This window comes from Pleurodeles waltl, chromosome 2_2, assembly GCF_031143425.1.
Source record: "Pleurodeles waltl isolate 20211129_DDA chromosome 2_2, aPleWal1.hap1.20221129, whole genome shotgun sequence".
Classification (NCBI taxonomy): Eukaryota; Metazoa; Chordata; class Amphibia; order Caudata; family Salamandridae; genus Pleurodeles; species Pleurodeles waltl.
The window spans coordinates 293,381,698-294,535,130 of record NC_090439.1 but is presented as its reverse complement, the minus strand read 5'-3'; the positions used below and the strand labels follow the sequence as shown (position 1 = coordinate 294,535,130).

The 1,153,433-nt window shown below is 46.1% G+C and overlaps 1 protein-coding gene and 1 non-coding gene across 2 annotated transcripts; one reads left to right on the top strand and one right to left on the bottom strand.

The window, feature by feature from the left end:
• The first annotated feature begins 292,840 nt into the window (after positions 1–292,840).
• Positions 292,841–1,047,279, top strand: MYO10 (myosin X). Its single transcript, XM_069219725.1, has 41 exons — positions 292,841–293,311; positions 379,039–379,137; positions 449,201–449,359; positions 495,000–495,187; positions 516,244–516,378; positions 531,186–531,310; positions 533,495–533,508; positions 533,629–533,713; positions 536,500–536,603; positions 575,769–575,898; positions 581,170–581,288; positions 583,357–583,503; positions 584,642–584,742; positions 595,646–595,712; positions 597,804–597,896; positions 601,059–601,127; positions 601,293–601,375; positions 640,628–640,736; positions 641,170–641,250; positions 745,027–745,151; positions 756,795–756,909; positions 775,696–775,802; positions 776,874–777,107; positions 777,557–777,602; positions 795,055–795,948; positions 811,019–811,142; positions 811,847–812,090; positions 812,963–813,058; positions 883,972–884,065; positions 884,623–884,678; positions 902,554–902,696; positions 930,558–930,752; positions 934,572–934,729; positions 943,157–943,280; positions 1,011,489–1,011,786; positions 1,013,419–1,013,626; positions 1,015,678–1,015,814; positions 1,018,277–1,018,397; positions 1,021,049–1,021,504; positions 1,023,740–1,023,931; positions 1,045,786–1,047,279. The coding sequence occupies exons 1-41, from the start codon at positions 293,291–293,293 to the stop codon at positions 1,045,894–1,045,896; spliced, it is 6,207 nt and encodes a 2,068-aa protein (XP_069075826.1). The 5' UTR covers positions 292,841–293,290; the 3' UTR covers positions 1,045,897–1,047,279.
• On the bottom strand, positions 898,406–898,536 carry LOC138283117 (small nucleolar RNA SNORA17). Its single transcript, XR_011201079.1, has one exon. It is a non-coding gene; the product is annotated as a small nucleolar RNA SNORA17 (small nucleolar RNA).
• Positions 1,047,280–1,153,433: the final 106,154 nt, after the last annotated feature.

Here is a 1,153,433-nt window from a genome sequence, read left to right as displayed (position 1 = left end):
CAAGATCGGTCCTCGATGATGCTCCAAAAAGAGCAAAGCAACGTAAGAGAGATGAATTATTGATACCTAAAATGAAAAATAATCATGACGACTCAAAAATGAACGATATGAGATATATCATGCGATTTGATGCAGACAGTCAAATGACAAAGAAACTGCTAGAGGATAACTGGAAATTGTTATTACTGGATGAAACATTACATAAATCTTTGCCTAACCGTCCGTCAATTACCTACAGGAGAGCACTGACATTGGGTGACCATTTAACAAGCAGTTACATGATTCCACAGAAGATAAATGGATCAAATTGGTTGATGTGTAATCAACAAGGTTTTTGGAAATGTACCTAGTGCAAAGTGTGCACCTTTGGGAAGAATCTGATGCAGTTCAAAACAATTGATGGGAGAATAATGAAAATGATGGAAAGAATAAATTGTGAAACTCCCTATGTGATCTATTACTGGACTGTGTATGTGGTAAAAAATATGTGGGTAGTACAGTGAATAACCTAATACTACGCATATTACAGCATATCAGGGCAATAAACAATCAGGATCCTACATATTCAATGGCAAAACATATTTGGGAAGAACATCAAGGTGAACAAAAGGGACTAAAATATTATGGTATTCAAGATATAAAACAGAACGCTAGAGGAGGAAATTGTGAACAAATATTAAGGAGAATGGAATCTAAATGGATCATCCTGATTGGAAGCGAAATGCCCTGGGTTCTAAACACGGACGTGGAACTGCATAGACATTTATGAAAGACAAATATTTTGAATGAATTAGATGAAATAAATGTATTTCAGCTAAAAAGTTTTTTTTAAAGGGTATAAGAAGGGAATGGAAATTGATTTACAAAAATATCATTCAAGAATGTATTGTGTTTTTGAAAATATATGATTTAGATATTTTTTTTTTTAGAACAAAAGATTTAGATAGATACTTTAAAACAAAAATACACTTACTTATATGTTCTGAAACTACTGTGAACAGGTGAAGAGTATATAAGAACATAAAAACATATATGTGGTGGATATAACATATAGCTTGGGAGTATTTAGATGTAGTTAATTTCTTTGATCAGTTAGAGATGCCCATTGAGCCTTCATAGGTCTTGTAGATCTGGTAAAACTCCTTGAAAAGATGATGTTTGAACTGTGAATAAGTCAAAAAAGAAGGATTTGGCAAATGTGCCTCAATAAGATCTTTGGGTTGTCACCTCCAGGTTCACTGAAATTAATTTGTTCCCCAGAGAAGGTACTTTACGGATATTAGAAACTTGTACTAAGCCTGTTGGATAAGAAGCATAAAAGGACGAATTACTGATAAAATAGTTTGAAATAGGATAGGGGAGTATAGGTATTAATTATAATGATTTGTCCACCATGTCTCAGATTATGAAATTATGTAGAAATAGGTACTTTACCTGTGTGTGGAGAAGAGTAAAATTAGAGACAGGGACATGGATAAGAATATTTAAGATCTTTGAATTTTTAAATAATATTTAATAATAGCACCTTATCATAATTATTAAAAAGTATAAAATTGTCAGAAGTATGACTAATGAAAGTGAGAGAGATAATGAAAGAATTAGAGATCAAAAACGTAAAATGGATTTTAATTGGTGCAAGGTGGGTGGTCACATGATTTAAATACACTAATGTTGCACACAACTCTATGGCTAGTCGAAGGCTCAGGCCAAAACGCATTGCCACTGTTCTTTGGAATTAGCACTTAGCATTTTATACTTTATATTATGAAATAAAGAAAAAATCTTTCGGAATTGGTTTGACGGTGCCGGCATCATTCATGCGGCGAGAACCTGAGGAAGCCTGGTTCCCGTTTGTTCTGGAGTGACTTGTTTGTTATATATATATATATATATATATATATATATACATATATATATATATATATATATATATATATGTATTGCCTAGTGGTGGTTGCCAATAGGTAGTTATAGTTCGGACTTAGTTTCTATATAAAAAATGTTTTTTTACTTCCTATATCCTTGGCGCTGCTTGATGAAACTTCACAAAACTTTCCAAAACAAATTGCCAGTCATGTCAACTGCTGTCTGGAGAGTTTCGGAGTGATCCGTCCAGGTAGGGCCAAGAAAAGGGGGAGGTCCCAAAACACATTTTCCCCATTCATTTTTCTATAGGGATTTGTAACAGAGATAGCGCCAAAACTACTGGACGGAATTACACCAAATTTGGCAGAAAGGTAGGTCCTGGACTGGAAAGAATGCCTTCATTTGTTTTGGTGTAATTCTTTTCAGTAGTTTTAGAGAAATTAAAGAAAATCCAAATTTGTACATATAGGGGCTTGAAGGATTCGCAACCACTATTGATCTCGTGCTGAGACCTGATTGCCTGATAATACTTCAACAATAGAAGCCGTTGAAGTGTTGTCCACCCTCTTGGGACTCGGCTGAAGCCGAGTCATAAAAAAAAGTTAAAAATAAAGAAAAGGGGCCAGAGTACCAACACCCTGACCCCTTAGCTCTGGAGGTGTGGTCCCAAAAGGACCCCCAGGGCTAAAAAGCATTTTTGTTTTGATTTTACAGATGGAGTTGTGGTAGATCCGCAGATCCACCGCAAAAAAAAAAAGAAAAAGCACGGGCTTCCACGCTTCGTTATTATAAAGCCCCTGGGTTTGCCAAGTCCTAGGGGCATTTGCTTAAAAAAGCAGGGGGGATCCTCCTAGCACCCTCCCACTGCCCTGGGGACCACCACCTCCCCGGGGCTTATGGTTGATATGTGTGGGGCTGCATGTCCCCCTGCTGCCTTGGGGACCATCACCTCCCCTGGACTTTAGCTAAATATGCGGGGCTCGTGCCACCCACCACCACCCCAGCGACTACCCCTCACCAGGGCACTACCGTAATAATATGCAGGGGTGCGTTCCCCCTGTTTCCCTGCGGACCACCACCTTCTCAGGGCTTTGATTAAATATGCAGGGGTGTGTCCCCACCCACTGCCCTGGCGACCACCACCTCCATAGGGTGCTACTGTAATAATATGCGGGGGTCTGCCTGCCCCCCTGCTACCCTGGGGACCACCACCTCCCCAGGGCTGTGATTGGGAACCTCATTAGCCCCAGGGACCACCACCTCCTCAAGGTTATGCAAACACTGGAAGGGGACCACGTGGCCCCCCCTCATGGAGCCACTGATGGCCCTGAGGATTGCCAACACCCCCAGGGCTGGATCCTGCTATGTCCTGGGGTGCCCACCCCCAGGACACAGCTGTTTGCTGTCTGCAGCAAACACTTCAGTTTTTGACATAGGGACCTGTAAAGCAGGTCCTGCTGTCAAAAACTGAAGTTTTCATCTCTAATAATTCAGCAAGGAGGGAGCTTGTTGAAGCAATGGCACTGCCAGGGAAGCCGTAAGGCTTCTGTCACAGTGGCAGATAGCTCGTAAGGGCATTTTTGTAAAATATATATTAAAAAATAAATAAATAAGGAAGGAAAGCGGGGAGCACAGTCCCAGATACCCCATAAAGGGCTAAAAAAATATTTTTAAAAACATAAAAACTAATAACTCAGCATGACAAGCGCAGACCTTCGCACTGAGCACTGAACACTCAAGTCCAGCCAGACTTACTTCCTTTTATTTTTTTATTACAAATTATTTTAATTTGTAAAAATGAAATATACATTTTTTGTTTCAAATTTTACAGAAGTATCTCATTCTAAGTAGATCATACATCAAAACTTAAGGAATCTCTATCTCGCTCCCTCTCACTCTTTTTCTCTTTCACTTTTTCATTCTTTTTTCCCACTCACATACGCACTCAGACCCTTATACACCCACTCACAGACATACTCAGGCACTCACTCACTCACTCACAGACCCACTCAGTCCCTCGTGCACACACACACACACACACAGCCCCAGTCAGACCCTCACACACCCAATCACACACCCACCCAGACAGTTACACACCCACTCACTCTCAGTTACACACACACTCACAGACCCACTGAAAGCCTCATGCGCCCACTCACAGACCTGCGCACACACTGACACACCCACTAAAACACTGATGTACACACTCTCACACCCAGATACTCTCACATCCACTCTCACCCATAGATACACTCTCTCACATCTATTCCGACACCCAGAGAGGCCGCACCCAACTCCTGTCATGTACATACATAGAGCCATGGGGTTGGGTGGTTGGGGGTTTGGCCGCAGGATCTGGCTGCAGGAAAGGTCTTGCGGGCAACCTTCCCTGCACCTGGGCGAAGACAGTTCATTTTGAAAGGTTGGGTGCTTATGGGGAGTTGGTCTCAGAAGGCCAGGCCATGTGGCCAATGCCGTGCACGGCGGTGGTTGGATTAACAGATTGTAATGATAATAACTATATGTTAAAAAAAAAATCGAAATTCTCTGAAAAAACCAAAGGTTACAGGGATGTTATAGTTAGGAAATAGAATATACAAAATCATAGAAATTCACTTAAAAAAAACAAAGGTTACATACCATAAAAATTCACCAGTTATAGTTACCTCAAGTAACTGAAACTCACGCCCTCGCCATGCACTGCTACACCCCACAAATTACGCCACTCATGCCATCTTTCATCACATCATTGATAATATCAATGTACTATTTGCAGGGCAAATATTGACAAAAAATAAACTGTGCATAGTGGAGGTGCGAGTTATAGTTATTTTAGGGCGAGGGTCATAGTTACTTGAGGTAACTCTAACTATAACTGGTGAATTACTTTGGTTTTGGAAGTTTTGTAAGATTTAAATGGGAGCCTAACGTTCCTGTAACCTTTTTTTTTTTTTAAGTGAATATATTTGGCAATGTAGCTGTTGGTGGTTGGTATTTTAGTGTTTTAGTTGTTTTCTTGATCGTATTGAAGGTGTGCTGTTTTAGTGGCTTTGTAGGTGGTGCAGATGGTCTCGAACATGATGCGGACTTTTTCAGTAGAGAGAGCTGGTATGCTAGTAAGCAGTAATACAAATCCTAAAATGTGTTAATAGGGAACGGTGTAACAAGAAATGGCATTACCACAAAAAATCGCACACGTCAGCACTCCAAAAAAAATCAATGAATCATCAAGTCAAAAAGGATGCAGAACGGAAAAGAGATTTACTCATACTTATTTCGACGGAGACTAAAGCTAGACATAAGAGATGGAAACAGTTTGCCAAAGTGTTCCCTGGTAGTTTGGTTTCAAAGAATTCTGTTAGACCGTCTGTCAAGTTCAAGGCAAAGATGTGGGGTTTTTTGGTAGGCAAAACATGGGTGCACTGGTTTTATCCTAATAAATCAGGGAGAGGTTTCCGGTGTCAATCACTCCCTTCAATGAACGGATTGTTTTGTTGCCTGCTCTGACAACGGCAGGAAACCAAGAACAATCTATTTCTGAAGGTGGCTTTTTGCACTGATTGGAATCAGAGCCCTTTGTGAACAGCAATCATGCAGCTCGTTCGTGTGTCCCGCTTGGGGAAGGAAGTTTTGCTTCCTCTTTCCACCGATAAAATGTCTGCTGCAAATGCATAGCAATCCCTGGCCAGGCCAGGAGATGCGATCGCCGCCATTGGAAGATTTCCAGGTGAGACAAGGGAGCTTTTCCCACCACGGTCCTATGGTTAAGTTCCACTATCCCATCAAAAGAAATACATGCTTGGACATTGTTTCAAATTATTTTGAAAATCTTTTAAACAGAGAAGGAGCTGAAATGAACTATCATTTCCAGAGGTCCCTTCACTTCAAGAAGCAATGCTGTATAGGACATTTTCTTAAGTGTGGCAGACTGACCTACTCCTTTTGGACGCATTGGTGACGATGGCTTTATTTCAGAGTTACTGCTTCTGCTAAGGTCCATCCTGCTTATTAAAGTCCCTGAAGTCGATTTATAAATCTGAGCAACAGGCGAGAGTATGTAACCAGGCATACATAGCGCCTTTAACAACTAGTATAATCTGACGCAGAAGGGCTATATTCAGGGCCACTGGAATTATGCGGCAGGAGAGGGCCAAATTATGCTGCAGGGTTGTGCAAATTATGTGGCAAGAAATGCAAATTATGCAGCATAATGCGGCATATGTTTTAATAGTATTACTTTATTATTTCGTCATACCTAAACGTATTAATACTGCATGGGCATTGGTTACACCTCATTATTGCCAGTTTCACACCAAAATATATAGCAAGAAGGAGCAGAAAGGTGACCAGCCAAGCTTTGCAAAGGGCCTTCCACTGCACAGCAACAAGTGAAGCTCCATTTTTAGTAACTTTTGAACCATGTGAGCTGGAAACAATTGTTTGTTAAATCTGCAGGTTATGCGGCAGATGATGGATTATGTGGACAATGCAGCAAATCTATAATTAATGAGAAAATGGCAGCAGCTGCACAATCACATAATTCCAGTGGCCGTAGCTATAGTCTACCCACTGAGGACAGAATGTTCTAAATTAGAGAAACACATAGATAACCATTTTACTGTTGGAGCAGTAGGTCTCGACCCACCAATACTATCCCTGAGCCACTCCATTGTCTTTAGTGGAGCTGCCAACATTCCAATGACTTAATACAATGTAATATTGTTACATTTGGCTTTAGAAGGGTGACAGTCAGAGCTTAAATAATAAATTCATAGTTCAAAGGAACAACAATAAATATGCATGCACGTTGTACAACCTATGCAGTGTTTCTTCCTCTAATTGTGTGTACATGTCCAATGGGTTTTATAAACATACACAGGACTTGCTACATTAATAACACACTGCTGAGTACACCACCTTCTAACCCCACCTCGTCCCTACATCCGTGCAAAAACATGCAGTCTACGGTATGGCAGACCAATGCAGTAGACAATTTGGCAAAGTCATCCATAGTCCTCAACAGTTATTAATTTTCAGGCTCAGACATTAGCTGAAAATTATCAGTGTACAATAATTTTCCTAGATCACCTGAAAATGTGGTTTTGATCCGTGGTGGCTGAAAAACTGCACCTTGCATTTTATTCTTGGGATTTGGGGGATGTTATTTAATATGATTTGTTTGACATATATATTAAGTGTTCCAGAATTGAAATAAAATGTAACTTATGGAACAACCAATTAAGCAAACTGGCTTCATTTGAATAGGTCAATTGGTTGGTGTCTTTTTTGCACCTTCTTTGCATTAGGATTTTGCAGTAACTTCAGTTTTGTAATTTATTTTTTTGAGACAAGATTACAACCAAAATCACAATAGGTTCAACAGCATATCAACAAATAAAGAAGATTTGGGATTCTCTGTTTGACATGCTAGTGATGGTAACAGATACATTCTTAGGATCAGACACTGCAGAGACTAGTAGAAAGTTCATGGAACATTCCTATAGGTGTGCTTCTTCAATTCCACGCAATAACCCTTCTCAATGTTTATGCTTCATTCTGTGATTTTAGGTGCTGATTCAATCTCTCAATTTCATACAAGTGTAAATATTGCTGCAATCAGTGTAGAAAATAGAACAAATCAATAAAAACGTGTTACTTATGAATTGGAATTAATAGAACAATCCATTCTTCTAAAGAACTGGAGCATGGATTTAAGGATGTGAATTTTGGTATAGCATCAAATCTTAATTGTTTATGCATGAAATGTGTATAAAAACCCTTGGTTTTAGAAATTTTGGTCTGACTTTCATTTTACCCCCAAAACTCTATCTGATTTTATTGAGATTTTTCCTTACATAGGATGCTGTCAGAACTCTTTAAGAGTATGACGTTTAAACTTATGGAATAGCTGCTTACTAGGGTTATTATTTCTGATGCTGTTTTTGTATTTTTCATATCTGAGTCTTTACTGCATTCATGACTAAATTATCTGTAATAAGTCATGAGATTTCCTGTAATAAATCTAATAATATTTAATATTGACCTAGAACTTAATAAGTGAGTGAAACTTCAGAGTATCGCTGCAGTGGAGTTGGCGGACGCACTGCCTCAGGCCCAGTGGTGAAGACCGCCATATCACAAGTACTGGGAAGGCACCTGCAGAACACAGCCAAGTTACAGTTCGTCCCACCACAGAGAAAGGTCTGGCACGCCAGGCGGCAGCCATCATCAGCCTGGCGGTCAGTCAGGAAGACACAACCATATTACAAGGTTGCACATCACCAGGATTTCCGGGGCAGAACCACTGCCACTCAAACCCTGGCAGAAACAAACAATATAAATGGGAACACCTACCTTCAAGAACACAGGCACGTCCGTAGGTGCCATGGCACGCGAATTGCAACTCCTCCCAATCCTCCACCTGGTCCTGCAACTCCTGGATCAGCGACGGATCAGCGATGGCGACCACAACACCAACCGTAAGTACACCAGCCTAGCACACACTAGAGGAACAATGTCACTACACACACACAACATACACACTACATGGGAAGCCAAACACACACACACACACACACATACACACACACATACATGTTAATACGCACAACCACCACACATGCATGTGGAAGAAAAGCCCGGACAAGGTAGGTACCATTGACACCAACGGTGTTGTGGAGCAGATATATTAGAAAAGTCAACACTGTGAATTACCTATTAATACACAGGCCCAAGGGCCAGTCCAGTAGGTGCCCCGAGCACAGTGGGCACAAGGTGATGCCCTAACTTGACTCCTGACTGCAAAGGGCAGGCCTTCACAGGGGAGGGGCATATATGGGAAATGCAGGCAGCCCAGGGGTGCGAGGGGGGTGAAGGCAGGTGGGGCCTTGGGCTTGGCGGGGGGTCCTTTTGTCTGAGCTTGGAGAGGGGCTCTTTAGGGATGAACTTGAATGGGGGGTCCTTGGGCTAGCCCTTGGTTGGGGCGGGTTAGCCAGGGGGATTGAGCTTGGCCTTGGAAGTGGAGGGAGTGGGCTTGGGATTGGGTTTGGCAGCAGGAGCAGTGGACGTGACAGGGGCAGAAGTGGCAGAGGGCGGAGGTGCATGGGTGGGGGCAGTGGCAGATTGGAAGGTGGAAGGCAGGGGCATTGAAAGGGTAGCAGTGCACTTGGGGGAAAGGGGACTGGGTCAGTGGTGGAGAACAGGGAAAAATTACAAAGGAAACGTTTTTTGGGGACACATGGGAGGTAAGGGAAAGGACGTTTAGGAGTGGAGGGAGTGGGCATGGTTGTGAGGTGTGTACGTGGATGTGCCTTGGGTGCAGGTGCGTGGGTGGATGATATGAGTGAGCTGGGGGACTGTTGGGTGGATGAGTACAGGTGTTTAGATGTACTGGGAGGTGGTGGGGAGGAGATGCAGGGAGATGGCAGGGGGACGTGTGAGTGTACATTGGGGTGGGGTCTGCAGGTAGAGTGGATGTGCTGCATGTTGGTGTGTTGACAGTTGTGGTGTCTGCACAAGTGGTGTATGGGTGCATGGATGTGAGTCAGAGGATGTGGTGACGGTGTCAGTGAGGGCACATGTGGCAGGATCAGTGATTGATGTGGTGCAGACTGCAGGTGTAAGTGGTGTGCTGACTGTGAGGTGGCGGGGGTAGGTGCAGGGTATGGATGTTGTCATGTCTGCATGTGTCAGTTGAGTATGTGCATGGTGGTGGTGGCGTCTGTGGTGCTTATGTCTGTACTTGCGTACTATGTCTCTTGATGTGGATGCATGTGTGTCTGTAGGTTTGCCTTGGATGGGTAAGGGGAGTGGGATGTGGGTATGGGAACAGGTAGCTGGAGGCAGGACAGAAGTAGAATGGAGACTGGCTGCCGTCAAGAAGGAGGTGAAATGATCTCTGCAGGACACACAAGGAATGTGAATGCCTTCCAGGAACGCTTTGCACTGTTGCATCTGGGATGCCAGTCCCTGGAAGGCATTCACAATAGTTGTATGCTCCACAGAGATGGACCTCAGGTGGTCAATAACCTCCTCACTAAGGGCAGCAGGGTTGACTGGGGCAGGGGCAGAGGTTCCTGTGACGAAGGAGATGCCCACCCTCTGGGGTGAGTGGGCACAGGCAACTGGGTGGGGAGCTACAGGGAGGGTGGTGCTATTAAGGTGGGTGGCGGACAAGGATGATGCAGGCATGGGTCCGCCACCGCCAGGCAGCCGCCATCGGAGGAGGAATCTGAAGATGGAGTGGTTGATCCTGTCGCCTCGTGGCATTCCCCTCGTCCTCCCTCCCACTGGTCCCCTCAGCTCTGCTGGTATCAGCCTCCTGGGTCCCGTGGGCTGCAGCTTCCCCACTTACCGGTGCCCGTTCTCCTTTGCCAGATGAGGCTGATGCACACAAAGACAGAGGAGGACAGGGAGGGTGGGTAGGAGAGAGAGACTGGGTACAATCAATCAATGCCAGTACAACAGTCACACAGAGTAACTACCTCATCTTCTGATGCCATGCCCTGACACGCCATGCCCTCACCTACACATGATACGACAATGGAACACCATGGGGGAAAGCATAGCTATGCACATGTGTATTGCTGACACTGATACAGATGCAGTCATGTACATGATGAGAGGCACCCCACCACACCTGCCCAGTACCTGCCCACTTTCCATGCCTGTTGAGACACACAAGTCCTGGGCAACCAAACCCACATAATCCTGCATGGGTAGTTGGCATGCCTAATAGGCCATTGTCTAATTGCACATTGACATCTTGCCCCACCTTACCTCACAACACACAGTACCTGCCAGCAGATTGAGGACTCTACATTCGCCCCTGGCACATTGATTGGCAAAAACTGATTACAATGGCCTGACACCCCAGATGCAGTGATCCTGTTGGCATGAGCTGCCTAGCCTTTTCTTGGTAGTAGGTGACAACACAGATAACGCATTGGAGGCAACTGCCCCTCTGTTCACTGACTGCATGGCATGGCCACACATCTATGATGCCAATCCTGCCTGGTTGTCTAATACCCATAGTGGACATGAATCCAAGTAGTACCCATGCTACAGTTCCCCAATAGTGCTGACCCCAAGCACCATGGCAGCACATGTTGTGAGTGAGAGTGTGTCCTCACACTCTTGTGGCTGATGTACTGCCCTCAAAAACACATCCACCTCAGGGTAGGCCATTGCCGGAATGCGGACCATTAAGGGATTCAGGGTCCGACGGGCACCTCTCCCACACTGGGAGGACATCCACAGCTAGGCCCACGAGGTCTTCCGGGCACAGCGTCTCAGGTCCTCTCCCCTCTTTCTGCAGTCATTGCTCCACCGGGCATGGACCCCCAGGGTCCACACTTACTTGGCGATGGCACTCCATACCCCCTTCTTCTGATGGATGCTGACCGTCAGAATGTCTGGTTGGATGACCTCCCTGGTCTTCTACGCCATCAAACATAATTGCACTCAGGATACAGGCCACCTCATCAGATGTCAGATCAATTATAGGACTGGCAGACACATCCACAGTGAAGTGGTGCGCAGCAGCTTAATGTACAGACACATTCCGCTGGATCAGCAACATCCATAGTGCTGAAGAGGGCCTAGACATCCACCAAGGGCCATAAGTGGCCTCACGAATCAGCCTTAGTCTCAAGGGGCACAACTGTGAAGGAAGCCTCAGTGGGAACAACAGCAGCTCATGGTCCACAGGAGGCACTGGTGGAACAGCCTGACCTTGGAAGTGGAGGGAGTGGGCCATCACCATAGGTAGATTTTCAAAGTGGCACCATGTGCAGTGAAAAACAGGCTGTACACACCATAGGAGTGGTCGGAATGACAAGGACCAGTTCTTCCAGAAACAGAGCTCCGAAGAGCTGTGCAATGCGATGACGGTACAGCTGGGCTGATGTAGTGCCTCCATCACTTCGCTTTGCTGGAAATCCACAACCACTGTGTATCAAGTATAACAGCAGTAGTATCCACCTATTGATGCCAAAGTCACAGGGTAGCCACAAAACACACTTGATGGGAGTGATGGATGGCTGTAGGAATGAGTCTGAAAACAGTATGGAAGAGGAACACAAATCCAGAATCGACAGACTTACAGCATTGCACAATTCCTGTAGTGCTTGAAGCATTTGTTATACTGGATAGCAGCTCTCCAGAGAGCTTTGTGGAGTCGTAATGTGATGGGGATTGTGTTTCGGCTGATGATCTTGCTATCTGGTGAGTACACAACTCTCTAACCAGGGTCAATGCGAATTGTTACTGGAACAGTAGCGGCTTCAGTCTGCTCAGCTTGTCTTTGGTTACATTTGTGGTATCAATGTGGGGCCACCTTTCTGCTACTTTGATCTGTCATGTGGGGGAGTTGTAACTTGCAGTAACACATTACAATCTTTGAGAATGTGATCGCATAGGCATCTCCTGGTCTCATTGTGCAACAGCTGTGGTCGTTGAGGACCAAATAACTTCCATTGTGAGTGGATGGGGTGCTGGATGTATCAAAGGGTCGGGAGTACCCTTCTGACAACAGGCCAAGTTTGCAGTCCCCACATTGCAAAGGCCATGAAAGGACACCTGTTTGCATATCATTGAATGACTAACAGTAGGCTCACAGACGCTCCCGCTGTGGGAAACCTCTGTTTTGCCGTACCACCATTTATGTTGCAAGGGCAACTCCCACTCTATTTTCATGTAGCTATCTCCTAGCCGCTCCTCTCTGCCCACTCTGCAAGATGTTTAATTAAGTTGGAAACACGAAACATGGCAATGGGCAGATTGATGATGCCATGTACGAGGCATACTCTCGGTAGACTCTGCAACTGTGTCACTGAATTTTCTATGTGACACATCGCAAAACTCGCTTTCTTTCTGGGACCATCCCAGCACCATCCTTGTCCACCACCCTCCTTACCAGCACCACCCTCCTTGTAGCTCCCCACCCAGTTGCCCGTGCCCGCTCACCCAGTGAGAATGAGTACTTACCCCATGTGGTTGCTGTACTGCCCTCAAGCACCCATCCACCTCAGGGTAGGCCACTGCCAATATGCGGACCATTAGGTGGAGTCAGGTTCCAACAGGCACCTCTCCCTCATTGCGAGGACACCCTTAGCTGGGCCTTCGCGGTGTTCCAGGCCCAGCTTCTCAGGTCCTCCCACCTTTTTTTGCAGTGGGTGCTCCGCCGGACAGTCATGTAGAGTGGCATCCCTGGGACAGTGGTGGACAGCACACAATACACTTCCACACCCACACGTCATCAGCCAATGTAGCCTTAGGCCCCTTACCCATGTTCATGCTCCACACACACTGCCACCTACCAAGGCCCCCATCCACATGCTCACAAATCACATACAGGATAATTACATTGGGCTCACCTGCTGCTGTGGTGCCCCTTACAACTGTCCACATAGGGGCAGGACCCAGGCCACAAGCAGCTCCAACTCTTCTTGGGTGAAGGCTGGGGCCCTGTCTCCTGCAGGATGTGGCATCTTGGCTACCAGAGTCAGAACACAGCAGCACACACAGTGGAGGTCTTCAGTGCAAAAGGTTCAGGAGTCAAGTGAGCATGAGCACATGAAATGGTGGTCACGGCCGCCACGGACATCACCATCACAGCTGGAGGTGGTCACCATTGGCTCCTGCCTCCAATAGGCAACAGTGTTAAGCAATGGTGAGTTGCACGGCGGTTGTGTTCGCCTACCGCCATGACGTGTTACGCTGGTGGGATGATCTCACCTCCACCTGTCCCATGCATTCAGACAGGCGGCTACCATTTTACATATCCAATGTGTAATGTGTTTGAAAGTTTGCAAGTCATGGGTGACATATGCTGGCCTGCAGCCATATCATCACTGTTGACACAGTCTATGGTGGACAACATTAAACCAACTCTCTCCTGTTCCGGTGTACAGGCCCCTAGTGAACTTTGCCACCTTGGAGGAGCGTCACATCATCCAGACCTTTTGCCTGAACCATGTGACCATAATGGAACTAGTGGCCCAGTTGGTGCTTGGTCAGTTGCCTGCCATTCGCAATCCCAATGCCATCCCTCCCACAGTGCAGGTGTTGTCATTCCTCCCCTACCTTACCTCAGGCTCCTCCCAGGTCACAGTGGGCCTCGCAAGTGGGATGTCACAGCCCATGTTCAGCAACGTCCTGAGGGATGTACTGTGTGCCGTGATAAAAAATATGGCCAGCTACATTGGGTTCCCCCATGTGCAGATTTGCCCACTGTCAAGGCTGCGTTCTACGATGTGGCACACGTCCCACATGTCATTGGGGCCACTGATGGCACTCACGTTGCCCTTGTGCCACCCAGGAGGAAAGAACGGGTGTATGGAACTGCAAAAACTTTAATTCGGTCAATGTGCAGGTGGTGTGACGTGTGGACCAGTACATCTCCCAGGTGATGGCGAAGTACCCAGGCTCTGTGCATGATTCCTACATCCTGCAAAACAGCAGCGTCCCACACATGAAGGCACCACTCCAGAGGGACCGTGTCTGGCTCATCGGTATGTATCCCTGCATATGTGTGCCCCTCAGCTCACTGCACCAATGTGTCCCTATCCTATTGCCCTCCCGGTCTTGACGTGCCTCTTCCCACTATGCACACAGGTAACTCTGGCTATCCGAACCTGCCCTGGCTCCTGACACCTGTGAGGCATCCAACCTCAGCTGCAGAGGACCGTTACAATGAGGCCCACAGTCATACCAGACGGGTCATTGAAACATGCTTCATCCTGCTGAAGGTCAGGTTCTGCTGTTTGCATGTCTCCTGGGGTGCCCTGCTCTACAAGCCACAGAAGGTGTGCCAGATCATTGTGGCCTGCTGCATGCTGCACAATATGGCCCTGAGGCGTTACATGGATGCAGAGGAGGGGGTAGCAGTGCCAGTGGCTGATGAATGGGAAATGGGGAATGATGACGAAGAGGAGGATGATGAGGATGCAGCTGACTCCAGCTTCAGTTGAGATGCAGGTATGTGAAAACTGTGTGGTATGTTTCCTCTGCAACTGTCTGCCTTGTCCCTGATGCCACCTGTTGTGTGAGACCACTGACAGTATTGGTTGCAGCTCTGACTCTGGGTGGGTTGGGAGGGATGTCACCTGTGCCTGTGACTGAGATACTCACAGTGTACAGGTCAGACCTATGGTCAGGCAGGTGTTGTGCTGTTGCAATAATGCCATCAATGTGTATGCAGAACGTTCCTCGAGTTGCCAGTTCAAGTACTATGTGTGTGCCACACAGGGTTTTTACATCTGTGCAGCATCAATCCTGGGAGTCGACTGCCAGTGCAACATTGTTGTTGGTGGCAGTGGGTATAGGGCCATTGCGTTGGTAAGTGTTGTGTACGTGTGTTGGTACTGGCCATATGGCTGTGGACCTGACTGGCATATCTGCCCTGGATACCTGTTCCTACAGTGCATTTGTGAGGAGTTGGCATCTGTGACTCCTACAGTGATTGCTGTCTCTATCTTGCTTTCCTTAAAGGACAATGTTTTGGTGTTTTGTGCTCCCTGCCTGCGCTGTTGCCTCCATTGACACATATCTCCAGCTACTGCCTGCTCCATGATTGACATCCCAGCATTTTGCTCCCCCCTCTGTCAGCCTCCCATGAACGTGTTGGGTGATGGATTGCCATTTCTACACATATTGGCAGTTTCATACATACTCATGGCAAGTAAACACGCAGACATGGACTGTGCTCAATTGTCGTTTATTTGGAATGTACATGTGTAAGGGGTGATGAGTGGGTGCATGGCTATGGAGCTCATCAGAATGGTAAGACCAGCAGTTCAGGTCCAGTCTGCTGACCATGGGTAGACAGAGATATGGGAGTGGACAGTCAAAAGGGTGTCACAGTCATACACAAGGGAAAATGTTCATGTGAGGGTCACTCCCTAGCATGAGGTCGTGGTCTGGGCATCTTGTCCGGCTGGATGTCTACTTGGACGTCCTCGCTTGCGTGGGGGTTCCTCAGCTACAGGGGTAGGGGTGCTGGTGTCCTGCAAGTCCTGTGGTGGGGCCTCCGTGCCACTGGCTGCCGCTGACGTGGAGGGCTGTGATGGGATGTGGCCAGTGGTCGAGCCTGCTGGTGGGTGGTGGACTCCTGCATGACAATTGTCAGGTCCTTGAACACACCTACTGTGGAGGCCATGGTGGTACTGTGGGCCTGCCACTGTTGCATGGTCTCCTGATGGTATTGACCCTGCAGCCGCTGAGCCTCCTGCATGGTAGCGAGGATCTGGGCCACTGTGTCCTGGGTAGGATGGTATACACCCAGGATTTGGTTGAGGCCCTCCTGAGCAGTCATTTGGTGTGGCTGTCCTGACCCTTGGGCCACGGTTCCCCTCCCATTACCCCTGGCCCCCTGTGCCTGTGACCCTGGCACAGTGTGCCCACTCCCAGTATCAGCAGGGCCGTTATTGTTCTGGGTGGGTGAACTGGCCGCTGTACTACAGGGCACACCTCTGATTGATGGGTCCCTGGGGCACAGGTTGGGGGTTCAGGGTCTGGCTGTGGTGTTGTTGCCACATGGGTAGGGTCTTCTGGTGTGTCCAGGGTGGATTAGCATTGGTGGACTGTCCAGTGGCCCCAGATGGCCCAGGCAAGTCGTCCTCATCCATACATCCAGTGGGGCATTCATCCTGGGGAGAGCTGTCTGAGCCTGGCATCCTCTGCAGGGTGTCAGTGGCAGGGGTACCTGTGGATGGATACGGTAGTTGTTCGTTGTGTGACTGTTGTTATTGTGTCCCTGTTGTAATGCATGCAGTGGCTTGACTTGCTTCCCAGTGATAGCAATGACAGCTGCTGCACTGCAGACATTGGTTTGGATTGGATTGTGGGAGCTGTGGTTCTTCACATTGTGGTTGAAATCAGTGCATTTGGGAGGTGTGAGTAGGGGTGGTGGGAGTGGGGTGGGGTGGTGTGCAGAGGATGGATGTAGGGTATTTGGGACTGGGTCAGTGGGGTGGGTTGCAGTGGGTTGGAGAGTGGTGAGGAGGTGTGCTGGGCATGGGTGGTTGGTGCTTGGGGGGTACTGCTGACTTACCAGTGTCGAGCTCTCTGCTGATGCCAGTCAGTCCCTCAGGGTACATAATGTCCAGGACCTTCTCCTCCCAGGTTGTCAAATGAAGGGGAGGAGGTGGGGGCCCACCACCAGTCTTGTTATTGGCTATCCTCTGCCTGGATGCCATGGAATGGACCTTCCCCCTGAGGTCATTCCACGTCTTTGTGATGTCCTCCCTTGTGCTTGGGTATGTGTCGACTGCGTTGACCCTGTGGACGATCCTCTGCCATAACTCCTTTTTGGCCATGGATGTTTGTTGTACCTGGACTCTCATGAGCTGTGGCTCTACTCTGATGATCTCATTCAACATGACCTGCAACTCATTGTCGGTGAACCATGGGTGCTTCTGGAATGACATGTTGTAGAGTGGGTATGTGTTGTGCGTGTCGGCTGCTGTACAGAGTGTGTGGTGATGTGGGGGTGTTTGGCTGTGTGTGCTAGCGAGCTGTGGTGTTGATTTGTGTAATGTGTGCTGTGTGATATTTGTTTGCTGTGTTTGGGGTGTGCTTAGTCTCGAGTGTAGCTGTGTCTGCTCGTATTTGTGGCAACAGCATGTATGGTGACATGGTCAGGGGTGCGAGGTGTGTATATGGTTATCAGGTGTGGGATATTTGAACTAGCCAATGTGGTGTTGGCTACTTTCCGCTGTGCCTTTTTGTTCCACCGCTGTGCGAACCTCCTACGTTGGCCGCCGTGCATGTTCCGCTGTGCTGGAGGTGTTGGCGTGGCAGGGCCATCAATTGATCAGTCACTCTTTCACCGTTGGTTGGCCTGGCGGTGTTGGTTTTGTGTCTGTATTTGGGAGGTTTGTGTTTTGTGACTCATAATCCTACGGTAACTATACCGCCTCCACTGTCGGTATGGTGGTGCCATTTTGCACGGCGGTCTTGCCCGAAAGCCGCCAAACTTGTAATGAGGGCCTATGCTATTGCATTTATTTATACTCTGATAACTGGATAGTGTCAAGGAAAAGGATGGTGTCTCTAATTGCTAGATGAACTGGAGTGAAGACTCGAGCTGCCAAGGTAATACCTGGGGTGTTTGAAAACATTGGGGTTCACTTGATTATTGGAGTTCAGCGCCAACATCCCTTCTGACCTGATGTCACTGGAGGTGTCAGAACAATCTAGTTACATGAATATTGAAAAGATTCACAAATTAACATATTAAAATAATAATGTGGGTGAGCAGGAAGAGCCTTGAGGGTAACTAAAGGCATCCTCTGGAGTCATCAAGAACAACATCATTAAAAAATAAACAGTGCTCTTTATGCTGGGTGCAGTGTCAATGAAAAATACAAACACACAATGAATATTATTAATCTGCAGCCATATTTATAAAATTGAGTTGAGGCCTAGATGTCACCTAGTTGGCCTAAGCAAGAAAAACAGTGTTCTAACTATAATAGCTGGGTCTTTTCAGTTGCAGATGACTCCTGTTAATAAGCACATATAATTCTAAACAGAAAATAACTGCCACAGAGCTCTAGATCAGAGTGTCTGAAATGAGTGTGAAGTTAGCATCTGGTGAATCATCAGTCCGTGTAATGTACATCAAAGAAACACGTCCTTGTTTCGAAGCTTTAATGTGCTCCAAGACATGTCTGTAAAGCAAAATTGAAACCATGCACGTTCACACTTTTGTGTTTCATATATTATGAGTACCAAGGACGAAATAATTAGAAAGAAGCTCAATGAGACAGAATATTTAAAGGACAAATATCCAGATTAATATTTCCTGCTGAAATTTGCATTTTTATAGACAATTTGGAAATTCGACAATGTTTACTGGAGCTTTAATATAGGGATAGAGGTTATTACAAAATAAAAGTCTCCACGTTTGCAGTCAAAATTCTGTGAGCTGCCGAAAGATCCTCAATGCGTGAACTGAATGAAAAAAGGTTAAGGGTTACATTAGCAATTTTTTTTCAAGGTCTTTTGGGGGGAGCATCATTTATTTCTGCTTAGTTGCAAACTTTGGAACTCAAGGAGGTAGGCTGAAATCTCAGCTTTCTATTTCAGACCAATTGTGCGATATTGGGCACATTTCATCATGTGTGTGCCACCACACATTTAAGAGTGCCTTGAATAATTGAGTTTGCACTGCACACAGTACAAGAAATTGATTTCATTCACGGTGTGGGGAGACAAAGCTTCTACAGAGATCACAAGTTGCCATATTGCCGGTTAGATAAGTTCATTGAGTCTTGTATTGATTTTCTTCGCATTCTGGTACTTGTAGATTTGGCTATTTTATTTTAAAGCCTGATTACACATTGGAGAATGTAAACAGAATACCTGGACTGAATGAGCAACTCATGCCTGCCGTGGGACAGCTTGAGAATTCTGAGATTCCACCTTACCATGACTGTAGGATGGCTTAATGCCATTTCTGTTAGATCTGTGAGTCAGCAAGGTCATACAATACAGGCCTAAATTCACGTTAAGGACCTAATTACAAATTCAGGACTATAGCCTTCATTAGAATAACGGCGGTAAAAACTGCCTACCGCCACGGCGACGCCCGCCAAAAGACCGTCGCTACGGCTACCAGCCGTCCGCCATAATACAACCACAGCCGGATTTCTGCCACAAGAATGGCGGAAATCCGGTGGTGGCCTTACTGGAGGATGACGGTAAGGTGGTGCTGCTACCACCAGCAGCGCCACACCAGTAGACCCCCTCCAGCCTTATTATGAAAAATAATACAGCCTGGCGGTGTTCTGCTGGCGGGCTCTGCTGGCGGTAGCAGCGACCCGTCCCGTCTCCTACTGGAGGACTCCCTGGATCCAGGTAAGTCGAATCTCGGACAGGGGAGGTGGGTGGGTGGTGTTGTGTGTGTGTTGAGTGTTGAATGCGGGTGTGCATATACAGACATGTGAGTGCGTGTATGTTGTGAAATGTGAATGCGTGTCTGTGTGCATGTTTGGAAGTGTGTACAGATGTGTGTGTGATTGGATGTATGCATATGTGCATGTATGTGTGAATGAGTGTGTGTATGCATGTATGTGTGTGTGAAGGGGGCGTGGATGCAGGGGGTGGGGTGGGTTTTTGAGAGGTAGGAGGGTCTGGGGGTATCTGGAGAGGTGGGGGGAGCCCTATCAGGGAAGGGATTCCCTGCACTGATATGGCCTACCGCCATGGTAACGCCACGAAAACCATGGCGGTAGGCGGGGTCATAATCCAGCAGGTGGAACAATGGCGCCCGCTAGGCTGGAGATCGATATCTCCAGCCTTCGGCTGTTACCGCTGTGGCGGTCAGAGTGGTGCATTGGCGGGTTGGCTTCAGCCAATCCGCCAATGTCATAATGTGGAGGTAAGTACCGCCAGCCTGTTGGTGGTACTACCGACACATTATCACCAACGGCCGGGGTCGTAATGATCCCCTTTGTTCTGATCCTTGTGCAAACGTACGACGCCTGGTGCCTCCCTGTAGCAGTGCCTGACTTGATGCCTCCCTTGTAGAAATGCATGGCTCTTTACCTTCCTGTAGCAGTGCAAGGCTCAGTGATTCCTTGCAGCAGTGCAAGGCTTGTTGTCTCCCATGTAGCAATGGCTGGGTCGGTGACTCCTGGGTAGCAATGCATGGCTCAGTGCCTCCGTGCAGCAGTCTGTGCCTCATGGTTTCCCAGTGGAAGTCCATGGCTCGGTGCCTCCCTTTCAACAATGTGTGCCTCAGTGACTGCCTGTAGCAAAGTATTGCTCTGTACCTTCTTGTAGATGTACAAGGCACAGTGCCTCCATGTAGCATTGCTGGCTTGGTGCCTCACTGTACTATTGTAAGGCTCAATGAATCCCTGTAGTAGTGCAAAGCTTGCTTCCTCCCTGTAGCAATAAATGGCTTGGTGCATTACACCAGCAGTGCAAGGCTTGGTGTCTCTCGGGGCAGAGACGGAGGGAGAATATGGCAGTCAGCCGCTAAGCTGGTGGCGGCGCTGGTCTGGCCTGTGGTGTGAGCGGAGTGCACTTCGCTTTTAATTAAACTAACGGGGGTGCGAGGGGATTGGTATTCCTCTCTCCCCCCATTACCTGACGTGTCCCGGTCCCCTCTTCAGGCGGCAGGCAAGCCGCGAGCAGAGCTGCGATCTTTATCCAGGCTTGGAGACGCTGGAGCCGGGGGTGGAAATACATGTCGAGGATGGTGTCTGCTGAAGCAGAGCCACCCTGGAAGTGAGGAAGAATCGGAAACTCACTTCCAGGGTCGCGCTGAGGGGGGTGAGTGGGGGCAGCAGAGGCAGCACCAGTGAGGAGACTCCTGCATCTCCCTACAGGTAACAGGATATGGCCTCCATAGTGGATCAGAAATGCAGACAAGACCCAGCTCTCCAGGAAGGCAAGAAGGAGACTTGAAAGGAGCCTCAAGTCAAGCAGTATAGTGATTTGGAAGAAAGGCGAAGGGGGAGGCCGGGCCCTCAGAATATGAGGGCTGGGAGCCTTGAGAAGTATGCCCTCTGGGAGTCTGTAAGGACCTGGGGGGTCCTCGGAGGTGTCAGGTTAGCCAATCCACCAGAGTGGTTTGATTGATGATACCCCCATGCTAGTGAGAGCTACAGCCAGTCAAAAGAGATCCCAAAGGCAGATATCATCTAGAGGAGGAAAAAACAGCTGCAGCACCCTCTAAAAGGCAGCAGAAATTACCCCTTAGCTCAGGTCCTTTTTCAAAGTGCAGGAGGGCTCATGCAGGCCCCAGGCTACACCTCTCCCCCTCCGTAGCCCGGTGAAGGGACTGGCAAGTGCATGGAGGATAATAACAAAGGGGGATTGGAGAAGGGCCCTATACCATTGGTCCTGGTACCATGTTTGCCGGCTTCAGGAAGAGGGGGACCCAGTGAAATTGATCCGGGGGAAACCACTGAAAAGCGGTCCATGACTGGCTTGTCTGAAACCACAACTCTATTAATACATGAATCAGGTGGCCCTCAAGAGTCCCCAGGTGGAGTAGGAGTAGCAGTCTTTAACGTACAGCAGTGCGGAAGCTCCCTGGGCACCCACATGGTTCATCATGAACCACAGAGCCCACACGTTGGTCCCTTGGAGAACTTTTGCGGTCTTTAGCAAATGAGGTCAGGAATGGCTTTGCAATATTCCAGCCCAACCAGAAGGAGATACAGGAAGTCTGCAAAGAACTAGCAGACAAGTTGGACGTATTAACACAAATAACTCAGGCCTTTGAAATGCAAGTAGAAGAATTAAAAGCAATTTCCGCAAGGGATAGGCAAGAGATAGACAAATTGAAGGTTAAAATAAAGAGAGTCTCGACAAGCTTGAATCACTGGAAAAAAATGCAAGAAGAAACAACAATAGGTTGATGAATGTTCCGGAGCTCTTGATACAAAGTGGTGCTTGGGAGGATCCGGAGGCAATGTTAGCAAACGACATCCAGAGAGTGCACTGAGATCCGTTTCAGAAGCTTGCAAACAAAAACAAACCTAGGAGAATCCTAGTGAACTTTCTCACTCGCACTATCAAAGAAAACATTTTGTCTAAGGCCCGAAAGCTAGGAACGCTGGGCGGGAAGGACAGTTCTTTTGAAGTTAGATATTTCACATACGACCCTAAATAAACAATGGGAGCTAGGTAAAAGGCTGGATGATTTTTAAAAACTGGCCGCTGCAGCACAGTTAAGATTTCCTGTGACTTTGAGGGTCATGCTAAGTAATAAAATGTATAACCTGAAGGACTGGGAAGAAGCAGATAATCTACTAGCGTCACTTAGAAACAAGACATGAGGGTCTGGTTGTAAGGCAGAATTCCTTCTTTCCTTTCCCTTTCCCTTTTCCTCGTCGTGGTGTTTTTTCTTAACTGTGTGAAGCATTATTTTCGCTCTTCTGTTTTGTCTTTTTTTCTCTGTTTGGTACATTTAGTCAGGCCCGACAGTGCTCAATGGCTTTTTAGCCAAATCTGGAGTAGGGGCGCGTTTGCCAGGGAGGGGGGTATTTAGGGGTGAGGAGGGGAGCACAGGGTGGGGAGCATACGGAGAAAAGAAAAAAAAAGAAAAAGGGGTGTGCATCGGAACACAGCAGGGTTTTTGGGAGTTCACAACACACACAAACCTATAAGCGCCAGGAAAAGTGCAGGAGAAAGATGATAAAGAACTTCAAATTCTAGCTTGGAATGTGAATGGTCTACGAGCGAGGCCCAGTAGGGATTATATTCTTCAATATGTCAGGGATGCCCCGGCTTAGATAGTAATACTCCACGAGTCACATCTCACTATCAAAGAATCTCAAGCAATCTTCAAATCCTTAAGGTGGGTGAAGCAGATTGTGTGTACAGATAATATGTCTCACTCGAGGGAAGTCCTAATCTTGATCAAGAAACAGCTAAATGCCTCAATTTTGAGCTACAAATCAGACAGGAAGGGAAGGTGGGTTTTAGCAAACATTAACATTTTTGAAAATGCTTACACATTAGCAGGTTATTATGGTCCTAACACAGATGATATAGAGCCCTTGCAAGAACTGTGCCGAGAAATCCAAGACGCTCCATACAAAATCATAATGTCAGATGATTTTAATGCAGTTCTAGATAATTCACTGGACAAATCAAGCAAAAATAGATCTTTAGGATGCCCAAAATCACAGACATGCATTAGATTAGTAATAAAACAATTTGCGTTGTTAGACATTTGGAGAGAGAACCATGGACGGTCCGAAGCTATACATAGCACAATAAGAAATATAAACATTATTCCAGGATAGGTTACTTCTTGATAGATAGAACATTTAAAGGGGTAATTCTAGATGTCCAACACATAGCGGCCCACTTGTCTGATCACGCAGCGGTGGTTTTGAGGATGAAGTGTAAATATAGCACTCAATTCAGGAGGTGGACTCTAGAACATTCACTTTTAAATGATCAGGAGGTGATAGAAACCCTGAAGGTTAAGACCAGTGAGTTATTTGAACTCAATATGAAGTCGACTGCACCTCACGTGGTCTGAGATTCTTACACAGCTTTCATAAGGGGGCACTTTGATTAGCATTTCAGCCCAAAAAAAAGGGAGAATAGGAAGGCAATACAGGAATTGGAGCAGGGCATTGCCCTCTTAGAGGGGAAGTTAGTAGAATCACAGATAAAAGAAGAGGTGCATGAGGCTTTGTGGAGTGAAATTCTGCTGAAAAGGGCTTCCTTAGCTGCCATTATAGAAGGCATAGTGAAAGACAGGTGGGAAGCAAGTAAACTAGCGCACTTCGAATATAGTGAAAGTGCAGGAAAACCCCTGGGATGAAAAACTAAAACAGACCTAATAAGAAGCGAAGTAAGAGAGATAAGATGCACTTTTACTGGGAACGTGCTGAGGGAGACCTCCGCAGTACAACAAACCTTTGTGAACTTCTTTGGGTCCTTGTACACTGAAGCCCCAATAACATTAACATCATTGAGACCAGAGTGGTCTGAAGAGTTGCAGATGGAAAAACTTGCTGAGGGGGAGAAGGCAGAGTTAGAGCAGATGATAACATCTGCAGAGGTGCTGCACGAAGTTAGTAAGGGTAAAAAGGGGAAGGCGGCAGGACCTGACGGGTTGCCTATTTAATTTTATCAGGGGATAAAGGAGATATTCAACCCGGTTTTAACTAAGTTATTTAATGGTATTCTCCGAGGAGATAGCCCCCTTCCAAAATCATGGGAAGAAGCAGTGATAACCCTTAAACTAAAACCCGAAAAGGACCCCCTAACATGTGATTCATACAGAGCAATCTCATTATTGAATAATGACTATAAGATATTTTCTAATATCTTGGCAAAAAGGTTGGGTAAGGTGGCAGGGAAACTGATTCAGGAAGACCAGAAGGGCTTTTTAAAGGGAAAGTATATGTTTGAGTTATCTCACGATCTGATTGGAGCTATCGACCTGGCAAAGGCAAACAAAGTCCCGCTGGCAGTAATAACCCTGGACGCTACTAAGGTTTTCGATAGGGTGAGCTGGAGATATCTAAGCACTCTTTTAGTACATCTCAGCTTTGGGGAGAAGTTTTGCAGGGGACTGAGAAGTATCTATAATACCACAACAGCCATATTACTTCTAAACAGGAATTTAACTACGGCTTTTAAAATTACAAGGGGTACCAGACAGGGCAGCCCACTCTACCCATTGTTATTTAATCTTTATATTGAGCCGCTAGCTTTGAAGATCAGGAAGGATCACTTAATCAAGCCATTTATCTTGCTGACTGGGAAAAGAAAATATCATTATACGCAGATGACATTATGATCTATACAATCAATCTGCACTCCACGCTGGATAGGTTAGAGTACTTGACATCAGATTTCTGCAAGGTGTCGGAGTATGCAGTTAAGATGTCCAAGACGGAAATTATGACATGGAAGATGGAGGAGGAGCATACTTTGGAGAAAAGAGAAATATAATATCTGGGTATTAAGATTTGCAACGACCTGGAAGCTATAATTTTAATTGCATCAAAAAAGAGGTTAATAAACTTTTAAGTTGGTCACACCTTCCATTATCTTTATATGGAAGAGTAAATTTAATAAAAATGTCCATTCTTCCAAAGCTCACCTTCCTTTTTAACATGATTCCTCATCCTTTTAACAAGACCTGGATACAAAAAGTGCAAGCTAAAATTGACTCCTTCATCTGGGCTTTTAAGGATATTAGAATCGCAAGGAGGAAGTTGAGAAGGATATATGACGGAGGAGGGATAGCTCTACCAGACATCCAACTATGTGCTTGGGCCTTTCTGTTAAAGAATGCAAAAGATCTGTTATCCGGGAAAGGGGGCAATCAGTTAAAGTTAGTTATGTTAAAAGGTGTGGGAGGAGAAGGGGCAAAATTAATGTATAAATGTGGTCATCCGAGATTCCACAAAAAAGTACGATTGAAAGTCTTGTAGGCTGCCGCTCAGCTATGGGCCCAGGTAAGGAAAACAACAAACCTGTCATACTATAGCACCCCTTCTCCTGTGTGGGACTCCCCTGGTAAACTGGAGTGCCTTAAAGACTCCTTATCACTCCCCCTAAAGGAGGCTGGGATCTTGGAATGGGGCCAGATACTCCAAAATGGGAAACTCAGCTCCTGGGAGGAACTTGCGGCAAAGATGCAGGAGTCATTATCAAAATGTAAATATTATCAACTACAAAGTTGGCCTCAATCTTTGCGAGAGCTGGGAACTGACACAAATGAGCTTGGAGGAGCTGTTGGTTAAAAGACCAAATTGTAAAAAAGAAGTGGCTGTCTAATATAGCTTATTGGTGGAAAGCCTGGATCAAGATCAGGACCTCCCAGCCTTCCTATAGGGTAAATCCTTTCTGAACAAAAATGTCACTCGCTTATGGCTAGTTTCATGACGACTCCTTTACAAAGTGGTAAAACCAGCATATCTAAGGAGAAATCATCTTTTTGTCCTTCATAGGTCATATTATACCCCTAAAATGATGGCTAAATTTAGAGGTCTAGGGAATATGGATTGGAGAAAATGTGTTCTTTCCATGGCAGATGACCTCCATATGTTTGTTTCTTCCCTTTACATTCAGAACTTCTGGGCAGAGGTTCAGGAAGTGCTAAAAGAGGTGCTACACCTTCAGTTTGATATGACTTCAGAATTGGTCCTCTTTGGGTGGTCACCCAAGATAGGAAATCTGTATGGGTATAGAAGAAGCCTTGTGGTTTTCTTGATACTGTTGGGTAAAAGGGAGATTTGCAAGCAATGGACATCTTTGAGAGCCCCCACTAAGTCTGAATGACTGAGTGCTACAGTCAATATATGTAGGATGGATTCAAATAGATCTGGTGCGAAGGAAGCAGTAAACTTATGGAGACCCTGGATAAGGTGGCTGGAGCGGGGGGTGATGGTAAGTTAAAACATCCTGCCTGTAATCGTCCAATGATTAAAGCCAAATGGAGATCAAGACCCGGCAGTGAGTGGGTACACCCTTAAATGTGGTCTTCACCTCCCACACTTCCTACGTTGAGTACTGGGATCTTTTTCGGGGGGCGCTCAAACAAAGTAAAGATCTTGGTGCTCACAATGGAAGCACATAAGGTAAATAGGGACACCAATTTTTTTTTTTTTTTAAATAACTACAAAAAAAGGCTTGGTGTCTCTCTGTAGCAGAGGATGGCTCAGAGTCTACTATGCAGCAGTGCATGGCTCTCTGCCTCCTTACAGCTGTACAAGGCATGACACCTCCCTGTAGCATTGCAAACCTCTGTTCTTCCCTATAACATTGTGTAACAGTCTCTCCCAGTAGCAGTGCCAGTCTCAGTGCCTCTGTTATAGCAATGTACACGTTGGTGCCTCCCTGAAGCAGCAGTGCATGACTCTGTGCTCACTTTTAGCAGTTCAAGGCTTGGCGAAGTCCTCTAGAAGTGCAAGCCTTGTGCCTCCCTGTAGCAATGCATGGCTTGGAGCCTCTCTATATCAGTGCATTCCTTGGTGCCTCCCTTGTAGCAGTACATGACTCAATGCCTCTATATAACAGTTCACGGATCACTGCCTCTCGATACCTCAGTGCCTCCCTGCAGTATCAGTGCATGGCTCAGAGCCACGCAGTAGCTGTGCAAGGCCTGATGCCTCCCTGTAGCAATGCATGGCTCAGTGCCTCATTTTCAGAAGTGCAGGGCTCAGTGCCTCACTTGTAGAAGTGCACGGCTCGCTGTCTCACTGTAGCTTGCAGGGCTCCGTGCTTCCCTGCAGCAATACAAAGCTTGACACCTCCCTGCGCAGTCCAAGGGGGGTTGCCTCCCTGTAGCAGAGCATGACTCCGTGCCTCCCTGTAGATGTGCAAGGCATTGTGCCACCTTGTAGCATTGCTGGCTCAACGCCTCCCTCTAGCAGTACAAGAATTCATGCATCTCTGTAGCAGTGCACGGCTTGGTTGTCACCTGTGGCAGTGCACGGCTTGGTGCCTTCTATTAGCAGTGTATAGCTCAGTACCTCCCTTTTAGCAGTGCATGATGATGTGCCTCCCTTTTAGGAGTCTACCCTGCATCAGTGCATGGCTCAGTATCTCCCTTGTGGCAGTGGTGGCCCTTTTCCTCCCTGCGTCTGTGAAAGGCTTGGGATCCCCCTGTACCAGTGCAAGCCTTGGTTCTTCCCTGTAGCAGAGCATAACTTAGTGCCTCCCAGTAGCAGTGCAAGGCTCAGTGCATCGATTGTAGCAATGTATACCTCTGTGCCTCCCTGTAGCAGTGCAAGGCTCAGTGCCTCTCTGTAGCAGTGCGAGGCTCAGTGACTCCTTTGTAGCAATGTATACCTCTTTGCCTCCCTGTAGCAATTCAAGGCTCAGTGACTCCTTTGTAGCAATGTATACCTCTGTGCCTCCCTGTAGCAGTGCAAGGCTCAGTGACTCCTTTGTAGCAATGTATACCTCTGTGCTTCCCTGTAGCAGTGCAAGGCTCAGTGCCTCTCTGTAGCAGTGCGAGGCTCAGTGCCTCGATTGTAGCAATGTATACCTCTGTGCCTCCCTGTAGCAGTGCAAGGCTCAGTGCCTCTCTGTAGCAGTGCGAGGCTCAGTGCCTCGATTGTAGCAATGTATACCTCTGTGCCTCCCTGTAGCAGTGCAAGGCTCAGTGCCTCTCTGTAGCAGTGCAAGGCTCAGTCCCTCGATTGTAGCAATGTATACCTCTGTGCCTCCCTGTAGCAGTGCAAGGCTCAGTGACTCCTTTGTAGCAATGTATACCTCTGTGCCTCCCTTTAGCAGTGTAAGACTTGGTGTTTTGCTTTAGAAGTGAAAGGCACGGTACCTACATGTGGCAGTGCAAGGCTTGTGACTCCATGTAGTAGTGCAAGGCTTGTGCCTCCCGGTAACAGTGCAGACTTGCTACCCCTCTAACAGTACAAAGCTTGATGTCTCCCTGCAGCAGTTCAAGGCTCTGTGCCTCCCTGTAATAGAGTAAGGCTTGGTGCTTTCCTGCAGCAGTGCAAGGCTCGTGGACCCCTTTGTAGCAGTGCATGGCTCTGTGCCTTCCTGTAGCAGTGTAAGGCTTGGTGCTTTCCTGCAGCAGTGCAAGGCTCGTGGGCCCCTTTGTAGCAGTGCATGGCTCTGTGCCTTCCGGTAGCAGTGTAAGGCTGGATACTTTCATGCAGCAGTACAGGGCTCACTGTAGAAGTGCCTGGTGCTGTGCCTCTCTGTAGCAGTGCAGGACTCAATGCTTCCCTGCAGCACTACACGGCTTGGCACCTCCCTGTAGTGGTGCAGAACCTGTTGCCTCCCTGTAGCAATGCATGGCTTAGTGCCTCTCTTGTACAAATGCATGGCTCAGTGCCTCCCATGTAACAATGCGTGGCTCAGTGCCTCCCATGTAACAATGCGTGGCTCAGTGCATCCCATGTAACAATGCGTGGCTCAGTGCCTCCCATGTAACAATGCGTGGCTCAGTGCCTCCCATGTAACAATGCGTGGCTCAGTGCCTCCCATGTAACAATGCGTGGCTCAGTGCCTCCCATGTAACAATGCGTGGCTCAGTGCCTCCCATGTAACAATGCGTGGCTCAGTGCCTCCCATGTAACAATGCGTGGCTCAGTGCCCCCCATGTAACAATGCGTGGCTCAGTGCCTCCCATGTAACAATGCGTGGCTCAGTGCCTCCCATGTAACAATGCGTGGCTCAGTGCCTCCCATGTAACAATGCGTGGCTCAGTGCCTCCCATGTAACAATGCGTGGCTCAGTGCATCCCATGTAACAATGCGTGGCTCAGTGCCCCCCTATGTAACAATGCGTTGCTCAGTGCATCCCATGTAACAATGCGTGGCTCAGTGCCCCCCATGTAACAATGCGTGGCTCAGTGCCCCCCATGTAACAATGCGTGGCTCAGTGCCCCCCATGTAACAATGCGTGGCTCAGTGCATCCCATGTAACAATGCGTGGCTCAGTGCATCCCATGTAACAATGCGTGGCTCAGTGCCTCCGTGCAGCAAGCAGTCCGTGACTCACTGCCCCCCAATAGCAGACCATGGATCGGTGTCTCCATTTTACCAATGTCTGCCTCATTGACTACCTGTTGTAGAGCATCGCTCAGTGCCTCCCTAGAGATGTGCTAGGCACAGTGTCACGCTGTAGCATTGCACGCTCGGTGCTTTCCTGTAGTAGTAAGAGGCCTAGTGCCTGCCTGTAGCAGTGCAAGGCTCAATGCATTCTCGTAGTGGTGCAAAGATAGGTTCCTCCCCGTGGCAGCGAATGGCTTGGTACTTCCAACTGGCAGTGCAAGGCTCTGGCCTCCCTTGTAACTGTGCATGTTTCTGTGCCTCCTTTGTAACAAAACTCAGTGCCTTCCTGTGCCTCCCTGTACCAGTGCAAAGCTTGGTGCCTCTCTGTATCAGTGCATGGCTCGGAGCCTCCCTGTAGCAGTGCAAGGCGCAGAGCCTCTGAGGAAGCAATGTATCCCTCAGTCCCTCCCTGCAGAAGGAATGCATGGCTTAGTGCCTCCCAGGACCAGTGGAGGGCTCAGTGCCTCCGATGAAGCAATGTATATCTCAGTCCCTCCCTGTAGTAGGAATGCTTGGCTCAGAGGCTCCTTTGTAGAAGTGAATGGCTTGGTGTCTTCATCTAGAAGTGCAAAGCTCACTCTTTCCCTACAGCGGTGAAAGGCTGTGTGCCTCCCTGTAGTAAAGCAAGGCCTGGTGCCCCCCTGTAGCAGTGCATGGATTGGCGCCTCTCTTGTAGAAACACATGACTCTGTGCCTCCCTGTAGCAGTGTAAAGCGTGATGCTTTCCTGTAGCAGAGCAAGGCTCGGTGTCGCCCTATAGATGAGCAGCAGGACACAGTGACTCCTTATGAAAGTGCATAGCTCGGTGCCTCCCTGCAGCAGTGCAAGGTTTGGTGCTTCTCTAGCAGTCAATGTTGTTTTGCGTTTCTGTGAAACATTGTAGTAATTACCTAATGTCACGCAGAGTACTGCTCTAACAACTTCAATTGTCTCAACGATTCATCATGTAGGAAACGGAAACCCAGATTCACAGATTCTGAGTGTTATAGTTCCTTTGAATTTGTATCTTAAATCATTAATTCTGAGACCCTTCTGATCAACGAGTTCCAAGAACAAGCAGTTTAGCTTCACTCCGCCTGAGTCGCCTGGGAGTTGACTCATCACCTCCCAGGTGGAGGGGGCATGCCTGCTTACTTAGGGTCACGAAGCTTCATACGTTCATTTAAGATAAGACTGTCTACCTCCTGATGAAGAGTTAAGGTTAAGCCTGAAATGCACTGACACTAACATATTACTACAGTCGCCATGTGAATTGTTGGATCGAGTCTTTCTTGAATGTAAGAACCTCATAATGAATTATTTAAAACATAAATTAAAAAGCTTTGTAAACCATAACATAGCACCTAGGAATGAAGACGTGCATGAGTAAAGACATTTTTTTTCAAAAGTCCACCGCCTGCAATTTAAGCGTGGAGCTGCAGAATGAAACGCTGTTTGTTTTAAACTTCCAAGGCCAGGCTGATGTAGATGTTCAGAATTATTTAGACGATGTGTCCCGCCAACAGCAGATTAGAGATTCTAAATAAAGGCAATTTTCTGAGTTGTGTTTCATAAATAAATGTCATGGGGTGAATTCTTTAACAGTGGGCTGCAGACTCGTGTATTTGATTTTCTGTAGGTTGGAATTTTTTGGAGTCTCAAAATCCCCACAAATAAACCTGTAATTCTACGAAGATTACAGATTTCTAGACACAGTCCCCTTTCTCTAGTCGTACTCCAATGGATTCTATGAAGGTGGACAATTAACATAGGGCATGATAATTATGCATTTTCCTTTATTCGCACTTTTTTTTTCTTCCTATTAGGATTTTTTCAATATGTAATAATCCCTTCTCCTTCATCTCCTAAGGATATGGGGAATTTGACGGGTGTCCCCCGCCACATATCAACTCACACTCTATTTATTTTTTTTAGTATTTATTTTATTATAATAGTTCTACACATGCATTTGGAGTACGTAGAAGCTTTGGAACTTTTGTGAATGTCTGATACATTTGATGCTGTAGCTGGCAATCCCACTGACCAAGACTTCTTTCTAATTTAGAAATTCCCATTTTCCTTTCGTAACCGATAATTATTACTGCAGAATATGCGCCACATGGTGAAGTTTCCACAGTCGTCAGTTACATCTGGAATCACAAATAACCACGAATCCTGAGGATGCAAACAACACTTAGTGCACACCTTGGTGAAACTCAGGTACACAAAAAATTTCGGAAAATCGGGCCCCATTTGTTCGTGAATGCAATTATGAGTTATTCATTTTAGGGCTCCCCATACTACACTTCTGGCATTTCCACTGCCATAAAGAAAAGATGTTTTACTGTTGTCCAATTTCATGGTACTCAAACTAACCCTTCTTGAAAGGGGAAAATGTTGTCAACCTTGCCAGTATTCAAACTCATTATTATTATTGTTAGAGTTATGTAGCGCTCAGCTACCCACACTGAGTTTCGCAGCGCTTTGACAGCAGGTCGAATCGGGCAAGGCCACTACTGACTCAGAACATTCAGGTCTTCACCTGTTTTTGGAAGATGGCCAAAGAGGTGCAGATTTTATTACAAGACCAGAGGCTCCTATTATGCTTTCCTTTTCTTGCTTTAATCTCAATAGCAGCCGAGACAAAAACAATAACATAGTTACTACATATCCCATGAATCAAGAAACTAGATGTTATACATGAAGTCATAAAGAAGTAACCAATAGCAAGCCCGCAACCCCAATAACTGTCTTAACCCTGACAAGCAAAAGACCGGCCTCCCTTCTGAGTCTGTCTAGCTCTAGGAACTGTGCAGAAAGACAGGTTACTTTAGCGCAGGTAATGAGCCAGCTGATATGAACTCCTAGTTCTTGAAGCTACAATGGGCCGACACCTGACCGTGCTCTGCGCACATAGCACACAGCTTTAAAATGAATCTGCTTCTCCACCGTGAGCCAGTGAAGCTCACGGAGGAGGGTAGGTGTTGATTTACCCTTGGGGAGTCTGTAGAGTAACCTGGCAGCTGAGTTCTGGCCTATATGCAACCGCATGATGGAGGCTTTCTCCACTCCCATATAGAGGACGTTGCCGTAGTACAACCTCAACAGAATAATTACCTGAATGATTGTCCTTTGGGCCGAGCATGGAAGTAACCAGATGATTTTCTTCAGCCATTTCAGAAACTCTGTAACAGGTGGTGGCCATCTTCACTACCTGAGGCTTCATGGACAGCTCACACCCAGCAGAAAGAAAAGTTTCTTAAACTTGGTTGGGTCTGGAAGAACACCCAAGGTTTGTCAGTCCAGTACCGTTGGCTGGAATGCAAGGGGTCCTTTCCCAGCAACAATACCTTGGTCTTGTCTCCTTTGAGTTTGAGCAATTTGTTATTCATCCATGTACCCACCAAACCCAAACAGGAGTTCCAGGCCTCGAAGTTGTGTCCTGTGCAGATGACAAAGAAAAAATTATTTACATGTCATCTGCTTATAAAAATAAAATGAGGCAGTTAGGAGCAGATCACTCATGTTTCAGCAGATAGTGTTCATCTTACTGAGGCATACTTCTGACTGTGATGTACACAGGGAACATAGTGCAAATGGAGTCCCCACAGACCTTTATTGAGCACAGCGCATGAGATTCTAGCTATCGGGATCAACCAACGTTTAATTCTTATGGTCTCAGACTTCTTCAGTTTCACCATTTCCCATTGCATGTGCTGTCTTCACTCTCCAGGTGAAGGTGAGATCCCCACTGTCTGGCTCGTTGCTCACACCGGGCTCTCTGCTTGAAGGGGTGTCGAAGCATATTGTATCACTATCTCCCACTCAGGATTGTGGTACCTAAACATATGAGTAAATGTTTCCAAGTGGTTGACAAACCTTGTGATGGGATGCCCATATGTACCTCACGCTGGTATTTCCAGGGCTAAGAATAACAATTCCTGGAATATGGTGGAGTACTGGGTGATATAATGGCAATCCCTCAGACTGTACTCTTGAATGTTGAACACAAGAATATCGACTCATAGCAGTATCATACACCAAATATCGGGGGATAAAATATTGAATGGCAAGTGCAAAAAAGGTAGGTATAGATTTACTATTCTTAACTCCACCTCTATGTACCTTGACAATATAGATATCGCCAATGTACCTGGGGGCCGGATTTAGGTTATGCAAACTATACATATTTACCTTTTGATATTCTGTCCACAGTATTAGTGCCCCACGATATCTTGTACTTGATATTGAGGCACCACATTAATCCCTGGGATGTAGTAAGTGTACCTGGGTGTACAAAGCCACTAACATGCACGTGGTGGGAGTGCCTAAGATAGACCACAATGCTTGTCAAAGGAATGGAGTATCTGGACAGATGTGTGCGTGTGTCCTTAATTGCTGATAGTCCAGTGTGATTGGTTTGGGGTAATGTGTAAAATTCCCAGTATGAGTAAGGAGCTAGAATTGATAACACTTATTGAGGAGCAATTAATGTTTTAATGTGACAACAATGAAATTGGCATTTTAAGATGTGTTTAGTTTTGCACCATAGGACAGTCATGGATTTGTGCGCAGTAGTGTGTGACATGAAAACCATTAGTCAAAATGGTAGAGATGCCTGTGTATAACCCGAGTAAGACCTCCGCTGCCTGAGCCTGTACAATTTGGAATCTTCTCCAGCTCTGCACTCTGAGCAGCACCTGGTATGATAACACATTTGGACTATTCACTCAATACCACTGAGTGATGACCATGAGCAGCCCGGGCCCTTTTGAGCGACACCACTGACAGACAAATCCTGGCAGAAACTGGCATAACTAAGCAGCACCACGGCTTATTTGAGCAGTTCCTAGCACACCTAAGTAGCACACCTGCGAAGCTGGCACACTGAAAGTCATATTAGTAGCAGCACCCTGAAATTCAACAAAATTCATACATATTTCGGGCCTCTGCTTTAAAATTGCTGCCTGAGATTGTATTTACTTAGCTTATGCACATTTGCATAGTTTATGCATTGGCATAGGAACAGTTATGGCCGTTAGATCTCTTCATACAGTGCCTATAAAGTGTGGTAATTCTCTAAGCACATAATATATGATTGCCATTTAACCAGTTGGACAAACCGCCACAGCTAGGCACTGCCCCTCCATTGGCACACATTTAGGTGCTGCACACCCAGTAATTAAAGGAGATGACCAATGTTTTAATTGGCACAAAGTGGAATAGCTGCAGTGAGGAAACAATGCCCAGGTGGTCAAACAGTACTGAAGTATTTTATGAGTTTTCGCTCCGAACTGCCCCTAAAGTCTACTTCTTTAATTGCTTTTGAATAATTTGGCTCCAATATGTTCAAAAGGTTTTTGGAGCAAAATCCCAAAACTCCCTGTGAATAGTCAACTTAGTTCAGTGCCCTTGCATGATCGATACAATACTGGGTGGATCAAAGCACCCCTCCCTCATTGACTCAGGCCACGGAGCAAGCACGGGCCGTTATTTACCAACATGAAATATGTTCTCATGTCCTTTAACATTTCGATTGGGCCATCATTTTCGTATTTATGGACTGGGCAAATGACAGTATCTACTCATAAAGCAAAGTTGCATGCTAGCCGAGCAACAAAGTGGGGTAGCAAAGTTAAATTGGTCTGAAGTGCCGGATTTAGATGTACAAGTGAGAAATAAGCAAGACACTAGAGCTTGAAAATGATTTGAGTAATATTAGTAATATCTGAATACGGCTGTGAAGCATCGTGTTTCTTAAATAGAAATGGGGCAGAGACAAGTGGTTGAACGTGCTTTAGGTAAACCTCGAGAGTACCTACATCCAGCTGTTAAACAACAGAGCTAGTGCAACGCACAATGAGGTTCCTTTGCCTCTCTTTTTGGAAAAGCAGCCCGAACTCCAGTGATTTACTCCTTCCGAGGTGCCAATTGATTCAGGTAATAACAAAAAAGGGAACACAGTTAAAAGTTAAACAATATTACATCGCAAACAACGTAGTTACAAATAATGTAAACATGGATTAACCAGCTACATCAATGTGTAAATAAATAAAGAAAAATAAAAGTACACTTACGTGTTTAAAAAATAATGTTAATGTGGCCACCGCTGTCCTTATAGCAAAAAGAAATAAATGTAAGTCTATTATTGGATTTAAAAAGGTCAGAAAATATTCTAAGAGGTTCTATGGTTATCTGTACAAGGTCAGAGATCAAGATATGGCAGGCCCCTAAGTGGACTGGGCTGGCCTAGTCCTATTAATGGAAGTGTGGTAAAAATTGAAGAGATCATCGCCGGATCAAAATAAAATTACAAAGCTCAGTTCACTCGAACGTCAGGTAGTGCTTTGGTAATTTCCAAAGCCTCTGAGCGAGAGGGCTGAGTTATATGCTGTGAGATCAAGAAAAAACCTAAGGGAGAAAACGATCTAGAATAGACAAGGTTTTACAATGATTAGCCCTTGGATCAGCATTGCCTGGACTTCTACTGATGAGAATACATCAAGTCAAAGAAGGTAATAAAGATGACGAGTCTCTACTTTTGGGAAACTTTCTTACTTCCTTTTTCACTTGGTTGCACACAAGAATCCCAAAGGTTTCTGCATTAGCTGGCTTAGCACTTGTGTATTTTTGGGCTAATATCCAGCTCCTATTTTTTATTAAAACCAGTGGCGGCCGGCAGTTTTAGGAGGGGGTGGGCGGGAAGCACACTCACACTCATTCTTTCACACACACACGCACGCACGCCCGTCGCACATCCATTAACAACACTCATCAACATTCAAACATGCACGCACGCACCAAACATTCATTTAAAAAGATCTCACACACACACACTTACCTTCAGCCACCTAGGTCCCAGGAGGTTGGGACTGCTGCCTTCCCTCATTGTAATGAGGGAAGGCAGCAGTCTCAACTTCGTCACAGAGTGGGATCGGGTCAGTGAGACTACTGACCCCACCCCACTCTGTGACGAGGTGTCACTGATTGACACTTGCCCTGGGCGCTTCAGAGTTTAAACCTGAAGCGCCCAGGTCGAAGTCAATGGGTGAGGCATCCCTCGTCACCCGGGAGAGGGCCTCGAGGCACCTTTGCTGAGCTGAGGAGGTCATGCCCATAGGAGCTGTGACCTCTTCAGCCCTGCAAAGTTCAGCTCAGGCAGCCAGGAGTCTGCGCAAATCGCTCATGTCTGCTCCTGGCTGCCTGACCTGAACATGAAGAGTGTCTGTCAGGCTGACCTTTGCTCAGCCTGACTGGCACTCTTCATGAGGGGCAAAAGTTGGGGAGGCGTGGCCCCTCCGCCCCAAAGGACAGCCCACTCCTGATGGAAACACAATGCTTGTAACCAATGGCTCAGGGACTCAGGGGCTTTTCTTCAGTGGAATCTTCATTAGACATTGTGGGTTGCCTTGCAAAATCTTTCTGTGCCCTCACATTTTAGGGACTGGGCATTAGAGGATTTTCAGGTGCTTGGGCAGACAACAGCCAGACAGACTCCAGTCTCCAGCAACAAAAGCAACAATCATTGACAAACCCCATAGGTCTTACTTATGAAGAGCTATTGGCTTTGCCAATATGCTTTAGCCATGCTTTACACTAAAATGTAGTGGCATAAAAGAGAGTGGCATGGGGTGGAGTGTCATAAAGGAGAGTGCTGTGGAGTAGACCAGGTGTTTTTGAGTATTGTGGAGAGAGTTATGGATAGGCACGGAATGGTGTAGAATAGAGTTATGTAGCCTAGAGTTGAGTAAAGTGGGTTGTCATATATTGGCGTGGAGTGGATCGACATAGTGTTGTGGAGTGTCATGGAGGGAGTGGCGTGTCATAGAATGGAAGGGCATATTGTGGAGTAGAGTGTTGTTGAGTTGAGTGGTGCAGAGTGGAGTAGAGGGTCAGGGTGGAATAGAGTGTCATAGAGTAAAGTGGTATAGAGTGTTGTGGAGTGAGGCAGAGCAGGGTGGAGTGGTGCAGAGTGTGTTTTGTAGAGTGGAATAGAGTGTTGTAGAGAGGATTGGTGTAGAACAGAGTAGATTTTCATATAGTGGAGTGGAATAGAGTGCAGTAGTTTAGTAGAGTGGAATGGCACAGAGTGACATGGAGTGGAGTAGAGTGCCATAGAGTGGAGTGGCATAGATTAGCATGGAGTGGAGTGGCATAGAGTGGAGTACTGGAGTGGCCTAGAGTGGAGTATTGGGGTGGAGTAGAGAGGAGTAGTATGTCATAGAATATAGTGGAGTAAAGTGGCACAGAGTGGCATAGAGGGAGCTGCATAGAGCTCATACAGTACAATCGAGTGGCATAGAGTACAGTGACATAGAGCACAATGGTGTAGAGTGGTGTAGCATGCAGGGGTGTAGAGTTCAGTAGCAGAGATTGCTATCTTGCAGAGTAGAATGTTCTAGAGTGGAGTGATGTAGAGTACATTGGCATAGAGTGCATTGGCGTATACTGCGGTGGCGTAGAGTGTTGCAGAGTAGAGTGCTATAGAGAGCAATGGCATATAGTGCAGTAGTGCAGAGTAGAATAGAGTGGTGTAGAGTGCAGTGACATAGAGTGCAATGGTGTAGAGTGACAGAGTGCAGTGGCATTCAGTGAAGTGGCGTAGAGTTTTGCAGAGTAGATAATAGTGGCATAGAGAGCAGTGATACAGAGTACTTGGCATAAAGCGAAGTGACATAGAGTACATTTGTTTTAAGTAAAGTGGTGTAGAATACATTGGGTAGAGTACAGTAGTTTAGAGCAGAGTGGCTTAGAACCCAGTGGCCTAGAGTCAAGTGGGGTAGAGTAGTGCAGCATAGAATAGAGTGGCATAGACTAAAGTGATGTTGAGTAGATTGTTTCAGAGTAGAGTGAAATGGTGTAGTGTGGAGTGCTGCAGGGTAGAGTGGAGTGGTGCTGGGTCGAATGGAATGGCATACAGTAGTGGCATTGATTGCACTGGCATAAAGTGGAGTGGTGCAGAGTAGAGTGGCGTGGCCTAGATTGGAGTGGTGTACAGTGCTGTGGCAATGAGTGCAGTTGTAAATAATAACGTAGAGTGCATTGTCATGGAGTAGAGTGGTGCAGAGCAGATTACAGAGGTGTATAGTGAAGTGGTGTAAAGTGCAGTGGCATAGAGTGCTGTGGTGTACAGAAGATTGCAGTTGCCTAGAGTGCAGTGGTGTAGAGTGGCACACAGCAGAGTGGTGCAGTGACACAGTGCAGTGGCACTTAGTAGAGTAGCACACGGTAAAGTAGAAGAGAGTTCAGTGGTGGAGAGTGCAGTGTTGCAGAGTAGAGTGTCATAGAGACAGTGGTGTAGAGCCGAGTGGCTTAGAGTGCAGTGACATAGAATGCAGTAGCATAGAGTAGAGTGGTGCAGAGTTAAATGCCACAGAGAGCAGTGTTGCAGAGTACAATGGTGCAGAGTAGAGTAGAGCTACTTATAATTCAGTGGCTTAGATCGCAGTGGCTTATATTGCAGTGGTTTAGAGTGCAGCAGCATGGAGTGCAATGGTGTAGAGTGCAATGACGTGGACTAGAGTATTGTGGAGTACCAAATAGTGATGTACAGTGCAGTGGCATAGAGTGTATTGGTTTTGAGTAAAGTGGTGTAGAGTGCATCGGCATTGAGTGCAGTGGTGCAGAGTGCAGTAGCATAGAGAGGAGTGATGTAAAGTGGAATAGTGCAGACTGAAATACAGTGGTAGAGAGTACAGTGGCATGGAGTGGACTGTTTCAGAGTAGAGTGAAGTGGTGTAGAGAGCAGTGGCACATAGAAGCATGCCATAGAGTGCAGTATCATACAATGTAGTGGTGCAAAGTAGATTAGAGTGAGTTAGAGTTGGTTGGCATAGAGTGCAGTGGGGTAGAGTGGAGTGGTGCAGAGTGGAGTGGTGCAAGGTAGACTGCAGTGGAGTAGAGTGCTATGATGCAGAGTAGAGCAGTATAGAGGCTTAGAGTGCATTGGAATATAGTGGCATAAAGAAGTGTGATGTAGAGTAGACTGCAGTGCCGTAGAGTGCAGAGGCATGGAGTAAAGTGGCATAGAGTTCAATGGCAGAGAGTGCAGTGTTGCAGAGTAGATTGTAGTAGAGTGCTGTAGTGTCTAGTAGAATGGCATAAAGTGCAGTGGAATAGAGGGGTGCAGAGTAGAGTGAAATAAAGAGCAGTGGCGTAGATTACAGTAGTGCACAGTGGTGCAGAGTAGAACAGAGTGGTGTAGAGTGCAGTAGCCTAGAGTAAATGGTGTAAAGTGCAGGGGTATATAGTGTTGCAGAGTAGAGTATAGTGGTGTAGAGTGCACTGGTACAGAATGGATTGGCTTAGAGTACAGTGGTGTGGAGTGCATTGTTTTTTAGTAAAGTGCTGTAGAGTGCATTGCTATAGAGTGCAGTGGTTAGAGAAGAGTGCAGCAGCATAGAGTAGAGTGGTGCGGAGCAGAGTAGAGTGGCACAGATTGGAGTGGTGCAGTATAGATTACAGGGTGTAGAGTGAAGTGATGCAGAGTAGATTGTTTCAGAGTAGAGTGAAGTGGCATAGGATGAAATGGTACACAATAGACTGTAGTGGTGCAGGTAGTGCTTAATTTGTGCTGGTGGTTTTCAGTGCTTGGCACCAGCACTTATTTAACAGGGCCTGGGCTATTGAATTTTTCTCCCCTGTGCGATGGGCCCAGAAAATATTAAAAATATATGTCCCTACCTGTCCTCCTCCTTTAGTTCATATACCTGTTCTGCAACCCACAGGCATTGTCTGCATTTCATGGTGCATTCTGAACACTTTTAGTTTGCTGTGTCCCCTTTTGTCTGGCAGTGTATTAACGTGTCTTGAGGTGGATCTAAGATCGAGCAGTGTGGTACTTGGCACGCCGGTGCCGCCGCTGCCGCCGGTTTCTGAGCAGCGCTTTGAGCACAGGCACTTATTGTTCTACAACTTAAGCACTGGGTGCAGGGTAGAGCGCAGTGGCACAGAGTGCAGTGCCATAAAGTGTCATTATTGGACAAGACGTAAAATGAGGCCTCTGAAGAGAAATCCAATCCCTTGTCCTGTACAGTCAGGGTTTTTTTAAATCCCTTCTTAAAGGGCTGACTCCCGACTACAGATAAATTATATCTAATATGCAGCTGGCCAGGTGGTCCAAGACTCCCTACTTCCTGTTTCATTAGAGTAGTGGCCCACTGAAGCGTAGTATGTTCAGAACACTCCTTGCCTTACCTGCAAAAACATAAACCTCAAGTCAGACCAACTTTGAGTCACCCGTACTCAGCTTCACCTGAACTTGCCTCGTGAAGAAGCAAAGATGTTAAATGGCCACATTACCTAGAAGGGCCTGGCACATTACATGTAAGTTAATGAAAGGCTGGAGAGGTGCTTGTTTAAACAATGTCATCAGAAAGGCCGGTTTTTAATAAAGAGTGGAAAGACATTGGGGCATATTTACAAGGAACTGGCGCATTGGCTCAGTGCGTCAGTTTACTTGTGTCACATTGCGCCCCCCTAATGACACCATGGTAGCACTGTATTTAGAGTACAGCTCAACATGGTGCACGTTAGGACAATAGAGTCAGAATTTTTTATGCTATTGTGGTGCTTTGCAGGCCTAGTGCCAAAAATGGCGCCAGTCTAGCAAAGCATAGGGAGGCCTGTAGGCTAATGCACTAGCGGCACTTTAAAACCTGCCCTGAGCAGGCGTTCAAAAATTAAGTTAGAGTGGCTCAGTAAAATCTTGTAAATTTCACTGTGCTATGTTTTTTGGGCTTCCATGCGGGGGAACACCCCCTCCCTGAATACATTATTTTGGCTTAGGTATAATTTGGCGCAGTACTTGCATTGCGCCACTTTGTAAATATGGCGCAGCATGGGGGACTGGTTAGCACCGCCCTAGCATTAAAAAAATTGCGCTGAAGCGGCGCTAGGGGCTTGTAAATATGCCCCATTGTTTCTTTGGGCTCTGATTTCAAGCTGGTAAGGTAATGGGGTAACATTTTGACAGTGCAGGCTCTGGTACCTGGCCAGATACCTCCTAAAAGGGTAAAAACACCTCAGTAATGTCACTCTCGTTATTTATGATTGCTACCATATAATTTCCATATTTTAAATACAGCGCCTCAACTCCGTCTTCCTTCCACACCTGTACATTCTTAGTCTCCATCCGTCATCCCTTGTCCCCACAACCGTGTATGAACCCTTTACAGAGCTCCTGCTGCAAACTAAAACAAAAAAAAACTACTTTCGATGTTGTGTTCCACATAATAAGTAAAACCCTATCTTTTGCAAACTATGTTGGGGACGGGCTGCGAGGGAAAACTATCACTGTAGAGGGCCCTAAGAAATGGTAGAATGCATATTGTCAACAGAGGGTATGAAAATGTGAAAATGTGGAAAAGAAACTACTCTATTTCTGCTGACAAATCATTTAGCAGCCAATTGGTAACGTCCAGCTTCTGTATGAAAGCTGGATGCGCGTGCCATGCTTATTTGCATATCTTTGAATATCAATGAATTGCTCGATATTGGCATCCTTGGCTGAGCTGCTTCCACTTGAAAGACTGGCGTTTATCTGCTCTACGTGCAGCAGTCTAAAATATTCCACTTTTTGTTTGCTTTTTAGAGCCTCTCAAGTTTCCTTTTCCTGTTTCTCCTCTGGCGCGCTTGTAAAAAGCAGGTCTGTCTCCGAAGGCTCTCTGAGGTACACTTCAAGGGCCACAGAGGAAAAGCAGGCTTTGGCCGTCGCCACTGGAGCAGGAAGGAAGGGGGTTCACAGGGGGTTAGCTCATGGCTTCAGTGTATCTTTCAGGTCCGACCATTCTTTCGCGAGTTGGCTGCTTGTTATAAGACATTATTGCGGTGTTATTAAATAGTTAAAGCTGAGAGCGGATATTAAATCCTTGTGCTGAGGTAAAATCTCTGTGAAAACACGTCCCCTCAAATTAGTCCTTGTCCTGTTCTCTCCTTTGTTCAGTGCACCGTTGTTTGCCAAATAGGTTTGCACTACGCCTGTGCTAATGTATTGATAAACGCAAGACTAAAACTCTATAGAAATAATAATACAAATAATTTCTGATGGATACTTCTTCTTTCAGATTCTTCACTTTATATTCTCTGGCATCGCACTGGATTGGGATTTTTTTCTCTAGCAGAAGCTCGCCAGCACTGCCCACACTACTCCAGGCATGGCGCCATCGCAACGGGAAGTGACGCTACCAAGCTAAATTTCATCTTATTTTTCACACCCTAAATACAGTGTCCGAAATTCTTTTTGGATATTTCACCAAATTCTTCAAAGATTCTAACAATATTTATAGGGCAGATGAAGTCAAATGTCACCTCCTAAGGACTCAGGGTTCAGTCCCTCTTGACATTGTCACAATCAGATGTGTCTGTCTTATCCCCATGATATTAACGTGTGATACCTGGGGCCTGATCATGATCCCTTGACATTGGACTCATGTGTCATCATGTATGCAGAAGTCAACAGGGAGTAGGAAGCCAAGTTTTTCATTCTAAGGCTTTCTGCGCCTTTTCTCAGGCTTGTAAATAGACCCATAAACAGTTCATCTCTTCTCTGTCAGGTAAATCTCCCGACATGAAGGGATCCTGTAATAGGTATTCACACAAAAACAAGACAAGCATTTGCAATGCAATATGTCTCACATTTTCTTGAGGTAGAGCTTTTGGCATCATAAGTTCAGAACGGGGCGTTTCTTGCCACATAAATTGGTCAACCCTGTCTCCCAATTTTGTCTTTTCCTGCCATGTTTTGTTGGTCACTGGCAGCTACTAACATCAGAAATCATAAGTCCTTCAGGAGAGATGAGAAGATGACTGCACTACCTCACATTGTGTAAACCTCTTAACAGAAATTGGAAAATAAGGCTGGAAAAGTATTTTATTTTTATTTTACCAGAATGAAAAGTCTTTCAAGCATTCTTGCCTCACATTTCAAGGAGCAGAGCAGCCTGAGAAGATTTATGGCCCCAATAAAGGATATAAGCAATGCCCTGTGTGTGATGTCGTGAGTGCTGGCAAGGAGGGGCACTGGAGAGAGAGACACAAGATGCAAGGCTATGCAAGTTTCACATCATTGCTTCTAGGTTTAGCTACATTCTACCACAAAGGGCATATTGTAGCTTGTACGAGCAGTGAGCTAAACGACTTGGTCTTTCTTTTGTAAAATGAGCTTATTGTAGGAGCCAGAGGTAAATGAGGATAGCACTGGACTAAAGCCAGAACAAATGTCAGTGACATGGGAGGAACAGAATGCTGCAATAAAACGCAGGCAGCTACCATCCTAAAATACCCACAGTGAAAGGGGAGCACCAAAGAAATAGCAAAAATAGTCAGTCACAGCAACAGATTAAGAAACCAAAGTGGGATTATACAGTATAAACAGAAAAAAAGGGAGAAAAAAAGCAGAACTGACCACTAGCGAGCAAGATTGTTTAAAGGACACTGCAACCAACAAATGAAATCGTTTTAAGCCACAAGAAGTATACTAAAAGTATACACGAGGTCGAACACTTACGCTCGACCTGAAAAACAAGAAACACCAAAGAAAAGGCAATTCCTCTTCCTTGCGGTCAAAGACACTGTTTGTCTTCTAGGACTATTTAGAAAGTTGGTGGTACTGTTTCCTGACACCAACTTTTTCCTCTTCTTTCTCACAGCTGATTCGGATTCTCAAGAAGCTTTGACCTGAATTTCTGTGTCCACCCGCGCCGATCGATCTTAGGTTGAGGCTATTCTGGAGGACATTTCAAACCTTCTGAGAGCTTTCCCTCCTTTCTCTGGGCCCCTGTCAGCAGCCATTTGTGCGCCAAACCATGCAGATCAAGCAATTCGTGTGGCTCCGGCTTCAGGCTTCTAGAAGCTTTGCCATCTCTTTTGTAGCAGCTGTTTCAGTCTAAGGGGATAGATGCATCTGACTTCAGCACCTATTCCGATATTGCCTCTGGTGCTGCTCTCAAAGTCATATTCTTTGCCACCTCAGCCATCAGAAATATTTCAGGTGGATAGTGAGAAGTTCAAAGCTTTCTTTGTGCACCCACATTTTGCTGGACGTCTTCCCCAAGCCCAATAATTCCTACACACAGAAGAACTCTCTGGATCATATTCAGGTGCTTCTTACATGCTCAACCAGATTTCAAGGTGTACTGAGGAACATGATTTGGAGGGTCCTAATTTTATGCTTCCTAATTATATATGAATGCTGAACTTAATTTAGACATTCAGAATGTCAATGGTCTTGATACATTCTGTAAGGTGATATTCACTATCCTTCGGGCTCTCCCACTGAGAAAGTTAGTTCAAACATTGCAATTGTGCATAAAGCACTGGATGTGATTGAATTTTTCCTACTTTTTGAAGAGCCTGGCACCATCTTCAGCACCCCCAGGAACTCTTCTACTTTTCAATTAGACTCTATGGAAACTGGTGCTGGCTGCCTGGGAAAAACCTTTGAAAGGCCAACAGTTCACAAGCTGAATGGTCTGCACCTTCTGATCCAAAATTCTTGGTGACCCCACAGAAGTTGGTAATTCAAACATCTTCAAAGGAAAGTGAATCCCAGCTCTTTGCCTACAGCACCAGCAGACAATTAGTCAAAATACCTTGACCGCATGAGCATCAATATGTTTGTTTGGAGTCACTATATGGCACCAATACCACATGGAGAATTTGTGTTCTGTTCCTGCAGCCCCTCCAACCTCAAGTGTGCTCCTCTTATGTCTGATGCAGCTACATCTGGTGTAACTACGGATATCACTTTGTTGAGCTGGGGCACCTGTGATCACCGTTAAAAAAAAAAATGCACATCCAGGTGCTAGAGCTTAGGGCCATTTAACTAGCAGCCATAGTAGTTCTGTTCTCCATCTCCACTCATGCTGTGTAAATTCGTTGGGACAAAATTACCACCATACTCTACCTCAACAGACACTAACAGCCAGATTATGATTGGATCCATTAATTCCAACCCATGCTTAAATCCCTGTATACGCATGAGTCTAAATTACATATTTAAAGGTATTTAACATATCCGTTAATTGTCAGATGCATTAAATACCTCAAGCATCATTACATTTTATCAGCTCAAACCTTCTGAAATTTAACAGGGGAAATGTGTATGTTATTTACCATACCATGTGGATTTTGGTGTGTTAAACACCAAATTCTGCATGGCATTCCCACACAAACACCAAAAAGGTTCTATTCATCACACACAATAAATAACATACCCCATGGTATTAGTATTTGTCAGGTGCACTAAATCGCACCTACACTCATAATCAGGGCCTAAGAGTGGATTCCTGAACCCTGTGCTGAGTGGCCTTGTGCATGAAGCTGTGGGCTACAGAATAGAGAATTTTGCCGGTAGCAGCCCGCCTGATGGGAATGAGAATGTGGGTGGATTGAGTCGCCTGTCTCTTGAAGACTATGGTGGTCATTATGAACATGGCGGTTAACACCACACCGCCGGCGGTGGCGGTAACTACCGCCAACAGGCTGGCGGTCCAAACCGCCAAATAATGAAGCCAATGGGAAACAAGTAGGGGTCCATCCACACACCGCCATTTTTGTACTCCCGACGCCGATGGAGGATGCCGCCCTCAGGCTGGCGGAAAGGCCCTACCAACCCACCAAATAATGAAACACCACACAGCCATCAGTTCTGGGGCGGGACCCACCACCAGGCAAAGTGTGGCGGAAACTAACAATAAAAAAAAAAGGAAACACTCACCGGAGGTACACAGAACACGTCAACGCAGACATGGAGCAAGAGTTGGAAATAACACCAGTGCTTCTCCTTGCCGTATTCCTCCAGGACCGTGACCGACTAGGACGAGGGTAAGTACTGTTGCCTAGTACACACCCCACAATGCACTCCCAACCCCTCCCACCATCCCAAGCCATACATACCATAACAAAATGTACTTACCAGACACAAGCCAACAAATACCTGCACCAATGTACACATCTGTGCACACCCTACCCCCACAGTGAAACGCTGCACAACGTCTCTATACTGTGCCTTCAGCACTGCTGCGCACTCAGATTTTATTGCAAGGAACAAAAGCAATGTCCAAATAAGGCCATTGGCCAGTCCATTGTAAAGTTCCTGAAGGGCCAATGTAGCCCAAACCTGTCCCCCACATGAGCAAAGGAAACTCCATGGGAAAGGGGCATCAATGGGGCAGCCAGGCACCTCAGGGAACAGGGGCAGGGGGTGGCGAGGGTGGGGATTCAGGTCTTGAAGGGGAGGTCTTGGGCTTAGTTTTGGGAGTTGGAGGGGGTTTGGGCTTGCCCTTGGAAGGAGGGGGAGTGAGCCTGGACTGGGGGAGTGGCAGAGGGACCTGGGGAAACACAGGGCTTCTTCCTCCTTGGGGAAGGGGCACTGGAATGGGAAGGGCAGACTAGGGGGGACTTAGGCGAGGAAGGAGTGGACTGGGCAAGGGCATGAGAACATTTAGGGACAAGATGGGGTGGGCCAGTGGGTTCAAACAGGTCAACATGGGATAGGAAAAGCTTCTTAGGTGCAGTTGGAGGGGATCTGGAGCCAGGTCTGGGAGTGGAGTTGAGGGAATGCTCGTACCAGGTGTAGGTGTGCCGGACGTGGATGCATGTGCCTGTTTAGTATGCTTATGTGTGGTGGATGTGTGTGGTGTGGATGTGTGCGAACGTCTGAGTGTTTTGGGAGGAGGGGGTGGACACAGTGGGAGAAGACAGGCTGCCAGTGTAGATTGATGTTGTGTGGGTGTCTGCAGGTCTGGTGAGTGTCCTGCACGTGTCTGTGAATGTAGTCATGGTGAGTGCAGGTGTGGTGTCTGGGGTGCATGTCTGGATGTTAGCTGTTGTGGTGACTGCATGAAAGGGGGCAGCAGCAGTGACTGAAGGTGCAGTGCATGTCGGTGTGCATGGTGAGGTGACGGACAGGGTGGCGGGGGTTGACACACTGGGGGGGTGGATGTTGTTGTGTGGGCTTTGGTATGTTGGGTGTGTGCCTGCCTGTGGTGGAAAGTGTGGTACTTGTGTTTTTTGTGTGTGCTTCTTGTGTGTTGATCAGTGTGCATGGCTGTCTGTCTGTGTGCTTGGGATGGGTAAAGGGAGTGGGGTGCTGGAAGGGGTAGAGGTGGTGGGAGGGGGTTACCGAAAAACCAGGAACACTGGCTGTCATCAAAGAGGAGGCCAGAGCCTGAAAAGATCTCTGTAGGACAGACATGGCACTGTGAATGCTTTCCAGGTATGCATTGCATTACTGCACCTGGGATGCTAGCCCCTGGATGGCATTCACAATGGTTGTCTGCCCTACAGAGATGGTTCTCAGGAGGTCAATAGCCTCCTCCGTGAAGGCAGTAGGGCTGACTGGGGCAGGGGATGAGGTGCCTGGGGCGAAGGAGAAGCACACCCTCCTGGGTGAGCGGACACAAGCAAGTCGGTGGGGAGCAACTGGAAGGGCAGTGATGCAATGGGGGGTGGCGGAAGATGAAAAAGGATGGGTGGTCCCAGTAGGTTCTGCCACCACCAGGGAGGTGCCGTTGGAGGAGGTATCAGAGTCACTACTTGCAGTGGTAGTTGCCTCCCCGTGGTACTCCCCTCACCCTCCTACCCTATGGCCCTTTGGCGTTGGTAGACTCTGCATCTTTGGAACCGTGGGATGAAGCATCCCCACTCACCGGTGCCTCAGCTCCCTTACCAGATGATGCTAATGTACACAGGGACACAAGAGCACAGGGGTGGGGAAACAAAACAAGAAAAGTGTACATTAAATCCCTGAAATAGGTAAATTTTGAGACACAGACACTCCCACCCAGGTCAGGCACGAACCCTCAGCAGGCACAACATACGTTATGAATGTGCCCCTGACTAGTAGGCATGACCCCAGCATATACCATATAACCTTCATGAAACACGACTCTGATACACTGTGTGAAGTGAACCCATGAGAGACCATGCCAAGCGAATACATCTACAAGTTCATGAGGCCACAATGAATACCAGATGACAAAAAGGGACCTCTCATAGGCCTACAGACCCTGCCAAAACTAGCTATGACACTAACCCAAGGACGTGAAGGGGGCAGGACTGCAGTGACACACCTGTCTAAGTGCCTGGCACTACAATGCATGCATCCCACAGCACCCAAATACTCCCATCAAAGTGGTATCACAACAGTGTTGGTACTCACCCCCTTGTGGCTGCTGTGCTGCCTTCAAGCTCCCATTCAAATCTGGATATGCCACCACCAGAATGCGGGCCATTAGGGGGGTCATGGTCCAACGGGCACCCTTTCCTCATTGGGAGACCTTCCCCAACTGGGCTTCTCCGGTCTTCCTGGCCCAGCGCCTCAGGTCCTCCCACCTCTTCCTGCAGTGGGTGCTCTGCTGGCTGTAGACCCCAGGGTCCTCACTTACTTGGCGGTGGCTTGCCACAGGCCTTTCTTTTGATGGGTGCTGACCTGCATGGGACACACAGAACAAAGAAACAGAAGTCAGTGTGGGTCCCGTACACAAATGCCATGCCCTTTCATGATGACGTGGCCCACTGAGATATGCATATGAACAAATGACAAGCATAAAGTGCCAGACAACCTACAGTGGGGCAGTCACATATCGAACACACATGCATACAGGCATCCGCCACAATCACACACATCTATGGATGACAGATGGCAACTCACCTGCTCCTCTGGTCACCCATACAACTTCGCATACAGGGGTAGGACCCCGTCCACCAGCTTCTCCAGCTCCTCCGCAGTGAAGGCCGAGGCCCGTTCCCCTGTCACACGTGCCATCTCAGGGACCAGAGTCAGGACACAGCAGCACACGCAGTGGAGTACTACCCTTCATGTGATGCAGGAGTCAAGTGTCAAGGGTCTGTCAAAATGGTGGTAGATACCGCGGCGCTTTGCATCGTCCCCGCCGGCAGCAATTATGATTGGCCCAGGTTCCCCATTGAGAACCACGTAATCCAATGATCAGGTGCACGGCGGTGAACACCGCCTACCGCCATGACGACTAACGCCACCGGAAAGGAGTCACTTCCACACTACCATACCTGGATGGCAGGAGGCTGCCATTTTGCTTTCACCACATCTCCATAGCCTTGCCAGGGGCCTCATCCAGGCCCCATTCTCTCTCCCCTTCGTCGATTATTTACATGATTATTTGATCCACACATGTACTCACGGTTGGAAGTGTGTAAACAATATGATCCCATTATGACAGAGAAACCTCAGCACACATTAGCCTGACGGTGTACCTCATTCTTTATGTTTGTGTGCATTACCTACGTGTTGTATTTTGAAGAGTATAGTGACATCATGTTATGCAAGTGTATGTTGACACTCAACATGTGTTCTTTCCTCCCCCATGGGTACAGACCCATGGTAGATATGGCCATTATGGAGGAACGTCACATCATTATTACCTACTGACTTCATAGAGCTACAATCCATATCCTCTGTGCATTAATGGATCCTGTACTGAAGCCGGCCAATCGGAATCAGCATGCCATCACTACAACTGTGCAAGTGCTATCTGTGCTCCAGGCTCATTTCAGGTGACAGTGGGCATGGCTGCACAGGTATCACAGCCAATGTTCAGCCACATACTGTCCAATTTCCTGGATGCATTCGTTCAACATTTGCAAACTTATGTCCAGTTTCCCCAAAGGGCTGAACTCACCATCATCAAATCTGGATTCTATGCCTTTGCTAATATCCCCCATGTGATAGGTGCCATTGATGGAACTCACATAGCCTTCATACCCCTAGAGTGAATGAACAGGTGTATAGGAATCGTAAGAACTATCACTCCATGAATGTACAATTGGTGTGTACTGCTGATCAGTACATTTCACATGTCAATGCCAGGTTCCCAGGATCACTCCATGATTCATTTGTCCTTAGAAACAGCAGTGTGCCACACGTGATGGGACAACAAGGAAGGGATTCCTTGTCACTGATAGTGCCTATCGCCATGGTTTTCGTGGCGGTAAGGAAGCCACGAAAACCATGGCAGTAGGCCGGGTCATAATCCTGCCGACATTACAGTGACGGCCGCCGGGCTGGAGATTGCTATCTCCAGCCCAGCAGCTGTTACCACCGTGGCAGTCAGAGTGGTTCATTGGCGGTTTGGCTTCCACCAATGTTATAATATGGTGGAAAAGTACCGCCAGCCTGTTGGCAGTACTTTCCACCATATTACCGCCGACCGCCAGGGTCGTAATGAAGGCCTTTGTGTCTAGTGGTGATTGCTTCAGTTTGCATGGTTGGAGTGTTACATCATTTCGGACTGCCCTGTACTCTATTCTACCCAGACCAGTGCTTAATTTGTAAATAAAAATGTGCTGGTGCTCAGAGCTCTCCTCTGAAACATGTGGCTGCTGTATTTGAATGTGCAAGCACAGAATACGGAGGCAGCGTAATCCTGAAGCCATCTAGGGCCTCTTTAATCCATTTACAGCCACTTTCTGCCCCTTCAGCTAACTCTTGCAGCTTTCTACTTTCTCCCTTAGTGTCGCTTTTTTGTTTTTCTCTTCCTCCGTCTTTCCCATATGTGTCTTTTGCTCACAGTATATGCCTGATACAGAAAACGAAGTGCCAGCCCTCAAAAATAAGCTTTGGTGCCCCGCACTGGAAACCAGCGGCTCAGATTAAGCACTGACTCAGATAGCTTGTGTATTTAATGCTCTTTTCTGTCAAATGTGGTGCCTGCCTTCCACATATGTCAGTCCATCACACTGCCATGTTATGCCCCCTCATTCCTTGAAGGAGGAGAAGCGGTTTCACAAGCTGAAGCTTAGGAAAGTTGCCTCCCACTACACTGATCGGATGAGATCAAAGAGGGTGAATGATCAGCTTCATTGTTTTTTCAGAGGAAAGGGTGGCAAAACTGTGATTGAGTGTACTATTTTCTGTTGGGTCACTCTGAATTAAAATCTGTTATGTGTAAAAATCCGACTAAGAAAGAACCTCGGTTGATATTTGTGCACACACTACGAGGGTTATGGAGGGTTCTACTGCACTGACCAGGGGTTCCAGGGGCAGATATTTGCCAGGTGGCCATTTGTTCTTCTTTGGATATCTTTGTCAAGAATTATTGCCTGGTAGACCAGGCACAGAGTGAGGGATACTTTGCTAAGGTTAAGCTGTATGATATCCTTGGTAATCTGTACTACTGAGTGCCATTTTGCATTGAGTACTTCTTGTGAAACATTCATAAGATGAGGAATCTGTGAGAAAAAGTTTCATTGAAATTAAAAAGTTGCTTACCTTCAGAAACAACATTTCTGGTGGATAATATATATTTTTCTGCAGATTCCTTCCTGCTCTCTCTCTTTCCCTTCTGAGATAGTGACGTTTGTAGTAAGGTTCAAACACCTAGGTATTTATGTTTGTTTATTGTGGGATGTCATTAAGCTCTTTTGTTTCCTCTCCATATGCCTCAGTCAACTGTGGAAAAATAGTAAGAACTGCATATATGCTGTGGACATCACTTCACGGGCAGACGGAACTGTGACTGAAGTCACATGGTGCAATCCTGGCAGGACTGGAGAGATATTGCAAGAGAAAACGTTTCTGGAACAAGTTAAGTGCAGGTGAATAGTAATAAGGTGTGAAATCTACAGGAAGATATAATATCCACAAGATATGTCATTACCAAAGGTAAGTTTTGTTAGGGAAACTATTTTTCCAACCCTCCTCAGAGTGACGCAAAGAAAACACAAACACCAGGTAAGGCTCCGGAACAGATGAAATGTTTCTTGCGGTACCAAGGTTTATTGGCCGGCCAAGGCAGATGCACATCCCAGTGTTACGTCTTACAAGCAAGCATCTTCTGCCCTGACACATTTAAGTCAGGCAGTTATCTATGTTAAAACATGCTGTCATAGCAAGACCCCAGAAGGGGACATAGTAAAATGGGCAAGAATACAAGAAATAGAAATGCTACATGTACACAATCTTCAAGACCACAAAGTAAAATGATACATTATGTAGTGTGGGCAAAAATAAGTGACCAGACAACAGGTGGACGGTAGACAAAAGGGGGCTGGGTTGCTGATGGGCTGAACTTAAATTGTGAGGCCGAGCTAAACTTAACAACGTGGCTTGGAGAAGTCTGTTTGAACAGCTGGCGTAGGTGTCAGAGAGGTCAGTAGGGAAGTTTTGGGGCAGTGCTAAAATAGTAATGTGGATGAGGGAACCATTCTGTGAATGAGAGGAGCGCACGTGAGAAAGCAGCTTGGTCAGATAAAAGTATAAATAGTTTAGTGGGATTCAGATAATGGAAGAGAGAATTAGAACTAAAGTATGATTTCTATAGGTACATATATTTCTTCTTTCATCCATAAGTACGGTACTCCACAAGCCAAGGAATATAAAAACAAATTTATTGACACGAAGGAACGCGTTTTGGCATTTCTGCCTTTGTCAATCTGACAGTCGCCATGTTCTGTTTCCTTATGTATCACATGATCGCTTCAGTAAAATTACGTTGAATACACATATAGAAAGGACCATTCTTTTTACTCAAAAATTAATATTTACCAATTTCTATATTCCTTAAATTAATGTCTCTTGTCATTAACACAAATTTTCAATCATTTTACCACAAAAGAATATAGTACATAAAAGCACTCAAACAAAACACTTAACGATGTTGACAGTCACATAATTCCCATTCTAAATCTGTCTTGCTTGCATTGCGATCATTTCCTATTAATTTGTACCTTTAATTACTGTCATACTTCTGCTGATTTAAAATGTGTCCAAAATTCATATATAATATTGTCTATACGTGTAAGTATATATTTTATTTACTGTCGACACATCTTGTGGGAGCAACTTGGAGGCATGTAGTAGACGAAGGAGCTCCTCAGGAGCAGGTGTAGGTCGAGGACCACCTGAATTTCGAAACCATCTCAAGGGCTGCCAAAAAGGACTATCCACTTTTCACCAAAAATTATAAAAATGCAGCAGGCTTGCTATCTGCTGAGGACTTGGGCAGGTAGGAGTGTGATCCAAGATCATGTATCAGAGGAGTTAGCAAAGGGTGTAAATCTATTAAAACAAGTTGTTGTTCAGTCATTAGAGTACCAGTATTCAAAGGTACAACCTGATCTAAATATGCAGTGAGTAGAGGATGGATCTGAGCGTCATTCTCTCCTGACTAGCGACAACCTCAAGAGGCCTGAAATCATGAGAGTGCAGGGTGGGGAGACCAGCTGCAGTTCCTTTTAGAAACTATCTTGCATGAAAGATGAGGGATGTTCAGACCAAGGAAATTACTGCACTCCATCAGAGGCTGGGTAAAATAGAGGAGGGCATGTGTCAAATTCCAATACATGTGCAAAGGCTTAAGCAACAGATGTCAGATTTGGGAGATCACTCGCTCATCTGGGATAGGGAGATGAGTAATATACGAAAAAAAGCTGCTTGAATCACAGAACAAAATTGATGACATGAAAAATTACCCAAGGAGGTTGGATCTCTGCTTTGTTGGGATGCCGGAAGGAGCTGAGAGTACCAGCAATCATCAGAATACACTGCAATATATGGAATCATTGACTAAATCATGCATTTTGAAGAACCCGCCCGAAGACTTTTCTGTTATGAGGGCCCATAGAATTCCTTCCCAGAGGTCAATGAATGCAAAGTATCCTCATATGGTAATTGCAAACTTTGTGAATTACAGAATAAAGGAACTGATTCTCACCAAGATGATTCAATAGATGTCATTCAGGTTAGCTGAGAAAGTCCAGGTCTGAGCATTCTCTGATATGTCCATAGCATCAACACATTGACGGAGAGAGACTTTATCCGACTGGTGGGACAATTCAGGGCAGCTGGGGCCCTGGCTTTGATAGTTCAACAGTCAAAACTAAAAGTATTACCTAAAGGCCAATTTTGTCTTTGTTCATCTCTTGAAGAGGTTCAGAGCTTACTCAAGAAAGTCAAGAAAGAAGGTCAAGGCCTGATGAGTAATGTAAAGTATCATGCAAATGTTTTTCCTGTTAGTTTTGTTAGCTCCTTTTAAATCTAGGCTATGTTGATTATTATTTGAGGAATAGCGGGGGTCACTCCTTTTGGAGTGGGCCTGGCTGCTATACCAGGGCACATAAATTAGGAAGGTATGGCTGAGGGTAGGGTAAGCCATTCTCCCTTTGAAGATAGGGGGGCACTGGGGCTGTTAGGGTGATGAGGCAGGTGGACAATAGATGTAATATAGATATTAAATAGCAGATACACAATCTGCAGTATGACTTAGGCCTTAAAGAAAGCAGGAAGGGGCCACTGGATGATGCAACAAGGTAGAGTGTCCAGTTTATTATGCATTTAGATTTAGGAATGGCCTAATTTATTGATAAAACAAGTCAAATGTGCAAGATATGTGTAGTCTTATGCACTGTAAGTGGAATTCTAAAAAGGAAGAAATATGGGTCTGTAATGAATTGGCTATCTTCAGTTGAATCAGAAGTTATTTTTCTGCAGGAGACCTACCGTAAGGATAACAGTCTGAAACTTCTCATTCCCAAAAAGTATGCACATGCTTTGCTTCAGTAGGGTTGGCTATGCGGGAGTAGCAATATTTCTTTCCAGATCAGTAGACTGGGAGCTAAAAGAAATAATAAGGGACAAACAGGGAAGGTGGATTTGGTTAAAAGCCTGGGTGCAAGCTGCTTCTTTGAATTTTCTCCACTATTTTGGCCCTGTACAAGATGGCATCCCCCTTAAAGGATTTGATTGCTATAGCAATTGGGCGGAGGGTCCTTTGATATGGGGGGGATGATTTCAATTTTATTTAGGACCTTAAACGTGACACGTCAAATAGAACAAAGAAACAGCTGAAGCCTAAAACAGCCTTGGTTCTTGACTCTATGAAGCATGATTTTAATTTGGTCGATCCGTGGCAGTTGGATCACCCAGTTCAGGTGCAATTCAAATGTTACTCTAGCCCATATAATACGACCTCCAGATTAGATTTTTTCTTGATAACACAATCTTTAGACTGGGGCAGTACAGATATTATGGCTAATTCCTTCTCAAACTATTTGGAAACATGTTTTATATTGGAACTGGAAGAGCTAAGCACCACAAGGCAGAGGAGGCAGCTTGACAAAACTCTCTTGGCAAGTTAGGCTTGGATGGACAAAGTGCAAAATTTATTTGAGAGTTTTTTTAAGTCTATTAAGGTACTGCGTCACTCTTTGCGAAAGCCTTCAAGGTAGCATTTCGGGGCCAAGTGATTGCATTCAAATTAAAGCAGGTCAGGTTTCTTTCAGACAGCCCAAATTTGCAGACTAGAGGCAACCCTTGATAGTGCTCAGATTGCTTTAGCCAGGTCAGGGGGAGACAAAAGAACTAGACTTTAAAAAACAGTTTGATTAGGCTAAGCAGAAATTGAAGGACTTCTTTGTTTTGGAACATACTAATAATGCAAGAACTTTCCAGGAAGAACAGAATGAAGAAAGCCACTTGGATGGTAGGCTTCGTCGACGCGCCTTAAGCAGGATTGATCGCATATTACTGAAATTAAAGATTCAAGCTCAGATGTTGGGCAGCCAGAAGATCACAAAATCACTCAGATATTTTTGCAGCATTATGCAAATATTTATGAAACACCAAAGCAATCCATAGATCTAGTCTTGAAGAGGATTTTAGATTTATTCAGCTCCCACATTTGGCAAATGGTCAAGCAGAGACATTACAGGTGGTAATTTCTGTATGGTAGGCGGCCCTTGCTCTGCAAAAGATGCCCGACACTAAAGCTAGTGGTAGCGTTGGGATTCTAACTGAACTCAGAAATAACTACTACCTCATTTGTTGAAACTATTTAATAGAATTAAGAGGGGATGGATATTCCATCTACCTTTGAAGAAGGAGTGGTGGTAAGCTTCTTAAAAAAGGATAGACCATCTTTGAGTACAAATTAATATCACCCAATAAGCATGCTAAATGCGGACTATAAGTTATTTTCCAAAATTTGTGCATCGTGTATAGTCGGGCTTGGGCAGACACTGGTTCATAGTGATTAGAATGAGTTGCCCAATAGAACAATTTAGGTGAACACCCATTATCCGGTACTGGCTATAGATTGTTTTTCTAGTTGTCAAGAAGAAGCTGCAATTGTAATGCCTAAAGCTGAGAAAGCATTCAGTCTTGTCAACTGGGATGTCTTTTTTTTTTTTTTACACTTGACACGTTTGGATTTCCAGGTAGTATGGTAGAAATGATTAGAAATGTATGTCAAGAGGCAGATGCATGACATTTATGATAAGGTAGCTGACACAGTACAAATTAAGTGGGGCACCCATCAGGGGTGTCCAATGTCACCCATGCTTTTTGATTTGCTCATTGAGCCATTTGCTGCTAGAATTTGTGGTGCAGATACTATTGCCCCCCACTTCAAGGCATGTCCAAGCTCAAATTGTTTGTAGACAACCAAGGCAAAACCAATACTCTTTTTTTTAATGCTGAACCATAGGTTTTACCTTTAGATTTTGTAGGTCAACATAATAGCAGCTGCCCAATTCTCTATCTTGGGGTCTACGTAACTAACAATTACTCAAAGTTGTTTAAGATTAACTATATAAAGATGCTACAGAAGGTGAAATATCTCCTGACTAGATTGTCGCTTCTGCCTCTCACAAGAATTGGGAGAGTTTCATTAATAAAAATGTTCATTTTGCCCCGTTTCGGTTTTTGTTCACAAATTTTCCAGTAAAAATTAATAAGGCGTTTTTTAAGGAGTTTGACTCTCTTATATTCAAGCTCCTATGGAAGGTAAAAAACTGGAAGGTTAGGTATTCAATTATTCAGCTCCATAAAGAACAGGCTGTGTTGGCCTTGCCCAACTTTTTGTTGTACTACTGGGCTGCATTGTTGGATATTGTAGTGTTAGAAATGGGATTTCTGGTTGGCTGGTGTATGCAGCTAAGTCAGGCAGAACCCACCACTCTAGTCAGGGCGAGGGAGTTACACACAAGATAACCCCTGCTCACCCCCTATGTTGCTTGACACGAGCAGTCATGCTTATTTTAGAGGCAATGTGCAAAGCGCTTGCACAACACACACAACACACGTGACACAATAAATACACCACAAAGGAGACACAAGTTATATAAAAAACTATATTGCATAAATGATCATTAGACCAAACAAGACATGTATCGGTAATACCCCGCTATACAAGCAGTTGTCAGAACACCACACAGGTTACTAGTACTCTGCGAAAATAAACAGTAGCCAGGTAAACATCGAGGTTACTGGTTTTCTGCAACAGAAGCATTAATCAGGTTGTCATTATCACCAAAAATGCACGTCAGAATAAACATCCCATCAGAGATGCTAAAACATTGTCATGAAGGCACATAGCATGGAAAAATTCCCATATCACATATATATCATAAAACTCTAACCTCCCTCTGTACATATCATCACATCAGCATGCAGTCGCTAAATGCTGAATACACAAGGGCTACTAAAACATCATGAAAGGTGTACTTTTGTGCTTATCATCTTGACCCTGAAACCGTGGTCTTTATTATGGCCAACCTAAGAAAATAAATAAACCCACTTATCTCAAGATGGAATATATAGCAGGCAATGAATTCCCATGGACGCCTTCTTCATGAGGGTTGCCACGCACTTGCCCCCTTTTAGAGGGTGCACAGTAATTACCGACAACACTTTCCAGGTGTGCAGGAGCTCCAGGGCTCCTATTCCTCACAATGCAGGACTTTCTCCAGGTGGGGACGGAGCCACCATTGAGGTCTTTTTCCCATCCCGCTATATGCTCAAGATGTGTCCCCAGAGGTAAAGGAGAATAGAGGGGGCCCTAACCCACCTAGGCGTGGCTGTTCCTAGCCGTGTGATGAGGGCCAGTGCTCCCAATTCAGGACATACCTATACTGGCGAAAATACCTCCTGGAGTCCTCAATGGGTGAAGCAGCAACATGCTCCTGTCTGCTAACGGGGCACTGTGGCCACGGTCATTTGCTCCTTGGCACAGTGGAAGATGGCGTCCTCGGAGTCTCTGCATCTCCCTGTGATAGCTGTTGTCCTATGGGGCCCCACTGAAGGAGGCTCTCGAGTGGCGACCCCGTCTTTATTCCAGCGTCAACTTCCTTCAGTAGGGAGCAAGTGTCCTTGTGGCGCCAAGCTTTGTCCTACTGCACGCTGGCACTTGGCATTCTGGGCAGGGGTGTCCACGCTGTGAGGGCCTCCTTCCTGGCTGTAGTGCCGCCCCTGTTACTGGGTCACTGAGGTGAGATCACAGGGCAGAATACTAGCACCTAGTGACTCGTCACACACCACCTTGGTGAGGGCAGATAATTGAATTTTGGTGGTGCGGCAGCATCGGCCGTAGAAATGGGACTCGCCCCACACAGCAGGATGATCCTAACGTGGTGCTCCACCACAAGCGATGAGTCTACAACATGTTGCACGCTCACCATGCATTTGTGACCAGCAAAGCAGTGAGGTAAATTCACGCAGCGATCTCGCTGCACCAGGGATAAAAATGAAGCGCTACTCAGGCACTATAACTGTGGAAACCAGGAGCAAAGCTAGCACCCTCCGCACACAAGATTTACTGGGAGAACACTGGGACACACAGGTTCAGGCAGACAACTGACAAAAAAGGATGGCATCCTAAAGGCAGGTAGGGGCGGTTCCTCCTGGCAGTCCAGCAGTGCCCAGGGGAACCGAAGTCAGGAAGCAGCTGGCAGGCAGTGCAACAAACATAAAAGCAAGCCAGATGAGTACTTTTTGCCACCCGGCAGACACAAGGCAGTAGGGAAACAAACAGAAGAGCAATCCCCCAAGAGACCTTTGGCACTGTCCATCAGTGCTTATGACAGAGGTTCAGTCCCAGTTCCAAAAGTGCTCTAAAATGTAGGAGACAACTCCCTGTACTTATACTCATTTTGCACAGCCTCCACCAAAGGGGGAGAGGGGGCTCGAACCAGCACTAAGCAGCTCAAGGAACGTCCCCTCTGTCCTCCAGCACTGGTTCCAGACATCAGCAGGGGTTAAACAAGCCTTTTGAATGAGACCACGGCACAGCCTTTACAAATGCAGCTGTCCCCCACCTTTACCTCTCCCAACCCAGAAAGACCATTCAATTTGCAGATGCAATCTGGTGACACCTCCACTCTCCCTGTGTACAGGCTGTCTGAAAAGTAAGCACAAAGCCCAACTGTCACCCTGCCCCAGACATGAATTGGGGGCAAGCTGCAGAACACCAGAGTCATAAGCACAGAGAAATGCTCACTTCCTAAAAGTGGCATTTCTATAATGTTAACAAACAATCCACCTGAACCAGTAGGCAGCATTTCTTACTACCATTCCAACCATACCAAACATGCCTACGCCATCCCTCACAGGATAGACAGTACCACTTAGACATATGTTCAGGCATTTCCAATGCAATCCTATGGGAGGAGCAGAACTCATAGTAGTGAGAAACTACATGGGCTGTTTGTCACTACTAGGGCATGTAGTACATAAACACATTACGTCCTACCTTTTACATACACAGCACTCTGCCCATCGGGCTAGCCAGGGCCTAACTTAGGGGTGACTTATATGTAGTAAAAGGGGAGTTCCAGGCCTGATGAGTAAATGTAGATGCCAGGTCTCTGTGGCAGTGAACTGATCATGCAGGCCCTGCAGTAGCAGACCTTAGACAGGTTTGAAAGGCTACTTCTGTGGGTGACACAAGCTGTGCTGCAGGCACACTAGTAGCATTTGATTTACAGGCCCTGGGTATAGGGATACCACTGTAAAAGGTACTTATAGCTAAATTAAAGGTGCCAATCATGTGTAAGCCAATCATACCAGGTTTAGAAGGAAGAGCACATGCACTTTAGCACTGATCAGCAGTGGTAAAGTGTCCAGAGTCCAAACATCAACACAAAAGGTCAGAAAAAAAATAGGAGGAGGAAGGCAAAAGGCTGGGTGATGACCCTGGAAAAAGAGCAAGGTCCAACATATGGTTAGAAGAGGCAATGCATGGGGTGGGTTCAATATTTTTTCCTTGAAATAATGGTGCAAGAGTCAGAAGGCAATCTTCCAGCTTTTTTTAAAGATGTCAAAATTGCCTAAAAGTACAACGTACAAGGTGCTAGGGAAAATTCAATGAGCCATAAAGAGCTTCTTTAGAGCAAGAAAAGGATTGCCGGGGCGCTAGGATTTACTATCTCAAAAATGGTATGTAAGTTGTGGAATTCCCAAAGGTATCAAATATTGGGTGATTTCTATGTTGGGAGTAGGATTCTAACTTGGGAGGAAGCTCAACAATGACTAGGCACTGAGGGCAATAAATTCTGGCATATTTATGTGCAGATTAGAGGATTTATGACTGAGGATTTATGACTGAGGATTTATGATGAAGAAAGGAGTCAATCTACCGAGCCCCTGGTACAACTATGGTACAAAACTCAATTGACAGGGATAAGGAACTGGTACAGAGCTCTTTGGAAATACTCTAACTCTTCTGCGGTTGGGGAATATCTGAGTAAAATAGAGTGGGATAATGATTTTCGAGCAGAGAATAAGAGCGTATTTCTAGGCGGGCTATAAATCTCTCCGGGCAGCTAACTTTAATAGAATGGGATTTTTAGCAAGGTGGATGGCATAGCATACTCTGCTGCCAATATATAAAATGTTTCCGTCCATCCCAAATCAGTGCATTGGATGTGCTCAAAATTATGAACGGGATTGTTTGTATACTTTCTTCTCATTCCTTCAAGCTTTGAGTGATAAATTATAATCCTGCCCGAAGCAACTTTAATTCTTTTTGGAGCATCTAGTTTAACCTCCCGGTCGGATAAATATTCTCAATATTTTAATGCCGCATCTCTAGCAGTACCTAGATCTTTGATATTTTAAAATACTGGTGGATGTCTACGCTTCCAATGATTAGGATTTGGTTAGATGAACTAAAAAGGATGAGTATTTTTGAAGAAGCATATGCCAGGAGGATTAGCAACACGAAAAGCTACATTGCTGTATGGGCACCATTGGATGTCCTAGTTTATAGTAGGAGCTAGGCACCCAATAATTTTACAGTTAATAGCTAAGAAGGGGTCGGGTTTGGGGCTGAACACCTTGGGCCTTTGAGTATCTCTGTATGAAATATACTGCATATATTTTTTTTAGGGATGGTGCAGGTATATTCTGCAGGCGAGGGGGCTACTAACTTTATTATGATAAAATAATTTATTTTTGGTGCTCCTGTTATGGTTCCTATCAAATAATATTTTTATGTGTCTTCAGGATGAACTAGCATCTTAGCACTTTAACTCTGATGACACTTTGAAGGATTCATTTTAGACACTTTACTACTCTTGCACTTTTATTGTATAAAACTGTTGCTATTCTCTACAATGCAGTTTCATTGCTTGAGCACTCCTATTTTTATGGTATGAATTAAGAATGCCATTAATGTATGCTGGGTAGGAGTGTTTTATGTAATAGTCATAGGCTAAGCTAGCCCAATGGCAAGTTCCTAGTTGCACTAGGCTGGATGCGTTCGGACTAAATGATAAGATGGACTTTTCCAAAGATGGTGCAGTACATTAGTTTTTGTGGGCAGTTAAATTCTGCTTTTTGTCTGTATCCTTGGTACAATATATAGGCCTAAATGTGGCTGTAATGGGAGACCTATGAAATTTTATTGGGAGTGCTTTTTAAATGCTTTTTGCACATTGGCACTTTACATCGAGATTTGCTGCTCTTTGTTTATGATGTGTGTTTCCTAATCTGAATTGTTAAAAGATTGTCATATTTTAGTAACAGATAGGGAGGACTGAAACAACCTTCAAAAGTTTAGTATAGCTTTATAATGATGCAGTAGGGAATTCTTCCCTTCTCTTCACTGCTTTTATGATTCTTCAAGATGTTTGATGATTCATTTTGTGTAGTGATTATGATTAGTGGTACAAGCAAGTACTGATCATTTTTGTGAAACAAGGTTTTAAGGTATATCACTTGTCAACTATCTGGTTATTTGCCAATAAAAATACTCTATAGAAAAAAAAGAAACAGTAAGTCAAATCCCTTCATTGTATCATGGTTTAGGAAAGTTAAAGGCTAAGAAAGTAAAGCTGCATATTAATGAGTATTTCGTTCCTGTTGCTTTAAGACATAGACAAGCTGCTTTTCATTTACAAGAAGCTGTTGAAAAAGAACTTGAATTATTAATTAAGGACATTATTGAACATTCCACTGGTCCAACGCCATGGGTTTCTGCCATAGTAGTAGTGCCTTAAAAGAAGCGTGAAGGAGCTGTGCACATATGCGTTGACATGCGCCAGGCAAACAAAGCATTTGAACAAGAACGTCATCCAGGAATGCACATTGCTGACATGATAACATGATTGAATGGTGTCAAAGTTTTTTCTTGACTTGATTTGAATAAAGGTTATCATCAGTTAGAACTTGAAGAAAGCTGCAGATGTATTACAACCATTTCTACACATGTAGGTTTGTTTAGATACAAGAAACTTTGTTTTGGTGTGTCACCAGCTGCAGAACGTTTCTAAGATTTCATGTGATGCATCAACAACCTGCTAAGAATGTATTCAGTTATTGTGATGACATATTAGTTTTTTAAGCTACACAGAAGGCGCACGATAAAACCCTCACCAAGTATGTCAATTACTCAATGATGACCTTTTAGCCTTAAATGCAGAGAAGTGTGACTTCAATAAAACAAAAATGAAATTCTTTGGCCATATCTTTTCTGATGGAAGCATGACGCCTAATCCTGTAAAAGTGCAAGCTTTGACAAATGCTGAACCCTCACAAGATGTTTCTGTGGTACATTCTCTTCTTGGAATGGCCAGTTACTGTTCAAGATACATAAATCACTTTGCCACTGTTAGAGCTCCATTACGAGAGTAAGCAAAGAAAAAAGTTGTTTTTAAATGGCCACACGTATGTGGAAAAATGTTCAAGAGAACCAAACACGCCATCAAAAATGCTATGGAAATGATGTCCTTCAATCCACAATTTTATACAAGATTGTGGTTGATGCTAGGCCGTTTGGGTTAGGTGCTATACTTCTGCAGCATGGTGGACAGGCAAATGATAGATTAAATATTGTGGCCTACGCTAGTGGAAGTTTGTCTCAAACAGAATGTGCTTACTCACAGCCTGAGAAAGAAAGTTTGGCTGTGGTATGGGCTTGTGAGCGTTTCCATGTATTCCTGTACGGAAAGCCTTTAATGCTGATGACTGGTCATCAAGCTTTGCTGACCATCTTCGGCAATCCAAAAGCCAAGATGCTTCCTTGAATTGAATGATGGGGACTTCTATTGCAAGAGTATGATTATACAATTGTATATTGACCAGGAAAAGATCAAAATCCTGCTGATGTATTTTTGGGAATGCCTATCCAGGGCCATGGTACTCCATCCAAGATAGCTGAGGCCCACATCAATTTCATTGTCATGTCCAGTACACCAGCTGCTGTATAATTAGCCCAGATTGTCCCTGCCACAAGTCATGATAGTGACCTACTGAAGTTGAAGGACATAATTACACATGAGTCATGGAATAAACACATTTGACCTCTCACTAATGATGATGAATATCAAAAATACCAAAATATCAAAGATGAACTGTCTATAACTCAGGAAGGAGTTATACTGTGAGGATGGAGGATCTGATTTCAAAGAGTTTACAAAAGGTGATCAGAGTGGCTCGTGAAGGACACTGTGGTACTGTTGCTACATAGAGAGCTCTCTGAGACCGAGTTTGTTTTCCATACTTAGGTGAAAGAATTGAAAAGGAACTCAAGGCCTGCAATTGCCTATCAGCCAAAGTTATCTGCAATTGCCTATCAACTAAAGTTACTCAACATGCTCAGAACATGTTAGAACTCCCTAAACACGCCTGAGAGAGAATTGCCATTGATTGCTTTATTCCACTCAATAATAGATATCATTTAATGGTGATTATAGATGAATATTCACACTCACAAATTCTGAGCATAATATTTAACATGGAAGAGGAGAATATATGTTAAATATGTCAGAAATTATTTTCAGAGATGCCTGGTGACTTTTATAGTAACGCCAGTTCCATATTATGCTATGTTATGATATGTTTTCAACTTTTATGCAGCGCATTTCTGGCTCTTGCATGGCCACTTACCGCTCTCAGCAATCTGGAGTGCGCCTTTCCACAAAGTTCTGTTTTTTTCTCGCTGAAGGAAAACATGAAGAACTAAGTACATTTTGGAGTCCTACTACAGAAATGTCTGGATAGAGCAGATTACATTTGAGGATTTGTTTTGGAGCGGGGGTTCACTTGGTAAGAGAAATAGCCTGTCCTCTCAGTGCAGGTCTGAGCAATAGTCTTGCCACAGACCTGCAGAGTGTTACAAAATCCGGGCATTAAGCAATAGTGGTCAGAAATAGCCATCTCAATACAGTCCGTTCGTGGCTTCAGTGACACAGCGCAGTACCAGAGACTTCCAGACATTCTTCAGTCTCGCGAAATCTCAGTGTCTTGCAAAGGGGCAAGTCATCGGATGTTAAAAAAAGACAGCTGTTCTTTGAAAATTGGAATTTGTCTTTCCAAGTGTTTGCTCTAGCACCTCAGGCCTTTGGGAAACCGTAGTGCTCTGTCCCATGCAGGCCCAACTGTGCGCAAATGCATGAATGCACACACACACATGTGCATGCACAAATGCACACAAATACATTGGTACACGTGTACCGCTCAAGGCTTGGGCACCTGGAACAAGGTAGCATGTTCAGGTGCTTGTTTCTTCATGTTTAGCCCCCTGTTTTAGGGGAAAATACTTTCAAACAGTTCAAACAGGTTCCTAAAACCCCATAGTCTGTTTTTTAAAACAGGATAATGTCTTGTTTCACTAACGGTGATACATACCTCTTTTGATCAGGTCTACCAGGGCTTACTGCTTTTTCCATGCTTACGGTGTGTTTGGCAATTGGGCTTCACGGCATTTGTGAGGCACAACTGCGTCTCACCATACAATCAGCAGTCTGTCCTTAAGACAGGAAAGAACTAATTTTGGCAAAGTGCCATAGATTAGGGTTATTCTGATTGTAATCACACTGGTCTTTCAACCCGGGGCAAGAGGTAATCCTTGAAAAAGTAGCTCTCTTAAGAAAGGAGGCAAGGATATATAAATGTGAGTTCACAAAAGCCGAGAGACTCTGGCCCTCATTATGAGTCTGGCGGTCTTGAGACTGCCAGAGTCCCGGTGGCGCTCGGACCGCCGCAGTTGAGGCGGTCCGACACCACCAAGTTGCTGCCAGCCAGCAGTTGTAATCCTCCAGGGCAGCGCTGCAAGCAGTGCTGTCCTCTGGATCATGAGTCCCCCATACCTCCAGCCTTTTCATGGCGGTTCCACTGCCATGGAAAGGCTGGCATAATGGGGATATCGAGGGCCCCCTTGGGGCCCCAGCACTTGGCATGGGCAGTGCAGTGGCCCCCATGCACAGCCACGTTGGGCATTCCACTGCCCGAAATGCGGGCAGTGGAATGCACAATGGGTGCTGCTGCACCCACCGCACCGCCACATTGCCGCCAGCTCGATTACGAGCTGGCTGCAATGTTAAGGACCTGTTCACCCCAGGGCCGGCAGGCAGAACAGCGTTTCCGCCCACCGGCCCTGTTGTGAACTCCAAGTAGGGCCGGCTGTGTTTGGACCGCACAGGCAGTCTCTCGGCGGTTTGAGTTTTGTGGGCGGCCTCCGCCACCAACCAAACTCATAATGAGGGCCTCTGTCTTTTGAAGATGCCATTGGCATAGCAATGGTACCATGGGTGAGAGGCAGGGCTTTGCCAAATCTAAGAGAGCCAACTCCGGTTAAGGTTTCGCCCCACCACACTTGGACCCTAGGGTGATCTAAGATTGATGGAAGTCTCCTGGCCGCTTTGTGTCTGCTACTAAGTAAAACAGTGGAGAAGCCTGAAAGAATGATTATCCATACGGTCCGATAGTAGCTGGGCCGCATGGGTGGTGAGAAATGTCTAAGGACGCGCCTGACCTTTGTTCTGCTCCCCTACTACAGCGCTTCAAATCCCAAAGCATGGAACCTGGCAGTGGGGTGGCTAAGGCCACCAGACCCGCCTGAGAAGAGAAAAGCAGCAACCAGGTGCATAAGAGGCTAGAGGATCAGGGAATCGTCTACAGATCCATGGTGGTGACCATGGGCCTTCTGTGGTTGCTCATGAATGATTTACATAACTGAACCTGAGCTGCATTCCAGACTTGCTGAAGTATCTGTCCACCTGGTGACTTAAGCTTGCTGGTGGTAGACTGCGTAGACAGGCGGCCCACGTCATCCACAGGCTTAGAAGGCTCATCATATGCAGCAGAGAGGAGCTCACAGGTTGCTAAAGTAGGCCACCAGTGCACTGGAGGATTTCTACCCATCACAGGCACAGTGCTGCTGTCTCTGAAAACTGGAATCTACAAGATGCGAGCAAATGTAACTTTTAAGGTACTATATTCAAAAACTACAACCAACTCTACAGCCCCAAGAGTTCTGGAAGATTAGGGCCTTAACCTTCTATTACCCTGACAAAACCTAGACACTGTTATCTTGACACAGTGTATAACAGACTTTGGTTCACCTCGATTCTCATGTTCTGAGGCTACCTGGGATGAATAAATCCTTACATTTGTATTATTTGTGTTCCTTGGCCCACAGCTAGACATTCCTCCCATAAAAATATGCTCTGCTCTGCCTAACCAGCTCTTGGACCTAACCTTGAGTTTGGGCCTTATAGCTTGCAATGTCAAATGTACTTCAGATCATAAGGGTGCGCACACATTTAAAAGGTTAAACCAGTCTAGCAGAATCGATTATATACTGATCTCTCGAACTTTGGCCTTACATGAGGGACATGGTAGTTACTGAACAGGAGGACAGTGATTAGAATGCTCAGAAGCTCACACTAAAAGGGCTTCTGACTTCCAGCTACAAGATTAATATGTCACGCCTTCCGGGAATTATCATGCTCACTAACAAGAAAAAGACCTTGAAAAGGGAGTATGTCTCAGGCATCACAGTATCATGAAGCTGGTGTATACAAAGTTAGGGGATGTATTGGAGATTATGAGTAATTTATTTCCCAAGGAGCAGATACAAGGTAATACTTGCACTTCAGGAGGAACTGTTCTTTGCCCTGAGCAACATGTTATCAAGAATGCAGAAAAAAAAAGGTTACCCAATCCCCCGGTACAATAAATGGAGTAGGGCTGAAAAAAGTGCGCTAGTGAGAACTATAAGAGACAACAGACAAAAAGAAATCTCCATGGCCAGGAAGAAGCAGAGAGAGGAGCTGGCTCTTGTAAAATCTAAGTGCAAGAATGAGATACAGGAGGACATGGTGGTAGCAACTAAATGTGGTGATTATAAGCCTTTCTGGGGTATAATAGCTGTTAGGACTCACAGCTCTTGGCATGATTAACCTGCACTTTTTGCTTCTGACCTCCTGTGGACCCAATGCTGTAATTTGTTTTTTCTGGTTTTGATACTCTGGACACTTTACCACTGCTAACCAGTGCTAAAGTGCAAGTGCTCTCTGTCTAAAAGATATTGGTAATTGGTTTTGCATGATTGGCACGTTTGATTTAGTGGTAGGTTCCTAGTAAAGTGCACTATGGGTGCTCACGGCCTGTACATTAAATACTACTCCTGGGCCTGCAGCCCTGATTGTGCCTCCCACATGAGTAGCCCTGTAAACATCTCTCAGACCTGCCACTGCAGTACCTGTGTGTGTGGTTTTTCACTGCCAATTCTATTTGGCAAGTGTACCCACCTGCCAGGCCCAAAGCGTTTCTTTTGCTACATGTAAGTCACCCCTAAGGTAGGCCCAAGGCAGCCCCATGGGCAGGGTGCAGTGTATTTAAAAGGTAGGACATGCACTGTTGTGTTTTAAATGTCCTGATAGTGAAATGCTGCCAACTTAGTTTTTCACCATTGCAAGATCCATCTCTCCCATATGTTAACATGGGGATTGCCATTAAATATCTTTTAAGTGAAGTTTCCCTTTGGGAGCAGTTAGAGATGTAGAGATTGGGATCTCTGAACTCACAGTATCAAAATATATCTTTTAATGAAGCTAGTTCTAAGATTGGCTGTTTGAAAATGCCACTTTTAGAAAGTGGGTATTTTCTTCCTTAACCATTCTGTGCCTGTGCCTGACTGCTGAATATACGTCTGGGTCAGAATGACAGTTGGGCTGTTTGTGAATTCACTCTAGACAGTGGCACATAGGGAGTCGAGGTGTGTCCTTCATTTCCTGATGAATCTTCCTGAGCTAGAGTGGGCGGGAGGAGCTGACACCTGTACTTGAAAGGGCTGTGCCTGCCCTCACACAATACCGTCTTTAACCCCAGTGCAAGAAAGAGATAGGGTCTTCTGCACTACACAGATTTTCCTTTGAAGATTGACTACTTCAAAGGCAAAAATGAGTATAAGTAATGGACCCAAAACCCCAGACTTTCAGATTACTACTGGATCAAGAGGAACCTCTGCCAAGAAGAAGAGCTTGATGCGTGAGGAGGACCTGCCCTCTGACTGTTGTTTTGCTGTGCTGGCCTGCTGCTGCTGTTTCTTCCTTAAGAGGGAAAGGACTGGACTTTGCTTTCTGAAATCCTGCTTGTGAAGTTTCTCCAAGGGCTTGGACTGAGCTTGCCCCCTGTTCTGAAGTCTCAGGGACATCAAAGACTTCATCTGCCTGTGCCTGAGCTCTTCTACTGAGAGTCCTGACTTGCTAAGCGGTGCCAAATCCAGTCCCTGTGCCCTTAGAAGTTGAAGCTGGTAACCTGCAGTAGAAAATCTACGCACCAATATGTGCGTGTCAGAAAAATCGATTCAGCGCCTGTCCAGCGGCTGAAAATTTTATGCAGCTCCTGCCTCGCAGCTGGAAAATCAATGCAGTGCCTGTTCTCATCACAGATCCTGCACACAGCACATCAGAATTTTCCATGCTTCGAACCCGGGCATCAAAATCTTCAACCTCATCACATGCACCTGATGCTGCTTGTCTGGAAATGGACACATCTGTTCCCTGTGAGGAAAGAATTGACGCATGCTTAACCAGCAGATAAAGGATCGATGCACAGCCTCAATTGCAAGTAAGGAATCAACGCATTGCTTACTTTTCCGACGCATGCTCGTTGTGCAGCTTTATTTTTGATGCATCCCAGGTGCTTTGTGCTAAAACAACATATCCATTGATTTCTATGGATTAAGACTCTTTTTACTTTAAAAATGTATATCTTTGCCTATGTATGTTGGATTTTCTCGGTTTGGTCGTGTTTGATTTAGATAAATCTCTGCTATTTTTCTAAACTGATGTGGAGTCCTTTTGTGGTGTTTTCACTGTGTTACTGTGTGTGTTTGTACAAATACTTTACACAGTGCCTCTGAGATAAGCCTGACTGCTTGTGCCAAGCTACCAAGGAGGTGACCAGGGGTTATCGTAGCTGTGTATCTCCCTTACCCTAACTAGATTGAGGGTCACTACTTGGACAGGCTGTAAACTGACTGCCAACTAGAGATCCCATTTCTAACAATAGCAAATGGTAGTAGGAAGGGCATAACACCAGTTGACTGCCATATTCAACCACATGCATTTCTCGCACATTTTAAGAGTCTTAATTCAGAAAAGGGGATCACTTCCAGTGAGGCTTCAGATTCAGAACTTAAATTCTCAAGCACTCATCTAGAATACCTTGAATTGTCTGTTATGGAGTTACTTAAGATGTTAAAGACCATTGCCCCCAGGAAGTCCCCTGGACCTGATTGTATCCTGGGCGATATATTTGCCTCCAAGCCATGTGCATGGGTTCCAAACCTTAATTTTCTTTCACGTGCCATTTTGGATGGCAGTACAATTCCTAAGCCTTGGCAATGTTCTGAAATTGTTCTGATTTTTAAAAAGGGTGGGTGTGAGGACCCCCACAACTATAGACTCATCAGTCTCATTGATGACCTGGAGAAATTGTTTTGCTGTCAAATTATAGGCTAACTTTCTGACTAGACCATGGATAATCATATCTTATCAGACCTCCAAGCGGGGTTTCATAAAAAAATCAGCAGGATGGACCAGCTCTTTCGATTATGTGTCATCTACTGGAAAAATGTTGTACTGGAAAAGAGCCACTTATATGTGGTCTTCATAGATCTATATTCAGCATTTGATTTGATCTCCCGTAAAACGTTACGGGAGGTCCTGGGTAAAATGGAGGTTTCAGAAAACATTTTAGTGGTACTAACTGAGTTACACAAAAACAACATGGCATGTGTAAGGTATGGGAGCAAGGGAGAGCTAACTGATGCTTTCAGGGCGAAGAAGGGTGTTTGTCAGGACTGTGTCCTAGCCCCTTTTCTTTTCTAGTTATATATCAATGAGTAAGTTCGTTTTTGGATTTCCCGGCAAGGAGGCTCCCAAAATAGTTGCTACTGAAGTTTCCACGCTCCTATTTGCAGATGCCATTCTTTTAATTTAGAAAACACATGCTGGGCTTCAGTCCCTCTTAAACCAGTTTTTAGTTTTTTTGAGGAGACAGAGGGCTTCAATTAAATGATAGCAAAACCAAGTTTATGATGCTCAACCCATATAAAACAATGAACATTTCCCTCATGGTGCAGAATGTCCTGCTTGAGCAAGTATAGCACTAGGAGTGAGCGAGTGTCCAAAATTTAACTGGATGCCACACATAAGTAAATCTTACTTAAGCTACAGAAGGAAACCGGTGCTGTCCTAAAACTAGCAAAAAGGACTACATCTAGAACCCTAGCTCTTATAGGTGAAATCTACAATGTCAAAGCCAAAAGTTAGGCCATCTTTGGGTCAGAATTGTGGAGGTTTTTTTAGGTCCCTCGCAAACCTGCCACAGAGCACTCCCTGCCTGCCTTTGGACTGCACCCAACCTCTTTCACTCTCAACCTAAGACCGTTGCTTTATTGGCATAGACTCTGTATTACTGAGAAGCTAGAAGCACAGCCTTGCTAAAGAAGCTATTAAGATCCCATTGTTAGCCAAAATCAAGAGAATGCTTTATAATTTAGTTCTGCATTCTCGTTGAGTCTCCCCAGAGGAAGCCTGCTTAATATCAAAAGAGGGGATTTAAAAAAGGCTAGGGGATTACTTAAGGAGAGAGGAACTTGCAAGCTGCAAGTTGAGTAATCTGACTGATAGATTTCCATCATAAAAATATTCCAGCTTTTGAGCCATCCTTTGAGTCTATCTCAGGTCTTCTACCGAAGCGACTGTATCCAAAAACATAGATATGAGATCCAATCAACTCTTACTTTCAATGCAAATTGGCAACATACAGTATATGCATTTTATGTCAATCATTTCTTTTTTTATGGGGTGTATTTGGCTCCTCGCAAGAAAATGATAAAGCCTGGGCACTTGTGGTTAGGCTGCAGACATTATGAAATTGCACTCAGAATCTTGAGCTGTGACACTAGAGAATTAATTGTCATCAGCGTACCCAGATTTTTACATGCCACTTGGCTAAAATGCAAAAGCTTAATTTCAAGTGCTGCAAGTTATCCACCAAGTAGTAAATAGCTTGCAGCCATTTTAACAGTAAATACTATTGCATGTGGGAAACTATTCTCCTATTAGTGGTAACAATGGCTTTTCCCCAATTGGCATATTTAATTTACTCACAAGTCCCTATTAAAGTGGCACTACATGTGCCCAGAATTCAAATGCTACTAGTGGGCTTGCAGCACTGATTGAGCCACCCACTTAAAGAGGCCTTTAAACATGTCTCAGGCCTGCCACTGCAGCATGTGTGTGCATTTTAAACTAACATTTCGACCTGGAAAAATAAACCTTGTGTCAGGCCCAAACCTTCCTTTTTTAAATACACATATGTTACCCGTAAGATAGGCCCTGGGCAGCCCAGAAGGCAGGGTGCTGTGTATTTGTAGGACATGTCATTTGGAAGTTTTACATATCCTGGTAGTGAAAAACTCTTAAATTAATTTTTCACTACTACGAGGCCTACCTCTCTCATAGTATGACATTGGAGTTACCTTATTACATTTCATAGGCTGTAATTTCCAAATGGGAACAAGTAATAAGCATATGTTTGGTATTGTTGAAATTGTAGTGAAAAATCTTAATTCCTGGTGAAGTCGAATTTTCAAATACAATGTTGAAAATGCCACTTTTAGAAAATTGGCATTTTCCTGCCTTAGCCATTTAGTGCCTGTAGCCTGTCCTGGGTCACATGAATGGATGTAGCTGACAGTTGGGCTTTGTGTATTCCTCCTAGACAGCCACACACAGTAGAAAGTTTAAGTGTGTCTGATTGGGCCATCACTGACAGACTGAGAGGTAGGAGCTGAACCCGGCTTTACTTACGCTTGAATTGGTTGTGTCCTGCCTCCACACAAAGGACTTCACACACCCCCAAACCTAGTCTGAAGCCAGGGCAGAGAAGGCAGGATACATGTGGACTTCAAAGAGAAACCTCTAGAAACTGCTCAAAGGCACAACTGGGTATAATTATTGGACTCAGACACCAACTCTTAAGTAACCTTCTGGACCTGTGGATACTCTGCCATGAAGAAGGACTGCTATGCTGTTGAAAGGACTGCCACTCTGCTGGACTGCTCCTCTGTATGACTCCTGCCCTGCTGTGTTGACCTGCTACCTGCAGCCTCTTACCTGGGTGGGAAGGACTGGACCTGCACCTCTTGAACACAGAATCCCAGAGTGACTCCAAGGGCTAGTTGAATGGCCTCCTGATCTGAAGCATCTTTGGCACAGGCTCTCACACCTCTCCTCGATGGCAGCCTTGATGACAGACTCCACACACTTCAATAGCACCTCACTATTGAAATATGAAGGCAAGATAAAATAATGTAATAAAAGTGCACAAATAAACTTCGAATGATGCAACTCCTGAAACTCTGTGTTTATATGGTAGAACTTTAATGTTCAGTATATTATATTCCTTACACATATATTCCCTTACAACATAATCATGCTTCAATATATTTATTACTTTAGTCCTACAGTACAAGAGAAAGAAATTACTCGCTTGAAACCTTTACTCTGTCACACTATCACCCTATACCTCCATCAATCTATCCTCTATCTACACTCTTTGACTCATCTCAAACCCATTCTACTACAATAATCTCCAAAATAACCATTCCTAGACTTTTACCCCTCCTGGCTGACTCCAAACATTAGTTTACTAATATGATCTCCCAAGCAACCCTACAAAATTCTCCCTCATTTATCTCTTTGACTCATCATGAACCCCATTTTACAACTATGATCTCCTTAATCCCTTTCTACGGACTCTTCTCTCCTCTGCCTCCCCTTTACTCAGCCCAAACCTCATCTTACCACTATAATCTCCCAATGAACAATTCTGAATCCTTCCTTCCTCTATCCCTCCATTATTCTTTTCAATCCAAATAACAAACTCACACGTCCTCTGCTCAAATTAACTCATACCTCCCTATACTAATATTAATACTGTATTTATATTTCCTTATTCTAATACACCAATAATCCTTTGGGGTTCCAGAGTAGCGTGCTACTTGCTGAAAAGGGATTCGATGCATCCGCTGGGTTAGTAAGTTCTATTTAAATACAATTACAATTACAGTTACATCACAGCCTCGCAGCTCCTCGGAACATATGCATTTCCCTGACTGTGCAACGCATTCTCAACGCTGGACTTCCCACCACAAGCCCTCATCCATGGGCTCCTTGACAATGACTCAGGATCTTGCACCGCAGCCTCGCCACATCTTGGAACCAACTCATCTCTTCAGCTGCATGACACATCTTCGATGGGGGATCCTCACAACTCTCTGCAACCCGGGAATTAAAGTGCTCTGTTCAGCAGACCTTACTGGTCCCTGTAGCTGGCCCATGCTCCATCGCGGTCGTCCTGAACTTGTGACTTTGTCCTGGTCCAGCATGACCAGATATCCACATTTGGGGCGTCACGCCTTTTGGTGCTATTTTTACTAAAATCTTTAAAATTGTATATCTCTGGTTCTACTGATTGGATTTTGGTCTTGTTTTATTTACTGATTGGATTTTGGTCTTGTTTTATATATTAAAGAAAGTTCTGTTTTTCCAACTTGGTGTGGGATCCTTTTTAGGGTCGAGCCTGCGTTGCATGCGCTCGCGCATGCGTATCGCAGCAAGACTCTTTTGTATTTAGAAAAGGGCTCGGAGCCCTGTCAACATCACGTCAGTGTTTTTTATAGGTTCGTTGGCTTCCCTAATAAAATCTGCTTGCTTTCATTAGTCGAAGGCACGCATATGGCATGCCTTTTCCGGTGGCTAGCCCTCCTCGAGCGCAGCGACCAAGTACAGAAAACATGCGAGGCTCGCTGTTTTCCATCGGGCCCGTGGACTTTTTTTTCTCTAATTTACCAGCGCGATCTCGCTTGGCAGAAGTCGAGCGCTTTACATACTTGATTTCACTTTTTCGGGTTATGTACATAAATGCACTTTTGCCCGATAGGTGAAAAGTCGGGTTAAGAGTTTACAGCGCGATCAGCTCTAACATGAGCAAACGCGAGACCCATTGCATTGTAAATGCTTGTTGTGTGCTGTTTTCACTTTATCACTATTTTCTGGTATGGTACAAATACTTTACTCATTACCTCTAAGATATGTATGACTGCTTGTGCCAAGCTACCAGAGGGTTGAGCACAGGTTAATTTAGGGTTGGTTCTGACTTCACCCTGAGAAGAACTGTGGTTGCTGCTTGCGAAAGGTTGCACCCCTCTCAGCCAGTAGCCCAATTTCTTACACTGTGTCATAGGCCCTAATGCAAGCAAGGAAAATGGTCCCCGTGGTTGGGTAGCAAACAACATCCATAACTGTGCGTTGTGGGTTGATAACTGTGGGTTGAGTAGGCGTCTGGGCCTTGGTTCTCCTGCACATGCTGCACTAATCTTGACGGTACTTTCAACATACATTATGGACTGGGGGAACTTAACGTATATATATTTAAATAAAACACTGGAAACTGTGGTGAGTAATGAAAAATAAAAAGCAACAAGAAAAACTACGATCTCGTATTTAAAACGGTAAGTTTGTAGGAAAAGAACGTTGTATTTTGGAAGATTGCAAAACACCTAATATTTTGCTTCACAACATCTGGTCGGTAAATTAAGCCAATCCTTATTTGTGCTCCAACGAAATAAACTAGCTTTACGAATGCTCAAAAGTCAAATTTAGTGTAACAGAAAAATCAAATACACAGACTAATATACGGCGCCAGAGCTGGCCCAGATGTGCGACTTGCTACCCTAAATTGGTCACAATGAAAACAACTGATCAAGATCTGTTATGTGAATGAATCTGCCAGTCATATTCCTTGCACAATAGGCATCGGGTGAAAAAATGGCTTCAAAGTTATTGTTGGCCACCAAAAGTTGCCTTTAAAGTTTTTTGAAACGTTGCCCTTGTGGGAAATGAATAGTGTGTGCGACTTACTTGGTGGTAAAGGACAGGGCTGGCTGACAGTGAATAGATGTGTGTTTCCCACACTCCTAACAAGAAAGGCGTTTCAGTCATTCTGTTAATCTGCTCTGTTCTGCGCTGCATACCTCGGTGGCTGAAACACATAGCCAGCCCTTCCACATTTAGTAGTAATAACACCTCCTCACTGTGTGATGTCATTCCATTGTTTGCACAGCTTACCACGCTTCTAAGAGGAATGTCAAGTAAAACTGGAATGTTCTGTACCGAAATGTATGTGCCAAATTGGCACTATATCTGGAAAGGGAAACTTAATAATTGGAAACCTAATCTGAAGCATTTAAAGACATTTTGCTCTGTGGAGTTTTACTGCTTACAGACTGGGGGGCATATTTACGAGGGTTTGACATAGGGCAGCGCTGCAACTCAGTGCGGCGCTGCCCTACGCCAATGTGAAAGGGCAGGAGTGCACCATATTTATGAAATATTGTTCATTTTGTCCTTTCCACCTGCGCTGGCGAACAATTGACTGCCTAGCGCCAGTGCAGCACCCTTGCACCATGGAAAGGTTGCCTGCAATGCATGCAGGATTGGTTTTGTGCAGGAAGGAACACCTTCCTGCCGAGAAACAATCCTGAGAGGCGATTTCCTTTTTCTATGTGTGCTGTAAAATGCAGCACACATGGAAAGAGGAAAAACGAGGAGAAATGAAAATATTTCTTCTCGTTACGCCTGCTCTGGGGAGGCGTAAGGTTTTGGCACTGCCCCAAGTTTACAGGCTCTTGTAAATCTGAGGCAGTGTCAAAATACATGGGTGCTGCATGGGAAAACCCACTGCAACAGCCATGGAACTCCCCCGGAGCGGAGGAAGGCAACGCAGCAACTTCCCCTGCTTTGTCTTACTCCATATCTATGAGGCCATGAAAAGCCATGCAAAGTGGCTCTGCGTGGCCTCATAGATATGGTTGAGAAGCTTGTGCCACAGAGCATCAAAAAAGTGACACTTTGGCAGTGCAGGCCTCTTGTAAATATGCCCCTGGGTCCAAAGAAGGGTGTACAGATTTTTTAGGCCTCTGATTTAGTCATAGATGATTATTGGTACCATCAAATGAAATGAATGTATTAATAATTACAGTTTGGTACAGTGCAAACTCGGACCAAGTTTATTGGAGCACTTTATGTGAGCACCAGTTGCAATACAGATGGTCAGATCATTTTAAGGCACAGGAGGTTAAGCGATCTGCCCAGAATCACCGGATGTGAACATGGTCCCCTAGTTTCAAGGTCGGCAGCTCTTGCTGTAACCACACATTCTCTCCCCAGGAACTTTTTGCTTCAGCACAGGAGTGCAAGAACAACGAGATTACATATTGGTAAACTTCTGAAACCCAAGTAATTCATTAGAAATCCAGCAACCTTTACTAAAACACAGCATGTACCAAATCATGTACGTCATTTAGGGGTCTCCAGAGGTCGCAACTGTGATCCCCAGCTTGCCTCTGTGACCCCTGGCACAGCCTCTGCGACCCAGGCCTCAGAGGTAGCAAAATCAGCCCCAGGAACACAGGGGCAGCTGCTTAGGGCTCCACTTTCTAGCTTTCAATCAGCTTTTAATTACACTAATAGTGGATAATATATTATTCACTACTAGTGTAAGAAAGAATGGAGTACAGTTGGCTGGAATATGACCCTCTTTTGTAGCTAAGTAAAAACACTTTTAAATGTATGTTGTGTGCATGTTTGCGGGTTAGAGTGTGTTTTTTGAAAAGAGAGGTGTGTAGTAGTCCATGTGTGTTTGTGTAAGCATGTGTGTGGGTGAAAGTATAGATAAAATGGTGTGTGATGTCACTTCCGCTACCCCTGGCATTTTGGTGAATTGACGTCCATGTACCAAGTATCATGGCAGGACAAGCCAAAAGGCCCTTCATCCTACTAACTCCTGCAGCTGTATGTGCAGAACTGTGTCATGCCATCAGCCCTGCTAGATCCCTAAAACCTTATGAAGTGCTCATATAGGAAGATAATTGCTAAGCCTGGGTATTGATTCTGTTTCCTCCGCTCTTTTCAATGCCTTTAACTGTGAAATGAGCTCTCATATGCTATATTTATAATATTTTCCCAGTTGCTCCTTCCTAAGTGGCTCCTTTCTTTGCATATGACCTGATTGTTACTATGTTCGTTTCTGTACTTGACACACTATCTCCATTTGCCTTTCATTGCTCATAAAAGCCCTACTTGTGATTCGCTACAATAGCCCATCCTTATTTTTGGGCTCCAAACTATCCTCAGTGGGTTGGTCTGGTCCTCACTCTTGCCTGTTGCAAACTAATATAAATAGTTCTATAAAAGATGTTGTCAGTTGTGCATTGCTCTTGATAGGATATTTGTTCATAGTTCCCTACATGGACAACTTGGAAAAAGAACACCTTAAAACTCAGCCAGAGATTTCCTAGTTGTTTGGTTCTTTTTCTACATATATAGATATCTTCTGGTTTGTCCAATCTTAAGATACAGTAGATCTTAAAATTGATTAGGGGTGTGAGAAATTCGAAGAATTTGCTTTTGCTTATGTGAAATTTCAGCAAAATTATGCATAATACACAAAATGTGTCAATTGTTAATTTACTGAAGTGAGGACGTATTTCATACTAAAAACTACTAGAAAAAAACAGAGGTACTGGTAAAAGCAGCCGCTTGGCTTCTGGCCATTTGCAATGTTCCTGAGCACTTGTGATCATTATTTTGGCTCTTGGCACATGATTATACATGCAACGTAATTTTGAGAACTTTCTGCAACTGGATTAACGTGAAATTTTGCATATCACACTGGTGTAATTTAAAATACACTTAAGGCTAAAATTTATGATAGAATGCAGCAATCAAGCGCTTGACAAGGAGAGTTTTCAGAACATTCAAACCCTCCTGGATCCCATAGAGAAATACCTTATCTTTTTTATCCCCACGCACATTACGAAACATCTCTCCATAGAAGGCCAAAGCCATACATTTTGGATTAGGATATTTTCTATCAAAATCGATGTCAGCGGTCAAACTGTTTATTTCCTAACTCTAAGATGATTGCCAGGTAATGCTGTAAATCAAAAGAAAACCGAGCCCCTTGGTAATCCTGGCTCCTTTAGGTCCTGGTTCAGAAAATTTTGCTCCGCACTAGAATCAATAGATTTTGTAAAACTCTTTAACAATGATCTTCTCTTTTCCTGACTTCAGAGAGCAAACCCTCACCTTCTTTATGTCGTCTGCTACAGATTGCTGAATTGATGAATTTTTTTGAGAAGATTAAGGGCATTTTCGGGGAGGGTTGAACTTTATCAATAACATTTGCAAAAGAGTACTTAAGAGAATGACATTTCAGATGTTAAGATGCACTGGTGCGTTAGGAAACATCAGAGACCCCATTTCTACCACCTTTTTTTACCATCTTTTAATTTATTTTTTGGTAGAACCAACCGAGGCTGACCCATGCAGTCAGATTCGTTGAGATGGCTTTTAAATGATGCAATACCTGCAGATCTCTGATACTGGCCCTTGATCTGCATGGGAAAATTGTTTCCGAGATGGTGATCGGGCCAGTACAGACCAATAAGGGGCTTGTGGCGTTGGGTCACACTGGAATTGGCATCTGTACAGCCATTTCTCCCCTCCCCCAGGTTGGTGAGTGACTTGCCCATGAGGATCCCGGGAGCAGGAGCACTGGGTAGAAGAGACAGAGGAGCAGCCCCTGTAGGGATACTCCTTTTTCAAAGTCGTTTTGGCAAGGAGTGACAAGCCCTGGAGTGTGTGGGCAGAGGTGAAACTGGGGTGCCATTAAGGATAATGACCTCACAACCTTTCCTCCAGCGTCCTATATAAATCTTACTTATCAAATAGGTGGGAATGCAGCTGGAACTCCTGAAAGGAAGAAGCAAGGGCTTAGGCATGGTGGGCGTACACATGCTTGAAGAGATCAACCACTGAGGCTGATTGCGCAGTTGAGATCCAAACTATTTAGTGCACACGGCACACTCACAAACGAACAAGCTCCAGCCCATGTTTTGATAGTAGGGTTCTAGCTGTGGACTCCTGCTGCACATTGTAGTCCTGAGCACACTCGGCATGACACTAAAGTGTGAGACACACCTTGGGCTAAGTTTTTACTGAAACTGTAAGTCTCACCTGAGAGGCATTTGGAATGGGTGTTTCTGAGGTATATTCGGGTGTGCACCCATGAAAGAATGGATCTGAGTGCATGTAATGACTCCTGGTCTTGAGTTGGTGAGAAGGTGTATGTATTCACGGGTCTTCTCTCTTACTTGGATAATGCACATCATAGAAAGAAAAGAGGATTAGTTTTCAAGGCACTGCAGATAATACAGAAAGATATGTTTTCCCTTTCAACAGGGATGTTGGGACCCAGTAATGCTCCAGGTTGTCTTGTGGCAGGGGTCCGCTGTGCACTTGGCTCTACCTCCAGAATGTAGCGATTCACCTTCCAGCCACATCTGTTCATCAGCTGAAGCTGTAAGAGGCCCTGCCTTTCCAAAACCTAATGGACTGGGTGCACATGCTGTTCCACAGAATAAGTCATGAGTCATTGGATCTTGTGACAGTACAATAAATAGAAATCTCTCATCCCAGGCCAAATTGTACAGATGGCTTCTTCTATAGAGCAGGTGTTTTAGTTTTCACAAATCACATCAAGTACTCCATAGGCTCGCTAAACACCGGAAAACAACCACTGGCCACAAGACTGCAGACACTCTGGTGGCTGTTCTACATTCTATGCATGTTGCATGAAACAGGCCAGCTGGACAAATAACAAACATACCAGACATAGCCAGACATATTCCATGGTCTGGTCTTGCCACTCTAACCTGTTTGACTGTACACTACTAACTCCCACCATGAAAAAATGTAAAACTTAATGGAGTGAACCAGATCACGCCCGCGCATCCCATTCTACATTGGAAGAAAGACACATGACCATCAAACTCAGGCGGACGCATAGCTTGAAAATCAGAAGGTGAGGAGCCTTCCATTCATGAGAAGATTTTAAAAAGCTAGTTCAGTGGCCCACAACTTCATAGAGTATGACAGACAGCAAAGAGAAATGTTACTGTACCTCACAACCGTCAGAGAAGCCTTTTCACAATGAAAAAACAAAAAAACATTGTAGCAGCTCACAGTGTATCTGTGCTCCCCAAAGTGTATCAAAGGTTACACGACCCTTCCCCTCTGATAAACAGTTTCACCAGTAAATCAGAAGTTGGGGAGCTTTCCTACTCTCTAACAAACTCGTCTGACCACCTTCTCCCTTTGGCATTAATGTCCCATTCTTTGGTTACAGTTGGGCAAGGACAATGACAATTCCTGTTGTAACCTATTAAGGCCTATAAAGGACCAGAGTCCCAGAATCCTGCATCCTCTAGCTCAGGTCCACTATGTGAATTGCTTCCACCTCTCCACAACACTTCAAAATTACTCCGACACACACACAAACAATACCCCATGCATCAACGCACAGAACACCGGCAACCCAACCACCTCAGCATTTTACTAATAGCAGCCAACATCAAAATTATTGACATACTCTCCATTTCTTGTTCATGTCTGCACACTCAGCAGTCCAACATGCAGCCAAAAAAGCCGACTGGCTGCCACACGGTGGTCTTACTCAGCAAAACAACAGGACACAGCAAATCAGCCGGCTTCATTAACCAAACCTGGGTGTCACAATGGTCCACAGAACATCTGTTCAGCAACTGATGTTTAGAAAGTTTGAGCTAGTCTCATTGCCACTTTCCTTTGACCTGGATCATGATGACCTAGCTGCTGCACAATTACATATCTGCCATCAGGGTTAAAGAACATAGAGAAGGCTGTCACAAACCAGAAGGCTGTCACAAACCAACTCCATGATAACATCAAGTACAAATTCCTTAAGCAGAACCGCAATTTGGGCTCCAGGCCATGTTGCTGGATACTATAAGTTGTTGGCAACACTTTTCGTAGTGCATCCACTTGCAATCCTTTTTTTCCTACTTATTCTCTCTGGAGTCATCAACACAGTTGACTATAGAGCTCGGTTCCCTACCCTTGCACCCCAAATAGTCTTAGACAGCATGACCTATAGTGATATGAGTTGCACTTGAAGAACAGAATCTGGTTGGTTCAGATAGTATCCCTCGAATCAGTGCCTATCCCTGCAAGACAGAGCTTCACTCATTGCTCTATCATATCACCGGTGATTTTCAAACTCTACATAGAGGCCCTGGAGCCCTGCTAACTGATATGGGCATGAGCATTTATATGTATAGAGTTTATGCCCTGTTGTACCTTAGGGTCTCATCTGCTGAGACCTGCTCAGATGTCATTCAGTTGGGTGTGTCATTAAGCTTACCACAAGCTAAGAAAGATTTTGATCTCATTGCCAACAGAGCTAAGTACTTGGGCTTTAATATTGACACCAATGTCAGATTCAGGACCTACATTGTAAGCAGCAGCAGAACTACCTAGAAGGCACTGACACCCTTAAAAGGAAACGTTTGAAAGACATTCAGACTTCATGTTCAGGTAGAAGAAGCAGTCTGATCTTTGGAATAGGTTGTTTGAAAGACTGGACCTGGGATAAGAAATCTGAATAGATTATCTTCCCATCCGATTGAATAACTAATGGTGTTCTCTATAGGAAACAGCAGTCACCCTCGCACTCCAAGACAGCAGAATGATGGAAGTCTTTTGTGGCCTCATCACATTAAGCTTGCATGCAGGTTGAAATTCTAGAACATACAAGTACTGGGAAAGGGTTCCTTGGGTTTTACCCCAATATGTTTATATTCTCATTCCCATCACCCCTGGAACCTGGCTCCATCACAGAACTTCAGCTAGTCAGAATTTGAAAGATGGTGAACTCAACAACAGTCAAACACTAAAGACATTACCTCTACTTGTTGTTTTGTCATTCAGAGCGTAGACTCCTCATTATATTGTCTCCTTCTACAGGATTCTGGTGCCCTCAAAGTGGTGATTCAAGATGGTGCGCAATTTCACCAAAATGGCTTAGTCAGTATGGGGTGCAAACTCTCCTTAAAAATATTGACAGCACTGGGTCCAGTCTCTAAATGATGGCATTGGAGCAGGGTGCAAACTTCTCAAAATGGCATTCTTTGGTGTGCATGCCGTGCACGCTACACCCAATAGAAACATTAAGCTGAGCTGTCCATCTAAAGAAGGAGAGGGATGGAAGAGGTGCAACCATCAACTGGGGTGGACTACAGAGGTAGCTTTTGTGCTTTACTCAAAACATGCTTTATTAACAGCGGGCAACATTAATTTACAGTTGATTTCACATGTATATCAGAATATGATACTACTGCTTTTGAAGTGATTTTTCTATGGCCCGTAAAATTGTGTTTTCTTGTCTTATACTAGCTAGGCCTCTGCTAGGCCTTGATGCCATTTTGCTCAAAATGGATGTCTCATCATGTTTGTGTTATGTTTATAATGCTGCTGCACATAGTCAAACAAGATGTGGGTTTGTTTATTTCTGAATGACATTGTTCTCGATGAAAGCTCTCTTGCATGGCCCCAAGTATCTCCCACTTCCACACAGTATTACAGTCATTCATAATTGTTCAGTGTTTTTTATGTGACTAATTTGTTCTGGTACCTCCTAATGACATTAGGCCAAAAGAGATGAAGCAATAATCATGTAGCGGATTAATGCTTAGATGGTTCAGCTGAATGACAATATTAAAGTCTGTATTCTGATTTGTTGAAAATCTACTTTTTTGCTCACACCACTGTGATTCTGCACTTTTTATACTCTTCTATGGAAAGTTTGTTATATAAACCTTTACATTTGGGGATAATCCAGAATCTTTTTTGGGTCTGCTAGGGATGCTGTCCGTTTTCTTACCGATTTTGCTGCATATCTGGGATCTGGTTTTGTCACTATTTTGTATAATTCTGAATTGATGGCCTTTATGGCAATTGGTTCCTATGTAATCCAGCAGTTTCTCCATTCTATTGTTCTGTATTACACCTAATAAACCTTTATGATTTATCTAAACTCCGCTGTAGAGCTCACTTATTGAGTAAGCCTTTTCTTGACTGTATTTTAAAATGGTGTTTTGTATCTTGTCACATGAAATTGAGGTTAAAACCATCCTCAGTATACCCAACCATTGGGCATGCTTCTGAAATGTAAGATATTTGGGGTACAGCATGCGCACACTAGCTTTCAGAAGGGCTGTGATCTCCTGTAAAATGCTGTGGCATCATTTATACTACTCTACATGGTGTATTCAAATTCCATAAGTAGAGTTGCTAAGCAACCAGGACTGGATCCATTGGTCTTTTTAACTGGTAATCATTGAGTGTCATATTCACTAAGGCGTAGTAATCTTCTCCTGTAGGGTTACTCCTGATTTCAAGCAGATGTTTTCTTTTCAGAGATTTTCTGATCATTCCCACGCTACTAATATAGGAATTATACACCAATCTTGGATTTTTATGAATACTCACAGGTGTAAAATGTGTGCAGGCAGAATTTCTACCTGGTGAAAAATTCTGTTTATGTAAATTCGATGCTTAAGTCCATGCACATATTTAACATTACTTTGTAATTCTCTAATGGTAAAAAGTGTTCCATGTGCAGTAATCCCTTCCCATACTTCTGCAGAAGGTGGGTCCCGGAGGTTTTTCCATTCCTTTTACCATTAAAATAAAGGAATATGCACCTGCCTTTGAAGGAAGTACATTCAAATGCCTTTCCAAGATGTAAAAATAACTGAAAGAGGTATTTGAGCAGTGAGTTTCCACAAATTTATGATTTCGATAGTATTTATTTAGTTTGCTTTTTTGGCCCACCAAAATAGTCTGACAATTGCATCCCTAACCCCAAACCGCTAAATATCCATTTCCATCATAATGTCAGGATTTTTTGCATTCACAACTGCACTTTGCTGATGTAATATTCCCCTAAACTTGATTCTGGAAATCAGGAAAAATAAATACATTCGTAAAGAAATGTTTTACATGCACATTCAATGCAGGTTTGTCTCACTGTTTGCGAACTGTGTGTTTTTTGCATTAATGCTTTACTCATAAGTGTACTCATTTAGGCTAGGGATTATTAAGACGTCACCAAATTACATTTCAAAATATTTCTGTTTATGCTAAAAAAATATATTCGTGAAAGAATGCCGTGATGACACTAATATTTTCATGAAATAATTTCTCCCACTGCACCTTCAATATTAAGAAAATTCAACCACAAAGTCAACATCCTTCCAACCACTCACCTTACAGGCTGCGGCATGCTACTCATTTAGGCAAGCACTACAGCGCCTCATGTGCTATACAAATAGTGCATTACAATGCAATACAATACCACGATGTTGAATTCGCAGAAACAAGACGCGTTTCTTCATCAGCGCACAGCATGGCTTCATAATGACTAACTGAAACAAAGTCAAGCGCGCTGGCGACCTGCGCTCCCGAAGTGTAATATTTGTTAGCTCAATTCCCGGGAGAGACTTCAACGAGTTTCGACAGAGTGGGAATTTTTGTGTCTGAAATCTTTCACAGGGCAGCATTGTGACTAACTACGTTTTTACTGTTTCTCCTAAACTGTTTATTCAGCACCTGGAATGTTTCTTGTTTTATTGTAGTCTACCATGAGGTTTGCTGCTGAGAACAGCTCAGCTGGGTAGGTTTTACATGCGAATCCAGTAACATGACACCTGTCTCATTATTCTTGTCTCGCTTCTCTTTTGATGTTGGTACACATGTTCCACGCACGGGCGCCTTTAAATAGCGAACATTATTACACCTAAAAAAAAATGGCACAACCGAAAAATATTATGAGAGACATCTGTCACATAAACAGAATCTCAAAGGACCATGCCTTTTCTGCTTTCTCCTTTGATTTTGTACTTTTTTTCTTTTTTTTACTGTTTATGCATATATGGTATAAGTGAGTGTAAGCATTTAATTTTAGCACAGAAACTTGTTGACACTCATAAATTAAAGCAGGCCTAGATTTATGCCTATTTTTCTTATTTTTTTGTTTATTCAAAGGTCTTGTGCTTTAAAATGGTTGCAGAAATAACGTATACGCTGGAAAAAATAATAAAGAAAGGCCCTTCTGGGACCTGGCTTTAGTCCTAACAGCTTTCTTTGTTTATTATTAATATTGTACCGTTTCAGGGACTGGGTGAAAGTGCACCTAGCTTCCGAATCATTATGAGAATACTTTAGTCATAATTTTCTGATTTGGTGGGCAAGTTACCAAATGTTTGGTATAGTGGAGGCCTTATCTTTGCAAGGCCATCAGTGACCTTCTGTGTCAGTGAGGACTTTTCATCAAAAATGCTTCTGCTAACAGGTGGCGCTTTCATCAAAATTGGTGAAATTCTGGCCAGCTTGCCATATCATGACAGCATGACAGACCAGCCAGTATTTATTTATATTTATTACAGACAAACCGCCAAAGTTGGGGATAGTTTCTGAGAAATGTAAAATCATTGGCCCTTACTATGACTGCGGTGGTCCGAGGACTGATGCGGTGGAGGTCTCACCACCCCGGGTCCGGAGGTGCAGACCACAATATCAGGAGCAAGGCGGTGTGTCTGACAGCAAACAGCCACATCGTTGCTAGGCCTGCAAGTGCAGGCAGACCACTGCCGGCTGTATTATGAGGATGCTTACCACCAGGGTTTTCGCAGCGTCGCCCGCCACGAAAACCCTGGCAGTAACGCACCCGGCAATAGGAATAATCATTCCTGTCACCCCTACGTGCACCCCCACACCTCCACACTCCCATACAGATATACACACATGCACGCACAAACGCACACCCCACACACATGCACCACATCAGGCACATACCTCCACCCCATTACAGTTGACCTACCTACCTGACAGGGCCACACTGCAGCCCATGTTGAGGAGGTCATCTGGGAGGAGGGAGATTTGGCAGTGACGGCCACCACATACCTGACCGTCACCCTCCATGGGCCTCAGTTCCCCATTGAGAGCAACGCGTTCTCAGTGGATGGTGCATGGCGGTGGATAATTTTTCCAGTGTTTGGGTGATATTGATCATTTTTTCATGCCAAGGGGTGCCATGCACTACATGGCAGACATCGGCTGGAAAAAACGTTGTTGGCCCACCCTAGTCTGGCCATAGATTTGACTGTAGTCTTTATCTTACAGTTATATGAACTGGGAGGATTTTAAAGTTTAACTTCAAACCTTGTCAATTTTAGTGTTCGAGACAAGGCACTCTAATGGTAACATGAGGAAATGGTCATCATTCAAACTTTTATTTAAGCAACATATATTCTGGATTATTTTTTTAACTAAATGTTTTTAAACTATTGCTTTGCTAAGAGCCCAATTAATAAATGTATAACTTGAGCATTGCACCCAGGTTTGGATATAGATTTAAACATTTTGGCTCTTGAAAGCTATTGGAGTATCCTTTAAGAAACCTTATCAGTCACACATATGAGCTTCTTGTTTACTACTTATGTCATGAAAATGAGGTAAATTTAAATGGAAAGGTTTAGAGTACTTAGGGCTTTTTGTTATTATGAAAATAACATCATTTAGCAGGACAGTATTTTATGTCAAGACTAAGAAAGTTTTATATTGTGCATATGGGCTCACAATGGCAGGGTGTGTCTTGTGATTGCTCTTTTATCTTTGTTATGGCTTCCTTTGCTTTCTACATGTTTTGCTCCCAACATGTACTAGTTTGCAATGATGTAGTCTCATACCTGAGTATCTTTGAGACGTTTAGGCAGATAGAGGGCCATTTCTATGAGGTATATATTATATATTAATTAACATCTGGATTAAGGGCCTGATTGAGATTTCGGCGGACTGGTTACTCTGTCACAACGGTGACAGATATCCCTTCGCGAAATATAAATCACGGGATTTCCTGGGGGATTTATATTTCGGGGGTTGGGATATCCGTCACTGTTGTGATGAAGTAACCCATCTGCTGGAATCTGAATCAGGCCCTAAGGCTTTTAAGTGGTAATGTTTGTCAGACCTGGTAAATATGGATTGTTAAATATGGACATTTGTGTAATTTTTAAAATGATTTTGTACTTTTTATTAACAGCCTTGAAGAAGTGATTATAGGAATGACGAGGCACATGTTGGCTGAATTGATGATATTCTGGACATACATTTGATGACACTTTTTTTTCAAAGAGATTTGGAAACTTATTAAACGAATTACTATTGATTTGTGCAATCTGAGGGCATCCTACAGTTTTTCTTTAGTCTGGGGTATGAAGGTTCAAACATTTCCAACGCAGATAGGGATCTGATTTGGGTTTGTAGAGGTTAACACACTGTCAGGTCTTTTCCAGATCCCTAAAGTTGTAGGTACCATGTCTATCTATGAAACTGACAGATTACATGGATTCACTTTCGACCTGGATACTGTGGACTCTGTCTGCCATTGAATGCTAGGCTTTCAAAAGCCTCTTTGATTATCTGGAGTAGCTTGGTTCAGGAGGCAAGGCTTAGATCATGAGGTAGAGAGGGTGTTTAGGTTGAAATCAGATACAGCATAAAATCATTCTCACAATCACGATATAGATGAATAGTCCAGTGTGGGCTACTTCTAAAATATTAGCCTTTTAATAAAATATTTAAAGTGTCATACTGTTAAAATATAAAACAAAATACCAAGCGCGCGGGTGGCTGAGGAGGCGGCGTCACTAATTCAAGGACATGAGCCCTTTAAAGAGACTTGTGCGCTCCCGCTATCGCGGGCGGCGCCCAGGCGAAGCCCAGGCCAAGGGCGGGCCTGTCTTGCGCCCATCATCGCCCGTCTGAGGCTGGGCTGGGCCACCCCTCTTTCGTCTCCAGTGGAGGGTGACTATCTATATCTACTAACATTTGGAGTATATTTTGGAGTTTTTTTTAGTGGGTTTTTAATAGTTTTTATTTCTTTAGTAGTTTTGTTTTGTTGTTGAAACTTTTTTTTTTGTAAAAAAATGGGCAGGTAAAGAGGTCCGTTAACTGGTCTATTGGGGGGGGTGGTGGCGGTAGTAGACAGGGGAGTGGCACCACCACATTGGATTCCTTCCTCGCAAGAGCTGTCGGGATTGTTACAAAGGAAATTGATCTGGCAGAGAGGAGGTTATCCATGGAACAGGAGGACTGGCGCCTGGCCCCAACAGATAGTGGTCCTCGTGAGGTCGTGGATGTGGAGGTGGCTTATCCGGGGGGGGACCAAGATGCTGTTATGGCTGCTGTTGAGCCTGCTCAGGCTGAGCCAACAGAGACAATAGAGGGTTCTGGTGGCCAAGGCCAAGGCCCCTCTAGAAGAAGTAAAAGACTTTTATTGTCTTCTCCCCCGGCCTGCCCCATGGATGAATGTAGCCCTCCTCTGAGGAAAAAAAAGGTCCTAAGGAAATTGATGCCCAAGTCGAAAACACCTCTCTTGGAACTCCCTAAGGGTACGAGCAGTGACCCTGCACCTTGCCAGCATCTGGGTTGTGATGCAACCATTTTATTATCAACATTTCGGGAAATGATCCAGGAGATTATGTCCCCCGTTTTGGTGAAACTATCAGCCATAGAAAAAGCAGTTTCGCTGATATCTGTGCAAAAAAGTCAAGGGAGGCACTGTGTAGGTGGATGTGTGGCCCCGACTAGGCGATCCCATTCTGGTGAGGAGTTGTTCCTGCCAGAGGAAGCTGTGAGACCTTTGGGGCCCCTGGGAACAACATCTCAGCTATTGGTTAATCCTGTAAATTCTGGGGGTCAGGGTGCTCGTGTTGAGACTGCTCCAGCTGCACCGACCCCTTTATTAAGGGCGGATAGGACTGTAAATATGCTTAGCTGTAGTAGGCAGCCTGATCCTGATTCTGTGGCAGCTGGGGGGGTCAGCCAATAGCTGGCTGGGAACGATAATTTGAAGCCCCCGACGACCAGGCCTTCATTGGCCTGTTTGGATCTCCCCCCAGCTTGTGCCCCCTACGTGGTGGTGTTGACGAATGTACCTGCTCTTGCTCCTGGGGCAACTGAGTCTACGGACCAACTCACAAATAAGGTTGGATGTTGGCTGAGTAAGAACTGTGATTTTTCAAGTAAGGACTTTAAGGATATTCTGTTTGCCAGAAGAATTGGCTGGGTCGGGCCCAAAAACAAGGTGGGGAATGAAGACTGTATTATTATAAATGTTAGATATCCTGCCCTGACCTAAAGGCTCCTTTCTACCCATCGTCCTGCTGTTCTTAGAGCAGGTTCAATGGGTATGGTCTCTCTGGGTTATTTTTACGAACATATGCGATTGAGTGCTGGGGTGTCTCTTGGCTTTGGTAGGAATCCCCCCCTGGATCAGAATAACCTGCAGGCAACTAGCAGAAGAACTGTTTCCAACAGTAATTTATCCTTGGAAGGGGTGGACTGACAATGCGCCAAGACCCTGGCTATACAGGAAGAGGTGCCTCCACAGTGTAATCTTATCTCATGGAATATTGCGGGCTATGATGCCAAGTTATCTGATCAGGCGTGGGTTGGGTGTGTGGCTAACTATGATGTTATCATGCTTCAGGAAACCTGGTCCTAGGGGTTGTCGGTGTGGGACGGGTATGAGAGATATGCAATTCCAGCTGTCCAGTCTCTTGGTGGCCGCTCGAAAGGTGGCCTGGTTACCCTAATTCGCCTCTCCAAGATAGTGGGTGCTTTTCAAATTAAATGTAACCACCAAGGTATATTGCTGGTATGGGTAATCTTCTCCAATAACTTCAATATTTTGCTGGTAAACTTCTATAACGCTGTGTGGGATGTGGGGTGCCAAATTGGAGCCCTGTTCTCCGTTCTTCAGGTTCTGAAATCTAGAATGGAGGAAGTGGGGCTGGAATTCCGTGCTATTGTCTCTGGAGATTTTAATGCAAAGCTGGGAAGGCTCAGTAATGTGGTTAATCCCTTTATCTGTGACTGCGAGGATTACTCAGCGGACGGTCTGCAGGATTCCAGAGGCAAGGATCTAATTAAGGAACTCAGGAAGATGGGCCTCCTGAATTTTTGCGATATAGAAGCAGTAGGCACTCAACAACTCCCAACCTATGTGGGAAAATGGTCTGGATCCACCATTGACTATATTTTTGTGTCTCCACCTATGAAAGATCTGGTGATTGGGGGTGAGGTATTAGGGGAGTGTTTTGGCGATCATAATCCCCTTATAGTGTCCTTTAAACTCCCTGGGGCCCTACGTAATCTAGGACGAGGTAGGCCTGTAGCAGTGGTGATAAAGGACCAGGGTAGGCGGCTTGGGTGAAAGCAAGTAGATTCCCAAAAAGTTGTAAGAAGGGTGGTGGGGGAAAATCGACATTTATTTATGGAAACACTCTTGATAGAGGCTCCAAATCCTAAGACTGTTATGGATGCTATAACAGTAGTAAATGCAGCAGTTAGTGACTGCCTTTTTTCCGTAGGCAGCCACCCCAGTAAACGTAAATGTGGCTGGTATGACAAGGCCTGCTATGATGCAAGGGCAAACCTAAAGATGGTCACGAAGAAGCATCCTAGAGATTGGGTCCTTGTAAAAGAAGCTAGAATTAAGTATAAAAGGGCCCTGAGGGATAGCAAGCTAAAACATAAAGATAAAGCCTGGGAAGAGTTAGAGCGTGCTTATAGCTCTGAAGGACCCTGGCTTGTTTTGGAAGGTGCTAAATAGAGGTTCCTTCGAAACAGAAACATCTGAGGGTCTTGGCTGCAACATCGCCCCGGAGGCCTGGGTAACTCACTTTTGTAGAATTTTTTAGGGTACTCCCTTAAGAAATAACCGGGAGAACGTGTGTGGTATGGCTCCTAACCTAGCAATCAGGTTCTCGCTCCAGGAGGTTATTGATGCGATACAGAATAGCGCGAGTATTAAAGCTCCGGGCCTGGATTCGATCCCTATGGACTTGTATAAAGCTAATCCCCAGTTACGGGCACCTATTCTCTTAAATGTTGCAATGCAGCAGTTACTGTGGGCATTCCTGCCTCTTGGAGACTGGCATGTATTGTCCCAGTGTTTAAAAAGGGCGATCGAAATGATCCTAAGTCTTATCGCCCCATTTCTCTCCTGGACTCTTCTGCAAAGATTCTGTGATGGATTATTTTAAGGCGTTTGGAGGCCTGGATGATAGGAAATGATATTTTAAGCCGGGACCAGTATGGTTTTAGGGAAGGCCTCGGTACGCGAGAACAATGTCTCAATCTACTAATTATGATCGGTGAATACACGCAGGCCAGGAAAGGTACCCTCTATCTTGCTTTTATGGACCATAGCTGTGCCTTTGATGAAGTGAACCGGTCTATATTATGGGAGAGGTTAAATCAGTCAGGTCTGGATCCCACTATTGTAGAGCTGCTCCGATATCTCCATTCTGGGACGGTTGCAAATGTGAGGGTGGGGCCTAATGGGGAATGTTCAGAGGCTTTTAAGCTTTCAAGGGGTGTGTGCCAGGGGTGTGTCCTGGCTCCTACTCTGTTCCTTCTATATACAAATGGACTGTCTGATTTTTTGATGAAACATTGTAGGGATGTCCCAAAGGTGAATGGTATTGATATCCCTGTGCTGACGTATGCGATGACGCAGTCCTCATGGCCCGCACTATGAATGGTCTACGGGATATAGTTAGAGCCTATGCCACCTTTATGTCAGCGCTGGGTTTAGAGGTCAATTTTAAGAAATCACATTTTATGGTCTGCGGAAGACCTTTGAGCAGGGTGGGGGTGCTAAGAGTGGAGGATCAAATTATTAGCAGGGTCCATGAGTTTCCATATTTAGGGGTCATTTTTGATGAGAAAGGATCTTGGAAACCCTGTATTGCCAGAAGGGGTGTTCTTTTTCATGCAACAGTTGGTGCGACTTTTGACTTTGCTGTAAGGGTAGGTAGTAAACCTATCAAGCCCTTGCTTGAACTTTATAGGCGGAAATGCCTCCCTGTCCTACTGTATGGTGCGGCACTTTGGGGGTATAGGGATACCCGAGCCCTTACGGTGGAAGAAAATCGGTTCTGCAGAAGGCTATTGGGAGTTGGACGAAATATCCCTGGTTTTTGCCTTCACCTGGAACTGGAGCTTGAGTTTCTGCAGGACACTATCCAGTTGGCTCCCCTTCTGCTGTGGATCTCAATCTGGAGTAACGGACATGCCACTCTTAATAGGGATATCTTAAGGGACTGTTTGGCTTGTGACAATGTAAAGAATATTCCCTGGCTGACGCACATAAGGAAGATGGCTCATGACCTGGGGCGGCCTGGATTGTTTGACTATCCTGAGGGCCTGACTAGCTATGATAAGAAATGGGTTAACGATAATTTTCTGAGAATCCAGGAGACCAAGAGGGAGGGGGAGGCCTTAGGGAAAAAATTGATCAGGGATTTTATCATGCTAAAGATGTGGGTGGGTCCAGAGTGCTATCTCTTAGAGATAAAGGATGTGAGGGAAAGGTCTCTTATAACTCGATTCCATCTGGGGATCATTAGAAGTAATTTGTGTTTCCCGCTATGTCAGTATGGGGAAACATTTATTAGACCTTGCCCCTGTGATGGGGTGTCCCAACAGACCTTGCCCCATTTTACATTGTTCTGTGTTTGTTATGCACCATTTAGAACTCAATTTTTATTACCTCTCCTAAGGCCGAAGGGTTTTGTGCAATATCGTCCTGCTTTTATGTGGTTGCAAATGGCCTCAGATGTATTGGGGTGGAAGGGCCTGGGATCATTCCTGAAGGGAGCTATTACTTGGCGTAGAAATGTAGAGTTTTTAGAATGAATTCTTCTATCTTATTGTTTTTTATGAATGAGGTTTTTATATGTTTATATTTTTGATGGGTGTTTTCTACTATATATGGTTTTATTATTATTTTAACAATGTATTGGTGATTATTTGCTGTAATGGATGAATCTTTTCATACCGAATAAAAGTTTCTTCTTCTTCACTAAAAAACAGAAATGTCTACCAGAACACGTTAATAAGTTACAACCCCAAATCTAATGTTTTATGATTTCTTTGTTCAATACTAATGTAACATTAGCAAACACGGTCCTCAATGCATTTTTATCTTAATCTATCTCATGGAAACAATGAAACAATTAAATAATGTTATCCTTTAGAGTCTCAGGACCACTTATGCATGTATAGCTATGGACAGTTTTGAAATATTGCAAAACACTCTAATCCTATTGAAATTTAAAGTGGTTTAAACTTAATTGTCTGATAATCTATAACAGTGTACATTAGATAACCTTGTTGGACTTGTATACAAATTGTATATTACATTCTCCATTATAAAATGGTTCAAAATTACCTTAAAATGTTTAACTAATTAGGATGTCTTCTGGTTTTAAGATACTAACATAATTGTGGTACTCCAGGATAGTCTTTATTTTAAGATGATGACAGTTGTACATTTTGCATGTGGGTTCACAATGACAAGGTGCATCTCTGTGTTTGATCTTTCTTTTAGTTTTCTTGGTTTAAACATGTTCCCTTTTTTGCTCCAAAAATATACTAGGTTGCATCAACATATTCTTGTTGTTGACTATTTATGAGACATTTAAGCATCTACTCACAGTATTTGCGAACGTTATATTATATTTTACATAATATTTAGATTAAGACTTGGAGAAGATAGTATATGTCAGGTCTCTTAAGAGGTGTTATTTTGTAATTTATTTTTTTATTTTTCTGTTTTTATTTTCAGTTTTGAAAATGTGTTTGTAAGAATCGTGAACCACATGTTTCTTGGATTGCAGATAATATGAACATAAATTGAATGATCGTTTTTTTAGGAAACGTTAAATTACAAAGGAATTTGGAATCTTAATAAATTACAATACATTTTATTCAGCATAGATTCATACAGGCATTTGGTGCCTCCGTGTTCTTTCTTGTCTTGCAGTGTTCATGCTATACCGTGTCCCCATAATTTTAGCTTAGCATTTGACAATAGCTAATTTATTAACACCTCTGTTAAAGAGCATTTATTTGCTAACTATGATCAGTGTCAGTTTGTTGACATTATTGCTTCTTGTCATATCATAGATCCAAGTGAGCTTACTGATACATGACATTGACACTGGTGACAGCTTGCCTGTCAAAAACAAGCGGTACAGGCTTGACCAGGTCAAGGCCAACACCAAATGTGAAGTGACTAAGATGCTGGAGCTCAAGGTAATTGAGTCCTCTGACAGTCCTTGGTCCAGTCCAGTGGTACTGGTACCCAAACCTAATCCACAGGGTGGGAAGAAGGAATTGAGATTCTGTGTGGACTACAGAGGTCTAAATGCAGTAACTAGGACTGATGCTCACCACACACCTAGAGCTGATGATCTCATTGATAGGTTAGGGGCTGCCAAATTCCTGAACACAATTGATCTGACCTCAGGATACTGGCAGATTGCCTTAAGTCCAGGAGCTAAGGAGAGGTCAGCATTTTCCACACCAGAGGGATACTTTCAGTTCAAGGTGATGCTCATTGGTCTAAACAATGCCCCTGCCACCTTCCAACGGTTGGTGAACAGAGTCCTGTCTGGGTTGGAATCTTTCAGTGCAGTTTATCTGGATGATGTAGCTGTGTTCAGTTCCAACTGGGAGGACCACCTGGTCCACCTGAAGGAAGTGCTTCAGGCCCTGCTTCAAGCAGACCTAACTTTCAAGGCAAGCAAGTGCCAGAAAGGGCAAAGCTCAGTTGTGTACCTGGGCCACCTTGTTAGTGGAGGCCATCTACAACCTCTCCAGCCCAAGATCCAGACTATCCTGGATTGGGAGGTTCCTAAAATCCAGACTTAGGTCAGGGCCTTTCGTGGCCTGACTGGGTAATACAGGAGGTTTGTTCAGAATTATGGGACCATAGTGGCCCCTCTGAATGAGCTTACCGCCAAGAAATAGCCCAAGAAGGTCATTTTGACCCCAGAGTGTCAGAAAGCTTTTGACACTCTAAAGCAGACTATGGGGGTTATTACAACTTTGGAGGAGGTGTTAATCCGTCCCAAATGTGACAGATATACCACCAGCCGTATTACGAGTTCCATAGGATATAATGGAATCATAATACGGCTGGTGGTATATCTGTCACTTTGCCGTCACTTTTGGGACAGATTAACACCTCCTCCAAAGTTGTAATAACCCCCTATATGTTCAGCACCAGTGTTAGTGGCCCTGACTATAGCAAGGAGTTTATAGTGCAAACAGATGTTTCAGAGGAAGGGATTGGGGCAGTGTTAGCACAAGGTAATGAAGAGGGCCAAGATCAACCATTTGCCTTCATCAGCAGGCGACTACTCCCCAGAGAGAAAAGATGGAGTGCCATTGAGAGGGAGGCCTTTGCTGTGGTCTTGTCCCTGAAGAAGTTGAGGTAATACCTGTTTGGCACCAACTTCAGTGTACAAACTGACCACAGACCTCTCAGATGGTTGATGCAAATGAGGGGAGAGAATCCAAAACTGTTAAGGTGGTCCATTTCCCTACAGGGAATGGACTTCACAGTGGAGCACAGACCTGGGACTGCCCATGCCAATGCAGATGGCCTTTCCAGGTTTTTCCACTTAGCTGATGAGGACAACCAGGGTGTAGGTTAGTGTCCATTACCTTTCATCTGGGGGGTGGGGGCATAGGAAAGTCCTCCTTTTTGTCCTCGTCACCCCCAAACTTGTTGGACAGATACGGGTGGTTACTGACTCTTGGATGTGACCTGGGTACTGCTCACCAGTCCTAGGGCCAGTGCTCTGTGTAAAGTGGATGTGCAAATTAGGCTAATTACAATTGGCTAAATTAACCTACCTATAAGTCCCTAGTATATGGTAGGACATGTAGGTTTGGGGACCCCAGCATAGATGGCGCCCCCATAGGTGCACTGCTGAGGTGCCGAGTGTCCTTTAAAAGGCGGCCTGATTCACTGGCTGCTTTTAAATTAAAGTTACATGCAAATTCGACTTGGGAATTAAATGTAGTTTCACAGTTTTAACCTACCTTATTGTTACATATAAGTCACTCCTAAGGTGTGCCCTATGTGCCCCTAGGTAGGGCTGGGTGCCATGTAACTATAAGCAGCAGGGACCTTATAAAAATAGTTTTATAAGCCCTGGTGAGGTAAAACAGACAAATTTGTTATTCCCTCATTGTAGTGAATGGCCTCCATAAGCTAGAATGGGGAGACTTTATTTTAATTTTAAAGGTCCCCTTAAATAAAACATACCTCAAGTCTGGTATCAAATTAATTGGATTTAACATAACTTGTTCAGGAAAAGAGTTTTAAACTTTACCCGAAAAGTTGCCAACTCCAGCCCTGCAGTGTTTTTGCTGCTTTGCTCTGATTGGCCAGCTTCTGGCAGCCTGGCCAGGCTACCTTGATGAGGTGTGAAGTGGCCTGGCTCCACACAAAGAGATGTGCCTGGGGAGGAGATCTCCCCTCAGCAGATGGGAAAACAGGAAGGAGGGGACTGCCAGACTGGTCTTTAAAGGCAGGGAAGGACATTTGGAGCAACCCAGCAACACCCTCACATCCTGCAAACCCATATAATTAGGTGCCCCATTGATTAGATTAGGGAAGGGCAGGAGAGGGGTGTGTTTAGGAGTTTTAGCCACACCAGTGGGTGGGCTCAGCCAGATGTAACCTCCAAAAATCATTTTCAGCCATGAGGGATTTTTGAGGAATGTTGTTCCCTGGGATTGATTTTTGCCACACTTCCCAAGAAGTGGTCATCACAGAGGGAAGGACCCTTCACCTGATTGGGGAACCAGGACCCCCCTGCTTTTCACCCAGGCACAAGGAATAAACTGGCAGACCTGCACCCACACCTCAGATCCCTACAAGGAAGAACCACAGGAGAAGAAAGACTGCCCTGCTGGACCCCTGACCTGCACCTGGACACTGCACTCTGGAAGACTGCTCCAGCTGAACACTTGGGCTTCACCACAAGAAGGACTTTGTCTGGCTTCAACTGGTTCAGGAAGTGACTCCCTGTTTGCTACAAGTGAAAACTTGCTAACCAGAGTCCCCTGCACCAACTCCTGAAGAAGCCAACAAGCTGACCACTGTCCAGTGGCCAAAAAGGAGTTTGAGCCAAGTGCATTCTGGGAGTTGTAGTCCGCACCCTCAAGGAGCATCTCAGAGCTTCTGGAAATTTGGGGTGAACTGTGGACCTCAAAAGAACATTAAAGAAACATCTGAAAGAAGATCCCGAAGTTTGGAAAGTTTGGAGACCTTTTGGATAAAAAAGCTCCATAAAGGGACAGACCCGCCATGGCAACTCTAGCCGGCTTGGCTCAACCGTGACCCGCCTGACTTGCAGGTTCATCCCGGTGAAGAAAATCTCAGAAAAAGTGACTAAGTCCGAACGTAGGAAGTTGACTGGGACCTCTCAGGCAGTGTATCCGAAGAGGGCTCCTGGGACGTCGGATCAAGGTTCACGTTTGCCCCGGTCGAAGGATTTTCATCTCGAAAAAACGAATAAGTCTGAAGGTAAAAATCTCCACACAGGGCTTTTCGATGCGTATCCAAGGAAGAGTTCAAGGAGGTAGGATTGGATTGTCACTTGGTCCCCCCGAAGAAAATCTCCAGAAAAAAAAATAAGTTTGAAGGTAAACTTTTGACCCAGGCTTCCCACCTAGCTGTAGTCGAGCACGCTCCATCGCAGTCGGCCTCAAACTTTGACGTTGCCCCGGGTCGAGGTGCGACCAGATGACCAGATTGGCGCTATTCGTTTCTATGCGCTAAAAAGCTTTGATTCTTTCAAAATTCATATCTCCGGTTCTCTTTATCCGATTTTATTCGTTCTGGTGTCATTTTAAAGCTAAAGTTATTTCCTATTTTTAAAAATTTGTTTTGGATTTTTAAATTTTGTCCTGTGTTTTATTTAATTACTGTTTAGTGATATTTGAATGGTTTACGCTTTGACTCCTAAGTTAAGCCTTGTTGCTCATTGCCAAGCTACCAAGGTTTGAGCTGGGCTTAATTTACTGAGAACTAACTGGACTTAAGTGGAGGTTAGTGGCCTATTGCCAAGTGTAGGTACTTACCTGCCCTTACCAATAACCCATTTTCCAACACTGAAACACACTAGCTTGTAAGTAGATGCTCACAAGTGATCAGAAAATGAGTATTCACAGGGCAAGATAGCCAGTGGCTCATGTGGCATGAATGTTAGGCAATGAGGTGTGCTGTCATGGATTGAAGCAGAGTATAAATAAAACTCAGAAACACCAACAGAATAAGAAGACTGACTTAAAGGCCCTCTATGTTCTTATATTGATGTGTACTTATATATACGAACATGTGTATAATTTAAAGATGTTATTATTACAAGTTCCTGGAAGACAGCTATGTCTGACATGCCTTCCAAAGAGATTCTAACAAAAATTCTTACCCTGTGTTTTGTGACAGGAGGTAACTAACACCAAAATCATTCCCTCCAAAGATTATTTGTGAGATTTCATGAAACAAAATACCTGACTGCAGTCTTTAAAATGGTGCAAAAACAGTTCACCCTTAAAAGACTATTGGCTCTAACATACGCGTTACATTGTAAATAAATGAGGCCTACAGCCTTTTTGTAACTTTTCATGATGAACAGATCAGACAAATGGTGTCTGAAATAAATGTTTCTAGTGAAACAACCAGGCCATTAGCTGTTGCTATTGGCAAGTCACCACAGCAAACTCAGGCCTCCTGATTCGAGATTAAGCTTTCCAACAAGGCACAGTGTGGCTTGGCTCAGTGGCAAGATGGCTGCCACTCTGTGAGTCTCTGCTGGTCAGGGAACCTTATCCTACATTTTCCCCCACCAAAATGGAGTCACCGGTGCTCGGCCAGGCGGCTTTCTCATCCTGCATGAGCCCCGGGCTGCAATAAGATGTTGGGCGCCAGAGGGCTAGTGCGGGGACAAGCATAACCCCCTGTGTGACTCGCAGTCTGCGTGCAGAAGGTGGGAGAGCGGTCTGCATGCTGAAGAGGCGGGAATGGGGGCGGGGCTCTCGGCACCCAGAGAACCATTGTGGGAGTGACAGGGTAAGTGCGGAACTGGCATGTGGAGTGCCAACGGAGGTGCAGTAGAGGCGAGTGCCGCTGGAGGTCACGGTGTGAGGGGATGCCCGGCCCCGATCAGGGGGCCACGATGCTGCGAGTGAGGTGAGCCTGCCTGCGGGTGCTGCTCAACAGGCCCTGGGGCTGTGTAAGCCTCACCCACTCAGTGCATCACTTGTGAGAAGGCCAGAGCTGTGCGGCTGGGCCTGCAAGTGGAGCTGCAGGCCCCCTGGAGATCCTGACGGGTCGCTGGCCAAGAGGAATTGAGACCAGCGGGTCTCGCGGAGCTGACCGCCTGTTACCCCTGAGTGCCTTGGTCATCTCCCACGTCCCGCTACTGGCCTTACCTGTGGCAAGGTGGGAGTGGAGGGGAATCCGGACTGCCAGGGATGTTTAGTGGGCCCTTTTGGGGGGTCAGTTTGGCTGCTTGTGAGTGGGATGGACTTTTTCCCGCATTGGTTGCGCATGGGCACAGAGACCCTAGATTTGATCTGGCTTTTGGGGTGAGACATGCCTCTGCAGGCCTGCTTGTGCTTCCCAGAGTACCTACCTGGGTGTGGCGGGCCCGGTAGTAAGTGAGGAGCAGCCGTTGCTGAGGGTTTTCCCCCGTGCTGGATACTGAAAGCTGGGATAGTGATGTGCTGAAATACTGTAGTGATGCTAAAGGAGAGCAGCTGCAAGTGTACTGACTCACTGGGGCCCTACGTTGCAGTAAAAGTTTGGGTGAACGTGTGTTATCCCTCTTGGTCTCTCATACCAGGCCCCAGAGACTGAAATGCATCCGTGCTAGACTGTTTGCATGGCCAAAATTGGAAAAGCTGACCATAAGCAGTCAAAACTGTCATGTGATGCCCTCAAAAAAGTCTGGAACCCCTGGTAAGCCTAAGGAAGAGGACCTTTCAGAATTGCTTCCAGAGGAGGCAGTATAGTCATCTTCTATTAAAGTCACGTTGTTGGATCTTAAACAAAGCCTCCCAAGCGTTGATTCTAAACTTGACCAGCTCACAGACAGGATGGACCACCTTAAAGAAAAGGTGGATGGACATGCCTCCGGCTGTTTCAACTGGAGGGCCGTACCTTGGATCTTGACAACGGACAGCCCACTTTTGGTGAGCGGCTGCTGCAAATGGAAAAGATGCTTGAGATTATCTGTAATAAGAATGAGAACTTAGAAGCACACTCATGGAGGAATAATATCCGCATCATGGGAGTTCCTGAGTACATCTCCATGGGGCGTGTGGAGGACTATGTAGAGGATATGCTACCATTGCTCTTCCCTGAAGCCCTGTCTGCGTTGCTGGAGATGAAGCGTGCACACCGCTCACTGGGTCCGAGACCCCCTCCAGGTGCTCTGGCCCAGCCTATCATTGCCAAACTGTTGAACTATAGACACTTCAACACTGTTCTCCGTTTGGCACGGAAGCAGCGATGTTTCACGTATCAAAACAATCTCCTCACTATTTTCCCTGATTACACTCCCACGGTCCAGGCTGCAGGCAGAAACTTCAAGTCAGTAAAAAAAAACTTACTTCAGATGGACACCACATACTCCATGATATATCTGGCAAAACTGAGAGTCAAGTACTTTGGAAAGTTACACTTCTTTACAGATCCTAGGGCAGCTGCTAAATTTGTGAAAATGCTCCCTAAAGTGGTCGCTGGAACCCGTCCGGCGGAGGGCACCGGAAACACCACCCAACTAAGTGACAGTGATTAAGGATGGGAGTTGATGAACCCTTCTGTAGGACCGGCTGCCGCCGTAATGCGAGATCCTTGATGTTGGTCAAAGCCCCGATCAGCCCGTTGGCCATTGACTCCTGTCACGACTCACGTGCTGCTTGCGCCTGGAATTTGCAGATCTGGTGGCGTGAATCTTCAATGTTCGGCTTTGGCCCAAAAAGGGGCGACTCTTTCTGGTAGCCACGGTGCTGTAGGCAATGGAGACACCAAGAACAGACCGTGCCCTTCAGAAAGTAGCGCCAGAGGGAAAAAACCCCTTAAAAAGGGGAAAAAACCTCCAAACAGGAAGACTCCTGGAGAAAAACAAGAACAAACAAACAGGAATCCAAAAGGAGCAAAAATCAGAAAACACAGAATGCTGACTCCAAAACCAAAAGGCAAGGAAATCAGGAGCGAAGACACTAACTGAGCAGAAAGTGTTGCAGCGCAAAGAAGGAGGAAAAACACAGCCCTTATATACCAAAAAACAGGAAGTGACCCACAGGAAGAAAAAGGACACCATCTTGCATAGGGAAAAGTAGATAGAATAGACTGGAGCAGAAACCATAGAGAATAGGGAAGGAGGAATGCTGGGAAGACAGAGGTAACCTGGGAAGGGGAAAAGACATAAAGGACAGAGGAGAAAACAGACCCAAAAAGGAAGAAAGACAGAAAAGAAGAAAGAGGAGCCCCAAACAGGTAAGAGGGGTCAGGAGACCCCAACAAGACGGAGGGAGAGCGCAGCGCGAGGCCCCTAGTAAGTCCTGGGGCCTCGCAGGGTGCAAGAAAGGCTCGGGGCGCGCCGCGTCTTAGAGACGCGAAGCGCGGCCCGAGCCGAACGCGTGGCTTGTGCCGAACGCTCGGCTCGCGCCGCGCGGTGCGGCGCAACAGTAGGCCCCCCTCCCGAAGGCCCTGGTTTGAAAGGAAATAAACGGTGAAAGCGTTGAATCAGAAGAGGAGCGTGAACGGAAGAGGCATCTTCCCATGAACATTCACTGAGAGGATAACCCTTCCAATGAATCAGATACTGGAGTCGTTTATGAAAAAGACGAGAGTCACAAATTTCCTGCACTTCATATTCAGGAGCATCATCCACAAGGACAGGAGGTGGACAAGGAAACTGACGTGAGTAAGGATCAGGCACATAAGGTTTAAGCTGAGAAACATGAAAAACCGGATGGATCTTCCATGTATGGGGTAAGTGAAGACGGACAGTGACAGGATTGACCAACTGGAGAATACGGAAAGGCCCATAGTAACGAGGTGTGAACTTGTTTTGAGAGAGACGTGAGGGCAAGAATTTGGAGGAGAGCCAGACTTTATCTTGCAGATGATAATTTGGATTGGTTATACGTCTCTTGTCTGCAGCCTTCTTCATATACCTCTTGGTATGTAACAAATTAGATCGAATTAGTTTATGGAGTTGGAGAAGGCGTTTGGAGAAATAGTTAATAGCAGGTAGAGGAGAGTTGGATTGTGGAGAAGTAGGGAAAGAGGTAGGATGAAAACCATAGGAACAGAAAAAGGGAGTGACCTTGGAGGCACTATGGACTGAGTTATTGTAGGAAAACTCGGCTAAAGAGAGGTAAGTGCTCCAGTTACTTTGGGTAGAATTGCAAAAGCATCGAAGATATTGCTCTAGTCCTTGATTCAGACGCTCAGTCTGTCCGTTGGTCTGAGGATGGAACCCTGAAGACAGGGCTCTATTTATATTCAGGGTTTTACAAAAATGCTTCCAAAATCGGGAGATGTACTGAGGTCCTCTATCAGATATTATGGTATGTGGAAGTCCATGGAGACGGAAGACATGATCTATGAATATTTGACTTAGTTCTTGAGAAGTAGGCAGCTTTTTTAGGCCAGTGAAATGAGCCATTTTTGTGAAAGAATCCACTGTGACCATGATAACCCGGTTTCCTGCTGATGGTGGGAGCGAACACATAAAATCAGTAGAGATAGTATGCCATGGGGCCGATGGAACAGGCAAAGGCTGTAGTAATCCTGCCGGTCTGGTGTGAGGTATTTTGACTTGGGCACATATGGGACAGGCCTGAACGTATTTTTCCACATCCAGTTTCCAGGTAGGCCACCAGAAAAATCGTGAAAGTAGTTCTTGTGTGGCTTTGATGCCTCTGTGACCAGCTACAGGGGAATCCTGGCACATTTGTAATGCTTTCTTTTGCACCTTGTTTGTAGGGAGGAATATCAGGTCTTGGTAATAAAAATATCCTTGTTTCTTGTACAATAATGGTCTTAGTTCTTCTATGTCATGGTCCGATAGGTTGGCGTATTCTTGTTGTACTTCTTCCAGGAAAGACTGAGCCACTCCAATGATCTTACTGGGTTCTAGAAGATACTGGGATGAGGAAGGAGAACACTCTGGATATCGGCGAGACAGAGCATCAGCCAGAATGTTTTGAGATCCTGGAATATATGTAATATAAAAATCGTACTGACTGAAGAAAAAGGCCCAGCGGGCCTGACGACTATTCTGACATACAAAATTTCTTAAACATTGTAAATTACGGTGGACTGTCCTCACCTCAAATGGTTCCTTGGAACCCATCAGAAACTGTCTCCACTCAAGGCAGGCTGTTTTCAGAGCCAATAATTCCCTTTCAAGTACGGAATAATGTTGTTCAGCTGTGGAAAGGATATGAGACAAATAGAAAACAGGATGTTCAAGGCCATCATCCTCTTGTCGTTGGAGTAAGACAGCTCCGATGGCTCTCTCAGAAGCATCAGTTACTACTATAAATTGCTTGGTGGTATCTGGATGTCTTAAGATGGGGGCTTGGGTGAAGGCTCTCTTTAAGCTTTGAAAGGCTGCTTCAGCAGCCTCAGTCCAGACAAACCCCTTCTTTAAATTGTCCTTCTTTAAGGTGTGAGTTATGTGGCTAGTCTGACTGGCAAAGTCTAGAATGAATTGTCGATAGAAGTTTGCTAAACCTAGGAAACATTGTGTTTCTTTTATGGTAGAAGGAGAAGGCCACTCTAGGATAGCTTGTACCTTTTCTTGATCCATAGCTATGCCGGTGGGACTTAAATGATAGCCCAGATATTTGACTTCCGTCATGTCGAACTCACATTTCTCTGGTTTGCAAAATAGTTGATGATCACGAAGTCTTTGAAGAACTTGTTTCACATGGGAAGTATGGAGTTCAGGATTTCTAGAATAAATAAGAATGTCGTCTAGGTAGATCACGACTGTCTGATTCAGTAGGTCTGAAAACACTGAGTCCATAAATCTCTGGAAGATTGCGGGGGCGTTAGTAAGACCAAACGGCATAACCCTATATTCAAAATGGCCAAATGGGGTCCTGAATGCTGTCTTCCATTCGTCGCCTTCTCTTATGCGTAAAAGGTGGTAGGCTCCTCGTAAATCCAATTTAGTAAAACGTTGGGCCCCTCTGATTGCTTCCAGTATGTCCCTGATGAGAGGCAAAGGATAACGATCTTTAATGGTAATTTTATTCAGACCTCGAAAATCCAGGCACGGACGAAGATCCTTAGTCTTCTTGGGCACAAAAAAGAGAGGGGCCCCAGCCGGAGACGACGATGGAACAATAAGACCACTCTGTATATTTTCGTCCAGATACTCCCTTAGAACTTCCTTTTCGGGTTCCGTGAGGGAGTACATCCTCCCAAAAGGAACAATTGTGCCGGGTTCCAATGGAATTGCACAATCATATTCTCGATGTGGAGGTAGCACAGGTTTTGACGGTTTTTGGAAAACATCCTGAAACTCCAAATAGTGGTCTGGGATCCCTTGGACCGTATTAATGGACATACCAGTGGCACCTTCAGTAGCTAAGGATCTTTTCGGAGACCAATACTTGTCGGAAGTAAAACAGTTCTCATGACAAAATTGCGAAGACAAAGAGACTGTCCGGGTAACCCAATTTATATATGGGTTATGTCTGATGAGCCACGGAATTCCAAGAATGATGGTATGGTTAGGGGACGTAATAAGATCGAAGGAGATGTGTTCTTGATGGTTTCCCACCTGTAGACTTAACATCAGGGTAGTGGTGTCTACAGGACCAGAGGATATCAAAGATCCATCCACAGTGTGTACCTGTTCGGGTACTTCTTTTGCTTGAGTAGGAACTAGTTTAGCAGCAGCCCACGTCTTGTCCATGTATATACCACTAGCACCACAATCTAGTAATGCCATAGTCTTTTCTTGACGACCGTCAGGAAGTTGTAACAGGACCGGAAAGATGAACAAGGCAGTTGTATTGTCATTAAAGGAGCTGATGGAAGGTATAGCTGTAGATCCCGTCCCCTCCCTTCTTACAGAGGACGGGAGGTGGCGTTTCCCGAAGGCCTGGACGGACGTACTGGACAGGTACGGAGCATGTGACCAGCAGAACCACAATACAGGCACAACCCTCTCTTGCGTCTGTCTTCTCGTTCACTAGCAGAGAGCGGACCTCGGGTAGTATCCACCTGCATGGGTTCCCCTTCGATGTCTCTAGCAGGAGTGCGAGGTTCCTCGGAACGCTGCAGGTATGCACGTGAGCTACTTGGCTGGGCAAACCCTCTACTCCTTTTCTTCTCCGATCTCCGTTCCTGAAGACGATATTCGATGGACAGTGCTTGATCCTTCAGGCCACGAAGATCTTCCGCTCTGGTAGAATGCACTAGTTCATCCTTTATTTCTTCTTTGAGTCCTCTACGAAATAATGTTACCAGAGTACGTTCCACCCAAGTGGTCTCTGCCGCCAGCTGACGAAAACGGGTTATATATTGCAGGACGTCTTGGGAGCCTTGTTGGATGTCGCACAAGGCTTCTTCAGCGGAGGCTTCCAATCCAGGACGACTAAACATCTGTTTGAAGCGACTCACAAAGGCGGAATAGTCTGACAATACAGGGTCGTTGGAGGACACCATCGGGGTTGCCCAGGCCAAGGCTGGACCGGATAAGGCACTGATAAGATAACCCACCTTGGTCCTGTCGTGGGAGAATTGAGTAGGTCGGAAGGCGAAATACACCGTTAAAGCATCCAAGAACTCGCGAAGCTTGGTTGGTTCACCAGAGAAACAAGGGGTAGAAGCGGAGATTGTCGGAACATCACTGGTGCGGAGGGCCAAAGCCTGTCGTAACGCAGCATTTTCATTACGTAGTTGTTGCAATTCCTGGGCTTGTTGCTGAATCGTGGTCAACAGAGATTGCTCCGGATCTGCAGCAGCCGCCACTGTATTATCCATGGTGTTTGAGGACGTCGGAATGGTTAGGCGCTGCAATCTGTCACGACTCACGTGCTGCTTGCGCCTGGAATTTGCAGATCTGGTGGCGTGAATCTTCAATGTTCGGCTTTGGCCCAAAAAGGGGCGACTCTTTCTGGTAGCCACGGTGCTGTAGGCAATGGAGACACCAAGAACAGACCGTGCCCTTCAGAAAGTAGCGCCAGAGGGAAAAAACCCCTTAAAAAGGGGAAAAAACCTCCAAACAGGAAGACTCCTGGAGAAAAACAAGAACAAACAAACAGGAATCCAAAAGGAGCAAAAATCAGAAAACACAGAATGCTGACTCCAAAACCAAAAGGCAAGGAAATCAGGAGCGAAGACACTAACTGAGCAGAAAGTGTTGCAGCGCAAAGAAGGAGGAAAAACACAGCCCTTATATACCAAAAAACAGGAAGTGACCCACAGGAAGAAAAAGGACACCATCTTGCATAGGGAAAAGTAGATAGAATAGACTGGAGCAGAAACCATAGAGAATAGGGAAGGAGGAATGCTGGGAAGACAGAGGTAACCTGGGAAGGGGAAAAGACATAAAGGACAGAGGAGAAAACAGACCCAAAAAGGAAGAAAGACAGAAAAGAAGAAAGAGGAGCCCCAAACAGGTAAGAGGGGTCAGGAGACCCCAACAAGACGGAGGGAGAGCGCAGCGCGAGGCCCCTAGTAAGTCCTGGGGCCTCGCAGGGTGCAAGAAAGGCTCGGGGCGCGCCGCGTCTTAGAGACGCGAAGCGCGGCCCGAGCCGAACGCGTGGCTTGTGCCGAACGCTCGGCTCGCGCCGCGCGGTGCGGCGCGACAACTCCTGCCTCTCTGACCACTCTGTCCTTCTTTAGGTCAAGGTTTGCAGGCCTCTGGTTCGACCCCCAGGGATATGTCCACAGTTGATTGAGTACTCCCAGAAATTGGGAGATGTTTTGGTATGGTTCTTGGGTGGTTTCCAACTGACTGACCTGATTGGGGCATCAGCATGGGTGGTGGGCAGTATTTTATGCATTCGTCTATCCTCTGTGGTTTTCCTGCCTCTGCTGCAGTTAACTCCCATATTACTATGATGCATTCACATGCGCTTTTCACACATGACACTGCAGCTCAACAGATACATCGTCTACAGTTGATCATAGACCACTACAGTCCATAATTGTGAACAGGACTATCGCACGCTGCCATCAGCCCGTCCCAAACGACCCTAAATTCCTGTCCCAACACCCCACGCCTGAGAGTCTTGTCATCTAGGCTTCCTCTTTCTCAGGTGCATTCCCTTCCGCACACCCGGATAGGGAATTTAAAAAGGCTGGAACAATTTGGGAAGAAGATGTTTTCTTCCTCCAGTCTCGCGCTGTGGTCCGTGAACATCGCATGTTTTTTGGGCCGCTCTACCCACTCTCTGTGGGATACGGTCGCACAAGTTCTGCCACCGAGACCGAAGGAGGACTGTGCTATCGTCTCCCAAGCTGTCACCGATGGGAGAGATGTGGCTAAGTTCACGATCCGATGTGGGCTGGACACGACCGACTCTCTGGGCAGATCAGTTGCTACAACGGTGACCTTGAGGCGCCACGCCTGGTTGCGTACTTATGTTTTTTTTGGGAATGTCCAACAGTCTATTGTGGACATGCCCTTTGATGGCTCCCGTCTCTTTGAAGACAAGGGGGACCCGGCCTTAGAGGGATTCAAGGACTCCCGGGCTACGGCTCAGTCCCTTGGCGTTTCCACTGCCCCTCGCCTCCAACACTCCACCTTTTGCCCCTTGCCTCCCTGTTGTGTCCTCAACCCAGCCACTGTGTCACCCATGCTGTTCAGCTGCTGCATGGCCGGGGATGCGGAATCTCACGTGGGCATGGGACAGGGAACCAGAGGTCTGCCCAGTCCCCCCCTGCCCCGCTGCATCCTCCAAACCCTCCAAACTGTCTTTCTGGGTGCCATCACTCCAGCTCGCAGAGTAAGTAAGCTTCAAGCTCTTTCTTCAAAGCCTCCATTCTTGTCTGTGCACCCTGACTAAGTGGTGTTACACACTTTAACTTCAGGAACTTTTCCTGCAGACCTGAAAAAGGCATACATATGACCATTATTAAAGAAAACAAACCTAGACCCGCAAGACCCCAACAACTACAGACCAATCACAAATGGACCTTTCCTGGGCAAATTGATAGAAAGAGCAGCATTCGCTCAGATGTCACAATTCATTGAAGACAATTCTATACTTTCAGACTTCCAAACTGGATTCCGCCCAGGAAGAAGCACTGAATCGGCACTCATGGCAATCTGGGACGATCTTAAAAACACAGTCGACGGAAATGGAGTTGCTGCACTACTTCTCTTGGACCTCGCAGCTGCCTTTGATACGGTTGACCATGACACCCTAACTCAAAGACTCCACGAAGCAGGCATACAAGGGATTGCTCTCGAGTGGATTACTTCCTATCTTCAAAAAAGAGCAAATATCATCCACTCACCCCCCTTCTCGTCCGAACCCTACTTCACAAAAGCAGGGGTCCCTCAAGGGTCAATCATCTCACCTTTGCTTTTCAACATCTACATGATATCTTTACCAGAACTGATCAATGATTTCCATCTCACATGCTACAACTATGCAGATGACACACAGATACTACTTAAATTAGAAGACCCCAATTATGACCCTCTGTGCGTCTGGCCTGACGATCTTGGACCACCTCCTCAATTATCCAAGGAAGTTAAAAACCTAGGAATCACCATGGATTCCAAGTTAACTATGAATGCCCAAGTAGACAAATTAGCACGCACAAGCTTCATCACCTTAAAGACTTTACGACGCATCTTCCCCCACCTCGGATTTCCACACAAGGTGCAAGCTACTATCTCGCTTGTACTATCCAAACTGGATTATGCCAAAAGCCTCTACCATGGATCATCTCTATCTGTTATGAAAAAACTACAACGTATCCAGAATTCCGCAGCCAGGCTACTACTACATATAAAGCAGCAAGCCCACATCTCCCCTGCCTTTAGTGCACTACACTGGTTACCCGTTGCCAGAAGATGCACTTTCAAGCTGCTTTGTATCACCCACAAAGCTATACATGGAACAGGACCGCTTTTTATCAGAAAGAAAATTACCAAATACATCCAACAAAGAACCCTCCGCTCAAGATTGGCACCCCGCCTTAGAACACCACCATACAAGAAAAAGACTATAGGTGGTACATCCTTCTCCGTCCAAGCAGCCAAACTATGGAATTCATTACCCCCAACTATAAGAGCCACAGATAACTTTCTTGTCTTCAGAAAACTACTCAAGAGTTGGCTCTTTCCTTCATAACCATCCTTTTCAAACAACTATGAACTGCATATGCCTATGTGGATAAATATTTTTTTCAGATTATATGCATATTTCTATTTATTTATAGTTTCTTTGGAAAATATGTATTGCTACTATGTCATAACAATAAAATACACACACACTCTTTAAACCTGTCTGACTAAGTATTTTTTACCCATGATTCTAATTATGTATTGTATGTGCATATGTGTGTGTATTCATGTGTGTGTGTGTGTGTATGTGTATATGTTGTTTCTGTGCTTGGCATGTTCGTGGATCATTGCATGGCTCCTGGTTCTTTGGGTTGTTATACTAGATATCTATGAATTCCTGCTCTCATCTTATCACACTTTTCTACTCATCACTCTTATGTCATGTCTCTCTCAAACTATCCTCCATTCTCACTCTGACTCATCCCAAATCCCTTCTACCACTTTCATCTCCTAAATATCTCTGCCTAAGCTCTTCCCTCCACCTCCACATCTAACTCACCAAACCTCACTCTACTTCTGTGACCTCCCACACAACCCTACTAAATTCTCCTGCATTCATCTCACCCTGCTACTATGCTCTCCCTAACCCTTCCACATACTCTTCCCTCTCCGCCCCCCTTTACTCATCCCAAGCCTTTGGGTTGAGTAAATGAAGGATATACTCCTAATTAACACTTCTGGATTTCTTTCCTCTTCCACCCCTCCATTACTCCAGTCAATCTAACTAACAAACTCTCATATCCGCGGCTCAAATTAACTCATAATAATACTAAAACTGTACTCATTATTTAATGATACTAATCCATCACTAATTCTTGTTGGGTTCCAGAGTAGCGTGCTACTCATCGAAAAGCGCTTCGACTCCTCGTCAGGGGTAGTAAGCGCTGTATGAATACGATTACAATACAATACAATAATTAACATAATGAAGTGCCTAACATGGAACATCTGTGGGCTTAATGATATGCGTAAAGTGCACCAGGTATCTACTTATTTGCACCGGCATGCAGTCCACATCTGCATGCTGCAGGAAATACATCTTACTGTAGACATAAAATTGCGCCTGAGAGTGGGCTGGATTGGGGAGTGTCATGTAGCCCACTATTCTTGCTATGCTCGGGGGGTTGGGATAATCATTCATAAAGGGATCCCATGGCACTCTAAAAGCACACTGTGTAGTCCAACAGGCTGGTATGTCATATTGTCTGGTGTATTATTCGACCGCCCCTCCCAGCTGCTATCTTTCTATGGCCGAAATGTTTACAGTTCAGAGTTTTTTATAGAAGTATGGTGCATCACTGAGACGCTGGGACCTGGCACCCTTCTGGGGGGAGGTGTAGGAAGTGGGCTCTGTATGCACTATTTCAAAGTAAGGAATAGTATGCACAGAGTCCAAGGGTTCCCCTTAGAGGTAAGATAGTGGCAAAAAGAGATAATTCTAATGCTCTATTTTGTGGTAGTGTGGTCGAGCAGTAGGCTTATCAAAGGAGTAGTGTTAAGCATTTGTTGTACACACACAGGCAATAAATGAGGAACACACACTCAGAGACAATTCCAGGCCAATAGGTTTTTGTATAGAAAAATATATTTTCTTAGTTTATTTTAAGAACCACAGGTTCAAGATTTACATGTAATACTTCAAATGAAAGGTATTGCAGGTAGGTACTTTAGGAACTTTGAATTAGCAAAATAGCATATACAGTTTTCACAGAAATGACATATAGCTATTTTAAAAGTAGACAGTGCAATTTTCAACAGTTCCTGGGGGAGTAAGAGTTTGTTAGTTTTTGCAGGTAAGTAAACCACCTACGGGGTTCAAGTTTGGGTCCAAGGTAGCCCACCGTTGGGGGTTCAGACCAACCCCAAAGTTACCACACCAGCAGCTCAGGGCCGGTCAGGTGCAGAGGTCAAAGTGGTGCCCAAAACGCATAGGCTTCAATGGAGAAGGGGGTGCCCCGGTTCCAGTCTGCCAGCAGGTAAGTACCCGTGTCTTCGGAGGGCAGACCAGGGGGGTTTTGTAGGGCCCCGGGGGGGGACACAAGTCCACACAGAAAGTACACCCTCAGCAGCACGGGGGCGGCCGGGTGCAGTGTGCAAACAAGCGTCGGGTTTTCAATAGGTTTCAATGGGAGACCAAGGAGTCTCTTCAACGATGCAGGCAGGCAAGGGGGGGCTCCTCGGGGTAGCCACCACCTGGGCAAGGGAGAGGGCCACCTGGGGGTCGCTCCTGCACTGGAGGTCAGATCCTTCAGGCCCTGGGGGCTGCGGGTGCAGAGTCTTTACCAGGCTTCGAATCTTAGAAGCAGGCAGTCACGGTCAGGGGGAGCCTTGGGATTCCCTCTGCAGGCGTCGCTGTGGGGGCTCAGGGGGGTCAACTCTGGCTACTCACGGTCTCGTAGTCGATGGGGAGTCCTTCCTGAAGTGGTTGTTCTCTGCAAGTCGAGCCGGGGGCGTCGGGTGCAGAGTGTCAAGTCTCACGCTTCCGGCGGGAAACGCAAGTTGTTTCAAAGTTGCTTCTTTGTTGCAAAGTTGCAGTCTGTGGTGAACAGAGCTGCTGTCCTCGGGAGTTCTTGGTCCTTCTAGATGCCGGGCAGTCCTCTGAGGCTCCAGAGGTCGCTGGTCCCTGGGGAAAGCGTTGCTGGAGCAGTGTCTTTAGAAGTGGGAAGACAGGCCGGTAGAGCTGGGGCCAAAGCAGTTGGTGTCTCCGTCTTCTCTGCAGGGTTTTTCAGCTTAGCAGTCCAATTCTTCATAGGTTGCAGGAATCTGAGTTCCTAGGTTCTGGGGAGCCCCTAAATACTGAATTTAGGGGTGTGTTTAGGTCTGGGGGGGTTAGTAGCCAATGGCTACTAGCCCTGAGGGTGGCTACACCCTCTTTGTGCCTCCTCCCTGAGGGGAGGTGGGCACATTCCTATGCCTATTGGGGGAATCCTCCATCTGCAAGATGGAGGATTTCTAAAAGTCAGAGTCACCTTCGCTCAGGACACCTTAGGGGCTGTCCTGACTGGCCAGTGACTCCTCCTTGTTTTTCTCATTATCTCCTCCGGCATTGCCGCCAAAAGTGGGGCCGTGGCTGGAGGGGGCCGGCAACTCCACTAGCTGGAGTGCCCTGGGGTGCTGTAACAAAGGGGGTGAGCCTTTGAGGCTCACCGCCAGGTGTTACAGTTCCTGCAGGGGAAGGTGTGAAGCACCTCCACCCAGTACAGGCTTTGTTACTAGCAACAGAGTGACAAAGGCACCCTCCCCATGTGGCCAGCAACATGTCTGGTGTGTGGCAGGCTGCTAAAACCAGTCAGCCTACATGGGTAGTCGGTTAAGGTTTCAGGGCGCACCTCTAAGGTGCCCTCTGGGGTGTATGTTACAATAAAATGTACACTGGCATCAGTGTTCATTTATTGTGCTGAGAAGTTTAATACCTAACTTCACAGTTTTCAGTGTAGCCATTATGGTGCTGTGGAGTTCGTGCATGACAGACTCCCAGACCATATACTCTTATGGCTACCCTGCACTTACAATGTCTAAGGTTTTGCTTAGACACTGTAGGGGCATAGTGCTCATGCACTTATGCCCTCACCTATGGTATAGTGCACCCTGCCTTAGGGCTGTAAGGCCTGCTAGAGGGGTGACTTATCTATACCTGTAGGCAGTGTGAGGTTGGCATGGCACCCTGAGGGGAGTGCATGTCGACTTAGTCGTTTTATCCCCACTAGAACACACAAGCTGGCAAGCAGTATGTCTGTGCTGAGTGAGGGGTCCCCAGGGTGGCATAAGATATGCTGCAGCCCTTAGAGACCTTCCCTGGCATCAGGGCCCTTGGTACCAGGAGTACCAGTTACAAGGGACTTACCTGGATGCCAGGGTGTGCCAATTGTGGAAACAAAAGTACAGGTTAGGGAAAGAACACTGGTGCTGGGGCCTGGTTAGCAGGCCTCAGCACACTTTCAAATCAAAACTTAGCATCAGCAAAGGCAAAAAGTCAGGGGGTAACCATGCCAAGGACGCATTTCCTTACAGGAGGCAAATTCAATATTGTATTGGATCCCAGTGTGGACCACAACATCGATACACAGCCTCTGAACCAAGCTGCGGCAGCAGCCCTATGCTTAACTATGATAGAGCATAGCTTGATAGCTGTGTGGCACGCCAGACACAAACATGACAAGGAGGGCACATGCATGAATACCACACATAACAGCTGGTCCCCTATTGACATGTGATCGCCACTAGAGATACAGATTCACTGACAGTTGGTGTGATACATTGCCCACGTACACCCTCTGAGCACTCCCCTGTGCTCCTGGAGGTGAGGGTCCCAGGTGGGGCACCCCAGGCATTTACCTGGTGACTCTCTGGAGGAGCTCTTCGGGACCTGGTTTTCAGAGATGAGGTCAGGGTGGCCATTGTAGACTACTTTTCTTGAAACAAGGGCTCCGTGCAGTCCCCGAGGGTGCTTTTGGAAGCATTCAAGGTGGTTATCAGTCGGATCGGTCTCGCAAAACAACATGGCATCCTTCATGCACTGGTGGTGTTGGAGGAGCAGTTTGGGGATGGTGAGAGGCACTACTACACCTTGGAAGATGCCTCATTCCCTGCTGAAGCACATGACAAGCTTACCCAATATGAAGAGGCGGCACACAATGGGGTGTGTTTTTTGGAGAAATCGGCACAAGCCAGGCAATATGGGGAAGGTGACAGAGCTGGGAAGATGTTTGCGAATCTCCTGCGCAAACACTGGGCTCGCGAGTATATTGTTGAGTTACAGGATAGTCGGAATTGCCTGAAGGTGAATAAAGTTCAAAAGTCAATCACATGATTCTATACCTCCCTGTATTCTCATGCAAATGCATATGCTGACTATTTTGACACACTTCAACTCCTGTGGCTGGAAGACAACCACAGACGTATCTTGGACTCCCCATTCATAGTCAAAGAAATTGCCCAGGTTATCCAAGAACTTCCTGATGATAAAGCACAGGCCTGGACAGTCTGACAGCAAGTTTCTACAAAGAGTATTGTGGAACTATTGGTGCCACATCTCTTACAGATGTACGCCAAATCTACAGAGAACAGCCTACTTTTGCCTTCTCTGTGTAAGGCGCTGATCATGATAATTCTTCAGCCTGGTAAAGACCTGGTTAAGTGTGACTCTTATTACCCATTGTTGATTCATTTTGACAACAAAATATTAGCAAAATTAGATCCAGGTTGCTTCCGCTCCTACCGCGTATTGTTTGTTTGGGCCAGTCTGGGTTCCTCAATGGCACATTGACTGTACATAATTTGAGGATATACTTTGCAGTTGAACAATCAATAGATCCAGAGTACTCAGAGGCTGCTGTGTTTTTAGATTCCACCAAAGCATTTGATAATTTGAATGTTTTTTTCTTTTCATGTTCTTAGCCCGCTTGGGCCTCAGTCCTAAATTTATTCAGCTAATCAGACTCCTATACACTGAGCCCTCGGCCAGACTGCGCATCAAGGGACCCCTTACTGAGCCCTTCTCTGTTTTCAGGGGCACCCAACAGGGATGCCCCCTTTCGCCACTGCTATTTGTGGTGGCGGTGGCGGTGGCGGTGGCGGTGGCGGTGGAACTGCTTGCTGTGTCCCTGAGGCAGCACCATACCCATAGGGCCTAGCCTTCATGTCATGGGCAATCCTGGTATCGATGTATGCGGACGATCTCACACTCTGTGTTCGCGACCAGCATATTAACCTAGACGTCCTGATCTAAAGATTAATTGGACAAAATCTATAATATTCTCATTGACAGGGGTTACCACACAACATGACTCTGAATTCCCTCTGTGCTGGGTGACGGAGCCTGTGTGTTATTTGAGGGTCTGGCTTAGTGGAGATTTGGGCGAATATTGGACAGCAAATTATGGACGGGCGATATCTTGGCGGAGGATAAAATAGAATGCTTGTAGTCCGTGCCACTCTTGCTCCCAGGACGGATCGCCATAACTAAGATGGTGGTCCTACCCAAATGTCTTTATTTGTTCACTAATCTCCCGGTGCCCCTCTCCCTCTAGATTCAGGAAAAAGTTACACTTGATTCTGATCTCCTTGGTCTGGGCAGGTAGCCAGCCTCGAGTGTTGTGGGAATTACTTACACTCCCTTTTGAGCAGGGTGGTCTAGCGGCACCAGATTATGGGCCAGATGTAGCAAACGATTGCGACTCCAAACGGGCCGAATCGCAATTTGCGACAGTGCAAAATCGGAAATGGGATGCAAAAAGCCCATTTCCGACTCGCAAAAAGCGATGGGACCCGTTTGCGAGTCGCATCCGGTGCAACCCCATTTTGCGACCCGCAAATTGCAAGTCGCAATTTGCGAGTCGCAACCCATATGCAATTGCAACTCGCAAATTGCGACTAGTCGCAAAAAGCCCAGTTTTCATGTCCCATTTACCACAAACTCAGAGCAGGTGGTAACCATTACCAAAGTATAAAAGGGGACCCAGAAGGCATCTGGGTTACTCAAGATGGCGGAGATATACCTGATAGCAGTGAGGAGGAGAGTCTACGCAGCCCAGCAGAGGAGGAGGAGGGGCCACAGACAGGAGAAGATATATAGAACCAGGCAGACTCTTTTTCAGCAAACTGAAGAGGAGATCTATGACAAATACCGCCTTAGCAGCGCAGCCATTCTAGAATTAATAGATTTACTGAAACCACAGCTAGAACAGAAGACTCTGCGTGGCTGCGCCATCCCTACGCTTGTGCAAGTACTATGCGCACTGCACCTCTTGGCCTCAGGGAGCTATCAGGGGGTCATTGCCGTGGCAGGTGGGGTATCCCAAAGTGCAGTGTCAAGGTTCCTCAGGGCATTCCTAGAAGCCTTAGTCACGCACATGTCTCACTTCATATACTTACCAAGGAATGAGGCAGAAATTAACAGCACCAAGCTGGACTTTTACCGCATTGCCCACTTTCCCCATGTCATAGGGTGTGTAGATGGGACACACATTCAAATATGCCCCCCCTGCTAATCTGGAACACATTTTCCGCAACAGGAAGTGTACCCACTCACTCAACATACAGGTTGTTTTGTGATGCCCATTATGTCTTCACGGACATCGTACATCGTAGCTAAGTTTCCTGGCAGTACCCATGACTCATACATTTTTAGGCATAGTGGGATACATCAACGCCTGGAACGTGGGGAATTTGGAGACGGTTACCTCCTAGGTAGAGCCACAGACACTTGCAGACATACACACAGGTCACTGTGCACGACAATCTGGACTTCCTAACCGTGTACTTTTGTGCCCAACAGGTGACAGTGCATATGCTCTCAGGCCTTGGATCATGACTCAGTTTTTAACACCCAGAACTGAATCAGAGAGGCAATACAACAGTGCGCATAAGAGGACCAGGAACCTGATCGAGCGCACCTTCGGACTGCTGAAGGCAAGATTCAGATGCCTCCACCGCAGTGGAGGCGCCCTCCAATACACCCCCATTACCGCTTTCAAAATTGTGGTCGCATGCGCCATCCTCCACAACATAGCCACCCGACGTGGGCTACCTCTCACCCCTGCAGACCCAGATCCTGATGATGAAGAGCAAGAACAACCACATCGCCATCATGGGGATAGGAGTCTAGCTAATCAAGGCAGACTGAGACGGGACCACATTGCAACGCAATATTTTGGACGGTACGTGTCAACTCCCACCATACTCACCTATTAACCATTTGTTAAGTGGAACAAAAATAACTGTTTTATTAATGTCATGAAGAAACTAAATACAAGTTGAAATTGTCCATGGGCAGGAAAATGCCAACCAGTCATGTGGCACATTAACGCCATGTGCCACATTAATCTGTCCTGGCTGTTATCTATGATCTCCTGCCCCTCCTGCCAGCCTGGCTGGTCCCTGCTGCGTCCATGGTGCTGTGCCTACCACTCCTCAGCACCCTACTGTCACTGGCAGAGACACTGCTCACTTTTGAGCCCTCCTCCCAGGTGTATTTGTTAACTTCCTGGCTGTGATGTCATCATCACGTGCCAGGAAGTGTTTCCAAAGTGTTCTGGTATGCTTTCTGGAGTGTTCTGCTGCACCTGCAAGCAATTTTGAAGGTAATCGCAATTTCCGACACCCACTCGCTAATTGCGAGTTCGTTTTTTGCACACTCGCAAACAGCGACCTCGCAAACTGCGGACTCGCACACAGCGTTGCGAGTCCGATTGCGAGTCGCAAAATCGGATCGCTTTTTTTTCTGACATTCCAATTTGCGACTCGCATTTTGCGAGTCGCATCAACTCGCAAAATGCGAGTCGCAATTTTTATTTTTGCTACATCTGGCCCATTGTTCTTTATTGTATCAGTGCTCAGGCACAGTTTGCGCATTTCTGGGTGCACCCTATAGAGCTCTTGCCTCACCAGAACATGATTAAGTGCAGCCACATCAGCTGACGAGAGCCCTCTATTTGCCTCCGCGTTGTCCCCGTACTCAATTAGATATTGCGGCCTGCACAGTGTGGGTATGGCACAAACTCCTCTGTAGAGCTCGTGAGCCTCTCCTCTTTGCTCCCTCCATGCCTCTCCTAGATCACCCAGTGATCCCCATTATATGCGATGTTGGCACAGTTCGAGACTACACAGTATGCAGCTGACTACCATGGGAGCCCTTTTCCCCAGGGCCAATTTATTATCCTGTAGTTAGCACTGCAAGAGCCCTTCAACATGCCACTATATAGGCAGACCTATTTCCAACTGCGCGCTTAACTTTTCCCACAGAATGGCAACTTTTTGATGGCGCCGTCTATGCTTCAGGCTATAGAAATATTGCTTACCTCTTTGACTCCGCGCGGTCTGATTTCTAGACTATACATTGCAACACAGACCACTGCGCCGGTACTATGTCCACAAGCGTGAGAGGCGTGGGAACACATCTTGGGTGGACTCCTCTCTGCCGAAAGCTAGAAATATTGCTGTGCACACATACGCAAACTCTCCCCAAACTATCACTTACGTCTGATTCATTTCAAATTTCTACACCGTGTGTATTATACTCCAGCTCAGCTTTATCGCATGGGGTTTTGGGCCGACGCGTGCTGCTAGGATGCAGACTTCCCTCACTCTGCTTGGCATCGGCAGTCCAGAGTTTCTGGCGGGAGGTGTTTGATTGGTAGATGCTGGGGAAGGCATTGTGATTCCCCGCACCTCTCTAGTTGCGCTCTTGGGTTATGTGAAGGGTGTCCCAGGAGGTATTAGGAAATAGTGGGCATGCAGCTTTTGTTAGCCAAACGCAGGATAGCGATGAAAGTCTGACTGGCTGCAGTACACTATGGGCCAGATGTATCATCACGGCCCTTTGCGAGTCGGAAATAGCGATTTTTAAGAAATCGCTATTTCCGACTCGCAAAGTGCCATGTATAACATTTGAGATTCGGTAATAGCGATTTCTTAAAAATCGCAAATGCTATTACCGAATCGCAAATTGCGATACCGGCCCCATTCTCAGCTATGGGCCTGTTGGCCCATATCTGCAAATGTTATGCATTTTCAAAATTGCGATTTCTGAACCAGAAATCGCAATTTTGGAAATGCAAAAGCCCAGGGTGCTGGGGGCCTAAGGTCCCCTCTGCTGCACCCCAAAAATGTTTTGGGGGACATGTAAGGTGCACGCATGCCAAAAGGGCAGGTGTGCTTTACATGTTCAATTTAAAAATGCATTTTAAATGCATTTTTAAATCTTGCACCAGGTTACCACCTGGTTTCTTTTCATGGTATTTTGCATGCGCAAAATGCCATTCTGCGAAAAATCGCAATTTGCGATTTTTTGCTGCATCTCCTTGTGCTGTGGATTTTGCAAATTGCGACTCGCAAAACCAGGTTGCAATGCAAAAAATCGCCATTTTTGCAATTTCTTGCTTTTGGTCTGCGAATGCCTTTCATGCATCGCAGACCACTTTTTTGCACTCGCAAACGGCCAAATTTTGCGATTCGCACCGTTTGCGAGTACAAAAAAATTTCATACATCTGGCCCTATGTTTTTTCAGGAACAGTTGCAACTATACCAGGATTTGATGCTAGCTGGTTCACGCCCTCCGGATATCTGGACTCCCCGTGTATATTTCTTGGAGACACGTGCGGTTGACCCACTGGACCAGCACGTGGTACCTACCCTGCATTCGCTTGCCAGTGCGGATTATACAAACCGGAGCTGCATGAATATGTCTTAATTCATCACTACACCTGATTTCACTGCTTTGATGAGTGCACTGTCTTTCCTTCCACGTTCCTATCTTTCCCTCAGACTATTACTTGTTTGAGTCTTTGCCTCTTTTTTGCCACTCTCACAACTTGTCTTTTACAATGCGACAACACAAAAACTGTATCTTCATGAGTATACGATGTAGATTACCACTTGTGCACCGTCTTGAGTATGTGCTGGATTTAAAAAGAGATTGGCTTCTGCTATGTCACTCTGTATTTTTCTAATACTATTGCAAAATGCATAAATATATATTTTTTTTTAAAAGCTTTCCAACAAGGCAACCATCAGTCACACAGTCATAAAATTACAAAAATACACAAGATTATAGTTGGCAATAAAAATAATCTCTCTCTTAATTAAGCTCAGGTGAAATTCAAAATTTTGGGATTACGCTTTTTACAGGAAATTGTCCTATTGCATACTTGCCAAAAATTATGCACCATTCTTGGCAAATATTTAGTGAAAAAGACTCTATTCAAGATAAAAATTTACAATGTATGCATGCAAACAACAGAGTGTGAGTAGCTGTTGTTCTGCGGTGCCTTTGTTAAATGCATCCACATATCAAAAATTAATGCAAGGACATATTTTGCGCTAAAACATAGTGCAAAATGATAGATTCACATTTTGCTTTATTTTGCTGGAATTTCATATAATTACAATAAAGTAAATTAGATTACTTTCCCACATTCCTACTTTTAATATCGTCTAAGCAAAGATCCTCACAGTGAAAATCTTCTATGACCATGATTTGTCAGATGGAGTAGCCAACACCTAAACGTTTGCCCAGTAGGATAATCTATAAAATCACTTGCAACACAATATCGACCTATAGGCTTCATTACAAAGTAATGTCAATCCACAATTAAATGCCTATTGACTTTGACATATGTTTTTCACAATCAAATTGTTAGGCCTTCTGCCTTTGAAGTAACTGCATAATAAACAATCATGGCTGTAACCATTATTGCGTATAGTTGGCTTGTCACCATAGCCAACTCATACTTAATGTGTTGGTACAAGCTTTCCCACGAAAAATAAATATTGGGCATGCCATAATAAAATAGCAAAACAGACAAAATGACAGTTGTCAAAACAATATAAAATTTCTCCAAATAGAGCCTAATAAGAATTACAATAGTACAAACTTCTATCTAAGTGATTTGTTTGACTGAGTCCTCAACACCAAAGCCCTTGACCGTCTATGGTAATTGTGAGACTTCAGACTTTAGCACAATGTAATACCAACCTACCCTTAAAAGCCTATTGCTTTTAACACATGCTTTTTACAAAAAGTAAGTCAGACCTATTTACTTTGCTATAGATTTTCATTATAAACAGATCACACTTAAGGAATCTGACCTAACCTTTCCTAACGTTTCCCTCTAAATCAATGAGACCTGTAGCCTTTATCATTGGCTTGACACTAAACCCAGCACAGTACTACAGAATTGGCCATAATCAGGCAGCTATCCTGAATAGTTATACAATGACAAATATGTAAAATATTACAGTTGTCAAAACAATACACAACCCTTTTCAATCTGACAAAACAATACTCATCACAGTGAAAACCCCTTGAGTTTGTCAGTGTGTCATCAAAACGAAAAAACCTTGCCTACTATGGTAATCTGTGAGATGACATGTAACATAATACCAGTCTATAGGATGTAACACAATATGACACCAACCCACTGCTTAAGAACTACTGTCATCAACAAATGCTTTACACGATAAATTAGCTAGGCTTACTGCCTTCCCCAAAACGTTTCATAACCAGCAGATTGGATCAATGGCACAGGACATAACTTTTCCCAGTGCACCAATCAGATGTATAGCTTGTCTCCATAGCTTACTCAGGCCTACTGTATTAAGATAGCCCACATGGGAACCATTAGGCACACAATCATAAAAGTACAAAGGTATACACAATTACAGTTGGTTAAGCAAAATGCTATCTCCCCTAAGACAGTCTAACAAGGATTCTCATATAACAAGTCTTCTGTATCCACAGTTTATCACAGTGGGTAACTAACCCCAAATTCTTTGCCTACTTGCTTACCACAGTAATTTGTGAGATTCTATGTAACTATATCCTTCTGTGCTGGCTTTCTTGTCACGTTATAGCAATCCAGCCTCAAATGGATTGATGTTAATATATGCTTTACACAGTAAATACATCAGGCCTATTACAATAATCACTGAATTATAGCAAACATTTACTATAGCAAAAAGAACAGATAATGGATGGAATGCTGAGCAATGCAAACATTCACCCAGAGTCACAGATCTTTTGTGTATTCTATTGTCTGAAATTTTCTAATTTTTGCCACTAATAAATTAACGGAAAGTATTACCATTGAACTTTTCACCTTCATTCATTCAGAGGACGTTTCAGACAACAACTAAGAGTACTTCTCTGACTTTGAAAAAACAATAAAAGAAACAGGTTGGCTGCAGGTTCTCTATTTTTTTGGTGTTATAAGACTGATTTACTTTAAAAAGTTAAAATTACAAATTTAAAATTCAATTTAAAATGTATAGTATTGCTGCTCTGAGTGAGCAATAAATAATTAACTGCATAAGATCTGTTTCTATGCCATTCCACAAACCTGTACTTATTTGCTGTGTATGGAAGGTTTAATACAGCCATTACCAGAAATGAAATCAGAGTGCAACTCATATTTATTTACTTTATGTTATTGCAATAAATGGTGAGTTTCATCCGTCTAGCTTTTCTCATCATCATCGGGCAGAGGCCATCCTCCTTCCTATCTTAATTCAGAAAATATGTGTAGGAAAGTACCCCTTTTTGACATAGTCTCCCACACTTTTTGCCTGGTACTTGATGCAAATTTGACTGAAAGCTCACTGAGTTCCTGCTAACCAGGTCCCCAGTGCCATATCTCTTTCCCTAAAACTGCACAATTGTTCCCCAATTGGCAATACTTTTGGCCCCCCATAATTTCATGGTAAATTTTAACCCTGGCATCTAGGGCATAGGTACCAAAGGAGGGTTCCCAAGGGCTGCAACATGTAATGTGCCACCTGAAGTGACCCCTCACCTAGCACACACAGACTGCCATTGCAGGCTGCGTGCCTTGGTGCAACAAAAAGTAAAAGTACAATATGGCACACCGACCTAACACTGTATGCAATATATGTAGGTCACCCCTAGAGCAGGCCTTCCAACCCTAAGGCAGGGTGCATTACAATACATGTGAGGACATACCTGCCTGCTATGATGTTGTCTATTCTTAGACATGGGGGTTATTCTAACTTTGGAGGAGGTGTTAATCCGTCCCAAAAGTGACGGAAAAGTGACGGATTTACCACCAGCCGTATTACGAGTCCATTATATCCTATGGAACTCGTAATACGGCTGGTGGTATATCCGTCACTTTACCGTCACTTTTGGGACGGATTAACACTCCTCCAAAGTTAGAATAACCCCCATAGTGTGTGAACATGGAAGCCATTTTAAGTACATGTGCCAGACACTGGTAACTATGAGTTCCCCAGCTACATGATGGCTGCACTGAAACTAGGGATGTTTGGTCTCAAACATCTCATATGAATAAACCCTCACTGATGCCAGTGATGATGTATTAATACATGCACCCAGAGGGCACCTGAAAATCAGTGTGGGGAGTAACTCGTTTTAGCCAGCCTGCCACCACTAGGCATGAGTCTGACCTCTTAGGGTGAGAGCCTGTGCTCTCGGGTGGTAATCACAAAGCCTGCTCTTGGAGAGGTGTTTACACACTTCACCCAACAGTATGACGTGTGAACCTGCATTCCGAGGCAGAGGGTTTTGAAGAGGTCCACCATCCTTGCTATGCAGATCTGGCTTCACTCAGAGGTTAGATGCTGCCCCCCATGCCCTCAGGCCCATTTGACATGTGAACAGGAGGTGTGTCCACCCCTCAAGTCAGTCTCACCCCTAAGGTACACTGCCTGATGTGGACCCAACTTTTTGAAATCTGCAATCTTGGTGTTGGCAGATTCAGGATGTCTGGGACAGGGTCATGTCCACTTCCCAGAGGAAGTGGTCATATAGGTGGGTGTAGTGACCCCAGGGATAAGTAGCCCATTGGCTACTACCCTACACTCCCTGAAAACCCCCTAAATGCAGTATTTATAGGAGCTCCTGGCTCCAGGAAATCAAATTCCTGCTGACCTACGAAGAAAAAGGGCACTCAAGAGCTGCCAAAGCAAGCCCAATGAAAAAGTATATGACTTGAAAACTTGACACCGGAAAGCACCTCTGCACCTGTGCCACCTAGCCTGAGCTGCAGTGGACCAACAGTGTAAACATGATCCCCCGGCCCTCCAGAGACAAAGCCCACCTTCGACTTTCCTACTGTGGACTCACTGACACAGCGCAGCCTCTGCCAGCAGGCCCCCTCAACTGCACATGCTCCTGAAGGAGAAAACCCAACATCTCAGGACACCTCTGCACCGGTTGCCCTTGGCCTGTGGAGAAGAGGACAAAAGGAGCCCCACTGTCCCCAAGCATCTCAAGACTTGAACCCACTTGTTGGTTCCCCCCGACTGGATCCCCAGTCCTCACTTGTAGCATCTTTTTGACCAAACCGATATCCATTGAGTAACAGTGGACACCTGACACAATTCTTATGCCTCTGCACCCATCTCCCTCCCCCACTGTGCTGGCCAATGTGACCTGTTGGTGTGGTACTGACCCTTGCTCAATACTTATATCAATAAGAACAGTGTAATCTATTAGATTCTGAATCTCCAGATATATTATCATTTACAGAATCCTGGCTTACTGAGGAATCAACCTGACATTCTCACCGCCCTGCCTAACAACTACTATATTTTACTTGAAAACCACTCCTCCGGTAAGATAGGGAGTGGCATAGCAGCAGTAATAAAAAAGCGTATAAGATTTACTAAACTTACATCTTTAGACTTAAATATATTTGTAACCTTCCCCCCTCTTTTGTGTTCTAACTTACTTACAGACCTCCAGACTAGATACAAGAGTTTCCTCAGTTGTTTTATGAGCTAATCTCCCCTTATTGTGTGGATTTTGCAAAACGTCTCCTGATTGGTGATTTCAATTATTAGTGCTACAATTATAAAGGGAGGACAGCAAGCTATTGATTTTGATGATCACTTCAAAAATTCAAACTTTCAACAACATGAGCATTCTCCCATCCATATGAAGGCCACACATTAGATCAAGTTTGGTCTATTCATCTAGCCATTGACAATTTAACAGTACTCCCTTGCTCCTGGTTTGACTATAGCTGTATTTGTTTTTCATTGACAGCTGGGTTTCCGCAAACATCTCCCTCCCTACTGAAAACATTAACAAGGAGTTGGTCAAGGGTTGACCTGAACCAGTTTTGTGATGATCTAGCTACGTCCCTGCCGCTGTCAAGTAATAACATCAACACCCACGCTAAAGCACTTTCTGATTGGCTAACAACAAGTGATATTCATGCCTCCCTCCATCTACCCAAACAGGTTAGGAACCATGACGCCTCTAAATGGTTTACAGATGAGCTGAAAACAGCTAAACCTGAATTAGGATGATCAGCGCTAAAATGGTGAAGAAAACATTGTCCAGAAGCAAATTAATTCCACATAAAACACCTCAAAGAATATAAAACCCTCATCCTTCAAGCAAAGACTACTTTTTTTACTTATGAAATTCTCTCATCTATTAAAAAGTCCAAAGAATGTTTCAAATTGTATTTGAACTGTCTAATCCACAGAGGTGCAATACGAGAGGCTCCTTCCCAAACTTCCTTAACGGATTCTTAATTGATAAAATAAAAATCATTAAAGACAGTGTACCAACAGGTCCTCACGTAACCACTCTGACCCATGCAGATAGGAACCTGAATACCTTCTCCTCATTTCCTCTTATCAGCAAGGATTGTCTTAATGAGCTGCTGATTAAAGTAAATACAGACTCTCCTAATGATGTTTCCTCTCCTAAAATCCTCAAAACAGTGTTTTCAAAATTCCTCGATATTGCTCTCTCCATTCTTAAACATTCTATTAGTTTGGGGTTAGTCCAAGTACTTTTAAAGAAGCAGTTGTGATACCCCTTAAGAAGAAAATTTGGGAAGACCCTCTAATATTGAGATATTACCACCCCTGTTGCCATTTTTGGCCAAGATATTAGAGGTGCATGTAACAAAAAGCTTATGTTATTTCAGGAATGCAGTGGCAAAAAAATAAACTTTTAGACCCTTGCCAGGCAGGTTTCCATCCAGCTCAATCTACTGAAACAGTCATCCTTTCAGTGGTAGACGACCTACATGAAGAATATGACAAAAATACCACCTTAGCTTTGGTCCTTCTGGATCTCTTTGCGGCCTTCAACCCAGTTGATCATAAGCTTTTATTTGAATGTTTCGAGGGCCCATCGACGGACTGGATCTCCTCTTTTCTAATCGATCGAACTCAATCAGTTTGCTTATTTTCTTAAAACTCCTCTTAGGCTGAAGTCCCTCAGTGGTCCTCTCTTTCTCCACATTTGCTTAATTTATAAATTATATGATCTAGAATTATGCAGGTGACAGGCAGTTATTGTTCAAAATCTATAACTCTCAAGAGGCTAAAAATGTTTTCAAACTGATATACTATTCATCCGTAAATGGATGAATAGCAATCACCTTAAACTAAAATTAGATAAATCTGACCTGAAATTATTATTACCAAAAGTAAGGGTGATTACTGCTTGGCATCATTCTGGCCCTCTATGATGGGTTCTGCCCCGGTCCCCAAGAAATCTGTAAATAGCCTTGGTGAGATCAGTGATGACAACTTATCAATGAAACCTCAAATTGGAGCAGTAGTTACCGGAGCCTTCTATATACTCCAGCGTATTAGAAAGCTAGCTAAATTCCTAACACCTGAGGCCTTCACTGAGGCAGTCATTGCTCTGGTATTTTCTAGGATAGACAACACCAACTTATTATATGCTGGCTTTCCTAAATACCTCATGAACAGACTACAATTGGTCCAGAATCAGACAGCCCATACCAACGCCATCTATTCTAATCTCCCAAAGGACAAGGACAAGTCTGTGGGCCAAGCTATAACTGCCCAAAAAAGTACAGTTACCCTAGCGCATTTTTCCCCCTTATCTCTGGAACAGACGGCTTCCTATCTTTCCGCACTAACGTCAGGTTCCCCTCTGGATCCAGCACCTCCTCAGGTTTTTGCTCTTGGAGCTTCAGTTATTGTCCCTGTTCTAACTGAATTACTGAACTTCTCCCTGCGGAGTGGCTGTGTACCGGATCAATGGAAACATGCAATAGTGAAGCCTCTGCTAAAAAAAACAAATTTAGAGCCCGGGGACTTCAAGAATTATAGGCCCATATCCTTACTTCCTTTCATGTCTAAAATACTAGACTAATACATTAATACCCAAATCTCCAACTTTTTAAAGAGAATAATATTTTACATCCTACTCAGATGGGCTTCAGGCCTCTTCATAGTACAGAATCGGCACTGATAGCGGTCACGGAGGAGGCCAGGAAATGTATGGATAAGGGCCATATGACAGCTATCATACTTCTCGAGCTAAGTGCTGCCTTTGATACAGTACATCATCATCTCCTGATTCAAAGGATAAAGGCGACTGGAATTAAAGACTCTGCCCTCAAATGGGTCGCCTCATTTCTTGAGGATAGATCATTTCAGGTCTTGGACTGCTCTCACTTCTCTGACCAGTATAAACTGAGTTGTGGGGTCCCACAGGGCTCATTGCTTAGTCCTACCTTATTTAGTATATACATGGCCACTTTGGCAGACCTAGTGGAGTCCTTTGGACCGTCATTGGTTTCCTACGCAAAAGATACCCACCTGGTGGTCTCCTTTTCCACGATGGAGGTGTCAGAGGGATCGGTATTGCAGTCGTGTTTACAGGCAATATCTAGTTGGATGACCTATAGCATGCTCCAACTTAATGGGGATAAAACTGAAATAATTATCTTTGGCCATCATTCTAATCCTAGTATTAATTCGCTGGCCATCTCTCCTTTGGATTCCTTGCCATCTCCTAAGAACTATATTAAGAGTCTGGGAATCTGGCTCGACCCCCTTCTTACTCTGGAACATCAGGCCAAGACAATTGCTGCTGCCTGTTTTGGATCTCTAAGACTCTTGAAAAAGGTACTGGGAATACTCCTCCCATTGGCGAGACAATTTACTGTACAAGCAATCATTCTGTCTCAACTAGACTATGGTAATATTCTATTTCTCGGCTCTCCTAAATATGTGGTCAACAAACTGCAGGTGGCTCAGAATGCAGCAGCTCGTCTACTGCTTGACATTTTAAGGCACAGTTCAGTCAAACGGGCCCTGTCCACACTCCACTGGCTTCCGGTGGAACAGCGTGTGAACTTTAAGACTCTTTGTATCATTCATAGATCACTACATAACAGAGGACCTCATCTGTTAAAAACGTTGGCAACTTTTACAAACCAACCAGAGCTCTCAGATCGGCCTCTACAGCCTTAGCCGTACTTCCCATTGTCAAGAAAGCTAGATGGGGTGGCGCCACAATGGAATATCGGGAAGCCAAATTATGGAACTTCCTTCCCCTTAATATTCGACTGATTAGTCACGAATTGAACTTCCGAGAAGCAATCAAAACCTGGCTTTTCAAGCTCCAGTTCCCGTCTCTGATTCTTGTTGTTGTCCTGTAGCGTTGCGAGGCCTCTGGGTAGTTTCGGCGCTTTATAAGTTTGAATAACATAACATATACAAACTTTCCAATCGGTGCCACATTACCCCTCTGATGAAAAAACTCACTGGTTACAGGTGGTTTAAAGAACAATTGTCAAAGCGGGCTCCATTATCTATAAAGCCCTACACAGGAGAAGCCTTTATTTCTGCTTGAATTCTGAAATACACTCCCAACCATACTCTGCACTCATCACACTTAAACTATCTGTCGGTCCCCAAATTTAATAAGAAGAGGACTGATGGAGCCACATTTTCAGTTCTTGTGCCTAATATGTGGAATTCTTTCACCCCTGAATTCAGACTTGCCACCTGTTATCAAAAGTTCAGGAAATTGCTGAAAACCTGGTTATTTATTCAAGCTTATAACTAATTATTTCGGTTCAGCACCTTCCGCATTGTCCCGTTCTCAGCGCCATGATACCGAATCGTGAATGAGCGCTCTACGAAACTTACTAACATAACATACATAACTTTAAGTCCTGGAGATTGGTCCTGTTAGTTGCTGTACTATACCTGAATGCAGCATCGTTTTTCTCTCATTAGAATAACATTGCAGCTTTTCAGAAATTGCACAGGGTCGACCTTTCAAAACTGTAAATATTTTTCTTGCAATATGTACTTACCTGATCCTAATGATTTTGGTGCTAAAACACATATAAAGATACTTGTTATTTTTTGTAAATTGGTGTGGATCTCCTTCTTGAGTCCTGTGTCTAATTTATTGACTGTATATGCAGGTGTCTCACACTCCTCTCTAATAAACATAAGGTTGCTCGACCCCACTACCCTCTAAAAGAGCTCCTGGGGATTGCTAGAGCAAGCCCCTGTCACCTAGTAAGGATACCCATGGCCTCTTTGCATGATATATCTCATTTTGGTATATCATATAAAGAGCCAGCATCCTACAACATGCCTGTCAAATTAGATTTCTTACTTCAAGTGACTGAAAACATCTCAACACCTGCTTCCTAATTTTTTTACTGGAATTTTTAATTATTTTCAGGAATTTTACATTTTCACCAAGAGGTTTTCCAGCATAGGTACTCTGTCACATCCCACTATGGTTCTCATTATGAGTGGCACAGTGTTAGATGAGATATTTATCGCACCTGATAAATAATGAAACTGTGGAATAAATAACACCTATTACATGTTAAAGGCGTTCCTGTATTATGAGGCATGCTATGCAGATAATGGTGCTTGGCACACCAAAATCTGCGATTTCTTGGTATTTCTGGACCTCATACTCCCTTTTATTCCCATGGGGTTGACTGTCAGAATTTAACAGGGGATGTAGTTTTATCCACCCGGCATGTACTGGGTGAGATAAAAAACACAACTCATAATTCCGATGTTTGCGATAACTGGGGAAATGAGCAGGCCCTGGTAATAAGGGCCTAGCTGGAAGCGCGTGGATATGCAGAAATTGATACTGCGCCCAGATTATTGTATTAGCAGTTTTAGTATTTCATTCACCAGCCAAAATCCGTTTTAAATCTCTGTAAACTATTATCCTTAGCTGGAGAAATCAGTGCAGTACTTGGAGTAATTCTGTGTCAGATTCGTCTGCCAAGGATATAAAAGACTGACATGATATCATACTCACCTGTTTTGTTTCACATGGCTGTTTTTTTATTTATTATACGTTCATTCGACCTGATTTTTTAAATTTCGTTTATACCACTCTGTTTCCGGGGAGTTTTTAGCTGCAACCTCTGCACTACAATCTTAAATGATTGCTAATTTCCTTTCAATAATATTTTAAATTTTACATATCATTATTTCAGTAACCTACTGTAGGAAGTTGGCTCTGTATGCACTATTTCAAAGTAAGGAATAGTATGCACAGAGTCCAAGGGTTCCCCTTAGAGGTAAGATAGTGGCAAAAAGAGATAATACTAATGCTCTATTTTGTGGTAGTGTGGTCGAGCAGTAGGCTTATCAAAGGAGTAGTGTTAAGCATTTGTTGTACATACGCACAGGCAATAAATGAGGAACACACACTCAGAGACAAATCCAGCCAATAGGTTTTGTTATAGAAAAATATATTTTCTTAGTTTATTTTAAGAACCACAGGTTCAAATTCTACATGTAATATCTCATTTGAAAGGTATTGCAGGTAAGTACTTTAGGAACTTTGAATCATTACATTAGCATGTATACTTTTCACATAAAACACAATAAGCTGTTTTAAAAGTGGACACAGTGCAATTTTCACAGTTCCTGGGGGAGGTAAGTTTTTGTTAGTTTTGTCAGGTAAGTAAATCACTTACAAGTCTCAGGTTTGGGTCCAAGGTAGCCCACCGTTGGGGGTTCAGAGCAACCCCAAAGTTACCACACCAGCAGCTCAGGGCCGGTCAGGTGCAGAGGTCAAAGAGGTGCCCAAAACGCATAGGCTTCAATGGAGAGAAGGGGGTGCCCCGGTTCCGGTCTGCCAGCAGGTAAGTACCCGCGTCTTCGGAGGGCAGGCCAGGGGGGTTTTGTAGGGCACCGGGGGGGACACAAGTCCACACAAAAAGTACACCCTCAGCGGCACTGGGGCGGCCAGGTGCAGTGTAGAAACAAGCGTCGGGTTTTCAATGGAAATCAATGAGAGATCAAGGGATCTCTTCAGCGTTGCAGGCAGGCAAGGGGGGGGCTCCTCGGGGTAGCCACCACCTGGGCAAGGGAGAGGGCTTCCTGGGGGTCACTCCTGCACAGGAGTTCCGTTCCTTTAGGTGCTGGGGGCTGCGGGTGCAGGGTCTTTTCCAGCCGTCGGGAAATGGAGTTCAGGCAGTCGCGGTCAGGGGGAGCCTCGGGATTCCCTCTGCAGGCGTCGCTGTGGGGGCTCAGGGGGGACAACTTTGGTTACTCACAGACTCGGAGTCGCCGGAGGGTCCTCCCTGAGGTGTTGGTTCTCCACCAGTCGAGTCGAGGTCGCCGGATGCAGCGTTGCAAGTCTCACGCTTCTTGCGGGGAGTTGTAGGGGTCTTTAAATCTGCTCCTTGAAACAAAGTTGCAGTTCTTTTGGAGCAGTGCCGCTGTCCTCGGGAGTTTCTTGTCTTTCTTGAAGCAGGGCAGTCCTCAGAGGATTCAGAGGTCGCTGGTCCCTTGGAAAGCGTCGCTGGAGCAGGTTTCTTTGGAAGGCAGGAGACAGGCCGTTAAGTCTGGGGCCAAAGCAGTTGGTGTCTTCTGGTCTTCCTCTGCAGGGGTTTTTCAGCTCAGAAGTCCTCTTCTTCTTGTAGTTTCAGGAATCTAAATTTTTAGGTTCAGGGAAGCCCTTAAATACTAAATTTAAGGGCGTGTTTAGGTCTGGGGGGTTAGTAGCCAATGGCTACTAGCCCTGAGGGTGGGTACACCCTCTTTGTGCCTCCTCCCAAGGGGAGGGGGTCACATTCCTATCCCTATTGGGGGAATCCTCCTTCTACAAGATGGAGGATTTCTAAACGTCAGAGTCACCTCAGCTCAGGACACCTTAGGGGCTGTCCTGACTGGCCAGTGACTCCTCCTTGTTTTTCTCATTATCTCTCCTGGACTTGCCGCCAAAAGTGGGGGCTGGGTCCAGGGGGCGGGCATCTCCACTAGCTGGAGTGACCTGGGGCATTGTAACACGAAGCTTGAGCCTTTGAGGCTCACTGCTAGGTGTTACAGTTCCTGCAGGGGGGAGGTGTGAAGCACCTCCACCCAGAGCAGGCTTTGTTTCTGTCCTCAGAGAGCACAAAGGCTCTCACCGCATGAGGTCAGACACTCGTCTCTCAGCAGCAGGCTGGCACAGACCAGTCAGTCCTGCACTGAACAATTGGGTAAAATACAGGGGGTATCTCTAAGATGCCCTCTGTGTGCATTTTTTAATAAATCCAACACTGGCATCAGTGTGGGTTTATTATTCTGAGAAGTTTGATACCAAACTTCCCAGTATTCAGTGTAGCCATTATGGAGCTGTGGAGTTCGTTTTTGACAGACTCCCAGACCATATACTCTTATGGCTACCCTGCACTTACAATGTCTAAGGTTTTGCTTAGACACTGTAGGGGCATAGTGCTCATGCACTGGTGCCCTCACCTGTGGTATAGTGCACCCTGCCTTAGGGCTGTAAGGCCTACTAGAGGGGTGACTTATCTATACTGCATAGGCAGTGTGAGGTTGGCATGGCACCCTGAGGGGAGTGCCATGTCGACTTACTCGTTTTGTTCTCATCAGCACACACAAGCTGGCAAGCAGTGTGTCTGTGCTGAGTGAGGGGTCCACAGGGTGGCATAAGATATGCTGCAGCCCTTAGAGACCTTCCCTGGCATCAGGGCCCTTGGTACCAGGGGTACCAGTTACAAGGGACTTACCTGGATGCCAGGGTGTGTCAATTGTGGAATCAAAAGTACATTTTAGGTGAAAGAACACTGGTGCTGGGGCCTGGTTAGCAGGGTCCCAGCACACTTCTCAGTCAAGTCAGCATCAGTATCAGGCAAAAAGTGGGGGGTAACTGCAACAGGGAGCCATTTCTTTACACAAGCCCCCCCCAGCCCACAGGCTAGGAGACTCAGCCAAAGCTGGGAGAGTCTTCCTAGTCTGTCAGGCGAGGAAGAGTAGAGGAAATAGGCTGGTTTGTTGCAGGGCCTACTCTGCCTTACATCCTCCTGTCCAGGTCATTCCCTCTGGGGAACTGACCCACTTCCACAGTGATAGGACCTAATCTGAACTGCCTCTTGTCTGTGCTTTTAATGTCTTCACCCATTCTCTCTATTTTGGGGTTAGAGGTATCCACCTCTGCTAATCTTATCTTAGCCAGGGTCACCCCTAGCTTACCCAAAGAGGTTACCCAGAGCTGGAGTAACCCCACCATGACCAACAGGGTCAGGGGGCCTAACTTGCTATTTGGCATGGGATCAGACCACCATGCCAAGGATAGTGCAGCCATAAAGGCTAACACCCAGCAGAGGCCACTGACCGCTGTCAGTGCCCAGAACCACACCTTTAGCTCTTCACCTACAAGGGAAGGGGCTAAGTTACAGGCTTCTTTGGGCTCATGGTGCCTGTCTGCTGTATTAGAGTGGGGGGTTACCACATCTTGTAGTAACCACCCTTCTTCCACTCTTTCTTCTGTTAGCTGAGGAGCCACCCACTCAGGCTTAACAGTTGCCTGCCTAGCCAGGACTTCTTGTCGGTCAGGTTGGACTTTATCAGAGCCACTTTTGGAGTTCTCCCCTACTGGAGCAGAATCTTCTTGGCTTGCTGGAACCTTGGCTAAAGGTTGTCCACCCTTCCTACACTGTTTTCTTTTCTTTTCTTCTGGGGCCTGCTTGCAGTTACTGCAGGGGCAGGACCTCCAGAATCCTTGGGAGAGGGCTGGCACTGGACCAGTTCCTCTCTTGGGCTCTGACTAACCACTGGGTAGTCATTTCCAAGGAGACAATCAAGGGGGAGGTCTGTACTGACTACCACCATTCTCCAGCTAAAAGTCCCACCCACTTCTATGGGCACAAAAGCCACAGGCCTATCAGTGACCCTGTCTGGGCTAACTCTTACTCTGGCCATCTCACCTGGGATGTACTGGTTTGAGAACACAAGCCTGTCATGCACAATAGTGTGACTGGCACAAGTGTCTCTCAGGGCAGTGGCTGGAATCCCATTCACCAGTAGGTGGTGGAAGTGTCTACTTCCCTCTGGAATCTCCAACTCACCTGTTGGGCCCTTTTTCCAGTTGAAGGCTATGAAGACCTCCTCATCTGAGGAGTCGTCCCCAATGGCTACACTGGTTACCCCTGGGATTTTGCTAGGGGGTTTGTTTTTGGGGCAAGAAGTGTCTTTGGTGTGGTGCCCTGTCTGTTTACAGTTATGGCACCATGCCTTAGTGGCATCCCAGTTCTTACCCTGGTACCCACCTTTGTTTTGGGTTGTGTCTTGGGGCCCACCCACCTGTTCTGGTTTTTGGGGGCCTAGAGAGGACTCTTTTTCTTTGTTTCTAGTGTCACCCACTTTCTCCTGGGGAGTTTTTGTAACCCCTTTCTTTTGGTCACCCCCAGTGGAAGTTTTGGTTACCCTAGTCTTGACCCAGTGGTCTGCCTTCTTTCCCAATTCTTGGGGAGAAATTGGACCTAGGTCTACCAGATACTGATGCAACTTTTCATTGAAGCAGTTACTTAAAATGTGTTCTTTCATAAACAAATTATAAAGCCCAACATAGTCATGCACTTCATATCCAGTTACCCAACCATCCAGTGTTTTCCCTGAGTAGTCTACAAAATCAACCCAGGTCTGGCTTGAGGATTTTTGAGCCCCCCTGAACCTAATCCTGTACTCCTCAGTGGAGAATCCAAAGCCCTCAATCAGGGTACCCTTCATGAGGTCATAGGATTCTGCATCTTTTCCAGAGAGTGTGAGGAGTCTATCCCTACACTTTCCAGTGAACATTTCCCAAAGGAGAGCACCCCAGTGAGATCTGTTTACTTTTCTGGTTGCACAAGCCCTCTCAAAAGCTGTGAACCATTTGGTGATGTCATCACCATCTTCATATTTAGTTACAATCCCTTTAGGGATTTTCAACATGTCAGGAGAATCTTTGACCCTATTTATGTTGCTGCCACCATTGATGGGTCCTAGGCCCATCTCTTGTCTTTCCCTTTCTATGGCTAGGATCTGTCTTTCCAAAGCCAATCTTTTGGCCATCCTGGCTAACTGGATGTCCTCTTCACTGGAGTTATCCTCAGGGATTTCAGAGAAGTTGGTCCCTCCTGTGAGGGGAACAGCATCTCTGACTATTATGTTTGGAGACAGGGCTTGAGAGGCCCTGTCTTCCCTAGATAGGACTGGTAGGGGGGAATCACCCTCCAAGTCACTATCATCATCCTCTGAGTTGCCATCCTCAGAGGGGTTGGCCTTTTCAAACTCTGCCAACAGCTCCTGGAGCTGTAGTTTGGAAGGTCTGGGGCCCATTACTATTTTCTTTAGTTTACAGAGTGACCTTAACTCCCTCATCTTAAGATGGAGGTAAGGTGTGGTGTCGAGTTCCACCACATTCACATCTGTACTGGACATTATGCTTCTAAAAGTTGGAATACTTTTTAAGAATCTAAAACTAGTTCTAGAATCTAATTCAAACTTTTACCAAACTTTTAAACTCTAAAAGCAATGCTAACAGGGACTAACACAAGGCCCTAGCAGGACTTTTAAGAATTTAGAAAAATTTCAAATTGCAAAAACAATTTCTGATGACAATTTTTGGAATTTGTCGTGTGATCAGGTATTGGCTGAGTAGTCCAGCAAATGCAAAGTGTTGTACCCCACCGCTGATCCACCAATGTAGGAAGTTGGCTCTGTATGCACTATTTCAAAGTAAAGAATAGTATGCACAGAGTCCAAGGGTTCCCCTTAGAGGTAAGATAGTGGCAAAAAGAGATAATACTAATGCTCTATTTTGTGGTAGTGTGGTCGAGCAGTAGGCTTATCAAAGGAGTAGTGTTAAGCATTTGTTGTACATACACACAGGCAATAAATGAGGAACACACACTCAGAGACAAATCCAGCCAATAGGTTTTGTTATAGAAAAATATATTTTCTTAGTTTATTTTAAGAACCACAGGTTCAAATTCTACATGTAATATCTCATTTGAAAGGTATTGCAGGTAAGTACTTTAGGAACTTTGAATCATTACATTAGCATGTATACTTTTCACATAAAACACAATAAGCTGTTTTAAAAGTGGACACAGTGCAATTTTCACAGTTCCTGGGGGAGGTAAGTTTTTGTTACTTTTGTCAGGTAAGTAAATCACTTACAAGTCTCAGGTTTGGGTCCAAGGTAGCCCACCGTTGGGGGTTCAGAGCAACCCCAAAGTTACCACACCAGCAGCTCAGGGCCGGTCAGGTGCAGAGGTCAAAGAGGTGCCCAAAACGCATAGGCTTCAATGGAGAGAAGGGGGTGCCCCGGTTCCGGTCTGCCAGCAGGTAAGTACCCGCGTCTTCGGAGGACAGACCAGGGGGGTCTTGTAGGGCACCGGGGGGGACACAAGTCCACACAAAAAGTACACCCTCAGCGGCACTGGGGCGGCCGGGTGCAGTGTAGAAACAAGCGTCGGGTTTTCAATGGAAATCAATGAGAGATCAAGGGATCTCTTCAGCGTTGCAGGCAGGCAAGGGGGGGGGGGCTCCTCGGGGTAGCCACCACCTGGGCAAGGGAGAGGGCTTCCTGGGGGTCACTCCTGCACAGGAGTTCCGTTCCTTTAGATGCTGGGGGCTGCGAGTGCAGGGTCTTTTCCAGCCGTCGGGAAATGGAGTTCAGGCAGTCGCGGTCAGGGGGAGCCTCGGGATTCCCTCTGCAGGCGTCGCTGTGGGGGCTCAGGGGGGACAACTTTGGTTACTCACAGACTTGGAGTCGCCAGAGGGTCCTCCCTGAGGTGTTGGTTCTCCACCAGTCGAGTCGGGGTCGCCGGGTGCAGCGTTGCAAGTCTCACGCTTCTTGCGGGGAGTTGCAGGGGTCTTTAAATCTGCTCCTTGAAACAAAGTTGCAGTTCTTTTGGAGCAGTGCCGCTGTCCTCGGGAGTTTCTTATCTTTCTTGAAGCAGGGCAGTCCTCAGAGGATTCAGAGGTCGCTGGTCCCTTGGAAAGCGTCGCTGGAGCAGGTTTCTTTGGAAGGCAGGAGACAGGCCGGTAAGTCTGGGGCCAAAGCAGTTGGTGTCTTCTGGTCTTCCTCTGCAGGGGTTTTTCAGCTCAGCAGTCCTCTTCTTCTTGTAGTTTCAGGAATCTAAATTCTTAGGTTCAGGGAAGCCCTTAAATACTAAATTTAAGGGCGTGTTTAGGTCTGGGGGGTTAGTAGCCAATGGCTACTAGCCCTGAGGGTGGGTACACCCTCTTTGTGCCTCCTCCCAAGGGGAGGGGGCCACATTCCTATCCCTACTGGGGGAATCCTCCTTCTACAAGATGGAGGATTTCTAAACGTCAGAGTCACCTCAGCTCAGGACACCTTAGGGGCTGTCCTGACTGGCCAGTGACTCCTTGTTTTTCTCATTATCTCTCCTGGACTTGCCGCCAAAAGTGGGGGCTGGGTCCAGGGGGCGGGCATCTCCACTAGCTGGAGTGCCCTGGGGCATTGTAACATGAAGCCTGAGCCTTTGAGGCTCACTGCTAGGTTTTACAGTTCCTGCAGGGGGGAGGTGTGAAGCACCTCCACCCAGAGCAGACTTTGTTTCTGTCCTCAGAGAGCACAAAGGCTCTCACCGCATGAGGTCAGACACTCGTCTCTCAGCAGCAGGCTGGCACAGACCAGTCAGTCCTGCACTGAACAATTGGGTAAAATACAGGGGGTATCTCTAAGATGCCCTCTGTGTGCATTTTTTTTATAAATCCAACACTGGCATCAGTGTGGGTTTATTATTCTGAGAAGTTTGATACCAAACTTCCCAGTATTCAGTGTAGCCATTATGGAGCTGTGGAGTTCGTTTTTGACAGACTTCCAGACCATATACTCTTATGGCTACCCTGCACTTACAATGTCTAAGGTTTTGCTTAGACACTGTAGGGGCATAGTGCTCATGCACTGGTGCCCTCACCTATGGTATAGTGCACCCTGCCTTAGGGCTGTAAGGCCTACTAGAGGGGTGACTTATCTATACTGCATAGGCAGTGTGAGGTTGGCATGGCTCCCTGAGGGGAGTGCCATGTCGACTTACTCGTTTTGTTCTCATCAGCACACACAAGCTGGCAAGCAGTGTGTCTGTGCTGAGTGAGGGGTCCCCAGGGTGGCATAAGATATGCTGCAGCCCTTAGAGACCTTCCGTGGCATCAGGGCCCTTGGTACCAGGGGTACCAGTTACAAGGGACTTACCTGGATGCCAGGGTGTGTCAATTGTGGAATCAAAAGTACATTTTAGGTGAAAGAACACTGGTGCTGGGGCCTGGTTAGCAGGGTCCCAGCACACTTCTCAGTCCAGTCAGCATCAGTATCAGGCAAAAAGTGGGGGGTAACTGCAACAGGGAGCCATTTCTTTACACCTACATATTAATTTTTCTTATTTGCAGGACTTTAAAGGAACCTGTATTGCTTAGTAATCAAGGTTTCTCTTTAGACTTTGACCCTCATTACAACCCTGGTGGTCGGTTTTAAATCGGTGGTAAGACCGCCAACAGGCCGGCGGTAAAAAAGGGAATTATGACCATGACGGAAACTGCCATCATAGACAGCCACTTTAACACTCCGACTGCCGCGGCGGTACCATCAAACAGCATGGCGGTCACCGCCAACAGACAGACGGAAGACAATGTACCGCCCACTCTATTATGAGAGGCCAATCCGCCACCTTTTCCGGGGCGGGTTCAACGTGAACAAAAACACGGCGGAAACAGGACTTGGAAGGGGAAACACTCACCTCTACACAACCCACGAGGAACCAGGACGCCATAGAGCCAGAACTCCAAATCCTCCCTGCAACAGTTTTCCTGCTCCTCCACCAGGAGCACGAACGATGGTGGCGACGACCACGGTAAGTACTGCACCTACAACACAGGGGAGGGGGGAGGGAAAAGAGAGTGACACACACACGCAACACCCCCACCCTCACCCTCACCCACAACAACATACACACCAATACATGCTGCAACAATAGATTTACACCCCCCAAGCCCCAGGAAGAACGCAATGACAAAAGGAAATGATTGTAACGATTGTAATCAATAAAAATCCATTAGTCAAAACTTTAAGTACAGTATAAACAATTATGTACACCAACTATACAAGTCCGGATAGTGCACCATTCAAAGTCCGTGGAACGCTGGGCCAAAAATGCAGGGGCGAGGCCCACACTCGATACCAGACTGCAAATGGAGAGAACACTGCTGGGGCATCAGATCGAAGTGAAACAGGCACCTCAGGGGGAAAGAAAGTGGGGGCACCTGAGCCGGATGAGTGCACGATGCCAGCTCCACGAGGGGGCTCCATGCCCACTGCTTTATCCCAGGGAGTGCAAAGCCACAGTCTCCCAAGTCTTTTCAGTCGATGGGTTGCCCACTACTTTATCCTGGGGAAGGTTGCCCACTGCTTTATCCTGGGGAGTGCAAAGCCACGGTCTCTCAAGTCTTTTCAGTAGGTGGGTTGCCCACTGCTTTATCCTGTGGAGTGCAAAGCCACAGTCTCTCAAGTCTTTTCAGTGGGTGGGTTGCCCACTGCTCCATCCTGGGGAGTGCAAAGCCACAGTCTCTCAAGTCTTTTCAGTGGGTGGGTTGCCCACTGCTTTATCCTGGGTAGTGTAAAGCCACAGTCTCTCAAGTGGATGCCTTTCTCCACTGGTTCCGGAGGGGGCTTTGTGCCCAGAGTGCTTCATCCTGCCAAGGACTGAGGTAGTGGATGCCTTTCTCCACTGGTTCTAGAGGGGGCTTTGTGCCCAGAGTGCTTCATCCTGCCAAGCACTGAGGTAGTGGATGTGATACTCCACTGGTTCTGGAGGGGGCTTTGTGCCCAGAGTGCTTCATCCTGCCAAGGAGTGAGGTAGTGGATGTGACACTCCACTGATGGTAGTGCAACATGCAAGCTGGCCAGGCTCCTGGAACTGACCACCAGCCTCGTACGACTGACCAGTGGGGATGGCAGCCATGTCTGCGGTGGTGCCACTGGCTCAGGATGTTGCGGGCATATGCTGGAGATTGTTGTGAGGTGGATGGCTGTTGGGTGGGTGTGTGACTGCGTTTGTGTACTTTGGGAGGAGGGCTCACAGACACACTGGGAGAGGACACAGGGGGTGTGTGAATGGTAGTGGGGGAGGTGAGTGCACGTGAGTGGTGTGTGGTGATGGGCGTGCTGGTGATGGAGTTAATGGCTGAAGATGTAGGGCATGTAGGTGTGAGTGGAGACGAGACAGGGAGGGAGGAGGGAGACGTGGAGGGGGGGGCACAGTAGAGGCAGTGGATGTTGGTATGTCTGCATGGGTATGGTGCTTGTGTGAGTGCCTGTGGGATGTGTGGTGCTTATGTTTGCCTGAGCCACCCTTGTGTGTTGAGGTGTGTGCATGCTGGTCTGATGATGTGCTTGGGATAGGCTGAGGTACAGGGGATTGGGTCTGGGTGGAGGAGGCTGGACACAGGGAAAATGGCTGCCATCAGTGCTGAGGCCAGAGCCTTAATGCTCGTTGTTGGGCTGCCCCGACAGAATGAATGCCCTCCAGGTATGCATTTGTTTGTTGCAACTGCCTCTCTACACCCTGGATGGCATTCAGAATGGTAGACTGCCCAACAGTGAGGGATCTCAGGAGGTCAATAGCCTCCTCACTGAGGGCAGCAGGGCTGACTGGGGAAGGCCTGAGGTGCCTGGGGCGAAGGAGATGCCCACCCTCCTGGGTGAGCGGCCATGGGACACACGCTGAGGGGCTGCTGGGAGGGCGGTGCTGGTAGGGGGGTGGCGGCTGTACCTGTAAATGCGGTGGGCACAGAGGGGTCGGCCACTGCAAGGGAGCTCCCATCAGAGGAGGAGTCGGTGTCGCTGGTCTCTGCTCCCGTCCACCCCGTGGAGCTCCCCTCGCCCTCCGTCCCACTGGTGACTTCAGACTCCGTTGTCTCGCTCTCCAGGGCCATGTGGGATGCAGCTCCCTCCTGCTCCGGTGGCACTGCTCCTCCGCCTGGTGATGCTAATGCACACAAAACAGGGAGACCACAAAAAGGGGGGGGGGGGAGAAAGAAGAAAGACATGTTCAGTGCATGCAATACCACTACCGTTGGCGGACACTACAAACACAGCAGCCCTCTGCACTACGCCATGCACTTAGAGTTCACTAATTACTCCCAGGGACATGGGGTACAAGGCCTATGCCCGATTGCTGCACACATGGAAGTCACAGGAGCCTGACTAGGTGTAGATGGCTCTTACCACTGGTGGGGTTGGGGTGCCACATAGCCTGCCTCACGAAGGGACCTTGCCTACCTAGTTTGTCCTGGCCTAGGGGAACCCACAGCCCACCTCCCCCACCCAGACACCTCGTAATGCGCGCAGAGTCAGCTGAATGAGAGTGTACTCACCCCCTTGTGGCTGCTGTGATGCCCTCAAGCGCCCATCCAACTCCGGATACGCCACCGCCAGGATCCGGAACATCCGGGGGGTCATGGTGCGACGGGCACCCCTCCCACGTTGGGAGGCCATCCCCAGCTGGGCCTCCGCCGACTTCTTGCTCCAGCGGCGAATGTCCTCCCATCTTTTCCGGCAGTGGTGCTCTGTCTGTGGTGGACCCCCAGGGTCCGGACGTCCTTGGCGATGGCACGCCAGATATCCTTCTTTTGGTGGGCACTGACCTAGAGGAATAGTACAGGGGAAAAGGATGACCTTTCACCGTCCGGACCATCACATTCATTGGCCCACGTTCCCACCCTTGCCCTGACGCACATACACTCACCGTCCGATCATGCAGGCCTCATTCCCCCCCTGTATCTTCCATCCACACCACTCAAAACAGGCATTGCCCATACAGCATGCTCACAGTGTACCCACCTGTTTGTCTGGAGGACCGTAAAGTAGCGTGTACTGGGGGAGGACCCCATCAACTAACTTCTCCAACTCCTCCGAAGTGAAGGCAGGGGCCCTTTCCCCAGACACATGAGCCATTGTCGCTTCCAGACTGGGGTCACAGCAGCACTTGCAGTGTAGGACCTCTCCTGTCGAAGGTCAGGTATCAAGTGAGTGAACAGAGAGAAAATGGCGGTCACGTCCACGGCGGTGCATACCCTCACCGCCGGCGTACATCGCCATTGGCTCCTGGGACCCATAGGGCCCAATGTTAAACAAAGCAGGATTGCGCCGCTGTCTTCGACAGCCAACCGCGACAGTGTACTACACCAGCGCAGTTACCTCATATCCACTTGTCCCACATTACAGGTCAGGCAGCCGCAATTTTAGGTGGCCACATGGCATTATGTTTAAATGCATCACACATATCTAGGCCTTGCATACACACAGTGACAGGCACATAGCGGATTGAAAAATGTGTGCAATAAATTCTTTTTTTACTACCTCAGTGTTGGCTGACTCTGCTCGCTGTTCTCGTCAGTAGGGCACGTCCGCTGGGGCAGGTGAGGAGATGGCGGCATCCTCCGGTGTACAGACCGCTGGTGGACCTGTCGACAATGGAAGACAGACACATCATTATCACTTACAGACTTCATCGTGCCACAATCCAGGAACTGTGTGCCCAGTTCTAGCCAGACCTGATTTCACCTATCCTCCATCCCACAGGAATCCCCCCTCTAGTGCAGGTCCTGTCAGTACTCCATTTCCTGGCAAGTGGGTCTTTTCAAACAACAGTGGCCATTGCATCAGGGATGTCCCAGCCTATGTTTTCAAACATGTTGTCCAGAGTGTTGTCGCCCTGCTGAAACACGTGCACAGCTACATCGTTTTCCCTCAGGTGGAGGATTTGCCCACAGTGAAAGGTGGCCCCAACATCATAGGTGCCATTGATGAGACACATGTGGCCTTGGTACCCCCCCGGCAGGACTGAACAGGTGTACAGAAACTGGAAGAGCTACCATTCAATGAATGTGCAGATGGTGTGTCTGGCCGACCAGTACATCTCCCATGTGAACGCCAAGTTTCCAGGCTCAGTGCATGACGCTTACATTTTGAGGAATAGCAGCATCCCTTATGTGATGGGGCAATTCCAGAGGCACTGTGTGTGGCTAATAGGTGAGGACAGGGACCCTATACCCTGTGAATAGTTGTCTGGGGTTGTCCCTACGGGTTAGTGTGTGTCTAACAGTTGTCCCTCGACATTTGCAGGTGACTCTGGGTACCCCAACCTGTCATAGCTACTGACCCCAGTGAGAAATCCCAGGACAAGGGCAGAGGAACGCTACAATGAGGCACATGGGAGAACTAGGAGAGTGATCGAAAGGACCTTCGGCCTCCTGAAGGGCCAGGTTCCGGTGCCTCCATATGACAGGTGGTTCTCTCTACTACGCACCAAAAAAGGTGTGCCAGATCATCGTGGCCTGCTGTATGCTGCTCAACCTGGCTTTGCGATCACAGGTGCCTTTCTGCAGGAGGATGGTCCAGAAGGAGGTCTTGTGGCAGCTGTGGAGCCTGTGGACAGTGAAGAAGAGGAGGCGGAATAAGAGGATATTGACAACAGAAACAACGTGATCCAGCAATACTTCCAGTGAGACACAGTTAAGAAGACATCACTGCCTTCTACATCTCATATAATTGTTAGACCTATCATGTGTCTGTCACTTTCACCCAGTGTATGGACCCTGACCTGTCACTTTGCCTTTCCATTACACAGATGTGGGTCCCACTGTGTGACCTCTGCTATGTTACCTCATGGACTAGAGTTGTGTAACATAGGTATGTTGACAATACAATGGACATTGCTATTTTCCTTAGTTATAGCAAATACAAATTTGTGAAAGCACAGACTGACTCCAGATTGTTTTGTGATTCAAGGGTGTTTATTTAAGTGCAAATTAGTGGAGGGGGTTGGAAAATGGTCAGGGGTGATGGTGGAGGAATGTCCGTGACAGAGTCCAGTTATTTGTCTCACAGGTGCATTGTCCAAAGGGGCATAGGAAGTGGAGCTAGGGCAGTTTAAGGATGGACAGGGTGACGAAGTGGGACAGAAGGATGACATTCAGGGTGGTCTCATTTCTTGGCGGGGGTCTTGGCATTGTTCTCTGTCTTTTTCCTGGATCTCAGGGACCGTTTGCAGGGTGGTTCTCCATCTGCAGGGGGTAGGGTGCTGGTGTCGTGGTCCTGTGGCGGTGCCTCCTGTTCACTAGCGCCGGCGGTGGTGGTGGGCAGTTCATCATTGAGGCTAGTGTCAAGGGCCCCTTGTTGTGCCACAGTGTCCCTCCTGGTGTTCACAAGGTCCTTCAGCACCCCTACAATGGTGACCAGGGTGGTGTTGATGGACTTGAGTTCCTCCCTGATCCCCAAATACTGTTCCTCATGCAGCTGCTGGGTCTCCTGAAACTTGGCCAGTACCGTTGCCATCGTCTCCTGGGAATTATGGTACGCTCCCATGATGTTGGAGAGGGCCTCGTGGAGAGTGGGCTCCCTGGGCCTGTCCTCCCCCTGTTTTCCTGTTCCTCTGTCCCCTGAACCGTCTGCCCACTGCCACTGCCCCCAGATCCCTGATGTTCTTGGGTTGGTGGGTTTGCCTGGGTTCCCTGTAGTGGTGGACACACTGCTGCTTGACGTGTCCTGGGGACAGAGGTGTGGGCCCGCTGGGTGGGTGCTGTGCTGCTGTTTCCTGAGGGGGGAGGCTCTGTGGTGGCATTTACCAGTGTGTGGGGAACCGAATGTCCCGAGGTCCCAGATGGGGTGGGCTGGTCATCTAGATCCAGTTGGACAGAGCTGCTGTCATCACTGTGGGCCTCTTCTGTGGGGGGGGGGACATGTCTGGAACCCCCTGTCTGGTGATGTTGGGTAGGGGTCCTGCAGGGGTGTAAAGGCATGATTATTGCATCTGTGTGTGCCATTGTGTGCAATGGGTGGGTGACCCTGTACCCCAGTGTTTACATTCTTGTCTAGGACCTTGTGTGATATTTGGTTTGAGGATCTGTGTGGGTATCTATAGTGGACATGCTTTGGTGCTGGGTGTCCATGCTTTGGTGTTGCATGCAGGGCTTGGTGTTGGGATGGGTGGTTTGTGATAGTGGGACACATGTGAGGTGTTGGAGTGATGGGCGTGAGAGTGAGGTTGGGGGTATGTGATAGCATGCAGGTAGGGTGGGGGATGTAATAGTTAAGATTTGACTTACCAGAGTCCATTACTCCTGCTACTCCTGCGAGGCCCTCAGGATGCAGTATAGCCAAGACCTGCTCCTCCCATGTTGTTGGTTGTGGGGGAGGAGGTGGGGGTCTGCCGCCAGTCCTCTGAACTGCAAGATGGTGTATTGAGACCACGGAACGCACCTTCCCCCATAGGTCGTTCCACCTCTTCCTGATGTCATCCCGTGTTCTTGGGTGCTGTCCCACTGCGTTGACCCTGTCTACGATTCTGCGCCATAGCTCCATCTTCCTAGCAATGGAGGTGTGCTGCACCTGTGATCCGAATAGCTGTGGCTCTACCCAGATGATTTCCTCCACCATGACCTTGAGCTCCTCCTCAGAGAACCTGGGGTGTCTTTGCAGTGCCATGGTGTGGTGTGGGTGATGTGTGAGGTGGTGTGTGTTGTGATGTGTGAGGGGATGTGTTTGTGTGTGTTGTGTGAGGTGCGTGGATGTTGTGTGATTTATGGTGTTGTGTGCCTGTGGCTGCTAGTTTGTTGATGGGGGTGTCTCTCTCTGTGCTTTATTCTCAATTTTTGTTGTAGGGATTTGTGGGTGATGTGGGTGTGTGTTTTATATTGTATTGAGTGTGTGGGTGTGGTGTGTGTATGTGTATCAGGTGTGTGTCTTTCGATTTGTCCAATGTGGTTGTGTTTTGTAAATGTGTGTGTATTTTGAGCGCGGCAGTGTGTACCGCCAATGGAATACCGCGGTTGAAAGACCGCCGCGTGGATTCATGGGTCATGATAGTGTGGGCGTATTCCTGTTGGAGTGACGGTGTCGGTTTTGTTATCGCCAGTTTATCACTGACCTTTGGTGTGGCGGACTTGTGTGGGCTTCTAGATTTAGGCAGATTCCGGCCTGTGGGTCCTAATAGCTGTAGCAGATTTCAGCGGCCGCAGCAGTGTGTTGGCGGTCTTCTGCATGGCGGTAAGCGGCATTTACCACCAATGTTGTAAAGAGGGACTTAATTTTTTTGTTTATTTTAGATCTTGTGATCTCTAAGGCCTTTTACTTTCATGAAAATAGGTATATAATATGCTTGTTTATTCGCACTTTCAGACACCTCTCTTCGCCTATTGGTCTGTTGTTGTGCCATTCACATTTTTCTTTCAACCACTGCCCCCTAGAGCAGGGATCAGCCTTCTTCACTCATTGGCTAACATCATCATGAGTGACATCATTTTGCTCTTTCACAAGGAGCATACCCGCATGCAAAGTTGTGCCTCCCTACAGTGCCAGGACCTCTATGGTTATGTGGTCTTTTTGAGACCATATGATATTTTTGCTTTTAGTCATTTAATTTTCTTTATATAGAGTGTCATGGTCCTGGCCTTTCTGATGACAATACATTCCTACCAAACACATGTCAAAACAGAGCAAGCATTGGCAAAGTCAAAAGGCTAGCAGTCAACAACAGACCTATTGGTTTTGTCAATGCTTGTTTAATGTGGACTGGACATCCCTAATAACTTTATTTGATTTGGAAGAGATGTTATTATAGCACAAATGTATTGGCATTTCTTTGCTTTTCATTTCCTTTGCTGATAACCTGTTTCATTGGGGTAGAGGGGACTTCTTTAGAGACCACCGATCTGGTAGTCTTACAATTACTGCTTCCACTCAGTTAATGTGTTTTTCAAACAATACATCTTCACAGACACACAAACACACACATACACACACATGAACTTTGCAAAAGTGTGCATGCCAGCACTGTTAAGTACGTATATAGGAGGCAGTATCAAGATGCAAAAACACTTCATATTGTGTCTTTTAGAGTGTTGAACCTATCTTTGGCAGCCTTCAGGCACCCAGCAAAGTAATCCAGTCAAGAGGAATGGCTTGAAGGGTCTACCGCAATCCATTTCTTTCATTGTTTATTGTTTTTCTTTAAAGTTCCTTGAATATCTTGGGATCTCCTTGGGTGAACTGGACGAAATGTGTGTAGCTCTAGCATTAGTGGCCAATATGTAGAAAGACGATGAGAAACAGGAAATGACTTCCAGGTTGCCCTTGACCCGATAGTGTTGGAGAATATTAGAATTCTGGTCCAGCAGCTCCTGGACACGTCGCAAATGCACAATGAAATGCTCCAAATAATGAGACTGATCTACTCTCTACTCTTGAGAACAATTTGGCTTATATCCAGTATGATATATAATATTCAGTTCACCAAAGATTCACTTCCATACTTACATTATTTCCTTAATGAATAACCTTTAAAAGCACTAACATGTTTGAGGAATATCCATGGTTGGAAACAGGTCATTTTGAGGAATGCCAAAGAATAGCACAAAAAGTAAGATTCTGGGATTCACCATGGATGCAACTATGATTCTTGCATCTCTAGAATTGTATCTGACAAGGAACTGTTTGACATTGTGAAAGCACAAAAATGAGTTCCCTCTCTGGTCAAACCTGTGACATTCTGTCTAAATATGAAAGGGCCAGAGTTGCCAACTAATCTCCCATATGCTGCATAATTTACAGATTTTCAAAAATGATGTATTTATTATTCAAACAGATCAACATTAGTAAACGTGTTACCCGTATGTTACAGTAGCATGGCTAACACTTTCCAATAGTTGACTGGTGATATTTCACTTCTTGATTGATCATGCATTTTGAGAGGTTCCGTTTGTTCCACAGATAAAGTCGGGCATCCTCCATTGATGGCTGAGGGTGCAGCTGTTATCTACAACTCACGTGCATTTCACATAGGTTAGAGAGAATGAGCCTTCTTCATAACGAAAAAGGTTGGTTTCACAAATTCACCCAAGTCATATTTACATCAGACACAGTTCTCAAAACAGCAGTTAGCTTCAAGGGGGCACTCGGGCGTTTCAGGGATACTAAACGTTTGCATCTCTTGAATCTTAAACTCTCCCTTATGCATAATAAATTACATGTATTCTACATTGTTCTGCAGGGTACTTTCGTGATGGTTACTCGTACTTCCACAGGCCCTGTACTCTAAATACATGCTAAACCAGAAATTCAAGGCAGGTTTTAACACATAATTGGCATTCATCATATGAAAGAGGCACACTTTTACTACCAGAGGCATCTCCCTGTAGGGGTGTTTTCTGATGATTGAAACATTGTGTTTGTTTTACTATAGCACAAGAGTCACTTTTGTATCTCTATGTTAAAATATTAATATAACCAGTTAACGGTTTCATAGGATATTAGGCAGTTTTTATTTCATCACTTGATCATGGCCGGACTATAGCGTAATCAGGCAGTGCTTGATGGGATGTTCTGACGGATCACTGTTTGAGACGATTTTAGCGGTTTGTGGGCTTGTTTTAAGGCCAGGAGTGTTGGTTTTTGTTGTTGATTTTCCTGACATCACCACTTTTGTTTAGGTAGCTACATTGCTAATGTGGCCCCTTTTGTTTTGGTGCATGGGCCTTTTTCTGTCCGTGTCGACCCTGCACATAATATGCTGCTTGCAATTTTCATTTCCTTAACCCTAATTTATCCTCCTTTAATTTAGTCAGTTCCACACATAATTTGATCCTGTTCTGCTGCATAATTAGAGACCCTGGTAAGCCTCATCTTTTGGACGTATCTTCTAAATACAGCAGCTGTGCCTTGCTTCAAAGTTACTTCCAGTACAAGGCTTTACTGCTGCATTTAGAGGAATGATCCAATTCATGACATTGTCTTTCTGATAAAGAAAAACTATTTTCTATTTGTGTATCATTAATGGTTTTTTTGTCTGTGTCTCCAGAGTCCGAAAAATTTCGCTCTTTTCAATTATGGATTTCCCAGACTTATTTCTCTTATAGTCTACTTTAGACTCAAAATTTGACCTAGGGGTTTCTGCCGCACATTCAGCTCACAGATAAACTGGTGAATTGCTTCAATCCTAAATGCCTTCAGATTATAGACAGAACACTTATCACTGTTCTAAATGACCCCATACTTCATTATGGTCAACTCATCTCTCGTATTCTGTACCTAAGATTCCTAGGTCCTCTCATAGGGTCTCAAAGGCTCCGAGAGGCACTAATTTCCCCCACTCCAATTTCCTTTCCTATGCACAGCTCAGATTGCCTCTTCCTCGCAGTAAAGTAGCTTGCATGCCATGGGCCCTGCTGCAAGCAAGAAAAAATGACCTCTGTGACTGTTGTTGTGGTAGGAAAATACAACAATTATCAGGGTCCATTTGACTACTCAGAGTCAGGGCCCCCATGCCTCTGCACCTGCTGTACAAATGATAGCTACACCCCTGCTCCATCACTGGCCTCCACGACTCATAACTCTAAGCAAGAATGCTCATTACCTATCAAATTTTCCGTCAAGTTGCAAACTCCTGCTACAGTTAAAAAGAATAGATTTTGCCATGTTCAATGAAACCTTTGAACAACTTAACAACTGTCGGTGGAATGCAGATATGTAGTCCTTTTCTTCTCTTATTAAAGAGAATTTGGGGTGATATGTTTTTATTAAATGTATTTTTGCTTCCTTTATACTGTAAATCTCTGGATTTTCACCTGACAGTTTTCAATAAAGGGATTCTATCAGATGTAAATAGTTTTACAACTTTGTTTTTCTGATTCTGCACTAACAAGAGTATGTAATTATGCTGTAGTAATGACCACAAAAGTGCGGATGAAGAGCAGGAGGAAGATGGTGTGGATTGCTTTGCATATGCCAGTGGTTCCTAACCTGTTGTCCACGGACTATCATGGGTCTGTGACACATTGCCAGGGGTCTCCATGCATCTCAAGGCATGGGCCGGCAGGAAGGCACTTCCCCAGCTGGTGCCTCTTGACAGGTATTTGTATATTTGTTGCTTCATTTGTGAAGCAGTTTTAAAAGCACCGCAAAGTTCCTGCTATATCCAGGAGTTTTCGGCCAAAAATAAAAGTGTCACAATAACTCTGGTGATTAATGTACCTGCTGGAGAGAGATGTGAGTTTTGTCTAGTGTACTTTTGACTCATCTAAGGTAGCACAGATGATTAATATGCCTGCTTCAAAGAATGTGTATCTTGCATATCAAAGAACAGTAATTTATGTGCATAGCACAGTTGGTTACTGCTTTTGTGATAGAGATTCTTTTGTTACTGTGCAGTTCATAAGGTATAACTGTGATCTAGCAAAGTGACCTCTGAACGTCCATCAAAGAGCTGCACGGTACAAGTTAGAAAGTTATGTTTTTTTCAGTCTTTCATTATTCTGATGCTGCTAAAAAAGGTTTGTAAGGGAAGAAATACATTCTTATCATTAAAGTCAATGTGAACCACTGTGTTATGTTCTGAATCTTGGGTTTGTGCTTCTCCAGACCAAGCACTCTTAGAAAATGCCTACCAGTATGTGTGACAGGTGAATCCTACACCTTGTAGTCCCCTTTGCCTTATGCAACATTTTCTATACACTGATTTACACATGTATGACTCATTGTCTCTGTATGTGTGTGATGTAAAGTGCTCCAATATCCTACTCTGGTATGAGAGGTGCAATAAAACAAATGAAACACATGTGAGAAAGGGGCTATGGAGAGATGAGAGGCACTTAAGGTTTTACTTCTTTTCCCTCACCACATATTTATGTGAAAAAGATTTCTCAGATCTTATGTACCTAAACAATAAATACAGAAATCGCTTGGGATATGTAGAATCTGACTTGAGGATTCAACTTTCCGAAATAAAACCAAACATTGGAAAGTTAGTCCCCAAGATGTAGCACCAAACTTCCCATTAAAATGTTGCAATTTTTTGCATATTTTTTTCATATAAAATAATAAGTCTTTAGTAATTTGAGTATTTGTTTGGTGTGTACTTGTTTGTGTTTTTGGGGGGAATTACTGTTTTAATGTCTGAAATTAAAATCCCACAAATTGCTTAAGGGTACTTTTCCAGTAGTGATTCAGTGGGGGTACTCAGGAGTCAAGTGGTTGGGAACCACTGACATATGCCAATTGGTTACTGTCTATTTCTCAATACTTTGAGTCTATTTTATGCATGTAATGTAAGAGTTTGGGTGACTACTGTACACTGTTTACTGAACGTTATTCAACATTAATGAAAGGTGTGGATTTTTCAACCTTCAGATAGGTTTGCCAGACCTCCTTAAAATTCCTTTTGGGAAAGACACTTTGGAAAGAAGAGGAACAAAGACTAGCAGTTGTGGCATCCAGGAGGAGCCGGGTGTTTGAATTTGAAACTTATCAGCGTGTTTCTCAAACGAAGATGGTCGGTACAATAAAGATCACTGAAAGGATTCATCCCAATCCAAGATGGCAGGTGCCAATTTTATCTTCCACTTCCAGATTATTACAGGATTAAACACTAGATAGTATTTCACCTGAGGTTCAGTCATCTTTCTTGTTTTCTCAAGGTTCTGTTGGTTTTCTCTTTCTCCAAATCTGTCTTAGACCAATGATCCAACTCCTCCTTATTTTAATTTTCTGCTGCTTCAGACCACTTACATTGAACCTTTGTTTGGAGCTTCTGCACGTAGTCTTTGTATATCTATTAATAGTGAGTAACTTACTTTGTCCTGAAACACGATCACCTGCAGCTCTTCCTCATGGTTCCAAACACGGGTTGTTAGGCCACTGCAGCACCAGCAAGGGCAGACCTAGCTCCTAATTGAAGCAGATCCTGTGTTTTTCCATTTCATAGCCCATTTACCAATATCGCTGGAAATGTGGTGGAAGCGGCATTCATCGGAAATCAGCCTTTCTTGAGACCCTGACACTATGTATAATTATGCTTTGGGGTAATAGCAACCTCTAAAAAATCATAACTCACTCAGGGGAAAACCCTGGAAAGCTGCATCTGATGCAGCTTCTCAGGCTGCTCCTACTGAGTTTTCTCTGGTGTTACTTCAGTGGAGGTGTTTGGGGTGTTACACCCCCTAATACATGTACTTCATGAGCAATAGATGGGTACATGTGTTTTCAGTTGGGTATAGTGAGGTGCATGTCAGATTTCACCAGGAAGTTTTACATACACAGAAACAAAACCGCACAGGCACACTCTCCCTCTCTGTTTTGAAAGTCCTCAAAAATGTTGGTTATTTTACAAATTACTGTCTCTCACTTGGTACGATTACAATTCAGCATTCATCTCCCTTTTCACTGTCTCCATTAGGCCCCTCTCATGCACCCTTCTTGTTGTATAATGTATTTTAACATCATATGCCGGCGTCATTGTTCGAAAGTCTGAAGCCACCTACTCCCCAATCTTCTTCAAGCTACTCCCCTGAGTTTTCAGCCCAGGGTGTCTACAAGCAGTCTGAACAACACCAGGATGTCAACAGCAGAGGTCGCTGGTTCACACCTAACAGAAGCAACGGTGGCATCCATACTGAGGGAGGCGAGAGAGCCCTAAAGATTATTTTGTGTAAGAGGGCTAAAAATCTTGCAGCATGTATGTTTGATGTTGGTTTATAACTACCTACACTCCTCATTTCAACGAGCAGAAGGCACATTTAACATATCTTAATTTTAAGTCCATTTTGCGTATGGTGGTAAAACAAAACAAATCTTGTGGTTTATATGTAAACCGAAGAGATAAAATCACTTCACAAAATGTGGAAAATAACCTGAAAGACTGAGATAAAAAGACTGGAAGTGTACATTTGTAGTACAAATAAGCATGAGATAAAATCAATACTATGCAGCCCTAGTGTTTTGGCAACCCGCTGTCCTGTCGCAAGCTTGCGCTGCAAGGAAGACACGACCAACAGATGTGCTGTAAGTAACCTTACTTTATTTTCCACTCGTCTCCAGTCCCTTTTCCCGCGTCCTCCCTCCTATTTATCCTCTCCCCTACGTCACTCCAAGTCCCTTCACCTTGTGCTTCGCTGCAGGGGGGAATCCCTTATCGCCCCTTCAGCTCAGGGGAATTGGTCTCACCCACTTCCTGTAACAACACTACATCCATGTAATCGACACCACCACCGGTGAGCTCTTAAGAAAAACTTGTGGCTACAAATTACGTAGTGACTGCTTTGACATGTAAACAACACTGCACATCAGTACAAAAATTAAACCTCGTTTTTTGCTTCATGACATGTCAATGTATTACATTGAAGGTTATGTTTTTTTATGTAATGTAAGAGTGTTTTCTAAAAAGCAATCATAATCTTGTGCTGCCCAGAAGTGCTGTTTATGGCTTGGCCGGTTGTATGAATTTACCCGTCTTCTTTAATAACTCAGGATCATTGTGTATCAGAAAACCTAAATATACGATTCATCACTGGGTGTGATCTGAGTTGGGGGAGAACGCGTGAAAAGGATGAGGTACAAGAATATTGTTTATTGTCTTTTTTCAAGTTGTACGGTTTGTGGTGGTTTTGGAGGTGGGTGAATCTGATGGAGGAACTGCTGCACCACGGATGATAATGGGTGTAGATAAAAACCAGCCATGGTTCGGCTGATCAAGGAGTCACACAGCCCCACGGCTTGAAAGATACCTGAGAGGGCCAGTCAGAGTCTCCTGCTGTTATCAGACAAGGGAGAAAATGAGATAAAACTTAAAAACAATATTGTAATCATATAGAGATAAAATAATCCCATCTGAAGTGAAGAAAACAGATTCAAATCAAATTAAAATGTTGACTATTTTTTACTTGGTTTTATACCACCCTGAAGTCGTCTCAAAGCATTCTGTGTTTAGGGGGAGAGGTGGAGGGGGCAGTGGGGGGGTGCAGACGAGGTGCCAAAGCGAGAGATCAAATGAGAGGGCAAATAAAGGAATGACGATGGAGCCCCAATGATGGACTAGTCTTGTCTAAAATGCTAGTTTCCAAGGGAAGGATGGTGCATTGTTGGTAACTGGTCCAAGACATCTGGCTGGCTGATAGGGAGGATGTAATAGAGGTTCAAGGGGGCTGGCAGGAAACGGTAGCGGGTCAGTGCTTAATTTGTAAATAAAAACGTGCCGTGCCCAAATCCCTCATCTTAAACACGGGGTTGCTGCATTTAAATGTGCGAGCACGGAATACTGAGGCAGCGTAATCCCGAAGCCATCTCGCGCCTCTACAATCCATTTAAAGCCGCTCCCTTCTCTCTCAGCTCACTCTGGCAGCTTTCTGCTTTCTACCTTTAGGAGCTCTTTGATTGTTCTCTTCCTCCGTCTTTCCCAAATGTGTCTTTTACTCGTAGCAAATGAATGAGGAAGAAGAATAAGCGCCGGCCCTAAAAAATAAGTGCCGGTGCTCAGCACCGGAAACAATAAGCACAAATTAAGCACTGTAGCGGATAGGACAGTAACGTAAGTGAGAGGTGATACTAAGAAATCAGGGCCTCGCAGGGTTTTAAGTCATCGCGCTGTTCTGTTCGAGATCCTACCTAGTCGGGACAGAGAGGCACGCTGGAAGCATGTGATATGAATTTCAGAAATCTCACCCACTTACAGGGTTTTCTGTTGTAGCCTTGAATTCAGAACAAGCCAGCAATGGCAATGGTGTACGTTTGGTATTTAGATGTAGAAACTGCAAATGTGTTGCTGTTGAAATCCTCTCATAACATACTTACAACAAGTTAAGGGTGAAAACAGTATGACTTCTTGATGCTAATGTAGAAATTGTATATTTCTGAAGACCTCAGTTCTGCCCAGAATGGCCCATTAAAATAGACCATTAACCGATTAATGCAGACACCGCCCTTTGCACACAGCTCTTGTTCATACACACTCAATGTATAATCCTCCCTCTACACAACAGAGCTTCCTCCTCACTACTTGAGTGCCACAAGAAGCTCTTCTTAGAAGCACCTTGGAGACTACAAAACTACACACATGCCCAAGCGCCTGGATACCCTTTTGAGTGATTAGTGTGCCATACAAATCAATATAACATAACATAACTCCTTGATTTGAATGCTACAAAACCATAGTCCGATTCATACAGACATGCAAACATTAAATTAATTCATAATAACAAAATGAAATTTAGCAGTCCACAAAACCAACTTGTAATGTTACATGTCTTTTGTATACTGCACACTTGCAATTTATTGGCCTCTGCTGGTGCAAATCTTCTCTGCAGTTGTGCGTTTGCACACAGGGTATGGACTCCATAGGGCAGGGTCCATAAGTATACTCTGGTTTAATGAGTGTGGTGTGGCATGAGAGTAGGGGTTTCAGTTAGAATGGGACCTAAGTGGAGGGCAGGGGCTATGAGAACTGCAGTTCAAAACTGTGTAGAACTGGTATATATTTGGGTTCTCTCTGTAGGATGCATTGCAGAGGGAGTGCAGGTTTTCTGACTCCCTACTCAACCTGAATCAGTGCTGAAATATAGCCCTATTGTTTCAGAGCATACATGACCTCATTCTGCACTGGCTTTCCCATGTGGAGGGCCACTGGAATTATGTGTTTATGCGTTGATTTTCACATAATTATAGATTTGCCACAGCTGTCACATATTCCATCATCTGCCACATAATCTGCAGATTTTACAAAAAAAATTGTTTCTAACTCAAACAGGTCAAAAGTTACTAAAAATGCAGCGGCATATCTTGCCAGGCCATGTAAGGCCCTTTGCATAGCTGGACTGGTCACCTTCCTGTTGCTTATTGTTATATTCTGGTGTAAAACTGGACCTAATGCGATGCACCCAATGCCAAGATAGTGTTAAAGAGATTAAAAATGATGAAATAATGAAGTAATGCTATTACAAATTGTGCTGCATTATGCTGCATAATTTGCCTTTTCTTGCCACATAATTTACTGAACCTTGCAACATAATTTGGCCTTCTCCTGCTGCATAATTCCAGTGCCCCTGCCTATGTGTTAGTGAGTACCACTGCTTGTTTTAGGGACAGATGAAGTAAGCAACTGCCTCTTGTGTAGCTGTAGCTGTTGTATAGCTGTTCTTCAGCTGGAACGTCAATTGTTAATTTAGTAGAGAGGCCTGACCTTTTCCCTAGATGGAAAAGCTTTCAAAACAATTCTGGCCTTAATAGGTAGCAAGCAGGGATTTTTTAATAAGGCAGGGGTCGAGGTACATTTGATCCACCTTGCAACCATCTTCCAGTAGTATTCTGAATCAACAGACCGCAAGATAGTGCCCTCTTGGTCAAACTCAAACACAGCTCTTTGGTCTAGTTCAGACGAGAGCTGCAGATAATGCCCACACCAGACAATTACAGAAGGCTGTTAAGCAGTTGTATTAACATGTCAGACAAATAACAGTGCAAAAGAGATATTAAAATACCTCACTAATCTATTTGAATTGTTTTAAAAATATCATTTAAAAAGTACGGGTGTTATAAAGAACATATCCAATTTCTTGATATGCTACTGTTTCCATGTTTTTGATTTTCTGATATTTTTCTTATAAATGTTTGGCTCCCACTTATGGCATTTCTAAAAAGAGTCAGTTATCATCGCAAATGGGCAGATTGACATTACCCCTGAAGAAGGAGTTTGGAAATGGTCCTTATTAAAAGGGCTTCTTCCAAATGAAAACCTGGAGTGATCTTCAAAGGTGCAAGTCTGGAACAAAGTAGTATAAGGAAAATTAAACAAAAGGCAGGAAGAACAAATATTGATTAATTGTTTCCCTACTAGGTTTTGTAGGTTACAGTGGGGTTTTGGCAAAAGATAAGCTCTGAATTGTCAAAGAAGAAAAAGGCAGTATTTGTGAAATTGTCTTGTCTTTCGTTTCATGAAAAGGGGAGTGTATGGGCTTCAAAACCCAAGAATCTGGAATAGACATTTTGCTTTAACATACCAATTCCTCTCACCTTAAGCAGTCACTTGGGTACTTGTTGTCCTTGCCTGCTCATGACCGAACTGTCTTTCTCTATTACAGAAAGTGAGTTTTCAGAAATAGTATTTCTATACTCTCACTTCTTATTGAGTCATGGTACAGATGTATCCACTTAAGGTCCACTGGAAATCGGTGCATGAGCTCCTATAATCATATGGATGTGAAGACATTTACCAACTCAAATCCAATGAGCTGAAAGAAAGATCTGCAGCTGAGCTCCTGAAACCAAGAAGACCAACCCCTTGGCAAATGTATTGATGTGTTATGCCAGAAATACATGGAGGGTGCCATTAACAAATCTTAAGGTACTAGGATATGTGCTGTTCTGCACTTTGGCACTGACCAAGAAGAAACCAATGAGCCAGTGGACAGATTTGGAAACAACAAACCACCTACGGGCCCAGGTATCAGATCATTGCTCAGGAGAAATTCTGTTCTCACAATCTTTTGCTTATTAGTTCTCCAACACGGGTGCCCACCCAGGTTATCCGAAATAACTAATTCCTATTCAGCCACAGATCATTGAAAAGACATTTGCCTTCAAGGGAGTCATTAATAGACCTGGCTAGTCACAGCACTAAAAGAATGAGATGTTTTAAAACTTTGAAGTTTAGTTTTAATGTTTACTTTCAGGTAAAAAAGTCATTGGGTGCCTTCCTTCATTAGCTCCTTTTTAGGGTTGAGCCTGCGAAAGCATGCTCTAGCGCATGTATCTCGCTTGCTCTGTTGCTATCTAGAACGGGCTTGGAGCCTGCCTGTTACTTACCATTTGTGTGCTTGCAAGGCACTCATCTTTAAAGCCTCGTTGTAGGAAAGTAGCCTCTTTCTTGCCTTGTTACCCCCACTTTTGGCCTGTTTGTGAGTAAATGTCAGGGTGTTTTCACTGTCTCACTTGGATCCTGCTAGACAGGGCCCAGTGCTCATAGTGGAGACCCTATGTTGTCAGTGTGTTTGTTATGTGTCACTGGGAACCTGCTAGCCAGGACCCCAATGCTCATAAGTTTGTGGCCTATATGTGTTCCCTGTGTGGTGCCTAACTGTATCACTGGGGCTCTGCTAACCAGAACCTCAGTGTTTATGCTCTCTCTGTTTTCAAAATTTATCACTACAGGCTAGTGACTAAATTTACCAATTCACATTGGCATACTGGTACACCCATATAATTCCCTTGTATATGGTACTGAGGTACCCAGGGTATTGGGGCTCCAGGAGATCCCTATGGGCTGCAGCATTTCTTTTGCCACCCATAGGGAGCTCTGACAATTCTTACACAGGCCTGCCACTGCAGCCTGCGTGAAATAACGTCCACGTTATTTCACAGCCATTTACCATTGCACATAAGTAACTTATAAGTCACCTATATGTCTAACCTTCACCTGGTGAAGGTTGGGTGCAAAGTTACTTAGGTGGTCATTCCGACCTAGGCGGGCGGCGGTTGCCGCCCGCCCGTCGGAATCCGCCTGAATACCGCCCCGCGGTCAATTGACCGCGAGGGGTATTCTGACTTTCCCGCTGGGCCGGCGGGCGATCTGATTCAGATCGCCCGCCGGCCCAGCGGGAAAGCGCCTTCCACAAGGAAGCCGGCTCGGAATCGAGCCGGCGGAGTGGAAGGCGTGCGACGGGTGCAGCAGCACCCGTCGCGCTTTTCAGTGTCTGCATCGCAGACACTGAAAAGCCTAGTTGGGCCCTGTTAGGGGGCCCCTGCCGTGCCCATGCCATTGGCATGGGCACGGCAGGGGCCCCCAGGGGCCCCGCGACCCCCCCTACCGCCATCCTGTTCATGGCGGCTTTCCCGCCATGAACAGGATGGCGGTAGGGGGGGTCAGAATCCCCTCGGCGGCGCAGCGAGCTGCGCCGCCTTGGAGGATTCTAAGGGTCAGTGGAAAACCGGCGGGAGACCGCCGGTTTTCCCGTTCTGACCGCGGCCAAAGCGCCGCGGTCAGAATGACCAAGGGAGCACCGCCGGCCTGTCGGCGGTGCTCCCGCCCCCGTTGGCCCTGGCGGTAGGGAACCGCCAGGGTCAGAATGAGGGCCTTAGTGTGTGGGCACCCTGGCACTAGCCAAGGTGTCCCCACATCGTTCAGGGCAAATTCCCCGGACTTTGTGAGTGCGGGGACACCATTACACGTGTGCACTATACATAGGTCACTACCTATATATAGCGTCACAATGGTAACTCCGAACATGGCCATGTAACATGTCTAAGATCATAGAATTGGGGACAATTCTATGATCCCCCGGATCTCTAGCACAGAACCCGGGTACTGCCAAACTGCCTTTCCGGGGTTTCCACTGCAGCTGCTGCCAACCCCTCAGACAGGTTTCTGCCCTCCTGGGGTCCAGGCAGCCCTGGCCCAGGAAGGCAGAACAAAGGATTTCCTATGAGAGAGGGTGTTACACCCTCTCCCTTTGGAAATAGGTGTGAAGGGCTGGGGAGGAGTAGCCTCCCCCAGCCTCTGAAAATGCTTTGATGGGCACAGATGGTGTCCATCTCTGCATAAGCCAGTCTACACCGGTTCAGGGATCCCCCAGCCCTGCTCTGGCGCGAAAATGAACAAAGGAAAGGGGAGTGACCACTGCCCTGACCAGTACCTTCCAGTGGAAGTGCCCAGAGCTCCTCCAATGTGTCCCAGACCTCTGCCATCTTGGAAACAGAGGTGTTGGGGGCACACTGGACTGCTCTGAGTGGCCAGTGCCAGCAGGTGACATCAGAGGCACCTTCTGATAGGCTCTTACCTCTCTTGGTAGCCAATCCTCCTAACCTGGTAGCCAAACCTCCTTTTCTGGCTATTTAGGGTCTCTGCTTTGGGGAATTCTTCAGATAACGAATGCAAGAGCTCACCAGAGTTCCTCTGCATCTCCCTCTTCACCTTCTACCAAAGGATCGACCGCTGACTGCTCCAGGACGCCTGCAAACTGGAACAAAGTAGCAAGACGACTACCAGCAACATTGTAGCGCCTAATCCTGCCGGCTTTCTCGACTGTTTCCAGGTGGTGCATGCTCTGGGGGTAGCCTGCCCCAGAAGCTCCGAAGAAATCTCCAGTGGGTCGACGGAATCTTCCCCCTGCTAACGCAGGCATCAAAAGACTGCAACACTGGTCCTCTGGGTCCTCTCTCATCCTGACGAGCGTGGTCCCTGGAACACAGCAACTCTGTCCAAGTGACTCCCACAGTCCAGTGACTCTTCAGTCCAAGTTTGGTGGAGGTAAGTCCTTGCCTCCCCATGCTAGACCACGTGATTTGCAGCTGCTCCGGCTCCTGTGCCCTCTTCCAGGATTTCCTTCATGCACAGCCAAGCCTGGGTCCAAGCAAAAGCAATTTGCCCCATTCCAAACTGTCCCACTCCAAACCAAAACAATCTGCTCCAGTCCAATCCAAAACATTCTGCCCCACTACCCATACAAAACAATCTGCCCCACTCCACTACAAAACAATTTGCCCTACTCCAATCTGCCCCACTTAATCCAAAACAACCTGCCCCACTACAATCTGCCCTACTATAATCCAAAATAATATGCCCAACTCCACTAAAAAACAATCTGTCCTACTCCCATTGAAAGCAATCTGCCCCACTCCAATCCAAAACAATCTGCCCCACTACACTCTGCTCTACTCCAATACAAAACAATCTGTCCCACTCCAATCCAACACAAAGCACCCCACTCCAATCTGGCCCTCTCTAATCCAATCTTCCCCACTCCAATCTGCCCCAATCATATACAGAACAATCTGCCATACTCCAAACAAAAACAAATTGTCCCTCTCCAAATTTTCCCAATCCAACCCCAAACAATCTGCCCCATTCCAATCTGCCACACGGCAATCTACAACAATCTGCACTACTCCAATCTAAGGCAGCCTGCACACTCCAATCTGCCCCACTCCAATCCAAAACAACCTGCCCCACTCCAATTCAAAACGATCTGCCCCACTCCAGTCTGTCCCAATCCAATCCAAAACCATCTGCCCACTCCAATCGGCTCCATGACAATTTACAACAATCTGCCCCATCCACTATGCCCCACTCCAATCCAAAATAATCTGTCCCACTTCAATCTGCCCCACTGCAATCCAAAACAATCTGCCCCACTCTATTCTGCCCCAGTCCTATCTAAAACAGTCTGCCCCACTCCAATCTAAATCAAACTGCCCCATTCCAATCTGCCCCACTCCAGGCCAAAACAAAAAGCCTCACTCCAGTCTGACACTTCAATCCCAAACAATCTGCCCCACTTCAATCTAAAACAATCTGACCACTGCATTCCAAATCAATCTGCCCCACTTCAATCCAAAACAATCTACCCACTCCAATCCAACACAATCGGCCCCTCTCCAAACCAAAATAATCTGACCCAGCACAATCCAAAACATTCTACCCCACTCTAATCCAAAATGATCTGCCCCACTCCAAATCAAAACAATCTGTCCCACTTCAATGCAGAGTAATCTGCCCCACTCCAATTCGCCACACACCAATCCCAAACAATCTGCTCCACTCATCCCAGAACAATCTGCCCCACTCCAATCTGTGCCACTCAATGCAAAACAGTCTACTCCACTCCAATCTGCTCCATTCTAATCCAATCTACCCCACTCTAATCCAGAATGATCTGCTCCACTCCAATCCAAAACAATGTGCCCCACACCAATTTAAAACAATCTGCCCCACACAAATTCAAAACAATCTGCCCCACCACAATCTGTCCCGCTCCAATCCAAAACAATTTGCCAAACAAACACAATTTACCCACTTCAAACCCATATAGTTTGCCCCACTCCAATCTGCCTCACATCAATCTACAACAATCTGCACCACTCCAATCTAAAGCAGTCTTCCCCACTCCACTCTAAAGCAATCTGCACACTCCAATCTGCCCCATGCCAATCCAAAACAATGTGCCCACTCCAATCCAAAACAATCTGCCCCAATACAATCCAAATGAATCTGCTCCACTCCAATCTGCTTCAGTCAAATCCCAAGAAATCTGCCCCACTTCAGTCTAAAACAATCCGTCCCACTGCAATCCAAATCAGCATGTTCCACTCCAATCTGCCCCACTTCAATCGAAAACAATATGCCCTACTCCAATCCAAACAATCTGTCCGACTGCCCCAACCCAATTCAAAACATTATGCCTCACTCCAATCCAAAATAATCTGCCCCACTACAATCTGCCCACCCCCATCCAATCTGCCCAACTCCAGTTTGCCCCACACCAAATCAAAACAAGCTGCCCCACTCCAGTCTGCCTGACCCCAATCCAAAACAGTCTGCCCTGCTCCAATCTGTCACACTCCAATATCAAACAATCTGCTCTACTCAATCCAAAACAATCTGCCCCACTCCAATCTGCCACAGTTCAATCCAAAACAATCTGCCCACTCCATTTTGCCACAATCAATCCAAAACAATCTCCCCCACTTCAGTCTGCCCTACTCCAATCCAAAACAATCTGCTCACTACAATGTGTTCCACTTCAATCTGTCCCAATCCAATCCAACATAAAAAGTCACACTCCAATCTTGCCCACAACAATCACAAACAATCTCCCCCACTCCAGTCTGCCTCACGCTAATCCAAAACAATCTGCCCCACTCCAATCTGTTGCACTCCAATTTGTCCCACTCCAATCCAAAACAATGTACCCCTCTCCATTCTGCCTCACTCCAATCCCAAACAATCTGCCAATACTCCAGTCCCAAGCAATCTGCCCCACTCCAATCCAAAACAATCAGCCCCACTCCAATCCAAAACAATCTGCCTTCTCCAATCCAAAACAATCTGCCCCTTTATAACCCCTTTGGTGCCTTGAACGTAACGGTTACATCCACGGCAGCACCGCTCGGGTGCCAAGGACGTAACCGTTACGTCTTGCACCCAGCCCTCAGGGGAAGTGCTAGCACTCCCCGAAGGCCTCCTACCCTTGTCCCCTGGGCAGGAATCACTTCCCCTTCCACCCCAACCCCCATCAAATGACATCAGCGGTTCACGCTGATATCATTAGAGTCCGCCATTGTGCTAGAAGCCATTTGCTCCCAGCACGTCAAGGAGAACAGAGGTAAGTTTCTCCTGTGGCCGGGGTGGATTGTGTATGAAAGGGGCATCCGGGGAAAGGAAAGGACATTCCTTTACCTCAATTCCTGCTGCCCGATCGCACCGCACTACAGGGATTTTTGCTCTTTGTTTTTTTTTGTAGGGGGAGGGCCCCTTGGACAAGAGTCGCTCCCCAAGGGGGGGAAATATTATTTACACCATTTCTGTCCCACTTGGGGGCAGATCGGCCTATTATTTTTAGGGCAATCTGGCCCCAAAGGGGGCAGAAACCACTTAGCGCTAGGGATCTTGTATGTGTGTGTTTTGTGTGTGGGGGGGTGGCCCCTTGGGTAAGGGGCGCCCCCTCCAAAGGAGGCACAGTACTGATGGCCATTTCAGATCTGCCTAGTTTTTTTAGGCCCATCTGCTCTCGAGGGGGTCAGAAACCACTAGACACCAGGGAAAATTTCTAAATGTTTGGTGGTGGGGTGTTTGTCAACTGGCGAAGCATTTGCATTTGTGATTATAACAGTTTATTTCTCCTTTTTGTTCTAGTTCAAAGCTTTTGCTTCCTTTGCTGTCACTCCTTGCAGTGTTGGCAGTGGTTGACCTGCAGTTTGCGTAGTTGCATGTTTAGGTAAGAAAAAACAATTTACTTCAAAAGAGTATTGTTGCCATGCATAAATGACATTTTTGTAAGTGGTGTACTAAACGCAGGATGGTATGTTTAATTGTCCTTCGATTTGTGCACAATTAAATTTGTTTTGTCTTATGTCTAATTGTCTTTTCTTTTTTCTTTTTAGTGGGATATCATTGGTGATTGCTGTGTCTGTGCAGAGTAGTTGCTAGTAAGTCTAGCTTATTCGAGGCAAGTGAGTGGTATAGTTTCGCAGTACATAACTCTTTCTGATAAAGCCTTACTTTGTTTATTGTTCATTTTAGACTGTGCTGGTTGTTGTTGGCGCATTTGTCAAGTTACTTTTCTTAGAAAGGATCATGTCTAGCCGCAGGGTGACCGCTCAGCAGGTTTTTGGTTTGCTTTTTGAGTCGTCTTCTGATCATGATGATGACACTGACTCTGCATCTGAGGCAGAGAAGGAAGAGATAGATTCCAGCAGTGAACTTTCTGTCTGAGAGGAATCTTCTGGTGAGGAAGCCACTCTCAGTGCAGATGAAGGGTTTGTTTTAGAGGAGGACATTGATGTGCCAATAGTGCAGCTGCCTGGGGCTGAAAGGTTTCCCATTGGAAGACCTGAACTCTGAGTTGCCCCAAACATGGAGCAGCCAGAGTTGCGTACCTTTACTGGTCTCCCAGGGTGTAGAGTGAATACAGAAAAAAATTTCCCTGTCAATTTCTTTCAGTTGTTTATGGACGATGTATTTTTGGAAGAGATTGTTGAGCAGACTAATTTGTATGCGGAGCAGTATTTGAGGGACAACGCTGTCTGACTTAGGCCACAGTTTAGAGCTACCCAGTGGATTCCCACAAATCTGGAAGTGATGAAGAAGGTCTTGGATTCAACTTTTTTGATTGGGTTGATAAGGAAGCCGTCACTGGCTTCTTTTTGGTCTGGTGGTCCCTTGATGGCAACGGCTATATTTCCTGCAACCATGACTCGTAATTGGTATTTGCTTCTTCTTCGGATGCTGCATTTTGTTGACAATGCTTTAGCCTTGCCTCAAGATCACCCTGATTATGACCATCCTTTAAGATTAGCCCTATTCTTGATCACTTTGAAGATCAGTTTTCAGAGGTCTATGTTCCAGGGAAAGAAATATCTGTGGACGAGTCTTTGGCACTGTGCAAGGGTTGTTTGGTTTTTAGGCAGTACATTCCCAGCAAGAGGGCACGGTATGGAATTAAAATGTATATGCTGTCTGAAAGTAGTACAGGATCTGTTTATAATATATGTTTATAATTTCCGCCGGGTCTACACTGGTAGGGATTCCAGTACTGACCCCCCCCCCCCCCGGTTGTCCACCCTCTTTTGGAGTTAGTGAGAAAATTGTGTGGGAACTTGGTAGACGACTGTTTAACAAAGGTCACCATTTGTACGTGGATATCTTCTACACTGGAGTGCAATTGTTCAGGGAATTGTTCAGAGTGGACACTGTTGCTCGTGGCACAATCCGCTCTCACTATCCAAGGGAGCTGTCTGTAAAAAACTTGAGAGGGGACAGTGCAGTGCCTTGCGTAATGATGAGCTGCTAGCTCTGAAATTTACAGACAGGAGGGATGTGTACATGCTGACTATCATGCGTACTGAGATTACTTCCTCTGTGACTGTTTGTGGTCAGGTTGCCGAAGTGCGCAAACCTGCGTGCATTTTGGACTACAATAAGCACATGGGTGCTATTGATAGAGTAGATAAGAGGTTTTAAGTCTTACGTTTGGTATAAAAAGTTGGCCACTCATTTGTTTAATTTAGAAACTTTCAATGCTTTTATTGTGTTCAAGGACTGTTCTCCTGAGTCAAGGAAGACATTTGTTAAATTCCAGGAGTCAGTGATAGAGAGCCTTGTTGTGGTGGAACATGCAAGAGTTCCTAGAGTAGCAGTGGTGAAGGATGTGGCTAGATTGAAAGATCGCCACTTTCCTGCTCAGATTCCTCCCACTGCCAAAAAAGACTACCCCGCTAAGAAATGTAGAATCTGTGCCAGAAAAGGTATCTGGAGGGAGACTCGTATGTACTGCACTGATTGTCCTTCAAAGCCTGGGCTATGTGTGGCCGGCTGTTTCAGGAGTTACCACACCCAAAAGAATTTTTGGGAACTACTGTGAGCATAAACTGCCTGTTTTATATTTTCATATGTTCAGTTTCACGGTTGGTATTACTATCATGTATTTAGATAGAGCTTTTCTGTTTGTAGTTTCATACATATTTCTAATTAGTTAGTGGTTTCCTTGTGTTTAAGAAAAAAAGTGATGGCGTGTGCATGGAGTGGCGCTTGGCTGGCAGTGTGTGTGGAGCAGGGCTTGGCTGGCGGTGTGCGTGGAGTGGTGCTTGGCTGGCAGTGTGCGTGGAATAGCAATTGGCTGGCAGTGTGCTTGGAGGGGCGCTTGGCTGGAGGTGTAAGTAGTGACTTGCTGTTGGCCACTGTCACACACTGCTAGCCAAACGCCAGTCCACAGACTCCCATCAGCTGGTGTGATTGCTGTGTTAGGCATGTGGGCGTATGAAAGTGATGGGCCCTTGAACGGCACTGTTTGTTGAATGTGCGGGACCCGTGGCTGGCGGTGTGAATGGTCTTGTGCATGTCATGTATGAAAGGTGTGTGAATAGATAGTAAAGCGGTTGGTGCCTTGACGCGGCTTTACAGCTCACGAGCTGTGTCATTGGTTCAGTGTTTTGGCCTTTCAGTTATTAACAGTGCATTTCATTTTTGTGAAATCTCTTGTTAATAAAATTTGATCTACAGAACCATCACTCACCCTTCTGCCTAATTCAACCATTATATCTGGTAAAAATGAAAAACCTGCTCTGCTGTAATCTGACGTCGAAGCACACCCGTGACACGCTAGGAGTCTCGGGTGGGACCCCGATGAGGAAGTATGCCACCAATTTGATTGGTGGGTGAGGGGTCTTTTTAACATAACCTAAGTGTGTTTCTTTTCACAATTTTAGTGTTTGGAACATCACAGAGCGCATGGACATATCAAAATGATCTATTACAAAACTACTTGTTTTTCCAAGGGAACCCTACTAGACCCAGACATTTTTTTAAACTAGACACCTGGTGGAGTCCAGGAAGGTGTGGCTTGCGTGGATCCCCCAACATTTTCTTACCCATGCTCCCTGCATACCTCAAAATTTGCCTAAAAAATGCATATTTTCCTCACTTTTCTTTGAAGGATCACCACGCCTGCACAACTTTCCTACTACCCAGTGTTCTCCTCAGTCTCTCAAGTAAAATGATACCCCACTTGTGTGGGTCCCCAAAGCAGAAACAGCCTAAAAATGTATAAAAGAAATTGCGCTTCTCAACTCACTATGCTATCCCCTCAATCTCTACACATATTTAGCCTTTTCCTGTTGCAAGCACCTTGGCCACCCACACAACTGATGTATCATTTTGATCGGCAGACGGAGAAGAACATTGGGTGGTAAGAAATTTGTCGTGGCACAGTGATCATACGAAGAAAAGAAAAATGTGGAAAATTTGATTGTTTTAGCTATATTTGAGGTTTGTAAAGGAGTCCGGGAAAGTTGGGGGATCCACACAAGCCACACCTCCCTGGACTCCTGCGGGTGTCTAGTTTTCAAAAATGTCTGGGTTTGGTGAGTTTCCCTAGATGACTACCACACCTGGGACCAAAAACAGCAGGTGCCCCATTCCACCCCCGGCAAAAACAGGTAGTTTTATAATAGATAATTTTGATGTGTCCACTTTGTGTTTTGGGGCATTTCCTAACGCTGGCACTGGGTGTACTCAGACAAGTGAGTTACCATTTTTATCAGGAGACCTGAGGTAATGCTGGGGAGAAGGAAGTTTGTGGCTCCCCTCAGATTCCATAACTTTCCATCACCAAAATGTGAGGAAAACTGTTTTTTCTTGCCATATTTTTAGGTTTGCAAAGGATTCTGGGTAATAGAACCTGGTGAGAGCCCCACAAATCACCTCATCCTGGATTCCCCTGGGTGTCTAGGTTTAAAAAATGCACAGGTTTGATAGGTTTCCTTAGGTGCCAGCTGAGCTAGAGGCCAAAATCCACAACTAGGCACTTTTAAAAAAACAGGTCAGTTTTCTTTGGGAAAAATGTGATGTGGCCACGTTGTGTTTTGGGGCATTTCCTGTTGCAGGCACTAGACCTACCCACAAACGTCAGGCACCATTGTTATCTGGAGACTTGGGGGAACTCTGAGTAGAAGGACGTTTTTGGCTTCCCTCAGATTCCTGAACTTTTCATCACCGAAATGTGAGAAAAAAAGTGGGTTTTTTTGCCAAATTTTGAGTTTCGCAAAGGATTCTGGGTAATAGAACCTGGTGAGAGCCCCACAAGCCTCCCTATCCTGGATTCCCCTAGGCATCTAATTTTTAAAAATGCGCAGCTTTGGTAGATTTCCCTAGGTGCCAGCTGAGCTAGAAGCCAAAATCCACAGCTAGGCACTCTGCAAAAAACAGGTACATTTTCTTTAGGAAAATGTGATGTGTCCACGTTGTGTTTTGGGACATTTCCTGTAGCAGACACTAGGCCTACCCACACAAGTAAGGTACCATTTTTATTGGGAGACCTGGTAGAATGCTGGGTAAAATTATGTTTGTGGCTCCCCTCAGATTCAAGAACATTCCATCACAGAATTTTGAGGTTTGGAAAGGATTCTACATAATAGAACCTGGTGAGAGCCCCACAAGTCACCCCATCCTGAATTCATCTAGGAGTTTACTTTTCAAAAAGACACAGGTTTGATAGGTTTCCCTAGGCCAAAATCCACAGCTAAGCACTTTGCAAAAAACATGTCAGTTTTCTGTGGGAAAATGTGATGTGTCCATGTTGTGTTTTGGGGCATTTCCTGTCGCAGGCACTAGGCCTACCCACAAACATCAGGTACCATTGTTATCTGGAGACTTGGGGGAACACTGGGTAGAAGGATGTTTTTGGCTGCCTCAGATTCCAGAACTTTCCATCACCGAAATGTGAAAAAAAGTGTTTTGTTTGCCAAATTTTGAGGTTTGCAAAGGATTCTGGGTCATAGAACCTGGTGAGAGCCCCACAAGTCACCCTATCCTGGATTCCACTAGGTATCTAATGTGCAAAAATGCACAGCTCTGGTAGATTTCCCTAGGTGCCGCTTCAGCTAGAAGCCAAACTCCACAGCTAGGCACTTTATAAAAAACAGGTCAGTTTTCTTTGGGAAAATGTTATGTGTCCACATTGAGTTTTGGGGCATTTCCTGTTGCAAGCACTAGGCCTACCCACACAAGTGAAGTACTATTTTTATCGGGAGACTTGTGGGAACGCTGGGTAGAAGGAAGTTTGTGGCTCCCATCATATTCCAGAACTTTCCATCACCGAAATGTGAGGAAAAAGTTGTTGTTTTTCTCACATTTTGAGGTTTGCACAGGTTTCTGGGTAATATAACTTAGTGAAACCCCCACAAGTCAACCCTTTCTGGATTCCCCCAGGTGTCTAGTTTTACAACACACACAGGTTTGGTAGGTTTCCTTAGGTGCTGGCAGAGCTAGAGTCCAAAATTCACAGCTAGGCACATTGCAAAAAACAGGTCAGTTTTCTTTGGGAAAATGTGATGTGTCCACGCTGTGTTTTGGGGTAGTTTCTATTGCAGGCACTAGCCTACCCACACAAGTGAGGTACCATTTTGATCAGGAGACTTGGGGACATGCTGGGTGGAAGGACGTTTGAGGCTCCCCTCAGATTTCAGAACTTTCCATCACCGAAATGTGAGGAAAAAGTGTTTTTTTTGGCCAGATTTTGAGGTTTGCAAAGGATTCTGGGTAATAGAATCTGGTGAGAGCCTCACAAGTCACCCCATCCTGGATTCCCCTAGGTGTCTAGTTTCTAAAAATGCACAGGTTTGGTAGATTTCCCTATGTGCCGGCTGAGCTAGAGGGCAAAATCCACAGCTAGGCACTTTGCAAAAAACAGGTCAGTTTTCTTTCGGAAAATGTGATGTGTCTACGTTGAGTTTTGGGGCATTTTCTGTTGCAGGCACTAGGCCTACCCACACAAGTGAGGTACTATTTTTATCGGGAGACTTGTGGGAACACTGGGTAGAAGGAAGTTTGTGGCTCCCCTCAGATTCCAGAACATTCCATCACCAAAATGTGAGAAAAAAGCTTTTTTTTCTCACATTTTGAGGTTTGCAAAGGATTCTGGGTAATATAACTTAGTGAAAGCCCCACAAGTCAACCCTTTCTGGATTCCCCCAGGTGTCTAGTTTTACAACATACACAGGTTTGGTAGGTTTCCTTAGGTGCTGGCAGAGCTAGAAGCCAAAATCCACAGCTAGGCACTTTCCAAAAAACATCAGTTTTCTTCAGGAAAATGTGATGTCTCCACGTTGTGTTTTTGGCACATTTCGTGCTGCGGGTACTAAGCCTATCCACACAAGTGAGGTACCATTTTTATCAGGAGACCTGGGGGAATGCCACGTAACAGGAAGTTTGTGGCTCCCCTCGGATTCCATAATATTCCATCAATGAAATGTGAGGAAAAAGTGTTTTTTTCCCCCAAATTTTGAGGTTTGCAATGAATTCTTGGTAATAGAACCTGGTGAGAGCCCCAGAACTCACCCCATCCTGGATTTCCCTAGGTGTCTAGTTTAAAAAAATGCACAGGTTTGGTAGTTTCGCTAGATGTCGGCTCAGCTAGAGGCCAAAATCCACAGCTAGGCACGTTGCAAAAAACAGGTCAGTTTTCTTTGGGAAAATGTGATGTGTCCATGTTGAGTTTTGGGGCATTTCCTGTCACCTGCACTAGGCCTACCCACACAAGTGAGGTACCATTTTTATTGGAAGACTTGGGGGAATGCTGGGTGGAAGGACATTTGTCGCTCCTCTCAGATTCCTGAACTTTCTGTCACCAAAACGTGAGGAAAAAGTGTGTTTTTTAGCCAAATTTTGAGGTTTGCAAAGGATTCTGGGTAATAGAACCTGGTGAGAGCCCCACAAGTCAACCCTTTCTGGATTCCCCCAGGTGTCTAGTTTTACAACATACACAGGTTTGGTAGGTTTCCTTAGGTGCTGGCAGAGCTAGAAGCCAAAATCCACAGCTAGGCACTTTTCAAAAAACATCAGTTTTCTTCAGGAAAATGTGATGTCTCCACGTTGTGTTTTTGGCACATTTCGTGCTGCGGGTATTAGGCCTATCCACACAAGTGAGGTACCATTTTTATCAGGAGACCTGGGGGAATGCCACGTACCAGGAAGTTTGTGGCTCCCCTCGGATTCCATAATATTCCATCAATGAAATGCGAGGAAAAAGTGTTTTTTTCCCCCACATTTTGAGGTTTGCAATGAATTCTTGGTAATAGTACCTGGTGAGACCCCCAGAACTCACCCCATCCTGGATTTCCCTAGGTGTCTAGTTTAAAAAAATGCACAGGTTTGGTAGGTTTCCTTAGGTGCTGGCAGAGCTAGAGGACAAAATCCACAGCTAGGCACTTTCCAAAAAACATCAGTTTTCTTTGGGAAAATGTGACGTCTTTACGTTGTGTTTTTTGGCACATTTCGTGCTGCGGGTCCTAGGCCTACCCACACAAGTGAGGTACAATTTTTATCAGGAGACCTGGGAGAATGGTACGTAACTGGAAGCTTGTGGCTCCCCTCAGATTCCATAATATTCCGTCAATGAAATGTGAGGAAAAAGTGTTTTATTTCCCCAAATTTTGAGGTTTGCAATGAATTCTGGGTAACAGAACCTGGTGAGAGCCCCAGAACTCACCCCATCCTGGATTTCCCTAGGTGTCTAGTTTTTAAAAATGCACAGGTTTGGTAGTTTCGCTAGATGTCGGCTCAGCTAGAGGCCAAAATCCACAGCTAGGCACGTTGCAAAAAACAGGTCAGTTTTCTTTGGGAAAATGTGATGTGTCCATGTTGAGTTTTGGGGCATTTCCTGTCACCTGCACTAGGCCTACCCACACAAGTGAGGTACCATTTCTATCGGAAGACTTGTGGGAATGCTGGGTGGAAGGACATTTTTGGCTCCTCTCAGATTCCTGAACTTTCTGTCACCAAAACGTGAGGAAAAAGTGTGTTTTTTAGCCAAATTTTGAGGTTTGCAAATGATTCTGGGTAATAGAACCTGGTGAGAGCCCTACAAGTCACCCCATCCTGTATCCTTAGGAGTCTAGTTTTCAGAAATACACAGGTTTGGTAGGTGCCGGCCCAGGCATCAGGTCATTGCTCAGGAGATATTCTGCTCTCACAATCTTTTGCTTATTAGTTCTCCATCACGGGTGCCCACCCAGGTTATACAAAATAACTCATTCCTATTCAGCCACAGATCATTGAAAAGACATTTGCCTTAAAGGAAGTCATTAATAGACCTGGCTAGTCACAGCACTAAGAGGACGAGATGTTTTAAAGCTTTGAAGTTTCGTTTTTATGTTTACTTTCAGGTAAATTAGTCCATGGGTTCCTTCCTTCATCAGCTCCTTTTTAGGGTCGAGCCTTTGAGAGCGTGCTCTAGCGCATTCATCTCGCTTGCTCTATTGTTATCTAGAACGGGCTTGGAACCTGCCTGTTACTTACCACTTGTTGGCTTGCAGGACACTCATCTTTAAAGCCTTGTCATTCGCCACTGCAGGCCTCATATCATTTCCGTTTCTGTCTGTGAAGCAGGGACCAACCACTGATTGATTCAGCTTAATCAGTGCCCGTCCTCTGAGCCCAGTGTGATTAAGGTACTTCTTTTTAACTTCTGGGGCCCTGCAAACAGAAGGCGCATGACTGGCAAAAACCTGCCCAGCAGGACCAAAAAATTGCAAAATTTTATTTTCTACAGTTAATTATTTTCTTTAATTTTCCCATGTCTTTTCTCATTTTGAACTCATATTTTGTTTTGTTTTTGCTTGTGGGCACTGTTCTTAAAAGTTGACTTTTATTTTGTTCTAAATATTGGGCAGCAACATTGCTTCCTTCTTATGTGTAATTTCCAAAAATATGTTATGACACATGCTCATCCAGCCACTCCAATTCAAACAGCCCCACTCCAATCCACACTTCACCCCACACCAAAGCACCCCACTCAATCCAAAGCACCCCACTCAATCTAATTGTCCTCATACCCTTCCAATCCACCCTACTACAAACTAAACAGCACACCCCTATCCACTCCAATCCATTACGTTGAATCCTCTGAACCTACCCCACTCCAATCCGCCTCATCCGCTCCACTCCAATCTTCCCCACCCCAATTAAAAACATTCTGCCCCCCTCCATTCTCAAACAATCTGCCTCACTCTAATCTGCCTCACCCCAATCTAAAAAATCTGCCCCACTCAAATCAAAAACAATCAGCCCCACTCCACTACAAAACAGTCAGCTCCACTCCACTACAAAACAATCTGCCCCACTTAATCCAAAACAATCTGCCCCACTCCACTACAAAACATATTGTCCCATTCCTATCCAAAATAATCTGTCCCACTTCAGTCTGTCCCACTCCAATCCAAAACAATCTGCCCCAATCCATTCTGCCCCACTCAAAACAAAACAATCTGCCTCACTCCAATCCAAAACATCCACCCCACTCCAAACTGCTCCACTCTAACCCAAAACAATCTGCCACACTCCAAACAAAAGAAATCTGACCCATTCCAAATGTTCCCACTCCAAACCAAAACAATCTGCTCCACTCCAGTCCAAAACATTCTGCCCCACTCCCCATACAAAACAATCTGTCCCACTCCACTACAAAACAATCTGCCCTACTCCAACCTGTCCCACATAATCCAAAACAATCTGCCCCACTCCAATCTGCTGTAATACAATCCAAATTAATATGCCCCACTCCACTACAAAACAATCTGTCTCACTCCTATTGAAAGCAATCTGTCCCACACCAATCTGTCCCACTCCAATCTAAAACAATCTGCCCCACTCCAATACAAAATAATATGTCCTACGCCAATCCAACACAAACCACCCCACTCCAATCTGGCCCACTGTAATCCAATCTTCACCACTCCAATCTGCCCCACTCCAATCTAAAGCTAACTGCCTGACTTCAATCTGCCCCACTCCAGTCCAAAACAAATTGCCCCACTCCAGTCTGTCACACTTCAATCCTACGCAATCTGCCCAACTTCAATCTAAAACAAGCTGACCACTGCAATCCAAATCAATCTGCAGCCCTCCGATCTGCCCCACAGCAATCCAAAACAATCTGCCCCACTCTAATCAAAAGCAATCTTCGTTACTCCAAACAGAAACAATTTGCCCCGGTCCAATCCAAAACATACTGCCCCACTCCAAACCAAAATGATCTGCCCCACTCCAGTCTACCCCACTCCAATCTAAACTAATCTGCCCCACTCAACCTGCCACACTCCAATCCCAAACAACCTGCTGCCTTCAATCCAAAACAACCTGCCCCACTCCAATCTGTTCCATTCAATCCAAAACAGTCTGCACCACTCCAATCTGCCCCACTCTAATCCAGTCTTCCCCACTCCAATTTGCCCCACTCCAATCCAAAACAACCTGCCACACTCAAAGCAAAAACAATTTACCCCACTCCAAATTGTCCCACCCCAATCCCAAATATTCTGCCCCACTCCAGTCTGCCCCACAACAATCTGCACCACTCCAATCTAAGGCAGTCTGCCCCACTCCAATCTAAAGAAATCTGCACACTTCAATCTGCCCCACTTCACTCAAAACAATGTGCCTCACTCCAATCCAAAACAATCTGCCCAAATGCAATCCCAATTGATCAGCCCCACTCCAATCTGCTTCACTGAAATCCAAAACAATATGCCCCACTCCAATCCAAAACAATCTTCCCCACTCCAATCTGCCCTACTCCAAACCAAAATGATCTGCCCCACTCCAATCCAAAACATTCTGCCCCACTCCAATCTGTCTCACTCCAATCCAAAACAATCTGCCCACTGCAATCTTCCCCATGACATTTCAAAGCAGTCTGCCCTACTCCATTCTGCCATACTCCAATCCAAAACATTTTGCCCTACTCAATCCAAAGAAACCTGCCCCACTCCAATCTGCACCACTCAATCCATAACAATCGCCCCAACCACAATCTGCTTCACTCCAATCCAAAACAATCTGCCCCACTCTATTCAGCCTCAGTCCAATCCCAAAAAATCAGCCCCACTCCAATCCAAAACAATCTGCCCTACTCCAATCTGCCCCAGTCCAATCCAATCTTCCCCACTCCAATCTGCACCACTACAATCCAAACCAATCTGCCACACTTCAAACGAAAACAACTTTCCCCACTCCAGTCTGACCAACTCTAATACAAAACAATCTGCCCCACTCCAACCTGCTCCACTCTGATCCAAAACAATCTGTCACACCACAAACAAAAAACAATTTGCCTCACTCCAAACTGTCCCACTCTAATCCCAAACAATCTGCCCCACTACAATCTGCCCCACGCCAATCTACAACAACAACCTAATGCAGTTGAAGCAATCTGCTCACTCCAATCTGCCTCCAATCCAAAACAATCTGCCCCACCCCAATCCAAAACAATCTGCCCCGCTCCAATCAAATACAATCTGCCCCACTCCAAGCTGCCCCGCTCAAATCCAAAACAACCTACCCCACTCCAGTCCAAAGTAATCTGCCACCACCAATCTGCCCTACTCCAAACCAAAACAATCTGCCCCACACCAATCCAAAACATTCTGCCCCACTGCACTACAAAACAACCTGCCCCACACCAACCTGCCCCACTTAATAAAAAAAACAACCTGCCCCCTCGATCTGCCCTACTGCAATCCAAAATAGCATGCCCCACTCCCCTACCATACAATCTGTCCCACTCCTATCGAAAACAATCTGTCACACTCCAATGTGCCCCACTCCAATCTAAACCAATCTGCCCCATTCCATTACAAACCATATGCCCCACCACTCCAATCCAACACAAACCACCCCACTCCAATCTGCCCCAATCTAATCCAATCTTCACTACTCCAATCTGCCCCACTGTAATCTAAAACAATCTGCCAAACTCCCCAAAAACAGTTTGCCCCATTCCAAATTGTCCCAATCCAATCCCAAACAATCTGTCCCATTCCAATCTGCCCTACGGCAATCTACAACAATCTGCACCACTTCAATCTAAGGCAGTCTGCCCCACTCCAATCTAAAGCAATCTGCACACTCCAATCTGCCTCACTTCAATCCAAAACAATCTGTCCCACTCCAATCTGCCCCACTACAATCCGAAACTATCTGCCCCCACTCCAGTCCAAAATAATCTGCCTCACTCCAATTCAAAACGATCTGCCACACTCCATGCTGTCTCACTCCAATCCAAAACCATCTGCCCACTCCAATCGGCCCCATGGCACAATTAAAAACAATATGCACCCCTCTAGTATGCCCCACTCCAATCCAAAATAATCTGTCCCACTGCAATCTGCCTCACTGCAATCCAAAACAATCTGTCCCACTGTATTCTGACCCAGTCCAATCCAAAACAATCTCACATACTCCAGTCTGCCCGTTGTAAACCGCCCCACTCCAATCCAGTCTTCCCCACTCCAATCTGCCCCACTCTAATCCAAAGCAATCTGCCACGCTCCAAACAAAAACAATTTACCCCACTCCAGTCGGTCCCACCCTAATCCAAAACAATCTGCTGCACTCCAGTCTACCCCACTCAATCCAAAATAATCTGTCCCACTCCAATCTATCCCACTTCAATCCTAAACAATCAGCCCAAGCCAATCCAAAGTAATCTGCACCACTCCAATCAAAAACAATCTGCCCCACTCCAATCTAAATCAAACCGTCCCACCCTAGTCTGTCACTTCAATACGAAACAATCTGCCCCACTTCAATCTAAAACAATCTGACTACTGCATTCTAAATCAATCTGCCCCACTTCAATCCAAAACAATCTAGCTACTCAAAATCAAAATAATCAGCCCCTCTCTAAACCAAAATAAACTGACACAGCACAATCAAAAACATTCTACCCCCCCTCTAATCCAAAATGATCTGCCCTACTCCAATCCAAAACAATCTGCCCCACACCAGTTCAAAACAATCTTCCCCACACCAGTTCAAAACAATCTGCCCCACTCCACTCTGCCTCACTCCAATTCAAAGCAATCTGCTCCACTCAACCCAAAACAATTTGCCCCACTCCAATCTGTGCCACTCAATCCAAAATAGTCTGCCCCACTCCACCCTTCCCCATTCTAATCCAATCTTCCCCACTCCAATCCAAAACAATTTGCCACACTCCAAACAAACACAATTTACCACCTCCAAACCCAAACAATCTGCCCTACTTCAATCTGCCCCACATCAATCTACAACAATCTGCACTCCAATCTAAAGCAGTCTGCCCACTCCAATCTAAAGCAATCTGCACACTCCAATCTGCCCCATGCCAATCAAAAACAACATGCCCACTCCAATCCAAAACAATCTGCCCGACTGCCCCTGCCCAATCCAAAACATTATACCTTACTCCAATCCAAAATAATCTGCCCCACTACAATCTGCCCACCCCAATTCAAAGCAATCTGCCCCACTCCAGTCTGCCTGACTCCAATCAAAGACAGTCTGCCCTGCTCCAATCTGCCACACTCCAGTATCAAACCATCTGCTCCACTCAATCCAAAACAATCTGCCCCACTCCAATCTGCCCCAGTCCAATCCAAATCAATCTGCCCCACTCCAATCTGCCCCAATCAATCCAAAACAATCTGCCCCACTCCAGTCTGCCCTACTACAATCCACAACAATCTGCCCACTCCAAACTGTTCCACTTTAATCTGTCCCACTCCAATCCAACATAAAGAGCCACACTCCAATCTTGCCCACAATAATCCCAAACAATCTACCCCACTCCAGTCTGCCTACACTAATCCAAAACTATCTGCCCCACTCCAATCTGTTGCACTCCAATCCAAAATAATGTGCCCCTTGCCAATCTGCCCCACTCCAATCCCGAACAATCTGCCACATTCCAGTTCCAAGCAATCTGCCCCACTCCAATCCCAAACAATCAGCCCCATACCAATCCAAAACAATCCACCCTACTCCAATCCAAAACAATCTGCCCCTTTATTACCCCTTGGGGGCCTTGGACCTAACAGTTACTTGGGTGCTGAGGACGAAACCGTTACGTCTTGCACCCTGACATCGGAGGAATCGCTAGTGGTCCCCCAGAGGGCCTCCTAACCCCGTCCCCTGGGCATGAATGGAAGGGGAATTGATTTGCCTTCCAGCCCCGCCCCATCAAATGAGATTGCGTGCTGACATCATTAGAGGCCACCATCGTGCTGGAAGCCATTTGCTTCCAGCGTGTCAAGGAGAACAAAGGAAAGTTTCTCCTGCAGCCGGGGGGGATTTTTTATACAAGGGGCATCCAGGGAAAGGAAAGACTTTTCCTTTCTCTTGATGTCTCTTTCATTTTAGTCCGATCTACCCCCAATGGGGACAGAAGCCACAGTGACGCCAGGTATTTTTGCTCTTTGTCTTTTTTGTGTGGGGGGGGCGACCCCTTGGACAAGGGTCACCCCCCAAAAGGGGGCACAGCAATGTTGGGCAGTTATGCCCCCCTTAGGGGCAGATCGGCCTATTTGTTTTTAGGCCCATCTGTCCCCAAAGGGGGCAGAAACCTCATAGCACCAGGGATCTTGTGTGTGTGTTTTGTGTGGGGGGGCGGCCCCTTGGGCAAGGGTCCCTCCCCAAGGGGGGGGGCAATATTATTTACGACATTTCTGCCCCCTTTGGGGGCAGATTGGCCTATTATTTTTAGGTCCATCTCAGAAGCCACTAAAGCTTGGTTCCCAACCTTTTGACTTCTGTGGACCCCCACGTTATCATTACTGGAACCCGGGGACCCCCACTGAATCATTATTGGGTTCTGGGGACCCCCCCATGAGTCATTAATGGAAGCTGGGGACCTAATCAGTGACTAATATTTAATTTCCTATGCAGTTGTGGACCCCCTGAGGAGGCTTTGTGGACCCCCTGGAGTCCCCGGACCACAGGTTGGGAACCACTGCACTAAGGCGCAAGGGATTCTTTATTTTTGTTTGTGTGGGGGGGGCGGCCCCTTGGGCAAGGGTCGCCCCCCAAAGGGGATCACACAACTGTTGGCCATTTCTGCCCCCCTTGGGGTGAGGGTGGCAGAAACCACTTAGCGCCAGGGATCTTGTGTGTGTGTGTTTTGTGGGGGGGAGGGTGGCCCCTTGGGTAAGGGTCGCCTCCCAAAGGGGGCACAGTGCTGCTGGCCATTTCAGATCAGCCTACTTTCTTTAGGCCCACCTGCCCCGAGGGGCCAGAAACCACTAGACACCAGTGAACATTTCTTAATGTTTGGTGGCGGGTGTTTGTCAACAGGCGAAGTATTTACATTTGTGATTATAACACTTTATTTCTCCTTTTTGTTCTAGTTCAAAGCTTTTGTTTCCTTTGCTGTGACTCCTTGCAGTTTTGGCAGTGGTTGACCTGCAGTTTGCGTAGTTGCATGTTTTAGGTAAGAAAAAACACAATGTACTTCTAAGGAGTATTGTTGCCATGCATGAATGACATTTTTGTAAGTGGTGTACTAAATGCAGGATTGTGTGCGAAATTGTCCTTCGATTTGTGCACAATGATATTTGTTTTGTCTTATTTCTAATTTTCTTTTCTTTGTTTCTTTTTAATGGGATATCATTGGTGATAGCTGTGTCTGCGCAGAGTAGTTTCTAGTGAGTCTAGCTTTTTCAGGCAAGTGAGTGGTATCGTTTTTCAGTACACAACTCTTTGTGATAAAGCCACACTTTGTTATTTGCTCATTTTAGGCTGTGCTGGTTGTTGTTGGCGCATTTTTCAAGTTACTTTTCTCAGAAGGGATCATGTCTGGCCACATGGTGACCACTCAGCAGGTTGTTGGTATGCTTTTTGAGTTGTCTTCTGATCATGATTATGAGACTGACTCTGCATCTGAGGCAGAAGAGGAAGAGAGAGATTCTGGCAGTGAACTTTCTGTCCGAGAGGAATCTTCTAGTGAGGAAGCCACTCTCAGTGCAGATCAAGGATCTGTTTTAGAGGAGGACATTGATGTGCCAATAGTGCAGCAGCCAGGGGCTGAAAGGTGTCCTATTGGAAGACCTGAACTCTGGGTTGCCCAAAACATGGATCAGCCACAGCTGCCTGCCTTTACTGGTCTCCCAGGGTGTAGAGTGAACACTGAAAACCTTTTGCCTGCCAATTTCTTTGAGTTTTTTATGGAAGATGTATTTTTGGAAGAGATTGTTGAGCAGACTAATTTGTATGCGGAGTAGTAATTGAGGCACAACACTGCCAGACTTAGGCCACAGTCTAGAGCTACCCAGTGGATTCCCACAAATCTGGAAGAGATGAAAAAGTTCTTGGGTTTGACTTTTTTGATGGGGTTGATAAGAAAGCTGTCACTGGCTTCTTATTGGTCTGCAAGTCCCTCCTTGATGGCAATGGCTATGTTTCCTGCGACCATGACTCGTAATTGGTATTTGCTTCTTCTTCGAATGCTGCATTTTGTTGACAATGCTTTAGCCTTGCCAGAAGATCACACTGATTATGACTGCCTTTTAAGATTAGGCCTATCTTAGAACACTATGTAGATCAGTTTTCAGAGGTCTATGTTTCAGGTAAAGAAATATCTGTGGACTGGTCTTTGGTACTGTTCAAGGGTTGTTTGGTTTTTAGGCAGTACATTCCTAGCATGAGGGCACAGTATGAAATTAAAATGTATATGCTGTCTGAAAGTAGTACAGGATATGTTTATAATTTCCGGGTCTACACTGGTAGGGATTCCAGTATTGACCCCCCTGGTTGTACGCCCACTTTTGGAGTTAGCGAGAAAATTGGGTGGGAACTTGGTAGACAACTAAAAAAGTTACCATTTGTACATAGATAACTTCTACACTGGAGTGCAGTTGTTCAGGGAATTGTTCAGAGTGGACACTTGCTTGTGGCACAATCCACTCTAACCAGAAAGGCTATCCAAGGGAGATTGTCTGTAAAAGACTTGAGAAGGGACAGTGCAGTGCTTTGCCTAATGGTGAGCTGCTAGCTCTGAAATTTGTAGACAGGAGGGATGTGTACATGCGGACTACCGTCCATGATGAGATAACTTCCTCTGTGACTGTTTGGGGTTAGGTTGCCGAAGTGCACAAACCTGTGTGCATTTTGGACTACAATAAACACATGGGTGATGTTGATAAAGTAGATTAGAGTTTGGAACCTTATACTGCTGTTCATAAGTCTTACGTTTGTTATAAAAAGTTGGCCATACATTTGTTTAATTTTTAATGCTTTTGTTGTGTTCAAGGACTGTTCTCCCGAGTCAAGGATGACATTTGTTAAATTCCAGGAGTCAGTGATAGAGAGGCTTGTTATGGTGAAACATGCAAGAGTTCCTGCAGTAGCAGTGGTGGAGGATGTGGCTAGATTGAAAGATTGCCACTTTCCTGATCAAATTCCACCCACTCCCAAAAAAGACTTTGCCGCTAATAAATGTAGAGCCTGTGCTCGAAGGGGTATCCGGAGGGAGACTTGGATGTACTGTCCCAATTGTCTTTCAAAGCCTGGGCTATGTGTGGCTGGCTGTTTCAGGTGTTACCACACCCAAAAGAATTTTTGGGAACTACTGTGAGCATAAACTGCCTGTTTCATATTTCCATATGATCAGTTTCACAGTTGGCATTATCGTCATGTATTTAGTTCGAGCTTTTATGTTTGTAGTTTTGAACTTATTTATAATTAGTTAGTGGTTTCTTTGTTGTCTAAAAAAAAAGTGATGGCGGTGTGCATGGAGTGGCGCTTCACTGGCAGTGTGCATAGAGTGGCGCTTGACTGGCAGTGTGCGTGGAGTGGCGCTTGGCTGGCAGTGTGTGTGGAGTGGTGCTTGGCAAGCCCTGTAAATAGTGACTTGCTGTTGGCCACTGCAATACACTGCTAGCCAAACACCAGTCCACAGACTCCCAACAGCCTGTGTGGTTGCTGTGTTAGGGATGTGGGCAAGTGAAAGTGATGGGCCCTTGAATGGCGCTGTCTGTTGATGCGAGTGTTGTAATGTGCTAGTCCTGCGGCTGGCGTGTGAATGGTCTTGTGCATGTCATGTATGAAAGGTGCGTGAGTAGACTGTAAAGCGGTTGGTGCTTTGGCGCAGCTTAGCAGCTCACGAGCTGAGTCATTGGTTCAGTTTTTTGGCCTTTCAGTTATTAACAGTGCATCTCATTTGTGTGAAATCTCTCGTAAATAAAAATTGATATACGGAACCATCACTCACCCTCGTGCCAAATCCAACCAGTATGTGTGGTAAAAATTAAAAAACCTGCTACACTGTAATCAGGCATCGAAGCAAACCTGTGACATGCTAGGTGTCTCCGGTGGGACCCCGAAGATGAAGTATGCCACAAACTTGATTGGTGGGTGAGGGGTCTTTTTAACATAACCCAAGTGTGTTTCTTTCACAATGTTAGTGGTTGGAGCATCTCAGAAGAACGTGGACACATCAAAATGATCTATTACAAAACTACCTGTTTTTCTAAGGGAAACCTATTAAACCCAGACAATTTTTAAAACTAGACACCTGGTGGAGTCCAGGGAGGTGTGGCTTGCGTGGATCCCCCAACATTTTCTTCTCCATACTCCCTGCACACCTCAAAATTTGCTTAAAAAAAGCAAACTTTCCTCACCTTTCTTTGTGGGATCACTGCGCCGGCACAAAATCCCTACCTCCCAGTGTTCCCCTGAGTCTCCCAAAGTAAAATGATACCTCACTTGTGTGGGTCTCCAAAGCAGAATTAGCCTGAAAATGTATAAAAGAAATTGTGCTTATCAACTCACTGTGCTATCCCCTCAATCTCTACACATTTTTGGCCTTTTCCTGTTGCAGGCACCTGGGCCACCCACACAAGTGAGGTATCATTTTTATCGGCAGACCGAGGGGAACATTGGGTGGTAGGAAATTTGTACTGGCACAGTGATCCTGCAAAGAAAAGTGTGGAAAATGTGATTTGTTTAAGCTATATTTGAGGTTTGCAGAGGAGTCTGGGAAAGAAAATTTTGGGGGATCCACGCAAGCCACACCTCCCTGGACTCCTCTGGGTGTCTAGTTTTCAAACATGTCTTGTTTTGGTAGGTTTCCCTAGATGACCACCGCACCTGGGACCAAAAACGGCAGGTGCCTACCCACCCCCCTGCAAAAACAAATAGTTTTGTAATAGATAATTTTGATGCGTCCAAGTTGTGTTTTGGGACATTTCCTAATGCGGGCACTTGTGGGTCTACCCATACAAGTGAGGTACCATTTTTATCGAGAGACCTAGGGGAACGCTGGGTAGAAGGAAATGTGTGGCTCCCCTCAGATTCCAGAACATTCCATCACCGAAATGTGAGGAAAAAGTGTTTCTTTGCCAAATGTTGAGGTTTTCAAAGGATTCTGGGTACTAGAACCTGGTGAGCACCCCACAAGTCAACCCATCCTGGATTCCCCTACGTGTCTAGTTTAAAAAAATACACAGGTTTGATAGGTTTCCCTAGGAGACAGCTGAGCGAGAGACCAAAATCAACAGCTAGGCACTTTGCAAAAAACAGGTCAGTTTTCTTTGGGAAAATGTGATATGTCCACGTTGTGTTTTGGGGAATTTCCTGTCGCGGGCACTAGGCCTACCCACAAAAGTCAGATCCCATGTTTAATGGGAGACTTGGGGGAACGCTGGGTGGAAGGAAGTTTTTGGCTCCTCTCTGATTCCAGAACTTTCCATGACCGAAATTTGAGGAAAAAGTGTTTTTTTTCCAAATTGTGAGGTTTGCAAAGGATTCTGGGTAACAGAACCTAGTGAGAGCCCCACAAGTCACCCCATCCTGGATTCCCCTAGGTATCTAATTTTCAAAAATGCACAGGTTTGGTAGGTTTCCTTAGGTGTCGGCTCAGCTAGAAGCCAAAATCCACAGCTAGGCACTTTGCAAAAAACAGGTAGGTTTTCTTTGGAAAAATGTGATGTATCCATATTGTGTTTTGGGGCATTTCCTGTCGCGTGCACTAGGCCTACCCACGCAAGTGAGGTACCATTTTATTGGGAGATTTGGGGAAACGCAGGGTAGAAGGAAGTTTGTGGCTCCCCTCTGATTCCAGAACTTTCCATGACCGAAATGTGAGGAAAAAGTGTTTTTGCCAAATTGTGAGGTTTGCAAAGGAGTCTGGGTAACAGAACCTAGTGAGAGCCCCACAAGTCACTCCATTCTGCATTCCCCCTAAGTTTCTAGTTTTCAAAAATATATTGGTTTACTCGGTTTCCCTAGGTGCTGGCTGAGCTAGAGGCCAAAATTCACAGCTAGGCACTTTGCAAAAAACAGTTCAGTTTTCTTTGGGAAAATGTGATGTGTCCATGTTGTGTTTTGGGGCATTTCCTGTCACGGGTACTAGGCCTAACCACACAAGTAAGGGACTATTTTTATTGGGAGACTTGGGGGAATGCTGGGTGGAAGCAAATTTGTGGCTCCTCTCAGATTCCTGAACTTTCTATCACCGAAACGTGAGGAAAAGGTGTTATTTTGCCAAATTTCGAGGTTTGCAAAGGATTCTGGGTAATAGAACTTGGTGAGAGCCCCACAACTCATCCCATCCTAGATCCTCTAGGTGTCTAGTTTTCAGAAATGCACAGGTTTGGTAGGTTTCCCTAGGTGTCGGCTGAGCTAGAGTCCAAAATCCACAGCTAGACACTTTGCAAAAAACAGGTCAGTTTTCTTTGGGAAAATGCGATTTGTCTATGTTGTGTTTTGGGGTAGTTACTGTCGCAGGCACTAGGCCTACCCACACAAGGTGCTATTTTTATCAAGAGACTTGGGGGAATGCTGGGTAGAAGGACGTTTGTGGCTCCCCTCAGATTCCAGAACTTTCCATCACCGAAATGTGAGGAAAAGTTTTGTTTTGCTAAATTGTGAGGCTTGCAAAGGATTCTGGGTAACAGAACCTGGCGAGAGCCCCACAAGCCACCCCATTCTGCATTCCCCTAGGTGTCTAGTTTTAAAAATTGTATAGGTTTGCTAGGTTTCCCTTGGTGCCGGCTGAGCTAGAGGCCAAAATCCACAGCTAGGCACTTTCCAAAAAACACATCAGATTTCAATGTAAAAATGTGATGTGTCCATGTTGTGTTTCCTGCTGCGGGCATTAGGCCTACCCACACAAGTGAGGTACCATTTTTATCAGGAGACTTGGGGGAACACAGAATAGAAGATCAAGTGTAAGAAAGTGTGTAAAAAAGATGTCTGGTTGAGAAATGCTCTGTAATTCACATGCTAACATGGGGACCCCGGAATTCAGAGATGTGCAGATAACTACTGCTTCTCAACACCTTATCTTGTGCTCATTTTGGAAATACAAAGGTTTCGTTGTTACCTTTTTTTGACTCTTTAACTTTTACCAAATAAATTGTTGTTTACCTAGGATACACTGAAAACCCATTGCAAGGTGCAGCTCATTTATTGGCTCTGGGTACCTAGAGTTCCGGATGAACCTACAAGATCTATATATCCTCACAACCAGAAGAGTCCAGCAGACGTAATGGTATATTGCTTTTGAAAATCTGACATAGCAAGAAAAAGATACAGAGTAAAGCGTGGAGAGAAATTGCTGTCTTTTACCTCCATTTCAATATTTTTTTATTTCAGCTGTTATTTTCTGTAGGAAAACATTGTAGGATGTACAGAAATGACCCTTGGCTAAATTCATAATTTTGTCTACTTTTCAGAAATGTTTAGCTGTCCAGGATTCAGCATTGGGTCACACCCATTTCTGTCACTAACTGGAAGAAGGCTAAAAGCACAAAAAATAGTAAAAGTGGGGTATGTTCTGGTAAAATGCCAAAATTGTGTTGAAAAATGTGGGTTTCTGATAACTTTAGCACAGTAAACTCTTTGTTGATGCCATTTTGAGAAAAAAAAACACATGCTTTCTTCTACAGCACTTTTCCCCCATTTTTTGCAACAAAAAAAATAGTTTGCTGTATTTTGGCTAATTTCTTGGTCTCCTCAAGGGGGGCCCACAAACTCTGGGTACCTCTAGAATTCCTAGGATGTTGGAAAGAAAGGATGCAAATTTGGCGTGGGTAGCTTATGTGGACAACAATTTATGAGGGCCTAAGCGCAAACTGCCCCAAATAGCCAAAAAGGGCCTGGCACCTGAGGGGGAAAAGGCCTGGCAGCAAAGGGGTTAATATGCCCCACTCCAATCCAAAACAATCCGCCTCACTCCAACCTGCACCACTCCAATGTGCCTCACTCCCATCCGTAAAATAATCTGCTCTATCCCATTCCAAAACAATCTGCCCCACTCCAATCCAAAACATTTTTCTCCTTTTCAATCCAAAACAATCTGCCCCATTCCAATCCAGAACAATCTGCTGTACTCCAAACTGCCCCATTCCAACCTGCCCTACTCCAATCCAGTCTTCTCCACTACAATCTGCCCCAATCCAATCCAAAGCAATTTGCCACACTCCAAACGAAAACAATATAGCCCACTCCAGTCTGACCCAATCTAATCCAAAACAATCTGCATCACTCCATTCTGTCTCACTCAGTCCAAAACAATCTGTCCCATTCCAATCTACGCCACTTCAATCCCAAACAATCTGCCTAAAGTCAGTCCAAAGCAATATGCCCCAATTCAATCTAAAGCAGTCTGCCCAACTCCAATCTGCCCCACTCTAATCTAAACCAACCTGCCTCACTCCAATCTGCCCCACTAAAATCCAAAACACTCTGCCCCACTCCAGTCTGCAACACTTCAGGCCCAAACAATCTGCCCCACTTCAATCTAAAACAATCTGCCCCACTGCAACCCAAATCAATCCACCCCACTCCAATCTTCCCCACTTCAATCCAAAACAATCTGCCCACTTCAATCTGTCCCACTCCAGTGCAAACCAATCTGCCACAATCCAAATAAAAATAATTTACTACACTCTAAACTGTCCCACACCAATCCTACAACCTGCACTATGCCAATCTACAACACTCTGCACACTCCAAATTAAGGCAGTCTGCCCCACTCCAATATAAAGCAATCTGCATACTCCAATCTGCCCTACTGCAATCCAAATCAATCTGCTAAACCTGCAATCCAAAACAATCTGCCTCACTCCATCCTGTACCACACCAGTATGCCCACGCTAATCCAAAAAAATATGCCCCACTCCAATCCAAAACAATCCGCTCCACTTCAATCTAAAACAATATGAAGTCCCAATCCATTCTCCCCATCTCCAATCCAAAACTGTCTGCCTCACTCCAATCCACCCCATTCCAATTCAAAACAATCTGCTTCACTTCAAACTGCCCCAAACAAATTCAAAACAATCTCCCCCCTCCGGTTTGCCCCACTCCAATATAAAATAATCTTCCCCCCTCCAATCTGCCACACTCCAGTCCCAAACAATCTGCTCCACTCAATCCAAAACAATCTGCCCGCTCTAAATCTGTGCTCCTCAATCCAAAACAATCTGCCCCACTCCAATGTGCCTCACTCTAATCCAGTCTTCCCCACTCCATACTACCCCACTTCATCCTGCCCCACTCCAATCTTTCCCACTCCAAACAAAAACAATTTAACCCCACTCCAAATTGTCCCACTCCGATCCCAAACAATCTGCCCCACACCAATCTGCCCCACGCCAATCTACAACAATCTGCACCACTCCAATCTAAGGCAGTCTGTCCCACTCCAATCTGAAGAAATCTGCACACTCCAATCTACCCCACGCCAATCAACAGCAATCTGCACCACCGCAATCCAATGAATCTGCCCCACTCAAATCCAAAACAAACTGCCCAACTCAAGTCCAAAACAATATGTTTCAGTCCAATCTGCCCTACTCCAATCCAGAACGATCTGCCTCACTCCAATCCAAAACGATCTGCCCCTTTCCAATCTGTTCCATTCCAATCTACAACAATCTGCCCGCTCCAACCTGCCCCATGGCAATTCAAAACAATCTACCCCACTCCAGTCTGTCCCACTCCAATACAAAACAGCCACCCCCCTCTAATCTGCCAACATCAAATCCCAAACAATTCATTCCACTCAATCCAAAACAATCTGCCCCACTCCAATCTGCACCACTCAATCTAGAACAATCTGCCCCACTCTTTTCAGCCCCAGTCATATCCAAAACAATCTGCCTCACTCCAATCTGCCCCACTCCAATCCAGAGCAATCTGCCACGCTCAAATTGAAATTAATCTACCCAACTCCAGTCTGACCCATTCTAATCCAACATAATCTGCTCCACTTCAATCTGCCCCACTCAATTCAAAACAGGCTGTCTGACTCCAATCTACTTCACTTCAATCTCCAACAATCTGCCCCTCTTCAATATAGGACAATATGCCCCACTGCAATCCAAATCAATCTGCCCTACTCCAAACTGTCCCTCTTCAATCCAAAACAATCTGCCCCACTCCAATCCAAAACAATCCGCCCCACTCCAATCTGTGCCACTCAATCCAAAACAATCTGCCCCACTCCAATGTTCCTCACTCTAATCCAATCTTCCCCACTCCATACTGCCCCACTCCAATCCAAAACAATCTGCCACACTCCAAACAAAAACAATTTACCCCACTTAAAATTGTCCCACTCCAATCCCAAACAATATGCCTCAAACCAATCTGCCCCATGCCAATCTACAACAATCTGCACCACTCCAATCTAAAGCAGTCTGCCCTACTCCAATCTGACACAATCTGCACACTTAAATCTGCCCCACTCCAATTCAAAACTATCTGCCCCACGCCAATTGACAACAATCTGCACCACCACAATCCAAATCAATCTGTCCCACTCATATCTAAAACAAACTGCCCCACTCAAGTCCAAAACAATCTGCCCCACTCCAATCTGCTCTACTCCAATCCAAAACGATCTCCCCCACTCCAATCCAAAACATTCTGCCCCACTCCAATCCAAAACGATCTGCCCCACTCCAATCTGTTCCACTCCAATCTACAACAATCTGCTCACTCCAATCTGCTCCATGGCAATTCAAAACAATCTGCCCAATACAAAACAGCCATCCCACTCTAATCTGCCAACAACAAATCCCAAACAATTCATCCCACTCAATCCAAAACAATCTGCCCCACTCCAATCTGCACTACTCAATCCAGAACAATCTGCTCCACTCTATTCAGCCCCAGTCCAATACAAAACAATCTGCCCCACATGAATCTATCCCAATCCAATCAAAAACAATCTGTCCTACTCCAACCTGCTCCAATCCAATCTTCCCCACTCCAATCCAAAGCAATCTGCCACGCTCCAAACGAAAGCAATCTACCCCACTCCATTCTGACCCACTCTAATCCAACATATTCTGCTCCACTTCAATCTTCCCCTCCCAATCCAAAACAGTCGGTCCCACTCCAATCTACCTCACTTCAATCTCAAACAATCTGCCCCACTTCAATATAGAACAATATGCCCCACTGCAATCCAAATCAATCTGTCCCACTCCAAACTGTTCCACTTCAATCCAAAACAATCTGCCCCACTCCAATCCAAAACAATACGCCCCACTCCCAGCCAAAACAATATGCCCCAGCACAATCCAAAACATTCTGTCCCACTCCAATCCAAAATGATCTGCCCCCTACAATCCGTGCCACTCTAATCCAAAACAATCTGCCCCACTTCAATCTGCTGCCACACCAATTCGAAACGATCTGCCCCACTCCAGTCTGCCCGACTCCAATCTAAAACAATCTGCACAACTTCAATCTTCCACACTCCAATCCCAAACAATCTGCTACACTCAATAAAAAAAATGCCCCACTTCAATCTGTGCCACTCAATCCAAAACAATCTGCCCCACTCCAATCTACCACAATCCAATCCAAAACATTCTGCCCTCTTCAATCTGACTCACTCCAATCCAACATAAGGAGCCCCACTCTAATCTTCCCCACAACAATCCCAAACATTTTGCTCCACTCAATCCAAAACAATCCACCCCACACCAATCGAAAACAATCTGCCCCACTCCAATCTGCCACCGTCCAATCCAAAACAGTCTGCTCCACTCCAATTTGCCCCACTCATTCCAAAACAATCTGCCCCACACCAGTCTGCCCTACTCCAAACCAAAACAATCTGCCCAATCCAATCTGTTCCACTTCAACCTGTCCCACTTCAATCCAACATAAAGAGTCGTACTCTAATCCTCGTCACAACAATACCAAAAAATCTGCGCCACTCCAATTTCAAACAGTCTACCTCACTCCAGTCTGCCTCACGCCAATCCAAAACAATATGCCCCAATCCAATCTAAAACAATATGCCCCACTCCAATCCAAAACAATCTGCCTCATGCCAACCTGCACCAATACAATATGCCCCAATCCAATCCAAAACAATCTGCCCTACCCCAATCCAAAACAATCTGCCCCACACCCATCCAAAACAATCTGCTCCACTTCAATCCAAAACAATCTGTCCCACTCCAATCTCCCCTACTCCAATCCAAAACAATCTGCCCTACTCCAATCTGCCACACTTCAATCCAAACCAATCTGCCCCACTCCAATTTGCCCACTGTAATCGAAAACAGTCTTCTCCACTCCAGTCCAAAACAATCTGCCCCACTCCAGTCCAAAACAATTTGCTGAACAGCAATTTAAAATATTCAGCCTTATGCCAGTCTGCCCCACTCCAATCTGCTCCACTCCAATCCAAAACAATCTGCCAAACTCCAATCTGCTGCACCCCAACACCAAACAATCTGCAACACTCCAGTCCAAAACAATCTGCCCCACAGCAATCCGAAACAATTTGTCCCACTCCAATCTGCCACGCTCAGTAAAAAACAATCTGTCCACTCCAATCTGCCCCACTGCAATCCAAAACAATCTGTCCCACTCATCTGCCCCACTCCAATCTAAAACAATCTGCCCCACTCCAACTTGCCCCACTCCAATCTGCCTCACTCAAATCCATTCCACCTCACCCCACTCCAATCCACCGCACTCCGACCCATTTCACCCCACTCCGATCCAATACAGCCCCATTCAATCTGCCCCACCCAACCAATTCCACCTCACACAGATCCAATCGCCCTCACATCAATCCAATCCACCCCACCCCACTCCGCCCCAATCTAATCCACTCCAGTCCAATCCATCCCACTTCGATCCAATTCACCCCACTCAGTCCCGTCCATCCCATAATAATCCAATCCACCCCACCCCACACCAATCCAACCCACTCCTCTGCAGTCCTATCTACCCCACACCAATCCAACCCATTCCAATCTACCCTTTTCCAATCCAATCCACTCCACTCCAATCCATCCTACTCCTGTCAAGATCACCTTAATCCACCCCACACCACTCCAATCCACACAACATCCATCCACCCAAAGCCAATCCAATGCACCCTACTTCAGTCCACCCCACGCCAATCCATGTCACTCCAAAAGTCCACGCCACTCCATTGAATCCACCCCACACTAATCCGATTCACCCCACCCCACTCCAATCCACCCCACTCTACTCTAGTCCAATCCACTACAATACACCCAAGTCAACTCCAGTCCAATCAACAACAATCCACCCAACACCACTCAAGTCCACTCAAATCCAGTCCATTCAACCCCAATCCAATCCACTAAGATATTATGCACCTCACTGCAGTCTGCCCAACTCCAATCCACCCCACGCCAATCCAACTCTCCCACCCCAATCAAATCAACCCTACCCCCAATCCAGTCCATCCCACTCAATTCAACCCACCTCACTCCAGTCCAATCTACCCCACTGCAATCTAAACTACTCCTTCCTAATCCACCCCACTGCAATCAATCCACTGCACTCCATTCCACCCCACTCCAGTCCTCCCTGTCCCATCTAATCCACCTCATGTAATCCACCCCAATGCAATCCGCCCCATCCCACTCCAATCCACCCCATTCCAATCCAGTCTACCCCACTCCAGGCCACCACACTCCAATCCATCCCACCCCACCCCATTTCAATCCACCCCACTTCAATCCAATTCACCCCATCCAGTCCACCCCATTCCAATCCACCCCACTCCACTCCAATTCACTCAAATCCATTCTACTCCAATCCACCCCACTCTAGCCAAATCCAATCCACCCCACCCCAGTTCAGTCAACCTTACTCCAATCCAATCCATCCAGCAAGCCCCACTACAATCAATACAATCCAATCCTGCCACTGTAAACCACCCACTCTAGTCCAGTCTACCCCCCTGTAGTCCATTGCACCCACACCAGTCCAATTAATCCAATCCATCCCACTCCAGTCCATCACACTCTAGTCCAATCCACCCACTCCAGTCTAATGAATCTAATCCACCTCACTCCAAGCCGCCCCACTCCAATCCAATCCATTCAACCCACTCCAATCTGCCCTAGTCCAATTCAATCCACCCTGCTCCAGTCCACACAACTCCACTCCAAACAATCCAATTTGAATGCTATCCCCCACCCAATCAATTTCACCGCACGCCAGTCCTATCACTCCAATCTAATCTACCTCATCCTATGTACCACACTCCAATCCACCCCAATCCAACTACCTCATTCCATTTCAATCAACTCCACCCCATCCAGTCCAGCCACACCAATCCACTTTACTCCACCCAATCCACCGTACTCTACTCTAATTCAATCCACCTTCTTTACTCCAATCCATCCACCAGAATACCTCAATCCACTCTAACCCACTCCACCCTTTTGTACCCCACTCGACACCACTCCACTCTATGACACTGCACTCTACAGAACTCTCTGCCACTGACCCACTGAACTCTACTCCTCTCTACTCAACTCTACAACACTCTTCTCACCCTAATCCACACTACAACACTCTACTCCAACAAATCCACTCTACAACACTACTCCCCCACTCCACTGTATAACAGTCCACACCACCAACTTATTAGCTATGTTGTACAGCAGCCACACTGATGTACATCATGGCAAAAAACACATTGCCAAGGCAATAGCTCTTGTGTAGGCAAGACTTGTTGACTCTGCTATTTTTGTGCTATGCTTGTTTTCTTTGTTACTTTGGATGTAACATAAGTTATTAGCAAATTAAAGGTGACACTAACATTTTGTTGTTTTACCTGTTTAGATTTCAGATTACAAATCCAGCGATAAGGAAGAATCGTCAGAATCAAAGATGATGTTAAGAAACAACATGTTCAGTGGGACTCGAGGACTGAGGGCAAATATGAGCGTTTTAGGATTGTAATTTAAGGTGAGCACCTTTGCAGAACAGTTTTTCTAGAATTCAGACAACCATGCAATTCACTGAGTTCAGAGTGTAGTTTAAATAGAACCCTGTCCCTTTAAGTCATTCACAGATATCGGTGCCCTACCCAATTGTAAAGACCAAAGAGCGGCATTAGAAAAGGACAAGCGTGCAGATGCGTTGTAATTGAATAAGGATTCAGGGAACAGGAGGGCATCAGTTTCAAAACCGGAGAAGAAAGGGGAAGACTCCTTCTTTCAGTCTTGTAGTGCTATTTTGTTTGTATTCGCAGGCTAGCAGCTGGGCTACAGTACTGCAACTGCAGCATTGGAGAGATAGATAATGTAGCCCGTTTCTCTTTGTTTTGTAAGAAATTTGATTTGGCTTGGCGTCGGTGGCTCCAGTCTCTTTTCAAGTCTGGTGGGGCAAATTGTGCAGAGACTTTATTAGCACTCTGCGTTAGGCCTGGCGATATCAGTGTGCATAATTCTGTATCGGGACCCATTCAGTGACGCAGTCGGTTTAGTGCAAAAGGCCATTTATTTAGGACAGGATTGCAACTTATACATAACTTTTATAAAACTTTCAACAATAACCCCAACTTTGGAACCCCACCTTTAAACATTATTTTCGCTCATCCTTTCAACACCTCCCTTCACTTTACACTTCCATACTCCCACACATTCCCCTTTTCCTTTCATGCCCTACCTGTTTCGGGCATCCCCCACACCCTCATCCTTCACCTGCTTCTTTTACCCCTGGAAGGGTGGCCTGGCCTGCATCTGACTCTCCACCCTCCCCCATCTACTGCCGCCCGCATTCCGTCGCAACCTGCCCTAACTGACTTCACAAACCTCCCTCCACAAGCTTTCCCCTCAATTTAAAAAACACTGTGACTCTCTCGTAGAAACTCATCTTCATGCGGGGGTTGGGGGGCCAATTTCCCAAAACTGGCAATGAGCTGCGAGGAAAGAGGCCAGTCCCTCCCCTGCAGCCCCTAATAAACCCCCTCCCGTGTCCCACCCACACTTACTTGTCCTCCAATCCCGTCGCTGCAGGTCACTTCCTCTCCCGAATGTTCCCGCAGAGAGACTAGACCATGTCTCTCTCTCCGTGGGACCCTCCATTGTCTTATATCTGCGCTGCATGGCCCATCTTGAGAGAACTACCAGCTAAGCTGGGTCTGATTGAATCACCAGAATCTTACAAGTTCCCAACTCTTGATTGTGCAGAATGGAGCAAGCCACAGCGTTGTCTTGTTATAAGTAGGTTTTGGAGGCCCTGCAGTATTAGGGTACCAGCTGCTGAGGTTATTTGTTATGTGCATAAGTAGTTTCTTTTTTTCCTGTATCCCTTTCCTAAAGCACTTTCTGCATAATAGGGGTCGGAACTAGTATTTGCCACTTAATGTGCTATTGAAGTGCATACATGATGTACTGTATTTGTATATGTATCCTATGAAGCCGACCTCTATGAATTAGTTAACTGCTTTGTGAGTTGTGCGAAGCTGTGCTGCTGATGTCACACATTTTATTCATATTTTTTTTTATTCTCTTTTTTATATTTGCAAACTGTTTAATTACATCATTTTTATGTATTTTGTTTTTTATTCATTTTAAGGCATGCCGCTGAAACAACAAACAATAAATGTAAAGTGTAAGATAAAGAGTAGAGATTAGTGGCTGTTCTCAAATAGTCTCCACCAGGCACATCCTGCATCCATCCTACCAGCATTCATCGTTTAATGATAGTGAGGTTTTGGAAGTTTGTTCATCCCATGTGGTCCTCCCCAACTCTCAGGGGCCTCTTTGCAAACTACACTTTGTAGTACATTTAGGGCCATATGTACGAACACTTTTTCCCATAGACACAGAATGGGTAAAAACCTTTGCTACATCTGGCCCTTAGCCCTTTATTGCAAGTTAGTCAGAATAGGTGAAGTATTTATTGCATGTGGTAAATATAAGTACCCCAGAATTAGATATTTACCATGTGTGGTTAATACCGCTTATTAGGAACTGTTAACTTGAAAATGAGGCATAGCATGTAGAATCTGTATTTAGCACATTGAATTCCACATTTTTGCCTTTTTTATAGGAAAACTTTGAGAGTGAGATAATTATGGCATAACTCTTAATTCTGATCCCTGTGCAAGCACGTGTTTAGACAGCAGTCAGCATTAGCCCTCAGCTTGTATTCTGAGTGTAAATAGTACTAAAATAGCACTACTTAAATACTACACAATGCTATTCACAAATCCATTGGTGGAGATCTCCAGCTCCTCCTCTCTTTATACCTATGCAGTGGTGCCTGCCACATTTGAGGACATCTCCGCACATGTGGGTCTACGTTTTAGTAGTAAATGTGGGAGAAATCTTGGGGAATGCCTGGAAACTGGAGAATACTTACTACTAAATGGGGGGATTAGGTAGTGGTAAGGAAGGGATAAGAATGGTGTAAGGAGGACTTTAGAAAGGGACATGAAAATACAAACACTCGCCCACAAAAGAGTAAGCTTACTGTTATTCACAAACTGCACTTCTAAAGTTACTACCACCAGAAAGGATCCAAAAACAGTAGTAAGTGAACTCCAGCCTAACCTCTAAGAACCACATGGTAACTCACAGTTATTACAACACACTCCTACACAAAGTAATGAGGGGAGGGACTTAAAATAACACACAATAGCAAATATTGGCAAATAAACACAATTATTTCGAATTTATAATTACAAATATATATTCTAAGTCTTAAAATATGTATGTCCAATTTATCTTTTTAATTACATTAACATTTAACTTATTTTAAATATAATTTTAAAAGATTTACAATGTTATGCTAAAAAACATAAACATAAACCCCATAAGTGCGGTCGTCGGCCACTGGCCGATGCCCACACTACCTCCCTGGTACGGGTCACGACCAATGGGCGACAGCAGGGAGGGGGTTAAAAATCCTCCGGTGCAATGCACCGGAGGATTTTTTATTTTTGTTCCCCCGTTGGAGACGCGGAACAACTTCCGCATCTCCATCCCGCCCCTTTGTGAACGCGCTGACGTCACATTTTTCTCCACCGGAGCAGAAGCGGATCAGGTAAGAGTCCTCTTCTACTCCGGTGGGGGAAAAAAGGCCAAAATGGCCTCCCAAGATGCCAGGGAGGCATCCATGAAAAGGGGAGACTCTCCCCTTTCCATGGATGCCTCCCTGGCACTGTTTCCTGGCCATGGATCACAGCACGGCTGCGATACATGGCCAGGAAACGCCCCTAGACACCAGAGATCTTCTTTGGGGGGGTCGGCCCCCTTGTATGTTTTGAACGTTACTGTTTTGGGGGACGATCGCGCCCCCCAGATTTGAAAAAAAACAAAATGGGGGTGGTCGGTCCTCCGAACACAGGTCGACCCCTGGGGGTCAAAAAGAAAATCTAGTTTTCCCTGGGGGGCCTGATCGCCCCCCCAGGGAAAACTGGATTGTATTAAAAAAAAAAAACGAAATTGTTGGTGGTCAGCCCTTAGGGTGACCATTTATGGGGCCATTTTTTTTTTATACATGAGTGCTTTGCCAAGGGAAAGCAAACATGTATGAAAAAAAAAAGTTATGTAAAGTTAGTGTCTTGCTTTCTCTCTCTCTCTCTCTCTATATATATATGTACATAGATATATATATATATATTATTTTTTTTAAGGTCGAGCATTGCAGCGCGCATGCGCTGCTTTTCTGACGTGTTGGTGTGTATCTGGGCTTTTAACAACACCCACCTCACACCCATCACTACCACTCGTTCGTGGGCTTGCCCTTCAAAAATCCTTTGATTACATTGGTAAATCGTTTATCTTCGTCCCTCCTTGGGGAGGTTTTGTTACCATCTTGGCCATCGCCCCAGGTACATGGTTAATTGCACTTTTGCAGTTAAATTTTACTGCAAGCGAACTTCTTTTCCTTTTGTGTATCTCTTCACCTGATGCTCATGGCGGCCGTGGCACTGTGAATCAGCTCCCTTATGTGAAAGTGTTTAACTTTCAATTTTCAATTTATGTTGCAAGAAAAGTCGGGTTAGGAGTTTATAACGCTAATAGCTCTAACTCGAGCAGATGCGAGACCCATTGCATTAAAATGCTTCTTTTTCTTTTGTGTGTTGTTTTCTGGGAGCCACAAGTGCCCCCCCAGGGAAACCACACATATACATAAAAGTTATATATATATATATATATATATATATATATATATATATATATATATATATATATACCACACATATACATAAAAGTTATATATATATATATATATATATATATATATATATATATAATGCAGAATAATTTCACTGCACTCCACGAGAACCATGATCAAGACTCCTTGGTGAGTCGAAACGCGTTGGTGGTTGTTGACTGCAATAAAATACACGTTTATTTGTACCTCGTGGAGTGCGTGAAATTTTTCAGCATTACATAATTTAGAGATTGGTCTTCTCTGTCACTGGGCACCAGCAGTGGAGTGCCCCACCCAGCAACCCTTCGACCACTTTGTTTCTAAACATATATATATTATATATATGCAACACAAATTGGTTAAAAGATTGTTGCACAGCGCACTCCACTGCCGGTGCTCGGTGATGGAGGAGAGCAACCTCGAAAATATTTTGTGAACAAGAATCTCACCGCATTCCACGAGGTTCAAATTGACATGTTTTATTGCAAGTATAAAAAATGAAAGAAAAGAGGGACTCATTTACCGTGATCAGGACTCCTTGATAGTCGAAACGCGTAGGTGGCTGTTGCTTGCAATAAAACATGCCAATTTGAACCTCGTGGAGTGCGGTGAGATTCTTGTTCACAAAATATATATATATATGCATGCATAGTGGCAGTAGTGGCAGTTGCCATAAAGTAGCACAGATGGTTTATTGTCCTGCTGCAAAGGATATACATTTATATGTATTTAGCTGAGTGGATTAGTAAAGGCAAGCGTTAACTGCGCTTTAAAACAAATGTTTTGCCAGGGGGACTATGAGTGGCACTTTTGCTGGGTGGTACTGAGGGAATTAGAAGAGGAGGTAATGGGAGGCAGAGCACCAAAAATGGCTGTCGCACTGGGTGCCACCAGCGCTGAAGGCTGTGATGATAGGTATGTGGTAAGGTGAAGTAATACATTCTTTTTTGTTTTTTTCAGTGTTTTCAGAGAATCTGCAGAATTGGAGAAGAAGCGAAGGTAAGGTGACGACATTTCCTATTGTACACAACAAACATACCCACAAGCAATTTTGTGACTATTTGCCTTCTACGTAGGCTAGTAATATAGAGGGACAGTTTAGCCAGTAGCAGAGATGGCGTCTCGTTGGATGACTGCTGATCAAGCCCTCTTTCGGGTTATGGTGGACAGTTCTGATGCAGGCTCAGAGACTGAGACAGCATCTGAGGGAGAGGACAATGGGGCAGAATCTGGGAGTGATTTTTCAGTCGGCGGAGTCCCATCCGACGACAACTCTTCCAGTGAGTCTGAAGGAGACAATGACGACAGCCGTGCTGTCCCTTCGCAAGCACATTCTGTGCAGCGGGACCACATTGGGTTAGCCGAACCCAGAGAGCACGTGCTTGCGGCCGCAAGCACAGAGAGAATGCTCTCTTGGCAGCCCCCCTGTTTAGTTCAGCCCCAAATTCCACCTTTTACTGGTGACACTGGATGTACAGTCGATACAGCTAACTTTTTGCCAGTCGACTACATCCATCTATTTTTGGATGTTGACTTCCTTCAGAAAATTGTGCAGGAAACAAATTTGCGTGCAGACCAATTTCTGAGGGAGCGTGGAGGAACTCTAGGGCCCCGTTCTAGGGCACACCAGTGGACTCCCACTTCGCTGGCGGAGTTGAAGATATTTTTGGGCCTTACGCTCAAAATGGGGTTAGTGCAGAAACCCACCTTGCAGTCCTACTGGACGACTCACACGGTTTGGGTAACCCCCATCTTCGCACCATACATGAGCAGAGATCGTTTTTTGCTACTGCAGCGCATGCTGCATTTCTATGACAATTCTGCTGCATTGCCCCGGGACCATCCAGACCATGACAGGTTGTTCAAAATTCGGCCTGTCCTGGAACATTTGTCTGCCAGGTTTCCAGAGATCCATACTCCTGAAAAGAATATAGCAGTCTATGAGTTCTTGATCCTGTACAAAGGACGGCTGCTTTTCAGACAGTACATTGCGAGCAAAAGAGCTCGCTATGGCATAAAGCTGTACATGCTGTGTGAGAGCTCTTCTGGCTATGTGTACAGCTTGAGAGTGTATACAGGTAAGGATTCTACCCTAAACCCTGTAGGTTGCCCTCCCGCGTTGGGGGTCACTGGTAAGATTGTATGGGAACTTGTCCAGCCACTTCTTTACAAAGGTTATAACCTTTATGTGGACAATTTTTATAGAGGAGTAGAGCTGTTCAGTAAGCTCTACAAAGCTGGCACTGTGGCCTGTGGTACAGTTCGTTGTAACCGCAAAGGATTGCCGCAGGAGCTTGTTTGCAAGAAACTCCAGAAATCAGAGAGTACTGCATTGCGTTCTAACAAACTGCTCGCAGTCAAGTTCTTACATAGGCGTGATGTATACGTGCTCACTACAATTCATGATGAGAGCACTTCTCCCATCACGGTTTGGGGTCAGATGGCCGAAGTCCACAAGCCCATCTGTATACTTGATTACAATAAGTACATGGGCGGATTGGACAAGAACGACCAGGTTCTTCAACCATACAATGTGTGTCGTAAAACTTGCACTTGGTACAAGAAACAGTTTACCCACCTGATTCAGATGGCAACATATAATGCGTATGTTGTTTACCGTCAGTCAACCACAGGAAGACTCATGACTTTCCTTGACTTCCAGTTGTCTGTAATTGAAAGCCTCACTGCTGTTACAGAAGCAGCAGCACCCTCCACCTCATATGTTCTGGAGGATGTGGCAAGGCTGTAGGAGCGACTCTTTGCTGATCGCATTCCTAAAACACCCAAAAAGGATCGTCCATGTCGTCGCTGTAAAGTGTGCTCGAAGCATGGAAAGCGGCAGGAGAGTCGGTATTACTGTCCCCAGTGTCCATCACAACCAGGCCTCTGTATCCCTACTTGCTTTACGTTGTATCATACTAAAGCAAAGTTCTGGGAAATCGACTGAGGTTGAGCTGCTGTTGGGTAATCCTTTCAGTGGCAGTGCATGGATACCGAACGTCCATGGGCCACTGCTTCGTTAGGAAAGGAGCCACAGAATTTTACTTCATCTACTTCATCATTGACTTCCTTTTGGACTGCTTGAGAGCTACATCCACCATCAGAACGTGGTCGGTGTTCTGTTCAATTAACATGCATTATATTCCCCCTACTGCATATACTAGTGGACAGAACATATGCCACATTGTCATGGAGTACCCTTTCTTCACCAGCATGTCTACCTTACTTTCAACGGTAGATATGCTCTCTCAGTTTGAGGAATCACTTTGTATGGCATACTTGGAAACCCCCGACTTGCATCCACAAACTAGTATAGGTTCACTTGGCAATTATACAGGATTAGCCAGGACTCTGATGAGAACAGAGACATGAATGGGTAAGGAAAGCTTATGGTAGGTGTGCCTTCACAGGCTAATTGCACAGGTAGAAGGCAGATAGTAAAGGTAGTACAGATGTACATCATCTAAACCTATGGATTCAAACCCATTGGTGCCATCCCAGCACTGAAGGAGAATGACTTGTATAGGTCTGTGTTTGACCTGCTTTTCATGTTCATCCTCCTTCAGAACTTAGTAGATGTTCAGTTTGCAGTATAAGTGCATTACAGTCACATCACTGCACATAGGGGGTCATTACAACATTGGCGGTAAAAGCCGCTTACCGCCGTGCAGAAGACCGCCAATACACCGCCGCGGCCGCAGAATTCCGCCAAAGCTATTATGACCCACATCTCGGAATCCGCCGAAATTCAGACACCCACACAAGTCCGCCACACCAAAGGTCAGTGATAAACTGGCGAAAACAAAACCTCCACCATCACGCCAACAGAAACACGCCCATGCTATCACGACCCACGAATCCACGCAGCGGTCTTTCAACCGCGGTATTCCATTGGCGGTACACACCGCTGCGCTCAAAATACACACACATCTCCAAAACACCGCCACATTGGACAATTCCAAATACACACACCTGATACACATACAAACACCACTCCCACACAATCAATACAATATAAAACACACACCCACATCACCCACAAACCCCTACGACCAAAAATTATAGACGAAGGCGAGAGAGAGAGCACAGCATAGACAACCCCACCACACAGAGGCACACGACACCATCACCCACACAGCATCCACGCACAAAACACCCCACACCACTACACATCACCACACTCATCACCACATACACCACCCCACACATCACCTACACCACCCCATGGCACGCCAAACACACCCTAGGTTTTCGGAGGAGGAGCTCAGGGTCATGTGGAGGAAATCGTACGGGTAGAGCCACAGCTATTTGGATCACAGGTGCAGCATACCTCCATAGCTAGGAAGATGGAGCTATGGCGAAGAATCGTGGACAGGGTCAATGCAGTGGGACAGCACCCAAGAAATCGGGAGGACATCAGGAAGAGGTGGAACGACTTACGGGGGAAGGTGCGTTCCGTGGTCTCCAGGCACAACATCCCGGTTCAGCGGACTGGCGGCGGACCCCCACCTCCTCACCCACAACTAACAACATGGGAGGAGCAGGTCTTGACCATTATGCATCCTGAGGGCCTCGGAGGAGTCGGTGGAGGAATGGACACTGGTAAGTCAAATCTTAACTATCATATCCCCCACCCTACCTGCATGCTATCACACACCCCCACCCTCACCCCCTCCCTTATCACTCCAACTCCTCACTAATATACTAATAACACAAACCACCCATGCCAACACCAAGCCCTGCATGACACAACAAAGCATGGTCACCCCTCACTAAAGCATGGCCACTGCACATACCCATAACACCCCCTAACCATCATCACACAAGCCCCCACACAGGAATGCTAGCACTGGGGTACACGCTCACCCACCCATTGCACACCATGACACACACAGATGCAATAATCATGCTTTTACACCCCTGCAGGACCACTACCTAACATCACCAGACAGGAGGATCCAAACATCTCTACCCCACCCACAGAAGAGGCCCACAGTGATGACAGCAGCTCTGGCCAACTGGATCCAGATGACCAGCCTGGACCATCGTGGGCCTTGGGACAGTCGGTTCCCCTCACACAGGCATAGCCCAACACTGACCTTCCTCCCCCATCTGGAAACACCAGTACAGCACCCACCCAGCGGGCCCATACCTCCGTCCCCAGGACACGTCAATCAGCTGTGTGTCCACCACTACAGGGAACCCAGGATAACCCACCACCCCAACAACAACAGGGACCTGGGGGCAGTGGTAGTGGGCACACGGTCCAGGGGACGGAGGCCCAGGAACACAGGGGAACTCGGAGGGCTGCTGTGTGACAGAGGGCGGACAGGCCAAGGGAACCCACTCTCCACGAGGCCCTCTCCTCCATCATGGGAGCATACCACCACTCCCAGGAGATGATGGCTATGGTACTGGCCAAGTTTCAGGAGACCCAGCACCTGCTGGAGGAACAGTATTTGGGGTTCAGTGAGGAACTCAGAACCATCAGCTCCGCCCTGGGCACCATCGTAGGGGTGCTGAAGGACATACAGAACACCATGAGGGACACCGTGGCACTCCAAGGGGCCCCTGACACTAGCGTGGACGATGAACTGCCCACCACCTCTGCCGGCGCTAGTGGACAGGACGCCCCACCACAGGACCACCACACCAGCACCCCACCCCCTGCAGATGGAGAACCACCCCGCAAGCGGTCCCTGAGATCCAGAAACAGGACAGAGCACGATGGCAAGAGCATCGCCAAGAAATGAGACCACCCTGATTGTCATCCCACTGTCCCACTTTGTAACCCTGTCCATATTGGAACTGCCCCAGCTCCACTTCCTATGCCCATATGGGCAATGCACCTGTGAGACTAATAGACTGGACTCTGCCATGGACATTCCTCCACCATCACTCATCACCATTTTACCACCCCCTCCAATAATTAGCACCTCAATAAACACCCTTGAAGCACAAAACAATCTGGAGTCAGTCTGTGATTTTGAAAATGTGTATTAGCTATGACAGTGACAAAATGCTTTTTCAAATGTAATGTCAACATACCTATGTCACACATCACAAGTCCATGAAGGATGCAAGCAGATGACACACGTTGGTAACCACACCTGTGAAACCGTAATGGAAATGTACAACTCAGTTACCAAATACTGCTTGAAATTAACAGACAGGATAAAGGTAGAAGTGTGAAAGTACTTGTAGTAGTCAAGAAAGTGTTCTCACCTGTGTGTCACTGGAAATATTGCTGTATGACTGAGTCCCTGTTGTCAATGTCTTCTTCCTCTGCTTCCTCCTCATCTCTGTCCACCGGCTCCACAGCTGCCACAACACGGTCATCTGGACCATCCTCCTGCAGAAAAGGCACCTGGCGTCGCAAAGCAAGATTGTGAAGCATACAGCAGGCGATGATGATCTGACCTTGGTGAGTAGAATAGGGAACCACCTGTCATATGGAGGCACCTGAACCTGGCCTTCAGGAGGCCGAAGGTGCGTTCGATCACCCTCCAAGTCCGCCCATGGGCCTCATTGTAGCGTTCCTCTGCCCTTGTCCTCGGATTCCTCACTGGGGTAAATAGCCATGACAGGTTGGGGTAACCAGAGTCCCCTAATAGCCACACCCGGTGCCTCTGGAGTTGACCCATCACATAAGGGATGCTGCTATTCCGCAGGATGTAGGCGTCATGCACAGAGCCAGGGAACATAGCATTTACCTGGGAGATGTACTGGTCTGCCAAACATACCATCTGTACATTCATGGAATGATAACTCTTCCGGTTCCTATATACCTGTTCACTCCTGTGGGGGGGGGACCAGAGCTACATGTGTCCCATCAGTGGCACCTATGATGTTAGGGATATGTCCAAGGGCATAGAAGTCACCTTTAACAGTAGCCAAATCCTCTACCTGAGGGAAAACGATGTAGCTCCACATGTGTTTCAGCAGGGCAGACAACACTCTGGACAACACATTGGAAAACATAGGCTGGGACATCCCTGATGCCATGGCCACTGTTGTTTGAAAAGACCCACTTGCTAGGAAATGGAGCACTGATAGCACCTGCACTTGATGGGGGATTCCTGTGGGATGGCGGATTGCTGACATCAGGTCTGGCTACAATTGGGTACACAGTTCCTGGATTGTGGCACGGTCAAACCTGTAGGTGATGATTAAATGTCGCTCCTCCATTGTCAGCAGGTCCACCAGCGGTCGGTACACCGGAGGATTCCGCCATCTCCTCACATGTCCCAGCTGAAGGTGCCTAGGAAGGACAAAAGCGACCACAGAGTCAAGCAACTCAGAGGTATGGTCCCACAGCTACACAGAACACGAAACATAATCCAAAAAGTTGTCTGTATGTGTGTTGAGTCCAGGCCTAGGTATGTGTGACGCAGTTGAAAATGAAGCCATGTGGGCCCCTGAAATGGTGGCTGCCTGACCTCTAAAGTGGGACAATGGGATGTGAGGTAACTGCGCTGGCGTTGTACACAGTCGTGGTAGGCGGTCGAAGACCGCTGCGCAATGCTGCATTGGTTAACATTGGACCCTATGGGTCCCAGGAGCCAATGACGAAGTGCGCCGGTGGTGATGATCCGCACCGCCGCGGACGTGACCGCCATTTTCTATCTGTTGAATCACTCGATACCTGATTTTCAACAGGAGAGGACCTATACTGCAAGTGCTGCTGTGACCTCGGTCTGGAAGAGACAATGGCACGTGCGTCTGGGGAAAGGGCCCCTGCCTTCACTGCACAGGAGTTGGAGAAGCTCGTGGACGGGGTCCTCCCCCAGTACACGCTACTCTACGGTCCTCCAGACCAACAGGTGAGTACATAGGGTGCAAGTTGTATGGGCTATGCCTGGGTGAAGATGGCTGGTTGTAAGAAGGAAGGGGGCAGAGTTCTGCGAGCATGAAGGACTGTGAATGCATGTGCCACATGGCAAGGGTAGGGATGTGGGCCACTCACTTTGACGGTGCAGTTGGTAATGACTTCTCTTCTTCCCCTATACATGTCATGTAGGTCAGCACCCACCAGAAGAAGGATATTTGGCGTGCCATCGCCAAGGACGTCAGGACCCTGGGGGTCCACCAGAAACGGAGCACCCACTGCCGTAAAAGATGGGAGGACATTCGCCACTGGAGCAAGAAGACGGCGGAGACTCAGCTGGGGATGGCCTCCCAACATGGGAGGGGTGCCCATCGCACCATGACCCCCCTGATGTTCCGGATCCTGACGGTGGCCTACCTTGAGTTGGATGGGCGCTTGAGGGCATCACAGCAGACACAAGGGGGCGAGTACACTCTCATTATGCTGACTTCGCGTGCAGTGGAGTGGTCTGGGTGGGGGAGGAGGGCTGTGGGTTTCCCAAGGCCAGGGCAAGTTCCGTAGGCTAGGCCCCTCTGTAATGCAGGCCATGTGGCACCCCACCCCACCTCTGTAGAGTGCCAAGTACAGGTATACATGCCCCTGCGTCATCTATGTGTGCAGATGTCCACCATAGCCATGTAGGCCATATCCCAGGAACTGCATCAGTAGAGCCCAACAGTGAGGCATAGTGCAGGGGGCTGCTGTGTCTGTATTGTCTGCCAACGGTAGCGGTAAGCCATGCACTCAACCTGTCTTTCTTCTGTCGCCCCCCCCCCCCCTTTTTGTGCTCTCCCTGTTCTTTTGTGCATTAGCATGATCAGGCGGAGGTACAGTGGCACCGGAGCTCGAGGGGGCTGCATCCCACATGGCCATGGAGGGCCACACCACGGACTCAGAATACACCAGTGGGGGTAGCTTCACGACAGTCACCGGATCAGCAACCAGCGACACAGACTCGTCCTCCGATGGGAGCTCCCTTGTGGTGGCGGCAACATCTGTGCCCCCCACCTCTACAGGTACAGCCGCCACCCCCCCTACCAGCACTGCCCTCCCAGCAGCCCCTCAGCCTTGGCCCCGTGCCCGCTCACCCAGGAGGGTGGGCATCACCTTCGCCCCAGGCACCTCAGCCCCTGCCCCTGTCACCTCTGCTACCCTCAGTGAGGAGGCCATTTACCTCCTCAGGTCACTCACTGTTGGGCAGTCTACCATTTTGAATGCCATCCAGGGTGTAGAAAGGGAGTTGCAACACACTAATGCATTCCTGGAGGGCATTCATTCTGGTCAGGCTGCCCATCATCGAACCCTGCAATCTCTGGCCTCAGCACTGATGGCAGCCATTGTCCCTGTGTCTAGCCTCCCCCCTTCAACTTCCTCCACCTAGACCCAATCCCCTGTACCTCTGCCTATCCCAAGCACACCATCAGACCAGCCTACACACACGTCAACACACAAGGGAAGCTCAGGCAAACATAGGCACCACACATCCCACAGGCACTCACACAAGCATCACCCACATACGGACACAGCAACATCCACTGCCTCCACTGTGTCCCCCTCCTCGTCGTCTCCCTCCTCCCTCCCAGTGTCGTCTACACTCTCACCTGCATGCACAACCACTACAGCCACTAGGACTCGCACCAGCACACCCACCACCACACCCCGCACACCTGCACTCACCACCACCCCACTACCATTTACACGTCCCCTGTGTCCTCTCCCAGTGTGTCTGTGACGCCCCCTCCCAAAGTACACAAAAGAGGGCACACACACACCCAATATCCATCCACCTCACGACAGCCTCCAGAACATGCACCTGCACCCAAATGATCAAAAGTTACACCTCCTACAACCACCTCCTCTTCCTCCACTCCCAGACCCCCTCCAGCTACCCGTCCCAGTGTTTGTCAGAAACTTTCCTGAGCAACGTTGACCTCTTTCCCACCACCACCCCCTCCAATTCATAGGTCCTGTACTAGCACCTCAGCCAAAAAATCTCCGGTACCAGTGGTGCCTGTTAGAGGTATGTGGAGTGCACTGGGCACCAGGGCAGCCAGTGTGACACGGAGCCAAAGCACAGCCAGTCCCCCCCTGTGAAGCACCAGAAGTTGGACAGTGCCCGACAGGATAGGGGGAAGACTCCAGCCGGCAAAGCCGCTCACAAGGGTACCGGGGGGAGTGTCGAGTCAGCTGTGACTCCTCCCAAGGTGGGGAAGAGGCAGAAGAAAGCGCCAAAGTCTGGGAAGAGCAGCACGGCGGAGAAGGCCGCCATCATCCCCGCTGCTCAGGAGGCCACCGCCAGCCCTATCGTCCCTGGTCAGGAGACCACCGCCAGAGCCAGTGCCCAGGAGGGCAGTCAGATCGTCACTGGTCAGGAGACCACCGCCAGAGTCAGTGCCCAGGAGGGCAGTCCCATCGTCACTGGTCAGGAGACCACCGCCAGAGTCAGTGCCCAGGAGGGCCCCGGCAGCCACAGCCCCGCTGGGCAATGAGGGACCGCCATGGCAAACACCGCTGCACAGGTCAGAGACAGCAAAGTCAAGCACCGCTGAACAGGGCAAGCACCGCTGAACAGGGCAAAGACCGCCATGGCAAGCACCGCTGAACAGGCCAGAAACTGCAAAGTCAAGCACCGCTGAACAGGGCAAAGACAGCTGAACAGGGCAAAGACCGCCATGGCAAGCACCGCTGAACAGGGCAAGCACCGCTGAACAGGGCAAAGACCGCCATGGCAAGCACCGCTGAACAGGTCAGAAACTGCAAAGTCAAGCACCGCTGAACAGGGCAAAGACCGCCATGGCAAGCACCACTGAACAGGGCAAGCACCGCCAAGTCAAGCACCGGTAGCCCATGTGCGGCAGGGGCAGTGACGGAACTGGGACCGTCACGGGGAGAGTGATGCACTCGGCACCAGTCCCCCTCCAGAACCAGTGGAGAACAGCATCCACTACCTCAGTCCTTGCCAGGATGAAGCACTCTGGGCACCAGTCCCCCTCCAGAACCAGTGGAGAACAGCATCCACTACCTCAGTCCTTAACAGGATGAAGCACTCTGGGCACCACCCCCCCTCCAGAACCAGTGGAGACTGTCATCCACTTGAGAGACTGTGGCTTTGCACTCCCCAGGATGGTACAGTGGGCAAACCACCCACTGAAAAGACTTGTGAGACATGGCTTTGCACTCCCCAGGATAACGCAGTGGGCAAACCACCCACTTGTGAGATTTGTGAGACTGGCGTTGCACTCCCCAGTTTGGTACAGTGGGCAAACCACCCACTGTAGAGACTTGAGAGACTGTGGCTTTGCACTCCCCAGGATGGTACAGTGGGCAAACCACCCACTGAAAAGACTTGTGAGACTGTGGCTTTGCACTCCCCAGGATAAAGCAGTGGGCCAACCACCCACTGAAAAGACTTGTGAGACTGTGGCTTTGCACTCCCCAGGATGGTACAGTGGGCAAACCACCCACTGAAAAGACTTGTGAGACATGGCTTTGCACTCCCCAGGATAACGCAGTGGGCAAACCACCCACTTGTGAGATTTGTGAGACTGGCGTTGCACTCCCCAGTTTGGTACAGTGGGCAAACCACCCACTGTAGAGACTTGAGAGACTGTGGCTTTGCACTCCCCAGGATGGTACAGTGGGCAACCCACCCACTGTAGAGAATTGAGAGACTGTGGCTTTGCACTCCCCAAGATACATCAATGGGCATGGAGCCCCGTCGTGGATCTGGCGTGGTGCTGTCATCCGGCCGAGGTGCCCACCCTTCCCTTCCCCCTGAGGTGCCTGTTGTATTTCGATCTGATGCCCCAGCAGTGTTCTCTCCGTTTCTGGTCAAGTATCTGTTGTGGGCCTCGCCCATGCATTTTGGGCCCAGTGGTCCACAGACATTGAATGGTGCATACCTGCACTACTAATCGTGATGTATATTTTGTTGCATGTGTATATATATCTGTATATATTAGCTTACTGTATTTTGATACATTACAATGGTTGAACTCATTTCCTTTTGTCTTTGCATTCTTCCTAGGGGGGTTGGGGGTTGTTACTGTGATGTTTGGATATGCATTGGTGTGTGTGTTGTAGTGGGTGAGGGTCGGGGTGGGGGTGGGGGTGTTGCGTGTGTGTGTCCCTGACTTTTGCCTCCCCCCTCCCCTATGTCGTAGGTGCAGTACTCACCGTTGTCTTCAGCGCCGGCGTTGCTGATGATCGTATAGGAGCAGGAAGACTATTGCAGGGAGAATTTGGAGTTTTGGCTCCATGGTGCCCTCGTTCCTCGTGGAGTGTGTAGAGGTGAGCGTTTTCCCATTGAAATGGCTGTTTCCGCCGTGTTTTTATCCACGGTGAATCTGCCCCGGAAAAGGTGGTGGATTGGTAGGTTGTGATACTGTGGACGGTGCTTTGTCTCCCGCCTGTCTGTTGGCGGTGACCGCTGCGCTGCTTGTCTGTACCGCCGTGGCGGTCGGAGTGTTAAAGTGGCTATTTTTGTTGGCGGTTTCCGCCACTGTCATAATTCCCTTTTTTTTTCTGCCGGCCTGTTTGTGGTCTTACCGCAGCTTTAAAACCGTCTGCCAAGGTTGTAATGACCCCCATAATGTTGGCTGGGACATATGCTACGTTCTCATGGACTCCCCTGTGTAGTAAACACTACCCTTTTTTATAGCCTATGACCTTCTCTTTAGGGAACATCATGAGAAATCCCCAGCATGTCTCCCTTAGTTTCAAAGGTAGATCTGCTCACTCAGTTCGAGGAATCGCTTTGTACGGCATACTCGGACACCCCCAACTTGCATCCACAAACTGGAAGGAGTTGGATTTAGCACAGAAAGTGCGTTAAAGGCGCATGAAAAACATGTCTTCCTGAGCCTCAGGTGGCTGTCACAGGAGTCATTAGTAAAGGTTTGTTACGCATGTAGTCAAACTTATTCCGTTCTGTGGCGTGTGAATGTGATGGGCCCTTGTCTGGCAGCGGTAAGTTAATGTGAGTGCAGTGATTGGTTGGATTGGGCCCGTGGCTGGCGATATGAAAGGGTTGTCTGTTGTGCGTGAATGGTGTCTGAATGGACCATAAAGAGGTTGGTGCCTGGACGCGGCTTTATGGCCAATCTTCAGAAGGCTTGGTTTCAATATTCAGATACTTTGATAAGTATTCATGCTTTGAAACCATAATTTCTGGAGGTGCTAAAACCAACCAGTGTGAGTGGTGGGTTAACTTTAACAAATTAGTACCAGGGGAGTCCAAAGGTGCAGGACTTGCGTGGCTCTCACCAGTTTTCCTTCACCCAGAATCCCCTTGAAATCACAAAATGTGCTGAAAAAACACATTTGCCTTGCATTCCAATGAGCAGAAGTCCATTGATCTGCAGGGAGCCCCAAGTTCCACTAAGTCTCCAGCGAAAAACTGCCTCACTTTAGTGAGTGGGCAAGTGACCACAACAGGGAAGTACCCAAAACGGATTGTGGAGACATTAAAATTACCTACCAAAAAACAGCCTCGTTTTTTAAGACAGTCACCTAAGTATTTGGTCCTGAGCTCGGCAGCCATATAGGGAAACCTACCAAACGCAGACATTTCTGAAAATTAGACACCCAAGGCAGCCCACGTAAATGTGGCGTGTTTGGATTTAACAATGTTTTCTTACCCAGAATACCCTGCAAAAGTGAAACGTTGATTAAAACCACTATTTTTCCTTTATTTTTTATCACAGAAACTACAGGAATGTGCAGGGATCCTCAAAATTCCTACCAACCACTGTTTCCCCACTTGTCCTGATAAAAACACAACCCCGCTTGTGTGCCTGCGCCTAGTGCCTGCTTCAGGAATGGATCAATCCAGGGTTAACAGTAGCCCTCATGCAAGGACTACCATTGACCCTTGTGTGATCCATTCTGTCGCGGGCACTTGGCCTACCCACACAAGTGAGGTACCGTCTTTATCGGGACACTTGGGGGAACACTTGCTGGAAGGAAATTTGTGGCTCCTCTCAGATTCCTGAACTTTCTGTCACCGAAATGTGAGGAAAACGTGTTTTTTTAGCCAAATTTTGAGGTTTGCAAAGGATTCTGGGTAACAGAACCTGGTCAGAGCCCCACAAGTCACCCCATCTTGGATTCCCCTAGGTCTCTAGTTTTAAAAAATGCACAGGTTTGGTAGGTTTCCTTAGGTGCCGGCTGAGCTAGAGGCCAAAATCTACAGGTAGGCACTTTGCAAAAAACACCTGTTTTCTTTGAGAAAATGTGATCTGTCCACTTTGTGTTTTGGAGCATTTCCTGTCGCAGGCACCAGGCCTACCCACGCAAGTGAGGTACCATTTTTATCGGGACACTTGGGGGAACGCTTGCAGGAAGGAAATTTGTGGCTCCTCTCAGATTCCAGCACTTTCTGTCACCGAAATGTGAGGAAGACATGTTTTTTTAGCCACATTGTGAGGTTTGCAAAGGATTCTGGGTAACAGAACCTGGTCAGAGCCCCACAAGTCACTCCATCTTGGATTCCCCTAGGTCTCTAGTTTTCAAAAATGCACAGGTTTGGTAGGTTTCCCTAGGTGCCAGCTGAGCTAGAGGCCAAAATCCACAGGTAGGCATTTTGCAAAAAACACCTCTGTTTTCTTAAGAAAATGTGATCTGTCCACTTTGTGTTTTGGAGCATTTCCTGCCGCAGGCACTAGGCCTACCCATACAAGTGAGGTATCATTTTTATTGGGAGACTTGGGGAAACGCTGGGTGGAAGGAAATTTGTGGTTCCTCTCAGATTCCAGAACTTTCTGTCACCGAAATGTGAGGAAAATGTGTTTTTTTTGCCAAATTTTGAGGTTTGCAAAGGAATCTGGGTAACAGAACCTGGTCAGAGCCCCACAAGTCACCCCATCTTGGATTCTCTAGTTTTCAAAAATGTACAGGTTTGGTAGGTTTCCCTAGGTGCCGGCTGAGCTAGAGGCCAAAATCTACAGGTAGGCACATTGCAAAAAACACCTCTGTATTCTGTCTAAAAAATGGGATGTGTCCACGTTGTGTTTTGGGGCATTTCCTGTCGCAGGCGCTAGGCCTACCCACACAAGTGAGGTATCATTTTTATCGGGATACTTGGGGGAACGCTTGGTGGAAGGAAATTTGTGGCTCCTCTCAGGTTCCAGAACTCTCTGCCACCGAAATGTGAGGAAAAAGTGTTTTTTTAGCCACATTTTGAGGTTTGCAAAGGATTCTGGGAAACAGAACCTGGTGAGAGCCCCACAAGTCACTCCATCTTGGATTCCGCTAGGTCTCTAGTTTTCAAAAATGCACAGGTTTGGTAGGTTTCCCTAGGTGCCGGCTGAGCTAGAGGCCAAAATCTACAGGTAGGCACATTGCAAAAAACACCTCTGTATTCTGTCTAAAAAATGGGATGTGTCCACGTTGTGTTTTGGGGCATTTCCTGTCGCAGGCGCTAGGCCTACCCACACAAGTGAGGTATCATTTTAATCGGGACACTTGGGGGAACGCTTGGTGGAAGGAAATTTGTGGCTCCTCTCAGATTCCAGAACTTTCTGTCACCGAAATGTGAGGAAAACTAGTTTTTTTAGCCAAATTTTGAGGTTTGCAAAGGATTCTGGGTAACAGAACCTGGTCAGAGCCCCACAAGTCACCCCCTCTTAGATTCCCCTAGGTCTCTAGTTTTAAAAAATGCACAGGTTTGGTAGGTTTCCTTAGGTGCCGGCTGAGCTAGAGGCCAAAATCTACAGGTAGGCACTTCGCAAAAAACACCTGTTTTCTTTGAGAAAATGTGATCTGTCCACTTTGTGTTTTGGAGCATTTCCTGTCGCAGCACCAGGCCTACCCACGCAAGTGATGTACCATTTTTATCGAGACACTTGGGGGAACGCTTGCAGGAAGGAGATTTGTGGCTCCTCTCAGATTCCAGCACTTTCTGTCACCGAAATGTGAGGAAAACATGTTTTTTAGTCAAATTGTGAGGTTTGCAAAGGATTCTGGGTAACAGAACCTGGTCAGAGCCCCACAAGTCACTCCATCTTGGATTCCCCTAGGTCTCTAGTTTTCAAAAATGCACAGGTTTGGTAGGTTTCCCTAGGTGCCAGCTGAGCTAGAGGCCAAAATCTACAGGTAGGCACTTTGCAAAAAACACCTCTGTTTTCTGTCAAAAAAATTGGGATGTGTCCACGTTGTGTTTTGGGGCATTTCCTGTCGCAGACGCTAGGCCTACCCACACAAGTGAGGTATCATTTTTATTGGGAGACTTGGGGAAACGCTGGGTGGAAGGAAATTTGTGGCTCCTCTCAGATTCCAGAACTTTCTGTCACCGAAATGTGAGGAAAACATGTTTTTCTTGCCAAATTTTGAGGTTTGCAAAGGATTCTGGGTAACAGAACCTGGTCCGAGCCCCGCAAGTCACCCCATCTTGGATTCCCCTAGGTCTCTAGTTTTCAAAAATATACAGGTTTGGCAGGTTTCCCAAGGTGCCGGCAGAGCTAGAGGCCAAAATCTTCAGGTAGGCACTTTGCAAAAAACACCTCTGTTTTCTGTCAAAAAAATGGGATGTGTCCACGTTGTGTTTTGGGGCATTTCCTGTCGCAGGCGCTAGGCCTACCCACACAAGTGAGGTATCATTTTTATCGTGACACTTGGGGGAACGCTTGGTGGAAGGAAATTTGTGGCTCCTCTCAGATTCCAGAACTTTCTGTCACCGAAATGTGAGGAAAACTAGTTTTTTTAGCCAAATTTTGAGGTTTGCAAAGGATTCTGGGTAACAGAACCTGGTCAGAGCCCCACAAGTCACCCCCTCTTAGATTCCCCTAGGTCTCTAGTTTTAAAAAATGCACAGGTTTGGTAGGTTTCCTTAGGTGCCGGCTGAGCTAGAGGCCAAAATCTACAGGTAGGCACTTTGCAAAAAACACCTGTTTTCTTTGAGAAAATGTGATCTGTCCACTTTGTGTTTTGGAGCATTTCCTGTCGCAGCACCAGGCCTACCCACGCAAGTGATGTACCATTTTTATCGAGACACTTGGGGGAACGCTTGCAGGAAGGAGATTTGTGGCTCCTCTCAGATTCCAGCACTTTCTGTCACCGAAATGTGAGGAAAACATGTTTTTTAGTCAAATTGTGAGGTTTGCAAAGGATTCTGGGTAACAGAACCTGGTCAGAGCCCCACAAGTCACTCCATCTTGGATTCCCCTATGTCTCTAGTTTTCAAAAATGCACAGGTTTGGTAGGTTTCCCTAGGTGCCAGCTGAGCTAGAGGCCAAAATACACAGGTAGTCATTTTGCAAAAAACACCTCTGTTTTCTTTAAGAAAATGTGATCTGTCCACTTTGTGTTTTGGAGCATTTCCTGCTGCGGGCAGTAGGCCTACCCACACAACTGAGGTATCATTTTTATTGGGAGACTTGGGGAAACGCTGGGTGGAAGGAAATTCGTGGCTCCTCTCAGATTCCAGAACTTTCTGTCACCGAAATGTGAGGAAAACGTGTTTTTTTTGCCAAATTGTGAGGTTTGCAAAGGAATCTGGGTAACAGAACCTGGTCAGAGCCCCACAAGTCACCCCATCTTGGATTCCCCTAGGTCTCTAGTTTTCAAAAATGTACAGGTTTGGTAGGTTTCCCTAGGTTCCGGCTGAGCTAGAGGCCAAAATCTACAGGTAGGCACATTGCAAAAAACACCTCTGTTTTCTGTCAAAAAAATGGGATGTGTCCACGTTGTGTTTTGGGGCATTTCCTGTCGCAGGCGCTAGGCCTACCCACACAAGTAAGGTATCATTTTTATCTGGATACTTGGGGGAACGCTTGGTGGAAGGAAATTTGTGGCTCCTCTCAGGTTCCAGAACTCTCTGTCACCGAAATGTGAGGAAAAAGTGTTTTTGTAGCCACATTTTGAGGTTTGCAAAGGATTCTGGGAAACAGAACCTGGTGAGAGCCCCACAAGTCACTCCATCTTGGATTCCCCTAGGTCTCTAGTTTTCAAAAATGCACAGGTTTGGTAGGTTTCCCTAGGTGCCAGCTGAGCTAGAGGCCAAAATCCACAGGTAGGCATTTTGCAAAAAACACCTCTGTTTTCTTTAAGAAAATGTGACTGTCCACTTTGTGTTTTGGAGCATTTCCTGTCGCAGGCACTAGGACTACCCACACAAGTGAGGTATCATTTTTATTGGGAGACTTGGGGAAACACTGGGTGGAAGAAAATTTGTGGCTCCTCTCAGATTACAGAACTTTCTGTCACTGAAATGTGAGGAAAACTTGTTTTTTTAGCCAAATTTTGAGGTTTGCAAAGGATTCTGGGTAAAAGAACCTGGTCAGAGCCCCACAAGTCACCCCATCTTAGATTCCCCTAGGTCTCTAGTTTTAACAAATGCACAGGTTTGGTAGGTTTCCTTAGGTGCCGGCTGAGCTAGAGGCCAAAATCTACAGGTAGGCACTTTGCAAAAAACACCTGTTTTCTTTAAGAAAATGTGATCTGTCCACTTTGTGTTTTGGAGCATTTCCTGTCGCAGCACCAGGCCTACCCACGCAAGTGAGGTACCATTTGTATCGAGACACTTGGGGGAACGTTTGCAGGAAGATTTGTGGCTCCTCTCAGATTCCAGCACTTTCTGTCACCGAAATGTGAGGAAAACATGTTTTTTTAGTCAAATTGTGAGGTTTGCAAACGATTCTGGGTAACAGAACCTGGTCAGATCCCCACAAGTCACTCCATCTTGGATTCCCCTAGGTCTCTAGTTTTAAAAAATGCACAGGTTTGGTAGGTTTCCCTAGGTGCCAGCTGAGCTAGAGGCCAAAATACACAGGTAGTCATTTTGCAAAAAACACCTCTGTTTTCTTTAAGAAAATGTGATCTGTCCACTTTGTGTTTTGGAGCATTTCCTGCTGCGGGCACTAGGCCTACCCACACAAGTGAGGTATCATTTTTATTGGGAGACTTGGGGAAACGCTGGGTGGAAGGAAATTCGTGGCTCCTCTCAGATTCCAGAACTTTCTGTCTCCGAAATGTGAGGAAAACGTGTTTTTTTTGCCAAATTGTGAGGTTTGCAAAGGAATCTGGGTAACAGAACCTGGTCAGAGCCCCACAAGTCACCCCATCTTGGATTCCCCTAGGTCTCTAGTTTTCAAAAATGTACAGGTTTGGTAGGTTTCCCTAGGTGCCGGCTGAGCTAGAGGCCAAAATCTACAGGTAGGCACATTGCAAAAAACACCTCTGTTTTCTGTCAAAAAAATGGGATGTGTCCACGTTGTGTTTTGGGGCATTTCCTGTCGCAGGCGCTAGGCCTACCCACACAAGTGAGGTATCATTTTTATCTGGATACTTGGGGGAACGCTTGGTGGAAGGAAATTTGTGGCTCCTCTCAGGTTCCAGAACTCTCTGTCACCGAAATGTGAGGAAAAAGTGTTTTTTTAGCCACATTTTGAGGTTTGCAAAGGATTCTGGGAAACAGAACCTGGTGAGAGCCCCACAAGTCACTCCATCTTGGATTCCCCTAGGTCTCTAGTTTTAAAAAATGCACAGGTTTGGTAGGTTTCCCTAGGTGCCAGCTGAGCTAGAGGCCAAAATCCACAGGTAGGCATTTTGCAAAAAACACCTCTGTTTTCTTTAAGAAAATGTGATCTGTCCACTTTGTGTTTTGGAGCATTTCCTGTCGCAGGCACTAGGACTACCCACACAAGTGAGGTATCATTTTTATTGGGAGACTTGGGGAAAGACTGGGTGGAAGAAAATTTGTGGCTCCTCTCAGATTCCAGAACTTTCTGTCACCGAAATGTGAGGAAAACTTGTTTTTTTTGCCAAATTTTGAGGTTTGCAAAGGAATCTGGGTAACAGAACCTGGTCAGAGCCCCACAGGTCACCCCATCTTGGATTCCCGTAGGTCTCTATTTTTCAAAAATTTATAGGTTTGGTAGGTTTCCCTAGGTGCCGGCTGAGCTAGAGACCAAAATCTACAGGTAGGCACTTTGCAAAAAACACCTCTGTTTTCTTTCAAAAAAATGGGATGTGTCCACGTTGTGTTTTGGGGCATTTCCTGTCGCAGACGCTAGGCCTACCCACACAAGTGAGGTATCATTTTTATTGGGAGACTTGGGGAAACGCTGGGTGGAAGGAAATTTGTGGCTCCTCTCAGATTCCAGAACTTTCTGTCACCGAAATGTGAGGAAAACATGTTTTTTTTGCCAATTTTTGAGGTTTGCAAAGGAATCTGGGTAACAGAACCTGGTCAGAGCCCCACAAGTCACCCCATCTTGGATTCCCCTAGGTCTCTAGTTTTCAAAAATGTACAGGTTTGGTAGGTTTCCCAAGGTGCCGGCAGAGTTAGAGGCAAAATCTACAGGTAGGCACTTTGCAAAAAACACCTCTGTTTTCTGTCAAAAAAATGGGATGTGTCCACGTTGTGTTTTGGGGCATTTCCTGTCGCAGGCGCTAGGCCTACCCACACAAGTGAGGTATCATTTTTATCGGGACACTTGGGGGAATGCTTGGTGGAAGGAAATTTGTGGCTCCTCTCAGATTCCAGAACTTTCTGTCACCGAAATGTGAGGAAAACTAGTTTTTTTAGCCACATTTTGAGGTTTGCAAAGGATTCTGGGTAACAGAACCAGGTCAGAGCCCCACAAGTCACCCCCTCTTAGATTCCCCTAGGTCTCTAGTTTTAAAAAATGCACAGGTTTGGTAGGTTTCCTTAGGTGCCGGCTGAGCTAGAGGCCAAAATCTACAGTTAGGCACTTTGCAAAAAACACCTGTTTTCTTTGAGAAAATGTGATCTGTCCACTTTGTGTTTTGGAGCATTTCCTGTCGCAGCACCAGGCCTACCCACGCAAGTGATGTACCATTTTTATCGAGACACTTGGGGGAACGCTTGCAGGAAGGAGATTTTTGGCTCCTCTCAGATTCCAGCACTTTCTGTCACCGAAATGTGAGGAAAATATGTTTTTTTAGTCAAATTGTGAGGTTTGCAAAGGATTCTGGGTAACAGAACCTGGTCTGAGCCCCACAAGTCACTCTATCTTGGATTCCCCTAGGTCTCTAGTTTTCAAAAATGCACAGGTTTGGTAGGTTTCCCTAGGTGCCAGCTGAGCTAGAGGCCAAAATACACAGGTAGTCATTTTGCAAAAAACACCTCTGTTTTCTTTAAGAAAATGTGATCTGTCCACTTTGTGTTTTGGAGCATTTCCTGCTGCGGGCAGTAGGCCTACCCACACAAGTGAGGTATCATTTTTATTGGGAGACTTGGGGAAACGCTGGGTGGAAGGAAATTCGTGGCTCCTCTCAGATTCCAGAACTTTCTGTCACCGAAATGTGAGGAAAACGTGTTTTGTTTGCCAAATTGTGAGGTTTGCAAAGGAATCTGGGTAACAGAACCTGGTCAGAGCCCCACAAGTCACCCCATCTTGGATTCCCCTAGGTCTCTAGTTTTCAAAAATGTACAGGTTTGGTAGGTTTCCCTAGGTGCCGGCTGAGCTAGAGGCCAAAATCTACAGGTAGGCACATTGCAAAAAACACCTCTGTTTTCTGTCGAAAAAATGGGATGTGTCCACGTTGTGTTTTGGGGCATTTCCTGTCGCAGGCGCTAGGCCTCCCCACACAAGTAAGGTATCATTTTTATCTGGATACTTGGGGGAACGCTTGGTGGAAGGAAATTTGTGGCTCCTCTCAGGTTCCAGAACTCTCTGTCACCGAAATGTGAGGAAAAAGTGTTTTTGTAGCCACATTTTGAGGTTTGCAAAGGATTCTGGGAAACAGAACCTGGTGAGAGCCCCACAAGTCACTCCATCTTGGATTCCCCTAGGTCTCTAGTTTTCAAAAATGCACAGGTTTGGTAGGTTTCCCTAGGTGCCAGCTGAGCTAGAGGCCAAAATCCACAGGTAGGCATTTTGCAAAAAACACCTCTGTTTTCTTTAAGAAAATGTGATCTGTCCACTTTGTGTTTTGGAGCATTTCCTGTCGCAGGCACTAGGACTACCCACACATGTGAGGTATCATTTTTATTGGGAGACTTGGGGAAACACTGGGTGGAAGAAAATTTGTGGCTCCTCTCAGATTCCAGAACTTTCTGTCACCGAAATGTGAGGAAAACTTGTTTTTTTTAGCCAAATTTTGAGGTTTGCAAAGGATTCTGGGTAACAGAACCTGGTCAGAGCCCCACAAGTCACCCCATCTTAGATTCCCCTAGGTCTCTAGTTTTAACAAATGCACAGGTTTGGTAGGTTTCCTTAGGTGCCGGCTGAGCTAGAGGCCAAAATCTACAGGTAGGCACTTTGCAAAAAACACCTGTTTTCTTTGAGAAAATGTGATCTGTCCACTTTGTGTTTTGGAGCATTTCCTGTCGCAGCACCAGGCCTACCCACGCAAGTGAGGTACCATTTGTATCGAGACACTTGGGGGAACGCTTGCAGAAAGGAGATTTGTGGCTCCTCTCAGATTCCAGCACTTTCTGTCACCGAAATGTGAGGAAAACATGTTTTTTTAGTCAAATTGTGAGGTTTGCAAAGGATTCTGGGTAACAGAACCTGGTCAGATCCCCACAAGTCACTCCATCTTGGATTCCCCTAGGTCTCTAGTTTTAAAAAATGCACAGGTTTGGTAGGTTTCCCTAGGTGCAAGCTGAGCTAGAGGCCAAAATACACAGGTAGTCATTTTGCAAAAAACACCTCTGTTTTCTTTAAGAAAATGTGATCTGTCCACTTTGTGTTTTGGAGCATTTCCTGCTGCGGGCACTAGGCCTACCCACACAAGTGAGGTATCATTTTTATTGGGAGACTTGGGGAAACGCTGGGTGGAAGGAAATTCGTGGCTCCTCTCAGATTCCAGAACTTTCTGTCACCGAAATGTGAGGAAAACTTGTTTTTTTTGCCAAATTGTGAGGTTTGCAAAGGAATCTGGGTAACAGAACCTGGTCAGAGCCCCACAAGTCACCCCATCTTGGATTCCCCTAGGTCTCTAGTTTTCAAAAATGTACAGGTTTGGTAGGTTTCCCAAGGTGCCGGCAGAGTTAGAGGCAAAATCTACAGGTAGGCACTTTGCAAAAAACACCTCTGTTTTCTGTCAAAAAAATGGGATGTGTCCACGTTGTGTTTTGGGGCATTTCCTGTCTCAGGCGCTAGGCCTACCCACACAAGTGAGGTATCATTTTTATCGGGACACTTGGGGGAATGCTTGGTGGAAGGAAATTTGTGGCTCCTCTCAGATTCCAGAACTTTCTGTCACCGAAATGTGAGGAAAACTAGTTTTTTTAGCCAAATTTTGAGGTTTGCAAAGGATTCTGGGTAACAGAACCTGGTCAGAGCCCCACAAGTCACCCCCTCTTAGATTCCCCTAGGTCTCTAGTTTTAAAAAATGCACAGGTTTGGTTGGTTTCCTTAGGTGCCGGCTGAGCTAGAGGCCAAAATCTACAGTTAGGCACTTTGCAAAAAACACCTGTTTTCTTTGAGAAAATGTGATCTGTCCACTTTGTGTTTTGGAGCATTTCCTGTCGCAGCACCAGGCCTACCCACGCAAGTGATGTACCATTTTTATCGAGACACTTGGGGGAACGCTTGCAGGAAGGAGATTTGTGGCTCCTCTCAAATTCCAGCACTTTCTGTCACCGAAATGTGAGGAAAACATGTTTTTTTAGTCAAATTGTGAGGTTTGCAAAGGATTCTGGGTAACAGAACCTGGTCAGAGCCCCACAAGTCACTCCATCTTGGGTTTCCCCTAGGTCTCTAGTTTTCAAAAATGCACAGGTTTGGTAGGTTTCCCTAGGTGCCAGCTGAGCTAGAGGCCAAAATACACAGGTAGTCATTTTGCAAAAAACACCTCTGTTTTCTTTAAGAAAATGTGATCTGTCCACTTTGTGTTTTGGAGCATTTCCTGCTGCGGGCAGTAGGCCTACCCACACAAGTGAGGTATCATTTTTATTGGGAGACTTGGGGAAACGCTGGGTGGAAGGAAATTCGTGGCTCCTCTCAGATTCCAGAACTTTCTGTCACCGAAATGTGAGGAAAACGTGTTTTTTTTGCCAAATTGTGAGGTTTGCAAAGGAATCTGGGTAACAGAACCTGGTCAGAGCCCCACAAGTCACCCCATCTTGGATTCCCCTAGGTCTCTAGTTTTCACAAATGTACAGGTTTGGTAGGTTTCCCTAGGTGCCGGCTGAGCTAGAGGCCAAAATCTACAGGTAGGCACATTGCAAAAAACACCTCTGTTTTCTGTCGAAAAAATGGGATGTGTCCACGTTGTGTTTTGGGGCATTTCCTGTCGCAGGCGCTAGGCCTCCCCACACAAGTAAGGTATCATTTTTATCTGGATACTTGGGGGAACGCTTGGTGGAAGGAAATTTGTGGCTCCTCTCAGGTTCCAGAACTCTCTGTCACCGAAATGTGAGGAAAAAGTGTTTTTGTAGCCACATTTTGAGGTTTGCAAAGGATTCTGGGAAACAGAACCTGGTGAGAGCCCCACAAGTCACTCCATCTTGGATTCCCCTAGGTCTCTAGTTTTCAAAAATGCACAGGTTTGGTAGGTTTCCCTAGGTGCCAGCTGAGCTAGAGGCCAAAATCCACAGGTAGGCATTTTGCAAAAAACACCTCTGTTTTCTTTAAGAAAATGTGATCTGTCCACTTTGTGTTTTGGAGCATTTCCTGTCGCAGGCACTAGGACTACCCACACACGTGAGGTATCATTTTTATTGGGAGACTTGGGGAAACACTGGGTGGAAGAAAATTTGTGGCTCCTCTCAGATTCCAGAACTTTCTGTCACCGAAATGTGAGGAAAACTTGTTTTTTTAGCCAAATTTTGAGGTTTGCAAAGGATTCTGGGTAACAGAACCTGGTCAGAGCCCCACAAGTCACCCCATCTTAGATTCCCCTAGGTCTCTAGTTTTAACAAATGCACAGGTTTGGTAGGTTTCCTTAGGTGCCGGCTGAGCTAGAGGCCAAAATCTACAGGTAGGCACTTTGCAAAAAACACCTGTTTTCTTTGAGAAAATGTGATCTGTCCACTTTGTGTTTTGGAGCATTTCCTGTCGCAGCACCAGGCCTACCCACGCAAGTGAGGTACCATTTGTATCGAGACACTTGGGGGAACGCTTGCAGAAAGGAGATTTGTGGCTCCTCTCAGATTCCAGCACTTTCTGTCACCGAAATGTGAGGAAAACATGTTTTTTTAGCCAAATTTTGAGGTTTGCAAAGGATTCTGGGTAACAGAACCTGGTCAGAGCCCCACAAGTCACCCCATCTTAGATTCCCCTAGGTCTCTAGTTTTAACAAATGCACAGGTTTGGTAGGTTTCCTTAGGTGCCGGCTGAGCTAGAGGCCAAAATCTACAGGTAGGCACTTTGCAAAAAACACCTGTTTTCTTTGAGAAAATGTGATCTGTCCACTTTGTGTTTTGGAGCATTTCCTGTCGCAGCACCAGGCCTACCCACGCAAGTGAGGTACCATTTGTATCGAGACACTTGGGGGAACGCTTGCAGAAAGGAGATTTGTGGCTCCTCTCAGATTCCAGCACTTTCTGTCACCGAAATGTGAGGAAAACATGTTTTTTTAGTCAAATTGTGAGGTTTGCAAAGGATTCTGGGTAACAGAACCTGGTCAGATCCCCACAAGTCACTCCATCTTGGATTCCCCTAGGTCTCTAGTTTTAAAAAATGCACAGGTTTGGTAGGTTTCCCTAGGTGCAAGCTGAGCTAGAGGCCAAAATACACAGGTAGTCATTTTGCAAAAAACACCTCTGTTTTCTTTAAGAAAATGTGATCTGTCCACTTTGTGTTTTGGAGCATTTCCTGCTGCGGGCACTAGGCCTACCCACACAAGTGAGGTATCATTTTTATTGGGAGACTTGGGGAAACGCTGGGTGGAAGGAAATTCGTGGCTCCTCTCAGATTCCAGAACTTTCTGTCACCGAAATGTGAGGAAAACGTGTTTTTTTTGCCAAATTGTGAGGTTTGCAAAGGAATCTGGGTAACAGAACCTGGTCAGAGCCCCACAAGTCACCCCATCTTGGATTCCCCCAGGTCTCTAGTTTTCAAAAATGTACAGGTTTGGTAGGTTTCCCTAGGTGCCGGCTGAGCTAGAGGCCAAAATCTACAGGTAGGCACATTGCAAAAAACACCTCTGTTTTCTGTCAAAAAAATGGGATGTGTCCACGTTGTGTTTTGGGGCATTTCCTGTCGCAGGCGCTAGGCCTACCCACACAAGTGAGGTATCATTTTTATCTGGATACTTGGGGGAACGCTTGGTGGAAGGAAATTTGTGGCTCCTCTCAGGTTCCAGAACTCTCTGTCACCGAAATGTGAGGAAAAAGTGTTTTTTTAGCCACATTTTGAGGTTTGCAAAGGATTCTGGGAAACAGAACCTGGGGAGAGCCCCACAAGTCACTCCATCTTGGATTCCCCTAGGTCTCTAGTTTTCAAAAATGCACAGGTTTGGTAGGTTTCCCTAGGTGCCAGCTGAGCTAGAGGCCAAAATCCACAGGTAGGCATTTTGCAAAAAACACCTCTTTTTTCTTTAAGAAAATGTGATCTGTCCACTTTGTGTTTTGGAGCATTTCCTGTCGCAGGCACTAGGACTACCGACACAAGTGAGGTATCATTTTTATTGGGAGACTTGGGGAAACGCTGGGTGGAAGGAAATTCGTGGCTCCTCTCAGATTCCAGAACTTTCTGTCACCGAAATGTGAGGAAAACGTGTTTTTTTTGCCAAATTGTGAGGTTTGCAAAGGAATCTGGGTAACAGAACCTGGTCAGAGACCCACAAGTCACCCCATCTTGGATTCCCCTAGGTCTCTAGTTTTCAAAAATGTACAGGTTTGGTAGGTTTCCCTAGGTGCCGGCTGAGCTAGAGGCCAAAATCTACAGGTAGGCACATTGCAAAAAACACCTCTGTTTTCTGTCAAAAAAATGTGATGTGTCCACGTTGTGTTTTGGGGCATTTCCTGTCGCAGGCGCTAGGCCTACCCACACAAGTGAGGTATCATTTTTATCTGGATACTTGGGGGAACGCTTGGTGGAAGGAAATTTGTGGCTCCTCTCAGGTTCCAGAACTCTCTGTCACCGAAATGTGAGGAAAAAGTGTTTTTTTAGCCACATTTTGAGGTTTGCAAAGAATTCTGGGAAACAGAACCTGGTGAGAGCCCCACAAGTCACTCCATCTTGGATTCCCTTAGGTCTCTAGTTTTCAAAAATGCACAGGTTTGGTAGGTTTCCCTAGGTGCCAGCTGAGCTAGAGGCCAAAATCCACAGGTAGGCATTTTGCAAAAAACACCTCTGTTTTCTTTAAGAAAATGTGATCTGTCCACTTTGTGTTTTGGAGCATTTCCTGTCGCAGGCACTAGGACTACCCACACAAGTGAGGTATCATTTTTATTGGGAGACTTGGGGAAAGACTGGGTGGAAGAAAATTTGTGGCTCCTCTCAGATTCCAGAACTTTCTGTCACCGAAATGTGAGGAAAACGTGTTTTTTTTGCCAAATTTTGAGGTTTGCAAAGGAATCTGGGTAACAGAACCTGGTCAGAGCCCCACAGGTCACCCCATCTTGGATTCCCCTAGGTCTCTATTTTTCAAAAATGTACAGGTTTGGTAGGTTTCCCTAGGTGCCGGCTGAGCTAGAGGCCAAAATCTACAGGTAGGCACTTTGCAAAAAACACCTCTGTTTTCTTTCAAAAAAATGGGATGTGTCCACGTTGTGTTTTGGGGCATTTCCTGTCGCAGACGCTAGGCCTACCCACACAAGTGAGGTATCATTTTTATTGGGAGACTTGGGGAAACGCTGGGTGGAAGGAAATTTGTGGCTCCTCTCAGATTCCAGAACTTTCTGTCACCGAAATGTGAGGAAAACATGTTTTATTTGCCAATTTTTGAGGTTTGCAAAGGAATCTGGGTAACAGAACCTGGTCAGAGCCCCACAAGTCACCCCATCTTGGATTCCCCTAGGTCTCTAGTTTTCAAAAATGTACAGGTTTGGTAGGTTTCCCAAGGTGCCGGCAGAGCTAGAGGCAAAATCTACAGGTAGGCACTTTGCAAAAAACACCTCTGTTTTCTGTCAAAAAAATGGGATGTGTCCACGTTGTGTTTTGGGGCATTTCCTGTCGCAGGCGCTAGGCCTACCCACACAAGTGAGGTATCATTTTTATCTGGATACTTGGGGGAACGCTTGGTGGAAGGAAATTTGTGGCTCCTCTCAGGTTCCAGAACTCTCTGTCACCGAAATGTGAGGAAAAAGTGTTTTTTTAGCCACATTTTGAGGTTTGCAAAGGATTCTGGGAAACAGAACCTGGTGAGAGCCCCACAAGTCACTCCATCTTGGATTCCCCTAGGTCTCTAGTTTTAAAAAATGCACAGGTTTGGTAGGTTTCCCTAGGTGCCAGCTGAGCTAGAGGCCAAAATCCACAGGTAGGCATTTTGCAAAAAACACCTCTGTTTTCTTTAAGAAAGTGTGATCTGTCCACTTTGTGTTTTGGAGCATTTCCTGTCGCAGGCACTAGGACTACCCACACAAGTGAGGTATCATTTTTATTGGGAGACTTGGGGAAAGACTGGGTAGAAGAAAATTTGTGGCTCCTCTCAGATTCCAGAACTTTATGTCACCGAAATGTGAGGAAAACGTGTTTTTTTTGCCAAATTTTGAGGTTTGCAAAGGAATCTGGGTAACAGAACCTGGTCAGAGCCCCACAGGTCACCCCATCTTGGATTCCCCTAGGTCTCTATTTTTCAAAAATGTACAGGTTTGGTAGCTTTCCCTAGGTGCCGGCTGAGCTAGAGGCCAAAATCTACAGGTAGGCACTTTGCAAAAAACACCTCTGTTTTCTTTCAAAAAAATGGGATGTGTCCACGTTGTGTTTTGGGGCATTTCCTGTCGCAGACGCTAGGCCTACCCACACAAGTGAGGTATCATTTTTATTGGGAGACTTGGGGAAACGCTGGGTGGAAGGAAATTTGTGGCTCCTCTCAGATTCCAGAACTTTCTGTCACCGAAATGTGAGGAAAACATGTTTTTTTTGCCAATTTGTGAGGTTTGCAAAGGAATCTAGGTAACAGAACCTGGTCAGAGCCCCACAAGTCACCCCATCTTGGATTCCCCTAGGTCTCTAGTTTTCAAAAATGTACAGGTTTGGTAGGTTTCCCAAGGTGCCGGCAGAGCTAGAGGCAAAATCTACAGGTAGGCACTTTGCAAAAAACACCTCTGTTTTCTGTCAAAAAAATGGGATGTGTCCACGTTGTGTTTTGGGGCATTTCCTGTCGCAGGCGCTAGGCCTACCCACACAAGTGAGGTATCATTTTTATCGGGACACTTGGGGGAATGCTTGGTGGAAGGAAATTTGTGGCTCCTCTCAGATTCCAGAACTTTCTGTCACCGAAATGTGAGGAAAACGTGTTTTTTTAGCCAAATTTTGAGGTTTGCAAAGGATTCTGGGTAACAGAACCTGGTCAGAGCCCCACAAGTCACCCCGTCTTGGATTCCCCTAGGTCTCTAGTTTTAAAAAATGCACAGGTTTGGTAGGTTTCCTTAGGTGCCGGCTGAGCTAGAGGCCAAAATCTACAGGTAGGCACTTTGCAAAAAACACCTGTTTTCTTTGAGAAAATGTGATCTGTCCACTTTGTGTTTTGGAGCATTTCCTGTTGCAGGCACCAGGCCTACCCACGCAAGTGAGGTACCATTTTTATCGGGACACTTGGGGGAACGCTTGCAGGAAGGAAATTTGTGGCTCCTCTCAGATTCCAGCACTTTCTGTCACCGAAATGTGAGGAAAACATGTTTTTTTAGCCAAATTGTGAGTTTTGCAAAGAATTCTGGGTAACAGAACCTGGTCAGAGCCCCACAAGTCACTCCATCTTGGATTTCCCTAGGTCTCTAGTTTTCAAAAATGCACAGGTTTGGTAGGTTTCCCTAGGTGCCAGCTGAGCTAGAGGCCAAAATCCACAGGTAGGCATTTTGCAAAAAACACCTCTGTTTTCTTTAAGAAAATGTGATCTGTTCACTTTGTGTTTTGGAGCATTTCCTGCTGCGGGCACTAGGCCTACCCACACAAGTGAGGTATCATTTTTATTGGGAGACTTGGGGAAACGCTGGGTGGAAGGAAATTTGTGGCTCCTCTCAGATTCCAGAACTTTCTGTCACCGAAATGTGAGGAAAACGTGTTTTTTTTGCCAAATTTTGAGGTTTGCAAAGGAATCTGGGTAACAGAATCTGGTCAGAGCCTCACAAGTCACCCCATCTTGGATTCCCCTAGGTCTCTAGTTTTCAAAAATGCACAGGTTTGGTAGGTTTCCTTAGGTGCCGGCTGAGCTAGAGGCCAAAATCTACAGGTAGGCACTTTGCAAAAAACACCTGTTTTCTTTGAGAAAATGTGATCTGTCCACTTTGTGTTTTGGAGCATTTCCTGTCGCAGCACCAGGCCTACCCACGCAAGTGAGGTACCATTTCTATCGAGACACTTGGGGGAACGCTTGCAGGAAGGAGATTTGTGGCTCCTCTCAGATTCCAGCACTTTCTGTCACCGAAATGTGAGGAAAACATGTTTTTTTAGTCAAATTGTGAGGTTTGCAAAGGATTCTGGGTAACAGAACCTGGTCAGAGCCCCACAAGTCACTCCATTTTGGATTCCCCTAGGTCTCTAGTTTTCAAAAATGCACAGGTTTGGTAGGTTTCCCTAGGTGCCAGCTGAGCTAGAGGCCAAAATACACAGGTAGTCATTTTGCAAAAAACACCTCTGTTTTCTTTAAGAAAATGTGATCTGTCCACTTTGTGTTTTGGAGCATTTCCTGCTGCGGGCACTAGGCCTACCCACACAAGTGACGTATCATTTTTATTGGGAGACTTGGGGAAACGCTGGGTGGAAGGAAATTCGTGGCTCCTCTCAGATTCCAGAACTTTCTGTCACCGAAATGTGAGGAAAACGTGTTTTTTTTGCCAAATTGTGAGGTTTGCAAAGGAATCTGGGTAACAGAACCTGGTCAGAGCCCCACAAGTCACCCCATCTTGGATTCCCCTAGGTCTCTAGTTTTCAAAAATGTACAGGTTTGGTAGGTTTCCCTAGGTGCCGGCTGAGCTAGAGGCCAAAATCTACAGGTAGGCACATTGCAAAAAACACCTCTGTTTTCTGTCAAAAAAATGGGATGTGTCCACGTTGTGTTTTGGGGCATTTCCTGTCGCAGGCGCTAGGCCTACCCACACAAGTGAGGTATCATTTTTATCTGGATACTTGGGGGAACGCTTGGTGGAAGGAAATTTGTGGCTCCTCTCAGGTTCCAGAACTCTCTGTCACCGAAATGTGAGGAAAAAGTGTTTTTTTTAGCCACATTTTGAGGTTTGCAAAGGATTCTGGGAAACAGAACCTGGTGAGAGCCCCACAAGTCACTCCATCTTGGATTCCCCTAGGTCTCTAGTTTTCAAAAATGCACAGGTTTGGTAGGTTTCCCTAGGTGCCAGCTGAGCTAGAGGCCAAAATCCACAGGTAGTCATTTTGCAAAAAACACCTCTGTTTTCTTTAAGAAAATGTGATCTGTCCACTTTGTGTTTTGGAGCATTTCCTGTCGCAGGCACTAGGACTACCCACACAAGTGAGGTATCATTTTTATTGGGACACTTGGGAAACACTGGGTGGAAGAAAATTTGTGGCTCCTCTCAGATTCCAGAACTTTCTGTCACCGAAATGTGAGGAAAACTTGTTTTTTTAGCCAAATTTTGAGGTTTGCAAAGGATTCTGGGTAACAGAACCTGGTCAGAGCCCCACAAGTCACCCCATCTTAGATTCCCCTAGGTCTCTAGTTTTAACAAATGCACAGGTTTGGTAGGTTTCCTTAGGTGCCGGCTGAGCTAGAGGCCAAAATCTACAGGTAGGCACTTTGCAAAAAACACCTGTTTTCTTTAAGAAAATGTGATCTGTCCACTTTGTGTTTTGGAGCATTTCCTGTCGCAGCACCAGGCCTACCCACGCAAGTGAGGTACCATTTGTATCGAGACACTTGGGGGAACGCTTGCAGAAAGGAGATTTGTGGCTCCTCTCAGATTCCAGCACTTTCTGTCACCGAAATGTGAGGAAAACATGTTTTTTTAGTCAAATTGTGAGGTTTGCAAAGGATTCTGGGTAACAGAACCTGGTCAGAGCCCCACAAGTCACCCCATCTTAGATTCCCCTAGGTCTCTAGTTTTAACAAATGCACAGGTTTGGTAGGTTTCCTTAGGTGCCGGCTGAGCTAGAGGCCAAAATCTACAGGTAGGCACTTTGCAAAAAACACCTGTTTTCTTTGAGAAAATGTGATCTGTCCACTTTGTGTTTTGGAGCATTTCCTGTCGCAGCACCAGGCCTACCCACGCAAGTGAGGTACCATTTGTATCGAGACACTTGGGGGAACGCTTGCAGAAAGGAGATTTGTAGCTCCTCTCAGATTCCAGCACTTTCTGTCACCGAAATGTGAGGAAAACATGTTTTTTTAGTCAAATTGTGAGGTTTGCAAAGGATTCTGGATAACAGAACCTGGTCAGATCCCCACAAGTCACTCCATCTTGGATTCCCCTAGGTCTCTAGTTTTAAAAAATGCACAGGTTTGGTAGGTTTCCCTAGGTGCAAGCTGAGCTAGAGGCCAAAATACACAGGTAGTCATTTTGCAAAAAACACCTCTGTTTTCTTTAAGAAAATGTGATCTGTCCACTTTGTGTTTTGGAGCATTTCCTGCTGCGGGCACTAGGCCTACCCACACAAGTGAGGTATCATTTTTATTGGGAGACTTGGGGAAACGCTGGGTGGAAGGAAATTCGTGGCTCCTCTCAGATTCCAGAACTTTCTGTCACCGAAATGTGAGGAAAACGTGTTTTTTTTGCCAAATTGTGAGGTTTGCAAAGGAATCTGGGTAACAGAACCTGCTCAGAGCCCCACAAGTCACCCCATCTTGGATTCCCCCAGGTCTCTAGTTTTCAAAAATGTACAGGTTTGGTAGGTTTCCCTAGGTGCCGGCTGAGCTAGAGGCCAAAATCTACAGGTAGGCACATTGCAAAAAACACCTCTGTTTTCTGTCAAAAAAATGGGATGTGTCCACGTTGTGTTTTGGGGCATTTCCTGTCGCAGGCGCTAGGCCTACCCACACAAGTGAGGTATCATTTTTATCTGGATACTTGGGGGAACGCTTGGTGGAAGGAAATTTGTGGCTCCTCTCAGGTTCCAGAAATCTCTGTCACCGAAATGTGAGGAAAAAGTGTTTTTTTAGCCACATTTTGAGGTTTGCAAAGGATTCTGGGAAACAGAACCTGGTGAGAGCCCCACAAGTCACTCCATCTTGGATTCCCCTAGGTCTCTAGTTTTCAAAAATGCACAGGTTTGGTAGGTTTCCCTAGGTGCCAGCTGAGCTAGAGGCCAAAATCCACAGGTAGGCATTTTGCAAAAAACACCTCTGTTTTCTTTAAGAAAATGTGATCTGTCCACTTTGTGTTTTGGAGCATTTCCTGTCGCAGGCACTAGGACTACCGACACAAGTGAGGTATCATTTTTATTGGGAGACTTGGGGAAACGCTGGGTGGAAGGAAATTCGTGGCTCCTCTCAGATTCCAGAACTTTCTGTCACCGAAATGTGAGGAAAACGTGTTTTTTTTGCCAAATTGTGAGGTTTGCAAAGGAATCTGGGTAACAGAACCTGGTCAGAGCCCCACAAGTCACCCCATCTTGGATTCCCGTAGGTCTCTAGTTTTCAAAAATGTACAGGTTTGGTAGGTTTCCCTAGGTGCCGGCTGAGCTAGAGGCCAAAATCTACAGGTAGGCACATTGCAAAAAACACCTCTGTTTTCTGTCAAAAAAATGTGATGTGTCCACGTTGTGTTTTGGGGCATTTCCTGTCGCAGGCGCTAGGCCTACCCACACAAGTGAGGTATCATTTTTATCTGGATACTTGGGGGAACGCTTGGTGGAAGGAAATTTGTGGCTCCTCTCAGGTTCCAGAACTCTCTGTCACCGAAATGTGAGGAAAAAGTGTTTTTTTAGCCACATTTTGAGGTTTGCAAAGGATTCTGGGAAACAGAACCTGGTGAGAGCCCCACAAGTCACTCCATCTTGGATTCCCCTAGGTCTCTAGTTTTCAAAAATGCACAGGTTTGGTAGGTTTCCCTAGGTGCCAGCTGAGCTAGAGGCCAAAATCCACAGGTAGGCATTTTGCAAAAAACACCTCTGTTTTCTTTAAGAAAATGTGATCTGTCCACTTTGTGTTTTGGAGCATTTCCTGTCGCAGGCACTAGGACTACCCACACAAGTGAGGTATCATTTTTATTGGGAGACTTGGGGAAAGACTGGGTGGAAGAAAATTTGTGGCTCCTCTCAGATTCCAGAACTTTCTGTCACCGAAATGTGAGGAAAACGTGTTTTTTTTGCCAAATTTTGAGGTTTGCAAAGGAATCTGGGTAACAGAACCTGGTCAGAGCCCCACAGGTCACCCCATCTTGGATTCCCCTAGGTCTCTATTTTTCAAAAATGTACAGGTTTGGTAGCTTTCCCTAGGTGCCGGCTGAGCTAGAGGCCAAAATCTACAGGTAGGCACTTTGCAAAAAACACCTCTGTTTTCTTTCAAAAAAATGGGATGTGTCCACGTTGTGTTTTGGGGCATTTCCTGTCGCAGACGCTAGGCCTACCCACACAAGTGAGGTATCATTTTTATTGGGAGACTTGGGGAAACGCTGGGTGGAAGGAAATTTGTGGCTCCTCTCAGATTCCAGAACTTTCTGTCACCGAAATGTGAGGAAAACATGTTTTTTTTGCCAATTTTTGAGGTTTGCAAAGGAATCTGGGTAACAGAACCTGGTCAGAGCCCCACAAGTCACCCCATCTTGGATTCCCCTAGGTCTCTAGTTTTCAAAAATGTACAGGTTTGGTAGGTTTCCCAAGGTGCCGGCAGAGCTAGAGGCAAAATCTACAGGTAGGCACTTTGCAAAAAACACCTCTGTTTTCTGTCAAAAAAATGGGATGTGTCCACGTTGTGTTTTGGGGCATTTCCTGTCGCAGGCGCTAGGCCTACCCACACAAGTGAGGTATCATTTTTATCTGGATACTTGGGGGAACGCTTGGTGGAAGGAAATTTGTGGCTCCTCTCAGGTTCCAGAACTCTCTGTCACCGAAATGTGAGGAAAAAGTGTTTTTTTAGCCACATTTTGAGGTTTGCAAAGGATTCTGGGAAACAGAACCTGGTGAGAGCCCCACAAGTCACTCCATCTTGGATTCCCCTAGGTCTCTAGTTTTCAAAAATGCACAGGTTTGGTAGGTTTCCCTAGGTGCCAGCTGAGCTAGAGGCCAAAATCCACAGGTAGGCATTTTGCAAAAAACACCTCTGTTTTCTTTAAGAAAGTGTGATCTGTCCACTTTGTGTTTTGGAGCATTTCCTGTCGCAGGCACTAGGACTACCCACACAAGTGAGGTATCATTTTTATTGGGAGACTTGGGGAAAGACTGGGTAGAAGAAAATTTGTGGCTCCTCTCAGATTCCAGAACTTTCTGTCACCGAAATGTCAGGAAAACGTGTTTTTTTTGCCAAATTTTGAGGTTTGCAAAGGAATCTGGGTAACAGAACCTGGTCAGAGCCCCACAGGTCACCCCATCTTGGATTCCCCTAGGTCTCTATTTTTCAAAAATGTACAGGTTTGGTAGCTTTCCCTAGGTGCCGGCTGAGCTAGAGGCCAAAATCTACAGGTAGGCACTTTGCAAAAAACACCTCTGTTTTCTTTCAAAAAAATGGGATGTGTCCACGTTGTGTTTTGGGGCATTTCCTGTCGCAGATGCTAGGCCTACCCACACAAGTGAGGTATCATTTTTATTGGGAGACTTGGGGAAACGCTGGGTGGAAGGAAATTTGTGGCTCCTCTCAGATTCCAGAACTTTCTGTCACCGAAATGTGAGGAAAACATGTTTTTTTTGCCAATTTGTGAGGTTTGCAAAGGAATCTGGGTAACAGAACCTGGTCAGAGCCCCACAAGTCACCCCATCTTGGATTCCCCTAGGTCTCTAGTTTTCAAAAATGTACAGGTTTGGTAGGTTTCCCAAGGTGCCGGCAGAGCTAGAGGCAAAATCTACAGGTAGGCACTTTGCAAAAAACACCTCTGTTTTCTGTCAAAAAAATGGGATGTGTCCACGTTGTGTTTTGGGGCATTTCCTGTCGCAGGCGCTAGGCCTACCCACACAAGTGAGGTATCATTTTTATCGGGACACTTGGGGGAATGCTTGGTGGAAGGAAATTTGTGGCTCCTCTCAGATTCCAGAACTTTCTGTCACCGAAATGTGAGGAAAACGTGTTTTTTTAGCCAAATTTTGAGGTTTGCAAAGGATTCTGGGTAACAGAACCTGGTCAGAGCCCCACAAGTCACCCCGTCTTGGATTCCCCTAGGTCTCTAGTTTTAAAAAATGCACAGGTTTGGTAGGTTTCCCTAGGTGCCAGCTGAGCTAGAGGCCAAAATACACAGGTAGTCATTTTGCAAAAAACACCTCTGTTTTCTTTAAGAAAATGTGATCTGTCCACTTTGTGTTTTGGAGCATTTCCTGCTGCGGGCACTAGGCCTACCCACACAAGTGAGGTATCATTTTTATTGGGAGACTTGGGGAAACGCTGGGTGGAAGGAAATTCGTGGCTCCTCTCAGATTCCAGAACTTTCTGTCACCGAAATGTGAGGAAAACGTGTTTTTTTTGCCAAATTGTGAGGTTTGCAAAGGAATCTGGGTAACAGAACCTGCTCAGAGCCCCACAAGTCACCCCATCTTGGATTCCCCCAGGTCTCTAGTTTTCAAAAATGTACAGGTTTGGTAGGTTTCCCTAGGTCCCGGCTGAGCTAGAGGCCAAAATCTACAGGTAGGCACATTGCAAAAAACACCTCTGTTTTCTGTCAAAAAAATGGGATGTGTCCACGTTGTGTTTTGGGGCATTTCCTGTCGCAGGCGCTAGGCCTACCCACACAAGTGAGGTATCATTTTTATCTGGATACTTGGGGGAACGCTTGGTGGAAGGAAATTTGTGGCTCCTCTCAGGTTCCAGAACTCTCTGTCACCGAAATGTGAGGAAAAAGTGTTTTTTTAGCCACATTTTGAGGTTTGCAAAGGATTCTGGGAAACAGAACCTGGTGAGAGCCCCACAAGTCACTCCATCTTGGATTCCCCTAGGTCTCTAGTTTTCAAAAATGCACAGGTTTGGTAGGTTTCCCTAGGTGCCAGCTGAGCTAGAGGCCAAAATCCACAGGTAGGCATTTTGCAAAAAACACCTCTGTTTTCTTTAAGAAAATGTGATCTGTCCACTTTGTGTTTTGGAGCATTTCCTGTCGCAGGCACTAGGACTACCGACACAAGTGAGGTATCATTTTTATTGGGAGACTTGGGGAAACGCTGGGTGGAAGGAAATTCGTGGCTCCTCTCAGATTCCAGAACTTTCTGTCACCGAAATGTGAGGAAAACGTGTTTTTTTTGCCAAATTGTGAGGTTTGCAAAGGAATCTGGGTAACAGAACCTGGTCAGAGCCCCACAAGTCACCCCATCTTGGATTCCCGTAGGTCTCTAGTTTTCAAAAATGTACAGGTTTGGTAGGTTTCCCTAGGTGCCGGCTGAGCTAGAGGCCAAAATCTACAGGTAGGCACATTGCAAAAAACACCTCTGTTTTCTGTCAAAAAAATGTGATGTGTCCACGTTGTGTTTTGGGGCATTTCCTGTCGCAGGCGCTAGGCCTACCCACACAAGTGAGGTATCATTTTTATCTGGATACTTGGGGGAACGCTTGGTGGAAGGAAATTTGTGGCTCCTCTCAGGTTCCAGAACTCTCTGTCACCGAAATGTGAGGAAAAAGTGTTTTTTTAGCCACATTTTGAGGTTTGCAAAGGATTCTGGGAAACAGAACCTGGTGAGAGCCCCACAAGTCACTCCATCTTGGATTCCCCTAGGTCTCTAGTTTTCAAAAATGCACAGGTTTGGTAGGTTTCCCTAGGTGCCAGCTGAGCTAGAGGCCAAAATCCACAGGTAGGCATTTTGCAAAAAACACCTCTGTTTTCTTTAAGAAAATGTGATCTGTCCACTTTGTGTTTTGGAGCATTTCCTGTCGCAGGCACTAGGACTACCCACACAAGTGAGGTATCATTTTTATTGGGAGACTTGGGGAAAGACTGGGTGGAAGAAAATTTGTGGCTCCTCTCAGATTCCAGAACTTTCTGTCACCGAAATGTGAGGAAAACGTGTTTTTTTTGCCAAATTTTGAGGTTTGCAAAGGAATCTGGGTAACAGAACCTGGTCAGAGCCCCACAGGTCACCCCATCTTGGATTCCCCTAGGTCTCTATTTTTCAAAAATGTACAGGTTTGGTAGCTTTCCCTAGGTGCCGGCTGAGCTAGAGGCCAAAATCTACAGGTAGGCACTTTGCAAAAAACACCTCTGTTTTCTTTCAAAAAAATGGGATGTGTCCACGTTGTGTTTTGGGGCATTTCCTGTCGCAGACGCTAGGCCTACCCACACAAGTGAGGTATCATTTTTATTGGGAGACTTGGGGAAACGCTGGGTGGAAGGAAATTTGTGGCTCCTCTCAGATTCCAGAACTTTCTGTCACCGAAATGTGAGGAAAACATGTTTTTTTTGCCAATTTTTGAGGTTTGCAAAGGAATCTGGGTAACAGAACCTGGTCAGAGCCCCACAAGTCACCCCATCTTGGATTCCCCTAGGTCTCTAGTTTTCAAAAATGTACAGGTTTGGTAGGTTTCCCAAGGTGCCGGCAGAGCTAGAGGCAAAATCTACAGGTAGGCACTTTGCAAAAAACACCTCTGTTTTCTGTCAAAAAAATGGGATGTGTCCACGTTGTGTTTTGGGGCATTTCCTGTCGCAGGCGCTAGGCCTACCCACACAAGTGAGGTATCATTTTTATCTGGATACTTGGGGGAACGCTTGGTGGAAGGAAATTTGTGGCTCCTCTCAGGTTCCAGAACTCTCTGTCACCGAAATGTGAGGAAAAAGTGTTTTTTTAGCCACATTTTGAGGTTTGCAAAGGATTCTGGGAAACAGAACCTGGTGAGAGCCCCACAAGTCACTCCATCTTGGATTCCCCTAGGTCTCTAGTTTTCAAAAATGCACAGGTTTGGTAGGTTTCCCTAGGTGCCAGCTGAGCTAGAGGCCAAAATCCACAGGTATGCATTTTGCAAAAAACACCTCTGTTTTCTTTAAGAAAGTGTGATCTGTCCACTTTGTGTTTTGGAGCATTTCCTGTCGCAGGCACTAGGACTACCCACACAAGTGAGGTATCATTTTTATTGGGAGACTTGGGGAAAGACTGGGTAGAAGAAAATTTGTGGCTCCTCTCAGATTCCAGAACTTTCTGTCACCGAAATGTGAGGAAAACGTGTTTTTTTTGCCAAATTTTGAGGTTTGCAAAGGAATCTGGGTAACAGAACCTGGTCAGAGCCCCACAGGTCACCCCATCTTGGATTCCCCTAGGTCTCTATTTTTCAAAAATGTACAGGTTTGGTAGCTTTCCCTAGGTGCCGGCTGAGCTAGAGGCCAAAATCTACAGGTAGGCACTTTGCAAAAAACACCTCTGTTTTCTTTCAAAAAAATGGGATGTGTCCACGTTGTGTTTTGGGGCATTTCCTGTCGCAGACGCTAGGCCTACCCACACAAGTGAGGTATCATTTTTATTGGGAGACTTGGGGAAACGCTGGGTGGAAGGAAATTTGTGGCTCCTCTCAGATTCCAGAACTTTCTGTCACCGAAATGTGAGGAAAACATGTTTTTTTTGCCAATTTGTGAGGTTTGCAAAGGAATCTGGGTAACAGAACCTGGTCAGAGCCCCACAAGTCACCCCATCTTGGATTCCCCTAGGTCTCTAGTTTTCAAAAATGTACAGGTTTGGTAGGTTTCCCAAGGTGCCGGCAGAGCTAGAGGCAAAATCTACAGGTAGGCACTTTGCAAAAAACACCTCTGTTTTCTGTCAAAAAAATGGGATGTGTCCACGTTGTATTTTGGGGCATTTCCTGTCGCAGGCGCTAGGCCTACCCACACAAGTGAGGTATCATTTTTATTGGGACACTTGGGGGAATGCTTGGTGGAAGGAAATTTGTGGCTCCTCTCAGATTCCAGAACTTTCTGTCACCGAAATGTGAGGAAAACGTGTTTTTTTAGCCAAATTTTGAGGTTTGCAAAGGATTCTGGGTAACAGAACCTGGTCAGAGCCCCACAAGTCACCCCGTCTTGGATTCCCCTAGGTCTCTAGTTTTAAAAAATGCACAGGTTTGGTAGGTTTCCCTAGGTGCCAGCTGAGCTAGAGGCCAAAATACACAGGTAGTCATTTTGCAAAAAACACCTCTGTTTTCTTTAAGAAAATGTGATCTGTCCACTTTGTGTTTTGGAGCATTTCCTTGTTGCAGGCACCAGGCCTACCCACGCAAGTGAGGTACCATTTTTATCGGGACACTTGGGGGAACGCTTGCAGGAAGGAAATTTGTGGCTCCTCTCAGATTCCAGCACTTTCTGTCACCGAAATGTGAGGAAAACATGTTTGTTTAGCCAAATTGTGAGTTTTGCAAAGAATTCTGGGTAACGGAACCTGGTCAGAGCCCCACAAGTCACTCCATCTTGGATTTCCCTAGGTCTCTAGTTTTCAAAAATGCACAGGTTTGGTAGGTTTCCCTAGGTGCCAGCTGAGCTAGAGGCCAAAATCCACAGGTAGGCATTTTGCAAAAAACACCTCTGTTTTCTTTAAGAAAATGTGATCTGTTCACTTTGTGTTTTGGAGCATTTCCTGCTGCGGGCACTAGGCCTACCCACACAAGTGAGGTATCATTTTTATTGGGAGACTTGGGGAAACGCTGGGTGGAAGGAAATTTGTGGCTCCTCTCAGATTCCAGAACTTTCTGTCACCGAAATGTGAGGAAAACGTGTTTTTTTTGCCAAATTTTGAGGTTTGCAAAGGAATCTGGGTAACAGAATCTGGTCAGAGCCTCACAAGTCACCCCATCTTGGATTCCCCTAGGTCTCTAGTTTTCAAAAATGCACAGGTTTGGTAGGTTTCCTTAGGTGCCGGCTGAGCTAGAGGCCAAAATCTACAGGTAGGCACTTTGCAAAAAACACCTGTTTTCTTTGAGAAAATGTGATCTGTCCACTTTGTGTTTTGGAGCATTTCCTGTCGCAGCACCAGGCCTACCCACGCAAGTGAGGTACCATTTGTATCGAGACACTTGGGGGAACGCTTGCAGGAAGGAGATTTGTGGCTCCTCTCAGATTCCAGCACTTTCTGTCACCGAAATGTGAGGAAAACATGTTTTTTTAGTCAAATTGTGAGGTTTGCAAAGGATTCTGGGTAACAGAACCTGGTCAGAGCCCCACAAGTCACTCTATCTTGGATTCCCCTAGGTCTCTAGTTTTAAAAAATGCACAGGTTTGGTAGGTTTCCCTAGGTGCCAGCTGAGCTAGAGGCCAAAATACACAGGTAGTCATTTTGCAAAAAACACCTCTGTTTTCTTTAAGAAAATGTGATCTGTCCACTTTGTGTTTTGGAGCATTTCCTGCTGCGGGCACTAGGCCTACCCACACAAGTGACGTATCATTTTTATTGGGAGACTTGGGGAAACGCTGGGTGGAAGGAAATTCGTGGCTCCTCTCAGATTCCAGAACTTTCTGTCACCGAAATGTGAGGAAAACGTGTTTTTTTTGCCAAATTGTGAGGTTTGCAAAGGAATCTGGGTAACAGAACCTGGTCAGAGCCCCACAAGTCACCCCATCTTGGATTCCCCTAGGTCTCTAGTTTTCAAAAATGTACAGGTTTGGTAGGTTTCCCTAGGTGCCGGCTGAGCTAGAGGCCAAAATCTACAGGTAGGCACATTGCAAAAAACACCTCTGTTTTCTGTCAAAAAAATGGGATGTGTCCACGTTGTGTTTTGGGGCATTTCCTGTCGCAGGCGCTAGGCCTACCCACACAAGTGAGGTATCATTTTTATCTGGATACTTGGGGGAACGCTTGGTGGAAGGAAATTTGTGGCTCCTCTCAGGTTCCAGAACTCTCTGTCACCGAAATGTGAGGAAAAAGTGTTTTTTTAGCCACATTTTGAGGTTTGCAAAGGATTCTGGGAAACAGAACCTGGTGAGAGCCCCACAAGTCACTCCATCTTGGATTCCCCTAGGTCTCTAGTTTTCAAAAATGCACAGGTTTGGTAGGTTTCCCTAGGTGCCAGCTGAGCTAGAGGCCAAAATCCACAGGTAGTCATTTTGCAAAAAACACCTCTGTTTTCTTTAAGAAAATGTGATCTGTCCACTTTGTGTTTTGGAGCATTTCCTGTCGCAGGCACTAGGACTACCCATACAAGTGAGGTATCATTTTTATTGGGACACTTGGGAAACACTGGGTGGAAGAAAATTTGTGGCTCCTCTCAGATTCCAGAACTTTCTGTCACCGAAATGTGAGGAAAACATGTTTTTTTTGCCAAATTTTGAGGTTTGCAAAGGAATCTGGGTAACAGAACCTGGTCAGAGCCCCACAGGTCACCCCATCTTGGATTCCCCTAGGTCTCTATTTTTCAAAAATGTACAGGTTTGGTAGGTTTCCCTAGGTGCCGGCTGAGCTAGAGGCCAAAATCTACAGGTAGGCACTTTGCAAAAAACACCTCTGTTTTCTTTCAAAAAAATGGGATGTGTCCACGTTGTGTTTTGGGGCATTTCCTGTCGCAGACGCTAGGCCTACCCACACAAGTGAGGTATCATTTTTATTGGGAGACTTGGGGAAACGCTGGGTGGATGGAAATTTGTGGCTTCTCTCAGATTCCAGAACTTTCTGTCACCGAAATGTGAGGAAAACATGTTTTTTTTGCCAATTTTTGAGGTTTGCAAAGGAATCTGGGTAACAGAACCTGGTCAGAGCCCCACAAGTCACCCCATCTTGGATTCCCCTAGGTCTCTAGTTTTCAAAAATGTACAGGTTTGGTAGGTTTCCCAAGGTGCCGGCAGAGCTAGAGGCAAAATCTACAGGTAGGCACTTTGCAAAAAACACCTCTGTTTTCTGTCAAAAAAATGGGATGTGTCCACGTTGTGTTTTGGGGCATTTCCTGTCGCAGGCGCTAGGCCTACCCACACAAGTGAGGTATCATTTTTATCGGGACACTTGGGGGAATGCTTGGTGGAAGGAAATTTGTGGCTCCTCTCAGATTCCAGAACTTTCTGTCGCCGAAATGTGAGGAAAACGTGTTTTTTTAGCCAAATTTTGAGGTTTGCAAAGGATTCTGGGTAACAGAACCTGGTCAGAGCCCCACAAGTCACCCCGTCTTGGATTCCCCTAGGTCTCTAGTTTTAAAAAATGCACAGGTTTGGTAGGTTTCCTTAGGTGCCGGCTGAGCTAGAGGCCAAAATCTACAGGTAGGCACTTTGCAAAAAACACCTATTTTCTTTGAGAAAATGTGATCTGTCCACTTTGTGTTTTGGAGCATTTCCTGTCGCAGGCACCAGGCCTACCCACGCAAGTGAGGTACCATTTTTATCGGGACGCTTGGGGGAACGCTTGCAGGAAGGACATTTGTGGCTCCTCTCAGATTCCAGCACTTTCTGTCACCGAAATGTGAGGAAAACATGTTTTTTTAGCCAAATTGTGAGTTTTGCAAAGAATTCTGGGTAACAGAACCTGGTCAGAGCCCCACAAGTCACTCCATCTTGCATTTCCCTAGGTCTCTAGTTTTCAAAAATGCACAGGTTTGGTAGGTTTCCCTAGGTGCCAGCTGAGCTAGAGGCCAAAATCCACAGGTAGGCATTTTGCAAAAAACACCTCTGTTTTCTTTAAGAAAATGTGATCTGTTCACTTTGTGTTTTGGAGCATTTCCTGCCGCGGGCACTAGGCCTACCCACACAAGTGAGGTATCATTTTTATTGGGAGACTTGGGGAAACGCTGGGTGGAAGGAAATTTGTGGCTCCTCTCAGATTCCAGAACTTTCTGTCACCGAAATGTGAGGAAAACGTGTTTTTTTTGCCAAATTTTGAGGTTTGTAAAGGAATCTGGGTAACATAATCTGGTCAGAGCCTCACAAGTCACCCCATCTTGGATTCCCCTAGGTCTCTAGTTTTCAAAAATGTACAGGTTTGGTAGGTTTCCCTAGGTGCCGGCTGAGCTAGAGGCCAAAACCTACAGGTAGGCACATTGCAAAAAACACCTCTGTTTTCTGTCAAACAAATGGGATGTGTCCACGTTGTGTTTTGGGGCATTTCCTGTCGCAGGCACTAGGCCTACCCACACAAGTGAGGTATAATTTTTATCGGGATACTTGGGGGAACGCTTGGTGGAAGGAAATTTGTGGCTCCTCTCAGGTTCCAGAACTCTCTGTCACCGAAATGTGAGGAAAAAGTGTTTTTTTAGCCATATTTTGAGGTTTGCAAAGGATTCTGGGAAACAGAACCTGGTGAGGGCCCCACAAGTCACTCCATCTTGGATTCCCCTAGGTCTCTATTTTTCAAAAATGCACAGGTTTGGTAGGTTTCCCTAGGTGCCAGCTGAGCTAGAGGCCAAAATCCACAGGTAGGCATTTTGCAAAAAACACCTCTGTTTTCTTTAAGAAAATGTGATCTGTCCACTTTGTGTTTTGGAGCATTTCCTGTTGCGGGCACTAGGCCTACCCACACAGGTGAGGTATCATTTTTATTGGGAGACTTGGGGAAACGCTGGGTGGAAGGAAATTTGTGGCTCCTCTCAGATTCCAGAACTTTCTGTCACCGAAATGTGAGGAAAACATGTTTTTTTTGCCATATTTTGAGGTTTGCAAAGGAATCTGGGTAACAGAACCTGGTCAGAGCCCCACAAGTCACCCCATCTTGGATTCCCCTAGGTCTCTAGTTTTCAAAAATGTACAGGTTTGGTAGGTTTCCCAAGGTGCCGGCAGAGCTAGAGGCAAAATCTACAGGTAGGCACTTTGCAAATAACACCTCTGTTTTCTGTCAAAAAAATAGGATGTGTCCACGTTGTGTTTTGGGGCATTTCCTGTCGCAGGCGCTAGGCCTACCCACACAAGTGAGGTATCATTTTTTTCGGGACACTTGGGGGAACGCTTGGTGGAAGGAAATTTGTGGCTCCTCTCAGATTCCAGAACTTTCTGTCACCGAAATGTGAGGAAAACATGTTTTATTAGCCAAATTTTGAGGTTTGCAAAGGATTCTGGGTAACAGAACCTGGTCAGAGCCACACAAGTCACCCCATCTTGGATTCCCCTAGGTCTCTAGTTTTCAAAAATGTACAGGTTTGGTAGGTTTCCCTAGGTGCCGGCTGATCTAGAGGCCAAAATCTACAGGTAGGCATTTTGCAAAAAACACCTCTGTTTTCTTTAAGAAAATGTGATCTGTTCACTTGGTGTTTTGGAGCATTTCCTGCCGCGGGCACTAGGCCTACCCACACAAGTGAGGTATCATTTTTATTGGGAGACTTGGGGAAACGCTGGGTGGAAGGAAATTTGTGGCTCCTCTCAGATTCCAGAACTTTCTGTCACCGAAATGTGAGGAAAACATGTTTTATTTGCCAAATTGTGAGGTTTGCAAAGGAATCTGGGTAACAGAACCTGGTCAGAGCCCCACAAGTCACCCAATCTTGGATTCCCCTAGGTCTCTAGTTTTAAAAAATGTACAGGTTTGGTAGGTTTCCCTAGGTGCCGGCTGAGCTAGAGGTCAAAATCTACAGGTAGGCACTTTGCAAAAAACACCTCTGTTTTCTGTCAAAAAATGGGATGTGTCCACGTTGTGTTTTGGGGCATTTCCTGTCGCAGACGATAGGCCTACCCACACAAGTGAGGTATCATTTTTATTGGGAGACTTGGGGAAACGCTGGGTGGAAGGAAATTTGTGTCTCCTCTCAGATTCCAGAACTTTCTGTCACCGAAATGTGAGGAAAACATGTTTTTTTTGCCATATTTTGATGTTTGCAAAGGAATCTGGGTAACAGAACCTGGTCAGAGCCCCACAAGTCACCCCATCTTGGATTCCCCTAGGTCTCTAGTTTTCAAAAATGTACAGGTTTGGTAGGTTTCCCAAGGTGCCGGCAGAGCTAGAGGCAAAATCTACAGGTAGGCACTTTGCAAAAAAAACCTCTGTTTTCTGTCAAAAAAATAGGATGTGTCCACGTTGTGTTTTGGGGCATTTCCTGTCGCAGGCGCTAGGCCTACCCACACAAGTGAGGTATCACTTTTATCGGGACACTTGGGGGAACGCTTGGTGGAAGGAAATTTGTGGCTCCTCTCAGATTCCAGAACTTTCTGTCACCGAAATGTGAGGAAAACATGTTTTATTAGCCAAAATTTGAGGTTTGCAAAGGATTCTGGGTAACAGAACCTGGTCAGAGCCACACAAGTCACCCCATCTTGGATTCCCCTAGGTCTCTAGTTTTCAAAAATGTACAGGTTTGGTAGGGTTCCCTAGGTGCCGGCTGATCTAGAGGCCAAAATCTACAGGTAGGCACTTTGCAAAAAACACCTCTGTTTTCTGTCAAAAAAATGGGATGTGTCCACGTTGTGTTTTGGGGCATTTCCTGTCGCAGACGATACGCCTACCCACACAAGTGAGGTATCATTTTTATTGGGAGACTTGGGGAAACGCTGGGTGGAAGGAAATTTGTGGCTCCTCTCAGATTCCAGAACATTCTGTCACCGAAATGTGAGGAAAACATGTTTTTTTTGCCAAATTTTGAGGTTTGCAAAGGAATCTGGGTAACAGAACCTGGTCAGAGCCCCACAAGTCACCCCATCTTGGATTCCCCTAGGTCTCTAGTTTTCAAAAATGTACAGGTTTGGTAGGTTTCCCAAGGTGCCGGCAGAGCTAGAGGCCAAAATCTACAGGTAGGCACATTGCAAAAAACACCTCTGTTTTCTGTCAAACAAATGGGATGTGTCCACGTTGTGTTTTGGGGCATTTCCTGTCGCAGACGCTAGGCCTACCCACACAAGTGAGGTATCATTTTTATCGGGATACTTGGGGGAACGCTTGGTGGAAGGAAATTTGTGGCTCCTCTCAGGTTCCAGAACTCTCTGTCACCGAAATGTGAGGAAAACGTGTTTTTTTAGCCAAATTTTGAGGTTTGCAAAGGATTCTGGGTAACAGAACCTGGTCAGAGCCCCACAAGTCACCCCGTCTTGGATTCCCCTAGGTCTCTAGTTTTAAAAAATGCACAGGTTTGGTAGGTTTCCTTAGGTGCCGGCTGAGCTAGAGGCCAAAATCTACAGGTAGGCACTTTGCAAAAAGCACCTGTTTTCTTTGAGAAAATGTGATCTGTCCACTTTGTGTTTTGGAGCATTTCCTGTCGCAGGCACCAGGCCTACCCACGCAAGTGAGGTACCATTTTTATCGGGACACTTGGGGGAACGCTTGCAGAAAAGAAATTTGTGGCTCCTCTCAGATTCCAGCACTTTCTGTCACCGAAATGTGAGGAAAACATGTTTTATTCGCCAAATTGTGAGTTTTGCAAAGAATTCTGGGTAACAGAACCTGGTCAGAGCCCCACAAGTCACTCCATCTTGGATTCCCCTAGGTCTCTAGTTTTCAAAAATGCACAGGTTTGGTAGGTTTCCCTAGGTGCCAGCTGAGCTAGAGGCCAAAATCCACAGGTAGGCATTTTGCAAAAAACACCTCTGTTTTCTTTAAGAAAATGTGATCTGTTCACTTTGTGTTTTGGAGCATTTCCTGCCGCGGGCACTAGGCCTACCCACACAAGTGAGGTATCATTTTTATTGGGAGACTTGGCGAAACGCTGGGTGGAAGGAAATTTGTGGCTCCTCTCAGATTCCTGAACTTTCTGTCACCGAAATGTGAGGAAAACGTGTTTTTTTTGCCAAATTTTGAGGTTTGCAAAGGAATCTGGGTAACAGAATCTGGTCAGAGCCTCACAAGTCACCCCATCTTGGATTCCCCTAGGTCTCTAGTTTTCAAAAATGTACAGGTTTGGTAGGTTTCCCTAGGTGCCGGCTGAGCTAGAGGCCAAAATCTACAGGTAGGCACATTGCAAAAAACACCTCTGTTTTCTGTCAAACAAATGGGATGTGTCCACGTTGTGTTTTGGGGCATTTCCTGTGGCAGGCACTAGGCCTACCCACACAAGTGAGGTATCATTTTTATCGGGATACTTGGGGGAACGCTTGGTGGAAGGAGATTTGTGGCTCCTCTCAGGTTCCAGAACTCTCTGTCACCGAAATGTGAGGAAAAAGTGTTTTTTAGCCACATTTTGAGGTTTGCAAAGGATTCTGGGAAACAGAACCTGGTGAGGGCCCCACAAGTCACTCCATCTTGGATTCCCCTAGGTCTCTATTTTTCAAAAATGCACAGGTTTGGTAGGTTTCCCTAGGTGCTGGCTGAGCTAGAGGCCAAAATCTACAGGTAGGCACTTTGCAAAAAACACCTCTGTTTTCTGTCAAAAAAATGGGATGTGTCCACGTTGTGTTTTGGGGCATTTCCTGTCGCACACGATAGGCCTACCCACACAAGTGAGGTATCATTTTTATTGGGAGACTTGGGGAAACGCTGGGTGGAAGGAAATTTGTGGCTCCTCTCAGATTCCAGAACTTTCTGTCACCGAAATGTGAGGAAAACATGTTTTTTTTGCCAAATTTTGAGGTTTGCAAAGGAATCTGAGTAACAGAACCTGGTCAGAGCCCCACAAGTCACCCCATCTTGCATTCCCCTAGGTCTCTAGTTTTCAAAAATTTACAGGTTTGGTAGGTTTCCCAAGGTGCCGGCAGAGCTAGAGGCAAAATCTACAGGTAGGCACTTTGCAAAAAACACCTCTGTTTTCTGTCAAAAAAATGGGATGTGTCCACGTTGTGTTTTGGGGCATTTCCTGTCGCAGGCGCTAGGCCTACCCACACAAGTGAGGTATCATTTTTATCGGGACACTTGGGGGAACGCTTGGTGGAAGGAAATTTGTGGCTCCTCTCAGATTCCAGAACTTTCTGTCACCGAAATGTGAGGAAAACGTGTTTTTTTAGCCAAATTTTGAGGTTTGCAAAGGATTCTGGGTAACAGAACCTGGTCAGAGCCCCACAAGTCACCCCGTCTTGGATTCCCCTAGGTCTCTAGTTTTAAAAAATGCACAGGTTTGGTAGGTTTCCTTAGGTGCCGGCTGAGCTAGAGGCCAAAATCTACAGGTAGGCACTTTGCAAAAAGCACCTGTTTTCTTTGAGAAAATGTGATCTGTCCACTTTGTGTTTTGGAGCATTTCCTGTCGCAGGCACCAGGCCTACCCACGCAAGTGAGGTACCATTTTTATCGGGACACTTGGGGGAACGCTTGCAGGAAAGAAATTTGTGGCTCCTCTCAGATTCCAGCACTTTCTGTCACCGAAATGTGAGGAAAACATGTTTTATTCGCCAAATTGTGAGTTTTGCAAAGAATTCTGGGTAACAGAACCTGGTCAGAGCCCCACAAGTCACTCCATCTTGGATTCCCCTAGGTCTCTAGTTTTCAAAAATGCACAGGTTTGGTAGGTTTCCCTAGGTGCCAGCTGAGCTAGAGGCCAAAATCCACAGGTAGGCATTTTGCAAAAAACACCTCTGTTTTCTTTAAGAAAATGTGATCTGTTCACTTTGTGTTTTGGAGCATTTCCTGCCGCGGGCACTAGGCCTACCCACACAAGTGAGGTATCATTTTTATTGGGAGACTTGGGGAAACGCTGGGTGGAAGGAAATTTGTGGCTCCTCTCAGATTCCAGAACTTTCTGTCACCGAAATGTGAGGAAAATGTGTTTTTTTTGCCAAATTTTGAGGTTTGCAAAGGAATCTGGGTAACAGAATCTGGTCAGAGCCTCACAAGTCACCCCATCTTGGATTCCCCTAGGTCTCTAGTTTTCAAAAATGTACAGGTTTAGTAGGTTTCCCTAGGTGCCGGCTGAGCTAGAGGCCAAAATCTACAGGTAGGCACATTCCAAAAAACACCTCTGTTTTCTGTCAAACAAATGGGATGTGTCCACGTTGTGTTTTGGGGCATTTCCTGTCGCAGGCACTAGGCCTACCCACACAAGTGAGGTATCATTTTTATCAGGATACTTGGGGGAACGCTTGGTGGAAGGAGATTTGTGGCTCCTCTCAGGTTCCAGAACTCTCTGTCACCGAAATGTGAGGAAAAAGTGTTTTTTAGCCACATTTTGAGGTTTGCAAAGGATTCTGGGAAACAGAACCTGGTGAGGGCCCCACAAGTCACTCCATCTTGGATTCCCCTAGGTCTCTATTTTTCAAAAATGCACAGGTTTGGTAGGTTTCCCTAGGTGCTGGCTGAGCTAGAGGCCAAAATCTACAGGTAGGCACTTTGCAAAAAACACCTCTGTTTTCTGTCAAAAAAATGGGATGTGTCCACGTTGTGTTTTGGGGCATTTCCTGTCGCACACGATAGGCCTACCCACACAAGTGAGGTATCATTTTTATTGGGAGACTTGGGGAAACGCTGGGTGGAAGGAAATTTGTGGCTCCTCTCAGATTCCAGAACTTTCTGTCACCGAAATGTGAGGAAAACATGTTTTTTTTGCCAAATTTTGAGGTTTGCAAAGGAATCTGAGTAACAGAACCTGGTCAGAGCCCCACAAGTCACCCCATCTTGCATTCCCCTAGGTCTCTAGTTTTCAAACATTTACAGGTTTGGTAGGTTTCCCAAGGTGCCGGCAGAGCTAGAGGCAAAATCTACAGGTAGGCACTTTGCAAAAAACACCTCTGTTTTCTGTCAAAAAAATGGGATGTGTCCACGTTGTGTTTTGGGGCATTTCCTGTCGCAGGCGCTAGGCCTACCCACACAAGTGAGGTATCATTTTTATCGGGATACTTGGGGGAACGCTTGGTGGAAGGAAATTTGTGGCTCCTCTCAGATTCCAGAACTTTCTGTCACCGAAATGTGAGGAAAACATGTTTTTTTTGCCAAGTTTTGAGGTTTGCAAAGGAATCTGGGTAACAGAACCTGGTCAGAGCCCCACAAGCCACCCCATCTTGGATTCTCCTAGGTCTCTAGTTTTTACAAATGCACAGGTTTGGTAGGTTTCCCTAGGTGCCGGCTGAGCTAGAGGCTAAAATCTACAGGTAGGCACTTTGCAAAAAACATCTCTGTTTTCTGTCAAAAAATGGGATGTGTCCACGTTGTGTTTTGGGGCATTTCCTGTCGCGGGCGCTAGGCCTACCCACACAAGTGAGGTATCATTTTTATCGGGAGACTTGGGGGAATGCTGGTGGAAGGAAATTTGTGGCTCTTCTCAGGTTCCAGAACTCTCTGTCACCGAAATGTGAGGAAAAAGTGTTTTTTTTGCCACATTTTGAGGTTTGCAAAGGATTCTGGGAAACAGAACCTGGTGAGAGCCCCACAAGTCACTCCATCTTGGATTCCCCTAGGTCCCTAGTTTAAAAAAATGCACAGATTTGGTAGGTTTCCCTAGGTGCTGGCTGAGCTAGAGGCCAAAATCTACAGGTAGGCACTTTGCCAAAAAAAACCTCTTTTTTCTGTCAAAAAATGGGATGTGTCCACGTTGTGTTTTGGGGCATTTCCTGTCGTAGGCGCTAGGCATACCCACACAAGTGATGTATCATTTTTATCGGGACACTTGGGGGAACGCTTAGTGGAAGGAAATTTGTGGCTCCTCTCAGGTTCCAAAACTCTCTGTCACAAAAATGTGAGGAAAAAGTGTTTTTTTAGCCAAATGTTGAGGTTTGCAAAGGATTCTGGGTAACAGAACCTGGTGATAGCCCCACAAGTCACCCCATCTTGGATTCCCATAGGCCTCCAGTTTTCAAAAATGCACAGGTTTGGTAGGTTTCCCTAGGTGCCGGCTAAGCTAGAGGCCAAAATCCACAGGCAGGCACTTTGCAAGAAACACCTCTGTTTTCTTTGGGAAAATGTGATGTGTCCACGCTGTGTTTTGGGGCATTTCCTGTCGCAGGCGCTAGGCCTACCCACACAAGTGAGGTACAATTTTTATCGGGAGACTTGGGGGAACATAGAATAGCAAAACAAGTGTTTTTGCCCCTTGTCTTTCTCTACATTTTTTCCTTCCAAATATAAGAGAGTGTGTAAAAAAGACGTCTATTTGAGAAATGCCCTGTAATTCACATGCTAGTATGGGCACCCCGGAATTCAGAGATGTGCAAATAACCACTGCTCCTCAACACCTTATCTTGAGCCCATTTTGGAAATACAAAGGTTTTCTTGATACCTATTTTTCACTCTTCATATTTCAGCAAATTAATTGCTGTATCCCCAGTGTAGAATGAAAACCCACTGCAGGGTGCAGCTCATTTATTGGCTCTGGGTACCTAGGGTTCTTGATGAACCTACAAGCCCTATATATCCCCACAACCAGAACAGTCCAGCAGACATAACGGTATATTACTTTAAAAAATCTGACATCGCAGGAAAAAGTTACAGAGTAAAACATAAAGAAAAATGGCTGTTGTTTTCAGTTCAATTTCAATATTTTTTTATTTAAGCTGTTATTTTCTGTAGGAAAACCTTGTAGGATCTACACAAATGAACCTTGGCTGAATTCAGAATTTTGTTTATTTTTCAAAAATAGTTAGCTTTCCGGGATCCAGCATTGGTTTCACACCCATTTCTGTCACTAACTGGAAGGAGGCTGAAAGCACAAAAAATAGTAAAAATGGGGTATGTCTCAGAAAAATGCCAAAATTGTGTTAAAAAATGTGGTTTTCTGATTCAAGTCAGCCTTTTCGTGAAAGCTGGGAAGCTGGTGATTTTAGCGCCGCAAACCCTTTGTTGATGCCATTTTCAGGGGAAAAACCACAAGCCTTCGGCAGCCCTTTTTTCATTTAAAAAAAAAAATGTTGCTCTATTTTGGCTAATTTCTTGGTCTCCTCCAGGGCAAACCACAAACTCTGGGTACCTTTAGAATCCCTAGGATGTTGGAAAAAAGGGACGCAAATTTGGCATGGATAGCTTACATGGACAAAACGACCTAAGCACGAACTACCCCAAATAGCCAAAAAAGGGCTCAGCACTGGGGGGGGGGAAACGGCCCAGCAGCTAAGAGTTTATGCTAAAAAAGTAAAATGAATTAAAATGAATCAAAGAAATAAGTTCTAATAACATTTACCCAATAATAATGAAATATAAAAATGCATGTGAGGGTAGGATTTCATGTTTTTTAATTTTAAATAGACCATAGTCATTCCTTAATAGTTGTAAATTGAATTAATGTAGTTCACTGATATTATAAACTTTTACTTTGATGAATAAATATTTTGTAGCATTTCATTTTTTACATCTATAATAATAATTTCTTTACTCTAATTAACATTTCCTTTGCCTTACATTTCCTTCGCCTTCTCTATTCAAACCATTCTCTTTGGGCCTATCTGTATCCTTCTGCAGGTATATTCTCTTCCACCCTATTCCGCTTCTTTCCATGAAGAAGAGTATTTTGTTGGTCTGTACCACCATAAAGTGTCTGCGAAGGACGGCTTATCTATTACTCCCGTCTCTCTCATCTACTTTTTGACAGACAATAAAGATGATCTCGGTTCCTGCACTGCTGCTGTGTAACTGGGGAAGATTGGTACAGTGGCACTTCTGACCTCAAATGTGCCTTCTGGACAAGCTTTTTGCAAGCTCATATCCCTACCCCTGAAGTAAATCAGTCTTGTGACCACTGGTCATGGTGGTGTTCCAAGTGTGGTTTCTTGGTCTGGAACCTGTGAACTCTCTCAATAGCATAAAAGTTGGAAAGCTTTTGGCCACCATATTCACGATTCCAAGTTTTTGACCATGTCTGTGGCCTCAGTTCCCTCCAGCAATTCGGTAATTCTGATAGTGTTTACGAATGGCCTCAAAAGTCCACTGCCGTTTTTAAAAAGAGCCTTACTCGATCTATGAGCTCTTGTAGTTGAGCCTTTAGGGCACAGAATCTGGTTGCAGTTCCCCTAGTACATTTTTTGTCTGTTTCACGTGCTCAGACAAATGTCTCTGATCCTCTCTGAGCAGTTCGACATTAACTGCAACAGTGTCTACTTTGGTTTTTAGTGCATCTTCCAAGGTAGTTACTGTCCCCGATATTTTAAGCAGCTTGTCTGTGTGCTACCCTTTGTTTCATGTCTGTTTCTGTTGAGGCCAATCGTGGACACACATCGGCAGCAACTGTGGGCCTTGTTGTCAAAGCTGTTCATTTGGGTCGTTTGCTTTGTCCATGATGAATGAGGATTTCTCAAAGAGCGTCATCTATCAAGATGTCTCCAGTCTGCTCCTCAGACTAGGTGCGATCCATAGCCCAATGTCTCACTGCTTGACTTTCAAAGGTCATCGGGGTGATGGAGAGGCAAGGAGCTCGATAACTTAGCTCCCTCTTTCTCAGTCTTTTAAGAGTTTCCTTTAGCTTCCTCCCATCCATCTGCTGTTAATGTCACATGCTATCGAACAGTAGTTTGTGTGATGCGTCCAGGGATGCTTGTCTGTCTTGTTCTCCTCTTATCCTTGCAGGGGTTGGCAGCTTTACTAAATATGTTGCTGCCTGCTTATTCTCCTCCCACTTTGGCACTGGGTGTGGCAATTTACCATGGTCCTACTGTTACTGTGGTGTGGTGTTAGAGGGAAATCTGTTAATAAAATAAGGCATACCAATTTGACACAGCAATATAGGTTTAATCGATTATCAGCTGGGAACAACAGGCAGTCTCAACATAGAGGCCATGACTGAAGTTCAAAGTTCTTGTTCACAAGCAGTGGTATTTATACTGTAAAAACCACACAAAAACTATGCTGACAAGTTCAGCATTGACGTAAGCAAGAACAAGCAGTACAGATAAGATAATAGGGGAGAGGACCAATCCTGATGTATTTGGAGGGACCTATTGTCTCTAGCAGTATGTGAAGGAAGGTGTAGCTGGTTTAGAGCTATCAGTAGCAATGCTTGGGGCATGACAGGCTTCCCTGTTGACATTTGTCTGTATATTAAATCTGTACTTGTCTGTGTGCATCCTCTGGCTTCCCACAACTGTTTCTCATGCTCTGGGGGCTTTTCTTGTATCTCTCTTATATGCAGATGAGCTGTCTCTGTGTAATGTCTGGATACATTCAAAGGGTCTGAAGATGTCAATGTTTCACTAGCTAACAAAACTGTGGTATGTGTGTCACTAAGAGGGTGTTTTGTTGCATCTTTGGATGCCCAATCAGCCAGAGCATTTCCATGGGACACAAAATCCTGACCATTAGTGTGGGCTGCGCATTTCACTACTGCAATTGCATGTGGCAGTGTTAAAGCTTGTATCAAGTCCTTTAAAAGGGGGCGGTGCATGACAGGACTTCCATCAGACTTGAGAAATCCCTGTCTGTTCCACCGCAATGCTGGAATGCACTGTCGTAGTGACATAGGCTGAATCAGAGTATACTTTTATTGTTTCTCCTTCCCCTTGTTTGAGGGCTGCCACTAAAGCTACTAATTCAGCAGCCTGGGCTGAATATTGAGATGGCAAAGTTATCTGTTCAGGTATCTGCAGTGTCTGAAGAGTTGTGCTGCATCGCTCTGACCACTGCAGCACCTGTATATCTTACCCCTGTGTCCTGATCTATTGTGGAAGACCCATCCACAAAATATACAACACTACCTGGAATGGGGTCTTCTGTTGCTTGGCTACACTCATCTGGAGTATATGTGGCACAATCATGGGCATCATCGTCAGTGTCTGAAATGGGGTGTGCAAAGAAAGTAGCAGGATTGACTATGTGGCATTTAACCACCTTCAAGGATGGTAATGATAATATTATCTCATAGCCTGATACTCTCTGTATTGGTAATGTTGTTTTAGCTTTCTAAATTATTACAAACACAGCATGTTCAGCATACAGTCTCAGAGGTGCACCCATGACAATGGGGGCACTTTTCTGTACTGCAAAGGCTGCTGTGGCTAGTGCTTGTTCACAAGTGTAATGGCTTTTCATAACATAATCAAGTAGTCCCTTAAAATATGCAATTGGTTTGTGGCCTAAAGGATACTTTTGGGTGAGGACAGCCATCATCACCTGGCCATTACAGTGGCAAAAAAGAAAAAACTCTTTGTTGTAATCTGGTGTTCCTAACACTGGTGCATTTGTTATCTCTGTTTTTAGCTTACTGAAGGTTTGTTCCATCACCGTAGTCCATGTTATCCTGTCTTTCTGTGTTTTTGCCTGTTTGATAGATGTAAGCAGTGGGGATATTAAAGTACTGTAGTCAAAAACCCATTGTCTGACATAATTACATAAGCTTAGGAACTTCTGCATTCCTTTCACAGTCTCAGGCTCTGTCATCTGCCAAATGGATTCTGCTCTCCCAGGCATAATTCGGCGGCCTGATGCTGACAGTAGTTGCCCCAAGTATTGAACTTCTTCCTGGCAGTACTGTAATTTGTCCCTGTCCACCTTGTAACCTCTTTGAGCAAGGGTGCACAACAGGGACACAGTGGGGGTTATTCTAACTTTGGAGGAGTGTTAATCCGTCCCAACAGTGACGGTAAAGTGACGGATATACCACCAGCCGTATTACGAGTTCCATAGGATATAATGGACTCGTAATACGGCTGGTGGTAAATCCGTCACTTTTCCGTCACTTTTGGGACAGATTAACACCTCCTCCAAAGTTAGAATAACCCCCAGTGTCCTTTCTACACTGCTCCTCTGCTGGACTACAGATCAGAAGGTCATCGACATACTGCAACACTGTGCTGCCACATTGAAAATTGCTGAGGTCATTCTTGACCGTCCTGTTACAGATACTAGGGGACTCACAGTACCCTTGAGGTCATCGGGAATGAAGGTATTGTGAACTGCTAAAGGAAAATGTAGTCAAATAGTGACTGTCTTGGTGCAGGGGAATGCTGGAAAATGCATTCTTCAAGTCTATGACTGAAAAGTATTTAGCATCTTGGGGTATGTTGGTTAGGATGATGGAAGGGTCCGGTACTACAGGGAATTCTGGTATCACTATGTCATTAAGGGGGCGCAGCTCTTGAATCATGCACCACAAATTTACCTTGGCCTTCCTTATAGGGTAAATTTGGGGTGTTGCAGGGGGATAAACCTAGGTAAATGATTCCCTGCTCCACCAATGCCTGTATAACAGGTGCAATGCCCTCCTCTGCTTCTTTGGATAGAGGGTATTGTCTCACTCTTGGTAGTATTGCTCCTTCCTGCAAAATTATTCTGAATGGTACTGCTGTGCGGACAAGACCTACATCATAAGGGCCTTTTGTCCACAAGTTGGAGGGTACCTGCGCAAGGTCATTATCTTTGATAGGACTGGAGACATTTATTGGTATCACAGACTTTGTCTCCAGTGTGGTGCGTAGAGGTACATTGTTTTGAAAAACAATCTCTGTCCTTCTAAGGTCATCAGCAAACAAATGGTCATCTGATATGTCTCCCACCTGCATGTTGGGATCATAAAAGATGACACATGCCCACATCGCACCAGTGTGGTCACTTGCCATCAGTGTCTCATGGGTGGGGGACACTTCTGGAACCTCTATTTCCAGAATGAGGTCTTTGTCTGATATTTCAAAATAGGGGCCCTGTCGTCTAAAGAGAAAGCTCTTGGGTAATTCAACTAGCTTCCCTGTCAGTTCCGGTGTTTCTGCTATGATGGTGTACACTGCTCTGGTAAAAGCTAAAATGTCTACAGGTCTGGCTCTAACTTGGTTACCGTCTGGGGGGGGTGTAACCATTGTCATGATGCGTGTACTAGATACTCCAGGTGTTGAACAGATCATAGTCCCATCCTCTTCAAAGTGAATAGTCATGTTTAATTTTGCCATGAGATCACGTCCTAGCAGATTAGCTGGTGCATTTGGGGAGAATAAGAAACATCCATCAACATACCTTCCCCCTATTTCTATCTCCATAGGTTTAGTGAATGGAACCCTCATTACAGCCCCGGAGAACCCCTGTGTGTCCATTAATAAATTTGACAATGGCAGTCCCCTCTCACGGATACAGGACCTAGTGGCCCCAGTGTCAATGAGAAAGGTGTACTCTTTGTCATTTATGGCTACCATCACAGTGGGTTCCTCGTCTGGCCTGTGGGTTACCGATAAGACTGGACACATGAGACTTCTCCTTGGGCACCTTCATTGGGCATATCCTCCCATGTAGTGTGCTGGAATGGGTTTTCTCCCCTGACAGTTACCCCTCCTTGTGAGTTCTGGTGCTGCAAGGTGGGCTGCACTGTCTGCTGTGGCCCATACTGTATTTGGTGCACTGATTGCTGTAACTGCTGAGGCTGTATCTGTGGTTGAGGCTGTAGTTGTATTTGGGGCTGTGGGATATATATCACTTGGGTACTCGTGGCAGGTTGTGCTACAATGCCACCAGGCGGTGCCATTTGTTGGCCGTAATTTGCCCTTGTCTGGTTGCTAAGTTCATCTTCCTTTTAAACCTACAGTCTTCAATGAAATGTCCTGTCATCTTGCAATAGTGGCATGTCTGTCCACTCTGGAATGTGTTAACTCTATTTCCCGCAAACCTTCCTTGCCCTCATCTTCCATTATTCCTGTTATTGCTTCTCTGGGCATAGTGGTAGGGTTGCATTGGGGTGCCTGAAGGAGGCACTCCCAGGGACACTGCAGCTAACTGGGTGGTGGCAGTGGCAATTCCTTCCTCTGTTTTCTTAGCCAGTTTCTGCTGGACCAATTTAGTTGCTGCTTTCTCTATTTTATCTTTCTAGCTCTTTTCCTTTTCTTGTCTCTTCTTACAAAAATGCATTATGTGTGCTTGTATCTCTATCCATGGTTTGGCCTCTAAGGCCACTATATTATCTAATTCATCCTGCACTTCAGCTGGCAGACCCTTTTTCACTATATTGTAAAATAGTATTGCATTCTGTCCAGTTACATCACAACTCTCTCCCACTTCTTGTGTCCATTTTTCTTCATTCTGGTAAGGAATTGGGCTGCGTCCTCATTGGGCTACATTGTTTGTGCCATAAGGGACCCAATGTCTGGCCTGTCTGGATACATTTTCCTCAGTTGTTTCCAAACAATTTCCCTTACTCTATTAAAGGGTGACCCTTCACATTTTGGGTTGGTCAATGTCACATCCTTTACTCCTGCCTTTTTGAACAATAGGTCTGTCTCATCTCCTATAAGGGAACTTAGTAAACTTTTAATGTCCCCTGTTGCAAGAGTAATCCCTGCAGTATGTTTTTCCAGAGCTGCTATCCATTTCCCAGCACCCTCAGCAAGTTGTGGCAACTGTTTTTTAAGATTTTCTTTGTCCATCTGGGGCCATGGTATATACTGCGGTGCCCCTGGGCCCTTGAATATCAAGGGCAGTTGTGACATGACTGTGGTCCTATTGCCAGTAGGGTGACGAGAGTCATACTTACGAGCATATTTCTGCCACACTCTTAGACTTTTCTGCAAATAGTGATAATCCCAGTAAGGATCCCCTGTGCCCTGAAAAATGCACATTTCTGCATTAGCCATGTCTCGGGGTTCAAAGGAACCCTCTTGCGGCCATGGTGTCATCTGTGATGCCAATCCTTCTGTTTAACCTGCAAGGTTGTCAGTAAAAGGGACAACATTATACCAACTATTTTCATACTGAGCTACTATTTCATTGAGCATCAAATTATTGTCAGGGCATACAGGGAATGCATGTGCCATGTCTTTCCTCAGTGTCATTTTGTTCTGCCATATCAAATGTTCCCTTTCTCTCATATGGGCGTGCATGCGCCCCATCAAATACTAATCTCTGTAATTCTCTTGGCTTCTTTTGTAAAGTCTGTCCTGTCTTATTGTTTTCTTCTCCTTCACAGGCATATTGGGACTGTTCCCTGTTATGGTCCTCAAAGAGGGGCATTCTTTTAACATGTTCACTGATGTCATCTAATGCCCCCTCTGATCCTTTGTAGGATTTTTCTAAATCCAGATCTTCTTCACCTACGCTGCTATGTGTGGAGACTGTGTCATCTAGTCCTTCTTGTTCAATCATCTGTGGCCTAGTGAGGGCCCTTGACTGCCTCAAGGGCCCTTCCTCCTTTTCCCAAGTCACTCTTTGGTCTACCCGTCCATCTTCCTGCACTGTGACCCCCTTGCCTACACTATTCCCCTCTGCTCCTGGGTGCATGATCCTCCAGCACTATGTGGGAGGACTTTCTGGTGTGTAAGCTAACTTTCTTGTCTCATTTGTAATGTTGGTACTTGGTTTTTGCAAAACACCTTCTTTTTTTCTAGCCCCATCCATTCTCTATGCCTCTCTTGACCCCTCATTAGGCATACCTTCATTTTTCCTAGTGGGGGACATCTCATCCTCTAAATGAAGTGTAAATGTGGCATCTACTGTCCCTATGTATTTAGTACTGTCCCCATCCTAACATTTCCCATGGTGTACTCGCCATTTGAAGATATGGAGATGGGTGGACATATTCTCTATGTTCAGAAAAAGATTCTAATGGTGGACTATACTCGGGGTCTGTATTTCCCACAGCAGAGGGATGTGAAGAGGTGGGTAGTGAGTGTGGGGTACCAGGTTGCATCGTATACATGCCCTGTACCTTTGCACTGCCTAACCTTAATTGCACGTCTTGATAGAGTGGGGTGGAGAAGCCGAAGGGAGTGTCTGAGGCTTTGTATTTGACTCATTCATATTTGTTTCACTAAAGACCCTCCATAGGTCTAGTGTGATCTTCCTTTTCTCTAGTTTATTTCCCTTGAATTTACTCTGTAGGAAGGTGGCCATGTGTTCTATTGTTGTATTATCAAATGTGCCCTCTTTGGGCCACGCATGTGCAAGTTTTAATGTTGCTTTGTGCCATTCCTTACAGTATTTTCCTATCTTGTCCTTGTCTCCCGAGAACACCTTAACCATGTGTTCTAAAGGAGACCCCATGTCTGTTTAGTGTACTTAATCCTTTGTACTACATGGTTTGCACTCTAAATGGACTTCTATTTACTTCCTGGGGTATTTCGAGACTTCACATAAACTGTTACTAGGCTGTGAAGGTGAACATCAGATATATATATACACCCCTAATCTTTGAAAGACCTTGTTCATTTATATATATTAGGTAGGTGCATTTATGTATGTCCTAAGTGGTTTGTTTGCCTGACACAACAAACAATAATGTTATTGTGATATATGCACATGTTTATAAGTTACTCATATCCTAAATTCCACACTGGGAGGTCCCTAATAAATGCATACAGTAGGAGGTCTAATGCTAAATAAGAGTCTGTTATTATTGCAGGGAATTCACGTGACTGTTGCACATGGTTCCACTGAAAAATTGCAGTGACTTCAATATATTCACTTTCTGGCCACAAGGTGGCACTAGTGTCACACATGAAAAATTAAACGGAATATGCCTTCAAAGGGGTTCCTCATTCTTGGAAAGACAACTGCAACAGGTTTTGTAGATTAAAAAAAAAAACTCTTTTATTCTAATCATGCGAAGGTCCTGTTCACATCTATCTGAAAGATAGTTAAATATATTTGTATGTATAGTAGCTGATAATTCTTCTTCTATTTGTATACCCTCAAGATATGTGTATATGTCTGGTCTATACTGTTTGATAATTCATCTTGCCTCCAATCTTGAGGCTCTATAGTTTCATAATGGGGATAATAGTTAGTAGTGTCAGTATTTGTTATGGGGTTCATGAGGCTACTACACTACATTTAACTTGGAGGACAATGTCCTTATATTAGTTCTTTAAATAATTATTTATAATTGTCTAACGGGCATTTCTCTTATGTCAATGTAGGTTGTTTTAAGGCCCAGAGGTGATATACTATAAATACCTAGACATTAATAAACTTTTGACTTTAAAATAAATGATTCTATGGTATTGATATTACTGGTCTACTAAGGTCAGTTCTGTTGCTGAGGGCGACAGCCTGACCGTTATAAAAATGAATAATTAATTCAGGGATGTGGAATTATTTAGTTTACTTTTTGGGGACATTGGCTCAATCCAGTCTATTACTTTACTTTTGAGTATACAGTTATAGTTTAACCTTCATAAGAATAGGAGGTCTGATACTTATTCCTAAATTATACACTAAATAACATAAACTTATATATTGACATTATTATGTGGCCACATTTCTATCTATACGTGCATATACATACACAGTAATTCTTAATTTCATACTAGGGCAAACAAAATACTACTGGTCACTTCCCTCCGGATTCATAGAGGGGACAACTTTTCACTATTTGAAATTACAAATTGTGACTTCCAGACTTAAGGTCTGGATTAGGTTGACTTGAGTGTTCTTTAGAACATACAATGATTGCTCAGCCCCAAGTCCAACACTACTCTTGACCACTTTAGACTTACTTAGTCAAGCTCCCTGTATCTTCCGGACTTACCACCAGGATCCCTTAATATTGAATCAATTCATACACAATCTTGCATGCAAACACCAAAATTATATTCATTAGAGTGTCAAAATGGTAAATGTCTTTATAAAATAAGAGGAACAGAACTCGTACTGTGTCCACCTTAACTCCTAAACACCTGAGTCCCATCCATCCCCACGAGATCATAGATTTTTACTTAAATGTTGGCATCTCCCTTACCTCTTTAAAAAGTGCGCAAATCACCTCGTGGAGACAGGCAGGGCCCCCAGTCCAGCAGTTCGTGAGATCAAAGTAGAGCTCATGGCTGCCTCGCCAATATGTTAGAGGGAAATCTGTTAATAAAATAAGACATATCAATATGACACAGCAATATCGGTTTAATCGATTTTCAGCTGGGAACAACAGGCAGTCTCAACATAGAGGCCATGACTGAAGTTCAAAGTTCTAGTTCACAAGCAGTGGGATTTATACTGTAAAAACCACAAAAAACTATGCTGACAAGTTCAGCATTGACGTAAGCAAGAACAAGCAGTACAGATAAGATAATAGGGGAGAGGTACCTCTTGACAAGAGCACATGCACGATTACTGGTCACCTCATGGGTGGGTAAGTAACATTGACGTCATTCTGCATCTCTATATTTTCTGCACAACAAGTGATTATATGTTACATGATGCTCACAGTAGCCCTGTCTTGTGCAAATGCTTATCTGACCCTTACACAGTTCCCTTCACCAAGATATGAATGACTTGTGGTTTTTAGGACCCTTGTGCTAAGGCAAGATACACCCTTTTGTTCCACCCTGTTCGTGCTAAGTGAAGATTTTGAAAGCGACAGTTGGTGCAGCTTTAAATAAAAACTCTCATTCTAATGTGGCTTGGGCCTCTTGTGTTTTTCAGCACAGCTAACTTAACAATGCAGCATGTGTATAAGTTTCCTAGGTGTAGGAGGCTGGCCTGGCTTGTAGTGGGTACCAAAGGTACTTACTCCTTGTGCTAGGTCCAGTTATCCCTTATTAGTAGAATAGAGGTGTTTCTAGCAGCTTAGGCTGATAGAAGGTAGCTATGGCAAAGCAGCTTAGGCTGAACAAGGAGACAAGCAAAGCGCCTACTATACCACTTATATCATATGCACAATATCATAAGAAAACACACTACACAGAGTTACTAAAAATAAAGGTACTTTATTTTTATGACAATATGCCACAAGTATCTCATTGAGTACCCTCAGTAAGAAGGTAAGTAATATACACAAGTTATATGTACACAAACCCAAATCAGGTAAGTAAGAGCAAGAAAAGTAATGCAAACAGTGTAGAATTACAATAGGTTGCAATAGGCAAGCATAGGTATAGGGGCAACACAAACCATATACTCCAAAAGTGGAATGCGAATCACGAATGGACCCCAAACCTATGTGAGCTTGTAGAGGGTTGCTGGGACTGTAAGAAAACAGGCAGGGTGTCCAAGATACCCCACCCCAAGACCCTGAAAAGTAGGAGTAAAGTACACCTACTACCCCAAAAGAGCACAATAGTTGTGATAGGGGGATTCTGCAAGAACAACAAACACCAGCAGTGCACTGACAACGGATTTCCAGACTTGAGGACCTGCATGGCAAGGGGACCAAGTCCAATAGTTGCGACAGTGTCCAGGAGGGGCAGGAGCCCAGGAAACCCTGGATGAAGTTGCAAGGAAGCTGCCTCTGGATGGAAGAAGCTTGGAGTTCTGCAAGAAAAAGAGGACTAAGAACTTCTCCTTTGGAAGACAGATGCCCCACGTCGCGATGAAGCTTGCAGAAGTGTTCCCACGCAGAAATACTGCTAACAAGCCTTGCTAGCTGCAAGGGTCGCGGTAGAGGTTTTTGGGTGCTGCTGTGTACCAGGAAGGACCAGGGTGTCGCCTTTTGGAAGCGGAGACAGAGGGGGTGCTCAGCAACTCAGAGAGCCCTCACAGAAGCAGGCAGCACCCGCAGAAGTACCCCAACAGGCACTTAGAAGAAGAGTGAACCAGAGTCCATGCACAGTTACAAAAGAGGGTCCCACAACGTTGGGGGCCAACTCAGAGGGTTGTGCACTGCAGGACAGAGTGCTGGGGACCTAGGCTAGGCTGTGCATGAAGGAAATCCTGGAAGAGTGCACAGGAGCCGGAGCAACTGCAAATCATGCAGTACACAGCTCTGCAGTCTACTGTGGGGAGGCAAGGACTTACCTCCACCAAACTTGGACTGAAGAGTCCCTGGACTGTGGGAGTCACTTGGACAGAGTTGCCGTCTTCCAGGGACCACGCTCGTCAGGATGAGAGGGGACCCAGAGGACCAGTGATGCAGTTTTTGGGTGCCTGCGTTAGCAGGGGGAATATTCCGTCGACCCACAGGAGATTTCTTCAGAGCTTCTGGTGCAGGGTGAAGGCAGGCTACCCCCAGAGCATGCACCACCTGGAAACAGTTGAGAAAGCTGGCAGCATTAGGCGCTACAATGTTGCTGGTAGTTGTCTTGCTACTTTGTTGCGGTTTTGCAGGCGTCCTGGAGCAGTCAGCGGTCGATCCTTGGTAGAAGGTGAAGAGGGAGATGTAGAGGAACTCTGGTGAGCTCTTGCATTCGTTCTCTGAAGAATTCCCCAAAGCAGAGACCCTAAATAGCCAGAAAAGGAGGCTTGGCTACCTAGAAAGGAGGATTGGCCACCAAGAGAGGTAAGAGCCTATCAGAAGGAGCCTCTGACGTCACCTGCTGGCACTGGCCACTCAGAGCAGTCCAGTGTGCCCCCAACACCTCTGTTTCCAAGATGGCAGAGGTCTGGGACACACTGGAGGAGCTCTGGGCACCTCCCCTGGGAGGTACTGGTCAGGGGAGTGGTCACTCCCCTTTCCTTTGTCCAGTTTCATGCCAGAGCAGGGCTGGGGGATCCCTGAACCGGTGTAGACTGGCTTATGCAGAGATGGGCACCATCTGTGCCCATCAAAGCATTTCCAGAGGCTGGGCGAGGCTACTCCTCCCCAGCCCTTCACACCTATTTCACACCTATTTCCAAAGTAACACCCTCTCTCAGAGGAAATCCTTTGTTCTGCCTTCCTGGGCCAGGGCTGCTTGGACCCCAGGAGGGCAGAAACCTGTCTGAGGAGTTGGCAGCAGTTGCAGTGGAAACCCCGGAAAGGCAGTTTGGCAGTACCGGGGTTCTGTGCTAGAGACCCGGGGGATCATGGAATTGTCTCCCCAATACCAGAATGGTATTGGGGTGACAATTCCATGATCTTAGACATGTTACATGGCCATGTTCGGAGTTACCATTGTGACGCTATACATAGGTAGTGACCTATGTATAGTGCACATGTGTAATGGTGTCCCCGCACTCACAAAGTCTGGGGAATTTGCCCTGAACGATGTGGGGGCACCTTGGCTAGTGCCAGGGTGCCCACACACTAAGTAACTTGGCACCCAACCTTCACTAGGTGAAGGTTGGACATATAGGTGACTTATAAGTTACATATGTGCAGTGGTAAATGGCTGTGAAATAACGTGGATGTTATTTCATGCAGGCTGCAGTGGCAGGCCTGTGTAAGAATTGTCAGAGCTCCCTATGGGTGGCAAAAGAAATGCTGCAGCCCATAGGGATCTCTTGGAACCCCAATACCCTGGATACCTCAGTACCATACACAAGGGAATTATATGGGTGTACCAGTATGCCAATGTGAATTGGTAAATTTAGTCACTAGCCTGTAGTGACAAATTTGGAAAGCAGAGAGAGTATAACCACTGAGGTTCTGGTTAGCAGAGCCTCAGTGAGACAGTTAGTCACCGCACAGGGAACACATACAGGGCACACACTATGAGCACTGGGGCCCTGCCTGGCAGGGTCCCAGTGACACAAGGACTAAAACAACATACATACAGTGAAATATGGGGGTAACATGCCAGGCAAGATGGTATTTCCTACACAACCCCCCCCCCCCAAACGAAGGACAATAAGACTAGCTATGACCTGATGAGTCTTCATTGTCTCAGTAGAAATATCTGGAGAGTCCATCTGCATTGGAGTGGGTACTCCCAGGTCTATGTTCCACTGTATAGTCCATTCCTTGTAGAGATATGGACCACCTCAACAATTTAGGGTTTTCACCTTTCATTTGTTTTAGCCAAAGTAGAGGTTTGTGGTCTGTCTGAACAATAAAGTGAGTGCAAAACAGGTATGGCCTCAACTTTTTCAGTGCCCAGACTACAGCAAAGGCCTCCCTCTCTATGGCAGACCAACGCTTTTCTCTAGGGGTCAACCTTCTGCTGATAAAAGCAACTGGTTGATCCTGGCCCTCAGAATTCAGTTGTGATAAGACTGCCCCTACCCCTAATTAAGATGCATCAGTTTGAACAATGAATTTCTTGGAGTAACATGGGCTTTTTAGGACAGGTGCAGAGCACATGGCCTGTTTGAGTTCCTCAAAAGCTTTCTGACAGCTAGCTGTCCATAACACCTTCTTAGGCATTTTCTTACTTGTGAGATCATTAAGAGGGGCTGCTATGGAGCCATAGTTTTTAATGAATCTCCTGTAATACCCTGTGAGGCCTAAAAAGGCTCTCACCTGTGTCTGAGTAGTAGGGGGAACCCAATCCATGATTGTCTGGATTTTCCCCTGTAGTGGTACAATCTGTTCTCCACCTACCATGTGGCCCAGATAAACCACTTTCCCCTGCCCTATCTGGCACTTTGAGGCCTTGATAGTGAGGCCTGCCTTTTGCAGGGACTCCAAAACTTTCCAAAGGTGGACCAGGTGCCCATCCCAGGTTGAGCTAAAGCCAGCAATATCATCAAGATCTGCTGCACTGAAAGCCTCCAACCCTTGCAGGACTGTGTTCACCAACCTTTGAAAAGTGGCAGGTGCATTTTTCAAACCAAAGGGCATTACTGTGAATTGGTAGTGCCCTCCTATAGTAGAAAAGGCAGTCTTTGGTTTAGCATCTTCTGCCAATTTGATCTGCCAATACCCTGAAGTCAAATCAAAAGTGCTAAGATACTTGGCAGATGCCAGTGTATCAATGAGCTCATCTGCCCTGGGTATAGGGTGAGCATCAGTTTTTGTTACCTGATTGAGACCTCTGTAGTCTACACAAAACCTCATCTTCCTTTTTCCATCTTTTTCAATTGTGTGTTCACACCAGGATGTTGTACGTGCCAAAATTGAAAAGAGGTCAGAAAATGGTCCTAGGAGATTGATGCAGTTGTCTTTCTGTTCTGCATTCAGACAATTTGCCAAAACTACTCCCTCCACTAAGGCATCTGCTTCAGTGGTGGAGAAGAGATCATGGAGAGGGTCACTCTCTTCTTCCTGTCCCTCATCTGTTGCCATGAGCAGGGTGAGATCAGCTCTGTCCTAGTAGGGTTTTAGGCGGTTGACATGAATCTCCTGGCAGTGCCCAGGTCTACCAAATAGGTAACCTCACCCTTTTTCTCAACAATCTGATGGGGTCCACTCCATTTGTCTGGGAGTGCTCTTGGGGCCACAGGATCTGTCCTGGTTGGTACTGGATCAGAACAGCCTTCTGGTCATGCCATTGCTTTTGCAGCTCCTGGCTGGCCTGAAGGTTTTTACTGGCCTTTTTCATGTACTCAGCCATTCTGGATCTTAGGCCAAGTACATAATCCACTATGTCCTGTTTAGGTGTTTTTAAAGATTGTTCCCAACCCTCCTTCACAAGAGTGAGTGGACCTCTTCAGGGTGCCCAAAGAAGAGTTCAAAGGGGCTGAAGCCCACTCCTTTTTGGGGTACCTCCCTGTAAGCAAAAAGGAGGCAAGGTAACAGGACATCCCATCTCCTCCTGAGTTTTTCAGGGAGTCCCATTATCATACCTTGAGAGTTTTATTAAACCTCTCTACCAGTCCGTTAATCTGTGGACGGTAAGGAGTGGTGAACTTGTAGGTAACACCACACTCCTTCCACATTGCTTTCAAGTATGCAGACATGAAGTTGCTACCTCAGTCTGATACTACCTCTTTAGGGAAACCCACCCTGGAAAAAATTCCAAGGAGGGTCTTTGCCACTGCAGAGGCTGTAGTGGTCCTTAGAGGAATTGCTTCAGGATATCTTGTGGCATGGTCCACAACCACCAAGATAAACCTATTGCCTGAAGCAGTAGGAGGGTCAAGGGGGGCAACTATGCCAACCCCTACCCTTTCAAAGGGCACCCCAACCACTGGTAGTGGAATTAGAGGGGCCTTTGGGGTGCCACCAGTCTTGACACTGGCTTGGCAGGTCACATAAGACTTGCAAAAATCTTTAGTGTCCTCTGACATCCTAGGCCAGTGAAACAAGGGAACAATTCTTTCCCAGGTTTTGATCTGGCCCAAATGCCCAGCCAAAGGAATGTCATGTGCAAGAGTTAGGAGAAACTCTCTGTACTGCAGGGGACTGACCAATCTCCTGGCTGCTCCAGGTTTTGGGTCCCTTGCCTCTGTGTACAAGAGGTTATCCTCCCAGTAAACTCTATTGCTGTCACTGACATCCCCATTTTGCTGTTTGACAGCTTGCTGTCTGAGCCTCTCTAATGTGGGACAGGTTTGCTGTGCCACACTCAGCTCTTCCCTGGCAGGCCCCCCTCCACCCAAAAGCTCAGCAGTGACTGCTGCCCGCTCATCTGGTGAAGGTTCTGCACAGGGAGGAAATTCCTCTTCCTAAGAAGGGGAATCATCTGTAGAGGGAGGGATAGTGGGTAGGGATTTACCCTTGCTACCCCTAGCTTTAGGGAGCACTTTGTCCATTGTTCCAGGGTCCAAGTTACCCTGTCCTTTTTGCTTTTTGGCCTGAGCCCTGGTTAAAGCAAACATATGCCCAGGAATGTCCAGCATTGCTGCATGAGCCTCCAACTCCACTTCTGCCCAAGCTGATGTCTCTAAATCATTCCCTAGTAGACAGTCTACCGGTAAATCTGAGGCAACCACAACTTTCTTTGGACCAGTAACCCCCCCAGTTGAGATTCACAACAGCCATGGGGTGGCTAAGAGTGTTGTTCTGAGTGTCTGTCACTTGGTACTGCTGACCAAGTAGGGGTTGTGCAGGGTGGACCAGTTTCTCTATGACCATAGTTACACTGGCTCCTGTGTCCCTGTAGGCCTGAACCTCAACACCATTTATTAGGGGAAGTTGCCCAATGGCCTTTGACTTTACACAAATAACACCAAGGCTTTTTAGGTTGATTGTTGGAAGAGGATTTGGAACCACCACCCCCAGAGGATTTTTGTGGGCCTGATGAATACTCAGTATGTTTACTTTTGTCCCCAACCTTGTCAGAAGACTTACCATCCTTCTTCTTGCCATCCTTGTCACCCCCTGTATGAACGTTTCTGTTCACCCTTGTTCTGACCCACTTGTCTGCCTTCTTTCCCAATTCTTGGGGAGAGGTCAGATCCGAGTCCACTAGGTATTGGTGCAACAAGTCAGACACACAGTTGTTCAGAATATGCTCTCTCAGAATAAGATTATACAGGCTTTCTTAGTCAGATACCTTATTGCCATGTAACCACCCTTCCAAGGCCTTCACTGAACAGTCCACAAAATCTGTCCAGTCTTGAGAGGACTCTTTTCTGGGGTCTCTGAACTTAATCCTGTATTGTTCAGCGGTTAAGCCAAATCCATCCAAGAGTGCATCCTTCAATACTGTGTAATTGTTAGCTTCACTTTCTCTAACAGTAAGGAGCCTATCCCTACCCTTACCAGTGAAAGATAGCCACAAAATAGCAGCCCACTGCCTTTGAGGGACCAACTGTACCATACAAGCCCTTTCAAGTGCAGCAAACCACTTGTTGATGTCATCCCCCTCCTTGTAAGGGGGGGCTATCTTGTGCAGATTCCTGGAATCATGCTCTCTAACAGGATTACTATCATGAATACTTCTGCTGCCACCATGGGGTCCTAACCCCAACCTCTGTCTTTCCTTCTCAATGTTTAGGGATTCCCTATCTAAGGCCAGCTGTTGCTGTTTAAGCTGCCGTCTGGTCTCTTCAACCCTCAACTTTTTGAGTTCCCTTTCTAGCAAGTTATCCTCAGGGTGGGTGGGTTGGGAATGCTTTGACACAGATGACAAATTGGAAACTTCAGAGGGGGACCTGTCCCTAACTGTCTGGACCCTGGTAACCTGGCCTCTAGGAATAAAGGATGCCCTACTGTGATGGGAACCTCTATCACTACCAGCATTACTAGGTGCCCTGCTAGGGGGCAGATCCTGATCAGAACCCTCCCCACCCTTCTCAGGGAACTCTCCTGAGCCAGACTGTGAAGTTTCTATTTGTTCTAACCTCTCATTTGATGGGCCAGCTTGGTTCTGGTCATCCACAACAAGCATGTTAAACAGAAACTCTTTTGTAGGGTTCTTTCCTATAACTGAACCTCTATCTAAGCAGAGACTCCTTAAGCTCTTGTAGTTCAAAATGTCATAAGTAACATTGACAGTTTTGGGAGCAGAATCTACCACAGACATGATAGCAAAAGGTTTAGAGATACGGAGAGGAAAGAAAACGTTATAGAGCTTTTGAAAGCACAGAGAATTTCTTTTTTCTAACTTTTAGAAGTTTTAAGAAACTTTTCAGAACTTTGTAAAAAGTTTAAGAGTAGAAAAGCAAACTTTTTTGGTTAAGTGTACATACACTAAATTGTTTGGTATATGATTCACTTATGAAAAGTACAAAATGACAAAGTGGTAAAGCAGTTGCAAGTACTTATCCCACCGCTGCACCACCAATGTAGGTGTTTCTAGCAGTTTAGGCTGATAGAAGGTAGCTATGGCAAAGCAGCTTAGGCTGAACTAGTAGACATGCAAAGCTCCTACTATACCACTTGTATCATATGCACAATATCATAAGAAAACACACTACACAGAGTTACTAAAAAATAAAGGTACTTTATTTTTATAACAATATGCCACAAGTATCTCAGTGAGTACCCTCAGTAAGAAGGTAAGTAATATACACAAGTTATATGTACACAAACCCAAATCAGGTAAGTAAGAGCAAGAAAAGTAATGCAAACAGTTTAGAATTACAATAGGTTGCAATAGGCAAGCATAGGTATAGGGGCAACACAAACCATATACTCCAAAAGTGGAATGAGAATCACAAATGGACCCCAAACCTATGTGAGCTTGTAGAGGGTCGCTGGCACTGTAAGAAAACAGTCAGGGTGTCCAAGATACCCCAACCCAAGACCCAAAAAAGTAGGAGTAAAGTACACCTACTACCCCAAAAGAGCACAATAGTCGTGATAGGGGGATTCTGCAAGAAAAACAAACACCAGCAGTGCACTGACAATGGATTTCCAGACCTGAGGACCTGCAAGGCAAGGGGACCAAGTCCAATAGTCACGACAGTGTCCCGGGGGGGGCAGGAGCCCAGGAAACCCCAGATGAAGGTGCAAGGAGGCTGCCTCCGGATGGAAGAAGCTTGGAGTTCTGCAATAAAGAAGAGGACTAGGAACTTCTCCTTTGGAAGACAGATGTCCCACGTCATGATGAAGCTTGCAGAGGTGTCCCCACGCAGAAATACTGCAAAAAAGCCTTGTTAGCTGCAAGGGTCGCAGTAGAGGTTTTTGGGTGCTGCTGAGGACCAGGAAGGACCAGGATGTCGCCTTTTGGAGGAGGAGACAGAGGGGGCGCTCAGCAACTCAGAGAGCCCTCAGAGAAGCAGGCAGCACCCGCAGAAGTACCCCAACAGGCACTTAGAAGAAGAGTGAACCGGAGTCCACGCAAAGTTACAAAAGAGGGTCCCACAACATCAAAGGCCAACTCAGAGGGTTGTGCCCAGCGGGACGGAGTGCTGGGGACCCAAGCTAGGCTGTGCACAAAGGAAATCCTGGAAGAGTGCACAGGAGGTGGAGCAGCTGCAAATCACGCAGTACACAGCTTTGCAGTCTAGCGTGGGGAGGCAATGACTTACCTCCACCAAACTTGGACTGAAGAGTCCCTGGACTGTGGGAGTCACTTGGACAGAGTTGCCATGTTCCAGGGACCAAGCTCGTCAGGATGAGAGGGAACCCAGCAGACTGGTGATGCAGTCTTTTGGTGCCTGCGTTAGCAGGGGGAATATTCCGTCGACCCACGGGAGATTTCTTCTGAGCTTCTGGTGCAGGGTGAAGGCACGCTATCCCCAGAGCATGCACCACCTGGAAACAGTCGAGAAAGCCGGCAGGATTAGGCGCTACAATGTTGCTGGGAGTCGTCTTGCTACTTTGTTGCGGTTTTGCAGGCGTCCTGGAGCAGTCATCGGTCGATCCTTGGTAGAAGGCGAAGAGGGGGATGCAGAGGAACTCTGGTGAGCTCTTGCATTTGTTATCTGAAGAATTCCCCAAAGCAGAGACCCTAAATATCCAGAAAAGGAGGTTTGGCTACCAAGGAAGGAGGATTGGCTACCAATAGAGGTAAGAGCCTATCAGAAGGAGCCTCTGACGTCACCTGCTGGCACTGGCCACTCAGAGCAGTCCAGTGTGCCCCCAACACCTCTGTTTCCAGGATGGCAGAGGTCTGGGGCACACTGGAGGAGCTCTGGGCACCTCCCCTGGGAGGTACTGGTCAGGGGAGTGGTCACTCCCCTTTCCTTTGTCCAGTTTCATACCAGAGCAGGGCTGGGGGATCCCTGAACCGGTGTAGACTGGCTTATGCAGAGATGGGCACCATCTGTGCCCATCAAAGCATTTCCAGAGGCTGGGGGAGGCTACTCCTCCCCAGCCCTTCACACCTATTTCCAAAGGGAGAGGGTGTAACACCCTCTCTCAGAGGAAATCCTTTGTTCTGCCTTCCTGGGCCAGGGCTGCCTGTACCCCAGGAGGGCAGAAACCTGTCTGAGGAGCTGGCAGCAGCAGCAGCTTGAGTGGAAACCCCGGAACGGCAGTTTGGCAGTACCCAGGTTCTGTGCTAGAGACCCGGAGGATGATGGAATTGTCACCCCCAATACCAGAATGGTATTTGGGTGACAATTCCATGATCTTAGACATGTTACATGGCCATGTTCGGAGTTACCATTGTGACGCTATACATAGGTAGTGACCTATGTATAGAGCACGTGTGTAATGGTGTCCCCGCACTCACAAAGTCTGGGGAATTTGCCCTGAACAATGTGGGGGCACCTTGGCTAGTGCCAGGGTGCCCACACACTAAGTAACTTGGCACCCAACCTTCACTAGGTGAAGGTTAGACATATAGGTGACTTATAAGTTACTTATGTGCAGTGGTAAATGGCTGTGAAATAACGTGAACGTTATTTCACACAGACTGCAGTGGCAGGCCTGTGTAAGAATTGTGGTTCTAAAAATTCTGGACCCATGTAATTTACTTTGCCACAGCAGTACGATTGTAGTATCAAAAGACCGATACTGACTAGTACACTAAGCATGAGCATTTTTGCTCAATTCCAGCAGCGTTTTCACCTCGAAATCGCCATTTTCGTCCTGCACTCGTGGCTCCCATTTTATACACGGCAGCCATTTTTAAAAGTTGCCCTCACATAGGCTTATAATACAGTCAGATTTGATTCCAAGGACACGTACACCTTGATTGACTTTTGTCTGACCTGGGCAAGCTGGAACCATTGCCTCAGGCCAAACCTGTTTGGTCAGTCCCTCTCCCAGTGGCCGAATCAGATAGCATCAAGGCACACCATGCCATAAAACCCTTATTATCGCTCACACACCCTGCCTAATCTTGCTCACACCTGCACCTGCTCTTTTCTTCTTCTTACTTTACGAGGGGGAGGTGCCCGTTTTTATTGGGGGTCCACACTTATCTGATGTAAAATACTAGGCCTTGCCGGGTAATTTATTATGGGTTGGATGACATGAAATATGAGGTTTCATCATGACACTGTTTTTTCCTTTGTAGTGAAAACATGTGAATGACCAACCAAAATGTCAAGAATGTTTGCCTGAAGCTTAAAAAACTGTATATAAGGAAACCTGACTTTGCATTGAAACACAGTTTCCTGAGAACATACAAACCGTGCTGTTGTACTTCTAGGACGCTTGTTACTTGGTTGCAGCCAATAAATTCAATCTTTGACTTCACCTAGAAGACTCTAAGTTTCTGTGGTCTGAATCAGGAAAGTACCCGAGGTCTTTGGGTGTACCCTGGCACCGCTGGGTTACCGGATCAGTACCGGTTGTGAAAAACCCAGTACCTCAGTTGGCGCCCAAAGTGGGGCGATACCAGCGGTACCGGTCCAAGCCTGAGGTCCGTGGGGAGCTTCGTGTGAAAATTCTGGAGGAAGGCCGCCACTTCATCGACCCCTGCATGTCGACGTGGTCCGAAAGTCTTTGCTGCGAGGTTCCCCGCTTCCCGACGGCTACGAAGGACTGCTGCCCTGGCTATCGCCCTGATTTGGACCCTTGATGTTTGGTAGAGCGAAACGATAAGACGAGTCTTCTGGTGACGTCATCGATATTTTCAGTTAAGTATAAGTGGAGCGTCTCCCAGTCCTTAGTTGGACACTTGGTTTGGTCCTTAGTTGGACATTTGGTTTGGTATCCCTTCGGGATCACTTTGATTTGGAACTTGCAAGTACCAAAGCCGAAGGACTCGTGTATTCACGAGACTATCATAAACGATAATCCTTTGAAGTTTGAAGCTAGACTAGTGAGCGAAGATGCCTGGTCTTAGCAGACTTGGAAATTTGTTTTGTCTTGGTTGTAAAAGGGACTCCAGGTTGGAGGACTCATGTCCGGTTCCTCCGATTGGAACTCCAACCTATGAACTATATGTGAAGCACGGAGTGGGCCCCATCACGTTTAATAAAGTATGGGTCTGCTATTCTTGGAAATAAATGTCTGTGAGGCTGTTTTTGCAGTTTTTTGGAACACAATTGAGAAAAGTTTTCTTTTCTCTTGTAAATATGACTTACAACTAGGATCTGCAAACGGTTCTGTAAGTAAATTGCGACGGCGCTATTTATGAAAAATGGCTAAAGCGCGCTGTATTGTGTGTCCTGAGTGTTTTCTGTTTATATCTGAAATGAGCTCAATGTGTGTTTGTGGGTCTTCTTGATGTTTTCAGTTTGTTAAGTAAAATGTTGGTTAATTAATATTAAGTAGAAACTTAGAAAAAATCCAGAAATGAACCATGTGATGTGCTAACATAGCTATATATTGCTCTTTAATTTATAGAATGAGCAATTGTGCACATATACAAAACTGCCGTTAAATGCTTAATAAATTAGAAAACACATTCAATAGATATAAATAGGGCCCCCAAAAAAAACCGAAATTATCTATTTTTGCAAAAAAAAAAAAAAATGTACAGCATTTTTCTTAGATGCATTGTATTAGATGTTCACAGGCAAACTTTTCAGCTGCAGTATATTTGATAGGAATGTTCAATTCAGCCAGCACTTTCCCAGTTAAACACGGGTGGAATTTTGCATAACCTTCCTTTTAAATGAAAGAGGCGCAAAAATGTGACGCATTTCAAGTTAGGCTTATGCGCTTAGGCTTGTGAGTTAATGTATCCCAAATAATAGGCAAGGGATGCAGCTTGCTTTTATATGTGGAATTATCACAAAAAAAGAATAATTGTTTTTTTTTTTTTTTAAAGAAAATTATTAATTATGGAAAAATTATTAAAAAAATAAGTGCCTTTCAAAATCGTTTTTTAATATTTATAAAGCTTAATACCTATACTATGACCTCCTAGCATTAAAATTTAATTTAAGTTATGTTGCACCGCTAAAATGACATTTGTATGTGCAATTTTCCCTTGGCGCAGGAGCAAACAAGCTCATTTCTATAAAGTATAAGTTAATATTTTCAATGGCTGACTCATGGATTGTGCAATAGACATTCTGGTAATGCATATTATGCAAGAAAATTGTAGGATATTGATTTTTAATGCCTAAAATATCAAAGTCGATTTTGGGCAAAAGCACTGTTTAAACTGCATTTTCTTTCATTCAGAGTACTTTTTAAAGTGTCTCAGGCTTCAGTAAATGCATACATTTAGGTTTGATATATATTTGCAGGTTGTGCCTTCTTATGATTCAATGAGTCAATGTATCAGTACAAAGGCTTGTTTTAATATCGAGGTTGAAGGTTCTAACTTCAGCTGGGCCTACTGAGACGTTCATTCATTCGAGGTTGATGAAATATGTACCATTGCATGGGATTGCAACAAGCATTTATTCTAACAACTGGTATGTGTGTTATTAAGGTTTGTGAATTATTCACAGTAAATGTAGTTTAATAATCTGGAAATAGAGATAATTTTTTTTAGCGCCTAAAAAGGAAAAACATTTTTTTTTTAAATAGAGTGAATTATTGCAGGTTAGAAGGAAAACAGGAAGGCCTACTGTCTTTGACAGATTCAGAGTGGCAGAAGCTAGGAGAGCTACAGAGGCTGGCTCAAGTCACGCTGCTGAGATGCTATCTTTAGTTTTCCCATAAACAATGGAGGAGGCTGTCATGTTGACACTTGTGACCTTTTAAATTAGGGCCTTGTCTCTGTGAAATGCAGAATGACCCTACAAGCCTCTAAAAGTGGGATTTCTGGTTTCTCCAGAAGAACATCAATACAATTAAAGAACTTAATTCCAAAGGGAAAATATAAAAAAAAGGGGTTTCTTCGAAAGTCCCAACATCATGTTAAATGCTCTGCAGAACTGATACATTTGTGTCTCCGCTCTAAAAAAATAAAATGATGCCTGCTAGTTGCTTTTATTTGACAGAAAACTAAGTGTTGCATTAAGTCTTAGACAGAAAATAAGATGCAGCCCTTTTCTAAAATTTTGAAGGCTACATGCCTTAATGAGAACGATTTACCAATTAAGACTTATTTTTTCACAGTGGAAATTGTAGGTGCCAAATTAATATGGAGTGTCAGTGTAACAATTTTTACTTTTAGAAAGGTAAAACTAAGGTGGCTTGATGTTGCGAAGTAACTGACAAGAGGGTAACAGTTAAGTAATGGAAATTTATTTTCGTGTATTTGGTCCTATCATGAATTGTTCTTGCTGGTCCTGTATGTTAGAATAGAAACAGTAAAGTTATATTTGACAGCAGATTTCCATTGCCTGGTGATCTACTGTCAAAAGGAGGGTAAGGATTTTAAACCTGACAAATTAAACAGGCCCAAATATTGGGTTTTGGGCTGCAGGTTTACAGTGCATAAAGTACATGACATGGTGTTGTGTGTCACCGCTTATTCACACATGCTATTGTTTTGTCTATGCTTTTTGTGCTTGATACACAGCAAGTATATCTGATAGCTTGACGTTTTGTGCGTTTTTATTAGTTTTTATTTGTTTTCTTTGCATGTTTGTTGCTGCTTTTGATACTATTACAAGCTCCCCTGTGTTCTGAGGGGATGGTCATGACGATGCCCATCGCTACGCAACAGTTGGTTGAACTTGTTCTGGTTACTAAATTCCACAGATAATGATATTTCATGCTGTGAACATAAGAGACAACACTTCACCAGTGCATGTCTATTTGGCTATAATGGTATTGAAGGAAAATAAAAAGAGATATACAGGATCAAAGTGTGTCACCTGCAGTTAGTCACGTTACTGCCCCTTCCCTTAAAGGAACAGGCAGCCCTACATTTATGTAGCCTTGATTGGACCTAAGGATGAAATTATAGATCTGTGACTCAAGGTGGCCTAATTTCTATATAACATTAGTTAATGATGTTCGGTTTCCTAAGTAGCATATGGCTTTTGTTCCTTAAAAGAAAACCAGGTTTTCATTTTTTCCTGAAGAAGGAACTGAAACATTAGCTAGGAGTACCGTATATGGTGTAGTCACCAAAGGTAGAGTTAAAATTTGTGTAACTTTGGCCTTTGTGTATCACCCGTACTCTCGGTGTTGTGTCACATGCCTGACTATCACCCAAATAATTTTTTTGTTCTTCCTATAGATTTTTTCTTTTGTTACTTCCCCTGACCAATGTCGCATCATGCTTAGTTATTGAGATTTTAGCTATGTCCTAGTCCCATTTCTCTTTTTCAAATTCCTTTCACCAGTCAGACCTTTTATTATTATTGATGTATTGTTCAGGTTCACATTTCCAGACTGCAGTGATGTACCAGGGACCCCCATGTTATGTATAATTCCCTTTGGTATGACCAGACTGGTTTTCAAGAATTTGCCTTAGGCCTGCTTCAATGTTTTCCAGCCTGACTGTCAGGGTAGCGATAGACTGGTTAACTGACTCAATATTATAGTAAGACAAGTTTTCCATCTCAATAGGAGATATCTTATGTTTACCTTTTTGAACATGACGAATTTTCAATGTCTATTTTAATTTGGTTTTCGGTTCCCTTCTGTTCCTGCTACTTTAATTTTTGGTGGGATCAGATGTGTCCTAATCATGCAAATATCAGGACCCTCTAGTTCTTGTCTTTTTTTTGCACATTTGACTATTAGCCTGTGTATTGCATAGTGCATCTGATGCACAGTTTTTAAAGGAAGGTTTCTACATGTCCCTGATAATCGGTATCATGTGATTTCTCTATTGAGATGTTCTAAGATAAGGAGGAACACCTAGACTTAATCATTGAGAAAAATATGTGTTTACCCCATTAGACAATGCCACTGTGTGAGGAAATCCATTCAGATAGAATTCTCATGTAGCTATAGATGGCAGAGAATAATGGAGAGAACCCAATTAAAGATGCTAGAGACCCTGTTTTGCCCTTCTGACTTTGTCTTTGTATTTTATGCCCATGGTGTATGGCTACTCCTTTGAAGATTGCAGACCACCTGCTTGCAGTCCCCTTGTTAAAAACCATGAACTGTTTTTGTACTAAATTGAAGGGAACTAACAACTGTGGCACATTTCCTACGTCACTAGATTCTGCGGGTATCAAGTCATAATAACCTGCAGGACATTGATTTAAGCCTAATTCCCATCAGTGACAGCTACAGATGAAAGACGGACGTTTTGGCCCTACAGTCTCAGCACCCAGAAAGTAGCAAAGCTGGACAGCGATCGCCAGCTCATGGTATCGTACTTGCTCCATCAGACGGCGTTGGACATCACAAAACCAAAGTTTCAGTGTAAAAGAGCTAAAGAGAAGGATTTCTGTTGTTGATGGCAGAGCTGTTTTAAGGTTTCATTTCTCTACCTATCATGTGCTGGTAACCTCTGACAGTGTGCAATCCCTTGAGCCCCTTGGCCTGAGTTTTGGCCACACACCCCCTTTTCTTTGCTCCAACGGAAGAAGGGCAGTGCACCGGAGATTTCAAGTTTGGAAAAAGGCACTATATTGTGGTGCCCATGAAAGAGCAGCTTGAGCGTCCTCTGACACTAAATAATGAGTGTTGGAGTCTGAAAGTGCTGCTGAGCTTGAGCTATTTCCCAATTCATGGTGCTTGGGTCTGCACGAGATGATTTGTGCCCTTGATCAATGAAGAGCACATTGTTTGTAGTGTCTGCCACAGAGGAGAGACACTGGTGCATTGCTTTAAGACATTGAGACTTTCGAGTGAGCTGTGGGTGTTTGCCAGGAGGGTAATCCAACTAAGCAGTACTTTTCTCACGAAGAGGCCTGAATTGAGAGGCCCATGCGAAAGAAAACAACAAAAGAAAATTTGATGGACAATAGAAGCCTGCCAGAGAGGCTTTTTGAACGGACTCTGGGCATAGTTGGTTTCACAAGAGGTTTCTGTGTTATTGTATAGACTAGGTGTTAGGAGACTGATTGTTTTGCTGGCATTGTTTTAAAGTACTATTCTGTTTAGTAAAAGCAGAATAAAGTCCATCTTCTGTGGAAAGAGTACCCCCTTTTCACCTTAGAGCATTGATGAGAGTCACCACTGTTCCACCTGAACATACCAAAATTACTGAAATGCAGAGGAGCCCTAAAAATGTTACTAGATAATTTTAGGATTTGCTTTTTGGTTAGGGTTGTGAAAAATTATTATTTCATTTGTAATAGTGGTCACTACTTTCTCCCGTTGTCTATATGTTCTTAATAACGTGTTTTCTAGTGTCTTTTAAACATGACGTTGTCATTTATGGGTGGGATTGTTTTTCTCTACTCAATTGACTTCTGCACCCACTTCCCAACCTATGTCTTTTCCTACTATTGTTTCTTTGCACTCTTTTCACCCTTTTCCTGAACATGAGCAGGTTAGAAGATCAGAATTCGTAAGCAATTCTTTTGTACAGCTTCTGCATCAACACTAGTTAGTAGTGAACATCACTAATTGTTGGGTGTGTGATCTTATGCCACGTACTGCAGATAGAGGTATTCCTTACTTTGTCCTGCCATATGTGGCCTCTGTGTTACATCATGCATAAGGAAACCTGCACCAAGAGACGAGCTAAATACTAGGATGATGTTACAGCAACATCTCAACGACTTTAGAAACATAGACCTGGACTCAGATTAGCATGAGAATAGGTTTATTGCCTATGTAAGGGCAAAAGGAGGGTTTGTGGTTCTAAAAATGCTGGACCCATGTAATTTACTTTGCCACAGCAGTACGATTTTAGTATCAAAAGACCGATAATGACTAATACACTAAGCATGAGCATTTTTGCTCAATTCCAGCAGCGTTTTCACCTCGAAATCGCCATTTTCGTCCTGCACTCGTGGCTCCCATTTTATACACCGCAGCCATTTTTAAAAGTTGCCCTCACATAGGCTTATAATACAGTCAGATTTGATTCCAAGGACACGTACACCTTGATTGACTTTTCTCTGACCTGGGCAAGCTGGAACCATTGCCTCAGGCCAAACCTGTTTGGTCAGTCCCTCTCCCAGTGGCCGAATCAGATAGCATCAAGGCACACCATGCCATAAAACCCTTATTATCGCTCACACACCCTGCCTAATCTTGCTCACACCTGCACCTGCTCTTTTCTTCTTCTTACTTTACGAGGGGGAGGTGCCCGTTTTTATTGGGGGTCCACACTTATCTGATGTAAAATACTAGGCCTTGCCAGGTAATTTATTATGGGTTGGATGACATGAAATATGAGGTTTCATCATGACACTGTTTTTTCCTTTGTAGTGAAAACATGTGAATGACCAACCAAAATGTCAAGAATGTTTGCCTGAAGCTTAAAAAACTGTATATAAGGAAACCTGACTTTGCATTGAAACACAGTCTCCTGAGAACATACAAACCGTGCTGTTGTACTTCTAGGACGCTTGTTACTTGGTTGCAGCCAATAAATTCAAGCTTTGACTTCACCTAGAAGACTCTGAGTTTCTGTGGTCTGAATCAGGAAAGTACCCGAGGTCTTTGGGTGTACCCTGGCACCACTGGGATCCCGGATCAGTACCGGTTCTGAAAAACCCAGTACCTCAGAATTGTCAGAGCTCCCTATGGGTGGCAAAAGAAATGCTGAAGCCCATAGGGATCTCCTGGAACCTCAATACCCTGGGTACCTCAGTACCATACACAAGAGAATTATATGGGTGTACCAGTATGCCAATGTGAATTGGTAAATTTAGTCACTAGCCTGTAGTGACAAATTTGGAATGCAGAGAGAGAGCATAACCACTGAGGTTCTGGTTAGCAGAGCCTCAGTGAGACAGTTAGTCACCACACAGGGAACACATACAGGGCACATACTATGAGCACTGGGGCCCTGCCTGGCAGGGTCCCAGTGACACAAGGACTAAAACAACATACATAGAGTGAAATATGGGGGTAACATGCCAGGCAAGATGGTACTTTCCTACACAAAGTAATAAGTGTTTGTTTGTCCTAAATATGACCTGCCTTTTCTATTGAACCCACAGTCCGTCTTTTTTTTTTAGCACGTCATGAATTAAGCCTTTCACTACTTACATTAGTTTACAACTATCCCTAGCCTAAAATGTTTGTATTGGGATTTGGGAACTTATGTTTGTATGTATGTGATGTATGTGATGTGTTCCTATTCTTCCTAAATCAGTGGGTCCAGTGTTCACAGCTGTTTCATCAACAATGTCCTTCACCACTCACGGATCAGCATCTTTCTCTTCTTGTCACGTTTCTCTGCACCCTTTACAGGTGCATCCTTGATACCAGAGTACAGCCGATGCACCAGTGTTGAAGCTTTTCCCCCGGCCACATATGGGTAATGAAAAGGCACATTACTGTCCACCTACGGGAGGATAGGAGGGGAGGCAATGAGTGTGTGCGCACGCTGAGCTGCCCCCAGCTCTTGCCTTCATTGTTATCTAATAGACAGTCGCATACACAGCTTGCTGAAAGGTAGCTGATACAGATGCCCCCAGGACTGGACATTTCATGCTGCATGGGTTCTACTCAGGGTTTAAGCCCTGCTTAGTCATACCCTACTCAAGAAGAGCCCCCCCCCCCACCGAGACTTCCCCTTCTTGGATCACCAGTTATTTTGCTTTCCATTGGCACTGTATTTTAAGTCACCGATATGTATGGCCTTGTGATTGGAGAGGCCTCTCTCTGCCTGCAGTGGTCTGGACAGCTGTATCAGATTGCTGTAACCAATCTGCTCCTCTCTACTTGCCCCTACCCCACTCCCTCTCCTACCAGGCTGGGCCAGTGAGGGTCTTCCCCATGTGTCAATCGTCTCCTTGGGTCAGACTCAGAACCCATGTTCCTTCACAGATCCTCCTTCTGCTGCATATGGAGCCTGTGACTCCCACTGCGTGTGGTGAACCTGATGAGTTACCGCTGGGTCCCTCGATGCAAGGTTCTTCAGATGCCTCTCTAAATGAGCACCCAGGCTCTCTTGTAGCATCCACGTGATTCTGCAAGCTGCTGGTTCTTCTCCTAGTACCATCATGGTTAGACCTAGTGCATGCAAGTTGTTTGCCATTTTTTTCCTTCTGCCTCATCAATTATGGTTTCTGCTGTGTAGTGGGGACTTTAATGTTCTCAGATGTTAACTATCAGCCCATTGTGTGCCTGGAAGTGATTAGGATGTCTAAAGGGTTGGCTGGGTGGTTGGAACTACCGTTTTGGCGTCTTACTCCGACTTTATTTAGAACTCCCAAAGAATCTGACTAACCATCTTCAGTTGGTCCAAAACACAGCGGCCAGATTGATCTTAAGGATTCCTCGTTGTCAGTCTATCTTGAATCAACTGCTACAGCTTAATTGGCTGCCATGGTCCTGGCTCAGAGAGCGTATTACAAGACTGGCCCTAGCTACATTAGGGAACGGCTGACTGCTTACCATCCTGTTGGTGCTTTAAGGTCACCAGATGCATGACTTCTAAAAAATCCTAAGGACTGGCTACTTAAAAGCAGAGCATGATTCTCCACTTATATGTAAGCAAAGTCTTGGAATAACATTCCTTATGTCTTATGCCACACTGTGGATGAAACTCAAAGCCACAAGAAGTTAAAAACAGGGCTTTTAACATACTTTAGCCTGGTCCCAATTGCTGTGTCGTCTGCCTTAGTGTAGTACCAATACACACCTTGGACCAGCTGTTGCACTCTACAATTGTTTTCAATAATTCATACTACATTGCTAGATGGTCATGCCACACCGCTGGATCTATTGTATGTATTTTACGCTGAGAGGTACATACAATCTGCTCACTTAGTATAGGTAAGGGGGATGAATCTCTTGTTGTCTGTTAAAACCCTCAAAATTAGAGACCATATTGTTCTTCCGTCCAGGGCTGAGGGTTGTTTGTTGTGGGGTTGAGGGTCATGGGCTTTGGGTAATAAGAGGATGTTGTTTGTACTGATCTTCACATAACTCCAGCTGTGCTATGTCTGGGGTATTCACTTATATGGTTGTTTGAGAAGTTCAGTTTACAGTATTTTATTGAATTGGGATAGTTTGATTGCAATAATTGAGTGACATTTCTGAGCTTTGGCCAATGACCTCCAGTGATCTGTTTGTGTTTTAGTCTTTTAAACTTTGATGAATGCCATTAATGTAGACTGATCAGGGGTTCCTTATTGGAATGTTATAAATGGTCAGGTTCCATGTTCATTCTGGCCAATTCCACAAAAAGATTTTATACATGATGCATAGTACCTTGTTTTTAAACCTGGCTTTCACAATGAGTCTATCAAGTGTTTTGAAGACAAGTATCGTGTTGTCATTTTCAAAACAACTGGTGGACTTTCATTAGCTTTATTTTGGGTCTTTGTTGTCAGTCTATACTTTTTTTAGGCCTGCAGACCAGATGGCAGTTTTCCGGCCAGGCCATGAAACCTGAGTGATGCCACTTGAAGGCACATGTGAAGGTACTGTATGAGCTGTTAAATATTGTTGAAGATGTCTTCAGATGTGGAAGGAATCAGTAAAAAATATAAAACCTGTGCTCATTAACTGTAGCATATATTTATCAAGGGGTGTCAGAAGAGAATGCCAAGGTTAGCAGAAGTAACATCACACACCCTTTGATCTAAATGAAATCAAAGAAAATGACATCATATGGCCTTTGACCCTGAGTCTCCCCAGGAAATGAATTCAAGTGACCTTAACCGTGATGATATCACAATAATTGCATAACTAGAGTTCCAAAATAACTGTGTGAATACTATTAAAACATAAAACAAAAATCTGTTTTGGATACACCTATAAGTGTGCTGACATGATCTTTGATTTTGGTGGGGTGTACTGCAATACTTGCCCTCAACAATTAAGCTAGACCTCTCCTCTCTGAGGTTTTGGGGGTTTCTCCTCTTGAGAAAATGCTGGAAAATTGGGGTCAAATACAGCATTTTAGAGCAAACTTTTCACATAAATTCACTAAAAGGTATGGGATTTGAAATGGCACTTGATACATATATACATGCTTTCATGGTGTGCTAACTCAATGAAACCTCAGTAACCCCAGGATTTGACTCCCTTTTTCCAAAATGTGCTATGGGTTCCCCTATATGCCAAACATTACCTTCATTGTGCCAGGGCCAATATTTTGTCATGGGTGCCCCTATATGTCACAGGAGCACCCTTGTGCCAACAATTAGATACAAAACGCTGGTTCCAGAATATTGTTATTAATACTATCCATATAACATGGGTGGCCTTTATATCAAAATGTACCTCTAGTATGTTAGGGCCAGCGTTTTGTCATGCCTGTCCCCCTTATGCCAAGAATCACCTCCAGAGTGCTAGCACCAAATGTTTGCCACAGGTGCCACATATGCCATTAATTACCCCTAGTGTGCCAGTACCAGTATTTTATAATTGGTGACCATTATACCAAGAATTATCTCTATTATGCCAGGGACAGAATATTTCTAGAGGCGCCCCATACAAAGAATTTCCTCCAGTATGCCAATGCCAACCTTTTGAAATCGATGTCCCATACATTAAGTATTACCTCTTCTATGCCAGTGTCATTATTTTGTTACAGGTCCCTGTCATGTTAACCCCCATCACTATGTCAGTATTTTGCTAGGCGTGCCATCTATAAGCCAGGAATTGCCTTCAATATGCCAGGGACATAGGCAGACTTGCAAACATAACACTACATTCTCACTCATGCTCACTTACATTCTTTCACTCACACTCATTCTCAAATAGTCATTCTCACTCATTTGCACGCAATGTTACTCTCACTCATTTGATCTCATTCATTCATACACTGTCACTCATTCAGACTTTGCACTGACTTGCACTAACTCTTACTCTAACTCCCTCATTCTCACTCACCCTGACTCACTCTCACTTACTGACATTCATTCTCACTAAGTCTTATTCCCTACCTGTCATTGACAGTCACTTTCGCATACACACATGCATTGCTTACATATAAACATAAGCTTACACATAAACACTCTCTAACACACAAACACACTCAAACTTGCAAACATGCGTGCAACATACCTTTAAAATATTTTTTACTTACCTCGGCTGCCAGTGAAGGTCCCATTCGAGCTCCTGATGCTTCATTCACTGTCTGCTTAATAACAATGGGCCAAAAACAGGAAGAGTGGAGGAGCCGTCCCATGTTCCTGGCACTGATTTTGCCAATTCTGAGGCCATGGTTTGCAAATGCAGTTCAGGTGGTCAACCCCTGTCGATCCCTAAATGATGCCCATGTTCATCTTATATCGGCACAATCAACATCATAAGTCCACAGAAGCAGCATCATACGAAAAAACACCCACCATCATATGTACATATCAACTATATTAAACGCAGACACATAGCATATGTCAGCCAAGCTACCATAAGATGCCAATATGGCCACATCCTTAAATATGCCCACCCAGCATCATATGGCCACTGACCCAACATCACAAATTACCATGAATACATAATTTTATGTCTGCACTACCCCTAATATACGCCCACATAGATGCATCAAACAATCTCACATCCATTTTTATCCACCCACATCTACTTAAATATGTTCATGCACTCAACATCAAATACCAATACCAACCAAGACCACTACAAATAAACTAAATTGTCGCACCTTAACATCAAATGCATACACAACCCCCATCATACACCTACACAGCCATCATCATATGCCAAGACACATACAATTATACATCTGAACACATACCATCAAACATGCACATATTCAGCATCATCCATCCAATCACCCACCCTCTTATGTCAACACACCAACAATCAAGCACACACGCAACCACCATTTAACAATGCTCTACAAAGTCACTCAAACAATCTAGCCACACGATCATTGAAACTTTTTACAAACGTATAAACGTAATGATTGTCAGTTCTCAATCTACGCTTTCTCAAGTAAAAACAGAGGTGGGAGACTGGGTTGAGATAGTATGGCAGGATTCTGAAATAAGGTGTGCAAGATTATTTTTATAAAATTGTATTTTAAAAAAATAAGAAATTAAAAAAAAACGAATGTTGGCAATGGGTTAAATTGACACTTAAAGCCTCATTTATGGGCAATATACTTTCATATACAATTTATTGTGACAAAAAAAAAAATCAATAACCAGGTGGCTGATGTTCGAAAACTGCTACACAATTTAGGAGACTCAAGGAGCAAATCAACAATCTTGGAAAGGGACCATCCGAATAAAGGAAGACAAAATCATCTCAATATTTCAAAACTATTATTTGCAACTATACTGGCCAGATACCACTCCCGTCCAACCAGAAATGAAGTGCAATAGTCAAGAATATGTAGTGCCACTTATCACTACAAGTCAGCAGAATAATCTGGAGACTCCTAATCGAATGCAACATTAGTAAAAAGCTATCAAAAGATCTGCCTTCTGGAAAATCTTCAGCTCTGGACTCCCTACCAGAGGAATTCTATAAAACCATTATTGATGTGTTAGCTCCATTACTACTATCTCTCTTCAACTTTTTTGGCAGAAATTATAAATTTCCCACATTATGGAAAGGAACCTATATTGCGCTATTCTTAAAAAAGGGCAGAAATCATTCAATCGAGGCTCCAATTTGCCAAACATAGGCTAACTCAGAATCTTCCGACGTGGAATGTATGTATTGATTTATGTGATTTAGAGATGTGCATTATTTTAAATAATCAGTTTTGCAACCTATAATCCTTTTTATGAAAACACTTGTACAGGAGTAATCCTTGGGATCTCAGACATTCAATGTTAAATATCATATTGGTATTACTATAATAAGATGTTCTAGCTTAATGTTTGATTGTTCTCCCTTATTTGGTGTAATGTGCGACAGCATCTACGTACCTGTCAAAGTCAAACCTGTTGGCGCCTGAATAAATGGCATGTTCAATACTCATGAGTCTGATACCCTGAAAAGCGATGAAAGATAAACCATATAGGGGGATGATACAGACTTGCAAATTGAGTGACCCTCAGAAATACATGATAACGGAGCACACAAAGAAAGCGTTATACGAACGATGTATAAATGAATTCAGCAAGGGCATTCACGAAGGTGTTTTTTTTGCTTTGAGCATTTATGAATGTATGACGAGTCCTTATTTTCTGTGTTGACCAATTATCTTTATAACTTCACAATAAAAAGGAGCTGAGGTTGACGTTTACGTTTGTAGTGGCTTTGTACTAAAAAGCTCAGAATTTCTGAAGTTAATGTGCTGCCATCACCTCTTGTCCCCATACCATTGTAGTAAGTGAATCTTAACTCCCACCTTCAGCATGCAGTATGTAGTACATCAGAAAGATGTTCAAACACAAACGTAAGCTCTACAGAATATAAAACATCAAGTACATTATATGTCAACACTCACCAACAAAATTCCTAGAAAGAAATCAATGCACATCCACCTGACATGACAACACACCCATAGTCATAAAACCACTAACTAATTACCATATGTAAATGAACACACGAGGTTATATGTGCACACAAATACTATTATACAGCCACACAGATCCTATTGCATAACTATGCAGCCATGTACATACACCTACATCTAGGAACATATGTCTATATAAGCAACATCACATAGTCACACAGCCATTAACGTAAAACCATACACAAACCATACACAACAACAAATCTACCTACATAAATCCAAACACATACATGAATGCATACTCACAACAATCATAATACAGCAAAATTCTCCCCATCACAATGCCAACACAAAAACCATAGAAAACCCACACAGCATCCATTTCCCAATGCTATCAAGAATGACTTTAATGAGTTAGTCTCGCAATCATACATCCTTTTACAAACTTAAAAAATAGTGCTTAATTTGTAATAGAATAAGTGCTGGGGTCCAAAGATTTGCTTGGATGCCAGTGGCCAGTGCTACTTCATATTGGCATACTAAATACTGTGCTGCATATTCTTCATTTCACTGCGTGTCTCTTTCATCCACCACTAGACACCCACTGCCCCTTTACCCTTCTATTGCAGGTCCCTGCTTCTCCATTCGTCACACTTTTCTCTCTTTCTCATCTTCCTTCTTCCCTCCTTGTGTGTTTTTCAATCTTTTGTCTGGGTCAATATCTGATGTGGAAAAATGAGTGCCGCTCCCCAAAAATGAGCATCAGTGGGCACCATCTACAACCACCAGCTCAAATTAAGCACTTTTAAAGACATAATAAACAACTGCCTCAAAGGCATTATGTTGCAAGCTTACCCACATATTAACAGGGGTAACACAGCATCATGAAGTAACACATTCATAAGTGTACACCAAAAGAATAAGCACAATACAGCCAAACACAAATCTTACATTTTCTCATTTACCAGCATACCCCACAAAGACACTATTATATATTAGCATGGAAACCATCCCACACCCAGTATGTTACCGTTTATATATCTTTGTGTATCACTGCAAAACCTTTACTGTGCCATCATAGAACCTTTCACAAACTTCTAAGCATAAGCATTAAGTCACCTAAATACATTTCATCATAAGCTTTATCATGGAATATCAGAGAAATGATTTAATTGATAATTAGTACACTGGGGGTGGGGCACAGGGTGTCTGTAGCAACTAACTTGGGACTTTCTGAATTGATTTAGGTTTTTATGGTAAAGCTACTATGAACAAATTTGTTAATCTTAACACTTTTTCAACTTTTGTTTTTTAGGGAATATGCCTATGTAAATGATGAATATGTTATATTTTTAAAAAATGTCTCTTACTGGACACTGATTCAAACTTTGTTCTGTGTATTGATGTAAAATGTATATTGTATCAGAAATCAAACTTCGCTCCACCTCCTTCGATTAACCCTTAACTGCTCACCACTGAAAAGTTAAAGAAACTAAGGGCCTCCTTGCTTAACTTTGCTACTAACAGCATCCACATACATTTCAATCTGTTTGGTCATTGTATGGAAAAGGATCTTTTTTGCATGAACACCCCACAATTTTTGGACTGATGCTGTTGCTTTTTTTACTCTGAAATGCACTGGGGCATGCTTACTAATGCCCCAGTGCATGTGCTCTGAACCCGTCAAAGTGTATGTGCAATTGGCCAATCCCTGATGGCATATTTAAATTACCTATAAATCACAATAAATGGAACAAAGTGTACCCAGGGTTAGTAAGTTAAATGTCACCAGTGGACTACAGCATTTACTGCTGTGCCAAAGTGAAAACATTAAAAATTAGGCAACTTTAAACTGCTAACTCTGCATGGTAAAAAAAACGTTTGCCATGCCCAAAACTTCCTTTTTATTATTTGTAAGTCACCCCTAAGACAGTCCTTAGCAGCCCATAAGGCAGGGTGTCGAATAACAAAAAGAAGGGCATATAAAATGTAAACATTATCTGTCCAGACAGTGAAAACTCGAAATAGTCATTTTCACTGGTAGTCCTGTTGGGTAAGATAGGGTTTCACGAGCCCACATGCTAAATGCTAGCTTCCATTTTTGACTGCCCAATATAGTACTTCAAGGTATCAAATTAATTGTTACATTAAACCTGATATTGCTGAAATCCGATTTAAAGTAACTTTTAAAGTAAGGGTGACTTTATAGTCACAACTTTCTTGCCCAAAATTTATAGTAGCTGTTTCTGATTAACGACAGCAGTTATCAAGTGAGAGCCAATTGCCCTCCTGCCAAGTGGTGAGAAGCACTCTCAGAAATAGGGAGCAAAAGTACTACTGGTGGAAGGAGATTGGCATCCTCCAGCAGGATGGCCGGAGGGCTGTGAACACAGAGGGCCCAGAGGGTGACTCGAGTTGCCAGAAGTATGGGCACCTATGCTGCCCATTTGGCAACACTATTAGCCAGGTCCATGGCAGGATGGAGTAAGCCTGCGGGGCCCATGGGCACCCGCACTAGGAAGAGGTCAAGGTAGGAGCTGCATCCCATAGGATGTGCCCGGGTAGGGAAGGCATCCTAAAAGGGGAGCCCCCTACCTGAGGGAAGTCGGCAGGGACCACGAAGGGAGAGGCAGATCCTGGACATATGGCTGTGGGTCCTGGGCCCGCACCCCCCTGTGTGGGCAGGGGGGAAGAGGCAATCGTGGGTGCTCCCTGAATGGGTAGATTGCACTGACCTGCAAAGGGGCTTTGGACCCTGCTGGCTCTAGGTAGACTCCAGTAGGGTGTTCACCTATGTCTAGGTACCGTGGGGAGGGCCGTGGCAGAGGCCCAGCCAATGCATAATGCTGCATTGAGCACCATATGACCAAGAGCGTAGGTCTAGGAGACTTTCCCCTCTTGCAATGCAGAGTTAAAGCACACACACCATCCATACGGATTAAGACTGGCCCTGATGCCCAGGGTACGAGCCAGGTATAGATGGGGGTTAGGCTCTCCAATACTGCTGCGCATGGTCATGGCCGGGGGAAGTGGTTCCTAAGAGAGGGCACGTATGGCCATTGTGATCATGAAATGCCCATTCACGCCCAGGTATTTCCTATTAGAGCAATGCCTGTGGGCTCAGGCTAACCACGGGCACCATGTAGACACCCAGCTGAAGTGTAAAATGCGTTGGCAGGGAGGAGCGTGCACCAGGGCATGCGTGCCCGGACGTGCCAAACACCCACGCATGTCTAGGTAGGGACAGGTTCAGGTGCCAAGTAAATTAGTGCTCATCTGTGTGCACATCTGTGTATTCCCCAGATGACCACTATAAAACTTGGGCATCTTGAATGACATATCCCTGCCTGGGATTTGGGGCCTGGTCAGATAGATGAGGTGAGAGGTTGTGACACTTGGCCTCCTGGAACCAGAGCCTGGCACCCATAAAGATACAGATCTGCATTCCAGGACCGCAGGGCAGAGAGGAAGGAAATTTAGGGAAGACATCTGTGGTTCAAAGGAATACCCTTTGAACCACCCACAACTTCAAAGCATTTACCTAATATACAAAGGGATACTCAAAGTCTGCAACTCAAAGTACCACCTACGGATACGTGGGATCCATGCAGATGGACCGTGTTGTTACACTGGCAGAGGAATCTGGGTGTGCAGGAGGGTAACTGTCCAAGGAAGGGATCCGCACACCCTTGCAGAATAAGAGACTGGCTTGTGCTGATTGCCTGTTGCAGTGTGGCATTGTGAGAGTGGCTATCCTAGGGCAGGCTAACTTGCCCCCTATTTTCGGTGGCGGTCTCAGGAATATCAAAGACCTCTGAAGGAACACTACATCATGATCTGCAATATCTGTAGAATGGTGCCCTCTGTTCCGCGTACACAGTGCCAGAATCCACCTGGCAGGAGAAGTGTGTGTGTGTGTGTCCTGAGAAAGAAGTCTGGAGACTGAGAGCATCAGGTGCGGGGTACCAAAGTACTACGCACAGAACTGGCGTGTGGCCTTTGAAAGGAAGGACCACTGCACCGACACGGCTGGTGAAGTTAACAGATCACGATTGTGGAACCCATTTGGGGCGTTGCGGAGGTCGAGTGGGAAGCATTTCTCTTGTGTGAAACCTAGACTGCATGCTCATTTCGTGCTATGCCCATTCATAGGTTGGGACCCTCAGAGGTGTGGGTAGAACCCGAGAAGTGTTGCACGTAGCCTAGTGCAGCACGACGGAACATGGCCTAGTGTATTCATCCAGAATGAGCTTCCTGTATGGCTAAGGTCATAGCGTACTGGATGAAGTACCTCAATCTAGAGAGGTACGGGAAACCAGGAGTTGGTTGGAACCACCTTTGCCTCAGGAAACCTCAAGCCAACGGATCCCTGAGTAGTGTCCTCAGTTGTGTGGGGACACAGCACTAAGCACTTTCTACATTGGATCAAACCTCTCTGGGGGACCTGTGGAGGTTCCTGTGTAACAGACACAGTGTCTCCAGTCAGGAGGCATGGACCTGGTAACTTGTCGTGTACAATCTGAACTGTGTGGGATGGGTCAAAACAACATGCCCTAACATTTTCTCTCAAGTCCAGAGGTGCTGAACTTGGTTATAATTTTGCAACATTGGATCATCTGGAGAGGTCGGCCACATCCCAGTCTGTCAGTTGGACCAGGAGACTCTACCCTTGTGTTTTGGAGACCTGTGGGTGAATTTCCTATTTGGAAACTGAACGTCTCTGCCTTGTTTGTATGCTGATCTTTTGTTTTTCCTGTCTCCCACCTTAACACTGACACCTGGGGAGTGTGGCCTGGCAGTGAGTGGTTAGGTGCCCCAGGGGAAAGTACAATACCTTTGGGGCTGTGGTGGGGTGAGGGCAATTAGAGTGCTGGTGGGCAGGAGGAGGGCGGATTAGGACACAGGGAGTCTGAAATCAGAAGGGCGCCCACTTGCTAGTTATCAGGGCACCGCATTAGGGTGCTGGAAGCAAGTGCGTAAGAGAATGTGTGCGTGCACACCTATGCCAACTGATACCTGGGCCCGGTGTCTAGGCGCGGGGTAGATGTGAGGGAGTGAGTCAAAGTGAGAATGAGTGAGTTCTGGGGCAGCACTGTGGTGTTGCTGGGTACTCTGACTGTGCTAGGGAAGTCTTAGCATTAACATAGCACTTTACTAGTGCGGCTGAGGCTGTGGGTCTGAGTGTGGGAGAGTGAGAGTGCTGTAATATACATTTGCTGCTGCTACTGCCAGCCCTGAGGTACACCCTGAGTTAAACGTTTATCACTGAATGTGGGGGACATGAGGCTGGGCCTAGTGCTAACAGTGGGTGGGTATCTTATGAGGGTGTGTGGAGGAAGTGTTTTCTCCATATGTATATACAGTTATTGATGTTTAATGCAGTGGGCCTATTATCATGTGTTGATTTGTCCATTGAGAGTCACGCCTATTTTTACAATGTTAAATATCATGCGATGTATGCTCATTGACCTATAGATCGAGATCACATTGGAAATGAACTGTGTTGATCGTGTGTGCTGAGAATACAAGTTTTCTATACAAACGACCAATGTGAAGTCTCCTTTTGGGATCGTTAGTGGGAATGTGCTGTGCTGTTGCTTCACAAACAGCCTCTGAGATAAGCCTGACTGTTCTGTGCCAAGCTACCCAAGGGTGAGAGTAGATTATCTATTAGGTGTTAATGACCACCCCAGTCAGGAGTAGCGATCTCCACCTGGCTGGGGCAACGCCTTAGCCAACCGGAAAGAGCTGCCTCCAACAGTGAACAATTGCAGTGAGAGAAAGCTTGACATAGGTCATCAGGACCCAGACTTTGTAAAACTTTTCCAGAAAGCTTAGACTGTGATGGTGTTCTTCGTGGTGGGTGGTACTGCAGGAGAACCTGGTCTGGCATGCTGCGTTAGGAAGCTGAAAAGAGCGGTGCTTCCTGGCTCAAAATGCGAGCAAGACAGAGGTAAACTTGTGACCAACTTCGAAGAGAGAAAGGAGACCAGTCTTTGCCTCCACATGCGTAATTCGCACTGTTGGGTATGGAGACGGGCCGATTGTAGACGGTGATTAGGGGGTGCAGGACGGCACACTTGGGCACCCTTCCCTACAGAAGGACAGCACATTTGGGCACCCTCCCCTTCAGTAGAACACCACTCTATGGGCACACTTCTCTACAGAAGGACACCACATTTGGGCACACTTCTCTACAGAAGGGCAGCACACTTGGGCACGCTTCTCTACATCCTTCGTCTCCTTGAGCTTCGGCGCCGGTGTAGGCAGTACACCGGCTTGCAACGGAACAGAACTGTGAATAGCGAGTATTTAAGGTCCGGCCAGAGAGTGCTGCAGCTCCGGAGGGCCGGGCGGCGGGGTCGCCTCCTTCCCTCCTCCTCAGCCGGCTAAACGGGCAGAGGCGGGTGGAGGAGGAGGCTCACCTCCAGGGGCGGGGCCTAGTGCCGGCGTGTGTGAGGCGCTGCGGGGACACTCGGGACAGCTCAAGCAGGGCTGAGCAGGGGCAGGAGTCGCGGGGGAGCCGCGGGTGCACAGAGAAGCCCCGCACACGAAGTCCACAGCTCCCGGCGGTGCCGTTGGGTCCTCGGTGCCAGAAGCCTGCGCTGCTGGACTGGCACTTTTCTGCGCAGAAACCAGTGCCAGCGCTCTCCCCCGCAGCAGGATGTGCCCAGCGCGCTCGTCCAGGCACTAAGGGTGTGCGGGAGGCGTGCGCGTTGCCGGAGTGCGGGGGACGAGGCAGGAGGCTGCGCTTGTGGATGGACGTGGCCGGTGGAGGAAAGCGGGGCTGGAGATGAGCGCTCTGGTCCCGACAGGAAGCCCCGGACGCCGGCTGTGCTGATCGCATGCCGAGGGGACCCTGCCGCCACCACCGCACGGGGAGGCTTCCGGGAGCGCAGGGGGAGTGCGGGCAACAATGGATAACTTCTTCAGCGTGGTGAGTGCCTGCCCCAACAGAGCAGAGGGGCTCTTAAATATTCCCTACGTCTCCGGTCAGGTTTTATTTGCTTTATTGAAACAGTGCGTCTGATCTCGTTATTCCTTTGTACTTGAAATGTGTCTGTTAATCCAGGCCTGGGACCTTGAAATCTGTCCCCAAGACCTTGCAGTTAAGTTGAGGTACAAGCAATCAGTCACAATGTCGCGAATCTTTTATGTACTCGCATTAATTCTTTTTTGCTTGCTATCCATCATATCACTCGTTTTTATCTAACTTTGATATATGATACTGGTTTTACAACTACCGCGACACTAGGAAACTTAAGCATTACCGTCAAAATGTAAAACAATTGTGAGATGTGGTTATTTTGACCTGACGTCTATTAACAAAATGTTACATTTTATAGCGCCTCATATTAAGGTTAGGCGACTGCAGGGCGCTTGCTGTCCACGTGAAAGGCTCGGATTTAAAAGTGAGTTTTGTCCCGGTCATTCACACTGAGTTCATTGACTGCAGGTGGGGGTGGTAATGGTTCGCCGACTTCTTTGAACAACAGTTTTATGTTTTTTCCGCAATGAGCGTGAAATAGACGACTGGAGGTGCTGCATTTATGTCTCAGTGTTTGGACCTAAAGGCGCTATGGCGTTTGGACCGATCTTTATTGTCTGGCGACCAAATTGGTACCGCAACACCTGGACCTTTAGATGCCCGAAAATGTGCATCAGTAGCAGCCCCGATGTTTGGATACATATATGCTCTGGTGCCTGGACATATATACCTGTCTTAAGGCGTGGATATGCTGGTGTTCTGTTCCCTGTTACTACGTGGTCTGACGTCTGTATCTGTGTTTCCTAGTGTCCTGCTCTGGAGGGATGTTTGTGACTCAGCGATTGAATCTATAAGATGTCCCGATAGTCTATAGGTTTCCTGAAATCTCGGTATATAGGCATTCTGATGCCTGAATTTATATGTGCCCATATGCCTACCTCTGCTCATACCGAGGTCTGCCTTAAATTAGATCTATATCTTCCCCTATGCTTCTAGTGAAATCAGCCCTGAAGTCTCAACTCCTGGTGTACCGACATCAATAGGTGTTCTGACATGACGTAGGAGTCCATAGGTAGCCCGATGTCTGGATCTGTAGGTATTGTGGAGCTTGTTTGTATGTGGCCATACACCAGAACCTATATATGTCTTTGGGGTTGGGTCCACAGGGTGCCAGACGTCTGAATCTATAGGTTTCCTGCCATCTGGATCTACAGGCGTGTGGCATGGTTTGCTTGGATCAACAGGCATCTAGTGGACAGCTGTATGGCCTGACACCTGGAACTATAGGTGTAATGATTAATGCGTTATACATGTCGCTGGCTGGTAACTTAATTTCCTTTATAGAGCAGTGGTAACTCCTTTTCCCGCTGTAAGGCCCTGGTAACTTAATTCCCTATGCAAAACAGTGATAACACATTTTGCACTGTAAATCACTGGGAATGTAATTAGCTCTGCAAAGCAAAGGTAAGATAGTATCCTCAGAAGTGGCATAGAAGAGGAGCCCTGGGCACTGGTGCAAGCAAAGGAAATGGGGCCCTTGAACATTAGGTAATAAAATACACCGGTAATGGGGCTCAGTGGGCACCTCGGGCCTTTGGGCCCCAGTGCACTGCACCTCTTGCACCAGTGATGGCTACGCCTTTGAGCTTCACTAAAGCGGTAGTAACGTAATTTCCTTTAAATTAGAGGCAGCCTCATTTCTTTTGTATAGCATTGTCTACGTAATGTCCTAGGTAAATGTTAATCCCACTTGACGGAGGTTCCCTTCTAACAGAATTGTCACTCCTTAAACGGATTTCTGAGACCTGTTAGGTTCTTTCCAATTTCTGTTTGCAGAGGAAGCTGGCTTGGTCCAGAGCTTTGTCCTTCAGTCAATCTGCTTTTCAAATTGAGTCTCTGCCTCAAAGCTGTATATCTTATCGTTATGCTATTTATTGTTGTGGCTGGTAACTGATTGCTGCACTACTTGTCTCTTTCTCTGCTCCCATGTTAGATTACTCCATTCTTGATGTACATACTATATTGAACAGCTTCTTGGTGAATGACGTAGCACGACTGACAAAACACGTGAAACGTAATGGGAGGATGCTTGCAATAAGTCTTAATACTGGCAGCCGTTTGGGGGAGCTTTCCAACCCATACTTCTTTTGCCCACCATGCCACTTTGGATTAGACCCAGCCATATGCAAATCAGTCTTAATCCTGCTCCAATAGGTACAGTCCAGCTCGAGCTGCCAAGCCAGGGCCTCTGTGAACTGGAAACACAACCCAAGACTGTTTGTTTCTTTTATTGGGGAAAAACAACGATGGTCTGGGATGCAGCACTGAAAAAACTGCCAGTGGCTGAGATTAATTCAAGTATTATAGCCATCATTTTTTTTTTGTATACTTAGTGAGTCACCCTGAGTGGGACAGGTGTGCTCAGACGTGGGTTCCGTGCACACTGTGCCACTAGAACAAAGCCATACCCGGCTGATGAGCCCCATTAAGTTGTAAACTGGCCCCGGATTGCCTGTGTTCTGGTTCAGGGACGACCTGTCCTGGCAGTTTGGGTTGGACTGTTCACACTGGAGCAAGGTCAAGACTTGTTTGCCTGCGGCTGAGTCCATACTGAAGTGGCATGCTGTGTAAAATAACGAACTGGGGTGCAGCCCAAATAATTGCCAGTGGCTGAGATTAATTCAAGGAAGCCATCTAGCAATTGTTTATATACTTCAGTGCCACAACTGGCAGGGGCGTGTGTAGCAAAGTAAGTGATCTGTGGCGTTGTACAAATAACTCTCAAGATTAAAGAACCATATTTTATAAAGCCCTTTTTGCTGGAGTTATATGATGGTGCTGTGCTGCTCCTCATCCTCGAGGCGCTGTGATGCAAGGAGGGGATGAGAAGTAAGTCATGAGCAATAGGTGAGAGTGCGCTGTGCCTCAGGTCATGTCTCTGCAGCAAGGGAGAACTGGCATTCATGTGCTCCCTAACAGACGTAAGTATTACTGTATCATGCTGTAATGGGGGTAATATTTTTGACACCTCAAGGATGGTCGTGGGAGACAGCCTTACTAGCATTCGGTCTTAATATCTCTGAGTTGCTCAACTCTTTCTACCTCCGGCAGAACCCACTGAGCTATTTCAGCTATTTTTAGTTTGACCATTTCTGGTGAGCTGTTTTTACACATTGTTTGACGTCATCTTTACACGCCCGTTTTGAACCTTGATGCGTGTGAACTGAAGAGAAGGCCTCGTTCTTCGTTTACTTCGGCCAGCTGTTTGGTCTTGGGAAGAGTTCCAAACTGGACTCGGCGTGGTGGCCTGGTAGGCGAGAGCTGGAACCATGGCTCGGTGTAGTGTTTCATAGAGACAAGTGACATACAGACTTTATATATCCACCGTAAACCGCTCACACCACCACCAGCTGCATTGCGTTCTTAGACTCCAGTTTCTCTGTTCCCTCTAACGTGGCCTGCTGGGCTCGTGCTCCCCGCTGCTCCCCAAACTCCTGACAGCATGGCGGTCTGGTATTGCATTTAAGCAACATCTGCAGCTCCTGGATGGGTCTGTGGCCCCCACCAGACTCTCCCCGTGAGTGTTAATGTCTTTAAGGCCAGCAGTGTCTGGAGTGGTTTTCAAGTCCTCTCTTGGCCTCGGAGCGTGGGATTCTGACGACTAACGCAGAAAGCAGATGGGCAACTGTCAGCCATTCTGTTGATGGGGCCAAGCCAGCTTTGTCGCACGTATGATGAAAGGTCTTCTAATGGCGGTACAGTAATCACATTAGAGTGTCTGAGCTACCTCAGCAGGTCGCGCTTATTTATGGTTTTATCTGATGTGGCCTAGACTGCTGCCGCATATCACTTTGTTGTGGAGCCATCATCCACACTCCCACCCCAGTGGCTAACCTTCGGTTCGTCTTCATCTATGGTCAGTGAACTCTAGGAGAGTCTCGCGGTTGTGCAAATACAAATAATATAAGTAGGTGGCGTTGCAAGTCCAAAGATCTTTGGGAAACTAAGCATTTTCGCATTTCGCTTGTAAAAATCTGATGTTTGCTATTGTCTTTGTCAAGTGTACTCTTATTTATCGTAGACACAGTTGTTCTTCAAGATAGGTATTCTGCAGAATGTAGCTAGAGTTCTTTTCAATGAAATGTTGTGCATAGAAAAGTTCTGGAGAAGTTTACCATACAGAGAGAGGTTCTGAATACACTAGCTTAGCTGGATTTGATTAGAGTGAAATTCTCCCGCTATGCGATGAAAACGTTTTTACTTTCAACAGAAAACCAGAGAAATATTGCACCATTTGCCAGAGCAAAAATTGCGAAGTTTGCAAAAACTTTTTAGTGCGAAAAAAACGTTCACTATCCTAAATATGATTATAACATATAAATAAAGCGCTTTGTCACGGCAGCCTATTTGACTACTTACTAGCACTACAGCTGGATATTTGCATAATGTCTATAATGTGGTCAAGGTTTTCAAGCAGCAGGCGTGTGCTATCTTTGGTCATGCTGTTTCTAAGGTCTTCTGCTTTGAAATCTGGCAGATCAATAAGCCTGGTTTTAATGTGCTCATACATTGTAACTGCATTTATGTATGCCTGTTTTTTTGCCGTGTAACCACGCTAAAGACATAATTATAGCCTTGTTTTATTTATTTAAGATTGTGTACCCTGATATATGTGTATGTGCATATGTTTACATGTATGTGTGACATATGACTTCTGACTAAAACGTTAAAAAAAAAGCCCGACACGGCGAAAAAAGGGGTTTGGCTCTATTTAATCCACGTATGAGGTAAATAATGTAATGTGTGATGATACAGTGTACGCTTCAGATGCAAAATAGTCCCTCATGCATTGCAATGCAACTCTCCTTATGGGGGGCGGGATGATACATCAGTAGCCAATACCCTTATATGAGAGAGAATTAAAGCCCATGGTCACCATAACATAAGCAATTACAGTGAATACTGCAAAGGAGATCAGTGGCTTGCGAATGCACCTCTGGAAATGGCATTTAAGATTATGTGTGAAACAGTGTTGCACTTCCAAGAAATCCTGAGCCACCCCTCATCTTTTGTAAGCTACTTCGAATATGGAACCTGTCTCTTCACTTGGGTATGTATATACTATACCATGATAAAACAAGTGCTTTTTGTAAAGTGAACATTTGCCTGTGGTTTTGGCTCTGACTTAACAGGTGTTTGCTGTTATCCTTTTTTTATCGACCATGAGAGGATGAAAGACCAGGCGAACCCACAGGGCTTCTAACCCATGACCATGGGGCCAAACACAGATCCCCACAATTAAGGAATTATAACACTGAACTAAAATATAACGCAGAAAAGCAGAGGACGTGGCTCTTTCAACACAAACGCCGCTGCTGTAAAGCGCACAACCCAACGGCCTTTATAATCCAGATGTGCGCTTTCAAATAATAACAGCCCGTACAGATAAGGCCCTGAAGCCAGCACTGCCTCCTGCCCTGATCCGAAGCTTTTGCGCGCCAGCACGTGGTTCATTTGTGGTTGTTCCCTGTAACTTTGATCTCTGTGTAAAAGCTTTGATATCCTTTGACATGTTGGCAGCAGTCGTTAGCATCACCGAGTATTAAACAGCCTCCCTTTAATGTTTATCCAGCTTCACAATTGTACAGCTAACTGAAATTTCTTGCCCCCTAACTATAAATATGGTGCTTAAAGCTGGGCGACACCTGGGTGTTATTGTTACCACCTCTCTCAGAGAAAGATGCCAGATTTTTCTTGACATTTTGGCATTGGAGATGGCCAAAAAAATAGTGTAACGTTCTTTGTAGTCTCTTGTGATGTGACAATTCTGCCGCTGTTTGCTTTAATATTTATTTACAGTGTGCACTGCATTAGAGCAGTTAAAGTGTTTTCTTCTTTCCTTTCCCTTTTTAACATTATACGGCAAAATTTAAAAATACTGGTTTTGCAGTTTTCCACAAATATTTTCAGCTGCCTTAAAATAAAAACACTACACAAGTCGGCAAAATACTGGCCAGATGATAGCCCTATGTGTGTTGAATCATTTAAATGCCTTGCCAGTCATAAACAATAATTTGTGTATGCAGTGCCAACAAACCTTGAAACAAATATCCATTTCCTAGATGTTAAAAATAACCAGACAAATATGGTGGGCGTACAAAACATTTTAGACAAATTTCTAAAAGGAGGCTGAGACGGAGTTTTCCAATTATATGGGAGCAAACAATTCCAGAAAAAAACAGACCTGAATATAGAACAAATTCTACCTGCCCGAGTCCATGTGGAGATTTAATTTGACCAGTTGCTGGTGGTTTCTGTACTATTTAGCTGTCACATGTTGGTTTATGGACATTGCACTAAGTATGTTCATGGAAAAAACGTATACAAGAAATGTTGGTTCAACATAAATTCCAGATAGGACCCGTATACTCTATGAGAGCTGACTATCCAGTTCTGAAATTAACTGGAAAAATATATTTTTTAACCACAACAGTATTGTGTAAAAGTCCATAACCCATGTGAGGGTCTGTTTTTATGGAAGAAAAGTCCCGATGCGCAAGTGATCACTTTTTTTTGGCCGCTTTCACTTGTGTTTTCTGGAGAACAGAAACATGTGCCTACATGACAAACCTGTGTAGTGATTCCCACAAGGACAATCCTTGTAATTCTCACCACCATTGAAAATATTGAATACTCTTAGTGGGAAGCATGCTGATTCCCCAAGTGGCAGAAGCTAGGCATAGGAACCAATAAGCAAACGTGGTGATCCATGTATTACATACTTTTTTGGGATTTATCAAGGAACCTTTCAAAATAAACATCAGTCGAGACATATTAACTTTTAAAAACAGCTCGTGTTGTGTTTGCATTGAATATGTCATCATTGCAATAAAACCAAAAAGTGATTAAGGGGCTAACTCCCAAATAAAAGTGAGGAAGTTTTTTTTTTTTTAATATCTCTATAATCAGTGGGCCTTGTGTGGGTGACGGGTTAACAAATATTTAAATTAGGTGTGCCCCTGTTCAATTAGGGTCAGAACGCAGACACAGGTGTAATAGCTTTAGAGAAATCCTAGAATCCAAGCAGATCCATATATAAACAAGAACTGGAAAGAGAGACATCCAATAATGAGCGAGAAGTGAACCCAAAGCCTCCTGTATATATGTTATTGTTCACAATATACCTTCACCACCATGAAAACAGGTGTTTGTATACAAAAAAAAACCAGTTGAGCCAGGCCTAAAATGAATGTATAATCTCACATGTGCTGCATTGACTATATTTAGTGTAGTATTGCATTATTGCAAGTTGGACTTACTCGGGCAGTGTATGTGAGTCAGACATGTTAATATGGCACACAACGTGCTTCATTTACAGATACTACCTGTCTGAGAATATGGTGGTACCACAACTAGGACAGGTGTCAATTTCGGGGTTTCTTTTTAAGGGCTGAAGTTGTGAGCAGTTTTGCTATGCTCACATTTGCTCTGTTGCAAGTCAGTGTACAGTACAATTTCTGTGAGCCTCATTTTCTAATTCATTGGACATGTCAGATTTACATTGGAAATAATACACTTTGTGACTTTGAGCAGTACTTAAGAGATGTAGGAGTACGGTAAATTTGCTTGCAGTGTTACATGTATTTGAAGACCCTCCTTCATGCAGATAGCATAGAAGATTTTGGCTGACAGAACAGAAATCAGCTGTTTGCTTTGTTGCTGGAATATTTTGGAGTTGTACAGTGGTCACGTCATTAGTGGGGTGCAAGGGCTTTAAGGTCACTTTACAGTTCACAAGTGCCTAGGGAGGTTTCTGCAGAGTCCTCGGTTCTTCGTACAGATGGACGATGGATCCAGAGATTTGTATTACTGCTGTGAGGCACTCTAGTTATTCTCATTTGGATTGTGCCTCCCACATTATGCAATTGTTTTTTATTGAAAGTGTTCGTTTTGCCTTATGTGACCCTCATATTATTACCTTGCCTGGTGCAGTTCTGTGAAAAGTTAATTGGACCTGCACTTAAATGTCAGAAAACCCATATTAATACCTTGCAAGGATGGCAGCTATGCAAAACCAAATTACATGTATTTACATTGTGTTTATTTAGCGCTTACTAATTCATGACGAGTGTTCACACTGTAAATTGATGCGCTAAACTACCTGTTCAAATTTCAGTTCTCTGTTTTTGGCATGTGAATTGGTAAAAGTCTACCAGTGCCAAACAAGAACCATAAGCTATCACAATTATAAGAAACAAAATATATCGACTGAAAAAATACCATCTATGCGTTCCCTCAATATAGGAACTCCTGGCACATGGTTAGCTATTTTTGTGACTCTTCTTAGTAGAGTAAATATCCCAGGCATCTGGTATAGGCAAACCAAGCTTAGTGTGCCCCGTTAATTATAAATAAACCAGTATGCAAAACAAAGGACGGCACTCTGGGATGTTCCCAATTGAGATGAAGAGCTTTTACAGTGAAATACATTAGTTATTCACAAGTTAAGCCCTAAATTGTTTGTCCAGATGTTCAAATGCATCAGTTAGTCACAAGGAAAGACCTCAATTGTTTTGTTTTGTAAAGTACAGCCCACAGTAACCAGAAAGCTCGCTGTTCCATTTGTTGGGTGTTCACAATGACCCTCATGAAGGACATTACACCGGCTTTTATTAAGGGCATCACGGGACCGCCATTCCTGTTCGACCCTCTCAGAATAAGGAAAACAACTATGATCTTTCTCGCCTGTCGTCCTCGGTCACCTCTGCGTAAGAAGGGGATGTCTTCATGTTCCTAATTGGCTCCTGGCAGCGTGCAGCGCGTGACGCAGAGAGGCGGACGCGCCAGGTAGTCGCTCCATTGTGGCAGCCCGTCTGCGTCCTGGAAAGTGTAAGCTGGGCGTCCTGCCTGCATGTTTCAAATGAGAAGCGTGATCCTATCGCCGGATGCCAGGAAGTGCTTCCGCGTCAGCTGACTGCGACTGGCGTCAGTAATACCTGGAAACCGCCCCAGGGTGAGAAGTCACGGCAGAGAAGCAGCTCCTTTCGCTGCCAGGTGCAAGCGCATGCAAAGCGAGAGCTCCCTGCGAACCCTCTGACCGGCATTTAAACTGACATTTGATCTGCTAATGCTCAGGCAACTTGCGTGATGAGCAACGCGATAAATCCCTCAGGATAGTATTTGAATTGCTTTCTGTTGTTCTTTCTCCACGTGCAATCGTGAATTGTGACAAATTGGGGAAAAAACCTCAGCAGTCATTTGTTGCAACTATTTTACTGCTTTATCAGCTCGGTTAAAGTTCGGCCCTGCAGTTGTAACTGTTGATATTTTGTATTTGATGGCGTGTATATGATATATATATTTTATTTACATTGCCAGTTTGGTAGTAAAAGCGACAGAGGCACAAGGATACAGAGTACTTTGCTCGTGGTCACACCCTTAGGTCAAATGGAAAAGTAGAAAGGTTTGGAACTTAGGTCCCTTGTTGGTCCGGAGACCATTAAGCCACCCACATCATCTTGCAGGATGCAGATTCGGAGTGCCTGTTTTTAATGACTAAAGTGTTTTTTTTCTTGTTGGTACACCGACTTTGGCGCAGAAGCAAAGATAGCAACACAAAAGGATGACGGACTGAGTGCTGAACAATGCAAACACTCTCCCCCAGTCACAGATCTGGGTTTAATCCATCGTGCTTTTGCTCACCATGCCACCCCAGTTTGGACCCAGCCATAAGCAAATCAGTCTTGACCCTGTTCCTCATAGGAACAGTCCAGCCCGAACTGCCAAGCCAAGTCCCCCTGGACAGGAAACAAGCATCCTGGGACCGGTTTCAGGGTATTACCCTTCATCAGCCAGGCTTGCTTGAATCCAGTGGCACAGTGAGCAGGGGACCCACGTCTGGGCATACCCTTCCCACTTAGGGGAACTTTAGCTGCCTGGATAGATTCATATTGCAGGTGCTAAAATCACTGCTTTATGTTTTCTTTTGTGGAATGCAACCCCTCAGTCTCCTTTCGGGATGGTTTATTCCCTGCGGGTGGTACAGAACCAGTATATGTTTCCATCCGTGTTAACCTAAGGGGAGATGTTTGCTAATTTAGCATAAGGACATTGGTATTGCTCAACCAATCAGCTTCTGTCACCACTACCGAGCACGTCACCCTCCCATTTGTCCACCAAGAGCCTTCAGTCAGTAATGCCTCCTAAAGGAAGGCCAGGTCTTTCCCGACTGGCTTCTGTTAGATCCAAAGTACTATAAAAAAGATTTAAGTTTCAGAAAAATCAAAAAACAAATATGTGGTCTAAGAACTACTTTATACAATCATGTTTTAATATGCAAATTAAATACAGTTCAAACTCGCTGCTTTCTTAGGCTCATCCAGAGCCTGCAATGCCTAAGTCAGCTAACAAAATTAATTCTGTCATATCAAAGACTGTGATGTTTGGGGCTCCCAGTTTTTTCCTTTCTGAAATTCTTACATGTTTTGCCCTGGCCATGAATGATGAAAAACCTGTCTGTTCTCATTTTATTCTCCTCCTATCATGAAGACTCCTCACTTAGCAATATCTTTTTCCGGTTTAGATCTTTGAGGCATAAAGGCCTAAATGCATAAAGCTATTTTCTGGTTGCAAACCATGAGATTTGCAGAGGGGTTTGCAACTGATAAATGGCTTTATACATGAAAGTTGTATCCCCTCCTATTTGCATTTCAGAGTGGTATACCTAACTGGTTTGTAACCACAATTGTAGTGAAAGGAGGCAGCAACACGTTCATAAAGGTGAAGCTGTCCTCCCTTTGGGAATCACATCTGCTGACCTCAGGGAGTGCAGGCATTTGTCCAAGGTCCACTAACTACTCCCCGCTCCTCCCCCCGATGTGTCCCCTAAAGGGACCTTTTTCTTAGGCCAGCACCGGTTCCTTTAGGGAAAATGCTGCTTATTCAACAAAACATTTCTCTTTTGGGAAGGCAAACACAGGAGTGGTGGTGTGCTGTTCCTTGCAGGCCACCAGGTCTGTACTTGTTGCCAACCACACAATGTCTCCAATAGTGACCAGCCTAATTAATCTGAATTGGGCAGGTCGTTGTTTGACACCCTTGCCCCCCAATACCCCATTGCCCTCCTACCACTCCCCCACACACACAAACACCCTGGCTGACCCTGGACTGGACATTTTGAATATAAACTGTTAATCCATAGGTCACATAGCAAAATTAAGCTTGGTCACAAAACATTGATGCACAATTTGTGACCAGTCTCTTTGTACTCTTGGTTCATACTCCCTTACCTCTCGTTCATGTGTTTTGTAGGAGCCATCATTGCGTGACCATCTTGACAAAACAAATGGAGGGATCTGGGGCTGCCCGTACCTGGTGTATACATTATAGAGTTCTTAAGCAAGACTGGATGTTCGCCATCAGAAGCCCTTTGGCAGCTGACGCAAGTCAGATTGGCTGAAGGCAACATGTACTGCTCTGCATGCATTTTCCTACACTAGTCGTCCATTCCTCTCTAAAAAATGCAGCTCTAATGGTCTTTCAGGAACCTGAGGTCCTCATTTGAACCCCCACTGACCATCTCTATGTCAGGGAAAAATGAAAGAGCACAATGTCATGCTGAACCCCTGGAACCTTACTTTGTCATTATAATTAACAGTTCAGAATTTTTTTTTTTTTAAAGCTTCTTATTCCCTTCTTAATGACGGAGTATGTTGGTTATGTCTTCATGTCTCAAATCAAGCCCAGGAACCCCTGAAAATGGTGGCAGTGCACCATCCCATAAAATGACAGGAAGTAAGAGCTGTCACTACAGTCCTGTTAGGTCATGCATTTGTCCTCTTATTAGAAGAAACAATCCTTACTGGAGCCTCACTTTTGGTCTGTGCCTTGTACCCTCGTGTGGTCAAAAGCTTGTTGTGCGCAGATCACACTTATGTACTGTTTAGTTGCCTAAAAACACATGGAAGTAAGATGTAGGTAGTGAACAAAATTAATGCGTCTCCCGTTTAATTTTAGTTCCGAAGCCAACTAAGAGGAATGGAAATGGTATTTTTTCAACGTAAATAGCTATTTTTCAAGTGGTAGCGGGGGGAGGAGTGTAGGGGGTGGTACAATGTCTGCAAAAAAGCCATCAGAATTTATTCCACTCCAGCACACTGATGGAAAGAAGATACTGTAAACAGATTTATTAAAGTAATAAAAAGTAGAAATTCTCAACGTCTCCGCACTGTCAGCAAAGGCCATTCTTTAATTAAAACTTGTGGATGAGACAGAAAACAGCTGTAACCTGCCAGCTAGCAAATTAAAGCAAAGGATATGATGAATGCCAGAGGTGGTCCAATGTGCTGCACTACATTGGTTAACACCAGTAACTTTGCTGTCTTAGCGGAAATCAACACTCCACGGAGCTAAAAACGACCACGGCAATAATCCAAGGGCATAGGAGTCATAGTCCAGCTATGTGGGTGTTCTAAAATGTCTGCCCATGTATGGTGTTTGCAGGAATGGGTCAGGAACTGCACTGAGGAGAATCTAACAAGAGTCCCTTTTGTCTGTATTAATAACTTGCCAAATGTGCAGCAATTTGAACAAGCATTGACAAGACAATAGATCTGCTGTTGGCTGTTTACCTTTTGGCTTTGCCAATGCTTATTTTCTTTGTTAACCATTTTTGTACGAAGCCATGTAAGTTATACAAACAAACACTGTTTAAAACACAAAATATGTATATTATTCTTATCTAAAGGAAAAAAATCCAATTACAATATTGGACAAGTAGGGAATTATTTTGTTTGAGGATGTGTTTCTTGTGGAAGAGCGGACTGTGGTCACTCAAAATAAATGTAGCCAATGGCTGAAGTGGACTGCCTGTTGCCCCCTGCTTTACAGTGTAGTGGGCGGTCAAAAAATGCAGGGACATCGTAGGGATTTTGGGGGCCTTGGCCAAATGTTTTTTGGGAGCCCCGGTTCGGAACAGCTTAAATTTATTACAAATTGCAGCTGTTTCATGCTCTCTTTGGCAAGGTCACAAATAGTGCACTGGCACACTACTCCAAGTTCTAAATGTGTTTAAACCTAATATTCAGGGATAATGTCATATGTTTTCATATTGAAACACAGCAGTATCTCTGCAAATAATCTCCGTGGCATTTTCCCAGTTTTCAAATGTGAGGTCCTGTTTTGATCTTAGAGGACGTTTTTTTAAGGATGTTGCATAAAAGATAAACACAACATTACTCTGCAAAATATCTTTAATAAATCTCACACATCACCCCATTAAGAATAAAGTAAAGGAAAATGGTATTTAAAATATTCAGTTTAAGAGTTATTTAAGGTCATCAGGGCAAGACCCTCTGCAGAACAAAGCTGTCTCTATTAGGGGGCACCTGAAAGGCTGAGGCCCTGGGCTAGAGACCACTTTGCTCCTGCCTTAAAAAAGTCTCTGGAAAAACGCGAATGACACAACAACAGACTGATGTATGAGGAGGGCTGACTGAAAGCCCGTACATAATAAGTATAGTTCCTCACAATATTCCATTTATTATATTGCATCACAATAATATTACATACACTACATCAAACTAACCAGATATGGGTGTAAGAAGAGTATTATATTCTTACCATGATGATGTAACAGTAAGCAATATTGTGGATGCATTTTAATTGTAGGTCGATGCCATACACCACGTCGATATAGGGTCATAAAACCCTTTATATAGGCAAGCCTTTGAACCCAAGAATGGAACTCTTCATCTAACCCCTATTATAGTTACATAACCCAAGTTTGTTATAGTAGCTGTGATTTAGGGCCCGATTTAGATGTTTGCGGATGGAATACTCCATCACAAATGTGACAGATATCCTGTCTGCCATATTACAACCTCCATAGGAATTAAAGGGATCGTAATACGGTGGACAGGATAACTAATGTGTTTGTTACGGAGTATTCCTCTTCACCAACATCTTTAATGCCATTTTACACAACAAAGGTAAAATGCCTTGTGCTGAACAATGTGAAAAATTAAATACATTATTTCCTACAGGCAAACTAAAAGGTCACTTTGACTATCCTCATCCTGAACTAAAATTGAGGTTGCCTTGCTGCAATTATTCACAGAGCTCTCATGTTATCCAAGTGCTTGGGTTTAAGAAAAAGACATGACTTGCTCAATTACATTGCATTTTGAAGAGAGCTGGAATGAAATGACTTGACAAGGTAAAGTCTTTAATTTTTATCCTATGATCAAAAGAAATTTGTTTATGTGGCTGTTTCTTCAAGTTGGCAAAACAACCTAGTTTATTTTCTTTTATACTAATTTGACATATTTGGAAAATGTTACCTGCCACAACTTTCGATCCCTGTAAGCACCTTGGAAGATAGTGGTGTTGTGGTTTTCAGGGTGCAAGGAAATGGGCAAAGAAAATTGGAAGAAGGATACTTAGTCACCAGCCAAATATATTTTAAGAAGTGTTTTTAGGCATTGTTCTTCAAAGTAGAATGATCCATAATGGTGTGTAGGATTAGAAAGAGAGCATACTGGTGTTAAATAGCTGGCAGTTTTCATCCGAGGCCTTGTTTTTGATGAATGGTTAAATAGTTGAGCATGATATCCTCACTGCAGGCACCAGAACGTGTTAAGCTGCATAATGTGATCTCCGAATATTTGGGTCTATTTTGGGGTCTCAGTAGTATGACAGAACGTTCCATTGCTGAATGGAAATTAGACGAGTGGTGTCTCTGACCTGCTAAACATGCCCTCTGGGTTTAAGATGCTGTATACAACAAGGGACTTGGACCCCCCATGCCCCACCCATTGCATACTGTTCATTGGCTTAATTGTCACTCTTGTTTGTTGCTTCTGTTGTGTGGAGCATGCACCAAGTACTGATTACTTCATCTTGATTAATGTTCTTCCGATTTCTGCGCTGGGATTGAGGTACTATTTTTATTTCTTTTTCCTCTGTTGTCCTTTTTATATTTTCTTCCTCTGTCGTCTTTATCCATGTTGCTTTTTCCCTCCCCTATTGTCCATGTTACTTCTTCCACCTTCCAACCCCTTTTTCAGTGTTGCTTTTTTCCCTCCCACCAACATTGCTCATGTTGCTTCTTATCCCTTCCACTACACTGACACCTCTTCACCTCCAACCCCACCCTTTTTGTATCTGTGCTACTTTTTACCCCTCCGACCCCCCCATCCCTATTACTACTTCTCCTGCACACCCCCACTGGGGTCCATGTTGCTACATTCTCCTCCCCCTCCCACCCTAGTTCTTTGCCTCCCACACACCTTTCCATGTTGCTTCTTTCCCTTCCTACCCCCCCACCAGGTAGTCCATATTGCTTCTTCCCTCCAATTGCTCACCCTCCCATTGTCTGTCTTGCCTCCCCTACACCCTAAGGGAAAAAACGCCACCCACAAAAAACGCTGTGATGCGGTCAGCACTAGCCACATCATATTGCTTTTCCTAACTGTCCCGTTGCCCTTTATCTAACCATAAGTGTCTCCTCTCGTTCGTGTTGCCCGTTCTATTACACAATCTCATTCTCCATATTTCTCAACCCCACCCACCTTAAGATGGAAAAAAGGCTCTACGACCAGGCCAGCTCTGGATGCATGATATCACCTTTTCTAACTTTTAGCCATTCTGCACACCAGCTGCACTGCTCTTCAATATGGCTAAAAGATGTTGGCAAAGCCAATGTTACTCCCCTAAGAGAAACTGTTAGAAATGGCAGTGGTGTGCACCCTGTCCAAGTAGGGACCCTCACTCTAGTCAGGGAAAGGGAGTCACACAGCTAATATAACCAAAGCTCACCCCCTTGGTAGCTTGGCTCGAGCAGTTAGACATTTCTCAGAGGCAATGTGTAAAGTATTTGCACATAGTAACACAGTGAAAACACTACCAAAAGACCCCACACCAGTTTGGAATAATAGCCAATATTTATCAGAGTAAAACAAGACCAAAATATCAAAAATCCAACATACACAAGAAAATATGACTTTTTAAATGTTTCAAAAAGTCTTAATCTATGGGAATCACTGGTTGTATCTTTTAGCACAAAGTACCTAGGATGAGTCAAAATGAAGACGATGTGGGCCGCAGGGGAGGTGAGGCGCCAAAAAGCAAAGCGATGCATCAGTTCCTTACTGCTCAGGGGAGGTGATGCGTTGATTCTTTCCTCGCAGGAGAGGAAATGCGTTGGTTGCTTTCTGACAGGGGGCGTGTCGCATTGATTTTTTTCTGGCAGGAAAGGTAATGCATTGAATTCCAGACATACAGCCTCAGTTCCTTACTGCCATGGGAGGTTGATGAGAAATTGATGCCCCGGAGATGATTCGTGGAACATCTAGACGCGCATTGTTGACAAAGCCGTGGGGAAACAGACACTGTGTCATTTCTGCAGTGGCAAGACAGCTGCTGTAGTTATCCTCCAGCCGCAGGACAGGTGCTGCGTCAATTTGTCTGCCACAGCGCTTTAGTGGGTGGATTTTCTCCTGCAGGTCACCATCTTACACTTCCAGGGACCCATGGACTGGAGTTGGCACCACTTGGGAAGTCAGGACTCTCAGCAGAAGAGCCCAGGCAATGGCAAATTAAGTCCTTGATGTCCCTGAGACTTCTTAACAAGAGGCAAGCTCAAATCAAGCCCTTGGCGAACCTTGGAAAGCAGGATGTAGAAAGCTAAGTCCATTCCTTTCACTCCCAACACAGAAGCAGCAAGCAGCAGGCCAGAACAACAAAGCAACAGGCAGAGTGGCAGTCCCTCCTGCTGCATCTAGCTCTTCTTCCTGACAGAATGTCCTCAGTCAAGAAGTGTTCTAAATCCATGGTGTCAGAGGTCTAATACTTATACCCATTTCTGTCCTTGAAGTAGGAAAACTTCAAAGAGAAGTCTTTGTAGGGCACAAGACCATGCCTTTCCCTGTCCTGGCCCCAGAGACACTATAAGGGGTTGGACACTGCTTTGTGTGAGAACAGGAATAGTCCTATTCAGGTGCAAGTGTCAGTTCCTCCCATCACTCTAGCTCAGGAAGACCATCTGCCTGGGGATGGGCTACCGGGCTCCCTTTGAGTGACTGTCATGAGAGAATACACAAACAGCCAAACTGTCATCCTCGCCCAGACATGTATCCAGGAAGCAGGCACAGACACAGAAGCGAGAAAATGCCCACTTTCTAAAAGTGGCATTTTCAGACATACAATTTAAAAAACAACTTCAACAAAAGTTGTATTTTTAAATTGTGATTTCAGAGACCCCAAACACCTCATCTCTATATGCTCCCAATGGGAAATGACACTTAAAATATATTTTGAGCCAATCCCCATGTTACCCGATGGGAGAGACAGTCTTTGCAATAGTGAAAACGAAATTTAGCAGTATTTCACTATCAGGACATGTAAGGCACACCAGCACATGTTCTACCTGCTAAATACACTGTACCCTGCCTATGGGGCTGCCTCGGGCCTATCTTATGGGTGACATTCACATAGTAAAAGGGATGGGTTCGGTCTGGCAAGTGGGTGCCCTTGCCAGGTCAAAATGGCAGTTTAAAATTATTCACACAGACACTCCAATTGCAGGTCTGAGACATGTTTACAGAGCTACTCATATGGGTGGCACAATCAGTGCTGCAGGCCCACTAGTAGCATTTGATTTACAGGTCCTGTACACGCATAGTGCACTTTATAGGAACTTACTAGTAAATCAAATATGCCAATCATGGAGAACCCAATCACCAATACATTTTAGACAGAGAGCATATGCACTTCAGCATTGGTTATCAGTGGTAAAGTGTCCAGAGTCCTACAGCCAACCAAAACAAATCAGAAAAAATAGGAGGAATAAGGCAAACATGTCTGGGATAACCCTGCAGAAAGGGACAGGTCTAACAGAAACCTATTGGCTTTGCCAGTGCTTGTTATGTTAGTATGAACTTGAGGAATTTATGAGTCACCCTTTAAAGAAGAAGTTAAGGTTGTTTGGCTGTACTCCTTTGTTGTTAATAATTTAAAGAATGATTCACTAACTCATCTACACCTGTAGAGATGCACTGGTTGCAAATGATAGCACTGCCTTTAACACACTTGTGAAGTACCATAATTATGTCCCTCAAGCCATAGTAGGATTTATATTAACTGGTCCAATGTCATGGTGATCCCATTCGACCATCCACAGGTATACCTGGTTGCCCTAGTTAATCGCTGCATGTAGAATCCTGTTCCCTAAAATGTGTAGTACTCTTTGAAAGTGATACTACAACCTCTATTTAGAAGATGTACTGAAGGCATGGCCCCTGGAAAATCGTAATTGCATTGCTATTACTTTTTCCCCTAAATATGAATGTACTTATCTTGAAATTATATTTACATTCACATGCCTAATTTGCAGGCTTTAACAAAAAATAAATCCTGTAACTATCTCAAATGGATCAAAAGAAATTAAAATCATTGCACACACAGGTAGTCATGCCTGACCTGTTGCAGGAGCCACCTGATTTTCTTTCAGCTCTTGATTGCTGTACTCATGCATTTAACACATTGACTATTTTGCTCAGATACTCTAAACATACACTGTTGATGGACTGTGAGATGGAAGGGCCTCTGTCTACAGAAAGAAAGAAAAACATTTAAGTACTCAAATGTAATTCTAGCTGAGTGGTACTAGTTATCCACTTTTTGTCATTGGAATATTTGTTTCAATGTGTACACATTTTTAACACTGCATAAACATACTAGCAACACAGAAACTTATCAAAGCACCAGCTATTCCAAGAGGGCACTTCGTGTTTAGAATATTTCTAAACATATTGCATCTCTTAAGGTGCAATAGCTTGAATTACAGAGAAATACATAATAATATGATGTGTGCTACGCTGCTATGCAAGACTGGTTCCTAGAGTTAGAGGCCCTGTACTATAAACTCAGGATAAACTTAAAACTGATTTTTTTTTTGTAGAACATGGGTCTGCCTGTCAGCTAGTTTTCTTATGAGAGCCATCTTATATTTATTTTACACCAAGGGTTTTAAACCTCTTCTGTAGTAAGAGGTACTATGTACTATGAAATTTACCCGAGGTATTAGTATTAGTGTTTTAATAGTGACCACATCCGACAAGGTTACTTTAGTGGCCACCCCAGTGCAAGATTATTAGCAATGGTCACCTCTGAGCATCAGGCAGGTTTGTCAGCAGTATTGTGGAAAAAGCTTCATCAATTTGGAATGCCTCTACATTGACCATATTATAACAGCCACAGCTGCAATGCCTCAGCACCAAAGTAATAATATTAGAAAGCCTCTCAAACACAGACTGATTTATCACTCAAATGTCATGTTTAAATATATTTTGGAAATTCAACCATTTTTCTGCAAACATCGGCATTTGAGGTATACACATTTTCTTTCAAAGACACACTTTTTTTAAAGTATAGTATACATATATCATTCAACCAAACTAAAGCTTTAATTTAGTGGGATGTGCTACAAACAGAAGAGCTACATAGAGCTAGCTGGAAAGTTACCAGTAGCTCATGAGCTACTCTTCGGAGAAGCCTGTTTTACACAATCTGTTTTACTCTTGGTGGTAAAAAGTGCAGTTTTCATAAGCTACCTTCAATACTGTGCTTTAACTGAATAAATTGATAGAGAATAATACCACAGAATGCATTGCACAATTTACCCTTAACCACAGTATGTGCTGCATAATTTGTATTTCATTGTGGTATACAGGGAGTGCAGAATTATTAGGCAAATGAGTATTTTGACCACATCATCCTCTTTATGCATGTTGTCTTACTCCAAGCTGTATAGGCTCGAAAGCCTACTACCAACCAATTAAGCATATTAGGTAATGTGCATCTCTGTAATGAGAAGGGGTGTGGTCTAATGACATCAACACCCTATATCAGGTGTGCATAATTATTAGGCAACTTCCTTTCCTTTGGCAAAATGGGTCAAAAGAAGGACTTGACAGGCTCAGAAAAGTCAAAAATAGTGAGATATCTTGCAGAGGGATGCAGCACTCTTAAAATTGCAAAGCTTCTGAAGCGTGATCATCGAACAATCAAGCGTTTCATTCAAAATAGTCAACAGGGTCGCAAGAAGCGTGTGGAAAAACCAAGGCGCAAAATAACTGCCCATGAACTGAGAAAAGTCAAGCGTGCAGCTGCCACAATGCCACTTGCCACCAGTTTGGCCATATTTCAGAGCTGCAACATCACTGGAGTGCCCAAAAGCACAAGGTGTGCAATACTCAGAGACATGGCCAAGGTAAGAAAGGCTGAAAGACGACCACCACTGAACAAGACACACAAGCTGAAACGTCAAGACTGGGCCAAGAAATATCTCAAGACTGATTTTTCTAAGGTTTTATGGGCTGATGAAATGAGAGTGAGTCTTGATGGGCAAGATGGATGGGCCCGTGGCTGGATTGGTAAAGGGCAGAGAGCTCCAGTCCGACTCAGACGCCAGCAAGGTGGAGGTGGAGTACTGGTTTGGGCTGGTATCATCAAAGATGAGCTTGTGGGGCCTTTTCGGGTTGAGGATGGAGCCAAGCTCAACTCCCAGTCCTACTGCCAGTTCCTGGAAGACACCTTCTTCAAGCAGTGGTACAGGAAGAAGTCTGCATCCTTCAAGAAAAACATGATTTTCATGCAGGACAATGCTCCATCACACGCGTCCAAGTACTCCACAGCGTGGCTGGCAAGAAAGGGTATAAAAGAAGGAAATCTAATGACATGGCCTCCTTGTTCACCTGATCTGAACCCCATTGAGAACCTGTGGTCCATCATCAAATGTGAGATTTACAAGGAGGGAAAACAGTACACCTCTCTGAACAGTGTCTGGGAGGCTGTGGTTGCTGCTGCACGCAATGTTGATGGTGAACAGATCAAAACACTGACAGAATCCATGGATGGCAGGCTTTTGAGTGTCCTTGCAAAGAAAGGTGGCTATATTGGTCACTGATTTGTTTTTGTTTTGTTTTTGAATGTCAGAAATGTATATTTGTGAATGTTGAGATGTTATATTGGTTTCACTGGTAATAATAAATAATTGAAATGGGTATATATTTTTTTTTGTTGAGTTGCCTAATAATTATGCACAGTAATAGTCACCTTCACACACAGATATCCCCCTAACATAGCTAAAACTAAAAACAAACTAAAAACTACTTCCAAAAATATTCAGCTTTGATATTAATGAGTTTTTTGGGTTCATTGAGAACATGGTTGTTGTTCAATAATAAAATTAATCCTCAAAAATACAACTTGCCTAATAATTCTGCACTCCCTATAATTTACTTAAACCTGCCACATATTCCGCCCTTCCACTGCCACATAATTCAATTTTTCCCTAAAACAGGCTATCTTGTCCACAAAAGCTGTAACTTCCTGCTCGTTTAGGTGGTTTACAAAGTAAATATTTTAGCTACACAAAGGCATAGTTTGCTTTGAATGGATGCAAAACTCTGAACTTTGTACACAGATGTGCGCAAGATGTGCGTTTGTGGCATGTTTATTAATATAGTATTACAGCTTGCTGCCAAGGGAAAAGCACTTAACCCAAGTATAACAAGAGAGAAGGCCTTTAACAAACAGTAGGTGTAGCGGTGATAGAAGGATTGTTAGAACATTCCACCCACTAAGGGCAGAATGTTCTAAAATATAAAACAAGCACAAATATTGGAATGTTGGAGGAGAAGGTTTATACCAGCCATTATAAACCCTTACTCCATTGTCTTTAGAGGAGCTCCCAACATTCTAATGTGATCCTTTTCAAAAGTGTTTAATTTGAAGGTTCACAAATTAAAATCTGTTGCAACCAAGCCACACTCAGAGGCGGAAGTGGTGCCGGGGAGGTGCGGGGGAAGGGCAAGAATTAGAGAAAGCCTGACATTTTTTGGGAAAATGGGCTCTGCTGCTTAGCTAATTGTAACCATCCGCGCACGTGTGCTTGCCGCCATTTGTAAAGCCTGCTCGCCTTGTTAAATTCCTGAGACTTTAACCTCTTGGGATCAACACTTCAGGTTTCAGTGGGACGGGTGGCGGGGGCGTCTTTAGGAGCCCCCTTTTCCATTCATTCCCTCCTAATCCCTCATTACGCTGTGCTTTGCCGCCTGCAGTGTCTTGTGTGGCGCCTCAGGCAGCCTTTGCCAGAACACAAGAGATTACATTGAGCCAATTTCGGATTCTTGTGTGGGGGGATGGGAGGAGCCGGGTGTCGGAGATGAAGGGAGGTGGTGAAGTGAAAAGGTGAATTGCTTGAAAACGTGAATGAAATATATTCGTCTCAACAGAGAAAAATTGCCTTCCAAGGCAAAGCGACTTTGTTTTCAACATTTTAGGAGTGAGAATTAATTGTCACGTGTGATGACCTCACTTGTGTCAAACACCAATTGGCACTGATGGCAACACCAGACCAATCCCATCAACGGAATGAAAAAGGCACATTACTTTTTAAATGACTACAAGAACACTCAATAAAGAAGTGTAAAGGCTTGCAAAGTGTGGCTGTTTTCAGAGATGCCCGGAGCGTCTCCTGCCACCAACTTATGCAGTCTGTGGTTCTCGTCCTACTAGAGGGTGGTGCCCAGAAGCTGTTCTTGGCATAGCAGGGTTCCGAATCGAGGGACGTTTAGTTAAGTTTCTAGTCATTTTTGAAGGTGTGATGATCTGCCCAGTGGCGCTTGATCTGTTGGTGCAGGAGGTGCAGCAGCACCCTGAAGTTGAAGGAATTTAGATGGGGAATATAAAGTAAAAGGGCCATTCAAATGTGTTTACTCTGGCACCGTGTGTGGTATTTTCAAAGCAAACTATAAGATATTCCCCATTCCTTTACTGTGGTGACTTTACTGGACAGAGCTCGTATTTTGAGAATTGTTCTAGTATTACTGGTTCTGACCCCTGAGAAAAGGGTACCCGCAAACATTTCCCCGGGGGGGGCGCAAAGTTCGGTCTGTGGCATGCCCGAGGGCCGCACAGATGCCAGTACAGCGAGGGTTGGAGTGATGAAAGGTTGGCGTAGGGGGACGCGAAGCAGATGCATGGTATGGGCAACAAAATGAGCCTTCCCATGGTTTCTGTGTGTCATCAATGCTCTATTCTCATGCCCCTAGAATTAAAGTCAAAGCATCAACATCTAATGTTAAACATGAGAGGGAAAGAGACACTCATCTGGTCGGTGAATTGCAAAATGTGAAACCAGAAAACCTGGTCTTCAGTCCTGGCATCCCCACTTAACCAAATTGTGTGACCCTAGGCAATTGGTTAATTTCACTTTTGCCTCCCTTTTCTTCACTATGACACATAAGAGCCCCTTGACACATACGAGTTAAGGATATGTGCTGGACAAAACTATAATGTTCCAATTATATAGCAAGACTATACACAAAGTGCACCTTACAGATGAGTTGCCTCTTGGTTCAATAATGGCAATGTTTTCCAAATGGGGGCGGCATGAATGTTTCCAAGATCATGTTTGAAAACTATCCCTGCTGATGCCTCTAATGCAGTGATATAATCTTATCTTCTAAGGTAAAATGTTCATGCATGTTGATAAAATACACTTTTTTAAAGTTTGCAGAGTTGATCATGTTTCTGCATGTGCAAGATGTCTTTAAAACTAAAGGTGTCTCTAATGAAAGATTGTATAGGACACATTTTCTTCTATACTGTTACTTTAATTACCATGTAAATAAAGTATACCGGTTTGTGTTGCAGCTTTCTGTTTGTTCCTGCGCTGTCAAGTGAACAGCAGCCCAGTGCTACTGTTCACCAGGGGGCCACAATTAAGCATCAGGAGGGCTGCAAGCGGCTCCCAGGCCATACTTTGAGTATCTCTGCTTTAAGTGAAACTGTTTCTTTTCACAGATTTACATCCACAAATTGCACCCAAAAATTAACCTGTTGTATCACTTAAACTCCTGCATGAAAAACTGACCTTCCAAGCACTTATGTTTTTTAAATCGACCTCTGCTTCTCTCTACCTACCTTCTTTCTCCCCCATCTGTGTACAAGTTACTCTAAAAATCTCATAACTATCCGCCTTAAAGCTCTTTTGAAACCATAACAATATTAATTCCAGCTAGAAATTGTGCCTCATGTACCCCCTCTAACAATCACATCAAACGAAACAAGCCCCCACACAGCATGCAAACTAACCCCAATAACCAACTGACTGACAACTAACTAGGTAGGCTCTGAGTAGCATGCTACTCACCGTAAATCGCTTCAACACCTCATCAGGGGTAGTAAGCGCTATACAAATACTATATATGCATATATAACCTTGACCTCCAGCCTGCCCAGCGTTCCTAGCCATGAATGAATGAGTATGCTCTCCTCTTGGGATAGTGTCGGCGTCTTATGCATGTGTTTGTTTACTTAAAGAAAAACAAATTCAAATGGGCCCACCATCACCCAGGCACATCAGCAGGGAATTCTCTACAGTACCTTGGAAATATTGGAAAATATCCTGTGGCGGGAAACTAGATGTTCACATCAATACACCGCCAAACAATAATATTCTGCTTAATTAATACCTTATAAATCTTATCGTCCAAAGTAGCTAAGTAAATAGAAAACAACCAGCTACCAAATAGGCCAACTGTCTACTTTGGGGAGCTGGTCCTATTGTGTTCTGACATTAAAACTATATTTGTTAAATTTATCGAACACTGATAAAGCCAGTAGGTCTGTCTTGGTCTCTCCAGTAAAAACATTTGTATACAAAGCAGAAGATGCTGTGGAGGATTTCAAGAGCAGAAGTTCCAGGAGTCATCCAGCTGTTGGTTGTGAGGTAGACAGGCAAAGAAAGCACAATCTCAACTCCACCAGCATAAATGCTGATAGCGCCAGTAGCTGCCCCCATGCCAGAGCAATACGTTGCAGGAGCTGGGGTTCACAGGTTTCAAACCACTCCCTTGCTCTCACTGAAATTAAAAAATAAACTGCACCAACAGCAAAGCTACTGTTGAGGATCCTCCCATCCTCGTTGGTTCCCACCTGTCTGCTGTTGGCACCCATGATGGAGCCTCTTTTGTTCCTCTTCTAATTTCAATGCGAGGGAGGCATGCATTGTGCCCGTAATGTACTTCTCTTTTCTTTTAAATTAACTATGTCTTTCTAGATCATGGTTTGGATGTAGTTTGCATGAATATCAGAATCCTGGAAAAGTCTTGTTAAGTTGCTCATACAAAGTGCTAGTTCGCTATGGCCGTCAGTGCATGTGGCCTCTTGTTAGGTGCGATTTTCATGTCACCTGAGGGATAATGTTAACATGTGGTAGGTTATCTATCATCTGTGATAAACACTACCTGTTACAAGTTTATCCCTAAAAATGGGGCATAACAAGCAGATTTCTGTGCTTGTAGCACTATAATGAGCATGTCTTGGAATTTACAGAGCATTTTTCCTGATAAATATTGACAGATTTGGCCTACCGAAGTTTCTTAGGGGATGAGCTTTTTATTGCAAAACTTAATTCAGAAATGTGTGATAACATCGTTATTACACCTCACATTTCTTCAGACAGCTTGTAATGAAGGCCTATGTTTCTATCAAGTGCTTTCTTTGAATTCAGTTGGCTTAGAAGACATATATAGGAAGTATCCCCGCCACCAGTAGCGCTACAAGGACCGAAGTTGAACAAACTCAAACCAACTAAATTAAAGTTGTCTGGGGACTCTTGGCCCTCATTCGGCTAACTGCTCCAGGCCCTCTAACAGACCACTGCTCCGGGCTGGATCTTTGCCATTGCTGATATGGCCACTCTGCACAGTCAGGTCCAGCATCTTTTTATTTTCATTTCGAGGAACCCATGATAGGTTGAAATCTGATTGTGCTTATCAGAGAAGAGTGGAGCCAGCAGTGGTGTTGGAGGTCATGACATCTGCAGGCCTGTCCTGGCTGTATGTGCAGGGTGTTCTGTCTACTGTTTTGTGCTGGATGTTTTGCTGTGCTGTTTCTTATTTGGGAGTTCAGTTGTGATCATGTTGATACCCAAATGTGTGGAATATCTGTGTGGTAGTGGTTGCTTTTTTCATTGTTATTGTCTACTTTACTCTGTAGGATATTGAGTGGGTGGTTATAGCTGTGAAGTTAATTTTAGCAATCTAAGCAGCACATCTAAGGCTATCTATCCTGTTGACCTGCAAGCTTATCATAGGAGAAAAGAGTAGGCTGCAGTCATTCCGTTTGTGGTGAAGCACGGAATATATAAGAAGCAAATGGATATGAATATACACTTTAAATTCATTTGAATCTATTTTAGAAAACGTAAGCAGGGTTTGTCTTTCTTTTTTTTCTTTTCATTTCCATATGGATTCTGAAACGACAGCTTAAGAGTATGTACCCATGAGCCATAATAATTTGTTTTTAGTTTTTAATTATATTTAGAACGTCTCATTTAATTGCATAAGCCACTTACAAATTCAGTTATGTCCATTGTGGTAGAAAAGAAAAGTGTTACAGCACGTTCTGGGAACTGTGAGACTGCAGTAGTGTGACGCAGTAGATCCAGGTGAAAGCACCGAAACGTCCTGGGTGCTAGTGCCACGCCCTGCCAGACGTGGCACGCTACCGTCTCTTTGTTGTGCAGGCCCCACCTGTTGGGTTAGCACGGTATTTTCTCTCCCGTACTAATAGTGATGAAGAACCTGACTCAGCTGCTGTGACGTACCCAATAAATGTGCTGGTTAATGATTGATGAGCTTAGCGCAGCCAATGCACGCGCAAACAAAGAAAATGTCCTATCTACTGTTAGATTCATAGAAAGTGAAGGCGCAGAAAGATCCCCAGGCTGGTCTAGTCTGCCAAGTTTTCCACCTGTTCACTACCTGGAGACCTGTTTAAAGGGGAGCTATCCTCAAAAACAAATATATCCCCACCCTCCGCAAGCCCTGGCTGGAGCCTGTTCTTACACAGGCATAGATCTCAGGGATCTCAGGAGACCTTGTAAAACAAAATGTTCAACAGATAAAATGAGCATTGGCGTTCCTTCATGCCCTGTCTGCCGTTGACATCCTCACGGTAGTGATTGTACCAGGTGAGGTCGAGAGGAGCTATCTGTGCCAAAGTTTGAAATGCCCCCCCCCCTGCTTATTGGGTACTAGTCCCAGGTAGGTCGGTCAGATGGAGAGAAGTATACATTTTTTTTTTTAATGCACATGGGAATTCCGCTTCATTTTTCCTGGTTGCCTTTTGTCCCCTACTGCCCTTAGTGAATATTAGCTTTGAAAAATATATTTGCTGCTCGTGGATTTTATATTTTTTTTTAGTTTCCCCTTGATACTATGATTTGCTGGTTGCTCCACGCCAAAAAGAGTTCACTTCCAAGTATAGGCTCTCGCCCTATATCATTGTCATGGCCAGTGCGTAATTTGAACCAGTGGCTGCAGGTGGGGCCCAGTGGTGCTTTCCCAGAGCAAGATAGAGAAAAACACAAAAAGGTGGGAAGGAGGAAGAGAAAAATGGGTCAACTATGATTAAGCGAGAAAGCAAGGGGGAAAAAGAACCTGCAGGAATGTGATAAATGGGCAAGTAGTGTCTGATTGTTCAGTAAAGGGACATGAGGTGGAATCAAGCCAATGCACCCTTAGTAACTTCAAGAGAACCGTCAGCCGTCTTCTAAGCAAAACTTTGGGCACTGTCACTTATTCTTTTAGAAATTAAGCACTGGTCATGACTCCTCTAGGAGTCTGCGCCCTCATGATGTTCCTATCCAAGTCTAAGTAGTTTTCTGCTATTCTGAAGGTAGGTTGAGAGGGGTCCGACCATCTGGCCCTTGAATTCTTCTGTCAGTTGGCAAAGGCTGTGTATCATCACCCAGGGCAGCAGTATCTTTGGTTAGGAACTCGTCAAGAAAAGTCCAATTCAACACATTGGGACACACATGGAAGCATGCACAACAAAACTGTTCTTTATACTTTGTGGACAGTGATGAAAAGTGCTGACTTCATATAGTAGTAGTATGCAGAACTCTTAAGTTAATTCTCTGTGCCTCCCAAAAATGGGCTCAACTTGGTCCATTAGAAAATGAGTGCAAATACTGCTCCCTCGTGTATCATATAGGCAGTTGCCATTAGTTGCTACCTAGAGATACTTTCCTCTGCAGAATGGTACACCTGGGTCAATAATTTGCTGAAAACTGGTACAAATACTATTTGTGTCCCATTTTTTGTGCCCAGGTAATAACCAAGTGCAGAAATTTACCAGATACCAGTAATAAATGTTGTTTCATTATGTCTTCTTATACATTGTTACAGCCCTGTTCAGAATGGGAGTATATTGTTGTATTTTGGTTCTGGTGTTTCCATTTTATGGGTGCGTCAGCAGCTCATACATAAAATGTGCACTAAAAAGCACGTGGTTGATGACTGTTTTCGAGCCCTGCAGCAGCTGAACTGTTTAGTTGGGACACTTCTTGGATAGCGCCACTAAGTAGCCCCAAGTCTTGCTTCCTGCCTTCCCCTGCTGCTAGTTGTCTCATCGTGGGATAGCGCAAAATGATGCTCCCCTCTCAGAACGCTATTTTAAAACAGTCATATATCACAGATATTCATAATTCAGGGGTTAAATGGGAGGCTTCAAGGGTGAGGGAGCCCCTACACCGCATGGACTGCACTGCCCTGCATTACACCCTTTAGACGTTTGCATTCTGGGACTTGCGGGCATGCACGTATCCAAGGAAAGGCACATCTGTAAATTCCAGGAGACTAATTGTTATTGGCTGACACGCCAAGACCAGTCAAATATGTCACACAGTAAAAGGCACCAGTTGGGATCTGTGCTCAGGTAATTTTGCTCATAACCTATTTTTAACATCCGACTTAAGGGGGTTGACTGTCACTTCTAGAGACCAACTGAAAACGGGCGAGTCGTGATTAAGGGTGGGGGAGACAGCTGCGGTTGAGATTGCACGTGAAGACAGACAGGCACAGGGACTGGAGGAAAGCGTTGACCTCTGCCGGCTGTAGCAATTATGAATTGAGTGGGGATTTGCTTCTAAATGGAGTTCATTATTTAATTAGAACAAAGAAGCAATCTTGGCAGTGGGCATTTGCTATCTTGGCAGGAAAGCCGCCAGTATGTGCCAGTGCATAAGTGTAGTCCATGGTAGGAGAGGGTTCTCTTCAGCAACTCCCCAAAGCCCCCCCCCACCCCGTCCTGCTAGCACCAGAGAGCTTTGTCAAAGGGCCTGGCTTCTCCTAGACACCAGCAACAAACTAACAGCTGCTAATTCATTCTTGTTTCAAGAGACTCGCACTCCTGAAGCACTGGGGGTTTTAAATGACCTAATTTACGTCCCAACCAGAAAAGGGCAGCGTCGCCTTTAATGGGAACACCTTTGTTAAAGCTGACATTTCCGGTTTCGTTCCCTTGGCGAGCATCAGATGGAATGGCCTATGTGGGCCCTCTTTGTTGGGCGCCATTGGGAAGTCCCATTGTTCCTCTGATATTTAGCCAGACTGCAAAGGAAGGAAACTGGGGGGTTTGTTTTGAATATATTTTACTGGCGAGTTATTTAAAATGTTCCTGAAGTATAGACACAAGTAGAGACGTCGTGTGTTGATGAAGATTCCTTTATTAGTCAGTGTTATACGATTAGTGAAGCCCCATCCTGTCAGCAGAAGCATCTTCGACAAACGGCCCGCAACGCTTCCCTTGTGCTAAGCCATGATACATTCTACATTCCACGAATGCCTCATGACATAGTTACAGGGTACGTACAATAAAGCACTTACGTTACCACAGTTCCCGTCTTTTTTTTTTTTACTAAAAAGCACAATCATTCTATATTTTAGACTTTTTGTCAAGTTCATACGTGCCCTGGGCTGTTATATGTATTAGTAAAGTATATGATCACCTACAAGGGTAACCTGGCACTGAGCAGCTGTGTGTTTCTAGCTCTTCTTATGGTAGGTTGGTTAATTGAAAAGCCAGGTGTTCAGCTTCTTGTGAAATTCAAGAGAAGATGAGGAGGCTCTGACGTGGAGTGTGCGATTATTTCATGCTTTAAGAGCGGTGTAAACGGGCGCTCGTCCTCCTAATTTGGTTTTGTGGATGCATGGGATGTGTGTGAGTAGGAGTCCTGTCCATCATAGGTGTGTGGGTGGGTGAATGGAAGGAGATGTGACTGTCAGGTAGGTGTGGCCTGAGTTGTGTAGTGCCTTGAATGTGTGTGAGACCAGCATTGAGGGTGTTCCCATAGTTCAACTTGCTGGTGCCTAAGGCATGAGTGACTATTTTTATATTAGTGTATCTATCATGTAGCATTGTCTCCATAGGACAGCCACCCTATTCTCCTTTTATTCCTCCTACACATGTCCATTTGCAGTGCAGTTGTTGGAAAACACTAAAGAAACGTGCAGATGTGGGATTTTTGTATTATGTTTGGCATTAGTCAAGGCTCTGATTTTATCTAAATTTTATACATCTAAAAATATTTTTCGAAAAAATGTCAAAGCGACATTATGGTTAGGTGAAAATTTCAGTTAAAACATAACATTTAGGAAGGTAAAAAAACACTGAAATTCACCAGTTATACTGAATCTCAAGTAAATATAACTTGTGTCCTAAAGTAACTATAATTTACCCCCCCTCACCATGCACAGTGTTGTCATCAGTTATATAATTTCAGGTGTGGCAGTGATGGTATCAATGATGTCCTAGAACATCATGAGTGAAGTAATATGTAAGGTAATTAGGAGTACATACCAAGGGAGTATTTTACTGTTATTTTAGTGCCAGACCCTGCATCCAACCCCCTGCTTTCACCCAATCCCCTGCAGTGCACAGTGGCTATGTCATATAACAATATAAAGGGTGTCACTTTAAGTATTTTTTTCCAAAGGGGCAGCACATCAACATAAATAAAGCAGACCTACTGACTTTGTTAAAAAGTCACCAATAATTATAATCAAAAATATATATTTTAAACTCACAAATTGCAATTTTAATAATAGTGACTGTCACAATATTTTCAATAATGCGTTAAAAAAAATTACCATGTCTGAGTGTTTTTTTTTTACATTTGTCAGGCCACAAAGTGCAGCCATAGAATTAACCACAAGGGGTTCCTGCACTCCAGCCCCATCTCAGAGTGCTTTAAAAAACGATTGATTGAATGACACCAGAGACTTCCTTTGTTTTTCTATGTTGCTGGCAGGCTGCTCCATTCCCTGCAGCTTTCCACAACAGTAAACAAAAATGCTTGGTGGTACTTCTGCCTATTCGAGGAGTACCACCAGGATAAATAAAATATGCTTATTTTTTATTTTATTTTTTATTTTTGGGTGTCCACGTTACACCGGGGCACTCACAATTTATTAACTTTGGGGCTGAAATGGGAGCGCATAGGCCCCTACAGCCCCTGCCCAGCAACAGCCACAGCCACTCTCCATTTAAAAAACAATGCTTCGGCCCTGAAGGATGGGGTCCATGGGACCATAATATGGCTCAGGGTGAGCTGGACGAATGCCACTCCCACAAAAAGAATATCAGCCTCAAGAGATGGAGGTCCTTAGAACGCTGTGACCTCAGGCCCTGGACCATCCAGGGGGCTTAAAATAGGAAAGGATGGGAGCCTTCACTTTATTTATTTTTAGTTTTACAGCAGATCCACCGCGGATCTGCGGTACCCTTAAAAAAAGTTACAGTTGTTGGTCCAGTGGGCAAAGGGGTGTCCCCTGTATGTTTTTGTAACCCTTCTTCATCATAGGGGGCTGAGTCCGAGAGTCCTAAAATGGCTGCTGCCACATCTTTGCTGATGTGATGGCAGCCAGTCAGACCATATGTTTTGACCAAGGGTAGGTCGCTCCCCCTGCCGCTGCAGCTCCTCCAGCTCCTCCAGGTTCCTGAGTTCCTGAGACCCACCTCACAGTAAGTACCCCCCACCTCCCAGCCCCTCGCCCTGCCCCGCGCTACTCACCCTCTCTCCTGCTTCTTTTCTTCTTTTCTTCTTCTCTGTTCTTCCTCCTCGCTCCTCGTCTGTAATCTTCTTCTGTACTCTTCTTCTCCCCGTCTTCTCTCTTCTTCTGTGTGCTTCTCTGTCTCTCCTGTCGCCTCTCTTCTTCTTCTTCTTCTTCTGAGGTCTTCTGCCTGTCTTCTGCCTTCTGTTCCTCGTCTTCCGTATCCTCATCTGTGATCTTCTGCTCTTCTGTGATCTTCTGCTGTTCTTCTGTTCTTCTGGTCTCCTGCTCTTCTGTTCTTCCGGTCCTCTGTTTTCCTGTTCTTCTGGTCTTCTGTTCTCCCGGTCTTCTGCTCTTCTGTCTTCTGCCTTCGGCTCTTCTGCCTCCTCCGTCTTCTTCTCCCTGCACCTGCCCTCCTGCTCCTGCCTCATCCCCCTCCCTCACTCGCCTCCCCCTCTCTATCACCCCTATCTAACCCGTTCGCTATCTACCTCCCTCACTCCTCCTATCTACCTATCTCTCTATCTCTCTATCCCACTATCTAACTCCCTCACTCTCCACCTCCTCCTATCTACCTATCTCTCTATCGATTTCTCTATCTATCGATTTCTCTATCTATTTTCTCTATCTATTTCTCTATCTCTCCCCCCCTTCCCGCCACCCCCTCTATTACCTATCTTCCTATCCTCTCACTCTACCTCTCACCCTCACCCACCTCTACAACCCCCCTCCCCTATCTTCACAACCCTACTCCTATCTCTCTCCCTAATCTCCTAAACCTCCTAACACTCACCCCCCTCCTCCCTTAAACCCCCCTCCCCCAGCTCTTCTCACTCTACCTGTCCCCCCCCTCCCTCGCGCTTTCCCGACGCGACCTCCTGCACGCCCCCGCCCCCCAGCTCCCATTCGCCCCCAGCTGACCCCTCCCCCCGCCTCCTACCTCATATGGCGGCCGCTGCGCGACAGTGGTAGCGACCCTTGACCCAAGGGTAGGTCGCTCCCCCTGCCGCTGCAGCTCCTCCAGGTTTCTGAGTTCCTGAGACCCACCTCACAGTAAGTACCTCCCAGCCCCTCGCCCTGCCCCGCGCTACTCACCCTCTCTCCTGCTCCTGCTTCTTTTCTTCTTCTCTGTTCTTCCTCCTCGCTCCTCGTCTGTAATCTTCTTCTGTACTCTTCTTCTCCCCGTCTTTTCTCTTCTTCTGTGTGCTTCTCTGCCTCTCCTGTCGCCTCTCTTCTTCCTCATCTTCTTCTGAGGTCTTCTGCCTGTCTTCTGCCTTCTGTTCCTCGTCTTCCGTATCTTCATCTGTGATCTTCTGCTCTTCTGTGATCTTCTGCTGTTCTTCTGTTCTTCTGGTCTCCTGCTCTTCTGTTCTTCCGGTCCTCTGTTCTCCTGTTCTCCTGTTCTTCAGTTCTTCCGGTCTTCTGTTCTTCTGTTCTTCCGGTCTTCTGCTCTTCTGTCTTCTGTCTTCTATCTTCTGCCTTCGGCTCTTCTGCCTCCTCTGTCTTCTTCTCCCCGCACCTGCCCTCCTGCTCCTGCCTCATCCCCCTCCCTCACTCGCCTCCCCCTCTCTATCACCCCTATCTAACCTGTTCGCTATCTACCTCCCTCACTCCTCCTATCTACCTATCTCTCTATCTCTCTATCCCACTATCTAACTCCCTCACTCTCCACCTCCTCCTATCTACCTATCTCTCTATCTATCTATTTCTCTATCTATCGATTTCTCTATCTATCTATTTTCTCTATCTATTTCTCTATCTCTCCCCCCCTTCCCGCCACCCCCTCTATTACCTATCTTCCTATCCTCTCACTCTACCTCTCACCCTCACCCACCTCTACAACCCCCCCTCCCCTATCTTCACAACCCTACTCCTATCTCTCTCCCTAATCTCCTAAACCTCCTAACACTCACCCCCCTCCTCCCTTAAACCCCCCTCCCCCAGCTCTTCTCACTCTACCTGTCCCCCCCTCCCTCGCGCTTTCCCGCCGCGACCTCCTGCACGCTCCGACCCCCAGCTCCCATTTGCCCCCAGCTGACCCCTCCCCCCCTCCTACCTCATATGGCGGCCGCTGCGCGATAGTGGTAGCGACCCTTGACCCAAGGGTAGGTCGCTCCCCCTGCCGCTGCAGCTCCTCCAGGTTTCTGAGTTCCTGAGACCCACCTCACAGTAAGTACCTCCCAGCCCCTCGCCCTGCCCCGCGCTACTCACCCTCTCTCCTGCTCCTGCTTCTTTTCTTCTTTTCTTCTTCTCTGTTCTTCCTCCTCGCTCCTCGTCTGTAATCTTCTTCTGTACTCTTCTTCTCCCCGTCTTCTCTCTTCTTCTGTGTGCTTCTCTGCCTCTCCTGTCGCCTCTCTTCTTCTTCATCTTCTTCTGAGGTCTTCTGCCTGTCTTCTGCCTTCTGTTCCTCGTCTTCCGTATCTTCATCTGTGATCTTCTGCTCTTCTGTGATCTTCTGCTGTTCTTCTGTTCTTCTGGTCTCCTGCTCTTCTGTTCTTCCGGTCCTCTGTTCTCATGTTCTCCTGTTCTTCAGTTCTTCCGGTCTTCTGTTCTTCTGTTCTTCCGGTCTTCTGTCTTCTGTCTTCTATCTTCTGCCTTCGGCTCTTCTGCCTCCTCTGTCTTCTTCCCCCCGCACCTGCCCTCCTGCTCCTGCCTCATCCCCCTCCCCCTCTCTATCACCCCTATCTAACCTGTTCGCTGTCTACCTCCCTCACTCCTCCTATCTACCCATCTCTCTATCCCACTATCTAACTCCCTCACTCTCCACCTCCTCCTATCTACCTATCTCTCTATCTATCTATTTCTCTATCTATCGATTTCTCTATCTATCTATTTTCTCTATCTATTTCTCTATCTCTCCCCCCTTCCCGCCACCCCCTCTATTACCTATCTTCCTATCCTCTCACTCTACCTCTCACCCTCACCCACCTCTACAACCCCCCCTCCCCTATCTTCACAACCCTACTCCTATCTCTCTCCCTAATCTCCTAAACCTCCTAACACTCACCCCCCTCCTCCCTTAAACCCCCCTACCCCAGCTCTTCTCACTCTACCTGTCCCCCCCTCCCTCGCGCTTTCCCGCCACGACCTCCTGCACGCCCCGACCCCCAGCTCCCTTTTGCCCCCAGCTGACCCCTCCTCCCCCTCCTAACTCATATGGCGGCCGCTGCGCGACAGTGGTAGCGACCCTTGACCCAAGGGTAGGTCGCTCCCCCTGCCGCTGCAGCTCCTCCAGCTCCTCCAGGTTCCTGAGTTCCTGAGACCCACCTCACAGTAAGTACCCCCCCACCTCCCAGCTCCTCGCCCTGCCCCGCGCTACTCACCCTCTCTCCTGCTCCTGCTTCTTTTCTTCTTTTCTTCTTCTCTGTTCTTCCTCCTCGCTCCTCGTCTGTAATCTTCTTCTGTACTCTTCTTCTCCCCGTCTTCTCTCTTCTTCTGTGTGCTTCTCTGCCTCTCCTGTCACCTCTCTTCTTCTTCATCTTCTTCTGAGGTCTTCTGCCTGTCTTCTGCCTTCTGTTCCTCGTCTTCCGTATCTTCATCTGTGATCTTCTGCTCTTCTGTGATCTTCTGCTGTTCTTCTGTTCTTCTGGTCTCCTGCTCTTCTGTTCTTCCGGTCCTCTGTTCTCCTGTTCTTCTGTTCTTCCGGTCTTCTGTTCTTCCAGTCTTCCAGTCTTCTGCTCTTCTGTCTTCTATCTTCTGCCTTCGGCTCTTCTGCCTCCTCCGTCTTCTTCTCCCCGCACCTGCCCTCCTGCCTCATCCCCCTCCCTCACTTGCCTCCCCCTCTCTATCACCCCTATCTAACCCGTTCGCTATCTACCTCCCTCACTCCTCCTATCTCTCTATCCCACTATCTAACTCCCTGACTCTCCACCTCCTCCTATCTACCTATCTCTCTATCTATCTATTTCTCTATCTATCGATTTCTCTATCTATCTATTTTCTCTATCTATTTCTCTATCTCTCCCCCCCTTCCTGCCACCCCTCTATTACCTATCTTCCTATCCTTTCACTCTACCTCTCACCCTCACCCACCTCTACAACCCCCCTCCCCTATCTCCACAACCCTACTCCTATCTCTCTCCCTAATCTCCTAAACCTCCTAACACTCACCCCCCTCCTCCCTTAAATCCCCCTCCCCAAGCTCTTCTCACTCTACCTGTCCCCCCCCTCGCGCTTTCCCGCCGCGACCTCCTGCACGCCCCCGCCCCCAGCTGACCCCTCCCCCCCTCCTACCTCATGTGGCGGGCGCGCGCAGCGGGCGCGCCAGAGGCAAGCCTGTCTGCGCCTGGCCCGCGCCCAGCGCCACGACCCCTGGTCCCCAGCTCTCCCAAGCCCCGCTGATCCGCTACGACCCCACCGCCCTCAACCTAGGGCGCTCCAACACCTGCTTCCAAGCTCACCCCAAACGCACCCATGGACCCTTCACCTGCAACTCCTGCAAACGCATCTTCCACCACGCAACTACCACAAGCCCACGCGCCATCAACCACCTCAAGTGCATCCTGGTCAACGCTCGTTCCATCCACAAGCACGCCGTTGAACTCTGGGACCTCCTGGACTCCACAGCACCGGACGTCGCCTTCATCACGGAGACCTAGATGAACGCCTCCTCTGCTCCAGACATCGCCACCGCCATCCCCGAACGCTACAAGATCTCCAGAAAAGACTGCACCAACCAAGTAGGAGGAGGTATCGCCATAGTCTTCAAAGACTCCATCAGCGTCACCACCTCCACCGAAGACACCCCTCTCGCTGCTGAACACCTGAATTTTCAGATTCGCACCGACCCGAGGACCACCCTCAGAGGATCCCTCGTCTACCGTCCTCTCGGACCGCGCGCCCCTTTCAGCGACGCCATCGCCGACTTCATCTCCCCGCACGCCCTCGCCTCACCGGACTACATCCTCCTAGGCGACCTCAACTTTCATCTGGAACAAAACAACGACCCCAACACCACCACCCTGCTCGACAACCTCGCCAACCTCGGCCTCAAACAACTGGTGAACACCGCCACCCACATCGCCGGACACACGCTCGACCCTATCTTCTCCGTCAGCAAACACATCTTCTTCAGCCACACCTCCACTCTACACTGGACCGACCACAGCTGTGTCCACTTCACATTCCGACGCGAGACCCGCCACCTCCGCACTCAACCCATCCCTCGTCGACAGTGGAACAAGATCCCCGAAGAGCAACTCTTCTCCGCACTCGCCGCCAACCAACCCACCCTCACCACCGACCCCAACGACGCAGCCCTCAGCCTCACAAACTGGATCTCCAACTGCGCAGACAACCTTGCTCCCCTCAAACGCACGCATCGAAAGACCAACACCAAAAAACCTCTCTGGTTCTCTGACACCCTCAAAGAATCAAAGAAAACTTGTCGCGCCCTCGAGAAGGCCTGGCGCAAGGACCACACCGCTGACAACATGACCGCCCTCAAGAACGCTACCCGCGAACACCACCACCTGATCCACGCTGCGAAAAGGAACTTTTTCACCGACAGACTGGACAAAAACAGCCACAACAGCAGAGAACTCTTCAGCATCGTCAAGGAGTTCTCCAACGCCAACGCCGTCACGCCCTCACAGGATTTGTGTGAATCCCTCGCCACCTTCTTCCATCGCAAGATCAGCGACCTCCACGACAGCTTCGGACACCAGACCCAACCAAACACCACCGAACCCGCACCCCCGGCCATCACACTCAACAACTGGACCCACATCAACACTGAAGAAACCAAATCCACCATGAACTCTATCCACTCCGGTGCCCCTTCGGACCCCTGCCCTCACTTTATCTTTAACAAAGCCGATGACATCATCGCCCCGCACCTCCAGGCCGTCATCAACTCTTCTTTTTCTTCTGCTACCTTCCCCGAATGCTGGAAACACGCCGAAGTCAACGCCCTAATAAAGAAACCTACGGCTGACCCGAGCGACCTGAAAAACTTCCGCCCCATCTCTCTCCTGCCTTTCCCAGCCAAGGTAATAGAGAAGACCATCAACAAACAGCTGACCACCTTCCTGGAAAACAACAACCTGCTCGACCCTTCACAAACCGGATTCCGAACCAACCACAGCACGGAAACCGCCCTCATCTCAGTCACAGACGACGTCAGAACCCTGATGGACAACGGTGAAACAGTCGCCCTCATTCTCCTCGACCTCTCGGCTGCCTTCGACACCGTCTGTCACCGCACCCTAATCACCCGCCTCCGCTCCACCGGGATCCAAGGCCAGGCCCTGGACTGGATCGCCTCCTTCCTCTCAAACCGTTCCCAAAGAGTTTACCTCCCTCCGTTTCGCTCAGAACCCACCGAGATCATCTGCGGCGTACCTCGAGGCTCATCACTCAGCCCGACACTCTTCAATGTCTACATGAGCCCCCTCGCCAACATCGTACGCAAGCATGACATCATCATCACCTCCTACGCCGACGACACCCAACTTATACTCTCCCTCACCAAGGACCCCGCCAGCGCCAAGACCAACCTACAAGAGGGTATGAAGGACGTCGCAGATTGGATGAGGCTCAGCCGCCTAAAGCTGAACTCTGAAAAAACGGAAGTCCTCATCCTCGGCAACACCCCGTCCACCTGGGACGACTCCTGGTGGCCCACGGCCCTCGGCACCGCACTGACCCCCACAGACCACGCCCGCAACCTCGGCTTCATCTTGGTCCCTCTTCTCACCATGACCAAGCAAGTCAACGCCGTGTCCTCCGCCTGCTTCCTCACCCTCTGCATGCTCCGCAAGATCTTCCGCTGGATCCCCGCCGACACGAGAAAAACCGTGACCCACGCCCTCGTCACGAGCCGCCTGGACTACGGCAACACCCTCTACGCTGGGACCACAGCCAAACTCCAAAATCGCCTGCAACGCATTCAAAACGCCTCGGCCCGCCTCATCCTCGACGTACCCCGCAACAGCCACATCTCCGCACACCTGAGACACCTGCATTGGCTCCCAGTCAGCAAAAGGATCACCTTTCGACTTCTCACCCACGCACACAAAGCCCTCCACAACAAGGGACCGGAATACCTCAACCGACGCCTCAGCTTGTACGTCCCCAGCCGCCCCCTCCATTTCTCTGGCCTCGCACTCGCTGCCGTCCCTCGCATCCGCCGCTCCACGGCGGGTGGGAGATCTTTCTCCTTCCTGGCGGCCAAGACCTGGAACTCCCTCCCCACCAGCCTCAGGACCACCCAGGACCACTCCGCTTTCCGGAGACTCCTAAAAACCTGGCTTTTCGAGCAGCAGTAACACCCTCTATCCCCTATCCCCTAGCGCCTTGAGACCCGCACGGGTGAGTAGCGCGCTTTATAAATGTTAATGATTTCATTTGATTTGAATTGATTTGATGGATCCACAGAGGATTGGCGTCCCTACATCTACATACGTTTTTAGATACATTTTTAAAACAACGCACAAGAGAATTTTAATAGCATTCAAAGGGCACAGGAATAGAAGAGATTGTGTGCAAACATCTTAGAATGGAATGAGGGCAATTGCTGGGGGAGTCAATGTTGCTTAAGGATATGAAAGATGTGGTGCAGACATGTTGGGAGCTAGGAGAGATTCGGTGTGGAGTTACCTGATGCAGGCTATAGGCACCACGCAGTGTTTAATTTGTGCCAGTGGTTACAGGAATTGGGCACTAGCGCTCATGTTGGGAGACTAGGATGTATTTTTTTATCAATAACTCAGAGCAAGTGCGAGAAATGCACACTAGAGGGAAAGTCGGCAGAGTAAAAAAAGAAGAAAACAGTGACTGGGAAAAGGCAGGATTGAAAAATAACATGCAAGAAAGGCAGGAAGTATAGGTGGTGAAAGGAGAGGGGTGAGGAAGACTCAAGAGGAGGCAGTCATGGTATTTGCCAAAGATGGCATTTGGCAGTTCCAGCAGCTGACTCATAAGAAAACAAATGGGCAACTGGAATTTTTATTTTTTACAAATTACATACTGGTGGAACCCAGGGTGCAAGTTATGTGTTTTCCCCTGTTAACACAGAGTTTTTGTGCTTGAATTATAAAACTTCATAGTTTAGATTTGCAGGCTGCAGCCAGGCTTGGTGGACTATGATTTTAGCTGTACCCACAGGGTGGGCAGATAGAGTCTCATGTACCAAAACCCACTCTCCAACCAGGATGTGCAATTTGCACACCAGCTGGATTGCCAATGCGTATGTAATTTGCACTGTGGACTATGTACAAATAGGTGGCATTGAAAATTATCCATTCAGAGCTTTGCAAGGTAATGTGCCTAATGAATCTTAATGAAAAGGCCTGAGCACCTGCATTTGCATTCTCAAATAGAAGCTTTATTTATTTATAGCAGCCCCTGACTCTTAAAGGGGCAGGTGCTGCTGTTTCCCATTGGGGAATACATTGGAAGAAGCAGGCATTAGTCCGCTAGGCACTATGTACTTCCTCTCAGGCTACCCAATACACTTCCCAATGGGTTATGGGTCGAGACCTCAACTGTGGTCACAAACTACTGATACATACTTTTGCAGCTCAGAAATAGCCGAAGGGCACTGCATTGATGCCCCTCCCTGCCCATTTGTGCTTCAGAAATGTCAGCAAAAGCCTTCTTATGAGTCAGAAAGGCTTTTCTGACTCACTGAAGGCCTTTGGTACATTGTAAAGTGGTGTTTTGTGGTTGCAATCCCTGCGATTTTAGGAATTGACGGCTTTGCGACTACAAAATACCTTGTCCATCAGGTTCTGTTGGGTGCACCAGAGTAGATATTGCTCTAAAAAGGTGATATGAGCCTGATACGATGGTTATACAGATTTAGCATGGATCTTTGTACCCCTGTAGAGCTCCGTTCCATTTCTTGCATGAAAGATATCCTCGCTTTTGGACCCAGTCTCTTCGTTTTGTAATGAATATCATCGAATAACAGATGTGGGCTTTTCCAGGGAAATAATAAAACATGTTTTGATCTGAAATAATAATTCCAATTGCTTCACAAACCTGTAAAATGTATTTGCTTCATTGTATGCTTCTTGGTATCTGTAGTAGTGGAATTCAAAACTTAAATGAGTGCAACAATGCTGGTCATGCAATTGATGATTGGCGGCCTCTTGTAAGTTGCATTTTCCAAAGTGTCATTCTTAGTGTGGCCAGTCATAAACTGAAAACCGTGCATTATTCTCAAAATCAGAGTGCCCCACACCCGTGCTTAATTTGAGACGGTGGTTACTGGTGCGGGCCACTGTCGCTTATTTTTGAGGACCGGCATTACTTTCCAGCACAAGATATTTGCTGAGTAGAAGGGAGAGAAAAAACACAAGATCGGAAAGACGGAGTAGAGAACGCCGGCAAACCCGTCACAGAGGTGTAAAGTGGAACCTGCAAGAACGAGAAAAGGGGGCAGAGTGTGCCTGGGAGTGAATTAAAAACAACCAGCCGTGGTATTCGGTGCTCCAACGTTTAATTACGCCGTCCGCGGGCCTGTGAGCAGAGCTTCGGGCCCCGGTACTCTTTCTTTCTCAAATTAAACACTGCCCGCACCCTGGGCCCCTTTGCCACTCACCTGCCCCGCCAGGGGTGGCTACGTCCCTGGCCCTAGCTCGATTCGCCAGCCTTCATCCGTTCTCCCTGGATTCTCCCAATCTATGACTTCTCTCATCTAACTGCAGCCATTTTGTGGCGGGGCTCTTCAGGTAACAAGGTGATTTTTTGTACGGATACCAGTTCTGACGGTCATATACTCCTTGCCTACGTTCTCTCTCGGATGAGTCACTAGATGAATTCATGAAGAAATAACCGTCATTCATTCCAAATTGGTGTTCAGAATTGCTGACTGAATGCATTTTTATCTAGTTATACGTGTTTATAGTTCCCAAGCAAACACTTTTGCATTTTTTTTCAAACTGAGCTGTAAATCTTCCCCTTCATTTGCCTTTGTTTGGCAAAAACCCAGTAGCCACGATTTCAATTCCAAAACCAAAGAAAATGTCCCGAAAAAGAATCGCTGACTGTAGAAATGTGATATTGCGGATGGCGGTTTATTGCAGGGAAATGGGCAAAGGAGCGTCTTTCTGTGGAAACAGTAAATGGCGACTGAAGCCGTACGCACACCAATGCGTGGGTGGACAGATGCTGTTTATTTGAGACTTGGACGTGATTCATGGTGATCAGTGTTTAGGAATGTGGCGTATCCTATACCAAAGCACCTACAAAATATAGCTCCTTTTTTTAAGTACATGTCTTGTCAAGTAGTGTTGTCTGGTTGTAAAGAACGGGCAGAGGAACGGTATACCTTTCTAATTCCGCGATTGGAGTGGTTTTGAAAGCATGGTCCGCCATTTTTAAAAACAATTCCGCCATTTTAAGGTGACCCTAATTTACAGCTGCGTCGTATTTGTCTGCCCAAGAGACACGATTGCACCCAGTGATTGTCGCGCCTTCTTAACTTTTAAACTGAATGCCTTTTCTTGCCTTTACCGGTAACGGGAGCAATCGAGGAGCGTGGCCTGAGGTTGGAACCCGCATCATCAAAGTTCACGGGAGGGGGCACACTCTACATCTGCAGAGGTTTAGTGTAGTGGAATCATCTCCTAGCCTCGAGCCAAGATGGGGGGGGGGGGGGGGGGGGGGACTACCAGAGCAGCATGAAACAGAACTGATATTAAACGCCACCAGGGGCGTACGCAGGTCTCTGCAGCGCGTGGTGCCCCCAGCCCTTCAGGGGGCCCTCATTTAGCCCCAGACCAATGATTATCTGTGAGATATGGAAGTCCCCGTCCCGTCACCACATTCCGCAGGGTGGGTCCTCCCTATTGTCTTATGCCACTGAACGCCACAACTTGATGGGAACAAAAGACAGCGACGCTTTTAGAAGTGAAGTCCACCGTTATATTTGCAAACAGGTTGCAGAATTTGTTGGCACCACTTAGGCGGCTTTGGGTACCTGTTTGCGAGACCTGACCTTATTGCACGCGAATTAATTGTTAATCACGCCACAGAGACGCATAGTTTTGCGATAGATCTGCAGATAGTGGCTGTTATTAGTATAGTAATGCACATGCAAAATCAACGTAGGGTATGAATCTGACATCGTGTTGTTGTCTGTTTGCAATCCATGCTGATCACAATTTAACTACAATTACAGCCCTTCCCACCAAGCCTCCATCTAGGAATTGCTGCACGTGTTTGTCTTCGTTTTCAAGATGCACAAAGCCCAACATTAATGTGGAAATGCGACATTTTTGTACAGTGCAGTTAATGTTTACCCAGTAAAGTTGCAATATAAACCTGCTTTTAATCATCAAAGTGCATTTAGCTTTTCCGATTTGCATTTAGCTGAGCGCGTGCTTGAACGGAGACGTACGGTGGCTTGTAGTGCACATTTGTTTGTTTGTAGTGATAGCTGGAGCTTCTGTCTAACATTTCCTACCCTCTTCTGTGTGATTTCCGGCGACTGCCATGTGCTCTAGCGGCTGTACCCCCTTGTCTTGTTGACAAGACAGAGAAATGGAACCAGCGAGCGCTACAATTGGTTCTCTGTTCTGGCGGCGCAGACAGACCTCTCTTTGTCAGAAGGCCTAGCTTCATCCCATGTTCATTAATGTTTGACGCCTTTCCCTACATATTGGCTTGAGGGCTTCTCACATGGCAGGCGTGTTTCATGGGATCGCTCAGGGCGAATGGCGAATAGAAGCTTTTTTCTTTTCTGCTTGTTCCCTCTCAGCCTCCTATCGTTCACAGCCGGGGCCCAAAATGAGAGAGGCGAGTTTGTTGGCTGGTTTGGGAACGCGCAAGCAGGATTTCAGCACAAGTACTGGCAAAGCCAATGGGCCTGGGTTTAATGTGCTAACGTCTGCAGCGTTAGCTCATTAGAGTGAGACACCCAGGAGGGAAGCAGCAGGAGCAGAGAATGGAGTAGTTGCAAAGTAGTGTCTCATGTAGTATAATGCATGCACGTGAGTGGAGTTAAAAGGATACACCTTAATAGCCAGTAGCATTAGGTGAGCTATGAAAACTTAATTGTGATTAGCCAAGAAGTGATTGACAAGGTCTGAAGCCTATGGCTGAAAGGATCTGACCGAAGAAAGCCAGTTGTTGAAAGCAGAACCCAAATATTCTGTGTGTTTTTTTAGCAGCAACGAGACCTTAAAAAGCATCCAGGTCCAATAGCATACAAACCACTCGACCTAATTCAGGCGGCAGACTCCTGATCTCTGAAGTCAAAAATAGCTTTATTTTGGTTGTTTCTTGCCTGAAATTACCTCTGCTTCAATAACGTCAGTGGAAGAACTACATTATCCTGGTTATTTTTTTAGGACAACTCTCCCGCTTACTTCCTCTACACTGTATGCAGTCTGTCTAACCTACACAGTCCCTTATGTGGGAAGAAGTGACGCTGTTCACACGGTCAATGAGGCGACACATTTTAAAGGAGGGACCTTTACAACAATTACAAACCAAGCACTCTTTTCTACAATAATGCATAAGATGACATAGGAACCACCTAGGTTTGATAAGTGGGAAGAAAAGGATAAATTATGTGCGGTGCTTATGTAATACAATTTGAATTGCAATATCATAACTAAACACCACTTATTTAAGGAGATATGTCTCCAAAACATTGCTCATGTGGCAGGCTGTATCCCACTACACTCGCTCGATCATGGAGTGATATCAGCGGTCTCATTCCCTACCGTGACTCTCAGGCCTTTCTCTCTCCACCTCAACAAATTTAGGTGGTTACCTTTTGTGCATCACTGATCTTGTCATGTTTGTGGTAAGGTCCATGGGAGGATGCAGAGAATTGTCACAGTTCTCTGTGACCGAATGGCCATATTAGGGGCAACAGAGGCAGAGGGCAGAAATGAAGTTAGGGACGGAGGTATATCCTGTCCCAAACTGTTGGGTAAGACCACACCTCAGCGGTTACCGGCCACCGCATGTAAACCGGACAGCAGCGACTGGTGATCCCTGGACAGCACAGTTGAATACATGATCTTTCCCCATAGGTGCTTGTAAGCTTTATTTTCTGTACGTAATGCGCCCTTCAGGTTTGTTCTATTGTGACACACACACACAGTTATCGTTTTGTCGGATAAAACCATCGTCTTGTCTATGATGGACCCGTGATTCACGGTCTGTGAGCCTCCAGCCAGACATCCTAACGAAAACCGTAAATAGGAAAGCAGCACAGTGTACGTGGGAAAAAGTACAGTTTGTGCAGTGCGTGTTAGTCAGGGCTGCCCAGTGTCAGCGACCAGCTTGTCAAGGTGATTCACTGCCTCTTCCTGAGAACAGCCACGAATGCTGTGCTCTTCGGCAGCCAATCGCTTACAAGAGAAGGGGGTGTCGTAGGGTGCTGTGTGGAATTGTCCGTGTGATTAATGGCATCTTCAGGCTTCACCAAGATCAGGCATGTTGGAAAGAGACTCATTCATGGTGGGAAATGTGAAGTTTCATAATGGTTTTGTGGCATTCCGATGAGCTAATTTGCCTTACAGAGTCACTAGGCGAGGGTACTCGCCTGAAATTGGATGACTCAATAACAGGATCAGATATTCTTACACCATCCGGGGTCAGACTGGAAAAAATGAGGGTACAAAAGTAGAATGTTTTTTGTTTTAATCAACACTAAGGGATCAAGAAACGTGGCTGAAAGAGGAAGGATGAACCTTGGGAGAAGCATGTTCAAATCTCAAATTTGTGCTGGATTTCTGGGTCTTCTGAATGTTTGCATCGGACGATGCATGCCTAGTTAGTGCTATGGATCGCTAGAGTTGGCTCTGCTTATTAGTACACAAAACTTGGAAATGTGAGTCCAAAGTTAAGTTCTTATTTGTCCTGTAAAATACTAAGTGGTTTTCTGATCTAGATCTGAAGCGAACCTTGTACCAAAGAAACCTGGGTTCTAATCCCATTTTCAGCAAATGACCAAAAAGGTCTGATTCTGTGGAAATCACATGATCAGCCCGTGCCTCAAACTGTAAGTTTATTTCTAATGTAAATGTAGAATTTAAAGGTGTAAACCCTGCCTTGATTGACACTTTTTGAATTTTCCATAGGTCTTTTCTATACAGCTAGATTTTTGATATATGCTTAAGTACCAGCATGTAAATACATACCTGCATTATTACTCATATCTTCTGTACATCTGCCTTCCACTACAAATTACTCAAAAGCAAGCACACTTTGCGTTGCTACTCATGACGTTTTTCTATCCTTTTTTTGCTATCAACAACTCCTCTCCTACCACTCATTTCTAGGGACTACACACCATGCCTTTTTAGGGGCGTGCTTGCGAGTGCATGCGCTAGCGCATGCGTCTTGCATGCAAGACACTGTTGTGTTCAGTAAAGGGCTTGGAGCTCGCCTGTCACTCACCATTTGTTGGTTTGCGTGGCACTCTTCTTTACAGCCTCGTAATTCATCAAGTCATGTCTGGCATCATTTCCATTCCTCTGTGTGGAGCACGGATCCAGCACTTATTAATTTCAACATATATAGTGCCCGTCCGCTGCTCCGAAACTGATAGAGGTACTATTTTGTTCATTTTATCTTCCAATGCCCCGCAAACAGAAGGCTTGTGACTGTCAGAAACGTGCCCAGCAGCACAAACAAAATCACAAAGTTTTATTTTTTTAAAGCTAACTTTTTTTTATATTGTTAAGCTGTCTTTTCTCTGTTTCCACTCATGTTTTCTTTTGTTTCTGCTCGTGGGTGCTGCTGTCAAAAGATGACAATTAACTTGTTTGAAATATGTGAGACCTATTGTATTGCAAATGCTTGTTGAATATTCCCATTTATCTATTTTTGGAGAGACCTGTTCCTCCAGTCTATGGTAAATCATTAGTTACTTTCCTCAGGGTAATAAGACACCCTAACACTTTCCCTTGCAGTCTCTCACCTGCAGTGATACAATCTCTCTCCTTATTTTGGCGATGCATGTATTGGCCCGCACACCTCCCCGGAGAAGCAGAGATGTGCCGTTCTCCACTTGGTGAAACATGCAAGCTCTTACAGCAACCCAAACACACACACATTCCCTGTTGCATGCCATCCCTCTTCCAAGCATTCAGCATCAACTAGTAACCAGTTCTTGGCAGCACATTCATGACTCTATGCCCCACATTCCGCTGCTATACACCACATCGCGTTAATAGGTGAGCTTACTTCATACGATGTACACCTGAACATACAACTTGCTAGCCGTGGAACAGAAATTAAAAACATACCCCAGTCATAGCCTGTGGAGAATGACTAGCCTGAATTCCATGCCGCTTAGTGGAAAGAAGGTTAGCATAGAAAGAATGCAGGATACCAGCAGGTCATCAGTAGGGCTGGCAGGACATGCACCCCTCGAATCTTAGTCAAATCATGTAAATCCCAGAAAGATTAGCATGGCTTCCCTATGTTCAGACATATTAACAAGCACTCGCAAAGTCAGTATTTGTCACTTGCGAGAGCTGTTGGCTTTGGCAATGAGTTGTAGCCACGCCGCACAGCAGCATGGAGCAGGGTGGGTGGGAGGGAGTGGGGCTACCACACGGACAGGGGAGGTAGGGCAGGAGGGCCTGAGGCAAGCTCACTGACAAGGTAGGATGAGTGGGAGGTTTGAGGAAAGCACATGGACAATGGAGGGTGAGTGGGGAGCTAGGGCATGCACGCGGACACCAGAGGATGCGCAAGAGGGTAATGGGGGAGGAAAAGAGAGGGCGGAGACGTACATGAAGGAGATAGCTGGAAAACACTTCCACTCTTGTGGAGTGCTTAAACAAACAAGAAAAAGGCAGCATCTGAAAAAGCGAGCAGTGGAAGGACACAGTAATGCCTCCAAGCTCCAGTGGAAGGACAGATACAAGAAGAGGAAGGAAAGTCTATGGAGCTGACAAATAAAAGGCAAGCAAATAGGATTAACAACTAAGGCAACCATTGGTTTGCAATGGACGGCCTGTAACCCCACTGTAAGGTAACAAAAGGTCTTGCAAGAGATAGTGAATGCGTTGTTAGGCGAGACCATAAAACTGGATGCTGCAGGTGAGGGCTCCTTTTTATTAACAATAAAGATGTTGGAAACTGTGCTGAAGTCCAGATCAGCATTATTCAAGACTACATATTCACCTAAGAGTATCTTGTTTAGTAACTACATCTTTTGAAACTTTGAATCAAAGCTACCTCCATCTCTTAGTAACCCAGAAACATTTGTGGATTTTGTTAACAATGTGTGAACCAAGCTCCCAGGGCACTTATGGAAACTACCGCTTTTTGCACATGTTGAACAAAAGCATGTTTGCAAATTCTTCTGCAAGTATTCACAGTGCGTAGCAAGTCCGTCATTTCAAAGATGTAACACTGAAGCAAGACTGGTTACCATCCTAGCAAGTTACTGCGGCTACGCATTGGGCGGTGACGGGTATAGGTGCTCCATCTATAAAATTTGAAAGCTGCCTTTGTTGCCATATGAGGACATGTTCGGCCACATACGGTCTTTACAGGGGCTGGGAGTGCTGCCCCCCAATCCCATTGCGCGAATGTCCTAACCCCGTCTCTGAAAACTACGAATCTGGCAGCCATTGGACCCGAAAGCAAATGGTGCTTATGAACCTAGTTTTTTCAGCTTTTGTTTCTCCTGTTTTCATTTTTGTCCATTTTGGGCTTTAGTGGCCTCGGCTTCTGCTTGTGACGTCATATTGCGGTCGGTAAAGTCCTTCAATAAGGAGGTACGTCTACAAGGGGAGGTGGCGGCGTAGAATTTTCTGTGCAGTATTTTTTCTGCATCATTGTGTAGTGGATTTTCGTACACTGTCTTGTTTAGTCACCTGCGAGAATATAGGTTGTGCGGTATGCCCTTTGTCAAATTCATCACAGCGATGAACACCAAACGGGGCCAAACCAATCTACTATTGTCAGTCTTTTTCGAAAAGTTTCTTAGTTTGTGATTCGTAAAATAACTTTGCGCGAGAGACTAACAATCTGAGTTTGTTCATTATCAATTTATGGATGCCAAATAAACATTCGCATGCATAAGTTTTTTGTTTATTTCAAATAAGGGAGGGAGGGAGGGTTGCTGTGTGGATTTTACGGGGAAATATATTTTTGCATCAGCTACTATGAATGTAGTAATTTCAGTTTTCATCAGCCATCGACTTCGCTTCAATTAATTATCAGGATCGTTATCGGCCCCTTTTTGTGTAGGAGAGATTACTGGTCATTTTTGCTGAGCTGCAAGTCGCCTCCCCTGGAAGGGCGGCCGCGTGTTTCCTCAGCCGGATGCGAGGCTCAGGGGGAGCTGGCAGCAGACGGGCCCAGGGCCACTGAAAGCTTTATCTGTGATGAAGTGTCCTCGGGGCAGGGTGGTGGCCGCGGCCCGGGACGGATGGCGGGGCAGGCAGCCCTTCAGTGAGATGTCACCACAGCGCGCGCTTTAATTGCTGCGCATGTGGCGTTTGTCGGACGTTTCTGCTTATCGAGCACTTCTGGGGAGTGATGACAGGCCAGGAGAGGGGGCTTTGTACTGTGAAGAGTCTGCACTGAGAACGGATGCGCCAGTTTTCCAAGCGCTTGGAAGAAATATCAATCGGTGCTTGTTTTAAATGATTACAGTAGTTTAAGTGTGGCAAAGCAAGTGATGGGCACGGGGGTCTGCGCCGGATAACTGAAAGAAACACAGTAGACCAATGTAGCTTAGCCGCCAAATCCGTGGAGGGCGTGCCCCTGGCGCTTGAGGACACTGACCTCGTCCACGGCGGTGACAGCCTTTCCCTTGGCGTGCTCGGTGTATCCGGGTCACACTCTCCGGGAAGACCTCAAGCACACCCCGTGACGCTTAATGGATGAGGCCGCAGATGCGCTCGACTCCTCCACGGCGATTTCTGTTTTTATTTTTTTTAGGTACATAAGATCTGAGAAAGCTTTTTCACATAAATATGTTTTGGGGAAAGGATATTAAACCATAATGGCCTCTGATCTCTCCATAGCCTCTCTTTTACATGTAATTCATTAGTTTTATAGCACCTCTCCTACCAGTGCAGAGTGATGGAGCACTTTACAGGGATTACACAGTGTGGGATTCACATCATCCACACTGGTAGGCATTTTCTAAGAGTTCTTTGTCTGGAGAAGCACAAACTCAGGAGTCAGAACATAACACAGTGATTAGCGTTTACTTTAAAAATAAGAATGTATTTCTACGCAGTCAAGCCTTTTTATTTTAGCAGCATAAGGATGATGAAAGACTGGGAAAAAACATAACATTCTAATTTGTACCGGGCAGGTTGCATGTGGCTCTTTGATGGCAGTTCATAGTTCACTGTGCTAGGTTACAATTATAATTTATGAACTGCACATTAACTAAAGATTCTGAGAGAAAAGCAGAAGCCCACTTTGCTATGCACATAAAATACTGTTCTTTGCATGATGCATGTTCATTTCAGCAGGCATATTAACCCGCTGCACTATCTTAGATGAGTCAAAACTGCCACTAGACAGCACTCCCATCCATCTCCAGCGGGTACTTTAATCACCAGAGTTATCTTAACACTTTTAATTTTGCCTGAAATCTGCTGGATGTCCAAGGAACTTTGCAGTGCTTTTAAAACTGCTACACAAATGATGTAATAAATATAAAAACACGCAGCCAGAGGCCCCAGCTGGAGAAGTGCCTTCTTGCCGGCCCAGGCCTGCGCACCCCCTAGGATAATGACACGGACCCTGGGGGTCCACTGACCACAGGTTGGGAACCGCTGAATTAGAGTCTAATAAAAGGAGATGCCTCCAGCTCTGATGGCACCACTTGCGATTGACCCTAAGCAGGGCCTACACTTCCTGAGAACTGATTACGACATGGCCTCTGAGATTTTATTGGCATTTTGCAGTATATAGCATGTACCACTGGTATACAACTATGGAGGACCAACTTATGAACAAAAGTTGACTGCATTATTTTGTCATTTTAACACACATTTGTTATTTTAACATATATTAATAGTTTCTGGGCAAAAGTTTGACCTCACTATGACCAGTTTAACACCTGGATGCTGCTATCAGCCATTAAAGGAAGACCAGCTAAACTTTTTATGTCACCATGTGTGGCACTTTACTTTATTTATTTTTGATCCCTTAATAGAAACAACATATTTTTGTTAAAATAGGCACATAATGCAGCAGATAAATGTGGTACCTATAGTATATCCTTAAAGATATAGAAAGAGCCACAGCCGCAGAGTCACATAATTCCTGTGTCCCTGAACATAGGCATCTTTTATTCATGGTTAAAGTCTATCTACATTTACCATCATGAAGTTATTTGATTTATAACTATCTTCTTGCTGGTGGTTTATGTTGTTCATCAACACCTGCACACCCCTGTCTTAAGTTACGTGCTTATGATGCAGTATTCCAGACCACTCTATTTGTTTTACATATAATCACTTCTGTTTCCTAATCATGGATGCTGCAGAAATTCCACAGGCATATCTTGGCATTAACTCAAGTCGACTCTTTGATTTACAGATTTGTGAAGCGCTTCAGTAAGGGGATGTTTCTATGCAAAGAAGCTTCTGTTATTGTGTTAGCTGGCAAGGGCTAATGCACATGCCCCTGCCTTTCCATGTGTATCAGATCATGTAGGAAAACTGGAGGAAGGATTTTACTGGTTTACCTTTACGAGGCAAAAGTCATAGGGCCTGGTTCGAGTATGGCAGTCCATAGGACTGCCATACCTGCCATGGCGGTCCGACTGCTGCATCCTTGGCGCTCCGACTGCCGCATCCTTAGCACTTCTGGCGGTTGGAACTCCACAACATCGCTGACACCGCCAGGATATAAGATCCTGGGGGACCACCGGTGCAGATAGCTGAGGTCAGGCATGGGAGTGCCCATGGCAGCATACCCGTGCTGATCATGATTTTCCTTTCTGCCAGCATTTTCATGGTTGTGTCACCACCATGAAAAGGCTGGTGGAAAAGCAGAGTTGGTGCCACAGGAGGCCCCGGCACTGCCCACAACTAAGTTGTGGGCAATGCAGCCCCCCGTCAGCACACTCAGAAAGTGCACTGTCTGCCATTCTAGACAGTGCGCTTTCCGAATGTGCTTGTAGGGCAGCATTGGCAGCGGCTCTCTCTGAGAGCCGGAGCCAATGCTGATGCACTGTTTCCACCAGCCAGCCCGGCGAAAACATCATAATGCGGCGGTGGAGAGGCTGCTGGCTTGGCGGCAGCCTCCTCCACCGCCTATTGGCTTCTTTCTGCAAAAATATTACAATATTGATGATCAGATAAATTGGCTCAAAGCACTTATATTTACACCAGTAAAGCGTACATTTGCATGTGATTTGACCAACCAGTGGAAAAAAAAAACACATTTAGACTGTTTGTCATAAAGATATTGACACTAATATGGCAGTGCATGCATTGTTTTTTTCATTGTGGGAAAAGTCTACAAATTAGGTAATTCACCTTTTGCAAAAAATATTATAGTATGCACGGACAGGTAAAGTGTGATAGATTGCACATGTAAGAGACAGTTTAAAAACTTTCTTTGGCTGCCTATTATAAAAAAAAAACCACACAGTTCAGCTGGTTGGCTGGTTCTGCTAAGACGTTTGCACTGTCACCCTCCGAACCCCAGGTTAGTTGATCCACGGAGATCGTATATCTTCTGTTCCAGCTCCGAAGCTCTTGAAGCAGCTGAAAATCCGGGTCAAGCCTCCAGTCTGTAACATAAAGCCTCAGAGAAGCTTCTTTCCTCGTCATCCCAGAGACAAACACCTACATCTCCTATGTTCTTTCTCTCTGTCGGGAAGGTGCCTATAGATGTGTTATTCTGAAGTGTGAGCACCATAAAGAATGGAAATTTGCTTTTAATGTGAAAACTAAAAGCGTTTGTTTAGGAAAAATGTAATGTAGATAGTATTTAGGATTGCCAAGGACCTCCCTTCTATTATAAATGCTTCTTCTGATGGAGGCAGCATGGGCTCGCTGCTGTGCTTCTTTTGTACTTATTTGGTTTGTTTGGTTGCCTTTAGATTAAGTTGCCTGTGATGATTTGCCCTCTTGTGCTTAGATGTAAGTGCTATTACCCAACTCATTGGTATTTATGAACCTGAGAGGGCTAGGCGGTTCTGCAAGGAATTGAAACTATGGGACCTGCACAGGCCTCTGTTTGTATGTATGTGGTATTTCTCTAGTGCAAAAATGGCCAAAATATAACTTCTGGCGCACAGTCTACTGAGCTACCTTACTTGCTTACATTTGAAGGTAGACATGCTAAATGAGACGTGTACTAAATTTGGGAAATGGAGCATTTGTGCCATTTGGGCAACAGTGGTATAGGTGAACAGATTCAACTATTCCACGCAGGGTCCTTAAAGTCACTTGGTTGCCGAACGGATATGAAACTGTCATTATGGGCAAGTTGTGGTCATCTGTCCAAGCTATACCAGAAGCAAGAGAAGGTAGTTAATCAATACCCAACTTAGTTGTTCATATCGTCAAGTAGCTGAGTCAGACATTCCATTCCTGTGACTCAACCTTGTAAACTTCAGACTGTGGGCAATTTATAAACTGGGTACATTAAACTACTGAGCTGTCTCATTTTGCATCATAATCAAATTCCTTTTGTCATGTTCAGAGTTTCATCCAGTTCAGGAGGACCCCATGGCAGCATTTCACATAACATTGCTATTAGCAGAGTTTCACTTAAGTTGAGATCCATGGCAGAGTTTCACTTAAGTTCTCAACTTTAGTTGTCGGGACACTCTTGAAGCCATATTTCAACACTTGAGGCTGTTTCAGTCATGTTTAGACCATATGTCCTAGTTTCTGTCAATCAATCAATAAATAACTTTATTTCGGCTAAAAGCCATAACAGTATCCAATAAGCAGCATACCATAATCATACAGTAAGATTATTAAAAGATAAAACAAAAGGTTCCACATAAACATTAAAAAACCTTAAAATTTCTTCTAGATTAAATTATTAACTCACAGTTATAAGAACAACACAAGACAGATACCATATTTTAAGATCCTGTAAACCTGTCTATCTTAGTTCCACTTAATTATCTATTTCTGCCTGGAGTAATTTGGTCGAGAATAATTTAATAAAACATAGAATTATAGCAGCAATACAGGACTAACATCAGTTTTAAAAAGCTAGGCGTTTCTATCTTGATTTCACTAAATAATCTACTTTTTGTTTAAAATAATTATAGCCATGCCAAACCGTCAACAAGGTTTCCTCTGGTTCTTGTAGCCCATGCACATTTTAGGTACCTTGCGATTGCAAAAACTACCTTATCACTTGTGTCGCTTACCAAAATTCATAAGGATGTATTGTATTTCCTTATCCCAATTGATCTGCATAGAGGAATAATCCACTTCTTCCTAGGAGCCAAGTATCTGTGGCAAAAGAACATAAAGTGTGCAAGTGTCTCTGGTTGCTCATGGCAAAAGTGGCAAAAACTCGAGTTATGATCTTCCTTGCTCCACCTTGCAGTAAATGTCTTAAGTGGCAGAGTCCCTAGCCTAAATTTGATAAAACGAGTTTTAATATAGGGGGATTTATATTATCCATATAGGCCTCAAACTTGGGACTACATTTATGATCTAAAAACTGAGGTGTCCTGCTACCCTGGGACTTTTCAGTCCAAATATGCACCAAGTCTCCCAGTAACACCGCCTTATGCGTGCCTTTACCTCCTTGGTTAGATTGCAAGGATCTCTCCACACCTCCTCCATTTTGATGAATTGGTTCATATCTCGGATGTGTTTAAACCAAGGAATTTTTAATGCACCACCATCCGCTAAAAGCTCAGCTGCAGCTGCTTGATAGGTGGACAGATATTCGGATGTCCAAAGACGGACCCAGTACATAAGTGGTCTTAAGGCAATTTCGTTATGGATCTCGTTTAGATCTAAATCAAATCTAAGGGGTATGAGAGGGGTACTCATCGGCAACTGCAAGAAATTGCGCATAAAGCGGTTTTCTACCATCGTCAAACCTCTGGAATTACAATACCCCCATAGCTCAGCACTATAGATTGAAGCAGCCACTGCCGCTGCCCTATATACTGTAATGGCAGGTGAGATTTCCCCTTCCGAGATATTAGCAATTTTCCTCCCTATCACTACTGACCTCTGTCGGAGGACAGACAAACTCTTCCCAATCTAAGCCGACCACTGCTGGTCATCCGCTAGTCTGATCCCCAGATAGTCAAATTGACTTAACTCTCTCTACCAGTTGTCCTGCTATAGTCATTTTCCCCCTAAATGACTTGTGCGGATTAAAGGCCATAAACTTGGTCTTAGTTGGATTTATTTCAAGGCCCCTCTTAGTGCAGAAGTTAGAAGAAGCATCAAGTTCATTTTGAAGGCCCATTGGGGTTCTTGAAATCAACAAAGTATCGTCCGCAAACATTAAGATAGGGACAGGGGGTCCTGCTAGCTTCGGGGCATCATGATTACAGTGCATCAGCTGGTCTACCACGCTATTGATAAAGAGGTTAAACAGTGTGGGAGCCAATACGCACCCCTGTCTAACCCCCTTATCAACGGGTATGGCTTCTGTTAGATCTCCACCTTGAGACCAGCGTACCTGGGCGTAGGTACCCTCATGGAGATACCTGATCAATCTCAGCAATTCTGCATCAAGTTGGTAGGTCTCCAGGACTTTCCACAGTAAATCCCGTGGGACCATGTCAAAAGCAGCTTTTAAATCGATAAAGGCCTCATACAAGTGGCTCTTGTTGAGTTTCAGGTATTTCCAGCAAAGGAGATTAAACCTAAACGCCTGGTCTATCGTAAATCCTGCCTGAAGATCAGAAAGGATCTGAGAGTCCTCTATCCATGTCTTCAGTCTAGTCAAGACCTGCTTGCAGAAAACGTTTTGGCTAACATCAATTAAACTTATTGGTCTGTAGTTAGCTGGTGATTCCCTTGACCCCTTTTTAAAAACAGGGACTATAATTGCTCCTTGCCATGTGGGGGGAAGCCCACCACCCCTCAGAATCTCGTTACTCAGTGTATTTAAATATAGAGACCAGGGGCCAGATGTAGCAAGCAGTTTTGCCCATTCTGTGTCTATGGGAAAATGTGTTAGTATATATGGCCCCAAGTTCTGGGTTGGGACAAATACAAATCACCTGGGATGCCATCTAGCCCAGAAGCCTTTCCTTTACGTAATGTCTGAAGAGCCAAGGTTGTTTCTTTTAAGGAAAAAATGTCCAGATCAAAGTTAGATGATAAAACTGACCCAGAGGTTGGTGTGTTACAAAAAGGCCCCTCAGATTTTGATAAGGGAACATTATTACTACTATTTTGAGCCACTCTATACAAATTTCCAAAATGTGACGCCCAGATTCCTGGCTGGATTACTGAGTAGGTCTCCACATTTTGGGAATGTCCTTTTTCTGCCACTAGTTTCCAGAACAATTTTGAGTCCTTTGCATGGAGAGCATCTACCAGAGTGTTCCAATGTTTAGTTTCCCACTCTTTTTTGGAATTTTTCAATGCCGTTTTATATACAGTCCTGGTAGCTCTTATCTCTCGGTGACTCCCTGCCTTCAGTGCTCCAAAAAGCTGTGTTTTAGCCTGTCGGCAGGAGCTAGAGAACCATCTCAACGGTCTAACCCTCGCTTCTACCCGCCTCCTTACTACCTGAAAATATGGTCTTAGCTGTTTGACCAAAATACTATGCAAATTAATCAAGTCAACCAGTACAAAGTCAGTGTGCTTCAAGGAGAGAAGCGTCGATATAATTACTTTATATATTAGTATCTGGAAGTTTAGGTTTTCTGCCACCATTTCCCATCTCACGTTTTTATAATCATTTGTCGCGGTTAAGACATTACCCTTCACCCACTTTGTTAGTGTATTGCAATTGAATATAGTCGTTGAGAAGGATATGCAAAGAGCTTGGTGATCACTATCGTCTCGTGGAAAGGCAGCCATATCGATAAGAGAATTTCAGAGTGTGTCGTCTACTAACACATAATCTAGACGGCTCGAATATGGCCCTTTTCTATACATAGGCAATGCCGGGGTTTCTCACTTAGTGTTCCCGTTTACTATTCTTAGTCCCATTACTTTTATTGAATCCTCTAATAGATCTGATGCTCCCCCTGTTTTCTTTGTTGCAACCTGGGCCGGGCCTGATCTATCTGATGGGTCTGCAAATTAGATTCCTTCTTGCTGGATGTCGTCCTTGCAACTAAGTTGCATATTATAGTCTCCTGCAACAATTAAACCCTGCCCCCCTTGTAGATGATTCAAGAAATCTATAAGTAACTTTAACAGAGCAATCTGGATCTTTTGTGGGCCAGGTCTAATGTATATATTTACAAATACTATGCGAACAGGCCCCCTTGGACTGCTAAGTGGGGGTAAGTAGCTCCTTTGCCTTGGGGAACAGATCATGCTTTATCCAAGTTATCAGGCCCCCTGATGCCCTACCAGATGGTGATGCAAGCGCAGCCTTCTAGAAGTACCAATAACCTGCTCTATGGATCATAGAAGGGGCCCATGTCTCCTGTAGTAAAACAATATGATGATGATCTATAAATAGACACCACTCTGGGTTGGTTGTTTTTGATAGCCCACCTGCCACATTCCAGGATAAAAAAATAATTAGGGGATTATTACAATCCCTAGTATTTTGCAATCTCTCTTTAGTCATATTTTTAAAGGATGTAGCTCCACAGACCCTCCCTTCTACATGGCCATTGCAATATGCTCCTACCTCTACCCACAGTGCCCAGCAATAGGTTACTTAGGGCACTGAATTCCAAAGCCTTCTTACTAAGTATATCATCCCTCCCTGCCTCCACTATGGGGGCTTTGCGTCAATCCACAATTGAAGTTGGGCTACTCCTGCATCCCCGTCTTGAAGTACGTATGCTGGGAAGCAATAGGTTTTTAGGTCTGCCTCTAAAGAACAAATTGGCCAATGATGGGGGGGATTGATTGAGTAAGAGTCACTAGGGATGAGGTGCCAGGTCTCGATCTTTGCTCTAGCGCTAGAAGGCCCTTTTCTAAGCTCTGACTGTTCAACCTTAGACCTATAAGGCCAGTTTCTGAGCTGTCACTTGAATATCTCTGGGCAGTTACTATGTCATCCCGTATAATGGACCTACATTTCTTTACGCCCCTTACCCAGTGAATTACTTTGTTTTTAAGTGAATCCCCTTGTTCCTTTTTTCCATAACTTAACTTTGGGATGTTCGTCATGTATACATCATGCTGACTGTACTTAGTCTGACTTAGTAGAGTGCTCCGCAGGGGGTCTTTATTACTGTTATCACTGTACGCCTCATGGTTGCCCCCTCTTATCAGATCACATTTCCTTATTTTGGCCACTTCGGGGGCTGCACGTTCTTCCCATTGGTAGTTTTGTGATACCACTCCAGCCTTCTTTACCCTATGTGTTCCCGCCATGGGTGTTTCAATTTGCTGGATCTGCATAGCAAGAGAGTTAAACTCAGGGTTAAAAGAAGATTTCCTTATATCCCCAATTACGGCAGTTATGCCGTCCAGCTTCTCATGTATCATATGACTGAAAGATGTAAGATACTCTCTTAGACTCACTATTTCAGCTCTTATTTGTACTAGCTGTGCTTTGACAGGACGTTCCCCCTGAGTGGCTAAATGTGTTAGTGGTCCCTCAGCTTCCCTTGGTACACTCTTCTCTATGCTAGAGGTTGCCAGGGAGGTGAGACGTAAGAAGCGATTAGAACAGTTTATGAGTAGTGATACACTACACTGCTGGTTAGACACACTCAATTTAGGGCTCTCTAAGAAGTTAGCCGTAGTTTTTGATGTAGTAGGCTCTAACTGGCTCCCCCATGATAACACAGGCAGCAACTTATTCTTCACAGGAGTAAAGAATGATTTTATATCTTTAGTTGCAACGTCAGATCCTCTCTTAGAGGGCCTGCAAGGTTTAATAGCTAACAAGCTCTCTACTTCTATTAGATCATCAATTTGAGTCAGTGTACAGTTTTCAGCAGCATGTCAAAGTATTTTCTTCACCCCTCCCTGCCCAGCAGGATTGCTGCTGGCTTTCCTTTTCCCCATTCTAGTTAAGTTAATGGAATTTCTCAAATTTAGATGTAGCGGGAAAGGGCGCGGTATCAAATTTATGGGGCTTGGTCCCGCCCAATAACCACAGATGAAATCCTACTCTTTTGGTTGCTATTGCGTAGTTCTACAACCTAAACTCAAACATGGAAGCAACAATAAGAGTAAAGTATCCTTGTCCAGTAGCAGGGAAATTAATGGAAAAAGTACCTCCTGGGAGTCACGCGGTTATACGTTCCAAGGTCACAATCAAGGAGGAAATGTTAAGGGGGTGGCCCTGCCCTGCCTCTTCCTGGCGATGACGGGCGAAGGACAGGCCGGCCCGGGTGCCGTCCATGAAAACACACTTCCCGCGAGGCGGGAGCGCGAAGTAGAATTTAATGAGGCCTCCTGGGCCTTCCCCTTCCTCCTGCAGCGGCCGTCTGTGAAAACGCGCGTCCCGCGAGATGGGAGCGCAAAGTAGAATTTAAAGGGGCCTCCTGGGCCTGCCCCTTCCTCCTGCAACGAACGTCCATGAAAACACGCTTCCCGCGAGGCGGGAGCGTGAAGTAGAATTAGTGGATTAGTCTGAGACCTTTTAACTTTGACAGTGCTTGTTGTCATTTAGAAACATTTTGGTTTAACCTGTGATGTGCCGCTAGCGGGGAACAGCGCGTTTATTTCAATGTGTGAGCAGTGAAAGAAACGTGGTGTTTGTTGGCTGTTTCAGTAGTGCATGAATGCGACTCTCACTTTTGTCGGCCAACGTCCCATTCCAGCTACAAGAAGTGTACATGTTCAAGCCTCAGTTACGTCTGGCTGGCAAGCGCACGTCACCACGTCAGGCCCAGATACTGCAGTCCCATAGGGCGGTGTGCAGCCACAGGGCTCCGGTTAGGAGAGACGCCCGGAACAGCAGTAGCACACATTCAGCTGCTTTGTATGGACAATATCACAAGGATGTCTTCCATTTCTGTTTCAGTTCAGTTTCGGAATGTGGCGGGATGCCAGAACTCACATTAAAATATGGACAGGCAGCAGCTGAGCAGCTTGCAGTTTTCAAATAAATAAACAAAGAGGCACATTTCCAGCCAGCCTAGGAGTTTAAGATACGGCTCCTTGAAGCTTTGCAATGAGTGCAGCTGTCTGGCGAAGCTGCTACTTTGTAAATAAATTGTAACGTCGTTTGAGGACTCCGTTTTCACACTCTTCGCAAACAATGAGAACAATGTAATGTCTGCATTTGTGTCTCCAGTGCACGTTTGTGAGCTACTTACATTTCTATGTAGGCACCGCGGGGGTGAGGGGGATGAACGTGGGATTGGGGGTGCTGTTTACACTAAAGCTGACTATATTCTGACAAATTATTAGCGAGATACGTGGAAAAAAACGTCAGTGGTAGGTGAACGTTCACACTGGTGAGAAGTACTTCCTAGTATGCCATGCTGTCTGAAGCCGGAATTTTGTGCCAGGAAATGAGTGCACCACAAGTCGGGTTTTGATCCAATACTGCTGTGTATGTACTAGAAGGATCACTTGCTCTCCTGAAAGTTAGGTTATTTTGGAATAAATGTTAAGGGGCTATAAGACACAATATCAAACTGTGGGTCAGTTTGATTTTAGGCAAAATATCGCCTCCGCAAATATCGCATTTTCATATCGCCTATGTATTTTACCATAACATCGCCTTCACTTGTTTTGTAGGTCAGAATATCATTTTGTATCAATAAAACAGTATAACGGTATAACACATAGCACGCATTAACAAGAATGAGCCAAGCCAATAGGCATTTTTGACCCATTGGATATGAAGGTGCTTTTTGCCAATGTTGTGAAGCATCGACAAAAAAAAGAAGAGCAAGAGGGGAAAAAAAGGAAAGGCATAATAACACGCCCTGGTCTGGCAACCCCGACATTCAGTAAGGGTGCTCATGGATGATGAGGTGTGCGCATGCATACAAGACCATGCTTGCGTGCTAATATAAAACTCGAGACTCCAGGGGCCATTTTATACAAAGTGCCCTGGGGAGCAATGGGCATCTGCTCCCGCTTTTCGTGCCTCCAGGGCACAGTGGTATTACAGAGAGGGCCGCAGATGATTGTGTGGCCCTTTCTGTAATACATAGAGCACCACCGCTATCACCAGAGGGTGTTCCCTCATTTGCATGGGGGCATGGCCCCATGCAAATGAGGGAACTCCTTTGCCTCTGTGCTGGCGCCGTGTTATAGACCATGCACTAAGGCAAAGAAGCAGTCAGGAGATGCACTGTCAGTGCTCCCCCTATTGTCAGCCCTCTGGTGGTGGGAAAGAGGGTCCTATGGACCCCCCCAAGATACCCTCTTGAAGGCGGGTGCAGTCACTCAATGTTAACGTTTTTGAAATATATTTAATAAATGGCCTCCATTTGGGCTAGGACAAACAACCTTTGCTTGTCTGAGTTTGTGTCTGGGGGATGTGGTTTCATTGGGAAGGCATTTTCCCAGGCAGACATTGCGACCTTCATATTCATATAAATATGTCTTGTCTGAGGTGGCATAGGAGCTAAAATAAAAATAGACCCCAGAGTTATTACAAGTAGCTGAGATTAATTCAAGCAATACACCCATCACTTTTTTTGTTTTCCTTGCTGCAAACAGTGCCCCTGGATAATGGTGTCCCTTGGAAACCCCGAAGTCACACTATTTATTGAATTACAACACTGTTATTTTCCCTTGGTTGATATATATACATATATATCAGTCTGTTGTTCCGCCTTTGTTAGATTATTAGTTCAGAGAAATCTCTTGAAATTTGTAGAAAAAGTTTCACCAAAATTTCCTCCATTTTTTTCACTTATCGCTCTCTGTCTTGGTCATATTAATATCTCTGCACAAAAAGCCTGGTTGTGATGCTCGAGGCGCTTCTAAATCAAAATTGTATTGAACTTTGTTACTGAACATACAGCTATTATGTTCAATGAGGCAGGAATGCTCCACTCAAGGCTCATAACTAGACGGTACTCCACTGGCACAATATGGAAGCCAGGTCACCTTGTAGGTCTGTTAAGGTTTAGCAGAGCATGAGTTAAAGAAAATGCGGACAGGACCCCCTTCTAAATTGGAACCAAGAAGCAATGAGCAGCTTCTCCAGTCCTTATTCAGCAAACATCAGAAATGGTGCAGGCCAGATTTGTTTTCTTGTTGTTCACTGCAAATGCTTTAATAAAGGCTAAATCCTGGTGTTGAGCATCTTACAGTGCCATTAGAAGACCCTATGTAAAAACTGTCGGAAACCTCCAAAATATTGTCTAGTGGCTTTAATTAACCAGGGCATAACTAATTTGTGCCACACTCACTGCTTGCTGACACCCAACAAAATATGTGCAAAAAAAGGTAGCAGTGGCCATTTTGGCTATGGTTACATTCTGTTTCTCTCTAGCACCAAGGGCTACATAGGAATACCCCGTTTACCTACCAGAGTGGTTTGCAGTATGCACCAAGTGACACATAACAGCGCCATGACGAGGAGACATAACTTGCTCTGGGGTGTACCTCAAAAGAGCGATTTACCTACTTCACAGCACCCCCAGAGTAAGTTTATGCCAGAGGCATAACCACAAACCACAGCTTGGCCCCACCCTGAGGAGTGTATGTGGTTCAGTTTAGCAGCATTTCACCTGAGTAGGTTTAGTACTCCTAGCTGCATTTTTTGTGTGACTTGTCTGTCACAGTTTCAGATCTTCAAATGTTAATCTCAACGTTTCATCCTTTTGGTGCCAAAGAAAATGGTGCTCTACTGCAGTGCTTAGTGTATGAAAGAATGTGTCTGGGTGTCCAGGTTTATCTCAGAAGGCCACGACCGGCGCTATAGGAGGTTGGGATGCTGAATACGAGGCCGCATAGCCTTTATACCGCCTCATGCCTCTTTAAACCACTACTTGATATTCTCTGCTTCTTTATCTCATACTTGCAGGTTCTTTTTCCTCCTTGCTTTCTCTCTTTATACTATTTCTCTTCCTGCTTCTTTTACTCTTTTCTGTTTTGTTCTGTCTTCCTCGGAATCCCCCAAAATAAGGGCATCTGAAAGCACCGGCTCAGATTAAACAGTGCCTGGCTGGATTGGATATTGCTTGAAAATAAAATTAGTTTCACACAGAAAATGCTTTATAAAGAACACATTTTTATTACTTAAAATGATAAAACATGCAATTGACCAAGGAGTAGTTCAGCCAGTGTGTTGTTGGCACTGTTGCAGGGAAGGACTCGCTGACTGCTTTTTGAGTTCCAAAATAGAGCAATAACCAAAGTTCAGTGGGTCCCTTAAGACTCTGCGCTCCCGGTGCCATTGCACCTTCTGCACCTAAAGGAAGCTACGCCCATGTAGCTAGCTGGCTCACTGAGGGAATGCTGACTACTCACAAGTTTGAATCCAAGCGAGGGAAACGCAGCCTTGTATTCCTGTCCCCCCTGTCCATTGAATTGTGTTTCAGGAACATCTGTTAGAAACGGCCGAAGTGGAGTACGAAGAACTACACGAACCACCAAAACTGTTTCCTTAGCAAAATAATAGCCACGCAAGATAAACCGCAAATCTCTGATGTGGGTGACTGAAGACGCCATAGCACCCAAATCTGTCAATAAATAAGCCGTGGCTCCTGTAGACAGTTCGGGGAGCCCTTTTCAGAGAAAGAAGTGCACGCACCAAGGGGTGTTAAAGTGCTCTCTGCGCTCACATTGCTAGCTAAGCCATATTTCTCTCTCGTCCGTCCGCCCCTCCCCGGGCCTGCAGTGGTACAGTCCTTGGTGAGGCGCGCCCGGAGGCCGTGTCCTTGACTCGCAGGGCACCGAATGCGCGGCTCACTTTCTGTTTACTGTTTAGTTTTTCCTGGCTAGACCATCACTTGAAAACCCCAAAGTGTAGTTTGATTTGAGGGTGTGCCGCGCACTGTGTTGACACACCTGCCTAGGAAAGCTCTATTTACTCTCCCCGATCCGCTGATGGCAGCACTCAGGGGACACAAGCAGACACCCATGCACGGTGAACTGACAGCAGCTTCGAGGGCTGAAGGTCAGAAGAGACGTTTGCGGACCCTAGCCTTTCCCTCGATAAAAAACGGGAGCCTGGCTTGGAAGTGAAAGCGTCTAATAGTTCAGCTACATACGTTGTGTAATAAAACTTGCACAGAGTTAACAAGACCTTGTCACATGCAGCTTTGTAAATCAATGCTTGTGTAGTCAGCTGATTATGGGCCTGTATTTCTAGAACTATATTACTGGGCACCAAGCTTCCCACAGTATGACTAATTGTTTATGCTTTTCCTTAATAAAAGCTGTTTTCAAGCTGTGTGCTACATGTGCCGTTTCCCAGAGGAGTGGTTTCAGGAAGAATGGTTAATGGCTTATTGCAAGAGATGGCGCCTAACTATGGCTTCACCACTTGAACATATTATGTGGTTTGTAGTTAGATTCATATTATTCTAATATTTGTTTCGAAATTGGCAAACATCGTAAAGATTGCAGAGTCTATCAAGTTTCCAAAACTTTCCCTCATGGGTGAATTATTTGCAAGAACACTGCTGGGAGATGATAGGCTTGAAAACTCCAAGGTTGGGCAAGGAGGGTCGAAATAAGAAAGTCTCACGGTTGAGGTACTAACATTTCAGGGGGCATTCAAGCAGACTGTCAGGTGGGTCTGAAAAGATTACATGAGGGTATTGGACTGAAAGGCATAGACAAGTTCAAGAAGGGAGAGAATGTAAACAGCCCTGGCATTGTTGCCGAACATGCGGGTGTGCACCTGCACCATCATCCAGACCAGGTGCCCTCAGTACAGTGTTATCACTGATAGGCAAGCATGCGGCGCGGAGTCATCCACATTTGCAGAACAATGATCTGCGTGATCACACTAGCATCAGATATCCTTTCCACACAAAACCGTGGCTGCCCTTTCCCCTGATCATTACTTTGGCTTACTTCCTCCCTGCTGCACACTGTCCCATTCTCAAAGGCCGACTGAACCAGGAGGAGGCCTGTACCATAACTAGCAGACAGCACTTAGCCATCAAGAGGACATCTCACCTCTTCCTGGGCATTCCAAAAGCTAGAAATGCCCACAAAATAATGTCAATATTGGTCTGCTCTCACTTCGCTTTTTGTTCCTACATTCGCTTGCCGGAGAAAATCCACCAGATTCCCAGCTTAGTCCCTCAAAAGATGATATCTAAAACCTCTCCTGCTGCCCATTGAATACATTGGGCAAGAGCAAGGAAGAATTTGTAGGCTAAGCAAAACAGACTGTAATCTTTCAACAACATATTGGCCTGAACCACTTACAGCTTCTCCTGCATAACTCCGATAGAGAAGAATACCCTGTGTTGCTAGTCCCTCACCCCTCCACTACCCCCTGCTAATGTATACCCCAGAGCTGATTAGGGGTTGAAGGTGTCTTAGACAAGCTTGCACATGCTAAGACCATAAACGAGGCTCATGATGCACACAAGTGTACAGAATGCTTTCTGAGACAGGGAATACATGGGTGGGACTGCCACCCAGGCGGAGAGGTGGATAGAAAAGGAGAAAATGAACTGAAAAAGACCCAGACTAAAGATATACATTTGGAAGAAAGCACTGAATCAGGATGAGAAAGCTGAACACTGTGTGCTGTCTGTGGGTAACGCAAGCAGGAAATGCTACGAATGGGCAGTGTGTCCTGGTCTGACGTCAAATTTGATGTTTCGAACAGATGCAAACTGGCACTTCCTGTTCTCAAGGCTGATAGCCCAAGGCTCCATTGCTAAATATGGGCACCAATGATATTAATTTAAGTACTTCGAACGTCTGACACCAATCCGATACTTCTGGGATTTGTCACTAAAAAACACAGTTGAGGTTGTTGATGACGATCTAATGTTCGTTAATTCTTTGAAAATCCTGTTGTTAGAAGGACAGTTAACACATTTCCTCTTGTGGCTGCTGTCGAAAATCCAGGCAAAGATTTCCAAGCAGTAGCAGAAATATGTGTCTAGGACGCCTGTTTTGTTCGGTTGCCAAACAAGCTGTTGAGTCTTTTGCTGCGGAACAGGAGCTGAATTATATTCAAGGTTAAGAAGCAGCTGTTTCTTTGGCTGCAAGACTGTAATTATTTCCCCCATATATTAGTAGAGCACTGCAAGCAGATATTCCTTGCTTCTAGGGATCTGAAGCTTCTGTGTTTCTCTCCGAGCCTGCTTTCAAAAGAGATAATAAAACCGTAGAATAGTGTCCCCGGACATGGGAGCTGCTTAGACTCCCTCAGGGTTACTTCGCAGAAGAGACTTCTGCAGATTTCTGATAGCTGGAGAGTACTCTCAGCTTTCCTAGGTGACAGACGTCCGTGTCTTGAGATGGAACATTAGCCACCTTCATAGACCTCTTTTGACTTGTCACTTGAGCTCCAGAGTGATCTTTGAGAGTTCAAGACTCTTTTTTGCAGAGACTAATTCATGTTACACGAGGGTGTCATGTTTTACTGTACTCAGACAACAGTGGTGGGAAAGAATGTTTCCTTGAAGTTTAAGTGTCACTAGAAATATCCTCTAAACAGGTATGTGCTTGTTTCGTGCCACTAATAGAAACACGCCGATAACAAACCAATGTTAGTTTTCTCATCAAATGGTTTTCCACGAAACCCTACTCTTAAATGAGCTTCCCTTATACAGAGCTGTCTCTGAACCTTTGAAAATCACATTGAACCCAAATAGAGGGAGTGATGAAAAAGGATGCAATCACACTTCATCTATACTCATTCATGTGTCTTTTTGAAGAATGCTTTTTTAATGGGAAAGCTGTTAACGTGACTTAGTCAAATTTAGAATAACAGTCACCATACTGTCAAAAGGTGTCTTCTTTCTTCCTTGCCACAATCACAAAATCCGTTCCACTATGTTCAGTACATTTTTGTTGAAGGATGCTCATGATTTGTGCTGAAAGGTTGAGAAGCTGGTGTTCTAGCACTGAAGCAGTCATATTGACTAGTTTCCATGCCTTACATCTGGGTTATTCTCCTAAGCTTCGACCCTACGATGGCAGTTAATGATTTTTAGGGAGACGGTGCCTGAAATAAGTCTGCCAGGACCAATACGGTGTCTCCAGAATCAAGATCCCTAAGTCCTTCTGAAGAATGTTTTATGTAATTTTTGAATGAAATAGAAGACATATAGCACGTGGCCGAATCCCCACAGCAAAAAACTGTGCTTGTGCCACTCCCTTTACTCCCTGCACTTTGTCTTGAGTGTTTCCAAGGTATCCCTGACCACAGCAGTTCATGCTCGAAGAAGAAGACTATCTCTCACCTGAAATTTAGTGAGCACTTGTAAGGGCACGCACTCAGCTTGCTGGTCTGGTCTAGTTTGTCAAGTAGTTCTTTAATCCTGCATGTGGATCCATGCCAGTTATATGCCACAATTTATCGCTCGTCCATACTGCTCCACCACATCCACCAAAGAAGCCTACTACCCTTAGTCTGTAGTTTCCCACAAGCTTCAGCTTTCCTATATGCTGCCATTCTACGTTCTTATCACCATTGTGGCGAACCTGCAAAGATCTGTCTACATACAATATTACATAGGTGTTGTCCATCCTGATCAAGAATGCTTTTGCCTAGAAGGAACAATGTTATCGTCAGACTATCACCTTCCACTGGAGGAAGTTGGTTGCACCTTTATCTTAAAGGCAGTCTCCAAGGGGATACCGGTTTTGGAGCTATGGCCTACCTCTCACCGAGGCACCTGTCCTCACTGCCACTTTGGATGGAAAAGGAACAAAGAGGACACCTTGCTCAATGCTGTCTTAGTGGTATGGGCGAGGAGCAGGCACAATTCTTTTGAAACTGGGAGAGATTTGGCTTTTGGATATGAAAAGTGAAACCATTAGGAAGCAAGGGCCCCCTAAAGTGTTCTCTTCCAGTGCTGGGGTTCGTAAACAGATTTGCTTCAAGGCTGACAGAAGGATAGCCTGACTTACAGCTAGAATTTGTATCTAGAAGCATAGTACCATAGACCACTTATTCTTGTCAAGAATAATGTTTAGTTAGGGAGCTTTTCTGTCTAGCATTGCTAATTACAGCTTAAATGGACGTCAGTATTAACCTTCTTTATGCCAATTTTACAAAAGAGCCAGCTCTTTAAACTCACTTTATCCAGAGACTTGGGCCATCACAGAACCAACAGAGAAACATATTGGGTGGAAGAGGTTAAAGTATTGTTTGTGATCCAACCAAAGCAACCAGGTCCATCCGTAAGGATCTAAGGGCCAGATGTAGCAAAGGTTTTTACCCATTCTGTGTCTATGGGAAAAAGTGTTCGTACATATGGCTGTAGGTTCTGAGAGTTCTGAGGGCGACGTTTGTACTAAAGTCCCGACTTAGGAACAGATACTGAGGTAAGAATGGTTTCGCCTGCACAAGTCTTCATGAAGAGTAGCCCTGGCCTTCTTCCCAAGTTCACTTGGTATATTTGAAAGAGTAAGTAAAGGGAGCGTGAATGTCACTGCTCCTTTTCATTTTTGCCTACTAATACTTGTCACATGAGCGCTGCGGTGAACAGCAATGTTTTTAAATTAAAGACGTTATTTTAGCATCCAAACAATTGTGTGCCCATCGTGCATGATTAAGTTGGAAGAGCACTTCGATATCATTGGTCTGATAGCTCAGATGCTGCGCGGAACTGGAGATAAGTAATTTTTGGAGGTCGCATTGACCCTTTACTTGTTCTTTCCTGAGGACATTTTGTTATAGCTACATGGGAAGCAATTCAGGCATTTGCCAACTATGACTTGCTGTGATATTCTTACACTTATATCAGAGCAGAAATGTCTTAAAAGAGACAACCTCATCCAGTACATGAGCTGATCAGCTCCTTTATGCCTTTAGTGTTAAAATGGCTGGTGGAAGATGGGGCGAGCTGATGGCGGGCTCCCAAGCAAGTTCCTACTTCAATACATATACAGGAATCCCTGACTTTCAGAAGATGAATAGCCACATGGTCTGAGTTTTAGCTTTTTAAAATTCAAGTATCTCCTCTTTGCGCTGTTAAAGAGAGAACAAGGACATGAGAACACCTCAAGCAAAACTAAATTTGGCAGTAGCTTCCTTTTACTCTGTCTTGCAAAGTCTTTGTTGTAAATCAATGTGGACCTTGTGTTCACCAACATTTATCTCATGTTGGCTAGTTTCACACTATATACTGAGTCTACACCAACTTCTTTCATATAGCTGTCCACATGAGACGGACCCATTGTTGACAAAGTGGGCCAAGCCGCATGATGACTCCCGCACCAGCCATGTGACCATGTTTTCACTCATCCTTTTGATGGACATTCTACACACAATCTAAGAAGCTGATATTCTGCTCTTCCAGAGGATGTTTGTTTTTTGCACCCTCGGGGCACTGTTGCAGTTTGCAGCCCCTTCTGTTAAACTGATAACACAGGTGTATATGTAGTAGTGCCAGTGCTATCTTGAGAGTGTGTTCAATCATTTGCATCGGGTGTGGACTCAGGCAAATGAGGGCATCACCTTGCCTCTGCACCTTATTACGGAGCAGGTGCAGAGGCAAACAGACGCTTAGGAGACGCGCTGAAAGTGCAACACAAAGAGGCGGTACCGTGTCAGGGCGTCCGGTGAGGGCGGCCCTCTGTACGGAGGAAAGGATGACCCATGGGCCCCTCAGACATCCCCCCCCAGGCGGATGCAGTCACCCACTGCCCGCGCCTGCAGGGGGATCTCTGCGCCTTCCTTAAAGTCCAGGCGCTGCTGACTGCACTGTGAAACACTGAGCCCGCTCCTTATTTCAATGAAAGCATTGCCCCTAGGGCAGGTGCGAGTTCGCTGCCACCACAGGGGGCAGCACATTCATGATAATAGGGTGCATTTTCCTGCTGTGCACTTAGTGCACCTTTCGATAGCTGTGTCATGGAGCAAATTAGCACAGTACGCCCTATGTATAGGTGGTTGATCTTGTACCTTTCCTTTTGTTAAGCAGTTAGATCTACCTGTAATGCAGTATTTCCTTCCCAAATCCCTGAAAAGAGCTATATACTGATGTTTTAAAATGTGTATTGTTTCCACAACCTGCAATATTAGATTTGTGAATAGGATCTCCATTGCACTGGCCTACAGTTTAATGCTTTATTAAAATGCAAGACGGTTACTCTCTGACATTGTTGGTTGGTTGTTGACTTAAAAATATGTTTACATGTGGTCTGTCTTTAATTGGTGATGTAAGCCTTTTTTTAAATAAATGCATCTGGTCTTTTCTTCTACTCTGGCGGGCCATCTCTAATTATTTTAATTTAGCTTGAATTTATTGACAGTATTTCACCTTAAGTCAACTTCGGAGCTACTGCGAGCCCTCAGAGTAAGCAACAGTGCGTACTTGGCTCATTAGTAATAATTAATCAGGCACCTGTATTCTTTAAGTTTATTCAACGATATGCACACATTCTGTGGTGCAGGTTCAAGCATATATATATGTTCGATGGCATGTGTAGCTGCAGATACACATGCTGTGCACAGTCCGCCATCTGGTGTTGGGCCCGGAGTGTTACAAGTTGTTTTTCTTCGAAGAAGTCTTTTCGAGTCACGAGACCGAGGGACTCCTCCCATTTCGAGTCCATTGCGCATGGGCGTCGACTCCATCTTAGATTGTTTTTTTTCCGCCATCGGGTTCGGATGTGTACCTTTTCGCTCCGTGTTTCGGGTCGGAAAGTTAGTTAGAATCTCGGAAAAAAAAGTCGGTATTGTTTGCGTTCGGTATCGGGTTAGTTAGAACAAATCGACACCGAATTCTGAAGAGCTCCGGTGGCCCTTCGGGGTTTTTTTGATCCCCCGTCGGGGCCTGGTCGGCCCGGCCACGTGCGACTTCAAGGCTCATGGAACGGACCCCATTCCGCTTCTGCCCAAAATGCCATCACAAGTATCCGTATACGGATCACCATCTGGTCTGTAACTTGTGCTTGTCCCCCGAGCACAAGGAGGATACTTGTGAAGCCTGTCGAGCGTTTCAGTCGAGGAAGACGCTGAGAGACCGAAGAGCCAGGAGACTGCAAATGGCGTCCACGCCGACAGGTCAAGAACGCTTCGAGGAGGAAGAAGAAGCTTTCTCCATCCGCGAGTCGGATTCTGAAGAACTCGACGCCGAAGAAACACACCAAACCGTGAGTAAGATGTCGAAAATCAAGACTCACAAGAAGTCTACAAAAGCCCAGGGGACGCCACCGCCAACAGGCCATGGCTTAACCCGAAAACTAGGTGACCCATCCAAGGCACCGAAAAAGGACATGCTAGTGTCGAAGTCATCCGACTCCGGTCGAGATACCGCCACACAGCAACCTCGGAGCCGAGACAGCGGCTCCGAGAAACTTCGGCACAGAGACAGCGGCACCGAAGAATTTCGGCACCAAGACACCACGCCGAAAACAAAGAAGGTTTCTTCGGAGCCTTAAAAGACTTCCGAAAAGGTTTCGGTTCCGAAACAGCCAACCTCGGAGCCGAAAACTAGTTCCTATACAGAGGAACAAGGATTAACCTCCCAATTACACAGATTTGGAGAGGAGCTTCAAGCTGTAGAGCCTGACTACACGCAAAGAAGGCTTCATATTCATGAGGACACAGAGAAGATAACCACTCTTCCCCCAATCAAAATAAAAAGGAAACTTGCCTTTCAACAAAAGGACAAGCAACCACAAGCAAAGGTGGCAAGATAAACAACCCCACCACCGTCTCCACCACCATCAATACATGCATCACCAGCAACAACTCCACCACTGATGCACTCACCAGCTCATACCACAATGAGTCAGGATGATCCCGATGCATGGGACTTCTACGATGCTCCAGTGTCTGACAATAGCCCAGACTCTTATCCTACAAAACCGTCACCACCTGAGGACAGTACATCCTATACACAGGTGGTCGCAAGGGCAGCCGAGTTTCACAATGTCTCCTTACATTCGGAACCAATTGAGGATGACTTTCTCTTTAACACCCTATCCTCCACCCATAGCCAGTATCAATGCCTTCCCATGCTCCCAGGAATGCTAAGACATTCAAAACAATTTTTTCAGGATCCAGTTAGAGGCAGAGCCATAACTCCAAGGGTGGAGAAAAAATATAAGCCACCGCCCACAGATCCAATATATATCACAACACAACTAACACCGGACTCAGTAGTTGTGGGGGCAGCTCGTAAGAGAGCCAACTCTCATACCTCAGGCGACGCACCACCTCCAGACAAGGAAAGCCGCAAATTTGATGCTGCGGGAAAAAGGGTTGCAGCACAAGCAGCAAATCAGTGGCGTATTGCCAATTCACAAGCACTTTTGGCAAGATACGACAGGGCTCACTGGGATGAAATGCAACATTTCATCGAACACTTACCCAAGGAGTTCCAAAAAAGAGCGCAACAGGTGGTGGAAGAGGGACAAAGTATCTCAAATAATCAGATACGGTCTTCCATGGATGCAGCAGATACAGCTGCAAGGACAATAAACACTGCAGTCACAATACGAAGGCACGCATGGCTGCGCACTTCTGGGTTCAAACCGGAAATCCAGCAGGCTGTGCTCAATATGCCGTTTAATGAACAGCAATTGTTTGGGCCGGAGGTAGACACTGCCATCGAAAAACTCAAAAAGGACACCGATACAGCCAAAGCCATGGGCGCACTCTACTCCCCGCAGAGCAGAGGCACATTTCGGAAAACACCTTTTAGGGGAGGGTTTCGAGGTCAACCCACAGAAACCACAACCTCACAAACAAGGCCTACCTACCAGGGTCAATATCAAAGGGGAGGTTTTCAGGGGCAATTTAGAGGGGGCCAATTCCCAAAAAATAGAGGAAAATTCCAAGGCCCCAAAGCCCCTCAAAATAAGCAGTGACTCACAAGTCACACACCCCCATCACATAACACCTGTGGGGGGAAGACTAAGCCAATTTTACAAACTTTGGGAGGAAATAACAACAGACACTTGGGTCTTAGCAATTATCCAGCATGGTTATTGCATAGAATTTCGCCAATTCCCTCCAAACGTCCCACCGAAAACACACAATATGTCAAAACAACATATAGATCTTCTAGGACTAGAAGTTCAAGCATTGCTACAAAAGGACGCAATAGAATTAGTTCCAATTCAACAGAAAAACACAGGAGTTTACTCACTGTACTTTCTAATACACAAAAAGGACAAAACTCTGAGACCAATACTAGATCTCAGAACACTAAATACCTACATCAAATCAGACCACTTTCACATGGTCACGTTACAAGACGTAATCCCACTGCTCAAACAGCAAGAGTACATGACAACATTAGATCTAAAAGATGCGTATTTCCATATACCAATACATCCTTCACACAGGAAATACCTAAGGTTCGTATTCCAAGGAATACATTACCAATTCAAAGTGTTGCCATTCGGAATAACAACTGCGCCAAGAGTTTTTACAAAATTCCTGGCAGTAGTAGCTGCACATATCAGAAGGCAGCAAATACATGTGTTCCCGTACTTAGACGACTGGTTAATCAAAACCAACACGCTAAGACAATGTTCACAGCACACAAACTACGTCATTCAGACCCTTCACAGGCTAGGTTTCTCGATCAACTACGCAAAGTCACACCTATGCCGTGTCAAACACAGCAATACTTAGGAGCGACAATCAACACAGCAAAAGGGATTGCCACTCCAAGTCCACAAAGGGTTCAAACATTTCACAAGGTAATACAGGCCATGTATCCAACACAAAAGATACAAGTCAAAATGGTAATGAAACTCCTAGGCGTGATGTCTTCATGCATAGCCATTGTCCCAAACGCAAGATTGCACATGCGGCCCTTACAACAGTGCCTAGCATCACAATGGTCACAAGCACAGAGTCAACTTCTAGATCTGGTGTTGATAGACCGCCAAGCATACACCTCGCTTCTATGGTGGAACAGTACAAATTTAAACCGAGGGCGGCCTTTCCAAGACCCAGTGCCACAATACGTCATAACGACGGATGCTTCCATGACAGGGTGGGGAGCACACCTCAATCAACACAGCATCCAAGGACAATGGGACATACATCAGAGGCAGTTTCACATAAATCACTTAGAACTGTTAGCAGTATTTCTAGCGCTGAAAGCATTTCAACCCATAATAACCCAAAAATACATTCTTGTCAAAACAGACAACATGACAACAATGTATTACCTAAACAAACAAGTAGGGACACACTCGACACAGTTGTGCCTCCTAACACAAAAAATATGGCATTGGGCGATTCACAACCACATTCGCCGAATAGCACAATTTATTCCAGGGATTCAGAACCAGTTGGCAGACAATCTCTCTCGAGATCACCAACAAACCCACGAATGGGAAATTCACCCCCAAATACTAAACAATTACTTTCAAATTTGGGGAACACCTCAAATAGATCTATTTGCAACAAAAGAAAACTCAAAATGCCAAAACTTCGCATCCAGGTACCCACAAGATCAATCCCAAGGCAATGCTCTGTGGATGAACTGGTCAGGGATATTTGCGTACGCTTTTCCACCTCTCCCTCTCCTTCCATATCTAGTAAACAGGTTGAGTCAAAACAAACTCAAACTCATACTAATAGCACCAACATGGGCAAGGCAACCTTGGTACACAACACTACTAGACCTTTCAGTAGTACCTCTTGTCAAACTACCCAACAGACCAGATCTTTTAACACAACACAAACAACAGATCAGACATCCAAATCCAGCATCGTTGAATCTAGCAATTTGGCTCCTGAAATCCTAGAATTCGGGCACTTAGACCTCACACAGGAATGTATGGAGGTCATAAAACAAGCTAGAAAACCTACCACTAGACACTGCTATGCAAATAAGTGGAAAGGATTTGTTTATTACTGCCATAATAATCAAATTCAACCTTTACAAGCATCTGCAAAAGAAATAGTAGGATACTTACTACATTTGCAAAAATCTAACCTAGCTTTCTCTTCCATTAAAATACATCTTACGGCAATTTCTGCTTACCTACAAATTACGCACTCAATTTCATTGTTTAGGATACCAGTCATAAAAGCATTTATGGAAGGCCTAAAGAGGATTATACCACCAAGAACACCACCAGTTCCTTCATGGAACCTCAACATTGTCCTAACACGACTCATGGGACCACCTTTTGAGCCCATGCACTCTTGTGAAATGCAATACTTAACGTGGAAAGTTGCATTTTTAATTGCCATCACATCTCTAAGAAGAGTCAGTGAGATTCAAGCATTTACCATTCAAGAACCATTTATTCAAATACACAAAAATAGAGTTGTTCTACGGACCAATCCTAAATTTTTACCAAAAGTAATTTCACCGTTCCACCTAAATCAAACTATAGAATTATCAGTGTTCTTCCCACAACCAGATTCTGTATCCGAAAGAGCACTACATACATTAGACATCAAAAGAGCACTAATGTACTACATTGACAGAACAAAACTAATTCGAAAGACAAAACAATTATTTGTCGCCTTTCAAAAACCTCATACAGGAAATCCAATTTCAAAACAAGGCATGGTTAGATGGATAGTTAGGTGCATTCAAACCTGCTATCTTAAAGCTAAAAGAGAACTGCCTATTACACCAAAGGCACACTCAACCAGAAAGAAAGGTGCTACCATGGCCTTTCTAGGAAATATTCCAATGAACAAAATATGTAAGGCAGCAACATGGTCTACGCCTCATACATTTACCAAGCACTACTGTGTAGATGTGCTAACTGCACTACAAGCAACAGTAGGTCAAGCTGTATTAAGAACATTATTTCAAACTACTTCAACTCCTACAGGCTGAACCACCGCTTTTGGGGAGATAACTGCTTACTAGTCTATGCACAGCATGTGTATCTGCAGCACACATGCCATCGAACGGAAAATGTCACTTACCCAGTGTACATCTGTTCGTGGCATTAGTCGCTGCAGATTCACATGCGCCCACCCGCCTCCCCGGGAGCCTGTAGCCGTTTAGAAGTAGATCTTAAACATTTGTACATTTGTAAATATATTACTTAAAACTTTATTATGTACATACGTATTCACTCCATTGCATGGGCACTATTACTAGCATACACAACTCCTACCTCACCCTCTGCGGGGAAAACAATCTAAGATGGAGTCAACGCCCATGCGCAATGGAGTCGAAATGGGAGGAGTCCCTCGGTCTCGTGACTCGAAAAGACTTCTTCGAAGAAAAACAACTTGTAACACTCCGAGCCCAACACCAGATGGCGGACTGTGCACAGCATGTGAATCTGCAGCGACTAATGCCACGAACAGATGTACACTGGGTAAGTGACATTTTCCATATATATATATATATTAAACAAGACAAACACAGGCTACTGTCAAAAGAACAGATATCTGCAAACATAGCCAGTAGAACCCTTTCGTAACTGGGCAAATGGAATATCCTTCAAGGTTGTGACATAAAAAATGGACTCAAATAAAATTACAGTGGATGGTAAAACTATATTTGTGCCATCAATTAAACATCTGCCTACTGTTGCTGGAGGAAGGATCAGAGACACCCAAAACTGAGAGCAAGGATGAGACTCTGAGGTTGCCCTTCAGACAAGCTTTCCCACAAACTCAGCAGGACATCCCTATCAACTGTGATTGAAATCTTTTCATATACCAGTCGGAAATCGCTAATATGTTGCAAGATTTTGTTTGTAGATTTAGACTTTGGTATGGGCATTATATCTCATCTTGTTCTTTGTTGGCGTTCTGTATGTACAATTCGAAGATTTAAAAAAAGCTATTTAAAACAAAAAAAAGTTTTACAAAAAGGTTAAATATAGGTGAAGAAGCCACTCAAAATTGTAGGAAAAAATCTGCTGTCACCCATTTATGGAGTGCCCTCGAACTGGTGATACCACTTTAATTTAAAGCCAAAGCCGTGGCTATATTATGGTTCCTTTAAATTAGGTGTTCTCTCTGACATTAAGAAGATAGCCCAAGAAGAAACTATTCAAGCTAAACATAGTAAGTGGTAACTCTGCTGGTGTCATCTAATGTGTGAAAGTGCAGAGGCATAAGCACCTGCCTGAAACAAACCGAATGAATGAGAGAAGTGAAAGATCCTTATTTTATTTTCAGAGAAATGTAGGGTTTCTCCAAAAATATTCTAAGCACTACAGCCTCAAATTCAGATACATCACTCAGTGTTGTCCCCAAGCCATTGGTGGAGCCGAGGTAGATGAAAATCATATGTTAACCACATTACATTGAGTTTAAAATGTGTACCTGATCACCAAACCCCTTGGCACCCGCCGCATGCTGTCCACTGTGCCAGTGCTGCTGCGTTCGATTGTACGCTGCACTGTATGTGCTCATGATACATAGCCCCCCTTAGCCGCACTGACTGTTGGGAGAAAGTCAAACAAGCATTGGCATAGCCAATAGGTCTCACCTTTGGAACCTTACAAGTGTTTAGCCACGCACCAGATTATCATGGGTGCTGTGCCGCCAGGGTTTGAAGAGCTATACATTTTAACTGCAAGCATTAGCAAAGCCAATAGGTCTCGGCAATGCGGGAGTTATTGCCATTGTCAATGTCTTTTAACCATGTATACAAAAATGTTCATATCAAATACCTGACTCTAGTAGGTAGACCTGGAGGAAGTAATGTTACTGTTTTGCAATAGAGTGGACTCTTAACTGTGGCTCTTGTGGAAGGAATAAAATGGATATAACCCATGAGCCTTCACTGACCGCAGAGTTAGCTGAGGCAGAGCGCCGTCTCAGGATCCAACATGCGGCACTGTTCCCCTACATACATTTATAATAAAAAAATGGAAATGCTGAGAAATTAAAGGTAGGCTGAAGGAAACTGAAATTCAACCAGCAGGAACAAAGTGAGCCCCGTCCTCTGCACTCCCATAAACACTGTCTTCGCTGTGGGATTAGCCTTTAAATTGCACAGAAGAGGGGTTAGTCAAACCAGCACTGCAGCCCCACTGCTGTGTGTACTTTATCACAGTACGCACCATATAAGGCAGTGGTGCTGGAATCAAACATAGAAAGTTAAGAGCTCGCTACTAGGATTGGATGTTTATATCCTGAAAGGGCAATGTCATCCTTTCATCCTTCTGAGATCGAAAAAACGGGGACCACTTAGTTGATAATATTAAAACCTGTCACATACTGGTATAAAACAGGAAACGTGTTGTTATATGTGCTATATTACAAAATTCTGGAAATATCCTAGTTTAAATAGAGGGAAATGTGGTGGTTTGGACAATAACACAAACCAGATTCCACTTAATGCATAAGTCGAGTTAAGATGCTTTATAAAATGATATTTGCAAAAGTAACGATGCAACCTGGACTAAGACTGCAACATGCAGAACATTTGAAGGCAACAAGCTGACCAGCAGTCTGGGCCATTGGAATAATGTGGGAGGGAAGGACCAACAGGGTGACTAAATAGTGCAGAAAGAAAAGGCAAATTATGCTTAGAAACGTAGCACATTTTGAAGCATTTTTTCTTCCCTAATTTGCCATTTTACAGATCTTAACAATGGACAAAGATTTCACGTCATTAATATCAGTTTAACACCTTATATCAGCAACTGATAGGTCACCTGCTTCAGCGGCACAACGGATCTGAGTGCAACATGATTGGTAGCATTTTTAGTTTGCTGTAGAATCTATTTTGTTTTTGTAAAACTCTGCAAACTAGGGAAAGATAAAGGATTGTGTGCCAACCCATAGATATGTGAAAAACTACAGGGTCTCGGAATTGCATAATTCCACTGGCCCTGCCAGCAGCATATGGCATCTCCCTGCTGGTTTAGTAACTACTAAGCAGGGATTGAGTGTGGTTTATAGACTACCTCAAACGACATATGTTGATCACTGCTCACAGCCTGTTGACAAGGGGGGTGATTGTTGGGAGGGTGTGGTTGAGGGGTGGTCCACTCAGACAATGAGCAGATTAAGGATGAAATAAACTCAAAGGCGGAAACACAAAGGGAAACTGATCAACGGGGTAACAGAACCGGGCACTCAGCACAATGCAGCACTTCCCATCCTAGGCCCCCCGCCTCACCACCTCGCCAGCTCCTCCGTAAAACGCTACTTTTGAAAGCCATTTTGGGATGAATGTATAAAATGTGGCTATAGGGTGTGGCATACACAGCCGTTTGACAACGGGCGTTATTCAGAGTTCCTTGACCAAATCTGCAGTGAGCTGGCTGTGGTAAAGGCCTCATCAGCCCATCTGAAAAGACCAGCGAGTTCATAAAGCGCCTGGTTGTAACCTTGTCATTGTGGTGACTATTTTTTACTGCAGTTTGAACGTCCCGCCTCTGCCCCCACATCAAAGAGTTAATTACAGAGATCCCAGATAAGAATCTAGCAAAAAGCACCCAGGAATGTAGGTGTGTTCAGCTGTCTGTATTGTGTGCATGTGTGTGAAGACCACTCGGTTGCCCAAAGGAGCCGAACGACTTGCTCAGAGTTCCTTGTTGTTTGTCTGTGGCAGGTCGCTCTTTGCACCGATGAAATACATATAATTAATAATCAACTCCGAGCCTTTACCATTAGCGTCAGCTTCTCGTCTTAAGCATGGCTCCACACGTACCATTCCAACAATGTTTAATTTGTGTTTACTTCATGCAATCAACGGGCGTTACAGTTTGAGCGGCAGATCTGCGGTAGCCGCTGATTTTCACTTTACCATTTGTGGCTAAACATCACCATTGAGGAGTTATAGTCTTAAAGGGACAAGACTACTCTTGCAGAAGTACTGTAAAAAGATTAAACAACCTGAGCCAGCAAGGATAGTTGTTTACATGGTGTTTAAATATAGAATGCCAGTGAAATAGATGGATTGTTTCAAAACCGCAGGTACCTAGTTAAATATACTTATGTAATAAGTTAAGGTTTTTGCAAAGTATCGTGTGTTGTATTTCGATGATCAGAGCAGTGGCGTCCGGTCCTTACTTTAATAGCTTGAAAGGGTGCCTGCCATTGGGCAGTGTGTGTAGCATAAAAAACCCGAAAGGGTGTTTACTGCCCCTTCGACTTTGATCAGAGACGCATTAAAAACAAGGCACAACTGTTTGAAAAAAGCATAGCTTTGCCGTAAGGAGAAAAGATTGCAGCTCGAATTAAAGGGAAAACCAAAACCAGACAGGAGACGGGAGGCGGGAACACACGCTAGAACAGGAGGAAGCGTGAGGTAGTGTGATGGCCTACAAAAATGTTCTTGTAGTGAAAGCTCCCTGGGCGGGAACCTAGCATACAAAGGAGGGACATTTATCACAGTGCACCAATCCAAGTGAAGCATCTAAGACAAGCACAACAAAGAATGAATGGCAAGAGTGGGCGTGGCTAAAGCCCATATACTGAACACAGCATGTGTCGCAGAGAACAGCGCATGCGCTGCATAGGCTCAGCCTAGATAAGAAAGCAAACCATCACATGAGCAGGATATAAAGAGCAGGCCGCTCTGCAATACAGGATGGATATTGAGTCCTCTTTTTGGATCCTCATCCTGAGGAGATCTACAGTCTGCGGTTTGCTGCCATTCCAGTGAGGGTGGCATCGTGTCCTGGAAATATGCTAACAGCAACCAAAGGCGATTTTTCTGTCACAAACAACATCCTAATCTTCCAGAAGCTCAAGGTGAGAAAGCACAAAGAAATAGCCCCAGGACAGGATATAGGGGGTCATTCTAACTTCGACAGGCGGCGGAGGCCGCCCGCCGAAGTTCCCCCACCAAAATACCGCTCTGCGGTCTAAAGACCGCAGAGGGTATTTTGGGATTTGCCCTGGGCTGGCGGGCGGCCGCCAAAAGGCCGCCCGCCAGCCCAGGGCAAATCAACCTTCCCACGAGGACGCTGGCTCAGAATTGAGCCGGCGTAGTGGGAAGGTGCGACGGGTGCTGTTGCACCCGTCGCGTATTTCAGTGTCTGCATAGCAGACACTGAAATACTGAGTGGGGCCCTCTTACGGGGGCCCCTGCAGTGCCCATGCCATTGGCATGGGCACTGCAGGGGCCCCGCGGCACCCCCTACCGCCATCCTGTTCCTGGCGGGAGACCCGCCAGGAACAGGATGGCGGTAGGGGGTGTCAGAATCCCCATGGCGGCGGAGCGCGCTCCGCCGTCATGGAGGATTCTGCAGGGCAGCGGGAAACCGGCGGGAGACCGGCGGTTTCCCGCATCTGACCGCGGCAGAACCGCCGCGGTCAGAATGCCCTTAGGAGCACCGCCAGCCTGTTGGCGGTGCTCCCGTGGTCGGTGACCCTGGCGGTCACCGACCGCCAGGGTCAGAATGACCCCCATAGTCTCCAAGGAGTGGCACAGAAAACGACTTAGCTTCAAATTCTAGTGAAGCAGACACTCTCCGTGGTTCCATATGTTCCACGTGTGAAATGGTTTCCTTCCTCGTAGTGGAAGTCGGCTACCTGCTTTATTCAAATATTGCAGGCTGGCCAATGGGATTCCTCACTAGTGTCTGCCACAATTCACTTACAAACAAGCTCTGCTTCCTGTCTCAACAGCTCTTATCCGTCGCAGTCAGCACCGGCCTCGGAGACCTTTGGAAAGAAACAGTCTGCATGTTTGCTATTTGTCTTTATTGTGGCAGACACTGCAGGCTGAATGAGTTTACTCTATGTTTTAGGTGGAAAATCTCACTTAGAGAAGGACAAATGGTAAAGCTGTTATTCTAAAAAAATGGAATTCATATGGTTGTCCAATAGAGAAATAGAGCCACAACCCATGTTTGTTTTGCTGCTTGCGTGATATATGAGGGAAGTACGTTTTGAAATGGCGGCCAGACACAAACAGTTTGTCACATGATGACACCTTGCTCCATCATTAGCCTAAGAGATTGGAAGATGAGAGGGTGACCTGTCCAGGCTGGCGTTGCTGAGCGTCCCTGACTGGAGGAGCGTGTACACTGATACCCTTTACTATAAAAGAGTCCGGATTTGACCTGATCGTTGGGGACAAGGGACAGAGAGGTTCATTGATGACTGCCGGTCAGAACATAGTTGTCCTCTTTACAGTAAATTACGATCCTTCTTTCTCTTTTATCCCTCTCCTTTCTTCTCTGCTTCACTCTGTGTCACCCATTCACCTCTGTTGTCTTGCCTCCCACTGTCTCTGTTTTCTCATCTTACACAATCATTTTTCGGATCTGGTTAAACAATTCCAAGGAGAGCAGTTTTAGGGTTGCAGCACTCATCTGTGCTGTCCTGAGAAAACTTTCTCTTTACTCAAACTTCTCAACCAACACTATAACTTCCTTTCTTTTGAGTTTTTTAAACCAGGAAAGGCCCAAGCTTAAAAATGATGAGTTGGGCATGCTTTAGTTGGACCCTAGAGGTCCTTTTCTCCCAGTAGTCAAAAATCTTCAGGGTTTGAGCCTATTACCAAATTAGTTTCAACCAATATTTCCTATAAACAGATCAATTTCACTGAACTCTGCGGTGGCTCTCATTCCATGCTCAACAAGGGGTGATCTCAGATTGGTCCAAGGCTCTTGAATTCTGGGGGCATGTCCTTTAAGGGGCCATTTAGAGAAAATATAAGCAGGGCCCTCTTTGCCTAGTCCTTATTTGGTAACAATCAACTTCAAAAGCATTTTAGAATGTTTCTTTGATGAGATGTTTTCTTAGGTTATGAGACGTATTATGACTTTATTCACTGGACGGCCTCTTTTATGTGTATGTCTCACCTCCTTCTGCATCTGGGCATCTACTCTCAGTGGCATCTGTACATGTTGTTATGGCCCCTTCTTAAGCGATGTAGTCTAGGGTGCAGGCTAGATTTAGTAGTAGATTTATCAAAGCAAGTCCCTGTTGCTGCAATCTGCCCGCTGCAGCCTCCCCTCCAACTGCCCATACCATATCATACCATTCCATAGAATCGGTTCTTGAAGAGACAGCACATGGGAGTTCTACAATACTTGTCAAATATTAAATGTAAAAAATGTTCCTACAGTTAATGCCCCCAGGCAAATTAATGAGTGCCCCTCTTGATCTCTCTGGCGCAATCCTTTTTATAGAAGTAGCCGCACAAGCATTACAGCCCCTTTTAAAATACCAAAGTGCACCGAGGGCACAAGAAGAGGCGCAGACATCGGAAATGCCCACATAACCCTTTCTATAATACAGCTCTGGGTGTGGGTATGATTGTGCAAGTGATTGAGATGATGGCTATGGTAGGTCCAGGTCATTTTTTCTGACTGATCTGTCATGCAGTAACTTTCATGTTACTAAACTGGTTATTACTACAATTTAGTAAAAATCTGCATGACTAATTTCAAACAAAGAAAATGTGTGATTCTGTTTGTAAGCCAAATAGGGGCACTCTGTGGACACAGTTCTGAGAAGCCTGATCACTGACAGCGCAGGACTTGTAGAAATTGGCTGCTTGACTGCTAGGCAGGGAGAGAGTCATTTCAGCTGCAATAATAACGCAGTAAGAGAACCATAGACTCATCTTAACTGTGTGTTCATCGCAAACATGAGTGACGCCAGGTGTTTTACTGCGGGGGAGCGAGGGCACGTATACTAAGCAGACAGCTGTCGGCTAATTACCAAATGTACCTAATATGACATGCTGCTGCCTGTTTCCCTTGTTGGGTGGATGCTGTCTGCTATATTTTAGGGGAGAGGGCAAAGCGCTCCGTCCCATGCTGTAATCTCTCTTTGGGCTTCCAACCACGCCCATGTCACGTCACTTGTTAAACGCATGCATACGTCATGCCTTTTCTGGTGTTTAGCCCACCTACACAGCACCCGTAAACTACTAAAAACATATGAGGCTCGATGTTTTCAGCATGGTTTCCGGAATACTTTATCTGTTTATTTTCCACGCAACGCGATCACAGTGAATTTTACATAGCGGGATTGCGCTGCATTTGACATAGTGCGATCGCGCTGTGATTTTTCTTTTTCTTTTAATTTGTGTGGCAAGAAGAGTGCGGTTAGGAGTTTACACCTGTAATAGCTCCAACTCGAGCACATGCGTGACCCGTTGCATTGAAAATGCTTGTTTATTTAGTCAACAGTGAGGAGTGTGCAGGTTCCGAGAGGGTGTGAACAGTCCCCCATTCTGTGGAAGTGCGTGTCCGGAGCTCTCCCCTCAGAGCGAGGACGCACTCTGTCAGGGACTTTTCCGATGCCCAGGGCCCGAGCCTTCGCAGCAGTAAATCTCTTTGCCAGGCGCGAGCATTAAAGCGCCTTCATAGGGTTTGCAGGACATCCAAATCCACGAAGAAATATTTCAAATTTGTGAGTCAAATATGGTCATCAGAGCTTGGGCAGAGTGGGGACATCTGGATGGTGGTTATAGTGATGAACGTCTGTAGTTTAACATCAACTTGATGATCTGAGTAATGTGTAAAAAGACAATCAAACTGCGTTATCTCCATTAGTGAAACGTCACAGTTATTGCTGTAATTCACGTCATAAATTATTGACATCGTAGATGGAGTGGACAGAATTTACAAATATTTTTTTCTCTGGGTAGTTTCACCTTAAAGCTGTCTTCAGTGTATTACTTCTGAATATTTGTGCCTAATTTAGTGAATATACCTTGTCAGTAGTTGTGCCTTACTCCGGATTAGGTGTGGTTTATGTATGAATTTCTAGGAGTAGGACATGCTGAATCCCAGAAAAAAACTGATTCACAAAATAGTTTTCTGTGAACAACAATGTCTTACTCTTGTGAATTCAGGAGTAAATTAGACCAGAGTCTGGAGTAAGCTGCAACTACTCGCAGAAAAAAGGTTTGTCAGTCAGCCTGGAATACTCAACTGTAACTTGCATCTTAGACAGGACTGAGACACAACTGCTCACCACAAAGTTTTGTGTTTATAAAGCCCTGTTTTTCATGAAAAAAAATTTAGTGGACGCTATCTTTACATGCACCCTCGATTTTATTGTCCTTTATTCGTAGAACACAGAACCTCCGAAAAGGCTCCCCATTTGGAAAATGCTGAATGTTTCCACCCAAGTGGATGCCGGCTAAGGGGCATCCAATTGGATCCCCTACTCTCCAGGGACTAATGTGCCACATTTATGTGTGTGATGGCCTCGTTTTTGTAATTTTCAGAGTTCACACTTGCATCTACATTGCAGTGCAAATTCAGGTTTGGCTGTGTTTCATTCAGACGAGACACGTTTGGGGCTCCAGGTTTATATGGGCAGCATTGTACTGTAGGCCGTTGGTGGCCTTGAGCGACAGAAGTACCTCCTAAAGATTTTTTTTTATCATGCACTGAATATATCAGTGATATAACCTTTTGATATTGCATGAATTATTTTAAGCAGCTATAAGTATAGGAAAAGGTTGTCCAGTGTACACCTCCGTTCCCAGGCAAACAACAGTGCCAACCGCATCTAAAAGTTGACAACCATAGCACTGCATTATACTTGCAGGTGTGTCTACGACACTGACGGAAAAAATGAGAGTGCATGGGCTTATCTATCCTTACCTGCCCTCAAAATGTTCTACCTAAGAATTTGCTACTAGTGTGAACGTCTCAGATAGGATGTACATTTCAGAAATTCTCTGTAGTCATTTAGGACCTTCGTTGCCCCTCAAAATATTCGTGGGGTGTGTTATGTGTGGTCTTTGCAGATGCTAAGATTTGTGAAAATGCATCATTTTGAACCTCAGCGAACCCTTCGTCCCTCTAACCCAAGTTCGTTTGTGTATTACAGGGGACGCGGGTCTGGCTGCGAGAGAATGGCCAGCACTTCCCGAGTTACGTTCAGTCTTGTGCCGGTGGCGTCGTCGTTTTCAAGACGGAATATGGCCAGGTAAGAGAGAGAGGCTAGGTGCAGCTCACAGGATGATGCATGTTGAAGCAGCATGACCTGCAGAAGATCCCAGAGCACCCGATTCAGACCGGCCCTTTTATTTATGGTGCGGAGGGATTTTCTGCTCTGCTGAAGGGGCCAGTCACCCTTTACATTCCTGGGCAGGTTTCTGACTCACGCATGCGCAGTCACTCACACAGAGGCCTGCACCAGTTGAGGCTGGACCAGCTGCAAAAGCAATTTTAACAAAACTAGATGATGAACGATGATTGCTTTCTATCCGGAAGAAAGTTAATCAACCTTTGAAGCAGCATTCCAGGGGGAAAAGTTAGTACTGACGTCCAGGTGTCCGGGAAGAGCGAACGGTGGGGTGCTTACCGAGGAATATTTAGAGCTGCTGAACTGCCATGACGCTCAGTGGAGGTTAACCTTGTCGTGTTTTAACATTTATATTGTAAAGTATGAAAAACTGTTTATGTTATGTTGGTTGCTTGTAGAGCAATGAAGCTGCCTAAAAACTGTTGGTCAGGTGCGTGGGGATGGGGTAACATTGTCTTTCTAGGCCTTTTCAGGTTTGAGTCAAAGCAAGTCATAAAAGTACCTGAAATTAATAAAACATGTGGAGTATCACTCTTAGGAGCAGTTGCCATGTTTTTTTTTAACTTACAGCCATGTCATCCATATACATCAATTCATTGTCTTTGTGGATAGTTTAAATGACTAGTGCTGGCAGGAGTGGAAGTCGTGCTCCATCATAACAATTAGAATTGCTTGGCGACACCATGAATGGTGCCATTGACGTAAAACGCAAAAAGGGAGGCTGTGTGTATTTGTAGAGGATTTCCATACATGAGTTAATGGCAGATGATGGATGTGTGTTATTTACGCTCAACTGTATACTTTGTTTTGTGCTGAATATGCATATTCAACTTAAGGTAGTATCTAAACGAGGGATTTACTTACATAGATGAGTGATTGAGAAATAACCTGGGCAGCAGATAATCTACGGTCATCAAACGGCAACAAGCAAAAATATAAACAGGAAATTGCACAAAACTATAAAGAAGTTTGTTGGGTGTGGATTGTGTTTTACGTGATTGATAAATAGATCTAAGTGAGATTTTTTTTTTTTTTTATCCACAGAAGTGATAAATTGTGTGTCTGTTTGGTATGGTATCGGAATATTGTTGTTAGAATATAGACTGGCATGCAGTTTGTGACCGAACCCAAGTATCCATAACAAAAATATTACCACACTGGAGTTAATATTTGAATTTCTTCACCCAACGGTACGATACTTTTTGTACAATATCTAGGACACAATATTTATGGGAGGCAGTATTTAAGAATGTTATATTTCTGACGTACAGCTGGCGCTGTTCCCTAGAGTGCGCTAGAGGTGACACTGGGCGAAGTCGTCTCAGCCACCAAGGAAAAGGCTGCTTTCCATTTGGAGATACTCTGCAATAATGATGACTCTATTGACAGTTGGCATATTTGGGTGCTAGGATTAAGTCAGGGCAAAATCTCCAGTGCTTACCTGAAAGAGACTATTGTATAACATGTTTGTTTATAATGAGCATCTGGTGATCCAGAGTTTCAATCTACTGTGCATATTCCCTAAAATGAGTAATACTTGGAAACAACACAACAAGCAAGGAGGCAGTAGGTGGAAAACCACCATGGTGTCCTTTTGAAGATGGCGCGACATTAACAAGATATGTTGTGCTGTGTTATCATTTGTGAAGTGCACATCTGTCTTTAGTATTGCCTTGTAATGCTGTGGACTGTGTGGGAGTGTTTTTCCACATGGCTACTATCTGTTTTTATTCCACCTAAGCCATCTTTTGGTAAAATGTTTATGTGTGTGTTGCACTCTGTTCCATCCTAAGGTTGCGTTCAGTAAATTATGTGAAGGTTGAGTTTTGGATGCAACTGCAGGTGGGCCACACGGGGGTATGTCAGATGGTTGGGTGACAGTTTTTCATTCATTGAGCTATCAGTATAGATAGATATATGTGTCGTTGATAGCTTTTGCAGTTTCTTGTATTTTTGTAACAATTAGCCTGGAGAGGGTCTTTATCTTTCTTTGTCGAGGTTGGCATTTTCCAGAGAGTCAGACTCCCATCTGGTTGTTGAGCTGTGTGGAAGACTGGAGGCTTTGCTCTTGTTTGAGTTGAGTCGATCTTTCTGTGTATTTGAAGCGTGTCCTAGGAAAAGGGTAATTTTTAGGTTCAGCCTGCTAGACGGTGGATGCACAGTCTGTTGCAAGACACATTGTGGGATTCTCAAGAACATGCAGGGGCTCATTGCTGGGCACTGGTTGGCTTTACGGTAACTCACATTTTCGGCTTCTTACTTGATGTTTTTTCTCTCAAAATTGCATTTGACCCTCCCATGGAGCATTGTCTTTTTACAATGTTTGATTGCCTGCTTCTCATGCTGATTTTAAAGAAACTACTTTTTTCTTTTTCTTTTTGGCAAGCACTCCATGAGGGTGCATGTGCGAGAAGCCTGCTGCCTGCTGTACACTGCTTTGTGGTCCATTGCCTCTCCTCCTCACTCCCTCCCTCCGAGGTGCATTCCCCACCCACGGTCACCTTATCGCAGCCATTTTTCTCCTCCCCACCCTGTGTTGCATCCCGCCTCATCCCCCTCTCCCCAGTAATGCCATGTTGGAATCCCCTCACAGCCGTGTTGCTTCCCCCCACACACCAGCACTCTGTGTTGCTCGGCCCCATTGTGTTGCCCCCTTTTGAACCCTGGCAAACTTGTTGCTCTTGTCTACAAATGAAACTATTAACAGCTTTATATATTTTTAAAGCTTTTATTTTCCCTTTAGCCATGCTGCAGCGCATCATTGATGTTGAGCAGCATGGCTAACAACAATTGGCAAAGACAATAGGCCCCAGTTGAATGCCCTAACGGCTTTGCGAATGCCTGTTTCATTTTCTTTGTGGTGCTTGGCTTGATCCGCTGTTTCTCTAGGAATTCGTTTTTGATTTCTTCCAGCTCTTGGTGTGGAAGGTGATCTACAGGTCAGGCTATGGAAAATCTTTATTGTGTTCCTTTAATGTATCAGCTCATTGTCCCAAATAACAAACGTGCATCCAGCTAAGCGAAACAGTTTTTATTTGTCTAGTTTTGATAGTTCACGCATGTACGACTGCTTTCCTGAAAACTTTTTTTTTCCAGGAGATCTTCGCCATCGCCAGCTTTTCAAATCTGAGCCTTAAAACCGAGTCATAAACATTTTTTAGGTGACAGTTGCCCTCATGCTTACTTTCAGTCCCCCTACAGGCAGTGCTTAATTTGTAAATAAAAAGGTGCCGGTGCCCAAAGCCCTCATTTTAAACATGCGGCTGCTGCAATTAAATGTGTGAACGCAGAATACTGAGGCGACGTAATCCTGAAGCCATCTTGGGCCTCTTCAATCCATACAAAGCCACTCCCTGCCCCTTCTGTTCACTCTTGCAGCTTTCTACTTTCTCCGTCTGTGCCGCTTTTTTGTTTTTCCCTTCATCCCTCTTTCCCATATGTGTCTTTTGTTCGCAGCAAATGCTTGAGGCCGAAGAATAAGCCCCGGCTCTCAAAAATAAGTGCCGGTGCTCAGTATCGGAAACAACAAGCACAAAATAAGCACTGCATAAAGGTGCATATCATCTCCTGTGGGAGCCCCTACTTGGTGCCTTCATCTCTTCCAGCTCTGATGACCAGGAATAGTTTTTCCATCAGCAGTTCTTCCCAGCAGAAACCTGCTAAATTCCTGTATGGGCTTCACTCTCATTGCAGCAGAGATTTGCTACATTCATCTACGGGAATTAGTTCCTTTTTAAAGCATGTGGTAGTCTTGAGATCTTTTTGCAGAGCCTGAAGTGCACTACATCCCGGGTGCATGGATGAGGACTAGTATTTTACCAGAATAGCCAGTATTCTCAAATCAAATCTTCTTAAAAAATTGTGAAAATCAGAAGAATCCAGTATTTTCCTTGCCTTTGAAATGTAACCGGACAAATGTGGAACAAAATCACTTCAAGTATTTGGGAGCTGCCCAAACTATTTCTCAATGCTTAGTATAGCAAATAAGGTCGGAATTCCCATACTAAAGAAAAATACAGAGGGTTCCACTTAAAATCTAATTCAAGGACCAACTTAGAGCTGTCACAGAATCAGAAAACATGAACAAATGGGCAGTATGTACCCTGACAATAGTGACAACCCTAGAGAGGGCAGGGACCCCAGAGTTCGTGTACTGAAAGGTCGAAAGATTTGGTCCATTAACACGGTTACTTGACCACCATAATTGAGACTGAAATATAGAAGGCCTTTGTCTGTCGCCTCTGCGTTGGATGCTGTGTTTGAGAGTTGCAGCACTCACAGTTACTTGCTCAAGGTGTACGTCGAAAAATGTAACAGCTCTTGCTCCGGTATATTTAACTGTTCTTTTTAGATAAAAATTGTTATTCAAACTTTCTGCTCAATGCAGATTCCATATTAGAACTAGACCTGTCAATATGTGTTTTTGGTTCCCGGTTTCATATCCCTCGGCGTAGGATGGACTGCATCGACATGTATTTGTAGTGTAGTTTGAGTTCTGGTTAACACCACAGAGTTGTCTCCATACAGTAAGAGAGGGATTTTCAAACCTTGTAGGCTTGGCACATTCTCTGTCATTTCTTGCAGAACCTGTCACCAGTATTCGGTCTTGGATTAATCTGTGCCTCCCTCTTTCCAGCATTTTCACAAACATAACTGTCTGAGCTCAGCATCTGCTATTAAATCACAACTTGACTTAACAAGTGGTTTACACTTGTAGTGTAAAAGCAAAGGCAGAGCTGGAGACTAGGGCTATGGTCTAGAGCTTGTCTATCAAGTTAATAAATTGGTTACATTTACAGCAAGTAGTTTTTTATACAAGTAACTTGATTTCCTACTCAGTAATAAAAGTGGTATTATTGCATCAAGAAATATGGTAATACTTCACTGTGCTGGAAAGCCATGTCCTTTTTGCAAAAACGTGTAAAAGCACACAGACTCACCAATTTCCCTTATAGATTTGAATTTACGATAATATCACAAATGCCAACGGAATTATGGCATTACCATGAATGGCCTTACATATGCGTTCCATCCAGAGAAATACCAATATAGCACTTTTCTGTCTTCCCATAGGAGATATGATATTACCAGTGCGTTTTGAGTTTGAAGGGCAGGAACCTCTGCAATCTTGAGTGTCCATACCCAATTACCACACATCTTTCATCTTTGAGACCTCTAGCCCCTGTGCAAAGTTCACAAGATATTACCTGCGAAATCTGCATGGGAAAAATCCCTGGGGGTGCTAAATTACAGCACACCTCAGGCTACAGGAACCGGGTGCAAACACTGTTTGCACCTGGTGTTGTAATCCCTCACAACTCATCTTGAGGGCAGTTGTCTAAATGAAGGGCTATGCAGGCATGGCAATTGGCTGGCCAGCATTACCAGATGCTAATTTTTAGGTCTGGTCTGCAACAGCCCATGCTCAGAATCTGCACTTGCTTGTAAGAGATATTGTATACAACAAGGGTCTTGCAGCTCACCAACAGCTTACCATTCATTGTGTGTTCATTATCACTCTTATTTGCTGCCTTCTAATTAGTCAGCACAATTCCAGCTTCCCTTCCTCTTCTTTCGCCTGGTGCATGGACCACATACTGATTGCTTCAATTTGATTGGTGTCCTTCCGATGACCGCTCAGACTCCGGGGTAGTATTTTTATTTTTCCATTTTCCCCCTGTCCTTGTTACTTTTTCTCTCCAGCCCCTCTGTGTTGCATCTTCCCTCTCACCCATGTTGCTTCCTTCCCCTCCACCCCTCATTGTCAGTGTTGCTTCTTTCCTGTGCCAACCCCTTGTCTGGTTGTTTCTTCCCCTCCCACCACCCACTGTCCATTTTGCTTCTTCCTCTTCCATTACCACACTTATTGTACAATTTATCCCATACATGCCATAAGAAAAAAGGGCAGTGATGCAGCAAGCACAGACCACATCATACTGTTTTTTTGTCCCTTCATTCCTACCTTCCCTCTCAGTTTTGCTCGTTCTTTAGTAGACCGTGGTGCCCACCACCACCTGCCATATGAAAAACAAGCATTGACAATGCCAGTTGGCCTGGCCTATCAAGGCACTGTCAACTTACTTATTTACACCTACTTCCCCTCCTGGGATATAGTCCATCAACCAGGACTCTCCAGCCACCTCTGTCCTGGACTTTTCATTCAGTCGGCTTCCAAGTGTAACCCATCTCCTTGCAGTCGGCCTCGAGGCCTCGGCGCCAGGTGTTTCTTGGCCTTCCTGTTTTCCTTTTCCTTAGAGGGTTCCAGGTAAGGGCTTACCTGGTGATGTTTGATGCAGGCTTGCAGAGGGTGTGCCCTAACCAGGCTCAGCATCTTTTCATGATTTCTTCATGAACAGTTGAGAAGTCTGCTGCCTTAGGTTGTTGTTGCTGATGGTGTTTGGCCAGTGGATTGGGAGGATTTTTTTCAGGCAGGTGTTTATGAAGGTCTTGGCTATGTTGGTGATGGCAACTGTTTCTGCTCTATACAGAAGGACCGTTTTTACATCACTGTTAAAGATTGTTTGCAGTGTTGGGTCCATGGAGCCCCAGAACGTCTTTAGCTGAATGAAGGCAGCGCTTGGCTTTCCGAATGCACCATCAAGCCAGATCAAAATATCCATGCACATTAATAACTGCCCTTCTCTCATCTGTCCTGCTGCCAGAGAAAAACACCATAATTTAGCCAGTTATCTAAAAAATCTTTAATAGCATTACAGTGGAATGTGTGTGCCCCTAAAAAGTTCTAGGTCAGAAGCTGGATAAATAAACAAATGATCACAGCTACGCGGATGGCAAACACTTTTTCAGGAAACACAAAAAAATTCTGCCCAATCAAAACATGTACTCCTGGCTCCCAATATAATATGTAAGTGGCACCAGTGCCCCTCTCCTGGTGTTTTTCACATAATTGTCTGGCACCAAATGTGCTTTCAAGCCTCACATTCAAAAGCACCATGACAGTGGCCAGTGCATTTTTAGTAGGTTTTAGCCTTGCAGCAGCGTGGTACAACATGGCTAACGAACATTGCTAAAGCCAATAGCGCTTGCATAGGCAAAACCTATTGGCTTTGCAAATGCTTGTCATCTGTCAGTATCTGTGTAAAGTCACACACGTAAGGACACAAGTACAGAGTGGACCTTGTTTTATTTGAGTGTCTCTGAGGTAATTTTCTGCATCTAAACCCCACAGAAACCAAGCCCTTGAACACAGTCTTTAACGTCTGTGGTAATATAGCTACTACCTGCTTGTTGCTGGCCCACATATATTGTGCTGAGGACTGCTGCATTGCTTCCTGAAGAATTCAACGCCTGGCAAGGCCGACTTTGGCCGCACTCCCATTTCTCCTCCAGCCATGCCAAATAAACAAAGCCACGTGGCTCCACTGCAGTTTACGCACGCACCTGGAAATCTGAACGTGATCGTACAGGAGACTTGAAGATGTGTATCACAGACACCTTAGTATATAAATTTTCCTTTTATTTGCTTCTTAATTTTTTTTGCTGTTGCGTAATCCTGTTCGCAACAAGGGTTTCAGTAAGCAGCTAGTGATTTGGATTTGCATGTGCTCGAGCAGCAAATCCTTGCTGTATATTTAGAAAATATTTCTTTGACTGCAAAACAGTGTCAGCATTTGTATTTATCAATGTCTGGAAATGTTCTGTAGCTGCTGACAGTATGTAAATGCTACCCCGTGTCTCGGGCACACTTTCTAGAACCTACTTGGCCATCAAAAGATGGGGATTTAGTACAAGCAAAATTATAATTCATAAAAGTTCATTGTTGGAGCTAACGGTGGTCAGATTTAACATAGTGCAAACAAATGCCAAAGAATAATTCGTCATGTTTGATAAAGTACTGTCAAAATGGATTGACAATGAGAATATTTTCCTGGCTTGACCACAAACACTATGAGGCATGCTCAACACACTAAAATGTGTGTCTGACACTCTTTCTGGTATAAGTAAACGTCGGGATTACGGAAAAACCACCATCCTTTACTTCCAAATGATCCCAACAACAAGAAAATCATCCTCTGAGTGCTTTGTAAAAGGCACGCAAACTCAGATACTTTGCTGGCATTGTGTCTGCAATGTTTCTATGTGAGTTTTCAAGTGATATACCTCATAATCTCTGCAAGCTATTCAGAACTCAGCACAATACTCACAGACAGTATTGTTCTTTGTGATCACATATTTCCAGCATTGCCTCTGCTACACATGCTCCCATTTGAACACTGTAATCAATTTACATGGTGTGGTACCAGAATATTCCGGATTAAATATTGCCTGACAAAAATATTGCATCCTCTACATAATTTACAAAAAACGGATGCACTGGAGTTAATAATAACATCTATACCAAATGGTATTTTTGTAAACAATATTTAGTTCACAATATTTATGTCACTTCACATTTTGTATGCAATACTCTGACAGACAAAACATAACTTTGTTCACAACCAATCCATAATTTGAGCTGGTGGTTGCAGGTGGGCCCACTGGCACTGCCACTTATTCTGTTACAAAGTAAGCATTGTCCACAGCCCTTCACAGCTACCAGAATTGTCCCCATTGTGTGAACAAGCTGATTCACTGAGTCAACTGAGCAGAAATTGAGCCACAGTCCAGGAAACTCTGCCACAGCGACCACCAAATATAATAAAATCCACTACGGTGGCAGACCAACGAGATTCATCAAGAACCACCATAGTTCAACCTTGAAACCCACGTCCACTGCCTGTCAAAATTATAGAACACATTTTGGCTGCTAGGAAACTCCAGAAAATCTCCATCTGCAAACAAGGTTTCACACCACCACCCCGGAAAGCAATGCAGAGGCCATCATGTGAAACTCTATCACCCAACCGCTATTGATGATGAGTTGCCCCTATAGTGGACTCAATCAGGGAGCACGTAGTTATTTATCACTAAATGTTTATTTAACAATCCCACTATAATAATTGTGAAATGAACAAGTACCCTAGTCCCCACTCATGCAACCCTGACTCCATGACAGTTCCTGTTAAACCACTCCTTACTGTCCCTCCTCCACCCCTCTGGCTTCCTGGAAGTGGTCATTGCCTGTAGGGGGCAGTGGTGTTGAGTCTCTAATGCTGCTGCAGCATCCTAGTGCCCACTGTTATGACCGAGTATTGACCATGGCTACAGAACATGGACAAATCCATGTGTGAATCTTTCCACCAATGCCGCAAGTATTTGAAAGTATCCTTTGCTAGTGGTAATATTTGAGTGAAGCCATAAGTATTGAAAGTTATTTATATGTTTCAAACTTCTGGTAAATCATTTGATGAAATGGTGACATGCTCATGACTAGTCGAGTTTTACGCATGATACTCTTTTAAATGTTTATTAACGCCAGAGAAGCCCACCACACAATAATGTTAGCAATTGGGTAAGTTGTTATTTTCCTTCAGAAGACAGCGTGAGCTGGTGGAAACGGGTTACAGGGTCTGGTCCAGCCACCCCAACCATGATAGTAAAAAGTGTCCATGCAGCTACATGCAGTAGCACCTGTGGTCCACAGGGCACAGACACCATCATCTCCATCCCACCCATGCCTCTACCTGCCCATTCACCTACAGGTCACCTCCCCAGCAGCACAACATTAAGATGACGGCTCCACACCACTGTGTAATTGCCCAGACTTCTGCCATCTCACCCTCCTAAGAACTCCATGATCCATGTGGTCGGTCATCAAGGAATGTGGTCATTCCAACACAGATAGGTGGGACACATTGTGCCAGTGCTTAATTTGTAAAAGAATATGTGCAGGTGCCCGAAGTTTTTCTCAAAAGTCCGCTGCTGCTGAATACCAAGGCCGCCTAATCTTGATTCCACCTCGTGCCTCTTTCATCCACCACCCTATATACTCCTTGCCCGTTTAGCACAATCAAGCAGATTATTTTTCATCCCTGATTTCTTTGTCGCGGTTTTTCCATCTTTCTCCTGTTTCTTTCCCTCGTTTCTGTCTTTCGTTCGGGGTCAAAGTCTGATGATGAAAAATACGTCCCGGTCTCTAAAAAGGACTGGTTGATCCCACCTGCAACCACTGGCTCTAACTAAACACATAGTTGTGCGTGCGTGCATGTGTAATGTGTATCTTATTTTTAGCCATTGCTTTCCTCCAGCATTTCCCACACAATCATTGTATAATTTGCGTGAACTTGAAAGGGATCAAAGCAGAAAGAGCTGGCTAAAAGTCAAGTGCCCTATTTCTCCTCAAATGTAGCGCCCACTGTGATAGGAGCACATTACGTCGCTTTCTTCACGGTCATAGTTGTGCCCCGGACCAGACACAGCACTCTGGGTGATAAAAAGAAAAAAAACACCACGGCGGTGAAATTAGTTTCTAACTGGAACCAGCTGATACTCATAGCCTGAAACGCTTGCAGCCTGGGAGACAGATGGTACACATCAGGGGTGAAATTCCTTGTCAGTCAAGGGAGCTGGGCTGGCCTTCCACTACAAAGAGGCCTTTCTTTTTGCGGTATTGTATAAGCAAACAGGGCCGGGTTTAGGCCTCGCGGTGTCGAACATGAGACACCTGCATATAGCAGAGCCCGTGGCGCAGGTATTTGTCGAGTGTTTGCTTTACTTACCGGACTCTGTGGCACTGGCAACGAGTCGGTGGGAAGGGCGTGTAGGCGGCACATGCCAGCAGCGAACGTGGCTTCCCACACTGGCTCCTGCTTCTTTTTCGGTATTCCTTTTGACTTTGCGGTGATTTTGTTCACCAGTGGCTGGTTTTGTGAAGTTAAATTTAGACTGGGAGCAGGGAGTGGAATACTGTTGTTGAGTCTGTTTTCCTTCCCCACCGGGACAGTGGGAATGAAATTCTACACGACTTGTTAAGTCTGGCGTTAGCCAAGACCATTTTAATTTTATTAAAACTACTTGTATAATACTTATAGGTGCTTTCAAGCAGCACCTTCGTCACCTGATATGTTATTGAGTCATTCACATGTTTTACACCAGCTGCAGCATACATGGTGATGCAGTGGGTCAGCCCACTCCATACATTGGATAACTTCACAGTGAGTGATGGTATTCTGCCCTTTCACAAGGAGCACATCCACACACAAGGCAGTTCCATTAAGTGCTAGGAACTACCACAACAATGTTAATTTTTTTTAAACAAAAATAATTTTTGCAATTTTTATTAGGCTGACGACGGTCCGGCAGCTTCTACAACATTAGAATTTTGCAAAAAGAATGAGAACACAAAACAGGCGTCAACAAAACCAAAAGACTGGTAGCTAATACCAGCCCATTGCGTGTTTTCTGTGCATTTAGAAGTGATGTGTTAAGATTGAGTTGTAAGTGGAAAACATACTGTTTGGAGGATCCTTCACTGAACAAGCAATGGAGTCTCAAAAAAGTAATTTCATTTCTCCAAGACTTTCGTTGATCTTACTAACTTAAATACCAGGTTTTCTGTATTTTTTACAGTTCATTAATTGCCTTAAGTGCCTTAGGAAGCTGCTATGCAATCACAATTTTTACCTGGAGGGTCGGTTTCTCATGTTTGCTGCGATCAGGAATTCATGGTTGGTTTCGGATGTTAAACCCATTTCAGATAATTATATCCTCAGTGTTTGTCTTCAACATATTGATATGGCCTTTGTGTAACAAACACCGAAGCCAAAAGAGTTTATAGCACAATTCACCAGGTACACACTCCCTATTTTGGCTAACTGTGGACCGCCATAGAGGTCTCAAAACAGGGTAGTTTGGTATTTCACCTTGGAAATGTAGTTGGCTGTTAATTACAACTCGGTAGATCCACAGTCTTTACTTGAGGCGGTCAGTTGTGCAGTTATCCGATAGACAACTAGTTGCGCTTAGAGAAAAAGAGAACTAGTGAAGGCAGTGTTTCAAGCACCATCAACAAAGTTTCAGCGAGAAACATCACTTCATTGAAGGTCTGATAACTTTTCATAGTGAAAACCCTACTGCAAAAATGTGACTGTTAACCAACTGTGTGAAATAAACCATGAGAATTATAACAACTGGTAGGCGTAATGATTGTACAAGACCATCTGCAGACCAGGTCTATCCTGCCCCAGTGCAGCCTGGTCTCATATCAGTGCGGCGAATGGAGCGCTTTTTGTATGCAACTGTGATAACCTCCGGGCACAGGCAAACCAAAAAGGTGCAGTTTCTCTAGTGTTGTCTGTTTAGTCTTCGTTCATTAGATCTTTCCCCAGTAGTTGTGATGCGAATCTGGAAATCGCAAGCTTATGTTGCTGTGTGGCCTGTTTGATAACTGAGTGAAGATTAGTACACCAGGATGGAGATCAGACACTTGGAGGGTCTATTGTGGATGCTGCTGAGACACTCTTTCCTAGCATTGGCCGCTCGTTTTGCTGATTTGATCCGAGATGCAGACTGGAGCATTAACTCCAACAATGTTTAACTCGACAATGTAGTGTGTTCTGTCTGACAAACAGCTTCTTATTAGACGCATGCCTTCCGTTTGAGGCTGGATGAGTCACTATGTTTTTAAAGTAAAGCCAGACAGGTAAGGAGGGTAAACTTAACTTTAGCCAAAACTCATAGAATTAGCGTTTTCCTAATCAAAATAAACGGAAAAGAGGAAAAGGATCAGCAAGCTGTTATTAGAACTGGCTCGAAGATCATAACCTCTGTTTTCCATTGAGCATCTATATGCCTCAGTGTTATTAAATGGTGGTAGTGGTGACATGCCATTGTGACTGCAACTTCTTGTGACACGCAGGCACTTCTAGACTCTTTTCTAGACTTCCAAATATATTTGTTGGGGGTCCCAACCTCAAATCACACAAGCCTCTTGACTCCAAGTTGGCTCAAATACTTGACTCACATAACTTGTTTTTCCACTTTTCTTAAAGGCAAAATGATTCTAGAATCCATCCTTGGGCAGTAGTGTTTTTTTTCTTTATTTCTATAAAATGCCTTAAGGGGTATCAACATAAGCAATGAAGGCAAAACTCAAGACAATTTGCGGTTCAAATTGCTTTGTGTGCTGTTGACTGTGCTCCAAAAGTAAATGTGTTCCTGTGTCAAGCAATGGTGTGTCCGACACACAAATACTGTCCTGCTTGTCCATCCCTGTCTTGGAATACCTGCAGCTTTAAATTAAAATTGTCCACCGCTAAGCAATGGTCAAAGAGATATGAAAAACAACAGATTTGCTGATGCCTTCAAACTCAGAGTTTCTCCTTTTTTGGTTATTTATACTTTAGGACCTGCCTGCATTTTTGGGAATAGCTGATTGTTGCTAGCTATCTTCCCACCTTAAGACAAATTCCATCCGTGTTCGAAATGCTGGAAAGACCAACATGACTGAAAATGTAGTACCATTAAAGTGGATCCTGCTACCTCATGTTATTTACACTGATTTCAAAATGCATAGGGACGGCATACCAAACTATGTAAAAATAAGTTCGTTTTAGAGAGTAAAACCTATGAAGAGGTTAATAAAATAATATTTTGAATTGTTAATAAAAAAATACGTGCAAATGATTATCCATTAGCATGTTATAATACTCTCATTTTCAATGTTATTCTTCAAAGTTATCTGTCTAAAAGGAAAAACTTAGAGATTCCTGAACTCAAGTCCTTACTAAAAACTATTTTACAGCTGATGGTTTTGGGTCTTCTTGTATTATAGTCCTTCGGTTCTATCACATCCTCTGTGTTATGAAAATAAGTTCACTTAATATTCTAGAGAAAAAAATTTAATATATAGTATAAAAAACCTGCTCGGAGATTGAGGTAATCTTCCTAAACAAATGTAAGATTGCCCGGCTTAACTGGGTTTAAGTTTTAATTAACCCTTGGTAAGAGGCGTGTCCTATTTCTGTTTTAAATTTTGCAGGCCATGTTGCAGTGGGCAGTGCATGTTCAGGCCTGTGGTCGGCACCAAGGTCAGTTTCCGTTTCCGTTTCAGGGTACATTTTCCGGTTCAGAAATGTACGCATCTACGGGGAAGGTCAGAGTTCACCATGAACTGAGCACTGAACATCTGCTAGCACCCTTGTAAACAGAGCTCGTGGCAGATGTTAGCTGGTCAATGTGTACAGCCAGATACTGCCTGTAAACAATAGGTAAGAACACCAGCCCAAGCAGAGTTTGCGCATGAGTGGGCCGTTTTATATTTGCAGACAACAATGTCTGCAACTCAAGAGCTGCTGGTCCTGCTAAGCTGGAGCACAGATACTGTTTCAGCTGTTGCTTTGGTGAAGTAACCATCTGGTCAGCAGAAGAAAGTGCAGCTTATCACCGAGTTGACCAAATTTGTAATTAATATTCATTCATGTATTTGTGTGGCAAGAAGTCTGATCTTTTATTGGTATTGTAATATATAAAATCTATTTGCAGGTTTGTTTGAGTACATATCACATTTTAGGTGCACTGAGTCTTGTCAACAGTCAAATCATCCTCTCAGGTTAGTTCGTTCAACTTTGAGCATAACAGCTGAATTCCGTGGGAAGAACACCCCTGACCCTTGTATTTGTGAGGATTAGATCTGAAATGGGTCTGAAACAGCCTTTCATTGTAGAGCCTGAGGTCAAACTGTCGGTCCAGAAAAAGAGTCCTACAAAAAGGATTCACGGAGAGATCTGGAAGTAGGATTGCACACGCTCACCTGTGAACCACAGAAATACTATGAGCATCTGTACTGTTCATCTTGAGGTTTACAGATGAAGGTAAATAAATAGATCTAGCCGACATGAAAATAGGGCTAGCACCAGCATGCACACCTCTTAACCCTTAACCACAGAAACTGAACTTGTATCTACCATCCGCATGCAACTTCTGGCAACAATAGGTCTAATGCTAGAGCAGACCTGAGTCCCAACTATGAAGAATGTTAACAAGCATAATCCTCAAAATAGGAATTAGAATACTACCTGCAAGTTATAACTATAAAAATAGGACAAGCACCAGTGAATAAATCCAGAAGGGATGGTAGCAGCACTGATCTGTGCATCTTATGACACTAGGTAAAAATTCAGATTAGCTTGCCATCTGTTTAGAAACTGGGCTTGCCTGCACCTACAGCCGCAAGGTTTGGAAAACAGTGGAAGAAAACAATGCATAATAAGAGCACACACTCACCTTGTCTAAACTCGAGGAGTGTTACTAATGCCTGTTTTTTCAGCTTCGCCTTAACTATTTTCAGGGAGAGCCTGCCCTCCCAGGGAAAACTGTCTGGATCACTACAAGAAATAAGGGGATAGGATTTGTAGAAAACCTGTTCTGAAGTTCACAAGCCACCTTTGAACAAATGTTGCGTTCAAGCAGGAAGCTCGACGTATAATACACAAGTAGAGGATTGAGATAGGGAATATGGAGGGCACAATATCAAACAGTCATAATATTGTGACTAGATTTTAGAGGGACAAAATATCAAACGGGTAAGTGTACAGAGGGAGGCAAGGATTTACTATTCTTAGCTCCACAACTATGTATCTATATTCTATATATGTTTCTCTCTCTCTCTCTCTCTCTCTCTCTCTCTCTCTCTCTCTCTGTCTCTCTCTTTCTCTCTCTCTCTCTGTCCCTCTCTCTCTCTCTCTCTCTCTCTCTCTCTCTCTCTCTCTATATATATATATATATATATATATATGTGCTGGAATGTAAAAACGGAGATCGAAAAACAAGTGCACATGTTGTCTGAACAGCTGTCGGGAAGCATGACTGCTAAAAAGGTCCGAGTTCCATGTGACTGCCTGTTCCTTATTGTTGAAATAGTGAAATCCATATCAAGGCTGCTGGAATAAAAAGTAACAGGGTGTAGGAAAAATTGTTGCACATTGCAAGTAGAAGTTAGGGCTTGGTAATCTGGGGAGAGCTGCTAAGTTAAGAAGCCACATCTAAGAGCATACATTATATTTCACAAGCACAGTGCAAGTGAAAACTAAAAATGCCTTGTCTATGGAAAAGCAATCCTAACTATAGCTACCTAATCGCAGGTCCTCAGTGCATAATAAAGCTCAGGGGGTTGGGGGTGCAGCCCACCTCCCCTTTGTTATTGCTTTTGGCATGGGGTCTCCCAGGCATTTTAAGGCTCGGGAGGGGGAACTGCATGCCCCGCCATTTAATCATAGAATTGGTTTCTAGAGCCTATAAAGGCTAAAGGAGGAAAGGCCACGTGGCTCTTCTCTCCTTAATATTGGTAATCGTCCCTGGGGATAGGATCTCCTGGGATCTAAGGCTCAAAAAAGAAGACCATGCACTCCTTTCCCCTTTAATTATAATTTGCCTACAGGGGATGGGGTCCCCAGTGCCTATTTGGGCATTTGAAGGGGGCCAGGTATCCCCCTCCCCAAATAGTTAGGTATTTGTCCTAGCTGGTTAGGGTACCGAGGCCTCTTAATGTTTGGAGAGGGGGCCACCCCCCCTCCTATAATTAAAATATGGTTCCGGGGATAGGGTCCATGGGGGGCCTCTCAAAGCTTTGGGAGGGGGAGCCAAGCGCCCACCTCCCCTATAATTAAAGTATGGCCCTGGGTGATGGGATCCCAGGGACTCATTTGGGCTAGAGGGAGAAGCCATATGTCACCTTCCCTAATGTTGATGTATTTGGCCCCAGAGGATGGTTTCCCCTGGGCCCCTTGAATCTCAGGGAGAGAGACCACGCTTCCCCCTCCCCTAACAAAATATTTTTTGCCCCCAGGGGATGGGGTCAGTAGTAGGAGATGGGGCCTATAGTGGCTTAGGGAGGGAGGGTTGCACACACTTTCTTCCCTTCTTAAGCAGAAAGGGCACTGAGGTCCCCTGGGCCAATAGCATGGGTCAGCAGGCTGTGTGACACTCCCTCACATCCCCTGCGGTGAATTGGCTGCTTGCCACGGCCAAGGCTGGTCGTGGTGGGGTTGACTTTACCTATGGTTATAAAAGATTAGGTTGCTTAAAAAAAAACTAGAATTCAGTGAAAAAAACAAAGATTAAAGTGACATTATAGTTAGGTGTTAAAATAGGATCTGATTTTGTTTTAAAAAACCCTTAGACATTCACTGAAAAATAACAAAGATTAAATTGACGTTATAGTTAGGTGTGATAACAAGAACTGATTTTTTTTTTTAAACCTTAGAAATTAATGAAAAAACTAATTAACATTATCAGTAATGTCATAAATGATCTCACCGAATATTTCATGAGTATGTGGGCTATTTAGCAGTGCATGGCGAGGGTGCGAGTTATAGGTACCTTAGGGCACTTGACAGATCACCCAAAACTTTCCAGGAAGGAGCTGAAGTGAATTTTCTTTTTTGTTGGAAAGTTTTGTGAAGATTCCTCAAACGGCGCTAAAGTTATTAGCAAACCAAAAACGGCCTTGTCCATGGAAAAGCTGACTTATCTGTAGCTACCCAGTGGCTCTATGGCTGAGACCCTTGCCAACACGGCAGGCTGTGGCGGGGCCGCGCTCCCCGCCAAATCAATATAGATTTTTATATATATGTTTTTGTGTGTGTGAGATGTTGTGGAGTTTGGTAAAGAAAATTTACACAAACTTGCAATTGGATATTTTGCCCCTCCATATTTTGGTCTTAATATTGTAGCCATTCAATATTTTATGCTCAATGATTTAAATGTACTCCAGGTTAATAGAGAGCTTTTAAGTAGGCGCAATCTGTGGCTGTAAACTGCTGTGCCCACCTAAAATTGGAGTGAATCAGGTTATAGATTATAGACCAGAGAATCATTTTATAGATTGTGAGTCAATTTACAGATAATAAACCAGGGAAGGTTGAGTCACTCTGTTGACCCTTCGAGTTAGAGACAATGACGTTTAAGGCAACAATTGCTAAATCGTCTTTTTTGCAAAATAGCTGTTCTAAGTACCTGGGACTCTTACAGGATCACTGTTCCGATGTGAATGGATTAGTTAAGTGTACAGGATGGCTCAGGGATCGAACAATTTCCTGGTGACTTTGGTGGGTGAACTGCAAGCCTTCAGTTTGAGTCCCAGCACTGCCAATCCAGCTTTGCATCTTCATGTAGATTGAGTAGTTAAATACCTTTAAACTGGTTATAGTAATCCCTATTATTTATACGTTATTAATTAAGTAGAGAATTCGCTGAATGTAACTCATTACTGACTCATAATATTGTTTCTGCCTCAAGGTAACCGGTGTAATAGAAGCCGCCTTCTTGATTACCATTCCCTGGAGAAGCACATTACCCTGGCTTTGTCTTCTGAACTTTGCGTTTCCCCAGAGGCCTAATTTAGTGCTGAGAATTCGAAGGCCTATGACAGGGAGGGACAAAAGAGTGAAGTTGACACAGGTCGGTGGCTTCTGAGCCCTAACACTACATCAAAGCCCTAACCAGTGATGAAGTCATAAGTTCCACTTTATGTTGCTCCTTTTGCTTTCAGAAGCAGCCCCCAAAAGAACAGGATTAATCCAAGGGGCGCCCGTCAGCTGGGGTTGCTTATCACTAGGTTTCGTCAAAATGCATTTCCCTTTTAACTATATCTTCTATAGGCATTTTATTGCGCATGCGCCACGGTTCTGTTTTGCAGCACACAAGATAACGCTTGAAGTCTTTTAAGGAACGCCACTTGTTTTAGCCTCATTTTTTTCGTGTTTAAACTTTTTATGAATTGAATCAAATAAAGTATTACTTACAGTGATGAGGACACAGGACCCGCGTAAAAAATCCTATCTGCGTGCTTAGGGTGAGCTAAAAAGGGCAGAGGAGCCCAGGCGCCTTGGCTTGTCTGCAGGTCAGTCGAGGCAGCCTTTTGTCTGCTGCCCTCTCTGTTTTCCTGCTGTCAGCTCTGCTATTACATTCCTCAAACATACTGTTCAAGATTGCTTGCATGGCCCTTCTTGGGGGCTGACCCTGTGCGCCGCCTGCTCTCCCATTACAATTCCCCGGCTGCCTGCCTGCTGTGGAGACGAGAATCTTTAGAGGACCACCCGGCAGAAAACATCAGAGCAGACGAGAAGAGGGAAAGAGAAGGGGCTTAGCCCCCAGACAGGAGATGCTTCACCCGCCCCTGGGTCTAGGTTTATATCAGTCAGAGCAACGCATATGCGGGCAAGCCTCAGATGTGCAGAGGTGTCAACGAAAAATACATACCAGGAGACCCTTGCAGGCCGGGATAAAACACACAGGCTGCTGCATTTAATATCAGCCAGCGCACTGCTGAGGAAAGTTGCTTTGCTGTTTGAAAACTTATCGAACATAGGAAACGTTTTCCGTGAAAAATCAGAAAGGTGACGTGTTATATTATTTTAGATTATGTAAGACTTTTTGATTTTAATCAAATTATATATGTATACTTACATGGGGTTTCAGCCGGTTCACCTCAACCGTTTATCTGTCAGTGTCATTCACATTTTTGTTCCCACCCACTACAGAATACAGCAAGAGGCACCTCTGTGTGAGAGCTGGAATTCGGCTCCTGCACAATGTGCACTTGCACACAAAGTAGTCACTTTGTACAATTTTACAAAAACCATTCACAAACATTGCAAAGCTGAAAGGCAGTGCATACTTTGAGTCGGTGGTTGCCGTGGGGGCCACCGCACTCTTAATTGGGGACCGGCCCTTATTTTTCCTCATCAGACAAATCCCGAGTGCAAGAGATTGAAAAACACAAACAGGAAAAAAAAGGAAGAGAGAGACAGAAAAATCGACACAATGGAGAAAGCAGGGACCCGCAGGAGTGACACAAAGGGGCAGGAATTGTATGGAAGTGACTGAAGGAGGCTTGACCTGGATTCAAGACTACGCAGCCTTAGTCTTTGGCTTGCTGACATTCAACTGCACTGGCCGTGGGCTTCTAAGCAGCCCTTTGGCCACTAGCACTGGTTCTTTTCCAAACCAAGCACTGCTGAAAGGTAGCAGCCAACGCCAGACCTATTGGCTATTCCAATGTTGGTTTTAGAGTTTTGGGGGCCACACCAGAGCTTTGCAATCCTACCTACACCCGCCTATCCTCAATTCCATGGCCATCTCTCTCTCTCTCTCTCTTTCATGACCAAGTGCTGTCTCATTGGACCGGACAAGATACTAGCATTGGTGCTTGCATAGAGCGCTCCCTTGTGTTAGGAATCTTGCACTTCTGCATGTATGCAGAGGAAGTCAACCCGTCAAATATATTTCTATTTCTATTATGGCTTCCTGTGTAGGAAGTACAAAATCCTTTCAAAGGTCAACCTTTATTGTAAAACAGGTCAACCTTTATTGTAAAACAGCTCCTCAAGTTATGTAAAGCGAATGTAATCAGCTTATAGGGCTTTAATATTAAAGGTTTGTTATTCGGAAGGTAAAATAATTACCTAGCAGTAATAATTGAAATGTAAACATAGTTGTGACCAAACATGTATGTGAAATGTGTATTTGCGAGTATTGGTCTCGTACCTCTGTGTGAACTGAAGCGTCTCATTAAAGACCACTTGCCCCTGCACGATGCATATCATGTGCCACTGTGACTTGTACTGGCCTCGTGTCTAGTGTGGCAAGTCACACTTCTGCCTAATGCAAAGGTTGTGAGACTGAAGACCATGTCCTGCCTCCAGTTCTAACAGGGTATCCAACAACATTGCTAGATGCCTCATGGGGACTGGTAATCAGTGGAAACTAGTATGGGAAGCTTGCACTCATCCAGTCATGAATCTGACACTGAAGGAGTAGCCACTTGGTGCCTCGTGGCTGCAGTGTGGCATATTTCTACAAAGGTATGTTGCGGTCACGACACAGCATGTGAGGCAGGGCAGGATCATCTTCAAGTTTGTCAAGTCTATTTTGGCTATTCATCTGTTGGTCAATTAGTGCATAGGGTTGGTGTTCCCATATGAACAAAATGCTGAGGTTTCTGTGGTTCTTAGTCTGTTGGATTTTTGGTTAATTAGTAGGCATTCTAAAACGAGATGGCTGCCTGGGCCTGATTTAGAAATTTGTTGTTTGTGCAAGCTCTCCAACAGGTCTGCCTGTTCTTGTGGATTATATACACTTGGATGAATGAGACATTGAAATGACACTTATATGTGCATTCAATACGGCAGTTTTACACTATGTGTTTTCCCTGAGCACTGGCAGGGGAGGGGGCTCTGCCTCTTAAGAAGCTGCTGATCCTGTAATTCTGCCACCCACAACATTCTGAGTAAGTACTGACTTTAAACCTAGTTAAATTACTACTTATAGCCAGCAGGAAATGCAATCCTCCTTTTTGTTTAAACACAAAGCAAAAGTTAATTAGATGCTTCGTTTGTACGCTGGTCCCAGCAAGGTATGACTTTATGAGTAGACATCCCTCTCCTGTTGGTCTAAGTCGTCTGTTTCAGCACTCTGCAAAATTACTTTAACTAATTCAGGGGTGTCAAACATTGGTCCATGCAGTGGTGTATCGAGAGTCATAGACCATAGTGCAGGGAAGAAAACAGGCCTCCTGGCCGCTGTTAGGATTGTGAAATACAGCAATAATCAGGGTTCAGTGGGCTCCATAGGTCTCTCGGCCCCAGTGCCACTGCTCCTGCTGCACTCATGGAAGCTACGCCCCCTGGATACATGCCTGATATTCAGGATATACATTTTAGTTAATTTTTGTGAGCAATGAAATAAACTGAAACTGATTTATGTAGTTGGTGGCTTTCCTGAAAATCTGGCATGGACTTGGCACCCCTGGACCTCCTTTGGGCCCTGCTAAATGAAAACAAGGCTGTCCAACCGTCCTTTCCTCTGTGGGGAGTTACAGTAGTCTTCAAAGGACGCTGCCTGGAGCACAACTGACATAAGACGTGTGTTTCGAAGAGGCCAATTACCACCTCAGCCAGGACGGCTCTTTACGGCTGATATGACATTTCATGTATGTTATTGCTGTGGGACATACGCAAATCATTAAGCAGGTTCACGCTTTCTGGAAAGTTGAAATGGTCCTGTTTAGACCCCAGCAATAGTGGCACGCTGCACATTCCTACCCTTGCAGTTGATTTTCAATAATGTGGTAATGCCGCATTAGTTCAGCGAAATTACCAAGAGCTGAAACCAATTGGTGGCCGAGTGCAAAACAACTTACCATGACTGAATTATTTGCCAAAACCATATCTATGTGGCAATGGGTCTGCGCATTGGAGGTATTGACCCAAGATTAAGCAGCCTATTTTGAATGAGTGTTGAGAACCCTGTCTTTTCTTTGTAAGAGGTCTTTGTTTCACTTGAAGGAGCAATTTTGTATCTGCTTTTTAGAGGGTTACAACAGAGGTCTACTTTGTGATGGGAGGTGAGATACTTTCAGATGGATCTAGAATTGTACCTGAATAAGGTACACCCCGCTGTACACAAAATATCTAGTTTTGGCAACAAGGGTGAGCGAGGGAGGAGGACTGGGGGACAGGGAAGGAGTGGCGGTGCAGGCCATCTCTGTCTCATGATATAAATCCATTGACCTAGTCTTGTGTTCTGCACAAAGCCTTCTCCAGCTCCCAGCTCGGAGTGTTGAGTGAACAAAGCTCTCTACTTAAATGCTTCAGTTTATTGAAGCTGCATGAGTGAAATTTGAGGCGTTGGGGCCAATCCATAACAGAAAACTTATGATTCCTTGATTTGAGAGTCCAACAAAGTCACTGGGGCTATTGAGACTTAGGGAAAGTGAGTCTGTGCTGCAAAATGTGAGAATTACACCACATGAGCAAGAATTTTGAGGTGCCCTTAGTGTGGATGTGTGGTTTTGGCTTCTGTTTCTACACTGAAATACATCAGTCTTTCAGCTGGCGCTGCCTAATGTGTTATAACTCTTGGGCCCCAGGATCTGCTGCCAATCTGAGAGATTTGCTGGAAGTTCTCTAATCATGTTGGGTGCCCAGTTCTCTAATGGGTGAAGTCGTGTGCCCCAATGGCTAATTGTTGGAGGCAGATTTGATCCACAGACTGGGGACGGAATGGCATCAGACTGAGGGCTTGACCAGTGCCCCAGGGCCACTTTGAAGGCCTAGGCTTTACAGCGTAAGCAGTTCATCTCCGTCCCGTGGCTTGCTTTGTTCATAATGTAAACCACCTGTGCTTTCATTTGTCTGTTCTTTTGCCCGCAACAAAAAGGAAATGCAAAGCTACTATTTTGGTATAAAAAGCAGATGTTGTATATTATCGGACGTTTCTCATATGTTTTGATGGCTATAATTCATTTTGACTTTGTAAACGTATTGCAATCTTGTTCACTTGCCTTGTGTGCCCAGCTGCTCCATCCACATCTTAAAAGTGTTTTCAGGGCCCAAGGAGATGCAAAGTCTGCTCACGTTAATGTTATTGTGAGTCCTCAACAGACTAGCCAGACCAACAGTTAATAAAATCTACATGTCTGGATCCGGTTTGCTAGTAAGCTTGGCATTTGCTTGAGGCAGTGTGTGGCCTAACAACTAGTCTGCTGTGGCTTCACGTCAAGGGCTCCTGGCGAGGGAGCAGAATACATGGAACGTGGTAGGAGAAGACACTAAGGCTGAGAAGATAATGGCGGAAGGCCAAAGTTCCAATAGTATTGCATAAGGAAGCCATGTGGTCTTTGGAAAATGGCAATATGACTTCCAGTGGGAAGATTTTAAGTTAATACTCAGGTGGTCTGTGGGTAAGTGAGGCCTGAAGGACAGCATGTTCTTAAGAGGGCTGAGAGAGAAACAACTTTTAACTCCATCCCTTCCTCTTGATTCACCTAATACAAAGGAAAACTGATGTGAGCCCACAGTAGGAAATGTAATCACATCTTCTCCGCAGGTTCATTTAACAGGGGCGTACTTAATCTGACAATGAAAATGACTGTGTATGTTGTGATTTATGCCTTGTGCATCCAACAGCAAGGAGTACAGAACTCAGAAGCACAGTACATCTATGGCTCCTGTGTTACAAATGCATCAGTGGTGTCCTTGGGCCCTGCTTTAGTGACCCATCAAATACAGGAAGCAGTTAAAGGCATTCTGTTTTGTCTCCAGTAAACTCCACAAAGTCAGCCAGATCATAGATCATCACCTTCAAGAGACCCTACATCAAACCACTTGTGTGAGATCAGTTTCCTGATGGGCTCAGTCATAATACTGTTGAAATTTAAGGAGTGGACAAAACTGATAGCACAGGATGCTCTGTCCGTGGACTCCTTGCCACTATCAAATCCACCACCGCTAAACCATCATCAAATATGGCAAGAGGGTGCAAGCAGACCAATTCCACCATGCCGTTAATAATTAGTCCATGCCTAGCCTGTTAATGCTCTGTGAGATACCATCTGACTCAAACCTGTCTCCTCCCTTGCCTAAAAGACCCTGTTATTCATCATGTCATGCTTGGACTTGGAGGATGAAGAAGTTCCATAAGCGACTTATTCATTGAGAGGCCAAACCACCATTTAACCGTGCATTCACTCTCAATGACAGACCTTCATCCCATCAACTATTACAGACGGTTTGTTTAAATGTTTTTTTTTTATAATGATAAGTACCTGGCAGAGTTGAACTTGAACAACAAACTGATCGAGGTTGCAAGATACCACCCCTTTCTTGAGACATAAGCAAGTGTCTCAGCTTTCTTGTCATGTTTCTCATTGTTCCAGTATGGGAGAAAGATCAAGCATAGCACAAATACACTCTGGGATATTTGTGGGTTAGAGAAGAAAGGAGTAACCCAACTTCAAAACTCCTGCAACCAAACAACTAGGAGGACGCATCCCTGCTACAAATTTCATTCTGGCACAATTTAGAGCCTTCATTATGTTTTGGAACATCCTCTTTCGTTTATAGATCAGAACAACTCAGGCGTAACCACGCTTGCCGGAACCACGACGGCCTTTTTCTCTGCCATAACCACGCATGTGCTGAACAACGCATATGCGTGGTTAAGGCCGAGAAATAGGCAGAGTGGATCGGGAGAGGACGAGGGCATGTAAGTGGGGTTGAAGGTTTGATTTTAGGGGGGTGGATTAAGGGCTTGAGGCAGGGTGGGGGTAGTTTTGTTTTTAGAGGTGGGGAAATCAGGGTAGTTCGGTTTTTGGGGTGGGGTGTGGGGTCGGGGTAGTTTGGTTTTTAGGAGCAGGGTAGGAGGGATTGGGGTAGTTCTGTTTTTGGGGTGGGGTGGCGTAGTTTTGTTTTTGGGGGTGGGTGGCTGGGGTAGTTTAGTTTTTAGGGGCGGGGTGGGGGAGTTTTGTTTTTAGGGGCAGGGTTGTCTGGGTAGTTTGGTTTTTAGGGGCGGGGGTCAGGAAGTTTTGTTTTTAGGGGGATGGGTGGTCGGGCAGTTTTGTTTTTGGGGGTGGGGTTTGGGGTAGTTTGTTTTTTAGGGGCGGTGTGGGGGATTGGGGTAGTTTGGTCTTTAGGGGTGGGGGTGTCGGGTAGTTTTGTTTTTGGGGTGGTGGCGGGGTAGCTTGGTTTTTGAGGGTGGGGGTATCGGGGTACTTTTGTTTTTGGGGGTGGGGGTCAAGATAGTTCTGTTTTTAGGGGCTGGGTGGGGGGGTCAGTTGTTCTTAGGGCAGGTGGGGGTCATGAAAAGTTTTAGGGCTCAGTGTGGGTCGGGGATGTTGGGGTACTTCTGTTTTTAGGGGCAGGGGTTGCGGGGTCAGGGTAGTTTTAGTATTAGTGGTGGGGTACTTCTGAGCCTTAGGGCAGGTGCAGGGTGGCGTGCTAGAACCAGGCATGCCGTTTTCACACATACCTATACTAGGCATACTTTTACAATGAAAAATCGTTGTAAAGGGGTGCGTGGTAAAGGTATTTGTGGTAACAACGTGGGTTGTTCCGACCGCATTGTTCAGGTATGCGTGGTTCTGGCATTAGTTGTTCCATCATACATTCGTGTAGTCAGGCTCTCTTCTCACAAGAAGGGGAATGGGCAGTTCTCTGTGCATTGGTATTGTTCGTCTCTGCCCTCGGAGCCACTTTAAGGACATGGTGCCAATTTGAGTAGTAGTATGAGTCCCTGTCCTATAACTTATATTTTAGTTTGATCTAGTATTTCATGGCCCAAAATGACATCACTGACATGTGGTCCCCTAGGTCCTGCTCTTTGACTTTTAGATTGTTAGCGTTTTCTCTTCTCTCTGGGCTGCACAAAGCAAGGGATAAAGGACAAAGAAACGCGGAAATAACAAGAATGCCCTAATATGGAAATCAAAGGTTGACCTGATTGCTAGCAGTAGGCTTACATACATTCAACCCACTGAATCCTATTATTCAGCAGTAGGGTCCTCCTTTCAGCGTCACCTGCTGCTCATTGTGTCTTCTACCATCAAGTGGTTGTTCTTGAGTGCTCTATGCCATAGACACGTTTGATTAAGGTAGTGAGCCTTGTCTCTGTATACAATAAGGCCAGTAGGAAAACTGGCACCAAGATTCACACGGTTGTCTGCTCGAGATTGGTCACTGGAACTAGGACTCAGATTCTGTTTAAGTTCATTCTGTGGAAATACTTTCTTTTGTCTAGTCCATTTTTTTGAGTGGATAAAAAATTGGCACCCGTTATCTCCACTCAACTCCTTGGCAACACTTTATTGATAGTTTAAAGCCACATCTATTAAGACTGTACATTCAAATTTAGCTGATTTCCTAAGAAAAAACATTATTTTAAATGTATTAGATTCCCCAAGAAAAACAATTAGTGTAAACATTGGAGGAACTTTTGCTTAGCCTTTTTAGAACACATGAGTAATAAAGCATTTTGTACTAAACGTTGTATTGGTACCCATGCAATATACTGAGCTTGCCCTGGGGCTAGAGGCATTATTGTTAATTTGTCAGCAAGGAAGACATTTGGATGGGTGAATTGTGATTTCCCCAGGCAGATAATCCATTCCACAAATATTTACCATCAGGAGCACAAGCATCCCCTTGTAACGAAAAAAACGGATTTTCCAATATTACTAATTCGACTACACAAGGATCTATTTTAAACATTATTTTAGCAACCATTGTTCATTTCTAGCACTATAACTTCTGTTATTTTCCGTTAACTGTCTGCTAGCATCTTTGAGTTGCCAGACAGTGTGAATCATTTGGGAATGTTTACTGTTGCACTCAAACCTTGAAAATGGAAAACCAGTGACGGAAAGTATTGGTTGGATACACTCCCTTAAGAATGACGGTAACATCTGAAAAAGTGCTGCTAAGGATTTACCTATGACTTCTTCTGATCGTTGTTACTTAGGCCTTATCCATCTCTTGCTTTTGTCCATCATATTTCAGAAACATGCCTCTTCGGTTGAGCCCCATAGGAGAGCACAACATGACTCCATCTTCTTCTCAAGGACTTACTGCCGGAGACGAACACATTATACTGCTGGGCATATTCCTGACTTTTTCACGCAGTGCAACGCAGCGCAGCAAGTCACCCTTCTGCGCTGCGCTGTGCTCCATGATAAGGAAAGAGCATGAATGCACGGTACTTAAGTCAAAACGATACATTCCTGTCTTTTGCCCTGCGCAGGTGCACTTTTGGCAGCCGAGCACCAATGTAGGCACCCTTGCACCATGGTGCAAGGATGCCTGTGTTGCATGCAGGATTGTTTTTGTGCAGGAAGGGGGGGCCTTCCTGCGCAGAAACAACCACCTGGTGCATATTCCTCTATGTGTGCTGCAGTATGCAGCACATATAAAAAGATGAAGTAACAAGGAGAAATAAAGATATTTCTCCTTCTTACGCCTTCCCTGGGAAAGCGTACCATTCTGGTGCATTCCAGGTTTTCCAGTTCTGGTAAGTCTGGGAATGTGTCAAAATCCATGGGAGTGGCGTGGGAACACCCACGCAATGCCTATGGACCGCTGTCCCCGAGCAGAGTAAGGCAATGCAGTGATTTGCGCTGCCTTCCCTTACTCCAGATTTATTGAGCCACTCCAGGCCATGCAAATTGGCCTTGGATGGCTTTCTAAATTGCATTTAAGGCTTAGGTTGCACATGCACCAGGTTGTGTGGTGTAAATGCGACGCAAACCTGCTTATAATTATGTCCCTAAGTTTTCTATTCTGCCAAATCAGTATGGAAACTAATTTCAAGTAAGGTGAGTTTGATCTACTGGAGAATATGATTGTAAAGGTCGGCTTGATTTTTTTGTTTTAGCATTCTGCACGGTTACCAAAGGTAAGCTTTTCATTGGGTAATGGGGAAGCACAGAGAGTAATTGTCCTTGTTTAATCTTTTTTTAATTATTATCTTTATCTTATTTAACGTGATATTCTCATTCAACCGAAAACCTTTGTAGTAAATGGCTAAGTAAGATCAAAGCTTTGCAGTTTATGGTTGTTTGTGTTCATTGAGAAGGTTAATTAAACTAACCTTAGCTTAGATGATCTTGATCGTTCATTGTCCTTTTGTATATTGCACTTATTTGAGCGTTTTTTGAACAATCTCTCTTTACTCAGTTTAAATTACAGGATCACATCTTTTATTTGAATGGCAAATAATTAATAAAAAATTACAATTTTTCCTAAGACCGAAGTAGAAGATTTTCTGTGAAGCTAAAAAGGGGATTGTTTGCTACAAAGTTAGCATATGCTTTACCTATATCAACATGTTAAATGAGTATTTCTCAGTATAAGAAGTAGGTAAGATCTCCACTGAATTATAAAATGAATAACAACTATACATTAAACTGTAGAATAGAGTACTGAGTGTTAATGTTTTTCAAGGTGTATGGTCTTAAATTCCATGATGATCCGAAGATGCCTTGTGGACTACAGCAGGAAAAGCTAGAGCGTGACTATGTGCAGTCCTGTGTGTGCTTAGATTTAGTTTAGGGTGGATGTTGCCACTCACTGCTCCCCACTGGCCCCCAGTGAGAAGCTATGTTTGGAGTGATAACATGACTCGAGTTACATTTATTTTGGGCTGCAGTTCCTTTTTAGAAAAAAAAAATGCATTGGCATTACTGTTCTCCATCTTTAGGTGGAACAGGTTTGATTACAGGCCCTAAAATTTGCCATTTTCAAATATTTATATTTTGTGCTGCCAACAATCACAACTTACTAGGATGTGACCCAAGTAATTACCAGTGGCTGGGATTAATTCAAGGATTCCATCCATTACTTTTTGTACACTTTAGTACAAATGTATTCAATACTTTGCGGTTAAGGAGTCGGATGTTAACAATTTTCTGTCACCGACCTGTACCTCTTTATGAATATCTAATAGTAAGAGACATTTTGAAGTAATGTGTTCTTAGTACGATTCTGTCCACTTGGTGCATGTGGTGCCTCACTATTTTACAGCTTCTAAATCAGTCGCACACCAGCACTGGCAAAGCATGCAAACGTAGGGTCAGTTTCCACACCAGAGTGTGGTCAAATGAACACATATTTGGAAATACTCTCCAGTGAGGTCTAAAGGATGTTTGGACTTGATTCACTTGTCTGGATGCTCCTGCCAACAAGATGTGAACACTGTCGTCTGTGTGATAGATTGTGTTCAGTGTGACATTTGAATGTGCAGTGTTTGAAGTGGCTGGAAGTGCTTGGGGCTCAGGCATAGAGCATCAAAGATCCAAATTTCGGACATCTGAAAACGACTATGTTGAATAGCAAGTACGGAAGTTCCATTCCAAATGTTAAAGAAGCAACAAGTCACAAAATAGTGTCAAAGCAGATACCCATAATTTAATATGCCATTTATCACTATTCTGAAGTGTTGAGAGGGTCCACCAGTCATGACAGACAAAGCCGTGGGGGGTCATGATGCTACTGTTCTCACTACATAATGGTAAATAAATAGAATGCTCTCCAACAGTGCAATGTGGGTCCATTTCCCACCCTGTTAAAAGACTTACTCCAACATTTTACCAGACCAAAGTCAAATGGAAAACAATAATTACAACGCGGTCAGAACCATGCATGCCTTTACCATGCATGCCTGTACAACAAATAAGCCTTTACCACACTTGCGTTTACAAGTTTGATTGTAAAGGCATGAATGGTAAAGGTATATGTGTGTGTGGTAAAAGTTTTTTACAGGTAAATGTATTTCACAGGTAAGTAATAAGTGTTTTATATATATATATATATATATATATATCTATATATATATGCCTTTGCCTCACAAAAACCCATACCCACCCTAATAAAAGTGCTTGCCACCCAAAAACCCATACCCACCCTAAAACCGCGCCATGCAGTGCTAATTACCCCAAATATTACAGCAATCATTACATCTTTTATAACATTCATAATACATATTTAGGGATTACATTTACCTCTTTCATTTTTACCACACATATGCCTTTACCATTCATGTCTTTACCATGACATTTTTGTTGTAAAGACATGTCGGGGAAAGGAATACACATGGAAATGTTTTGTTGTAAAGGTATGCCTAGTAAAGATGCATGCATTGTAATGACGGTGTTGTAAAGTTATGCGTGGCAATGGCATGCGTGGTTGTTCCGTCATACAACCAGGTCAAATGTGCATGTGTGGTTTAAAAATGTCGTTGCGAATGCTTGTGAATACTTTGCGACTTCGTTGGCTTTTCCAACATTCTCAAAGACACTCCCCTTCAAAACACCCATCTTCTGCCATTCGAACAGACCAACAGGGTGTGTGCAATTGTGCGAAGAATCCTAAATGACAAGTCACTTGCCCTGGAGTTTTAGGCTTCTGAGTGCACTCAAAGCCGGCGTTCCTTTATGCAGAATTTCTAAAAAGCCCAGAACTGATGTATAGACTGCCGGGTGCAGCCTTCCTAGCCAGGCAGCGGTGACAGCCTTCATCTCCTCTTGTATCTCTACTTTGCCTATTGTGAAGCGCTCCGACACCCTCGGGTATAGTCCGCGCTATATAAGAACGCATTAAATAAATCTGTTGTTATAAATAAGTAGCAGTGTCCGTCTGGCACGAAGTCATGCTAATTAGTTACATGTCTGCTGAAACAGATCCCCTCCGCCTATGTCAGATTAGGTCGTGTCCTGCGCTGGCGTCCTTGGTGGCCAGTTTTTGGAGCACGGTATTGTCTGTCTCTAAACAGGAATTTTTACATAACTGACCCCGTGACAAAATGATTAACCCCTATTCGAAGCTTGCAGGCTAGGGGGGGTAACAAAGGCCAACCCATCCCTCGCGGTGCGGGGTGGCCCGTGCCCCAGGGAGCCCCTTCAGCACAGCTCCTGGCCTGAGTGAGTCCGGAGGGGACCCTATCCGTGCGCTTAGTGTGCTGGGCCCATCCAGTTTTCGTTACGCCACTGTTGCAGGCCTTGTACACAACGGCATTGGTAAAGAGTTCGCGAGAAAGCTAAGGGGGTGGCACCAGAAGTAGATGCGCCTGCAAATGTAATCATAGTAAATATGTTATTTGTACATTTGTGCCAAGCTCTGAAAAGCATTCTCCTGCGCACTGCTCGCACCACGTTTATCCCCGAAGACACAGGCAACAACTTCACAGCCAGGACAACTGACTCATAAATTTTTTGACTTAGCAATAGGCCAGGGCCACTGGAATTATGCAGCAGAGGAAGGTCAAATTATGCGGCAGGGCGGACTAAATTATGCAGCAAGAAAACACATTATGCAAGGTAATGTGGCACATTTTGTGATGCCATTATTTTATTGTGTTCTCATTTGTACACTTGTTGACACTTCCTGGGCTTAGGTTCACCTAATTAGTACCAGTTTTACACCCAAAAATCTCAATAAGCAACACTAAGGTGACTAGCCAACGTCTGCAAAGGGCCTTCTACTATGCGGCAACCCATGTCACTGTGTTTTTAGTAACTTTTGAGCCGTTTGAGCTAGAAACAATTTTTTTTGTTAAAATCGGCAGATTTTAAAAAGATGATGGATTATATGGTAAATGCAGGAAATCCATAATTATACAAAAAGTGCTGGGACTGAACAATGGTCCAGAGGCCCTGCAATGGGCACAAGAAACTAATGTAAGAATTAATTGATACAATGATTGTGCTGACAGGAAGTGAAGTGTAACACGTAAATAAGCCTGCCTTTTTCCACCTTTTGTGTTGTGACACCACCACAAACCCAGCCTTCTCAATAGCAAGCTACTGATTTTGTCCTCTTGTGTGTTTAAAGCGAAGATGTTGAAACTGTTTAAACACAGTTTTACTGTATGAGCAATCATGCCCTTCATTCATGTAGCACACAGTATATCGAGCAGCCCAGCGCAGTGATTTCTGCAGACCTGGTTAACCCTGCCAGAACACTCTTCACTCATGTGATCTCAGCCATGCCATGTAGAGTTCTGCTGTGCAGTCACATGGAAGACAATTGCCACCATTGATTCTATTGACGCTTTTATGTTTTGCAATGAGGTTCACAGGATTGTGCGGAAAGGAGGCCATATGATTCTTCTGCGGCTTTTGATGTTTCGTAGTGTAAGCAAAGCCCCATTTATTTCTAGAGGAGCCATGTTTTGTTTGGCTGGTTACATAGACCTTCGTTGTGTGTTTTTTCTGAGCAGTGCTTTCCAAGCTGTTCTATGATGTGGCTGGATTGGTAGAGACACGGTTTACGTATAGGGCGCCGCTTCCTTTGTGACTCACATATATTTCCCAGCTGCTTTTCTCCTTGAATCCTAAAATGGTAGAGCATGTGTGTATTCATACTTTGTCCCATTTACAAAACGTTGCTACCCAACCCTTTTTAAGCCGGACCAGTCACTCTTTTGAACTCTGAGGTATTGTGCTGTATAGTCATCTGCCGTTGATGGGCTGTCTCCTAATGGTTGCCAGTGCTACTATTGCCACAATGTGCCTGACCCCTTCATATCTGCTGTACATACTCCCATGCCCACACCTCTTTAATTTTTATGTAACAGGCTCACAAATTGTAGATGTCAGATTAGTAAGCGTCCCCCCAAAAGGGGGAAAGCATATTTACTGTGTGGTTTTCTGGGTCAGTTGCCCCTGCTGGAGTGTCGCTTTGAGCTACAAATGTGGGCCATGAGATATATGGCATCAAGGGTGAGTCAGATCGAGGCAGTAGAATAGCATAAAGGGCCAGGATCTTTGGGGCCTTCTTCCTGCCCTCCAGCCCAGACTTGGTACCACCAAGACTCGGCATTTGTCTTTGCTCCTCACTCATAACTTTTTGTGTTAAGTTATTCCAGTGTCAGTTTATTTGGGGGCATACAAGTACCCAGCGATAAGTACTGCAGTACTACTAAGTACGTCAAATATCAGTTTGTTTTGATTGGTTGAAGTTGTGGGTGGTGGAATAGTATCTCCTTGAAGAACAACTCTAGGAGAAGCTCCTAGTATTCATTCATAGCTTAGTTATGCTCAGGAATTAACGTGGGTCTGTTTCATTCTGTGTTTTCTCCAGGGGTGGAGTCGACATACTCAGTACATGGTCAGGGCAGAAGGCTTTAGCCTCAGACATCTTTTGAAGCGGAAGACCCTACAATACCTGGTGGTTGAGGGTAACGGGTCAGGGAGTGGCATTCGGTTAGACTGTTGTCCAGAATCGCTCCCAGAGAGTTGATATGTGGTTGGTTCCACCTATGTCAAAGGTCAGAATGGAAATGCATTGTTAATCCATAATGTTACAGGACAGAAGCCTTCGTATCTTTGGTTTTCGACTGCAATAGGACTGACTATTCAGTCAACAATGCCGTGCCACCAAACCTCTACAGAGTGATTCCGAATTAACAGCAGCCGTCCCTAAAGCCGTAACCGAAGTTTAGCTGTGTTTCTTGTCGCTCATTGTGTGGTGTTTTTTTTTATCATTTTGGTCCGTAACTGTGTTTGGAATGGTTGTGGGAAGCTCCTGTGACAGAGAAGGGTTATCCTGCAGCTGGTTGGTTTTCACGAACGAAATCCACTGTAGATACGTGGCAAGGGTAGAGCATACTGCACAGACACGCAAACTACCTGTCTTTCCGCTCAATACTGCACGCATTACCGATGTACCGTTCTGACCAATGAAACAGCAGGCTGCGGTATCACGTTACGTTTGGTGACCTCGTTGCAAAGTTCCTAGCATTTAGGCAGTGGGAACGCTTGTGCTGGCAGTGTTCAAAGGTCTGAGCACAGCAAGAGGCGGGATAATGAGAGCAGAATGAAAGGGACTATGCTTTTTTTTATTACTGCTGCAGATAAATAAAAAGGATAGTAAATGAAAACAGGTTCACAAAACAGGAGGACTGGCAAAAAAGTCAGCTGCATTGGAAAAACAAATAACAAACACAGCCGGTCTCTGACTTTAACGGAATGTCGAAGTCTGTTTCGGATCATTTGAAACCGCATCTCCACGTGATGGTCTGGAGACTCCAAAAGTGGAGCAGACTAATCCAGCATCAGAAAATCGAATACGATATTTCTGCCTTGTGCTTGGTTTTGAGTAGCCACGCTACGAAGAAGAGTATATCCCAGGTACATTCATTGTGTGCTTGGAGAAATTATTGCTGGGGCTGTCTTGACATGTTATGCCTTAACCCACCGCCTCCAAGAGGACCATCTTTTCTGTGTGAGGGGCAGTTTGAGTGCCCCTCCTTCCCTTCCCGTTTGCCCCAGTTCTCTAGTTCAATATCACCTAAAGATGGTGACAAACTCAATCTTCTCACTACCAATCTGCTCTCTGATAAGATTTACATTTATTTATTACATATTAATCAACAAATTTAAATTCCAGTGAGGGTGTTTTTTTTAAAATTATCTAAATATTATTTATGATTTAAATATATTGAATACATATATTTTAAGTATATACATAAAGAATAAACGGTTAACTAGTTAATGTGCTATAACATTTTATTTTATTTGCCTTAGGTTAATAATAATAATTTTAAATTGATTTGTAATTGTATTTTCCTGTAAAATATTTGGATTATTGTTTAAAAAAATAATACAATCTTATCACTTTTTCCTGTACTCTACCCCAGTGGCGGAGGTCTCCACCCCGATAGATGAGCGCTCAGCTCCAGTGTTGGAATTTACCACAACCCTTTTAAAAGATACTGATAATAACTTTCCACTTGTAAATCCCGTCTTTAATGGCTCCACACCCTGGTTTCAGGGAGTAGAGACATATATGTCTGCACTTGTGTTAATATACATTTGGAAATGGTGAACAGATATTACCCCCAAGCTCCAAGAATACATTTACATGAGAGTAAATCTCCGTAGCGGTGCGCAGAAGGGGTGGGGCAGCGCATGAAGGAGGGGGATAACAACTGAATTAAATAAGAGAAAAAAACACTTACCTCCTCGCCGTCACTCGCTGCTCTGCTCCTTCGTCTTCTTGGTGACTACATGCTCCTCAGTGACCTGAATTTTCACCTGGAGAACACCAACGACAGCAACTCCTCAGCCCTGCTCGACAACCTCTCCAACCTCGGACTCGAACAACTCGTCACAACGCCAACCCACTCAGCCGGCCACAAACTCGACCCCATTTTCTCCACCAGCAGCCACATCACCTTCACTCATACCATGAACTCCACTGGACCGACCACTGCTGTGTCCACTTCTCCTTCCAGAAACCCACCACCACCAGCAATGGACCCCTCACCACAGCTGGAACAAGATCTCAAAGGACCAACTGATCTCCACCCTCACCCATGCCCCGCCACGCAACACCAGCGCTAGACGACTGCGCCAACACCCTAGCTCCACTTAGGAAATCTACCAACACCCGCACCAGCAAGAAAGCACCCTGGTTCACCGCCAACCTTCAGGCCTCCAAGCGGGAGTGCCGGAAAACTGAGAAGATCTGTTGCCAAGAACAAACAGAGAGCAACCACGCCGCCCTCAAGACTTCCATCCGCAAGCATCACCAGCTCATTCAGACAACCAAAAGATCATTCTACAAAGAATGCATCGACAACAACGCACATGACAGCAAGGAGCTCTTCATCATCATCAAAGAACTCATCAACCTCAAGACCTGCTCAGCCAACCCCCCCGCTCACAAGATCTCTGCTACTCCCTCGCCACCTTTTTTCACCGCAAGATCACGGACATCCACGGCAGCTTTGCCTCCCCGATCTCAATGACTCCCGCTGCCTATGCCAACCCCGAAGCACCCAACCATACCAACCTCCTGAGTAACTGGACCCACACCAACGACGAGGACACCACCAAGACCATGAGCACCATCCACTCTGAATCTCCCGCAGACCCCTGCCCTCACCATGTCTTCAATAAAGCCAGCGAAATCATCGTCTCCCAGCTCTGTACCATCATCAACAGCTCCTTCAAGACCGCCACCTTCCTGGAGAGATGGAAACATGCCGAAGTCAACGCCCTGCTCAAAAAACCCAAGGCAGTTCTCGAAGACCTCAAGAATTACCAACCCATCTCCCTACTTCCCTTCCCAGCTAAGGTCATCGAGAAGATAGTCAACAGCTAGCTATCACACTTCCTGGAGGACAACAACCTGCTCGACATCTCCCAATCCGGCTTCCGCAAGAACCACAGCACCGAGACCACTCATCACCGCTACCAACGACATCAGGATCATCCTTGACAAAGGTGAAACCATGACCCTCATCCTTCTTGACCTCTTGGCAGCCTTCTACACCGTCAGTCACCACACACTTCGCACTCGCCTTCACGACGCTGGAATCCGCCACAAGGTCCTGGACTGGATCACATCCCTCCTCTCCCACAGAACTCAGAGTCTGCCTCTCTCCGTTCCTGTCGAAAGCCACCAAGACCATCTGCGGAGTACCCCAATGATCCTCCCTCAGCCCCACCCTTTTCAACGTCTACACGGCACTGCTCTTCAACATCGTCCGATCGCATGGCCTTAACATCGTCTCCTACGCGGACAACAGACAACTGATCCTCTCACTCACGAAGGACCCAGCCACCGCCAAAACCAACCTCCACAACGGACTTCACGCCATCGCCAACTGGATGGAGGTAAGCCACCTCAAACTGAACTCGGATAAGACCAAAATTGTCATCCTCAGCTCCAACAAGTCAGCATGGGATGACTCCTGGTGGCCTGCCGCTCTAGGAGCCGCTCCACCTCCCACCACCCACGCATGCAACTTTGGCTTCATACTGGAGCCATTGCTTACTATGACCCAGCAGCTCAACGCCATCTCATCCTCATGTTTCAACATCCTCTGCATTCTTCACAAGACCTTCAGATGGATCCCCATTGAAACCAGAAGAATGGTCACCCACGCCCTCGTTAGCAGTAGACTGGACTACGGCAACGCACTCTACGTGGGAACAACGGCCAAACTCCAGAAGAAACTTCAGCGCATTCAGAACGCCTCAGCTCGACTCATACTTAACCTCCCTCACCACGAACACATCTCAGAGACCTTCATTGGCTCCCCATCAAAAAAAGGATAATCGTCAAACTCCTGATCCATGCTCACAAGGCTCTCCACGATGCCGGCCCTGCCTACCTCAACGAGTATCTCAACTTCCACGTCCCGTCACGCCAACTCCGCTCCGCCAACCTCGCCCTCGCCACCGTCCCCCACATCCACTGTACCACAACCGGCAGCAGATCCTTCTCTCACCTCGCTGCCAACCCCTGGAACTCCCTTCCCGTCAACCTACGTCTGACCCAGAAGCTCCTGACTTTCAGGAAGCATCTCAAGACCTGGCTAGTCGAGCAGTAGCAGCCACCCCCCCTCAGCGCGTTAAGACCCTATCGGGTGAGTAGCACTTAGCAAATGATTGATTGATTGCTGCAAGCACAGGCTCCCAGCCTGCCCTGCGGCCAATTCTGACGCTACTCAGAGCAGCGTCAGGATTGGCTGGGAGTGCCCAGCCAGGGTGCTCCTAGGTGACTGAGGGCCTGCACAGGGCTCCAGCCCTGTGTTGCTGGGCTGGAGAGAGCGCAATGCGCATGTATGTTTTTCCGGCCCGAGATGGCCAGCCAAACATACATGCGCAGTCAGGGGGAGTGCACGTCACCCACTTAGCCCCACCTCTTTCAAAGAAAAGGATAATACACATAGTTTATCATCGTTTTCTTTGAAAGGTTTTGCAGCTGCTGCTGGTGGGGGGACAACGCTCCTCCGCCCTTATGGAGGAGCCGCCCTTGTAAATCTGCACATCAGATTACCTTTATAAAAAGACCCCTAGACTTCAAACTTATTATATTTCATGGTACTGCATACAACAAGTAGTTGTGGGTCTGCAAACTAGTACTCTCAGTTCTTTCTATAGCACCAAATACCAGTTTGTTGGTGGAGGCGGTGCCCTTCATGACAAAAACAAAGATAGCAGAGTTCAGTCAAAAGATTGAAGAATAATTCCCTGCCCAAATTGAACTCCAACGTATGTGTCAAAATATTGTTGACAAAAATATCGAGCGACATTAAGATTATATACAAAATATTGTTTACAAAAAATATTGCCCCACTGGAATCTGGTTGGCTTTGAATTAAATTTATAAAATGCCAAAAACAAGCACCTTTTCAAAACATCCTCAACCGCTGCTGATTGAATACGGTTTGCTTTACTTCTTGGACTATCAAGCAACGATTTCAACAAGACACGTTTCTGTAAGTGCGGCGATCCAGATGCCAGTTCACGTTTTTAAGTGTACGTGTTCACTACCCACTGCCAAAAAAGTATTTTTTTTCATGTCGAAGCTAATTTCATTTGCTCTCATTCATGGAACAAGGGCAATTAGCTTGTGCAACACGGATTGAATTGATTCGACAGCATTGACGAACACATCGTGCACACACGTTTGCAGAAAGGACAAACCCTGGGCTGAGCTGTGCCACCAGAATGATTTTAATTCTCATAGTCAGGAGCTGTGACCTGGAAGTTGCTGGTGTAGCGCTCCCCTCACGCATGTCTTTTTAACATGACACGGATTCTGAAATGATTACATAATTTTCTAGGCGCCATAATGGAGGGGGCAGGTAGGTAAACATGAAGCTTTGAGTAGGTTCTGACCCGCCGCAGGCCTGCAAGAAATCCAAATGTTGTGTTTTTTTCTTTACAAATTAGGCTGTGTTGCAAAGTCCTGATTGTATTAAGGACACCTACACTAAAATCAGGGGCACTGGAAATGTGCGATTTTGAGGCTGCTGTGTTTTCCGCGTCAATATGGATTTGTGCATTGAAACAGAATCCATCCTGTGCTGATTTAAACAACGTTTCTAGCTGAATTGGATCAAAAGTTACCATAAATGCTGCGACATTGGTCACCCTTCTGTTGCCTATTGCTGTTTTTGGGTGTTAATCAGATACTAATGAGTTGAAACCTTTGTGGAGACAATGTTTATACCAAATGTCAAAATTATATAATACTGTCACAAAATGTGCCGCATTATGACGCAGACTATGCCTTTTCTTGTTGCAAAATTTAGTCAACCCTGCTGCATAATTAGCTCCTCCCCTGCTGTATAATTCCAGCGATCGTGGCTAAAATTATGCTTTATGATCTCACCCTTATTTTAAGAAACATCCAAGTCAATTGAAACACTACACACATCTAGGGGAGTGTCTAGCCAATGAAATACTGATAAGAACAACCAAATCGGAACAGCACTGAATACTAACACTGACCCGCCACCAGCCAAACCTCTTTGCTTGACAAACAGCTGGGGTCTAAGGTACTCCCTATGCTGAGGCAAGGCCCTTCTACAGGAATACTGATAAAATAACTGTTTCCATTCACAAATATTCAGAATTTCTTCAAACAAAACTCAAGTTAGTAAATGGATTTGTGGGAGCTAATAAAACGAGAACACTGAAAAAATATAAATAAGTAGGGCAGTGAGGCTTAGAAATAACAGAAGTGGGGATAATACTTGTCTCAATAAAGCCGGGCCAGAAATACTAGCTAGTTAGGAAAGCCTGCATTTATAGAAAGACCAGCAGCTGACATTATGCCATTTTAAGGTAGATTGACAAAAGTCAAAGAAGTATGTAACTAATTTGCATTAAAAATGGTAAAAAGAAAGTTGGGTGCAGTGAAGGTAGTAAGTATGACGTGGCTAATCTGCAAATGTTGTCAAAGTTTGACCCAATGCATAACAACCTGAAAGCTGTTGCCCCGCTAGCTGAATGTATCAGATGAATGTTGTGGTGCCAAGTGAGCTAAAGCAGGAGAACAGTATAGATCATGAGTTTTCTTAAATAGAATGAAGAGCTGTGAGAATGACAATATTCTGTGAACCTCACTTCTTCATTCATAGTCCTTGAGAATTTTTACTTGCACAATCTAGGATGAACCAGGAAGTAAGGGTACTCAACGCTTAATGATTAGCTGTAAGGACTCATGAAACAAATACCTACTGGGAGACCTATCTCAATGAAACATCTAGCACTCTAGCATGTAAGAACTATCAGAAGGAAATGAGACTGAAGGGCATCGTGAGTTTAGAGGTCAGTGCCACAAGGCAAAGCGTGTCATCCTCCAACCACTGAAAAAATTGATACTTGGGGTTAAATCCCAGTTATTTCAATAGTTGTGTGTGTGGGTTTGAAAGACAATCTCCCTTAACTAGCCAGCAAACTATAAGGTGTTTACCCATGCGTTTATCCTGTACACACATATATTTTACTAAGATGGCTGGGGATACCCACCAACTATGTGATCCGTATCAGCCGGATTGCCCGGGAAACCGAACACAGTAGTAACATCCACTGAAGCAGGATTGAGATTCCTGGTCTTGCACCACCTACATCAATCTGCCCAGACAGGCATGTAGGCCCTGCCTGTACCTGGGGCAGATGAACTGCAGATACATTTAGCAGCTGATTTGAAACTACAGTAGGAGTGTGCCTGATATGTTTCTTTTTTGGTGAGCCATAACCGTGCATTCACGACTCATTCTCAGTATTTGCATTGTCTCAAAAGAAAGAACAATTATTCTGTAAGGAGTCACAGACAATGGTTGTCTAGGTTTTAGCCAAATTTGTCATCTTGTAGCCTGACAGCCAGTGATAAGGTAGCTAAGCATGCACATGCTGATTTGTAATACAAGACATTTATCTATAATCAGGTATGCTTCACTGCGTATATTACTTGTTCAAACATACCCTTTTCACAAAATGCAGTGCATTATCAAATATGAGAAATCCTGTTCCATTGAATGAACCTGTTCTACACTACCAGTCCAAATTAGTTTGTCACAGTCTTGTACTGTCAGCACAAAGGGCGAGTCCGACTGTATCAGTGCATGTGCCTCTGCAGATTCCACCTCCTAAGAGATTGATTTCTTAGAATAGGACTTGGCTTTTTGAACCGAGCTATCCTTAATAGGATGTCAAATTAATTGAAAATGTCTTCCTTGTTGTTTAGGATAAATTATTGCGGAGATCTCCCATTCCCTGAATTGTCTCCAGACCCATATATAGACCCAGTGTAGAAAGGAACACCAATGCAGAATTTGTTTCTAAATGTAAAAATGTAATAAAACTTTTCAAACAAAGGTAAGTGTAATAGAAAATGCTGTGAGGGGTGAAATTATTTTCACACCTCAGGATAGAAAATGGAAGCTGCACTACAAAGACCCGTAAAGACACACAGGTAGAAGAAATCCAAGCCAGTCCCAGGACCTTACAAGGTCTGCCATTTTGGTTTTGCCGACGTAGAGAAGGTATGAAGAAGGCACATGATGCTGCCACTCATCTTTGAGGGAGGGGACAAGCCATAGAGCATGCTGATTGAACAGTTGCTGAGGAGCCAGTCACAGGAGGAAACACGCACAAGTGGATGGGCAAAGACTGATGATCTTACAGAAGATGCAGACCCCAGACTGCTTCTTTCTGTTACATGAAACAAAACTACATGATTCAGTGGAAACCTCTTGCAAGCAAAATTTAAAATGGGCCAGACACACTTAAAGTGCTTTCCATAGACATATAAGGAAGCAAGGAGGTAATAATTGCTTGCTAGTAGCAAGAACCGAGGATTAGAGAATTGCAGGAGAGTGTATTAGTATTGAGGCATTCTTTAATGCTTTATCAATTCTCCTTGTTTCTCTACTGTCCTATGCATTCTGTGACGTGTGATTTCTTTTTATTTGATTTACTCTGCATTTAAACTGAAGGGATGAACAGAGAGCATGAAGTGAGCCTCTGCTATTTTTGCAAGTAAGCAAATGATATATATCCTTGATTGGTTGTGGCGAACTATGCCATTTGGGTCCGAGGGAGGGGGATGACTACGAGTGGAGACAGGAAAGTAAGGACTGAACAAGTGTGTTGATAGGTAATTGGCAAAATTAACACAGGTATGTGTGTGTTTATATCAAATGAGACACGTGTTTTTCAACTTCTTCACGCTTGGGGAAGTCTGTTCTTGCCAGGAAAACAAGCTTTAAAGTTTAGTGACCCTTTCAACACTTTGCTGTCAAGTAAACTGGGTGAGGGAAGAAGCACATGTCCTGACTGCCCCCCCCCCCCTGCTCCCCACCACAGTAAGGGAGCCTGTGTGTTCAGCACGCCTGGGTTCAGTGAAAGGCCACAACGTAAGCCCCTGCATTTCTCCAGTGGTTAATGAGTCCAACATCTGCCGGAGTAGCAGCGCAGGGCTCACAGTTCATCCCCATGCACTGGTATCTTAAACATGTGTAGCCAGGGTCTGGCTGGTCTATAAGGCAATCAGGCAGTGTCGGGAGGAGTAGACTGACAGATCAGTGTATGAGGTGGTTTCTTGGCTGCTTGGTGGCCGGTTCATGGTCGGGTGTGCCGGTTGTTACTATTGAGCTCCCTGATATTACCACAAATATTGCGTGCAGTAAGCACAAAAGCATGCAGTCTCCCATAATTTGAAAAACTCCTGTACAGGTTGTCTTTACAAGTTTAAAACATCCATGATTTGTGAATGAAGGCTACATATTTAGCTACCTGATTTACTAGCGGGAGCACTTTAATTTTGGTGTGCATTCAAGCATTTCATTCATCACTTTCTTGTGTACTTTTATTTTTGTATACTTTAGTGTTTTGCTCTAAGTGGGATGGGAATGACCAAATGTAGTTCCCTTGCAACACTGGGTCATTGGAACCAAGCTATATCTGACTTATCAGCCCTAACTATGGCATAATCAGCCATGAGTTGCTTGTGTTCCAGTTTAGGGAGGACATTGCCTCGCAGTTCGGGCTGGACTGTTCAACTGGAGCAGGGTGAAGGCTGTATTTACATATAGTTGGGTCCAGAGGTGGCATAATGTGCAAAATAAAGATACTGGGATGCAGCCGGTGGCTGAGATCAATTCAAGTAAGCTATCCATCATGTTTTTTGTATATTTTAGCGTGGGGCCGTGGGCAAGGGCAAGCAGCAGAAACAGAAATGCGAACAGAGTTCCCTGAGTTCCGGTAACTTTCTGTTTCTCCCACCTTCATGACACCTCTGGAGAAAGCAGTGCATGTGCCAGAGGCCCAAAATGCAAGAACGTGGGGAGCGCCTGCTGCTCCTAGTTCAATGTAATTTACCCCAGGTTTCGGGATTCGGACTTTAGAAATCTTGACCTAAGTTGTTCCTTAGTTACTGAGAGCTGGCCTTGTTTGTTGAGCATTTATAGCTTTCTCCCATAGATGTTTCAGAGTGCATGGCAAATGGAAGGGGTTCCTTTCCATTTACTCAACTGAATAATTGTTTTACTTGGCCTGTTTTGGCTTTTCTGGGTCTAGTCTCCAAACGGTTTTGTAGCAAGGAGACATATTTTCTCTGCAGCCTGAAAAGAAGAAATTCAAACAACCATTGGCTAAGCCAAACATTGCTTAAACTGTGACAAAGATGTTCATATCGACAAAAAGGAAAAAAAAAATGGTTATTGCCAATGCTGAACAGCATTAGGAAAGATCATGCAAAAAAAAGTGCAATGATGTGTTATCCGGCATCTGTTTTCATGCTTCCTCAAATATGCATCATGGCCTTACGGTACATGATGAGGCTTGTGCAAACATGCCTCTGTGAGGTAGCGGCTATTCTGAAATTGGTTTTAATTTGGCATTCCAAGATTATGGATGCCCATCAGGGAGCTGTAACTTAGAAAGAATAAAAAAAACTGAGCCAAAGCTCCCGTTGCAATAAAAAAGGCCACAATAGGGAGGGCTAAGCAGTGTTGGAACTGTTGTGGGAAGTAAATGCTGATGGCCAATGGGAGAGTGAAGTAATGGGGAGCTGGATGAGGTGGTGTGTAAATGACAAAACAAGCATTGGGCAAGCAAATATGTCTTGCCTTTGAGTCCTACTGACTTTGACAGTAGTTGTTAGCGACACACTAGGGCATCCTTGATGCTGTGCCGTCTAGCTATGGAAGAATGAAAAAAAGCATATGACGCAACAGCTGGTGCCATTTTGTAAAAAAAAAGAGAACCACGCATGTGCATGCCTTCAATTTTTTTTTTCTTTTTTGATTTGAGTTGTTTCTGTAAATAAAAAGAAAGAAAGCATGGATTTTTTTTTAAGTGGGTGGGGAAAGCAATACAGGGTGGAGAAGCAAAAATGGGGGTGGAAGCAACATAGGAGGCATGAGGTGGCAGGAGAAACATACTGGGTGCAGGTGGTGGGAAGCAACATAGGTAACATATATGGGCAAAACAAAGCAAATAGGCAAGGGAGAGAGTAACATAGGACACTGGGGAAAAAAACAAATGATCGAGAGACAGAGCAACGTGGAGCTGGTGTGGAAAAGCACATGAGCGAGAATGCAACTCAAGGGTAGAAAGACACGAGGAAGACCGTATCAAGGTGGGAGCAGGGAGAAGAAAATGGGTGAGAGAGCAATACAGAGCGAGTAAGGAAAAGAGAAGAATACTGTGGGACAGCTGGAAACACATGCACTTTTGTACAGTGCTTAAGGCAATAAAAATAAATGTACTTCCCTAAAAGTGAGCAGAGGAAGGAGATGATTAATTTGGAAATGCTACGTGACAGGGACTGGCACAGGATGGACAGGGCAAGCCATCAAAACAGAAGCAGGCAATTAGGACTGTCAGTAAAGCAAACCATGGCAAACACTAGGTGGGCTGCAAGCCCCTCTGTGTTTTAAGTAATGTGCAATATGTTTTTCACAACCAGATAGATGCGCTGTCTGGGACTCGACTCAAAAAAGGGAAAAAACAAGCAGGGTGGAGAGTGGAAGGGAAAGCAACAGATGAACTGGTGGGGAGGCGGAGCAACCCAGAAAGTGCAGGGAGCAGGAATTTTAGTGAGGAAGCAACATACAAGGGAGCGAACAAGAAAACACATGCACTCCCATGGAGTGCAGTATGAAAAAGAAGTTCCCTGAATGTAGGCAGTGCATGGACGTAATTCATCCAATTAGAAATACGGTAAATAAGCTATTATTAAAGGTGAGTACACCAGAAGAGGAAAGAAAGGTTTTGAATAGGACACCAGCAAATAAGATTGACACGTTTTGGTAGTGTCCACAATAGTTTGCCGACAACAGACACTTAAAAGGTGTCCGTAGGGGACACCTAAAAATTGAGAGCATGTGCATTTACTTAACCCTTCACCTGCAACAATGTTACCTATCATTGGGGTGCACCTAGGACTTGAGAGGGTGGGAAAAAGCCCTAAATGTTGCGATGCACAGGCATAAAGCTTTGGGCTTAAGAGCCTTTTACTGTGACTATTGCACTGAGCGTGGAGAAATGGTAACATTCTTTAGGAACCTGCAAGCTAACAACAACAGTACAGCTGTATGAGTTCTGGTTAATCTTTCATTAAATGTCATATTCTAATCAGACTGCCAAGGGAAACCAGCAGCAGCTGAAAAAGAACCTTTTTAACATCAGTAAAGTCTAAATTTAAAAGCGAGGAAGGATTTCAGCCAGCGCATATGATTTAACATGTAATTCTGATCTGTGCTGGGCGGGAGGGGTGGCAACACCTGCTTATACTCATGAATGAGTGATTCCTTTCAAGCAAAGGTGCAATGTCTTTCTTTAAACTTTGCCGGTTCCCCTGGTGGCAATGTTTTTACGAATCAAAGCTTTTCAAGGTTAAAGTATTACCCACGTAAGAGTGGATGAAGGTAGTGTACAAGCAACGATCTATAACAATAACCTTTATGTTGCTGATTGTCAAGGGTAGAATTTTTCATCTCCTCTTTCAGAGTGAGGGGGTGGGGAAAAAGATCCCAGCTCTCAAACAAAAACCTCACTACTGAGAATAAAGAATATGTTAATTTCACCAGGTGGAGGGATAGAAGGTGTAATCCCAGAACGCGCTGCATAGCACGGCAGATAGAGTAATACAATACCCATCTGTCATGGATCATTCTCCTCGGTTGGTAACTATCATGCATGACATGCAAACACATGTACCATGAGCAGTAACAGGTGATTTAAGGTGAAAAAAGTCCTTCCTTTGTATTTTTTTCATGACCACGAGGGCTCTCTGTTGTTTAGTGGAGAAAATCTTGGGTGACGACAGGCAGAGATGAAAATGTCAGGAGTAGCAGAAGTGACATCATGCACCATTTGGCCAAGGATGATCCGAGACTCACCACTTGCTCCATCCTTAGTCAATCAACAGCCGCCTGTTTGCTAGAGAGTGGCAATGGAAAGAGGCATGGCTTGAAAACTAAAGAAACTAAACAAGGCTCCTCCAGCCTTTGTTTGCTTTTTCCTCTCCCACTGCCTTCATAACCCCTGAGACCATGGGCACCAGGTATAGTGCATGCAGTGGTGAAGGGCAGGCCAAGGGTAGCAAGCCAGGGGTAGCAGATGCCCTTGACTTCAATTGACATTGAGAACAAGCACACTAAATGACAGAACGTACCCTTGTTTTAGCTCAAGTGTTGCAAATCTGTCCATTCTTACACGATAATCAATCCTTTCTTGGTAGAGCTGGATTATGCTCATGGCACGACCACTAGAATGTGCTCTCTGTTGACATATAGTAGAAACTGCCGGCAGAACTTTAAGTCTGCACATATAAATTATCGCACCACCTTAAATACTTACATTACACTTGTACTTACACGCCTCCCTGTTGGATGTCCTTTCATGCACAAATGAAATTCATTCTTTTTACCATTGCCCATAATTCTCCCTTTAACAATGCCCCAAACTTAATGAAAATAAGTGTCTCTCTCTCCCAAAAACCACATAATATCATATCAAACGCACAGTCCTCCCTCCACATTTCTTATATAATGAAAACTTGTGGAATTTCACCCTGACACTTTGTACCAAAACTGTTAAAGCAGTTCTTAAATTATCTGTTTTTTATATTTTGTTTTCTTCTGATGAGTCCAGGAGATCTGTAGAACTGAGATAACTGACAGGAAATTTAGCATGCTATCAACGATTCATACAAATAACTTACGACACTACATCACTTTCGAACACACCATTAAATTGTTGGCTATCAGTAGAGTTGTTGTCATGCTTCTTGTTGTTTTTTTCCTCAATGGTTGATCAAGATTATTACTTTCTGTGTTTAGCTGGTTTGGTGCCGCTAGTGTGTGTCGAAGGCTGGTCTGCTGCACTCAAGTGGCAACTTTTAAATTAAGTTGAGAGAGCATGCAGGATGCGGCTTAGGGACATCAGTCAGAGTTGGATCTCAGTTGTAGCACTGTTGGACAACATATTGATGTTTGGCAAGCACATGTGCTTGGTGAAGTTGTCTTTCCCTGGGGCTGGAGGGTAAGAATTATAACGAGAAATGACATGGCCCCCTTCTTCTCACCCTATGTAAGCAATGATTTTTGTTTTTGTTCATGTTCTGTTGCTCTCTAGCCCTATTGCCATTTCCTGTGCCTAATCGTTGCAGTTCAGAGGTCAAGGGAAGATGGAGAAGAGCAAATCCTAGCGGCAAGTAATTTAAAAACTGACAACAAAGAACAACAAAGCAAAAAGGTATTTTTCCAGCCCCGTCTAGGAACCTGCCACTGCCCTAAAAGTGCTCGGTGTCTGAGGCAGCACAGTACCAGAACAGCTTATAGTTTCTTAATACAGCTTTCCAGTAGACACAGCACAGTTTCTTAAGGGTGAGACAGAAACAAAAATCTACATGGATCCATCTTAAGTGTTTACTTTTCCCTCATCTATAGTTTTTTCCACTGACACACGTTCGGGTGTTGAACTGTGTGATCTGATCACTGGAGCAGGGTTCAGGATCAGATCACCAACCTTTAGAGTGAAAAAGCGATACCCATATCTAAACTTTATCTTATACAACAGCAGACATTTCTGAGAGCTTTGTGGAACTTTTTTTTTCCCGTACGAAGCAAAAAAACGTTTTAAACTTTTTTCATAAAGACCTCAATGGAAGTCTCCCATGCAAGCCTCAGAGTGAGTTAATTATGTAGTGTTTAAATGTTCCTGGGTAGTAAATAGCTATGACACCTCAAGCACGGTTTGGTGGCCTTAGATGATACCCAGAACAATAATTATTTTTTGGGACCCAGTCACAGAAATACGGTGGCGTTCTTCTGCTGGTTAAGTGTCAGTGTGACACTGAAGAGTATAAAATGAGCCCCTTCTTCTGCGGTGGTCTGGGGAGAGGTTTTTCATCATAGATGACTGCACTAGGGTTCATCATCCATAACCCTCATTAATTCTTCACCAGTAGGAAGTGCTGGGTTAGATTGGGTATCTCAATTCATTAGCATCTTGTCACACTGGTACTTGTATTATCTGGGTTTCATAATCATCACCATTTCCATGATGATGTCAAAGATGTCCTCATGATGGCATCTATCATGAGCTAGCGTGTTGATGTCTATGATGTAATTGCAAAGTCTATTGGGAGCTCCTGCTCCTGACGGAGGGATAGCTCAGTCATTTGAGGGTAGGCGTTGCGAACAGAGAGATGATCGGCAGGTCACAAGTTTGAATCTTGGCAAGACCCTCTCATCCTTCCTTCCTCATGAATGTTGGTAAGCTGGGTGCCATACGTTAGATAATAGTATAATCTCTTATTACAGTGCTTAGAAAAGGCAGAAGTGCGATGTCCATGAATTCGGGTTGTCATTTTTCAATGGTTTAAGGCTAAGCTAGCAGCACATGCAAGGCAGCTATCCAGTTCATTTCCTGGAATAGATGTTAGTCAATAATTAAAACCTGCTTTACCAGCCTCGTGAGCCATTACTCCCACACATCTTAACTGTCGCACTAGCTTTTCTGGTTTTTAAAGCATAGTTCCGTAATCACACTGATAGAAAAGGTTATGGACAAATCCAAGCCTTGCCTGGTCCTACCAAACAAGTACACGTGATGAGGAGGGCTTCAGCGCCCCCACATCGCCCCCACCTCCCGCCTTGGATGGCACCCCATATATGCCCGCAGTCTGCAGTTGAGTACAAAGGGGTTAGAACGTGGAAAGCCAAAAGTGAGCCCAACTTCACCTTTTCACTTTGTTGAGCACACGTGAATTAGGTCTAAACTCTTGTTTCGTAGGACGTTGTACAGAGATAGTATATTTTTCTTCACAGTGGGACCAGTTAGGCAGGAGGAGACAACGCATTTCTTGGACATTCCCTTAATTGGCAAAACAAACTGCACTAAAAGTATTAAAGCAATGCGATCCTGAACTAATGTCACATTATACACAAATCACGATAGCAAAAGACACATGAATACTTTCATGGCGTAATGGGTCATTTTGTGTACCATTTATTACACCATAGGGTTTCTGTGAGCCTTGAAGGGATTTTCTATACAACACCAGATTAGTTGAGAATGATGCAATATCTAAGTAATTTTAACTATTTCCCTAAAGATAGGCCCTGTCTGCAGTTTAACACTCGGTAACAGCAGATAGCAATCATGGTTGAAGAACTTGAGGAGTTTTCTATATTGTACTGCACAGATTGTAGATATTGTGTTGGCAGTCATTTCAACTAGGCTACTTTGCGGTGGGAGCTAAGTTAATTCTGCCTTCAAAATTATCTGACTTTGCTCCTGTGAATCATTCCACGTGACCCAGTTATGAAGGTTTCAAGGTTCATTTTAGTCAAATAAAACAAGGTGAGAGTGCAAACAGAGGCTTACAACAGTATCACTGTCGAAATAAACATCGGGATAATGGTATTAACTCCAAAATGTCTTCTCAGCAGAGTTAATAATATAGTATGTTCCCCTTTACCTTGATGATATGTTAGTGCTCGATGTTATGGTCACAATTTATTTGTCCCTCACACCCCTGGGTCCTGGTACCACTGCACTTGCTGCTCCATTGGTAGCTATGCCTTTTCTTGCAAACCCGGGGAGGAAGTGTTCCAAAGTGAATCATCTGTGACATGCATTCATCTGTTGATGGCTTGGATCCATACACCGTTTTGCAAAGCACCTATGCATGCCACTGTGACCTATTGAGATGAGGGTCATCAGCTATTTGTAGTTTTGCTGATTCTGACTGGGAGTTGCATATTTCAGTCAACTAAGATTTGCAAAGGGCAACTATTAATTTCTGGCTCGACTTGCACCCTTTGTAAATCCATCATGGGTGGAAGCATTCACTGTATAAAAAAAGGTGTTACTGGTATATAGTGACTCGGAGAACTGGAGCAAAAACGTCCCCAGTACAAGTGCAAGGCCTTAGATTTGGTGAGCGCACTTGTTTCAGACAGGTGTGGACATGCGCAGTGAACTGGAGAAGGATAAGGTACGCATTTCTTACCTTACGGGACTGAAACACAATATGGCGTGCCTAATCCAGAAACAATCAGTCATTTTCAGGTGAAGATTGCCTTCCAGATTGTGGCAGGGGATTTAGGAGACAAGAATGGTATTGACTGGATTTAATTAGTTTGTAAACTCATTGGTAGGGCAGCCTTCGTGAGCTCTTTTTGTGAAAAACCCTTTCTTTGCACTTCATTAACTGGCTTAGACAGTCAGTGCAGGTAAGCCACGGCTGTAAAAAAAAGTCTTGGAATCGCTAATTTACCACTGGGAACAAAGGGTTTCATATAATTTTACCATAATACCTATTTTTCTTAAGTTCACATCTTACATCTTACGTTTTGTTTTCCATGTCACTTCCAATATAGACCAACACAAGTTTAATTGGTGAATGACAATTTGAGTATGATTTGTATACTTTGTTTTTGAGAAATATTTGTTAATGCATACATAGCCAGTTACCAGTCCAATTGAATATGCAACATAATTCAGCTCTTGGGGTTGCACTGTGGCATAATTCCATATGTACAAGCATACAATATGCACACAAGTGATGGAGGCCATGCCATGGCAGGAATGTCCACCGTAGGTCCAGAAGGGTCAAATCCTCGGTCTAATCTCCTTCAGAATGTCAGGATAACTTATGTCTTTGTCATTACCTGTATCTGAATGTATGGTGCGTCAGTACCCTGGATCTCTGGTAAGGATCCCGTCCTCCTGACCTTTATTTTGACACTTCTGTTCTAGGAAATGGGTCTCAGAAGGTGTGGCGACATTAAAATGCCACCTCACACTTTTTAGTGACATTGATTGACTGCCCTGACCGGAAGATGGTTCGCTAAGTCTGGTTTAGAGAAAGCTTTAACTGTATTAGCCTTGTGTAATCAAAAATATTCATAAATACAAAATACTTATAGATATACATACATAGACGTTGGGTCAGCCCTCTTCATCAATCGGTTTGTTCAACTGTCATTCAATTTTGCGTTCAACCACCACAGTATATGGCTGTGGCTTAGCCTACTTTAGTCATTTCCGTTCTTGCTCAGTGAGTGATGGCATTTTGCCTCATTTGCCACATCCACCTAAAAGACGTGCACTTGAGTGCCTAGCCTCCCCATCTTTTTTTTAGATGTGGCCTGTTGCTTTCAGTATCCTCATGCAATAAAAAAAATCATAAGTAAAAAAAATACTTATAAGTATATATTTGTAGACTTGAGTCAGCCTTCTTCATCAATTGATCTGTTCTAGTGTCGTTCAATGTTGCTACCACCAACCACAGCACGGGGCAGTGGGTTACTCCTCTTTAGTCATTTGCTCTCTTGCTCTTTGAGTGATGGCATTTTGATTGTGCACATCTCCACATCCACCTAAAAAGAAGTGTGCTTCAGTGCCAAGGCTGGTGAGTCCATATTTCACTTTGCAAGGTGTTTTTCATTCAATTCTTTATTCATTTATTTAGTTATTTGCTTCAACCTTGTATGTTTATTCTATGTCTGCATGTTACTGTGATTTAAAACTAACAGTATCAAATAAGATATACATCTTCCTGTGATCCATATCAAAACTAAAATGACTTTCTATGCCTGTGCCTGCTAGGAAGCATCCATAATCATCTGTTAAATTACCACGAATTGGTGATTTTTTAATATAATCTTTTTTGCAAGTCCATTGCTGCCACATTTATTTGGCTCAATGCTTTCTTTTTAGGGTGGAGACTGCCAGTGCATGCTCTAACCCATGCGTCTTGCTTGTGAGACTCTGTTGTGTACAGTAAAGGGCTTGGATTCCACCTGTTGCTTGACATTCCTCTTTACAGCCTCATACTTCCTCACTACAGGTGAAGCATCATTTTTGTTCCTTTTTGTGGGGCAGGGACAAAGCACTGATTGATTCAACTTAATCAGTGCCTGTCTGGTGCTCCAGATGTGATTGAGGTACTATTTTGTTCTTTTTGACTTCTAGTGCCCTGCAAACAGAAGGCTTGTGATGGGCAAAAAATGTACCCAGCAGGACAAACTAAATTGCAAAGTTTTATTTTTTATAGCTAACTTTCTTAAGTATCTTTTCTCACTTTGCATTTTTGTTTTTGCTTGTGGGTGCTGTTCTTAAAAGATGATGATTATCTTGTTCTCAGTACTGTAAAGCAACATTGTTTCTTTATTATGTGTAATTTCTGAAATTATGCTTTGGACCATAATCGTGCAGTCCACCCCAATCCACCAACTCCAGTCTTCCCCACTACAGTCCACCCCAATCCACCTCACCCCACACCAATCCACCCAAATCTACTGCAAACACTCATCCCAGTCCAGTCCACTACAACCCACCCCACTCCTCCGAGCCCACCCCAATCTAATCTGCCTCATTGCAATTTACCCCTCTCCAAGCCAAAACAATCTACTCACTCTGGTACAAAACAATCTGCCCTCTCCAAACCAAAACAATATGCCCCACTTCTATCTACCCCACACCAGTTCAAAACAATCTGCCCCACTCCAATCCAAAGCAACCTTCCCACTCCAATCTACCCCACTGCAATCTGCTGCACTCCAATTGAAAACACAATCAGCCCCACTGCAGTCCAGAACACCATGTGCCCCACTTCAATGTGAAACACTCTGCCCTACTCTAATCTGCCCCACTCCAATCTGCCCCACTCCATTCCAAAACAAACTGTCCCACTCAAATAAGCCCTACTCCAGTCTGCCCCGCTACAATCCAAAGCAATCTGTCCAACTTTAATCCACCCCACTCCAATCCAAAACAATATTCTCCAATCGAATCCAATCCACCCCACTCATCACACTTCACCTAACTCCAATCCAACCTACTTCCATCCAACCCACCCCACATCAACCCAGTCCACCCCACCCCAGTCCAATACACCCTAATAAAATCTGTCCTACCCCAATGTGCTCCACTCCAATCCAAAACAATTTGCTCCAATCCAAAACAATCTGTCCCACTCCAATCTGCCCCACACCAATCTCTCTGACTGTAATCCAAAACAAACTGCCCCACTCCAATCCAAAACAATGTCCCCATTCACATCTGCACCACTCCATTCCAAACCAGACTGTCCTCAAATCTGCTACACTCCAAGCCAAAACATTCTGCCCCAGTCCAATTTGCCCCACTTCAATCCCAAAAAAACGTCCCCACTCCAATCCATTTCAGTCTGCCCCACTCCAATCTGCCCCACTATAACCACTTTAATCCAACAAAATGTGCCCCACTCCAATACCAAAGAACATACTCCAGTGCAAAACAATCTGCCCCACTCCAATTCTCCTCACCCCAATCCATTCCACCCACTTGTCCCAATTCACCCCACTCCAATCCACCACAATCCACCCACTCCAATCCAGTCCACCCCACATCAATTCAATCCACCCCAATCCAGCCCAGTCCAGTCTACCCCACTCCAATCCTATACACCTCACCCCAATCCAGTCCAGTCCACTCCAGTCAACTCAGTTCCATTTCACCCACTCCAGTCCTATACACTTCAGTCCGATTCACCCCACTCCCACCTACCATACTTTAGTCCATCTCACCCCACTCCAATCCATCCCACCCCACTCCAATCCTATCCAAAACAACCCACCCACTCCGGTCAAGTCCACCAGCAATCCACCTCTGTCCTATACAGTCCCATCCAATCCACCCACACTATTCCAATCCATCCCACTCCAATACAATACACTTTTTATTCACCCCACCCCACCCCAGGCCAATCCAGTCCAAATTAAACCACACTACCCCAGGCCTATCCTCCCCACTCAAAACAACCTATATCTTCCCCAATGTTATCCAACCCACCCCTCTCCAATCAATCCACTCCATACCAATCTAATCGACCCCACACCAAACCAATCCACACCAGTCCAATCCATCCCACTCCCATCAAATCCAGCCCACTCAAATCCAATGCATCCAGCTCCAATCCACTATAATCCACTTCACTCAAATCCACCTCACCACACTCCAATCCATCCTACCCCACTCCAATCCAACGAACCCCAATCCACCCCAAACAAACTCACTCCATGACAATCCACCACACTCAATCCAGTCCCCCCACCCTAATCCACCCCCCTCGGTCCAATCAATCTCACTCCAATCCACTCCAGTCTGATCCACACCAAGCCAATCCACCCCAATCCGATCCACCCCAATCAAGTCTACCACTCTCCAATCCACCCCACTGCAATCCAATTCACCCCACGCCAATCCAATCCATCTCACCTCAATGCAATTCACTCCAATCTAACCCACCCAGTCCACTGCACCCCACTCTAATCCAACCCTCCAGTCCACCCCACCCAATCCACCCCACCTCACTCCACTCCAATCCCCCTCCAGTACACCCTATCCCGATCCACTACACCCCATTTCATTCCAATGCAATCCACCCCACACCAATTCAATCCACACACACCAATCCACTTCACTCCAGACGACCCCACCCCAGTCCACCTCACCCCATCCAGTTCAGTCCACCCCACTACAATCCATCCACCCCACTTCAATCCACCCCACAACAATGCAATCCACCCAACTACAGTCCACCCTAATCCAATCCATCTCAATCCAATCCAATCCCACACACCGCACTCCAGTCCACTCCACCCCAACCCTCCCCAGTCCAATTGAATCAATTCCACTACAGCCCACCACACCCCAATCCACCCACCCCATTTAAATCCCACCACCTATTTCAGTACACCCCACTCCAACCCAATCCACCCCACTCCAATCCACCCCACTCATTCCAGTCCACCACACTCTAATTCAACCCACCCCTCTCTCTCCGATCCACCCTACCCCGTTCAGTCCACCCACCCCAATCCATCCAGCCCACCCCACTCCAATCCACCCCACTCCACTCTGAGACAATCCACTCCACTCTAATCCAAACCACCCAATTCCAATCCACACCACCCCAGCAATATCATTCCAATCCAAACAACCCACCCCAATACAATCTAATCCACCCCGCTCGAATCCACTTCAGTCAAATCCACCACACCCCGTTTCAGTCCACCCTACTCCAAACCAGCGAACCCATATCAATCCACCACAGTCTAGGCAAATACAATCCCTGCACTATCTCAATCCACTCCAACCCATTCTACTCTATGACACTCTCTGCCACTGAACCTCTGAACTCTACTCCCCTCTACTCAACTCTGACACTCTACTCCTCCTACCCCAATCCTCGACACTCCAATAAATCCACTCTACAACACTCTAGTCACCAACTCCACTCTGACACTCCAAACCACTAACTGTTAGCCATGCTGAATAGTAGCCACACTGGTGTACAACATGACAAAACACATTGCCAAAGCCAATACCTCTTGTATAAGTGCGACTTATTGGCTTTGCCTATGCTTGTTGTATTTCTTTTCATTTTTGCAGCTTATGCTCTCACCAGCTTGTCAAGACTAGAAGAAACACTGGCTTTGCCAGTGCTTGTTTCATTAGCAATTTCTGCCAATTTATATCCACAAGCAAAACATAGATGCCCAGATGAAGGAATCTAACCAGCGAGTAAAAGTTGGTGAAGTCTTGTACTTATAGGAGGGTTGCTTTGGTTTTGCTAGCCCACAACTTCAAAAAAAAAAACGCCTCTTAATTTGGTGCTACCTTTATCATTGACCCTAAAAATGTATCTCATTAAAAATAGTAGTGCATGAATCCTTCTAAGAAAATCATGTGTTCCTATCGTGTATCTACTGATTCTCAAACCAATCGACGCTACACTTAGCATCGTTTAAGGACGCACAACCTCTCCATGCACACCACACCTGCTCTGCCGCTCTCCCCCTGTTTTTATCATGGCAGCCTAGTCTCGGTGTGTTATTTATTTTCAGCCCCTGTGATATTCTCTTTATACTATTGCCATCTAATGAGTACATGTCTGTGAGATGACTGAGGTGGGAGCCTTGGGAAGGAACTAATTGCATACCGGCTGTGAGAGCTCAGCTGATTTATGGGAGCGGAGTGTGAGATTTATTTCTCTCTTGTCACCTTAAGGGGAACGGGTGTCGGGAGACAAGTCTTGAGTTACCTCGCTGCCTGCTCCCTCACTTGGTACAGTAAATATTAGCCCAGTGTCACCACATGGGCCGCCCTTGCAGCCCTCCTTCCTGAGGAGGAAAGCAGAACCTCAGCTTGGAAAAAATCAGAAGTCTGAGAGGGTGTTGCTCGCGCCTTTATGCATTTTTCATTCTGGGTAACTGAGATGACACAGAAAAGGTCAACATTTAGGACAGGAATTTGGATTCACTGGCTATAATTCTGCCAATGCCTTCCACCCACTTTCTTTTGGGCGACCACACCGTTTCCGCTGGTCCTGCTTGATGTGTTTTATTGGAAATAGGTTTGTTCAGCTGGTGCCATTGCTGTGTACCCTCAAGGCTGAAGCAGGCTTAATTAGTGCGCAGCAGAAACCTGTGGATATATTTATGAAATTCATTGGTTGAGGCCGTTTGTGTGTGTGTGGTTGTGCTTTTTCCCCTGGCTTTACACCACGGCCTTCCCACATACAGCTTGTGAGAACTGGTGGGCAGATTAGCACATTTCTCCGCATTTAATGCCCCACTAACCCATGAATCATTTAGGTTCCGCTTGCATGCACAGATGAGGTTGGGAAATGTATGCCAAGTTTGTGAATGTTACTACCACAGAAAAGGGTGCATTATTTGCACTGCATGCCCCTGATCACTCTTGTGAAATCGCCCATTGTTGTGATCCACGTGGAAGTTTAGGAGTTTATAAAGTACACCTGCATTGCTTTCTTTTCAAACTGAGAATACGCGTGTGCATGTTTATTCCAACTCTGTGATTCACGTGTGCTATAGGCACTCATACTTTCCAACTTTATTTACATTAGTATTGTATTTTGGTTACACGTAAAGTTAAGAAGTTGAAACCTTTTATCCCACCACCAGACTTCCACACAACAGTGCAAGTTTTATTAGTAATCCACCTGGATTACAGGAGCGCAACACTAACAGGATTACCTAAATCAAGTATGGCACCACTCAAAATGGCCCTTAACCAGTGATACTGAATAACAGGCACAAGATGTTCTGACCACATCACATCCTCTACATTGGCCCACTGACTCGAAGCTGGCTTTCACTTTAAGATAACATGTATGTCAAACAAAGATCTACACAAGGATGAACCAAGATACCTAACTGATAAACTGAAGATCTCAGGAGGCAGCCACTACCTAAGTAGTGCAACTCCCCCCTGCTAGAACCTCTTAGATTCAGAAAAAAGAGCTAGGCCTGCACTTTCTCTAAATCAGCTCAGAGAATATAGAACTCTCTCATAAGATATTGAGTCCAGCCCATCGACACGCACCTTCAAAAAAGAGGTCAAGACGGTTCTTCAAACTATATTCCTGAACTAATGAGTACGAGCTGGCTTGACATGAAGCACACCCTACACCCTTGATGAGTTATCAGACACCATGCTACACTATCTGGAAGGCCCTCTTGGGCTATGGAAGTGTGCTACCTGTGTGTATACTACAGGTCACTATGTGCTTAGCAACAGGTTGATTATTCAACCATGTTGTTTTTGGTTTCTCTCTGTGGTAGTCCCTCGGTTAACTACATGTAAAGAAACCGGGTTCAGGTCCACACATGTACAGCTCTCTGCTAACTTTGGGGGTCACGTTTCCACTGTATAAAATTATATAAATAAAAATAGTTCTTTGTGTTCCTGATGAGGCTCTGTAGAACACTTGTAGACAGTTAATTCACTACTTCTTGGGATGTATGGAGGTTGGAGTGTGTGTCTGTCTTGTGATCTATTTTAGTGAGTTTTGCTCTCTTGCATATGGACCACAGTTGTGCTCTTATGGTTTGATGTTGTGCATTCACATTTTGTGAAGCAAAAGGTGTGCGGGGAAGGACTCAGATTATAGATTGATATTGTATCAATAGATAAATGTTCACAAGTGCAGTATGTCCTATGCGGGAAGTGGGTTTGTGACCTGTATGCCATGATGCTGATACTGCATTGATGCTGAAGTGTGGCTGAGCTCGTGTGGAGTGGAACAGAAGATGTTGAGAACCATAGCTGTATGTGGGTATGCCTGCCTTTCTTAGGGTTATTTTCCTAGTTTCTAGTGAGCATTATCCTGCGTTCTGCGCTGTCTGAGGGCAGGTGATTTTGTCAGCATTTTCTGGCAATCATTTGGTAGTCTCTGATGTATCTTTTATGTGGTGGGGTTTGGTGGGGTGATGGTTTATATTCAATCTTTTTTTTATTTAACCGGAGAAAGAAAATTCGCCGATTGATTTCCTCTTATTAATTACTAATGCACTTGGAAAACGGTTTGTTTGGCAGCTTCATTGTGTTGGTGGCTGTGATATCACCATTGCCAAGCGTCTCTCTGTAAAGAGCAACACATCCAATAGTCCTGTCTTTCTAATTCACAGCATTTATCGTGTTGTGTGCTCGTGAAATGTGGCCTCCTGGCAGCTATACCAACACTATGTCACAAAACTCTAGACCAAGCCAAATTATGTTTTGCAAATAGAACGAAGGGGGTATATATTTTTTGCAGACACTGGATATTTTCGAAACACAGTTTGGCCTGTACCAGTGGTGTTTTATTTATAGAGTAAGTATAGGAGGCCAGGCCAAACATTTCTGCAGACAGTCTAATCTCCCGAGTTTACCTCTGGCACTTACTACAATGTAGGGTTTTCATGAGTAATTACGTGTGTAGGGCCAGAAATAAATAGTTGGTCGGGCTTTTTTTACTGGAAAGAATGTTTTGCGGCCAAGAAGCTTCATTTTGGCACATTGTGCTTAGATGCCTTGACCACACTAGCACACATTGCTGTTGGTGTTCCTGAATGAGGTGAGTGTGAGAACGGACTCACCAGTAATCCTCGCTTTGGAGTTCGGTAGTTGTTAAGTATTGGGTAGCCACAGTAACAGGCACTTGGGTGTCAGTACTTTCCCTCAAATATACTTTGGGGTACATGCCTGAAGGCAGCAATTGCCCTGCTTGAAGATCATCTTCCAAAGCAAAATCTTGATGAAATCATATTCGGATGTCATAGGGATGGAACAACATGGCAAACATCGCTGTTCTTTTCTAAACAAAACTCCCACCAAGCAAAAAAGTAATCATTCCAGTTGAACGTGGACTAAGGTGCACAGCAACTTCGGCAATGTTTCCATTTTTGGTTTGTGCGATCGGTGCCACCCAGTTACTGTGTAGGTTCTATCAAATTGTATACTTAGCAGGCATCTTTACATGGCAAATGTAGGCTTTGTTTGTAGACTAGTGGAGAAAATGTCCCTGTTATCAAGTTTGCTCATTATTTATTTTCTTTCAGTGGAAGAATAAATGCAAATGTATTTGTCTCGATTTAAATAACTACCGGCCTAATGTTCTGCTTCTTCTCCAATGATTGCTGCATATCTACATCTAATCACCTGCATCAGTGCTATAAATAGGCAGCTGTTACTAGGCTCTGGATACTAACTCTTATTACATGAGTTTTACCGCCTATTCACATGACCAGCATTCATTCCAGATATGCAGGATAACATCTGTTTACTAAATGGTCTCCATTGAGATCAACTTACATTAATTTATCTCAAGTGGATATCCTGAATATATGGCCTTGTAAAACACTGGACACCTGATTCATCACTTTTTCGAAGGGCGGCCTCAGTGTATTGAGTGTAATACCCTTTCTTCCTCAGTATTGTTTATCAAACAAAACCTCTTCCCCAGTGCTTAATTTGTATATACAAACGTGCCAGTGCCCAAAGCTCTCCCCTAAAACACGTGGCAGCTGCAAATAAATGTGCAAGTACAGAATACTGAGGGAGTGTAATCCTAAAGCCATCTCGGGCCTCTTCAATCAATTTACAGCCACTCCCTACCCCTTCAGCTCACTCTTGCAGTGACGCTTTTCCGTTTTTTGTCTTCCTCCATCTTTCCCATATGTCTTTTGCTCGCAGTAAGTGCCAGCCCCCCAAAATATGTACTGGTGCCCTCCACCGGCAACCACTGAATCAAATTAAGCACTGCTCTTCCTATAATATAATGAATGAATTAAGGAACTTGTACAGTGCAATACTGCTAAATCAATTTCTACTAGGCCCTGTAATGTCATTGGCTAGTTATAGGTATTGGCACCTCTGCAACCACAAACTCAAGAGCAAAAATTCACTGGGATGGAAAGTAGCGTGGGTTTGGCATGCTTTGTGGGTAGAAGTACTCTATTCTATCATAGCATTTCTATACCAGTTAATATATTGCTCTCTCCTCAGTCGTTGGGTAAGATGCTAATGGTTGGAAGAGGTTCATTGTGTGTCCTGTTGATGGAAGTATAGAGTTCCCAAGTTTGCCCTGGAACAGCCCATTGCTGATAGATCTGAAGCTAGATTGATCTGTTGAGCTGAGATCTTATTCCTTTAGGATTAGTTTGATGTGGTAGGTCTCGAGATGTGCAGTTCTTTTATTGGGGAGGTGGTTTTGGAAATAATTCAAGCCACAAAATGAAGGGTATTTGCTTTCTTGATGATGACTTTACATATTTTGCACTGGAAGTAAACCTTGTTGTTGATCCTGTTCCTTTTCTTCAGTGGTCTTTCAAGGGTTACATTTTCTGATTTTACTGACTTTAGGTCTTCAAAGAAACAGTCAGTGAAGCAATATTTGTGCAGGAGGGCAGAGATCTTGAGAGGGTTCAGATGGTGGAAGGTGGTAGACCTCTGGTAACAATGAGTATAATTGTCCACTTTATTATTTTTTCATGTTCGTTCCATAACGTCACTTAACATAAATCTTTTCACTGTTACGTACGCTTGGTCATTGGTGTTCAGTCACCTTCTAAGCATTCAAAGTTTGCAAGGAAAATCGAACACGAGGTAAAGGGACTGAAGTACTAAACACTAGAAATATATTTCTTATTTACTAATCCCTTTTCATGAGGCAGAAAAGTTTTTCTGACTCCTAAAATGGAATTACGAATTGATACTGTTTCAGTATCTAAATGGGTTTGTTGTAGGTGTCCCTTCCAAATACTGAATCAGTATCTAATGTATCAATGATTTGCGACCGAAATCCAGTCCCGAAACAATGATAATCTACCAACTCCTCAAAAGAGACGGTTATACACTTGGAAAATGGAAGGGGTTGTCTTGAGAACCCTTCTCTTTGGTGACTGTAAACAGTTTGTTGAAGAGTAGGCATTGGTTTTCCGCACCACTGTCAACTCTTAAACACAAAAAGTAAACTTTTCTTTTTAAACACAGCCCGTTTCCTTTAAGGAAAACTGGCTGCATTAAAAAAAAAAACTTTATTTTATTGAAGGCAATCACAGCCATGGTGGTCTGCTGGCCCCAGCAGGCAACCTTTCATCTGATGGCCCCTAATCGTAGTGAGTTGCAATGTGTGATCTACCTCATTATTATTCGAGAGGTAGGTCGGATTGCAGCCCACTACAATTCGGATTTTTAAGACTCAACCTACTAGTACATAGGTCAGTTCTTAAAAAGATTTACTGGTCACAGTACTGGTCGCGACCTCTCAAAGGGTGATGTTGGAATTAAAACTTCAGACTTCTTGTTCTAAATTCAAGAACGTTTCTATTGTTCTCATCTTCTTCCTAATTTGGTAGTAGTTAGGGATGTCTACTGGAAGTGCAGTTGCTTGCCAAGAATGGCATGACAGCTCGGTGCTGTATGAAAGGGAGTTTATACTTAAGTGTGGCAGACAGGAATCCATATGTTAAGACACCTACCTCTTCTGGAGAATAATAACAGCTAAAATGCTATAGCACACAGTACCCCCACTTCAGTGTCCATGGGCTTGAAAAAACGCATCATCAGCCCACATACTTAATATTTGTTACCTGCAACCTTCAAGGTGCACAATGGCCTTTGCAACATGGCCCATTTCACCACATTAAGTCAAGTGACAGGGTGAACACGCCTAATTTGGCACCAAAATCCAGTTGTCAATCAGTGAACAGTAACAATTCTTTGGCCAATGACTGCACGTTTGATCCTGCACTGAGATTAGTTTGGCTTTCCTTGTGGCTTAGTGATGTCCGGGAGGTTCCTCACACTGAAGCGTGGTGTTAATTTATTCACCCCAGGGAAGGGAGGTGTTGTAAGCACATCTGAGATAGCAGGTGATTGACAGCAAGAGACAGGCCATTGTCTGAGCTGCCAGGATGGTGCTCTAGGAGGGCACCTGGACTCACTGGTGGCCGTCTGTCCTGCTGCAATGGCTCCCTGACCCCCCTCCTCCCTCGCTCATCCATGGCAATGCATACCCCTTTACAAACATGTACTCCTCTGAGGCCTACCCTTCAAGGATCTGTGGGTTAAATGTTCTATGTCTATTTTTAATTAATAGGTAAGTGTTGCTGCATTTGAAATCGGGGGCTCTGATCTTGTTTTTGAAACAAAGAAGCCCCTTTAGCTCTCGGGGGTTTGGTCGTCGTTGACTGGCTTACGTTACTGAGGGGGCGTTCTTGAGATAAGCTTAGAATAGATGGGGCAGAGGACGTGGCCTTAACTGTTGGTAGTTTGAACCATAGAAATCAGTATTACATAGTATCATCATGCTGTTAAACCCAGTGGATTTTAATCCCTCGGATGAAGTCATTATAATCAAAATACTTTATTCGGCCGGGATCCACAATGGGAATAAATTTGTCAAAAACGAAAACAAAGTCATCACAGCAAAATAAAAGACATATAATTACAACATTACAGAAGTCCAGGATGAAATCAATATCAGATGGAAATCCATTTTAATCACCAAAAGAACAAATAGACATTGCACTAGGTAACAGGCCTTTTTATTGATACCAGGCTGACTTAGCTGATTATGCAAGAACGTGTTGCGTGATGCAAAGCAGGGTTCCAGCTAAGAAAGTCTTCACACAGTTTTTATTGTCCAAGGCGGTCCTTATTTCGACCCACTCTTCAGGGAGCTCCAGCGCTCTGCCAGCCTGCCGATAGACGACCCTCAAGCAGAATCCACGCAGTCCCTGGCCATTACCTGACACATAGAACCGGAGCTCCTGGCACTGATCACTTCAGATCCCATTAAGACAAGACACAACGCTCTTCCCTTTTCACCCTATGCCAAATATAAACATAGACAAATAGTGGAGCCAAACAATGACACACACATACTAAAAAAAAAAAATCACTGAAAAGAATGCAACAAAAATCTTATCACAACAACGTAATACAAAGATAAATCGCGAAATAATGAAGTGGTTATTTGGCTGGAGAACACATTTGAGTATTCCTTTCCCTATAGAGACTAGTGTCAGCTGCCATGTGTCTAGGGCTGTACTATAGAAATACTGCATACATACACACTTTGCGGTCACAATTATTTTTCCACCATTTGCCATAATTGACCCATATCGCCGGCTTAAAGAGCTTCGTCACACTATTCTTGGGCCCAGCTATCAAAATCGTTGTCTCTGACCACATGTAAGCTGCCATACTTAAGCATACTGCGTACCATTGCTAAGGTCAATTCACGAAACCACCTCATGACCTTGACCAGCCTCAAACACACACACTCATAGCAGAAAGGGAGTGCACTGGTAAGACCACAACTCCACGGCAACATTTTCAGCTACCAGATCATTGGCTACCCCAGCTGCAAAATTCCCAGACCATCCTGTCAGTGGGTTCCACAAGACCATGACTTTGTGGGCCCTACAAATTGCACATCAAATGACGAATCCGCATTCTCCTCAGAAAATCTTGGTCTAAACAGCCCATGCCCCTGACTGTAACTCGCATCGTTGATACAAAGTACAACAATAGTGCTAACCCTGAGTATTCCTTTTATAGTGATTTGATTTCGGCCTTAATTTTCATGCTAGGATTCACAAGTTTGGAGGGCCTGAGTCACTGTCTCCACAGTTGTGGCGGAATCTCCTCACGACGCACCGCATAGAGGACGCCGTACGGAGATTTTGCCATTCTTCCACGAGTGCTGAGACTCTGCCGTGACTGCATACACTCTTAATTAATCGAGCCCAAAGTATATAATTGAGCCACCATACTGGGTTTGTATTGCAATTATGAACACTTGAGTAGCTCTTTTTACTACTTGACGTTTTTTATTGAGGAATGTTTCCAAGAGTCATGGGCAGGAATTGCAGGTCTTGGTCATCATTAGTAGTAATAATAATAATAACAACAAATACAACACCAACAGCCACAACAAGTTCCAAGGCTTCCTCAAAGATGCCACGGAGGTACTAAGCCTGGTCAGTACAGTTTGCTTATTTTTGTGGAACGACGAGCAATATGGGCAAAACACGTCTCTTCTTGCTCAGTATCTTTGATGAATGCATAGTTTTGCAAACTCGTGCTTAAAATTTAATTAGCACTACATTGTTTTATTCCAAGCTTGCTTGTCGATCATATGGATGTTAAACCGCTTCCGGTGCAGTTATTCTGGGTTAAACATAATCTACATTTACCGGGAGAACATGTATATTTTTGCTATTGTATGTTCTACTTCGTACGTAAACATGAAAGTGATGATTTGAGACACAATCAGTAATTTAAATGGAAAAATAGAAGTGCAGGTACTCTGTAATAGAGTACCTGCTTGTTTCTGAAAAGTGCCGGAACTATCCAATTAAAAGTATTTAGTTTTTCTTGAGATATGCCGGTACTCTCCCTCTCAAAATAAAAAAGTGCCGGTACTCAGTACCGGAGAGTACAGGCCCATTTAAAGCACTGGACACAATCACGTCTGTAAACAGGGTAGGCCTCTGCTCTACATATCTCCTAGACCTTGTAAGTTGCTATGTTTTATGGGGAAACCTTCTCCTGGAGGAATGATTGTTCAGTTCTCGTGGAAGGTTGAGTGAACCATGATGGAAGGCAGGGTGGGGGCGGGGCCGTGTCTGCTGGACTGCATGGTTTTAATTGAACCCCGAGTTTGTAATGCACTCTCAGTCACACAGACACACACGCATAGGATCTTACCAGAAGTAACTGATTGTGGAAAACAGCACTGGGAGTAATTTGTCCTGTTTTCAACACTTAAAAAGCTGTCAGTGTTTGCATTCTGGGGGAAGCCTGGAGCAGGTATTGAGCTCGTGGATTGTTAGTGATCTGGGGTTGGTGGCCGTTTGTCTCCCCAAATCCTCAAGGGGCTGCTGCATTCCTGAGTCTGTAATGTGAGCTCCTAGGCCTATCATCCCCTCGAGTTCACATCCAGAGCGCTTTCCCTTCAAAGGATTTACAGAATTTGTACTTGAACGGAAAGAAAGTAGCCTACTTACCGTGCAGCAGCCACCAGAAAAAAAGTTCTCTACTGTAAATACAAAACAAGCATTGGCAAAGCCAATAGGTCTCTGCCCATGCAAGAGCTATTGGTTTTGACAATGTGTTTTAGCCATGTTGTTCACCAGTGTGGCTGCTGTTTCGCTTAGCCAAAAGTTAGTAGCATAGATGAGAGTGATGTGGAGTGTTGTAGCGTAGAATGGCAGAGTGTGGAGTAGAGCTGTGTAGATTAGAGTGGCAGAGAGTGTTGTGTATTGGAGCAGCATACACTGGAGTGGCATATAGTAGAGTGCACTAGTGTAGAGTCCATTGGTGTAAAGTGTTGCAGAGTATAGTGGCATAGAGTGCAGTGGCGTACAATGCAGCATTGTAGAATGCAGTGGTGTAAATTAGAGTGGTGCATAGTAGAGTGGAGTGGCGCAGAGTAGAGTAGCACTGAGTGGAATGCTGCAGAGTAGAGTGTTGCAGAGTACAACAGAGTGGCTTAGATGCAGTGGGGTAGACTAGAGAGGTGTAGAGTGATGCAGAGTGGAGTGGCCTAGAGCTGATGCAGAGGGCAGTGGCACAGAGTAGAGTCGAGTGGCATAGAGTGAATTGGTGTAGGGTGGTGCAGAGTAGAGTAGCATAGAGTGGTACAGAGTATAGTATAGTGGCATAGAGTGCAGTAGCATAGATTGCAGTAGTGCAAAGTAGAGTAGCATAGAGTTCAGTGGCGGAGAATGCAGTGTTGCAGAGTAGAGTGTCAGTGCAGTGATGTACAGTGGAGTACACTGGCGTAGAGAGCAGTGGCACAGAATGCAGTGGCATAAAGTGCAGTTGCGTAGAGTGTTTTGGTTTAAGTAGAGTGGCGTGGAGGTGAGTGGGTTAGAATAGATTGTTTCAGAGTAGTGTGAAGTGTGGCATAGAGTGGAATGGTGCAGGGTAGACTGCAGTTGCGTAGAGTGGCATAGAGTAAAGTGGTGTAGAGTGCAGTGACATAGAATGCAGTGGTGCAGAATAGATTAGACTCTAGTGGCATAGAGTAAAGTGGTGTAGAGTGCAGTGACATAGAAAGCAGTGGTGCAGAATAGATTAGAATGGCCTATAATGCAGTGGCATAGAGTTGAGTGTTTCTGAGTAAAATGTATTGGCATAGAGTATATTGGCAGAGAGTGCAGAGGCATAAAGTGCAGTGTTGCAAGGTGGCATAGAGTATTGTGGCATATAGTGGAACTGTGCAGAGTTGATTAGTGTGGCCTAAACTGGAGTGGTGTAGGGTGGCAAATAGTGCACTGCCATAGAGTAAAGTGGTACACAGTAGAGTATGGAGGCGTAATGGGAAGTGGCAAAGAGCGCACTGGCGTGGAGTGGTATGGAGTGCCGTGGCATGGAGTGGTGTAATGTGGACTGGCGCAGAGTAGAATGGAGTATTCATGGTGTGGTAGCACACTGCTATTACGATCAACACATATTCAATTGAAATGACCATTACATTTGCACAGACATATAGTTTTACTAATACAACGATACAGTCCCCATAAGAAAATGCGTGAAAATTGCATCACCTAGTTGAATGATTCATTTTGATCATTTTAAACTATTTGTTTCCAACACACTTCAGAAATAACAACAAATTTAGTTAACTTGAGTAATGCATTCCTAGGTCAACTTTCTGAAAGTCCCCAAGATGCCCTGCACTGCGCTGTCTGGTAGACTAGTACCTAAAAATGTGTCCTTACTTTAGGCTGAACTAAGAGTTCTCAGTTTGTTCCTTTCATACGTTTACGCACACCCTTGGGTTTTATTATGCAGCTCCATTATTCCCCAAAACTTGACAGTTTTTGTATCGGATTGCTGACCATACAGGTACATTTTCTTAAGTGCCCACCTTTTTTTGTGTATTCATGCGATTCGTACTGTCAGGAAATATTAATTTGTTTCAATTTTTTTGTTGCTGTTTTTAGAGCATTTTTTCCACTACTAAGACCTTGCAGCGCTGTAATATTCTCTGACTAGATGTAGACCGGGTGGGCGTGCCTGGTTTGATTTTTTGCCTGCTTGGTTTGAGGTTGTTTACAAGGTGAGGTTGTTATGCATTGGCTTGAGGCTGTACTAACTTTGCAGAATGTCTCAGTGTATAGGCATTGAGGTGCCAAAATAATTTGAAGGATGCATGTTTGCACAGTATTACCTATCACATGACATATAAGGAGGGAGTTGGAAGATGTTGAGATTGACTGTATCTGGGTCCACTGAATTTCGTCCCAATGTAACAGGAGTGAAAAGAGATGTGGGGAATGTGACAGATACTGTTTTACATGACAGAAAGTTGATGGCAGTGTCGTAATGCAAAATGATGACCCTCCCATGCTGCTCCCCTCCAGAGAATGTGATGAGCGGCCATGGTATCTCCCATACCCATAGGCGCTAGAAGTAGGGGTGCAGGGGCGTACTTCAGCACCTCGCAAATTACCATGCTGGCCTTCAGAAGGTGAAAGAACTATAGCGATGCCATTATATAAAATTTTATTTCTGTCTTGTTACATCTGATGTGTGTTCAAAGGCAGAGGTCATATGTCAGGCAATATCTTCCGATGAATTACTGCTTATTTTTTTAACACAGAAATTGAGGTTTACTGGTATGAAAGGAAATGCTGCAGAATATCTTTTTTCTAACACATAACAAAATGTAAATGAACCGTACAAATATTTCAAAACATGAAAGCAGTTCAGTTTGGAGAGCACGTATGAAGTGCTATTTTGTACTACAGAAATGTGATAGAAAAAAACATTCTAATAGAATCAAATCAAGTTAAGACACTTTACTTGTTTATGCACAATTGAGAAATATTCACTGAAATCTGATTTCTATACCTTATCCTTTGTGCAATGTATAGATCTATCAGTAAAACTGTATGTCTTTGCAAATGTAATGGTCGTTTTAATGAGGATTGTGCGGTCTGTAAATGACAGTGTGCTACCCATCATGCTTTAGTGATATATATTTACCATTGCGTGCCTCTAAATGCACCAGCAGCCACATAGCGCACCCTTACCACTCCCCTGCTGAACAGATGTGGCTCATTACAGTCCCAAGAGTTCAGTGAGGTAACATTGATGGTAGTTCCCCCACTCTGTACATTGTCCCAGTACCACTGCCCTAACCTCGCAGATATTCATTGACTTTGGCCTGAGTGGGGCCCCTGAAGGCTGGGGCCCTCTGAATAGTTAGGACCACGCCTGCACTGCCAGAGCCTGAGTTATGCCCCGGGTAAAGGGAAAGAACCGTGGTTGCTGTGTTTGATAGAACAGAAAGACAAGAGGTGACAGAAGGACAGGCAGCAGGTTCCACCCATTGGGAGTGATGTTAAACCATTGGCAGTCAAGCCTCATCCGTGGCAGATCTCAGCATTCCTAGTGCCCGGGGGGTGTAGTTCTGGATAACCAGTGGACGTTTGCAGACATCCGCCTGAGGCCCAGGAGGTGAACTATCACACCAGTGCACTTGGTTGCACCCAGACTGGCTATAATGGCTGCCATAACGTGCCTGAGCGTTACACGCAGGATCCCTAAATTTGAGCTCGAAAGTGCAGCTCTAACAGATCCTTAATGGTGACATGGGAGTGTTCTCTCCTCCAGTCCAACACTTTACACACCATTCGGTGCATGAAGCATGCCTAATCCCGTGCCAGCCTCTCGAATGGTCCCCTCGGTTGAATCTGTGCAAAGATTTCTTTACCTTCATTTCAGGACACCAAGCACCAGTGATGGTGGGAGCCATCAAAAGGACTTGAGTTAAATTTGTTGCTTTAGTACCTGAAGGCAGCGTGCCCTTTTGTGGCCGAAAAAGCCTCAGTGACCTGGATAACTAATAAAAACAATTCACCAACCATTCAAGGAATAACAACAATATAAAAAGAAAAGGCACGTGACCAATAAAAAGGACGTTCATATTTAGACCAGAGGTCAGAGAGATGCAGTTTATAGTCGTCGGCCAGCAGGTGCCAGTTGCTGTTCTGTGTAGGAATGATGATGAAAGGGAGTTCTTGCAAGCTCAGCCAGTCTCAGGCCCAGAATAAAAAAAAGCCCTCCCCGAGATTCTTTTGCTGACATGTTCAAGACACTGACCTTCTGATCCCCTGAGTGTTTGGCATACTTGCTTCTGATTCAGTTTCTGAGTGTCTGTCCTGTGTCCCTTTTCAGGTATTCACCTACAAGCAGAGTACGATCACGCGTCAGAAGGTGGCAGCAATGCATCCGACAAGCATTGAGGGAGTGGAAGACATGGCGGCACTGGTTGACCTTCATGAAGGCTCCATCATGTACAACCTTTTCCAGCGATACCGCCAAAATAAAATTTATGTGAGTGTTTCCTCTCATTGAAAATGTGTTTAATAACTGATTTGCTCCTGTTCAATATCCATGACTACTTTTCATACCATTGACATCCTGCATCGAGATATATTTGACATTGTACTTACTCACGGCCTCGGATCAAACTTTGTTGCTACTAGAGACAGTCTGGCAACCTTGCTTTTATTACCGTGGTGGTCCAACAGCCGTTTCTTCATCTTAAACTGCTCTTTTTCAGGGTACTATGGAATGTCGGGTCCCCTTGGCAGTAGGAGGCGAAAGAAAAATAATTTGGTTCCCCCTAACAGGAGAAGCAAACATGTCCGCTTTTGCTTCAACCTGTTTGCCTTCCTATCTTTTTTTAATGATTTTCCTTAACTTAATTTTTTTAATTAAGTTGTACATATGGAAGGATCATCACTAATTTAGCAATGAAATATAACAACATATTTCGAACTAAGCTGTCACTAAGTTTTCCTGTAACTCTGCATATCAAATGGAACCAGTTCTTCAAACCAAGGATGAACAAAAATATACCACTGATGTTATTCCATTTTATGCCTGAGCATTCACTGTGTATATATTTTGCTCCATTTTGCATGTTAACACAGTTTATAGTTAAGCAACTAACAATCTCACCAGGCACATGTGCAGTAATATTACCTGTGCTATTGTGTACATCTAAAGTTGAAACATTTAATGTCATCTCTCAGAATGCCAATCACCGGTAACTTAATTTCCACTTACTTAATATGTCCTTCCACTATTTCTCAGTGGCTGTCTAACTTTAAAAAGTTACCACCAGAGAATATCTTAAACATGAGTGCATAAACACATGTTGTCTTTTTTGTAGACTATATATTTTGTAACATTTGGCCATCAACTTAACGATCACAGTCAAACTAGAGTCCGATTCCTTCGAAAATTTGTCAAAAGCAATTATTTTTTCTTGGAAGAATCATTCTTGCTATATCTCTGAATACATTACGAAAATGGGATCTGAGAAAAATGGACTTCCACATTCTCGTTTCCATGGTGGATTTGTGTGGTGGGAGGTTGCAGGTGATGGGTCTGCACTGTTTTTGTAGATCTGGGCCCCTACTGTTACTGATGTGCCTATTGGGTGTGTTAGAATAGGCACTGCCATTTTACTTGAGGCATCTTGTACACAATTTTATCATGCAACGCTGACTTTTTAGTAAGGTTCCCGCTTCATCTTTCGCAGTGGAACATTGGAGGTCAGTTCCCAGTTTATCTCTTCATTTTTCAATTCCAAATTTTTAATTTTGTTGGCCTTTTGTCTTTTTTTACCAGTTGTCCGTCTGTGTTCATCTTACCTCTTTAGGTATTCCTGAACAGGAGGTTAATGGTAGGATTGTTGCTCTTGTTACTCATGTTACTTATTGGACAACACTACTTTATTACCACCAGAGACCATTGCTTCTCAATCCAATCAGTAAAGATAGTGTCATGGTAAAATAAAAATAAAAAGTTTTATTTTAATATCAGGCTTAATACTTTGCTCTGGGTTGTAAGTGTGAATTTTTTTTAACCAAGTTTCATGAATATGTGTGGAAATAGTTACCACTTGGTGAAGTCTGCATAGTTGTCACTTTGCCCTATCTGTGCAAACATTTTATTATTTGCATCAATTCATGTTGCATGCCCTAATATAAAACAAATAGAATGGCACTGTTAAGGATTTACTTCTCAGAAAAATTTTTTTTTTTGCGAACTTCCTTCTGGGTCCAATTCCAGTCAATCCTTTTTTGTCCACTATGCCACTCTTTGCAGGGGCTAGTCATATGCAAATCAGACTTTGTGTTGACATTGACCAAGCGGAAAAGTTCACCCTTAATTGCAAGGCAGGGTCCCCCCTAAACAAGAACACTAGCCGCCTAGACTGGTTAGTACCGTTGTCGGGCCTCATCACTGAAGGCTAAAGCCAAGTGTCACAGTCAGCACAGCTCTGTCTGGGTATACTCATTGCACTTTGGGTGTGAGAGTCTTGTTTGAAAAACAGAAAAGTGATTGGTTGGTTGCCTGAATTTATCTCGGTTAAACTGATAATTACCCAGGGCGGCATTCCAGTCCATTGGCCTTTGCTCACTATGTCACTGCAAAAAGAGACCAACCAAATGGAAATCGGTAATCACTAGTGTGTGAGATTGATTGATTCTGACATTCAGCCCACCATTTTTTTTATCAGTGTGGCATTCTAAAAGTAACAGATATGCCCGGAAATGGTTGCCAATTACACTGTGTTTATGGCATAAGAATCAAGCTGCACTTAAATGAGGAGCCCAAATAAGGTTAAAACACGTCTGTTTTATTTTGTATGTGAGATTTCTCTCGCTTTATGTCTGACAGCCGCACCACAAAAGTGTCACGCTTAATCGCTGTTCCAAAGGCACCAATATTTAAAAATCCATATCTTCTTTATTTCATGCACCACGCAGGACGGATAGGCAACGTTTTTCTGCAAACGCCCTCTATATATTTACCTTACCTCTTGTTTTATTCTAGACCAGGAAGGAAATGTGCAAAAGGCGCCCTCTATTGACTCTACTGCCACCCGCCATGCCGCTTGTAGTGTCAGTGTTTAGCGCCTCAAACAGTTGGGCCTTTACGTCCTGTTGAGAAGGCACAATACCCTCATGGGCCCCTCAAGTTGAAAAAACACAAAGGTGCCCTGCTGTGTTCATTTGCAGGCCCCAACATAGCACTTTTAGTATTTATAAAGAACACACCTACATTCCTGGGTGCCTTTTTGTTAGATTCTTATCTGGGATCTCTGTAATTAACTCTTTGATGTGGGGCAGAGGCGGGACGTTCAAACTGCAGCAAAAAATAGTCACCACAATGACAAGGTTACAACCAGGCGCTTTATGAACTCGCTGGTCTTTTCAGATGGGCTGGTGAGGCCTTTACCACAGCCAGCTCACTGCAGATTTGGTCAAGGAACTCTGAATAACGCCCGTTGTCAAACGGCTGTGTATGCCACACCCTATCGCCCCATGTTATGCATTGAGCCCAAAATGGCTTTCAAAAGTAGCGTTTTACGGAGGAGCTGGCGGGGGTGGGGAGGCAGGGGGCCAAGGTGGGAAGTGCTGTATTGTGCTGAGTGCCCGGTTCTCTCATCTGTTTGGGCTCCGTCCTGTGCTCTTAAGTGCTTTCGGCTTTGATCAGTTTCCTTTTGTGTTTGCGCCATTGAGTTTATCTCATCCTTAATTGGCTTATTGTCTGAGTGGACCATCTCTCAACCCCACAACCGTCGCCCCTCCCAATCAACAGTCTGTGAGCACTGGTCTCCATATGGCGTTTGAGGTAGTCTATAAACCACACTCAATCCCTGCTTGGTAATTATCAAGCCAGCAGGGTGTTGCCATTGGCTGCTGGCAGGACCAGTACAATTCTGTGGCCCTGGACGTTTCCACATAATTATGGCTTGGCCCTACTTTTCACATAATCCATTATCTTCTGCGTAATTTGCAGATTTCTACAAAAACAAAAAAAATTCTTGCGCAGACGGATCAAAAGTTACTAAAAATGCTACCCTTCGTGTTGCCACGCAGTGACAGGTCCTTTCTCCCGCAGAAGCAGGTGACCTTTCAGTTGCCGGTTTAAGGTGTTAAACTGATATTAATAATAAGGTGAAATCATTGCCCATACAGTGTTAAGATGTGTAAAAATGGTAAATTAGTGAAACAAACTGCTTTAGCATGTGCTGCGTTCCTAAACATAATTCGCATTTTCTTTCTGCACTATTTAGTCACCCTGCTGGTCTTGCCTTCCACATAATTCCAATGGCCCAGACTGCTGGTCAGCTTGTTGGCTTCATACGTGTGCATGTGCCAGTCTTAGTGCAGGTTGCATTGTTATTTTTGCAAATATCATTTTATAAAGCATCTTGTTGCGACTTATGCATTAAGTGGAATCTGGTTTGTGTTCTTGTTCAAACCTCCACATTGCCCTTTATTTGAACTAGGATATTACACATTTTTGTACTATAGCACATATAGGCACACATTTTTTACCATTATCTACTAAGTGGTCCTCGTTTTTTCGATCTCAGAAGGATGCAAGGCTGAAATTGCCCTTTCAGGATATAAACTTGCAGTCTTAGGAGGAAGCTCTTAGCTCACTATGCTTTGATTCCAGCACACAGGGACATACCTTAGTTATTGAGATTGGGAGGGTTGAGTTTAAGATTTTACAATAATCACAACGAATATCATGCTAGAATAGATAATGTGACAAGCTCAACATGATGGGTGCTTAAGGGGCAGTGTAAGGGGGAGGAGTGAGGATGGTTAGGGGTACTTAAAACTCATTTTCTAGAATAAGCAACATGTTTTAAGAACTTCAAAACAGAGAGAAGTGTGTGTGTGTGTGTTCTTTTGCCTGTGAGTATATGTAAAAATCCCAGGTGATATCTCAAAGGCACCTCACCATACTCAACTGAAAGAACCTGTGCCCAACGATTTATTAGAGAATACATTTATTAGGGGGTTGTAACACCCCACACAGCCCCCACCCCCTGAATCTACACCCCTGCCAGCACAATTGCCTTATATGGTGTGTGCTGTATTAGAGTTTACAGAGCAGTGGTGCAGCAGTGCTCTTTTGAGATACGTGTATTTTGTGCACCCTAAAGGATAATCCTGCAGAAGGGACAGTGACTATAGGAGTTCATGGGAGGGGGCTCATTAGGTCTCCTGCTGAGGTTCATTGTGGCATTGTTCTTGCTGGTTGAATTTCAGTTTCCTTCAGCTTATCAATAAATTCCTCTGCATTTACATTTTGTTTTTGCAATGCATGTAAGTGAACAGTGCTTCTTGCTGGATCCTGAGGTCGGTCTCTGCCTCAGCTAACTCTGTGGGCAGTGAAGGCTCATGTGATGTATCCATTTTATTCCTTCTACAACAGCCACAGTTAAAAGCCCACTACATTGCAAAACAATAACATCACCTCCTCCAGGGCTACATAGCAGGGAAGGGTAACATTCTCAAATATTGAATAGTTAAAAAAACAATAATAATAATATTTTCTTTTTTATTGTAGCCTATGAAGCCCAAGTTCTCAATTTTCATAGTGTTAGAATCAAATTTGTTTTACTATACAAAGGTAAATTATAGATCCAGGATGGTCAGGTCTAAAGGAAATGTTTAGAATACCAAAGACCTTGGAAATTACTCTCATTGCGATTTGTTTTTCTAGATTGATTTTACTGGGGTATCCCAAAAATCCAGCATAAGTCCGATCCTCCCAGAACCACTTTGGGACACCCTGCTTTGAAAGTATTATTTGGATATTAGAAACGGGTGTGTATGTCAGTGAAGAAGAACATCGTTCAGTTGTGAAAAGCTGTCCAGGACAGCTGGAAATTTGGAACATAGAACTGAGGCCTTGGTTGCCTTTCTCCAACCATCCATTTCTATATGTCTGTGATGCACTTATGTCAAGGTAAACGTTGAGCAGGCTCATGCTCTCTCTAACTCCTTTGCCTTCATTGATTAGTTCCAGTGGAGTGTCAGTCTTTAACCTGCAACCAATGCTTTCCATGTCTGATTGATTATCTAAATTCACTGTTACAGTACAGAGGGCTCAACAGTGCTTTTAGCAAGGGCGGTAATCTCTGGTGCAGTCAACAAAACTATCAAACAACACACTCCACTGAGATTCCACTTGGGACCCCCCAGAGGTTAGAACACTTTTTCCCTGTAAGAATTGAAGACGTGATGCAGCAGTGTACTCTGAGGTACGTGAGACTGTGGCATTTCCCAAAGATCACCAAGCCACCAGTAATTGTACTGAAATGTATGGGATCCAACTTTCGCTAGTGAGTGGATAATGAAAGGATATGCACAGTCGTCTCAGAACACTCAGGGTATTTTATTGTATTTGCATTTATATAGCACCTGATAATGATGTGCAGAAGAATAGGGCCGATCTTGTCTTAAAAGTGCATTCTTGCTTATAATTGATAGAAAACTAAGCTAATGGTTGCAGCTTTTAAAGCCAGCTGGTGAAGATTAGAATGCCATCCCCTCAAAGGTAGAGCCTGCCCTTAAGCAGTGGAAGTTGTAAGAAGCCTCTGATATCCGACTCACTGTATGTCTCCGTCAACCTACTTTGTTCAGTGCTGTTGCGCGCTCTTGCATCTTGCAGCTTTGAATGCTGCGAGAGGTACAACACTTCTGACTTCCACTAATGTGAAAATCATTGTCTGTGTAATCCTCTTTTGCTGCAGAGTTGACGTCAGTGCACACTACATGGGCACCATACGAGGAACCTTGTCATGATAATTTGGGCAATTTTGATAATATGTACCAAGCATTGATCTGCAGGGAGTGTGAGCTTAATATTTAATTGCTTATTTTCATATGAATAGGAAGCATGTTTCTGCCCAAAATCTGTATTTAGAGGCAACTTATAAAGTTTGTAGAGAAGCTCAAAGAGCCATGAATTGATGTAAAGTTAAGAGCCCAATCAAAACCTCATCTTCAAGGTACCCGGACCAACTGCCTCCAAGTGAAACCTACAATCCAGGATTACATTGGCCTGAGAGTTGCATTCCACAGTGCTCCAATACCACAGTCTAAGACACCACAGAGATCTAAGTGGCTGTGTACTCCAATGCCTATTGTAGCTTTAAAGACTATCAGATGGTGGCATGAACCCTGTGTGTCAAAGACTAACCAGTATATGGCCGATTGCAGGACGAGAAATAGGTCATAGTAGCCACCGTGCAACAGAGGCTTGGCGGATGGTCATTTCATCCACCCGCACTGAGGCAATAGAGTGGGGAGGCTTCTTATTGCTTTTCACCAACTGGACTGAAACACCTGGTATTTTTTCTATGTTTTGTTATAACTGTTGATGCAATTGCTGACACTTTTGTATTTTTGAAAGAGGACATGGGTGGAAAAATAAGCATTTGATAACAAACTGAAAGAAAATACCCTAGATATTTTTGACAATGCAGTGCCCTGGGAGCCACCTTAAAGGGTATTTGTCTTCCCAATGGATGTGGTCAATTCAGAATCTTCGTAAAACGAGAACTAAATGAAAGTGAAGACAAAAGAAATATTGCTGTGCTTTTTCCATGTTTTTCAAGGTACTGTTGAATCGGTCCAGGCCCGCTACTGTAGGCTGTAGTGCAGTGAGCCAGCGGTAGTTTTTAATAAATCACTTGACTCTGTTTCTAATGACTTGCAGTTCTGGTAAATAAAAGAAGTGAAGCCTTTGGGGATTACGTGATTTGATTATAATCACACAATGTAGTGAAGTGAGGGCGCATTGATTAAAACTGCTGTCTGCTGGGCCCACAGTTGATATCTTAACCACTAACTGAATAGTTGCAGTTTAAAAAAAATTGACAAGAGCTTGAACCGGCTCAGAAGATTATTTTAGGGACTTTGTAGAGAGGTAAACTGCAGTGTTCAGCTACGGATTGGGATGATTCCCAGCAGTTGGGTTCTTCTTGGTGATAAGACCCATGGATTGGCAGCAGTAAGTTTTGTGGATAGACTTGAGGTGTGAGGACAGTGTTTGTTTTGTGTAGCTGGCTGCTGATGTTGGGTACATAGCTCCTACCCGGCCTCATGCAATGTGTAAGGCCTCCCTGTTCTTGTCAGAATAAATTTTCCTGTTTTTTTTTAGCCATTGGTTACAGTGTTGAGCGCACATGCACAAGTCTCAGAATGAACTGTGCTGTTGACTAAAAAGTCTCACACGCTATTCAGTCACCCCCGGCTTTGGAGCCCACCACCCCGTGCAAATGTTTTTGTTTCTGAGCAGCAACGGCATTTACTACCTCGGAACAGGCTCGGACTGAAGAACCAAAGCAGCCCTGGCAAAATGCTTCCACCACGAGCCCTGCTTCCTTCATGTGTGTGTGTCTCTCTGGTCACTTTCTGCTTTCCTCCTCTCTCTGATCACTTTCTGCTTTCCTCCTCTCTCTGATCACTTTCTGCTTTCCTCCTCTCCCTGCATTTGCTTCAATTAGTCTGGGGGAGCTGGGGAAAGTGACTAACGCACCTGGACCTGGGGTTTCACAACCGGCCTACAGGGGCTCCAGCCCACAGGGAAATGGCCGACGGACTGAAAGGCCTGCCTCCCTCAGGGAATCAAATGTAGTCCGCCACTTCCAAACTGTGCCCCAGTTTCTGTTTCTGTGAATTTGTACTAAAATCCAGAGCTTTTCCGCAGCCCCTTAGGCCAGGGGCGAGCCGCAGGGCCTGTCGACCCCCGGAGGGACAGGGAGAGGGGGCGCCTCATCACATTCTTCGGGGTCACCCCACCGTGCCAGCATTTTGTACTGCGTCAGGGCCTACGGGCACTCCCTGCAGCACACAGCACACAGTGAGCGTCGTTGTCAAGGCCCGGAGGCCTCGGGCATCAGCAGGTCGTTGCCCGCAGCAGTTGCTGCTTCTCTCGCGCCGCCCGTCTGTCGTGGGAGAGAGAGGTCTAGGCAGACTGCGCAAAATTGGCTTATGCCAAGCATCCTCTTCATCTGTTAAGGGTTTCTTTGTTTCAGCTGAAGCCGACATTGTGGTTTGCAGCTCCTCCCCCACCAGCTGTTTCGGATCAGGTGATAAGCAACCAGGATATCACATTTTCGTAATTTCCTCTCCCCTTCAGACTCAGAATTTGAATATGCCATTCCCCCTGCAGTCAACCTAGCGTGGCTTTTCAGCTGACAGCTGACCTTCGGGAAAAGAGATGTGCTCTTTTCAAATGTATTTCACCTGAGCTTGGCACAAGAGGGCCACAACTCCCCACCTGTTACAAATGGCCATCAACCAAACTTAAAAAAAAAAAACACATAATCATCAGGTTCACTGTGATTTAACTATTATCATTGACTGGACTGGATAGTTGCATTTCTTAAAAAATTGACAAGAGCTTCAGCTGGCTCAGAAGATCGTTTATTTTAGGGACTTTGTAGAGCGGTAAACTGTAGTGTTTAGCTACGGATTGGGATGATTCCCAGCAGTTGGGTTCCTCTTGGTGACAGGACCCATGGACTGTCAGCAGTGAGTTTTGTGGATGTATTTGAGGTGTGAGGACAGTGCTTGGTTTGTGCATCTGGTTGCTGATGGGGTGCACATAGCGGACTCACGCTTATTTTCACCATTAGATTTCGACTCCAGAACAAGAAAGAAAAGGTTATTGAAAAAAGAAGGTGGGTCAGGAAAATAAAAACTGTGAAAAGGGTATTAAAAAACAGGAATGCCAAAGACGCTGCCAGAGTGTGAGGAAGAGACTGTAAGTGTAGGGTAGTGGAAAAAAAGGGGCAGGAGGTGTAATCGAGAGTAAGCAGCCTTGGTAATCAGCAAATCCAGCGCTCAGCAGTAGAGCAGGCTCTTAAGAAAAAGGTTTGCCTCCTACAGTTATGCTTTTTCACAAGCTAACCTAAACTCAGTGTGACGAGGAGGACCCACAGTAAAACAGACTCCACAGCAGTGCTGGACCCAGGACCCCAGTTGTGGTGAGCTTTTTCAGGAGGTGGTCCTGTCCTGGATGAGTGAGACTATCTCATGCATGGAAATTATTTATCTCATGGGCTTGCTTGCATACAGTGGTCTTCCTCACTATTGGCCAGTTATGTTGAGATTCTGCTTGTGGTTGAGTGTGGCCTATAGAAGGAGGTCTTCAGCGTACACACCCTCTTATTTGCTCCTATTGAATTTCCTCCGTTTGAATGGTAAGGACTTTCTGTGCTAGATTCTGCAAATAGCCCACTCCTTTACAAAGGTGCATTAGTGCAAGATGCACAATGATTCTGAACTTGACAAGAAGCCAGTGCATAGCTTTTACAGTAGGAACGAGATGAATAAACTTCTTCAGACCTAAGCACACTGACTACTTATGTCTGTATAATTTGTAGTTGTAGTATTCGTTTTTTAAAAAGTCCAGTGTAAAAGACATTCCAGTAATTCAGTATTGAAAGAATCTATGAAACGTGGGTGAGTTTAGCATGCTTTTTGCATTTAGCAGCAGGAGCATTTTCTGGAGCAGGATAATTTGGACACGGGTCTTTTAAGAGCCATGCTTGCCTGTAGGTCAGTGGGCAAGACTACTCCTGTTTGATTCACAGGTTTCTTACTTTGTCATCCAGTGTCAAAGTTTCATCTAGGGATTTATGAAAAAAACATATAATTTTTTCAACTATGAGGACAATGAGGCAAAACCATTAATGCATAGGGAGTATTTCTTCATGAATTAGGGCCAGATTTAGTGTTTGGCAGGAGGGTAATCCACCACAAACGTGACAAATGCAGTGGCCAGCAGTGAAGGGATGCATGCTCATTTTCACGCAGGCTGCAGTTTCGGCCTGCGGACATAGTTTGTATGGGCTCCGGTGGGTGGCATAGTGTGTGCTGCAGCCCTTGGTGGACCCGTGGTGTACCAGTACCCTGGGCGCCTAAGTGCTGTGTACTGGGGACTTGCAGGGGTGCACCGGTGTGCCAGTTGTGGGGTGTGAGGGGCACCAGGGTGGCCAGGTTTGGGGGAGGGGTGCGGTCACGGGGGTCTGCTTGGCGGGGTCCCAGTGGGGACAGTCTAGGCATACTGATAGGCGGGCGGGGGTAACCATGCCAAAAAGAGTGACTTTTTTACAGGCATCACACCCCCTTTAGTGTTGGTTATTCAAGCCTCCTGCTCGACGTCGCAGGGTCTTTGATTCTTTACATACAACCACCTAGTAACCACACAGCACTGAATCTGCACTCATAGCAATCTGGGATGATCTTAAAAACATAGTCAACCGCAATGGAGTTGTTGCACTACTCTTGGACCTCTCTGCTGCCTTTGATACAGTTGACTATGACACCCTAATTCAAAGACTCTACGAAGCCGGCATAGAAGGAACTGCTCTCAACTGGATTTCATCCTACCTTCACAACAGAACTAATATTATCTATTCTCCCCACTTCTCGTCCAAACCCTACCTCACAAAAGCAGGAGTCCCCCAAGAATCAATCATCTTGCCTTTGCTTTTCAACATCTACATGATGTGATTTCTAGAATTGATCAATGATTTTGAACTCACATGCTACAACTATGCAGATGACACACAAATATTACTTAAATTGGAATGCCCCAAAGACATTAAAAACTCACAAATCTTCAGTTGCCTCAGACCCGTTAATCAGTGGATGAGTTGGAGCCATCTCAAACTAAATGCTTCCAAAATGGAAATACTCACATGTGGCGACTGGAAAAATATTGACCCACTGTGCGCCTGGCCTGACGATCTCGGATCATCCTTCTCCGTTCAAGCAGCCAAACTATGGAATTCATCACCCCCAAATATAAGATCCAAGGATGAATATCTCGCCTTCAGAAGACTACTCAAGAGTTATAACTTCATAAGTACCCTATCCAAACAGCAATGGACTGCATATGCCTGTGTTGATAAAAATTTATGATCTGGTTGTGTATATTCTAGATATGTATAGTTCTTTAGGAAATATGTATCTTTACTATGTTATTATAATAAATTATACACATATTTTTTAAGCCTGTTTAACAAATGTATATTTACTCATGGTTAAATATACATATGTGTGTGTGTGTGTGTGTGTATATATATATATGTATGTGTGTGAGGGTGTGTATATATGTTTATATTATTCTATGCTTAACATGTTCATAGGTCATTGCATAGCTCCTAGATAAGTTGTAAAATTAGATACTTATGAATCCCTGATTTCGTTTTTATATCATACTGATCAAATGTTTTATTAACATAAGCATTTCGCTATTCGAAAATTGAGGAAAAATACATAAATGTTAGAAATGTACACTTATTACTTAAATTCACATATTACAAATCTCGAAAGTCTGCGTTGATACAATACTACTTTTCCTCTCACCATATTATACCCATTATAATATTCCTTGCTTATATATTCCCTTATTATGCACTTACATATCTATTTATTACTCTACTCCTACTGTACTAGAGAAAAATTAAATACAAATAATTTAAATAAAATCTATAAATAAAATTCAAAAGGTAAATAAAGTAAAAAAATAATAATAAAAGAAAAATGAAAAGAATAATAAAAAATTATATATGTAGATACAAATAAAATAATAAATAAAACAATATAAATTTACACTCTTGTAAGCTATACTCTGTCTCCCCTTAACCCTGTCTCTATCAATCTATCCTCCATCCCCACTGCAACTCATCCCAATCCCATTTCACTACTTATATCTCTAAAATAACCCTGCCTAAGCTCTTCCCTCCTTTACCACATGTAGCTCACCCCAAACCTCAGTTTACTACCATGATCTCCCAAAGAACCCTACTAAATTCTCCCTCATTTATCTCACCTTTGACTCATTGAAACCCCTCCTGCTACTATGATCTCCCTAACCCTTTCCACAGATTCTTCCCTCCTTCATCTCTCCTTTACTCATCCCAAGCCTCATCCTACTACTATAAACTCCCAATTAACACTTCTGGATTCTTCCCTCCTCTATCCTGCCATTAGTGTAGTCAATCCAGCTAACAAACTCACATATCTTCTGCTCAAATTAACTCATAATAATACTAATACTGTACTCATATTTCCTTATACTAATCCACCACTAATTCCTTTTGGGTACCGTAGTAGCGTGCTACTCGACGAAAAGTGCTTTGACGCCTCGTCAGGGGTAGTAAACGCTATATAAATACTATTACAATTCCAAGTTCACCTTATTGCAAGTGAATTATATGCTAATGCACTTGTAGTAAGGCAGACAGACTTATGACTCGTTTATGACAAGAGTACACGTCTGCAAAATGTAAACCAGACACTTAGGTTCTAATTCACAAAATGCCTCCACAGTCACGGCAGAGGCCCTGCAGTCACGGTGGAGGTCCCGCAATCGTGACAGATCCTCCGCAATGGGAAACTGCTGTATAGAGGTCCCGCCATAAGTGCGGGACCCCTACTGCGACTGCGGGGCTTCGCTGCGACAGTGGAGGCCCTTTGTGAATTAGACCATCAGATGTTACTGAGGCCTTCTGATGTATTTCCTTTCCTTGACTGCCTTGTTCTTCAGCCCTGTTCACCAGCTTGAAGATATCAATGTCATCCACATACTTATGAAATGGTAGACACTAGTAGTTGATAACATTGAGGATGGGTGAGAGGTAATTCTTGAAAAATGGGGATGACAGAGCTAATCCTCGAGGTTCAATAAGGAGCCCCATCTGTTTGATGACTTTGCCTTCTAGAATGTTGTTTGGCCTCTATCTAGAAAGCTCCTTAGGGCTGTCTGTTTGCAGCACTGAGGATTGTGGATTGAATCTCTGTGCAGTGGTACTGATGGCATTTTCTTTAACCCAGTTACTTCCCATGGTTCTACTAGGACTATGGAAGCCTTGGATTTACCTGTAACATTCACAGGATCTGGAACAATATCCCCATATCCATAAGGACCACTCTAACACTACTCGAGTTTGGGAAAGAGTTGAAGACACACCTCTTTAAAGAACACTACATCACAATACAGTAACAATCCAATAAGCAGCTACTTTTCTTATCACTTTTTGACTGTACACTTGCTTTTGACACTGCACAGCGCTCTGATACCTTTTTGGCTGGTCCGTGCTATACAAATACTACATACATTTATACATACATAAATGCATAATACATGCATACATACATACAAAGTTGCTTTTGGGATTTGGTTGGACTTAAAGATCAGGAAGGATGATACAAATATTTTGCATACATTGAGGATGGTGAGTAAGGAGACAGTATTGTTATATTTTATTGTTGATAGAGCTACAGATGTTCATGATTGTATTGTCTTCAAAGACATCCAAAAGCTGTTTTGTAGGTGTTGATATCTATGGCATATATATATTGTGGAAGTGGATGTTGGAGATCATTTTTGTAAGTATGTTGTGGAAGAGGTCTTCTTGTCGTTGGTAAGTTGTATGTCGACTGGTGAGGGGTTCAGGCTTGGTGATCAAGCTCACTGTCAGTCTCTTAATTTGGTTTCATGAATGGAATCCTCTGTTTTTTTTATTATTTTGTAATCTAGTGAGAACATCTTATCAAATACCATTGTAGAGCTGTTCTTGAATCAGTGTTCTGTGATGGCCGTGTTACAACTGGTCTGGATTTCTGTTCATTGTTTGATATCTGAGATGGTGTTTACCTGTATTAAGTTGACAGAAACTGCACTGTTGACTGCTAGTTGCCATTTGAAGTGTATCTGATCCGAAATGGTGGGCAAAAATGCACTGGTACCTTTTGAGTGCTTTCTTTTAGGTTAGCATGTGTACTCTGTGTGGTCTTACCTTGATTTGATTGCCATGCAAATGCTTTTAGTCAGATCAACAGTGGGGTAACGTGGTTCTGGGTGAGGGTAGCTTGTCTCCTGCTCATGCTTTGCTGTCAATCTCAGATAATTTCTAAGTATGGAAGCGCCATTGTGCACTAATGAGCCTATCCAAGGGTATGGTCTGCACTAACATGGGTCTCTAGCGAGATTTTATGCATCACTAACACACTATGAACAGCACTTTACAAACAGCATACAATTAATGGACACAAACTGGTTGGCCCTTAACGGTGACAACACTGAAACTGCAAAGAGGCTGAAAAGATGGTGCATCCAAACTAGAAATTATAAACACTAAATAAGAGATGAAGTCCTACTATGCGAAAAACGGACCCTGCTATATCAAGTACATGCCACAAGGTCAGAGAAAATCGAAGCCCACACAATGTGCCTAATTCATTGGATGAATCGATGAAGTGAGGTTCATTCAAACGGATTTGACTGTGCAGTGTTACTGATGTAATTACCTAATGAACTGCACAGGTCACAGCTGTCATAATAAGGAGGCCCGGAGGTAGGGTTGACTTTGTGTCAACTGCGCACACAAATTGATCAGAACCGTTCATGTTCACTTCTGTGACAGCACAAAGCACTTGAAAGTTCAGATTAGGTACTGGTGTGACTATTTGTCTTGAAATGACTAGGCAGATGACACCTTCCTCAGGACAACATTGTCCATTTATTTTTCGGGACATAGTGACACGAGTTCTTAAAGTGTAAAAGTATTTAGGACTGGATTGCCTCGTATACAATAACATTATAATTAAACTTCCCCCACCCCTCCCCGTGCCCCCATCTTTTAATACCTCTCCAGTCTTCTTTTCACTCATCCCTCCAATAGCTTACAGTTCATCCATCTTTCACTTCAAATTTACCCACACATCCTCCTTTTTCATCAACCCTCTGCCTGCTTCGGGCATCCCCACTCTGTCATCCTTCACCTGTTTTCTTTTTTCCCCCGGAAGGGTGGCCAAGGCCGCATCTGACTCTCCACCCTCCCCCATCTACTGTCACCCCCCTATCAGCAAACCTGCCATGACTGGCATCCCCCAACTCAAACCGAGAATACACTTCACGCACTCCCCCCAGTCTTCTTTACATGCAGGGCGGGTCGGTGGCCCAAACTTCCACACCGCGCTGACGGTTGGCACGGAAGAGGCCGTTCCCCATGCCCCCACATCTTAAATATCCCACCCATGTCCCATACCCACAAATCCCTTGGCCAATCCTACCCACCCCTCTTCACTTCCCTCCCGAAAGTCCCCTGGAGAGACTAGACTGCGTCTGCTCTCCACGGAGCCCCCCAAAGGCAGTGAATCCTTGCTTGCGTTCTCCATCTCTCAATGAGAAACATTCTCAAGTTTTTAAATCTCTAATGGGGCTTTGATGACATGCAGAGCGCAATGTTGGCACATTTCATGTGATTTTGTGAATAATCTGCTGTAGGGCATTGGCACTTGCCCTGATTGCCCAACTAATAGTTACATAAAGTAGCAAAATGCAAAATATAAGAATTTCAAGACAGTTGCAAAATATGTGAAGATATGAAGACACATTTAATGATGCATTTGCTAGACCTGGGTTATCCAGTATATGTCTAGAACTTTTGGATCCATGTTACATTTTCAGGATATTTACACAACATACTTTTACAAACGAAGGCCCTTAATCCAGTAGAGAAAATAATAATTTTTGCGGGCACAAACTACATTGTGCCAGGATTTACATTTCAAGTGTTACGAAAATACCACTTTTTCTGCTTCTCAGATTTCAGCAGATAATGTTGCAGCTTAGCCAAAAGCGTAGTATTACTGATTTATTCTCTATATTCTGAGTAATGGAATTTTCCGATGTAAGGGAATATCATACATGGTGAATAACAAATGCTGAACTATCAGTATTTACGGGGTGTAAAATTGCCTCCCCAAATAATGAGTTATTATGAATCTAAGTGAAAAGAATCTGTAAATACAACAGTTAGCCTAAAATTCTGTGATTGATAGGGATCTTAATTATCAGTGTATTTTGTTTTTACTTCTCATTGTAGTGTTTACAACAGCTTCATTGTTGAATTCTGTCACAGAAAGGCCATTCAAGAAAGTAGTAGTCTCCTGTATGTAGCTCAGGGTTAGACTGAAGCAGTCCTTACTAGCTGTAGAGTGTGGTACCACCGCACCATTGTCTACCATAAATATCATGTACTAAATATAGTTAAAAAATATTGGCCCAAGGCGTTAATATTAGAAAATCTGCACTGAATTGGACCCTATTTTTGTAAACAATATTTAGGATACTATGTATATGTTAGCATTATCTGTTCGATATTCTGATCCACAACCAGCTGAAGGATGTGAAAGGGATCATAACCAAGTGATGCGCTTAGTTACATTCATTCTTATGAAGGGGCGCTGGTTTTCATTGAGCAAACTATTGTGTTAGCCACAGATCCAAGGCTAGAAGTAGGCACCTTGACTACTTCTGATCTAGCGCATTTTTTCTGACTCCCCCTACCCATGTAGGAATTATTTGCCCCCATTGCATATCTCATGGGTGTGAACACAGTTCTAACAACTTGCGGAAATCTGATGTGGAATCGATTAATACATTGATATATTTTAGAGTATTAGCAATAACCAAAATTCTATGGTATTGTATTGTAACATTTCTAGGACGCTTTCCTACCTCAAATGAAGACTGCAACATGCATTCCGGTTGGCCAAGTAACTCCATTTGTTGTGAGTGTTTGCAGAGGGACATTTGTTGAGCTGTTGTCTATCAGTAGTGTGTTTTGGTATTGTGCATGAGGCCCGAATAATGTGTTAGATACCTGCATATGTAGCATATCCATTATTTCATAAAATTGACCCCTTAACATCAACATTGGTAAAACATTACATCAAAATAATTTGTTGATAAAAGTAGTCTAAAGGTAAGTTTGGTAGTAGTTGGTCAAAAGCGAGGACGTTCTCGTGGGGAAGTAGTTCCAACATTTCCTATTCAAATTACCAACGAGAATTTGTTGTCATTGATAGCACGAAGGCTGCTGGAGGGATGCCCGAGGAAGTTAAAGTGAAAGCATGTCATCGTATAATCCAAGACATTCACTAAAAACCATGCAGTGTTATGGTTCTTTACTGATATAAGAACTAACTTATGATATTAAAACACTTCGCAAAATCCCTACAAAAACTTGAGTTGAAAGGATGTTATGGTTACCATTGAAAAAGGAAAAAAAACTTGAAATGCGGTCTATATATTAGAAATGAAACTAAATGTTTTGATAGACAACAAATTAAACATTGAAGTCAAAAGTCTGGCTGCAAAATGCCCCCTGGGTCACAATATGGTTGTAGTTTTACTGTTGGAAGGGGGAGCGACAATACCATGAGATTCTACTTTTTAGGGTCGAGCGTAAAGCGCTCTGTCCCTGGTGTAATCTCTCTGTGGGCTTTTAACCATGCCCATGTCAAGCCCATCACTTTGGTTGGTTCATGGGCTTGCCTTTTAAAATTCGCTTGATTTCATTAGTGAAAGGCATGCATACGTCATGCCTTTTCCGGTGTTTAGCCCACCTCGAGCACACCGGCCAACTACTGAAAGCATAAACCTACGAGGTTCCATGTTTTCCGTATGGTTTCTGCACTATTTTTTCTCTTTATTTCATAGGCAGTGCGATCTCTCTGGGCGGTGGTAGAGCGCTTTGCACGACAGCAACCCTGTTACATGGATATTTGCAATTCTGCCAGTTACATGGATAGTTGCACTTTTGCAGATATGTTTCACTGCGAGCGAACTTCTGTTTCCTTTTGTGTGTTAGCATTGCGCTCATGGCGGCCATCGGCTTGCTTATGTGAAACTGTTTTACTATTCAGTTAAAGTGGCAAGAAAAGTCAGTTTAGATGTTTACAACGCTAATAGCTTTAACTCGAGTAAACGCAAGTCCCATTACATTGCAAATGCTTGTTTTAAAGGAAGGAGTAAAAATCCTAGGATTCCAGTCCAGTAAAACAATTTCCTGAACTGTACCAATTTTATTTTTATAATGAAATAATTCTAATTGGATCGGAGGCTATTCTTTATTTTTGCAGCAGAGTGTCTTTAGCTTAATTCTTATGACATTTCACATAATTTTTTGTGCAAGGTGAGAGCTGTAGTGTTCAGTCGTGCATTTGAATACATTGTTTTCCAAACCTGCCCATCAGTAAAAGGTTAGCCATTTCCGGTTTATTGTTCTAAAAATAATGGAAGAACAATCATTCATGTGCCTAGGCCTCAACTGACAATTGTAGAATACCGAAACCGATTGGGGCAAGCTTTCTGTGGAAAGGAAAGATCCGCCGTAGTGGAGCATGTGTGAGCCTAAAAATGGCAAGTTGGCGTTCTGAGGGAATTTACTTGGACTCCTTTGTCTCGCTGCAGTTTTGCAGGGCCCCTCGCTTCCAGATTAGCATCAGGCCCTGCAGCTGTCGCGAGTTCACAGGGCCGCCTTTGATTCGCCTTGACCCACACGGCATGATTTGTGGCCGGTAGGAAGTGAGCAGGACCTTACATAGGCATGGAATGTGGGTGTTGAGGAGACCTTGACCTCTTTCTTGAGCTGCAAAGAGAAGTGGCATGAACGGCTTCCCCACAGCAGGCCAGGGTTAAAAACAAAGGCACCGCAGCAATGCTGTTTTGCGACACAATTTGCACTGACCACCAGTGGAAATAAGAATTGGCACAGCCAACAGCCAACTGCTAGTCTTTTAACAATCTTGCTGGTGAAGCTGCGGAGCTCTTGTCAATCTACAAAAAAAAGTGACTAAAAGCAAAAGTAGTTTTTTGATCTCAAGTATCATACATTGCCATAGAAGTTCAGGAAGTGTCAGGTGATATTTAGGGTGGACGGGCTCCTTTTAAAAGGGCAGAATGCCGTCACTCACAGTTAAGTTGGCCGAGGGCTGAAGTGAGCTAACCCACTGCCTCATGCTATATGCCGCAGTGGGTGGAAAAAGTGTAAATGACACAAAAACAGACCAGTGGATGAAGAGGGCTGGCTGAGAGCCCCTAGAAGTTATATAACTATAGTTAGATTAAAAGTGATTGGCTAATGCCAGACCCAAACATGACATTGGCGCTAACTGGTGCAAAAGTGTGTTTTTTGCAAGGGTTGGACAGAGCAAATGTCAGTTCCTAAAAGATGTTTAAAAAAAGAGTTAATTAATTTTCAAACAGAATTAAAAAAAATAAAAGTGATTTCGCGGAGTAGTTCTTAAATTCTCTAGAACATCATTTAAACTAAACCCTAAACAAAAGAGACATATATATAGATGTATATGTAGTCACTGAAAAAAAGGTTACAGAGACGTTATAGTTAGGCTCAGAAATTAGTTGTACAAAACCATAGAAATTCAACAGTTAGAGTTCTTTCAAGTAACTATAACTCTTGCCCTAAGGTAACTATAAATCGCACGCTTGCCATGCACAGTTTTCTTATCAAAAATGTTATTGCAAACGTTGCAGCGATATCAAAGTTGCCATACAAGATCTCATCAACATCATAAAATTTGGAGTAATTAGCTGTGCATGGTGAAGGCGCGAGTCATAGTTACCTTACGGTGCGAGGTATAGTTACTTGAAAGAACTCTTAATTATAACTGCTGAATTTCTATGGTTTTCTATGAGTAAATTCAGAACCTAACTATAACGTCCCTGTAACCTTTGTTTTTTTTTCTGTGAATTCATATTTTTTTAACGTAAAGTAATTTTAACTACTATACATTATTCCAACCCCCACCGCGCATCGCCTTCCGCTGTGCGTGGCGGGGGTTGGTCGCAAGGCCTGGCCTTACAGCCAAGCCCTTATAACGACCTAACCCAACCCGCACCAACCATGGCTTCAGGCTGTGAGATGCGCAGGTTGGCCACAGGGCCTGTGTCTGACAGTGGATGTGTGAGTGGGCGCCTGAGCCACTGAGTGCATATATGAGTCAATGAATTAGTGTTAGAATGAGTCTGTGGTTTTTCTTTCAAATTTTCCCATAATCGCAAATAATTGACAGAAATTCGTGAAAAATCACGAATTTTGCAAATATTGCGCGCCACGATGCAAAATTATAATAAATCCTTGATTCCCTCTAAAACACACATATATCACACCCAAGGGATTGGAGTAGCTGCACCCTGACCCCTTATGCCACTTTCAGTTTGAATTTTCACCTCCGGGGACCGTGTCCCTCGAAATAGAATGGCGGTCACAACTTTCTAGTCAGATTGCAGTCAGCCAACTGCAGCGCTTCTTTTAGTATGCGTATTCGTGAAAATTCACGGCCAGAGATATACAAATTTATTTGCTCTTAAGTATCTCCTAAACTACTGAATGGATTTACACCAAAAAACAGCAAGCATTTGCAGTGCAATGGGTCTTGCGTTTGCTCGAGTTAGAGCTATTAGCGTTGTAAATTCCTAAGTGGGCTTTTCTTGCAACATGAATTGAAAATAAAAAGTAAAACAGTTGACATAAGCAAGCCAATTCAAAGCACCACAGCTGCCATGAGCATGAGCACGAAAGAGAGACACAAAAGGAAAAAGAAATTTGTTTGCACTCAAACATATTGGCAAAAGTACAATTATCCATGTAACAGGGTCGGTCCCCAATGTGGTAACAAAACCGCCCCAATGAGGGACAAACGTAAAGGATTTATCCAATGTCATCTAAAGATTTTTGAAAGGCAAGCACACAAATGAGTGAAAGTGATGGGTGGGAGGTGGGCGTGGTTAAAAGCCCAAATAGATAACAACACGTCAGAAAAGCAGCACTTGTGCACTGCTGTGCTCAACCTAAACAGCACAATCTGTGTACCAGCAGCTAGCTTTCTGCCAAATGTGGTGTAATTCCGTCCAGTGATTCGGCCTGTAGACGTGTTGACAGGTCCAATGGGAATGAACATAGAAAATGCAAAATCTTTTTAGCCCCTTTTCTCAGCCCCTGCTTGATGGATCACCCCAAAACTTTGTGTGCAACAAGAATCACCGGGACACTTTTTGGGGAAAATTTCGGAAAGATTCGTCAAACGGTGCCAAAGATATAGGCAAGTCATTAAGGGCCATATGTACGAAAGCTTTTTCCCATAGCCACAGAATGGGTAAAATCCTTTGATACATCTGGCCCTAAATGCTTTTTCCAGGGAAACATGGTCCTAACTGCAACTACTAAAGATTTGTGAAATCTTCGAAAACAACTCAGTGTGATATTTAGAGACCACAAATTCTAATTTTGGAAGGTTTGACCCAGCCTTTCCTTCTTCTTACACCTAATAAATGAGCAGCGATTGGATGGATATTAATAATGTCTGCTGTATTTAATCACCAAGAAGGAATATAAGTCTTCAGCATGAGCTATAGACTTGTTCAACATTAATGTCATACTCCATAAATATTATTGCTTTTGACCAATCCTTTGCTGAGATTGGATACAATTTGGAGATTTTCCAGTTGGTTGATAGACACTGACTACAGGGTTAGTTTGCAAGGCTTTTCATATCAGACAAGGCTCAACATGATTCAATTTAAGAGGAGACCATATGAAAATATTCCCATATTTAAAATATTTTTTGCCCCTTGTGAAAATGATGTAAAAATGGCATCTGTTTTTTATTCCTAAATCTATCTCATATTAGAATTTTTTTTTGGTCAAACCTTTCTTGGATCTTGCAATGTGCTATGAGAAACACAGAATCTTCAATGACCATCATTACTGCAGTTCAGGATGGAAACTGAAATGACTTTTATTAACTTTCCTTCTTAAGTCATCCTCAGAGATTTTGATGTGGAAAAAAGTGTTCTTTGATGAACACAGTAACAAAACAAATAAATGTCTGTTCTAAAAAGACTGTTTTATTATAAAAGGAAAAGCTTATTTAAATTACAGAATTAGTAAGGCCAATGGATTGATGTATGGCATGTTTTTAGATGATTGACGCATCATACCCATAAGACCTGTCTTCTGTAATCAGAACTCATAGCATAATAAATACATGCTACTTGCTCATGATATTTGTAAACGAAAATACATTCTTCTGTGCCCTTAAAAAGAGGAACAGGGAATTTACTAGCAATTGCACCTCAGAAAATCGTCAGGCTGAGCGCGCAAGCGCTCTGACCTGTTGTAATCTATTTGTGGGCTATTAACCACACCCACTGCACACCCATCACAATTACTTGTTTGTGTGCTTGCCTTTCAAAAATCCTTTGTTACCATTGGTAAATGTTTTACATTTGTCCCTCCTTGGGGCGGTTTGGTTACCGCATTGTACAACTGGCGATACGTTTGAATACGAGCTAACTTCTTTTTTCCTCTTGTGTCTCTCCTTCGTGCTCATGCTCATGGCGGCCAGGGTGCTATGAATTGTCTTGCTTATGTAAACTGTTTTACTTTTCATTTTCAATTTAAGTGGCAAGAAAATTCCAGTTAGGAATTTACAACGTTAACAGCTTTAACTCAAGCAAACACGAGACCCACTGCATAGCAAATGCTTGTTTTTACCTGCAGTTCCCTATGAGGTTAGCGAAGCTGGCATCTCAATTGTCACATGCATTGCTTCATTTCACAGGGTGTGCAAAAGAGCCACCTTATTTGACTTGGTATAATCCTGAGGAGGCTGTGTTTCAGTAGGGCAGTCTGCGTGCAGTTTTGTAGATTTTTTTAGATGTAATTTTATAGATGCCATGAAAGCACACATACTGTGTTTTCATCTTTTTCATGGACTGTAATTAAATGGATCCACCAGTCCACGCCCTCAAGAAGAAAGTAGATCCTTCAAAATGTACTGTATCATGTGGGCTGAAAAATGGATGCAAGCCAGTACAAATTAGCCAGTGACTAGTTGAACTGCACATTAAATATGCCACAACTGCAGTAACTCAGGCTGCCAGTGAGCATGAGGCCTTCATTATCTTACCCTTTATGAAAAAGGATTGCAATGTTAATTTGATCGTTTTTATACTGGGTTCTTGTAGGAGACTGGCCTGGCTTGTAGTGGGTACCAAGGGGTATTTACACTCTGTACCAGATCCAGTTATCCCTTATTAGTGTAGAAGAGGTGTTTCTAGCAGCTTAGGCTGGTAGAAGGTAGCTATAGCAGAGCAGCTTAGGCTGAACTAGGAGACATGCAAAGCTCCTACTATACCACTGGTGTCATATGCACAATATCATAAGAAAACACAATACACAGATATACTAAAAATAAAGGTACTTTATTTTTATGACAATATGCCAAAAGTATCTCAGTGAGTACCCTCAGTATGAGGATGCCAAATATACACAAGATATATGTACACAATACCAAAAATATGCAGTAATAGCAAAAGGAAGTAATGCAAGCAATGTAAAGTTACAGTAGATTGCAATAGGAGCACATAGGTATAGGGGCAACAAAAACCATATACTCCAAAAGTGGAAAGCAAATCACGAATGGACCCCAAACCTATGTGAGCTTGTAGAGGGTCGCTGGGAGTGTAAGAAAACAGTGAGGGTTTGAAAAATAGCCCACCCCAAGACCCTGAAAAGTAGGTGTAAAGTGCACCTATATTCCCCAGAGAGCACAGAAGTCGTGATAGGGGAATTCTGCAAGGAAGACCAACACCAGCAATGCAACCAAAGTGGATTTCCGGACGAGAGTACCTGTGGAACAAGGGGACCAAGTCCAAGAGTGGCGACAAAGTCGAGATTGGGCAGATGCCCAGGAAATGCCAGCTGAGGGTGCAAAGAAGCTGCCACCGGATGGTAGAAGCTGTGGATTCTGCAAGAACGAAGAGGGCTAGAAACTTCCCCTTTGGAGGATGGATGTCCCACGTCCTGAAGAAGCTTGCAGAGGTGTTCCCACGCAGAAAGACCGCAAACAAGCCTTGCTAGCTGCAAGGGTCGCGGTTAGGGTTTTTGGATGCTGCTGTGGCCCAGGAGGGACCAGGATGTCGCCAATTGCCTGAGGAGACAGAGGGGGCGACCAGCAAGACAGGGAGCCCAAACAGAAGCAGGCAGCACCCGCAGAAGTGCCGGAACAGGCACTACGAAGAGGAGTGAACCGGAGCTCACCCGAAGTCACAAAAGGAGATCCCACGACGCCGGAGGACAACTCAGGAGGTTGTGCACTGCAGGTTAGAGTGTCGGGGACCCAGGCTTGGCTGTGCACAAAGGAAATCCTGTAAGAGTGCACCGGAGCCGGAGCATCTGCAAATCACGCGGTACCCAGCAGTGCAATCTAGCGTGGGGAGACAAGGACTTACCTCCACCAAACTTGGACTGAAGAGTCACTGGACTGTGGGAGTCACTTGAACAGAGTTGCTGAGCTCCAGGGACCACGCTCGTCGTTCTGAGATGGGACCCAGAGGACCGGTGATGCAGTTCTTTTGGTGCCTGCGGTTGCAGAGGGAGGATTCCGTCGTCCCACGGGAGATTTCTTCGGAGCTTCTAGTGCAGAGAGGAGGCAGACTACCCCCACAGCATGCACCACCAAGGAAACAGTCGAGAAGGCGGCAGGATCAGCGATACAAGGTTGCAGTAGTCGTCTTTGCTACTTTGTTGCCGTTTTGCAGGCGTCCTGACCAGTCAGCGGTCGATCCTTTGGCAGAAGGTGAAGAGAGAGATGCAGAGGAACTCTGATGAGCTCTTGCATTCGTTATCTACAGAATTCCCCAAAGCAGAGACCCTAAATAGCCAGAAAAGGACGTTTGGCTACTTAGGAAGGAGGATAGGCTAGCAACACAGGTAAGAGCCTATCAGGAGGAGTCTCTGACGTCACCTGCTGGTACTGGCCACTCAGAGCAGTCCAGTGTGCCAGCAGCACCTCTGTTTCCAAGATGGCAGAGGTCTGGAGCACACTGGAGGAGCTCTGGGCACCTCCCCTGGGAGGTGCGGGTCAGGGGAGTCGTCCTTTGTCCAGTTTCGCACCAGAGCAGGGCTGGGGGATCCCTGAACCGGTGTAGACTGGCTTATGCAGAGATGGGCACCATCTATGCCCATCAAAGCATTTCCAGAGGCTGGGGGAGGCTACTCCTCCCCAACCCTGACACCTTTTTCCAAAGGGAGAGGGTGTAACACCCTCTCTCTGAGGAAGTCCTTTGTTCTGCCTTCCTGGGCCAGGCCTGGCTGGACCCCAGGAGGGCAGAAACCTGTCTGAGGAGTTGGCAGCAGCTGCAGTGAAACCCCGGGAAAGGTAGTTTGGCAGTACCCAGGTCTGTGCTAGAGACTCGGGGGATCATGGAATTGTCTCCCCAATGCCAGAATGGCATTGGGGTGACAATTCCATGATCTTAGATATGTTACATGGCCATGTTCAGAGTTACCATTGTGACGCTGTACATAGGTAGTGACCTATGTACAGTGCACGCGTGTAATGGTGTCCCCGCACTCACAAAGTCCGGGGAATTTGCCCTGAACGATGTGGGGGTACCTTCGCTAGTGCCAGGGTGCCCACACACTAAGTAACTTAGCATCCAACCTTTACCATGTAAAGGTTAGACATATAGGTGACTTATAAGTTACTTAAGTGCAGTGGTAAATGGCTGTGAAATAACGTGGACGTTATTTCACTCAGGCTGCAGTGGCAGGCCTGTGTAAGAATTGTCAGAGCTCCCTATGGGTGGCAAAAGAAATGCTGCAGCCCATAGGGATCTCCCGGAACCCCAATACCCTGGGTACTTCAGTACCATTTACTAGGGAATTATAAGGGTGTTCCAGTATGCCAATGCGAATTGGTGAAATTGGTCACTAGCCTGTTAGTGCCAATTTGTAAAGAGAGAGCATAACCACTGAGGTTCTGGTTGCCAGAGCCTCAGTGAGACAGTTAGGCATCACACAGGGAACACATACATACAGGTCACAAACTTATGAGCACTGGGGTCCTGGCTAGCAGGATCCCAGTGACACATAACAAACATACTGAAAACATAGGGTTTTCACTATGAGCACTGGGCCTTGGCTAGCAGGATCCCAGTGAGACAGTGAAAACACCCTGACATATACTCACAAACAGTCCACAAGTGGGGGTAACAAGGCTAGAAAGAGGCTACTTTCTCACACAACCCCCTCTCCCCCCCAAACGAAGGACAGTAAGGCTAACCTTGGCCAGTTGAGACTTTATTGTCTAAGTGGTGATAAGTAGAGAGTATCTCTGCAATAGACTGGTTACTCCCTTTATCATCCACTATATGGTTACTTCCCTGTGGGGATGTAAACCACCCTGTTTGAAGTTTTTTTAGCTAAGCAACAATGTGAAAATATATTTTCAGAGTTTCTATCAGTAAGTTTTAGTTTAGAGCAGTGGCAATTGTCCACTGAACCTATTTCTAGTGATGAGAATGCCAGACAGGGATGCTGCCTCAGTAAAGCCATAGCTGGGCAAAAACTTTGTCCATATGGCTGGAAGAGAGAACTGGGATGCTGTTTCTCTTGAGTTGAAGCAGGGCAGGGATGCTGTCCTATGAGCTCCACACTAGGGCAGGGCTGCTGTCTTAAGTGTTGTGAGGCAGTGCAGGGTTTCTGCACTAAAGGTTCTCTGGGAGCGTTGGAGGGATGCTCCATGTTACCTAAAATGGTGCTCTTTTTCTCACCAATATTAGTTATTCCACAGAGAGGTACTTTCACCTCAGGGAGTACAGCTATGCCAGCTGATGATTCCCTATGAACAGGTGCCACCCCAGGAGAGGTTTCTCCCACCACAGGCAGGTATCCTGAATAGCAGGGTGGTTAGGGGATACTGTGATACCCTTTTTACCTGTTGTTGGAGAGGGATCCTGAGTTTTCAGGCCTTCTCTCCTTTGCTTTTTCATTTCAGTAGAAATGAGAGGGAACAATTCCTCAGGGATACCCAGCATGGCTGCATGGGTATAAAACTCTACATCAGCCCAACCTGAGGCCTCTAGGTCATTACCTAAGAGACAATCTACAGGTAAGCTAGGTGATACTACCACCTGCTTAGGGACAGTAACTCCACCCCAACTAAGTTGAACTATAGCTAAGGGAAGAAACTTAGTGGAGTTATGGACATCAATAATCTTATACTGTTGTCCAATGATGTGTTGTTCAGGAGCCACTAGGTTTTCAGTCACCAAAGTGATACTGGCACCTGTGTTCCTGTAGGCATGGGCCTCAACACCATTTATTGAAACTGTCTGCCTGTACTTATCCATTGTAAGGGGAAAAGCAGGCAGTGTGGCAAGGCCAATGCCACTAGGTGTGACAGAAACTGTCTTGGGACTGACAACCCCAGTTTCTATGATGGATCCATAAGTGAACCCAACTACACCCCTGGCTTGACTGTTGCCAGCAGTCCCACCACTAGTACCACTACTGCTAGGGGCACTAGAGCTTGATGTATTAGTGGTGGTAGGCTCAGGGGGTTTACCTGGACAGGACTTATCCCCTGGCCTATGGCCTCTATTTTTACACACAAAGCATCAAGGCTTTTTAATGTGTGTAGGTTGTGAAGAAGAAGATGTAGAATTTGTTTTATCCCCACCCTCTGAAGAGTGTTTAGGATTTGAAGAAGGATCTTTGGTTTTACCCTTATCCCCATTCTTATCCTGAGATTTCTCACCATCTTTCTTCTTGCCATCCTTGTCACCCCCTGTATGAACTTTTCTGTTCACTCTTGTTCTGACCCATTTGTCTGCCTTCTTTCCCAATTCTTGGGGAGAGGTCAGATCTGAGTCCACTAGATATTGGTGTAACAAATCAGACGTACAGTTATTCAGAATATGCTCTCTCAGAATCAGATTATACAGGCTTTCATAGTCAGAAACTTTACTGCCATGTAACCACCCCTCCAAGGCCTTCACTAAATAGTCAACAAAGTCTACCCAGTCTTGTGAGGACTCTTTTCTGGTTTCTCTGAACTTAATCCTGTATTGTTCAGTGGTTAAGCCAAATCCATCCAAGAGTGCATTCTTCAAAACTGTAAAATTATTGGCATCACTTTCCTTAACAGTAAGGAGCCTATCCCTACCCTTTCCACTGAAAGATAGCCATAGGATAGCAGCCCACTGCCTTTGAGGGACCCCTTGTACAACACAGGCCCTCTCAAGTGCAGCAAACCACTTGTTAATGTCATCCCCCTCCTTGTAAGGGGGAACTATCTTATGCAGATTCCTAGAATCATGCTCTTTCACAGGATTACTATCTGTAATACTGCTGCTTCCACAATGGGGTCCAAACCCCAACTTTTGTCTTTCTTTTTCTAAGTCTAAAGATTCCCTGTCTAGAGCCAGCTGTTGCTGATTAAGCTTCAGCCAGGACTCTTCCACTCCCCATCTATTGAGCTCCCTTTCCAACATTCTGTCATCAGGGTGGGTGGGTTGGGCATGCTTTGACACAGAAGAATGATGTGAATGAACAGAAGGAGACCTGTCACTAACAGTTGGCACTCTAACAACCTGGCCTAAAGGAATGACATCCCTACTGTGATGAGAGCTCACATTAGTACCAGTTATGCTAGGAGGTCTGCTAAGGGGCAGGTTGGGAAGGATACCATCTAACATTCTTATTGGGGGTGCCCCGGAGTCAGAATGTGAACCATCTCCTAACTTCTCAACAGATGTGCCAGCTAAGGCCTTATCATTCTCAATGAGCATGTTATTCAACAATTCTCTAGAGGGATTCTTCCCTACCCCTAAACCTCTTTCAATGCAGAGACTCCTCAAACCTTTCCAGCTAAGGAGATCATAAGCTGTGCTGGCCAGATCAAGAGTAGGACCTGTACCAGACATGATAGAAAAGGGTTTAGGGACAGAAAAAAGAAATAAAAAGTTTCAGGACTTTTTAAGGAAACAGAACAAAAAACTTTTTCAACTTTTTAGAAACTTTTCTAAAGTTTAGAATTACTTTTCAGCACTTAGCAATAGAGTAAGAGAAGAAAAGCAAAACCTTTTGGTTAGGTGTACATACACTGAACTTGTTTTGCATATTTTTTTCTTATGAAAAGTACAAAATGACAAAGTGGTAAGCAGTTACAAGTACTTATCCCACCGCTGCACGACCAATGTAGGAGGCTGGCCTGGCTTGTAGTGGGTACCAAGGGGTACTTACACTCTGTACCAGGTCCAGTTATCCCTTATTAGTGTAGAAGAGGTGTTTCTAGCAGCTTAGGCTGGTAGAAGGTAGCTATAGCAGAGCAGCTTAGGCTGAACTAGGAGACATGCAAAGCTCCTACTATACCACTGGTGTCATATGCACAATATCATAAGAAAACACAATACACAGATATACTAAAAATAAAGGTACTTTATTTTTATGACAATATGCCAAAAGTATCTCAGTGAGTACCCTCAGTATGAGGATGCCAAATATACACAAGATATATGTACACAATACCAAAAATATGCAGTAATAGCAAAAGGAAGTAATGCAAGCAATGTAAAGCTACAGTAGATTGCAATAGGAGCACAAAGGTATAGGGGCAACACAAACCATGTACTCCAAAAGTGGAATGCGAATCAGGAATGGACCCCAAACCTATGTGAGCTTGTAGAGGGTCGCTGGGACTGTAAGAAAACAGTGATGGTTAGAAAAATAGCCCACCCCAAGACCCTGAAAAGTAGGTGTAAAATGCACCTATATTCCCCAGAGAACACAGAAGTCGTGATAGGGGAATTCTGCAAGGAAGACCAACACCAGCAATGCAACCAAAGTGGATTTCCGGACGAGAGTACCTGTGGAACAAGGGGACCAAGTCCAAGAGTGGCGACAAAGTCGAGATTGGGCAGATGCCCAGGAAATGCCAGCTGAGGGTGCAAAGAAGCTGCCACCTGATGGTAGAAGCTGTGGATTCTGCAAGAACGAAGAGGGCTAGAAACTTCCCCTTTGGAGGATGGATGTCCCACGTCGTGAAGAAGCTTGCAGAGGTGTTCCCACGCAGAAAGACTGCAAACAAGCCTTGCTAGCTGCAAGGGTCGCAGTTAGGGTTTTTGGATGCTGCTGTTGCCCAGGAGGGACCAGGATGTCGCCAATTGCCTTAGGAGACAGAGGGGGTGCCCAGCAAGACCGGGAGCCCTCACAGAGGCAGGCAGCACCCGCAGAAGTGCCGGAACAGGCACTACGAAGAGAAGTGAACCAGAGCTCACCCGAAGTCACAAAAGGAGATCCCACAACGCCGGAGGACAACTCAGGAGGTTGTGCACTGCAGGTTAGAGTGTCGGGGACCCAGGCTTGGCTGTGCACAAAGGAAATCCTGGAAGAGTGCACAGGAGCCGGAGCAGCTGCAAATCACGCGGTACCCAGCAATGCAGTCTAGCATGGGGAGGCAAGGACTTACCTCCACCAAACTTGGACTGAAGAGTCACTGGACTGTGGGAGTCACTTGGACAGAGTTGCTGAGTTCCAGGGACCACGCTCTTCGTGCTGAGAGGGGACCCAGAGGACCGGTGATGCAGTTCTTTTGGTGCCTGCGGTTGTAGGGGGAGGATTCCGTCATCCCACGGGAGATTTCTACAGAGCTTCTAGTGCAGAGAGGAGGCAGACTACCCCCACAGCATGCACCACCAAGGAAACAGTCGAGAAGGCGGCAGGATCAGCGATACAAGGTTGCAGTAGTCGTCTTTGCTACTTTGTTGCCGTTTTGCAGGCGTCCTGAGCAGTCAGCGGTCGATCCTTTGGCAGAAGGTGAAGAGAGAGATGCAGAGGAACTCTGATGAGCTCTTGCATTCGTTATCTACAGAATTCCCCAAAGCAGAGACCCTAAATAGCCAGAAAATAAGGTTTGGCTACTTAGGAAGGAGGATAGGCTAGCAACACAGGTAAGAGCCTATCAGGAGGAGTCTCTGACGTCACCTGCTGGTACTGGCCACTCAGAGCAGTCCAGTGTGCCAGCAGCACCTCTGTTTCCAAGATGGCAGAGGTCTGGAGCACACTGGAGGAGCTCTGGGCACCTTCCCTGGGAGGTGCAGGGGAGTGGTGACTCCCCTTTCCTTTGTCCAGTTTCATGCCAGAGCAGGGCTGGGGGATCCCTGAACCGGTGTAGACTGGCTTATGCAGAGATGGGCACCATCTGTGCCCATTAAAGCATTTCCAGAGGCTGGGGCAAGCTACTCCTCCCCAGCCCTGACACCTTTTTCCAAAGGGAGAGGGTGTAACACCCTCTCTTTGAGGAAGTCCTTTGTTCTGCCTTCCTGGGCCAGGCCTGGCTGGACCCCAGGAGGGCAGAAACCTGTCTGAGGGGTTTGCAGCAGCTGCAGTGAAACCCCAGGAAAGGTAGTTTGGCAGTACCCGGGTCTGTGCTAGAGACTCGGGGGATCGTGGAATTGTCTCACCAATGCCAGAATGGCATTGGGGTGACAATTCCATGATCTTAGACATGTTACATGGCCATGTTCAGAGTTACCATTGTGACGCTGTACATAGGTAGTGACCTATGTACAGTGCACGTGTGTAATGGTGTCCCCGCACTCACAAAGTCCGGGGAATTTGCCCTGAACGATGTGGGGGTACCTTGGGTAGTGCCAGGGTGCCCACACACTAAGTAACTTAGCACCCAACCTTTACCAGGTAAAGGTTAGACATATAGGTGACTTATAAGTTACTTAAGTGCAGTGGTAAATGGCTGTGAAATAACGTGGATGTTATTTCACTCAGGCTGCAGTGGCAGGCCTGTGTAAGAATTGTCAGAGCTCCCTATGGGTGGCAAAAGAAATGCTGCAGCCCATAGGGATCTCCTGGAACCCCAATACCCTGGGTACTTCAGTATCATATACTAGGGAATTATAAGGGTGTTCCAGTATGCCAATGTTAATTGGTGAAATTGGTCACCAGCCTGTTAGTGACAATTTGTAAAGAGAGAGCATAACCACTGAGGTTCTGGTTAGCAGAGCCTCAGTGAGACAGTTAGGCATCACACAGGGAACGCATACATATAGGTCACAAACTTATGAGCACTGGGGTCCTGGTTAGCAGGATCCCAGTGACACATAACAAACATACTGAAAGCATAGGGTTTTCACTATGAGCACTGGGCCCTGGCTAGCAGGATCCCAGTGAGACAGTGAAAACACCCTGAAATATACTCACAAAGAGGCCAAAAGTGGGGGTAACAAGGCTAGAAAGAGGCTACTTTCTCACAGTTCTGTTCTTGGTAATGACATGCTAACTCATCTTTTATGTAGGCTGAACAAGGTGCACCTCAAGCAACAGTTGAATCGAATTTCAGCTGCTCACCTGCAACCCTTCTCTCACAGTATTTTTTATGCTTTTAGCATCTTGTACGACAAGTGACGAATGGCAAAAATAAGTTTGGCTCTGATCACACATGTCCCAATGTGCACAGAATTACTCTCCACTCTCGGCCTTGTTTCTTTTTTTCTTGTTTCTGGTACGAACCACGATGCACACCATGTCTATGTCTCTGTTCCTCTGCATGCGTTTTTGGTTGTTGATTTTGTGAGAAACAATGTATAGAGTGTGAGATACAGCTCTGGTTTCAAGGATGTTGGGTACCAATGTGTATTCCTATATACGTACGTGCATAAGTATTTCTATGTGATTGTGAAAAAACGAACTAGGGCTTACATAGATCCTTTACCCCTTTGCTTTTTTTCTCTATTTTCTTCATGGGCTGTTGGGGACTACCTGCTGAATCCCCACTTAATCACCTCATTCTCTATTTTCATCCCACCAGTTTTCTCCATCTACCTTTGACCTGTTTATTTGTCCCCTTTCACTGTTGCCACTCATGCTCCTCTGTTTCAGCTTCCCTCTTTTGGAGAGTGTCTATTCGTACGGAAGCATTGATTCCCTACTGATCTCCCTCTCTGTTTGATCATCCCAAGTCTACCGCCCTGAAGTGTTCCTTCTTGCTAGGTTTCTTCCAATCCCCCAAGTCCCTCCCTCTCTCCTGAACCAGGCTACATTTGTGTTTTATTCTAAATGTCTATCTTTCTTATCCCTCTTTTTATGGGCGTGCGCAAAGCGTTCCGTCCCTCTTCTAATCTGTCTTTAGGGGGATTTTAACCATGTCCATGTTACATCAGTCACTTTCATTAGCTCGTGGGCTTGTCTTTTAAAATCCGCTTGTTTTCATTCGAGAAAGGCATACATACGTCATTTTAGGTGGCACAATCACTGGTAGAAGTCCTTAAGCCAAACCAAATATACAATTGTTCAAAGTTAAAAGCTGACTCTAGGAATGCCAGCACATTACAGATACTGCTAGCATTACTAACCTTACAAGTTAAGACAAGATTTTATTGAGATATGTTAAACTACAGAGGCTGAGATGTTTCTGTATGCATTTTAGACAAACTTAAAGGATTTTAGAATATCCGGTCCTGTCTCTAACTGGTTCCAACACAGATCGATGTCCTCAATCACACTATAATTTATTTTAATGTGCAATTTTAAGCTATCTGTTTATCAGAAGTTAAAAGTTGACGTCTACCAGTGGTTCTTGATATTTTGTTATCCCTAATAGAGACATTTGATCAGCAGCACCTCTTGGGCAACAACCAGATATTTCCAGATGGGCATCTCTTAATCTTCAAATCGAAACCAGACCCATGGATAAATGCTAGGTCCTGGTAAATGCAAGCATTGTTATTGCAATAGGTGAAATCGTGTGAGGCCCCCATATTAGGTAAAACAAGAAATAGAAATATTCTCGAGTTGGGCTTGAATTGCAAACTTTTTAGCAACACTGAGGAAATAAGCATTGGCAGAGCAACTAGGTTTGACTCTCTCTTGAGTGCTGACAAAAACAAAAAAAATGCCTGCTGCGGCAAAAGAATGTAAAAAAGAATTGTGTCATATATGCAGTAAGCGGATGATATAACAACTTAAAAGTGTCATGACAGGGTGTACTTTTCAGATGTAAAGAAATTATGCAGGCTTTCCACTGGAGGTTGAAGGATATCCCCAAAAACATCCAGCTTAAAGAAGGTGACACTAAAATACTCTTGTGGCGTAATCCAAGAAGTGAGTTAATTGTGATGTGATTTATTTGTTCCTTTAACTGGTGTTAGTGAAAGAAGACTCTTCTCTCCATTGGTAAGCCTCTTCATTGTGAGAGGACCTCATTTCTTGCTCTATTTAATTACTGTGTGGTGGGCCTAACAAAACTACTGATGGCCCCTCAGCGGAATGCACTATTTTAGGGATATGTAGTCTGACCATGTGAACTTATCACACTTAAGCTCCCCTTTACTTTCCATGTCTTTGCTCTCGCCTTCCTACCAATTTTAGTTTGTGTACTTTCATCTCTTCAGATGTGGCCTCTCGCTGACATAAGCACTGTACAGAAAAATTCCCAAGATACATTTTGTGAGATTACTTAAAATGATTGTGCTAGTACTGACTTTTTAATCTAACTGAACAAATAGCTGTTACATAATTTTTTTTTAAATCCTACAGTGTAGATCTATTTTATGGTCTTGTGCACAGTGTTTTTTATGTCTTAAGTCAAAGCATAAAGAATTGATCCTTCTGTTAAAATGAAATGTGCAAGTGGTTGTGTAGGAAAGTACCATCTTGCCTGGCATGTTACCCCCATATTTCACTGTATATATGTTGTTTTAGTCTATGTGTCACTGGGACCCTGCCAGGCAGGGCCCCAGTGCTCATAAGTATGTGCCCTGTATGTGTTCCCTGTGTGATGGCTAACTGTTTCACTGAGGCTCTGCTAACCAGAACCTCAGTGGTTATGCTCTCTCTGCTTTCCAAATTTGTCACTAACAGGCTAGTGACTAAATTTACCAATTCACATTGGCATACTGGTACACCCATATAATTCCCTAGAACATGGTACTGAGGTACCCAGGGTATTGGGGTTCCAGGAGATCCCTATGGGCTGCAGCAATTCTTTTGCCACCCATAGGGAGCTCTGACAATTCTTAGACAGGCCTGCAAGTGCAGCCTGCGTGAAATAACGTCCATGTTATTTAACAGCCATTTACCACAGCACTTAAGTAACTTATAAGTCACCTATATGTCTAACCTTCACCTGGTGAAGGTTGGGTGCAAAGTTACTTAGTGTGTGGGCACCCTGGCACTAGCCAAGGTGCCCCCACATCGTTCAGGGCAAATTCCCCGGACTTTGTGAGTGTGGGGACACCATTACACGCGTGCACTATACATAGGTCACTACCTATGTATAGCTTCACAATGGTAACTCCGAACATGGCCATGTAACATGTCTAAGATCATGGAATTGTCACCCCAATACCATTCTGGTGTTGGGGGGACAATTTCATGATCCCCCGGGTCTCTAGCACAGTACCTGGGTACTGCCAAACTGCCTTTCCGGGTTCTCCACTACAGCTGCTGCTGCTGCCAACCCCTCAGACAGGTTTCTGCCCTCCTTGGGTCCAGGCAGCCCTGGCCCAGGAAGGCAGAACAAAGGACTTCCTCTGAGAGAGGGTGTAACACCCTCTCCCTTTCGGAAATAGGTGTGAGGGCTGGGGAGGAGTAGCCTCCCCCAGCCTCTGGAAATGCTTTGATGGGCACAGATGGTGCCCATCTCTGCATAAACCAGTCTACACCGGTTCAGGGATCCCCCAGCCCTGCTCTGGCGCGAAACTGGACAAAGGAAAGGGGAGTGACCACTCCCCTGACCTGCACCTCCCAGGGGAGGTGCCCAGAACTCCTCCAGTGTGTCCCAGACCTCTGCCATCTTGGAAACAGAGGTGTTGGGGGCAAACTGGACTGCTCTGAGTGGCAAGTGCCAGCAGGTGACGTCAGAGGCTCCTTCCTCTCTTGGTAGCCTATCCTCCTTCCTAGGTAGCCAAACCTCCTTTTCTTGCTATTTAGGGTCTCTGCTTTGGGGAATTCTTCAGATAACAAATGCAAGAGCTCATCAGAGTTCCTCTGCATCTCCCCCTTCACCTTCTACCAAAGGATCGACCGCTGACTGCTCACGATGCCTGCAAAACCGCAACAAAGTAGCAAGACGACTACCAGCAACATTGTAGCGCCTCATCCTGCCGGCTTTCTTGACTGTTTCCAGGTGGTGCATGCTCTGGGGGTAGCCTGCCTTCACCCTGCACCAGAAGCTCAGAAGAAATCTCCTGTGGGTCGACGGAATCTTCCCCCTACAACTGCAGGCACCAAATGACTGCAACACTGGTCCTCTGGGTCCCCTCTCATCCTGAAGAGCGTGGTCCCAGGAACTCAGAAACTCTGTCCAAGTGACTCACACAGTCCAGTGACTCTTCAGTCTCAGTTTGGTGGAGGTAAGTCCTTGCCTCCCCACGCTAGACTGCATTGCTGGGTACCGCGTGATTTGCAGCTGCTCCGGCTCCTGTGCACTCTTCCAAGATTTCCTTTGTGCACAGCCAAGCCTTGGTCCCCGGCACTCCTTCCTGCAGTGCACAACATTCTGAGTTGTCCTCCGGCGTCGTGGGACTCCCTTTTGTGACTTCGCATGGACTCCGGTTCACTTTCCTTCCAAGTGCCTGTTCAGGTACTTTTGCGGGTGCTGCCTGCTTCTGTGAGGACTCCCTGAGCTGCTGGGCATTCCCTCTGTCTCCTCCTCCAAGTGGCGACATCCTGGTCCCTCATTGCCCACAGCAGCACCCAAAAACCTCTACAGCGACCCTTGCAGCTAGCAAGGCTTGTTTGCGGTCTTTCTGCGTGGGAACACCTCTGCAAGCTTCATCGCGACGTGGGACATCCCTTCCAAAGGAGAAGTCCCTAGCTCTCTTCTTTCTTGCAGAACTCCAAGCTTCTTCCATCCAGTGGCATCTTCCTTGCACCCTCAGCTGGCATTTCCTGGACTCCTGCCCACTCTTGACACTGTTACGACTATTGGACTTGGTCCCCTTGCCTTGCAGGTACTCAGGTCTGGAAATCCACTGTTGTTGCATTGCTGGTGTTTGTTCTTCCTGCAGAATCCCCCTATCACGACTTCTGTGCTCTCTGGGGTAGTAGGTGCACTTTACACCTACCTTACAGGGTCTTGGGTTGGGCTATTTTTCTAACCCTCACTGTTTTCTTACAGTCCCAGTGACCCTCTACAAGCTCACATAGGTTTGGGTCCATTCGTGGTTTGCATCCCACTTTTGGAGTATATGGTTTGTGTTGCCCCCATACCTATGTGCTCCTATTATAATCTATTGTAATTCTACACTGTTTGCATTACTTTTCTTGCTATTACTTACCTAATTTTGGTTTGTGTACATATATCTTGTGTATATAACTTATCCTCATACTGAGGGAACTCACTTAGATAGTTTTGGCATATTGTCATAAAAATAAAGTACCTTTTATTTTTAGTAACACTGTGTATTGTGTTTTCTTACGATATTGTGCATATGACACCAGTGGTATAGTAGGAGTTTTACATGTCTCCTAGTTCAGCCTAAGCTGCTTTGCCATAGCTACCTTCTATCAGTCTAAGCTGCTAGAAACACCTCTTCTAAACTAATAAGGGATAATTGGACCTGGCACAAGGTGTAAGTACCCCTGGTACCCACTACAAGCGAGGCCAGCCTCCTACAGTTAGTTTTATTAAATGTATTTATAGTAAGCCACCAGGACCCCTTAGGAAAGCAGACCTGATTTCAGCATTAAGGTAATTTCCTGGTACCTGCACCAAGAAGTAGGAGAAAAGATGTGTGACAGAATCTGAATCTAAATGTATCAGACTATGGTGCTGGCATGTGTCTGAAAGCCCAGCGGGAAGAGGATATGATTATGCAAGGCTTACACATGCTCACAGGATGGGCGAGCGTGCAGTGCGGCCTGCTCCTCCCCAACCCTCAGCAGCTGATCAGCAGATGCTCTTTGGCAGGGCCCAGTGCCAGGGCGCGCTCCGCAGGGGTGGGGCAGCCAGACCACAGAGACCAAGAAAGAATCAAAGTTTACTTTGAAACCTCCACAGAGGGATATGAATAAATGAAACCCCTGTTTACCAGACCACTCAGAATGTGTGCTGGAAGCAGAACCATGACTTGCGTATGATTTCCCTCTTTGAAAGTTTTTATCAAAAGCAATAAGCTTATTTTAATTCTGCAAATAAAGCCAAGAATTTGAGGAAGTCAACAGGAAAATGAGACTCTTGCAGTTGTTAAGGAGGCAGAATGCGCTGTGGTTGAATGGCAACAGATTTTTCTTCCTCAGACCATCAGTGTTAAAGCCCTGGCTGCCTTGGGCAACAAAGAGCTAGAAAAAGAAGAGCTAATTTCTGTAGAAAAAGATTTCTTTTGTCTTCCTAGATTGCTTGCTGTACCTGATTTCTAGGACAGAAAGACGTTGCCGGTGTGGCGTGCAGCGTGTCTCTCTCTAACATGTCCGCACAAGGTTTCTTAGCAGTCACTGCAAACCATGTGCAATAGAGCATTCCGGCGCTGGTGCTGGTAGAGGCATTGTGCACAACAGGTGCGAGCTGGTGTGAGCTGTGCTTTGACAGGTTCTCACGGCAGCCATGTTTTGTGAGGTGCGGGTGCGGTGCAGTTTAGAAAGTGTCTCCACTGAGCGAGGACCATTCCCTATGTGGCCAAGGCAGCCCCCTTCTCCGGCACCTTACGCCGAGAGGCTGCCGCTGTATTACATGTTTATGAGGGTCTTCTGTCTGCAGCTCTTCAGAGAAAATACTAAGTGATCAGTGGGGATGCGACAAAGAGGGGTGTATGCCTGCCTGCCACACACAGTGATGGAAACAGAGAAAGAGAGGGCATGGGTATAGGGGACGGGGACGGAGGGGGTGGGGGGGGGGGAGGTAATCGAACACCTGAGCAAAAGATAGAAAGTAAGTCAAAAGAAGGATGAGAGAAAAAAGATGGGGCGATAGAGAGGGGAATGAAAGAACGGGATGGGAGATGAAAGGAAGGAAACCGTGAAAGCAAGGAAGGAAAAAAGGTGAAAGGTAGGCAGGAGGACTGAAGGAATGAATGAATAGATGTAAGTGTGTAATGATTGATAGATGAAAGAGTAAAAGGATCGACAGATGAATGGGTGAACGGATGAAAAAACGGAAGAATGAACAGCTGGAGAAGAGTGAAAGGATGATTGGAAGGATTCGTGAATATATATTTTAATGACGGGATGGATAGATGGAAAGGTGAAGGGATACACAGAGGGATGAATTAATGGGTGACTAGATGGATGGAAGAAGGGTGAAAGCCACTCATCTAAGGAGGGTCGAATTTGCTTGCACCAATCACGTGCTTGTTGTGATTGGAAATGAGCTTCAGGTACGGATATTTTAAGTTTCTGGCACTCACTTTTTGTCAACTGATCAAATATCCCCAGAGCACCTTTAGCTCTGTCTTGGCTTTTAGGACAAGGCCAGCTCAGGATAAATGTGTCACTCATAACATGGGTTGGTGTCCAACTATGGCCTTGATTGCGAGTTTATCAGAATGCAGGTACCATGTAAATAACAATATGTGGTATATAGCACCATGCACCAAAAGCTGCACAGTACTTAAAATACCATACACCTTTCCCTGTTGAATTACTGAAGGGTGAGAGACCGAACGCACCTGGTAATTACTGTATGCGGTACATACCTTCCAACTTCTGATTCCTACCCCTGCTCAAACAGAGGTTTATGCAGGGGTCGGAAAATACTGACCCACTCGGAATCAGGATATCTGTGTCCCTGGGGTAGAATTATTCTCAAACGTGAGATTAAAATATTCTTTCAGCATAGAGCTTTCTTTCACATCTGTTTTCACTTCCGGTGAATAGTGAAGATAGCCCTCCGTGGGTGAAGAACCCATCTTGCAGTTTCGAATACAGGCAGCTTCCCTGGTTTTTAAGAGTCCATTTTCTGTAAAACGTTTCATTTGTGGTTGATACTGCACATGCCTAGAAAGCCTCAACAGAGTCATTCCAACCAAGACAGGTAGGCACTAGACAGAGTTGCTTGGCGATGCGCAGAGTCTTTACATGAACTTCAGATGAGAGATGCAGAAGGCTGTGGATGTCTGGCCGTCTGGCAGCGACATCAGGCATGCACTGATCACCAGGGTTGGTCCTGCTCATGTTGTTGCTGAAAAGTTGCTAAGAACAGCTCTTCTAAATGTGAAGAAGTCCCAGTCTCAGGTCTGTCTCTTGGATGTAGCTCTTGCACTTAGTGGTTAAAAGCTCCACACAGATCTCCAATTTGAAAGAATTTTAGCCTCTTAAACCAGGACATTTCATTTTTGTGTTCTTCTTTCAATTATGTACCAATTTTGTAACCAGAGCAATCTTTAACACAAGTACTAGCTGAGATAAGAATAGAATGTTATGTAGAGCCTATGAATAGGTAGCCCCTTCTTGTGAGCATGCTGTCTTCTATGTAAGATCATATGTCACAACAACACGAAGGACACTTGTTTTCAGGTTAATTGCCTCACTGGTCTTGTACCAACCAACCTGAGATATAAAGTGAGGAAAAATGCAACAAAGTATCAGCAGAAATGTGCAGTAGATCTAATAAATTATTTTTGATGGGCTAGGCACCATAGCACCCTCTTTGGTCTTTTAACATTGCCTTTCACCCCTGGCACAGATTGTGGAGACTAGGGACATTTCTACTTTGGTCACACACCACATAAGCAAACTGAGAATAATGTCATATTCTAGTGGCAGCCCCCCTTAAGCTGAAGACTTCTAAAGGGGTATCAACATTTACATTCTTGCGTATGTCACAATGTGTTGTGGTTTTCGTTTTACGATGCCTGTGAAGTGTGTCCGGTTTTGTATGGATTGCATTTTCCTGCTCTCCTCCCATTTTAAAGTAATGTTGACATCTTCAATTCATGGCTCACCTGAAACAAAGTCACTTGACCCCTTCGCCACACCTCATGGCAGCAAAGGTCCATGTCCCTGTTCAAACTATTCAGATGTAACTTGGAATGTTAGCAGCACACTTTGAAGCCTAGTGGTGCATCCCTGAAGCGAGCACAGTCCCTTTCCGGGGTAGGTTTATGTAATGGATATGGATGCACAAGATTGTAAGGCAGGCTCTGAACAAGTTCACGACAGAAAGAGAACAGAAGTTAAGGTTATGTCACAGGACATAGATGTTTAGGCATGTTCATATGTTTGCTGTTAATCAGATTTAGAAATACTAGTGTTACAAGCATCTGGAGTCAGTGGATCAAGATGTATGGATCTGTTGCAAAGTTCAAGGGGAAGGTGGGACTTAAGTGGTGGGTGATAGTTTGTAGGGGGTTTCTGAATGTATAGTGAGGTTATAGTGTTGTAAGGCAGTATGCCTACAGTGCCATTGTAATTCACACCTGTTTCAATAAAGCAGCCTTTTTTCACACACAACAACGGGGTCAGTAGTCTGTGCTCATATCACCCAATTGGAAGGGTGTTAGGAGGGGCCCAATGATGAAGCCTGTCTCCCAGTGGGTGGGCGAGGGCTTTTGTCCTTAAAAAACCCACAACTTAGGTTTCCCATCTCCAGTCCTTATGTCCTAAATACTAGCTTCAGTTCTGTTGTGCTTTGTAGAAATAAATCGATCGCCTTCTCTGTCTAGTCTACAGAGGAAGAGTTTAGCATCAAACCAGGTTCAGTTGTTTACAAAATAAGCATGTCTCCTTACCGCTGGATTTCTGCAGAGCGGCACCCTGACTGCTTCCTTGTTTTTATTTTACCTTTTTGGCAGGCCCTAGTTCCTCGTCGCTGACATGGCCTTTTGCGGGATGCCCACATTCAGCCTGTCCTCTTTTCACCCCATGCACAAAGCGGAATAGCACAATCCAAAGGCACAAACCCATTGCATTTTTTTCATTTAGGACTATTTTAATTGGCTCAGACATGTCGTGGGCGTATATCATGAGTACAAGCAATTTAGGCAATTTTTACTAAGACACCACCTCGGGAAACATATTAAAGAAAAACAAACCTCCAGTGGCGACCGAAATTTATTTCCTAGTATGTACTGTCTGACACATACTTAGTGGGGAAGAGGGAAAGAAAAAGAATTGCTGAATTATCGGCCTCTCCGCCCCCCCCCCCCCCCCCCCCCCCCCCCCCCGGTGAAATCGAGCTCCCATGCAAAGTCAAATTAAATAGCTCAGCGGGTTGAGCATTTGCTGCACAGATGAGGGGGCAACCTACATATTACGGTTTTGTAACACTGGAATAGACCACCATTTGATTCTTAATGGGTCACTACAATTTGTACGATCGAGTTGGCAATTCATAAAACCTCGTACTGAAGAAGCGATACACAAGTACGAGGTGATACTTAATTTCTGAAAATAAAAAAAGTCCAGAGCCCAACGTTAGATTAGAAGGCCACCTCCGGTAGCTCTGAACTCCTGCTTCTTAAATACCTCAGGTTCCTCGTGTTGATTACCCCTCGTGCCTATTTCGTCCACTGCCTTAGACTGCTTGTCCATGTATCTCCTTCTTTCAGAGGGATTTCATCCCTTCTTTCTCCCTGTGTTATTTTTCACTTTTTCTGCTATTCTCATGGCCCAGAATAAAGTCTGAGGATGAAAAATGAATCCAGGACCTCAAAGGTGAGTCCCCGGACCCTCCACTTGTAACCTCCTGCATACATTAAGCACTGCACTAGTGTGCACAGCATCAGTGGTCGATATTGTTCCCATCAAATTACCTATGTTGTAGGCTATGTTCAGCTCGCATCTGTTGATGTGTTTATCCCTTTATCACCATGTATTGTATTGTTTTATTTTCCCAAAGAGAATCATTGCCATCCTCTTGGCCATCTGTGTGGCAAGAGCTGCTTTCATTACGATGGCAGAGGAGAGCACGGCTGCAAGGAGAGCCAAGTTTTTTTAGGAGATGGAAGTATGGTGGGGCAGAGCTATCTTGTAAACCAAATTCACAATAACTCCTGAGCAGTGGTGGCTCCACCGCAATGGCGGAGGTGCGTCGCCCCACTGGCTAAGAGCCAGCAGCAGAAAAATAAAACAATACTTGAATATCATTTTATTTTTCTGTTGCTGGCTCAGCCAGCATGTGAGGATCGGGGCTGGGCCTCGGGAGGTGGGAGGGTGAGGAGAGAGTGCACTGAGTGCGCATGTGTGTTTGGACGGCCTAAGACGGCAGTCCATACACACGTGCGCACTTAGGTTTCCCCAGCCCGGCTGTGTTGAACTGCCAGGCTGGAGAAACTGCACAGGCCCCAGGGTTGTGTCTGAGCGGGAGTCACTGCTGCTCAGACCAATCATGGCGCTGCTTAAATGCTATGTTTAGCGTGTAAGCAGTGCCAATAGAACAGGCAAGGAGAATGAGCGAGGTGGCAGGAGAGGACGGCAGTGACGAACAGTAAGTATTTCTTTTTTTTATTTATTCCCCCGTCCCTGTCGTCCCCCGCCCCTCCCCTTGATATTTGTGGCAGCCGCCACTGTTCCTGAGGGCTCCCATAAGAGCCTTATGATGCATTTTATTGCTCACTGAGTCAGTAGAAATGGGTGGATGTGTGATTTTGTGTTCCAGCCTCTGAAACAATCAGTGGTAAATTATGTTTTCTAAGAAGGTTCTATGACATAATAATAAAAAACTAAATATCGCCCTGAAATAATATCCAGTGTAAGATGTTGACTACCACTGTATAGTAAATTAAAGTCTACATATCTAAATAAAAGATTTACTCTCCAACATCTACTTTACCTCTACTTACAGTGACACAATATGCATTGTCACGGTACACTGATGAGTTATGACCAGTAAAACAATTTTTAACTACGCTAACCTTCATAATACAACGGTGGTCTTTATCGAATGATTGATGTTGTTGCAGAACAATATTAAATATGCAGTATTGTGGTACAACTACTCTAAAGCAAAGTGTGCCAAATGGAATAGGGATTAAAACATTTTCTAGCAGATAATTGGGAGAAGCCTCCTACCCCTGGATGATTTAGAAAGTTGATGCCAACGGTGCTGATTCAGCACCGATTATCAGCATACAATATATTTATAGTATCATTGCAGGGCATGATGTTGGTACACAAGGTATCTCAAGGTATAATAGAGAGCTTCCCTGGTACCCTATGATGACTTTACATCCCAGCGTCCAGAAAATATTCTTAATTTTGATATGCCTGGGTCAGTGATTTACTTCGTATAAGAGTAAGTGCCGGGCCTTCTCAGGAGGCAACTGCAGTTTGCACCTCCCATTACACCACCAGTGCTGCCAATGACAGTACCAACACAGCAAATAACCATCACACGCCTACAAGTTTGACAGTTCAGGCTCTTCCAGCCCACCCAGAACTATAAGAAAATGATTCATTTGAATGTATATTGAAGTATTAAACATTGTTTAAAATTAGACAGACAACACCACCATGTCTTGGACTATCATTAGTGCCAGTGTTGGGAATTAAGTGCTGGTGCTGAGCACCGGAAACCACTGGCCTTGGTACCCAAAAGTCTGAAATACATTCCATATTTAGAATAATGGCGGCTAAAAACACCATGAAGCAAAGAAATCAAGCTCCAGAGCAAATATCAGGTACCCAAAGACGCTGGTAGACGCAAAATATAAATTAGGAACTTTCTCTGGGAAACACTGCATTTTGCAGCTGCATGGATTGGTTTCTAAGTTTGCGTCTGGTTCTTCTTGAATGTTGTTTCAGTCTATAGCACCAGGTAAATTGAGCAAAGGCGTGCTTTCATACAGATATTTATTTGCATTTGTTTTTCACATGATGTTAGCGATGATTTCTTTCCCCATCTTTTTCCACTAAGGTATCTAAGAGTTTATTTAGTGTTTAAGACATCTCTTACACATTTTGCTATACCATTAAATATTCTTGGCACTTATACGAGTATGTATTTTATGTGTAGAGGGTTAGAATTTGTTAGGTTGGTTTCTGACAGCTGATTTACCACAGTATTTAATAACACCTGTTTACAGAATACAGACTTTTTTGATTGATTCTTCCTAAGTAACATTTAACATTGTGTATATATTTCTGAATTTACCCCTCTTTTTTCTGGTATATGTTACTCTTCATTCTCCATCATGGCGGCTGCTTCTTTTAGTAGTAGCATGATTGAGTGACTGGAATTTGCTCATGCTCTGAATTAACTGTTTATATTGACATATTTTGCCAGTTCAGCTGTCTTTGCATCACCTTCCCCATTCACAGTGGATTGTGGATGTTTTAAATGAGTTGTTTTACACCAGGCTGTGCATCTTTGTACAAGCGAATCTTCACACCCCAGAAAAAGGGTCTGGAGCCTGAAATTGAAAGCCTTGTTATTAATTTGTTTGTGAATGCATCTGCCCTGGAAACATTGGTGAACTTATTTCTTAGCAGAGTGGTAAATTGCAGGTGCTTCACCATAGTGTAAATGCTACTTGGAACATTCCAGTAAATGTCCTCTTTATGTATTTGGATTTGCAGACATACATCGGCTCCATCCTTGCTTCAGTGAACCCTTACAGGGTCATTCCAGGCTTGTACGACCGTGCCACTGTGGAGCTGTACAGTAGGCACCATATGGGCGAGATTCCACCTCACATCTTCTCCATCGCCAATGAGTGCTACCGCTGTCTGTGGAAGCGCCATGACAACCAATGCGTACTCATAAGGTAAATGTCGGCAAATTCTCCATGTTTCATTACCTTCTTCAGCTTCTTTTGTGTCTAACCTTCAAGGATCCTTCATTTATTTTTCTCATGGCCACTAAAATACCAAGATTTATTGACAAAAGTGTGCTACATTAAACAAAATCATTATGTTATCTCAACAAGGTTCCAAACTTGTTCTCACCTCCGTAACCAGTGAGATGTGAAGAGTCAAAATAAATGACTAGTATACATTGGTTTGCAAACGGAAACATTTGCTGGTCAATTACATAGTCAGAAACGAGGATAAACCATGATGATCAGTGGTTAAACATTATAAACCATTGTTCACCAAAGTTTGTCCATGAACATAATAGAAGGCAGTGTCCCGGTGATATGGAGCCCTATTACCATAGCATGCTCTCTGATGATGTTCAGTCCAGAAGCAGAAAATAATCTTACCCTGCCCACACCCTCCTAGACCTGAAATCATGGAGCCATGTGCCAGGACCCAGGGCTTTCACTAGAAAAGAGGTGTATTTGGGAACATGTCAAAGGCAGCTCTTCAACAACAGCTTTGAAGATAACCATTTCTGGTGGATGATGCTCTGATGTCAGTTTGTGAGATTTTCTTTTTGTTTTTGCTTTCTTTCCCCAATTTATTTTGCTGGTGCCCCTCTTTGATGTAAACTGAATAAATGCCTTGTTGGACTTGACTTCAGTCGGAGAGGCCTATTCGCAAACTGCGCTATGTAGAAAATGTAGTAGCTTTATAACAGTATTACTCACACAATACAAAATGCTCTCCACAGATGACGAGCGGAGGCCTCACCTCTGCCTCTTCTATCTTTTCTATTGCAAAGATGTCTGCGCACGTGGGTATACGTTTTAGTCGTAAGTGTGTGAGGAACCTGGAGATGTGCAGGAACTTGGGGAACACTTACTAGTAAATGGGAAGGGGATTTGGGTAGGGTAAGGCATGGCTTAGGGAGGGCTGAGGAGGGTTTAGTAAGGGGGATGCAAATACAGACACCCACCCACACAACACTATTATTCATGTATGTATTATTTAATGTAAAGTTAATGTGCAGTAATATTTCGTTGTTTTAGGTTTAGAGTATTAATTATTTTAGGTTGATTTACATTTCTATTTTACATTAAAATTTATTAAGTATTTTCCTAATGCTTATTACACTTTATTATTTGTTTGTATAATTTACCACAGGAAGATCTGTGCCCCAGTGACAGAGTTATCTGCCTGTTTTTGAATGGTAGCGCGCTTTACACTCATAAATCCTTGCAAAAGTGTCTTAACCAGGGGTCAAAGACTTGTAGGTCTACAACTAGAGTACATGTATACTCTGCAATGGTAAACACCAAACAAGTAGTACAAGTGCTCCTAGGTGTACTAGTCAACTTGCAATGCGCACGTGCAAATTTACCTTTGTGAATAGCCATTTGTGCAATGACAACCAACATCAGAGATACAGAAAATATAAACACTGGGAAAAATATGCCCCTATTTATCACGGGATATCAAATCAGCAGCCGTTTTAAGCTTTGATGTGTTGAAGGGTTGCTTGAAGCAGGGGTGGGGATCAGTGCGTTCATGGACAATGCAAGCTGTACTGCCCCGAGCTTTCCAGCAGCCCCAAGGCCCACCGTGTGATTACAGGCAACCTGCTTACTCAAACCTCCAATGCAGTACATCCTAAAGTCTCCTCGCCCCACCCTGGGACCACCACTAGCTGCACGTGGTGTCTTACCTCTCAAAGGTGGGCACGCTTTCGCTTTGAACGCTGACATCTCGCGGGAGGCTCGGGGGAGGGCGGCGTCTGTGTTACCAAGCACAGTTTGGAATGTTCTGCAGCCGGCCCTGCAAAACTCCGTCTGGGCCGAAAATCTTCATTTACTTGCATTGTGGTAATTGCGAGTTAATAGCTCGTTTCTGTTTACCCTTCCGCCTGGCGAGGCCAGTTCTTTGTTTCCATATAATGGGCGCTTTGCTCTGGGCTTGTTTGTTTTTCGCTGGTGCCCAGGGCAGCTGCGTGCTGCCGTGTGGCATGGCTAGAGGGAAGGCAGGGTCAACTGTCTGCTTTAGTTGAAACGTGGAACCATAGCAGTCAGATAGAGCAGAATGAAAACAATGGCAATTCTTTGATTTTTTTAAAATGTATCTTTAGGCGTATATTCAATCATTAAAATTCAAAAGGGATATAAAGTAAGCATTCTGCCATGTAAAAGAGGAGTGCATAGCTTTGAAAAACATATGTAAAAGGGACACATACAAAAATAATTAAAAAGCGTTAAATGAAAGCAGAGATTGGCTCGCCTGTGCTGGCTCTCAAGTGGACTACTTTGTTAAACAGATGGGCGCAAGCGAACTGCTGCTGCTCCGAGTGAAGAGCGCTAAGGATGAAGTGGACTTACCCAGTGCCCTGGGCCTTACACTGCATGGGATGGAAGCAAAATGAGAATGACCCGTTATCAGAACACTGGGGGAAGACTGCTAACTGAAAGCATGTGTGTGTACACACACATATTTATTATATATAAATATACATACAGTATATATGTAAATACTACATATGCAGATATGCAGTGTAATATGCTATTTATTACCATTGTTGAGTGTAAGGAGGGGCCGTAACTCCTAGGAGACGAAGCCTTAAGTGGGTCATGAAGTTTCTAAGGTGATAAATAGTAGTTCAGACTCCACAAATCAGCTACACACACATTTATTATATATAAATATATATAATATATATGTAAATACTACAGATGCAGATATGCAGTGTAATATGACATTTATTACCATTGTTGAGTGTAAGGAGGGGCTGTAACTCACAGGAGATGAAGCCTTGAGTGGGTCATGAAGTTTCTACAATGATATATATTATTTTAGACTCTACACATCTCATTTTCTGATTTAAGCAATTGCTTTTTTTCATATGAACGTGTTTTAACAAAAGGCATTTAACCAAAACCAGGATTCAAGGGGTCAAATTTGTGCAGTGAGGAAGAATCACTTTGAAGAGGCATCCTTTTAGGAGAGTTTTAGATGTAAAAAGTGTTTTTTTCTTCCAACGTCAGTCTTTTTATATGGTGGTAATAAACTCAAATTTGACTTTGCCATGGTAGTAATAAATGTGTTAATATATGTTTATTGGCACACTTGCTCTAAAGTACTGTTGGGCTGCATTTATTTTCACAGTCACGGCACATTGGAACCTGGGCAACAGAAATTATTTTAATAGGAATAAAGGGATCTGGGAGAGTGGTGGTTAAATGTACAATTTTCCTATCAAAACAATACCCTTTCAGGCCTAGAGTGCCACATATATATATATATATATATATATATATATATATATATATATATACGCATTGACTCTGGAAATTGGTTTCCATGCACATCTATTTTCTGTAGCCCACCATGACACGTTTAGGGATACAGCCCTGTTATATATTTCTGCTCATACTCCCCTAGATCTAAATAGTCAACAGTCTCAAATTTGTGGCCAGTTCACTGAACAAGACCCCTCCTATGCATTCCCTGTAGAGGACCTTGGATTTATTTTGCTGAAGCTTACGTGGCCATGCCTTTACAGCTGAAGTCTAAGGCATCATCTGTTCTTTCTACCTGGGACAATAGTCTAGCAGGACACTGGCTGCTAGAAGGGGTTGAGCAGGGGACGCTTAGCGAGAAAATCTTGCTGCAGTGGCTGTTCTTGGAGACTGGTTACTCCAAATCCCAACATACAGATTTCATAAAACATGTAAAGGGGCGCACTGGTGGTTATTTTACTGAATAGATTTTTAGGCTGCTGGCTTATCTACCCAGCACTGTTTAAGGCACTTGCCATGCCATCTGTGCTGACAAGCTGATGGTGTGCTATAATCCTAGCAACTACCACCCTACTGTTCAGCTTTACAAGCTAGCTAATGAATCTTGTTTCTAAGTGGATAATGAAGATTGAACATGATAGTAACTTACAACACTGGATAATAAAATGTAGAATCATTATATTTTGTTGTTCACATTTGTGTGAATCATTCCCTCAGCAGGAGATATGTTAAAGATGGGAAAAGAATGTTAATTGAGATATTTTGCCCACTAAAATCTGTGTTGATTGGCTTCTATTCAAGTGGTATTGATAAAGCTCCCAGGTCCCAAGAAAATGGATTCTGAAATAGGGTACCTCACAGTTTCACAGAGATCACTGAAATGGCGTCAAGGGAGACCTAACGTACAACGGGTGCTGTGCTTTGCTACATTTAAATCTTCAGTTTGATGTGGAATGGTCTGTTATTTTGGCTACATGACACTATTGGTGTCTGTAATATTACCCTACAATAATATTGCACCCAGTATATCAACCACCACAACACAGTCATGGTAAATGGATTATTTTTCTTACCTCCTTACATCGGCGTACCTGTACTTACCTTGCAGTGCAATGGTTATGTCGATGTAGTGGATACAATAGCATCGTCCTGTGCTGTTAAGCATGTAATGTAGTGTGTGATCAATTATTTTGTGCAAAACTGTTGAGATTTGCAATTTCCTCAAACCACAGACATCTTGATAACGTGTTGTGCAGGATTATTGTGCTGTTTGTGTGCTGTAGCCATAATTATTTTGGAAGAGCAGTCCCAGGGTGCCTCACGCTTCACAATTAACACATTTGTTAGGTCTTTGCAAATCTAAAGGTTATCACTATAGCCCTTGTCCTATTTGGATCCTGTGTACCGCTTATACTGACAAGTGGCTCTTTGACGAGCTTACTGCAAATCCAGTTATGGAACAACTGATGCAGTGTTTTTTCCCACAAAAAAATATTGACAAACATTGACAGCTTCTTTCTTTATTCTGGTCTTTTGTAAGGATCAACAACACATCTCTTCATGGCCCCATCACTATGACTTTGAGTGTTAACTTTCTAACAAATCCTAAGAGTTATACAATTGTTCTTTGGATGACGATTCACTTAGGAGGAAGTTAGTGTCTGGCATTGGCTTATGATATATGCCGTATGGTAGTTTCATGTTTAAATGTATCCCTGTGGGCTTTGGTGTGATTTGAGTGGTCATGCGTTGTAATTTGTGCAACTGGTCCAAACAATAATCGATGGCGCTCAGTCCCTTCTTTTAGTGGGAAATCAAGCTAGGATGCACTAGTGATTGAAGCATTGCCTTAATAAGGTGCTGTTCTGATTGTCTTCGAAACTATAGCAGATCGATTGCACCATCCGTGCTAGAGCGTAAGAGTTATCAGATCAGCAGGGTACCAAGCTTCGTAACAGATTTTTGTGAATCCTGTGGCTCTTTCACATTCATATAACCACATGTAAAACAAAAGTTTGAGATGGATGAATGTACATCTGTGATCGGGTTTTCAGACACCATAGTACCTAATGAGTACGTACTGAAATCACTACTGAATGAATACGTCGAGGGGCGGCTGGGGTGAGAACTGCTTTGAACTCTCTACTACTCTATTAGTCGCCTTTTTCAGAGACCCAACTCTGGCCAGGCTGGCAATGTTGTTTCTAAATACCGCCTGCCGAGCCTTCCTCTACCCAATTGTATTTATTTTCTAATCCATTGGCCTCACAGCCAGCAGATCTTGTCGCGCTTGGAAGAGAACCTGGCATCATAGTTGGTGCAGGACTAAACATTAACAAGAAAAAGACCTTCTGGCACAAGTGAGAACTGGTGATGCCACTTCCCAAGGGTCCAAAAGATCTAGTAGCAGAACTGGTCAAGGGTGCCGACACTAAAGAGCTGGTTAATTAATACATCGTGTGTTTTTTAGGGTCGAACGCGCAAGCACTCTAGCCTGCTGTAATCTCTCTGTGGACTTTTAACTACGCCCACCGCACGCCCATCAGTTTTGTTGGTTTGTGGGCTTGTCTTTTAAAATTCACTTGATTTCTCCTCCTCGAGCGCACCCACCAACTACGGAAAACATGCGAGGCTCCATGTTTTCAGCATGGTTTCTGGACTACTTTTTATTTGCCACGCAGCGCGGCATAGTGGAGCGTGGTGCATGACATCGACCCTGTTACTTGGATAATTGCACTTTTGCAGATACGTTTGACTGCAAGCAAACTTCTGATTCCTTTTGTGTGTCTCCTTCACGCTCAAGGTGGCCGTCAGCTTGTTTAAGTAATACTGTATTACTTTTCTTTTTCATTTTATGTGGCAAAGAAAGTCCAGTTAGGACTTTACAAGGCTCATAGCTCTGCGTCGAACTAATGCGATACCCATTGCATTGCAAATGCTTGTTCAATATTATTTTCTCCATCGAACCAGAGGCCTGACAAGTAGCGCATAAGAGTTTTTTCAGCTTCCGAGATTTGATGACATTAAAGTGTGCCCTTTCCTGTATGCACGCATGAATTGAGGCATGGTTGGATGAGAAAGGGGTGAGGGAGATCAATGTGTCCTGGGTGCCTGGAACAAAGATTTATGTGCACATTCAAGGATCACAGATTTGATTCTTCTTGCGATTGTCTCAGTGTTCAATACCTCGAAGGGTGATACAATTAGCAGCATCCAAGTGGGTGATAACTACACCTAGTGTTCTAGGACCGGGCTGCATTTCATTGTGTTTGAACAGCAAATTATGAAATTTATTGGGTCAGCATTAAAAACTCCTGCATTTGTTACTTGTAAAACCAAAATGAGAAAATACATTTCTGCAGGAAGCTGGTCCTGCCAAGTTTCTAGTAACTGTTTGAACAAGTACGGAATGTATGGAAACTACCAGCGCCACCTACATTGAATGGTAGCACAAGGCAGTAAAATCAGCGAATCACTGCAAGCACGTTTTGCTTTTACTTTTTATTCCATTTATTTTCAAAAATCCAATGTTTATAAACAGGCGTTCATCTCTGTTGCTAAGGACAAAAATGCCCAACAAAGTGCTAAATGTGCGTTAACTAGCGTTATGGGTTTCTTCTTCTCCCTGGCCTGCAGCAAGAAAACTCCCAGCAGCCATTTTTCCATATGTACTCGGAACTCCTAGCAGTAATTTTCCTTTCCTTGCTTACTTACTGCGCCATACATGCACCTGAGAACAATCCTGCGAGAGGAGAGTGAGATTCAAACTCTGAAATGGATTTACCGGTGTATATAGAGAAATATTTGTCAACATACACCACTGCCCTCAACAGCAATCATCTTTCGTTGTGAAGACTTCGTTGATCAATATAAGGAGTAGGAGGAAGGCAGGGTGTCCGATATGCACGTAATGTGTGTGCGTTTGGTTTTCACATCTTTTAACCCCTTAAATGCAGGCGACGGCCACTGGCCGACGCCCGCACTACCTCCCTGGTGTGGGTCACGACCAGTGGGCGACACCAGGGAGGGTGTTAATAAATCCTCGGGTGCGTTGCACCCGAGGATTTATTTTTATTTTTTTACTTTTCCCGGGAGACACGGAAGCTTCCGTGTCTCCCCCAGCCCCTCACCCGCCCCTTTGTGACGTCAGCGCGCTGTGAGGCCGCTGACGTTACAAAGTTGTTTTCCCCATCGAAGCAGGAAGCAGCCTTGTGGCCGCTTCCTGCTTCGATGGGGAAAACGGCCTTCCCCACGTTCGGGAAGGCCTCGTAAGAAAGGGGAGAGTCTCCCCTTTCTTACGAGGCCTTCCTGAAAGTGTTTCCTGGCCCCCGGTCGCAGCTCTGCTGCGATCGGGGGCCAGGAAACACTTTCAGGTTTCCTGGCCCCCCGATCGCAGCACAGCTGCGATCGGGGGGCCAGGAAACACTTTCAAAAGGCCTCGTAAGAAAGGGGAGAGTCTCCCCTTTCTTACGAGGCCTTCTGAAAGTGATGCGATCGGGGGCCAGGAAACACCACTAGACGCCAGGGATTTCACTTAGGGGGGGGGCCCTGGAGGGGGGGGGCGCGATCGCCCCCCCCCCCCCACCCAGGGAAATTTCTTTTTTTCCCCAAAAAATAAAATAAAAAAATAAAAAATAAAATAAAATGACAGGGGGTCGCCCATGGGCAGGGTGACCCCCTGTGTGGGCAATATTTTTTTTTAGATGTTGTAGGGCTTCCCTGGGGGCCATTTTGGCCCCCAAGGAAACCATACAACAACTAAAAAAAATAGATCTATATATAGATCTATATATATATATATCTATGTAGATAGATATATCTATGTACATGGATATATCTATAGATATATCCATGTACATGGATATATCTATAGATATATCTATGTAGATAGATATATATATATATATATAGAGGTAGATCTATATATATCAATCAAAGAGATTTATAAAGCGCGCTACTCACCCGTGAGGGTCTCAAGGCGCGGGGGGAGGGGGGGAAGGGAAAGGGGCTTGATGTGTGTAGTTTGCGCTTGAGTTTTAGAGTGGTGCCGGCGTAGAGGGCGTTTCCGTAATCAAGCCTGCTGCTGATGAGTGCGTGAGTGACAGTTTTTCTGGTCTCTGTGGGGATCCATTTGAATGTTTTTCAGTATACGGAGTGTGTTGAAGCATGAGGAGGTGAGAGCGTTGATTTGTTGGGTCATCGATTGGGAGGAGTCTAGGATGATGCTGAGGTTGCGTGCGTGGTTGGCGGGGGTGGGTGCAGGGCCTAGCGTGGTGGGCTACCATGAGGGGTCCCAGGTGTTTTTGTGTGGGCCAAAGACGATTATTTCGGTTTTGCTTGAGTTGAGCTTCAGGTGGTTGGCTGTCATATATATATATCACTTTTGTCAATATGTGTGTGGATTCCCTGGGGGGAAAAGGGTCCGACTTGTCTAGTGGCAGTTTTAGTGCCATAAAGAAGCACAGAAGGTTTATATGCCTACTGCAAAGAGCAAATCTGTATTTTATGTAAATAGCTGAGTACATTAGTAAAGTCAGCCATTACCTGCGCTATAATACCAATGAAACGTATGTGCGGGGTCGAGGGCGGCTATGGAGAGATGAAGGGCACTTTTGCTGGGTGGTAATGAGGGAATCCGAGGAGGAGGGAGTGGGAGCACCAATAATGATTGTTGGACTGGGCGCAGGAGGTGCTAAAGACTGTGACGAATGGTATGTGACAAGGTGTTTTTTGAGTGTCTTGAAAGTACGTGCTGATTGAGGGAAGAAGCGCAGGTAAGGTGGCCTCTACTGTTGCACGTATCTCACACACACCTTCGATTTTGTGACTGTCTACGTAGGCTAGTGTTTTAGAGCAACAGTTTAGCCAATAGCAGAGATGGCATCTTGATGGATGACTGCTGCCTGCACTCGGGTTATAGAGGACCGCTCTGACATAGGGTCAGAGACTGAGACATCAGATACTGAGACAGCATCTGAGGGATAGGACAATGGCGCAGACTCTGGGAGTGATTTTTCAGTCAGAGGAGTCCCATTCGATAACTCCTCTTCCAGTACATTATGAGGGAGGTGATGAGGACAGTCCTGCTGTCCCTTCGCAAGCTGTTCCTGCAACTGGGTAATAGTGGGTTAGGCCAACCCAGAGAGCAGGTGAATGCGGCGGCAAGCAGAGAGAGAGAGAGAGAGTGCCCTCTTGGGAGCTCCCCAATTTAGTTCAGCCCCAAATTCCACCACCCAAATCATATTGTGGAGACATCAAAATTATCTATGGCAAAACAAACTGGTTTTGTAAGGCAGGCACCTGTGTTTTTGGTCCTGGATTTGGCGGCCATATAGAGAAACACACTAAACCCAAACATTTCTGGACACTAGACATTCGGGGGAGTCCACAGAGGTGTGACTTGTGTGGATTCCCCAAAGTTTTCTTACCCAGAATACCCTGCAAAGCTGAAATGTTGAAAAAAAACTCAATTTTTCTCGCATTTCTGTCACACAAACTACAGGAATATGCTGGGATCCACAACATTCCTACCACCCAGTGACTCCTCACCTGTCCTGATAAAAACACTACCCCACTTGAGTGCCTACACCTAGTGCCTGTGTCAGGAATGGATCACCCCAGGGTCAACAGCTGCCTCATGTAAGGACCAACATTGACCGTTGTGTGATCTATTCCTGTCGCGGGCACCAGGCCTAACCACACAAGTGAGGTATCATATTTATCGGGAGACTTGGGGGAACGCTGGGTGGAAGGAAATTTGTGGCTCCTCTCAGATTCCAGAACTTTCTGTCACCGAAATGTGAGGAAAACTTGTTTTTTTAGCCTCTTTTTGAGGTTTGCAAAGGATTCTGGGTAACAGAACCTGGTCAGAGCCCCACAAGTCACCCCATCTTGGATTCCCCTGGGTCTCTAGTTTTCAAAAATGCACAGGTTTGGTAGGTTTCCCTATGTGCCGGCTGAGCTAGAGGCCAAAATCTACAGGTAGGCACTTTGCAAAAAACAGCTCTGTATTTTGTCAAAAAATGGGATGTGTCCACGTTGTGTTTTGGGGCATTTCCTGTCGCGGGCGCTAGGCCTACCCACACAAGTGAGGTATCATTTTTATCAGGAGACTTGGGGGAACGCTGGGTGGAAGGAAATTTGTGGCTCCTCTCAGATTACAGAACTTTCTGTCACCGAAATGTGAGGAAAACTTGTTTTTTAGCCACTTTTTGAGGTTTGCAAAGGATTCTGGGGACAGAACCTGGTTATAGCCCCACAAGTCACCCCATCTTCGATTCCCCTAGGTCTCTAGTTTTCAAAAATGCACAGGTTTGGTAGGTTTCACTATGTGCCGGCTGAGCTAGAGGCCAAAATCTACAGGTAGGCACTTTGGAAAAAACAGCTGTGTTTTCTATCAAAACATGGGATGTGTCCATGTTGTGTTTTGGGGCATTTCCTGTCGCGGGCACTAGGCCTACCCACACAAGTGAGGTATCATTTTTATCGGGAGACTTGGGGGAACATAGAATAGCAAAACAAGTGTTATTGCCCCTTATCTTTTTCTACATTTTTTCCTTCCAAATATAAGTGAGTGTGTAAAAAAGATGTCTATTTGAGAAATGCCCTGCAATTCACATGCTAGTATGGGCACCTCGGAATTCAGAGATGTGCAAATAACCACTGCTCCTCAAAACCTTATCTTGATCCCATTTTGGAAATGCAAAGGTTTTCTTGATACCTCTTTTTCACTCTTCATATTTCAGCAAATGAATTGCTGTATACCCAGTATAGAATGAAAACCAACTGCAGGGTGCAGCTCATTTATTGGCTCTGGGTACCTAGGGTTCTTGATGAACCTACAAGCCCTTTATATCCCTGCAACCAGAAGAGTCCAGCAGACAAAACGGTATATTGCTTTCAGAAATCTGACATCGCAGGAAAAAGTTACAGAGTCAAACATAAAGAAAAATGGCTGTTGTTTTCAGCTCAATTTCAATATTTGTTTTATTTCAGCTGTTATTTTCTGTTCGAAAACCTTGTAGGATCTACACAAATGACCCCTTGCTGAATTCAGAATTTTGTCTAGTTTTCAGAAATGTTTAGCTTTCCGGGATCCAGCATTGGTTTCACACCCATTCCTGTCACTAACTGGAAGGAGGTTGAAAGCACCAAAAATAGTAAAAATGGGGTATGTCCCAGTAAAATGCCAAATTTGTGTTGGAAAATGTGGTTTTCTGATTCAAGTCTGCCCGTTCCTGAAAGGTGGGAAGATAGTGATTTCAGCACCAGAAACCCTTTGTTGATGGCATTTTCAGGGAAAAAAACCACAAGCCTTCTTCGGCAGCCATTTTTTCCCATTCTTTTGGAAAAAACGAAATTTTCACTGTATTTTGGCTATTTTCTTGGTCTCCTCCAGGGGAAACCACAAACTCTGGGTACCATTAGAATCCCTAGGATGTTGGAAAAAAAGGACGCAAATTTGGCATGGATAGCTTATGTGGACAAAAGGTTATGAAGGCCTAAGCGCGAACTAACCCAAATAGCCAAAAAAGGGCTCAGCACTGGGGGGGGAAAGGCCCAGCAGCTAAGAGGTTAAAATAATAAACGTGATGGTGTAATTAGAAGGCGGGGGTCGGTGCATTGAATGCACTACCCAGGTTGAAGTGTAGGATGCTTAGGCCTGAGTGAGTGCTGATTTCTCCCCCAGGACAGTGAGTCCCAGTATCGATGTTTTCAAGGAACCTGACTTGCGGGATGCATTGCACATCCTAACTATCGTTGTGTTTCATTACTTGTGTGCCGCTCCAGAAGAGTGGTTGGCTATTCCGAGGGTGTGTGGTGGAGTTGCTGCACGGTGACGTAGCAGCGCTGTACCAGGCACACGTGCCCGAGAGAATGTACCTACAGGAGTCCAGCTTCAGGCAACAAGCTCTCCCTCCCCTGTGTGCCTTTTTTTGCTGTATCTGTGGTACAATTCGTGGATGAAATTTGAAAGTAGCTGCCGCCCTATGCCATTTCATCCATCACACAAACCTGTGTCTTCGCTTTGAGCACCCCAGCGGTCTCAGCTAGTTTGCCGAAGGATATTGCTTCGGCAATAAATGAATAGGAAGCGCAGGGACGTTTTTTGTTTCTTGTTCAGAGAGTGCCATCTAGTGTTTTCTTTTTAATTATAGATCCCTTTGCATGCTATCTACACGTTGCAACGTCCAGACGTTTTCTACGACAATACGTTTGCACATCTTGCGTGAAGAGTTGTGTTTATTTAATGAAATACCCCAGTGTCAGTTCATTGGTTCGAGTTGATTGGTTGAAAGGCACACAAGACGTGGTCATCAGAAATATTATACCCACAACTCATAGCCTCTTTCTGTGTAAAAAAGTGAGTAAACTCTACGACAGTCCTGAAACCGAACCATTTCGTTCCAATTTAATTCAAACGATTACTAAATGCTGTAAAGGAAAACGAACCGGACACTTTCTCAATGAATTCACCCTCCTCATAATTTATGAAATGTAATGTTTGGCCTCTTGGATGTTTTATTGAACTTGTCTGTTCTCAAGATTTCGAACATATATTCACATTGACCCTCCATGACACTAGTGTAGGGTGGCCGAAGCTCTTGGTTATTTCATTGGATTTTTAATATTCGAAAGCCAAAAAAGTTGATTACATATTGGTTTAACTGCAGACTTTTTGAGTACTATTGACGGTGCTCTCGTGCCCCAAGTTAGTAATACAGTTTTTTAATTCCCAAGCCAGTTCTATCCAAATAGAAATCTGCATCAGGTCAAACATACTGTAGTTTTATGCTGGTAGTCCGCTCAGATGACCACATTTCACAATAACTTGTTTTCTATTTTTATTTTATTTTTGCTGTTTAACAGCACTATTGCTAATAGAAGCTGCTGTTACCCTATTTAAGGATGAGGAGCTAAACCATTCCAATTTCAATTTATCATCTGGTGTGAGAGCTTAACTCACTGAGCCATCGTGTTTTGTTTGTCAGTAGTTCTGCTGGTATCTCGTATCAGTCACTGGGCATTTTAGTGATACTTGCATCCTGCACACCACATATATTTGGGTGGTGTCCTGTCCCTGATAGATTTTTTTGTGGCAGACTTTGTAATGCATAAACTCTAATCATGCCTAAATATTAACCTTTTGAAATGTTTTAATGCTTGTTGCTGTTTTTTGGGGCTAAGTTTCATGGCAACATGATTAAATCCTGATTATATGCTTTGACAACATTATATCAAGCATGCTTTCATTCTGTCCCCGGCGACCTCAATTAATGTGCTCATGTCCTTGACACGCCCTTGGCATGATAGCTTTACCCTTTCCTGCCAATCCTGGATTTTCTAGCCACACTTCCACAGATGTAAAATTATCCTGTTTTATTTGGCCTTTGTGCCTGCCTCGAATCGGGCATCTCTCATGAGTTCTGTACTCTGCTCAGAATTCCATCGTGCTAAAAAAATATTCTTTTCTAAAGGTTAACAAAAGCACATCATTTGGCTTCAAAAGACTTTGACATTTTCCAGAGGTTTTTGTGCATGTCTTAAGAAAGTCGAACCATTGTTTGTACTCACCTGAGTACGCTTAAACTAGCTGCAACTGCCAGACCACATTTCGTTAGCCCACAAGCGAGACTCGCACAAAGCTTAATAAGTTAGCAGTATTTGTCAACTAATTGCCTGGAAATGGTGTAAGCTCTGTCCAACAGGCTCTCTTGAATGCTGTCAATAGAACAATATTTGGGACAGTTTGGTCACAGGGTGTCCAATGAAACCTTTGCCTTAGGTGTGACATCCCTCTTAGCCTTCCTAACCAATCACTTTAAGCTTTGTTGTTGATAGAGTTTGAACAACTCTCTCTTTTGGTAATTCTTTCTCTGCTTACCTGTGTGCTTTTCCCCTCTTGTCACAGGTCTGGCAGCTGCCATTAATGTAGTTTTTTGATGCCTCCTACACCAATGTCTGCTCATTCGTACAATCCATCCTTCATATTCTGAAGCAATGCTAATTGTAGACAAGGGCTATATCTATGTATTTTTTAAGCACACAATTGCCAGCACGCCTTGGTGCTGAGAAAACCTATAATACATTATTAAAAGTGATCCTAAGTATTTAGTGTTTAAACGGCAGCTTTTACCCTTTTCCATATCGATAGGAGGCACACTTTAGCCTGGAGAGAGGGGGAAAGAATCCAGACTTTGGTTCTCTAATAGACTCAGCTCGTACACCAATATTCACAAAGCTAAGGGTCATAATTGTGATAGGGAAGTGATGGTCTAACATATATTGTAGGCAGGCATTCGCGATGGTAAAAAGCAGGTTCGGTTCTGGGCAGGGTAGAATTAAGTGGCCACACCGTCTACCAGGGGCGATGGCCAGGTTCCTAAGAACTGAAGGAAGCAACTCTCAATCTTTCCAGTCCTCGTTTCCAGTCGCCTGTTTCGACCACGCACATTGTCCACTAACTGGCATCTCATGGATGTTTGCTGCCAAGTGCACGTCTGCTATTATGTTCATCACGGTGACTCATATTAATCATAGTGCAGTAGTTTGCCATAAACATTCATTCAGCCTTTTAGTCTGGGAAAAATAAGTAAAGTCGTTCTATTATATCTTTTTCCTTCCATGCTCCTGTGGCTAATTTAAACCTCGATTTCATTGTGGGAAAACGAATGCATTCGTTGAATTTCTACAGACGACTGTCACTGGAGACATACTTGTTCAAACACTGACATCTAGTGGTAGCATCTAAAAGAACAAGAATTAGCTCGCAAGTGAATGGCTCATATATTTTTCTATTACGTTGTTATTTTTAAGTCTCAGTCTAAAGATGTAGGCCCAGATTAAAAAAGATTTTGCATTACTTTTTTGGCACAGACCCGACATAAAATCCTGGTTGGTATTTCGAAACTAATGCAAATAACAATTTGCGTAGATTTGTAACAAAAATGCCTTAAGTTATTTTCTGTCATGGAGGTATTTCATGGGTGATGCGTGAGCATTCCCATGTATCCACCAATAAATGTTGGTGCAAATCGTAGAGATGGATTTGCACCAAAATCCTGCACCTCTCGAAGGACGGAGTAGCAAGGAATTTATCCTCATTCTGCAGCGCATATACAAAGAGGAATTTGCCTTCCAACATTGTTTATGTGCAGGAAAGTAGCCCTTCTTGTACAAAACCCATGCCGACCATAACGCAGACACCCTTGCACTGTGATGCAAGAGTGCCCCATGGTTACAGTAAGTGCAACAGCGAAGGGAGAGAACAGACCTGCACCTTTGCTTTGTAGATATAGGGCAGGTCTATTCATTCCTATCTCGTCTTTTGTTTGCCACTCCTTTGGAGCATGGTTTCTTCGCCATCCATTTGATTTGATGACTTGTATCCTTCCACATATGACACCAGGGAACTACTGTTTTTGCATTTAAGCACTCCTGGAAAAGAAGATAATTGTTTTCTTGCGTTCTCCCCAACTGCTACTTCCCCTCACACATCCTCTGCCCCTTGCTTTCATAGTTGTTCCCCTCCAGCTCATCTATTGCTTCCCTGTCCTGCTCCTCTTTTTTTTTTCCCAGTCCCAGCGGTTCAGTTGATCCTCCACCCCTCCTTGGTCACCGTTTCTCCTCAGCACTTGTCAGCATTACGTTGTTGTCCTGGGCTTCACCATTGCTCCATGCCTCTCTCCATCATGTTGTTTTTTTTTACTTTGAAATTTCTGATGAGAGGGCCCAGCAGCTTCAGTTTGGTACCGTGTTTCTTCTTACTCTTTAATGTGCTTGTGCATACATTTTAGACTGTTTAATTTTCAACTCCAAGATGGGCGTCTGCCATTTTGGGATTATAAATGAAAAGTAAAAATGGCCGCTGCATTGTCATGGTGCATAAGTGTGTATGCATGGGGATGCATGCACACTCTTCCATCATTAAGTCGTAGTGGCCCGTGTTCGTTTTTTTTGAAGATGCTGTTTAGCATCACCCACAAGCAATGACAAAACTCAAAGGTACACTAGAACTTTCAAAAGTGGGACCTACAGGGTTTGCCAAACAGTTTTAAACAAATCCTCTGTAACAATTTATTTTTGATGCATTAGCGTCCAAACCATTTTAACAGAAATGTTGTACAAAGGGACAGAATCAAATATTATATAGAGAAATAGCTGGTTACGATAATTAACATATCCCAAAAATGGGTAATTGTGATGAGGATCAATGGCGACATTAATAGCAAAGACAAGCTATCAGCATACATTCCTATATCTAACATGATATTGAAACCTGCACAATATAGAGTTGAGCAGGTGTTGTACTCTGCTCACAATAAATTCTGACTGATCTAAAACACTAAGGCGCGGTCATGGGGACCGCGGGAGCACCGCCAACAGGCTGGCGGTTCTCCCATGGGCATTCTGACCGCGGCGGTACAGCCGCGGTCAGTGATGGAAAACCGCCGGTTTTCTGCGCCGCCATGGGGATTCCGACCGCCATCCTGTTCCTGGCGGTTTCGGCCGCCAGGAACAGGATGGCGGTATGGGGTGTCGTGGGGCCCCTGCAGTGCCCATGCCAATGGCATGGGCACTGCAGGGGCCCCCCTAAGAGGGCCCCACCCCTGAAAATCGCGACGGGTGCTACTGCACCCGTCGCACACCTTCCACTCCGCCGGCTCCTTTCGGAGCCGGCATCCCCGTGGAAGGGTGTTTCCCGCTGGGCTGGCGGGCGGCCTTCTGGCGGTCGCCTGCCCGCCCGCCCAGCGGGAAACCCAGAATAACCGCGGCGGTCTTCTGACCGCGCAGCGGTATTCTGGCGGTTCCCGTTTGGCTTGCGGCGCCCACCGCCAGCCAAAGTTGGAATCACCCCCTAAATGACAGAAAGGCTATAGTCAGTCAATAAATGTAAAGAATGAGGTCCTGAATACAGTATGTCTAATTTGACACTTATTAAGCAGATTAAATAAGGTAAACTTGTTTGCAGTTTTGTTACACCTCTACATCGCTTTGACAATCCTTCCACATAAAATCCTACAATAACAGGATACATTTGGCCAACCAATATTGTTTTCTATTATGATGTCTGTTCCAGAATATGTGAGGTACCCTTCCTTCAGTATGTAGAATGTTCCTTTATGTAAATTCTTAGTTCTGCAGGTAAGTAGAATATTGGGTTTGAAGTTCTCTGTAAGGAATGTTGTAGTTTAAAATGAGAAGGTGGTTAAGAAGGAAAGGGGTCTGAAGGAAGGAGGCTAAGGAGTATGATGTATCCTGATTAAACCTTATTACAAACAAAGCTAAAGTGTACTGTACATCTTTATATTGGTGACAAGCGGAAACTACCCTCAACACCTTAACTCCAGGAGACCGTTCCTGCTCTACACTTCCCAAGGAAGGTTGGGATGAAGTAGCCATTGAAATTTTGGGTTCCATCAAGCTATCTAGTGTAGATAAATATGTCATTGTGTTATTAGATATGTACTGAAGGTGGCCAGAAATAGAGGTAACCAATTCTATTGAGGGAAAACGATGTTGTAAGATTTTTGGAACATATTTTTGAAAAGGAAGGCTTCCCTTCTACTATTTTGTCTGACAATGGAGTCCAGTTTATTTCTAAAGAGGTGAAAAAATATATTGGTGATAGTATTATTAATCATAAGAAAACAGCTATTTATCACCCAGAAGCCAACAGAATGGTTGAGAGGTTCAACCGTGTACTGAAAGAAACAATCCAGAGAGCAATGACTAGCCAAAAATGTTGGAAGACAGAAGTCTTCAATAGGGTCATAAACTATATATTCACAGCTCACACCATGACAGGAAAGACTCCATTTGAGCCTTTTCAGGAAAGGAAAATGTGTACGGTGATGTGCCCTGTTTGGATGCTAGATAAAAATCAGAAAACTGTATATAGGAAGAATGATAAATGTAAGAATGATGTTGATATGAAGAAAATGGTTAAGTGTGAAAAATATTTGATGTACGTAAAGCAGCCAAAAGAACTGAATAGAACTGCACGATCTTGTGAGGATAAGATATTCTCTCAAAGAGCTATCCTGACAAGGCTCCAAACTTCTACCGCCTATAAAGGTAATTAGAGTTTTTGAAAATGCCATATGAACAGAAGATCATATGGTGTGGAATCTTAATAGAGTGGCAAAATTAACCTGTGAAGTCAGAAAGGATGATGATGATAGAGGCGGCCTTTAAAGCGGAGATGAGGATCACAATGAAAACAGTGGGCGTAGTGTTAATATGTCAGACCAAAGTACTTAGGTGATTACGTGTAATTTCACTGCATCAGATCAAAGTACTCTATTTTGAAGTGCATTTAGCATAAGCTCCCGTGCTGTTTATGTTCACATTTAGTAAGTTATTTAAGTCATCTTATATACCTATCAATAGATCCTACTTTGTGCAAGTTTATTTTGTTTGAGAATTCAGTAATTCTTACCTTACTTGTCAAAAGTTGCATATTTTGTATACGATAACATTCTTTCATCTTATTGTTGTATATTGTTATTGAGAGGGAGATGTGTGGTATCCTTCCTTCAGTAGTTAGAATGTGCCTTTATGGATATTCTTAGTTCTGCATGTAATTAGAATCTAAAATTTGAAGTTCTCTTTATGGAATGTTATAGTTTGCAATGAGAAAGTGGTTAAGAATTTTAGGAAGCTGAAGGAGGGAGGCTGAGGTGGAGGATGTATCCTTATTAAACCTTCCTACAACCAAAGCTAAAATGTACTTTACATCTTTATAGTATGCTTAACAAAGATAGACTGTTAAATGGCCATGGTGGAATTGCTGTATTTGTGACTCTACCTTTAAAACATGCTTATGTTTTGTTCTGAACTTTGCCTCTCAAATGCTTTAAATGTTACCAGTTGAAGAATATGCACATAACAATGCTTATTCTTCTTATGGATGGGTCAGCCCTATAAGGCTGCTCAAGTACGTCATAAAAAACATAATACGTATTTTTTATCTAAAATATCTGTAAGAATATATGTATATAAACATTTTGATTCTATGCCTTAAAGACACACATATGGCTCATTGGGTGCTTTGCTTTCGCAGCATTTGGGGGGTGGGTGGGGTGAAGTGGAATACTTGGTTTATTATGCTGGGCAGTAGATCTATCAAATTACAAACAATAGCTAATTTTGCAAATAAAACCAAAACAGTAGAGTGAAGGTGTGCTACATGTAAGCCTCTTCTCCAGAAAACAAAAGTGTTCAAATCTGCCCATACCCATGAATGCGTGTCATGGACTATAATATGTCACAGCGATAATTGTAATTATTGGTGGCAAACCACTTCAAGTTAAGGTTGTTTAAAATGTTCATAAACACAAGGCAGCAATTTAACCAAATTCCACTAGATGGCGACACTTTTCTAAAAAGCAAATAAGACTAATATGAGTGCCAGGCATTAGGTTTCCGCATGTTTGACATGCCTCACTTTATGTCCTGGTGATTCAGTTTCTGTATATTTAAAGGTTCATGCAATTCAGGGAAGCAATCAAAGTTGCTGCTCTGTGTTGCATGAACAAGAGGGAGCTGAACAGCAGCATGTCTACTAAGATATGACACTCTTCAGTTCTCTACATGTCGTGGTGCAACATTGGTGGGGTGCTTTAAGGTTTCCCATCTGCAATGCAGGCATCACCATGGCGCATGGTGTCAAACTACATAGGTGGATCAATTATGCATCACTCATGTAACTCCAATGCGACTCCAAGAAACTTTGTGTTATTTTGTATTTAATAAGCCATGCAAATCGACTTTGTATGGCTTACTAGATGCCAAGTGGATTCTGCGTCGGAGCTGTGCCACAAATGCAGTGCATTCCCCACGCAATATCTTAGTAAGTCTGGGCCTTAATTTGTTAAATGTAAGACTGTAAATGTGTTTGGTGCAAAAAAAGGTCAGTGAGTGAAATTGCAATTTTTTTTTTATTATCCATCAGTGAGTGACATCACCAGTGTGATCCTGGGATGTACACATATGCCTTAAGAATGGTGCAAACGCATTCTAGTACACAATATGGAAAGGGCAGTGGGAAGGCCAGATGGACACCAAGTTAGCAGTATCAGCTTGGTTGTAGTAAAACGTTTGCTTACTCAGTTATGTTTTTAGTGGTCGTGGACTGATCAGTAGGTATATTTGTCCACAGCCCAGGGACTTAGACCACCAGTACTGTAGTTGGAAGCAGTAGCACTCCGTGAGGATAGGCAGTGCACCCGTGTGTTAAGCAGAATATATTTATTTAACATTTGTCTATATCTCCTCTGCATCACTCTTGACATTATTATTAGTCATTGCACCAGTAGGAGGGAAGTGTGCCTAAGGTGGAGTAGACATTTTGTATTTATTTATCTACCACCTTCAAGCAATGAGAAGCTATTCCAGATGTTTTAAAAATAAGCTACAGGAGTGTGACACAGTCTTGCTGCCCTTCCAGCACAGCCTGTCTCCACACTTACATGGACCACCAATTCAGTATGTAGCCTAGAGATATCTGTGGGATATAGGAATTTCATGGGCCCTTCAGAACATTATGCAGGGAAGCCCCATCACTTAGCTTTACGCCACTGATATGGTCATTGTGTGAGAATGCACGTGTAATGGTATGTACAGTGTTTGCCAGTAACCAGAGGCCTAAGGAAGAGGAATGCATTGGAGACATGTTTTCATGGTACAGAAGCTGATACTAATAGTTTTCAAAATAATATGTCTTTCAGTGGCGAAAGCGGCGCGGGTAAGACCGAAAGCACAAAACTGATCCTCAAATTCTTGTCTGCGATGAGCCAGCATTCCCTAGAACTGTCATCTAGGGAGAAAACAGCCTGCGTGGAGCAAGCCATCTTGGAGAGCAGGTAAGAGCAAACATGGGGCAGCCCTTAAAAGCAGTATTAATTCACAAAAACTGGCACAAGTGTGCAAGGGGGCAGGGGGCAAGAGGTGGCGGGAGTTCTTTATGTATATGTATGTAAGTGTATTCATAAAGCACAAACCTAGCTGGGAAGAAACTGGGTGCCGAATAGTGGGGCTGCCCTGGCCTACGACTTATGAGTGTTACAGAGAGTAAGGTAGCAGTTGCATTTTTATTGTCAAATTATATGAATTGAAGGATAACGATGACCGTTCTGGTGTCTCTGGGGATGTTGTTCTTTGATGAGGGAGCATAGACTGAGAAGGACTGTATTTCCTTTTTTAATGTCTTGAATATCTTCAGACCAGACAACCAGGCAAAGTTGCTTACATCTAACACAATTTACAATTTTAACATAGCCACACACATATACACATAAAGTGTCATATTGATGCAGAAGTCAAATATAAATCTCTGGCTCCTGAAAGTAATTTTACTTGCTTTGTTGTCCGATAATTTTAAAATGCTGTTCTTTAGCAACTACTGAATTTTAAATCTTAATTGCTGATACATATCTGTAGGAAGTTGGCTCTGTGTGCACTATTTCAAAGTAAGGAATAGTATGCACAGAGTCCAAGGGTTCCCCTTAGAGGTAAGATAGTGGCAAAAAGAGATAATACCAATGCTCTATTTTGTGGTAGTGTGGTCGAGCAGTAGGCTTATCAAAGGAGTAGTGTTAAGCATTTGTTGTACATACACACAGGCAATAAATGAGGAACACACACTCAGAGACAATTCCAGGCCAATAGGTTTTTGTATAGAAAAATATATTTTCTTAGTTTATTTTAAGAACCACAGGTTCAAATTCTACATGTAATACTTTGCATGAAAGGTATTGCAGGTAAGTACTTTAGGAACTTTGAATAATCACAATAGCATATATACTTTTCAAATAAAACACATATAGCTATTTTAAAACTAGACACAGTGCAATCTTCACAGTTCCTTGGGGAGGTAAGTAATTGTTAGTTCTTGCAGGTAAGTAAACCACCTACGGGGTTCAGGTTTGGGTCCAAGGTAGCCCACCGTTGGGGGTTCAGAGCAACCCCAAAGTTACCACACCAGCAGCTCAGGGCCGGTCAGGTGCAGAGTTCAAAGTGGTGCCCAAAACACATAGGCTTCAATGGAGAAGGGGGTGCCCCGGTTCCAGTCTGCCAGCAGGTAAGTACCCGCGTCTTCGGAGGGCAGACCAGGGGGGTTGTGTAGGGCACCGGGGGACACACAAGTTAGCACAGAAAGTGTACCCTCAGCAGCACGGGGGCGGCCGGGTGCAGTGTGCCAAAACACGTCAGGTTTGTTGTTGAAATCAATGGGAGACCAAGGGGTCTCTTCAGCGATGCAGGCAGGCAAGGGGGGGGCTCCTCAGGGTAGCCACCACCTGGGCAAGGGAGAGGGCCTCCTGGGGGTCACTCCTGCACTGTAGTTCCGATCCTTCAGGTCCTGGGGGCTGCGGGTGCAGGGTCTTTTCCAGGCGTCAGGATCTGAGAGTCAGGCAGTCGCGGTCAGGGGGAGCCTTGGAATTCCCTCTGCAGGCGTCGCTGTGGGGGCTCAGGGGGGACAACTTTGGTTACTCACAGTCTCGGAGTCGCCAGGGAGTCCTCCCTGAAGTGTTGTTTCTCCACAAGTCTAGCCGGGGGCGTCGGGTGCAGAGTTACAAGTCTCACGCTTCTGGCGGGAAATGCAGTTGTCTTTAAGTTGCTTCTTTGGAAACAAAGTTGCAGTCTTGGGTGAACAGGGCTGCTGTTCTCTGGAGTTTCTTGGTCCTTTTAGAGCAGGGCAGTCCTCTGAGGATTCAGAGGTCGCTGGTCCTGGGAAAAGCGTCGCTGGAGCAGTTTTCTTCCGAAGGGGGGAGACAGGCCGGTAGAGCTGGGGCCAAGGCAGTTGGTGTCTCCGTCTTCTCTGCAGGGTTTTTCAGCTCTGCAGTCCTCTTCTTCTTAGGTTGCAGGAATCTGGGTTCCTAGGTTCAGGGGAGCCCCTAAATACAGAATTTAGGGGTGTGTTTAGGTCAGGGAGGGCAGTAGCCAATGGCTACTGTCCTTGAGGGTGGCTATACCCTCTTTGTGCCTCCTCCCAAGGGGAGGGGGTCACATTCCTATCCCTATTGGGGGGATCCTCCATCTGCAAGATGGAGGATTCCTAAAAGTCAGAGTCACTTCAGCTCAGGTTGCCTTAGGGGCTGTCCTGACTGGTCAGTGACTCCTCCTTGTTTTTCTCATTATGTCCTCCGACCTTGCCGCCAAAAGTGGGGCCGTGGCCGGAGGGGGCGGGCAACTCCACTAGTTGGAATGCCCTGTGGTGCTGGAACAAAGGGGGTGAGCCTTTGAGGCTCACCGCCAGGTGTTACAGCTCCTGCAAGGGGGAGGTGATAAGCATCTCCACCCAGTGCAGGCTTTGTTACTAGCCACAGAGTGACAAAGGCACTCTCCCCATGTGGCCAGCAACATGTCTCGAGTGTGGCAGGCTGCTAAAACCAGTCAGCCTACACGGGTAGTTGGTTAAGGTTTGGGGTGTATGTTACAATAAAATGTACACTGGCATCAGTGTGCATTTATTGTGCTGAGAAGTTTGATACCAAACTTCCCAGTTTTCAGTGTAGCCATTATGGTGCTGTGGAGTTCGTGTTTGACAGACTCCCAGACCATATACTCTTATGGCTACCCTGCACTTACAATGTCTAAGGTTTTGCTTAGACACTGTAGGGGCACAGTGCTCATGCACTGGTGCCCTCACCTATGGTATAGTGCACCCTGCCTTAGGGCTGTAAGGCCTGCTAGAGGGGTGACTTATCTATACTGCATAGGCAGTATGAGATTGGCATGGCACCCTGAGGGGAGTGCCATGTCGACTTACTCGTTTTGTCCTCACCAGCACACACAAGCTGGCAAGCAGTGTGTCTGTGCTGAGTGAGGGGTCCCCAGGGTGGCATAAGATATGCTGCAGCCCTTAGAGACCTTCCCTGGCATCAGGGCCCTTGGTACCAGGGGTACCAGTTACAAGGGTCTTACCTGGATGCCAGGGTGTGCCATTTGTGTAAACAAAAGTACAGGTTAGGGAAAGAACACTGGTGCTGGGGCCTGGTTAGCAGGCCTCAGCACACTTTCAATTCAAAACATAGCAAAGGCAAAAAGGGGGTAACCATGCCAAGGAGGCATTTCCTTACACAACCCCCCCCCCCCCAAACGAAAGAGGATGAGACTAACCTTTCCCAAGAGAGTCTTCATTTTCTAAGTGGAAGAACCTGGAAAGGCCATCTGCATTGGCATGGGCAGTCCCAGGTCTGTGTTCCACTATAAAGCCCATTCCCTGTAGTGAGATGGACCACCTCAACAGTTTTGGATTTTCACCTTTCATTTGCATCAGCCATCTGAGAGGTCTGTGGTCAGTTTGAACTACAAAGTGAGTACCAAAGATGTATGGTCTCAGCTTCTTCAGGGACCAAACCACAGGAAAGGCCTCCCTCTCAATGGCACTCCAACGCTGCTCCCTGGGGAGTAACCTCCTGCTAATGAAAGCAACAGGCTGTTCAAGGCCATCATCATTTGTTTGGGACAAAACTGCCCCTGTCCCATGTTCAGAGGCATCTGTCTGCACAATGAACTGCTTGGAGTAATCTGGAGCTTTTAGAACTGGTGCTGTGCACATTGCTTGTTTCAGGGTGTCAAAGGCCTGTTGGCATTGGGCATTTTCTTGGAGGTGAGTTCTGTGAGGGCTGTCACTATGGATCCATATCCCTTCACAAACCTCCTGTAATACCCAGTCAAGCCAAGGAATGCCCTGACTTGAGTCTGGGTTTTTGGAGCGGCCCAGTCCAGAATAGTCTGGATCTTAGGCTGGAGTGGCTGAACTTGGCCTCCACCTACAAGGTGTCCCAAGTAAACCACAGTTCCCTGCCCTATCTGGCATTTGGATGCCTTGACAGAGAGGCCTGCTGATTGCAGAGCCTTCAAAAACCTTCTTCAGGTGGACCAGGTGATCCTGCCAGTTGGAGCTAAAGACAGCAATATCGTCAAGATAAGCTGCACTAAAGGACTCCAAGCCAGCAAGGACTTGATTCACCAACCTTTGGAAGGTGGCAGGGGCATTCTTTAAACCAAAGGGTAAACTGATAATGCCCATCAGTCGTGGAGAATGCTGTCTTTTCTTTTGCTCCGGGTGCTATTTTGATTTGCCAGTACCCTGCTGTTAAGTCAAAGGTACTTAAGAATTTGGCAGCACCTAATTTATCAATCAGTTCATCAGCCCTTGGAATGGGATGGGCATCTGTCTTGGTGACAGAATTAAGTCCTCTGTAGTCCACACAAAACCTCATCTCTCTCTTTCCATCTTTGGTGTGAGGTTTGGGGACTAAGGCCACTGGGCTAGCCCAGGGGCTGTCAGAGTGCTCAATTACTCCCAATTCCAGCATCTTGTGGACTTCCACCTTGATGCTTTCCTTTACTTGGTCAGACTGTGTGAAAATTATGTTTTTGACAGGCATGCTGTCTCCTGTGTCCACATCATGGGTACACAGGTGTGTCTGACCAGGGGTTAGGGAAAAGAGCTCAGCAAACTGTTGCAGGACCTTCCTGCAGTCAGATTGCTGTTGGCCAGAGAGGGTGTCTGAATAGATCACTCCATCTACTGAACCATCTTTAGGGTTTGATGAGAGGAGATCAGGGAGAGGTTCACTCTCAGCTTCCTGGTCCTCATCTGTTACCATCAACAGATTCACATCAGCCCTATCATGGAAGAGCTTAAGGCGGTTCACATGGATCACCCTCTTGGGGCTCCTGCTAGTGGCTAGGTCCACCAGGTAGGTGACCTGACTCTTCTTCTCTAGCACTGGGTAAGGGCCACTCCATTTGTCCTGAAGTGCCCTGGGAGCCACAGGCTCCAGAACCCAGACTTTCTGCCCTGGTTGAAATTCAACCATTGCAGCCTTTTGGTCATACCAAAACTTCTGGAGCTGTTGGCTGGCCTCAAAGTTTTTTTACTTGCCTTTTCCATGTACCCTGCCATCCTTGAACGAAGGCCAAGCACATAGTCCACTATGTCTTGTTTAGGCTCATGAAGAGGTCTCTCCCAGCCTTCTTTCACAAGAGATAGTGGTCCCCTTACAGGGTGGCCAAACAGAAGTTCAAAGGGTGAGAACCCTACTCCCTTCTGAGGCACCTCTCTGTAAGCAAAAAGCAGACATGGCAAGAGGACATCCCATCTCCTTTTGAGTTTTTCTGGGAGCCCCATGATCATGCCTTTTAATGTCTTGTTGAATCTCTCAACAAGGCCATTAGTTTGTGGATGATAGGGTGTAGTGAATTTATAAGTCACTCCACACTCATTCCACATGTGCTTCAGGTATGCTGACATGAAGTTGGTACCTCTGTCAGACACCACCTCCTTAGGGAAACCCACTCTGGCAAAGATACCAATGAGGGCCTTGGCTACTGCAGGGGCAGTAGTCGACCTAAGGGGAATAGCTTCAGGGTATCTAGTAGCATGATCCACTACTACTAGTATGTACATATTCCCTGAGGCTGTGGGAGGTTCAAGTGGACCCACTATGTCCACACCCACTCTTTCAAAGGGGACCCCCACCACTGGAAGTGGGATGAGGGGGGCCTTTGGATGTCCACCTGTCTTACCACTGGCTTGACAGGTGGGACAGGAGACACAAAACTCCTTAACTTTCTGGGACATGTTGGGCCAGTAGAAGTGGTTGACTAGTCTCTCCCACGTCTTGGTTTGTCCCAAATGCCCAGCAAGAGGAATATCATGGGCTAAGGTCAGTATGAACTCTCTGAAATCCTGAGGCACTACCACTCTCCTAGTGGCACCAGGTTTGGGATCTCTTGCCTCAGTGTACAGGAGTCCATCTTCCCAATAGACCCTATGTGTTCCAGTTTTCTTGCCATTGGACTCTTCAGCAGCTTGCTGCCTAAGGCCTTCAAGAGAGGGACAGGTTTCTTGCCCCTTACACAACTGCTCCCTTGAGGGTCCCCCTGGGCCTAGGAGCTCAACCTGATAAGGTTCTAACTCCATTGGCTCAGTTCCCTCAGAGGGCAGAACTTCTTCCTGAGAAGAGAGGTTCTCTTTTTGTTGTTGTGTTGCAGCTGGTTTCCCAGTTGTCTTCCCTTTCCTCTTGGTAGGCTGGGCCCTTTTTCCAGACTCCAGCTCTACTTTTTCACCCTGAGCCTTGCACTGTGCCCTTGTCTTGACACACACCAGTTCAGGAATACCCAGCATGGCTGCATGGGTTTTCAGTTCAACCTCAGCCCATGCTGAGGACTCCAGGTGATTTTCAAGCAAACAGTCTACTGGGATATTTGAGGAGACTACCACCTGTTTCAGGCCATTGACCCCTCCCCACTCTAAAGTTACCATAGCCATGGGACGTACTTTAGTTTGATTGTCAGCATTGGTGACTGTATAAGTTTGTCCAGCCAGGTATTGACCAGTGGAAACCAGTTTCTCTGTCACCATGGTGACACTGGCACCTGTATCCCTGAGGCCTTCTACACTTGTCCCATTAATTAAGAGCTGCTGCCTGTATTTTTGCATGTTAGGAGGCCAGGCAGCCAGTGTGGCTAAATCCACCCCACCCTCAGAGACTAATGTAGCTTCAGTGTGACACCTGATTTGCTCTGGGCACACTGTTGTTCCCACTTGGAGACTAGCCATTCCAGTGTTAGCTGGAGTGGAGTTGGAAGTGGTACTTTTCTTGGGACAGGCCTTGTCTCCAGCTTTGTGTCCAGGCTGATTACAACTACGACACCAGGACTTTTTGGGATCAAAGTTTTTACCCTTGTACCCAAAATTGTTTTGTGAAGAGGCTATGGGCCCACCCTCCTGTGCAGGTTTTTGGGGGCCTGAAGAAGACTCTTTACTATTTTTGTTTTTGGATGTCTCAACACTCTTCCCCTGGGGAGGCTTTGTGACCCCTTTCTTTTGGTCACCCCCTGTGGAAGTCTTGGTCACCCTAGTCTTGACCCAATGGTCTGCCTTCTTTCCCAATTCTTGGGGAGAAATTGGTCCTAGGTCTACCAGATGCTGATGCAGTTTATCATTTGAACAATTACTCAATAGGTGTTCTTTCACAAATAAATTGTACAGCCCATCATAATCATTAACACCACTGCCTCGAATCCAACCATCCAGTGTTTTCACTGAGTAGTCCACAAAATCAACCCAGGTCTGGCTCGAGGATTTTTGAGCCCCCCTGAATCTAATTCTATACTCCTCAGTGGAGAATCCAAAGCCCTCAATCAGGGTTCCCTTCATGAGGTCATAAGATTCTGCATCTTTTCCAGAGAGTGTGAGGAGTCTATCCCTACACTTTCCAGTGAACATTTCCCAAAGGAGAGCACCCCAGTGAGATCTGCTTACTTTTCTGGTTACACAAGCCCTCTCAAAAGCTGTGAACCATTTGGTGATGTCATCACCATCTTCATATTTAGTTACAATCCCTTTAGGGATTTTCAACATGTCAGGAGAATCTCTGACCCTATTTATGTTGCTGCCACCATTGATGGGACCTAGGCCCATCTCTTGTCTTTCCCTTTCTATGGCTAGGATCTGTCTTTCCAAAGCCAATCTTTTGGCCATCCTGGCTAACTGGATGTCCTCTTCACTGAGGCTATCCTCAGTGTTCCCAGAGGTGCTGGACCCTCCTGTGAGGGAAGCAGCATCTCTGACTATCACATTTAGAATCAGGGATTGAGTGTCCCTGGGTTCTCTAGTTAGGACTGGAAGGTGGGAATTCTCCTCCAAGTCACTATCATCATCCTCTGGGTTGTCATCCTCAGAGGGGTTGGCTTTTTCAAAGTCTGCCAAAAGCTCCTGGAGCTGTAGTTTGGAGGGTCTTGAGCCAATTGTGATTTTCTTTAGGTTGCAGAGTGACCTTAGCTCCCTCATCTTAAGATGGAGGTAAGGTGTGAGGTCGAGTTCTTCCACATTCATCTCTGCACTAGACATTATGGCCCTCATTCCTACATTGGCGGGCGGCGGTTGCCGCCCGCCATGCGGGAACCTCCAATCTGCCGCCATGCGGTCAAAAGACCGCTGGCGGCATTCCGACCTTCCCGCAGGGCCAGCGGGCGCTAACAACATTAGCGCCCGGCGGCCCGGCGGGAAGGGGGCCTGCAACATTGAAGCCAGCTCCGAATGGAGCCGGCGGTGTTGCAGGTGTGCGACGGGTGCAGTTGCACCCCTCGCGCTTTTCACTGTCTGCTATGCTATGCAGACAGTGAAAAGCAGGCTGGGGCCCTGTTAGGGGGCCCCAGGACACCCGTTCCCGCCAGCCTCTTCCTGGCGGTGTAAACCGCCAGAAACAGGCTGGCGGGAAGGGGGTCAGACCGGTGGAAATCCGGCAGGAAACCGCCGGACCCGGTTTTCTGACCGCGGCTTTACCGCCGCGGTCAGAATGGGCAGGGAAGCACCGCCAGCCTGTTGGCGGTGCTTCCGTCATTTTAGCCCTGGCGGTCTCGGACCGCCTGGGTTAGAATGACCCCCTATGTTTCTAAAAGTTGGAATTCTTTTTAAGAATCTAAAACTAGTTCTAGAATCTAATTCAAACTTTTACAAAACTTTTAAACTCTAAAAGAAAGGCTAACAGGGACTAACACAAGGCCCTAGCAGGACTTTTAAGAATTGAGAAAAATAGCACAAATTGTAAAAATCAATTTCTAATGACAATTTTTGGAATTTGTCGTGTGATCAGGTATTGGCTGAGTAGTCCAGCAAATGCAAAGTCTTGTACCCCACCGCTGATCCACCAATGTAGGAAGTTGGCTCTGTATGCACTATTTCAAAGTAAGGAATAGTATGCACAGAGTCCAAGGGTTCCCCTTAGAGGTAAGATAGTGGCAAAAAGAGATAATACTAATGCTCTATTTTGTGGTAGTGTGGTCGAGCAGTAGGCTTATCAAAGGCGTAGTGTTAAGCATTTGTTGTACATACACACAGGCAATAAATGAGGAACACACACTCAGAGACAATTCCAGGCCAGTAGGTTTTTGTATAGAAAAATATCTTTTCTTAGTTTATTTTAAGAACCACATGTTCAAATTCTACATGTAATACTTTGCATGAAAGGTATTGCAGGTAAGTACTTTAGGAACTTTGAATAATCACCATAGCATATATACTTTTCAAATAAAACACACATAGCTATTTTAAAACTAGACACTTAGTGCAATTTTCACAGTTCCTAGGGGAGGTAAGTAATTGTTAGTTCTTGCAGGTAAGTAAACCACCTACGGGGTTCAGGTTTGGGTCCAAGGTAGCCCACCGTTGGGGGTTCAGAGCAACCCCAAAGTTACCACACCAGCAGCTCAGGGCCGGTCAGGTGCAGAGTTCAAAGTGGTGCCCAAAACACATAGGCTTCAATGGAGAAGGGGGTGCCCCGGTTCCAGTCTGCCAGCAGGTAAGTACCCGCGTCTTCAGAGGGCAGACCAGGGGTGTTTTGTAGGGCACCGGGGGGGACACAACTCAGCAGCACGGGGCGGCCGGGTGCAGTGTGCCAACACACGTCAGGTTTGTCGTTGAAATCAATGGGAGACCAAGGGGTCTCTTCAGCGATGCAGGCAGGCAAGGGGGGGGCTCCTCGGGGTAGCCACCACCTGGGCAAGGGAGAGGGCCTCCTGGGGGTCACTCCTGCACTGGAGTTCCGATCCTTCAGGTCCTGGGGTCTGTGGGTGCAGGGTCTTTTCCAGGCGTCGGGATCTGAGAGTCAGGCAGTCGCGGTCAGTGGGAGCCTCGGGATTCCCTCTGCAGGCGTCGCTGTGGGGGCTCAGGGGGGACAACTTTGGTTACTCACAGTCTCGGAGTCGCCGGGGAGTCCTCCCTGAAGTGTTGTTTTTCCACAAGTCGAGCCGGGGGCGTCGGGTGCAGAGTTACAAGTCTCACGCTTCTGGCGGGAAATGCAGTTGTCTTTAAGTTGCTTCTTTGGAAACAAAGTTGCAGTCTCGGGTGAACAGGGCCGCTGTTCTCCGGAGTTTCTTGGTCCTTTTAGAGCAGGGCAGTCCTCTGCGGATTCAGAGGTCGCTGGTCCTGGGGAAAGCGTCGCTGGAGCAGTTTTCTTCCAAAGGGGGAGACAGGCCGGTAGAGCTGGGGCCAAGGCAGTTGGTGTCTCCGTCTTCTCTGCAGGGTTTTTCAGCTCAGCAGTCCTCTTCTTCTTAGGTTGCAGGAATCTGAGTTCCTAGGTTCAGGGGAGCCCCTAACTACAGAATTTAGGGGTGTGTTTAGGTCAGGGAGGGCAGTAGCCATTGGCTACTGTCCTTGAGGGTGGCTACACCCTCTTTGTGCCTCCTCCCAAGGGGAGGGGGTCACATTCCTATCCCTATTGGGGGGATCCTCCATCTGCAAGATGGAGGATTCCTAAAAGTCAGAGTCACTTCCTCTCAGGTTGCCTTAGGGGCTGTCCTGACTGGTCAGTGACTCCTCCTTGTTTTTCTCATTATCTCCTCCGGCCTTGCCGCCAAAAGTGGGGCCGTGGCCGGAGGGGGCAGGCAACTCCATTAGCTGGAATGCCCTGTGGTGCTGGAACAAAGGGGCTGAGCCTTTGAGGCTCACCGCCAGGTGTTACAGCTCCTGCAAGGGGGAGGTGATAAGCATCTCCACCCAGTGCAGGCTTTGTTACTAGCCACAGAGTGACAAAGGCACTCTCCCCATGTGGCCAGCAACATGTCTCGAGTGTGGCAGGCTGCTAAAACCAGTCAGCCTACACGGGTAGTTGGTTAAGGTTTCAGGGGGCACCTCTAAGGTGCCCTCTGGGGTGTATGTTACAATAAAATGTACACTGGCATCAGTGTGAATTTATTGTGCTGAGAAGTTTGATACCAGACTTCCCAGTTTTCAGTGTAGCCATTATGGTGCTGTGGAGTTCGTGTTTGACAGACTCCCAGACCATATACTCTTATGGCTACCCTGCACTTACAATGTCTAAGGTTTGGCTTAGACACTGTAGGAGCACAGTGCTCATGCACTGGTGCCCTCACCTATGGTATAGTGCACCCTGCCTTAGGGCTGTAAGGCCTGCTAGAGTGGTGACTTATCTATACTGCATAGGCAGTGTGAGGTTGGCATGGCACCCTGAGGGGAGTGCCATGTCGACTTACTCGTTTTGTCCTCACCAGCACACACAAGCTGGCAAGCAGTGTGTCTGTGCTGAGTGAGGGGTCCCCAGGGTGGAATAAGATATGCTGCAGCCCTTAGAGACCTTCCCTGGCATCATGGCCCTTGGTACCAGGGGTACCAGTTACAAGGGACTTACCTGGATGCCAGGGTGTGCCAATTGTGTAAACAAAAGTACAGGTTAGGGAAAGAACACTGGTGCTGGGGCCTGGTTAGCAGGCCTCAGCACACTTTCAATTAAAAAAATAGCATCAGCAAAGGCAAAAAGTCAGGGGGTAACCATGCCAAGGAGGCATTTCCTTACAATATCTCATTTGGGTTGATGGCTTTGGTGTAAATCCATCATGACTGCAATATTTAATTTTGAAAACAAGGGACCTGCCCTCTATGCAAGAGGTAAAAGAAAACATTTGAGCTGCATGAACTAAGCTTTACAGTAATCAGCCTGGTGGATTGCGGTACATGTTGCATATGTTTATCATTTGTAGAGGGAAGATTGCTGTCACTTAACCATATATGTTGACAGGCTGAAATATCTAAAAACCTGGATTACATTTCAGAGTCAGTATGTTTCTTAAGGGCTAAGTGCCCTCTCCTGTGTGGTTGACCAGTGCTTAATTTGAGCTGGTGGTTGCAGATGGGGCCCACCATCACTCTTTTTTTTGGTTGTGTCAGTCTTTGACCCAGAGCAATAGCTAGAAAAAAGGGGGGCAGAAGACACAAGAGAAAGATGGAAAAACTGTGACAAAGGGAGAAAGCAAGGATTGAAAAGAACCAGCTACTGTGAGATAACGGGGTATGGAGTGCTTGTTGGTGGATTAAAGAGGTATTAGGTGGAATCAAGACTACGTAGCCTTGGTATTCGGCATGCCGACATTCAGTAGTGCCGGCTGCAGACTTCTGAGCAAAACTTTGGGCACCGCCACTTATTCTTTTACTGATTTAGCACTGAGTAAAACCTTAGGTGTTTGGCAAATTTACAACATAAATTCCTTGCATTGTAATCATGACAGCTTCATGAGTTTGGAGGAATGATCCTTATATTTTAAGTGCTGGAGGTTGGATCTTTTAAACCTTTGGTATACATAACTTTTCTTTAATTTGGGGATGCTTGGCATATGCACCTTTGACTATTACTATTGATCTGAAGAACTTGTGATTTTTCAGCGTGGCCGTGGACACGGAGAGCTGCAGGTCTGAATGTGCCTGCAAACAACTAGATCTTCCTACGTGGTCCCCTAGTGTGTTTCTATGAGCAGTGGAAACACACACACACAATGTTTTGATATTTTAGAGGTGTGGGTCATATATGGCTCTGAGTCAGTACAAACTCAAAAACTGAGGACTGTTTTTTTTTTTCGGAGACCAGATATGTGTCCGCTTCCAATAAATTATTGGTGATCTCACCACCAAGCCAAATTAAATTGCCCGCAGCTTTCAGCCATGTGGTACCATAGTTGACAAGCATGGATGTGTGCATCTGGGTTTGGATGGATGGTGAAACAGCATAGAAAGTTTATAGTGTGTGATAGATTGATGCATCAGTTGAGCAGGTCCCAGGAGTCTCCTGAAGTAGGAGTCCCACATAATGTGAGGTTTTGGTCTAGAATTGTATTATGTTGACATGTTTTCCTTTTTGTGGATACTAATATGGAACCTTGGCACGACTGCAGAACAGCTGTGGGCTTGGTACGTCTTTCTAGCACGTTGTAGGGAGACAGTGTTTATCTGTTCGGTTTTTCTTCCATATTGTAAAGGTTGAGTGTACTCAAAGTGCAGGCTTGGTGCTTGCAAGGGGTGCAGGCTTGAGAGTGTCAGACTCTGTTTGTCTCATCAGGACCACAAGCAAATATATTTTCCAATCAGAACAGGATTGCGGTCTCCAGGCACTTTCATCTGTTACTCTCTCAGGATGGGAGCCACCAGGAGCAACCAACTCTGTTTCAGTTGTGATGGAGATATGTAGCAAATAACGACAAAGATGTACATAAACATCCACAGAAAAAATAAATACAGCAGTGAACATTGAGAGCTATTACTGTGTGGAAGGAGGGTCTCTACGCTATCGAATTTAAAGGCAAGCAGCCTGTGACACGTTTTGTAGTTTGTCACTTCAAGCAGTCAGTCAGACCAGTGAGGACTTTGCATGAGTGGCTCATGTCGTCTGGCTGAAGCATGTGTTTAACGTACCTCTGTCAATGGCATAGCTGTCAATTGTACAACAGGTGCAGCGGCACCGCGGCCTAGTAGTGTGAGTGGCACATTACACCACAATTACAACTTTCCTTAACCATTCAACTACTCCATTTCCCTTGCTGTGATTGAAGCCTGTGTCATCCATACTAAACAACAGGCTTCTCTGGAAGGTCACTTTGTGGTCTAGTCTTCTCTGTCAGTTTCTTTCTCTAGTGTATGCACGATCTCAGCTTGCACTGTTTTGGATTAAAAAGACACTCTCTAGTTAAATATCCACTCAGTCGTGGCTCATGTGATGCCAAAAGCTGCTGCATGTCGACTGATCATTTAATGGAAACAGACCAGTGGCGGCCGGCAGCTTTAGGAGGGAGGGGGGCAGGCGGGACACACACACGCACACACACACACACACACATTCTTTCACACACAGACATGCACGCACATCCATTAACAACACTCATACCATTCAAACATGCACGCACGCACGCACCAAACATTCATTTTAAAAGATCGCACACATTCATTCTTTCACACACACACGCACGCACGCACATCCATTAACAACACTCATAACACTCAAACATGCACGGGCGCACCAAACATTCAACTTAAAACATCACACACACACACACACACACACACTTACCTTCAGCCTCCAGGTCCCAGGAGAGTTGGGACTGCTGCCTTCCAGCCATGAGGGAAGGCAGCAGTCCCAGCCTCGTCACAGAGTTGGATGGGGTCAGTGAGACTGCTGACCCCACCCCACTCTTTGACGAAGTGTCACTGATTGACACTCGCCCTGGACACTTCAGGGCTTAACCTGAAGCGCCCAGGGAGAGTGTAAATTGGTGACGCTTTCCGTGTCACCCAGGGGAGGGCCTCGAGGCACCTTTGCTGAGCCGAGGAGGTCATGCCCATAGGAGCTGTGACCTCCTCAGCCCAGCAAAGTTCAGCTCAGGCAGCCAGGAGTGTGCGCAAATCACGCATGTCTCACTCCTGGCTGCCTGAGCTGAACATGGAGAGTGTCTGCCAGGCTGGCCTTTGTTCAGCCTGACAGACACTCTTCGTGAGGGGCAAAAGGTGGGGGGGCGTGGCTACCCCGCCCTAAAGGACGGGCCGCTACCGAAACAGACTGTTATTCATGCGTACTATGTTAGAACCCAGCAAGCACTTTCTCCCAGTGATGAATGAATGTGCCTACAAATGCTTTAAATTAGTGACGAGGGAGCCTATAACTTGAGGCGCTTCACACCGCAGATCAATATTTCAGGAAGAAACTAATTTTAACTGGCGTAAGTCGATGGATTTGAGAATCTTGGAGTTGTGGTGCACGATGGTTAGATGTGTACAATAGGATTATACTTTCTTTAAAATCCTCAGAAGTGAAATGCCCTTCCTTTGATGTGCCTCACCAGTTTGCCCGGATGTCTTCTTCTGTTTTTACAGCCCCATCATGGAAGCGTTTGGAAATGCGAAGACGGTGTATAACAACAACTCCAGCAGATTTGGGAAGTTTATCCAGCTTAACATCTGCCAGAAGGGGAACATTCAGGGAGGAAAAATAATAGATTGTATCCTTTTATATGTATCTTATTGGTTGCTGGGCAGATAGCTCAGGGAGGCAAGAGTTTGCTACTGATATCTGATGTGTTCTGCACTTTACAAGTTCAGCCTTTCCTCCTTCTGAAATCTATTGAAGAGTGTTATTACATAGCGTAATAAGAACACTTGTAGTTCAGAGTGCTTAAAAATGGGATACAATAGATCACTTATCCCTATATAAAACAAGCATAGACAAAACCAATAGGGCTGCCAGCATCGTGGGTTTGTCAAGGCTTGGTGTGTTTTGTCAAGGTTTTTGCAAAACCTTATTGTTAGGAAGCTGCAAGGCCCTCATCAGTAAAAAAAACATTTTCTGAAAGCAAAACGATTTTTGGTCTCAGCACACATTATCGTAGTAGTCCCTGGCCCTTAAGGGAACTGCCTTGTGTGTGGATGTGCTCCTTGTGAAAGGGCAGAATGCATCACTCGTAGAGAAGTTAGCTAGTCGCTGAAGTGGTCTGACCTTTTGCCTCATGCTGTATGCTGTAGTGAACAGAAGACAAATGTGAATGACACAATAACAAAACATTGGATTAAGACGGCTGGCCCCTACAAGTAAACAAATTGTACATAAAATTATTGTAGAGTCAAAAATTCTTGGTTATCACCACACCTCATTAAAATACATCTTATTTTGTTCCATTTTAATATGCAGGTGCATAAAGACTTCTGCTTTTGATTAACATAGTTGTGAGAAGATGTACATGTGTGCATTCTTGTACCTTCACTATAGTGCAATAGTTTTTCCTCCAGATACTATGATTACTGTCAAGTCATAAATGGTGTCGGTGAAATAGCCGATTCCTCGGTTGCATGGCTGCAGCAACCTATGGAATTGGGGCACAGTGATGTGAGAAAAGGTGGCCCCTGGGGCTAATCCTTTAGATAAGCACAGGGTGTCTGTATATGCCACATGCATGCTATTCACTTTCTCACAGCCATCAACAGCTGATTCAGTGCTAAGGATTATTCATGTGTGGAATTAGCCTGCATTCGTAACTGCGTCTATTCTCACCCTCTTTCCAGCACCACATGCTTACATGCAGCAACATTTGACGCGCTGGGCTTCCATCACATCATCAAACCTTAGGCGTCTCACCCAACAAGCCTCATATTAGGCAACCTGTTAACAATATCCCTCAGACATGCCCTGCAAAGGGCACCCAGGAGCCTGATGAATTTTGAGTGCTTAACAAGCTCGCAAGAAATTTAATACACCAGAAAGCTCCCCGGGCGCCTCCCAAGGGATGAGGGAGCACTATACAGATAACAATACAATACAATACAATACAATACAATACAATTCAGTACAGTTCAATACAGTGTTTCAGAATAATATGGTTGTAGGAAACAGCTCCTAATAATGTGTGCACTCAGGACATCCACCCACAGGAATCAGCAAAGGCAGCAGTATCCCTTGTGCAAATTACCTGACCTGAGAGAGAATACTTAATGAGATAGTTAGTGCTCTAATGCGCAAATGACTGACTGTTCACTAATGTTTGGGAGTCTATTTTGGTGTTGTCTTCTTGAGCCTGCTTTTTAGTCTGCACACTCTGCCGGTATTCCTACATATCATATTCTCTAGAAGGCCCTTGTGCATAAATTAGTTGTGTCATTTGATTCAAGGAAAGTCCTATGTGTATTTATTTACAGGAAATTAAACAGCAATAATTGACATTTATTTGGCCAACATAAGCCTAGCACACTGAACCAGGAAGGACTATTGGCTAAGGCAATGGCACAGTATCAGGGGGTTTCAAATTGGCCAAGCTATCTCGCTTCAGAGATCTGTTTACTCACTTGTAGATCTGGAGGGACAAATTTGTTGGTTTTGACGTCAGTAGTCCTTCCCCGTCGAAGCAATGTCCAGTGTTGAGCACCAACTTTAAATTGCAGAATTTCAGCGGAGTGACCAAAGCTCCAAGTTCTTGTACGCCATTCACATCAAACATTTATTATTTTCAAAAGCTATACAAGGTTCTCCTTTTAGGGTTTCCTAATGCATTGTCTCACATTCTTACTACCAACATGCAGCCGCCAGATCCTCTTTAGCAGTCCAGCGCCAGCAGACACTCTTCCCCAGCCACATTCATTACTCCTCTCTTGTGTTAACCATATCTTCCTTGACCTGTGCTTTTTTCCATCTCAAGATTTATTAGAAAAAGTAAGTCACCATTTACTACTTTTTCATTATAGATATTATTGCAATTAGCTTTAGTATGTTATTTGTTTTTTCAAAGTAGAGACAAACCTATAAGCCTAACAAGAACGTTGTTCTTTGCAGAACCGAGTTGTGAGGCAGAATCCCGGTGAGAGGAACTACCACGTTTTCTATGCCCTGCTGGCAGGGGTAGAAGGCGAAGAAAAAGGTTAGTGTGAGCACACACAGTAAAGTGCTAGAGGAGGTATCTGCATGCAGGTGGTTGCCAAAGTTATTGCAGAGCGATCCCAGTTGGCCTATGTGCTGGGTTAATAAAAAGCAAAAGAGTGTGATTTCTCTAATATAAATTTTCAAAATAATGATAACGCAGTGTTTCAAAATGAAGTCTTTGATAAATCAATCAGGGCTTCAAAGAAAATGCACCTAGACTAACTTTGGTATAACAAAAACTATTGAATGCAACTGACACCAGTACCTTAACCACACATGTAAAGGTACTAGGTAAAGGTAGCTTCTTCCTGGCCAAGAAAGCCCCTTAAGACATAGGGTTAGCCAGCACATTTTATACCCCTCGCTCACCAAACCCTTGTTCATATGTGTGTTCTTCATGCACTAACTCAAGATAAATGTCTAAAGCTATGTGTCAGAATGTTCCACTCACAATTAACCTAGATATACATTTTAAGGGATTCCCAATAAATCTAGTCACTACAAGCAAAATATAGATTCCCATATGTAAATTGGACAATTGGCAGCAATATGTTTGTCAGCAATGCACAATTTCACAACTACATTTTTCCCTTTTTTTTGTTCCACTTTGGAAATATTTTCCCAAGCAGAGAAGTTCCTTCCGTTGCACCTCTTTAAAATTATGGACTTCTGTGGGCCTTTTTCACACCGTCATTGCACTGTTACTCCAGCATTAAATTCCCCTGTGTGGCTGTACAAGTTGGGTTCCAAGCCCCATGGAATTTCTTGCAATTGCCCACAGAGAAATAATTTTGTGACTGTTCTTCACCTTACCATTATACACCACACCCCGTTCCTGGGGGACACACTTGTTCCCTACTTTAACCTTAATCTCATGACTATGAATACAGAAAATCTAGCCGTGCCAGTTTCCAATGTTATAAGTTCCAACTGAAGGTGTAAATGGCTACAGAGCCAGGTTTTCTGATCATTGATATGTCTTGTATGCCCTCAAATGAAACGTTTTCAGCATCTGTAAAGAACCCAACTTGGGTCTGATGGCTCAGTAGACTTTTAAATCCACCCCATGAATCTGTGTTTGAATCTTAATGGGTTAATTCAGCATTTCATCCATCTGAGGTCAATAAAATGAGTACCTTTGAGGAGGGTGGCGATAGTCAGTGCCAGGGGGCCCGAAAGAGTCAATGTGAGTATTGTAAATACCTGTTATGATACCTTAAGTGCTCAAGATGTTTTGAGAGTTGGTCCCTACATTTTGAAATAGCAGCTGGATAGAAAAGGCTACGGGGACAGAGGAGGTAGCCTAATAAAGGTTTTAAGTAATTACAGAGGGAGATAAATGAGCAGACAGAATGAGCATGGCAGTCTTATTTGCCCCAAAATGTATCTTTATATTGCAGCTCCTCTAAATATATCTGTTTATTGTTTGCTCTGAATTTTATTACATCGCTTCAGAGAAATAAGGTAAGTAGTCATTTTACATGGTTATTTGTGTTGCAAAGCGAGAGGAACATTGAATGCGGAAGTAGAGGAGATGGTTGATGTTAATGTTATCAAGAACAGTCTACTTTGTATCTTCTTGTGTTATTTGTTGATGTGAAATCCTATGTTATTACTCTGCAGCAGTGATTGATCTTCTAATAAGGGGACCAGAAGCCTGTAAAGTCTCATGATATGGCAATACTTCAGTGACATGATAGTATTTGCAGGACTCTGCAAATATAGGCGGTCATTCTGACCGCGGCGGGCGGCGGTCGCCGCCCGCCATGCGGTCCCCGCCGAATGACCGCCCCGCGGTCAAAAGACCGCGGCGGCCATTCCAACTTTCCCGCTGGGCCGGCGGGCGACCGCCAAAAGGCCACCCGCCGGCCCAGCGGGAAAGCCCCTGCAACGAGGAAGCCGGCTCCGAATGGAGCCGGCGGAGTTGCAGGGGTGCGACGGGTGCAGTGGCACCCGTCGCGATTTTCACTGTCTGCTAGGCAGACAGTGAAAATCTTTGTGGGGCCCTGTTAGGGGGCCCCTGCACTGCCCATGCCAGTGGCATGGGCAGTGCAGGGGCCCCCAGGGGCCCCACGACACCCGTTCCCGCCATCCTGGTTCTGGCGGGGAAAACCGCCAGAAACAGGGTGGCGGGAAGGGGGTCGGAATCCCCATGGCGGCGCTGCAAGCAGCACCGCCATGGAGGATTCCCTGGGCCAGGGGAAAACCGGCGGGAAACCGCCGGTTCCCCTTTTCTGACCGCGGCTTTACCGCCGCGGTCAGAATAGCCCTGGAAGCACCGCCAGCCTGTTGGCGGTGCTTCCGCGGTCCCCGGCCCTGGCGGTCATGGACCGCCAGGGTCGGAATGACCTCCATAATCCTCATTATATTATGATTGCTTTATTCTCTCTGCCTAAACAACCCAGTGTCACCTAGAACACCGTGTAAAAACTCACAACACATACTATCTGAAACAGTGCTCTAATGGAGAAAAAATGGTCGAAAGGGCCGAGAAGAATGGGCACTCATTATATGTCTTGGCTTGGGTTTGGGTCCAGCTTGTTGTCTTGTAATGAAAGTGAAAAATTGAAAGCAATCCTGAAACTGTTGTCACGCTTGTTAATATTGGCATTGATGTAACATTTCTCTCTTCAAAAAACGATTAAGCTTTTTTGTCTCCTTTTGGACTTTTTGTTTTACTCCCTTGTTCGTCTCTAACACACGTATCTGCCTATGTTTCTCCTCTTTCTCCAACACCCAAACATTTGCCCCCCCACTTGCTGCGGTGCTGCTGCGGTACCACAGAGGCCTTTTATTTATTGAATCCAGAGAATTACCACTACCTAAATCAGTCGGGGTGCACTGCAGATCGGACAATCAATGACAAGGAGAGCTTTCACGAAGTCAAAGTAAGTTGATCTTGTCTTTCAATGGTATGTCCTTTAAATAAAAAATAAGACTGCCTCATTTGATGTTTCTCTTTTTCTGTGATGGTGCCTTTATTAGTCCACATTACCCCCATACATGGAGCTAATGGATGGGTGACTAGATTCCCTGCCTCCACACCGTGTCCTTTTTCAAGCACAGGGAGGTGTTTTGAGTTAGCGCGGTAGAAGTCTCTTGATTCTGTCGGCCATCTTGTAGGAAGCAATGTAATAGGCACAGTGGGCAAAACTCTGTTGAAACTGAATGCTGCTCAGAGTAAATACTGGTGGTTAACATTAACTCAGGCTTTGACATCCACCACAATTAATTATTTTCCCATCTTGCAAGAAGACTTATCTTTTTATTCCTGAAACTAAAAAAATGTCTAGACTGTCTCTGCATAATTTGAAATGAAGCACGTAGGCTTTTCGTGCCTGTTCCAACTCTGTGTGTATGGGGGAGGTGGCTGGGGGGGGGGGCAGTACATTCCATGACTGTATGTCAGAAGTTGTTGAGTGTCTGCAATGTGAAAAATGCTAACCAAAACCAAACCAGCCAAAAGGAATAAGACCTCAATGTTCCCGCCTTTCTCTCCAGGACTCAGAAGCAGGGAGGCCAAAAATTAGTAGTTGTGAAATGTTCAACATTCTCAAAGTCAGTTAGTCTGAAATAATGAAACCCATCTGCAGGGACAGATTGTGCCTTGCCACCTTTTTGTACTAGAAATAAATTCCAGATCACAAAGGTAGTTTTTTGGACTTGTGCTTCTGTTCAGAATTAAATATGAGAAAAAACGCAGACATTTCTGCCCATTGAACACTACCTTTGAGGTCAAAAGTACTCACACACACTTACTACCTTTGCCATGGTTCATTTTTTTCTCACGAGAATCTATTTCTTCATTTGCCATCGCTCAGATGGTTTTTCTATTTTAAAAGCCCCTGCCATTGATTGATGCCTTAGCTATTGGCCTCGTATTTAATATCAGTACTAATAAAGATACTAATGGTTTTGGCCAGTTGATGGTGCATATCTCCTTTGTACATTGTGGAGTATTGTTCTTTTGCAACATCGTCAGCCTGTCAACATTTCTTTATTCAGCAAACACCATAAAAGTATAAAAAACAAAACAGACATAAAAAAAAATTCCAGAGTTCATGATAAACCAACACTGTAATCCAAAACTAAAATACTAACTTAGAAAATGATACCACTATAACATGTCAGCCCATAAATATTAATCAAAAGCAGTGCTAAACAAATACAGCATACCAGTGCTTATCCAATTTACATATCTACAGAAGTACTAAACAAGGCTGCTCTAATATAGTTTAAAACAGCATCACAAATCTCAAATGACCCTATGTAGGAAGTTGGCTCTGTATGCACTATTTCAAAGTAAGGAATAGTATGCACAGAGTCCAAGGGTTCCCCTTAGAGGTAAGATAGTGGCAAAAAGAGATAATACTAATGCTCTATTTTGTGGTAGTGTGGTCGAGCAGTAGGCTTATCAAAGGAGTAGTGTTAAGCATTTGTTGTACATACACACAGGCAATAAATGAGGAACACATACTCAGAGACAAATCCAGCCAATAGGTTTTGTTATAGAAAAATATCTTTTCTTAGTTTATTTTAAGAACCACAGGTTCAAATTCTACATGTAATATCTCATTGGAAAGGTATTGCAGGTAAGTACTTTAGGAACTTTGAATCATTACATTAGCATGTATACTTTTTACATAAAACACAATAAGCTGTTTTAAAAGTGGACACAGTGCAATTTTCACAGTTCCTGGGGGAGGTAAGTTTTTGTTAGTTTTGTCAGGTAAGTAAATCACTTACAAGTCTTAGGTTTGGGTCCAAGGTAGCCCACCGTTGGGGGTTCATAGCAAACCCAAAGTTACCACACCAGCAGCTCAGGGCCGGTCAGGTGCAGAGGTCAAAGAGGTGCCCAAAACGCATAGGCTGCAATGGAGAGAAGGGGGTGCCCCGGTTCCGGTCTGCCAGCAGGTAAGTACCCGCGTCTTCGGAGGGCAGACCAGAGGGGTTTTGTAGGGGACCGGGGGGGACACAAGTCAGCACAAAAAGTACACCCTCAGCAGCGCGGGGGCGGCCGGGTGCAGTGTGCAAACACGCGTCAGGTTTACAATGATGTTCAATGAGAGATCAAGGGATCTCTTCAGCGTCGCAGGCAGGCAAGGGGGGGGCTCCTCGGGGTAGCCACCACCTGGGCAAGGGAGAGGGCCTCCTGGGGGTCACTCCTGCACCGGAGTTCCGTTCCTTTAGGTGCTAGGGGCTGCGGGTGCAGGGTCTTTTCCAACTGTCGGGAAATGGAGTTCAGGCAGTCGCGGTCAGGGGAAGCCTCGGGATTCCCTCTGCAGGCGTCGCTGTGGGGGCTCAGGGGGGACAACTTTGGTTACTCACGGTCTCGGAGTCGCCGGAGGGTCCTCCCTGAGGTGTTGGTTCTCCACCAGTCGAGTCGGGGTCGCCGGGTGCAGTGTTGCAAGTCTCACGCTTCTTGCGGGGAGTTGCAGGGGTCTTTAAGTCTGCTCCTTGAAACAAAGTTGCAGTTCTTTTGGAGCAGTGCCGCTGTCCTCGGGAGTTTCTTGTCTTTCTCGAAGCAGGGCAGTCCTCAGAGGATTCAGAGGTCGCTGGTCCCTTGGAAAGCGTCGCTGGAGCAGGGTTCTTTGGAAGGCAGGAGACAGGCCGGTAGGACTGGGGCCAAAGCAGTTGGTGTCTTCTGGTCTTCCTCTGCAGGGGTTTTTCAGCTCGGCAGTCTTCTTCTTCTTGTAGTTTCAGGAATTTAAATTCTTAGGTTCAGGGGAGCCCTTAAATACTAAATTTAAGGGCGTGTTTAGGTCTGGGGGGTTAGTAGCCAATGGCTACTAGCCCTGAGGGTGGGTACACCCTCTTTGTGCCTCCTCCCAAGGGGAGGGGGTCACATCCCTATCCCTATTGGGGGAATCCTCCTTCTACAAGATGGAGGATTTCTAAAAGTCAGAGTCACCTCAGCTCAGGACACCTTAGGGGCTGTCCTGACTGGCCAGTGACTCCACCTTGTTTTTCTCATTATCTCTCCTGGACTTGCCGCCAAAAGTGGGGGCTGTGTCCAGGGGGCGGGCATCTCCACTAGCTGGAGTGCCCTGGGGCATTGTAACACGAAGCTTGAGCCTTTGAAGCTCACTGCTAGGTGTTACAGTTCCTGCAGGGGGGAGGTGTGAAGCACCTCCACCCAGAGCAGGCTTTGTTTCTGTCCTCAGAGAGCACAAAGGCTCTCACCGCATGAGGTCAGACACTCGTCTCTCAGCAGCAGGCTGGCACAGACCAGTCAGTCCTGCACTGAACAATTGGGTAAAATACAGGGGGTATCTCTAAGATGCCCTCTGTGTGCATTTGTTTAATAAATCCAACACTGGCATCAGTGTGGGTTTATTATTCTGAGAAGTTTGATACTAAACTTCCCAGTATTCAGTGTAGCCATTATGGAGCTGTGGAGTTCGTTTTTGACAGACTCCCAGCCCATATACTCTTATGGCTACCCTGCACTTACAATGTCTAAGGTTTTGCTTAGACACTGTAGGGGCATAGTGCTCATGCACATATGCCCTCACCTGTGGTATAGTGCACCCTGCCTTAGGGCTGTAAGGCCTACTAGAGGGGTGACTTACCTATGCCACAGGCAGTGGGAGGTTGACATGGCACCATGAGGGGAGTGCCATGTCGACTTAGTCATTTTCTCCCCATCAGCACACACAAGCTGGCAAGCAGTGTGTCTGTGCTGAGTGAGGGGTCCCTAGGGTGGCATAAGACATGCTGCAGCCCTTAGAGACCTTCCCTGGCATCAGGGCCCTTGGTACCAGGGGTACCAGTTACAAGGGACTTACCTAGGTGCCAGGATTGTGCCAATTGTGGAAACAATGGTACATTTTAGGTGAAAGAACACTGGTGCTGGGGCCTGGTTAGCAGGGTCCCAGCACACTTCTCAGTCAAGTCAGCATCAGTATCAGGCAAAAAGTGGGGGGTAACTGCAACAGGGAGCCATTTCTTTACACAAGCCCCCCCCAGCCCACAGGCCAGGAGACTCAGCCAAAGCTGGGAGAGTCTTCCTAGTCTGTCAGGCGAGGAAGAGTAGAGGAAATAGGCTGGTTTGTTGCAGGGCCTACTCTGCCTTACATCCTCCTGTTCAGGTCATTCCCTCTGGGGAACTGACCCACTTCCACAGTGATAGGACCTAGTCTGAACTGCCTCTTGTCTGTGCTTTTTATGTCTTCACCCATTCTCTCTATTTTGGGGTTAGAGGTATCCACCTCTGCTAATCTTATCTTAGCCAGGGTCACCCCTAGCTTACCCAAAGAGGTTACCCAGAGCTGGAGTAACCCCACCATGACCAACAGGGTCAGGGGGCCTAACTTGCTATTTGGCATGGGGTCAGACCACCATGCCAAGGATAGTGCAGCCATAAAGGCTAACACCCAGCAGAGGCCACTGACAGCTGTCAGTGCCCAGAACCACACCTTTAGCTCTTCACCTACAAGGGAAGGGGCTAAGTTACAGGCTTCTTTGGGTTCAGGGTGCCTGTCTGCTGTATTAGAGTGGGGGGTTACCACATCTTGTAGTAAACACCCTTCTTCCACTCTTTCTTCTGTTAGCTGAGGGGCCACCCACTCAGACTTAACAGTTGCCTGACTAGCCAGGACTTCTTGTGGGTCAGGTTGGACTTTATCAGAGCCACTTTTGGAGTTCTCCCCTACTGGAGCAGAATCTCCTTGGCTTGCTGGAACCTTGGTTAAAGGTTGTCCACCTTTCCTACTCTGTTTCCTTTTCTTTTTCTTCTGGGGCCTACTTGCATTTACTGCAGAGGCAGGCACTCCAGAATCCTTGGGAGAGGACTGGCACTGGACCAGTTCCTCTCTTGGGCTCTGACTAACCTCTGGGTAGTCATTTCCAAGGAGACAATCAAGGGGGAGGTCTGTACTGACTACCACCCTTCTCCAGCTAAAAGTCCCACCCACTTCTATGGGCACAAAAGCCACAGGCCTATCAGTGACCCTGTCTGGGCTAACTCTTACTCTGGCCATCTCACCAGGGATGTACTGGTTTGAGAACACCAGCCTATCATGTACAATAGTGTGACTGGCACAAGTGTCTCTCAGGGTAGTGGCTGGGATTCCATTCACCAGTAGGTGGTGGAAGTGTCTACTTCCCTCTGGAATCTCCAACTCACCGGTTGGGCCCTTTTTCCAGTTGAAGGCTATGAAGACCTTCTCATCTGAGGAGTCATCCCCAATGGCTACACTGGTCACCCCTGGGATTTTGCTAGGGGGTTTGTTTTTGGGACAAGAAGTGTCCTTGGTGTGGTGCCCTGTCTGTCTACAGTTATGGCACCATGCCTTAGTGGCATCCCAGTCCTTACCCTGGTACCCACCTTTGTTTTGGGTTGTGTCTCTGGGCCCACCCACCTGGTCTGGTTTTTGGGGGCCTACAGAGGACTCTTTTTCTTTGTTTCTAGTGTCACCCACTTTCTCCTGAGGATGTTTTGTAACCCCTTTCTTTTGGTCACCCCCAGTGGAAGTTTTGGTTACCCTAGTCTTGACCCAGTGGTCTGCCTTCTTTCCCAATTCTTGGGGAGAAATTGGACCTAGGTCTACCAGATACTGATGCAACTTTTCATTGAAGCAGTTACTTAAAATGTGTTCTTTCATAAACAAATTATAAAGCCCAACATAGTCATGCACTTCATTTCCAGTTACCCAACCATCCAGTGTTTTCACTGAGTAGTCTACAAAATCAACCCAGGTGTGGCTCGAGGATTTTTGAGCCCCCCTGTATCTAATTCTATACTCCTCAGTGGAGAATCCAAAGCCCTCAATCAAGGTACCCTTCATGAGGTCATAAGATTCTGCATCTTTTCCAGAGAGTGTGAGGAGTCTATCCCTACACTTTCCAGTGAACATTTCCCAAAGGAGAGCACCCCAGTGAGATTTGTTCACTTTTCTGGTTACACAAGCCCTCTCAAAAGCTGTGAACCATTTGGTGATGTCATCACCATCTTCATATTTAGTTACAATCCCTTTAGGGATTTTCAACATGTCAGGAGAATCTCTGACCCTAGTTATGTTGCTGCCACCATTGATGGGTCCTCGGCCCATCTCTTGTCTTTCACTTTCTATGGCTAGGATCTGCCTTTCCAAAGCCAATCTTTTGGCCATCCTGGCTAACTGGATGTCCTCTTCACTGGAGTTATCCTCAGTGATTTCAGAGAAGTTGGTCCCTCCTGTGAGGGTGCCAGCATCTCTGACTATTATGCTTGGAGTCAGGGCTTGAGAGGCCCTGTCTTCCCTAGATAGGACTGGTAGGGGGGAATCACCCTCCAAGTCCCTATCATCATCCTCTGTGTTGCCATCCTCAGAGGGGTTGGCCTTTTCAAACTCTGCCAACAGCTCCTGGAGCTGTAGTTTGGAAGGTCTGGGGCCCATTACTATTTTCTTTAGTTTATAGAGTGACGTTAGCTCCCTCATCTTAAGATGGAGGTAAGGTGTGGTGTCGAGTTCCACCACATTTATCTCTGCACTAGACATTATGCTTCTAAAAGTTGGAATACTTTTTAAGAATCTAAAACTAGTTCTAGGTTCTAATTCAAACTTTTACAAAACTTTTAAACTCTAAAAGAAAAGCTAAACAGGATCTAACACAAGGCCCTAGCAGGTCTTTTAAGAATTTAGAAACATTTCAAATTGCAAAAACAATTTCTAATGACAATTTTTGGAATTTGTCGTGTGATCAGGTATTGGCTGAGTAGTCCAGCAAATGCAAAGTCTTGTACCCCACCGCTGATCCACCAATGTAGGAAGTTGGCTCTGTATGCACTATTTCAAAGTAAGGAATAGTATGCACAGAGTCCAAGGGTTCCCCTTAGAGGTAAGATAGTGGCAAAAAGAGATAATACTAATGCTCTATTTTGTGGTAGTGTGGTCGAGCAGTAGGCTTATCAAAGGCGTAGTGTTAAGCATTTGTTGTACATACACACAGGCAATAAATGAGGAACACACACTCAGAGACAATTCCAGGCCAGTAGGTTTTTGTATAGAAAAATATCTTTTCTTAGTTTATTTTAAGAACCACATGTTCAAATTCTACATGTAATACTTTGCATGAAAGGTATTGCAGGTAAGTACTTTAGGGACTTTGAATCATTACATTAGCATGTATACTTTTTACATAAAACACAATAAGCTGTTTTAAAAGTGGACACAGTGCAATTTTCACAGTTCCTGGGGGAGGTAAGTTTTTGTTAGTTTTGTCAGGTAAGTAAATCACTTACAAGTCTTAGGTTTGGGTCCAAGGTAGCCCACCGTTGGGGGTTCATAGCAACCCCAAAGTTACCACACCAGCAGCTCAGGGCCGGTCAGGTGCAGAGGTCAAAGAGGTGCCCAAAACGCATAGGCTAGAGAAGGGGGTGCCCCGATTCCGGTCTGCCAGCAGGTAAGTACCCGCGTCTTCGGAGGGCAGACCAGAGGGGTTTTGTAGGGCACCGGGGGGGACACAAGTCAGCACAAAAAAGTACACCCTCAGCAGCGCGGGGGCGGCCGGGTGCAGTGTGCAAACACGCGTCAGGTTTACAATGATGTTCAATGAGAGATCAAGGGATCTCTTCAGCATCGCAGGCAGGCAAGGGGGGGGCTCCTCGGGGTAGCCACCACCTGGGCAAGGGAGAGGGCCTCCTGGGGGTCACTCCTGCACCGGAGTTCCGTTCCTTTAGGTGCTAGGGGCTGCGGGTGCAGGGTCTTTTCCGGCCGTCGGGAAAATTTAGTTCAGGCAGTCGCGGTCAGGGGGAGCCTCGGGATTCCCTCTGCAGGCGTCGCTGTGGGGGCTCAGGGGGGACAACTTTGGTTACTCACGGTCTCGGAGTCGCCGGAGGGTCCTCCCTGAGGTGTTGGTTCTCCACCAGTCGAGTCGGGGTCGCCGGGTGCAGTGTTGCAAGTCTCACGCTTCTTGCGGGGAGTTGCAGGGGTCTTTAAGTCTGCTCCTTGAAACAAAGTTGCAGTTCTTTTGGAGCAGTGCCGCTGTCCTCGGGAGTTTCTTGTCTTTCTCGAAGCAGGGCAGTCCTCAGAGGATTCAGAGGTCGCTGGTCCCTTGGAAAGCGTCGCTGGAGCAGGGTTCTTTGGAAGGCAGGAGACAGGCCGGTAGGACTGGGGCCAAAGCAGTTGGTATCTTCTGGTCTTCCTCTGCAGGGGTTTTTCAGCTCGGCAGTCTTCTTCTTCTTGTAGTTTCAGGAATCTAAATTCTTAGGTTCAGGGGAGCCCTTAAATACTAAATTTAAGGGCGTGTTTAGGTCTGGGGGGTTAGTAGCCAATGGCTACTAGCCCTGAGGGTGGGTACACCCTCTTTGTGCCTCCTCCCAAGGGGAGGGGGTCACATCCCTATCCCTATTGGGGGAATCCTCCTTCTACAAGATGGAGGATTTCTAAAAGTCAGAGTCACCTCAGCTCAGGACACCTTAGGGGCTGTCTTGACTGGCCAGTGACTCCTCCTTGTTTTTCTCATTATCTCTCCTGGACTTGCCGCCAAAAGTGGGGGCTGTGTCCAGGGGGCGGGCATCTCCACTAGCTGGAGTGCCTTGGGGCATTGTAACATGAAGCTTGAGCCTTTGAAGCTCACTGCTAGGTGTTACAGTTCCTGCAGGGGGGAGGTGTGAAGCACCTCCACCCAGAGCAGGCTTTGTTTCTGTCCTCAGAGAGCACAAAGGCTCTCACCGCATGAGGTCAGACACTCGTCTCTCAGCAGCAGGCTGGCACAGACCAGTCAGTCCTGCACTGAACAATTGGGTAAAATACAGGGGGTATCTCTAAGATGCCCTCTGTGTGCATTTGTTTAATAAATCCAACACTGGCATCAGTGTGGGTTTATTATTCTGAGAAGTTTGATACTAAACTTCCCAGTATTCAGTGTAGCCATTATGGAGCTGTGGAGTTCGTTTTTGACAGACTCCCAGCCCATATACTCTTATGGCTACCCTGCACTTACAATGTCTAAGGTTTTGCTTAGACACTGTAGGGGCATAGTGCTCATGCACATATGCCCTCACCTGTGGTATAGTGCACCCTGCCTTAGGGCTGTAAGGCCTACTAGAGGGGTGACTTACCTATGCCACAGGCAGTGGGAGGTTGGTATGGCACCCTGAGGGGAGTGCCATGTCGACTTAGTCATTTTCTCCCCATCAGCACACACAAGCTGGCAAGCAGTGTGTCTGTGCTGAGTGAGGGGTCCCTAGGGTGGCATAAGACATGCTGCAGCCCTTAGAGACCTTCCCTGGCATCAGGGCCCTTGGTACCAGGGGTACCAGTTACAAGGGACTTACCTAGGTGCCAGGGTTGTGCCAATTGTGGAAACAATGGTACATTTTAGGTGAAAGAACACTGGTGCTGGGGCCTGGTTAGCAGGGTCCCAGCACACTTCTGAGTCAAGTCAGCATCAGTATCAGGCAAAAAGTGGGGGGTAACTGCAACAGGGAGCCATTTCTTTACACCCTAATTGTTGTCAAAATGTATGCTTAATATTAGCAGCTTGTAAACAAGGGACCAAAAAGTGCCTACGCGAGGTATTGTAAGATGTGCAAAAAAGCATAAAGTGACTAGTGCTTTGTTGCAATAAATAGCCACAAGGGTAAGTAGCAAGGGCAGCAAATGAGTAAGATAAAATCTAAATTGAGATCTGGTTATAGAAGGTAAATAAGGTCCTATATCCAAAGAAATACTAAGAACTGAACGTGTGACAACGATCCGCATAGAGTATGCCTTTGAAATGTGGATCTTTTAGCTGTAGCTAATATAAAGATTTTTCAAGGAATCTTCAGAGACTGAGGGCCTCATTACTAGTTTGGCAGGCTGAAAAAGCATACTCCAGTTCCTTCTTGATCAGCGGACACAAACAGAGTTTCCGCCCGCTGGCCCAGTGGGAAACAGCCCACAGCCAAACAGTTGTGGTACGTAGGGTTCTTAGCAGGCAGTGAAAAGCGCAATGGGGCTGTCCATGGGGGCCCCCTGCACCCGTCTCCACCAGCTTTTACATGGCGGTGCAACTGCCCTGCAAAAGCTGGTGGAGAGGGGACTCGTACTTCCCAGAGGGATGCTGCTTGCAGTGATGCCCTGTAGGATTAGGATCGCCAGCACCACCAACCCCTCCAGTGGAGGGAAACTGGCAGTGCCAGCGGTCCGACCGTGGCGCTTTCACCATTGTCATAATGTACTGGTCTAACCGCTGCCAAAGCTGTCGGATCACCGCTTTGGCGGCGGTCACACTGCAACCGCAACCACCAGACTCATAATGAGGGCCTGAGAACCTAATTCACAAAGGGCCTCCATAGTCACAGCAGAGGGCCCGCAGTCACGGCGGGGGTCCCGCACTCGTGGCGGGACCTCCACAATGGGTAACTGCTGTACACAAGTTCTGCCATGAGTGCAGGACCTCCACTGCGACTGCAGGGCCTGCGCTGCAGCAGCAGAAGCTCTTTGTGAATTAGGCCTGAAGTCTAGTGACTCTGTATAATGGCTACTCGCAAACATTTCCCCTGGCGCCAAAAAGTTTTTTCTTTGGTGTGACCGAGGGCGCACTGATTCTGGCAGGTTGGCGGTTGAGGGAGGGAGTTAAGGAGAGTGTAGTGAAAGCAAGCCATGTAAATCTAGGAGCTGAACTGTATAATGTGAAACCAATAAATCGGGGATCAATCCTGGCTTCCCCACATGACCAAACTGTGTGATCTAAGCAATTGTTTTATTTCACATTCCCTCCTTTTGCTTCATTATCACATAAAAGTGGATCTCGAAATACATAACGTCAGGATGTGTGCTGTACAAAACCTTCTCCTGTGTTTGATTTAATAAACGTTACCATTGTTTGTTAATAACAGCAACCCAGGCCACCCAAATAGTGCACATAACAACTGAGCTGCCTCTTAGTTCGCTACTGACGTTGTTAGGGAGAGGGGAAACCTGAATGTTTGAAAACTATCACTTATCACTGCACTTATATAATCTGATGTACTAAGGTGAAACTGTTCTGCATGTTAATAAAATGCAGTTTTTTAATTTTGAAGAGACTATGGGCCTCATTATGACCCTGGCGGGCGGCGGAGGCCGCCCGCCAGGATCCCGCCCTCCAAATTACCGCGCCGCGGTCAAAAGACCGCGGCGGGTATTACGAGTTTTCCCCTGGGCTGGCGGGCGGTTCCAGTTAAACCGCCCGCCAGCCCAGGGGAAAACGACCTTCCCACGAGGATGCCGGCTCGTAATCGAGCCGGCGGAGTGGGAAGGTGCGACGGGTGCTACTGCACCCGTCGCGTATTTCACTGTCTGCAAGGCAGACAGTGAAATACATTTTGGGGCCCTCTTACGGGGGCCCCTGCCGTGCCCATGCCATTGGCATGGGCACGGCAGGGGCCCCCAGGGGCCCCGCGACCCCCCCTACCGCCATCCTGTTCATGGCGGCTTTCCCGCCATGAACTGGATGGCGGTAGGGGGGGTCAGAATCCTCATGGCTGCGGAGCGCGCTCCGCAGCCATGGAGGATTCCAATGAGCAGCGGAAAGTCAGCGGGAGACCGCTGACTTTCCGCTTCTGACCGCGGCTGAACCGCCGCGGTCAGAATGCTCATTGGAGCACCGCCAGCCTGTCGGCGGTGCTCCCGTGGTCGGTGGCCCTGGCGGCCACCGGCCGCCATGGTCAGAATGACCCTCTATATGTAGGAAGTTGGCTCTGTATGCACTATTTCAAAGTAAGGAATAGTATGCACAGAGTCCAAGGGTTCCCCTTAGAGGTAAGATAGTGGGAAAAAGAGATAATACTAATGCTCTATTTTGTGGTAGTGTGGTCGAGCAGTAGGCTTATCAAAGGAGTAGTGTTAAGCATTTGTTGTACATACACACAGGCAATAAATGAGGAACACACACTCAGAGACAATTCCAGTCCAATAGGTTTTTGTATAGAAAAATATATGTTCGATGGCATCTGTCGCTGTAGATACGCATGTTTTGCATAGCTCGCCATCTGGTGTTGGGCCGGAGTGTTACAAGTTGTTTTTCTTCGAAGAAGTCTTTCGAGTCACGGGACCGAGTGACTCCTCCTTTTGTCTCCATTGCGCATGGGCGTCGACTCCATCTTCGATTGTTTTTTTTCCGCCATCGGGTTCGGACGTGTTCCTGTCGCTCCGAGTTTCGGAACGGAAAGATAGCTAATTTCGGAAGATTTTCGTCGGTATTGTTGCGTTCGGGATCGGCGTAGTTAGATTCAACACCGCGTCTAAGATCGAAGAGCTCCGGTGCCCTTCGGGGTAATTTTTTCGATCCCCCGTCGGGGCCTGGTCGGCCCGACCACGTGCAGAAGAACGCCGATGGAACGGACCCCGTTCCGTTTCTGTCCCAAATGCCACAATAAATACCCCTATACAGACCAACACTTGGTCTGCAACCTGTGCCTGTCACCTGAGCACAGTGAAGACACCTGCGAGGCCTGTCGTGCGTTCCGGTCCCGAAAAACACTCCGAGACCGTCGAGCCAGAAGACTTCAGATGGCGTCCGCGCCGACAGCCCACCGGGAGTTCGAGGAACAAGAAGAGGAGGGAACCTTTTCGATCCAAGAATCGGACTCCGAAGGATTCGACGATACACAAACCGTGAGTAAGACGTCGAAAACCACTCAGAAGAAGATTTACAAGGCCCAGGGGACGCCACTGCCACCAGGCCATGGCTCGACCCATAAATTCGGTGACCGACCGTCGGCACCGAAAAAGGCCCAAACAGTGCCGAGATCGTCCGACTCCGGTCGAGACACCGGCACGCAGCCTTCTTGGGACCGAGAAAGTGCTGGAGACAAGCATCGACACCGAGATACCGGTGTAGACACGGCTCGACGCCGAGACAGCGGCACCGAAGAAGATCGACGCCGAGAGGTTTCGGCCCCGAAAAAGAAAAAAGTCACCTCGGAGCCGAAAAAAGATGCAGACAGGGTTTCGGTGCCAAAACAAACTGCAACCGACCCAGTTTCAGGCTCTTATACAGAAGAGCACTCGCTAACCTCCCAAATGCAAAAGCATAGGTTTGAGGAAGAGCTACACTCAACTGATGTAGACCATACGCAAAAGCGTATTTTCATACAGCAGGGGACAGGAAAAATAAGCACCCTTCCCCCTATTAGAAGAAAGAGAAGATTGGAGTTCCAAACTGAACAAACACCACAAACAAAAGTGGTGAAAAAAGTTACCCCACCACCCTCTCCTCCACCTGTGATTAACGTCTCACCAGCACAAACTCCATCACATTCCCCAGCTCACACCACCATGAGCCAGGGTGACCAAGATCAAGACGCATGGGACTTATACGACGCCCCAGTGTCAGATAACAGTCCGGAGGCATACCCTACGAAGCCATCTCCACCAGAGGACAGCACTGCGTATTCTCAAGTGGTGGCTAGAGCAGCACAATTTCACAATGTAAGCCTCCACTCAGAACAGGTCGAGGATGACTTTTTATTCAACACACTCTCCTCCACCCACAGCTCCTACCAAAGCCTGCCTATGCTCCCTGGTATGCTCCGGCACGCAAAAGAAATCTTTAAGGAGCCGGTCAAAAGTAGGGCAATCACACCAAGAGTGGAAAAAAAGTATAAGGCGCCTCCTACAGACCCGGCTTTCATCACTACACAGCTGCCACCAGACTCTGTCGTTGTAGGAGCAGCTAGGAAAACGGCCAACTCCCACACATCTGGAGATGCACCACCCCCAGATAAAGAAAGCCGCAAGTTCGATGCAGCTGGTAAGAGAGTCGCAGCACAAGCTGCAAACCAGTGGCGCATCGCTAACTCCCAGGCACTACTTGCGCGCTATGACAGAGCCCATTGGGATGAGATGCAACATCTCATTGACCATCTGCCCAAGGACCTACAAAATAGGGCAAAACAAGTGGTTGAGGAGGGACAGACCATTTCCAACAACCAAATCCGCTCCTCCATGGACGCTGCAGATACAGCTGCACGGACACTTAATACATCTGTAACTATCAGAAGGCATGCATGGCTCCGAACGTCTGGATTTAAACCAGAGATTCAGCAAGCAGTTCTCAATATGCCTTTTAACGAAAAAGAACTGTTCGGTCCAGAAGTGGACACAGCGATTGAGAAACTCAAAAAAGATACGGACACTGCTAAAGCCATGGGCGCACTCTACTCCCCGCAGAGCAGAGGGAATTACAGCACATTCCGTAAAACACCCTTTAGAGGGGGGTTTCGGGGTCAGAGCACACAAGCCAGCACCTCACAGGCAACACCGTCCAGTTACCAGGGACAGTACAGAGGAGGTTTTCGGGGACAATATAGAGGAGGGCAATTCCCTAGGAATAGAGGAAAATTTCAAAGCCCCAAAACCCCTACTACTAAGCAGTGACTCACATGTCACTCACCCCCTCCACACAACACCAGTGGGGGGAAGAATAAGTCATTATTACAAAGCATGAGAGGAAATCACTACAGACACTTGGGTTCTAGCAATTATCCAACATGGTTATTGCATAGAATTTCTACAATTCCCTCCAAACATACTACCAAAAGCACAAAACATCATTCCAATCTCCTGGAGATAGAAGTGCAGGCACTATTGCAAAAGAATGCAATCGAATTAGTGCCAAACACACAAATAAACACAGGAGTTTACTCACTGTACTTTCTGATACCAAAGAAGGGCAAAACGCTGAGACCAATCCTAGACCTCAGAATAGTGAACACATTCATCAAATCAGACCACTTTCACATGGTCACACTACAAGAAGTATTACCATTGCTAAAACTACACGACTACATGACAACTTTAGACCTCAAGGACGCGTATTTCCATATACCAATACACCCATCGCACAGGAAATACCTAAGGTTTGTATTCAAAGGAATACATTACCAATTCAAGGTACTGCCTTTCGGATTAACAACCGCACCAAGAGTCTTTACCAAATGTCTAGCGGTAGTCGCTGCACACATCAGAAGGCAGCAAATACATGTGTTCCCATATCTAGACGACTGGCTAATCAAGGCCCATTCGTTAATAGAGTGCTCAAATCACACAAATCAGATCATACAAACCCTCTTCAAACTAGGGTTCACTGTCAACTTCACGAAATCCAACATTCTGCCGTGCAAGGTACAACAATACCTAGGAGCCATAATAGACACAACAAAAGGAGTAGCCACTCCAAGTCCCCAAAGAATTCAAAATTTCAACACCATCATACAACGCATGTATCCAACACAAAAGATACAAGCAAAGATGATATTACAACTCCTAGGCATGATGTCTTCATGCATAGCCATTGTCCCAAACGCAAGACTGCACATGAGGCCCTTACAACAGTGCCTAGCATCACAGTGGTCTCAAGCACAGGGTCATCTTCTAGATCTGGTGTTAATAGACCGCCAAACTTACCTCTCGCTTCTGTGGTGGAACAACATAAATTTAAACAAAGGGCGGCCTTTCCAAGACCCAGTGCCACAATACGTAATAACAACAGATGCTTCCATGACAGGGTGGGGCGCACACCTCGATCAACACAGCATACAAGGACAATGGAACGTACATCAAACAAAACTGCATATAAATCACCTAGAACTTCTAGCAGTTTTTCAAGCACTAAAAGCTTTCCAACCAATAATAGTTCACAAATACATTCTCGTCAAGACAGACAACATGACAACAATGTATTATCTAAACAAGCAAGGGGGGACGCACTCCATGCAGTTAAGCCTGCTAGCACAAAAAATTTGGCGTTGGGCAATTCACAACCAAATTCGCCTAATAGCACAATTTATACCAGGGATCCAAAATCAACTCGCAGACAATCTCTCTCGAGATCACCAATAGGTCCACGAATGGGAAATTCACCCCCAAATTCTGAACACCTATTTCAAACTCTGGGGAACACCTCAAATAGACTTGTTTGCGACGAAGGAGAACGCAAAATGCCAAAACTTCGCATCCAGATACCCACACAAACAGTCCCAAGGCAATGCCCTATGGATGAACTGGTCAGGGATATTTGCTTACGCTTTTCCTCCTCTCCCTCTCCTTCCTTACCTGGTAAACAAACTCAGTCAAAACAAACTCAAACTCATATTAATAGCACCAACTTGGGCAAGGCAACCCTGGTACACAACGCTGCTAGACCTATCAGTAGTACCCTACATCAAATTGCCCAACAGGCCAGATCTGTTGACACAACACAACCAAAAGATCAGACACCCAGATCCAGCATCGCTGAATCTAGCAATCTGGCTCCTGAAATCCTAGAATTCGGGCACTTACAACTTACCCAAGAATGTATGGAAGTCATAAAGCAAGCCAGAAGGCCATCCACCAGGCACTGCTATGCAAGTAAATGGAAGAGGTTTGTTTGCTACTGCCATATTAATCAAATACAACCATTACACACAACTCCAGAACATGTAGTGGGTTACTTGCTTCACTTACAAAAATCTTACCTGGCTTTCTCTTCCATTAAAATACACCTTGCAGCAATATCTGCATACCTGCAGACTACCTATTCAACTTCCCTATATAAGATACCAGTCATTAAAGCATTCATGGAGGGCCTTAGGAGAATTATACCACCAAGAACACCACCTGTTCCTTCATGGAACCTAAATGTTGTCCTAACTAGACTTATGGGTCCACCTTTTGAACCCATGCACTCCTGCGAAATACAGTTCCTAACCTGGAAGGTTGCATTTCTCATCGCCATTACTTCCCTAAGAAGAGTAAGCGAGATTCAGGCGTTTACAATACAAGAACCTTTTATACAACTACACAAGAATAAGGTCGTCCTAAGGACTAATCCTAAATTTTTGCCAAAGGTTATTTCACCGTTCCATCTAAATCAAACAGTGGAACTTCCAGTGTTCTTTCCACAGCCAGATACCGTAGCTGAAAGGGCACTACATACATTAGATGTCAAAAGAGCATTAATGTATTACATTGACAGAACAAAGAACATCAGAAAGACTAAACAACTATTTATTGCATTTCAAAAACCTCATGCAGGAAACCCAATATCAAAACAAGGTATAGCCAGATGGATAGTTAAATGCATCCAAATCTGCTACCTTAAAGCTAAACGACAGCTGCCCATTACACCAAGGGCACACTCAACCAGAAAGAAAGGTGCTACCATGGCCTTTCTAGGAAACATCCCAATGCAAGAAATATGTAAGGCAGCCACATGGTCTACGCCTCACACATTCACCAAGCACTACTGTGTAGACGTGTTATCCGCACAACAAGCCACAGTAGGTCAAGCTGTATTAAGAACATTATTTCAAACTACTTCCACTCCTACAGGCTGAGCCACCGCTTTTGGGGAGATAACTGCTTACTAGTCTATGCAAAACATGCGTATCTACAGCGACAGATGCCATCGAACTGAAAATGTCACTTACCCAGTGTACATCTGTTCGTGGCATCAGTCGCTGTAGATTCGCATGTGCCCACCCGCCTCCCCGGGAGCCTGTAGCAGTTTGGAAGTTACCTTCAACTATTTGTATATGTACCATCTCAACCTTAAATAGGTACATACTTAGTCACTCCATTGCATGGGCACTATTACTACAATTCAACTCCTACCTCACCCTCTGCGGGGAAAAACAATCGAAGATGGAGTCGACGCTCATGCGCAATGGAGACAAAAGGAGGAGTCACTCGGTCCCGTGACTCGAAAGACTTCTTCGAAGAAAAACAACTTGTAACACTCCGGCCCAACACCAGATGGCGAGCTATGCAAAACATGCGAATCTACAGCGACTGATGCCACGAACAGATGTACACTGGGTAAGTGACATTTTAATTTCTTAGTTTATTTTAAGAACCACAGGTTCAAATTCTACATGTAATACTTTGCATGAAAGGTATTGCAGGTAAGTACTTTAGGAACTTTGAATAACCACAATAGCATATATACTTTTCAAATAAAACACATATAGCTATTTTAAAACTAGACAGTGCAATTTTCACAGTTCCTAGGGGAGGTAAGTAATTGTTAGTTCTTGCAGGTAAGTAAACCACCTACGGGGTTCAAGTTTGGGTCCAAGGTAGCCCAACGTTGGGGGTTCAGAGCAACCCCAAAGTTACCACACCAGCAGCTCAGGGCCAGTCAGGTGCAGAGTTCAAAGTGGTGCCCAAAACGCATAGGCTTCAATGGAGAAGGGGGTGCCCCGGTTCCAGTCTGCCAGCAGGTAAGTACCCGCGTCTTCAGAGGGCATACCAGGGGGGTTTTGTAGGGCACCGGGGGGGACACAAGTTAGCACAGAAAGTACACCCTCAGCAGCACGGGGGCGGCCGGGTGCAGTGTGCAAACACACGTCGGGTTTGTAATAGGAATCAATGGGAGACCAAGGGGTCTCTTCAGCGATGCAGGCAGGCAAGGGGGGGGCTCCTCGGGGTAGCCACCACCTGGGCAAGGGAGAGGGCCTCCTGGGGGTCACTCCTGCACTGGAGTTCCGATCCTTCAGGTCCTGGGGGCTGCGGGTGCAGGGTCTTTTCCAGGCATCGGGATCTGGGAGTCAGGCAGTTGCGGTCAGGGGGAGCCTCGGGATTCCCTCTGCAGGCGTCGCTGTGGGGGCTCAGAGGGGACAACTTTGGTTACTCGGAGTCGCCGGGGAGTCCTCCCTGAAGCGTTGTTTCTCCACCAGTCGAGTCTGGGTCGCCGGGTGCAGGGTTGCAAGTCTCACGCTTCTGGCGGGAAATGCTGTTGTCTTTAAGTTGCTTCTTTGGAAACAAAGTTGTAGTCTTGGATGAACAGGGCCGCTGTTCTCGGGAGTTTCTTGGTATTTCTAGAGCAGGGCAGTCCTCTGAGGATTCAGAGGTCGCTGGTCCTGGGGAAAGCGTCGCTGGAGCAGTGTCTTTTCGAAGTTGGGTGACAGGCCGGTAGGGCTGGGGCCAAAGCAGTTGGTGTCTCCGTCTTCTCTGCAGGGTTTTTCAGCTTAGCAGTCCTCTTCTTCTTAGGTTGCAGGAATCTGAGTTCCTAGGTTCTGGGGAGCCCTTAAATACTAAATTTAAGGGCGTGTTTAGGTCTGGGGGGTTAGTAGCCAATGGCTACTTGCCCTGAGGGTGGGTACACCCTCTTTGTGCCTCCTCCCAAGGGGAGGGGGTCACATTCCTATCCCTATTGGGGGAATCCTCCATCTGCAAAAAGATGCATCTCTAAAAGTTAGAGTCACCTCAGCTCAGGACACCTTAGGGGCTGTCCTGACTGGCCAGTGACTCCTCCTTGTTATTCTCATTATTTCCTCCGGCCTTGCTGCCAAAAGTGGGGCCGTGGCCGGAGGGGGCGGGCAACTCCACTAGCTGGAGTGCCCTGTGGTGCTGGAACAAAGGGGGTGAGCCATTGAGGCTCACCGCCAGGTGTTACAGCTCCTGCCTGGGGGAGGTGATAGCATCTCCACCCAGTGCAGGCTTTGTTACTAGCCACAGAGTGACAAAGGCACTCTCCCCATGTGGCCAGCAACATGTCTCGAGTGTGGCAGGCTGCTAAAACCAGTCAGCCTACAGGGGTAGTTGGTAAAGGTTTCAGGGGGCACCTCTAAGGTGCCCTCTGGGGTGTATTTTACAATAAAATGTACACTGGCATCAGTGTGCATTTATTGTGCTGAGAAGTTTGATACCAAACTTCCCAGTTTTCAGTGTAGCCATTATGGTGCTGTGGATTCGTGTCTGACAGACTCCCAGACCATATACTCTTATGGCTACCCTGCACTTACAATGTCTAAGGTTTGGCTTAGACGCTGTAGGGGCACAGTGCTCATGCACTGGTGCCCTCACCTATGGTATAGTGCACCCTGCCTTAGGGCTGTAAGGCCTGCTAGAGGGGTGACTTATCTATACTGCATAGGCAGTGTGAGGTTGGCATGGCACCCTGAGGGGAGTGCCATGTCGACTTACTCGTTTTGCCCTCACCAGCACACACAAGCTGGCAAGCAGTGTGTCTGTGCTGAGTGAGGGGTTCCAAGGGTGGCATAAGGTATGCTGCATCCCTTAGAGACCTTCCCTGGCATCAGGGCCCTTGGTACCAGGGGTACCAGTTACAAGGGTCTTACCTGGATGCCAGGGTGTGCCAATTGTGAAAACAAAAGTACAGGTTAGGGAAAGAACACTGGTGCTGGGGCCTGGTTAGCAGGCTTCAGCACACTTTCAAATCAAAACATAGCATCAGCAAAGGCAAAAAGTCAGGGGGTAACCATGCCAAGGAGGCATTTCCTTACACTATATCATAATTTTACACATTTCCTGAAAGAGGTTTTTTTATAAATGAAGGTGTTTCTAAAGTTAAGCGGTGTAGGACACCCTTTCTTTAACTTCAATAAACCTTTAAATAAATGCTTGCCCATTTATTTAACATCTTTGTAATGATAGTGCTGAGCCGAGTAAATAGCAGCGCAGTACTGCTGTTGATCCGGGGCCTTCATGTAAAGGTTAGAAGGACTGCATGCGGCCCCAAGGCCATACTTTGAGTATCTCTGCTCTGGATTATAAAAAAGGAGTCCAGGACAACCATCCTAATAAGCATACGCCATGGGATTTTAGTCACATTATCTACTAGTAAACAATCCCTGAGCAGTAACATAGAAAAATCTGCTTCAGGTGTTTGCCAGCTCTTATGTCACAAAGCAAAATGAGTCACACCTCTCGCATCCACTAACTCATTCCGGTTTCATTGTGACAAATCTTGATAGCTGTACCCTGTGGAACTGAGAGCAGCCTACATATGAAGCTATCCTCCGCCCTCTGGAGGTGTTCAAAATGTATATTGCCCCAAACTCGTGCCCCATACAGTCCAACCGGTATACATTAATTTTTATTCATTGTAGCTTTCTCAACCTCTATGTTGCCCATCATAGTACCCAATTCCTTGTGTTGACAGTATCGAAAGCACAAGAGAGATCCATAAAAGCCAAATGGATGGGACCTCTCCTTGGATTCACATGTTTCCCTTTAACAAGGGAGAGCTTAAGGAATCACTCAACAGTTGCTATACCATGGAGAAAGCCACATTGAGTACCAGATAAAATGTTGTTGTATTCCGCACCTGTCTCCAAAATGGAGAGTAGAGCGCAATCCAAAATTTTAGTGGTGGAATCTAGTAATGAAAATGACTGGTAACAAGTTCAATGATTTCTGTCCCTTTTTGTAAATATAGGGACTATGACAGCCTCCTTCCAGGGCTCTAAAATAGGGCCCACAATGGGGGTATACAAAACATTTGTCACTAGTGGGGTCCAGAGTGTGATATTAATTGTAAAATTGCCAATTGGGACCCCATCAGGGCCCGGTGCTTTCCCTTGAATACTCTTATTAATATCTGTGTTGACCTCCTCAATATCAAGTGATTGGCTTAAAGCAGACGCTGCAGCAATGTCCTTAATTAGGCCCATTTCTTTAGCTAGTACATTGTGGTTCATACCTGCACTGCACCCAAGAATCCTCAGTTGCATGACAGACAAGCTTTGGTGTTTCATTGTTTGAAAAAAAATAGGACGATTCACTATGTGAGAAGAATCTCTTGCTGTCCCTTGCACTGCCTGCTGCTTTAAGATCTTCCCACTCTTTAAATCAGATCTCTTATTTGGGAGCCTCTAAAGTTGATTCATAAATATGTGTAGCATGGTTTATATCTTCCTTCTGCCTAGGGATTGCCTTCAGTGCTATCATTAGGGATTTATGAGCAGCATAACAGGCATAATTAAACTACAGAGAAATCTGTGGAGGTTTTTGTGATCACAGCATACTGGGTATGCTCCGACTCAAAAGACCGAAAACCCTTTGAGATAGTACAGGGTACGATATCAGAGCACAAGCAAGCATTAAAAAACTCATTATTTTTTAATAGATCGACCAAAATTGTGATTAGGGTCAATATGATCCCACTTAATTAAAATTCCCTTACTATTAGTGAATTGAATTGGCCTCACCTCTGGTAGCTCTTGATCATTTCTAAAATTTAAATTCCTAACTTACACCAAAGGATTATGGTCACTGACACAACTGGTAGTCACTTGAAAGTTTATAATCAAAGGGACATACTCTACTGATGTTAAAATAAAATTTGTGCTTTGCAGCATGAATCCTTTTCTGGATTCACGTGCTGTCCATCATTCCACCATCTAGTGGTTGGGTCTGGAATTGTCTCTTTTTTCAGTTTTTTGTTTTCTCTTGTTTTGGGCATCGTTGACCACCATTTGGTGTTAGATACGTCCCCCAGCATGACATCAGATGGTGCCCCGAACGTTACCGTGTTTGGTAGCCATCTTCAGATTATTTTTTTACACCGTTGGGTCTGGAAGCAAGGAAGGAGCTCCGAAGCTTTTCAATACAACGCCGAAAACATCAAGAAAAATTTGAACATTTTTTCAGGGTAAGATAAAGTCAAAATCAACAGAAGCCAAGGCTACTAGCAGAGAGCCAAGCACATACCCCGGCAGGGGTATGTCAGAGAAATCCACAGAGCAGGAGAATGAAAGTGCACCAAAAGTAGAGGGAGGAACATCAAACAGCAATGCTAAGCCAAAAGCACCACAAATCACTGAAGGGGCTAGGCCTATCTAGCAATGAGGAAGACAAAGTAGGAGGTGCAAAGTCAACACACGGGAGGCCGGACATTGAACTCCTCAAGGGGGATGCAGAGAAAAAAGTCCATGAAAGAAGACAACCAAGGACGTCAAATGAAACCCGAAAAGGTAAAGAAACCACTGAAAGGCTAGTAGGAGAAAATCCTGAGAAAATATACCACAAAGCAGCCCGACATCCAAGAAAACAATGATCGAGGGCCAGCCACAATCAAGAGAACCCCATGGATCCCAGATCAAGAATATCGAAAACGAAAGGCTGCCATGACCCCACTCGTGGGAAAGAGACCCCAAAACCATAGGGGAAAGAGACCCTGAAGCCATCGGAGGAACATACGCTGAAAAAACGACCTTCAATGGAAGTAGAAGTCGAAAAGGCATTGGATGTGGAGAAAAAGAGTTGTCGTCTGGAGGCTGAAAGGGCAGGTCTCCTGAAAAGGAAGAAGGAGTTTGACGATGCACTAAAACAATTCCGTATTCCACCCAAACCCTCGATGGCCTCAATGGACATGGACGCCAACGAGGAAGAAACCGCCCTCAATGCCCCGGCAACCCCTGACCCACATGAAGAAGAGGCTGAGGAGGAGTTCTGTGACCAGGAGCAAGAGGAAGCCACATGGAGTTTCGAGGACAAATGGAATGACCTCGAAATAGAGAGCTCAGAAGAGGATGTAGACAGCTAACCCTCGAAGCCTTCACCTCTCGACAACATCACATGCTACAACAAATTGGTAAAGAGGACAGCAGTCACATATGGAGTACCCCTGGAAGAAGAGAAAGAGGACTCCTGTTTCCTACTGGAAACCCTCATGCCTTCAAGCAAGGGGAATCTTTACCTGACCATGTTACCCAGCATACTGGACCAAGTGGACCCCAAATACATTCAGGAAAACACAGTGGCAGGCTCGATCACTGCCACAGCAGCAAGAAGGAAGAGCAATGCACACTCCTCCACAGGCCCCCTCCAGAAAGAGAAAGCAAGAGACTGGACAAGGTGGGAAGGAAGATGGAAAGAGAAGCAGCAACACCTTGGCGTATAGGCAACTCCAATGCCTTCCTAAACAGATACAACCACCAGCAGTGGGACGAAATTGAGGAACTCATAAAAAAGCTCCAAGAAGGAGATCAGAAGAGGGCAAAGGAGATAATACAGAAAGGAAAAACCATTGCAAACGCATACTTAAAATCAGCTCTGGATGCCACAGACACAGCTAGCAGGCAGATGTGCACATGGACAACACTCAGAAGGCTTGGCTTAGAATATCCAGCTTCAAAACCGAAGTGCAGGCCTCCAAAATCAACAAGCCCTTGACGGGAGAGGCTTTGTTTGGCCAAGAAGTGATTGAGTCTGTACAGAAAATTAAGAGGAACAATGATACAGCCAAAGTAATGGGGGCATTACAATTCAGAGGCAACTTCAGGAGAAGGAGAAGGAGCAACATCAGAAGGCCCACAGGAAGAGGAGCCTTTACCTCAGGACAACAGTAGCAGCAGCAGCAGCAATCAACCCAGGGAAGTACCCTACAGGGTTGCCAACAATCCGAATACCAACAATGGTAACACCCAATGAGACAGCCCTTTTGAGGGAGAGAGAGAGCAGGGGGCCAACCCCCCAGAGGAGGGGGACCAACCAAGTGACTCACAAAAGCCTTCAAGCACCCACACAACACCGGTAGGGAGCAGAGTAGCTCTGTTCCCACTAAGGTGGGAGAAAATTACTACAGACAATTGGGTACTTTAAAGAACTCTCAAAGCGACCACCACCAACTCCAACAAGGAAGAAAAGATATCAGAGGACAAAACTGGTTCAACTAAAAAGGGAGGTGAAAGAAGTTAAAACAGGCAATAGAAAGAGTACCAATGGAGGATTTAAACCATGGAAATTACTCACCCTACTTCCTGGTGCTGATGCAAGACCTTACTCTAAGACCTACCCTGGACCTCAGGTTCATAAACAAATTCATTCACACCCAGCATTTCAAAATGACAACCCTACAGGAGGTAATACCACTCCTGTAAAGAGGAGATCACATGGCAACCGTAGACCTTTAGGACGCCTAACTGCACATACCAATAAATCAGTGTAGGAAGTTGGCTCTGTATGTGCTATTTCAAAGTAAGGAATAGCATGCACAGAGTCCAAGGGTTCCCCTTAGAGGTAAAATAGTGGTAAAAAGAGATAATACTAATGCTCTATTTTGTGGTAGTGTGGTCGAGCAGTAGGCTTATCCAAGGAGTAGTGTTAAGCATTTGTTGTACATACACATAGACAATAAATGAGGTACACACACTCAGAGACAAATCCAGCCAATAGGTTTTGTTATAGAAAAATATATTTTCTTAGTTTATTTTAAGAACCACAGGTTCAAATTTAACATGTAATATCTTGTTTGAAAGGTATTGCAGGTAAGTACATTAGGAACTTTGAATCATTTCAATTGCATGTATACTTTTCAAGTTATTCACAAATAGCTATTTTAAAAGTGGACACAGTGCAATTTTCACAGTTCCTGGGGGAGGTAAGTTTTTGTTAGTTTTACCAGGTAAGTAAGACACTTACAGGGGTCAGTTCTTGGTCCAAGGTAGCCCACCGTTGAGGGTTCAGAGCAACCCCAAAGTTACCACACCAGCAGCTCAGGGCCGGTCAGGTGCAGAGTTCAAAGTGGTGCCCAAAACGCATAGGCTTCAATGGAGAGAAGGGGGTGCCCCGGTTCCAGTCTGCCAGCAGGTAAGTACCCGCGTCTTCGGAGGGCAGACCAGGGGGGTTTTGTAGGGCACCGGGGGGGACACAAGCCCACACAGAAATTTCACCCTCAGCGGCGCGGGGGCGGCCGGGTGCAGTGTTAGAACAAGCGTCGGGTTCGCAATGGAAGTCAATGAGAGATCAAGGGATCTCTTCAGCGCTGCAGGCAGGCAAGGGGGGGCTTCCTCGGGGAAACCTCCACTTGGGCAAGGGAGAGGGACTCCTGGGGGTCACTTCTGCAGTGAAAGTCCGGTCCTTCAGGTCCTGGGGGCTGCGGGTGCAGGGTCTTTTCCAGGCGTCGGGACTTAGGTTTCAGAGAGTCGCGGTCAGGGGAAGCCTCGGGATTCCCTCTGCAGGCGGCGCTGTGGGGGCTCAGGGGGGACAGGTTTTGGTACTCACAGTCGTAGAGTAGTCCGGGGGTCCTCCCTGAGGTGTTGGTTCTCCACCAGCCGAGTCGGGGTCGCCGGGTGCAGTGTTGCAAGTCTCACGCTTCTTGCGGGGAGATTGCAGGGTTCTTTAAAGCTGCTCCTTTGGATAAAGTTGCAGTCTTTTTGGAGCAGGTCCGCTGTCCTCGGGAGTTTCTTGTCGTCGTCGAAGCAGGGCAGTCCTCAGAGGATTCAGAGGTCGCTGGTCCCTTTGGAAGGCGGCGCTGGAGCAGAGTTCTTTGGAAGGCAGGAGACAGGCCGGTGAGTTTCCGGAGCCAAGGCAGTTGTTGTCTTCTGGTCTTCCTCTGCAGGGGTTTTCAGCTAGGCAGTCCTTCTTCTTGTTGTTGCAGGAATCTAGTTTCTAGGTTCAGGGAGGGCCCTTAAATACTAAATTTAAGGGCGTGTTTAGGTCTGGGGGGTTAGTAGCCAATGGCTACTAGCCCTGAGGGTGGGTACACCCTCTTTGTGCCTCCTCCCAAGGGGAGGGGGTCACAATCCTAACCCTATTGGGGGAATCCTCCATCTGCAAGATGGAGGATTTCTAAAAGTTAGAGTCACCTCAGCTCAGGACACCTTAGGGGCTGTCCTGACTGGCCAGTGACTCCTCCTTGTTATTCTCATTATTTTCTCCGGCCTTGCCGCCAAAAGTGGGGGCCGGGGCCGGAGGGGGCGGGCAACTCCACTAGCTGGAGTGTCCTGCGGTGCTGTGACAAAGGGGTGAGCCTTTGAGGCTCACCGCCAGGTGTTACAGCTCCTGCCTGGGGGAGGTGTTAGCATCTCCACCCAGTGCAGGCTTTGTTACTGGCCTCAGAGTGACAAAGGCACTCTCCCCATGGGGCCAGCAACATGTCTCTAGTGTGGCAGGCTGCTGGAACTAGTCAGCCTACACAGACAGTCGGTTAAGTTTCAGGGGGCACCTCTAAGGTGCCCTCTAGGGTGTATTTTGCAATAAAATGTACACTGGCATCAGTGTGCATTTATTGTGCTGAGAAGTTTGATACCAAACTTCTCAGTTTTCAGTGTAGCCATTATGGTGCTGTGGAGTTCGTGCAAAACAGACTCCCAGACCGTATACTCTTATGGCTCCCCTGCACTTACAATGTCTAAGGTTTTGTTTAGACACTGTAGGGGTACCATGCTCATGCACTGGTACCCTCACCTATGGTATAGTGCACCCTGCCTTAGGGCTGTAAGGCCTGCTAGAGGGGTGGCTGACCTATACTTGCATAGGCAGTGAGAGGCTGGCATGGCACCCTGAGGGGAGTGCCATGTCGACTTACTCGTTTTGTTCTCACTAGCACACACAAGCTGGCAAGCAGTGTGTCTGTGCTGAGTGAGAGGTCTCCAGGGTGGCATAAGACATGCTGCAGCCCTTAGAGACCTTCCTTGGCATCAGGGCCCTTGGTACTAGAAGTACCAGTTACAAGGGACTTATCTGGATGCCAGGGTCTGCCAATTGTGGATACAAAAGTACAGGTTAGGGAAAGAACACTGGTGCTGGGGCCTGGTTAGCAGGCCTCAGCACACTTTCAATTGTAAACATAGCATCAGCAAAGGCAAAAAGTCAGGGGGCAACCATGCCAAGGAGGCATTTCCTTACACAACCCCCCCCCCCAAACGAAAGAGGATGAGACTAACCTTTCCCAAGAGAGTCTTCATTTTCTAAGTGGAAGAACCTGGAAAGGCCATCTGCATTGGCATGGGCAGTCCCAGGTCTGTGTTCCACTATAAAGTCCATTCCCTGTAGGGAGATGGACCACCTCAACAGTTTTGGATTTTCACCTTTCATTTGCATCAGCCATTTGAGAGGTCTGTGGTCAGTTTGAACTAGGAAGTGAGTCCCAAAGAGGTATGGTCTCAGCTTCTTCAGGGACCAAACTACAGCAAAGGCCTCCCTCTCAATGGCACTCCAACGCTGCTCCCTGGGGAGTAACCTCCTGCTAATGAAAGCAACAGGCTGGTCAAGGCCATCATCATTTGTTTGGGACAAAACTGCCCCTATCCCATGTTCAGAGGCATCAGTCTGCACAATGAACTGCTTAGAATAATCTGGAGCTTTTAGAACTGGTGCTGAGCACATTGCTTGTTTCAGGGTGTCAAAGGCCTGTTGGCATTCTACAGTCCAGTTCACTTTCTTGGGCATTTTCTTGGAGGTGAGTTCAGTGAGGGCTGTCACAATGGATCCATATCCCTTCACAAACCTCCTGTAATACCCAGTCAAGCCAAGGAATGCCCTGACTTGAGTCTGGGTTTTTGGAGCTACCCAGTCCAGAATAGTCTGGATCTTGGGTTGGAGTGGCTGAACTTGGCCTCCACCTACAAGGTGGCCCAAGTAAACCACAGTTCCCTGCCCTATCTGGCATTTGGATGCCTTGATAGAGAGGCCTGCAGTTTGCAGAGCCTTCAAAACCTTCTTCAGGTGGAGCAGGTGATCCTGCCAGGTGGAGCTAAAGACAGCAATATCATCAAGATAAGCTGTGCTAAAGGACTCCAAACCAGCAAGGACTTGATTCACCAACCTTTGGAAGGTGGCAGGGGCATTCTTTAAACCAAAGGGCATAACAGTAAACTGATAATGCCCATCAGGTGTGGAGAATGCTGTTTTCTCTTTTGCTCCAGGTGCCATTTTTATTTGCCAGTACCCTGCTGTCAAGTCAAAGGTACTTAAGAATTTGGCAGCACCTAATTTGTCTATGAGCTCATCAGCTCTAGGAATTGGATGGGCGTCTGTCTTGGTGACAGAGTTGAGCCCTCTGTAGTCCACAGAAAACCTCATCTCCCTTCTTTCCATCTTTGGTGTGAGGTTTGGGGACTAAGACCACTGGGCTAGCCCAGGGGCTGTCAGAGCGCTCAATTACTCCCAATTCCAGCATCTTGTGGACTTCCACCTTGATGCTTTCCTTAACATGGTCAGACTGTCTAAAGATTTTGTTTTTGACAGGCATGCTGTCTCCTGTGTCCACATCATGGGTACACAGGTGTGTCTGACCAGGGGTTAGGGAGAAGAGTTCAGGAAACTGTTGTAGGACTCTCCTACAATCAGCTTGCTGTTGGCCAGAGAGGGTGTCTGAGTAGATCACTCCATCTACTGAGCCATCTTTTGGGTCTGATGACAGAAGATAAGGGAGAGGTTCACTCTCTGCCTCCTGATCCTCATCTGTTACCATCAACAGATTTACATCAGCCCTGTCATGGAAGAGCTTAAGGCGGTTCACATGGATCACCCTCTTGGGGCTCCTGCTTGTGCCCAGGTCCACCAGGTAGGTGACCTGACTCTTTCTTTCTAGCACTGGGTAAGGGCCACTCCATTTGTCCTGAAGTGCCCTGGGAGCCACAGGCTCCAGAACCCAGACTTTCTGCCCTGGTTGGAACTCAACCATTGCAGCCTTTTGGTCATACCAAAACTTCTGGAGCTGTTGGCTGGCCTCAAGGTTTTTGCTTGCCTTTTCCATGTACTCTGCCATTCTAGAGCGAAGGCCAAGTACATAGTCCACTATGTCCTGTTTAGGCTCATGAAGAGGTCTCTCCCAGCCTTCTTTAACAAGAGCAAGTGGTCCCCTTACAGGGTGACCAAACAGAAGTTCAAAGGGTGAGAATCCTACTCCCTTCTGTGGCACCTCTCTGTAAGCGAAAAGCAGACATGGCAAGAGGACATCCCATCTCCTTTTGAGCTTTTCTGGGAGCCCCATGATCATGCCTTTTAATGTCTTGTTGAATCTCTCAACTAAGCCATTAGTTTGTGGATGGTACGGTGTAGTGAATTTGTAAGTCACCCCACACTCATTCCACATGTGTTTTAGGTATGCTGACATGAAGTTGGTACCTCTGTCAGACACCACCTCCTTAGGGAAACCCACTCTGGTAAAGATACCAATGAGGGCCTTGGCTACTGCAGGGGCAGTAGTCGACCTAAGGGGAATAGCTTCAGGATACCTAGTAGCATGATCCACTACTACTAGGATATACATATTTCCTGAGGATGTGGGAGGTTCTAGTGGACCAACTATGTCCACACCCACTCTTTCAAAGGGGACCCCCACCACTGGAAGTGGAATGAGGGGGGCCTTTGGATGCCCACCTGTCTTACCACTGGCTTGACAGGTGGGGCAGGAGAGGCAAAACTCCTTAACCTTGTGGGACATATTGGGCCAGTAGAAGTGGTTGACTAACCTCTCCCACGTCTTGGTTTGTCCCAAATGCCCAGCAAGGGGAATATCATGGGCTAAGGTCAGAATAAACTCTCTGAACGACTGAGGCACTACCACTCTCCTAGTGGCACCAGGTTTGGGGTCTCTGGCTTCAGTGTACAGGAGTCCATCTTCCCAATAGACCCTATGTGTTCCATTTTTCTTGCCCTTGGACTCTTCAGCAGCTTGCTGCCTAAGGCCTTCAAGAGAGGGACAGGTTTCTTGTCCCTTACACAGCTCCTCCCTTGAGGGTCCCCCTGGGCCTAAGAGCTCAACCTGATAAGGTTCAAGCTCCAAAGGCTCAGTTCCCTCAGAGGGCAGAACTTCTTCCTGAGAAGAGAGGTTCTCTTTTTCTGACTGTGTTGCAGTTGGTTTCCCAACTGACTTTCCTTTTCTCTTGGTAGGCTGGGCCTTTCTTCCAGACTCCAGCTCTACTTTTTCACCCTGTGCCTTGCACTGTGCTCTTGTTTTTACACATACCAGTTCAGGGATACCCAGCATGGCTGCATGGGTTTTTAGTTCTACCTCAGCCCATGCTGAGGACTCCAGGTCATTTCCAAGCAGACAGTCTACTGGGATGTTTGAGGAGACCACCACCTGTTTCAGGCCATTGACCCCTCTCCATTCTAAAGTTACCATTGCCATGGGATGTGCTTTAGTCTGATTGTCAGCGTTGGTGACTGTATAGGTTTTTCCAGTCAGGTATTGGCCAGGGGAAACCAGTTTCTCTGTCACCATGGTGACACTGGCACCTGTATCCCTCAGGCCCTCTACACTTGTCCCATTAATAAAGAGCTGCTGCCTGTATTTTTGCATGTTAGGCGGCCAGGCAGCTAGTGTGGCTAAATCCACCCCACCCTCAGAGACTAGAGTAGCTTCAGTGTGGACCCTGATTTGCTCTGGGCACACTGTTGATCCCACTTGGAGACTAGCCATTCCAGTGTTACCTGGATTGGAGTTTGGAGTGGAACCTTTCTTGGGACAGGCCTTGTCTCCAGTTTGGTGTCCAGGCTGATTACAGCTACGACACCAGGCCTTTTTGGGATCAAAGTTTTTACCCTTGTACCCAGGATTGTTTTGTGAAGAGGCTCTGGGCCCACCCTCCTGTGCAGGTTTTTGGGGGCCTGTAGAAGACTCTTTACTATTCTTATTTTTGGCTGTCTCACCACCTTTCCCCTGGGGAGGTTTTGTGACCCCTTTCTTTTGGTCACCCCCTGTGGAAGTTTTGGACACCCTTGTCTTGACCCAATGGTCCGCCTTCTTTCCCAATTCTTGGGGAGAAATTGGTCCTAGGTCTACCAGATGCTGATGCAGTTTATCATTGAAACAATTACTTAACAGGTGTTCTTTCACAAATAAATTGTACAGCCCATCATAATTACTTACACCACTGCCTTGAATCCAACCATCTAGTGTTTTTACTGAGTAGTCTACAAAGTCAACCTAGGTCTGGCTCGAGGATTTTTGAGCCCCCCTGAATCTAATCCTATACTCCTCAGTGGAGAATCCAAAGCCCTCAATCAGGGTACCCTTCATGAGGTCATAAGATTCTGCATCTTTTCCAGAGAGTGTGAGGAGTCTATCCCTACACTTTCCTGTGAACATTTCCCAAAGGAGAGCACCCCAGTGAGATCTGTTCACTTTTCTGGTTACACAAGCCCTCTCAAAAGCTGTGAACCATTTGGTGATGTCATCACCATCTTCATATTTAGTTACAATCCCTTTAGGGATTTTCAACATGTCAGGAGAATCTCTGACCCTATTTATGTTGCTGCCACCATTGATGGGTCCTAGGCCCATCTCTTGTCTTTCCCTTTCTATGGCTAGGATCTGTCTTTCCAAAGCCAATCTTTTGGCCATCCTGGCTAACTGGATGTCCTCTTCACTGGAGTTATCCTCAGTGATTTCAGAGTTGTTGGTCCCTCCTGTGAGGGAACCTGCATCTCTGACTATTATTTGTGGAGTCAGGGCTTGAGAAGCCCTGTTCTCCCTAAGTAGGACTGGAGGGGGGGAATTTCCCTCCAAGTCACTATCTTCATCCTCTGTGTTGCCATCCTCAGAGGGGTTGGCTTTTTCAAACTCTGCCAAAAGCTCCTGGAGCTGTACTTTGGTAGGTTTGGAGCCCATTGTTATTTTCTTTAGTTTACAGAGTGACCTTAGCTCTCTCATCTGTAGATGGAGGTAAGGTGTGGTGTCGAGTTCCACCACATTCACATCTGTGCTAGACATTATGCTTCTAAAAGTTGGAATACTTTTTAAGAATCTAAAACTAGTTCTAGAATCTAATTCAAACTTTTACAAACTTTTAAACTCTAAAAGAAATGCTAACAGGGACTAACACAAGGCCCTAGCAGGACTTTTAAGAATTTAGAAAACTTTTCAAATTGCAAAAAATCAATTTCTAATGACAATTTTGGAATTTGTCGTGTGATCAGGTATTGGCTGAGTAGTCCAGCAAATGCAAAATCTTGTACCCCACCGCTGATCCACCAATGTAGGAAGTTGGCTCTGTATGTGCTATTTCAAAGTAAGGAATAGCATGCACAGAGTCCAAGGGTTCCCCTTAGAGGTAAAATAGTGGTAAAAAGAGATAATACTAATGCTCTATTTTGTGGTAGTGTGGTCGAGCAGTAGGCTTATCCAAGGAGTAGTGTTAAGCATTTGTTGTACATACACATAGACAATAAATGAGGTACACACATTCAGAGACAAATCCAGCCAATAGGTTTTGTTATAGAAAAATATATTTCTTAGTTTATTTTAAGAACCACAGGTTCAAATTTAACATGTAATATCTTGTTTGAAAGGTATTGCAGGTAAGTACATTAGGAACTTTGAATCATTTCAATTGCATGTATACTTTTCAAGTTATTCACAAATAGCTACTTTAAAAGTGGACACAGTGCAATTTTCACAGTTCCTGGGGGAGGTAAGTTTTTGTTAGTTTTACCAGGTAAGTAAGACACTTACAGGGTTCAGTTCTTGGTCCAAGGTAGCCCACCGTTGGGGGTTCAGAGCAACCCCAAAGTTACCACACCAGCAGCTCAGGGCCGGTCAGGTGCAGAGTTCAAAGTGGTGCCCAAAACGCATAGGCTTCAATGGAGAGAAGGGGGTGCCCCGGTGTAGGAAGTTGGCTCTGTATGTACTATTTCAAAGTAAGGAATAGCATGCACAGAGTCCAAGGGTTCCCCTTAGAGGTAAAATAGTGGTAAACATAGATAATACTAATGCTCTATTTTGTGGTAGTGTGGTCGAGCAGTAGGCTTATCCAAGGAGTAGTGTTAAGCATTTGTTGTACATACACATAGACAATAAATGAGGTACACACACTCAGAGACAAATCCAGCCAATAGGTTTTGTTATAGAAAAATATCTTTTCTTAGTTTATTTTAAGAACCACAGGTTCAAATTTAACATGTAATATCTTGTTTGAAAGGTATTGCAGGTAAGTACATTAGGAACTTTGAATCATTTCAATTGCATGTATACTTTTCAAGTTATTCACAAATAGCTATTTTAAAAGTGGACACAGTGCAATTTTCACAGTTCCTGGGGGAGGTAAGTTTTTGTTAGTTTTACCAGGTAAGTAAGACACTTACAGGGTTCAGTTCTTGGTCCAAGGTAGCCCACCGTTGGGGGTTCAGAGCAACCCCAAAGTTACCACACCAGCAGCTCAGGGCCGGTCAGGTGCAGAGTTCAAAGTGGTGCCCAAAACGCATAGGCTTCAATGGAGAGAAGGGGGTGCCCCGGTTCCAGTCTGCCAGCAGGTAAGTACCCGCGTCTTCGGAGGGCAGACCAGGGGGGTTTTGTAGGGCACCGGGGGGGACACAAGCCCACACAGAAATTTCACCCTCAGCGGCGCGGGGGCGGCCGGGTGCAGTGTTAGAACAAGCGTCGGGTTCGCAATGGAAGTCAATGAGAGATCAAGGGATCTCTTCAGCGCTGCAGGCAGGCAAGGGGGGGCTTCCTCGGGGAAACCTCCACTTGGGCAAGGGAGAGGGACTCCTGGGGGTCACTTCTGCAGTGAAAGTCCGGTCCTTCAGGTCCTGGGGGCTGCGGGTGCAGGGTCTTTTCCAGGCGTCGGGACTTAGGTTTCAGAGAGTCGCGGTCAGGGGAAGCCTCGGGATTCCCTCTGCAGGCGGCGCTGTGGGGGCTCAGGGGGGACAGGTTTTGGTACTCACAGTCGTAGAGTAGTCCGGGGGTCCTCCCTGAGGTGTTGGTTCTCCACCAGCCGAGTCGGGGTCGCCGGGTGCAGTGTTGCAAGTCTCACGCTTCTTGCGGGGAGATTGCAGGGTTCTTTAAAGCTGCTCCTTTGGATAAAGTTGCAGTCTTTTTGGAGCAGGTCCGCTGTCCTCGGGAGTTTCTTGTCGTCGTCGAAGCAGGGCAGTCCTCAGAGGATTCAGAGGTCGCTGGTCCCTTTGGAAGGCGTCACTGGAGCAGAGTTCTTTGGAAGGCAGGAGACAGGCCGGTGAGTTTCTGGAGCCAAGGCAGTTGTTGTCTTCTGGTCTTCCTCTGCAGGGGTTTTCAGCTAGGCAGTCCTTCTTCTTGTTGTTGCAGGAATCTAGTTTCTAGGTTCAGGGAGGGCCCTTAAATACTAAATTTAAGGGCGTGTTTAGGTCTGGGGGGTTAGTAGCCAATGGCTACTAGCCCTGAGGGTGGGTACACCCTCTTTGTGCCTCCTCCCAAGGGGAGGGGGTCACAATCCTAACCCTATTGGGGGAATCCTCCATCTGCAAGATGGAGGATTTCTAAAAGTTAGAGTCACCTCAGCTCAGGACACCTTAGGGGCTGTCCTGACTGGCCAGTGACTCCTCCTTGTTATTCTCATTATTTTCTCCGGCCTTGCCGCCAAAAGTGGGGGCCGGGGCCGGAGGGGGCGGGCAACTCCACTAGCTGGAGTGTCCTGCGGTGCTGTGACAAAGGGGTGAGCCTTTGAGGCTCACCGCCAGGTGTTACAGCTCCTGCCTGGGGGAGGTGTTAGCATCTCCACCCAGTGCAGGCTTTGTTACTGGCCTCAGAGTGACAAAGGCACTCTCCCCATGGGGCCAGCAACATGTCTCTAGTGTGGCAGGCTGCTGGAACTAGTCAGCCTACACAGACAGTCGGTTAAGTTTCAGGGGGCACCTCTAAGGTGCCCTCTGGGGTGTATTTTGCAATAAAATGTACACTGGCATCAGTGTGCATTTATTGTGCTGAGAAGTTTGATACCAAACTTCTCAGTTTTCAGTGTAGCCATTATGGTGCTGTGGAGTTCGTGCAAAACAGACTCCCAGACCGTATACTCTTATGGCTACCCTGCACTTACAATGTCTAAGGTTTTGTTTAGACACTGTAGGGGTACCATGCTCATGCACTGGTACCCTCACCTATGGTATAGTGCACCCTGCCTTAGGGCTGTAAGGCCTGCTAGAGGGGTGGCTGACCTATACTTGCATAGGCAGTGAGAGGCTGGCATGGCACCCTGAGGGGAGTGCCATGTCGACTTACTCGTTTTGTTCTCACTAGCACACACAAGATGGCAAGCAGTGTGTCTGTGCTGAGTGAGAGGTCTCCAGGGTGGCATAAGACATGCTGCAGCCCTTAGAGACCTTCCTTGGCATCAGGGCCCTTGGTACTAGAAGTACCAGTTACAAGGGACTTATCTGGATGCCAGGGTCTGCCAATTGTGGATACAAAAGTACAGGTTAGGGAAAGAACACTGGTGCTGGGGCCTGGTTAGCAGGCCTCAGCACACTTTCAATTGTAAATATAGCATCAGCAAAGGCAAAAAGTCAGGGGGCAACCATGCCAAGGAGGCATTTCCTTACAATCAGGCACACAAAAAATACCTCAGATTCGTACTCAAAGAAGTGCACTATCAATTCAAGGTCTTACCTAAGAATCTGAGGCCAGTGTAAGAAAACGAATGCGGTAAAACACATCAATTTCATAGAACTGAAAAAAAATGTACTGGCCTTGAAAGCATTCCAAAGGCAACTATCAGGGAAGATGGTACTTATACAAATAGACAACACAACAGTAATGTTCTACCTGAACAAGCAATGGGGTACAAAATCGTTCATCCTAAGCAAGTTGGCCCAAGAAATGTGGAAGTGGATGATACCTCAGGGAATCAACGTACAAACAATACACCTACTGGGAAAGGAGAACATAGAGGCAGACAAACTAAGCAGGCAAGAAAACAGCTCACACGAATGGGATAAAAAAAACAAAGGAGCCTAGAAAAATCTTAAGGATTGGGGGAGCGCCAACAATTGACCTGTTTGCATCACCAGAAAACAAAAATTGACAACACTTCGCCTCCAGGTATCCACACCACCAGTCAGAAGGGAATGCCCTGTCACTAAACTGGTCAGGGAGATTTGATTATGTCTTTATACCAATTCCCCTAACACCAAAGGTACTGGAGAAGGCCAGGAGACAAGGAACAAACTTCATCCTTATAGTCCCTCAGTGTGCCATACAAGCATGGTACTCAGACCTACTCGAACTGTCCAAGGGACAGAGTATAAATATCAAGACGGAATGAGAACTACTCACAATACAAAGGGGGCAAGTGTTCCACCGAAGCCAGCAGCACTAAACCTATCATCATGGTGCCGGAATATATAGAATTCAGACACCTAAACCTACCACACAGAACCATGGAGGCTAGAACGCCAACAACAAGGAGATGCTATGCATCAAAATGGAAAAGATACCTTCTAGGGTGCACAGGAAACAATATACTAGAATGAAATTATCCAGGCAGGAGACAGTACTAACCTATCCTACACAACTGCTAGACAGTGGAATCAATTACTCTTCCCTCAAGGTACACTTGGCGGCAATCCTGGACTACACCAGTGGGGCATTATATAAAAGTTTCTTCATGGTACCTATTATAAAAAGTATTCTGAAAGGATGCCAAAGAATTGCCCCCGCCCCCAAGAATGGAGCTTAAACACAGTGCCAACACAACTCATGACAAAACCATTAGAACCCATACACAAGGCCGAACTGCAGCTTATCACATTAAAGACCACCTTACTAATAGCTATCACGTCTCTATGAAGAGAAAGCGAGATTCAAGCCCTAACAATACAAGAACCGTACATGCAAATCCACAACGACAAGGTAGTTCTCTGAACAAACCCACAATTCTTACCAAAGATGGTCTGCAAATTCCACGTCAATCAAACCATACAGTCACCAATTTTCTTTAAAATCCCGCAAACAGAAATGGAGAAAAGACTACATACTTTGGACTTAAGAAGGGCACTAATGTACTACTTGGAGGAGACCAAACAACTCCGCAAGGGAAACCAACTATTGGTAGCATGTGCTAAATCCAACAGGGGGACCCCAGTCACAAAGGGGACTATCGCGCAATGGATCGTGGAAACAATTGAAATGTGCTACACAGCAGCAGGCAAACATCTGCTGCACCGCCCAAAGGCGCACTCAACCCTGGCATTCATAGCAAACATGCCCATAGACACTGTTCGCTCAGCAGCAAAATGGACATCCCACAAACCTTCACAAACCTCTATTGTGTGGACATCCAGATGAATAAAGAATCCCTGGTGGGACAGAAAATACTACAACACCTGTTTGTAAGCTCATCATATCAACCCAGCCAACCCAAATGAGGTGGAAAATCTGATGCACAGCATGTGATTCCAGAAAAGGATTAATGCTGCAAAATGAAATGATTACTTACCAATAGGAGTAGTTTTGCAGCCTGAAGAGTTTTCTGGATTCACATGCAACCCACCCACCTCCCCAGAAATGCGAACAGGGCACACAGGTGTGGATAGATCAGAAAAAAAGGGAAAGGAGAAAACAGGTAACAAAAACATAATGAGAAAAAAAAACGACGATGGCTACCACACACAGGAACTTCTGAAAGGGGGCGTCTGACGCCATGCGGGGAGGGACCTAACACCAAATGATGGTCACCAACGCCCAAGACAAAAGAAAAAAAAGTGACAATTAGGACCCAACCAGCCGACGGTGGACTGATGCATAGCATATGAATCCCAAAAACTGTTCAGGCTGCAAAACTACTCCTACTGGTAAGTAACCATTTCATTACTACTTGACCCATTACTGATATAAGTGGGAATTAGAGAGCTGGACAATAAATCCATATAATAGGCAAGGATGCTATTGTATTAATATGCTTAAAATGAGTAATAACTTTGTGACATAAATGTATGAGGCCACATACTGACTGGCCACTAAATGTATAAGATGGAGTATTAAAATCACATATCCAGATGATGAAGGCTTGCATTTTAGGAGTCTCAATATACTTAGTAATAAAACTATCAGTTTGATCAACCATCTCACACCACCTCACTAGACCAATAGTAACAAATATTATAATAATTATTAAGAATAAAATAATGCAAAAGTTTGCAGGAAAAAAGTAAAATGTTATACCAAGTAACTTACTAGAATTCAGTTGAACTAAAATGAAAACTGCCAAACCCCCCTTTTCGCACCCGGCTGCAGATGGTATAGCAGGATTACAGAAGGATTTGTAGCCATTGGTCTCGAAATTCTCTAACATCAATGTTTCCTGACAGCAGACTAATCATACTTAGTAAAAAAGCCCAGCCAATCTTTATTTGATCATTTGGCTCGTGCACCTGCTATATTCCATGAATGAATCTTGATACCACAAGAACCAGAGTCCATCTTAGGTAGAGGAAGGTGAACAAAGCATGCACAGGAAGGTTGTGCCACTGAGGTTAAGTCTTGAAATTTAAATTTTCTGAAAGCCACATTAGAAGAATTGAAATGGTATTGATTCTTTTGTTTGTTTACTCTGTTAGTAATTGTCCCTGGTTCCACCCACTGAACCTACGCACAAAGAAGTATGCTTTTGAGAAAGTGGAATAATAACACACTCCTTTTGATGTGGTTATATTGTTATTGTAACTGCCTCCTCCAGTTTGGATTACAATGTGCTCTCTGTAATCCCAAATAAAAGGCCTCCTCAGAAAGGATTGTGTGAAACACATCCATTTTCCTAAACCTTTTCTCTTGAAAGACCTCATGTGTCAAGATGACCAACATTGATGGCCTCAATGTACTCTTACTGTTTAAAAATAAATAAGAAGCTAATATGTGGGATCTTGTAACCCAATATATTTTCCTTTCAGACTGCCATGGAAGTCATGAAGTTTGGACGTGAGGAAGTGCGAGAGGTTCTCCGGCTGCTTGCTGGCATTTTGTACTTGGGAAACATAGAGTTCGCCACGGCAGGCGGAGCACAAGTCTCTTCTAAAACAGGTGAGTTGGAAGCTACTTTTGTTTAATCTCTTGGAAAAGTTTGCGACATTACCATAGTTTGCGACATTACCATCGCACATAATTTTTATAAATGTTTTATTAAGTTTTTGATTAACCCAAACCATTGCATCATTGCGCATTTTATTAAAGCTTGTCAATACAGTAACATTCTTTGCTGTTGAATATTGGAACACAGTGTTTTTACCTACAACAAAATAAAGGAAAAACATGGAGGCTTGTGTAGCAATTAATCATATAGGTGTATTTGAGCAGTAGTTTGCTATTATTTCCACACCATACTCGGGTGCTATTAGTAGTATGCTATTAACAAGATTCATTTGACCAAAGAAGTATTCTGAGGGACTGTGGTAGCAAGGTGGGAAACCGGGTAGCAATGTCTTAATATAATGTTACAGCGCTCACTTTGCTAATGCCGAGTGTTCAAGATTAGTGTGTTTCAATGAGTAATGGGACCTGTATTTTCGGGGGTGGATTTCTTCGTTCTCCCTGGGTAAATTCAGCAGTTTTGTGTTCCGTTTAACTATTTGAAAGTGGTCACCATTTTGTTTTGCTGTTTGATGTACATTGAACATCCTTTTATATTTATCTATGATCTGGGGCCCAGGAAATAAGTGAGAGAACAGCGAGAAGTATATGAAAAGAAAGTGATTATGTATGCACTGAGAAGATTCCAAGAAAGCCCTTGAGAGGAAATCTTGTTGGTAAAAAGATTATTGTTGCAGTTTCAGTAATGGAGCGAAATTTTATAATAGCCAACAAACTGGATACAAATATGGCATAGTATATAAGATTTCAAGACCGTATATACATTTTAAAGATGTTAACATTGGTACTTGAGATAGCTTTTTAAATAAACTTATTGCACCACCAAATGTAGTCCATTGTCAAAGTCCTAAGTGAAATGCTTCTGCGACATAAAAGAGACCACTACCCATGCAGTGTAATAATGGGGTTGTCTTTTATAACAGATCAAATGTATGTGTTCCTTTGCTCACGTGTAAGGGCCAGATACACAAACAATTAGGCACACTTGAATGCGACATATACAAAAATGATAGTTCAGGACTATTTACAAATTAAATTCCCGTAGACTTTGAATTGGCCAACTGTGGATTTTAGATTTCGATTTAAACAAAAGATAAAATATAGTTTATACAGCTCGTTGCATCGTTTAGAGCAATATGGGTGTAAAATATATTCAAGCCTAATTCTAGTGATTCTGCCTACAATTTGCAATTATGTCCGTCGTTCAGGAAGGTGAGGGGGGTTAGATTTTCATGGAGGCGTGGTCCCTAGGACAATATGATGAAAAAACGTCATTTATGAGTTTAATGTTGGCTGAAGATCCGATGCCCTCTGTCATGTAACCTACGTTGAGCAATGTATGTGCTGCAGATTTCACAGGCAGGAGCATAGGTTCAGGAAATGCAATAGCCTTCCGTGTAAACAATGGATTTCAATTTGATATCCAAAGATTGTGAACAAAAACTTGTTCCCAAACTTCTATACAATTGCATGACTTTATGCACTTATGTCATGTCGTGGAGGCAAATAGACAACTTGCCTCCGAACTCATAATTTTTATATTTTTTCTAAAAAAATCAAAATGATGTTTTCCATGCCAAATGAAGAATGGTGAGTTAAGCAATAAAAAGTGAGAGTAAATGGTTACTCGGTGATAGATTAACAGAAGCTCATGAGGCAAAAGAGTTACCCAAGTAATTAAGATGTCAAAGCAAAATAAACAAATAATAACTTTCAATGGTAGACATTCATTAGATTAAGGTATTAGCGCAGGCACCTTACAGTGTTTTATTATACATTTAATATTATTGTTTGTTGTGAAGAATGGACTAGAAAATGTTAGGAACATTTAGAAAATAATTCAGAATGTGCTATTTTTTAAAAAAGGGGAGCTTTACGTTGCTATATTGTACTTACATTTTATTGCATCTAAATGTAGGCACTTGCAAGCACTAAGGTAATAAAATGAATCGTCCAAGTGCTACAACAGTGACAATATTCTTCAGAATGCTATGTTTAAATTTCAACTTCAATGTTGTAAGGAAATGCCTCCTTGGCATGGTTGCCCCCTGACTTTTTGCCTTTGCTGATGCTATGTTTACAATTGAAAGTGTGCTGAGGCCTGCTAACCAGGCCCCAGCACCAGTGTTCTTTCCCTAACCTGTACTTTTGTATCCACAATTGGCAGACCCTGGCATCCAGATAAGTCCCTTGTAACTGGTACTTCTAGTACCAAGGGCCCTGATGCCAAGGAAGGTCTCTAAGGGCTGCAGCATGTCTTATGCCACCCTGGAGACCTCTCACTCAGCACAGACACACTGCTTGCCAGCTTGTGTGTGCTAGTGAGAACAAAACGAGTAAGTCGACATGGCACTCCCCTCAGGGTGCCATGCCAGCCTCTCACTGCCTATGCAAGTATAGGTCAGTCACCCCTCTAGCAGGCCTTACAGCCCTAAGGCAGGGTTCACTATACCATAGGTGAGGGTACCAGTGCATGAGCATGGTGCCCCTACAGTGTCTAAACAAAACCTTAGACATTGTAAGTGCAGGGTAGCCATAAGAGTATATGGTCTGGGAGTCTGTTTTGCACGAACTCCACAGCACCATAATGGCTACACTGAAAACTGGGAAGTTTGGTATCAAACTTCTCAGCACAATAAATGCACACTGATGCCAGTGTACATTTTATTGCAAAATACACCCCAGAGGGCACCTTAGAGGTGCCCCCTGAAACTTAACCGACTGTCTGTGTAGGCTGACTAGTTCCAGCAGCCTGCCACACTAGAGACATGTTGCTGACCCCATGGGGAGAGTGCCTTTGTCACTCTGAGGCCAGTAACAAAGCCTGCACTGGGTGGAGATGCTAACACCTCCCCCAGGCAGGAGCTGTAACACCTGGCGGTGAGCCTCAAAGGCTCACCCCTTTGTCACAGCCCAGCAGGGCACTCCAGCTTAGTGGAGTTGCCCGCCCCCTCCGGCCACGGCCCCCACTTTTGGCGGCAAGGCTGGAGGGAACAAAGAAAGCAACAAGGAGGAGTCACTGGCCAGTCAGGACAGCCCCTAAGGTGTCCTGAGCTGAGGTGACTCTAACTTTTAGAAATCCTCCATCTTGCAGATGGAGGATTCCCCCAATAGGGTTAGGATTGTGACCCCCTCCCCTTGGGAGGAGGCACAAAGAGGGTGTACCCACCCTCAGGGCTAGTAGCCATTGGCTACTAACCCCCCAGACCTAAACACGCCCTTAAATTCAGTATTTAAGGGCTACCCTGAACCCTAGAAAATTAGATTCCTGCAACAACAAGAAGAAGGACTGCCTAGCTGAAAACCCCTGCAGAGGAAGACCAGAAGACAACAACTGCCTTGGCCCCAGAAACTCACCGGCCTGTCTCCTGCCTTCCGAAGAACTCTGCTCCAGCGACGCCTTCCAAAGGGACCAGCGACCTCTGAATCCTCTGAGGACTGCCCTGCTTCGACGACGACAAGAAACTCCCGAGGACAGCGGACCTGCTCCAAAAAGACTGCAACTTTATCCAAAGGAGCAGCTTTAAAGAACCCTGCAATCTCCCCGCAAGAAGCGTGAGACTTGCAACACTGCACCCGGCGACCCCGACTCGGCTGGTGGAGAACCAACACCTCAGGGAGGACCCCCGGACTACTCTACGACTGTGAGTACCCAAAACCTGTCCCCCCTGAGTCCCCACAGCGCCGCCTGCAGAGGGAATCCCGAGGCTTCCCCTGACCGCGACTCTCTGAAACCTAAGTCCCGACGCCTGGAAAAGACCCTGCACCCGCAGCCCCCAGGACCTGAAGGACCGGACTTTCACTGCAGAAGTGACCCCCAGGAGTCCCTCTCCCTTGCCCAAGTGGAGGTTTCCCTGAGGAAGCCCCCCCTTGCCTGCCTGCAGCGCTGAAGAGATCCCTTGATCTCTCATTGACTTCCATTGCGAACCCGACGCTTGTTCTAACACTGCACCCGGCCGCCCCCGCGCCGCTGAGGGTGAAATTTCTGTGTGGGCTTGTGTCCCCCCCGGTGCCCTACAAAACCCCCCTGGTCTGCCCTCCGAAGACGCGGGTACTTACCTGCTGGCAGACTGGAACCGGGGCACCCCCTTCTCTCCATTGAAGCCTATGCGTTTTGGGCACCACTTTGAACTCTGCACCTGACCGGCCCTGAGCTGCTGGTGTGGTAACTTTGGGGTTGCTCTGAACCCACAACGGTGGGCTACCTTGGACCAAGAACTGAACCCTGTAAGTGTCTTACTTACCTGGTAAAACTAACAAAAACTTACCTCCCCCAGGAACTGTGAAAATTGCACTGTGTCCACTTTTAAAGTAGCTATTTGTGAATAACTTGAAAAGTATACATGCAATTGAAATGATTCAAAGTTCCTAATGTACTTACCTGCAATACCTTTCAAACAAAATATTACATGTTAAATTTGAACCTGTGGTTCTTAAAATAAACTAAGAAAATATATTTTTCTATAACAAAACCTGTTGGCTGGATTTGTCTCTGAGTGTGTGTACCTCATTTATTGCCTATGTGTATGTACAACAAATGCTTAACACTACTCCTTGGATAAGCCTACTGCTCGACCACACTACCACAAAATAGAGCATTAGTATTATCTCTTTTTTACCACTATTTTACCTCTAAGGGGAACCCTTGGACTCTGTGCATGCTATTCCTTACTTTGAAATAGCACATACAGAGCCAACTTCCTACAAATGTTATTAGAATGCCTAGGAAATGAATCATTTCAGGAATAGAACGTTTTTGTTAAGGTCAACTACAGGAAGTAAACAGATTGTTCGATGGCATGTGTGGCTGAAAATACACATGCTCTGCATACTTCTGCCATGTATGCAGAGCTTGTGAATCTACAGCACTACATGCCACAAACTGATGTTCTAAAGGTTAAGTAACATAATCCGTTCAATGGCATTTGTGGCAGTAGATACACATGCTCTGCATAGATGGCAGAAGTGTGCAGAGCATGTTAATCTCCAGCATTCCATGGCACGAGCAGACGCCTACAGGGTAAGTAACATAATCCTTTCTGGATCTTTAATCTCAGATGATGACACCATATTTTGCTAAACTTTGGGGCCACAGCAATTAGTGCAATTAGTCAATGTATATAATTACATCATAACATACTTTGGGTTGACATCCACAGTGCCAGGTCATATCTTAATGTCTCTGTCTCTTGCATCGCTCACTAGCTCTGGGAAGAACATCGGACCTGCTTGGATTGGATGCGGACCAGCTGACGGAAGTACTGACTCACAAGTCCATGATACTCAGGGGAGAGGAGATCTCAACACCTCTCAGCATCGAGCAAGTAAGGAACATGGAAGATTCAATGTTCAGAAGAAATGTCGAAGGCAGTCATTTGCTCATATGCTTGAAGAACACTGAAATGTGTAGGATTTTTAAACTCCCATTTCCCTGTTTATTAACACTTTTATTCCTTTGAAAACAGCTATGTCACAATGTTGTTTTCAACAGATACCCTAGCTACAGCCTGTATTGCATTTGTATGGAGATTCTTTCCCTATATCTTGAGTTGTGCACTCATTAACCTCAGAAGTTCTGTACTGAAAACAAGTGACGTATTTGAACAATATCACATGGATGTGTTTGCTGCCAAAGAAATGTGAGCAGTGCAAACAAAACCATTGGTGGATGCCAGGCAGCCAGGGTTACAATTTATTAACACCCATGGCTATTTAGTAGCAATGAGGTGGCAGCATTAACCAGACACCCAGCCCCATCCAGATAGAGGTAGAATGGAAGAGCACATTGTTTGACTGAAAATACTACCATTTGTGGCACACTATTGTATTTTTGTGCAAAACAAGGACCCATGCTTTGAAGTCCTACCCAGACCACCTACCAACATGGAACCAGAGTGCAAGAGGTCTTCCTGCACTGAAGCAGCTTCCTCAGCATGTCTTGTGTGGTTGTGGCAGGCTGTCATAGCTCTAGCAGACATGCTGATTAACTCCTTCCGATGGAACTAAGGTGGAGTAACGCCGACATCTCCCCTCTCTCCGGGAATGTTTGCCCTGGCATGTGTGTATCAGTCTGAGACATACTGATGGATTAGATGTCTGGTGCCCAGGATGTCATCGGGTCTCATGATGCAATCATGGGAACCAATAATGGTGCGCTGGTTCTGGTGCCATAATGCTGCAGGGATCCCAGATACTGCGAGCTGTGGTAAAATCACTGACTCTGGCTCAAATGGCAGCAAAGACAACATGCCTGGTGGGGGGCGGTCAATATTATCCTTAAATGCGGATCAGGCACTGGATGCTGTCAGACCCAGATGTTGGCGGGGACTCAGGGTGCTGCAGGGCCCATGGCACCACATGCCAGTGGCACCCTTATACGAGGTGCAATCAGTTTCTATGCATTTCATTCGAAAGAAGATGCAGCTGGTGTGAGGCAAACAGAAGGCATCATTTTGGAGGATTCTGGGGCAAAGAGGCCAAATGGCAGCAAACAGGACTACTAAAAGTCGTTTTTTAAAGAAGAAAAAAAATAATTTAATAATTGATGCCTTTTTTTTAAAATAAAAGTGCTGATTTTGTAAGTTTCAAAACCCTGGAGAGGAGAGTCTGATATTCAGACAAAGAGGCCGCCTCCTTTGAAAGCTGTTCTTCACAGAGGTCGGAATGTATATGTAAAATAGAACATGTTTAGGGAGAAGCAGATTTTAGAGAAAAACAGTCCGTCGGAGCTACATTTTAAAAATGTGCCTTAAAAGACATTCATACAATTGGCCTTTGTGAAGCTGGGCTTTCTTCAAGGCTTCTAGGAGGAACACACGGCCTGGATGTATCAACGTTCCAAAATAATCCGTCTTAAAAGGAGGCAAAAGTTTTGGAGGTGTAAGAGTTTGTCTGCCAGGATCCAGTAGAATAGACAGCCACTACCTTTGCAACGCTCAGGGGCCAGTCAAAAATATGACTTTCACGAGTCCAAACATCATTTTTCATTAATATTCTTGTCAGTTTTCTTCTTTAATTTCCCTTTGAGTTTTAGTATATTTTCGGATTATATTCTTATTCGTCAGGTTTCTTTCTGTATTTCTGTGTGAATTTTAGTACTAACTTGCAGTTTGCTTGTGATGTACCAGATAGGGTGTTTTGTGGTGCTGCAGGAAGAGGGTTTTGTATTGTCATTGTTGCCTTTCTGGAAGAGTATTGCTAGCCCATTCCTACGACAAGCACCCCCTAACACCTATTTTCAGTAACGTGTCTCAGTAAGAAGCCAGCCCTGGTGTTTGCTTGGGTTAGGGCACGATACCCTGGTACTCGGTTACAAATGCACTAGCTTGTCCTTTCAAGAAACGTTTTCATGCTGGCAACTTGTTCTGCTTTGTCTCGTTGTACATTTTGCAGGCTGTGGACAGCAGGGATTCCATAGCCATGGCACTTTACTCCCAGTGCTTTGCGTGGGTTATCAAAAAAATTAACAGCAGGATCCGAGGCAAAGACGACTTCAAGTCCATCGGCATTCTTGACATATTCGGCTTTGAAAACTTTGAGGTGAGTTACAACAGCGTGGGCTTTCCACTTCATAAACAACGGAGATCAACATTCATTTCAAACGCATTTTACTAATTTGGCCGAAAGTTATTTTGACTGTTTTTTCAGGAGGTTGTGTGGGGATAAAAGCCATGGTGGAATATTATAATTCAAAAACCATGTACAGTCCAGCAAATCCTTCTAAATACGAGTATTAATGAAAAGCTCACTCTTTTGCTATGCCTTGCTTGTCAGGTCCATGCAGCTCCACAAGCATGTTCCCGCCTGTCTGCATTTCTAAAAAGAAGTTTGGGGCTTTGGAGGGGAGCTGAGGGGCAGGGAGGGCGGGGGAGACAAAGGTTGGAGCCTGACATCTCTTCTGAATGCAAAGTATCTGAATAAGAGCAACTCTCATTACTGAGTAACTACCCGAGCTCGCCTCATTGAGGCCAGTCAACCCAAGGAGCTACACCACAACAAACAGGCTAAGGAGTGCCCTCTATCCAGCCCCTGGCCTTCGTGTGATGTGGGGATTCAAGTAGTTGTCTCCATCCTCCGCAGGTCCATGTCATTATTTCGGGGGAATAATTTCAGAGTAATTAATGTCGAGATCGTAATTTTTTCCTTTATTTTGGAAAAATATTGCATTAAAATGTCACTTTAGTGTAATATTGTTTCCTCCTTCCTTTACTTTCATTTATTTTCTATTTTCACCCGTTTTCTACACAAATATATACATGCACACACCCTTTTCCCTATGATAATGTTTTGTGTTCCTGATCTTTTTGATCTTTTTTACCACGATGTTTTTGGTCGGCACAATGTGCATGTCACCGTCCCAGTTTCCAAGAGCATGGAAGAAAACGCTGTATACGCAAAAGCCATCCCTGTGAAGTAGAGTCGCTCAGATGTCTTTAGTGCATAAAAAAACAGCATTCAGACTGACAGTCATGCCAGTGAATGGGATCTGCTAGGAGCCCCTAGCCATCGTGAAGCCCGGCACAGCCCGCCCTTAGGACAGTCCCAGACGTTTCCACTATCTTAGCATGAAGTGGCTTCTGATGGCCTCTGTTTTGAAGCATTTCAAAAATGGTCATCAACGTTGCGTTAATGTTTTTACTCAATGGGTACATTTGTTTATTAATGTCTTACTTTGCAGGTAAATCGCTTTGAACAGTTCAACATCAACTATGCAAATGAAAAGCTCCAGGAGTATTTCAATAAACATATATTTTCACTGGAGCAGCTAGAATACAGTAGGTAAGAACCGCAGGCTCATTTATGTTCTCCTAAGTACTTTTTTCCCTAAAAAACTAAATGAATGCAATTTATTAATTAGTATATCACATACAGTAAGTGAATTGTTATGTTATGTTATGGTTATGTTATGTTATCAGACTGAAGCCTTCACTCAGGTGGGCATCTTAGCAGTAGTGAGTGCAGCATATTTTGGTGTAGGTGGCATGCTGGACACTTTCCTGCCATCTAATGTGTGATTTCGAATTTTATCACCTGCTTCCTTTTTAAAGTCCTTGTTTTGGTTTCAGGCATATGCCATATGATTAGCGACCAAACTATTCCAGCCCACCCACCATACCTACCTACAGGGACACAGATCCCACATTAAAATTGTTTTATCTGCCATCGAATTTGGCGCTATTTTCTTGACTGCACTGAATCACCATTGACTCATTGTAAAATAGCATTGAGTGCAGATGTTTCCTTTCCTCCCAAAAGGAAAGAATAACAGGTTAATCAAAGAGTTTAAAAAACATGGTTGACTTGCCAAAACATATGGCAAAAATGTTGTTTTGTTTATCCCTTTCCTTTTCCTTCGGCCAAGGCTGGACTGGCCGTAGTTAACATCAAGTGTTTTCCCGGGAGGCTGGAAGGGTAGGGGGCACTTTTGTTACTGGGAACCGTTTTGTAGCACTGCAGCAGTTTTAAAAGCACTGCAGAGTTCCTTGTATTTCCAACATTTTTCAGGCAACAATAAAAGTGCCAAGATCACTCTGGTAATTAATGCACAAGCTGGAGAGAGATCTGGTATTTTTCGAGTAGCAGTTTTGACTCGTCTAAGGTAGCACAGAGGGTTAATATGGCTGCTGTAAAGAATGTGTACTATGCATATCACAGAACAGTATTTTATGTGCAGTGCTCAGTGGGACACTGCTTTTGTCACAGAGAACCTTTTGTTACTGTGCAGTTCATGAATTACAATCATAAACTGGCACAGTGAGCTATGAACAGCCACCAAAGAGCTGAATGCAAACTGTACAGGACTGGTCAGAAAGTAATGTTTTTCCCACTCTTTGATTATCCTATTTCTGCTAAAAAGGGTTGGTTTGGGTAGAAATATTTTTTTATTAGTAAAGTCAACCCAAACCACTGTGTTACATTCTGAATCCTGAGTTTATGCTTCCCCATACCAATCACTCTTAAAAATTCCTAGCTGTATGTATGACAAGTGCATCCTACACCTTGTAGTCTCCATAGACAACATTTTCTATACATTGATTTTTTGCACATATGATTCATTCTGTGTGTGTTTGTGTGGGTGCGTGTGTTTGTGATGTAAAGTGTTCCAACACCATATGATGGTAAGAAAGGTGCTATAAAAGAAATGAAATACATGTGAGAGAGGGGCTATGGAGAGATGAGAGGCACTGAGGGTGATGGTGAGAGAATCACCGAAAAACCCCAATAAAGTTTGTCTTATCCTGGTGCACTGTAAAGTCATCATTTATTTGCCTTTAAAAACTAAATATAAGTAAAAACTAATACAGTTGACTATATAATGTGAAACGTGTTGTAGAATGCACTGTTTTGCCATTTTTTCCCCACATTGTCTTGGGGGTCCGAGTAGCCCCAAGCTCTGTTGTAGTGGTCAGACTCGCTCGCTATGCACCCTATGGGGGCTGCTCTGACAACTTTGGCCAGTGCTTCCCAGTCTGGCCCTGCCTCTGGCAGGCAGCAGCTAGCCATGTTCTCATAAAGTAGTGCGCCACTGGTGCATTGCTATGTAGCTGGCTACTGTCTCTCCTGACACTAATGGATACTTGATCTTCTACACCTCTTAACCTTAAACACCAATTGACAGAAAGGCAGTTTCATCAATGTCCAACACCAAGAGTCGTCTGAGCCACGAAGCACAGAGCAACTGTCGTAGTGCTGTGAAGCAGCCTTGATCCAGTGCAACCACAGTGCTTATATGGCGTGTGGAATGAGGACTTGTGGTGATGCCAGCTCTGGCAGGAGTATGCAGACACTTAAGATCATGTACTTTTTTGGAGCCCTGTTTGGCTTCCCCTGCTTTTAACAGCTTTACGGGTTATAGCAGTGAATGAATGTAAGACTCTTGCCAGTACAGCAAATGTGATGAATATCATCTTCTTTTCCACCAGCATTGCTTTCCGACCACACACTATTGAGACCGCCTAGTCATTTAATAAATTGGAGCAACAGTTTGTCGCGGTGAGTGCCTCCCTCTACAGAAGGAGGGATAACATGCTTCAGGGGCCTATTACTGAAGGGAAATCTGGCAAAGTGGCACAAACACAGCATGTTCATCATAAGTCAGCTCTCCATTTCATCCAAGGCCCTTGTTTTGCCTAACACTTCCATCCATTTAATTTTCTCTTTAGTTTAGTAACCTAGAATAGGGGCAAATCCTGGCTCAAAGGATGCATGCATGTATTTCACAATAACAATAAACCTGTTGGTACATGTATGGTTGTAGATCACACTGCACTCTAGTGTGGATTTTGATTCCTGCAACTTTGAAATAACCTATTCAATTTTAAATGTGAAAAGAATGACTTATGATCTTGCTCCTCAAAACCAATGTTCCTGGACACACGTTCCATGTTGATAAATGTTTCCACCATCTGGTTATGAAACGAATCTGCGTGCTGCGTGTCAATTGTGTCTCACAATTTGAAAATCCTCGCATCTAGACTATCAGCACAAATGAAACGGGGACAACTTTAGTGCATTAATGGGAGACCAAAAAGTCAGGACTTTTTAACATGGCATGTCAAATCTGTCACCCAAGAAATTATGGTTTTATAAGACTGGCACCCCTAGGGAGGTGGATTTCTAGCTTAAATGCCTTGTGAATTTGGAACAATCGGCATCCGGTTTGGAGTTTGTGCCTGCTGTGGGATTACATCAAATGCAAACCTATTGGCTTTGCCAATGTTTGTTTTTTGCAGCATCCATTTTTCAGATGCTTTGGTCACTCCTTTGTGCTTCCTGGTGCTGTCACGCTTTGGCAAACCAAGATGTGTTGACATTTGTCACTGCATGCATACTTGATCGCACACCAGACAAGTGTGAAACCTGTTGGCTTTGCCCATGCTTGTTGAAAGTGAATTGGAGGACTGTAAAACATTACCAACAGGCTATTAATAGGCTTGTGAGTTTTAAGAATGATTTATAACTTGATACACTAAAATAAAACGCTCTCTGCTCCTTTTTTCTTACAGAGCCATTTGCCTTTTAGTTTCTGGTTGTCCCAAATGTGTAACATTGACGTCATCCAGCTTTTGGTGGTCAGTGTTGTTGGGGAGCCCGTGTGACTCCACTGCCTTCATTAACTACTGCTTCTCTTACCTAGGTTACTACTGGAATCCAGAAACGGCACACGTTTGTGTAATTTTATTTAATCTTTTTTTAGTGCATACCAAAACTACATTCACTTTCTTTGTCTTTCGGTGTCTATGTAGCTGTCGCTACAGTTTTATTTTTGCGTTTATAAATCTCCATCTCCTATACAAGGCCTAGGTTCCCAATTTCTTACAAGAGATGTAACACACAGTAATGTGAAGATGCTGTTTTCTGCTTTAAAAACGAGAGTGATTCAGGTTTACTGGTATTGCTGTGTGGTGTTTGCAAAGGTTCAAACCAAGGGTTGGTGTAGTCTTGTAGTACTCTTGTGTCCGATAAATCTCAGGACGGAGTATGTCATCATGGCTGGGAGGAGTTTATGTTTGTACATAGACTTTGTTGTATGTTGTATGCATCAGGGCATGCTTGGTGTAAGGAAATGCCTCCTTGGCATGGTTACCCCCTGACTTTTTGCCTTTGCTGATGCCAAGTAATGATTTGAAAGGGTGCCAAGGCCTGCTAATCAGGCCCCAGCACCAGTGTACTTTCCCTAACCTGTACTTTTGTTTCCACAATTGGCACACCCTGGCATCCAGGTAAGTCCCTTGTAACTGGTACCTCTGGTACCAAGGGCCCTGATGCCAGGGAAGGTCTCTAAGGGCTGCAGCATGTCTTATGCCACCCTGGGGACCCCTCACTCAGCACAGACACACTGCTTGCCAGCTTGTGTGTGCTAGTGGGGATAAACAGACTAAGTCGACATGGCACTCCCCTCAGGGTGCCATGCCAAACTCACACTGCCTACAGGTATAGATAAGTCACCCCTCTAGCAGGCCTTACAGCCCTAAGGCAGGGTGCACTATACCATAGGTGAGGGCATAAGTGCATGAGCACTATGCCCCTACAGTGTCTAAGCAAAACCTTAGACATTGTAGGTGCTGGGTAGCCATAAGAGTATATGGTCTGGGAGTCTGTCATGCACGAATTCCACAGCACCATAATGGCTACACTGAAAACTGTGAAGTTTGGTATCAAACTTCTCAGCACAATAAATGCACACTGAGGCCAGTGTACATTTTATTGTAACATACACCACAGAGGGCACCTTAGAGGTGCCCCCTGAAACCTTAACCGACTACCAGTGTAGGCTGACTAGTTTTAGCAGCCTGCCACACACCAGACATGTTGCTGGCCACATGGGGAAGAGTGCCTTTGTCACTCTGTGGCTAGTAACAAAGCCTGTACTGGGTGGAGATGCTTCTCACCTCCCCCTGCAGGAACTGTAAAACCTGGCGGTGAGCCTCAAAGGCTCACCCCCTTTGTTACAGCACCCCAGGGCACTCCAGCTAGTGGAGTTGCCCGCCCCCTCCGGCCACGGCCCCACTTTTGGCGGCAAGGCCGGAGGAGATAATGAGAAAAACAAGGAGGAGTCACTGGCCAGTCAGGACAGCCCCTAAGGTGTCGTGAGCTGAGGCGACTCTGACTTTTAGAAATCCTCCATCTTGCAGATGGAGGATTCCCCCAATAGGGATAGGAATATGCCCCCCTCCCCTCAGGGAGGAGGCACAAAGAGGGTGTAGCCACCCTCAGGGCTAGTAGCCATTGGCTACTAACCCCCCCAGACCTAAACACACCCCTAAATTGAGTATTTAGGGGCTCCCAGAACACAGCAAGATAGATTCCTGCAACCTAAGACGAAGAAGGACTGCTGAGCTGAAAAACCTGCAAAGAAGACGGAGACACCAACTGCTTTGGTCCCAGCTCTACCGGCTTGTCTCCCCACTTCTAAAGACACTGCTCCAGCGACGCGTTCCACAGGGACCAGCGACCTCTGAAGCCTCAGAGGACTGCCCTGCATCTAGAAGGACCAAGAACTCCAGAGGACAGCGGCTCTGTTCCACAAAGACTGCAACTTTGCAACAAAGAAGCAACTTTGAAACAACAGACGTTTCCCGCCAGTAGCGTGAGACTTTGCACTCTGCACTCGACACCCCCGGCTCGACTTGTGGAGAACAAACACCACAGGGAGGACTCCCCGGCGACTACGCGACCATGAGTAGCCAGAGTTGACCCCCCTGAGCCCCCACAGCGATGCCTGCAGAGGGAATCCCGAGGCTCCCCCTGACCGCGACTGCCTGCTTCAAAGACCCGACGCCTGGTAAAGACACTGCACCTGCAGCCCCCAGGACCTGAAGGATCCGACCTCCAGTGCAGGAGCGACCCCCAGGTGGCCCTCTCCCTTGCCCAGGTGGTGGGTACCCCGAGGAGCCCCCCCCTTGCCTGCCTGCATCGCTGAAGAGACCCCTTGGTCTCCCATTGAAACCTATTGCGAACCCAACGCTTGTTTGCACACTGCACCCAGCCGCCCGTTGCGCTGAGGGTGTACTTTTTGTGCTGACTTGTGTCCCCCCCCCCCCCCGGTGCACTACAAAACCCCCCTGGTCTGCCCTCCGAAAACGCGGGTACTTACCTACTGGCAGACTGGAACCGGGGCACCCCCTTTTCCATTGAAGCCTATGCGTTTTGGGCACCACTTTGACCTATGCACCTGACCGGCCCTGAGCTGCTGGTGTGGTAACTTTGGGGTTGCCCTGAACCCCCAACGGGGGGCTACCTTGGACCCAACTTTGAACCCTGTAGGTTGTTTACTTACCTGCAAAAACTAACAAACACTTACCTCCCCCAGGAACTGTTGAAAACTGCAGTGTCTAGTTTTAAAATAGCTATATGCCATTTGTGTGAAAACTGTATATGCTATTTTGCTAATTCAAAGTTCCTAAAGTTTCTAAGTGAAGTACCTTTCATTTAAAGTATTGTTTGTAAATTTTGAACCTGTGGTTCTTAAAATAAACTAAGAAAATATATTTTTCTAAACAAAAACCTATTGGCCGGGAATTGTCTCTGAGTGTGTGTTCCTCATATATTTCCTGTGTGTGTACAACAAATGCTTAACACTACCCTCTGATAAGCCTACTGCTCGACCACACTGTAGGAAGTTGGCTCTGTATGTGCTATTTCAAAGTAAGGAATAGCATGCACAGAGTCCAAGGGTTCCCCTTAGAGGTAAAATAGTGGTAAAAATAGATAATACTAATGCTCTATTTTGTGGTAGTGTGGTCGAGCAGTAGGCTTATCCAAGGAGTAGTGTTAAGCATTTGTTGTACATACACAAGACAATAAATGAGGTACACACACTCAGAGACAAATCCAGCCAATAGGTTTTTATATAGAAAAATATCTTTTCTTAGTTTATTTTAAGAACCACAGGTTCAAATTCTACATGTAATATCTCATTCGAAAGGTATTGCAGGTAAGTACTTTAGGAACTTCAAATCATAAAAATTGCATGTATACTTTACAAGTTATTGACAAATAGCTGTTTTAAAAGTGGACACTTAGTGCAATTTTCACGGTTCCTGGGGGAGGTAAGTTTTTGTTAGTTTTACCAGGTAAGTAGGACACTTACAGGGTTCAGTTCTTGGTCCAAGGTAGCCCACCGTTGGGGGTTCAGAGCAACCCCAAAGTCACCACACCAGCAGCTCAGGGCCGGTCAGGTGCAGAGTTCAAAGTGGTGCCCAAAACACATAGGCTAGAATGGAGAGAAGGGGGTGCCCCGGTTCCGGTCTGCTTGCAAGTAAGTACCCGCGTCTTCGGAGGGCAGACCAGGGGGGTTTTGTAGGGCACCGGGGGGGACACAAGTCCACACAGAAATTTCACCCTCAGCAGCGCGGGGGCGGCCGGGTGCAGTGTAGAAACAAGCGTCGGGTTTTCAATGTTAGTCTATGAGAGATCTCGGAATCTCTTTAGCGCTGCAGGCAGGCAAGGGGGGGGTTCCTCGGGGAAACCTCCACTTGGTCAAGGGAGAGGGACTCCTGGGGGTCACTCCTCCAGTGAAAGTCCGGTCCTTCAGGTCCTGGGGGCTGCGGGTGCAGGGTCTCTCCCAGGTGTCGGGACTTTAGGTTCAAAGAGTCGCGGTCAGGGGAAGCCTCGGGATTCCCTCTGCAGGCGGCGCTGTGGGGGCTCAGGGGGGACAGGTTTTTGTACTCACAGTCTTAGAGTAGTCCTGGGGTCCCTCCTGAGGTGTTGGATCGCCACCAGCCGAGTCGGGGTCGCCGGGTGCAGTGTTGCAAGTCTCACGCTTCTTGCGGGGAGCTTGCAGGGTTCTTTGGAGCTGCTGGAAACAAAGTTGCAGCTTTTCTTGGAGCAGGTCCGCTGTCCTCGGGAGTTTCTTGTCTTTTCGAAGCAGGGGCAGTCCTCAGAGGATGTCGAGGTCGCTGGTCCCTTTGGAAGGCGTCGCTGGAGCAGGATCTTTGGAAGGCAGGAGACAGGCCGGTGAGTTTCTGGAGCCAAGGCAGTTGTCGTCTTCTGGTCTTCCGCTGCAGGGGTTTTCAGCTAGGCAGTCCTTCTACTTGTAGTTGCAGGAATCTAATCTTCTAGGGTTCAGGGTAGCCCTTAAATACTAAATTTAAGGGCGTGTTTAGGTCTGGGGGGTTAGTAGCCAATGGCTACTAGCCCTGAGGGTGGGTACACCCTCTTTGTGCCTCCTCCCAAGGGGAGGGGGTCACAATCCTAACCCTATTGGGGGAATCCTCCATCTGCAAGATGGAGGATTTCTAAAAGTTAGAGTCACCTCAGCTCAGGACACCTTAGGGGCTGTCCTGACTGGCCAGTGACTCCTCCTTGTTATTCTCATTATTTTCTCCGGCCTTGCCGCCAAAAGTGGGGCCTGGCCGGAGGGGGCGGGCAACTCCACTAGCTGGAGTGTCCTGCTGGGTTGGCACAAAGGAGGTGAGCCTTTGAGGCTCACTGCCAGGTGTGACAATTCCTGCCTGGGGGAGGTGTTAGCATCTCCACCCAGTGCAGGCTTTGTTACTGGCCTCAGAGTGACAAAGGCACTCTCCCCATGGGGCCAGCAACATGTCTCGGTTTGTGGCAGGCTGCTAGAACTAGTCAGCCTACACAGATAGTCGGTTAAGTTTCAGGGGGCACCTCTAAGGTGCCCTCTGGGGTGTATTTTACAATAAAATGTACACTGGCATCAGTGTGCATTTATTGTGCTGAGAAGTTTGATACCAAACTTCCCAGTTTTCAGTGTAGCCATTATGGTGCTGTGGAGTTCGTGTTTGACAGACTCCCAGACCATATACTCTTATGGCTACCCTGCACTTACAATGTCTAAGGTTTTGTTTAGACACTGTAGGGGTACCATGCTCATGCACTGGTACCCTCACCTATGGTATAGTGCACCCTGCCTTAGGGCTGTAAGGCCTGCTAGAGGGGTGTCTTACCTATACTGCATAGGCAGTGAGAGGCTGGCATGGCACCCTGAGGGGAGTGCCATGTCGACTTACTCATTTTGTTCTCACTAGCACACACAGGCTTGTAAGCAGTGTGTCTGTGCTGAGTGAGGGGTCTCTAGGGTGGCATAAGACATGCTGCAGCCCTTAGAGACCTTCCTTGGCATCAGGGCCCTTGGTACTAGAAGTACCAGTTACAAGGGACTTATCTGAATGCCAGGGTGTGCCAATTGTGGATACAATGGTACATTTTAGGTGAAGGAACACTGGTGCTGGGGCCTGGTTAGCAGGGTCCCAGCACTCTTCTCAGTCAAGTCAGCATCAGTATCAGGCAAAAAGTGGGGGGGTAACTGCAACAGGGAGCCATTTCTTTACACACACTACCACAAAAATAGAGCATTAGAATTATCTCTTTTTGCCACTATCTTACCTCTAAGGGGAACCCTTGGACTCTGTGCATGCTATTTCTTACTTTGAAATAGTACATACAGAGCCAACTTCCTACATTTGGAGTGTGTAGAAGTTTGTGACACATAGAGGTATTTACAGATTTAGCTTGCCAACGCTGTGTCATGTTTGCTGGCTCCTCTTCAGAGGCTCAGCATTGCTTGGGAGCTTGGTACCTCTAAGGTTAGTCATAAGCCCTGTGAAGTTATAGTGTGTTATCTCATTTCCTGAATGATTCAGGTCAGCATGAGGGATGAGTAGGGTTGGGGAGTCTACCCAAGGTCAGGACACGTGAAATAGGTAGGGTGAGGGCAAGTGCTTTCAGACTTTCTTTGGATCCATGCATGCTTCAGAGAGGAATAGCTCAACCGTCATGAAGACAAATAGCTGTTCACCAGCGCAAACTATGTTTTTAGCAGCCATCAGTCTACTGTTGCCAAAGGTAGCTGGGTCAGAATGGCAGCTGGAAGCCTTGGCTCAATATTTTGTTAAGGATTCCAAGAAAGGTTTGCTGTTGACCTAATATTGGAAGTACTTGTGAAAGGCAGGCTGAACGCAGTTATTGTCACACTCCAAGTCTTGTTTTAGTCTTTTTGTCGTTTGTGAACTTGAGTCAAGTATACTGTCGGGAATGGTTGTTGAAGTCCTTACCCTCCTAAAACGAAGTTAAATGTGCGTTGGTGGTATGATGTGTGGGTGAGGAGAGGCATTCATGTTCTTGAATGCAATGTGGTCATTTAGGTTTTATATGTGCACTGGGACTGAATTCCTTCTTGAACCATGAATGAGGAGGCCCAGGTTGGAGGTTCCTGAATGTAGGGATGCCCATTCATAATGTTAGTTTGGATCTAAAATCTGTATTTTACTGTTTTCGTTCTGTATAAATTGGAGGCTGGCTGTATTAGTGGTTCAATTAGCGATTAATAGCAATTAGAAATAGCGATCTACCTTCCAAACTCGAATCAGTGAAAAGGTTGTTTGACCATTGAAATGTGGTTCTATGGACATACTTGCAGGAGAAGTGTTGGTGCAGCATTTTGGCTTCTCTCTAACCTGTGAAAAATGGAGGCAGGGGATCCTGTGCTGAATTCAATATCATAGTCCAGTATGGATCAAACAAGAGTGATCATAGCCCAAAACATTAGAGGGAATTCATGCAAAGGAGAAGCCTTCATAATGCATAGGAAGCGATGATCTTACCAATGTGTTAACCTTTGAAGCCCATAAGACAATAGCACCCACAGTGACTTTTTTGGTGATTTTATCAATGGAATGCCAATCTGCAGTGGTCATTATAAGAAAACCTGTATGTAGTGTGTTCTCCTCTTCCACAAGCCAGGATTTACATTCTGGTTAAATTGAGTTTGATGTCTTTCTTCTCGTCCTGTTATTGACAGCCATCAAGCATGGTCCTAGACAACAGCTGTTCCTTTCAGAGGGTTTCTCGATAGTTACTAAAATATTTACAGGTTGAGCTAAAGAGGAGTGAGAGAATGTATGTGTGGTAAACTTCAGAGTATCCTGGAGACAGGTTCAAGTGTTTCAGCTGCTCTTAGACCATACAGAACAATATTTATTAAAAACTAGATACACTGTTTAGGACTGCCTGATGGACCTCACCCTTTCATTGTACCGTTGTCATTTCCACCTCAAGTTTGTCAATCAGTTATTGTCCCATTGTAGCACCGTCAATGTGAATTGGCGTATTTATGTAATATACTTCACACTGCCTTGTACTCTTTGTGCTAATTTATTTAAATATATAAAAGTATATAAATACAATAAAATTTATATTTTTTTACTGTTTCTAGAGAAGGGCTGGTATGGAAAGACATTCAGTGGACAGATAACAGCGAGTGTTTGGACCTGATTGAAAAGGTAAAAAATTAACACGTCCTTCTGTAGCCGCGAGTTTTATGTCTTTCTATGTTGCAAGTAACCGGTGCAGGAAAACAGTGTCCTTAAAAATCCCTTAGAATGACTTTGAAGCCATCATTCTTAGGCTGCTTACCCTGTTCCTAATGTTTTTTTAACTTATATATAATTAAGTAGCTGTACATTATATGTTTGACAGAACGCACCATAATTATTTATCAATTATTTTTCCTTATTGCGTGTAGTCAATTTGATAGAACGAAGGCAATTTTTTTGTGTGTCCTTTGTTGTAGGATGCTTTCTTTATTTTCAGTCCAATAGGCAACTAGCATTCCCAAATATTTATTTGTTTATTTATTCATTTATTTTTTTGTAGTTATGTATTTTTTGATCACTGGTCACAGTATTACGATCAGAATCCTTTCCGTATCCGTCTTTGAAGAACTGCACAGTGAACTTTCTCTAGGCCTCTTTTTCTTGTTAGTGGATCGCAGTCTTTAATGTTGCGGGTGATTCTATAGGTATATCTTCGGGCCGGTCTGTTCACTATTCTTGTAGGTGTTCAATCAGAGGCATTTGTCTTGCAAAATGATTAATTCTACCCAAAATAGGAAACCTACATCTTTTTTGATGACCAGAAGTACCTATAAAAGTCTTTGATGGTTTACATTTATATTCTGAAACTTGCATACCCACCCATTGAGCTAGAATGTAATGATTTTCACAAAATACCCACATTTCACAGCATGATAGTACAAAACACCACGAGATGGCAGTAAAACAGAAGGCCATTACGGATTGAACCTATGTGTCCCTATTACAGAACCTTTTTGCTAGTGGCATAAAAACAGGCCCAATTCATTAACACTTGTTTCTGCTTGTGTAGTATGAAATCGGGCAAATAGTGGTCGCTGCAGTACATATTACACAACGTTTTTTCAGCGAAGTGAAAATGGATTGTGAAACCACATGAAGCACATATACCACTCCTAAACCATTTTAATGAACAAACACATTCTAGCCCTAAGTAAGTTTTTTTAAATATAGCAAACACTGTACTTGCTACTTCTGTAAATAAAATTGAAACAAACCGAATTGGTGTCAAACAATCGAATCTTTGACATTCGACGAGTACATAAAAGGTATTTTCTCTGCTTCTTCTCTACTCATAACAAGAGTAGTGTTACATGAAATTGTGCTGTATTCGTACTGTGTGTGAATAGTGTTTGCTCTGATTCTAGTTATGCAAACAGCAGGAATTGAATGTATGAATTTGCCCTAAGGTTTCTTCTTTTATTAACCATTGAAAGACTTCTCTAATATGGTCCTTGACAGCATTACTAAAGTCAGAAAAACAATCTCAGTGCATCGGGGAAGGGATGTGTGTGAGGGGGAAGGTGATCTCAATATATGTGTTTTTGTAAGCAGAATGATCAAAAACAAGAAACAAGCAAAGCCACTAGGTCTGGCTTGAATGTGCTAATGCATTCAAATAGCATGTGGGCACGTCTGTGTTCCCTTTTGTTGCCACATTAAAGCCAGACCTGTTGACTTTCCCAGTGCTTGTTTTAGTGAAAGCAGCTGGATTTTGTGCCCTTACACACAGGTGTGTGTGTATAAACATATACCCATACCTGTGTCTGAGAAACGTGCACACAAGTTCATCTTAAAACTTTGAAATACAGCCTGCTGCAGTGAAAAAAAGAAATCAACCAAATGATTGCTTTCTATATACAGATAATTATGTGATCAAGAATGTAATGTGTGGTCATTCAGTGTGTTTTTCAGATGTAAAACTTCCCCTCGCGCATAGTAATGCAAGCACTCCATAGCGAGCGGAATAATACATCTAACAGCCTATAATCTGAGGTAAAAGAGGAATGCTCCTCTGGTGGAGCTAACGCCCACCCTCCCCAGAGAATTGATTACACTAGGGCCGGCAGGCATCTTTGCTGTGAAGCCACATCTAAAAATATCAAAAGAACCGTTTATTCTCAATAAAACCTGCTAATGAAATCTAGGGGCAATCTTAAGATAAAACATGGCCATGACGTACCAATGCTTGACAGTTGCTTTTTTATTCTTTAAACTCAGAAACTTGGCCTGCTTGCACTCATCAATGAAGAAAGTCATTTCCCTCGCGCTACAGATAGCACCTTGCTGGAGAAATTACACAACCAACATGCTGTGAGTGATTCCAGATCAAAGGTTTTTTAGTGGAATGCAAAATGTTATTTCTAACTTTAAGCATTTGAAAATTGTAAATGTGACTTTACTATCCTCCGGGAAGATCTTTGTCATGAATCTTTTTTTACATGAACGTCAAGTTTTATTAATTAATTGTTTTGTAAGAAGTCCTTGTAAACATACATTTTGTAAACACCCAAAAGTATAATGTGGCAGACATTCATTCATCACATCAAAATACTTGGACATTTGTGCTTTAAATAACTGTTGTTGGAATAAGCCACTAAGGGGTATTCTGTGCATTCGTCATTTTTTGATTGTGGCTAGGAACATAATAGTTGTTGGGAGAAGGGAAAACTTTTGAGGATGGGTGAATGCCTCAGAAATCAAAACTTTGTAAGTAGTCACAAACATTCCAAATGGTTTGCCACAACAAATTTGCACATTGAATGCTGGTGCTAGAAAATATCGAATTAAGCTTGCAAATTGGACGTGAAAAGCAGCTCAACATTTTCAGGCCATTTTAGGGGGGGAGAGTTCTCCACATGGAAAACGTTTTTACCTTTGCCAAAAAGCAAAACTAGTTTAATGAATATTGTCATATTGTTTGCTCCTCTGTAGATGGCAGTGTGCAAGGATATTTAACTCCTTACACAAGCGGTCATTTCACCAGTCCCATACACAGACATTCACATAACCTGCTCCCACATGTCCTCCTTCCCACAACAGGCTTACTATGCCCTTGTGTGTGCTACTCCCTCCACAATGAGGCATGTTAAACTTTCAAGTTGTGACATGGTAAAATAAAAGCACTCTGTCAAACATGATGATTACATGTGATATGCATTTCCTTTCCAATCATACTCCGCTCTGTATTTATGAAACAGATAGTTTGAACTTGCCAAGTTGCCTTGGAACACCTTCCTAGGTAGTAATAAGAAGAAATGATATATTCTCCAGCTAGCTGCCATGTCCAACTTAACACTCAGACCATCAAAGTCCCTCTCTACAATCTGTCATAGTAGACATGGAAAGAATTAGCCTAAAATGATAAATCTTCACTCCCTCTTCTTTCGTGAACTGATATGTTGTCATGCCTGGTTAGTACATAAGCGAATTATTAATCCCTTCCTTGGACTATATATACTGGGACACCTCAGCCCCTCCCCCCCCGAAACAAATTCTGACTCTCACCTTACGTTTCAGAGAACTTTCATATGCTACAGGACAGATCGCAAAACTCTGCCAAGAGATTCTAATCATGATATTTCATCCCTCCAAAAAATCCTAGGAGATTAATCTATGCCAATGTACCTCATGCTTTACCTTCAATACCTCAGCTTTCACACACCAGGGAAAATTGCAAAGTTCTTTCAGTGCTCCATAGACCTGATCTTCAGGACCTTCCCGTTCTTCATTGTGGCAGGGATCACAAAGCTCTGCCAAGCCATCTTGTCTAAGATATTCAGCACCCCAGTTGTCACACGCCTCGACCAAAGCACCCCAATCCTCAACATGAACATCCCTTGCTTTAACATGTCAGAACGTACCACTAAATTCTGCTAAAGATCCAATGTTGTGCCGATGAGCTGTTTTCACACAGTAATATGACGGTGTGTTTTCTGTCAAGTGACGGAGAGAGAAAATCTACACCTTCTCTCGGTAGCTCAATTCCCCTGATCTGGGGACGAGGGAAGAAGGGAACAGTCAACTACCTTATGTGCTGAACTCGCTATGTAATGCAGTAAACGTGAGGATAAAGTCCTGTCTCACGAAAACTGGGATCATTTCAGGATCTGTTCTTGAACTCACAGCAGGCTCTTTTATGGTTATAAGTTGTTTTTTGTCCAGATAATCAAGCTGATGCAGTCCAAAAGTTCCTGGAAAAAAATATACACATTTGGAGCACGTGCTATGCCTTTTATTCTAATATTAAATTTGATACATCATTTTGGTTTCTTCTCAGTCTGTATAAGTCTGTCCATAACTCCCCGCTCCCTGCAGACACAGCACTCCATAGTGAATAATGTACATCAGGTGAAACTTTGCAAACATTCCATTCGTCATAAAAAATAATTTAAGAAGAACATACAAAGTTGCATGCACATGCATGCTTGCAGATTCAAGGTGGATGCATTCTCATGCGCAGAATGATGCATTTACATGCATATACATATTTGCGTGCACATACAGATGTGCAAACATCTACGCACAAAAACACATACACATCCAAATGCACACCCACAACTTTCCACCAGCATTGCAAACTGATGTCCGAGTTTCTTTCTGATGTGTAATCAGAGTGATGCTCATTGGTCAAGGATGTTGTCTGCCTTTAGTACCATTTAACTTGAAGACCTTCTGGTAAAACAGCCTCTAAGAACAGGAAGAGACTAGAACAGATGCAGTCTAGTGCAAGATCCATTTAGCCTATGGCTTGCAAGAGCAGCACCATTGTGGGCAATCAGGGCAATAGACAGTGTGAGGCCTGCTGTCTCCTGGGACTTAACAGGATGAGACATCTTGCACCATCAGAAGTTAGGACCTAACTGGGAAAGGCAGCTCTGGCACTCAACATCCATGGTCAACAGCGATGCCAATGATGCCTGGAGGATTTTACCTTTGCCACCACCTGCCTGTACAGACGGGCATGCTAACCATGCTGCATTTCTTCTTCTGACCAATGTAAGGGTCACAGCAAAAATGAGACTGATAGGGCGCTTAAGGACAGAGTAGACCTGCCGGCCATAATCTCCGAGTCTCAAAATCCAGCAATTTCCTTACCTCTTTCTTGTCAGGTTTTCTTTGTGTTTTTGTTCAAGCTGCATGCTAATACATTGTAAGGTGTCTATGCATTTTCCTGCCCAAAGTTTGTGCAGACAAACAGGAGTTTGTGTTGTATTAAGAACTTGGCGTTCACCCTTTGTGATGGAGCGCAGGACGCTGCATTTCCATTGCTGCTCCTCAGTATGATGCAGTGGGTCATTCACCCAGGTTCAGTTATTAACTGTTAGTAAAAAAACATTTACACTCAAGTATTCCTGCTGTTAAACTCACAATTCTAATACCATCAATGCTCAGGGAGTACAATGTAAATATAATTTCCCTGGGGTTAAACATTGCATTTCATTTAGACTTATTTTTTCTCCCTTTTTCAATTAGAACAATCCTTCCTATGTGAAACCAAGAGTTGCTGTGCACAATTTTGGAGTGAAACACTACGCTGGGGAGGTAATTTACTTTTCTGCTGCAGCTGAAGTTCGTCCAAAAATTAGTCTAATACCAGTTTACTTTGGCCCGCGAACAGCCGTCTCACAAAAGGGACTGAAACAATTGTGTGTTGTTGTCAGCTTCTCAATTGTGGCTTCATTACAAGTCTTTTACATCTTTTTTTAGGTCCTGTATGATGCAAGAGGTATCTTGGAGAAAAACAGGGACACGTTCAGAGATGATCTGCTGAACCTGTTACGTGAAAGCAGGTATGCTCAAATTATTACTTTTGAAAGAAGTCTATGTGTTGGAGTAGATTTTATTTTTAAATCAGATTAAATGTACTCATCTTTTTTACCCGAGTTGGAAGATTCAATACTTACATGGAAACAGTGGAAAGAGTGTTTGTTTTTTAATCTATTAGCACGTGGTGGGGAAAGAAAATCTCTCTCTTACTCATCTCTGAGCTAAACCGAGAGAGGGGGAGAAACAAGGATGTAGGAGTCTGGCCTGGTTTTTAGTGGGTACCAAAGGTACTTACACCTTATACCAGCACCAGTTATCCCTCATTAGTGAAATGCAATCAGTGTCTAGAAGCCAGGCTGTCCAGAAGTAGCTGTAGGCAGAGCAGCCAAGGCTGAACTAGGTGACATGCAAAGCTCTTGCAATACCACTGTAGTCACACAGTACTCACACACATGAAAGACAATGCTCAGTGTTACAAAAATAAAGGCACTTTGTTTTAGTCACACAAGGCCAAAAATACTTTGGCGACTATACTCCCTTAGGAGGTAAGTAAGTCACACAATATATACACTAGTAACCAAAAACAGGTAAGTACACAGTAAGAAAACAGTGCAAATAGTGAAAATCACAATGTTTTGCAATGGGCCTGGGGGAAACACAAACCATATACTAAAATAGTGGAATGCGAAAGTCGTTTTCCCATCTAGGCAAGTGTAGTGTGTTGAGGGGTGCTGGGAGCACCAAAGGTAAGTAATAGGCCCCATCCCAGAGCCCAGAAAAGCAGGTGTAAAACACAGCAAGTTTCCTAAAACCCACTAGAAGTCGTGATAGAAGATGATGCAAGAACCAGAAGGGACGGTAAGACACCAATGATGGATTCTTGGACCTGAAGACCTGTGGAAGAAGGGGAGCAAGTCCAAGGAGCACTGAAGAGTCCATGGAGAACAGGAGCCCCTGCTAACCCAGATGAAGGTGCAAAAGAAGGACCTCTGTATGCACTATTTCAAAGTAAGGAATCGTATGCACAGAGTCCAAGGGTTCCCCTTAGAGGTAAGATAATGGCAAAAAGAGATAATACTAATGCTCTATTTTGTGGTAGTGTGGTCGAGAAGTATGCTTATCAAAGGCGTAGTGTTAAGCATTTGTTGTACATACACAAGCAATAAATGAGGAACACACACTCAAAGACAATTCCAGGCCAATAGGTTTTTGTATAGAAACATATTTTTTTAGTTTATTTTAAGAACCACAGGTTCAAGATTTACATGTAATACTTCAAATGAAAAGTATTGCTGGTAGGTACTTTAGGAACTTTGAATTAGCAAAATAGCATATACACTTTTCACATAAATCACATATAGCTATTTTAAAACTAGACAGTGCAATTTTCAACAGTTCCTGGGGGAGTAAGAGTTTGTTAGTTTTTGCAGGTAAGTAAACCACCTACGGGGTTCAAGTTTGGGTCCAAGGTAGCCCACCGTTGGGGGTTCAGAGAAACCCCAAAGTTACCACACCAGCAGCTCAGGGCCGGTCAGGTGCAGAGGTCAAAGTGGTGCCCAAAACGCATAGGCTTCAATGGAGAAAGGGGTGCCCCGGTTCCAGTCTGCCAGCAGGTAAGTACCCACGTCTTCGGAGGGCAGACCAGGGGGGTTTTGTAGGGCACCGGGGGGGACACAAGTCCACACAGAAAGTACACCCTCAGCAGCACGGGGGCGGCCGTGTGCAGTGTGCAAACACACGTCGGGTTTGTAATTGAAATCAATGGGAGACCAAGGGGTCTCTACAGCGATGCAGGCAGGCAAGGGGGGGGCTCCTCGGGGTAGCCACCACCTGGGCAAGGGAGAGGGTCTCCTGGCGGTCACTCCTGCACTGGAGTTCGGATCCTTCAGGTCCTGGGGGCTGCGGGTGCAGAGTCTTTACCAGGCGTCGGGATCTAAGGAGCAGGCAGTCGCGGTCAGGGGGAGCCTTGAGATTCTCTCTGCAGGCGTCGCTGTGGGAGCTCAGGGGGGGCAACTCTGGCTACTCACTGTCTCGCAGTCGCCGGGGAGTCCTCCCTGAAGTGTTTGTTCTCCACAAGTCGAGCCGGGGGCGTCGGGTTCAGAGTAGCAAGTCTCACGCTTCCGGCGGGAAACGCAAGTTGTTTTAAAGTTGCTCCTTTGTAACAAAGTTGCAGTCTTGGGTGAACAGAGCCGCTGTCCTCGGGAGTTCTTGGTCCTTCTAGAGCAGGGCAGTCCTCTGAGGATTCAGAGGTCGCTGGTCCCTGGGGAAAGCGTCGCTGGAGCAGTGTCTTTAGAAGTGGGGAGACAGGCCGGTAGAGCTGGGGCCAGAGCAGTTGGTGTCTCCGTCTTCTCTGCAGGGTTTTTCAGCTTAGCAGTCCTCTTCTTCTTAGGTTGCAGGAATCTGAGTTCCTTGGTTCTGGGGAGCCCTTAAATACTAAATTTAAGGGTGTGTTTAGGTCTGGGGGGTTAGTAGCCAATGGCTACTAGCCCTGAGGGTGGGTACACCCTCTTTGTGCCTCCTCCCAAGGGGAGGGGGTCACATTCCTATCCCTATTGGGGGAATCCTCCATCTGCAGGATGGAGGATTTCTAAAAGTCAGAGTCACCTCAGCTCAGGACACCTTAGGGGCTGTCCTGATTGGCCAGTGACTCCTCCTTGTTTTTCTCATTATCTCCTCCGGCCTTGCCGCCAAAAGTGGGGCCGTGGCCGGAGGGGGCGGGCAACTCCACTAGCTGGAATGCCCTGTGGTGCTGTAACAAAGGGGGTGAGCCTTTGAGGCTCACCGCCAAGTGTTACAGTTCCTGCAGGGGGAGGTGTGAAGCACCTCCACCCAGTACAGGCTTTGTTACTAGCCACAGAGTGACAAAGACACTCTCCCCATGTGGCCAGCAACATGTCTCTATTGTGGCAGGCTGCTAAAACCAGTCAGCCTACACGGATAGTCGGTTAAGGTTTCAGGGGGCACCTCTAAGGTGCCCTCTGTGGTGTATGTTACAAGAAAATGTACACTGGCATCAGTGTGCATTTATTGTGCTGAGAAGTTTGATACCAAACTTCACAGTTTTCAGTGTAGCCATTATGGTGCTGTGGAGTTCGTGCATGACAGACTCCCAGACCATGGGGGTCATTCTGACCCCGGCCGGCGGCGGAAGCCGCCGGCCTGGCTGGAACTGCCAGAATACCGCTGCGCGGTCACAAGACCGCCACAGGTATTCTGGGTTTCCCGCTGGGCTGGCGGGCGACCGCCAGAAGGCCGCCCGCCAGCCCAGCGGGAAACACCCTTCCATGAGGATGCCGGCTCCGAATGGAGCCGGCGGAGGGGAAGGGGAGCGACGGGTGCAGTTGCACCCGTCGCGATTTTCAGTGTCTGCATGGCAGACACTGAAAATCTTTGTGGGGCCCTGTTACGGGGGCCCCTGCAGTGCCCATGCCACTGGCATGGGCACTTCAGGGGCCCCCAGGGGCCCCACGAAACCCCATACCGCCATCCTGTTCCTGGCGGCCAAAACCGCCAGGAACAGGATGGCAGTATGGTGGTCAGAATCCCCATGGCGGCGCAGCAAGCTGCGCCGCCATGGAGGATTCCCCAGGGCAGCGGGAAACCGGCGGTACACCGTCGGTTTTCCCTTTCTGACCGCGGCTGTACCGCCGCGGTCAGAATGCCCATGGGAGCACCGCCAGCCTGTTGGCGGTGCTCCCGCGGTCGTTGGCCCTGGCGGATTTTACCGCCAGGGTCAGAATGACCCCCATATACTCTTATGGCTACCCTGCACTTACAATGTCTAAGGTTTTGCTTAGACACTGTAGGGGCACAGTGCTCATGCACTTGTGCCCTCACCTATGGTACAGTGCACCCTGCCTTAGGGCTGTAAGGCCTGCTAGAGGGGTGACTTATCTATACTGCATAGGCAGTGTGAAGTTGGCATGGCACCCTGAGGGGAGTGCCATGTCGACTTACTCGTTTTGTCCTCACCAGCACACACAAGCTGGCAAGCAGTGTGTCTGTGCTGAGTGAGGGGTCCCCAGGGTGGCATAATACATGCTGCATCCTTTAGAGACCTTCCCTGGCATCAGGGCCCTTGGTACCAGGGGTACCAGTTACAAGGGACTTACCTGGATGCCAGGGTGTGCCAATTGTGGAAACAAAAGTACAGGTTAGGGAAAGAACACTGGTGCTGGGGCCTGGTTAGCAGGCCTCAGCACACTTTCAAATCAAAACTTAGCATCAGCAAAGGCAAAAAGTCAGGGGGTAACCATGCCAAGGAGGCATTTCCTTACAACGGGGTACTGTCTTGTTTGGGGGAGGAAAGCTCTTACCTACACCAAAGTTGGCAAGCTGGACTTTGGGACCGTCTGAGTCACTTTAGTCCATCACCCGTGTTGCTGGCTACACACCTGTCATCTGTAGAGGGGACCCAAGCCACTGCTCGTCGCTGCAGAGAGGTGCCTGCTGAAGCAGGGAAGTGAGTCTGTCACTCCACTGGAGATTCCTTCAGTTCTTCTGGTGCAGGCTGAAGACAGGCAGTCCTCAGAGGATGCATAACCTGGAAACTGTTGCAGTTTCTGTCAGGAGCTGAAGATACAATGTTGCAGAAGTTGTCTTAGCTTCTTTGTTGCAGTTTTGTAGAGTTCCTGGAGCGGTCAGCAGTTGTGCTGTCGGTAGAAGATGAAGTAAAGGATGCAGTGGATTCCGGCTGGAGTCTAGCAATCCAAATCTGAAGAAACACCCAGGGGAGAGACCCTATTTAATCCTGAAAGGGGGATTGGTCACCTAATTAGGCAAGCACCTATCAGGGGAGGGCTCTGACGTCACCTGCTGGCACTGGCCACTCAGATGCTCCCACAGTGCCCCACCACCCTGGAATCCAAGATGGCAAAACCCAGGGACACTCTGGAGGAGCTCTGGGCACAACCCCTGGGGTGGTGATGGACAGGGGAGTGGTTCCTTTGTCCAGTTGCATGCCAAAGCAGGGTCTGGGGGTCCCTAAACCGGTGTAGACTGGGTTATGCAAGGAAGGCACCATCTGTGCCCTTCAAAGCATTTCCAGAGGCTTTGGGAGGCTACCCCTCCCAAGACTGTAACACCTATTTCCAAAGGGAGAAGGTGTACCACCCCTCTCCCAAAGGAAATGCGTTGTTCTGCCTTCCTGGGCTTGAGCTGCTCAAGCAACAGGAGGGCAGAAACCTGTCTGTGAGGTGGCAGCAGCTGGGGCTGCCTGGAAAACCTCAAAAGGCTGGTACGGCAGTACTGGAGGTCCATAGTGGAGCCCCCAGAGTGCATGGAATTGTGAAACCAATACTAGAATCAGTTTATGGGTACAATTCCCAGTTTTTAGACACCTTACATGGCCATATTCAGAGTTACCATTTTGAAGCTGGACATAGGTATTGACCTATGCCCAGTGCACATGCAAAATGGCGACCCCGCACGAAATCTGTGGAAATGGTCCTGGACGACGTGGGGGCATCTCTGCTAATGCAGGGGTGCCCTCACACAGAGGTACTTTACACCTAGCCTTCAGGGTAGGAAGGCCTGACATTTAGATGACTTATAAGTGACCTGGTGCAGTGTAAATGGCTGTAAAATGGTGCATGTACCATTTCACACAGGCTGCTATGCAGTCCTGTAAAAGCCTTTGCATGGTCTCCCTATAGGTGACAAAAGTAATGCTGCAGCCGATAGGGATCCCCTGGAGCCCCAATGCCTTGCATACCTAAGTACCATATACTAGGGACTTATAAGGGGGCACCAGTATGCCAATTTGAGATTTTTACAAAACTGGGTTACCAGTATTTAGTGACAAATTTGGGATCAGAGAGAGCATAAGCACTGGGGTCCTGGTTAGCAGAATCCAAGCGGAACAGTCAAGCGTACTGACAAAAACAGTGAAACAATCTGACAAGTAGGCCACGAACCATAAGCACTGGGGTCCTGACTAGCAGGATCCCAGTGACACAGTCAAAACACACTGACAAACAGGCCAAAATGAGGGTAACCATGCTAGAAATAGGCTACTTTCTCACACAAAGAATGTGTATGTTATCAGTAAATATGCTGGAAAGACATTTTGGGTCATTCATAAATGCATTAGAATGGCAAAGTGTTTATCACAGGGTATCTAGGAAGATAGATTGGGGAAAAACATATGTAGCAGTGTTGGGAAATTTGATGCCAACTTGCTATTTTGGGGCACTCACTGATTCACTAACTTAATCAATAAGTGAGGTGCACTTGTAAGCAAAAGGTGCAAAATAACTTGTTTATAAAGGATCCGGTGCTCAGACAGGTGGTGACAATAGAAGAAGGTGATGAAAAGATGAAGAGACAAAGGATGGAGGGTGGGTGTGGATTGTAGTGAGATAATGGATGGAGTCTAACGAGAAGAGATCAGTGGGTTTCCTGTGGAAGGCAATGAAGAAACAAAACCGGAAAATGTCAAAGGAATTACAAGGAAAAGAAGGTGCAGAAAGATGGAGTAAAAGGAAAATGTTTCAGATATGGCAATTCCATGCCATGTGTCAATAAGCAGTATGTGTTTTAATAGTTGGATTCCAAGTTCGAGTTTGTAGGGAATTCAAAACACAGAATGGGGTAGATGTAGAAGAAGAAATAGGGATTTTGTAAGTAAATACATATTGTTGTAGTGATGAAGAATATGCCTGAGTGTGAAGTTATCTTTGATGGACGAAGGTTGTGGTTCTTGTGGTCTCAGCCTCTCTGTATAGTAAATTAGAAGAGCAAATGTTCAAAATATTTTTTTATAAATTGGAAGAAATCAATGACAGAATTATTTGCCATGGCAAAAAAGGAAATATTTTAAAAAGGCATCTAAAGTTGGGAAAGTTCATGTTGCAAGGGTGTTGTCAGCATAGCCTTGGAATCGAGCTAGATTCCAAGTTTATTGCACCTTTGATTTGGTGTAACATTCAGAAGGAGTGGGAAGTGTGGTGAAGTTTCACAGGATATTTGAGGACAGCTTGATTACTTTAAGAAGCGAGAGATTGCGGTTAACCATAAGGGCTGTCTTGGTCCTTATTGTATTGGAACAATTTTAAAAAGTCTTTGAACAATTAGTGAAAGGAAGAGTAGTGGTTTCTGAAATAAGGATTTGTGTTTATATAATTGATTTTAGAAGCAAAATCTGAGTGAATCACCAACCACTCCCAGAAAATTTGAGAGGCACTGACTGTACTGACTGAAGAAAGTGTATTTAGTGTCCTTCACGTAGTTTCTGCACAACATGAAGTGGACTACATGTATATTTGAGGCATCTAACCTTGTCTATAGCACCTTTAGGACTTATAGATTTAAAAGGATGACTATTGAACTTGTGCTGGCTTCGGCCATCTTCCAAAGGGCAACAAGGATGGTAACCAACCAAGGTGAATTAATCCTTATTTGTTGAAAACAAAGTAAGATTGAATCCATAAGTGCAGAAAGCAATTTTTTAAGTTTTTATAAACTGCTGGAATAGCATATCCACTCAGGGAAATGATGATGACAGGATGCAAGTGTCAGTGACCAGGAGACTGTCAGGTGCCAGTTGAAAATATGAAGAAAGGCGTGAATAAGAAGACAGTACAAATATACCAGCTCCTAAGGGCTAGAGGAAGTGTTTTCCCAGTGGTGAATGGGAAAGATTGAGTACTAACATTTGAGTGAAGGGCTTTGGATGCGGTAAAGAGTAACTGCTCAGATTTTGAACAGGAAGCACTTGCTTGTAAGTTTGGAATTAAATATTTCAGATTTGATTTGTGGTATTTGCCTTTAGTGATTATTAAATATTTTTACTAAGTTTTTGTATTCATATCTTTTGTGTTAAAACAACTTTTCAACTGGGTTTATAATCTTGTGCTCTACACCTGATTACACATCACATAGCATGAATCACCTTTTAATCACAGTTTAGTATTGTGGGCACAATTACAGGGCTGATCGCGTGACTTGCAGAACGTTGCTATAACACACCTTGCACACTGTTTTTAACCTCAGTGTTACTGAAAATGGATTCTGTGTGGAACATCCAACTTGTTGTGGAGGTTATTTTTACACCTTAATATTACCTTAACTTCGAGTATCACCGCAGTTTTTGGATTTGGGCTCAGAGGCACGGTATGTCTAAATGTTAAATGTTTATAATTTGTTTAACACTGCTGTATTTGCAAGGACGGTCCCCCTGGATTCTGATAAAGTCATGGCATGTCTAACATTATGGGCGATTGAACGCCATAGTGCGGGTTTCTTTGGTTTTTAACCTACCCACTATGACTGTTATTACCTTCTTGTTTGTGTTTTTTTGGTTATTTATTGTCTGGATTTGCCGAAGGTTTTAGCAGTTTTATGAATTTTGCATTTCTAGTTATTTTATCTCAGGATCTTACTATTTTACATTTTATTTATTGTGAGTTTGATGAACTTTGACGGCAAATTGCCGAATAACATTTTTTGTATGTAAATGGAATAGGTGTCTATCATTTCTTAACACCATAGTATAAGTTTTCAATACCAGTCCCTCCAGATTCGTATTTTCGCAGTATGACCGCATTGCGATGGTGATTTACCAGTTGTGATTTTTAAGGTACTTGTGTTTTTTTCCTTTCTTCACTGGTGAAAGAGGCAACACCGGTTTTGTTACACATTTCACTTGCTAAAAAACTGTTCTTTACCCTCCTCTATCCTTTATCCCGCCTCTGGATGGGCTATATGGTATGAAGGAATTCAAAACGATATTGCCATCCTGTTAATTAGGGGGAATTGGGGGGACACCAAAAGGAGGCTATTATGAATGGTGAGTTCCACGGGTGTCACATTGCAAATCCCTGCAGATATGTCGGGCAGCATCCCCCCAGACCCCATATAAGTCAACACCACAGGCAGGCTGCTCATTAACATATCATGCTGTCTGTAATTACAGTTTAATTCGAACATGAATTCCCCCTTATCAATGACTCATGTCCGAAATACATTTGGGTTTCATTGGAGCACAATAGAAGAATATGTGCTTGTGAGCATACACTATCATCATATGCAATTGTGTGAGAGTAATGCAATAGTTGAATGCTAAAAAGAATCATAGAACGACAAGCAGTCTAATGTATTTACTCTTAAAAGCCCAAATATATGCTAACATTACATTGCGTAGTGGAACTATACTCAGCATTCGAAGTATGGCTTATCCCTTAAGATCGACGTGGAATTTGTTGGACCTATTAGAAGTCTGCCACAAAATGATCAATTATGTCTTATGTTACTGTTTTCCATATGGTTGACTTTAAAATGTGTTGGGCACTCGACACAAGAACTGTGGTGGATTTTTAAAAAAAGTGTATTTGCAAGAAAGGGTATTGCTGAAGAAATGTTAATGGACCTTAGTGTTTTGTATAACTTAAATGAAACGGGAGCTTTGTGCAACAGACAGGAGTATAGTGCCCAGAAACGGCATTATATTCACCACAAGAGAGTAGAATGACTGGAAGGAATGAATAGGCAGGTGAATGGTAGTAAACAGTTGACATTATAAAGAAGGGTGTCGGTGGAGAGACTGTACAGAAATATAATATGCCCTGAGCCTACAATTACAACATCGCCCTTTGAATTGATGAAGGAAAGATGTTCAGGTACCACAGTTTACACAGTGTGGTTGATGTCTGGAGTTAAAGATGAGAAGGAGTATGGGGAGAATGTGAAAAAAAGGATCTGAAACAATCAGGAGAAATATAGGCTGTGGTATGAGGGGCTGGTTGATGTGAGAATGTGGAACTGAATAGTGGGGGCATGTGAAATCTTAAGACATCTGGAGAAGAGGATATCAAAGTAATCTGACCCTAAATGGATATATAAGGTGAATAAAATGTGGTTCTGATGGATGGACATAGAGAAGCTGATGAACATGCAGTTCTTGGGCGATGGACACCCAGAATTTAGGTTTCTGCAAAGAAGATATTCCAATGCACATGAGAGATGAGAGCACTAGTTTTGCATTTTAACACTAGTAATAAAGTGGTGGCAAAGGCAATAAGTCTGGTGCTGGTTGCCAGTCTTTTGACCTGACACTTATTGTTTTGTTTTGTCATAGTTTTGAAAAAACATTCTTATTCGGGAGGTCTGGGCCCTCGCTGATCTAAACAAAAGCTTGGCTTAAATCAAAAATATGTTTCTGATTTCAAAAACATACATGGCCTTTGTACTACCTAGTGTTGAAGGAAACTACTTTGTGTGTGGACGTGGCATTTGTAAAAGAGCAGAATGCCAACATTCTGAGTAAAGTTAACAGGTAGCTGTAGTGGGCTGAGCCACTTCTCCATGCATCATGCTGTAATGGGAGGACGAAAATGTGAATGACACAACAACAGACCAATGAATGGAGAAGGTCTATTCGTTTGTATAATTACATATACAGTTTTAGCTAAATCAAAAAGTCGTGGCGAATGCCAGAGCTAATTTAAAAAAGACAACTGCTGTAATTGCCTATTGTCATTAAATTATGTCAAGTCTATAACTGTGCTGAGTTCTTAGGCGTACTCCTTGGTATCCTGGTTATTTCAGAAGGACATGGATTCTCATATATTCTCATATATATGTATACTCACATCATGCACTAATATGAATCAAGCGATGCTCCAAGCACTGGCCTTATCACAGGCCAGAAAGAATAGTTTAATTGGAAATTGTGGTCAAACTGTCTTTTTGAAATGTTTAAGGGAATTTTCTGATCGCAGAGTAATGATTTCATTTTTATAGCACATAGGTACTCACAGCTAGTGATCTATTTTTCAAGTCATAGCGAGTCATTTATTAAAAATACATATCCCACATATTTAATTTCTTTAACAGGTCAGGTCAGTGTGCAATATTAGCACTCCTCTGTATCCATCACATACCTTGTTCAGCACACTGTAATTTCAATAGCATTAAAATCTACTGATGACGCTAAAATGTCAAGTATGAGACGTCATAGTTCGAATGTTAAAATGCCAAAAGCATCTCCATGTTGGTTTCTTCTTTAGAGGTAGATAACCATTTCCACAGCAGCCAGTGTTTCTTCATGGAACGATGAACATTCGACAACTCAATGTATAATCATCATCATTTTGTGTTTGACAAAGTATTCAAGTCGATATTTTGCTACTGTTATTTACTGCCCGTTACCGCGATTTCCAATAAAATTTGGAAACCTGCAGTGACAGGTTTGTGATCTTGCATGAGTCAGACTTCCGAATTAGTTCACAAAGATTTTTCATGTAATGCGTTGAAACCTCAACAGTTACAGGTTTCTGGACTTATCCCTGGAACACGTCTGTGAATTCTGAAGTACGTAGCATTCAACTGTGAATGTCAAACTGCATTCTCGTGAATTCAGTTGCACGTTTATTTCTCTGCAGTGAAAATATGTTTCCTTGCAATGAAACCCCATCAGCTATACTTCACTAATTCTACATGTGTGCCATTCCATTTCCCACCCTGGAACTGGCTTTACACCTGCCCTTCACAGGAGTAAATCTGTAACCTTTCCCTGGGTGATAGTCAACAAAAATCATTGTGAATACCCTAAATGTACTCATTTGTTCATAGTCCGAATCTTTTAGGGCATTCTTGCCATAAGACACCCACTCCCTGCTCCCACAGGTTGGTTCACACACACAAAAAATTGTTTAGCAGTGTAAACCCACAAACTCACAGACCCTGAACAGGAGTTTTAACGTCAGAACAGGCATATAACCTGTAACTACAAATCTTCTCTCTTTAAGGAAGGAGAAGAGTAGCATCTTGGTCCATGGGGTGGCTCCTGCATCATGCAGGCGCGTACTTGCACGTACACTTCTTCATGGTTACCGTAGCATTTGTTCGTAGGACGTGAGTATCAACAGAAGGAAGCTGGGGTTGATATGGGGGAAGCCCGAGGAAAGGACCAATATTTACTTCAATAATTGAATCCCGGCTGTGTTGCGTTTGAGTAGCATATCTGCCCCGTGCAGCGTCTCTAGAAGGCCAACATGCTCTTCTTCAAAGCAGTTACCCACAAAGATTATGATAAAATGCAACAACGGGGCTACATTAAGCGTGTGACCAGGACAGCTGGAAATATGAGAAGGTGATAAAAGGGAAGGCAGCTCACAATATTGATTTTTGGAAAAGGTCAGCAGGACGGCTCCTTTGTGTGAGGTGTCAGCTGCAGAATGTAAGCATATAAAGGTGATGGGTTCATCCAGCAATCCCTCCCTCCCAGAGAGATGAAATGAGAACCTAACAGTAATGACTGCATTTGTTATGGAAATACACTGAGGCGAATTGCTGCCTTTTCAAACCTTAAGCCTGATTACTGAACATTACATTTCGTGGTCCTTCCTAAGTGTTCAACAGAAGCAGCTTCAAGAATATATTATCCATCATGTCACTGTTAAAAGGATTGAGGGGAGTTTACGTCACTTGGCTCCTTCTGATAAATGATGTGTCCATACTTGGGTATTTATACTGTGCTATCTTGCAAAATCAGGATTATTGTCTCTAAACAATGTTCTCGAAAGGCTCTAGTCGAATTAACAAATCAACAAAACTCTGCTAGGGCATTGAGGAAGAATGGATAATAGGAGATAAAAATAATATATCAGAACGTAATCGGTAGATAGAGAGCTGGCCAGACATCTCTCTGATCAATTAAGGCTTGAACTGAGAATGTTATTTTACGTTATATTATTTGCAATGCATTCATTTAAGGGAGCTATCAATGGGATCATCTGTAGATTTCGTTCTTTCTTTGGTATCCACAACTGTAGGGTAATGGGGAAGTGTAAAGGTTAGTTGACTACTAAGGTTTGAGAGTGCTTTTATGAATGACAGTCAACAGTGAGAATGGCAGGATGTCTAGTGTAAAGAAATGGCTCCCTGTTGCAGTTACCCCCCACTTTTTGCCTGATACTGATGCTGACTTGACTGAGAAGTGTGCTGGGACCCTGCTGACCAGGCCCCAGCACCAGTGTTCTTTCACCTAAAATGTACCATTGTTTCCACAATTGGCACAACCCTGGCACCTAGGTAAGTCCCTTGTAACTGGTACCCCTGGTACCAAGGGCCCTGATGCCAGGGAAGGTCTCTAAGGGCTGCAGCATGTCTTATGCCACCCTAGGGACCACTCACTCAGCACAGACACACTGCTTGCCAGCTTGTGTGTGCTGATGGGGAGAAAATGACTAAGTCGACATGGCACTCCCCTCAGGGTGCCATGCCAACCTCCCACTGCCTGTGGCATAGGTAAGTCACCCCTCTAGTAGGCCTTACAGCCCTAAGGCAGGGTGCACTATACCACAGGTGAGGGCATATGTGCATGAGCACTATGCCCCTACAGTGTCTAAGCAAAACCTTAGACATTGTAAGTGCAGGGTAGCCATAAGAGTATATGGGCTGGGAGTCTGTCAAAAACGAACTCCACAGCTCCATAATGGCTACACTGAATACTGGGAAGTTTAGTATCAAACTTCTCAGAATAATAAACCCACACTGATGCCAGTGTTGGATTTATTAAAAAATGCACACAGAGGGCATCTTAGAGATACCCCCTGTATTTTACCCAATTGTTCAGTGCAGGACTGACTGGTCTGTGCCAGCCTGCTGCTGAGAGACGAGTGTCTGACCTCATGCGGTGAGAGCCTTTGTGCTCTCTGAGGACAGAAACAAAGCCTGCTCTGGGTGGAGGTGCTTCACACCTCCCCCCTGCAGGAACTGTAACACCTAGCAGTGAGCTTCAAAGGCTCAAGCTTCGTGTTACAATGCCCCAGGGCACTCCAGCTAGTGGAGATGCCCGCCTCCTGGACCCAGCCCCCACTTTTGGCGGCAAGTCCAGGAGAGATAATGAGAAAAACAAGGAGGAGTCACTGGCCAGTCAGGACAGCCCCTAAGGTGTCCTGAGCTGAGGTGACTCTGACTTTTAGAAATCCTCCATCTTGTAGAAGGAGGATTCCCCCAATAGGGATAGGAATGTGACCCCCTCCCCTTGGGAGGAGGCACAAAGAGGGTGTACCCACCCTCAGGGCTAGTAGCCATTGGCTACTAACCCCCCAGACCTAAACACGCCCTTAAATTTAGTATTTAAGGGCTTCCCTGAACCTAAAGATTCAGATTCCTGCAACAACAAGAAGAAGGACTGCCTAGCTGAAAACCCCTGCAGAGGAAGACCAGAAGACAACAACTGCCTTGGCTCCAGAAACTCACCGGCCTGTCTCCTGCCTTCCAAAGAACTCTGCTCCAGCGACGCCTTCCAAAGGGACCAGCGACCTCTGAATCCTCTGAGGACTGCCCTGCTTCGACGACGACAAGAAACTCCCGAGGACAGCGGACCTGCTCCAAAAAGACTGCAACTTTATCCAAAGGAGCAGCTTTAAAGAACCCTGCAATCTCCCCGCAAGAAGCGTGAGACTTGCAACACTGCACCCGGCGACCCCGACTCGGCTGGTGGAGAACCAACACCTCAGGGAGGACCCCCGGACTACTCTACGACTGTGAGTACCAAAACCTGTCCCCCCTGAGCCCCCACAGCGCCGCCTGCAGAGGGAATCCCGAGGCTTCCCCTGACCGCGACTCTCTGAAACCTAAGTCCCGACGCCTGGAAAAGACCCTGCACCCGCAGCCCCCAGGACCTGAAGGACCGGACTTTCACTGCAGAAGTGACCCCCAGGAGTCCCTCTCCCTTGCCCAAGTGGAGGTTTCCCTGAGGAAGCCCCCCCTTGCCTTCCTGCAGCGCTGAAGAGATCCCTTGATCTCTCATTGACTTCCATTGCGAACCCGACGCTTGTTCTAACACTGCACCCGGCCGCCCCCGCGCCGCTGAGGGTGAAATTTCTGTGTGGGCTTGTGTCCCCCCCGGTGCCCTACGAAACCCCCCTGGTCTGCCCTCCGAAGACGCGGGTACTTACCTGCTGGCAGACTGGACCCGGGGCACCCCCTTCTCTCCATTGAAGCCTATGCGTTTTGGGCACCACTTTGAACTCTGCACCTGACCGGCCCTGAGCTGCTGGTGTGGTAACTTTGGGGTTGCTCTGAACCCCCAACGGTGGGCTACCTTGGACCAAGAACTGAACCCTGTAAGTGTCGTACTTACCTGGTAAAACTAACAAAAACTTACCTCCCCCAGGAACTGTGAAAATTGCACTGTGTCCACTTTTAAAATAGCTATTTGTGAATAACTTGAAAAGTATACATGCAATTGAAATGATTCAAAGTTCCTAATGTACTTACCTGCAATACCTTTCAAACAAGATATTACATGTTAAATTTGAACCTGTGGTTCTTAAAATAAACTAAGAAAAGATATTTTTCTATACAAAACCTATTGGCTGGATTTGTCTCTGAGTGTGTGTACCTCATTTATTGTCTATGTGTATGTACAACAAATGCTTAACACTACTCCTTGGATAAGCCTACTGCTCGACCACACTACCACAAAATAGAGCATTAGTATTATCTCTTTTTACCACTATTTTACCTCTAAGGGGAACCCTTGGACTCTGTGCATGCTATTCCTTACTTTGAAATAGCACATACAGAGCCAACTTCCTACATTGTTGGATCAGCGGTGGGGTACAAGACTTTGCATTTGCTGGACTACTCAGCCAATACCTGATCACACGACAAATTCCAAAATTGTCATTAGAAATTGATTTTTGCAATTTGAAATTTTTCTAAATTCTTTAAAGTCCTGCTAGGGCCTTGTGTTAGTCCCTGTTAGCATTTCTTTTAGAGTTTACAAGTTTGGTAAAAGTTTGAATTAGATTATAGAACTAGTTTTAGATTCTTAAAAAGCATTCCAACTTTTAGAAGAATAATGTCTAGTACAGATATGAATGTGGTGGAACTCGACACCACACCATACCTCCATCTCCAGACGAAAGAGCTAAGGTCACTCTGTAAAATAAGAAAAATAACAATGGGCTCCAAACCTACCAAACTACAGCTCCAGGAGCTGTTGGCAGAGTATGACAGAGCCAACCCCTCTGTGGATGGCAACACAGATGAAGATGATAGTGACTTGGAGGGTGATTCCCCCCCACCAGTCCTATCTAGGGAGAACAGGGCTTCTCAAGCCCTGACTCCAAAAATAATAGTCAGAGATGCTGGTTCCCTCACAGGAGAGACCAACACCTCTGAAATCACTGAGGATAACTCCAGTGAAGAGGACATCCAGTTAGCCAGGATGGCCAAAAGATTGGCTTTGGAAAGACAGATCCTAGCCATAGAAAGGGAAAGACAAGAGATGGGCCTAGGACCCATCAATGGTGGCAGCAACATAACTAGGGTCAGAGATTCTCCTGACATGTTGAAAATCCCCAAAGGGATTGTAACTAAATTTGAAGATGGTGATGACATCACCAAATGGTTCACAGCTTTTGAGAGGGCTTGTGAAACCAGAAAAGTGAACAAATCTCACTGGGGTGCTCTCCTTTGGGAAATGTTCACAGGAAAGTGTAGGGATAGACTCCTCACACTCTCTAAAAAAGATGCAGAATCTTATGACCTCATGAAGGGAACCCTGATTGAGGGCTTTGGATTCTCCACTGAGGAGTATAGAATTAGATTCAGGGGGGCTCAAAAATCCTCGAGCCAGACCTGGGTTGATTTTGTGGACTACTCAGTGAAAACACTGGATGGTTGGGTAACTGGAAATGAAGTGCATGACTATGTTGGGCTTTATAATTTGTTTATGAAAGAACACATTTTAAGTAACTGCTTCAATGAAAAGTTGCATCAGTATCTGATAGACCTAGGTCCAATTTCTCCCCAAGAATTGGGAAAGAAGGCAGACCACTGGGTCAAGACTAGGGTAACCAAAACTTCCACTGGGGGTGACCAAAAGAAAGGGGTTACAAAGCCTCCCCAGGAGAAAGTGGGTGACACTAGAAACAAAGAAAAAGAGTCCTCTGTAGGCCCCCAAAAACCAGAACAGGTGGGTGGGCCCCAAGACACAACCCAAAACAAAGGTGGGTACCAGGGTAAGAACTGGGATGCCACTAAGGCATGGTGCCATAACTGTAGACAGACAGGGCACCACACCAAGGACACTTCTTGTCCCAAAAACAAACCCCCTAGCAAAATCCCAGGAGTAGCCATTGGGGATGACTCCTCAGATGAGGAGGTCTTCATAGCCTTCAACTGGAAAAAGGGCCCAACAGGTGAGTTGGAGATTCCAGAGGGAAGTAGACACTTCCACCACCTACTGGTGAATGGAATCCCAGCCACTGCCCTGAGAGACACTTGTGCCAGTCACACTATTGTGCATGACAGGCTGGTGTTCTCAAACCAGTACATCCCAGGTGAGATGGCCAGAGTAAGAGTTAGCCCAGACAGGGTCACTGATAGGCCTGTGGCTTTTGTGCCCATAGAAGTGGGTGGGACTTTTAGCTGGAGAAGGGTGGTAGTCAGTACAGACCTCCCCCTTGATTGTCTCCTTGGAAAAGACTACCCAGAGGTTAGTCAGAGCCCAAGAGAGGAACTGGTCCAGTGCCAGTCCTCTCCCAAGGATTCTGGAGGTCCTGCCCCTGCAGTAACTGCAAGTAGGCCTGTAGGAAGTTGGCTCTGTATGTGCTATTTCAAAGTAAGGAATAGCATGCACAGAGTCCAAGGGTTCCCCTTAGAGGTAAAATAGTGGTAAAAAATAGATAATACTAATGCTCTATTTTGTGGTAGTGTGGTCGAGCAGTAGGCTTATCCAAGGAGTAGTGTTAAGCATTTGTTGTACATACACATAGACAATAAATGAGGTACACACACTCAGAGACAAATCCAGCCAATAGGTTTTGTTATAGAAAAATATATTTTCTTAGTTTATTTTAAGAACCACAGGTTCAAATTTAACATGTAATATCTTGTTTCAAAGGTATTGCAGGTAAGTTCATTAGGAACTTTAAATCATTTCAATTGCATGTATACTTTTCAAGTTATTCACAAATAGCTATTTTAAAAGTGGACACAGTGCAATTTTCACAGTTCCTGGGGGAGGTAAGTTTTTGTTAGTTTTACCAGGTAAGTAAGACACTTACAAGGTTCAGTTCTTGGTCCAAGGTAGCCCACCGTTGGGGGTTCAGAGCAACCCCAAAGTTACCACACCAGCAGCTCAGGGCCGGTCAGGTGCAGAGTTCAAAGTGGTGCCCAAAACGCATAGGCTAGAATGGAGAGAAGGGGGTGCCCCGGTTCCGGTCTGCTTGCAGGTAAGTACCCGCGTCTTCGGAGGGCAGACCAGGGGGGTTTTGTAGGGCACCGGGGGGGACACAAGCCCACACAGAAATTTCACCCTCAGCGGCGCGGGGGCGGCCGGGTGCAGTGTTAGAACAATCGTCGGGTTCGCAATGTAAGTCAATGAGAGATCAAGGGATCTCTTCAGCGCTGCAGGCAGGCAAGGGGGGGCTTCCTCGGGGAAACCTCCACTTGGGCAAGGGAGAGGGACTCCTGGGGGTCACTTCTGCAGTGAAAGTCCGGTCCTTCAGGTCCTGGGGGCTGCGGGTGCAGGGTCTTTTCCAGGCGTCAGGACTTAGGTTTCAAAGAGTCGCGGTCAGGGGAAGCCTCGGGATTCCCTCTGCAGGCGGCGCTGTGGGGGCTCAGGGGGGACAGGTTTTGGTACTCACAGTCGTAGAGTAGTCCGGGGGTCCTCCCTGAGGTGTTGGTTCTCCACCAGCCGAGTCGGGGTCGCCGGGTGCAGTGTTGCAAGTCTCACGCTTCTGGCGGGGAGTTGCAGGGTTCTTTAAAGCTGCTTCTTGAAACAAAGTTGCAGTCTTTTTGGAGCAGGTCCGCTGTCCTCGGGAGTTTCTTGTCATCGTCGAAGCAGGGCAGTCCTCAGAGGATTCAGAGGTCGCTGGTCCCTTTGGAAGGCGTCGCTGGAGCAGAGTTCTTTGGAAGGCAGGAGACAGGCCGGTGAGTTTCTGGAGCCAAGGCAGTTGTTGTCTTCTGGTCTTCCTCTGCAGGGGTTTTCAGCTAGGCAGTCCTTCTTCTTGTTGTTGCAGGAATCTAAAATCTTAGGTTCAGGGAAGCCCTTAAATACTAAATTTAAGGGCGTGTTTAGGTCTGGGGGGTTAGTAGCCAATGGCTACTAGCCCTGAGGGTGAGTACACCCTCTTTGTGCCTCCTCCCAAGGGGAGGGGGTCACATCCCTAATCCTATTGGGGGAATCCTCCATCTGCAAGATGGAGGATTTCTAAAAGTTAGAGTCACCTCAGCTCAGGACACCTTAGGGGCTGTCCTGACTGGCCAGTGACTCCTCCTTGTTATTCTCATTATTTTCTCCTGCCTTGCCGCCAAAAGTGGGGGCCGGGGCCGGAGGGGGCGGGCAACTCCACTAGCTGGAGTGTCCTGCGGTGCTGTGACAAAGGGGTGAGCCTTTGAGGCTCACCGCCAGGTGTTACAGCTCCTGCCTGGGGGAGGTGTTAGCATCTCCACCCAGTGCAGGCTTTGTTACTGGCCTCAGAGTGACAAAGGCACTCTCCCCATGGGGCCAGCAACATGTCTCTAGTGTGGCAGGCTGCTGGAACCAGTCAGCCTACACAGATAGTTGGTTAAGTTTCAGGGGGCACCTCTAAGGTGCCCTCTGCGGTGTATTTTACAATAAAATGTACACTGGCATCAGTGTGCATTTATTGTGCTGAGAAGTTTGATACCAAACTTCCCAGTTTTCAGTGTAGCCATTATGGTGCTGTGGAGTTTGTGTAAAACAGACTCCCAGACCATATACTCTTATGGCTACCCTGCACTTACAATGTCTAAGGTTTTGCTTAGACACTGTAGGGGCACAGTGCTCATGCACTGGTACCCTCACCTATGGTATAGTGCACCCTGCCTTAGGGCTGTAAGGCCTGCTAGAGGGGTGTCTTACCCATACTGCATAGGCAGTGAGAGGCTGGCATGGCACCCTGAGGGGAGTGCCTTGTCGACTTACTCATTTTGTTCTCACTAGCACACAAGCTGGTAAGCAGTGTGTCTGTGCTGGGTGAGGGGTCTCTAGGGTGGCATAATACATGCTGCAGCCCTTAGAGACCTTCCCTGGCATCAGGGCCCTTAGTACCAGAGGTACCAGTTACAAGGGACTTATCTGGATGCCAGGGTGTGCCAATTGTGGAAACAATGGTACATTTTAGGTGAAAGAACACTGGTGCTGGGGCCTGGTTAGCAGGGTCCCAGCACACTTCTCAGTCAAGTCAGCATCAGTATCAGGCAAAAAGTGGGGGGTAACTGCAACAGGGAGCCATTTCTTTACACAAGCCCCCCCCAGCCCACAGGCCAGGAGACTCAGCCAGAGCTGGGAGAGTCTTCCTAGTCTGTCAGGCGAGGAAGAGTAGAGGAAATAGGCTGGTTTGTTGCAGGGCCTACTCTGTCTTACATCCTCCTGTTCAGGTCATTCCCTCTGGGGAACTGACCCACTTCCACAGTGATAGGACCTAGTCTGAACTGCCTCTTGTCTGTGCTTTTTATGTCTTCACCCATTCTCTCTATTTTGGGGTTAGAGGTATCCACCTCTGCTAATCTTATCTTAGCCAGGGTCACCCCTAGCTTACCCAAAGAGGTTACCCAGAGCTGGAGTAACCCCACCATGACCAACAGGGTCAGGGGGCCTAACTTGCTATTTGGCATGGGGTCAGACCACCATGCCAAGGATAGTGCAGCCATAAAGGCTAACACCCAGCAGAGGCCACTGACAGCTATCAGTGCCCAGAACCACACCTTTAGCTCTTCACCTACAAGGGAAGGGGCTAAGTTACAGGCTTCTTTGGGTTCAGGGTGCCTGTCTGCTGTATTAGAGTGGGGGGTTACCACATCTTGTAGTAAACACCCTTCTTCCACTCTTTCTTCTGTTAGCTGAGGAGCCACCCACTCAGGCTTAACAGTTGCCTGACTAGCCAGGACTTCTTGTGGGTCAGGTTGGACTTTATCAGAGCCACTTTTGGAGTTCTCCCCTACTGGAGCAGAATCTCCTTGGCTTGCTGGAACCTTGGCTAAAGGTTGTCCACCTTTCCTACTCTGTTTCCTTTTCTTTTTCTCCTGGGGCCTACTTGCATTTACTGCAGAGGCAGGCACTCCAGAATCCTTGGGAGAGGACTGGCACTGGACCAGTTCCTCTCTTGGGCTCTGACTAACCTCTGGGTAGTCATTTCCAAGGAGACAATCAAGGGGGAGGTCTGTACTGACTACCACCCTTCTCCAGCTAAAAGTCCCACCCACTTCTATGGGCACAAAAGCCACAGGCCTATCAGTGACCCTGTCTGGGCTAACTCTTACTCTGGCCATCTCACCTGGGATGTACTGGTTTGAGAACACCAGCCTGTCATGCACAATAGTGTGACTGGCACAAGTGTCTCTCAGGGCAGTGGCTGGGATTCCATTCACCAGTAGGTGGTGGAAGTGTCTACTTCCCTCTGGAATCTCCAACTCACCTGTTGGGCCCTTTTTCCAGTTGAAGGCTATGAAGACCTCCTCATCTGAGGAGTCATCCCCAATGGCTACACTGGTCACCCCTGGGATTTTGCTAGGGGGTTTGTTTTTGGGACAAGAAGTGTCCTTGGTGTGGTGCCCTGTCTGTTTACAATTATGGCACCATGCCTTAGTGGCATCCCAGCTCTTACCCTGGTACCCACCTTTGTTTTGGGTTGTGTCTCTGGGCCCACCCACCTGGTCTGGTTTTTGGGGGCCTACAGGGGACTCTTTTTCTTTGTTTCTAGTGTCACCCACTTTCTCCTGGGGAGGCTTTGTAACCCCTTTCTTTTGGTCACCCCCAGTGGAAGTTTTGGTTACCCTAGTCTTGACCCAGTGGTCTGCCTTCTTTCCCAATTCTTGGGGAGAAATTGGACCTAGGTCTACCAGATACTGATGCAACTTTTCATTGAAGCAGTTACTTAAAATATGTTCTTTCATAAACAAATTATAAAGCCCAACATAGTCATACACTTCATTTCCAGTTACCCAACCATCCAGTGTTTTCACTGAGTAGTCAACATAATCAACCCAGGTCTGGCTCGAGGATTTTTGAGCCCCCCTGAATCTAATTCTATACTCCTCAGTGGAGAATCCAAAGCCCTCAATCAGGGTACCCTTCATGAGGTCATAAGATTCTGCATCTTTTTTAGAGAGTGTGAGGAGTCTATTCCTACACTTTCCTGTGAACATTTCCCAAAGGAGAGCACCCCAGTGAGATTTGTTCACTTTTCTGGTTTCACAAGCCCTCTCAAAAGCTGTGAACCATTTGGTGATGTCATCACCATCTTCATATTTAGTTACAATCCCTTTGGGGATTTTCAACATGTCAGGAGAATCTCTGACCCTATTTATGTTGCTGCCACCATTGATGGGTCCTAGGCCCATCTCTTGTCTTTCCCTTTCTATGGCTAGGATCTGTCTTTCCAAAGCCAATCTTTTGGCCATCCTGGCTAACTGGATGTCCTCTTCACTGGAGTTATCCTCAGTGATTTCAGAGGTGTTGGTCTCTCCTGTGAGGGAACCAGCATCTCTGACTATTATTTTTGGAGTCAGGGCTTGAGAAGCCCTGTTCTCCCTAGATAGGACTGGTGGGGGGGAATCACCCTCCAAGTCACTATCATCTTCATCTGTGTTGCCATCCACAGAGGGATTGGCCTTTGCAAACTCTGCCAACAGCTCCTGGAGCTGTAGTTTGGAAGGTCTGGGGCCCATTGTTATTTTCTTTATTTTACAGAGTGACCTTAGCTCCCTCATCTTAAGATGGAGGTAAGGTGTGGTGTCGAGTTCCACCACATTCACATCTGTACTAGACATTATGCTTCTAAAAGTTGGAATACTTTTTAAGAAACTAAAACTGGTTCTAGAATCTAATTCAAACTTTTACAAACTTTTAAACTCTAAAAGAAATGCTAAACAGGATCTAACACAAGGCCCTAGCAGGTCTTTAAAGAATTTAGAAAACTTTTCAAATTGCAAAAATCAATTTCTAATGACAATTTTGGAATTTGTCGTGTGATCAGGTATTGGCTGAGTAGTCCAGCAAATGCAAAGTCTTGTACCCCACCGCTGATCCACCAATGTAGGAAGTTGGCTCTGTATGTGCTATTTCAAAGTAAGGAATAGCATGCACAGAGTCCAAGGGTTCCCCTTAGAGGTAAAATAGTGGTAAAAAATAGATAATACTAATGCTCTATTTTGTGGTAGTGTGGTCGAGCAGTAGGCTTATCTAAGGAGTAGTGTTAAGCATTTGTTGTACATACACATAGACAATAAATGAGGTACACACACTCAGAGACAAATCCAGCCAATAGGTTTTGTTATAGAAAAATATATTTTCTTAGTTTATTTTAAGAACCACAGGTTCAAATTTAACATGTAATATCTTGTTTGAAAGGTATTGCAGGTAAGTACATTAGGAACTTTGAATCATTTCAATTCCATGTATACTTTTCAAGTTATTCACAAATAGCTATTTTAAAAGTGGACACTTAGTGCAATTTTCACAGTTCCTGGGGGAGGTAAGTTTTTGTTAGTTTTACCAGGTAAGTAAGACACTTACAAGGTTCAGTTCTTGGTCCAAGGTAGCCCACCGTTGGGGGTTCAGAGCAACCCCAAAGTTACCACACCAGCAGCTCAGGGCCGGTCAGGTGCAGAGTTCAAAGTGGTGCCCAAAACGCATAGGCTAGAATGGAGAGAAGGGGGTGCCCCGGTTCCGGTCTGCTTGCAGGTTAGTACCCGCGTCTTCGGAGGGCAGACCAGGGGGGTTTTGTAGGGCACCGGGGGGGACACAAGCCCACACAGAAATTTCACCCTCAGCGGCGCGGGGGCGGCCGGGTGCAGTGTTAGAACAAGCGTCGGGTTCGCAATGTAAGTCAATGAGAGATCAAGGGATCTCTTCAGCGCTGCAGGCAGGCAAGGGGGGGCTTCCTCGGGGAAACCTCCACTTGGGCAAGGGAGAGGGACTCCTGGGGGTCACTTCTGCAGTGAAAGTCCGGTCCTTCAGGTCCTGGGGGCTGCGGGTGCAGGGTCTTTTCCAGGCGTCGGGACTTAGGTTTCAAAGAGTCGCGGTCAGGGGAAGCCTCGGGATTCCCTCTGCAGGCGGCGCTGTGGGGGCTCAGGGGGGACAGGTTTTGGTACTCACAGTCGTAGAGTAGTCCGGGGGTCCTCCCTGAGGTGTTGGTTCTCCACCAGCCGAGTCGGGGTCGCCGGGTGCAGTGTTGCAAGTCTCACGCTTCTGGCGGGGAGTTGCAGGGTTCTTTAAAGCTGCTTCTTGAAACAAAGTTGCAGTCTTTTTGGAGCAGGTCCGCTGTCCTCGGGAGTTTCTTGTCGTCGTCGAAGCAGGGCAGTCCTCAGAGGATTCAGAGGTCGCTGGTCCCTTTGGAAGGCGTCGCTGGAGCAGAGTTCTTTGGAAGGCAGGAGACAGGCCGGTGAGTTTATGGAGCCAAGGCAGTTGTTGTCTTCTGGTCTTCCTCTGCAGGGGTTTTCAGCTAGGCAGTCCTTCTTCTTGTTGTTGGAGGAATCTAAAATCTTAGGTTCAGGGAAGCCCTTAAATACTAAATTTAAGGGCGTGTTTAGGTCTGGGGGGTTAGTAGCCAATGGCTACTAGCCCTGAGGGTGAGTACACCCTCTTTGTGCCTCCTCCCAAGGGGAGGGGGTCACATCCCTAATCCTATTGGGGGAATCCTCCATCTGCAAGATGGAGGATTTCTAAAAGTTAGAGTCACCTCAGCTCAGGACACCTTAGGGGCTGTCCTGACTGGCCGGTGACTCCTCCTTGTTATTCTCATTATTTTCTCCGGCCTTGCCGCCAAAAGTGGGGGCCGGGGCGGGCAACTTCACTAGCTGGAGTGTCCTGCGGTGCTGTGACAAAGGGGTGAGCCTTTGAGGCTCACCGGCAGGTGTTACAGCTCCTGCCTGGGGGAGGTGTTAGCATCTCCACCCAGTGCAGGCTTTGTTACTGGCCTCAGAGTGACAAAGGCACTCTCCCCATGGGGCCAGCAACATGTCTCTAGTGTGGCAGGCTGCTGGAACCAGTCAGCCTACACAGATAGTTGGTTAAGTTTCAGGGGGCACCTCTAAGGTGCCCTCTGCGGTGTATTTTACAATAAAATGTACACTGGCATCAGTGTGCATTTATTGTGCTGAGAAGTTTGATACCAAACTTCCCAATTTTCAGTGTAGCCATTATGGTGCTGTGGAGTTCGTGTAAAACAGACTCCCAGACCATATACTCTTATGGCTACCCTGCACTTACAATGTCTAAGGTTTTGCTTAGACACTGTAGGGGCACAGTGCTCATGCACTGGTACCCTCACCTATGGTATAGTGCACCCTGCCTTAGGGCTGTAAGGCCTGCTAGAGGGGTGTCTTACCTATACTGCATAGGCAGTGAGAGGCTGGCATGGCACCCTGAGGGGAGTGCCATGTCGACTTACTCATTTTGTTCTCACTAGCACACACAAGCTGGTAAGCAGTGTGTCTGTGCTGGGTGAGGGGTCTCTAGGGTGGCATAATACATGCTGCAGCCCTTAGAGACCTTCCCTGGCATCAGGGCCCTTGGTACCAGAGGTACCAGTTACAAGGGACTTATCTGGATGCCAGGGTGTGCCAATTGTGGAAACAATGGTACATTTTAGGTGAAAGAACACTGGTGCTGGGGCCTGGTTAGCAGGGTCCCAGCACACTTCTCAGTCAAGTCAGCATCAGTATCAGGCAAAAAGTGGGGGGTAACTGCAACAGGGAGCCATTTCTTTACAAGGCCCCAGAAGAAAAAGAAAAGAAAACAGACTAGGAAAGGTGGGCAACCTTTAGCCAAGGTTCCAGCAAGCCAAGGAGATTCTGCTCCAGTAGGGGAGAACTCCAAAAGTGGCACTGGTACAGTCCAAACTGACTCACAAGAAGTCCTGGCTAGTCAGGCAACTGTTAAGCCTGAGTGTGTGGCTCCTCAGCTAACAGAAGAAAGAGTGGAAGAAGGGTATTTACTACCAGATGTGGTAACCCCCCACTCTAATACAGCAGACAGGCACCCTGAACCCAAAGAAGCCTGTAACTTAGCCCCTTCCCTTGTAGGTGAAGAGCTAAAGGTGTGGTTCTGGGCACTGACAGCTGTCAGTGGCCTCTGCTGGGTGTTAGCCTTTATGGCTGCACTATCCTTGGCATGGTGGTCTGACCCCATGCCAAATAGCAAGTTAGGCCCCCTGACCCTGTTGGTCATGGTGGGGTTACTCCAGCTCTGGGTAACCTCTTTGGGTAAGCTAGGGGTGACCCTGGCTAAGATAAGATTAGCAGAGGTGGATACCTCTAACCCCAAAATAGAGAGAATGGGTGAAGACATTAAAAGCACAGACAAGAGGCAATTCAGACTAGGTCCTATCACTGTGGAAGTGGGTCAGTTCCCCAGAGGGAATGACCTGAACAGGAGGATGTAAGGCAGAGTAGGCCCTGCAACAAACCAGCCTATTTCCTCTACTCTTCCTCGCCTGACAGATTAGGAAGACTCTCCCAGCTTTGGCTGAGTCTCCTGGCCTGTGGGCTGGGGGGGGCTTGTGTAAAGAAATGGCTCCCTGTTGCAGTTACCCCCCACTTTTTGCCTGATACTGATGCTGACTTGAGTGAGAAGTGTGCTGGGACCCTGCTAACCAGGCCCCAGCACCAGTGTTCTTTCACCTAAAATGTACCATTGTTTCCACAATTGGCACAACCCTGGCACCTAGGTAAGTCCCTTGTAACTGGTACCCCTGGTACCAAGGGCCCTGATGCCAGGGAAGGTCTCTAAGGGCTGCAGCATGTCTTATGCCACCCTAGGGACCCCTCACTCAGCACAGACACACTGCTTGCCAGCTTGTGTGTGCTGATGGGGAGAAAATGACTAAGTCGACATGGCACTCCCCTCAGGGTGCCATGCCAACCTCCCACTGCCTGTGGCATAGGTAAGTCACCCCTCTAGTAGGCCTTACAGCCCTAAGGCAGGGTGCACTATACCACATGTGAGGGCATATGTGCATGAGCACTATGCCCCTCCAGTGTCTAAGCAAAACCTTAGACATTGTAAGTGCAGGGTAGCCATAAGAGTATATGGGCTGGGAGTCTGTCAAAAACGAACTCCACAGCTCCATAATGGCTACACTGAATACTGGGAAGTTTAGTATCAAACTTCTCAGAATAATAAACCCACACTGATGCCAGTGTTGGATTTATTAAAAAATGCACACAGAGGGCATCTTAGAGATACCCCCTGTATTTTACCCAATTGTTCAGTGCAGGACTGACTGGTCTGTGCCAGCCTGCTGCTGAGAGACGAGTGTCTGACCTCATGCGGTGAGAGCCTTTGTGCTCTCTGAGGACAGAAACAAAGCCTGCTCTGGGTGGAGGTGCTTCACACCTCCCCCCTGCAGGAACTGTAACACCTAGCAGTGAGCTTCAAAGGCTCAAGCTTCGTGTTACAATGCCCCAGGGCACTCCAGCTAGTGGAGATGCCCGCCTCCTGGACCCAGCCCCCACTTTTGGCGGCAAGTCCAGGAGAGATAATGAGAAAAACAAGGAGGAGTCACTGGCCAGTCAGGACAGCCCCTAAGGTGTCCTGAGCTTAGGTGACTCTGACTTTTAGAAATCCTCCATCTTGTAGAAGGAGGATTCCCCCAATAGGGATAGGAATGTGACCCCCTCCCCTTGGAAGGAGGCACAAAGAGGGTGTACCCACCCTCAGGGCTTGTAGCCATTGGCTACTAACCCCCCAGACCTAAACACGCCCTTAAATTTAGTATTTAAGGGCTTCCCTGAACCTAAAGATTCAGATTCCTGCAACAACAAGAAGAAGGACTGCCTAGCTGAATACCCCTGCAGAGGAAGACCAGAAGACAACAACTGCCTTGGCTCCAGAAACTCACCGGCCTGTCTCCTGCCTTCCAAAGAACTCTGCTCCAGCGACGCCTTCCAAAGGGACCAGCGACCTCTGAATCCTCTGAGGACTGCCCTGCTTCGACGACGACAAGAAACTCCCGAGGACAGCGGACCTGCTCCAAAAAGACTGCAACTTTATCCAAAGGAGCAGCTTTAAAGAACCCTGCAATCTCCCCGCAAGAAGCGTGAGACTTGCAACACTGCACCCGGCGACCCCGACTCGGCTGGTGGAGAACCAACACCTCAGGGAGGACCCCCGGACTACTCTACGACTGTGAGTACCAAAACCTGTCCCCCCTGATCCCCCACAGCGCCGCCTGCAGAGGGAATCCCGAGGCTTCCCCTGACCGCGACTCTCTGAAACCTAAGTCCCGACGCCTGGAAAAGACCCTGCACCCGCAGCCCCCAGGACCTGAAGGACCGGACTTTCACTGCAGAAGTGACCCCCAGGAGTCCCTCTCCCTTGCCCAAGTGGAGGTTTCCCCGAGGAAGCCCCCCCTTGCCTGCCTGCAGCGCTGAAGAGATCCCTTGATCTCTCATTGACTTCCATTGCGAACCCGACGCTTGTTCTAACACTGCACCCGGCCGCCCCCGCGCCGCTGAGGGTGAAATTTCTGTGTGGGCTTGTGTCCCCCCCGGTGCCCTACGAAACCCCCCTGGTCTGCCCTCCGAAGACGCGGGTACTTACCTGCTGGCAGACTGGACCCGGGGCACCCCCTTCTCTCCATTGAAGCCTATGCGTTTTGGGCACCACTTTGAACTCTGCACCTGACCGGCCCTGAGCTGCTGGTGTGGTAACTTTGGGGTTGCTCTGAACCCCCAACGGTGGGCTACCTTGGACCAAGAACTGAACCCTGTAAGTGTCTTACTTACCTGGTAAAACTAACAAAAACTTACCTCCCCCAGGAACTGTGAAAATTGCACTAAGTGTCCACTTTTAAAATAGCTATTTGTGAATAACTTGAAAAGTATACATGCAATTGAAATGATTCAAAGTTCCTAATGTACTTACCTGCAATACCTTTCAAACAAGATATTACATGTTAAATTTGAACCTGTGGTTCTTAAAATAAACTAAGAAAAGATATTTTTCTATAACAAAACCTATTGGCTGGATTTGTCTCTGAGTGTGTGTACCTCATTTATTGTCTATGTGTATGTACAACAAATGCTTAACACTACTCCTTGGATAAGCCTACTGCTCGACCACACTACCACAAAATAGAGCATTAGTATTATCTATTTTTTACCACTATTTTACCTCTAAGGGGAACCCTTGGACTCTGTGCATGCTATTCCTTACTTTGAAATAGCACAAACAGAGCCAACTTCCTACATCTAGCCACACAGTTCTTTTGTTAGCTTGGACGCTTAGGGCTTTCTACACGATATGGTTAGCTTGTGGAGGCAGAGTTGACGACACTTAGGTGAGTAAACATCGTGTTTTTGTGCAGCTAAGTGGGGGCAATCGACACAAGCATGTGGATGAAGGACTGAAACTGTTAATTTCATCCCCGGTTCTCGCTAGACTGCAGGTCACTTCCATTATGGACTTGGTGAAAAATGCCTAATTCTTAGGCCCTAGTTGAAAGGCCTTGTTGCATTTCCGACTTCTTGAAGCCTCTCAAATTAGTAGTCTAGCAGACCATCCATAAGTGGAATAGTTCAAATTGGGGTTGATCAGATAGTGTGCCTCCGTAATGCTTTTAATGCTTTCTGTGTGTTAGAGAAGCCTTGAGGTTTGACTAAGCTGAGAGAAGTAATTTATTGACATCACTGATTTGAGTAGTCATGCTGAGTTTATGGAACAGAAAACAAAATAAGATAATTTGTTTTACCTGTGATGTTCAACAAACTTATCGGATGACAGAAGAAGAGGGAATAGGTTTTGGCAAAGCCTATAGGTCTCGCATATACAAAAGTTGTTGGTTTTACCAATTTCTTTTAGCCAAGTTACACAGCAGTGTGATAGCTCTCTCATGGAAAACACAATCACCTCCATCCGTTGCCCAGAGGTTCACTCGCCTATGGCATATCATGGCTATGGAACTCCTCTCCCTCCATCTCCTATACCCGGAAAGCAAATTCTGAACTATATAGCAACCACTAACTCAAATTTTACCTGCCTCTGAAACATATGTTTCAACCCACCACGTCTGTAAGCCCTACAGCTCTTTGACTGATCTATCATCGAGGAGCCCTGCGCTCAAATCACTCACCCCACCCTACGCTTCTTGAGCCGCTCCACTGCTCTCCCCCTAACTACAACTTGTGATGCCCACTCTCTCTGACATATACAAATGGATATGCTTAGTATTAGCGACCTTGATAAGGCACATTCTGTTTTTTCTTTTTTTTATGTTATTGTCACTCCGGCCAACCAAGTATGACGTGTGGGAATAACTGAATCAAGGCTTTGCACTCTCCCACTTTGATGTGCCCATCAAATCTCCACACCTCCTGGGAGAAGACCACAACAAACTTAATATTCCCTATCATACAGTCTATTTGATGTATGCTTGAACTGTTGTTGTGCTGTTAAAACAAAATTTCAATAAAAAGATTCTGAATAATACAACAGCGTGGCTGTGTAGCATGGCTAACAGTAAAGTTTAAAAAGTAATTTGGCTCCTAAATTTACTGTAATTTTTAGCTAAGCATGCATTCTAAAGGTTTGTTGTCAATTATCAAAAAGATAACAGGGGAGGTTGTACGGAGAAATATGAGCTCTGTATTTTAGAGGTGTTAACAGTGTAAAATAACATAATAGTTACCATTGTTTTGCTTGTACTTTCAGCAAAGCTAGAAACGGCGATGTTCTGAAGCAATGCTTAGGGGAGAGGTGTATTGGTCAGAACTGCTGACTTTGGAGCTTGGGAACCAGGTTCAAGTCTCAGCGTCCGCTCAACATCCTGTAATTGCAGGCAAATCACTTATTCTCCCTTTGCCTAGAAAAATGAATGTTTCCTTATTTAATGTGAATGGTGCTCATGTAGAGCCCTCCAATACCTTCAGATTGAGTTTGCCCTATATAAAACTGCAAATCAAAAAAATAATTCAGAAGGAATGCGAAATGTGAGAATGATGATATGACTGCTGGTGCACGTGGAGGGTTTTAGACCATAACCCTTATTAATCATCACACAAAAAAGTCACTGCACTCCTGGGGGCTCCATGACAGCTTCATTTATTCGGACAGATTTTCATACCCCACGACGCGTTTCGACAACCATGTCTTTCTCAAGTGGTATCGTCTGTTCCTTCCTGCCATCACACTATTTATATTGCATTCTGGGATTAAAAGTCACATGTCTCTCACCTGTAAGATATTCAAACGTGATTGCTGTTAACATGATTCCTTAATTCAATAATTTGATTATAGTCATTGATAGTTCAATCCAATATTATTCGTTCATCATGTTAAAAGGAATACGTGCATCAATTATATTCAGCATATTTTTTCAAACAGGTTTTTCCGTAATTTCCTTTTTACCAGTTCTTTCTCTCTGTGGCAAACTGTCTTATATTTGAAATCCTTGTCACAGCACCCAGACCCCAAGCAACTGAGGCGTTCCTCAGCAGCAGGGCCGCATCGGCATCCATATCAATTTAAAGACACCCTCATCGTTGTTCCTCGATTAGACTGTTGCTCAGAGTTACGTTAAGCGTTGTTGAAAGTTCCTTATGATAAATACGTCTTCCAGTGCTTCGTGCACATGCCGGAGATCAGTATCTCCTCGCCCACTCAAAGTCTGTTCCAAATTGTACGCGGATGCCGGGTGCCATTGCTGTTAATGTAAATCCAACCCAAATTTTCTACAATAGTGAGGCACTGAACTGCTGGTGCACGTGGAGGGTTTTAGACCATAACCCTTATTAATCATCACACAAAAAAGGCACTGCACTCCTGGGGGCTCCATGACAGCTTCATTAATTCAGACAGATTTTCAGACCCCCCAGGAGTGCAGTGCCTTTTTTGTGTGATGATATATATATATATATATATACAGTATGTGTGTGTGTGTGTGTGTGTGAATATATTCGGGGAGAGGGATGGGGCAAGCAGCAGCGACGAGAGAGATGGTGGTTGGGGCACAGGTCAAGCAGTGAAGTGGGAGGGAGAAGACAGGCAGGCAAGCAATGACAGGGAAGGGCAGGAGGTAGCAACAGTGAAAGGGAAGCAAAAAAAAAAGTGCCTCAATCGGACCACCCCACTGGGCCTCGGCAGTTGTGCCTTTATACGAGGTTCCGTGTTGCTTCCATCTGATAGAGACAGCTAGTTGCAGATTTCTTACCTTAGTTTCTCCCAGGCATCAGTCTGGATCCGGAGATTTTTCTCGAGCAGTACCCCTGCGTGCCATTAGGTGGCATTGATCAGGTCTGCGCCTGTGTTGTTGACATCAGATATGATGTCGCGGGTCCTATATAGGCACCACCCCAGCACACTGATGTCAATTTTTTTTCTTTCCACACCAGCCAGCGCTGATCAACGAGAGTTACCCCTCAGTCAATTTTTGACCTGCCATTTTTTTACTTTCCCCATTCTCATTTCTGACTTCAGCATGGAGCTGATGGATGTTGTGCGATGCTGACTTTGATGCCAGCAGTGACTTTGCCTCCTATGGCAAATCCTGAGCCCCTTTCTTTTGTGCTATGTTATGGTGAGGAATGGGAGGGGCCGCTGGACCCTTTAGAATACCAGCTCCAAGACCCTATGGACTGGCATACAGACTTGGGTGAACCCAGTGGACCAGATACCTCCCCAGATATTATCATGCTTTCTCCCCCTAACGTGGCAGCAGAGGAGGGAATGTCATATAGGTGCAGTGGTGCGAAGAGCAGCTGAGGTCCTGGACCTTGAGTTGCCTTTGGTGGCAATCAGGACTAACCTTCTGACAGAGGTCTTTCCACCTGAAGCTTCGTCCTTCAAACCCCTGCTCCCCTTTGATGATGCCCTTACAGATGTCCAACTGGGTACCTGGTCCAAACCTGCAAAAGGGCTACTGTGAACAGGAGAATTGCCTGCTGCCATTGACATGCCCTGTGCAAACCCAAGTTTTCTTACGCAACACCCCACCCCTGAGAGCTTAGTTATCCAAGCCTCCACCTCCCATGGCACATTGCCTTCCGCACCCCTGTATAGGAAATCCAAGAGGCTGAACACACTTAGGGAGAAGTTTTCTTCTGCCAGTCTGGCATTGCGGTCTATGAACACTACATGCTTTTTTGGGATGTTACTTCCCCACACTGGGGGATACAGTTGGACAAGAGCTGCCACAGGTCCTGGAGGAGGCCTGGGCTGTACTTTTCTAACAGTTGCTGATGGGAGAGACTCAGCAAAATTCATGATCCGATGTGAACTGGACACAACCAACTCACTGGGTTCAGCCCTTTAATCAACAGTGTCCCTGAGGCCAGACACCTGGTTGAGGATGTCTGGCTTTTCAGAGGATGTCCAAGCCAAATTTGTGGGCATGCCTTTTGATGGCACCTCTCTCTTTGGAGAAGAAGCAGACTCGACTCTCAAGAACTTCAAGGATTCTTGTGCTACGGCCAGGTCCCTGGGCCTCGCTGTGGCCCCTTGCCCCCCTCAGTCTGCTTTTCACCCCTTTTGTGGCTACAGAAGGGGCACCCAACTGTGTCTGTTCCTGTTCAGCCACTGTGCCGCATATGCTGCTCAACTTCTGCGTGGCCGGGGATGTGGGATCTACTGACCTCGTGGATCAGGGAGCCAGTGGTCTGGCCAGTCCACTGCTCCCCCTGCTACATTTACCTCCAACCCTTTCTAGTCTGACTCTTCCCTACCAGGGACCTGTCGAAGGCAGGATCTTCATTCGCCTGCTCCGCTGACAATCTATGATATCAGACAGGTGGGTTTTGCAATAAGTCTGAAGGGGATACTCCCTCCCCTTTGAGACTACCTCTTCATCATGTCATCATCCTACAATTGGATGACGGAGGATCACTTGGCACTTCTCTGAGAGGAAGTTATGGCCCAAAGAGAGGGGTTCCTGTGCCACAAGTAGGTCCTGGCTGCTATTCTTGCTACTTTCTGGTGCCCAGAAAGGACAAGGGCTTCTGCCCTATCCTAGACCTCAATCTCTTCCCCAAGCAGGATAAGTTTAAAATGCTCACTATGGCTCAGATTCTTTCTGCCTAGAAGCAGGAGACTGAATTGTTGAGTTGGACTTGCAGGAAGCTTACTTCCACATCTTCACCATGTCTGCCCAAAGATGTTACTTGCAGTTCACAGTAGGCTTCAGGCACTTTCAGTTAATCAAGCTCCCCTTTGGCCTTACCAGCACCCCTCAGGTGTTCACCAAGGTGATGGTGGTGGTCGCAGCTTATCTGAGCATATTAGGGGTTTCAGTCTTCCCCTATCTTGATGACTGGCTGCTGGAGGCGGGCTCGCCCCAGGCTGTCGTCTCCCACTTCCACACTATGAGGGACCTCCTCCTTTCATTGGGGTTCACTACAAATGTGCTGAAATTAAATTACACCTGCTCCCTCTCAGACTCTCCCTTTCGTCTGAGCTGTTTTAGACACAGTGCAGTTTTGGGATTATCCTCCTGAGCGGCGAGTTCAGGATATTCAGTCTATGATACTAATGTTTCAGCCTCTATCCTGGGTTTTGGTGAGAATGGCTCTGAGGCTGCTGGGCCTCATGGCCTCCTACATCCTACTGGTGGCTCATGCCAGATGGCGTATGCGGGCTCTGCAGTGGGACCTGAAGTTCCAGTGGGTGCAGCATCAGGGGAATCTCTCCGACATGGTCCAGATCTCGGAGGGAACTGCACAAGATCTTCAGTGGTGGGCAACGAACATCAGTTGGATCAGAGACAGATCCCTCTCCCTTTCTCAAGTAGATCTGACAGTAGTGACAGATGTGTCACTCTTGGGCTTTTGCCCCTAGGGACCGCCACCCACTGGAGCACAGCCAAAACAAAAAAGTGGAGGGGGCCACATGGTCCGCCTCTCCTGGCCGTTTTAGGAAACTATAACTCATGCCGTAAAGTAACTTTAGGCCACAAGGTATAATTTCTCAACATAGGTATAACTATCACTGCAGAATTTCTGTGGTTTTCTTGTGTATAATGTCAACCTCAATATAACTTCTCTGTAACCTTTGTTTTTGTGAGTGAATTTATAAGATTTTTTTTAATTCTATTTCCTAACTATAACATCCCTGTAACCTTTGTTTTTTTCAGTGAAAATACAAGTCCCATAATACACTATTTAAGTGTTTCATCTCTACTGCAGTGTTTAATCTCCATGTAGCTTAAATGGTGTCTTGAATAATACAGTACAATCTTATTATTAATTTTTTCAATGTGCATTATGGATAAATCAATGTCCTTATTCCTATATTTGTATGTGAACTGCTGCTCACTCTGATAATGGTAACTGCTGGAAGCCAGTGAACAGCTAGAAGAGAGGTAAATACCTCCCTTGCTCACCTTCATCACAGTACAATTCTGGATAAATGCCATCTCTTGGAAAAAAGGTGAATGGGTCGGGCCCCCTTCCCTTAACAATATTGTTTCCACATTGCTTCATTATGGGGTTACAGACCATGAAGGGCGGCCTCATCACAGGCGTGAAGTGTCCCACTGCAGTACAAATCTACACAAAACAACAGCACCAATCCACAGTGACATCCATGCATGAATTATATGATTGTACTGTATCGTTCAAGGTGCTATTTAAGCTACATGGATGATTGATAAGCACTGGCTGAAGATCACACCTGTTTGTATTTGCCTGTGAGCTAGGGCATTACACACCGAAACGTGTTACGATCGCTGCTCTGAGGTTCATTAAACGCATGGATGTCACTGTGAATTGGCGCCTCGGCTGTTGTTTCGTGTGGATTTGTACTGCAGTGGGACGCTTCACCCCTGTGTATAAGAAATAAGTAAGCAAGAAAATGACAAGTGAAAAACAGTGTTAAAATATTTGACACACCTTTTAAAAGAAGGTCTAACATACACATCTTTAAAGGTACATCTAGGAGCTATTCTGGCATATACAGTGGTCAAAAGATTTTTAGAGGGGGCGAAGAGAATAGCACCTTCAAAAAAAGTACCAACTCCTATATGGAACTTAAACCTGGTTCTTACACAGCTCATGAAGAAACCCTCTGAAGCACTTACCAAAGCCTTTTTACAGACGCCAACCCTAAAGACTGCCTTTTTGGTAGCTATTACGTCTTTTCAAAAAGTCAGTGAGCTTCAAGCACGCACAATCCTTATTTACAAATTCACAAAGACAGAATTGTCATGAGAACAGATCCATAATTTATTACCAAAGGTGATTTCACAGTTTCGCATTAATCAGTCAATTCAAATACCAAGTTTTTTCCAAAACCTGAAGACTTGCTGAAAGAACATTGCACACATTAGATGCAAGATGTGCCATTATGTATACATTGAAAAGACAAAGGATATTAGAAGGACTCAGCAATTGTTTTTCTCCTTTTCAAAAGGTTACTGGGGAAAACCAGATACAAAGACCACAATAGAAAGATGTATTGCACAATTAATTAAATTGTGCCACAACAGTTCAGGACAAACATTAACAAGGACATCTAGAGCACCCTCCACTGAAAAGAAGGGTGCAACTATCACATTCCTGCAAAATTAACCATTACGAGATATCTGCATGGCAGCAACTTGGTCTTCTGTACACACCTTTAGAAAACATTACTCTGTTGTTGTTCAAATGAATAAGGAAGTTCAAGTAGGACAAAACGTGTAAAGACATTTATTTGCAAAACGCTACCCATCTTCAACCCAGCCTAGTCAATAAAAAGAAAAGGTTTAAAGTTGTGAAATATTGAATGAATTTCTCATCTGAATTTTTCATAAAACTTATGGCTTTTTAGCTTCTAGCTAGCGGATGATTTTGAAAAATCTAAACATATTGCAGGATGCGTCCAAAAGCAAAGAAACCAAGCACTGGCAAAGAAAACAGGTCTCACCTTTGGGACCTATTGACTTTACCATTGGTTTTTAGTGATGCTGTAGAGCATGTCCAATCCTGTGCATTATGGCTAAAGCAGGACCTAAAACCAAGAAAGGAGCTATGATGCTGTGGTTGATCATTTTGTAGGTTCATGCACCACGCATTTGCACACCTACAGAATCATGTAGATACTTTTTTTCTTTTTTCTTTACTGATTTAGATGGGTAAATAAAAAAAAGTAGTGCAAGTGTGTGTGTTTTATTCAAAGCAGGTGGAAAAGTAACACAGAGGGTGTGAGTGGGGGAAAACAGCACAGAGGGAGGAAGCAAAATGAAGGACAGGAGGGTGAGAAGTACACAATATGGTTGAGATAGAGCATAGAGGAACACAGGGGAAGGTAGGAGCAGGGCCTGCTTTAGGGTGTAGTGTCCAGAAAGGGGGGGGGGACTGACCTCAAAAGAGGGCACTCGGGTTAGCCATATCATACGATTTAAAAGCACCTGCTGCAGAGTTCCTTGTTCATCCAGCTTTCAGGCAGCAATGAAAATGTCAAGATACCTCTTGTGATTAATGTTCTTGCCAGAGACAGAGATAGAAGTTTTGTCCAATAGCAGTTTTGACACATCATAAAGTAGCTCAGAGGGTTAATATGCCTGCTGCAAAGAACCAATCTGTATTTTATGTGGATAGCTGAGTGGATTAGTAAAGCCAGCCTTTACCAGCGATTTTAAACAAATTAAATGTATGTTAGAGAGGGGCTATGGAGAGATGAGTGGCACTTTTGCTGGGTGGTTGTGAGAGAAGTGGAGTAGGAGGTCATGAAGGAGAAGGGGTGCCATACAATATTGTCACACCCGTGCATCCAGCGCTAAAGCCGGTCCTAGGTATAAGCATACAGACGAGAAAGCAACAGGGGAGAAGCATACGTGGGCAAGCCCAACACACAGGCAGTGATGATTAAGAGAGCAACATGTTTCGTGAAGGAGGAGCAAGAAAAGTACTTATGGGACAAAGCTGGAAAACACATGCCCTCTTATGAAGTGCTTAACCAAAAATAGTGCTGCAAAGTGTAGAACACAAGTAATATGCCATGAATCTTTCGAGGGACAAACATAACAAGAGAAAAGAAATCTTACACAATAATGAAGCAAATCATGCAAATAAGAGTGGCAGTAAAGCCAACCAGTGGCAAGCAATAGGTGGACCCTAAGCCCATTTTAAACTCACAATAGGTCTTTTCACGAACAGACAGCTTGTACCGTCTGGTAGGTGACAACTATTAAAACGATGCCTTGTAAATAGTGTGAGTAACCTCTCCATTGAAATAGAGGGGTGCTTTTGAGCTCACAAACGAGCCCTGCTTTAGGAAGAATGACGTGATGTGTATCTTTAAGTGAGGCCGTACTATCTCTGAATTTAGGCATAGACTCACTCCTCTGGACAGGCGGGCCTCGTCCAATTTGGGATTTCATTCTGAGTCTTAACAGAATCCTTATTCAGGCACAAACAAGCGTTGGTACCAGAAATCGGATTCTGAGTTTTGTAGAATTTTGTGCACGTCTGAAATGCCTCCCTCTCACATTTGCCAGAAAACCTTATGAATGTGAATGGAAAAAAATGCATGAAACAAGGCAAGATCTGTGGTATCGAGTCCACTCAATTTAGATTCTGAAGATTGGCCCACAGGAGAAAAACTTGGAATCTGGAGTGAATATGGCACATGGTTAATACTGCACCTGCTGTGTCTGAATTTTCAGGGTACAGTATTACCACAGTAAAATCCAAGAAAATAGGAACGAGGCCATTGGTATTCAAATATTGTATTTGATACTGTTCATCCGCAGCAGTACACTATGTCCAGACCTCCTATTATGTCAGGTCCACACTGAACAACTCCTAAAATTAAAAGGAGGGACATATGTGGGTAAGTCGAAAAGACTTAGGGCCTGATTATAACTTTGGAGGAGGTGTTATTCCGTCCCAAAAGTGACGGTAAAGTGACGGATATACCACCAGCCGTATTACGAGTCCAATATATCCTATGGAACTCGTAATACGGCTGGTGGTATATCTGTCACATTTGAGACGGATTAACACCTCCTCCAAAGTTGTAATCAGGCCCTTAGTCTAATACTAAACACATCAGATTTATAGACAGGGAAATTGGATATAAAAGGAATTGTAAATTATAGGTTTGAAATTCAGGTTCCTAAACTGGGCCAGTCAAAGAGTGCGCTACTGCACAGGTCAGCATGAAACTGCAGTTTACAAATGTTGTTTCTGAGGCTGTTCTATACGAATCATTTGAATTGATGGAGAGCTTTTTATTAAAGGAGGAGGTGTTGGCTCAGCGAAAAGACATGAAGAAGTCCTTGATTACTGCAGTTTGTTTGCCATCGTAAGTGTTTCTGCTCGTTGTGGTTAGATGATATCAACTTTGATTCTTTTTGTTTTCCGCTTGTTTTCAGACTTGATTTCATCTATGACCTGTTTGAGCATGTTTCAAGCCGCAATAGCCAAGACACGCTTAAAGGCGGGAGCAAGCATCGGAAGCTTACAGTCAGCCTCCAGTTTAAGGTTTGTACATGCACTCTGTTTCACCTTCGAAGTGTCCGCATTGAATGAACACGGGAAGAGACATGCATTCAGCCTTCACCCAAGCAGTGACGGTTGTGACTTCCTGGCCCTGCCATTAGATGGTCCACTGGGAGTTAGCTGCAAATATGAAAACGCTGGAAACCAAGGGCGATTAATGGCAGACATTGTTCAATGAATGCTATTAACCTTTAGCAAAATATGCAATGGGTTTGTCGAATGAGAGTGCTGCACGCCTGTTGCTAATTTTGGACTTTTTTCGTATATTAGTAGATTGCTAAGGGAGTATTATTTGTCACGAAAAAGTAATGACTCATTGGGGGAAGCTACAAAGTATGTGATTGAAAAAGCTCGCCACAAAGTAAATATGTTTGCACAAGGCCTTCTCCCTAATTCCTGGTGTTCCTTATCGCAGGACTCGCTGCATTCCTTAATGGGCACACTGAGTTCTTCTAATCCGTTCTTTGTCCGCTGCATCAAACCCAATTCACAGAAGGTAAGATACTTTTGCAGCAGGCTGCTGTATTTTTTTTTACAATGAAATTCGGCGTTATGTCAAGCCTTGCTGTTGGTTCCTTATGTCTTAATCCAGGTTCAGCTTTGTAGTGCTCTGTGTCCCAAAACCATTCCAGTGGTGTCCTATTTTAGCTGTTTCTTTTCACGGACATGAAACTGGAATCTAGCAGAGTCAGATGCATTCTTAACACGCGCGTGAAAATTGGTTACTGCTATACAAGATTTGTACGCCAGGAAAGTGATAAGATCAGTGTTATAGCTACAACATGTTAGTGTTCAGCAGTTTCCAAAAACTTTTAGACGCTTATGCCTACAAGAGTACATTTTAATTTCGGTTTATGTCGTTGAGTGTATTTAAAAAGGGGAAACATATCCCCAAAGGGTTGAAGAACTCTGTAGGTAGCTGCAGACTATGTAACCAACACATGAGGGTTTAAAGATGTTTAGGTGCATAAACAATGCAAACCGAGAATGATAGAAAGATCAGAAGTAAAACACCACAGTGGAGCAAGCTGAGTAAGGGAAGCAATTCTTGTGTAGGGGGTGAATAAATGAAGGAATTTAGAAAACACTGAACTGCTTATATAATGGTATGTTTTAAAACATCTTGTTCCCTTTTTAGATCTTCGCTAGACACCATTTGTGCTGTCTCTTCAGTACTATTGTAATCTTACCAGAGGGCTTAGAGCCCGCCTGTTGCTTCCCATTTGTTGACTTGCATGGCACTCATCTTTACTACCTCGTAATTGGTCACTGCAGGCCTAGCATCACTTCCGTTTGTTTCTGTGGAGCTGGGACCAAGCACTGATTGAGTAAACTTAATCAGTGCCTGTCCACTGCTCCCAACATGATTGAGGTACTTCTTTTTAACGTCTAGGGCCCTGCAAATAGAAGGCATATGACTGGAAAAAACGTGCACAGCAGGACAAACAAAAGTCCAAAGTTTTACTCTCTATAGTTAACTTGTTTCTTTTATTTTGCCAAGTCTTCTTTCCACACTTTGCACTCATGTTTTATTTTGCTCAAAGGAACTGTTCTGACAAGATGATGATTATCTTGTTCTAAATGTTGCAGTGCAACATTGTTTCTTTTCTATGTGTAATTTCCAAAATAATTTTTTAACACATAATTGTGCAGTAACTCCAATCCAGTCCAGCCCACTATTTATGCCAGTCCAACCCAACTCACACCAATTCACCCCACTCAATCCAATTCAGTCTAACCCACATCAATCAAATCCACCCCAGACTAATCCAATCCAATCCAATCCACCTCACTCTAGTCCAACCCATCACACTCCAATCCTCCCAACCCAGCCCACTCAAATCTGCCCCACTCTAATCCAAAACAGTTTTCCCCACTCCATTCGAAAACAATCTGCCCCACTCCAATCATCCCCATACAGTTCTAAAAAAATTGCCCCAGTCCAATCTAAAAGAACCTGCCCGCTCAATTCCAAAACAATTAGTCTCACTCCAATTCAAAACTTTCTGCCCATACCAATCCAAAACTGTCTGCCCCACTACCATCCAAACAATCTGCACACTCCAGTCCAAAATAATCAGTCCCACTCCAATCTGCGCTACGCCAATCCCAAACAACCTGCCCTACACCAATCCAAAAAAATCTGCCACAGTCCAATCTAAAATAATTTGCCCCACTCCAATCTAAAACAGTTAGTCTCACTCCAATTCAAAACAATGTGTCTCACTCCAGTTCAAAACAGTCTTCCCCACTCAAGTCCAAAGCAGTCTGCCTCGCTCAAATATAAATCAATCTGCCCCACTCCAGTCCAAAACAGTTTGCCTAATCCAATCTGTGCCACTCCAGTCCAAAACAATCTGCCACATTCCTATTCAAAACAATCTGCCCCACTCCAATCGAAAACAATCTCCCCTCTTAATTCTAAAACAATTACCCCAAGCCAGTCTGCCCTACTCCAATCCAATACAGTCTGCCTCACTCCACTCCAACACATTCTGCCCAAAACAATCAGTCCTACTCCAATAAAAACAATCTGCACCACTCCGATCCAAAACAATCTGCACCACTCCAATCCAAAACAATCTGCCCCACTCCAATCTACCCCATTCGAGTCTCCACCACTCAAGCCAAAAACAATCTGCCCAACTCCAGTCTGCTACACTCCAGTCTGATGCACTCCTATATAAAAATGTGCCAACTCCAATCCCCACAAATCTGCTCCACTCCAATTCAAAACAATCTGCCCCACTCAAATCCAAAACAATCTGGTCCTCCCCAATCCAAAACAATCTACCTCACACTAATCTGCCCTGCTGCAATCCAAAACAATCATCCCCACGCCAATCCAAAACAATCTGCCCCACTCCAATCCAAAACAATCTGCCCCACGCCAATCCAATCCACCCACACCAGTCCAATCCACCCCAGCCAGCCCATCCAATCTAGCCCACTCCAATCCATTCCACCTCACACCAATCCAACACACTCACCCCACTCCACCCCGTCCCCACTCCACCCACCCCAATCCAATCCAGCCTACCGCAATCCACACCTTTCCAATCCTATCCACCGCACTTCAATTCAGTCCACCCCATTCCAATCCAACCCACCCAATTCCAATCCAACCCACTCCTCTACAATTGATTCCACCCATTCATATAATTTCACCACATTCCAGTCCACCCACTCCAGTTCAATCCACTGCAACCCAATCCACCCACTCAGTCCACTCACCCCACTCCAATCAAATTCACCATAATCCACCGTACTCCAGACCAATCAGTCCACCTCAATCCACCCCACTCCAATCTACCCCATGCCAAACTACCTTAATCCAATACACTACAGTCCAGTACAACCCACACAAATCCAATTCAGCCCACTCCAAAAAGTCCACCAAACTGCAAAACTTCCACCACTCTAATCCAGTCCACCCCACTCCAATCCAATCCACCCCACACCAGTCTAATTCACCCCACTCCAATACACCCCACTTCACTCCAGTCCAATCCACCACAACACACCCATCTCAAATCCAGTCTACCCCACTTCAATCCACCCCATTCCAGTCCACCCCACTCAAGTCCACCCACCGACTCCAATCCACCCACTTCATTCCACCCCACCCCAGTCTTCCCTTCTTCAATCCCATCCACCCATCCAGTTGACCCCACTCAATCCAATTTACCCCACTCCAATCCAGTCACCCACTCCAATCTACCCTCACCCAATCCACCCCACTGCATGCAGTCAACCCAACCCCACTCAAATCCAATCCACCCCACTCCAGTCCACCCCACCCTAATCCACTTTACCCCATTTCAATCCCCCACTCCAATTCATTCCACCCCATCCAGTCTACTGCATTCCAGTCCACCTACTCCAGTCCACCCCACTTCACTCCAGTCCACACCACTCCAGTCTAATCCACTCCACTCTACCCCATTCAAATCCACCCCGCCCCAGTTCAGTCTACTCCACTCCAACCCAGTCCACACAACTCTAGTCCAAACCACCTCACTCCAGTCCAGTCCACCCCACTCCAATCCAGTAAATCCAATCCACCCGCTCCAGTTCAGTCTAATCCACTCCACTCTAATTCACCCCACTTCAAACCATCCCACTCCAGTCCACCCCTCCACTCCAATCCACTCCACCTTACCCCAGTCTTTTCACTTCGATTCAATCCACCCACCCCAATCTGATCTAATCTACCCCACTCCAATCCACCCCAGTCCGCTAAATCCACCCCACTCTACCACAATCCAATCCACTGTGCGCTACTCCAGTCCAATCCAGCCCATTACCTTAATCCTTTCCAACCCAATCCACCTTATTCCACCCCACTCCATTTCACTCTACACCACTCCACTCTACAACAGTGCACTCTGTGACACTCTTTACCACTTAACCATTGAACTCTGCAACACTCTACTCCCCCACTACACTCTACAACAATGTGCCCCAACAAATCCACTCCACAACAGTACTCCCATGCCCTATGACACACCACACCTCTAACTTTTAGCCATGATGAACAGCAGCCACACTGGTGTAAAACTTGCCAAAAACACATTGTCAAACCAATAGCACTTGTATAGGCGAGACCTACTAGCTTTGTGTAGGAAGTTGGCTCTGAATGCACTATTTCAAAGTAAGGAATAGTATGCACGGAGTCCAAGGGTTCCCCTTAGAGGTAAGATAGTGGCAAAAAGAGATAATACTAATGCTCTATTTTGTGGTAGTGTGGTCGAGCAGTAGGCTTATCAAAGGAGTAGTGTTAAGCATTTGTTGTACATACACACAGGCAATAAATGAGGAACACACACTCAGAGACAAATCCAGGCCAATAGGTTTTGTTATAGAAAAATATCTTTTCTTAGTTTATTTTAAGAACCACAGGTTCAAATTCTACATGTAATATCTCATTTGAAAGGTATTGCAGGTAAGTACTTTAGGAACTTTGAATAATCACAGTAGCATATATACTTTTTACATAAAACACAATAAGCTATTTTAAAAGTGGACACAGTGCAATTTTCACAGTTCCTGGGGGAGGTAAAGTAATGTTAGTTTTTGCAGGTAAGTAAACCACCTACGGGGTTAAGATTGGGGTCCAAGGTAGCCCACCGTTGGGGGTTCAGAGCAACCCCAAAGTCACCACACCAGCAGCTCAGGGCCGGTCAGGTGCAGAGTTCAAAGTGGTGCCCAAAACGCATAGGCTTCATTGGAGAGAAGGGGGTGCCCCGGTTCCAGTCTGCCAGCAGGTAAATACCCGCGTCTTCGGAGGGCAGACCAGGGGGGTTTTGTAGGGCACCGGGGGGGACACAAGTCCACACAGAAAGTACACCCTCAGCAGCGCGGGGGCGGCCGGGTGCAGTGTGCAAACAAGCGTCAGGTTTCCAATGGGAGTCAATGGGAGACCAAGGGGTCTCTTCAGCGGTGCAGGCAGGCAAGGGGGGGCTCCTCGGGGTAGCCACCACCTGGGCAAGGGAGAGGGCCTCCTGGGGGTCACTCCTGCACTGAAGTTCCGATCCTTCAGGTGCTGGGGGCTGCGGGTGCAGGGTCTTTTCCAACCGTCGGGATTTTAGAGTCAGGCAGTCGCGGTCAGGGGGAGCCTCGGGATTCCCTCTGCAGGCGTCGCTGTGGGGGCTCAGGGGGGACAACTTTGGTTACTCACAGACTCGGAGTCGCCGGAGGGTCCTCCCTGAGGTGTTGTTTCTCCACCAGTCGAGTCGGGGTCGCTGGGTGCAGTGTTGCAAGTCTCACGCTTCTTGCGGGGATTGCAGGGGTCTTTAAATCTGCTCCTCTGTAACAAAGTTGCAGTCTTTTTGGAGCAGGTCCGCTGTCCTCTGGAGTTTCTTGTTCCTCTTGAAGCAGGGCAGTCCTCTGAGGATTCAGAGGTCGCTGGCCCTTGAGAAAGCGTCGCTGGAGCAGGGTTCTTTAGAAGGCAGGAGACAGGCTGGTAGGTCTGGGGCCAAAGCAGTTGGTTTCTTCTTCCTTCTTCTGCAGGGGTTTTCAGCTCAGCAGTCTTCTTCTTCGGTAAGTTGCAGGAATCTAAATTCTTAGGTTCAGGGAAGCCCTTAAATACTAAATTTAAGGGTGTGTTTAGGTCTGGGGGGTTAGTAGCCAATGGCTACTAGCCCCGAGGGTGGGTACACCCTCTTTGTGCCTCCTCCCAAGGGGAGGGGGTCACATTCCTATCCCTATTGGGGGAATCCTTCTTCTACAAGATGGAGGATTTCTAAAAGTCAGAGTCACCTCAGCTCAGGACACCTTAGGGGCTGTCCTGACTGGCCAGTGACTCCTCCTTGTTTTTCTCATTATCTCTCCTGGACTTGCCGCCAAAAGTGGGGGCTGGGTCCAAGGGGCGGACATCTCCACTAGCTGGAGTGCCCTGGGGCATTGTAACACGAAGTTTGAGCCTTTGAAGCTCACTGCTAGGTGTTACAGTTCCTGCAGGGGGGAGGTGTGAAGCACCTCCACCCAGAGCAGGCTTTGTTTCTGTCCTCAGAGAGCACAAAGGCTCTCACCGCATGGGGTCAGAAACTCGTCTCTCAGCAGCAGGCTGGCAGAGACCAGTCAGTCCTGCACTGAACAATTGGGTAAAATACAGGGGGCATCTCTAAGATGCCCTCTGTGTGCAGTTTTTAATAAATCCAACACTGGCATCAGTGTGGGTTTATTATTTTGAGAAGTTTGATATTAAACTTCCCAGTATTCAGTGTAGCCATTATGGAGCTGTGGAGTTCGTTTTTGACAGACTCACAGACCAAATACTCTTATGGCTACCCTGCACTTACAATGTCTAAGGTTTTGCTTAGACACTGTAGGGGCATAGTGCTCATGCACCTATGCCCTCACCTGTGGTATAGTGCACCCTGCGTTAGGGCTGTAAGGCCTGTTAGAGGGGTGACTTACCTATGCCACAGGCAGTGTGAGGTTGGCATGGCACCCTGAGGGGAGTGCCATGTCGACTTAGTCATTTTCTCCCCACCAGCACACACAAGCTGGCAAGCAGTGTGTCTGTGCTGAGTGAGGGGTCACTAGGGTGGCATAAGTCATGCTGCAGCCCTTAGAGACCTTCCCTGGCATCAGGGCCCTTGGTACCAGGGGTACCAGTTACAAGGGACTTACCTGGGTGCCAGGGTTGTGCCAATTGTGGAGACAATGGTACATTTTAGGTGAAAGAACACTGGTGCTGGGGCCTGGTTAGCAGGGTCCCAGCACACTTCTCAGTCAAGTCAGCATCAGTATCAGGCAAAAAGGGGGGGGTAACTGCAACAGGGAGCCATTTCTTTACACTTTGCCAATGCTTGTTATATTTTAGAGGACAGATACAGAGCTGAAGTATCTATGACTATCTATCCCTGTTGGCCTTGCCTCAGTTTATTACCTAAACCTCCCAAGCTCAACCTTACTATCCAGTATTATGGAGTGTCTAAATAGGTGCAGCCTGGTTTACACCTCTTTATTTGGTTGAATTCACATAGGGAAGGTGTGACTTGTTCATGTTCACCATGTTGCCTGTTGCAGTCTTCCTATTCTCCTCCTTAAATGTATCCAATGTAATCATTGGGATTGCAGCATGAGATGTTGTAGATCATATGTAGTGACATTTTTTGCCTTCTAGGAATGGGGTTGTAATATTACAGTTTTGTTCCTTCACAGATGTGCTTTCAGTTTTGAGCTTGTTCTGAATGACTTGACACAAAATGCACCAGGACACAGATTTCACCTTAGAATGTTTTTTCAGGTTCAGGTTTGGCTCTTTTTCAGACTGCTCCCATTGGCTTTATATGGAGTGGGATAGAATCTAAGCATTCAAACGGGGCACCAGTGCCTCCTAAAGATGATGGCGGGTACAAACTTTGTGATTTCCTAGTGTATTACAGGAAAATGTAGCCCTACATATGTAATAATAACTGTAATAACTTTGTTGAATGCTGTAAATGGACTACAGAGTTAAGTATGGAGTTTCAAGAACTGTTACTGGCTAGAACAGAGCACCTGACCACCAGAATGTCAATCCTTGAATACAATGGATGAAATTAAAGCTTGCACTGGCAGATCTGCTTAGGGTAAGGGACTCTTCCAAGTCCCCAGTGGTAAATGCCCTGAGACAAGTAAAAGAACATCTTTTTCACACATCCACATCACTGTTCTTCCCAAAACGTTAACTAGGCCATCACTCCCACAATCCCCATTCTCATTCCTTGGGTGAACACACTTGGCCTTCAACTCAAAGGAACCAGGTATTTTTGAGGAGAGAAACCTTGGTGTCAAGTGTAAAAAAAACTGATGTACAGGTGTCCCTCCATATGCATCCTCCCTTACGGCTTGCTAAAGATCTTTAACCACTGCCAATTGACCAGTCATCTTGGGGGTGTCGCCTGGTAGAGTAAATCAGTGAAGAATCTTCCCCCATTCGTAGAAATTTTGCAAGAGACATAGGGCGTGATTTATAATTTGGCAGGTGGGTTTACTGCACCTCAAACGTGACGGATATTCCATCCGCTTTATTACAGCTCCATTATAGCCTAAGGAATTTGTAATACGGCGGATGGGATATCAGTCACGTTTGTGGTGGAGTAACCCCTCGGCCAAACTCTAAATCGGTTCCATAAATTCAAGACTCTAGTTCAAGAGTATCAGAAGCACTGATGAACCTGTCATGTCAGATGAGGCGCAGTCAAAACGAAGGAAAGTGAAGAAAAAAAAATAATAACTTGCTTTTTATATAGTGCTTTGTACCACACTACTATAGACTTTAAGCCCTGTAGTATAAATAACAGGTGTTAGTATAACCTAATTTAATAGTATTCAGTTTACCAATCTTGGAACTAGTGAATCTACAGATTAATACATGCACCATACATGACCATTTAAGTTTTCAAGTCATTTTGTTAGCACCTAGGGAACTAACTACATGGAAGAACAGCGGAAGCTTACAGGAGACAGAGTTACTCATTCTTCCATAAAGTGTTAGTCAAAGTTCTCCGCACGTGGCACTTAACTCCAGAGGCCTTTCTAGGATGCACAGGTAAAAATGTATCTTCATACAAAACCCCTTTTATATTTATTCTGTAAGGAAGTAGTTAGTTGACTTAAGGTCTTAGTAGGCACGATCATTTCTCTTGCACTTAGTGAATCACACAAATACAGACATTCCTGCTTTGTTCTGCTGTGATTATTTGTATACTTGTAGCAGGTCAGCTCTGGCTTCCAGGTGGAATGATATCCTGATACCCCCATGTTAGGAATGGATGGGTAAGTTGCTGCGTCTCTGCAGACCGCAGTAAGAATGAGCTAGAATTTGAAAGAAAGGATTTGTTTGGAGTAGCTCAAAGCGCAAAGTAAAGGCTGAAGCAGGTTGCAATAATTTGTCCTCCAGCTTTGTATATATTAATTTTATCTCATACAAATGAAGTGTTTTCATTTCTTATGGCCATGTTCACCTATCATGTAGACATGAGCTATATACGTTCCTACTGAACGTTAGTGATTATTTGCAGATTTTTTTGTTTTTTTCGTCCTTGTGTTTTGTTCTTGTGTGTGGATGTGATGTAATCCTTTTTTTACTTTCCTTCGCATTGCTTGATCCAATAAGATGTATCTTTATTTACTTTGCCACATCCGATCTCCCCATTCTTTGAGTGATATTCATCTCTTTATTTGTTTAACTTAGCTTAAAACTGATATCATTTTAAATGCGGACATGGTTTGTAAAGGGAGAAATTGAACAATTATTATCTTGTGTCAGAAATACTAATACAGTTAATCAAAAAGTCATTGATTAAAGCTGCAGCATGCAGAGTCCATTGTAAATCAGGGGAGTAGCAGAGCAGTGAGCAAATGGAAAATAAATGGCTTGCATCCAGTTTCTCCCTGATCACCATCCTTTCAGAGCGAACTATAGTCGAAAAAGACTTCAATGCTCATTTCAGCAGCAGCTCCTGATTCTTTGCAGGACTTAGAAGCCCTCCTTAATTTCCAGCTTTATTTCAGTTACACATCTCTTCTTGCCTTTTGTCAATTCAAGGATTTGTGGGATCCTTGTTCTTTTCCGAGTTAAAATAATAGAAGTATGAAACAAGGACCTCAAAAATTGCCGCCTTCTGTTTAGACAAAGGCAGGGAGTTGAGTATTTTCTAGTTTATTTTTGAAATATTTTTACTGTGCTGTATGTAAAATGTACTATCTACCGGGTTGCAACCTTAAAGGAACGTTAAGCCCTTACAAACTGTGGGAAAGCTTTAATAAAGTATTAAAGCACTGTAGTTCAAAAAACAGTTAAGCATTCCAAATATTTATTTTAATGGGTATTACAGCCTGTATTGACAGACGTTTTTTGTTAGCACTTGGGTACACTTTGTAATTTATTTTTATCACATAAACGGCAATAGTATGTATGCACTTAGCAAATCTTGGTGTTAGAGCATACCTTTAAAGAATCATGTGGTAGAGCACTGGTTGGCAATAGTTTTACTGTTCAAACTACGAAGAGGGTCAAGAGGTCAATTTACAAGAAACTGAAAGGGAAGACAAGGGATTAGTGGATATTTACATAGTATACAGCACAAGCTGAATTCTCCTGGTGCTTAAATGATAGGTATTAATTTGGCCTAAATCAATGGTACGCATCTTATTGCGTGTTCCTCACTATAGTTTGGTATCTCGCATTTATAATAATTATCATAAGAAGAAAAACATTCATAATCTATGGTAGAACCTAGCAGTAGTTCACGAGTTTGCATCTCACTTGTTGTAGGAAGTTGGCTCTGTATGTGCTATTTCAAAGTAAGGAATAGCATGCACAGAGTCCAAGGGTTCCCTTTAGAGGTAAAATAGTGGTAAAAATAGATAATACTAATGCTCTATTTTGTGGTAGTGTGGTCGAGCAGTAGGCTTATCCAAGGAGTAGTGTTAAGCATTTGTTGTACATACACATAGTCAATAAATGAGGTACACACACTCAGAGACAAATCCAGCCAATAGGTTTTGTTATAGAAAAATATCTTTTCTTAGTTTATTTTAAGAACCACAGGTTCAAATTTAACATGTAATATCTTGTTTGAAAGGTATTGCAGGTAAGTACATTAGGAACTTTGAATCATTTCAATTGCATGTATACTTTTCAAGTTATTCACAAATAGCTATTTCAAAAGTGGACACAGTGCAATTTTCACAGTTCCTGGGGGAGGTAAGTTTTTGTTAGTTTTACCAGGTAAGTAAGACACTTACAGGGTTCAGTTCTTGGTCCAAGGTAGCCCACCGTTGGGGGTTCAGAGCAACCCCAAAGTTACCACACCAGCAGCTCAGGGCCGGTCAGGTGCAGAGTTCAAAGTGGTGCCCAAAACGCATAGGCTATAATGGAGAGAAGGGGGTGCCCCGGTTCCGGTCTGCTTGCAGGTAAGTACCCGCGTCTTCGGAGGGCAGACCAGGGGGGTTTTGTAGGGCACCGGGGGGGACACAAGCCCACACAGAAATTTCACCCTCAGCAGCGCGGGGGCGGCCGGGTGCAGTGTAGAAACAAGCGTCGGGTTTTCAATGTTAGTCTATGAGAGATCAAGGGATCCCTTCAGCGCTGCAGGCAGGCAAGGGGGGGCTTCCTCGGGGAAACCTCCACTTGGGCAAGGGAGAGGGACTCCTGGGGGTCACTTCTGCAGTGAAGGTCCGGTCCTTCAGGTCCTGGGGGCTGCGGGTGCAGGGTCTTTTCCAGGCGTCGGGACTTAGGTTTCAGAGAGTCGCGGTCAGGGGAAGCCTCGGGATTCCCTCTGCAGGCGGCGCTGTGGGGGCTCAGGGGGGACAGGTTTTGGTACTCACAGTCGGAGAGTAGTCCGGGGGTCCTCCCTGAGGTGTTGGTTCTCCACCAGCCGAGTCGGGGTCGCCGGGTGCAGTGTTGCAAGTCTCACGCTTCTTGCGGGGAGTTGCAGGGTTCTTTAAAGCTGCTTCTTGAAACAAAGTTGCAGTCTTTTTGGAGCAGGTCCGCTGTCCTCGGGAGTTTCTTGTCGTCGTCGAAGTAGGGCAGTCCTCAGAGGATTCAGAGGTCGCTGGTCCCTTTGGAAGGCGTCGCTGGAGCAGAGTTCTTTGGAAGGCAGGAGACAGGCCGTGAGTTTCTGGAGCCAAGGCAGTTGTTGTCTTCTGGTCTTCCTCTGCAGGGGTTTTCAGCTGGGCAGTCCTTCTTCTTGTTGTTGCAGGAATCTAATTTTCTAGGGTTCAGGGTAGCCCTTAAATACTAAATTTAAGGGCGTGTTTAGGTCTGGGGGGTTAGTAGCCAATGGCTACTAGCCCTGAGGGTGGGTACACCCTCTTTGTGCCTCCTCCCAAGGGGAGGGGGTCACAATCCTAACCCTATTGGGGGAATCAGATGGAGGATTTCTAAAAGTTAGAGTCACCTCAGCTCAGGACACCTTAGGGGCTGTCCTGACTGGCCAGTGACTCCTCCTTGTTGCTTTCTTTGTTCCCTCCAGCCTTGCCGCCAAAGGTGGGGGCCGTGGCCGGAGGGGGCGGGCAACTCCACTAAGCTGGGGTGCCCTGCTGGGCTGTGACAAAGGGGTGAGCCTTTGAGGCTCACCGCCAGGTGTTACAGCTCCTGCCTGGGGGAGGTGTTAGCATCTCCACCCAGTGCAGGCTTTGTTACTGGCCTCAGAGTGACAAAGGCACTCTCCCCATGGGGCCAGCAACATGTCTCTAGTGTGGCAGGCTGCTGGAACCAGTCAGCCTACACAGATAGTTGGTTAAGTTTCAGGGGGCACCTCTAAGGTGCCCTCTGTGGTGTATTTTACAATAAAATGTACACTGGCATCAGTGTGCATTTATTGTGCTGAGAAGTTTGATACCAAACTTCCCAGTTTTCAGTGTAGCCATTATGGTGCTGTGGAGTTTGTGTAAGACAGACTCCCAGACTGTAGGAAGTTGGCTCTGTATGTGCTATTTCAAAGTAAGGAATAGCATGCACAGAGTCCAAGGGTTCCCCTTAGAGGTAAAATAGTGGTAAAAATAGATAATACTAATGCTCTATTTTGTGGTAGTGTGGTCGAGCAGTAGGCTTATCCAAGGAGTAGTGTTAAGCATTTGTTGTACATACACATAGACAATAAATGAGGTACACACACTCAGAGACAAATCCAGCCAATAGGTTTTTATATAGAAAAATATCTTTTCTTAGTTTATTTTAAGAACCACAGGTTCAAGTTCTACATGTAATAGCTCATTCGAAAGGTATTGCAGGTAAGTACTTTAGGAACTTCAAATCATCAAAATTGCATGTATACTTTTCAAGTTATTGACAAATAGCTGTTTTAAAAGTGGACACAGTGCAATTTTCACAGTTCCTAGGGGAGGTAAGTATTTGTTAGTTTTACCAGGTAAGTAAGACACTTACAGGGTTCAGTTCTTGGTCCAAGATAGCCCACCGTTGGGGGTTCAGAGCAACCCCAAAGTCACCACACCAGCAGCTCAGGGCCGGTCAGGTGCAGAGTTCAAAGTGGTGCCCAAAACACATAGGCTAGAATGGAGAGAAGGGGGTGCCCCGGTTCCGGTCTGCTTGCAGGTAAGTACCCGCGTCTTCGGAGGGCAGACCAGGGGGGTTTTGTAGGGCACCGGGGGGGACACAAGTCCACACAGAAATTTCACCCTCAGCAGCGCGGGGGCGGCCGGGTGCAGTGTAGAAACAAGCGTCGGGTTTGTAATGGAAGTCAATGGGAGATCTAGGGATCTCTTCAGCGCTGCAGGCAGGCAAGGGGGGGGTTCCTCGGGGAAACCTCCACTTGGGCAAGGGAGAGGGACTCCTGGGGGTCACTCCTCCAGTGAAAGTCCGGTCCTTCAGGTCCTGGGGGCTGCGGGTGCAGGGTCTCTCCCAGGTGTCGGGACTTTGGTTTCAAAGAGTCGCGGTCAGGGGAAGCCTCGGGATTCCCTCTGCAGGCGGCGCTGTGGGGGCTCAGGGGGGACAGGTTTTGGTACTCACAGTATCAGAGTAGTCCTGGGGTCCCTCCTGAGGTGTTGGATCGCCACCAGCCGAGTCGGGGTCGCCGGGTGCAGTGTTGCAAGTCTCACGCTTCTTGCGGGGAGCTTGCAGGGATCTTTAAAGTTGCTGGAAACAAAGTTGCAGCTTTTCTTGGAGCAGGTCCGCTGTCCTCGGGAGTTTCTTGTCTTTTCGAAGCAGGGGCAGTCCTCAGAGGATGTCGAGGTCGCTGGTCCCTTCGGAAGGCGTCGCTGGAGCAGGATCTTTGGAAGGCAGGAGACAGGCCGGTGAGTTTCTGGAGCCAAGGCAGTTGTCGTCTTCTGGTCTTCCGCTGCAGGGGTTTTCAGCTGGGCAGTCCTTCTTCTTGTTGCAGGAATCTAATTTTCTAGGGTTCAGGGTAGCCCTTAAATACTAAATTTAAGGGCGTGTTTAGGTCTGGGGGGTTAGTAGCCAATGGCTACTAGCCCTGAGGGTAGGTACACCCTCTTTGTGCCTCCTCCCAAGGGGAGGGGGTCACATTCCTATCCCTATTGGGGGAATCCTCCTTCTACAAGATGGAGGATTTCTAAAAGTTAGAGTCACCTCAGCTCAGGACACCTTAGGGGCTGTCCTGACTGGCCAGTGACTCCTCCTTGTTATTCTCATTATTTTCTCCGGCCTTGCCGCCAAAAAGTGGGGCCTGGCCGGAGGGGGCGGGCAACTCCACTAGCTGGAGTGTCCTGCTGGGTTGTCACAAAGGAGGTGAGCCTTTGAGGCTCACCGCCAGGTGTGACAATTCCTGCCTGGGAGAGGTGTTAGCATCTCCACCCAGTGCAGGCTTTGTTACTGGCCTCAGAGTGACAAAGGCACTCTCCCCATGGGGCCAGCAACATGTCTCGGTTTGTGGCAGGCTGCTAAAACTAGTCAGCCTACACAGATAGTCGGTTAAGTTTCAGGGGGCACCTCTAAGGTGCCCTCTGTGGTGTATTTTACAATAAAATGTACACTGGCATCAGTGTGCATTTATTGTGCTGAGAAGTTTGATACCAAACTTCCCAGTTTTCAGTGTAGCCATTATGGTGCTGTGGAGTTCGGGTTTGACAGACTCCCAGACCATATACTCTTATGGCTACCCTGCACTTACAATGTCTAAGGTTTTGTTTAGACACTGTAGGGGTACCATGCTCATGCACTGGTACCCTCACCTATGGTATAGTGCACCCTGCCTTAGGGCTGTAAGGCCTGCTAGAGGGGTGTCTTACCTATACTGCATAGGCAGTGAGAGGCTGGCATGGCACCCTGAGGGGAGTGCCATGTCGACTTACTCGTTTTGTCCTCACTAGCACACACAAGCTGGTAAGCAGTGTGTCTGTGCTGAGTGAGAGGTCTCCAGGGTGGCATAAGACATGCTGCAGCCCTTAGAGACCTTCCTTGGCATCAGGGCCCTTGGTACTAGAAGTACCAGTTACAAGGGACTTATCTGGATGCCAGGGTCTGCCAATTGTGGATACAAAAGTACAGGTTAGGGAAAGAACACTGGTGCTGGGGCCTGGTTAGCAGGCCTCAGCACACTTTCAATTGTAAACATAGCATCAGCAAAGGCAAAAAGTCAGGGGGCAACCATGCCAAGGAGGCATTTCCTTACACAACCCCCCCCCAAACGAAAGAGGATGAGACTAACCTTTCCCAAGAGAGTCTTCATTTTCTAAGTGGAAGAACCTGGAAAGGCCATCTGCATTGGCATGGGCAGTCCCAGGTCTGTGTTCCACTATAAAGTCCATTCCCTGTAGGGAGATGGACCACCTCAACAGTTTAGGATTTTCACCTTTCATTTGCATCAGCCATTTGAGAGGTCTGTGGTCAGTTTGAACTAGGAAGTGAGTCCCAAAGAGGTATGGTCTCAGCTTCTTCAGGGACCAGACCACAGCAAAGGCCTCCCTCTCAATGGCACTCCAACGCTGCTCCCTGGGGAGTAACCTCCTGCTAATGAAAGCAACAGGCTGGTCAAGGCCATCATCATTTGTTTGGGACAAAACTGCCCCTATCCCATGTTCAGAGGCATCAGTCTGCACAATGAACTGCTTAGAATAATCTGGAGCTTTGAGAACTGGTGCTGAGCACATTGCCTGTTTCAGGGTGTCAAAGGCCTGTTGGCAGTCCACAGTCCAGTTTACTTTCTTGGGCATTTTCTTGGAGGTGAGTTCAGTGAGGGCTGTCACAATGGATCCATATCCCTTCACAAACCTCCTGTAATACCCAGTCAAGCCAAGGAATGCCCTGACTTGAGTCTGGGTTTTTGGAGCTACCCAGTCCAGAATAGTCTGGATCTTGGGTTGGAGTGGCTGAACTTGGCCTCCACCTACAAGGTGTCCCAAGTAAACCACAGTTCCCTGCCCTATCTGGCATTTGGATGCCTTGATAGAGAGGCCTGCAGATTGCAGAGCCTTCAAAACCTTCCTCAGGTGGACCAGGTGATCCTGCCAGGTGGAGCTAAAGACAGCAATATCATCAAGATAAGCTGTGCTAAAGGACTCCAAGCCAGCAAGGACTTGATTCACCAACCTTTGGAAGGTGGCAGGGGCATTCTTTAAACCAAAGGGCATAACAGTAAACTGATAATGCCCATCAGGTGTGGAGAATGCTGTCTTTTCTTTTGCTCCAGGTGCCATTTTTATTTGCCAGTACCCTGCTGTCAAGTCAAAGGTACTTAGAAATTTGGCAGCACCTAATTTATCAATGAGCTCATCAGCTCTTGGAATTGGATGGGCATCTGTCTTGGTGACAGAATTGAGCCCTCTGTAGTCCACACAAAACCTCATCTCTTTCTTTCCATCTTTGGTGTGAGGTTTGGGGACTAAGACCACTGGGCTAGCCCAGGGGCTGTCAGAGCGCTCAATGACTCCCAATTCCAGCATCTTGTGGACTTCCACCTTGATGCTTTCTTTAACATGGTCAGATTGTCTAAAGATTTTGTTCTTGACAGGCATGCTGTCTCCTGTGTCCACATCATGGGTACACAGGTGTGTCTGACCAGGGGTTAAGGAGAAGAGTTCAGGAAACTGTTGTAGGACTCTCCTACAATCAGCTTGCTGTTGGCCAGAGAGGGTGTCTGAGTAGATCACTCCATCTACTGTACCATCTTTTGGGTCTGATGACAGAAGATCAGGGAGAGGTTCACTCTCTGCCTCCTGATCCTCATCTGTTACCATCAACAGATTGACATCAGCCCTGTCGTGGAAGAGCTTAAGGCGGTTTACATGGATCACCCTTTTGGGGCTCCTGCTTGTGCCCAGGTCCACCAAGTAGGTGACCTGACTCTTCCTCTCTAGTACTGGGTAAGGGCCACTCCATTTGTCCTGGAGTGCCCTGGGAGCCACAGGCTCCAGAACCCAGACCTTCTGCCCTGGTTGGAACTCAACCAGTGCAGCCTTTTGGTCATACCAAAACTTCTGGAGCTGTTGGCTGGCCTCAAGGTTTTTGGTTGCCTTTTCCATGTACTCTGCCATTCTAGAGCGAAGGCCAAGTACATAGTCCACTATGTCCTGTTTAGGCTCATGGAGAGGTCTCTCCCAGCCTTCTTTAACAAGGGCAAGTGGTCCCCTTACAGGATGACCAAACAGAAGTTCAAAGGGTGAGAACCCTACTCCCTTCTGTGGTACCTCCCTGTAAGCGAAAAGCAGACATGGCAGGAGGACATCCCATCTCCTTTTGAGTTTTTCTGGGAGCCCCATGATCATGCCCTTTAATGTCTTGTTGAATCTCTCAACCAAGCCATTAGTTTGTGGATGGTATGGTGTAGTGAATTTATAAGTCACTCCACACTCATTCCACATGTGCTTTAGGTATGCTGACATGAAGTTGGTACCTCGGTCAGACACCACCTCCTTAGGGAAACCCACTCTGGTAAAGATACCAATGAGGGCCTTGGCTACTGCAGGGGCAGTAGTTGACCTAAGGGGAATAGCTTCAGGATACCTGGTAGCATGATCCACTACTACCAGGATGTAGGAAGTTGGCTCTGTATGTGCTATTTCAAAGTAAGGAATAGCATGCACAGAGTCCAAGGGTTCCCCTTAGAGGTAAAATAGTGGTAAAAATAGATAATACTAATGCTCTATTTTGTGGTAGTGTGGTCGAGCAGTAGGCTTATCCAAGGAGTAGTGTTAAGCATTTGTTGTACATACACAAGACAATAAATGAGGTACACACACTCAGAGACAAATCCAGCCAATAGGTTTTTATATAGAAAAATATCTTTTCTTAGTTTATTTTAAGAACCACAGGTTCAAATTCTACATGTAATATCTCATTCGAAAGGTATTGCAGGTAAGTACTTTAGGAACTTCAAATCATCAAAATTGCATGTATACTTTTCAAGTTATTGACAAATAGCTGTTTTAAAAGTGGACACTTAGTGCAATTTTCACAGTTCCTAGGGGAGGTAAGTATTTGTTAGATTAACCAGGTAAGTAAGACACTTACAGGGCTCAGTTCTTGGTCCAAGGTAGCCCACCGTTGGGGGTTCAGAGCAACCCCAAAGTCACCACACCAGCAGCTCAGGGCCGGTCAGGTGCAGAGTCCAAAGTGGTGCCCAAAACACATAGGCTAGAATGGAGAGAAGGGGGTGCCCCGGTTCCGGTCTGCTTGCAGGTAAGTACCCGCGTCTTCGGAGGGCAGACCAGGGGGGTTTTGTAGGGCACCGGGGGGGACACAAGTCCACACAGAATTTTCACCCTCAGCGGCGCGGGGGCGGCCGGGTGCAGTGTAGAAACAAGCGTCGGGTTCGCAATGTTAGTCTATGAGAGATCTCGGGATCTCTTCAGCGCTGCAGGCAGGCAAGGGGGGGATTCCTCGGGGAAACCTCCACTTGGGCAAGGGAGAGGGACTCCTGGGGGTCACTTCTCCGGTGAAAGTCCGGTCCTTCCGGTCCTGGGGGCTGCGGGTGCAGGGTCTCTCCCAGGTGTCGGGACTTTAGGTTCAAAAGAGTCGCGGTCAGGGGAAGCCTCGGGATTCCCTCTGCAGGCGGCGCTGTGGGGGCTCAGGGGGGACAGGTTTTGGTACTCACAGTATCAGAGTAGTCCTGGGGTCCCTCCTGAGGTGTTGGATCGCCACCAGTCGAGTCGGGGTCGCCGGGTGCAGTGTTGCAAGTCTCACGCTTCTTGCGGGGAGCTTGCAGGGATCTTTAAAGTTGCTGGAAACAAAGTTGCAGCTTTTCTTGGAGCAGATCCGCTGTCCTCGGGAGTTTCTTGTCTTTTCGAAGCAGGGGCAGTCCTCAGAGGATGTCGAGGTCGCTGGTCCCTTCGGAAGGCGTCGCTGGAGCAGGATCTTTGGAAGGCAGGAGACAGGCCGGTGAGTTTCTGGAGCCAAGGCAGTTGTCGTCTTCTGGTCTTCCGCTGCAGGGGTTTTCAGCTGGGCAGTCCTTCTTCTTGTTGCAGGAATCTAATTTTCTAGGGTTCAGGGTAGCCCTTAAATACTAAATTTAAGGGCGTGTTTAGGTCTGGGGGGTTAGTAGCCAATGGCTACTAGCCCTGAGGGTGGGTACACCCTCTTTGTGCCCCCTCCCAAGGGGAGGGGGTCACAATCCTAACCCTATTGGGGGAATCCTCCATCTGCAAGATGGAGGATTTCTAAAAGTCAGAGTCACCTCAGCTCAGGACACCTTAGGGGCTGTCCTGACTGGCCAGTGACTCCTCCTTGTTGCTTTCTTTGTTCCCTCCAGCCTTGCCGCCAAAAGTGGGGGCCGGGGCCGGAGGGGGCGGGCAACTCCACTAAGCTGGAGTGCCCTGCTGGGCTGTGACAAAGGGGTGAGCCTTTGAGGCTCACCGCCAGGTGTTACAGCTCCTGCCTGGGGGAGGTGTTAGCATCTCCACCCAGTGCAGGCTTTGTTACTGGCCTCAGAGTGACAAAGGCACTCTCCCCATGGGGCCAGCAACATGTCTCTAGTGTGGCAGGCTGCTGGAACCAGTCAGCCTACACAGATAGTCGGATAGGTTTCAGGGGGCACCTCTAAGGTGCCCTCTGGGGTGTATTTTACAATAAAATGTACACTGGCATCAGTGTGCATTTATTGTGCTGAGAAGTTTGATACCAAACTTCCCAGTTTTCAGTGTAGCCATTATGGTGCTGTGGAGTTCGTGTTTGACAGACTCCCAGACCATATACTCTTATGGCTACCCTGCACTTACAATGTCTAAGGTTTTGTTTAGACACTGTAGGGGTACCATGCTCATGCACTGGTACCCTCACCTATGGTATAGTGCACCCTGCCTTAGGGCTGTAAGGCCTGATAGAGGGGTGTCTTACCTATACTGCATAGGCAGTGAGAGGCTGGCATGGCACCCTGAGGGGAGTGCCATGTCGACTTACTCGTTTTGTCCTCACTAGCACACACAAGCTGGCAAGCAGTGTGTCTGTGCTGAGTGAGAGGTCTCCAGGGTGGCATAAGACATGCTGCAGCCCTTAGAGACCTTCCTTGGTATCAGGGCCCTTGGTACTAGAAGTACCAGTTACAAGGGACTTATCTGGATGCCAGGGTCTGCCAATTGTGGATACAAAAGTACAGGTTAGGGAAAGAACACTGGTGCTGGGGCCTGGTTAGCAGGCCTCAGCACACTTTCAATTGTAAACATAGCATCAGCAAAGGCAAAAAGTCAGGGGGCAACCATGCCAAGGAGGCATTTCCTTACACAACCCCCCCCCAAACGAAAGAGGATGAGACTAACCTTTCCCAAGAGAGTCTTCATTTTCTAAGTGGAAGAACCTGGAAAGGCCATCTGCATTGGCATGGGCAGTCCCAGGTCTGTGTTCCACTATAAAGTCCATTCCCTGTAGGGAGATGGACCACCTCAACAGTTTAGGATTTTCACCTTTCATTTGCATCAGCCATTTGAGAGGTCTGTGGTCAGTTTGAACTAGGAAGTGAGTCCCAAAGAGGTATGGTCTCAGCTTCTTCAGGGACCAAACCACAGCAAAGGCCTCCCTCTCAATGGCACTCCAACGCTGCTCCCTGGGGAGTAACCTCCTGCTAATGAAAGCAACAGGCTGGTCAAGGCCATCATCATTTGTTTGGGACAAAACTGCCCCTATCCCATGTTCAGAGGCATCAGTCTGCACAATGAACTGCTTAGAATAATCTGGAGCTTTGAGAACTGGTGCTGAGCACATGGCTTGTTTCAGGGTGTCAAAGGCCTGTTGGCAGTCCACAGTCCAGTTCACTTTCTTGGGCATTTTCTTGGAGGTGAGTTCAGTGAGGGCTGTCACAATGGATCCATATCCCTTCACAAACCTCCTGTAGTACCCAGTCAAGCCAAGGAATGCCCTGACTTGAGTCTGGGTTTTTGGAGCTACCCAGTCCAGAATAGTCTGGATCTTGGGTTGGAGTGGCTGAACTTGGCCTCCACCTACAAGGTGTCCCAAGTAAACCACAGTTCCCTGCCCTATCTGGCATTTGGATGCCTTGATAGAGAGGCCTGCAGATTGCAGAGCCTTCAAAACCTTCCTCAGGTGGACCAGGTGATCCTGCCAGGTGGAGCTAAAGACAGCAATATCATCAAGATAAGCTGTGCTAAAGGACTCCAAGCCAGCAAGGACTTGATTCACCAACCTTTGGAAGGTGGCAGGGGCATTCTTTAAACCAAAGGGCATAACAGTAAACTGATAATGCCCATCAGGTGTGGAGAATGCTGTCTTTTCTTTTGCTCCAGGTGCCATTTTTATTTGCCAGTACCCTGCTGTCAAGTCAAAGGTACTTAGAAATTTGGCAGCACCTAATTTATCAATGAGCTCATCAGCTCTTGGAATTGGATGGGCATCTGTCTTGGTGACAGAATTGAGCCCTCTGTAGTCCACACAAAACCTCATCTCTTTCTTTCCATCTTTGGTGTGGGGTTTGGGGACTAAGACCACTGGGCTAGCCCAGGGGCTGTCAGAGCGCTCAATCACTCCCAATTCCAGCATCTTGTGGACTTCCACCTTGATGCTTTCCTTAACATGGTCAGACTGTCTAAAGATTTTGTTCTTGACAGGCATGCTGTCTCCTGTGTCCACATCATGGGTACACAGGTGTGTCTGACCAGGGGTTAAGGAGAAGAGTTCAGGAAACTGTTGTAGGACTCTCCTACAATCAGCTTGCTGTTGGCCAGAGAGGGTGTCTGAGTAGATCACTCCATCTACTGTACCATCTTTTGGGTCTGATGACAGAAGATCAGGGAGAGGTTCACTCTCTGCCTCCTGATCCTCATCTGTTACCATCAACAGATTGACATCAGCCCTGTCGTGGAAGAGCTTAAGGCGGTTTACATGGATCACCCTTTTGGGGCTCCTGCTTGTGCCCAGGTCCACCAAGTAGGTGACCTGACTCTTCCTCTCTAGTACTGGGTAAGGGCCACTCCATTTGTCCTGGAGTGCCCTGGGAGCCACAGGCTCCAGAACCCAGACTTTCTGCCCTGGTTGGAACTCAACCAGTGCAGCCTTTTGGTCATACCAAAACTTCTGGAGCTGTTGGCTGGCCTCAAGGTTTTTGGTTGCCTTTTCCATGTACTCTGCCATTCTAGAGCGAAGGCCAAGTACATAGTCCACTATGTCCTGTTTAGGCTCATGGAGAGGTCTCTCCCAGCCTTCTTTAACAAGGGCAAGTGGTCCCCTTACAGGATGACCAAACAGAAGTTCAAAGGGTGAGAACCCTACTCCCTTCTGTGGTACCTCCCTGTAAGCGAAAAGCAGACATGGCAGGAGGACATCCCATCTCCTTTTGAGTTTTTCTGGGAGCCCCATGATCATGCCTTTTAATGTCTTGTTGAATCTCTCAACTAAGCCATTAGTTTGTGGATGGTAAGGTGTAGTGAATTTATAAGTCACTCCACACTCATTCCACATGTGCTTTAGGTATGCTGACATGAAGTTGGTACCTCTGTCAGACACCACCTCCTTAGGGAAACCCACTCTGGTAAAGATACCAATGAGGGCCTTGGCTACTGCAGGGGCAGTAGTCGACCTAAGGGGAATAGCTTCAGGATACCTGGTAGCATGATCCACTACTACCAGGATATACATATTTCCTGAGGCTGTGGGAGGTTCCAGTGGACCAACTATGTCCACACCCACTCTTTCAAAGGGCACCCCCACCACTGGAAGTGGAATGAGGGGGGCCTTTGGGTGCCCACCTGTCTTACCACTGGCTTGACAGGTGGGGCAGGAGAGGCAAAACTCCTTAACCATGTTGGACATATTGGGCCAGTAGAAGTGGTTGACTAACCTCTCCCACGTCTTGGTTTGTCCCAAATGTCCAGCAAGGGGAATGTCATGGGCCAATGTTAGGATGAACTCTCTGAACAGCTGAGGCACTACCACTCTCCTAGTGGTACCAGGTTTGGGGTCTCTGGCCTCAGTGTACAGGAGCCCATCTTCCCAATAGACCCTATGTGTTCCATTTTTCTTGCCTTTGGACTCTTCAGCAGCTTGCTGCCTAAGGCCTTCAAGAGAGGGACAGGTTTCTTGTCCCTTACACAGCTCTTCCCTTGAGGGTCCCCCTGGGCCTAAGAGCTCAACCTGATAAGGTTCAAGTTCCAAAGGCTCAGTTCCCTCAGAGGGCAGAACTTCTTCCTGAGAAGAGAGGTTCCCTTTCTTTTGCTGTGTTGCAGTTGGTTTCCCAACTGACTTTCCTGTTCTCTTGGTAGGCTGGGCCATTTTTCCAGACTCCAGCTCTACTTTTTCACCCTGTGCCTTGCACTGTGCTCTCGTTTTCACACACACCAGTTCAGGGATACCCAGCATTGCTGCATGGGTTTTTAGCTCTACCTCAGCCCATGCTGAGGACTCCAGGTCATTTCCAAGCAGACAGTCCACTGGGATATTTGAGGAGACCACCACCTGTTTCAGGCCATTGACCCCTCCCCATTCTAAAGTAACCATTGCCATGGGATGTACTTTTCTCTGATTGTCAGCGTTGGTGACTGTGTAAGTTTTTCCAGTCAGGTATTGGCCAGGGGAAACCAGTTTCTCTGTCACCATGGTGACACTGGCACCTGTATCCCTCAGGCCCTCTATTCTAGTCCCATTAATTAAGAGTTGCTGTCTGTATTTTTGCATGTTAGGCGGCCAGACAGCTAGTGTGGCTAAATCCACCCCACCCTCAGAAACTAGAGTAGCTTCAGTGTGGACCCTGATTTGCTCTGGGCACACTGTTGATCCCACTTGGAGACTAGCCATACCAGTGTTACCTGGATGGGAGTTTGGAGTGGAACCTTTCTTGGGACAGGCCTTGTCTCCAGTTTGGTGTCCATGCTGTTTACAGCTATGACACCAGGCCTTTTTGGGATCAAAGTTTTTACCCTTGTACCCATTGTTTTGTGAAGAGGCTCTGGGCCCACCCTCCTGTGCAGGTTTTTGGGGGCCTGTAGAAGACTCTTTACTATTTTTAGTTTTGGTTGTCTCATCACCCTTCTGCTGGGGAGTCTTTGTGACCCCTTTCTTTTGGTCACCCCCTGTTGAAGTCTTGGACACCCTTGTCTTGACCCAATGGTCCGCCTTCTTTCCCAATTCTTGGGGAGAAATTGGTCCTAGGTCTACCAGATGCTGATGCAGTTTATCATTGAAACAATTACTTAACAGGTGTTCTTTCACAAATAAATTGTACAGCCCATCATAATTACTTACACCACTGCCTTGAATCCAACCATCTAGTGTTTTCACTGAGTAGTCAACAAAGTCAACCCAGGTCTGGCTTGAGGATTTTTGAGCCCCCCTGAACCTAATCCTGTACTCCTCAGTGGAGAATCCAAAGCCCTCAATCAGGGTACCCTTCATGAGGTCATAAGATTCTGCATCTTGTCCAGAGAGTGTGAGGAGTCTATCCCTACACTTTCCTGTGAACATTTCCCAAAGGAGAGCACCCCAGTGAGATCTGTTCACTTTTCTGGTTACACAAGCCCTCTCAAAAGCTGTGAACCATTTGGTGATGTCATCACCATCTTCATATTTAGTTACAATCCCTTTAGGGATTTTCAACATGTCAGGAGAATCTCTGACCCTATTTATGTTGCTGCCACCATTGATGGGTCCTAGGCCCATCTCTTGTCTTTCCCTCTCTATGGCTAGGATCTGTCTTTCCAAAGCCAATCTTTTGGCCATCCTGGCTAACTGGATGTCCTCTTCACTGGAGTTATCCTCAGTGATTTCAGAGTTGTTGGTCCCTCCTGTGAGGGAACCAGCATCTCTGACTATTATTTGTGGAGTCAGGGCTTGAGAAGCCCTGCTCTCCCTAAGTAGGACTGGAGGGGGGGAATTTCCCTCCAAGTCACTATCTTCATCCTCTGAGTTGCCATCCTCAGAGGGGTTGGCCTTTTCAAACTCTGCCAAAAGCTCCTGGAGCTGTACTTTGGTAGGTTTGGGGCCCATTGCTATTTTCTTTAGTTTACAGAGTGACCTTAGCTCTCTCATCTGTAGATGGAGGTAAGGTGTGGTGTCGAGTTCCACCACATTCACATCTGTGCTAGACATTATGCTTCTAAAAGTCGGAATACTTTTTAAGAATCTACAACTGGTTCTAGAATCTAATTCAAACTTTTTACAAACTTTTAAACTCTAAAAGAAATGCTAAACAGGATCTAACACAAGGCCCTAGCAGGTCCTTTAAGAATTTAGAAAACTTTTCAAATTGCAAAAATCAATTTCTAATGACAATTTTGGAATTTGTCGTGTGATCAGGTATTGGCTGAGTAGTCCAGCAAATGCAAAGTCTTGTACCCCACCGCTGATCCACCAATGTAGGAAGTTGGCTCTGTATGTGCTATTTCAAAGTAAGGAATAGCATGCACAGAGTCCAAGGGTTCCCCTTAGAGGTAAAATAGTGGTAAAAATAGATAATACTAATGCTCTATTTTGTGGTAGTGTGGTCGAGCAGTAGGCTTATCCAAGGAGTAGTGTTAAGCATTTGTTGTACATACACAAGACAATAAATGAGGTACACACACTCAGAGACAAATCCAGCCAATAGGTTTTTATATAGAAAAATATCTTTTCTTAGTTTATTTTAAGAACCACAGGTTCAAATTCTACATGTAATATCTCATTCGAAAGGTATTGCAGGTAAGTACTTTAGGAACTTCAAATCATCAAAATTGCATGTATACTTTTCAAGTTATTGACAAATAGCTGTTTTAAAAGTGGACACTTAGTGCAATTTTCACAGTTCCTAGGGGAGGTAAGTATTTGTTAGATTAACCAGGTAAGTAAGACACTTACAGGGCTCAGTTCTTGGTCCAAGGTAGCCCACCGTTGGGGGTTCAGAGCAACCCCAAAGTCACCACACCAGCAGCTCAGGGCCGGTCAGGTGCAGAGTCCAAAGTGGTGCCCAAAACACATAGGCTAGAATGGAGAGAAGGGGGTGCCCCGGTTCCGGTCTGCTTGCAGGTAAGTACCCGCGTCTTCGGAGGGCAGACCAGGGGGGTTTTGTAGGGCACCGGGGGGGACACAAGTCCACACAGAATTTTCACCCTCAGCGGCGCGGGGGCGGCCGGGTGCAGTGTAGAAACAAGCGTCGGGTTCGCAATGTTAGTCTATGAGAGATCTCGGGATCTCTTCAGCGCTGCAGGCAGGCAAGGGGGGGATTCCTCGGGGAAACCTCCACTTGGGCAAGGGAGAGGGACTCCTGGGGGTCACTTCTCCGGTGAAAGTCCGGTCCTTCCGGTCCTGGGGGCTGCGGGTGCAGGGTCTCTCCCAGGTGTCGGGACTTTAGGTTCAAAAGAGTCGCGGTCAGGGGAAGCCTCGGGATTCCCTCTGCAGGCGGCGCTGTGGGGGCTCAGGGGGGACAGGTTTTGGTACTCACAGTATCAGAGTAGTCCTGGGGTCCCTCCTGAGGTGTTGGATCGCCACCAGTCGAGTCGGGGTCGCCGGGTGCAGTGTTGCAAGTCTCACGCTTCTTGCGGGGAGCTTGCAGGGATCTTTAAAGTTGCTGGAAACAAAGTTGCAGCTTTTCTTGGAGCAGATCCGCTGTCCTCGGGAGTTTCTTGTCTTTTCGAAGCAGGGGCAGTCCTCAGAGGATGTCGAGGTCGCTGGTCCCTTCGGAAGGCGTCGCTGGAGCAGGATCTTTGGAAGGCAGGAGACAGGCCGGTGAGTTTCTGGAGCCAAGGCAGTTGTCGTCTTCTGGTCTTCCGCTGCAGGGGTTTTCAGCTGGGCAGTCCTTCTTCTTGTTGCAGGAATCTAATTTTCTAGGGTTCAGGGTAGCCCTTAAATACTAAATTTAAGGGCGTGTTTAGGTCTGGGGGGTTAGTAGCCAATGGCTACTAGCCCTGAGGGTGGGTACACCCTCTTTGTGCCCCCTCCCAAGGGGAGGGGGTCACAATCCTAACCCTATTGGGGGAATCCTCCATCTGCAAGATGGAGGATTTCTAAAAGTCAGAGTCACCTCAGCTCAGGACACCTTAGGGGCTGTCCTGACTGGCCAGTGACTCCTCCTTGTTGCTTTCTTTGTTCCCTCCAGCCTTGCCGCCAAAAGTGGGGGCCGGGGCCGGAGGGGGCGGGCAACTCCACTAAGCTGGAGTGCCCTGCTGGGCTGTGACAAAGGGGTGAGCCTTTGAGGCTCACCGCCAGGTGTTACAGCTCCTGCCTGGGGGAGGTGTTAGCATCTCCACCCAGTGCAGGCTTTGTTACTGGCCTCAGAGTGACAAAGGCACTCTCCCCATGGGGCCAGCAACATGTCTCTAGTGTGGCAGGCTGCTGGAACCAGTCAGCCTACACAGATAGTCGGATAGGTTTCAGGGGGCACCTCTAAGGTGCCCTCTGGGGTGTATTTTACAATAAAATGTACACTGGCATCAGTGTGCATTTATTGTGCTGAGAAGTTTGATACCAAACTTCCCAGTTTTCAGTGTAGCCATTATGGTGCTGTGGAGTTCGTGTTTGACAGACTCCCAGACCATATACTCTTATGGCTACCCTGCACTTACAATGTCTAAGGTTTTGTTTAGACACTGTAGGGGTACCATGCTCATGCACTGGTACCCTCACCTATGGTATAGTGCACCCTGCCTTAGGGCTGTAAGGCCTGCTAGAGGGGTGTCTTACCTATACTGCATAGGCAGTGAGAGGCTGGCATGGCACCCTGAGGGGAGTGCCATGTCGACTTACTCGTTTTGTCCTCACTAGCACACACAAGCTGGCAAGCAGTGTGTCTGTGCTGAGTGAGAGGTCTCCAGGGTGGCATAAGACATGCTGCAGCCCTTAGAGACCTTCCTTGGTATCAGGGCCCTTGGTACTAGAAGTACCAGTTACAAGGGACTTATCTGGATGCCAGGGTCTGCCAATTGTGGATACAAAAGTACAGGTTAGGGAAAGAACACTGGTGCTGGGGCCTGGTTAGCAGGCCTCAGCACACTTTCAATTGTAAACATAGCATCAGCAAAGGCAAAAAGTCAGGGGGCAACCATGCCAAGGAGGCATTTCCTTACACAGGATATACATATTTCCTGAGGCTGTGGGAGGTTCCAGTGGACCAACTATGTCCACACCCACTCTTTCAAAGGGCACCCCCACCACTGGAAGTGGAATGAGGGGGGCCTTTGGATGCCCACCTGTCTTACCACTGGCTTGACAGGTGGGGCAGGAGAGGCAAAACTCCTTAACCATGCTGGACATATTGGGCCAGTAGAAGTGGTTGACTAACCTCTCCCACGTCTTGGTTTGTCCCAAATGTCCAGCAAGGGGAATGTCATGGGCCAATGTTAGGATGAACTCTCTGAACAGCTGAGGCACTACCACTCTCCTAGTGGCACCAGGTTTGGGGTCTCTGGCCTCAGTGTACAGGAGCCCATCTTCCCAATAGACCCTATGTGTTCCATTTTTCTTGCCTTTGGACTCTTCAGCAGCTTGCTGCCTAAGGCCTTCAAGAGAGGGACAGGTTTCTTGTCCCTTACACAGCTCTTCCCTTGAGGGTCCCCCTGGGCCTAAGAGCTCAACCTGATAAGGTTCAAGCTCCAAAGGCTCAGTTCCCTCAGAGGGCAGAACTTCTTCCTGAGAAGAGAGGTTCCCTTTCTTTTGCTGTGTTGCAGTTGGTTTCCCAACTGACTTTCCTGTTCTCTTGGTAGGCTGGGCCATCTTTCCAGACTCCAGCTCTACTTTTTCACCCTGTGCCTTGCACTGTGCTCTTGTTTTCACACACACCAGTTCAGGGATACCCAGCATTGCTGCATGGGTTTTTAGCTCTACCTCAGCCCATGCTGAGGACTCCAGGTCATTTCCAAGCAGACAGTCCACTGGGATATTTGAGGAGACCACCACCTGTTTCAGGCCATTGACCCCTCCCCATTCTAAAGTAACCATTGCCATGGGATGTACTTTTCTCTGATTGTCAGCGTTGGTGACTGTGTAAGTTTTTCCAGTCAGGTATTGGCCAGGGGAAACCAGTTTCTCTGTCACCATGGTGACACTGGCACCTGTATCCCTCAGGCCCTCTATTCTAGTCCCATTAATTAAGAGTTGCTGTCTGTATTTTTGCATGTTAGGCGGCCAGACAGCTAGTGTGGCTAAATCCACCCCACCCTCAGAAACTAGAGTAGCTTCAGTGTGAACCCTGATTTGCTCTGGGCACACTGTTGATCCCACTTGGAGACTAGCCAAACCAGTGTTACCTGGATGGGAGTTTGGAGTGGAACCTTTCTTGGGACAGGCCTTGTCTCCAGTTTGGTGTCCATGCTGTTTACAGCTATGACACCAGGCCTTTTTGGGATCAAAGTTTTTACCCTTGTACCCATTGTTTTGTGAAGAGGCTCTGGGCCCACCCTCCTGTGCAGGTTTTTGGGGGCCTGTAGAAGACTCTTTACTATTTTTAGTTTTGGTTGTCTCATCACCCTTCTGCTGGGGAGTCTTTGTGACCCCTTTCTTTTGGTCACCCCCTGTTGAAGTCTTGGACACCCTTGTCTTGACCCAATGGTCCGCCTTCTTTCCCAATTCTTGGGGAGAAATTGGTCCTAGGTCTACCAGATGCTGATGCAGTTTATCATTGAAACAATTACTTAACAGGTGTTCTTTCACAAATAAATTGTACAGCCCATCATAATTACTTACACCACTGCCTTGAATCCAACCATCTAGTGTTTTCACTGAGTAGTCAACAAAGTCAACCCAGGTCTGGCTCGAGGATTTTTGAGCCCCCCTGAACCTAATCCTGTACTCCTCAGTGGAGAATCCAAAGCCCTCAATCAGGGTACCCTTCATGAGGTCATAAGATTCTGCATCTTGTCCAGAGAGTGTGAGGAGTCTATCCCTACACTTTCCTGTGAACATTTCCCAAAGGAGAGCACCCCAGTGAGATCTGTTCACTTTTCTGGTTACACAAGCCCTCTCAAAAGCTGTGAACCATTTGGTGATGTCATCACCATCTTCATATTTAGTTACAATCCCTTTGGGGATTTTCAACATGTCAGGAGAATCTCTGACCCTATTTATGTTGCTGCCACCATTGATGGGTCCTAGGCCCATCTCTTGTCTTTCCCTCTCTATGGCTAGGATCTGTCTTTCCAAAGCCAACCTTTTGGCCATCCTGGCTAACTGGATGTCCTCTTCACTGGAGTTATCCTCCGTGATTTCAGAGTTGTGGGTCCCTCCTGTGAGGGAACCAGCATCCCTGACTATTATTTGTGGAGTCAGGGCTTGAGAAGCCCTGCTCTCCCTAAGTAGGACTGGAGGGGGGGAATTTCCCTCCAAGTCACTATCTTCATCCTCTGAGTTGCCATCCTCAGAGGGGTTGGCCTTTTCAAACTCTGCCAAAAGCTCCTGGAGCTGTACTTTGGTAGGTTTGGGGCCCATTGCTATTTTCTTTAGTTTACAGAGTGACCTTAGCTCTCTCATCTGTAGATGGAGGTAAGGTGTGGTGTCGAGTTCCACCACATTCACATCTGTGCTAGACATTATGCTTCTAAAAGTTGGAATACTTTTTAAGAAACTAAAACTGGTTCTAGAATCTAATTCAAACTTTTAACAAACTTTTAAACTCTAAAAGAAATGCTAAACAGGATCTAACACAAGGCCCTAGCAGGTCTTTTAAGAATTTAGAAAACTTTTCAAATTGCAAAAATCAATTTCTAATGACAATTTTGGAATTTGTCGTGTGATCAGGTATTGGCTGAGTAGTCCAGCAAATGCAAAGTCTTGTACCCCACCGCTGATCCACCAATGTAGGAAGTTGGCTCTGTATGTGCTATTTCAAAGTAAGGAATAGCATGCACAGAGTCCAAGGGTTCCCCTTAGAGGTAAAATAGTGGTAAAAATAGATAATACTAATGCTCTATTTTGTGGTAGTGTGGTCGAGCAGTAGGCTTATCCAAGGAGTAGTGTTAAGCATTTGTTGTACATACACATAGACAATAAATGAGGTACACACACTCAGAGACAAATCCAGCCAATAGGTTTTTATATAGAAAAATATCTTTTCTTAGTTTATTTTAAGAACCACAGGTTCAAGTTCTACATGTAATAGCTCATTCGAAAGGTATTGCAGGTAAGTACTTTAGGAACTTCAAATCATCAAAATTGCATGTATACTTTTCAAGTTATTGACAAATAGCTGTTTTAAAAGTGGACACTTAGTGCAATTTTCACAGTTCCTAGGGGAGGTAAGTATTTGTTAGTTTTACCAGGTAAGTAAGACACTTACAGGGTTCAGTTCTTGGTCCAAGATAGCCCACCGTTGGGGTTTCAGAGCAACCCCAAAGTCACCACACCAGCAGCTCAGGGCCGGTCAGGTGCAGAGTTCAAAGTGGTGCCCAAAACACATAGGCTAGAATGGAGAGAAGGGGGTGCCCCGGTTCCGGTCTGCTTGCAGGTAAGTACCCGCGTCTTCGGAGGGCAGACCAGGGGGGTTTTGTAGGGCACCGGGGGGGACACAAGTCCACACAGAAATTTCACCCTCAGCAGCGCGGGGGCGGCCGGGTGCAGTGTAGAAACAAGCGTCGGGTTTGTAATGGAAGTCAATGGGAGATCTAGGGATCTCTTCAGCGCTGCAGGCAGGCAAGGGGGGGGTTCCTCGGGGAAACCTCCACTTGGGCAAGGGAGAGGGACTCCTGGGGGTCACTCCTCCAGTGAAAGTCCGGTCCTTCAGGTCCTGGGGGCTGCGGGTGCAGGGTCTCTCCCAGGTGTCGGGACTTTGGTTTCAAAGAGTCGCGGTCAGGGGAAGCCTCGGGATTCCCTCTGCAGGCGGCGCTGTGGGGGCTCAGGGGGGACAGGTTTTGGTACTCACAGTATCAGAGTAGTCCTGGGGTCCCTCCTGAGGTGTTGGATCGCCACCAGCCGAGTCGGGGTCGCCGGGTGCAGTGTTGCAAGTCTCACGCTTCTTGCGGGGAGCTTGCAGGGATCTTTAAAGTTGCTGGAAACAAAGTTGCAGCTTTTCTTGGAGCAGGTCCGCTGTCCTCGGGAGTTTCTTGTCTTTTCGAAGCAGGGGCAGTCCTCAGAGGATGTCGAGGTCGCTGGTCCCTTCGGAAGGCGTCGCTGGAGCAGGATCTTTGGAAGGCAGGAGACAGGCCGGTGAGTTTCTGGAGCCAAGGCAGTTGTCGTCTTCTGGTCTTCCGCTGCAGGGGTTTTCAGCTGGGCAGTCCTTCTTCTTGTTGCAGGAATCTAATTTTCTAGGGTTCAGGGTAGCCCTTAAATACTAAATTTAAGGGCGTGTTTAGGTCTGGGGGGTTAGTAGCCAATGGCTACTAGCCCTGAGGGTAGGTACACCCTCTTTGTGCCTCCTCCCAAGGGGAGGGGGTCACATTCCTATCCCTATTGGGGGAATCCTCCTTCTACAAGATGGAGGATTTCTAAAAGTTAGAGTCACCTCAGCTCAGGACACCTTAGGGGCTGTCCTGACTGGCCAGTGACTCCTCCTTGTTATTCTCATTATTTTCTCCGGCCTTGCCGCCAAAAAGTGGGGCCTGGCCGGAGGGGGCGGGCAACTCCACTAGCTGGAGTGTCCTGCTGGGTTGTCACAAAGGAGGTGAGCCTTTGAGGCTCACCGCCAGGTGTGACAATTCCTGCCTGGGAGAGGTGTTAGCATCTCCACCCAGTGCAGGCTTTGTTACTGGCCTCAGAGTGACAAAGGCACTCTCCCCATGGGGCCAGCAACATGTCTCGGTTTGTGGCAGGCTGCTAAAACTAGTCAGCCTACACAGATAGTCGGTTAAGTTTCAGGGGGCACCTCTAAGGTGCCCTCTGTGGTGTATTTTACAATAAAATGTACACTGGCATCAGTGTGCATTTATTGTGCTGAGAAGTTTGATACCAAACTTCCCAGTTTTCAGTGTAGCCATTATGGTGCTGTGGAGTTCGGGTTTGACAGACTCCCAGACCATATACTCTTATGGCTACCCTGCACTTACAATGTCTAAGGTTTTGTTTAGACACTGTAGGGGTACCATGCTCATGCACTGGTACCCTCACCTATGGTATAGTGCACCCTGCCTTAGGGCTGTAAGGCCTGCTAGAGGGGTGTCTTACCTATACTGCATAGGCAGTGAGAGGCTGGCATGGCACCCTGAGGGGAGTGCCATGTCGACTTACTCGTTTTGTCCTCACTAGCACACACAAGCTGGTAAGCAGTGTGTCTGTGCTGAGTGAGAGGTCTCCAGGGTGGCATAAGACATGCTGCAGCCCTTAGAGACCTTCCTTGCCATCAGGGCCCTTGGTACTAGAAGTACCAGTTACAAGGGACTTATCTGGATGCCAGGGTCTGCCAATTGTGGATACAAAAGTACAGGTTAGGGAAAGAACACTGGTGCTGGGGCCTGGTTAGCAGGCCTCAGCACACTTTCAATTGTAAACATAGCATCAGCAAAGGCAAAAAGTCAGGGGGCAACCATGCCAAGGAGGCATTTCCTTACACAGACCATATACTCTTATGGCTACCCTGCACTTACAATGTCTAAGGTTTTGCTTAGACACTGTAGGGGCACAGTGCTCATGCACTGGTACCCTCACCTATGGTATAGTGCACCCTGCCTTAGGGCTGTAAGGCCTGCTAGAGGGGTGTCTTACCTATACTGCATAGGCAGTGAGAGGCTGGCATGGCACCCTGAGGGGAGTGCCATGTCGACTTACTCATTTTGTTCTCACTAGCACACACAGGCTTGTAAGCAGTGTGTCTGTGCTGAGTGAGGGGTCTCTAGGGTGGCATAATACATGCTGCAGCCCTTAGAGACCTTCCCTGGCATCAGGGCCCTTGGTACCAGAGGTACCAGTTACAAGGGACTTATCTGGATGCCAGGGTGTGCCAATTGTGGAAACAATGGTACATTTTAGGTGAAAGAACACTGGTGCTGGGGCCTGGTTAGCAGGGTCCCAGCACACTTCTCAGTCAAGTCAGCATCAGTATCAGGCAAAAAGTGGGGGGTAACTGCAACAGGGAGCCATTTCTTTACACAAGCCCCCCCCAGCCCACAGGCCAGGAGACTCAGCCAAAGCTGGGAGAGTCTTCCTAGTCTGTCAGGCGAGGAAGAGTAGAGGAAATAGGCTGGTTTGTTGCAGGGCCTACTCTGCCTTACATCCTCCTGTTCAGGTCATTCCCTCTGGGGAACTGACCTACTTCCACAGTGATAGGACCTAGTCTGAACTGCCTCTTGTCTGTGCTTTTTATGTCTTCACCCATTCTCTCTATTTTGGGTTTAGAGGTATCCACCTCTGCTAATCTTATCTTAGCCAGGGTCACCCCTAGCTTACCCAAAGAGGTTACCCAGAGCTGGAGTAACCCCACCATGACCAAAAGGGTCAGGGGGCCTAACTTGCTATTTGGCATGGGGTCTGACCACCATGCCAAGGATAGTGCAGCCATAAAGGCTAACACCCAGCAGAGGCCACTGACAGCTGTCAGTGCCCAGAACCACACCTTTAGCTCTTCACCTACAAGGGAAGGGGCTAAGTTACAGGCTTCTTTGGGTTCAGGGTGCCTGTCTGCTGTATTAGAGTGGGGGGTTACCACACCTTGTAGTAAACACCCTTCTTCCACTCTTTCTTCTGTTAGCTGAGGAGCCACCCACTCAGGCTTAACAGTTGCCTGACTAGCCAGGACTTCTTGTGGGTCAGGTTGGACTTTATCAGAGCCATTTTTGGAGTTCTCCCCTACTGGAGCAGAATCTCCTTGGCTTGCTGGAACCTTGGCTAAAGGTTGTCCACCTTTCCTACTCTGTTTCCTTTTCTTTTTCTTCTGGGGCCTACTTGCATTTACTGCAGAGGCAGGCACTCCAGAATCCTTGGGAGAGGACTGGCCCTGGACCAGTTCTTCTCTTAGGCTCTGACTAACCTCTGGGTAGTCATTTCCAAGGAGACAATCAAGGGGGAGGTCTGTACTGACTACCACCCTTCTCCAGCTAAAAGTTCCACCCACTTCTATGGGCACAAGAGCCACAGGCCTATTAGTGACCCTGTCTGGGCTAACTCTTACTCTGGCCATCTCACCTGGGATGTACTGGTTTGAGAGCACCAGCCTGTCATGCACAATAGTGTGACTGGCACAAGTGTCTCTCAGGGCAGTGGCTGGGATTCCATTCACCTGTAGGTGGTGGAAGTGTCTACTTCCCTCTGGAATCTCCAACTCACCTGTTGGGCCCTTTTTCCAGTTGAAGGCTATGAAGACCTCCTCATCTGAGGAGTCATCCCCAATGGCTACACTGGTCACCCCTGGGATTTTGCTAGGGGGTTTGTTTTTGGGACAAGAAGTGTCCTTGGTGTGGTGCCCTGTCTGTTTACAGTTATGGCACCATGCCTTAGTGGCATCCCAGCTCTTACCCTGGTACCCACCTTTGTTTTGGGTTGTGTCTCTGGGCCCACCCACCTGGTCTGGTTTTTGGGGGCCTACAGGGGACTCTTTTTCTTTGTTTCTAGTGTCACCCACTTTCTCCTGGGGAGGCTTTGTAACCCCTTTCTTTTGGTCACCCCCAGTGGAAGTTTTGGTTACCCTAGTCTTGACCCAGTGGTCTGCCTTCTTTCCCAATTCTTGGGGAGAAATTGGACCTAGGTCTACCAGATACTGATGCAACTTTTCATTGAAGCAGTTACTTAAAATGTGTTCTTTCATAAACAAATTATAAAGCCCAACATAGTCATACACTTCATTTCCAGTTACCCAACCATCCAGTGTTTTCACTGAGTAGTCAACATAATCAACCCAGGTCTGGCTCGAGGATTTTTGAGCCCCCCTGAATCTAATTCTATACTCCTCAGTGGAGAATCCAAAGCCCTCAATCAGGGTACCCTTCATGAGGTCATAAGATTCTGCATCTTTTTTAGAGAGTGTGAGGAGTCTATCCCTACACTTTCCTGTGAACATTTCCCAAAGGAGAGCACCCCAGTGAGATTTGTTCACTTTTCTGGTTATACAAGCCCTCTCAAAAGCTGTGAACCATTTGGTGATGTCATCACCATCTTCATATTTTGTTACAATCCCTTTGGGGATTTTCAACATGTCAGGAGAATCTCTGACCCTATTTATGTTGCTGCCACCATTGATGGGTCCTAGGCCCATCTCTTGTCTTTCCCTTTCTATGGCTAGGATCTGTCTTTCCAAAGCCAATCTTTTGGCCATCCTGGCTAACTGGATGTCCTCTTCACTGGAGTTATCCTCAGTGATTTCAGAGTTGTTGGTCCCTCCTGTGAGGGAACCAGCATCTCTGACTATTATTTGTGGAGTCAGGGCTTGAGAAGCCCTGCTCTCCCTAAGTAGGACTGGAGGGGGGGAATTTCCCTCCAAGTCACTATCTTCATCCTCTGAGTTGCCATCCTCAGAGGGGTTGGCCTTTTCAAACTCTGCCAAAAGCTCCTGGAGCTGTACTTTGGTAGGTTTGGGGCCCATTGCTATTTTCTTTAGTTTACAGAGTGACCTTAGCTCTCTCATCTGTAGATGGAGGTAAGGTGTGGTGTCGAGTTCCACCACAGTCACATCTGTGCTAGACATTTTGCTTCTAAAAGTTGGAATACTTTTTACGAATCTAAAACTGGTTCTAGAATCTAATTCAAACTTTTACAAACTTTTAAACTCTAAAAGAAATGCTAAACAGGATCTAACACAAGGCCCTAGCAGGTCTTTTAAGAATTTAGAAAACTTTTCAAATTGCAAAAATCAATTTCTAATGACAATTTTGGAATTTGTCGTGTGATCAGGTATTGGCTGAGTAGTCCAGCAAATGCAAAGTCTTGTACCCCACCGCTGATCCACCAATGTAGAAAGTTGGCTCTGTATGTGCTATTTCAAAGTAAGGAATAGCATGCACAGAGTCCAAGGGTTCCCCTTAGAGGTAATATAGTGGTAAAAATAGATAATACTAATGCTCTATTTTGTGGTAGTGTGGTCGAGCAGTAGGCTTATCCAAGGAGTAGTGTTAAGCATTTGTTGTACATACACATAGACAATAAATGAGGTACACACACTCAGAGACAAATCCAGCCAATAGGTTTTGTTATAGAAAAATATCTTTTCTTAGTTTATTTTAAGAACCACAGGTTCAAATTTAACATGTAATATCTTGTTTGAAAGGTATTGCAGGTAAGTACATTAGGAACTTTGAATCATTTCAATTGCATGTATACTTTTCAAGTTATTCACAAATAGCTATTTCAAAAGTGGACACTTAGTGCAATTTTCACAGTTCCTGGGGGAGGTAAGTTTTTGTTAGTTTTACCAGGTAAGTAAGACACTTACAGGGTTCAGTTCTTGGTCCAAGGTAGCCCACCGTTGGGGGTTCAGAGCAACCCCAAAGTTACCACACCAGCAGCTCAGGGCCGGTCAGGTGCAGAGTTCAAAGTGGTGCCCAAAACGCCTAGGCTATAATGGAGAGAAGGGGGTGCCCCGGTTCCGGTCTGCTTGCAGGTAAGTACCCGCGTCTTCGGAGGGCAGACCAGGGGGGTTTTGTAGGGCACCGGGGGGGACACAAGCCCACACAGAAATTTCACCCTCAGCAGCGCGGGGGCGGCCGGGTGCAGTGTAGAAACAAGCGTCGGGTTTTCAATGTTAGTCTATGAGAGATCAAGGGATCCCTTCAGCGCTGCAGGCAGGCAAGGGGGGGCTTCCTCGGGGAAACCTCCACTTGGGCAAGGGAGAGGGACTCCTGGGGGTCACTTCTGCAGTGAAGGTCCGGTCCTTCAGGTCCTGGGGGCTGCGGGTGCAGGGTCTTTTCCAGGCGTCGGGACTTAGGTTTCAGAGAGTCGCGGTCAGGGGAAGCCTCGGGATTCCCTCTGCAGGCGGCGCTGTGGGGGCTCAGGGGGGACAGGTTTTGGTACTCACAGTCGGAGAGTAGTCCGGGGGTCCTCCCTGAGGTGTTGGTTCTCCACCAGCCGAGTCGGGGTCGCCGGGTGCAGTGTTGCAAGTCTCACGCTTCTTGCGGGGAGTTGCAGGGTTCTTTAAAGCTGCTTCTTGAAACAAAGTTGCAGTCTTTTTGGAGCAGGTCCGCTGTCCTCGGGAGTTTCTTGTCGTCGTCGAAGTAGGGCAGTCCTCAGAGGATTCAGAGGTCGCTGGTCCCTTTGGAAGGCGTCGCTGGAGCAGAGTTCTTTGGAAGGCAGGAGACAGGCCGGTGAGTTTCTGGAGCCAAGGCAGTTGTTGTCTTCTGGTCTTCCTCTGCAGGGGTTTTCAGCTGGGCAGTCCTTCTTCTTGTTGTTGCAGGAATCTAATTTTCTAGGGTTCAGGGTAGCCCTTAAATACTAAATTTAAGGGCGTGTTTAGGTCTGGGGGGTTAGTAGCCAATGGCTACTAGCCCTGAGGGTGGGTACACCCTCTTTGTGCCTCCTCCCAAGGGGAGGGGGTCACAATCCTAACCCTATTGGGGGAATCCTCCATCTGCAAGATGGAGGATTTCTAAAAGTTAGAGTCACCTCAGCTCAGGACACCTTAGGGGCTGTCCTGACTGGCCAGTGACTCCTCCTTGTTGCTTTCTTTGTTCCCTCCAGCCTTGCCGCCAAAAGTGGGGGCCGTGGCCGGAGGGGGCGGGCAACTCCACTAAGCTGGGGTGCCCTGCTGGGCTGTGACAAAGGGGTGAGCCTTTGAGGCTCACCGCCAGGTGTTACAGCTCCTGCCTGGGGGAGGTGTTAGCATCTCCACCCAGTGCAGGCTTTGTTACTGGCCTCAGAGTGACAAAGGCACTCTCCCCATGGGGCCAGCAACATGTCTCTAGTGTGGCAGGCTGCTGGAACCAGTCAGCCTACACAGATAGTTGGTTAAGTTTCAGGGGGCACCTCTAAGGTGCCCTCTGTGGTGTATTTTACAATAAAATGTACACTGGCATCAGTGTGCATTTATTGTGCTGAGAAGTTTGATACCAAACTTCCCAGTTTTCAGTGTAGCCATTATGGTGCTGTGGAGTTCGTGTAAGACAGACTCCCAGACCATATACTCTTATGGCTACCCTGCACTTACAATGTCTAAGGTTTTGCTTAGACACTGTAGGGGCACAGTGCTCATGCACTGGTACCCTCACCTATGGTATAGTGCACCCTGCCTTAGGGCTGTAAGGCCTGCTAGAGGGGTGTCTTACCTATACTGCATAGGCAGTGAGAGGCTGGCATGGCACCCTGAGGGGAGTGCCATGTCGACTTACTCATTTTGTTCTCACTAGCACACACAAGCTGGTAAGCAGTGTGTCTGTGCTGAGTGAGGGGTCCCTAGGGTGGCATAATACATGCTGCAGCCCTTAGAGACCTTCCCTGGCATCAGGGCCCTTGGTACCAGAGGTACCAGTTACAAGGGACTTATCTGGATGCCAGGGTGTGCCAATTGTGGAAACAATGGTACATTTTAGGTGAAAGAACACTGGTGCTGGGGCCTGGTTAGCAGGGTCCCAGCACACTTCTCAGTCAAGTCAGCATCAGTATCAGGCAAAAAGTGGGGGGTAACTGCAACAGGGAGCCATTTCTTTACACTTGTCTTTAAAAATATTCAACCTTTTCAGACTAACCGTGTGTTATTGGGCACCTGTTGTGAAACACTACAAGCCAAGAAGCAAAAATGAACCCACCAGAACACATTTATTCCCACAATTATTGAGCAAAAGGAGCCCCTGTTGGCTCCGTTAACAGAATACTAAAACAGCCAAACGGAGTAGGGGACACTGGACGAAGAGTATTACATTATTACCCCTAAAGGGTGAATTGTGCAATGCCTTTTTATTTCCTGTCCATCACCCTCAGGAAAAAACTGGCAGCGAGGGACGGAATAAAAACAATAATGAACCCCCACTCCACCCACCGCAACCACCTATCCACCCTCCACCCCCATACTCTTGGAGGAAACTGTCAGGGCCTGGGGATATATAGATTTTTTTTTGCTTTTTAGAAACGTACTCCAGCCTTGTGAGTTGGTTTCTGAAAAAAGAGTCAATAGTTTGGTGGGCGGCTGTCAAAACCAACAGACGCCATACACCAAACTTTCAGTACATTGAAAGGAACTGCAGTGATGTGGTCCTCTTCAGTGCACAGGGATGACCGCTAGGCTGGCCTAAATCTGGTAGGTTGAGTACCATTGAGATGGTGATGGCGATGTCCACCCCCATCCCAATGGATACTACTCTTTTGCCAAACTGTAAATCGGGCCCTAACTCTTTTTGTGCCAAGTGAGAAAAGGCATTTATTATAGTGGTGCCTCCGCACAACTTAACAACTGAATGACTCAGAATCTTGTTGATACTAAACTAAGTTGCTATGGTATGTTTAGGTGCTCCCTTCATCTTCAAGGTAACTCATGCACGATTCGTTGCAAGCTAGTAGTACACAATATTTCTCCATTCTTTCCAAGGACCCATTCAAAAATACAAATATAGGTTTTCCTTTATGAGTGGGGTAAGTGTCTGTTTCTTTGAAAATCTGAAATGTTAGTAGGAATATATCTGACAAGCTGTACAAATTGCACATTCTCCAAAGTGCTCCAGTACAACAAATAGTGAATTTATGTTCCTACAATTTAAAGGCATTTTCTCAAGTTTAAATATATATAGTACACATTTGAGTGTGTGAAATCTATTGTCTTAAGCAGTTGCACATTGAAACCTGTTTTCTTCACAGGGAAACATTTTCCCCAGAAAGCCCTTTCATTACACCCTAAACAATTTGAGGGTTGTTCCTATCTTACTGGCATGCCAGAAATGGATAACATCTGCTATTGACAGGGCTGACGGTTTCCAGGGTGTAAATGGATCATGGAAAAGTTTTTGAATACTCATAAACAAGTACATTGTTGCATGTTACCAATCTTCCGTGGGCATTCCCACCCTCCAGGATCCATGCTCCATCCCTGGTAGACAATTTAGTCAAATGTGTCAAGTAATTTTTTTAGCCTGTTTTAAGGATATGTGTTGGTGCAGTATATGCCAGTACTGTTGCTTTTGCTGTGCTTTGCCAACTATATGACTTTGGAGATGTGTTGTGTACATAACAGTGAGAGTGTTGTGTGTAACATTTCGGTACAGATGGGTGAAACTGGAAAAATGGTGTGTGGTGTTGCTATTGGGTATAGCATATTTTTAGATAGCGTGGGAAGCCCAGGTATTGTATATAAGATGGGCACTGGCTGCATGTGGTGAGGCTTGTCTACACTGAATGATGTGTGGTGAGTCTTAGGTTGTGTAGGGTGTGCACCCAGAAATAGCTATTCTCTAATCCAGCACTTTTGTGTACACATGTGTGATGCTAGGCTTTGCCTCCTGACAGTACTTAATTTGGAAAAACAAAAAAGTGCCAGGGTCCTAAGTTTCTCTCAGGAGCATGCCGCTGGATCTGCCAGTTATTGGGGTTGCCAAAAACCAAAGCTATTTATTCTTGATTCCACCTCATGCCTCTTTCACCCACCTCCATACACTCCCTGCCCCTTTATGTCACTCTTGTAGGTTCTTTTCATCCATGGTTTCTCACTGTTACTGTTTTCCATCTTAATCTTCCTTCTTCTTTCTCCCTTCTCTGCCTTTCTTTGTCTTTTCCTGGGTCAAAGTCTAATAATAAAAAACAGGTCCCTGTCCCAAAAAATGAGCGCCTGCGAACCCCTCTTGCAAACACCTGATTAAATAAAGCCCCCCCTTCTGGTAAAGGCCCCCACTCAGCTTGACTGAGTCCTTGTTTTCTGCTATTTTTACTAAGCACTTGAAAATAAATTACTCAAACCTATTGTTATACAGTGTCTCTGATGTCTAGGGTCTACATTTGTCACCACTTGCCGACAGTGGTAGGCCAATTCTTCTTGACCTGTGTGTCTCAAGGATATCGAGGCAATCCTAGACTCAAATATGTATAATAATTTATACTACATTTTAACGTGTCCAAGCACATTATCTGGTGAGTAGCACACTACAATGTGGAAGAGGGGTGGTATACTTGTAGGAAATACTCTGGTGTAGTGCATTTGGGCTCACTGCCCCTTGCATTACACTTGTATTGTGTCAAATGCAGCCTCTGTAGAACACTGTTATATCCATGAGCGTATCCTTAACGCTTTCTTGTAGTTTGGTAGGAGGCTATTCCGTTTGCTTTACTTGGTTGTGAATTTTAGAGTGGTGTATGTCTGAAGTATTTTGATGGTTGTGTGAGGTTTGAAGATGTGCTTTAATCGTATTGAAGCAAACGTCTGATTAAGTTGAAGTACAGCGTGTACCAAAGAGATGTAAGAGAGATAGAGCCACATTTGCATCTACGTACCATACTTACCACTTTCTGTGATCAGATAAGGATACCTCATATTGATTGTGCTTGATTTATTGAGTATGGGTTTATTATCTGGTTGGATGTGTTTTTGAAGGGGTAAATCAACATGCCCATAATTTCTGACTCTTTCACCCAGCTATTATTGTATCTTCTATTGCCCTGGTTCTCTACCCATTTTAAGAACACACTTAAAAAATGTTGCATGGCAAACAGAGCAGATTTCTAGTACAAAGGAAAAGTAGAGGCCAGAGTAACAAGTGATAACACATGAGAGCACAAAAAGACAACAAAATGGAAGAGATGCTAAACTGCCATGAATAAACCAAACTAAAATAGGTTCTCAGATAGGAACACAAATACCTAAAAAAAAACATAGAAAACGATACACAGTATTTTTGCCTGTATTTACACGAATGCTGCCTTTTTTCTTTAAAAAAGAAAATGCTACTTTATATGGTGGCGTCACAGTCGAGAATGTTACTAACCACTATACTGCATGCAGTGAGACAGAAAGACAGTCGAACCACCATTCACCTAGATGGTGATGTTTTCTATAGGACAAATGAAATAGTTCCCTTTAACCTGTGTCCCCGACAGCACAATTCACAAAGCCTAAATAAAAAGAGTTGTGCATGTACACTTACAGGGTTATTCCTAGGTTTGGGCAAAGTATTTCACTTTAAGGAATTCCCGAATGATCCGAGCAGCACTCTTGGAAATGTGGCGCATTCATGGATTTCCTAGAGTGTTCATAAGTGTAAATGTTCTTGTTGCAGAATTTCGACCTAATGGAAAATATGGCATGAATACATTTTGCAGAAGGTGTCTTTGCCTTTTTCTTATTTTTTTCACCAGGACGGACAAATGTTTTCCTATGGAAAAAACCTTTTTCATATAACCGCAGGAAATATGGCAGAATGCATTTCTGTTTCAAACCCAGGAAGCAGAGTAGTTTGTATTTTGAGGGGAGGAACCAACCTGTAAATGGCATATGAGTTTGTTGTTTATTCACCCACTGTTGTTGGGGGCACTGCCCAAAAATGCCCTCATTACTGCTGCTTATCCTGCATTTAAAAAAGCAGAAAATTCACCACACTGATGGAATTTTCTATCCATGAATTAAATTTGCACTGGTGTAAACTTCCTTGTATTCTTTTTCTGTTAATCAGATTATAGACTAGGCCTCGCAAATTGCTGCTTTTTGGGCATTTTGTCTTTAAAAAACTAATCTTGATTGGTGAGATTAGCGGACAAGTATGTTTATCACATCAAGCCTTCTATGCCTTGTGACAATACAGTTTATTTTCCTAGGCATGGTAGCTATTTTCATATGCTTCGTTCTTTGCGCCAAAAATGTTTAAAGTAGCTAAAGTCCGGCAAATGAAGCTGAATTTCTTCGGGAAGCCTTAAACTTAATGTTACTGGTCAAAGAACTACTTCTAAATCGAAGATGCGTGTTGTTTTACCCAGATTTATCCACTGTGGAACATTCTTACTTTCCGCCAATTGTGTATTCAAAACCGAATCAAACTCCAGTCTGGGATAGAAATGTATGGAAAGTCATACCCTGGACTGGAATGCTATACCTATGGCAACCTGTTGTCCACAAAAATACCAATGCAAAATTATTTATTGAGTCTCTTGTGCCTTATAGTGCCAAGGAGCCACATAGGGTAGCCACTTGGCCAGTATATTACCAGTAGGGTTGGTATGTTATTGTCATGTCATGCCATGGATCGTGAATATAATTGCGAAAGTCAGCAAAAGCTGTTATTTTTCCACTAGGAAGTGTAAGCTTAAAACAACAAATAGAGGCACAAAATACTTAAAATGTGCCTCAAGCGTTACAAAGCTTTTCCTAAATTAGATTGAAAATAAAAAAGATGCAGAATAGCTTTGAAAAGAAGAGTGGATCCTTTCGTCAAATTCATATTGAAGTGCGAAATTCTAAACTTTTCAGACTCTCAATCCATAAAAAATAACCGATATTTTTCTCTCAGAAAGGTGGCAGGTTCTAACTGGGAAGAAACTATGATGAGAGAAAAAAATAGTACAGCGACTACGAGGAACTACGTGTGTATTTTTCTTTTCAAGTTTTGTGGACTGGCAGACAAAAAAGACTCATTTTAGCCAGTTTAATGGGCAGGTTGTCATGGCAGCTGTAAGGCAAAGGAATGCGCTGCCCTTGGTAAATAGACACGGGCCCCCATGGAAGTCGCGGCACAGGAGCACACCGTGCACCAGCTGTAGCCGTCCGGGGCTGTGCGCGGGGCCCTCGGTGGTACGGCGTGCTGCCCGGGGCGACGTGTGGTCTCCGACCTGCACTCCCGGGCTCTCAGGGAGACGAGCCCTGCCTCCTAGTGGCATGAGGGGCGGCGAGGGCTGAGCTCCACCTTCTCCTGAGTGGCGGAAGGAACGAGCGCTGCCAAAGTCAGCTCAGGAAAGACTTGAAATACCAGCCCGCAGCCGCAGCGCGCTCTTCCTCGTGCAGGTGCGTGTGTGCGCTTTGCGTGAGGTGGTCGCCCCGCCACACGTTTAGCCATGGATTGAAACCGAGGGCTAGAAGGAAGCACAGGTAAGGGGAGAGGGCAGAGGCGCTTCTCGTGTGGGTCTTTATGCTGAGGGGGCTATTGTAAGGTGGCATGCACCAACCGCGGCCAACATGGAAGCGCGCGCGATCTGGCAGCCAGGTGAAAGCAAACGCGCGACATGGTCTACGCGTTAGCGGCGCTTCTGGCCCTTTGCACCGGGCGACCGCATATCTCCATTTACGAGAACGTCTTCATTTCAGAAACACCTGCCGCTTGTGGGAATGGAGGGCGCGTTTCCCGCAGCCGTAATGCGCGGTCGTGCTTAGTTTTTCAAACCTAGAAAGACGACTAATATTAGCTACTTGCGCTATTTATTTTATTTTAGGGTCTGCTCTATTTATTTAATTTTATTTTTGGGTGGCACAAGGATTCACTCGAGTGGAGCGAATTGTGCTCTGAGAGGCACTTCTGCCCTGCTCTGTCCCTGGGTGTTCAGTAAATCCAAGAAATCATTTGCCAGTGTTTGGATGGCAGAGTATACCGTCGAAATATTAGTAAGTGTGTGTTACTTTCGTAAGAAATATACTTTAGAAGTAGGTGCGGCTTGGATTGTTGATGTTCGTGATTGTTTGGTTTTGATGTGTTTTCTTTTTTCAAACCTTGTGTTTATTACCAAAGCATGCCCTTTCATGTTTGTGCACAGTCAGCGTGTCTTTTTGGATCCGGAATACATTCTGGTTGTAGAGAAAAAGATATTGCGTTGCAGACTGACGCATGCCGTAATTTGATACTTTTCCGCACATTGCGATATTTAAAAAAAGTATTACAAAATGTCAAGTTTATGTGCCATCGACAGGAAAAAAAATCGCGTTTGTGATTTCAAAACATTTAAAATGATGCCAAAAGAAAAGGAATATGGGTATGTGTACTCGCAAGTTAGTCTCGCTCGTTTATACCATCGGCACGGAAATCCTCCTGCGTCTTCTGTCTTAGTTAGGAGTATGCATCGGCTCTGCCAACTGACAGTGTGATCTTGGGCAAATCAATGTGAGCTGTCAGATGAGCTGCCTTGGAAGCATGCCAACGGAGACAGAAGTTGCTATGACGTGCAATCCACATGCCTGGCGGATCAAATGCACTGCACAGAGGTCTTTTGTTTTCAAAATACTTTTTTTATATATTTGTCTACAGGCAAGAAATGTATGCAGCGATGAGCCAAAACTAATAATGTGGTAGAGCTCAACATTTTTCAGTGTCTTCAATACTTTGTAGTTCCTGGGTGGTAGGTGCGTCACCCCTTCATTTAACTTAAAATATATATTTGTAGCTGAAGCAAACATTTGATATTGACATTACAAAAACACATGCAAAATAGTTGTGTAAAAAGTGGCAATAGCTGTAGGTCTCAGTCAACTCCCTACTAGGGTTACCTCTGAATTTATCAGAAGCTAAAATGAGTAGTAAAAAGGTTAAAAGTAAAAAGCTCCGCTTAAAAGTTCTATGTAATTAAGACTTGTTAATTTCTTACCCCATTGGGTGTGAATATTATTGGTTCTGGATTGCTCAAATTTGCAACTTTTGCTATTTCCTGTAGATCCAGATGTTAATATTGTGTTTTAATACTTTTCTGAACATATCTAGGTCCCACATGGATTATGTCCTTCTGATGCTTGAGGTGGCTGTCTGTAAGACTGCAACTTATCTGCTAAAATACAAGAATGTATTTCAATGACTTGATATTGTTCATTTATTCCATCTTAAGGTTTTTATTTAGTCATCTCTATTGTCTCCTGTAACGTGAGACGTAAGGCTGTATGTATTGTGCATAGATGTGTTTTTTTTTTACTTGTGTTTTGGTGTAGTGACAGGCCTCACAACATAGTATTTTAGTTCTATTTAAGGTAGGCCATAATGCAGAATAGTACAAAGTACTTCACATGTCCTTGCCACTCATGATTGCTTTCATCGCTTATTTTCATGGATGTTGTAATGTTAGAAAAAATACAAACAAAGCAAAACAAGCCGACAGTCCTATATTTTATCAGTTTAGTCACTGAACTTTAGTGGCTAAATACATGGAGGGGTGGGGGAGAGGAAATTTGCTATTGACTAACCCAAAATGTCAAATACTAGAAAACAGTAAACCCCTCCCTAAAATGATGCTGATGATGACATATGGCTTTTGCTTCTTCCGCAAAACATGTTTGTGTTTTGTATGAGAAAGGAATGTATTGGTATATAGGTCATGCTCGTTGGTGTCTCCCAATCAGTGCCTCTCCTTGCCACTAGTGCTAGCACCACAAACCCCTCACCAGTGCCAGCTACTCAGTGTCCATCAGTGGTATCCCTTTGCTGTACATCACTGTCTTTTCACACTTTGCACCAGTGCCAATCCCTCACTCTGCTAACCATCGTTCCAGCTCACTCCTCATACAATTATTCTCTTCTCATTCTTCTCTCCAGTCCAGCTCTTCACATTTCTGTCCACTTCCAGCTCGTCCTACTTTCAACCGCTGCTAGGTCCTCACTCTGCTCACCAGTGTGAGCTCCTCGCTTGACTACTAGTTCCTCAAACTTCACATTTACGCCAGTTGTTCTTTCTGTCCACCTGGGACAGTTCTGTAGCTTGCATACGGGTGTCAGCTCTACAAGCTGCTCACTAGTGTGAGCTACGTCCAGTGCCGTTCAGGGCCAGAATCAAATGCTACACATAAGTGCCCGATCCTTATACTTCCCTGTAATGTCAGCTTCTTTAACAACTGACCTGATTCTACTACTTGCAATATCAACAATTGCTAGCTCCTCACACTATGCCCATGCTCCAGTGTCTCAGACCGCCCACCTGTGACAGCTCCTCGCAGTATCCATTAAAGTTTGCTCTTCATACTACCGTAAAGTGCAGGCTCTTCATACGGCTCACCACTGCCCGCTCCTGGCACTACCAACTAGGAGCTCACGTCCCACAGTTCCCAATAGTGCCACCCCCACAGCCCACCAGTGCCTGTTCTGCATGTACCAGCTACTGATGTTTCCCACAAGTGTCAGATCACCACTGCTTTCTATTGAAGGATCTCTCGTGCCAAGTGTCTGCTCCCCAAAATACTCACCAGCTCCTCTCACTGTATATTTGTGTCCACTTCCCAAGCTGTCTATGAGTCCCAGTTGCTGACGCCACCTGTCTGTTTCAGTGCCTCTCGCTGCACTGCATGTCTGTACCAGCTCCGCATCATACTCAACAGTTCGTGATCGTCATCCTGCCTTCATTTGTACATCACACCTATTCTGGAAGCTAATCGGGGAGTTCAGGTTCCCTGATTCACCAGCCCTGCTCTTCTCAGGCAGCAGTGATTTCATATTGATTCTTTTCTTTTTTCTCTCTCGCCCACCCTGCACTCTGTTTAGGTCGAGCGCGCAAGTGCTTTGACCTGTGTAAGTATTGTGGGCTTTTAACCACACCCATGTCATGCCCATCCCTTTCACTTGTTCTTGGGCTTGCCTTTAAAAAATGACTTGATGTCATTGGTAAAAGCTTTACGCTTGCCCCCCCTTGAGGCTGTTTTTGTCATGCCTTGCAGACTGACACTTTTATATGGATAATTGCTTGCAAGCTGATATACTTCAGCGTGGACTATATTTTTTTGTCTCTCCCCTTTGTGCTGCATGGCGGCCATGGCGCTCACAGCACGAAAAGGCTCAACAGTGTGAACTCGATCAGCAGTATTGAATTACTGGTCATATTGTTCATAGTTACCTAACCAGAGAAATTTCGTGTGACTGACCATTTAAAACACCTGAAATTGTTAAATCCTCAAAACAAAAAGGCACAGCGGGAGAGCCAATACAACAATAGTCATTGCACTCGGGAAAACTTGACCCATAATGCTTTGCAAGTATTCTTTTTTCGTAACAGTTTTGTCCCTAATTCAGCCTGAGGTAGTCCTAGGACTATGGGACCACGATCAGAACGTTCAGCACAAAGTGTTCTTTCTGTCTAGGTCATCTCTGGGTCCCTACGTAGTGTAGTGGGGACCCCAAAATTATAACCCCTCCCACCATTCAATGTCTTAAGTGTTTTCAAGGTTGGAACATTTGTTTTTCAGCTGAGAATAGCTGTGTTTTAAGGTTCTTGTTTGTAATATCATTGCTATATGTTTGTGCTCTCTGTAGAGACATAGGCCCTCATTCCGACCCTGGCGGTTTCAAACCGCCAGGGTGGAGGACCGCGGGAGCACCGCCGACAGGCCGGCGGTGCTCCAATGGGCATTCCGACCGCGGCGGTAAAGCCGCGGTCGGACCGGCAACACTGGCGGTCTCCCGCCAGTGTACCGCCGCCCATAGGAATCCTCCAAGGCGGCGCAGCTAGCTGCGCCGCCGAGGGGATTCCGACCCCCCCTACCGCCATCCAGTTCCCGGCGGTTCTCCCGCCGGGAACCGGATGGCGGTAGGGGGGGTCGCGGGGCCCCTGGGGGCCCCTGCAGTGCCCATGCCACTGGCATGGGCACTGCAGGGGCCCCCGTAAGAGGGCCCCTAAATGTATTTCACTGTCTGCTTCGCAGACAGTGAAATACGCGACGGGTGCAACTGCACCCGTCGCACAGCTTCCACTCCGCCGGCTCGATTCCGAGCCGGCTTCATCGTGGAAGCCTCTTTCCCGCTGGGCTGGCGGGCGGCCTGAAGGCGGCCGCCCGCCAGCCCAGCGGGAAAGTCAGAATCACCGCCGCGGTCTTTCGACCGCGGAACGGTATTCTGGCGGCCCCCGACAGGCCGGCGGCGACCGCCGCCGGCCAATGTCGGAATGAGGGCCATAATACACTGTATTCATTAGAGGTTATGTATTTGTTTCTCTGCATTATTTGTAGTTGTTTTCTGTATGTGTGGTTCTGTCTTCTGAGGGCTAATTATATAGTTATATGACCCTGTTTCTTACAAATTCTATTTTCATTTTGGTGTCCTTTAGGGGCGGTTCTATACATCACAGTCATGTCAACATATGAAAATATTTGTGGCATGGAAACTTGCCCCATAATGCTTTGCAGGCCATTCATTTTACAAAACATTTTTGTTATAACTCAGCCTGTGGTGGTCCTAGGACAATGAGGCCACCTTCAAAACATTGACCACAGTGTGCTCTTTCTGTCTGCATCATCTCTGGGACCTCCCACTATGTTAGTGGGGACTCCAAAATAATAACCTCTCCTACCATTCAATGTCTTTTAAACTTTTTCAGGGCTAGGACTTTTGTTTGGTAGCTAGGAGAAGTTTTATTTTAAAGGTCTTGTTTGTAATGTCATTGCAGTAGGTCTGTTAGCTGTGAAAACACTTCCTGGGGGTTCAATATATGATTAAACTGCATTATCTTCTCTTGTTTTTTCATGGAGTTATTCCCTTTAGGGGATAACAATATGGTTACACGAGCATTATAGTCTAATGCCAAAAGTTTATTTCTGATACAGATTTTAATGATAATTGTATATGTTATAATACTCTCTCCTTAATACAGTTATAACCATAATCCAGCCCAATTTAACATCCTTATTGCACTATGACTGTTTGAACACTCTTGATATGTTTGGGTGACCCTTCTAGTTTATTTATCCTCTGCTGTCTTGTATCGTTTTTGTGTTAGCCAGCCAGCAACTCTGATGGTGGGGTGGTGAAAGTTGTATTTTATTGGAATTAGCATTGCAGATTTAAATGAGGAGGCTAAATGGCAACATTTTCATTTTTGGCTGCAGACAAAGGTAGAAGGTAAATGGAAGTGCTGTAGTTACATGCAGGACCTCTGGAATTATATGGCAGGAAAATATGAAATTATGAGGCAGGGTTGACCAATTTATGTGGCAAGAAAAGTCCAGTTATGAATTTACAACACCAGTAGCTCTAACTCAAACATGTGTGAGACCTTGTTTTTATAAGATTATCTTCACCTTTTCTGTTCATCATTTTAGTCTCTCATTGCACTCTTCTGCTCAGTCATACCCACTTTCAACTACTTCTGACACCTTCCTTCTCACTTCTTACTCTAGACTTAGGCGACTGGTAACACGAGGCCCTTGTACAACCACCTCGAGGTCAATTGTTTTCGCAGAGACTTTCTGAGGCAGAAAATATGTAGTAATTGAGTGACCCTCCTTTAGGGTGGAACTCATTTGACTCACATGTACCCATGTTATTCACATTTTTACTTAAAGGAATGCAAGTTTGAGTTGTGCCACCTTTCTGTTATAGAGGGACTCATACATTTATAACTTCAAAGCTAATGGCTCTGATTAGGTTGGAACTGTATTTAAAGTGCAGACAAGTTGACTCTGAGATGCCGCTATAGCAAACTATAAGTTTTCAACAAATTGAATTTGTCATTGTCTGTTAAACTGACTTGCAAAATCGATAAAACAAATAGGAGAATGCAAAATATCACAGCAATATCTCTGATTGAGCCTATACAAAATTAAATTGAATTGTTACTTCCTATCATTTGCATATGACACTGGTTCTTAGGTAGCGGAGCAAAATGCTCTGGAGAGTTGTGTTTAATGACTAATTGTATTTTTTCTCCTTATGTCCTAAATACATGTGGACGTTATGTTGTTTGTGAGTACTGGCCAAGCATTGCCAAAGCAGTCATTCTGATTTTTCTGAACTAAAACATGCAAAATATTTTTACAGTCTGAAAATGGTAGTGGTATTGTATTGCAACATTTACATAGCACTTACTACCTGTATGTGTGGCGCTGAGGCACTTAGACCCATATTTTTAGTTTTTTAGCGCTGATTTTGCATCAAGAAGCGGCACAAATACGGTGCTAAAAAGTATAAATATGGGCCTTAGCATTAATGGTGTTGGCGATGATGTTGGTAGTAGCGATGGTAATAACTGGCACCCGAATCGCGTCAAAAAGATTAAAGATTCCTATTGCAGTAAAAAAATACAAAAAGTGTTCCTTGAAATGAATGTGTGATTGAGTCTGTTTTTCAGATGTAAAATACCCATTAAAGTGATGCTATGCCATCACTCCATAGAAGGCAAAATTAAACTCCAAATAAGTTAACAGCATTAGCTGAGAGGGTAATACTCATCTGGGTGGAGACGAAGCCCCACTCTAAGTACATTTTAAAACACTGATAACTATTTATGTGTTGCAGACAAGTGCTCCCTCAAGCGAGAGCTGTATAACTCATGAAGAGGTCTAATTTGAATTATACGTTATACTCTGTTTTTCAAATCTATAATATGAGAGTTGTTATCCTAAACAAAGTCATAAACCTGTGACTCTATTACTTTAAACTCACCACTAGGAACTTTGACTACTCCATCTCTGTCTCTGCAGCGATGCGTGCTTCCAGCACTAAGTGCCATTAGTAGGCCCGAAGAGAGGCAAAAAGAGGAAGTCTGCTAAACACCTGTTGGCTCCTGCTCAGTCTTTAGCCGGCGCGTTTCTTCAGGTCCACATCCATGCTCCTGGGTAGTGACTGAGCAAGTCTGTGAGGGGCTGAGGTAGTACCTGCCAGGAAAGGTTAATGTACTACAAGTGCTTTCCGTTGGCAGTGCCTTGCAAGCCCTGACTCCAAAAGCTTGAATGAACAAAATCTTAATTTACTGTAGAAGTGCTTGCAGTGGAGGAAAATGTTACATAATGCTGCTGATGGCGAGCCAAAGTGGTCTGTCACTGGTTAATCGAAAAGAGGTGTGCACCGACAAGGTAGAATTATTCACCACTCTCAGCCCATGCCCGGTTGCCTAAGGGTAAACTTCATTACTCTGAGTTAAGGTCTTCCTCCTCTCAGTCCTGAATTCCCAACCCCCCACCCCGTCCTGTATTTTGGTTCTTTTATATGGATATGTCAGGATGTGGTTAGGTCTGGATGGTTAGAGTTATCAATATCTGAGGTTTGAAGACCTTTCTCTCCATATCCCGAACATCTCCACATCTTACACCTCAGCTCTTTCTTCCTACATGCCCTACGTTCACCCTTTCCGGAATGCACTTCCTCTTATCTACTTCCCTTCACCACCCTTAAACACAAAACGCATATACTTACCTGTATGCACTGCATTTTCTTTTACTTTTTGCCTTGTCAATACTTTGACATCTGTGTACCTCCTTCACACACATTTGCACAGAATCACAGTTGCAACTGGCATACGTGAACATCGTTGTGTATGCTCTACAGAGAGGCCATGGACTGGATGACTGTGTATTTTGAACACCTTTACTGACCCACTGACAAGCTCTGTGAGAAACTCTCCGTGCCTTCAGCGGCAAGTCCAGAGCTCTCATTCGTGACCAGTTATAAACACCTGGAGGCGACTTAGTTCAAATTACGCTCTATATAAGAGTAATATGGTACACAGAAAAATACAGAAACATAACATCCTGGAAAGAGCTTAGATCATCTTCCATTCACAACAGTGCTAAACATGTGAAATATAGAGAGGGTTAAATGTGTGACATAAACAAGAACGAAATTGCTAACATGGATTGCATTATCGTTTTTTTTGTTCATTGTTCTGAACCCATCAGTATTTTTTGCCATTAAAGTTAAGGACGTGAATACAGGGACCTATTTAAATGTTAAGTTTTAATTACTGTTGGGTCTGAGACCTGCAGGGACCCAGCCCAGCCAATGGTTTTGGAAAAACCGCCACAGTACAGTTTCAGCCAGAGAAATGCCAAACACTGCATACAAAATGCCTACAGGCGGTTGTGCTCTGCCTTAACTGCATGCCATAACACAACATATTATTATAACTTACAATAGTGGCGAGAGTGGCGTCAGAGAATGGCAGTAGGGACTAAAAAGTGAAGCAGGATGTGAAAGGACGCAAAACGGGGATGGGAAAGAAAACTGCAACAGTCGAGATGGAGACCACTCAGGATGAAATCAGGAGTATACAGTGGGAGTGCAGGGCTGGCCCTGCCAAGTTTCACAAGTCTATGCGTGATATCCTGCACCTGTCCAGCTGTTTTCTTTGAAATCTGGGACTTGTAGTTTTGTTTATTCCATTATAAAGCAGAAAAACAAGTGCCAGGAAAACAAGCATTTGCAATGCAATGGGTTACTCGTTTGCTTGAATTAGAGCTATTAGCATTGTAAACTCCTAACTGGACTTTTCTTGCCACATAAATTGAAAAGGTAAAGTAAAACAGTTAAGCGAGTCATCAGCAAACACACAAAGGGAAATAAAAGTTTGCTCGCAGTGAAACCTATTGGCAAAAGTGCAATTATCCATGTAACCGGCAAAAGTGTAATTATCTATCTAACCGGCAAAAGCGCAATCACCTATGTAACAGGATCAATGTCATGCAAAACGCTCAACTACTGCTCAGTGAGATTGCGCTGCGAAATAAAGAGAAAAAGTAGTTAGAAACCAAACGGAAAACATGGAGCCTCCTATGTTTTCAGTAGTTGTTCGGTGAGCTCGAGGAGGGCTTAACATCGGAAAAGGTATGACGTATGCATACCTTTCACTAATTAAAGCAAGCAGATTTTAAAAGGCAAGCCCACAAACCAATTGAAGTGACTGACGTGACATGGGTGTGGTTAGAAGCCCAAAGAGCGTTTACAGCATGGAACGGAGCGCTTTGCCTAAAAACACTATTGGAGCAGCATATCAGGCATGGAATTTGGAAACTTGCCAACTATATAGGTAATATTGCCCAAAAAGTGCTGAATTTGATACGCTTTATAGTATTGTGGATCAGTCATTGAATAACAGAACATCCATATGTGTTTTGCTTTAGTAATAACAATTTTTAAATCTGAGAAATGGAAGGACTTTAATAATAGATTGTATTGTAAGCCATTTGTGGACTTGATGGTATGTCAGTGAATCACTTGCTGCTGCTGTATTCTTTAAACTCCAGATCATAAGTTCGAATTCTGACAAACAAGTCCTTTTTTCCGAGGTTGATAACTTAAGAATACAAACGCTTACTATTTCCAGCCATTATAAACGACACGTGCATAGTACAATGCGTTAACAAATAAAATTAGTTATGAATATTATTGGAGATTCGGGGAGTGCGGTGTCTGGCAGTTGAGGCCTGTGTGAAATAGCGCTTGTCCTGTGCTCTATAAACGGTGGCAGATCACCTTGGCCAGCACTCATTCAGAATGCCAAGTTTAGAGATCTGCACACTGAATACCTGGTGCAGGCTCGAGAAAGGCAGGAATCCCGTGGCCGGTTGTGCCTGGCACGGTGCTCGTGGCTGTTTTATCTACAAGTGCTGTTAACACCAACGGAGTCTCAAACTAGCTGACTGAAACACGAAGAAGGCCCGCTGTTGCCCCCAGCTCACGTCGTCTCCACTGTCATGTGCTAAGTCACATGCTACGTTGCTTACATAGGAAGGTTCTCAAAAGTTTCTGACTTGGACAAGAGTGTTTGTGGCAGACAGCCGTGGTTCTCCTCAGCGTAAAGCTGTAAAGAGCCCCGACCAGAAGTGATGTTTTTTCCACAGCATTGCCTTCCTCGCCTCAGCAACACTGTCCTGATCTCCACAAAGGTTGGAAACTCAACGACCCATGCAAACAGACAGCCGCAGGTGGAGGCAGGTTCAGCAACCACCCCTTTTAACCAGGTGATCACTGACTGTTTGGTTTTTGAAGTCACAATCTATTCTGGATTAAAAAAAAAACTTTGCAGGAGGTGGTAGACAATGGAAAGGCAGAGGTCAGACAACCTCACTATGTACTCCTGTGCACGTGGGCTCAATCCGCCCTGCGCTTCATGTCCAGAGAGGAGTACATACATAAGCTTGCGAAAGAGGCAGTCTGACATCTTATCTTAAATCAACCTCGCTGAATGATTTGGATGCTACTGCATTTTACTGTACTTCTGTTGCGAAATATTATTTAAAGGATGTGTTGTTTTGACGTAGCGATAGCTCCTTTGCAGTCATGATTAAGTTGAGGTCTTTATAGGAAATGCCTATTTACTGTCAACTACAGATCAAACCCCTGGACACTTTACACCAAATTCGTCAGGAAGACAGAGTTTGTGTCAGAATAGGTCTTTTTTGCGGTTTGTTGTAAATCTTTTTTTAAAATGTTATGTTAAAGTTTTACGAGTAATACAGCAGCTGTAGAAAGACAGTGTAAATGTTCCCATTTGAAATTACAGTACAGTGAATTTAGTGCATGTGTGTGTGTGTGCATCTATAGTTATATACTATATGTATTTACTGAACAGATGTATGTGGCTGCTTTCTGGGCCCTGGGGTATTAGAGGAAGGACCGCATAAACTGTAATACAGATATAACTGGTGCACGTGTAATACCATCTCTACCCTAAAAGGTGCGTCCCCTCATTTGCAAGGGAGCATGGCCCCATGGAAATGAGGGAAATATTTACGTTATGACCCGGGCGGCTGTATTATGGATGTGGCAAAGAGGCTGTTAGTAGGTGCAGTATGCGTCATAAGGAGGTCGCCCAAATTTGTGGCTGCGATAAGGACAGCACGTTACTAGTACTGGGGAGTACTGTCCCTGTTTGTGCCTGGCATACTAAAAGGCATACCACTAAGTAAAGTGGGACAGTGTGTCCTACCTTTAATAAAGGCAAAGGTCGCCAATATATAAACTTGTTACTTATTCATGAGAACATCTGGTTTGGGGTGCTAGGGGCCTTTCGTTCTCAAGTATTTCTTGTGATAACATAATTCAGTGTGAGATGCACCACAGTGTTAGTGAGATATTTACTGTCTAGTTTGCAGTTACCTGCTTGGGGTGAGTGACGTGTAGTTTATGTGTTCAGTCTGAATGCATGAAGCGGATCTCATATGTTCTTAAATCTTGAATTCAGTGGCAGTATTGTATTGTAAGTTTCACTCTGATCATTGCAATATATGAACTCTTTATGCCAGTGCACTGTGGTGGGGAGTTCTCCCTGCTTCCAGTGTATTGTAGCTTGATTTTTTTTTAGCTAAGAGTAATGCCAATGCATATATACTTACACATGTGGGTATTTTGTACACATAACCAAGAGTGCCTTTAATGCGTTGCATGGTTTGATCTAAATCTATTATGCAGATTTGGAATTATTAGCAAAATAAAAAGGATAACTTTTACCCAAAGTATTAATAGAATTGGGTGGGGCACCATGGGGTGAGCTACACAGTATGTGAGCGAGCCCCAGGTGGAATGAGGGCACATTCCAGAGCAGTGATTTGAAAACCCTCTGTAGGAAGTTGGCTCTGTATGCACTATTTCAAAGTAAGGAATAGTATGCACAGAGTCCAAGGGTCCCCTTAGAGGTAAGATAGTGGCAAAAAGAGATAATACTAATGCTCTATTTTGTGGTAGTGTGGTCGAGCAGTAGGCTTATCAAAGGAGTAGTGTTAAGCATTTGTTGTACATACACACAGGCAATAAATGAGGAACACACACTCAGAGACAATTCCAGGCCAATAGGTTTTTGTTATAGAAAAATATAGGGCCTGATTCTAACTTTGGAGGACGGTGTTAAACCGTCCCAAAAGTGGCGGATATACCACCTACCGTATTACGAGTTCCATAGGATATAATGGACTCGTAATACGGTCGGTGGTATATCCGCCACTTTTGGGACGGTTTAACACCGTCCTCCAAAGTTAGAATCAGGCCCATATTTTCTTAGTTTATTTTAAGAACCACAGGTTCAAATTCTACATGTAATATCTCATTTGAAAGGTATTGCAGGTAAGTACTTTAGGAACTTTGAATAATCACAGTAGCATATATACTTTTTACATAAAACACATTTAGCTGTTTTAAAAGTGGACACAGTGCAATTTTCACAGTTCCTGGGGGAGGTAAAGTAATGTTAGTTCTTGCAGGTGAGTAAACCACCTACGGGGTTCAAATTAGGGTCCAAGGTAGCCCACCGTTGGGGGTTCAGAGCAACCACACCAGCAGCTCAGGGCCGGTCAGGTGCAGAGTTCAAAGTGGTGCCCAAAACGCATAGGCTTCAATGGAGAGAAGGGGGTGCCCCGGTTCCAGTCTGCCAGCAGGTAAGTACCCGCGTCTTCGGAGGGCAGACCAGTGGGGTTTTGTAGGGCACCGGGGGGACACAAGCTCACACAAAAAGTACACCCTCAGCGGCACTGGGGCGGCCGGGTGCAGTGTGCAAACACGCGTCGGGTTTCCAATAGGTTTCAATGAGAGACCAAGGGGTCTCTTCAGCGATGCAGGCAGGCAAGGGGGGGGCTCCTCGGGGTAGCCACCACCTAGGCAAGGGAGAGGGCTTCCTGGGGGTCACTCCTGCACTGGAGTTCCGATCCTTCAGGTGCTGGGGGCTGCGGGTGCAGGGTTTTTTCCAGCCCCTGGGATTTTAGAGTCAGGCAGTCGCAGTCAGGGGGAGCCTCGGGATTCCCTCTGCAGGCGTCACTGTGGGGGCTCAGGGGGGACAACTTTGGTTACTCACAGTCTCGGAGTCGCCGGAGGGTCCTCCCTGAGGTGTTGGTTCTCCACCAGTCGAGTCGGGGTCGCCGGGTGCAGTGTTGCAAGTCTCACGCTTCTTGCGGGGATTGCAGGGGTCTTTAAATCTGCTCCTCTGGATACAAAGTTGCAGTCTTTGTTGAACAGGGCCTCTGTTCTCAGGAGTTTCTTGGTCTCTTGGAAGCAGGGCAGTCCTCTGAGGATTCAGAGGTCGCTGGTCCCAGGGAAAGCGTCGCTGGAGCAGTTTTCTTCTGAAGGCAGGAGACAGGCCGGTAGGACTGGGGCCAAAGCAGTTGGTGTCATCTTTCTTCTTCTGCAGGGGTTTTTCAGCTCAGCAGTCCTCTTCTTCGGTAAGTTGCAGGAATCTAAATTCTTAGGTTCAGGGGAGCCCTTAAATACTAAATTTAAGGGCGTGTTTAGGTCTGGGGGGTTAGTAGCCAATGGCTACTAGCCCTGAGGGTGGGTACACCCTCTTTGTGCCTCCTCCCAAGGGGAGGGGGTCACATTCCTATCCCTATTGGGGGAATCCTCCATCTGCAAGATGGAGGATATCTAAAAGTCAGAGTCACTTCAGCTCAGGTTGCCTTAGGGGCTGTCCTGACTGGCCAGTGACTCCTCCTTGTTTTTCTCATTAATTCCTCCGGCCTTGCCGCCAAAAGTGGGGCCGTGGCCGGAGGGGGCGGGCAACTCCACTAGCTGGCGTGCCCTGTGGTGCTGGAACAAAGGGGGTGAGCCTTTGAGGCTCACCGCCAGGTGTTACAGCTCTTGCCTGGGGGAGATGATAGCATCTCCACCCAGTGCAGGCTTTGTTACTGGCCACAGAGTGACAAAGGCACTCTCCCCATGTGGCCAGCAGCATGTCTCGAGTGTGGCAGGCTGCTAAAACCAGTCAGCCTACACGGGTAGTTGGTTAAGGTTTCAGGGGGCACCTCTAAGGTGCCCTCTGGGGTGTATTTCACAATAAAATGTACACTGGCATCAGTGTGCATTTATTGTGCTGAGAAGTTTGATACCAAACGCCCCAGTTTTCAGTGTAGCCATTATGGTGCTGTGGAGTTCGTGTTTGACAGACTCCCAGACCATATACTCTTATGGCTACCCTGCACTTACAATGTCTAAGGTTTTGCTTAGACACTGTAGGGGCACAGTGCTCATGCACTGGTGCCCTCACCTATGGTATAGTGCACCCTGCCTTAGGGCTGTAAGGCCTGCTAGAGGGGTGACTTATCTATACTGCATAGGCAGTGTGAGGTTGGCATGGCACCCTGAGGGGAGTGCCATGTCGACTTACTCGTTTTGTCCTCACCAGCACACACAAGCTAGCAAACAGTGTGTCTGTGCTGAGTGAGGGGTCCCCAGGGTGGCATAATACATGCTGCAGCCCTTAGAGACCTTCCCTGGCATCAGGGCCCTTGGTACCAGAGGTACCAGTTACAAGGGACTTATCTGGGTGCCAGGGTGTGCCAATTGTGTAAAACAAAAGTACAGGTTAGGGAAAGAACACTGGTGCTGGGGCCTGGTTAGCAGGCCTCAGCACACTTTCAAATCAAAACATAGCATCAGCAAAGGCAAAAAGTTAGGGGGTAACCATGCCAAGGAGGCATTTCCTTACACAACCCCCCCCCCCCCCCAAACGAAAGAGGATGAGACTAACCTTTCCCAAGAGAGTCTTCATTTTCTAAGTGGAAGAACCTGGAAAGGCCATCTGAATTGGCATGGGCAGTCCCAGGTCTGTGTTCCACTATAAAGTCCATTCCCTGTAGGGAGATGGACCACCTCAACAGTTTTGGATTTTCACCTTTCATTTGCATCAGCCATCTGAGAGGTCTGTGGTCAGTTTGAACTACAAAGTGAGTACCAAAGAGGTATGGTCTCAGCTTCTTCAGGGACCAAACCACAGCAAAGGCCTCCCTCTCAATGGCACTCCAACGCTGCTCCCTGGGGAGTAACCTCCTGCTAATGAAAGCAACAGGCTGGTCAAGGCCATCTTCATTTGTTTGGGACAAAACTGCCCCTATCCCATGTTCAGAGGCATCTGTCTGCACAATGAACTGCTTGGAGTAATCTGGAGCTTTTAGAACTGGTGCTGTGCACATTGCTTGTTTCAGGGTGTCAAAGGCCTGTTGGCATTCTACAGTCCAGTTTACCTTCTTGGGCATTTTCTTGGAGGTGAGTTCTGTGAGGGCTGTCACTATGGATCCATATCCCTTCACAAACCTCCTATAGTACCCAGCCAAGCCAAGGAATGCCCTGACTTAAGTCTGGGTTTTTGGAGCTGCCCAGTCCAGAATAGTCTGGATCTTGGGCTGGAGTGGCTGAACTTGGCCTCCACCTACCAGGTGTCTCAAGTAAACCACAGTTCCCTGCCCTATCTGGCATTTGGATGCCTTGATAGAGAGGCCTGCTGATTGCAGAGCCTTCAAAACCTTCTTCAGGTGGACCAGGTGATCCTGCCAGCTGGAGCTAAAGACAGCAATATCATCAAGATAAGCTGCACTAAAGGACTCCAAACCAGCAAGGACTTGATTCACCAACCTTTGGAAGGTGGCAGGGGCATTCTTTAAACCAAAGGGCATAACAGTAAACTGATAATGCCCATCAGGTGTGGAGAATGCTGTCTTTTTTTTTGCTCCAGGTGCCATTTTGATTTGCCAGTACCCTGCTGTTAAGTCAAAGGTACTTAAGAATTTGGCAGCACCTAATTTGTCTATCAGTTCATCAGCTCTAGGAATGGGATGGGCATCTGTCTTGGTGACAGAATTAAGTCCTCTGTAGTCCACACAAAACCTCATCTCTCTCTTTCCACCTTTGGTGTGAGGTTTGGGGACTACGACCACTGGGCTAGCCCAGGGGCTGTCAGAGTGCTCAATTACTCCCAATTCCAGCATTTTGTGGACTTCCACCTTGATGTTTTCCTTAACTTGGTGAGACTGTCTGAATATTTTGTTTTTGACAGGCATGCTGTCTCCTGTGTCCACATCATGGGTACACAGGTGTGTCTGACGAGGGGTTAGGGAAAAGAGCTCAGCAAACTGTTGCAGGACCTTCCTACAATCAGATTGCTGTTGGTCAGAGAGGGTGTCTGAGTAGATCACTCCATCAACTGAGCCATCCTTAGGGTTTGATGAGAGAAGATCAGAGAGAGGTTCACTCTCAGCTTCCTGATCCTCATCTGTTACCATCAACAGATTCACATCAGCCCTGTCATGGAAGAGCTTAAGGCGGTTCACATGGATCACCCTCTTGGGGCTCCTGCTAGTGCCCAATTCCACCAGGTAGGTGACCTGACTCTTCTTCTCTAGCACTGGGTAAGGGCCACTCCATCTGTCCTGGAGTGCCATGGGAGCCACAGGCTCCAAAACCCAGACTTTCTGCCCTGGTTGAAATTCAACCAGTGCAGCCTTTTGGTCATACCAAAACTTCTGGAGCTGTTGGCTGGCCTCAAGGTTTTTACTTGTCTTTTCCATGTACTCTGCCATCCTTGAGCGAAGGCCAAGTACATAGTCCACTATGTCTTGTTTAGGCTCATGAAGAGGTCTCTCCCAGCCTTCTTTCACAAGAGCTAGTGGTCCCCTTACAGGGTGGCCAAACAGAAGTTCAAAGGGTGAGAACCCTACTCCCTTCTGAGGCACCTCTCTGTAAGCGAAAATCGGACATGGCAGGAGGACATCTGTAGGAAGTTGGCTCTGTATGTGCTATTTCAAAGTAAGGAATAGCATGCACAGAGTCCAAGGGTTCCCCTTAGAGGTAAGATAGTGGCAAAAAGAGATAATACTAATGCTCTATTTTGTGGTAGTGTGGTCGAGCAGTAGGCTTATCCAAGGAGTAGTGTTAAGCATTTGTTGTACATACACATAGACAATAAATGAGGTACACACACTCCGAGACAAATCCAGCCAATAGGTTTTTATATAGAAAAATATCTTTTCTTAGTTTATGTTAAGAACCACAGGTTCAAATTCTACATGTAATATCTCATTCGAAAGGTATTGCAGGTAAGTACTTTAGGAACTTCAAATCATAAAAATTGCATGTATACTTTACAAGTTATTGACAAATAGCTGTTTTAAAAGTGGACACTTAGTGCAATTTTCACAGTTCCTGGGGGAGGTAAGTTTTTGTTAGTTTTACCAGGTAAGTAAGACACTTACAGGGTTCAGTTCTTGGTCCAAGGTAGCCCACCGTTGGGGTTTCAGAGCCACCCCAAAGTCACCACACCAGCAGCTCAGGGCCGGTCAGGTGCAGAGTTCAAAGTGGTGCCCAAAACACATAGGCTAGAATGGAGAGAAGGGGGTGCCCCGGTTCCGGTCTGCTTGCAGGTAAGTACCCGCGTCTTCGGAGGGCAGACCAGGGGGGTTTTGTAGGGCACCGGGGGGGACACAAGTCCACACAGAAATTTCACCCTCAGCGGCGCGGGGGCGGCCGGGTGCAGTGTAGAAACAAGCGTCGGGTTTGTAATGGAAGTCAATGGGAGATCTAGGGATCTCTTTAGCGCTGCAGGCAGGCAAGGGGGGGGGTTCCTCGGGGAAACCTCCACTTGGTCAAGGGAGAGGGACTCCTGGGGGTCACTCCTCCAGTGAAAGTCCGGTCCTTCAGGTCCTGGGGGCTGCGGGTGCAGGGTCTCTCCCAGGTGTCGGGACTTTAGGTTCAAAGAGTCGCGGTCAGGGGAAGCCTCGGGATTCCCTCTGCAGGCGGCGCTGTGGGGGCTCAGGGGGGACAGGTTTTTGTACTCACAGTCTTAGAGTAGTCCTGGGGTCCCTCCTGAGGTGTTGGATCGCCACCAGCCGAGTCGGGGTCGCCGGGTGCAGTGTTGCAAGTCTCACGCTTCTTGCGGGGAGCTTGCAGGGTTCTTTAAAGCTGCTGGAAACAAAGTTGCAGCTTTTCTTGGAGCAGGTCCGCTGTCCTCGGGAGTTTCTTGTCTTTTCGAAGCAGGGGCAGTCCTCAGAGGATGTCGAGGTCGCTGGTCCCTTTGGAAGGCGTCGCTGGAGCAGGATCTTTGGAAGGCAGGAGACAGGCCGGTGAGTTTCTGGAGCCAAGGCAGTTGTCGTCTTCTGGTCTTCCTCTGCAGGGGTTTTTCAGCTAGGCAGTCCTTCTTCTTGTAGTTGCAGGAATCTAATTTTCTAGGGTTCAGGGTAGCCCTTAAATACTAAATTTAAGGGCGTGTTTAGGTCTGGGGGGTTAGTAGCCAATGGCTACTAGCCCTGAGGGTGGGTACACCCTCTTTGTGCCTCCTCCCAAGGGGAGGGGGTCACAATCCTAACCCTATTGGGGGAATCCTCCATCTGCAAGATGGAGGATTTCTAAAAGTTAGAGTCACTTCAGCTCAGGACACCTTAGGGGCTGTCCTGACTGGCCAGTGACTCCTCCTTGTTTTTCTCATTATTTTCTCCGGCCTTGCCGCCAAAAGTGGGGCCTGGCCGGAGGGGGCGGGCAACTCCACTAGCTGGAGTGTCCTGCTGGGTTGGCACAAAGGAGGTGGGCCTTTGAGGCTCACCGCCAGGTGTGACAATTCCTGCCTGGGGGAGGTGTTAGCATCTCCACCCAGTGCAGGCTTTGTTACTGGCCTCAGAGTGACAAAGGCACTCTCCCCATGGGGCCAGCAACATGTCTCGGTTTGTGGCAGGCTGCTAAAACTAGTCAGCCTACACAGATAGTCGGTTAAGTTTCAGGGGGCACCTCTAAGGTGCCCTCTGTGGTGTATTTTACAATAAAATGTACACTGGCATCAGTGTGCATTTATTGTGCTGAGAAGTTTGATACCAAACTTCCCAGTTTTCAGCGTAGCCATTATGGTGCTGTGGAGTTCGTGTTTGACAGACTCCCAGACCATATACTCTTATGGCTACCCTGCACTTACAATGTCTAAGGTTTTGTTTAGACACTGTAGGGGTACCATGCTCATGCACTGGTACCCTCACCTATGGTATAGTGCACCCTGCCTTAGGGCTGTAAGGCCTGCTAGAGGGGTGTCTTACCTATACTGCATAGGCAGTGAGAGGCTGGCATGGCACCCTGAGGGGAGTGCCATGTCGACTTACTCGTTTTGTCCTCACTAGCACACACAAGCTGGCAAGCAGTGTGTCTGTGCTGAGTGAGAGGTCTCCAGGGTGGCATAAGACATGCTGCAGCCCTTAGAGACCTTCCTTGGCATCAGGGCCCTTGGTACTAGAAGTACCAGTTACAAGGGACTTATCTGGATGCCAGGGTCTGCCAATTGTGGATACAAAAGTACAGGTTAGGGAAAGAACACTGGTGCTGGGGCCTGGTTAGCAGACCTCAGCACACTTTCAATTGTAAACATAGCATCAGCAAAGGCAAAAAGTCAGGGGGCAACCATGCCAAGGAGGCATTTCCTTACACAACCCCCCCCCAAACGAAAGAGGATGAGACTAACCTTTCCCAAGAGAGTCTTCATTTTCTAAGTGGAAGAACCTGGAAAGGCCATCTGCATTGGCATGGGCAGTCCCAGGTCTGTGTTCCACTATAAAGTCCATTCCCTGTAGGGAGATGGACCACCTCAACAGTTTAGGATTTTCACCTTTCATTTGCATCAGCCATTTGAGAGGTCTGTGGTCAGTTTGAACTAGGAAGTGAGTCCCAAAGAGGTATGGTCTCAGCTTCTTCAGGGACCAAACCACAGCAAAGGCCTCCCTCTCAATGGCACTCCAACGCTGCTCCCTGGGGAGTAACCTCCTGCTAATGAAAGCAACAGGCTGGTCAAGGCCATCATCATTTGTTTGGGACAAAACTGCCCCTATCCCATGTTCAGAGGCATCAGTCTGCACAATGAACTGCTTAGAATAATCTGGAGCTTTTAGAACTGGTCCTGAGCACATTGCCTGTTTCAGGGTGTCAAAGGCCTGTTGGCATTCCACAGTCCAGTTCACTTTCTTGGGCATTTTCTTGGAGGTGAGTTCAGTGAGGGCTGTCACAATGGATCCATATCCCTTCACAAACCTCCTGTAATACCCAGTCAAGCCAAGGAATGCCCTGACTTGAGTCTGGGTTTTTGGAGCTACCCAGTCCAGAATAGTCTGGATCTTGGGTTGGAGTGGCTGAACTTGGCCTCCACCTACAAGGTGTCCCAAGTAAACCACAGTTCCCTGCCCTATCTGGCATTTGGATGCCTTGATAGAGAGGCCTGCAGATTGCAGAGCCTTCAAAACCTTCTTCAGGTGGACCAGGTGATCCTGCCAGGTGGAGCTAAAGACAGCAATATCATCAAGATAAGCTGTGCTAAAGGACTCCAAGCCAGCAAGGACTTGATTCACCAACCTTTGGAAGGTGGCAGGGGCATTCTTTAAACCAAAGGGCATAACAGTAAACTGATAATGCCCATCAGGTGTGGAGAATGCTGTTTTCTCTTTTGCTCCAGGTGCCATTTTTATTTGCCAGTACCCTGCTGTCAAGTCAAAGGTACTTAAGAATTTGGCAGCACCTAATTTGTCTATGAGCTCATCAGCTCTTGGAATTGGATGAGCATCTGTCTTGGTGACAGAATTGAGCCCTCTGTAGTCCACACAAAACCTCATCTCTTTCTTTCCATCTTTGGTGTGAGGTTTGGGGACTAAGACCACTGGGCTAGCCCAGGGGCTGTCAGAGCGCTCAATTACTCCCAATTCCAGCATCTTGTGGACTTCCACCTTGATGCTTTCCTTAACATGGTCAGACTGTCTAAAGATTTTGTTCTTGACAGGCATGCTGTCTCCTGTGTCCACATCATGGGTACACAGGTGTGTCTGACCAGGGGTTAAGGAGAAGAGTTCAGGAAACTGTTGTAGGACTCTCCTACAATCAGCTTGCTGTTGGCCAGAGAGGGTGTCTGAGTAGATCACTCCATCTACTGTACCATCTTTTGGGTCTGATGACAGAAGATCAGGGAGAGGTTCACTCTCTGCCTCCTGATCCTCATCTGTTAACATCAACAGATTGACATCAGCCCTGTCGTGGAAGAGCTTAAGGCGGTTCACATGGATCACCCTCTTGGGGCTCCTGCTTGTGCCCAGGTCCACCAGGTAGGTGACCTGACTCTTCCTTTCTAGTACTGGGTAAGGGCCACTCCATTTGTCCTGGAGTGCCCTGGGAGCCACAGGCTCCAGAACCCAGACTTTCTGCCCTGGTTGGAACTCAACCAGTGCAGCCTTTTGGTCATACCAAAACTTCTGGAGCTGTTGGCTGGCCTCAAGGTTTTTGGTTGCCTTTTCCATGTACTCTGCCATTCTAGAGCGAAGGCCAAGTACATAGTCCACTATGTCCTGTTTAGGCTCATGGAGAGGTCTCTCCCAGCCTTCTTTAACAAGGGCAAGTGGTCCCCTTACAGGATGACCAAACAGAAGTTCAAAGGGTGAGAATCCTACTCCCTTCTGTGGCACCTCTCTGTAAGCGAAAAGCAGGCATGGCAAGAGGACATCCCATCTCCTTTTGAGTTTTTCTGGGAGTCCCATGATCATGCCCTTTAATGTCTTGTTGAATCTCTCAACTAAGCCATTAGTTTGTGGATGGTATGGTGTAGTGAATTTATAAGTCACTCCACACTCATTCCACATGTGCTTTAGGTATGCTGACATGAAGTTGGTACCTCTGTCAGACACCACCTCCTTAGGGAAACCCACTCTGGTAAAGATACCAATGAGGGCCTTGGCTACTGCAGGGGCAGTAGTCGACCTAAGGGGAATAGCTTCAGGATACCTGGTAGCATGATCCACTACTACCAGGATATACATATTTCCTGAGGCTGTGGGAGGTTCTAGTGGACCAACTATGTCCACACCCACTCTTTCAAAGGGAACCCCCACCACTGGAAGTGGAATGAGGGGGGCCTTTGGATGCCCACCTGTCTTACCACTGGCTTGACAGGTGGGGCAGGAGAGGCAAAACTCCTTAACCATGTTGGACATATTGGGCCAGTAGAAGTGGTTGACTAACCTCTCCCACGTCTTGGTTTGTCCCAAATGTCCAGCAAGGGGAATGTCATGGGCCAATGTTAGGATGAACTGCCTGAACAGCTGAGGCACTACCACTCTCCTAGTGGCACCAGGTTTGGGGTCTCTGGCCTCAGTGTACAGGAGTCCATCTTCCCAATAGACCCTATGCGTTCCATTTTTCTTGCCTTTGGACTCTTCAGCAGCTTGCTGCCTAAGGCCTTCAAGAGAGGGACAGGTTTCTTGTCCCTTACACAGCTCCTCCCTTGAGGGTCCCCCTGGGCCTAAGAGCTCAACCTGATAAGGTTCAAGCTCCAAAGGCTCAGTTCCCTCAGAGGGCAGAACTTCTTCCTGAGAAGAGAGGTTCCCTTTCTTTTGCTGTGTTGCAGTTGGTTTCCCAACTGACTTTCCTGTTCTCTTGGTAGGCTGGGCCATTCTTCCAGACTCCAGCTCTACTTGTTCACCCTGTGCCTTGCACTGTGCTCTTGTTTTCACACACACTAGTTCAGGGATACCCAGCATTGCTGCATGGGTTTTTAGTTCTACCTCAGCCCATGCTGAGGACTCCAGGTCATTTCCAAGCAGACAGTCCACTGGGATATTTGAGGAGACCACCACCTGTTTCAGGCCATTGACCCCTCCCCATTCTAAAGTAACCATTGCCATGGGATGTACTTTTCTCTGATTGTCAGCGTTGGTGACTGTGTAAGTTTTTCCAGTCAGGTATTGGCCAGGGGAAACCAGTTTCTCTGTCACCATGGTGACACTGGCACCTGTATCCCTCAGGCCCTCTATTCTAGTCCCATTAATTAAGAGTTGCTGTCTGTATTTTTGCATGTTAGGCGGCCAGACAGCTAGTGTGGCTAAATCCACCCCACCCTCAGAAACTAGAGTAGCTTCAGTGTGGACCCTGATTTGCTCTGGGCACACTGTTGATCCCACTTGGAGACTAGCCATACCAGTGTTACCTGGATGGGAGTTTGGAGTGGAACCTTTCTTGGGACAGGCCTTGTCTCCAGTTTGGTGTCCATGCTGTTTACAGCTATGACACCAGGCCTTTTTGGGATCAAAGTTTTTACCCTTGTACCCATTGTTTTGTGAAGAGGCTCTGGGCCCACCCTCCTGTGCAGGTTTTTGGGGGCCTGTAGAAGACTCTTTACTATTTTTAGTTTTGGTTGTCTCATCACCCTTCCCCTGGGGAGTCTTTGTGACCCCTTTCTTTTGGTCACCCCCTGTTGAAGTCTTGGACACCCTTGTCTTGACCCAATGGTCCGCCTTCTTTCCCAATTCTTGGGGAGAAATTGGTCCTAGGTCTACCAGATGCTGATGCAGTTTATCATTGAAACAATTACTTAACAGGTGTTCTTTCACAAATAAATTGTACAGCCCATCATAATTACTTACACCACTGCCTTGAATCCAACCGTCTAGTGTTTTCACTGAGTAGTCTACAAAGTCAACCCAGGTCTGGCTCGAGGATTTTTGAGCCCCCCTGAATCTAATCCTATACTCCTCAGTGGAGAATCCAAAGCCTTCAATCAGGGTACCCTTCATGAGGTCATACGATTCTGCATCTTGTGCAGAGAGTGTGAGGAGTCTATCCCTACACTTTCCTGTGAACATTTCCCAAAGGAGAGCACCCCAGTGAGATCTGTTCACTTTTCTGGTTACACAAGCCCTCTCAAAGGCTGTGAACCATTTGGTGATGTCATCACCATCTTCATATTTAGTTACAATCCCTTTGGGGATTTTCAACATGTCAGGAGAATCTCTGACCCTATTTATGTTGCTGCCACCATTGATGGGTCCTAGGCCCATCTCTTGTCTTTCCCTCTCTATGGCTAGGATCTGTCTTTCCAAAGCCAATCTTTTGGCCATCCTGGCTAACTGGATGTCCTCTTCACTGGGGCTATCCTCAGTGATTTCAGAGGTGTTGGTCTCTCCTGTGAGGGAACCAGCATCTCTGACTATTATTTTAGGAGTCAGGGTTTGAGGGACCCTGTTCTCCCTAGATAGGACTGGTAGGGGGGAATTTTCCTCCAAGTCACTATCCTCTTCCTCTGAGTTGCCACCCTCAGAGGGGTTGGCCTTTTCAAACTCTGCCAAAAGCTCCTGGAGCTGTATTTTGGTAGGTTTGGGGCCCATTGTTATTTTCTTTATTTTACAGAGTGACCTTAGCTCCCTCATTTTAAGATGGAGGTAAGGTGTGGTGTCGAGTTCCACCACAGTCACATCTGTGCTAGACATTTTGCTTCTAAAAGTTGGAATACTTTTTAAGAATCTACAACTGGTTCTAGAATCTAATTCAAACTTTTACCAAACTTTTAAACTCTAAAAGAAAATGCTAACAGGGACTAACACAAGGCCCTAGCAGGTCTTTTAAGAATTTAGAAAACTTTTCAAATTGCAAAAATCAGTTTCTAATGACAATTTTGGAATTTGTCGTGTGATCAGGTATTGGCTGAGTAGTCCAGCAAATGCAAAGTCTTGTACCCCACCGCTGATCCACCAATGTAGGAAGTTGGCTCTGTATGTGCTATTTCAAAGTAAGGAATAGCATGCACAGAGTCCAAGGGTTCCCCTTAGAGGTAAGATAGTGGCAAAAAGAGATAATACTAATGCTCTATTTTGTGGTAGTGTGGTCGAGCAGTAGGCTTATCCAAGGAGTAGTGTTAAGCATTTGTTGTACATACACATAGACAATAAATGAGGTACACACACTCCGAGACAAATCCAGCCAATAGGTTTTTATATAGAAAAATATCTTTTCTTAGTTTATGTTAAGAACCACAGGTTCAAATTCTACATGTAATATCTCATTCGAAAGGTATTGCAGGTAAGTACTTTAGGAACTTCAAATCATAAAAATTGCATGTATACTTTACAAGTTATTGACAAATAGCTGTTTTAAAAGTGGACACAGTGCAATTTTCACAGTTCCTGGGGGAGGTAAGTTTTTGTTAGTTTTACCAGGTAAGTAAGACACTTACAGGGTTCAGTTCTTGGTCCAAGGTAGCCCACCGTTGGGGTTTCAGAGCCACCCCAAAGTCACCACACCAGCAGCTCAGGGCCGGTCAGGTGCAGAGTTCAAAGTGGTGCCCAAAACACATAGGCTAGAATGGAGAGAAGGGGGTGCCCCGGTTCCGGTCTGCTTGCAGGTAAGTACCCGCGTCTTCGGAGGGCAGACCAGGGGGGTTTTGTAGGGCACCGGGGGGGACACAAGTCCACACAGAAATTTCACCCTCAGCGGCGCGGGGGCGGCCGGGTGCAGTGTAGAAACAAGCGTCGGGTTTGTAATGGAAGTCAATGGGAGATCTAGGGATCTCTTTAGCGCTGCAGGCAGGCAAGGGGGGGGGTTCCTCGGGGAAACCTCCACTTGGTCAAGGGAGAGGGACTCCTGGGGGTCACTCCTCCAGTGAAAGTCCGGTCCTTCAGGTCCTGGGGGCTGCGGGTGCAGGGTCTCTCCCAGGTGTCGGGACTTTAGGTTCAAAGAGTCGCGGTCAGGGGAAGCCTCGGGATTCCCTCTGCAGGCGGCGCTGTGGGGGTTCAGGGGGGACAGGTTTTTGTACTCACAGTCTTAGAGTAGTCCTGGGGTCCCTCCTGAGGTGTTGGATCGCCACCAGCCGAGTCGGGGTCGCCGGGTGCAGTGTTGCAAGTCTCACGCTTCTTGCGGGGAGCTTGCAGGGTTCTTTAAAGCTGCTGGAAACAAAGTTGCAGCTTTTCTTGGAGCAGGTCCGCTGTCCTCGGGAGTTTCTTGTCTTTTCGAAGCAGGGGCAGTCCTCAGAGGATGTCGAGGTCGCTGGTCCCTTTGGAAGGCGTCGCTGGAGCAGGATCTTTGGAAGGCAGGAGACAGGCCGGTGAGTTTCTGGAGCCAAGGCAGTTGTCGTCTTCTGGTCTTCCTCTGCAGGGGTTTTTCAGCTAGGCAGTCCTTCTTCTTGTAGTTGCAGGAATCTAATTTTCTAGGGTTCAGGGTAGCCCTTAAATACTAAATTTAAGGGCGTGTTTAGGTCTGGGGGGTTAGTAGCCAATGGCTACTAGCCCTGAGGGTGGGTACACCCTCTTTGTGCCTCCTCCCAAGGGGAGGGGGTCACAATCCTAACCCTATTGGGGGAATCCTCCATCTGCAAGATGGAGGATTTCTAAAAGTTAGAGTCACTTCAGCTCAGGACACCTTAGGGGCTGTCCTGACTGGCCAGTGACTCCTCCTTGTTTTTCTCATTATTTTCTCCGGCCTTGCCGCCAAAAGTGGGGCCTGGCCGGAGGGGGCGGGCAACTCCACTAGCTGGAGTGTCCTGCTGGGTTGGCACAAAGGAGGTGGGCCTTTGAGGCTCACCGCCAGGTGTGACAATTCCTGCCTGGGGGAGGTGTTAGCATCTCCACCCAGTGCAGGCTTTGTTACTGGCCTCAGAGTGACAAAGGCACTCTCCCCATGGGGCCAGCAACATGTCTCGGTTTGTGGCAGGCTGCTAAAACTAGTCAGCCTACACAGATAGTCGGTTAAGTTTCAGGGGGCACCTCTAAGGTGCCCTCTGTGGTGTATTTTACAATAAAATGTACACTGGCATCAGTGTGCATTTATTGTGCTGAGAAGTTTGATACCAAACTTCCCAGTTTTCAGCGTAGCCATTATGGTGCTGTGGAGTTCGTGTTTGACAGACTCCCAGACCATATACTCTTATGGCTACCCTGCACTTACAATGTCTAAGGTTTTGTTTAGACACTGTAGGGGTACCATGCTCATGCACTGGTACCCTCACCTATGGTATAGTGCACCCTGCCTTAGGGCTGTAAGGCCTGCTAGAGGGGTGTCTTACCTATACTGCATAGGCAGTGAGAGGCTGGCATGGCACCCTGAGGGGAGTGCCATGTCGACTTACTCGTTTTGTCCTCACTAGCACACACAAGCTGGCAAGCAGTGTGTCTGTGCTGAGTGAGAGGTCTCCAGGGTGGCATAAGACATGCTGCAGCCCTTAGAGACCTTCCTTGGCATCAGGGCCCTTGGTACTAGAAGTACCAGTTACAAGGGACTTATCTGGATGCCAGGGTCTGCCAATTGTGGATACAAAAGTACAGGTTAGGGAAAGAACACTGGTGCTGGGGCCTGGTTAGCAGACCTCAGCACACTTTCAATTGTAAACATAGCATCAGCAAAGGCAAAAAGTCAGGGGGCAACCATGCCAAGGAGGCATTTCCTTACAACATCCCATCTCCTTTTGAGTTTTTCTGGGAGCCCCATGATCATGCCCTTTAATGTCTTGTTGAATCTCTCAACAAGGCCATTAGTTTGTGGATGGTAGGGTGTAGTGAATTTATAAGTCACTCCACACTCATTCCACATGTGTTTCAGGTATGCTGACATGAAGTTGGTACCTCTGTCAGACACCACCTCCTTAGGGAAGCCCAATCTGGTAAAGATACCAATGAGGGCCTTGGCTACTGCAGGGGCAGTGGTCGACCTAAGGGGAATAGCTTCAGGATACCTAGTAGCATGATCCACTACTACTAGGATGTACATATTTCCTGAGGCTGTGGGAGGTTCAAGTGGACCCACTATGTCTACACCCACTCTTTCAAAGGGGACCCCCACCACTGGAAGTGGAATGAGGGGGGCCTTTGGATGTCTACCTGTCTTACCACTGGCTTCACAGGTGGTCAGGAGACACAAAACTCCTTACGTTTCTGGGACATGTTGGGCCAGTAGAAGTGGTTGACTAGTCTCTCCCACGTCCAGCAAGGGGAATATCATGGGCTAAGGTCAGTATGAACTCTCTGAACGCCTGAGGCACTACCACTCTCCTAGTGGCACCAGGTTTGGGATCTCTTGCCTCAGTGTACAGGAGCCCATCTTCCCAATAGACCCTATGTGTTCCAGTTTTCTTGCCATTGGACTCTTCAGCAGCTTGCTGCCTAAGGCCTTCAAGAGAGGGACAGGTTTCTTGCCCCTTACACAACTGCTCGCTTGAGGGTCCCCCTGGGCCTAAGAGCTCAACCTGATAAGGTTCTAACTCCATAGGCTCAGTTCTCTCAGAGGGCAGAACTTCTTCCTGAGAAGAGAGGTTCTATTTTTGTTGTTGTGTTGCAGCTGGTTTCCCAGCTGGCTTTCCTTTTCTCTTGGTAGGCTGGGCCCTTTTTCCAGACTCCAGCTCCACTTTTTCACCCTGAGCCTTGCACTGTGCCCTTGTCTTGACACACACCAGTTCAGGGATACCCAGCATGGCTGCATGGGTTTTCAGTTCTACCTCAGCCCATGCTGAGGACTCCAGGGCATTTCCAAGCAAACAATCTACTGGGATATTGGAGGAGACCACCACCTGTTTCAGGCCATTGACCCCTCCCCACTCTAAAGTTACCATAGCCATGGGATGTACTTTAGTCTGATTGTCAGCGTTGGTGACTGGATAAGTTTGTCCAGCCAGGTATTGACCAGGGGAAACCAGTTTCTCTGTCACCATAGTGACACTGGCACCTGTATCCCTCAGGCCTTCTACACTTGTCCCATTAATTAAGAGCTGCTGCCTGTATTTTTGCATGTTAGGAGGCCAGGCAGCCAGTGTGGCTAAATCCATCCCACCCTCAGAGACTAATGTAGCTTCAGTGGGACACCTGATTTGCTCTGGGCACACTGTTGATCCCACTTGGAGACTAGCCATTCCAGTGTTAGCTGGAGTGGAGTTAGAAGTGGTAGTTTTCTTGGGACAGGCCTTGTCTCCAGTTTGGTGTCCAGGCTGATTACAGCTACGACACCAGGCCTTTTTGGGATCAAAGTTTTTACCCTTGTACCCAAAATTGTTTTGTAAAGAGGCTCTGGGCCCACCCTCCTGTGCAGGTTTTTGGGGGCCTGAAGAAGACTCTTTACTATTTTTGTTTTTGGATGTCTCTACACTCTTCCCCTGGGGAGGCTTTGTGACCCCTTTCTTTTGGTCACCCCCTGTGGTAGTCTTGGTCACCCTAGTCTTGACCCAATGGTCTGCCTTCTTTCCCAATTCTTGGGGAGAAATTGGTCCTAGGTCTACCAGATGCTGATGCAGTTTATCATTTGAACAATTACTTAACAGGTGTTCTTTCACAAATAAATTGTACAGCCCATCATAATTATTAACACCACTGCCTTGAATCCAACCATCCAGTGTTTTCATTGAGTAGTCCACAAAATCATCCCAGGTCTGGCTCAAGGTTTTTTGAGCCCCCCTGAATCTAATTCTATACTCCTCAGTGGAGAATCCAAAGCCATCAATCAGGGTACCCTTCATGAGGTCATAAGATTCTGCATCTTTTCCAGAGAGTGTGAGGAGTCTATCCCTACACTTTCCAGTGAACATTTCCCAAAGGAGAGCACCCCAGTGAGATTTGTTCACTTTTCTGCTTACACAAGCCCTCTCAAAAGCTGTGAACCATTTGGTGATGTCATCACCATCTTCATATTTAGTTACAATCCCTTTAGGAATTTTCGACATGTCAGGAGAATCTCTGACCCTAGTTATGTTGCTGCCACCATTGATGGGTCCTAGGCCCATCTCTTGTCTTTCCCTTTCTATGGCTAGGATCTGTCTTTCCAAAACCAATCTTTTGGCCATCCTGGCTAGCTGGATGTCGTCTTCACTGGAGTTATCCTCAGTGATTTCAGAGATGTTGGTCCCTCCTGTGAGGGAAGCAGCATCTCTGACTACTATATTTGGAGACAGGGCTTGAGAGGCCCTGTTCTCCCTAGTTAAGACTGGTAGGGGGGAATTTCCCTCCAAATCACTATCTTCATCCTCTGAGTTGCCATCCTCAGAGGGGTTGGCCTTTTCAAACTCTGCCAAAAGCTCCTGGAGCTGTAGTTTGGAAGGTCTGGGGCCCATTGTTATTTTCTTTATTTTACAGAGTGACCTTAGCTCCCTCATCTTAAGATGGAGGTAAGGGGTGATATCGAGTTCCATCACATTCACATCTGTACTAGACATTATGCTTCTAAAAGTTGGAATACTTTTTAAGAATCTAAAACTAGTTCTAGGTTCTAATTCAAACTTTCACAAAACTTTTAAACTCTAAAAAGAAATGCTAACAGGGACTAACACAAGGCCCTAGCAGGACTTTTAAGAATTTAGAAAAATAGTTCAAATTGCAAAAATCAATTTCTAATAGCAATTTTTGGAATTTGTCGTGTGATCAGGTATTGGCTGAGTAGTCCAGCAAATGCAAAGTCTTCTACCCCACCGCTGATCCACCAATGTAGGAAGTTGGCTCTGTATGCACTATTTCAAAGTAAGGAATAGTATGCACAGAGTCCAAGGGTTCCCCTTAGAGGTAAGATAGTGGCAAAAAGAGATAATACTAATGCTCTATTTTGTGGTAGTGTGGTCGATCAGTAGGCTTATCAAAGGAGTAGTGTTAAGCATTTGTTGTACATACACACAGGCAATAAATGAGGAACACACACTCAGAGACAATTCCAGACCAATAGGTTTTTGTTATAGAAAAATATATTTTCTTAGTTTATTTTAAGAACCACAGGTTCAAATTCTACATGTAATATCTCATTTGAAAGGTATTGCAGGTAAGTACTTTAGGGACTTTGAATAATCACAGTAGCATATATACTTTTTACATAAAACACATTTAGCTGTTTTAAAAGTGGACACAGTGCAATTTTCACAGTTCCTGGGGGAGGTAAAGTAATGTTAGTTCTTGCAGGTAAGTAAACCACCTACGGGGTTCAAATTGGGGTCCAAGGTAGCCCACCGTTGGGGGTTCAGAGCAACCCCAAAGTTACCACACCAGCAGCTCAGGGCCGGTCAGGTGCAGAGTTCAAAGTGGTGCCCAAAACGCATAGGCTTCAATGGAGAGAAGGGGGTGCCCCGGTTCCAGTCTGCCAGCAGGTAAGTACCCGCGTCTTCGGAGGGCAGACCATGGGGGTTTTGTAGGGCACCGGGGGGGGACACAAGCTCACACAAAAAGTACACCCTCAGCGGCACTGGGGCGGCCGGGTGCAGTGTGCAAACACGCGTCGGGTTTCCAATAGGTTTCAATGAGAGACCAAGGGGTCTCTTTAGCGATGCAGGCAGGCAAGGGGGGGGCTCCTCGGGGTAGCCACCACCTAGGCAAGGGAGAGGGCTTCCTGGGGGTCACTCCTGCACTGGAGTTCCGATCCTTCAGGTGCTGGGGGCTGAGGGTGCAGGGTTTTTTCCAGCCGTCGGGATTTTAGAGTCAGGCAGTCGCGGTCAGGGGGAGCCTCGGGATTCCCTCTGCAGTCGTCGCTGTGGGGGCTCAGGTGGGGACAACTTTGGTTACTCACAGTCTCGGAGTCGCCGGAGGGTCCTCCCTGAGGTGTTGGTTCTCCACCAGTCGAGTCGGGGTCGCCGGGTGCAGTGTTGCAAGTCTCACGCTTCTAGTGGGGATTGCAGGGGTCTTTAAATCTGCTCCTCTGGATACAAAGTTGCAGTCTTTGTTGAACAGGGCCGCTGTTCTCGGGAGTTTCTTGGTCTCTTGGAAGCAGGGCAGTCCTCTGAGGATTCAGAGGTCGCTGGTCCCAGGGAAAGCGTCGCTGGAGCAGTTTTCTTCTGAAGGCAGGAGACAGGCCGGTAGGACTGGGGCCAAAGCAGTTGGTGTCTTCTTTCTTCTTCTGCAGGGGTTTTTCAGCTCAGCAGTCCTCTTCTTCGGTAAGTTGCAGGAATCTAAATTCTTAGGTTCAGGGGAGCCCTTAAATACTAAATTTAAGGGCGTGTTTAGGTCTGGGGGTTAGTAGCCAATGGCTACTAGCCCTGAGGGTGGGTACACCCTCTTTGTGCCTCCTCCCAAGGGGAGGGGGTCACATTCCTATCCCTATTGGGGGAATCCTCCATCTGCAAGATGGAGGATTTCTAAAAGTCAGAGTCACTTCAGCTCAGGTTGCCTTAGGGGCTGTCCTGACTGGCCAGTGGCTCCTCCTTGTTTTTCTCATTAATTCCTCCGGCCTTGCCGCCAAAAGTGGGGCCGTGGCCGGAGGGGGCGGGCAACTCCACTAGCTGGAGTGCCCTGTGGTGCTGGAACAAAGGAGGTGAGCCTTTGAGGCTCACCGCCAGGTGTTACAGCTCCTGCCTGGGGGAGGTGATAGCATCTCCACCCAGTGCAGGCTTTGTTACTGGCCACAGAGTGACAACGGCACTCTCCCCATGTGGCCAGCAACATGTCTCGAGTGTGGCAGGCTGCTAAAACCAGTCAGCCTACACGGGTAGTTGGTTAAGGTTTCAGGGGGCACCTCTAAGGTGCCCTCTGGGGTGTATTTCACAATGAAATGTACACTGGCATCAGTGTGCATTTATTGTGCTGAGAAGTTTGATACCAAACTCCCCAGTTTTCAGTGTAGCCATTATGGTGCTGTGGAGTTCGTGTTTGACAGACTCCCAGACCATATACTCTTATGGCTACCCTGCACTTACAATGTCTAAGGTTTTGCTTAGACACTGTAGGGGCACAGTGCTCTTGCACTGGTGCCCTCACCTATGGTATAGTGCACCCTGCCTTAGGGCTGTAAGGCCTGCTAGAGGGGTGACTTATCTATACTGCATAGGCAGTGTGAGGTTGGCATGGCACCCTGAGGGGAGTGCCATGTCGACTTACTCGTTTTATCCTCACCAGCACACACAAGCTGGCAAGCAGTGTGTCTGTGCTGAGTGAGGGGTCCCCAGTGTGGCATAAGCTATGCTGCAGCCCTTAGAGACCTTCCCTGGCATCAGGGCCCTTGGTACCAGGGGTACCAGTTACAAGGGACTTACCTGGATGCCAGGGTGTGCCAATTGTGTAAAACAAAAGTACAGGTTAGGGAAAGAACACTGGTGCTGGGGCCTGGTTAGCAGGCCTCAGCACACTTTCAAATCAAAACATAGCATCAGCAAAGGCAAAAAGTCAGGGGGTAACCATACCAAGGAGGCATTTCCTTACACCCTCTCTCCACAGCACAACAAAATACCCTAGGAATATCTATGAGGACCTCAAAAACACGCACATGGGGGTCTGCATATTGTTTTGTATAAATAATGATTGTGATCTCTTGTGGTGCCAAGACCATAAATGTGGTACACTGATCTAAAACACTGTAGCATTGGTAGCAATTATATGCAGTCCATGAACCTCAAGCCACAGTTTGAGGACCATCTACAAATAAGGGACATTTTTTGTTGAAATATAAATTATAAAAACCATGAAAAATAGATATTGTTATGAGATCACCTGGAAACTTAGCACACTCACTGCTAAACTATGATGGAAAGAAGCATATATGTCAGATGTGTCACAATTAAAGTAGTGCAGAATACCCAATATTTGGGTCCTCTCGACTTCCAGAAATAGTAATGTGGCAGCATTTACATTAGTGGGCTTCAAACTTTTTTTGCATAAAGTTCTTCAGTAAATCCCTCAATATGGAATCTTATTTTTCACAATATATTATAAAAAAAGTTAAAGATATAAGTGGGTATGGGTGTGTTTCTTCAATGTAATTTTTAAAAAAGACTGATACCCAGTTATCATTTTCAATGTATCTCTCTCTCTCTCTCTCTATATATATATATATATATATATGTGTGTGTGTGTATGTATATATATAAAAAAAAATGTTATGGGGACATTATAGTAAGGTTCTGAATTTACTTTGCACAAAACCAGAGAAATTCTGCGGTTATAGTTAGTTATTTCAAATAACTATAACTCGTGCCCACGCAATGCACCATTTCTTCTTCAATAATTTAACTTCTAATGTTTCATTAATATTTTTATTGACGTTATAAAAGTTGTCATGAGTGCTGTAATATTTGAGGTAACTAGCAGTGCACAGCAAGGGCACCATTGGCCTGTCGCCAGGCCCTGCGGCCAATCCTCTATAACCACCCAACCCCAAGGCTGTGCGCGGCAGGGGTTGGCCGCAGGGACTAGTCGCATGCCAGCCCCTGCAGCCAACCACCCAACCTCACGCTGCACACGGCGTAATGGGAGTAGGCTGGAGGGGTGTGAGAGGATGTCTCTGGGTGTGACAGGGGCTATGAGAGTGTCTGGCTGTGAAAGTGGGAGTGAGAGGGCTAATGTGGGAGTGTAGGAGGTTGGCTCTGTATGTGCTATTTCAAAGTAAGGAATAGCATGCACAGAGTCCAAGGGTTCCCCTTAGAGGTAAGATAGTGGCAAAAAGAGATAATACTAATGCTCTATTTTGTGGTAGTGTGGTCGAGCAGTAGGCTTATCCAAGGAGTAGTGTTAAGCATTTGTTGTACATACACATAGACAATAAATGAGGTACACACACTCAGAGACAAATCCAGCCAATAGGTTTTTGTATAGAAAAATATCTTTTCTTAGTTTATTTTAAGAACCACAGGTTCAAATTCTACATGTAATATCTCATTCGAAAGGTATTGCAGGTAAGTACTTTAGGAACTTCAAATCATCAAAATTGCATGTATACTTTTCAAGTTATTCACAAATAGCTGTTTTAAAAGTGGACACTTAGTGCAATTTTCACAGTTCCTAGGGGAGGTAAGTATTTGTTAGGTTAACCAGGTAAGTAAGACACTTACAGGGCTTAGTTCTTGGTCCAAGGTAGCCCACCGTTGGGGGTTCAGAACAACCCCAAAGTCACCACACCAGCAGCTCAGGGCCGGTCAGGTGCAGAGTTCAAAGTGGTGCCCAAAACACATAGGCTAGAATGGAGAGAAGGGGGTGCCCCGGTTCCGGTCTGCTTGCAGGTAAGTACCCGCGTCTTCGGAGGGCAGACCAGGGGGTTTTGTAGGGCACCGGGGGGGACACAAGCCCACACAGAAATTTCACCCTCAGCAGCGCGGGGGCGGCCGGCTGCAGTGTAGAAACAAGCGTCGGGTTTGTAATGGAAGTCAATGGGAGATCTAGGGATCTCTTCAGCGCTGCAGGCAGGCAAGGGGGGGGATTCCTCGGGGAAACCTCCACTTGGACAAGGGAGAGGGACTCCTGGGGGTCACTTCTCCAGTGAAAGTCCGGTCCTTCAGGTCCTGGGGGCTGCGGGTGCAGGGTCTCTCCCAGGCGTCGGGACTTTAGGTTCAAAGAGTCGCGGTCAGGGGAAGCCTCGGGATTCCCTCTGCAGGCGGCGCTGTGGGGGCTCAGGGGGGACAGGTTTTGGTACTCACAGTATCAGAGTAGTCCTGGGGTCCCGCCTGAGGTGTCGGATCTCCACCAGCCGAGTCGGGGTCACCGGGTGCAGTGTTGCAAGTCTCACGCTTCTTGCGGGGAGCTTGCAGGGTTCTTTAAAGCTGCTGGAAACAAAGTTGCAGCTTTTCTTGGAGCAGGTCCGCTGTCCTCGGGAGTTTCTTGTCTTTTCGAAGCAGGGGCAGTCCTCAGAGGATGTCGAGGTCGCTGGTCCCTTTGGAAGGCGTCGCTGGAGCAGGATCTTTGGAAGGCAGGAGACAGGCCGGTGAGTTTCTGGAGCCAAGGCAGTTGTCGTCTTCTGGTCTTCCGCTGCAGGGGTTTTCAGCTGGGCAGTCCTTCTTCTTGTAGTTGCAGGAATCTAATTTTCTAGGGTTCAGGGTAGCCCTTAAATACTAAATTTAAGGGCGTGTTTAGGTCTGGGGGGTTAGTAGCCAATGGCTACTAGCCCTGAGGGTGGGTACACCCTCTTTGTGCCTCCTCCCAAGGGGAGGGGGTCACAATCCTAACCCTATTGGGGGAATCCTCCATCTGCAAGATGGAGGATTTCTAAAAGTTAGAGTCACTTCAGCTCAGGACACCTTAGGGGCTGTCCTGACTGGCCAGTGACTCCTCCTTGTTTCTTTCTTTGTTCCCTCCAGCCTTGCCGCCAAAAGTGGGGGCCGTGGCCGGAGGGGGCGGGCAACTCCACTAAGCTGGAGTGCCCTGCTGGGCTGTGACAAAGGGGTGAGCCTTTGAGGCTCACCGCCAGGTGTCACAGCTCCTGCCTGGGGGAGGTGTTAGCATCTCCACCCAGTGCAGGCTTTGTTACTGGCCTCAGAGTGACAAAGGCACTCTCCCCATGGGGCCAGCAACATGTCTCTAGTGTGGCAGGCTGCTGGAACTAGTCAGCCTACACAGACAGTCGGTTAAGTTTCAGGGGGCACCTCTAAGGTGCCCTCTGGGGTGTATTTTACAATAAAATGTACACTGGCATCAGTGTGCATTTATTGTGCTGAGAAGTTTGATACCAAACTTCCCAGTTTTCAGTGTAGCCATTATGGTGCTGTGGAGTTCGTGTTTGACAGACTCCCAGACCATATACTCTTATGGCTACCCTGCACTTACAATGTCTAAGGTTTTGTTTAGACACTGTAGGGGTACCATGCTCATGCACTGGTACCCTCACCTATGGTATAGTGCACCCTGCCTTAGGGCTGTAAGGCCTGCTAGAGGGGTGTCTTACCTATACTGCATAGGCAGTGAGAGGCTGGCATGGCACCCTGAGGGGAGTGCCATGTCGACTTACTCGTTTTGTCCTCACTAGCACACACAAGCTGGCAAGCAGTGTGTCTGTGCTGAGTGAGAGGTCTCCAGGGTGGCATAAGACATGCTGCAGCCCTTAGAGACCTTCCTTGGCATCAGGGCCCTTGGTACTAGAAGTACCAGTTACAAGGGACTTATCTGGATGCCAGGGTCTGCCAATTGTGGATACAAAAGTACAGGTTAGGGAAAGAACACTGGTGCTGGGGCCTGGTTAGCAGGCCTCAGCACACTTTCAATTGTAAACATAGCATCAGCAAAGGCAAAAAGTCAGGGGGCAACCATGCCAAGGAGGCATTTCCTTACAGGGAGTGAAAGTGGGCTGAGAGTGTCTGATTGCGTTCCAATAGAAGAAAGATACATCCTCCTCCATAAAGGATTTCAGATCGTTTTTCAATATGGAATTGTGGAGTAAACACACTTGATTGCCTTCGCCATGCCCAGGAGTTAGGATAATTTGCCCTATCCAGAAGCGGAACTTCAACTGGGGCACCTACTACATTTATATTTGTAAGTGCTTCCTGTTGAGGTTTAATTTCTGTGAAATAAGCATCATGGCCAAAAGGAAGCTCACCTGTTAGTTTATCCAACAACAGTCCACAGTTTGCACAAAATGTCTGTCCAACTGGAACACTTTCTACTGGTTAGTTAGTAAGTGCTACCTCATTGAGTAAATATCCAGTGTGGGGAGGGGGGCCCACGCGGCTTCCTCCCGGGCCGATTTTGGCCCCAGGGACCTCATCCCCTGGGGCCCAGCCATCTGTCCCGGGTGCCCCTCAGGCCAGCCAGTGTGAAGTGGGACCGTGGGGGGAATCTCAAGGCACCACAGTCCTAGTTGGCTCCCCGCCTCCTGTGGTGGTCCCCGGGGCTGGGGGTCCACAGTGGACGCCATTCCTTATCTTTTTTTCAGCCTAGGTAAAGTGGCGGTCCACAGGGCTGCGGGGGACTTTGTGGCCCCCCCTTAATGTGAAATGAACTGCCCTGGGGAGGTGGCGGTCCTCAGGGCTCTGGGTCAGGCCCATCCTTCCCCGAATCAAATTATTGTTTTGCCCTGGGGAGGTGGTGGTCCGTGGGTCCCCTTTCTTTTTAAAGCCCCAATTCCCCTAGGGGAAAAATAAAAGAAAAGGACGGGAGATTTGTTTTTAAATAAAATGCTTTTTAGCCCTGGTGGGGTCCGTGGGTGATCCCTACACCAAGTCTAGGGGATCAGGGTGACTCTACCATTGCCCCTTATCTTTTTCTAATCTTTTATTGTGGGACTCGGCTGAAGCTGAGTCCCAAGATGGCTGCCAACACATCCTTATTAAAGTGTTGGCAGCTAGTCAGATATCAGCACAGGGACAGTTGGATCCACGGATTATCTGCGTGCCTAGATATGTATTGTTTTAAAAATCGAATTACTCCAAAACTATTAAAAGGATTTACACCAAATCACGAAATGCACTCTTTTTGGATGAAGAGCTACTTTTGCCAAATTTGGTGTAATTCCGTTCATCAGTTTGGGCCTGTAGTTGTGTTAAAAAATTTGAAAACTCCTGACATAGAATAGGGAAAAGTTTTTGGGGACTCCCCTTTTTCTCAGTCCCCGCTTGACGGATCACTCCGAAACTTTCAACACAGCAGCTGAACCGACTGAAGCATGAGTTGTGAGATTTTCCTGACGATTTGTGAAATGGCCCCAAAGTTATTGGCAAAACACAAAACGCTCTGTCCATGGAAACAATGGTCCTAACTATAACTACCTACTGGCGACTGCCAGTAGGTTATATATATGTCACCACTAGGTAGTTATAGTTAGTACCTAATATTTTTTGAAAAATATGTTTTTTGCTTGCCTATATCCTTAGTGCCGCTTGACGAATGTTTACAAAATTTCCCCAAAACCTCTACAGTCATGTGAGCTGCTGTCTGGAAAGTTTCAGGGCGATCCGTGAAGCGAGGGAGGTGACATTTAGAGCATTTCCAATGTTAATTACCATAGGAAAATTTTAACAGCGATAGTGCCAAAACCACTGGATGGAATTACACCAAAGTTAGGCAAAAAGGTAGTTCTTGGCCCAGATAGAGACGTTTTTGTTATTTGATGGAAATCCGTTCAGTAGTTTTTGAGAAATTAAAGGAAATCCAAATTTGTATATATAGGGATGCAAAGGATTTGCGACCCCTCCCGATCTTGTGCTGAGATCTTATTGTCTGCCAACACTTCAACAAGGAAGCGTTGGCAGCCATGTTGAGACTCGCAGAGTCCCAAAAATGTAAAAATAAAATAAAAAATAAATGGGGTCTAGCTACAGCCACACTGACCCCTTGGTTCTGGTGGTGAGATCCCAGAGGGACCACCCCAGGGCTAAAAAACATATTTAAAAAAATGTTTAGGTGGGAGTGTGGACTCCCGTGCTTCATGTTCTTTAGGCCCCCAGCTGGGCCAAGTCCTGGGCATTGTTTTAAAGTAACGGGAGGACATCTTCCACCCCCTAGCCCGGGATCCACAATCTCCTCGGGGCGATGCTGAAAATATGTGCGTGGGGGCCTCACAGCCACCCCCCGCTCCTGGAACCCCACCACCTCTCTGAAGCAAAATGTTTTAATTCTTGTGTCCTAATGTAACTTTAACTCATGCCCTCACCATCGACTGCTAATTATCCCACAAATCCCGGCACTCATGATAACTTTGATAACATCGTTGAAAGAATTGCTGTAATATTTGCAGTTACATTTTTGACGAAAAAAACTTGCATGGCGAGGGTGGCGAGTTATAGTTATCAAGCCAAACATTTCAAGTTAGAGCTCGGCCACCTTGAAGGAAGTGTCCAGAGATTATGTTCTGCGTTGCCTTCTTCTTTCAAAAGATCGACTAAATGGAATTGAAAATGTATTGAATGCTAAGAAGTCACAGTGTATTAGGGCTGAGGGCACCCTAGAGTATTAAGACTGCTGGTCTACATAGTTATGCACCATGTAAGACAGCTTATTTTGGTAGCATACATGCATTTAAAAAATGAGTGCACCTGTGCTTAGCACAGCTTGTGTCCTACTTGTATTCACATTCTGGGCCTAAACAGAAGTTTGCCCACAAAACATTATTATTGGCCAAAGTGGCCAATCCCAATGACCTCTATTTGTTGTTAGCCACACAAATCCTAATGAATTGTGCAGTATCAAATGTTTGTCGTGAGGGTCATCTGGTGCACAGGCAGCAACCTTGTTCGTCATTCCTTGGCAACTTCAGATGGATGAAAGTTTGGTTTGGCCTAACCAGGATTCAAAGTCATGGCCAGCAGGCTGCAGCAAATGTCAGTGGTGTATTTTTAGCTCACTGAGCCACCTATGTTAAATTGACTTACCTGTAGTCTTTTTAGTTTTCTTTAGTTCGCATTGTTCTCTGTTTAGTTCCCTCACAACCAGTCTATGAGCGATTAACTGCCTGTGAAATAAGAGCTAAAGGAAATTAGTGGCTACAGCAAGAAGCAAGAGGGTGTGAGGGACCTGTGGTACTCGTGCCACAATACACCACCCAGCTTCACACCTCCACCTGTGCTCTCACTTGAAAACAAAGACATATCCAATTGTTGTCAATGGAAGAAGGCCTAATGGACTAAGATTAATACAGTTACTACTGGTGAGTGATGCATCCTGGTTGTAGTGTGTACTATTCAAGCTAGCACAAATACTGAATAACCCTTCCTTCATCACACTTTCATTAGCAATCAAAGACGCTCCCACTTCCTGGATCTCTGTTTTGTTTTTGAATTTGTTTCGAAACAAGGTTGACAAGTGTGCTTTGTGGAAATAGCGGATTTTGTAACCGCCCACGCACCTTTTCAGTCAGGCATTTTATGATTGCTGTGCCCTCTAGGCTTGGTAAACGATGTAGGCTCTCTTATGCACAGGTGCAAGTTTGCTTGTTCTTGCGCCATGAACGCAGCAGGTGGAGGCAGCTAGTTCAGGTGAGTGGGGTCAGGGAGAGCTAGATTGCTCTGCGGTGAATAGCGAATATTAGTACAACTGTTGTGTGTCTTGTCTGGCAGAATCACGCAGTTCCTGAACGCCATCAATTCATGCCTGTAAAATGATAAGTCGCTGCATGCCACTACTCAAGTGAGTAAATGTTAATCAGGATTGTAGTGCATTGTCAAAACAGCCTGTAGGCACCTGCACACTACATTGCCTAGCCAGTACTGAATTACATTATACCGCCATTCCCATAGGCGCTGTAGCTCACCAAAGGCACAGTGCAGTTAAATACTATGAAAACATGTTTTCATATGCAAAAATATGAAGCTCGTCATTTCAGCATATTTGCTCATTGATATTTAGATCTGTGACTCTTAAGGATTTTTATCTGTTTCACAAAAACAAAATAATATTTTGTAAGAGGACACGCATATTCAGTTGCAGTCCTTTAGCCGGACTCAAAGACCACAAATCTAATATGTAACTTAAATTTGCATTTTTTAGCTAGCCCTCCGTAATTTAAACTTTGATTAAAGCCTGGCTTTCTATTTGGAAATTAATCCTGCTAAATATTCCAACTAATTTGGGCCAATTTAAAGACATGCTATTCTTTCTTGGGCATTCCACTTTACTTGGATGTCCTTCGTCGCCACCAGGCTTAACTCTGGTAGCTAATTTTCACATTCGTAACTACACAGTTAAAGCGATTAAATGAAACCTGTATACAGAGGCCTTTTCAATAGTCCTTGCGACAACCACCCATTGGGCCATGCCAATATGCACATCCATAGGATTCATAGCACATGAACATTTGTCATTCAACAGACCACCATGGTTGGGCAGCGGAGTCGTACTGGGACAGAAAATAGTCTTGGCCCCCATTAGTGAATTAGAAAACTCAGAAAGTGTATCGTGTTTGCAAATCTGGATCGTTTTGAACTGGTAAAGGCAAGCAGTGTAATTGTTTTGCAAGGTATGGAAAACGGCATGGATTTTACCTTCCTTTAGGCAATGTTTGTTTCGAAGTCGGGGAAATCAACAGTAAAAATAGGCACATAAGATCGTAAAACAGGCCCACGAACAAACAAAAAAATGTCCCACACACTGACCTGTCAGTCCAGCCCGCTGGGACCTGCCTGATTGCCCCATAGGCCAGTCCGACCCTGTTGACCAGTAAAAGGACAGCGTGATCACTTATCTTCAGGAGTTTGTCACTTGCCATCAGAATTACTCGGCCCATCTCCTGATCTCAGTTGTTTCCTTGCCTCCACCCGCCTACCCGTCACAATGCCTGTATGTATTTTCACTTCTCATGTGATATTTTTTAATAAGCTGCCCATTAAAAATTGCATGAATTGCCTTGTCGTCTTGGCATATTTGACCTTAAACTCTAGGTTTACGTAATTGTAAACTGTAAGTCTTCTTAAGAAGTTGACCTTGAAAACCTTTTTAACTGTCTACTGCCTGGTACAGCTTGTCTAAGCCGTTTCAGATGGTCAGATTGAAGAAGGCGTCTTTCTCAGAACGCGAAAAGCGTTTGACAGTCAGTGCCCCTGCGCAGCCTAACTGTGCAGAAGAGTTGTGAAACAATGCCTAACGTACATTTTCTTTGATTTGGTGGCAGGATAAAGTGACTCAGAGTAAGGTTATATGTAGCCTGACTCGAGGCTAGTAGGTGGTGCGGGGTGCGCAGGGCTTAGTTATTGCTGATGGCTGCAGGCAGTCGACAGCTCTGACTTTAACGCCGATCCTCTTGATTTGTGAATTCTGGGGAAGCTGAAGTCTGCCACGGCCGGCACGGCACTGACCTAGGGATGCAGTGGACCGGTTGACAGAAGCCCTAACAAACAACACTGCCCCCATGCCTTAGGCCCTGGTCCATCACCCAGTGCCCGGCTACCCGCCTTCCCAATCCGACCCCGTGTTAAGCAACCCTGGCACAAAGCAACACCGTTGGAGGGCTCCCAATAAAAAACTTTGGGCTGCTGCACTGATATTATGTTTCGTTTGCTTTTTATTTGTTAAGTTTACTAATTAAACTGCGGGTGTGTTTGAGTGTGTGTTCAGTCATAGGTGCTGTTACTGGCACGTGGCAGAATTCTCGAAAAATTCCAAAATAAAGGAAGGCCCTGTATTGTCAGCATGAATAGGGGGCTGCCTCTGGGCAGGGGCAGCTGCCATATAATTGACTTTGAATGGCGTGTTTTCAGCGATAGTCTGATGGCTATGAAAAGGATTAATTTCTTTAGGAAAGAGGGGGCAGGCAGGACTCTTAACGGCTTGGCTGAGAGACATAAAGAAAGGGCAGCTTGGGGTCCGCCCCACAGGGAGAGACGCCTTTAACGAGGGTGACCTGTGGTAAAATGCTCCGGAATTATGCACCACTGTGGAGTGTGGGCCCGAAGCTTTCCATCTGGGGTCACAGCTGGGGCGACGGGAAGGGAGGGGGGCGGACATACCTTTTGTCTATCGTAGCAGACTCCTGTCAGTGGAAAAGCTGCTGCCCTCTCAGACCTGTCTGTAGTGTATCATTCCCATGGCAGCCCTCAAGACTGTCTTCATGGTGTAATAATGTGTCCTGGACTGGTAATGAGCAACACATGAGCTGGAAGCGGGGTTACTTAAAAAGAATACAGCATTCCTTCCAGTGTCGGTGCAGAGGTCTACCACGGTGTCACGGAAGGACATAGGGCTGGGCTAGCTAAAACATACCTAGAGTTGTGTGCTAGGACCGTCTAAACATGTGCTGTGTTTTGTACATTGGGTAGAGTGGTTGGACAGTTTAAAGGTATGTTCACTGACTAGCCTTTGTTTCATTCTTTGGGAGCGTCACGTGCCAAGGCGTTCACCAGAACAAACATTAGTGATTCACCACACCTCAAGTTTCAAACAATAAGGACGTTACTTTAGTACTGGTTTTAGTCCAGACATTTTGAATTTGCTAAAATAACATATACTAACTCCTATTAAATGAATTTACCACATAGATACTGGAGTAAATATATGGAATGGTTTCCATAAGAGCTTAAGACTAACCCCAATAAACAAAACAAGCATTTACAATGCAACGGGTCTCGCGTTTGCTCATGTTAGAGCTGATTGCGTTGTAAACTCCTAACCCGACTTTTCACCTATCGGGCAAAAGTGCATGTATGTACATAACCCGAAAAAGTGAAATCAAGTATGTAAAGCGCTCGACTTCTGGCAAGCGAAATCGCGATTGTAAGTTAGAGAAAAAAAAGTCCACGAGCCCGATGGAAAACAGCGAGCCTCGCATGTTTTCTGTACTTGGTCGCTGCGCTCGACGAGGGCTAGCCACCGGAAAAGGCATGACATATGCGTGCCTTCGACTAAGGAATGCAAGCAGATTTTATTAGGGAAGCCCACAAACCAATAAAAAACACTGACGTGAAGTTGACAGGGCTCCGAGCCCTTTTCTAAATACAAAAGAGTCTTGCTGCGATACGCATGTGCGAGCGCATGCAACGCAGGCTCGACCCTAAAAAGTGAGAAACACGCTAACTTGAAATTCCAGAGCAGCCTGTTTCCCAGCATAAACCTCTATAACGCCACATCTGGGGTACTAAGTGCTATAAAAATGCAGATGCAATCCAATTAAAAATAAATACAGTCTTTTAGCCAGACCTTTTACCAGTTGGTCCGTTTCTTCCACCCACTACATCAGACGGCATGGGGCAATGGGACCGCCCACTTCAGGCATTGGCTGACTCCATTGTGAGTGACGACATTCTGCCCTTTTGCAAGGAACACATCCCTATACAGAGTAGTTACCTTGGGCGCCAGGTACTACTATGGTAATGTGTTCTTTCTGAGAACCAAAGTTATTTTTGCTTTTAGACAGTTTTTTAAATACTGGCGAGGGCTTTGCTAATCTTATTTTTTATTTTTTGCTTGTGTCACTTTTCCCCCATAGGCATAGCAGCTGGGCTAGTGTGCTAAGCTCTGAATGTGTTCCAAATGTGCACCCAAAGTCATGGATGTAACGTGGATCACTTCAGTTTGAATGGGGTTAGCAGATTGTTATGGTGTTTTTTCACCGTGTGAGTGCGGGAAATGGCATATATTGCAGCTGAAAGACTGTGCTCAATGGAAGGGGAGAGCTATGATAAAAGTTTAATGGATGTCTTAAATGTCACTGAAGTGTGTGGTGTGTGGAATACAAAAGGTTGTCAGTAAAACAGAGAAAGATGAGAGTCAAGTGTAAGGCCTTTGGAAGAGGGAAAGACACCCAGATCCTTGCTCTAGTACAACGTGAAGAAAATTGAAGGAAGGGAAGTGAAATGAAAGGGATAGATAGTATAATAGAGGTGTACCAAAATCCCAAACTTTTTGCTGGAATGAGGAGGAAGTCTCATGCATTTGTGCGTTTGCCAGTAGAAGTGCCTGTTTCCTAAATGCCAAAATGCTATCAACAATTATAAATTTTTATGTTGTCAAACATGAACTATGAGAACTATGTCTATGGTTTGTGACATAATGTATCAAGTCTTTGATGGCAAGTTTTTTGATTAAAAAAAAAATCCCCAATGCTGTTTCTTTATAATGGCAAGTGCTTGCAATCACGAAACATTTGAAGGTATTAGCTGCTTTGTATCCTGCCGTGAAGCCGTTTGTCAGTGAAAATAGCAAAAGTCTCGGTACAAGAACCCATTTGTCAGGAATTAGCCACAGCATTCTAGATACTCTCAGGGGCAGTGACAAGCTCAAGAGAACATTAATGGGATGCAGACTGTGCTCACTGTTAAGGCCTCCTTCAATTCCATGCCTCATTTTGTTTTACGTGTGGGAGATAGTGACTCTAAATCTGTTTATCATGGAGAAGATTGAGAAGTAATTTTGAATGGCATTTGTCTTCACTTATGTCAGCCTTGTCTTCAAAGTAAACTCCATCTGACTACAGAATATTTGGGCCTCTAGTGTCATTCTTGCGCTTTAGAAGCGGATATCGTCACTACCAGCAGTACTTTATATACCAGATAAATTACTACTTGGCAACCACCAGATTTTTGCTTGCAGTAGTTTAAAACATGATTTTCCTATTGCTTTTCCAGGTATCTGAGTAATGGGTTACCTAATTTCTAGTTATCAAGAAGAAGACATATAAAGTAAAACGATTTTTAGATTTGTTTTAGTTGCTTCATTGGTGTGTGCCGGATGAACACTAGAATGTCAGGTGTACTACTCCAGAAGGTACCTGTTCCAGATAAATATTTAAAAAAGGGTTCTCCTGAAGCAGAATCTAGTTTCACTTCTTAATCTATAGGTTCAGCTTCGAAGCAGTTCAGCCACCCTTGGGTCATGAAGATGGTGGAGACCTGAGAAGTCCAGACTTTTATCTGCAGACATGTTACTGGTACAACAATTCCGTTTCTGCCATTATTAACGTTGTTGTGAGTCTCTGTTGTGTTAGACAGAAGTCTGTTAACGTAGTTATTGTTCTTTGATTGAGTTATGTGGTGACCACAGCTTGTATATGGCCACTTTAGGATGTTTCTGCTGGTAATTAAAGTTTGGATGGGTACATATTGCGTTTTGACTGAAAAGTAACACTAATAAGATCGAGAAGGTTATAATCACGTGCAGCAGCTTGCTGTGGGTCCAATTGTTTTGTTCCCTTAATATCAAGATCTTCCCCTGGCTTAAATCCTGAGTAACAAAACTTTGGATTCGAGCTTGGATGTGGAATTTCTTTCCCTCTCATGGTTATGTTTAGAGTTAGTCCCTGTCCCTTTCACAAAAATCTACGTAGGGAAATAGTATATTGTCAAAACTAACACAATTATACAGGTCAGTGGCTTCATCTCACCGGATCTGGTCTTTGGCACAGCAATGTAGACCCTCATTAAAAAGTTCCAACGTATCCAGTTCATATCCCTGCATCTCACGTCAGGATTGCGGAAATTTGATTGCGTGTTTTTGATTTTCGTGAGAGAAGTGCCAATAAATTACCTCCTTTGCTTTGAACATCTAAATATTTTATCACATTGCTCCCCTTTTCCTTTTTAAACAGCAACACTACACTCTTGGGGACCAACACTACATTCTTTGGCATCCTTTGCCCTTGTGTGCTGTAAGGAAATGCCTCCTTGGCATGGTTACCCCCTGACTTTTTGCCTTTGCTGATGCTATGTTTTGAATTGAAAGTGTGCTGAGGCCTGCTAACCAGGCCCCAGCACCAGTGTTCTTTCCCTAACCTGTACTTTTGATTCCACAATTGGCACACCCTGGCATCCAGGTAAGTCCCTTGTAACTGGTACCCCTGGTACCAAGGGCCCTGATGCCAGGGAAGGTCTCTAAGGGCTGCGGCATATCTTATGCCACCCTGGGGACCCCTCACTCAGCACAGACACACTGCTTACCAGCTTGTGTGTGCTAGTGAGAACAAAACGAGTAAGTCGACATGGCACTCCCCTCAGGGTGCCATGCCAACCTCACGCTGCCTATGCAGTATAGATAAGTCACCCCTCTATTAGGCCTTACAGCCCTAAGGCAGGGTGCACTATACCATAGGTGAGGGCACCAGTGCATGAGCACTGTGCCCCTACAGTGTCTAAGCCAAACCTTAGACATTGTAAGTGCAGGGTAGCCATAAGAGTATATGGTCTGGGAGTCTGTCAAACACGGACTCCACAGCACCATAATGGCTACACTGAAAACTGGGAAGTTTGGTATCAAACTTCTCAGCACAATAAATGCACACTGATGCCAGTGTACATTTTATTGTGAAATACACCCCAGAGGGCCCCTTAGAGGTGCCCCCTGAAACCTTAACCGACTATCTGTGTAGGCTGACTGGTTCCAGCAGCCTGCCACAACCGAGACATGTTGCTGGCCCCATGGGGAGAGTGCCTTTGTCACTCTGAGGCCAGTAACAAAGCCTGCACTGGGTGGAGATGCTAACACCTCCCCCAGGCAGGAGCTGTAACACCTGGCGGTGAGCCTCAAAGCCTCACCCCTTTGTTCCAGCACCGCAGGACACTCCAGCTAGTGGAGTTGCCCGCCACCTCCGGCCACGGCCCCACTTTTGGCGGCAAGGCCGGAGGAAATAATGAGAATAACAAGGATGAGTCACAGGCCAGTCAGGACAGCCCCTAAGGTGTCCTGAGCTGAAGTGACTCTAACTCTTAGAAATCCTCCATCTTGCAGATGGAGGGTTCCCCCAATAGGATTAGGGATGTGACCCCCTCCCCTTGGGAGGAGGCACAAAGAGGGTGTACCCACCCTCAGGGCTAGTAGCCATTGGCTACTAACCCCACAGACCTAAGCACGCCCTTAAATTTAGTATTTAAGGGCTCACCTGAACCTAGGAACGCAGATTCCTGCAACCTAAGAAGAAGAGTACTGCTGAGCTGAAAAACCCTGCAGAGAAGACGGAGACACCAACTGCTTTGGCCCCAGCTCTACCGGCCTGTCTCCCCCTTCGGAAGAAAACTGCTCCAGCGACGCTTTCCCCAGGACCAGCGATCTCTGAATCCTCAGAGGACTGCCCTGCTCCAAAAGGACCAAGAAACTCCAGAGAACAGCGGCCCTGTTCATCCAAGACTGCAACTTTGTTTCCAAAGAAGCAACTTAAAGACAACAGCATTTCCCGCCATAAGCGTGAGACTTGCAACCCTGCACCCGGCGACCCCGACTCGACTGGTGGAGAAACAACACTTCAGGGAGGACTCCCCGGCGACTCCGAGACTGTGAGTAACCAAAGTTGTCCCCCCTGATGCCCACAGCGACGCCTGCAGAGGGAATCCCGAGGCTCCCCCTGACCGCGACTGCCTGACTCTCAGATCCCGACGCCTGGAAAAGACCCTGCAACCGCAGCCCCCAGGACCTGAAGGATCGGAACTCCAGTGCAGGAGTGACCCCCAGGAGGCCCTCTCCCTTGCCCAGGTGGTGGCTACCCCGAGGAGCCCCCCCCTTGCCTGCCTGCATCGCTGAAGAGACCCCTTGGTCTCCCATTGATTTCAATTACAAACCTGACGTGTGTTTGCACACTGCACCCGGCCGCCCCCATGCTGCTGAGGGTGTACTTTCTGTGCTAACTTGTGTCCCCCCCGGTGCCCTACAAAACCCCCCTGGTCTGCCCTCCGAAGACACGTGTACTTACCTGCTGGCAGACTGGAACCGGGGCACCCCCTTCTCCATTGAAGCCTATGTGTTTTGGGGACCACTTTGAACTCTGCACCTGACCGGCCCTGAGCTGCTGGTGGGGTAACTTTGGGGTTGCTCTGAACCCCCAACGGTGGGCTACCTTGGACCCAAACTTGAACCCCGTAGGTGGTTTACTTACCTGCAAGAACTAACAATTACTTACCTCCCCTAGGAACTGTGAAAATTGCACTGTGTCTAGTTTTAAAATAGCTATATGTGTTTTATTTGAAAAGTATATATGATATTGTTATTATTCAAAGTTCCTAAAGTACTTACCTGCAATACCTTTCATGCAAAGTATTACATGTAGAATTTGAACCTGTGGTTCTTAAAGTAAACTAAGAAAATATATTTTTCTATACAAAAACCTATTGGCCTGGAATTGTCTCTGAGTGTGTGTTCCTCATTTATTGCCTGTGGGTATGTACAACAAATGCTTAACACTACTCCTTGGATAAGCCTACTGCTCGACCACACTACCACAAAATAGAGCATTAGTATTATCTCTTTTTGCCACTATCTTACCTCTAAGGGGAACCCTTGGACTCTGTGCATACTATTCCTTACTTTGAAATAGTGCATGCAGAGCCAACTTCCTACAGGGGGCCCCACCCATTTGTCGAGGTTGGTCATGTTGCTGGCCACCTTGAGTCATAGGTGAGGAACCCCTCAGCAAAAACTGTCAGAGTAAATCAAGGACTATAGGTGCCCAAAAAACATTTCCATTCACCAAGACCTCAGACTTCTTCACATGCCTCCAAAAAAGCCACCCACGACTTATTTTGAGAATCAGAGTTTTAGGCCTTATTTATTTACATAATACGGTATAAAAACCCCAGTCATCATTGCAACAGTCAAACAACATATTATGACATATATGACTCATTATAAAAAACTAGACATCGAAACACTTAATCACAAAGTGATTCAGAGTCTGTGTTGGCCACCCTATTGGCCTTTCAGCATCATCAACTTGTTTGGGTCCCCGGCTACAATTTATGGGCCCAGTGTAACAAACCAGTTCATTGACTCATTGAGACCCCTATAGGAGAATCCAACCTACCAAATTTTGTCAGCCATGTGATAAACCCCACCCCCCAAGAGATTTCTTGGCAACCATGAAATCTTAGGAGGAGCTCAAAGACACCCTTAAGACCCACAGCTTTCAAATCCTTTCCACGGATGTGCAGCATAAGTGTGGGTGACTGAAGCTCCCTGCTTGCTATCTGCTGAACTAACTGGTGCAAACGGTCAATGTGCGATCCCTTGTCTTCAAACCAATATAGGTGCAAGCCAGTCTCCTCTGCACGCCTCCAATAGCTGCCCTTCTTAAAGGATATTCTGGCACATATCACAAAGGACTATCCTAACACTCAAATGCTGGCTGAAACCATAAGACCTGCATGCAGAGGAGACTGAAAGAGAATCATTAAAAGTATGATTAAATGTGTCCCTGTAATTGGGCCGACAACAGTCCCCTTTCCCCACAGCACATGTGCTGTCACACAGTGCTAAGGTAGACTTACCAGTTGCAGCAGTTAGATTTCCACCTTTTGATCCTTTTTACTACACTTGAGCCAGCCCAAAGCCTATGGCAGAAGTGAGTGCCCCAATCCTAAATGAATGGGAGATTAAGTTGGTATCATCTATCCCAGCAGCCCTCAATGACATGGAAAGCATCCTGCTAAACTGAAATCTGGTAAGAGATCTTCTGTTGTGGTGGAAAACAAGGGATAAATCCTCCACAGTCTAACCAAAGGAGTATGAAACCTCTCAAAGCAGATAAGGGCCAATCCACTGTGCTCTTAGCTTCTCATAAAAGTATCTGCTTGCCTCCCCCTACCACATTTGTTTTAGAGAAGCGACGGAGAATCATCAGGTCATTGCCCAATAAAGTCAATTGATTTATGCACAGTCCATCATGATTATCATCTTTAGATATGGCTACAACATCAGAGGCCCTGAAGGCCCTGTAGATGCATGAACAAAAGAAGACTTGGGTCCAGTATGCAATGGCAGGTTGTAACAGATCCTAGTCTAGTCGCAGGGGTGCCTGGAGAAAAAGAGATGAATGCCCTCGGACAGCCAGTTTAAATGCTGGTTACCTGGAGCCCCCGCCCTCCAATCAGGAACGAGCTCCACTTCAAAGGTCTTTGACTGGCACACACCAGCTCCTTCCGGAATTTGAAAAATGCAGCTGCCAAACACCCCTGCCTCCCCCCTTCCCCTCGCCAGCTGTTGGGGTCACACCCCTTTGCCAGGTTCTGTCGTGCTGGTGGCCCCTCGAGTGATTCATGGCAGTAGTAGGACCATTTACTGTTGGCTTGTTTCCATTGGTAGGTAATCGCTTTGAATGCTTTAACTGAAGTTTAATAGCGCCTCCTTCCTTGAGGGAGTGGTGGGAAGTGTACACTCCACATTCGAATGAACAATACTCATTCTGGGCCCGTTATACCCATTTTGCTACTCAATGCTGAGGATGGGAATAAGGAGTTTTGGTAGTATGGTTGGAAACTTCGCACGAAAGTGGGTGGGCGTCCTTTACGTAATAAGCCGGTCTGGGCCTTACCCATGCTCTGCTCCCTGTATAGAGTCTGTAAAGCAGGAGAATCTGATCTGCTGACTGCCACGTTACTCACTGACCAAACAAACAGCAAGTGAGACTTCTGCTTTGAACATGAGCAGCTGCACAGCAGAAGTGATGCAAAACAGCCCAGTGTAGGTGACAAGAAGAAATGGTGCACTTCTTGTCTTTGCCTGTGTCTGTGTGGGTATGTTGTGTGTCTCTGTTTATTATGTTTGAGAAGGTATGTGCATGTGGGTGTCTGTTTGCCTGTGTGTCAGTCTCTTATCTTTTTATATCTCTATGTAAGTGTATCCGTCCTTACCTGCTGGGATATAACATATGACTATGCCATAAAGCCCCCTCCCCCAAGACATTTCTTTGGCAAACATGAAATCTCAACCATGAGGCGCTCAGAAAGACACCCTGCAGCTATGTATGTATGTGTGTGTGGCATGCATGTGTGTGCGCATATATGAGTGTGAATCTGTGCCTGTGTGTACAATTAATCCAGACAGATTGGATAGTTCATGCTTATTAAAAGTTCTGTTGACTGTCTGCTGTCTCCTTCAGACCCTGAACTGAAACCAGAAACCAAGATGACTTGCACATTTCACAGCATCCAGGAACTGGTTGGTGCAGTTCATGAGAGCCAAAAAGATCATGTTTGCATGCTTTGATTGCTGTTGGGCACCTGCTGTGGGTGTGAGGATAATAATGGACTGAGCATCAGGGAAGCAGGCATGCTGAATTAAAATGTTTGCTAACATTTGGATCAGCTAACTTTTAGAACCAGTAGCTCCACCTCAACCTGAAACATATTGTTACTCTGCAGACCCTGAATTCGTCTTTTGAGAGGCAAACTTTTTTAATTGTTTGTTTTGTAAATTATACATCATATTAATAATACACCCTGATAGAGATATCATGTTCCACATACAGTGTGGTTAACCTTTAATTGAGGCCGGTGGCTCATGTCATATCCCTATGTTGATTTAGGCTTCATTTTCACACCTGTGAAAAGGCAGAGCCTAGTGTAGTTTAATAGATTTAGGCTCTACTACCACAAAGGGTGCCTGAAACCATTCAACCACCTGAATGCATGATCCTGCATACTGACAAAGAATATGGCCTTTTCGCATTTCTGATGTATGTATACTCCCTATAGAATCCTTCATGCATCTCCAGTCAAGTTAACAGTTAAACTAGTTCATGATGGTAGGGGAACTTTCTTGGCATTAACCAGTTGTAGATGATTTAACAGACACTAGTTGAGATGAAAGCACTTATTAAAGCCCACTCCCAAAGACATGGGAGCTGCAACTTCACGTCAGAGGTACTTATGAAAGACAATGAAGATTGCATCCTCTCCACAGACAACTAGACTACTTCAACAACTGTGTTCTACATCTTTTGTTAAATCCTGTGATGGGAAGGAAAGCTGTTATATTTACGAAAATACCCAAAGTTGCCTTTTTATTTATGTATTTATAACGTTTTCAATGCACACTGCAAAGTAAATCATGTTAAAGTGCAACTTGAGTATAGGAATAATGCCGTTTTACAACACCAAATCCTTGAATGTTTTTTTATCACGTGGCTGCTGATGTGCAAAGACTAGTTACTGCCAGAAATATTCTCATGGTATGACTTCTAAAACGGAATTATTGCTCTTAGATAGAGATTCATCCCGAATTGATTCATCACTGGCCCATGTCTGCCAGATATGCCTACAGGAGGAAGATGTGATCCCTTCCAACAGGAAATGTTGGAAACAACTAGACATCCCTGACTGGGATTCTTTAATCCATTATTACACCTTTGTGTGGAGCACAGGACTAGACATATTCACCAGGCACGCAGTCATGTCTTTCAGGAGTAAACGATATACACTGCCTTTCCTCTACTAAGGAGATGAAGAATTGTTGGTCCTTCTACCTGTAACTCGTTTGGCTGAGCCGTGCTGCAATGTCACAGTTTCTCGATCACGTATTTTCATTCCTTTCCTCCATTCAACCTGACCGTCATGAAAATTAGGGGAGTCAGGCGGGAAGTGAAGTACTGTTTTGCCAGTCTTCCTTCGCTAAATCAGGCTGGTCCAGTTTAAATAGTCATTTTTGATGCTCCGCACCCTTTGTTTTTTTATAGGGTCTCTGGGAAGAGTACAGGCCAAGTCTTCACAGGACTGCATTGAAGTGCAGTACATTTTAAGGATTGCAGCAATGTTTTTTTGGACACACGGTTTAGATTTTTTTGGGAACCATAGTTAAAAGTATGAAAATTGAACAAAAAAATCACAAATGGTCGTCGTTTTTTTACATTGAGGCTGGCAGCCAGCAAGCACACTGATAGCAGGTTTTACATTAAAAAAAAAACAGCTCGCCCAGTTTTACTGAGGGGAAATAAAAAACATGCCTGCTTAAAGAAAGCAGCGGTTAACGCTGAAACGCAGCTGTAATTTTTCCATTGAGCTCTTCCCTAAATTGCTGGAGCCATTATTAACAAGAGTTGTCAATTCCCAAGAACAGAAAGTGCAAGACAGGTCAAAAGTGCCTTTTGTAAGATTTATGACTGGGTTCGCAGCCGAACCTGCATGTAGGATTAGACAACTTCCAAGTCTCTGCGCTGAAATCCATGTGAAGAACCCCTTTCACTGGCAGCAGAAACCTGCAGTGGCTGAATTATCACTGGGCCGCCTCTGTCGCTCTTCAACAGCCCTCTCTGTATGCAGGCCCAGCAGCCGCTAATTATTCCTGGACCAGCCCGGGTTGTCATAGTGACCTAGTACTTTATAGAGCAAAACATTGCTGATCATTATTGTCCAGTGTCTTTAGCAAAGACTGGAAACTGCCTTCCAAGCCAATTGTGGCCTCAGAATCAACCAGCAGAATACAAAAATCTTGCCACAGCGGGAAAACGTGGAATATCATCAATGTATCTTTAATGAACAAGTCAGTTGTTTTTTTTACTCATCTTCGTAGAGAAATAACTTAAGCATTTGTTAACAAGGTGAGCTAGGTTCAACCCGTTTTCCTTTCTTAAGTAGAGAATACATAATTTTCTACGTAAGGCATTATAATAAACTTGGTAAGATCAAGGCTGTCCTGCTGTGTGGAATTCGTAGCTCCTGTTTCTACAAATTGTATTCTTATGCAGTCAATCATTGCCGGCATGGGAGCCAAAAATAGATATCCCTGAACCTTTGTTCATATAAACCCCATATTTCCTCACGCAAATAATGCAGATGACCCCCCTCCTTTTTTTAAGGGTGTTTGGGGAGGATATTTCCCCTGACACGAACTTTCACAAAATGGGTACAGGTGGCAAATCTTACAGCTAAATGTTCCAAATATATTAGCTAAAAGGTCGTACTTTTTACGTGCAGTACCTGAAAATGAATTATTTATTTATTCCAGTGTTTCTGTGAATGCCACTGCACACTGCCAGTATTACTCTGTAGCAGCATATTATCTGTGTCCATAAAAAATATGTGAGGCTGGTAGAAAACAAAAGTAGCTGCACAGAAGGCATATATAGGGGGAGACCCCAGAGTGGCAATGGGAATATGATTTAAATACTATGGCAAGGAGTAATACTAGTTCCTATGTCTATGCCAGTAAACAACCCATCAAACACCTGTGCCAGAAAACAAAATGCCAACTGAATTGATGGAATTGCATGCCAGGGTGCGGTCATCAAATACAAGGATACTTCCATCTGTTGCTAAAATATTGCAAGGTGTGACACTAGGTTGTTACTTAAATGTGGTCCTTTTGATAACATGATGCAGAATGTGCCTTCCTGCCGGGGGTAATGAACAATATTTCAGCCTTTCGAAGATGATCAGTGATTCTAAAATAGACCACTTCTTCTCACTGTGCAGAGCTGTTTACTAAGGTGCTGGTGCTGGTGCAGGTTGCTTAGTATCCCCGGGTTTCTGATTTCAGTGGGGTAAGCCTCAGACAGGATCATTTTTGTTGTCATGCCAGTATTCAAAGAAGGCCTTTTCAGAAAATAAAGGACGATTGTCAATGAGTAATTCACATTGACATTCGGAGTATAAAGCACCTTTGCCTTTCCAGTACCGAGTACTCCTGTTCAAAACTGCTTTGTATCATTTCATTATCCATATATTCCAACAGCATGCAAAGGCACCACTGCCATGCAGTATTCTACATTGATCCCTAGCATGCACATCTTCATTGCAATCACACTCTTCCCATGGCACGTAACGCGCCATTATTGTTGTAGCTTCTTTGTTATCTCCAACACTCTAGGCCTCATTGGCATGCTAAATATCTTCATTTCATTCCACATGTAAGATGCCATTGTCGTGACAGTAAGACTCACCCACTCACAGCCTGTGCACATTGCTCCTCCTTGGTCAGTGAACTGACTGGTGCATGGTGCAGCACACTAGCCAGCGTTAGAATCTTTGGGGTGTGGGTCTGGGCTTAAAGGTGCCATCTGCCTACCATGCTGCTCATCATTGGCTGTCACTGTTGCTATTCCATGGTGCCTGTGAAACACGGCTGGTTGTGTGTTGGTTGTGGTTAGTTACAGCAGACTACACATAGGTTAAAAGAAGACCACTCACGTAGGTCGAAAGAAGGGCCCACACTCAGGTCTGCCTTCATTCAGGACACCTCTGGAAGAGATAGTGAGTGAGTAAGCAAAAAACAATTATAGCACGCTAAGATAAATCTAATTCTCTAAAGGTGCTAAGTACAGAATACCATAATATTCCCAACTTGTTTTACAGGTTAGACGAGAACTGCCATAAAACTCACAATAGTTTTTATGTTTGATTGCGCCTTTACATTACAACATGAAAATTTCTAAAACAAAGTTCAGTACACCTATTTTGATTTAGTAAATTTGGTGCAAATGATTGAGGGGAGGGAGCGGTAGTGCAAGTTATTGAAAGAGTTCTGAATGTTACTATTTGCATGAAAACTACAAGCCAGCAGATGTAAAGTTCACTAGATTTGGTAGGCATGTGGGAACTGGCTTCTTCAGTTGTGCTTTGCTGCCTTCTTGTATTTTTATCTAGCAGTTTTTAAATGATTAAAGAAAATATCACTAACCAGTGTGGATACAAGCATTACGTACATACTGATTTTGTGATAATTATAGGAAAAATGTTTTAAAAAAAATATTAACGTGCTAATCGATTTATTACTCTTGTATAATGTGAATGTTACGATCTGAATGCTTCTTACCGCGATTGCCTGTCATTCTCAAGGCACCACCTGGTCTCTTGGTGGTTCTGGACTGACCAAGCTAAGGGTGACCCTTTCCAGTAGCCACGGTGCTGCTGCTACAGTAACACCAGGCAGACCGTGACCTCCAGAAGGAGTCCCAGAGGAAAAAACCCATTCATGGGAAAAACCTCAGAAGCAACAAACTCCTGAAAAAGAGGTAAGAAAAAGGAGAAGCATAATATGAACTGGAAACAGCAAAAACTGCAAAAAAGAAAAAACAGGAGAAGTCCAAAAAATCACCGGATACAGGAGCGAGGAGCACCACCAGAGCGGAAGTGTTTGCAACGCAAGGAACAGAAGACCAGCTGTGCTTATATACTGGCAAACAGGAAGTGACATACAGAAAGTTCCGAAGACACCATCTTGAATTGGGAAAAGCCACATTTCAGTGAATGGAAAAATCGTCATGTGTAAAAGAAGAAGCAAAGCATGCAGGGAAGGAAACACAGACTCTTGGGAAGAAGAAAAGATGGCTAAGAGGAAACCATAAAGAAAGAGAATACAAAAAATGAAAACAGGCAGAAAGAATAGGTAAGAGAGATTATAAGGTCAAAAAGCGGGCGCTGAGCGAAGCAGCGCCCAAAGAAAGATGTACCAGTCATAATATGGACCGTAAAATAGGCAGCGGTCCAAAACGCGGCTCAAAACGCGGCCTGCAGCAGAAACAGCCGTCCAGGACTCAGACCGCTGATCTGAACGCGGTCCCCAAGTGGGGCGCCGCAGGTCCTCGCGGCATCACAGTGAAACTGCCAAAAATGCTGCGCTATCATAAGGATCAGTCCATACATTTTTCTAAACTCTGTCATCTTATGGGCTCTCACATATGTTTGTGATCATCAAAATTTGTATTAACTTAAAGGAAACAGCTGAAACAGGTCATGACTTGTGCTGTCCGAAATTTGTACACACCAGATCAGCATAATTAAAGACCGTATTATTGAAAGATTTGCTATATAAACCATTGGGGACACTTCATTTCCACCTCCTTGATATTCTGATTGCAGTCACTTACGATGTCAAATCAAAATGATGATCTTGATAATAACTTTGCATCCACCTTGTAGCAGCCACCATGAACATTTAAGAGGCCAAAGGATACAGCTTTTGGAGTATTGGTTGGGATATCATAAAACCCCCGGAATACCACAAAAAACCTGGAAGAACGGAAAGTTGAAAGAGTTGGAGGCTGGGTGGGTGGATGGTTTTTTTAACACATGAATAGAATGACCGATGGATGGATGGAATGATAAAACAATGGACAGATGAAATAAAGTATAGTTGATGGATGGGTAAGTGTTGGAACGATGAAAAGTGAAAAGGTGGACGCATGAGCAGATTTAAGGGTCTGAGGCTGGATGGATAAATGGCTGGAGGGAAAGATGAAGGGATCTGTTTTTATGAAGGGTTAAGTTCACTTGCTTAACTGTCTCAGTGCCATATTAGGAACATATTAATAATTCTACTTTATTGGCCTATGAAAACACGTTCTCTTACTTAAATATTTAGACATAATCACTCATACTTTAACTTAAAAACACATATACTGACAAAGTGTTCCTTAATTTTCTTTACTATTAATCTGTGACTCTCTGTCACTCGGTCATTCAAACCTTTAGACACTTCAACCTCAAGCTCACTCCCTCACATATTTAATGTTCATGACAGGGGTAGAAGTTAAAATTGCATTGATATCTTAACTTAGAAACTTCTAATGTTTTTATTTTAAGTATGCCATATGATTGCTCCACCACGACTTTCATTGAACATTAACTAAGGTTCAATCTGTATAACTGCATTATTTAGTTGGTGTAGGCCTCAAAACATTCAATGTTTGTGTTTTCAAGAGCGCACATTGAAAAGTACCTGACTTTGAATGTACCCCTTATGGACTTACTACAAGAACACTCTAATGTTTGGCACACACACTCATCAGTCATTCTCTTTGAAAATGTACATGAGCATATGTTCTACTTACCTCCTCGATTCTATGATTAAATGATTTGATTAAAACTGGCAGTGTAGGAAGCTCTGCCCCATGTGGAGATGTTTTAGAAAAATGTATCTTTTCTGCTGCCTATTTTATGTTATCGTTTTTCCCACTTATTTTATTTTCTCTACCACTGAGGTTGTTTGTCATCAGGTTAAAAGAAATGTAATAAAGTTTCAAATGTAAAAACTTTAAGATCCATGCTGGTTCCAGACTTGCTAACACTCACTTGAAACCATTGTTCTTTGCTCTGTTTTTTGTGTAAATTGCCTGTGGCGTGCTAAACTTGCAGCACCGCTTCACCTGAGACTGTTTACTTAGCTCTGTTTATTCATCCACTTTTTTGATCTTGGCTTGTATTCTTGAAGCCTGACAAAAAGGCTTTATGAAGGGATTTGAAGAAGGAAGGTATTTGTTTTGCTCTGTAGGACGTTGTCTTTACCTTGAAGTGCTTTCTTTTCAGATGCCAGACCTGTTTGATGAAACCCTTGTGCTGAACCAGCTGCGGTATTCCGGGATGCTGGAGACGGTCCGGATACGCAGGGCTGGGTTTCCAGTCAGGAGGCCCTTCCAGGACTTCTATGTAAGGTAAAGGGGATCAGAAGTGTCAGGTCAACTGCGAACAAAAGGAGATGTCATGCAAGGGCGCCGTCATGCATTATACAAGGCACATTTCAGACAGTTCACCCTTGGCTTCCATTACTTTGTACAAGTAGTGGGACATGTAGGAAATGGGAGCTGGCACCAGTGTAGGAGCTCAGGGCTCAAGCCATCAGCTGAAGAAGTTCTTCGGTGATTATAGGTGATTGAGCCCACTCCTCATTCTCATTCTTTAGATCTCATGCACAACAGTGAGCACCTCAGGCCCCATCAGCTGTGAAATCCGGAGCTCTGAATGTGAGAAGGATTTTGTAGAGGCACATCATGTCCTGTTGCACTCAAAATGGCTTTTTGACTCTTGAATGGAATGGCATTGCCCCCAAACCTCAAACCCACCTTTTACACAACAAAACATATTGCGCTCATGGCACTATTGAGTACCCTAAACTGAGGACCACTCAGATTTCAGGTTTGACAGGAAACGATAATCTCTTCCCCTCTTTCCTTTTCCTTGTGTTCGCCTCTTAAACCTGTAGGTGGATGCCATAAAGTTCCAGCACAAATTATGAAACTCATTATTTTAAGTCATTCAAATGATTCCCTTGCAGAGGGAAGTATCTGAATCATCTGAAATAACAAACTCTACAAATTACAAACATTTATTTTGTGGGTGACGGAAACCCATATTCATTTTTGCAGTTCTGGGCATTAGCAAGTGCTTGGTATTCCTATTTTTTGGAGCTGGTAAGGGAGAGAGGCTCCTCTTTTAATATAGGTTACCGGCATTGCATGACCATAGTTGTATTTGCATCAGATTGGTCATTTGTGTTCATGTGCCAATTGTGGTTTGAATTACTTTTCGTTTTCATTATGCCCTGAAATTGGCAGGTTGGCAAGGTTCAAACTACATGAGGGAACTGTAAAACATCTTAACTAGAAAACTGCGAGGGAGTAATGTTACTGGATAGTTCCTGTAGAACTGGCCAGGCTGATTGCTTCTTCGAAATAGTGTGCATGCACCAATGTACAGGACGTTGCCTATGAATTGATAGATAGTTTGGGACATCAAATGGAATTGCAGAAAAGAAAATCATTACATTGGTGTAAGGAAATGCCTCCTTGGCATGGTTGCCCCCTGACTTTTTGCCTTTGCTGATGCTATGTTTACGATTGAAAGTGTGCTGAGGCCTGCTAACCAGGCCCCAGCACCAGTGTTCTTTCCCTAACCTGTACTTTTGTATCCACAATTGGCAGACCCTGGCATCCAGATAAGTCCCTTGTAACTGGTACTTCTAGTACCAAGGGCCCTGATGCCAAGGAAGGTCTCTAAGGGCTGCAGCATGTCTTATGCCACCCTGGAGACCTCTCACTCAGCACAGACACACTGCTTACCAGCTTGTGTGTGCTAGTGAGGACAAAACGAGTAAGTCGACATGGCACTCCCCTCAGGGTGCCATGCCAGCCTCTCACTGCCTATGCAGTATAGGTAAGACACCCCTCTAGCAGGCCTTACAGCCCTAAGGCAGGGTGCACTATACCATAGGTGAGGGTACCAGTGCATGAGCATGGTACCCCTACAGTGTCTAAACAAAACCTTAGACATTGTAAGTGCAGGGTAGCCATAAGAGTATATGGTCTGGGAGTTTGTCAAACACGAACTCCACAGCACCATAATGGCTACACTGAAAACTGGGAAGTTTGGTATCAAACTTCTCAGCACAATAAATGCACACTGATGCCAGTGTACATTTTATTGTAAAATACACCACAGAGGGCACCTTAGAGGTGCCCCCTGAAACTTAACCGACTATCTGTGTAGGCTGACTAGTTTTAGCAGCCTGCCACAAACCGAGACATGTTGCTGGCCCCATGGGGAGAGTGCCTTTGTCACTCTGAGGCCAGTAACAAAGCCTGCACTGGGTGGAGATGCTAACACCTCCCCGAGGCAGGAATTGTCACACCTGGCGGTGAGCCTCAAAGGCTCACCTCCTTTGTGCCAACCCAGCAGGACACTCCAGCTAGTGGAGTTGCCCGCCCCCTCCGGCCAGGCCCCACTTTTGGCGGCAAGGCCGGAGAAAATAATGAGAAAAACAAGGAGGAGTCACTGGCCAGTCAGGACAGCCCCTAAGGTGTCCTGAGCTGAAGTGACTCTAACTTTTAGAAATCCTCCATCTTGCAGATGGAGGATTCCCCCAATAGGGTTAGGATTGTGACCCCCTCCCCTTGGGAGGAGGCACAAAGAGGGTGTACCCACCCTCAGGGCTAGTAGCCATTGGCTACTAACCCCCCAGACCTAAACACACCCTTAAATTTAGTATTTAAGGGCTACCCTGAACCCTAGAAAATTAGATTCCTGCAACTACAAGAAGAAGGACTGCCCAGCTGAAAACCCCTGCAGCGGAAGACCAGAAGACGACAACTGCCTTGGCTCCAGAAACTCACCGGCCTGTCTCCTGCCTTCCAAAGATCCTGCACCAGCGACGCCTTCCAAAGGGACCAGCGACCTCGACATCCTCTGAGGACTGCCCCTGCTTCGAAAAGACAAGAAACTCCCGAGGACAGCGGACCTGCTCCAAGAAAAGCTGCAACTTTGTTTCCAGCAGCTTTAAAGAACCCTGCAAGCTCCCCGCAAGAAGCGTGAGACTTGCAACACTGCACCCGGCGACCCCGACTCGGCTGGTGGCGATCCAACACCTCAGGAGGGACCCCAGGACTACTCTGATACTGTGAGTACCAAAACCTGTCCCCCCTGAGCCCCCACAGCGCCGCCTGCAGAGGGAAACCCGAGGCTTCCCCTGACCGCGACTCTTTGAACCTAAAGTCCCGACGCCTGGGAGAGACCCTGCACCCGCAGCCCCCAGGACCTGAAGGACCGGACTTTCACTGGAGAAGTGACCCCCAGGAGTCCCTCTCCCTTGCCCAAGTGGAGGTTTCCCCGAGGAATCCCCCCCTTGCCTGCCTGCAGCGCTGAAGAGATCCCGAGATCTCTCATAGACTAACATTGCGAACCCGACGCTTGTTTCTACACTGCACCCGGCCGCCCCCGTGCTGCTGAGGGTGAGATTTCTGTGTGGGCTTGTGTCCCCCCCGGTGCCCTACAAAACCCCCCTGGTCTGCCCTCCGAAGACGCGGGTACTTACCTGCAAGCAGACCGGAACCGGGGCACCCCCTTCTCTCCATTCTAGCCTATGCGTTTTGGGCACCACTTTGAACTCTGCACCTGACCGGCCCTGAGCTGCTGGTGTGGTGACTTTGGGGTTGCTCTGAACCCCCAACGGTGGGCTACCTTGGACCAAGAACTAAGCCCTGTAAGTGTCTTACTTACCTGGTTAACCTAACAAATACTTACCTCCCCTAGGAACTGTGAAAATTGCACTAAGTGTCCACTTTTAAAACAGCTATTTGTGAATAACTTGAAAAGTATACATGCAATTTTGATGATTTGAAGTTCCTAAAGTACTTACCTGCAATACCTTTCGAATGAGATATTACATGTAGAATTTGAACCTGTGGTTCTTAAAATAAACTAAGAAAAGATATTTTTCTATATAAAAACCTATTGGCTGGATTTGTCTCTGAGTGTGTGTACCTCATTTATTGTCTATGTGTATGTACAACAAATGCTTAACACTACTCCTTGGATAAGCCTACTGCTCGACCACACTACCACAAAATAGAGCATTAGTATTATCTATTTTTACCACTATTTTACCTCTAAGGGGAACCCTTGGACTCTGTGCATGCTATTCCTTACTTTGAAATAGCACATACAGAGCCAACTTCCTACATTGGTGGATCAGCGGTGGGGTACAAGACTTTGCATTTGCTGGACTACTCAGCCAATACCTGATCACACGACAAATTCCAAAATTGTCATTAGAAACTGATTTTTGCAATTTGAAAAGTTTTCTAAATTCTTAAAAGACCTGCTAGGGCCTTGTGTTAGATCCTGTTTAGCATTTCTTTTAGAGTTTAAAAGTTTGTAAAAGTTTGAATTAGATTCTAGAACCAGTTGTAGATTCTTAAAAAGTATTCCAACTTTTAGAAGCAAAATGTCTAGCACAGATGTGACTGTGGTGGAACTCGACACCACACCTTACCTCCATCTTAAGATGAGGGAGCTAAGGTCACTCTGTAAAATAAAGAAAATAACAATGGGCCCCAAACCTACCAAAATACAGCTCCAGGAGCTTTTGGCAGAGTCTGAAAAGGCCAACCCCTCTGAGGGTGGCAACTCAGAGGAAGAGGATAGTGACTTGGAGGAAAATTCCCCCCTACCAATCCTATCTAGGGAGAACAGGGTCCCTCAAACCCTGACTCCAAAAATAATAGTCAGAGATGCTGGTTCCCTCACAGGAGAGACCAACACCTCTGAAATCACTGAGGATAGCCCCAGTGAAGAGGACATCCAGTTAGCCAGGATGGCCAAAAGATTGGCTTTGGAAAGACAGATCCTAGCCATAGAGAGGGAAAGACAAGAGATGGGCCTAGGACCCATCAATGGTGGCAGCAACATAAATAGGGTCAGAGATTCTCCTGACATGTTGAAAATCCCCAAAGGGATTGTAACTAAATATGAAGATGGTGATGACATCACCAAATGGTTCACAGCTTTTGAGAGGGCTTGTGTAACCAGAAAAGTGAACAGATCTCACTGGGGTGCTCTCCTTTGGGAAATGTTCACAGGAAAGTGTAGGGATAGACTCCTCACACTCTCTGGACAAGATGCAGAATCTTATGACCTCATGAAGGGTACCCTGATTGAGGGCTTTGGATTCTCCACTGAGGAGTATAGGATTAGATTCAGGGGGGCTCAAAAATCCTCGAGCCAGACCTGGGTTGACTTTGTTGACTACTCAGTGAAAACACTAGATGGTTGGATTCAAGGCAGTGGTGTAAGTAATTATGATGGGCTGTACAATTTATTTGTGAAAGAACACCTGTTAAGTAATTGTTTCAATGATAAACTGCATCAGCATCTGGTAGACCTAGGACCAATTTCTCCCCAAGAATTGGGAAAGAAGGCGGACCATTGGGTCAAGACAAGGGTGTCCAAGACTTCAACAGGGGGTGACCAAAAGAAAGGGGTCACAAAGACTCCCCAGGGGAAGGGTGATGAGACAACCAAAACTAAAGATAGTAAAGAGTCTTCTACAGGCCCCCAAAAACCTGCACAGGAGGGTGGGCCCAGAGCCTCTTCACAAAACAATGGGTACAAGGGTAAAAACTTTGATCCCAAAAAGGCCTGGTGTCATAGCTGTAAACAGCATGGACACCAAACTGGAGACAAGGCCTGTCCCAAGAAAGGTTCCACTCCAAACTCCCATCCAGGTAACACTGGTATGGCTAGTCTCCAAGTGGGATCAACAGTGTGCCCAGAGCAAATCAGGGTCCACACTGAAGCTACTCTAGTTTCTGAGGGTGGGGTGGATTTAGCCACACTAGCTGTCTGGCCGCCTAACATGCAAAAATACAGACAGCAACTCTTAATTAATGGGACTAGAATAGAGGGCCTGAGGGATACAGGTGCCAGTGTCACCATGGTGACAGAGAAACTGGTTTCCCCTGGCCAATACCTGACTGGAAAAACGTACACAGTCACCAACGCTGACAATCAGAGAAAAGTACATCCCATGGCAATGGTTACTTTAGAATGGGGAGGGGTCAATGGCCTGAAACAGGTGGTGGTCTCCTCAAATATCCCAGTGGACTGTCTGCTTGGAAATGACCTGGAGTCCTCAGCATGGGCTGAGGTAGAACTAAAAACCCATGCAGCAATGCTGGGTATCCCTGAACTGGTGTGTGTGAAAACAAGAGCACAGTGCAAGGCACGGGGTGAACAAGTAGAGCTGGAGTCTGGAAGAATGGCCCAGCCTACCAAGAGAACAGGAAAGTCAGTTGGGAAACCAACTACAACACAGCAAAAGAAAGGGAACCTCTCTTCTCAGGAAGAAGTTCTGCCCTCTGAGGGAACTGAGCCTTTGGAGCTTGAACCTTATCAGGTTGAGCTCTTAGGCCCAGGGGGACCCTCAAGGGAGGAGCTGTGTAAGGGACAAGAAACCTGTCCCTCTCTTGAAGGCCTTAGGCAGCAAGCTGCTGAAGAGTCCAAAGGCAAGAAAAATGGAACGCATAGGGTCTATTGGGAAGATGGACTCCTGTACACTGAGGCCAGAGACCCCAAACCTGGTGCCACTAGGAGAGTGGTAGTGCCTCAGCTGTTCAGGAAGTTCATCCTAACATTGGCCCATGACATTCCCCTTGCTGGACATTTGGGACAAACCAAGACGTGGGAGAGGTTAGTCAACCACTTCTACTGGCCCAATATGTCCAACATGGTTAAGGAGTTTTGCCTCTCCTGCCCCACCTGTCAAGCCAGTGGTAAGACAGGTGGGCATCCAAAGGCCCCCCTCATTCCACTTCCAGTGGTGGGGGTTCCCTTTGAAAGAGTGGGTGTGGACATAGTTGGTCCACTAGAACCTCCCACAGCCTCAGGAAATATGTATATCCTGGTAGTAGTGGATCATGCTACCAGGTATCCTGAAGCTATTCCCCTTAGGTCGACTACTGCCCCTGCAGTAGCCAAGGCCCTCATTGGTATCTTTACCAGAGTGGGTTTCCCTAAGGAGGTGGTGTCTGACAGAGGTACCAACTTCATGTCAGCATACCTAAAGCACATGTGGAATGAGTGTGGAGTGACTTATAAATTCACTACACCATACCATCCACAAACTAATGGCTTGGTTGAGAGATTCAACAAGACATTAAAAGGCATGATCATGGGGCTCCCAGAAAAACTCAAAAAGAGATGGGATGTCCTCTTGCCATGTCTGCTTTTCGCTTACAGAGAGGTGCCACAGAAGGGAGTAGGATTCTCACCCTTTGAACTTCTGTTTGGTCATCCTGTAAGAGGACCACTTGCTCTTGTTAAAGAAGGCTGGGAGAGACCTCTCCATGAGCCTAAGCAAGACATAGTGGACTATGTACTTGGCCTTCGCTCTAGAATGGCAGAGTACATGGAAAAGGCAACCAAAAACCTTGAGGCCAGCCAACAGCTCCAGAAGTTTTGGTATGACCAAAAGGCTGCACTGGTTGAGTTCCAACCAGGGCAGAAAGTCTGGGTTCTGGAGCCTGTGGCTCCCAGGGCACTCCAGGACAAATGGAGTGGCCCTTACCCAGTACTAGAAAGGAAGAGTCAGGTCACCTACCTGGTGGACCTGGGCACAAGCAGGAGCCCCAAGAGGGTGATCCATGTAAACCGCCTTAAGCTCTTCCACGACAGGGCTGATGTCAATCTGTTGATGGTAACAGATGAGGATCAGGAGGCAGAGAGTGAACCTCTCCCTGATCTTCTGTCATCAGACCCAAAAGATGGTACAGTAGATGGAGTGATCTACTCAGACACCCTCTCTGGCCAACAGCAAGCTGATTGTAGGAGAGTCCTACAACAGTTTCCTGAACTCTTCTCCTTAACCCCTGGTCAGACACACCTGTGTACCCATGATGTGGACACAGGAGACAGCATGCCTGTCAAGAACAAAATCTTTAGACAATCTGACCATGTTAAAGAAAGCATTAAGGTGGAAGTCCACAAGATGCTGGAATTGGGAGTAATTGAGCGCTCTGACAGCCCCTGGGCTAGCCCAGTGGTCTTAGTCCCCAAACCTCACACCAAAGATGGAAAGAAAGAGATGAGGTTTTGTGTGGACTACAGAGGGCTCAATTCTGTCACCAAGACAGATGCTCATCCAATTCCAAGAGCTGATGAGCTCATAGACAAATTAGGTGCTGCCAAATTTCTAAGTACCTTTGACTTGACAGCAGGGTACTGGCAAATAAAAATGGCACCTGGAGCAAAAGAAAAGACAGCATTCTCCACACCTGATGGGCATTATCAGTTTACTGTTATGCCCTTTGGTTTAAAGAATGCCCCTGCCACCTTCCAAAGGTTGGTGAATCAAGTCCTTGCTGGCTTGGAGTCCTTTAGCACAGCTTATCTTGATGATATTGCTGTCTTTAGCTCCACCTGGCAGGATCACCTGGTCCACCTGAGGAAGGTTTTGAAGGCTCTGCAATCTGCAGGCCTCTCTATCAAGGCATCCAAATGCCAGATAGGGCAGGGAACTGTGGTTTACTTGGGACACCTTGTAGGTGGAGGCCAAGTTCAGCCACTCCAACCCAAGATCCAGACTATTCTGGACTGGGTAGCTCCAAAAACCCAGACTCAAGTCAGGGCATTCCTTGGCTTGACTGGGTATTACAGGAGGTTTGTGAAGGGATATGGATCCATTGTGACAGCCCTCACTGAACTCACCTCCAAGAAAATGCCCAAGAAAGTAAACTGGACTGTGGAATGCCAACAGGCCTTTGACACCCTGAAACAAGCAATGTGCTCAGCACCGGTTCTCAAAGCTCCAGATTATTCTAAGCAGTTCATTGTGCAGACTGATGCCTCTGAACATGGGATAGGGGCAGTTTTGTCCCAAACAAATGATGATGGCCTTGACCAGCCTGTTGCTTTCATTAGCAGGAGGTTACTCCCCAGGGAGCAGCGTTGGAGTGCCATTGAGAGGGAGGCCTTTGCTGTGGTTTGGTCCCTGAAGAAGCTGAGACCATACCTCTTTGGGACTCACTTCCTAGTTCAAACTGACCACAGACCTCTCAAATGGCTGATGCAAATGAAAGGTGAAAATCCTAAACTGTTGAGGTGGTCCATCTCCCTACAGGGAATGGACTTTATAGTGGAACACAGACCTGGGACTGCCCATGCCAATGCAGATGGCCTTTCCAGGTTCTTCCACTTAGAAAATGAAGACTCTCTTGGGAAAGGTTAGTCTCATCCTCTTTCGTTTGGGGGGGGGTTGTGTAAGGAAATGCCTCCTTGGCATGGTTGCCCCCTGACTTTTTGCCTTTGCTGATGCTATGTTTACGATTGAAAGTGTGCTGAGGCCTGCTAACCAGGCCCCAGCACCAGTGTTCTTTCCCTAACCTGTACTTTTGTATCCACAATTGGCAGACCCTGGCATCCAGATAAGTCCCTTGTAACTGGTACTTCTAGTACCAAGGGCCCTGATGCCAAGGAAGGTCTCTAAGGGCTGCAGCATGTCTTATGCCACCCTGGAGACCTCTCACTCAGCACAGACACACTGCTTACCAGCTTGTGTGTGCTAGTGAGGACAAAACGAGTAAGTCGACATGGCACTCCCCTCAGGGTGCCATGCCAGCCTCTCACTGCCTATGCAGTATAGGTAAGACACCCCTCTAGCAGGCCTTACAGCCCTAAGGCAGGGTGCACTATACCATAGGTGAGGGTACCAGTGCATGAGCATGGTACCCCTACAGTGTCTAAACAAAACCTTAGACATTGTAAGTGCAGGGTAGCCATAAGAGTATATGGTCTGGGAGTTTGTCAAACACGAACTCCACAGCACCATAATGGCTACACTGAAAACTGGGAAGTTTGGTATCAAACTTCTCAGCACAATAAATGCACACTGATGCCAGTGTACATTTTATTGTAAAATACACCACAGAGGGCACCTTAGAGGTGCCCCCTGAAACTTAACCGACTATCTGTGTAGGCTGACTAGTTTTAGCAGCCTGCCACAAACCGAGACATGTTGCTGGCCCCATGGGGAGAGTGCCTTTGTCACTCTGAGGCCAGTAACAAAGCCTGCACTGGGTGGAGATGCTAACACCTCCCCCAGGCAGGAATTGTCACACCTGGCGGTGAGCCTCAAAGGCTCACCTCCTTTGTGCCAACCCAGCAGGACACTCCAGCTAGTGGAGTTGCCCGCCCCCTCCGGCCAGGCCCCACTTTTGGCGGCAAGGCCGGAGAAAATAATGAGAAAAACAAGGAGGAGTCACTGGCCAGTCAGGACAGCCCCTAAGGTGTCCTGAGCTGAAGTGACTCTAACTTTTAGAAATCCTCCATCTTGCAGATGGAGGATTCCCCCAATAGGGTTAGGATTGTGACCCCCTCCCCTTGGGAGGAGGCACAAAGAGGGTGTACCCACCCTCAGGGCTAGTAGCCATTGGCTACTAACCCCCCAGACCTAAACACGCCCTTAAATTTAGTATTTAAGGGCTACCCTGAACCCTAGAAAATTAGATTCCTGCAACTACAAGAAGAAGGACTGCCCAGCTGAAAACCCCTGCAGCGGAAGACCAGAAGACGACAACTGCCTTGGCTCCAGAAACTCACCGGCCTGTCTCCTGCCTTCCAAAGATCCTGCTCCAGCGACGCCTTCCAAAGGGACCAGCGACCTCGACATCCTCTGAGGACTGCCCCTGCTTCGAAAAGACAAGAAACTCCCGAGGACAGCGGACCTGCTCCAAGAAAAGCTGCAACTTTGTTTCCAGCAGCTTTAAAGAACCCTGCAAGCTCCCCGCAAGAAGCGTGAGACTTGCAACACTGCACCCGGCGACCCCGACTCGGCTGGTGGCGATCCAACACCTCAGGAGGGACCCCAGGACTACTCTGATACTGTGAGTACCAAAACCTGTCCCCCCTGAGCCCCCACAGCGCCGCCTGCAGAGGGAAACCCGAGGCTTCCCCTGACCGCGACTCTTTGAACCTAAAGTCCCGACGCCTGGGAGAGACCCTGCACCCGCAGCCCCCAGGACCTGAAGGACCGGACTTTCACTGGAGAAGTGACCCCCAGGAGTCCCTCTCCCTTGCCCAAGTGGAGGTTTCCCCGAGGAATCCCCCCCTTGCCTGCCTGCAGCGCTGAAGAGATCCCGAGATCTCTCATAGACTAACATTGCGAACCCGACGCTTGTTTCTACACTGCACCCGGCCGCCCCCGTGCTGCTGAGGGTGAGATTTCTGTGTGGGCTTGTGTCCCCCCCGGTGCCCTACAAAACCCCCCTGGTCTGCCCTCCGAAGACGCGGGTACTTACCTGCAAGCAGACCGGAACCGGGGCACCCCCTTCTCTCCATTCTAGCCTATGCGTTTTGGGCACCACTTTGAACTCTGCACCTGACCGGCCCTGAGCTGCTGGTGTGGTGACTTTGGGGTTGCTCTGAACCCCCAACGGTGGGCTACCTTGGACCAAGAACTAAGCCCTGTAAGTGTCTTACTTACCTGGTTAACCTAACAAATACTTACCTCCCCTAGGAACTGTGAAAATTGCACTAAGTGTCCACTTTTAAAACAGCTATTTGTGAATAACTTGAAAAGTATACATGCAATTTTGATGATTTGAAGTTCCTAAAGTACTTACCTGCAATACCTTTCGAATGAGATATTACATGTAGAATTTGAACCTGTGGTTCTTAAAATAAACTAAGAAAAGATATTTTTCTATATAAAAACCTATTGGCTGGATTTGTCTCTGAGTGTGTGTACCTCATTTATTGTCTATGTGTATGTACAACAAATGCTTAACACTACTCCTTGGATAAGCCTACTGCTCGACCACACTACCACAAAATAGAGCATTAGTATTATCTATTTTTACCACTATTTTACCTCTAAGGGGAACCCTTGGACTCTGTGCATGCTATTCCTTACTTTGAAATAGCACATACAGAGCCAACTTCCTACAATTGGACTCCGTTCACCCGCGAGTCTGAAAGTAATGGCTATGATATTATTCTTTTCTGACTAGTGTCTATTTCTGGTTGGTTAGGTATAAAATGCTTATGAGGAACCTGGCACTTCCTGAAGATGCAAGAGGAAGGTGTGCTGCCCTGCTCTACCTGTACGACAGCACCACTCTGGAGTGGCAGCTAGGAAAGTCCAAGGTAAAGGCTCGATGATAAGTGTTTGCTGTGTATTTCAAATGTATTCTATATAAAGGTGTGATTGCGTTTGAACGCCGTTGCAGCTCCACTGCCATTTAATATTCTCTGATTTTAGTGGTGTATAAAGGTGGATCCAGCAAACTTTCATACCTCTTCTGCTTATCTCGTTGAAAATTATTAGTACTAATAATTTTGCTTTGAGTCTCCTTCTCATCTACTTAACACCAAAAAAACATTTAACAAATGCAAGACTTTGACAATAACTCTATGATTTTACCTCTTTTTTTAATACTTGGATTCCTCAGAAATGAAACATGCAAGCAAGGGTTCACTTTTGTACAGAACAAACAAAAGTGGGAGAACTGCACTGATTCACATTCGATGGAGTGTACCATTGAGGAAGCATATCAGGGTAGCATGTCTTAGTGCTGATTATAGTGATATGGTCGATAAAAAAAGAGGCACTAGCTAAAAACTATTTTAGTGTCCCCCTCAACATCCCTATTGAAGTAGGTTTTGTTTAGGGTCCTATGTTGAATCCCTGTCTGGTTTTAAACGAACGTGCTCCCTTATCAATTTTTAATCTCCTCTTGCTTTTTCTGTTGGACACCTCTATCTTCCCTTTCATTTTTAGCATCCCACGTCTGATCTCTTTTGATATGTAGATTGGTCCCCCACCCTACAAGTATTTTTTAGAGATTGTACTGTGTGTTTGTTAAAGCTTTAATATTTGACTTTAAGCCACATACATCTAGTCAAAAGAAGGACAGAAAGGGGAACAAGAAAGAGAAAGGGGGAAAATTAGTTAGAAATACTGAGTGAGGATAATACAGAGCAGTGGAGATGGATTTAGGAGTTATGAAAGTGAGGGTGTAACTTGTGTAGATAGGCGGAACAGTTAATTGGTACCCTGAATACGTGATCTTTTTCAGATGACTATGCTAATCACTGAACTCCTCTTAAATCCTAACAGAAAACACCTGCCTTTTTGTATTTCATTTTAAATCTCAGTTGTCTTTTGTAGGGACTAAGGGGGTCATTCTGACCCTGGCGGTCCGAGACCGCCAGGGCAAAAAAGACCAAAGCACCGCCAACAGGCTGGCGGTGCTTTTTTCCCCATTCGGAGCGCCGGGGCCGGCGGTTTTCTGCCATTTCTGCCCCGGCGGCGATAATCCGCCAGGGCAGCGCTGCTTGCAGCGCTGCCCTGGGGATTGTGACCCCCTTACCGCCAGCCTGTTTCTGGCGGTTTTCACTGCCAGGAAGAGGCTGGAGGTAAGGGGTGTCCTGGGGCCCCTGCACTGCCCATGCCACTGGCATGGGCAGTGCAGAGGCCCCCTAACAGCGCCCCGGACAGTTTTTCACTGTCTGGCTAGCAGACAGTGAAAAGCGCGACGGGTGCAACTGCACCCGGCGCACGGCCGCAACACCGCCGGCTCCATTCGGAGCCGGCTTCTGTGTTGCGGCCTCATTCCCGCTGGGCCGGCGGGAATGTCAGAATGGGGGCTGCGTGAGTGCGGCCGCATTGGCGGCCGCATGGCGGTTTCCGCCTGGCGGGCGGCAGTAGCCGCCCGCCAAGGTCGGAATTACCCCCTAAGTATCCAATTATTTGGGTGCCAGTTGTTTCAGTTGCTAAATAGAAAAGTATCTTTCACCTTTCACTTAGTGGCAAAATCCTGCTGCTTTTCAACATCATAGTATTTATATATCTGTAATCCTACAATTCCTATAATCCTACAGTAATCCTACAATCCTACAATATATACGTTGGTTCTACCCACAAAAACACATTGTGCCTGTTATTTTAAATTGACCCACTTAACACTCAGCAGTTCAAGAAATCTTAATATCTTCATAAGTTCCTTGAGGCTACAATACCAAGATGGATTTTATTGTAATAAGAGGGACCTGCACTCAATCAATCAATCACAGACATTTATATAGCGCGCTACTTACCCTTAGGGTTCCAAGGCGCTGAGGGGGGTGGGGGGTGCAGACTGCTACTGCTCGAAGAGAACTAAAGTTCTTCATTTGCCACAGATTGTGTCTTGTGACATTAGTTTATGTGTCAAACCAATACTCTGAATCTGATACAGACCTCTAGCTGCAGATTCCTTACCTTTGAATCCCCTGGCGTCCGCTTCAAATCTGGAATCTTTTTGCTGAGCAATACCCTGCACGCGCCGTCAGATGGCGTCATTCGGATCCACATGAGTTGTTCGGCTCCATGTGGCTTCGTCAGCGTCGTTGGAGCCGTCTGTGACATCATGGACGCCTATAAAGGCACCACCCCAGTGCGGGTACATCAGTCCTTTTCCGTCCGCCCTGGTTAAGCACAGGTCCAGGATCAAGCTACCCTTTGCCTTTTTTGGCAAGTCTTTTTCAACCCTTTTGTCAAATAAATTTTTCATCTGTGCAAAGAGATGTCATCCAGGAAGACGGGGTTCAAGCCGTGTGGCGCCTGTCATCGTGCCGTGTCAGTGGCTGACCCCCACCAGGTATGTCTCTGGTGTCTCAATAGGGACCACAACTCAAAGTCATGCTCCGACTGCCGGGCCATGGCCCCAAAGGCTTTGTGAGAACAGTCTCTAAAGCTCATGGCAGCCCAGCAGTCGGCTTTGGTCGGCGTGACTCCTCCAAGGTCACGGTCCCACTCAAAGGAGGCGGTCACGGGACTGCTCCAGGAGCCCCAAGTCCTCTTCTTCCCACTCAAGGCCATCAGGGCACTCAGGGAAGAGGCACTAGAAGAAGATGTCCAAACAGACTTTGACTTTGCCACGCCGTCAGCCGATGGAGCATCAAGGGAATGTCGATGTTCCAAGCACGGTTTTGTGGAGCCGTTGCCAGGGCTGACTTCGCATCTGCCCTCTTATCCGGGACTGAGCAACCCCAGCTCAAATTAAAGACTTCTATGAAGCCATGCGCCTCGATTTTGAGCAGGCTCTCACTGCAGGTATGTCCTCGGATTCCACAGGGGTAGCAGGGGCCTCATCAGTTTCGATGCCGGCAGCTTCAGCCTCAGCGTTTTTGGGGACCCCAGGATCCAATATCGGATCCAGACCGGTGCCAGTTCCACACAGTCGGCCTCCTCTTGCGCCGGGCCGGAAGTCGACGCTCCCCCCAACCGCCGGCACCCACCGGTGGTGCAAGCCCAATCCTCATTCCAGATGATCCGGAATGACGTCGCACGATGCCGATTCAAATGTAGATGTGCCTACTCGGCCCACATCAGTGCCTGAGGCTTATTGTGATCAGCCATGCACAGGTGAGGAATGAGAGGGGTTTTAGGACCCTTTGGAATATGGATTAGAGGAGCAGGACTGGTATGAAGATCTAGGGGAAGCCAGCGGACTGGATACTTCTCCAGATGCTGGTATGCTCTCACCTTCTTCTGTGGCTACGGAGGAGGGAGCATCATACATCATGGTGGTGGGTAGAGTGGCTGAGGTCTTGGACCTGAAGTTGCCTACGGTGCCAGTCAGGACTAACATCCTGACAGAGGTGCTCACCTGACACCCCACCCCGGAGAGCTTTGTGGTCCAAGCCTCCACATCCTGTGGTGCCTTCCCTTCTGCTCCCCCAGATAGGGAATTCAAGAGGCTGGAACAGTTTGGGAAGAAGATGTTTTTTTCCTCCAGCCTGGCACTGAGATCCCTCAACACCTCATGCCTATTGGGCCATTTTTCCCATACTTTATGGGATACGGTGGCACAGGTGCTCCGGAGGGCGTATAGGACACTCACCCAAACTGTCAAGGATGAAAGAGATGCAGCCAAGTTTACCATTCGTTGTGGTTTGGACACAACTGACTCGCTGGGCAGGGAGATTTCCTCGACAGTGGTCCATCGTCGCCACGCCTGGCTGCCCACCACTGGCTTTTTGGGGGATGTCCAGACAAACCTAATGGACATGCCCACCAGTGGCTCTCGCCTATTTGGAGAGAAGGCAGACTCAGCACTTGAGTGGTTCAAGGAATCTCAAGCCACGGCCAGATCCTTGAGCCTCTCGGCACCTGCTCGCCAGCAGTCTGTATATCGCCCCTTTGGAGGCTTCTGGAGGGGCGGATACCACACCAATCACAGGTCAGCCATCGTCCTCCAGCTTCACAGCATCCAGTGCGAGGACAAGGTCGCGGTACCTTAAGACCCAGAAGGTCTAGCCAGAGGTCAGCCACCACCCAGATCCCCCCTTTCCGCAATGCCCAATCCCTCCTAGTATGGTTCTGCAAGACTATGCTCGTCCAGTTGGAGGGAGGATTCGATTTCATCTCCCTCTCTGGCGGTACATAACATCAGACAAATGGGTTTTGCAGATCACACAGAAGGGCTATTCCCCCGCCTTCCAGTCTTTCCTTCACTCTCCTTTCCTTCCCGCTGCTTTCTGGTTCCAAAGAAGTAGAAGAGTCTTCGCCCTGTCTTGGATTTCAGGGTCGTTAACCTCTTCCTCAAAAAGGAGAAATTCAAGATGCTCACTCTGGCTCAGGTCTTGTCTGCCTAGACAAAGGAGACTGAATGGTAGCTTTGGACTTGCAGGATGCGTATTTTCACATCCCCATCCTGCCCGCCCACAGGTGTTACATGCGGTTCAAGGTGGCTGTAAAGAAATGGCTCCCTGTTGCAGTTACCCCCCACTTTTTGCCTGATACTGATGCTGACTTGACTGAGAAGAGTGCTGGGACCCTGCTAACCAGGCCCCAGCACCAGTGTTCCTTCACCTAAAATGTACCATTGTATCCACAATTGGCACACCCTGGCATTCAGATAAGTCCCTTGTAACTGGTACTTCTAGTACCAAGGGCCCTGATGCCAAGGAAGGTCTCTAAGGGCTGCAGCATGTCTTATGCCACCCTAGAGACCCCTCACTCAGCACAGACACACTGCTTACAAGCCTGTGTGTGCTAGTGAGAACAAAATGAGTAAGTCGACATGGCACTCCCCTCAGGGTGCCATGCCAGCCTCTCACTGCCTATGCAGTATAGGTAAGACACCCCTCTAGCAGGCCTTACAGCCCTAAGGCAGGGTGCACTATACCATAGGTGAGGGTACCAGTGCATGAGCATGGTACCCCTACAGTGTCTAAACAAAACCTTAGACATTGTAAGTGCAGGGTAGCCATAAGAGTATATGGTCTGGGAGCCTGTCAAACACGAACTCCACAGCACCATAATGGCTACACTGAAAACTGGGAAGTTTGGTATCAAACTTCTCAGCACAATAAATGCACACTGATGCCAGTGTACATTTTATTGCAGAATACACCACAGAGGGCACCTTAGAGGTGCCCCCTGAAACTTAACCGACTGTCTGTGTAGGCTGACTAGTTCCAGCAGCCTGCCACACCAGAGACATGTTGCTGGCCCCATGGGGAGAGTGCCTTTGTCACTCTGAGGCCAGTAACAAAGCCTGCACTGGGTGGAGATGCTAACACCTCCCCCAGGCAGGAGCTGTGACACCTGGCGGTGAGCCTCAAAGGCTCACCCCTTTGTCGCAGCCCAGCAGGGCACTCCAGCTTAGTGGAGTTGCCCGCCCCCTCCGGCCACGGCCCCCACTTTTGGCGGCAAGGCTGGAGGGAACAAAGAAAGCAACAAGGAGGAGTCACTGGCCAGTCAGGACAGCCCCTAAGGTGTCCTGAGCTGAAGTGACTCTAACTTTTAGAAATCCTCCATCTTGCAGATGGAGGATTCCCCCAATAGGGTTAGGATTGTGACCCCCTCCCCTTGGGAGGAGGCACAAAGAGGGTGTACCCACCCTCAGGGCTAGTAGCCATTGGCTACTAACCCCCCAGACCTAAACACGCCCTTAAATTTAGTATTTAAGGGCTACCCTGAACCCTAGAAAATTAGATTCCTGCAACTACAAGAAGAAGGACTGCCCAGCTGAAAACCCCTGCAGCGGAAGACCAGAAGACGACAACTGCCTTGGCTCCAGAAACTCACCGGCCTGTCTCCTGCCTTCCAAAGATCCTGCTCCAGCGACGCCTTCCAAAGGGACCAGCGACCTCGACATCCTCTGAGGACTGCCCCTGCTTCGAAAAGACAAGAAACTCCCGAGGACAGCGGACCTGCTCCAAGAAAAGCTGCAACTTTGTTTCCAGCAGCTTTAAAGAACCCTGCAAGCTCCCCGCAAGAAGCGTGAGACTTGCAACACTGCACCCGGCGACCCCGACTCGGCTGGTGGCGATCCAACACCTCAGGAGGGACCCCAGGACTACTCTGATACTGTGAGTACCAAAACCTGTCCCCCCTGAGCCCCCACAGCGCCGCCTGCAGAGGGAATCCCGAGGCTTCCCCTGACCGCGACTCTTTGAACCTAAAGTCCCGACGCCTGGGAGAGACCCTGCACCCGCAGCCCCCAGGACCTGAAGGACCGGACTTTCACTGGAGAAGTGACCCCCAGGAGTCCCTCTCCCTTGCCCAAGTGGAGGTTTCCCCGAGGAACCCCCCCTTGCCTGCCTGCAGCGCTGAAGAGATCCTGAGATCTCTCATAGACTAACATTGCGAACCCGACGCTTGTTTCTACACTGCACCCGGCCGCCCCCGCGCCGCTGAGGGTGAAATTTCTGTGTGGACTTGTGTCCCCCCCGGTGCCCTACAAAACCCCCCTGGTCTGCCCTCCGAAGACGCGGGTACTTACCTGCAAGCAGACCGGAACCGGGGCCCCCCTTCTCTCCATTCTAGCCTATGCGTTTTGGGCACCACTTTGAACTCTGCACCTGACCGGCCCTGAGCTGCTGGTGTGGTGACTTTGGGGTTGCTCTGAACCCCCAACGGTGGGCTACCTTGGACCAAGAACTAAGCCCTGTAAGTGTCTTACTTACCTGGTTAACCTAACAAATACTTACCTCCCCTAGGAACTGTGAAAATTGCACTGTGTCCACTTTTAAAACAGCTATTTGTGAATAACTTGAAAAGTATACATGCAATTTTGATGATTTGAAGTTCCTAAAGTACTTACCTGCAATACCTTTCGAATGAGATATTACATGTAGAATTTGAACCTGTGGTTCTTAAAATAAACTAAGAAAAGATATTTTTCTATATAAAAACCTATTGGCTGGATTTGTCTCTGAGTGTGTGTACCTCATTTATTGTCTATGTGTATGTACAACAAATGCTTAACACTACTCCTTGGATAAGCCTACTGCTCGACCGCACTACCACAAAATAGAGCATTAGTATTATCTCTTTGTGCCACTATCTTACCTCTAAGGGGAACCCTTGGACTCTGTGCATGCTATTCCTTACTTTGAAATAGCACATACAGAGCCAACTTCCTACATTGGTGGATCAGCGGTGGGGTACAAGACTTTGCATTTGCTGGACTACTCAGCCAATACCTGATCACACGACAAATTCCAAAATTGTCATTAGAAATTCATTTTTGCAATTTGAAAGTTTTCTAAATTCTTAAAAGTCCTGCTAGGGCCTTGTGTGTTAAGTCCCTGTTTAGCATTGTCTTTTTAGAGTTTAAAAGTTTGTTAAAAGTTTGAATTAGATTCTAGAAACAGTTTTAGATTCTTTAAAAAGTCTTCCAACTTTTAGCAAAATAATGTCTGATACAGAGATGAATGTGGTGGAACTCGACACCACACCTTACCTCCATCTTAAGATGAGGGAGCTAAGGTCTCTCTGTAATATAAAGAAAATAACCATTGGCTCCAGACCTACCAAAATTCAGCTCCAGGAGCTGTTGGCAGAGTTTGAAAAAGCCAACCCCTCTGAGGATGACTTCACAGAGGAAGAAATTAGTGACTTGGAGGGCAATTCCCCCCTTCCAGTCCTAAATAGGGAGACCAGGGCCTCTCAAGCCCTGTCTCCAAAAATGATAGTCAGAAATGTTGCTTCCCTCACAGGAGGGTCCAGCATTTCTGAAATCACTGAGGATGCTCTCAGTGAGGATGACCCCCTGTTAGCCAGGATGGTCAAAAGATTGGCTTTGGAAAAGCAGCTCCTAGCCATAGAAAGGGAAAGAAAAGAGATGGGCCTAGGTCCCATCAATGGTGGCAGCAACTTAAATAGGGTCAGAGATTCTCCTGACATCCTAAAAATCCCCAAAGGGATTGTAACAAAATATGAAGATGGTGATGACATCACCAAATGGTTCACAGCTTTTGAGAGGGCTTGTGTAACCAGAAAAGTGAACAGATCTCACTGGGGTGCTCTCCTTTGGGAAATGTTCACTGGAAAGTGTAGGGATAGACTCCTCACACTCTCTGGAAAAGATGCAGAATCCTATGACCTCATGAAGGGTACCCTGATTGAGGGCTTTGGATTCTCCACTGAGGAGTATAGAATTAGATTCAGGGGGGCTCAAAAATCCTCGAGCCAGACCTGGGTTGATTTTGTAGACTACTCAGTAAAAACACTAGATGGTTGGTTAACTGGAAATGAAGTGTGTGACTATGTTGGGCTTTATAATTTGTTTATGAAAGAACACATTTTAAGTAACTGCTTCAATGAAAAGTTGCATCAGTATCTGGTAGACCTAGGTCCAATTTCTCCCCAAGAATTGGGAAAGAAGGCAGACCACTGGGTCAAGACTAGGGTAACCAAAACTTCCACTGGGGGTGACCAAAAGAAAGGGGTTACAAAAACTCCCCAGGAGAAAGTGGGTAACACTAGAAACAAAGAGAAAGAGTCCTCTGTAGGCCCCCAAAAACCAGAACCGGTGGGTGGGCCCCAGGACACAACCCAAAACAAAGGTGGGTACCAGGGTAAGAACTGGGATGCCACTAAGGCATGGTGCCACAACTGTAAACAGTCTGGGCACCACACCAAGGACACTTCTTGTCGCAAAAACAAACCCCAGAACAAAATTCCTGGGGTAACCAGTGTAGCCATGGGAGATGACTCCTCAGATGAGGAGGTCTTCCTAGCCTTCAACTGGAAACAGGGCCCAACAGGTGAGTTGGAGATTCCAGAGGGAAGTAGACACTTCCACCACCTACTGGTGAATGGAATCCCAACCACTGCCCTGAGAGACACTTGTGCCAGTCACACTATTGTGCATGACAGGCTGGTGCTCTCAAACCAGTACATCCCAGGTGAGACTGCCAGGGTAAGAGTTAGCCTAGACAGGGTCACTAAGAGGCCTGTGGCTTTAGTGCCCATAGAAGTGGGTGGCACTCTTAGCTGGAGAAGGGTAGTAGTCAGTACAGACCTCCCCCTTGATTGTCTCCTTGGAAATGACTACCCAGAGGTTAGTCAGAGCTCAAGAGAGGAACTGGTCCAGTGCCAGTCCTCTCCCAAGGATTCTGGAAGTCCTGCCTCTGCAGTAAATGCAAGCAGGCCCCAGAAGAAGAAGAAAAGAAAACAGAGTAGGAAGGGTGGACAACCTTTAGCCAAGGTTACAGCAAGCCAAGGAGATTCTGCTCCAGTAGGGGAGAACTCCAAAAATGGCCCTGATAAAGTCCAACCTGACCCACAAGAAGTCCTGGCTAGTCAGGCAACTGTTAAACCTGAGTGGGTGGCTCCTCAGCTAACAGAAGAAAGAGTGGAAGAAGGGTGTTTACTACAAGATGTGGTAACCCCCCACTCCAATACAGCAGACAGGCAACCTGAACCCAAAGAAGCCTGTAACTTAGCCCCTTCCCTTTTAGGTGAAGAGCTAAAGGTGTGGTTCTGGGCACTGACAGCTGTCAGTGGCCTCTGCTGGGTGTTAGCCTTTATGGCTGCACTATCCTTAGCATGGTGGTCTGACCCCATGCCAAATAGCAAGTTAGGCCCCCTGACCCTATTGGTCATGGTGGGGTTACTCCAGCTCTGGGTAACCTCTCTGGGTAAGCTAGGGGTAACCCTGGCCAAGATAAGGTTAGCAGAGGTGGATACCTCTAAGACCAAGATAGAAAGAATGGGTGGAGACATTGAAGAGGCAGACAAGAGGCAATTCAGACTAGGTCCTATCACTGTGGAAGTAGGTCAGTTCCCCAAAGGGAATGACCTGAACAGAAGGATGTAAGGCAGAGTAGGCCCTGCAACTAACCAGCCTATTTCTCCTACTCTTCCTCGCCTGACAGACTAGGAAGACTCTCCCAGCTTGGGCTGAGTCTCCTGGCCCGTGGGCTGGGGGGGGCTTGTGTAAAGAAATGGCTCCCTGTTGCAGTTACCCCCCACTTTTTGCCTGATACTGATGCTGACTTGACTGAGAAGAGTGCTGGGACCCTGCTAACCAGGCCCCAGCACCAGTGTTCCTTCACCTAAAATGTACCATTGTATCCACAATTGGCACACCCTGGCATTCAGATAAGTCCCTTGTAACTGGTACTTCTAGTACCAAGGGCCCTGATGCCAAGGAAGGTCTCTAAGGGCTGCAGCATGTCTTATGCCACCCTAGAGACCCCTCACTCAGCACAGACACACTGCTTACAAGCCTGTGTGTGCTAGTGAGAACAAAATGAGTAAGTCGACATGGCACTCCCCTCAGGGTGCCATGCCAGCCTCTCACTGCCTATGCAGTATAGGTAAGACACCCCTCTAGCAGGCCTTACAGCCCTAAGGCAGGGTGCACTATACCATAGGTGAGGGTACCAGTGCATGAGCATGGTACCCCTACAGTGTCTAAACAAAACCTTAGACATTGTAAGTGCAGGGTAGCCATAAGAGTATATGGTCTGGGAGCCTGTCAAACACGAACTCCACAGCACCATAATGGCTACACTGAAAACTGGGAAGTTTGGTATCAAACTTCTCAGCACAATAAATGCACACTGATGCCAGTGTACATTTTATTGCAGAATACACCACAGAGGGCACCTTAGAGGTGCCCCCTGAAACTTAACCGACTGTCTGTGTAGGCTGACTAGTTCCAGCAGCCTGCCACACCAGAGACATGTTGCTGGCCCCATGGGGAGAGTGCCTTTGTCACTCTGAGGCCAGTAACAAAGCCTGCACTGGGTGGAGATGCTAACACCTCCCCCAGGCAGGAGCTGTGACACCTGGCGGTGAGCCTCAAAGGCTCACCCCTTTGTCGCAGCCCAGCAGGGCACTCCAGCTTAGTGGAGTTGCCCGCCCCCTCCGGCCACGGCCCCCACTTTTGGCGGCAAGGCTGGAGGGAACAAAGAAAGCAACAAGGAGGAGTCACTGGCCAGTCAGGACAGCCCCTAAGGTGTCCTGAGCTGAAGTGACTCTAACTTTTAGAAATCCTCCATCTTGTAGATGGAGGATTCCCCCAATAGGGTTAGGATTGTGACCCCCTCCCCTTGGGAGGAGGCACAAAGAGGGTGTACCCACCCTCAGGGCTAGTAGCCATTGGCTACTAACCCCCCAGACCTAAACACGCCCTTAAATTTAGTATTTAAGGGCTACCCTGAACCCTAGAAAATTAGATTCCTGCAACTACAAGAAGAAGGACTGCCCAGCTGAAAACCCCTGCAGCGGAAGACCAGAAGACGACAACTGCCTTGGCTCCAGAAACTCACCGGCCTGTCTCCTGCCTTCCAAAGATCCTGCTCCAGCGACGCCTTCCAAAGGGACCAGCGACCTCGACATCCTCTGAGGACTGCCCCTGCTTCGAAAAGACAAGAAACTCCCGAGGACAGCGGACCTGCTCCAAGAAAAGCTGCAACTTTGTTTCCAGCAGCTTTAAAGAACCCTGCAAGCTCCCCGCAAGAAGCGTGAGACTTGCAACACTGCACCCGGCGACCCCGACTCGGCTGGTGGCGATCCAACACCTCAGGAGGGACCCCAGGACTACTCTGATACTGTGAGTACCAAAACCTGTCCCCGCTGAGCCCCCACAGCGCCGCCTGCAGAGGGAATCCCGAGGCTTCCCCTGACCGCGACTCTTTGAACCTAAAGTCCCGACGCCTGGGAGAGACCCTGCACCCGCAGCCCCCAGGACCTGAAGGACCGGACTTTCACTGGAGAAGTGACCCCCAGGAGTCCCTCTCCCTTGCCCAAGTGGAGGTTTCCCCGAGGAACCCCCCCCTTGCCTGCCTGCAGCGCTGAAGAGATCCTGAGATCTCTCATAGACTAACATTGCGAACCCGACGCTTGTTTCTACACTGCACCCGGCCGCCCCCGCGCCGCTGAGGGTGAAATTTCTGTGTGGACTTGTGTCCCCCCCGGTGCCCTACAAAACCCCCCTGGTCTGCCCTCCGAAGACGTGGGTACTTACCTGCAAGCAGACCGGAACCGGGGCCCCCCTTCTCTCCATTCTAGCCTATGCGTTTTGGGCACCACTTTGAACTCTGCACCTGACCGGCCCTGAGCTGCTGGTGTGGTGACTTTGGGGTTGCTCTGAACCCCCAACGGTGGGCTACCTTGGACCAAGAACTAAGCCCTGTAAGTGTCTTACTTACCTGGTTAACCTAACAAATACTTACCTCCCCTAGGAACTGTGAAAATTGCACTGTGTCCACTTTTAAAACAGCTATTTGTGAATAACTTGAAAAGTATACATGCAATTTTGATGATTTGAAGTTCCTAAAGTACTTACCTGCAATACCTTTCGACTGAGATATTACATGTAGAATTTGAACCTGTGGTTCTTAAAATAAACTAAGAAAAGATATTTTTCTATATAAAAACCTATTGGCTGGATTTGTCTCTGAGTGTGTGTACCTCATTTATTGTCTATGTGTATGTACAACAAATGCTTAACACTACTCCTTGGATAAGCCTACTGCTCGACCGCACTACCACAAAATAGAGCATTAGTATTATCTCTTTGTGCCACTATCTTACCTCTAAGGGGAACCCTTGGACTCTGTGCATGCTATTCCTTACTTTGAAATAGCACATACAGAGCCAACTTCCTACAGTGGCCCACAAGCACTTTCAGTTTACCGTGCTCCCCTTCGTTCTCACCAGTGCCCTTCGGGTGTTCACCAAGGTGATGGCGGTGGTAGCAGCTTATTTGTGCAGGTTAGGGATTTCAGTCTTCCCTCACCTCAATGACTGGCTGTTGAAGGCTATTACGCCCCAGACTCTCGTCCCACACTCAGACTACAGCGGACCTCCTGCATTCGCTGGGGTTCACTATGAATGTGCCGAAGACACACCTGACTCCCTCTCAGAAGCTCCCTTTCATCGGAGCTGTTCTGGACACAGTGCAGTTTCGGGTTTATCATCCCGAGCAGCAAGTCCAAGATATTCAGGTTATAATACCGATGTTTCGGCCTCTATCCTGGATATTCGTGAGACAGACTCTGAGGCTGTTGGGACTCATGGCTTCCTGCATCCTGTTAGTCAAACATACAAGATGGCATATGAGAGCTCTGCAGTGGGACCTGAAGTTTCAGTGGGCACAGCATCAGGGAAATCTCACTGACACGGTTCAGAGGGAACTGCAAAAGACCTGCAGTGGTGATTAGTGAACTGCGATTTGGTCAGAGGCAGACTCCTTTACCTTCCCCAACCAGATCTTACAGTAGTGATAGATGCGTCACTTCTAGGATGGGGCCGCCATCTGGGAGAGGCGGAGTTCAGAGATCTCTGGTCTCTCGTCTCCGGCGAAATCCGGACTCCATTTCAACTTGCTGGAGCTCCGGGTGATCCGACTGGCATTGAAAGCATTTCTTCCTGTTGTGAAAGGGAAGGTAGTGCAAGTGTTCACGGACAATACCACTGCAATGTGGTACTGCAACAAGCAGGGTAGTGTGGGGTTGTGGACCCTTTGTCAAGAGGCTCTGCTTCTCTGGATATGGCTGAAACAGCAAGGCATAACGCTGGTGGTTCAACACCTGCCAGGTACTCTGAACCCCAGGGTGGACGAATACAGCCATCGATGTCTAGTGGATCACGAATGGTATCTCCATCCGGAGGTGGCGCAAGGACTCTTTCAGCAGTGGGTAGAGTGGGTCTGTTCACCTCTGCAGAGAACAAGCAATGTCAGCAGTATTGCGCATTGGAGTTTCCAAGGCGGCAATCGCTTAGCGACACTTTTCATTGCAAGTGGAATTCAGGCCTCCTTTATGTTTTTCTGCCCATACCACTTTTGCCCAGAGTTCTCAAGAAGATCAAGTACGACTGGGCCCAGTCATCCTAGTGGCTCTGGATTGGGCACGAAGAGGCTTGAATCCCGAGCTTCTCAAAATGATCATCGGGCTCCCCTTCGGGAGGATCTTCTGTCGCAACAGCAGGGGAGGGTTCTCCACCCGAACCTGTCAACTCTGCTTCTTCATGTTTGGAGATTGAACTGTGGCAGTTGATGGCTTTAGACCTTCCTCCCGAAGTCTGTAAAGTTATTTTGTCAGCCAGGCGTCCCTCCAAAAAACAATCGAAGATGGAGTCGACGCCCATGCGCAATGGAGACAAAAGGAGGAGTCACTCGGTCCCGTGACTCGAAAGACTTCTTCGAAGAAAAACAACTTGTAACACTCCGGCCCAACACCAGATGGCGAGCTATGCAAAACATGCGAATCTACAGCGGCTGATGCCACGAACAGATGTACACTGGGTAAGTGACATTTTCAATGCCTGCCATTGGAAGCACTTTGTATATTATTGTACCGAAAGGTCTATTGATCTTTCTGCTTCTCTTTCTGATATTCTTCTCTCCATTGCTTCCCTTGCCTAGCAGGGTTCTGCCTTGGGGGCTCTCAAGGCCTATCTTTCTACTTTATCTGCATTTGTTCGGCTGCCTGATCAGCCTTCTCTGTTTAAATCCCCTATTGTACATAGATTCCTCAAAGGGCTTGTGCATATGTTTCCCCCTACACCCTTTGTTATGCCCCAATGGGACTTAAATCTGGTTCTCACATTTCTGATGTGCGCTCCCTTTGAGCCTTTGCATAATTGTCCCCTCCAGCTGCTCACCATTAAAACAGCCTTCTTAGTGGCAATAACATCTGCCAGGAGGGTGAGTGAGATGCAAGCTCTTTCATCAAAGCCACCGTATCTCACTATCTATCCCGACAAGGTGGTACTCAGAACTCGTGACTCTTTCCTCCCCAAGGTGGTGACCCCATTTCAACTGGGTCAGAACATCACCCTGCCCACCTTCTTTGTTCCACCACATCCCTGTAAGGAAGAGGAGCGGCTCCACCGAGTGGACCCAAAAAGAGCATTGTTCGACCTTGACCGCACAAAAGAGTTCTGGGTGGATGACCAACTCTTTATGGGGTATGTTGGAGCAAAGAAGCGTCAGGCAGTGCAGAAGTGAACCATTCCATTCTGGGTCGTTCTCTGTATCAAAATATGCTACGCATTGGCCTGTGGGCGTACAAGCTCATTCTGCCAGGGGCAAAGCTGCTACCACTACGCTAGCTCAGGGCGCACCAGTCCGAGACATCTGTCAGGTGGCAACATGGGCATCTTTGCACAAGTTTGCAAAACATTACTGCCTGGACAGTCAGGTACGAAGAGACGGGCACTTTGTCTGTTCAGTCCTACAGGACTTCTTAGGGGAAGGAGAAGTATCCGCGTCCCACCGCCAGGAGGTTATGGCTTGGGTAGCTATTCAAAGGTAAGGAATCTGCAGCTAGAAGTTTCGATCAGATAAACAAGTTACTTACCTTTGGCAATGCACTATCTGGAAGAGACTCTGTCTAGCTGCAGATTCCTTACGCCCACGCATGCCTCCCCTCTCTGTGCATATCTCTAGTAGGGTTAGTGTTTATCCCTTCCAGGGCCCTAGTTTTGCACAGACAAAATGTTGGTTCTATCCATGACTCTGCACTTCTGGTGTGGAAGTTTTGTGGATAAAAGTACTGACGTATATGCACCGGGGTGGTGCCTTTATATGCGTCCATGATGTCACAGACAGCTCCAATGATGCTGACGAAGCCATGCGGAGCCGAACGATGCCACCTGATGGCGCGCGCAGTGTATTGCTCAGCAAAAAGATTCTGGATTCTAAGCTGATGCCAGGGAATTCAAAGGTAAGGAATCGAATCTGCAGTTAGATAGTCTATACCAGATAACGCGTTACCGAAGGTAGGTAACTTGTTCTTCAAAACCATACACTCTTAAGGGCTTAGAAAAACATTACCGGTGTCCCTGCAAATGTGTTTGAGTTGCCATAAAAATTTCACTTTTGCTGGCTACCTCACATATAGATAGACAGAGTTTTTATGGTGAGAAGAGGTCCATTGTTGGTTTGCTGCTCCTGGGACTGCAGCAGCTGAAACAGTACGTGTCTGGCTGTGTTCTGAAAATGTAAGCAAACCTAGGCTAAGCTAGAAGGCTCTTGGATCACTGAGACACTAAGGTTGCGAATGGCTAGCAGTGACCGTGCCTACTAGGCCGCTTTGACGTCTTGCTTCAGGGAGCCACAGGCATGGGACTGCACCGATCCCCATAGTAGTATAGGAGACCTCAATGCCCAAGCTTGGCTTGGGCCACAGACAACATTAAAGAAATGGCTTGAGACAACTACATTTTGCGTTTGAGAAAATAGTTCTCTGGCCATATTTATTGATCAACAAATTTGCATTAGAACATCAAAGAATTGCATTAAGACATATTTTGACCACCATGACACATTGTACATATTTTACATTTACAATAAAAGTGCTGATAAGCGCTGTATATGGGAATCATCTAACCAATATTGTTGGAGTCATATTTGGCCACCCTACCAGCACTTAAAGCGCTGCCTACATGATTTGGAGGCCCATGTGCCAGCCACCATTCGCCTCCCAGCTATGATCTTCACCTGACGAACTCCCCTGCTCTCTCTCAAGGAGAGGCACCACGGCCAGCAAGTCAACTGAACCCTTAACACCTATGCCAGAGCAACCGAAATGGGATCCCCTCAGCAGCTTTCAGGACATGGCACAAGTCCTAAAAGAAAAAAAAGAAATTGGGGTCTAACGAAGTTAGGCAGAATGCAAAGGACATCACTGTGTGTAACATTTTGATGTGCAACAATGCAGTTGTCATGACAGAAAGTGCCATCACAACCCATGACCTCTCAGGAAGTGGCATCAGAAAAAGTTTTATCAGATCTTAAGACCTCACCCATGTTTTTGGCAGGTCTATCGTGAATACATTTGAGTGCATTACAATATTTAACAAATTGAATTAACAGGTTGTGCCAAAAATGTGACGCAACTCTGACAGAAAATCAGGGCCTCAACTTATAAATTTACTTTTTAAAATGCTGCCACAAAGAAATTGCCAATGAGGTGAAACATGGCAGTAAATCTGTTCTGCATAACTGGTTGCAAAGTCTGCATTTTGAAATATCTTAACGGGTTAATGAACCTGCTGCAGAGATCTTTGTGTGCTAAATAAATCTCAGGGAATAATAATAATGGTAAGATAACCTTGAGGGTTAACGTATTTGCTGAAGAGATCTATGTTTTGTGTACTCCTAGTTTTGAATCAAAGTAGCATAGATTGTTAATATGTCTCCTGCAAAGCACATTATGTAACACGCAGATGACAAGTTTTTGTTTTAAGTAAATGAGTGGAGTGGGTTATTGCTTTTAATGCAGAGATCCTTTTGTTACATGCAGTTCATAAATTATCTGTGTCTTTTGTAACACATCCTGCACATTGATTTACACAATTGTCAATGTATACTGTGTAAGCGTGCTGTAAAGCGCTCTGAAACTCTGCATTGGAGTGAGAAGTGCTATAAAAGAAGTAAAACAAAAAGATATTTAAATTGCTATTTGTGTAAAATACTGGAAAAGACCAACACATCTGACATTACTACAGTGCATGCATATCTCTTACATGAAGGGACTGAAAACAGTCTAAAGCATACCTCTCTTAAGTACCTGTGAAGTGATAGAGTGTGGCCTTTGTTTCTCCTCCATTGAATTTAGGTGTGAGGCTCAAAGCTCCAACAAAAGGAGGCCTGATGGCCCCTTAAGTGTGGCCTTTGTTATGGGCTCAGCTGGATGTTGATAAGCCCCTCCCCGCCTACACATTGCTGCTTGAAACAAAAGTAGACAACATGCAGGCGCTGCTGAATGTGTCCCAGTTTTTTAAATTAACACTGGGATAAGTTTACCATATTTCTGTTGGGCCCAACCACTTTGCAGGGTAGGGTAGACGCTGCCTACCTGTGTGTACCCATGACTTGTGCCCCGATTCAGGAGATGGGCCTGGGCAAGCTCCAATTTCCATTAAAGCCAGTGCCATAAAGCACACGAGGGCCAAGGGCATTCGTTGTAGCACACGTCCGTGGGCCTGCCTTACATACTGTAGTACTTCTGCCCCGACTTAATCAAAGATTTAAAAACAAAATATATCTAGAATTTGGCTGCCCTCTATTTAGAGATCCCAAGGTGTCTACTGGCTTTGTGGCCAAACCTGAGTCCATCCACACAACAAATGCAAGAAGATATTAAGATTACCACTGAAGAAACCAAACTGGATAAACAAAAGAGCATAAACAGTACATAAGCCCACTTTAACTGTAATCAAGAATCGGGAGGGCGGGTTCCAAAAGGATTGTGCCCTGGGGCAGCAGGGCACTTAGACGGTCGGTAGGGTCACGGCAGCCAGTAAGCGATACATGTGATCCTACAACCTGGGGCTTAAATGCCTATTCCGGTGCCCCAGCCAGCCAATTAGACGACCCCCGCTGACTCTGGCCACCAATAGCTGTCCATCTTCGTTTCCCCAGACGGCACGCGAAATTCATACAAAAACAACCAGATTATGTTGGTGTGCCCTCTCCCCTGTGGCCAACCTCGGCCATTATGACGTGGCCCTGGTGAGCATAAGCAGATAGATTGCCAAGAAATCTGTGAAAGTGGTTGTCCTGATAGGGCAATCACAGCCGACGACATGGCTTCGTTTGAAGAAGATCAAGCCTTGTTGGGCGCCTGTTAAGTGTGAAATTTCTCTTTTGTAGCGCTGACATCTTTTCACTTAAACTTTTTTCTGTACAGGTTTTCATTCGAGAGTCACTAGAGCACAAACTGGAGAAGCAGCGCGAAGTGGAGGTCTACAGAGCAGCGATGATGATCCAAGCGCACATATTGGGCTATGTGGCAAGGTAAAGAGGAAGATGTGTCTTTAGGTTAAATTGAAAACTGCAGCCCTAAAGCCTGATTTTTGTCATGTTTCCCTACTCGAAACCCTTGAGTGATCTTAGGCAAATAACTTCATGCTTTTGTGCGTAATATGCCAGTACATACCCTTCAATTAACTGTCATTTAGAGGGTGTCACCCTTTTTTTCAATAGGATTGACTAACCTAAAGAGCAACATGATTCCGAATATTTGACTAGGGTGGCGCTCCGAAAACCTGCACCGCCCTCTTAAAATGCTCCATTCTACAGTCCCTTAAGTGGGGTCACTTACATTTCGGACTTCACCCTCACTCACATTCCGACAGGTACATTTCCAAAGTTGGGCTTTTAAAATTCTTAACTGTGAGAGAGGTTCAGCTTAATCACATGTGGCAGGGATAGATTGACGCTGCTCCTGTCTTGAAATCTCTGGTAAAGATACTATTTTTCAGGCGCAGAAGCCAGTGTCCTCTCCTGAACGGGGCGTCTGCACTCCCTTGTTTGATTAGACATCCGTAATGGGCAAGAGAGAGCAAACCCGAGCATGGCCAGTCGACACAATCATGACGTGTAATCGGCGTGAGGGGACCCGTGCATTATGCATGGGGAGCGGAGGTAGGACAGCCCATCTGTGGACCGTTCGCGCCATAAGTCAACAACGGACCGTTCAGTGCCGTTTGCATAATGAGCTGAAGCCTTTCATGTGCATATGAGGCCCGTCCACGTACAAGGGACAGCGAGCCTCGGGAAGGCTCCTGCATGACGTCCATCGACATCCTGCTGGGAGTAATTACTTTTCTGCTGCCGTGCGGCAGTGCCCCTGCCCCGCCTCTGATTTTAAAGGCCTCTCTCCCTGTCAAGGGAATGCTAAATGCTGCCCATTTGTTCCGCCGCCACTCAGCCTATGCAGGTCTCTTTTGTAGGGGTCTTGCCCTCTACTGAAGGCAGGGACGGGAGAGGAGACTTGTCACCCCGCCAGAGTGCGTGTTGAACTAGAGACGGCTGCCGGGGCAGGTGAGCGCGGGGCGATGTTTACCCCTGTCCTTCCCCTTGCAGGAAGCAGTACCGGAAGATCCTTCACCATGTGGTTGTGATCCAGAAGAACTGCCGCGCCGCCTTGTGCCGGAGGAAGTTCCTGCTGCTGCGGAGGTCAGCCATCACCTTCCAGAAGCAGCTGCGGGGCCAGGCCGCCCGACTCCTCTACAAACAGCTGCTGGAGGAGAGGCGGAGGGAAGAGGAAGAGAGGCGTCGAGAAGAGGAGGAGAGGCGGCGGAAGGAGGAAGAAGAAAGGTAGGGTATCCTGCTTGTGCACTCACCAATGAACTTAGAGCATTTACCTGTTATCCGGCAGACTGCCAAGGCGAGGCAAGTGCCTGCTGCAGAGATCTGTGTAACTCGCATGTTTGAATCACAGCATGGCTGACTCAGCTTTTCATTCTTAGGAGGACGATAAAAAGAACCCTTCTGTAGAGTGATAAATGAGGGTCACACTCGTTTATGGCACGCAATATTTAAATGGTTGTTGCTGTGGCTAATACTAACAGTAATTATTATTCTAACAGTAACCCTGAAAAATAATTATGCAGAATAAAACATGCTTTTCTCCGTCTTTGAATTATTTGCAATAAAAGAGAGACTATTAGAAGGTGTAACTAGTTACGCATGGAAGAACAGTACATTCCCACTCTATATTATTTTCTGTGACTTTTTTACTGTTTCATTTTTTTATTTTCTTTCAGAGAAAAAGAGCGATTGAGGCAAGAAGCTGAACTTCTGGCAAAGCAGGTAGAGCATAGCTTTCTAGTTGGATTTGTTTGCAGCAATGCTTTTATACTTTCCACACGCACGCCAAGAGGATGTTTTAGGATGCGCAAAAGCCACTGTCTTCTTAAAGCCTGCTTCATTTAGCTTAGCTGCTAGTATTTTGTGGTAGTGCTGTGTCTACCATTTTTAGGCAATTTGCTGTGCTTCCAATGATTGGTGGCTTATTGTAACAGTTTAGTTCAAGAAAGAGCTGAGCTGAGTAGCTCTTTTCAGAGCTGTTGACAGGATGGACGATTTACTGCTCATTGATCGGTTTGCCTTGGTTTATGGTGTAAAAGTCTTTTGTTTAGAACACGTCAGCTATGGTCTAGAATATGTGCGCTTATTATTTATACATTTTCTTATAAAGGGCGTAGCCCCTATTTACAAAATGTTAGTGGGACTGTTGTCTTGCCTGACATTTGCCTCATTGTACTGGATTCTCTTCCTATAGCACCGAAAATAGGTCCCTGACTGCCGTTTCAGTCTTGTGCCAACTTCAGACCCACTGGGACGGAGACTTGAGTTAATATATTAGCTCAGATTTTGAATAAGTCACTAAAACGCATTGCAGGGCTCTTGCTTGTAAGAAAAAATACCGTAGCTGCCAAAAATGTTCAAACCTGTACACCCTATCAGTGCTAACAAGCGGCCTAGGGTTTGCAAAAACAGCTCTTGTGCTCTGTGCATCTCTATGCACTACTGCTTGTCTGTTTGGGAGCATCACATTTTCTTGTTTATAGCTTACTGGTATTTGTTTTCTGTCAAACCCAGCTTCAGGAGCTTCTGCAGTAAGTAATTGCATTGAGGGCAGTCATTGCAGATCTGACACATTAATGAATTACAGAAAGTAATACATTTACCAATACCTGGCACTTCCGCTGTACATCTTACCTCGGATCAATCTCTTTTATACAACCTACCTTCCATGTGAAAACAACACGTTCTGTACTGGCAAGACTGCATTTTGTCATTCTGTGCATGATGCAGAGATCTGTGTGTAGCTTGCAAGTTACAGGTTTGAATTCAGGTGTGGGTGACTCCCCCTGTTCTTCGTATCTTGCAACTGATGCACACTAGCATGTGAAAAACAACAGCAGATGCTGCTCCCCGTTTTGAGAAGCATGCTTTTACTTCTTCAGAATGTGGTTGACTATAGTAATACCATTTAAAGGGACACAGTGAATGTGACCTTGCCCTCTCCTGGAGGATCACCTGCTTCCTCCTCAAGGTTCTCATGAGATACTGGATAGAAGGGAGGCTCTCTGCCCCTGGCTATGGACTTGGCTTTAGAGAACCCACGTTCCATTGTTTTGGATAATCCACCAGGTCGAGTGTACATTTTATCCCCAGTCTTTTCTACCCTCTTAGCCCTTAACCAGTGCTTAATTTGTGCTTGTTGTTTCTGGTGCTGAGCACCAGCAATTATTTTTGAGGGGCCGAGGCTTATTCTTCTGCCTCAAGCATTTACTGCGAGCAAAAGACACATATGGGAAAGACGGGGGAAGGGAAAAACGAAAAAGCGTCACAAAGGGAGAAAGTAGAAAGCTGCTAGAGTGAGCTGAAGGGGCAGGGAGTGGCTTTAAATGGATTGAAGAGGCCCGAGATGGCTTCAAGATTAAGCTGCCTCTTTATTCCATGTTCACACATTTTAATTGCAGCAGCTGCATGTTGAAGAGGAGGGCTTTGAGCACCGGCACAATTTTCCCTTTCCTTGGTACATGTGTTATGGGTAGTGTACTTTTGATTTCTTAAGGGCTCTTGTGCACCAATAAATAGTCACAATATGAACATCATTTGGGACACGAGGAGTCCCTCGTCAATTGTCACTAAAGCAGCGAGTCACAGCTCCTCTGGACATGCTCCGGTAGCTGTATTTCTCAGGTGCATTCTATATTCCTACCACAAATTGGATCGTCATAAAGTAAGAAGTGTGGAGGAAACAAGTCTGAAGCAAATGTGCCCTTAAGGAAATTTATTGTACTTCGAATTTTTTAAACATTGCTTGTCATCCTTCTCCGAGTCAGACTCTCGCCTGACAAACCCAATGACACACATCATTCTAGGTAGAAAAAGTGTTTTCCAGGTCAGACAGAAATAAAATCCGACCCAGTTGATGAAGGGGTCAGTGCTGTCTTAAAAGCTTCTTTAAAACCAACTGCAGAGAAAGATGTCAAGAACGCATTTGAATATTAAAAAATAACTGAAAAACCTCCTCTTCAAACACTACTCGAACTTGGAACCCACCATCTCATTAACACTCGTTTGTAAAAAATGTCCCTTCATCTCTCCTTATCTCCCCATTCTGTTTTTTTCCTGCCCACTCCTCTACCTTTTTTTTTCTTCAAACACCTCTCTTCCCCACATCTACCATCTGCTAACTTCCAGACTGCCTTCACAGATGGGTTGATTTGACTATTACTCTTCAGTTTCTCTCCTTTTCCATCAACCCTCCTTCTCTTTTGTCCTTCAAACATGGATTCCTGTGCCCATCAACAATTTTGCACTCCTTTCCTACTTACACTGTTCGTCTTCCGATCTCAGAACTTCTGTTGCTAGTTTAGGACACTTTTTGTTAAGTTACATAAAATGACCTGGAAAGGAGGTAAAGGTCCCTGAGAAGTGACTCTTGATGGCCATCCCATCTATTTTCCCAACATGAGATGCTGAGCGTTCTTAAAGCTCACATTTTCTGAACATGAGAATAAAGAAGGAATGTGAGATGGGAGCCCGGCTTGAAAAGGATGTTATAGCAGGAATCACAGCTATATTTTAGTCACAACAGACTAGATAGCGAATTTCATGCTATAGACTGATTAATCTTCTGAATCCACTTAAAAAAAAAACACATCAGGAACATCAAATCAAATATCAAACATTGCACTATACATGTAAAGAAATGGCTCCCTGTTGCAGTTACCCCCCACTTTTTGCCTGATACTGATGCTGACTTGACTGAGAAGTGTGCTGGGACCCTGCTGACCAGGCCCCAGCACCAGTGTTCTTTCACCTAAAATGTACCATTGATTCCACAATTGGCACACCCTGGCATCCAGATAAGTCCCTTGTAACTGGTACCTCTGGTACCAAGGGCCCTGATGCCAGGGAAGGTCTCTAAGGGCTGCAGCATGTGTTATGCCACCCTGGAGACCCCTCACTCAGCACAGACACACTGCTTACCAGCTTGTGTGTGCTAGTGAGAACAAAATGAGTATGTCGACATGGCACTCCCCTCAGGGTGCCATGCCAGCCTCTCACTGCCTATGCAGTATAGGTAAGACACCCCTCTAGCAGGCCTTACAGCCCTAAGGCAGGGTGCACTATACCATAGGTGAGGGTACCAGTGCATGAGCACTGTACCCCTACAGTGTCTAAGCAAAACCTTAGACATTGTAAGTGCAGGGTAGCCATAAGAGTATATGGTCTGGGAGTCTGTTTTACACGAACTCCACAGCACCATAATGGCTACACTGAAAACTGGGAAGTTTGGTATCAAACTTCTCAGCACAATAAATGCACACTGATGCCAGTGTACATTTTATTGTAAAATACACCACAGAGGGCACCTTAGAGGTGCCCCCTGAAACTTAACCGACTATCTGTGTAGGCTGACTGGTTCCAGCAGCCTGCCACCCTAGAGACATGTTGCTGGCCCCATGGGGAGAGTGCCTTTGTGACTCTGAGGCCAGTAACAAAGCCTGCACTGGGTGGAGATGCTAACACCTCCCCCAGGCAGGAGCTGTAACACCTGGCGGTGAGCCTCAAAGGCTCACCCCTTTGTCACAGCACAGCAGGGCACTCCAGCTTAGTGGAGTTGCCCGCCCCCTCCGGCCACGGCCCCCACTTTTGGCGGCAAGGCTGGAGGAAACAAAGAAAACAACAAGGAGGAGTCACGGGCCAGTCAGGACAGCCCCTAAGGTGTCCTGAGCTGAACTGATTCTAACTTTTAGAAATCCTCCATCTTGCAGATGGAGGATTCCCCCAATAGGATTAGGGATGTGACCCCCTCCCCTTGGGAGGAGGCACAAAGAGGGTGTACTCACCCTCAGGGCTAGTAGCCATTGGCTACTAACCCCCCAGACCTAAACACGCCCTTAAATTTAGTATTTAAGGGCTTCCCTGAACCTAAAGATTTAGATTCCTGCAACTACAAGAAGAAGGACTGCTGAGCTGAAAGACCCCTGCAAAGGAAGAACAGAAGACACCAACTGCCTTGGCCCCAGACTTACCGGCCTGTCTCCTGCCTTCCAAAGAAACCTGCTCCAGCGACGCTTTCCAAGGGACCAGCGACCTCTGAATCCTCTGAGGACTGCCCTGCTTCGAAAAAGACAAGAAACTCCAGAGGACAGCGGCACTGCTCCAAAAGAACTGCAACTTTGTTACAAGGAGCAGATTTAAAGACCCCTGCAACTCCCCGCAAGAAGCGTGAGACTTGCAACACTGCACCCGGCGACCCCGACTCGACTGGTGGAGAACAACCAACTCAGGGAGGACCCTCCGGCGACACTACGACTGTGAGTAACCAAAGTTGTTCCCCGTTAGCCCCCACAGCGACGCCTGCAGAGGGAATCCCCAGGCTCCCCCTGACCGCGACTGTCTAAACTCCATTTCCCGACGGCTGGAAAAGACCCTGCACCCGCAGCCCCCAGCCCCTAAAGAAACGGAACTTCTGTGCAGGAGTGACCCCCAGGAGGCCCTCTCCCTTGCCCAGGTGGTGGCTACCCTGAGGAGCCCCCCCCTTGCCTGCCTGCATCGCTGAAGAGACCCCTTGGTCTCCCATTGAAACCTGAAGGAAACCCGACGCGTGTTTGCACACTGCACCCGGCCGCCCCCGCGCTGCTGAGGGTGTACTTTCTGTGCTACTTTGTGTCCCCTCCGGTGCCCTACAAAACCCCCCTGGTCTGCCCTCCGAAGACGCGGGTACTTACCTGCTGGCAGACTGGAACCGGGGCACCCCCTTCTCTCCATTATAGCCTATGTGTTTTGGGCACCTCTTTGACCTTTGCACCTGACCGGCCCTGAGCTGCTGGTGTGATAACTTTGGGGTTGCTCTGAACCCCCAACGGTGGGCTACCTTGGACCAAAAAACTCAAACCTGTAAGTGACTTACTTACCTGTGAAAACTAACAATAACTTACCTCCCCCAGGAACTGTGAAAATTGCACTGTGTCCACTTTTAAAACAGCTTATTGTGTTTTATGTAAAAAGTATACATGCTAAAGTAATGATTCAAAGTTCCTAGAGTACTTACCTGCAATACCTTTCAAAAGAGCTATTACATGTAAAATTTGAACCTGTGGTTCTTAAAATAAACTAAGAAAAGATATTTTTCTATAACAAAACCTATTGGCTGGATTTGTCTCTGAGTGTGTGTACCTCATTTATTGTCTATGTGTATGTACAACAAATGCTTAACACTACTCCTTTGATAAGCCTACTGCTCGACCACACTAACTCAAAATAGAGCATTAGTATTATCTCTTTTTGCCACTATCTTACCTCTAAGGGGAACCCTTGGACTCTGTGCATGCTATTCCTTACTTTGAAATAGCACATACAGAGCCAACTTCCTACATTGGTGGATCAGCGGTGGGGTACAAGACTTTGCATTTGCTGGACTACTCAGCCAATACCTGATCACACGACAAATTCCAAAATTGTCATTAGAAATTGATTTTTGCAATTTGAAAAGTTTTCTAAATTCTTTAAAGTCCTGCTAGGGCCTTGTGTTAGTCCCTGTTAGCATTTCTTTTAGAGTTTAAAAGTTTGTAAAAGTTTGAATTAGATTTTAGAACTAGTTTTAGATTCTTAAAAGCATTCCAACTTTTAGAAGAATAATGTCTAGTACAGAGATGAATGTGGTGGAACTCAACACCACACCTTACCTCCATCTCCAGATGAAAGAGCTAAGGTCACTCTGTAACATAAGAAAAATAACAATGGGCTCCAGACCTACCAAAGTACAGCTCCAGGAGCTGTTGGCAGAGTATGATAGAGCCAACCCCTCTGTGGATAACACAGAGGAGGATGATAGTGAACTGGAGGAAGAATCCCCTCCACCAGTCCTATCTAGGGAGAACAGGGCTTCTCAAGCCCTGACTCCAAAAATAATAGTCAGAGATACTGGCTCCCTCACAGGAGGGTCCAGCCTCTCTGAAATCACTGAGGATAACTCCAGTGAAGAGGACATCCAGTTAGCCAGGATGGCCAAAAGATTGGCTTTGGAAAAACAGATCCTAGCCATAGAAAGGGAAAGACAAGAGATGGGCCTAGGACCCATCAATGGTGGCAGCAACATAACTAGGGTCAGAGATTCTCCTGACATGTTGAAAATCCCCAAAGGGATTGTAACTAAATATGAAGATGGTGATGACATCACCAAATGGTTCACAGCTTTTGAGAGGGCTTGTGAAACCAGAAAAGTGAACAAATCTCACTGGGGTGCTCTCCTTTGGGAAATGTTCACAGGACAGTGTAGGGATAGACTCCTCACACTCTCTAAAAAAGATGCAGAATCTTATGACCTCATGAAGGGTACCCTGATTGAGGGCTTTGGATTCTCCACTGAGGAGTATAGAATTAGATTCAGGGGGGCTCAAAAATCCTCGAGCCAGACCTGGGTTGATTATGTTGACTACTCAGTGAAAACACTGGATGGTTGGGTAACTGGAAATGAAGTGTATGACTATGTTGGGCTTTATAATTTGTTTATGAAAGAACACATTTTAAGTAACTGCTTCAATGAAAAGTTGCATCAGTATCTGGTAGACCTAGGTCCAATTTCTCCCCAAGAATTGGGAAAGAAGGCAGACCACTGGGTCAAGACTAGGGTAACCAAAACTTCCACTGGGGGTGACCAAAAGAAAGGGGTTACAAAGCCTCCCCAGGAGAAAGTGGGTGACACTAGAAACAAAGAAAAAGAGTCCCCTGTAGGCCCCCAAAAACCAGACCAGGTGGGTGGGCCCAGAGACACAACCCAAAACAAAGGTGGGTACCAGGGTAAGAGCTGGGATGCCACTAAGGCATGGTGCCATAACTGTAAACAGACAGGGCACCACACCAAGGACACTTCTTGTCCCAAAAACAAACCCCCTAGCAAAATCCCAGGGGTAACCAGTGTAGCCATTGGAGATGACTCCTCAGATGAGGAGGTCTTCATAGCCTTCAACTGGAAAAAGGGCCCAACAGGTGAGTTGGAGATTCCAGAGGGAAGTAGACACTTCCACCACCTACAGGTGAATGGAATCCCAGCCACTGCCCTGAGAGACACTTGTGCCAGTCACACTATTGTGCATGACAGGCTGGTGTTCTCAAACCAGTACATCCCAGGTGAGATGGCCAGAGTAAGAGTTAGCCCAGACAGGGTCACTGATAGGCCTGTGGCTTTTGTGCCCATAGAAGTGGGTGGGACTTTTAGCTGGAGAAGGGTGGTAGTCAGTACAGACCTCCCCCTTGATTGTCTCCTTGTAAATGACTACCCAGAGGTTAGTCAGAGCCCAAGAGAGGAACTGGTCCAGTGCCAGTCCTCTCCCAAGGATTCTGGAGTTCCTGCCTCTGCAGTAAATGCAAGTAGGCCCCAGAAGAAAAAGAAAAGAAAACAGTGCAGGAAGGGTGGACAACCTTTAGCCAAGGTTCCAGAAAGCCAAGGAGATTCTGCTCCAGTAGGGGAGAACTCCAAAAGTGGCACTGGTAAAGTCCAACCTGACCCACAAGAAGTCCTGGCTAGTCAGGCAACTGTTAAGCCTGAGTGGAGGGCTCCTCAGCTAACGGAAGAAAGAGTGGAAGAAGGGTGTTTACTACAAGATGTGGTAACCCCTCACTCTAATACAGCAGACAGGCACCCTGAACCCAAAGAAGCCTGTAACTTAGCCCCTTCCCTTGTAGGTGAAGAGCTAAAGGTGTGGTTCTGGGCACTGACAGCTGTCAGTGGCCTCTGCTGGGTGTTAGCCTTTATGGCTGCACTATCCTTGGCATGGTGATCTGACCCCATGCCACATAGCAAGTTAGGCCCCCTGACCCTGTTGGTCATGGTGGGGTTACTCCAGCTCTGGGTAACCTCTTTGGGTAAGCTAGGGGTGACCCTGGCTAAAATAAGACTAGCAGAGGTGGATACCTCTAACCCCAAAATAGAGAGAATGGGTGGAGACAAGAGGCAATTCAGACTAGGTCCTATCACTGTGGAAGTGGGTCAGTTCCCCAGAGGGAATGACCTGAGCAGGAGGATGTAAGGCAGAGTAGGCCCTGCAACAAACCAGCCTATTTCCTCTACTCTTCCTCGCCTCCCAGACTAGGAAGACTCTCCCAGCTTTGGCTGAGTCTCCTGGCCTGTGGGCTGGGGGGGGCTTGTGTAAAGAAATGGCTCCCTGTTGCAGTTACCCCCCACTTTTTTGCCTGATACTGATGCTGACTTGACTGAGAAGTGTGCTGGGACCCTGCTGACCAGGCCCCAGCACCAGTGTTCTTTCAACTAAAATGTACCATTGATTCCACAATTGGCACACCCTGGCATCCAGATAAGTCCCTTGTAACTGGTACCTCTGGTACCAAGGGCCCTGATGCCAGGGTAGGTCTCTAAGGGCTGCAGCATGTGTTATGCCACCCTGGAGACCCCTCACTCAGCACAGACACACTGCTTACCAGCTTGTGTGTGCTAGTGAGAACAACATGAGTAAGTCGACATGGCACTCCCCTCAGGGTGCCATGCCAGCCTCTCACTGCCTATGCAGTATAGGTAAGACACCCCTCTAGCAGGCCTTACAGCCCTAAGGCAGGGTGCACTATACCATAGGTGAGGGTACCAGTGCATGAGCACTGTACCCCTACAGTGTCTAAGCAAAACCTTAGACATTGTAAGTGCAGGGTAGCCATAAGAGTATATGGTCTGGGAGTCTGTTTTACACGAACTCCACAGCACCATAATGGCTACACTGAAAACTGGGAAGTTTGGCATCAAACTTCTCAGCACAATAAATGCACACTGATGCCAGTGTACATTTTATTGTAAAATATACCACAGAGGGCACCTTAGAGGTGCCCCCTGAAACTTAACCGACTATCTGTGTAGGCTGACTGGTTCCAGCAGCCTGCCACCCTAGAGACATGTTGCTGGCCCCATGGGGAGAGTGCCTTTGTCACTCTGAGGCCAGTAACAAAGCCTGCACTGGGTGGAGATGCTAACACCTCCCCCAGGCAGGAGCTGTAACACCTGGCGGTGAGCCTCAAAGGCTCACCCCTTTGTCACAGCACAGCAGGGCCCTCCAGCTTAGTGGAGTTGCCCGCCCCCTCCGGCCACGGCCCCCACTTTTGGCGGCAAGGCTGGAGGAAACAAAGAAAACAACAAGGAGGAGTCACGGGCCAGTCAGGACAGCCCCTAAGGTGTCCTGAGCTGAAGTGACTCTAACTTTTAGAAATCCTCCATCTTGCAGATGGAGGATTCCCCCAATAGGATTAGGGATGTGACCCCCTCCCCTAGGGAGGAGGCACAAAGAGGGTGTACTCACCCTCAGGGCTAGTAGCCATTGGCTACTAACCCCCCAGACCTAAACACGCCCTTAAATTTAGTATTTAAGGGCTTCCCTGAACCTAAAGATTTAGATTCCTGCAACTACAAGAAGAAGGACTGCTGAGCTGAAAGACCCCTGCAGAGGAAGAACAGAAGACACCAACTGCCTTGGCCCCAGACTTACCGGCCTGTCTCCTGCCTTCCAAAGAAACCTGCTCCAGCGACGCTTTCCAAGGGACCAGCGACCTCTGAATCCTCTGAGGACTGCCCTGCTTCGAAAAAGACAAGAAACTCCCGAGGACAGCGGCACTGCTCCAAAAGAACTGCAACTTTGTTACAAGGAGCAGATTTAAAGACCCCTGCAACTCCCCGCAAGAAGCGTGAGACTTGCAACACTGCACCCGGCGACCCCGACTCGACTGGTGGAGAACCAACACCTCAGGGAGGACCATCTGGCGACTCCGAGACCGTGAGTAACCAAAGTTGTCCCCCCTGAGCCCTCACAGCGACGCCTGCAGAGGGAATCCCCAGGCTCCCCCTGACCGCGACTGTCTAAACTCCATTTCCCGACGGCTGGAAAAGACCCTGCACCCGCAGCCCCCAGCCCCTAAAGAAACGGAACTTCTGTGCAGGAGTGACCCCCAGGAGGCCCTCTCCCTTGCCCAGGTGGTGGCTACCCCGAGGAGCCCCCCCCTTGCCTGCCTGCATCGCTGAAGAGACCCCTTGGTCTCCCATTGAAACCTGATGGAAACCCGACGCGTGTTTGCACACTGCACCCGGTCGCCCCCGCGCTGCTGAGGGTGTACTTTCTGTGCTACTTTGTGTCCCCCCCTGTGCCCTACAAAACCACCCTGGTCTGCCCTCCGAAGACGCGGGTACTTACCTGCTGGCAGACTGGAACCGGGGCACCCCCTTCTCTCCATTATAGCCTATGTGTTTTGGGCACCTCTTTGACCTTTGCACCTGACCGGCCCTGAGCTGCTGGTGTGATAACTTTGGGGTTGCTCTGAACCCCCAACGGTGGGCTACCTTGGACCAAAAAACTCAAACCTGTAAGTGACTTACTTACCTGTGAAAACTAACAATAACTTACCTCCCCCAGGAACTGTGAAAATTGCACTGTGTCCACTTTTAAAACAGCTTATTGTGTTTTATGTAAAAAGTATACATGCTAAAGTAATGATTCAAAGTTCCTAGAGTACTTACCTGCAATACCTTTCAAAAGAGCTATTACATGTAAAATTTGAACCTGTGGTTCTTAAAATAAACTAAGAAAAGATATTTTTCTATAACAAAACCTATTGGCTGGATTTGTCTCTGAGTGTGTGTACCTCATTTATTGTCTATGTGTATGTACAACAAATGCTTAACACTACTCCTTTGATAAGCCTACTGCTCGACCACACTACCACAAAATAGAGCATTAGTATTATCTCTTTTTGCCACTATCTTACCTCTAAGGGGAACCCTTGGACTCTGAGCATGCTATTCCTTACTTTGAAATAGCACATACAGAGCCAACTTCCTACAATACATCATTATAAAGCCAATGAAGACACACCATGATCATTGTGACCATTAATAACCACACCAGTTTATTAGGAAGGTAAAAAGTTTATTTCCCTATATTAACAATGCTTAATTCATGAATAGTAATCTCAAACTCAATTGATACATGTAAAGAAACAATAAAGGCTGATTGAATTGGCAAATGAACCTAAGCTTAATAAACGCAATGAGAATTATTATTTCACTAGAGAATACACAAAACAATAGCAATAGAATCTGAGCAAGAGAAATTGAATACATTAAATCAACAAATGAAAAGTCAATGAGCATTCATGAGTATGAGAGTAACGCCTGACTAGCCACTAATTAACATTAACATGTTGGGCTTCATGTGAAAGATTTAGTAACATGAATTTAGAAAACATCTAGCTATGGCGCTATCAAAACAGCAGCAATATTAAAATATTAGCAGTTGGTACCTAGAAAACAAAAGACAAATAACAATGCACAGATCTCTCATAATTACCTAAACCTAAGGTAATCAGCAACAACTTCTACTTCTATCAGGAGGACAGCAGCGTCCGCATCACTGGTGGGTGACCGCAGCAAGACCGGTCAGACCTCAACCAGAGATACAATTACTCACCCTTCATATGGCAAGTTATACATGAAAGACCCAATGCAAGCCAATTTCTTGCGTCAGAGAATATAACATCCTCCGGACGTATTTATTTCAATTCATAAACATAACAAATGTTTTGTTTTCCACATACATACCACAATAAGTATAGTACAGTATAGTGTTCACATGGGCATATCTAATACATCAAATATCCTAGCAAATACTCCACATCTAATACATGAATACTTTACATTTCATATCAGACTAAGGAGTCATGATTGACCATCCCTCAGGCCCCTATGGTGCTGACTGATTCAATTGACTTAATTGACTTGGACCCAGGACAACACCCTGCTAGTCTCTCCTTAAGTTGCCTTCTACAAGGTGAACTCACTTACCCCTCAAGACAAAGGGAGCTTAGACCAGCATAACAGCTGTACCCCCCCACCCCCCCAAAACAACCATACCAAAGCTACCCAATACAGGGATTCCCCTAGCACCCATTTGGAGGTGGGCCTTGGCCAACCGGGCCATACCTTGGTTCCTAAACCAGCCTACCATCCCCCGTATCCCCAGGGCCGTGTAATGGAGTACCCTGGCTGGCTATGGACAATCGCGGTAGCGAGCTTCCCCAGCCTTCCAGTAGTGACCGCAGTACCCCGGCCCCGGATTGAGCTAAATGCTTAAACAATCCAATTCCATCATGAATTTGCCTACGCATATTCTTTATGCCCAGTTTGTCTACCTGATTAAGTCGCCAAACATGACTCCTCCTCCACCAAAAATAATTATTGAACGTACCCCCCAGTGCACTTAACACAGGGATGGGGGTGGGGGGAGGAAGCACTCCGGTGCTTGAGCAGGCAAAGGGCGGCATTAACGATCGTCAGGGAGACCCAGGCAGCAATGTATAATCTGGGCAGTATTGCCAGCTACTTAACCTGTCCTGATGTCCCTGAGGACCCCTGGGCAACCCCTCCACAGATGGGAGCAACAAAAGGTTGCTCCCCGTGGGAGGGAGGGAAATTCAAAAGGTGGCCACCGTTGGCCACTGCCCCTGCCCATTCCAATCCAGCCCACACCTGTCTCCAGTGTCTGCGACCTGGCAGCGTGACCCCTTGTCCAGGACAGAAACAGGAAAAAAGTGATGGTTTAGAATTTGGACTATAAAATTACTAAACCATCAGAGTATTAGTTCAGTATTGAACAGACATAGTAAACTCAGAAACAAATAAAGTACCAGAATGTCAGTAGACTGACTGGCAAAGCATGAAGTGTCAAAGTGACAGATCACACCAAATACACAAAGTGAAGTCTTTGGAAACCACGAAAGTAATGCCTAAGTGACAAATGACAACTGACAATAAACTAAAGTTACTAAACATTTTCATTGGACAAAAACATCACGTGAAGAAAGAACATCCAATTACAAACTCATCAGATTTTAAAATTGCATAAAATGTTAGCTTTAAGAACACTCACTGGCTTCTGCTCCTCCTGCATAATTCAAACTTTTACGAAATGTATCTTGCACACTTCCTTCTCCGGCTGCATCTGTGGGCCCTTTTGTTTGGCATCTTCCAGATTTGCTTCTACTAGACAGTGGTTACAAAGATGTGGAAACATTTCTCGTTGCACCATTGCCCTCAAAAGAAATACATGAGTTAGAAACATAACTACAGACAAATATGCAAATTTAATGAATGAAGTCTGTTAAATAAGGGACGTGAAAGTATACAAGTGTTTCAACAGTAGGAACACCAAGTGTTAGATAAGTCTGCACTGTGGTCTTGTCTGATTGAGGTCCAGTAGAGAAATAGAAACACTCATATTATTTCAGCATTTGTTTTAGCAGAACACATGTTCTTAAAGAGATATAGGGCCTGATTCTAACTTTGGAGGACGGTGTTAAACCGTCCCAAAAGTGGCGGATATACCACCTACCGTATTACGAGTCCATTATATCCTATGGAACTCGTAATACGGTAGGTGGTATATCCGCCACTTTTGGGACGGTTTAACACCGTCCTCCAAAGTTAGAATCAGGCCCATAATATTTTCCATTACAGTGTTAGTATTTTTTTTAAATAAAACATGTGCAGGCCTTCCACTTGATGGTGGCCAATCAAAAAGGCACTTTCTGTGTTAACCTTAATTTTTATAGTCAAATTATTTCACCAATCAGTATGATTATATAAAAGACAATTATTCATGCTGTTTTTCGGCTCTCACAAGGGCTTGTTCTATTTAACAGTGTTCCTAGGGGCCTGGGCTGTCTGGGAAGGGTCTTTAGCATTTGATATTCACCCTGCAGTCAAAACAACGTGGCTGGGCCCAGGAGGGATAGGTTTTGTGCAATGTGCTCAAAGATGGCGTATGGCACACTTGTTTGCCTATTTGGACCCAGATACTCTCTCTTACTCCGGCGGTAGTAGATGATGTGCAGATAGCAAGAATACCATTTCACTTCAAGCTCCAGTCTGTAAAAAGGTAAATAAAAACCACTCTTACAACTATAACAGTCAGAGTTGTAACCGTTGGGTTAATGCTGTAGAAGAATCTGGGTGCTGATGTGGGTGGAAAACATGCGCTGCCTGGTGGCCTTTTTTAACCAACACCTTATATGGTAACCACAGGAGTTTCATCTCAGATCACCGGCCAGGATACACCAATGGAAACACAGCACCCATTCTGTTTAGTGCAACTCTCTACTTTTACTCACTCTACCTGTTTCAGCGTTTGCTTTCAATGTCTCACAGGGCTATGAAGCGGTTGTGAGGAGGCATTATTGCGATTTCTAAGTGTAGGAAGTTGGCTCTGTATGCACTATTTCAAAGTAAGGAATAGTATGCACAGAGTCCAAGGGTTCCCCTTAGAGGTAAGATAGTGGCAAAAAGAGATAATACTAATGCTCTATTTTGTGGTAGTGTGGTCGAGCAGCAGGCTTATCAAAGGAGTAGTGTTAAGCATTTGTTGTACATACACACAGGCAATAAATGAGGAACACACACTCAGAGACAAATCCAGGCCAATAGGTTTTGTTATAGAAAAATATCTTTTCTTAGTTTATTTTAAGAACCACAGGTTCAAATTCTACATGTAGTATCTCATTTGAAAGGTATTGCAGGTAAGTACTTTAGGAACTTTGAATAATCACAGTAGCATATATACTTTTTACATAAAACACAATAAGCTGTTTTAAAAGTGGACACTGTGCAATTTTCGCAGTTCCAAGGGGAGGTAAGTTATTGTTAGTTTTATCAGGTAAGTAAATCACTTACAAGTCTCAGGTTTGGGTCCAAGGTAGCCCACCGTTGGGGGTTCAGAGCAACCCCAAAGTTACCACACCAGCAGCTCAGGGCCGGTCAGGTGCAGAGGTCAAAGAGGTGCCCAAAACACATAGGCTTCAATGGAGAGAAGGGGGTGCCCCGGTTCCAGTCTGCCAGCAGGTAAGTACCCGCGTCTTCGGGGGGCAGACCAGGGGGGTTTTGTAGGGCACCGGGGGGGACACAAGTCCACACAGAAAGTACACCCTCAGCAGCGCGGGGGCGGCCGGGTGCAGTGTGCAAACACGCGTCGGGTTTTCAATGGTTTTCAATGAGAGACCAAGGGATCTCTTCAGCGGTGCAGGCAGGCAAGGGGGGGTCTCCTCGGGGTAGCCACCACCTGGGCAAGGGAGAGGGCCTCCTGGGGGCAACTCCTGCACAGAAGTTCCGTTCCTTCAGGTCCTGGGGGCTGCGGGTGCAGGGTCTTTTCCAGCCGTCGGGACTTTAGGTTCAGGCAGTCGCGGTCAGGGGGAGCCTCGGGATTCCCTCTGCAGGCGTCGCTGTGGGGCCTCAGGGGGGACAACTTTGGTTACTCACGGTCTCGGAGTCGCCGGAGGGTCCTCCCTGAGGTGTTGGTTCTCCACCAGTCGAGTCGGGGTCGCCGGGTGCAGTGTTGCAAGTCTCACGCTTCTTGCGGGGAGTTGCAGGGGTCTTTAAATCTGCTCCTTCGAAACAAAGTTGCAGTCTTTTGGAGCAGGGCCGCTGTCCTCAGGAGTTCCTTGTTTTTCTTGAAGCAGGGTAGTCCTCTGAGGATTCAGAGGTCGCTGGTCCTTTGGAAAGCGTCGCTGGAGCAGGTTTCTTTGGAAGGCAGGAGACAGGCCGGTAGGACTGGGGCCAAAGCAGTTGGTGTCTTCTGTTCTTCCTCTGCAGGGGTTTTTCAGCTCAGCAGTCTTCTTCTTCTTGTAGGTTTCAGGAATCTAAATTCTTAGGTTCAGGGAAGCCCTTAAATACTAAATTTAAGGGCGTGTTTAGGTCTGGGGGGTTAGTAGCCAATGGCTACTAGCCCTGAGGGTGGGTACACCCTCTTTGTGCCTCCTCCCAAGGGGAGGGGGTCACATTCCTATCCCTATTGGGGGAATCCTCCTTCTACAAGATGGAGGATTTCTAAAAGTCAGAGTCACCTCAGCTCAGGACACCTTAGGGGCAGTCCTGACTGGCCAGTGACTCCTCCTTGTTTTTCTCATTATCTCTCCTGGACTTGCCGCCAAAAGTGGGGGCTGGGTCCAGGGGGCGGGCATCTCCACTAGCTGGAGTGCCCTGGGGCATTGTAACACGAAGCTTGAGCCTTTGAAGCTCACTGCTAGGTGTTACGGTTCCTGCAGGGGGGAGGTGTGAAGCACCTCCACCCAGAGCAGGCTTTGGTTCTGTCCTCAGAGAGCACAAAGGCTCTCACCGCATGGGGTCAGAAACTCGTCTCTCAGCAGCAGGCTGGTAGAGACCAGTCAGTCCTGCACTGAACAATTGGGTAAAATACAGGGGGCATCTCTAAGATGCCTTCTGTGTGCATTTTTTAATAAATCCAACACTGGCATCAGTGTGGGTTTATTATTCTGAGAAGCTTGGTACCAAACTTCCCAGTATTCAGTGTAGCCATTATGGAGCTGTGGAGTTCGTTTTTGACAGACTCCCAGACCATATTCTCTTATGGCTACCCTGCACTTACAATGTCTAAGGTTTTGCTTAGACAGTGTAGGGGCATAGTGCTCATGCACATATGCCCTCACCTGTGGTATAGTGCTCCCTGCCTTAGGGCTGTAAGGCCTGCTAGAGGGGTGACTTACCTATGCCACAGGCAGTGTGAGGTTGGCATGGCACCCTGAGGGGAGTGCCATGTCGACTTACTCGTTTTGTCCTCACCAGCACACACAAGCTGGCAAGCAGTGTGTCTGTGCTGAGTGAGGGGTCCCTAGGGTGGCATAAGACATGCTGCAGCCCTTAGAGACCTTCCTGGCATCAGGGCCCTTGGTACCAGGGGTACCAGTTACAAGGGACTTACCTGGATGCCAGGGTTGTGCCAATTGTGGAGACAATGGTACATTTTAGGTGAAAGAACACTGGTGCTGGGGCCTGGTTAGCAGAGTCCCAGCACACTTCTCAGTCAAGTCAGCATCAGTATCAGGCAAAAAGTGGGGGGTAACTGCAACAGGGAGCCATTTCTTTACACTAAGTCATCTGCATAAGTAAATAAGTCCTTGGATAAATGACAGAATTTTTTATTATGAATCCATAGAACCCTCTTCCTGCAATTTATGATGATAAAATAGAACAATGCACCCATACTGTTATAATGATTAGTGTAGCAAATTGTTTTTCTAAATTACTGAGACAGTTAAAATTTTAACTTAAAAATAAAAAGAAGAATGTTTGTTGGGGGTCATGGTTCACAACTTAAGCACAAATAGATGCAACACAGCCCTAAACTTAAATGCAAAGTTAGTGTCAAAGCTTCAATATCTTATTTGTGTTTGAATGCAGGCAGAGGAAGCAAAAAAGCAGCAGGAGCTGGCAGCCATGCTGGAGGCCCAGAAACAAGCTGCAGTGAAGCAAGAACTGGAAAAACAGAAGGAGAGCAAGCAGGTGGAGGAGATCCTCCGCCTGGAGAAGGAGATCGAGGACTTGCAGCGCATGAAGGAGCAACAGGAGCAGTCACTCACTGAAGCCTCTTTACACAGGCTCCAGTTGCTCCGTGATGAGGAGCTAAAGCGGCTTGAGGATGAGGCCTGCCGCGCAGCCCAGGAATTCCTGGAGTCGCTGAACTTTGATGAAATTGATGAGTGTGTACGGAACATTGAACGCTCCATTTCTGTCGACCCTGCCTTTTCCATGGAACTTGCGTGTATTGGCTGTATGGAAAAGCCTAGTTTCAACTTTAGCCAGCCATACCCAGAGGAGGAGGTGGATGAGGGTTTTGGGGCTGACGATGATGCATTTAAAGATTCACCCAACCCAAGCGAGCATGGCCACTCAGATCAGAGAACTAGCGGCATTAGGACAAGTGATGATTCTTCTGAAGAAGACCCTTACTTGAATGATACTGTGGTGCCAACATGCCCTCCTGAAGCCAACTCCCTGCTTACCCCACCAGGCCATGATTTGCTTAGTCTCAGTAATTCCTTAAGTGGGGATTCTGCATACTGTTTGCCAGAAAATATGTCTGGCCGAACACCTTTGACAGTGGATCTTATATCTCCTGACGGTGATTATGACTATGACCAGGAGGACTATGAAGATGGGGCCATCACTTCTGGGAGCAGTGTGGCCTTTTCCAATTCCCTCAGCAGCCAGTGGTCTCCCGATTACCGCTGCTCAGTAGGAACATACAACAGTTCCGGAGCATACAGGTTTAGCTCTGAAGGAGCTCAGTCTTCGGTAAGCTTTCTTTATATGTTGTCTTTATTTGTTACTGTACCCTGCCTCTTTCTTGTGATATCTGTTGGTACTTTAGTGATTGTAGGCAAACTTAATATTGCTGTATAAAAGGATAGGTTAAGATAGATTCATTTACTTATCATTTTGTGCTTCATTGTTAATCATACTGATTAGCTGGCCGAGCTGGTATCATAAAACTCATAAAGGAGTATAATCTATGATGAGAAAGCAGACCTACCAAGATTACAAAATAGAAACGAGGTCAGACCGTTCATCATTCATTTTAAGTGTTTTACACTATCCTGCCATCCATGAAGTATTTGTAGGTAGAGAGCTCCTTTCTCTTTAATTGGGTAGGCCTTTATATATGGAGACACAATTTAACGGGGAAGCATAGTTTCAGGGATACCTTGAGCACTTAGATTAGAGAAGAGATAGCCGTGCAAATAGGAGAAAAATGAGATTCCAAGACACAAGGAGAGCAAAGCAGGAGCGTATGTTTAAAGCAAGACTGTAAATCAAATCAGTCTCAACGTACGTATTTTCACCTAATATACAAGATATAGGGCCATATGTACGAACACATTTTCCCATAGACACAGAATGGGTAAACCCCTTTGGTACATCTGCCCCATAGTTCCTAAAAAAGGGGGGTTCGCCATTCTTCCCAAAAAAAACTTGAAAAAATTAAGTCAAGTTAGAATATGTACTATGAGTGTTTAAACAAGTGGATGTTCCTAAAGCTGTCATTCATGGTCAGAGCAAAGTTAAAATATTTGAAATCTCTCACCTCACACTGGAATGGTTGTTATTATTCAGCCTTGTAAGGAAATGCCTCCTTGGCATGGTTACCCCCTGACTTTTTGCCTTTGCTGATGCTATGTTTTGAATTGAAAGTGTGCTGAGGCCTGCTAACCAGGCCCCAGCACCAGTGTTCTTTCCCTAACATGTACTTTTGATTCCACAATTGGCACACCCTGGCACCCAGATAAGTCCCTTGTAACTGGTACCTCTGGTACCAAGGGCCCTGATGCCAGGGAAGGTCTCTAAGGGCTGCATCATGTATTATGCCACCCTGGAGACCCCTCACTCAGCACAGACACACTGCTTACCAGCTTGTGTGTGCTAGTGAGAACAAAATGAGTAAGTCGACATGGCACTCCCCTCAGGGTGCAATGCCAGCCTCTCACTGCCTATGCAGTATAGGTAAGACACCCCTCTAGCAGGCCTTACAGCCCTAAGGCAGGGTGCACTATACCATAGGTGAGGGTACCAGTGCATGAGCACTGTGCCCCTACAGTGTCTAAGCAAAACCTTAGACATTGTAAGTGCAGGGTAGCCATAAGAGTATATGGTCTGGGAGTCTGTTTTACACGAACTCCACAGCACCATAATGGCTACACTGAAAACTGGGAAGTTTGGTATCAAACTTCTCAGCACAATAAATGCACACTGATGCCAGTGTACATGTTATTGTAAAATACACCACAGAGGGCACCTTAGAGGTGCCCCCTGAAACCTAACCGACTATCTGTGTAGGCTGACTGGTTCCAGCAGCCTGCCACACTAGAGACATGTTGCTGGCCCCATGGGGAGAGTGCCTTTGTCACTCTGAGGCCAGCAACAAAGCCTGCACTGGGTGGAGATGCTAACACCTCCCCCAGGCAGGAGCTGTAACACCTGGCGGTGAGCCTCAAAGGCTCACCCCTTTGTCACAGCACAGCAGGGCCCTCCAGCTTAGTGGAGTTGCCCGCCCCCTCCGGCCACGGCCCCCACTTTTGGCGGCAAGGCTGGAGGGAACAAAGAAAGCAACAAGGAGGAGTCACTGGCCAGTCAGGACAGCCCCTAAGGTGTCCTGAGCTGAAGTGACTCTAACTTTTAGAAATCCTCCATCTTGCAGATGGAGGATTCCCCCAATAGGATTAGGGATGTGACCCCCACCCCTTGGGAGGAGGCACAAAGAGGGTGTACTCACCCTCAGGGCTAGTAGCCATTGGCTACTAACCCCCCAGACCTAAACACGCCCTTAAATTTAGTATTTAAGGGCTCTCCCTGAACCTAGAAATTAGATTCCTGCAACTACAAGAAGAAGGACTGCCGAGCTGACAAACCCTTGCAGAGGAAGAACAGAAGACACCAACTGCCTTGGCCCCAGACTTACCGGCCTGTCTCCTGCCTTCCAAAGAAACCTGCTCCAGCGACGCTTTCCAAGGACCCAGCGACCTCTGAATCCTCTGAGGACTGCCCTGCTTCGAAAAAGACAAGAAACTCCTGAGGACAGCGGCCCTGCTCCAAAAGAACTGCAACTTTGTTACAAGGAGCAGATTTAAAGACCCCTGCAACTCCCCGCAAGAAGCGTGAGACTTGCAACACTGCACCCGGCGACCCCGACTCGACTGGTGGAGAACAACCAACTCAGGGAGGACCCTCCGGCGACTCTACGACTGTGAGTAACCAAAGTTGTCCCCCCTGAGCCCCCACAGCGACGCCTGCAGAGGGAATCCCCAGGCTGCCCCTGACCGCGACTGTCTGAACTCCATTTCCCGACGGCTGGAAAAGACCCTGCACCCGCAGCCCCCAGCCCCTAAAGAAACGGAACTTCTGTGCAGGAGTGACCCCCAGGAGGCCCTCTCCCTTGCCCAGGTGGTGGCTACCCCGAGGAGCCCCCCCTTTGCCTGCCTGCATCGCTGAAGAGACCCCTTGGTCTCCCATTGAAAACTGAAGGAAACCCGACGCGTGTTTGCACACTGCACCCGGCCGCCCCCGCGCTGCTGAGGGTGTACTTTCTGTGCTACTTTGTGTCCCCCCCGGTGCCCTACAAAACCCCCCTGGTCTGCCCTCCGAAGACGCGGGTACTTACCTGCTGGCAGACTGGAACCGGGGCACCCCCTTCTCTCCATTATAGCCTATGTGTTTTGGGCACCTCTTTGACCTTTGCACCTGACCGGCCCTGAGCTGCTGGTGTGATAACTTTGGGGTTGCTCTGAACCCCCAACGGTGGGCTACCTTGGACCAAAAACTGAAACCTGTAAGTGCCTTACTTACCTGTTGAAACTAACAATAACTTACCTCCCCCAGGAACTGTGAAAATTGCACTAAGTGTCCACTTTTAAAACAGCTTATTGTGTTTTATGTAAAAAGTATACAGGCTAAAGTAATGATTCAAAGTTCCTAGAGTACTTACCTGCAATACCTTTCAAAAGAGCTATTACATGTAAAATTTGAACCTGTGGTTCTTAAAATAAACTAAGAAAATATATTTTTCTATAACAAAACCTATTGGCTGGATTTGTCTCTGAGTGTGTGGACCTTATTTATTGTCTATGTGTATGTACAACAAATGCTTAACACTACTCCTTGGATAAGCCTACTGCTCGACCACACTACCACAAAATAGAGCATTAGTATTATCTCTTTTTACCACTATTTTACCTCTAAGGGGAACCCTTGGACTCTGTGCATGCTATTCCTTACTTTGAAATAGCACATACAGAGCCAACTTCCTACATTGGTGGATCAGCGGTGGGGTACAAGACTTTGCATTTGCTGGACTACTCAGCCAATACCTGATCACACGACAAATTCCAAAATTGTCATTAGAAATTGATTTTTGCAATTTGAAAAGTTTTCTAAATTCTTTAAAGTCCTGCTAGGGCCTTGTGTTAGTCCCTGTTAGCATTTCTTTTAGAGTTTAAAAGTTTGTAAAAGTTTGAATTAGATTCTAGAACTAGTTTTAGATTCTTAAAAGCATTCCAACTTTTAGAAAAATAATGTCTAGTACAGAGATGAATGTGGTGGAACTCGACACCACACCTTACCTCCATCTCCAGATGAAAGAGCTAAGGTCACTCTGTAACATAAGAAAAATAACAATGGGCTCCAGACCTACCAAAGTACAGCTCCAGGAGCTGTTGGCAGAGTATGATAGAGCCAACCCCTCTGTGGATAACACAGAGGAGGATGATAGTGAACTGGAGGAAGAATCCCCTCCACCAGTCCTATCTAGGGAGAACAGGGCTTCTCAAGCCCTGACTCCAAAAATAATAGTCAGAGATACTGGCTCCCTCACAGGAGGGTCCAGCCTCTCTGAAATCACTGAGGATAACTCCAGTGAAGAGGACATCCAGTTAGCCAGGATGGCCACAAGATTGGCTTTGGAAAAACAGATCCTAGCCATAGAAAGGGAAAGACAAGAGATGGGCCTAGGACCCATCAATGGTGGCAGCAACATAAATAGGGTCAGAGATTCTCCTGACATGTTGAAAATCCCCAAAGGGATTGTAACAAAATATGAAGATGGTAATGACATCACCAAATGGTTCACAGCTTTTGAGAGGGCTTGTGAAACCAGAAAAGTGAACAAATCTCACTGGGGTGCTCTCCTTTGGGAAATGTTCACAGGAAAGTGTAGGGATAGACTCCTCACACTCTCTAAAAAAGATGCAGAATCTTATGACCTCATGAAGGGTACCCTGATTGAGGGCTTTGGATTCTCCACTGAGGAGTATAGGATTAGATTCAGGGGGGCTCAAAAATCCTCGAGCCAGACCTGTGTTGACTTTGTAGACTACTCAGTAAAAACACTAGATGGTTGGATTCAAGACAATGGTGTAAATGATTATGATGGGCTGTACAATTTATTTGTGAAAGAACACCTATTAAGTAATTGTTTCAATGATAAACTGCATCAGCATCTGGTGGACCTAGGACCAATTTCTCCCCAAGAATTCGGAAAGAAGGCGGACCATTGGGTCAAGACTAGGGTGTCCAAAACTTCCACAGGGGGTGACCAAAAGAAAGGGGTCACAAAACCTCCCCAGGGGAAAGGTGGTGAGACAGCCAAAAACAAAGATAGTAAAGAGTCTTCTACAGGCCCCCAAAAACCTGCACAGGAGGGTGGGCCCAGAGCCTCTTCACAAAACAATTCTGGGTACAAGGGTAAAAACTTTGATCCCAAAAAGGCCTGGTGTCGTAACTGTAGTCAGTCTGGACACCAAACTGGAGACAAGGCCTGTCCCAAGAAAGATACCACTTCTAACTCCCATCCAGCTAAAACTGGAATGGCCAGTCTACAAGTGGGATCAACAGTGTGCCCAGAGCAAATCAGGTGTCACACTGAAGCTACATTAGTCTCTGAGGGTGGGGTGGATTTAGCCACACTGGCTGCCTGGCCCCCTAACATGCAAAAATACAGGCAGCAGCTCTTAATTAATGGGACAAGTGTAGAAGGCCTGAGGGATACAGGTGCCAGTGTCACCATGGTGACAGAGAAACTGGTTTTCCCTGGCCAATACCTGACTGGACAAACCTATCCAGTCACCAATGCTGACAATCAGACTAAAGTACATCCCATGGCAATGGTAACTTTAGAGTGGGGAGGGGTCAATGGCCTGAAACAGGTGGTGGTCTCCTCAAATATCCCAGTAGACTGTTTGCTTGGAAACGACCTGGAGTCCTCAGCATGGGCTGAGGTAGAACTGAAAACCCATGCAGCCATGCTGGGTATCCCTGAACTGGTGTGTGTCAAGACTAGGGCACAGTGCAAGGCACAGGGTGAAAAAGTAGAGCTGGAGTCTGGAAAAATGGCCCAGCCTACCAAGAGGAAAGGAAAGTCAGCTGGGAAACCAGCTGCAACACAACACCAAAAAGAGAACCTCTCTTCTCAGGAAGAAGTTCTGCCCTCTGAGGGAACTGAGCCTATGGAGCTGGAACCTTATCAGGTTGAGCTCTTGGGCCCAGGGGGACCCTCAAGGGAAGAGTTGTGTAAGGGACAAGAAACCTGTCCCTCTCTTGAAGGCCTTAGGCAGCAAGCTGCTGAAGAGTCCAAAGGCAAGAAAAATGGAACACATAGGGTCTATTGGGAAGATGGACTCCTGTACACTGAGGCAAGAGATCCCAAACCTGGTGCCACTAGGAGAGTGGTAGTGCCTCAGAGTTTCAGAGAGTTTATCCTGACCTTAGCCCATGATATTCCCCTTGCTGGGCATTTGGGACAAACCAAGACGTGGGAGAGGTTAGTCAACCACTTCTACTGGCCCAATATGTCCCAGAAGGTTAAGGAGTTTTGCCTCTCCTGCCCCACCTGTCAAGCCAGTGGTAAGACAGGTGGGCACCCAAAGGCCCCCCTCATTCCACTTCCAGTGGTGGGGGTCCCCTTTGAAAGAGTGGGTGTGGACATAGTTGGTCCACTAGAACCTCCCACAGCCTCAGGAAATATGTATATCCTAGTAGTAGTGGATCATGCTACTAGGTATCCTGAAGCTATTCCCCTTAGGTCGACTACTGCCCCTGCAGTAGCCAAGGCCCTCATTGGTATCTTTACCAGGGTGGGCTTCCCTAAGGAGGTGATGTCTGACAGAGGTACCAACTTCATGTCAGCATACCTAAAACACATGTGGAATGAGTGTGGAGTGACTTATAAGTTCACTACACCATATCATCCACAAACTAATGGCCTTGTTGAGAGATTCAACAAGACATTAAAGGGCATGATCATGGGGCTCCCAGAAAAACTCAAAAGGAGATGGGATGTCCTCCTGCCATGTCTGCTTTTCGCTTACAGAGAGGTGCCTCAGAAGGGAGTAGGATTCTCACCCTTTGAACTTCTGTTTGGCCACCCTGTAAGGGGACCACTTGCTCTTGTAAAAGAAGGCTGGGAGAGACCTCTTCATGAGCCTAAACAAGACATAGTGGACTATGTACTTGGCCTTCGCTCAAGGATGGCAGAGTACATGGAAAAGGCAAGTAAAAACCTTGAGGCCAGCCAACAACTCCAGAAGTTGTGGTATGACCAAAAGGCTGCACTGGTTGAATTTCAACCAGGGCAGAAAGTCTGGGTTCTGGAGCCTGTGGCTCCCAGGGCACTCCAGGACAAATGGAGTGGCCCTTACCCAGTACTAGAAAGGAAGAGTCAGGTCACCTACCTGGTGGACCTGGGCACAAGCAGGAGCCCCAAGAGGGTGATCCATGTGAACCGCCTTAAGCTCTTCCATGACAGGGCTGATGTAAATCTGTTGATGGTAACAGATGAGGACCAGGAAGCTGAGAGTGAACCTCTCCCTGATCTCCTCTCATCAGACCCTAAAGATGGCTCAGTGGATGGAGTGATCTACTCACACACCCTCTCTAGCCAACAGCAGTCTGACTGTAGGAAGGTCCTGCAGCAGTTTGCTGAACTCTTTTCCCTAACCCCTGGTCAGACACACCTGTGTACCCATGATGTGGACACAGGAGACAGCATGCCTGTCAAAAACAAAATATTTAGACAGTCTGACCAAGTTAAGGAAAGCATCAAGGTGGAAGTCCACAAGATGCTGGAATTGGGAGTAATTGAGTACTCTGACAGCCCCTGGGCTAGCCCAGTGGTCTTAGTCCCCAAACCTCACACCAAAGAAGGAAAGAGAGAGATGAGGTTTTGTGTGGACTACAGAGGTCTCAACTCTGTCACCAAGACAGATGCTCATCCCATTCCTAGAGCTGATGAGCTAATAGACAAATTAGGGGCTGCCAAATTCTTAAGTACCTTTGACTTAACAGCAGGGTACTGGCAAATCAAAATGGCCCCTGGAGCAAAAGAAAAGACAGCATTCTCCACACCTGATGGGCATTATCAGTTCACTGTTATGCCCTTTGGTTTAAAGAATGCCCCTGCCACCTTCCAAAGGTTGGTGAATCAAGTCCTTGCTGGGTTGGAATCCTTTAGTGCAGCTTATCTTGATGATATTGCTGTCTTCAGCTCTACCTGGCAGGATCACCTGGTCCACCTGAAGAAGGTTTTGAAGGCCCTGCAATCTGCAGGCCTCTCTATCAAGGCATCCAAATGCCAGATAGGGCAGGGAACTGTGGTTTACTTGGGACACCTTGTAGGTGGAGGCCAAGTTCAGCCACTCCAGCCTAAGATCCAGACTATTCTGGACTGGGCAGCTCCAAAAACCCAGACTCAAGTCAGGGCATTCCTTGGCTTGACTGGGTACTATAGGAGGTTTGTGAAGGGATATGGATCCATTGTGACAGCCCTCACAGAACTCACCTCCAAGAAAATGCCCAAGAAAGTAAACTGGACTGTAGAATGCCAACAGGCCTTTGACACCCTGAAGCAAGCTATGTGCACAGCACCAGTTCTAAAAGCTCCAGATTACTCCAAGCAATTCATTGTGCAAACAGATGCCTCTGAACATGGGATAGGGGCAGTTTTGTCCCAAACAAATGATGATGGCCTTGACCAGCCTGTTGCTTTCATTAGCAGGAGGTTACTCCCCAGGGAGCAGCGTTGGAGTGCCATTGAGAGGGAGGCCTTTGCTGTGGTTTGGTCCCTGAAGAAGCTGAGACCATACCTCTTTGGTACTCACTTCCTAGTTCAGACTGACCACAGACCTCTCAGATGGCTGATGCAAATGAAAGGTGAAAATCCAAAACTGTTGAGGTGGTCCATCTCCCTACAGGGAATGGACTTTATAGTGGAACACAGACCTGGGACTGCCCATGCCAATGCAGATGGCCTTTCCAGGTTCTTCCACTTAGAAAATGAAGACTCTCTTGGGAAAGGTTAGTCTCATCCTCTTTCGTTTGGGGGGGGTTGTGTAAGGAAATGCCTCCTTGGCATGGTTACCCCCTGACTTTTTGCCTTTGCTGATGCTATGTTTTGAATTGAAAGTGTGCTGAGGCCTGCTAACCAGGCCCCAGCACCAGTGTTCTTTCCCTAACCTGTACTTTTGATTCCACAATTGGCACACCCTGGCACCCAGATAAGTCCCTTGTAACTGGTACCTCTGGTACCAAGGGCCCTGATGCCAGGGAAGGTCTATAAGGGCTGCAGCATGTATTATGCCACCCTGGTGACCCCTCACTCAGCACAGACACACTGCTTACCAGCTTGTGTGTGCTAGTGAGAACAAAATGAGTAAGTCGACATGGCACTCCCCTCAGGGTGCCATGCCAGCCTCTCACTGCCTATGCAGTATAGGTAAGACACCCCTCTAGCAGGCCTTACAGCCCTAAGGCAGGGTGCACTATACCATAGGTGAGGGTACCAGTGCATGAGCACTGTGCCCCTACAGTGTCTAAGCAAAACCTTAGACATTGTAAGTGCAGGGTAGCCATAAGAGTATATGGTCTGGGAGTCTGTTTTACACGAACTCCACAGCACCATAATGGCTACACAGAAAACTGGGAAGTTTGGTATCAAACTTCTCAGCACAATAAATGCACACTGATGCCAGTGTACATGTTATTGTAAAATACACCACAGAGGGCACCTTAGAGGTGCCCCCTGAAACCTAACCGACTATCTGTGTAGGCTGACTGGTTCCAGCAGCCTGCCACACTAGAGACATGTTGCTGGCCCCATGGGGAGAGTGCCTTTGTCACTCTGAGGCCAGTAACAAAGCCTGCACTGGGTGGAGATGCTAACACCTCCCCCAGGCAGGAGCTGTAACACCTGGCGGTGAGCCTCAAAGGCTCACCCCTTTGTCACAGCACAGCAGGGCCCTCCAGCTTAGTGGAGTTGCCCGCCCCCTCCAGCCACGGCCCCCACTTTTGGCGGCAAGGCTGGAGGGAACAAAGAAAGCAACAAGGAGGAGTCACTGGCCAGTCAGGACAGCCCCTAAGGTGTCCTGAGCTGAAGTGACTCTAACTTTTAGAAATCCTCCTTCTTGCAGATGGAGGATTCCCCCAATAGGATTAGGGATGTGACTCCCTCCCCTTGGGAGGAGGCACAAAGAGGGTGTACTCACCCTCAGGGCTAGTAGCCATTGGCTACTAACCCCCCAGACCTAAACACGCCCTTAAATTTAGTATTTAAGGGCTCTCCCTGAACCTAGAAATTAGATTCCTGCAACTACAAGAAGAAGGACTGCCGAGCTGACAAACCCCTGCAGAGGAAGAACAGAAGACACCAACTGCCTTGGCCCCAGACTTACCGGCCTGTCTCCTGCCTTCCAAAGAAACCTGCTCCAGCGACGCTTTCCAAGGGACCAGCGACCTCTGAATCCTCTGAGGACTGCCCTGCTTCGAAAAAGACAAGAAACTCCAGAGGACAGCGGCCCTGCTCCAAAAGAACTGCAACTTTGTTACAAGGAGCAGATTTAAAGACCCCTGCAACTCCCCGCAAGAAGCGTGAGACTTGCAACACTGCACCCGGCGACCCCGACTCGACTGGTGGAGAACAACCAACACAGGGAGGACCCTCCGGCGACTCTACGACTGTGAGTAACCAAAGTTGTCCCCCCTGAGCCCCCACAGCGACGCCTGCAGAGGGAATCCCCAGGCTCCCCCTGACCGCGATTGTCTGAACTCCATTTCCCGACGGCTGGAAAAGACCCTGCACCCGCAGCCCCCAGCCCCTAAAGAAACGGAACTTCTGTGCAGGAGTGACCCCCAGGAGGCCCTCTCCCTTGCCCAGGTGGTGGCTAGCCCGAGGAGCCCCCCCCTTGCCTGCCTGCATCGCTGAAGAGACCCCTTGGTCTCCCATTGAAAACTGAAGGAAACCCGACGCGTGTTTGCACACTGCACCCGGCCGCCCCCGCGCTGCTGAGGGTGTACTTTCTGTGCTACTTTGTGTCCCCCCCGGTGCCCTACAAAACCCCCCTGGTCTGCCCTCCGAAGACGCGGGTACTTACCTGCTGGCAGACTGGAACCGGGGCACCCCCTTCTCTCCATTATAGCCTATGTGTTTTGGGCACCTCTTTGACCTTTGCACCTGACCGGCCCTGAGCTGCTGGTGTGATAACTTTGGGGTTGCTCTGAAACCCCAACGGTGGGCTACCTTGGACCAAAAACTGAAACCTGTAAGTGCCTTACTTACCTGTTGAAACTAACAATAACTTACCTCCCCCAGGAACTGTGAAAATTGCACTGTGTCCACTTTTAAAACAGCTTATTGTGTTTTATGTAAAAAGTATACAGGCTAAAGTAATGATTCAAAGTTCCTAGAGTACTTACCTGCAATACCTTTCAAAAGAGCTATTACATGTAAAATTTGAACCTGTGGTTCTTAAAATAAACTAAGAAAAGATATTTTTCTATAACAAAACCTATTGGCTGGATTTGTCTCTGAGTGTGTGGACCTCATTTATTGTCTATGTGTATGTACAACAAATGCTTAACACTACTCCTTGGATAAGCCTACTGCTCGACCACACTACCACAAAATAGAGCATTAGTATTATCTCTTTTTACCACTATTTATACCTCTAAGGGGAACCCTTGGACTCTGTGCATGCTATTCCTTACTTTGAAATAGCACATACAGAGCCAATTTCCTACAAGCCTCTTATCCTTTCTAGAGTTTCTAAATCATCTAATTACTTCTTCCCAACATCACAGGAAAACGAACACCTACTGTTGCCTTGTGAATGAAGATGGATGGCAATAAATCACCAAAGGCCTTTTTTGATGGGTGCACTGGCCTCCAGTCAACAAGAGGATATACATTAATGCATTACTGTGTGTCGGCCCTCCGTGGTCCTGACATCTCACCCTTGTTGAAGGCTTATTTAAAAGGAGGTGCAAACACTCTGCTCATCAGGCAGATATATGGTGCAAAGACCATTAAGTAGCCTGCTCTGTTGGAACATTTAGCATCATCCACCACAAGCCCCTTTCGCTGTGCAGATTAATGATAATGCTTTAAGTGGACCATCACTCAACTTTAACCATACACAAAAAACGTATTCCTGAAACATTCTATGTCCCAGAATATCCTGCTACTGCAGGTCTCCAATTATAGCCCGCCTTTCAGTGTCGGCAGTCTTCTTTGCAACATCCAAGTGACATTTATTGCTGAGCTGGACAGACTTTGACAAATTTAATGTAAGTAAACATTTGCGAGTATCCTCTATTTTGTACTGATTGGATTACATTACATGTACATGCATGTTAGTGCAGGTGAGCGGAGGTAATACTAGAACATCTGTGGGGAGTTATTTTGAGGGTTTGACCACTGAGTAGAAAGTTATTCATGATTCTTGAATATGGCTCAATTCCGGATTGTATCTGCAGTGGAGGTAAGGAACCCCCCCCACCACACAATAAGAAAATGCAGGCATAGGGCACTCACTTTTTGCGTTACGATAAATGATACATTTATCACCTTTGGAGAGGGATTATAGAAAATTGCTCATATATTCAGAAGGATTATTACGACTCCACTGGTTTAGTGAGCCATTATGGAAATGCAGGTGCACAAAAAGAAAGAAGGAATGTGTTGTGTAGTCTTGTTATTGATTATTGAAAGATTTATAATTGAGCAATCCTGCTTAGAGGAGCACGTGGTTAGTCTAGTCTTTACACGCTGCACCTTGTTGACAGTGTTTTGTATATTATACGACCTTTCATCAGGACAAATGGAAACAGTAGGCTTTTCAGTGGCACCTAAACTTTATTGGTTTATGCTCCTTAGAAAAAAATTATTCACATTGTTGTATGTCAGCCGTTGTATTCAGCTGATGGCAGTGCCAAGGAAGTGACTCGTTCTTGGAGCGAATGCTAAGCTAATTTTTGTAGTCATGCCAATCAAAAATTATTGATCATGTGTAAATGACTGTAATTCGAGAGCCATGTTTCGTACTAGCCTCTGACAGGCTACATGCTTTGCTTTTTCTGCAGTGTTATTGGACCGTTCCCCCACCATATTTTAATGCAGTTGAGGTACCAAGAGTCATTACATGGCATTTAATTATTGCCACTAATATTCGGAACCGTGACAACGTTCGTTTTTTTACATCAAACATAATTCTTTCAGCTGAGAAGATGGGTGTAGATCCTTCTGACTGGATTCTTTCTTAGAGCAATAGATTTGAGAATCAAAAATATCTATTGGAACAACTCTTGTTGCGATCAGTTCCTAACTCATGATAGCCTGCAATGGTGAGGGCTGTAGGGTTAATAGACGTTGCCAGGTCTTGTTGACGGGCAGCAATGTGAGGTTTTCAGCATCCATTGAAGATAAATAAATAGCATATTACCTGGTTCACCGCGTCAGATAGTAACTATCACTAGCTTAACGTCCTCAGTGAGACCAGTCATTGCTTTGTGACATCATCAATCTTCCTCAGAAGTTGGGGATAATGTTTGTTCTAAATTGACTTGTGTGAGGGCTAGACTAGCTGAGATGTGGACCCAGAAAAAACACCATGCATAGAGCCACTAGCGGGGTGTGTTTCACCCATCATGGTCTAAATACCTGGTAGAATCCTTTGTAAAGTTGACTGATTTACTCAGACTGGACTGATTACCCAAAGCTCAGACCCTATACCTGCACTCTCTTTTGTGATGCTGCAAACTCTTAATGGCTAAAGAAAGTTCCTCCTTGAAAGCTATTGTCTATGCCACCTTTGTTAAATGAACACAGCAGAGAAGAAAATGAGATTCTAGTTTCAACTGAATACTGGAAAATGGTGTTTTATCACTGGATGGGAGGTAGTTTACAAGCAAGGATCTTGTGTTTTTCAGCATGAATCCTTTTCTGAATTCACATGCTGTGCATCTATTCCGCCATCTAGTGTTGGGTTCAGAATTGTGTCTTGTCCTCCACTTTTTCTCTCTGTTTTTTTGGGCATCATTGTCCATTATTTGGTGGTAAGCCCATCCCTTGTGAGACTTCAGGCGGCGCAGCGTAAGTTCCTGGGCATGGTCATCATCTTCAGATTCTTTTTTCTGCTGTTCGGTCTGGAAACACACCTGAGGAGCAAAGAAGAATCTTGGAAGATTCACAGAGAAGAGTGGGAAAGTAGTCAACCAAAACACCAAAAATCCCTGGAGGCCATGGGAAACACCAAAGACCAAGGAGAGCAGCCTTCCTGACCCCTCACAGGGGACCCCGCCAGTGAGGACCATGTGGCAGGAGAATGCAAAGGAGAGGGATAGCTAAGGAATGTGTATAACATCCCCTTTAAATTCTGTCCCAACTGCCATCACAATTTCGAGCAGAGGTGTCCACACAAGGTCTGCACCCTGTGCCTTCAGAAGGATCACAATACCGAAGAGCCAAAGCCTGCACCATATTCATATCAAAGGATCAAGACGAGATTGAAGCAGCAAGTGGCACACCACACATTGGCTCGCACCCACAGATCACAAGAATCCCTAAAGGACCTGTGCCTCTCCAGTGACGATGAGGAAAGCGTAGAAGAACCCAAGGCAGCAGAGGGAAGAGAGTCTGGCACTCAAGGGAGCATCGCAGATGTCGAGTGAGCAGAGGTGGCTAAGAAGGTGGTGAGGGGCACATAAAAGAACAAGCGACAGAAGGTAACAGAAAAGCTTAAGAGCCACGGTCGCATCCATGCCAAAACACTTGACGACCAAAGGTCTGAACAAACAAAAGAGCTGCACGGCTCCTGACTAACCCTCAGTGCCAGCGGACGCAAAGGAAGGAGCGAAGGAAAAGGGCAGGTGAATTTCGATGGGTATGCTTGTCTCTTGGTGTGCAGTATGAGTGCTTTTTGGCCTACAGTTGTAATATGGCAGAACAAAGTTGTCACCACAGATTAATTCCTGATTTATTTATTTATTTGAACATTTCCTGACGCCGTACGCCACTCAGGAGTATGTGGGTGCTGTCTGTAAAAAACATGGCAAATTAAATTTTGTTCATAAGAAAATTACATAAAGAGTGAGTTCAGTCAGACTGCTCTTCACCTATATATTGAGTAAAACTAGATCTGCTTTTGAAGAAAGGTGCAAATTGACCTGGCGTCCAGGTGGATGGTTAACGTGATGAGGAATACCGCAAGGTGTCCATATAATTCTGTGATAAAAATGACATACATTTCCTTTAAAAAATAAATAATTTGCAGGGACTGTCTATAAGAAATGTTTGTCTACAAAAAAGTCTCATATATTGGATGTGCGGTCCCTTTTGCCATAGTGCTGGGGCCTGGGGAGTGAAGGATCGACTGCGCCCTCCGTTATAACTGTCTTTTACTACCCAGGAGGGAATGGTGGCCCATTTTTATCCTACTTGCCCGAAGGCCATGCCTCCCTTGCTATGCCACAGCTGGACCTAAAGGGCGAACATGCTGCTCTGTCTCAAATAGCATGCGACATTCTAAATGTTTAATATTTTCTCTCCTAGTTTGAAGACAGTGAAGACGAATTTGACTCCAGGTTTGACACAGATGATGAGCTTTCTTATCGAAGAGACTCTGTCTACAGCTGCGTCAGCTTGCCATACTTCCACAGCTTTTTGCACATGAAAGGTATGAGAAAAGTGCGACTGTATATCTTCGATGGACAGTATGTGTTCACATAGTGCATTAGAAGTGCCAGTCCATCAGCCTTAAATTTAAATGTTGCAACTGATACCGACTGTTGCCTTGGCTTGGAGATAGATGGATGGGAAAACAATAAAAAAAAGAGCACTGTTTTCACCAAGCAAGACGTCGGTATTGGTTTTCAGCTTGAAGGTCACAGACCTGGCTTTGAAAGCATCCTCATTTTGGACGTGTGACTGTCACTTCTCTGACTGATTGCGTCATCACTGTTGACATAACGATAATAACTGCACGCCATCTTCATTACCCTCACCTATCTCTTGCTTCTTGTTGGGGGCAGTGCCAAAAGGCTTCTTAGGTATGCAATGAATGTCTAGAGTAACGCAGAAAAGTAGTCGTGAGTTTTCTTGTGAAAATTGCTGCATCCTCGGCCTGACAAACTGCAGCTTGGGCGAGCCCACAGATGTATGTATAACCTTGGTTAAGACGTGCTAATACTAAGTCTAGACAGAAACATTTATTAGGGTGCCTTTCTGGAGCTTCACAGTAAACAGTACGGGAATATTCCTGCTGTTTTAACACAGCAAGATGATGTTGTGCTTGACCCTGTACTCTCCCTTGTGAGACGTTTCCTGATGCATTTTCTCTCTTAGGTGAGATTGTTTCTCATACACCTTCCTTTCTTCTAGGTGGCCTGATGAATACCTGGAAGAGGCGGTGGTGTGTCTTGAAGGACGAGACCTTCTTGTGGTTCCGTTCTAAGCAGGAGGCTCTGAAACAGGGCTGGCTGCTCAAGAAGGGAGGCGGCTCCTCTACACTCTCACGGAGAAACTGGAAGAAACGCTGGTTCGTGCTGCGGCAATCCCAACTGATGTACTTTGACAGCGACAGCGAGGAGAAGCAAAAGGGCTGCATTGAAGTCCGGTCAGCAAAGTAGGTTTTACTAAATGAATTGTGAACTAGACAGCTTTAAATAAAATTAAGTTGCTTTATGCCTCCCAATAGAAAAAGTAGTTGCAGGGACCTCCCAGTTGGAGAAATCTGCTTTCTCGAGTTTCGAGATAGTTCCCTCTCATGGTCATGATACAAAGGAGAAAGCCTCATCCTGCAATATTTCCAGTGCACCAGGCTTGGCTTCATTTTCCTTCAATGAATACATACCTGTATCACCCTCTCAGGGTTCAGAAGTGAGTATTAGGACACTTGTGGTGCCAGATGATTCTTATTCTTCATTCGACCAGCGATTATACACCATGTTGGGTTCCAAACTCTCTGAATCTGGTCCATCTATACCCTTACCCTTTGCACCTCCTACTTTATATTCAAAAGGTTCTCCAGGCTGCCTTGAATGTCATCCAGAACATCATTAGGCTGGTACCATATGTGCCATGGTGGCTGCCCCCAGAGCATTTGTAAAGTTACTGTAAGTTTCACAGCAGCCAGGCATGTCAATACCAAATCACAAAAAGGATTATGAGAATAGATAGACAAAAAAGAAACCCTTCACTTGCCCGGTGGCTATCCTGGACTTTTTTCCAAATACTTGGAGTTCTGGACAAGGAAACGTAGGAGTTTGCAGCTAACATCAACTGCTATACTTGCTTCTTTAAGTGTTTCACTGCATTTTGACTGTGACATTCAAGCGTACGAGGAGCACCTTGGCTTGCATGACACATGGCGATTGTCTTTATTTGTTGAAGACACAGATGAGATTTGTTTACAAGTAGTGGGGAGAAAATTCCCAGTTAACAGGTAGTAGAGTTGTGGTGCAAGGATTACACTAAATGTATTAACTTATTTTTCAGAGAGATCGTAGACAACACTGGCAGAGAAAATGGTATAGACATTGTCATGGAGGACAGGACATTTCACTTGATTGCAGAGTCCCCCGAAGATGCAAGGTGAGTGTGCTGACATCAATGCCTTACTCACCTTTTCCCACCTCGCCTTTATAGAACTTTTGGTGTAAAATGGTAGAGAGCGCCAGCCAGAGCTTCCATTTTCACTGGAGAAGATTTCTTGAAGGATTTGAGTAACTTGTCTCTGACTATTTCATTAGAGCATTGAGAGAGTTGTGCCAGAAAAGTGTCTCAGATGCACTTTATGATCACACCTATGTGTTATTACTCGGATAGCAGGCACACAGTGGATGCCTTTTGGCATTCAGCACCATTTTGCCAAACAGAGCACTTTTGCCTCAATTGGTGAATTCAGAGGTAGGGCTTGATGTAAAGCTGGTATTGCTGGAAAAAAATATTTTTCACAGATGTCATATGTCTTAGCTGTAGCTTCTGGCAGCAAGGTGCATCACAATACTGTTGTCACAATTGTATTTTTTTAATCACATTGACGGACTGCCAACACAATAGAAAGATCTGGCCTATCGTCCTTTTTTACAGACCTTTGGTCTGATTTCACGCTTATTTTTTATCTTGTGCCAGGAAGTCAGATGCAAAAACCTGTAGCTAAGCCGGTGCTCATGCCCTTTGCAGTGAGTGTTTTCATGCTTCCTTGAAGGACCTCGCCTACAACATGCATTTTCTGCGTACCTCCTACTTCAGGTGCACACAGTCGCATCTTTCTTACTTGCAGGCATGGCAGCTTTAAAGCAATGGCAGTTAGCTGAATAAGAGCTGACGCCTGCCCTCTGGGTAGTTGGCGAGCCTCCCAAAAATCAGTTCTTTATATTTTAACGGTATCTCTCAGCACAAAAAAAACATTCCTTTGCCCAGTCAAACCTTTCTGGGGCAATTTTCTTAGTGTTGTGAGGGCACAAGGGAGAGGGATAATAGATTTACAAGGTGCTGGCAAAATCTAGCTTTCATTTGACATTTGTCATTAGTGGTGGTGGCGCACCTGATTTGTCTGTCCTTGTCTGTCACATAACTGCCGTACAACTTTCTATGTGTAGGATGAGGGGGACCAGATGTAAAATATTATTGTCTGCCTCTGGTGAATTACTCACATTATCTTTCCTCTGCTGCTGGTCTCCGCAGGTGTTCCTTGTGTCTTCTAATCTTCAAAATTTTGCAAAGCGATCCAGGTGATGTTCAGGGTTGTAGGTAGTTTATGCGATCTACTTTAATATCAGCATTCGAAGTGATTTTGTGTTTACAGTTGTAGCTTCAGTGGTTACCTAGCCCTACTGCATTATTAGGTGGTTTCAGCCACCTGTATATGATGCAAAGGCCTAGTTTCTGGCAGTGATAAAAGAACAACGTAATCTTTATTTTGAAAGGAGCAGCGGCCTTTTTCAGTGGCACATGGAATATGTTAACATCAGGTTAGTTCCGAAAGACAAGGAATCCAAATAATTTAAGAAATTTGCACCAAATGAGAGGGGTGATGTCACATGACCTACCCAAAGAGCTACTTCTCACGCAACTGGCATTCAGCCACACACTTCTGCAATTGCATTTCAGAAAAGCAGGCAATGTGTGGTAGTCTCTTTTGCAAAACAAAATCTGTCTGGTATGAGGTTATCTCATGGCAGCAGAATGCAGCTTGCTATCTCTGCTTACAATCAGTCCTGTTCTTTAGTATACCTTTAAAGCCACCTCTTCATGCCTCGGCCATGGACACTTTCAGAGGAGAGATCTTGTTGTTCCTTGTCCCTTTGCCAAACACTTAGTCTCTGTATTCTATCCACGAATGTGGGTTCTCTGTACAAAGTTGCACAAAAGGAATGTTCGTTGTTGTGCTGAGGGTGCGTTTAAAGATGGTTGCATTGATAGCCCTGCTTGGTCACACCTCTTTTGAATTTGAAACTTGTATTGCGTGGGAGGTGATATGATGACAACAAGGTTTTTGTCAGGAACAGCCGTGGTACAGGATTTGATCCCCAACAAGGTATAACAAAAGGCATTCCACAAGACATGGTTATTGTTTAATTAATAACAAACTTCCAGCAGCACAGACTTTACCTCCTTGCCTCGGAATAGACCACAATGCATTGCATAAGAAGTCAACACTCAGTTGTGCACTTTTTCACAATATTTGTCTGTCTACCTTCTTGGATAAAAAAAAAAATCTAGAGTCTGTTCGGCTGCGCTAGTTGGAAGAAAGGCCTTCAGCAGGTGGCATGCCCCTCCTTCCACCAAAACAAACATATTTGTGGCTTATTTTTATGTGAAACTTTTCTAACTGAAGAATTTGGTTGATCAGGAGGATTTGCACTGTGCAACAGTCTCAGCAAAGAGGGGTGTAGAGGTGAAATGTACCATACCTAACACATTAGTGGTTTCCTGTGCTGGAAGTTGGCACTGAATTCTTTAAACAGTCTGATTACAGTGAAATGTTCTTTTGTGGTAAATGAGGTTTGTGACAGCTTCGAAGAAACTCATTATTTGTTTTCCTATATGCCAATTACATTTTGCGAAGAGATTAGAGGATCATTTTCCTATACCACTTGTATTCTTGGCTGCAGTCCAAAAATACACATGTTCCTTTGGAATTAAGGGTTCTGTCAGATTGAGCAGCGTTCATTGAGTTGTGCACATCACCTTTTGCTTGCTCCTGAGAGCTCTAGATGTGCCAGCATCTGTAAAGTGGGAAGTAAAACAAAGTATGAGTCTTTACAAGTGATGAGTAGACCCCAGTCCGTTATTATTCATTTGCACATTCCCAGTTGCAACATATTTCTCACCAAAAGCCCAGCCCCTTTTGTGTCTAGGGTGATGGAAATGTGTGGATCATCAAAGGTTTAAGTTCATATTGGGTTTTTTAATTTACTTATTACTGTGCATAAACCTACTAGACTGTCTAAGCGCTGTGAAGCAGAGAGTAAGCAACAGTGTAAATCAGATGATAGTAAAGTAATGAACAAATAAGCCACTGCGGTCTGAAAGGGCAGTTTAAAACTGCTAAATCGAGGCTGTAATGTTAATCAATGGCAAAGCCCAAACTCCCTTTTTAATGTGTTTACATTATTTCTACAGCAGGCCTATCAAGACCTAGAGTAGGGTGCAGCATATTAGAAAAGTGGAACATGTGCAGAACATGTTCTAGCAGTAAAAACCTATAATTGTTATTGGGAGAGACTGTTAGCCCCATTGGTGAGCGCTGAGTTATACGTTGAATACCTCAGGTGTGGTAACTTCTGAATGGGACTATCAAAGTTGGGACTTTGAGGTATCAAGCCACTCATTACATTAAGCCCCGCTGGATGCCCATGTCGGAATTAATGGAACTTGTTGCCACATGTAACTTTTTGAAAGTTGCCACTCTGTTGCCCAGTTTTCCAGTGGCCATTTGCTAAGGCTGGCTACGTGACAGCCTTCTGCCTCCTGGGGAGGTGTGTCAGTGGCTCCCAGGCCAGGAAACAATAGGGGCCTGCTACTAGAGGAAGTTTTGCCTCTTCTTGGCAGGAAGACACATAGGGTACTGGGCCAAAAGGTGAGCTTCAAATGGGAAGCCGCCTTTGTAGGGAAAGTGGTAAACACACTAGAGACTGCAGGGATGAGGAATTCCTATCGCCCGGGACATCTTGTTTGGGGTCAAGGGCAACAAGTTTTTATGTTTACTTTGTCCTTGGGACAAGTAGGCCCAACCCTCTGCAGCACAAACCCTTTGGCTGTCTGTTTACAGAGAGTGGAACTCTCTGCAGTTGAGGTAATGTGTTTCCAAAAGATAATGCTGTTCGAACTTGTATTTATGGTTCATTATTTGAAATCCTTCATTATTAGGGTGAGTGCTGTAAATAAATGTTTTAAGGTCACACTTCACTACTGATGTTGGTTCCAGTACAAAAAAAAAAAACGTGTATACACGTTTGAAAAGTTTAGGCTATGAGGCTAAGTATAATGCTCCCAGAATGCTCTCTGATTAGATGCAAATGAAGTGTCATTTAGTAAAATGTGTTGGTGCATGCTAGTATTTCCCAAAAATATTTCTAATGGAAAATCAGTGTAACCATTTTCAACACGATTATGGCAAGCATGAAAATAAACAAACACTGACAAAGCCAACTGATCTGACATATTTTTATAAGTCTTTTAGTTTCATCAATGCGTGTCTTGTTTTGACGTGGCTTTTGTAACACTTTATTGTTGTGGGAGCTATCAGGCCCTCAACACTGTAACAAACACTGGCAAAAAAAAAACCAAAACGTTTTTGAACTCTAAAAGCACACGTTGCCACCAGTGGCATAACAAAGGCCCCGCAGCCGCTCTCCTGGGGGCCCCTTCAGCACAGCACCTGGCCTGAGTGAGTCTGGAGAGGGGGCTCCTCCATGTTCTTTGCAAAGGGGCACCCTCCAGTTTTGTTACGTCAATGATTGCCACTGTAGTTCCTGACACTGAATAAACTACTTGTGGAAGAGCAGAATGCGATCGCTCACAGTAAAGCCAGCCGAAAGAGAGAGAAATATAAGTTTAATAAAAACAAAATGTTTTGTTAACACCAGACCTAATTAGGGACCAAGACCCACATATAGGTAGCTTTTTGCATGTCGCAAACAGCGACTTTCGCTGTTTGCGGCGTGCAAAAAGCACATTGCGATGCACAAACCCAGTTTTGCCATTCGGTAACCTGGTTACCGAATCGCAAAACGGGTTTGCGACTCGCAATTAGGAAGGGGTGTTCCCTTCCTAATTGCGACTCGCAGTGCAATGTAGGATTGTTTTGTGACCGCGAACGCGGGCGCAAACCAATCGCAGTTTTCACCCATTTCAAATGGGTGCTAACACTTTCGCTAAAGGGAAGGGGTCCCCATGGGACCCCTTCCCCATTGTGAATGTCACTGTAAACATTTTTTCAGAGCAGGCAGTGGTCCTGCGGAACACTGCCTGCTCTGAAAAAATGAAACGAAAACGTTTCATTTTTCGTTTTTGTAATGCATCTCGTTTTCCTTTAAGGAAAACGGACTGCATTACAAAAAAAAAAAAAAACAGCTTTATTCAAAAGCAGTCACAGACATGGTGGTCTGCTGTCTCCAGCAGGCCACCATCCCTGTGAGGGCCACCATTCGCAAGGGGGTCGCAAATTGCGACCCACCTCATGATTATTCATGAGGTGGGCATTTGCGAAGCCCTTGCGAATCACAGATGGTGCCATCCTACATTCGGATTTGCGACTCGCAAATTGCGAGTCTCTCTGACTCGTAATTTGCGGGTCGCAAATCTGAACCTACTGACATGTGGCCCCAAATTCTTAAAGTCACAAAAGTGCACCCATGGTATATGTCGTACCCCTATAAAATATTTGTGAACTGTATTTTAGCATGGGTAAATACGATGTGTAGATTTGCTCATGTGAAAATCTATTAAGCATTTGCAAGTTCATTTTCCCTCCAGCCACTTTCTTCCCAACCCTGGAAGAAGTTCTAATTCTGCCATTATCAGGAGTAAATGTCCAACCTTTCTTATTATGGGAAAATATTAGAGAGAAGCTGGTGAAAATCTTTAAAACATGCAGGTTAGTAGGTTTGCAGACTCAAAGGCATTTCAGCCCTGGAACTATTGCTTACTGCTTCCTCCAGCCCCAGTATGCAGATCTGCAGAAAGGTGGAAAAATAAGGAAATTGCTACAGTAGGGATTGAAACTGCAAGTATTCAAGCCCTACTAAGGTAGTAGCCCTGGCATAATCAGAGAGGCTATTATCAGAGCTCTTACATCAGGGGTGTGGAACTTATTAAAATATCTACTTGCCCAGGGGACAGGTTGCTTCTCAAATCTACTTGGCCTGTAAAAAGAAATACTTGTCTCTTTGGTGCCATGTAGTGTGGCGACAAATTATGGCAGCAATCTCATTATGTAAGAGCTCTGATAATAGCCTCTCTGATTATGCCAGGGCTACTACCTTAGTAGGGCTTGAATACTTGCAGTTTCAATCCCTACTGTAGCAATTTCCTTATTTTTCCACCTTTCTGCAGATCTGCATACTGGGGCTGGAGGAAGCAGTAAGCAATAGTTCCAGGGCTGAAATGCCTTTGAGTCTGCAAACCTACTAACCTGCATGTTTTAAAGATTTTCACCAGCTTCTCTCTAATATTTTCCCATAATAAGAAAGGTTGGACATTTACTCCTGATAATGGCAGAATTAGAACTTCTTCCAGGGTTGGGAAGAAAGTGGCTGGAGGGAAAATGAACTTGCAAATGCTTAATAGATTTTCACATGAGCAAATCTACACATCGTATTTACCCATGCTAAAATACAGTTCACAAATATTTTATAGGGGTACGACATATACCATGGGTGCACTTTTGTGACTTTAAGAATTTGGGGCCACATGTCAGTAGGTTCAGATTTGCGACCCGCAAATTACGAGTCAGAGAGACTCGCAATTTGCGAGTCGCAAATCCGAATGTAGGATGGCACCATCTGTGATTCGCAAGGGCTTCGCAAATGCCCACCTCATGAATAATCATGAGGTGGGTCGCAATTTGCGACCCCCTTGCGAATGGTGGCCCTCACAGGGATGGTGGCCTGCTGGAGACAGCAGACCACCATGTCTGTGACTGCTTTTGAATAAAGCTGTTTTTTTTTTTTTTTGTAATGCAGTCCGTTTTCCTTAAAGGAAAACGAGATGCATTACAAAAACGAAAAATGAAACGTTTTCGTTTCATTTTTTCAGAGCAGGCAGTGTTCCGCAGGACCACTGCCTGCTCTGAAAAAATGTTTACAGTGACATTCACAATGGGGAAGGGGTCCCATGGGGACCCCTTCCCTTTAGCGAAAGTGTTAGCACCCATTTGAAATGGGTGAAAACTGCGATTGGTTTGCGCCCGCGTTCGCGGTCACAAAACAATCCTACATTGCACTGCGAGTCGCAATTAGGAAGGGAACACCCCTTCCTAATTGCGAGTCGCAAACCCGTTTTGCGATTCGGTAACCAGGTTACCGAATGGCAAAACTGGGTTTGTGCATCGCAATGTGCTTTTTGCACGCCGCAAACAGCGAAAGTCGCTGTTTGCGACATGCAAAAAGCTACCTATATGTGGGTCTTGGTCCCTAATTAGGTCTGGTGTTAACAAAACATTTTGTTTTTATTAAACTTATATTTCTCTCTCTTTCGGCTGGCTTTACTGTGAGCGATTGCATTCTGCTCTTCCACAAGGAGCATATTGGCACACAAAGTAGTTTATTCAGTGTCAGGAACTACAGTGGCAATCATTGACGTAACAAAACTGGAGGGTGCCCCTTTGCAAAGAACATGGAGGAGCCCCCTCTCCAGACTCACTCAGGCCAGGTGCTGTGCTGAAGGGGCCCCCAGGAGAGCGGCTGCGGGGCCTTTGTTATGCCACTGGTGGCAACGTGTGCTTTTAGAGTTCAAAAACGTTTTGGTTTTTTTTTTGCCAGTGTTTGTTACAGTGTTGAGGGCCTGATAGCTCCCACAACAATAAAGTGTTACAAAAGCCACGTCAAAACAAGACACGCATTGATGAAACTAAAAGACTTATAAAAATATGTCAGATCAGTTGGCTTTGTCAGTGTTTGTTTATTTTCATGCTTGCCATAATCGTGTTGAAAATGGTTACACTGATTTTCCATTAGAAATATTTTTGGGAAATACTAGCATGCACCAACACATTTTACTAAATGACACTTCATTTGCATCTAATCAGAGAGCATTCTGGGAGCATTATACTTAGCCTCATAGCCTAAACTTTTCAAACGTGTATACACGTTTTTTTTTTTTGTACTGGAACCAACATCAGTAGTGAAGTGTGACCTTAAAACATTTATTTACAGCACTCACCCTAATAATGAAGGATTTCAAATAATGAACCATAAATACAAGTTCGAACAGCATTATCTTTTGGAATCACATTACCTCAACTGCAGAGAGTTCCACTCTCTGTAAACAGACAGCCAAAGGGTTTGTGCTGCAGAGGGTTGGGCCTACTTGTCCCAAGGACAAAGTAAACATAAAAACTTGTTGCCCTTGACCCCAAACAAGATGTCCCGGGCGTCGGGCGATAGGAATTCCTCATCCCTGTACATAATGAGATTGCTGCCATAATTTGTCGCCACACTACATGGCACCAAAGGGACAAGTAGATCTTTTTACAGGACAAGTAGATTTGAGAAGCAACCTGTCCCCTGGGCAAGTAGATATTTTAATAAGTTCCACACCCCTGGACTGGCTGCTTTTTTGTTCCGGTAGACAGGTTAGCATTGGGGACAGTATGGGGAAACGCTGGCCAAATCGTTTTTTCCATGGCCTTGTAGCCACATCTCTAGGACAGTCTACCGAGCTCCACACGCCAACAGAGGCATCCCAGGATTTTGGGAGTAGGCAGAATAGGGCCCTCCGGGATAGCTAGATACCACACTTCCAAGGAAGTTATCATCTGGCAGAACGGAACCTAGTAGCCCATTGACTAGTGACTGCAACCACCCCTGAGGACACATTATGGGCATAAAAGGGGCTATCCTGGCACACAGAACTTATTTCTCCCTTGACTGGAGAAGAGGACCGAAGATGGATTACCCTGCTGTTCCTTGAACTGGCGAAGAAGAGGCTACACCGAAGTTGGACTGCATCTGCTGAAATATGTGACAGAACAACTAGGTCCTAAACAACTATAGCCTAAACCACTACTGCTAAACAACTAAAAAGTCTCTACAACTAAGTACTGAACAACTACTGTCTAAAACAACAATTTTGCCTGAATAACAATTGCCTGAACAACTAATTTTAAGGTAAGATTTTCTTTTTGGTCTTTATGGTTTATTAGTTCTTTAGAAAAAAATAATATATATATATATATACACATATGTATGTTCGATGGCACGTGTAGCTGCAGATACACATGCTGTGCATTATCCTGCCATCTAGTGTTGAGCTAGAAGCGAAGAAGTCTTTTCGAGTCACTGGACCGAGTGGCTCCTCCCTTTCGGCTCCATTGCGCATGGGCGTCGACTCCATCTTAGATTGTTTTCTTTCCGCCATCGGGTTCGGACGTGTTCCTCTTCGCTCCGTAATTCGAATCGGGGAAACTTAGAAAATTATCGAAATTCATCTGTATTGTTTGCGTTCGGGACCGGTTTAGTATCATCACATTGGCACCGACAACAAGACCACTTTGGCGGCACTTCGGGGCTTCCGCACTTAATCAAGGCCTGGTCGGCCCGACCACACCCGTCGACAAAGAACTAATGGACCGGACCCCTTTCCATTTCTGTCCGAAGTGCCACGCCAAGTATCCTTACACAGACCAGCATCGGGTCTGTAACCTGTGTTTCTCCAGTATTGGATCTTTCATAGATTCACATCCCCGTCGTCGAGGTGGGAGCCTCACGGTAAATTTAAATATATAAAAAGCAGTAAGTCAGTAAAAATAAAACCAGTAGGCCCAAGTAGGCCTCATAAGGTATTTTACAGTCTATCCACTTTGTTTTGTGAAAAGACCCAAACTTGAGTATCAACCAATCAGGATTCAGCCCCTCCCAAACACTCCCAACAGAGGCTGAATTCCCTCAGATTTTCTACCGCACGTCGTGTGAAGGGAGTCTCCCTGAGCTCTGCTCAGTTTTTTTCCTATTTTCTGACTGAAGATTGTTTTTTCTCTCAGGAAACTAGTTACAACTTTACTATGTCTGAAAAGGCAAAGAAGGGTCTGTTCAGAGACTGTGACAACTGTGGGAAGAAGAGACTACATATTGATGACCCCCACAAGAAGTGTATTTACTGCCTTCATCCAGACCATAAGGTGAGAGACTGCAAAATCTGTCGCACCTTTAGTCAAAAAACCCTCAAAGACCGAGAGGGTAGACTTCTCTTATGGCTGCAAAAACAAAAAGCCTTAGAGCATCCTTCATCAGACAGCGAAGAGTCACCACAAACTTCTCGCCCTCAAAAGAGAACAGGTGAGAGAGAGAGAGGTGCGGATGAACCACCAAGAAAAATACACAAAAAGACTAAACAAGTCTTAACTGAAGAGGCAGTTAAACATGGACCAAAAAAGGTTCATTCAGAACCTACTACGCCGTTACACCGGAAAAGCACCTCAAAGAAACCATCCCTGTCTCTGTCACCACAAAAAGAGTCAGAAAAACTCTTTTTGGTGAAAAAACAACCGTCGATGACCGCCCCGTCGACGACAGTGTCGACGGTAACAGCGACCACGGTATCGTCGACGTTCACAACACCATCCTCACCGATGATTATGACGTCGTCACCTTTGTCATCGACGACGATTATTACTGCAAAAATCTTCAAAAGAGCTTCGTCGGCAAACACATCGTCGACAGCGGAGGCTTCCTGGGTTCACAAATCATCCAGGGCACTCCCATCTACGCAAACTACGTCGGCGAAGCGACCGTCGTCGCTAAAATACCCGTCGACGAAGGGACCGTCGACTAAGGAAAAGACGCAGTCATGGACGGAAGCGTCGACGAGAGACCCGTCGACGAGAGACCCGTCGACGACAGTACAGTTGACGACAGTACCGTCGACGAGGGAGCCGTCGACGAGGGAACCGTCGACGAGGGAACCGTCGACGAGGGAACCGTCGACGAGGGAACCGTCGACGATGGATCCGACGATTACCACAGCATTAACAGTTTACAAACCTTTGGACATTTCACCAGCTCATTCCTCATACCATCATGAGGACTCCACCAGATTCTTACCCCTTTCCCTTATTAATATAGGAGACAAGCCATCTGATATTTTGCCGATGCATACATCACCAAGTAAGGTGCTGCCATACCCACCGCAACATCTTTTAGACGATGAGGATGATGACGTTCAAGGCATGTTTGGGGCAGCTAGTAGCCCGTCCCAACTAAATGTCAAATGTCAAGAGTTTGATGAAGAAGAGGATCAACATTACCAGCATAGTTATGCTTCAACATCTTATCCACAGACAAACCAACCATCGCCTCTAGCTATGCCTAGCACATTAGTGACAGATTTACAACATATGTTGAAGGACTACTATAAAAGGTTCCCACCGTCAACTCAGTCCACGCCACCTAGACCTCAGAGTTACCAGCAAGCTCAAACTACTAATGTTTCCGAAACGCCTCAGGCTAGTAGACCTGTAACTAGCCAAGCTCCGGAAGCTTACCTCTCGTCGGACGACGAAAGGGAAGAGGGCGAGTTAGCAGATTCAGCTGCTAGTGAATGGGACGACTATCTCGTTCCCACACCATCTCCACCTCCAGCAGCTCCAGTGGATTCTCCTCCAGAAGACATAGGAGGTTTCCATAATATCATAGAGAGAGCGGCGAAACGTTTTGGCCTGGAAATTGTTTCCCATGAAACTGAGTGTTTTTTGTATGACTTTAAAGAGCCATCAAAGAGATCTGTAAGAGCCATACCTATTGTGGATTTTTTGTGGCAGGAGGGTTTGAAGGCAATGAAAAACCCGGCAACAGTGCCTTCACAAATGCCAAGGCTAGAGAAAAAATACAAGGCCCCAGATGATTCTCCGGCCTGTTTAGTCTCACAACCGAAACCTGACTCGGTTATATCACAGGCGGCTCAACGACGATCCAAAAACCCCTCTACACCTATTGCGTCTCCCCCAGACAAAGAGGGAAGGAGACTAGACAATATTGGTAAGAAATTCTCCTCGGTTGCTGCAGTAACGGTCAAAGCGGCAAATTCCCTCGCCATCCTGGGAAGATACGATCGGCAGATGTGGGCAGACATGTCCGTTTTTGTAGATTCACTGCCAGAAGATCTCAAGGTGGAGGCTAAAAGGGTCTTGCAGGAGGGAGAAAGGGTTTCCGCAGAGATAATAGACAGTGCAATAGATATTTCCCTCACTGGCTTTCGACAATTAGCTGGAGCAGCAGTCCTGCGCAGACAAGGGTGGCTTAAAGCTACTTCATTCAAACCAGAAGTCCAGACTCGTGTTCTCGACATGCCCTTCGATGGAGAGAGTTTGTTTGGCAAACATGTCGATGATATGCTGCAGGCTATCAAGACGGATACCGATACGGCAAAATCCCTAGGTACCCTGCAATATAAAAAACTACCTTTTCGTGGAGCAAGGGGTAGAGGTAATTACTCCTTTCGAGGTGGATACCAACAATACAGGTCACAATATACATCTTCCTCCACAGGACCAGGACATCAGCACCATCAACAACAGCAGCATTATCGATTACCACCAGCCGCAGCTTACAAACATCCGGCTAGAGGAAGAGGAGCTGCCCGAGCAAGAGATACAGGCAGAAAGCAATGACCAGCGGATAATCTCAACACCTCCCCAATCAATATTGAAGGTCGGAGGTCGCATCAATTCTTATTTCCCCAAGTGGAAGGCTATAACATCGGACAGATGGGTACTAGATGTGGTGACCAGAGGTCATACTCTGGAATTCATCCAAACACCACCGAGTGTCCCACCATCGGGTACACCGCCTCTGAGGTTGAGCCAACTTCTCAGGGAAGTAAGGATAATGCTAACAAAAGGAGCAATAGAACCAGTCCCTTTATCTCAAAGGAACAAGGGATTCTATTCCCGGTTTTTCCTTCTCAAGAAACCCTCAGGAGACTGGCGCCCCATCCTGGACTTGAGAGCACTAAACAAGTTTCTAAAGAAACAATCGTTCAGGATGGTAACGTTGCAGGATGTCCTGCGTCTCTTAAACACGGGCGATTGGATGGCATCCCTAGACCTCCAGGATGCTTATTTCATATCCCCATATATCGCAACCATCGCAAATTTTTAAGGTTCAGGGTAGGAAGTATGCACCTCCAATTCCGGGTTCTACCATTCGGTCTCAAATCAGCCCCCAGAATCTTCACAAAAATGCTAGCTCCAGTAGCAGCACATCTTCGCCAGGCAGGTATCCAGGTCTTCCCTTACCTGGACGACTGGCTTATAAAGGCACCCTCAAAATTCCAAGTAACAAATCATATTTCCTATTGCCTTCATTTGTTACACAGCCTGGGGTTTGTAGTCAACTACCAGAAATCTCAGATATACCCCAAACAAGAATTGAGTTTCTTGGGAGCAATTTTGGACACAGTACGCAGCAAAGCGTACCCATCACACGAGAGGAAACAAAAGTTAACCTCGTTGGCAAACAACCTATCCAGAAAAAAGTTCGTTTCAGTCCGCATCTACAAATCATTGCTCGGAATGATATCATCGTGCATTCCGCTAGTCCCAGATTGCAGACTCCATATGCGACCCCTGCAAGAGCAATTGGACATACAATGGACACAGGTCCTCGGCTCCTTCGAAGACAAGATTCGCATAACGCCTCTAATGAAGAACACTATGAGGTGGTGGGCGACTCCAACCAATTTCTCAAAAGGGCTGTCTTTTCTTCTTCAAACACCAAGTTACATAGTAACAACGGATGCCTCTCTCGAAGGATGGGGTGCACATTGCCAGGACCTGCAAATCAGCGGAATCTGGAATCAGCAAGAGAGCCAGCTCCACATCAATTATCTAGAACTCAAAGCAATACACTTAGCTCTAAAAGCTTTCTTGCCAAAGATACAATGTTCAAGCGTCTTAATCCGGACGGACAACATGACCAGCATGTTTTATCTAAACAAGCAAGGAGGCACAAGGTCCCTACAACTCTCGCAGCTAGCCCAACAAATTTGGACATGGGCCATCAAACACAATATTTCACTAAAAGCGGAGCATGTGCCAGGACAGATCAATGTTCTAGCGGACACCTTGAGCAGGACAGTAATTCCTTATCACGAGTGGGAGCTAGACCAGAAAACTCTCAATGGCCTGTTTCTATTATGGGGCAAACCGAACTTAGACCTATTTGCCACTCTCGAGAACAAGAAATGCCAGTTCTACGCAAGTTGGCTTCCCCAAAAAGATTCGTGGGGGAATGCGTTTTCGATGAGATGGTCAGGAGTTTATGCCTACGCTTTTCCTCCGATCCCGCTCATTCCGAGAGTCATCAGAAAAATGAAGACGGAGGGGTGTCGACTTCTACTCATAGCTCCCAGATGGCCCAGACAAATATGGTATACGGAGCTCCTCATGCTCTCCGAACGACCACATCTACCACTCAGACAGAGTCCGACTCTTTTAACGATGCACCAGGGACAAGTCACACACCCACATCCGTCGTCTCTTCATTTGTCGGCTTGGCTCCTGAACACAATGAATACTTAAATCTCAAAATCTCCCCAGAGTGTAGAGACATCTTAGCAAAAGCTAGAGCTGACACTACCAACAAAACCTATAGACTTAAATGGAAACGGTTTTGTGTTTGGTGTGCAGCGGAAAATATACATCCTTTATCTTCTACTCCGGAACAGATACTTCCATATCTCCTGCTCCTGGCAAAATCAGGACTTGCATATTCTTCCATACGGGTACATCTGGCGGCAATCTCCAGATACCGCAGATCACCAGATAAACTCTCTTTGTGTTCCACAAGAATTGTCAAACAATTTATGAAGGGCCTTTTTCGGGTCTTCCCGCCAATTAGGAAACCCCCGCCTCTATGGTCATTGAATGTTGTGTTGATGCAACTCATGAAAGCTCCTTTTGAGCCGATCCACAAAGCTGACCTAAAATTCCTCGCATGGAAAACAGCGTTACTGTTAGCTCTTACTTCGGCAAAAAGAGTCAGTGACATTCAGGCGTTCACCATCAAACAGCCGTTCCTCCAGTTTACAAACTCAGGTGTCATCCTGCGGACAAATCCTAAATTCATTCCGAAAGTTCCCTCAACATTTCATTTAAATGAACCAGTCATCTTAAAAACCTTTTTTCCAAATCCGCAAACAGTGGCGGAAAAAACATTACATTCTCTCGATATTAAAAGATGTTTAAAGTTTTATCTACAGAAAACTCAGGCCATCCGCCAGTCGGATCAATTATTTGTAGCGTTCGGAGGAACAAAGAAGGGACACGCGGTGTCCAAACAGACTTTAGCAAGATGGATTGGCCTGGCGATTCAATTCTGCCATTCAAAAGCAGGAAAGCCGCTCCACACCAAGGTGAGAGCCCACTCTACAAGATCGGTAGCCACTTCAGCGGCACTCTTTGCAGGTGTACCACTACATAGCATCTGTAGAGCAGCAACATGGTCCAGCCAACACACATTTACAAGACATTACTGTCTAGAGGAGACAAACCAGGTCGATACAGCAGTGGGACAAGCAGTGCTGAGGCATCTATTTCGTTAAGGTGAGCCTCTTACACATCCCACCACCACACTCGAGGTATGGTCATTAATGGTTCATTTTCTTCTACTGTTTAACGTGTCGTATTCTCCATAATAATAGCATAAACTGTGTCAGGATTTCTGGCCACACACATTTTATTGCTTTTATATTCGTATGTTTGTGAATATAAATATAATTATATGTAAGTGCATATTTAAAACTGAACTAATGTGAATCACATCACGTATAGAATTACGATGGAATTACAGTCAATGTAATTCAGTAAGTAAGAAAACATTACTGCTCGTTACTCGGATTCAAGCATGTGAATCTATGAAAGATCCAATACTGGAGAAGAAAATTAGTTACTTACCTGTAACTGCAGTTCTCCAGTATTGGTATCTTTCATAGATTCACATGCGACCCACCCTCCTCCCCTCAGAGGCTCCCCTATTATACAGATATTAAACTTCACACTCCTAATAGAAAATCTGAGGGAATTCAGCCTCTGTTGGGAGTGTTTGGGAGGGTCTGAATCCTGATTGGTTGATACTCAAGTTTGGGTCTTTTCACAAAACAAAGTGGATAGACTGTAAAATACCTTATGAGGCCTACTTGGGCCTACTGGTTTTATTTTTACTGACTTACTGCTTTTTATATATTTAAATTTACCGTGAGGCTCCCACCTCGACGACGGGGATGATTCAAGCATGTGAATCTATGAAAGATACCAATACTGGAGAACTGCAGTTACAGGTAAGTAACTAATTTTCTTATCGCCCGAACACAGAGAGGATACTTGTGAGGCATGCAGAGCGCTTTGATCCAAGAAGACCATAAGAGATCGACGCGTAAGACGGTTACAGATGGCGTCAAAACAGTCACAACATCTCGACGCCGAGGAAGAAGAGATGCGGATATCCATCCAGGGCTCGGACTCGGATGAATCCGACGGGGAGGTTCGACCACCGACGGCCACACAAAAAGTGAGTACACCTGCCCCGTCCCACACCCAAGGTCAGGTCAAGAAACAAAAGGCCTCGGGGACGCCACTGCCAGAAGGCCATGGCCCAACCCACAGAAAAGACGGTGACCAAGTAACATCGGCACCGAAAAAGGCCACATTAGTGCCGAAGACTTCAGACTCCGGTCGAGAAACCGGCACCGAAAAAAGTCGGCATGGAATAATCGAGTCTAGTAAACCTCGAAAAAGCCACTCGGAGCCGAAACCGACAATCTCCATCGGGGTTTCAGTACTGAAAAAAACTGCTTCGGAGCTGAAAAAGACATCCTACACGGAAGAGCAGGGGCTCTCTCTACAGCTCAAAGAAAAGCACAGATTTGAGCAGGAACTAGATTTAGAAGAGTATGATCAAACTCAGCAAAGGCTAGAAATCCAGAAACACACAGGGAAGATACAAACCATCCCTCCGCTCAAGTCCAAAAGAAAACGGACTTTTCACGAGATTGAGATGCAACCAAAAGCCAAAGTGGTTAGAGAAAGGTCACCACCCCCACAATTCTCACCACAAACATCCCCACTTCAATCACCACAGTTGTCACCAGTGGGTACACCAATGGCACAGTCACCCACACATACTGGGATGACTCAAGACGATGCGGGCCCCTGGGATCTATACCACCCACCAGTTTCGGACAACAGTCCAGAGTGTTATCCGACAAAACTTTCACCGCCAGTGGACAGTACGTCCTACACGCAGGTACTGGCCAGAGCAGCAACATTTCACAATGTAACAATGCACTCAGAACCAGTGGAAGATGACTTCCTGTTTAACACTCTGGCATCCACGCATGCATTATATCAAAGCCTGCCAATGTTACCGGGCATGCTTAAACATGCACAACAGGTTTTCCAAGAACCAGTCAAAGGGAGAGCAATCACGCCAATGGTCGAGAAGAAATATAAACCGCCCCGTCAGATCCTGTGTTTATTACACAACAGATCCCTCAGGACTCAGTGGTTGTGGGGGCTGCAAGAAAACGGGCTAATTCACAGTCATCAGGGAATGCACCACCCCCTGATAAGGAAAGTCGTAAATTCGACGCAGCAGGAAAAAGAGTGGCATCGCAAGCAGCCAATCAGTGGCGAATTGCCAACTCACAAGCCCTCCTTGCCCGCTACGACCGAGCACACTGGGATGATGTAAAGAAATGGCTCCCTGTTGCAGTTACCCCCCACTTTTTGCCTGCCTGATACTGATGCTGACTTGACTGAGAAGTGTGCTGGGACCCTGCTAACCAGGCCCCAGCACCAGTGTTCTTTCACCTAAAATGTACCATTGTTTCCACAATTGGCACAACCCTGGCACCTAGGTAAATCCCTTGTAACTGGTACCCCTGGTACCAAGGGCCCTGATGCCAGGGAAGATCTCTAAGGGCTGCAGCATGTCTTATGCCACCCTAGGGACCCCTCACTCAGCACAGACACACTGCTTGCCAGCTTGTGTGTGCTGGTGGGGAGAAAATGACTAAGTCGACATGGCACTCCCCTCAGGGTGCCATGCCAACCTCCCACTGCCTGTGGCATAGGTAAGTCACCCCTCTAGCAGGCCTTACAGCCCTAAGGCAGGGTGCACTATACCACAGGTGTGGGCATATGTGCATGAGCACTATGCCCCTACAGTGTCTAAGCAAAACCTTAGACATTGTAAATGCAGGGTAGCCATAAGAGTATATGGGCTGGGAGTCTGTCAAAAACGAACTCCACAGCTCCATAATGGCTACACTGAATACTGGGAAGTTTAGTATCAAACTTCTCAGAATAATAAACCCACACTGATGCCAGTGTTGGATTTATTAAAAAATGCACACAGAGGGCATTTTAGAGATACCCCCTGTATTTTACCCAATTGTTCAGTGCAGGACTGACTGGTCTGTGCCAGCCTGCTGCTGAGAGACGAGTTTCTGACCTCATGCGGTGAGAGCCTTTGTGCTCTCTGAGGACAGAAACAAAGCCTGCTCTGGGTGGAGGTGCTTCACACCTCCCCCCTGCAGGAACTGTAACACCTAGCAGTGAGCTTCAAAGGCTCAAGCTTCGTGTTACAATGCCCCAGGGCACTCCAGCTAGTGGAGATGCCCGCCCCCTGGACACAGCCCCCACTTTTGGCGGCAAGTCCAGGAGAGATAATGAGAAAAACAAGGAGGAGTCACTGGCCAGTCAGTACAGCCCCTAAGGTGTCCTGAGCTGAGGTGACTCTGACTTTTAGAAATCCTCCATCTTGTAGAAGGAGGATTCCCCCAATAGGGATAGGAATGTGACCCCCTCCCCTTGGGAGGAGGCACAAAGAGGGTGTACCCACCCTCAGGGCTAGTAGCCATTGTCTACTAACCCCCCAGACCTAAACACGCCCTTAAATTTAGTATTTAAGGGCTCCCCTGAACCTAAGAATTTAGGGGGTGATTCTAACATTGGCGGGCGGCGGAGGCCGCCCGCCAATGTTCCCCCGTCAAAATACCGCTCCGCGGTCACAAGACCGCTGAGGGTATTTTGAAATTTGCCCTGGGCTGGCGGGCGGCCGCCAAAAGGCCGCCCGCCAGCCCAGGGCAAATCTACCTTCCCACGAGGACGCCGGCTCCAAATGGAGCCGGCGTAGTGGGAAGTTGCGACGGGTGCAGTTGCACCCGTCGCGTATTTCAGTGTCTGCTTTGCAGACACTGAAATACACAGTGGGGCCCTCTTACGGGGGCCCCTGCAGTGCCCATGCCGTTGGCATGGGTACTGCAGGGGCCCCCAGGGCCCCACGGCACCCCCTACCGCCATCCTGTTCCTGGCGGGAGACCCGCCAGGAACAGGATGGCGGTAGGGGGTGTCAGTATCCCCATGGCTGCGGAGCGTGCTCCGCAGCCATGGAGGATTCACCCGAGCAGCGGAAAGTCGGCGGGAGACCGCCGACTTTCCGTTTCTGACCGCGGCTGAACCGCCGCGGTCAGAATGCTCGAGGGAGCACCGCCAGCCTGTTGGCGGTGCTCCCGTAGTCGGTGACCCTGGCGGTCACCGGCCGCCAGGGTCAGAATGACCCCCTTAGATTCCTGAAACTACAAGAAGAAGAAGATTGCTGAGCTGAAAAACCCCTGCAGAGGAAGAACAGAAGACACCAACTGCTTTGGCCCCAGACTTACCGGCCTGTCTCCTGCCTTCCAAAGAAACCTGCTCCAGCGACGCTTTCCAAGGGACCAGCGACCTCTGAATCCTCTGAGGACGGCCCTGCTTCAAGAAAGACAAGAAACTCCCGAGGACAGCGGCACTGCTCCAAAAGAACTGCAACTTTGTTTCAAGGAGCAGATTTAAAGACCCATGCAACTCCCCGCAAGAAGCGTGAGACTTGCAACACTGCACCCGGCGACCCCGACTCGACTGGTGGAGAACCAACACCTCAGGGAGGACCCTCCGGCGACTCCGAGACCGTGAGTAACCAAAGTTGTCCCCCCTGAGCCCCCACAGCGACGCCTGCAGAGGGAATCCCGAGACTCCCCCTGACCGCGACTGCCTGAACTCCATTTCCCGATGGCTGGAAAAGACCCTGCACCCGCAGCCCCCAGCACCTTAAGGAACGGAACTCCTGTGCAGGAGTGACCCCCAGGAGGCCCTCTCCCTTGTCCAGGTGTTGGCTACCCCGAGGAGCCCCCCCCTTGCCTGCCTGCAACGCTGAAGAGATCCCTTGATCTCTCATTGAAAACCATTGTAAACCCGACGCGTGATTGCACACTGCACCCGGCCGCCCCCGTGCTGCTGAGGGTGTACTTTTTGTGCTGACTTGTGTCCCCCCCGGTGCCCTACAAAACTCCCCTGGTCAGCCCTCCGAAGACGCAGGTACTTACCTGCTGGCAGACTGGAACCGGGGCACCCCCTTCTCTCCATTGAAGCCTATGTGTTTTGGGCACCTCTTTGACCTCTGCACCTGACCGGCCCTGAGCTGCTGGTGTGGTAACTTTGGGGTTGCTCTGAACCCCCAACGGTGGGCTACCTTGGACCAAAAACTGAAACCTGTAAGTGACTTACTTACCTGTGAAACCTAACAATACTTCACCTCCCCCAGGAACTGTGAAAATTGCACTGTGTCCACTTTTAAAACAGCTTATTGTGTTTTATGTAAAAAGTATATATGCTACTGTAATTATTCAAAGTTCCTAAAGTACTTACCTGCAATACCTTTCAAATGAGATATTACATGTAGAATTTGAACCTGTGGTTCTTAAAATAAACTAAGAAAATATATGTTCGATGGCATATGTTGCTGCAGATACACATGTGTGGCACAGTCCGCTGCCTGGTGTTGGGCTCGGAGTATTACAAGTTGTTTTTCTTCGAAGAAGTCTTTTTGGTCACGGGACCGAAGGACTCCTCCCTCCTCGGCTCCATTGCGCATGGGCGTCGACTCCATCTTAGATTGTTTTTTTCCGCTGTCGGGTTCGGACGTATTCCTTTTCGCTCCGTGTTTCGGTTCGGAAAGTTAGTCAGAATCTCGGAAGAAAGCGTCGGTATTGTTCCGTTCGGTATCGGGATAGTTAGGTACATCGACACCGATCATCGGAAGACTTTGGGGTAGTTTCGATCCCCCACCGGGGCCTGGTCGGCCCAACCGCGTGCGACATCGAAGCCGATGGAACGGACCCCGTTTCGTTTCTGCCCAAAATGTCACAGTAAGTATCCTTATACAGATCAGCACTTGGTCTGTAACTTGTGCTTGTCCCCCGAGCACAAGGAGGATACCTGTGAAGCCTGTCGAGCCTTCCGGTCCAGAAAAACACTCCGGGACCGAAGAGCCAGGCGTCAACAAATGGCGTCCACGTCGACAAAACAACGTTTCGACGAGGAAGAGGAAACATTCTCGGTTCCGGAATCAGAATCCGGAGACTCCGACGTCGAACAACAGCAACAAACTGTGAGTAAGATGTCGAAAAGTAAATCCATCGACAAACCGAAAGCCCAGGGGACGCCACTGCCAACAGGCCATGGCTCGACCCATAAAACAGGCGACCCGTCGAAGGCGCCGAAAAAGGGCACGCCCATTGCGAAGACACCCGACTCCGGTCGTGGACCGCCATGGAGCAACCTCGGAGCCGAGAAAGCGGCTCCGAGAGACAAAAACAAGATACCGGCACCGAAAAACATCGGCACCGAGAATCCATGCCGAAAGGAACAAAAATTCTGTCGGTGCCGAAACCGAAAAAAGATTCTCTCTCGGCACCGAAAAATACCACACCTTCATCCTACTCAGAGGAACAAGGAATAAGTGGCCAAATGCACAGATTTGGACAAGAGCTCCAAAGTGTAGAATCGGACTACACACAAAAGAGACTGTACATCCAGCACGACACAGGGAAGATATCAACCCTTCCCCCAATCATGAGGAAAAGAAGGATCGAACTTCCAAAGGATGACGCACAACCACAAGCCAAAGTGGTTAAAAAAGTCACGCCTCCGCCCTCTCCACCACAGACATCGCCGGCACAAACACCGCCACAAATGCACTCACCAGCGCAAACTACCATAAGTCATGACGATCAGGATCAAGACGCTTGGGACCTGTATGACACCCCAGTGCCGGACAATGATCCCGAGTCATACCCCACAAAGCCGTCACCGCCAGAGGACAGTACCTCATACTCGCAACTGGTGGCTAGGGCAGCAGAATTCCACAATGTCCAACTGCATTCCGATCCTATAGAGGATGATTTTTTATTTAACACCCTCTCGGCTACACACAGCCAATATCAATGTCTCCCAATGCTACCAGGGATGTTACGGCACGCAAAACAAATTTTTGAAGAGCCCATAAAATCAAGAGCCATCACCCCAAGGGTGGATAAGAAATACAAACCACCACCCACAGACCCAGTGTTTATTACTTCGCAGTTACCACCTGACTCCGTGGTAGTAGGGGCAGCTCGCAAGAGAGCAAATTCACATACATCTGGCGACGCCCCACCTCCGGACAAAGAAAGCCGAAAATTTGATGCGGCAGGGAAAAGAGTAGCATCACAGGCAGCCAACCAGTGGCGCATCGCAAATTCACAAGCGCTGCTGGCCAGATATGACCGAGCACACTGGGACGAGATGCAACTTCTCGTAGACCATCTTCCCCAGGAATACCAAAAAAGGGCGCAGCAAATAGTGGAAGAGGGACAAACGATCTCAAACAATCAAATCCGCTCTTCACTAGACGCAGCCGATACTGCAGCAAGAACAGTCAACACTGCTGTCACCATAAGGAGACACGCTTGGCTACGCACTTCAGGCTTCAAACCTGAAATCCAGCAGGCTGTCCTTAATATGCCCTTCAACGAGAAACAACTTTTTGGCTCTGAAGTGGATACAGCCATTGAAAAACTTAAAAAGGACACAGACACGGCCAAGGCCATGGGCGCACTCTACTCCCCGCAGAGCAGAGGCTCTTTCAGAAAAACTCCATTTAGAGGGGGGTTTCGTGGCCAACCCACAGACACCACCAGCCAACAAACAAGAACCACACCATATCAGGGTTCCTTCCAAAGGGGAGGTTTCAGGGGATATCGGGGGGGTCAATTCCCAAGGAGTAGGGAAGATTCCAGACTCCAAAAACACCTCCACCTAAACAGTGACTTTCAAGTCACGCAACCCCTTCACTCAACACCAGTGGGGGGAAGACTAAGCCAATTCTACCAATCTTGGCAACAGATTACAACAGACAATTGGGTATTAGCAATAATCCAACATGGCTATTGCATAGAATTCCACAACTTCCCACCAAACATCCCCCCCAAAACACGCAAAATGTCACCACAACATTTAGAACTTTTAGGACTAGAAGTTCAAGCACTACTGCAAAAGGATGCAATAGAGTTAGTACCAGTACAACAAAAAAACACAGGAGTTTACTCCCTGTACTTTCTAATTCCAAAAAAAGACAAAACATTAAGACCAATATTAGATCTCAGGACACTAAATACCTACATCATATCGGACCATTTTCACATGGTCACACTACAAGACATCATTCCACTGCTCAAACAGCAAGATTACATGACCACATTAGACCTAAAGGATGCGTACTTTCATATACCAATACACCCTTCTCACAGAAAGTACCTACGGTTCGTATTCAAAGGAATACATTACCAATTCAAGGTGTTGCCATTCGGAATAACAACTGCACCAAGAGTGTTCACAAAATGTCTAGCAGTAGTAGCAGCACACATCAGGAGACAACAGATACATGTGTTCCCTTACCTAGACGATTGGCTAATCAAGACCAACACAGTAAAAAAATGCGCAAACGACACCACATTTGTCATACAAACCCTTCACAAACTGGGGTTTTCCATCAACTATACAAAATCACACCTAGAACCGTGTCAAACACAACAATATCTAGGAGCAACCATCAACACATCAAAAGGAATTGCCACTCCAAGTCCACAAAGAGTGCAGGCATTCCACAAGGTAATAAGTGCTATGTTTCCAAACCAAAAGATACAAGCAAAACATGTGCTAAAACTTCTAGGCATGATGTCATCATGCATAGCCATTGTCCCAAACGCAAGACTACACATGCGACCCTTACAACAGTGTCTAGCATCACAATGGTCACAGGCACAGGGTCAACTTCAAAATCTGGTGTTGGTAGACCGCCAAACATACCTCTCGCTTCTATGGTGGAACAGCAAAAATTTAAACAAAGGGCGGACATTTCAGGACCCAGTGCCTCAATACGTTATAACAACAGATGCTTCCATGACAGGGTGGGGAGCACACCTCAATCACCACAGCATTCAAGGACAATGGGATATACACGAAACAAAATTTCATATCAATTACCTAGAACTGTTAGCAGTATTTCTAGCGTTAAAAGCCTTCCAACCCATAATAACACACAAATACATTCTTGTCAAAACAGACAACATGACAACAATGTATTATTTAAACAAACAAGGAGGAACACACTCAACACAATTGTGCCTCCTAACACAAAGAATTTGGCAGTGGGCGATTCACAACAACATTCGCCTAATAGCACAATTTATTCCAGGAATACAAAACCAACTAGCAGACAACCTTTCGCGAGACCACCAACAAGTCCACGAATGGGAAATTCACCCCCAAGTTCTGAACAAGTACTTTCAAATTTGGGGAACACCCCAGATAGATTTGTTCGCAACAAAAGAAAACTCAAAATGCCAAAACTTCGCATCCAGGTACCCACACCGCGAATCACAAGGCAATGCTCTATGGATGAGTTGGTCAGGGATATTTGCGTACGCTTTTTCCCCTCTCCCTCTCCTTCCATATCTAGTAAACAAGTTGAGTCAAAACCAACTCATACTGATAGCACCCACATGGGCAAGACAACCTTGGTATACAACTCTACTAGACCTTTCACTAGTACCGCATGTCAAACTACCCAACAGGCCAGATCTGTTAACACAACACAAACAACAGATCAGGCATCCAAACCCAGCATCATTGAATCTGGCAATTTGGCTCCTGAAATCCTAGAATTCGGACACTTAGACCTCACACAAGAATGCATGGAGGTCATAAAACAAGCTAGAAAACCTTCCACTAGACACTGCTATGCATCTAAGTGGAAAAGATTTGTTTACTACTGCCATTCCAATCAAATACAACCATTACATGCCTCTACTAAAGACATAGTAGGATACTTACTACATTTGCAAAAAGCAAATCTCGCTTTTTCATCTATAAAAATACACCTCGCAGCAATATCTGCTTACCTACAAACTACTCATTCATCGTCTCTATTTAGAATACCAGTTATTAAAGCATTCATGGAAGGGCTAAAGAGAATTATACCACCAAGAACACCACCAGTTCCTTCATGGAATCTTAACATCGTCTTAACAAGACTCATGGGTCCACCTTTCGAACCCATGCATTCCTGTGAAATGCAATATCTAACCTGGAAGGTCGCATTTCTCATTGCAATCACATCCCTCAGAAGAGTAAGTGAAATACAGGCATTTACCATACAAGAACCATTTATTCAAATACACAACAATAAAATAGTTCTAAGAACAAATCCAAAATTTCTGCCAAAAGTAATCTCACCATTCCATTTAAATCAAACAGTAGAATTGCCAGTGTTCTTCCCACAACCAAATTCTGTGGCTGAAAGGGCACTACATACATTAGACATCAAAAGAGCACTAATGTATTACATTGACAGAACAAAGCTAATCAGGAAAACAAAACAACTGTTCATAGCTTTTCAAAAACCACACATAGGAAATCCAATCTCTAAACAAGGCATTGCTAGATGGATAGTCAGATGCATTCAAACATGCTATCTTAAAGCCAAAAGAGAATTGCCTATTACACCAAAGGCACACTCAACCAGAAAGAAAGGTGCTACAATGGCCTTTCTAGGAAACATTCCTATGAGCGAAATATGTAAGGCTGCAACCTGGTCTACGCCTCATACGTTTACTAAACACTACTGTGTAGACGTACTAAATGCACAACAAGCTACAGTGGGCCAAGCTGTACTAAGAACATTATTCCAAACTACTTCAACTCCTACAGGCTAAACCACCGCTTTTAGGGGAGGTAACTGCTTTATAGTCTATGCCACACATGTGTATCTGCAGCAACATATGCCATCGAACTGAAAATGTCACTTACCCAGTGTACATCTGTTCGTGGCATTAGTCGCTGCAGATTCACATGTACCCTCCCACCTCCCCGGGAAGCCTGTAGCCGTTTAGAAGTAGATCATAAATCTTAAACATCTGAACATTTGTAAATAATTATTAGAAACTCTTAACGTACATACATATTCACTCCATTGCATGGGCACTATTTATACCAAACAACTCCATCCTCACCCTCTGCGGGGAAAACAATCTAAGATGGAGTCGACGCCCATGTGCAATGGAGCCGAGGAGGGAGGAGTCCTTCGGTCCCGTGACCAAAAAGACTTCTTCGAAGAAAAACAACTTGTAATACTCCGAGCCCAACACCAGGCAGCGGACTGTGCCACACATGTGAATATGCAGCGACTAATGCCACGAACAGATGTACACTGGGTAAGTGACATTTTCATTTTCTATAACAAAACCTATTGGTTGGATTTGTCTCTGAGTGTGTGTTCCTCATTTATTGCCTGTGTGTATGTACAACAAATGCTTAACACTATTCCTTTGATAAGCCTACTGCTCGACCACACTACCACAAAATAGAGCATTAGTATTATCTCTTTTTGCCACTATCTTACCTCTAAGGGGAACCCTTGGACTCTGTGCATACTATTCCTTACTTTGAAATAGTGCATAGAGAGCCAACTTCCTACATTGGTGGATCAGCGGTGGGGTACAAGACTTTGCATTTGCTGGACTACTCAGCCAATACCTGATCACACGACAAATTCCAAAAATTGTCATTAGAAATTGATTTTTGCAATTTGAGCTATTTTTCTAAATTCTTAAAAGTCCTGCTAGGGCCTTGTGTTAGTCCCTGTTAGCATTTCTTTTAGTGTTTAAAAGTTTGTGAAAGTTTGAATTAGAACCTAGAACTAGTTTTAGATTCTTAAAAAGTATTCCAACTTTTAGAAGCATAATGTCTAGTACAGAGATGAATGTGGTGGAACTCGACACTACCCCTTACCTCCATCTTAAGATGAGGGAGCTAAGGTCACTCTGCAAAATAAAGAAAATCACAATCGGCTTAAGACCCTCCAAACAACAGCTCCAGGAGCTTTTGGCAGAGTTTGAAAAAGCCAACCCCTCTGAGGATGACAACCCAGAGGAGGATGTTAGTGACTTGGAGGATAATTCCCCCCTTCCAGTCCTAACTAGGGAACCCAGGGACCCTCAATCCCTGATTCCAACTGTGATAGTCAGAGATGCTGCTTCCCTCACAGGAGGGGCCAGTACCTCTGAAATCACTGAGGATAGCCTCAGTGAAGAGGACATCCAGTTAGCCAGGATGGCCAAAAGATTGGCTTTGGAAAGACAGATCCTAGCCATAGAAAGGGAAAGACAAGAGATGGGCCTAGGTCCCATCAATGGTGGCAGCAACATAAATAGGGTCAGAGATTCTCCTGACATGTTGAAAATCCCTAAAGGGATTGTAACTAAATATGAAGATGGTGATGACATCACCAAATGGTTCACAGCTTTTGAGAGGGCTTGTGTAACCAGAAAAGTGACCAGATCTCACTGGGGTGCTCTCCTTTGGGAAATGTTCACTGGAAAGTGTAGGGATAGACTCCTCACACTCTCTGGAAAAGATGCAGAATCTTATGACCTCATGAAGGGTACCCTGATTGAGGGCTTTGGATTCTCCACTGAGGAGTATAGAATTAGATTCAGGGGGGCTCAAAAATCCTCGAGCCAGACCTGGGTTGATTTTGTAGACTACTCAGTGAAAACACTGGATGGTTGGGTAACTGGAAATGAAGTGCATGACTATGTTGGGCTTTATAATTTGTTTATGAAAGAACACATTTTAAGTAACTGCTTCAATGAAAAGTTGCATCAGTATCTGGTAGACCTAGGACCAATTTCTCCCCAAGAATTGGGAAAGAAGGCGGACCATTGGGTCAAGACTAGGGTAACCAAAACTTCCACTGGGGGTGACCAAAAGAAAGGGGTTACAAAACCTCCTCAGGAGAAAGTGGGTGACACTAGAAACAAAGAAAAAGAGTCCTCTGTAGGCCCCCAAAAACCAGACCAGGTGGGTGGGTCCCAAGACACAACCCAAAACAAAGGTGGGTACCAGGGTAAGAACTGGGATGCCACTAAGGCATGGTGCCAAAACTGTAGACAGACAGGGCACCACACCAAGGACACTTCTTGTCCCAAAAACAAACCCCCTAGCAAAATCCCAGGGGTGACCAGTGTAGCCATTGGGGATGACTCCTCAGATGAGGAGGTCTTCATAGCCTTCAACTGGAAAAAGGGCCCAACAGGTGAGTTGGAGATTCCAGAGGGAAGTAGACACTTCCACCACCTACTGGTGAATGGAATCCCAGCCACTGCCCTGAGAGACACTTGTGCCAGTCACACTATTGTGCATGACAGGCTGGTGTTCTCAAACCAGTACATCCCAGGTGAGATGGCCAGAGTAAGAGTTAGCCCAGACAGGGTCACTGATAGGCCTGTGGCTTTTGTGCCCATAGAAGTGGGTGGGACTTTTAGCTGGAGAAGGGTGGTAGTCAGTACAGACCTCCCCCTTGATTGTCTCCTTGGAAATGACTACCCAGAGGTTAATCCTAGCCCAAGAGAGGAACTGGTCCAGTGCCAGTCCTCTCCCAATGATTCTGGAGGTCCTGCCCCTGCAGTAACTGCAAGCAGGACCCAGAAGAAAAAGAATAGAAAACAGTGTAGGAAGGGTGGAAAACCTTTAGCCAAGGTTCCAGCAAGCCAAGGAGATTCTGCTCCAGTAGGGGAGAACTCCAAAAGTGGCTCTGATAAAGTCCAACCTGACCCACAAGAAGTCCTGGCTAGTCAGGCAACTGTTAAGCCTGAGTGGGTGGCTCCTCAGCTAACAGAAGAAAGAGTGGAAGAAGGGTGTTTACTACAAGATGTGGTAACCCCCCACTCTAATACAGCAGACAGGCACACTGAACCCAAAGAAGCCTGCAACTTAGCCCCCTCCCTTGTAGGTGAAGAGCTAAAGGTGTGGTTCTGGGCACTGACAGCTGTCAGTGGCCTCTGCTGGGTGTTAGCCTTTATGGCTGCACTATCCTTGGCATGGTGGTCTGACCCCATGCCAAATAGCAAGTTAGGTCCCCTGACCCTGTTGGTCATGGTGGGGTTACTCCAGCTCTGGGTAACCTCTTTGGGTAAGCTAGGGGTGACCCTGGCTAAGATAAGAGTAGCAGAGGTGCATACCTCTAACCCCAAAATAGAGAGAATGGGTGGAGACATAAAAAGTACAGACAAGAGGCAATTCAGACTAGGTCCTATCACTGTGGAAGTGGGTCAGTTCCCCAGAGGGAATGACCTGAACAGGAGGATGTAAGGCAGAGTAGGCCCTGCACAAACCAGCCTATTTCCTCTACTCTTCCTCGCCTGACAGACTAGGAAGACTCTCCCAGCTTTGGCTGAGTCTCCTGGCCTGTGGGCTGGGGGGGGCTTGTGTAAAGAAATGGCTCCCTGTTGCAGTTACCCCCCACTTTTTGCCTGATACTGATGCTGACTTGACTGAGAAGTGTGCTGGGACCCTGCTAACCAGGCCCCAGCACCAGTGTTCTTTCACCTAAAATGTACCATTGTTTCCACAATTGGCACACCCTGGCATCCAGATAAGTCCCTTGTAACTGGTACCTCTGGTACCAAGGGCCCTGATGCCAGGGTAGGTCTCTAAGGGCTGCAGCATGTCTTATGCCACCCTAGGCACCCCTCACTCAGCACAGACACACTGCTTGCCAGCTTGTGTGTGCTGGTGGGGAGAAAATGACTAAGTCGACATGGCACTCCCCTCAGGGTGCCATGCCAACCTCCCACTGCCTGTGGCATAGGTAAGTCACCCCTCTAGTAGGCCTTACAGCCCTAAGGCAGGGTGCACTATACCACAGGTGAGGGCATATGTGCATGAGCACTATGCCCCTACAGTGTCTAAGCAAAACCTTAGACATTGTAAATGCAGGGTAGCCATAAGAGTATATGGGCTGGGAGTCTGTCAAAAACGAACTCCACAGCTCCATAATGGCTACACTGAATACTGGGAAGTTTAGTATCAAACTTCTCAGAATAATAAACCCACACTGATGCCAGTGTTGGATTTATTAAAAAATGCACACAGAGGGCATCTTAGAGATACCCCCTGTATTTTACCCAATTGTTCAGTGCAGGCCTGACTGGTCTGTGCCAGCCTGCTGCTGAGAGACGAGTTTCTGACCTCATGCGGTGAGAGCCTTTGTGCTCTCTGAGGACAGAAACAAAGCCTGCTCTGGGTGGAGGTGCTTCACACCTCCCCCCTGCAGGAACTGTAACACCTAGCAGTGAGCTTCAAAGGCTCAAGCTTCGTGTTACAATGCCCCAGGGCACTCCAGCTAGTGGAGATGCCCGCCCCCTGGACACAGCCCCCACTTTTGGCGGCAAGTCCAGGAGAGATAATGAGAAAAACAAGGAGGAGTCACTGGCCAGTCAGTACAGCCCCTAAGGTGTCCTGAGCTGAGGTGACTCTGACTTTTAGAAATCCTCCATCTTGTAGAAGGAGGATTCCCCCAATAGGGATAGGAATGTGACCCCCTCCCCTTGGGAGGAGGCACAAAGAGGGTGTACCCACCCTCAGGGCTAGTAGCCATTGTCTACTAACCCCCCAGACCTAAACACGCCCTTAAATTTAGTATTTAAGGGCTCCCCTGAACCTAAGAATTTAGGGGGTGATTCTAACATTGGCGGGCGGCGGAGGCCGCCCGCCAATGTTCCCCCGTCAAAATACCGCTCCGCGGTCACAAGACCGCTGAGGGTATTTTGAAATTTGCCCTGGGCTGGCGGGCGGCCGCCAAAAGGCCGCCCGCCAGCCCAGGGCAAATCTACCTTCCCACGAGGACGCCGGCTCCAAATGGAGCCGGCGTAGTGGGAAGTTGCGACGGGTGCAGTTGCACCCGTCGCGTATTTCAGTGTCTGCTTTGCAGACACTGAAATACACAGTGGGGCCCTCTTACGGGGGCCCCTGCAGTGCCAATGCCGTTGGCATGGGCACTGCAGGGGCCCCCAGGGCCCCACGGCACCCCCTACCGCCATCCTGTTCCTGGCGGGAGACCCGCCAGGAACAGGATGGCGGTAGGGGGTGTCAGTATCCCCATGGCTGCGGAGCGTGCTCCGCAGCCATGGAGGATTCACCCGAGCAGCGGAAAGTCGGCGGGAGACCGCCGACTTTCCGTTTCTGACCGCGGCTGAACCGCCGCGGTCAGAATGCTCGAGGGAGCACCGCCAGCCTGTTGGCGGTGCTCCCGTAGTCGGTGACCCTGGCGGTCACCGGCCGCCAGGGTCAGAATGACCCCCTTAGATTCCTGAAACTACAAGAAGAAGAAGACTGCTGAGCTGAAAAACCCCTGCAGAGGAAGAACAGAAGACACCAACTGCTTTGGCCCCAGACTTACCGGCCTGTCTCCTGCCTTCCAAAGAAACCTGCTCCAGCGACGCTTTCCAAGGGACCAGCGACCTCTGAATCCTCTGAGGACGGCCCTGCTTCAAGAAAGACAAGAAACTCCCGAGGACAGCGGCACTGCTCCAAAAGAACTGCAACTTTGTTTCAAGGAGCAGATTTAAAGACCCATGCAACTCCCCGCAAGAAGCGTGAGACTTGCAACACTGCACCCGGCGACCCCGACTCGACTGGTGGAGAACCAACACCTCAGGGAGGACCCTCCGGCGACTCCGAGACCGTGAGTAACCAAAGTTGTCCCCCCTGAGCCCCCACAGCGACGCCTGCAGAGGGAATCCCGAGACTCCCCCTGACCGCGACTGCCTGAACTCCATTTCCCGACGGCTGGAAAAGACCCTGCACCCGCAGCCCCCAGCACCTAAAGGAACGGAACTCCTGTGCAGGAGTGACCCCCAGGAGGCCCTCTCCCTTGTCCAGGTGGTGGCTACCCCGAGGAGCCCCCCCCTTGCCTGCCTGCAACGCTGAAGAGATCCCTTGATCTCTCATTGAAAACCATTGTAAACCCGACGCGTGATTGCACACTGCACCCGGCCGCCCCCGTGCTGCTGAGGGTGTACTTTTTGTGCTGACTTGTGTCCCCCCCGGTGCCCTACAAAACTCCCCTGGTCTGCCCTCCGAAGACGCAGGTACTTACCTGCTGGCAGACTGGAACCGGGGCACCCCCTTCTCTCCATTGAAGCCTATGTGTTTTGGGCACCTCTTTGACCTCTGCACCTGACCGGCCCTGAGCTGCTGGTGTGGTAACTTTGGGGTTGCTCTGAACCCCCAACGGTGGGCTACCTTGGACCAAAAACTGAAACCTGTAAGTGACTTACTTACCTGTGAAACCTAACAATACTTTACCTCCCCCAGGAACTGTGAAAATTGCACTGTGTCCACTTTTAAAACAGCTTATTGTGTTTTATGTAAAAAGTATATATGCTACTGTAATTATTCAAAGTTCCTAAAGAACTTACCTGCAATACCTTTCAAATGAGATATTACATGTAGAATTTGAACCTGTGGTTCTTAAAATAAACTAAGAAAATATATTTTTCTATAACAAAACCTATTGGCTGGATTTGTCTCTGAGTGTGTGTTCCTCATTTATTGCTTGTGTGTATGTACAACAAATGCTTAACACTACTCCTTTGATAAGCCTACTGCTCGACCACACTACCACAAAATAGAGCATTAGTATTATCTCTTTTTGCCACTATCTTACCTCTAAGGGGAACCCTTGGACTCTGTGCATACTATTCCTTACTTTGAAATAGTGCATACAGAGCCAACTTCCTACAGGCGAGATGCAAGACATCATCCAGCACCTCCCCAAAGAGCATCAAAAACGTGCCCAACAAGTGGTTGAAGAAGGACAGGCCATATCGAACAACCAGATCCGCTCTGCAATAGACTCAGCTGATTCAGCAGCACAAACCGTAAATACAGCAGTAACAATTAGAAGGCATGCATGTCTGAGAAGTTCTGGGTTTAAACCAGAGATACAGCAAGCGGTATTGAATATGATGTTTAATCAACATCAACTATTCGACCCGGAAGTGGTTACGCAATAGAAAAAATGAAAAAGGACACAGACACGGCCAAAGCCATGGGCGCACTCTACTCCTCTCAATACAGGGGAACATTTAGGAAACCACAATTTAGGGGAGGGTTTAGACAGCAACTCTCAGAACCATCCACCTCCAAAAAAAAAACCACTTACCAATCTCAGTACCAGAGAGGGGGGTTTTGTGGTTCCTACAGAGGACAGTTCCCAAGAGGAAGAGGGAAATTCCAGCATGCCAAGCAGACCCCTGGTAGCAAGCAGTGACTTCAATGTCACACTTCCCCAACACATATCACCAGTGGGGGGAGATTAACTAAATACCACCACAATTGGACACACTTTACCACAGACACGTGGGTTCTATCAATTATCCAACATGGTTACTGCATAGAGTTCACAAGATTCCCTCCAGATGTTCCCCCAAGAACGCACAGAATGTCAATACAACACTTAGACCTATTACAAATAGAGGTCCAAGCACTACTAGCAAAAGAAGCCATAGAACTGGTACCTTATCACCAAAGAGGAACAGGGGTTTACTCCCTGTATTTCCTCATCCCAAAGAAAGACAAAACGTTAAGGCCTATTTTAGATCTCAGAACACTGAATCTTTTCATCAAATCAGATCATTTCCACATGGTAACACTACAGGATGTAGTCCCTTTACTAAAACAAGGGGAATACATGACAACACTGGATCTAAAGGATGCGTATTTTCACATACCCATCCATCCATCTCACAGGAAATACCTCAGGTTTGTAATACAAGGCAAACATTACCAATTCAAAGTGTTGCCATTCGGAATAACAACGGCCCCCAGGGTATTTACAAAATGCCTAGCTGTAGTAGCAGCTCATATAAGGAGAAATCACATGCAAGTATTCCCGTATCTAGACGATTGGCTAATAAAAGCCAACACTCAACAGCAATGTCAAAGTCACACGCAATATGTAATAGATACTCTGCACAAACTAGGGGTTTCTATAAATTACCAAAAATCACATTTACAACCATCCCAAATACAACACTACTTGGGAGCAACACTCAACACACAAAGAGCAATTGCCACTCCAAGTCCACAAAGAGTCCAGTCGTTTCAAAATATAAAATCAAGCATGCAATCAAACCAACAATACACAGGCAGGTTTGTGATGAAACTACTAGGCATGATGTCCTCATGCATAGCTATTGTCCCAAATGCAAGACTACACATGCGGCCCTTACAACAGTGCCTAGCAAAACAATGGATGCAGGCACAGGGTCAACTCCAAGATCTAGTGTTGATAGACTGCCAAACACACTCTTCGCTTCAATGGTGGAACCCTGTAAATTTAAACAAAGGGCGGCCCAGTACCTCACGCCATTATCACAACAGACGCCTCCAGGATTGGGTGGGGAGTACACCTCAACAATCACAGTATACAAGGTCAATGGGACAGTCAACAAAAACAACTTCACATAAATCATTTAGAACTGCTAGCAGTCTTTCTAGCACTAAAAGCCTTTCAGCCCCTTCTAGCCCACAAACATATTCTTGTCAATACAGACAATATGACAACAATGTATTATTTAAACAAACGGGGAGGGACGCACTTGTCAGAACTGTGTATCCTAGCGCCAAAAAATTGGCATTGGGCAATTCACAACAACATTCGCCTGATAGCACAACATATACCAGGCATTCACAATCAGTTAGCCGACAGTCTCAGTTGAGATCACCAACAGTCTCACGAATAAGAAATACATCCCCAAATTCTAAAAGATCACTTCTACCGCTGGGGGACACCAAACATAGATCTGTTTGCAACAAAAGAAAACGCAAAATGCCAAAACTTCGCGTCCAGATACCCACACCCTCAGTCCAAGGGCAATGCTCTGTGGATCAGCTGGTCAGGGATATTTGCTTACGCTTTTCCCCCTCTCCTGCTCATTCCTTTTCTGGTCAACAAACTGAGTCAAAACAAACTCAAACTAATACTCATAGCACCAACGTGGGCTCGCCAACCGTGGTACACCACACTGTTGGACTTCTCGGTAGTACCGCACATCAGACCAGATCTGTTAACACAACACAAACAACAGATCAGGCACCCGAATCCAGCATCGCTCAACCTAGCAATCTGGCTCCTGAAATCTTAAAATTCGGATATCTAAACCTCTCAAAAGAGTGTATGGAGGTCATTAAACAAGCAAGAAAACCCACAACAAGGCATTGTTATGCTAATAAATGGAAAAGGTTTGTTTTCTACTGCCAGGCTAATCAAATTACGCCGCTAAACGCCTCCATACAAAACACTTACAACAAGCAAATCTTGCTTTTTCTTCCATTAAAATCCATCTCACTGCAATATCTGCTTATTTGCAGATTACACATACAAAATCGCTTTTTAGAATCCCAGTTATAAATGCCTTTATGGAGGGACTAAAAAGAATCATACCCCCAAGGACACCACCAGTACCTTCGTGGAATCTTAATATTATACTAACACGACTCATGGGTCCACCATTTGAACCCATGCATTCTTGTCAAAGCCAATTCTTGACTTGGAAAGTAGCCTTTCTGATAGCCATCACTTCTCTACGAAGAGTTAGCGAAATACAGGCATTTACTATCCAAGAACCCTTTATACAAATACATAAACATAAAGTGGTTCTCCGTACAAATCCACAATTTTTACCAAAAGCCATATCACCGTTTCATCTAAACCAAACTGTGGAACTCCCAGTCTTCTTTCCACAACCAGAATCAGTAGCAGAAAGGGCATTGCATACATTAGACATTAAAAGAGCGCTAATGTATTACATTGACAGAACAAAACAATTTCGAAAAACAAAACAATTGTTTGTAGCTTTCCATAAACCTCATGCAGGTAACCCTATATCCAAACAAGGCATTGCCAGATGGATAGTCAAATGTATTCAGACCTGTTACCTTGAAGCTAAAAGAGAATTACCCATTACTTCAAGGGCACATTCCACTTGGAAAAAAGGCGCCACAATGGCTTTTCTTTGTAATATACCAATGACAGAGATTTGTAAGGCAGCCACCTGGTCTACGCCCCATACATTCACTAAGCATTACTGTGCAGATGTGTTAGCAACACAACAAGCCACAGTAGGACAGGCTGTACTGAGAACATTATTTCAGACAACTTCAACTCCTACAGGCTGATCACCGCTTTTGGGGGGATTACTGCTTTGTAGTCTATGCACAGCATGTGTATCTGCAGCTACACATGCCATCGAACGGAAAATGTCACTTACATCTGTTCGTGGCATGTTGCGCTGCAGATTCACATGCGCCCTCCCACCTCCCCGGGAGCCTGTAGCCGTTTTAGTTGCATGTAAATTGTAAATATGTAAATAAATATTCCTTTAATACACACTATGTACATACATTTCTACTCCATTGTATGGGCACCTCTAGTATCCTTACTTTGAAGTCTGTGAAGACTCACGCTTCCGGAGTGAGGCGAGAGTCTCTTTAAAGTTGGTTTCTTGGTTGCTGTTTTTGAACAGAGCTGCTGTCCTCAGGAGTGTCTTGGTCCTTTAGGTGCAGGTCACCTAAAGGACCTGCACAGTGATGCTGGATGCGTCGCTGTGTAGGCTCTTTGAGTCTGGAGACAGGCCGGTAGGGGTGGGGCCAAGTCAGTTGTTGTTTCCATCATCTTTGAGGGGCTTTCAGGTCAGCAGTCCTTCTTCTTTCTTTAGGTTGCAGGAATCTGATTTGCTGGGTGCGGGGTCGCCCCTAAATACTCAATTTAGGGGTGTGTTTAGGTCTGGGGGGGCAGTTGCCAATGACTACTGTCCTGGAGGGTGGCTACACCCTCTTTGTGCATCCTCCCTGAGGGGAGGGGGCACATCCCTAATCCTATTTGGTGAATCCTCCAAAACAAGATAGAGGATTTTTTAAGGCAGGGGTAACCTCAGCTCAGGACACCTTAGGGGCTGTCCTGACTGGTGGCTCATTGTTTTTCTCATTATCTCCTCTGAACTAGCCGCCAAAAGTGGGGGCTGTGTCCAGAGGGGCGGGCATCTCCACTAGCTGGAGTGCCCTGGGGCGCTGTAACACCGGGCTAGAGCCTTTGAGGCTCACCGCCAGGTGTTACAGTTCCTGCAGGGGGAGGTGAGAAGCACCTCCACCCAGTGCAGGCTTTGTTCATGGACACAGAGTGACAAAGGCACTCACCCCATGTGGCCAGAAACCTGTCTGGATGTGGCAGGCTGGCAGGAACTGGTCAGCCTAACACTAGCATTTGGACTGGTTTACAGAGGGCATCTCTAAGATGCCCTCTTTGTGCATTTTTCAATAAATCCCACACTGGGATACCAAACTTCCCAGAATTCAGTGTAGCCATTATGGAACTGTGGAGTTCGTGTTTGACAAACTCCCAGACCATATACTCTTTATGGCTACCCTGCACTTACAATGTCTAAGATTTGGCTTAAACACCGTAGGGGCATAGTGCTCATGCAATTATGCCCTCACCTGTGGTATAGTGCACCCTGCCTTAGGACTGTAAGGCCTGTTAGAGGGGTGACTTACCTATGCCACAGGCAGCGGGTTGTGGGCATGACACTCTGAGGGGAGTGCCATGTCGACTTAGTCATTTTCTCCCCACCAGCACACACAAGCTGTGAGGCAGTGTGCATGTGCTGAGTGAGGGGTCCCCAGGGTGGCATAATACATGCTGCAGCCCTTAGAGACCTTTCCTGGCCACCGGGCCCTGGGTACCAGGGGTATCACTTTCAAGAGACTTATCTGTGTGCCAGGGCTGTGTCAATTGTGGAGACAAAGGTACAGTTTAAGGAAAGAACACTGGTGCTGGGGCCTGGATAGCAGGGTCCCAGCACACTTTCAATCATAACTAGCATCAACAAAAGGCAAAAATGTAGGTGGTAACCATGCCATGAGAGGCATTGCCCTACACATCCACACCATATAATACACCCCAGTTGCTCACACAGGCTTTCAGTGCTTTACTAATGGTCAACAGGGATTTTCACTCTGTGGATCTCACAGTGCATTGGACACTTGCTTCACACGCAATAATGGATGGTTTGACTGTAATTGTTTTCATTCCCTCCATAAAGACAAACAAGGTTTATATGTTATTCAAGAACCATCGATTCCAAGTCTGTCTTTTCCTTTCGCCTTCTGGGGTTAGTAGTGCTGCCTTTAGGTCATTCTCCAGCCTATATAAAAGTGCTGTGATGCCATACTAGAGGCAGGTTTTGTGCCACATAGATTAAAAATAATAATAGTGATAATATTAAAACTTCAAGTACATGAGTGATTTGAAAAATACTAAAGTTAGTTAAACTACTCATTCCTGACATAGGACCATCAAAATATTTTTCCCATTGGCTCTTACAGTCACTTTAAATTAATGACTGCTATGACATGGCAACTAGACACCTTCCTCACTACTTCATAAGTGATACCCTGAGCCTGATAAGAAGACTAGAGAACAAGCAGTTCTTCCATAGACTTTGGGAATGCAGCAGAAAATTAGCAAACTGTAACCAGCATGTGGTACAAATTCGTCATCACGGTTTCCTCAGTCAACACAGTTAAAAATAAGGTGATCCGACTTACATTGAATGTATGCTATGTGCAGGGCAGCTCATTTGTGTTATTTACTCAGTGATTGTTGTTTTTTTCTGTATGTTAACAGCCTCACACTAAGCTACAGAAGCAAGAGCAGGGACACACACATGGAGACAGAAACAGAGAGAGAAGGAGAGATTGGGCTAGGACAGGACAGACAGCATGAAAACAGTGTGTTTATGAGAGGGTGCACATGCATGTGTGTGCATGTGTAAGCACACTTGCATGCAGGTTTGTGGGTTTGTAGATGTGTCTGTGTGCTGCACTGTACACTGCTACATTTGTTACAGCATTACTCCTTTGGATCCATTCAACAAAAAAACTTGTCTGTCTAGCCTTGGTTCATGGGATTGTCTGCCGGCGTTTCTCAAGAACCTGCTGCTGATGTTCATGCTGAGTAGGGAGGAGAGAAGGCCTGTGTAAGTATGTCTGACCAGTGTCAGCATCAGGTTCATCCAGCATTGTTGGGGATAAAGAGGAGCACAGTGACCTTAGTAGAATTTGGCCATGCCCACTTGAATAACAGGGTTGGCAAAATGGCACATATGCTTAGGCTTTTGGGCAAAGGGTGCATTGGCTCTTGGTCCTGAGGTACAGTAAGCTTTTTAGGAGCATATTGTAGCTTATTTGAAAGGGGCACCATCTGATGCGAATCAGGTGACCTTTCCATAGATCAAGGGCTTCCATGTCAAATGCTTATCTTGCCGCATGTTTGTTTTACTAAGTGGCTGAGCCAAAAAATTATGTTCGACAAGCAAAAAAATTTCAGTAGTGTACTTGTTCTACAGAAAATTGGGGACGTGTACATCCTATATACACTTACAAAGGAGGTAGATTAATTTGACTGTATTGTATTCCCTTACTTGAAGCCAATGCAATTTTTTAGTCTTAATCTGCTAGTAAATATTGTCTCAGCATTTTCTCCTTTTAGAGTCTTTATAGTTGGTATTGTAGGATGGTACGGGAAAGGGCTTTGTGTAATGTGGTCTGACATTGACCACAGTTCTCAATAACACATCAAGGAGCCCAAGTCGGTAAACGAAGGCTCTTAACTCATTTGTGCAGCAAGTAGAATCCAGTCTTAGGCACTGTTCTTTTCTGGGACATCTGTTCTTTTGCGATTCACAGACCAGTGTTTTTAGAGTAGGGATGAGGCTAGTGGAAAGTTTGAAGGGAGTTGGAGCAAGGAGTTCACTGTCTGCCAGGATAAACTGGAAGTATAAACAGTAGTGCATAATGGTTTAATTGGGAGACCCTATTGCAATCTGCTGCCTATTATAGCAAGACCCACAGTTGGTCTATTTCATTGATTCATCCTTTTAAGGCCACATTTTTGTAGCGCTGTTTATGTCAGGAATGTGTAAAGTGATTGTGGGTGTCAACCCCAACTAGCCCTCCTAGAAATTTCCCTTGAAATAAAACAAAACAATTCATTACCTATCACAGTTTTCAAAGTAGATTGGATAATAAATGTTCCACTTTTCCATATTGTTCTGAGGAGAAACCTGTGATATAAGCCAGAAAATCGGTCTTTTCCACAGACAAGTAACCCTGCAGCAGAAAATCTATGCACCTTTAAAAAAATGTGTACTACTCAATCGGACTGTGTTCTTACAGGGTGCTATATTAGTGCCTTCTACTCCCTTGGGCTGTTTTGGAGTAAGATGACCTAGGATTCCTGCATTCGTCCCCCATGGACTGTCAGTTTCCCTGTGTCCATTAGGCCACGTCAGCCCTGTCACTGGATGGAAATCGTGCAGTAGTGTCAGAACAATAACACCACTGTCGAGCGTCCATTGAGATTTTGCTTGCTTTCTTTAAAGCATTTCTGGGTGATGTCCAGGTATTTCTATGCAAATGTCAGAGAATGTTTCCTGTGAGTTTTTCATATTTTATAATAATAATTCACACAAGCTTTATTCGGCCAAGAGACCATCAAAGCAATACAATACAAAATAAATAATCATCATGAATAAAACAGTACAAATCTACCATAAACCAAATTTAAGAAAAGAGAATAAAATCCCTGCTTGCCCAACTTAAAAACAATTAAGATCATTGTATATAAAAATTACGTATACGCCATGCCGCTACTAAAAACTTGCTTACAGCATAAATTAACACATTTGAATTGTGACTTTTTAGAATCCTCAGAGCTAGAGCACATTTTCTTAGCTTCAATTCCCGACAAATTTTGAGGATCCATTTAGACCTTGGGATTAAGTAAGCAGGACAAAAAAACATAAAATGTTCTACTGTTTCAGAGGAATTGCCAAACACGGGACAAATATCAGAAATTGAATTGGATCCCCATCTGCTAGTCAAGGCCATCAATTGTAATGTTCCAAAGCGGAATCTGGCATACAGTCCTTTGCCTAATAGGTCAGGTATTAATTATATCTAGGTATAATTCGAACTCTGGGTACCATTTAAAATCAATAAAAATATTAGTTAAACAACCATTAGATTTGTGGGAAATATAGTTGTTCCGTATATAGGACCAGTAGGCTCCCTTCAATACTTTTACATGGGACTTTTCAAGTTGATGGGGGTTCTCCCATAAATCTCTCAGTCCCAGTGTACAAAACCAGCTGGATACGTGTTTGATCCATGGGATGGAGGTAGAATTAGAACATTTTAGCAATTCTGGAAGTGAGGACTGTAGGAAGTTGGCTCTGTATGTGCTATTTCAAAGTAAGGAATAGCATGCACAGAGTCCAAGGGTTCCCCTTAGAGGTAAAATTGTGGTAAAAATAGATAATACTAATGCTCTATTTTGTGGTAGTGTGGTCGAGCAGTAGGCTTATCCAAGGAGTAGTGTTAAGCATTTGTTGTACATACACATAGACAATAAATGAGGTACACACACTCAGAGACAAATCCAGCCAGTAGGTTTTGTTATAGAAAAATATCTTTTCTTAGTTTATTTTAAGAACCACAGGTTCAAATTTAACATGTAATATCTTGTTTGAAAGGTATTGCAGGTAAGTACATTAGGAACTTTGAATCATTTCAATTGCATGTATACTTTTCAAGTTATTGACAAATAGCTATTTCAAAAGTGGACACTTAGTGCAATTTTCACAGTTCCTGGGGGAGGTAAGTTTTTGTTAGTTTTACCAGGTAAGTAAGACACTTACAGGGTTCAGTTCTTGGTCCAAGGTAGCCCACCGTTGGGGGTTCAGAGCAACCCCAAAGTCACCACACCAGCAGCTCAGGGCCGGTCAGGTGCAGAGTTCAAAGTGGTGCCCAAAACGCATAGGCTAGAATGGAGAGCAGGGGGTGCCCCGGTTCCGGTCTGCTTGCAGGTAAGTACCCGCGTCTTCGGAGGGCAGACCAGGGGGGTTTTGTAGGGCACCGGGGGGGACACAAGCCCACACAGAAATTTCACCCTCAGCAGCGCGGGGGCGGCCGGGTGCAGTGTAGAAACAAGCGTCAGGTTTGCAATGTTAGTCTATGAGAAATCAACGGATCTCTTCAGGCTGCAGGCAGGCAAGGGGGGGCTTCCTCGGGGAAACCTCCACTTGGGCAAGGGAGAGGGACTCCTGGGGGTCACTTCTCCAGTGAAAGTCCGGTCCTTCAGGTCCTGGGGGCTGCGGGTGCAGGGTCTTTTCCAGGCGTCGGGACTTAGGTTTCAGAGAGTCGCGGTCAGGGGAAGCCTCGGGATTCCCTCTGCAGGCGGCGCTGTGGGGGCTCAGGGGGGACAGGTTTTGGTACTCACAGTCGGAGAGTAGTCCGGGGGTCCTCCCTGAGGTGTTGGTTCTCCACCAGCCGAGTCGGGGTCGCCGGGTGCAGTGTTGCAAGTCTCACGCTTCTTGCGGGGAGTTGCAGGGTTCTTTAAAGCTGCTTCTGGAAACAAAGTTGCAGTCTTTTTGGAGCAGGTCCGCTGTCCATGGGAGTTTCTTGTCTTTTTCGAAGCAGGGCAGTCCTCAGAGGATTCAGAGGTCGCTGGTCCCTTGGAAGGCGTCGCTGGAGCAGAGTTCTTTGGAAGGCAGGAGACAGGCCGGTGAGTTTCTGGAGCCAAGGCAGTTGTCGTCTTCTGGTCTTCCTCTGCAGGGGGTTTCAGCTAGGCAGTCCTTCTTCTTGTAGTTTGCAGGAATCTAATTTTCTAGGGTTCAGGGTAGCCCTTAAATACTAAATTTAAGGGCGTGTTTAGGTCTGGGGGGTTAGTAGCCAATGGCTACTAGCCCTGAGGGTGGGTACACCCTCTTTGTGCCTCCTCCCAAGGGGAGGGGGTCACAATCCTAACCCTATTGGGGGAATCCTCCATCTGCAAGATGGAGGATTTCTAAAAGTTAGAGTCACCTCAGCTCAGGACACCTTAGGGGCTGTCCTGACTGGCCAGTGACTCCTCCTTGTTGCTTTCTTTGTTCCCTCCAGCCTTGCCGCCAAAAGTGGGGGCCGTGGCCGGAGGGGGCGGGCAACTCCACTAAGCTGGAGTGCCCTGCTGGGCTGTGACAAAGGGGTGAGCCTTTGAGGCTCACCGCCAGGTGTCACAGCTCCTGCCTGGGGGAGGTGTTAGCATCTCCACCCAGTGCAGGCTTTGTTACTGGCCTCAGAGTGACAAAGGCACTCTCCCCATGGGGCCAGCAACATGTCTCTGGTGTGGCAGGCTGCTGGAACTAGTCAGCCTACACAGACAGTCGGTTAAGTTTCAGGGGGCACCTCTAAGGTGCCCTCTGGGGTGTATTTTGCAATAAAATGTACACTGGCATCAGTGTGCATTTATTGTGCTGAGAAGTTTGATACCAAACTTCCCAGTTTTCAGTGTAGCCATTATGGTGCTGTGGAGTTCGTGTTTGACAGACTCCCAGACCATATACTCTTATGGCTACCCTGCACTTACAATGTCTAAGGTTTGGTTTAGACACTGTAGGGGTACCATGCTCATGCACTGGTACCCTCACCTATGGTATAGTGCACCCTGCCTTAGGGCTGTAAGGCCTGCTAGAGGGGTGTCTTACCTATACTGCATAGGCAGTGAGAGGCTGGCATGGCACCCTGAGGGGAGTGCCATGTTGACTTACTCGTTTTGTCCTCACTAGCACACACAAGCTGGCAAGCAGTGTGTCTGTGCTGAGTGAGAGGTCTCCAGGGGGGCATAAGACATGCTGCAGCCCTTAGAGACCTTCCTTGGCATCAGGGCCCTTGGTACTAGAAGTACCAGTTACAAGGGACTTATCTGGATGCCAGGGTCTGCCAATTGTGGATACAAAAGTACAGGTTAGGGAAAGAACACTGGTGCTGGGGCCTGGTTAGCAGGCCTCAGCACACTTTCAATTGTAAACATAGCATCAGCAAAGGCAAAAAGTCAGGGGGCAACCATGCCAAGGAGGCATTTCCTTACACAACCCCCCCCCCAAACGAAAGAGGATGAGACTAACCTTTCCCAAGAGAGTCTTCATTTTCTAAGTGGAAGAACCTGGAAAGGCCATCTGCATTGGCATGGGCAGCCCCAGGTCTGTGTTCCACTATAAAGTCCATTCCCTGTAGGGAGATGGACCACCTCAACAGTTTAGGATTTTCACCTTTCATTTGCATCAGCCATTTGAGAGGTCTGTGGTCAGTTTGAACTAGGAAGTGAGTCCCAAAGAGGTATGGTCTCAGCTTCTTCAGGGACCAAACCACAGCAAAGGCCTCCCTCTCAATGGCACTCCAACGCTGCTCCCTGGGGAGTAACCTCCTGCTAATGAAAGCAACAGGCTGGTCAAGGCCATCATCATTTGTTTGGGACAAAACTGCCCCTATCCCATGTTCAGAGGCATCTGTCTGCACAATGAACTGCTTAGAATAATCTGGAGCTTTTAGAACTGGTGCTGAGCACATTGCTTGTTTCAGGGTGTCAAAGGCCTGTTGGCATTCCACAGTCCAGTTCACTTTCTTGGGCATTTTCTTGGAGGTGAGTTCAGTGAGGGCGGTCACAATGGATCCATATCCCTTCACAAACCTCCTGTAATACCCAGTCAAGCCAAGGAATGCCCTGACTTGAGTCTGGGTTTTTGGAGCTACCCAGTCCAGAATAGTCTGGATCTTGGGTTGGAGTGGCTGAACTTGGCCTCCACCTACAAGGTGTCCCAAGTAAACCACAGTTCCCTGCCCTATCTGGCATTTGGAGGCCTTGATAGAGAGGCCTGCAGATTGCAGAGCCTTCAAAACCTTCTTCAGGTGGACCAGGTGATCCTGCCAGGTGGAGCTAAAGACAGCAATATCATCAAGATAAGCTGTGCTAAAGGACTCCAAGCCAGCAAGGACTTGATTCACCAACCTTTGGAAGGTGGCAGGGGCATTCTTTAAACCAAAGGGCATAACAGTAAACTGATAATGCCCATCAGGTGTGGAGAATGCTGTTTTCTCTTTTGCTCCAGGTGCCATTTTTATTTGCCAGTACCCTGCTGTCAAGTCAAAGGTACTTAAGAATTTGGCAGCACCTAATTTATCTATGAGCTCATCAGCTCTAGGAATTTGATGAGCATCTGTCTTGGTGACAGAATTGAGTCCTCTGTAATCCACACAAAACCTCATCTCTTTCTTTCCATCTTTGGTGTGAGGTTTGGGGACTAAGACCACTGGGCTAGCCCAGGGGCTGTCAGAGCGCTCAATTACTCCCAATTCCAGCATCTTGTGGACTTCCACCTTGATGCTTTCCTTAACATGGTCAGACTGTCTAAAGATTTTGTTTTTGACAGGAATGCTGTCTCCTGTGTCCACATCATGGGTACACAGGTGTGTCTGACCAGGGGTTAAGGAGAAGAGTTCAGGAAACTGTTGTAGGACTCTCCTACAATCAGCTTGCTGTTGGCCAGAGAGGGTGTCTGAGTAGATCACTCCATCTACTGAGCCATCTTTTGGGTCTGATGACAGAAGATCAGGGAGAGGTTCACTCTCTGCCTCCTGATCCTCATCTGTTACCATCAACAGATTCACATCAGCCCTGTCGTGGAAGAGCTTAAGGCGGTTCACATGGATCACCCTCTTGGGGCTCCTGCTTGTGCCCAGGTCCACCAGGTAGGTGACCTGACTCTTCCTTTCTAGTACTGGGTAAGGGCCACTCCATTTGTCCTGGAGTGCCCTGGGAGCCACAGGCTCCAGAACCCAGACTTTCTGCCCTGGTTGGAACTCAACTAGTGCAGCCTTTTGGTCATACCAAAACTTCTGGAGCTGTTGGCTGGCCTCAAGGTTTTTGGTTGCCTTTTCCATGTACTCTGCCATTCTAGAGCGAAGGCCAAGTACATAGTCCACTATGTCTTGTTTAGGCTCATGGAGAGGTCTCTCCCAGCCTTCTTTAACAAGAGCAAGTGGTCCCCTTACAGGATGACCAAACAGAAGTTCAAAGGGTGAGAATCCTACTCCCTTCTGTGGCACCTCTCTGTAAGCAAAAAGCAGACATGGCAAGAGGACATCCCATCTCCTTTTGAGTTTTTCTGGGAGCCCCATGATCATGCCTTTTAATGTCTTGTTGAATCTCTCAACTAAGCCATTAGTTTGTGGATGGTATGGTGTAGTGAATTTGTAAGTCACTCCACACTCATTCCACATGTGTTTTAGGTATGCTGACATGAAGTTGGTACCTCTGTCAGACACCACCTCCTTAGGGAAACCCACTCTGGTAAAGATACCAATGAGGGCCTTGGCTACTGCAGGGGCAGTAGTCGACCTAAGGGGAATAGCTTCAGGATACCTAGTAGCATGATCCACTACTACTAGGATGTACATATTTCCTGAGGCTGTGGGAGGTTCCAGTGGACCAACTATGTCCACACCCACTCTTTCAAAGGGGACCCCCACCACTGGAAGTGGAATGAGGGGGGCCTTTGGGTGCCCACCTGTCTTACCACTGGATTGACAGGTGGGGCAGGAGAGGCAAAACTCCTTAACCTTCTGGGACATATTGGGCCAGTAGAAGTGGTTGACTAACCTCTCCCACGTCTTGGTTTGTCCCAAATGCCCAGCAAGGGGAATATCATGGGCTAAAGTCAGAATAAACTCTCTGAACGACTGAGGCACTACCACTCTCCTAGTGGCACCAGGTTTGGGGTCTCTGGCCTCAGTGTACAGGAGTCCATCTTCCCAATAGACCCTATGTGTTCCATTTTTCTTGCCCTTGGACTCTTCATCAGCTTGCTGCCTAAGGCCTTCAAGAGAGGGACAGGTTTCTTGTCCCTTACACAGCTCCTCCCATGAGGGTCCCCCTGGGCCTAAGAGCTCAACCTGATAAGGTTCAAGTTCCACAGGCTCAGTTCCCTCAGAGGGCAGAACTTCTTCCTGAGAAGAGAGGTTCCCTTTTTCTGACTGTGTTGCAGTTGGTTTCCCAACTGACTTTCCTTTTCTCTTGGTAGGCTGGGCCATTTTTCCAGACTCCAGCTCTACTTTTTCACCCCGTGCCTTGCATTGTGCTCTTGTTTTTACACACACCAGTTCAGGGATACCCAGCATGGCTGCGTGGGTTTTTAGTTCTACCTCAGCCCATGCTGAGGACTCCAGGTCATTTCCAAGCAGACAGTCTACTGGGATGTTTGAGGAGACCACCACCTGTTTCAGGCCATTGACCCCTCCCCATTCTAAAGTTACCATTGCCATGGGATGTGCTTTAGTTTGATTGTCAGCATTGGTGACTGTATAAGTTTTTCCAGTCAGGTATTGGCCAGGGGAAACCAGTTTCTCTGTCACCATGGTGACACTGGCACCTGTATCCCTCAGGCCCTCTACACTTGTCCCATTAATAAAGAGCTGCTGCCTGTATTTTTGCATGTTAGGAGGCCAGGCAGCTAGTGTGGCTAAATCCACCCCACCCTCAGAGACTAGAGTAGCTTCAGTGTGGACCCTGATTTGCTCTGGGCACACTGTTGATCCCACTTGGAGACTAGCCATTCCAGTGTTACCTGGATTGGAGTTTGGAGTGGACCTTTTCTTGGGACAGGCCTTGTCTCCAGTTTGGTGTCCAGACTGACTACAGTTTCGACACCAGGCCTTTTTGGGATCAAAGTTTTTACCCTTGTACCCAGGATTGTTTTGTGAAGAGGCTCTGGGCCCACCCTCCTGTGCAGGTTTTTGGGGGCCTTTAGAAGACTCTTGACTATTTTTATTTTTGGCTGTCTCACCACCTTTCCCCTGGGGAGGTTTTGTGACCCCTTTCTTTTGGTCACCCCCTGTGGAAGTTTTGGACACCCTAGTCTTGACCCAATGGTCCGCCTTCTTTCCCAATTCTTGGGGAGAAATTGGTCCTAGGTCTACCAGATGCTGATGCAGTTTATCATTGAAACAATTACTTAACAGGTGTTCTTTCACAAATAAATTGTACAGCCCATCATAATTACTTACACCACTGCCTTGAATCCAACCATCTAGTGTTTTTACTGAGTAGTCTACAAAGTCAACCCAGGTCTGGCTCGAGGATTTTTGAGCCCCCCTGAATCTAATCCTATACTCCTCAGTGGAGAATCCAAAGCCCTCAATCAGGGTACCCTTCATGAGGTCATAAGATTCTGCATCTTGTCCAGAGAGTGTGAGGAGTCTATCCCTACACTTTCCTTTGAACATTTCCCAAAGGAGAGCACCCCAGTGAGATCTGTTCACTTTTCTGGTTACACAAGCCCTCTCAAAAGCTGTGAACCATTTGGTGATGTCATCACCATCTTCATATTTAGTTACAATCCCTTTTGGGATTTTCAACATGTCAGGAGAATCTCTGACCCTATTTATGTTGCTGCCACCATTGATGGGTCCTAGGCCCATCTCTTGTCTTTCCCTCTCTATGGCTAGGATCTGTCTTTCCAAAGCCAATCTTTTGGCCATCCTGGCTAACTGGATGTCCTCTTCACTGGAGTTATCCTCAGTGATTTCAGAGGTGTTGGTCTCTCCTGTGAGGGAACCAGCATCTCTGACTATTATTTTTGGAGTCAGGGTTTGAGAGACCCTGTTCTCCCTAGATAGGACTGGTAGGGGGGAATTTTCCTCCAAGTCACTATCCTCTTCCTCTGAGTTGCCACCCTCAGAGGGGTTGGCCTTTTCAAACTCTGCCAAAAGCTCCTGGAGCTGTATTTTGGTAGGTTTGGGGCCCATTGTTATTTTCTTTATTTTACAGAGTGACCTTAGCTCCCTCATCTTAAGATGGAGGTAAGGTGTGGTGTCGAGTTCCACCCCAGTCACATCTGTGCTAGACATTTTGCTTCTAAAAGTTGGAATACTTTTTAAGAATCTACAACTGGTTCTAGAATCTAATTCAAACTTTTACAAACTTTTAAACTCTAAAAGAAATGCTAAACAGGATCTAACACAAGGCCCTAGCAGGTCTTTTAAGAATTTAGAAAACTTTTCAAATTGCAAAAATCAATTTCTAATGACAATTTTGGAATTTGTCGTATGATCAGGTATTGGCTGAGTAGTCCAGCAAATGCAAAGTCTTGTACCCCACCGCTGATCCACCAATGTAGGAAGTTGGCTCTGTATGTGCTATTTCAAAGTAAGGAATAGCATGCACAGAGTCCAAGGGTTCCCCTTAGAGGTAAAATTGTGGTAAAAATAGATAATACTAATGCTCTATTTTGTGGTAGTGTGGTCGAGCAGTAGGCTTATCCAAGGAGTAGTGTTAAGCATTTGTTGTACATACACATAGACAATAAATGAGGTACACACACTCAGAGACAAATCCAGCCAATAGGTTTTGTTATAGAAAAATATCTTTTCTTAGTTTATTTTAAGAACCACAGGTTCACATTTAACATGTAATATCTTGTTTGAAAGGTATTGCAGGTAAGTACATTAGGAACTTTGAATCATTTCAATTGCATGTATACTTTTCAAGTTATTGACAAATAGCTATTTCAAAAGTGGACACAGTGCAATTTTCACAGTTCCTGGGGGAGGTAAGTTTTTGTTAGTTTTACCAGGTAAGTAAGACACTTACAGGGTTCAGTTCTTGGTCCAAGGTAGCCCACCGTTGGGGGTTCAGAGCAACCCCAAAGTCACCACACCAGCAGCTCAGGGCCGGTCAGGTGCAGAGTTCAAAGTGGTGCCCAAAACGCATAGGCTAGAATGGAGAGAAGGGGGTGCCCCGGTTCCGGTCTGCTTGCAGGTTAGTACCCGCGTCTTCGGAGGGCAGACCAGGGGGGTTTTGTAGGGCACCGGGGGGGACACAAGCCCACACAGAAATTTCACCCTCAGCGGCGCGGGGGCGGCCGGGTGCAGTGTTAGAACAAGCGTCGGGTTCGCAATGTAAGTCAATGAGAGATCAAGGGATCTCTTCAGCGCTGCAGGCAGGCAAGGGGGGGCTTCCTCGGGGAAACCTCCACTTGGGCAAGGGAGAGGGACTCCTGGGGGTCACTTCTCCAGTAAAAGTCCGGTCCTTCAGGTCCTGGGGGCTGCGGGTGCAGGGTCTTTTCCAGGCGTCGGGACTTAGGTTTCAGAGAGTCGCGGTCAGGGGAAGCCTCGGGATTCCCTCTGCAGGCGGCGCTGTGGGGGCTCAGGGGGGACAGGTTTTGGTACTCACAGTCGGAGAGTAGTCCGGGGGTCCTCCCTGAGGTGTTGGTTCTCCACCAGCCGAGTCGGGGTCGCCGGGTGCAGTGTTGCAAGTCTCACGCTTCTTGCGGGGAGTTGCAGGGTTCTTTAAAGCTGCTTCTGGAAACAAAGTTGCAGTCTTTTTGGAGCAGGTCAGCTGTCCTCAGGAGTTTCTTGTCTTTTTCGAAGCAGGGCAGTCCTCAGAGGATTCAGAGGTCGCTGGTCCCTTGGAAGGCGTCGCTGGAGCAGAGTTCTTTGGAAGGCAGGAGACAGGCCGGTGAGTTTCTGGAGCCAAGGCAGTTGTCGTCTTCTGGTCTTCCTCTGCAGGGGTTTTCAGCTAGGCAGTCCTTCTTCTTGTAGTTTGCAGGAATCTAATTTTCTAGGGTTCAGGGTAGCCCTTAAATACTAAATTTAAGGGCGTGTTTAGGTCTGGGGGGTTAGTAGCCAATGGCTACTAGCCCTGAGGGTGGGTACACCCTCTTTGTGCCTCCTCCCAAGGGGAGGGGGTCACAATCCTAACCCTATTGGGGGAATCCTCCATCTGCAAGATGGAGGATTTCTAAAAGTTAGAGTCACCTCAGCTCAGGACACCTTAGGGGCTGTCCTGACTGGCCAGTGACTCCTCCTTGTTGCTTTCTTTGTTCCCTCCAGCCTTGCCGCCAAAAGTGGGGGCCGTGGCCGGAGGGGGCGGGCAACTCCACTAAGCTGGAGTGCCCTGCTGGGCTGTGACAAAGGGGTGAGCCTTTGAGGCTCACCGCCAGGTGTCACAGCTCCTGCCTGGGGGAGGTGTTAGCATCTCCACCCAGTGCAGGCTTTGTTACTGGCCTCAGAGTGACAAAGGCACTCTCCCCATGGGGCCAGCAACATGTCTCTGGTGTGGCAGGCTGCTGGAACTAGTCAGCCTACACAGACAGTCGGTTAAGTTTCAGGGGGCACCTCTAAGGTGCCCTCTGGGGTGTATTTTGCAATAAAATGTACACTGGCATCAGTGTGCATTTATTGTGCTGAGAAGTTTGATACCAAACTTCCCAGTTTTCAGTGTAGCCATTATGGTGCTGTGGAGTTCGTGTTTGACAGACTCCCAGACCATATACTCTTATGGCTACCCTGCACTTACAATGTCTAAGGTTTGGTTTAGACACTGTAGGGGTACCATGCTCATGCACTGGTACCCTCACCTATGGTATAGTGCACCCTGCCTTAGGGCTGTAAGGCCTGCTAGAGGGGTGTCTTACCTATACTGCATAGGCAGTGAGAGGCTGGCATGGCACCCTGAGGGGAGTGCCATGTCGACTTACTCGTTTTGTCCTCACTAGCACACACAAGCTGGCAAGCAGTGTGTCTGTGCTGAGTGAGAGGTCTCCAGGGTGGCATAAGACATGCTGCAGCCCTTAGAGACCTTCCTTGGCATCAGGGCCCTTGGTACTAGAAGTACCAGTTACAAGGGACTTATCTGGATGCCAGGGTCTGCCAATTGTGGATACAAAAGTACAGGTTAGGGAAAGAACACTGGTGCTGGGGCCTGGTTAGCAGGCCTCAGCACACTTTCAATTGTAAACATAGCATCAGCAAAGGCAAAAAGTCAGGGGGCAACCATGCCAAGGAGGCATTTCCTTACAAGGACTTATATACGACCAATTCGGGGACTATCCATAGCCTCACCCAATACAGCAGAGGTCGTAGAGTAATTAAGTCAGCCATTCGTTTTAGCCCTAAATCTAGAAATAAGGGGATTCATGGGGTGCTAATTGGGCATGCACATAAAGCCCGTGCGAAGCTATTCTCAATTTTGGTTATTCTGCTACTATCTGACATGCCCCAAATCTCTGTGCCGTAGGCAGCAGCACCCTGCGCCTTGGCCACATAAATCTTTATTGCTGGGGATACAGCTTTGGCAATTGTACTCCTATAAAGGCGCAATATGGATGCTGCCCAATGTTGCAAAAGCCCAGCACTCTTGCTAACCTGTTCCTCCCAGCGAAGTAAATCTGTGAGCCTCACACCCAGATAATTGATGGAGCTAACCTGGTCCAAAATAACACCATCTAACCTTATAGTGCATTTGTTCCGAGGGCCGGAGCGAAGCACCATCAATTTAGTTTTCTTCAGGTTCAGGAACTTATTCTAGTTCAAATTCCAACAAAATAAATTAAATTTGTCCACAAGAATTTGTAAACCCATAGGGGTTTTTGAAATGAGTAGGGAGTCATCCGCAAAAAGGAGAATAGGAATTTTCTGATTGAGTAAGGTAGGAGCATCATTCTGACATGCCCTTAATTCTTGCACCACCTCGTTAATAAATAAAGAGAACAGGAGTGGTGCTAGCTCACAACCCTGTCGGACACCTCTTTTAATGGGGAATTTATTCGTCAATTCACCTTGGTTGCCCCACCTCACTTGCACATATGTGTCTTCGTGCATGCGTTTCAATAGGTGAATTATATTGGCTGGTATCCATATTTGGTATTCCTTTATAAAATCTTTTTTAGCACGGGTGTATATTTTTCCTTCTTGGGATATCTACATTTTTATCTAGACTTGAGCACTAGATGCTTTACCATTATTCTATCACTTTCTTGTACACCTCTCTGCAATCTATGTTTTAGCGTGATATTATTCACTAATGATTGCGCTCTCTTATCGTTGATACTTTTTTGCACAATATCGGTGACATCTTTTGCACAGTATCCGGTTCCTTTGTACACATTTTGGTGGTTTTTGAAGGCTCTTTGATATTACTCTTCTTCTTTTTCTTTTCCATACATTATTTTTTCTCAATACTATCAACGAGCGTTGATTTTTCTTTCTTTTTCAGCCTTGAGAAAGCCCCGGCTTACAATGCCAGAGGGGGCGAAACACGTGTTGGCTGTTTTCTTTCTTTCTTTTTGCGCCATTATATTGGATGTTGCTTTCACCAAAGGAAATGAAGTGACTCTTTTGGAACGTTTGGAAATAATGTTGGAACAAGCAATATAATAAACTTCGAATTTGATAATTTAAAGAACCTTTGAGTGGGACTTTACCTCTTTTAGACATTGTATCCCTATTTTGTATAGCACTTCTGTAGGAAGTTGGCTCTGTATGTGCTATTTCAAAGTAAGGAATAGCATGCACAGAGTCCAAGGGTTCCCCTTAGAGGTAAAATAGTGGTAAAAATAGATAATACTAATGCTCTATTTTGTGGTAGTGTGGTCGAGCAGTAGGCTTATCCAAGGAGTAGTGTTAAGCATTTGTTGTACATACACATAGACAATAAATGAGGTACACACACTCAGAGACAAATCCAGCCAATAGGTTTTGTATAGAAAAATATCTTTTCTTAGTTTATTTTAAGAACCACAGGTTCAAATTTAACATGTAATATCTTGTTTGAAAGGTATTGCAGGTAAGTACATTAGGAACTTTGAATCATTTCAATTGCATGTATACTTTTCAAGTTATTCACAAATAGCTATTTTAAAAGTGGACACTTAGTGCAATTTTCACAGTTCCTGGGGGAGGTAAGTTTTTGTTAGTTTTACCAGGTAAGTAAGACACTTACAGGGTTCAGTTCTTGGTCCAAGGTAGCCCACCGTTGGGGGTTCAGAGCAACCCCAAAGTTACCACACCAGCAGCTCAGGGCCGGTCAGGTGCAGAGTTCAAAGTGGTTCCCAAAACGCCTAGGCTTCAATGGAGAGAAGGGGGTGCCCCGGTTCCAGTCTGCCAGCAGGTAAGTACCCGCGTCTTCGGAGGGCAGACCAGGGGGGTTTTGTAGGGCACCGGGGGGGACACAAGCCCACACAGAAATTTCACCCTCAGCGGCGCGGGGCGGCCGGGTGCAGTGTTAGAACAAGCGTCGGGTTCGCAATGGAAGTCAATGAGAGATCAATGGATCTCTTCAGCGCTGCAGGCAGGCAAGGGGGGGCTTCCTCGGGGAAACCTCCACTTGGGCAAGGGAGAGGGACTCCTGGGGGTCACTTCTGCAGTGAAAGTCCGGTCCTTCAGGTCCTGGGGGCTGCGGGTGCAGGGTCTTTTCCAGGCGTCGGGACTTAGGTTTCAGAGAGTCGCGGTCAGGGGAAGCCCCGGGATTCCCTCTGCAGGCGGCGCTGTGGGGGCTCAGGGGGGACAGGTTTTGGTACTCACAGTCGTAGAGTAGTCCGGGGGTCATCCCTGAGGTGTTGGTTCTCCACCAGCCGAGTCGGGGTCGCCGGGTGCAGTGTTGCAAGTCTCACGCTTCTTGCGGGGAGATTGCAGGGTTCTTTAAAGCTGCTCCTTTGGATAAAGTTGCAGTCTTTTTGGAGCAGGTCCGCTGTCCTCGGGAGTTTCTTGTCGTCGTCGAAGCAGGGCAGTCCTCAGAGGATTCAGAGGTCGCTGGTCCCTTTGGGAGGCGTCGCTGGAGCAGAGTTCTTTGGAAGGCAGGAGACAGGCCGGTGAGTTTCTGGAGCCAAGGCAGTTGTTGTCTTCTGGTCTTCCTCTGCAGGGGTTTTCAGCTAGGCAGTCCTTCTTCTTGTTGTTGCAGGAATCTAATTTTCTAGGGTTCAGGGTAGCCATTAAATACTAAATTTAAGGGCGTGTTTAGGTCTGGGGGGTTAGTAGCCAATGGCTACTAGCCCTGAGGGTGGGTACACCCTCTTTGTGCCTCCTCCCAAGGGGAGGGGGTCACAATCCTAACCCTATTGGGGGAATCCTCCATCTGCAAGATGGAGGATTTCTAAAAGTTAGAGTCACCTCAGCTCAGGACACCTTAGGGGCTGTCCTGACTGGCCAGTGACTCCTCCTTGTTATTCTCATTATTTTCTCCGGCCTTGCCGCCAAAAGTGGGGGCCGGGGCCGGAGGGGGCGGGCAACTCCACTAGCTGGAGTGTCCTGCGGTGCTGTGACAAAGGGGTGAGCCTTTGAGGCTCACCGCCAGGTGTTACAGCTCCTGCCTGGGGGAGGTGTTAGCATCTCCACCCAGTGCAGGCTTTGTTACTGGCCTCAGAGTGACAAAGGCACTCTCCCCATGGGGCCAGCAACATGTCTCTAGTGTGGCAGGCTGCTGGAACTAGTCAGCCTACACAGACAGTCGGTTAAGTTTCAGGGGGCACCTCTAAGGTGCCCTCTGGGGTGTATTTTGCACTGGAGTTCCGATCTTTCAGGTCCTGGGGGCTGCGGGTGCAGAGTGTTTACCAGGCGTCGGGATCTGGGAGACAGGCAGTCGCGGTCAGGGGGAGCCTCGGGATTCCCTCTGCAGGCGTCGCTGTGGGGTTCAGGGGGGGGCAACTCTGGCTACTCACGGTCTCGCAGTCGCCAGTGAGTCCTCCCTGAAGTGTTGTTTCTCCACAAGTCGAGCCGGGGGCTTCGGGTGCAGAGTAGCAAGTCTCACGCTTCCGGCGGGAAAAGCAGTTGTTTTAAAGTTGCTCCTTTGAAACAAAGTTGCAGTCTTGGGTGAACAGAGCCGCTGTCCTCTGGAGTTTCTTGGTCCTTCTAGAGCAGGGCAGTCCTCTGAGGATTCAGAAGTTGCTGGTCCCTGGGGAGAGCGTAGCAGGAGCAGTGTCTTTAGAAGGGGGGAGACAGGCCGGTAGAGCTGGGGCCAAAGCAGTTGGTGTCTCCGTCTTCTCTGCAGGGTTTTTCAGCTTAGCAGTCCTCTTCTTCTTAGGTTGCAGGAATCTGAGTTCCTAGGTTCAGGGGAGCCCCTAAATACAGAATTTAGGGGTGTGTGTAGGTCTGGGAGGGCAGTAGCCAATGGCTACTAGCCCTGAGGGTGGCTACACCCTCTTTGTGCCTCCTCCCAAGGGGAGGGGGTCACATTCCTATCCCTATTGGGGGAATCCTCCATCTGCAAGATGGAGGATTTCTAAAAGTCAGAGTCACCTCAGCTCAGGTTGCCTTAGGGGCTGTCCTGACTGGCCAGTGACTCCTCCTTGTTTTTCTCATTATCTCCTCCAGCTTTGCTGCCAAAAGTGGGGCCGTGGCCGGAGGGGGCGGGCAACTCCACTAGCTGGAGTGCCCTGTGGTGCTGTAACAAAGGGGGTGAGCCTTTGAGGCTCACCGCCAGGTGTTACAGTTCCTGCAAGGGGGAGATGATATGCATCTCCACCCAGTACAGGCTTTGTTACTAGCCACAGAGTGACAAAGGCACTCTCCCCATGTGGCCAGCAACATGTCTCGAGTGTGGCAGGCTGCTAAATCAGCCTACACAGGTAGTTGGTTAAGGTTTCAGGGGGCACCTCTAAGGTGCCCTCTGGGGTGTATGTTACAATAAAATGTACACTGGCATCAATGTGCATTTATTGTGCTGAGAAGTTTGATACCAAACTTCCTAGTTTTCAGTGTAGCCATTATGGTGCTGTGGAGTTCGTGTTTGACAGATTCCCAGACCATATACTCTTATGGCTACCCTGCACTTACAATGTCTAAGGTTTTGCTTAGACACTGTAGGGGCACAGTGCTCATGCACTGGTGCCCTCATCTATGGTATAGTGCACCCTGCCTTAGGGCTGTAAGGCCTGCTAGAAGGGTGACTTATCTATACTGCATAGGCAGTGTGAGGTTGGCATGGCACCCTGAGGGGAGTGCCATGTCGACTTACTCGTTTTGTCCTCACCAGCACACACAAGCTGGCAAGCAGTGTGTCTGTGCTGAGTGAGGGGTCCCCAGGGTGGCATAAGATATGCTGCAGCCCTTAGAGACCTTCCCTGGCATCAGGGCCCTTGGTACAAAAGTACAGGTTAGGTAAAGAACACTGGTGCTGGGGCCTGGTTAGCAGGCCTCCGCACACTTTCAAATCAAAACTTAGCATCAGCAAAGGCAAAAAGTCAGGGGGTAACCATGCCAAGGAGGCATTTCCTTACACATGGGATCACAAGAACTTCACCCTATAGTACCACAAATTTGAAGGAGTAACTAGATCACCTTGTTGTGGTGTAGACATTTTGGACCTAGAAATTTCAAACATGAGACTAAATCTTGACCATGCTGAAGCTATCACTGAATGCCATTTTTAAAATAAAAGCTTCTTTTCTTTGTATTCTCTAGCTTGCCATCCCAAATCCTGTCAGTGGATTACTTCACAGTCATAACTATTAAAGAGTTACCCAACTCCGTAGATTTATTTGATAAGAGTAATATTAATGCAGTTGCTTGTGCTTCATGCACACGCTGTTGCCCGGCACACAGCTGATACCGTTCTTTTATCTTCTTTGGCTGTTTATTTCTTTAATCTGGATCGGTATGGTTAACCCAGCCATCATAATTCATGCACTCATCTCGCTTTTCAGCATGCACTCATTCTGTGCGTAAGAAACTGTTTTGCTGAGGGTCATTAGCAAGGGGTAGATTGAATTAGATTGTGCATTCCAACACGTAGCGTCACTTTTATTTTCCAAAACACCACAGCATGCGATGATCACTCAACGTTTGTAGTAAATACTGACATGCCGGAAAAGCCTACTCAGTGATATGTTATATTTTTCTGACTGCTTGCACTATAACCTCTGTTTTGTGTCTGACACACTGCAGTTTTCTTGGGGACAGCATTGGATTACCCTCGTAGCTAATGTATTTAATGCTTGATCTGTTAGTATTGTCAGTACTAGCCTGATTTAGAGGTTACCAGGAACCACAATAAATTCACACATTTCACACATAATTTTTTTGTGCTTTACTTATTTAGTGTTGGGCATTAATGGAATATCACCAATTTGTAGAGACAGTGCTACATCTAGAAGAAATCCACTGGCAAAATTTCTTCCACCATTGTGATAGAATGGTGAAAGACCTTGTCCTGACAGGCGTCACGCTGGATTTCGGGCTTTTCTCACAAATCAGAGCATTTTCTGTTACCATCCAAGAAATATGTGGCCCAATAAGGCTTAGAAAGTCTACTTGAAATTTGGTGACCTGTACATACCCAGTGAAAGGAACCAAGCTTCTGTAGTTGACATCCATATGAGTAAGTCTTATGTTTTTTCCCACTTTTCTCAGATTTATTTTCATAGTGCTTCTAAGTGGATTTAAAGGTTAATACATTGCCTACCTCATAAGCAGGGATCTAAAATTACCGAGGTGAAAGCAAAAACAGTATTTTGCTCTGGTTGACACCAAGCACTAGCTCGATGTTTGTGTGATGTGATGGTGTTCCTGTGTGCCGTTGCCTTCTATGGAGTTCCTATCATTAGTCAAGAGTGTAACCCAAGGATGGACTGGGCTGCTGCTTGGACTTGGTTATGGAGAAGAAGTGGGGCAAAATAGAACCTATACGTTACATTAACTGCCAATACTGGTTGTAATTTTGAACTACTGAAATATCACTGCGTCTCGACTACAAAATATTTTGAAGGTAAACATAACATGTAAGTGTAGATTTACTATTCTTCACTTCTGTGAATCTTGAAGATGTATATATCCTCGTGTACATATATGTGAAGTTAAATATAGTAAATCTATTCTTACCTACATATAATTACATTCAAAATAATTTTGTCAGTCAGTATTCTAACTAAGATATTTAAAACTTGATATTAAAGTAGGGTACTGGTATTATCATTGATAGAAATAGCTGGAAAATGCACAAGTATTCAAACACAAGGAAATAACCATTGAGTGCCTTAATATTGATGATTTTTAATTTTGCGAGCAGACAGTTTGTCTAAAAGTGAACTTTGGGATTATTTTGTACACTTTTAAATACATTGCTCAGAACTCCCAATAACCTCTCTTGTTTGACCAGTTATCCACAGCTCATCTTATTAGCGTCATGTATGTCTAAAGAATGATTACTCTTGATCACCCAAAATTTAAGATCAAGGCCATATGTCAGGCATTAATCACTTTACTCAATGATAACACCTTCATGCTTCAATTGCACCCTTCATCTATGTATTTTTTAATTTCAAGTGTTTGAATTTTGGCAAATCTAATGGCTTGTGCTGCATCAGATCACTAGTACCACTTTTACAGATAGTACTTGTGAGCGATAAGGTCTGCATCATGAATAAAGATTGTGTTATATGCAGAAACGAGGGAAAAGGTAATATCTCCTGTCCACTCATATCGATAGTTGAGCTATCAGTCTTGTATGTCGAGGGCAGGTAAGGTCAAGCAAGCATATTTATTGAGTTCCTATATGGAGATACTCTGACCTTGTTGTATCCATTTCACTGTCAGCAGCCTGTATAAATAGCAGTTTTTGAAAGCTTTTTTCTGAGGTTAGGTGCTTTTGCTGTGTTCCAAATTCGATTTCAGACAGTTCATGTTTTACTTGCTGTTTCTCATTATAAATCTTAAATTCAACTTTGAATGAATAACATGTCACATTTTTAAAACTGTACATCTTTAAAACTAAACTACATGTTCGATGGCATCTGTCGCTGTAGATACGCATGTTCTGCAATAGCTCGCCATCTGGTGTTGGGCCGGAGTGTTACAAGTTGTTTTTCTTCGAAGAAGTCTTTCGAGTCACGGGACCGAGTGACTCCTCCTTTTGTCTCCATTGCGCATGGGCGTCGACTCCATCTTCGATTGTTTTTTTTCCGCCATCGGGTTCGGACGTGTTCCTGTCGCTCCGAGTTTCGGAACAGAAAAAATAGTTAATTTCGGAAGATTTTCGTCGGTATTGTTGCGTTCGGGATCGGCGTACTTAGATTCAACACCGCATCGAAGATCGAAGAGCTCCGGTGCCCTTCGGGGTAGTTTTTCGATCCTCCGTCGGGGCCTGGTCGGCCCGACCGCGTGCTGAGGAACGCCGATGGAACGGACCCCGTTCCGTTTCTGCCCCAAATGCCACAATAAATACCCCTACACAGACCAACACTTGGTCTGCAACCTGTGCCTGTCACCTGAGCACAGCGAAGACACCTGCGAGGCCTGTCGTGCGTTCCGGTCCCGAAAAACACTCCGAGACCGTCGAGCCAGAAGACTTCAAATGGCGTCCGCACCGACAGCCCGACGGGAGTTCGAGGAACAGGAAGAGGAAGGTACCTTCTCGATCCAAGACTCAGACTCCGAAGGATTCGACGATACACAAACCGTGAGTAAGACGTCGAAAACCACACAAAGAAACATTTACAAGGCCCAGGGGACGCCACTGCCACCAGGCCATGGCTCAACCCATAAAATCGGTGACCGACCGTCGGCACCGAAAAAGGCCCAAACAGTGCCGAGATCGTCCGACTCCGGTCGAGACACCGGCACGCAGCCTTCTCGGGACCGAGAAAGTGCTGGAGACAAGCCTCGACACCGAGATGCCGGTGTGGACACGGCTCGACGCCGAGACAGCGGCACCGAAACAGATCGACGCCGAGAGGTTTCGGCCCCGAAAAGGAAAAAAGTCACCTCGGAGCCGAAAAAACACGCAGACAAAGTTTCGATGCCGAAACAAACTGCAAGCGACCCAGCTTCAGGCTCTTATACAGAAGAGCACTCGCTAACCTCCCAAATGCAGAAGCATAGGTTTGAGGAAGAGCTACAAGCAACTGATGCGGACCATACGCAAAAGCGTATCTTCATTCAGCAGGGGACAGGAAAAATAAGCACCCTTCCCCCCATTAGGAGAAAGAGAAGGTTGGAGTTCCAGACGGAACAAGCACCACAACCAAAAGTGGTGAAAAGAGTTACACCACCACCCTCTCCTCCGCCCGTGATTAACGTTTCACCAGCACAAACGCCATCACACTCCCCAGCTCACACCACCATGAGCCAGGGTGACCAAGACCAGGACGCATGGGACCTATACGACGCCCCAGTGTCAGATAACAGCCCAGAGGCATACCCTACAAAACCATCTCCACCAGAAGACAGCACCGCGTACTCTCAGGTGGTGGCTAGAGCAGCACAATTTCACAACGTAAGCCTCCACTCAGAACAGGTCGAGGATGATTTCTTGTTCAACACACTCTCCTCCACCCACAGCTCCTACCAAAGCCTGCCTATGCTCCCTGGTATGCTCCGGCACGCAAAAGACATATTTAAGGACCCGGTCAAAAGTAGGGCAATCACACCAAGGGTGGAAAAAAAGTATAAGCCGCCTCCTACGGACCCGGCTTTCATCACAACACAGCTGCCACCAGACTCTGTTGTTGTAGGAGCAGCTAGGAAAAGGGCCAACTCTCACACATCTGGAGATGCACCACCCCCAGATAAAGAAAGCCGCAAGTTTGATGCAGCTGGTAAGAGAGTCGCAGCACAAGCTGCAAACCAGTGGCGCATCGCGAACTCCCAGGCACTACTTGCGCGCTATGACAGAGCCCACTGGGACGAGATGCAACATCTCATTGAACATCTGCCCAAAGACTTCCAAAATAGGGCAAAACAAGTGGTTGAGGAGGGACAGGCCATCTCCAACAACCAGATCCGCTCCTCCATGGACTCTGCAGATACAGCTGCACGGACAATTAATACATCTGTAACTATCAGAAGGCATGCATGGCTCCGAACGTCTGGATTTAAACCAGAGATTCAACAAGCAGTTCTCAATATGCCTTTTAATGAAAAAGAACTGTTCGGTCCAGAAGTGGACACAGCGATTGAGAAACTCAAAAAAGATACGGACACTGCCAAAGCCATGGGCGCACTCTACTCCCCGCAGAGCAGAGGGAATTACAGCTCATTCCGTAAAACGCCCTTTCGAGGGGGGTTTCGGGGTCAAAGCACACAAGCCAGCACCTCACAAGCCACACCGTCCAGTTACCAAGGACAGTATAGAGGAGGTTTTCGGGGACAATATAGAGGAGGGCAATTCCCTAGAAATAGAGGAAGATTCCAAAGCCCCAAAACCCCTACTACTAAACAGTGACTCACATGTCACTCACCCCCTCCACACAACACCAGTGGGGGGACGAATAGGTCATTATTACAGAGCATGGGAGAAAATCACTACAGACACTTGGGTTCTAGCAATTATCCAACATGGTTACTGCATAGAATTTCTACAGTTCCCTCCAAACATACCACCAAAAGCACAAAATTTAACAACACACCATTCCAATCTCCTAGAGATAGAAGTGCAGGCACTATTGCAAAAGAATGCAATCGAATTAGTGCCAAACACACAAATAAACACAGGAGTTTACTCACTGTACTTTCTGATACCAAAGAAGGACAAAACACTGAGACCAATCCTAGACCTCAGAGTAGTCAACACTTTCATCAAATCAGACCACTTCCACATGGTCACACTACAAGAAGTATTGCCATTGCTAAAGCTGCACGACTACATGGCAACTTTAGACCTCAAGGATGCTTATTTCCATATACCAATACACCCATCGCACAGGAAATACCTAAGGTTTGTATTCAAAGGAATACATTACCAATTCAAGGTACTGCCTTTCGTATTAACAACCGCACCAAGAGTCTTTACCAAATGTCTAGCGGTAGTCGCTGCACACATCAGAAGGCAGCAAATACATGTGTTCCCATATCTAGACGACTGGCTAATCAAGGCCCATTCGTTAATAGAGTGCTCAAATCACACAAATCATATCATACAAACCCTCTTCAAACTAGGGTTCACCGTCAATTTCACAAAATCCAAAATTCTGCCACGCAAGGTACAACAATACCTGGGAGCCATAATAGACACATCAAAAGGAGTAGCCACTCCAAGTCCACAAAGAATTCAAAATTTCAACACCATCATACAACGCATGTATCCAACACAAAAGATACAAGCAAAGATGGTATTACAACTCCTAGGCATGATGTCATCATGCATAGCCATTGTCCCAAACGCAAGACTGCACATGAGGCCCTTACAACAATGCCTAGCATCACAGTGGTCTCAAGCACAGGGTCACCTTCTAGATCTGGTGTTAATAGACCGCCAAACTTACCTCTCGCTTCTGTGGTGGAACAACATAAATTTAAACAAGGGGCGGCCTTTCCAAGACCCAGTGCCACAATACGTAATAACAACAGATGCTTCCATGACAGGGTGGGGAGCACACCTCGATCAACACAGCATACAAGGACAATGGAACGTACATCAAACAAAACTGCATATCAATCACCTAGAACTTCTTGCAGTTTTTCAAGCACTAAAAGCTTTCCAACCAATAATAGTTCACAAATACATTCTCGTCAAAACAGACAACATGACAACAATGTATTATCTAAACAAGCAGGGAGGGACGCACTCCACGCAGTTAAGCCTGTTAGCACAAAAAATTTGGCATTGGGCAATTCACAACCAAATTCGCCTAATTGCACAGTTTATACCAGGGATACAAAATCAACTCGCAGACAATCTCTCTCGAGATCACCAACAGGTCCACGAATGGGAAATTCACCCCCAAATACTGAACACTTATTTCAAACTCTGGGGAACACCTCAGATAGACTTGTTTGCGACAAGGGAGAACGCAAAATGCCAAAACTTCGCATCCAGATACCCACACAAACAATCCCAAGGCAATGCCCTATGGATGAACTGGTCAGGGATATTTGCTTACGCTTTTCCTCCTCTCCCTCTCCTTCCTTACCTGGTAAACAAACTCAGTCAAAGCAAACTCAAACTCATATTGATAGCACCAACTTGGGCAAGGCAACCCTGGTACACAACGCTGCTAGACCTATCAGTGGTACCCTGCATCAAATTGCCCAACAGGCCAGATCTGTTAACACAGCACAACCAAAAGATCAGACACCCAGATCCAGCATCGCTGAATCTAGCAATCTGGCTCCTGAAATCCTAGAATTCGGGCACTTACAACTTACCCAAGAATGTATGGAAGTCATAAAACAAGCAAGAAGGCCATCCACCAGGCACTGCTATGCAAGTAAATGGAAGAGGTTTGTTTGCTACTGCCATATTAATCAAATACAACCATTACACACAACTCCAGAACATGTAGTGGGTTACTTGCTTCACTTACAAAAATCTAACCTAGCTTTCTCTTCCATTAAGATTCACCTTGCAGCAATATCTGCATACCTGCAGACTACCTATTCAACTTCCCTATATAAAATACCAGTCATTAAAGCATTCATGGAGGGCCTTAGGAGAATTATACCACCAAGAACACTACCTGTTCCTTCATGGAACCTAAATGTTGTCCTAACTAGACTTATGGGTCCACCTTTTGAACCCATGCACTCCTGCGACATACAGTTCCTAACCTGGAAGGTGGCATTTCTCATCGCCATTACTTCCCTGAGAAGAGTAAGCGAGATTCAGGCGTTTACTATACAGGAACCTTTTATACAACTACACAAAAATAAAGTCGTCCTAAGGACCAATCCTAAATTTTTGCCAAAAGTTATTTCACCGTTCCATCTAAATCAAACAGTGGAACTTCCGGTGTTCTTTCCACAGCCAGATACCGTAGCTGAAAGGGCACTACATACATTAGATGTCAAAAGAGCATTAATGTATTACATTGACAGAACAAAGAACATCAGAAAGACTAAACAACTCTTTATTGCATTTCAAAAACCTCATGCAGGAAACCCAATTTCAAAACAAGGTATAGCCAGATGGATAGTTATATGCATCCAAATCTGCTACCTTAAAGCTAAACGACAGCTGCCCATTACACCAAGGGCACACTCAACCAGAAAGAAAGGTGCTACCATGGCCTTTCTAGGAAACATCCCAATGCAAGAAATATGTAAGGCAGCCACATGGTCTACGCCTCACACATTCACCAAGCACTACTGTGTAGACGTGTTATCCGCACAACAAGCCACAGTAGGTCAAGCTGTATTAAGGACATTATTTCAGACTACTTCCACTCCTACAGGCTGATCCACCGCTTTTGGGGAAATAACTGCTTACTAGTCTATTGCAGAACATGCGTATCTACAGCGACAGATGCCATCGAACTGAAAATGTCACTTACCCAGTGTACATCTGTTCGTGGCATCAGTCGCAGTAGATTCGCATGTGCCCACCCGCCTCCCCGGGAGCCTGTAGCAGTTTGGAAGTTACCTTCAATTATTTATATATGTATCATCTCAACCTTAAATAAGTGCATACTTAGTCACTCCATTGCATGGGCACTATTACTACAATTCAACTCCTACCTCACCCTCTGCGGGGAAAAACAATCGAAGATGGAGTCGACGCCCATGCGCAATGGAGACAAAAGGAGGAGTCACTCGGTCCCGTGACTCGAAAGACTTCTTCGAAGAAAAACAACTTGTAACACTCCGGCCCAACACCAGATGGCGAGCTATTGCAGAACATGCAAATCTACTGCGACTGATGCCACGAACAGATGTACACTGGGTAAGTGACATTTTCATTATGCTTGAACGATTTAAACTACTGTGCATTTTTTAAGTTTAGCATTGTTCAGAATTAAGGGGCAGATGTTCAAAGCTTTTTTTTTAATATTGCAAAGTTTACAACTGCAAAAATGCTTTTCTTATGTGCTCACCAAGGGCCAGATCTATCAAGCGATTTTGCATTCGCAAACGGTGCGAATTGCAAAATTCGGCCGTTTGCAAATGCAAAAATGCCTTTCAGAATGTATGAAAGGCATTCACAGTGCAATTTTAAGGAATCGCTAAAATAGCGATTCCTTAAAATTGCGACCCCATTTAGAGAATCGCAAATTGCAATTCTCTAAATCGGAAATCGCAAATAAGCAATCCTTATTTGCGATTTCTTAAGCACATGTATCAAGCATTTCATAAATGCGAATTGGGCATTTAGGAAATGCAATTACTACCAACAAAAGTTTGGTGGTAACCATGTGCAAATTTTAAAAATGCATTTTAAATGCATTTTTAAAATTGACATGTAGCGCACACATGCCCCTAAGGCATGTGTGTGCTTCACATTTCTGTAAAAATATTTTTGGGGTGCAGCAGAGGGGGCCTTTGGCCCCCAGCACCCTGGGATTTGCATTTCCTAAATTGAGAATTCCTAACAGGAATTCGCAATTTAGGAAATGCAAAACCATTTGCAGCAGGCCCTTAGGTGCAAATGGAGTTGGATTCTCTATTTGCGATTCGGTAATAGCATTTGCGAATTTTAAGAAATCGCTATTACCGAATCGCAAAAATCGTACATACCATTTTGCATTTCTTAAATAGCGATTTCTTAAAATTCGCTATTTAAGAAATGCAATTTGGTTTTTTGATACATCTGGCCCTATACGTCTAAAGAATCGCAATTTGGATTCGCAATTTGGAGTGTGGAAGGGGAATGTTTAGGGCGTCCCTTCCACATACCGAATCGTATTGTTATATATTGACGTTTTGTAGCCAAATTCCAGTTGTAAAACATTAATATTTTACCGCCAATTCAAAATTGCTGGTAAATCATTTGGAAAAATATTTTTTAAGAGCATTCGGTAGTACCTCGGACCACTACCTACTCTTAAAAAAAATAAAAGTTAAACCTTTCATTTTTTCTTTTTGAAACTCATACCGTATTCCTTTAAGGAAAGCAGATTGTATTAAAACAATTGCTTCATTTGAAAGCAGTCACAGACATGGTGGGCTGGTGATCCTAGTATTTCTAATGGGTCGCAAACTGTGGGCTGCCTAATTAATATTCATAAGATAGGTCAATTTGTGACCTCCTAGGAATGAGTAATGTAAAAATAAAAGTTTCATACATTAGGAACATCGATTTCCTAATTGCCATTTAGCGAAAATTGCAATTTGGAAATTGTCATGCCTAATGTTAGTACATTTAGCCCTAAAACTGTACATGTCTGAACATGTTGCAAACTGTGCATGACTATCATTGGGTATGTTTGCACAGTTCAAAGTCTTAAAAAGACCCTATGTGCTGGCTATCTGGTGGACAGGGAGTTGTGAACAATCAGCAAAAGGGTTTTGCTTTGCTCAAGAGATCTGCCCCCATTGCTTTTATCACTTGATTTTAGATTGTCAGGGCAAGTGTTGCTGGAACAGTGATTCATAGTCTGTCTAGAAATAATGGTCCAAATTCAGCAGGTCTCTCATGCGTTCTGTCATACTGTTTTGCAAAGAGCAAGGAGGACTTTTCTATACACTTATGTATTTGCAGTAACATTCAAATGGGCTCCAAGTTGTCCAACGCCTGATCAGTGGCCTTTCTGCTGTAATTGAAGTGCTGCATGGTGGTTTTGCTTTGCCCTGTGTATGATTGTATTAGATCACTGGGCCATAAGTTGTTTTTGTGTAGTTCGAATGTTTATGGTTAGTGGATCTTGTCTGGTGATAGTTGAGTTGGTAGTACATTAGAGGCCAACTGTGGCAAAAAATGGGGAAAAAAATGTGTATGATTGTCTCGATAGTGAGGAGAATGTGAGGTCTGCAGTGTGTGTGTATGTTTACATAAAATGGACCAATCAGCAGAGTCTTGTTCCAGAGTGCTGACCGACAGCAGACTCTCTCCATTCTTGCCTCTGCCCTTGGACGCCTCTTTTGGTATGGTGAAATGTTACTTCTTTACATCCGAATTTCGTGACTTTTGTAAAGGAAACGTTTCTTATTTAATGTACAAGGTCAGAAAAAGAGGGAGGTGGAGAAAGAGAAAGATTACACTTTAACCTTGGAAACTATTAAAGTATATTTAAAATTTTCTTTGACAAGTTGCTATTTGGATTAAGTTTGGATTTCACATTAAGAGCAATTGGTTATATTGAGTTTAACTACCACAGAAATAAGTTGAAGAGTAGAGTGAGTTAAGTACACAAAATTTTACATGAGGTTTATATTTGGCAAACAGTAAAGGAATAGGAAAATAAAAATTGCAGATAAAGATGACTGGGCAGTTCTTTTAAAGAGATTAATATGTTTGTGAAGCTTTTTCCACAGTGTTCTCAATTTTGCCATGTAAGAGATATTAGTCACAAGGTGCGAAAGACTATTCAATGTCTTCACTCCCACTTGACGGTTTTTTAAAGCGAAACTGTAAAAATAAGCACTAAGGGCCAGATGTTGCAAAGGTTTTTACCCATTCTGTGTCTAAGGGAAAAAGTGTTCGTACATATGGCCCTAAATGAGCTAGAACTTCGCCTGCCCAAGCTAATGAGATTAGAATGTGAACCCCTCCCACAGTTCATCACCTTTTATGCATTTTTACCATCCCACAAGCAGTAATGAAAAAGAAAGACATGACAGAAACTGAAATTCAGATAGTGGGAGTGTTGCTCGCTGCCGGCTTTCTCAGGAGAAGGAATCGAGAGGACCTTGAAAAAACAGAAATTATATACATTTGTCAGGTGCTGAGCTAGTCTTTTAGGTATGCAAAGTTACAAGTGTCAGTACAGAAATTAGACTAAGCGTGCCAGAAGTGCAGGTACAGCACAGATCTAAGGATAACATGGACATCAAAAATGGCTTCAGATAAATAATATGTTAATAAACAGCAATGTAAAGCAGCATAAACCACTAAAAAAAGAGTTCATGTAGAGCTGAATTGATTTTCCCAGGTTCAAATATTGGGTTAGTTAAGTTTCATACATTCTGTGTAGGTAGACAAATACAGGTTCATCTAGAGCAAAAGTGGCTAAAATGGCAGGTGAATTGAAGAAGCAAGATAGATGATGATGATAATGAAAGGAATAGTGAATTAACAGGGAGACAAACCAAATGGATAAGTCGGTAGGCAGATGAAGAGTTACATGCACAGAGCAAGATAGGCAGAATACCTTTGTGTTGGGATACTCTTTTTGCTGATGTTCACAGGAATCACTTGCCTTGAAATTGGACCACAGAGAAAGTTGGATTTGAACCACTTGACAGTGGTTCCAGTAAAAAAAAATGTGCACAAACGTTTGCAAACTTTAAGAATATGAGGCTATATATGATGCTTCCAGAATGCTCTCTGATTAGATGCAAATATTTGCAGAAATCTGAAAGCAAGATTGATAATTTTCTTTCAGAATAAAATGCAACTGGGGAAAAAAACACTGTGAAGGTTTAGATACAATTTCTTAGAAGCATAATTTGGTAAAATGTGTTGACATATGCTAGTGTTTCCAAAAAATATTTATAATGGAAAATCACTAACCACTTTTGACAAGATTATGGGAAGCATGAAAATAAACCAGCATTGGCAAAGCCAATAGGTCTGACATTGGTGGTCAGTCTTTTGGTTTTGCTAATGCGTGTCTTGTTTTGAAATGGCTTTTGTAAAACTTTATTGTTGTGGGAGCTGCTAGGCCCTCACCATTGTAACAAACCTTAGCAAAAAGCAAAATAATTTTTTTTGTCTCAGAAAGCACATATTGCCAGAGTAGTTCCTGGCACTACTTTGTGTGCCGATATTCCCCTTGTGAGAGAGCAGCATGCTATGTAACTCACAATGAAGCCCTCCTATAGATGGATAGAGAAAAATATAGAATTTTAATTAAAACAAGAGGTCTTGGTTAGCACCAGACCTAATTAGGGGCATAGGGCCAGATGTAGGAAGGTTCCCTTTTGCGAGGTGCAAATTGCAAGTCCCTGCGACTTGCAATTTGCACCTCGCAAAAGCGAATGCAGAAAGGTGTCTCAGACACCTTCTGCGACTCGCTATGGGGTCGCAAAGACCCACCTCATAAATATTTATGAGGTCGGTCGCAGTTTGCGGCCCCATACCGACTATGGGCACTCGCAAACATGGAGGCCTGCTGTAGTCAGCAGACCTCCGTGTTCGTGACTGCTTTAAATAAAGCAGTTTCTTTTTTTTTAAGTGTAGCCCGTTTTCCTTAAAGGAAAACGAGCTGCACTTAAAAAAAAAAACGAAACCTTTAGTTTCGGTATTTTTTCAGGGCAGGGAGTGGTCCCTTGGACCACTCCCTGCCCTGAAAAAATGTTTTTGGGTCCAGTCACAAACTGGAAGGGGTCCCATGGGGACCCCTTCCAATTTGCGAGTGGGTTACCATCCACTTGAAGTGGATGGTAACTGCAACACCATTTGCGACCGCATATGCGGTCGCAAATGGTATTGCATACCACTAGGAATCGCAAATAGGAAGGGAACACCCCTTCCTATTTGCGATTCTGAAATGCATTTTGCGAGTCGGTCCGACTCGCAGAATGCATTTCTGCATAGGAAAATGCGATTTGCAACTCGCAAACGGCAGTTTTTGCCGTTTGCGAGTTGCAAATCCTTTCCTACATCTGGCCCATAATTCTTAAAGAAAGTCGCAAAAACTAACCCATGGTATATGTCTTTGCATTACTGTACATTTATTTATTTCATGAATTAACAAGAATTGACCGAAGTAGACCAAGAAATCATATTCCTGGAGAATTTCTGAACTGTATTTTAGCACAAGCAAATATGCAAGTTTAGATGTGCCCATGTGAACATCTGTTGAGGGTTTACAAGCTCACATTCCCTCCAACCACTTTTTTCCCAAATGTGGAAGACGTTTTACTTCTGCCCTTGTCAGGAGTAAATATCCAGTTGTTCTCAGTGTGACAAAAGATCAGAGAAATTATGATGAAAACCCTTCAAACATGCAATTTAGTAGGTTTGCACAGACTCAAAAGAGCATTGCACCCGGAACTATTGCCTACTGATTCCTCCACCCTCACTATGTAGATCCGCGGACCAGTGGAAAAATACAGTTGTTTACTGATTCTTCCACCCTCACTATGTAGATATGTGGACCGGTGGAAACATAAGGAAATCATCAGTATTCAAGCAATACTACAGTACTAGCGCAGACATATCAAAGAGACTATTATCAGTGCTCTTATATAATGAGATTGCTACCTTAATTTGGCGCTGCAACACATGACTCTAAAGGTACATGTAGATTTATTTACAGACGAAGTAGCTTTATGAGTCAACCCGTCCCAGTAGATATTTAATACATTCCACGCCCCTGGGAAGCCGAAGCTGTGGAAATTGCAAAATGTGATGTAATGATTTTCTGTTCTTGCCTTTGCCTTTATGATCGCGGAGTCTGGGGGAGGAGTGGGGCAGCAAGCACAGTGCAAGGGTACCAAAGAGAAAGCACGAGGTACCAGCTAATACAGCTACCTGGTATCCCTGACCTAGGCAGTTGTATTACTGTTTACTGCATGCCTTTTGTAGTTTCAGCGTGTAATAACCTTGGCTCCTTTCCTCCTACAGCCAGTGGTTCAGTGTGATGAGCCATGTGCACTCCTCAACGGAGCAGGAGATACGAGAGATGCATGACGAGCAAGCCAACCCACAGAATGCAGTGGTAAGCAGGATTCACGCATATGTATACAACAATTTCATAGGAAGTGTCTGTTTTACCCTACATACATTACACTAACGATGTGTACCACTGAAAATACCTGCCAACCAGTAATATTGCCAGTCAGTAGTGCCTGTGTGTCATTTTTTTTTTTTACAGCTGAGCACATCACTTTAACAGTTCTCACATAGCAACTTAGTACAGGCTTGTTATTGGCGAGTTATTGCCTGCCTCTTGCTTGCTGAAATCCGTTGTTGATCTACATACCGTGCTGCACTTCCATGCATGTCCACGAAAGGAACTTGCTCTGCTGGTGGAATATATTTTAACTAACAAAATGTTTTAAAGAGACCGGAAAGGACGAGCCATATTCCTCACCCAGGATTTAAAGTCTCTTCTGTTGCTGTGAAAATCACTCTTGCAGTGTTTCGTTTGCTGCCCAGCACCTTCTTTCCCCTAACCATGTTCATAATTTACCTCCCTGAATCAGAACTGATGTACATGACATAAGCAAGTCAGTGATCGCATTTATAATAGCACTTGTGTTTTTTCCTCTGTAGGGAACCCTGGATGTTGGGATGATTGATTCCGTATGTGCCTCTGACAACGCAGATCGGTGAGTGCAGATCTACCTTGCTTTACAGGGGGAAAATGAACTTTCCACAATTTTTGAATGCTTTTAAAATGGTTGCCTAGACAGACAGATGGGCTAAGAGCATATTTGGTACTGCCTAGGTGAACACAAAACACCTTTTCTGTTTCTTAGGTATTTAGTGCAGTGAGGCAGTCCTGCACGTAGTTTTGCCCTTTTCCTTTGAGACTCACTTTCACCTCAAAGAATACACATCATCTGCACCCTCAAGTTGCTTATCCTAGATACCTTTACAGCATCTAAGAGCCAGATGTACAACACCACTTTTTGGTCACAAACACTGTGATCTGCAAAATTTGAGGATGCTGAACCACAATTTGGATGGGTTCCTTCCAAATTGCAATTCTGTATCAGATATTTCCATGGTTTACGATAGTTCCAACTCTTCAAAGAAGTAGGTAACTTTTTCTTTAAAGGGAAGGAGCCCACTTGGTACCTCTTCCCAACTTTGTTGGGGAGTAGCAATGGTCCTTAGGACCACTGGTAACTCACAAACTTTTAAAAAAAAGTCAACTTCCTTTTTAAATGCAGCCTGTTTCATTAAAGGAAAACAGGCAGCAAAAAAGTTTACTTTATTTAAAGGCATCTGTAGGAAGTTGGCTCTGTATGCACTATTTCAAAGTGAGGAATAGTATGCACAGAGTCCAAGGGTTCCCCTTAGAGGTAAGATAGTGGCTCAAAGAGATAATTCTAATGCTCTATTTTGTGGTAGTGTGGTCGAGCAGTAGGCTTATCAGAGGGTAGTGTTAAGCATTTGTTGTACACACACAGGCAATAAATGAGGAACACACACTCAGAGACAATTCCAGGCCAATAGGTTTTTGTATAGAAAAATATATTTTCTTAGTTTATTTTAAGAACCACAGGTTCAAGATTTACAAGTAATGCTTTAAATGAAAGGTACTTCACTTAGGAACTTTGAAGTTCGATGGCATATGTTGCTGCAGATACACATGTGTGGCACAGTCCGCTGCCTGGTGTTGGGCTCGGAGTATTACAAGTTGTTTTTCTTCGAAGAAGTCTTTTTGGTCACGGGACCGAAGGACTCCTCCCTCTTCGGCTCCATTGCGCATGGGCGTCGACTCCATCGTAGATTGTTTTTTTCCGCTGTCGGGTTCGGACGTATTCCTTTTCGCTCCGTGTTTCGGTTCGGAAAGTTAGTCAGAATCTCGGAAGAAAGCGTCGGTATTGTTCCGTTCGGTATCGGGATAGTTAGGTACATCGACACCGATCATCGGAAGACTTTGGGGTAGTTTCGATCCCCCATCGGGGCCTGGTCGGCCCGACCGCGTGCGACATCGAAGCCGATGGAACGGACCCCGTTTCGTTTCTGCCCAAAATGTCACAGTAAGTATCCTTATACAGATCAGCACTTGGTCTGTAACTTGTGCTTGTCCCCCGAGCACAAGGAGGATACCTGTGAAGCCTGTCGAGCCTTCCGGTCCAGAAAAACACTCCGGGACCGAAGAGCCAGGCGTCAACAAATGGCGTCCACGTCGACAAAACAACGTTTCGACGAGGAAGAGGAAACATTCTCGGTTCCGGAATCAGAATCCGGAGACTCCGACGTCGAACAACAGCAACAAACCGTGAGTAAGACGTCGAAAAGTAAATCCATCGACAAACCGAAAGCCCAGGGGACGCCACTGCCAACAGGCCATGGCTCGACCCATAAAACAGGCGACCCGTCGAAGGCGCCGAAAAAGGGCTCGCCCATAGCGAAGACACCCGACTCCGGTCGAGGGACCGCCATGGAGCAACCTCGGAGCCGAGAAAGCGGCTCCGAGAGACAAAAACAAGATACCGGCACCGAAAAACATCGGCACCGAGAATCCATGCCGAAAGGAACAAAAATTCTGTCGGTGCCGAAACCGAAAAAAGATTCTCTCTCGGCGCCGAAAAATACCACACCTTCATCCTACTCAGAGGAACAAGGAATAAGTGGCCAAATGCACAGATTTGGACAAGAGCTCCAAAGTGTAGAATCGGACTACACACAAAAGAGACTGTACATCCAGCACGACACAGGGAAAATATCAACCCTTCCCCCAATCATGAGGAAAAGAAGGATCGAACTTCCAAAGGATGACGCACAACCACAAGCCAAAGTGGTTAAAAAAGTCACGCCTCCGCCCTCTCCACCACAGGCATCGCCGGCACAAACACCGCCACAAATGCACTCACCAGCGCAAACTACCATAAGTCATGACGATCAGGATCAAGGCGCTTGGGACCTGTATGACACCCCAGTGCCGGACAATGATCCCGAGTCATACCCCACAAAGCCGTCACCGCCAGAGGACAGTACCTCATACTCGCAACTGGTGGCTAGGGCAGCAGAATTCCACAATGTCCAACTGCATTCCGATCCTATAGAGGATGATTTTTTATTTAACACCCTCTCGGCTACACACAGCCAATATCAATGTCTCCCAATGCTACCAGGGATGTTACGGCACGCAAAACAAATTTTTGAAGAGCCCGTAAAATCAAGAGCCATCACCCCAAGGGTGGATAAGAAATACAAACCACCACCCACAGACCCAGCGTTTATTACTTCGCAGTTACCACCTGACTCCGTGGTAGTAGGGGCAGCTCGCAAGAGAGCAAATTCACATACATCTGGTGACGCCCCACCTCCGGACAAAGAAAGCCGAAAATTTGATGCGGCAGGGAAAAGAGTAGCATCACAGGCAGCCAACCAGTGGCGCATCGCAAATTCACAAGCGCTGCTGGCCAGATATGACCGAGCACACTGGGACGAGATGCAACTTCTCGTAGACCATCTTCCCCAGGAATACCAAAAAAGGGCGCAGCAAATAGTGGAAGAGGGACAAACGATCTCAAACAATCAAATCCGCTCTTCACTAGACGCAGCCGATACTGCAGCGAGAACAGTCAACACTGCTGTCACCATAAGGAGACACGCTTGGCTACGCACTTCAGGCTTCAAACCTGAAATCCAGCAGGCTGTCCTTAATATGCCCTTCAACGAGAAACAACTTTTTGGCTCTGAAGTGGACACAGCCATTGAAAAACTTAAAAAGGACACAGACACGGCCAAGGCCATGGGCGCACTCTACTCCCCGCAGAGCAGAGGCTCTTTCAGAAAAACTCCATTTAGAGGGGGGTTTCGTGGCCAACCCACAGACACCACCAGCCAACAAACAAGAACCACACCATATCAGGGTTCCTTCCAAAGGGGAGGTTTCAGGGGATATCGGGGGGGTCAATTCCCAAGGAGTAGGGGAAGATTCCAGACTCCAAAAACACCTCCATCTAAACAGTGACTTTCAAGTCACGCAACCCCTTCACTCAACACCAGTGGGGGGAAGACTAAGCCAATTCTACCAATCTTGGCAACAGATTACAACAGACAATTGGGTATTAGCAATAATCCAACATGGCTATTGCATAGAATTCCACAACTTCCCACCAAACATCCCCCCCAAAACACGCAAAATGTCACCACAACATTTAGAACTTTTAGGACTAGAAGTTCAAGCACTACTGCAAAAGGATGCAATAGAGTTAGTACCAGTACAACAAAAAAACACAGGAGTTTACTCCCTGTACTTTCTAATTCCAAAAAAAGACAAAACATTAAGACCAATATTAGATCTCAGGACACTAAATACCTACATCATATCGGACCATTTTCACATGGTCACACTACAAGACATCATTCCACTGCTCAAACAGCAAGATTACATGACCACATTAGACCTAAAGGATGCGTACTTTCATATACCAATACACCCTTCTCACAGAAAGTACCTACGGTTCGTATTCAAAGGAATACATTACCAATTCAAGGTGTTGCCATTCGGAATAACAACTGCACCAAGAGTGTTCACAAAATGTCTAGCAGTAGTAGCAGCACACATCAGGAGACAACAGATACATGTGTTCCCTTACCTAGACGATTGGCTAATCAAGACCAACACAGTAAAAAAATGCGCAAACGACACCACATTTGTCATACAAACCCTTCACAAACTAGGGTTTTCCATCAACTATACAAAATCACACCTAGAACCGTGTCAAACACAACAATATCTAGGAGCAACCATCAACACATCAAAAGGAATTGCCACTCCAAGTCCACAAAGAGTGCAGGCATTCCACAAGGTAATAAGTGCTATGTTTCCAAACCAAAAGATACAAGCAAAACATGTGCTAAAACTTCTAGGCATGATGTCATCATGCATAGCCATTGTCCCAAACGCAAGACTACACATGCGACCCTTACAACAGTGTCTAGCATCACAATGGTCACAGGCACAGGGTCAACTTCAAAATCTGGTGTTGGTAAACCGCCAAACATACCTCTCGCTTCTATGGTGGAACAGCAAAAATTTAAACAAAGGGCGGACATTTCAGGACCCAGTGCCTCAATACGTTATAACAACAGACGCTTCCATGACAGGGTGGGGAGCACACCTCAATCACCACAGCATTCAAGGACAATGGGATATACACGAAACAAAATTTCATATCAATTACCTAGAACTGTTAGCAGTATTTCTAGCGTTAAAAGCCTTCCAACCCATAATAACACACAAATACATTCTTGTCAAAACAGACAACATGACAACAATGTATTATTTAAACAAACAAGGAGGAACACACTCAACACAATTGTGCCTCCTAACACAAAGAATTTGGCAGTGGGCGATTCACAACAACATTCGCCTAATAGCACAATTTATTCCAGGAATACAAAACCAACTAGCAGACAACCTTTCGCGAGACCACCAACAAGTCCACGAATGGGAAATTCACCCCCAAGTTCTGAACAAGTACTTTCAAATTTGGGGAACACCCCAGATAGATTTGTTCGCAACAAAAGAAAACTCAAAATGCCAAAACTTCGCATCCAGGTACCCACACCGCGAATCACAAGGCAATGCTCTATGGATGAGTTGGTCAGGGATATTTGCGTACGCTTTTCCCCCTCTCCCTCTCCTTCCATATCTAGTAAACAAGTTGAGTCAAAACCAACTCAAACTCATACTGATAGCACCCACATGGGCAAGACAACCTTGGTATACAACTCTACTAGACCTTTCACTAGTACCGCATGTCAAACTACCCAACAGGCCAGATCTGTTAACACAACACAAACAACAGATCAGGCATCCAAACCCAGCATCATTGAATCTGGCAATTTGGCTCCTGAAGTCCTAGAATTCGGACACTTAGACCTCACACAAGAATGCATGGAGGTCATAAAACAAGCTAGAAAACCTTCCACTAGACACTGCTATGCATCTAAGTGGAAAAGATTTGTTTACTACTGCCATTCCAATCAAATACAACCATTACATGCCTCTACTAAAGACATAGTAGGATACTTACTACATTTGCAAAAAGCAAATCTCGCTTTTTCATCTATAAAAATACACCTCGCAGCAATATCTGCTTACCTACAAACTACTCATTCATCGTCTCTATTTAGAATACCAGTTATTAAAGCATTCATGGAAGGGCTAAAAAGAATTATACCACCAAGAACACCACCAGTTCCTTCATGGAATCTTAACATCGTCTTAACAAGACTCATGGGTCCACCTTTCGAACCCATGCATTCCTGTGAAATGCAATATCTAACCTGGAAGGTCGCATTTCTCATTGCAATCACATCCCTCAGAAGAGTAAGTGAAATACAGGCATTTACCATACAAGAACCATTTATTCAAATACACAACAATAAAATAGTTCTAAGAACAAATCCAAAATTTCTGCCAAAAGTAATCTCACCATTTCATTTAAATCAAACAGTAGAATTGCCAGTGTTCTTCCCACAACCAAATTCTGTGGCTGAAAGGGCACTACATACATTAGACATCAAAAGAGCACTAATGTATTACATTGACAGAACAAAGCTAATCAGAAAAACAAAACAACTGTTCATAGCTTTTCAAAAACCACACATAGGAAATCCAATCTCTAAACAAGGCATTGCTAGATGGATAGTCAGATGCATTCAAACATGCTATCTTAAAGCCAAAAGAGAATTGCCTATTACACCAAAGGCACACTCAACCAGAAAGAAAGGTGCTACAATGGCCTTTCTAGGAAACATTCCTATGAGCGAAATATGTAAGGCTGCAACCTGGTCTACGCCTCACACGTTTACTAAACACTACTGTGTAGACGTACTAAATGCACAACAAGCTACAGTGGGCCAAGCTGTACTAAGAACATTATTCCAAACTACTTCAACTCCTACAGGCTAAACCACCGCTTTTAGAGGAGGTAACTGCTTTATAATCTATGCCACACATGTGTATCTGCAGCAACATATGCCATCGAACTGAAAATGTCACTTACCCAGTGTACATCTGTTCGTGGCATTAGTCGCTGCAGATTCACATGTACCCTCCTACCTACCCGGGAAGCCTGTAGCCGTTTAGAAGTAGATCATAAATCTTAAACATCTGAACATTTGTAAATAATTATTAGAAACTCTTAACGTACATACATATTCACTCCATTGCATGGGCACTATTTATACCAAACAACTCCATCCTCACCCTCTGCGGGGAAAACAATCTAAGATGGAGTCGACGCCCATGCGCAATGGAGCCGAAGAGGGAGGAGTCCTTCGGTCCCGTGACCAAAAAGACTTCTTCGAAGAAAAACAACTTGTAATACTCCGAGCCCAACACCAGGCAGCGGACTGTGCCACACATGTGAATCTGCAGCGACTAATGCCACGAACAGATGTACACTGGGTAAGTGACATTTTCATTAGCAACATAGCATATACAGTTTTCACATTAAAGACATATAGCTATTTTAAAACTAGACACTTAGTGCAATTTTCAACAGTTCCTGGGGGGAGTAAGAGTTTGTTAGTTTTTGCAGGTAAGTAAACCACCTACGGGGTTCAAGTTTGGGTCCAAGGTAGCCCACCGTTGGGGGCTCAGAGCAACCCCAAAGTTACCACACCAGCAGCTCAGGGCCGGTCAGGTGCAGAGGTCAAAGTGGTGCCCAAAATGCATAGGTTTCAATGGAGAAGGGGGTGCCCCGGTTCCAGTCTGCCAGCAGGTAAGTACCCGCATCTTCGGAGGGCAGACCAGGGGGGCTTTGTAGGGCACCGGGGGGGACACAAGTCCACACAGAAAGTACACCCTCAGCGGGGCCGGCCGGGTACAGTTTGCAAACAAGTGTCGGGGTTGTAATAGAAAGCAAAGGGAGACCAAGGGGTCTCTTCAGCGATGCAGACAGGCAAGGGGGGGGCTCCTCGGGGTAGCCACCACCTGGGCAAGGGAGAGGGCCACCTGGGGGTCGCTCCTGCACTGGAGGTCGGATCCTTCAGGTCCTGGGGGCTGCGGGTGCAGTGTCCCTACCAGGCGTCGGGTTCTTAGAAGCAGGCAGTCGCGGTCAGGGGGATCCTCGGGATTCCCTCTGCAGGCGTCGCTGTGGGGGCTTTGGGGTGTCAACTCTGGCTACTCACGGTCTTGCAGTCGCCGGGGAGTCCTCCCTGAAGTGATTGTTCTCCACAAGTCGAGCTGAGGGCGTCGGGTGCAGATTGCCAAGTCTCACGCTTCCGGTGGGAAACGCAAGTTGTTTCAAAGTTGCTTCCTTGTTGCAAAGTTGCAGTCTTTGGTGAACAGAGCCGCTGTCCTTGGGAGTTCTTGGTCCTTCTAGATGCAGGGCAGTCCTCTGAGGCTTCAGAGGTCGCTGGTCCCTGTGGAAAGCGTAGCTGGAGCAGTGTCTTTAGAAGTGGGGAGACAGGCCGGTAGAGCTGGGGCCAAAGCAGTTGGTGTCTCTGTCTTCTCTGCAGGGTTTTTCAGCTTAGCAGTCCTCTTCTTAGGTTGCAGGAATCTATCTTGCTGGGTTCTAGGAGCCGCTAAATACTCAATTTAGGGGTGTGTTTAGGTCTGGGGGGTTAGTAGCCAATGGCTACTAGCCCTGAGGGTGGCTACACCCTCTTTGTGCCTCCTCCCTGAGGAGATGGGGGCACATCCCTAATCCTATTGGGGGAATCCTCCATCTGCAAGATGGAGGATTTCTAAAAGCCAGAGTCACCTCAGCTCAGGACACCTTAGGGGCTGTCCTGACTGTCCAGTGACTCCTCCTTGTTTTTCTCATAATCTCTCCTGGACTTGGCGCCAAAAGTGGGGGCTGTGTCCAGGGGGCGGGCATCTCCACTAGCTGGAGTGCCCTGGGGCATTGTAACACAAAGCCTCAGCCTTTGAGGCTCACTGCTAGGTGTTACAGTTCCTGCCGGGGGGGGGGGGGGGAGGTGTGAAGCACCTCCACCCAGAGCAGGCTTTTGTTTCTGTCCTCAAAGAGCACAAAGGCCCTCACCACATGGGTCCAGAAACTCGTCTCTCAGCAGCAGGCTGGCACAGACCAGTCAGTCCTGCACTGAACAATTGGGTAAAATATAGGGGGCATCTCTAAGATGCCCTCTGTGTGCATTTTTTTAAATAAATCCAACACTGGCATCAGTGTGGGTTTATTATTCTGAGAAGTTTGATACCAAACTTCCCAGTATTCAGTGTAGTCATTATGGAGCTGTGGAGTTAGTTTTTGACAGACTCCCAGACCATATACTGTTATGGCTACCCTGCACTTACAATGTCTAAGGTTTTGCTTAGACACTGTAGGGACATAGTGCTCATGCACCTATGCCCTCACCTGTGGTATAGTGCACCCTGCCTTAGGCTGTAAGGCCTGCTAGAGGGGTGACTTACCTATGCCACAGGCAGTGTGAGGTTGGCATGGCACCCTGAGGGGAGTGCCATGTCGACTTAGTCATTTTCTCCCCACCAGCACACACAAGCTGGCAAGCAGTTTGTCTGCTGAGCGAGGGGTCCCTAGGGTGGCATAAGACATGCTGCTGCCCTTAGAGACCTTCCCTGGCATCAGGGCCCTTGGTACCAGGGGTACCAGTTACAAGGGACTCACCTGGGTGCCAAGGTTGTGCTAATTGTGGAGACAATGGTACATTTTAGGTGAAAGAACACTGGTGCTGGGGCCTAGTTAGCAGGGTCCCAGCACACTTCTTAGTCAAGTCAGCATCAGTATCAGGCAAAAAGTGGGGGGCAACTGCAACAGGGAGCCATTTCCATACAGCATCCACAAGCCTGTCTGTTTTCTGACCGTAGTAGGCCACCACCTTTGTGATGACCTCCACTCAGGCGATTCGAATTTATGACCTACTTCCTTAATAGTCATGTGGTCGGTCTAGTTACGACACACTCCCAATGGGTAGCCTTTTGGTAATTATTTTTTAGTATAACTTACTCTGAGGGCCAGATTTAAGAAAAATGGCGCTGCATTCAGTGCAGCGCCACTTTTCTTGCGCCCCTTGGTGTCCCCCCCCCCAGCACCATCATGTGTGCACTGTATCTAACATACGGCACACATTGGAGGTAGTTAGGGAACTAGTGTCAACATTTTTGATGCTAGTTCAGAGCTTTGCAGAATTAGCGTAAAAAATTTTGGCGCTAATCCTGCAAAGCCATTTAGACTCATTGTAAACATTGGTGTGCCTCTTTTTAACACCTGTTCTGAGCAGGCGTTAAAAGTGCTGAAAGAAAATGACTCCAAGAAAGCTCTTAGATTTCTTTGCACCAGTTTTTTTACCCCCATCCCCCAATGGAGGAACGCCCCCTTTACATACATTATGCCTGGTGCAGGCATAATGTTGCTCAAAGGGTTACAAAGTGGTGCAATGCATGCATTGTGCCACTTTGTCAATTTGGCGCAGTGATTTTGGCCTCATTGGGCCACATTAGCGTTAAAAAAAAATGATGCTAATGTGGCACCTGGAGGTGCTCGGGGCTCTTAAATCTGCCCCTAAGTGTCTTTAGTGAAAGAATGCTACAGTGGAAAAAAGCATTTTACATATTTTGGGCACACACAATGAAATAAACACAAACATTGCACTGTATACAGAAGAAAAAACAATATTTCAGGGAGGAGAACGTCAACAAATGATGTTCCATTGTTTTATAAGATTGTACCGTATATTTTTAGGACATTTAACACTTCGAGCTACCTAGCATGAACATGTCCTGGCAACAACTGGTGCGACATTAAAAACACACCAGTCTAATTCAACTTAAACATATTTGTTAACCAAAATGTAATAACCTTTTAAGAATACTGATAAACTCTCACCTGATGCAATTTACTTTCTTCTGACTTTTTAATGTCATTGGTTGACCGCACTCTCTCCATCCCTTTTTCCCAGCATTTAATAGTTACTAGCTGGTACAGATATTAGGATTCTCTGCACAAATATTTTTTTGCAAACTTTATAAGGTACATTTTCTAACATATGGTTTTAAACTTGCACAGGGAGTTTAAAACAAAGTTTCAGCTCATTTCATGTGCAGGTCCTGAAAAGGTTATTGTAGACTTAATTGAATTGGTGACATTAGAAAACAGAGTGGGCTTAACGCATTAAGGCCTCCAGACTGTGTCTTCTTACATCAAGCATATTTCCGGTTGTAAGCACACCCACAGAATCATGTTAGGGTCTTTTCTGTTAAGTGCATTCTGAGGACCCAGGGCTTTCCATTGTATTGCATGGCTGAAATGCAACAGAAGTAAAGTTATGTACTGTAATTCAGAAACCCATGAATACATTCAAAATTAACATCATGCCCAAGGTGTGTGATGTTTTAAAGTTCATTTGTAAGCCACTCTTCGTAGTTGTTTTACCCGACTAAAGCGATTTCATGCTCAGATTTCATGATCTAATCATGTCGGACTACTTGCATTACATATCTCTATTGTCTGAAGGAGAAAGGTTGGGAAAAGGTAGAGGGACAGTAGAATCTACTCACTGGCAGACAGATTGTAATTGTAAACAAAAAATATTAGTAAACTCTTTATTTTTTGTGCATTGTAGTGATAGATTTGCATTGCTAATGTAACAATGATGCTGTGTATGCAACACATCAAAAGAGGCCTTAATATAAGCCACAGCAGTAACATATGTATGCAGTATTTCTAAAGTGTGAATCCAGGCCTAAGGCAGCCGAGATATGTGATGAGCAGTGCCAAATTCCCTTTGTCAGTACCAGGTCTTTGTCTTATATTACTGGGGAAATGCACTTTTTTCAGTGCTTCCTCAAATGCAGCAATGGGATTCCATAATTTCCACTGCAGTGAATAAATACTGTAAATCTGATTATTTTGTTTTTTAAGGAGGGATGCTTTAAATAGCAGTGGACACTTTATTGGTGTTATGTCGTAAAACACAATTTCCCAGGGAATCTCACTTTAGTGACATACCTGAAGGAGCCTCTTGTATTGCAGGTAAATTGTGGTTTATTAGGAAATGGATCATGCTTGAGACAGATGGACATTTTCAGTAATCAACCGAATTGTGACTGCCTTTAGAAATATACTTTTGTTTTTAGCATGGTGATTTACATTGTGCCGTACTATAACTGGTATTTTGTTGCTTACCTAAAATCTTTCCTGTGGCTCTGATTATGCTCTGTTTAAAGCTAGGAATGTCAGCAGAAGAACAATTTAATTGCTGCTTTCTCCAAAGGCGTCACAGAGTATCTGATAGATACTTCTAGCCGCATATTCATTACCTTAGAATTTCCCCAGGCTTCAGACTGGATCTGGAATATTTTTCATGAGCAGTACCACTGCTCTCCGTTAGGTGGCATCATTCAACTCAATATGTATCCTAATCCCTGGAAGTGACATCTGTGGCACCTATATAGGGGCCACCTAGGTGCGCTTTTATTTCCACGCCAGCCGTTGCTGATCTGAAGAATAACTACCTCATCAACACTTTTTGACTAAACGTTTTTGACATTTTGTCAATTCTTTTTTTTAGGTTTTCCTTCTGGTGTGATAGGGATGTCATCAAAGAAGGCATTGTCACTGACCATTGTCGGTGACAGACCTCCACCTTGTATGTCTTTCGTGCCTCGACTGTGACCACAGCCCCAAGTCATTTTCCAACTGCCGCGTCATAAGCCCAAAGACCTTGAGAGCGATCCCTCAAGCTCCAAGAGGCTCGGCATGCAACACCTCGACATACAAGGTACTGGTCGAGAGGGTGGTCATAGGAGCAGGAGCGGAATCCGAGATCCTCACCGCACTCCAAATCGTCGGGCAGCTCTGGTAAGTCTTCAACTTCACCTCAGCTGACAAGCATGGGAGGGTCTTGAATCAAGGCCTGGCTCCGCAGTAGAGCCTGTACCAGTGTTTGGTTCTCCCCAGTTTTCCGAGAGCCAAAGTGACCCTCGCCCAACTGAAATAATGTTATGAGGCCATACGTCCTCAGTCAGTCCCAGAGGATCCTTTTTTGGATCTGGACCTGCTTCAATCATACCACCTCGACCTTCATTGATGCCAGTCCCAATGCTAACGCTCCCTGCGCCGCCACGCCCCACCAACAACATTGCCCCCATTCTGATCCCGGACTCCAATACAGAGCCAGAGGGACATCAATCAATGCCGCTTCTTTTGACATCTCGAACCATAACTTTCAGGTCGTAGTCTGAGCCCTATTCCTATTAGGTAGGTCTTGGGGAGGACTGGGAGGTGTCACTGTACCCTAAGGAATACCAGCCTTATATAGACCCCAACATGGACTGGTGTGAGGAACTGGGTAAGGCCAGTGGACTAGACACTTCTCCAGATACTGATATGCTTTCTCCCCCTACCTTGGCTATTGAGGAGGGAGTGTCATTTGCACTTGTGGTGTGGAGGGAGGCTGAGGTCTTGACCTTCAGTTGCCCTCTGCGACAGTCTAGACTAATGTCTTGATGTAGGTGCTGCAACCAGGATTCTTCCCCTCAGAACCTCTAATCCTGTTCAACGAAACCCTCACTAATATCCTTCTGGGGACATGGTCAAAACCCAGCACAGTCACTCCTGTGAATAGGACGATTGCCCGCTGCCACTGCCCCACTCCCGGGGACCAAAACGTACTCACCCATCACCCTGCCCCAGAGAGCTTGGTGGTCAACGCCTCTACCTTTCATGTTAAATCCTGGCATATTCCTTGCTGCACCCCCGGATAGGGAATCCAAGAGGCTGGACACTTTGGGGTAGAAAATATTTTCTTTCTCCAGCCTGGCATTGCACATGCCTTTTGGGTCGCTAGTCCCACGCACTGTGGGACACAGTTGCACAGGTGCTGCTAACAGTCCTGGAGGTCTTGGAGAAGACCTGGGTTGTGCTCCCGAAGTTCACCATCTGTTGTGGACGTGACATGATGGACTCCGTGGGCACATCAGTTTCATGAACAGTGGCCTGGAGGCGCCAGGCCTGGTTGAAGACGACAAGGCAGATTCTGCGCCGGAGCACTTTAAGGACAGTAGGGCTACAGCAAGGTCTTTGGGCCTTTCACTGGTCCCACGTCACCCACAATCCACCTTTCGCAACTATGGAAGCGGTTTCCAGCCACATCAACACCCTCCCAGCCGCTGCCCTTTGCAAGCTCTCCAGCCTCTGCATGGCCAAGGGCATGGTACTCACAGACCTCGTGAGTCGGGCCAGTGATATTGATGTTTCAGCCATTATCCTGGATTTCAGTGACCAGACCCTGACGATGTTGGAACTCATAGCTTCCTGCACCCTACTAGTGATGCATGCCGGCTGGCATTTGCAGTCTCTGCAGTGGGGCCTGAAGTTCGAATGCCACAGCATCAGGTGAGTCTCTCCGACAAGGTTCAGTTCTCGGAGGGAACTGTGTGAGATCTGCAGTGGTGATTAACGACCCCCGATTGGGTCAGCAGCAGACCCCTCTCCCTTCCCCAACCAGATGTCACAGCAGTGACAGATGCGTCACTCCTGGAATGTGGCAGCCATCTGGGGGAGGTAGAAGTCAGAGGACTCTGGTCCCCGGGCGAATTCGGACTTCGCATCAACTTGCTGGAGCTCCAAGCGATCTAACTGGCATTGAAAGCCTTTCTACCCTCTAGGGAAGGCTAGTGCAGGTTTTCACAGACAACACCACCACCATGTGGTACTGTAACAAACAGGGCTGTTGTGGACCCTTTGTGAAGAGGCCCTGCGTCTCTGGACGTGGCTGGGACATCAGGGCATTTCCCTGGTGGCTTAACACCTGGTGGGCTCTCTGAACACCAGAGCAGACAAACTCAGCCGACAATGCTTAGTCGATCACCAATAGCATCTCCACCAGAAGGTGGCGGTAGGTCTTTTTTAGCAGTGGAAAGAGCCTTGGTTAGATCTATTGGCCTCCACAGCAAATGTGCAATGTCAGCAGTATTACACGTTGGATCTTCCATGGTGGCAATCGCTCTGTGGCGCTTTTCATCTTAAGTGGAACTCAGGCCTCATGTACTCCTTTATGTCTTTACCAAGTCTGCCCCGAATTCTCAAGAAGATCAAGAACGACCGGGCCCAAGTAATCACTGTGTTTCTGGACTGGCATATCGAGATACTGAGCATGGCCATCGATCCTCTGATTAGGCTGCCCCTTCGGGAGGATCTTCTGTCGCAGCAGCAGGGGAGGATTCTCCACCTGAACTTTTCAAGTCTCCTCCCTTCTTGCGTGGAGATTGAGCGGCAGCATTTGACAGATTTCGACCTTCCACCAGAAGTCTGTAACGTAATCTTGACAGCCAGGCATCCCTCCACCAAAACAGTATATGCCTGGTGTTGGAATACATTTATGGCAAGGTGCACAGGCATGTCTGTTAACCCTTTTCTGCCTCTCTCTGAGGTCCTATTGTTTATCCTTTCTCCGGCCCAGCAGAGCTCTACTATGAGCACTCTCAAAGGTTACCTATCTGTTATTTCTGTTTATTGCGGTTGCCTGATCAACCTTACTTGTTTATGTCTCCTATTGTAAATTGGTTCCTTAAAGGTCTTACTCATATGTTTCCCCCATCTCCATTCATTATGCCTGTATGGGATTTGAATTTAGTTTTGACATTTCTGTTGTGCGCTGCTTTTGAGGCTCTCCACAATTGTCCTCTCAGGATTCTCACTTCGAAAACCTGCCCTCCTTGTGGCCATTACATCTGCCTAAAAACCAGCCCCCAGAGGGTTTGCGTGCTCGTTCTACCAAAGCTAAAGCTGTGACCACCTCATTAGCACACAGAGTTCCAGTCCTTGGCATCTGTCAGGCGGCAATGTGGACATCTCTGCACACTTTTAGCAAACACTACTGCCTGGACAGTCAGGGCGTTAGGGATGGGCACTTTGCCTGTCCAGTCCTGCAGGACTTTCTAGTATGATCCTAGTTCGCAGACTCACCTCTGGGGAGGGTGTTGCTTTGGTATCTATTATAAGGTAAGAAATCTGCAACTAGATGTCTCTATCAGATGGACAAGTTACATTCCTTCAGTAACACCTTATCTGGTAGAGACAATAGCTAGTTGTAGATTCCTTACCGCCCCACTCAACCTCCCTGCTCTGCGAACTGATCTCTAAGGACAAGGACACTCTTTCAGGGCCCTAGTTTTGATGCACCAGTGGTAAGTGTACTTCATGGCTCTATATTTCTGGCGTGGAAAGTCGTGAAGAGACACTGACGTCATCGTGCCAGGGTGGTGCCTATATAGGACCCGCAGTGTCATAACCAGGGAGGACAATGCAGACTGATGCAGAGCCAATCGACACCAAGTAACAGCGTGCTGGGGTACTGCTTGAGAAAAATCTATGGATTCAGACTGATGGTAGGGGGAAATTCTAAGGTAAGGAAATCTGCAACTAGATATTGTTTCTACCACATAAGGCATTAATGAAGGTAAATAACTTCTCTTTCATGTAGTCTACTCCATCACTTTGCCTAGTTTTACCGCTCTTCCGCATTCCTCTAACTAAGAGGCACGACTCCACCATCTGGACCCAAAAAAAGCGTTGTTGTTCTACCTTGATAGAACAAAAAAGTACCCGTGGTTGAACAACTCTTCATGGTGTATGTTGGAGCGAAGAAAGGTCTGGCCGTGCAGAATCAGGCCATCTTCAGATAAGTCATACACTGCATTAATATCTGCTGCACGCTGGCTAAAAGCAACCTCCTGAGGACTTGCAAGCTCATTCCACCAGAGCTAAAGCAGGGATTACTGTGTTAGCATGCAAAGTTCTAGTCCTGGATGTCTTCCAGGCAGCAAAATGGGCCTCTTTGCTCATGTTCACTAAGCACTACTGCCTGGACAGCCAGGTCCATCTGTCCTGCGGGACTTTCTGGTTTGTAATTGGTCCGCAGACCCACCTCCAGGGAAGGTATTGGGTATTTATTCTAAGGTAAGGAATCTGCAGCTAGAAGTCTCTATCAGATGAACAACTTTCTTACCTTCTGTTAACACCTTATCTGGTAGAGACTCTGTTGAGCTGCAGATTCCTTACTGACCCACCTATCCTCCCCGCACTGCAAATGGATTTCTAGTGACAGGGCTGTTCACTTTCAGGGCCCTAGTATTCCATACCAGTAGTCAGTGTTCTTCATGGCTCCGCTCTTCTGGCATGGAAAGTCTATGGTGGTGCATATATAGGTGCTGCTGCTGATGCACATGGAGCCAAACGACGTCCCCTACCAGCGTGCAGGAGTACTGCTCACAAAGAAACTTCTGGATCCAGTCTGACGCATGGGAAAATTCTAAGGTAAGGAATCTGTGGTCAGATATAGTCTGTACCAGATAAGGCGTTACTGAAGGTAAGTAGCTTGTTCTTTAAGCACATATGGTAAAACATTGATAAAAGAATATAAAGTGGCCATACGAGCTGGGATACAGCAAAAAATCACAGGCAGCTAATGTTCTAAATGTGCTTCAGTTACACTAACAGCAGATTGCAGATTCAGGCACCAGATGCCCTCTGTCCTGAATTTCCCTAAGCAAATTTCCAGAATTCGGTATTGAATAATCTTTAATAACAGTCTTGTGAGCCTGATAAGTGAATGAGACTAAAAGGTAACATGTCTTAATATGTTGCCTGATAACTGTGTGATTCAGTTGAATCTGGTGCAATATGGGTGTTCCAAGATGTAGTGAGTCTTGGAAGTTCGAACTCTCGTAGACGCATATGTTTGTGGGCAGTCATAAACTCCTATCATTCCCCTTTTGAGCCTGAAATGAGCCTGAATTTAAATCAAGCACAGTGCTGGCATAACTACCATTTCTAGGATGACAAGGGAAGTGAAGCAACTCCGGAATGTAGGGTGTTGTAGGAGAAGTGTGCTCTTCATGGAGAAATACATTTTCCCTGGAGAGAAAAAGGCTAAAAAAAAGTGTTTGCACAGGGGTTTCAATTTCTCCCGTGTGGAGCTCTCTGCTGTAAAAAAAAACTCTGCAGAGCAGGAAAAGGATCCTGATTTTTCAGGAATCCACCTGGAAACCTGTGCCTGGTGCAGCTTTCCATACAGAATCCTGGCTTTTTAATAAATTCCTAAAAGTAGCATATCTACCCTCAGACGTAGAATCTCCAAATGTATATTTCCTGTTTTTTGTGAATTGGCCATTTGCTCTGCCAGTTTGAAGTGACTGCACAAATAAGTAGATTTTTGTCGGGAAGGAAGAAGCGTGTCTTCTACAGATATTTCTCTGTCTTCTGAGGGTGCTAAAAGCTCCTCATGGTTTTCAACAGTATTTGTTTGTAGATGAAGTCAGTCAGGTGCTTTCACCTGTATACCATGACTAACAATGACTTGACAAAGTGAGCATTTCATGCATTCTGTCTGCAAAAGCAAATAGTGTGTAGTTGGTTAAAGACGAACCTACAAACACAAAACTCAGCACTCCCAGATAAGACCTCTTGCATGTAACTCAAGCTTCGCAGCTGGTACTGTGGAGCAAATGGTGACTTTGGAAACAAACTTGATTTTTTTTCTTATGCACATCCAACTATTTTTGTTTCATCTTCCACGCAGACCTAATTCATTTGTGATCATCACTGCCAACCGGGTCCTTCACTGCAATGCAGACACGCCAGAGGAGATGCACCACTGGATCACCCTGCTGCAGAGGTCCAAGGGTGACACCAGAGTGGAAGGGCAAGAGTTTATCGTCAGAGGTGAGCAATATCTAATCGCTAATGTTCTCTCCGGTTCCTAAATATTATTAGATAGTAACTTGGATTTCATATTATAAAAATGCTGAACAATGTAAGGAAATAGTTGTCATTTTGAAAGTACATGAGCTTGTATTGTATTGTATTGTAATCGTATGTTCGATGGCATCTGTCGCTGTAGATACGCATGTTCTGCAATAGCTCGCCATCTGGTGTTGGGCCGGAGTGTTACAAGTTGTTTTTCTTCGAAGAAGTCTTTCGAGTCACGGGACCGAGTGACTCCTCCTTTTGTCTCCATTGCGCATGGGCGTCGACTCTATCCTCGATTGTTTTTTTTCCGCCATCGGGTTCGGACGTGTTCCTGTCGCTCCGAGTTTCGGAACGGAAAATTAGCTAATTTCGGAAGATTTTCGTCGGTATTGTTGCGTTCGGGATCGGCGTACTTACATTCAACACCGCATCGAAGATCGAAGAGCTCCGGTGCCCTTCGGGGTAGTTTTTTCGATCCTCCGTCGGGGCCTGGTCGGCCCGACCGCGTGCTGAAGAACGCCGATGGAACGGACCCCGTTTCGTTTCTGCCCCAAATGCCACAATAAATACCCCTACACAGACCAACACTTGGTCTGCAACCTGTGCCTGTCACCTGAGCACAGCGAAGACACCTGCGAGGCCTGTCGTGCGTTCCGGTCCCGAAAAACACTCCGAGACCGTCGAGCCAGAAGACTTCAGATGGCGTCCGCACCGACAGCCCAACGGGAGTTCGAGGAACAGGAAGAGGAAGGTACCTTCTCGATCCAAGACTCCGACTCCGAAGGATTCGACGATACACAAACCGTGAGTAAGACGTCGAAAACCACACAGAGAAACATTTACAAGGCCCAGGGGACGCCACTGCCACCAGGCCATGGCTCGACCCATAAATTCGGTGACCGACCATCGGCACCGAAAAAGGCCCAAACAGTGCCGAGATCGTCCGACTCCGGTCGAGACACCGGCACGCAGCCTTCTCGGGACCGAGAAAGTGCTGGAGACAAGCCTCGACACCGTGATGCCGGTGTGGACACGGCTCGACGCCGAGACAGCGGCACAGAAACAGATCGACGCCGAGAGGTTTCGGCCCCGAAAAGGAAAAAAGTCACCTCGGAGCCGAAAAAACACGCAGACAAAGTTTCGATGCCGAAACAAACTGCAAGCGACCCAGCTTCAGGCTCTTATACAGAAGAGCACTCGCTAACCTCCCAAATGCAGAAGCATAGGTTTGAGGAAGAGCTACAAGCAACTGATGTGGACCATACGCAAAAGCGTATCTTCATTCAGCAGGTGTAAAGAAATGGCTCCCTGTTGCAGTTACCCCCCACTTTTTGCCTGATACTGATGCTGACTTGACTAAGAAGAGTGCTGGGACCCTGCTAACCAGGCCCCAGCACCAGTGTTCCTTCACCTAAAATGTACCATTGTGTCCACAATTGGCACACCCTGGCATTCAGATAAGTCCCTTGTAACTGGTACTTCTAGTACCAAGGGCCCTTATGCCAAGGAAGGTCTCTAAGGGCTGCAGCATGTCTTATGCCACCCTAGAGACCCCTCACTCAGCACAGACACACTGCTTACAAGCCTGTGTGTGCTAGTGAGAACAAAATGAGTAAGTCGACATGGCACTCCCCTCAGGGTGCCATGCCAGCCTCTCACTGCCTATGCAGTATAGGTAAGACACCCCTCTAGCAGGCCTTACAGCCCTAAGGCAGGGTGCACTATACCATAGGTGAGGGTACCAGTGCATGAGCATGGTACCCCTACAGTGTCTAAACAAAACCTTAGACATTGTAAGTGCAGGGTAGCCATAAGAGTATATGGTCTGGGAGTCTGTCAAACACGAACTCCACAGCACCATAATGGCTACACTGAAAACTGGGAATTTTGGTATCAAACTTCTCAGCACAATAAATGCACACTGATGCCAGTGTACATTTTATTGTAAAATACACCACAGAGGGCACCTTAGAGGTGCCCCCTGAAACTTAACCGACTATCTATGTAGGCTGACTAGTTTTAGCAGCCTGCCACAAACCGAGACATGTTGCTGGCCCCATGGGGAGAGTGCCTTTGTCACTCTGAGGCCAGTAACAAAGCCTGCACTGGGTGGAGATGCTAACACCTCCCCCAGGCAGGAATTGTCACACCTGGCGGTGAGCCTCAAAGGCTCACCTCCTTTGTGCCAACCCGGCAGGACACTCCAGCTAGTGGAGTTGCCCGCCCCCTCCGGCCAGGCCCCACTTTTGGCGGCAAGGCCGGAGAAAATAATGAGAAAAACAAGGAGGAGTCACTGGCCAGTCAGGACAGCCCCTAAGGTGTCCTGAGCTGAAGTGACTCTAACTTTTAGAAATCCTCCATCTTGCAGATGGAGGATTCCCCCAATAGGGTTAGGATTGTGACCCCCTCCCCTTGGGAGGAGGCACAAAGAGGGTGTACCCACCCTCAGGGCTAGTAGCCATTGGCTACTAACCCCCCAGACCTAAACACGCCCTTAAATTTAGTATTTAAGGGCTACCCTGAACCCTAGAAAATTAGATTCCTGCAACTACAAGAAGAAGGACTGCCTAGCTGAAAACCCCTGCAGAGGAAGACCAGAAGACGACTACTGCCTTGGCTCCAGAAACTCACCGGCCTGTCTCCTGCCTTCCAAAGATCCTGCTCCAGCGACGCCTTCCAAAGGGACCAGCGACCTCGACATCCTCTGAGGACTGCCCCTGCTTCGAAAAGACAAGAAACTCCCGAGGACAGCGGACCTGCTCCAAGAAAGGCTGCAACTTTGTTTCCAGCAGCTTTAAAGAACCCTGCAAGCTCCCCGCAAGAAGCGTGAGACTTGCAACACTGCACCCGGCGACCCCGACTCGGCTGGTGGAGACCCGACACCTCAGGAGGGACCCCAGGACTACTCTGATACTGTGAGTACCAAAACCTGTCCCCCCTGAGCCCCCACAGCGCCGCCTGCAGAGGGAATCCCGAGGCTTCCCCTGACCGCGACTCTGTGAACCTAAAGTCCCGACGCCTGGGAGAGACCCTGCACCCGCAGCCCCCAGGACCTGAAGGACCGGACTTTCACTGGAGAAGTGACCCCCAGGAGTCCCTCTCCCTTGCCCAAGTGGAGGTTTCCCCGAGGAACCCCCCCCTTGCCTGCCTGCAGCGCTGAAGAGATCCCGAGATCTCTCATAGACTAACATTGCGAACCCGACGCTTGTTTCTACACTGCACCCGGCCGCCCCCGCGCTGCTGAGGGCGAAATTTCTGTGTGGACTTGTGTCCCCCCCGGTGCCCTACGAAACCCCCCTGGTCTGTCCTCCGAAGACGCGGGTACTTACCTGCAAGCAGACCGGAACCGGGGCACCCCCTTCTCTCCATTCTAGCCTATGCGTTTTGGGCACCACTTTGAACTCTGCACCTGACCGGCCCTGAGCTGCTGGTGTGGTGACTTTGGGGTTGCTCTGAACCCCCAACGGTGGGCTACCTTGGACCAAGAACTGAACCCTGTAAGTGTCTTACTTACCTGGTAAAACTAATCAAAACTTACCTCCCCTAGGAACTGTGAAAATTGCACTAAGTGTCCACTTTTAAAACAGCTATTTGTCAATAACTTGAAAAGTATACATGCAATTTTGATGATTTGAAGTTCCTAAAGTACTTACCTGCAATACCTTTCGAATGAGATATTACATGTAGAATTTGAACCTGTGGTTCTTAAAATAAACTAAGAAAAGATATTTTTCTATATAAAAACCTATTGGCTGGATTTGTCTCTGAGTGTGTGTACCTCATTTATTGTCTATGTGTATGTACAACAAATGCTTAACACTACTCCTTGGATAAGCCTACTGCTCGACCACACTACCACAAAATAGAGCATTAGTATTATCTATTTTTACCACTATTTTACCTCTAAGGGGAACCCTTGGACTCTGTGCATGCTATTCCTTACTTTGAAATAGCACATACAGAGCCAACTTCCTACAGCAGGGGACAGGAAAAATAAGCACCCTTCCCCCCATTAGGAGAAAGAGGAGGTTGGAGTTCCAGACGGAACAAACACCACAACCAAAAGTGGTGAAAAGAGTTACACCACCACCCTCACCTCCGCCCGTGATTGACGTTTCACCAGCACAAACTCCATCACACTCCCCAGCTCACACCACCATGAGCCAGGGTGACCAAGATCAGGACGCATGGGACCTATACGACGCCCCAGTGTCAGATAACAGTCCGGAGGCATACCCTGCGAAGCCATCTCCACCAGAAGACAGCACCGCGTACTCTCAAGTGGTGGCTAGAGCAGCACAATTTCACCACGTAAGCCTCCACTCAGAACAGGTCGAGGATGATTTCTTATTCAACACACTCTCCTCCACCCACAGCTCATACCAAAGCCTGCCTATGCTCCCTGGTATGCTCCGCCACGCAAAAGACATCTTTAAGGAGCCGGTTAAAAGTAGGGCAATCACACCAAGGGTAGAAAAAAAGTATAAGCCGCCTCCTACGGACCCGGTTTTCATCACTACACAGCTGCCACCAGACTCTGTCGTTGTAGGAGCAGCTAGGAAAAGGGACAACTCTCACACATCTGGAGATGCACCACCCCCAGATAAAGAAAGCCGCAAGTTTGATGCAGCTGGTAAAAGAGTCGCAGCACAAGCTGCAAACCAGTGGCGCATCGCGAACTCCCAGGCACTACTTGCGCGCTATGACAGAGCCCACTGGGACGAGATGCAACATCTCATTGAACATCTGCCCAAGGACTTACAAAATAGGGCAAAACAAGTGGTTGAGGAGGGACAGGCCATCTCCAACAACCAGATCCGCTCCTCCATGGACGCTGCAGATACAGCTGCACGGACAATTAATACATCTGTAACTATCAGAAGGCATGCATGGCTCCGAACGTCTGGATTTAAACCAGAGATTCAACAAGCAGTTCTCAATATGCCTTTTAATGAAAAAGAACTGTTCGGTCCAGAAGTGGACACAGCGATTGAGAAACTCAAAAAAGATACGGACACTGCCAAAGCCATGGGCGCACTCTACTCCCCGCAGAGCAGAGGGAATTACAGCTCATTCCGTAAAACGCCCTTTCGAGGGGGGTTTCGGGGTCAAAGCACACAAGCCAGCACCTCACAAGCCACACCGTCCAGTTACCAAGGACAGTATAGAGGAGGTTTTCGGGGACAATATAGAGGAGGGCAATTCCCTAGAAATAGAGGAAGATTCCAAAGCCCCAAAACCCCTACTACTAAACAGTGACTCACATGTCACTCACCCCCTCCACACAACACCAGTGGGGGGACGAATAGGTCATTATTACAGAGCATGGGAGAAAATCACTACAGACACTTGGGTTCTAGCAATTATCCAACATGGTTATTGCATAGAATTTCTACAGTTCCCTCCAAACATACCACCAAAAGCACAAAATTTAACAACACACCATTCCAATCTCCTGGAGATAGAAGTGCAGGCACTATTGCAAAAGAATGCAATCGAATTAGTGCCAAACACACAAATAAACACAGGAGTTTACTCACTGTACTTTCTGATACCAAAGAAGGACAAAACACTGAGACCAATCCTAGACCTCAGAGTAGTGAACACTTTCATCAAATCAGACCACTTCCACATGGTCACACTACAAGAAGTATTGCCATTGCTAAAGCTGCACGACTACATGGCAACTTTAGACCTCAAGGATGCTTATTTCCATATACCAATACACCCATCGCACAGGAAATACCTAAGGTTTGTATTCAAAGGAATACATTACCAATTCAAGGTACTGCCTTTCGGATTAACAACCGCACCAAGAGTCTTTACCAAATGTCTAGCGGTAGTCGCAGCACACATAAGAAGGCAGCAGATACATGTGTTCCCATATCTAGACGACTGGCTAATCAAGGCCCATTCGTTAATAGAGTGCTCAAATCACACAAATCATATCATACAAACCCTCTTCAAACTAGGGTTCACCGTCAATTTCACAAAATCCAAAATTCTGCCACGCAAGGTACAACAATACCTGGGAGCCATAATAGACACATCAAAAGGAGTAGCCACTCCAAGTCCACAAAGAATTCAAAATTTCAACACCATCATACAACGCATGTATCCAACACAAAAGATACAAGCAAAGATGGTATTACAACTCCTAGGCATGATGTCATCATGCATAGCCATTGTCCCAAACGCAAGACTGCACATGAGGCCCTTACAACAATGCCTAGCATCACAGTGGTCTCAAGCACAGGGTCACCTTCTAGATCTGGTGTTAATAGACCGCCAAACTTACCTCTCGCTTCTGTGGTGGAACAACATAAATTTAAACAAGGGGCGGCCTTTCCAAGACCCAGTGCCACAATACGTAATAACAACAGATGCTTCCATGACAGGGTGGGGAGCACACCTCGATCAACACAGCATACAAGGACAATGGAACGTACATCAAACAAAACTGCATATCAATCACCTAGAACTTCTAGCAGTTTTTCAAGCACTAAAAGCTTTCCAACCAATAATAGTTCACAAATACATTCTCGTCAAAACAGACAACATGACAACAATGTATTATCTAAACAAGCAGGGGGGGACGCACTCCACGCAGTTAAGCCTGCTAGCACAAAAAATTTGGCATTGGGCAATTCACAACCAAATTCGCCTAATTGCACAGTTTATACCAGGGATACAAAATCAACTCGCAGACAATCTCTCTCGAGATCACCAACAGGTCCACGAATGGGAAATTCACCCCCAAATTCTGAACACTTATTTCAAACTCTGGGGAACACCTCAGATAGACTTGTTTGCGACAAGGGAGAACGCAAAATGCCAAAACTTCGCATCCAGATACCCACACAAACAATCCCAAGGCAATGCCCTATGGATGAACTGGTCAGGGATATTTGCTTACGCTTTTCCTCCTCTCCCTCTCCTTCCTTACCTGGTAAACAAACTCAGTCAAAGCAAACTCAAACTCATATTGATAGCACCAACTTGGGCAAGGCAACCCTGGTACACAACGCTGCTAGACCTATCAGTGGTACCCTGCATCAAATTGCCCAACAGGCCAGATCTGTTGACACAGCACAACCAAAAGATCAGACACCCAGATCCAGCATCGCTGAATCTAGCAATCTGGCTCCTGAAATCTTAGAATTCGGGCACTTACAACTTACCCAAGAATGTATGGAAGTCATAAAACAAGCCAGAAGGCCATCCACCAGGCACTGCTATGCAAGTAAATGGAAGAGGTTTGTTTGCTACTGCCATATTAATCAAATACAACCATTACACACAACTCCAGAACAGGTAGTGGGTTACTTGCTTCACCTACAAAAATCTAACCTAGCTTTCTCTTCCATTAAGATTCACCTTGCAGCAATATCTGCATACCTGCAAACTACCTATTCAACTTCCCTATATAGGATACCAGTCATTAAAGCATTCATGGAGGGCCTTAGGAGAATTATACCACCAAGAACACCACCTGTTCCTTCATGGAACCTAAATGTTGTCCTAACTAGACTTATGGGTCCACCTTTTGAACCCATGCACTCCTGCGACATACAGTTCCTAACCTGGAAGGTGGCATTTCTCATCGCCATTACTTCCCTAAGAAGAGTAAGCGAGATTCAGGCGTTTACTATACAGGAACCTTTTATACAACTACACAAAAATAAAGTCGTCCTAAGAACCAATCCTAAATTTTTGCCAAAGGTTATTTCACCGTTCCATCTAAATCAAACAGTGGAACTTCCAGTGTTCTTTCCACAGCCAGATACCGTAGCTGAAAGGGCACTACATACATTAGATGTCAAAAGAGCATTAATGTATTACATTGACAGAACAAAAAACATCAGAAAGACTAAACAACTCTTTATTGCATTTCAAAAACCTCACGCAGGAAACCCAATTTCAAAACAAGGTATAGCCAGATGGATAGTTAAATGCATCCAAATCTGCTACCTTAAAGCTAAACGACAGCTGCCCATTACACCAAGGGCACACTCAACCAGAAAGAAAGGTGCTACCATGGCATTTCTAGGAAACATCCCAATGCAAGAAATATGTAAGGCAGCCACATGGTCTACGCCTCACACATTCACCAAGCACTACTGTGTAGACGTGTTATCCGCACAACAAGCCACCGTAGGTCAAGCCGTATTAAGGACATTATTTCAGACTACTTCCACTCCTACAGGCTGATCCACCGCTTTTGGGGAAATAACTGCTTACTAGTCTATGCAGAACATGCGTATCTACAGCGACAGATGCCATCGAACTGAAAATGTCACTTACCCAGTGTACATCTGTTCGTGGCATCAGTCGCAGTAGATTCGCATGTGCCCACCCGCCTCCCCGGGAGCCTGTAGCAGTTTGGAAGTTACCTTCAATTATTTATATATGTATCATCTCAACCTTAAATAGGTGCATACTTAGTCACTCCATTGCATGGGCACTATTACTACAATTCAACTCCTACCTCACCCTCTGCGGGGAAAAACAATCGAGGATAGAGTCGACGCCCATGCGCAATGGAGACAAAAGGAGGAGTCACTCGGTCCCGTGACTCGAAAGACTTCTTTGAAGAAAAACAACTTGTAACACTCCGGCCCAACACCAGATGGCGAGCTATTGCAGAACATGCGAATCTACTGCGACTGATGCCACGAACAGATGTACATTGGGTAAGTGACATTTTCATTATGTAGCGCTTACTACACCTGACAAGGCATCGAAGCGCTTTTCGGTGGGTAGCACTTGTGTCGCTGTGATTGTCAGCAGGAGAAGATAACTCAACTTTCCTTACCCACTGCTTTACACTGAGTATGTGAGAGTTCCTTTCCCCCACTATTTCTTGGATGTGAGGCTGTTACTTGACTGTCCTCAAATACATATTTTTTTGTACAGTATAAATCCAGATAACAAACTTTTCACTTGGCTTTTGTTTATCATGTTTGTCGCAACTTACATTTCTTTAGTCATCCTTGTGTGGGGCCTTATTTTGCTGCAGGATAGTTCATTGCCTTAGAGACTTCCCCAAAGTCAAGCTTTTAGAAAGTTCACTTCATTAAAACATACATACATGTTACATAATAATGCAATGATCTTTATAAATGAAAACGTGCCAGAAAAAGAGAGACAATTTATTGTGGATCTGGAACTCCTACTCTGGTTGTCCAAGTTGGAGCAAGGTTTGACTTTTAACTTTTTCTGAAGACGCGGGAACAAAGAACGCTGGGTGTCCAAAAAAATACATTTTTAAAATCTTGGTTTATTTAGAAGTTTTTAACTGAAAACACCGTAGGTCCTCAACTCATAATCTCGAGAAACATGATGCTTATCATGCATATATCTATTAATACTGAGATATTTAAAACAAATGACAACATTTGTTCAATTTGTGTCTGCCTAACAGAACATTTTAATTATCACTGTTGTAAGTCTACACCATTGACTCATAATCCAGCAGGTCTATGTTGTTTCACTGATTCTGCCTGCACAACCATCACACCCCAGCATCACATATCCTCAAAATTAACCATTGTGTCCAGGAGAAAAAAAACACTAGGTCTAAGAGTTTATCCCATCCTGTTATCTGAATTTCTGAGCATTAGAAATGTTATTTGCAGTGACATCTTCTGAAATAACTGCTTCATGAAATGTTCACAGTTATACATTTTAATACAGCCTTATTTATTGATGTTGGCGTCTAGCTTCAGGACTGGAGAGGGGGGACTAACTTATCAAGTTCACATGAGTTTGCAAACGTACTCTTTCATTTCAAAGTACAATATATAAAAATGTATCTGCCCAAGTACACACTGAATAATTAAAAAAGGAAGTGGAAATGCTTGGTGATCTTGGCCTGTATTGCACAGAGTCTCAAGAGTTTAATGGGTGTGTGCACCCGTTTCTGTTGCCGTTGGGAACTTTGGTGTACAGATTGTGTCAGCTGCACACGTAGTGCCATCATGATTCCAAGATGGGGGCATTCCCATGCTAACGAGGCAAACAGTTTTCCTCTGCGTCCGGGCATTTTTATGGACGAAGGCATTCAGGAGGTGCCCTAGCAGTGCGCTATAAAGAGAATGTGCACAGTCTGAGCGCCTGCTGTGTGTATTCTCTATAAGGGGGTCCCATGGACCCCCCCAGACATTCTCCAGCAGGTGGATGCAGTCATCCTTGCACCTGCCTTCAGTGGAATCTCTGACTGCCCCTTTGAACTACAGTCTGCTGCCACCTGCACTTTGAAAGATGAAGTACATATTTCAAATTACCACTCTGGCTTTCACAAATGCCCGGCCACAGGAGGCAGTGGGTTATTTGTAACAGGACAGTGCGCCATGTACATATGGTGGCCTCTAATCTTGTTTGATTTCAGCTCTTCTGGAACACAATTTCCATTAAATCAGCGAAAAATTACATTTCTACCTCTTTTGAACCAAAATTTAAAAAGAAAGTGTTACTCATATTTAACTTGTGTGTGTGTTTGCATGTGGAATTTAATGCTGTTTCCTTTGACACCAATATCAAATATTCTGTCAATGTGTATGTGTTTCTTCATAGTTTTTCTGTGCCTCTTGCTGTGTGTTTTCTCTTCTGACCAGTTAAGTAAGTCTAACTGTTTGATGTAGATGTACACATATGTTAGCAAAGTGTAGACAATGATGGCAAGATGGTTGACGGTTTTCAGTGGTAAACTCCTCAAAGAATAAGGGAAGTCTGAATCATCTTCTGTGTCCCACTGTAGTGCCTGTAGGCCTGCTGATTTATAGAACTATGGATATGGCTAGTAACAATGTTTAGAAACCTATAGATAAAAATATATGTTCGATGGCATCTGTCGCTGTAGATACGCATGTTCTGCAATAGCTCGCCATCTGGTGTTGGGCCGGAGTGTTACAAGTTGTTTTTCTTCGAAGAAGTCTTTCGAGTCACGGGACCGAGTGACTCCTCCTTTTGTCTCCATTGCGCATGGGCGTCGACTCCATCTTCGATTGTTTTTTTTCCGCCATCGGGTTCGGACGTGTTCCTGTCGCTCCGAGTTTCGGAACAGAAAAAATAGTTAATTTCGGAAGATTTTCGTCGGTATTGTTGCGTTCGGGATCGGCGTACTTAGATTCAACACCGCATCGAAGATCGAAGAGCTCCGGTGCCCTTCGGGGTAGTTTTTCGATCCTCCGTCGGGGCCTGGTCGGCCCGACCGCGTGCTGAGGAACGCCGATGGAACGGACCCCGTTCCGTTTCTGCCCCAAATGCCACAATAAATACCCCTACACAGACCAACACTTGGTCTGCAACCTGTGCCTGTCACCTGAGCACAGCGAAGACACCTGCGAGGCCTGTCGTGCGTTCCGGTCCCGAAAAACACTCCGAGACCGTCGAGCCAGAAGACTTCAAATGGCGTCCGCACCGACAGCCCGACGGGAGTTCGAGGAACAGGAAGAGGAAGGTACCTTCTCGATCCAAGACTCAGACTCCGAAGGATTCGACGATACACAAACCGTGAGTAAGACGTCGAAAACCACACAAAGAAACATTTACAAGGCCCAGGGGACGCCACTGCCACCAGGCCATGGCTCAACCCATAAAATCGGTGACCGACCGTCGGCACCGAAAAAGGCCCAAACAGTGCCGAGATCGTCCGACTCCGGTCGAGACACCGGCACGCAGCCTTCTCGGGACCGAGAAAGTGCTGGAGACAAGCCTCGACACCGAGATGCCGGTGTGGACACGGCTCGACGCCGAGACAGCGGCACCGAAACAGATCGACGCCGAGAGGTTTCGGCCCCGAAAAGGAAAAAAGTCACCTCGGAGCCGAAAAAACACGCAGACAAAGTTTCGATGCCGAAACAAACTGCAAGCGACCCAGCTTCAGGCTCTTATACAGAAGAGCACTCGCTAACCTCCCAAATGCAGAAGCATAGGTTTGAGGAAGAGCTACAAGCAACTGATGCGGACCATACGCAAAAGCGTATCTTCATTCAGCAGGGGACAGGAAAAATAAGCACCCTTCCCCCCATTAGGAGAAAGAGAAGGTTGGAGTTCCAGACGGAACAAGCACCACAACCAAAAGTGGTGAAAAGAGTTACACCACCACCCTCTCCTCCGCCCGTGATTAACGTTTCACCAGCACAAACGCCATCACACTCCCCAGCTCACACCACCATGAGCCAGGGTGACCAAGACCAGGACGCATGGGACCTATACGACGCCCCAGTGTCAGATAACAGCCCAGAGGCATACCCTACAAAACCATCTTGTAGGAAGTTGGCTCTGTATGTGCTATTTCAAAGTAAGGAATAGCATGCACAGAGTCCAAGGATTCCCCTTAGAGGTAAAATAGTGGTAAAAATAGATAATACTAATGCTCTATTTTGTGGTAGTGTGGTCGAGCAGTAGGCTTATCCAAGGAGTAGTGTTAAGCATTTGTTGTACATACACATAGACAATAAATGAGGTACACACACTCAGAGACAAATCCAGCCAATAGGTTTTTATATAGAAAAATATCTTTTCTTAGTTTATTTTAAGAACCACAGGTTCAAATTCTACATGTAATAGCTCGTTCGAAAGGTATTGCAGGTAAGTACTTTAGGAACTTCAAATCATCAAAATTGCATGTATACTTTTCAAGTTATTGACAAATAGCTGTTTTAAAAGTGGACACTTAGTGCAATTTTCACAGTTCCTAGGGGAGGTAAGTTTTGATTAGTTTTTCCAGGTAAGTAAGACACTTACAGGGTTCAGTTCTTGGTCCAAGGTAGCCCACCGTTGGGGGTTCAGAGCAACCCCAAAGTCACCACACCAGCAGCTCAGGGCCGGTCAGGTGCAGAGTTCAAAGTGGTGCCCAAAACACATAGGCTAGAATGGAGAGAAGGGGGTGCCCCGGTTCCGGTCTGCTTGCAGGTAAGTACCCGCGTCTTCGGAGGGCAGACCAGGGGGGTTTTGTAGGGCACCGGGGGGGACACAAGTCCACACAGAAATTTCACCCTCAGCGGCGCGGGGGCGGCCGGGTGCAGTGTAGAAACAAGCGTCGGGTTTGTAATGGAAGTCAATGGGAGATCTAGGGATCTCTTCAGCGCTGCAGGCAGGCAAGGGGGGGGTTCCTCGGGGAAACCTCCACTTGGTCAAGGGAGAGGGACTCCTGGGGGTCACTCCTCCAGTGAAAGTCCGGTCCTTCAGGTCCTGGGGGCTGCGGGTGCAGGGTCTCTCCCAGGTGTCGGGACTTTGGATTCAAGGAGTCGCGATCAGGGGAAGCCTCGGGATTCCCTCTGCAGGCGGCGCTGTGGGGGCTCAGGGGGGACAGGTTTTGGTACTCACAGTATCAGAGTAGTCCTGGGGTCCCTCCTGAGGCGTCGGATCTCCACCAGCCGAGTCGGGGTCGCCGGGTGCAGTGTTGCAAGTCTCACGCTTCTTGCGGGGAGCTTGCAGGGATCTTTAAAGTTGCTGGAAACAAAGTTGCAGCTTTTCTTGGAGCAGGTCCGCTGTCCTCGGGAGTTTCTTGTCTTTTCGAAGCAGGGGCAGTCCTCAGAGGATGTCGAGGTCGCTGGTCCCTTCGGAAGGCGTCGCTGGAGCAGGATCTTTGGAAGGCAGGAGACAGGCCGGTGAGTTTCTGGAGCCAAGGCAGTTGTCGTCTTCTGGTCTTCCGCTGCAGGGGTTTTCAGCTGGGCAGTCCTTCTTCTTGTTGCAGGAATCTAATTTTCTAGGGTTCAGGGTAGCCCTTAAATACTAAATTTAAGGGCGTGTTTAGGTCTGGGGGGTTAGTAGCCAATGGCTACTAGCCCTGAGGGTGGGTACACCCTCTTTGTGCCTCCTCCCAAGGGGAGGGGGTCACAATCCTAACCCTATTGGGGGAATCCTCCATCTGCAAGATGGAGGATTTCTAAAAGTTAGAGTCACCTCAGCTCAGGACACCTTAGGGGCTGTCCTGACTGGCCAGTGACTCCTCCTTGTTATTCTCATTATTTTCTCCGGCCTTGCCGCCAAAAAGTGGGGCCTGGCCGGAGGGGGCGGGCAACTCCACTAGCTGGAGTGTCCTGCTGGGTTGGCACAAAGGAGGTGAGCCTTTGAGGCTCACCGCCAGGTGTGACAATTCCTGCCTGGGAGAGGTGTTAGCATCTCCACCCAGTGCAGGCTTTGTTACTGGCCTCAGAGTGACAAAGGCACTCTCCCCATGGGGCCAGCAACATGTCTCGGTTTGTGGCAGGCTGCTAAAACTAGTCAGCCTACACAGATAGTCGGTTAAGTTTCAGGGGGCACCTCTAAGGTGCCCTCTGTGGTGTATTTTACAATAAAATGTACACTGGCATCAGTGTGCATTTATTGTGCTGAGAAGTTTGATACCAAACTTCCCAGTTTTCAGTGTAGCCATTATGGTGCTGTGGAGTTCGTGTTTGGCAGACTCCCAGACCATATACTCTTATGGCTACCCTGCACTTACAATGTCTAAGGTTTTGTTTAGACACTGTAGGGGTACCATGCTCATGCACTGGTACCCTCACCTATGGTATAGTGCACCCTGCCTTAGGGCTGTAAGGCCTGCTAGAGGGGTGTCTTACCTATACTGCATAGGCAGTGAGAGGCTGGCATGGCACCCTGAGGGGAGTGCCATGTCGACTTACTCGTTTTGTCCTCACTAGCACACACAAGCTGGCAAGCAGTGTGTCTGTGCTGAGTGAGAGGTCTCCAGGGTGGCATAAGACATGCTGCAGCCCTTAGAGACCTTCCTTGGCATCAGGGCCCTTGGTACTAGAAGTACCAGTTACAAGGGACTTATCTGGATGCCAGGGTCTGCCAATTGTGGATACAAAAGTACAGGTTAGGGAAAGAACACTGGTGCTGGGGCCTGGTTAGCAGGCCTCAGCACACTTTCAATTGTAAACATAGCATCAGCAAAGGCAAAAAGTCAGGGGGCAACCATGCCAAGGAGGCATTTCCTTACACAACCCCCCCCCAAACGAAAGAGGATGAGACTAACCTTTCCCAAGAGAGTCTTCATTTTCTAAGTGGAAGAACCTGGAAAGGCCATCTGCATTGGCATGGGCAGTCCCAGGTCTGTGTTCCACTATAAAGTCCATTCCCTGTAGGGAGATGGACCACCTCAACAGTTTAGGATTTTCACCTTTCATTTGCATCAGCCATTTGAGAGGTCTGTGGTCAGTTTGAACTAGGAAGTGAGTCCCAAAGAGGTATGGTCTCAGCTTCTTCAGGGACCAAACCACAGCAAAGGCCTCCCTCTCAATGGCACTCCAACGCTGCTCCCTGGGGAGTAACCTCCTGCTAATGAAAGCAACAGGCTGGTCAAGGCCATCATCATTTGTTTGGGACAAAACTGCCCCTATCCCATGTTCAGAGGCATCAGTCTGCACAATGAACTGCTTAGAATAATCTGGAGCTTTGAGAACCGGTGCTGAGCACATTGCCTGTTTCAGGGTGTCAAAGGCCTGTTGGCAGTCCACAGTCCAGTTTACTTTCTTGGGCATTTTCTTGGAGGTGAGTTCAGTGAGGGCTGTCACAATGGATCCATATCCCTTCACAAACCTCCTGTAGTACCCAGTCAAGCCAAGGAATGCCCTGACTTGAGTCTGGGTTTTTGGAGCTACCCAGTCCAGAATAGTCTGGATCTTGGGTTGGAGTGGCTGAACTTGGCCTCCACCTACAAGGTGTCCCAAGTAAACCACAGTTCCCTGCCCTATCTGGCATTTGGATGCCTTGATAGAGAGGCCTGCAGATTGCAGAGCCTTCAAAACCTTTCTCAGGTGGACCAGGTGATCCTGCCAGGTGGAGCTAAAGACAGCAATATCATCAAGATAAGCTGTGCTAAAGGACTCCAAGCCAGCAAGGACTTGATTCACCAACCTTTGGAAGGTGGCAGGGGCATTCTTTAAACCAAAGGGCATAACAGTAAACTGATAATGCCCATCAGGTGTGGAGAATGCTGTCTTTTCTTTTGCTCCAGGTGCCATTTTTATTTGCCAGTACCCTGCTGTCAAGTCAAAGGTACTTAGAAATTTGGCAGCACCTAATTTATCAATGAGCTCATCAGCTCTTGGAATTGGATGGGCATCTGTCTTGGTGACAGAATTGAGCCCTCTGTAGTCCACACAAAACCTCATCTCTTTCTTTCCATCTTTGGTGTGAGGTTTGGGGACTAAGACCACTGGGCTAGCCCAGGGGCTGTCAGAGCGCTCAATCACTCCCAATTCCAGCATCTTGTGGACTTCCACCTTGATGCTTTCCTTAACATGGTCAGACTGTCTGAAGATTTTGTTCTTGACAGGCATGCTGTCTCCTGTGTCCACATCATGGGTACACAGGTGGGTCTGACCAGGGGTTAGGGAGAAAAGCTCAGGAAACTGTTGTAGGACTCTCCTACAATCAGCCTGCTGTTGGCCAGAGAGGGTGTCTGAGTAGATCACTCCATCTACTGTGCCATCTTTTGGGTCTGATGACAGAAGATCAGGGAGAGGTTCACTCTCTGCTTCCTGATCCTCATCTGTTACCATTAACAGATTCACATCAGCCCTGTCATGGAAGAGCTTAAGGCGGTTCACATGGATCACCCTCTTGGGGCTCCTGCTTGTGCCCAGGTCCACCAAGTAGGTGACCTGACTCTTCCTCTCTAGTACTGGGTAAGGGCCACTCCATTTGTCCTGGAGTGCCCTGGGAGCCACAGGCTCCAGAACCCAGACTTTCTGCCCTGGTTGGAACTCAACCAGTGCAGCCTTTTGGTCATACCAAAACTTCTGGAGCTGTTGGCTGGCCTCAAGGTTTTTGGTTGCCTTTTCCATGTACTCTGCCATTCTAGAGCGAAGGCCAAGTACATAGTCCACTATGTCCTGTTTAGGCTCATGGAGAGGTCTCTCCCAGCCTTCTTTAACAAGGGCAAGTGGTCCCCTTACAGGATGACCAAACAGAAGTTCAAAGGGTGAGAACCCTACTCCCTTCTGTGGTACCTCCCTGTAAGCGAAAAGCAGACATGGCAGGAGGACATCCCATCTCCTTTTGAGTTTTTCTGGGAGCCCCATGATCATGCCCTTTAATGTCTTGTTGAATCTCTCAACTAAGCCATTAGTTTGTGGATGGTAAGGTGTAGTGAATTTATAAGTCACTCCACACTCATTCCACATGTGCTTTAGGTATGCTGACATGAAGTTGGTACCTCTGTCAGACACCACCTCCTTAGGGAAACCCACTCTGGTAAAGATACCAATGAGGGCCTTGGCTACTGCAGGGGCAGTAGTCGACCTAAGGGGAATAGCTTCAGGATACCTGGTAGCATGATCCACTACTACCAGGATATACATATTTCCTGAGGCTGTGGGAGGTTCCAGTGGACCAACTATGTCCACACCCACTCTTTCAAAGGGCACCCCCACCACAGGAAGTGGAATGAGGGGGGCCTTTGGATGCCCACCTGTCTTACCACTGGCTTGACAGGTGGGGCAGGAGAGGCAAAACTCCTTAACCATGTTGGACATATTGGGCCAGTAGAAGTGGTTGACTAACCTCTCCCACGTCTTGGTTTGTCCCAAATGTCCAGCAAGGGGAATGTCATGGGCCAATGTTAGGATGAACTCTCTGAACAGCTGAGGCACTACCACTCTCCTAGTGGCACCAGGTTTGGGGTCTCTGGCCTCAGTGTACAGGAGCCCATCTTCCCAATAGACCCTATGTGTTCCATTTTTCTTGCCTTTGGACTCTTCAGCAGCTTGCTGCCTAAGGCCTTCAAGAGAGGGACAGGTTTCTTGTCCCTTACACAGCTCTTCCCTTGAGGGTCCCCCTGGGCCTAAGAGCTCAACCTGATAAGGTTCAAGCTCCAAAGGCTCAGTTCCCTCAGAGGGCAGAACTTCTTCCTGAGAAGAGAGGTTCCCTTTCTTTGGCTGTGTTGCAGTTGGTTTCCCAACTGACTTTCCTGTTCTCTTGGTAGGCTGGGCCATTTTTCCAGACTCCAGCTCTACTTTTTCACCCTGTGCCTTGCATTGTGCTCTTGTTTTCACACACACCAGTTCAGGGATACCCAGCATTGCTGCATGGGTTTTTAGTTCTACCTCAGCCCATGCTGAGGACTCCAGGTCATTTCCAAGCAGACAGTCCACTGGGATATTTGAGGAGACCACCACCTGTTTCAGGCCATTGACCCCTCCCCATTCTAAAGTAACCATTGCCATGGGATGTACTTTTCTCTGATTGTCAGCGTTGGTGACTGTGTAAGTTTTTCCAGTCAGGTATTGGCCAGGGGAAACCAGTTTCTCTGTCACCATGGTGACACTGGCACCTGTATCCCTCAGGCCCTCTATTCTAGTCCCATTAATTAAGAGTTGCTGTCTGTATTTTTGCATGTTAGGCGGCCAGACAGCTAGTGTGGCTAAATCCACCCCACCCTCAGAAACTAGAGTAGCTTCAGTGTGGACCCTGATTTGCTCTGGGCACACTGTTGATCCCACTTGGAGACTAGCCATACCAGTGTTACCTGGATGGGAGTTTGGAGTGGAACCTTTCTTGGGACAGGCCTTGTCTCCAGTTTGGTGTCCATGCTGTTTACAGCTATGACACCAGGCCTTTTTGGGATCAAAGTTTTTACCCTTGTACCCATTGTTTTGTGAAGAGGCTCTGGGCCCCCCCTCCTGTGCAGGTTTTTGGGGGCCTGTAGAAGACTCTTTACTATTTTTAGTTTTGGTTGTCTCATCACCCTTCTGCTGGGGAGTCTTTGTGACCCCTTTCTTTTGGTCACCCCCTGTTGAAGTCTTGGACACCCTTGTCTTGACCCAATGGTCCGCCTTCTTTCCCAATTCTTGGGGAGAAATTGGTCCTAGGTCTACCAGATGCTGATGCAGTTTATCATTGAAACAATTACTTAACAGGTGTTCTTTCACAAATAAATTGTACAGCCCATCATAATTACTTACACCACTGCCTTGAATCCAACCATCTAGTGTTTTCACTGAGTAGTCAACAAAGTCAACCCAGGTCTGGCTCGAGGATTTTTGAGCCCCCCTGAACCTAATCCTGTACTCCTCAGTGGAGAATCCAAAGCCCTCAATCAGGGTACCCTTCATGAGGTCATAAGATTCTGCATCTTGTCCAGAGAGTGTGAGGAGTCTATCCCTACACTTTCCTGTGAACATTTCCCAAAGGAGAGCACCCCAGTGAGATTTGTTCACTTTTCTGGTTACACAAGCCCTCTCAAAAGCTGTGAACCATTTGGTGATGTCATCACCATCTTCATATTTAGTTACAATCCCTTTGGGGATTTTCAACATGTCAGGAGAATCTCTGACCCTATTTATATTGCTGCCACCATTGATGGGTCCTAGGCCCATCTCTTGTCTTTCCCTCTCTATGGCTAGGATCTGTCTTTCCAAAGCCAATCTTTTGGCCATCCTGGCTAACTGGATGTCCTCTTCACTGGGGCTATCCTCAGTGATTTCAGAGGTGTTGGTCTCTCCTGTGAGGGAACCAGCATCTCTGACTATTATTTTAGGAGTCAGGGTTTGAGGGACCCTGTTCTCCCTAGATAGGACTGGTAGGGGGGAATTGTCCTCCAAGTCACTATCCTCTTCCTCTGAGTTGCCACCCTCAGAGGGGTTGGCCTTTTCAAACTCTGCCAAAAGCTCCTGGAGCTGTATTTTGGTAGGTTTGGGGCCCATTGTTATTTTCTTTAGTTTACAGAGTGACCTTAGCTCTCTCATCTGTAGATGGAGGTAAGGTGTGGTGTCGAGTTCCACCACATTCACATCTGTGCTAGACATTATGCTTCTAAAAGTTGGAATACTTTTTAAGAGACTAAAACTGATTCTAGAATCTAATTCAAACTTTTAACAAACTTTTAAACTCTAAAAGAAATGCTAAACAGGATCTAACACAAGGCCCTAGCAGGTCTTTTAAGAATTTAGAAAACTTTTCAAATTGCAAAAATCAATTTCTAATGACAATTTTGGAATTTGTCGTGTGATCAGGTATTGGCTGAGTAGTCCAGCAAATGCAAAGTCTTGTATCCCACCGCTGCCACCAATGTAGGAAGTTGGCTCTGTATGTGCTATTTCAAAGTAAGGAATAGCATGCACAGAGTCCAAGGATTCCCCTTAGAGGTAAAATAGTGGTAAAAATAGATAATACTAATGCTCTATTTTGTGGTAGTGTGGTCGAGCAGTAGGCTTATCCAAGGAGTAGTGTTAAGCATTTGTTGTACATACACATAGACAATAAATGAGGTACACACACTCAGAGACAAATCCAGCCAATAGGTTTTTATATAGAAAAATATCTTTTCTTAGTTTATTTTAAGAACCACAGGTTCAAATTCTACATGTAATAGCTCGTTCGAAAGGTATTGCAGGTAAGTACTTTAGGAACTTCAAATCATCAAAATTGCATGTATACTTTTCAAGTTATTGACAAATAGCTGTTTTAAAAGTGGACACTTAGTGCAATTTTCACAGTTCCTAGGGGAGGTAAGTTTTGATTAGTTTTTCCAGGTAAGTAAGACACTTACAGGGTTCAGTTCTTGGTCCAAGGTAGCCCACCGTTGGGGGTTCAGAGCAACCCCAAAGTCACCACACCAGCAGCTCAGGGCCGGTCAGGTGCAGAGTTCAAAGTGGTGCCCAAAACACATAGGCTAGAATGGAGAGAAGGGGGTGCCCCGGTTCCGGTCTGCTTGCAGGTAAGTACCCGCGTCTTCGGAGGGCAGACCAGGGGGGTTTTGTAGGGCACCGGGGGGGACACAAGTCCACACAGAAATTTCACCCTCAGCGGCGCGGGGGCGGCCGGGTGCAGTGTAGAAACAAGCGTCGGGTTTGTAATGGAAGTCAATGGGAGATCTAGGGATCTCTTCAGCGCTGCAGGCAGGCAAGGGGGGGGTTCCTCGGGGAAACCTCCACTTGGTCAAGGGAGAGGGACTCCTGGGGGTCACTCCTCCAGTGAAAGTCCGGTCCTTCAGGTCCTGGGGGCTGCGGGTGCAGGGTCTCTCCCAGGTGTCGGGACTTTGGATTCAAGGAGTCGCGATCAGGGGAAGCCTCGGGATTCCCTCTGCAGGCGGCGCTGTGGGGGCTCAGGGGGGACAGGTTTTGGTACTCACAGTATCAGAGTAGTCCTGGGGTCCCTCCTGAGGCGTCGGATCTCCACCAGCCGAGTCGGGGTCGCCGGGTGCAGTGTTGCAAGTCTCACGCTTCTTGCGGGGAGCTTGCAGGGATCTTTAAAGTTGCTGGAAACAAAGTTGCAGCTTTTCTTGGAGCAGGTCCGCTGTCCTCGGGAGTTTCTTGTCTTTTCGAAGCAGGGGCAGTCCTCAGAGGATGTCGAGGTCGCTGGTCCCTTCGGAAGGCGTCGCTGGAGCAGGATCTTTGGAAGGCAGGAGACAGGCCGGTGAGTTTCTGGAGCCAAGGCAGTTGTCGTCTTCTGGTCTTCCGCTGCAGGGGTTTTCAGCTGGGCAGTCCTTCTTCTTGTTGCAGGAATCTAATTTTCTAGGGTTCAGGGTAGCCCTTAAATACTAAATTTAAGGGCGTGTTTAGGTCTGGGGGGTTAGTAGCCAATGGCTACTAGCCCTGAGGGTGGGTACACCCTCTTTGTGCCTCCTCCCAAGGGGAGGGGGTCACAATCCTAACCCTATTGGGGGAATCCTCCATCTGCAAGATGGAGGATTTCTAAAAGTTAGAGTCACCTCAGCTCAGGACACCTTAGGGGCTGTCCTGACTGGCCAGTGACTCCTCCTTGTTATTCTCATTATTTTCTCCGGCCTTGCCGCCAAAAAGTGGGGCCTGGCCGGAGGGGGCGGGCAACTCCACTAGCTGGAGTGTCCTGCTGGGTTGGCACAAAGGAGGTGAGCCTTTGAGGCTCACCGCCAGGTGTGACAATTCCTGCCTGGGAGAGGTGTTAGCATCTCCACCCAGTGCAGGCTTTGTTACTGGCCTCAGAGTGACAAAGGCACTCTCCCCATGGGGCCAGCAACATGTCTCGGTTTGTGGCAGGCTGCTAAAACTAGTCAGCCTACACAGATAGTCGGTTAAGTTTCAGGGGGCACCTCTAAGGTGCCCTCTGTGGTGTATTTTACAATAAAATGTACACTGGCATCAGTGTGCATTTATTGTGCTGAGAAGTTTGATACCAAACTTCCCAGTTTTCAGTGTAGCCATTATGGTGCTGTGGAGTTCGTGTTTGGCAGACTCCCAGACCATATACTCTTATGGCTACCCTGCACTTACAATGTCTAAGGTTTTGTTTAGACACTGTAGGGGTACCATGCTCATGCACTGGTACCCTCACCTATGGTATAGTGCACCCTGCCTTAGGGCTGTAAGGCCTGCTAGAGGGGTGTCTTACCTATACTGCATAGGCAGTGAGAGGCTGGCATGGCACCCTGAGGGGAGTGCCATGTCGACTTACTCGTTTTGTCCTCACTAGCACACACAAGCTGGCAAGCAGTGTGTCTGTGCTGAGTGAGAGGTCTCCAGGGTGGCATAAGACATGCTGCAGCCCTTAGAGACCTTCCTTGGCATCAGGGCCCTTGGTACTAGAAGTACCAGTTACAAGGGACTTATCTGGATGCCAGGGTCTGCCAATTGTGGATACAAAAGTACAGGTTAGGGAAAGAACACTGGTGCTGGGGCCTGGTTAGCAGGCCTCAGCACACTTTCAATTGTAAACATAGCATCAGCAAAGGCAAAAAGTCAGGGGGCAACCATGCCAAGGAGGCATTTCCTTACACATCTCCACCAGAAGACAGCACCGCGTACTCTCAGGTGGTGGCTAGAGCAGCACAATTTCACAACGTAAGCCTCCACTCAGAACAGGTCGAGGATGATTTCTTGTTCAACACACTCTCCTCCACCCACAGCTCCTACCAAAGCCTGCCTATGCTCCCTGGTATGCTCCGGCACGCAAAAGACATATTTAAGGACCCGGTCAAAAGTAGGGCAATCACACCAAGGGTGGAAAAAAAGTATAAGCCGCCTCCTACGGACCCGGCTTTCATCACAACACAGCTGCCACCAGACTCTGTTGTTGTAGGAGCAGCTAGGAAAAGGGCCAACTCTCACACATCTGGAGATGCACCACCCCCAGATAAAGAAAGCCGCAAGTTTGATGCAGCTGGTAAGAGAGTCGCAGCACAAGCTGCAAACCAGTGGCGCATCGCGAACTCCCAGGCACTACTTGCGCGCTATGACAGAGCCCACTGGGACGAGATGCAACATCTCATTGAACATCTGCCCAAAGACTTCCAAAATAGGGCAAAACAAGTGGTTGAGGAGGGACAGGCCATCTCCAACAACCAGATCCGCTCCTCCATGGACTCTGCAGATACAGCTGCACGGACAATTAATACATCTGTAACTATCAGAAGGCATGCATGGCTCCGAACGTCTGGATTTAAACCAGAGATTCAACAAGCAGTTCTCAATATGCCTTTTAATGAAAAAGAACTGTTCGGTCCAGAAGTGGACACAGCGATTGAGAAACTAAAAAAAGATACGGACACTGCCAAAGCCATGGGCGCACTCTACTCCCCGCAGAGCAGAGGGAATTACAGCTCATTCCGTAAAACGCCCTTTCGAGGGGGGTTTCGGGGTCAAAGCACACAAGCCAGCACCTCACAAGCCACACCGTCCAGTTACCAAGGACAGTATAGAGGAGGTTTTCGGGGACAATATAGAGGAGGGCAATTCCCTAGAAATAGAGGAAGATTCCAAAGCCCCAAAACCCCTACTACTAAACAGTGACTCACATGTCACTCACCCCCTCCACACAACACCAGTGGGGGGACGAATAGGTCATTATTACAGAGCATGGGAGAAAATCACTACAGACACTTGGGTTCTAGCAATTATCCAACATGGTTACTGCATAGAATTTCTACAGTTCCCTCCAAACATACCACCAAAAGCACAAAATTTAACAACACACCATTCCAATCTCCTAGAGATAGAAGTGCAGGCACTATTGCAAAAGAATGCAATCGAATTAGTGCCAAACACACAAATAAACACAGGAGTTTACTCACTGTACTTTCTGATACCAAAGAAGGACAAAACACTAAGACCAATCCTAGACCTCAGAGTAGTCAACACTTTCATCAAATCAGACCACTTCCACATGGTCACACTACAAGAAGTATTGCCATTGCTAAAGCTGCACGACTACATGGCAACTTTAGACCTCAAGGATGCTTATTTCCATATACCAATACACCCATCGCACAGGAAATACCTAAGGTTTGTATTCAAAGGAATACATTACCAATTCAAGGTACTGCCTTTCGGATTAACAACCGCACCAAGAGTCTTTACCAAATGTCTAGCGGTAGTCGCTGCACACATCAGAAGGCAGCAAATACATGTGTTCCCATATCTAGACGACTGGCTAATCAAGGCCCATTCGTTAATAGAGTGCTCAAATCACACAAATCATATCATACAAACCCTCTTCAAACTAGGGTTCACCGTCAATTTCACAAAATCCAAAATTCTGCCACGCAAGGTACAACAATACCTGGGAGCCATAATAGACACATCAAAAGGAGTAGCCACTCCAAGTCCACAAAGAATTCAAAATTTCAACACCATCATACAACGCATGTATCCAACACAAAAGATACAAGCAAAGATGGTATTACAACTCCTAGGCATGATGTCATCATGCATAGCCATTGTCCCAAACGCAAGACTGCACATGAGGCCCTTACAACAATGCCTAGCATCACAGTGGTCTCAAGCACAGGGTCACCTTCTAGATCTGGTGTTAATAGACCGCCAAACTTACCTCTCGCTTCTGTGGTGGAACAACATAAATTTAAACAAGGGGCGGCCTTTCCAAGACCCAGTGCCACAATACGTAATAACAACAGATGCTTCCATGACAGGGTGGGGAGCACACCTCGATCAACACAGCATACAAGGACAATGGAACGTACATCAAACAAAACTGCATATCAATCACCTAGAACTTCTTGCAGTTTTTCAAGCACTAAAAGCTTTCCAACCAATAATAGTTCACAAATACATTCTCGTCAAAACAGACAACATGACAACAATGTATTATCTAAACAAGCAGGGAGGGACGCACTCCACGCAGTTAAGCCTGTTAGCACAAAAAATTTGGCATTGGGCAATTCACAACCAAATTCGCCTAATTGCACAGTTTATACCAGGGATACAAAATCAACTCGCAGACAATCTCTCTCGAGATCACCAACAGGTCCACGAATGGGAAATTCACCCCCAAATACTGAACACTTATTTCAAACTCTGGGGAACACCTCAGATAGACTTGTTTGCGACAAGGGAGAACGCAAAATGCCAAAACTTCGCATCCAGATACCCACACAAACAATCCCAAGGCAATGCCCTATGGATGAACTGGTCAGGGATATTTGCTTACGCTTTTCCTCCTCTCCCTCTCCTTCCTTACCTGGTAAACAAACTCAGTCAAAGCAAACTCAAACTCATATTGATAGCACCAACTTGGGCAAGGCAACCCTGGTACACAACGCTGCTAGACCTATCAGTGGTACCCTGCATCAAATTGCCCAACAGGCCAGATCTGTTAACACAGCACAACCAAAAGATCAGACACCCAGATCCAGCATCGCTGAATCTAGCAATCTGGCTCCTGAAATCCTAGAATTCGGGCACTTACAACTTACCCAAGAATGTATGGAAGTCATAAAACAAGCAAGAAGGCCATCCACCAGGCACTGCTATGCAAGTAAATGGAAGAGGTTTGTTTGCTACTGCCATATTAATCAAATACAACCATTACACACAACTCCAGAACATGTAGTGGGTTACTTGCTTCACTTACAAAAATCTAACCTAGCTTTCTCTTCCATTAAGATTCACCTTGCAGCAATATCTGCATACCTGCAGACTACCTATTCAACTTCCCTATATAAAATACCAGTCATTAAAGCATTCATGGAGGGCCTTAGGAGAATTATACCACCAAGAACACTACCTGTTCCTTCATGGAACCTAAATGTTGTCCTAACTAGACTTATGGGTCCACCTTTTGAACCCATGCACTCCTGCGACATACAGTTCCTAACCTGGAAGGTGGCATTTCTCATCGCCATTACTTCCCTGAGAAGAGTAAGCGAGATTCAGGCGTTTACTATACAGGAACCTTTTATACAACTACACAAAAATAAAGTCGTCCTAAGGACCAATCCTAAATTTTTGCCAAAAGTTATTTCACCGTTCCATCTAAATCAAACAGTGGAACTTCCGGTGTTCTTTCCACAGCCAGATACCGTAGCTGAAAGGGCACTACATACATTAGATGTCAAAAGAGCATTAATGTATTACATTGACAGAACAAAGAACATCAGAAAGACTAAACAACTCTTTATTGCATTTCAAAAACCTCATGCAGGAAACCCAATTTCAAAACAAGGTATAGCCAGATGGATAGTTAAATGCATCCAAATCTGCTACCTTAAAGCTAAACGACAGCTGCCCATTACACCAAGGGCACACTCAACCAGAAAGAAAGGTGCTACCATGGCCTTTCTAGGAAACATCCCAATGCAAGAAATATGTAAGGCAGCCACATGGTCTACGCCTCACACATTCACCAAGCACTACTGTGTAGACGTGTTATCCGCACAACAAGCCACAGTAGGTCAAGCTGTATTAAGGACATTATTTCAGACTACTTCCACTCCTACAGGCTGATCCACTGCTTTTGGGGAAATAACTGCTTACTAGTCTATTGCAGAACATGCGTATCTACAGCGACAGATGCCATCGAACTGAAAATGTCACTTACCCAGTGTACATCTGTTCGTGGCATCAGTCGCAGTAGATTCGCATGTGCCCACCCGCCTCCCCGGGAGCCTGTAGCAGTTTGGAAGTTACCTTCAATTATTTATATATGTATCATCTCAACCTTAAATAAGTGCATACTTAGTCACTCCATTGCATGGGCACTATTACTACAATTCAACTCCTACCTCACCCTCTGCGGGGAAAAACAATCGAAGATGGAGTCGACGCCCATGCGCAATGGAGACAAAAGGAGGAGTCACTCGGTCCCGTGACTCGAAAGACTTCTTCGAAGAAAAACAACTTGTAACACTCCGGCCCAACACCAGATGGCGAGCTATTGCAGAACATGCGAATCTACTGCGACTGATGCCACGAACAGATGTACACTGGGTAAGTGACATTTTCAATATTTCGGGAGTCCTCATAGTATCCTGACCTTCGCCTTTGTGTATGAGAACCTTAACGGTAGTTAAGCATTAGTTTTTAATGTAATGGTTCTTGCCTCTCAAAAGTGGACTGACAAGGTTGTCACTCTTTCAATCAAATTTGTATGCCTGATTCGTGATGCATGTTATTTGAATTGGAAATCATGAGCTGTTATTACTAGTAGGCAGGGAATACCATGCAGTATTTTTACCATACTCTGCGCTTTTCCCCGGGGCAAAGTTACATGACAGTTCTCAGTTTTGCTGCTTGGAATGAAGGATAACCTGTGGAAATTGAATTATCACATCCAATTGCAGCTCATTTCCTTACAGCCAACCCAGTTTCCACATGTAAATTTCACCAATTGTTACTTGACAAATTGTGCTTGTGAGAAAATAACAGATATGCAGTATTACCACACATTTTACAATACTGGAATCAAACTCACATTGTGTCTGTACTTAATCCAGTATTTCACACAACTTAGAATGAGGGCCAGAGTGTCAGAACTACATTTGGCAGATATCTTGAGTAGCACCTACCTACATTCATATTATAGCTTGGATATAGTGAACCTTGTGATAGAGTTGTGTCTGTTTTATACAGCTGACACCGCAAGTGTTTTTCTTTGTTGTTGAAGGATGGCTGCACAAGGAGGTGAAGAACAGCCCCCGGATGACCTCAATGAAGATGAAGAAGCGCTGGTTTGTCCTAACCCACAACTCTTTGGACTACTACAAGAGTTCAGAGAAGAGCTCCCTCAAGCTGGGTACCCTGGTCCTCAACAGTCTGTGCTCAGTGGTACCTCCTGATGAAAAGATCTTCAAAGAGACTGGTAGGAGGATGTAGTTTCTGGTGTTTATTATTCATACTTGCTAACATCTCTTTTAATGTGCTTGACATTATTTCTTAAAACTTGCATCTCGGCCAGTATGGATGCACAAGTGTGAACGGAGATGTGCAAATTGCAGGGCACCCTTGAGTGCCCTAGAGAGTCAACTGTTCATCGCAAAGACTGTTTAAGGGAGGCTGTTATGAAGTACACGTATGATTCTTTTCTCTGAACCCCATCTGCTGCTGCTCTGAGGTAATTTGATGAGACAATATGGCAGAGTTGCTAGCTCACTGACAGTGACGATCCATAGTGACAATATTGACCATCTTATTTGACTTCTATAAATTTCCTGATTGTGCGTTTGTTGATGCGAAAGAAAACATGTGGTGTGCTCTCAATGATGAGGAGAGATTTCCTACTTCAATAGACCAGCCACTAGATAAAACAAAACAGTAGAAATCACTAACACTAGTCCAGATTGGTGGTGGAAAGTTTGTGTATTTTATAATTTATAAAATTTCACATCCCCTTTACTGATGTGGACATGAGCCCAGGTATGCGCATAGAAAGGCAACAATGAAAAGCTATGAGCTTGCCTCAAACGTCTATTTTGCTTACCTAGCTTCACTACAAGTCAGAGAACATGTTGGAAGTATGTGATTTTATAAATGACAAAATATATCCAACCCACAAGAAGTGTTCCTTACTGGCAAGACTATTTGAATATGACATGTGGTAAAACTTCAGCCACTAAAAGTGTCTGAAAAGAATACAGCGGGGAGTAGGAGTAATAAAGAAATGTAAAGCTGCAGTCTTAAGTACAGCCAGCTGTGTTGAGAATAGATTAGCATGTACGCAGAGAGTTTCGTCCTAACAGTCCTCCCCTACAGTCGATATGTAACTTTTTGGTTTAAGATATGTATGCAAGTTTGTGCACGTATCAGTATTTATGTAGTGAACACCTAACTGGTATGCAAAGAGGAGAATTAATCTAATCAGTTACATAAGTAGAATGCAGTAGAGACAAAGGTGCTGATGGGAATTTCTTAGCCTTATCGAAAGTGGTCTTCAAGGCTTTAGCTGTTGTCAAATGTGGGCAGGGTGCTACATGAAAATGTGAGTTTCCTTTTCTGGCTTATATGCAGGAGGGATATAGCAACCCTCATGTGCAGTGACACATATTCTGGATTTCTAGTTTTTGCCCCCAAGTAACGTATTAAAGATCATACTAGGCTACGTGGCTAGCCAAAGTAGCTCCGTTAGAGAGAAGGTGATGTTGTCACATTTTTTGAGTCCTTGAATGAGGTAGGCTGGCAGGCAATATATTGGGACCAGTACTGAATCAGGATACCAAACAGTAGGATGTTGCAGCCACAGAAGTGAGATATAAATACAAGTTGGACTCAGATCTAAAGTTTCTTTCTGGTGGGTAGGTCCTTTTTGTCCGGAAGAGGGATAGCTGGCTCTCTGATTAGCCGGTCTTCTTGGTAACGTGGGTCTTGAATGAGAAAATTCTATTGATTATAATGCAGGATAATTGAACACTGTGGTGTCACTCAAACTAGGGTCATGTTTGTGAGCCTGCCATGGCACTGAGTTTGTCTGTTGGAGTTAGGGAAAGGCAAGAGGTTTCGAAATATGGTGGTCAATGTTATTGAAGGTCACTGAGAGAACCCCATGTACCAGAAGTCAGGTGTGTTAATTTTTGTAAATCTATAGGGCATCATTTATGACCTGGGCAGAAAAAAGACTGATTGTCATGTAGAAGGTTGTTGACAATTTGTTGTCACATTTTAATGCCTGCTGGTTTCTCCCTGTGAGTGAGTGGTGAGTGTCAATCTCATAAATTCTTCTGCCTTTTTCAAAAGTGGGAGTATTATTCCTTTTCTGAGTGTGTATGTCAAGGAAGACACTTTGTGAGACGCAGGTGTTGACTGTGCTGGGGTGATTGAATGATCCTCTGGAGAAAGCAAGAAGATGGAAGGCATGCAGTTGTCATTTGTGGTGGCTTTGGAAAGGTCAGGATATCAGAGAGGTCAGCTGTGGCGAGTGCCTTGAATGTTGTTTTCTTGGATATATTTCATTGATGTAGGTGGGCGTTGGCAGAGGTTTTTTTAACTCTCTTTGTTATGATGATGCATGATTCCGCCCTAATTCTCCTGTTAAGCTGCTGCTTTGTATCTGTAACATGTCTAGTATAGAATAATTTAGCGAAAACCTCACCTCCGTACCACCAACAGTGAAATATCCTTAAGCAATTTTTGAGGAACTCCGCATAGGTTTCATTGTCTGCTGACTGATGGTGGCTCTGTTGATGAATGGAGAGGGCTGAAATCCTAAGACAGAAAGAACATCCAGATGGAAGATCAACCCTTAACCCAAATATGCACTTCTTCCATATTCCTTTTGAAAATGAAGGACCAGTTATACTATAGTTGTATTCGCAAAAGGTGGTCAGAAATAGTGCAAACTGACCTATGTAGTATTAGGTTAATTTGAAAAACATTGAATTGCAATTTGGATTCCAAACTACAACTCAGTATCCATTTCTAAACCCATTTTAGGAGTGGGGCAAACTATAGAAACTACTAAAATGCGTTCAGTACATACAAAATAAGATTTGAGTGGTCACAAACCCTCTGAGTTCTGTGAATCAAAGTGTGTCTTACAATAAAAAGTTTAGTACTTGTGCCCTGTAGCCCTTTCCCATTTTAGAGGCGTGCTTTAGAGCTTGCTTTTGTATGCATGACATCTTATTTTCTTCACAGTTTTGATATGTTACTACTGAAATATGAGAGTTTTAGTTTAATTGCCTGAAGAATTTTTGTAAATTACATTTTTTGTCCGTCCAATGACAACACTGGGTATTCAGCATGCAGTCTCCAGAAATAAAAGCGATAGAGTGCAAACAGCAGCAGGAGAATTAGTTGTAGCTCTTTTTACTGCAAATAATTTGAGAAAAGGGGTGTCTGTTGTTTAGCAGAATAGACATGTTTCTTCTAGTTGCAGGAGAGTAGACTCTACTTAGGGACCCATTACAAGATGTGCGATAGCTCCGTGTGGAGATACCCAGCTGTAACTAATAGTTCCTGCCAGTATCTCCTAAGAGTTTATGTGAATCACAGGTTAAACTCACTTGAATTAGGAATAATCTACTGTACCATGGATTATCAAAACAAATTGCAAAGGATTTGCCTAATTCCGTGAGGTTAATCCTGTCAGTTAACACCTGTTCCTAGCAGGTGGTAAATGGGATTTGAGTGCACAGAGAGCTGTTGTGCTAGGGCCGTGGGTCGGGGAAGGTGGTAGGGTGGAGACAGGAACGTTTCCTGCACTACTCGGGGAGCAATGCATGCATCACCCACTGCTTCATGTCCAGGTGAGGTTGTTACTAGGCTGAGCCATTGCTCACTACCGGCCCCAAAGTTCAGTGGTGTTACTAGGTATGTATCCATATTCCAGGTGGGAAACACGTGGCCCCTAGGATCTGGCTAGAGCAGTGTCTCCCTCTACCAAATGGTGGGGGGGGGGAGGGTGACTGCTTCATTCGCTCATAAGGGGGCTCCAGTTCTGCATGCCTCTGAAAAACTTTTCTCATTGCTTTTGTTATAAAATGCTCAGTGCTGCAACTATAGATAAAAGCCTGCTGTTGTTTTAATATGCCATTTACAATTAGAGTAGTGTCATTACACTTTATAGAGTAGTTGTAAAACTTCTCTATTCTGTGTATGATAAGCAGATGGGGATAACTGTGTATACTGATCTGAAGCAATAGTGATTATGGCATGAGTTGTTAATTTTGATTTTACCTGTTTAAAGGCAACTGGAATGTCACAATATATGGACGAAAGCACTGCTACCGCCTCTACACAAAACTGCTCAACGAGGCCACGCGGTGGTCAAGCGCCATCCAGAATGTGATAGATACCAAGGCACCAATCGATACACCGACACAGCAACTAATCCAAGACATTAAGGTAGGAGATGTGACTCAGGGTAGGGCTGCATTACAATAAAGGGAGAGCCCTTGGTTTTAGCAAACGTTGAATAGCCACTGTAGGGCAGAGATAGCAGGCCTGTGATTTAAGATAAGGACTTCTAGAGCAGATGTAATGCTGTTGACCATGCTTACGGGAATATTTGACTGCTTTTTTTTGTCCATTTTGGGAACTCAAGTGATTGAAAGTACCATATACTCATCTCTGAAACTTAAATTGAATGTGCCTATCGTCTAATGGGTTAGCAAAGGTCTCTGTCACACGGGACAAGACTGGAAGAATGAATTGCTACACAACTTGGAATCTGATGTCACCTCTCCTCAAAGAAACGAGACCTTCATTAAACAGTTATCAAAGATTCCTGTTCACCTTTCCTCCTTTAGTCTTCTTTCCTGTATCTCTACAAAACAATACAACAAAAATGCTATATTTTCTCAGTTCTTCTCTTTTCCTGCCTGCAAGCAAGTGCTGTACCGCAAGTCCCATTTGAGCTAATTTTGCAGATCATGGCCTGTGCAGCATGTTTCTCCGCCATCACTGCCACAAAACAATAAAAAACATTTCTATTTGTGGCCAAGTAAAATATTTTAAAAGAAAGGGAACTAACTCAGCTTATTACAACCACTGAACGTAAACAAAAAGCTACTGGGTCCTTGGTGCAGCCCCTGCCATAGCACAAAGAAACTTGACATTTAACCCTCACTTTGCCAAAATATACCTGTTGTGAATTCTGTATTAAATGTAGTGACATTTTATGGTTATTGAAGTCACCGAATCTCAGCATCAGAGACACTCACACCTCACTTGTTGTTCAGTGAGAAGGATAGAAATTATGGCACCAGAAGTCATATTTTTATTAATCATGGTCTCCCCTTGAGACAAGTTGTGTGCTGTTGGGCAGTCACTTATTGAATATAATACTCTGTTCCATTTTTACCAGAGATAGGAAGTACTTCAATGAAATGAAACACCAAGAGTTTGTAATTATAAAACACAACTGTGACCAAATAATCATTTAATTTTACCACAAGGGGAGAGAACCCCCAGGCTTATAGCTCACTCACAAAAATGTGGTGTAGTAAGAAAGTAATAGGCCTGTTCGATGGCATCTGTCGCTGTAGATACGCATGTTTTGCATAGCTCGCCATCTGGTGTTGGGTCGGAGTGTTACAAGTTGTTTTTCTTCGAAGAAGTCTTTCGAGTCACGGGACCGAGTGACTCCTCCTTTTGTCTCCATTGCGCATGGGCGTCGACTCCATCTTCGATTGTTTTTTTTCCGCCATCGGGTTCGGACGTGTTCCTCTCGCTCCGAGTTTCGGAACGGAAAAACAGCTAAATTTCGGAAGATTTTCGTCGGTATTGTTGCGTTCGGGATCGGCGTAGTCAGAATCAACACTGCATCGAAGATCGAAGAGCTCCGGAGCCCTTCGGGGTACTTTTCGATCCCCGTCGGGGCCTGCTCGGCCCGACCGCGTGTAGAAAAACGCCGATGGAACGGACCCCGTTCCGTTTCTGTCCCAAATGCCACAAAAAATACCCCTATTCAGACCAACACTTGGTCTGTAACCTGTGCCTATCACCTGAGCACAGTGAAGACACTTGCGAGGCCTGTCGTGCGTTCCGGTCCCGAAAAACACTCCGAGACCGTCGAGCAAGAAGACTTCAAATGGCGTCCACGCCGACAGCGCACCGAGAGTTCGAGGTACAGGAAGAGGAAGAAACCTTTTCGATACACGAATCGGACTCCGAGGAATTCGACGATCCACGAACCGTGAGTAAGACGTCGAAAAGCACTCATAAGAAGATTGTCAAGGCCCAGGGGACGCCACTGCCACCAGGCCATGGCTCCACCCATAAATTCGGTGACCGACCGTCGGCACCGAAAAAGGCCCAATCAGTGCCGAGACCGTCCGACTCCGGTCGAGACACCGGCACGCAGCCTTCTCGGGACCGAGAAAGTGCTGGAGACATACATCGACACTGAGATAGCGGTGTAGACACGGCTCGACGCCGAGACAGCGGCACCGATGAAGATCGACGCCGAGATGTTTCGACTCCGAAAAAGAAAAAAGCCACCTCGGAGCCGAAAAAAGATGCAGACAGGGTTTCGGTGCCGAAACAACCTGCAACCGACCCAGTTTCAGGCTCTTATACCGAAGAGCAATCAATGACCTCCCAAATGCGAAGGCATAGGTTTGAAGAAGACCCGCAATCCACCGATGTAGACCATACGCAGAAATGTATTTTTATACAGCAGGGGACAGGAAAAATAAGCACCCTTCCCCCTATTAGGAGAAAGAGAAGACTGGAATTTCAAACTGACCAAACACCACAAACAAAAATGGTGAAAAGGGTTACTCCGCCACCCTCTCCTCCACCTAGAATTCACGTCTCGCCAGCACAAACACCATCACATTCCCCGGCTCACACCACCATGAGCCAAGATGACCAGGATCAGGACGCATGGGACTTATACGACGCCCCTGTGTCAGATAACAGTCCGGAGGCATATCCTACAAAGCCATCACCACCAGAAGACAGTACTGCATATTCTCAGGTGGTGGCTAGGGCAGCACAATTCCACAATGTAAGCCTCCACTCAGAACAAGTCGAGGATGACTTTCTATTCAACACCCTCTCTGCCACCCACAGCTCCTACCAAAGCCTGTCTATGCTCCCGGGTATGCTTCGGCACGCAAAAGACATCTTTAAGGAGCCGGTCAAAAGTAGAGCAATCACACCAAGGGTGGAAAAAAAGTATAAAGCGCCTCCTACAGACCCTATTTTCATAACTTCGCAGCTGCCACCAGATTCTGTTGTTGTAGGAGCAGCTAGGAAGAGGGCCAACTCCCACACATCTGGGGACGCACCACCCCCAGATAAGGAAAGCCGCAAGTTTGATGCAGCTGGAAAGAGAGTCGCAGCACAAGCTGCAAACCAGTGGCGCATCGCTAACTCACAGGCACTTCTTGCGCGCTATGACAGAGCCCATTGGGATGAGATGCAACATCTCATTGAACATCTACCCAAAGACCTACAAAAGAGGGCAAAGCAAGTGGTTGAAGAAGGACAGAACATTTCAAACAACCAGATACGCTCCTCCATGGACGCAGCAGACACAGCTGCAAGAACAATAAATACATCTGTGACCATCAGAAGGCATGCATGGCTACGAACGTCTGGGTTTAAACCAGAGATTCAGCAGGCAGTTCTCAATATGCCATTCAACGAAAAAGAACTGTTCGGTCCAGAAGTGGACACGGCGATTGAAAAACTTAAAAATGACACGGACACTGCTAAAGCCATGGGCGCACTCTACTCCCCGCAGAGCAGAGGAAATTACAGCACCTTCTGCAAAACACCCTCTAGAGGGGGGTTTCGGGGTCAGGCCACACAAGCCAGCACCTCACAGGCAACACCATCCAGTTACCAGGGACAGTACAGGGGAGGCTTTCGGGGCCAATATAGAGGAGGGCAATTCCCTAGGAATAGGGGAAAATTTCAAAGCCCCAAAACCCCTACAACTAAGCAGTGACTCACATGTCACTCACCCCCTCCACACAACACCAGTGGGGGGAAGAATAGGTCATTATTACAAAGCATGGGAGGAAATCACTACAGACACTTGGGTTCTAGCAATTATCCAAAATGGTTATTGCATAGAATTTCTACAATTCCCTCCAAACATACCACCAAGAGCACAAAATTTATCAAAACATCATTCCGAGCTCCTGGAGATAGAAGTTCAAGCACTATTGCAAAAGAACGCAATCGAGTTAGTACCAAACACACAAATGAACACAGGAGTTTATTCACTGTACTTCTTAATACCAAAGAAGGACAAAACGCTAAGACCAATCCTAGACCTAAGAATACTAAACACATACATCAAATCAGACCACTTTCACATGGTCACACTACAAGAAGTGTTACCATTGCTGAAACTACACGACTACATGACAACATGACAACATTAGACCTCAAAGACGCGTATTTCCATATACCAATACATCCATCGCACAGGAAATACCTAAGGTTTGTATTCAACGGAATACACTACCAATTCAAGCTACTGCCTTTCGGTTTAACAACCGCACCAAGAGTCTTTACCAAATGTCTAGCAGTAGTCGCTGCACACATCAGAAGGCAGCAAATACATGTATTCCCGTATCTAGACGACTGGCTAATCAAGACCCATTCGTTAATAACGTGCTCACACCACACAAATCAAATCATACAAACCCTCTACAAACTAGGGTTCACAGTCAACTTCGCAAAATCCAACATTCTGCCGCGCAAGGTACAACAATACCTAGGAGCCATAATAAACACAACAATAGGAGTAGCCACTCCAAGTCCACAAAGAATTCAAAATTTCAACAACATCATACAACGCATGTATCCAACACAAAAGATACAAGCAAAGATGATATTACAACTCCTAGGCATGATGTCTTCATGCATAGCCATTGTCCCAAACGCAAGACTGCACATGAGGCCCTTACAACAGTGCCTAGCATCACAGTGATCACAAGCACAGGGTCACCTTACAGATCTGGTGTTAATAGACCGCCAAACTTACCTCTCGCCTCTATGGTGGAACGATATAAATTTAAACAAAGGGCGGCCTTTCCAAGACCCAGTGCCACAATATGTAATAACAACAGATGCTTCCATGACAGGGTGGGGAGCACACCTCGATCAACACAGCATACAAGGACAATGGAACGTACATCAAACAAAACTGCATATAAATCACCTAGAACTACTAGCAGTTTTTCAAGCACTAAAGGCTTTTCAACCAATAATAGTTCACAAATACATTCTCGTCAAAACAGACAACATGACAACAATGTATTATCTAAACAAACAAGGGGGGACGCACTCAACGCAATTGAGCCTGCTGGCACAAAAGATATGGCGTTGGGCAATTCACAACAAAATTCGCCTAATAGCACAATTTATCCCAGGAATTCAGAATCAACTCGCAGACAATCTCTCTCGAGATCACCAACAGGTCCACGAATGGGAAATTCACCCCCAAATTCTGAACACTTACTTCACGCTCTGGGGAACACCTCAAATAGACTTGTTTGCGACAAAAGAGAACGCAAAATGCCAAAACTTCGCATCCAGATACCCACACAGGCAGTCCCACGGCAATGCCCTATGGATCAACTGGTCAGGGATATTTGCCTACGCTTTTCCTCCTCTCCCTCTCCTTCCTTATCTGGTAAACAAACTCAGTCAAAACAAACTCAAACTCATATTAATAGCACCAACTTGGGCAAGGCAACCATGGTACACAACGCTGCTAGACCTATCAGTAGTACCCCACATCAAACTGCCCAACAGGCCGGATCTGTTAACACAACACAACCGATCAGACACCCAGATCCAGCATCGCTGAATCTAGCAATCTGGCTCCTGAAATCCTAGAATTCGGACACTTACAACTTACCCAAGAATGTATGGAAGTCATAAAGCAAGCCAGAAGGCCATCCACCAGGCACTGCTATGCCAGTAAATGGAAGAGGTTTTTTTGCTACTGCCATATTAATCAAATCCAACCAATACACGCAACCCCAAAACATGTAGTGGGTTACTTGCTTCACTTACAAAAATCTAACCTAGCTTTCTCTTCCATTAAAATACACCTTGCAGCAATATCTGCATACCTGCAGCCTACCTATTCAACTTCCCTATATAGGATACCAGTCATTAAAGCATTCATGGAGGGCCTTAAAAGAATTATTCCACCAAGAACACCACCTTTTCCTTCATGGAACCTAAATGTTGTCTTAACTAGACTTATGGGTCCACCTTTTGAACCCATGCACTCCTGCGAAATACAGTTCCTAACATGGAAGGTTGCATTTCTCATCGCCATTACCTCTCTAAGAAGAGTAAGCGAGATTCAGGCGTTTACAATACAAGAACCTTTTATACAACTACTCAAAAATAAGGTCGTCCTAAGGACTAATCCTAAATTTCTACCAAAAGTAATTTCACCGTTCCATCTAAATCAAACAGTGGAACTTCCAGTGTTCTTCCCACAGCCAGATTCCGTAGCTGAGAGGGCACTACATACTTTAGATGTCAAAAGAGCATTAATGTATTACATTGACAGAACAAAGAGCATCAGGAAAACTAAACAGCTATTTATTGCATTCCAAAAACCTCATGCAGGAAACCCAATATCAAAACAAGGTATAGCCAGATGGATAGTTAAATGCATCCAAATCTGCTACCTTAAAGCTAAACGACAACTGCCCATTACACCAAGGGCACACTCAACCAGAAAGAAAGGTGCTACCATGGCCTTTCTAGGAAACATCCCAATGCAAGAAATATGTAAGGCAGCCACATGGTCTACGCCTCACACATTCACCAAGCACTACTGTGTAGACGTGTTATCCGCACAACAAGCCACAGTAGGTCAAGCCGTATTAAGAGCATTGTTTCAGACTACTCCCACTCCTACAGGCTGAGCCACCGCTTTGGGGAGATACCTGCTTACTAGTCTATGCAAAACATGCGTATCTACAGCGACAGATGCCATCGAACTGAAAATGTCACTTACCCAGTGTACATCTGTTCGTGGCATCAGTCGCTGTAGATTCGCATGTGCCCACCCGCCTCCCCGGGAGCCTGTAGCAGTTCGGAAGGTACCTTCAACTATTTGTATATATATTATTTTAACCTTAAATAGGTACATACTTAGTCACTCCATTGCATGGGCACTATTACTACAATACAACTCCTACCTCACCCTCTGCGGGGAAAAACAATCGAAGATGGAGTCGACGCCCATGCGCAATGGAGACAAAAGGAGGAGTCACTCGGTCCCGTGACTCGAAAGACTTCTTCGAAGAAAAACAACTTGTAACACTCCGACCCAACACCAGATGGCGAGCTATGCAAAACATGCGAATCTACAGCGACTGATGCCACGAACAGATGTACACTGGGTAAGTGACATTTTCATTATACAAGGAGTCCTGCACTGTGATGTTGGTCCACTTCTGCTTCACTAAATTGTTTTCTCACGGCCAAATCTTGTCCCTCCTGTGCCTCTGTCCCCTTCATTATCTTTATTTGATAGAGGTGGGCGAGCCACAGCAGGCACAATTGTAACTCAAACCAAATGCGTGTGTCTGGTTCAGCTCGAGGTTCACTTGGATTTTCAAGCTTAAATGAGTCGAGTAGTAGCCATGCTTTAACTGCATGCTCTCACCTCATGCGCCAAAAATTAAAGACAGAGCATTAACTTTTGATGTAAAATGAGAGAATTGCACAATGTGAAACTAGAAAACCTGTGATCAATTCTAGCTTTCCGACTTGACCAGAATGTACGATCCCAGGCATCATCCTGCTTCCTTTTTCATTATCATAAATGTGAGCACTTTGAAATACACAAGTTCAGGATGCGTCCTGTACAAATCATCTCTTGTTTGATTTAATAGACTGTAATGCTGTCAAGTATGACCACAACCTAGGCCCGAGAGAGAGAGAGAGAGAGAGAGAGAGAGAGAGAGAGAGTGTGCACATGACAAATGACTTGCCATTGTCGTTGGAAATAGGGGAGGGGCATAAATGTTTCTAGGTTCATTTTTTAAAACTATCACTTCTAATGGCACCCAATGCACTTGTATAATTTGACACAAAACAGTTCTATGGGTTAAAGAAATACAAGAATCATATTTTTACGTGTTTGGTGCACAATGTCTTTAAACATGAAAGTATTCCCAATGCTACTTGGTGCAGGTCACCTTTGGAGCGTTTTTTTCTTTACTTCAGATAAAGTGTAAATATGTGTTTTCCCCTCCATTTAACATCTTTTTGAATGTTTGTGCTGAGTCAAATAAACTGCAGCCTAGAACTGCTGTTCAGCATGGGTCAGTACACTGAGTATCCCTTTATTAGAAAATACTTTAGGTTTATATTGCGACAGAATTAAATGTATGCCCAGTTTCTTTTAAAGCTGCTCTAGTCGCCTAAGCTCCACCGAGAAACTCATTTGCAGCCTTTCCTTATGGTCAGGCAGGTGTGGGTGGGGGGCACACACCCTTTCCTGTTATCATACAGATCGTAGCATCCACGTACAATTACTTCTAGTTTAAACATAGGTAAGGTATGCACAAAATGTTTACTTTAATGAAAAAGTGGTTCAGAATCAATGGATTTGCAAATGTGTCAGGACCAACGATGTAGGGCATTTCGCATTGCAAATCATGATCCATGCTAATTCATACAGTTTTTCTTTGGTACAGTTTGTATTGCATAGTTTAGAGGTCATCCTTATCTTATAGTTAGTAGGACCTGCCACATGATGATATGGAGCCATTTGTTTGCATCATCCTCAGAGTCCCACTGTAATCTCATTATTGCTTGTGTATTTTGAAGGAGAACTGCTTGAATGCTGAAGTTGTTGACCAGATCTATAAGAGAAACCCAATATTACGTCACACCCATCACCCACTGCACTCGCCTCTTCTACCACTACCATACGGCGACATCAACCTGAATTGTGAGTATGTGAACTGTAGAAGTACCAGTTCTCAGAGGTATTGCCTAAGAAGCAGAAATCATCCATATGAAATTAAATGCCTAAAGAGTGAAAATCTCACCCCTCCCCAAACATTTTAATATTCAAAATTGTGTCAAAGTTAATTCAGAAATGAAAAAATGGGAAGGCTGAGGAAACATTAAGGGAAATAATGAAGTGGGAAGGGAAGAGAAAAAATGAGGTGTACACTTGAATCTTCCCAAACTCTCTTCAGAAAAAAGACAAGAAAAATTACCAGTAAGTACCCAATGGAATATGGGATATCAGATTTTCCCCGATAAGGAAAAATGAGGTTAAAAAAAAGTGAAAGGAAACAGCGGATGAGGGGGAACAATTCAAAGGTATAATAAGAGGAAAGACAAAACTCGAGAAATAAAAAATTACAAGCGATAGAAGAATGAATAGTTTGAAATTGTGAGATTCCTTCTTCATTCAAAAGGGCAGGACAAGGTATTTTCATCTGTACTTGAAGTATAAAGTAAGCCAGTTCCATATCATTGCATTTGCCTTTAAGCTGTGGTATGCAATTCGAGGTAAACATAACAGAATTAGTATGATTTGCTCATGATTATCAAAAAGAGTCCAAACCGCTTTGGACTCAAATCCTGAAATATTCAGTGGAAAAAATGTTAAGGTGTGTGAAACATCTTTGAGATGCCCAGGTGCACACAAAACGTTTGGTTAAATAATTCCAGAAGTTATTTCAACAAAATAGTGCCACTCACTGACTTTTGCCTTTACAAGCAGAAGCTTGTCTTGTAACTGCCAATGCCATTTCAGCATCAGTGTATAAATTAGTGTCCATCCATTAGATTGGATCATTCTCTCTTCAACACTGACATCCTCAAAATGACAAGGCTTATGTAGTCAATTTTCACATTTTGGGTTTTTTATTACTTATCTACTAATTGGTGGTAATTATGATGTCATTGTGAGGCGTGATTGTACTCTGGAATATCAAGAATATCATGGATAAAATGTTGAGGAAGAAAATATTGACAGGTAAATGCATATAAGATGTAAAGATTTACTATTCTTAACTCCTTACATTGAAAATCTATATATATCACCGTACATACATTTGGAGTTGAGTATAGAAAATCTAGATATACTTACTTATCTCAATTTTTTTCCTTTGATATTCCATCTATAATGTTCATGTGCAACGATATTCTGTAGTCAGTATTCAGGACCTCGTACTATGGATGCATGCCATTTTGTACTTATCCAAAATGCCCTCTTTTTAGCAGGCTTGTTTTGGACTTTCTTACAGTGTATTTTGATTGTCTTCCTAAATTATGCATGTTTCTCATTCTGCTTACCAACTACCATCTTGAGTTTTGGCTGGGTATTTAGTTGTATATGCCCTTCTTCCTTATCACAACATATTTCTCAACACCTAATTTCATTTCTCGTGTCAGTTTACATCTTGCATGGTTTCATGTTTTCCTTTTCATCACCTGATCTTTAACATCACTTTGGCCCCCATTCAAAAGGGGCATTCTTCGAAAGTTGCAAATCTGCTCCTGTGTGATTACTGCTCAGTGTGGAAAGGATTTTCAACATTGATGGATCCCTAAAGTGTACATGAAGTATTCTAAGAGTCCTAAAGGAATCTATTAAAAAAAATATTTTCTTGAAGACTTAAATACATAAATATAATCATGCATACAGAATTGCATGAATTTCTTAGGTGGGATATACAAGAGGTTTGTGAATATTCACAAATCTACGAGTTTGTAGATGTTCACTGCATGGTGCAGGCAGCACAAACAAGAAATGTCTTCAAAACTACACCTAACTTGTGAAGAAATCTATTATTGTGGCAGTATTTTTGCCTTTGCAAACACTCTTTGCAGCTGTAAAAATGTTCCAGTCTCAGTTTTTCCAATCACAGCTCACCCAGCCCTTCTGTAGTACAGAAAGGAGATAAAGACCCACTGTTTCAGAGAAAATTATACCTCTACGCAATGGGAATTGATCCTGAATTGTAATTCAGGGCTCCCACACTTACCCTTCATTCTGTTGCTGTCTAGCTAGGTATACACTGTAAATATACATACCTATTTACACAGTTATGTTTAGTGCCTAGTTTCCATAGTTTCTCTCTAATAACTTTGGTGCTGTATCTTCACAAATTGTTCAAAACTAGTGTGGCAATCACTTTAGCTGTTGTTTGGAAAGTTTTGGGACGATTCATCAAGCTGGGTCTAGAAAAAGGGGGGGTCCCAAAACGCGTTTTCCCCATTTGCTTCCCATAGGAATTTTAGACATGAATACACACAAACATCTGAACTGAATTACTCCAAATTTGGCAGAAAGCTAGATCTTGATCCAAAAAGGCTGTTATTTGTATTTTGGTGTAAATCTGTTCAGATGTTTTGCAGTTATTAAAGTAAAAAGATTTATGTAAATCTAGAAAAAACAGATTCACACACCAACAGAAATTATTTGAGTGGCTGGCCACAACCTAAGAGAAACACTGCAACTGCCATTCTGTCTTTTGGGACACAGTTCCTGGGAACAGACGGGGGGGCTAAAGTGTAAATGGGATGTAAAGGGGTCAGGATATTGCTATCCTGACCCAAAAAGGGACTGATGGAGGGTTCTGTGAGGGTCCATTAATGGGAAAGAAATTGTGGGAAAACTCTCTTTTTTATGCTCATGCGAGGATCTACAGATTCACCACTGCGCTCAGTCTGACTCCCCCATGAGAATATTTGGATCAAGAACCCAATTTAAAAAAAAACACAAACACCCACTCACTGACCCACACAGTCGCTCACACACCCATTCTCTCAAACACCCACTCACACACTCATTCACACACCCACTCAAAGACCAACAAAACCACCACCACACCCACTCACACACCCACTCGGATACCCATACAGCCACTCACATACTCACTTACACATTGTGGTACAACTTATATTACAAAACTGTGAAATGCCCTAAAGTCCAACGCTTACAGGGACATTTTAATTGGGAAATAGCATTAGGAAGTAGAATTAAAAAAAAAAAATAGGAAAAAAAACAAAGGTTATGGGGAAGTTACAGTTAGGTGCAGATTTTATACACACAAAATCACAGAAATTCACCAGTTATAGTTATAACTCGTGCCCTAATGTAAGTATAACTCATGCCCTTACTGTGCACTGCTAATGACCTCACATATTACATCATCATGACATCTTCTATCACATAATAATATCACTGCAACATTTGCAGTGAAATTATTGATGAGAAAACTGAGCATGGCGAGGGCGCAAGTTGTAGTTACCGTAGGACTCAAGTTATAGTTACTTGAGATAACTATAACTGGTGAAATTTTATGGTTTATGTGTGTAAAAATCTGAACCTAACTTTAACGCCCCTGTGATCTTTCAGAGAATTATATATATATATATGTTCGATGGCTTGTGTAGCTGCAGATACACATGCTGTGCACATCCCGCCATCTGGTGTTGGGCTCGGAGTGTTACAAGTTGTTTTTCTTCGAAGTAGTCTTTTCGAGTCACGAGACCGAGGGACTCCTCCCCTTTCGACTCCATTGCGCATGGGCGTCGACTCCATCTTAGATTGATTTTTTTCCGCCATCGGGTTCGGACGTGTTCCTTTTCGCTCCGTGTTTCGGGTCGGAAAGTTAGTTAGAATCTCGGCAAAATCGTCGGTATTGTTTGCGTTCGGTATCAGGTTAGTTACAACAGATCGACATTGACTTTTGAAGAGCTCCGGTGGCCCTTCGGGGTTTTCTCGATCCCCCGTCGGGGCCTGGTCGGGCCCGGCCACGTGTCTCGTCAAGGCTGATGGAACGGACCCCATTCCGCTTCTGCCCAAAATGCCATAACAAGTATCCATATACAGATCAGCATCTGGTCTGTAACTTGTGTTTGTCACCGGAACACAAGGAAGATACTTGTGAGGCCTGTCGAGCGTTTCGGTCCAGGAAGACACTAAGAGACCGAATAGCAAGGAGACTGCAAATGGCGTCGACAGGACAAGAGCGTTTCGAGGAGGAGGAAGAAACATTCTCCATCCATGAATCGGACTCGGATGAGATCGATCCCGAACAAACGCCGAAAACCGTGAGTAAGACGTCGAAACACAAGACTCAGGAAAAAGCCCAGGGGACGCCACCGCCAACAGGCCATGGCTTAACCCGAAAAATAGGTGACCGATCATCGGCACCAAAAAAGGGCACGCTGGTGGCGAAGTCATCCGACTCCGGTCAAGATACCGCCACACAGCAATCTCGGGCTCGAGATAGTGGCTCCGAGCAGGTTCGGCACAGAGACAGCGGCACCGAAATGAGTCGGCACCGAGAGACCACGACGCCGAAAACAAAAAAGGTTTAGTCGGAACCGAAAAAAGTAGCCGAAAAGGTTTCGATACAGAAACATCCGGCTTCGGAACCGAAAACAAGTTCCTACACAAAGGAACAAGGACTGTCCTCACAAATGAAAATACATAGATTTGGAGGAGGAATTAGAGACAATGGAGCCAGACTACACCCAAAGACGGCTCCACATCCAAAAAGAAACGGGAAAGATCAGCACTCTCCCTCCTATTAGGATGAAACGCAAACTTGCCTTCCAGGAGAAAGACAAGCAGCCACAGGCAAAGGTGGCTAAACAAGTAACCCCGCCACCATCTCCACAATGCTCTCCGCAACCATCACCGGTAGCCACTTCACCTATGATGCAATCCCCGACCCACACAGGGATGAGTCAAGATGACCCTGACGCATGGGACCTTTATGATGCAATAGTGTCAGATAATAGTCCTGACTGTTATCCAGCTAGACCGTCGCCACCAGAAGATAGTACAGCCTATGCACAAGTGGTGTCAAGGGCAGCGGCATTTTATAATGTCAGCTTACATGCAGAGCCCATTGAAGACGACTTTCTATTTAATACACTGTCGTCCACACACAGCCAATACCAGAGTCTTCCCATGCTACCCGGGATGCTAAAACACTCCAAACAAGTGTTTGAGGAGCCTGTAAAAGGAAGGGCCATTACTCCAAGAGTGGAGAAAAAATATAAACCGCCACCAACAGACCCCGTGTACATCACACAACAGCTAACACCAGACTCAGTTGTAGTAGGGGCAGCTCGCAAGAGAGCAAACTCACATACTTCAGGAGATGCACCACCTCCAGATAAAGAAAGTCGCAAATTCGACGCAGCAGGCAAAAGGGTGGCGGCACAGGCAGCAAACCAGTGGCGTATTGCAAATTCACAGGCTTTGTTGGCCAGATACGATAGGGCTCATTGGGACGAAATGCAACATTTTATAGAACATTTGCCCAAGGAGTTCCAGAAAAGATCACAGCAAGTAGTAGAAGAAGTACAGAGTATCTCCAACAATCAGATACGGTCAGCTATGGATGCTGCAGACACAGCTGCTAGAACTGTCAACACAGCAGTAACAATAAGGAGACATGCATGGCTGCGTACATCAGGATTTAAACCAGAAATACAGCAAGCTGTGCTAAATATGCCATTTAACGGACAGCAGTTGTTTGGGCCAGAGGTGGACACTGCGATCGAAAAACTTAAAAAGGACACTGACACGGCCAAAGCCATGGGCGCACTCTACTCCCCACAGGGCAGAGGCACATTTAGAAAAACACAGTTTTGGGGGGGGTTTCGAGGGCAAAGCACAGAACCCACGACCTCACAAACAAGGCCCACTTGTCAGAGCCAATATCTGCGTGGAAGTTTTCGGGGACAATATAGAGGGGGACAGTTTCAAAAAAATAGAGGAAAGTTCCAAAGTCCCAAAACTCCTCAAAATAAGCAGTGACTTACAAGTCACACATCCCCAACACATAACACCTGTGGGGGGGAGACTGAGCAATTTTTACAAACATTGGGAGGAAATAACAACAGATACTTGGGTACTGGCAATTATCCAGCATGGTTATTGCATAGAAATTCTCAAATTCCCCCCAAACGTCCCCCCGAAAACACACAATATGTCAAAACAACATATAGATCTTCTAGGACTAGAAGTTCAGGCGTTGCTACAGAAAGAGGCAATAGAATTAGTACCAAACCAACAAAAAGGAACAGGAGTTTACTCTCTGTACTTTCTCATACCCAAAAAAGACAAGAGTCTAAGACCTATATTAGATCTCAGAACATTAAATACCTACATCAAATCAGATCACTTTCACATGGTGACATTACAGGACGTAATCCTACTGCTCCAACAACAAGACTACATGACAACACTAGACCTAAAAGATGCATATTTCCATATACCGATACATCCTTCACACAGAAAGTACTTACGGTTTGTATTCCAAGGGGTACACTACCAATTCAAGGTGTTGCCATTCGGAATAACAACTGCGCCAAGGGTTTTTACAAAATGCCTAGCAGTCGTAGCTGCACATATCAGAAGGCAGCAAATACATGTGTTCCCGTACCTAGACGATTGGTTAATCAAAAGAAACACGCTAGAACGGTGTTCACAACACACAAAGTATGTCATAGAAACCCTCCACAAACTCTCAATCAACTATACAAAGTCACACCTTCTGCCGTGTCAAACACAGCAATACTTAGGGGCGACAATCAACACAGCAAAAGGGATTGCCACGCCAAGCCCACAAAGGGTTCAGGCTTTTCACCATTTAATACAGACCATGTATCCAAAACAAAGAATACAAGTCAAGACAGTGATGAAACTCCTAGGTATGATGTCCTCATGCATAGCCATTGTCCCAAATGCAAGGTTACACATGCGGCCCTTACAACAGTGCCTAGCATCACAATGGTCACAGGCACAGGGTCAACTTCTAGACCTGGTGTTGGTAGACTGCCAAACATACATCTCGCTTCAATGGTGGAACAGTATAAATTTAAACCAAGGGCGGCCTTTCCAAGACCCAATGCCACAATATGTAATAACCACAGATGCCTCCATGATAGGGTGGGGAGCACACCTCAATCAACACAGCATCCAAGGACAATGGGACACTCAGCAAAAACAGTTTCACATAAATCACTTAGAACTATTGGCAGTATTTCTAGCGCTGAAAGCATTTCAACCCATATTAAGCCACAAACACATTCTTGTCAAAACAGACAACATGACAACGATGTATTACCTAAACAAACAGGGAGGGACACACTCACCGCAGTTGTGTCTCCTAACACAGAAAATATGGCATTGGGCGATTCACAACCACATTCGCCTAATAGCACAATTTATTCCAGGAATTCAGAATCAGTTAGCAGACAATCTCTCTCGGGATCACCAACAGATCCACAAATGGGAGATTCACCCCCAAATACTAAACATTTACTTCCAGAGGTGGGGAACACCACAAATAGATCTATTTGCAACAAAAGAAAACGCAAAATGCCAAAACTTCGCATCCAGGTACCCACAAGATCAGTCTCAGGGCAATGCGTTATGGATGAGTTGGTCAGGGATATTTGCTTACGCTTTTCCCCCTCTCCCACTCCTTCCATATCTAGTAAACAAGTTGAGTCAAAACAAACTCAAACTCATACTAATAGCTCCAACATGGGCAAGACAACCCTGGTACACAACACTACTACACCTCTCAGTAGTGCCTCATATCAAACACACCACATCTGTTAACTCAACACAAACAGCAGATCAGACACCCGAATCCAGCATCACTCAATCTAGCAATCTAATCTGGCTCCTGAAGTCTTAGAGTTTGGACATTTAGACCTTACACAAGAATGTATGGAGGTGTAGGAAGTTGGCTCTGTATATACTATTTCAAAGTAAGGAATAGTATGCACAGAGTCCAAGGGTTCCCCTTAGTGGTAAGATAGTGGCAAAAAGAGATAATACTAATGCTCTATTTTGTGGTAGTGTGGTCGAGCAGTAGGCTTATCAAAGGAGTAGTGTTAAGCATTTGTTGTACATACACACAGGCAATAAATGAGGAACACACACTCAGAGACAAATCCAGGCTGTAGGAAGTTGGCTCTGTATGCACTATTTCAAAGTAAGGAATAGTATGCACAGAGTCCAAGGGTTCCCCTTAGAGGTAAGATAGTGGCAAAAAGAGATAATACTAATGCTCTATTTTGTGGTAGTGTGGTCGAGCAGTAGGCTTATCAAAGGAGTAGTGTTAAGCATTTGTTGTACATACACACAGGCAATAAATGAGGAACACACACTCAGAGACAAATCCAGGCCAATAGGTGTTGTTATAGAAAAATATTTTTTCTTAGTTTATTTTAAGAACCACAGGTTCAAATTCTACATGTAATATCTCATTTGAAAGGTATTGCAGGTAAGTACTTTAGGAACTTTGAATAATTACAGTAGCATATATACTTTTTATATAAAACACAATAAGCTGTTTTAAAAGTGGACACAGTGCAATTTTCACAGTTCCTGGGGGAGGTAAAGTATTGTTAGGTTTCACAGGTAAGTAAGTCACTTACAGGTTTCGGTTTTTGGTCCAAGGTAGCCCACCGTTGGGGGTTCAGAGCAACCCCAAAGTTACCACACCAGCAGCTCAGGGCCGGTCAGGTGCAGAGGTCAAAGAGGTGCCCAAAACACATAGGCTTCAATGGAGAGAAGGGGGTGCCCCGGTTCCAGTCTGCCAGCAGGTAAGTACCCGCGTCTTCGGAGGGCAGACCAGGGGGGTTTTGTAGGGCACCGGGGGGGACACAAGTCAGCACAAAAAGTACACCCTCAGCAGCGCGGGGCGGCCGGGTGCAGTGTGCAAACACGCGTCGGGTTTACAATGGTTTTCAATGAGAGATCAAGGGATCTCTTCAGCGTTGCAGGCAGGCAGGGGGGGGGCTCCTCGGGGTAGCCACCACCTGGGCAAGGGAGAGGGCCTCCTGGGGGTCACTCCTGCACAGGAGTTCTGTTCCTTTAGGTGCTGGGGGCTGCGGGTGCAGGGTCTTTTCCAGCCATCGGGGAATGGAGTTCAGGCAGTCGCTGTCAGGGGGAGCCTCGGGATTCCCTCTGCAGGCGCCGCTGTGGGGGCTCAGGGGGGACAACTTTGGTTACTCACGGTCTCGGAGTCGCCGGAGGGTCCTCCCTGAGGTGTTGGTTCTCCACCAGTCAAGTCGGGGTCGCCGGGTGCGGTGTTGCAAGTCTCACGCTTCTTGCGGGGAGTTGCAGGGGTCTTTAAATCTGCTCCTTGAAACAAAGTTGCAGTTCTTTTGGAGCAGTGCCGCTGTCCTCGGGAGTTTCTTGTCTTTCTTGAAGCAGGGCAGTCCTCAGAGGATTCAGAGGTTGCTGGTCCCTTGGAAAGCGTCGCTGGAGCAGGTTTCTTTGGAAGGCAGGAGACAGGCCGGTAAGTCTGGGGCCAAAGCAGTTGGTGTCTTCTGTTCTTCCTCTGCAGGGGTTTTTCAGCTCAGCAGTCTTCTTCTTCTTGTAGTTTCAGGAATCTAAATTCTTAGGTTCAGGGGAGCCCTTAAATACTAAATTTAAGGGCGTGTTTAGGTCTGGGGGGTTAGTAGCCAATGGCTACTAGCCCTGAGGGTGGGTACACCCTCTTTGTGCCTCCTCCCATGGGGAGGAGGTCACATCCCTATTCCTATTGGGGAATCCTCCATCTGCAAGATGGAGGATTTCTAAAAGTTAGAGTCACTTCAGCTCAGGACACCTTAGGGGCTGTCCTGACTGGCCAGTGACTCCTCCTTGTTATTCTCATTATTTCCTCCGGCCTTGCCGCCAAAAGTGGGGGCCGTGGCCGGAGGGGGCGGGCAACTCCACTAGCTGGAGTGTCCTGCGGTGCTGGAACAAAGGGGTGAGCTTTTGAGGCTCACCGCCAGGTGTTGCAGCTCCTGCCTGGGGGAGGTGTTAGCATCTCCACCCAGTGCAGGCTTTGTTACTGGCCTCAGAGTGACAAAGGCACTCTCCCCATGGGGCCAGCAACATGTCTCAGTTGTGGCAGGCTGCTGGAACCAGTCAGCCTACACAGATAGTCGGTTAAGGTTTCAGGGGGCACCTCTAAGGTGCCCTCTGGGGTGTATTTCACAATAAAATGTACACTGGCATCAGTGTGCATTTATTGTGCTGAGAAGTTTGATACCAAACTTCCCAGTTTTCAGTGTAGCCATTATGGTGCTGTGGAGTTTGTGTTTGACAGACTCCCAGACCATATACTCTTATGGCTACCCTGCACTTACAATGTCTAAGGTTTGGCTTAGACACTGTAGGGGCACAGTGCTCATGCACTGGTGCCCTCACCTATGGTATAGTGCACCCTGCCTTAAGGCTGTAAGGCCTACTAGAGGGGTGACTTATCTATACTGCATAGGCAGTGTGAGGTTGGCATGGCACCCTGAGGGGAGTGCCATGTCGACTTACTCGTTTTGTTCTCACCAGCACACACAAGCTGGCAAGCAGTGTGTCTGTGCTGAGTGAGGGGTCCCCAGGGTGGCATAAGATATGCTGCAGCCCTTAGAGACCTTCCCTGGCATCAGGGCCCTTGGTACCAGGGGTACCAGTTACAAGGGACTTACCTGGATGCCAGGGTGTGCCAATTGTGGAATCAAAAGTACAGGTTAGGGAAAGAACACTGGTGCTGGGGCCTGGTTAGCAGGCCTCAGCACACTTTCAATTCAAAACATAGCATCAGCAAAAGCAAAAAGTCAGGGGGTAACCATGCCATGGAGGCATTTCCTTACACAACCCCCCCCGCCCCACCCAAACGAAAGAGGATGAGACTAACCTTTCCCAAGAGAGTCTTCATTTTCTAAGTGGAAGAACCTGGAAAGGCCATCTGCATTGGCATGGGCAGTCCCAGGTCTGTGTTCCACTATAAAGTCCATTCCCTGTAGGGAGATGGACCAACTCAACAGTTTTGGATTTTCACCTTTCATTTGCATCAGCCATCTGAGAGGTCTGTGGTCAGTCTGAACTAGGAAGTGAGTACCAAAGAGGTATGGTCTCAGCTTCTTCAGGGACCAAACCACAGCAAAGGCCTCCCTCTCAATGGCACTCCAACGCTGCTCCCTGGGGAGTAACCTCCTGCTAATGAAAGCAACAGGCTGGTCAAGGCCATCATCATTTGTTTGGGACAAAACTGCCCCTATCCCATGTTCAGAGGCATCTGTCTGCACAATGAACTGCTTGGAGTAATCTGGAGCTTTTAGAACTGGTGCTGTGCACATAGCTTGTTTCAGGGTGTCAAAGGCCTGTTGGCATTCTACAGTCCAGTTTACTTTCTTGGGCATTTTCTTGGAGGTGAGTTCTGTGAGGGCTGTCACAATGGATCCATATCCCTTCACAAACCTCCTATAGTACCCAGTCAAGCCAAGGAATGCCCTGACTTGAGTCTGGGTTTTTGGAGCTGCCCAGTCCAGAATAGTCTGGATCTTAGGCTGGAGTGGCTGAACTTGGCCTCCACCTACAAGGTGTCCCAAGTAAACCACAGTTCCCTGCCCTATCTGGCATTTGGATGCCTTGATAGAGTGGCCTGCAGATTGCAGAGCCTTCAAAACCTTCTTCAGGTGGACCAGGTGATCCTGCCAGTTGGAGCTAAAGACAGCAATATCGTCAAGATAAGCTGCACTGAAGGACTCCAAGCCAGCAAGGACTTGATTCACCAACCTTTGGAAGGTGGCAGGGGCATTCTTTAAACCAAAGGGCATAACAGTGAACTGATAATGCCCATCAGGTGTGGAGAATGCTTTTGCTCCAGGGGCCATTTTGATTTGCCAGTAACCTGCTGTTAAGTCAAAGGTACTTAAGAATTTGGCAGCCCCTAATTTATCAATCAGCTCATCAGCTCTAGGAATGGGATGGGCATCTGTCATGGTGACAGAGTTAAGTCCTCTGTAGTCCACACAAAACCTCATCTCTCTCTTTCCATCTTTGGTGTGAGGTTTGGGGACTAAGACCACTGGGCTAGCCCAGGGGCTGTCAGAGTACTCAATTACTCCCAATTCCAGCATCTTGTGGACTTCCACCTTGATGCTCTCCTTAACTTGATCAGACTGTCTGAATATTTTGTTTTTGAAAGGCATGCTGTCTCCTGTGTCCACATCATGGGTACACAGGTGTGTCTGTCCAGGGGTTAGGGAAAAGAGCTCACCAAACTGTTGCAGGACCTTCCTACAGTCAGCTTGCTGTTGGCCAGAGAGGGTGTCTGAATAGATCACTCCATCTACTGAGCCATCATTAGGGTCTGATGACAGAAGATCAGGGAGAGGTTCACTCTCAGCTTCCTGATCCTCATCTGTTACCATTAACAGATTTACATCAGCCCTGTCATGGAAGAGCTTAAGGCGGTTCACATGGATCACCCTCTTGGGGCTCCTGTTTGTGCCCAGGTCTACCAGGTAGGTGACCTGACTCTTCCTCTCTAGCACTGGGTAAGGGCCACTCCATTTGTCCTGAAGTGCCCTGGGAGCCACAGGCTCCAAAACCCAGACTTTCTGCCCTGGTTGAAATTCAACCAGTGCAGCCTTTTGGTCATACCAACACTTCTGGAGCTGTTGGCTGGCCTCAAGGTTTTTGCTTGCCTTTTCCATGTACTCTGCCATCCTTGAGCGAAGGCCAAGTACATAGTCCACTATGTCTTGTTTAGGCTCATGAAGAGGTCTCTCCCAGCCTTCTTTCACAAGAGCTAGTGGTCCCCTTACAGGGTGGCCAAACAGAAGTTCAAAGGGTGAGAACCCTACTCCCTTCTGAGGCACCTCTCTGTAAGCGAAAAGCAGACATGGCAAGAGGACATCCCATCTCCTTTTGAGTTTTTCTGGGAGCCCCATGATCATGCCTTTTAATGTCTTGTTGAATCTCCCAACAAGGCCATTAGTTTGTGGATGATAGGGTGTAGTGAATTTATAAGTCACTCCACACTCATTCCACATGTGTTTCAGGTATGCTGACATGAAGTTGGTACCTCTGTCAGACACCACCTCCTTAGGGAAGCCCACTCTGATAAAGATACCAATGAGGGCCTTGGCTACTGCAGGGGCAGTAGTCGACCTAAGGGGAATAGCTTCAGGATACCTAGTAGCATGATCCACTACTACTAGGATGTACATATTTCCTGAGGCTGTGGGAGGTTCCAGTGGACCCACTATGTCCACACCCACTCTTTCAAAGGGGACCCCCACCACTGGAAGTGGAATGAGGGGGGCCTTTGGATGTCCACCTGTCTTACCACTGGCTTGACAGGTGGTACAGAAGGTGCAAAACAACTTAACCTTCTGGGACATGTTGGGCCAGTAGAAGTGGTTGACTAACCTCTCCCACGTCTTGGTTTGTCCCAAATGCCCAGCAAGGGGAATATCATGGGCTACGGTCAGAATAAACTCTCTGAACCCCTGAGGCACTACCACTCTCCTAGTGGCACCAGGTTTGGGATCTCTTGCCTCAGTGTACAGGAGCCCATCTTCCCAATAGACCCTATGTGTTCCAGTTTTCTTGCCATTGGACTCTTCAGCAGCTTGCTGCCTACGGCCTTCAAGAGAGGGACAGGTTTCTTGCCCCTTACACAACTGCTCCCTTGAGGGTCCCTCTGGGCCTAAGAGCTCAACCTGATAAGGTTATAACTCCATAGGCTCAGTTCCCTCGGAGGGCAGAACTTCTTCCTGAGAAGAGAGGTTCTCTCTTTGGTGTTGTGTTGCAGCTGGTTTCCCAGCTGTCTTTCCTTTTCTCTTGGTAGGCTGGGCCCTTTTTCCAGACTCCAGCTCTACTTTTTCACCCTGAGCCTTGCACTGTGCCCTTGTCTTGACACACACCAGTTCAGGGATACCCAGCATGGCTGCATGGGTTTTCAGTTCTACCTCAGCCCATGCTGAGGACTCCAGGTCATTTCCAAGCAAACAGTCTACTGGGATATTTGAGGAGACCACCACCTGTTTCAGGCCATTGACCCCTCCCCACTCCAAAGTTACCATAGCCATGGGATGTACTTTAGTCTGATTGTCAGCGTTGGTGACTGGATACGTTTGTCCAGCCAGGTATTGACCAGGGGAAACCAGTTTCTCTGTCACCATGGTGACACTGGCACCTGTATCCCTCAGGCCTTCTACACTTGTCCCATTAATTAAGAGCTGCTGCCTGTATTTTTGCATGTTAGGAGGCCAGGCAGCCAGTGTGGCTAAATCCACCCCACCCTCAGAGACTAATGTAGCTTCAGTGTGACACCTGATTTGCTCTGGGCACACTGTTGATCCCACTTGGAGACTGGCCATTCCAGTTTTAGCTGGAGTGGAGTTAGAAGGGGTACTTTTCTTGGGACAGGCCTTGTCTCCAGTTTGGTGGCCAGGCTGATTACAGCTACGACACCAGGCCTTTTTGGGATCAAAGTTTTTACCCTTGTACCCAAAATTGGTTTGTGAAGAGGCTCTGGGCCCACCCTCCTGTGCAGGTTTTTGAGGGCCTGTAGAAGACTCTTTACTATTTTTGTTTTTGGATGTCTCAACACTCTTCCCCTGGGGAGGCTTTGTGACCCCTTTCTTTTGGTCACCCCCTGTGGAAGTCTTGGTCACCCTAGTCTTGACCCAATGGTCCGCCTTCTTTCCCAATTCTTGGGGAGAAATTGGTCCTAGGTCTACCAGATGCTGATGCAGTTTATCATTGAAACAATTACTTAACAGGTGTTCTTTCACAAATAAATTGTACAGCCCATCATAATTATTTACACCACTGCCTTGAATCCAACCATCCAATGTTTTCACTGAGTAGTCTACAAAATCAACCCAGGTCTGGCTCGAGGATTTTTTAGCCCCCCTGAATCTAATCCTATACTCCTCAGTGGGGAATCCAAAGCCCTCAATCAGGGTTCCCTTCATGAGGTCATAGGATTCTGCATCTTTTCCAGAGAGTGTGAGGAGTCTATCCCTACACTTTCCAGTGAACATTTCCCAAAGGAGAGCACCCCAGTGAGATTTGTTCACTTTTCTGGTTACACAAGCCCTCTCAAAAGCTATGAACCATTTGGTGATGTCATCACCATCTTCATATTTAGTTACAATCCCTTTAGGGATTTTCAACATGCCAGGAGAATCTCTGACCCTAGTTATGTTGCTGCCACCATTGATGGGTCCTAGGCCCATCTCTTGTCTTTCCCTTTCTATGGCTAGGATCTGTCTTTCCAAAGCCAATCTTTTGGCCATCCTGGCTAACTGGATGTCCTCTTCACTGGAGTTATCCTCAGTGATTTCAGAGATGTTGGTCTCTCCTGTGAGGGAAACAGCATCTCTGACTATTATATTTGGAGTCAGGGCTTGAGCAGCCCTGTTCTCCCTAAGTAGGACTGGAGGGGGGGAATTTTCCTCCAAGTCACTATCTTCATCCTCTGTGTTGCCATCCTCAGAGGGGTTGGCTTTTTCAAACTCTGCCAAAAGCTCCTGGAGCTGTTGTTTGGAAGGTCTGGGGCCCATTGTAATTTTCTTTATTTTACAGAGTGACCTTAGCTCCCTCATCTTAAGATGGAGGTAAGGGGTGATGTCGAGTTCCATCACATTCACATCTGTACTAGACATTATGCTTCTAAAAGTTGGAATACTTTTTAAGAATCTAAAACTAGTTCTAGGTTCTAATTCAAACTTTCACCTACTTTTAAACTCTAAAAGAAATGCTAAATAGGATCTAACACAAGGCCCTAGCAGGTCTTTTAAGAATTTAGAAAAATAGCTCAAATTGCAAAAATCTATTTTTAATGACAATTTTTGTAATTTGTCGTGTGATCAGGTATTGGCTGAGTAGTCCAGCAAATGCAAAGTCTTGTACCCCACCACTGATCCACCAATGTAGGAAGTTGGCTCTGTATGTGCTATTTCAAGGTAAGGAATAGCATGCACAGAGTCCAAGGGTTCCCCTTAGAGGTAAGATAGTGGCAAAAAGAGATAATACTAATGCTCTATTTTGTGGTAGTGTGGTTGAGCAGTAGGCTTATCAAAGGAGTAGTGTTAAGCATTTGTTGTACATACACACAGGCAATAAATGAGGAACACACACTCAGAGACAAATCCAGGCCAATAGGTTTTGTTATAGAAAAATATATTTTCTTAGTTTATTTTAAGAACCACAGGTTCAAATTCTAAATGTAATATCTCATTTGAAAGGTATTGCAGGTAAGTACTCTAGGAACTTTGAATAATCACAATAGCATATATACTTTTTACATTAAACACAATAAGCTGTTTTAAAAGTGGACACAGTGCAATTTTCACAGTTCCTGGGGGAGGTAAAGTAATGTTAGTTCTTGCAGGTAAGTAAACCACCTACGGGGTTCAAATTGGGGTCCAAGGTAGCCCACCGTTGGGGGTTCAGAGCAACCCCGAAGTCACCACACCAGCATCTCAGGGCCGGTCAGGTGCAGAGTTCAAAGTGGTGCCCAAAACGCATAGGCTTCAATGGAGAGAAGGGGGTGCCCCGGTTCCAGTCTGCCAGCAGGTAAGTACCCGCATTTTCGGAGGGCAGACCAGGGGGGTTTTGTAGGGCACCGAGGGGGGACACAAGTCCACACAAAAAGTACACCCTCAGCAGCGCGGGGGCGGCCGGGTGCAGTGTGCAAACAAGCATCGGGTTCGCAATGTAAATCAATGGGAGACCAAGGGGTCTCTTCAGCGGTGCAGGCAGGCAAGGGGGGGGGGCTCCTCGGGGTAGCCACCACCTGGGCAAGGGAGAGGGCCTCCTGGGGGTCACTCCTGCACTGAAGTTCCGATCCTTCAGGCCGGGTGCAGGGTCTTTTCCAGCCGTCGGGATTTTAGAGTCAGGCAGTCGCGGTCAGGGGGAGTCTCGGGATTCCCTCTGTAGGCGTCGCTGTGGGGGCTCAGGGGGGACAACTTTGGTTACTCACAGTCTCGGAGTCGCCGGAGGGTCCTCCCTGAGGTGTTGTTTCTCCACCAGTCGAGTCGGGGTCGCCGGGTGCAGTGTTGCAAGTCTCACGCTTCTTGCGGGGATTGCAGGGGTCTTTAAATCTGCTCCTCTGGATACAAAGTTTCAGTCTTTGTTGAACAGGGCCGCTGTTCTCGGGGGTTTCTTGGTCTCTTGGAAGCAGGGCAGTCCTCTGAGGATTCAGAGGTCGCTGGTCCTGGAGAAAGCGTCGCTGGAGCAGGTTTCTTTAGAAGGCAGGAGACGGGCCGGTAGGACTGGGGCCAAAGCAGTTGGTGTCTTCTTTCTTCTTCTGCAGGGGTTTTCAGCTCAGCAGTCTTCTTCTTCGGTAAGTTGCAGGAATCTAAATTCTTAGGTTCAGGGGATCCCTTAAATACTAAATTTAAGGGCGTGTTTAGCTAGCCCTGAGGGTGGGTACACCCTCTTTGTGCCTCCTCCCAAGGGGAGAGGGTCACATTCCTATCCCTATTGGGGGAATCCTCCATCTGCAAGATGGAGGATTTCTAAAAGTTAGAGTCACTTCAGCTCAGGACACCTTAGGGGCTGTCCTGACTGGCCAGTGACTCCTCCTTGTTATTCTCATTATCTCCTCCGGCCTTGCCGCCAAAAGTGGGGCCGTGGCCGGAGGGGGCGGGCAACTCCACTAGCTGGAGTGCCCTGCGGTGCTGGAACAAAGAGGGTAAGCCTTTGAGGCTCACCGCCAGGTGTTACAGCTCCTGCCTGGGGGAGGTGATAGAATCTCCACCCAGTGCAGGCTTTGTTACTGGCCACAGAGTGACAAAGGCACTCTCCCCATGTGGCCAGCAACATGTCTCGAGTGTGGCAGGCTGCTAGAACCAGTCAGCCTACACTGGTAGTTGGTTTAAGTTTCAGGGGGCACCTCTAAGGTGCCCTCTGGGGTGTAGTTTACAATAAAATGTACACTGGCATCAGTGTGCATTTATTGTGCTGAGAAGTTTGATACCAAACTTCCCAGTTTTCAGTGTAGCCATTATGGTGCTGTGGAGTTCGTGTTTGACAGACTACCAGACCATATACTCTTATGGCTACCCTGCACTTACAATGTCTAAGGTTTGGCTTAGACACTGTAGGGGCACAGTGCTCATGCACTGGTGCCCTCACCTATGGTATAGTGCACCCTGCCTTAGGGCTGTAAGGCCTACTAGAGGGGTGACTTATCTATACTGCATAGGCAGTGTGAGGTTGGCATGGCACCCTGAGGGGAGTGCCATGTCGACTTACTCGTTTTGCCTTCACCAGCACACACACGCTGGCAAGCAGTGTGTCTGTGCTGAGTGAGGGGTCCCCAGGGTGGCATAAGATATGCTGCAGCACTTAGAAACCTTCCCTGGCACCAGGGCCCTTGGTACAAGGGGTACCAGTTATAAGGGACTTACCTGGATGCCAGGGTGTGCCAATTGTGGAATCAAAAGTACAGGTTAGGGAAAGAACACTGGTGCTGGGGCCTGGTTAGCAGGCCTCAGCACACTTTCAATTCAAAACATAGCATCAGCAAAGGCAAAAAGTCAGTCGGTAACCATGCCAAGGAGGCATTTCCTTACAACTAGGAAGAAAGGCGCCTCCTTGGCATGGTTGCCCCCTGACTTTTTGCCTTTGCTGATGCTATGCTATGCTATGCTATGTCCCCCCCGGTGCCCTACAAAACCCCCCTGGTCTGCCCTCCGAAGACGCGGGTACTTACCTGCAAGCAGACCGGAACCGGGGCACCCCCTTCTCTCCATTCTAGCCTATGCGTTTTGGGCACCACTTTGAACTCTGCACCTGACCGGCCCTGAGCTGCTGGTGTGATAACTTTGGGGTTGCTCTGAACCCCCAACGGGGGGCTACCTTGGACCAAGAACTGAACCCTGTAAGTGTCTTACTTACCTGGTAAAACTAACAAAAACTTACCTCCCCCAGGAACTGTGAAAATTGCACTAAGTGTCCACTTTTAAAGTAGCTATTTGTGAATAACTTGAAAAGTATACATGCAATTGAAATGATTCAAAGTTCCTAATGTACTTACCTGCAATACCTTTCAAGCAAGATATTACATGTTAAATTTGAACCTGTGGTTCTTAAAATAAACTAAGAAAAGATATTTTTCTATAACAAAACCTATTGGCTGGATTTGTCTCTGAGTGTGTGTACCTCATTTATTGTCTATGTGTATGTACAACAAATGCTTAACACTACTCCTTGGATAAGCCTACTGCTCGACCACACTATCACAAAATAGAGCATTAGTATTATCTATTTTTACCACTATTTTACCTCTAAGGGGAACCCTTGGACTCTGTGCATGCTATTCCTTACTTTGAAATAGCACATACAGAGCCAACTTCCTACATTGGTGGATCAGCGGTGGGGTACAAGACTTTGCATTTGCTGGACTACTCAGCCAATACCTGATCACACGACAAATTCCAAAATTGTCATTAGAAATTGATTTTTGCAATTTGAAAAGTTTTCTAAATTCTTAAAAGACCTGCTAGGGCCTTGTGTTAGATCCTGTTTAGCATTTCTTTTAGAGTTTAAAAGTTTGTAAAAGTTTGAATTAGAACCTAGAACTAGTTGTAGATTCTTAAAAAGTATTCCAACTTTTAGAAGCAAAATGTCTAGCACAGATGTGACTGTGGTGGAACTCGACACCACACCTTACCTCCATCTACAGATGAGAGAGCTAAGGTCACTCTGTAAACTAAAGAAAATAACAATAGGCCCCAAACCTACCAAAATACAGCTCCAGGAGCTTTTGGCAGAGTTTGAAAAGGCCAACCCCTCTGAGGGTGGCAACTCAGAGGATGAAGATAGTGACTTGGAGGGAAATTCCCCCCCTCCAGTCCTACTTAGGGAGAGCAGGGCTACTCAAGCCCTGACTCCACAAATAATAGTCAGAGATGCTGGTTCCCTCACAGGAGGGACCAACAACTCTGAAATCACTGAGGATAACTCCAGTGAAGAGGACATCCAGTTAGCCAGGATGGCCAAAAGATTGGCTTTGGAAAGACAGATCCTAGCCATAGAGAGGGAAAGACAAGAGATGGGCCTAGGACCCATCAATGGTGGCAGCAACATAAATAGGGTCAGAGATTCTCCTGACATGTTGAAAATCCCTAAAGGGATTGTAACTAAATATGAAGATGGTGATGACATCACCAAATGGTTCACAGCTTTTGATAGGGCTTGTGTAACCAGAAAAGTGAACAAATCTCACTGGGGTGCTCTCCTTTGGGAAATGTTCACAGGAAAGTGTAGGGATAGACTCCTCACACTCTCTGGAAAAGATGCAGAATCTTATGACCTCATGAAGGGTACCCTGATTGAGGGCTTTGGATTCTCCACTGAGGAGTATAGGATTAGATTCAGGGTGGCTCAAAAATCCTCGAGCCAGACCTGGGTTGACTTCGTAGACTACTCAGTCAAAACACTAGATGGTTGGATTCAAGGCAGTGGTGTAAGTAATTATGATGGGCTGTACAATTTATTTGTGAAAGAACACCTGTTAAGTAATTGTTTCAATGATAAACTGCATCAGCATCTGGTAGACCTAGGACCAATTTCTCCCCAAGAATTGGGAAAGAAGGCGGACCATTGGGTCAAGACAAGGGTGTCCAAAACTTCCACAGGGGGTGACCAAAAGAAAGGGGTCACAAAACCTCCCCAGGGGAAGGGTGGTGAGACAGCCAAAAATAAAAATAGTCAAGAGTCTTCTACAGGCCCCCAAAAACCTGCACAGGAGGGTGGGCCCAGAGCCTCTTCACAAAACAATCCTGGGTACAAGGGTAAAAACTTTGATCCCAAAAAGGCCTGGTGTCGAAACTGTAGTCAGTCTGGACACCAAACTGGAGACAAGGCCTGTCCCAAGAAAAGTTCCACTCCAAACTCCAATCCAAGTAACACTGGAATGGCTAGTCTCCAAGTGGGATCAACAGTGTGCCCAGAGCAAATCAGGGTCCACACTGAAGCTACTCTAGTCTCTGAGGGTGGGGTGGATTTAGCCACACTAGCTGCCTGGCCTCCTAACATGCAAAAATACAGGCAGCAGCTCTTTATTAATGGGACAAGTGTAGAGGGCCTGAGGGATACAGGTGCCAGTGTCACCATGGTGACAGAGAAACTGGTTTCCCCTGGCCAATACCTGACTGGAAAAACTTATTCAGTCACCAATGCTGACAATCAAACTAAAGCACATCCCATGGCAATGGTAACTTTAGAATGGGGAGGGGTCAATGGCCTGAAACAGGTGGTGGTCTCCTCAAACATCCCAGTAGACTGTCTGCTTGGAAATGACCTGGAGTCCTCAGCATGGGCTGAGGTAGAACTAAAAACCCATGCAGCCATGCTGGGTATCCCTGAACTGGTGTGTGTAAAAACAAGAGCACAGTGCAAGGCACAGGGTGAAAAAGTAGAGCTGGAGTCTGGAAAAATGGCCCAGCCTACCAAGAGAAAAGGAAAGTCAGTTGGGAAACCAACTGCAACACAGTCAGAAAAAGAGAACCTCTCTTCTCAGGAAGAAGTTCTGCCCTCTGAGGGAACTGAGCCTTTGGAGCTTGAACCTTATCAGGTTGAGCTCTTAGGCCCAGGGGGACCCTCAAGGGAGGAGCTGTGTAAGGGACAAGAAACCTGTCCCTCTCTTGAAGGCCTTAGGCAGCAAGCTGCTGAAGAGTCCAAGGGCAAGAAAAATGGAACACATAGGGTCTATTGGGAAGATGGACTCCTGTACACTGAGGCCAGAGACCCCAAACCTGGTGCCACTAGGAGAGTGGTAGTGCCTCAGTCGTTCAGAGAGTTTATTCTGACCTTAGCCCATGATATTCCCCTTGCTGGGCATTTGGGACAAACCAAGACGTGGGAGAGGTTAGTCAACCACTTCTACTGGCCCAATATGTCCCAGAAGGTTAAGGAGTTTTGCCTCTCCTGCCCCACCTGTCAATCCAGTGGTAAGACAGGTGGGCACCCAAAGGCCCCCCTCATTCCACTTCCAGTGGTGGGGGTCCCCTTTGAAAGAGTGGGTGTGGACATAGTTGGTCCACTGGAACCTCCCACAGCCTCAGGAAATATGTACATCCTAGTAGTAGTGGATCATGCTACTAGTTATCCTGAAGCTATTCCCCTTAGGTCGACTACTGCCCCTGCAGTAGCCAAGGCCCTCATTGGTATCTTTACCAGAGTGGGTTTCCCTAAGGAGGTGGTGTCTGACAGAGGTACCAACTTCATGTCAGCATACCTAAAACACATGTGGAATGAGTGTGGAGTGACTTACAAATTCACTACACCATACCATCCACAAACTAATGGCTTAGTTGAGAGATTCAACAAGACATTAAAAGGCATGATCATGGGGCTCCCAGAAAAACTCAAAAGGAGATGGGATGTCCTCTTGCCATGTCTGCTTTTCGCTTACAGAGAGGTGCCACAGAAGGGAGTAGGATTCTCACCCTTTGAACTTCTGTTTGGCCACCCTGTAAGGGGACCACTTGCTCTTGTTAAAGAAGGCTGGGAGAGACCTCTTCATGAGCCTAAACAAGACATAGTGGACTATGTACTTGGCCTTCGCTCTAGAATGGCAGAGTACATGGAAAAGGCAACCAAAAACCTTGAGGCCAGCCAACAGCTCCAGAAGTTTTGGTATGACCAAAAGGCTGCACTGGTTGAGTTCCAACCAGGGCAGAAAGTCTGGGTTCTGGAGCCTGTGGCTCCCAGGGCACTCCAGGACAAATGGAGTGGCCCTTACCCAGTGCTAGAAAGGAAGAGTCAGGTCACCTACCTGGTGGACCTGGGTACAAGCAGGAGCCCCAAGAGGGTGATCCATGTGAACCGCCTTAAGCTCTTCCATGACAGGGCTGATGTGAATCTGTTGATGGTAACAGATGAGGATCAGGAGGCAGAGAGTGAACCTCTCCCTGATCTTCTGTCATCAGACCCAAAAGATGGCTCAGTAGATGGAGTGATCTACTCAGACACCCTCTCTGGCCAACAGCAAGCTGATTGTAGGAGAGTCCTACAACAGTTTCCTGAACTCTTCTCCTTAAACCCTGGTCAGACACACCTGTGTACCCATGATGTGGACACAGGAGACAGCATGCCTGTCAAAAACAAAATTTTTAGACAGTCTGACCATGTTAAGGAAAGCATCAAGGTGGAAGTCCACAAGATGCTGGAATTGGGAGTGATTGAGCGCTCTGACAGCCCCTGGGCTAGCCCAGTGGTCTTAGTCCCCAAACCTCACACCAAAGATGGAAAGAAAGAGATGAGGTTTTGTGTGGACTACAGAGGGCTCAATTCTGTCACCAAGACAGATGCTCATCCAATTCCTAGAGCTGATGAGCTCATAGATAAATTAGGTGCTGCCAAATTCTTAAGTACCTTTGACTTGACAGCAGGGTACTGGCAAATAAAAATGGCACCTGGAGCAAAAGAGAAAACAGCATTCTCCACACCTGATGGGCATTATCAGTTTACTGTTATGCCCTTTGGTTTAAAGAATGCCCCTGCCACCTTCCAAAGGTTGGTGAATCAAGTCCTTGCTGGCTTGGAGTCCTTTAGCACAGCTTATCTTGATGATATTGCTGTCTTTAGCTCCACCTGGCAGGATCACCTGGTCCACCTGAAGAAGGTTTTGAAGGCTCTGCAATCTGCAGGCCTCTCTATCAAGGCATCCAAATGCCAGATAGGGCAGGGAACTGTGGTTTACTTGGGCCACCTTGTAGGTGGAGGCCAAGTCCAGCCACTCCAACCCAAGATCCAGACTATTCTGGACTGGGTAGCTCCAAAAACCCAGACTCAAGTCAGGGCATTCCTTGGCTTGACTGGGTATTACAGGAGGTTTGTGAAGGGATATGGATCCATTGTGACAGCCCTCACTGAACTCACCTCCAAGAAAATGCCCAAGAAAGTGAACTGGACTGTGGAATGCCAACAGGCCTTTGACACCCTGAAACATGCAATGTGCTCAGCACCAGTTCTAAAAGCTCCAGATTATTCTAAGCAGTTCATTGTGCAGACAGATGCCTCTGAACATGGGATAGGGGCAGTTTTGTCCCAAACAAATGATGATGGCCTTGACCAGCCTGTTGCTTTCTTTAGCAGGAGGTTACTCCCCAGGGAGCAGCGTTGGAGTGCCATTGAGAGGGAGGCCTTTGCTGTGGTTTGGTCCCTGAAGAAGCTGAGACCATACCTCTTTGGGACTCACTTCCTAGTTCAAACTGACCACAGACCTCTCAAATGGCTGATGCAAATGAAAGGTGAAAATCCTAAACTGTTGAGGTGGTCCATCTCCCTACAGGGAATGGACTTTATAGTGGAACACAGACCTGGGACTGCCCATGCCAATGCAGATGGCCTTTCCAGGTTCTTCCACTTAGAAAATGAAGACTCTCTTGGGAAAGGTTAGTCTCATCCTCTTTCGTTTGGGGGGGGGGTTGTGTAAGGAAATGCCTCCTTGGCATGGTTGCCCCCTGACTTTTTCCCTTTGCTGGTGCTATGTTTACAATTGAAAGTGTGCTGAGGCCTGCTAACCAGGCCCCAACACCAGTGTTCTTTCCCTAACCTGTACTTTTGTATCCACAATTGGCAGACCCTGGCATCCAGATAAGTCCCTTGTAACTGGTACTTCTAGTACCAAGGGCCCTGATGCCAAGGAAGGTCTCTAAGGGCTGCAGCATGTCTTATGCCACCCTGGAGACCTCTCACTCAGCACAGACACACTGCTTGCCAGCTTGTGTGTGCTAGTGAGGACAAAACGAGTAAGTCGACATGGCACTCCCCTCAGGGTGCCATGCCAGCCTCTCACTGCCTATGCAGTATAGGTAAGACACCCCTCTAGCAGGCCTTACAGCCCTAAGGCAGGGTGCACTATACCATAGGTGAGGGTACCAGTGCATGAGCACTGTACCCCTACAGTGTCTAAGCAAAACCTTAGACATTGTAAGTGCAGGGTAGCCATAAGAGTATATGGTCTGGGAGTCTGTCGAACACGAACTCCACAGCACCATAATGGCTACACTGAAAACTGGGAAGTTTGGTATCAAACTTCTCAGCACAATAAATGCACACTGATGCCAGTGTACATTTTATTGCAAAATACACCCCAGAGGGCACCTTAGAGGTGCCCCCTGAAACTTAACCGACTGTCTGTGTAGGCTGACTAGTTCCAGCAGCCTGCCACACTAGAGACATGTTGCTGGCCCCATGGGGAGAGTGCCTTTGTCACTCTGAGGCCAGTAACAAACCCTGCACTGGGTGGAGATGCTAACACCTCCCCCAGGCAGGAGCTGTAACACCTGGCGGTGAGCCTCAAAGGCTCACCCCTTTGTCACAGCCCAGCAGGGCACTCCAGCTTAGTGGAGTTGCCCGCCCTCTCCGGCCACGGCCTCCACTTTTGGCGGCAAGGCTGGAGGGAACAAAGAAAGCAACAAGGAGGAGTCACTGGCCAGTCAGGACAGCCCCTAAGGTGTCCTGAGCTGAGGTGACTCTAACTTTTAGAAATCCTCCATCTTGCAGATGGAGGATTCCCCCAATAGGGTTAGGATTGTGACCCCCTCCCCTTGGGAGGAGGCACAAAGAGGGTGTACCCACCCTCAGGGCTAGTAGCCATTGGCTACTAACCCCCCAGACCTAAACACGCCCTTAAATTTAGTATTTAAGGGCTACCCTGAACCCTAGAAAATTAGATTCCTGCAACAACAAGAAGAAGGACTGCCCAGCTGAAAACCCCTGCAGAGGAAGACCAGAAGACAACAACTGCCTTGGCTCCAGAAACTCACCGGCCTGTCTCCTGCCTTCCAAAGAACTCTGCTCCAGCGACGCCTTCCAAAGGGACCAGCGACCTCTGAATCCTCTGAGGACTGCCCTGCTTCGACGACGACAAGAAACTCCCGAGGACAGCGGACCTGCTCCAAAAAGACTGCAACTTTGTTTCAAGGAGCAGCTTTAAAGACCCCTGCAACTCCCCGCAAGAAGCGTGAGACTTGAACACTGCACCCGGCGACCCCGACTCGGCTGGTGGAGAACCAACACCTCAGGGAGGACCCCCGGACTACTCTACGACTGTGAGTACCAAAACCTGTCCCCCCTGAGCCCCCACAGCGCCGCCTGCAGAGGGAATCCCGAGGCTTCCCCTGACCGCGACTCTCTGAAACCTAAGTCCCGACGCCTGGAAAAGACCCTGCACCCGCAGCCCCCAGGACCTGAAGGACCGGACTTTCACTGCAGAAGTGACCCCCAGGAGTCCCTCTCCCTTATCCAAGTGGAGGTTTCCCCGAGGAAGCCCCCCCTTGCCTGCCTGCAGCGCTAAAGAGATCCCTTGATCTCTCATTGACTAACATTGCGAACCCGACGCTTGTTTCTGCACTGCACCCGGCCGCCCCCGCGCTGCTGAGGGTGAAATTTCTGTGTGGGCTTGTGTCCCCCCCAGTGCCCTACAAAACCCCCCTGGTCTGCCCTCCGAAGACGCGGGTACTTACCTGCAAGCAGACCGGAACCGGGGCACCCCCTTCTCTCCATTCTAGCCTATGCGTTTTGGGCACCACTTTGAACTCTGCACCTGACCGGCCCTGAGCTGCTGGTGTGATAACTTTGGGGTTGCTCTGAACCCCCAACGGGGGGCTACCTTGGACCAAGAACTGAACCCTGTAAGTGTCTTACTTACCTGGTAAAACTAACAAAAACTTACCTCCCCCAGGAACTGTGAAAATTGCACTAAGTGTCCACTTTTAAAGTAGCTATTTGTGAATAACTTGAAAAGTATACATGCAATTGAAATGATTCAAAGTTCCTAATGTACTTACCTGCAATACCTTTCAAACAAGATATTACATGTTAAATTTGAACCTGTGGTTCTTAAAATAAACTAAGAAAAGATATTTTTCTATAACAAAACCTATTGGCTGGATTTGTCTCTGAGTGTGTGTACCTCATTTATTGTCTATGTGTATGTACAACAAATGCTTAACACTACTCCTTGGATAAGCCTACTGCTCGACCACACTACCACAAAATAGAGCATTAGTATTATCTATTTTTACCACTATTTTACCTCTAAGGGGAACCCTTGGACTCTGTGCATGCTATTCCTTACTTTGAAATAGCACATACAGAGCCAACTTCCTACAGACTGTCTAAAAATGTTGTTTTTGACAGGCATGCTGTCTCCTGTGTCCACATCATGGGTACACAGGTGTGTCTGGCCAGGGGTTAGGGAGAAGAGTTCAGGAAACTGTTGTAGGACTCTCCTACAATCAGCTTGCTGTTGGCCAGAGAGGGTGTCTGAGTAGATCACTCCATCTACTGAGCCATCTTTTGGGTCTGATGACAGAAGATCAGGGAGAGGTTCACTCTCTGCCTCCTGATCCTCATCTGTTACCATCAACAGATTTACATCAGCCCTGTCATGGAAGAGCTTAAGGCGGTTCACATGGATCACCCTCTTGGGGCTCCTGCTTGTGCCCAGGTCCACCAGGTAGGTGACCTGACTGTCCCTTTCTAGCACTGGGTAAGGGCCACTCCATTTGTCCTGGAGTGCCCTGGGAGCCACAGGCTCCAGAACCCAGACTTTCTGCCCTGGTTGGAACTCAACCATTGCAGCCTTTTGGTCATACCAAAACTTCTGGAGCTGTTGGCTTGCCTCAAGGTTTTTGCTTGCCTTTTCCATGTACTCTGCCATTCTAGAGCGAAGGCCAAGTACATAGTCCACTATGTCCTGTTTAGGCTCATGAAGAGGTCTCTCCCAGCCTTCTTTAACAAGAGCAAGTGGTCCCCTTACAGGATGACCAAACAGAAGTTCAAAGGGTGAGAATCCTACTCCCTTCTGTGGCACCTCTCTGTAAGCGAAAAGCAGACATGGCAAGAGGACATCCCATCTCCTTTTGAGCTTTTCTGGGAGCCCCATGATCATGCCTTTTAATGTCTTGTTGAATCTCTCAACTAAGCCATTAGTTTGTGGATGGTATGGTGTAGTGAATTTGTAAGTCACCCCACACTCATTCCACATGTGTTTTAGGTATGCTGACATGAAGTTGGTACCTCTGTCAGACACCACCTCCTTAGGGAAACCCACTCTGGTAAAGATACCAATGAGGGCCTTGGCTACTGCAGGGGCAGTAGTCGACCTAAGGGGAATAGCTTCAGGATACCTAGTAGCATGATCCACTACTACTAGGATGTACATATTTCCTGAGGCTGTGGGAGGTTCCAGTGGACCAACTATGTCCACACCCACTCTTTCAAAGGGGACCCCCACCACTGGAAGTGGAATGAGGGGGGCCTTTGGATGCCCACCTGTCTTACCACTGGATTGACAGGTGGGGCAGGAGAGGCAAAACTCCTTAACCTTGTGGGACATATTGGGCCAGTAGAAGTGGTTGACTAACCTCTCCCACGTCTTGGTTTGTCCCAAATGCCCAGCAAGGGGAATATCATGGGCTAAGGTCAGAATAAACTCTCTGAACGACTGAGGCACTACCACTCTCCTAGTGGCACCAGGTTTGGGGTCTCTGGCCTCAGTGTACAGGAGTCCATCTTCCCAATAGACCCTATGTGTTCCATTTTTCTTGCCCTTGGACTCTTCAGCAGCTTGCTGCCTAAGGCCTTCAAGAGAGGGACAGGTTTCTTGTCCCTTACACAGCTCCTCCCTTGAGGGTCCCCCTGGGCCTAAGAGCTCAACCTGATAAGGTTCAAGCTCCAAAGGCTCAGTTCCCTCAGAGGGCAGAACTTCTTCCTGAGAAGAGAGGTTCTCTTTTTCTGACTGTGTTGCAGTTGGTTTCCCAACTGACTTTCCTTTTCTCTTGGTAGGCTGGGCCATTTTTCCAGACTCCAGCTCTACTTTTTCACCCTGTGCCTTGCATTGTGCTCTTGTTTTTACACACACCAGTTCAGGGATACCCAGCATGGCTGCATGGGTTTTTAGTTCTACCTCAGCCCATGCTGAGGACTCCAGGTCATTTCCAAGCAGACAGTCTACTGGGATGTTTGAGGAGACCACCACCTGTTTCAGGCCATTGACTCCTCCCCATTCTAAAGTTACCATTGCCATGGGGGTGCTGAGCACATTGCCTGTTTCAGGGTGTCAAAGGCCTGTTGGCATTCCACAGTCCAGTTCACTTTCTTGGGCATTTTCTTGGAGGTGAGTTCAGTGAGGGCTGTCACAATGGATCCATATCCCTTCACAAACCTCCTGCAATACCCAGTCAAGCCAAGGAATGCCCTGACTTGAGTCTGGGTTTTTGGAGCTAGCCAGTCCAGAATAGTCTGGATCTTGGGTTGGAGTGGCTGAACTTGGCCTCCACCTACAAGGTGGCCCAAGTAAACCACAGTTCCCTGCCCTATCTGGCATTTGGATGCCTTGATAGAGAGGCCTGCAGATTGCAGAGCCTTCAAAACCTTCTTCAGGTGGACCAGGTGATCCTGCCAGGTGGAGCTAAAGACAGCAATATCATCAAGATAAGCTGTGCTAAAGGACTCCAAGCCAGCAAGGACTTGATTCACCAACCTTTGGAAGGTGGCAGGGGCATTCTTTAAACCAAAGGGCATAACAGTAAACTGATAATGCCCATCAGGTGTGGAGAATGCTGTTTTCTCTTTTGCTCCAGGTGCCATTTTTATTTGCCAGTACCCTGCTGTCAAGTCAAAGGTACTTAAGAATTTGGCAGCACCTAATTTGTCTATGAGCTCATCAGCTCTAGGAATTGGATGAGCATCTGTCTTGGTGACAGAGTTGAGCCCTCTGTAGTCCACACAAAACCTCATCTCTTTCTTTCCATCTTTGGTGTGAGGTTTGGGGACTAAGACCACTGGGCTAGCCCAGGGGCTGTCAGAGCGCTCAATTACTCCCAATTCCAGCATCTTGTGGACTTCCACCTTGATGCTTTCCTAAACATGGTCAGACTGTCTAAAGATTTTGTTTTTGACAGGCATGCTGTCTCCTGTGTCCACATCATTGGTACACAGGTGTGTCTGACCAGGGGTTAAGGAGAAGAGTTCAGGAAACTGTTGTAGGACTCTCCTACAATCAGCTTGCTGTTGGCCAGAGAGGGTGTCTGAGTAGATCACTCCATCTACTGTGCCATCTTTTGGGTCTGATGACAGAAGATCAGGGAGAGGTTCACTCTCTGCCTCCTGATCCTCATCTGTTACCATCAACAGATTCACATCAGCCCTGTCATGGAAGAGCTTAAGGCGGTTCACATGGATCACCCTCTTGGGGCTCCTGCTTGTGCCCAGGTCCACCAGGTAGGTGACCTGACTCTTCCTTTCTAGCACTGGGTAAGGGCCACTCCATTTGTCCTGGAGTGCCCTGGGAGCCACAGGCTCCAGAACCCAGACTTTCTGCCCTGGTTGGAACTCAACCAGTGCAGCCTTTTGGTCATACCAAAACTTCTGGAGCTGTTGGCTGGCCTCAAGGTTTTTGGTTGCCTTTTCCATGTACTCTGCCATTCTAGAGCGAAGGCCAAGTACATAGTCCACTATGTCTTGTTTAGGCTCATGGAGAGGTCTCTCCCAGCCTTCTTTAACAAGAGCAAGTGGTCCTCTTACAGGATGACCAAACAGAAGTTCAAAGGGTGAGAATCCTACTCCCTTCTGTGGCACCTCTCTGTAAGCGAAAAGCAGACATGGCAAGAGGACATCCCATCTCCTTTTGAGTTTTTCTGGGAGCCCCATGATCATGCCCTTTAATGTCTTGTTGAATCTCTCAACTAAGCCATTAGTTTGTGGATGGTAAGGTGTAGTGAATTTATAAGTCACTCCACACTCATTCCACATATGTTTCAGGTATGCTGACATGAAGTTGGTACCTCTGTCAGACACCACCTCCTTAGGGAAACCCACTCTGGTAAAGATACCAATGAGGGCCTTGGCTACTGCAGGGGCAGTAGTCGACCTAAGGGGAATAGCTTCAGGATACCTGGTAGCATGATCCACTACTACCAGGATATACATATTTCCTGAGGCTGTGGGAGGTTCCACTGGACCAACTATGTCCACACCCACTCTTTCAAAGGGGACCCCCACCACTGGAAGTGGAATGAGGGGGGCCTTTGGGTGCCCACCTGTCTTACCACTGGCTTGACAGGTGGGGCAGGAGAGGCAAAACTCCTTAACCATGTTGGACATATTGGGCCAGTAGAAGTGGTTGACTAACCTCTCCCACGTCTTGGTTTGTCCCAAATGTCCAGCAAGGGGAATGTCATGGGCCAATGTTAGGATGAACTCTCTGAACAGCTGAGGCACTACCACTCTCCTAGTGGCACCAGGTTTGGGGTCTCTGGCCTCAGTGTACAGGAGTCCATCTTCCCAATAGACCCTATGTGTTCCATTTTTCTTGCCCTTGGACTCTTCAGCAGCTTGCTGCCTAAGGCCTTCAAGAGAGGGACAGGTTTCTTGTCCCTTACACAGCTCCTCCCTTGAGGGTCCCCCTGGGCCTAAGAGCTCAACCTGATAAGGTTCAAGCCCCAAAGGCTCAGTTCCCTCAGAGGGCAGAACTTCTTCCTGAGAAGAGAGGTTCTGTAAGGAAATGCCTCCTTGGCATGGTTGCCCCCTGACTTTTTGCCTTTGCTGATGCTATGTTTACAATTGAAAGTGTGCTGAGGCCTGCTAACCAGGCCCCAGCACCAGTGTTCTTTCCCTAACCTGTACTTTTGTATCCACAATTGGCAGACCCTGGCATCCAGATAAGTCCCTTGTAACTGGTACTTCTAGTACCAAGGGCCCTGATGCCAAGGAAGGTCTCTAAGGGCTGCAGCATGTCTTATGCCACCCTGGAGACCTCTCACTCAGCACAGACACACTGCTTGCCAGCTTGTGTGTGCTAGTGAGGACAAAACGAGTAAGTCGACATGGCACTCCCCTCAGGGTGCCATGCCAGCCTCTCACTGCCTATGCAGTATAGGTAAGACACCCCTCTAGCAGGCCTTACAGCCCTAAGGCAGGGTGCACTATACCATAGGTGAGGGTACCAGTGCATGAGCATGGTACCCCTACAGTGTCTAAACAAAACCTTAGACATTGTAAGTGCAGGGTAGCCATAAGAGTATATGGTCTGGGAGTCTGCCAAACACGAACTCCACAGCACCATAATGGCTACACTGAAAACTGGGAAGTTTGGTATCAAACTTCTCAGCACAATAAATGCACACTGATGCCAGTGTACATTTTATTGTAAAATACACCACAGAGGGCACCTTAGAGGTGCCCCCTGAAACTTAACCGACTATCTGTGTAGGCTGACTAGTTTTAGCAGCCTGCCACAAACCGAGACATGTTGCTGGCCCCATGGGGAGAGTGCCTTTGTCACTCTGAGGCCAGTAACAAAGCCTGCACTGGGTGGAGATGCTAACACCTCTCCCAGGCAGGAATTGTCACACCTGGCGGTGAGCCTCAAAGGCTCACCTCCTTTGTGCCAACCCAGCAGGACACTCCAGCTAGTGGAGTTGCCCGCCCCCTCCGGCCAGGCCCCACTTTTTGGCGGCAAGGCCGGAGAAAATAATGAGAATAACAAGGAGGAGTCACTGGCCAGTCAGGACAGCCCCTAAGGTGTCCTGAGCTGAGGTGACTCTAACTTTTAGAAATCCTCCATCTTGCAGATGGAGGATTCCCCCAATAGGGTTAGGATTGTGACCCCCTCCCCTTGGGAGGAGGCACAAAGAGGGTGTACCCACCCTCAGGGCTAGTAGCCATTGGCTACTAACCCCCCAGACCTAAACACGCCCTTAAATTTAGTATTTAAGGGCTACCCTGAACCCTAGAAAATTAGATTCCTGCAACAAGAAGAAGGACTGCCCAGCTGAAAACCCCTGCAGCGGAAGACCAGAAGACGACAACTGCCTTGGCTCCAGAAACTCACCGGCCTGTCTCCTGCCTTCCAAAGATCCTGCTCCAGCGACGCCTTCCGAAGGGACCAGCGACCTCGACATCCTCTGAGGACTGCCCCTGCTTCGAAAAGACAAGAAACTCCCGAGGACAGCGGACCTGCTCCAAGAAAAGCTGCAACTTTGTTTCCAGCAACTTTAAAGATCCCTGCAAGCTCCCCGCAAGAAGCGTGAGACTTGCAACACTGCACCCGGCGACCCCGACTCGGCTGGTGGAGATCCGACGCCTCAGGAGGGACCCCAGGACTACTCTGATACTGTGAGTACCAAAACCTGTCCCCCCTGAGCCCCCACAGCGCCGCCTGCAGAGGGAATCCCGAGGCTTCCCCTGATCGCGACTCCTTGAATCCAAAGTCCCGACACCTGGGAGAGACCCTGCACCCGCAGCCCCCAGGACCTGAAGGACCGGACTTTCACTGGAGGAGTGACCCCCAGGAGTCCCTCTCCCTTGACCAAGTGGAGGTTTCCCCGAGGAACCCCCCCCTTGCCTGCCTGCAGCGCTGAAGAGATCCCTAGATCTCCCATTGACTTCCATTACAAACCCGACGCTTGTTTCTACACTGCACCCGGCCGCCCCCGCGCCGCTGAGGGTGAAATTTCTGTGTGGACTTGTGTCCCCCCCGGTGCCCTACAAAACCCCCCTGGTCTGCCCTCCGAAGACGCGGGTACTTACCTGCAAGCAGACCGGAACCGGGGCACCCCCTTCTCTCCATTCTAGCCTATGTGTTTTGGGCACCACTTTGAACTCTGCACCTGACCGGCCCTGAGCTGCTGGTGTGGTGACTTTGGGGTTGCTCTGAACCCCCAACGGTGGGCTACCTTGGACCAAGAACTGAACCCTGTAAGTGTCTTACTTACCTGGAAAAACTAATCAAAACTTACCTCCCCTAGGAACTGTGAAAATTGCACTAAGTGTCCACTTTTAAAACAGCTATTTGTCAATAACTTGAAAAGTATACATGCAATTTTGATGATTTGAAGTTCCTAAAGTACTTACCTGCAATACCTTTCGAACGAGCTATTACATGTAGAATTTGAACCTGTGGTTCTTAAAATAAACTAAGAAAAGATATTTTTCTATATAAAAACCTATTGGCTGGATTTGTCTCTGAGTGTGTGTACCTCATTTATTGTCTATGTGTATGTACAACAAATGCTTAACACTACTCCTTGGATAAGCCTACTGCTCGACCACACTACCACAAAATAGAGCATTAGTATTATCTATTTTTACCACTATTTTACCTCTAAGGGGAATCCTTGGACTCTGTGCATGCTATTCCTTACTTTGAAATAGCACATACAGAGCCAACTTCCTACATTGGTGGATCAGCGGTGGGGTACAAGACTTTGCATTTGCTGGACTACTCAGCCAATACCTGATCACACGACAAATTCCAAAATTGTCATTAGAAATTGATTTTTGCAATTTGAAAAGTTTTCTAAATTCTTAAAAGACCTGCTAGGGCCTTGTGTTAGATCCTGTTTAGCATTTCTTTTAGAGTTTAAAAGTTTGTTAAAAGTTTGAATTAGATTCTAGAATCAGTTTTAGTCTCTTAAAAAGTATTCCAACTTTTAGAAGCATAATGTCTAGCACAGATGTGAATGTGGTGGAACTCGACACCACACCTTACCTCCATCTACAGATGAGAGAGCTAAGGTCACTCTGTAAACTAAAGAAAATAACAATGGGCCCCAAACCTACCAAAATACAGCTCCAGGAGCTTTTGGCAGAGTTTGAAAAGGCCAACCCCTCTGAGGGTGGCAACTCAGAGGAAGAGGATAGTGACTTGGAGGACAATTCCCCCCTACCAGTCCTATCTAGGGAGAACAGGGTCCCTCAAACCCTGACTCCTAAAATAATAGTCAGAGATGCTGGTTCCCTCACAGGAGAGACCAACACCTCTGAAATCACTGAGGATAGCCCCAGTGAAGAGGACATCCAGTTAGCCAGGATGGCCAAAAGATTGGCTTTGGAAAGACAGATCCTAGCCATAGAGAGGGAAAGACAAGAGATGGGCCTAGGACCCATCAATGGTGGCAGCAATATAAATAGGGTCAGAGATTCTCCTGACATGTTGAAAATCCCCAAAGGGATTGTAACTAAATATGAAGATGGTGATGACATCACCAAATGGTTCACAGCTTTTGAGAGGGCTTGTGTAACCAGAAAAGTGAACAAATCTCACTGGGGTGCTCTCCTTTGGGAAATGTTCACAGGAAAGTGTAGGGATAGACTCCTCACACTCTCTGGACAAGATGCAGAATCTTATGACCTCATGAAGGGTACCCTGATTGAGGGCTTTGGATTCTCCACTGAGGAGTACAGGATTAGGTTCAGGGGGGCTCAAAAATCCTCGAGCCAGACCTGGGTTGACTTTGTTGACTACTCAGTGAAAACACTAGATGGTTGGATTCAAGGCAGTGGTGTAAGTAATTATGATGGGCTGTACAATTTATTTGTGAAAGAACACCTGTTAAGTAATTGTTTCAATGATAAACTGCATCAGCATCTGGTAGACCTAGGACCAATTTCTCCCCAAGAATTGGGAAAGAAGGCGGACCATTGGGTCAAGACAAGGGTGTCCAAGACTTCAACAGGGGGTGACCAAAAGAAAGGGGTCACAAAGACTCCCCAGCAGAAGGGTGATGAGACAACCAAAACTAAAAATAGTAAAGAGTCTTCTACAGGCCCCCAAAAACCTGCACAGGAGGGGGGGCCCAGAGCCTCTTCACAAAACAATGGGTACAAGGGTAAAAACTTTGATCCCAAAAAGGCCTGGTGTCATAGCTGTAAACAGCATGGACACCAAACTGGAGACAAGGCCTGTCCCAAGAAAGGTTCCACTCCAAACTCCCATCCAGGTAACACTGGTATGGCTAGTCTCCAAGTGGGATCAACAGTGTGCCCAGAGCAAATCAGGGTCCACACTGAAGCTACTCTAGTTTCTGAGGGTGGGGTGGATTTAGCCACACTAGCTGTCTGGCCGCCTAACATGCAAAAATACAGACAGCAACTCTTAATTAATGGGACTAGAATAGAGGGCCTGAGGGATACAGGTGCCAGTGTCACCATGGTGACAGAGAAACTGGTTTCCCCTGGCCAATACCTGACTGGAAAAACTTACACAGTCACCAACGCTGACAATCAGAGAAAAGTACATCCCATGGCAATGGTTACTTTAGAATGGGGAGGGGTCAATGGCCTGAAACAGGTGGTGGTCTCCTCAAATATCCCAGTGGACTGTCTGCTTGGAAATGACCTGGAGTCCTCAGCATGGGCTGAGGTAGAACTAAAAACCCATGCAGCAATGCTGGGTATCCCTGAACTGGTGTGTGTGAAAACAAGAGCACAATGCAAGGCACAGGGTGAAAAAGTAGAGCTGGAGTCTGGAAAAATGGCCCAGCCTACCAAGAGAACAGGAAAGTCAGTTGGGAAACCAACTGCAACACAGCCAAAGAAAGGGAACCTCTCTTCTCAGGAAGAAGTTCTGCCCTCTGAGGGAACTGAGCCTTTGGAGCTTGAACCTTATCAGGTTGAGCTCTTAGGCCCAGGGGGACCCTCAAGGGAAGAGCTGTGTAAGGGACAAGAAACCTGTCCCTCTCTTGAAGGCCTTAGGCAGCAAGCTGCTGAAGAGTCCAAAGGCAAGAAAAATGGAACACATAGGGTCTATTGGGAAGATGGGCTCCTGTACACTGAGGCCAGAGACCCCAAACCTGGTGCCACTAGGAGAGTGGTAGTGCCTCAGCTGTTCAGAGAGTTCATCCTAACATTGGCCCATGACATTCCCCTTGCTGGACATTTGGGACAAACCAAGACGTGGGAGAGGTTAGTCAACCACTTCTACTGGCCCAATATGTCCAACATGGTTAAGGAGTTTTGCCTCTCCTGCCCCACCTGTCAAGCCAGTGGTAAGACAGGTGGGCATCCAAAGGCCCCCCTCATTCCACTTCCTGTGGTGGGGGTGCCCTTTGAAAGAGTGGGTGTGGACATAGTTGGTCCACTGGAACCTCCCACAGCCTCAGGAAATATGTATATCCTGGTAGTAGTGGATCATGCTACCAGGTATCCTGAAGCTATTCCCCTTAGGTCGACTACTGCCCCTGCAGTAGCCAAGGCCCTCATTGGTATCTTTACCAGAGTGGGTTTCCCTAAGGAGGTGGTGTCTGACAGAGGTACCAACTTCATGTCAGCATACCTAAAGCACATGTGGAATGAGTGTGGAGTGACTTATAAATTCACTACACCTTACCATCCACAAACTAATGGCTTAGTTGAGAGATTCAACAAGACATTAAAGGGCATGATCATGGGGCTCCCAGAAAAACTCAAAAGGAGATGGGATGTCCTCCTGCCATGTCTGCTTTTCGCTTACAGGGAGGTACCACAGAAGGGAGTAGGGTTCTCACCCTTTGAACTTCTGTTTGGTCATCCTGTAAGGGGACCACTTGCCCTTGTTAAAGAAGGCTGGGAGAGACCTCTCCATGAGCCTAAACAGGACATAGTGGACTATGTACTTGGCCTTCGCTCTAGAATGGCAGAGTACATGGAAAAGGCAACCAAAAACCTTGAGGCCAGCCAACAGCTCCAGAAGTTTTGGTATGACCAAAAGGCTGCACTGGTTGAGTTCCAACCAGGGCAGAAAGTCTGGGTTCTGGAGCCTGTGGCTCCCAGGGCACTCCAGGACAAATGGAGTGGCCCTTACCCAGTACTAGAGAGGAAGAGTCAGGTCACCTACTTGGTGGACCTGGGCACAAGCAGGAGCCCCAAGAGGGTGATCCATGTGAACCGCCTTAAGCTCTTCCATGACAGGGCTGATGTGAATCTGTTAATGGTAACAGATGAGGATCAGGAAGCAGAGAGTGAACCTCTCCCTGATCTTCTGTCATCAGACCCAAAAGATGGCACAGTAGATGGAGTGATCTACTCAGACACCCTCTCTGGCCAACAGCAGGCTGATTGTAGGAGAGTCCTACAACAGTTTCCTGAGCTTTTCTCCCTAACCCCTGGTCAGACCCACCTGTGTACCCATGATGTGGACACAGGAGACAGCATGCCTGTCAAGAACAAAATCTTCAGACAGTCTGACCATGTTAAGGAAAGCATCAAGGTGGAAGTCCACAAGATGCTGGAATTGGGAGTGATTGAGCGCTCTGACAGCCCCTGGGCTAGCCCAGTGGTCTTAGTCCCCAAACCTCACACCAAAGATGGAAAGAAAGAGATGAGGTTTTGTGTGGACTACAGAGGGCTCAATTCTGTCACCAAGACAGATGCCCATCCAATTCCAAGAGCTGATGAGCTCATTGATAAATTAGGTGCTGCCAAATTTCTAAGTACCTTTGACTTGACAGCAGGGTACTGGCAAATAAAAATGGCACCTGGAGCAAAAGAAAAGACAGCATTCTCCACACCTGATGGGCATTATCAGTTTACTGTTATGCCCTTTGGTTTAAAGAATGCCCCTGCCACCTTCCAAAGGTTGGTGAATCAAGTCCTTGCTGGCTTGGAGTCCTTTAGCACAGCTTATCTTGATGATATTGCTGTCTTTAGCTCCACCTGGCAGGATCACCTGGTCCACCTGAGAAAGGTTTTGAAGGCTCTGCAATCTGCAGGCCTCTCTATCAAGGCATCCAAATGCCAGATAGGGCAGGGAACTGTGGTTTACTTGGGACACCTTGTAGGTGGAGGCCAAGTTCAGCCACTCCAACCCAAGATCCAGACTATTCTGGACTGGGTAGCTCCAAAAACCCAGACTCAAGTCAGGGCATTCCTTGGCTTGACTGGGTACTACAGGAGGTTTGTGAAGGGATATGGATCCATTGTGACAGCCCTCACTGAACTCACCTCCAAGAAAATGCCCAAGAAAGTAAACTGGACTGTGGACTGCCAACAGGCCTTTGACACCCTGAAACAGGCAATGTGCTCAGCACCGGTTCTCAAAGCTCCAGATTATTCTAAGCAGTTCATTGTGCAGACTGATGCCTCTGAACATGGGATAGGGGCAGTTTTGTCCCAAACAAATGATGATGGCCTTGACCAGCCTGTTGCTTTCATTAGCAGGAGGTTACTCCCCAGGGAGCAGCGTTGGAGTGCCATTGAGAGGGAGGCCTTTGCTGTGGTTTGGTCCCTGAAGAAGCTGAGACCATACCTCTTTGGGACTCACTTCCTAGTTCAAACTGACCACAGACCTCTCAAATGGCTGATGCAAATGAAAGGTGAAAATCCTAAACTGTTGAGGTGGTCCATCTCCCTACAGGGAATGGACTTTATAGTGGAACACAGACCTGGGACTGCCCATGCCAATGCAGATGGCCTTTCCAGGTTCTTCCACTTAGAAAATGAAGACTCTCTTGGGAAAGGTTAGTCTCATCCTCTTTCGTTTGGGGGGGGGTTGTGTAAGGAAATGCCTCCTTGGCATGGTTGCCCCCTGACTTTTTGCCTTTGCTGATGCTATGTTTACAATTGAAAGTGTGCTGAGGCCTGCTAACCAGGCCCCAGCACCAGTGTTCTTTCCCTAACCTGTACTTTTGTATCCACAATTGGCAGACCCTGGCATCCAGATAAGTCCCTTGTAACTGGTACTTCTAGTACCAAGGGCCCTGATGCCAAGGAAGGTCTCTAAGGGCTGCAGCATGTCTTATGCCACCCTGGAGACCTCTCACTCAGCACAGACACACTGCTTGCCAGCTTGTGTGTGCTAGTGAGGACAAAACGAGTAAGTCGACATGGCACTCCCCTCAGGGTGCCATGCCAGCCTCTCACTGCCTATGCAGTATAGGTAAGACACCCCTCTAGCAGGCCTTACAGCCCTAAGGCAGGGTGCACTATACCATAGGTGAGGGTACCAGTGCATGAGCATGGTACCCCTACAGTGTCTAAACAAAACCTTAGACATTGTAAGTGCAGGGTAGCCATAAGAGTATATGGTCTGGGAGTCTGCCAAACACGAACTCCACAGCACCATAATGGCTACACTGAAAACTGGGAAGTTTGGTATCAAACTTCTCAGCACAATAAATGCACACTGATGCCAGTGTACATTTTATTGTAAAATACACCACAGAGGGCACCTTAGAGGTGCCCCCTGAAACTTAACCGACTATCTGTGTAGGCTGACTAGTTTTAGCAGCCTGCCACAAACCGAGACATGTTGCTGGCCCCATGGGGAGAGTGCCTTTGTCACTCTGAGGCCAGTAACAAAGCCTGCACTGGGTGGAGATGCTAACACCTCTCCCAGGCAGGAATTGTCACACCTGGCGGTGAGCCTCAAAGGCTCACCTCCTTTGTGCCAACCCAGCAGGACACTCCAGCTAGTGGAGTTGCCCGCCCCCTCCGGCCAGGCCCCACTTTTTGGCGGCAAGGCCGGAGAAAATAATGAGAATAACAAGGAGGAGTCACTGGCCAGTCAGGACAGCCCCTAAGGTGTCCTGAGCTGAGGTGACTCTAACTTTTAGAAATCCTCCATCTTGCAGATGGAGGATTCCCCCAATAGGGTTAGGATTGTGACCCCCTCCCCTTGGGAGGAGGCACAAAGAGGGTGTACCCACCCTCAGGGCTAGTAGCCATTGGCTACTAACCCCCCAGACCTAAACACGCCCTTAAATTTAGTATTTAAGGGCTACCCTGAACCCTAGAAAATTAGATTCCTGCAACAAGAAGAAGGACTGCCCAGCTGAAAACCCCTGCAGCGGAAGACCAGAAGACGACAACTGCCTTGGCTCCAGAAACTCACCGGCCTGTCTCCTGCCTTCCAAAGATCCTGCTCCAGCGACGCCTTCCGAAGGGACCAGCGACCTCGACATCCTCTGAGGACTGCCCCTGCTTCGAAAAGACAAGAAACTCCCGAGGACAGCGGACCTGCTCCAAGAAAAGCTGCAACTTTGTTTCCAGCAACTTTAAAGATCCCTGCAAGCTCCCCGCAAGAAGCGTGAGACTTGCAACACTGCACCCGGCGACCCCGACTCGGCTGGTGGAGATCCGACGCCTCAGGAGGGACCCCAGGACTACTCTGATACTGTGAGTACCAAAACCTGTCCCCCCTGAGCCCCCACAGCGCCGCCTGCAGAGGGAATCCCGAGGCTTCCCCTGATCGCGACTCCTTGAATCCAAAGTCCCGACACCTGGGAGAGACCCTGCACCCGCAGCCCCCAGGACCTGAAGGACCGGACTTTCACTGGAGGAGTGACCCCCAGGAGTCCCTCTCCCTTGACCAAGTGGAGGTTTCCCCGAGGAACCCCCCCCTTGCCTGCCTGCAGCGCTGAAGAGATCCCTAGATCTCCCATTGACTTCCATTACAAACCCGACGCTTGTTTCTACACTGCACCCGGCCGCCCCCGCGCCGCTGAGGGTGAAATTTCTGTGTGGACTTGTGTCCCCCCCGGTGCCCTACAAAACCCCCCTGGTCTGCCCTCCGAAGACGCGGGTACTTACCTGCAAGCAGACCGGAACCGGGGCACCCCCTTCTCTCCATTCTAGCCTATGTGTTTTGGGCACCACTTTGAACTCTGCACCTGACCGGCCCTGAGCTGCTGGTGTGGTGACTTTGGGGTTGCTCTGAACCCCCAACGGTGGGCTACCTTGGACCAAGAACTGAACCCTGTAAGTGTCTTACTTACCTGGAAAAACTAATCAAAACTTACCTCCCCTAGGAACTGTGAAAATTGCACTGTGTCCACTTTTAAAACAGCTATTTGTCAATAACTTGAAAAGTATACATGCAATTTTGATGATTTGAAGTTCCTAAAGTACTTACCTGCAATACCTTTCGAACGAGCTATTACATGTAGAATTTGAACCTGTGGTTCTTAAAATAAACTAAGAAAAGATATTTTTCTATATAAAAACCTATTGGCTGGATTTGTCTCTGAGTGTGTGTACCTCATTTATTGTCTATGTGTATGTACAACAAATGCTTAACACTACTCCTTGGATAAGCCTACTGCTCGACCACACTACCACAAAATAGAGCATTAGTATTATCTATTTTTACCACTATTTTACCTCTAAGGGGAATCCTTGGACTCTGTGCATGCTATTCCTTACTTTGAAATAGCACATACAGAGCCAACTTCCTACAGGTTCCCTTTCTTTTGCTGTGTTGCAGTTGGTTTCCCAACTGACTTTCCTGTTCTCTTGGTAGGCTGGGCCATTCTTCCAGACTCCAGCTCTACTTGTTCACCCTGTGCCTTGCATTGTGCTCTTGTTTTCACACACACCAGTTCAGGGATACCCAGCATTGCTGCATGGGTTTTTAGTTCTACCTCAGCCCATGCTGAGGACTCCAGGTCATTTCCAAGCAGACAGTCCACTGGGATATTTGAGGAGACCACCACCTGTTTCAGGCCATTGACCCCTCCCCATTCTAAAGTAACCATTGCCATGGGATGTACTTTTCTCTGATTGTCAGCGTTGGTGACTGTGTAAGTTTTTCCAGTCAGGTATTGGCCAGGGGAAACCAGTTTCTCTGTCACCATGGTGACACTGGCACCTGTATCCCTCAGGCCCTCTATTCTAGTCCCATTAATTAAGAGTTGCTGTCTGTATTTTTGCATGTTAGGCGGCCAGACAGCTAGTGTGGCTAAATCCACCCCACCCTCAGAAACTAGAGTAGCTTCAGTGTGGACCCTGATTTGCTCTGGGCACACTGTTGATCCCACTTGGAGACTAGCCATACCAGTGTTACCTGGATGGGAGTTTGGAGTGGAACCTTTCTTGGGACAGGCCTTGTCTCCAGTTTGGTGTCCATGCTGTTTACAGCTATGACACCAGGCCTTTTTGGGATCAAAGTTTTTACCCTTGTACCCATTGTTTTGTGAAGAGGCTCTGGGCCCACCCTCCTGTGCAGGTTTTTGGGGGCCTGTAGAAGACTCTTTACTATTTTTAGTTTTGGTTGTCTCATCACCCTTCCCCTGGGGAGTCTTTGTGACCCCTTTCTTTTGGTCACCCCCTGTTGAAGTCTTGGACACCCTTGTCTTGACCCAATGGTCCGCCTTCTTTCCCAATTCTTGGGGAGAAATTGGTCCTAGGTCTACCAGATGCTGATGCAGTTTATCATTGAAACAATTACTTAATAGGTGTTCTTTCACAAATAAATTGTACAGCCCATCATAATTACTTACACCACTGCCTTGAATCCAACCATCTAGTGTTTTCACTGAGTAGTCTACAAAGTCAACCCAGGTCTGGCTCGAGGATTTTTGAGCCCCCCTGAATCTAATCCTATACTCCTCAGTGGAGAATCCAAAGCCCTCAATCAGGGTACCCTTCATGAGGTCATAAGATTCTGCATCTTGTCCAGAGAGTGTGAGGAGTCTATCCCTACACTTTCCTGTGAACATTTCCCAAAGGAGAGCACCCCAGTGAGATCTGTTCCCTTTTCTGGTTACACAAGTCCTCTCAAAAGCTGTGAACCATTTGGTGATGTCATCACCATCTTCATATTTAGTTACAATCCCTTTAGGGATTTTCAACATGTCAGGAGAATCTCTGACCCTATTGATGTTGCTGCCACCATTGATGGGTCCTAGGCCCATCTCTTGTCTTTCCCTCTCTATGGCTAGGATCTGTCTTTCCAAAGCCAATCTTTTGGCCATCCTGGCTAACTGGATGTCCTCTTCACTGGGGCTATCCTCAGTGATTTCAGAGGTGTTGGTCTCTCCTGTGAGGGAACCAGCATCTCTGACTATTATTTTTGGAGTCAGGGTTTGAGGGACCCTGTTCTCCCTAGATAGGACTGGTAGGGGGGAATTTTCCTCCAAGTCACTATCCTCTTCCTCTGAGTTGCCACCCTCAGAGGGGTTGGCCTTTTCAAACTCTGCCAAAAGCTCCTGGAGCTGTATTTTGGTAGGTTTGGGGCCCATTGTTATTTTCTTTATTTTACAGAGTGACCTTAGCTCCCTCATCTTAAGATGGAGGTAAGGTGTGGTGTCGAGTTCCACCACAGTCACATCTGTGCTAGACTGTAAGGAAATGCCTCCTTGGCATGGTTGCCCCCTGACTTTTTGCCTTTGCTGATGCTATGTTTACAATTGAAAGTGTGCTGAGGCCTGCTAACCAGGCCCCAGCACCAGTGTTCTTTCCCTAACCTGTACTTTTGTATCCACAATTGGCAGACCCTGGCATCCAGATAAGTCCCTTGTAACTGGTACTTCTAGTACCAAGGGCCCTGATGCCAAGGAAGGTCTCTAAGGGCTGCAGCATGTCTTATGCCACCCTGGAGACCTCTCACTCAGCACAGACACTCTGCTTGCCAGCTTGTGTGTGCTAGTGAGGACAAAACGAGTAAGTCGACATGGCACTCCCCTCAGGGTGCCATGCCAGCCTCTCACTGCCTAGGCAGTATAGGTAAGACACCCCTCTAGCAGGCCTTACAGCCCTAAGGCAGGGTGCACTATACCATAGGTGAGGGTACCAGTGCATGAGCATGGTACCCCTACAGTGTCTAAACAAAACCTTAGACATTGTAAGTGCAGGGTAGCCATAAGAGTATATGGTCTGGGAGTCCGTCAAACACGAACCCCACAGCACCATAATGGCTACACTGAAAACTGGGAAGTTTGGTATCAAACTTCTCAGCACAATAAATGCACACTGATGCCAGTGTACATTTTATTGTAAAATACACCCCAGAGGGCACCTTAGAGGTGCCCCCTGAAACTTAACCGACTATCTGTGTAGGCTGACTAGTTTTAGCAGCCTGCCACAAACCGAGACATGTTGCTGGCCCCATGGGGAGAGTGCCTTTGTCACTCTGAGGCCAGTAACAAAGCCTGCACTGGGTGGAGATGCTAACACCTCCCCCAGGCAGGAATTGTCACACCTGGCGGTGAGCCTCAAAGGCTCACCTCCTTTGTGCCAACCCAGCAGGACACTCCAGCTAGTGGAGTTGCCCGCCCCCTCCGGCCAGGCCCCACTTTTGGCGGCAAGGCCGGAGAAAATAATGAGAAAAACAAGGAGGAGTCACTGGCCAGTCAGGACAGCCCCTAAGGTGTCCTGAGCTGAAGTGACTCTAACTTTTAGAAATCCTCCATCTTGCAGATGGAGGATTCCCCCAATAGGGTTAGGATTGTGACCCCCTCCCCTTGGGAGGAGGCACAAAGAGGGTGTACCCACCCTCAGGGCTAGTAGCCATTGGCTACTAACCCCCCAGACCTAAACACGCCCTTAAATTTAGTATTTAAGGGCTACCCTGAACCCTAGAAAATTAGATTCCTGCAACTACAAGAAGAAGGACTGCCTAGCTGAAAACCCCTGCAGAGGAAGACCAGAAGACGACAACTGCCTTGGCTCCAGAAACTCACCGGCCTGTCTCCTGCCTTCCAAAGATCCTGCTCCAGCGACGCCTTCCAAAGGGACCAGCGACCTCGACATCCTCTGAGGACTGCCCCTGCTTCGAAAAGACAAGAAACTCCCGAGGACAGCGGACCTGCTCCAAGAAAAGCTGCAACTTTGTTTCCAGCAGCTTTAAAGAACCCTGCAAGCTCCCCGCAAGAAGCGTGAGACTTGCAACACTGCACCCGGCGACCCCGACTCGGCTGGTGGCGATCCAACACCTCAGGAGGGACCCCAGGACTACTCTAAGACTGTGAGTACAAAAACCTGTCCCCCCTGAGCCCCCACAGCGCCGCCTGCAGAGGGAATCCCGAGGCTTCCCCTGACCGCGACTCTTTGAATCCTAAGTCCCGACACCTGGGAGAGACCCTGCACCCGCAGCCCCCAGGACCTGAAGGACCGGACTTTCACTGGAGGAGTGACCCCCAGGAGTCCCTCTCCCTTGATCAAGTGGAGGTTTCCCCGAGGAATCCCCCCCTTGCCTGCCTGCAGCGCTGAAGAGATCCCGAGATCTCTCATAGACTAACATTGCGAACCCGACGCCTGTTTCTACACTGCACCCGGCCGCCCCCGCGCCGCTGAGGGTGAAATTTCTGTGTGGGCTTGTGTCCCCCCCGGTGCCCTACAAAACCCTCCTGGTCTGCCCTCCGAAGACGCGGGTACTTATCTGCTGGCAGACTGGAACCGGGGCACCCCCTTCTTCATTGAAGCCTATGTGTTTTGGGCACCACTTTGAACTCTGCACCTGACCGGCCCTGAGCTGCTGGTGTGGTGACTTTGGGGTTGCTCTGAACCCCCAACGGTGGGCTACCTTGGACCAAGAACTAAGCCCTGTAAGTGTCTTACTTACCTGGTTAACCTAACAAATACTTACCTCCCCTAGGAACTGTGAAAATTGCACTGTGTCCACTTTTAAAACAGCTATTTGTGAATAACTTGAAAAGTATACATGCAATTTTGATGATTTGAAGTTCCTAAAGTACTTACCTGCAATACCTTTCGAATGAGATATTACATGTAGAATTTGAACCTGTGGTTCTTAAAATAAACTAAGAAAAGATATTTTTCTATATAAAAACCTATTGGCTGGATTTGTCTCTGAGTGTGTGTACCTCATTTATTGTCTATGTGTATGTACAACAAATGCTTAACACTACTCCTTGGATAAGCCTACTGCTCGTCCACACTACCACAAAATAGAGCATTAGTATTATCTCTTTTTGCCACTATCTTACCTCTAAGGGGAACCCTTGGACTCTGTGCATGCTATTCCTTACTTTGAAATAGCACATACAGAGCCAACTTCCTACATTGGTGGATCAGCGGTGGGGTACAAGACTTTGCATTTGCTGGACTACTCAGCCAATACCTGATCACACGACAAATTCCAAAATTGTCATTAGAAATTCATTTTTGCAATTTAAAATTTTTCTAAATTCTTAAAAGTCCTGCTAGGGCCTTGTGTGTTAAGTCCCTGGTTAGCATTGTCTTTTAGAGTTTAAAAGTTTGTTAAAGGTTTGAAATTAGATTCTAGAAACAGTTTTAGATTCTTTAAAAAGTCTTCCAACTTTTAGCAAAATAATGTCTGATACAGAGATGAATGTGGTGGAACTCGACACCACACCTTACCTCCATCTTAAGATGAGGGAGCTAAGGTCTCTCTGTAATATCAAAAAAATAACCATTGGCTCCAGACCTACCAAAATTCAGCTCCAGGAGCTGTTGGCAGAGTTTGAAAAAGCCAACCCCTCTGATGATGACCTCACAGAGGAAGAAATTAGTGACTTGGAGGCCAATGTCCCTCCTCCAGTCCTAAATAGGGAGAACAGGACCCCTCAAGTCCTGTCTCCAACTGTGTTAGTCAGAAGTAGTGAGTCCCTCACAGGAGGGTCCCACATTTCTGAAATCACTGAGGATGCTCTCAGTGAAGATGACCTCCTGTTAGCCAGGATGGCCAAAAGATTGGCTTTAGAGAGACAGCTCCTAGCCATAGAAAGGGAAAGACAAGAGATGGGCCTAGGACCCATCAATGGTGGCAGCAATATAAATAGGGTCAGAGATTCTCCTGACATGTTAAAAATCCCCAAATGGATTGTGACAAAATTTGAAGATGGTGATGACATCACCAAGTGGTTCACAGCTTTTGAGAGGGCTTGTGTAACCAGAAAAGTGAACAGATCTCACTGGGGTGCTCTCCTTTGGGAAATGTTCACTGGAAAGTGTAGGGATAGACTCCTCACACTCTCTGGAAAAGATGCAGAATCTTATGACCTCATGAAGGGTACCCTGATTGAGGGCTTTGGATTCTCCACTGAGGAGTACAGGATTAGATTCAGGGGGGCTCAAAAATCCTCGAGCCAGACCTGGGTTGACTTTGTTGACTACTCAGTGAAAACACTAGATGGTTGGATTCAAGGCAGTGGTGTAAGTAATTATGATGGGCTGTACAATTTATTTGTGAAAGAACACCTGTTAAGTAATTGTTTCAATGATAAACTGCATCAGCACCTGGTAGACCTAGGACCAATTTCTCCCCAAGAATTGGGAAAGAAGGCGGACCATTGGGTCAAGACAAGGGTGTCCAAGACTTCAACAGGGGGTGACCAAAAGAAAGGGGTCACAAAGACTCCCCAGGGGAAGGGTGATGAGACAACCAAAACTAAAAATAGTAAAGAGTCTTCTACAGGCCCCCAAAAACCTGCACAGGAGGGTGGGCCCAGAGCCTCTTCACAAAACAATGGGTACAAGGGTAAAAACTTTGATCCCAAAAAGGCCTGGTGTCATAGCTGTAAACAGCATGGACACCAAACTGGAGACAAGGCCTGTCCCAAGAAAGGTTCCACTCCAAACTCCCATCCAGGTAACACTGGTATGGCTAGTCTCCAAGTGGGATCAACAGTGTGCCCAGAGCAAATCAGGGTCCACACTGAAGCTATTCTAGTTTCTGAGGGTGGGGTGGATTTAGCCACACTAGCTGTCTGGCCGCCTAACATGCAAAAATACAGACAGCAACTCTTAATTAATGGGACTAGAATAGAGGGCCTGAGGGATACAGGTGCCAGTGTCACCATGGTGACAGAGAAACTGGTTTCCCCTGGCCAATACCTGACTGGAAAAACTTACACAGTCACCAACGCTGACAATCAGAGAAAAGTACATCCCATGGCAATGGTTACTTTAGAATGGGGAGGGGTCAATGGCCTGAAACAGGTGGTGGTCTCCTCAAATATCCCAGTGGACTGTCTGCTTGGAAATGACCTGGAGTCCTCAGCATGGGCTGAGGTAGAACTAAAAACCCATGCAGCAATGCTGGGTATCCCTGAACTGGTGTGTGTGAAAACAAGAGCACAATGCAAGGCACAGGGTGAACAAGTAGAGCTGGAGTCTGGAAGAATGGCCCAACCTACCAAGAGAACAGGAAAGTCAGTTGGGAAACCAACTACAACACAGCAAAAGAAAGGGAACCTCTCTTCTCAGGAAGAAGTTCTGCCCTCTGAGGGAACTGAGCCTTTGGAGCTTGAACCTTATCAGGTTGAGCTCTTAGGCCCAGGGGGTCCCTCAAGGGAGGAGCTGTGTAAGGGACAAGAAACCTGTCCCTCTCTTGAAGGCCTTAGGCAGCAAGCTGCTGAAGAGTCCAAAGGCAAGAAAAATGGAACACATAGGGTCTATTGGGAAGATGGACTCCTGTACACTGAGGCCAGAGACCCCAAACCTGGTGCCACTAGGAGAGTGGTAGTGCCTCAGCTGTTCAGGAAGTTCATCCTAACATTGGCCCATGACATTCCCCTTGCTGGACATTTGGGACAAACCAAGACGTGGGAGAGGTTAGTCAACCACTTCTACTGGCCCAATATGTCCAACATGGTTAAGGAGTTTTGCCTCTCCTGCCCCACCTGTCAAGCCAGTGGTAAGACAGGTGGGCATCCAAAGGCCCCCCTCATTCCACTTCCAGTGGTGGGGGTTCCCTTTGAAAGAGTGGGTGTGGACATAGTTGGTCCACTAGAACCTCCCACAGCCTCAGGAAATATGTATATCCTGGTAGTAGTGGATCATGCTACCAGGTATCCTGAAGCTATTCCCCTTAGGTCGACTACTGCCCCTGCAGTAGCCAAGGCCCTCATTGGTATCTTTACCAGAGTGGGTTTCCCTAAGGAGGTGGTGTCTGACAGAGGTACCAACTTCATGTCAGCATACCTAAAGCACATGTGGAATGAGTGTGGAGTGACTTATAAATTCACTACACCCTACCATCCACAAACTAATGGCTTGGTTGAGAGATTCAACAAGACATTAAAAGGCATGATCATGGGGCTCCCAGAAAAACTCAAAAGGAGATGGGATGTCCTCTTGCCATGTCTGCTTTTCGCTTACAGAGAGGTGCCACAGAAGGGAGTAGGATTCTCACCCTTTGAACTTCTGTTTGGTCATCCTGTAAGAGGACCACTTGCTCTTGTTAAAGAAGGCTGGGAGAGACCTCTCCATGAGCCTAAGCAAGACATAGTGGACTATGTACTTGGCCTTCGCTCTAGAATGGCAGAGTACATGGAAAAGGCAACCAAAAACCTTGAGGCCAGCCAACAGCTCCAGAAGTTTTGGTATGACCAAAAGGCTGCACTGGTTGAGTTCCAACCAGGGCAGAAAGTCTGGGTTCTGGAGCCTGTGGCTCCCAGGGCACTCCAGGACAAATGGAGTGGCCCTTACCCAGTACTAGAAAGGAAGAGTCAGGTCACCTACCTGGTGGACCTGGGCACAAGCAGGAGCCCCAAGAGGGTGATCCATGTGAACGGCCTTAAGCTCTTCCATGACAGGGCTGATGTGAATCTGTTGATGGTAACAGATGAGGATCAGGAGGCAGAGAGTGAACCTCTCCCTGATCTTCTGTCATCAGACCCAAAAGATGGCACAGTAGATGGAGTGATCTACTCAGACACCCTCTCTGGCCAACAGCAAGCTGATTGTAGGAGAGTCCTACAACAGTTTCCTGAACTCTTCTCCTTAACCCCTGGTCAGACACACCTGTGTACCCATGATGTGGACACAGGAGACAGCATGCCTGTCAAGAACAAAATCTTTAGACAATCTGACCATGTTAAGGAAAGCATCAAGGTGGAAGTCCACAAGATGCTGGAATTGGGAGTAATTGAGCGCTCTGACAGCCCCTGGGCTAGCCCAGTGGTCTTAGTCCCCAAACCTCACACCAAAGATGGAAAGAAAGAGATGAGGTTTTGTGTGGACTACAGAGGGCTCTATTCTGTCACCAAGACAGATGCTCATCCAATTCCAAGAGCTGATGAGCTCATAGATAAATTAGGTGCTGCCAAATTCTTAAGTACCTTTGACTTGACAGCAGGGTACTGGCAAATAAAAATGGCACCTGGAGCAAAAGAGAAAACAGCATTCTCCACACCTGATGGGCATTATCAGTTTACTGTTATGCCCTTTGGTTTAAAGAATGCCCCTGCCACCTTCCAAAGGTTGGTGAATCAAGTCCTTGCTGGCTTGGAGTCCTTTAGCACAGCTTATCTCGATGATATTGCTGTCTTTAGCTCCACCTGGCAGGATCACCTGGTCCACCTGAAGAAGGTTTTGAAGGCTCTGCAATCTGCAGGCCTCTCTATCAAGGCATCCAAATGCCAGATAGGGCAGGGAACTGTGGTTTACTTGGGCCACCTTGTAGGTGGAGGCCAAGTTCAGCCACTCCAACCCAAGATCCAGACTATTCTGGACTGGGTAGCTCCAAAAACCCAGACTCAAGTCAGGGCATTCCTTGGCTTGACTGGGTATTACAGGAGGTTTGTGAAGGGATATGGATCCATTGTGACAGCCCTCACTGAACTCACCTCCAAGAAAATGCCCAAGAAAGTGAACTGGACTGTGGAATGCCAACAGGCCTTTGACACCCTGAAACAAGCAATGTGCTCAGCACCAGTTCTCAAAGCTCCAGATTATTCTAAGCAGTTCATTGTGCAGACTGATGCCTCTGAACATGGGATAGGGGCAGTTTTGTCCCAAACAAATGATGATGGCCTTGACCAGCCTGTTGCTTTCATTAGCAGGAGGTTACTCCCCAGGGAGCAGCGTTGGAGTGCCATTGAGAGGGAGGCCTTTGCTGTGGTTTGGTCCCTGAAGAAGCTGAGACCATACCTCTTTGGGACTCACTTCCTAGTTCAAACTGACCACAGACCTCTCAAATGGCTGATGCAAATGAAAGGTGAAAATCCTAAACTGTTGAGGTGGTCCATCTCCCTACAGGGAATGGACTTTATAGTGGAACACAGACCTGGGACTGCCCATGCCAATGCAGATGGCCTTTCCAGGTTCTTCCACTTAGAAAATGAAGACTCTCTTGGGAAAGGTTAGTCTCATCCTCTTTCGTTTGGGGGGGGGTTGTGTAAGGAAATGCCTCCTTGGCATGGTTGCCCCCTGACTTTTTGCCTTTGCTGATGCTATGTTTACAATTGAAAGTGTGCTGAGGCCTGCTAACCAGGCCCCAGCACCAGTGTTCTTTCCCTAACCTGTACTTTTGTATCCACAATTGGCAGACCCTGGCATCCAGATAAGTCCCTTGTAACTGGTACTTCTAGTACCAAGGGCCCTGATGCCAAGGAAGGTCTCTAAGGGCTGCAGCATGTCTTATGCCACCCTGGAGACCTCTCACTCAGCACAGACACTCTGCTTGCCAGCTTGTGTGTGCTAGTGAGGCCTTTGTCACTCTGAGGCCAGTAACAAAGCCTGCACTGGGTGGAGATGCTAACACCTCCCCCAGGCAGGAGCTGTAACACCTGGCGGTGAGCCTCAAAGGCTCACCCCTTTGTCACAGCACTGCAGGACACTCCAGCTAGTGGAGTTGCCCGCCCCCTCCGGCCCCGGCCCCCACTTTTGGCGGCAAGGCCGGAGAAAATAATGAGAATAACAAGGAGGAGTCACTGGCCAGTCAGGACAGCCCCTAAGGTGTCCTGAGCTGAGGTGTGTAAAGAAATGGCTCCCTGTTGCAGTTACCCCCCACTTTTTGCCTGATACTGATGCTGACTTGACTGAGAAGTGTGCTGGGACCCTGCTAACCAGGCCCCAACACCAGTGTTCTTTCATCTAAAATGTACCATTGTTTCCACAATTGGCACACCCTGGCATCCAGATAAGTCCCTTGTAACTGGTACCTCTGGTACCAAGGGCCCTGATGCCAGGGAAGGTCTCTAAGGGCTGCAGCATGTATTATGCCACCCTAGAGACCCCTCACTCAGCACAGACACACTGCTTACAAGCCTGTTGAGCTAGTGAGAACAAAATGAGTAAGTCGACATGGCACTCCCCTCAGGGTGCCATGCCAGCCTCTCACTGCCTAGGCAGTATAGGTAAGACACCCCTCTAGCAGGCCTTACAGCCCTAAGGCAGGGTGCACTATACCATAGGTGAGGGTACCAGTGCATGAGCATGGTACCCCTACAGTGTCTAAACAAAACCTTAGACATTGTAAGTGCAGGGTAGCCATAAGAGTATATGGTCTGGGAGTCCGTCAAACACGAACCCCACAGCACCATAATGGCTACACTGAAAACTGGGAAGTTTGGTATCAAACTTCTCAGCACAATAAATGCACACTGATGCCAGTGTACATTTTATTGTAAAATACACCCCAGAGGGCACCTTAGAGGTGCCCCCTGAAACTTAACCGACTATCTGTGTAGGCTGACTAGTTTTAGCAGCCTGCCACAAACCGAGACATGTTGCTGGCCCCATGGGGAGAGTGCCTTTGTCACTCTGAGGCCAGTAACAAAGCCTGCACTGGGTGGAGATGCTAACACCTCCCCCAGGCAGGAATTGTCACACCTGGCGGTGAGCCTCAAAGGCTCACCTCCTTTGTGCCAACCCAGCAGGACACTCCAGCTAGTGGAGTTGCCCGCCCCCTCCGGCCAGGCCCCACTTTTGGCGGCAAGGCCGGAGAAAATAATGAGAAAAACAAGGAGGAGTCACTGGCCAGTCAGGACAGCCCCTAAGGTGTCCTGAGCTGAAGTGACTCTAACTTTTAGAAATCCTCCATCTTGCAGATGGAGGATTCCCCCAATAGGGTTAGGATTGTGACCCCCTCCCCTTGGGAGGAGGCACAAAGAGGGTGTACCCACCCTCAGGGCTAGTAGCCATTGGCTACTAACCCCCCAGACCTAAACACGCCCTTAAATTTAGTATTTAAGGGCTACCCTGAACCCTAGAAAATTAGATTCCTGCAACTACAAGAAGAAGGACTGCCTAGCTGAAAACCCCTGCAGAGGAAGACCAGAAGACGACAACTGCCTTGGCTCCAGAAACTCACCGGCCTGTCTCCTGCCTTCCAAAGATCCTGCTCCAGCGACGCCTTCCAAAGGGACCAGCGACCTCGACATCCTCTGAGGACTGCCCCTGCTTCGAAAAGACAAGAAACTCCCGAGGACAGCGGACCTGCTCCAAGAAAAGCTGCAACTTTGTTTCCAGCAGCTTTAAAGAACCCTGCAAGCTCCCCGCAAGAAGCGTGAGACTTGCAACACTGCACCCGGCGACCCCGACTCGGCTGGTGGCGATCCAACACCTCAGGAGGGACCCCAGGACTACTCTAAGACTGTGAGTACAAAAACCTGTCCCCCCAGAGCCCCCACAGCGCCGCCTGCAGAGGGAATCCCGAGGCTTCCCCTGACCGCGACTCTTTGAATCCTAAGTCCCGACACCTGGGAGAGACCCTGCACCCGCAGCCCCCAGGACCTGAAGGACCGGACTTTCACTGGAGGAGTGACCCCCAGGAGTCCCTCTCCCTTGATCAAGTGGAGGTTTCCCCGAGGAATCCTCCCCTTGCCTGCCTGCAGCGCTGAAGAGATCCCGAGATCTCTCATAGACTAACATTGCGAACCCGACGCCTGTTTCTACACTGCACCCGGCCGCCCCCGCGCTGCTGAGGGTGAAATTTCTGTGTGGGCTTGTGTCCCCCCCGGTGCCCTACAAAACCCCCCTGGTCTGCCCTCCGAAGACGCGGGTACTTACCTGCAATGTATGTGCTATTTCAAAGTAAGGAATAGCATGCACAGAGTCCAAGGGTTCCCCTTAGAGGTAAAATAGTGGTAAAAAGAGATAATACTAATGCTCTATTTTGTGGTAGTGTGGTCGAGCAGTAGGCTTATCCAAGGAGTAGTGTTAAGCATTTGTTGTACATACACATAGACAATAAATGAGGTACACACACTCAGAGACAAATCCAGCCAATAGGTTTTTGTATAGAAAAATATCTTTTCTTAGTTTATTTTAAGAACCACAGGTTCAAATTTAACATGTAATATCTTGTTCGAAAGGTATTGCAGGTAAGTACTTTAGGAACTTCAAATCATAAAAATTGCATGTATACTTTTCAAGTTATTGACAAATAGCTGTTTTAAAAGTGGACACTTAGTGCAATTTTCACAGTTCCTGGGGGAGGTAAGTTTTTGTTAGTTTTACCAGGTAAGTAGGACACTTACAGGGTTCAGTTCTTGGTCCAAGGTAGCCCACCGTTGGGGGTTCAGAGCAACCCCAAAGTTACCACACCAGCAGCTCAGGGCCGGTCAGGTGCAGAGTTCAAAGCGGTGCCCAAAACGCATAGGCTATAATGGAGAGAAGGGGGTGCCCCGGTTCCGGTCTGCTTGCAGGTAAGTACCCGCGTCTTCGGAGGGCAGACCAGGGGGGTTTTGTAGGGCACCGGGGGGGACACAAGCCCACACAGAAATTTCACCCTCAGCGGCGCGGGGCGGCCGGGTGCAGTGTTAGAACAAGCGTCGGGTTCGCAATGTAAGTCAATGAGAGATCACGGGATCTCTTCAGCGCTGCAGGCAGGCAAGGGGGGGCTTCCTCGGGGGAAACTTCCACTTGGGCAAGGGAGAGGGACTCCTGGGGGTCACTTCTGCAGTGAAAGTCCGGTCCTTCAGGTCCTGGGGGCTGCGGGTGCAGGGTCTTTTCCAGGCGTCGGGACTTAGGTTTCAGAGAGTCGCGGTCAGGGGAAGCCTGGGGATTCCCTCTGCAGGCGGCGCTGTGGGGGCTCAGGGGGGACAGGTTTTGGTACTCACAGTCGTAGAGTAGTCCGGGGGTCCTCCCTGAGGTGTTGGTTCTCCACCAGCCGAGTCGGGGTCGCCGGGTGCAGTGTTGCAAGTCTCACGCTTCTTGCGGGGAGTTGCAGGGTTCTTTAAAGCTGCTTCTTGAAACAAAGTTGCAGTCTTTTTGGAGCAGGTCCGCTGTCCTCGGGAGTTTCTTTTCGTCGTCGAAGCAGGGCAGTCCTCAGAGGATTCAGAGGTCGCTGGTCCCTTTGGAAGGCGTCGCTGGAGCAGAGTTCTTTGGAAGGCAGGAGACAGGCCGGTGAGTTTCTGGAGCCAAGGCAGTTGTTGTCTTCTGGTCTTCCTCTGCAGGGGTTTTCAGCTGGGCAGTCCTTCTTCTTGTTGTTGCAGGAATCTAATTTTCTAGGGTTCAGGGTAGCCCTTAAATACTACATTTAAGGGCGTGTTTAGGTCTGGGGGGTTAGTAGCCAATGGCTACTAGCCCTGAGGGTGGGTACACCCTCTTTGTGCCTCCTCCCAAGGGGAGGGGGTCACAATCCTAACCCTATTGGGGGAATCCTCCATCCTCAAGATGGAGGATTTCTAAAAGTTAGAGTCACCTCAGCTCAGGACACCTTAGGGGCTGTCCTGACTGGCCAGTGACTCCTCCTTGTTATTCTCATTATTTTCTCTGGCCTTGCCGCCAAAAGTGGGGGCCGGGGCCGGAGGGGGCGGGCAACTCCACTAGCTGGAGTGTCCTGCGGTGCTGGGACAAAGGGGTGAGCCTTTGAGGCTCACCGCCAGGTGTTACAGCTCCTGCCTGGGGGAGGTGTTAGCATCTCCACCCAGGGCAGGCTTTGTTACTGGCCTCAGAGTGACAAAGGCACTCTCCCCATGGGGCCAGCAACATGTCTCTAGTGTGGCAGGCTGCTGGAACTAGTCAGCCTACACAGACAGTCGGTTAAGTTTCAGGGGGCACCTCTAAGGTGCCCTCTGGGGTGTATTTTGCAATAAAATGTACACTGGCATCAGTGTGCATTTATTGTGCTGAGAAGTTTGATACCAAACTTCCCAGTTTTCAGTGTAGCCATTATGGTGCTGTGGAGTTCGTGTAAAACAGACTCCCAGACCATATACTCTTATGGCTACCCTGCACTTACAATGTCTAAGGTTTTGCTTAGACACTGTAGGGCAGTGGTTCCCAAACATTTTCGACCCACGGCTCCCTTGATCTATTGGCCACTGGCTGCGGCTCCCCATTATGTTACTTTTTGTTGGCGGGTGGGGGATGTAAGCCTGGCCTAGGGAGTACATCCATTTTTCTCCCTGAAAAGAATTGGGATGACGCCAATGAAGGTATTGTAATTCTATATATAACTGTAAAAAATAAAAATGTAACAGTTGTTTAATTACCGCATGCATAGGGTTTTTTAGTAAGGGGAAAATATTGGTTGACGGTAACCCTAGTAAAATGGGCAGGTCTCATTTTTATGTAGTTATAACATAACTGTTTAAATATTGTGAAATGTAGAATCCCTTTAGTTGTGTTTAACCACCAGAGGGCGCTCAAGGACAAAATTAAAAAAGAGCTGCTACAACTGAGTAGTTTTATTTTGTACGAACTGGCCCAAGGGCTATAAATAGCTCAGTGGTTCCCAAACTGTGTGCGGCGCCCCTGGCTAGTTTTGATGGCGCACCAGCGAGCCGCGGCGCACAGATTGGGAACCACTGCTGTAGGGGTACAGTGCTCATGCACTGGTACCCTCACCTATGGTATAGTGCACCCTGCCTTAGGGCTGTAAGGCCTGCTAGAGGGGTGTCTTACCTATACTGCATAGGCAGTGAGAGGCTGGCATGACACCCTGAGGGGAGTGCCATGTCGACTTACTCATTTTGTTCTCACTAGCTCCACAGGCTTGTAAGCAGTGTGTCTGTGCTGAGTGAGGGGTCTCTAGGGTGGCATAATACATGCTGCAGCCCTTAGAGACCTTCCCTGGCATCAGGGCCCTTGGTACCAGAGGTACCAGTTACAAGGGACTTATCTGGATGCCAGGGTGTGCCAATTGTGGAAACAATGGTACATTTTAGGTGAAAGAACACTGGTGCTGGGGCCTGGTTAGCAGGGTCCCAGCACACTTCTCAGTCAAGTCAGCATCAGTATCAGGCAAAAAGTGGGGGGTAACTGCAACAGGGAGCCATTTCTTTACACAAGCCCCCCCCCCAGCCCACAGGCCAGGAGACTCAGCCAAAGCTGGGAGAGTCTTCCTAGTCTGTCAGGCGAGGAAGAGTAGAGGAAATAGGCTGGTTTGTTGCAGGGCCTACTCTGCCTTACATCCTCCTGTTCAGGTCATTCCCTCTGGGGAACTGACCTACTTCCACAGTGATAGGACCTAGTCTGAACTGCCTCTTGTCTGTGCTTGTTATGTCTTCACCCATTCTCTCTATTTTGGGTTTAGAGGTATCCACCTCTGCTAATCTTATCTTAGCCAGGGTCACCCCTAGCTTGCCCAAAGAGGTTACCCAGAGCTGGAGTAACCCCACCATGACCAACAGGGTCAGGGGGCCTAACTTGCTATTTGGCATGGGGTCTGACCACCATGCCAAGGATAGTGCAGCCATAAAGGCTAACACCCAGCAGAGGCCACTGACAGCTGTCAGTGCCCAGAACCACACCTTTAGCTCTTCACCTACAAGGGAAGGGGCTAAGTTACAGGCTTCTTTGGGTTCAGGGTGCCTGTCTGCTGTATTAGAGTGGGGGGTTACCACATCTTGTAGTAAACACCCTTCTTCCACTCTTTCTTCTGTTAGCTGAGGAGCCACCCACTCAGACTTAACAGTTGCCTGACTAGCCAGGACTTCTTGTGGGTCAGGTTGGACATTATCAGAGCCATTTTTGGAGTTCTCCTCTACTGGAGCAGAATCTCCCTGGCTTGCTGGAACCTTGGCTAAAGGTTGTCCACCTTTCCTACTCTGTTTCCTTTTCTTTTTCTTCTGGGGCCTACTGGCATTTACTGCAGAGGCAGGCACTCCAGAATCCTTGGGAGAGGACTGGCCCTGGACCAGTTCTTCTCTTAGGCTCTGACTAACCTCTGGGTAGTCATTTCCAAGGAGACAATCAAGGGGGAGGTCTGTACTGACTACCACCCTTCTCCAGCTAAAAGTTCCACCCACTTCTATGGGCACAAGAGCCACAGGCCTATTAGTGACCCTGTCTGGGCTAACTCTTACTCTGGCCATCTCACCTGGGATGTACTGGTTTGAGAGCACCAGCCTGTCATGCACAATAGTGTGACTGGCACAAGTGTCTCTCAGGGCAGTGGCTGGGATTCCATTCACCTGTAGGTGGTGGAAGTGTCTACTTCCCTCTGGAATCTCCAACTCACCTGTTGGGCCCTTTTTCCAGTTGAAGGCTATGAAGACCTCCTCATCTGAGGAGTCATCCCCAATGGCTACACTGGTCACCCCTGGGATTTTGCTAGGGGTTTGTTTTTGGGACAAGAAGTGTCCTTGGTGTGGTGCCCTGTCTGTTTACAGTTATGGCACCATGCCTTAGTGGCATCCCAGCTCTTACCCTGGTACCCACCTTTGTTTTGGGTTGTGTCTCTGGGCCCACCCACCTGGTCTGGTTTTTGGGGGCCTACAGGGGACTCTTTTTCTTTGTTTCTAGTGTCACCCACTTTCTCCTGGGGAGGCTTTGTAACCCCTTTCTTTTGGTCACCCCCAGTGGAAGTTTTGGTTACCCTAGTCTTGACCCAGTGGTCTGCCTTCTTTCCCAATTCTTGGGGAGAAATTGGACCTAGGTCTACCAGATACTGATGCAACTTTTCATTGAAGCAGTTACTTAAAATGTGTTCTTTCATAAACAAATTATAAAGCCCAACATAGTCATACACTTCATTTCCAGTTACCCAACCATCCAGTGTTTTTACTGAGTAGTCAACATAATCAACCCAGGTCTGGCTCGAGGATTTTTGAGCCCCCCTGAATCTAATTCTATACTCCTCAGTGGAGAATCCAAAGCCCTCAATCAGGGTACCCTTCATGAGGTCATAAGATTCTGCATCTTTTTTAGAGAGTGTGAGGAGTCTATCCCTACACTTTCCTGTGAACATTTCCCAAAGGAGAGCACCCCAGTGAGATTTGTTCACTTTTCTGGTTACACAAGCCCTCTCAAAAGCTGTGAACCATTTGGTGATGTCATCACCATTTTCATATTTTGTTACAATCCCTTTGGGGATTTTCAACATGTCAGGTGAATCTCTGACCCTATTTATCTTGCTGCCACCATTGATGGGTCCTAGGCCCATCTCTTGTCTTTCCCTTTCTATGGCTAGGATCTGTCTTTCCAAAGCCAATCTTTTGGCCATCCTGGCTAACTGGATGTCCTCTTCACTGGAGTTATCCTCAGTGATTTCAGAGATGTTGGTCCCTCCTGTGAGGGGAACAGCATCTCTGACTATTATGTTTGGAGACAGGGCTTGAGAGGCCCTGCTCTCCCTAAATAGGACTGGTAGGGGGGAATTTTCCTCCAAGTCACTATCTTCATCCTCTGTGTTGCCATCCTCAGAGGGGTTGGCCTTAGCAAACTCTGCCAACAGCTCCTGGAGCTGTAGTTTGGAAGGTCTGGGGCCCATTGTTATTTTCTTTATTTTACAGAGTGACCTTAGCTCCCTCATCTTAAGATGGAGGTAAGGTGTGGTGTCGAGTTCCACCACATTTACATCTGTACTAGGCATTATGCTTCTAAAAGTTGGAATACTTTTTAAGAAACTAAAACTGGTTCTAGAATCTAATTCAAACTTTTAACAAACTTTTAAACTCTAAAAGAAATGCTAAACAGGATCTAACACAAGGCCCTAGCAGGTCTTTAAAGAATTTAGAAAACTTTTCAAATTGCAAAAATCAATTTCTAATGACAATTTTGGAATTTGTCGTGTGATCAGGTATTGGCTGAGTAGTCCAGCAAATGCAAAGTCTTGTACCCCACCGCTGATCCACCAATGTAGGAAGTTGGCTCTGTATGTGCTATTTCAAAGTAAGGAATAGCATGCACAGAGTCCAAGGGTTCCCCTTAGAGGTAAAATAGTGGTAAAAATAGATAATACTAATGCTCTATTTTGTGGTAGTGTGGTCGAGCAGTAGGCTTTTCCAAGGAGTAGTGTTAAGCATTTGTTGTACATACACATAGACAATAAATGAGGTACACACACTCAGAGACAAATCCAGCCAATAGGTTTTGTTATAGAAAAATATCTTTTCTTAGTTTATTTTAAGAACCACAGGTTCAAATTTAACATGTAATATCTTGTTTGAAAGGTATTGCAGGTAAGTACATTAGGAACTTTGAATCATTTCAATTGCATGTATACTTTTCAAGTTATTCACAAATAGCTACTTTAAAAGTGGACACTTAGTGCAATTTTCACAGTTCCTGGGGGAGGTAAGTTTTTGTTAGTTTTACCAGGTAAGTAGGACACTTACAGGGTTCAGTTCTTGGTCCAAGGTAGCCCACCGTTGGGGGTTCAGAGCAACCCCAAAGTTACCACACCAGCAGCTCAGGGCCGGTCAGGTGCAGAGTTCAAAGCGGTGCCCAAAACGCATAGGCTATAATGGAGAGAAGGGGGTGCCCCGGTTCCGGTCTGCTTGCAGGTAAGTACCCGCGTCTTCGGAGGGCAGACCAGGGGGGTTTTGTAGGGCACCGGGGGGGACACAAGCCCACACAGAAATTTCACCCTCAGCGGCGCGGGGGCGGCCGGGTGCAGTGTTAGAACAAGCGTCGGGTTCGCAATGTAAGTCAATGAGAGATCACGGGATCTCTTCAGCGCTGCAGGCAGGCAAGGGGGGGCTTCCTCGGGGAAACTTCCACTTGGGCAAGGGAGAGGGACTCCTGGGGGTCACTTCTGCAGTGAAAGTCCGGTCCTTCAGGTCCTGGGGGCTGCGGGTGCAGGGTCTCTTCCAGGCGTCGGGACTTAGGTTTCAGAGAGTCGCGGTCAGGGGAAGCCTCGGGATTCCCTCTGCAGGCGGCGCTGTGGGGGCTCAGGGTGGACAGGTTTTGGTACTCACAGTCGTAGAGTAGTCCGGGGGTCCTCCCTGAGGTGTTGGTTCTCCACCAGCTGAGTCGGGGTCGCCGGGTGCAGTGTTGCAAGTCTCACGCTTCTTGCGGGGAGTTGCAGGGTTCTTTAAAGCTGCTTCTTGAAACAAAGTTGCAGTCTTTTTGGAGCAGGTCCGCTGTCCTCGGGAGTTTCTTGTCGTCGTCGAAGCAGGGCAGTCCTCAGAGGATTCAGAGGTCGCTGGTCCCTTTGGAAGGCGTCGCTGGAGCAGAGTTCTTTGGAAGGCAGGAGACAGGCCGGTGAGTTTCTGGAGCCAAGGCAGTTGTTGTCTTCTGGTCTTCCTCTGCAGGGGTTTTCAGCTGGGCAGTCCTTCTTCTTGTTGTTGCAGGAATCTAATTTTCTAGGGTTCAGGGTAGCCCTTAAATACTACATTTAAGGGCGTGTTTAGGTCTGGGGGGTTAGTAGCCAATGGCTACTAGCCCTGAGGGTGGGTACACCCTCTTTGTGCCTCCTCCCAAGGGGAGGGGGTCACAATCCTAACCCTATTGGGGGAATCCTCCATCTGCAAGATGGAGGATTTCTAAAAGTTAGAGTCACCTCAGCTCAGGACACCTTAGGGGCTGTCCTGACTGGCCAGTGACTCCTCCTTGTTATTCTCATTATTTTCTCCGGCCTTGCCGCCAAAAGTGGGGGCCGGGGCCGGAGGTGGCGGGCAACTCCACTAGCTGGAGTGTCCTGCGGTGCTGTGACAAAGGGGTGAGCCTTTGAGGCTCACCGCCAGGTGTTACAGCTCCTGCCTGGGGGAGGTGTTAGCATCTCCACCCAGGGCAGGCTTTGTTACTGGCCTCAGAGTGACAAAGGCACTCTCCCCATGGGGCCAGCAACATGTCTCTAGTGTGGCAGGCTGCTGGAACTAGTCAGCCTACACAGACAGTCGGTTAAGTTTCAGGGGGCACCTCTAAGGTGCCCTCTGGGGTGTATTTTGCAATAAAATGTACACTGGCATCAGTGTGCATTTATTGTGCTGAGAAGTTTGATACCAAACTTCCCAGTTTTCAGTGTAGCCATTATGGTGCTGTGGAGTTCGTGTAAAACAGACTCCCAGACCATATACTCTTATGGCTACCCTGCACTTACAATGTCTAAGGTTTTGCTTAGACACTGTAGGGGTACAGTGCTCATGCACTGGTACCCTCACCTATGGTATAGTGCACCCTGCCTTAGGGCTGTAAGGCCTGCTAGAGGGGTGTCTTACCTATACTGCATAGGCAGTGAGAGGCTGGCATGGCACCCTGAGGGGAGTGCCATGTCGACTTACTCATTTTGTTCTCACTAGCTCAACAGGCTTGTAAGCAGTGTGTCTGTGCTGAGTGAGGGGTCTCTAGGGTGGCATAATACATGCTGCAGCCCTTAGAGACCTTCCCTGGCATCAGGGCCCTTGGTACCAGAGGTACCAGTTACAAGGGACTTATCTGGATGCCAGGGTGTGCCAATTGTGGAAACAATGGTACATTTTAGATGAAAGAACACTGGTGTTGGGGCCTGGTTAGCAGGGTCCCAGCACACTTCTCAGTCAAGTCAGCATCAGTATCAGGCAAAAAGTGGGGGGTAACTGCAACAGGGAGCCATTTCTTTACACACCTCAGCTCAGGACACCTTAGGGGCTGTCCTGACTGGCCAGTGACTCCTCCTTGTTATTCTCATTATTTTCTCCGGCCTTGCCGCCAAAAGTGGGGGCCGGGGCCGGAGGGGGCGGGCAACTCCACTAGCTGGAGTGTCCTGCAGTGCTGTGACAAAGGGGTGAGCCTTTGAGGCTCACCGCCAGGTGTTACAGCTCCTGCCTGGGGGAGGTGTTAGCATCTCCACCCAGTGCAGGCTTTGTTACTGGCCTCAGAGTGACAAAGGCACTCTCCCCATGGGGCCAGCAACATGTCTCTAGTGTGGCAGGCTGCTGGAACTAGTCAGCCTACACAGACAGTCGGTTAAGTTTCAGGGGGCACCTCTAAGGTGCCCTCTGGGGTGTATTTTGCAATAAAATGCACACTGGCATCAGTGTGCATTTATTGTGCTGAGAAGTTTGATACCAAACTTCCCAGTTTTCAGTGTAGCCATTATGGTGCTGTGGAGTTCGTGTTTGACAAATTCCCAGACCATATACTCTTATGGCTACCCTGCACTTACAATGTCTAAGGTTTTGTTTAGACACTGTAGGGGTACCATGCTCCTGCACTTGTACCCTCACCTATGGTATAGTGCACCCTGCCTTAGGGCTGTGAGGCCTGCTAGAGGGGTGTCTTACCTATACTGCATAGGCAGTGAGAGGCTGGCATGGCACCCTGAGGGGAGTGCCATGTCGACTTACTCGTTTTGTCCTCACTAGCACACACAAGCTGGCAAGCAGGGTGTCTGTGCTGAGTGAGAGGTCTCCAGGGTGGCATAAGACATGCTGCAGCCCTTAGAGACCTTCCTTGGCATCAGGGCCCTTGGTACTAGAAGTACCAGTTACAAGGGACTTATCTGGATGCCAGGGTCTGCCAATTGTGGATACAAAAGTAAAGGTTAGGGAAAGAACACTGGTGCTGGGGCCTGGTTAGCAGGCCTCAGCACACTTTCAATTGTAAACATAGCATCAGCAAAGGCAAAAAGTCAGGGGGCAACCATGCCAAGGAGGCATTTCCTTACAGCCTTCTTTCCCAATTCTTGGGGAGAAATTGGTCCTAGGTCTACCAGATGCTGATGCAGTTTATCATTGAAACAATTACTTAACAGGTGTTCTTTCACAAATAAATTGTACAGCCCATCATAATTACTTACACCACTGCCTTGAATCCAACCATCTAGTGTTTTTACTGAGTAGTCTACAAAGTCAACCCAGGTCTGGCTCGAGGATTTTTGAGCCCCCCTGAATCTAATCCTATACTCCTCAGTGGAGAATCCAAAGCCCTCAATCAGGGTACCCTTCATGAGGTCATAAGATTCTGCATCTTTTCCAGAGAGTGTGAGGAGTCTATCCCTACACTTTCCTGTGAACATTTCCCAAAGGAGAGCACCCCAGTGAGATCTGTTCACTTTTCTGGTTACACAAGCCCTCTCAAAAGCTGTGAACCATTTGGTGATGTCATCACCATCTTCATATTTAGTTACAATCCCTTTAGGGATTTTCAACATGTCAGGAGACTCTCTGACCCTATTTATGTTGCTGCCACCATTGATGGGTCCTAGGCCCATCTCTTGTCTTTCCCTTTCTATGGCTAGGATCTGTCTTTCCAAAGCCAATCTTTTGGCCATCCTGGCTAACTGGATGTCCTCTTCACTGGAGTTATCCTCAGTGATTTCAGAGTTGTTGGTCCCTCCTGTGAGGGAACCTGCATCTCTGACTATTATTTGTGGAGTCAGGGCTTGAGAAGCCCTGTTCTCCCTAAGTAGGACTGGTAGGGGGGAATTTTCCTCCAAGTCACTATCTTCATCCTTTGTGTTGCCATCCTCAGAGGGGTTGGCTTTTTCAAACTCTGCCAAAAGCTCCTGGAGCTGTACTTTGGTAGGTTTGGAGCCCATTGCTATTTTCTTTAGTTTACAGAGTGACCTTAGCTCTCTCATCTGTAGATGGAGGTAAGGTGTGGTGTCGAGTTCCACCACATTCACATCTGTGCTAGACATTATGCTTCTAAAAGTTGGAATACTTTTTAAGAAACTAAAACTGGTTCTAGAATCTAATTCAAACTTTTACCAAACTTTTAAACTCTAAAAGAAATGCTAAACATGATCTAACACAAGGCCCTAGCAGGACTTTTAAGAATTTAGAAAACTTTTCAAATTGCAAAAATCAATTTCTAATGACAATTTTGGAATTTGTCGTGTGATCAGGTATTGGCTGAGTAGTCCAGCAAATGCAAAGTCTTGTACCCCACCGCTGATCCACCAATGTAGGAAGTTGGCCCTGTATGTGCTATTTCAAAGTAAGGAATAGCATGCACAGAGTCCAAGGGTTCCCCTTAGAGGTAAAATAGTGGTAAAAAGAGATAATACTAATGCTCTATTTTGTGGTAGTGTGGTCGAGCAGTAGGCTTATCCAAGGAGTAGTGTTAAGCATTTGTTGTACATACACATAGACAATAAATGAGGTACACACACTCAGAGACAAATCCAGCCAATAGGTTTTGTATAGAAAAATATCTTTTCTTAGTTTATTTTAAGAACCACAGGTTCAAATTTAACATGTAATATCTTGTTTGAAAGGTATTGCAGGTAAGTACATTAGGAACTTTGAATCATTTCAATTGCATGTATACTTTTCAAGTTATTCACAAATAGCTACTTTAAAAGTGGACACTTAGTGCAATTTTCACAGTTCCTGGGGGAGGTAAGTTTTTGTTAGTTTTACCAGGTAAGTAAGACACTTACAGGGTTCAGTTCTTGGTCCAAGGTAGCCCACCGTTGGGGGTTCAGAGCAACCCCAAAGTTACCACACCAGCAGCTCAGGGCCGGTCAGGTGCAGGGTTCAAAGTGGTGCCCAAAACGCATAGGCTTCAATGGAGAGAGGGGGGTGCCCCGGTTCCGGTCTGCTTGCAGGTAAGTACCCGCGTCTTCGGAGGGCAGACCAGGGGGGTTTTGTAGGGCACCGGGGGGGACACAAGCCCACACAGAAATTTCACCCTGAGCGGCGCGGGGGCGGCCGGGTGCAGTGTTAGAACAAGCGTCGGGTTCGCAATGGAAGTCAATGAGAGATCAAGGGATCTCTTCAGCGCTGCAGGCAGGCAAGGGGGGGGCTTCCTCGGGGAAACCTCCACTTGGGAAAGGGAGAGGGACTCCTGGGGTCACTTCTGCAGTGAAAGTCCGGTCCTTCAGGTCCTGGGGGCTGCGGGTGCAGGGTCTTTTCCAGGCGTCGGGACTTAGGTTTCAGAGAGTCGCGGTCAGGGGAAGCCTCGGGATTCCCTCTGCAGGCGGCGCTGTGGGGGATCAGGGGGGACAGGTTTTGGTACTCACAGTCATAGAGTAGTCCGGGGGTCCTCTCTGAGGTGTTGGTTCTCCACCAGCCGAGTCGGGGTCGCCGGGTGCAGTGTTGCAAGTCTCACGCTTCTTGCGGGGAGATTGCAGGGTTCTTTAAAGCTGCTCCTTTGGATAAAGTTGCAGTCTTTTTGGAGCAGGTCCGCTGTCCTCTGGAGTTTCTTGTCGTCGTCGAAGCAGGGCAGTCCTCAGAGGATTCAGAAGTCGCTGGTCCCTTTGGAAGGCGTCGCTGGAGCAGAGTTCTTTGGAAGGCAGGAGACAGGCCGGTGAGTTTCTGGAGCCAAGGCAGTTGTTGTCTTCTGGTCTTCCTCTGCAGGGGTTTTCAGCTAGGCAGTCCTTCTTGTTGTTGCAGGAATCTAATTTTCTAGGGTTCAGGGTAGCCCTTAAATACTAAATTTAAGGGCGTGTTTAGGTCTGGGGGGTTAGTAGCCAATGGCTACTAGCCCTGAGGGTGGGTACACCCTCTTTGTGCCTCCTCCCAAGGGGAGGGGGTCACAATCCTAACCCTATTGGGGGAATCCTCCATCTGCAAGATGGAGGATTTCTAAAAGTTAGAGTCACCTCAGCTCAGGACACCTTAGGGGCTGTCCTGACTGGCCAGTGACTCCTCCTTGTTATTCTCATTATTTTCTCCGGCCTTGCCGCCAAAAGTGGGGGCCGGGGCCGGAGGGGGCGGGCAACTCCACTAGCTGGAGTGTCCTGCGGTGCTGTGACAAAGGGGTGAGCCTTTGAGGCTCACCGCCAGGTGTTACAGCTCCTGCCTGGGGGAGGTGTTAGCATCTCCACCCAGTGCAGGCTTTGTTACTGGCCTCAGAGTGACAAAAGGCACTCTCCCCATGGGGCCAGCAACATGTCTCTAGTGTGGCAGGCTGCTGGAACTAGTCAGCCTACACAGACAGTCGGTTAAGTTTCAGGGGGCACCTCTAAGGTGCCCTCTGGGGTGTATTTTGCAATAAAATGTACACTGGCATCAGTGTGCATTTATTGTGCTGAGAAGTTTGATACCAAACTTCCCAGTTTTCAGTGTAGCCATTATGGTGCTGTGGAGTTCGTGTTTGACAAACTCCCAGACCATATACTCTTATGGCTACCCTGCACTTACAATGTCTAAGGTTTTGTTTAGACACTGTAGGGGTACCATGCTCATGCACTGGTACCCTCACCTATGGTATAGTGCACCCTGCCTTAGGGCTGTAAGGCCTGCTAGAGGGGTGACTGACCTATACTTGCATAGGCAGTGAGAGGCTGGCATGGCACCCTGAGGGGAGTGCCATGTCGACTTACTCGTTTTGTTCTCACTAGCACACACAAGCTGGTAAGCAGTGTGTCTGTGCTGAGTGAGAGGTCTCCAGGGTGGCATAAGACATGCTGCAGCCCTTAGAGACCTTCCTTGGCATCAGGGCCCTTGGTACTAGAAGTACCAGTTACAAGGGACTTATCTGGATGCCAGGGTCTGCCAATTGTGGATACAAAAGTACAGGTTAGGGAAAGAACACTGGTGCTGGGGCCTGGTTACCAGGCCTCAGCACACTTTCAATTGTAAACATAGCATCAGCAAAGGCACAAAGTCAGGGGGTAACCATGCCAAGGAGGCATTTCCTTACAGTGATACTGTGCACTGTTGCACCTGTTGAAAGGTGCACTGTGATGCAAACAGGAACAATGTACCCGTTGCAGGATGGAAGCCATTAGGCTTAAAGATTCCCACTTTTCAGCATGAAACCCCTTACCTCACTACTATGCCATTGTTTTTTCTCCTTGTCTCAAAATTGCTGTATCCCCGGAGTGACATTTAAACGATTTCTTCAGACCGCCCTACCTACTCCCATGCATATGTGCCTTCTCTGTGTATTGTATTGTAATGGTATTTATATGTTAATTACCCCTGGAAAGGCACTAAAGTGCTTGTGTCTTGTCTGATTGTGTGGTTTCACATGTGCATTGCTGCTCACATGCGCATATGCAAGATTAGCTTAGTAAAGAAGAGAACTAAAAGCACAGGAACACAATTAAACATTTGGAAACCTTGTGGAATTGGAAGTTTGTTTTATAACAACCTTTTGCTTTTTTCTCCCTAGTGCTGAAGGATAAGGGCTATACTACTCTTCAAGATGAAGCCATCAAGATCTTCAATTCTCTGCAGCAGCTAGAGTCTTTGTCTGATCCCGTTCCAATAATCCAGGGCATTTTACAGACTGGACATGACCTTAAACCTCTACGAGATGAGCTGTATTGTCAGCTCATCAAGCAGACTAACAAAGCTCCCAGCCCTGGCAGTGCTGGGAATCTCTATCACTGGCAGATACTGACATGCCTGAGCTGCACCTTCCTGCCGAGCCGGAGCATCCTCAAGTACCTGAAGTTCCATCTGAAAAGGTGAGTCGAGGAAGAGGTAGGACTGTAAAAAAACACGTTTTTACCCAGGTCCGCAGCCAGGCACAGATGTAGAAGCTTATTGTCTTAAATGATCTTGTCATGTGGCACATACATTGTCAGTCAGGCCACACCTTGTGTCGCTGTTGCAAGTTGTGTTGCAACTACAAGTTTACATGTCACTGAAAATTAATAATGAGCAGCATACACAATAGCAAACATTTATACGATATGACAGTAATTTTAAAAGTGTTAATTCACATTAGTCCAGAAAAATAATTAGAAATTGTGTTTCTGCCGTGGAGTAAAGCAGAATCCATAGGATTAATGTAGGTAAATGCTCAGCTTTGTTTTCCACTATGAGATGATTCTCCGCTTCCCTACAAGCAACTTCTGGAAACTTGCGCTGAGGCTTATTACATAAAACAGATTAGGCTTTTCTGCTCTTCTCTAGAATGCACGGGAGGTTCTGCACAGCGATGGTAGAAGTTGGTGCATTTCATGTGAAGTCTACTCTAGAGGCATGTCCACCCTTTACTAATAAATTATTTGTTTCATTGCACTGATATGGCCAGGAAGACGTGGCATGGTGCCAGCACTTCCTGGACTTATTGGGAGAGAAGGGGAAAGGAAAAGAAAAAAGAGACAGCAAAATTATAATAACGCTTTTATTGTAAAACAGTTCAAATTGTACTTTTTCGAATAGCATTTGGGTGATTGTTCTAAAGGTGAAATTTCTATGGTAAATGCACGCCCTAATAAAGTAAACAGATGGCGAGTACCATGGGTATTTTGTAATCCTTCCCTAACCAGTTTGAACCTGGAGCCTTGTCTAAAAAGAATACCTTTGAGAGAAATTATTCATTAAGTTTAAGAGTTCACCATCGATAATGTTTTGTAACTAAGGAACAGATGGGAATGTTCTGAAGCACTTTCATTTCCAGTGATTGGCAAGTTCTGTTTTAAGTTTATAGACCATTGTTAAGGTGGTATATTAAGTATGCCTCAAGAAAGGCATGTAAGAAAGAATAATAAATCTATCTTTAAATATGTCCAAATTCGTTACTTTTTTGACGTATTTGCTAACAGAAGTTTGGAGCCCTCATTTTGAGAAAATATAAGAAAACAATAATGTCGTATGTGAATAGCTCTAATTAGTTATTGCCCTATTTCCTAAAGCAGTGCAACGTTTCTTTTGTATGTAAATCCCTCCTAGATTTGATTTTCTTTGCAGAAATGTCAAGCAATTGTGTACATCCTAGACTGCTTTAAGGTAATTAATTGGTGAGGAAATGGACAACATCTTATCAAGATGATCATCCTCTTAAAATATTTAATTTTTATGTTTCTAAAATCCTCTCGAAGTTACAAAAAGTCAAGCCACAGCCCAACCAAAATGTTTAATTTTTGGTCTGGCATGACTTTGTTTAGCAGTATTTTACGGATGCCTCTGTCTCTAATCCACAATTTTAAAACCTGAATTAATTTATTACCTAGAGGCTTGTTTTCGTTTTTGGCACTATGCTTAGTCCTAGATTACAGCATCCACATTTATCACTTACTGCTCGCATTTGAGCTATGCAGTGTTAAACGCTTTCATAAACTAATAACTTAAAAAATGTCTTTGAAATGTAGGATCCGAGAGAATTTCCCAGGAACGGAAATGGAAAAGTATGCCCTCTTCACATATGAATCACTGAAGAAAACCAAATGTAGAGAGTTTGTACCATCCCGGGGTGAGATAGAAGCACTCATCAAAAGGCAGGAAATGACATCGACTGTTTACTGCCATGGTGGCGGCTCTTGCAAGATCACCATCAACTCTCACACCTCAGCTGGAGAAGTAAGTACACAAACGCTACTTAGCAGCGCTGATTATAAAAAACAGAGCTGAACTGATGAATTTGAACACTGTCCTTTATTTTAAGCAAAGTTTTAGATACCTTTGTGGTCAAATTACCTGTTTAAGTCCGATGTTACAGTCCAAAACTGTTTTTATTGCGTGTGTTTATGGACCCAGTGTCAGCCATCAGTCCCACAGCACTTCAAGTACTCTCCTACAGACTTTACGACTTGAAAACACCACTTACAGTACCCCAACATTATAATTGCTACACAGCGATAAAACCCACTACAAACACTTTAAGTGCAACAGTGTAATACTACAAAATGCAACAATACACCTACAACACGACCTTCCTGGACCAAGGCTGCAATATGCAATCTACAACTACAGCATTAGAGCGATACCTGCACGATTGCCACAACAGACAAATTCCTAGGGTTCACATAATTTCCCTAACAAAGCACAAACAAACCACTCTAAAGCATGGAACAATAAAAATAACAAAGACTAACCTAAATCACTTTTCAGGGTTTGTTAAAATTGGTGTTGAGTTTGCTAGAATTCCCTTCAGGGCTCGTTGTGCAGTGTTCACAGATACCATATTTTCAGCGTTTTTACTTAGATTTCTAGATTTAAACATCTGTGTTGCCATTTGTCCTAGCTGAATAGCTTTGGGTTTCACATTTACCCATAGTGACTGTCAGGGCCTGCTTTTGGGTGGTGCGAGCGGTGCGGCCACACCCGGCATTGACCTCAGGGTGGCGCTGCGTTTAGCAGTAACTTCTGAAACATGCAATTTAAAAGCACCTGCTGAAAAGTTCCTTGTGCTTCCAGCCTTCAGGAAGCAATTAAAATGTCAAGAAACCTCTTCTGATTAATGTTCCTGCTACGGAGCAAGATGGGAGTTTTGCCTAGCGGCAGCTTTGACTCACCATAAAGTAGCATAGAGGGTTAATATGCCTGCTGCAAAAAATAACTATGGGGCATATTTAAGAAAAGTGGTGCTGCGCATTGTGCAGTGCCAATTTTCTTGCACCCCATAGCGTCCCCCTAATGCCACCATGTGTGCATCATATTTCAGATAAGGCGGACCATGGCAGTAGTTAGGGGACTAGTGTCATAATTTTTTATGCTAGTTTGGCGCTTCAGGATTAGCGTAAAAAATGTTGATGCTAATCCTCCAAAGCACCCAGAGGCCCATTGTAACCAACGGAAGCCTCCTTTTAACACCTGCTCTGAGCAGGCGTTTAAAGTGCCTGAAAAAAATGACGTAAAGAAATGTGTTACATTTCTTTGTGCCATTTTTTTGGCCCCCTTAACGAGGGGAATGACACCTTTGCATTCATAAAGCCTGACGCAGGCATAATATAGCGCAAAGGGTAACAAAGTGGCACAATGCATGCATTGGGCCACTTTGTAAATATGGCACAGTGTTTTTAGCCTTCTAACGCTACACTAGCATAAACAAATTACACTAATGTGGCGTTAGAATGGCAATAGGGGCTCTTAAATATACCCCTATATTTTATGTGGATAGCTGAGTGGATTAGTAAAGCCATGCTTTACAAGTGCTTTAAAACACATGAATGTATTTGAAAGTGGAGCGATGGAGAGATGAGGGGCACATTTGCCTGGTGGTAGTGAGTGAAACCGAGGAGGAGGTCATGGGGCGGAGGGGCGCCAAAATCAACTGTCGCACAGGGTGCCACCACTCCTAAAGATGGCCCTGTTGACTGTCCAAAATTGTGTATTCATGTTGAATATTAATTTTGCTACTTTAATTGTAACAACAAATACATCTGATTAGTATGGGTGAAACCAACGTCTCTTCTATTCCTTATCCTGAAGGTTCTGGAACCCCTTTAATCTTTAGAAACGTTAGATCAAATGGAAGGTTATAAGAAAGACTTTTAATGAATTGCACTCAGGGAATAATAACTGGTCAGCCCATTGCCCTATGCTAAAGTATCAACAGTGGTTGCGATACCCAATGTAGCATCTACGTATTGTCTTTCAATTTCTTTTTACTATTTTCACAATTTCCATAGGTTGTTGAAAAGCTGATTCGTGGCCTGGCCATGGAAGATAGCAGAAATATGTTTGCTCTGTTTGAACACAATGGAACCACTGATAAGGCGATTGAAAGTCGAGCCATTGTGGCTGATGTCTTGGCGAAGTTTGAAAAGTAGGTCCCATCTCATATACGATGAAAGGGTTTTCTTGCAGAATATGTTTTCTAAAAGAAGTTATCGTATACGAGGCTTTAGAATGTTTGTTTTGTTGTTACATGTTAAAACCAGGTAAATCAAGTGTCAGCTAATGTCACTTAGCGCAACAATACAGTTTTAAATATGTCAGACTTACTGACATGTTTTACAAACAGGGGTACGAATGACTTTCTGAAAAGATATAGTGGCTGCCAGCGAGTGGGCTAATTTACTCACTGGGGCAATTAAATACGCCCCGTCCATAGCACTAGCCTTGATATAAATGTGCATTTATAGAACACAGTCAGTCATTTACTGGAAACATTTTGTCACTGGAAACTGTTTGAATTTTTTCCCTTACATCAATAGCTCTAGGACACAGTTTTCAGAGTAGCACCAACAGAACATATATTTTGAGGGCGGCTACTTCACCTGCCACAAGAGCATCTTCATCTCCTTTAACTGCAAAGTAGGAAATTATCTGCTTTTCGCTGTGGTTCAGTGATGTGGTGTTGCCGCATCACTCAGTGTGATTTTACCACAAAACCTAAAATGTGCACAAACCAGAACATGAGCCGTAACAAAGTTGCAAAACATTTTTACTGTTACTGCGGATTTGTTAGTGACTGTTAATATCCTCATTGGGTTTGTAACGTCTGTCTGCACAGGCAGCTTTATCTGTCTGTTGCCAAGCACTAATTTCATCCATCACCATACAAGGCGCTGGAATATTGCAGATATTTACTGAGGCTTTCTCGCGTCATATAGCAGTGTTTGCGATTTAATATGTAATTCAATATAATGGGGGCATCATGTGGCGTGCTGTATTAAGTACAGCCATACATTTAGAGTGCAAGCAAGATGCGTTGCAATTGCTAATGTTTGTTATGCACCCTGAATTCTAGATTCACATGCTGTGCGTTATTACACCATCGAGTGGTTTCGTCCGGAAGTGTTTAGAAAGAAGCAACGCTTTTGGAGTAGGCATCAATGAAGGAAAAGCCACATTTTACTTTCTCTTTCGTCCATCAGAGAAAACACAGTGGAATGATCCATCCTTTTGGAGATGCCACAAAAAAAACATGCTTCAGTTTTAAGCTAAATAAGTATTCCGCATGCAGATTCTAATGATGGAACATATAATATAGAGGAGTATGGTGGTTCTGCCACAAGGTGTTTTTCAGAATATTAATGCAAAGTAGTGCAGTGTAAAGCACAGCAAGCCAGTAACATTGGTAAACCCTCAACAAATCTAAATACAACTTCAGATGTGGTCTTGGTTTTTTTCCAATAGTATTTTTTGACTCGCATAATACTGACGGTGTTTTGAAAGCACAGTGGGCTAATGAAAATGGTAAAGAAGAGAGGATATCAAGCACCACACGTTTTGGAGAAAATATCATGGAAAATTGTGTACTAAACTTAGCACATCTGGCTGATAAACCTTACCATAACTTGATAAGGTAGTTTAGGCTTTTCCCTGGAAGGAACTTTTTTTACTGTAATTGTACAGAAGAAGTACATTTATGGAAAGCATGATATGAACGACTCAAGACCTAATAGGTGTATTTCTCCACTAGTTATGCATTCTTTGGGGCCCTAATTGACACCCAGGGCTCAAACATAGGCATATTCCAAAAAGTACAATGAAGCTAAACGCCTTTTCTGTCATTGATTGCACAACTAACATTTCACCAGACTCCTCTGACTTCGATGGTTGTGGTTAAAGATTCCAAGTTCATTGTTGAAGTGCAGCAGAATATGCTCCCCTTGCTCTGTGATTGGATGGCAACACTGTTTTCTAGTTGTACTTCGGTGTTAGTTGCTTTGTTTACTGTCTACATTCTGCATGTCCGTTCATCTCTTACTTTTTACCAAAACACGAGGAGCAAATGATACCGTATACTCCTCACTTGCTAGAGGACATGCTCTTTTAATTACACTAAAACACTAGTACTGCTACCCAACGACAATAATATATTTGTAATATAAAGAAAATATTTGAGTTATAGTTGCAGTCGAATGTAGAAAGCATATTTGGAGGTCAGCATTTCTTTGATTTATAAGCATAGCGAGCAGAAGCAACAAAAGCCAAGGTATTTAAATGTCTGTTCTACTTAAGTCAATTCATCATTCACTCCAGATAGACAGTGTGGATGCTTCAACGAGTACCAGTCCTGATGTGAAGCACCAGGATGGGCTGCTGCAGCAGGCCCCTTACAGCCGTCTATTGGGCTACGAGTAACCCATAGGCTGTATATTTAGTGTCCCCTAAAGTATTCCTGCTCTTCACCGAACAACTTGAAACCATATTACTCCCTTTGCTGGAACAGTGTTATCATGGACATGTACATTTCTGTTTCCTTCTTTGTGATTGATGCAGAGCTATAATCCCATCTGGCAGTTTCTCACTATGTACTTGGTCTTACTATTTTTGTAGGCTGGCTGTCAATGCAGAAGCTGGTGCCATGCCGTGGAAGTTTTATTTTAAACTCTACTGCTTCCTTGACACCGAAAACGTGCCAAAAGACAGTGTGGAGTTTGCATTCATGTTTGAGCAGGTAAGTGGAATTCTTTTTTTGGCGGACTTTCTCAACTCTTGGAGAGAACTCGAGGCAGCAGAAATTGTCTGATCCTCTCTGTCAAAGCTACATGATCTAGTAGTAGGCAAAAAGGGGTTATTTAGGTTCTCAAAATCAAGGAGGCCACGTTTTTTTCACTGCACCACCCATTTTAGAAACCTTTTCTAAACCACTTGGTTTTCTGATCTCCTTGGTACACAGTATAAAGTATGATAGTGCCACAAATTGCCACCACGAGTTCGATCGTTAGACCTTTCCACTTGTGTAAGCCTGAAGCCATGACTTGCTGGGATTCCTGAATTTTATCTACTTAACTAACCATTCTGGGTATACTACAGGGAAGGCTTTAATTTTTCCGTTACAGTCCTGTTCGCCTTAATGCTTAACTTATAGATGCTTCTCATTGTGAAAATGTACATGGATAAGGGTTAAGGTTGCTATAAAACTTCAAGGGTAATTTCGGTCCTTTTTTCCTTCATGTAAATAATTTTCGGTGTGGTGACTTTCCATCCTCAGTGCGTCTCTCAACCATGGTTGTATTATGTGAACATTCACACGCATAACGCACAAATTAAGCCTGGTCCATATAAGTATGAGTTTGGAAGTGCGGTTTTGTGGTAATCAGTTACACCCCAGGAAAACTTCTCTAGGTACAACTTGGAGGATTTTCTCTTGATCCTTCTTCCACATTATGACTTTTTTATGTGATCCACGAGGTTACCATGTGGATTTCACCTACAGTGAAAGTGCATCTGCATGTTCCCATCCCGACATTTAAAATTCAGAATGTGCAGGTACAATCATTGTGAGGAGACCTTTGATTGTGGTAATGTTTTTTTCCCAGGGCTGTTGAATGCCATGGTATTTCCAAATTGGCCATAACTGAGTGCTCATATATCACTTATTATTGCAGAAAAATCTTAATGACTGATAGAAGTCTAGAAGTTGTAAGTGACCTTCCTTCACAGAATGTTCCTTTGATCCTGACTGGGGGAAATTGGATCTGGTGTTTACATGCTAAGATGCATTTTTATCCAATTTTGTCCATGTCTAGATTACACTTAGGCATTGAAAACAGTGTCCTACCAAAATATTGCATTCTAAAATCGACCACTACTTACATCCTCTCCAACATATCGACTGCCAAAAAAGGTTGCTAATATGAACCATGGCATTTTGACATACAGCACTAAAAATGTTTTGCAGATTCAGGCCCGAGTCTCGAAACATAGTTTTGTGAATTGGGCCATGTGAGTTGGGGAAATGTTAATATTTTATTACCTACCACCATGCCAGTGATTGGGGATATGTGGCAATAGGCCAGATGTACTAAGGCATGTGTGGTTGTAAAGGGTCCGATTTGCAAAATCGGACCATTAGTGACTGCAAAATAGCCTTTTAGTGTGCACCAAACCCAAATTGTGATTCATTAACAAGTTACTGAATCACAATTTGGGTTTCGACTACATACAAATCACTGATGAGAAGGGGCATGCTTAGGGTGCCCCTTCCAAATAAGGATTAGCAATAGAATGTATTAATGTTTTGCAACCAAAATTTTGTCACATAACATTAATACTTTACTGTCCACTGAAAGGTAGTAACCTCTTTGAAAGTGAGAAGGGATCCCAGAGAGACCCCCTTTCACCCCAAGAATGTTAAAAAAAAAACATTCTTTAGGACCAGGCAGTGTCCATAGAATCACTGCATATTCATAAAACGTGTCTGTAAAAGATGTAATTTTTTTAACGTATCCCTTTTTCCTATTAGGAAAATAGGTTGCATTAAAAAAAGAGATTGCTTTACTGAAACGAAATCACATACAGAAATCATAGATTACTTTACTGAAAAGAAATCAAGGACCTCACTCATATGATTGTAGCTTGTCAAGGCGGGTTGTAATTTGCGACCTATCTCTTGCATATTAATGACATAGGTTGGACTGAGACCCACTAAGAATGGTGATTTTGCTAATTGACCTATCAGTACTTAGGTCAATTCGCAAATTCAGAATCAATTTGGTTAAAGTCAGTGCGCACTTTGCGTCCACTATTACTGAATTGATTCTTGGTACATCTGGCCCATTGTTTCTTGCATATGCTCAAAAGATGAGAGTTTCTTTGTGATTTAATTATTTAGCTCCCAACAGTAAGATGTAGAATCATTAAATAGATAATATGCTACAAGACATACTTATAATGAAGTTAGCACACATAATGATCTGGTGCAGTACCCCTGCTGAAGAAAAATCAATATTCTTTTTTAACACCAGTGGGACAAAGAAAATAAACAAACTCGTCTCTCAGATCATTTAGATTCGATAGTCCTTACTTTGTTTTAGTTCAAATCGCCTATGGGTTATGTGCCTAATATATTTAGGAATAAAAATGACCTTCACTTCAGATGTTTGTAAGTGCTGGAAAGGTGTTACTATTAAACATTTCAATAGTACTTAATTTACCAACCTCAAAAGAATGAAGACTGACTTTGCCTAGCTTGCATTCAAACTTTTAATTGACAGATCACTACGATATTTTTTGGTGAGAGTTCAAATTACTGAGCTACCCTGGTGACAGTAGTCTAATGAAGAGTTTGTACATTTCTATTAAACATGCCCTGTCTGTTGTTAGGCTCATGAAGCAGTTATCCGAGGTCACTACCCTGCGCCAGAAGAGAACCTCCAAGTCCTTGCTGCTTTGCGTCTCCAGTATCTTCAGGGCGACCACTCTCTGCACTCCACCATTCCAGGAACAGAAGAAGTGTACCCACTGCATCGACTAACATCTCGTATCACGCAGTCCGCCAAAGTCTTTACCCCTGTTGAGAGATCCGAGAGAAAGCGGTCAAGTTTTTTGGAAGGCACTCTGAGGAGGAGTTTTCGAAGCAGTTCTGTGAGCAAGCAGAAGGTGGAGGAGGAAGAGCAGGTGATGGACATGTTTCTCAAAGAGGAAGTTACATCTACTCGTATGAGTATTATGGACAAGTGGAAGAAACTGCAGGGCATGACGCAAGAGCAGGCCATGACGAAGTACATGACTGTGATACGGGAATGGCTGGGCTATGGATCAACACTCTTTGATGTGGAGGTAAGCAAGCCTTGTGCCATAAAGTGTCAAAAATAGGAATGTTTCCTTGTGTGGTCTGAAATGTAAAGCTTTTGTCCGAGGTAATTGATCCAGTTGCTGTTCTCTATATTTAGTTCAAAAGTGGAAGTTGCCTAGATCCTATGGTTAAAAAACACATCATGTGTTTTCTTTTAAAAAGCGGTGCTGGCAAAATTTGTTAACAGTAGATTTACATTCTTCGAATGAACACTTAAAGTACAGTCACTTATGTCATGAACGAAGGCATATAATAGAAGCAAATGGTGCAATGCAGAAATTATTGTTGAAAATCTAATAATAATTATCGAACAAAAGCTTTGGTGAAAAAGTTTAATATAATAATCCTGTTAGACTCATTACATTTGTGGATTTTGTGCCTCATCTATATATTTTTACCATGAAACCAAAAGAAGTCATGACCCGCACATGGTTTGGATTCTGACTTCACTTTTAGTTTTCTTTGCAACAACGTGGGTTTTACTTAGTGCCAGCCTGAAACATGGTCATGTATGTATATTGTTGAAGGGTAGCAGTTCATTGGAACAAGCATTGTCAAAGCTAATATGTCTGGCATTGGCACACAGGTGCGGTGTATTATGTTCTAATGTGTTTAACTGCAAGCATTTAGCACGAAAAGAAGAAAATTCCTACTGTTTAAATGTGCAACCACGCCTGCAATAAACATTATAAAAGTTAAAAAAAATAGTTATTACATGAAAATTTAATAGAACAGTGTGGGTGCTTCTTAACGGTCAAGTGTGATTAAAACATGCATAGAACACATTCAGAAATATTATTCTAATTGGTGCAAATAAAAGGAATCCTGCACATAGGATGACTAAACAAATGAAAATGAATAAAGGATGGTTAAAAAGCATTTGCAAAGTAGAATTTAGGCCCATGAGTCCTGGCACTGTAGTGTAACTCTAGGTGAATGTGCACATTCGATTAGGCAAAATGCTGTCAGTTAATGAATATGTAGCCAATGGCTGAACTAGACAGCCCCATTGCCCCATGGTGTATTCTGTGGTGAGTGAAAGCAAAGTGTGAATGACAGTTGAACAGACCACTGGATTAAGAGGGCTGACACAAAGCCCCTTTGTTTATTTATAAATGAGTGGACTTTTATTCTTGGGCTTTTTCTGTTTGGTTACATGAGGCTTACAAGATATCGTAAGTTGTTTATTGTCCAGACATAAAAAGTAACATGTTGCTTATATCATTTTGTCATTTGAGATTCTCATTGACTTCCTCGGGTACGATGTAAAAGCCTGCTCATCCTCACTTATAGTTCTAAAGTACCTCTATCTGCTTCGTTCAGTAATATCTGCCTCTGTTTAAAATAATATGCATATGAGGTTGCAGCGTTAGATGCTTATGTTGTATCCTGATGCAATCCAGCCTTATCAAAGTTGCTGCATCTCACAATGAGGTAGGTTTTGCGTGTAGAAGGGCATCTGAGAAGCCTAGTGTTTCATGGCTTTGCTTTACCACCTGCCCATCTACATGCTGAGAGGAAAACGTTCATTACAAAAACTATGCTTTAATACTTTATAATTTTTTCATGTGTATTGTACAGTGCATCACACATGCAGAGCTGGAAAACTGCACAGCACCTTGCACTGTTTTTGCATTACAAAAGTAACTCAAATCTGACAAAATGTTAGTAAGCTTAGATCGAAGAATACAACAATCATGAAACACCTTTTTCCCAGAAAAGATTATAGTTTAAGTACAAAGATAGGAAATCCTTAAAAATGCTGAAAAACAGCATATTTTTTCGAAATAGTATAACATTCTTTGCTTTTTTTGCAAAGACATTGTCAAATCTGATAAAAAGTGAACATAAAAAAACTTTGTAAGGGGGTTTAAAGCCTGACAACAGAGATAGCATTATTACATTTTTGCACTTCATTATTACATAAAGTGCAGGTGGGATCCTTGTATGCACGTTCCTTTTTACTGTACTCTGTTGTTCTCCAATGAATGCAAACCATAAGCTAGCCATGTCCAGTGGAGTTCAGCGAAATCTGAATGCATTCAAGATTTGCAGAATAACCACAGACTGTAAATCAGGTTTATTTAGATTCATGAAATGTACATGTATGTTATGTGGATAGCCAGAAATGTTGATGTCGACCTAGGTTGGACAGCCAGGCACTAAACAATTTCTTTTTTTTATTGCCATGCCTCATATATATGCCTCACTCTCATCAGAGTAAAGAAGGTGGATTTCCACAAGAGCTGTGGCTGGGAGTAAGTGCCGAAGCTGTTTCTGTCTACAAACGCGGAGAAGGAAGACCATTAGAAGTGTTCTACTACGAGCATATTTTGTCCTTCGGAGCACCACTTGCCAACACCTACAAAATTGTCGTGGACGAGCGGGAGCTGCTGTTCGAAACCAGCGAGGTAGGCTCGAGTAGGATGCACTTTGTCGGCACTGGGAAATGGGTGGGCTAAAACCTGCTGGCAGATGTCTGTTATTGACCTTCAGTGGCTTGCCTTGTTTCCCGTTCTGTGTTCACTGACACTGGATACCTTTGCTGTTGGCAAACACATCCTTTAAAGCAGGGAATCCACTATTCATATTTCCACTCCAATGTTCACAACAACAGTCTAAAGGACATTACTAAGGTGAATGGGTGTTGTAGGTCTTTTTTTTACGACTGAAAAAGCCAAGAAGAAAAAAGTGCAGTTGGACTTCATGTTCCCTATTTCCTTTGTCTCCTCTATGAACCTAGCACGTGACGGAGGTGGGATTCCTGAATGACATATGTTAAATTGTTGTATGTTTTTTTTGGCACATGAAGGGAATGGTCAGGAAAGTGTGCAGATTGAAGACGTTATGCTACTTGGTCTCCTCAATCAAGATAATAGAAGAGATCGTTGCATACTTATAGAATAATGCACATTTTTATAAACGCTTTCTCAAAAACCAGAAGCACAGGTATTGTCTCTTAACCGAGATGCTTGTTACTCCAGTACATTTTACATCCCCTTAGATCTGAAGTTGTAATGAACTCACATGAAATGGAAGGTTCTTCAAACTGGGAACGCAGGTACCGCTTCCCTTTTCTGACAGCTGCACTGTTTCTTTGTCGGTTCATATTGGAATTTATGAAGTGGGACCCGAGTTAGCCGCAGTGGAGCGCTGTACAGAGTATGGGGAGGGATGAGTGTCCATTGTGGACTTCTCCACTAGTTGGGGCCAGGAAGTGCCTTAGGTGCCTATCAATCTTTTAATAATGGAGGAGCTCTCCACAGTGCTGGGACTGAGCTGGTGGTTGCAGGTGGGGCCCATGACATTCAGTTTTGGGGACCAGTGCTTATTTTCATTCATCAGACTTTGATCCAGAGCAAGAGGGACGAACACACAAAAGAGGAAGGAAGGAAGAAGTGACCGATGGAAAAACCGTGACAAAGAGAGTAAGCAGAAAAGAAAAAGAGCTTGAAAGAGTGAGATAAAGGGACGGGGAGTGTCTGGTGATGTTTGAAAGATGCATGAGGGGGAATAAAAAAACACACAGTCTTGCTATTTGGCACTCCAACCTTCGATACTGCCAGCCACGGGCTTCTGAGCAAAACCTTTACATGTTAAGCACTCTTATTTAGAACTGGAAACTTTGAGAGGAGTAACTCTTAAAAATAAATCATCAGAGTACACTCAGGTCCATTCGTATAAGCCCCCCTACTTGCCCAAGACAGAAAAAGTGAGAGGCATACTTTTAAAATATAAAGCTTTTCTGTGCGGTAACTTGTTCACGAGTCATCAGTCGGCTTGATGTGTTAGTGATGTCCTGTGTTTCCCCTGCCCTGTAGTATATGTCAACAATGATAGAGTAGAGGTTCCGTGTGCCCAGTACCCAGCCCAAGAATGCACATGAGGGGGCTAAGACGATTCACATCCATCACGAAGATACACCCTGCTATGTTGGCATCTTCGATAGTGGACAGCTCTCCTAAACCCCACGCGGTGACGGAAGATGCTGTGTGCTGCTGCTACAGTACCTGCATGATGGTCCCTGCATTCACCTTCATGTGCAGGCTGTTGCTTTATTTGTATTTATGTTATTTAGTCTATATTCATAATGCGCAAGTACACTCTTTTTAGAGTCTCTAGGTATTGGATACCTTACCTAAAATCAAAGGAGAAGTTAGTTGAAATTATTTTGAAACAGTTTCCTGATTCTCAGCAGATTAGGCTCAGAACACGAGGCTAAAGGTAGTGGATTCTACAATTTATGGTCAATTAATAGCAGACTTGTGTATGGCGCTACAGCACTATTTTTTTCAGGGGCCGGCACATCACATTTAGGTAGAATCATGTCAATCTTATGCCACAAAGGGGCTTCCAGGCAAATGTGCTGTCTGGACTGAATTCGATCACATGATCCCACCAATACTACTACTCTTGGTGCACATCATCAAAGTTCTAGGTCGAGGAACAAGAGCAGAAATTAGGGGTCCTGAAGGGAGTGACTATCAATTTTCAGCATGCCACCTCAAACTGCAAGCCACCATGACATAGGAGTAAAGAACAGTTGAAGAGTCTGAGCCTCAAAATTCACTTGCTGATACATTTGCAAGTCCCAAGCAAGTGTATCTTTTTCACCATTACTTCCTTGCTAGATTCCTGGTTCCATCAGATGGCCACCTGTAAGGAAATGCCTCCTTGGCATGGTTACCCCCTGACTTTTTGCCTTTGCTGATGCTATGTTTTGAATTGAAAGTGTGCTGAGGCCTGCTAACCAGGCCCCAGCACCAGTGTTCTTTCCCTAACCTGTACTTTTGTTTTCACAATTGGCACACCCTGGCATCCAGGTAAGTCCCTTGTAACTGGTACCCCTGGTACCAAGGGCCCTGATGCCAGGGAAGGTCTCTAAGGGCTGCAGCATATCTTATGCCACCCTGGGGACCCCTCACTCAGCACAGACACGCTGCTTGCCAGCTTGTGTGTGCTGGTGAGGACAAAACGAGTAAGTCGACATGGCACTCCCCTCAGGGTGCCATGCCAACCTCACACTGCCTATGCAGTATAGATAAGTCACCCCTCTAGCAGGCCTTACAGACCTAAGGCAGGGTGCACTATACAATAGATGAGAGCACCAGTGCATGAGTACTGTGCCCCTACGGTGTCTAAGCAAAACCTTAGACATTGTAAGTGCAGGGTAGCCATAAGAGTATATGGTCTGGGAGTCTGTCAAACACGGACTCCACAGCACCATAATGGCTACACTGAAAACTGGGAAGTTTGGTATCAAACTTCTCAGCACAATAAATGCACACTGATGTCAGTGTACATTTTATTGTAAAATACACCCCAGGGGGCACCTTAGAGGTGCCCCCTGAAACCTTAACCAACTACCCGTGTAGGCTGACTGGTTTTAGCAGCCTGCCACACTCGAGACATGTTGCTGGCCACATTGGGAGAGTGCCTTTGTCACTCTGTGGCTAGTAACAAAGCCTGCACTGGGTGGAGATGCTATCACCTCCCCCAGGCAGGAGCTGTAACACCTGGCGGTGAGCCTCAAAGGCTCACCCCCTTTGTTCCAGCACCACAGGACACTCCAGCTAGTGGAGTTGCCCGCCCCCTCCGGCCACGGCCCCACTTTTGGCGGCAAGGCCGGAGGAAATAATGAGAATAAGAAGGAGGAGTCACTGGCCAGTCAGGACAGCCCCTAAGGTGTCCTGAGCTGAGGTGACTCTAACTTTTAGAAATCCTCCATCTTGCAGATGGAGGATTCCCCCAATAGGGATAGGAATGTGACCCCCTCCCCTTGGGAGGAGGCACAAAGAGGGTGTACCCACCCTCAGGGCTAGTAGCCATTGGCTACTAACCCCCCAGACCTAAACACGCCCTTACATTTAGTATTTAAGGGCTCCCCAGAACCTAGGAACTCAGATTCCTGCAACCTAAAGAAGAAGAGGAGTGCTGACCTGAAAAACCCTGCAGAGAAGACGGAGACATCAACTGCTTTGGCCCCAGCCCTACCGGCCTGTCTCCCCCCTTCAGAAGAAAACTGCTCCAGCGACGCTTTCCCCAGGACCAACGACCTCTGAATCCTCAGAGGACTGCCCTGCTCTAAAAAGACCAAGAAACTCCCAAGAACAGCGGCCCTCTTCAACAAAGACTGCAACTTTGCTTCCAGAGGAGCAACTTTAAAACCCCTGCAATTCCCGCCAGAAGCGTGAGACTTGCAACACTGCACCCGGCGACCCCGACTCGACTGGTGAAGAAACAACACTACAGGGAGGACCCCCAGGCGACTCCAAGACTGTGAGTAACCAAAGTTGTCCCCCCTGAGCCCCCACAGCGACGTCTGCAGAGGGAATCCCGAGGCTCCCCCTGACCGCGACTGTCTGATTCCCGGATCCCGACGCCTGGAAAAGACCCTGCACCCGCAGCCCCCAGAACCTGAAGGATCGGAACTCCAGTGCAGGAGTGACCCCCAGGAGGCCCTCTACCTTGCCCAGGTGGTGGCTACCCCGAGGAGCCCCCCCCCCTTGCCTGCCTGCACCGCTGAAGAGACCCTTGGTCTCCCATTGATTCCTATTACAAACCCGACGCTTGGTGGACACACTGCACCCGGCCGCCCCGCGCTGCTGAGGGTGTACTTTCTGTGTGGACTTGTGTCCCCCCCTGGTCTGCCCTCCGAAGACGCGGGTACTTACCTGCTGGCAGACTGGAACCGGGGCACCCCCTTCTCCATTGAAGACTATGCGTTTTTGGCACCACTTTGAACTCTGCACCTGACCGGCCCTGAGCTGCTGGTATGGTGACTTTGGGGTTGCTCTGAACCCCAACGGTGGGCTACCTTGGACCCCAATTTGAACCCCGTAGGTGGTTTACTTACCTGCAAAAACTAACATTAACTTACCTCCCCCAGGAACTGTGAAAATTGCAGTGTCCACTTTTAAAATAGCTATATGTGTTTTATGTAAAAAGTATATATGCTATTGTGATTATTCAAAGTTCCTAAAGTACTTACCTGCAATACCTTTCAAATGAGATATTACATGTAGAATTTGAACCTGTGGTTCTTAAAATAAACTAAGAAAATATATTGTTCGATGGCATCTGTCGCTGTAGATTCGCATGTTTTGCAATAGCTCGCCATCTGGTGTTGGGCCGGAGTGTTACAAGTTGTTTTTCTTCGAAGAAGTCTTTCGAGTCACGGGACCGAGTGACTCCTCCTTTTGTCTCCATTGTGCATGGGCGTCGACTCCATCTTCGATTGTTTTTTTTCCGCCATCGGGTTCGGACGTGTTCCTGTCGCTCCGAGTTTCGGAACGGAAAGATAGCTAATTTCGGAAGATTTTCGTCGGTATTGTTGCGTTCGGGATCGGCGTAGTTAGATTCAACACCGCGTCGAAGGATCGAAGAGCTCCGGTGCCCTTTGGGGGTAGTTTTTTCGATCCCCCTTCGGGGCCTGGTCGGCCCGACCGCGTGCTGAAGAACGCCGATGGAACGGACCCCGTTCCGTTTCTGCCCCAAATGCCACAATAAATACCCCTATACAGACCAACACTTGGTCTGTAACCTGTGCCTGTCACCTGAGCACAGTGAAGACACCTGCGAGGCCTGTCGTGCGTTCCGGTCCCGAAAAACACTCCGAGACCGTCGAGCCAGAAGACTTCAGATGGCGTCCGCGCCGACAGCCCACCGAGAGTTCGAGGAACAAGAAGAGGAAGGTACCTTCTCGATCCAAGACTCAGACTCCGAAGGATTCGACGATACACAAACCGTGAGTAAGACGTCGAAAACCACACAGAGGAAGATTTACAAGGCCCAGGGGACGCCACTGCCACCAGGCCATGGCTCCACCCATAAATTCGGTGACCGACCGTCGGCACCGAAAAAGGCCCAAACAGTGCTGAGATCGTCCGACTCCGGTCGAGACACCGGCACGCAGCCTTCTCGGGACCGAGAAAGTGCTGGAGACAAGCCTCGACACCGAGATGCCGGTGTGGACACGGCTCGACGCCGAGACAGCGGCCCCGAAGAAGATCGGCGCCGACAGGTTTCGGCCCCGAAAATGAAAAAAGTCACCTCGGAGCCGAAAAAGGACGCAGACAGGGTTTCGGTCCCGAAACAAACTGCAACCGACCCAGCTTCAGGCTCTTATACAGAAGAGCACTCGCTAACCTCCCAAATGCAAAAGCATAGGTTTGAGGAAGAGCTACAATCAACTGATGTGGACCATACGCAAAAGCGTATTTTCGTACAGCAGGGGACAGGAAAAATAAGCACCCTTCCCCCTATTAGAAGAAAGAGAAGGTTGGAGTTCCAAACTGAACAGACACCACAACCAAAAGTGGTGAAAAGAGTTACCCCACCACTCTCTCCTCTGCCCGTGATTAACGTCTCACCAGCACAAACTCCATCACACTCCCCAGCTCACACCACCATAAGCCAGGGTGACCAAGATCAAGACGCATGGGACCTATACGACGCCCCAGTGTCAGATAACAGTCCGGAGGCATACCCTACGAAGCCATCTCCACCAGAGGACAGCACCGCTTATTCTCAAGTGGTGGCTAGAGCAGCACAATTTCACAACGTAAGCCTCCACTCAGAACAGGTCGAGGATGATTTTTTATTCAACACACTCTCCTCCACCCACAGCTCATACCAAAGCCTGCCTATGCTCCCTGGTATGCTCCGGCACGCAAAAGAAATCTTTAAGGAGCCGGTCAAAAGTAGGGCAATCACACCAAGGGTGGAAAAAAAGTATAAGGCGCCTCCTACAGACCCGGTTTTCATCACTACACAGCTGCCACCAGATCTGTCGTTGTAGGAGCAGCTAGGAAAAGGGCCAACTCCCACACATCTGGAGATGCACCACCCCCAGATAAAGAAAGCCGCAAGTTCGATGCAGCTGGTAAGAGAGTTGCAGCACAAGCTGCAAACCAGTGGCGCATCGCGAACTCCCAGGCACTACTTGCGCGCTATGACAGAGCCCACTGGGACGAGATGCAACATCTCATTGAACATCTGCCCAAGGACTTACAAAATAGGGCAAAACAAGTGGTTGAGGAGGGACAGACCATTTCCAACAACCAGATCCGCTCCTCCATGGACGCTGCAGATACAGCTGCACGGACAATTAATACATCTGTAACTATCAGAAGGCATGCATGGCTCCGAACGTCTGGATTTAAACCAGAGATTCAACAAGCAGTTCTCAATATGCCTTTTAACGAAAAAGAACTGTTCGGTCCAGAAGTGGACACAGCGATTGAGAAACTCAAAAAAGATACGGACACTGCCAAAGCCATGGGCGCACTCTACTCCCCGCAGAGCAGAGGGAATTACAGCACATTCCGTAAAACACCCTTTAGAGGGGGGTTTCGGGGTCAGAGCACACAAGCCAGCACCTCACAAGCAACACCGTCCAGTTACCAGGGACAGTATAGAGGAGGTTTTCGGGGACAATATAGAGGAGGTCAATTCCCTAGGAATAGAGGAAGATTTCAGAGCCCCAAAACCCCTACTACTAAACAGTGACTCAAATGTCACTCACCCCCTCCACACAACACATGTGGGGGGAAGAATAAGTCATTATTACAAAGCATGGGAGGAAATCACTACAGACACTTGGGTTCTAGCAATTATCCAACATGGTTATTGCATAGAATTTCTACAATTCCCTCCAAACATACCACCGAAAGCACAAAATTTGACAACACATCATTCCAATCTCCTGGAGATAGAAGTGCAGGCACTATTGCAAAAGAATGCAATCGAATTAGTGCCAAACACACAAATAAACACAGGAGTTTACTCACTGTACTTTCTGATAACAAAACGCTGAGACCAATTGTAAAGAAATGGCTCCATGTTGCAGTTACCCCCCACTTTTTGCCTGATACTGATGCTGACTTGACTGAGAAGTGTGCTGGGACCCTGCTAACCAGGCCCCAGCACCAGTGTTCCTTCACCTAAAATGTACCATTGTATCCACAATTGGCACACCCTGGCATTCAGATAAGTCCCTTGTAACTGGTACTTCTAGTACCAAGGGCCCTGATGCCAAGAAAGGTCTCTAAGGGCTGCAGCATGTCTTATGCCACCCTAGAGACCCCTCACTCAGCACAGACACACTGCTTACAAGCCTGTGTGTGCTGGTGAGAACAAAATGAGTAAGTCGACATGGCACTCCCCTCAGGGTGCCATGCCAGCCTCTCACTGCCTATGCAGTATAGGTAAGACACCCCTCTAGCAGGCCTTACAGCCCTAAGGCAGGGTGCACTATACCATAGGTGAGGGTACCAGTGCATGAGCACTGTGCCCCTACAGTGTCTAAGCAAAACCTTAGACATTGTAAGTGCAGGGTAGCCATAAGAGTATATGGTCTGGGAGTCTGTTTTACACGAACTCCACAGCACCATAATGGCTACACTGAAAACTGGGAAGTTTGGTATCAAACTTCTCAGCACAATAAATGCACACTGATGCCAGTGTACATTTTATTGTAAAATACACCCCAGAGGGCACCTTAGAGGTGCCCCCTGAAACTTAACCGACTATCTGTGTAGGCTGACTAGTTTTAGCAGCCTGCCACAAACCGAGACATGTTGCTGGCCCCATGGGGAGAGTGCCTTTGTCACTCTGAGGCCAGTAACAAAGCCTGCACTGGGTGGAGATGCTAACACCTCCCCCAGGCAGGAATTGTCACACCTGGCGGTGAGCCTCAAAGGCTCACCTCCTTTGTGCCAACCCAGCAGGACACTCCAGCTAGTGGAGTTGCCCGCCCCCTCCGGCCAGGCCCCACTTTTGGCGGCAAGGCCGGAGAAAATAATGAGAAAAACAAGGAGGAGTCACTGGCCAGTCAGGACAGCCCCTAAGGTGTCCTGAGCTGAGGTGACTCTGACTTTTAGAAATCCTCCATCTTGCAGATGGAGGATTCCCCCAATAGGGTTAGGATTGTGACCCCCTCCCCTTGGGAGGAGGCACAAAGAGGGTGTACCCACCCTCAGGGCTAGTAGCCATTGGCTACTAACCCCCCAGACCTAAACACGCCCTTAAATTTAGTATTTAAGGGCTACCCTGAACCCTAGAAAATTAGATTCCTGCAACTACAAGAAGAAGGACTGCCCAGCTGAAAACCCCTGCAGCGGAAGACCAGAAGACGACAACTGCCTTGGCTCCAGAAACTCACCGGCCTGTCTCCTGCCTTCCAAAGATCCTGCTCCAGCGACGCCTTCCAAAGGGACCAGCGACCTCGACATCCTCTGAGGACTGCCCCTGCTTCGAAAAGACAAGAAACTCCCGAGGACAGCGGACCTGCTCCAAGAAAAGCTGCAACTTTGTTTCCAGCAGCTTTAAAGAACCCTGCAAGCTCCCCGCAAGAAGCGTGAGACTTGCAACACTGCACCAGGCGACCCCGACTCGGCTGGTGGCGATCCAACACCTCAGGAGGGACCCCAGGACTACTCTGATACTGTGAGTACCAAAACCTGTCCCCCCTGAGCCCCCACAGCGCCGCCTGCAGAGGGAATCCCGAGGCTTCCCCTGACCGCGACTCCTTGAACCTAAAGTCCCGACGCCTGGGAGAGACCCTGCATCCGCAGCCCCCAGGACCCGAAGGACCGGACTTTCACCGGAGAAGTGACCCCCAGGAGTCCCTCTCCCTTACCCAAGTGGAGGTTTCCCCGAGGAATCCCCCCCTTGCCTGCCTGCAGCGCTGAAGGGATCCCGAGGTCTCTCATAGACTAACATTGAAAACCCGACGCTTGCTTCTACACTGCACCCGGCCGCCCCCGCGCTGCTGAGGGTGAAATTTCTGTGTGGACTTGTGTCCCCCCCGGTGCCCTACAAAACCCCCCTGGTCTGCCCTCCGAAGACGCGGGTACTTACCTGCAAGCAGACCGGAACCGGGGCACCCCCCTTCTCTCCATTCTAGCCTATGTGTTTTGGGCACCACTTGGAACTCTGCACCTGACCGGCCCTGAGCTGCTGGTGTGGTGACTTTGGGGTTGCTCTGAACCCCCAACGGTGGGCTACCTTGGACCAAGAACTAAGCCCTGTAAGTGTCTTACTTACCTGGTTAACCTAACAAATACTTACCTCCCCCAGGAACTGTGAAAATTGCACTAAGTGTCCACTTTTAAAACAGCTATTTGTCAATAACTTGAAAAGTATACATGCAATTTTGATGATTTGAAGTTCCTAATGTACTTACCTGCAATACCTTTCAAACAAGATATTACATGTTAAATTTGAACCTGTGGTTCTTAAAATAAACTAAGAAAAGATATTTTTCTATACAAAACCTATTGGCTGGATTTGTCTCTGAGTGTGTGTACCTCATTTATTGTCTATGTGTATGTACAACAAATGCTTAACACTACTCCTTGGATAAGCCTACTGCTCGACCACACTACCACAAAATAGAGCATTAGTATTATCTATTTTTTACCACTATTTTACCTCTAAGGGGAACCCTTGGACTCTGTGCATGCTATTCCTTACTTTGAAATAGCACATACAGAGCCAACTTCCTACACCAATCCTAGACCTCAGAGTAGTGAACACTTTCATCAAATCAGACCACTTTCACATGGTCACACTACAAGAAGTATTGCCATTGCTAAAACTACACGACTACATGGCAACTTTAGACCTCAAGGATGCTTATTTCCATATACCAATACACCCATCGCACAGGAAATACCTAAGGTTTGTATTCAAGGGAATACATTACCAATTCAAGGTACTGCCTTTCGGATTAACAACCGCACCAAGAGTCTTTACCAAATGTCTAGCGGTAGTCGCTGCACACATAAGAAGGCAGCAAATACATGTGTTCCCATATCTAGACGACTGGCTAATCAAGGCCCATTCGCTAATAGAGTGCTCAAATCACACAAATCATATCATACAAACCCTCTTCAAACTAGGGTTCACCGTCAACTTCACAAAATCCAAAATTCTGCCGCGCAAGTTACAACAATACCTGGGAGCCATAATAGACACATCAAAAGGAGTAGCCACTCCAAGTCCACAAAGAATTCAAAATTTCAACACCATCATACAACGCATGTATCCAATACAAAAGATACAAGCAAAGATGGTACTACAACTCCTAGGCATGATGTCTTCATGCATAGCCATTGTCCCAAACGCAAGACTGCACATGAGGCCCTTACAACAGTGCCTAGCATCACAATGGTCACAAGCACAGGGTCACCTTCTAGATCTGGTGTTAATAGACCGCCAAACTTACCTCTCGCTTCTGTGGTGGAACAACATAAATTTAAACAAAGGGCGGCCTTTCCAAGACCCAGTGCCACAATACGTAATAACAACAGATGCTTCCATGACAGGGTGGGGAGCACACCTCGATCAACACAGCATACAAGGACAATGGAACCTATATCAAACAAAACAGCATATAAATCACCTAGAACTTCTAGCAGTTTTTCAAGCACTAAAAGCTTTCCAACCAATAATAGTTCACAAATACATTCTCGTCAAAACAGACAACATGACAACAATGTATTATCTAAACAAGCAAGGGGGGACGCACTCCACGCAGTTAAGCCTGCTAGCACAAAAGATTTGGCGTTGGGCAATTCACAACCAAATTCGCCTAATAGCACAATTTATACCAGGGATCCAAAATCAACTCGCAGACAATCTCTCTCGAGATCACCAACAGGTCCACGAATGGGAAATTCACCCCCAAATTCTGAACACTTATTTCAAACTCTGGGGAACACCTCAGATAGACTTGTTTGCGACAAAGGAGAACGCAAAATGCCAAAACTTCGCATCCAGATACCCACACAAACAGTCCCAAGGCAATGCCCTATGGATGAACTGGTCAGGGATATTTGCTTACGCTTTTCCTCCTCTCCCTCTCCTTCCTTACCTGGTAAACAAACTCAGTCAAAACAAACTCAAACTCATATTAATAGCACCAACTTGGGCAAGGCAACCCTGGTACACAACGCTGCTAGACCTATCAGTAGTACCCTGCATCAAATTGCCCAACAGGCCAGATCTGTTGACACAACACAACCAAAAGATCAGACACCCAGATCCAGCATCGCTGAATCTAGCAATCTGGCTCCTGAAATCCTAGAATTCGGGCACTTACAACTTACCCAAGAATGTATGGAAGTCATAAAACAAGCCAGAAGGCCATCCACCAGGCACTGCTATGCAAGTAAATGGAAGAGGTTTGTTTGCTACTGCCATATTAATCAAATACAACCATTACACACAACTCCAGAACATGTAGTGGGTTACTTGCTTCACTTACAAAAATCTAACCTGGCTTTCTCTTCCATTAAAATACACCTTGCAGCAATATCTGCATACCTGCAGACTACCTATTCAACTTCCCTATATAAGATACCAGTCATTAAAGCATTCATGGAGGGCCTTAGGAGAATTATACCACCAAGAACACCACCTGTTCCTTCATGGAACCTAAATGTTGTCCTAACTAGACTTATGGGTCCACCTTTTGAACCCATGCACTCCTGCGAAATACAGTTCCTAACCTGGAAGGTGGCATTTCTCATCGCCATTACTTCCCTAAGAAGAGTAAGCGAGATTCAGGCGTTTACAATACAGGAACCTTTTATACAACTACACAAGAATAAGGTCGTCCTAAGGACCAATCCTAAATTTTTGCCAAAGGTTATTTCACCGTTCCATCTAAATCAAACAGTGGAACTTCCAGTGTTCATTCCACAGCCAGATACCGTAGCTGAAAGGGCACTACATACATTAGATGTCAAAAGAGCATTGATGTATTACATTGACAGAACAAAGAACATCAGAAAGACTAAACAACTATTTATTGCATTTCAAAAACCTCATGCAGGAAACCCAATATCAAAACAAGGTATAGCCAGATGGATAGTTAAATGCATCCAAATCTGCTACCTTAAAGCTAAACGACAGCTGCCCATTACACCAAGGGCACACTCAACCAGAAAGAAAGGTGCTACCATGGCCTTTCTAGGAAACATCCCAATGCAAGAAATATGTAAGGCAGCCACATGGTCTACGCCTCACACATTCACCAAGCACTACTGTGTAGACGTGTTATCCGCACAACAAGCCACAGTAGGTCAAGCCATATTAAGAACATTATTTCAGACTACTTCCACTCCTACAGGCTGATCCACCGCTTTTGGGGAGATAACTGCTTACTAGTCTATGCAAAACAAGCGTATCTACAGCGACAGATGCCATCGAACTGAAAATGTCACTTACCCAGTGTACATCTGTTCGTGGCATCAGTCGCAGTAGATTCGCATGTGCCCACCCGCCTCCCCGGGAGCCTGTAGCAGTTTGGAAGTTACCTTCAACTATTTGTATATGTATCATCTCAACCTTAAATAGGTGCATACTTAGTCACTCCATTGCATGGGCACTATTACTACAATTCAACTCCTACCTCACCCTCTGCGGGGAAAAACAATCGAAGATGGAGTCGACGCCCATGCGCAATGGAGACAAAAGGAGGAGTCACTCGGTCCCGTGACTCGAAAGACTTCTTCGAAGAAAAACAACTTGTAACACTCCGGCCCAACACCAGATGGCGAGCTATTGCAAAACATGCGAATCTACTGCGACTGATGCCACGAACAGATGTACACTGGGTAAGTGACATTTTCATTTCTATAACAAAAACCTATTGGCCTGGAATTGTCTCCGAGTGTGTGTTCCTCATTTATTGCCTGTGTGTATGTACAACAAATGCTTAACACTACTCCTTTGATAAGCCTACTGCTCGACCACACTACCACAAAATAGAGCATTAGTATTATCTCTTTTTGCCACTATCTTACCTCTAAGGGGAACCCTTGGACTCTGTGCATACTATTCCTTACTTTGAAATAGTGCATACAGAGCCAACTTCCTACATTGGTGGATCAGCGGTGGGGTACAAGACTTTGCATTTGCTGGACTACTCAGCCAATACCTGATCACACGACAAATTCCAAAAATTGTCATTAGAAATTGATTTTTGCAATTTGAGCTATTTTTCTAAATTCTTAAAAGTCCTGCTAGGGCCTTGTGTTAGTCCCTGTTTAGCATTTGTTTTAGAGTTAAAAGTTTTGTGAAAGTTTGAATTAGAACCTAGAACTAGTTTTAGATTCTTAAAAAGTATTCCAACTTTTAGAAGCATAATGTCTAGTGCAGAGATGAATATGGAGGAACTCGACCTCACACCTTACCTCCATCTTAAGATGAGGGAGCTAAGGTCACTCTGCAAAATAAAGAAAATCACAATGGGCTCCAGACCTTCCAAACTACAGCTCCAGGAGCTTTTGGCAGAGTTTGAAAAAGCCAACCCCTCTGAGGATGGCAACACAGAGGATGAAGATAGTGACTTGGATGAGAATTCCCCCCCTCCAGTCCTACTTAGGGAGAACAGGGCCACTCAAGCCCTGTCTCCAAATATACTAGTCAGGGATGCTGTTTCCCTCACAGGAGGGACCAGCACCTCTGAAATCACTGAGGATAACTCCAGTGAAGAGGACATCCAGTTAGCCAGGATGGCCAAAAGATTGGCTTTGGAAAGACAGATCCTAGCCATAGAAAGGGAAAGACAAGAGATGGGCCTAGGTCCCATCAATGGTGGCAGCAACATAAATAGGGTCAGAGATTCTCCTGACATGTTGAAAATCCCTAAAGGGATTGTAACTAAATATGAAGATGGTGATGACATCACCAAATGGTTCACAGCTTTTGAGAGGGCTTGTGTAACCAGAAAAGTAAACAAATCTCACTGGGGTACTCTCCTTTGGGAAATGTTCACTGGAAAGTGTAGGGATAGACTCCTCACACTCTCTGGAAAAGATGCAGAATCTTATGACCTCATGAAGGGAACCCTGATTGAGAGCTTTGGATTCTCCACTGAGGAGTATAGAATTAGATTCAGGGGGGCTCAAAAAACCTCGAGCCAGACCTGGGTTGATTTTGTGGACTACTCAGTGAAAACACTGGATGGTTGGATTCAAGGCAGTGGTGTTAATAATTATGATGGGCTGTACAATTTATTTGTGAAAGAACACCTATTAAGTAATTGTTCAAATGATAAACTGCATCAGCATCTGGTAGACCTAGGACCAATTTCTCCCCAAGAATTGGGAAAGAAGGCGGACCATTGGGTCAAGTCCAGGGTGACCAAGACTTCCACAGGGGGTGACCAAAAGAAAGGGGTCACAAAGCCTCCCCAGGGGAAAGGTGTTGAGACATCCAAAAACAAAAATAGTAAAGAGTCTTCTTCAGGCCCCCAAAAACCTGCACAGGAGGGTGGGCCCAGAGCCTCTTCACAAAACAATTTTGGGTACAAGGGTAAAAACTTTGATCCCAAAAAGGCCTGGTGTCGTAGCTGTAATCAGCCTGGACACCAAACTGGAGACAAGGCCTGTCCCAAGAAAAGTACCACTTCTAACTCCACTCCAGCTAACACTGGAATGGCTAGTCTCCAAGTGGGATCAACAGTGTGCCCAGAGCAAATCAGGTGTCACACTGAAGCTACATTAGTCTCTGAGGGTGGGGTGGATTTAGCCACACTGGCTGCCTGGCCTCCTAATATGCAAAAATACAGGCAGCAGCTCTTAATTAATAGGACAAGTGTAGAAGGCCTGAGGGATACAGGTGCCAGTGTCACCATGGTGACAGAGAAACTGGTTTCCCCTGGTCAATACCTGGCTGGACAAACTTATCCAGTCACCAATGCTGACAATCAAACTAAAGTACATCCCATGGCTATGGTAACTTTAGAGTAGGGAGGGGTCAATGGCCTGAAACAGGTGGTGGTCTCCTCAAATATCCCAGTAGACTGTTTGCTTGGAAATGACCTGGAGTCCTCAGCATGGGCTGAGGTAGAACTGAAAACCCATGCAGCCATGCTGGGTATCCCTGAACTGGTGTGTGTCAAGACAAGGGCACAGTGCAAGGCTCAGGGTGAAAAAGTAGAGCTGGAGTCTGGAAAAAGGGCCCAGCCTACCAAGAGGAAAGGAAAGACAACTGGGAAACCAGCTGCAACACAACAACAAAAAGAGAACCTTTCTTCTCAGGAAGAAGTTCTGCCCTCTGAGGGAACTGAGCCTATGGAGTTAGAACCTTATCAGGTTGAGCTCTTAGGCCCAGGGGGACCCTCAAGGGAGCAGTTGTGTAAGGGGCAAGAAACCTGTCCCTCTCTTGAAGGCCGTAGGCAGCAAGCTGCTGAAGAATCCAATGGCAAGAAAACTGGAACACATAGGGTCTATTGGGAAGATGGGCTCCTGTACACTGAGGCAAGAGATCCCAAACCTGGTGCCACTAGGAGAGTGGTAGTGCCTCAGAAGTTCAGAGAGTTGATACTGACCTTAGCCCATGATATTCCCCTTGCTGGGCATTTGGGACAAACCAAGACGTGGGAGAGACTAGTCAACCACTTCTATTGGCCCAACATGTCCCAGAAAGTTAAGGAGTTTTGTGTCTCCTGTACCACCTGTCAAGCCAGTGGTAAGACAGGTGGACATCCAAAGGCCCCCCTCATTCCACTTCCAGTGGTGGGGGTCCCCTTTGAAAGAGTGGGTGTGGACATAGTGGGTCCACTTGAACCTCCCACAGCCTCAGGAAATATGTACATACTAGTAGTAGTGGATCATGCTACTAGGTATCCTGAAGCTATTCCCCTTAGGTCGACTACTGTCCCTGCAGTAGCCAAGGCCCTCATTGGTATCTTTACCAGAGTGGGCTTCCCTAAGGAGGTGGTGTCTGACAGAGGTACCAACTTCATGTCAGCATACCTGAAACACATGTGGAATGAGTGTGGAGTGACTTATAAATTCACTACACCCTATCATCCACAAACTAATGGCCTTGTTGAGAGATTCAACAAGACATTAAAAGGCATGATCATGGGGCTCCCAGAAAAACTCAAAAGGAGATGGGATGTCCTCTTGCCATGTCTGCTTTTCGCTTACAGAGAGGTGCGTCAGAAGGGTGTAGGGTTCTCACCCTTTGAACTTCTGTTTGGCCACCCTGTAAGAGGACCACTAGCTCTTGTGAAAGAAGGCTGGGAGAGACCTCTTCATGAGCCTAAACAAGACATAGTGGACTATGTACTTGGCCTTCGTTCAAGGATGGCAGAGTACATGGAAAAGGCAAGTAAAAACCTTGAGGCCAGCCAACACCTCCAGAAGTTTTGGTATGACCAAAAGGCTGCACTGGTTGAATTTCAACCGGGGCAGAAAGTCTGGGTTCTGGACCCTGTGGCTCCCAGGGCACTCCAGGACAGATGGAGTGGCCCTTACCCAGTGCTAGAGAAGAAGAGTCAGGTCACCTACCTGGTGGACCTGGGCACTAGCAGGAGCCCCAAGAGGGTGATCCATGTGAACCGCCTTAAGCTCTTCCATGACAGGGCTGATGTGAATCTGTTGATGGTAACAGATGCGGATCAGGAAGCTGAGAGTGAACCTCTCCCTGATCTCCTCTCATCAAACCCTAAAGATGGTTCAGTAGATGGAGTGATCTATTCAGACACCCTCCCTGGCCAACAGCAATCTGACTGCAGGAAGGTCCTGCAACAGTTTGCTGAGCTCTTTTCCCTAACCCCTGGTCAGACACACCTGTGTACCCATGATGTGGACACAGGAGACAGCATGCCTGTCAAAAACAAAATATTCAGACAGTCTGGCCAAGTTAAGGAAAGCATCAAGGTGGAAGTCCACAAGATGATGGAATTGGGAGTAATTGAGCACTCTGACGGCCCCTGGGCTAGCCCAGTGGTCTTAGTCCCCAAACCTCACACCAAAGATGGAAAGAGAGAGATGAGGTTTTGTGTGGACTACAGAGGACTTAATTCTGTCACCAAGACAGATGTCCATCCCATTCCTAGGGCTGATGAACTAATTGATAAATTAGGTGCTGCCAAATTCTTAAGCACCTTTGACTTAACAGCAGGGTACTGGCAAATCAAAATGGCACCTGGAACAAAAGAAAAGACAGCATTCTCCACACCTGATGGGCATTATCAGTTTACTGTTATGCCCTTTGGTTTAAAGAATGCCCCTGCCACCTTCCAAAGGTTGGTGAATCAAGTCCTTGCTGGTTTGGAGTCCTTTAGTGCAGCTTATCTTGATGATATTGCTGTCTTTAGCTCCAGCTGGCAGGATCACTTGGTCCACCTAAAGGAGGTTTTGAAGGCTCTGCAATCATCAGGCCTCTCTATCAAGGCATCCAAATGCCAGATAGGGCAGGGAACTGTGGTTTACTTGGGACACCTTGTAGGTGGAGGCCAAGTTCAGCCACTCCAGCCTAAGATCCAAACTATTCTGGACTGGGCAGCTCCAAAAACCCAGACTCAAGTCAGGGCATTCCTTGGCTTGACTGGGTATTACAGGAGGTTTGTGAAGGGATATGGATCCATAGTGACAGCCCTCACAGAACTCACCTCCAAGAAAATGCCCAAGAAGGTAAACTGGTCTGTAGAATGCCAAGGCCTTTGACACCCTGAAACAAGCAATGTGCACAGCACCAGTTCTAAAAGCTCCAGATTACTCCAAGCAGTTCATTGTGCAGACAGATGCCTCTGAACATGGGATAGGGGCAGTTTTGTCCCAAACAAATGAAGATGGCCTTGACTAGCCTGTTGCTTTCATTAGCAGGAGGTTACTCCCCAGGGAGCAGCGTTGGAGTGCCATTGAGAGGGATGCCTTTGCTGTGGTTTGGTCCCTGAAGAAGCTGAGACCATACCTCTTTGGTACTCACTTTGTAGGTCAAACTGTCCACAGACCTCTCAGATGGCTGATGCAAATGAAAGGTGAAAATCCAAAACTGTTGAGGTGGTCCATCCCCCTACAGGGAATGGACTTTATAGTGGAACACAGACCTGGGACTGCCCATGCCAATGCAGATGGCCTTTCCAGGTTCTTCCACTTACAAAATGAAGACTCTCTTGGGAAAAGTTAGTCTCATCCTCTTTCGTGGGGGGGGGGGGTTGTGTAAGGAAATGCCTCCTTGGCATGGTTACCCCCTGACTTTTTGCCTTTGCTGGTGCTATTTTTTTAATTGAAAGTGTGCTGAGGCCTGCTAACCAGGCCCCAGCACCAGTGTTCTTTCCCTAACCTGTACTTTTGTTTTCACAATTGGCACACCCTGGCATCCAGGTAAGTCCCTTGTAACTGGTACCCCTGGTACCAAGGGCCCTGATGCCATGGAAGGTCTCTAAGGGCCGCAGCATATCTTATGCCACCCTGGGGACCCCTCACTCAGCACAGACACACTGCTTGCCAGCTTGTGTGTGCTGGTGAGGACAAAACGAGTAAGTCGACATGGCACTCCCCTCAGGGTGCCATGCCAACCTCACACTGCCTATGCAGTATAGATAAGTCACCCCTCTAGCAGGCCTTACAGCCCTAAGGCAGGGTGCACTATACCATAGGTGAGGGCACCAGTGCATGAGCACTGTGCCCCTACAGTGTCTAAGCAAAACCTTAGACATTGTAAGTGCAGGGTAGGCATAAGAGTATATGGTCTGGGAGTCTGTCAAACACGGACTCCACAGCACCATAATGGCTACACTGAAAACTGGGACGTTTGGTATCAAACTTCTCAGCACAATAAATGTACACTGATGCCAGTGTACATTTTATTGTAAAATACACCCCAGAGGGCACCTTAGAGGTGCCCCCTGAAACCTTAACCAACTACCCGTGTAGGCTGACTGGTTTTAGCAGCCTGCCACACTCGAGACATGTTGCTGGCCACATGGGGAGAGTGCCTTTGTCACTCTGTGGCTAGTAACAAGGCTGCACTGGGTGGAGATGCTATCACCTCCCCCAGGCAGGAGCTGTAACACCTGGCGGTGAGCCTCAAAGGCTCACCCCCTTTGTTCCAGCACCACAGGGCACTCCAGCTAGTGGAGTTGCCCGCCCCCTCCGGCCACGGCCCCACTTTTGGCGGCAAGGCCGGAGGAAATAATGAGAATAACAAGGAGGAGTCACTGGCCAGTCAGGACAGCCCCTAAGGTGTCCTTAGCTGAGGTGACTCTAACTTTTAGAAATCCTCCATCTTGCAGATGGAGGATTCCCCCAATAGGGATAGGAATGTGACCCCCTCCCCTTGGGAGGAGGCACAAAGAGGGTGTACCCACCCTCAGGGCTAGTAGCCATTGGCTACTAACCCCCCAGACCTAAACACGCCCTTAAATTTAGTATTTAAGGGCTCCCCAGAACCTAGGAACTCAGATTCCTGCAACCTAAAGAAGAAGAGGACTGCTGAGCTGAAAAACCCTGCAGAGAAGACTGCTTTGGCCCCAGCCCTACCGGCCTGTCTCCCCCCTTCGGAAGAAAACTGCTCCAGCGACGCTTTCCCCAGGACCAGCGACCTCTGAATCCTCAGAGGACTGCCCTGCTCTAAAAGGACCAAGAAACTCCCGAGAACAGCGGCCCTGTTCAACAAAGACTGCAACTTTGTTTCCAGAGGAGCAACTTTAAAGAACCCTGCAATTCCCGCCAGAAGCGTGAGACTTGCAACACTGCACCCTGCGACCCCCACTCGAGTGGTGAAGAAACAACACTACAGGGAGGACCCCCAGGCGACTCCAAGACTGTGAGTAACCAAAGTTGTCCCCCTGAACCACCCACAGCGACGCCTGCAGAGGGAATCCCGAGGCTCCCCCTGACCGCGACTGTCTGATTCCCAGATCCCGACGCCTGGAAAAGACCCTGCACCCGCAGCCCCCAGGCCCTGAAGGATCGGAACTCCAGTGCAGGAGTGACCCCCAGGAGGCCCTCTCCCTTGCCCAGGTGATGGCTACCCCGAGGAGCCCCCCCCCTTGCCTGCCTGCACCACTGAAGAGACCCCATGGTCTCCCATTGATTCCTATTACAAACCTGACGCTTGTTTGCACACTGCACCCGGCCGCCCCCGCACTGCTGAGGGTGTGCTTTCTTTGTGGACGTGTGTCCCCCCCGGTGCCCTACAAAACCCCCCTGGTCTGCCCTCCGAAGACACGGGTACTTACCTGCTGGCAGACTGAAACCGGGGCACCCCCTTCTCCATTGAAGCCTATGCGTTTTGGGCACCACTTTGGACTCTGCACCTGACCGGCCCTGAGCTGCTGGTGTGGTGACTTTGGGGTTGCTCTGAACCCCCAACGGTGGGCTACCTTGGACCCCAATTTGAACCCCGTAGGTGGTTTACTTACCTGCAAAAACTAACATTAACTTACCTCCCCCAGGAACTGTGAAAATTGCAGTGTGTCCACTTTTAAAATAGCTATATGTGTTTTATGTAAAAAGTATATATGCTATTGTGATTATTCAAAGTTCCTAAAGTACTTACCTGCAATACCTTTCAAATGAGATTTTACATGTAGAATTTGAACCTGTGGTTCTTAAAATAAACTAAGAAAAGATATTTTTCTATAACAAAAACCTATTGGCCTGGAATTCTCTCTGAGTGTGTGTTCCTCATTTATTGCCTGTGTGTATGTACAACAAATGCTTATCACTACTCCTTTGATAAGCCTACTGCTCGACCACACTACCACAAAATAGAGCATTAGTATTATCTCTTTTTGCCACTATCTTACCTCTAAGGGGAACCCTTGGACTCTGTGCATACTATTCCTTACTTTGAAATAGTGCATACAGAGCCAACTTCCTACACCACCCATCTGCAATCACAGATCGTCCTATGCTCTTCATTGGTGGTTTGGGCTTTGACATTATGCACCTGTACCCGACTTATTTAGACACTGGTTCCATGGTTTGCAAGCAAGCATATAAAGGACCAAGTTGCAGGATGTCTGGGACATCATTCATGACACTACTAGTATTAGGTTGTCATGCAAAGCAGTGCCCCAAAACATTTGCATATTTTGGCCACAAGGTGACAACAAAAGATAGGAATTGGCACAATTGTATAATTTCACCACAACAGCAATGCTGTACAACATCACTGAAAACGACCTCTGAAGTCATTACATCCCAAAGGTGAGACCTATTGGTTGTGCCATTGCTTATTATTTTACGAAATGTGTTTCTGTTTTACTAGGTAAGAGGGTCAGAAAGAACATATGACCAATACAGTCTCGTTGCATTGTGGCGTAGAGAATGTGTTATCTTTACGAAGTGAGCACCAGTCTGTTCTAGAGAGCACGCTGTTTTGAATCACGAGTCATTTATGGCTGGAGCGATGTCACCTTATGAGTAAGACTGCAGGGCATTTTGTTTTGGTATTTGATACTTTGTTCAACAGACTGACTTTTACCTTTGTTCTTGTCTTCTGTTAGGTGGTTGACATCGCCAAGCTGATGAAAGCGTACATCAGTATGATTGTGAAAAAACGCTACAGCACCTCACGATCAGTCAGCAGTCACGGCAGTCAGGGCAGTTCGAGGTGAAACTACAGAATTGTGGTGTCTTAAATATTCCACATATCGCTACTACTGTTGCTGCTGTGTGCATTTCTGAAGACCCCCTTGAAGGTATCACCCTCACCTCTGCAGGAAAAGAGCCATTAATGGGAACTCGGATCCAGGGCTCAAGAAGAGAATGCAATACGAGCTTCGGCACCATAGTGACGTAGCACACTTTCATTCCCACTGTCAGCTGATGATCTTTAAAACTCCAAAGCTTTATAACTTATAGTTGACTTTTGCCTTATACATTAACACACTGCCCACAAAGCAGTGACAAGTGCCTTAAAAGAGAAACCAGCATGCAGTGACTGTGCCGATTCGAAGAAAAGTAGCTTTATTCAAAGAAGATATATCTATATATATATATATATTACGAAAGTCTGAGAGAAAGAAATGGATTCGTCCAAAGAAAAATGGATTCGTCCACTCTGCACTAACCTACCAGCCCGTATCCTGTGCGCATACGTATTGTGTTGGAAAGCTGCTGGCAGCCTTCCCCTCTGATATCTATTAACACTTTTTTGTACAAATGTGAGCATGTTTGTGTGTGTGTATTTCTGTAAGGGAGTGCATGTGCACGTGCCCCCTTGACATCTATAAACTCATTAATTTTATTTCGTATTTTTACGAGTGAAAGCAAAGGGAACACTTACGAAGTGCATTGGTTGTACACAAGTCAGCCTCTTAAGTGTTGACAGGCTGCAGTTGTAATTTCCAGTTTCCATTGAAGTGTTCAGCCTAGTTTGCCAGCCAGTGTCGTGGACTTTGTAACCATGAGGCCTGTTACAATGCAGTCCTACCACAGTGTATTATGTTCTGTATGTTTCAACTCTTCGCTGCGTGTCTGCTGTAATATAACTTATGAAAATGTAGCTGATAAGAAGTGAACTGTATTTATAGACTGCCTTACTCTGAAGATGCAATTATCAATACACTATTACTTTCAGTACCAATCACATTACTGCCATGGTGCTCTAGAAAGGAGGAATCAAATGGCCTCATGGAAGAAAACAATGGCTCTGAACTTTCCTTGCAGGAGTTAAGGGGTTCAAGGTCAGAAGTTAAAACTGTTATGTACTGTTGCAATCCAAGACAAGCTGGTCTCTGTGTTCATTTTTTATGTCATTGTATCGCCTAACAGTAGTCTCACTACCTGTATATAGTGCTCCATAAAAGCCAGTGAAGCGACTGGCTTGGGACTTTTTATTTTTGTATGGAAAAGTTGTATTACAAAGACATAATTGATTAATAACAAGAAAATCTAAAGTTGAATACATTACTTTTGGTCAGGTTCACTTTCTCAATAATGTCGATTTGTGTATTTGGTTGTAAGATGACTGGTAATAAAAGATCTTATGAAATACACTGAATGGTTCCTCTCTGTAGTTAATTGTGGCTTCAAGGCTTTTTCTGAGGTATATTTTTCGATGTTTCACATTTACTACATACATCAGGATTTTATCTTATGTTTGCTCTGAAAGATTGACATGCTGTGCATATTCAGCCATCTACTGTTGGATGTAGAAAATCACTTATTGTTGTTAGATTGTCTTTTTACAGGCGCTTTAACGACTCATTCCTGCATCTCTCTGAATACCTTGGGGGACAGGCTCCCTAGAAGCCTTCGATTTTCCCTCTGTTCCTGCGGATGTAAGATCCAGGGTGTAGAGGTGAGCAAAGTCAGAAAGTATGAAGATGGGTGATTTTTTCCTGCTCTCCATGCTTCAAATTCATTGTTATCCCCTAACGGCACATTGACACATGCAAACCTGTTTTGAGGCTGCATAGCTCAAAATCACAAGCCACGGGTAGGAGAAGCCCCACAAATCCTATAGGTTCATACAGCAGTGCTACCGGTCAGTTAAATAAAAGCCACAAAAATACAAAACAGACATTTAAATGGTTTCATAGTTTCTGCTGAAGTCACCAACACCGATTGCTGTTTGACTGTTATCTTGCTCATTTGGCATGCAGGAACAGCTAGGTGTATCCCTGTCTTGAAAAAAGATTTAGAGCTTCTGGTCATGTCAACATATACTTTTCTGGGTTGCTGAGCCCGTTTTTATACAATGCTTGTCTGTGCACATACAGTGATTTTTATGCCTCTCTCACTAGGTTTGCATTATGCAAATACCTATAAACGTGCAAAACCTAAACGCCTGTCACCACTTCCGAAATAAACAAAAAGTTCCAAAAGAAATATTGAACAGACCACCTTGCATGTATGCACCTTGCCTCTGGAAATGTGGGGCTGCAATTTTTTTTAAATATAACTTTGCCACTCTTGCCACATAATCCATCATCTGTTACATAATCTTCAGATTTTAACAAAAACAGACTTTGATTCTAGCTCGAATGGTTCAAAAGTTACTAAAAATGCGGCGACGTGTTGCCACCAAGTGGAAGGTCCTTTGCTACGTTTAACTGGTCCCCTTTGTTGTTGCTTATTGCTATATTTGGGTATTAAACTGTACTAACGAGGTGCAAACAGTGTTAAGTGTAAAAATTGACAAAACAGTGAAGAACACTATCACAAAATCTGCTGCATTATGCTGCATGATTTGCCTTTTCTTTCGGCATAATTTAGTTAACCCAGTTGCATAATTTCAGTGGCCTTGCATATATCAAACACATCACAGAAATAACGTGTATTTGCCTACAACTGTGCTAGCAGCAGCACTTCCACTATGCATTACCACTGGAAAGAATAGTTAGACCTGTCAACTCTTGGTGTGGTTTCCCATGTCTTTTTGGCTTCTGGCCTCCTGTTTGCGCTTTAGGACTCTGGGCACTTTACCACTGCTGACCAGTGCTACAGTGCAAGTCCTCTCTTTCAAAATGGTATTGGTGATTGGTTTTGTCCATGATTGGTGTAGGAAGTTGGCTCTGTATGTGCTATTTCAAAGTAAGGAATAGCATGCACAGAGTCCAAGGGTTCCCCTTAGAGGTAAAATAGTGGTAAAAATAGATAATACTAATGCTCTATTTTGTGGTAGTGTGGTCGAGCAGTAGGCTTATCCAAGGAGTAGTGTTAAGCATTTGTTGTACATACACATAGACAATAAATGAGGTACACACACTCAGAGACAAATCCAGCCAATAGGTTTTTATATAGAAAAATATCTTTTCTTAGTTTATTTTAAGAACCACAGGTTCAAATTCTACATGTAATATCTCATTCGAAAGGTATTGCAGGTAAGTACTTTAGGAACTTCAAATCATCAAAATTGCATGTATACTTTTCAAGTTATTGACAAATAGCTGTTTTAAAAGTGGACACTTAGTGCAATTTTCACAGTTCCTGGGGGAGGTAAGTTTTTGTTAGTTTTACCAGGTAAGTAGGACACTTACAGGGTTCAGTTCTTGGTCCAAGGTAGCCCACCGTTGGGGGTTCAGAGCAACCCCAAAGTCACCACACCAGCAGCTCAGGGCCGGTCAGGTGCAGAGTTCCAAGTGGTGCCCAAAACACATAGGCTAGAATGGAGAGAAGGGGGTGCCCCGGTTCCGGTCTGCTTGCAGGTAAGTACCCGCGTCTTCGGAGGGCAGACCAGGGGGGTTTTATAGGGCACCGGGGGGGACACAAGTCCACACAGAAATTTCACCCTCAGCAGCGCGGGGGCGGCCGGGTGCAGTGTCGAAACAAGCGTCGGGTTTGTAATGGAAGTCAATGGGAGATCTAGGGATCTCTTCAGCGCTGCAGGCAGGCAAGGGGGGGGTTCCTCGGGGAAACCTCCACTTGGGCAAGGGAGAGGGACTCCTGGGGGTCACTCCTCCAGTGAAAGTCCGGTCCTTCAGGTCCTGGGGGCTGCGGGTGCAGGGTCTCTCCCAGGTGTCGGGACTTTGGATTCAAAGAGTCGCGGTCAGGGGAAGCCTCGGGATTCCCTCTGCAGGCGGCGCTGTGGGGGCTCAGGGGGGACAGGTTTTTGTACTCACAGTCTTAGAGTAGTCCTGGGGTCCCTCCTGAGGTGTTGGATCGCCACCAGCCGAGTCGGGGTCGCCGGGTGCAGTGTTGCAAGTCTCACGCCTTTTGCGGGGAGCTTGCAGGGTTCTTTAAAGCCGCTGGAAACAAAGTTGCAGCCTTTCTTGGAGCAGGTCCGCTGTCCTCGGGAGTTTCTTGTCTTTTCGAAGCAGGGGCAGTCCTCAGAGGATGTCGAGGTCGCTGGTCCCTTTGGAAGGCGTCGCTGGAGCAGGATCTTTGGAAGGCAGGAGACAGGCCGGTGAGTTTCTGGAGCCAAGGCAGTTGTCGTCTTCTGGTCTTCCTCTGCAGGGGTTTTTCAGCTAGGCAGTCCTTCTTCTTGTAGTTGCAGGAATCTAATTTTCTAGGGTTCAGGGTAGCCCTTAAATACTAAATTTAAGGGCGTGTTTAGGTCTGGGGGGTTAGTAGCCAATGGCTACTAGCCCTGAGGGTGGGTACACCCTCTTTGTGCCTCCTCCCAAGGGGAGGGGGTCACAATCCTAACCCTATTGGGGGAATCCTCCATCTGCAAGATGGAGGATTTCTAAAAGTTAGAGTCACCTCAGCTCAGGACACCTTAGGGGCTGTCCTGACTGGCCAGTGACTCCTCCTTGTTATTCTCATTATTTTCTCCGGCCTTGCCGCCAAAAGTGGGGCCTGGCCGGAGGGGGCGGGCAACTCCACTAGCTGGAGTGTCCTGCTGGGTTGGCACAAAGGAGGTGAGCCTTTGAGGCTCACCGCCAGGTGTGACAATTCCTGCCTGGGAGAGGTGTTAGCATCTCCACCCAGTGCAGGCTTTGTTACTGGCCTCAGAGTGACAAAGGCACTCTCCCCATGGGGCCAGCAACATGTCTCGGTTTGTGGCAGGCTGCTAAAACTAGTCAGCCTACACAGATAGTCGGTTAAGTTTCAGGGGGCACCTCTAAGGTGCCCTCTGTGGTGTATTTTACAATAAAATGTACACTGGCATCAGTGTGCATTTATTGTGCTGAGAAGTTTGACACCAAACTTCCCAGTTTTCAGTGTAGCCATTATGGTGCTGTGGAGTTCGTGTTTGACAGACTCCCAGACCATATACTCTTATGGCTACCCTGCACTTACAATGTCTAAGGTTTTATTTAGACACTGTAGGGGTACCATGCTCAGGCACTGGTACCCTCACCTATGGTATAGTGCACCCTGCCTTAGGGCTGTAAGGCCTGCTAGAGGGGTGTCTTACCTATACTGCATAGGCAGTGAGAGGCTGGCATGGCACCCTGAGGGGAGTGCCATGTCGACTTACTCGTTTTGTCCTCACTAGCACACACAAGCTGGCAAGCAGTGTGTCTGTGCAGAGTGAGAGGTCTCCAGGGTGGCATAAGACATGCTGCAGCCCTTAGAGACCTTCCTTGGCATCAGGGCCCTTGGTACTAGAAGTACCAGTTACAAGGGACTTATCTGGATGCCAGGGTCTGCCAATTGTGGATACAAAAGTACAGGTTAGGGAAAGAACACTGGTGCTGGGGCCTGGTTAGCAGGCCTCAGCACACTTTCAATTGTAAACATAGCATCAGCAAAGGCAAAAAGTCAGGGGGCAACCATGCCAAGGAGGCATTTCCTTACACAACCCCCCCCCAAACGAAAGAGGATGAGACTAACCTTTCCCAAGAGAGTCTTCATTTTCTAAGTGGAAGAACCTGGAAAGGCCATCTGCATTGGCATGGGCAGTCCCAGGTCTGTGTTCCACTATAAAGTCCATTCCCTGTAGGGAGATGGACCACCTCAACAGTTTAGGATTTTCACCTTTCATTTGCATCAGCCATTTGAGAGGTCTGTGGTCAGTTTGAACTAGGAAGTGAGTCCCAAAGAGGTATGGTCTCAGCTTCTTCAGGGACCAAACCACAGCAAAGGCCTCCCTCTCAATGGCACTCCAACGCTGCTCCCTGGGGAGTAACCTCCTGCTAATGAAAGCAACAGGTTGGTCAAGGCCATCATCATTGGTTTGGGACAAAACTGCCCCTATCCCATGTTCAGAGGCATCAGTCTGCACAATGAACTGCTTAGAATAATCTGGAGCTTTGAGAACTGGTGCTGAGCACATTGCCTGTTTCAGGGTGTCAAAGGCCTGTTGGCATTCCACAGTCCAGTTTACTTTCTTGGGCATTTTCTTGGAGGTGAGTTCAGTGAGGGCTGTCACAATGGATCCATATCCCTTCACAAACCTCCTGTAATACCCAGTCAAGCCAAGGAATGCCCTGACTTGAGTCTGGGTTTTTGGAGCTACCCAGTCCAGAATAGTCTGGATCTTGGGTTGGAGTGGCTGAACTTGGCCTCCACCTACAAGGTGTCCCAAGTAAACCACAGTTCCCTGCCCTATCTGGCATTTGGATGCCTTGATAGAGAGGCCTGCAGATTGCAGAGCCTTCAAAACCTTCCTCAGGTGGACCAGGTGATCCTGCCAGGTGGAGCTAAAGACAGCAATATCATCAAGATAAGCTGTGCTAAAGGACTCCAAGCCAGCAAGGGCTTGATTCACCAACCTTTGGAAGGTGGCAGGGGCATTCTTTAAACCAAAGGGCATAACAGTAAACTGATAATGCCCATCAGGTGTGGAGAATGCTGTCTTTTCTTTTGCTCCAGGTGCCCTTTTTATTTGCCAGTACCCTGCTGTCAAGTCAAAGGTACTTAGAAATTTGGCAGCACCTAATTTATCAATGAGCTCATCAGCTCTTGGAATTGGATGAGCATCTGTCTTGGTGACAGAATCGAGCCCTCTGTAGTCCACACAAAACCTCATCTCTTTCTTTCCATCTGTGGTGTGAGGTTTGGGGACTAAGACCACTGGGCTAGCCCAGGGGCTGTCAGAGCGCTCAATGACTCCCAATTCCAGCATCTTGTGGACTTCCACCTTGATGCTTTCCTTAACATGGTCAGACTGTCTAAAGATTTTGTTCTTGACAGGCATGCTGTCTCCTGTGTCCACCTCATGGGTACACAGGTGTGTCTGACCAGGGGTTAAGGAGAAGAGTTCAGGAAACTGTTGTAGGACTCTCCTACAATCAGCTTGCTGTTGGCCAGAGAGGGTGTCTGAGTAGATCACTCCATCTACTGTACCATCTTTTGGGTCTGATGACAGAAGATCAGGGAGAGGTTCACTCTCTGCCTCCTGATCCTCATCTGTTACCATCAACAGATTGACATCAGCCCTGTCGTGGAAGAGCTTAAGGCGGTTTACATGGATCACCCTCTTGGGTCTCCTGCTTGTGCCCAGGTCCACCAAGTAGGTGACCTGACTCTTCCTCTCTAGTACTGGGTAAGGGCCACTCCATTTGTCCTGGAGTGCCCTGGGAGCCACAGGCTCCAGAACCCAGACTTTCTGCCCTGGTTGGAACTCAACCAGTGCAGCCTTTTGGTCATACCAAAACTTCTGGAGCTGTTGGCTGGCCTCAAGGTTTTTGGTTGCCTTTTCCATGTACTCTGCCATTCTAGAGCGAAGGCCAAGTACATAGTCCACTATGTCCTGTTTAGGCTCATGGAGAGGTCTCTCCCAGCCTTCTTTAACAAGGGCAAGTGGTCCCCTTACAGGATGACCAAACAGAAGTTCAAAGGGTGAGAACCCTACTCCCTTCTGTGGTACCTCCCTGTAAGCGAAAAGCAGACATGGCAGGAGGACATCCCATCTCCTTTTGAGTTTTTCTGGGAGCCCCATGATCATGCCTTTTAATGTCTTGTTGAATCTCTCAACCAAGCCATTAGTTTGTGGATGGTATGGTGTAGTGAATTTATAAGTCACTCCACACTCATTCCACATGTGCTTTAGGTATGCTGACATGAAGTTGGTACCTCTGTCAGACACCACCTCCTTAGGGAAACCCACTCTGGTAAAGATACCAATGAGGGCCTTGGCTACTGCAGGGGCAGTAGTCGACCTAAGGGGAATAGCTTCAGGATACCTGGTAGCATGATCCACTACTACCAGGATATACATATTTCCTGAGGCTGTGGGAGGTTCCAGTGGACCAACTATGTCCACACCCACTCTTTCAAAGGGCACCCCCACCACTGGAAGTGGAATGAGGGGGGCCTTTGGATGCCCACCTGTCTTACCACTGGCTTGACAGGTGGGGCAGGAGAGGCAAAACTCCTTAACCATGTTGGACATATTGGGCCAGTAGAAGTGGTTGACTAACCTCTCCCACGTCTTGGTTTGTCCCAAATGTCCAGCAAGGGGAATGTCATGGGCCAATGTTAGGATGAACTCTCTGAACAGCTGAGGCACTACCACTCTCCTAGTGGCACCAGGTTTGGGGTCTCTGGCCTCAGTGTACAGGAGCCCATCTTCCCAATAGACCCTATGTGTTCCATTTTTCTTGCCTTTGGACTCTTCAGCAGCTTGCTGCCTAAGGCCTTCAAGAGAGGGACAGGTTTCTTGTCCCTTACACAGCTCTTCCCTTGAGGGTCCCCCTGGGCCTAAGAGCTCAACCTGGTAAGGTTCAAGCTCCAAAGGCTCAGTTCCCTCAGAGGGCAGAACATCTTCCTGAGAAGAGAGGTTCCCTTTCTTTTGCTGTGTTGCAGTTGGTTTCCCAACTGACTTTCCTTTCCTCTTGGTAGGCTGGGCCATTCTTCCAGACTCCAGCTCTACTTGTTCACCCTGTGCCTTGCATTGTGCTCTTGTTTTCACACACACCAGTTCAGGGATACCCAGCATTGCTGCATGGGTTTTTAGTTCTACCTCAGCCCATGCTGAGGACTCCAGGTCATTTCCAAGCAGACAGTCCACTGGGATATTTGAGGAGACCACCACCTGTTTCAGGCCATTGACCCCTCCCCATTCTAAAGTAACCATTGCCATGGGATGTACTTTTCTCTGATTGTCAGCGTTGGTGACTGTGTAAGTTTTTCCAGTCAGGTATTGGCCAGGGGAAACCAGTTTCTCTGTCACCATGGTGACACTGGCACCTGTATCCCTCAGGCCCTCTATTCTAGTCCCATTAATTAAGAGTTGCTGTCTGTATTTTTGCATGTTAGGCGGCCAGACAGCTAGTGTGGCTAAATCCACCCCACCCTCAGAAACTAGAGTAGCTTCAGTGTGGACCCTGATTTGCTCTGGGCACACTGTTGATCCCACTTGGAGACTAGCCATACCAGTGTTACCTGGATGGGAGTTTGGAGTGGAACCTTTCTTGGGACAGGCCTTGTCTCCAGTTTGGTGTCCATGCTGTTTACAGCTATGACACCAGGCCTTTTTGGGATCAAAGTTTTTACCCTTGTACCCATTGTTTTGTGAAGAGGCTCTGGGCCCACCCTCCTGTGCAGGTTTTTGGGGGCCTGTAGAAGACTCTTTACTATTTTTAGTTTTGGTTGTCTCATCACCCTTCTGCTGGGGAGTCTTTGTGACCCCTTTCTTTTGGTCACCCCCTGTTGAAGTCTTGGACACCCTTGTCTTGACCCAATGGTCCGCCTTCTTTCCCAATTCTTGGGGAGAAATTGGTCCTAGGTCTACCAGATGCTGATGCAGTTTATCATTGAAACAATTACTTAACAGGTGTTCTTTCACAAATAAATTGTACAGCCCATCATAATTATTTACACCACTGCCTTGAATCCAACCATCTAGTGTTTTCACTGAGTAGTCAACAAAGTCAACCCAGGTCTGGCTCGAGGATTTTTGAGCCCCCCTGAACCTAATCCTGTACTCCTCAGTGGAGAATCCAAAGCCCTCAATCAGGGTACCCTTCATGAGGTCATAAGATTCTGCATCTTGTCCAGAGAGTGTGAGGAGTCTATCCCTACACTTTCCTGTGAACATTTCCCAAAGGAGAGCACCCCAGTGAGATCTGTTCACTTTTCTGGTTACACAAGCCCTCTCAAAAGCTGTGAACCATTTGGTGATGTCATCACCATCTTCATATTTAGTTACAATCCCTTTGGGGATTTTCAACATGTCAGGAGAATCTCTGACCCTATTTATGTTGCTGCCACCATTGATGGGTCCTAGGCCCATCTCTTGTCTTTCCCTCTCTATGGCTAGGATCTGTCTTTCCAAAGCCAATCTTTTGGCCATCCTGGCTAACTGGATGTCCTCTTCACTGGGGCTATCCTCAGTGATTTCAGAGGTGTTGGTCTCTCCTGTGAGGGAACCAGCATCTCTGACTATTATTTTAGGAGTCAGGGTTTGAGGGACCCTGTTCTCCCTAGATAGGACTGGTAGGGGGGAATTGTCCTCCAAGTCACTATCCTCTTCCTCTGAGTTGCCACCCTCAGAGGGATTGGCCTTTTCAAACTCTGCCAAAAGCTCCTGGAGCTGTATTTTGGTAGGTTTGGGGCCCATTGTTATTTTCTTTAGTTTACAGAGTGACCTTAGCTCTCTCATCTGTAGATGGAGGTAAGGTGTGGTGTCGAGTTCCACCACATTCACATCTGTGCTAGACATTTTGCTTCTAAAAGTTGGAATACTTTTTAAGAATCTACAACTAGTTCTAGGTTCTAATTCAAACTTTTACAAACTTTTAAACTCTACAAGAAATGCTAAACAGGATCTAACACAAGGCCCTAGCAGGTCTTTTAAGAATTTAGAAAAATTTCAAATTGCAAAAATCAATTTCTAATGACAATTTTGGAATTTGTCGTGTGATCAGGTATTGGCTGAGTAGTCCAGCAAATGCAAAGTCTTGTACCCCACCGCTGATCCACCAATGTAGGAAGTTGGCTCTGTATGTGCTATTTCAAAGTAAGGAATAGCATGCACAGAGTCCAAGGGTTCCCCTTAGAGGTAAAATAGTGGTAAAAATAGATAATACTAATGCTCTATTTTGTGGTAGTGTGGTCGAGCAGTAGGCTTATCCAAGGAGTAGTGTTAAGCATTTGTTGTACATACACATAGACAATAAATGAGGTACACACACTCAGAGACAAATCCAGCCAATAGGTTTTTATATAGAAAAATATCTTTTCTTAGTTTATTTTAAGAACCACAGGTTCAAATTCTACATGTAATATCTCATTCGAAAGGTATTGCAGGTAAGTACTTTAGGAACTTCAAATCATCAAAATTGCATGTATACTTTTCAAGTTATTGACAAATAGCTGTTTTAAAAGTGGACACTTAGTGCAATTTTCACAGTTCCTGGGGGAGGTAAGTTTTTGTTAGTTTTACCAGGTAAGTAGGACACTTACAGGGTTCAGTTCTTGGTCCAAGGTAGCCCACCGTTGGGGGTTCAGAGCAACCCCAAAGTCACCACACCAGCAGCTCAGGGCCGGTCAGGTGCAGAGTTCCAAGTGGTGCCCAAAACACATAGGCTAGAATGGAGAGAAGGGGGTGCCCCGGTTCCGGTCTGCTTGCAGGTAAGTACCCGCGTCTTCGGAGGGCAGACCAGGGGGGTTTTATAGGGCACCGGGGGGGACACAAGTCCACACAGAAATTTCACCCTCAGCAGCGCGGGGGCGGCCGGGTGCAGTGTCGAAACAAGCGTCGGGTTTGTAATGGAAGTCAATGGGAGATCTAGGGATCTCTTCAGCGCTGCAGGCAGGCAAGGGGGGGGTTCCTCGGGGAAACCTCCACTTGGGCAAGGGAGAGGGACTCCTGGGGGTCACTCCTCCAGTGAAAGTCCGGTCCTTCAGGTCCTGGGGGCTGCGGGTGCAGGGTCTCTCCCAGGTGTCGGGACTTTGGATTCAAAGAGTCGCGGTCAGGGGAAGCCTCGGGATTCCCTCTGCAGGCGGCGCTGTGGGGGCTCAGGGGGGACAGGTTTTTGTACTCACAGTCTTAGAGTAGTCCTGGGGTCCCTCCTGAGGTGTTGGATCGCCACCAGCCGAGTCGGGGTCGCCGGGTGCAGTGTTGCAAGTCTCACGCCTTTTGCGGGGAGCTTGCAGGGTTCTTTAAAGCCGCTGGAAACAAAGTTGCAGCCTTTCTTGGAGCAGGTCCGCTGTCCTCGGGAGTTTCTTGTCTTTTCGAAGCAGGGGCAGTCCTCAGAGGATGTCGAGGTCGCTGGTCCCTTTGGAAGGCGTCGCTGGAGCAGGATCTTTGGAAGGCAGGAGACAGGCCGGTGAGTTTCTGGAGCCAAGGCAGTTGTCGTCTTCTGGTCTTCCTCTGCAGGGGTTTTTCAGCTAGGCAGTCCTTCTTCTTGTAGTTGCAGGAATCTAATTTTCTAGGGTTCAGGGTAGCCCTTAAATACTAAATTTAAGGGCGTGTTTAGGTCTGGGGGGTTAGTAGCCAATGGCTACTAGCCCTGAGGGTGGGTACACCCTCTTTGTGCCTCCTCCCAAGGGGAGGGGGTCACAATCCTAACCCTATTGGGGGAATCCTCCATCTGCAAGATGGAGGATTTCTAAAAGTTAGAGTCACCTCAGCTCAGGACACCTTAGGGGCTGTCCTGACTGGCCAGTGACTCCTCCTTGTTATTCTCATTATTTTCTCCGGCCTTGCCGCCAAAAGTGGGGCCTGGCCGGAGGGGGCGGGCAACTCCACTAGCTGGAGTGTCCTGCTGGGTTGGCACAAAGGAGGTGAGCCTTTGAGGCTCACCGCCAGGTGTGACAATTCCTGCCTGGGAGAGGTGTTAGCATCTCCACCCAGTGCAGGCTTTGTTACTGGCCTCAGAGTGACAAAGGCACTCTCCCCATGGGGCCAGCAACATGTCTCGGTTTGTGGCAGGCTGCTAAAACTAGTCAGCCTACACAGATAGTCGGTTAAGTTTCAGGGGGCACCTCTAAGGTGCCCTCTGTGGTGTATTTTACAATAAAATGTACACTGGCATCAGTGTGCATTTATTGTGCTGAGAAGTTTGACACCAAACTTCCCAGTTTTCAGTGTAGCCATTATGGTGCTGTGGAGTTCGTGTTTGACAGACTCCCAGACCATATACTCTTATGGCTACCCTGCACTTACAATGTCTAAGGTTTTATTTAGACACTGTAGGGGTACCATGCTCAGGCACTGGTACCCTCACCTATGGTATAGTGCACCCTGCCTTAGGGCTGTAAGGCCTGCTAGAGGGGTGTCTTACCTATACTGCATAGGCAGTGAGAGGCTGGCATGGCACCCTGAGGGGAGTGCCATGTCGACTTACTCGTTTTGTCCTCACTAGCACACACAAGCTGGCAAGCAGTGTGTCTGTGCAGAGTGAGAGGTCTCCAGGGTGGCATAAGACATGCTGCAGCCCTTAGAGACCTTCCTTGGCATCAGGGCCCTTGGTACTAGAAGTACCAGTTACAAGGGACTTATCTGGATGCCAGGGTCTGCCAATTGTGGATACAAAAGTACAGGTTAGGGAAAGAACACTGGTGCTGGGGCCTGGTTAGCAGGCCTCAGCACACTTTCAATTGTAAACATAGCATCAGCAAAGGCAAAAAGTCAGGGGGCAACCATGCCAAGGAGGCATTTCCTTACAATTGGTATATATGATTTACTAGTAAGTCCCTAGCACAGTGCACAGTGTCTGCCCAGGGCCTGTAAATCAGCTGCTAGTGGGCCAGTAGCACTGGTTGTGCCATCCACACGAGTAGCCCTGTAAACATGTCTCAGACCTGCCACTGCAGTGTCCAAATTAAACTGCCATTTTGACCTGGCAAATCCACCCACTTGCCAGGCCCACATCTTCCCTTTTACTACATGTAAGTCACCTCTAGGGTAAGCCCAAGGCAGCCCCATGGGAAGGGTGCAGTGTATTTATAAGGTAGGCCATGTACTGCTGTGTTTTACATGTCCTGATAGTGAAATACTGCTAGACTTGTTATTCACTATTGCAAGGCCTATCATTCCCAAAGGTTAACATGGGAATTGCCTTGAAATATCTTTCCAGTGTAATTTCCCCTTGGGAGCAGATAGAGAAATGGAGTTTGGGGTCTCTGAACTCACAATTTAAAAACACATATTTTGGTAAAGTTGTTTTTCAAATCCTAAGTTTGAAAATCACACTTTTAGAACATGGGCATTTTCTTGCTTAACCAATCTGTGCCTCTGCCTGTCTGTTGAATACACGTCTGGGGCAGGATGACAGTTCGGCTGTTTGAGAATTTACTCTGTTCAGTCACACAAAGGTTGCTGAGGTGTGCCCTGCATATCCTGATGGGTCTTCCTGGGCTACAGTGGTGGGAGGAGCTGACACTTTGGCCTGAATAGGGCTGTGCCTGTCCTTACACAAAGCAGTCTCCAACCCTCAGGATTGTGTCAGAGCCAGGACAGGAAAGGCAGGATCTTGTGCACTACAAAGACTTTCCTCTGACGTTTGCCTACTTTAGAGGCAGAAATGAGTACAAGTACTGACCTCTAAGATCACAATTTTAGAATCCATCTGGACTGAGGACATTCTGCTAGGAAGAAGAGCTAGATGCTGTAGGAGGGACTGTCACTTTGCCTGTGTCTTTGCTGTGCTGGCCTGCTGCTTGCTGCTTCTGTCCCGGGGTTGAAAGGACTGAACTTTGCTTTCTACACCTGCTTCCAAAGGTTCTCCAAGAGCTTGGACTGAGCTTGCCTCCTGTTAGAAGCCTCAGGGACAGCAAAGACTTAATCAGCCAGCATCTGGTCTCTTGCTGAGCGTCCTGACTCACCAAGTGGTGCCAGATCCAGTCCCTGGGCCCTTGGGAGTGAGTTCTGGTGCATCCAAGAAGAAATGAAGTGCATCAACTCCAGAGCAACTTCAGAACCGGTGCCGCTGCCTGACTGCGCTGCTGCCTGCACCGGAGCCGTGGTCCCCACTGAGTGCAATGACTGCGACCATCACCGCAGGCCTGATGTGGCTGCAGTGCCTCCAAAGTCCTGCCACATCGTAAGTCCCAAGTGTCATGTCACTGATGTCCATGACACCCGACTCCGCCGCAGCACCTGTGGCCCCGTGGTGTGATCGTGACATCGCAAAGATGAAGCCTCACATCTTGACCTGCTGGATTAATCGACCCGACTGGATCATAAAGAACGAGTGCTTCGACACCGACGCTGCATCACCTCCCCTGCAACCGTAAGGAACCAATGCATCACCTCCCCTGCCTAGCAGTAAGGAACCAACGCCTCACCTCTCCAGTTGCAGTAAGGAACAAATGGCGTACCGACTCCAGCGACATCTCACCTCGCCGACTCTGTGCAACGTCTTTGTTTCCTTGTTTTCCAAAGGTACTGTACCAGGGATCAGTGCGACTCTGTGACCGGCCCACACTCCCTTGCAAGTGACGTTGGACTTTTGATAACAACTCCGTCAAGATGTTGTGATAGCCCTAGTTGGAGATACTGTGTTTCTAAGGCATTACTGACATTTAATCTTTAAAAAAATCATATCTTTGGTTGTGTATGTTGGCTTTTTGTTGTTTTGGTCTTGTTTTACTCAGATTAATATTTACTAATTTTCTACACTGATGTGGAGTACTGTTGTGGTGTTTTTACTGTGTTACTGTGTTACTGTGTGTGTGTGTGTATGTGTGTAGGAGGCTGGCCTGGCTTATAGTGGGTACCTTGTGGTACTTACACCCTGTGCCAGGTCCAGTTATCTCTTATTAGTAGAATAGAGGTGTTTCTAGCAGCTTAGGCTGATAGAAGGTAGCTATGACAAAGCAGCTTAGGCTGAACTAGGATACATGCAAAGCTCCTACTATACCACTTATATAGCACAATATCATAAGAAAACACAATACTCAGAGTTACTAAAAATAAAGGTACTTTATTTTTATGACAATATGCCACAAGTATCTCAGTGAGTACCCTCAGTAAGAAGGTAAGTAATATACACAAGTTATATGTCTACAAACCCAAAACAGGTAAATAACAGCAAGAAAAGTAATGCAAACAGTGTAGAATTACAATAGGATGCAATAGGTGAACATAGGTCTAGGGGCAACACAAACCATATACTCCAAAAGTGGAATGCGAATCACGAATGGGCCCCAGACCTATGGGAGCTTGTAGAGGGTCGCTGGGACTGGAAGAAAACAGTCAGGGTGTCCAAGATACCCCACCCCAAGACCCTGAAAAGTAGGAGTAAAGTACACCTACTACCCCAAAAGGACACAATAGTCGTGATAGGGGAATTCTGCAAGAACCACAAACACCAGCAAAGCACTGAAGACGGATTCCTGGACCTGAGGACTAGCAAGGCAAGGGGACCAAGTCCAAGAGTCGCGATAGTGTCCAGGGGGGGCAGGAGCCCAGGAAACCCCCGGATGAAGGTGCAAGGAAGCTGCCTCCGGATGGAAGAAGCTTAGGATTCTGCAACAACGAAGAGAGCTAGGAACTTCTCCTTTGGATGGAAGATGTACCACGGCGTGCTGAAGGTTGCAGAATTGTTCCCACACAGAAATACCGCAAACAAGCCTTGCTAGCTGCAAGGGTCGCGGTAGAGGTTTTTGGGTGCTGCTGGGGACCAGGAAAGAGCAGGATGTTGCCCCTTGGAGGAGGAGACAGAGGTGGCGCTCAACAACTCAGAGAGCCCCCACAGAAGCAGGCAGCACCCGCAGAAGTACCCGAACAGGCCCTTAGAAGATTTGTGAACCGGATCTGGCTCAGAGTCACAAAGGAGGGCCAACTGTAAGGAAATGCCTCCTTGGCATGGTTACCCCCTGACTTTTTGCCTTTGCTGATGCTAAGTTTTGATTTGAAAGTGTGCTGAGGCCTGCTGACCAGGCCCCAGCAACAGTGTTCTTTCCAAAACCTGTACTTTTGTTTTCACAATTGGCACACCCTGGCATCCAGGTAAGTCCCTTATAACTGGTACCCCTGGTACCAAGGGCCCTGATGCCAGGGAAGGTCTCTAAGGGATGCAGCATGTCTTATGCCACCATGGGGACCCCTCACTCAGCACAGACACACTGCTTGCCAGCTTGTGTGTGCTGGTGAGGACAAAACGAGTAAGTCGACATGGCACTCCCCAGAGCGGTCTGGCACCGGCATATAGGTACTCTCCACGGTAATCCCTTTGGAGTGAGTGACTACAAGGGAATACCCCTCCCCCGGCGCTACCCAGACCAGAGGCTAGTCTCCCCCTACCCCGGGCCATTATAGTCCTACCACACCATGAACCACCTGTTCAGGTAGGCTTTTTACGATTCAATTTGAGCACCTCACTTATTGTTAGTGCTCCGGGATCCTAGACCCTGACGAATGCCCCTGACCTACCAGCACTTTGAGAGGGCAGAAACATGTTGGTCATACGTATTCCTTTTTAGACTCTAAGAGACATAATTCTCCAGTGAGCCTCCTCCCCTGTTTTAATCTTACCAACATGCACCCACATTAAAACTTAACTAGCAGCGATCGGTGACATGTATGGTAATTTTATCTCCACCTCATCTGGATCCCTGTAATTTATCCAATCAGTTTAATTTCAGCACTCCCTCTGGTTCTTTTAACCAAGAGGTTGAGTCCGCCCAAGTAGTATCATCTTACTTGGGTGGGGCTAGGTGGTCAAATGATGAAGCAAGACACTATTATGTGTGTGAGACCACCTAGTCCGTAAGGGAACTCCCCCCTCTCTCTTCTTTCCCCCCCCCCAGGACAACACAATCTTCCTTTTTTGAGACACTCTTCATTCATGCGTTCACTGTCTCGTATTTCAAAGCGACCAAATTGTTACCGCTTATTGAGGGAACACTGATCCAGCTCCACCCTCATCCCCTACTACCCCACACCCTTAGTAGTTATATACTCCCCTCAGGGTGCCATGCCCACCTCACACTGCCTATGCAGTATAGATAAGTCACCCCTCTAGCAGGCCTTACAGCCCTAAGGCAGGGTGCACTATACCATAGGTGAGGGCACAAGTGCATGAGCAAAATCTTAGACATTGTAAGTGCAGGGTAGCCATAAGAATATATGGTCTGGGAGTCTGTCAAACACGAACTCCACAGCACCATAATGGCTACACTGAAAACTGGGAAGTTTGGTATCAAACTTCTCAGCACAATAAATGCACACTGATGCCAGTGTACATTTTATTGTAACATACACCCCAGAGGGCACCTTAGAGGTGCCCCCTGAAACCTTAACCAACTACCTGTGTAGGCTGACTGGTTTTAGCAGCCTGCCTCACTCGAGACATGTTGCTGGCCACATGGGGAGAGTGCCTTTGTCACTCTGTGGCTAGTAACAAAGCCTGTACTGGGTGGAGATGCTTATCACCTCCCCCTTGCAGGAACTGTAACACCTGGCGGTGAGCCTCAAAGGCTCACCCCCTTTGTTACAGTACCCCAGGGCATTCCAGCTAGTGGAGTTGCCCGCCCCCTCCGGCCATGGCCCCACTTTTGGCGGCAAGGCCGGAGGAGATAATGAGAAAAACAAGGAGGAGTCACTGGCCAGTCAGGACAGCCCCTAAGGCAACCTGAGCTGAGGTGACTCTGACTTTTAGAAATCCTCCATCTTGCAGATGGAGGATTCCCCCAATAGGGATAGGAATGTGACCCCCTCCCCTTGGGAGGAGGCACAAAGAGTGTGTAGTAGCCATTGGCTACTGCCCTCCCAGACCTAAACACACCCCTAAATTCTGTATTTAGGGGCTCCCCTGAACCTAGGAACTCAGACTCCTGCAACCTAAGAAGAAGAGGACTGCTAAGCTGAAAAACCCTGCAGAGAAGACGGAGACACCAACTGCTTTGGCCCCAGCTCTACCGGCCTGTCTCCCCACTTCTAAAGACCCTGCTCCAGCGACGCTCTCCCCAGGACCAGCGACCTCTGAATCCTCAGAGGACTGCCCTGCTCTAGAAGGACCAAGAAACTCCCGAGGACAGCGGTCCTGTTCACCCCAAGACTGCAACTTTGTTTCAAAGGAGCAACTTTAAAACAACTGCGTTTCCCGCCGGAAGCGTGAGACTTGCTACTCAGCACCCGACGTCCCCGGCTCGACTTGTGGAGAAACAACACTTCAGGTAGGACTCCCCGGCGACTACGAGACCGTGAGTAGCCAGAGTTGCCCCCCCCCTGAGCCCCCACAGCGATGCCTGCAGAGGGAATCCCGAGGCCCCCCCTGACCGCGACTGCCTGCTTCCCAGATCCCGACACCTGGTAAAGACTCTGCACCCGCAGCCCCCAGGACCTGAAAGATAGGAACTCCAGTGCAGGAGTGACCCCCAGGAGGCCCTCTCCCTGGCCCAGGTGGTGGCTACCCCGAGGAGCCACCCCCCTTACCTGCCTGCATCGCTGAAGAGACCCCTTGGTCTCCCATTGATTTCCATTGGAAACCCGACGTGTGTTTGCACACTGCACCCGGCCGCCCCCGTGCTGCTGAGGGTGTACTTTTTGTGCTAACTTGTGTCCCCCCCGGTGCCCTACAAAACCCCCCTGGTCTGCCCTCCGAAGATGCGGGTACTTACCTGCTGGCAGACTGGAACCGGGGCACCCCCTTCTCCATTGAAGCCTATGCGTTTTGGGCACCACTTTGACCTCTGCACCTGACCGGCCCTGAGCTGCTGGTGTGGTAAATTTGGGGTTGCTCTGAACCCCCAACGGTGGGCTACTTTGGACCCAAACTTGAACACCGTAGGTGGTTTACTTACCTGCAAGAACTAACCAACTCTTACTCCCCATAGGAACTGTGAAAATTGCACTGTCTAATTTTAAAATAGCTATATGTGATTTATGTGAAAAGTATATATGCTATTTTGATTATTCAAAGTTCCTAAAGTACCTACCTGCAATACCTTTCATTTGAAGTATTACATGTAAAATTTGAACCTGTGGTTCTTAAAATAAACTAAGAAAATATATTTTTCTATACAAAAACCTATTGGCCTGGAATTGTCTCTGAGTGTGTGTTCCTCATTTATTGCTTGTGTGTGTACAACAAATGCTTAACACTAGTCCTTTGATAAGCCTACTGCTCGACCAGACTACCACAAAATAGAGCATTAGTATTATCTCTTTTTGCCACTATTTTACCTCTAAGGGGAACCCTTGGACTCTGTGCATACTATTCCTTACTTTGAAATAGTGCATACAGAGCCAACTTCCTACATTGGTGGCAGCGGTGGGATACAAGACTTTGCATTTGCTGGACTACTCAGCCAATACCTGATCACACGACAAATTCCAAAAATTGTCATTAGAAACTGATTTTTACAATTTGAGCTATTTTTCTAAATTTTTAAAAGTCCTGCTAGGACCTTGTATTAGTCCCTGTTAGCATTTCTTTTAGAGTTTAAAAGTTTTGTGAAAGTTTGAATTAGGTTCTAGAAATAGTTTTAGAGTCTTAAAAAGTATTCCAACTTTTAGAAACATAATTCCTGGTGCAGATGAGAACGTGGTGGAACTCGACCTCACACCTTACCTCCATCTTAAGATGAGGGAGCTAAGGTCTCTGCAAAATAAAGAAAATCCCAGTTGGCTTAAGACCCTCCAAACAACAGCTCCAGGAGCTTTTGGCAGAGTTTGAAAAAGCCAACCCCTCTGAGGATGACAACCCAGAGGATGATGATAGTGACTTGGAAGAGACTTCCCCCCCCTCCAGTCCTACATAGGGAGAACAGGGCCCCTCAAGCCCTGTCTCCAAATATACTAGTCAGAGATGCTGCTTCCCTCACAGGAGGGGCCAGCACCTCTGAAATCACTGAGGATAGCCTCAGTGAAGATGACCTCCTGTTAGCCAGGATGGCCAAAAGATTGGCTTTGGAGAGACAGCTCCTAGCCATAGAAAGGGAAAGACAAGAGATGGGTTTTGGTCCCATCCATGGTGGCAGCAACATAAATAGGGTCAGAGATTCTCCTGACATGTTGAAAATCCCTAAAGGGATTGTAACTAAATATGAAGATGGTGATGACATCACCAAATGGTTCACAGCTTTTGAGAGGGCTTGCGCAACCAGAAAAGTGAACACATCTCACTGGGGTGCTCTCCTTTGGGAAATGTTCACTGGAAAGTGTAGGGATAGACTCCTCACACTCTCTAGAAAAGATGCAGAATCTTATGACCTCATGAAGGGTACCCTGATTGAGGGCTTTGGATTCTCCACTGTGGAGTATAGAATTAGATTCAGGGGGGCTCAAAAATCCTTGAGCCAGACCTGGGTTGATTTTGTGGACTACTCAGTGGAAACACTGGATGGTTGGATTCAAGGCAGTGGTGTAAATGATTATGATGGGCTGTACAATTTATTTGTGAAATAACACCTGTTAAGTAATTGTTCAAATGATAAACTGCATCAGCATCTGGTAGACCTAGGACCAATTTCTCCCCAAGAATTGGGAAAGAAGGCGGACCAGTGGGTTAAGACTGGGGTGACCAAGACTTCCACAGGGGGTGACCAAAAGAAAGGGGTCACAAAGCCTCCCCAGGGGAAGAGTGTTGAGACATCCAAAAACAAAAATAGTAAAGAGTCTTCTAGAGGCCCCCAAAAACCTGCACAGGAGGGTGGGCCCAGAGCCTCTTCACAAAACAATTTTGGGTACAAGGGTAAAAACTTTGATCCCAAAAAGGCCTGGTGTCGTAGCTGTAATCAGCCTGGACACCAAACTGGAGACAAGGCCTGTCCCAAGAAAAGTACCACTTCTAACTCCACTCCAGCTAACATTGGAATGGCTAGTCTCCAAGTGGGATCAACAGTGTGCCTAGAGCAAATCAGGTGTCACTCTGAAGCTACATTAGTCTCTGAGGGTGGGGTGGATTTAGCCACACTGGCTGCCTGGCCTCCTAACATGCAAAAATACAGGCAGCATCTCTTAACTAATGGGACAAGTGTAGAAGGCCTGAGGGATACAGGTGCCAGTGTCACCATGGTGACAGAGAAACTGGTTTCCCCTGGTCAATACCTGGCTGGACAAACTTATCCAGTCACCAACGCTGACAATCAGACTAAAGTACATCCCATGGCTATGGTAACTTTAGAGTGGGGAGGGGTTAATGGCCTGAAACAGGTGGTGGTCTCCTCAAATATCCCAGTAGACTGTTTGCTTGGAAATGACCTGGAGTCCTCAGCATGGGCTGAGGTAGAACTGAAAACCCATGCAGCCATGCTGAGTATCCCTGAACTGGTGTGTGTCAAGACAAGGGCACAGTGCAAGGCTCAGGGTGAAAAAGTAGAGTTGGAGCCTGGAAAAAGGGCCCAGCCTACCAGGAGAAAAGGAAAGACAACTGGGAAACCGGCTGCAACACAACAACAAAAAGAGAGCCTCTCTTCTCAGGAAGAAGTTCTGCCCTCTGAGGGAACTGAGCCTATGGAGTTAGAACCTTATCAGGTTGAGCTCTTAGGCCCAGGGGGACCCTCAAGGGAGCAGTTGTGTAAGGGGCTAGAATCCTGTCCCTCTCTTGAAGGCCTTAGGCAGCAAGCTGCTGAAGAGTCCAATGGCAAGAAAACTGGAACACATAGGGTCTATTGGGAAGATGGACTCTTTTACACTGAGGCAAGAGATCCCAAACCTGGTGCCACTAGGAGAGTGGTAGTGCCTCAGGAGTTTAGGGAGTTCATACTGACCTTAGCCCATGATATTCCTCTTGCTGGGCATTTGGGACAAACCAAGACATGGGAGGGACTAGTCAACCACTTCTATTGGCCCAACATGTCCCAGAAAGTCGAGGAGTTTTGTGTCTCCTGTACCACCTGTCAAGCCAGTGGTAAGACAGGTGGACACCCAAAGGCCCCCCTCATTCCACTTCCAGTGGTGGGAGTCCCCTTTGAAAGAGTGGGTGTGGACATAGTGGGTCCACTTGAACCTCCCACAGCCTCAGGGAACATGTGCATACTAGTAGTAGTGGATCATGCTACTAAATACCCTGGAGCTATTCCCCTTAGGTCGACTACTGCCCCTGCAGTAGCCAAGGCCCTCATTGGTATTTTTACCAGAGTGGGTTTCCCTAAGGAGGTGGTGTCTGACAGAGGTACCAACTTCATGTCAGCATACCTGAAACACATGTGGAATGAGTGTGGAGTGACTTATAAATTCACTACACCATACCATCCACAAACTAATGGCCTTGTTGAGAGATTCAACAAGACATTAAAAGGCATGATCATGGAGCTCCCTGAAAAGCTCAAAAGGAGATGGGATGTCCTCTTGCCATGTCTGCTTTTCGCTTACAGAGAGGTGCCTCAGAAGGGAGTAGGGTTCTCACCCTTTGAACTTCTGTTTGGCCACCCTGTAAGGGGACCACTAGCTCTTGTGAAAGAAGGCTGGGAGAGACCTCTTTGTAGGAGGCTGGACTGGCTTTTAGTGAGTACCAAGGGGTACTTACACCTTGCACCAGGCCCAGGTATCCCTTATTAGTCTATAGGGTGTCTAGCAGCTTAGGCTGATAGATAATGGTAGCTTAGCAGAGCAGCTTAGGCTGAACTAGGAGACGAGTGAAGCTCCTACAGTACCACTAGTGTCATATGCACAATATCATAAGAAAACACAATACACAGATATACTAAAAATAAAGGTACTTTATTTTTATGACAATATGCCAAAAGTATCTCAGTGAGTACCCTCAGTATGAGAATAGCAAATATACACAAGCTATATGTACACAATACCAAAAATATGCAGTATAGTATTAGAAAACAGTGCAAACAATGTATAGTTACAATACAAACAATGTATAGTTACAATAGGATGCAATGGGGACACATAGGGATAGGGGTAACACAAACCATATACTCCAAAAGTGGAATGCGAACCACGAATGGACCCCAAACCTATGTGACCTTGTAGAGGGTCGCTGGGACTGTAAGAAAACAGTGAGGGTTAGAAAAATAGCCCACCCCAAGACCCTGAAAAGTGAGTGCAAAGTGCACTAAAGTTCCCCAAAGAGCACAGAAGTCGTGATAGGGGAATTCTGCAGGAAAGACACAAACCAGCAATGCAACAACAATGGATTTCCAAACGAGGGTACCTGTGGAACAAGGGGACCAAGTCCAAAAGTCACAAGCAAGTCGGAGATGGGCAGATGCCCAGGAAATGCCAGCTGTGGGTGCAAAGAAGCTGCTACTGGACAGTAAAAGCTGAGGATTCTGCAGGAACGACAAGGGCTAGAAACTTCCCCTTTGGAGGATGGATGTCCCACGCCGTGGAGAGTCGTGCAGAAGTGTTTTCCTGAAGAAAGACCGCAAACAAGCCTTGCTAGCTGCAAGTCGTGTGGTTAGGGTTTTTGGATGCTGCTGTGGCCCAGGAGGGACCAGGATGTCGCCAATTGCGTCAGGGGACAGAGGGGGCGCCCAGCAGGACGAGGAGCCCTCTCAGAAGCAGGCAGCTCCCGCAGAAGTGCCGGAACAGGCACTACGAAGAGGAATGAAACTGTGCTCACCCGAAGTTACACAAAGGAGTCCCACATCGCCGGAGGACAACTCAGGAGGTCGTGCAATGCAGGTTAGAGTGCCGTGGACCCAGGCTTGGCTGTGCACAAAGGATTTCCGCCAGAAGTGCACAGAGGCCGGAGTAGCTGCAAAAGTTGCGATTCCCAGCAATGCAGTCTGGCGTGGGGAGGCAAGGACTTACCTCCACCAAACTTGGACTGAAGAGTCACTGGACTGTGGGAGTGACTTGGACAGAGTTGCTGGATTCAAGGGACCTCGCTCGTCGTGCTGAGAGGAGACCCAGGGGACCGGTGGTGCAGTTCTTTGGTGCCTGCGGTTGCTGGGGGACGATTCCGTCAACCCACAGGAGATTTCTTCGGAGCATCTAGTGCAGAGAGGAGGCAGACTACCCCCACAGCATGCACCACCATTAAAGCAGTCGAGAAGTCGGCAGGATCAGCGTTACAGAGTTGCAGTAGTCGTCTTCGCTACTTTGTTGCAGTTTTGCAGGCTTCCAGCGCGGTCAGCAGTCGATTCCTTGGCAGAAGGTGAAGAGAGAGATGCAGAGGAACTCTGATGAGCTCTTGCATTCGTTATCTAAGGAATTCCCCAAAGCAGAGACCCTAAATATCCAGAAAAGAGGGTTTGGCTACTTAGGAGAGAGGATAGGCTAGCAACACCTGAAGGAGCCTATCAGAAGGAGTCTCTGACGTCACCTGCTGGCCCTGGCCACTCAGAGCAGTCCAGTGTGCCAGCAGCACCTCTGTTTCCAAGATGGCAGAGGTCTGGAGCACACTGGAGGAGCTCTGGGCACCTCCCAGGGATCCCGTGGGATCATGGGATTGTGCCAACAATGCCAGGATGGCATAGAGGGGGCAATTCCATGATCTTAGACATGTTACATGGCCATATTCGGAGTTACCATTGTGAAGCTACACATAGGTATTGACCTATGTGTAGTGCACGCGTGTAATGGTGTCCCCGCACTCACAAAGTCCAGGGAATTTGCCCTGAACAATGTGGGGGCACCTTGGCTAGGGCCAGGGTGCCCACACACTAAATAACTTTGCACCTAACCTTTACCAAGTGAGTGTTAGACATATAGGTGACTTATAAGTTACTTAAGTGCAATGTAAAATGGCTGTGAAAGAATGTGGACGTTATTTCACTCAGGCTGCAGTGGCAGTCGTGTGTAAGAATTGTCTGAGCTCCCTATGGGTGGCAAAAGAAATGCTGCAGCCCATAGGGTTGATGGAGTGATCTATTCAGACACCCTCTCTAGCCAACAGCAATCTGACTGTAGGAAGGTCCTGCAACAGTTTGCTGAGCTCTTTTCCCTAACCCCTGGTCAGACACACCTGTGTACCCATGATGTGGGCACAGGAGACAGCATGCCTGTCAAAAACAAAATATTCAGACAGTCTGACCAAGTTAAGGAAAGCATCAAGGTGGAAGTCCACAAGATGCTGGGATTGGGAGTCATTGAACACTCTGACAGCCCCTGGGCTAGCCCAGTGGTCTTAGTCCCCAAACCTCACACCAAAGATGGAAAGAGAGAGCTGAGGTTTTGTGTGGACTACAGAGGACTTAATTCTGTCACCAAGACAGATGCCCATCCCATTCCAAGGGCTGATGAACTGATTGATAAATTAGGTGCTGCCAAATTCTTACGTACCTTTGACTTAACAGCTGGGTACTGGCAAATCAAAATGGCACCTGGAGCAAAAGAAAAGACAGCATTCTCCACACCTGATGGGCATTATCAGTTTACTGTTATGCCCTTTGGTTTAAAGAATGCCCCTGCCACCTTCCAAAGGTTGGTGAATCAAGTCCTTGCTGGTTTGGAGTCCTTTAGTGCAGCTTATCTTGACGATATTGCTGTCTTTAGCTCCAGCTGGCAGGATCACCTGGTCCACCTGAAGAAGGTTTTGAAGGCTCTGCAATCAGCAGGCCTCTCTATCAAGGCATCCAAATGCCAGATAGATGTGGTTTACTTGGGACACCTTGTAGGTGGAGGTCGAGTTCAGCCACTCCAGCCTAAAATCCAGACTATTCTGGACTGGGCAGCTCCAAAAACCCAGACTCAAGTCAGGGCATTCCTTGGCTTGACTGGGTACTACAGGAGGTTTGTGAAGGGATATGGATCCATAGTGTCAGCCCTCACAGAACTTACCTCCATGAAAATGCCCAAGAAAGTAAACTGGACTGTAGAATGCCAACAGGCCTTTGACACCCTGAAACAAGCAATGTGCACAGCACCAGTTCTAAAAGCTCCAGATTATTCCAAGCAGTTCATTGTGCAGGCAGATGCCTCTGAACATAGGATAGGGGCAGTTTTGTCCCAAACAAATGATGATGGCCTTGACCAGCCTGTTGCTTTCATTAGCAGGAGGTTACTCCCCAGGGAGCAGCGTTGGAGTGCCATTGAGAGGGAGGCCTTTGCTGTGGTTTGGTCCCTGAAGAAGCTGAGACCATACCTCTTTGGTACTCACTTTGTAGTTCAAACTGACCACAGACCTCTCAGATGGCTGATGCAAATGAAAGGTGAAAATCCAAAACTGTTGAGGTGGTCCATCTCCCTACAGGGAATGGACTTTATAGTGGAACACAGACCTGGGACTGCCCATGCCAATGCAGATGGCCTTTCCAGGTTCTTCCACTTAGAAAATTAAGACTCTCTTGGGAAAGGTTAGTCTCATCCTCTTTCGTTTGGGCGGGGGGGGGGGGGTGTAAGGAAATGCCTCCTTGGCATGGTTACCCCCTGACTTTTTGCCTTTGCTGATGCTAAATTTTGATTTGAAAGTGTGCTAAGGCTGCTGACCAGGCCCCAGCACCAGTGTTCTTTCCCTAACCTGTACTTTTGTTTTCACAATTGGCACACCCTAGCATCCAGGTAAGTCCCTTGTAACTGGTACCCCTGGTACCAAGGGCCCTGATGCCAGGGAAGGTCTCTAAGGGATGCAGCATGTCTTATGCCACCCTGGGGACCCCTCACTCAACACAGACACACTGCTTGCCAGCTTGTGTGTGCTAGTCGCCCCCTACCCCGGGCCATTATAGTCCTACCACACAAGTTACTTATGTGCAGTGAAAAATGGCTGTGAAATAATGTGGAGGTTATTTCACTCAGGCTGCAGTGGCAGGCCTGTGTAAGAATTGTCTGAGCTCCCTATGGATGGCAAAAGAAATGCTGCAGCCCATAGGGATCTGGAACCCCAATACCCTGGGTACCTAAGTACCATATACAAGGGAATGATATGGGTGTACCAGTGTGTCAATGAGAATTGGTAAATTTAGTCACTAGCCTGCAGTGACAAATTTAGAAAGCAGAGAGAGCATAAACACTGAGGTTCTGGTTAGCAGAGCCTCAGTGATACAGTTAGGCACCACACAGGGAACACATATAGGCCACAAACTTATGAGCACTGGGGTCCTGGCTAGCATTGATCCCAGTGACACATAACAAACACACTGACAACATAGGGTTTTCACTATGAGCACTGGGCCCTGGCTAGCAGGATCCCAGTGAGACAGTAAAAACACCCTGACATACACTCACAAACAGGCCACAAGTGGGGGTAACAAGGCTAGAAAGAGGCTACCTTCCTACAGTGTGTGTGTACGCATACTTTACACATTGCCTCTGAGATAAGCCTGACTGCTCGTGCCTACTTACCAAGTGGGTGAGCAGTGGTTATCTTGGCTCTGTGACTCTCTTACCATAAGTAGGGTGAGGATCTCTTCTTGGACAGGGTGAAAATATTGCCAACTAGAGACCCCATTTCAAACAAAAATAGATTGTCCAAGATTTCTAACATAACATTAAGTAAGTGTTCACATATGCTACATAGACTACTAAGACAGCTTCCAATAGTACTTAACCCCAGTAAACACTCCCATACATGTGCTCATTTCTCAAACTATCATGCCTACGCACTAGAAGACACCTGAGCAATTACAAAGCCCTCTAGTCATAACCCTTAAACACCAATGTCATACAGCCATAGGTTAGTGAATTTGTTGTAGCCAACCTAACCCAGAGCATGACATGAACGGAACACTTCTTCACAGTCTCAATCCCTTAAATCAGCTTCAGTGTTCAAACACAAATCCTGGAAAAGTAAAGAAAATGCTACAAAGCCATACTAATGGTAGGAACTTGACTTTCATAGTAAATGGATTTGGTCAGTGTTGGAAATGTCTCTCTCTGCAGGGTTATCCCCAAACATTTTGCCTTTCTCCTAAGTTTCTGATCCTCTTTTTGTTGGCTTTAGGACTCTGGGCACTTTATCACTGTTAATCAGTGCTAAAGTGCATGCACTCTCTCCTCTGAAACTTGGTATAATTGACTTACACCTGTTTGGCTTATTTAATTTACCTGTAAGTCCTTTGTAAAGTGGTATACCATATACCCAGGGCCTTTAAATTAAATGCTACAAGTGGGCCTGCACTGCAGATTGCGCCACCCACATAAGTAGCTTTCAAACCTGTCTCAGGCATGCCACTGCAGGGCCCGTGTGAGCAGTTTACTGCCACACCATCTTGGCAAACGACTTGCAAAGGCCTAAACTCCCTTTTTGCTACACCTAAGTCACCCCTAAGGTAGACCCTAAACAGCCCTATTGGCAGAAGCCTACCTATGTAGAAGGTAGGGCATATATTCTCATGTTACATGACCTAGCAGTGACAAACAACCTATTTTGCTTTTCCCTACTGTGAGTGCTCCTCCTCTCATATGAATGCATTGGCAATGCCCTTACATATGTCTAAGTTTGGAGTGGTAGTGAGACATCTTGCTTTCTGGTGTAGGTGGATATTTTATTACTATTTTAGAAATGCCACTTTTAGAAAGTGGACATTTCCCTGTGCTTAACACTTTAGTGCTTTGCAGCCTGACTCCAGTCCACATGTGGGGCAGAGTGACAGCACTTGGTGCATACTTTCCAGACAGCCATAACACAGGAATGGCTTTGGTGTGAGAGAAGAGGTATCTACATCTTGATTGTCTTCCTGGTCTGGGGAGAGGAAGGGCCGTTCACACCTTACATGTGAATAGGCTGTGTCCTGCCCTCACACAATGGACTGATTCCCCCCTACTGATGGCTGAAGACAGGGCTGGGTTGAAAGGGTGTGGTGCTTCACTTTAAACGTCTCTTTCGAAGTTACCCCCTGAACAAAGGCATTTGTGAACATAAGTAGAGGGACTGTAGCCACCTGATTTGGAGAGCACCTTTGGAGCTGTGACCGAACCTCTGCCAGACGGACTGCTGGACTGCCTTAAGAGCTCATCCGGACTGCTCTTCTGTTGTTGCTCTGTAGTCTGCTGCTTGCTGTGTGGACCAAAGGACTCAAATGGATTGCTTTTCTGTATGTTGACCTGCTAACAGCTGCTCCCTGAATGTGGGGCCCCTAGATTCTGTGGGACTGCCAGGAAGAACCTACATGTGTGGGTCTGCCTGCTTTACCCTAACTACAAGTGTTATACTGGGACTGGTTTGCCCAGCTCAACAAAGCCACTTACCTCTCGCCAGTGCTTTAAATGGGCCGGTACTGTCCGGTACGCAGTACCGTCACTTTTTTATTTTTAGAGGGAGAGTACCTGCACTTCTCAAGAAAAACGTAATGCTTTTAATTGGAGAGTACCAGCACTTCTCAGAAATAAGCAGGTACTGTGGGCCAGAGTACCTGCACTTCTATTTTTCCATTTCAAGCACTGCCTCTCGTCCTTATACTAGCGCATGAAGAGCTCTTCATAATGATGGCATTAGCACAGGGTGAGCGCTCCTTCTAACCCTCTGTTGTGGACTCACCCAGTGCACGTTGAGTACTTCATTGGATGGAACTGTGAAGGCAGCACCTCATGCAACTTGCCCATTTTTACTAGCGGTTGGTGTGCGCTAGCACTTGCACAGTCTGGGCCTGGGTTTTGTGTCTTACTCTGGTTCGGAGGGTGCCTGTGTAAGAGGCTACGTGTTTTTCCCCTCTCCCACACTGCATTACACATGCGGGAGAACCACCTCAATCTGGAAGAGGCCTCACAACAGGGTGACACTGCCTGGTGCCTCCAGGCACCTGAGGAACACTAGGCTCCACCCACCAACCTCATTGCAGTACGCCAGAGTATTCTGCGGCAGTTCGCTCGCTGTACATGACAAGACAGGAGCCTCTCTCAGCTTCTGACGTGTTGCCCAAGCACTATGATGGGACTCACACTGCACCGTCCCTGCTCGGTTAGGCAACGGACCTTCTGTTGCTTCCAGTGGGCTGCCCGAGGTCACAGACACCACCTCTCCATGCACAGGACTACCAGCGACTCCTCCCTGTATAGTGGATCAGGAGGATGGCCATCCCGATCAATACTATAATTCTTGCCTCATAATGCCTATTAGCAGCGCTGGATTGCCTGCTTCGAATGTTTTGTTGTGGCGCAAGTGACTCCTCTGAACATGTATTACTCGAGAAATCTCCAAACCCCAGGTATTAGTAGCATAATTGCACAGCATCCTATGTGTAGGGTTGCAATATAGTTTTGCCACAGGACGGACCAGTTTGGGGGTTCTACTCCTATGTTGGGCCCTGATGTAATGATCCAGATCGTATTTGTTCTTACACTGATAGAATAATGATTATTAAGACAGGGATTTCAGAGTAAGTGCCATAACAATGTTTTCCTGACCTGTGCAACATAGAAACCATACCTCTTTTTTGTCCTCACTGTAATGTGGTATGGGGCAAGTTGTTCAGTGCTGGCATTTTACAGGATATCTCCATATTTAGAAGGATTTCCCTAGTTGCATTCATGATGATGATTGTGGAAATGACCTATGAATAAAGTAATCACTGATTTATGTTATATTGGACTATGAAACAGTACTGAGATAATGATTTATGGTATATTGGACTATGATTTATGCCTGATATACTATGTATACATGTTTGCGTAGAGTCTCTTTTTTTATGAAGTATTTTATTGTGTTACTGGTGTGTGTGTGTTGTGCAAACACTTTACACATGACCTCTGGGGATACGTCTGACTGCTCTGTTCCAAGCTACTGGAGGTGAGCACAGGTTTTGTGTGTAACTTACTGGCCCTGGCTAGAGTGTTGGTTTGTGCCAGGCTGAGGCGCATACCCTAGCCAACCAGAAACATCATTTCTAACAGTCAGCCATAATGTTAAATTTGAAAGGGATTATTACATTGAAAAAATCTGCTCAGAGTGGTATGTTGTAGGGCTTGCAGGGCTGGGATAAATTCCTAAGTAGGTGAACACTCATACTTGAGAGTTATCTAGTAATCATATGTTCAATGGCATGTGTGGCTGTAGATACAGATGCATATTTCTGCCATCTAGTGTTGGGTCCGGATCTGTGCAAGCTGTTTTTCTTCGAAGAAGTCTTTAGAGTCACGAGGCAAAGTGACTCCTCCTCTCGGTGATAATGTGCATCGGCATCAACTCCATTGTTAGACTATTTTATTTCTGCCATTGGGTTTAGACTTTTTTTTTCCGGCGCTCTGGTTCAAGACCTTTCGAGCTCCCTTCGATGTGTTGTTGACCTCTGTACCTGTCTGTTGGAAGCTGGCTCTTAATATGATATACCAAAAGGAAGTATATTGTGCAAAGAATCCTTGCTCAAGCAATCCAAATGTGCTCTTTTTAGGGGGTAGTGTGGTTGAGGAGACTTAGGCTTATCAGAGAAGAGTGTTAGACTCAAATACACACAGAGTCAATAAGTGAGACACATGACTCAAGAAGGAGAGTCACACCAATTTACAAAAATAACAAGTATCTTTATATATGTTCAGGCAACAAAATCAATACGATCAGGTAAGTACGTTTTGCAAGGAAAATCTTCACAGTTTTGAAAAGTCGACAGTGCAATTTTTGGAAGCTGCAATGTTATCCTATGGAGAGAAAAACAAGTACTGCAGTCAGGTATATTACAGCGACTTACGGGACCTATCTCCTGGACTTAAGGTAAGTACTGGGCAAGGGTCAGGACTACCCCTAAAAGGCTGCAGATGGGGTTGGTGAGTCCACAGTGGGCAAGACCAAGGTGGGCTTTGTCTCTGGACGGCTGGGGGACCACAATAGCACCATTGGCTCACTCCAGCTCAGGTTAGTCGGTACGGGTGCAGTGGTGCTTTCCAGTGTCAGGTTTTTATTGTCTGCAGTGCTCTCTGGTCTCATGGGGTGCCTGCAAGATACTGGGAAGCAGCTCCACTGCTCCATAGGATTTCATGGGTCTTTGTTGAAGGCAGGCAAGCCTCCCAGGCTTTTGGAGGCACAGCAGCTTGCAGGACGAGTCAACTTTGGCACAAATAGGTGGGAACAGCAGACAGGCTGGTAGGGTTGGGGCCAAGTCAGGTGGTTCTTCCTCTGACTTTGCTTTTGCAGCTCGTGAGTGTCCATTGTAGGTCAGCAGGAATCGGATTTCCTGGTGCCAGGGGCTCCCCTAAATACTGAATTTAGGGGTGTTTAGGTGAGTGTAGGGTAGTAGCCATTGGGCTACTTGCCATTGGGGTCATTACCCCACTAAATGACCACTTCTTGTGGGAAGTGGGCATAACCCTGTCCCAAACTTTCTACTTCTGCCAACACCCGGATGGCATATTGCTAAACGTGGTGTCCATCACGGCAGCTCACCTTAGAGGTGGGACTGACCCGAAGGGGGACACACCTCTCTGAATACAACATTTCCTGCCTGTACTCGTGTCAAATGGGCCCTGGGGGAAGGGGGTTGGCATCTCCTCTTTGAGTGAAGCCAGAAATGCATACCAAGGGCGGTGGGCTTATTTGAAGCCCCCTGCCTTGGAATGCAGGTATGCAGGTCATTGGGTGGGATGTGTAAGCACTTCTCCCAGAGCAGGCTTTGTCTCTGACTGCCGGTGAGCAAAGGCTCTCACCCTAGGGGGCAGAATTTTGTCTAGTGGTGCCAGGCTGGCTAAAGCTAGTCAGTCCTCACACGTGTAGTAGGTAGGTTTTTAGTGGGCACCTCTAAGGTGCCTTCTGGGTGCATGTATTAATAAATCTATGAATGGCATCAGTGAGGGTTTATTAATACAAGATGTTTGATACAAACTTCCCTATTTTCATTGAAGCCATCTTGTAGCTGGGGAACTCATTGTTATCACAGTCCAGCACATGTACTTAAAATGGCTTCCCGGCTCCCTTACTATGTCTAAGAATTGACAAAGACATAGCAGGGGCATATCGGCTCTTGCAGTTATGCGCTCACATGCAATATAATGTACTCTGCCTTAGGGTGCAAGGCCTGCTGTAGGGGTGCCGTACATATATTGAACTCAGTGTTAGGTGACAAGGCAGACAGGCTGTGGGGCCATGTCTTGTTTTCACATTTTAGCTGCACTAAGACACACAGCTTGCAATGGCAGTCTGCATTTGCTAGGTGAGGGGTCCCTGAGGATGGCACATTACATGCTGCAGCTCTTGGGGACCCTCATTGGTGCCCTTGCCCTAGATAACAGGAGTACCATTTACTAGGGACTTCCGGGGGGGCAAGACTATTGCCAATTGGGAAACAATTGCACAGTTTGGGAAACAATTGCACAGCTTTAGGGAAAGAGATCTGGCACTGGGGATCTGGTTAGGAGGAACCCAGTGCACGTTTAGTCAGGATTTTATAAATTACCAGGCAAAAAGTCGATGTGACCATGTCAAAAAGGGGCACTTTTACACCACCCCCCCCCCAGCAAACTAAAGAGCATGACACTAACCTTTCCCAAGAGAGTCTCCATTGTGTAAGTGGAAGAACCTGGAAAGGCCATCTACATTTGCGTGGCCAGTCCCAGGTCTGTGTTCCACTATAAATTCCATTTCTTGTAGGGAGATAGACCACCTCAACAGTTTGGGGTTTTCACCTTTCATTTGGATCAGCCATCTGAGAGGCCGTGGTCAGTTTAAACAAAGAAGTGACAACCAAAGAGGTATGGTGTCAACTTCATCAGGGACCAGAACACAGGAAAGGATTCCCTCTCACTGGCACTCCAACGCTGCTCTCTTGGGAGTAACCTCCTGCTAATGAAAGCAACAGGTTGGTCATGGCTATCATCACTGATCTCGGGTAGGACCACTGCTATCTCGTGTTCAGAAACATCTGTATGCACTCTGATCTGCTTATAATAATCTGGAGTTTTTCAAATGGGTGCTGAATAAATTGCTTTTTTCAGAGTGTAAAAAGCCTTTTGAGAGCTTATTGTCCAGTTTACTTCCTTTGGCATCTTTTTGGAAGTTATTTCTGTGAGGGGTGACACAATGGTACCATACCCCTTGACAAACCTCCTGTAGTACCCAGTGAAGTCAAGGAATGCCCTGACTTGGGTCTGGGTGGTTGGAGCTTCCCAGCCCAGAATTGTGTGCATCTTGGGTTGTGGTGGTTGAACGGGGGCTCCACCTACCAGGTGACCCAAGTATACAACCTTGCTTTGCCCTATCTTGCACTTGCTTGCCTTGACAGTGAGGCCTGCACTTCGTAGAGCTTCAAGAACCTTGCCACGGAGGTTCAGGTGATCCTATAAGGTGGAGCTAAATGCAGCTATCATCAATACATAGTGCACTAAAGGGGTTCAACTCAGCTAGGGCTTTATTCACCAACATTTGGAAGGTGGCAGGGGCATTTTTTAAACCAAATGGCATAGCAGTGAACTGGTAATGTCCATTTGGGTTCATGTATGCTGATCTTTTTTTGCTCAAGGGATCAGGCCAATCTGCAAGTAGCCTGATGTCAGATCAAAAGTACTGAGAAATTTGACTGCCCCTAACCTCAATCAGTTAATCTGCTGTTGGAATAGGGTGTGCATTTGTCTTGGTGCCATCATTAAGATCTCTATAGTCCACACAGAACTTCACCTCTGGTTTACCTCCCTTGGGGACAAAGACCACTGGGCTCAATTAGCCCTTGTAGGAGAGTAGCCTCTTTATAGCATGGTTACCCCCCTCTTTTTGCCTGTTTGTCAGTGTATTTGACTGTGTTCATTGGGATCCTGCTAACTAGGACCCCAGTGACAATGCTCTCTACCTTTAAATTTAGTTGCTTGGACCATTTTCACCCCACATTTGACATACTGGCGCCCTAGCATATGGTACACAGGTACCCAGGGCATTGGGGTACCAGGGGATCCCCATGGGATGCAGCATGTATTATTCCACCCATGGGGAGCCAATGCAAAGTGCCATTCCAGGCTGCGTGAAAGGGGGCAAGCACCCTTTTTCACCACAGGTTTCTGCACCATGTCACTATAAGTCAACCCTATGGCAGGCCTCTTTGCCCAGAGGTCAGGGTGGGAGTACCTGTGTGTGAGGGCACTCCTGCACTATCAGAGGTGCCCACATGAGCTCCAGTGCCATTTTCATGGACTTCGTGAGTGCAGGGACGCCATTTTGTGCGTGTACTGGACATAGTTCACTACTTCTGCCCAGCTACATAATGGTACCTCTGAACCTAGGCATGTTTGGTATCAAACATGTTGGAATAATACCCCAATAACGTTGCCAGTAGTAGAAGTATGTTACCATGCACTCTGGGGGCTCCTTAGAGGACCCCCAGCTTTGCTCCTACCAGCCTTTTGGGGTTTTCCAGGCAGCCCAAGCTACTGCCACCCCTCAAACAGGTACCTGCCCTCCTGCTGCTGGAACAGCTCAAGCCCAAGAAAGCAGAACAAAGGATTTCCTTTGGGAGCGGAGTGTAACGCCTTTTCCCTTTGGAAATAGGTGTTACATGGCTTGGGAGAGGTAACTTCCTCAATCCACTGGTATGCTTTGAAGGGCACATTGGGTGCCCTCCATGCATAAACCAGTCTACACCAGTTCAGAGTCTCTGCTCTGGTGCAAAACTGGACAATAGAAAGGAGAGTGACCACTCTCCTGTCAATCACCACTCCAGAGGGTTGCTGGAGTTCTGCCATCTTGAATCCAAGGTTGGCAGGGACCTCTGGGAGCATCTGAGTGGCCAGGCCAGGCAGGTTACATCAGAGCCCCCTCCTGATAGGTGGTTACCTGGCTTTGGCGGGTCATCAGATTCGGCTTGAGAGGTTCCAGCTGGACTCCTCTGCAACCTTACTTCAGCTTCTAGCCACTGGAACCGCGACTGGACCCTCCAGGAACCGACAATCTGCATCCACAAAGAAGATTCTTCTTGCAACATTCTAGCCACGGCTCCTTCCAGCTTCTGCAACATTTCCCTGGCTGTGCATCCTTTGAGGGTGGCAAGTCTTCAGTCTGCATGAGAAGGAAGAAGGAATCTCCCTTGGAGTGAAGGAGTCATTCCCCTGCATGGATCTCCTGTCATCCTGAGCTGCATGGATCCTGCATCACAGGTGGTGGTCCGGAGTAATCCTCTTGGTCCTCTTTGCCAGCTGTCCAACTTTGGTAGAGGTAAGCCCTTGCCTTCCCATGCAGAACAATACCCCTGTGCACCATGTCTCTTGCAGCTGCCAAGGTTTGTTTGCATCTCCTCCAAGGGATCTTCAGGGTATGTGTAGCTCCAGCCCCAGGCACTTCTTCCTGTGAAGCAGAAGCCCTTTGCAGGATTCTGCTACGGCATGGGACCATTCTTCAGTGTTGCTTCATGGGCTCTTCTGCGACACCTGTGTCCCCATCCCTTGGGACTCCTATGGGTGCTGTCTTTGCTTCTGTGGGCTCTCTGTGTCGCTGAGGGTCCCCTCTCACTCTCCCTCCTGGGTTGAGTCCTCCTGGGCTTTGCTGGTCCCCAGCAGCTCCACTTTTCGCCAACCACGACATTAGCTTTTCCCAAGGCTTGTTGGTGAAATTCCTGCACCAACACCTGACTGCAATTCTTCCGGTATGGGACGTCATCTGCACCCCTCAATGACTCTTCACTGACTCCAGGGCTGCAGTGCTGACCTTCTTCGCATCACCTTTGACCAACTCCTGCATCCACAGCTCGGTGGGTAGTAGCTCCTACTCCTCCTGGACTCTTCTATGACTTCTGGACTTGGTCCCCTTCTTCCAAAGGTCTTCCTCTTCGGGAATCCATCGCTGGTTTCTTCCAGGCTTGTCTGGGTGTTGCATTTTCTTAATTTCCTTCCTTTTGGGAGGTTTGGAGAGAATCCAGTAACGTACTCCTTTTCTCCTGGCCACTAGAGGGGGGCGCTGTGGTACTTCCCTTTGGGGTTTTGTAGTACCCCCAGCTTCCCTCTACACATTCCACTTACCTAGGTGGGGGTCCTGTGTTCGCATTCCATTCTGTAGTACATGTTTCGGGCTCCGCCTAGTGTCACTATTGTCCAACTGCATGTGCACTGTTTTCTATCACTATCTATGCCTATTTCTGATACCTAGTGTATATATTTGGTGTATATCTTTACCTCCTATTGGAAGGTTGCCTCTCTAGTACTTTTTGGTATTGTGTCACTAAAATAAAGTACCTTTGTTTTTGTACCACTGAGTGTTTTCTTTCATGTATGTACGTGCTGTTTGACTACAGTGTTATTGCATGAGCTTTGCATGTCTCCAAGATAAGCACTGGCTGCTCGTCCACAGCTACCTCTAGAAAGCCCGGCTTCTAGACACGGCCTACTCTTCACTAATAGGGCATACCTGGATCTGGTATAAGGTGCAAGTATCTTAAGGTACCCACCACACACCAGGCCAGCTTCCTAAGCATCTAAAACCAGCATCTTGCTTACTTCAGCTCTGATGCTACCCCTCACTTGGTCAGACTGTATATTATGCTTTTGACAGGCATGTAGTCACCAGTGCCCACCTCAGGGACACAGCAGTTAGTGTGACTAGGAGGGAGGGAAAAGAGTTCAGCATACTGCTGTAGGACTTGCCTGCAGTCAGCTTGCTGCTGGGCAGGGAGGGTGTCTGAAAAGATTACTTCATCAACTGACCCATCTTTGGGGCTGTGGGAGAGGAGGTCAGGGAGAGGCTCACCCTCTTCCTGATCCTCAGCAGTGACCATCAGCATGGCCACATCAGCCTTGTCATGAAAGAGCTTTAGACCATTCACATGGATAAACCTGTGAGGGTTCCTGGGAGTGGTTAACCAGATAGTTGACCTCACTTTCTTTTCAAAGATTGGGCGAATGCCTGCAACCAAAGGGAGCTTGAGGGGCTGGAGCAGAAACCCTGCTGAGGCCCTCGAGTAAAATAGCACCGAAACGAGGCTCACGAACAAAGGAGGGGGACCGGAAGTGGTCTCCCCTTTTGGCGACCCCCCCTTTCGACACCCTGGCACAGGGCGGAAGCGGAAGTAGGGGGCAGTAAACTGTGGCCCAGTGGGGGCTATTGCATTTTTAAATCCCCCTTAACATTCCCCTAGGGCACTGTTGGGAGCTTAGAAAGAGGCTGCCTGGACCGGAACCCCTCTTCTTCGTTGGGGCAGCCGGGCAGTGACACATCAAGGTGGCAGGGCTACTTACCTTGGGATGCCTCCCTGCAGGGTAAGGCAGTCGGGGGAGGTACACGATACACGGCACTCGAAGCCCGGTTCTGCCTGAGAGCTGGATACAAGGACTAAACAAGGTAGCGAGTTAAGCCTAAAAGAAAATTCGTACCCTCCTACAGAGAAAAGGAATAACGCCAAGGGGCAAGATACACAAAGGACTAAATGCAAGAGTGATTTGTGGCAAACTGATTGATGGACAGGTGACATGCAAAAGTCAAAATTGATGGGGGTTGTCAAGATGCAAAGTGTTTTATGACAAAGCGTAACAATGTAAGCTTAAACCCATGGGCTTTCAACCTCATGGACGATAACGTGATTTATGACAACTCATGACCCCATTTGCACATCTGAGATGACAGAATGATTTATGACCCTCATAAAAGCAGGGAAAACATGCTGTAAATCAACGTTAATAAACTTTGGCCAACATTTCACAAACCAAGAAACAGAGTCATGTACTACTTATATGTTAAACAGAGTCAGATACTACTTATATATTACAGGAATGGGCCGTCTGGAGAGGTTTAGGGTAAGGGCCACTTCATTTGTCCTGGAGTGCCCTGGGAGCCATAGGCTCAAGTACCAACACCTGTTTTAGAACTCCACCATGGCAGCCTTTTGGTCATACTAGAGCATCTGGAGCCCTTGGCTGACCTCTAGGTTTTTGAGTACTTTTTGCATGCACTCAGCCATCCTTTTAACATAGGCCGAGCACATAGTCCAGATGTTTTGCTTGGGCTCTTTGAGAGGTCTCTCCCAGCTTTCGCTCATTAGACACAGGGGTCCCCTTACAGGATGACCAAACAGAAGGTCAAGGGGGAAAACCTACTCCCTTCTGTGGCACATCTCTGTAGCAAGCAAGGTAACTGGATATCCCATCTTCTTTTCAGTTTTTCAGGGAGACCTGCAATCATACCTTTCATGGTTTTGTTGAATCTCTCAACTAAACCACTTACCTATTGGTGATATGGGTTAGTAAACTTATAAGTCACTCCACATTAATTCCACATGGCCTTGAGGTATGCAGACATGAAGTTAATACCTCCGTCTGATACTACCTTTTTAGGGAAGCCTACTCTAGGAAAAATAGTGAGTAGGATCCTAGTAACTACAGGAACAGTGGTAGTCCTAAAGGGTATACCTTCTGGGTACCTGATGGAATGATCCACTACCACCAGTATAACTCTGTTCCCTGGTGCTGTTGGAGAGTCTAAGGACCAACAATGTCAACCCCTACCCTTTCAAAGAGAACCCCAACCACCTGAAGTGGAATTAAGGTGACCTTTGGGTGGCCACCTGTCTTGACAGGTGACAGGAGTTACAAAACTCCTTCACCTTTTGGGACATACCAGGCCAGTAGAAGTGAGGTACCAACTTAGTCCAAGTTTTGGTCTGGCCAACATGCCCAGCTAAGAGGATATCATGAGCCAAACTGAGTAGGAGCTTTCTATACATCTGAGGCACTACCACTTTCCCAGTGGTACCAGGTTTGGGGTCTCTGGTCTCAGTATAGAGGAGTCCCTCCTCCCAGTAGGTTCTGTGGGATCCACTGACATCTCCCTTTTCCTCGCCAGCAGCTTGCTATCTCAGGCTCTCACGAGTGTCCCTGGCAGAGCTCTTCCCTAGAGAGTCCCCCTGGCCTTAGGAGCTCTGCCATGTAAGGCCCAAGTTCCTGGGGATCAGTTCCCTCAAGGGCTGACAGGTCTTCTGCCCAAGGAGAGGGGACCTGAGCTTGGGGCTGCTCAAAAGCTGGCTTACCAGGCTTCCTGCCTTTTCTCTTGGAGGGCCATTATTCTAGGCTCCAGCACCTCTTTTTCACCCTGGCCTTTGCACTGTGCTCTGGTGTTTACACACACCCATTTGGATATACCCAGCATAGCGACATGGGGCCAGATGTATGAAGAAACCACTTTGCGAATCTCTAATAGCGATTTTTAGGAAATCGCTATTTCTGATTCACAAAATGTTATGTATCATATTTGCGATTCGGTAATAGCGATTTCTTAAAAATCGCAAATGCTATTACCGAATCGCAAATAGCGATTCTGAGCCCATTCGCACCTATGTCCATATTTGCGAATTTTTTGCATTTAGCAAATTGCTAATTCCTAACTGGAATTCGCAATTTAGGAAATGCAAAACCCCAGGGCTTGTAAAGCGCACATATGCCAAAGGGGCATGTGCGCGTTACATGTCAATTTTAAAAATGCATTTTTAATGCATTTTTAAAATTTGCACATTGTTACCACCAAGTTTTACTTGGTGGTGATTGCGATTCCTTAATGCCCAATTCGCATTAAGGAAAAGCTTGATACATGTGCTTAAGAAATCGCAAATAAGGATTCCTTATTTGCGATTTCTTATTTAGAGAATCGCAATTTGCTATTCTCTAAATGGCCTCGCAATTTTAAGGAATCGCTATTTTAGCGATTCCTTAAAATTGCATAGCAAATGCCTTTCATACATAATGAAAGGCATTTTTGCATTCGCAAACGGTCATTCGCACCGTTTGCGAATGCAAATTCGCTTGATACATCTGGCCCATGGGTCTTTTATTTGACCTCAGCCGATACTGAGGACTCCAGATCATTTCCTAGCACACAGGCCACAGGAATTGCAGAGGATACCACCACCTTCTTCTTGCCAGTAAACCTTCCCCACTCTAAGGACACCTTTGCCTTGGAATGTACCTTAGCTTGTTTGTCAGCAGTGATGACCATGAAAGTTTCACCAGTTAGATACTGCTCTGGGGTTATCAGTTTTTCAGTCACGATGTTGACACTTGCACCTGTGTTGCTCAGTGTTTCAACTCCAATCCCATTAATGTGAGGCTTTTGTCTGTACTTCTCCAGATTAGTGGGCCAGGCAGCCAGGGCAGTTAAATCCACCTACCAGAGACTAAAGTTGCTTCTTTGAGCTCTCTGACATGGTCATGGCCCACCTGGGATCCCGTCCGGAGACTTACCACTGCAACAGGAGCTGTAGGTGCACTAGGGAGATTCTTTTCGGGACAGGCAGGGTCTCTAGTTGGCTTTGCAATTAAAGCACCAAGCCTTCTTAGGGACCCAGTTCTTACTCTGGTACCCATCCCTGGTTTGTGTCTTGTCTTGGGCCAACCCTCCTGATCAGGTTTTTGGGGGCCTTTAGAATACTCTTTGTTTTTATCCTTAGATATGTCACCATCTTTCCCTTGGGGGACTTAGCATACCCTTTTTTTGCCCCCCAACCGCCACCCCCAACAGGAGTTTTCTTGGATATCATAGTCGTCTTGATCCAGTGGTCTGCCTTCTTACTCAATTCTTGGGGAGAAATTGGACCTAGGTCCACCAGATACTGACGCTTTTTGTCAGAAACACAGTTACTTAACAGATGATCTTTCATAGTAAGATTATAAAGCCCATCATAGTCTTGCACCTGGTTCCATTTTAACAAGCCACCCAGTGTTTTGACTGAGAAGTCAACAAAATCTATCTAGTACTGACTAGACGTTTTTCTTGTTTCCCTGATCCTGTACTCCTCAGTTGTGAGTCCAAAGCCCTCAATCAGGGTATCCTTCATGGGGTCATAGGACTAAGAATCTGCTCCAGTTAGTGTCAGGAGTCTAAACCTACACTTTCCTGGGAACAGCTCCAAGGGTTGAGAGCCCCAATAATTCTGGCTTTATTTCCTTATGGTACAAGCCCTCTCAAAGCCAGTGAACCATTTGGTGATATCATCACCCTCTGACTTATTGGGAACAATCCCTTAGGGGATCGTAGGGTCAAAAGCTCCTTTTTCACTCTATGTAAGATTTTGCTGCCACCAGAGATAGGTCCTAGGCCCATCTCAACTCTTTCTATAGCTAAGAGTGTAGACTCTAACTCTATCCTCTTAGCTGGTTTCTGGAGTCCAACTTCTTCACTGTCTCCCTATACTGGGTACTATCAGAAGGTCCTCCAGTGATGTTACTGTCAGTGGAGTTGTAGAGAGATTCATCATTCTTTTCTACCTCTTCCTCCTCCTCACTCTCAGGAGGGGCTACTTTGCTTGCCACAGCTCTTTCGTTTTCTGCAAGCAGCTGCTGCAGATGGGTTTTTGTGGGCTTAGGGCCCATGGCATGTTTCCATGCCTGTCAGAGGGCCTTAAGTTGAGTAACCTTAAGGTTTTTATAGGGGCCCAGGGTGAGCTCTTGGGATGAACCTGCTGCCTCATCCATGGTTTTAAAATAGTTGGGACCTTTATAGAATGTTAAAAATATTCTAAGTGCACTACTAAAAAGGCCTATATAACTAAACTATTTTGAATTCTGAACATTTTGGATTGTAGGACTTAACACAAGGCCCTACAGCTATTTTTAAACAATTTAGAAAAAATCGAAAACACTTGTTATTTTTATAAATTGGTGTGGATCCCCTTATTGAGTTGTGTGCCACACTTATTGACGGTGTGTATTTGAAGATGTCTAATACTCCTCTCTGATAAGCCTAAGGTTGCTCGACCATACTGACCCCTAAAAGAGCACCTTTGAATTGCTAGAGGAAGCCCCTGTCCACTAGAAAGAAAACATCCGGGCTTTTTGCATGATATATCTAATTTTGATATACAAAGAGGCAGCTTTCTACTCCATCGGTATTGTTATCGATCGCGTTCTATCATCGTCCGTCAAAAACAGGAAAAAACGTCATCTGTCAATTTGTGTCTCAGTCGTGTCTTTCGAGCCTCACTTGTTCAGGCCTTTTCTCATCTCATCAGCTTCAACCAGTAATACCCTGCTAATGGAATGGACTCCATTTCCATTCTGTCTTAGCTGCCATGTGCAATGCCCGCACACCGACCTCCACCAGCTTTACAGCCTGTGTCTGTCTCCTAATCATAACGAAGATGACTATGAGGCCTGTTGATCCTTTTGATAGAAGAAATCTTTGCTGGAGTGTTAGGCGCATCACTGAGAAATGTAGCACAAAGATCTTGAAGAGACTTTCAACATCTTTGGCCAACACAATGTTATGCAGGAAGAGAAAGAACTGCACAACGCCTTGGCAGCTAAGGAAAAGGCCCTTTCCGTCCAGGACTCTGGCTCCTACTTCGATATCAAGATTGGTCTACAGATGAAGGGCCTTCCTTCAGGACACCTTACAGTGAGTACCCATGCCCCTGTTCATGACACCAAGAGACACTAGCTTCTGACTGAAATGATGGCTCAGGGAGCACCAGCCACTGATAACAGGCCATGGTAGGCAGCGTCCATCTGCTAAGGATGCCCCACCCTCAGGCTCGGCACCAAAAGTGAAGCTGAAACCTCCTGCTGCTGCACCCAGCCAACCAGCCTCAGTGCTGAGCCAACCATCTGCCTCATCAGCTCTGAGCACCCTGGCTTCGACCGTTTTGGCTCCAACCACCTAGACGTCAAAACCAAAATTAAGCTTGGCACTGAAAACCATCATTCCAGCATCAGCTCTAGAACCGGTCCTCGATCCAAAACAAAACAAAACATATACAGCCTCTCACTGGTCAGATTTTAACAAAAGCAGTGCAGTCAGCGCCCATACCATCAAAGCGCCAGCTACCTTTGAAGAGGCTATTGACTTACCTCTGCCTCCTAAGAGGAAGTAGAAAGACACTGCAACCAGCCCTCTGCAGCTTCCTCTGCACGCTTCTCCTTTACTTCTACCACCTCATCCCACCCTGTTCTCCACTACCACCCCTTCACCACATCACTCACATAGTGAAATAGGGGACATTACACCACAGTGCTCCCCACACTCCTACACCGGGGATCAGGGAGGGGGAGATGAGACAGATCAACAGCCCACTGAGCCGTGGGACAATTATGCTATTGACCCCTCTTGGGATACTGACTCAGATAGTGATGCAACATCCTTCCAAGAACTGATTGCTAGGGTAGCAACATATCACCAGATCTCTTTGCACAAAGATCCCATTGAAGATGATTTTCTCTTTGAGACACTCTTCAGCACCACTTGGGCATGTCAATACCTTCCTACAGTAAAGGATATGCTCTGCTGCTCGAGTGAGATTTTTAAAGATCGGGTGCAGACTTGCATCTTTACTCCGAGGATGGAAAAGATATATAAAGCTGTACCCTCAGACCCACCTTACATTAAGGGCCAGCTCCCTTCAGACTCACTGGTGGTATCTAATGCCTGTAGGAGAGCCAATTCTCAGACAACAGTGGATGCTCCTCCACCCAATAAAGAGTCCAAAAGCATCAACGCTTCAGGGAAGAGAGAAGCAGCACAAGCTGCAAATCATTGGTGAATTGGCAACAACCAAGGTTTGTTGGCAAGGTACGACAGGGCCCATTGGAATGAAATGGAGGAACTCCTCCAGCACCTCTCTGAGTAGTACAAGAAAAGGAGTCACTAAAATCAAGAGGGCAAATTAATACTGAATAAATCAATCAGGTGTGCCCATTACTCAGCGGACACAGCCACACCAGGGGCACCAATACCAATGTACTTCTGTGTAGACACACTTGGTTACACAAATCTGGGTTTAAGCCAGAGGTGCAGCAAATGCTCTTGAATGCCCCATTCAACAAGCAACACCTGTTTGTCCCCCAGGTGGACCAAACATTGGAAACGATGAAAAAAGGACACAGAGGTTGCAAAATCAATGGGGGAGCTCCAAATCCCCACTCCTCATGGTTCCTTTCAGTGTCCCACATAAGAACAGGGCATCAAAAATACACTATCCGATGCCTTTACTCCCTCCTATAGCCAAGAGAATCAAATGCCCCTTCAAAGGGATATTACAGAGGCGCATATAGAGGAAACAATTCCAAGGGTTGTGGAAAGGGCACCTCCACCCTCTCATTCCCCCCTGACCATTTAACACCTGTCAGGGGATGACTACAACATTTCTTCCCCACCTGGAAAACCATAACAACAGAAAAGTGGATGTTGCATATTATCCAACATTGTTATTGTCTGGAGCTCATCAAAATGCCTCTGTAGGAATGTACCATCTTGCCTGGCATGTTACCCACTTTTTATTTTTACGTGTATGTCAGTTTGTTTTTGCCTACCTCACTGGGATCCTGCTAGCCAGGACCCCAGTGCTCATAGTTTGTGGCCTGAATGTGTATACCTGTGTAGTGACTAACTGTGTCACTGAGGCTCTGCTAATCAGAACCTCAGTGCTTATGCTCTCTCTGCCTTTAAATTTGTCACTATAGGCTAGTGACCACTTTTACCAATTTCAATTGGCACACTGGAACACCCTTACAATTCCCTAGTATATGGTACCTAGGTACCCAGGGTATTGGGGTTCCTGGAGATCCCTATGGGCTGCAGCATTTCTTTTGCCACCCATAGGGAGCTCAGACAAACCTTTACACAGGACTGCCTTTGCAGCCTGAGTGAAATAATGCTATTTCACGGCCATTTTCACTGCACTTAAGTAACTTATAAGTCACCTATATGTCTAACCTTCACTTGCTGAAGATTAGGTGCAAAGTTACTAAGTGTGAGGACACCTTTGAACTAGCAAAGGTGCCCTCACATAGTTCAGGGCCATTTCCGTGGACTTAGTGAGTGCGGGGACACCATTACACGTGTGCACTACATATAGGTCAATACCTAAATGTAGCTTCACAATGGTAACTCCGAATATGGCCATGTAACATGTCTAAGATCATTGAATTGTCCCCCCATTCCAAATCTAGTATTGGGGAGCCAATTCCATGCATCCCAGGGGCTCCACTATGGACCCCGGGTACTGCCAAACCAGCTCTCTGGGGTTTTCTCTGCAGCTACCGCTGACAGACAGGGTTCTGCCCTCCTGGGGTCTGGGCAGCCCAGTCCCAGGAAGGCAGAACATAGAATTTCCTCTGAGAGAGGGTGCTACACCCTCTCCCTTTGGAAACAGGTGTTAAAGGCTGGGGAGAGGTAGCCTCTCCCAGCCTCTGTAAATGCTTTGAAGGGCCCAGATGGTGCCCTCCTTGCATAAGCCAGTCTACACTGGTTTAGGGAACCCCCAGTCCCTGCTCTGGCGCCAAACTGGACAAAGGAAAGGGGAGTGACCACTCCCCTGTCCATCACCACCTCAGGGGTGGTGCCCAGAGCTCCTCCAGTGTGTCTCAGCCCTTTGCCATCTTGTTTCCAGAGGTGTGAGGGCACTCTGGAGGCCTCTGAGTGGCCAGTGCCAACAGGTGACGTCAGAGACCCCTCTTGATAGGTGCTTACCTGACTAGGTAGCCAATCCTCCTCTGAGGGCTATTTAGGGTCTCTCCAGTGGGCTTTTCCTCAGATAACGACTTGCAAGGATCCAGCAGGACTCCTCTGCACTTCTCTCTTCGACATCTGCAAAGGATCGACCGCTGACTGCTCCAGGATGCCTGCAAAACTGCAACAAAGTAGCCAGAAGACTACCAGCAACATTGTAGCACCTAATCTTGCCAGATTTCTTGACTGTTTCCTGGCGGTGCATGCTCTGGGGGCTGCCTGCCTTCACCCTGCACTGGAAGCCACGAAGAAATCTCCTGTGGGTCGACGGAATCTTTCCCCTGCTTTAGCAGGCACCAAACTTCCGCTTCACCGGTACTCTTGGACCCCTCTCATCCTGACGAGCGTGGCCCCTGAAACACAGGTGATGGACCCAAGTGACCCAGACTGTCCAGTGGGCCAACTGTCCAAATTTGGAGGAGGTAAGTCCTTGCCTCCCCTCTCCAGACAGTAATCCTATGCACAGCGTGAACTGCAGCTACAAGGGCTTCTGTGCACATTTCCAAGAAATTCTGCATGCACAGCCGAGCCTAGATCCCCAGCACTCTGTCCTGCGATGCGCAACTCCCTGAGTTGATCTCCGGTGTCGTGGGACCTCCTTTTGCAGTGTTGAGATGACCGCCATGTTCAGACTTCTTGAATCCACGTTCAAGGACTTTTGCTGGTGATACCTTCTTGAGTGAGGGCTCTCTACGTTTCTTAGGGCCCACTCTGTCTCCTCTTCCAAGTGGCGATGTCCTGGTCAATCCTGGGCCCAGCCAGCACCCTTTTTCTCCAACTGCGACTCTTGCAGCTAGCAAGGCTTGTTTACGTTTTTTTGCCAAGGAAACACTCCTGCAGCCTCCAGCGTACCGTGGGACATCCTCCTGCACAAAGAAGAACTTCCTACCTCCTTTTGTTGTTGCAGGGTCTTCAGCTTTTTCCAACCAGAGGCAACCATTTTGCACCTTCATCCGGGGTTTAGTGGGCTCCTGCCCCCCCTGGACACTTTAGTGACTCTTGGACTTGGTACCTTGCCTTTGCAGGTCCTCAGATCCAGGAATCCGTCTTCAGTGCTTTGCAGTCTCTTGTAGTCCTTGCAAAATCCTTTATCATGACTTTAGTGTGTTTCTGGGGAAATTATAGTACTTTACTCCTACTTTCCAGGGTCTTGGGGTGGGGTGTCTTGGACACCCTTAGTGTTTTCCTGCACTCCCAGTGATCGTCTACACACTACATTAGCCTAAGGGTCCATTTGTGGTTTGCATTCCACTTTGTTATTATATGTTTTGTTTTGCCCCTAGGCCTATTGCATCCTATTGTATTCTACAGTGTTTGCACTACTTTTCTGACTGTTTTACTTACCTGATTTGGGTTGTGTGTATATTTTGTGTATTTTACTTACCTCCTAAGGGAGTATATCCTCTGAGATATTTTTGGCACATTGTAACTAAAATAAAGTACCTTTATTTTTGGTAACAGTGAGTATTGTCTTTCTTATGATATAGTACCTATATGATATAAGTGGTATTGCATGAGCATTGCATGTATCCTAGTTCAGCCGTGGCTGCTCTGCTATAACTACCTCTATCAGCCTAAGCTGCTAGAACACTACTACTCTACTAATAAGCAATAACTGGACCTCGCACAAGGTGTAAGTACCATTGGTACCCACCACAAGCCAGGCCAGCCTCCTACAGCCTTCAAACATCCCACCTTGCAAACACAAACTCTCCATAGAACATCAAACCTTGCTCAAATAGGAAGTGCAGGCTCTCTTGCACAAAGGAGCCATAGAGACAGTCTCTCTTCAACAGCAAGGCTCAGGGGTATACTCCCTATACTTTCCAATTCCCAAAAAAGACCAATCACTTCAGCCTATATTAAACCTCAGGCTGTTGAATTGTTACTTCCTATCAGAACATTTCCATATGGCAACTCTTCCAGGTGTGATCCTTCTTCTATAACAGGGCGCCTTTATATCTGCACTGGTCTTAAAGAACACTTACTTTCACATCCTAATCCACCCAGCTCACCACAGATACCTTAGGTTCAATATAGCAGGAAGACACTACCAGTTCAAAATGTTCCCATTCACTACCGCTCCCTGTGTGTTTACCAAATTCCTAGCAGTAGTTGCAGCACACCTTTGCAGACAGAACATTCATGTCTTACCATATCCATATGACTAGCTCATTGAAGCCAGTTTGTTTCCGTTGAGTCCTCAACACACACCGATCTACACGGTCTCCATCAACTGGGGTGTAGGAAGCTGGCCTGGTGTGTGGTGGACACCTATGTTGTCACCTTATTTCAGGTCCAGATATCCCCCTTTTAGTGAAGTGTAGGCAGTGTCTAGGAAGCCAAGGCTCTCTAGAGGTAGTTTTGGATGAGCAGCCAAGACTTATCTAGGAGACATTCAAAGCTTATGCAATACCACTATAGTCACACAACAACTTATCACACATGAAAGAACCACACACCATTGCAAAAAAATAAAGGTACTTTATTATAGTAACACAACACTAGAGTACTTATAGGCAGTTCCCCCAAATGCACACTATATATATATATATATATATATATATATATATATATATATATATACATGAGGTGAGTAAATCTAGAGTGTCGCTGGTGTTGCAGGGTGTTCCTTACTGGAGCTGCTCTCCACCTAAACTTAGGAACTACCCAGAGTTCTCTATTGTTTTTTGCATAGTTTATGCGTCACTCTAATACTCTGCCTAGAGTGGTAAATAACTTTTGTCATTTTACAGCTCAACAAGGTTTTAACACTGTGTTAAACCTATGCTTAAAGACCTTGCTGTACAAATTGCAAAATACTTTGTCCCTATCTAGCTTGGCGTGGATAGCACTGTGCTGATCCTATGCCTAAAAACTTTGCTAGATAAACAGACATTTGAGGTGAGCAAATCTAGAGTGTTGCTGGTGTTGCAGGGTGTCCCTTACTGGAGCTGCTCTCCACCTAAACATGGGAACTACCCGGAGTTCTCTATTGTTTTTTGCACACATATATATATATATATATATATATATATATATATATATAACAACTCCAGCAGATCCAAAGAGGCGCCCTCTTCTCATGTCGGTGCCTGCATATGGGAAGGACCTATTCCCATCAATAATCTTCACACCAGTTTGACAATTGAGTCAAAATTGCGGCACTCACAGGATTACAGAAGATTACTTTTATTTCATGACAGGAACCCAAACAAACTAACACCAATGTGATCAAGACCGTGAGGGTCGAAACGCGTTGGTGGTAGTTTGTTTGGGGTCCTGTCATGAAATAAAAGTAATCTGCTGTAATCCTGTGAGTGCCACAATTTTGACTCAATTGTCAAACTGTCAAACTGTCAAACTGATGTGAAGATATATATATATATATACATATATATATATATATATATATACACACACACACACACACAATAGCAATCAGAAATTAGCATAGAAACAACAAACATTGGCAATACTTAATGAGAATAGTGAGGGACCTAGAGGAGGGCCAAAATATATGCTAAGAAAGTGGAATGGAGTCCCCCACCCAAAGATGTGGAGTTGTTAGAGGAGAGCTGGAAGAATTAGGAACCCAAAGAGGTGAGTATCTAAGTGACCACAAGTGACCAGGAGAGCGGAGGTAAGTACCTGGTTTTCCCAAGGACTGTCAGAAGGACTTAGAATAAGGATTATGCAAGAACAGGACCAGTCTTGAATAAACTAGTGGAGGATTCTGGAAGAAGAGGACCTGCAAAAGAAGGGGACAGAGTCCAATCCATGATGGAGTGTCCAGTGGGGGCAGGAGCTACTACCCACCTTTCTGTGGATGAAGAACCAGGTAGGGGGGAAGAAGGAGACCAGCTATGGAGCCCAGGAGCTGAAGAGGAGTCCTTGGAGTGGTACAGATGGTGTCCCATGTCAGATGTCGAGTTGCAAATGGTCAGTGGTGTACAAGAACCACCAACATGCCTTGAAAAATACAAGAGAAGCAAAAGAAGAGTTGCAAGACTGAGAAAGACCAGCAAGGCCCAGGGGACTGAACCCTTGGAGGGGAGTCCCAGGTGACCCTCAGCAGTCAAAAGACCCAACAGAAGCAGTCACAGCCCCCACAGGTAACCCACTGGCAGCAGGCACTGTAAGTCACAGTGAGGTCCATTCAGAACACCTGAAGAGAAGTCCCACATCGCTGGAGCAGCAGAGGGGAGACGGTGCTTAGCAGGAAGAAGTGCTGGGGACCGGAGCTACTCAAAGCCTGAAGATCCCTTGCAGTAGGAGACAACAAGCCTTTGTAGCTGCAAGAGTCGCTGTGCACAGGGGTACTGCCTTGTAAGGAGAGGCAAAGGCTCACCGTCTCCCATGTTGGACAGCTGGCAGAAAGGACCGAGTGGACCACTCCAGACCACCACCTGTGAAGCAGGATCCACACAGTTCCAGAGGAGAGAAGATCCATGCAGCCAGACATCATTGCTGTAGGTGACTGCAGATGCAGGGGAGTGACTCCTTCACTCCAAGGGAAATTCCTTCTTGCTTCTTTGAGCAGTCTGAAGTCTTGTCGACCCCAGAGGTTGCACAGCCAGGGAAATGTTGCAGTTACTGGAAGGAGCTGGAGAAAAAATGTTGCAAAGCAAAGTCGTCACCAGAGTTGCTGCTTTGTAGGTTCCTGAAGAGTACAATTGCAGTTCCAGTGGCCATAAGTCAAAGTAAACAGTGCAGAGGAGTCTTAATGGAGTCTTGCTTGTTGAATCTGAGGACCCACCCACGAGGGAGTCCCTAATAGCCCTAAAAGGAGGTTTGGTCACCTTGCAAGGTGACCACCTATCAGGAGGGGCCTGAGACGTCACCTGCCTGACCTGGCCATTCAGATGCTCTCAGAGGCCTCTGCACATCTTGGTTTCAAGATGGCAGGATCAAGTGGCCACCTGGAAGAGCTCTGAGCACCACCTCTGGAGTGGTGGTGGACAAAGGAGTGGTCACTCCCCTTTCCTTTGTCCAGTTCCACACCAGAGCAGGGACCAGGTGTCCCTCAGCAGGTGCAAACTTGTTCATGCAAATGGGGCACCAAATGTGCCCTACAAAGCAAACTGGTGGTTTGGGGAGGCTACCTCTCCCAAGCCTTGTGACACCTATTTCCAAGACAGAGGGTGTTGCCCCCCTCTCCCACAGGAAATCCTTTGTTCTGCCTTCCCCTGCTTGAGCTGGTCAAGCAGCAGGAGGGCAAAAACCTCCTGAGGGGTGGCAGCAGCTCGGGCTGCTTGGAAGACCTTCGAAGGCTGGCAAAAGCAATACTGGGGGGTCCTCCATGGAGCTCCCAGAGTGCATAGAATTATACAACCAATACTGGCAACAGTATTGGGGTATGATTCCGACATGTTTGATACCAAACATGCCCATGTTCGGAGTTACCATTATGTAGCTGGACATAGGTAGTGACCTATGTCCAGTACACGCATAAAATGGCATCCCCGTACTCACGAAGACTATGAAAATGGCACTGGAGTTCATGGGGGCACCTCTGCTAGTGCAGAAGTGCCCTCACACACAGGTCCTTGCACCCTGTCCTCTGGGCTAGGAGGGCTTGCCATAGGGGTGACTTATAGTGACCTGGTGCAGTGACCTATGGTGAAAAAGGGTGCATGCAGAACACTTTGCATGGGCTCCCCATGGGTGATATAATACATGTTGCAGCCCGTGGGGATCCCCTGGTACCGCAATGCCCTGGGTACCTGTGTACCATATGCTAGGGACATACATGGGGCCACTAGCATGCCAAATATGGGGTGAAAATGGCCCAAGCATCCAAATGTAAAGGGAGAGAGCCTAGTCACTGGGGTCCTGGTTAGCAGGATCCCAGGGAACACAGTCAAACACACTGACAAACAGGCAAAAAGTGGGGGTAAAATGGCTTCCCCACACTTACGAAGTCCAGTGCAATGGAACTGCAGTCAGGATTCAGAACAGTTTGACCCCAAGCAACACTAGCATTCAAAACAGTTCTGCAACCCTTAGGCGTGATGACATATTGCATTGCAGTAGTACCACATTCAAGAATATGTATGTGTCTGCTGCAAGAATGTCTAGCACGCCAGAGGTCTTAGTCACAGGGTCAGATACAATATCTAATATTGGAAGATAGCTGCACTCATCACTCTCTGCAGTGGTGGAACTCACAGTTCAGGGTCTCTGGGACACCAAACACCAGGGTCTCCACATCAGCTACCTTGAGCTTCAAACTGTTCACCAAGCATTGAAAGCATTCCTAGTTCACCTGATAGGCAAGATTGTCTTGGTCCAGACGGTCAACATGACTGCCATGTTTTATCTACAAAAATTGTGTGGGGTACACTCTCTACAGTTATCACACCTATTTCAGATAATTTGGCATTGAGAAATACGTAACAATATTCACCTGCTAGGAGAGTGCCTCTCAAGGATGGACAGTGACTTTGCCAACATCCTCAGCAGTATGTGACATCAAGGCCATGAGCGGGAATTGAACCTCAAGCCCTCCTCCCATACTTCCACATATGGGGTTTTCCACAGATGGACCTGTTCACAACTGCAGACAGTGCAAAATGCCCAGATTTCGCATCCAGGTTCCCACATAAACTTTCCTAGAGCACTGCTCTATGGATGAACTGGTCAGGGATATTTGCCTGTGCTTTTTCACCTTTTCCTCTTTTTCCATTTGTGGTTCAGAAGCTCAGGCAAAAGTCTCTCACCCTCATTCTGGAAGCTCCCACTTGGGCTCGACACCCATGGTTCATCACACTACTCAAGCTCTCCATAGTGCCTCCCCTCAACCTAGGCCTTCTCACTCAAAACCATGGAGAAATCAGACATCCAAGTCCAAAGAAACTAAACCTTGCTATATGGCTCCCGAGATCATATAATTCAGTCACCTTAATCACCCACCTGAATGTATGACCATGCTTAAAGAAGGTCGTAGACCCACAACTAGTGTTACGCTGCTAAGTGGAAAAGATTTGATTTCTACTGCCACAATAAACACATTGATCTATTGAATGTCACTGTTCAAAACACTGCTATCTTCTCCATTTACAGCCCTCTGGTCTAGCTTACACCTCAGTGCTCCTGCATTTACCTGTAGTAGTTGCCTTCCTAAAAAACAGGCAACAATTATCGTTGTTCAAAGTACCAGTTGTTAAGGTATTCATAGAAGGCGTTAGAAGAATAATTCCACCTACAGTTCCTCCTGCACCTGCATGGAATCTCAACTTTGTACTCACCAGACTTACAGGTCCACCATTCAGACCATTGCACAACTTCCCGACCTCCAGTTTCTCTCTTGGAAGGTTGTCTTTTTGGTGCCTATCACTTCACTTAGGCATGTCAGTAAGCTCCCAACAATAACCTCTGAAGAACCTTTCTTCCAGCTACACAAAGACAGGGTAGTCCTTCAAACTAACCTAAAATTCCTTCTGAAGGTGGTTTCCTCTTTCCACCTCAATCAGTCAGTTGAATTACCTGTTTTATTTCCCCAACCTGATTCAGTTGCAGAAAGGGCCCTTCATACACTGGATGTAAAAATAGCTTTAATGTATTATATCAACAGAACTAAAGAGTTTCATAAAACCAATCATCTCTTTGTTGATTTTTTACCCCCCTGACAAAGGAAAGCCCACATCAAAATCAGGCATTTCCAGATGGATAATTAAATACATTCAGACATGTTACGCCAAAGCTAAAAAATAACTTTACCCACACTTTATAGAGCACACTCTACCCGTAAGATAGGAGCGTCTATGGCTTTCCTGGCCAATATGCCAAAAGCTGAAATTTGTAAAGCAGCTACACCATACACTTTCACTAAACATTATTGTGTAGATGTATTAGCACCCTAACAAGCAAATGTAGGCAGGCAGAGCTACGTACCCTTTTTCAAACAACTACAACACCCATAGGTTAGCCACCGGTTTCAGGAGGGCACTGCTTTACAGTCTATGCAGAGCATGTGTATCTACAGCTACACATGTAATTGAACAGATTATGTTACTTACCCTGTAAGCATCTGTTTGTGGCATGCAGTGCTGTAGACTCACATATGCCCACCATCCTTCCCCGATACCTGTGGTTGTTATGCATGGATATCTCTTTACTAATACTTACTCACACTCCAGTCTCACCTGACCAATGGAAAACAATCTAACAATGGAGTTGATGCCCATGCGCATTCTCACTGAGAGTAGAGGTCACTTTGCCTTGTGACTCAAAAGACTTCTTTGAAGAAAAAAAACTTGCATTCATCCTGACTCAACACTAGATGGCAGGAGTATGCAGAGTGTTAGAAATGTGGTCTTTGGTTGACAGTCAGGTTACCCCCTGTTCAAGCAAGGACCCTCACTCTAGTCAGGGTAAAAGAAAATCACCCTCAGCTAACCCCTGCTTACCCCCTTGGAAGGTTGGCACGAGCAGTAGGCTTAACTTCAGAGTTTTAGGTGTAAAGTATTGTACCAACACATACAGTAACTTAATAAAAACACTCCAAAATGACACAACACAGGTTTAGAAAAATAGAGAATATTTATCTCACCAGCCTCCGTCAGCGATGCTGTGAATTGTTTCTCCAGCCTGGGGCGTCGATCTTCGGGTCGCGGTGCAGGCGAGCATCAACATTCAGCCGCGAAGCCGGCGGCGTGTCGATTTTTTAGCTGCAGATCAGAGACACGTCGATCTTTTCCCAGCACAGCGTTCTGTGCGTGGATTTCTTCCTCTTAGGCTGCCAGCTTCTCCTTTCAGGGTCCCAGGAACTGGATGGGCACCAGTTGGCAGAGTAGGAGTCTCTCCAGAGAGTCCAGGTGCTGGCAGAGATAAGTCTTTGCTGTCACCAAGACTTCAAACAACAGGAGGCAAGCTCTAAATCAAGCCCTTGGAGATCTTCACAAGAAGGAAGGCAACAAAAAGTCCAGTCTTTGTCCTCTAACAAAGACAGAAGCAGCAACTGCAGGATAGCTCCACAAAGCACAGTCAGAGGCAGGGCAGCTCTTCTTCCTCAGCTCTTCAGCTCTTCTCCAGGCAGAGGTTCCTCTTGGTTTCCAGAAGTGTTCTACAGTCTGTGGTTTTGGGTGCCCTTCTTATACCCATTTTCTCCTTTGAAGTAGGCCTACTTCAAAGAAAAGTCTCTCTTGATTGTGAAATCCTGCCTTGCCCAGGCTAGGCCCCAGACCCTCACCAGGGGGTTGGAGACTGCACTGTGTGAGGGCAGGCACAGCCCTTTCAGGTGTGAGTGGCCACTCCTCACCTCCCTCCTAGCACAGATGGCTCATCAGGCAATGCAGACTACACCCTAGCTCCCTTTGTGTCACTGTCTAGTGAGAGGTGCAACCAGCCCAACTGTCAAGCTGACCCAGACAGAGAATCCACAAACTGGCAGAGTCACAGAAATGGTTTAAGCAAGAAAATGCCCACTTTCTAAAAGTGGTATTTTCAAACACACAATCTTAAAATCAACTTTACTAAAAGATGTATTTTTATATTGTGAGCTCAGAGACCCCAAACTCCACATGTCTATCGGCTCCAAAAGGGAAACTACACGTTAATCATATTTGAAGGTAGCCCCCATGTGAATCTATGAGAGGGACAGGCCTTGCAACAGTTAAAAAAGAATTTAGCAATATTTCACTGACAGGACATATAAAACACATTATCATATGTCCTACCTTAACCATACACTGCACCCTGCCCATGGGGCTACTTAGGGCCTATCTTAGGGGTGTCTTACATGTAGGAAAAGGAAAGGGTTAGGCTTGGCAAGGGTACCCACTTGTCAAGTCGAATTTACAGTTTAAATCAGGTCTGCAACATGATTACAGTGCTACTAAGGTGGGTGGCACAACCACTGCTGCCGGCCCACTAGTAGCATTTGATTTATAGGCCCTGGCACCTCTAGTGCACTTTGCTAGGGACTTACTAGTAAATCAAATATGCCAATAATGGATAAACCAATTACATACAATTTACACTGAGAGCATATGCACTTTAGCACTGATTAGCAGTGGTAAAGTGCTCAGAGTTCAAAATCCAACAGGTCAGCAACAAATAGGAGGCAGGAGGCAAAAAGATTGGGGATGACCCTGCAAAAGGGGAAAAGTCCAAGTCAGAGCATGTGAATATAATGTACTACATCCCACAAACAGATGTTTACAGGGTAACATATGCTTCACTCCACTTAATGGCAAGAGTAAATTCCTGTTTACAGCATATGCTTCTGTAGATAACATTGTGTACACTCTTGCCTTCTAGTGTTGGGTTATGAAAAGTACAACTTGTTTTTATTTGAAGAAGTACTTTTGTTTTTGAGGTGATTTGTGATACCTCACCCAAAACCCACAATGCATCAGGTACAGACTCAACCTTAGATTGCTTTATTTATGCCTTTGAGTTTAGACACATTATTGAGAAAATAACTATACATCAAAAGGATTTTCAGCAGTGGAGAACTGAGTACACTGAGGACTTCCATTACAGCATTGAGCACACAGCATGGAACCCAATCAATCTGGAGAGCCTGAGATCACATCATAGAAGTGTGACTCATTTGGGGATGGTGATGGAGAACATTTCCTTTAAAATTTGTCCCACTATCAATAGTACATTGAGGCAACATCTGGTCTTTGATGTGTTTTTGATGCATGAATCTCTTCCAGATTCACATGCTGTGCATATCAGCCATCTTGTAGTCTAGTGGTCGGAATTGGAAAGTACTAATTATTTTGTTAAAAAATTACATTGTTTTCTTGGACCATCTCTAAAAAACCAGGTCTCAGCACCTTCCCAGCATCAGCATTGACAACGTTTCTTGGAGATCTTGCCATGCCTGTCGATCTTCCACCTCCCTCCCAAGAACTATTGGAAGTAGAAGAGGAGAATATGGCACTGTCATGGGGTTGACTTCCAAAATTTAAAAACAATAAAATCATGCCACATAATCGCTTCTACATGTGATTAAATATGTCATAGCATGCAATCATTTGTTCGGCATTTTAATTTTCAAATTGAGAAGGAAGTGAAGGACATTTTTATGGATACTTCCAAAATGGAGAAGACCAAGCGGTATGGACATCTTTACAATCTTTTTAAAACACAGGTGTTTGCACTTCGTGTTGAGAGAAATTCAATCATTCCTTACATGACCAATTCTTCATCAGGGGCCATGATCCTCCAGACTTGTTGGTGAAAACATCAATGAAGCAAGCTAACATACAACGGACAGGTGACACGCCACCCCAGATAAGGAAAGCACAGTGCTGCATACAGCTGGTAAGGGGGTACTCATAGATGCCGCAATGCAATGGTGTATTGACAACTCGCCGTTGGTTAAGTATGACATTCACCAGTAGGAGGAGATGGGAGAACTATTGGAACATCTGCCAGATCTCCACCATAAATGAGCTCAGAACATTGCCTGGTTGGGGGCAAGATAATCTCCAACACTAGCATTCTCTGCACCCTAGATGCTGTTGATGCAGCCTCTAGCCAAGCTACAACTGACGTTCTCATTCAGTGTCACACATGCTTGCATGTTTCAGGTTTTTGCCAAGAGATCCTACAGCATCTTATAGCTCCACCTTGTAATGCAGAGCTGAGCACCTGCACACCACAAAAGTGGTTGAGATGCTAGAGATAACCAAGAAAGACAGAGACGGTAAAGGTATTGGGTGCCCTGAACCAACAATAAAAAAATACGTTTATCTAGAGGTGAATTTAACTACTAATGTTAGTCTTACAATACTAATCAGTCCTTTCCTCCAGAAACCCAACAGCAGTAAAAGCATATACAAAACATTCCTGGGTCCTACAATGATAACAGCGTGCCAGGTCCAGATGTACCCAATGTAGAGGGGCCAGAGCAATGAAGCAGTAACTTTCTCTTGAAGCCCCCTAACCACATTATACACGTCAGGAGAAACTTAGAGGTTTTCCACCCGCAATTGGAGGCCATAATCTCAAATGGGTACTTTCCATCATAAGCCAAGGATTTTGCTATAATTACTAGAACATTACTAATCATCTGCCAATGCTTCACAATACCAGCCTCCTGAATCTTCTGGTGCTGCTGGAAGATGTGGTCTCTCTTTTTGCCAAAGAAGCCACTGATTCAGTACTTGTACAGCGATAATAATAGGGAGTGCACTCACTGTACTTCCTCATCTCTAAGGACATTACTTCCCTCCCCATCCTCGGCTGGTAGCTATTCAATCACTATATTACATCCATACACTTTAAGAGGACCATACTTTGAAGAAGTCACATCTCCTGCAGCAGGAAGTCTACATGACAACACTGGACCTCAAGGACACCTGCTTCCACATTTTAATACATCAGTGTGTTACCTACACTTAAGGGTTGAGTTGAGCAGAACACCTTATCACCTGAAGATCCTACCTTAAGGGTTTACTTCAGACCCACAAGTGTTCATCAAAGGTCTAGCTGTAGTAGTAGCAGATCATCTGTGTGTGGCAGACAAATACATGTGACTCCTTACTTGGATGTTTGACTGACAACAGGGACTCACCATCTCACCAAAACACAAATTAAATTGACCTTTTTCCAACAGTTAGTCTTCACAATCAATGTCGAAAAATTCCAAATGCGGGGGAGGAGCCAAAATGGCTACCTTAGCTGTTTCACGTTCTTGGCGATCCAACCACATATATCTCTTGGTCCCTGATAGGCCACATACGTAGTGCACAGGAGCACGGGGATGCAGGCGCTCCCCATCAACACCCACTTTGCGGACTTTGACCGGCTGCAGGCCGCGATCAGCAGCTGCAATGTGCAACTAGAGACTGTGCAGATAAGATGGGGTGAAGGGGACAGCTCTCTCCCTAGGCCCTGTTGGAACCCGTCCCTGACTGCTTATTAATAAGCAGAGGAGGCACGTCCTTGGGAGGCCCTTATACACAAGCAGCTGCAGGTGCATGACAGGAGATCAGTGGGCAAGCCATGGGACATTAGTGCCATGAGAGCTGGCCTCAGCAGTGAGTGAGCGGACCTCGAGGTTCTCACTCCAGGAACAACAAGGCAGTCAATAGAAACGCAGAGACCCGCAGTGAGGGTCACAGCTAGATTTAGGCCTCTGTGCTGGAGGGCCACTGCAGAGGAGGGGACCCTCCTACCAGCCTGGTCTGTAATCTTGCCCCAAACATTGCAGAGCTCTAATTAGGGTCAACAGGGACACTAATAGCACATTCTGTGGCCTACAAGAGGGTGAATACTGCCCTGGATGCACCCAAGCCAAAGGGTGGTTTGGGGGCCATCTACAAAAATGACACACAATAGAGGAAAGGATTACAAAGATGGCGCATACTGCAATTCCCAATGATAGACCCCAGGCCTGGGACACAGAGAAACTCACCAAACTGGAACTGAAGCAGCTAATCCTGGAGGGCAACAGAACAATTAAGAAAAAGATTGGATGGGATGGCAATTACTGTGGCACTGCTGCATCAGGACGTGAGCAAAATGAGAGCCTGAGTGAAGGAGTTGGGCACTAGACACTGCAAACACACTCTCACCAGGTGGCGGACCAGGTGTGGTGAAAACAGTGGCAGGCAGATAAATTGGCAGATTTGGAGGACAGGACAAGACAAAATAATATTTGCATATTGGGTTTACCGGAGAGGACAAAGGCATCCCTGATGGAACAATGTTTGGAGAACTGGTTGTCCACTATCTTGCCACACTTGGAGGGATCGGAAGGAGTACAAGTCATCAGGGTCCACAGGACACCAGGCAGAAAGCTGCCTCCAGGAGTGCCTCCACTGATTATTATGGCCAGAACGATATAAAGATAAGCTGATAACCTTGATGGCGGCATGCTAGCAGGGCTCAATTGAGTACAATGGAAATAATATCTCTTTCTATCCAAATTATGGTATCACGACTCATAAGAAGAGAAAAACCTAGGGTGAAGTGAAAAAGAAACTGAGAGATGGCTTGGCCTATGCCCTGCTGCCCCAGCGTGACTCAGTATAGACATACAAGGGAAGTAGCACTTCTTCAATCATGGATAGATGCTACGTAGTTGGTGGAAAGTAATTAAACAAACTACATGATGGGATCCACTGAATATTTGTTCAGAAGACGTGAACTGTTGGGGGTGGAGGGAGGAGCCGATGATACAATGTAACAATCCAATCGGGGGTGATTTCCAGAAGGACTTACACTATTTCAAATGTCGGACTTGGCATGAGAGGCATTCGTACATACTTTTGTTGATACATTTACCTGTGTTCAACAACTAGAGGCTGAGATGTCAGAGGTGACCTTTTACCGGGAGCCACTGGAGCTTCACACTATGAAGGAATCTTTCTAGAGTGTTTTGTTGGGGAAGGAATCATATGGAATTCAGAGGCCAGGTTGGGGTTTACCATGCAGGAGTGGAGTGGAGAAAGGGTACAGTTGATTCTTAGTGAAGGAGCTCACACACTCATTAAGCATTGAGGACACAAGCACTTGTGGGGCCTGGATTAGGGTGGTGTGTAACGCACACAGATAGGAGTGAAAGCACTGTCATGGAACGTTGAGGGAACCCACAGTCATATGTCAAAATGCAGCCTGCGTGTATTGTGATGCTGAAAAAAATGCATTTGCTACCAGGGAGCACAAGAAACTTTAATTGAAATGAGGGTGGGGCATCATGGCACACTAGTTTCATATTGTCTGTGCGTGGTGTCCTTATCTGGGTTAATGCTCGCATTCTCCTTAAAATAGATGCAGCATTCAGTGACACTGATGGCAGATATGTGGAGGTTGCAGGGATATCTGTAGGAAGCCCATAGTACTACTGAACACTTATGCACCCAGTACCGGACTTCTTCGAGTGGATAGTGCATTTATTGACGCCCTATGTTTATTATGATATCCCTTGGATGAGTGGTGGTAACGGCGTCCTCTACAGAACACTAGACAGCTTAAGGGCTACAGGCACTGATGGATGAAACGGAGACACTGAACCTAGTGAGCTCTGGACAACCCAACATGGTCAGACACAGGGGTACTCTTTCTACTCGCCACCACATGCCACATTTTGTAGGATCGATTTTGCATTTACACACTAAGAGCAGGTGGCGGGCTTTGTGGCGGTCCAATATTTGGACTGCACATTATCTGATCATGCACTGCTGTGCGTGGAACTTCTGAGATGCACTTATGTGGCACCGCTCCCACAAAGGCTTTTTCAACCTGAACACTACATGATCAAGAGTTAAGAGAAACCATTCAAGAGGGAATCACGAAGTACTTTGCCGTTAACTCACGGTCGGTGAACTTGGTTGGAAAGGTGTGGGAAACATTTAGATTGAGCATACAGTGCAATTGTTTGAGATGACCTACTGGGTGCAGAAATCCCTGGGGAGTACGATAGCCAGATTGAAAAAACATATAGAGGAGGATAGATAGGCAGGTCCCACACACAGCTGACAAATGGGAAACAAAATGGCAGCTACAGGAGGCACTGAAGAAGGCAACGGAAACACTTTGGAAAAATGACTAAAGGCGAGATACTGAATTGATGCACGAACAGGGGGCTAAAGCTGGGTACCTATTAGCATGGCACATAAATAGTGACAAGGCACTAAAAAAAGTTGTGCCCCTCAGAGATGCGGGGGCAGTCCTCTAAGCACAGGGCGACATCTTGCTGCTCTTTGTGAAGTTTTATTCTGCGCTCTATGCAACCCAAGACAGGCTGATGAGTTGGGTATTGAGGAGGCGGCTGTACCCAGGGTGGAAGTGGATATGCAGACCCTATTGAATGCCATGAATGATGAGGCAGATTTTAAGTGAGGATCAAAAATATGGGGAAGGCGCCTGGAAATGGCGGGTTACCAATAGAATTTTATCAAACTTATGTAGACCTTCTAAGTAACCCCCTGCTAGCCATGTACAGGGAAGAGATGGAGATGGGCATCCTTTCAGTCTCACTACGGAAAACAAATATATTGGGGCTGTCTAAGCCAGCATGCGATCTCTCAGACCGTGCATCACATAGGCCGCTATCTATGGTTAACATTGATACCAAGATACTGGGGAAGATTCTAGCTGGCGGCCTAGCGAAAGTGGCAAAAGCAATTGTACACACGGATCAGCCTGGATTTGTGGAAGGACGTACAACCTTCACCAATATCTGGAAGGCATTTCTTGTGCTAGATCAGGCAGGGGGTGGGTGGGGACAAAGTGCACTCAGCAGCTTGGACACCCACCACACGTTTGACACAGTGGACTGGACATTCATGAGACGCACACTGGAGCACTATGATCTGGGGTCTGACTTCCTTAAGTGGGTGGATCTGCTGTATAACGGCAGCAGGGCAAGAGTGAAAGTTAGTTGGCCATAGACTATCAGATAGTTGGCGGCGGAGAGAGGAATGTGACGGGGTGCTCTATCTCCACCGATATTCGCTCTGGTAATAGAACCGCTGGTGCAGGTGATACGCTCTAAACATGGGAATGAAGGCATACTGATGCCGGACACAAGATCATTCCTTTATATGCTCATAATATTTGATTGACCATCAGGAATCAACATGCTGCGTGGTGCGCTGTGAAAGGTACGATCAGGTTGTGGATCACTCGGGTTTCTGGCTGAATGTTATCAAATCAGTTCTATACCCTATTAATGTACACTTTGCACACGGAAAAGGGCCTCCCCAATATAGAGCTCCAGAAGACCCCTGTTAAGTACTTGGGCATATACTCAAGCTCCAATGTCACAAAAGTCTTTTGATCACAATGTTGGTGCACCTCTGACTGGCATGGAGCTTAGTTTACGCAGATGGTTAAGGTTCCAGTTGTCACTGATGGGGCATATAGCGATAAGTAAAATGATCATTCCATCCACGGCCCTCTATGTCTTGCAACCAGATACCAGATAAATGCTTCCACAGTTAGGACGACCTGCTCAGATTGCTTTACTCGGGCTCTGGAAAGACCAGGATAAGTCTATGTTCTGAAGCTCCCATACTATGGTGGGAGAATGCTGGCATCTAATTTTAGGGTGTATCACCAAGAAATTCAGCTCTTGAATGGGGTTCTCTGGTTTGAGGAGGGGGGCACAGACCCGGTTGTTCAGATACTAAGATGATTATCTCATCCTGTGAAGCTGCTGGTGCTCCCCCTGGTCTCTTGTAAGGAAAGCTCTGTATTACTGGCGCAAATACGGACGATTTTTGAAGTTTGAATTCAAATGTCCAGGGAGGAAGGGGCTGAGTATATATATCTGCAGCAATTGGTTCCTTGGAACACGGGGATCTTCCCTGCGGTGCCAACCTTCCTGGGGCATAGTGTGGGGGCGATGTCCCTCAATGTTTGGGAGACTTATACGAATCTGGCAGATTGTTTGGGTATACAGCCTTTTGTGTCAGATGAGGTATTGCCAGCAGCTCCTTTCTCTCATATGATGGGCTGACGGCGGCGCTGCAGAAGGCTTGGCCAGAATTTCCACAGGAGATGGAAATGCAAATACTGAATCAGACAATACCTTACATGCACTGGACCAACAAGTTGATTCACAGCTACACATATTATTGGTCCTGCATACTGTTGGTCTTATGGCTACCCTAAAAACCTAATGGGAAAAGGATACAGGAGAGGAAGTAGGTCAGCCTGGATGGGGGAGCATCCTCTGCAACTGTAAATAGGTCACCAGTAACTCCGGGTTAAAATTGATCCATTATAAATTTGTACATAGGGAGACTATGTGACACCACAGTGGTTACACAAAATGGATCCATCCAAAACAGATACTTGTTCCAAGTGCAGGATGGCAGTAGGTACATACATGTGCATGTGATGGACCTGTCACGGGGTACGAGATTTCTGAGAAGAGGTGCTCTTCACACTAGGTGACCTGAGTGGAATGTCATTGCAGCCGATGGTGCGATTATGTCTCTTGGGCTCTGTACCCTACTCTAATAGCACGAAAACTATTAGTAAGGTGGTGGTGCTGGCTAAAAAATGTATTATATTGAAATGGACATCTAGTAGACTGCCAACCAAAGGGCGATGGACTAGGGAACTCACCCACTGGGCACGAGCCGAATGTGGGGTGCGACACAGGCGTATATATTGGGTATAGGGGATCGACAGGATGGACTTATGGAATGGAACAAGGTGGACATTAGCCTGCAAAAGGAAACATCTGGGGGAAATTACACACAACCTGCTGTTGAGTAGATCGACAGAAAGACAGCTGGAGTTTCTGGAGTGTATTGACAGTATATAATGATGTTTGAGACAATCTATGGCAAACCTGCACCAAACCAGCGGCCTAAATGTATTTGCATGATGCTGACTGTGAATTCTCGCAAATCAATCAAGAAATTTGAAAAAAAAAATCACTATTGCATCCTGAATATTCAATATTCAACATGTCCATTTAGTGACAGCCAGACCTTAACCTCTGACAAACAGTCAATCATTCAAGAGATCACTTCCTCTTTACCAGACATTAGTGGTCATTACAACCCTGGCGGACGATGTTAAAGCGGCGGTAAGACCGCCAACAGGCCGGTGGTAAAAAATTTGCAATTACGACCGTGGCGGAAACCGCCAACAAAGGCAGCCACGTTAACAGTCCGACCGCCGCGGCAGTACAAACAAACAGCACGGCGGTCACCGCCAACAGACAGGCGGGAGACAATGTACCGCCCACACTATTATGACAGGCCAATCTGCCACCTTTTCCGGGGCGGATTCACTGCGGATAAAAACACGGCAGAAACAGGAATTTCGAAGGGAAAAACACTCACCTCTACACACTCCACGAGGAACGAGGAAACCATGGACATGGAACTCCAAATACTACCTGCGATAGTCTTCCTGCTCCTCTACCAGGAGCACGAACGCCAGCGGCGAAGACCATGGTGAGTACTGCACCTACGACACAGGGGATGGGGGAGGCAAAAAACAGGGACACACACACGCAACACCCCCACCCCCACCCTCACCCACTACAACACACACACTAATACATATCTATACATTATAGTTACACCCCCCAAGCCCTCCGGAAGAATGCAAAGACAAAAGGAAATTAGTGTAACCATTGTAATCTAATAAAATGCAGTACGCAAAAATATACATATATACACTATTAACAAAATATACACCAATAACAGTAGTCCAGGTATTGCACCATTTATAGTCCGTGGACCACTGGGCCCAAAATGCATGGGCGAGGCCCACACTTGATACCAGATCAAAACAGAGAGAACACTGCAGGGGCATCAGATAGAAATACAACAGGCACCTCAGGGGGAAGGGAAGGGGGGGCACCTCAGCTGGATGAGTGCACAACGCCAGATCCACGAGGGGGCTCAATGCCCACTGTTCAATCCTGGGGAGTGCAAAGCCACAGTCTCTCAAGTCTCTCCAGTGGGTGGTTTGCCCACTGCATTATCCTGGAGAGTGCAAAGCCACAGTCTCTCAAGTCTCTCCAGTGGGTGGTTTGCCCACTGCATTATCCTGGGGAGTGCAAAGCCACAGTCTCTCAAGTCTCTCCAGTGGGTGGTTTGCCCACTGCCATATCCTGGGGAGTGCAAAGCCACAGTCTCTCAAGTCTCTCCAGTGGGTGGTTTGCCCACTGCATTATCCTGGGGAGTGCAAAGCCACAGTCTCTCAAGTCTCTCCAGTGGGTGGTTTGCCCATTGCATTATCCTGGGGAGTGCAAAGCCACAGTCTCTCAAGTGGATAAAAAGTCTCCACTGGTTCTGGAGGGGGACTGGTGCCCAGAGTGCTTCATCCTGTGAAGGTCAGAGGTAGTGGATGCATGTCTCCACTGGTTCTGGAGGGGGACTGGTGCCCAGAGTGCATCACTCACCCGTGATGATCCCAGTTGCGTCAGTGCCCCTGCCGCTCATGGGCCAGCGGTGCTTGAGTTGGCGGTGCCCTGTTCAGCGGTGCTTGATTTGGCGGTGCCCTGTCCAGCGGTGCTTGATTTGGCGGTGCCCTGTTGATCGGTGCTTGAGTTGGCGGTTCCCTGTTCAGCAGTGCTTGATTTGGCGGAGCCCTGTTCAGCGGTGCTTGATTTGGCGGTGCCCTGTTCAGGGGTGCTTGAATTGGCGGTGCCCTGTTCAGCTGTGCTTGATTTGGCGGTGCCCTGTTCAGTGGTGCTTGAATTGGTGGTGCCCTGTTCAGCGGTGCTTGCCCTATTCAGCGGTGCTTGAGTTGGCGGTCCTTCATGGCCCAGCGGTGCTTGAGTTGGCGGTCGTTCATGGCCCAGCGTGTCTTGTGCTGACGGTCCTTCATGGCCCAGCGGGTCTTGTGCTGGCGGTCCTTCATGGCCCAGCTGGGCTGGGGCTGGCGGTCCTTCATGGCCCAGCGGGTCTTGTGCTGGCGGTCCTTCATGGCCCAGCAGGTCTTGTGCTGGCGGTCCTTCATGGCCCAGCTGGGCTGGGGCTGGTGGTCCTTCATGGCCCAGCTGGGCTGGGGCTGGCGGGGCCCTCCTGGGCAGCTGGGATGGGGCTAGGGGGACCCTCCTGGGCAGCTGGGCTGGGGGTTGCCTCCTGGGCAGCTGGGATGGGGCTGGTGGGGCCCTACTGGGCAGCTGGGCTGGGGCTGGCGGTGGCTGAGTCCACACTCCCACTGGGACCCCTGGGAGCGGCTTGGGTGGCTGGAGTCTTCCCCCTCTCCCGCCGGGCACTGGCCAACTTCTGATGCTTCACAGGGGGGGGGGACTGGCTGTGCTGTGGCTCCGTGCCACACTGGCTGTCCAGGTGGCCGGTGCACTCCACATACCTGTGACTACAGGCAACACTGGTCCCAGAGATGTTGTGGCTGAGGTGCTACTTCGGGACCTATGAGATGGAAGGGGTGGGGGAGGTGTGGGAAAAAGTCAAGGCTGGACAGGAAAAGTTTTTTGGACACACTGGGACGGGTAGCTGGAGGGGGTTGGGAGTGGAGGAAGAGGTAGTGGTAGTAGGAGGTGTACATTTGGTGACTTTGGGTGCAGGTGCATGCGCTGGAGGCTGTCGTGAGGTGGATGGCTGTTGGGTGGGTGTGTGCCTGCGTTTGTGTATCTTGGGAGGGGACGTCACAGACACACTGGGAGAGGACACAGGGGACGTGTGAATGGTAGTGGGGGTGGTGACTGCACGTGAGCGGGGTGTGCTGGTGGGTGTGTTGGTGAGGGACGTAGTGGCTGTAGAGGTAGTGCATGCAGGTGTGTGTGTAGACGAGACTGAGAAGGAGGAGGGAGACGACGAGGAGGGGGACACAGTGGAAGCAGTGGATGTTGGTGTGTCTGCATGTGTCTGATGCGTGAGTGCCTGTGGGATGTGTGGTGCTTTTGTTTGCCTGAGCTTCCCTTGTGTGGTGAGGTGTGTGCAGGCTGATCTGATGGTGTGCTTGGGATAGGCAGAGGTACAGGCGATTGGGTCTGGGTGGAAGAAGTTGGAGGGGGGAGGCTAGACACAGGGACAATGGCTGCCATCAGTGCTGAGGCCAGAGTTTGAAAGGCTCGGTGAAGGGCCGCCTGACCAGAATGAATGCCCTCCAGGAATGCATTTGTTTGTTGCAACTGCCTTTCTACACCCTGGATGGAATTCAAAATTGTAGACTGCTCAACAGTGAGTGACCTGAGGAGGTCAATGGCCTCCTCACTGAGGGCAGCAGGGGTGACTGAGGCAGGGCCTAAGGGGCCTGGGGCGAAGGTGATGCCCACCCTCCTGGGTGAGCGGGCACGGGGCGAAGGCTAAGGGGCTGCTGGGAGGGCAGTACTGGTAGGGGGGGGTGGCGGCTGTACCTGTAGATGCGGGGGCACAGATGTTGCCGCCACCACAAGGGAGCTCCCATCAGAGGACGAGTCCGTGTCGCTGGTGTCAGCTCCTGTCCCCGCCGTGAAGCTCCCCTCGCCCTCCGTCCCACTGGTGAATTCTGAGTCCGTAGTCTCGCCCTCCAGGGCCATGTGGGATGCAGCTCCCTCGTGCTCCGGTGCCACTGCTCCTCCGCCTGATGATGCTAATGCACACAAGAACAGGGAAACCACAAAAAGGGGGGGGGACAGAATAAAGACATGTTGAGTGCATGGATTACCGCTACCGTTGGTGGACAAGACAGACACAGAAGCCCCCTGCACTATGCCGCGCTCTTGGGCTCTACAGTGCAATTCCTGGGAAATGGCCTACAAGGCTATGGACGACATCTGCACACATAGATGACACAGGGGCATGAATAGCTGTACTTGGCACTCTACAGAGATGGGGTGGGGGGGCCACAGGGCCATGCCTTACGGAGGGACCTAGCCTACGGAACTCGCCCTGGTCTAGGGAAATCCACGCCCCCTCCCCCACCCAGACAACTCCACTGCACGCAAAGTCAGCTGAATGAGAGTGTACTCACCCCCTTGTGTCTGCTGTGATGCCCTCAAGCGCCCATCCAACTTCGGGTAGGCCACCGCCAGGATCCTGAACATCAGGGGGGGTCATGGTTCGACGGGCACCCCTCCCACGTTGGGAGGCCATCCCCAGCTGAGCCTTCGCCGTCTTCTTGCTCCAGCAACGAATGTCCTCCTATCTTTTCCGGCAGTGGGTGCTCCGTCTGTGGTAGACCTCCAGGGTCCGGACATCCTTGGCGATGGCACGCCAAATATCTTTCTTCTGGTGGGCGCTGACCTACATGAAATGTAAAGGGGAAGAATAGAAGTCATTACCAACTGCACCGTCAAAGTGAGTGGCCCCCATCCCTACCCTTGCCATGTGGCACATGCACCCACCGTCTTTCATGCACGCAGAACTCTGCCCCCTTCCTTCTTACATTCAGCCCTCTCCACACAGGCATAGCCCATACAACATGCTCCCTGTGTACTTACCTGTTTGTCTGGAGGACCGTAGAGTAGCGTGTACTGGGGGAGGACCCCATGAACGAGCTTCTCCAACTCCTCCGATGTGAAGGCAGGGGCCCTTTCCCCAGACGCACGAGCCATTGTTTCTTCCAGACCGAGGTCACAGCAGCACTTGCAGTGTAGGTCCTCTCCTGTCGAAGATCAGGTATCGAGTGATTGAACAGATAGAAAATGGCGGTCACGTCCGCGGCGGTCACGTCCACGGCGGTGCGAACCATCACCGCCAGCGTACATCGTCATTGGCTCCTGGGACCCATAGGGTCCAATGTTAACTAATGCAGCATTGCGCCGCGGTCTCCGACCGCCTACCGCGACGGTGTACAACGCCAGCGCAGTTACCTCACATCCCATTGTCCCCCTTTAGAGGTCAGGCAGCTGCCATTTCAGAGGCCCACATGGCCTAATTTCCAACTGCGTCACACATACCTAGGCCTATTCTCAACACACATACAGGCCACCTATTGTGTATGATTGGTGTTCTGGGTAAACTGTGGGTACGTACCTCTGAGTTGTTTGACTCTGTGCTCGCTGTTGTCCTTCATAGGCACCGTCCGCTGGGACATGTGAGGAGATGGTGGAATCCTCTGGTGTACCGACCGCTGGTGGACCTGTCGACAATGGAGGAAAGACATTTGATATTCACCTACAGGTTTGACTGTGCCACAATCCAGGAACTGTGTAACCAGTTGGAGCCAGACCTGATGTCAGCAATCCGCCATCCCACAGGAATCCCCCCTCAAGTGCAGGTGCTATCATGCTCCATTTCCTTGCAAGTGGGTCTTTCCAAACAACTGTGGCCATGGCATCAGAGATGTCCCAGCCTATGTTTTCCAACGTATTGTCCAGAACACATACAGAGCTACATCGTTTTCCCTCAGTTGGAGGATTTGCCTACAGTGAAAGGTGACTTCTATGCCCTTGGACATATCCCCAACATCATAGGTGCCATTGATGGGACTCCTGTGGCTTTGGCCCCCCCCACAGGAGTGAACAGGTGTACAGAAACCGGAAGAGTTATCATTTCATGAATGTACAGATGGTATGTTTGGCAGACCAGTACATCTCCCATGTGAATGCCATGTTCCCTGGCTCAGTGCATGACGCCTACATCCTGCGGAATAGCAGCATCCCTTATGTGATGGGTCAACTCCAGAGGCACAGTGTGTGGCTACTAGGTGAGCCCCTGGAAGCAAGACAGTGTGAATGGGTGTCTGGGTTTATCCCTACAGGTTAGTGTGTGTCTAACAGTTGTCCCTCGCCATTTGCAGGTGACTCTGGGTACCCCAACCTGTCATGGCTACTGACCCCAGTGAGGAATCCCAGGACCAGGGCAGAGGAACGCTACAATGAGGCCCATGGGCGAACTAGGAGGGTGATCGAGCGGACCTTCGGCCTCCTGAAGGCCAGGTTGAGGTGCCTCCACATGACAGGTGGATCCCTATTCTACTCACCAGAGAAGGTGTGCCAGATCATCGTGGCCTGCTGTATGCTTCACAACTTGGCTTTGCGATGACATGTGCCTTTTCTGCAGGAGGATGGTCCAAGTGGCAGTGTTGTGGCAGCTGTGGAGCCTGTGGACATTGAAGATGAGGAAGCAGAGGAAGAAGACATGCAGAACAGGGACTCAGTGATCCAGCAATATTTCCAGTGAAACATAGGTGAGAATACATTCCTGCCTACTACATTTACATTTCAACTACTACCTCTCTACTGTCTGTCGTTTTCACCCAGTGTATGGTCACTGAGTTGTTACTTTCCCCTTACGGTTTCACAGATGTGGGTCCCAACGTGTGTCATCTGCTTAGATTCCTCATGGACTAGAGCTGTGTGACATAGGTATGTTGACATTACTATTTCAAGAACATTTTGTCACTGTAATTGCAAATACACTATTTCGAAATCACAGACAGACTCCAGATCATTTTGTGCTTTAGGTGTGTTTATTTAAATGCAAACTATTGGAGTGGAAAGTTAAATGGTGAGGGGTGATGGTGGAGGAGTGTCCATGGCAGAGTCCAGTCTATTAGTCTCACAGGTGCTTTGCCCATATGGGCATAGGAAGTGGAGCTGGGGCAGTTTAATTATGGACAGGGTGACAAAGTGGGACAGTGGGATGACAATCAGGGTGGTCTCATTTCTTGGCGGGGGTCTTGGCATCGTGCTCTGTCTTGTTCCTGGATCTCAGGGACCGTTTGCGGGGTGGTTCTCCCTCTGCAGGGGGCGGGGTGCTGGTGTGGTGGTCCTGTGGTGGGGCGTCCTGTCCACTATCGCCGGCGGAGGTGGTGGGCAATTCATCGTCCATGCTAGTGTCAGGGGCCCCTTGTAGTGCCACAGTGTCCCTCCTGGTGTTAAGTAGTTCCTTCAGCACCCCTAAGATGGTGCCCAGGGTGGAGCTGATGGTTCTGAGTTCCTCCCTGAAGCCCATATACTGTTCCTCCTGTATGCGCTGGGTCTCCTGAAACTTGGCCAGTACCGTTGCCATCGTCTCCTGGGAGTGGTGGTATGCTCCCATGATGGAGGAGAGGGCCTTGTGGACAGTGGGTTGCCTTGGCCTGTCCGCCCCCTGTCGCACAGCAGCCCTCCCAGTTCCCCTGTGTTCCTGGGCCTCCGTCCCCTGGACCGGGTGCCCACTGCCACTTCCCCCAGGTCCCTGTTATTGTTGGGGTGGTGGGTTATCCTGGGTTCCCTGTAGTGGTGGACACACAGCTGATTGACGTGTCCTGGGGACGAAGGTATGGGCCCGCTGGGTGGGTGCTGTGCTGGTGTTTCCAGAGGGGGGAAGGTCTGTGGTGGCCTGTGCCTGTGTGAGGGGACCGACTGTCCCGAGGTCCCCGATGGTCCGGGCTGGTCATCTAGATCCAGTTGGACAGAGGTGCTGTCATCACTGTGGGCCTCTTCTGTGGGTGGAGTGGATATGTCTGGACCCTCCTGTCTGGTGACGTTGGGTAGTGATCCTGCAGGGGTGGAAAGGCATGATTATTGCATCTGTGTGTGTCATGGTGTGCAATGGGTGGGTGACCGTGTACCCCAGTGCTGGCATTCCTGTGTGGGAGCTTGTGTGATGATGGTTTAGGGGGGTGTATGGGTATGTGCAGTGGGCATGGTTTAGTGATGGGTGTCCATTCTTTGTTGTTGCATGCAGGGCTTGGTGTTGGGATGTGTGGTTTGTGATCTTGGTACATTTGTGAGGAATTGGAGTGATAGGGGTGAGGGCGAGGGTGGTGGTATGTGATAACATGCAGGTAGGGTGGGGGATGTAATAGTTAAGATTTGACTTACCAGAGTCCATTCCTCCACCAACTCCTGCGAGGCCTTCAGGATGCAGAATCTCCAAGACCTGCTCCTCCCATGTTATTAGTTGTGGGGGAGGAGGCGGGGGTCTGCCGCCAGTCCGCTGAACCGCCTGGTGGTGTCTTGAGACCACGGAACGCACCATCCCCCGTAGGTCGTTCCACCTTTTCCTGATGTCCTCCCGATTTCTTGGGTGTTGTCCCCCTGCGTTGACCCTGTCCACTATTCTTCGCCATAGCTCCATCTTCCTTGCAATTGAGGTGTGCTGCACCTGTGATCCAAATAGCTGTGGCTCTACCCTGACAATTTCCTCCACCATGACCCTGAGCTCCTCCTCCAAGAACCTGGGCTGTCTTTGCCGTGCCATGGGGTGGTGTGGGTGATGTGTGGAGTGGTGTGTGTGGTGATAAGTGTGGTGATATGTAGTGGTGTGTTGTGTGAGGTGCGTGGAAGTTGTGTGGGTGATGGTGTTATGTGCCAGTGGATGCTGTTGTACTTGCTGTTGGTGTCTCTCTCTGTGCTTCGTTCTCAATTTTTGATAGTAGGGGTTTGTGGGTGATGTGGGTGTGTGTTTTATATTGTATTGGGTGTGTGGGAGTGGTGTGTGTATGTGTATCAGGTGTGTGTATTTTGAATTGTCCAATGTGGCTGTGTTTTGTAAGAGTGTGTGTATTTTGAGCGCGGCGGTGTGTACCGCCAATGGAATTGAAAGACCGCCGCGTGGATTCGTGTGTCGTGATAGTGTGGGCGTATTTCTGTTGGCGTGACGGTGGAGGTTTTACTTTCGCTAGTTTATCACTGACCTTTGGTGTGGCGGACTTGTGTGGATGTCTGAATTTTGGCGGGTTCCGAGATGTGGGTCATTATAGTTGTGGTGGAATTCCGCAGTCGCGGCGGTGTGTTGGCGGTCTTCTGCACGGCGGTAAGCAGCTTTTACCGCCAATGTTGTAATGACCCCCATTGTGTCTTCTGACAACCAGAAGGATAATGAAACTGTTTAGAATTATGGTAGCAGCATTGAGTAGGCCACGTCTGCTTGAGTACATATGCCCCCAACGCTGTAATGTTTAGCAAGACAGCAGTGAGAAGTTACTGGAGATTGGGAGGACATAGGTGGTCATTACAACCCTGGCGGACGGTGTTAAAGCGGCGGTAAGACCGCCAACAGGCCGGCGGTAAAAAAATTGCAATTATGACCGTGGCGGAAACCGCCAACAAAGACAGCCACTTTAACACTCAGACCGCCACGGCGGTACAAACAAACAGCGCAGCGGTCACCGCCAACAGACAGGCGGGAGACAATGTACCGCCCACACTATTATGACAGGCCAATCCGCCACCTTTTCCGGGGCAGATTCACTGCGGATAAAAACATGGCGGAAACAGGAATCCCGAAGGGAAAACGCTCACCTCTACATACCCCACGAGGAACGAGGACACCATGGAACCGGAACTCCAAATTCTACCTGCGATAGTCTTCCTGCTCCTCTACCAGGAGTACGAACACCGGCGGCGAAGACTATGGTGAGTACTGCACCTACGACACAGGGGAGGAGGGAGGAAAAAAATAGGGATACACACACGCAACACCCCCTCCCTCACCCACTACAACACACACACTAATACATGTTGATATGTAGTGTAGCCATTTTTAATATAGCTTTTGCTTGTTTGCTTAAAGCATTAGGCCTCTGTGCACTTTGTCCTAGATGCATTTTATTCAGTCTCGCACGGTTATTTTTCAATAACCAGTTTCACGGTCTTGTTTTATTTTCTTCTATCACACTGTTTAGCTTACTTCAGCACCGGAGTTCTCAACAATACATTCTTGCTCACTCTGTGCTTCAGTCAAGGATACAGTCTGGTACATTGCCGATAGACGTGGTAGAAATTTAGTCTTTAGGGTTCGTAGAAAGTACACATTCTTACATAGGGACGTTTCTTAGAATACTGGTGTGTTAATTATAAAAACCCTTCTTAATGCTGGTACACGTAGGAGGGAGATTCCGACCAGGGAACCACAACTAGACACTGACTGCCCTGTTGCAGATGCTGATCCAGATCACAGGCCTTTGCTCAGGTATGAGGGTTGATGTCCTCCCGGGAGAACCTGAAAGGCAGGCTTAGAGCTTAACATGTTGTGCTCAAAATAGAACTTAGAAGAGAGAACGTACTATAGTAGCACTATGATAGCGTTATTCTTATGTTTCACTCTCCTCTTTACAATTTCAATATTACTGTGTTGTATGGTTCTGGTTATTGCGGCTCACGCCTTGTTATCTAAAATGCAGTCGTTTTATTAAATTAATCTTTAAAACTCAAACTGCCTTTGTCATTTATATATGAGACCACACTGTGTATGAGAGAACTGGTTGGGATCTGAGTGACCCCGACTTCCCTGGAAAGCACTTAGATGTCATGCGCTCGGTTGCCCAATTGTCTCTTCACTTTGGGAGAAATGAGGCACTACTAGTTAGCCGGAGCTCAACCCGGATTTGGGGTGACAAGGATCCTTCGCCGTGGGTTAGACTTAGTCCCCCACACTGTGAATGATCTTGCCGCCCAAAAATCCAGTAGTCTCATTAGGATAATGAGAGCCTACGTGACATGGCGCCGCCAACGTTTGGTCTGGCTCTAATTTTCGGGTCCACCAGTCTCTCTCGGTCTCATATATTATATTGACTCCCCAGTTCCTTTAACGGAGACGTCCGTGGCACTGAGGACTTCCACCACCGCGGTATAGGTAACCCTAGATATAGCGGATGGTTGTTCAAGCTTGAACCTTAAAAGGAAAGACCCGTTTTTGGTGTGGCTTCTCTGAACCATCGCTGTTTTTCTAATGGTGAATCCCCAGGTAATACAAATAGCTCTTAATATGAGACAACCTCTCACAGCGCATTTGCTTGCACATGGTCTTACGATCCAGGGGGGTCCAGTCACGTTTGTGGTGGCCGCCCATGCAGCCTATAGAACAGAACTTTTTTACTCTTGGGTCACATTTCCAGCAGTTGATGAGAATACAAATATATTTCACACATATACGATTGCGAACGCGCCTGGCCAGTACAGGGCGTACGCATATTTAGAGATACCACTATCTCATCAAGAACATAATAATTGGCTTGATGGCACCCTACCCCATACAATATTACCAGTAAGGTTAGGTCCACTGAGTAATGATGGTCCAACCTGGCCTTTATTGGCCACATATACACCACATCCTGCAGTTGTAAATATGCCAGTGGCTGAAGTTCGTCATTTATATACAGACTTAGCGGCTACATGTAGACGCTTAGTACAATTTGTGATGCAGACACTAAATACAAACCCAGCGCGTGCTGCTCCAGCACAACCACATGCAGTAGCTCCAGGTATAAACCCGGCGACTGTACACTCTATCATGGGTAAAGTTCCAGCAAAACGGGAGGAGACTCCATTTTGGCTGGTGCAAAAAATGAATATGCTGGAGGCGGTATTTCCCCATACGGGACCTCAGGACAAACATAGAATATTAACTATGTGTTTACCATTTGGCATGGTCCCCACAGTGGAACATTGTAATACATGGGGCACAGTGTTTGCCGCACTCTACACAACAGCACACGGTACACCGACATTGGCAAACCTACCGGAAGTGCTTAAACAGATTCAGGATGAATACGGGGCTGCCCCAGCCTTAGATTTGGGAATGCAACTGGTGGGTAATTTTGCCACGGTTTCCTCAATAATACTAAATAATCTAAAAGGGGAGGCAGTTGCACTAGCGGTGCGTATGAGTCTTCGTGACGTCCCGCAGCTAGATCAGGAGCGGGAACTGCCCAAAATAATAGCGGAAACATATTCCAGTATCAGTCGAGATAGCATAGGGGCTAGACCACAGTAACCACAGTTTTAAGGGAAAATTTGTAAAGATAATACTAAACAGCAACCTGAGGGTAATAAAAAGCGCTGGGAGAAAATACAACAGACACCTAAAAAAGAAAGGGGAGAATCTCTGTGACCGGAGAGCCCGCAGACTAGGTATAATCTCAGAAATAGGGATAACTTGAAAACGCCTGATAGATATCAATACACTGATACACGCCAATCTCGTTCCTTTCAGGACTCATCGGAAAAGAGAAATGAGAGAGGTGGGTGGCCAGAGCGGAGAACAGAGTACGTGAAACCAGAATCACAACGCTCTTCAGAGGTTTCTGTCAAGAAGGAAGAGAAACCGATGCAACAAAAACAAAAGTTTAAAAAGAAAAAAGTGGCGGCAGCCTCAGTTAGACATGCCACACAGGAAGAGAGTTCTCTTGAAGAACAAGAAATGGGCACTAGCATTTTTAGACAGCGCGGCAGAGGTCACAATAGTTCGCCGGAATCTTCTAGAGCATCTGGAGGTGAAAGCAACTGATGACTTCATACAAGTTGAAACAGCAGATATGCGTGTCTCTGAACCCGATAGGGTATATACAGTGACTTTACAATTGGAAGGAGACATTGAACGCACTATAAACGCAATATTTTGGGATCGTGTAGTCAAGATATATGACATTTTGCTGGCTGAACAGGATTGGCCGCCTGACTTTGTTCACACCTGCCCAGTTGGGGAGAGGTTATTAAACCTTAGTTCTCACCACTTGTTCCAGGGGAACTCGCAGAGTCCTATAACATCAAATGGGCTCTAGCACAAGCATCTGCCTTATGTAGAAATCACATAGGGTGGGATAGGGATTCTCCATATCATGTAATTCCGATTAAAGGAGAACCTCAGCCACAACCGCAATATCCAATAAAACATGAAGCAAGGGCACCGGTGAGAGAAATACTTACGCAATTAGAATACCAGGGAGTAATTGAACAGTGTGTCTCGCCGATGAATAATCCCTTATTCCCTGTAGCTAAACCGGACCATTCATATAGAATAGTCTTAGACCACAGACACTTGAACGGACATACACGTACATATGCTATACAAAATTCACATAGTGCCGCACTAATGAACAACATTGTGCGGAAAAAGTACACAACGACTTTAGACATCTCGAATGGTTTCTTCTGCCAGAATATAGCACCCGAAAGTAGGGACCTTACAACCTTTAGTGCGTTAGGCTCTCAGAAAAATTCTGTTGTTTGCCTCAGGGGTATAAGAATAGCCCGGGACTGTTTGCGGCTCGTGTGACTGAAATTTTACACGGGTTGGACCATGAAGCATTGTCATATGTAGATGATATATATCTTACGGATGACGAGTTACTACAACATTTAAGATGGGTAGCCTGCATTGTTGTTGGGTTTGCCAAAATTGGCTACAAATTTAACTTAAAAAAATCAAAAATTGCCTTCCTCAGCGTCATATTCCTGGGATATGAGCTGTCAAACGAAGGTAAGAGCCTAGCGCCACAATTTTTTGAAAAATGTGCACAATTGCAACCACCTAATACGATTAAGAAACTCCAATCATTGTTGGGCTTTCTAAATTTTGGCAGAACATACATTCCTGATTATGCTACACACATAAAACCATTATACAAATTAATACGTCCTGATTTTTCAAGCAAATTCTGGACAATTGAGCATACACATACTCTTCGGGAGTTGCAAGCAGATCTCCTAGCTGCAAAACATTTACATACACGGGACAATAAGACACATTTGGTCATCAGGGTAATAGCTGGGGCCATTGGGTTTACGTACGTCACATTTAATGAAGGTGAGACAGTCCCGATTGGATACAAGTCCCACTTGTATTCGGCTGCTGAACAACGATTCGCACCAACAGAGAAAATTCTCACTGCTGTACAGATGGCTGTTATTAATTAAAGAACGACCTCTTGCCCAGGGCAAACGCATTATAGTCATTTCCCCTATTCTGGCCCTAGAGGCTGTTACAAAAGCGAGTGTTCCTAATGCGAAAGCACTGCACCCGCGATGGATACAATGGGCTACGTCTTTAACAGCCACTAATGTAGATTACATTTTTGACCCAAAGTTACAGGCTCAGGAATTTCTGCAATATGAAATTGAATATCCAGTTCCCGCTGACACATTGCCTATTGATCACTATCAAGTAGTCATGTATACTGATGGCTCTGCGCAACCGGCGGTGGGGACAAAACAACAATATTCTGCTGCATCTGCAGTAGTGAGCGGCCATATGGTGGGGGAGAAATTCTGCCCCCAATAATACTTATACACAAACCTTAGGGGACTGTACGGCACAATTGGCTGAGCTGAAAGCTCTATTGATGGCATTAGAACATACGGACCAGACACAGTTCACGCTGATTGTTTGTGATTCATATTATAGTGTCCAGTCTTTTAATGAATACCTGCGTTACTGGCGCTTGAATGGGTTCAGAGATTCAAAGGGCAACACCATAAAACACAGACTACTGTGGGGGAAGGTAGTGGATCTGAAGGAGACGCTACCCAAAGTCCATGTTGTACATACCCTTGGACACCAGCGCGTTGGAATACACGTTGCTGAGAATACTTTGGCTGATGAAGCCGCAAAGTCGGCAGTGGCAGTTGCCACTGTGGCCGCAGTGACTTGTTCGAGTTCCAAACCAGACACAGAGATTCTGGCTGCCATAAAAGCTACGGTTGATGGCACGCCTTATCCTAAAGGATTTCCTAATAAATATCAATACTTTATGGGATGTATGCTGAATGCTGAGGTTATAGTTCCAGGCCCAGGCATACGCGAGATCCCCAATAAAGTTGTAAGATCTCAATTGATTAATGCAGCGCATGAGGGAGTGGCATCTGCACATGCTGGCGTGCCCGCCACAATTTCGCTATTACAGGCCCGTTACTGGTGGCCTGGTCTCTATAAGGAGACTAAGCAGTATGTCCTTTGTTGCGACATCTGTCAACAAATTAAAGTTTCAACAGCTAAGTGCCCGCCGCAGACGCCCCTCTTAATATCAAACAGACCATTACAATGTGTGTACTTGGATCATTGCGGTCCACTGACACCGGATAGTGCATACAAATATATACTGGTGGCTGAAGATTCTTGCTCCAGATTTGTGTGGGTATGGCCACAGCGCTCGGCTGACGCTCGAACTGTTATTAAAGATTTGCGTGTCTTTGTCGGTACATATGCAGTTGCGGCGTTCCATTCGGACCAGGGCCCTGCTTTTGCCTCAAGGGCATTCAGGGACACCATGGTTTCGTTGGGGGTCGAGCTCCAGTTCTCGTCTCCATTTCATCCTGAGGGAAATTCTGTCGTGGAGCGATTAAATCGTGATTTAAAGCAATCCTTAACGGCAAGAGTCTTAGGTACGGGTCGTAGTTGGCTAACCCACCTGTATGGAGTACAGAGAGCACTGAATAACCTGCCTAGAAGGTCCCTTGGGGGTTGTACTTCATATGAGTGCCTGTTCGGAACACAAATGTTTGTTCCGGATCTAGATGGTCCTGGTGTGGAGGTGGCGGAAACGCCTTTTGACATAAATGATTGTGTCACTGTTTTTTAGTTACAACAGTTCCGTGAAGATAACTCTTCTAAAAGTGCTGCCTCCACAGGAATTAAGGATGTGCCAGTAACGTCTACTGGTTGGATTCCCAGAGTTGGGGATCTTGTGCGTGAAAAGGTCGCAGTGAAAAAATAATTTGGCCCTTCTTATTGAGCACCAGTCCCTGTGTTGGGGATACACGGAACAAGAACTGTTATTTTACCACCGTTGCCAGGTGCCAAAGAAAATCGCTTTGTTTCCATTGACAATGTCAAGTTACAACATGTGGCCGATTCTGCACAGCAGACCAAGAGGAACGTCCAGTAGTTCCCGAATCCCTCTCACTGCTGGGGAAGATGTTCCGCTACAAGTTATTCATACCAACACTGTTGCCTCTACGAGCTTGGGGAGGGTGGAAGATGATCTTGCATTAGTTCCACTGACGACAAATAATTTGGAAACATTTGATTGAGTCACCATGACTACTGATGTTGAGGGTGGTGCTATCTACAGTGTACCACAGCGAGAAACACCAACTCCTCCATTGAATATGGCGGCACCTTTTACAAGAACTGCCTCTGGGTACTTTGCAAACAACAACGATGGTCTATCAGACTCGTTTGCCTCTTCAACCACTGACCCAGGTCCGCGTAAGCTGATTTATTGGCTTAAAGATACGTATTTTGTTTTTCCTTGGAACTATCTGTGGCTCTTATTGACTATGTTAGCATTTTTTCTCTGGATAGGGTTTGTCATTACCTTTTTTCTGATACATGGTAATTTTCTTCCTGAGAGATCAGCGGTTGAACAGGTGGAGGAGGTGTTGACGCCACATTTTTCATCACATAAGGTTCGAAGAGACTTGTCCTTTTTGAACATTTCTGCAGTACCAATTCTGGATGGGATTGTGTGGGATAAAGTAATGTTTGATATATACGGTCCCACTGAGATAATTCAAATACCGTATGTTCTAAAGTTATCTATGAATGATATAGTAATACCAGGCATTGTATCTGATGATTGGGATGTGAAGACAGTTGATTCCATGATGACTGAATTACAATACTATACTGTCTATGAGAATGAAGATGTTTCCCAGTTTAAGGACAATTATGGTGACATGTTTTGCTATAATTATTATGGGCACCACTTTATACATAAAGCAAGTAGTCCGAAAACGATATTTGACTATACGCAATGGGAGCATAAAACATATACTGACAAATTTGCGTATTTTTCTGGGCATCATCAAATTAATGCTAAGTCATATTATTTTAAGTTAACTCCGTATAAAGATAAGCAAATGTTGCTGACTAATACGAAATTCATATACTCAGATTCTTTTGTTTCCCGACTATCGATTGAAGGTTATGAATATTGGTCAAATAATGTTGATTTGAAAAGCGTGTGGGGAACAAAACATTGGCAGACACAGGGTACAGAAACATTGTTTAGAGCATGTCTCATTCCCGTCCAAATGATTATTTTAAATGAAACAGTACAACAGACTAGCTGTTTGGGCTTAGCAACGATTAGCGAATTGAATATGCCTAGTATACCTGTCTCTACAAAAATGAAGGATTGGCAGAAATATATCAATGCCACTTTTAGTGAACTTACAGACTGGGTCCAGAATGGTACATTTAACACTTCATTGTCACGTCCGGGCGGGTGGTTGGACTGGACACTTCAGACACTGAAGGCGGGCCGTGTTCCGTGGCAGCACATCAGGGCCAGAGAGATATTTTTTTCCTTTAATTTGACACGACAACAACAACTGATGGCTAAGAAGGAGGCGACTTATCTCATGCTTAACATTGAAAAATTGGAAAGATTGCCTTTTACCGTGGTCGAGATTCCCTCAGCTGAGTGGTTGATACACGGGGTTATTAATCTGCCTATTTCTACACTACAATTCACTTCTTGTTTAAAATATGTTCCGGTAGGCAGATATGAAAAGCTGGGAGATAGTTATATACATGAGGTGTGGGAACTTCCCTTCTTGTACAAATGTCTCAATGCCATGAGAGAGGTTTTTCTTAGCGGTAGTGAATGCGAGACTTCAGTCAGCCATTCGATGATTTGTAAGCAGCTGTCCTTGCATGGGGCATGTAATGCCTCGGTTGCGAACCTGGCTTGCTATCTGAAGGGAGTTCCGGTCCCCTTGATTAAACGCACATTCCAGGTGCTTTCAAACGGCAGCTACGTCCTTCTCAATAGTGAAGACTGTTGTGGCATGCGAGCCGGAATAGTTTACGTTGTTTCGGTCACCAAGGTCGTTACTTGCTGCGGGAATGTGTTGTTTCCCCCCACTAAATTAAGGGTGGTAGCAGATATCTGGCCTCACATTGCTACTTTCAAGGCGAATTTCGACAAGTAAAGTAGACTGAAGGCCTTATTGTTTCAAAAGCATGTGGTCCTCACATCTGCACGCGATACCTACGCACTTCAGGTCGCAAGGTCATCATCGGAAATACAGTCCCTGTTAAATACCAACTTTCCGAGCCACTTTGGTGAACTCGTGGGACGTATATTTAATGCGTCCAGCACAGCTGGATTGGCACATTTTTTCAAAGCCGTAGGTGTTGGTTTCGTTCACACCTTCTGTTCCATATTTGGTTTAATACCTTCGGCTATTCATTCACTTTTCGGAAGCATTTTGGGGGGATTTCCGATCACTTTGGCTTTATTAGCCGGCATTTTGCTGTTGCTGTTGTTTTTCCGCAATGGCTGTCCCGCCGCAACAAGGATGAATGTGGGCACTCTGATCAGCGCAGCTGTGTCGTGAACGCATGATGCAGCACTTCGGAGCAACACTCCTGGGACATTTGGAGTGTGACTGGTCTCTGTCATTCAGACCAGTTTTGGATTGTGTGCAACCCGTGTTTCGGTGCCATTGGTGCTCCTTTGAACATGCACTAGACGTCTGTCTCTCACAGCAACGCCCCCCAGTGGTTGATGCTGATCTGTTGATGTTCCCGATGAGGGCTCATTCCCAGACATGCGCGCTGCGGCTGCGTTTGCTTCATGAGGCTGATTACGAAATACCCTTCCTGGAGGAAGTTGATATTAACTTGTTTACGGACAGTGTACGGGATGCGGCCTTGGTTGATTCTGGGGCTTTGGAACACACCTGCTCCTTAATAGTCTTTGGCGTGGACTTCCCGGTCTTGTCATCTGCCAAAGTGGAGAACCTCCTGCTTTCAATGACCACCGTTTGAATTGGATTTGGTCTAAATTGACACTGTTACATGAATTTGGCTCTTAGCCGCATGCTTATTTTTAAATTTAGGATTATTGTGCTTTGGTGTCCTCTTGACTTGTTGAAATTATATAAGGTTTTAGTTAAGTTTTTTAAGCTTCGATTTAAACCACTTTCTACCGACAAGGGGAGGGTGTAGTGTAGCCATTTTTAATATAGCTTTTGCTTGTTTGCTTAAAGCATTAGGCCTCTGTGCACTTTGTCCTAGATGCATTTTATTCAGCCTTGCACTGTTATTTTTCAATAACCAGTTTTACGGTCTTGTTTTATTTTCTTCTATCACACTGTTTAGCACCAGAGTTCTCAAGCAATACATTCTTGCTCACTCTGTGCTTCAGTCAAGGATATAGTCTGGTACATTGCCGATAGACGTGGTAGAAGTTTAGTCTTTAGGGTTCGTAGAAAGTACACATTCTTACATAGGGACGTTTCTTAGAATACTGGTGTGTTAATTATAAAAACACTTTTTAGTCCTGGTACACGTAGGAGGGAGATTCCGACCAGGGAACCACAACTAGACCTTGACTGCCCTGTTGCAGATGCTGATCCAGATCACAGGCCTTTGCTCAGGTATGAGGGTTGATGTCCTCCCGGGAGAACCTGAAAGGCAGGCTTAGAGCTTAACATGCTGTGCTCAAAATAGAACTTAGAAGAGAGAACGCACTATAGTAGCACTATGATAGCGTTATTCTTATGTTTCACTCTCCTCGTTACTCTCACGCCTTGTTATCTAAAATGCAGTCATTTTATTAAACTAATCTTTAAAACTCAAACTGCCTTTGTCATTTATATATGAGACCACACTGTGTATGAGAGAACTGGTTGGGATCTGAGTGACCACGACTTCCCTGGGAAGCACTAAGATGTCATGCGTTTGGTTGCCCAATTGTCTCTTCCCTTTGGGAGAGATGAGGCACTGCTAGTTAGCCGGAGCTCAACCCGGATTTGGGGTGAGAAGGATCCTTCGCCGTGGGTTAGACTTAGTCCCCCACACTGTGAACGATCTTGCCGCCCAAAAAGCCAGTAGTCTCATTAGGATGATAAGAGCCTACGCGACAGATACATTACAGTTACACCCCCCAAACCCCCTGGAAGAATGCAAAGACAAAAGGAAATGATTGTAACGATTGTAATCTATTAAAATCCAGTACTCCAAAATATATATACACCATAAACAAATATATCCACCAATAATACAAGTCCAGGTATTGCACCATTTATAGTCCGTGGACCACTGGGCCCAAAATGCATGGGCGAGGCCCACACTCGATACCCGATCAAAACAGAGAAAACACTGCAGGGGCATCAGATAGAAATACAACATGCACCTCAGGGGGAAGGGAAGGGGGGCACCTCAGACGGATGAGTGTACGACGCCAGATCCACAAGGGGGCTCAATGCCCACTGTTCAATCCTGGGGAGTGCAAAGCCACAGTCTCTCAAGTCTCTACAGTGGGTGGTTTGCCCACTGTTCAATCCTGGGGAGTGCAAAGCCACAGTCTCACAAGTCTCTACAGTGGGTGGATTGCCCACTGTTCAATCCTGGGGAGTGCAAAGCCACTGTCTCTCAAGTCTCTCAAGTGGGTGGGTTGCCCACTGTTAAATCCTGGGGAGTGCAAAGCCACAGTCTCTCCAGTCCCTACAGTGGGTGGGTTGCCCACTGTTCAATCCTGGGGAGTGCAAAGCCACAGTCTCTCAAGTGGATAACAGTCTCCACTGGTTCTGGAGGGGGACTGGTGCCCAGAGTGCTTGATCCTGTGAAGGACAGAGGTAGTGGATGGATCTCTCCACTGGTTCTGGAGGGGGACTGGTGACTAGAGTGCTTCATCCTGTGAAGGACAGAGGTAGTGGATGGATCTCTCCACTGGTTCTGGAGGGGGCCTGGTGCCCAGAGTGCTTCATCCTGTGAAGGACAGAGGTAGTGGATGGATCTCTCCACTGGTTCTGGAGGGGGACTGGTGCCCAGAGTGCATCACTCACCCCATGACGGACCCAGTTGCTTCAGTGCCCCTGCCGCTCATGGGTTAGCGGTGCTTGAGTTGGCAGTCCTTCATGGCCCAGCGGTGCATGTGCTGGCGGTCCTTCATGGCCCAGCGGGGCTTGTGCTGGCGGTCCTTCATGGCCCAGCGGGGCTTGAGTTGGCGGTCCTTCATGGCCCAGCGGGGCTTGTGCTGGCGGTCCTTCATGGCCCAGAGGTGCATGTGCTGGCGGTCCTTCATGGCCCAGCGGTGCTTGAGTTGGCGGTCCTTCATGGCACAGTGGGGCTTGTGCTGGCGGTGCCCTGTTCAGCGGTGCTTGTGCTGGCGGTGCCCTGTTCAGTGATGCTTGAGTTGGCAGTCCTTCATGGCCCAGCGGTGCATGTGCTGGCGGTCCTTCATGGCCCAGCGGTGCTTGAGTTGGCGGTCCATCATGGCCCAGCGGGGCTTGTGCTGGCGGTGCCCTGTCCAGCAGTGCTTGTGCTGGCGGTGCCCTGTTCAGCGGTGCTTGTGCTAGTGGTCCTTCATGGCCCAGCGGTGCTTGTGCTGGCGGTCCTTCACGGATCAGCTGGGCTGGCGGTGGCCTCCTGGGCAGCTTGGCAGCTGGGCTGGGGCTGGCGGTGCCCTCCTGGGCAGCTGGGCTGGGACTGGCAGTGGCCTCCTGGGCAGGTGGGCTGGGGCTGGCGGTGGCCTCCTGGGCAGCTGGGCTTGTGCTGGCGAGCCTGTCCTGGGAAGCTGGGCATGTGCTGGAAGGCCTGTCTTGGGCAGCTGGGCTTGTGCTGGCGGTCCTGTCCTGGGCAGCTGGGCTTGTGCTGGCGGTCCTGTCCTGGGCAGCTGGGCTTGTGCTGGCGGGCCTGTCCTGGGCAGCTGGGCTTGTGCTGGAGGTGGCCTCCTGGGCAGCGGGGTTGATGGCGGTCTTCTCCGCCGTGCAGCTCTTCCCAGACTTGCCGGGTTTCTTGTGGCCCTTCCCCACCTTGGAAGGTGTCGCAGCTGACTCCACACTCCCACCGGGACCCCTGGGAGCGGCTTTGGTGGCTGGAGTCTTCCCCCTCTCCCGCCGGGCACTGGCCAACTTCTGATGCTTCTCAGGTGGGGGACTGGCTGTGCTGTGGCTCCGTGCCACACTGGCTGTCCTGGTGGCCGGTGCACTCCACATACCGGTGACTACAGGCACCACTGGTCCCGGAGATGTTGTGGCTGAGGTGCTACTTCGGGACCTATGAGATGGACAGGGTGGGGGAGGTGTGGGAGGTGTGAGAAAGAGGTCAAGGGTGGACAGGAAAAGTTTCTTGGACACACTGGGATGGGTAGCTGGAGGGGGTTTGGGAGTGGAGGAAGAGGTGGTGGTAGTAGGAGGTGTACGTTTGGTGACTTTGGGTGCAGGTGCAGGCGCTGGAGGCTGTCGTGAGGTGGATGGCTGTTGGGTGGGTGTGTGGCAGTGTTTGTGTACCTTGGGAGGGGGCGTCACAGACACACTGGGAGACGACACAGCGGACGTGTGAATGGTAGTGGGGGTGGTGACTGCATGTGAGCGGGTGTGCTGGTGGGTGTGCTGGTGAGGGACGTAGTGGCTGTAGAGGTAGTGCATGCAGGTGTGAGTGTAGATGAGACTGGGAGGGAGGAGGGAGACGACGAGGAGGGGGACACAGTGGAGGCAGTGGATGTTGGTGTGTCTGCATGTGTGTGTTGCTTGCGTGAGTGCCTGTGGGATGTGTGGTGCTTATGTTTGCCTGAGCTTCCCTTGTGTGGTGAGGTGTGTGCAGGCTGGTCTGATGGTGTGCTTGGGATAGGCAGAGGTACAGGGGATTGGGTCTGGGTGGAGGAAGTTGGAGGGGGGAGGCTAGAGACGGGGACAATGGCTGTCATCAGTGTTGAGGCCAGAGTTTGAAAAGCTCGGTGAAGGGCCGCCTGACCAGAATGAATGCCCTCCAGGAATGCATTAGTTTATTGCAACTGCCTTTCTACACCCTGGATGGCATTCAAAATGGTAGACTGCCCAACAGTGAGGGACCTGAGGAGGTCAACGGCCTCCTTACTGAGGGCAGCAGGGGTGACAGGGGCAGGGGCTGAGGTGCCTGGGGCAAAGGTGATGCCCACCCTCCTGGGTGAGCGGGCACGGGCCGAAGGCAGAGGGGCTGCTGGGAGGGCGGTGCTGGTGGGGGGGTGGCGGCTGTACCTGTAGATGCAGGGGGCACAGATGTTGCCGCCACCACAAGGGAGCTCCCATCAGAGGATGTGTCCGTGTCGCTGATGTCAGCTCCTGTCCCCGCCGTGAAGCTCCCCTCGCCCTCCGTCCCACTGGTGAATTCTGAGTCTGTAGTCTCGCCCTCCAGGGCCATGTGGGATGCAGCTCCCTCGTGCTCCGGTGGCACTGCTCTTCCACCTGATGATGCTAATGCACACAAGAACAGGGAGAACACAAAAAGGGCGGGGGACGACAGAAGAAAGACATGTTGAGTGCATGGATTACCGCTACCGTTGGTGAACAAGACAGACACAGAAGCCCCCTGCACTACGCCGCGCTCTTGGGCTCCACTGTTCAATTACTGGGAAATGGCCTACAAGCCTATGGACGACATCTGCACACATAGATGACACAGGGGCATGAATAGCTGTACTTGGCAGTCTACAGAGGTGGGCTGGGGTGCCACATGGCCTGCCTTACGGAGGGGCCTTGCCTACGGAACTCGCCTTAGCCTAGGGAAACCCACAGCCCTCCTCCCCCACCCAGACACTCCACTGCGCACAAAGTCAGCAGGATGAGAGTGTACTCACGCCCTTGTGTCTGCTGTGATGCCCTCAAGCGCCCATCCAACTCCGGGTAGGCCACGCCAGGATCCTGAACATCAGGGGGTCACGGTGCGACGGGCACCCCTCCCACGTTGGGAGGCCATCCCCAGCTGAGCCTCTGCCGTCTTCTTGCTCCAGCGGCGAATGTCCTCCCATGTTTTCCGGCAGTGGGTGCTCCGTCTGTGGTAGACCCCCAGGGTCCGGACGTCCTTGGCGATGGCACGCCATATATCTTTCTTCTGGTGGGCGCTGACCTACATGAAATGTACAGGGGAAGAAGAGAAGTCATTACCAACTGCACCGTCAAAATGATTGGCCCCCATCTCTACCCTTGCCATGTGGCACATGCATTCACCGTCTTTCATGCACGCAGCACTCTGCCCCCTTCCTTCTTACATCCAGCCCTCTCCACACAGGCATAGCCCATACAACATGCTCCCTGTGTACTTACCTGTTTGTCTGGAGGACTGTAGAGTAGCGTGTACTGGGGGAGGACCCCATCCACGAGCTTCTCCAACTCCTCCGATGTGAAGGCAGGGGCCCTTTCCCCAGACGCACGAGCCATTGTCTCTTCCAGACCGAGGTCACAGCAGCACTTGCAGTGTAGATCCTCTCCTGTCGAAGATCAGGTATCGAGTGATTGAACAGATAGAAAATGGCGGTCACGTCTGCGCCGGTCACGTCCGCGGCGGTGCGTACCATCACCGCCGGCGTACATCGTCATTGGCTCCTGGGAGCCATAGGGTCCAATGTTAACCAATGCAGCATTGCGCACCGGTCTCCGACCACCTACCGCGACGGTGTACAACGCCAGCGCAGTTACCTCACATCCCATTGTCCCACTTTATAGGTCAGGCAGCCGCCATTTCAGGGGCCTACATGGCCTCATTTTCAACTGCGTCACACATACCTAGACCTAGTCTCAACACACATACAGTCCACCTTTTGTGTATGATTGGTGTTCTGTGTAAACTGTGGGTACGTACCTCTGAGCTGTTTGACTCTGTGCTTGCTGTTGTCCTTCATAGGCATCGTCCGCTGGGACATGTGAGGAGATGGCGGCATCCTCCTGTGTATCGACCATTGGTGGACCTGTCGACAATGGAGGAGCGACATTTGATAATCACCTACAGGTTTGACTTTGCCACAATCCAGGAACTGTGTACCCACTTGGAGCCAGACCTGATGTCAGCATTCCGCCATCCCACAGGAATCCCCCCTCAAGTGCAGGTGCTGTCAGTGCTCCATTTCCTTGCAAGTGGGTCTTTTCAAACAACTGTGGCCATTGCATCAGGGATGTCCCAGCCTATGTTTTCCAACGTATTGTCCAAGTGTTGTCGCAATTCTGAAACACATGCGGAGCTACATCGTTTTCCCTCAGGTGGAGGATTTGCCTACAGTGAAAGGTGATTTTTATGCCCTGGGACATATCCCCAACATCATAGGTGCCATTGATGGGACCCATGTGGCTTTGGTCCCCCCCCAAAGGAGTGAACAGGTGTACAGAAACCGGAAGAGTTATCATTCTATGAATGTACAGATGGTATGTTTGGCAGACCAGTACATCTCCCATGTGAATGCCATGTTCCCTGGCTCAGTGCATGACGCCTACATCCTGCGGAATAGCAGCATCCCTTATGTGATGGGTCAACTCCAGAGGCACAGTGTGTGGCTACTAGGTGAGCCCCTGGAAGCAAGACAGTGTGAATGGGTGTCTGGGTTTATCCCTACAGGTTAGTGTGTGTCTAACAGTTGTCCCTCGCCATTTGCAGGTGACTCTGGGTACCCCAACCTGTCATGGCTACTGACCCCAGTGAGGAATCCCAGGACCAGGGCAGAGGAACGCTACAATGAGGCCCATGGGCGAACTAGGAGGGTGATTGAGCGGACCTTCGGCCTCCTGAAGGTCAGGTTCAGGTGCCTCCACATGACAGGTGGATCCCTTTTCTACTCACCAAAGAAGGTGTGCCAGATCATCGTGGCCTGCTGTATGCTTCACAACTTGGCTTTGCGACGACAGATGCCTTTTCTGCAGGAGGATGGTCCAGATGGAGGTGTTGTGGCAGCTGTGGAGCCTGTGGACAGTGATGAGGATGAAGCAGAGGAAGAAGACATGGAGAACAGGGACTCAGTGATCCAGCAATATATCCAGTGAAACACAGGTAAGAATACAATCCTGTCTACTACATGTACTTTTACACTACTACCTCTCTCCTGTCTGTTGTTTTCACCCAGTGTATGGTCACTGAGTTGTCACTTTCCCTTACGGTTTCACAGATGTGGGTCCCACTATGTGACATCGGCTTAAATTCCTCGTGGACTAGAGCTGTGTGACATAGGCATGTTGTCATTACTATTTCAAAAACATTTTGTCACTGTAATTGCAAATATTCTATTTCGAAATCACAGAGAGACTCCAGATCATTTTGTGCTTTAGGTGTGTTTATTTAAATGCAAAATATTGGAGTGGGAAGTTAAATGGTGAGGGGTGATGGCGGAGGAGTGTCCATGACAGAGTCCAGTCTATTAGTCTCACAGGTGCATTGCCCATATGGGCATAGGAAGTGGAGCTGTGGCAGTTTAATTATGGACAGGGTGACAAAGTGGATAGTAGGATGACAATCAGGGTGGTCTCATTTCTTGGCGGGGGTCTTGGCATCGTTCTCTGTCTTGTTCCTGGATCTCAGGGACCGTTTGCGGGGTGGTTCTCCGTCTGCAGGGGGTGGGGTGCTGGTGTTGTGGTCCTGTGGCGGGGCTTCCTGTCCACTAGCGCCGGCGGAGGTGGCGTGCAGTTCATCGTCCATGCTAGTGTCAGGGGCCCCTTGTAGTGCCACAGTGTCCCTCCTGGTATTGAGTACTTCCTTCAGCACCCCTACGATGGTGCCCAGGGTGGAGCTGATGGTTCTGAGTTCCTCACTGAAGCCCATATACTGTTCCTCCTGCATGCGCTGGGTCTCCTGAAACTTGGCCAGTACCATTGCCATCGTCTCCTGGGAGTGGTGGTATGCTCCCATGATGGAGGAGAGGGCCTCGTGGAGAGTGGGTTCCCTTGGCCTGTCCGCCCCCTGTTGCACGGCAGCCCTCCCAGTTCCCCTGTGTTCCTGGGCCTCTGTCCCCTGGACCGTGTGCCCACTGCCACTGCCCCCAGGTCCCTGTTGTTGTTGGGGTGGTGGGTTATCCTGGGTTCCCTGTAGTGGTGGACACACTGCTGATTGACATGTCCTGGGGACGGAGGTATGGGCCCGCTGGGTGGGTGCTGTGCAGGTGTTTCCAGAGGGGGGAAGGTCTGTGGTGGCCTGTGCCTGTGTGAGGGGAACTGATTGTCCCGAGGTCCCCGATGGTCTGGGCTGGTCATCTAGATCCAGTTGGACAGAGCTGCTGTCATCACTGTGGGCCTCTTCTCTGGGTGGAGTGGACATGTCTGGACCCTCTTGTCTGATGATGTTGGGTAGGGGTCCTGCAGGGGTGGAAAGGCATGATTATTGCATCTGTGTGTGCCATGGTGTGCAATGGGTGGGTCACCGTGTACCCCAGTGCTTCCATTCTTGTGTGGGACCTTGTGTGATGATGGTTTAGGGGGATGTATGGCTATGTGCAGTGGGCATGCTTTGGTGATGGGTGTCTATGCTTTGGTGTTGCATGCAGGGCTTGGTGTTGGGATGGGTGGTTTGTGATATTGGGACATATGTGAGGAGTTGGAGTGATGGGGGTGAGGGCGAGGGTGGGGGTATGTGATAGCATGCAGGTAGGGTGGGGGATGTAATAGTAAAGCTTTGACTTACCTGAGTCCATTCCTCCACCTACTCCTGCGAGGCCCTCAGAATGCAGAATCGCCAAGACCTGCTCCTCCCATGTTGTTAGTTGTGGGGGAGGAGGTGGGGGTCCGCCGCCGGTCCTCTGAACCGCCAGGTGGTGTCTTGAGACCACGGAACGCACCTTCCCCCGTAGGTCGTTCCACCTTTTCCTGATGTCCTCCCGATTTCTTGGGTGTTGTCCCACTGCGTTGACCCTGTCCACTATTCTTCGCCATAGCTCCATCTTCCTTGCAATTGAGGTGTGCTGCACATGTGATCCAAATAGCTGTGGCTCTACCCGGACGATTTCCTCCACCATGACCCTGAGCCCCTCCTCCGAGAACCTGGGGTGTCTTTGCCGTGCCATGGGGTGGTGTAGGTGATGTGTGGGGTAGAGAGTGTGGTGATAATTGTGGTGATATGTAGTGGTGTGTTGTGTGAGGTGCGTGGAAGTTGTGTGGGTGATGGTGTTATGTGCCTGTGGATGCTGTTGTACTTGCTGGTGGTGTCTCTCTCTGGCCTTCTTTCTGAATTTTTTGTTGTGGGGGGTTGTGGGTGATGTGGGTGTGTGTTTTATATTGTAATGGGTGTGTGGGAGTGGTGTATGTATATGTTTCAGGTGTGTGTATTTTGAATTGTCCAATGTGGGGATGTTTTGTAGAAGTGTGTGTATTTTGAGTACGGCGGTATGTACCGCCAATGGAATACCGTGGTTGAAAGACCGCCACGTGGATTCGTGTGTCGTGATTTTGTGGGCATATTTCTGTTCGCGTGACGGTGGAGGTTTTGTTATCGCCAGTTTATCACTGACCTTTGGTGTGGCGGACTTGTGTGGGTGTCTGACTTTTGGCGGATTACGAGATGTGGGTCATAATAGCTGTGACGGAATTCTGCGGCGGCGGCGGTGTGTTGGCGGTCTTCTGCACGGCGGTAAGCAGCTTTTACCGCCAATGTTGTAATAACCCCCATAGTGTTTGCAGTTTGCAGTAGTGGAATTCCTCAAACCTTTTACTGCAGATTTTTTCTTAACCCACAGCTGCAGGTGACCATTACAACTAATTCATTCCTCATTGAGGGGGCTGGTGGGAACATGCCAAGCTTCACAATTCAGGGAAAATGGATCCCATTGGAGTACCTTTATGAGAACAGTGGTTTGAAGTTGCAAATAGTGCAGCTAGCTCTCAGGACACTTTGAAGAAAATCTCACCAAAAGGTAACCCTAAATTAAAAAGACAACATGATGATTACATAATAATTCAAAAATAGTCTGACACACACTCACCACTGATAGTATGGCTCAATCGTTTTTGCATTGGTCACTGCAGCATCACACACATGTGTTAGGGCAGCAATAGCCAGGGGTGGACAATGTAGTTGCTGATTTCCAAATCAGACACCATCAGGAAATGCATGAATGAGCAGTAATGCCCAGATTCTAGATCAGTACTTCCTCCTTTAGAGAACCCCAACAAAAGACTGCTATTCAGGCAGACACCAAATGTCAAAACCTTACCACACCTTGTGCCTCTCTGGAACGCACTATGGGTAGAATGGTTCAATGAGAACAGAGCCACAGCATATCCCTTGGGAATTTCTGCTCACACAAGAAAACTTCACAATCTGTTTCACCCTCTCCGTTGCTTTGGTCGAGGTTTTCCATTTCACCAACGTCTGACTCCTCCACCAGCCCAGCATGCCTTTTGTGACTAATGACGTGCGTCTCCGGGAAACAGTAACCCAGGCAGCTGTCAAAATGTGCAGCTCAGTCCCTGTCCCTCCAGCATCTGCAGCCCCAAAACCTGTCCAATATTTCTTCCAAGCATGAGTCCTCGAAATTGTTCATTTGGGCTACGCCTTCCCATTTTTTTCTATCTTGTTGCATCTTCTACAATCATCATGGTAGTTGACGGAGAACCACCTGTTCGTCTTGCAGCAGGAATTGCAGGCCCTTTTGGTCAAAAAGGCCATAGAGAGACTTCCGGTCTCAGAAGTAGACATTGGATGTTTCTCCAGCTACTTCTTTGTGCCACTGAAGGATTGAGGCCTTCATCCTATTTTGGATCTTTGTCCTCACTATGCCTTCTTGCGAAAGAACAAATTCAAGATGGCCATGCTAGCCCAAGTCCTGTCTGTCATGGACCCCAGAGACTGGATGATGGAGCTAGACCTACACGATGCTTATTTCCACATCCCTGTCTTGTGTGCCCACAGGCAGTACCTTTGGTTCACAGTGAGCCAGGAGCATTTTCAGTTTGCAGTGCTCCCTTTTGGACTCTCCAGTGCCTCTCAGGTGTTCACAAGAGTGATGGCGGTATTCGCAACACACCTTTGGAGGTCGGGGTATTAGTCTACCCCTACCTTGACAGTTGACTGTTGAAAACGAGTTCCCCCCAGGCCGTTGTCAAGCACCTCCAGATGACGGTGAAACATCTAAGATAGTTGGGGTTCACTATCAACGTGCCAAAGACGCACCTAAACTTCCTCCGTTTATGGGAGCTATTCTGGATTCAGTTCAGTTTTGCATCTTTTTTACAGACATTCAGGTTATAATCTGATGTTTCAGCTTCAATCCTGGATCTCAGTGTGGATGAATCCGAGACTCCTTGGTTGTTCGCCTCCGGCATTCTGCTGGCAAAACATACTAGGTAACATATGCTGGCTCTGCAGTGAGAACTAAAATCTAACTTTAGCATCAGAGGACTTTGTGGACTTGTATCCTGTTGTCAGAGTAGACTGCAAAAGATTTACAGTGCTAGATATTGGACCGCGACTGAGTCAGTGGTAGACCCCTTTGTTTACCCCATCCAGTGCCTACAGTGGACATGGATGCATCACTAATGGATTGGAGTGGCCATCTGGGAGAGCCAGAAAACAGAGGCTTCTGGTTACTGGCAGAGACTAAACTCCATGTGAGTTTTTTGAAGTTGAGGGTGATTTGCTTTACAATGAAGGGCTTGCTGCCCACCATCAGAGAAAGGCTGATGCAAGGGTAATAGACAACACCTCCCTTATGTGATGCTACAACAAGTGGAGGGGTAGAGTCTTGGGTCCTGAATCAAGAGGCACTGTGCCTCTGGAAGTGGCTGGACAGCCAAGAACATTCTCTGGCATAGCGGGATCTATAAATGCAAGGACAGACAAGTTCAGACATCAAAGATTAGTTGATCACAAATGGTAGTTGACCCTATGCCTCCATAGGAGGCATAGGGTCTTACAGCAACTGGATGAAACCTGTCTTGATTTATTTGCCACTGCCAACAACTTAGGGCTGTATTTATAGGCCCCTAGCACCACAGGAGAGTCACTTTTTGTGATGCTCTTGTGGCACTAAGCACTGCGCTGTATTTACAATGTGGTGTTAAGCCACTTTTTGTGGCTTAACACCACCTTGCAAATACGGCCCCTTCCCACACAACACTGTGCGTGGAAGTGGCATGCAATGGGTGTTGCTGTGGGCATGCCACAGCAACACCCATTGCATTTTGACGCTGCCTTAGATTTATGAAATTTCGTAAACCTGAGGCAGCGTCAAAATCTAATGCCACCTGAGGGGTGGCATTAGCTGGGCGCAACAAGGAGGAATACTTTTTTTCCTCCTCGTTATTTGCTTTTTCTATGCGTACTACAATCTGCTGCACGCATAGAAGGAGCAAAATGCCAGTAATGATTGTTTATGTGCGAGAAAGTGTCCCTTCCTGCACATAAACAATCATTTGAACATGACGCTTTGGCACATCTCTGTGTGATGCATTCCATAGCACACACAGAAGTGCCAAGTGCCATTGCTGATTGTTTATGTGCAGGAAGGGACACCTTCCTGCACATAAACAATCATAACCCTCAACGCAGACATCCTTGCACAATGGTGCAAGAATGCCTGCGTTGGTGCTGGCAGCTAAATTTAGCTCCAGCGAAGGGGGAATTGCAGGAGTGCATCATATTCAGTTAAATATGGCACATCCCTGCATTTCTAAAGTGATGCAGTACGGCACTGTCAATTTTGGTGCAGTACTGCATTGCGCCACTTTTCAATAAATCCGGCCCTTACTGTCAGCACTTTTGAGTTTGGAAGTTTGCAAATCAGCTCTCTCTCAAAGACACCTTCTGTCTAGAGTGGAGCGTGGGACTCCTGTATGCCTTCCCACCACTGCCTACAACCCTGAAGAAGGTCAGGAACGACCAGACCCAAGTCACCCTAATGGCAGGTTTATGAAATTGGGTTATCGGTTGAGGAGCTGGAAGCCCCACTCAAGTAACCACCATAATCTTTGTCAGGGTGAACCAAAAAAGGCACTAAATCAACCTGCGCTTAACCCTCCGGTAGCTTGACACAAAAGCAGCCAGACCTAACATAGAGGCAATTAAAATACCAATTTAGAAAAATAGAGTACATTTTAATACATAAAATGACACCAAAAAAGGTTTAATCCTATCAGTAGAATCAGAGTTGTGACTTTTTAAAGTATTTAGTGAAAAATAAGGGCAAAAGGAACAAAGCAGCAACCGCGGGAATCTGGTCGTACTAGACCAGGTCAAAGTCAATTCTCCGCTTTCTCAAAGTTACCTTCAGACTTAAAACAGTTCTCAAACATTTCTTGAGTTCAGTGGGACAAGGCAGCAGACTGTATCCAAGGAGAGGCCATCATTGTCGGGGAGCCACTGGATGAGGTTTCAGTGAAGATTTCTACCTTCAGATTGAGAAGAATTTTCAGAGGTTGCTTTCCTTCAGTGGAATGGAGCTGTAGGCTGTAGATGAAGAGGGCATCTTGAGGCTGGATCCCTTTCTTGAGAGGTCTCACTGAAAATTATTTGCTGCTGTGGAAAACAATGTAGCTTGAGAAACAAGTCAATTAAGCTGGCAATGCACCTTTATTGAGTCTCCTTGCAGATCAGTCCCGGTCTTTGGTCAGTTCTCCAGGCAGTTTTTCTCCAAAAGTTTTAGGTTTTGGGCAGGCAAAATACCACCAATGCCACTTGGAAGGGGGATTAGCACTCACTCCAGCAGAGGCCAGCAGCAGGGTTCGTGGCAGGTGCAGCTGCTCATGGTCATCTGATCTGGTGCAGGAAGGTCCCTGGAAGCTTCTTATGTCTCTACAGTTCACACAAGAGTATAGCCAACTAGCTCTTGGAGTCAGTCTGGTACTCTTGTGTTCGAGGAAGCAGGCCGAGTTCTACCTCCTCAAAACAGCAGGGCAGCTAGGCAGCCCTTCCATCAGTAGGGCGGTCCTGGTAGCAGGCAGTCCATCCTCTGCTTCTTCCAAATGTCCAGGAGTGTACTGAAGAAGGGTTCTGAAGTTTCTATTTTTATACTCGGTGTCAGCCTTTGATTGGTGGGAGTGTGTGAGGGGGGAGGGGTATTTATGGGCTTGGTTCTAGAAAGTTCACTTGGTCAGGGCTCCAAGAAGCCTTGGGTGAAAAAAGGCAGGGCAGGCCTGGTGGCAGTTTCCTCTGTGTGTGTGGGAGGCAAAGTCCTTTGTAGTGTCTGTGTGGCAGGGGCCAGCTTTGACCACCCATCCTGTCCCAGATACACCCAAATCCTATTGTTCACTGCCTGGGCCCAAAATGCATTCTTGATGGGGAAAATTAATAGGTCAAAATTAACGTGCCGAGGCAAGGTCTCATAAAGGTTAGGGCAGGGAAATGCCAACTTTCTAAAAGTGGCATTTTCAAATTTGTATTCTAAAATCTGACTTTACTATTGAAGAGGATTTTAACTTACAATTAATTTCAGGGTAAACAGTATATTTCTATCTGCTCCAAATCCAATGTTAGCACTTATTAAATGTAAGAAGCTAACTCAGTATTAGTCAATGGGAGGGATAAGCCTTACCACAGTGAAAAACAAATTTAGGATTTTTTCACTGCTAAGACATGTAAACCTTATGTACACATGCCCTATTTTTTTATATACCATGCACCCTGCCATTGCAGCTGTTAGGACCTAACTCAGATGTGATGCATTCGTATGGAAAAGGAAGGTTTAAGCCTGGCAAAAGCTTTATTTTGCAAGGTTGAAGTGGCAGTTTAAAACTGCATCATAGGTTGCAGTGGCAGGTCTGAGACATGTCTTAAAGTGCTACTTTAGTGGTGGTACAATGAATGCGTTTGTCCACTAGTAGCATTTAATTTACAGGTCATGCATGCATGTAGTTCCACAAATAGGGATTTATAAGTAAATTAAATGTGCCAATCAGATCACAAGCACTTTAGTACTAGTTAGCAGTATAGAGTCCGAAAGCCAACAATAAAGTATTCAGCAAAGTAGGAGGAACAAAGGCAAAAGGTTTGGGGGTGACCCTTCTGAGAGGGCCAACTCCAAAAGCGCTAGTCTGGGCCAGGAGATCGTGATCCCCAGACATCCTGGGCATGACCATCTGTCCTCCCAACAAATTGCCACTGTGTAAGGATCTCCTGTCTAGTAGCAGGGCAAAGTAGTACACCTGGATTTGTGCAATTTGCACCTCCAATCTTTCAAAATTGAGCAGCAACAGTTAACCTCCTTCAGCCTTTCTCCTGAGAGCATTAATTTCATCTAAGCAGCAGGGAATCTTGTGGCAATCCTGGGACAAATTTGTGGATTAGTCCAGCACACAACTAATCGACCCATTATAAGTGAAGTTGTCTGATGTTTTGCAGCTTGTTCTCTCACTGGCGGCGCCGCAACTTGCTTTGGACATGGCTAAAAGTTACTTATTGGCTTGTCTGGCCTCTTTGTGGTTGTTGAATCAGCCCCCTTTATTTAAATCACCTATTGTGATGAGATGTCTGAAAAGTATGACACATTTATTTCCACTAAACTGTTTGTCTTGCCCCTGTGGGATTAGAACTTAGGGACAGAATTAAACGTTGGAGGTGTGTATACTCTGTCACAATGGTGATGAAGAATACACACTGCCAACATATTTGTCCAATAAATAGAAGGGATTGGAGGATTATATGGTCCAGTGTATGCCCTCCAGTCAACCTGATAATGAAATATAATACACTGTTCCAAAGCTGATACAAGGAAAGGGAAAGGAGTCCTGATAATCAGGAGCAAAAGTCCTCACACACCACATGTGTGTGGCCACAATTGTGGCCAGACCATGGGTTTGGGTACAGAGGTGACTACTCCCTCGCTGCCATACCCAAACCTCTACGGAGTCCTGATGGAGTAAGCACCATTGGAGAAATGGCTACAAGTCCACCATGTAGGAAAGTGCCATCTTTCTACCATAGTTACCCCCACTTTTTGCCTGATGTCAGTGTGCCTGGACTGTAGTTCACTGGGATCCTGCTAACCAGGACCCCAGTGACAGTGCTCTCTCCCCTAAAGTTAGCTGTTTGTTCTTTTTCTCACCCACAATTGGCACACTGGTACACCCACGTAAGTCCCAAGTATATGGTACCTAGGTACCCAGGTCATTGGTACACCAGGTGTCCATTGTGGGCTGCACCATAGCAACCCGTGCAAACTATAATTGCAGGCCTGCCTTTGCAGCCTGCCAAACTTAACCACTGCACTTAGACCCTATAAGTCACCCCTCTGGTAGGCCCTCAGCCCAAGGTCAGGGTGCAGGTCTCTAAATGTGAGGATACCCCTGCATGACCCTAGGCCAATTATTGGACTCTGTAAGTGTGGGGAAGCCATCTTAAAGTATGTAGTGGACATTGGTTTACACGAGTTGTCCAACTACATAATGGCTACTCCGAACCTAGGCATGTTTGGTATCAAACATATTGGAATCATGCAACTACACAGGTTCCAGTGTTAGTTGCATGATATCATGTTCTCTGGGGGTTCCCTAAAGGATCCCCCAGTTCTGTCTGTGTAGCCTTACGGATCCAGCTGCCAGCCCATGTTGCTGGTGACCCCAGACACTGTTCTGCCCTCCTGCTGATGAGCTAGGCTCAGGTCGGAAGAGCAGAACAAAGGATTTCCTGCAAGGGAGAGGTGTGACCACATCTCCCTGTATAATAGGTGTCTAAGAGCTGGGGTTGGGAGGCTTCGGAGCACCACCAAGTTGCTTTGAAGGGCACATTTGGTGCCCTCCTTGCATAATTAGGTTTGCACAAGTTCCGGAACCCCGTTGCCGCCCTGTCGTGAAACTACACAAAGTGCAGGGCAGTGACCGCCACCCTGTCCAGCTCCTCCCCTAGGGAGGTGCCCAGAGCTCTGCCAGGTGGCCACTTAATTCTGCCATCTTGAAAGTAAGATGTGCAGAGGCCCCTGAAAGCATCTGGTTGGTCAAGCCAGGCAGGTGATGTCCCTGACCCCCTTTGATAGGTAGGCCACTGCAGAGAGAAACCATCTGCCTTTTACAGTTATTTAAGGGCTCCCTCACGGGTGGGTCCTCAGATTCGTTGAGCAAGTCTCTTCAAAGAACATCTTCTGCCGCTGGCGTCTGGAAGTACTGCAGGTCTTCACCTGGAACTGAAAAAGTCTGCTTCTGGTGGGAAGGCTCCCACTGCAACATTGTTTCTCCAGATTCTGCAAGAATTCTTCAACATCCAAGGCTGTGCATTCTCCAGGGTCACAAGGACTCTGTTTGCACCAGGAGGCAAAGCAATATCTCTTGGAGTGAAGGAGCCACTCCCCTGCATCCGCAAGCACCTCAAGGCATCGTTGACTGGCTGTTGAGGTCTGCTCTCTCTGGACATCCGAAGATCCTGCAACACAAGTGGGAGTCTGTGGCCTCCTCTGGGTCCTACGTGTCTTCTAGCCAATTTGGGAGACTGTGGGCCCTTGCTCCTGCCATAGGACTGGCTCCCCTGTGCACCACAACTGTTGCAAATGCCAAGGCTTGGTGACTCTTACTCTGGGAGATCTTCAACCTCCAAGTAGCCCCAGCCCGGCACTCTGCAAACCAAAGATCAGCTCCTGTCCTGGAACTCCTGCAACGTGGGACTTCTGTTTTGCTGGGCTGGTAAGCCCTCCTTGCAACTCCCTGTGTCTGATGCCTGTGGGCCACTTGTGGGGGCTCTATCAACTTCTCTTGGCCTTTCTGTGTGCTGAGTGCCAGCTCTGACTTCCCCTCTGGGCTATAGTCTCCTGGACCTTGCTGGTTCCCACAACGTTGCAAACTTCTCTTTTGCTTCCATTTGCGGTGGTGACCTAGCTGGTCACTGACCCTCCTGCCATCCGGTGACCGTCGAGGGACAGCTCATAGGTATCTACTGGGATCTTCATTGACTCCTGGAACCTACAACTGGACTTCCTCTTCCACTGACTTGAAGGAACTTCATCTTCTGGAGGGTGGGCTTTGCCACCTGCACCATGTGGGCACCTTCTTGGGTGCTGGACTCTGTCCCCTTCCTTTGCAGCTCCTCCACATCCAGAATCTGTCTCTGGGTTCCACTGGCCTTGTCCACGGGTTGTGATAGCAGCTGGACAATCTGAGGCATCCACAGACTTTTGAGAGAGTTCCTTCTCCCCTCTGCATCTGGGTCCCCAATATAGGTTCCCCTGTCTTCTGGGCATCCTGGGGTAGGGTCATTCTCCATCCATCCTGTTGCCTGCTAGTTTCCTCAGGGTCCGCTGGGAAGAGTCCAGAATTCCACAAACTCCAACCATGCTTCCTGTGCTAGCCTATGGGACAACTGGGTGGGTAACAGGCTTACTCCTGGTTGCTGGGGCCACCTACTCTACTTACCGCGGGTGTTTCTAATTGGCCCCAGTCCCCAGCTAACCACCGCACTTATCTTGGTTGGAGTTCCCCTTTCACAGTCCATTTTTTTAGTATATGGTTTGGCCCTCCCCTAGGGCCATGTATATTTCTATTCTATTTTTGCTGGTTATTTTATGTGCATAATTGTAAACAGTATCTCCAAAGGGAGGTACACCAATGGTAGTATTGCTGTAATAAAGTATCCTTTTGCAAAGCTTTTGTGGTTCTAGCTTGTGGCTAAGCGATTGTCTGACCACTGTGGTATTGCAAGTGCTTCACGTTCCTCCTTGGTAAGCTTTAGCTGCTTACCTCAGCTACAAAAAGAGAGATTCTGCTATATGGACACCTATTTGCGATCACCAAGGGTTGCCTGGACTCAGTATAGGGTGCCAGACCATAGGTGTACGACATAAACTGAGCCAGCCTCCTACAAACACATCCTATCCGAAAGGGTGGAGATGTGGCCATTTTTATGCTTTGTCATAACAGGCAAACCCTGGCTGTGAGGGACTGTAAAATGTAAATAATTCTTCCCACACCATGGGAAATGACTCCCATTGCAAAGGGGGAATTGTTATATTATTTTGAAAAAAAAAACTACCTTTTGGGATTTTCTTTTTCAAAATAAAAAAAGACTGACTCACCCCCATCAGCAAACAGGAATATACATTTACAGGAACCTCTGTGATGGCAGTTCCTGCCAATGAAATTCGGCCGTTTTGTCCACCTCCAACAGCACGCACTCTTAGAAAGAGTTGTTAATTAAATTAAACATCAAATTGAATTTATATGATGAAACATACCTCTTATATCTTTTGTTTATTTAAAGTTTGTTTATGTATTCTACAAAATAAAAGAAACATTAACACAATCAGACTGCCATATCCACCCATAATTTAAGAAAAATACATATCTGATATAGACTTCTAGCTGCAGATTCTTTACCTTTGAATTCTCCCCAGATATCAGACTGGATCAGTAAGATTTTCGTGAGCAGTACCCCTGCACACCTGTAGGTTGCATTGATCGGCTCCACGCCCGTCTGCATCATCTGCACAAGAAATTACATTGCGGTTCTTTTTTAGGTAACACTCAGGCAGGCCAACGTCAGTTCTTTTCGTTCCGCGCTAGCCAGCGCTGACCAAAGAGAGCTGCCCTTTGGTTACTTTTTGACTGGTCTTTTTACTTTTTGTCAAATTCTTTTTTGAGATCACTGTTGAGGGTTGTCCTCTAGAAAGACGGGTTTCAAGCCCTGAGGTTCCAGTCATCAGGCAATGTCTGATGGATCTGTACCTCATGTACTTGTGGTTTCTGGAGTGGGCACCTCAACCCGAAGTCATGCTCCAAGTGCCGGGCCATGCATCCAAAGGCTTTGAGAGAGTGGTCCCTAAAGCTGATGGCGGCCAAGTATGCAACTTCACGCTGGTTGAGGTCTCGGTCAAGGGGAAGGTCCCAGCATCGGTTGCAGAGTCTGAAGTCATTGTCGCCCCCTAAAAGTCCTGTGGGCAAACAGGTGAGTTGAGGCACATGAAAACATGTAAGAAGTCAAAGCGCTTTTCAACTCTTCAGTGTCCATCGGCTGACGCGACGAATGAGCATCGTCATTCTAGGCCTTGTTGTTCAGACCCTGCGCCTGGGCTGACTCCACGGCCTCCTCAAATTTCTGGGAGCCGAAGTGACCCCTGCTCAGCTCAAAGAGCTCCATGAGGCCATTCAGCTCAATCTTGGACAGTCTGACCCTGCTAGAGCACCTTTGGACCCAAGACAATCAGGTTCCACACAGGTGGCTTCGGCCTTAGCACAGATGATCTATCAGGGATCCAGCCCTGCCAGACGGGCCTAGTCATACCACCTTGACCTTCCCCAGCATCTGGTCCCGATGCAGATGCTCTCGCACCGGCAGTACCCCAACTCCAACATGGAGGTGGATGAGTGTCGCCCATTGGCAACTCGGACACTGGCAGGAATTTTGCCTCCTTGTTTGGATCCTGTGCCCAATTCTGCTGGGCTAGGCCTCGGTGAAGAATGGGAGGTGTCATTGGAACCTTTGGAATACCAGCCTTAAGAAGAGATACTGGACTGGTATGAGAACTTGAGTGAAGCCAGTGGACCGGACACATCTCCAGATACTGGTATGCTTTCTCTCCCTACCGTGGTTACAGAGGATGGAGTCTCTTATGCAATGGTGGTGTGTTTTCCTGGTGGCTTATGCAATGGTGGTGTGTTTTCCTGGTGGCTGTCAAGACTAATCTCTTGACAGAGGTACTGCAACTGGGAGCTTCCACCCCTGAACCCTGGCTCCCGTTCAATGATGCTTTCACTGATGTTCTTCTGGGTACCTGGTCCAAACCTAGCACATGGGCTCCTGTGAATAGGATGATTATCCTCCACCATCGCCCCACACCTGGTGACCCAATTTTCCTGATGCAATACCCAACCCCTGAGAGATTGGTGGTCCAAGAATGTACCTCCTGCGGCCTGTTTTCTACCGTTTTCCTGGATAAGGAACTCAAAAAGTTGGATTAATTTAGGAAGAAGATTTTTTTTCCACCAGTCTTGCATTGCAGACTGTAAACATCATTTCCCTTTTTGGCCGTTACTCCCATATGTTGTGGGATACAGTTGTGCAAGTGCTGCCACAGGTCCCAGATGGTTGTACTGTGTCAGGATGTTGCAGATGGGAGATAAGCAGTGAAGTTCACGATCTGTTGAGGACTAGACATGACCACCTTGCTAGGTAGTGTGATTTCTACAACAGTGGCTCTAAGGTGCCACGCCTGGCTGAGGACGTCGGGCTTTTCAGGGATGTCCAAGCTTCCCTGATGAACATGTCCTTCTATGGCACCCATCTTTTCGGAGACAAGGCAGATTCGGCGCTTGAACACTTCAAGGATTCTCATACTATAGCCAGGTCCTTGGATGTTTGCATGCCCCTTGTCCTCTCCAATCTGCCTCTCAGTACTTTTTGTGGCTACGGAAAGGGCTACCCACTGCACCAATTCCTGTCCAGCCACCATGCTATGTATGCTGCCCAGCTTCTTTGTAGCCAAGGGCGCTGGACCCTCCGACCTCGTGGGTCACATGGCTAGCAGTCTGGTCATTCCACTGCCCCCGCGGCAGCCTCTAAACCCACATAATCTGCTTCTCCCCCACCAGAACCAGATGGCAGCAGGATTTGCAGATAGTTGAAGGGTCTACTTTCTCCTCTTCGAGACTACCCCTCCATCCAGGCCACCATTCTATGATCAGATGAGGAAGGATCCTTTATCCCTTCTCTGTGAGGAAATTGAGGCTCTCTTGGCCAAGGGAGCCATAGAGAGGGTTCCAGTGCCAAAAGTAGACTGTGGTTGCTATTCCCACTACTTTCTGGTCCCCAAAAATACAAGGGTCTTTGCCCTATCTATACCTACAAACCCTTAAACTCTTCTTTGAGAAAAAGTTCAAGATGCTCACTTTTGCTCAGGTCTTGTCTGTCCTGGACATAGGATACTGAATGGTAGCGTTGGACTTAGAGGACGCATATTTTCACATCCCTGTCCTGCCTGCCCACAGATGTTACTTGTGGTTCACGGTAGGCCACAAGCACTTTCAGTTTACCAGCACCCCTCAGGTGTTCACTGAGGTAATGATAATGGTTGCAGCTCATCTGCGGAGATCAGGGGTATCAGTTCTTCCCTATCTCGATGACTGGCTGTTTAAGCGAGCTCACCCCGGGCTTTCGGCTTCCACACCCAGACTATGGCAGACCACCTGCATTCCCTGGGGTTCACTATAAACATGTGAAATTCACACCTGACTTCCTCTCAGATGCTCCCTTTCATATGAGCTTTTCTGGACACAGTGCAGTTTCGGGTTTATCCTCCAGAGTGGCAAGTCCAGGATATTCAGGCTATAATACTGATGTTTAGGACTCTGTCATGGATTTCACTGAGAATGTCTCTGAGGCTGCTGGGGCTCATGGCCTCCTGCATCCTGCTGGCAACACATGCCAGATGTCGAGATAGGGCCACTCACCTCAAAAGCAGGATCTCTGCAGAGGCGATGGTATGCCCCCGACCTCCTGGAACACCTCTCGGCACTTCCTGGTGGACACTGAAACCCAAGCAGGTGACCCAAAAGGAAAGGGGGAGTGGAAGAGAAAGAGACAAAACACTGCCACGTCTTGCCGGTCCAGCCAGGCACCCTGTATCTTCGGGGCAGGTCGTTGTTGACAGAGTGATAGTAGAGTTAGTGCACTCAACTTCCTTGAAACTGAATCTCTCTTTGTGATATGGGCACGGGAGCAGTAGAAGAACACCGGGATGCTCCAGCACTTTTCTTGGATAATAATAACTGTTGGCACAATTACTAACACTGCATTACCAAAAACCCAAACTGAGTACCATAACAATAAGTACTGCAACACTAAGGCTGGCTTCACAGAGATTCACTGTTACACACTACAATTAGAACTCTGGTTGCACTTATCATGCACAAGAAAGACAAACAAGGGCATTAATTAAATCACATATAACTTTCCTGCATGCATAGGGTTAAACTAAAAGGAACAAAAACAATCCAAGAAATACAAATGTCCACACAGGGTTTAAACAGTTAGGGTGGCACAGTTTGGTTTGGTTTCACTGTGTGTGTGTGTGTGAAAAACCCTTCAAAAGCAAATTCCTCAAACCTGAAACTCAGGCATGAATGACACAATTTAAATCCAAGAGTTATGCTATTAAAGAAAGAAAAGTCACGTAAATGCTCTTTTAAAATTGCACTGTCACTTTTTATAGTACTTGAGCTCAAGCAGATTTCCTGAAGCACATTTAGGCAAGTTACTACAATAATAATGTAGAATGTCCAAAAATGCATTTGTCTTTTCAAGATAAGCACTCTGCCAAAATACGAGATCTGAAATACACCAGCTGTTCTAGGAAAGTGCGGCGCTCAAAGAACAAACTCCCTGGAGAATACTAGTCACTTAGCTGCAGTCTTTTCTGGAGTGCTGGAGGAATGCCTGATTTCAACTGGTACAGGAACAAAGAAAAGAATTGCCTCAAAAGTCCTGAATACGAGGACGACGGCAGGGGCTGCACTGCCAAATCAGATGCTGAGGTCAGGAAGCAAAACAAAGCCAAGCAGGGAGGCATGCTTCACTCTGCTATTTATAGCCAATCAGGAAAGCAGTTGAGTTTCCACATGTGGATGAGTCACCACACCCAATTAGAAGCACATGTCTACACCACACCCAATTAGAAGCACATGTCTACACCTGCTCACATTAGCAAACAAGCATAGGCAAAACAAGCAATCGTGTAACACAGCGCATTATGTTTACTTAGAAACATGAAGGTTTAACCAAGAACACAGAAATGATTTAACCCTTACCCCTGGAGATGGTGACAGATAACGCAGGAGGCACCTTGGGGATTCCTGACACCAGATGACATATGTGGGCTCTGCAGTGGGACCTGAAGTTTCAATGGGTGCAGCATCAGGGGAATCTCTCCCGCATGGTCCAGATCTCAGAGGGAACCACGAAGGATCTACAGTGGTGGTTAACGAAGTGCAAATGAACCAGAGGCAGATCCTTCTCCATTCCCCGACTAGGTCTGACAGTAGTGACAGATGCGTGAATCCTGGGATGGGCCAGCCATCTGGGAGAGGTGATGATTGGAGGAATCTGGTCTCCGGCAGAAGTGGGACT

Coding starts and splice junctions, on each gene's coding strand:
- MYO10 (XM_069219725.1), top strand. CDS start 293,291: ATGGATAACTTCTTCAGCGTG. Junction 575,899..581,169: donor ACAAGTCTCTTCTAAAACAG/GTGAGTTGGAAG, acceptor ATCGCTCACTAG/CTCTGGGAAGAACATCGGAC. Junction 641,251..745,026: donor TCAAACCCAATTCACAGAAG/GTAAGATACTTT, acceptor CTTTCTTTTCAG/ATGCCAGACCTGTTTGATGA.